The following is a 1,043,979-nucleotide window of genomic DNA, read 5'->3' as shown; positions in this document are numbered from 1 at the left end:
GTAGAGACGGGGTTTCACCGTGGTCTCGATCTCCTGACCTCGTGATCCGCCCGCCTCGGCCTCCCAAAGTGCCGGGATTACAAGCGTGAGCCACCGCGCCCCGCCTGCTTTTATTTTTTATTGACACATAATAACTGTATATATTTATGGGTTACAGTGTGATATTTTAATACATGTATACAATGTTTAGTGATCAAGGTAATTAACATATCCATCACTTCAAACACTTATCATTTCTTTGTGTCAGAAAGATTCAAAATCCACTCTTTGGCTGGGTACAATGGCTCACGCCTGTAATCCCAGCACTTTGGGAGGCCGAGGCGGGCGGATCATGAGGTCAGGAGTTCAAGACCAGCCTGACCAACATGGTGAAACCCTGTCTCTACTAAAAATATAAAAAAAATTAGCCAGGCATGGTGGCTCGCACCTGTAATCCCAGCTACTCAGGAGGCTGAGGCAAGAGAATCACTTGAACCAGGGAGGTGGAGATTGCAGTGAGCCAAGATCGTGCCACTGCACTCCAGCCTGGGCAACAGAGCGAGACTTCATCTCAAAAAAAAAAAAAAAATCCATTCTTCTCGCTATTTTAAAATATAATTCAATAACAATAAATTGTTAATTATGGTCAGCCTACGGTGCTATGTAACACTAGGACTTATTCCTCTGACCTAGCTGTACTTTCATATCTGTTAACCAGCCTTTGGTGGTTTTACTTCCTAAATGATCCCAAACGTGCCACCTTCTGCCCTCATCCTGGTCCAGACCTCCATCATCTCTCCTGAGAGGGAGCAGTCAATGGCCTCCCAGTTGCCTCTTGATCTCCCTGCTCTCCCTGCTCATTCTCTACACAGCAGCCCCACAGAAACTTCTAGAACCTGACACAATGGCTCTTCTGCTCACACATCCCCACTCACACATGGCTGCCAGTGGATGAAGCCTTTTCTGACCCTTTCCAGCCTCATCTCAAATCTTCTCCTCCTCACTTCCCAGACCCCAGCTCTGGCCCAGCTCCTCTTAGTTCCTCAATGGTCTCTCTCACTTCCTCTTCTGCCTACCCACCACCCCCCAGTCTGAGTTGGTGCCCGAATGCTTAGGACTGAGGAAAACAAAAGTTGGTTTGGCAATAGGAAGAATGGTGACCCAAGATGGGAAAGAGAGGGCTGGATGGTATGGTGGGAAGGGGGGTCAGGAAAGGCTCCTGGGAGGAGAGGGCATCCAAGCCGAGGCTTCAGGTGTGGACTGGGGGTCTGAGAGTGAGCTGTGGGGGGCTGGGGTTGGAGTTGGGGTACCCATTCCAGGAGGAGTCCTATTTGGGTAACAGCAAACATCTAGTTTGACTAGAAGGCAGGTGTAGGGGACAATGAAATGAGTGTGGGAGACGGAGCCTTGAATGCCAGGGGACTAGAACCTGGTCAGTCACAGGGAATCAGATTCCAACCCCGGGTGGCCTCAGGCAAATCTCCCACCCATCAGAAGGGCCTCTGCTTCCTCACTGATAAGACAAGATATTGTTGGCAGGGCACTGTGGCTCATGTCTGCAATACCAATACTTTGGGAGGCTAAGGTGGGAGGATCGCTTGAGCCTGGGAGTTCAAGATCAGCCTGGGTGACCTGTTTCTACAAAAAATACAAAAATTAGCTGGATGTGGTGACGCACACCTGTGGTCCCAGCTACTCAGGAGGAGAGCTTGAGGTTGGGAGGTCAAGGCTGCAATGAGCCATGATTGAGCCACTGCACTCCAGCCTGGGCAACAGAGTGAGATCCTGTCTCAAAAAAAAAAGGCAGGATATTGTCACAGTCCCTACCTTACAGAAGATTGCACACTTTATAGCTCAAATAATACTCAAGCCAGATCTCAAGGTACTAAACACACATTTGGGATAGGGGTGATGGACAGGCAGAGACTTGAGCCAGGGCTGCCTGGTTAGCCACCCCGAGGGCCAGTCCCAGCTTCCTCACCAACCACTGAGAGATCCCAAGTATGTCCTGCCCTCTTTTGTCCTGGTGTCCCCAAGAGAGAGAAGAAACAGAGTCCCCAGGCATCTGGTAAGAGCCCAAAGCTGCCTGTCCCAGGCTCAAGATATCTCCAAGGAATCCTCCGAGGATTTTAAGGGTAAACTTAAAATTCCTGCAGATTTTGCACTCTGCTCTATAACATCCAGTTTTACTATAAAAATAATATTTTGCATCACTTATTCATAGATTTGGTATTATTCCTCCCTTAAATGTTCAATAGAATTCTCCAGTGAAGCCATCTAGGTCTGGAGTTTCCTTTGTGGGAAGGCTTTTAACTTCAAATCCAATTCCTTTCACAGACATGGGCTGATACGGTTTGGCTCTGTGTAGCCAAATCTCATTTCAAGTTGTAATCCCCACGTATCAGAGGAAGCACCAGGTGGGAGGTAATTGGATCATAGGGGCAGTTTCCCCCATGCTGTTCTCATGATAGTGAGTGAGTTCTCAGAGAGCCGATGGTTTTAAAGTGTGGCACTTCCTTGTTCTCACACTCACTCTCTCCTGCTGCCTTGTGAAGAAGGTGCCTGCTTCCCCTTCCCCTTCTGCCATGATTGTAAGTTTCATGAGGCTCCCATAGCCATGCAGAACTGCAAGTCAATTGAACCTCTTTCCTTTATAAATTACCCAGTCTCAGGCTTTTTTTTTTTTTTTTTTTTTTTTTTTTGAGACAGAGTCTTGCTCTGTTGCCCAGCTGGAGTGCGGTGGCACAATCTTGGCTCACTGCAGCCTCTGCCTCCCAGGTTCAATCAATTCTCCTCCCTCAGCCTCCTGAGTAGCTGGGACAATAGGTGCGTGCCACCATGCCCGGCTAATTTATTTTTAGTAGAGACGGGGTTTCACTACGTTGGCCAGGCTGGTCTCGAACTCCTGACTTCAAGTAATCTGCCCTCCTTGGTCTTCCAAAGTGATGGGATTATAGGTGCGCACCACCATGCCTGGCTAATTTTTTTATTTTTAGTAGAGACAGGGTTTCCTCATGTTGGCCAGGCTGGTCTCAAACTTCTGACCTCAGGTGATCCACCTGACTCAGCCTCCCAAAGTGCTGGGATTACAGGTGTGAGCCACTGCGCCCAGCTTAGATTATGTTTCTTGAGTGAGTTTTTGAAGTTTGTATCTTTCAAGGAATTTGTTCATTTCATCTAATCTGTACTGAGCATCCCACAAATTCTGAAATGTCGTATTTTCATTCTTTTCAAAATGCTTTCTAATCTCCTATTTGATTTCCTCTTTGATCCAAGGATTATTTAGAAGTATATTGTTTAGTTTTCAAATATTTGGGGACTTTCCAGAGATCTTTCTATACTGACTACTAATTCAATTCCATTGTGGTTAGAAAACATACTTTGTGTGTCTTGAATTCATTTAAATGTATTGAGAATTGTTTTGTGACCCAGAGTATGTGTACTTGAAAAGAACGTGGATTCTGCTGTTATTGAGTCAACTCAGTGATAGTGTTGTTCAAATCTTCTCTATCCTTATTGATTTCTGTCTACCTGTTTTATTAATTATTGAGAGAGGGGTGCTGAAATTTTCAAAGTTAATTGTGAATTTGTCTATTTCTTCTTGTAGTTCTATTCATTTTAGCTTCAAGTATTTTGAAGCTGTTATTAGGTTTTAGGATTGCTAGATTTTTTTTTTTTAAGTGAAAGCAAGTTTATTAAGCAAGTAAAGGAGGCTGGGCGCGGTGGCTCACGCCTGTAATGCCAGCACTTTGGCAGGCTGAGGCAGGCAGATCACGAGGGTCAGGAGTTCAAGACCAGCCTGACCAACATGGTGAAACCTCATCTCTACTAAAAATACAAAAATTAGCCAGGCGTGGTGGCTTGCACTCATAATCCCAGCTACTCAGGAGGCTGAGGCAGGAAAATCGCTTGAACCCGGGAGGCGGAGGTTACAGTGAGCTGAGATCGTGCCATTGCACTCCAGCCTGGACAACAGAGCAAGACTCTGTCTCAAAAAAAAAAAAAAAAAAAGAAAGTACAGGAATAAAGAATGGCTACTCCGTAGGCAGAGCAGCTGAATTGCTAGATTATTAGGATTATTGGGTTTTTAGAATTGTTATTTGTTATGTTCTCTTGATGAATTGACATATTATTTTGAAATGACCCTCTTTATCCCTGGTAACATTCTCTGTCCTGAAATCTACTTTATCTGATATTAGTATAGCCACTTCAGTTTTTTTAGATTAGTGTTAGCATGGTGCATAATTTTCTGTTCCTTTAGCTTCACACTATTTGTATGTATATTTTATTTCTTTAAAAAAGTGATGGGGTCTCACTCTTGCTCAGGCTGGAGTGCAGTGGCACAATCATGGCTCGTTGCAGCCTTGAACGCTGGGGCTCAAGTGATCCCCCTGCCTCAGCCTCCTCAGTAGCTGGGACTACAGGCACATGCCACCATGCCTAGTATTTTTTATTTATTTCATTTATTTTTCATTTATTTTTATTTATTTATTTATTTTTGAGACAGGATCTGGCTCTGTCACTGGGCAGGAGTGCAGTGGTGTGATACTGGCTCACTGCAACCTCCGCCTTCTGGGTTCAAGCGATCCTCCCACCTCAGCCTCCTGAATAGCTGGGACTACAGCCTAATGCCACCATGCCTGGCTATTTTTTTTTTTTTTTTTTTTTTTGAGATGGAGTTTTGCTCTTGTTGCCCAGGCTGGAGTGCAATGGAGTGATCTCAGCTCACCGCAACCTCCGCCCTCCCAGGTTCAAGCGATTCCCCTGCCTCAGCCTCCCAAGTAGCTGGGATTACAGGCATGCACCACCATGGCCAGCTAATTTTTGTATTTTTAGTAGAGATGGAATTTCTCCATGTTGCCCAGGCTGGTCTCGAACTCCCAACCTCAGGTGATCTACCCACCTCAGCCTCCCAAAGTGCTGGGATTATAGGCATGAGCCACCGCACCCAGCCCCTTTACTTTTTCTTTTTCTTTTTTTTTTTTTTTGAGATGGAGTCTCGCTCTGTTGCCCAGGCTGGAGTGCAGTGGCACGATCTCAGCTCACTGCAAGCTCTGCCTCCTGGGTTCACACCATTCTCCTGCCTCAAACTCCTGAGTAGCTGGGACTACAGGCGCCCGCCACCACACCCGGCTAATTTTTTTGTATTTTTAGTAGAGATGGGGTTTCACCGTGTTAGCCAGGATGGTCTCGATCTCCTGACCTTGTGATCCGCCCACCTCAGCCTCCCAAAGTGCTGGGATTACAGGCGTGAGCCACTGAGCCCGGCCTTTACTTTTTATTTTTAGAGACAAGATCTCACTGTGTTGCCCAGGCTGGTATCAAACTTCTGGTCTCAGGGGATCTTCCCCACTCAGTCTCCCAAAATGCTGAGATTATAGGCACAAGCCATTGTGCCCAGCTTTATATTTAATGCTGATTTCTTACAGTCAGCATAGAGTTGGGTCTTGCTTTTTAAATGCAGTCTAATTGTCTCTTCCTTTTAACTGGGTGTTTTGACCAATTACCTTTACTGTGATTATTGGTATTGTTGGGTTTAAATCTACCATCTTGCTATTTGGGTTCTATTTGTCCCATCTGATTTTTTGTTCCCCTTTCCTCTTTTTTTTTTTTTTTTTTTGCTTTCTTTTGAATTGAGTATTTTTGTGATTCTTTTTACTCCTTTGTTGGCTTATTAGTCACAACACTTTGCTGTGTTATTTTTGTGGCTGCCTCAGAGTTTATAGCATACATCTTTACTTTGTCAGTCTACCTTCAAGTGATGTTACTACCACATCATGCATAGTATAAGATCCTTACAATAGCACACTTCCATTTCCACCACACCAGGCATGGTGGCTCGCACCCATAATCCCAGCTACTCAGGAGGCTGAGGCAGGAAAATCGCTTGAACCCGGGAGGCCATTGCTGAGGCGGGAGAACTACTTGAACCTGGGAGACGGAGGTTGCAGTGAGCCGGGATCATGCCATTGCACTCTAGCCTGGGTGACAGAGCGAGACTTTGTCTCAAAACAAACAAAAAAAACCCCACAAATTTCAAAGTTTTTTGAGTGCAGACATGATGCTCAAAGGAAAATGTCACTGGAACATTTAAGATTAGAGATTTTCAGATGAGGGCTGCTAAACCAGTAAATATAATGCAAATATTCCAAAGTCCAGAAAGATTCTAAATCCAAGACATTTCTGGTCCCAAGTGTTTTGGATAAGGGATACTCAATCTGTATTACATTTATCTCATTCATTCAGACTGTTTGACTTGCCAATTTAAATCAACATAAACAGAGTCTTCCACTTAACAGTTCGTTTGAATTCATCTGATGGCCAGTAAGCACATGAAGAGATGTTCAACATCACTAGTCATTAGGGAAATGCAAATCAAAACCATAAGATACTACTTCACACTCACTAGGATGGCTTTAATTTTATTTATTTATTTATTTTGCGACAGGGTTTCACTCCTGTCACCCAGGCTGGAGTGCAGTGGAGCGATCTCAGCTCACTGCAACCTGTGCCTCCAGGGTTCAAGTGATTCTCCTGCCTCAGCCTCCCCAGGTAGCTGAGACTACCGGCACAGGCCACTGTGCCCAGCTAATTTTTGTATTTTTTGTAGAGACGGGCTTTCACCATGTTGCCCAGGCTGGTCTTGAACTCCTGAGCTCAAGCAATCCACCTGCCTCAGCCTCCCAAAGTTCTGAGATTATAGGAATGAGCCACCATGCCCGGCAGGATGGCTCTAATTTTTTAAAAAAACAACGGAAAGTAACAAGTGTTAGCGAGGATGTGGAGAAACTGGAACCTGTGTACATTGAAGAAATGTAAAATATAAATGAAAAAGGCTGCACCCGCTGTGGAAAACCGTGTTGCAGTTCCTCAAAAAGTTAAATATAGAATTACCATATGACCTAGCAATTCCACTGCTAGGAATATACCCAAATGAACTGAAAGCAGGAACTTAAATAGGTCCACAGCAGCATCATTCACAATAACCAAAAGGTGAAAGCAATCCAGGAGTCCATCAACGGGTAAACAAAACGTGGTACATACACACAAGGGGATATTATTCAGCCTTAAAGAGGGAAGAAATTCTGGCACATATTACAAAGATAAGCCTCAAAGACATTGCACTAAGTGAAATAAGCCAGCCACGAAAGACATATACTCTGTGATTTCACTTATCTGAAGTACCTAGAATAGTCAAATCATAGAGACAGAAAGTAGAATGTTGGTTGCCAAGGTCATGGGGAGGGGAGAATAGAGAATTATTATCTAATACAGTTTCAGTTTGGGAATATGAAAAGTTCTGGAGGATGAATGGTAGTTGATAGAGTTTGGATATTTGCCCCCTCCAAATCTCATGTCAAATTGGAATCTCCAGTGTTGGAGGTGGGGCCTGTTGGGAGGTGTTCGGGTCATGGAGGCAGATCCCTCATGAATGGCCTGGGCCATCCCCTTGTTGATGAGTGAGCTCACACTCTGAGTTCACAGGAAATCTAGTCATTTAAAAGTGTGTGGCCCTCTCCTCACCCCACACAGGCTCTCTTGGCTCCTGCTCTGGCCATGTGATGTGCCTGCTCCCACTTTGCCTTCCACTGTGATTGTAAGCTTCCTGAGGCCTCCCCAGAAGCAGATCCAGGTACCATGCCTCCTGTGTAGCCTGCAGAACTGTAAGCCAATTAAACCTCTTTTTTTATAAATTACATTGCCCAGTCTCATTGCCATTTCTTTCTTTTTTTCTTTTTTCTTTTTGAGCCAAGGTCTTGTTCTGTCATCCAGGCTCGAGTGCAGTGGTGTGATCATGGCTCACTGCAGCTTCGACCTCCACAGCTCAAGTGATCCTCCCACCTCAGCCTCCCGAGTAGCTGGGACTATAGGTGTGTGTCACCATGCCCAGTTAATTTCTGTATTTTTTGTAGAGATAAGCTTTTGCCATGTTGCCCAGACTGGTCTTGAACTCCTGGGCTCAAATGATCCTCCTGCCTCAGCCTCCCGAAGTGCTAGGATTGGTTGCACCATGAAATATACTTAATGCCACTGAATTGTACACTTACAAATGTTTAAAATGGTAAATTTTATATTTTGTACATTTTACCTCACAAAAAATTCATTTGAAATTATTTGGAATCAAAATTTTTTATTCTTTCATATATATATATATATATATATATATATATATATATATATATAAAATCATACATGAACTTGCATAGAACAAGTGGTTGTTGAGTGAATGAACAAATATTTGTTAAATTTCAGCTAACCAAAGCTAACTTCATTAATTTAGTCCCTAACTATGTCTGAAAAGACTGAAGAGACTTTTAATTTCACCTTTGCAGAAGAGGAACTTTTTCTTTTCCAACTTTATATTGAATAATTTCCATTGCCAAAGTCCTGTGCTGAGGGGAACGCAAAAATGAACACGCCCTAGTTCATGTCCTCTAGGCCAGCAATTCCCCAAGCCTGGCTCATGAACAGAATGGGGAATCTTTTTTTTTTTTTTTTTTTTTTTTTTTTGTAGATGGAGTCTCACTGTGTTGACCAGACTGGAGTGCAGTGGTATGATCTTGGCTCACTGCAACCTCTGCCTCCTGGGTTCAAGTGATTCTCCTGCCTCAGCCTCCCGAGTAGCTGGAATTACAGGTGCCCGCCACCATGCCTGGCTAATTTTTGTATTTTTAGTAGAAGACAGGGTTTCACCATGTTGGCCAGGCTGGTCTCAAACTCCTGACCTCAAGTGATCCACCGCCTTGGCCTCCCAAAGTGCTGGGATTACAGGCATGAGCCACCATGCCCGGCCAGAATGGGGAATCTCCACATGTCGCAAGTCCTAGGTCCAAGACAAAACCTTTCTGTGGCTTTCTTTAGCATAGAAAAGACAGGCTGAAATTCTCAAAAAACGGTTTACTAAACCAAAAGAAAACAAACAAAGAAAATAAACTTACAGAGTACCCAAAGTACAACATTAATCAGACTTTCCACCAATTTCTAAACTTCCCAAACCAAAACAGTGTCTTTCTGTTCACATCTCGCATAAACCTGAAAAATCTGCATGTAAGCCTAAAGCGGAGTCTCAATTTCCAAGGCTACATTGAAACTGCCTTTGCAGAAATTATATCAGCGAGAAAATCATGAAGGCAAAATTTGATCTAACCAACTCCATCTTGCTTTTAACCTCCAAACTGCCCTTGGTCATTCCTGGGCATGGGACTCGCTAACCTTGGGAGAAATTTGGTTTGTGGTTTAAATGATAATCGCCCTTCCCAAAACTAAACCACCTTTGTAAAACTAATGAAAGGCCACCAAGTTAGGAGGATGAAAGGGGCCTGGATTCTGCTAAGAATAGTATTACGTTGGTACAAAAATAATTGTGGTTTTTGCAGTTAAAAGTAATGGCAAAAACCGCAATTACTTTTGCACCAACCTACTAATTAAATGATTACCAGCCATTATTCTAGAGGCCACAAGATTTAAAACTTCCTCCAGTTACTCCTGTACATAACATCACCATTGTAAAACCCCAAATTGGCCCTTTGAGATATCTTTTCAGGCTTTTTTTTTTTTTCCAGACAGAGTCTTGTTCTGTCACCCAGGCTGGAGTGCAGTGGCATGATCTCTGCTCACAACCTCTGTTTCGCGGGTTCAAGTGATCCTCCCACCTCAGCTTGGAGGTGGAGTAGCCGAGTAGCTAGGATTACAGGTGCCCGCCACCACACCCAGCTAATTTTTTTGTATTTTTAGTAGAGACAGGGTTTTACCATGTTGGCCAGGCTGGTCTTGAACTCCTGACCTCAAGTGATCCTCCTGCCTCAGCCTCCAAAAATGCTGGGATTACAGGTGTGAGCCACTGCACCTGGCCTGGTCTCAAACTCCTGACCTCAAGTGATCCACCAGCCTTTGCCTCCCAAAGTGCTGGGATTACAGGTGTGAGCCACTGTGCCTGGCCTGGTCTCGAACTCCTGACCTCAAGTGATCCTCCAGCCTTGGCCTCCCAAAGTGCTGGGATTGCAGGTGTGAGCCACCATGCCCTGCCTCTTTTCAGGCTTTTGCATTTCTGACAACCAGATGGCCCCTACCCAGACTAGCAACTCCTCTAGTGGTACCCACCTAGAAGTGGACTCAGTGCAGGAGGACTGCTTTTCCACACCCCTATGATTACATCCCCAACCAATCAGCAGCACACATTCCCTAGCCTCTTGCCCACCAAACTATCTTAAAACACTGAATTTTGGGGGTGGCTGATTTGAGTAATAATAAAAAACTCTGTCTCCCATTTAGCTGGCTCTATTAAACTCTTTTTTTTTTTTTTTTTTTTTTGAGGTGGAGTCTCACTCTGATGCACAGGCTGGAGTGCAATGGTGTGATCTCAGCTGACTGCAACCTCTGCCTCCCAAGTTCCAGTGATTCTCCTGCCTCAGCCTCCTGAGTAGCTGGGACTACAGGTGCCTGCCACCACACCTGGCTAATTTTTGTATTTTTAGTAGAAGCAGGGTTAAACTCTTTCTCTATTGCAATTCCCCTGTCTCGATAAATTAGCTGTATCTGGGCAGTGGGCAAAATAAACCCACTGGGTGGTTACAACACATCTTATTACCAACCCTCTGGAAACAGTTAATCTAGATATTGGTGGTGGCTGTTCCTCCACTCTGCTGTTCCTCTCTCTCTCTCTCTCCAGTTTCAAGGACAGTAGAGTGACAGAAGGCAGGGAGATGAAACAGAAGAGACATTTTAATATTTTAACCAGAAATTTACTATTTTAATCAGAAGTTGCCAAAAAACAAGTTGCAGCCTTTCTTAACTAAATATTTCTAAATTCTCATGCTTTAGGAGGTTACCTAGGTAATGGTCTTTTTCACATCTCTGGTTGGGAGAAATATCTCCATCCCTCCTCTGTATTTATTCCCTCCTATGATGGCAATTTGTTATAGATTGTGAAATTCTTAAAGCCTGGTTCATTTTCTGGTTATCTTTATTTTATTATTTATTTATTTATTTTTGAGATAGTCCTGCTCTGTCACCCAGGCTGGAGTGCAATGGCATGATCTTGGCTCACTGCAACTTCTGTCTCCTGGGTTCAAGCAATTCTTCTCAGCCTCCTGAGTAGCTGGGATTACAGACACATGCCATCACACCTGGCTTTTTTTTTTTTTTTTTCTAGTAGAGACAGGGCTTCGCCATATTGGCCAGACTGGTCTTGAACTCCTGACCTCAGGTGATCCACCTGCCTCAGCCTCCCAAAGTCCTGGGATTACAGGCTCATCTTTATTTTCTTCCCATAGCCAGGCACAGTGTTTTATATGGGGCAGGTGCCACAGGAATGGCTGTTCGATAAAGTGGGTAACTGGAAAAATGAGTTGCAAATGATAATACATTAACCCGAGACAACTTCATTATTGTGGTTGAGAAAGTTTCATGTACAGATGCACTGCTGAAGGTTTCCTGAATTTCATGATTTATACAGAATCAGTTTTATTGCCTTGCGTATACTCTTGTAACAGTAATAACATTTACTTTTATAATGGAATGTTAAGTCTTGTGACCTCTGGAACAAATTTGCCTGCCTTTGCAATTTCAGATAAGACTTTGCTGAAGCTTCATTACTTCATTAATACACCAGTCATGCATGTAGTTACTGTTTGGGTCTCCTTTGTTCCTTTGTATAGATCTTTATTTCCATTGGGAATAACTTTTCCTCTGCCCAGGGACTTCGTTTAACATTTTTAACAGATGCTGGAGATGAATGATTTCAGCTTTGGGTGTCTGAAAAACCCTTTATGAGATCCTTGTTTCTGAAAGATATTTTTGTTAGCCATAGAATTCTGGGTTCTGTGCCTGGCCTCTGAAAGGTATTTTTGTTAGCTATAGAATTCTGTGTTGACAGGTGTTTTGGTTTTTGCATTAGTACTTTAAAGATGTTACTCCGTTATCTTCAACTTGCATTGTTTCCAAAGACAAACCTATTGTAATGTTGTAATCTTTATTTTTGTTCTGTATGTAGCATGATTTTTTTTTTTTACTGGGTGCTGGCTGCTTTTAAGCTTTCCTTTGTGTTTTTTTTTTTTTGTTGTTGTTTTTTGAGACAGGGTCTTACTCTGTCACCCAGGCTGGAGTGCAGTGGCGCAACCATAACTCACTGCAGCCTCAACTCCCTGGGCTCAACTAATCCTCCTGGCTCGGTTTCTTGAGTAGCTAGAACTACAGGCATATGCCTCCGTGCTTGGCTAATTTTTTAATTTTTTGTAGAAATAGGGTTTTCCTATATTGTTCAGTCTGGTGTTGAATTCCTGGCCTCAAGTGATCCTCCTGCCTTAGCTTCCCACAGTGCTAGGATAACAGGGATGAGCCACTGCACCTGGCCTCAAGATTTTCTCTTTATCATGGCAATTTAATTTGGATATACTCTGATATAGTTTCCCTTGTGTTTATTGTGCTTGGGACTAATTGAGCTTCTTGAATCTGTGGATTTACAGTTTTAATCAAATTAGGAAAATTGTCTGCCATTATTTCTTCAAGTTTTCTGTACCATCCCTTCCTCCTTCAGTGATTCCAATTCCAAATATATTTGATTGCTCGAAATTGTACCACCACTCACTGGTGGCTCCGTTCATTTTTAAAAATTCTTTTTTCCTGCCGGGCACGGTGGCTCACGCCTATAATCCCAGCACTTTGGGAGGCCGAGGCAGATAGATCACAAAGTCAGGAGTTTGAGACCAGCCTGGCCAATATAGTGAAACCCTGTCTCTACTAAAAAAAAAAAAAAAAAAAAAAATACAAAAATTAGCCGGGCACACCCCTGTAATCCCAGCTACATGGGAGGCTGAGGCAGGAGAATTGCTTCAACCCAGGAGGTGGAGGTTGCAGTGAGCTGAGATCGCGGCGCTGCACCCCAGCCTGGGTGACACAGCGAGACTCCACTCTGTCAAAAAAAATATATATATTCTTTTTTCCTAGATTTCATTTTGGATAGTATTTATTACTATGTACTCAAGTTGACTCATCTTTTCATCTATAATGTCTAATCTGCTATAGATCCCATCCAGCATATTTTTTATCTCAGATATCACAGATTTTATCTCTACAAGTGTGATCTGGGTCTTTTTTATATCCTCCATGTCTCAACTTTTTGACATATGGAATATAGTTATAATTGTTTTAATGCCTTTGTCTGTTAATTCTATTATTGGTGTTGTTTCTAGGTCAGTTTTAATTTATTGCTATTTCTTTTTTTTTTTTTTTTTTTTTTTGAGACAGAGTCTTGCTCTGTCGCCCGGGCTGGGGTGCACTGGTGCGATCTCGGCTCACTGCAAGCTCCACCTCCCGGGTTCACACCATTCTCCTGCCTCAGCCTCCTGAGTAGCTGGGACTACAAGCGCCCGCCACCACGCCCAGCTAATTTTTTATATTTTTAGTAGAGATGGGGTTTCACTGTGTTAGCCAGGATGGTCTCGATCTCCTGACCTTGTGATCTGCCCGCCTCGGCCTTCCAAAGTGCTGGGATTACAGGTGTGAGCCACCATGCCCAGCCTATTTCTCCTATTTCTTTTAATGCCTGGAAATTTTTTTTTTTTTTTTTTTTTGAGATGGAGTCTCATTCTGTCACCCAGGCTGGAGTGCAGTGGTGTGATCTCAGCCTATTGCAACCTCCGCCTCCCTGGTTCAAGCAAATTCTCCTGCCTCAGCCTCCTGAGTAGCCGGGACTACAGGCATGTGTCACCAGGCCTGGCTAATTTTTGTATTTTTAATAGAGGTGGGGTTTCACCATGTCGGCCAGGTTGGTCTTGAATGTCTGACCCCAAGTGATCTGCCCGCCTTGTCCCTCCGAAGTGCTGGGATTATAGGCATGAGCCACTGTGCCTGGCCAGTGCCTGGCCAATACCTGGCAATTTTTGATTGGGTGCCAGACATTGTGAATTTTGCCTTATTGGGTGCTGGATATTTTTTGTGTTCTCATAAATATTCTTAGGCTTAGTTCTACAATGATTTCTTGGAAATAGTTTAATACTTTTGGGTCTTGCTTCTAAGCTTTGTTAGGCAAGACCAGAACAGTGTTTAGTCTAGGGTTAATTTTACATTTTTTTCATGTTTGAGATAGGGTCTTGCTCTGTTGCCCAGGCTAGAGTAGAGTAGCAATCAGAGCTCACTGCAGCCTTGGGCTCCTGGAATCAAGTGATCCTCCTGCCTCAGCCTCCTGAGTAGCTGGGACTACAGGTATGCACTACCACACCCAGCTAATTTTTGTATTTTGTGTAGAGACAGTGTCTTGCTATGTTGCCTAGGCTGCGGGTTAATTTTTATCTGGTACTGAGGCAAAACCTCTCTGGGTGCTCTGAACAGTGATACCTTAAATTTATACAGTTTCCAGTCTGGCATTGTTCCTAACCCTGTGTGAGTTCTGAGGATTGTTCACTTTAATTCATTTAGAGGGCTTTCTCCCCAGCCTTGGGTGGTTTCCTCAGATGCATGCAATAATCAGTACTCAGCGAAGACTTGAGGAGGCGTCTCTGCAGGTTCCAGGCTTCTTTCTCTCCTTCTTTCTCTCTCTCTCGCTCTCTTGTCCCCAGTAGGATGCACTGTGAATTCTAGCCACCTTGGCTTGCCTGGACTGCCAGCTTCATCTACTCAACTTGGGAGTCCACTGGCCTCCACCTGGATCCCCCCTCCCTGTCCCACAGCCTGGAGACCCTCTGCAGTCAGTAGAGCTGGGGCAGTCAGGGCTCAGCTCCCTCGTTTCCCATCTCTCAGATCACTGTCCTTTGTTCCTGATGTCCAGCATCTTCAGAACTGCTGTCTCATCCATTTTGTCTGGAGTTTTAGTTTTTCAGGCAGGAGGGAAAATACAGTCCCCTTTTTACTCCATCTTGACTGAAAGCAAAATTCCACACCATTTATTTGGATAAATAAATTGTGGTAAATTTATGTGATGGAATGCCATTCAATCGTTAAAAGAAATGCACTTGACCAGTCCACAAAAGACCACGTATTACATGATTCCATTTACTTGTTGTTTTGAGATGCAGTCTTGCTCTGTTGCACAGGCTGGAATGCAGTGGTGCAATCTTGGCTCACTGCAACCTCTGCCTACCAGGCTCAAGCGATTCTCCTGCCTCAGCCTCCCAGGTAGCTGGGACTACAGGTGCCTGCCCACCACCGTGCCCAGCTATTTTTTCTTTTTCTTTTCTTTTTTATTTTTTTGAGATGGAGTGTTGCTCTGTGGCCCAGGCTGGAGTGCAGTGGTGCAGTCTTGGCTCACTGCAACCTCCACCTCCTGGGTTCAAGCAATTCTCCTGCCTCAGCCTCCTGATTAGCTGGGACTACAGGTACATGCCACCACACCCAACTAATTTTTGTATTTTTAGTAGAGACAGATTTTCACCACATTGACCAGCCTGGTCTCGAATTTCTGACCTCAGGTGATCCACCTGCCTTGGCCTCCCAAACTGCTGGGATTACAGGAGTGAGCCACCTCACCCAGCCTAGGGGCTGCAATTTTATCTCTACTTGTTTCTTCATCTGGAACAGAATCACTATACTTTTTTAAATGTCTGAATGTTTTCTGATATTTTTTTTCTCTTCTGAGACAGATTCCAGGCTGGAGTGCAGTGGCACGAGCTCAGCTCACTGCAACCTCCGCCTCCCGGGTTCAAGCAATTCTCTTGCCTCAGCCTCCTGAGTAGCTAGGACTACAGGCGTGCGCCACCACACCCGGCTAATTTTTGTATTTTTAGTAGAGATGAGGTTTCACCATGTTGGCCAAGCTGGTCTCAAACTCCTGACCTCGTGATCTGCCCGCCTCGGCCTCCCAAAGTGCTGGCATTACAGGCATGAGCCACCGCACCCAGCCTTTTTTTTTTTTTTTTTTTTTTTGAGAGGGTCTCACTCTGTCACCCAGGCTAGAGTGCAGTGGCGCAATCACAGCTCATTACAACCTTGACCTCCCAGGCTCGAGCGATCCTCCCGCCTCAGCTTCCCAAGCAGCTGGGACCACAGGTGGACCACCATGCCTGGCTAATTTTTTAAGAGATAGAGTCTCACTATGTTGCCTAGGCTGATCTCGAACTCCTGGGCTCAAGTGATTCTCCCACCTGGAAATCATATCACAACTCACAAAGTGCTAGGATTAGAGGAGTGAGCCACCATGTTTTCCTAATAAGACAACTTGTTAGATAAATCACTCATTTTCCCTCATGCCAGGTGCCCTTCCGTACCCTGCAGGTGCAGCACCCCGCTGAGGCCAAAAGCCCAGTGCTTTGGTTTGACTTCCCATCGCCAATGCAGAAAACCACTAGAGAGTTTAACAAACAACTTTTCCTCTTCTCTTGAAGTTTGTCTTTGGCTTCCACTGAAAAAACAACTTTCCTGCCACCCCTGCCTGTACTCCATCTCCTCCAACCTTCTAAAAGCCCCCGGAAAAGGCTGTGGAGCTGGTTGGGGAGCCATCAGTAGTACCCCTGTGGGCACAGCTGCCCCCGTGCCTCCACCGGTGGCCGCTGCTCCGCCCTCTCTCCCCAGACAGGTTGTCAAGCTGCCACTGCCACGAATTCTCCCATCAGCACAGCCACTGCCTGCCGCCTCCAACAACAACTGCCAGGCTCATTATAACCTCCACCTGCTGGCCACAGCAACCGCCTCTTAGCACACCCAGTGGCGGTGGTTAAACTACTTTATTAAACCCATCATCTCACCTCTACTGGTTCCCCCTCACTGAGAGCTCACTTTTGATCCAGCCTCACACAGGCTGAAGTGGGACTAAATTAGGCCTGGCCTCGGCAGTGCAGGTGCTGCACCAATGGCTAGCCAGAGGTGGGAGCAGAGATGCTGTTCCTCAGGGGACCGCATGTCCTTGGGCCAGGGTGCCTGGTTGTTGGGCCAGGATTCCCAGGGTCATGCACACCCCTGCCTTTGCCCAGCTCCCCGGGCTTTGCTCAGGCTGCTTCCTCTGCCTGAGACTGCCTGACCCCAGCGTCTCGCCTACTCATTCTTTCTAATTTTTAAAAACTGTGAAATGTCATATCCATAAAGAAAAGCACATAGAACAAAAGAACAGTATAACAAATTATTATAAAAGGACGCCTGGGTAACCAGCCATCAGATCAAGAGTCAGAACACCTACATATTCTTTAAAAGACACTTTAAAAAATTATGGATCATTTGGAACACAGAGACAAGCACAGAGACTAAAATAGACAACGAGCATCCTCATCTGTGTGACTCTTGAGGCCACCAAGGCTGTCCCCAGCAGAGACACTGCTGGTCTTCAGTGCCCACAGAGTGCCAAATGACTTTCCAGGAGAATGGGGCCAACTTACATTCCCACTGCTGCGAATAGTGCCTCCCCCATAACCCCGCCCTGCCCAACACCTACACCTACCACCAGCACTGGGTATTATCAGACTTGAAAAGTTTTGCCAGACTGACTGTGAGAGCTACTCATTCTTTGGGTCTCAGGATTACATGTTCCTCCTGATACAGGGCAGATGAGCCTCAAAACTGGGGCTTAGCCTCGGAGGGTTCTTGGCTTTACCCAGAAAAGAATCCAAGGCCAAGCAGTGGTGTTAGGCAGCAATTTCTTTTGTTGAGACAGAGTCTCCCTTTGTTGCCCAGGCTGGAGTGTAGTGGCACAATCTTGGCTCACTGCAACCTCTGCCTTCTGGGTTCAAATGGTTCTCCTGCCTCAGCCTCCCAAGTAGCTGGGATTACAGGTGCCCACCACCACGCCTGGCTAATTTTTGTGTTTTTGTATTTTTAATAGAGACGGGGTTTCACCATATTGGCAGGCTGGTCTTGAACTCCTGAGCTCAGGTGATCCACCCACCTCAGCCTCCCAAAGTGCTGGGATTACAGGTGTGAGCCACCGCACCTGGAGGACAGCTATTTCTATGGAAGCGGCAGCGTGCAGCAGCATGCAGCAGCAGCAGAGGCACTGCTCCTTGCAGGGCAGGGCTACCCCACAGGCACTGTGCCGTGAGTAGCCACGCAGAGGCAGTTCTGCAGTCAAATTTATACCCACTTTTAATTATATGCAAATTAAGGGGTGGATTATGCAGAAAGCTTTAGGAAAATGAGTGGTAACTTCCAGGTCGTTGGGTCATTGCCATGGAAAAGGGTGGTAACATCTGGGTGTTGCCGTGGCAACAGTAAACTGACATGGCACACCCGCGGTTGCATATTACAGAAAACTGCTTGCCCCCTCCCTGTTTTAGCTAGTCCTCAATTTGGTCCAGTGTCCGAGTCCCACATCCTACTTCACCCGCTTCCAGGAGACCTTCCCTGGTTGCCACAGCCCACCCAGGAAGAGCCAGCGCCTCTGTATGCCCACAGCCTTTGTGGGCACCCCTCGTCCCCACACCACCACGTACTGTGATCGTCTTTACGCACCTGCCTCCCAACTGAGGGCATGAGTTCTGTTCCTTGATTGCGTCAGCTTCCCACCATCCTGCAGAGCCCCCAACATGCCATCACAGAGTGAATTAATGAGTCCAGCCTTCATTTCAAGGTCAAGACCACTAATGCACTAAAGCCTCCAGTACCAGATCTGCCCTTAGTAGATGCTCAAGAAACATCAGCTCAACCTGCACATTCATGCCCCAGACGCTACCAGTAGGGGCTACATTTGGGGGTCTCCAGGTGGCTCTGCAGCTGAGCCTCTGGAATAGGCTGGGGAGGATCATGAGGGTGGAGGCAGGGAGCTCAGCATGGGCTGTAAAACCAAATGGGGGGAGAGAAGGGGGCCATGTCGCAGGTGTCAGCTGTTCTTTCTACTGCTGCTGCAACTTTCCATGGAATTTTGTGACAGTGGTAATTACCGCCTTTCCTAGGGTTTGATTTTAATTTGTGCTGAGAACTGGGGTATTTGACGTTCAAATTTTCTTTCTCGCAATTTAAACTCACATGAGGCTCACTTGCTATTCCTACCAATCTTAGACACATTTTCTGCTGTGGAGCTGGCTGCTGGCCCAAAGCCCACAGTGAGAGGAAGAGTGAAGGCCCCTGTTTCAGGGACTGGAGCCCACTGCTGACTCATGACTCAGGGCTCTGTACCCCACTCCCATGCTAGGAAAAGTGTGTCCCCTTCCCACAGAATTCCTTATGCTTACAGCATTGTTATGAAGAGATCATGTATGATGACATGCAAAATGTTCATGGAGTTAAGAATCACATTCTTACATTTCTGGGTGCTTGGCTGCAGTATGAGTTTTCCATGCATTGACCTCTTAACAACCATATACTATTATGCACATGCTGCAGATGAGGAAACTGAGGCTAAGAGAGGCTGAACAGCCTGCTCAGGGCCACACAACTGGGATGGGGCAGGCAGGTGTAGACCCAGATCTGACTCTGAGCCCTCGTCCCATGGTTTGGCCATCAGCACTGCCACCTCCTGGCACATGCCAGGCAGAGTATGCATATGGGTCCATTATAAACAGGGGCATTTGATATCAAGCAATTGACAAACGTGAGCTAGGTTTAAAGACTTTTTTTTCAAAACATACCTTTTTTTCCGGACAGGGTATTCAAGAACAATTAAGCTAACAAAATTCATTTTTGATTCAATGCAAATATTTTGTGAAGCATATTATTTTTAACATATTATTCATGCAAAGTGTGTCTAAATTGGCTTAACTGTTTCTCAACTCATGATTTACAACACAGAAAGTGGCTTGGAGAGGTCTTGCCAATGCTACTGATGGCAGTGGGCTGCCTAATGGGCTGGGTCCTCCTGCTGCTGCCTTTTTTGAGACAGAGTCTCACTCTGTCGCCCAGGCTGGAGTGCAGTGGCACGATCTTGGCTCACTGCAATCTCTGCCTCCTGGGTTCAAGGGATTCTCCTGCCTCAGCCTCCCAAGTAGCTGGGATTACAGGCGCCTGCCACCATGCCTGGCTAATTTTTTTTTTTTTTGTATTTTTAGTAGAGATGGGGTTTTGCCATATTGGCCAGGCTGGTCTCAAACTCCTGACCTCAAGTGATCTGCCCGCCTCAGCCTCCCAAAGTGCTGAGATTACAGGCATGAACCACCATGCCCAGCCACTGCCCTGCTCTTGAGCCGGGTCCCCACCCTCGGCTGGGGCGGCTGGCCTCCACCACCCACCTGCTGGAGGACATGAACTCTAAGGCCTTGGGCTTTGGTTATCTGCCACCGTTAGTGCCACAGGCAGCACTAGAGGCCACTCCTAACTTTACCTACTTCTTATCCTTGTCCCTCCTCATACCAGAGCAGGGGAGGGGAAAAGAGAATGAGAGGCAGGCTGTGCTGGGGTGAAGCGAGCACTCAGTGGACACTCGGTATTCACTCACCTGTGCTCATTCCTCAACACTGACTGGCCACACACCACGTGCTGGGCTCACTGTGGGCTTGCAGTGGGTGCAAAGGACACTGAGTCAGGATTCTGCCCTCTAGGAGGTAGCATGTTGGGGACCAGCTGGCTGTTCTCTTTGAGGGTCTCCCTGCATCCCTGCCACTACCTTCCTGTGCAACCCTGGCCCAACCCCTTCTCCTCTCTGGCCTCAGCTTCCCCACTGTGAATCCATGGATATCCTCACTACAGACCCATAATCTCCAAGGGTCCTTCCAGCTCCAAGTCAGCCTGCCTGTGCCCATCGTTGCTGCCCTCTGCTGTCCCTGCCTGCCACTGGCTCACTTCTCTCTTATTGGACCCTCTGAGGACAGGACCAGGGTAGGGAGCCCTCGTGTTCTCTGACAGTTCCTGAGCAAGCCCAGGAAAAGAAGGGAGAATGTCCTGTTGTCTCTACAGGAAACATGACAAGGGAACCAACTCGCAGATGGAAGGAGCCCCCATTCCAGAGCTGTAGGCCACATCACTCAACCTCTCAGAGCCTGGGTTTGCTCACCGGTAAAAGGAGAGAGTCCCAGCCGTTTCCTCACGGGGCTGTTGTGACGACGAACTGCAGGCAACCATGCAGGAAAAGCATCAAGCACAGTGCTTGTCCCAGGGTGTTCTGACATGGGCTCTCAGGCCACACACCATGAGTGCCAGGCACAGTCATGCCTGTTGAGTGATGCTCGTCAAGGTCCTGGCACACAGCAGCCACCTGTTCCATGAAGGAATATACAAATTTGGGAACAGAGCGCAGCACTGCCCACCCTACTCACAGCTCCTGCATCTACCACCCCAGGTGAAACTGATAGAAAGCTAAACTCCCCTCTCCTAAGAAGAAAAAGGAAAAGTACCTTCCCCAAAGCTCTGAGCTTTATCCAGTACTTAATGTGGGCTGAGCAGCAAATGTCAGGGCTTTCAGAGTTATGTATTTCAGGACAGAGACAGAGAAGAAATTAGGAGTCTTTGTATTAGTCTGTTCTCACACTGCTAATAAAGACATATCGGCCAGGTTCAGTGGCTCATGCCTGTAATCCCAGCACTTTGGGAGGCCGAGGCAGGCAGATCACCTCAGGTCAGGAATTCGAGACCAGCCTGGCCAACATAGTGAAACCCCATCTCTACTAAAAATACAAAAATTAGCCAGACGTGCTGGCAGGTGCCTGTAATCTCAGCTACTTAGGAGGCTGAGGCAGGAGAATGGCTTGAACCTGGGAGGCGGAGGTTGCAGTGAGCCAAAATTGCACCACTGCACTCCAGCCTGGGAGACAGAGCAAGACTCTGTCTCTAAATAAATAAATAAGGCCGGGCACGGTGGCTCACGCCTGTAATCCCAGCACTTTGGGAGGCCACAGCTGTAGGATCACCTGAGGTCAGGAGTTCAAGACCAGCCTGGCCAACATGGTGAAACCCCATCTCTACAAAAATACAAAAATTAGCCAGGCGTGGTGGCAGATGCCTGTAATCCCAGCTACTCAGGAGGCTGAGGCAGGAGAATCACTTGAACCTGGGAGGTGGAGGTTGCAGTGAGCCAAGATCGCGCCATCGCACTCTAGCCTTGGTGACAGAGTGAGACTCCATCTCAAAAAAATAAATAAATAAAAAATAAAATAAAATAAAGACATACCTGAGACTGGATAATTTATAAAGGAGTTTTAATTGACTCACAGTTCTGCATGGCTGGGGAGGCCTCAGGAAACTTACAATCATGGCAGAAGGTGAAGCAAACACGTCCTCCACGTGGCGGCAGCAAGGAGAAGTGCAGAGTGAAGTTGGGGGGGGCGGGGAATGTCCCTTATAAAACCATCCAATCTCGTGAGAACTCACTGTCATGAGAACAGCATGGAGGTAACCGCCCCCATGATTCAATTACCTCCCACTGGGTCTCTCCCACGATACCAGGGGATTATGGGAACTACAGTTCAGGATGAGATTTAGGTAAGGACACAGCCAAACCATATCAATCTTCTAAGCCCCACTTAAGAAGCCTGATTTAGGAACTGGCGTTCAAGTTCTGAAGACTTAAATCACTGAGGCTATGTGAAGGGCTGATTCAATCTGACGACCAGACTCAAGGAGTGCCCCAAACCTCACATGTCTGGCCTGATCTGGGCTGTGCTGACTCAGGCCTGGCTCTCACCTTTGGGGGCCTTTGTCCCCATTCCTTTCCTTTGCTGCCAGGTCTTGTATTTTCAGCTGCATGTATCTCCCCCTGCCCCAGCCTAAGGAGATAAAGTGCCTGGGAGGATGGTCAGCACTCAGGAAACCACAACCAGCTCCCCAGCCTCTGACACCACAGTCGTCCGGGATCACGTGCTGGGCACAGTCAGGGTGCAGGGGGGAGCTGAAGATCCCATCCAGCTTTGAGGGAGGCCGAGGAAGGGGCAGGTGCATGGTGAGCTCATGGGCACGGTGGCTCACGCCCGTAATCACAGCACTTTGGGAGGTCGAGGTGGGAGGATTGCTTGAGCTCAGGAATTTGAGACCAGTCTGGGTAACATGGTGAAACCCCAACTCTACCAAAAATACAAAATTAGCCAGGCAGGGTGGTACATGCCTGTGGTCCTAGCTACTCGGGAGGCTGAGGGTGGGAGGATTGCTTGACAAGCCCAGGAGGTCGAGGCTGCAGTGAGCTGTGATGGCACCACTGCACCCCAGCCTGGGTGACAGGTCAAGACCCTGTCTCTAAATAAATTAATAATAAATGGGGGAATGTGGCTGTGACGTTGGAATGGTTGAATTTAGGGCGGTCCGGAGATCCTAAAAATACCAGGGGGCTGTCTAGCTGTAACCTCCACGTCTCTGAACCTCTCCAAAATGGTCACCCAGTACCTCTTTATTGAAATATTTCCCCAGGGAGTAGTGACACGAAGTGAGAAAGCCGGCGCTCCCTTCCACGGGGGTCCTCCCCTCCTGGGGTCTGCGGCCTCAGCGCCCGCGAGCCTTCTGGCCGCCAGAGGGCGCTGTAGCCCAGCTGGGGCCGCGTGCTTTCCGCACCGTTCTTCCCTAGCCACCAACCCTCCGCCCGTGGTCCTTGCGCAGGCGGGGCGCAGGTTGTGGAGGGGATGCTCGGGCCTCTGCGGGCCAAGACTGGGCCATACAGGCAGGTGACTTCGCCTTCCAGGGTGTGGCCTGTTCAGAGTAGCATTTTCTGGCTTCACCAGGATGACTGGGCAAAATGCAGATTCCCCAACTGGCTCTGCGCAGGTGGGACCGCAGGGGCAGCTTTCAAAGTACTGATGCCCGGCCCTCCACAGATCACCGAGTAAGTAGACCAGGGCAGCCTGGCATCGGCTTCCAGTGACAGCCAGGGCTGAGACCCGCTGGTTAGAACTTGACATGGTACCAACACACGCTGAATTTGGGAGCCACTGCCTTAAAGGGACTTGGGGTCTCGGCAGTCCATTCATTCATTCATTCATTCATTCATCCATTCATTCATCCATCCATCCTTCCATCCATCCTTCATCTCTGCAGCTCTTTGCTGTGCCTGAGACCTTGGATGCCCTCACGAGCTGGCCTGTGGAACCACAGGGTAGAATCTGGCTGCATCTTTGATTCTCTCAATGTCTCTTTTTGCCGATCACTTGGCCCTGCACCACTTTCCACGCCAGGAGAGTATTTAACCAGTTCCCCGGCTGCTGGGCCTTCTGCTTGCTTCCAGTTTTTCCATTAATCCATGCAGTGGTGGGCTTCCTGGCAAGCCTTCTGGGGCCCTTGGGTGAAGTTCCCAGGTAGCTCTGCCTGAAAGGCACCACTGGGTCATGAGGCGGGTGCATTTAACCGCCCACCTGCGGTCCAGTTAGAGGACTTGCACTCGAAGTGCAGTGTGCAGTGGACAGGCCTGCTCTCCTGAGCATGTTTCATCCCACCCGGGCACGGGGTCATAGTGGCTGCTGTTTCCTATGCACCTAGTGCACGCTGAGCTCATGCCCTGCACTTAGAGACATCATCACAGTCCACGGCAGCCATCATGGTAATCCCCATTTTACAGTAGAGGAATTTAGGGCACTGGGAGGTTAAGTCATTTACTGAGGTCACACAACCAGGGACATGCACAGTTCGAACCCAGGGCTGTCTAGTAGCCGAGCTCATGCTCCTGCCTCCAGGCCCTCCTGTATCCATGCTGCTCGGCCCAGCACTGATGGGGCACCCAGCTCTGTTTGGCCCTTGCAGGGTCGGGGGTAGGCTGGCTGCTGCTCAAATACCTACTTGGCAGGTGGGAGGCAGAGGGCAGTCTGCCTGCTTCAGGGTCCCCAGGTCCTAGTGAAAGTGTGGTTCAGGGCCCAGCCTTAAGAGGCATTTCCTGAGGCTGCTGGGTCAAGCCTGGCACCCACCCAATGGCTGGGAATGGGCCTGGAATGGTGTAGCCTCCCAGGCAGTTTGGCAGTGTCCCCAGCAGCTGCTTCCTGTCCTGGGCTGCTTGAGGTGGACCTCACGGGCCCAGCCCCTGTCCTTTCCTGGGCTCTGCCTGGCACCACTGAGTAGTGGACCAACAGTCCTACAAGGGCCTGCCAGAGTCAGTTCCATGAGGCAGCAGGATTAATGGTCTGGTTTTACAGATGAGGAAACTGAGGCCCATGAAGGAACTCATCGAGTGCCTGGTATGTAGGTAGCGGAGTGGAATTCAAACCCCAGGCTTCTGATTCCAGGCACCATGTTCTTCCCACCACCCTCCACTGCCTCTGGCTGATAAACAACCTATTCCCCGGTTCCACACGGGAGGAAACGGCTCGAGTTACAAGGCTCCGCTTTGGTGCTTCAGGAGGACGCTGGGAGGCTCTGAGTTCAGACACCAACCACGTTTTTGTTCTAACCTCCCTCTGAATGGCTCCATGAGGGTTCTTGGGGAATGTGTGTGTTGTGGCAGAGGCAGGGAACAGGGGGTCTCCAGGCACCTCCTCTGGGCTCCTACAGCCCCAGTGTCCCAGAACAGAGCCTATGCCATGCTGCCAGTTCCTCCACGTGTGATCCCACAGGACAAGCACTTTCTGAGGTTTTCCCTGCTGTCCTGGACACCCAGGCTGGCCCAAGGCAGAGCAGGAATTCAAGAGGAAGGTTCCTTGAGAAGATAGGAGGTGGGGAGGAGAAGGGGACATTTGGTCTCTTTGGGGAGAGTTTGGCCCCCATCCCTGCAGCCCCCTCCCTGGGCCAGCACCAGCCCCATACCATCCCACCCTCTCCGGTTGTGGAAACTTGTACCTCAGCCCAGAAAAATGAACTTGCTGGAAGTCAGTTGCTTGGCTGCCCAGGCCAGCCAATCCGGTGCTAGGAGTGCCTCGCCCCCCTCTAGGGACAGAGGGCCAGGGCTGGACCAGAGGGGCTGAAGAGCAGGCTCTGCCTGAGACCGGTGTCCCAGACAGCAGGGCGGGAACAGAAAGAGGGAGAGGTAGCGAGGGAGGCGGAAGCAATGAAAAGCCAGGAGAGGGGGAGACATGGAAACGGTGGGGAGGAGGGCAGAGCAGACACACTGTCTCCAGCTGTGCACTCTTGGGGGGATGCCGGCACCTCCTGGTCTCCTGGAGCCATTCCTCACCTGCACGACAGGCACACTGGAGCATGTCTGTCAACCTTGGCCCAGTCACTCAGCATTTTTCCACCTTTCTCTCCCACCCTGCCTGTCTCTCCTTCCCCAGGTAGGCAAAAGCTGCTATGATATAGATTCTAGAATTTAGACACAGACTCCTCTGCGGCAAAGGCAGGGATAAATGGTAATGAGATGAGGAGTTACAGCTATGGTCTCCTTGCCTTGTCCCCATTTTAGAGGAAACTGAGCCTTTTTCTCCTTCTTTTTCTTCTTCTTCTTCTTTTTTTTTTTTTAAAGAGACAGGGTCTCGCTATGTTGTCCAGGTTGGTCTCAAACTCCTGGGCTCACACAGACCTCCCACCTCAGCCTCCCAAAGGGCTAGGATTATAGGTGTGAGCCACCACGCCCACCCAATACTGAGGCTTAAAATGATCAAGTGACGTGCCCACATCCTTTGGCTACTCTGTGATTTAAATCCAGATATGCTTGAAGCCTGAGCTGTATTTTCTTCCTCTCCCTTGTCCTCCTCCCTCATCTGGAGCCAGCCTCAAAGCCTCTGCTCATGTCTTCTACTTCTCTGCCCTTCCAGAGACAGCTACAGCTGGTCCCATCACCCCACAGAGACATCTGGGGCTCCCTGTCGCCACCCAGAAAAGCTGTCTGCCTTAGGCCCAGGGTCCTGGGGCCAGAGGAAACCCATAAATACAAACACATTTGCATGAAGGCCCAGCAGTTGGCTTCCGGGCCAGTGCTGCCAAAAGTGGGAGTGGCCACCACCAGCTTCCTGGGACAAACGTGTCCTGACAACCAGGTTGGTACTATTTGGTGTTTATTTAGACACACAAATAAACCTGGTGGTTCAAACAGCTTGTGCTCCTTTTTTTTTTTTTTTGTCATATATATATTTTTTTGAAAAAGATCAACATATCACCAGTCCCCCATGGTTTTTCTCTACTGAGCAATATATACAGCCTATTATATATATATATATGTCTATGTATATAATATATATTTTCAATAGATAACTACATTCAAGTAATGAAACACAGGATTTACAATTTCCCTCCGAAGGCAGAGGAAAAGCAGATTCACACACAGTTCACAGAGGAAGTACCATGAGAGCCCGGCCAGACGGCAGCCAAGGACGCTCTGGGGGCAGGGGCGGGGCCAGCAGCAGAAGTCACCACAGTCCCACTGGTGCTTATCGTGGGGAGCGGGCAGGTGTGGGTGGAGGGCAGGGCTAGCCTGATCTGTCCAGGAACCTCAATCTTCCAGGAGGTGCTCGAATTTGGGGTTCACAAAGGAGAAGCCAGCGAATGCAGACTGGTCCATGGAGTCGATGAGGTTCTTGTCGCTGTAGGAGAGGCGCGCCTTCTCGTTCAGGAACTCCTGGTCAAAGTTACTGTAGTCTCTGGGTGACTTCTACAAGCAGAGGGCAGGGGTGAGCGAACAGGACCTAGGGAATGGCCCTCCAGACACCCCAGGCTGGAGTCCCTGCAGGGCTGGGCCAGGCCAGAGCTGTCCTCACCCAGAACAGAAGACAGAGCCTCCCCTAGCAGCCTGAAAGGAGCCCCATGGGAAGGAGGCTGCCATTTCCCCAAGAGGATGAGGAAAGTGACCAGGGAGCTCTGGGCCTGGGTTAGGAGAGGTGGTAGCCTCTTGCTCAGAGACCACCGAATCACAGCCCAGGGAGGCTCACTTACCACCTGTTTTTGTGGGGACCACAAGCTAAGAATGGCTTTCACATTTTTAAATGGTTGGAAAAAAAATCAAAAGAAAAATATTTCATGACATGAAAATTAGGTGAAATTCAAATTTCACTTTCCATAAATAAAGCTTTTGTAATACACAACCATGCCCATTTGTTGACATACTGTCTATGCCTGCTTTGAGACCATCAAGCCTGAAAAGCCTAAAATATATACTATCAGGCTGTTTACAGGAGAAATTTGCTGATTCTCTGCTCCTGAGGATATGATGGGATGGTAATATAGAAAGACCGCAAGCTGGTGGCCCTTCAGCCAAACTGAACTGGCAAGTACAATCATTTCGGCTTGTACTGGGTTTTAATGGAATTTGAACCTATATTTTATTTATTTATTTTTATTTATTTATTCATTTAGAGATGGAGTCTCACTCTCTTGCCCAGGCTGGAGTGCAGTGGCACGATCTCGGCTCACTGCAACCTCCACCTCCTGGGTTCAAGCGATTCTCCTGCCTCAGCCTCCTGAGTAGCTGGGATTACAGGTGTGCACCACCGTACCCGGCTAATTTTTTTTGTATTTTTTGTAGTAGAGACGGGGTTTCACCATGTTGGCCAGGCTGGTCTCGAACTCCTGACCTCAGGTGATCTGCCTGCCTCAGCCTCCCAAAGTGCTGGTGTGGGCCACTGTGCCCGGCCTGAACTTATATTTTAAAATTGAGCAATGCAACCTAAAAATCCAGATTTCCAGCTTCTTTTGAAAACTGGCAGATTAAAGCAGCCCTGGGCCCACTTCCTGCCCACTCTTGGTGCTAAGAGCCCCCTGGACAGCCCCTGCCCCACTGACAAGGGGTACATCACACCTGCTTTGTGTTTCTTAGTGCGGAGAAGGAAATCTATCAAAAGTGAGACTGAAAGCAGGCTGTGTGATTTTCTTGCAGCTGGCCTAGCCTGTCAGTTACATGCTCAGCCAGGACACGTCTGAGTTTGAGGTCCCTGGTGTAGGGGAAGTGCTCTGTAGCCTCAAAGCACAAATGTGGGGCGCATTACACAGGCTGCCCAGTGGGAACTGTGTGCCCTGGTGGAGGAGGGGAATCAAAGGACAGAAGGGGAGTGGGAAGGAAGAACTGTGGTCACAGAGGGGCCACACAGCCCCAAATTTCTTAGTGGCCCCACCTGCCTCTGCTCTCAGGCTGGTTCCTTGGTAGCCCTGTAGATTCTGGGCCTGTGAGTGAACCAGCCCCTCTTCCACCTGGAATGCCTCCCAGCTGTCCCTTGTCTCACTTCTTCCAACGGGGCCTCTCAGACCCACCCTCTTCTCTGCCACCTGGGTTCCTGCTGACAGACCCACTCAATAGCAACGGATCATGTGTCCTGGGGCATCTCTTATACTGTCATCTCGTATCACAAATTGTCATAGGTGTGCAAGTTTCTTATCTCTCCAACTAGCTGAGAGCTCCTCCGGTTCTGGGACTGCATCTCCCACTTTGCTGTGCAGCCCAGCACTGTGCTCTGCATTCAACAGGGACTCAGGATTCCCCATATGTATTGGAAAATGGATTGAATGGAGCGATAAAGTGAGGTCTTAACTCTATTTCCCAAAACAGGGTCCTCTGCATACAGTGGGATCCACAGTCCCCAGTGTGTGCTGAATGACTGAGTCAGGAGGGAGAGGATGAGAATACAAGGGCAGCGGCTGTGACTGAACATGCTATGGAGATTGCTGGAAGAAGGGAGAGGTGGAAAGCGTGTGAATGATGCAGGAGAGAGGGAGGGCAGGAGAGGAGTAGCTCAGCCTGAAGGCAGCACAGGGCAGGATCACATACCACTTTGGGCCTGAAAGGTGGCTCCAACCTCCGCTTTTCCAGCAGAGTCCAGTTTATGGTCTTGAAGAAGGGGTGGATTTTGATGTTTCCGGTCACTCCCAGCCTCTTGGTTGGTTCCCTTTCAAAGAGCTGCAACCCAGCAGGGACCCTGGTTAGCACCCAAGGGCCATGGGAAATTGGAGCTTCAGCAAATCCCCAGCAGGCCCAGGGATGCAAAGCCAGGCTTGCCCCAGCCCCAGTCAGCCTGGGGAACGGTGGGGCTGAGGGAGGCCACTCTGGCCTGCAGTGCTCCCAGCTCCCCCGGAGATGACAGGCTCTGGGCTGGACATCTGCGACTCTGCTGGTGGAACTTTTTATTATTTACTATCTGCCTGGCCCACAGCTGAGCATCATATGTTTCTATTTTCTTCCCAACAACTCTGTGAGTCAAGTCTGCTCATAGCCCCATTTTACAGATAAGGAGACAAACTCTGAGAGGTTAAGTGACCAGCTAGTCCCAGGCAGAGCCAGCATTTGGCCTCGGGTCTGTCTCCTGACCCTGGGCCCTTAGTCACCATGTCAGGCTGATTCTATGCACAGGACTCAGACAGGAGTTCCTGGGAACATGGTGAGAGAGCAATACCCCGTATGTTAGGACTGCAGCACCACTGAGGCTGCCATTCCAGAGACAGGAAGCTCCTCACCCAAAGCCCAGTGTCTGCCAGCCCCTGCCCCAGCCCAGCCCAGACCAGCCCAGCCCAGCCCAGGGCCTCCACCTTCTCCAGGATGTCCTTGGACTCCTTGGTGATCCAGCGGGGATAATGTGGCGTGTCCACACGGATGGACTCGAAGAGTTCATCCTCATCATCACCATGGAAGGGGGACTGGCCAATGAGCATCTCGTACAGAAGGACCCCGAAAGACCACCAGTCCACAGAGAATGTGTACTTCAGGCCCTGTAGGATCTGGCGGTGGGGAGAGCAGCAGGTCAGCAGGAGCTGAGGTGCTGAGGCTGAGAGGGGCCCCTGGGCACGAAGCCTAGCCAGGCCGCCTCAGCCTATGGGCTTTGGCTTGGACATCACTGCCCTTGGGAATCCTTCCCTGGCCCACCGTGGGGAGGCAAGGTGCCTGACTGAGCGGGGGGCTGGAAGGGTATCGGCTCACCTCAGGGGCGATATAGTCAGGGGTGCCGCAGAAGGTGCTGGCCCGGCTCTCCCCGAATATGTTCTCTTTGCACATCCCAAAGTCGGCAATCTTGATGTGGCCATCCCGGTCCAGCAGCACATTGTCCAGTTTGAGGTCCCTAAGGACAGGGGACAGGTAAGAGTCAGCAGGGGACATTTCTTCTCCTTCCAACCCTGCCCCCCATGTCCTAATTTTCAGCCGTATTAGTCCAGGACTGTCCCCAAGGGTACAAGGGAATGAGAAACAGAAAAGGAAGCAGAAGGAGAAAGAGATCCTAAAAACAGGTGCTTCTTGCAAGTCCCCTACTGTGTGCTAAACGCTGGGCATACACTGCCCTACTTCCTGAAGCCCAAATGGGGCTCAAACAGGTGATGTCACTCGCCCAGGGTCCCCTAGCAGTCAGCAGCAGAAGTGACCCCCAGGTTCAGGTTTGTCTACTTCCCACAGGCAGAGACCATGTCTATATTTAGTAATTAGTCATTTGAGTATATACTTAATGCATATGGGAACTAGAAATGGCAAACAGTACAAAGTCTACCTTCCACTGAGCTCAATCATGAGGCTCTCCTTAGAGCAATTCTAGGCGTGGACAAGCATATGGCAGCATGCAGCTCGCTCCCACCTTTTTTTTTTTTTTTTTTTTTTTTTTTGAGACACAGTCTCATTCTGTCACACAGGCTGGAGTGCAGTGGCATGATCTCAGCTCACTGCAACCTCCGCCTCCCGGGTTCAAGCAATTCTCCTGCCTCAGCCTCCTGAGTAGCTGAGATTACAGGCATCCACCACCATGCCCAGCTAACTTTTGTATTTTTTAGTAGAGACAGGGTTTCACCATGTTGGTCAGGCTGGTCTCGAACTCCTGACCTCGGGTGATCTGCCCACCTTGGCCTCCCAAAGTGCTGGGATTACAGGCGTGAGCCATCGCGCTCAGTCTCCCTCCCACGTTTTAAAGGCTGAATGCTAATATTCGATATACACTTTCCCACAGGTTGTTTTTCCACTTAACAACATATCTTGGCATTATCCCACATCAGTATACAGAGCCTGACCTCAGCCTTTTTGGTGGGTGTACAGTTCCCACCATAGGATGGAATCATAACTTATTAGATGAGACTTTATGGAAGGAGTCCCTTCTGGCAGAAGCTTAGATGACTCGATGGGGCTTCAGAGCGAGACTGACGGCTCCAAGGATGGGTGGGGCGATGGTGTCAAATATGAGCAGTGAGTTCCTAGTTCCTGAAGCTGAGCCAGCCTCAAATGGTGGCCACAGGAATGCTAACACCAGGGTGGGAGGCATAGGCAAATACCCAGCTAAAGATTGATTTCCAGCAGAGAAGGAACTGGAGTTGGGGGGATCCTGCTTGGAGCATTTCAGAAGATATGATGGGGCTGGAGCCTCCCCTCCCAAGAGCCCCCGCTGCCCTCACCCCCGCACCTGTAAATGATGCCCTTGCTGTGTAGAAACTGCAGTCCACACATTATCTCAGCGGCATAAAACCTGGGCAAGAGAGAGGGATAAAGTGTTCCGGGATCTCTGCCGAGCAGCCTCTGCTTCTCCTCGGGCCCTCAACCCCACTTCCAGGAGCAAGAAATGCTGCAAATAACTCCATGGACCACCTGAGCATGATCAAGTACATCTTGTATCAGGCAAGTGGGGGCTGGCAGCCCAGGCAGAAAGTTCTGAAGGGAAAGCTCTCAGTGAGCCAATTCTCTAAGAGTGTATGCATTTACATGCATGTACATATGTGTTTGCATGCATGCACACACACACACACACATACACGGTTAGTTTGGGGTAAGGGGCATGTGAATGGGGAGAAGCAGGTCTGGGGGCCACGCACCAGGGTCCTGTGTCCTGTGTCATGCAGGACCACCATTTGCAAGGCTGCCCTGGCTGTGGCCCACGGAGCGGCCAGGACCCAGAGTATTTGCGCTGCGCACCCAGCCGCAGTTCACTTGCCACCCATGGCTTCCTGTGTGGTGCCGACCCAGGCTACCCCCACATCTCCCCAGTTGCCGCTCTAGCCCAGGCTGGCTTTTCTAGGGAGAGGGAAGAAGGCATGGAGGGCAGACTGGAAGTGGGCTCTGAGCCAGTAGCCCTTCCTCCACACTGGGCCCTTCCCCACCATGGCCCTTACGTACGTGGCACGGTAGAGTTCAAAGCGGCCTTTGTCCTGGATGTGGTACATCAGGTCCCCCCCGTTGAGGAACTCCATCACAAAGAACAGGTGGTCCTGGGGTGGGAAGGGTGGTGAGCAGGGGTGAGGAATAGGCAGGAGGCTCCCTCACTGAGGGCCACTGGGGCCAAGCCCCAACAGGAAACAGCAGGGACAGGCCCTGGCTGAGGTGGACGACTCTGCCCTGGGAGGCATGAGGGGGGAAAGCATGGCCCTGCCTTAAGTGGCCTGAAGGGGAGACACAGCCCTGACTGAGGGGGGCTGAGGAGCTGTGGGACATGGCTGTGGCATGGGGTGGTGACGGCAGGAGGCCCGGGCACCTTGGTCTGGAAGGTGCAGATGAGGTGGGTGAGAAAGGGATTCTCTGCGGCAAGTGTCAGCACCCGCTTCTCAACCATGGTGCACTCCACGTCGTCGTCGATCAGGACCACATCCTTCTTGAGGGCCTTGATGGCAAAGTACTCTCCTCTGCCCTTCAGCTCTCCAAGCAGCACCTGATGGGGAGACACGGGTGCTGAGCAGGTGAGGACGGGGCAGGGGCCACAGCCCGATTCACAGACTCCCACCTCAGCCACCTAAGCGGGAAGAAGCCAGGGTGGGGTGGGAAGCAGGTGCCCGGCTCACAGCCCTCACCTTCCCGAAGCTGCCTTTGCCCAGGACCTTGTGGAAGATGAAGTTGTTGATGTTGCACTTGCTGCTGCCCTCCCAGATCTTGCCGTAGGTCCCACTGTTGTCTGCCCGAGAGATGGCACCTCCTCAGATCGGGGTCTCAGTCTACACAACTCCCCTCCCCCGGGGCCTGGGGTAGGCTGGGGGAAGGGGCCTCAGAGAGGAAGGGGCTCGCTCCCCAGGACCGGTGGTTCCTTCCATGTCTCACTTGACAATGGAAGGGAGGACAGTCCCCTTTCTTTGGCCTCAGGGGGAATAAAAACCGTAATGGGGCAATGGACCCAGCTTCACCTTGCATGTCCTCCCCAGCAACTCCGGTCTTCTTCTCGAAACCCTGATATATCCCAACAGGCTCTGAGGAGGCTGAGTCTGATCTCCGGGAGGCTCTCTGGGGAGGGAGCAGAGGTGGGGGGCCAGATGGTCAGACCATTATCAGAACTCCCAGCCCAGAAGGAAGACTCCCAGGTATAACTCCACCCTTAACACCAAGAGGAGACAACAGGGGCACAGCCCAGGCCCCCTACTCGGGCTGCGTGTACACACACGCACTCTTCCAGGAGCCCAGAGAAGCCTTGGTGGTCTGAAAGGCTCTGATTACAAACAGAAGTTTTGTAAACGGAACCCTACCTTCCCAACCACTCACTCGATAGATTTTATTTGACTATTTAGCTTCATTTCTGATTGATTCTAAAATTTTACCTTTAGGTTTTGTGGCATCCCTCAAGCCCCCCCCACATACAAACGTCCACACCCAAAGTCTTAGTTCAAAGTGTTCCAACACCCACTCCTGTGGTCCCCAGGTTCACCCTCAAGTAAAGAACTGCCTGAATAATGAATTTCTTATGAAAAAAAGCCCCCCTCCCTCTGCTGCCTAAATTCTTGAGTTGCATCTTCCCGAAGTAGAGTCCTGGGTCTAAATATATCCTGGCTGTCTGTGGCTCCCCAGCAGTGGCTGTAAGCCTTGACTGTCCCTGACCCCACTGCCCTGTGTCCAGGGTCCCCATGGCACCTGCCCACCTGGGTGACTTGGTTCAAGGCCTCAGCCAAAAGCTTCTGGTTGATGCCGCAGAGGTTGGCCACCTTCTCCCGGCATTTATGGTGCACATTCATGCCGCAGTCTGGGGTGAGGGAGAAGCGGGGCTGTCAGTCTCAGAGCTCAGCCAAGGGCAGGGGGCAGTGTAGGAGAGGCGCAGGAGAGCAAGAGAAAGGAGGGCTTCAGTGGGGTCTGCTGGGTTCCAGTTTCTAGGAAAACATTGATCTGAAGCCATCATAAATACTTCGATCTCTCTCTCTCTCTCTCTTTTTTTTTTTTTTTTGAGATGGAGTTTCCCTCTTATTGCCCAGGCTGGAGTGCAGTGGCGCAATCTCGGCTCACCGCAACCTCTGCCTCCTGGGTTCAAGGGATTCTCCTGCCTCAGCCTCCTGAGTAGCTGGGATTACAGGCATGCGCCACCATATCCGGCTAATTTTGTATTTTTAGTAGAGACGGGGTTTTTCCATGTTAGCCAGGCTGGTCTCGAACTCCCCACCTCAGGTGATCCACCTGCCTCGGCCTCCCAAAGTGCTGGGATTACAGGTGTGAGCCACCACGCCCGGCCAAGCATTTCAATCTTTCATGATTTTTGTTGTTGTTGTTGTTGTTGTTGTTGTTGTTGTTGAGACGGAGTCTCACTCTGTCACCCAGGCTGGAGTACAGTGACATGATTTCGGCTCACTGCAAGCTCTGCCTCCTGGGTTCACGCCATTCTCCTGCCTCAGCCTCCCGAGCAGCTGGGACTACAGGCGCCCGCCACCACGCCAGGCTAATTTTTTTGTATTTTTTTAGTAGAGACAGGGTTTCACCATGTTAGCCAGGATGGTCTCGATCTCCTAACCTCATGATCCGCCCGCCTCGGCCTCCCAAAGTGCTGGGATTACAGACGTGAGCCACCGCGCCCAGCCAATCTTTCATGATTTAAAGAAAAAGGAAAAACCAGAAGACAGGGACCTAATTCGAAACCCTTTAAAGAACATCTGGTCAACTTAAGCCGCTTTCCCTCCAGGGTCTTCTGTCTCATCTCTAAGTGAAGCAGAGGGCAGGGGAGGCCTGTCTGGGCGCCTGTCGGTGTGCACCAGGCCTGGCTTCAGCACCCTCTGCCCACTGGCCCCTCACAGGGACTCTCTAGGTCCTGCTTTTCTCCTCCAAATGGCTCAGAGGGGTGGAGCCGCCCACCTGTGGTCACACAGCAGGTAAGTGGCAGAGCCAGTCAGGCCAGTGGGGAGGGTCCACCAAGGCCTCACCCTCATCAGGTCCCTGAATGAGGTGCCCGTCTCCAGGTGAGGAGGCGAGGGTGGCGTGAGGTGGCTGGAATTCACAGCAGCACCAGCTGGGAGTGCCCCTCCTGCAGCCCAGGGGCGGGGTGGCACGCACCTTCACACTTTAATCCCTGCTTCACCAGTCCCCAGAGCAGGCTGCCGCAGTGGTCACAGAAGGTGGGGCTCATGTAGTTGTGAACCTTGAAGCGGTGCGGCATGTCGATGTTGAAGCGTTCTTTCTGGAACTGGAGGTGGGGGTATCACAGGCTGAGGGTCACGTGCCAGCTCCAGCCTCTTCTTCAACCCCTAGCTCTCCCCCAACCCTGGGCACAACAACATCCCAAGAGAGCTCCACTGGGAGAGGCAAGGAAAGACTAAGAAAAATGGGGAGGGAGGGTAAGCTCCCCAGGGAGGGTGGGGAGAGGGTGCAAATCCCTCCCATCTGGCCAAGCCCCCCAGATCCCCAGCCCTGCCCCGGACCCAGGCTCACTATAGTGTCCCGGCTGTTGGCCGCGGTGCCAGTGCATCTGCCGATGATCTTGTCGATGCATTTCTTGTGGATGGCAGCGTTACATTCTTGAAGAGGCACAGGCCCAGGAGGGGGAAGGGAAAGCACCGGGAGGGGCAGAGTCTATGAGCTGGTGCCTGCCGACCAGTCTAGCCCTCTACACAAAGCCACCGTTCTCCTGACCGCCCACACCCTCACCCCGCAGAGGCCCAGCGCTTGAGTCTTCCTCCTGCCAGCCCTCGAAGGAGGAGCCTGGAGAGGACGGGGCGGAGAGGACAGGCCAATCTGCAGGGGCTTAGAAAGAAGGAGTCCTAGTGGGCAGGGAGGTGGGCAGAAGTTAGCGGGCACAGGGCATCGCAATATGAGAAGCGGGGGCAGTTCTTCCAAGCCCTGGGATAGCAAACGGCTCCTAAATGCCCTCTCTTACACATGCACATGGACACGCCTCAAAACAGACACCTGTACATACACACAAAGCATGTGTAATAATGATAACAGACTTCTTACACAGAGCGGCTACCAGTGGAAGGCACTTAAAATACAGCTTTACATATCTTATTCCATTTGATCTTCACAATGACCCTATTATACATTATAGTTATATCTAATTTATAGATGAGGGCCAGGCACGATGGCTCACGCCTATAATCCCAGCACTTTGGGAGGCTGAGGTGGGTGAGTCACTTGAGGTCAGGAGTTTGAGACCAGCCTGGCCAACATGACAAAGCCCCTATTCTACTAAAAATACAAAAATTAGCCGGGCATGGTGGTGCACGCCTGTAATCCCAGCTACTCAGGAGGCTAAGGCAAGAGAATCGCTTGAACCTTGGAGAGGGAGGTTACAGTGAGCTGAGATCGCACAACTGCACTCTAGCTTGGGCAACAGAATGAGACTCAGTCTCAAAAAAAAAAAAATTATAGATGAGGAAACTGAGGCACAGAGAGGTTAAGTAACTTTGCCTAAGGCCCTATAGCTAGGAAGTGGTAGAGCTGGGATTCAAACCCAGGCAGTCTGACTCCAGCCTGCGGCGCCTCGTGTATACACCCTCAGGGACAGAGTGTGCTCACACCTGTGTACTCAGAGACACCCACATCTACACAGAAGCACATGCAGCCACTATGTGCCAGTAAAGGACCTATCATTGCCTCTCCGAGGAAAAGAGGCCTGGTGCATGGCCTGGGCTGGTTTCTGCGTGAATACTCTACTGTGCCCAATTGCCATCCACCAACTCCCCGTCACTGAATGCGGAGCTGGGAAGAGATGCGCAGAACTGGTTTTCCAGAGCAGCAGCAAGCCAGCCCCAGCACTCACTGAACTCAGCTGCTGTATCTACACTGGGAAAACTCACGTGCATACACTCTCTGAGCGCACACAGGCACTGGCATACACACAGGCACTGGCACACGTGAGCACACATGGGTACATACGTACAAACTGGCCTGTGGAGACACTTACGCCTGCATTTGTAGCCTTGCTTGTTGAGGCCCCTGAAAGGCAAAACCCAGGCAAAGTGAGTGAGCGGGGACCGGGATCGGCCCCCACTACCCTGCACCACCACCAGTGGGCATGGCCGGTTCTCACCAGACAAAGTCTTTGCACACAGAACAGAAGGTGGGTTGCCCAAAGAAGGTGGCGATAAACTCATGGTTCTTGATGTAGTGGATTTTGGCCTGTTTGATGGCTCCGCGGCGGTTCATCGTTGGGAACTTGGCCTCGTCCTCACTGCGCATAGACTGTTTGCAATCTGGTGACCATGGAGTAGGGAAGTCAGCCCTGGTATCTGGAAGGGGTGGCACCCCTACAGTCCCTCCCAGGGTGGTCCTGGACAGCTCTGCCGAAGGGAGCAGCTTCCCTACACCTCAGTGCTGGCTCTGCCTCTGAACCCGGCAAGGGAGCCCTCCACCCCCAGGGAGTTCTTACCCACGTCCTCCAGGAAATACTGAACAGACATCAACACCTTGGCCTGAGGCTGCAGGTCCAGCTGTTGGGGGCCAGAGGCCAGGGGAGAACAAGGTCAGTGAGGGCAGCCTGGGCCAGGCCAAACTCAGAACCCACCCCCATGGCTGGTCCCCCAAGGCCAAGGCAGCCCCCCAAGGCCTAGCCAGACACTTGTCTGCCCAGTGTGGGCAGGGCCCCGCCTGAGCCCCACTCCTGAGCCCCACCCCCACCCTGTACCCAGGGGTATTATTACATTTAGGGAAGTGAAAGGGTCCAGCCCACACCCAGCCCAGACACATAGCTGGGGAATAGAGCGGGAAGGGAAATTCCCCACCCCTACCCGCTGCAGCTCCCTTAGCAAGGATCTTAGAATGGAGGCCCCTACCCGTGTGCACATGCGGAGAGAGACAGACACACAGACACACTCATCCTCGTGCACACACGCTGCTCCTCCCTCTGTGCCGAGGGCTCCTCATGCAGATTGGACAGTCTCGAGGGTGGGACCTGAGCCTCTATCCCCTCACCTCCCCCAAGACCTAGACCTGGTGACTGATATCCTCCCTTGGGGGAGCGGAGACAGCACAGCCAGAGGCCCCTCTGTGTCCCTGCCTGACTGGCCAAGGGTCAGTACAGCCCTGTGTTAACCTCTCTCCCATCCCAGCCCCCTCACCCCTCGCAGGAGGCTGATCAGAGCCTCCAATGGTCACAGGGCCTTTCCTGGTGGAGACATCTTGGTTACATCCCACATGTAACCCCAGGGGACTTCTGCCAGCACTGGCATCCTGTGGCCACCCAGAACACACAGCTGCACATGGCCAAGTGGCCACATGCTTGTGCAGAGTCTCCATTTCAGCAGGTAAGTAGATGAGACCGTCAGCCTCCCCTTCTCCCACCTCCTTGCTGTTAAAGATCACTATGTTGCCCCCTCAATGGCTGCCAAGGCCTAGAATATATGCGAAGATTCCAAAAAGAACTGGGATAATGGGTGCCTCTGGGAAGGAGGCCTGGTGGCCTGGTGTTGGGGCAGGGACACACCCTTTCATGCAGTTAAAAATGTTTTACTATGTGCATATCCTGCCTTTCCAAAATTAAAAAGGAAAAAGTAGTCACAATAAGGAAGTTGGCCGTCTTTAGCACCTGCTATGTGTCAGGTTCTGCAATAAGCCCTGTACATCCAGCTGCTCCTTTCATTTGAACAACTGACCCTGAGGTAGGCACATTTAGTAGCGCCTTCCCTTAACAGATGCGGAAGCAGAAGCTCAGAGAGGCTGGGAATCTGGTGAATTGCAGAGCCAGGATTCACACCCAGGACATGTTGGCCACAGGGCTGGACTGGTGGCCAGCACAGGGCCCGGTGCTCTTCAGCTGTGCTCACTGACCAAGCCCGCGTGTGTGCACGCACACACATGCACGCATGCACACACACACAGACACACACACACACACACACGGCACGGCTCGTGCGCCCCTTACCCAGAACTCAGCCTTGCCATTGTTCTTCTTGCAGCGCTCGGCCAGCACCGACACACCCACGGTCACCTCAGACACTGGCTCCTCTGCTGCCCGCATTAGCACAATCTGGATGACGCGCCCCTCATAGATGTGGGCATCGAACGTCGACTTCCACTCAGGATACATGGTCGGCTTCTTCTGCACCAGTGTTTTCCCACGCTCTGCAACAAGGCCAGGCAGAGAAGGTTGGGCCATGGCCCCTCTGTCCCTCCCTCGTAGACCTCCACGGCCTTCCCCTGGCAGAATCTGCCCGACTCTCCTGCCTTGAGGGCCTGCTGTGGTTCCCCAGTGTCCTCTAGAGCACAGAACTACCTTGGGCACCCTGCTAGGTCCTCCCTCCAGGCCTTTGTTCCTGCTGTTCCCTCTTCCTCTGATCCTCTTGCTCCAGCTCCATTTAAATGTCGCCTGCCCTTATGCATTCATGCAGGGAACATGGGCTGACAGCTCCTGCATGCCAGCCATAATATTCGAGGCGCAGAACACAGCTGAAAGAAAAGCTACATCCAGGGCCTGTCCTCCTGGATCCCCAGGCCCGGGTGGCGAATGCACCAACTCCTTCCTCAAGTAACTGTTAAGTCACAGTTGTGATGAGACTGAAGAGGGCAAGGCTGGTAGTGCTACAGGGTCAAGCCTAAGGGTCAGGGAAGATTTCCTAGAGGAAGGAACAGTTCAGCCGAGACCTGAGGGACAAATAGGGGTTCACCAGGCCAGGGCAAAAGCAAGAGGGAATGATGTGAGGTATGTGCTTCCTCCAGGAAGTCCTCCCTGACCTCAGGTTCAGAGGGTGCCTTCTCTGGGCTTCCCTATTGCAGGACTCACTGCTTTTTGACGTGCCTGGTTTCCCCACCTGACTATGAACCCCATGAGGGCAGGGCCAGGTTAGTCCTGGAGCATGACAGTATCCTCAGTGCCCCGCACAGGCCCTGGCACAAATGGACATGTAAAAATTGCTGGGTAAAACAACCAGGGAGGAGGAACCAGAAACTCCAAGCCTTCCAAGGAGGGCTCAATTTGGCCAGTGTTTGCAGCCCTATAGCGACTCAGTGGCCTCTGCCTTCATAGCTGAGTGGGGCAGGGAGTCAAGGATGAGGAAGAGCAGAATCCTTCAGAGGTTGCAGGGAACAAGGCCAGGCCCCCTCCAGTCCTTCCAGCTGGGCCCAGATTCCCAGCCCCTCTCCAGGGTCCAGCCTCCAGGCCTACCTGTGCTGAGCGCCTCCTTCATCTTCACGGCACAGAAGGGCTGGTTCGCCTCGTCCTCGGCCTGCAGGGAGCCCAGCTCATAGGAGTTGAAGGCGATGCGCAGGAACGGCGCCATGGTGGGGCCTGCAGTGGGGCTGTGCACACAGAGGGGTGAGGCCAGGCGGCCGGGCGGGACCAGCGGGAACAGTCACGGGCAGCACTCAGGGACCCGCTCCCCCAGGGCTCTGCTATGATTGGGTTTGGCCCACATGATGCACACACACACTAGTCTCAGTTGCCAGTGTTAAAAACTGAGAGGTTTGCCAGGCGCAGTGGCTGACGCCTGTAATCCCAGCACTTTGGGAGGCCAAGGTAGGCAGATGGCCTGAGGTCAGGAGTTTGAGACCAGCCTGACCAACATGGTGAAAAGCCATCTCTACTAAAAATTAGCTGGGTGTGGTGGTGCATGCCTGTAATTCCAGCTACTCGGGAGGCTGAGGCAGGAGAATCACTTGAACCCGGGAGGCGGAGGTTGCAGTGAGCCAAGATCGCACCAGTACACTCCAGCCTGGGTGACAAGAGCCAAACTCCGTCTCAAAAAAAAAAAAAAAAGAAAAAGAAAAAGAAAAATATTGAGAGGTTTATGTAAGTCTGGATTTGCGGCGTCTCTGGTAAAACTGGAAAATGTGATGTTGGGCCCACTGGGCAACAGCCAGCTAGCACTGGGATGGCTGCCCTCCATCAATCTACCCCAGGCCAGGGGCACTCTCTTCACTCCTCCTACCTGGGCCCTGGTGGCATTTGCATCTGTCACCCCTAGATATTCATTTGGGGAGTCACTCAGTGACTCCCTAAGTACCCTATTGCTGGGTACCTGCTCCATGCCAGGCACCTGGTATGTGCCATTGTCACCTGGTAAGGGGACAGGACAGTACTGCCTCTTTCTCCCATCCTGCCCCATGCAGCCCTTCATGATTTTCTAAGTTTGGGGTTTTTTCTTCATAACTACCCAGGCAGACAAGCAGTGCCAAGATAAACACCCCCCACTTTTCAGATGGGGAAACTGAAACCCTAAGGCAGAGAATCAGAACCAAAAGCTGACATTCCACTAACTTGGCACCCACTCTGTTCAGGGATCAGGGCAGTGAGAGGCTCTGCCCACATCAGTGTGCCTGACCCTTCTAAATTGACCCCTTGGGGTCGAGTGCCTCTCGCTTGCCTGGAAGGTTGCCTGCACCTTCAAACTAATTATTTCCCCAAATATAAAACAGGTGGGCATGGTGGCTCACTCCCATAATCTTGGTACTTCAGGAGGCCAAGGTAAGAGGATCGCTTGAGGCCAAGAGTTCAAGGCAGCAGAGTGCCACGCAGTGCACTCCAGCATGGGTGGCAGAGTGAGACCCTATCTCTTAAAAAAAGAACCCAAACTGCCTAGGCGCGGTGGCTCATGCCTGTAATCTCAGCACTTTGGGAGGCCAAGGCAGGCGAGTCACCTGAGGTCAGGAGTTCGAGACCAGCCTGGCCAACATGGTGAAACCCCATCTCTACTAAAAATACAAAAACTAGCCAGGCGTGGTGGCGCATGCCTATAATCCCAGCTACTTGGGAGGCTGAGGGCAGAAGAATGGCTGGAACCTGGGAGGCAGAGGTTGCAGTGAGCTGAGACTGCGCCATTGCACTCCAGCCTGGGCAACAGAGCGAGACTCTGCCTCAGAAAAATAAAAATTAAAAAAAACCCAAACTGTATTTTAATGTTGAATGTAACGCTGAATGTGCCTTGCAGATTCATACACAGCAGCCTCCCACACTCCTGGGTTTCTCACCATTCTCTAAGTTAATGTTCACTACAGTAAGTGACTCCAAGGGGCTCCTCAGGTTGCCACTTGTGAAGGACACACAGGTGTGCAAGCACCTATGTGCACACTGGCTCCTGCCCAGGCCCCACAAGGCTGCTCCATAGCCTTGGTTGAGGGAGCGCTCATTCGATTTTGTGCACATGCACATGTATTCACTCCATCCTGAACATAAGCCAGCACACAGGGGCACACTCAGACACACACGTGTGCATGCACACACAACAGCTGCCCAGCCCCAGATGACTTCCTCCAGCTCCTGCACAAGGTGGCCAGAGCAGTGGCCAGCTCTGCTGGGAGCTCCCAGCTCAGATGAGCTCACAGCAAATGCTGACCTCACCCTGCAGCCCAGCCCAGTGAGTCCAGGCAGCCCTCTGAGGCCAGCAGCTGCCAAAGCAGAGAGCAGGACCCAGGCAGGGCAGGGGCAGACCCCACCACATTCCTTGCCCGGCCCTGGCTCCTACTCAGTGGATGTGAGAGTGGGTGTGCAAGCTCATGCCTGAGCCCAAGTCCCGAAGCCTTCAGCCTGACACCAGCAGGTGGCCTGTGTGCCAGGCCAGCTGCCCTTGACCTCTTGGTGGGCCAGGGAGAGAGGGCCAGTTGGGGGCTGCTGCTGGCTGCTCCCCAGGCTGCAGCATGCATGAATCGGTGTGTGTGAGGTTGCACGGGTCTACAGGAATGTGATTATATACAGCCATGGGAGTGGGTGGCACATGGTGGGCACTCAGTTGATACTGGAGTGAAAAGCAAGCTGCGTGGGCCTGGCCTCGCACATGTGCAGGAATCTGGGTGAGCATCCCAAACCCGTAAGCAAGATGGACATCTTGCCCCTTTTGCTGCCTGGCTTGTCCCTGAGGGTCCAAGAGATCCAGCACCCAGGTGAGTGCTCCCTGGGTCTGGAATGATTGGCAGGTCTGTGTCCACACATCCAGGGCCTAATCCCAGCAGATGCAGCTCTGCTGTTAGGAAAACCTGGAGACCCAGATGGGGCAGTAGGCAACTTCTGAGTGCCTCGGAGGATGATGAGGGTTGAGGGGACAGGGGCACAGGGATAAAGGAGGAGCAAGTGTGTTGCAGGTGGCCTGGGCTCCTAGGGGAGAGAGGCTCAGGGCAGCACATATGGCAAAATGATGGCCAGGCCGCCTGGGTGCTGCATCCTGACACCAACGTTGCCTTGGCTGTGGACTCTGTGCAGGTCACTTGACCTTTCTGAGCCTCAGCCCCCCCATTTCCTGATGAGCAATAGTCTCTTGGCTCAGGGTTGTGGGGATAATGAGAACTCACGTAGGATAAGGGCTACAATCAACCCAACAGGCCATGGGGAGGGGGTTCCTCTTACCACTATCACCCCCCTCACTGCGGCACCCATCCCTCACTGTGCACCTCCCTTCGCAGTTTACAAAGCGCACTCGCATCCCCCACCGCATCCATTCCGCCTGCCCAGCAGCCTGGGAAGACAGTCCTGGTTACAGATCCCACTGCTCAGAAAGGGAAACCAGGTCTCCATGAACATACAACTCACTCAGGAGCACCAGATGCTCCAACACCGGCCAGCCAGGTCCTCCTCCCAGCCACCAACCCTTGGGGCCCAGCCCTGACAGCCCACAGGCTCCATGGCTTCCCCTACCCCCGGCCTGCCCAGCAGGAGGTATGCGTGGGGACCACCCCAGGACTGCATGGAGGGTGGAGGAGACAGTGGGTCAGAGAAGCCCCAGGAGGGTGAGGCAGAGCCCAGGACCTGCCCACCCAAGGGTGGCCCTCCAGCTCTCTCAGGCCACACTCAGAGCAGCTGCTGCTCACATTTAGAAGCCACTGGAGGGAAAACCACAAACACAGCAGGCCCCAGCCCTAAACCTGCACTGCCAGGCTGCAGTGCCATGAGAACTGGGGAGCCATGGTCTTCGTGGGCTGCCCTGAGACTAACCAGCAGTAACCATAGCGTCAGACCCAACCTCCTAAGACTAAAACCAGGGCATGGGCTCTGGCCAGGTTCTGCCACCAACTCTGTCCCTGTTTGTACTACCCAGAGCCCCACATCTTCTTCCATCACTGTGTGACCCTCAGAGAGGTCCTGGGCCTCTCTGAGCCACAAGTCCCTGCTCTGCACAGCAGAGTCAGAGTCTGCCCCCTACCTCTCAGAGTGTATGGCAGGGAGATGGGGGTGAAGCAGCAGCACAAAAGCAAGGTGTGCTGACTATTTATAGCCCCCATGCAAATAGGACCTGGGCCACGGAGGCCCCAGAGGAAGGCCGCTGGCTCAGCCCCAGACTCATGGCCACTCTGCAGGGCCAGGGGGTGCCGGGGGCTCGACCCCACACAGCCTCCATGGGGACAAGCTCCTTGGAGCCAGCTGAGGCCAGCCAGGCCTTTCCCAGCTGCCTAAGGGCTCCTAGTCTCTATTCTGCTTCTCCAGCCTACAGCAGAGGCAGCTTTATGAAGCACAAAGCACCAGACTAAGGGTCAGTGTCTAGGTATGAATCTTGGCTCCTCCACTTACAAGAAGGACAGTCCTTTTCTGAGGCCGACAATGTCGCAGATTACCTCTGTAATTACATTAGCTCACGTTATCCCTATGCGGATCCAGAAGGGATTTTACTGATGAAGAAACTAAAGCTCAGAGAAGCAAAGTGACTTTCCAAAAGGTCACACAGCCAGTAAGTGATGGAAGGATAAATCCAGGCCTGCCCGATGTTGCAGCCCAGGTCCTTTCCAGTATGCCATGTTGGGAAGAAGAGACAAAGAGAGAGAAAAGGGTAGAGATGGACGGAAGACGGTAGAGGTGGAGATCAGCACACACAAACACACATGAAGACAGAGAAAACAGGGAGGTAAGGGCTCCAAGAGACAGGTACCCCATGCTTGACCAGTGGTCTTCCCCCGTGACCTCGCCACTTGGACCAGCCTCCATTTCCAAAACCCAGGGAAGGGCCAGGCATGGTGGCTCATACCTGTAATCTCAATACTTTGGGAGGCTGAGGTGAGCAGATCACCTGAGGTCAGGAGTTCAAGACCAGCCTGGCCAACAAGTGAAACCCCTTCTCTACTAAAATACAAAATTTAGCCAGGTGTGGTGGCGGACACCTGTAATCCCACCTACCTGGGAGGCTGAGGCAGAAGAATCACTTGAACCCGGGAGGTAGAGGTTGCAGTGAGCCGAGATCTTGCCACTGCACTCCAGCCTGGTCAATAAAGTGACACTCTGTCTGAAAAAAACTAAAAACAAATAAAACAAAAACAAAACCTAGGGAAGGCTTGGACACACTGGATCCCAGCCCCAGGGAATGTGAGCCCCAGATCAGCAGCCCAGAGGTAAGGAAAGGTAGTAGCTAGGTCAGGCCAGAGAAGGCAGGTCACCTCCTCTGGGACAAATGGAAACCTGTTCCCAGCCAGTACCCGGCAGTGGGCAAGGCTGGCCTCAAGGTGATCAGAGCGACCTTGGGTTTGGAGCTCCCGGGCACAGAAGTCCTGGTTGCCTCCAGCAGACAAGTATGTGTGCTGCACATCCACACGTGTGCTGATGTATACCAGCACAGGAGGCTGGGGTGAGGGACATGGCCTGAGGAGCGCCAGCAGGAACAGGAATGCATTTGCTAATTTTTCTGCATCACATGTAACTTGTTGGATAATGGTTTTGTCAAAGGTGAAAAACCCCAACAATCTCTCCACAAGAGATAGGTCTTCAGAGACTGACATGCCCATCTCCTCATTGTACAGAGGAGGAAACTAAGGCCAAGGTCCTGCAGTGAGGTTCCCTGGCTCCCAGATCCGGCCTGGTCCCCTCCACCCCACCCCTTCCCTGGTGTTCAATTCTGCCTCACAGGCCACAGAATGATGCCTGTTGGTCAGAGGAGTAAGCTGGGCTGGAGGAAAGAGGCTTGATCAGGCTGCTGGCGGGGAGGTGTGTGAGAGCAGAGGGAGGCTGCCTCAGAAACGTCTATGGGAGAAATGAGGTGACAGGCTGAGGTCAGTCAAAGCAAGGGCAATGAAAGACCAGTTGCAGCCCCTGGTGGGTATAGGGCGGTCTGGTTCCCTTGAACAGACCCCCGGGGAGCAGGGGATGTCCCCCATGCCACCTACTGCAGCCTTCTCCCCCACACACCTGACACCTGCCACGGAAGTCACAACTGCATGGCAGGTGGCACAAAGTGAGGGCCCTCCTAAGGATGCAGACTCTGCCTGGGGGAGTCCACAGTGTAGCCTGCCAGAGCCTTGTGGATGAATAAAGGAGGGCGGAGGAGACCAAGGCCCAGGCAGGGGCAGAAAGGACAGTGAGAGGAAGTGTGATCAGCAGGAGGGTGCAGGACTGGTACCGGCAGTCACGGCAGGGCAAGGGGGCCGGGCATGGTGGAGCTGCCAGGTTGGGTAGGCAGGTGGGTGGTAGCTGGGCTGGGAGGCTGGCTGCCTAGATGGCCTTCCCAGCGGAAACAAGGCAAGGAGGCCATGCAGGTTTCACAACCCAGGAAGTGGGCTCAGCAAGAGGAACAGGAGGTGGGAGGGGAAAGGCTAGCAAGACCCTTTAGGGTTCCTCCACCAGGGCCCATCCCCCAGCCTCCACATGCCCAGCCCTGTGCTGAGATAAGAACCAGATCTATGGACTCAGGTCACAGCCAAGTCCCAGAGCAGGGATGCTCCCCATACCTGCTCCTCCCAGGACAGGTACCTCATCCCCCAGCCAGCGCTCCTCCTGGGCCCCTCCCTCACCCCACACAGACCAACCAGTACCTGTGGCCTCTCCTCCCCTTACCCAGCTCCCTCCCGGTTGTCACCATCTCTGGTCCCTCCCCTACCCATTCTTCCCACAGCTGGGAACCTCCTAGGCTCTCACTGCCCCTGGAGAAAGCCCAGACCTCTCCAGGCCTTCCAGACTGCCCACTCCCTGGCCCTGTCCTGCTCTCTACCTCAATCCCTGTTCTGGCTACTCTGTGAACATATGTCTCATTTCCCAGCCCCCATATTTTTGCAGATGTTGTTCCCTCAGCTGGAACAGCCTTCTGAATTCCCACAGATCCTTCCAGGCAGCTCAGAAGGCTGGCCCTGGGGGACCCTTCCCACCTCTCAGGAAGCTAGCTGCTTTCCCACTGGTAACCTCTGCCACACCAGGCCCATGGAACTTACAGCCTGGTGGGAGCCAGTCACATAAATATGTGATTACAAAGGATGGTAAGACCTCTGTAGGATGCGCCACGCAGGCAGTGAGTAGCAGGGAGTGAGGGGGGCTGGAGGAGAACGGAGGCTGCAGGGACCTGTTGGCTGGGGGCCTTCGATCTGAGGGGTCAGCAGGAGCATAATGGCCTGCCCTGCCAGAGGGTCTGGAAGGTTCAGAGGGGCAGGACTTGGGAGCCTGGCTGTCATCGGCTCACATCCACCTCTGCCAGCTTGTGTGGGGTAGGGCCTCCTTGGAGGGAGGCCACCAGGCACAGGCCTCGAGTCACCAGCCAGCCCTAGGATATGAGGAGTCCTGGGCTCAGTCAGAGGGCGGTGCCCCAGGTACCCCTGAGAGAGGAACAAAGGCCCCTTCATGGCAGGAGCCAGAGAGCCAGATCCTGTGAGGACAAGGGGCCTCTGTGAGGAGCCAGGGTGGGGGATGCAGCCGGGCCTCTCCACGAATAACCACACGTGTGCACACAGGCACACTCGCCAACCCAAACAGCACATAGGGAGCCCCACTCGACATTAGACACACACGCACACAGTTGGAGCCACAGGTACGTACACACACTGCTGTGATGACACAGGGGCACACGTACACACACACACACACACACACAGAAACACACATGCACTCACCGGCTCTCACATCTCAACAGATACCCGGGCCCACACAGACCACACCCGACCACATAGGCTCCACACGCACGTGGAGTGCCACAAGCTGTGATGTACACACTGGCACAGAGATGCTCCAGGCAGACACAGAAACAAACATACAGTCCTGGAAGGACCCCACATCCCTGACTAGAGTCTGGCACCATGAAGTCCAAATGCAGCTTTTTCCACCACAGCCCCCAGGCACAATGGCTGGGGAATGGAGGAGGGGCAGAAGGGCAGCTGGTGTCAGGCTAGGCTGGGCCTTTCCACCCAGGGAGACGAAGAAAGTCCCTCTTGATCCAGAGCAAAGTCTAAAGTGTGTAAGGGAAGGAGTGGGCTGGTCAGGCACATCACTGGGCAGGCCTCCGCCCGCCCGCCCACCTGCCTGCAGGGCCCTGAGGCTATGGTGGAGGTTGAAGGTCACAGGTGGCAGTCACAGGCCTGGCGCGCAGGGGGAGGGGAGGGCTTGAACCTATGTTGGTAGGGCAGCAAGCCGGGCACCCCAGGAGCAAGTTCCTTGAGCTCCAGGCTCACTGTGCAGAAACCGAAAGAGAGGTTGAGCAATTCAACCAAAGCCACAAAGCCAATGGGGCAGACCCAGGGGGAAGTGGGGAGAGAACTTCCAGCTCTAGTCCTAGAACTGCCCATCTGGCCTCCAATGGGGTGAGGGTATGTGTTTGGAGATGGGAACAGCTCCTCCATCAGCCCCCAGTACAAGAGCCCTACTCCTTAGCCCTTCTTTCTCCCACAGAGTTCCCACGATTTTCCAGATGGTTTACCATTGGAAACAATCGTTTTGTGTTTGGGAGAAGGCAAGATGGCCACCTAACCCTTTTGCCAGTCATCCCCAGGATCTGGGCAGGATCCACATGATGCTTCCCCACTTTGGGGATATTGAGAAAGCTGGGAGAGAGGCAGGACCATCCCGCATGGTGCGCCATCCCACAGCAGGCAGCGGACAGAGGAACCGGCGAGCTTGGACCTAGACAGGCCTAGCTCAGATCTGCTGCCTGGGTGCTCCGCGATCTTGGCCCAAGTGCTCTGGTGTCTTCCAGACTTCCTTGGAAAGTGGGAAAAGAGGCTCTGTTAAGCCCCCCAGCCGCAGGGTGCCCTGTTCTGGCCTGAGGCTCTGGGCAGAACTGGGCTGAAGCAGGCAGCATGAGTCCACTGGCAGAGGCTGGCCAGCTACTGCCCCTCCCGGGGCTCCAGCCTCCCTGTCTCAACAATGGAGACCTCTAAGCTTTCTCCAGCCCTGACACTGGAGGACCCTGGGATCCTCCTCCCACCCCAACAACCCCAGCCCACAACCTACACCACGCAGACATCTGATCTAGCCTCAGGCCTTGGCGACTGCCTGCTCTGCTCTGCCTGTTTACCCAACACGGCCATAGACATGATCCAAAGCTTCCGGAGCTGTTGTGAAAACAGCGGCTCAGCCACCACAAGCCTGCCCTCCTGGGTGCCTTGGCAGAGACCTTTGAGGGACAGCCATCCCAGTCCTGTTCGTGGGCCTCTCAAATGCTCCCCCACCCCTTAGAAGGCCTGTTGAGCCCTCTCCTCCCCAATCCTGGCTTTAGGCTCCCGTCTCTACTTTGGGCCCAGACCCTCCTGAACTTCAGGCTTGTGGCCCCACCTGCCTCCCTGGCTTCACCACATGAATGACTCCAGAAGAGCTCAAGCCTGCCCACACCAGTCCCCCGCCGTTCCCCTCCCAGCGCTCCTCATCCACTAGGAGTGCACGAGCTCAGGCAGTGGCTCAGGCCAGACAGCTCCCCCTGCTCCCCACACAATAAGGCCATCCCGTCTGCCGCTGCAGCCTGTCCTCAAGTCTCAAATCCTCTTCTCCCACCACCACCATCCCCAGGCTCTGCACCTGTCTTCTGACTGCTCTCCATCCTCTACCCCGGCCCGACAGTCCCCCTGTTCCAGCCACCAGACGGGGCTTTTCAGACAGATTTTGTCACCCCCTGCCCAAGCCCCCAGTGCCTCCCATTGCCCCTCTGACAAGCCCAGACTCCTCCCCTCAGCCTGCTCCATGCAGCCTGCCCCCCGCCACCCCCCTCCCCATCACCGTTACCTCCCTGACCTCTCGGGCAGGCGCTGCCTTTCCCTCATTCCTGTGCCCCAGCCACGCTGACCCCTTTCAGTTCCCGAAGCAGCCAGTTCCTTCCCGCTTAGGAGCCTCTGGGCTTGCTGTTCCGTCTTCCTGCTCCACCCCACCCCACACAGTGGCTCCTTCCCATCGTTCATGTCTCACAGGACACCACACCCCGTGATCTGCCCATTTCACAGACGAGGCAAGTGGGGAACGGTCCAGTCCCTGGCTCAAGTGTGCACAGCCAGTAAATATTGAGCAAGGATTCAACCAGGGTCTGTCTGATGCCTGCAGAAGTCCTGCTCCTAAGCCTTCAGGATACCCTCAACCACACTTCCCGCCCAGGCCCATCCACCTTTCGCTCTCCAGCCCTCAGGCCCCTGCTGTTTGCATCACTGTCCTTACCACTCCTCAACACTCCTCATCCCCAGCCTCTGGGCCCCACACAGTGAAGGCCAATGCTTAGCCCAACCCTAACTGTGCTGACCTTCTTCGTGTCCCTGGGACAGGCTGGGCCCTGCCCCCAGCTGCCATGGGTGTAGGGGGTTTTCTAGCTCCCCCTACTCTTCTAGCTTCCATCAGTCCCAGATGCCCACTCCCTGCCCCAGCCCACAGGCTGACTCCAGGGGTCTGAAGGGTAAGCAGGCTGGCAGGAGGGCTTACGTCCACCCCCTCGTTCCCAGCCAATTCTCCCAGCCTAATGTCCTGCAGGAGGCCAGAGCTGGAGAGGGCCAAGGGGAGCCCTGAGGGGGCAGCAGGCAGCTGCAGACTGCCTTTCCCCTCCCTGCATCCATTTGTCACGAGATCTATTTTCTCCCTTTGAAAGGGAGTGAGGGGGAGAAGAGCAGGCAGGGGCTGGACTGCTGAGTGGGTGGAGCTGCTCCAACAGGAGCTCCTCTCCTCGGAGGGCATGGAACCTACTGAACAAGTAGGGCACTGCCACTGGAGGTAGAATTGAGGGGGATGAGGGAGTCAGAGACCTGGCTCCTCAGCCAGGCTCCACAGCCACCTGGCCATGTAACACTGGGCCAGTGCCCAGCCCATCAGATAATAATACCCCCTCATCAGTCCCACTTGCTATTTTTTGAATAGTTCCCATGAACTGGGCTCTAAATGCTTTACATAACTACAGTTTCTACTCATTCAACTCTGACAATGCACTAAGCACGATGCCAGCTACTTTGCATATGTTATCTGTCATTTCCGCACAACCTCATCAAGATGGATGCTATCATTATCTCATCTGTCAGGGGGAGACTGAGGCACTGAGCGGCAGAGCCACTTGCCCAGGTTCATTCATAGAGCTGCTGGGAGCTGCCTAGTCACTAAGATGCAGCCCAGCCATCACCTCTCTCAAGGGGGCCATGCCTACCAGAGTTGATGCTCTTGAGCCTCGGCTTACAGGCTCAGAGCAAGAAAGGAGCCACGGTTGTGGGGACTGCAGGGGACTTCGTGACCTGCCCCCTGCCCTTCTCCTAGAGCCCCCCAAAAAGGCCTGGGCAGCCCTGGCAGTGAAAAGCCTGGTCAGTCAGCCTAACCCGGTGGCCAGACGCTGCTCCCCTGGGCAGGCAAGGCAGGGGCGGAGCAAGGCGTAGAGCCACTGACAGAGGGCTGGTCAGTCCCACTCCAAAACCACTTCCTGGGCAGCTCAGAGGAAGTAAGCCTCCGGAAACGCCTTGAACAGATGGGCCTCTCTCCTAGGCCCAGGCTTTGGGAAGTGAACAGACAGCCCCTGCCAACCTCTCAGTCCCTAGAGCCCAGCAACTCCACTCCCTCTAGGCATGGACACCGTGGGGGACACAGGAGTTGATAGGACCCCCACCCACTGTGAGCACCTTGGCCCCATGGCCAGACAGCCTACTTCCTCTGCTGTAGCAGCAGGCACACAGTGCTGGCACAGCTGACACAGCCTCTCCCCCGCATTCATGCCTCCCATCTCCCATGCCAATCCCTGGTCGGCCTGGAGCCTGGGGCCAGGTGGGCAGGGTGGCTGCTGAATGCATGGGCAGAGCCCACCTACCAGGGTGGCCCAGCCCCCCTTACTGAGATCACAGCCACACCTGGAACTTGCCCCTCAGGTGCCAGATGCAGGCGACCTGACTGGGCTGTAACTCTGACCAGGGACCCCTTCCTGACCCCAGAATGGGCACAGTGCGGTATGTGTGGGCAGGCATTTGAGTGCATGGATGCCAACGGTAACTGGGAGAGCATCTGTGTGTGTGTGAGTGTGCCATGGGTGGCTGCATGTGAGCACCTGTGTACCTGCATGCCCACATGTGTGGTGCACGTACAGGAACTCATGAGTCTGTGGGTGTGCATGCCCACTGCAGCCTAGCTTGCCATATCCCTGTGTGAGCACGCATATGTCTGTGCAGCTGGAGGGTGATGTCTGAGGGTTTACAGTGGGCTGTCTCCAAGACTAATCAAACTCCTTACAAAACAAGGCTGAGTGACGGAAAGGGCTGGCTCTTCAGAACTTAGGTGGCAGAGGCCCCTAGACAGCCAAAGGCGCTTTACTTCCTCCACACCAGGTTTAGGGACAGGTCCAATACACAGAAGGCCCAGTGAAGACTGCTCCTGTTCTGTCCCAACTCCTACCCCAGAGTGAAGGCCCTGACCTCCCTTCTGCCCCCAACCCAGAGTCAGGCCCAGGAAGCCCAGCCTTTATGGCTCTACTCACAGACCTATAGGTGCGTAACAGCCAGTAGGGTTGGCTGTGAGGGTCTGCTCAGGGAGCACTCCTGGAGGAAAGACGGTCTTTGCTATCCCCCCACTGTTACTCCGAGGCTCCAGCTTCATTAGCACCCATACCCACCACCAGTACCCTGTTCACTGGGGCCCGGTCACCCAGTCACCAGCCTGGAATGAGTATGGAGTCACCCACAGCAATGTTTTCATGGTAATAGGGCTGAAGGAGGCAAGGCTCGCCCCAAAACAAGGAATTTCTAGCTTTCTGAGGGGATTCAAAGAGACTGCAGCCTTCCCAGCATTGTTCCAGACTCTGCCTAGCTCCCCTTGAATCTGGAAGCTGAAGAGAGGGACTGAGCCCTGCTCGGGCTCCAGAGAAGCTGGGGAAAATGGAGGGGCCTGGGGTGTGGAAGACAGCTCAGCTGTACCTGGAGCTGGAGACCCCATTCCATCCCCCTGCAGTGTCCAACCCACTGTGGGGCCCACGGGGAATTTCAGTGTCCTTGTGTGATGATGAGGTGAGTTTGAGGCAGATACAGGGCCATGGAAAAGCTGACACACCCACCCTCAATCTTTGGCCCATGAGCCACCCTCTCTAACTGACCAAAAAAGCGTTACTACTTTTTGCCCCAAATTAATGGTAGGCCCCAGGCCTCTGAGCTCCAAGGTGAGAGCATTCTGGGGCCACAGCCAGGTTAGGCAGGAAGTTCCTCATGAGCAGAGAGCCCCTCATAGACAGGGCAAACAGCTGCGGCCCCTGGGCACACAGGGCCCACAACCAGATCAAGGACTCTGCATGCATGCCCAACCCCATCCAGTTCCACAGCAAAGGACAAAGAGGCCAGAGAGGAAGGCTACACCGGTGCACCATCCATCTGCCTAAGAGAACTCAGTCCTACCTGGGGCTCCCAGCTCCTGCTTGTCCTTAGTCCTGGCTCCCGCTGCTGCTACAACGCACCAACCACCAGGAGAAACGGGCCTGCCCCCTTGCCTGGCCAGTTCCCTGCAGACCTGTAGGAACAGGAGGAAACAGCTGAGCCGGGAGGCACCGCCAAACAGGCTCTCCCCGTCTACCAGTCCCAGCATGGCTGACGGGCCCAGTTCAGTCTCTCCTGGACCTAAAACCTCGGGTCTCTCTGGATGTGGCTTTCCCTTCCTTGAAATGTGGTGTTGGGCCCAACTTTTCCTGGGCACCACTATTTGTCCACTCCATGGTAGGGGCTGGAACACTGTGTCCCTGCCCTGAGCACATTTCCAGCCTGGTGAGGAAGCCAATAACACAGCAAAAACCTGTTCCTGACCCTCCTGTCTGTGGGAGGTTGCCTTGCAGGTTTAGGAGTCCTAGGGTGCAACAAAGTACCACCACTTTATGTCCTGGTGCAATTTCCCTGAGCCTCAGTTTTTTTAATGGGGAAACTACTAGCCTCTTCTCCCCAGGTGGTTCTGAGGTTCCAATGATGTGGCGTGCCAGCTCCTGTGCTGGACTCATGTTGAGAATGCCAAATGAATAGTGACTTTTTTTTTTTTTTAATGTGGCAGGGTCTCACTCTATCGCCCAGGCTGGAGTGCAATGGCACGATCTTGGCTCACTGCAACCTCTGCCTCCTGGTCTCAAGTGATTCTCGTGCCTCAGCCTCCTGAGCAGCTGAGATTACAGGTGCGCGCCACCACACCCAGCTAATTTTTGTAGTTTTGGTACAGACAGGGTTTCACCATGTTGGCCAGGCTGGTCTCAAATTCCTGACCAAGTGATCCACCTGCCTCGGCTTCCCAAAATGCTGGGATTACAGGTGTGAGCCACCGTGCCCAGACTGAAGAGTGACATTTTTTAATCTCTTGTGCCTTACAGTTCAGGTGATTCTCACATTACTATTGTGCCCATTACACAGCTGAAAAAACTGAGGCCTGGAGATATCCTGGGAGGAAGAAATGGCAAAGGTAGCAAGGTACTCTGTGTCTCCTGGCTGAAAGGCCTAAGCATTTTCTCTGAAGGCCAGCTCAAGCCTCTAAGAAAGATTCTGCTCCCCAGATGTGAACCCCTCCCCCAGCTGGAGACCCCCATCACCATTCCCTGGGGGCAGAGGCATCCTTGGCTTTATCTTTTTGTCTGTACTTTAAATTATTTCTAATTTTAATCTAAACTGTGCCAGCTAAATGGTGTCAGCGCCCTGCAGTCACAGCTCTGAATCATCCCCCACCCCTGTCTCCCCCATCGCTACTACTGACACTAAGGTCTGGTGAGGGAGGGGCTGTCATGCAGGCTGAACAGGGCTGGGTACTGGGGGCTCTGTCTGGGCATCCCCCCTCCCTCAAGCTGCTTGGTCAAGGAGATGGGAAGGGGCAACAGACAGGCAGGAAATTGGGTTGGATACTGTCTGGGCTTTCTTTAGCCCCAGCTCCCAGGAGAATGGGAACCGTATAGCTGGGGGTGGTGACAACAAAAGACTTCACATGTGCTGTGTTCTCACTATGGGCCAAGATTGTGTTAAAGGACCTTTAACACAGGAACTTTTGTCCTCACTCTCTCCATTCTGCAGATAAGGACACTCAGCCTTGAGAGGCCTAGCTTGGGTCTCTTGCTCTTAACAGGCACAAGCAAGTATTGGAGCCCAAATAATTCTTGGGTACAGAGCCCGAGGTCTTGGTCACAACACTACAAACCCCAAGACTTGCCCTCTAGCCCTCTCCATGTGCACACCCACATCCTCATGGTCTCCCACACACTCACACACACACCCCCACACTGGGCTCTCACCTTCCCTCCCAGCACTGTCACCACACACCTTGTCACACCCCCTCCTGCCGCTAACACCCACGCCCAGGCACTCTCGGTTCCCCACAATCACAGTCACTCCCCAAGCATACACCGGCAGTTTCATAGACTGTGTCCCACCAGTCACACACTCCTACCGTGGCCACACACTCCCAGGCTTACCCCAGCACTGTCCCATCGCATAGCCCTCACACCACCCATCAGCCAGGTACAGCTGCCCAGACACCACCACACCTCTCTGTCACACACACACGCACACACACAACCACACATATCACACATGCACCATACAGCCTCCCTCTGCTGGCCTGCTCACCAAGCCCCAGCTCACTCCACAGCAGGAACGAGGAAACCCCAGGGATCAGTCCCCTCCCTTAGTGACCAGGTGGGCCTGGTCACAGAAACTCAGTGGCAGAGGGAGAGCCACACGTGAGTACACACACATACACACACTTATACAGATACACTCACACATGAGACTGGTGGGTAGGCACCCAACACCAGGGGCTTCCACAATTAACAGATCTAACGTACTCATGGCCAGTTGGTCACCATGATATACCCAGTGTGCAACACCGAAACCTCCAGACACACAGGGACACACACACTAGCAGGCAAGGACACACACACACACACACACACACACGAGTCTGGTGACAACAAACACACCAAGAATGGTACACACAGTTGCAAAAGACACACACAGAGCCTCAGGACACAAACAGACATACACACATACACACAAGCAAGTCACACATGCGAAAAAGGACACACATGCACAGGCAAGTCCCACAGTGACAGACAGCACAGAAGCTGACACAGACACACAACATACCCACACACCCAGATACCAGTGACTTAGCACAAGGAGACAGCTTCCACGCATACAGGGTAGGCGTCAGAGAAGGGGACCCCCCGCCCACTCACAGCAGATCCTTCTGACCAGGTTTAAGGCGGGGCTCGGTGGGGCTCTCCCCTGCCCCAAGAGAGAGGGAACTGGGGAAGTGGGAGCAGTTCCGATGGTGCTCTCCTTCTGCCGCTCCACCACCAGCCAGGAGGACCCCCCCCCCCGACCTCCTCCCCTCATCTGGTGGAGCCCCCACAACGGGAGTGGCATCTGGGTTGGGGGCGAGTACAGACCGTATCGGGCAGGGGCCACCCTGGGAGGGGTCTCAGAGGGGCGGAGGGGTGGGGTGGGAAGGGGGATGGTGGAGACTGGAGCCACGCCCAGCCCAGAGACGGATGAAGGGACCGAGAAAGACTCTTGAGACCGAAAGAAGAGACAGCGAGGAGGAGGCGCCGCGCGGGTCGGGCCTCCAGGGACCCAGGGGCGGGAGGCGAGGCCCGGCGGGCGGCCTGGCCTGGGCCCCGCGGTAGAGCGGAGAGGCGGCTGGACTGGCAGGGGGCGGCGAGCGTGGGCCGGGGGCGCGGCTCCGGGAGGACGGGATCGAGGGGGCGGCGGGCGGGGGTAGGGGTGTGGGTGGGGGTGGGGCGATGGAGCACGCGGAGGGCAAGGGACGGACGGATCGGGTGGCGAGGGACAGAAGGATCGGGTCTCGGAGAGGCGCGCAGGGGGAGAACACAGAGTGGGTGGCGACAGACGGACGGACACAGGGCCCGGGAGAGAGTCGGGAGGGACGGACGGGCCCCTCGGAGGAGCGGGAGACACACGGGCGGGTGGAGGGGCCGGGAGCGGGCAGACAGAAGGACCTCAGCCCCCACTGTCTAGCGGAGGGACACACAGACGGACAGGGGGACGGAGTCACCGGCAGGTCTCGGCGCGGCGGGACTTTCGCTGACCGCGGCTCAGTTTCTCAGTTTCGGAAACGGGAACTGGGGCGGGAAGGGGGAAGGAAGGGCGCCGCGCCCTCGGGGTAGCCCCGATCCCGCGCCCGGACCCGGCCCTCACTTACCTCCCGTTGCAGGGGCAGGCGCCAAGGGTCGCGGCGGCAGCGGCGGGGGCGCCGCTCCCCGGCGCGCGCGGACGGGGTTCGGCGCGGCGCTGACTGGGATGGGCCAAGCGGCCAGTGAGGTGTGGCCCGGGCCTCCGCGCGGCGGGCGGGCGCCGGGGGTCGCTCGGGAGATGTGGGCTACAGCCGCCTCGGGCTCCGGCGCCGCGGCACACGGAAGTGCGAGGGGGCGGGGCCGAGCGACCTCACCCAGGTGCCGCCGGCCCCGCCCCCGCCAGGCCCCGCCCCCGCCAGGCCTCGCCCTGCCAGGCCTCGCCCCGCCAGCTGCAATCGGGGACAGCGTCCCTCCGCCTCTGCCTGCGCGGGACACCGAGTCTCCCGGTCCCTCTGCCCTGCCTGGCCCTCTTCGCATCCTCCCGCCATTAGCGCGCAGCCAGCCCTCAGAAGGGGCCCATTTTACAGAGGAGGACGCTGAGGCCCGGTGGGGAGGCTCCCTCCGCCCGCTGGGGCCTGGGAGGGGCCGGCGGGGGTTCCCCCGCTCCCCACACCCACGCCCGGGACTCCCCACTGGCCAGCTGGCCCGCCTCTCCTGGCCCCACTCCTGCTCTTCCTGTTGGCTGGAGCTCGGACGCGGCCGGGCGCGGTGCCCGCCGCCAAGCCCGCTGTCCCGGCTCTGCCCCAAAGACTGAGCTGGTTAGACTCCAGGGTCGGAGGTTCTCGCTGGTCGGGCGCTGCACTGCTCCTCAGGCGGTTCTGGGAACTGCCCCTACTCGGACTGGCAGTTGCCCCTACCCCGATTGGCAGTCTTCTGCTTTCCTGCCCCCACCTTTGAGACCTCTCTATTGCTCCTGGCAGGCGCCTGAGCCTCCTTTCCAGACATGGAACTTGGTTGTCAGCCATAACTCCTTCATTCATTCATTCACTCATTCATCTATTCACCGAGTGTCCCCTAGGCTCAAAGTCTAGGGACCAGTTGGGGTTCTAGGGAGTCCATTCCCCTGTCCCCAGAGCTCAGAAAGCCAAGACATTAGCCTTATACTCATCCAAAGAAATGTCACTTCCCAGGAGACAAAAAAGAGGGTTCCAGGTCCTGGGGAACCACCTAGAAGGGATAGAGAAAGTCTAGACAGCTCTTCCCAGCTGAGACACAAGGGATGGAAGTGGGGGACAATCCCTGAGGTGGCCTGAGCTGAGAAAGGGGCTTGTGACAGAGACAGGCCATTGGACTTTGGTCTTCTCACAGAGCAATGAGAAGGTGGTGAAAGCTATTACAACCAGGCAGGATGACAGGCTCAAGGGGGCTCCTGCGGGATAGATGGGGCAGAGGGACAGCAGGGCAGAGGAGAGGCTGGATGGGGGACAGAAGGGCTGCCACGTTGTTCAGGTGGGAGGACCCTGGTTGAGATTGCGGAAGATGGATGGGGAGAAAAGGCCAGACCAGGTGGGTTCAAGGACTATCCTTTGGGAAAGACTTTCTCTTCACACCCAGGCCTTGAGCATGCTGTTCTCTGGGCCTGAATGCCATTTCCCACCCCACCCCCAAACCTCTACCTGCCCTGGTTGTGTCCATTCAAATGTCCCTCCTCCCTGATGCCCAGTTGTAATGCACGGCACTTCCCTGAGTGAAGGACCATATTCATTAGCATGTTCTGTGTCCTGATCCCATCCCACCCCACCCATCATGCCCCATGGCTTCCCTGGGGTTGGACTGGAGGAAAGGGTAAACAAGGTGAGCCTCAAGTGACCTTTGCCCACTTGGGATCGGGTTTCCTTCTGGCTCCTCCTTCAGGTCCACAGTAAGCCAACCCAGTCTCTCCCTCAACATAAACAATAGGCCCACCCTGTGCCAGGGACTGCAGCCAGAGGGAGGACTGACCCTTGAGGAGCTCCAGGTCCAGCCACCAGACCTTTGTTCCCACTCCGTGTGGTTCACCATGGAAGAAGGAAATGAATAATCATGGCTATCGCTGATAGGGGCTACCCAGCACCAGGCTGTGTGCTGGGTGCTGGATGTGGGCAGTCTGAACAGTTCTCAAGAGGTGAGGGCTGCTGTTAGTGCCAGTTTTGGTGATGAGCAAACTGAGGCTCAGAGAAAGGAGAAGCGACTTGCCCCAGAGTACACAGCTAGTCAGTGGCAGACGCAGATTCAGACCGAGGTCTGTCTGGCTCCAAAGCCCATAGTTTACATCAGGGATCTCAATTTCAGCACCACTGACCTTTGGGACAGATGATTCTTTGCTGTGGGGGCTGCCCTGTGCACTGTAAGGATGTTGAGCAGCATCCCTGGCCTCTGCCTAGTGGATGCCAATAGTACCTCCCTGCTTTAACTTGTGACAGACAAAAATGTCTCCAAACATTGCCAAATGTCTGCTGCAGGGCAAAATTACCCCTTGTTGAGAATCACTGCTTTGACATATACTGGTGTTACAGGAACAAGATTTACATTAGACAACAGGAAGCACTTTCCTGATCCTCAGGATATGCAGACTTGTGAGCTCAGGGGCTGCAAGCATACACTGGCTTCAGCCAATCTTTCTCCTCTAGAGAAAGGGGAAGTGCGATGTACTCAGAGAGGGTCAGAGGGGCTAAGGCTGTGCTAGCTATGCTGTGGCGAGGGCAGAGAAGGGATGAAGGTGGGCTTCCCTCCAGGCCTTAGGTCCAAGGGTTCCAGGGAGAATAGGTTTGCATGAGGTCCAGAGAATCCAGGCCAAGCTTGACTAGAACCACCCTGCATCTTGGAGCTGCTTCTGGGTGCCACACTGGTGGGCCAGGGCAGGGTCCAGATGAGCTGGTATCTGTGTCCCCATAATCTGCCTTGCATCAACAAGAAGGGCCTGCTGAAGCCTGAGAGCAAACCTTGGCTGTGTCACATGCCAACTGTATGACCCTGAGTAGGTGACCATGCCTCTCCCAGCTTCAGAGTTCTCACCTATGAAAAGGGCTGATGACAGACTCATGTCAGGAGTTGAATGAGGTGGTAAGAGTTAAATGAGATGATATATACAGAGCCTCGGCCAGGCTAGACACATTGCCCAGGGTTACAGCCTGGTCATGTGCCAAGTCACAGGCTGTCAGCCTTGAAAGAGGCTTCAATGGCCTCTCCTGACATGGGGCGTAAATCCCTGAGCAGGGCTAGACTCATAGCAGCTGCCTAGAGGTGATACTTTCCTCCTCCTCCAGGTTTGCAGCCAAGGAGATGGGCTAGGGTGGTGCCAGGCAGCTTCCAGACTCCCACCCACAGCATCCACCCAGGGCTGTTCCTTCTGTGGGCCTCCTGGAGGATTTATCCAGAGGAGAAGCAACTTGACCCCTGCCACCTCTGCCTCCTCCAAAGGCCATCAACCCTGGGAGGCCTCCAGACTCCTCCACTCCTGAAGTCCAAGACTCGGCCAAGCAACCTGGAAAAGGCCTCCCTCTGTCCCTGAGGCCCACACAGCTGAAGGCAAATGGGGTCCCTCACTTGATCCCTGCCAAGAGTTGGTCCTTGTCCTGGCATTTCTGCTTTTTGCACCTTCTCTCTGTTTCTGTCTCTCTGTGTCACCATCCTTGTCCCTGAAGCTTTGGTTGCCACGGCAATCCCCATCACACCCAGAGCACTGGCCTGGCCAAGAGAGAGTGGGCTTGTGTTTCTGGAGCAGGAGACACAGTCAACAGCGACAGTGCACCTGGGCAATTGCTGGGGGCAGCAGAGCCTGGGAGGTTCCCACTGGGGACAGTGTAGTAGGAAGGACACTTGGGACATGCCCATGCCTCAGGCCACCAAGACTGTCATCGACAGGAGTGTCAGCCTCAGGTACTAGGTTAAGGACAAGCAAGGACAGGCTGAGGGGGACAGTGGCCTTGTGGGTAGTGCTGCACAGCAGGGAAGTGCCAGCCCAGGGGCTGGTTCGCATCCTGGCTCTGCCCTGCACTGCAACTTAAATGTGCCTCAGCTTCCTCATCTGTGGAGTGGTGTTTGGTTAAGATCGACCTCCTGAGGCTGAGAGGATGGAAGAGTTCAAGTTCATCCCATGTTGGTGTTACCTGCCAGGCAGAGAGTTGGTGAGGCTGGGCTAATTGCCTCCATGTTCCTTCCTCAACACATTTGTGTTTGGGTGAAACCTGAGACATACTTGGGGGTAGACAAGGGGAAGGTGTGTCCTGGGAGTGCAGAACACAGGGCTTTCCTGTGGCTCTCCCAGGGGTGTGTACCCTGGACTGTCCCTTCTCTGCACTGACCATGGCACAGCCCCTGCCAGCCTGAGTCCCCTTCCCTGGCTCCTCTGCCCCTGCCCCCAAACATGTGTGTAGGTGGGGAGAAGGGGCACTGGTGTTGGGACAGTCATCAGCAAGAGCTATCCCCTCGCACGGAGTCCAGGGGACCTCCCAGCTCTCCTCCACCGCCCCCATCCCCGGCACCCATTTAGCTCTAATCTACGGGGTCCCTACTGGGAGGCTCATGGGGCTTAGCAGGGCAGGGAGGGCTATAAGCCTCACCTGCCTTTCCTTTCGCTCCCTGGCCTGAGGGTGCCTCAGCTCCCCGCTCCCACCTCTCAGCCCCTCATCCCCCACATCCTCAGAGGACAGCTCACCAAACCCAGCTTGGCCCATGGGAAACAGTGTAGGGGGTGGCCCTGAGCTGAAAGGCGGCTGCTCGAGGTTGGCAGGCTGGGAAGGACTGACTGCAGGCACAGCAGGGTCCCCCGCGCCGTGCACACACCTCCATACCCACCGCACAACCACGTACACGCCAGTCGGCGCGACCCCCGTGCACCAGCACAAAGTCCCCCGGGCCCCACCCTCCCGCCCCGCCCCGCCCCGCCCCGCCTCAGGGAAGCCTTTCCGAGCCGGGGGCGCAGACGCCCGCCCAGCCGCGTGACGCAAACCCCGCTATAAAACACCCGGCTCTATTCCCGGGTCCGGCAGCCACCTGGCTCCAGGCGCCGGGAGGCCCTTTCGCCTCCTCACCCTCTTTGTTCTCCAGGAAAGTCAGGAAGACCTGAGCTCGCCCATTCCTTGGATGGAGCAACTGAGGTCCTGGGTGTGAGGGTCGTCCAGGGCACTGCAGCCGGCCTCCTAGTGGGAACCTCTGAGAAGACCTTGAGGACTGGGGGCTGGATATGGGATGAGAGGGGAAGAGGGAGAGTCACCGAAACCTGGAAAAGTAGCCACACACATTGGCTGTTCTGATTTAAAAAAAAAAAAAAAGTAATACATTTTCTATTAAAGCAAGGAAGACAGAGACAAGTTTACCGAGGAAAGTAGGAATCTCCTGTAATCGCACAGGTCGTTTCATCTCCCCAGACAGACCTGCCCTCCGCACTGTCATTGCATGCTATAAATTGTCCCTTGAGGACACAATCGGGCAGGCTTTGTGAAGGGGGTTGCGTGAGGCCTTCCAAGACTGAGCAGAGCAGCCTGGGGCTCAGGACTCCCTAATCCTTGCCCTGGGACAGGGATTGGAGGAATCCTAGGCCCCTGACCCAGACTTCACCCAGGGTTTGCCAACAACTCTTGGCAGAGCTGTGAGCAGGGACAGTGGGCAGTGCCAGAGAGAAGTGGTTGGGCCAGTTGGACCGGCAGAGGCTGAGCACCCAGCACCCTCCACCCCAAGTCCTCCAGTGATATGAGAGGCCCTGGGCACGAGGGCACTTCTGCCACCCACCTACACTCCCCCTGCCACTGCCCATCGAAGCCTCCCCACCAAGCCTCTGCTCAGGTTGTGCTTTGCCTTGGAATGCCTTTCCATTAAGCTCTAGCCATTTGATGAGGTCCCATGCAAATGGTCCTCCTGCAAATTGTCCTCCAGGGAGGCTCCCAGATCCCTGCCCCTAACCAGAGGCATCCTCTGCTTCCTGTAAGCCCCCCAACTCCACACTGTCTACTGCAGAGGCTTCAGAGTGGGAAGAACTAGCATGCAGCCCCCATGCTGACTGGCTGTGTGACCTGGAGCAAGTGCCAGCCCTCTCTCAGCCTCAGTTTCTTCATCTGTAAAATCTCCAGGCCTTGGGGCTGCTCTGAAGATAAATTAAAATGTTGGAAGCAGAGTGCCCATTTCTGTGCCCAGTACTAGAAATAGGCAGCTGGGCTGTTCATGTCCATCTCCCCCAGACCATGAGCTCCCCTAGCAGAGACATGCCAGGGGAGCTCCTCCCCTGATGCCCAGCAGCCTGCAGTGGGCAGAGGCAGAAATTGGCAGGGGAGGAGCCTCCCCAGGGAGGTGAGTCTCACCCTCAGGCTCTGCCCACCCCACCACCTTCACATGCCTGGGCCCTGCCTCTGCCTGCAGGCTTCTGTGGGCACAGGCTGTGGCCATCTTGGCCACAGTGGCTAGGCAGGCGGCCAGGCCACTGGGCAGGCCTGGGCAGCAGTAATGGTGAGGCCTTGGGGCCGGAAACACAGCCAGTTCCCAGGGCAGCCCCTCAGGGCCCGTGGGTACTGGGCAGGCATCCCAGGGCAGTAGGGGGCAGGGAGAAGGCTGGGATTTCTGAGTAAGCGGTGGAATTTGGGTCAAGGGCTGGGGTACTGAATCTAAGCCCTCAGGTGGGCCCCATGCAGGGCCTCTTACACCTCCACTCTAGGCCAGTGGAGCGGGGATTCCTGCCAGCTTCTGACATTTATTAATAGTTGTGCTAGGGTGGGCACTGGAACTGAGTCCTCAGCTTCAGGTACCAGGCCCAGGATCACAGGGGTCTCCAGGTATGGAGAAGGTCTGGGACACAGCCGGGGGGCCTTGTGAAAATGATGAACTAGAATTTCAACTTGCCCTCGTGTTTTACAACCTGGATATCTGGGAAGTTCATGCTGATGTCTGCCCTAGCACCCTCATGTTGCTAGAGAAGACCTGCTGGTCTGTCTGCTGGAGGGGAAGGGTGGCTCCCTGGTGTGTGGGCTGCTCCAACCCTAGGGTACCTCTCTGGAGGGAGAGCTGGAGGGCTGCATGGGGAGACTTGGGGGAAGTGCCAGTGGGTTTGAGTGCTGGGCTGCAGGGGCTGTGGCGGGAGTACTCTGTGGAATCTGACTTTGGGTTCAGGTGTGTGCTCCTAGGTGCCAGCTGATGTGTATGTGTGTCAGTGGTAGGGGATACTTGGAGGCAAGGGGGGTAATGGAAATGCCAAGTCTTCCCTCCTGTTCCTCAAGCACCCTCCTCCCACCCCACCCACACCAAGCCACTGGAATCCGGAGGAGAAGGCCCCAAGGAAGCTTCCCCCACTCCCCAGACTCTGGAGAAGGCAGGCAGCAGCGGAACCACAGCCTCCGTGGGTGTGCTCTGTGGGTGTGCACAGCATAGCCATGGTGCAAAGGAAGAAAAAATGAACTTTCTTCCCTCGGGCCAAAGCCTTTCTCTGAGAGAGGGTGGGAGGGGAAAGGATTCCCAGCCCCTGGGCAGGATCCCAGTGGGCCTGCGCTGGGCAGCCTTCTGCCCTGGACCCACTATCAACCTTCTGCACACACGATGTTCTGCACCCCAGCCAGGCCCCAGCTCACCGCAGAATCTTGCACAGATCTCTCTCCCCTTGGTGCCTCACACTCCCCATCCTGACTTCTGAATTCATTTGTTTGTCCCCATGCCATCACCTTGGCCTGGGCTTCCAGTGTCCCTTGTCTGGCCATCTGTGATGGTCTCCTCTGTTCAGAATACCACCTCCCCACCTCCAGCAATTCTTTTCCTTCACAGCAGCCACATAATCCTCCTAAAGTGTCAAGGACTACTCACTCCCCAGCCCTGAGGCTGACCATGGATCTCTCAGAATAAAGGTCAAACTTCTACTGTGGCCACCTGGCCCAGTGTGACTTAGCCTCTGCCGCCTGTCCCCCTGCCAGCCCAGAACTCCAGGAATAGGAACGTCTTCCAGTTCCTACCAGACAACATCCTTCAACTTCTCACCCCTGGGCCTTTGCCCATGCCCTTCCCTCTGCTTAGCACACCATGCCTAGCTAACTCCTCTCAGTCTTCTGGTAGATTCTAGCTTAGTTACCTCCTCCTCCAGGAAGCCTCCCTGGCTAACCTCTTAAGCCAGGTTAGGTAGTGCTCCGACATGAGGGCAATGTGTGTTTTTCATCCCACAACACAATCCAAGACCTCCTTCCTCCCTCTGCCTCCCCACCCATCTATGTGTGGCTGCCAAGCCACAGTCTGATGCTCCATTTCATCTCCCAGTTCACTGAGGAAGACAGAATAGGGTTACCAGGAGGAAGTGAGGGCAGGGGATGACCGGGGACATCAGGATGCCTCCTACATCCCTGTCCTTCACGTGGGAGCTGGTATCACTGACTGTCCCCCAAATGTGCCTCCCCTGGATTGCCTCAACCCCACACCACCACTGATCCAGGTCCCCTGGCTATCCCCAGCTTTGAGGGAACCCTAGAAGCTGAGGGGCAGGCCAGCTTCCCAGATCTTGTCTGCCAGGGGGCCCAGGTGGGTGTAGGGTGAAACTTCTGGAAGAAGGCTAAGCGCTGAAGTGCCTACCAGGCTAGGGTAGGCCTGGGCAAACATTAGTGAGCAAGTTTGTGTCCAGGTAGTGAGTTGTGGCAACACTGAGGCTTCCACGGGCCCTCGGTGGACACACACAATGCCAGTGAGCCTGCGGAGACGCTGGACCCTCAGGTAGAGGCCTGCTCAGCCATGCCTCTGACTGGCTGCAGGATCCTGGCAGGGCCTTGCCCCTCTCGGTCTCTGTGGCTGCAGCTACCCAGAAAAGGTGATGGGACAGTAGATACTAATTTACCTCTGCTACCAGGGAGAGGCTGAGTGATTAAAAACCGCCTATCAGGACAACCTGCAGAGTAAGAGCAACCCCAGTTTACAGTTGAGGAAGTCAAGGCTCAGGGAGGCAAGCCCAAGGCCAGGTAGCAGGGCCAGGCCCGACGTCTGTGCGAGGCTGGACGAAGGTCAGGACGAAAACCTGGTGGCTTCAGAGGCAGGTGTGCCCAGGCTGCAGGCTTCTCCTCCTGGCTCAGCCTGCTCTAACTGTGTGACCTCAGGCAGGTGGCTCAGCTTCTCTGAAACACGATGGGAGGATGATGAAAGACCCAACGGTCAGTGGTCACATGGACTGACTGATGGAGCAAGGGAGAGGAGGAAGAAGATGCCTGGCTTCCTTGCCGGTTGAGCACAGGGTCTGATGGGAGGATGGACAGGAGTGGGCAGCCACCTCATTGCTGTCTAATTGCCTACACCTGGGGTAAAGCAGGGATTCCCGTCCATCCCAGAGACGAGGAAACTGAGGCTCAGGTGAAGCCCGGCCCAAGGCCACACAGGTTGTTGCAGGGCGCTGAGGCAGGAGTCCAAGACCTGGTGTGTTCACGTGTCCTGCGGAGGGTCTCAGCCCCTTCCCTAGCCGAAGACGGATGCTGCCCTGGGGCCAGCTCTGCTGCCTGGTAGTCAGTTCTGACAGGGACGTGGCCAGGACAACGTCTCAGGAAACTGGAGCCGGGGTGGACATTCTGCAAGATCTGCTTGCAGGGGACCAGATGGTGACCTGGACTTCGGCCCATGGCCCACCAGAGGAAGGGAGGGAGTCCCACAAGTACCTGTTTTCCTCTGACACAGAGGTTCTGGGCTGGAGCCTCCCTGCTGTTGCATGCCTGTGTGACTGCCCTCCAGGGTCCCCTCTTCCTCTCCTCATGCCTGAGGGGCAGCCCAAGCCCCTGAGCCTGAGTCCGCTGAGGGAGTCAGAATGCATGAGTGAAAGGGCCTATTCTTACGGAGGTGTTGAAAGTGGTGGCCAAGGTCAGGAGTGTCCTGGGGCTACTGGGGGCTGGTCTTCTGGCAGGGAGCTCAGCCACTCAGCTATGTGACCCTGGGCACATCACCTTCCCTCTCTGGCTTCCACTCGCTGCTAACAGAGGCTCATAGAGAGTAGACAAGAGGAGGGCCTAGCACCGTGCCTGGATCAGAGCGAGTGCTCAGTGGATTATTGCCAGCTTTGTTATTATGATTTAATTTGTTAACCTCAGGGTGTATTTTAGGGTAGGACAGGAAAGCTTGCATGCCTCAAGCCCTCTGTATAAAATCTAAGGCATGGCTTCATATGGTGGCTCATGCCTGTATTCCCAGCACTTTGGGAGGCCGAGGAGGGCAGATCATTTGAGGTCAGGAGTCTGAGATCAGCCTGGCCAACATGGTGAAACCCCACCTCTACTAAATACAAAAAATTAGCCGGGCGTGGTGCCGCATGCCTGTAATCTCAGCTACTCAGGAGGCTGAGGCACGAGAATCACTAGAGCCCGGGAGGCAGAGGTTGCAGTGAGCCAATATCATGCCACTGCACTCCGGCCTGGGTGACAGAGCGAGACTCTGCCTCAAAAAAAAAAAAAAAAAAAAATTTCTGTGCGAGGGCCAACAAAGCAGGGAAGGCTTCACCAAAAAGGTGCCCTTGGTGCTGGGCCGGGAAGAGCAAGAAGGAATTCCTTAGTGGGCAGTGGTGGGAAGGCAGAGGAGGCAGAGAAAGCACTCCAGGCAGAAGGAACAGCCTGAGCAAAGGCTTGAAGGTAATGAGCCCGCTGCATCCAAGGCTGACTCTAGGGAAGGCTGAGGGGCTGCAGGGTGGGATTCGCAGGGCACTGGTTACTGCTGGCAGGTGCCTCAGGGGCCAGTTGAAGATTCACACTCACAGCGGCCTTGGGTGCCATACAAAAGCCTGGGTTTGTGGTGAAGATCATGGGAAATGAAGCTTGGAAAGAGGGCTTTCCAGGCAGAAACTGGAGGGGAGAAGATCTGGAGGAAGGTCACTCAAGGCAGAGGAAACAGTAAGAGCAAAGGCTGGAGGCAGGTGTGAGTGCACCAGGCACCTTTAAATGAGTGGGAAAATGAAGCCATGACCTATATGATTCATATGAATGCTTCCTGGGTCTCTGGAGCCAATCGGGTAGGAACCAGAGTGCTGGCCATGCCCAAGCCCGATGCAGGGGTGGAAACTCAGAGCCCAAGACTTCCACCAGCCCACGTGCCCAGCTTCCCTGTCCCAAGGAAGTACCCAAGACCAACTGCAGTGTGCTCCAGGAGCACAAAATGTCCCCACATGAAAGGGCACTCATGGGTATGAGTGCAAGGAGACTTTCCAATAAATCTTTGCCATTCTGACCTTTGCTCTGCAAACTTGGCTGGCTCAGCCCTTACATAATGAGCTGCTGGGACACTGGCCAGCTGACTCAAGGATGAGTATAGGGTGCTCCTGGGCCACCTTGAACCCTTCCTTTCCTTCACTGTCAATTCTAAAACCTGAGTCTACAGGTCTCTGGGCTTCCAGGAGCTATCCTTTTTGGCAATTGAGACTTAGATCCTGTATGTTTTTGTTCCTTCCCTAGCTGCAAGGTCACCCCTTGAGTGCCATGTCCTGTCCTCCTGATCACTCCCCACTGCCACCACACACATGACTCCCACCTTGTGAGGGCCGGGTACACAGCAGGTACTCAGTGAAGACCAGGTTTCCTGTGTTGACATCGCTGTGCCCAGAGACAGCACTCAGCAACCTTAGTGACTGCATGTTTCTTGGCTTCTTCAGCCCCCAGCCTCCATATAGCAAGGGCCAAAAGTTAAGCTGCATGGGGTTGGCCTGGACTTCTGGGGCTCCCTGCACCCAGGAGCACTGGCAGGCCCTGCCCTGGAAGTCTCTATGGGATCCAGAGAAATATGGGCTCTGCCATGGGGGTCAGACGCAGCAGGCAGGAATGTGTCCAAGAGAAGAGGGAGCAGCAGTGCATGATTAAGCACCATGGGGCAGGCCTGCCATGCTAATGGCCGTGGGGTCCGTAGGTACTCAGGCACACACGGGGTTGTTTCTCCTACCTGGAGCCTGACTTCCTTCTCTCCCTGCTTCAAGATGAGGGAGTTTTGGGTGGGAAGCTACCATCACTTCCTTTATCATCACCCTGGTCGCTGTTGGGTGAGTGTGCAAGGACACATATGTGCATGCATTCTTATGCTTAAGAGGCATGGCGTGGGGGCAGCAGGGTAGGAGATGCCAGGTGCAAGCAGGCAAGAGTGTGTGGCCTCCAGAGATGGCTCAGGCTCAGGATCCGCTCCCGAGACACCCTCATTCCACACCACCCCAGCGGAAGTTTTGACAGCGTCTTTCCACATAAGACCAAGGCTTTCCCTCCTGAGGGGAGGAGGGAAGGGGGACAGAGCAGAGGAGAACAAGGAAAAGAGTCCACTGTGCCTTCCCGGCCTGGATCCTCCTGTGTGCTCTACTCTGTGTCCCAGAGGGCCTGCATTGCTTCCCATTGACTCTCCCAGCTACCCAGGCTCCCCGGCGCAGCCCCTGCCCCCAGGGACTGGGCAAAAGGGAGTCTGTGGGCCGGGCACAGTGGCTCACGCCTGTAATCCCAACACTTAGGGAGGCTGAGGTGGATGGATCACTTAAGGCCAGGAGTTCGAGACCAGCCTGGAAACATGGTAAAACCCTGCCTCCACTAAAAATACAAAAAAATTAGTTGGGCATGGTGGCACATGCCTGTAATCCCAGCTACTCGGGAGGCTGAGGCATGAGAAATGCTTGAACCTGGGAGGCGGAGGTTGTAGTGAGCCCCAAGATCATGCCACTGCACTTCAGCCTGCCGAGACTCCATCTCAAAAAAAAAAAAAAAAAAAAAGTTGGGGGTGTCTGTGGAGACCATGGGCATGGGATCTTTTCGTTCTTTCTTTCTTTTTTTTTTTTTTGAGACAGAGTCTCGCTCTGTCGCCTAGGCTGGAGTGCAGTGGTGTGATCTCAGCTGACTGCAACCTCTGCCTTCTGGGTTCAAGCGATTCTCCTGCCTCAGCCTCCTGAGTAGCTGGAACCACAGGCACGCGTCACCACACCTGGCTAATTTTTATATTTTTAAATGGAGATGGAGTTTCACCATGTTGGCCAGTCTGGTCACAAACTCCTGACCTCAGGTGATCCGCCCACCTTGGCCTCCCAAAGTGCTGGGATTACAGGCGTGATTACAGGATACAGGGATTATTACTGTGCCTGGTGGAGACCATGGGATCTTGAACCCTAGACCCTGCACTCAGAGGTCAGCCTCCTTGGAAGGGCCTCCTCCCTGAAGAACTCAATTTTTGATCCTGTCTGGCAGCAACTGGTGCTAAGCTGCCCAAAGGCACTGTCTGGGCATCAAAATAAAACCTGAAAATTGCTACCCCGCCCAGTACCGCAGAGCTCTGCCAAAAGGTAATTATAGGTGGCCTGGGGTGGCCAGCTCTGCATATAGCCCTAAGCTCAGCAGGCCCAGGGCCACAGGCTGCAGGGAGCCCTGCCCCTGCCCCTCTTGTTCTGCACCAGGCCTAGTGCAGAGTGTTCCAAGTCCCAGCTCCAGGGCCCTCCATCAGCCTACAGGCCTCCAGATCTTGGTTGTGGTCCCCTGGGTGTCTGGGTGGATTCCAGACTCTACAGAGGGTGTGAAGAGAGCTTGGTCTCAGCTTCACATCATAACAAGAACAGTAATTCCAGCCCCCACATATCAAGCACTCACTACCTACCAGGCCCTGAACTAACACTTGATGTTCCTTAATTCACAAACTTCCCACAAAGCCCCTATGATATGGGTACCATCATTAGTCCCATTTTACAGGAGGGGATACTGAGGCCCTGGGAATCTAAGTGACATGCCTATGGTCACCCACAGTACCCTGGGTTCTGGGCCAGACTTCACAACCACTAGGCCAGCTTGTCCCTAAAGCCACAGAGGTGAGAGTGAGACAGTGGGTAACTGGCCTGGGTGGAGTGAGACAAGTGACCGGCGTGGAGGCGTCAGCAGCTGGCAGGGGAAGGACAGTTTCCCTTCTGAAAGCTCATTTGCCAACTGTGAGGCCTGTGTGGCCTCACAGGTGGGTGTCTAGGGGGAAACAAGAGACTGGGGAAGGCAAGGGTAGGCACACAGTCTGGCTGCCTCACAGCCGGCACTCTTGGCCATGCCATCTCCCCTGCAGCCTGCCCAGATCTTCTCAGCCCAGAGGGAACCTGTGTGTCCCTGCCTGCTCTTCCCCACCTACAGCGTGGGAAGTGGTGTGAGGGCAGGGCTCCACCCAGGACCGCTTTGTGCCCCTCGCACTGTCCTGGGCGCAGTGGGGGTGTGTGAGTCTACTGCACCCCATCTCCTGCCACACAAGACTCACTGCCTGGGCCTAGCCAAGTTTGCTGTCTGGAATTTGCCTTAAAAAACTCCCAGTCTCTGCTGACTCGTGAGGGCTGAGCTGCGACTTCCCTTGTCCCTGGGCTAAGGTCTTAGTCCATACTACTAGGAAGTTCTAACTGACGTCTCACTTGCATCTAACTGGCTTCTCACTTGCTGTCTGTCATTTTCTCTTCTCACTGGTTCCCTTTCTGGTTCTTGCAGAGGCAATAGTAAATAGGCCATGTGTTCATGTTTCTCATCTACACAGAAAATGGTAACTCTAAATGACTTCTGCACTGACCTTGTTAGTCAACAGTGAATCTACAAACCTTTATTAAATCCCTACTCTGCTGAGAGCTGAGGAAAGGTAGAAGAAGGGGGTGGCAAATTCCTAGGTGAGCTACTGTGCCCACTTCTGTGCTTGAGGCAGATATTGCTAAGTGATCACAGAGCTTCTTGCCGAGCCTGGAGGGATATAGCTCAGAATCCTTGTCAACACAGCTCCAGGGAGCCATTGGCGACCAGCTGGAATTGATACATCAGTTGAAATCCATTGGCCCTCCCTTTGCAGCCCACCTCCTGCCAAGGATTGAGGCCAGGGTCAGGCCAGGGCTTCTTGTGCAAAGCTGTCCTTGCCCTGTCCCCCCCTTGCACTGCCCATGCCCTGATTTCTTTGTCCTCGTTCTCAATGCCTGACACAGGATGGGGAGAAGGCAGACAGTATCATCTGTCTTCTGTCTCAGGTTCCTGCAAGGCTGCGATAGCCTAGTTAGGGATGCGGCCCCACAGTGGCACAGTGCCTTTGGATGGAAGGCATCTGGGCTGCTGCATCAGAGCACCTTCCACACCCGCCTCCATCCGAGACTTGAGACCCTCCCCAGAGCACATCTTCTCAGAACTGCTCTGGGGCCCAGGGATCACAGGTCCCCTTGCCCAGCCTTCTGCTCCCAAGGTGCTCACTGTGCATTCCTTCCCAGGTCAAGGACAAAAGTCTGACTTCTCCCTTGCCCTTTCCAGCCATTCAAACACATGGATTGGCACCCACTGGGTACCAGAGCCCTTGGGAGGGGTCAGGAGCTTCCCTGAGCAGAAACGGAGGGTCCCTGACTCAAGGAACTTGGGGTCCTCAGGGGAAAGAGTCAAGGTCCCAGATGGGTTATTGAGGAAGCATTAGACTTAGGGCCAGACAGACAGGTCAATCCCAGTACTGCCACTTGGGCCTGTTTTCTTGTCTATAAAATAAGGATAATAGAAATAATACACATAATAATGCCTATACCACAGACTTATTTAAGGATTAAGCAAGATAATTTATTCTGTCCTTCAACATTATTTGTTGAGCACCTGCTATACACCAACCTCTGCCCTCAGCTCTAGGGATACGATTGCTCTCTTGGAGCTGACAGTCAGAGGGAGGGCAGACTAGTCACCAGGAATCGTAATAGGAGCCAAGAAATGATCACACAGAGTGAGCAGGGCCCAGATGGGGAAGCCTAGGGACTGAGAGCCAGAGGAACCCTTGACCCCACTCAGGAAATCAAAGAAAGCTTCCAGGAGGAGATGACTCCTGAAGGAGGAGGGAGAAAGTTGTTCCACACCTGAGCGAAGGCTGATCAGTGAAGATGTACATGTGAAAATGTCCAGCACTGGGCCACAGCATTTGTTTTAAAAACACAAGGTGTGAGAGAGGCCCAGACAGATTGTCTTGGGTGCTAGATGTGGGACAGACGAACTGGGCGGGGCGTGTCCAGGGAGCTGCATTATTTACTGTCCCAGCTATAAAATATTTACACAGGCATCCTGATGATTTATGGTGTTTGCTTTCCTACCTCCTGGCTCCTGGCAGGTAAATTATGTGCCCTGCAGCTCACCCCAGGGAGGGGTCCTGGGGTGCGGGCACCATGCTCCTAACTGGGCCAGGAGGAGGGCTCTGGTCCAGCAGCAGGTCAGATTGTTCACTCTCCTAGAGAGACTTGAGCCCCACGGGCCTGAAGTACCTGGCCCAGTCGGCCCAAGGCAGAACCAGGAACTGGAGGGGTGGCAGGGAGGCACTGACAGACGTCAGGCTGAGGGAGAGGCCCACCAGGGCAAAGGGAGAGCAGCCAGTGCCCATGCCACCATGCCCCTAGCTGTGTGGCCTTCAACAAAGTGCTGGACCTCTTGCATCCTGTTTTCTCCCTGGTAAAATGGGGTTAATAATAATACAATTTTGAAGAATAGATTGAGATCACACAGAACAAGGCCTGAGCTGAGCTCAGTCACAGGAAGCTTGAGATTCCTGCATGTTTAATTAAACATCTGCAAAATGTAATATTAGGACAGCCGGTAAACTGTAGCACGCCTTAACTCATACAAAGTAATTCAAAAGTGTTATAATGCGGGAAGTGGGTACATTTTAACTTACTTGAGTTGAGAGCTGAGAGTCTGCAGAAGCTTTGGGAGGGTCTGACCTCTGCTTCTGTGGAGGGAGACCAGTCGTCTCTTATGGTCTACACCTCTTTTGGAGTCTTTCTAGAAACTTTTCTAGAAACTGGTCCATTCTTCTTTTCTGGAGAAGAAGAAAGGAGGAGTCCTGGACAGATGGGGCAGGGCTCAAGGGGATTCCTGCCCAAGGCCAGGAGGTGCCTCCTAGTCCTCTGAGGGGAAAGGGCTCCTTATCCCCAGGCAGAAGGTGGAGCCTGGACATCTGGTGTCACTCCTGGCCTCACAGGGTTGGCAGGTTTGGGCCCATGGCTGATGGGCTCACAGCTATGGAGAGAAGTAGGCACATGGCAGGGTGCGGTGGCTTACGCCTATAATCCCAGCACTTTGGGAGGCTGAGGTGGGCGGATCATTTCAGGTCAGGAGTTTGTGACCAGCCTGGCCAACATGGCAAAACCCCGTCTCTACTAAAAATACAAATATTAGCCGGGTGTGGTTGCACATACCTGTAATCCCAGCTACTAGGGAGGCTGAGGCAGGAGAATCGCTTGAACCCAGGAGGTGGAGGTTGCAGTGAGCTGAGATCGCACCACTGCACTCCAGCCTAAGTGACAGCAAGACTCCATAAAAAAAAAAAAAAAAGAGAGAGAGAAGCAGGCACAGGACTACAGTCTGGGACAGCAGAATGGAGAAGGCATCAGTGGTCAGGGATGGTGAGTGCAGCAGATTCCCTGGAGAAGCGTGGATAAGCAATCAGCTTACACACCTGGGTCTTTTTCCAGGGCCCTCTTGGACCAGGCTGGCCAACTCCTCCACGGAGCAAATAGGCACACTGAAGCCAGAGAGAAGAGGGATCAGAAGGCCACATGAGATCAGAGTTGAGACAGAATCCAGGGAAATTGTGTCCTTGCCCTAAGAGTCCTAGATCTGTAGACTTTCAGAGAACAAGGGTCCTCAAAGACCATCTGGTCCAATCCCCTGCCACAGTACACAGAAGGGGAATGTGTGGGGCTGTTTGCCTCAAATCCTTCTTCATCCTTCCCCTGCTCTGATCTTCGCCTATGGCAGAGAGGCCCAACCTCTTCAGGCTGTATTCCCATGCTGTGTGGCCTAGTTTGGCCTGTAGAGGAAAATGGAGGGAGGCAGGAAGAGAGACACCTTAGGCAGTTTTTCCAGTTGTGGCTGCATCTCCTCTGTGGCCTTAGACTCCCCTGGACAGGCCCCGTGATGTTCTAGCTTCTTCCACATGACCCAAGTATCAGTCAGTAATACTTTAGTGAAAATCAGTTGATGAGGTTCCTTAGGCTTACTGTATTCTCAGACAGAACTCCACAAAGGCTATGGCAGCTGGCAAAAAGGTTAGCAGAGAGCCAGGGTGAGGGAGGCAGATCTCCAAAGGAACAGGGGGCTGACTTCACTTCTCTGAACTTCAAGGTCCAATAGCAAAAGAAGCCATTCTAGGTATTTCAAATAGAGGGAATTGAATGTAGGGAATCCATTATACAAGTGATGAAAAAGTGGAGAAGCTATCAAGGGAATGGAAAGGCAGCCCAGAGGGTAGCACCAGCAGGAAGCTACCACCACCCCCAGGCTAGAGGGACAAAGGGACGAGGCAGTCGTTTGCATGAGCCACTCGGAGATCAGCAGCCTGCTGGATTTTCCCCACCATGTTTCTCAACTGGGTGTTTGTGGCAGAAACTTCCCCATTGAGCACATACTTCCCTCCCTGACTGCAGGCCTGGGAGCACAGCTGGCTAGAAAACCCACTGCTTCCCCTGCCCAGCTTGTGGGCAAGCTGGAGAGATTGGGGCCTGTGCTGCTGCCCCTCCACCTCTACAGTGTCCAGAGGGAGAGCCCAGTGCCTGCTGAGCCCAATTACCAGGGGATTGGGAAGAGAGCTGAGGACAGAGGTCTTCCAAGCAATGCCCCAGAAACCCAGGAAATTGAAATCTCCATCCCATTGTCCAGACTCTAAATAGCACCAACCCCTCAGGTACTTGAGGCCAATTTTCAACAAACTGATGGACCCTTACTGAGCATCTGCTGTGTGCCAGACACCATTATGTTATGTTGGTTTTACCTGACTCCGAACCTATGAGGCGGGAATTGTTGTGTAACCCCATTTTATAGATGGGGAAACAGGCTCTGCAGGGTCAAGTCACTTGCCCAGGGTCCCTATTCTAACATGAGGCTGTGCTCTTTTAGATGTATTCTCTCACTGCCCTGAAGTGCAGACATGGACAACCTTCGGCATTTACTGTCTCAATATTTGCGGTTACAAGTGTTCGAGAGTGACCTCAAAGGTGGGGGATTTTCTGTCATTTGTAGCATTGCTGAGGCATGATTTTGAGCTCTGCGTAGGTCAAGGCTGGTGGCAGGAGGGAGTGACTGATGTGGGGGCTTAAGCAAGGTGAAGCAGGCTGAGCTCTTGGCCAGCACCCCCAGGGGAAGGCATGGGGCACTCTCAGGTTGTGGCGTCAGATTACCTGATCCCCTCCTATGGTTGCATGACCTTCAGCCAGTTCCTTTACCTTCTCACCTGTAAGATGAGACACATAAGCCTGACCTTGGAGGGTTCTCTTGAAGAATGAGATCACGCATGTAAAGGTCCAGATGCTCCTGGGGCGCAGTGGGTGCTGTTAGGACACTGATGTTGATCACGGCCTTTGGAAAGGGAGGCATATTTAGGGTTTGTGGCAGGTCATGAGGCTGAGTCGGTAGGAGCTCCAAGGGCAGGCAGGGTGATCAGCGAGGGCCAGCGTAGCCAGGAGTGTCCATATCAGTGAGACATGAAGTCAAGTAGGCAGAAGGGGCTGGGTATGTGCTCAGAGGCTCTGGTCTTTGGGGTCACAAAAGCCCTGAGGCTCTGCTCCTTCCTGGTGGTATGACCTCGTGCAAGTTACTTCAGCAGGGCCTCACTTTCCTCATCTATATAATGGGGGTGATGTCTGCTCATTTCCTAAGGTATATTGAGGAGATTAAAAACAATAATGCTTCTGAAGCCCCTAGCTCATGTCTGAGACAAGCTACAGGCTTCACTAACATCAGCAGTTACAATTATTTAACATCAGTGGTGTCTATGATTTTCATGAGGGTGGGACCAGAGCTCCAGAGCATGAATTGAAGGTGACACTTTCCCCACATCCCCAGCAGCCTCAGGACCCACTTGCTTCCCAGCTTTGGCCTTCTCTGAAGGAGGATTCCTATAGCACCCACAAGGAAGAGGCTTTTCTCCATCACTTCCCGTCAGAATTGGGAAATGGCAGAGGCCTCCTGACCTGGGGCACTTTTGACTGCTCCATCAGCTCCTACAAGGCTGATTAGGAAATGGGTCTAGATAGCTGGTTGTGAGGTGCTGGCTCCATCCACCTGGCTTCAGCCACAGTGCCACTCTGTAGAGGCCCTCCCTGACCCCCAGCTGAAGCAGGCCTTGACATCACATCACCCTGCCTTCCTGTCTTCAGGGTACTTATCGGGATCTAGAATTCTCGGCCCACCTCCCTGCACTGGGAGGAAAGCTCCTTGAGGCAGGATTTGTACCCTGGAACCCAGCACTTAATAGGGACTGGTAAACATTTGCTGAATGAATGAATGAATGAATGAATGAATGAATGAATGACGGCCAGGGAGGCAGAAGGTTTATGTTGGTGGGAGGCACAAGCACACTAGACAGAAGGCCTGAGTTCCAAGCCTAGCTCTGCCCTCAACAGCTATGTGACCCTGGGTCTCAGTCTCCCCACCTGTAACATGAGGTCTTTGGGGAGATGAGCTTCAAGACCCCTTTGAGTTCCAACAGTCTGTGCCTCTGAGAGGTCCCTGACAAGCTGCAACTCTAGGAAGCCTTCTGGCCACTGGGTAGCAGGAAGTTGCCATGACAAATGCAAGCAAGTCTATTTTGAAATATTTTCTGATTGGCTGTGCCTGAGCCATAGTGAGTAAGCCTAGAGAATTCTCCCTTCTCCCTTCCCTTGGGGCCACCTACCCTAGCACGTGACTCAGGGCACACATACACACAGTACCACAACCACTCACAGAAACACATGCACACGCATGCTCAGTTCATGCACACACACTCATACACTCTCTCTCTCTCACTCACACCCAGAGAGAGTTATACCTGCATGCACACCCTCAGCACACAGTTGCCCATATATGGTCACACAAGCACACCACACAACACAGGTGAACACACACACATAGGTACTCCTATGCATCCTCACTCACACACATTCTCACACATGCACACACTCACACACTCATGAACACAGGCATATGATCACACACATTTGTACTCATACACACACACTCATTTGCACACTGCCATATATGCACTAACTTGCATCACTCACACCCACACAATGCTTACACAATCACTCACGCTGGCACATGCTTACACACTTTCACCTCACAAACGTACTAACACAGTCTCTCACACACATGCTCACATGCTCAACCAGCATACACACCCTCCTACAGGCACACACACCCTCACACCCATGCACACATACCCACTCACTCATATTCATCTACATACTTACATTTGCTGTCCCACCTGCACACTCATGTAGTCATGCAAACTCAACTGATCACACACACACACATGCACACATGCACACTCACGTACCCCCTTCTGTTGCACAAGCTCAACCCCCACTCATGGGCAGATTGCCATTCCAGGCTATCCAGGCCTGGCCTTCTCTGATGGCTGCTCCCTGCTTTCTTTTCCCTCTTGGTTCTATTTATTTTTCTTAGCCATGATGAGCATATTTGGAGAAGGATCTATTTTCATCTTATCTGGAAACATATTTCCTCTCAGTCATGAGCTCGACAGATCAGTGAGAAGACTCCTGGCTGCTGTGGTGTGGGCTGGGAGGGCTGAGGCCAAGCCAGGATGGAGGCCAGAAAGCCACAGAGGTGGCAGGGCTTCCCAAGATGGTCTGGTAGCCCGAGCCAGGGCCACTGCCTCTGAAGTCCTTTTTGGGTAACCCTGGAGTTCAGGGCAGCTGCTCCCCATAAACGTGACTGTGTCTCAGGGAGTCTGACCTCCCTCTTTGCTTCTTCCATCTGACCTGGGGGTGCCCCTGGCTCCTTATTGCTGCTTTTTTCTATAAAAGAGTAGAGCCTTTATAGATCATCTTTTCCCTCTCAGTTTTTACGTGACAAGAAAAATAATGCATTCTATTCAGTGAACATTTCCATTGCATGCAAGATGTCATTGCAGCCTCATAACTACCTTAAGAGGTTGTGCTATTCATTTCACAAATAAGAAAACCAAGGCTCAAAGAGGTCAAGGGACACGCATAAGGCACACAGCAGTGGGGACAGAACAGGGTCCTTCTGTCTTCCTGTTGCTCAGGCCACAGCAGCCTCACTGTCTCTAGCACTCACCCTGCAGAGTTGCCTGCAGGTGACCAGAGACTAAGAGGCTGGCCTTGGCTGGGTGGTGGGTTTAAACTGGGACTCCTAAGGGTTCATACCCAGGTGGGTGCCTGCTCTGTTGGTGGCCTGGGTGGCTGCTATGTGTGTTTAGCTTCTAGCTGCCAGGTATTGATCACACTGGTGTTGGGTATGGCAGGGCAGGCCTCTGGGAGGGTGGATTGCACAGATAGAGACTCTGAAACCTGAAGCCTTTGTCTCAGGCCGTACCTCCTCCCCTTAAGGACCAGTGTCCCTTCCTTTACGCACATGCTTCCATGTGACAACCCTGGGAGGCAGAGCAGGGGAGGGTAGGCCTTCATGCCCCAGGCCGAGTCCCTGGCTTTGTGTGCCCCTTCCTGTCCCCCTGTATGTTGGCACACAGGAGATGCTCAGTAGATGTTAGCTAAAATCAAAAGAATAAAAAAGTGGGCTAAGGATTTAAACAGGCATATCTCCAAAAAAGATACAGAAACATCCAATAAGTTCATGAAAAGATGTTCAATAACACTAGTCATTAGGGAAATGCAAATCAAAACCACAATGAGATACCACTCCATACCCAGTAAGATGGCTATAACCAAAAAGATGGACAATAATAAGTATTGGTGAGGACGTGGAGAAATTGGAGCCCTTATACACTGCTAGTGGGAATGTAAAGTGGTACAGCCACTGTGGAAAACAGCCTGTTTAACATAGTTACCACAAGACCCAGCAATCCCACTTCTAGAGAATTAAAAACACATGTCCACACGAAACCCTGTATACAAATGTTCACAGCAGCATTATTCATAAAAGTCAACCCAAATGTCCATCAACTGATGAATGGAAAAACAAAATATAGTATATCCATACAGTGGAATATTATACAGCCTTAAGAAAGGAATGAAGTACTGATATATGCTTCTACATAGATAACCTTCAAAAGCATGCTAAGTGAAAGAATCCAGACGGAGACAACCCCATTCTGTATGATGCTTTTTATATAAAATGTCCAGAATAGGCAAATCCAAATAGACACAAAGTAGATTAGTGGTTGCCAGAAGTTGGAAAGAAGAGAGTTTGGGGAGTGACTACTAATGAGTATGGGGTTTCTTTTGGGGATGATGAAAAATGTTCTGGAATTAGATAGTAGTAATAGTCGTACAACTCTGTAAATACACTAAAACTCACTAAATTGTCCATTTTTAAAAAGTGAACGAAAGAAAGAAGAAAGAAAAAGAGAAAGAAAGAAAGAAAAGAAAAAAAGAAAAGAAAAGGAAGGAAGGAAGGAGGAGGGAGGGAAGAAATAAGGGAGAAAGGAAGGATTGAAGGTCAAAAGAATCTCTGTGGGGATGGAGATGGAGGTCCAGAAATATTAACTGCTTTCCCAAGGTCACGCGGAGAAATGATGTCAGCCCTGATGATGCAAATACTATAAAAATGACACTAACAGATCCTGTTTGTTAAGCACACTCATTCCATGTGCCCAATGGTGTGGATGCCTCCACATGCATTATCTCATTCATTTCTCACCACAACCCATGTGGTGAGTATTATTATTATCCTTATTTTTACAGATGAGGAAGTGGAAGCTCAGAGAGGTGAAGTGACTTGCCCAAGGGCATTTGAGCTTAGATTAGTCCATCTCTAAATGGTAGGGAAAATGGTTCTGAGTGACCCTGTGGTGGTGGTTGTTGTTTTGAGACAAGGTCTGGCTCTGTTGCCTAGGCTGGAATGCAGTGGCACCATCTCGGCTCACTGTAATCTCTGCTTCCCGGGCTCAAGCCATCCTCCCACCCCAGCCCCCTAAGTACCTGGGACTACAGGTGCACACCACCACGCTTGGCTAATTTTTGTATTTTTTGTAGAGATGAGGTTTCCCCATGTTGCCCAGGCTGGTCTCAAACTCGTGAGCTCAAGCGATCTGCCCACCTTGGCCTCCCAGTGTTGGGATTACAGGCATGAGCCACTCAGCCAGCCGTTGTTTTTTTTGTTTTGTTTTGTTTTTTACATGGCAACCCACATCCTCAATACAAGAGGAAAGCTGGTGGTGCTGCTGCATCTGACAGGTGCTCAGGGCTCAGGGAGGGACATCCTGGTTCCCAGCAATATGCAGGTCTCCAGGCTGGGACTCCAGCCCTCTTCAGGAGCAGGTGCTTGTGAGTAGCTTTTGAGAAACTGGCCCAGGAGAATCTGGGACAAATCTCCAAGCTGGGCTGTTGTTTTAAGGGGCAAGAAACAAAACAGTTGCTCATGCTGGGGGCCTCAGCTGGCTCTGGCCCAAATTCTTTGGGTGTTTGGATAAATAAGGGCTACCTTGTTTCACCTCTGTGTGACCTTTCTATGTGTGTAGCTCTGGGTCCCAAGATCCAGGCCCCAGGGAATGTCCGTTCCCACCCAGTGCATGAAAACCCCTGATCCAGGCCAGCCCTGAGTATGCCAGGGGCACTTCCTCACCAGAAGTTTTTCAATTGCTGAGGAGCAGCTTGTAGAAAATGGTAAAGAGGGCCTCTGAGGGCCAACAGTATATTACTGTAATCCCACCTCATAAGATCAATGAGATTAATTGGAGTGATGCATGGAAGGTGGAGGCCTGACTCAGGGGAAAAGATTTTACAATATCAACCATGATTACCATTATGCGGCCCACAGACCCAGAATCAGAGAGCCTGAAGGCTGACCCTAAACCAGCACACATATTTGTGTACTTGCAGCCATGCACACCTTCATACCCACCCCCCACACTACATGTGCTGCACATGACCTTGCATTCCCGCTTTCACATCCACGCTTGCAGGTAAACTCACAAGCATGTCCATTCATATGCAGGTAGACATGCACCCACACATGGACGTTGTCTATCTGAAAGCAGACTGGCGAATGGGCCTGTACACACATGCAAATGCACACTCACTTTCCCCCATGCGCGTGAACATATGCACCTGAATTTGTATTCATTCACATATACACATCCACACCCATGAGCCTGCTCCTCTCAGGACCACCAGCTCAGCACTGGCCACTGACTGGTGAGTGGAAGAACCTCTGCACTCCGGAGCAGCCACAGCCAACTCCTGGGTCCTCCAACAGGCTCGGCAAGTTCCCACCTGTGAGCCTTCATCGTTACTGTGTTCTCAGCCTGGCATGTCCCTCTTTTTGACTAAGCCCTTTTGCCCTTCAAGATTCACTTCAAAAGCATCCCCTCCAGGAAAGCTTCCCTGATTCCCCAGCCAAAAAATCTGCCCCCTGACTCCTGAGTTCCCCTTGCCAGTTTTTACCACCTCAACATACCTGGTATCACTCTTGTGTTCCCCTCAAAAGGAGAAAGCACTGCTGCCTGAGTGAGCAGTGACTGTGGCTTATTCGCCCGTGTGCCCCCTTCTGACGCCCAGCGCAGAGTGCTGAATGGAATGAAACATACTGATGTGTGAGCTTTGCAGGTTACTGTTTTCCCTGTGCCCAAATCAATGCCCAGAGGAGAAGGCAAAGCCAAGGCCCCATGATTGCTCATTGCAACCCATGGGCAGACCCTGGGTCCCAGGGGCTGGCTGCCCTGTGTAGTCTTCCTGGCACCGAATTCTCCCAAGGCCCTCACGTAGGCACGGCCTCCAGCCCCTACTGCTCTGACCTCTGGCCCTGGGCCCAACGCTAAGGCTTGTCTAGCCTGGAGGCAGATCTCAGAACTTGCTTTGCTTTTTGAGGCAGAGAGACTTTTCTAGCTCACTGAAGGAGGCAGCTTTTCCAAGGTGCCTGAAGATCCCACCTCAGGCAGTGCTTCTGAGAGCCTAGATCATTGTATCAGAAGCCCCCAGAGGCTGGGCATGGTGGCTGGCCAGGCACAGTGGCTCATGCCTGTAATCCCGGCACTTTGGGAGGCCAAGGCAGGTGGGTCACTTGGGGTCAGAATTCAAGACCACCAGCCTGACCAACATGGTGAAAACCTGTCTCTACCAAAAATACAAAATTATCTGGGGGTGGTGGCGCGCACCTGTAATCCCAGCTACTTGGGAGGCTGAGGCAGGAGAATCACTTGAACCTGGGAGGCGGAGGTTGCAGTGAGCTGAGATCACACCATTGCACTCCAGCCTGGGCAACAAGAGCGAAACTCTGTCTTAAAAAAAAAAAAGGAAGAAGGAGAAGGAGAAAACAAAGAAAAAGAAGAAGCCCCCAGAGTGTTGGTAAATGCAGATTCCTGAGCCTACCCCAGAATTGCTGAGGTGGAGCCCAGGAATCAGCATTAACAATAAACCCTCTGGGTTAGGTCTGGTTAAGGGACTGAAAGCCACACTGCCCAGTTCAAATTTTGGCACTACCATTCACTAGTACTTAGGCAAGTCCCTTAACTTTGTCAAGCCTCAGTTTCTTGGCCTGTAAAATGGGGATAATAATGGTGCCTACATTGTAGGGCTGCTATGGGAATTAAATGAGATCATGAAAGTGAGGTGTCCAGCACAGTGCTTACTTAGACAGATGTGGACGACTAGTATCACAGCTGCATTATCATGCCCTGGGACTTTTGAGAGAGGCAGAGCCTTGAGAGAGGCAGAGCCTTGAGGTCCTGCTTCTGGAAGGGGCCCTGATGGAGGTGCTCTGGGACGCAGAAGCCTTGGCCAGGCAGCGCCCTCACCCAGGACGATCTGCCACCTAGTGGCTGGTGTGTGGGACCATGCCCAGTTCTCCTGCCTCCACCTAGCTGAGATCCATGGCCCAGCTGGCCAGAGGTTCCACCCTGTCTCCTGGCCCACTAGCAGCCTCCCTCCCTGCTCCTCTGCCCTAGGAGCCTAATTGGCTTGGCACCAGCTCTGGCACTTCCCTCCAGCTTTGTAATAAAATAGGTGGCTTGGGTCAGATTTCCCTGGCAGGGAGGCTACCTGGCACAGACGCAGGAGGCGGGGAGGAAGGCTGGGGAAAACGGCTCCTTCAATGACCACCAGTTACAGCCTGGTATTCTCAAGGGGCCACTTCCTCTCCAAGAGGACCAAGAGTACAAGAGCCCTATGTACTTGTCTTTCTTCCTTTCCTAGTCCTTCATCATTCATTTATTCCAATGCACTTACACATGCATTCATTCATTCAATATTGAAATGTTTACTATATCCCAGGTGCTCAATGGTGATCACCAGGAATTGGCAAAGTTTTTCTGTAAAGGGCCATCTAGCAAATATTTTCAGCTTTGTGGACCAACCTATTCTGCTGTTGTAGCAAGAAAGTAGCTATTGATAATATGTAAACAAACGGGTACGTGTGCTATGTTCCAATGAAACATTATTTGTGGACACTGAATTTTTTTTTTTTTTTTGAGACAAGAGTCTCACCCTGTTGCCCAGGCTGGAGTGCAGTGGCATGATCATAGCTCACTGCAGCCTTGATCTCTCCAAACTCAAATGATCCTCCCACCTCAGCCTCCTCAGTAGTTGGGTCTACAGGCACGCACCACCATGCCTGGCTAATTTTTGTATTTTTTTGTAGAGATGGAGTTTCACCATGTTGCCCAAGCTGGTCTTGAGCTCCTGACCTCAAGCAATCCACTCACCTTGGCCTCCCAAAGTGCTGGGATAACAGCCGTGAGCCACTGTACCTGGTGGACACTGAAATTTGAATTTTATACCATTTTCATGTGTCATGAAATATTCTTTTGATTTTTTTCCAACCATTTACAAATGTAAAAACTATTCTTAGCTTGTAGGCCATACAAAATGCAACGTCCAGTGGGCCATTACTTGCCAGCCCTGAGCTGAGTCCTCCATGGGCAAGACCATGGAGTATGCAACTCCCAGTGGAGCGTGCAGGCCAGTATCTCCAACAGGGTCAAGACCTTCAGAGATCCTCACTGGGGAGAGGGAATGCCTCCAAGCCTACCACAGCTCGACTGCTGCAGCCCTCCCAGACTCCACTCTCTCAATGCCACATATGTTCTCTGTGGCTTACATATAGGGACTCTTAGGTCTCCTTTACAATCAGAAGCTTTTTTTGAAGGGAGGAACATTACTGTTCACGCATTTGGAATCAGAAGGGACCCGAGTTCAAATACCTCCTTGACCATTCCTTTGCTGAATGACCTTGGATGAGTTACGTCACATCCCTGTGCTTCAGTTTCCTGATCTGCAGTCCCTCTCTCATAGGTTATTGACAGGATGGAGTACACGCATGTAGAGTGCTCAGACAGGTGCCTGACATGGAGTCAGTGGTCAATGTTTGTGGATTCTCCTCACAGTTCCTTTTTCCCCACCCACCCCAGAACCCAGCACGGCTCTGGGCTCTGCTCAGTCCCTCCTTGCCAAGTGTTAACTTCCAGAATAAGAGAAAAAGTCCCTGGATTCCTCACCCAGGAGCCCCACAGAGTCCATACCTTGGGGTCCTAGAATGCTTTGCCCTTTAGACTTAGCTTGGAGCATTTCCCCTTTGACTTCTTTGCTCCTAGCAAAATGATCACTTCTTCCCTCCCAAAGCAGCTTACATGGATGCCAGGCTTAGGAGTGTGTGCACATGATGAACTCTTGGCTGGTTCTACTCTGGGGATGAGCTGTAGAGGAGGAGACTGCTTGGCTGGGAATAAAGGAAGTGGGAGGCTGTCTCACCTGCTGGCCCACAGTCCAGGGGGGTGGGAAGGCTGCCCAGGTCAAGGTCTTTAGCATCTCAGCCATTATGCCAAATACCTGGACCCTCCAGCACTTTCTCTATTCTCCAAGTACACTCCTCCCCAGGTGGGTGCCCAACTCACTCATCCTAAAACAGCACCCCTCTCTCTCTTCCAAAGCCTCTAGGATCTTACCTGGTTTCATTCTTTCGTAGCACTTAGCCCTATGTGAAATTTTATTTGTTTGTTAGAGTTTTTTTCAGTTTCCCTTTCACTAGAATTTAAGCTCTCTGAGGGCCAGACTTGCCTGAAACAATCCTTATGACTATTTTTACAGGACAGATAATATCCCTATTTAGTAGCTGAGCATACTGAGGTCACCCAGTCAGTGAGTGGCAGAATGAGGATTCAAGGTCAGTTCTCTCTGACAGACAAAAGCTCACATTCTTGGGCAGGGTGCAGTGCGGTGGCTCATGCCTGTAATCTCGGCACTTTGAGAAGCTGAGGTGGGCGGATCACTTGAGTCCAGGAGTTGGAGACCAGCCTGAGCAACGTGGGAAAAACCCATCTCTACAAAAATCACAGAAAAAATCAGCCAGGTCTGGTGCTGCACGCCTGTAGTCCCAGCTAATCGGAAGGCTGAGGTGGGAGGATTACCTGAGGCCAGGAGGTGGAAGCGGCAGTGAACCAAGACTGTACCACTGCACCCTAGCCTGGGAGACAGAGCGAGACCCTGTCTCAAAAAAAAAAAAGAAAAGAAAAGAAAAGAAAAGAAAAGAAAAAGAAAAGCTCACATTCTGGGCCTCCACACTAAGACAGAGCTCATTTCACCTGGGAAGATGGGAGTGATAGGCTTTGAGTTCCACAGTCTGTTTCCAGCAGCAGTAGCAGCAGTCATGTGTCAGGAGACATTTATAGGAGCCCTAAGAATGTTCTGTACCGCTACTTCAGGAAGCAAAACCAGGCAGGCTGCACTTCTGCCCTCTTGGAGCTCATGGGCTGATTATATAGAGACACATATTCTAGTCTTTCTGCTATAATGCAGATTGCATTAGGAACTATAAAGGGGTACAGAGTATTTTAGGGGTACTGTCTTGATTTGCTTGGGCTGCTGTAACAAAATACCATAGACTGGGTAAGTCAAAAACAGAAATTTCTCTCACAGCTCTGGAGGCTGGAAGCCCAAGATCAAGGTGCTAGCCAGTTTGGTTCCTGTTAAGTGTATGTTGGGCGCCTTACATTTTACAAAGCCTTCTTCGTGGTTGCAGACAGCTACATTCTTGCTGTATCCTCAAATAGTAAACACAGAGATCATTTTTCTGACATCTCTTTTTATAAGGACATGAATCCCATTATGACGGCTCCACTTTCAGGACCTAATTACTTCCCAAAGGCCTTACCTCCTAATACTATCACACTGGGGATTAGGCTTCAACATATGAATTTTGAGGGTACACAAACATTTAGTCCACAGCAGGTACCAGCTGTGGTTGGCCAGGAAAGTCAGGACAGTGTGGTCTAGGAGGGCAAGGGGTGCTGTCAGGGAAGACACTTTGGACAAAGAGGGTGGAGGAGCAAAGGCCAGTGAGTCACCGCCTGTTTGAGGACCAGTAAGGACTCGGAATGGCTATGGCCTAGATAGTGTTGGGAAGGGCAATGATCGTGTGAAAGGTAGTAGAAGATAGGTTGGGGCCAAATCATGTGAGGACTGAAAGAGATTGGGGAAAGACTGGGCTTCCTACAGCCTGCTTGGTAGATAATAAGAACACTGACAGAACAGCAGCTGATTGTGTATGTTGGGCGCTTTACATTTTTTTACAAAGCACTTCCAGTCCTTCTTCCACTCTGCCCTCACAATTTCTAGCATACAGGCAAGAGTGATAAGTTTAGGATCAGGAGCCTGGTATCCACTTAGTCAGGAAACAAGTTGTGTAGATTCGAACAAGTCACTTCCCATCTCCAAGGCTTTACTCATCTCTAACCACAGGGGCCAATTCTCAGAGCTTTCGGAAGGATTTCACAAAACCATACACATAACAGTGCTATATCTAACTTCTGGTCCTCAGTTCTTTCTCTGTTAAATGAGGACAATTCCTGTCCAGCCTAATTCAGAGGGTCTGTGGCTGTGATTCTGTAAGCAAAGGTCAATGGTGAGAATCTTCTTAACGGGCCAGTGAGAAGTTTGTTCCCCTTTTGGCAGATGAGGCCAGGAAAGTTAGTGCTTCTTGGTTGGTGGCTGAAAGCCTCAGAGAAGGAACTTTGGATTCTTTAACGGTATCTCTTAGTACTCGCCACACTATTTCGTTTATACGGGGAAGAGAGGGACAGACAGCGCACAAGCGACAGACAGCGCAAAACCTACCGAAATAGAAAGAGCCAGGCGCCATAACAGACGGCCCGAGACAGGCCCACTTAAAGGACCAGAACTTCTCGTGCCCCGCCCCCCTCTCTCAAGGCCATCAATCAGACAGCGAGGCGCGCCGTGACGCCATCTTATCGCGACTAAACGGAGTGGCGGCGGCATTTCCTGGTGTCTGAGCCTGGCGCGGAGGCTATGGGCAGCCAGGAGGTGCTGGGCCACGCGGCCCGGCTGGCCTCCTCCGGTCTCCTCCTGCAGGTACTCTCTGCCCTTCAGGTTCCAGCTTGTACTGCAGCCGGGATTCGCGGGATGGCAGCCCTTGGGCCCTTGAGAGCCTGCCCCAGGGCCGACCCAGTCCCGAGGTGGACCCCGCAATGGAGGGGGTGGGGGGGTCGACCGGAGACGGTGGCATTGATGAGGGGGGACCCTGGCCCGGAGATAGGAGCCTGCCTTTAGAGTCTAGGCCGGGTGACTGCAGACAAGCCGCTTTCCTTCTGAGCATTCTATTTCCCATATGGCAGTAGGAGTGAATTAGATCAGGTGGCGGGGGTGAGGGACTGGTATTTCGTGCTCGAGAATCTGATATTTTTCAGGCAAGGGGTTCATTTCCTTCATCAAACACCTTCCTCAAACTTTGAGTCCCACTGAGTTCCGAGAGTCCATATGGCATAGCTAAGAAGAGAAATCTGGAGTTAGGCTTGGATTGCTCCGTGACCCAGGACAAGTGACTTCACCTGCAGAGCCTGAGTTCCTCACTAGTAAAATGGGGGTAATAATATGTCGTACTTAGCTCATAAGCAGGGATTGATTGGGATCATTCAAATAAACGTACTTAACACAGTACCCGGCTCTTAGTATGCATTTAATACATGTTGGCTGCATCTTCTGTTTATGTGATCTTGGACAAGTCACTTCCCTTCTTGGCCCTAATTTTTGTCATCTGTCAGGTATGATACAGGCCAGTTAGTCCAAATGGTATCTGAAGATTCTTTCAACCCCAGGAGCTGAACCTCTTAAGTCAAGTGGCTCAGTATCTCTCTGTCTCACTCTTGAGCCAATCAACCCTACTTCACACAAGTCCCGAATCTACCCTACCCCTTATCTTAGAGAGGCACATGGAGGGCAGAAGAAAGAACCAAGCAGAATGGGGCTTGAGTTTGGGCCTTGTCACTTGCTAGATGCCTGCCTTCGGGATAAATCCGATGACTTCTGTATCAGTTTCTTCATCTTAAATGAGAATCATAGTGCAACCTCACAGGGTCATTAGGAAGATTAGATGAAATCATGCCTCTTAAGTGCCTGGCACACTACAAGTACTTAATAAATGTAGCTATTTTTATTAGGGTAATAAGTATTTTTAAAATAGTCAATGTAGGAATGAAATGAGATAACCTATGGAAAGCATGTTGAAGAGTGCCTTGCACGTGATATGTGCTTAGTAAATGTTAGCCATTCTAAGTTTACCTAGGGATTTTTTTTTTCTGTTTCACTACATAAATAACTGAGTTTATTGTTTTATCCACAATGTTGGTTTTTTTTCAGCCTTTGATAATATCTTACTACTCAGATAGGCTTCATAAAACGAAAACAAGTTATAACGGAAAACACACTGGACTACGAGTCAGGTGGCTTACCTGTAAGGTCAAGCTGGGTCATTTACTTGCCGTGTGACAGTGAGGAAATCACTTAACCCTCAGTCTTGCTTCCTGTGCATTTACCTCGTTGTTTTTAGTGTCAAATAATTTAACAGATGTGAGAGAGCCTTTTTGTTAAAACTGTAAAGTTGGCTGGACGCGGTGGCTCATGCCTGTCATCCCAGCACTTTGGGAGGCCAAGGCAGGAGGATTGCTTGAGCTCAGGAGTTGAAGACCAGCCTGGGCAACATGGTGAAACCTTGTCTTTACAAAAAATACAAAAATTAGATGGGCGTGGTGGCATGCACCTGTAGTCCCAGCTACTCAGGAGGCTGAGGTGGGATGATCTCGAGTCTGTGAGGTTGAGGCCTCAGTGAGCTGTGATTATGCCACTGCACTCCAGCCTGAGCAACAGAGTGAGACCCTGTCTTAAAACAAAAGCTGTAAAGTTCTTTGCAGAAGTAAATGAAGGCTGTGTTGCTAATAAGGACTGCAGTGTGTGGCAAATACTGGGTGGCGTAAGCAACCTCAGTTTCATTAGCTGCAACCTTTATTCAAACCAATTAGGAGACATGGATATGGCCTGGAACATTAAGTTTCTTAGACAGTGGTAACTTTGAGGTTAACATAAGTATGTACACATGGTGTTTTGTTTTTTGTTTTCGAGATGGAGTCTCACTCTGTTGCTCAGGCTGGAGTGCAGTGGCACTATCTCGGCTCACTGCAACATCCGCCTCCCGGGCCCAAGAGATTCTCAGGCCTCAGCCTCCCAAGTAGCTGGGATTACAGGTACCTGCCACCACACCTGGCTAATTTTTGTATTTTTAGTAGAGACAGGGTTTCACCATGTTGGACAGGCTGGTCTCGAACTTCTGACCTCAAGTGATCCACCTGCCTCAGCCTCCCGAAGTGCTGGCATTACAGGTGTGAGCTACCGCGCTCGGATTTTTTTTTTAATAACCATATTTTTATATGGTTTCTTGAGTGTTTTCATTCTTGTATGCTTTCTCGAATTACACTGTAGACACTTCAGGTAGCTTTGTGGTTACATTTTATTCTGCAAGAATTTGAGAGCTTGTTCTATCTTAATTCTAAGCCACCTATGCTGAAAGTATTAATGCCTTTCATTTGTATGCACTTAAAAAATGCTTTCACTTCTACAGTCTCATTTCTTTTAAAAATATTTCTTGTAGAGATGAGGTCTCACTGTGTTGCCCAGGCTGGTCTCAAATTCCTGGCTTCAAGTGATCCTCCTACCTTTCAGCCTCCCAAAGTGTTGGGATTTTCTTTTCTTTTTTTTTTTTTTTTTAAGATGGAGTCTAGCTCTGTCGCCCAGGCTTCACGCCATTCTCCTGCCTCAGCCTCCCGAGTAGCTGGGACTTACAGGCACCTGCCACCACACCCAGCTAATTTTTTGTATTTTTAGGAGAGGCGGGGTTTCACCGTGTGAGGCAGGATGGTCTCGATCTCCTGACCTCATGATCCGCCAGCCTCGGCCTTCCAAAGTGCTGGGATTACAGGCATGAGCCACTGCGCCCAGCTAAGTATTGGGATTACAGGCATGAGCCACTGTACCCAGCCCTACAATCTCTTTTGATCCTTTTAATCAACCCTATGTGATAGGTAAACTCATTTGACCGAGGAAATTGAGGCTTATAACAATTAGAAGATAACAGATAGAAGAGCTAAATGGTGAATTGTATTTTTAGTAGAGACGGCATTTCACCATGTTAGTCAGGCAGGTCTCGAACTCCTGACCTCAGTTGATCCACCCGCCTCGGCCTCCCAAAGTGCTGGGATTACAGGCATGAGCCACCATGCCCAGCCATATCTGCATGTTTCTAAGGAGCAGCTACAGAGCTGTCATCAGACTCAAAAGACCACCTTTGACTCCATAACGGTTAAGATGGTGATTTCTTGGCTTTGGAGACCTTGCTGCTCTGTGATACTTTAGGTACAGTGTTACACAATGTCCCTTTTTGGTCATAGCTGTCCCCAGAGATTTTCAGACCACAGTAGTCCATTGATATGCTTAGATCAAATCTTCCAAATTGCAACTCTTCACAGATAACTCTGAGGGTGCTTGACACAGAAGTGATTTTCATTTGCTGCTGGGATGCAGAAGGGAGTCATTCAGTGAATGAGGTTTGCACTCTTCCCAGCATCCCCATTTAGCAACCCTGTTTAATTACAGTCTTCTTGTTCTCTGTGTCTCATGGGAGAAGTTCTTTGCTTAGATGGTTTTCTTGAATTGACAGATTGGAAAGTCTCAGGAAATGTCCCTTTCAAGCGGCAATAATTGGACACTCTCTCCCTTCCCCCCATGTTACATTACGTTATCTTATTTTTGCAGCATCATTTAAAAGGTATTTCAACTTCTCCCTGGAAAGAGACAAGTATTCAATAAAGAAATACATTTTCTATGTTCTAATTGAGAAAACTGAAGTTCAGAACGATATAAATGTCATTATTGAAATTCCTAGATATTATGAGGCAGAGGAGAAAAGAGAAATTAGTCCCCATGATTTCTGGTGAGTCTGCTATACCCTTAAGGCTCCCACTTGCTAAGCGTATGCTATTTCTAAACAGGCTGGGGTGGGGGAGTGTGGCCAGGGCCCGGCAAGGTGAACCACTAACTAGAATTCTCTTTCTGCTTCCTCAAGGGCTTGACTTTGTAGAAACTCAGTGAGTCTATTGGGGCCTCTTGGTTGTTATTAATAAATTAGGGAGCCTTCCAAGTGCCTTCCTGGGTTCTTTGACTACTGCACGGGAGTGCTGAGAGATCCCATGGAATGAAATTTCAGGAGAAATGCAGACAGGTTGGGCGTCTTAGAGGAGAGTCTCCATGAAAAAGCTGCTGTATGTCATTACATCACATTAGGAAGAACAGCCACATTGTTCTCATTTCAGCTAAGTAAACACTTCTAACGTCATTTATTCTTACGTATTTTTCCTCTTTTTCTATAGGTGTTGTTTCGGTTGATCACCTTTGTCTTGAATGCATTTATTCTTCGCTTCCTGTCAAAGGAAATCGTTGGCGTAGTAAATGTAAGGTAGGAGGAGATGCACCCTGGCACTGTCAGAGTTCACCTTCCTAGCCAGGCTTTCTTCAAACTCTGTACCTGTTTGTCATCCTTGGATTCTAGAAGCATGGACCTTTATCAGAAGCAGAATGTCTTAGCAGTAGGCTGAGGAGAAGCGTGCAGGAGTGGAGGGACGCGCAGGCGATGTTGCTTTTAATGGACTCATGGAGTGTTTTCCATTAGCAGCCTCCAAATGCACATTTCTTTGCCAGCTGTTCTGGTTTTCCTGCTCTTGGAAGTCAGGAAGGAGAAGAGTGGGAGTAATTCATTAAAAACTCTCTCTCAGATATAATCCTATGTTCTTGTCCTGCTGACAGCAAAGGAAACAGAAATTCAGTAGTTTGTGAGGATGCGCTTCATAATGGCAGGGCTGGAGCAGCCACCTTCCTTCCCTCCTCAGTGATTTTATAATTGGGATATGGCAACTGGGATTCGAGCTTGAGTCTTTGTCATCAGTTTCTTGGAGGCTCTTGGAAAGATGACTTCTTTGTCTTTTAGACTCAGCTTGTTTCTTCTACTCGCCTCCTTTCTGTTCAAGGACACCCACGCATATTTTGTCTTCACAAATGACACAAAGTATATGAAATGATGTGAGTGCTCAGAATAGCTCAGCTTCTCAGGTGTGTCTTCATGTCCTGATAAATAAGACAATATGTTCCAGACAGCATTTCATGTCTAATACTTACCAAACATATACTCTTGGCTCTGGTCTCAGAGCTTAGTGGCAGGACTCAAGCTTTGAGCAAAGGAATCATCTGTGGAGTTTTGCACTACATAGTGCTGAACAGGGGCCCAGGAATCTGAATTTTTATAAGCTCCTTAGGTGATTTTGAAACAGGGACCATTCTTTGAGAAATATGTTTTCTTTTCCTCTTCTTCACCTTCTTCTTCTTTTTCTTTTTTTGAGACGACAGGCTTTTGCCCTATCACCCAGGCTGGTGTTCAGTGGCGCCATCATGGCTCACTGCAGCCTTGACCTCTTGGGCTCAAGCGATGCTCCCGTATGAGCCTCCTGAGCAGCTGGGCCTACAGGTGTGCACCGCCACACCTGAATAATTTTTTTATTTTTTGTAGAGATGAGGTCTTACTGTGTTGCCCAGGCTGGTCTCGAACTCCTGGGCTCAAGTGATCCTCCCATCTTAGTCTCCCAAAGTGCTGGGATTGTAGGCATGAGCCTGAGAAATATAGGCACTTGGCCCTAAGAAATACTGTTTTAAAAGCAGGAAGGAAGAGGGGCAAATCCTCCTAGGGGCTCAGATTTTTCTCCCCAGGCAGCCTTCCTGAGATTGGCAGGTCCTGCTTTGACAGCCCTTGTCTGGCCTGCCCTGCTCCCCTGCTTAAGGTTTGGTTCCATCTCCTTATTTGCAGTGTTCCACAGAGGCACTGGGTAGCAGGATAATCCTTGGACAACCCCAGAGACCTTAACCCTGGGCTGTCCCTACTCTGGCTTCACCCAGACGGCTGTCTATTGAGGAGGGGAGATCTCAGCTACTCCTCGCTAAGATGCAGGAAGGCTCACCCAGGTGCTGCCCACCTGGGAGGTACCCAGGCACGCCTTGCTGATCTGGGTTGCAGCAGCCTCTGTAATGGTTGCCAGCCTTGTTGCCTGTCTTGAGATTCTTTTGGCCAGAGCCTCCACTCGGTAGAGGCTCAGCTTTTCTCACAGGGGCCATCGGTCACTCGTGTCAGTGTGACCAAGAAGGGTGGGGTTATAATCTTATCTTCTTCTCCTCCTTATGGTCATGGCCACACCTCTGCCTGTAGCCATGAAGGCTGAAGCCTTTTGAGGCCACTGCAGCAGTTTCTATCCTTCACGTAACTGTAGGCACACACCCTCAGGTGTCTTTCATTTGGTTCCTAACTCATTAGTTCTCATGGATCAGACCGGTAGGGGGTCCTGTAAGAGCCCACTGCCTTCCACATCACCACCAGTGGTTTATGACCAAGACTTTATCTCCTCCCTGTTGCTGGAAAAATCCCAGAAGTTCTCTCTATGAAAAAACTTGAGACCTTATTGATTTCTCCCTTTCATTTACAGACTAACGCTGCTTTACTCAACCACCCTCTTCCTGGCCAGAGAGGCCTTCCGCAGAGCATGTCTCAGTGGGGGCACCCAGCGAGACTGGAGCCAGACCCTCAACCTGCTGTGGCTAACGTGAGTTGTGCTTTGGCAGGAGACACGTTTCAGGAAGGCAGGTGTAGTGAGCATTGGAAATGAAACAGTAACACGTGCCTAAAGCTGAATTGCCCCCAGATTCAGTTTCGTCATGGGTTTCTGGGAGCAGGCATACAACAAGACGGGGACAGTGTTTGTGTCAAAGGAACTTCTTGGCTCATTTTCTCTCTGGATATCCAGGAGCCAGGAAGAGGTTCTGGGTTGGGGTTTCTGGGCCAGGTTTCTAGCCCTGGTTTCATCCTCTTTGGAGGTGGTTTCTTGCTGTTTCTGACCACCACTGTGGGCTCCACTTGGCCTGTGCCATCTTTTTTATTCCTAATCTTTTTGCTCTATAATATCTTTTGAGCTTTTAACAGCCACTTAGATTTAGTATTTCTTGAAAGCCTTTTATGGGTTTTATTACATTTTTCTTCAGTTTTGTTATGTGACTTCAGTTCTGAGTCTTTTAGGATATTCTTGAAGATCAAATACATTAGCTTAAAATTGCAATGGCTTTTCTCCAGCTAGGTCCCCACAGGGAGGGCTGGGGTTTGAGGTTATTTCCCAGTGCTGCCCTTGCATAACTCCTTATTGCCTCACAGAAATGACTGTCATGAGGGCTGGTAGGTGTTCATTTTATTAGAGGAACAACTGTTAACCACCCAGTCATATTTAAGTGCCCCATGGTACACATGTGAAACATGCGAAAGGATACTGAGCACTGCTCTGTTGGTTATTTGGGATGCAAGGAACAGCTGTATACAGTCTGTCAGTCATTCTAACAACAGGCATTTTCTTTCTGGGAATTTTGCTTATGGGGTCAGTATGTGTAACCCAGTGGATAGAAGTTTAGGCTTTGGAGTTATTGCAGGATTGGGTCTTGCTTCTGCCCTTGATTAGCTGTTCATGACCTTGGCCAAATTGCCCAGTGCCTGTCAGCCTCAGTTTCATTTTTTTAATGGAGATAATGACAGAGGATCATTGTGAGGTGTCAGTGAGATAAGCGGCGTGAATCATAGTGCCTGGCATGTAGTTAGTATCTTATAAATAAATGGTAGCTGTTTGTATTATAACTATTTTTTTCTGTTCAGTGTTACTATTTTAATATATATTTATATTTATTTTAAAATTTAGTGAATTATTTTTTTCTCCTCTTCTAGAGTCCCCCTGGGTGTGTTTTGGTCCTTATTCCTGGGCTGGATCTGGTTGCAGCTGCTTGAAGTGCCTGATCCTAATGTTGTCCCTCACTATGCAACTGGAGTGGTGCTGTTTGGTCTCTCGGCAGTGGTGGAGCTTCTAGGAGAGCCCTTTTGGGTCTTGGCACAAGCACATATGTTTGTGAAGCTCAAGGTCAGTGCACCTTCTGCTGTGAATGGGAAATGGGAAGAATAAGAAAAAGCGTTGTTTTTTAAAAATGCTTTTATAGGAGAGAATGAATGATTTTTCCAGACTTGCACCTAAAAATGTATTTAGAAAAAGATAACATGGTCAGTTAAGTTCTTACACTTGAAATTTGTCAGATGGGCTAGGCTAAAGTTCACCTCTGTTTCACCATAAATAAAAAACAGATTTGCTAATAATTTATTAGTTCAAGTCAGAATTTAGAAGGACCGTAAAGGTTTTTCAGATTTTTCTAGTGGTTATATTTAGTTGTATACTAACATTAACTTTTCTCTCTTCATCTTTTATAATAGATTACAAAAGAATATATATTTAATGTAAATCTTAAAGCATAATATACTGAAAGATCCATGAACCCACCACCCTACCCAAGAAGTAAAACGTTACTGATACTTATGTCCAGCTGTGTGCCCTGCCCCCACAGCCAGGGTGACCACTGCCCTAGATTTTCTGTCTATCATTCCATTACATCTTGACTTTTTGATGATGTTTGTAAACTGCACCTTAACCACATGTTTGCAGGTGATTGCAGAGAGCCTGTCGGTAATTCTTAAGAGCGTTCTGACAGCTTTTCTCGTGCTGTGGTTGCCTCACTGGGGATTGTACATTTTCTCTTTGGCCCAGGTAAGAATCATGGCTTTTAACTTTTTATATGATCTTTGTTTCTCCAACTGGTTTTTCTTCTTGTTCCCACCGCCGTGTGGTCTGCATTCACAGTACCCATGCCTGTGCAGGAGGTGGAAGCACCAGAAGGGTGGCCTTAGCACTGCTTCTCTAGCTGCCAGGTCCATTGTGTTCCATACACTGAGACCGTAGGTGTTTCTAGGGACCTGGTGAGGGCCACACACTGGACTTCATTGTCAAACATCAAAAACCCCTTTTAGACATTCAGTGGGCAAGCCTGTTTCAAACTGATCTTTGGTCATCTGATAGTCTTGTAAAGGAGAAAAAAATCAGTGGGGGGTGGGGTGGGAATCAAATTGTATATGTATTATTTTCCCTGGATTTCCATCTTTTTTTTGCAGAATAGGTGGAAACTCTGCCAAGCCTGTTTTAAACTTAGTTTGAAATCTCACATAATTCAGAGGGCATGAATCAAGTCAGAGTAGGTATGTGTTCAGTTTTAGCAATTTAGGCTTCATTTCCATCTCATTGTTTCCTAGTTCTAGTTCATATTTCTGGTTCTAATAAAAATACAACTAGAGTACAAGTGCTATTTTTAAAAATGAAATTTAAGATCAGATAGTTACCAGAACATTTTACAGTGCAAAGCAGTTGTAGTTTTCATTAATGTTTAGGAAGATAAATTAAGATTCTTAGTAATGATTTATGTAAAGGGTACTTCTCACAGAGGACACTGGCATCAGGTGGGTGGCTCACAGCAGTGCCGCTGGAGCTTTAAGGGCTTGGAGCATGAAGAAAGAAGGCTGGTGGATGATGGGCTTTGTCTCAGGCATGGTTGGGAGTGGAGAGCAGAGGGGCCCACACCTACTAAAGTGAGACTCTTCTTTTTCCTTGCCCTGTGCCTTTACTACAGGAGCAGCCTTGATATTGCCAGGTTGAAAGCAAGTCTAGAGGTGCCAGTCTTTCTTGAACCAGTGTGCACTGCTGTTCTCAGGAGGGAAAGAGGGTCGAAGGGAGCTTGTGAAAAGGGGCTTTTTTGGACTTTCCTCCTCAATCTGCAGACAAAACCCATCTGGCTGCTCCTGGCCAGAAGCCATTCTTTTGTCCTGGATGGGTGGAGGGAGGGGTGGGCCCTCTTATCACCCTACCCTTTCTTCCCCTATCTGTAGTAGCTCTTGCCCTGGCGAAGAGGAGAGAGCCAGCAGCTCAATTGTGCTTTGTAATCATTAATGGCACAGGTTTCCGGGGTTTATAGAAAACCCACAGTCCTTGATGACGGCAAGTCCTTGGATATTAACACAGTTAGGATACATAGATCTTTGCAGGGTGCTGACTAGGTGGAAGAGCCGTTCCTTTGGCCAAATACACACCTTTTGAGAATGTATCAGACATGGCTGTGGTAATTGAGCTAGTGTACATCTGTTATGGAAATTACATTCTGCCTGCCGAGAAGAATTATGTTCTTCCAGTTAAGTGAAGTGTTGGGAACACTTTGCAGGTAGATGCTGCAGTGGAGTTGGGTCTAAGTGACTAGTGCCATTTCCCAGAGGGTAAGGCATTGCTGAATAGAAAGTGCAGTTAATCAAGAGAGTTCTATTACTTGACTGGCCTTTGAGATCAAATTTATAGGCATATCTTAATTATGCCTTTATTAAAACAGTTTATTTTTTTTCTCAGCTTTTCTATACCACAGTTCTGGTGCTCTGCTATGTTATTTATTTCACAAAGTTACTGGGTTCCCCAGAATCAACCAAGCTTCAAACTCTTCCTGTCTCCAGAATAACAGATCTGTTACCCAATATTACAAGAAATGGAGTAAGTAATACATTTTTATCTCTTATCATTTTAATCATAGGTGCTGCTTATCCTTGAGAGAAAGAAACTGCAACTGGTTTATTGTTATAATCATAAATAGAATTTTATAGCTCATATTTATGGAGTGCTTGCTCTATGCCAGGCCAGGGTTTCTAAATCTTTGCACTGTGGACATTTTGGGCTGCTCAATTCTTTGTTGTAGGGGCTGTCCTGTGCATTGTAGGATGTTTAGCAGCATCTCTGACCTCAAACCACTAGATGCCAGTAGCAACCACCCCTCAGTGGAGCACCCCAAAATGTCTCCAGACGTTGCCAAATGTCCCCTGGGGGACAAAATTGCCCCCAGTTGACAACCACTGTGCTAGACCCTATGCTGAATGCTTTACCTGCCTTATTTAATGCTTAACAACAACCCTGAAAGGCTGACACTGTCTGTTTCTATTTTAGGGTTGAGAAACTAAGGCTTAGTGAATAAATACCTGTCCTAGGTGAGGGTCAGAGTGAGGACAGCAGCCTGGAGGGGCTCACATGCCAGCAGAGCACAGGCTCCACCATTGTGTTCCACTCTCTCTATTCTGCTGTGGTTTTGGTTTTCTTCCTCAGTTGACTTCTAGCACACAGTTGAGAGTTCTGAGAAAGTAGGGATGAACCCAAAATGGTCTTTTTTTTTTTTTCTCCTTGAGACAGTGTCTCATTCTGTTTCCCATAGTGGCGTGATCATAGCTCACTACAGCCTTGACCTCCTGGGCTCAAGTGATCCTCCTGCCTCAGTCTCCCAAGTAGCTGGGACTACAGGTACATGCCACCATGCCCAGCTAATTAAAAAATTTTTTTTTGTAGAGACAGGGTCTCACTATGTTGTCCAGGCTAGTGTTGAACTCCTGAGTTTAAGCAGTCCTCCCACCTCAGCCTCCCAAAGTGCTGGGATTATGAGCCACCACGCCCGGCCTCACGTGGTCTCCTTCTGAGTGTCAGGCTAGTCTTTCAGGTGATACACTTTTCCATCTAGAGCACTGTGGATTCTACAGCTGATGTGTGGAGTGGCGCATAATCTTTTCTACTCAATTCCTTCACACTCAGGCCATTGGACTTTCATTTTCTGGCTCTTCTGGGGTCAGTGCTGCTGCCCATGCCACCAGAGCTGCACACGTGATGATATTGCCACGTTGTCTCTGCTAAGACACTTCATGAGCTCCTCCATTCTGGGCACTTTCCCTTCTCTCCATGCTTGTTTGCTTGCCGGATGTAATGCACTCAGTTGTGGTAAGGCACATGCTGGATTTCTCCTTATTCCTCTTGTGATACTTGAAAAAGTAGTAAAATATGTGAGACTTAAGTCTCAGAATTCACAGAATCCTGTTATACAACTTTTCGAGAAAAACTAGATCCTATGTATCAAAGCCAGATATGTTCTCATTTGTGAGGTCAGAGTTCTCCATTCTGCTCAGCTAGATTTTACCTATAACCTAAACCAACAGGACGTTTTGGATACCACTGTGCCTCATCTACAGGCTTAGATGGTTAGGACTCAGGATCGCTTCTCTTGCCTAGAGCTTCTGCCCCCTGCCCCCAGAGCAGGTCCGAGAGTGCAGAAGAGTTCTTCTTCCCCTTAGTGTCTCCTGGTGCCCACCTGTACCAAGCCTGGCAGATTTTCATACTGGGCCTGTCCCTGTGCCCCAGCAGTATTTTGGGAAGGAACATTTGAACCATTAGTATAAGCAAAGAGAGAAGGTAAAGAAAAGAGTCTGCCAAGTGTTTATTAAACTCTGTGGTGGCCAGCTTGAGTGACATGGCAAGACTGTCTCTACAAAAAAAAAATTTTTTTAATTAGCTGGGTATAGTGGTGTGCACCTGTAGTCCCAGCTACTCAGGAGGCTGAGGTGGGAGGGTCGCTTGAGCACAGGTCAAGGCTGCAGTGAGCCATGATTGTGCCACTGCACTCCAGCCTGGGCAACAGAGTGAGACCCTGTCTCAAATAAATAACTAAATAAATAAAACCTGTGATGGGCTCAGAACTCTAAGCTTAGTTTCTTTATCTGTCAAATGGGGATAATAATAGTACCTCACTCCTAAGGCTGTTTTGAAGACCTGATGAGTTGGGGCATGTAAGGTCTTAACATTGTGGCCTGGCACAAGTGGGTATCCTTAAGTGACAACCGATATCACCACCGTCACACTGACACCCTGAGAGCAGAGCTGGCTCTACAGGGGCACCCTAGCTAGGCAGCTCTGATGTTATTGGTGTGGGAGCTCAGTGGTTTAATCTGGCAATATGCTCTGAAAGTACCCATGCCCAGACTGCGAGGACCCAAGCCCTGATCATGAGAAGGCTGTGTGTACCTGTCACACATAGTGATACTGTTCCCGCTGACATACAGTAAGAACATGGCGCCATGCTTGGTGCCATCAGGGATACAGACATGTAGGAGAGGTGATTCCTGGGCCTCAGGGAGGTTCCTGTGGGCTTGAGAGGCACCTGATATAGATCTGAAGCCTGTGGGACTCTCCCCAGACCTCAGGGTCTTCATTTTTAAAGTGAGATTGTTGGCCTACGTGACCTGTGAGGCCCCTCTGAAGACTTCAGGAGTTCCATGAAAGTATTTGAACCTTGACAAAGAGCCATTTACAATAACTGCCATTGACTGCATGTTTTGTGCCATGCACTACACCAAGCACTTTACATGGATTTTGTGTTTAATTCTCTTAGTAATGTATGAGATAAATACTGTTAGCTCCATTTTACAGACAAGAAAACTGAGGTTCAGAGGAGTTAAGTGACTAATCCAAAATCACATAGCTGGTTTTGGACCCACTTCTCTCCACCTTTTGCTGGGGACTAGCTTTAGACTGTGGCTTACCCCTATGTTATGTAGCCTTCCAAAAGAAATTGGCTTATTGCCCATAGTAGTTATTGTTTACATAAAGATTAGGAAGTTCCAGGTGGAACAATTCATAATTCAGGTTTATTATTTTAAAAAGAAGCCCGGGCATGGTGGCTCACACCTGTAATCCCAGCACTTTGGGAGGCTGAGCGGGCAGATCACTTGAGGTCAGGAGTTGGAAACCAGCCTGGCCCACATGGTGAAACCCCGTCTCTACTAAAAATACAAAACAGTTAGCTGGGCATGGTGGCATGCGCCTGTAATCCCAGCTACTTGGGAGGCTGAGGCAGGAGAACTGCTTGAACCCAGGAGGTGGAGGTTGCAGTGAGCTGAGATCGCACCACTACACTCTAGCCTGGGCAACAGAGCAAGACTCTGTCTCAAAAAAAAAAGAGAAAGAAAAAAAGAGGCTGGGTGTGGTGGCTCAAGCCTGTAATCCCAGCACTTTGGGAGACCGAAGTGGGAGGATTGCTTGAGCCCAGGAGTTTGAGACCAGCCTGGGAAACATGGTAAGAACCCGTCTTTACAAAACATGTAAAATTTAGCTGGGCATGGTGGCACATGCCTGTGATCCCAGCTACTCTGGAGGCTGAGGCAGGAGGATCACTTGAGCCCTGGAGACTGAGGCTACAGTAAGCTGTGTTCATGCTACTGCACTTTAGCCTGGGCGACAGAGTGAAACCCTGTCTCAAAAAAAAAAAAAAAAAAAAGAAATGAGATGATTCTGAATGCATGAACGCAGTGTATGACTTTACCATGAGCAGCATGCCTGACTTGACTCCCCAGAGCAGCTTTCTGCACTGGGGACTTCCTTAATGGAAGCTGGTCAAATAATTATATTTACTATCAATTTGACTTAATTGTAAGATTTCCCTTCCTGTTCTTGTAGAATTCCATCTTCTTTAAAGATGCTTATTTAACCTTATAATAAATTAATGATACTTCAAATAATGGCTTCCGTTTATATTCATTGACATTTCTGAGGGATTTAATATGAGAGATATGCTAATATTTAAGTAAAGCTGAGGAATTTGACTCAGCAAGCATGTATTAAACATTATTATATGTTAGGCACTGTACCAGGTGCCCTGAGTGAGGCCCCTACCCTCAGAACTTGCATGGTGATGGAGAGATAGGATCTGTACTCAACTATGCTATAGGACAGTGTGTGTCTAGCGTTATCAAAATAGAAGCACAGAGGAAGGACTGCTGAATTCCATCTAGGAACATCAAGGAAGGCTTCACGGAGGAAGCTTCTTTTGTGCTGGACTTTGACACATGGGTGGGCAGAGGTTAAATGTATATGTGTGGTAGAGATGGGCATTCGTGACCACAGAAGGAAAGAAAATTTGCTCAGTGCTTGTTACCTGCCCATCATTGTGTTGGAATTGGGAATGTAGAGATGACTGGGGTACTTAGGTTGGCTGGAAAATGGGGGAAGGGAGAGAAAGGAAAAGGTGGCGGGAAGTTATGAAGGGAAGTAAACCTGGCTGCCAGGCTAGGGTCAGGTGGCAGTGGCCTCAGTGCTATGGAGCTTGGGTTTAATTCAGGGGCAGTGGAGCCTAATGAAAGGTTTTTGAACAGCACCATGATCAAACTGTCTGTATTGAGGAGCTTGCCGTCTCTTACAGAGTTATAGTGTCTTATTTTTTTTCATTCAGTCCTCATACTGGCTCCATGAGACAGGACTTCTTATCCCATTTTGCAGATGAGAAAGCCAAGGCTTAGCAAAATTAAGTATCTTGTTCACGGCGACATTTACACTAATAATTCAAGGAACTGCAGGTCGAGCCCCAATCTCCAAGCTTGACTCCAAAGCCTGAACCTGCAATGAGAAGGATAGGCTAGAGAAAGAGTAAGAAGCAAAAAAAGCTCATTGGGAGCCTGTGGCAATTGTCCAGGTGAGGAGTAAGGACAGGGGGAGGATGGATGAAAGTGGGAGGATGGATAAAGCTGGGGCAGCATCAATAGCCCCAGAGTGACTGGGATAGGTGGAGCAAGAGGGAGAGGAAGGAGTGCTCTGTAGGGTGGAGGAGGTGACAGAGGGCAGTGGACAGGATGGTAGCCCCACACTCACCAGTGACTCTTGTCATTGTGGTAAGGATGTGGCTGATCATATCATCCTGAGTCAGAAGAGTTTGGGAAGTGGACGAGTGACTCAGGTGAAAGTGTGATGAGCCTCTGAGTTCTGATTCCAGACCTTCCCTGGAGTTACCATCCATCACCTTTTACCACCTTAGCCGCCATTTCTCCGTTAGTACAGTGAGGGCAGTGGAATGGCTTGTTGGTCAGGGTATTCCAGGGAAATTCCTGGCTATTTAGATCAGCTCATCAGTACCAACCCAGCTATTGTGAAATAGGCCTCTTTTGACCGCCCCAAGTGACACCTCCATTCTGAACCTCCATTCTGAATAGAATGGTAACAGTCCACCATATGCTTCCTCTCTCCCACCACTCAGCCCCTGCCTGCAGAAGCCGCATCTCAGATTGGATTTCCTGCCTCTGTGTCCTTAATGAGCACTTTTAGTAAGTGGTGTCACCATTCCTTCTGAACCACAGGCCCATTTAAACCAAAGGCATTAGGAAAATCAAGTATGAGCTCTCAGATTAGGTACACCATCATGATCTCATTCTCCCAAAGAACTTTGTCTTTAAAGAGCTCAATCATCTTCCCAAATCCATTCACAACCTGCAGGCAAACAGGCATCACGAGAGCCTCATGACAAGCAGCAGCCTTCGTTTCCTTTTAAAAGGGGACAGGTCCTGCTTTGCTGACCCCTGGGAGGACCACCACAGCATGGCAAGGGGTGAGGAGCAGTGTGAGAGAGAGAAGGTGCTGAAGCCGGCTGTGGTCAGAATCCAAGTCTGAAGATGACGTGGTCCCCAGTGCCCCCTAGTGGTAGGAAGTTGTCTGGTGCTCTTTGTTCCGGGGAAAGGAGATGGCCTGTTTTAAACATCTTGTGGCCCAATTTCCTTCTCATCAGGGAAGATTTACTCCTGGGCTAAAGAGATAACCTGGCATCTGCTCTAGGTTCTCTGATTCCCTGAGGGCTGCACTGTTTGGGAGGATTCACACTTGCACTCCCTGTGTCTGGAAAAAAGGCTCAGAAACCAAGGAGTAAAGAGAATGGGGGCTAGAAGTGATCCTTGCTTTCAGAGGTGCTCTAGGCTTGCCCTGTCCCAAATGTTAGCCACCAGCCACATGTGGCTATAGAGCATTCTGGAATATGGCTAGTCTGAATTCAGATGAGTCATAAATGCAAAATACATATTGGATTTCAAAGTCTTAATATGAAAAAAAATATTTTTTACAGGGATTACTTGTTGAAATGATAATATTTTGGTTAAATAAAATATATTAAAATTAATTTCACTTGTTTCTTTTTCCTGTGCACTGTGGCTGCTAGAAAATTTAACATTACATTTCTACTGGATAGCATTGCTCTTCACGGATGGGCTTTCTGCCCAGAACAGGGGCCCACATGACTGAGACAGGTTCCAGGCCTGCCCTTGGGCCCACTTCCAGAGCTGTGGCTGACCTTTTGGAGAGGTAGAGTGGGCTTGGCCTTTGTAATTCAGCCCTCCCCTCCCAAAAAGCCCTCTGAAATCCTACCATTGAGAAGTAATCACTTTGGATAATCACTACTTTTCAAAATGCAAGTACCCTAGGATTAAGAACCTAACATCAACCAGGCATGGTGGCTCATGCCTGGAATCCCAGTACTTTGGGAGCCGAGGTGGGAGGATTGCTTGAGCCAGGAGTTTGAGACCAGCCTGGGCAATGCAGCAAGACCCTCATCTCTACAAAAATTTTAAAAATGAGCCAGGCATGGTGGCACACACCTGTAGTCCCGGCTATTCTGGAGGCTGAGGGGGGAAGATGGCTTGAGCCCAGGAGTTTGAGGTTATAGTGAGCTATGATCATGCCACTGCATTCCAACCTGGGTGATAGAGTGAGACCCTGTTTCTAAAACAAAACAAAACAAAAAACCAAACACCTAGTCTAAATATTCTGGGATCCCAGGGTGCCTACAAGATAGAGGAGGGGGCCCCAGAGAGAACTGTGGGAGGTAGAAAAACAGGAGTCAGAGGATACCGAGCTCCCTGGCTGCCTTGCTCTTCCATTTTGTGCTCAGCTCCCTGGCTTTGAGGCCACCTGTCTCTTAATAGGTTGACCTCTACCCTACCTAAGTGTTTCCTTGTCCTTAGGAAATGGGCCATTTGGTGCCGCTGGGAGTTTTATTTATTTATTTATTTTTGAGCCAGATTTTCGCTCTGTCATCCAGGCTGAAGTTCAGTGGTGCCATCTTGGCTCACTGCAACCTCTGCCTTCCAGGTTCAAACGATTCTTGTGCCACAGCCTCCCAAGTAGTTGAGATTACAGACACGTAGCACCACGCCCAGCTAATTTTTGTATTTTTAGTAGAGATGGGGTTTTTGCCATGTTGGCCAAGCTGGTCTCAAACTCCTGGCCTCAAGTGATCCACCCACCTCAGCTTCCCAAAGTGTTGTGATTATAGGCGTGAGCAACCTCGCCTGGCCTGGAGTTTTAGAAGAGTCATATCAGAAATTTTATTTTCTCCGTTCCTCTGTCATACCCATTCTGAGTGGTTTACCTGACCTGCGAAGGCTAAATTTCTTTTGTAATGCAGAAGGGCAGCTCCTATACTTTGTGTAAAAGGGCCCTGGATGGCTGAACATAGCATTACAATGTGCAGTATATGGAGCAGAATTTCTTCTGCAGCCTGGCATGCTTTAGACAGTTTTTAAGGAAAGAACAAACTGTGAGCTGTACGTGTTAGCTGTGGTCAGTGTACTGTGTGGGCCCCCAAGGGACAGCAGCAATTCTTTAGGGGTCTCAGTATATGAGTCTTGGGCAGGCCCTTACAGACTTTGGCTTTGTGTTTAGTAATGTAAATTCTTCTCCAGTGTTTGTGAGATGCCTTCTGTGTGCTTAGCATTGGATGAGGATTCAGTGGAGACTATCCAAGTTGGGATTTAGAGACCAGATTGCATTTGCCTCTCATGTAGCATTGCATTCTTAGACTTGCAACGCCTGTGATGTTTTTGTTTTGTTTTGTTTTCTCTTCTAGGCGTTTATAAACTGGAAAGAGGCTAAACTGACTTGGAGTTTTTTCAAACAGTCTTTCTTGAAACAGATTTTGACAGAAGGTAAGTAGACGGTCACTCTGAATCGTCGGGAGACCATAGTAGAAGGGGATTTCATAGGACTGCCAATTACCTGGGTCCAGACCACCTGTCCAGAGCCTCTGGGGCAGAAGAATTTCAGAAATGGGAGGAGGGGGCTTAATACGGAGAGAGAAACCAACGTCTGTTTAGTTTGATGCTTTACTTAGTGGTCTAATTTAAATCTCTCCACAGCCTTATAAGAAACATATTGTTCCCCTTCATCATGGATGAGGAAACTAAGGGTCAGTGAGGTTGCAGAATTTCTTTAGGGTTTTATAGTAACAAGGAACAGCTTAACTGGGATCCAGGTCTAACTCCAAAACCCCATGTTATATGATTTTTATGAATTTATTATGAAAGTATTATATCAGTTACATAAAAGTATTTTTATCATTTTTTTTTTTTTGAGATGGAGTCTTGCTCCGTCGCCCAAGCTGGAGTACAGTGGTGCTATCTTGGCTCACTGCAAGCTCCACCTCCCAGATTCATGCAATTCTCCTGCCTCAGCCTCCTGAGTAGCTGGGACTATAGGTGCCCACCACCACACCCAGCTAATTTTTTTGTATTTTTAGTAGAGACGGAGTTTCACCGTGTTAGCCAGGATGGTCTCGATCTCCTGACCTTGTGATCCGCCTGCCTCAGAGTGCTGGGATTACAGGCGCGAGCCACCACACCCAGCCTTTTTATCATTTTATATCATTTATTTATATCATTTTATTTTCTTCTTCTTCTTTTTAAAAATTATGTCAATTCCCTAATCCTGGATTTATTTTCTTAAACAACAAAATGCACTTGTATGAGAGTTTGGTCAGACTTTGGTCCTTTCAGTTTACCTACGACAGAGCTCTCAATGTGGAGGGCCAGCAAGGGGCTGGAAGCACATTTAGTTTTTGTATGTATATGTGTTGGTTTACTTATACCCAGCTTTAATTTAAAAAGTGAGATTTAAGACAGCTGTAAGTTGCTGAAGGTAGTAGTTTCTCTCTTCATATATATTTCATATCCATATACCTATTACTGAATGTATTTTTAATCTTTTCAAAAATTTTCTTTTAATTATAAAATATAGTCCCGTTAGAAAAAAATAAGAAAATAGAAAAAATAATACTAGCATTCTAATACAACTGTTATTATCTTGTTATTTTATTTCCCCCCCATCTGTATTTTTTGTTTATTATGTCTCCAAAAGAAAGCAACTCCCCCTATGCCTCGCTTTCCCCATCTGTGAATAAGGGATAGGACCAGGCAGTGTCTGAGGGCTCTCTGATCTTTGAGAGTACACACGTTTCCAGCCTAACCTTATAACTTTGCTATTACAAAAATGAAACCGTTCCGAGGCCTTCTCGGGGAAGGGAGGGTCAGAAGCCTCAGAAGAGCTGAGTGAAGGGCCTGAGCACTTAGCTCCTGGGGAGCAGAGACTGTGCCGTTCACTACTGCCTCCCTGTGGCCTGGTACAGGAGGGCTATTCAGCATGTATTTGTGAATGGGGTAAGAAAAGCAACAACGTAACTATTGTGAAATGTGTATGATGATAGTTCACATTGTTGTAAGAACAGGAAAATCGGTGGAGTGAGTTTTGGAAAGGACGGTTGCTCATATGCATTTTTTTCCTTCCAAGGTTTTAAGAGCAGTTTTAATAAGTTTGAAGGAATGGATCCAGTCCAAGTGATGGCCCTAAATTGGTTTTCTGGATTGCAGACAACACATGTCTCTAGACATGTCTTTGCAGCAGCTGGTTTAAGTTTACTGCAAACTAAAGCCTCCAGAGCTCGACCTGAATGTGGTGCCAGGAGCCTGCTCCATGGTTGGATCCCCCTAGCCTGACTCCCTGACTGGCAGAGTGCCATTAGGAACTTCTCAGGGCCTCCATCTCCTTGGCTGTGAAATAAGGAAGTTGCCTGACTGAGATCCTCAGATTCGATATATTTTTAAAACTACAGCTCTAAAAAAGTTGAAATCCCTGGTGGTTTTTTTTGTTTTTTGTTTTTTGTTTTTGTAGATAGGGTCTCACTCTGTCACCCAGGCTGGAATGCAGTGGTGCAAACACAGCTCACTGCAGCCTTGACCTCTCGGGCTCAAGTGATCCTCCCACCTCAGCCTCCCAAGTAGCTGGGACTACAGGCAAGGCACCTACCATTACGCCTAGCCAATATTTTAATTTTTTTGTAGAGACAGGGTCTTGTGATGTTGCCCAGACTGGTCTTGAACTCCTGGACTCAAGCGATCCTCCTGCCTCGGCCTCCCAAAGTGCTGGAATTACAGGCATGAGCCACTGAGCTCAGCTTGAAATCACTTTTTGTAGTAGCAAAAATGTATGTGCTGTTACTTCTGCCCCCACATTTCCTGAACACTATGCCAGGTGCTGAGAATACTGAGATGAATGAGTAACAGGCCATGGCCTCAGGCATTTCATTCTCTCACCAAAGACACAGACATTTATGTGGTTAACTGTTACTTGGCTGTGAGGTGTGTGGTACTTGGAAACTCATTTCCTAGAGCTTTGCTAGGAAACCAGGGTCATAGAGGTGACTGAGAGGGGCTCCTGCCCTCAGGGAGTCTATAGAATGTAGGAAGGAGAGGTCTATTTTGCCAAAAGACAGGGAGGGCCCTGCAGAAAAGACACACTAGGTGGTGAGAATGACAGGAGCCAAGGTGGGCCCAGCCTGACTCAAAGCAGCTGGAGGGCTAAAACCTGGGAGGTAGGGTGCAGCAGAAGATGACAGGGTGATGAGGGTGAGGTTGGCAAAGGGAATCCAAAATGATAGCTTGGGGTCAGTGTATAAAAGCCCACAAATACAGAATTAAGGAGCCTGGACTTTTTGCAAACATTAAAGAGTCATTTTGGCCCGGCACGGTGGCTCACGCCTGTAATCCCAGCACTGTGGGAGGCCAAGGTGGGCGGATCATCTGAGGTAAGGAATTCGAGACCAGCCTGGCTAGCACAGTGAAACCCCATCTCTACTAAAAATACAAAAATTAGCTGGGCGTGGTGGCAGGCGCCTGTTATCCCAGCTACTCGGGAGGCAGAGGTTGCAGTGAGCCCAGATAGCACCATTGCACTCCAGCTTGGGCGACAAGAGCGAAACTCTGTCTCAAAAAAAAAAAAAACCATTTAAAGATATGAAAGCAAGCTGGGTGTGTTGGCTTATGCCTGTAATCCCAGCACTTTGGGAGGCCGAGGTGGGAGGTCAGGAGTGCAAGACCAGTCTGGCCAACATGGGGAAACCCCGTCTCCACTAAAAAATAAAAAAAAACATTAGCTGGGGATGGTGGCGGGTGCCTGTAATCCCAGCTACTCAGGAGGCTGAGGCAGAAGAATCGCTTGAACCCAGGAAGCAGAAGTTGCAGTGAACGAGATCGTGCCACTGCACTCCAGTCTGGGTGACAGATCAAGACTATGTCTCAAAAAAAAAAAAAAAAAAGATATGAAAGCAGAGACTGATTTAAGAGCTGTGTTTGAGGCCAGGCACAGTGGCTCACACCTGCAATCCAAGCACTTTGGGAGGCCAAGGCAGGTGAATCACTTGAGGTCAGGAGTTCGAAACTGGCCTGGCCAACATGGTGAAACCCATCTACTAAAAATACAAAAAAAAAAAAGTGCTGGGCTTGGTGGTGGACACCTGTAATCCCAGCTACTCAGGAGGCTGAGGCAGGAGAATCTCTTATGTCTGGGAGGCAGAGGTTGCAGTGAGCTGAGATCGCGCCACTGCACTCTAGCCTGGGCGACAGAATAAGACTCTGTCTCAAAACAACAACCACAACAAAACAAAACTGTATTTGCAGAAGCTGGAACTGTTAGCAGTGAGGGTGGATCCAAGCAGCACAGAGACACAGGCCTGTGAGGACCTGCAGTGGTCCCTACCACAAACACAGTGGCAGGGGCTTGGAGAGAGAGTCAGGGTGGGAGAAAGTCTTGAGAGAAGATCCTCACTGCTTCTAGCCTCTTGATGCTTTCCTTTTTTAGCAAGTTACTAGGAGGTGAGAATTTGCCCTTCAGGGCGTGGGCACTGTTTAGTGCTCCTTTTCCATAGTGGTCAACACTTTTTCTTCATAGATGAGAAACTTCATGAAAGCCAAGGGGATGGGGGCCCTGGCTGGTGTCTTCACCTTGAAGGCATTAGACTGTCTTAAATTTGAATCATGAACTCAGACGTGAGTTCATGATTCAAATCTAAGACAGTCTAATGCCTTGCCAGCCCCCAGGGAGCTGTCTCCACCCCTGAGGAACCTTTGGATAAGCTTGTGCATATAATCATGGACTCTTCACAGATAATTTACGCTCAGATTATCTGACCTCCCCTTAAGACTTGGGACTATCATCTTCATTATTAACATTTAATAATCTCCACATACTTTTTTAAAAACTTATTTTTAGGGCTGGGCGTGGTGGCTTACGCCTGTAATCCCAGCACTTTGGGAGGCTGAGGTGGGCAGATCACGAGGTCAGGAGATCGAGACCATCCTGGCTAACACAGTGAAACCCCATCTCTACTAAAAATACAAAAAAAATTAGCCGGGTGCGGTGGCGGGCGCCTGTAGTCCCAGCTGCTCGGGAGACTGAGGCAGGAGAATGGCATGAACCCAGAAGGCAGAGCTTGCAGGGAGCCGAAATCGTGCCACTGTACTCCAGCCTGGGTGACAGAGCGAGACTCCGTCTCAAAAAAAAAAAAAAAAACCTTTTTAGACTTGTTTTATTTTTATTTTTTTTTATTTGTAATTTAACTGGCTTGGAGATTTGCTGTCAATAAAGTCCTCAGCACTTTCCAAATTGTTACTCTGAGATTATTTGAAATCAACATTAGGACAAGGACATGTCTTTAACTGATTACCTAGTATTTCTCCTTTATTTGTCAGCTGGAAAAGTTGATAGCTGGTGAGAGAAAGGAAACAATAAAGTAATGTGCATTTGACATTGCTAATTATTTTGCTTTTTTGTTTATAGGCGAGCGATATGTGATGACATTTTTGAATGTATTGAACTTTGGTGATCAGGGTAAGATGAAATTCTGTAGTGTTTTAATTAAAGGTGAACACTATTAATAGATACTTCCTAATATTTTTCTCTGATATATTTAATGAAAGATGAACCTGAAGATTAAAGAAAATCCTGAAGATTGTAAATTGTAGGTCTTTGTACTGACTATGCCCTCCAACATGACTTTGGTGTCAGGTATTCTGGTGAGACCCCGGCCCTCTATTTTGCCTCCTGAGAGCTCTGGTGTTCATTTTGGGAGGTGGGAGGTGCCAAGAGAGGAGAAAAGGGAGCTCACTGTCACAGCCACAAAAATCTGCCCCATGTTTGTGTGGCTAGATAGTCTTTCAGTATTTTCATTTTTATCTTTTAATGTAATCCCAAAGTAACTGAAATCAAATAGAAAAACATCAACTTTGCATTAATGACCTGTATAAGAAAGTACTGTTGATGGAAGCATTCTGTATCTTGACTGTATCATCGTTGGTATCCTGGTTGTGATATTGTACTATAGTTTTACAAAATGTTACCACTGGGTAAAGGGTATATATGGGATCCCTCTATTACTTCCTATTTTTTTGTCTTTTTTATTTATTTTTTATTTTTTGAGACAGGGTCTCATTCTATTGCCCAGGCTGGAGTGCAGTGGTACCATCACAGCTCACTGCAGCCTCAACCTCCTGGGCTTGGGTGATCCTCCCACCTCAGCCTCCCAAATAACTGGGACTACAAATGCACACCACCACGCCTGGCTAAATTTTTCCATTTTTGTAGAGACAGGGTTTTTCCGTGTTTCCCAGGCTCATCTCAAACTCCCTGGCTCAAGCAGTCCACCCACCCTGGCCTCCCAAAGTGCTGGGATTATAGGCATGAGCCACCGTGCCTGGCCACTATTACTTCTTATAACTCTGTGTGAATCTATAATTATCTCAAGATAAACAAACTTTAATGAAAATATTAAATAATTTTAATAGTGCTATAAAAATTAAAATAGAAAAACCAACATGATTGTTGTTTCTTCTTTTTTGTTTTGTAGGTGTGTATGATATAGTGAATAATCTTGGCTCCCTTGTGGCCAGATTAATTTTCCAGCCAATAGAGGAAAGTTTTTATATATTTTTTGCTAAGGTGCTGGAGAGGGGAAAGGATGCCACACTTCAGAAGCAGGTAATGTTGGTTCTTATGTCATCTCTCAAGTGAATTCTCCCTTTAATTGCAAGACAGACAGGAGTGTGAAGCAGTCTGTTTCTCTTCTGTTTGATCAGGAATTTTCTTATAGATTTCATTCTTCTATTACATTCTTCATGATAGTGGGACCCAGGGCTCACCTCTTCTTTCGTGGCCTTCTTGCTTTGCTCTTGGCTGTCCCTTCCTTCTCACACCTTTGTTATTCGTTGTGACCTTACTCTTTTTGGGGGGGGGGGCGGGGATAGAGTCTTGCTCTGACGCCCAGCCTGGAGTGCAGTGGCATGACCTCGGCTCACTGCAACCTCCACCTCCCAGGTTCAAACGATTCTCCTGCCTCAGCCTCCTGAGTAGCTGGGACTACAGGCATGCGCCACCACACCCAGCTAATTTATGTATTTTTAGTAGAGATGGGGTTTTGCCATGTTGGCCAGGCTGCTCTTGAACTCCTGACTTCAGGCAGTCTGCCCACCTCAGCCTCCCAAAGTGCTAGGATTACAGGTGTGAGCCCCCATACCTGGCCATGTGACCTTACTCTTGATCCAGCCCTCTCAGGACTCTAAAGCTGTCCCCATTGCCCTGCAGATGCCCAGCCATGGGCTAGTCTTAGGCGTAAGAATGCTTCCCTTATCCTCAGAGTCTCAAGAGCCAAAGGATGCAGAAGTTGGAGCCAGGCTAATCAAGGGCATAGGGAGGAGAGGAAGTGGTTGTTGGCTTTCGCTCACCACACCAATTATTTAAGCTTCTTACAACTGGGACATGCCCAGAGCTACACTCTGACTGTAAGATTCTGTATACTCGGGTTGGTAAATACAGAAGAAGAGATTTTAATCTAGGAGTATTTTGTTGTAGGAGCTTCACTTTTTCCAAAACCACTGAAAATGTCTGACTTTTCTTAGAATAGCAAGCTAGTTCAGCCTCTTGCTTGTCTTAGAAGAAATTTAGTAAAATACAGTTTATGCACAATATCTCAAAATGAGCTAATCTGGTACTCAGTCTGATTTAGGAATATTTTCCTAAGAGTACCTTCACAGTATCATCATAATTTTGGAATGTTTAGCAGGAGAAGCACAGAGCTGGCTAGTGTATATGAAAACTTGCTGCACATTTAAGAATAAATATTAGTGGTCTGGTGCAGTGGCTCATGCCTGTAAGCCTCACGCTTTGGGAGGCCAAGGCAGGAGGATTGCTTGAGGCCAGGAGTTTGAGATTAGCCTGGTCAACATAGTGAGACTCCCTTCTCTATTTCTATTTAAAAAAAAAAAAAAGAACAAATATCAGAGGGGAAAGTGAGTGTTTCCTAAGCAATATTTGAAACAATTTATCCCAAGTGAATTGAAAACTAACCCTCCCCCTTACGACCTAAGGAGACACACACTTTTTCCTTCATTTGCTAACTGACGTGAAAACAAACACACTACAAAAAAATAGTGATATCCATCACGCTGTTGGAAGAGTGAACTGTAAAACAGTGAAGGGAGAAGGCCAGACGTGAAGGATGAAGGTTTTCTTCAGCTCATGATTCATCCAACTTCCTTCCCTCTTCCCTGGCCCCAGGAGGACGTTGCTGTGGCTGCTGCAGTCTTGGAGTCCCTGCTCAAGCTGGCCCTGCTGGCCGGCCTGACCATCACTGTTTTTGGCTTTGCCTATTCTCAGCTGGCTCTGGATATCTACGGAGGGACCATGCTTAGCTCAGGATCCGGTACGCACAAGAGTTTTTCTGGATTTTTTCTGATTTCCCAACATAAATAGAAGAGTCACGAAATTCAAGAACTTGTGCACACACAGTTGTTATCTGTGTCAGTGTAGGGAAAACTGTCTGGTGGCAGGGGCTGTGGGACTGTTCCCCTCGTTCAACTCCAGACACACACTCAAGGTATAGGCAGGGGCGTTGGCGCCAGGACAATCAGCTTCCCCAGCCTCACTTGGAGAAGTTATTAGGACTTCTCCTTGCTGTTGGCTTTCCTCTCGGGCCTAGAATGTGTTTTGCCAAGCGCTTCCCTGTGCTCCCTCTGGGGTGAGGGAGGAAGGCAGAGGGCAGACGGTAATGAGTCTCCACTTGGTACTAAACACATCTGAAGATAGTAAATGCCACATAAATCTCCCAGCCTAGTGCATAAAAGCCTCTGAAGGATAACCCAAAGCCATTTGCAGAGAATAAAATTGATCTCTGCAAATAAAATGGTATATTTAATCCAGTGACTCTCAGTTTTTGAAGAAGAAAAGTATTGAATGTGTCTAATTTTGAAACACCAGGCCGCTGAGGATCTCACAGCACTTGTTAGGTCTTGGGGACTTCATCAATTTCAAAATGTGCTGGGCTGTAAGCTGGCAGTCCATTTGCAGTGCTTCATCTTGGGTTTAGCAAAGATGTTTTTAATTTCTCAGGTCGCTGGACAAGAACGCTGAGGACTTCTTTCTGCTGCCCCATCTCAATATAAAGGGCTTTGTCAAATGCCATTTTACAAGTTCACTAGCATGTTTTAGTCTCCACTACAATGGGGCCCAAACTTTTGGTGTTAGGGGAGGAAGGGCCAGGTTTCTATACCAGAGCAAAGGTCATTAAGTTTGGAGAAACACCTGCTGTGAAACCAGTGAAGTGGTTTGCAGCTCCCTGGGGCTTGTGCTGTGAGAAGTGTATTTCCATCTGGCAGCTGTGGGGAGGCCTCATGAGGAAGGCATTAGTAAGTTTATGGGCAGAGATTGGGAACTCGACTATTCTGTAGCAGCTCTTCCCCTTTAGAAAGCAATCACCAAGGAGCAGCCTCTAATGTCACACAATCACAGGGCGTTGCCTCAAGGAGGGGGCTGTCCCATCATTATCATGACTCAGCCCATCATCTTAGTTTTGAAAGTGGAACTCGCAACACTGCTGTCCCCAGTTGTGTACTTGTCTTTGTCTTCACCCTGGAAGTGGACTACTTACCTGTGAGCTGTACTGGCCATCTCCAGATGTGGGACTCGGACACAGCACGGACAGGCTTTTGTGTAGGGGTGTGGCTTCTCTTCCGTTGTTTGGGATTAGCCCTGCATTTAATTAGGGTCTTTGTAAGTGTTCTAGAGGCTTTTCTTAGAAATCCTTCTCACACCTAGCTTTGCTTTGCTTTTTCTTTTCTTTTCTTTTTTCTTGGTAACTCACAGAACAACACCTAGCTTTTCTATCCTTAAGCAAAACCCACACATTCACAGAATTTCCCCAAGATTTCTTACATTTCTCTCTTAGGTGCTTCTCTCTTGTCCCTCTGCCTTTTACTTTTTTCCTTCTCTATCCCCTTGTCTTAATGAACTAGGGCTGCCATGACAAAGTACCACAGACTGCGTGGCTTTAAACAACAGAACATATTGTCCGTCAGTTCTGGAGGCCAGAAGTGCACAATGAAGCTATGGCCAGGGCCGTGTTCTCTCTGAAGGCTCGAGGAGAGGCCCCTTCCTACCTCTTCTAGTTGCTAATGGTTGCTGGCATCCTGGCGTTCCTTGACTTGCAGCTGCAGTACTGCGGTCACATGGCTGTGTTCTCTCTGTCTTCACGTCATCATCCCCCTTGCGCTCTTCACGTCATCATCTCCCTGCACGTGTCTGCCTCAATGCAAGTTTCCCCCACTTTTTTTTTTTTTTAGTGAGATGAAGTCTCACTCTATCACCCAGGCTGGAGTACAGTGGTGTGATCTCGGCTCACTGCAGCCTCCACCTCCCGGGTTCAAGAGACTCCCGCCTCAGCCTCCCGAGTAGCTGAGATTACAGGCACACCCTACCACACCCGACTAAGTTTTTGTATATTTAGTAGAGACGGGGTTTCGCCATGTTGGCCAGGCTGGTCTCAAACTCCTGACCTCAGATGATCTGCCCCCCTTCAGCCTCCCAAAGTGCTGAGATTACAAGCATGAGCCACTGCACCTGACCAAGTTTCCCCTTTTTATAAGGACACCTGTCATATAGGATCAGGGCCTGCCCTAATGACCTCATTTTAACTCAGTTTTCTTCATGAACACCCTGTTTCCAAATAAGGACAGATTCTCAGGTACCACTGGTCAGGACATTAACATATCTATTTTGGGGGGACAGTTCAACTTAAAACACCCCTCAATTCAGTCTACAATCGAAGGTTGGTTCCATTCTTGAATTCCCCAAATGGACACAAAACCCTTTACGTGAGTCACTGATTGGTGCCAGAGTTTGTGTTCTCCATGCCTCACGACAGCCCACTGTTCACCTACTGATGGGCCCTCCTGTGCCATTAGCGTTCAGTTACCACGTAAGGAGGCCCCCCACTCTTCTCTGCTTCTGCCAGGGAGAGGAGGTTGGGGAGAAGCAGGAGGCACACTTGAGCATAGCCTTGAGCCTCCCGGGTGCAGAGCCTGGTCCCCGCCTCCCTTCCTGGAGTCACCGTCAGCTGGGGTGGGGGCCAGGCTACTTCCTGCAGCGGCTTGACAAGCAAAATGCAATGTGAGGTGATAAACATGGAATCTGAGACAGGGCCGTGGAAAACGGTTTTTTGTTGAGCGTCGGGGCTGCCCTGTTAGTATTCCTTTTATAATTTTGTGACTGCCATAAAACTGTTTAGGGGTCCCACAGCATGGAGATCTTTTGTATTAAACAGCTTTCATAAACCCTGAATGAGTTCCAGATTCTGAGACTCCGGAACTTCAGTCCCCCTCCTTTTCTTTCAGTGGTTATGTGTTTTTTTTGGGAGTTTTTTTTCTCCCTTTGTTGAGGTATAATTTACATAAAGTAAAATGCTGTTCTCTTAAGAGTACAGTTTGGTAAGTTTTGACAAATATGTACAAAAAATCCCATGTAACTACCAAACAGATTCAGACATAGAATATCTCCATTTCCCCAGAAAGTTCTTTTGGGACCCTTTCTAGTCAACTACCCCACTCCACCTCAGAGACAAAGAGAAATCAGAAGAAATCTGATTTCTATCACCATGGATCAGTATTTCTTTTAAAAGTAATTTTATATCAATGAAATGCAGCATGTGCGCTCTTGCATTTGGCATATTTCCTTCAATATAAAGTTTTTGAGATTCTTCCATGGTTTCGCATGGATCAGTGATTTTTATTATCTTTTCTTGCTAAGTATTCCTTTGTGTGGATGGCCCACGTTTTGTTTATTCTTTCTTCTGTTGATGGTCAGTTTTGGCTATTATGAATCAAACTGCTACAGATGCTTTTGTGTAAGTGTTTTTGTGAACATGTGTGTTCATTTCTGTTGGATATATACCTAGGGGTGCAATTGCTGGGTCGTAGGTTAGGTGTTTGTTTATTTTATTAGGTGCTTGATTATGGCCCTCTTAAAAGGGGGGAATCAATCCCATTTGTAAGCCTCCTGTTCTCTGCTTAGAAGATTTTTCCGAAGCTTGTTAGCTATAGAACTGCATTACTTTGTTTTAGAAGAAAATACTATTATGGGCACTGGTTCTCACTTTGGATTTGTGTAATTTTCTGCTGGTCCTGGGCCCCTGGCTTTTGTTAAAGGTCTTTTCTTCAGGACCTGCTCAACTGAGATTCCCTTAACATGCAGGGTCACTACTGACTTTGAGTCCAAACCAGCAGGCCTATTCATGCTGATGAAAAAAGGGAACAGACTTGCTTGCTAGCCAGATAAGCTTTTAGTTGTCCAGCAAGAGATCTGTACATTTATTCATAATTGTTCTTTTTTGTGTGTGTGATAAGGTCTTGTTCTGTCACCCAGGCTGGAGTGCAGTGGCACTATCATGGCTCACTGCAGCTCTGACCTCCCCAGACTCAGGTGATCCTCCCACCTCAACCTCCCGAGTAGCTGGGACTACAGGCATGCCCACCACACACAGCTAACTTTTGTATTTTTGGTAGACACGGGGTTTCATCATGTTGCCCAGGCTGGTCTCTAACCTCTGGGCTCTAGCAGTCTGCTGGCCTTGGGCCTCCCAAAGTGCTAGGATTACAGGTGTGAGCCACCGTGCCCAGCCTGTCATTTTGTTTTTTGCTGATTATTTAGTCAATGCCATAGAATGTTGGGAATCCTTCTAGATTATTAAGACCCTGGGCTCTAGCATGCAGTCTGCCCATTGCTGATACCAGCAGACCTCATAGTCTGGTTCTGGTTCTCTGGGTACTCAGCAGCACTGAGGGTACATGTGGGCCTTCTGATTGGGCTCTGGAGTCTCAGTGAGTTGTTTCCTTGTAGGTCCTGTTTTGCTGCGTTCCTACTGTCTCTATGTTCTCCTGCTTGCCATCAATGGAGTGACAGAGTGTTTCACATTTGCTGCCATGAGCAAAGAGGAGGTCGACAGGTGGGTAACCTAGCAGGTACACCTTTAATCATGGCCTTCAGCCAAAATGAAATAACTTGTCAAGCTTTTTGCTTTTCGTTCTGAACATGCATTTACAGATGGCTGTTTTAGAGGCAACACTTAGTCCACCAGTGTGGTGCTCCCCTGGGATCTCTGTGGCACCAGCATGGTTCAGCAAGTGCTCCCCACTGTAGGGCTGGGAGGCAGCAACTACTCTTTGCCTCCCCTTTGTGGAGGAAGAAACATCGGCTCTGAAAGGTTACATTAGTCCAGGTTTGCAGAGTCAGGCACCAGACAAGCTAGATTTCCATTCCTCCACCTCCTTGCTCACCCCAGAAGAGTGGTCCTCCAGTAAGTTACTGAGGAGCTTCTTCAAGATGCACATTCCTACCCCTGAGAACCTGATTGGTGGGTCTTTGAGAATCTCAGGGATTCTGTGACACTTCTCCTGAGAAAAGCCCAAGTGCACACATACATCTCATCTTGCCATAATTTTTTCTCAACTCTTGACTCCAGATCAGGATTCCTGTCCTGGAATCCCCTACCAGTGGTTCTTTTTTTTTTTTTTTTTTTTTTTTTGAGATGGAGTCTCGCTCTGTCGCCCAGGCTTGAGTGCAGTGGCGCAGTCTCTGCTCACTGCAAGCTCTGCCTCCCAGGTTCACGCCATTCTCCTGCCTCAGCCTCCCAGGTAGCTGGGACTACAGGCGCGTGCCACCATGCCTGGCTAATTTTTTGTATTTTTAGTAGAGATGGGGTTTCACCGTGTCAGCCAGGTTGGTCTCGATCTCCTGACCTTGTGATTCTCCCGCCTTGGCCTCCCAAAGTGCCGGGATTACAGGCATGAGCCACCGTGCCCAGCCTCATGGGGGTTTTCATGCTGCCTCTGTAACCTTGATTGCTGGTGAGGGCCCTCAGAAGCCTGGCCATGGGGTGGGATGGGGAGGGAGTGTCTCAAATGGGGACCCTTCCCCCTCCTCTGTGTGTGTCCTTTCCTGCGCTGGCTCATGTAAAAGATTGGGGACTTTGTTTGCTACACAGTGACTGAGAACTAGAGTCCAGACCAGCAGGTCTCAGTCCAGACTGATGAGATTCATCTAGGAATTTCTGGTCCACTCCTAGCCAAGCTGAATTAGAATCTTAGAAGGCTTGAGCCAGGGAATCTGTTTATTACACAGCTCTAGGCAATTCTGATTCTAGGGCTTTGGAAACTGCTGGCCCAGACCAGCTTTCACAGTAAAAACGACACGGAGCACTGTGACCTAGGACGCACTTAGGTGTGTGTGACTGAGACATGAGTTCACAAGGCAGGAAGTACCCCAGTTATGCGTAGGACACGCTGATGCTTTCTACTCTCTCTTCTATTTTGTTTTTCAAAAATGCCATGCCATTACCCTCTAAATTGATTCCCAGCCTAGTAGGTCACAACCCATAGTTTTAAAATAGTAGTCTAGATGTGGTTTTCACCTCAGATAGTTAAATTTATAGCTTTAGAGTAGAACTGCTTTGAGTCTATCCTCTTCTTTCCCTATGGATGAAAAAGTCTATTTCAATTTAGCTTTGAAAATACAATGTTTTTATTTGAAAGCTACTTCTAACATTGAATAACTTAAAAATATAATTGGAAACATGTGAAATGAGGCACTGTTAGAGTGGAAAGAGCAGGACTAGGAGTGTATCTCCTTGAAGGGAATTTTGTTACGGTAACTTCAGTGTTAGTGTTGAAGGGGTGAATGAAAACCAAACCCATTTAAGATGTTTTTATACATTGCAACCAAATTGTGAGGGAATATGGATAGTGGCTGGTTGCTTTCTTTTCTCTTATATTGTATTGAACCAAAGGAAACAACTTTTTAAGTTAGCTGTAATGGAATTTCGATAGTATATAAACATGTGGAAAATTATTTTCATAGTATTAGTCAACATAGAGAAAAAACAGAGCCCAGAGCACCTTCTAGTGCAGTTCCCATGTGGGGTAACTCACCTCCCCTAAGAGTAAAATGTGATATTAAGTGCAGTTTTCAGACATGTATAAAACACAATAGTTCCAGTTCTTTCTGGGCCCCTGGCCCCAGCGCCTGGCCCTGGTCTGAGCACGTGGAATACCTGGGCTCATCACAGACGTTGGCATTTTTTTTTTTTAATCTCTGTGAATTTTAACAGACAAAAAACTCTAGCAAGGATTTTTATAGTAGAATTGGATAGCTTAGTTAACTGTTACAATCAATTATAATGACTTTGCATTGGACATTTCAGATTCTGAATAGAAAAAAAGCAGGCATTTTACTTAACCAACTTAAGGTTAACCAGTGTTTTTCTGAATAAAAATAGAGCATTTGGGCCGGGCACGGTGGCTCACACCTGTAATCCCAGCACTTTGGGATGCCAAAGCAGGTGGATCACCTGAGGTCAGGAGTTCGAGACCAGCCTGGCCAACATGGTGAAACCCTGTCTCTACTAAAAATACAAAAATTAGCTGGGCGTAGGGGCGCACGCCTGTAATCCCAGCTACCCGCGAGGCTGAAGCACAAGAATCACTTGAACCTGGGAAGCGGAGGTTGCAGTGAGCGGAGATCATGCCATTGCACTCCAGCCTAGGCAACAGAGAGATTCTGTCTCAAAAAATATATAGAGAGAAGAGAGCATTTGGTTGTATATGAAATATTAAAACATCCTTTGAATTGCAGGTTGCTTTTTTTTGAGACAAGAGTCTCGCTCTGTGGCCCAGGCTGGAGTACAGTGGTGTGATCTTGGCTCACTGCAGCCTCCGCCTCCCAGGTTCAAGTGATTCTCCCGACTCAGCCTCCCGATTAGCTGGGATTACAGGTGTGCGACCATGCCCAGCTAATTTTATTTTTATTTTTAGTAGAGACAGGGTTTCACCATGTTGGCCAGGCTGGTCTCGAACTCCTGACCTCAGGTGATCTGCCCATCTCAGCCTCCCAAAGTGCTGGGATTATAGGAGTGAGCCAACGTGCCCGGCCTGGTTGCTTTTTTTTTAATAACCTCATAATATATATAGAATCTGATTGATGGATTTTTCATTATGCCTTATTGAAGAATTTTTGTTGTTTTGTTAAGGCTGTCTAATTTTCTTTCATTTCGCAAATACTTTTGAGCATCTACTCTCTAACAGGCATTGTTTTAAGCTCTAGGAATACAGCAATGAATAAGACAGATGGGATTTCTGCTCTCCTGGAGCTGACGGTGGGGAGGCAGATAGCAAACAAGTAAATTAATAAGAAAATGTGATGTGCTGAGAATGAAAACGGGTATATAGTGAGTGGTAGGGGCCCTTTAGATTGGGTTTGCTGGGCAGGCCCCTATGGCACAGCGCCATTTAGGATGACCAAGAAGGTGGTCTAAGATGGGGGCAGAGACTTCTAGGCAGATCAGTTGTGTAAAGGCCCAAGATTGACAGCTCCTTTGTCTGATTTGTTGGCCTTTGAGTGCCAAAGTGGACTCCATAACTGTCAAATGAAGGCTGGGTATGATCTTCTCACTTTGGCACATAAGATATCAGTGCCATCCTTTTCATGGCTGTGAAGGCTCGATTGTATGGCTGTGCCTTGATGTATTCAACCAGCACCTGCTGGGGGCTTCTTCAGGTGGTGCTACAGTTGATATCCTCGACCATCCATGCCTTTTTTTTTTTTTTAACTTTTTTTGAGACAGGGTCTCACTCTGTCGCCCAGGCTGAAGTGCAGTGGTACAATCATAGCTCACTACAGCCTGACTTCTTAGGCTCAATCGATCCTTCCACCTCAACCTCCTGAGTAGCTGAGACTATAGGTGTGTACTACCATGCCCAGCTAATTTTTGTATTTTTTGTAGAGACGGAGTCTCTGGGCACCATGTTTCCCAGGCTGGTCTCCAACTCCTGGGCTCAAGCGATCTGCCTGCCTTAGCCTCCCAAATGCTGGGATTACAGGCATGAGCCACTGTGCCCAGCCAGTCCATCTTTTAATAAGCCTGATTTTAAGTCCAGTATTTTCTTGGGACCATGGAGAAATAAGTATTCATAAATAATTTACTGTTTATGTTAACCAAACCTTACAGGATAGTCATATTGTCACCGATTAATAATTTTGCTTTGATTTTAAAAAGTGATTTTTTTTTTTTAAGACGGAGTCTTGCTCTGTCTCCAGGCTGGAGTACAGTGGCGTGATCTTGGCTCACTGCAACCCCCGCATCCCGGGTTCAAGCAATTCTGCCTCAGCCTCCTGAGTAGCTGGGACTACAGACGTGCACCACCAAGCTCAGCTAATTTTTGTATTTTTAGTAGAGACAGGGTTTCACCATGTTGGCCAGGACGGTCTCGATCTCTTGACCTCGCGATCTACCCGCCTCGGCCTCCCAAAGTGCTGGGATTACAGGCATGAGCCACCGTGCCCGGCCAAAAAAGTGATATTTTAATTGCATTTTTAAAATTCTCATTTTTTCCTGAAGTGGATTATGCCTTTAAGGCTGTAGATTTGTGAATTCTGGAAAGTTCAGCAGCTGCAGGGCCCTCTTCTAGTGGCAGACAATGGACCCCATCATCAGCTCCTCTCAGATGGCCATATCAAAGAGGCTGTGCTGTCGAATGCGTCTCTGCTTGAATTAGCATGAATTAACTATTGGCTTTATTCATTATTGTTATTTTACTCGGAGTTGGGGAATGATGGCTAAAAGTTTGTGAATCTATGACTTAAACTCCAAGGATTGGTATAGTAGACCTTTCTGAGATAGTTTCTGAAAAACAGGTTACATATCTCTGCTGCTTTGTGGAAAAGAGGTCAAAGTACTGGTCTGTGATGGGTCCCATTTGAGTGGCTTGTTCTGAAGTTGACCTTTCTGATCACTGATTAGTAGTGAAAAAACTTCCCCTGTGAGGTACAGGCTCTCGTACTTCATTAAAAGAGACTCTCTCTGGACTGAAAAGCAAATAAACTCCCTCTCTGGAACTCCGGATGAAAGCACATCTCTCCTGTTGGAGTATAGTATTGTGTGTGAGAGTGTGTGTGTGTGTGTGTGTGTGTGTGTGTGTGTGCGTGTAGTATTTTTACCACCCACTTTGATAAAGCGTATCTCCACAGCACACAGCACCTTGGCCTGAATCAGCCAAGGACCTATACCTGGGCATTTGGGGGATGCAGTGGCTTGCCTTCTTTTTTCTTTTTGGTAGAGACATGGTCTCACTATGTTGTCCAGGCTGGTCTCAAACTCTTGGCCTCAAGCAATTCTCCTGCCTCAACCTCCCAATGTGCTGGGATTACAAGCATAGTTCTAGGGTACTGGCCAAGTTCTAGGACCTCCTCCCACACCTGCAGAATCAGGAACTCTGGTGGTGAGGGCCCCATATGCATTTTTAAGTCATCATTATATTTTGAGACAGGGTGTTGCTCGGTTGCCCAGGCTGGAGTGCAGTGGCATGATCATAGCTCACCATAGCCTTGAACTCCTGGGCTCCAGCCTTCTTCCTCTCTCAGCCTCCCAAGTCGCTGGGACAACAGGTGTATATCACGGCTAATTTTTTAATTTTTTGTAGAGACACGGTCTCATGATATTGCCCAGGCTGATCTGAAACTCTTAGGCTCAAGCGATCCTCCCGCTTCAACCTCCCGAGTAGCTAGGACTGCAGGTGTGTGCCACCAACCCTGGGTAATTTTTACTGGGTTTTGTAGAGACGGGGGTCTACTAGCTCTGTTGTCCAGGCTGATCTCGAACTCCTGGCCTCAAGCAATCCTCCCACCACTTCAGCCTCTCAAAGCACTGGGATTCTGCTTTCTGACGACCCCTCATGTGCAGAATCTGGGTGGTGGCCTCTGAGGTTTTCTAACCCAGCAGACATGGCTTGAGGATGTCAAAAGTTTGGTTCCCTCAACAGCTATATACTTTGAGTGCCTGCTTGGTGCTAGGCGGAAACCAGAGGCTAGGGGATTTTGTTCTTGGCTGTACAAGCCTTTTGGAGGACTATGGCAGCTATTTCGTGTTTGCTGAGAATCTGTTTTCTTTTTGGAGGACTGAAGATAACTAAGTGATGTGCTGCTTTGAAATCAGAGAAGTGCAAGAAGCGCCAGGATCCAAAGAGCTCTAGAGATACAGAGAGTGGGAGTGAGGATATGTAAGAGTCTGGAAAATAGCAGAGGTGATCCAGGCTTTGGTTTCAGTTCCCATTTCATTTTGGAGGCCAGTCATTTGCTTTGAATGGGGTCTACTGCCCAAGGTTACTGGGTGCTGCATTTCCCAAGGGCAGTGGTGTGAGGTACTGAAGCTTAGGGGTCAGAAGTCCGGCTGAGTGTTACCTCACTCTTGAGACAAATTACTCAACTTCTCTGTGCTGCTTCCCTTGTCTGTGAAATAAATCCAAGCTCTGCAGGGCAAGGCCCATGTGTGTTCATTCTCCAGTGTGTCCCCAGCACTCCTCACAGGGCCTGTCACAGAGTTAGCATCCAATGTCTAATTACCCAGGTCACATTCTTGTATCTCACATTGAGGACTTGGGCTGAACAGGGTTTTTATGTTTTGATCACAAAGTATCGCTTAACTAACTAATTATTGTCTTCAAAAAACATACATCTCCTGAGTTGTTTCTTACCTTTCTGCTCAGGGTAAGGGGACAGGGACATTCCCATGGTCTCCAGGTAGCATTCGATGTTATGAAAACCTGGATTCCAGGAGCTCAGGTTCTTTCTGTGAGTTGATGTTCATGGCCGCTGTTTTGGGAGCAGCCTTGTCCAGGGCAAGGTCACCACTGCCCTCCTTTTCCTGTCTCCTCCCCAGGTACAATTTTGTGATGCTGGCCCTGTCCTCCTCATTCCTGGTGTTATCCTATCTCTTGACCCGTTGGTGTGGCAGCGTGGGCTTCATCTTGGCCAACTGCTTTAACATGGGCATTCGGATCACGCAGAGCCTTTGCTTCATCCACCGCTACTACCGAAGGAGCCCCCACAGGCCCCTGGCTGGCCTGCACCTATCGCCAGTCCTGCTCGGGACATTTGCCCTCAGTGGTGGGGTTACTGCTGTTTCGGAGGTGAGACTCCCTGAGCCATCATGCCACATGCTTCTGCAGCTGCCCCGCTGTCTCTCCCGCTAGGCCTCCTCTTCCCAGGTTTTTGCCTCCTCCTGTCCCCTCCCCAGGCCTCTAGGGCAGCATCTTCTGATAATGTGACAAGAGAATGTTGCCAATGGGGAAACAATGGACCTGCAGTATGGCTGTTATGCCTTTTATCTGACTTAGAAGCTGGAACCACAGCTGTCTTCCCTGGCTGGTCCCAGAGGAAGGAGGTATAGACTGAGGAACAGGCACTGACAATGGTTTCTTTCCCCAGGTATTCCTCTGCTGTGAGCAGGGCTGGCCAGCCAGACTGGCACACATTGCTGTGGGGGCCTTCTGTCTGGGAGCAACTCTCGGGACAGCATTCCTCACAGAGACCAAGCTGATCCATTTCCTCAGGACTCAGTTAGGTGTGCCCAGACGCACTGACAAAATGACATGACTTCAGGGAAGCCTGGACACCCGAGGCACCTGGACCAGCTATGGGTAGTTCTGTGGGTGGAACACATTCTGTGTAAGAGCCCCACTGAGGGCTCTGCAGCGGAGTGACAGCAACCCCAGAGATGAGGCACCAGAGAGTGCCACTGCATGAGACACCTGTGACCATTCGAAGTCTGAAATGCGGGGGGGGAGTTTCATTTTTAAGTGAAGACCAAAAGCCCTTTAAAAATAATAGTTTTTTATCATTTTATAGTAATCAGCATTTTCTCTTTTACTAATATACTCATTCCTTTTGCGTATGATTGGCCTTTGGAGCTACATGCTCCAACAAACTATATCTTAATTGTTAACTGTTAATAATTATCTGGCCCAGAAAAAGAGATGCAGTGATTTTACCCTTCACAGGAATATTGAACTTCTTCTGTAAAAGAGAGAGAGAAACCTCTCTCTCTCATGCACCACATGGAAACAGAGTGTGGCCCTGAAGTTGTGGCTTTCTTTGTGTCAAAACTGTGGTCTGAGTTTTTAGAGAAGGAAAAATGCTACTCAGTGAGAAATCCAAGAAATGAAACCAGGAAGGTTTTCAGATCACATTTCCCAGAGTGAGTTCGGGAGAATCTTGCCTGTCGTGATCACACTGTTCCCCGCCGCCCCAGGTCAGCACATACTTGACCCAGAGTGGGCTCTCAGGATTTGTTGATTGAAGGGTGGGTGAAAGCTGGCTGGAGACTCCTGGCCTGGCCACCTGCAAGAGGCGGACTTTGAAGAAAACTGTGATCCAGTTGAGCCACTTTGTCCCTGAGGGGAATGCTGCTTTGCAGCTTTCTGTAACTTCTCACATGGGAATTGCACTGGTGACAGATAAGGTTTAACAGATGTACTTTTTTATCCTCAGAATAAGACAAGGCAAACTCTATATGGCTAGTATTACTGAGTCAGGTCCCTCCCGTTGACCCATTAATTCCAGCATTGATCAATACAACCAAATTCCAGCCCCAGGACAAGAGTGGCAGGCATGGGGGCCTGGTACTCCAGGCTACAGTGTGAGCCCAGGTGTTCTGCACCTTGCAGCCTGCACACTGCAGGTGAAATCATGAGCAGTGTTCTGGAGTGTGAAGTGTTTTTATTTTTTTGTTAATGTATTAATTCCTTTTAGATATTAACCCCCCTCAGAACTATATGCACAAACTATAACTTGGATGTTAATAATCCTGTCACTCAGTGCCCCAAACCTTCTGTGTCTACACCTAGAGAGAGGGCCAGTAAGGGCAACTCCTATCATGCATTAAAATGCATGTATTTAAATCTGCTTGCCCAGAGCCAGTACCCAGGGGCTAAGGATTAAGACCTGTCAGTACACCAAGACTGGGGCCCAGTCACCTGGCAGGTTTTTATCTACTCAGAGGGAGAATGCTTTGCACTAAGTGGGAGAAAAGCAGCTAAATGCAAGGTGTCCTGAGCAATTAGAGGACCTCCAAAGCATGGCCTCAGTCATGCCTTCATCGGGCAAGGTCAGGCCAGCTCAGAAAAATGGATGGTCCCATAGGGTCAAGTGGAGCACACACGGAAGGCAGTCCTCCTTCCCTCCCATGTCCTTTCTCTGTCCCTGGCATCCACAGAAAGGGACCTTCAGTCCTCATGAGCTGCTTCTCTGCAGCTGCTGATCACCCTCCCGGAACCCTGCACCTATCCCGTGCCCACCTGACCCCAGACTCAAGCATGATCCTCATTCTACCTGCCTCGGAATCACCTGGATTGCAAGTCAGAACATGGCTTCCCAGGACCCACTCCAGGCCTTCAGGGTCTGTGTCTCCCAGGAGGAGGGCTCTGAGATTGGCTTTTCTGGCAAGCCCACGTGGCTTTGATGCCACCAAGGTTGGCATGCCCCATTGTCTTCCTTCGTGACAGGCCCAGGACCATCATGCTCATGCTCACAGTGCCTGTTCTCTGCTCCAGGAACAGAGCTGCTGCTCTACAAGCAGCCTTGTGACTCCGGGGTCTCTGGGAGCAGGACTCCCCAGGCTTGTGCTCTCTCAGCTTGAGAGAGGCTCTATGTCTGAAGGCAGTGCTCACTCTCTCATCCCTCCCCTGCTGTTCGCCCAGTGCTGCTGTCAGGGCCAGCTCCTCTTGAAAGACAGCCAGCCGCAAAGGCAGCCCAGGGCTTCTTCCGGTGTCCTGCTTCCCTGTATCTAGGGAGAGTTGTACATGTGGCTGCGTGTTTTCCCAGGACTAGCCCTGCCGCCTGGGCTGTCAGCACTTTGGCAGCAGGTCCTCTGTGGTTCTCTGCCTCTGGTGCCTCCCTAAAGCTCAGCTGGACCTGACCAGGCCTCTGGCATTTCCCCTGCTGGACCCCCTAGAGCCACAGCTGTGCCTCAGGGAGCTTGCATACATGTGGGCCAGCCTGCCTCACTTTACCCAAGTGGATTTGGGGAGCAGAAATCATACTTTTGGCTTTCAATACCACTTATAGTGAGGCTACTTCTCCATGGAAACAAGTCTCTGAGGCACAACCTTTATGAAAGGAAGGAGCATTCGTTGGTGAGAAGAACAGTATCGCTGACTTCCTGTGCTCCTCTGGCCACAGGTAACTGTTGGTCACTTCAGATTTGGCTTGGGGTCTCTCAGTGAGGAGCTGCTGCTGTGCTGTTTAATGCTTACCTGATGGCAACTTCTGGCTCTGGAACCGCTACTCTGCCCTGTTCCCAGCCACTTCCCAACCTGATTCAAGCAGGGCCCCTCCTTCCTCCTGTCTTTATTTATTTATTTATTGAGACAGAGTCTCACTCTGTCGCCCAGGCTGGAGTGCAGTAGCGCGATCTCGGCTCACTGCGAGCTCTGCCTCCTGGGTTCAAGCGATTCTCTTGCCTCAGCCTCCTGAGTAGCTGGGGCTACAGGCGCCTGCCACCACACCCGGCTAATTTTTGTATTTTTAGTAGAGACAGGGTTTCACCATATTGGCCAGGCTGGTCTTGAACTCCTGACCTTGTGATCCGCCCGCCTCAGCCTCCCAAAGTGCTGGGATTACAGGCGTGAGCCACCGCTCCTGGCCTATTCTTTTCTTTTCAGAGACAAGGTCTCACTCTCTCCTCTCGCCCAGGCTGGAGTGCAGTGGTGTCATCATAGCTCATTGCAGCCTCAAACTCCTGGGCTCAAGCAATCCTCCCACCTCAGCCTCCTGAGTAGCTGGGATCACAGGTGTGTGCTACCTCACCCAGCTAATTTCTAATTTTTTTTTGTAGAGACTGGATCTCACTGTTGCCTTGAACTCCTGGGCTCAAGTGATCCTCCTGCCTCAGCCTCCCAAAGTGCTGGGATTCCAGACCAGCCATTTTTTTTCCTTAATCATGCATTCCTGTTGCTAGTTTCACATCAGTCCCCTGGTTTAATAAGAAATAAAATATTTTCTTCACACTTTTGAAAAGACCTTTCTTCTTTCATACCCCTTCTCCCTCCAAAAGGGACAAAAATTCTTTAATTTCATAAGGAGGGTAGGTAAGTAACTTGAGGATGTGAACCTTTGGTGTTCCTCAGCTGGAACGTTTCTCTCTCTGTTGATGTTGTAGCTGGGACTGGGCTTCTTGACTTTGGAAGAGGGATGGTATCCTGGCACCTCCTGTGTCTGGGACTGAAAGGCCTGTGGTGTCTCCTTTGCTCCTCTCCCCATCCCCCCTTAAGCTGTATTTCCCGTTGTTTGCGGGACTTCTCTCCTGTCTTCTCCATCTGGCCTGGTCCTTGTTTTGTTTGTTTATTAAACGGCCATTCCTTGAGAAGTCAGGACTAGTTTCAGCACAGAGCAGGGCAAGTGTGTGATTTCAGGGGGTCTAGGACAGCCCCTTCACTCTAATATCCTCCTCCATCAGGTGATAGAATTTCCTTTCACCTAGTTCAAAGACTGTTATTTCCAGAATTTCCTTTCACCTAGTTCAAAGACTGTTATTTCCAGAATTAGAGAGGATACTGGAAATTCAGATTCCGCAGAGAACTCGGTGACTCATTCACACTAAGATGTAAAATAACCCCATCAAGATTTATTTCCTTTTTGTTCTCTAGTGAGAGGAAAAAAGAAAAAAGAATTCTTTGCCGGGCCAGGCGTTGTGGCTTGCGCCTATAATCTCAACACTTTCGGAGGCTGAAGCAGGAGGATTGCTTGAGCCCGGGATTTTGAGACCAACCTGGGCAACACAGGGAGACCCCATCTCTACAAAAAAATTTAAAAACTAGCTGGGCGTGGTGGCACGCACCTGTAGTTCCTATACGGGAGGCTGAGGTGCAAAGGATTGCTTGAGCCCAGGATTTCAAGGCTGCAATGAGCATGTTCGCGCTCCAACCTGGATGACAGAGCAAGACCCTGTCCCCCCACTCCAAAAAAAAAAAAAATTATTTCCTGAGCAGCTTTTGATGTTGAGGAAGAGACAGGCAGGAGCTGGGAGCATCCAGAACCTGGAGGAGGAGGGGCTCAGGTGAGAGGCTGGGCAGGCCCGGACGGTGGGAGCTGTGAGTGTTGCTGTGTGGCCTCTGGGATGGATGGAGTTCAGTTCACAGTGGGAAATCAGGGGCAGCATGATCCCTGGCCTAGTCTTAGAAGAGCCATGGCTGAAAACGGGGTGGGGACTAAAGAAGAGAGAGAATCCGAACAGGGGATATCCTTCACATATTTTATTTATTTTTTGAGAGAGTCTCGTTCTGTTGCCCGGGCTGGAGTGCAGTGGCACGATCTTGGCTCACAGCAACTTCTGCCTCCCAGGTGCAAGCAATTCTCGTGCCTCAGCCTCCCAGTAGCTGGGACTGCAGGCATGCACCACCACACCTGGCTAATTTTTGTATTTTTAGTAGGGAGGGGGTTTCACCATGTTGGCCAGGCTGGTCTGGAACTCCTGACCGCAAGTGATCTGCCTGCCTCCGCCTCCCAAAGTGCTGGGATTACAGGCGTGAGCCACCGCGCCTGGCCTCCTTCACATATTTACACACTCCTGCAGTTTATGGGGGCCAGGCACCGATGGCAAGTGAGACGGGTGTGCAGGGGGCTTGCTAGTGAGGAGAGCTTCCACCAGCAGCTCGATCCTGAGCACCTTTGGGAGCTGACCCACGGACTCATGAAGCTGCTTGCACAAGGTTCTCAGTGGCCCTAAGGAAGAGTTCTGGAAGGCACACTGGAAGCCGGGAGGCCTGTGGAGCCTGTCAGAAAGGACCAGATTTGGAAAGAAGATGAGCTAAGGCTCAAGTATCAGGGGTCCCCTAGAAATTTCTCAAAGACAATGAAACACAATGGACTAGAAAAAGCAACTGAAAGCCGGGCGCGGTGGCTCCCGCCTGTAATCCCAGCACTTTGGGAGGCCGAGGCAGGTGGATCGCCTGAGGTCAGGAGTTTGAGACCAGTCTGGCCAACATGGTGAAACCCCGTCACTACTAAAAATGCAAAAATTAGCCGGGCATGGTGGCAGATGCCTGTAATTCCAGCTACTCAGGAGGCTGAGGCAGGAGAGTCACTTGAACCCGGGAGGCAGAGGTTGCAGTGAGCCAAGATCGCGCCACTGCACTCCAGCCTGGGTGACAGAGCGAGACTCTGTTTCCAAAAAAATAAGTAAAAAAGAAAAAAAAGCAACTGAACAAGATCACTACTCTAAAATTTATTTACTGAATATTCCATGAGTGTCCAGGAAGTAACTGAGACTTGTGTATTTAATTTGGAAATGAGACTTCTGAGACAATCAGATGCAGACGAAAAATTATTTGCTTCACTATTATTTACTTACCTGAGTGAATTGGTCCTTAATGTTGTAAATATTTCATTTGCTAACTAGCTTTCAAGGTGGCAGAAAAGGTGTTTTACTTGAAGAATTTGAGGAGAGGGAAGACTTACTGATTTGCATTATCAGTCAGTCCCCAATTACCTTGGCATAATCAGTCCCATTATTTAGTGTTACTCATTTTTAACCAGAACTGTCTGGGTGTATCAGAGCACAATTGGGAAGATGGGCTCTTAATGTAGTTCAGCCTCCTTTAGGGGCCTAATGAAGGAAGACTTATAAATACTTCTCAATTATCCTTCAGATGAATTAGCAGCAGTTAGCCCTTGTTCCAGCGCAGTCGATTCTTCACCAGTTGACTTTTCCATTCTTCTTGGGAAGCGCGGCTTAAAAAGAAAGTGCTGGAGGTGAGATGTGCGAATTAGGTCTTTCCTTGCAAGTCATAGATGCTCGGCAAAGTAAGTGTGCCCGGAACTCTGTCCCTACCTCTGCAGGCTCCACACACGTTTGGAGACCCCACCCCCAGCTTGTGGAACCTATTGCAGTATATCATGTCCCATGTTGAACACAATCGTATATAAGGATAAGGACACAAGAGTGGTGGCTGCCTAACTGATATGGTGGTATGTTCTGTAGCAATTGAAAAAGCATTGAAAAAGCAATTTTGAAACGTTCTATTTCGGAGCCAGTAAATTTTGTCTTCATCTCATTTCTGAGGGGCCTGAAGAGTTAAAGGGCCCTGGGTGCTCCACCTGTGAGGCCGAATGAACACTGGGCCCTGGGCGCTTAGGAAGGAGGGAAGGGGATGCCAGGAGCAGGGAGGTGGTGCCTGGAGGCTGCCTCACTGTGAGGCTGGCAGGGGCCAGGCTCTGGGGCAGCTCCCAGCCCTCTCTGCTTCTCCCGGCTTCACCGTGGGGTGATTCTCATTTTTCCTGGGGCCCAGACAGCAGGCCAGCCCTCAGGCTGGTGGGCAGTGAGAGGAGGAGGACCCAGACATGGCTACTGCTCTCAGGGTAGAGGCCTAGGCACTTCCACTGAGGGGGCAGTCTCTCACCTTTTACTTCCCGCCCCCAGCCCCCTCCCTCCTCCTTGCTTCTGAGTGCAAAGCCCCTGCAGGAGAAATGGAACTGGCACAGATTATAAGACAGCCACTGTAGATCACAGGTCATACATTAGCCAGTAGATGGGCCACCCTGGCCTGAGCAGCATTTGCTAGGTGTAGGCCAGTCAGAGTGGCACGGTTCATCCCTCATCGCCCCTTCCCCAGGGAGCTGCATGGGGACCCGTGACATAACAGCTGACTTGTGAAGGAATCTTCTAGACCATTTCCCTGTCACATTTCTTCTCTCCCTCCAATAAATGTGTCCCAATGTTATGACCCTATTGACTCTACTGTCACAATGTTGACAAAGGGGTTTGGCAGAGGCCACCTGGGTTCACAGTGCTCAGTGGGAAAGAGACCTGAAAAACTGGCAACTCCTGGTCCTTCCTTCCCAGCGGCCTCTCACCTTTAATCTGCTCTGCAGTGCCCCATCACAGGTTGGGGCCTTGGAACAGGCTCGGGAGCTGTCATCGCAGTCAGTGAGCAGTGACTAATTAAGACACGGCTGCATTAGTCACATTGGAGGTGACAACTGAGCAGCATGTTTCTGGTTAATGTCTGGGAGATCCTGACACCCTTTCCAATTATGTGGAACTAATAGTGTGCGGCTTCCACGTGGCCATGTGGGGTGGGAGAGCAGGGGGAGCCTGAAATGAAAGCATGACTGTCTGCGGGCAGCGCCAGTTTTGTTCCCGGCTCATCTACTCCTCACTTCTTTGCCCTTTCATTTGAAAATCACAAAAGGTAACACCAGGGGAATGGCATAAGGGGTGCCAGAGGACCTCTTTCAGAAGGCTTTTGTTGTCCACCACTGTTCCCAGGAGAATTCTGAAAATATTCAGAGGGAAGCTGGTGATGTAGGAGCCAGTCCTTTCACCAGGTGCAGACGAAAACCCCAGCCTCGCCAGCCTTGGAGCACACTCTTATCTTCCCTCACCAGAGCCCGGCAGGGCCATGCAGGGAGAACCACAAAGACCCAGAGAATCAAGACATTGCAGCCAGAAGGAAAACAGAGCTCTTCTCCACACAGAATCCCAACCAAACTAGAGAATGCTGCTAAAATAGCTATCCTTTTTGTTTCCCCTAGGACATTAACACAAGAATTTTATGAACAAACTGGGATAGCATGGTGTGTTTAATGTTCCTGAACTAGAGCTGAAGGTTTCTGTCTTCCCCACATGGCTTCTGAGATCCCCAAGTGGCATCTCTCTAATGACGAGAGAATGTTCTCGCAGATGTGCAGATGTCGGGCTGTGGGGGGCCACAGAAGGGACAGAGTGACTTGCATTTGTTTATTTTGTAACCATGATGGAAACCATGTGGAGCTCTGGCTGCCCGGTGGGGCTGGTGGGCAGGATGCCCAAGCACAGTGGTGACTTGTCTTTGCCTGCTCTCAGCTCTGCCTGCCGCAGATCTGCAAGCACAGGGCCAAGCGCCGGGCCCTGGGTGGAAGGACCCCAGGGGTGCCCTGTGTTCAGCACTTCTTCCATCTGCACCATCACTGGAGAAATCCACCTGCGACCATGTCTTTTATTTATTTACTTTTTTTTTTTTTTTTTTTAGATAGGGTCTTGCTCTGTTGCCCAGGCTGGAGTGCAGTGGCATGACCATAGCTCCCTGCAGCCTTAATCTCCTGGGCTCAAGAGATCCTCCCACCTCAGCCTCCTGAGTACCTGCCTAATTTTTTTTTTTTTTTTTAATTTTTAGTAGAGACAGAGTCTCACTATGTTGCCCAGACTGGTCTTACACTCCTAAGCTCAAGTGATCCTCCCAGCTTGTCCTCCCAAAGTGCTGGGATTACAGGCGTGAGCCACTGCTCCCAGCCTGTGTCTTTTTTTTTTTTTTTTTTTTTTTGAGATGGAATCTCACTCTGTCACCCAGGCTGGGGTGCAGTGGCGCAATCTCAGGTCACTGCAACCTCTGCCTCCCAGGCTCAAGTGACTCTCCTGCCTCAGCCTGCCGAATAGTTGGGATTACAGGTGCCCACCGCCACACCCAGCTAATTTTTTTAAAGTATTTTTATTAGAGATGGGGTTTCACCATTTTGGCCAGGCTGGTCTTGAACTCCTGACTTCAAGTGACCCTCCCACCTTAGCCTCCCAAAGTGCTGGGATTACAGGCATGAGCCGCCATGCCCGGCCCTGTGTCTGTCTTTTGAAGTACACGAACAGGGTTTTGCTTCATGTGTATTTCATCTTCTAAACGGCACAGCATGTTGCGTCCATGCCTTCCATTATACTTCCCCACCCCCACCCAACTGCCCTTCTCAGATTCGTGGGTGGCCTTGAACAAGTCTCCCCACTCCAGCAGTTACAGAGCCCTGAGCATGTGCCGGGTTTGTGGGGAGACACATTTTACAGGTGTTACCTGTGAGATCTTCACAACAGACTCCATCTATTATCTATGGGCTACAGGTGAGGAAACGGAGGCACAGAGAAGTGACTCGATTTTCCCTGAGCCACACAACTGGGGTCAACCCCTGGACTGTCTGATTACACAGCCCCCTTTAGCTCTGGGCTAATTTCCCCCCTCTATTATTATTATTATCATTATTGTTATTATTATTTCATTTTACTTTTTTTGCGACAGTCTTGCTCTATCACCCAGGCTGGAGTGCAGTGGCACGATCTCAGCTCACTGCAACCTCCACCTCCCAGGTTCAAGCAATTCTCCTGCCTCAGCCTCCTGAGTAGCTGGGATTACAGGTGTGCACCACCACACTCAACTAATTTTTGTATGTTTAGTAGAGATGGGGTTTTGCATGTGGTCAGGCTGGTTTTGAACTCCTGGCCTCAAGCAACCCACCCACCTTGGCCTCCCAAAGTGCTAGAATTACAGGCATGAGCCACCACGGCTGGCCAAGTTCCTCCCTCTATTAGAGCCCAGGAGTTTGAGACCAGCCTGGGCCACATAGGGAGATTCTGTTTCTATAAATAATAAAAAATTAGCTGGGCGTGGTGGCTCTCGCCTGTGGTCCCAGCTACTCAGGAGGCTGAGGCGGGAAGATCACTGGAGCCCGGGAAGTCGAGGCTGCAATAAGCCATGATCACACCGCTGCACTCCAGCCTGGGTGACAGAGTGAGACTCTGTTTCAAAAACAAAACAAAACTAAAAATCCAGCAAGTTTGGAACCCACAGGATTTGTTTTCAATCCATCCCTGACCTTCCATGGCTTATTTTTCTCTACAGTTCCTCCCCTGCCTCTGTCTTCATCCCATCTTAAGGAATTTAGGGTAATTGTTTCGCACAAACATTGGCATGATAAGAAATATTTGGGAGAAATAAATCTGGCCCAAAAAAATTATGGTACATTACAAAGAAAAGGTTTTGTATATCCCAGGGTCCCTGACTGTTGGGGCTTTGACCCTGGGCAGCACCACCAAGGAGTGGGAAGGCACCTCACTTTTGGCCTCTCGGGTCTAATTCCTCACTTTGGAACCATGGGCAGGAGATCTTGCCTCTCTGTGCCTCAGTTTCCTCATCTGTCACCCACCTTACGTGGTCCAGGAAAGATGAAAGGAGAACAGAAATGGGAGGCAAATTCAGCTCCAAAAGCCTTGGAAACCCCAAGCCGCAGCAAGGCTTCCTGGGTGTCCACTTGACCCACATCCACCCTTCTTTCCTCTTCCAATCCCCGTGCCGAGGTAGTTCTCTCCCTACACCCTGCACCTCACCTCTATGGCTGTGCCAGGCTCTGCTCCTCTCCACCCTCACCCCTAATGATCCAGCTCAAAGGCCTGCTGTGGCTGAGCCAGCAAAGGAGGGAGGGCGAGGGCATTATAAATACTCATGATTTAATGGCTTTTCCTTTAGCCCCATTACCTGCAGAAGGCACCTGGCCTAGAATGCATGGCGTTGATGAACTCAGGTCACCGTTTCTTTCCCTTGGCTTCATTTGGGCTGGTTCTTATGATGTCCTCAGGAGCCCTGGAACCAGCACTGCCCAGCCTCATCCTCACACCTCTCCCCATGCCCCAGCCAGGGAGGCACTCGCCTGTGTCAGGCCTGGTGGCCCTGTTCTTATGACCCCCCTAGGCTGCTCTGTCCCCATCAGGCTCCTCGTCCTTTCTTGCAACAGCCCTATATTCTTTCTCCCTTGAGAATTAGAAAGGCAGGTGTGTGTGGTGGGGCCAGGAGTTTGGCGGGGAGGGAAACGTGTCCAGAGAGGGCTTTGAGGCAGCTGTGGCTTTGCTTCCCCAGGCCTAGTCACTGGACCCAGCCCAGCTACCCTGCTACCCTACCCCCTTCAAGCTGTGAATCTTTGAGCAAAGTGCTTGATCCCCCTGTGCCTCAGTTTACTCATCTAAAAATGGGCACAATAGCACTTGCCTCATAGGGTGTAGTAAGGAGTGAGAGGAGGTAGGTAAAGCACTAGACAGGGATGCCTAGCTCTAGCCTAGTGGACTTGAACGAGTGGAATTTTAAATCTGCCCAACACAAGGTTACAGAGGGACTGTGGTCCCTGGAATCGTTTGTTTCCCCACTACTGCTTCCTCCTCCCACCTAACCCCAGTCCACAGAAGTGCACGTGGTGGTGGAGCATCTTTTAAAATTCCAATGGAAACATTGCTTTACCCTCTCCTGAAAGACGAAGCTGCAGGTGAAGAAGAAACGAAAACTGCTTTTAGGCCCAGCTGGCCCTGCAGGAGCTTTGGCGGGTAAGGGTGTCAGGCAGGGAGACTGTGCAGAGCCAGGCATCTGGATGTGGATTTGAGGTGTCCTTAGCCTTGGAAACCCCAGTGACTAGGCCCGGGGAAGAAACGCCATGGCTGCCAGCAAATGCTCTTTCAGACACACATTCCGCACACCTCCCCAGGACAAGAAGGGATGCTCCAGAAGCTTGTTAAATGATTTCCACCAATTTCAGAAATTGCCTCAGCTAGTTGTTTATATTTCCCATCAGCCTTAGATTAAGACAGAAAGAAAATGGGGCCCTGGCGTCAGGAAAGAAGGTGGCTTTGTCCAGGGAGGGACAGCTGCTGTGGCAGTTTCTGAAGAAAGTGGAAAGGCATGAATGGGCCCTGCCATGTGTTGGGTGGCCACAGGCATGAGCTCTCCTGGTCTCGGCTTTCCAAGGCCCGGGCCACGGTGGCCCACGAGGACACCCCTGCACCCCCACATGGCCTCACCCACCAATTGCCAATGTCCTCACCTTGAACCCACTCATCACAGGCTGATCCAGAAACTTGCTGAGTTTTGTTTTGTTGCAAACACTGATTTGCTTTGTTGTTTTTTTTACTTCACTGGGATGTAGGATGCCAGGTTAAGATGGACTGGTTTCTCCTGCCAGAAGCAGCTTTGAATTTAGGATGCCCAGAGGGTGCTGTCTTTTTCTTTTGACAGAGTCGTGGTCTGTTGCCCAGGCTGGTGTGCAGTAGTGCGATCTAGGCTCACTGCAACCTCTGCGATTCTCCTGCCTCAGCCTCTCAAGTAGCTGGGATTACAGGCGCCCACCACCATGCCCAGCTAATTTTTCTATTTTTACTAGAGACAGGGTTTTGCCCTGTTGGCCAGACTGGTCTCGAACTCCTGACCTCAGGTGATCCACTCGTCTCAGCCTCCCAAAGTGCTGGGATTACACATGTGAGCCACTGTGCCCAGCCTAGGGTGCTGTCCTGAACACTATTGATAAGGTGGAGTTTTCCTGGGAAGGGAAGAGTGTTCTGCCTACAGACTTGTGGACATCAGGGAGACACCAGATGTGTCTGGGCCCAGCGCTGATCCTTGGGGAAGGTGTGAGGCCATGGACATTTGGGGTGTGGGTCATATCTGAGTAGTGGGGATCCATCAGGCCTTCCTCTTCCTCCTTCTCATTGTCAAAGAGCCGTGACCTGAGTGTACCTGGTTCTGATCCGACAGCCCACTGCTAAAGGCCTCCCTCATTTCTATCAGCGTCTGTGGGACATTCCCTTCAACTGTGCAGGAGTCCTGGTTGCCTTTGAAGCTTGGAAATGATGTTTTACCACATCCCCACTGCCCACTGGGCCAGAGGACCTGCTGTTGATCCAGACAATCAACAGAGCTGGAGAGCCCGGAACTGTATTCCGATCCCAGCCCTGCCTTTTACTCCTTGTGAGATCTAGCAGGTAGCTTTGCCTTTTCTCCATCTGCAGAAGGTTCTAATAATCCCTGCTCACTCTTGCTCCAGGGCCATTGTGGGGCCAAGGAAAAGTTGGGGTTCAGCAGTTCTTTGGGGTGGAATGGAGAGTTGGAGAGCCAGTGGGCCTGTGCATACCAAGGCTGGAGCCTGGGTCCTGCAGGGGAGCTAGTCCAGCACAGAGGTCACGGTGGAGATTAAAATATTCCTTTTTTTGAAACAGGATCTGGAGCTGCTGCCTGGGCTGGAGTGCAGTGATGCAATCATAGCTTACTGCAGCCTCAATCTCCAGGGCTCAAGTGATCCTCTAGCCTCAGCCTCTGGAGTAGCTGGGACCACAGGCATGAGCCACCATACCCGACTAATTTTTTAAAAATTATTAGTAGAGATGGGGTCTCACTATGTTGCCCAGGCTAGTCTCACACTCTTGATCCTCCCACCTCGACCTCCTAAAGTACTGGGATTACAGGCGTGAGCCACTGTGCCTGGCCAAGTTTAAAATATTCTATACCATGTGTTATTTTTCCTGATAAGTGATTTTATCTCCTGATATTATGTATTTTATGTATTTCTTGCTATTTAATTACAAATTATCCTGAGGGCAACCAGTGCCCTGCAGAAAGTCACAGAAACACTGGGTCCATGTCCTGCCCGAGGCCAGTCCTGACTTTGCCCGTGGTACGCACCTGTGCCGTGCTCACACTGTCCTGCACAGCATCCTTTTTTACTATAATATGCCATTGCAGGTTATTCCCAGCACTTTCTATGTTGTAAACTGTTAAGTGAATATCCTGACACAGAGTCCTCCAAGAGCCTGGTCTCCTTCTCCATTTTGCCTGCTGATGAACCCTGAGAGTGAACTTCACCGCCTCTCAGCCCCAGCCTCGCCCCTAAGAGAGCCTAGGATGGAAGGGAGCCTGCCCAGGTCATATTGAGTTGATGACCAGCCAGCCTGGAGCCTGAGACTCAGGACCTGTAGGTCAGTGGGCCAAACCGTTCAGATCGCCTGGGTTCCACATCTGAAAAGGGCTTTGCATGATGCCAGCCTCCCAGTCAATGGTCTGTATTAATTGTGACATCGTGGCAACCTGTCACTTGGTCATTCAGCTGACAGTCTTTCCTCCTGCAGAGGCCAAGAAAACCATGGAGGAGCAGTGGACCTTGGTGTCCCTGCTGAGCACAAGCCAGCAACAAGGACCTGTCCCCCCAGGCTCCACGGCATCCTCAGCCACAGACAAGCTCAGCCGCTGGGAGTGTGCACCTGTCACAAGTAATTGCTTCCCAAGAAGCAATTCCTCTGGGTGTCAGTAAAGTCACTGATGCCCCAGCCCTCCCCTCAGAGAATCTGATTAACCAGCCTAGCTGGATGGGAAGCTAGGGAACAAAAGCCACCCAGTAAACAGAAGCGGAACAGCCGAGGAAGGGGCTCTGCCAACTGCTCTGGCTCCTTCTGTGGGCGACAGGGCCTCTGTGGGCTAGTGGCTTTGGAAGGGGTTTGCTCAAGGGCCTTGTTTCCCTGCCCACAGGCATGGGGTGCAGCCCCTTATGCTGGAGGCTCATCTTTGTAGCATGCATTGGTGCTTGGGGAAGGTCTTTGAGCTGCCTGGTCCAAGGGTGGATTCTAAGGTTTTGACAAGATCACTCCACGCTCATGCCTGCTGTGGGCTCTGGCACAGACAGACCCTAGTGTAGGTTCCAGCTCTGCTGTGTCCTTTACACCATGATCTTGGGCAGTTTACTAAACCTCTCAAGCCTCAGTGTTTAAGAGGTTTTATATTAATCCTACCTGCTTTTATATTTAATTTCTCTTTTGATCAAAACAATACACGTATGGTACATAGTTTTAAAGGTTGAACAATACTGCAAGGCTGGAAATACTAATTCCCCTCTTCTTGACCCATAGTTTTAAGGTTGAGCAATACTGCAAGGCTGGAAATACTGATTCCCCTCTTCTTGACCCATTGCTTTCAGTTCTTTTGACTCTTTCACTCTTTTTTTTTTTTTTTGAGATGAGGTCTCCCTCTGTTGCCCAGGCTGAGCTGGAGAGCAGTGGCACAATCACAGCTCACTGCAGCCTCAAACTCCTGGGGTCAAGCAATCCTCCCACTTCAGCCTCCCGAGTCGCTGGGACTACAAGTGTGTGCTACCATGCCTAATTTTAAAATGATTTGTAGAGATGGGGTCACACTATGTTGCCCAGGCTGGTCTTGAACTCCTGGCCTCAAGCGATCCTCCTGCCTTGGCCCAAATTGTTGGGATTACAAGCATGAGCCACTGCACCCTGCCTCTTTCACCTTTAGAACATTGATTTCCTACTATGGAAAATGAGCTGATAGCCACCTCTCCATACATTTCCTCCCCATCCTTCAAATGCTATGATTTGGCGTAAGTTGATATTCAGTGTTTACATGTTTAACGCTACGCAAACATTGTTTTCTGCTAAACCAAGTAGTATTCTATTTCCTTTCTGCTATGATTCTTTGTTTTTCCTCAAGCTATAATTATCTGTCTTTTTTATTTGCTTTTTTATATTTGTACTTTATATTCTTCCCTACAAAATCATACAAATCTGACCAAATACACCCAGCAGGTGTGCTTTCCCTGGAGACATTGCTCCAGGAACCCCTCACTACTTATTCCACTCTTACCAACCTATCCGTTTGCCCCTGCCTCCCTTCCCCAGAGGGAAGACATTGAGGCTCAGAGAGGTAGTAAGATCCGGGTGGAAATGCAGGCCTAGATAAGGAGGTACAGTTATGCTCAAGGGCCAACCGCCTGCCCAGGATGCTGCAGCCCAGTGGGGCGGCAGCCACACAAATGGGACCACTTTGTGGGTTTAACATCTGCAGTGTGGGGCAGGGGCCTCAGGCCCTGAGTGTAGAGGACAGAGGCAGGTCTCCCTGTCCATCCTGGGTGACCATTCCTGGTAAGATGCCCCATGCTGATTTCCATCCCCCACCCAGGCAGATCGGAGAAAGAGCCAGCCCCACTTTTCTCTGATCACCCCATGTTAACTTCCCCTTAAACTTGCTAAACCAGCCCTACCCAACTGCCAAGCTGAGGTTGCCTCCCAGGGCCACCAGCACCCTGCTCATCACAGATGGGGCCACTTTTACTACTTCCCTGTGTCTCGTCTCCCCCATCTCGGGGCTGAGCTCTGAGCCTGCTCCCAGCCAGCTTTGTGCTGCAGGTGACTCTTCATTGCTGGTCAGAGGAGGCTAAGGTCAGCCCTAGGGAATGCATGAAGGTTAAGATGATGCTGGGGGCCCCTGGCCAGCAACTCCCAGTCTTGGTGGCCCAAGTCCTTAAGGGCAGCACACATTCCTGAAGGGGACAGAGAGAGCCTCCTGAGTCAAGAGCTCTTACCCAGACACCACATGCCTCACGATGGAGAGGACTATGCATTGTCGGAGGCTCCTGGTGACTGCCATCCAGCTCACAGGGCCCACTCACCACAGAGGCTGCCCATGAGAATGTCATCCATGTGTTCCTGCATGCCAGAGGCTGTACCTCAAGGAGGCTGTGCCATTGGGCCAGGACTACCCCAGGCATAGGGAGAGGGTACAGGCCGCATATCCTCTCCCTCAGCCATCAAGAGACAAGGGATGGGTGTCAGAGGTGTCTGGGAGATGAAAGATGCATGGAGCACTCCAAATGGCCGCATGCTTTCTAAACACACAACTCACCAGGATTTCATCTGCAACTCAGATTCAATCGGCTAAGTGGGGAAGAAGAAAGTATGTGGTTGTCATGGCAACACCAAATTGCCCAGGACCAGGTTGGTCTCTAAGCAGGGGAAGGGAAGGGAGTGGAGCTGAGCCTCTGTCTCTGTGGTGGGGATGTTCTGGAGAACGGGGCCCAAGGGTCAGGCCCGACATACACCTGTGGGGCAAGGGGCCTTGTTCTCACTACCCCTGCTCAGGGCTGAGGGCCTGAGCCATGCAGTATTATATAAAGGGTTGACTCGGGGCCCTCACTCTGGGGCTGGGGCCCAGACTACTCCAGCATGCAAGTTCCAGAGCCAGCCTCTTGCTAAGGGCCAGTCCCTGCTTCTCCCCACGGGCTAGACCCACCCCAGAGCAGCTCAGATTTGGTGCCTGCTTCTCTTCTTGCCCCCTAGTCCTAGCTGTTCCTGGCAGAGCTTCTGTCTTGAGCTTGGCCATGGATGTGGACACAGCCTGGCACATACCCTGAGTGCGGTCTAAAGGATCAAGGGACACAAAGCCTCACCCAGAGAGTGCCAAGCAAAGCTGATACTTCTATTCATACGCATGCAGTGCTCAGCCTGGCCTCCTTCTTCCCACCAAGAATGAAGTGGAGCCAGCAGAGGGGTTGCCCTGCAATGTGGTCTCTGCCAACCTGGGCCCAGGCCTAGCTGGATAGGTGGTAGGAGAGAGGGCTGCTCAAGTAGGAAGGAGGTGAGCATCAGGACCCTCCCCTCCCCTGGACCTGCCTTAGCCCTGTTTTGATTCTGACCATCCAGTGCTCTGGGGACCCTGGAAAAGGTCCTGGCTCCAAGGTCCACCTGACCAGCCAAGCCTGGCACATCCATCTCTGTGGTCCCAGGATCTGGCCACAGGAGGGCTCCTGGACACGTAATACATGAATAGATGGAGTGACATAAAGAATTAATCAGTGGGTGACTTAGGCAGTGAGAACTAGGAGCAGAAGAAATGAAAGAGACCAGGTTGGGAGGGGGGATGCTGGTAGGGCCAGGTTTAGGGGAGCCTTAAATGCCAGGCTGAGAGGGGGTGTTTGTCAGGCTCCCCCACACCCAGCTTCTGCCCTGGCCCTGGGACAATTTCCGTCTTCCAGAGGGGCCAGTAGGGATCCTGGCAGATGTGGCCCTGATCACCTGATCCCCTCTCAGAGAGACAGAGACCCCAGGGCCCATCCCCCAGAGCCTGGCTCACCTGGGCCCTCGCAGGGCCTGCCTCACCGGGGCCCCGCAGACCTAACTGCTTCTGCTTCATGGTCTGTGGGTTTTCCCAGTCGTCCAATTAGTGCTAATTGGAAGCAGGAAGTGTGTGCATGTGTGGGGTGGGCCTGGAACTCCGATGTCCTTGTCAGAACTTCGAAGCCCTGTGCTTCCTGGGACAGGCTCTTCCCTAGAGCTTTGTGGTCTCCCGCAGGGCTGGGTAGGGTTGTTGGGAGCTCCCCGAGCATTGGGTATACTGGCTCTGTGCACAACGGGGCCTCTGCTCTCCAGAGGGCTCAGGCTCTCACCGGCCACCTCTTACCCCAGGTGCCAGTTGCCCCCAGGGCAAGGCAAGCTCATCCTTTTCACTGCCAAATCCTCTTCGCCCGGCACAGAGCTGCGGCTCTTCACAGTTTCACTCTAACAACGAAGGGAATGATGGGCTCAGGGCCTGGAAGAGAGGCGCAGAGGGGGCCTCCTGAACCCCTCACTGACCCTTGGTCCAGCCTCAGCCCGTGGCTCCATAAAGGCAAGGAAAGGCCTGCTTTATCTGACTGGCCACACACTTGTGCTTCCCTTGGGGGACAAAGGGTGCAGAGGCGCTTCCACAGAGGCGGGACTTCCGCTTACTTTCCCTCCTCCCCGTTTCCCCGCCCCCTCCACTTGCGGCACAGGTGGGGGTGTCCAGAGGCAAAGCCCCTTTTGTGTCAAGCCCCAGCCCAGGTTCTCTCCTCACCCACAGATGCTGGTGCGCAGTCTGACGGCAGAGGCTGTAACGGGGGAAGCATGGGATGTGGGCACATGGGGGAAGGCCCCGGAACCCAGCCTGGGCAGAGGCCGGTGCCCCACCAGGCTCTCTCTCTGCAGTGTTATGTCAATCATTGCCCACAGGTGCCCTCGACCTGGACACCGTCAGGCCTCCTTCGCGGTGGGCTGAAACCCTGTGGCACAGCCCAGGACCACCCAGCCCCACGGGCTGGGGGCTCACATCTGGAAGCAGGGCCCCCCAGGACTCAAAGGTGCTCGGAGATGAAGATTGCTGGGTGTCAGCTCATGGGGCCAGCCTCGGCTTCACCCCCAGGAAATGCCTGCTTGTTGCTGTGCGGCAGGCACTAGAGCAGGCAGAGAGGGCGGTGGGCTCCTCTGAGGTCGCGGGCGGAGCCCTGTGAGGAGAGACCTGGCCGCCGGCAGCCACTAGAGGGCAGGACCCTCCTGTGTGTTTCCTCCAAAGGGTTGTTGAGCAGATGAGCGGGACTGACAGGAAACAATGGAGCAGCCGCCCCAGGGTGCAGTCACCACAAGCCTGCTAGAAGGGCTCAGCGGAGGCTGCGATGCGTCCGAAAGTCCACTGGACCCTAGACCTTAAATGGCCTCCCTGAGCCTTTAGGCTTTTACTTCCTGGGAGCCCAGCCCTGAGCCAACAGAGACAGTGCCTGGCTCCTACATTGGCAGAGAGTGACAAGTCAGTGTCCCCTTCTTACAACATCAGTGGTAGAGGAGCAATTAGGAGAGCAGGTCCTCCAGCTTCTTCCAGGTGCAGTGTGGAAACAGAGGCAGAGAAGAACTCACCTGACCGCACCTACGAGGTGGGTAGGGACAGATACTTCTGAGAGTGAACCATCAGCCAAGCACGCCCAGCAGCCCTGGGGGGTCAGTGCATGTTGTCGGGTGCTACTTTTGCAGTTGGGGAAACTGAGGGTCAAGAGAGGCTGTCATTTGACTGAAGTCCTACAGCAAGGGTGGACCAGGGTTCCCGCCCGGGCAGGATGATGCTGAGCCTGCATGCAGGCTCCCACGCAGCCTTATCACAGCCTCATGTAGAGACGACCTCCTGTGACCTCGCTGACATGAGTGTGAGTGTGTGGGGACCCTGGCTGCCGCAGCAGGAATGAGGCAGCCTCTCTGCATCCTGACACTCCCAGGCAGAGGCCTGTCCTTCATCTGGACCTACCAACAGTGACGCCAGGAGCAGCTGCCTCTAGGACACGTGTTCCCCTGGGCCAGAGGAACTATGTGAGGAACCCATGGTGCATGCCATGACAACCCTCCTTTAGGGCCTCTTGAGGCCACAGTGGTGCTAAACCCAGGAAGTGGGTGCCAATTCAGGGGACCATTGGCAGCCCTGCTGCCCCTCACTGGGCTGTGCCTGCAGTCACGGGAGGCAAGGACCTGCTTTTGAGTCTTTGGCTTCACCTTGTTCTTACAGCCAGACTTGGGGCTCTCTACCTGGGGCTGGGGATAGGTAGTTCTCAGCCTGGGCAGCCCCAGGAGCTGCTAAGTGTCATATCCCTGGGGAAGGCCTGAGCAGTTTGAGGCTGATTTTGGTTGTCCCAATACTGCTGGGAACCACTGGGGAATGAGAGTGTCTTGGGGACCTATTCCTGGAGCCTGAGTCTAAGCTGAGCTGTGGCTCATAAGACTAAATTGCATGGAGACCCAACATGGCTGCTGGGCCCGTCAAGGGCTGGTGTCTGCTCTGGGAGGTAGCCCCATGGCTGGATCTTTCTCTATGTCCCAGGTCGGCCCCTGTGACCTGGGGCCAGTGTGCTGAAACCTGTGAGGATCAGGCATAGCGAGGAGGGTGGCCCCATAGGTAGGCCCATACAAGGGACTTGGGCAGAGTCCTGTCCTCCAGCTAAGTATCTGGGGCACCAACCTCACAGACTGCAGAGTTCACTCTCATTAGCGCAGGGGTCCTCTCAACAGCTTCAGTGACCATAGGGATCGGTGTACCCATTTCACAGATGGGGACACGCCGGCTCAGGTCTTACCACCCTTTGCCAACAGCTTCTTCACTGGTCTCCTTAGCTTCCGTTTTCCCTTTTCCTTCCTTGTTTTAAGCTTTCAAAAAAAATTTTTAGGCTGGGTGTAGTGTCTCCTGCCTGTAATCCCAGCACTTTGGGTGGATTGCTTGAGCCTAGGGGTTTGAGACCAGCCTGGGCAACTTAGTGAGACCCCACCTCTACAAAAAATTCCAGAATTTTCTTTCTTTACTAATTTAAACATTTTGGCTGGGCTTGGTGGCTCATGCCTGTAATCCCAGCACTTTGGGAGGCCAAAGTGGGCGGATCATCTGAATCAGGAGTTCTAGACCAGCCTGGCCAACATGGTGAAACCCTGTCTCTACTAAAAATACAAATTAGCCAGGCGTGGTGGCATGTGCCTGTAATCCCAGCTCCTTGGAAGGCTGAGCCGGGCTGGTCTTGAATTCCTAACCTCAGGTGATCTGCCCACCTCAGCCTCCCAAAGTGCTGGGATTACAGGTGTGAGCCACCGCACCTGGCCAAAAAAAAACTTTTAAAATTATTTAGTGGCTTATTATATAAGAAATACATGAATGCATTTTTACTTTAAAAACATAATACACCCAGCAGTTTGGGAGGCTGAGGCAGGTGGATCACCTGAGGTCAGGAGTTCGAGACCAGCCTGGCCAACATGGTGGAACCTTGTCTCTAACTAAAAATACAAAAATTAGCTGGGTGTGGTGGCGGATGCCTGTAATCCCAGCTACTCGGGAAGCTGAGGCAGGAGAATTGCTTGAACTCGGGAGGCGGAGGTTGCGATAAGCTGAGATCGTGCCACTGCACTTCAGCCTGGGCGACAGAGTGAGACTCCGTCTCAAAAAAAAAAAAAAAAAAAAAAAAAACCATAATACAGGGCTGGTCATGGTGGCTCACACTTGTAATCCCAGCATACTTCTGGGCTCAGGCAATCCTCCCACCTTGACCTCCCAAAGTGCTGGGATTACAGGCGTCAGCCACCGCACCCAGCCTGTTTTGATTTTTTTCAAGAGACGAGGTCTCACTATGTTGTCCACACTGGTCTTGAACTCCTGGGCTCAAGCTATCCTCCTGCTTGTGCTTCCCAGAGTTTTAGATTTTCAGGCATGAGCTATCACACCCAGACTTATTTTCTCCTTTATCCCCAACCACTGCAGTTAGGTTTGGGTTGGGATGGGGGCAGGTGGGAGATGGGGGAAGCCAACCTCCAAGCAGGGCAGGAAACATCTAGCCAGCCCCATCTTCCTGAATCCACAGCTAGGGTGCCTCCCAGAGAGCCTGCTCTGCTGCAGGGCACAGTGGGGAGTAGTCTGTCTCCATAGACACACAGCATCCCAAAGCCAAACATTTCCCTCCTCAGTCCTTGTAATTGCCACTAGGCTGTGCATATATGGGAAACCCACAGGGTTTACCTCATCCCCTATTGCTGGACATCCAGGCTGTTTTCAGCGGTGCTGTTACAGCTCACTGCAGTGGCCGCCACAGTGCAGGTCTCTGCCAGGCTCTCTACGGGGAGGCGCTGGGAAGTAGAATTGCTGAGCTGGGGGGCAGGGGCTAAGTCACCCTCCAAAAAGCCTGTGCCCACCCCCAGCATAGGCACTTGTTGTACTAACACTTTGCTAAAACCTCTCTCTTCAATGGGAATTTGTCTCATTGCTTATGAGTTTGCTTATCTTTTCTTACTGAGTGATCATTTTTATTTCCTTTTTTTTCTTTTTCCCCCTCACCTCTCTGAATTTTATTTATTTCCTTTTACCATGAAGAATCTGCTTATATCCTTTCCCCATTTTTCCACTATGGTTTTTATCTTTTCCTTATTCATTTGTAGATCTTTATACAGATGCTCTTCAACCTGCTGTGGAGTTTCATCCCAATAAACCCTTTACAAGTTAAAAATACTGTAAAATGAAAATGTATTTAATATGCCTAACCTACTGAACATCATAGCTTAGCCCAGCCTGCCTTAAACATGCCCACAACACTGACATTAGCCTACAGTTGGTCAAAGTCACCTAACACAGTCTGGGCACAGTGGCTCACACCTATAATCCCAGCACTTTGGGAGGCTGAGGAGGGCGGAGCACTTGAGGTCAGAAGTTCGAGACCAGTCTCGCCAACATGGTGAAACCCCGTTTCTACTAAAAATACAAAAATTAGCCACGCGTAGTGGCACATGCCTGTAGTCCCAGCTACTCAGGAAGCTGAGGCAGGAGAATCGCATGAACCTGGGAGGCGGAGGTTGCAATGAGCTGAGATTGTGCCATTGCACTCCAGCCTGGGCAACAAAAGTGAAACTCCATCTCAAAAACAAAAACAAACAACAAAATGTCACCGAACACAAAGCCTGTTTTATAATAAAGTGTTGAATATCTCATGTAATTATCAAATATTGTGCTCAAAGTGAAAACCAGAATGGTCGTATGGATACTTGAAGTATGATTTCTACTAAATGTGTATGACTTTTGCACCATTGTAAAGTAAAAAAAAATCCCAAGTTGAGCCATATAAGTCAGGGACCATCTGTACATTCTGGATTTAAATCCTTTGTTGTATTTTCTCGCTTCCCTTTGCCCCACCTGGAGAGGTTGACTCTAGAGGGAGTGCAGGGGACAGGGCCAGGACCAGGCTTTCTGCCTGGCTGCAGCTCTTGGATGTTATGTTGGAAAATGTCTAACCCTGGCTAGGTGGAGACACAATGGCCAGGTGACTTTTCTGAAAGCCTCTGTTCTGTCACCTGTAAAGTGGACAGAATACTGCCTACCTTGCAGGGTTGTGGTGAGGATTAAAGGAACCCACCCATGGACAGGTCATCTGATGAGTGCCACACACATGTGAGGTGGACAGCTGCTGGGCAGGAGGCACCGTGTCGAGTAGGTGCCCAATAAACGGTGACTGTGGTCTCTGTGCCCAGTGAGTGTATGTGGGTACCTTGGTGGGGGGGGTCTCTCCTGCAGAGCCAGTGCTCAGAAGTTTAGCATGGATGGGGGGCAGTCTGAGACAGGGCTGGTGCTTGGAGGAAGGGAGAAGTGGATGGGCTGAGCTTAGGGAGAAGACACCACAAGGTTGGCTCATATTGGGTGCAGTTGTGAGGGTCTACTAAGGTCAAGCCCTGTCCCCTCCTGCATCAGGATCCCCAAAGGAAAGTGTTGGGCTGACTTCCTCCAGCCAGGTTGGCTACAGCTGACCCTCTGGTCCCACTCCTGCCAGGCAGTCCTGGGGCCTCAGAAAAGCCCTTTGGAGGTGACATGTGGTCCAGCCCACTTGAGGGCATGACTTGGCCTTGGCTGTAATCTGCTGAAACTAAATAGGAGGTATATTTATGAGTTGCCATAAAAGGCACTGACATACTGGTGATAAAAGCCACCAAAATCGCCCTGCTGTAAACTGCCATTTACATGTTTATGACCTTATTCCCCAGCCAGTGGGTTAGATATTCCCATTATCACTGACCAGGAGGCTCAATTCTCAGCCAGGGGCCTGCAGGGTGAGTTGAAAAAAGGAAGCACTAATATGCAGGCCCAGGGCCACTGCCTGCTCCTCCTTGCAGCTGCTCCCTCCCAAGAGACTCCTCCTATCGAGCATACCCTGGAGGCTTATTCTCTTACTGAGGAGTAACTTACATTCGGTACACTACAGCAATCATGAATGCATAATACAGCTCAATGAATTTTACATAGGTGCACACCTGTGTAACCGTGACCCCGAGCAAACTTCCTCACCCTAGGAGATTCCCTTGTGCCCCTTCCCCGCCAATGTCCCCTAGCCCAGAAGTAACCACCGTTCTCACCTCCATCATCAGAGATCAGTTTTGCTGGCCTAGAATTTCACCCAAATGTCGTCATACATGTGTTTTCTTCTGTGTGTGGCCTCCTTTCATCAATACAATGTTTTTTATTTTTGTATATTTTTTGAGACAGGGTCTTGCTCTGTTCTCCTTCCGTAGTGCAGTGGGGCGCCATCACGGCTCGCTGCAGCCTCCAACTCCCAGGCTCAAGTGATTCTCCCACCTCAGCCTCCCAAGTTGTAGCTGGGACTACAGACATGCTCCACCGTGCCCGGCTGATTTTTTCTATTTTTTTGTTTGTTTGTTTGTTTTTAGAGACAGGGTTTCACTATGTTACCCAGGCTGGTCTCTAACTCCTAGGCTCAAGCGCTCCGCCCGCCTCGGCCTCCCAAAGTGCTGGGATTACAGGCGTGAGCCACTGCGCCCAGCCAATATAATGTTTTCCAGATTCCTCCACGCTGCCCTGTGTAACAGTTGTTCTTTCTTTTTTATCGTTGAGTAGTTGTCTCCATTGTATGGATGGATAGGCCACACTGGTTTATTTATTCTCCTATTGATGGATATTTGGGTTGTTTCCAGTTTTTGGCTACTATGAATAAAGATGCTATGAATAATCCTGTGCACGTTTGTGTGAGAATGTGTTTTTATATCTGTTGGGTAAATCTTCAGAATGCAGTAGCTGCCTCAGAAGGTAAGAGCGTATGATGTCATAAGAAACTGCCAACGGCAATGGATGAGCATTCCAGTTGCTCCTCTTCTTTTGAGGTTTCTCTGCCCCAGACCCTCAGTTTCCTTAAAGAGCCCACCCATCATCCCATCTGGAGGTGGGCCTGGCTGTAGGGGATGGCAGGCATCCTCCAGGAACCCAAAATCTTGCTGCAAGGGAGGGATCTGGCTGATGTGTGCAGGTGCCAGTTACACCCTCAGGGAGCTAGCATGGGAGAAGAGAATTCCATTTGGTAAGCACCAGTTAAGAGTCAGGCACCACAGTAAGGCTATTATTTGTATGCCCTATTTAATCCTCTAGGTGCTGGAGTCTTGCCAGCGATGGCAGACAAAACATTTAGTGCCTGCAGACTGCCCTGCCTCCACCTGCCAAGGCTGCCCATCCCCAGCAGCCCCTCCCTGGCCATCATATTAGATCTATCACATGACCCAGCACAAAGGCACTGAGAAGGTCTGTAGAGCTTCTCTCCATCACCCCACTGCCCAGAGCAAGGCCCAGGGAGAGAAGAGACTTTGGTCCCATGGTTATAAGCAGAGCTGGGAAACAACTCCACTTTTCTGCTCCCAGCTCAGGAGAGAAAATCAGGCCTCCTCTCTTAGAGACAGGCCTTTCCTATGCTCCCTTCTCATCAAATCAACCTTAGGGAGGGCTTCACTCGGCTGGGAGCACTGCTAGGGGGGTGTGTGTCACAGTCCTGCCTAGTGGTAGCAGCCAGCCCAGCCAGGGCAGGCACACAGCAGGCATCAGTGAAAGGAAGGAAGAGGCCGGGCGCAGTGGCTCACGCTTATAATCCCAGCACTTTGGGAGGCCAAGGTGGGTCAGATCACTTGAGGTCAGGAGTTTGAGACCAGCCTGGCCAACACGGCGAAACTTCATCTCTACTAAAAATACAAAAAATTAGCTGGGCATGGTGGCATGCATCTGGAGTCCCATCTACTCGGGAGGCTGAGGGAGGAGAATCGCTTGAACCTGGGAGGCAGAGGTTCTAGTGAGCCAAGATCACGCCATTGCACTCCAGCCTGGGCTACAGAGCAAGACTGTGAAAGAAAGAGAGAGAGAAAGAGAGAAAGAGAGAAAGAGAGAGAGAGAGAGAGAGGGAGGGAGGGAGGGAGGGAAAGGAAAGGAAAGGAAAGAAAGAAAGGAAATAAAGGAAAAAGAGAGAGGCCGGGTGCGGTGGTTCACGCCTGTAATCCCAGCACTTTGGGAGGCCGAGGTGGGCGGATCACAAGGTCAGGAGATCGAGACCATCCTGGCTAACACGGTGAAACCCTGTCTCTACTAAAAATACAAAAAATTAGTCGGGCGTGGTGGCGGGCATCTGTAGTCCCAGCTACTCAGGAGGCTGAGACAGGAGAATGGTGTGAACCCAGGAGGCGGAGCTTACAATAAGCCGATATCTCACCACTGCACTCTAGCCTGGGTGACAGAGCAAGACTCCATCAAAAAAAAAAAAAAGAGAGAGAGAGGGAGAAAGAAGGAAGGAAGGAAAGAGAGAGAAGGAAAGAAAGAAAGGAAAGAAAGAGAAAGAAAGAAAGAGAGAAGAAAAAGAAAGAAAGAAAGAGAAAGAGAAAGAAAGAAAGAAAGAAAGAAAGAAAGAAAGAAAGAAAGAAAGAAAGAAAGAAAGAGAAAGAAAGAAAGAAAAAGAATAAGACAAGGCGTTGGAAGAAGACCTGATCAACAACTTCAGGGTGAAGGGAAAATAACTGATAGAAGACCAGAAAGGCGACCACCTCATGAACGAAGATTTGAAAAGACACTTGAAGAAAAGGGTGAAGGAGGCGAATTTTCACTAGATAGACCGATTATTGACCAACCTATTCGAGGTCGTGGATGTGGAATGGGCTGAGGAGATGGATCTGATTCTCATGGCAAACGTGAATTTGATAGGCATCGTGGAAGTGATCTTCTTTTTCACATTACAGTGGCCTGAAGCACGAGGACAAACATGGAGGTAGCGGATCTTACCACTGGGGAACTGTCAAAGATGAATTAACTGACTTGGATCCATCAAATGTGACTGAGGAAACACCTGAAGGTTAGGAACATCATCCAGTGGCAGGCACTGAAAATAAGGAGAATGAAGTGGAAGAGGTAAAAGAGGAGGGTCTGAAAGAGATGACTTTAGATGAGTGGAAGGCTATTCAAAATAAGGACTGGGCAAAAGTAAAATTTAATATCTGAAAACCAAATGAAGGTGCTGATGGGCAGTGGAAGAAGGGATTTGTTCTTCATAAATCAAAAAGTGAAGCGGCTCATGCTGAAGAATCGGTTATGGACCATCATTTCCAGAAGCCAGCAGATGATATAACATCTCAGCTGGAGATCAATTTTGGAGACCTTGGCCGCCCAGAACATGGTGGCAGGGGAGGACGAGGTGGACGTGGGCGTGTTGGGCGCCCAAACCGTGGCAGCAGGACCAACAAGTGCTTCTGCTCCTGATGTGGATGACCCAGAGGCTCTGGCGTAACTGATGCCATAAGACAACCCTGGTTCCTTTGTGAACTCTTCTGTTCAAAGCTTTTGCACGCTTAAGGATTCCAAACAACTAAGAAATTAAAAAAAAAAACTGTCATTCATACCATTCACACCTAAAGACTGAGTTTTATCTGTTTTAAAAATGAACATCTCTCGCTACACAGAAGTAACAAATATGATAGTCAGTTTTGTATTTAGAAATGTATTGGTGGCCGGGCGCTTAGGAGGCCGAGGCAGGTGGATCACGAGGTCAGGAGATCAAGACCATCCAGGCTAACACGGTGAAACCCCGTTATAATACAAGAAATTAGCCAGGTGTGGCAGCACTCGCCTGTGGTCCCAGCTACTTGGGAGGCTGAGGCAAGAGAATCGACTGAACCTGGGAGGCGGAGGTTGCAGTGAGCCAAGACTGCACCACTCTATTCCAGCCTGGGTGACAGAGGAGACTCCGTCTCAAAAAAAAAAAAAAAAAAAAAAAAAAAAAAAGAAAGAAAAAAAGGTAATGGTAGCAGGGATGTTTTCATAATTTTCAGAGATTATGCATTCTTCATGAATACTTTTGTATTGCTGCTTGCAAATATGCATTTCCAAACCTGAAATATAGATGTGAACAGTGTGTACCAGTTTAACGCTTTCACTTCATTTGTGTTTTTTAATTAAGGATTTAGAAGTTCCCCAATCACAAACTGGTTTTAAATATTGGACATATTGGTTTTAATATCTGCTTTGCATTTTCACACATGGTCAACTGGGACATGTTAAACTTTGATTTGTCAAATTTTATGCTGTGTGGGATACTAACTATATGTATTTTAACTTAGTTTTAATATTTTCATTTTTGGGGAAAAATCTTTTTTCACTTCCCATGATAGCTGTTTTATATATATATATATATATATGCTAAATCTTGACATACAGAAATATCAGTACTTGAACAAATTCAAAGCACATTGGTTTATTAACCTTTCCTTGCTCCTTGCATGGTTCATCAGGTTCAAATTATAACTGATTTACATTTTTAACTATATTTACTTTTTAAATGCATGACTTTCCTATTTTAAAATCTAAACTAGACATCTTATTGGTGAAAGTTGTTTAAGCTACTTATTGTTGGTAGACACATCCTGTCAAGTGAAGTAGCTTTACAGGTATGGGTTTCCCCGCCCCGCCTCCACCAGGGTGGGTGGAATAAGTTGATTTGGCCAATGTGTAATATTTAAAGTGTTCTATACAGTAAGTGTCTGGCCATTTGGTATGATTTCTGTGTGTGAAAGATCCTAAAATCAAAATGGTATATCCATAATCAGCAACCATTTAAACCTTCCTTGTTCTAAAACAAGCAAAAAAATCTAAAGGGCACTGGTTGGTAGGATGAGGTTGGGGAGTATTTTAATTTTTGGAATTTGGGAAGCAGACAGCTTTACTTTATAAGGTTAGAACAGCAGCACCATCCATTAAATATAAACCGAAAATCTTTACTGTTTCTAAATTTCCTAGATTGTTATTATTTGGTCCTAAGTTGAGTATTTGTTCCACAGAAAGTAATAATTATCTTCTCCCTCTTCCTCCATTAGAAAATTAGGTTAATAATGGATTCCTTTAATGGGAGCATCACCACGTATTAAAACATCCATGGAGAGAATGATGAATAAGAAAAGTTTTCTAGGATTGTCTTTTATTCTGCCACATTTATTGTTAAACAGGGAAGGAATTTTTAAAAAAGTTTTAAGAATCGTTCGTCACTTCATTTTTAGAAATGTTCTACCTGTATATGGTAATGTCCAGTTTTAAAAATATTGGACATCTTCAATCTTAAACATTTCTATTTAGCTGATTGGTTCTCACATATACTTCTAAAAGGGAAATTGTGCATTACAAGAGTTACTTATTTGGATTAGATTTATTAATCTCAGTTACCTACTATTCTGATATTTTAGGAAGGAGGTAATTGTTTTTAATGATGGATAAACTTGTGCTGGTGTTTTGGATCTTATGCTGAGCATGTTCTGCACTGATGCTAATGTCTAATATACCTGCTACCCAGAGATTAATTTAGTCCGTAAGGACTATTGACCCCTCTTAAGACTGCAACATACACACTCCTAAATCAGTGTGTTTAGATTTTTCAAGTATCTAACTCATTTCTGAACATGTACCATGTTTATAAACCTCTGATTTCCAGCAGCATATTATAGAAAACACCTGCTATTAAAAACACTTCACAACTTCTACGCAGTGTCACTCATTGCTATCTTGAGAGACAACACAGCAATACCTGGTATGTTGCAAGTTTTCAAGATAGCCAGAACTTAAAAAGTTGGTCCATTAGTTGTATCTGATGGATATAAATTTGCCTCCTAGTTCACTTTGTATCAAGAGCTAAAATTGTGAACCTTTCTCTTACTGGTGGGTAATAACTGAAAATAAAGATTTATTTTCATGCTCACTTCTTTTTTTTTTTTTTTTTGAGATGGAGTCTCGCTCTGTCACCCAGGCTGGAGTGCAGTGGTGCGATCTCAGCTCACTGCAATCTCCGCCTCCCAGGTTCAAGCAATTCTCTTGCCTCAGCCTCCCAAGTAGCTGGGAGTACATGCCACCACGCCCAGCTAATTTTTGTATTTTTAGTAGAGACGGGGTTTCACCATTTTGGCCAGACTGGTCTTGAACTCCTGACCTCAGGTGATCCACCCACCTCGGCCTCCCAAAGTGCTGGGATTACAGGCGTGAGCCACTGCACCAGCGTCATGCTCACTTCTTAAAAGTCATAAAGACAATCAAATAGGATCCTGTTTATCGTCACGCGTTTCCTGGTTTCTGAACTGTGTGCACATCCTTGTGTGCTTTTTTTTGTGATGGAGTCTCGCTCCTGTCGCCCAGGCTGGAGTGCAATGGTGCCATCTCGGCTCACTGCAACCTCCACCTCCCAGGTTCAAGCAATTCTTCTTCCTCAGCCTCCCGATTAGCTGGGATTACAGGCGTGCACCATCACACCCAGCTAATTTTTGTATTTTTAGTAGAGACGGAGTTTCACCATGTTGGCCAGGCTGGTCTCAAACTCCTGACCTCAGGTGATCCACCCACCTTGGCCTCCCAAAGTGCTAGGATTACAGGCGTGAGCCACCGCGCCTGGCCTCCTGTGTGCTTATGTTTAATTTTTTAAATTGAATTTTATATGGAGTTTTTATTTGCTAAAAACCAGGCTGTTGAATCACTTTTGGAAAGGGTACCTATCTTAATGACTAACAACTTAATTGGGAAAGTTGAGTTCTTGTAAAATAGAAAACAAGGACTTCTTGGATTAAATCCAACTGTCACTTCTTAGCAGATCATTTTTTGATAGTGAAAGTTAAGCATACTGAATGCTACTTTTTATTGACAAACTGGCTATAATACTCTAGAAGAAAAAAATCCCTAAATGGATACAGATTCCTAAAGTAATAGTGGCAGCAGATGTTTCAGTGAACTTTTATCTTGACACTTTTAAATAGAAGTAATGCCAGAGCTGAAATTTTTAAGGCACTTACAGCTTGTATCGAAATTATTGGAGACATGGTTTCTTCATTAGCTATTTTGAGAACTGTGGAGTTATGCAAGATTTTTAAAAAGTGGCACCAGGGGGCCAGTTGTGGTGGCTCACGCTTGTAATCCCAGCACTTTGGGAGGCCAAGGCAGGCGGATCACCTGAAGTTAGGAGTTCAAGACCAGCCTGGACAATGTGGTGAAACCTCGTCTCTACTAAAAATACAAAAAATTAGCGGGGTGTGGTGGCGCATGCCTGTAATCCCACCTACTCGGGAGGCTGAGGCAGGAGAATCCCTTGAACCTGGGAGGCGGAGGTTGCGGTGAGCTGAGATCACGCCATTACACTCCGGACTGGGCAACAAGAGCAAAACTCCGTCTCAAAAAAAAAATGTGGCATCAGGTACTATACATCTAGTTAGTTCCTTTACTCTGTTTTATTTTTTAAATGAAAGTAGGATACATCATTTCCAGGACTGTCAATATATTTGGGGCTTGTTTTTGGTATGGATTTGGATGGAGGATATTAAGTATTCATTCATTCTAATTTTGTTATTTTTCTAATTGCCAGAGATGGTTGCACTGAAATAGAAACACATTACAGGGAGTTGCATACAAAGCCTAAATGTGTACTGGATTTTGAAAATACTAGATTGGTGCAGTTACTTTTGCGCCAACCTAATATGTCTTTAGGAAAGTACTAGTATGTGGAAAGAAACAATAGGTATTAAAAGGTTTAAAGGAATGAGAAATAGGAAGTTGCTAGAACCTAACGGATGTTGACTTTAAAGGTAAGATTGTTCAGGTATATTAGTGGACATCTAGTCCAATGCTATAGCAAATTCCAGAGGTCTCAGGTGCATGCAATTCTACTTTCTAAAGAAAGTAAACACTTAGAAAATAGATTCTAACCCAGACATTTGGATTATACTGAGATAAATATGTAAATAAGTTTTAGCAAGTCTGAACACTGACAAGCCAGGTCTTCAGGTTAACTAAGAAAAGCCCAGAAACTTCATCATTTACTGTGCTTTGTATGCCATAACTGGTAACAAGGCAGTAAAATGATACATATTTGAACTGGACCATAGTAATTAAATGATTTATCAATATCATTTGTAAGACAATTGTCAGGTTGAGATTAATAGTAAGTGGCAGCTTCCCAGAAATCTAGCTTGTCATTTGGCTTAGCTGTGCCCTGGGATTGCCTTTTACCTTAGGCATGCTTCTGGGCGTGTTTCCTAACTTAAAATCTTCCTTGATTTTTAAGTTCAAATTTGGAGGTTATGTGAAGTGATTGAAATAAGTCTTTCAGGCTGAGGAATTAGGTAATTTCAAGACTATAGAGAAAGCAAGTTTGTAATCTAAACATGAGAAGCTTAAGTTTAGGAAATGATTAGAATATAAATTGTTAAAACCATCAAGATTTTGGCCACAGATGAAAATATGAACATTGGGGCCAGGCGCGGTGGCTCAGGCCTGTAATCCCAGCACTTTGGGAGGCCGAGGTGGGTGGATCATGAGGTCAAGAGATGGATACCATCCTGGGCAACATGGTGAAATTCTGTCTCTACTAAAAATACAAAAATTAGCTGGGTGTGGTTGCACACGCCTGTAATCCCAGCTGCTCAGGAGGCTGAGGCAGGAGAATCGCTTGAACCCAGGAGGCAGAGGTTGCAGTGAGCCGAGATCATGCCACTGCACTCCAGCCTGGGTGACAGAGCGAGGCTCCATCTAAAAAAAAAAAAAATACCAGCCAGGTGCAGTGGCTCACGCCTGTAATCCCAGCACTTTGGGAGGCTGAGGTGGGCAGATCACGAGGTCAGGAGATCGAGACCATCCTGGCTAGCATGGTGAAACCCTGTCTCTATTAAAAATACAAAAAATTAGCCGGGTGTGATGGTGGCTGCCTGTAGTCCCAGCTACTTGGGAGGCTGAGGCAGGAGAATGGCGTGAACCCGGGAGGTAGAGCTTGCAGTGAGCCGAGATTGAGCCACTGCACTCCAGCCTGGGCAACAGAGCAAGACTCTGTTTCAAAAAAAACAAAAAACAAAACAAAACAAAAACAAAAAAACATGATTATAGTTTAGTATTTCACATTTAGTGACACTTTTCCGATCACTTTGTGTAAGTCCTTTGTGTTGTACAAAGAGGTTTTTCCATAAGATAAGAATTATGAACATTTTATGTAGGTAAGTAAACTCCATAGGTTGAGCTGGGGCAGAAATCAATGGCTCCTGGAGACTGCTTTTTTTTTTTTTTTTTTTTTTTTTTTTTAGAGCTTAGAATGCCCATTTGGAAAGAATTTAGCTTTTGTGCTATTGATTACTTCTGTACTAAACTAGTAGTCAAGTGTTCACTTCCAAATGGAAGGGAAAAAATTACCCACACGAGTTAGAAGATTATTTACCAAATTATATTTTTGAGGTATTATGTATGTACTTAGTATTTAAAATTAGTAATGTTTGTTCCTTTTGCCGCCCATTTTGGGAGTATGTGGCAATTCCTAGTGCACTTGTATGACATTACTCTTCCTGAGCCTTGTATGTGCAAGAAAGTTTATATAAAAGATACCTGGTGGTAACTTAAAAAAAACACACACAAAAAAAACTCCTCTGAAATATTCACAAGTTTGTTCACAGCTCAAGCCCAAATATTACAGCTGAAAGAACCTCTAGACATCTTTGAGTGCAGCGCTCCGCTTTCAATAGATCACATGTACTAGCTGCATTTTAAGAACATAATTTATATCAGGAGGTAAAGTGACTACCTCAGTTTTTTTTTTTTTTTTTTTTTTTTTTTGAGATGGAGTCTCGCTCTATCGCCCAGGCTGGAGTGCAGTGGCGCGATCTCAACTCACTGCAAGCTCCGCTTCCCGGGTTCACGCCATTCTCCTGCCTCAGCCTCCCGAGTAGCTGGGACTACAGGCGCCCGCCACCACACCTGGATAATTTTTTTTTGTATTTTTAGTAGAGACAGGGTTTCACCATATTAGCCAGGATGGTCTCGATCTCCTGACCTAGTGATCCGCCCACCTCAGCCTCCCAAAGTGCTGGGATTACAGGTGTGAGCCACTGCGCCCGGCCGACTACCTCAGGTTTTTAACTCCAGACTTGACAGAATGACTAGATAAAGATAGTGGAAAATGAAAACCGGTGGCCTTACAAGCAAGCTCCATCAGGAATGAAGATCATATATTCCAGGTATTATAAAATTAGTAATGAGAAAATTAGGATTCAATTGGCCACACTTCACTTTGTACAAAGCTACTGGGTAAAGCAAGATCTATGGGCATTTTCCCAATTTTGTCTGTACTATGCAGAAATTTCTTTCTTCTCAAATCCATCTAGTGCTAACACGTGGGAACCAAGTGGGGGCCTAGAGGTGGCACCATCAATTTGGCTGGTAAGCCCAGGCAGGAAACTATGAGACTCTTATCAACCAGGGAGATTTAACCGCTCCAGGCTGGGCATGGTGGCTCACATCTGTAATCCCAGCATTTTGGGAGGCCGAGGTGGGTGGATCACCTGAGGTCAGGAGTTCAAGACCAGCCTGGCCAATGTGGTGAAACCCCGTCTCTACTAAAAATGCAAAAATTAGCCAGGTGTGGTGGTGCATGCCTACAGTCCCAGCTACTGGGAGGCTGAGGCAGGAGAATCGCTTGAACCCGGGAGGCAGAGGTTGCAGTGAGCCGAGATGGTGCCATTGCATTCCAGCCTGGGTGACAGAGCAAGACTCCAGCTCAAAAAATAAATAAAAAATAAAAAAGTAAACTACTCTGTAGCTGTAACAGGCATCAAACAAACACATGAAATGTCCTTGTGAACATCTTGTAGCTTCACAGCAATATCCTGACAGTTATTGTATTACATTGGTGCAAAAGTAATCACAGTTTTTGCCATTAAAAGTAATAGCAAAAACTGCAATTGCTTTTGCACCAACCTAAATATGTAGACTATACCTTAATATGAAAGAAAGAATGGCAGAGTAGGGAGAGGCAGGGACTGTGACAGAGGGCATCGGACAGGCAGGAACTGTGGTCTCCACTCATGGTGAAAAGGTGGGGGTGTGAAGGACTCTGGGCAGCAGAGGGATTCAGGCAGTGCTTGCCTAAGCCCAGCAGGTGGCTATGGAGAGAGAGTATAGGAAGGTCCATGGTGGTATCTCCCTTTATCCTCTCTTCTCCTGGTTGGGCCTGCCTTGCCAAGTCCCTTCCAAGGGCCAGATGAACAGCCTTCTTCACAAACCTCCTGCCCTGGCTTCTCCAAAAGGGCCATGAGGGTCATGAAGAATGCTCTTGCCTGCGCTGGATGCCATGTTGAAAATAAGCTATCACCCAGGTTTCACCCTAGAGAGGTCAATTCCAAGGCCTGGGGGTCAGGTAGGGTTGAGGGGCTATCACTTTATAGATATGTGTCTTTTTGTACTTCAACTATACTTCAGTAGTATAGAAAAACAGAAACATTTTCAATCATATTCATTTCATTAAAATACTATTAATATTTTAATATCATAATTGTCTTTAATATCATTTAATATAATAACATGATTTAATATAATATTTTATGAGGGGCAAAATGATTATACTTCTTTGGCAAACAAAATAATTTAAAAATAGTATTTATCTCCTCTTTACTTCTTCTTTTTAACATTTCTATATTTTGTGTTTTACAATATATGTAATGTTTTATTAGACTAGTATAAATATATTAAATAATATGATTTAAGTATTTTGGAAGGCATACATTCATGTAGGTACAATATTTTGAAGGCCAGTACAAAAGGGAACTCTTGAATCTCCATCCCCTGGGCATTCTATATGATTGAAATAATATGATTTACCTTGCAATAAAGGAGTAGTTTAACATTAAAGAAAAAAAGAGGCCGGGTGCAGTGGCTCACACCTGTAATCTCAGCACTTTGGGATGCTGAAGTGGGCAGATCACCTGAGGTCAGGAGTTCAAGACCAACCCGGCCAACATGGTGAAACCCCATCTCTACTAAAAATACAAAAATTAGCCAGGCGTGGTAATGACAGGCACACGCCTATAATCCTAGTTACTCGGGAGGCTGAAGCAGGGGAATCACTTGAAACCGAGAGGTGGAGGTTGCAGTGAGCAGAGACTGCGCCACTGCACTCCAGCCTGGGCGACAGAGCGAAACTCCAACTCAAAAAAAAAAAAAAAAAAAAGAAAAAAAAGAAAGAAAGAAAAAGGAAAAAGAAAAGGAATAATCTGATACATGTAGAAACATGGATGAATCTCAGAAACAAACAGGACGCCTGACACAGCAGGTCACACTTGTAAACTCAGCACTTTGGGAGGCGGAGGTGGTAGAATCACTTGAGACTAGAGTTCAAGGCCAGCTTGGGCAACATGGTGAGACCCCATTTCTATGAAAAATAAGAAAAGATGTAGTGATACATGCCTGTAGTCCCAGCTACTCAGGAGGCTGAGGCAGGAGGATCACTTGAAGCCAAGAGTTAGAGGCTGCAGTGCACAATTATTGCACCAATGAAGTGAGACCCTGTCTCAAAACAAAAAGGTAGACAGGGACTGGGGCTCACGCCTGTAATGCAAGCACTTTGAGAGGCTGAGATAGGTGGATCGCTTGAGGTCAGTAGTTCAAAACCAGCCTGGCCAACATGAGAAACCCTGTCTCTACTGAAAACACACACACACACACACACACACACACACACACACACACACAAATTAGCTGAGTGCTGTGACTCACACCTGTAATCACAGCTACTCGGGAGGCTGAGGCAGGAGAACTGCTTGAACTGGGAGGCAGTGGCTGCAGTGAGCTGAGATGGCACCACTGCATTCCAGCCTGGACGACAGAGTGAGACACCGTCTCGAAAACAACAACAACAACAACAACAACAACAACAACAACAAAGAAAAAAGCAACCAGACAGGATCGCTACTTGGAGGAGCTGAACAAAAAATAATAATAAAAAACAGACAGAGAGTATTGCTCTATGATGAAATTTTTTTCTTGTCTTTTCTTGTCTTTTCTTTCTTTATTCTTTTCTTTTTTTTTCTTTTTTTCTTTTTCTTTTTTTTTTTTTTTGAGTCAAAGTCTCACTCTGTCACCCAGGCTAGAGTGCTGTGGCACAATCACAGCTCACTGCAGTCTTGACCTCCAGGCTCAAGTGATCCTCGCAGCTTAGCCTCCAGAGTAGCTAGGACTACAGGCTTGGGCCACCACATCTGGCTAATTTTTAAATTTTCTGTAGAGATGGGGTCTTGCTATGTTGCCCAGGCTGGTCTCGAATTCCTGGCCTCAATCAATCCTCCCCCCTCGGCCTCCTAAAGTGCTGGGTTTACAGGCATGAGCCACTGTGCCCGGCCTATGATGAAGTTTATAAAAACAGGCAAAAGTAATCTTGAAACTAGAAATCAGATCAGTGTTTGCCTATGGGTGAGGGGAGTCATTAGAAGGCTCTGTGTTGGCCAGGAGCGGTGGCTCACGCCTGTAATCCTAGCACTTTGGGAGGCCGAGGCTGGCAAATCACTTGAGATCAGGAGTTCGAGACCAGCCTGGCCAACATGGTGAAACCCCGTCTACTAAAAATACAAAAATTAGCCGGGCATTGTGGCACGTGCCTGTGATCCCAGCTACCCAGGAGGCTGAGGCAGAAGAACTGCTTGAACCTGGGAGGCGGAGGTTGCAGTGAGCCGAGATTACAACACTGCACTCCAACCTGGGTGACAGAGAGAGACTCCCTTAAAAAAAAAAAAGAAGTCTCTGTGTCTTCGTGGTGGTGGTTACATGGGCTGCACCTCTGTGAGCACTCAGAGAACTCTACACTTATATAATAGGTATATGTATATATATATATATATATATATATTTTTTTTTTTTTTTTTTTTTTTTTTTTTTTGAGACAGAGTCTTGTTCTATCGCCCAGGCTGGAGGCCAGTGGGGTGATCTTGGCTCACTGCAACCTCCATCTCCTGGGTTCAAGGGATTCTCATGGCTCAGCCTCCCGAGTAGCTGGGATTACAGGCGTGTACCACCACACCTGGCTAATTTTTGTATTTTTAGTAGAGATGAGGTTTCACAATGTTGGCCAGGCTGGTCTCAAACTCCCAACCTCATGTGATCTGCCCACCTCAGCCTCCCAAAGTGTTGGGATTATAGGCGTGAACCACCGCACACAGCCCAAAATGGGTATATTTTATTGTATGCAAATTATACCTAAAAAAAAAAAGTATTGTAAAAAAATCTTGGCCACACTCATGCCTGTAATCCTAGCACTTTGGGAGGCCAATGCGGGGCAGATCACTTGAGCTTAGGAGTTTGAGACCAGCCTAGGCAACATAGTGAGACCCCCATCTCTAAAAAAATACGAAAATTAGCCAGGCATGGTGGCACGTACCTGTAGTCTCAGCTACTTGGGAGTCTGAGGTGGAGGGATCACTAGAGCCTGGGAGATCAAGGCTGCAGTGAGCCATGATTGTGCCACTGCACTCCAGCCTGGGTGACAGAGCAAGAGCCTGTCTCACAAAAAAAGCAACAAAACAAAATAAAACAACAACAACAACAGCAAAGCGCCATCTGGGCCACATTTGACACAGGGCCTACCAGTTTGTGTCCTCTGTCCCAGTCACTGTATACATTCCTCATACAATTTTTTTTTCTTTTTCTTAGACAAGGTCTGGCTCTATTGCCCAGGCTGGAGTGCAGTGGCATCATCTCAGCTCACTGCAACCTCCACCTCCCAGGTTCAAGCCATCCTCCTACCTCAGCCTCCCAAGTAGCTGGGACTACAGGTGTGCACCACCACACCTGGCTAATTTTTGTATTCTTTGTAGAGGTGGGGTTTCACCATGTCGCCCAGGCTGGTTTCAAACTCATGAGCTCAAGTGATCCACAGAGGGAGACAGAGCGAGACTCCGTCTCAAAAAAAAAAAAAAAAAAAAAAAAGACACTCCAACCTCCAACCCAAAGAACTGCTCCCTCTTTTTTCCGGTATTGCTGAGCGTCCTTGGTCACTTATTTGGTGCCTGTGACCTCTTATTAGCGGATAAGAAGTTGAAGGTGCAAAATAATTTAAGAAAAATGCATGGCTCAATAACATAAAATTGGAACACTGTGCCCATTAATATATTTTCTCCAAGAGAAGCGGTCTTTGGGGATGAATGGGGACATAATCCTGGGCTTGTGGCACTCAAGGATAGAAAACGGGGTCAAGAGGGCCAGTGCCTGTTCTGTGGTAAGCAACTGAGGAAAAGCAAGCTAAGTGCTTTAGGAAGACAGAGAAAGAAGGGGAGCAATCTTGGGAGGCCTCCTGGAGGAGATGGCTTTGAGGTCAGGACAACTATTTCTCATCATTCTGTTGTGCTTTACAGTTTGCAAAGAATGTTTATACACATTTTGTTCTTGGATTCCTATGACCCAGCAAAGAAGCTGATTTCCTCCCCATTTTACAAAGATGAGGAAACTGAGCCCAGAGTGGTGAAGGGTCCCATAGAAGGTCTCATAGAGAAGCAGTGACTAACTCTGAACTTGACTCCAGCTGTCTGCCTCCACACCCATTGTTTTTTCCCTGACAACACAGCGTAGGTGAGAAGGACACCTGGTGGAGCAGGGTTTGCAGGAGCCAAGACATGGAGGGAAGCAGGGCAGGTGTTACAGAGAATGTGGAGTCATGGTCTGTGCTCCCGAGGCAGCAGGGCCAGCATAGTCAGTTGGACCTCAGTGAAGAATGGCATGGGGTGAGCAGTGACTCTACAGTGGGGATCACCTGATTGCTTGGGTAATTAGCCACAGGGAGTCATTATGTGACTGGCCTCATTTGGATTGACTGAAGGAAGCTGGCTGGTCAGGTCAGTGGCAATGGAGGGCCGCTGATCACTGACAGCAGGCCTGGCTGGCTTGTGGAATTTCATTCAGTTCTTCATGGGTTGAAAACAGCATGATGTCCTGGCCAAGGGTTCTGCCAGTCCCCAGGGTCCAGGCCTGGCCCTCAGGTTCTCATCCAGTACAAGGCCCCAGGTTGATGCCCACCTGCAGAAAACAGGCCTGCTTCATGGGCAGGCAAGGCCTCAGGGCATAGGGGGTTCATATAGAATGGTTGAACACTGACCCCTTGGTCAATGATGACAGAGGGTTACAACCCCTAACCCATGAAGCCAGCAGGAAGTGGAGACTAAGTTGGGAATGCCCAGGATGCCTCCTGGGTGTGCCAGCCTCTGGTCTTGGATGCTGCCAAATGACCCACTAGCCACCCTCTTGTCTTCCCACTGCCTCTTGGGGAAAGGGCTGACCTCATGGTTATGGAGACAGGCATGTCTTTGTGCTCAAGGGGACTGATGTCCATCTGTGGGATTACAGGGGGGACAGAACCCAAATAAATGACAAACAAATGCAGGTATAAATTAGAAATATCACCACTGGGGAGAGAGAGAACCTGTTCAGATGGGGTGGGCAGGGAAAGCCTCTCTGAGGAGACCATCTTGTTAAGCAGATACTGGAACAATAAGGTGTCACCTATGTAAAGGTGGGTGCAGGAAGTGGGATGGGGAGTGTGCCAGTGGGAAGGACAGTGACATACCCATGAAATGGAAAGGAGACAGGTGCAGCTAAAATACAGCAAGCAAGGCAGGTGAGTAGGACAGCTGAATGGGACAGGTGAAGGTGGGCCAGGCCAGTCTTTTTTTTTTTTTTGAGACACAGTTTCGCTCTTGTCACCCAGGCTGGTGTGCAATGGCACGATCTTGGCTCATTGCAACCTCCGCCCCCCCCGGCTTCAAGCAATTCTCCTGCCTCAGCCTCCCATGTAGCTGGGGTTACAGGCGCGCACCACCACGCCCAGCTAATTTTTTGTATTTTTAGTAGAGATGGGGTTTTGCCATGTTGGCCAGGCTGGTCTTGAACTCCTGATCTCGTGATCTGCCCACCTCAGCCTCCCAAAGTGTTGGGATTACAGGTATCAGCTACTGCGCCAGGCCAGGGCCAGTCCTTTTTTTTTTTTTTTTTGAGACGGGGGTCTCACCCTGTCGCCCAGCCTGGAGCGCAATGGCGCCATCTCAGCTCACTGCAACCTCTGCCTCCCAGGTTCAAGTGATTCTCCTGCCTCAGCCTCCCGAGTAGCTGGGATTACAGGTGTGTGCTACCACACCCGGCTAATTTTTTGTATCTTTAGTAGAGATGGGGTTTTGCCATGTTGACCAGGCTAGTCTCGAACTCCTGACCTCATGATCCGCCCACCTTGGGCTCCCAAACTTTTGGGCTTACAGGCTTGAGCCACCGCACCTGGCCCTGGTGCCTTATAGGCCAAAGTGAGGCTTTTGGACTTCTGCAAAGTGCAATAGAGAACCTTGAAAGGCTTTCAACTGGGGTGAGTCATGACCAGAAGTCAGTTTTCCATAAGTTACCCCTCGTTCCGTGCGCCTCTGGGGCTGCATCTTCGGTCAACAATCCCCAACTCGAATTTCCCAGTAGCGTGGTTGAGAAGCTGGCATGCCAGGTTTGTGGCTAAGTTTTGCTTCTCTTTAAGGATGACCTGGAAGCTCTCAGTTTGCTCTTTGTCCGTAGGGAATGTTACGGCCTGTCCTAAAGGATGTTGCAAGAGTTAAAGGAGATTCTGTCCAACTGCACATGTGCATACCCACACCCACATCTACACAGTGTCTGACACAAGTCAGATGTGCAGACAGTTTTAAACTGTTCCTTGAGTTCTCTGTTCTTCTTCCTTAGGGGTCATGAAGGTGAGCACTGGAGAAAGGCAAGAGAGTTTTACAATATTTGAATAAATTGAAAGATAGGACCGGACGTGGTGGCCAGCGCTTTGGGAGGCTGAGGCGGGTGGATCACTTGAGCCCAGGAGTTCAAGACCAGCCTGGGCAACATGGCAAAATCCTGTCTCTACAAAAGATACAAAAATTAGCTGAGCATGGTGGTGCACACCTGTAGTCCCAGCTACTCGGGGCTGAGGCGGGAGGACTGCTTGAGCCTGGGAGGTAGAGGCTGCAGTGAGCCATGATAGCACCATTGCACTGCAGCCTGGGTGACCGAGTGAGACCCTCTCTCAAAAAAAATTTTAAAAAGGCTGGGTGCGGTGGCTCACACCTGTAATCCCAGCACTTTGGGAGGCTGAGGCGGGTGGATCATAAGGTCAGGAGTTCGAGACCAGACTGACCAACATGGTGAAACCCCGTCTCTACTAAAAATACAAAAATTAGCCGGGTGTGGTAGCGTGCGCCTGTAATCCCAGCTACTGAGGAGGCTGAGGCTGGAGAATCGCTTGCACCCAGGAGGCAGAGGTTGCAGTGAGCCAAGATTGCACCACTGCACTCCAGCCTGGGTGACAGAGCGAGACTCTGTCTCAAAAAAATCATTAACAATAGCTAACATTTACAAAACTTTTACTATGTCCTAGGCGTTGAGCTTGTGAGGCAGCTGTTAATCTTTTTTTTTTTTTTTTTTTTGAGTTGGAGTCTTGCTGTCACCCAGGCTGGAGTGCAGTGGCACGATCTTGGCTCACTGCAAGCTCCGTCTCCCGGGTTCACGCCATTCTCCTGCCTCAGCCTCCCGAGTAGCTGGGACTACAAGCGCCCACCACTACACCTGGCTAATTTTTTTGTATTTTTAGTAGAGACAGAGTTTCACCATGTTAGCCAGGATGGGCTCGATCTCCTGACCTCGTAATCTGCCCACCTCGGCCTCCCAAAGTGCTGGGATTACAGGCGTGAGCCACTGCGCCAGGCCAGAGGCAGCTGTTACTCTTATCCTAATTTTACAGACCAAGACCTGAAGGCCCAGAGGGGATAGATAAGTTGCCAAGGTCACAGGGCTGGTTGTTGAACCTGGATGGTCCGTCCTCAAAGCCAGTCCTCTTAACCCTTATATGATTATCCTAGGATGTGTAGAGACACATAAACCAGTGTGGATATCAACTGATAATCTGAAAAAAGAAGACCTCATAAGGGCATGAGAGGGAATCAAGCCTTTTCATATGTTAGAACCTATTCCAAAGAACCAATATTTAGATTCATATGGTATTTGCTCAAACTGAGGTCTAAGGAAGGAAATGGAGAATTCAGAAATATATTAATCAAAATAGAAAGTCTAGCGTAAAAGTAGATTTTACTAAACAAAGGAATTTTTTTTTTTTTTGAGTTGGAGTCTCGCTTTGTCGCCCAGGCTGGAGTGCAGTGGCGCGATCTCAGCTCACTGCAAGCTCGGCCTCCCAGATTCACGCCATTCTCCTGCCTCAGCCTCCGGAGTAGCTGGGACTACAGGCGCCCGCCACCATGCCTGGCTAATTTTTTTGTATTTTTAGTAGAGACGGGGTTTCACTGTGTTAGCCAGGATGGTCTCAATCTCCTGACCTCGTGATCTACCCGTCTCGGCCTCCCAAAGTGCTGGGATTATAGGCGTGAGCCATGGCGCCCGGCCTTTTTTTTTTTTTTTGAGATGGAGTCTTGCTCTGTCACCCAGGTGGAGTGCACTGGCACAATCACGGCTCACTGCAGCCTAAAACTCCTGGCCTGAAGTGATCCTCCTGCCTCAACCTCCCAAAATGCTAGGACTACAGGTGTAAGTCACCACGTCTGGTCAATAATTATTTAATAAATGGTAACTGCAGAATTAATAACAACCGATGACAGTGGTAGTGAGTTATGTCCATATTTTACTCCAAATAAATAAGCCAAAATAAAATCGGGATAGTCATCAGAGAATGAAATATGAAATGAAATTGTACAAAACTAGCAGAAAAAAGACTATCAGATGGGCAGCAGAAAGCTCACTTTGTCAGCACTGAAGCAATTAAAACATTAGAATGACACACTGAACATTAGAATAAAACAAGAAAGAACAACAGGCTAGAAAATATTTGCATCAATGACGACAAAGAAGTAATATCTGTAACATAAAAAAATGCTTGTTCAAAGTTAGAAGAGGTTCAAGTCCCCAGAAGATGGATATGAATAGATTATTCACAGGAGAGGGAATGCATATAGTAAATGCATGGAAAAACATTCATTTTTGAATGTTGTGTCACCTAAGAAATGCTAAGTAACCTTGAACTAGCAATAGACTATTAAAGTAGGGGGGAAATGGCACTCAATGTTTATAAGTGTGTTAAACTCCTTACACTTGTTCCTTGGAGGCGGTAGAATAATTGGGGCAGCTCTTGGGAAAAATATGACGCTGTAAGCCAAGACCACTTGGCCATTCATAGCCTTCTACCTGGGAGCCTTTCCACTCCCAGGTATTTGTCCCAAGTGCAGAATTCAAGGATACGTTAGCAAACAACCGTAAAGAACCAAAAACATTAGGGGGCTGAGTGAATAGTTAAGGACACCTGCACACCTTAAAAATGAATCGTGAACAAATAAAAATGGTAGTGAAAGTAGTAACAAAAAAAGTGTGGTTGCAACTATACACAGTATATATATGTTTCATGTCGTGAAAAGTTGCATTTCTTTGTAACAATATGGATTACTGTATTCTTTTTAGATTTTTCTTTCTCCGGTTGTCATATTGTTTTTTCAGTGGTGCTAAAAAAAATCTGGATTCAAATCCAGCCAGCAGCGTGACTTTGAGCAAGTTTGTGAAGTGGGATATTTCTCAGAGCGGTTGAGGGAGGTGGCTTGAGCTCGCACCTGGCACACGGTGAGAACCCCAGACTTTCTTCTTGCTGTGGGGGCGCCTCTGGGCCCTGTCCGATAACGCCTTTCACGGCCTGGGAGTCTGATCGGGAGCTCCCGGGTCTCGGTGGCGCGGGAACTCCCTTCTGGAGGGAACTTTCCGGAGCAGGTGGGCGGGTGTATGTCCCACGGGCACCTGCGCTCAGGAGGAGGGGGCGAGCTCGGGCAACGTAACCGCCCACGGTCACCTCGGGCTGCGGGGCCGACTTGAAGCCGCCTTCGAGGTTCTGATCCTTCCCGGGGCTCTGGGCTCGTTCGTCCCAATTCGCAGCTGTCCTGTGCCCCCTCGCTGCAGGAAGACTCAAGATTTACAGGGCGCCTCCTGCGGAAGCCTAGAGACATCGGGGGCGCCGAAGGGCCCGCGCCGGACTTCGCAGACAGGGGGCACTTGGGTGCCCTTTCAGGTCTCAGAGGGAGCGCCCGATCCCCGACGAGGGGCAGGCAAACGGGCGCAGTGCCCGCGGCGGCGGCACGCGCGCATCTGGGATCCGGCCGCTTCTCCGCTCATGCCATCTTGTCCGAGCCAGTCACGTGCGGGCGACAGCGGCGCGCTTCGCCGGGCCGGTACTCCAGGTCCGACCCGCGAACCCCTCTGGGATCCCCGCCGCTCTGTCTACAACCCGAGGTGAGGCGCAGGCTGGATCGGGGCTGGGCCAGGGCGGGCACTGGGTTCCCGGGGACGCGTCTCCTCTTCCGGGCCGTTCCGCTCGGGGCCACAGCGCCGTCGGGGGCCCGAGGCGCCGCCGCGTGTCCTGCGCCACGGCCTCGGGGCCGTCCGCGCCGAGTTGCTGGCTGGGGGCGTGGGTGGCCCGCGGCGCCGGACCCCCGGCACACCAGCCCGCGGAGTCCTTGCCTCCCGCGCGGCCCCAGCCAGGAGGGATGGCGCTGGGGCGGGAGCGGGGCAGCCGGGCCCGGGAGCTCCACGGGCGCGGCGCGAGGGGCGCAGGCTGCCTGGAGGACCGCGGAGCTGGGGGTGGGGGGGCGCGGGCGCATGCGCCCTGCGTCCGTGCCATATTGGAATGAGTCGGAGCGCGGAGCGCCGCCGCCGCCTCCGCCGGAGCGCGGGTGGAGGGGGGCGGGGAGAGCTGCCGGCCGCCCCGCTCCGCCGAACCCAGCAGGAAGGAGGGCGCGAGCGGGCGAGCGCGGGCAGCACGGGAGGAAAAAGCTTCCGCGCGGGGGAGCGAAAAGACGGAAAGAAAGAAAGAAAACGAGCGCGAGAGGGGGAAAAGCGAGCGATCGAGCGAGCGCGCGCGCGAAAACTCCGGGCAGGTAAAAAAGCGGGGCCACCGGCTGGGCCTTCCCGCGCGGCGGCCTGGAGGGGCGGCGGCGGCGCCGGGGCGGGGGACCGTACGGCGTCCCCTTCGAAGCGGCCGCGCAACTTTGCCAACGGGAAACCGCCGGGCGCCGGCGGGCGCGCGGGCTGAGGCGCCAACGGGCGGCGGCGGCGGCACGTTGGGGGCGGGGGCGGGGCGGGGGGAGCGCGGCGCCCGCGCGCGGCCCCGCGGTCCCGCGCGCCGGCCGGCCGGCTGCAGGGGCGCGCCTGGGCGCCTCGCCGCGGCGGAGAGCGGCGGCGGCCGTCAGCCCCTGGCAGGCAGCGCGGCGCGCGTCAGCCCGCGGGAGGCGTGAAAGGAAAGTGGCCGGGCGGCGGCAGTGGCGGGCGCCCAAGTTCCCCGGCGCGCCGGGCCCGCCGCGCGCCCCTCCCCGCGCGCGCCCCGCGCTCCGCCCGCCGAGCCCCCGCGGACCCGCCCCCCGGGCTCGCTCCGGGCGGGGCGCGAACCCGCAGCTGGGGCCGGGCGCGCGGCCGGTCGGAACTTCGGAGGGCCCGGGCGGTCGCTGCGCGGTGGCGGAGCGTCTAGTGGCCGCCGCAACCGGTGGCTCCGGGCCGCCGTTGTGAAGTGAGCGGGCCTCTCCCGCGCCGCGGCCCGCCGGGCACCGCCGCTGGACCCCGCGCCGACCCGGCAGCGCCCCGACCTGCCGCTCGGGAGGTCCGCGACCGTTTCGATTTCTGTTCCTAAAGTCCGATTTTGGACGCTGAAAAGGAGGCTGTGGAGGGGCGAGCGGCGTCCTGGGAAGCAAGGCCTGCTCTGTGCGGAGCAGAAACGCCTTGTGCGAACAGAAATAAATTCCCGCGGAAAGGATGTACGTTATGCTAAGTTTTTCACAAGATGTCAGCTGTTCCCGTAGGGTCTAAAACTAAGCCGGCAGGCACAGGTCACCCCCAGAGCTTGTGCTCAAGGAGTGGTGGACGCTTGGGTCAGGTGGGGGTGTTCCCAGCGGGTCGCCCGAAGCAGCACTGGTTGATGGTCCCAAGTGGTGTTTTTGAGTCCTGTTAGCAGTGATCTGTGTTTGAGAACCAAGTAACCATCAAAGAGATTCGAAAGGAAGTAAGATGGATTTTGTCAATCCCTGCGTATGTCTTCTCTTGAACCACATTTTCTAAGATGTCATTCTTAATTTTATTGCATCTGGGTAAAATGCCTGAACGTGTAATCATTAATTTGTCAACTGGCGAGAGGATGAAGGAAGATGTGTCTTCATGTGTACACTTTGAGGCCTGTTGACTAGCGTTTTGAGGCATTTGTTGAATTAGGCCGTAGGTAGATTCGGAGTTAAGATTTGTTTGCGATGTCAGAAAAGTTACGGCCTGGTAGAAACGGCCAGAGATCAGGAAACAGTTCTGTTATTACCGTTGTCATTGACTAACTGCCTTATCTTGGGCACATTTCTTACCCATTGTAGCTTTGATTTTCCTTATTTGCAACATTAAGATAAACAGATGATGTTTGGGGGTGCTTTCAGTTCGAAAATTCGGTGGCTTTCTTAACTGAAAGATTCTTAGAAATCACAGTGTATATTTTGAGAGGTACTACATAAAAGTGCTCGCAATGTGTGTCTTTATTAAAATTCATTTGGAAAAAACATCTTGGTAGCTAGATCCAGAATGGTTTTATATGATTATTTGAATAGATTTTTAACAATGTATTTTTATGGAGGTATGTATAACCTACCGAAAGATCTTAAGGGTACAATTCAATGACTTTTTATATATGTATATGCCCTGATAACCACACTCAGATCAAGATATGGAACATTTTCAGGCCTTGTATCCTTTCCATTCAGTAAACACATTCCCCCTCCCCAAGGCAACCACAATTCTGACTTCTGTCACCACAGATGAGTTTTGCCTCAAAACAGGACCCTTTTGAGGGTTAAAGGGGCAATACTAACAAACTGAGGATAGCTTGTATGTAAACTTGGAGTTATGGCCGTGTTGGCCATGACCCTTTGCTTTTATAATGATTCTTAGGGTTTTTGTAATCCAGAATAACTTAAAATTCTGTCCTGAGGAACTTCTTAGAAGGTCACTTTTCAGTGGGGGCAATACTTTGCAGGTTACGATTGGTAGTTCTTGGGAGTCCTTATGTTCACAGACAATGGTATTAATCTATGACTTCCCATTTTTAGAATATAGGTACTATATATTTGTAGACAACAGATTTGAAGAATGAATCATGAATTTTCCTAACAAGTTAGAGTTTAAGGTGTCAGTAGATGAATCAGTTTCTTAATGCCTAGAATTTGCTGAGAAAATTGAATGAAAATTGGTTTCTTAAAGTTAAGTGAATTAAGAATGTGTGCGTAAAGCTTTAACAACCTTTTCAATGACAGCAGTTGACTTATATATACAGGATAGTCAGCTGGTTTATCAAATCATTTAAAGTGCAACAATGAAAGCAAAAACAAAAGGTTAACTAAAAATTATGTCAGGTGTGATTAAAAAAATCAGCATGACTAAGATACCTTTTTTTTTTTATTAACCCTCTTTCTAGGAAGGTGGACTTTTAAATATTCTCCACTGAAGCAAATGCTGCAACAATTTGCATTTCCTTCACCAATGTCGTCTTGTGCCTTTTCTTGTTCCTACTGTAAAGGAGATGGGTTAGATGTTGTAAGTGAATTCTTATTTTGTTAGTTCCTAACAAAGGCTTGTGTTTTTTACTGCAAAGATATCTGTGTGATAAAAGTTGGGAATGTTCTAAGGCCTGTGGTGTAGGGATCCATGGGGAATAGTCCACAAAGTTAAAAGGTTTTCTTTTGTGAAATGATTTCGCTGAATAATTCTGTCTTTCCCGTGTTAAGCTAGCCAGCCAACTGACTGACCAGCAACTAAGCTGGATTTGGTCACTCCACCCAAGATTCACAGCCTCATTAGCCAAGAGAGTAATTGATGACTTAGCTATTATTGATACATTGTTTCTTTTTGTGGCTCTTTTTAAATTTCTTGACTTTTATGTGATCAGATTGTTTAATTTAAAATCTATTACATTTTTAAGAGAAGCAACTAAAGAGATACACGAGAAACAAAATACACAATGAAAGGGAATTTCCTTTTTTTGCTGTTTTGTTGTAAACTCAGATTTTTCCTTTTAAAAATGATTGCTGGCTAGGCACAGTGGCTCACGCCTATAATCCCAGCACTTTGGGAGGCTAGGCAAGAGGATCGCTTGAGACCAGGAGTTCGAGGCCAGCCTGGATGAAAGAAAAGGGAGACCCTGTGTCTCCAAAAAAATAAAAAAATTAGCCAGGCGCGGTGGTGGGCACCTATAGTCCCAGCTCTTCAGGAGGCTGAGGTGGGAGGATCCTTTGAGCCCAGGAGTTCGAGGCTGCAGTGAGCTATGATTGCACTGCTGCACTCCAGCCTGGGTAACAGAGTGACACTGTCTCAAAAAACAAACCAACCAACCCAGTATGATTTGCCTATCCATAATCTTCCTGCTTCTGTAGTATACTTTTGCTTTCACAGTGATACCTAGACTGGGTTTAGCTGTGGAATGGTGGTGTAGCAGCAGGTATCATTTAACTCTAAAGTCTGTAGAAAAGATGAACTATACAAACTTCATTGGCTTTTTATTTTGGCGTCATGTTATGTTCACATTAAGTAAATAGATACAGTCCAAAAACCAAAAGGCCATTATTTAGGCAGACATTTTACATCTTTAATATTTTTAATGTTACATTTTTTCTCTTATAATTTTCCAAAATTTTGCTTTCTTGGATTATTTGGCTTATAACCAATATTTTGGAATAACATAAAATAAAAGAACTTGTAATGAGTAAATGATACAACTTCCTTATGGCAGAGTATTTTTCTTTTAGTATATAGCATTCGTTACCTAACTGGGATATTTTGTATTTGAAAATAATATTTCTGTATATACATAGTTATTAAATGGGATAAAAGTGTGTGGGGATTTTGGTTACTTGCGAGATTTTAAACCATTAGAGTTTGGGGAGTGGGATTTTGATAGGAGTCTCCCATTCTTCAGGGGATACTAACCTCATTGGAAAAGAATTTTTTTTTTTTTTTTTTTTTTTTTTTTTTTTTGAGACAGACTTTTACTCTTGTTGCCCAGGCTGGAGTGCAATGGCACGATCATGGCTCACTGCAACCTCTGCCTCCTGGGTTCAAGCAATTCTCCTGCCTCAGCCTCCCAAGTAGCTGGGATTATGGGCATGCACCACCATTCCTGGCTAATTTTGGTATTTTTAGTAAAGATGGGGTTTCACCATGTTGGTCAGGCTAGTCTTGAACTCCTGATCTCAGGTGATCCACCCTCCTTGGCCTCCCAAAGTGCTGGGATTACAGGCATGAGCCCCCGCGCCTCGCGGAAAATGATTTAAAATAGAAAGAATGTGGTCAGGTTGTTGCAGATTCATGTTTAAACTTTTCAAAAGGGGGAGGAAGGATAAGAACACTGACACATTATTAATAGAAAAATCATATGACTTCACTGCATAAGTCTTAATGATTTGATTGTAAACCTTTTCCTCTAACTCAGAGACACCTGAAAACGTGTATGTAATTATTCTTTCTTTTATTCAAGAGGATGTTTATAACCTTATTTAGTTCTCTTTTGTCTTCAGGCAGTCACTCAAGGAATTTATTTAAAAACAAAAAATAGGCCGGGCGCAGTGACTTACACCTGTAATCCCAGCATTTTGGGAGACCAAGGCAGGCAGATCTCTGGAGTCCAGGAGTTTGATACCAGCCTGGACAACATAGGGAAGCCCTGTCTCTACAAAAAAAAAAAAAAAAAAAAAAAAAAAAAAAAAAATTCAGGTGTCTTGGTGCATGCCTGTAGTCTCAGCTACTCGGGAGGCTGAGGCAGGTATATCTCTTGAGCCAGGGAGACAGACGTTGCAGTGGGCTGTGATCACACCCCTTCAGCCTGGTGACATAGCGAGACCCTGTCTCAAAAAAATAAATAAAAACAAAAAAAAAAGTAGTCTGTATATTGTGTGTTAAATGATGTGTTAAGTACCTGTTGAACTCTGTGGTTTGAACAGTTGAGTAACTTCAGTGAGCCAAGCATGTCACTATGCAGAGAGAGGCTATAAGGTGATATTTCCAACATGATGCACAGTACTGTGTGCATTGGGTCTTTTTTTTTTTTTTTAACTGGCATACTGGTCTGGTGCATTGGTTCTTTTTTGATGTTTTTGCTTAGTCTAGAGAAAGGTTAATTATTAAACTGATGTGGGGCAGATAGGGTTGTTAAGTGTCAGTATCTGTTTATCTGGGAAACTTGGGTTCTGTCTGAGATGGTATTTGGAGAGGATCTTAGATGAGAGTTGGAAGGTGGTTTGTTGGCAGTTGAAAGTGTGGGACAGTCACACATTTGGAATGACAACATGAGCTGGGATGAGAAATTTAGCAATTACTAAAATGCCTCAGGAGTTTTTCTTGCTGATATTCAATTTAAAGTGTTAGCCAACAAGTACTCAGATTTGAATTCCAAATTATTATTTTTTATACCCTGAAGAGTTTTTAAAAAAGCATTTGAGGTGGCTACTATGGAATATTTGCTCAGTAGTAAGGCTGCCCATGGGCTGCCACTGGTTCTTCATTTCTGTTCACATTAATTTGCTCCCCAGACTAGAGTGCTTTCCTGTCTCTCAGTTTTTTCTAGTGTTCTTTCTTAAGGATCGGTTCTTCTAAAATATGCTTTTTCTGTGTTAAAAATAGTATATGGTAATTTTGAATTGTAACTTTAAGATACCTTTTGGTCTCATTTTGACTTGCGTCATAAAATAACCCTCTTGGAGTGGTTAGATGGTGATCACACCAATGCACTTAGCATATTGCCTGTCTAGAACATAGTGATATATAATGAGGATATAAATTTTTATTATTAAAAATGTTTATATGTAACAAACCTGCGCATCCTGCACATGTATCCTGGAACTTAAATGAAATCAAATAAAAAAAAAGTATACCAAAATTAGCCAGGTGTGGTGGCGGACACCTGTAGTCCCAGCTGCTTGGGAAGCTGAGGCAGGAGAATTGCTTGAACCCAGGAGGTGGGGGTTGCAGTGAGCTGAGATGACATCACTGCACTCCAGCTTGGGCAACAGAGAGAGACTCTGTAAACGTATGGTTGTGGTAAGTTATATACATATAGCATGAATTGTACCATTTTAACCACTTTTACACGTACAGGTCAGTGGCATTAAGTACATTGACATTGTTGTGTAACCATTACCACCATCCATCTCTAGAACTTTTTTAATCTTCCCAGACTGGAACTCTGTACCCATGAAACAGGGATTCCCCAACTCCCCTCCTCCCACCCTAGACAACCACTGTTCTACTTTCTGTCTTTATGATTTTGACTATTCTAGGTACTTCATCTAAGTGGAATCATACAGTATTTATCCTTTTGTGATTGCCTTAATTCACTTAACATAATGTCTTTAAGGTTCATCCATGTTGTAGCATGTGTCAGAATTTTTTTTGAGGAAGTAAATTATTTGAAAGACTTCCACAGCAGGTAAAGTGGAGGTCAGGTCACAGAATACTGTTTGCTAGGATTTGTTTACCTCCCTTGGAAGAACTCCGTATGTGCCCAGCAGAGCCTAGAGAACCAGGTACCTTGTCCTTAGATACAGTTTGGGCACACTTGCTTATTCGAACAAAAGAAACAGAGCAGATTGTGACAGCAGGGTGGAAGACAAGGAGAACATAAAAGCAAAGGTTGCAGGAGTCCAGGGTAACATTGAGTAAGGAGTAAGGCCTTTTGGGTCTCAGGATGCCATCTTACTGTGTGATCACTGACATTCGTGGTGTGGGCCTGTGTCAAAGCATGTCGTCCAGAACAGTTAACCAAAAAAATATGTGTGTTCAGAATTGTAAATAAGCCTTCACCTATCTGAAAGGCATATTCAGTGACTCAATCCCCAGCTGTTCTGGTTAGTTGAGGTTTTGCCATATTTCACTCTTGTTTCTGTATTGATAGAAAACTAGTACGTGTTTAAAAAGGCTTAATGACTTACATAATAATGATACCACCTAATTAATGCTTTGTATTTTAGATTTGCTGTATCACTTTAATTCTGTATTTGTGAAATATAGATGTCCAATCCTGGTTGGAGAGAAAGCAGGTTTGACAGTTAAGGGTAATAGAGAGTTGAGCAGGTATGTACTTTCAGAATGGTTAAAGAGTTATATTTTCCTCCATTATTATTTTTAATGGCTGTATTAATGTAGTAAATGTGGGATGAGTTTCCTAATACTGTTTGTTACCGGGGGGAGGCCATCTCTTAATTACTGTCCTTTCTTCATGGCAAGGATGTTTTTGACTTTCTGGAAACCATTGAAGAATAGACAGTAAATGTCATGAAGCCTGATTTTTATTGTGCGTTGTGTTACTATTCAATTCTTAAGAATGGTTAGTTGTTTCCTAGAGTTAGTAAGGCTTTTCTGAGAAAGTATCAGTTTCTTTGGCATGATGTTGTCTAATAGAGCATAGAGCCACGGTAGTAAAAGTCAATGGTTAGGGGAGGAGATACAGGGTAGGAGACAGTTGTCTAAACTGGAGTGCCTGGGCTCAAGCACTTCTCCTGCCTCAGCCTCCTGAGTAGCTAGGACTACAGGTGCATGCCCCAGCACCTGGCTAATTTTTTAAAACATTTTTTTTTTGAGACAAAGTTTTGCTCTTGTTGCCCAGGCTGGAGTGCAGCGGTGCAATCTTGGCCACCTCCGCCTCCTGGTTTCAAGTGATTCTACTACCTCAGCCTCCCGAGTAGCTGGGATTACAGGTGCCTGCCACCATGCCTGGCTAATTTTTTGTATTTTTTGGTAGAGACAGGGTTTCATCATGTTGGCCAGGCTGGTCTTGAACCCCTGACCTCAGGCGATCCATCCGCCTTGGCCTCCTAAAGTGCTGAGATTACAGGTGTGAGCCACTGCGCCGGGCCTTTAAAACATTTTTTGTAGAGATGGGGTCTCTCAGTGTTGTCCAACCTGGTCTCAAAACTTCTGGCCTCAAGTGATTCTCTAGCCTCAGCTTCCCAAAGTGCTGGGATTACAGGCATGAGCCACTATGCCCAGCCTGGTTTTCATTTTTATCATTGAGCAAAATGAGCAGGGTTGGGTGGTCTAGCTAAAGATAGAAATTTGAGAAACTTCGGGTGTATTATTGTTGTTATAGGTGTTTATGATGGTATTAAAACATCTGAATCCCTTGATCTCTTAATGTAATTAATATTAATTTAATTTTATTTCTCTTTTAATGTTGGCTTTCCAGTCCTCAATCAAGTTATAGTTGCACTTAAAAATACGTAGTTTTCTTTATCGTTAATATGAATAACACCATATGCAAATTGGGAAACAGGCTTAGATCTTCTCCTAGGCATTATCTGTACCCAGTTTTCCTGTAAGTATTCAATTGGGCTCCTCAATCAACAGAGAAGAGCTTCAAATGACTTTCTTTGTTGTCAGGCTCCATTCTCAGGAATGGCTATGACAAGGGAAGCAGAGGGCTGGGTGGTCTCTTCTGGCCTCCCCTTCTAGGGAGAGTCTTCCTTTTCTGCAGCAAGTGCTTGAGGAGGGCTGCATGATCCCGCAGCCAGTCAGGGCGGTAAGACACAACTGCCCTCACCCTAGCTCCTCTCCTAGCCATTGACTTTTACTCCTGTTTTTGGCTTTCTATTGACTTTGTCTGACAGGAGTGCTTTCCGGAATAGTGTGCTGGTGAAATGTTGGGTTCTCTACAGCCTCCTTCAGAGGATTCCCTGTTCTCCCTATGCCTCGTCTTTTATCTCATTGTGACCTTCATTTTCTCCCAGAGTCCCAGCCCCATCAGGCCTGGACCCACTGTCTAATCTTTGAGCTGCTCCCTAGCCAATCCACTTTGTTCTTTCCCTCTTTCCCTTCTGTGGCCCCGTAAGCCACCTGCAGCCTTCCAGCCAGTGCCTCTCTCTGCTCCTGGATATAGACTACCTTGGAGGAGAATTCAGGTTCTCCAGAAAGACCTGTCTTGAGGCAGACCTTTCTGTCTTTGCCTTCTGTAACCTTTTAAGACCTTCCCTTCTTTCTATTTACATCTCTCTCAATGAAGTTGTCCACATTTAGAGTTTGTCTAGCTCCTGTGCTCCTCTAAGACCCCTACATCCCTGCCCGTTGGGCTTCCAAGTTGGGTGCCACACTGGCATCTCAGAATCCACAGGTCCAAAATAGAATTTCTCCTTCTACCCCAAAGACGCCAGTCCTCTAGTGGGCCTGTTTGCCCAGGTCTCTTTCTTTACATTGCTCCTCAGCGATGGTGTTTGTTTTGTCCACTGGGAGCTTTCCTGTGGGACTTGAGGTCTTATTCTTCAATTGCCAGCCTTGGAGTTAGAACGTACAGTTCTGACTCCTTGGTTTTCAAGTGTTTTTAAAGTTGTGGAACCCTTTGTTCAAATGAAATCTTTCTAGGAAGCCCGATAAGTAAAATAAAATGAGAGTCCTCCTAGTGGAGTAGGGGTGAAGGGCCAGCATCCTGTCCCACGGCAGGATAGCTGGACATTCTCTGCTTCCCTCTCCTCCCAGGCAGGACTGGCGGCTGGCTCTTGGGGCAGCCTTCCCAGTGGATTCTGCATAAATGGAGCTCCTCAGAGTTGCTGTCAGCACTGCTTTGAGGGCATGCTCTATGTTTTAAACCATTTTATCTATTCTGTACCCCACTTCCTTCCTTTGGAAATTTAAATTTTGATTGTGACTGATAAATGTAAAACTAGTGCCAGTGATGAACCTTGCCAAGGAAAAGGAAAGACACCTTGGAAAGTGAAACTAGATATTAAAAAGAGCTTCATCAAATGCTGAGACTGTCAAAAATGCTGAAGGGCTCCTTTCAAAATTTACTTACGTCTCTGGCCGGGTGCGGTTGCTCACGCCTGTAATCCCAGTATTTTGGGAGGCTGAGGTGGGCGGATCACTTGAGGCCAGGAGTTTGAGACCAGCCTGGCCAAAATAGTGAAACCCCATCAATTTTAATAAAAAATTAGCTGGGCGTGGTGACATGTGCCTGTAATCCCAGCTACTGGGGAGGCTGAGGCAGGAGAATCACTTGAACCTGGCAAGTGGGGGTTTCAGTGAGATGAGATGGCACCACTGCACTCCAGCCTGGGCAACAGAGTGAGACTCCATTTAAAAAAAATTTACTTAAGTCTCTGCTGACTCTTTTGAAAGTTGCTATTCTACCAACATGAACATTTTCAAGATAAACTTTGTTTAGTTTTACTGTTTTTGTTTTGTTCATTTATCAATGTAGTAGGCTTATTCAACCCATAAAACTAAAATGTTACATATTAGCAGTGAAAAATACAAACCTTGTTCTGTTGCTTCCAAATGGTCTCCCTACCTTCCCCACCTCTCCCATCCATCCAGCTACACTGAGGCCAAGTAGAGCTTTCTAAACAAACTTGATTTTAGTCACATAAAATCCCACATTTGGCCGGGTAAAGTCCAAACTCCTCAGGAAGGCATGCGGAATCCTTGAAGCACTGAGGCCAAGTAGAGCTTTCTAAACAAACTTGATTTTAGTCACATAAAATCCCACATTTGGCCGGGTAAAGTCCAAACTCCTCAGGAAGGCATGCGGAATCCTTGAAGCACTCAGGCCCAGTCCATTTGTCCAGCTTATTCCCTTCTCTCATGGCCTCTGCAGCCTCACCAACCCACTCTCCTGTAAATCCTTTCCTGCCATGTTCCATCCGCTTAGGGTGTTGTTCTGCTAAGGCAGTGCTCCCAAAATGTCAGTCTCACATGGACCGCTGTCACACTTTTTGGTATATTTGATTACCAAAATTATTATTATCATTATTTTGAGACAGAGTCTCGCTCTGTCGCCCAGACTGGAGTGCAGTGGCTCGATCTTGGCTCATTGCAGCCTCTGCCTCCAGGGTTCAAGCAGTTTTCCTGCCTCAGCCTCCCAAGTAGCTGGGATTACAGGCACGTGCCACCACGCCTGGCTAATTTTTTATATTTTTAGTAGCGATGGGGGTTTCTCCGTGTTGGCCAAGCTGGTCTCGAACTCGTGATCTCAAGTGATCTGCCCGCCTCAGCCTCCCAAAATGCTGGGTTTATAGGCATGAGCCACTATGCCTGGCCCACAATTATTCTTTTAATATGTTTTTAATTTTTATTTATTTTTTAAATTTATTTTTAATTAATTAATTTATTTATTTTTTGAAACAGACTGTTGTCACCCAGGCTGGAGTACAGTGGTGCGATCTTGGCTCACTGCAACCTCCGCCTCCTGGTTCAAGTGATTCTCCTGCCTCAGCCTCCTGAGCAACTGGGATTATAGACAGGCACGCACCACCACACCCAGCTAATTTTTGTATTTTTAGTAGAGATGGGATTTCACCATGTTGGTCAGGCTGGTCTCAAACTCCTGACCTCAAGTGATCTGCCCGCCTGGGCCTCCCACAGTGTTGGGATTATACGCATGAGCTACCATGCCCGTGCCAGTGATGAATCTTGCCAAGGAAAGATTCCTTAACTTAAATTTTATAAAGTATTATTACATTTTAAAAATGTCAAAATGCAATGCAAGTAATAAATCTAACCAGTTTATTAAAACACATTCCTTCAATAAAATTTCAACAAAGTCCTTTGTATTTAAAAAGAAGTACCTGATAATAGATGATATTAAGGAATTGTTGATTTTTTTTTTTTTTTTTTTTTTTTTGGAGACAGAGTTTTGCTCTTGTTGCCCAGGCTGGAGTGCAATGGCGCCATCTCGGCTCACCGCAACCTCCGCCTCCTGGGTTCAAGCAGTTCTCCTGCCTCAGCCTCCCAAGTAGCTGGGATTACAGGCATGCGCCACCACACCCCGCTAATTTTTTTATTTTTAGTAGAGACAGGGTTTCTCCATGTTGATCAGGCTGGTCTCGAGCTCCTGACCTCAGGTGACCCGCCTGCCTTGGCCTCTCAAACTGCTGGGATTACAGGCGTGAGCCACTGCGCCAGGGTGATTTTTTTTTTTTTTTTGTCTTTTTTGGTGTGATAATGGCATTGTAGTTATACATAAAGGAGAATGTGCTTATTCTTGGGAGATGCAAGCTGAAGAGTTTAGAGGGTGAGGTATGATATCCTCAGCATTTTCAGATGGCTCATAAAATACGTGTGTGTGTATAAATCTTTGTGTATATAGAAAGATAATTAGGAAATTTAAAATTTTTGAATCTAAGTAGAGAGTATTTGGAATTTTTTCAAAATCTCTTTCAAAATTTTGATAAAAGCTTGTAGTTGAGGGGGGTAAAAATGGCTGCAAAAAAAGTTAGTATTAAAAAAATGTTGGGCCGGGCGCGGCGGCTCACACCTGCAGTCCCAGCACTTTGGGAGGCCGAGGCGGGTGGATCACTTGAGGTCAGGCATTTGAGACCAGCCTGGCCAACATGGTGAAACCCCGTCTCTACTAAAAATACAAAAGTTAGCTGGGCGTGGTGATGTGTGCCTGTAATCCCAGCTACTTGGGAGGCTGAGGCAGGAGAATTGCCGGAACCTGGGAGGCGGAGACTGCAGTGAGCCGAGATTGCGCCACTGCACTCCAGCCTGGGCGACAGAGCAAGACTCCATCTCAAAAAAAAAAAAGCAAATTTTATTAAAAAATTTTGTAGAAGCAGGGTCTTGCTCTGTTGCCCAGGCTGGTCTCAAACTCCTGGCCTCAAACGATCCTCCTACCTCAGCTTCCCAGAGCACTGGGATTATAGGCATGAGCTCTTGCACCTGGCCCATAAATACTTCAAAAGGCAGAGTCTTTGGTAGGCCCCAAATTTTCTTGTATTCTATCAGAGGCTTAGGTGTGGGGGGAATGTTCTGCTAAAGAAATCCCTGTTTGTCCTTTAAGGCCCAGGGCTTCTGTGAAGCCTTCCCTCCTGGACTCCCTCAGGTTGCATTAACCACCCTTTGCTCTGGGCACTCACAGCATTCCACATATTCCACTGTTGTAAATATTACAATTGTGATTGTTTGTTCAGTGTTTCTCATCTCTACTAAACTGTGAACTCAAGGTCAGAGATGCTGTTTTATTCCTAGTTAGTACCTTGCACACAACCTAGCACAGAGTAGACACTAAATAAATTATAGCTGAATGAATGCATGGAAGCAATACTGCAACATATCCACTTATAATGTTATTCCTATTTGAAAATGTATTATGTTCTAAACAAGAAATGATTATGTTTAATGAGATCTCATCTTGTCATTTCCAGGCTTAGAGGCTGCCAGTGGCTTTCCATCGTAATTAGAATAAAATCCAAACTTCTTGTGTGGCCTACAATACTTTGTTTCTTGTTCCCTGCCCACCTCTACCACTTTTCCACTTGCTTTCCCATATGGGTCTTCTGTCCATCCCAAGGATATCAATTTTTATTTATTTTTATTTTTCTGAGACAGGGTCTCGCTCTGTCACCCAGGCTGGAGTGCAGGGGTGTGATCCCGGCTCACTGCAGCCTCCGCCTCCTGGGCTCAAGAGATCCTCCCACATCAGCCTCCCAAGTAGCTGGAACCATAGGCATGTACCACCATGCTCAGCTACCTTTTATATTTTTAGTAGAGATAGGGTTTTGCCATGTTGTCCAGGCTGGTCTTGAACCCCTGACCTCAAACATTCCACTCGCCTTGGGCTCTGAAAGTGCTGGGATTACAGGCATGAGCCATTGTATCCAGCTGGCTGGACATCAAGTTTGTTACATTTAGTTCCTTTTGATCATGGAGGGTTCAGCTCAGCAAAGCCTTCCCTAGACATCCTTACCTCCATTCCAGAGGCACTTTTTTCTCACCATTGATTTTCTTAGTGACACTTTTCACTATAAGAAATATTCTATTTTTAGCTCATTTTAATATTTTAATTTTAATTTATCATAAAATGCTTTAAAGCCACTCTATAGAGAATATTAAAACCTGTGAACCTACTCCCAGGATGTTTTTCCTAATTGTCCCTTGTGGGAGAGATAAACTATACACCAATGCATTATTCCTTGTGTTCATTTACTATTGTAAGCTCTGAAGGTAGGGACTGTGTCTGTCTTTTAATCACCATGGCATCCTGGTACTGAGCACCTGGCAAATATGTGTATGTAAATGGAGGTATGAATAAATAACCAATTTATACATGATTAAGAAATATTTTTTTCCTATCCCTGGACACTTTTTTTTTTTTACAGTGTTATAGTTTTAGTTCTGAATGTTCAGGTTTTTAAAAAATGAGAAACTAGTATTTTGTCATATTTTGCTGCTTTAAATATCTATTTTGATGAATGTTTTAAGTTGGCAAAATGCCTTTCCTCATCTTCATTTTTGAAGATCATGTTATAACTTTTTTTCCGAGATAACTGAGCATCTTTGGATTCTCGACAAATGCATTTCCATTAGTAAAAATCCAATTGCAGGGCATTTGCTTTACTTTTTGTGGCAGTAGTTACAAAGAGGCAATCAGCAGTCTGGTTCTGTGTGGGTGTGGGGTGGGGCAGCTCCACTTCCTTTGCCCTGTGTGACTGATGAGAGAGCCTGTTGTTATTCGCAGGTGCATGGGCCACAGGTTGAGCTTCAGAATCCAAGCCAGTGGAGCCACTTGCCTCCCACTGTTGTTAATGGAATCAATGCACTTAATGTGGGATTGCTGATGATGGCTGTATCTATATGAGGAGTTGGGATCCCTGAAACCAGGAGGAGCCATCTACAGAGTCTGAAGAGGGTTGGACAGGCTTAGGCTTTGCCTGCCATCTCCCTTGCCCCTGCCCCGCATCATGCTTGGAAATGGAGAAGATTGGGAATTTTGAAGCTATGGGGGAAAACCCTTTAGTTTTTTACTGAACTGATGCTTGACTGGAGTGAGTTTAGGTAATTTGGATGCTTCAGTAATTCTAAAGTTGTTAGTTTAGAAACAAAATAATCTTATGTAAAACTGTTGACTCATAAAAAATATGATTAGCATTTCATATTAGCATATAAAATGTAATTGAACTTTAGTCACAGACTTGCTAATGTATTTGTATCTTTTAAATGTTGGTTACAATGGAGCCAAATATTTTTGTTGGAGAAGCAAGTAGATTTTTTTTTTTTTTTTTTTTTTTGCATTATGGCCAGTTGAAAGTTACTGTAATTTTAAAGGAGGAGGGTGAAAGGGACCTCTCCAAACTCCCAATCCCTCCAGTCTCCCCTGTTTTACTGAATTCAAATTGTGCCACAAAGACTTTAGAAATAGTTAAGAAAAATGAGATTGCTTTTAATAGGCATTACTTTTTCTTCTGTTGCTTTATTTTTTAAAATCATCATCACAGACTTAAGTACGCCTTTAAAACATTTTAAACAGGGATACACATACATAGTAAAATTTTTTTTTGAATATCAAAAAAGAGTGTATTCCTTTTTACTGAAACCCCTAGTTCCTCAGTCCCTTCTGTAGGCCACTATTATTCCCAGTTTCTTTTGTATTTTTATAGAAACATTCTATGTGTGTAAATCATATATTTCCGCATCCATATTAAAAAAACTCAAATGGTGATATATTTTAGACATTGTTTTGCACTTCGCTCTTTTCACTGAAAATATCTTGGATATATCCAAGTACACATAGATCTGCTGCATTCTTTTAATGGTTGCCTAGTAGTTTATTGCATGGATGCACCATATTTATTTGTTTCCATATTTATTTATATTTTGGGTTTTTTTTTGCTGCTGCAAACAGTACCATAGACTAATGATAATTGAATTTGCTTGGATTAAGAAAAGTTTTCTAATATTTAAACTGGTTTTTTTTTCTAAGTTAGTATTTCTAATACTAAACACTTAAAAGTGTTTTTTTTTCTAAGTTAGTGTATTTGTGGGGGTAGACTGTTCTCCAGCCTCCCTGCCCCCAAGATGCCAAGGGTAGAGGAACTGGGTGCAGTGGAGTAAGAGGAGTTGGAGGTAGAGAGTCGTGGAGAGGCCTTCTACCACCCCCATTCTCCCCACCCTCCACCCACCACATGTTGCAGAGGGGATGGCATAGGCAGAATCCCCAGCTGAGTCTTGGGAGACTAAAGCATCTGAAGATGTCTTCAGACTACTGAGGTGTTGACCATGCTTTTGAAGCCTAAGGCCTGAATGTATGCTGCTTGTTATGAATTCAGATACTTTGCTTTTGTATTTTCGTTTTGAGAAAATTGCAGCAGCAAGGATTAACAAATTGTATCAATTTCTGTATTTGGGTGGTATTCTTTTGTACATTGGCAGAAATATAGCTAAGTTTTTAAAAGTTGGTTTTTACCTGGGCTACTTGGTAAGGAATTTTAAAAATGCTGCTCCTGTTCTGGCGCAGAATTTCTAAAGAAACTGAGTTTGGAATCTTGAAGCATTCTGTAGTTGAATCTTACAGTGTTGTATATGCCTTTGTAGCCCAAGCTCTTAGTTATTATCCTTCATTAAAAGAACTTCAGAATACCCCTCAGAGAATATATTTATAACCCTTCAATAACGCTCTGCATACTGCCATTTTCTGTAAAATATTTTCCTAAAAAGTGTGACAATTTGTGGTAGTCTATTCTTTTTCTCCCCCATGGTAGTACATTTCTAGCCCATGACTTTTTTTTTTTTTTTTTTTTTTTGAGACGGAGTCTCGCTCTGTCGCCCAGGCTGGAGTGCAGTGGTGCATCTCGGCTCACTGCAAGCTCCGCCTCCCGGGTTCATGCCATTCTCCTGCCTCAGCCTCCCGAGTAGCTGGGACTACAGGCGCCCGCCACCATGCCTGGCTAATTTTTTTGTATTTTTAGAAGAGACGGGGTTTCACCGTGTTAGTCAGGATCTTCTCAAGCTCCTGACCTTGTGATCTGCCTGTCTTGGCCTCCCAAAGTGCTGGGATTATAGGCATGAGCTACCGCGCCCGGCCTAGCCCATAACTCTTGTGACTTGCTCAGAGAGTGTTCACACCAAGCCAGTGACAGGCAGGCAGGTCCCCTCTGAGAGTACTTGTGCACTTCCCTGCAAGGGTTCCCAGCCACGAGTGCTAGACTGGGCGTTTCTGAGTTGTGTTTGCTCTGCTATGGCCTTCTTTCTGCCATTTATTCTGTGTTCTAGCAGGTAATTTTTTTTTAAGATGGGGTCTTGCTATGTCACCCAGACTGGAATGCAGTGACCATACACAGGTATGATCATGATAGCACATTACAGCCTCCAACTCCTGGACTCAAGCTGTTTTCCCATCTCAGCCTCCCGAGTAGCTGGGACTAGTGGTACAAGCATGTGCCACCATGCCCAGCTAGTAAGTAGTTTTGACCCATGAAGGCAGACAAAGAGATGTGACTTGTAGAGTTGAATTTGTGGCAAAGAAACAGTATCACACTGTATGTCAACACACAAGTTTTATGGAACTAAGGTGACTTCAAGAAGTGGTCTGAAAGCGAGGCATGGTGGCTCATGCCTGTAATCCCAGCATTTTGGGAGGCCAAGGCAGGTGGATTGCTTGAGCCCAGGAGTTCGAGACCAGCATGGGCAACATGACAAAACCCTGTCTCTACAAAAAATACAAAAATTAGTTGAGTGTGGTGGTGTGCACCTGTAGTCTCAGCTACTCAGGTGGTTGAGGCAGGAAGATCACTTGAATCTGCCTCCAAGTGAGCTGTGTTCGAGCCACTGCACTCCACCCTGGATGACAGAGCAAGACCCTGTCTCAAAAAGAGTGGTCTGAGAAAAAGAAACAACCGTAGACGTCAGCAGGCAATTAGGGTTAATCAAGTTTTTTGTACTGTGAAAGGCTTTGTAAACAATGGGGTAACCTGGCAAGTTGGACTATCCAAAGTTTAACCCATTTATGCCTACTGTTCCATTACTGGAACGCTAAGCTTGTGGGAGTTATTTATATCATAGTGCTCAAGGTCATCACCAAGGTCTGAGTTTTCACACAAAAAAATTTGCAACCTCCAGCATAAATGGGTTAAAGAACAGGGGGAAGAAACAATGGCTTAAAGGCATGTTTTAATTTCACAGGATTTTAAGAGGAAGCAAATTTCCTGTGGATGATGCCTAACGAATTTACATACGGACTCTGCTTTAGTGACCTTTCTCATTCTTCCATCCATGCCTGTGAAAAAAGGCAGCTGCAGCCTGATTGGCCCATGTGCACACTAGGACTTGTCAGAAATAGCTGACCTCTGGGGCAGATGGTAGGCACTGAATCACTGAATTTCCTTCTCCTGTGAAAATGACAGTATTCCTGGAGGCAGAAATGTTATTGCTGTGTTAAAAAGTTGAATTTTCTCATTAGTGAACTGGAGGTGCCATGATCTGATACCATAGTAATTCATTTAGCAGACACTAAGTAGCTGTGACATGAAGCAGTGGTGCCAGGGGTTTAGGGAATGCAAAATTGAGTAAGTTCCCTGGCCTAGAGAAGCTTATAATCAGGATAGGAAATGATACAGAACTTGTGTTTAAGTGTTGTCAAAAAAGTGTAAAGCGTCTACTATGGAAGGTGTTTTAACGGGGGTGGGGGAATGGGCTAACATTTGTAGAGTTTTGTTTTGAGAAAGGATTTTTTGTAGGAGTAAATGGCAGTGAGTTAGTGATTTGTGAATACTTCTATATTGTATTATTAGTGTAAGAATTTTTAATAAGCTAAAAATTTCAGGTCTTAATAGAGGAAACATCTAGTGTAAAATAAGAAAGTAACCCTGAAATTTTCTTTTGAATTCCCTTCCCTGTTGGGCATGGTGGGTCATGCCTATAATCCTAGCACTTTGGGAGGCCAAGGAGGGAGGATTAGTTGAGACGAGGAGTTTGAGACCAGCCTGGGCAACCTAGCGAGACCCCATCTCTACAAAAAATTGAAAAATTAGCCAGGTGCGGTGGCACGATTGTGTAGTCTTAGCTACTTGGGAGGCTGAACCCAGGAGGTCGAGGCTGCAGTAAGCCGTGATTGCACCATCTTACTCCAGCCTCTCCAGGGACAGGGCAAAACCCTGTCTCTAAAGGAAGAAAAAAAATCCCTTCTCAAACCTTTATCTTTAGCGCTGCCTCCTTCTTAAGCTATTATTTAATTTTGTTGAGGTTCTTGCCAGCTCTTCCTTTTTGAGAGTGCGGCTAAGAACCAACCACACAGATCTCTGGGCTGTTATATCTAGGACTGTAGGCAGCCCCACAGGGACCTACCTGTAACTGCAGTGAGCAGCTGTGGGGGCACAGGGAGGGAGGGTAAACTCTGTTAACTTGTGGCCATGAACATGCAGCTTGGTAGGAATTCCAGCTATCCTTAAAGGGCCTCAGCCTTTTTACTTTGTATTCTCTGTTGAGTTCCTCTATTTGCTCTTTAATTGCTAAGGAAGACTTACTGTCCTCACTGAGTGGCTACGTGTGAGTCGTTTGCTGTCTTGACTTATGGTTTTGTGTGTTTTTAGAATCTTTCCTTTCTAGTACAATAAAATATTTTTATTATTTTAAAAATTAAACTGATTTTGGTAGAATGCTAGGAAAGGGACCAAAAATTTAGTTCATGTTAACTTACTGGAGAATTTTGGTGGGATAGCAGGTTTTGAAGAGATGAAGTGCCTTTTTATTACAGCTTATTACTTTACTGTTGATACTTGTAAGCTGTTACTTGAGACATAAGCATTACTGTGGCAGTTTGTGTTTTCATGTAGTGATGTTTATGGTGTTAATATTTTTTCAGATAATTAATTTTGCTTTTAATAATTTAAAACTACACTTTCTGTAAAGTGATCAGTTGCATTTGGGGGTAGAACTTTTTCTGAAGCAATGTGCTTACATCACTTAACCCATCCATTTGCACGCAATATTAGCTCTTCAAAACACAGCCCAACACTGAGAGAAAGCAAAATCAGTTTTCAAGTGCTGACAATAATTGTTATAAAGCTCCCGCACCAAAGCTGATGTATGGTTCTTAACTGTTTTCCAGCCTTCCGTGTAGATCAGACACCATCAGCTGGGAGCAAGATGAGTAGAGATTGTTAGGGCTGCATAGTGGAGGCAGCAGTCAGCAAAGTCCAGCATCACACCTGGGCTGGGTATAGTTGCTCTTTAGAGAGGCTAGAGTTACCAAGGCAAAGATGAAGTATGTTTAGGAGTCTCTGTTTTAAGAAGATAGGGAAGTAAAAATATATTCTAGAAATATTTCCATCACAGTGTTGAATTTCTTTTTTTTTCTTTTTTTAAGACGGGGTTCACTCTGTCACCCAGGCTGGAGTGCAGTGGCACAATCATGGCTCACTGAATCATCTACCTCCTGGGCGCAAGTGACCTCTCACCTCAGCTTCCCAAGTAGCTGGGACCATAAGCGTGTGCCACCATGCCTGGCTAATTTTTAAATTTTTAAAATTTTTTGTAGAGACAAAGTCTCCCAACATTGCCCAGGCTGGTCTCAAATTCCTGAATTAAAGTGATCCCTCCACCTCAGCCTCCCAAAGTGTTAGGATACAGGCGTGAGCCACTGCACCCAGCCTGAAATATGTTTTGATGCTTGAAGAATGACCAGGCTTCATTTATATATCTGGGCTTTGTTACCTTAGTCCAAAAATGAAGGGAATGGGACTCCCAGATTTTTTCTAGTTCTAAATTTCTTTCTTCATTGGCTGTCTAGAAAATTTACATTTTGATAATTATCCTCTTGAAAATACAGTTAAGAAGGTCATGTTTTTTCTGTAACTTGACCAGTTTAATAAAAACTGGATTAATAGGTACTTACATATTTCTGTACTGTTTCTATAATACTTATATAAAAATATTAAAAGTTTTATAACCTGGCATGTTATAAATTAGTTTTCCCCTATAATAACTATTGGAGAATGTTAATTTGCAATTATTTATTTTTGGCTAAAGTCATTGTATACTTTATATTCTTATATATAATGGCCAAAGCCTTTATATTCTTATATTTGGTTAAATATCAAAACATAAACAATATAATGGCTTTAGACAAAGATAATTAAATAATTCTATAATATTCGTTATATTCTTACACCTGGTAGGAGTCCCTTCGAAGTTTCTGTTGTATGATTTCCAGCGAGATTGTTGGACCGGCCCCTGACTTTTTAAGGCCCAGATGGGAGTTCAAAATATATTCAGAATTTGCTTAGCACCCTCTAAGTAGTGCTAGCACATTGGTCCCAGCGATCATTCAGTTTGACTTGGATTATTTCGGGAGCCTCTTAGCTGTCTTCCCTGTTACTTCTCCCTTTGCCCCTTGCAGTCTGTTGTTGACACACAACGACCCTGTTAGCAAGTGAGTCAGATGATGTTACTCTGCTCAGAATTTACTGCAGTGGCTAAAGCCTTTATCATAGCCAACAAGGCTCTCATGGCCGGCCCTCCCCATCTCTCAGATATCCTCGCCATTGCCTGTTCTGTTCCACATAGGAACATGCCAAGGAGACTTCCTCCTTAGGACTCTTGGACATATCTTCCCTCGCCTGGAATGCTCTTCCTACAGTTATGTGAGTAACTAGCTCCCTTACCTCTTTGGGGTTTTTTCCCCCAAAATCATCTCAGTGACCTGCGTATCTAAAATTTCATAGAACAGGCTCTAACCACCCACCTCCAGACTTGGAAGCAAGCACACCACCCGACTGTGACACGCAGACAGTTGACGTATCTAAAATTTCAACCCTTCTCCAACATTTCATATCCCTGCCCCTGATTAATTTTTTTTCTCCTTAGCACTTGTGTTACACACTATGTGTTTTATTTATTTATCCTGAGTATTGCCTCTCCTTCACTAGAATGTAAGCTCCTTGAGGACAAGGATTTTTGTCTGTGTTGTTTCCTACTATATCTGCAGTACCTAGAACAGCATCTGGTCCATAGTAGTTGCTCACTAAGAATTTGTTGAATGAATGGATGAATGAGTATTTCATAGCATAGCTCCCTACCCTGGCCCATGAGTTATATAAATTTTGAATTTGGAGGGCTATTAGCGAGTGTCTAGTCAGGAAACCACTCCAGGTGTTTCATTCAAGAGGGATGTAATTCTAGGAATTGTTTACAAAAAGAAAGGGCTGTAGGAACAAAAGGGAGAAGGTGCCTACAAACCAGAGCCCACAAACCCGCATTTCTCACTGATGCTACTGGAGTTCGCTGCAACCAAGCAGGAACCTGTACTCCTGCCAGTGCTGCTGCCAGAGCCTAATGGGAGCACAGCTGACGGGGGGTTTGGAAATGTAGATTTCAGGCCTGATGATGCAGGGAGAGTCTGGAAGGGTAGATGTGGGACTAAGTACCAGCATACACTATCCAGCACAGATGGTATTTATTTAATTCATGTATGGAGATAAATTTAGATGTAGAACAAATTAAACTGAGTAGTTTGGGTTGTGCCACCAAATAATAACACAGAGTGAGATCTTAGACCATGACTGAAATATAAGAAAGCTAAGAATTAAATCCCAGTTTAGCCTAGTCATATCCATGTGTTGAACCACAAAACTGAACTCAGCCTCTAGAAATGGAACAAGACAGGAAACATATCTTCACTGTGGCCCTGATCTCTTAGTGTGATTAAGTGTTCATTTCCTTGAGTTCAGTAAATCTGTGTTTAGGCCCAACCATGTCCCAGATTAGATCTCTGTCACATAAAGGATCACATTGACCTCTCCTGATCTGATTAGAGTCATCTGTTACTCAGGACCCTGCTGTCATTTAAAGGTCGGGTTGCTCCTCTTTTTTTCCTCTTCTCACTTTATGAACAAGGACACCAAAATCTAAACATACTTGGTAACTACATGATTTATGATATGAAGTTATTAATAAGCTATTTATTAGGGATGACTTTTTTAAATTTTTTATTGTGGCAAAATAAAATTTAGCATCTTAACCATTTTTAAGTGTATAGTTTAGTGGTATTAAATGCATTCATAAAGCTTACCATCTTAACTGCTTTTAAGTATACAGTTCAGTGGTATGACTATGTTCATAGTGTTGTGCAACCATTACCACAGTCCGTCTCCATCACTCTTTTCATCTTGTAAAACTTAAACTCCATACACATTAAATAATAACTTCCCATTTCCCGCTCCACCCCGCTCCAGGTAACCAGCATTCTGTTTTTCAGTTCTATGAAATTTACTACTTTAGGTACCTCATAGAAGTGGAGTCATGTATTTGTCTTTTTGTGACTGACTGGCTTATTTCACTTAGCATAGTATCATCCAGGTTCATCCACATTGTAACACGTGTCAGAATCGCCTTCATTTTAAAGACTGAATAATATTCCACTGTATGTCTATAGTGTATTTTGCTTCTTCATTCTGGTTTATTTATTTGTTTGTTTGTTTTTTATAGAAACAGGGTCTTATGTTTGCTTTTTTTTTTTTTTTTTTTTTTTGAGACAGCACCTCACCCTGTCGCCCAGGCTGGAGTGCAGTGGTGTGATCATGGCTGACTGCAGCGTCTACCTCCTGGGCCCAAGCAGTTCTCCTGTCTCAGCCTCCCGAGTAGCTGGGACTGCAGGCGCATGCCACCATGTTCAGCTAATTTTTGTGTTTTTACTAGAGATGGGGTTTCACCATGTTGCCCAGTTTGGTCTCCAACTCCTGGGCTCAAGTGATCTGCCCACCTTGGCCTCCCAAATCACTGGGATTACAGGTGTGAACCACCGCACCCAGTCCAGCTAGGCTGTTTCTACAGTAGAAAACAAACACCTGCTAGAGTAGCTTAGATTCTTCTGTTCTTTGTTTCACCTAGTAAGTGAGGCCTTAATTTTCACCTCTTAACCACTTTTTATTTAATGCCATAGACGAATTCTAGAGAGCGGTGAGGAATCTTTGAGAGAAGAAACTTTATTGGGTGGGGTTGCTGGCCTCTGCTCTTTTTGCATTTAGTCTTCTATGAATCCCTTCCTGAATTTGAAGTGCTGCTTTAGAAGAAATATTACCTCATCAGAATTCTAGGGGAAAATGGTTGGTTTGAATTTAAGCAAAAATAATGTATTAATATTTTCCCCTTCTGCGTGCTTTTTCTCTTTTCCCCTTGTAAATGATTTTATTTCTCCCTGCGGTTGCTGTTTTTGAGCTGTGGTTATTGGAAACTCCCATAGAAAGGGGCTGGGTTGGTGGTGCTGGGGCTGGAAGGCTGTGACACAGAGCAGGTGAAAGGGGACTCCTGCTTCCTTGTGTCTTCCGATTCTCCCAAAAAGGCCCTGATGAAGGCCTTAGGTCATAAGACTTATGGAGACACTGTTAGCAACCATCAACTGATTTAAATTAAATCTCCAAATGGCAACAGAGTGCACTTGAGCCAGGAGTATGTCTGTGACCCATGGATACTTGTTGTCTTTTGACTTCATAGAGGCATTTACTTTTATTTATTTAACTCTTTATTATGGAAAAATTTAAACATAACACAGAAGTAGAGATAATATAATACATCCCCAGTTTACACATCACCCAGCTTTAACATTTTGCTTTCCTAGAGACATTTTCTAATGAGGGTAGGCATAAAGCATTTGAGTTTCATATTACCTTTTCCACTCCTTGACATCAGGTTTTAAGCAAAATTGTCTCCAGATTTACTTCAGCAAATTTAGGTACATACTAGTTACTCCCAAGACTAGTTGTAGAGAAGTGATAATTGAATTTGGTCTTTCGTTAGAAATGTACTGAGTGTAAAAAAGATTGTTGTTAGAGATGTCCTTTACGAATAGATTAAGTTTATTATATATCACTGTTAGGCTCAACGTAGCCAATAGGGGACCTCTACTTTCTTTTTTCTTTTTTTGAGACGGAGTCTCACTCTTGTTGCCCAGGCTGGAGTGCAGTGGCGCGATCTCAGCTCACTGCAACCTCTGCTTCCTGGGTTCAAGCAATTCTCCTGCCTCGGCCTCTCATGTAGCTAGGATTACAGGGACGCACCACCATGCCTGGCTAATTTTTTGTATTTTTAGTAGAGACAAGGTTTCTCCATGTTGGCCAGGCTGGTCTCAACCTCCTGACCTCAGGTGATCCGCCCGCCTAAGCCTCCCAAAGTGCTGGGATGACAGGCGTGAACCACCGTACCCGGCCTCTACTTTTACTTAGTATGGAAAAACCTGTATTACAAAACTCTGGGTGGAAGCCTGGGTATAGATTGGAAATGTGTTCTCTGTTCTTGGTTTCCCCTTCTCCCTCCTTCTTCCATCCTCGACTTGTTTTTCTGCCATTCATTCTACAAACATGTATCGGCTTTAATATACTACCCAAAAAAGACAACAGCTTGTATTGCAGGAAGGTAGGGAGATAATAAACCAGTAAGGAAATAAGTAAAATCTAGTAATTGTGATAAATGCTAGCAGGAAATCTGACTGATGTATTAGAAAATAAGATGGGGATGTGTTCAATAGAGTGAAAAGTCTCTTTTTTCCTTTTTTTCTTTTTCTTTATTTTTGTTTTTTCTTTGTTTGTTTGTTTTGAGATGGAGTCTCATTCTGTCACCCAGGCGGGAGTGCAGTGGTGTGATCTTGGCTCGCTGCAACCTCCGCCTCCCAGGTTCAAGCGATTTCCCCTGTCTCAGCCTCCTGAGTAGCTGGGATTACAGGCATGCACCACCATGCCTGGCCAATTTTTGTGTTTTTAGTAGAGACGGGGTTTCACCATGTTGGCCAGACTGGTCTTGAACTCCTGACCTTAGGTGATCCGCCTGCCTCGGCCTCCCAAAGTGCTGGGATTACATCACGCCCGGCCTACTTTTTTTTTTCTTGGTACTCACTGGCCACGGCAAGAAAAAAAAAAATCTTTATGTACTGGTTTTAGACTAAGCTGTGGAAGGCAAGAAGCAGTCACGTGTAGAGAAGGCTGGGTGAGGGGTAGAGCACCTGCAGAGGCCCTGAGATTGGAGTCTGTGGTGAACTAGGAACCAACAGTGGGAGTGTGAATGGAAAGAAGCCGAAGTGGTAAGTGGGGACACCAGATCTTGCAGGGCCTCGTATATCCCAGTAAGGAGTTTTGATTTTACTATTTAGTCAGTTACTGAAAGGTTTTAAGTAGGTTTGTGTCATGATTTGCTTTGTGTTTTAAAAAATGCCTGTATGCTCTATGGAGAATGGACTTCCAAATGCGGAAAGGGAGACAGTTTGGAGGTCGCTGCAATAGTCTAGGTGGCATGGACTAGGATGATGACAGTGAAAAATGGAGAGAAGTGTTTGATTTCAAAATTCATGGTGGCTAGACTCAATAGGACTTGCTCATGGACAGGGTGAGGATGAGGAAGCCATCAACAGTGGTTTCTAAGTTTTTGACTAGGTTGGTCCTGTAATATTGAGATGGGGAAACCTGGGGAGAGTTGGGTTGAGAAGGAAAAAGTTTTGGTTGCCCATGTAACATTAAAATGGAAATTCCAAATGAGTAGTTGGATATGTGAGTCTGGAGCTCAGTGAGTGAGTCCTAATCATTGATTTCACACATATACCCCCCCCACACACACACACACCAGTGACTGAGTCCTCTTAATCATTGATTTCACACACACACATGCACATGCGTGTGCTTTTTTTTGTTTGTTTTTTGAGACAAGGTCTTTCTCTGTTGCCCAGGCTGGAGTGCAGTGATACAATCATAGCTCACTGCAGCCCTCTGGACCTTCTGGACTCACGTGATCCTCCCACCTCAGCCTCCCCAGTAGCTGGGGCTACAGATACAGGCCACCACATCCAGTTAATTAAAAAAATTTTTTTCTGTAGAAACGAAGTCTCACTGTGTTGTCCAGGCTGGTCTCAAGCTCCTGGGCTCAAGCAATACTTCCACCTCAGCCTCCCAAAATGCTGGGATTACAGGTATGAGTATCGATAATATTTATAGCCATGAGTTTGCATGACATCACCTAGGAAGAGAATTCCAGTGTGGATGGGAAAAAAAGAAGAGAACACAGCACCAAACCCCAAGGAATTCCAAGCTTTAGAGCTTGTGATTCTGGAGGAGGCAGCAAAGGAGACAGGATTGGCTAAAGAGGAAGAAGGAAAACCAGGAGAGTAGTGTCACAGTACCTGAGAGAAGAAAATCCTCTGAGAAGTGGCAGTTTACTGTGTAGAATGGAGGGGATCTGGTAAGATAAGAGAGCAAACCATTGGATTTAGCAATTGGAAGGTCATTGGTGACCTGGACAAGAGCAGTACCAGTGAGTTAGGTGAGGCTGTAGCCAGACTGGGGAGGAAATGAGGAAATGCCATATGAAGGCAAGCCTCTGAGATGAGACGGCTTGCTGTGAGGAGGAAGCAGAGAAATGGAGAAGTGCTTGGAGGGCACAAAGGGGTTTTCTTTTACTATTGAGATAGCAACATGAGAGCCTGTTTGTGTGCTGATCTTATGGGACTGTTATGGTAGATAGGGGTGTAGAACATGGGGTCTAACTGAAGGTTCTAGGTTACAGAGTAAATATGGGAACAGGGTGGTGTCTAGAGCTTCAGGGAAGGGATTTTCCTTTCTCTGAAGGATGAAAACAGATCCAGGCAGGTGGTGGGAAAATAAAGGAAGTTCTTGGCCTTCATATTGTACTGCAGAACTAACTTTTTTTCTTGCCTGCTTCTTGCATTCTTCAATTTTCTTTTTCTTTTTTTTCTTTTTGTTTTGTTTTCGAGATGGAGTCTTGCTCTGTCGCCCAGGCTGGAGTGCAGTGATGCGATCTCGGCTCACTGCAACCTCCACCTCCCCTGGTTCAAGTGATTCTCCTGCCTCAGCCTCCCAAGTAGCTGGGACTACAAGCCCGTGCCACCATGCCCAGGTAATTTTTGTATTTTTAGTAGAGTCAGGGGTTCACCGTGTTAGCCAGGATAGTCTCGATCTCCTGACCTCATGATCCACCCGCCTCGGCTTCTCAAAGTGCTGGGATTACAGGCGTGAGCCACCGTGCCCAGCCTATTCTTCAATTTTCTAAGTATGCAATTTTCTAAGTATGCATAGACTTCCAGTTCGTATTAAAGAAATGAAAAAGCAGTTTATTGTTACTTGCCACACACTGAAAAGCATCTTTTTTAAATAGAGAAGGAAAAGAGTTTAGAAACAGCACAAGGTGTATATAGATGTTTACAAGAAGTCATGCTCATTTTGTTAAGGTAATTATATTGCTTTTTTTGAAGAGTGAAGGTATAAGCTGCAGGAGAAGGGAAGAGGCATGGGATGCTTTATTTCGTGGGGTTGTTTCATATGAGTACTGGTATTTCTCCAAGTTGCTCTTTAAGTTCCTTCTTGTTCCATGAGAGTGCTTCATGTTGCAGTCCTGTCACTCTTCTGTTGGAGGAAGGTTTCCTTTACTAACTGTGTAAGACTTAATGTAGAATAGACATGGGAGACTACACTTCTGATCTGATTAGCCTATAAACCCCCAAGAGGGTAGGGATTTTGTTTTGCTCACTATTTCATCCCTGGATCCTGGAACAGTACCTAGCAGGTAGTAGGAATTCAAGAAATACCTGTTGAGTGAATTAATAAAAGAACTGCCAAATAAAAAATAAGTGTCACTATACTAGTGGACCTGGAGAGTAAAGTGACTGCAACATCCTCAAAATGAAAATATTTCCTGTTTTATCCAGAGATCACATTCTTACCTAAAGTAGTATGGTGTGCAGAAATATTATGGGCACTAGATTAGACAGGCATGGATCCCATCTTTATCTTCTAACAGCTTGGGTGTGTTTCTTAGCCTTAGTTTCATTTTCTTTAAGATGGGACTAGTAATAATGTACTTTGCAGAATTACTGTATATTTGTATACTGTATATAAAGTACTCAGCATAGTAGCATAGTAGATCCTCAACAAAAGGAGGATCTCATTCGTTCCTATTTTTCTTAGTGGTTATATAAGTCTAGACACTGGAGACGAATCTAGTTAACAATAATCAGTTTTACAGATGGGAAAAATAAAAAGGAAATTGGATCTTTCCAATGTGAATCAAAATAGAAATTTCCAATGTGAAAGGCAAAACAATAAGCGAAGATCTTTGTGGTTTCAGAATGGGGAAGAATTTCTTAAAATAAGAGGCAAAAAGCACTAACTGTAAAGGAAAGGGTTGATAAATATGACTACATTAAAATTAAAACCATTATCAACAGACGACATAAAGAGAGTGAAAAAATGAGCCACAGAATGGGAGAATAAATAATCACATAGAACTGTCAGAATATGTGAGGAATTCCTTCAAATCAATAAATAAGGAAGACAGCCCAGTAGGAAAATGACTTGAGAAGGCACTTCTCAAAAGAGGGAATCCAGTGGTCAGTAAACATAAGAAAAGGCATTGTCTCACTTTAATTGGGGGATGCAAATTAAAACACGGGGATATGTCATTACACACTCACTAGATTTGCAGGAATTTTAAAACCCACTGTCACTGAGTACGTAGAGCCACTGGAGCTGTTATTCACGCTTGTGGTATGTGTGTTGATACAACCACATTGGGAAGGTTGGACATTGATTGTATGCTTTGAAAGTTGGATATATGTTCACCCTGACCTCAGCTAGATTGACATGTCTTTGGCTTGAGGCAATCTCTGGAGGTTCGCACCGCAATCCATGATCAAGACTATGATGGTAAGTGTTATTAGAGCTCAGAGAGTGTAGTAGTGTCTGGTGTGCTGAGCTGGACCAAGCAAATTCCTCCTGCTTTGGAGTTAGAGGTGTAAGCTTAAAGTTCTGGGTTTTGTTTTTTTTTTTCACTTTGTCCTTTAATTTATTAATGATTATTTTCTAAATGTTAGAAATTCCTAACTTTATTTTCTTTTACTGCTAAAAGTAGGGTGCTAGAAAGACAGTATTCTAAATCAAAGAAAAACCATAGTATACTGTTCTTGATGAAATAAGTCTTCCCTACTGCAGGCCTTGCTGTGTGAAGAAGAAAAATGAGAAGCAAACAATTGTAAGCTTTTTCTTATTTAAAAAATAAGAGGAAAATCACCTACTTAAAGTATACAATTCATTGGTTTTCAGTATATTTACAGGGTAGTGTAACCATCATGATAATCTAATTTTAGAACATTTTCATTATTCCAGAAAAAAAACCTTGTACCCATTAGCAGTTATGCCCTTTCCCTGCTTTTTCAGCCTAAGGCAACCACTAATTTACTTTCTGTCTCTCTAGATTTGCCTATGGTGGACATTTTGTGTAAATGATATCATATAATATGTGGTCTTTTGGACCTGGTGTTAATTTAGCATAAAGTTTTTGAAGTTCATCCATATTGTGTGTGTATCAGTATTTCATTTGTTTTTATTACCAGATAATAGTCTACTATATGGCTATGTCACATCTTATTTATCTACTCATCAGTTGATGAACATTTGGGTTGTTTGTACATTTTGGCTGTTGTCAGTAATGCTGCTGTGAACATTGCTATACAAGTTTTTGTGTGAACATTTGTTTTCATTTCTCTTGGGTATATACCTAGGAGTGGAATTGCTGGGTCTATGGTAACTCTTATGTTTAACTTTTTGAAGAACTGCCAAACTGTTTTTTCAAATTGCCTATACCATTTTACCTTCTGGTTTCTCCACATCCTTGACAGCACTTGTTATTCTCTATTTTTTTTTTATGATAACCATTCTTGTAGCTTTAATTGGGGTATTGCCAATTAAAATACAATGATTTTTTTTTTTTTTCCTTGGGACAGGGTCTCTCTCACCTGTCACCCAGGCTGGAGTGCAGTGGCATGATCTTGGCTCACTGCAACCTCTGCCTCCTGAGTTCAAATGATCCTTCCACTCAGCCTCCTCAGTAGCTGTGACTACAGGCGTACACCACCATGCCCAGCTAAGTTTTGTAGAGACGAGGTTTCACCATGTTACCCAGGCTGGCCTCCCACTCCTGGGCTCAAGCGATCTGCTGTGCCAGCCTCCCAAAGTGCTGGGATTACAGGCATGAGCCACTGCTCCCGGTCCTATTACTTTTTATATAACTCAAACATGATTCTGGCTTTTTAAATGACATTTGTTGAGGGAGGTTGCTTTATGCTTTCATTTTGGGGGTCCTCCAGATTCATAGTTTCTCTCTGCTGTATTAACATTTATGCTGGCTGTGTCTTTATTCATTCACTCACTCCATCACACACTGAGGGCCTGTCCTTTAGAGTCTAGTCCCAAGAGAGCCTAGGACTCACCCCTGTCAGAGACTGTGACACCTGATTTTGTGTTGCGAAAATAAAGAATATTGTAAAAATAGTTGTACAGTTTATAAGGTAGACTAGATGTACTACTGTTGGTCTCCAGAGCTTTTTATGAAGATCTGTTATCAGTAAAAGCTCTCAGATAGGTTTCTTCTTGTTAGTTGATTCATTGGGTGGTGGTTCTAGAAACTGTTTTGTTTTGTTTTGTTTTGTTTTGTTTTGTTTTGTTTTGTTTTTTTTAAATACAGGGTCTCTCACTCTGTCACCCAGGCGGGAGTGCAGTGGTGTGATCACGGCTCACTGTAAACTTGACCTCCTGGGCTCAAGCGATTCTCCTGCCTCAGCCTCCCAAAGTGCTGGCATTACAGGCATGAGCCGCTGCGCCTCACCTAAAAACTTTCTAAGAAGTGATCTCAATTCTTTCCTGAATTGAGGCTTTAGGACATTCAGTGAAATGCCTAAGAAGAAATGATAGAAGATGAGGAAATCCATTTTGGAAAAAGCCTTACATGTAAATATTTTATTTTTGAATGGCAGGCAGCTCGGTGTGTTGGCAGAATAACTTAGGTTATGGATTTGGCTGTCATTTACTAGTTGTGTGATATTTGATAAGTTAAATAACTTCTTTGAGTCTCTTATTTCCTGACCTTTAAAATGGGAATATTTCAAATGGTGGTGGGATGGAAGAGGTATCATATCACATGGTGCCTAGTGCGGTAAGCACTAAGTGTCAGCTCTCTTCCTCCCTGACTGCAAGGCAGTTTATTTAAATAAAATGATTCTTGGCCGGGAGCAGTGGCTCACACCTGTAATCCCAGCACTTTGGGAGGCTGAGATGGGCGGATTACCTGGGATCAGGAGATCGAGACCAGCCTGACCAACATGGTGAAACCCCATCTCTACTAAAAATACAAAAATTAGCTGGGTGTGGTGGTGGGCGCCTGTAATCCTAGCTACTTGGGAGGCTGAGACAGGAGAATCGCTTGAACCCAGGAGGCGGAGGTTGCAGTGAGCTGAGATTGCGCCATTGCACTCCGGCCTGGGTGACAGAGCAAGACTCCATCTCAAAAAAAAAAAAAAAAAAAAAAAAAAAAAAAGATTCTTTATAAATAAACTGTGTTCCTTCTTGAAGTAATTAAATTTACTATTAATGGATTATTATCTAATAGTAACAAAATGGTGAGAGCATTTTGGCAAGAGCAAATATAGTAATCATTTCCTAGAATGTGAAAAAAGTTGATTCCAGCTAGCAGTGGATAGAAAAGTGAATTTAGCAGAAACTCACCTCTGGTCTGTTTTGAACAACTTAGCCATACAATACCACTAAGAGTTATACTCAAGACGTAATATTCTTTGGCAATTCTAAGTTTACCTGTTCCCTGTTGTCCACCTAGAAGAGTTTTACTCTTTAGGTGAAAGATTGAAGAATGATTACCCTTACCATTTTGAGTAGAAACTAGTGCATAAATTGTAACTTAGCAAGTTTCATGAATGAATTGTACTATCTCAACTTAGAGCCCATCACTGGAAATATTGATGAAAATATTTTCCATTGAAGCAGCAAGTGTTTTTGCCAACATTATAATCAAATCCAGTAGCTCCACAATTCCTAAAGCAGATTTTCAGATGATTGTGATTGGTCTTTTAGATGCTTTTTCAAAATATGGTTTACGGTTTGGGAAAGGTAGTATAAAATATTTATAATTTTTTATGGGTTTTTTTGTATTTTTGTTATTAGTCTCTTTAGCATTGAGTTTTGAGAGATGTTAGCTTTTCAACTATAAAGCAGGTGAAATATGCTCCAATCAGTGTATGTTAATTTGTTATATTTATAGCTGAACTAGATTTGCTGGTGATGGAAATTTAGCCTGCAAAAACTAAATTGTGTCTTCCATTTTCCCATAATTGCATTACCTTGAATCATATGATATGTAGGCCCTAACCTTTGACTTTTGGGTTTGTTGGCCAGTGTTTTCCTATTACTAAAATAAGCAAAGGATTAAGAGCACTCGGCCGGGCGCGGTGGCTCACGCCTGTAATCCCAGCACTTTGGGAGGCAGAGGCGGGCGGATCATGAGGTCAGGAGATCGAGACCATCCTGGCTAACACAGTGAAACCCCGCCTCTACTAAAAATACAAAAAATTAGCCGGGCGTGGTGGCGGGCGCCTGTAGTCCCAGCTACTCGGGAGGCTGAGGCAGGAGAATGGCGTGAATCCGGGAGGCGGAGCTTGCAGTGAGCTGAGATCGCGCCACTGCACTCCAGCCTGGGCGACAGAGCGAGACTCCGTCTCGGGAAAAAAAAAAAAAAGAGCACTCACTGCAAGGCACTTCTGTCCTTTTTAGCAGCCATTGAATCTTGTCCATTTGCTGCGCAGCGACTTAAATGCCTACTTCTTATTCACGGCCTTCAGTTTGTATCTGTCCTTCTCTTCTCAGCCACCCACATCGTAGCCTCGGCTTCCACCACACAACTGGAAATCTCTCCCAGAGGGTGCCAGTAACCTTTGTAGTGGCAAGGCCAGTGTCCTTTCTTTTCTCAGCCTTTATTCTCTTGAATTTCCTTTCATGTTTGGCTTTGTCATTGGTGCACTCCTCTTTGTGAGAGGAAACTTTCTAGGTTTCCTACCTCTCAATTTTTTCTGTATTTAATTTATACAAAGTGGCTCATGTAGTGGCTGGCACATAGATACTTAAAAAGTGTTAGTTCCTACCTCTCTTTTTTTGTGGTCTCTCCTTCATTCTCTGTTCATTTCTCCGTGAGATTTTCTGATTAGTAGTTACCTTCAGCATGCCAGTTGACTTGCAAACCTACAATCCAACCTTTCTTCTACTTTGTCATCTGACAACAGCCTGGTTTGTAGCTGATTCCAGGACTTCTTCACTTGGGTGGCCACTCTCATTACCACAGAGTTCACTAGTCATGGTGAACACACCAGTCTTTTACACCTCCCTCACTCCCAAACCTCAGTTCTTCTTAACTACTATCCCAGTATTTTCAGTGGCACCAGTATTTATTTTCCTTTTCACATGCTAGAATTTGGAGTCATCTTTGATTTTTCTGTCATTTCCTACTTTGAAATGTCTCTTAGGCTCAATCCTTTGACACCATTCTGATGGCCGCTTCTCTGCTTTAAGCCCACAGCCTTTGATCTCTGGGCTAGTCCAACACCTTCCTGCTGGTCTGCTGCTGGTCCTAACTGCCCTTTAACTGAGTATATGTCACTTGGCAGCTATAAAATGTAGCACTCCTCAAGTCTTTCCTGTTTGGTGCTGTTTGTGTACTATAGAACTTTTATGTATTATATGTACTCTTCTGTGGGGCCTCGTTATCTATGCCAGCAGATTGATCCCTCCTGCCACCTTACACACGAGCATACTTTCCACCCTGCCCCTTGCCGACCTGATGCCAGCCTGATGCCAGCCTTGGTACCCTTTGCATGCTGCTTGGCCTGCTGGGAATGCCTTCCACCCTTTCCTCTACCTTTCCAAGATTCTGTCTGTCCTTGAAGATGAAATTTATGCCTTTCTTTTGGTAAAGCTGTTTGCAGCTATTTTGACCCACAGTTAACTCTCCCTTTTTTGGCAGCTAATTTTGAAAAGCCTTGCATTTCAGAAATTTCTCTAGTGATTCTATCTGTAACTGTAAAATCCTTTAGGGCAAGACTGAGCTTCCTATTGGGCCACCCCATCATCCCCTGGGAAGTACCAAGAACAAAGGAGGTGCTCAGTAGTAGATAGAGACAAGTTGCTAGCAGGCTGGTAAAGAAGCATTGTAAATATGCTGGTTTTTAACTGTGTTGGTAAATACTGAGTGGAAGACAGTTCCGAAGATACAGATACCAAATAGATGTTTCTGAGCTTAGTGGTCTTTTTTATCTGGTGTCATTTTGTTGATATGGTATAACAAATATTGTGGAATTAAAATTCAATGGAGAAGCTTTGGGCAAATTACCTTATTTAAACATGTTTTATAAGTTAAGTTCTATATATACAGAGATGTTTGTCACTTTCTCAGTCAGGTACTGTCAAACAAGTACTAGGCTATAAATAACATCATTACAGAAAAACACACTGTATTCTGGTTGTACAAATTAAGTGAATGTCATCTTACTTTGAAACATGGCTCCACAATTACCCCCTTGTGCATTTTCCCCATGTATATTGTGTAAAGAACATTAAGAAAATTTCTTGTATAATTTTCTTTCTGCCACTCACCTCCTCCTCCCAAAAGCATCTCTGGACTAGAAAGGGCTTACCAGCCCCACAGAGGGTTCAGTCAGGACCCATGTGCTACTTTCCCCTGGCCTGGCAGCCATGTTCGGTCACTGCCCAGCTGCTCTCTCTTGATGCCTTTGTCTCCCTTTGTCCTCCCCTGGGATAGGTAGCTCAGGCTTCCTGCACCACACCCCCTTGCACTCCTTGCAGTAGGAGCACTGAAGAGCCAGAATAGCTTTCTGGTTGTTCTCTCTTTACCCAAAGAAGTTTCACTTGCTTGTTTGTTGAGAATGAGAGAATCCATTTGAGTTTCTTTTTTCTTTCTCCTTTACTACTTAAAACATCCTTCCTTTTCATTATGATTGCTTGCTTTTAGCTTGTTTCCTATTGGCTTGAGGCAAAGGGATCATGTTTTAAATCTCTGTAGCTGCTACATAGTAGAGCATAGTATAGAAACCAAATATAGTTGACCTTGAACAGCACAGGGCAAATCACATGGGTCCACTTTATGTGGATTTTCTTCTGCCTCTGCAACCCCTGAGACAGCAAGACCAACCCATCCTCTTCCTTTTCAGCCTACTCAGTGTGAAGACCGTGAGGATGAAAACCTTTATGATAATCCATTCCACTTAGTGAATAGTAAATATATTTTCTCTTCCTTATAATTTTTCTAATATTTTGTTTTCTCTAGTTTATTTTATTGTAAGAATACAGTGTATAATACATATACAAAACATGTTAATCCACGGTTTATGTTATCAGTAAGGCTTCTGGTCAGCTGTAGGCTATTAGTAAAGTTTTGGGGAGTCAGAAGTTACATGCAGATTTTTTCCTGTGAGGGCAGTTGGTAATCCTGACGCCTGTGTTGTTCAAGGGTCAACTGTAAATATTTGTTGAATGAATAAGTGATTCATGTGTTTAAAAACCAAACTTACTGAAAGAGTGAAGGATTGTATTATCTAGCACCAGATTTCCTCCCACCCTTGTATTCTCCTGTATTCTCAGCAGATTAACAACTTTTGTTGTTCAAAGTGAGGGATTCTTTTATTTATTTATTTATTTTTTGAGATGGAGTCTCTGGAGTGCAGTGGCGTGATCTCGGCTCACTGCAATCTCTGCCTCCCGGGTTCAAGCAATTCTCCTGCCTCAGCCTCCCGAGTAGCTGAGATTACAGGCATATGTCACCATGCACTGGGCTAATTTTTTATTTTTAGTACAGACGGGGTTTTACCATGTTGGCCTGGCTGGTCTTGAACTCCCGACCTTAAGTGATCTGCCCACCTCAGCCTCCCAAAGTGCCGGGATTACAGGCATAAGCCACCGTGCCCAGCCAAAAGTGGTATTCTCACTTCCTGTTTTTTCTTTTTTCATTTTCTTCCTTGTTATAGACACAGGGTCTTGCTATGTTGCCCAGATTGATCTCCAACTCCTGGGCTCAAGTGATCCTCCCACCTCAAGCCTCCCGAGTAGTTGGGATTACAGGCATGAGCCACCATGCCTGGCTGGTATTCTCACTTTACAGAGTAGGATATCAAGACCCAGAAGGGTAAACAAAATCTTCCGGCCGGGCACGGTGGCTCACGCCTGTAATCCCAGCACTTTGGGAGGCCGAGGTGGGCACATCATGAGGTCAGGAGATGGAGACCATCCTGGCTAACACGGTGAAACCCCGTCTCTACTAAAAATACAAAAAATTAGCCGGGCGTGGTGGCGGGTGCCTTGTAGTCCCAGCTACTCGGGAGGCTGAGGCAGGAGAATGGTGTAAGTAAACCTGGGAGGCGGAGCTTGCAGTGAGCTTAGATCGCGCCACTGCACTCCAGCCTGGGTGACAGAGCGAGACTCTATCTCAAAAAAAAAAAAAAAAGTCTACCTAGGGTCATGAAATTTGTATGTGATGAACTGGAGCTTGAAGTCAGTGTTACTACATGGAAAGCCTGGTTTTTCTTTTTTGTTATGCAACACTATTTTATACTACTTCCCTAGTGACCAAATGGAAGACTTATTTAGTACTTTTACAAAGAGAACATTCTTGTTGGAAAGAATTTGTGTGTATGTATTAAGATTGTATCCATTACTTTCATTTTGGAGAGATACTAATCATTTAAAATGTTTTTGAAAACTTTTGAAACAGCCCAAAACAGAATAGTTACAAGTACAGTAGAGAAAACTTGTTTTCTTCTCCAGAACCGTTGGAGTTGTCCGCCTGATGCTCCATCACTCTGGAATTACCCTAGTGTGTGTATGTTTCCAATGGTAAGGACATTCTTCTACATAAGTACAACATAACCATCAAAAGCAGGAAATTAACATTGACACATTATATTACCATCAAATACTCCTCACACCCCCCCATTCCCCATTCAAGTTTGACCAATAGTCCCAATAAAGACCTTCCAGCTCCTTTCCCCACCGCCTTTTTTTTTTTTTGCGGGGGTGGGGCAAGCAAAAGGATTCAGTTCAGATTCACATGCTTTGCTTTTAGTTGCCAAGTCTTTCTCAGCCTTCTTTTGACTTTCATGGTCTTGATGGGTTGGAAATTATAAGCCAGTTATTTTGTAGCCTGTCCTTCAATTTGGGTTTGTCTCATGTTTTCTCATGATTAAACTCAGGTTGCGTATCTTTGGCAGAAATATGGCAGAAATGATGTTATGTCTCATTGCCTCCTAGTAGGTGACATACAATTTCAATTTTTTGCATTTTTCTACTGCTAAATTATTCTTCCATTTGTAATTGGTATTTTATGGATAAGTACTTCCAAATTATGTTAACTATCTCATTCTTCATCACATTTTCAATTTATTGATTTATTAATTTATATCAATATGAACTCATGTTTTTTATTTTAATCAATGAGCTATAATCTTTTATTATTTGTATTGATGCTTAAATTGTCTCAGACTTGGCCAGTGGGAGGCCCTTCAAGCTGCTGCTTTGTCCTTTTGACATGTCTCCATTATTCTTGGAGCATTTTCTTGTTTTCTGGCACAAGTGTTCTAGGCCAGAATTTCTCAACTCTGGCACTGTAGGTACTCATATGTGTGGTTATTTGTTTCAGCATACATTCCATTCTGCAAAGAAATAGAAGATATTTGAAAAAATAATTAGCAAATATTGACCTTTTTTTGGTCCTTAGTCTAATATATCACTTAGAGTGACTTTTTGATACAACGGTGAAGGTGGCAGGCAGCCTGATATTCCTTTTTTGTATATTTTTCCTTTTTCCTACCTAGCGGGGGAAAAGAGGTCTTGTTTAGAAAGTGCTAAGTAGAGGTATTAAAATTGTCAAAGCCTTTTAATTGTCAGAACAATAATTTAAAACAAACACAAAAAGCCCCCAAACACTTTTGATTGATAAAGCATTTTAGTATCATTGAAACAAGAGTGGGAGAGGGGATGTGCTCCTCACCCATCTGTCACATATTTAGTGAGCATGTGTCTGCTGGGATCAGGGACCAGGGCTCTTCATGAGGCAGCCAGGGCTACAAAGGCAAACAAAATTCAGTGTGGTCCCTGCATACCCTCATGGAGCTTACAGTCTACTGGTTGAGAGACAGAGCCATAAAATGAAACATGGAATGGTGGTCATAAAAGGAACTGCCCGGAGCAGCAATTCCTCACTTGTGAAATATAGCAAATGTTCTACTTTACAAATTGTTCTGAAGGTAAAATGAGATTATGTAAGCAAAAGTCCTTTGTAAACTGTGGAAGCTTACATAAATGAAGTACAGTCTTCCCTTGGTGTTTGCAGGGGATTGGTTCCAGGACCCCTCCATATCCAAAATTCATAGATGCTCAAGACCCTTATATAAAATGACGTAATATTTGGATATAATCTACACACATCCTCCTGTATACTTTTTTTTTTTTTGAGACGGAGTTTTGCTCTGTCGCCCAGGCTGGAGTACAGTGGCAGGATCTCGGCTCACTACAACCTCTGTCTCCCGGGTTCAAGTGATTTTCCTGCTTTAGCCTCCTGAGTAGCTGGGGTTACAGGCACGTGCCAACACGCCCGGCTGATTTTTCTATTTTTAGTAGAGACGGGGTTTCACCATGATGGTCAGGCTGGTCTTGAGCTCCTGACCTCGTGATCTGCCCACCTTGGCCTCCGAAAGTGCTGGGATTACAGGCGTGAGCCACCGCGCCAGGCCTGGACTCTTTATGATTGCTAAAGTAAACATCCCCTGAGAACTAACCTCCAGGCTCTTCCTCCCCATTCCGTCCTGAACATCAGTCTCTGATCTCTGTATATGTGCACTGCTGCTTACTTTCCTGTCATTTTAATCCCATTCAGAAGCCTTCAGTCTGAAATTCAAACTCTTGGTATATAAGGCCTCCAGGCTAACTCCAACCTAGCTTTCTAGTCTTTTCTTGTTGCTTGCCTTGAAGTGACCTCTCACTATGCTTCCGCCAATGGGCTAATCAACTTCTTCAGGCAGCAGCTTGAAGGCAGAGTCCAATAAACTTGTTGGAGCTCAGCCACAGCATCTGCTGTGACTGCTCCTCCTCATCCTTCCTCCCAAGAACCTGCATTGCATGGTCCTGCCTGCCCCACCCAGAGTGCCCTTCTGGTTGCCGGCTTGGACCACAGGCTCTTTCAGAAGGCTGGTCTGGAATTGCTACTGCCCCTTCATGCATGTCCACCCTCTCTCTGTCTTACAATTGGCTGAGGTGTTTCTGTGCAGCTGATTTTTCTGACCCATATTCACATCGTTTACATCCCAGGTAGAAAAATAAAGATGACAACAAAGGAGAAAAAGTACCCCAGCCAAATTGGTCTAGTCACTGTGCCTGAAACACATGTTGTGTGTTGTCATCTCTATGTTTTTGCTTTTATCCTCCTGCCTGGAATTCTCTTCCTCTCCTCTGTTTTTCAAAATTAAATCCCAGCTGGGCTCTGTGGCTCCTGCCTGTAATCCCAACACTTCGGAAGGCCAAGGTGGGAGGATCATTTGAGGCCAGGAGTTTGAGACCAGCCTGGGCAACACAGTGAGACCCAATCCTGTTTCTACAATAACAATTAGCAGGATGTGCTGGCATGCACCTGTAGTCCTAGCTACCGTATGGCAGGATAAGGTAGGAGGATCATTTGGGCCCAGGAGTTTAAGGCTGTAGTGAGCTATGATTGTACCACTGCACTTCGGCCTGGGTGACAGAGTGAGATCCTGTCTCTTAAACAAACAAAAAAACCCACATGGCTTAAACCCCCTCTTCACTTTACTCCCATCATGCGTACAGCCTATTCAGAGCATTTGGTAGTCATCATTTACCATTGTAAGTTGCTGTTAGGTTTTTCCAACTGGCATGACATGCTCTCAAAGTGTACGGACTGTATGTAACATGTGTTTATATTTCCCATTTTTATGTAATCTCGAATAAGTTTTTGCTGTTTGATAAGAAAAGTGACCTGACTACATTCAGACCAGCTCCCAAGAATTTAAAAAGAACTCCTGACTTTTCAAAACTACAAAGCAGTAAACAAACTGAATTTACACTGGAAGAAAAAAAATTATTAAACTTTATACTAATTGTGCATTTTGTGAAAAGTTACAGCTTATCTGACTTACGTCTCCTCTAAGCACAGTACTTTTGTACTGTGAATATTGTTGTCAAGAAGGAAGCCTCAAACTTGAGACAGTTGTGTTCCCTTCTCATTCTTTCCGGTTCCAGGGATGGCTGCTTCAGCTTAGCACATGTGTGTGTTGGCTGGCATCAAGGTGGAGGCCCTATGTTACACAGGTGAATGAAGGCTCCTGAAGGCTTTAGGGGCTTAAGATGGAGAACCCTGCATTTCTCTTTGTACACAAGAAGTTGTGTCTCAAAATTTCAGAGATCTATCATTTGGTTGTCTACCATAATTAAAAGTGAAAATCAGAATAAAGCCACCTAGGTCATTAAATGAAATTCTTGCTTTAAAAAAGAAAGAATGGCCAGGCGTGGTGGCTCACACCTGTAATCCCAGCACTCTGGGAGGCCGAGGCAGGGGGATCACAAGGTCAAGAGAATCAAGACCATCCTGGCCAACATGGTGAAACCCCTTCTCTACTAAAAATTCAAAAATTAACTGGGCATGGTAGCACATGCCTGTAGTTCCAGCTACTTGGGAGGCTGAGGCAGGAGAATCGCTTGAACCCAGGAGGTAGAGCTTTCAGTGAGCTGAGATCACGCCACTGCACTCCAGCCTGGCGACAGAGCGAGACTCCATCTAAAAGAAAGAGAGGAGGAGAGAGAGAGAGAGAGAGAGAAAGAAGAAAGAAGGGAAGGAGGAAGGGAGGGAGGGAGGGAGGAAGGAAGGGAAGAAGGAAGGAAGGAAGGAAATGCTCCTGAGTACCATGAAGGTAAAGTATTTTGTGCCTTGAGAACATGAAACGAGGAAATATGAATTTGTTTCAGTAGCTGAATATGATCTAATACTTGATGAAATTCCTTCTTTTTGAGTTAAAACCTCATATCTATAACTTTAAAAGATGAATTTCCAGTGACCATTGTTTCTCTCTTCAGCACTCGTTGAAGGAGTAGGTTGTTGAGGAAAAGAATGGTTAGGAATTGGAAATATCTAGCTAATGGTGATGATCTTATAGTCATTCCATACTTGTTAAGTATTGTTGATTTCTCAGAAAGATTTCTAAGATATAAAATGTATTTTGGATGTAATGTCATGTAATTTTGGATATTAGTCATGGGAATCACCTCTCACGCTGCTGAAATACAGCAGTTTCTTTTCTTTTTTTTTTTTTTTTGACCTTTCTATGGTACTGACAAATGCAGCAGTTTCTTCAGCAGGGTAGCAGCATCCATGAATATAATGCTGTCAGTCACTGTGTGCTCTTTAATACCTGTGTTTACAACAACTAATTATGATGCTACTGCTTCTGTGGTATGCCCTCTGAGAAGGCTGATTTGTTACTATAATTTTATTTTTTGGCTTACTTTTTATCATGGAGGTATTTGAGCATACGGAAAAACGGAGAGAATATCATGTTACTTGGTTCCCACAATTATCAACACGTGGCCCACTTGTTTTATCTATACTTTGCTCTCATGCACGTTCACAATTTTGCGTCCCTCATTGCACTGTTTTATAGCAAATCTCAAGTATTATTTCATAAATAATTCAGTATCTCTAAAATGATGACTTTTTAAGCCGTAATACGTTTATCACATGTAAAATGAATAATTCCTTAATATTATCAAGTATCTAGTTGTGTCATCATTATTTTAAATTCTCTATCATGTGAAGAATACGTTTTAATTGTGGTATTAGCTTGATGCAGAACATATAGAGAGTTTTTCTTTTGAAATTGGAATATAAAAAGAATAACCCTGTTCCTGGAATAAAAATTTAAACACCATCTTTTTTTTTTTTTTTTTTTTTTTTGTGATGGAGTCCCACTCTGTCACCCAGGCTGGAGTGCAGTGACACTATCTAAGCTCACTGCAGCCTCTGCCTCCTGGGTTCAAGTGTTCCTCCTGCCTCAGCCTCCCAGGTAGCTGGGATTACAAGCATGTGCTACCATACCTGGCTAATTTTTATATTTTGAGTAGTGACAGGGTTTTACCCTCAAATTCCTGACTTCAAGTGATCCGCTTGCCTCAGCCAGGACCAGAGAGCGGGGGAAAACACCCAATAACTAGACATCTTCATGTAACTATCAGTCTTGGTTAATTTTAACTTACATTATATTTTCTCATTGCTTTGAAAGTTAATGAATATCATATGACTTGCTGAAAGAAAGAGGAGGCTGTTTTGAAAATTCCTGCTTCAAGTTTAAGCAGGCTGGTGCTGAGCAGGTGTTGAGTTTGTGGGCTCTTGAGCCCAATGACTGTAGGGTTTTGGATGGTAGTCAGTGGCCTTGGACTGTGAGTTTAGCACCCTCAAGACAGACTTCCAACTTTTGCTCGTTATTCATTACAGTTCACTGTGGCAGGTGTTCAGTGAGCACTTAGTTTATTCAAATTAAACTGAGGAGAATACCTCCTAACTAGAGAATACTGAAGTTATTATAATTTGAAATAATAACTTTGGGCCTGGATAGTTTTGCTTATTTGTTAATTCAAGATACTGGGCTGGGTGATTTCTTTTTTTTTTTTTTTTTTTATTGAGACGGAGTCTCGCTCTGTCACCCAGGCTGGAGTGCAGTGGTGCGATCTTGGCTCACTGCAAGCTTCGCCTCCCGGGTTCACGCCATTCTCCTGCCTCAGCCTCCCAAGTAGCTGGGACTACAGGTGCCCGCCACCACGCCCGGCTAATTTTTTGTATTTTTAGTAGAGACAGGTTTCGCCGTGTTAGCCAGGATGGTCTCGATCTCCTAACCCCGTGATCCACCTGCCTCGGCCTCCCAAAGTGCTGGGATTACAGGCGTGAGCCACTGCGGCCAACTGGGCTGGATGATTTCTAAGCTCTCTTGCTTTTGTTATAATTCAGAAATGGCACAATATGTAGTACACATATTTGAACTTCTAATAGGAAAAGCTGAACAACTCCATAGAAAACAAAGTTCAAAACAGGCAGTAATCTTTCATTTATGTGTGTGTGTGTGTGTGTGTGTGTGTGTGTGTGTGTGTGTGTGTGTGAGAGACTGGGTCTTGCTCTGTTGCCCAGGCCGGAATGCGGTGGCAGGATCAGTGCTCACTGCAGCCTTGACCTCCTGGGCCTACATATCCTCCAGCCTCAGCCTCCCAGGTAGTTGGGACCACAGTCATGAGCCACCATGCCTGGCAAATTTTTTACAATTTTTTTTTTTTTTGGTAGAGATAGGATCTCCCATTTCCCTATGTTGTCCAGGCTGGTCTCAAACTCCTGGGCTCAAGTGGTCCTCCTGCTTTGTTTGGCCTTCTAAAGTGCTAAAATTTACAGGCGCGGCCACTGTGCCTGGCTTTTTCTACACTTGTTTCTTTCCTTAGCTAGAGCTATTAGAAATGAAGAGCTGCTTGCTGGTGGGAGCACAGTAAATGTGAGCTGCCATCTACTTACTACTGGATCCAAGATGCTTGAAAGCAAAACTCTTCTGTTCAGGGATGACCTGAGGATGTAAGAATAATTAAGAGTGATGGAACTTTTTCTTTTTTGAAGAGTTGGAGTCTCACTCTGTCATGCAAGCTAAAGTGACACACGATCATGGCTCACTGCAGCCTTGAACTCCTGAGCTCAAGCAGTCCTTCTGTCTCAGTCTCTCTAGTAGCTAGGACTGCAGATGTGAATCACCACACCTAGCTAACTAAAAGAAAATCTTTTTTTAAGAGACAGGGTCTCACTATGTTGCCCAGGCTGAAAGAACTTTAATATTTATGTGTACTTGTTTATGTAGTGTAGAACCTTCCCTCCCATGTTGATATTATTAATTTGGGAAAGAAAGGGGGTCGATGACCACTTGTAAAGAATTGTGCCCTTGGAATTTTGTGTGGTTCTTTTTTGTTTTTGACTTGTTAGGGAGAATGTCAAACATATATAAAAGTAGACTAAACAGTGAGATGAACATCCAAATATCCATTATTCAAAGATTGCTTCTGTAATAAACTCACAGCCAATGCGGTTTCATCTGTACCCACACCCCTTTCTTCTTTTCATATATTTTTTTTCATTTTAAGCATTTGCAATAACTTATTTACCTAACCACCTATTGGTAGATATTTGAGTATTAAACCATTAAAAAATTTTTGTAATTAATACCCTTTCTTGCTTTGTGGTCTTGTGTGAGTTTTTTAAAGATAAATTCCTAGAAGGGGTGTTGGGTCAAAGGACATGCATTAGGCATGTTTTAGTTTTTGTAAATTTCTTCCAATTTTGAGATGTCATCACATTGCTTTCCAACAAACCTGTACTAATTTACGTTTTTGCTGAGTTCTCACTTTGTCTTTCACCTAGAATCACTGTTTGCTTTCTCTCTTTGTCTTTTATATATGTGTATATATGTAATATATGTATATATAGGCATATATATGTATTTATATAGTCCCCTGTGAAACATTTGAGGCTCTATTGCAGACATTATAACTCAGTACTCTTAATACTTTAATGTACATCTCTAAGAATAAGACATTTTCCTAATGTAATTGTGTGATCACAATACAGTGACCACACTTTTAAAACTTAAAAAAATTCCAAATATCAGTTTGTTTTATTGGTAAATATTTTAGTGTGCCAGACATTAAGTCCTCTTTGTTGTTGTTGAAACATAAACAAAATACTGTTTTTTTAATGCTTTCAAAGAGGAAGGCATTGCAAAAAAAAAAAAAAGTGGCTTAAGAGAAAAAACATTACAAAGGGAGGAATAAAACCGAAGTGTCGTGTATGCTTAAAGCAGTGAGTAAATAAAAACCTAAAAAAATGTAAGAGTAGGCTGGGTGCGGTGGCTCACGCCTGTAATCCCAGCACTTTGGGAGGCCGGGGTGGGCGGATCACGAGGTCAGGAAATCAAGACCATCCTGGCTAACACGGTGAAACCCTGTCTCTACTAAAAATACAAAAAATTAGCCGGGCTGATGTGGTGGCACATGCCTGTAGTCCCAACTACTCATGAGGCTGAGGCAGGAGAATTGCTTGAACCCGGGAGGCAGAGGTTGCAGTGAGCCGAGATTGTGCCACTGCATTCCAGCCTGGGCGACAGAGCGATACTCTGTCTCCAAAAAAAAAGCAAAAACTTCAAGATGATTTCATGCCATGGGTCATGGGGTCTCCTTGCTTGGTCTGTAGAGCTTGGGGGGCCCATCAGGGAGAGGAATGGGCACTCATTGTGCCTCCTACCCTGCTGCTTGGGTGGAAACATAACATGGCACAGGATGAGTGGGGGCTCACCCTGCTCAGGGAGTCATGGCAAGTGGCCACTCATGTGGCCCACTCCCCTCATGACCTTTGGCCAGTGACATCCACAGCAGTGGTTAGGGGCAAGGACACGAACTCCTGTCTTCTGGAGCGTTTGAACATAGCATCAGGGTGTGGCTTCCCCTCTGGAAGCTGAAGGGATACACCAAAAGAGCACTGGCCAAGGCTTTTTGCCTCCCCTGCGATGTCCCGAGCTCCTTGACTACCCCAACGCAATCCGGAAGCAGCTCTCTCAGAATCCAGCCTCCCTGCCCCACCCTGGAATGCAGGGCCAGGTCCAGGACTTGCTGTGGCGCGTGGGTGGCTCCTCCCCGCAGGCCTGGTCAGAGGAGGTGGGGCGTCGGCTCCTTTCCCAGCCTTCAGGCCGGTGTCCACGGCTGTGCTTGGCCTCCTTCACGTAGGGTTCCAGGAGCCCTTGGTGGTCTGCTTATCCACCTTCACCCCGGGAACGCCTTGACCCAGCAGCCAGTCGTGAGGTCCTTGGGCTGCCCGGCTGGCCCTTGCACCAGAACAGGCCGCTGTTGGCGAAGGCCTGGATCTCCATGACGGCCTTTGTACTGGGCCCTTGATCAGCAGACGCCGGCGCAGGCCTTGGGTGAAGAGCATGTCCTCGGGCGTCCCCGGCTTACGCATGGATGACAAGGGGTAAGAGGAGATGGAGGGGCCGAGGGCGGCTCACAGTAGAGCCAGTTTAGTACCCAGCTCGCGCACCAGCTGAATGCTCCCTCCATGGTGGTCGGTGGCCGGCAGGGCAGCTCTGCGGGTGCCAGCCCATCAACAGCCAGGCGATCAACAGCTAGGCGAGCAGCGCTGCACAGCCGTCACCCCGCAGGCCCTTGCAGTGGTAGCTGAAGACGTTGTGGGCCAGTCAGGTCGATCGGCAGCACCAGCTCCCCAGGGTTGAGGGACAGGGCTGGCCCCCTGTTGATACGCCCACAGGACCCGGGAGATCACAAGCTCGTTGGGGTTCTTTCTGAACTGCCGAGATGGCGAGGAGCAGAACCAGCGTGGCACGAGCAGAACCAGTCCATTGGCCCAGGTGGGTGGGCGCTGGCGCTTTCTTAGCCATGGCTGCAGTCACCCCTAGGTAGGAAACAGCAGAGACCCTGGAGGGACCCTGCGAGGGCGAGAGCTATGGCTGGGCCCTTCAGCACCTAGGGGAACCACCATGATGGGGGCATGGTGGGTGGTCCTCAGCTTGAAGCTGCACCCAGCCTTTACTTTCTCCAATGCGTCAGCAAAATAATATTATTGATCTACATTTTTTCTTTTCTTTTCTTTTTTTTGAGACGGAGTCTCTCTCTGTCACCCAGGCTAGAGTGCAGTGGCGCGATCTCGGCTCACCGCAAGCTTCACCTCCTGGGTTCATGCCATTCTCCTGCCTCAGCCTCCGGAGTAGCTGGGACTACAGGCGCCCGCCACCACGCCCGGCAAATTTTTTGTATTTTTAGTAGAGACGGGGTTTCTCCGTGTTGGCCTCGTGATCTGCCCGTCTTGGCCTCCCAAAGTGCTGGGATTACAGGCGTGAGCCACCGTGCCCGACCTGATCTACATTTTTTCTTATGAACACTAGAATTTATGCAGAGCTCAGTTCCCATTGTTATACATGCTGTAATTTAAAAAATTTTCTTGTACAACATTGTGAATGTCCTTAATGCCACAGAACTATACATCTAAGGTGATTAGAATGGTAAATTTTATGTGTATTTTACAATAACAAAAATAAATTTAAAAAATATTGTTTAAAGGATCCAATTGACCAACACGTTGTGTTATCTTCTCTCTTTTTTTAAACAATGTTTTATTGAAGCATGTTTTATATTGTAAGTGACCTACTTGATGAATTTTAGTAATTGTATAGAGTTATGCAACCATCATCACCATTTAGTTTTAGAACATTTTATTACCCCCAAAATGTGGTCATTTACAGACAATGCATCCTGATTCTGGGAAACCACTGATGTATTTTCTATACAATTTTGCCTTTTCTAGAAATTTCACATAAATAGAATCATCCAATATGTAGTCTTTTGTGTCTGGCATGTTTCATATAGCATGAAGTTTTTGAGATTTATCCTTGTTATTGCATGTATCAGTAGTTTGTTTTTATTGCTGAGAATAATTCCTTTTCTTTTTTTTTTTGAGATGGACTCTCGCTCTGTCACCCAGGCTGGAGTGCAGTGGCATGATCTCGGCTCACTACAAGCTCCGCCTTCTGGGTTCACGCCATTCTCCTGCCTCAGCCTCCCGAGTAGCTGGGACTACAGGTGCCTGCCACCACATCAGACTAATTTTTTGTGTTTTTAGTAGAGACGGGTTTCACAGTGTTAGCCAGGATGGTACCGATCTCCTGACCTCGTGATCCGCCCCCCTCGGCCTCCCAAAGTGCTGGGAGAATAATTCCATTGTATAAATAGGTAAAACGTTTTGTTTATCCATTCACTAGTTGATGGACATTTGGGTTATTTCTAGTTCTTGGCAGTGAACACAAGTAAAGTCTTTGTGTGGCTGTTTTCATTTCTTTTTGGTGATCCTCAAGAGTGGAATTGCTTGGTTGTATGATAAGTCTATGTTTAGCTTTTTTTTTGTTTTTGTTTTTGTTTTTTTTTGAGACTGAGTCTCGCTCAGTCGCCCAGGCTGGAGTGCAGTGGTGCGATCTCGGCTCACTGCAGGCTCCGCCTCCCAGGTTCAAGCTATTCTTCTGCCTCAGCCTCCGGAGTAGCTGGGACTGCAGGCGACCGCCACTACGCCCGGCTAATTTTTTGTATTTTTAGTAGAGATGGGGTTTCACCGTTTTAGCCAGGATGGTCTCAATCTCCTGACCTCATGATCTGCCCATCTCTGCCTCCCAAAGTGCTGGGATTACAGGCGTGAGCCACCGTGCCCGGCCTGTGTTTAGCTTTTTAAGAAATTGCCAAACCATTTTCAAAGTGGCTGTACCATTTTTACATTTGCACCAGCATTGTATGAGGACTCACTTCTCCATCCTTATTAAATTTCCTATTGTTCGTATTTTAGCCATTTTAGTTGGTGTGTAATGATACTTCATAGTGGTTTTAATTTGTATTTCCCTAGTGACTAATTATCTTTTCATGTGCTTGCCATTCATATATTTTCTTTGCTGAAGTACCTATTCAAATCTTTTGATTGAAAAATTGGATTATTGTCCGGGTGTGGTGCCTCATGCCTATAATCCTAGCATTTGGGAGGCTGAGGTGGGCAGATCGCTTGAGCTCAGGAACTCGAGACCAGCCTGGGTAATAGGTGAAACTCTGTCTCTACTAAAAAAATACAAAAATTAGCTGGGTGTGGTGGCGTGCGCCTGTAGTCCCAGCTACTTGGCAGGTCTGAGGCAGGAGGATCACTTGAACCCAGGAGGTTGAGGCTGCAGTGAGCCAAGATGGTGCTACTGCACTGCAGCCCAGTGACCAGAGGGAGACCCTGTCTCAAAAAAAAAAAAAAAAAAAAAAAGGATTGTTTATTTTTAAGAGCTTTTTGATATAAATCCATATTAGGTATATGTTTTGCAAAAAAATTTCTTTTTAAGCCTCTGGCTTGTCTTTTTTCTTCATTGTGTCTTTGAAGAGCAAAAGTTTTGTTTTTTTTTGAGATGGAGTCTCACCCTGTTGCCCAGGCTAGAGTGTAGTGGTGTGATCTTGGCTCACTGCAACCTCCGCCTCCCGGGTTCAAGTGATTCTTCTGCCTCAGCCTCCTAAGTAACTGGGACTACAGGCACATACCACTGTCCTGGCTAATTTTTGTATTTTTAGTAGAGACGGGGTTTCACCATGTTGGCCAGGCTGGTCTCGAACTCCTGACCTGAGGTGATCCACCCGCCTCAGCCTCCCAAAGTGCTAAGATTATAGGCGTGAGCTGGGGGGTGGCACCTGGCCTGAAGAGCAAACGTTTTAAACTTTGATACAGTCCCAATTTATTGTTTGTGCTTTTTCTGGTGTCATGTTTTAAAGTTATTTGCCAGGCTGGGTGCAATAGCTCACACTTGTAATCCCAGCACTTTGGGAGGCTGAGGCAGAAGGATCACTTGAGTTTAGGAGTTTGAGACCAGCCTGGCAGCATAGTGAGACCACTTCGACCACTTCTCTACAAAACATAAACAAAGTTAGCAAGGCATGGTGGCATATGCCTGTAGTCCTAGCTACTTGGTAGGCTGAGAATGGGAGGATTATTTGAGCCCAGGAGGTCAAGGCTGCAGTGAGCAGTGATCGTGCCCATTGCATTCCAAACTTGGCGACAGAGCAAGACCCTGCCTCAAAATAAAAATAAAAATTCTTTGCCAGTCCAAGCTCAGAAAGATTTTCTATTTTCTTTTTCTGGATATTAAAAAATATTGGCTCTTACATTTAGGTTTATGGTCCATTTTGAGTTTTTATGTATGGTATGAGGTAAGGTTGAGGTTCATTTTTGTCCATGTGGATATCCAGTTGTTTCTGTACCATTTGTTGAAAATACTATCCTTTTTCCATTTCCATTGAATTACCTTTGGCATCTTTGGATCTTTTAGTCTGTGAATATCGTATGCCTCTCCATTTATTTAGGTATTTTTTTAGTTAACTAAGCCATATTTTCCAGTTTCAGTGTACAGGCTTTTCTTTTCCTTTTCTTTCCTTTTCCTTTTTTTTTTCTTGCTTTCTTTTCTTTCTTTCTTTCTTTCTTGATGCTACAGTGAATAGATTTTTTTCAAATTGTTTTTAAAATTTCATTTTAAATCTCTTTTAACCTATAGTGTCCTTTTCAATTTCTTGCTCTTTTTTTCTTTCCAATTTGTTTGATAAAACCAGGTAGTTTGTCTTAATGGTGTTTTCCAGAGTTTGATTTTGCTGATTGGCTCACCATTGTGGTGGTTAACATGTTCCTCTAGGCGGGGCGTAGTGGCTCATGCCTGTAATCCCAGCACTTTGGGAAGCCAAGGTGGGCAGATCACCTGAGGTCGGGAGTTTGAGACCAGCCCGGCCAACACAGTGAAACCCCATCTCTACTAAAAATATAAAAATTAGCTGGGCGTGATGGTGCACACCTGTAATCCCAGCTACTTGGGAGGCTGAGGCCAGAGAATTGCTTGAATCCAGGAGGCGGAGATTGTGGTGAGCCAAGATGGCCCCACTGCATTCCAGCCTGGGCCACAGAGCGAGACTCCGTCTCAAAAAACAAACAAACATGTTCCTCTAACTTCTCTGTGGTGTTTAGAAGCTCAATCAGATTCAAGTTTGATTTTTTTTTTTGAAAGATAGTTCAATAGTTGGTGTTGTGTTCTTCCATTAAGAGGCACATGATGTTTCAGGTTGTCTCTTGTGATTGATGTGTCTCTGTTATTGATGGTCAACACCTAGGTCCAGTAATTTAATAAGAGAGTCTGTCATTCCTTCATCATTTATTAGCTGGAATACTTTTATAAAAAGAAACTTGTCCTTATCTTCTGTTTTGTGACCAGATGGCACAGTTGTGTGTGATCTCTTTAGTTACAAATGCAATGACTTTGTTAACAAGTAGGTATTTTTTCTAATGCATTATTTCCCAGTTGAATTGGCAAACAGTTTGAACTTATTAACAGGTTGAGGATTTGTCTGTTGTTGTTTTCCTCTGCAGTAATGGCTTATGAATAAACCCTTCTGTTGGAAACTGTATGAAAGTGTTCTACTTGTATTATAAAGATGTGCTTTACAGTCATAGACTGTATATATCCTGAATTACTACTTTATAAGAGCCAATTACAGTTTCGACCTTTTCCCAGTGTATTATTTTGTAATGAGTATATAATAATTGGTTGCTTTTTTTTAGCTTTGACTTACGATGCTTCTGTCTCTTACACTGTTTTATTGTTATAAAAGGATTTTCTGTTCTTTCCTTGATCTTGTGTATAAATAAGAAAAGTTACAAAATTGACATAAATTATATTGAGCGCTTGCTATTTTACTGTTATTTTTTTCTTTTGTATCTTAACTCTTTTCACAATTTTTGTATGGGATTTTTTTCCCCTTTTTTTTGGCTGTCAGTGCATCTGTTTTAAATACTGTCACAGTAACTTTGTAGTGTTTCTACATAGTTGTACCTCCTACTAGGAGTTATATGTAGCAGATGCTTAGCATGGTCAGGGCCAAGTGAATGAATGGGGTCGGGGATAGGGAAGGTTGGTATACTAATTGATTAGCCTAGAATTATCCCTTAAAGGTATAGAAATTTACTGCTAGCACATAAAGATTATGTGTTTTATAAAGTAACTGCTGCGAATATAGCAGGCATTTAAACAGTATAGCAGAACAGCTAGTCTGTGCCAGATGTAATATAGGTCAAATTTTGAAGTAATTTGGTTTAAAATGGACTTTTACGTGTAATATAATGTATAAGATGTAATAGCTTTGCTACAAATAAAAAGTACTGCTCAAGAAAACATGTAACTAAACATGTCCATTTAGCATATGGACTACACAGTGCAAAAACTACATGTTTTTTATAGGGATTTGGTTGAAGTTTATAAATGTTAAGGCTTTTGCATAGAAAAAAATTTTTCCTACCCTTTTTACCTGCTCTATGTGCTATTTTTTGAGCTGCTTAAAAAAAAAACAACTGATACAGCATTATATTTTCAGAAATTGGGAAATCTTTAAATAATTTGGTTTTCTTGGCCCTCTTTTAAATTAAAGGATGAGTATGATAAATAATGAGTGCTGAGACTCCAATTCTATCTAAATAGCTGCCAGAACTACTCCTGATCAGTTTCATTCAGACAGAAGTTGCAAGCTCACCACTGTCAGGCACAGTGTAAAATCATAGAGAAAGATGAAGGTGGGGCCCAGACCCTGAGGAGCAGGTAGGCCTGAATCACTCCAGGTGAAATGCTCTTCTAGAGGGTCCCACAAAATGCTGTGGTAGTTTTGAAGAGAGAGAATTGAATTTTGCATGGGAATGTATATTTATTGTTTCCTTTACATTGTGGAGTGTGCTAACCCACCTATGATTTCCCTTAGTTTTTCCTTCTGAAAGATGATCTGCTTTTATGAAATTATTGGTTAGTTTAAGGAAACATACTGAGGAAGGAGTAGTTTTTGTTCCATTAAGACTGATTACCAAGAGCTCAATATCAAAGTCTAATTAACTGAGCAGATTTACCCATGACCTGTTTGGCCTAGTCACAGAAATACACGATATAAAGCAGAAATCAAAATCACTTTAACATTTTAATTTATTATTAAAAAAATTTTTTTTATTTTAATTTTTGTGGCTACATAGAGGTGTATGTATTTATGGGGTATGTGAGATGTTTTGATACAGACATAGAATGTGTAATAATCACGTAATGTAAAATAGAGGTGTCCATCCTCAAACACTTACCCTTTGTATTATAAACAATACTTTATTCTTTTGTATTCTGTTTTGGGCTACAGATAAACTGGAATGTATTTTAGAGGAGGGACTAGGAAGGTGAGGCAGCTCAGGACCTGCTTAGGAAGAACAGTTGATGAACGTTAGTTCTCTCAGCTATGTGAAGGGCTCTGTGTGAGTGAATGAACACAGACTCATTCTGAGTGGGCAACAGCAATGGGCAGAAGCCATAGGGACTTTGCAGCAGGTTAAGGACAGGCTTTGTGGCGGAGCTGCTTAGAAGTGGAATAGATTATCCTAGAAGGTAGTCGTGGGAGTTTTTTATCCCTGTGTCATTGATGGTGTTGGAACACAGAAATGGACAATCTCCTCCTCGGGGATGGATGATGTTTTAGTCATTTGTGCTGCTATGACAGAACACCTGAGACTCAGTAACTTATGAATAATAGAAACTTATTTTCTCACTATTCTGGAGTCTGAGAAGTCCAAAATCAAGGTGCTGGCAGATTTAGTGTCTGGGGAGGTGCCATTCCTCATTGATGGTGCATCCTCATGTGGTAGAAGGTGGAAGGGAATGTGAAAGCAAGAAGGGGCAGGCAGCTCTCAGAAGCTTCTTATAATGGCATTGATCCAATCGCTTCCTGAAAGGCCACACGTCTTAATACTCTCATATTAGGGATTAACTTTCAACGTGCAGGCTGGGCGAGGTGGCTCACGCCTGTAATCACAGCACTTTGGGAGGCCGAGGTGGGCGGATCACCTGAGGTCAGTAGTTCGAGACCATCCTGGCCAACATGGTGAAACCCGTCTCTACTAAAGATACAAAAATTAGCCAGGCATGGTGGCGCCTCCCTGTAGCCCCAGCTACTCGGGAGGCTGAGGCACGATAATTGCTTGAACCCAAGAGGTGGAGGTTGCAGTGAGCTGAGATTGTGCCACTGCACTGCAGCCTATGCAATAAGAGCAAAACTCCATCTCAAAAAAAAAAAAAAAAAAAGAAGTTTCAGCATGTGAATTTTGGGTGGGACACAACATTCAAACCACAGCAGGTAGGGAAGAATTCTCTAGAAAAGCACTGTAGGGTAATGGAGAGCTGTTATTTGAGGAAATGTTGGCACATGGGAATGGTGTGTACAACAGAACTGTTGAGGACTGTTGGACTGGGTGTTACTTATTAAAGTTTTCTCTAACTTTTAGAGTCACCAGCCTCAGTTATTCAGTGAAACAAAGAGCAATTTTAAAAAATCATCCAGGCAGCTGGCTTAATGTATGTAAAAATGCAGTGCTAGGTATAGTTGCTGAAGATACTATGCAGACGTTTGCAAATGAGACAGTAATGTGGGTGTAAAGTAGTTATTTGGGAAAAAATGAGCAAACAAAAAATGTTTATATGTTGAACTTCATTACTCATCATTTGAAGTGAAAAAATTATTCTCTTTATACTTCACCCCACTTCATTAATCTCTCTCCAAAATTGCAAGGTTGACATCACCCCATAGTAGTAATGTTTGTTCATTAGGTTTATTTCCTTGTTTTATGCGTAATATCTGAATTCCCAAGGCCAAAACTCCTTAGCTTTGATAATAGTATTTGTTAAAGTTGAGAAAACTTTTCCTTCCTTCCTTCTTTCCATCCATCCTTCTTTCCTTCTTCTCTCCCTCCCTTTCCTCTCTTTCTTGCTCAACTTTTTCTTGATGTTTTCAAAATATTAAGGTGGCTCTTTGAAGTTTAACAGTCCAACAGTCTGAATTTGTTTGACGTTTTGTTAAAGATTCCGAGAAAAGTAGTATTCTGGTGTTTGAATGGCTTATTGATTTTTTTTCTTTAAAGATTGCTTTGAGATGAAATTGAAGTAAACTTAAGACTTTGCATAGTTAGATTTGACATTAAGTCTCTTCAAGCATTTGGTTTTTGTTTCCAAGTGAGGAAGGACTGAGTGTTCTGTCATCTGACTCTGTGTCACAAAATTCCAAACTTGATGTGGCTGAGCCTGTGATACTCTTCAAAATACCATTTTGGAGGAATTTAATGTGAGTTAGACAACTGAGTCGAGTTGTCTTTTATACTTTAATAGAGAATAATACTGCATTTATCTCACATCCTATAAGAGAAAACTGAGGAAAAACCTTTTAATGACTTCGGGTGTATGCTTTGAGTTATTTTTACCTTTATGATGATGTTTTTCCTGAGTGAGTGGTTGTGTTTTGACCAACTAAGCCCATTTATTTTTTGAACATTTTAAATGCAACAATTAAAATGAACAACCCCTCCCAAGAAAAATCCTAAAAGACAACTAGCCTTTGGAATATATCCGAACAGTTTTAGTAGATGGTGCTGGAAATTTTTTCCCTTTGAAGGAGACATTAGTAACCAATTGTCTGCCTTAAGCCTACCTTTTTCGTTGTTAATTTGCAAATAATGAAGTTTTAAATTCTTGTCGGCCTGTTTGGATGACTTCAGACGTCTGTTTCAATGATAGTTTTGTCCAAGGCTGAAAGAAGTTATACATTATGTAAACACTATTTTTTTCTTTTTCTTTTTTTTTTTGAGATGGAGTCTAGCTCTGTCACTAGGCTGGAGTGCAGTGGCGTGACCTTGGCTTACTGCACCCTCTGTCTCCCAGGTTCAAGCAATTCTCCCAGCCTCCCAAGTAGCTGGGACTACAGGCGCGCGCCACCATGCCCAGCTAATTTTTGTATTTTTAGTAGAGACAGCATTTCGCCGTGTTAGCCAGGCTGTTCTCTATCTCCTGACCTCGTGATCTGCCCACTTCAGCCTCCCAAAGTGTTGGTATTACAGGTGTGAGCCACCACACCTGGCCTTATTTTTTTCTTATAAAACATGAACATTAGTAGGAATAGTTTTATGGAAGGCATGTTTCTTTCTTTCTTTCTTTCTTTCTTTTTTTTTTTTTTTTGAGATGGAGTCAGGCTGGAGTGCAGTGGCACAATCTGAGCTCACTGCAAGCTCTGGCTCCCGGGTTCACACACCATTCTCCTGCCTCAGCCTCCCAAAAGGCATGTTTCTTATAACACATGAAAACATGACCATTAGTAGCATAGTATTATTAAGGATTGAAAATTATACCAATAATTTTGTACTAAGCACTGTAAAGTGGAATTGGTAAGTCCTAATCTTAGAAAACTGGCCACCTTTGTAATATTGCATTTAAGTTCACAAAATAATAATTTAGTGGTAGGAAAGAAACCAAATTATTTTTAAGGAAAGAATAGAAAAGTGGAGAAAAGAAATCAGGAAGAGGAATCTTTCTGTTTAACAGGTGTAGAGATTTAACCAAAAATTTCTATATATTTAACATTAGATACTTTTGGTTTTCAGAGAATGTTTACATATGTTAGATTGAAAGGTGTGGGGGTACTGAAATCTATAAAAACAACTATTAAGGTGTGACTAGGGTCTAATACTAACCAAACAGAAGGCTGCCAAGTGTCCTGCTGCGCTTTGGAAATAACAGGTAAGTAAGTAGACTGCTATTCTGCCAGTTAGGGTTTTGGTTTTACATCTTGCATATAAGTCTGTTTAGATTCCTAATTAATTATCATAACCTAGGCTGGTTTTTTTCCTCATGTCCATTTAACTTTTTGTGCCAAATTATTTTACAGATTTAATGTGTTACGTAGTACATCTCTAGTAGTAACCAGAGATTTACTCCTTTTTTGGAAGCACTTACTTTAAAAGCTCCTGAAGAGTTGTTTTGTGTTCTAAATAATTTATACTTTTTCTAAATAACTAATACTTGTTCCTAGTATCATTGTTGTTAAATGTTCAGCATGCCTCTTAGGTATTGGCTCAGTGTTTTGCAGCAGACATTCACCATTGTGTTTCCCCGAGGATACCCTCGCAGCAGCATTACCCTGGAGTTGGGAGGCGTTCTTGAGGGACAGGTTCTTGAGGTGTTCTTGAGGGACTGACCTGTATGGTTGCCTGTCGTGATTTTTGAGGGGTGGTAGCCTATCCAAAAGTTCTCAATATTTATAACTGATAATCTAGTTCTTATAGGGCCTTAAACTTAAAAAAAATTCCAGTGAATTAATTGTACAGCATATGTGTCTATAGTCTAGGCATCTTTAAATTCTAACATAGAGCTTTTAAAAATGCTTGTATGTTTAATGTAACAATACAAAGCAGCAAAATCCCCAGAGCATCCTCTCTTATAATCACGAGTTAAAGTTTGGTGAGTGATTGGACCTCCCAAGGGTCTCTCTAAGTCAACCACTATAACTTCCCCTCAGCTCTCTTCTGGGTTGAGGCAGAGCCTGTTACTCCGTTGGGGAAAGACTTTGTTTTTTATGCTTTCCTGATGATTCTGACATTTTTGATGATGGCTGTTTATTACACTGATTTTTTTAGCCTTTTGGCTAAATTCAGTGTTATTCCATTCTTAATTCAGTGTTATTCCATTCCATTAAAGAATTAATAAGGAAATGTGTTTTAATTTAAAAATGTGTACTGTATCCTTTCATATGAATTAATCTGTTTTAGGGCCCTACTAGAATAAGATTTTAGAAGCTTATAGATGGCAGCATCTGTCTAGGTGCCATCCAGACTCTTGGTTACTCACCATTCTAAGCAGAACAGTATGGAACTTAGAAGTTAAATGAATGAATGAATAAAACAACTTGAGCGCAGATCATCTAGGGCCATCACTCTATGGTATAAGACATACCTCACAATTATCCTTGTATTCTCTGAGCTCCAAGAAAAGCCCCAGAGCCCAGAAACACTAAGGAGCTCAGGCTTGGGATCAGATGAGGGTTCAAATGCTGCCCCTGCTGCTTCCTATCTACAGTCATGCATGGCATGATGGTGTTTCAGTCAATGGTGGCCTGTATATATGACGGTGGTCCCATACAGTTATAATGGAGATGAAAAATTCCTATGGCCTAATGATGATGTAGTAGCCATCCTAAAGTCATAGTGAGATACCTACTCGTGTTTGTTGTGGTACTGGTGTAAATAAACCTGCACTGGCAGTTGTATAAAAGCATAACACATACAGTTATGTACAGTACATAATACTTGATCATAATATATAACTGTGGTTTATTTACTGTACTTTTAAATCATTATTTTAGAGTATATGCCTTTTATTTATTAAAAAAAAATTAACTGTAAGCCAGCCTCAGACAGGTCCTTCAGGAGGTATTCCAGAAGGAGGCACTGTTATCAAGGAGATGGCAGCTCCATGCATGTTATTGCTCCCGAAGATCTTCCAGTGGGACAGGATGTGGAGGTGGAAGACAACGATATTGATGATCCTGGTCGTGTGTAGTCCTAGGCTGTTGTGTTAGTTTTTAACAAAAAGTTTTAACAAGTAAATAAAAAGTTAATAGAAAAAAGTTATAGAATAAGGATATAAAGAAAAAATATATATATTTTGAGATGGAGTCTCACTCTTTCGCCCAGACTGGAGAGCAGTGGCACGATCTCGGCTCACTGCAACCTCCACCTCCCGGGTTCAAGCGATTCTCCTGCCTCAGCCTCCTGAGTAGCTGGTATTACAGGCACTCGCCACCACACCCTGCTAATTTTTTTTTTTTTTTTGAGACAGAGTCTTGCTCTGTCACCAGGCTAAAGTGCAGTGGCGCGATCTCGGTTCACTGCAACCTCCACCTCCCAGGTTAAAGCGATTTCCCTGCCTCAACCTCCCGAGTAGCTGGGACTACAGGCACCTGCCACCATGCCTGCCCGACTAAGTTTTTTTTTTGTATTTTTAGTAGAGATGGGATTTTGCCATGTTGGCCAGGCTGGTCTCAAACTCCTGATCTCAGGTCACCTGCCCACCTCGGCTTCCCAAAGTATTGGATTACAGACGTGAGCCATGGCGCCCGACCAAAAAAATATTTTTGTACAGCTATACAGTGTTTGTATTTTAAGCTATGTGTTATTACAAGAAAGTCAAAAAAATTTTAAAAATCAAAAAGTTTATAAAGTTACAGTAAGCTAAGGTTAATTTATTATGGAAGGAAGAAAAGTATTCTTAAAACAAATTTAATGTGGCTTACATGTGCAGTGTTTAGAAAGTCTACAGTAGTATACAGTAATATCCCAGGCCTTCACATTCACTCACCACTGACTGACTCACCCAGAACAACTTCCCAGTCCTGCAAGCTCCATTCATGATAAGTGCCCTATATAAGTGTTCCATTTTTTATCTTTTTTTTTTTTTTTTTCCTGAGACGGAGTCTCACTCTGTCTCCCAGGCTGAAGTGTAGTGGCATGATCTCAGCTCACTGCAACCTCCACCTCCCAGGTTCAAGCAATTCTCCTGCCTCAGCCTCCTGAGTAGCTGGGACTACAGGCGCCCACTACCACACCGAGCTAATTTTTGTATTTTTAGTAGAGACGGGGTTTCACCATGTTGGCCAGGCTGGTCTCAAACTCTTCACCTCAAATGATCTGCCCACCTTGGCCTCCCAAAGTGCTGGGATTACAGGCGTGAGCCACCTCGCCTGGCCTCATTTTTTATCTTTTATGATATATTTTGACTACACCTTTCCTATGTTTAAATATGTTTAGATACACAAATACTTACCATTGTGTTACAGTTGCCTACAGGTTTGTAGCCTAGGGGCAATAGGCTACACCGTATAGCCTAGGTGTATAGTAGGCCGCACCATCTAGGTTTGCGTAAGTATACCCTATGATGTTCGAATAATGACAAAATTGCCAAACAACAAATTTCTCAGAACATATCCTCATTATTAAGCGATGCATGACTGTGTATGAACTGACATGTTAACTTTTCCTCATCTGTAAAATGGAATTATCATTGTATGAGTTAAGCAGAATAGGATTAAATAAAAGATTATTAAAAAATAATAAACACTTAAATATTAAGCTTACCATGTGTTGGACAGTGTTCTGTGTGCCTAATTATTTAGTATACAATACATAAAAAGTGCCAGGCACATACATAGTAGGTACTCAAATAATCTTTTCTTTTTTCTTGATAAATGGTTAACAAGCATTTGTTCTGTTGAGATGAAGTTTCTGATCTGTGACTTGACATGAGAAAGCTGAGAAACAGCAACCATGAAATTACAGAATAATTTCAAGTCTTTTCATAACTGAACATGGTCTTTTCCTATAATCTTTTTATAATACTATTGGAATTGGTATGTTTTGACAGTGCTTGTGTTGGTGAATCAAATAGCTCCTGATTTAATCAGAACAAAGACATACTGTTTCAACATGTGCTCATGTTACTGGCTCCCATAAATAAAGCATTTAATTGATGAAAATGTAATCATATTTGAACTCTGGAAGAGCTACCGTTCCAGCCTATAAGATAATATAAGGATAAAGAATGATTTTAAATGCTTTTGACATATTCTGGTACAGTGAAAGATAATTTCAAAACTGCAATTTAGTCGTCTTGGTATCTGGCAAAGAGGAGGTGCTCAATATCCTGGTACTAATCAGTAATTGCTAAGGAAGCCGGGCTGCGAAGTGGTCATACTTAGCCAACTGTGGACCAGGGATTTATAGGGTGGTCAGCCTGATATTTCCAAACTCATTATAGTATGAATCATTATAGTATGAATAGACACACACACACACACACACACACACACACACACACACACACAGTATTTAGTATAGTATTCAGTATATATTATAATAATATATATTACCTATATTCAATATAGTATTCATTATAGTATGAATTTTTAAAGATTATTTATGCCTGAGATTATTGAAAGACATACATTAAAGAAAGCTAGAAAATTTGTCATTGAAGTGCCTGTATTGGAAAGTATGTGGGTGTTGAAATTGGAATGTTAAAAAACAAGGCAGCATAAATTACTGAATTGCTATGGGGAAATGCCTTCAAGGCTGATTGGTAAACCTAGAGAACGTGAAATGTAAGATGGGATTGAAGCCAACAAGGAGGTTCCCAAGGGGCAAAAAAAAAAAGAATTGGCCCCATTCTTGCTGTCTAAAAAAGTTTTTTATGATGTTCAAATGAAGCATCGTGGGTGAAAAAAAGCTTATAAATTGGAGACACTACACAGATAGTAATTATACTTTTGTTGATTGAAAACATTTTCCTGAAAACTCCAAGAACAAACCTTTAGTGGTGAGGGAAGTAATCATATTGCCCTATTTTGCACTGAAGCTCATCATAATTTTTCTTCCTCAAACCATTCCTACTTCAGACTTCCCTTTTTCCATAAGTGGCAGTTCTATCCTTCCAGTTGCTTAAGCCAGAAACTTCAGTCAGCCCAGATACTGCTCTTTCTCTCATACACCAAATCCATCTTACATCTTCCTCCACATTTTCACTTCTCCTGTCCTAGACCTAGCCACCAACACCTTTCACTTGGATTATTCTGTGGTCTTTTTAGTTGGTCTTCCTGCTTCTGCTCTTGCTTTCTTCTCACATAGCTGCAGAGTGATCCTTTTAAAAGATAAATCAAATTATGTTCCTCCTCTGCTCAGAATCCTTCAATGGCTTCCCCAAAGCCAAAATCTTCACAGCAGCCTGCAAGTTCATATAAAATATGACTCCCTGATAGCTTCCTGAGTTCATCTCCTAGCATCTCTGCTGTGATCATTTTGTTCCAACCACTGTGGCCTCAAATACGCCACACAAGCTCCCACTTCAGAGACTTTGCTCTTTTTGTTTTTCTGCCTTGAATATTCTTCCGCACGTACCCACATGGCTCACTTCCTCATTTCCCTCTGGTGTTGTTTTGTGTTACCTCAACACTAAGGCTTTGATCACTCTGTTAAAAGTAGGACTCCCTGTCCTCCTCCCTTGTTCAGTTTTTTTCTCCTAACATTTGTTTTCATTCAACATACATATTATAGTTGACCCTTGAACAACACAGGGGTGTTGACCCCACACGCAGTTGAAGATTTGCATATAACTTTTGACTTCTCAAAAACTTTACTAATAGCCTACTGTTGACCAGAAGCCTTACCACAATAACATAAGCAGTCAATCAACACGTATTTTATATGTTATATATTACATACTGTTTTCTTACAATAGAGTAAGCTGGAGAAAAAATGTTACAAAGAAAATCATAAGGAAGAGAAAATATATTAATATTGACTCTTCACTGAGTGGAAGTGGATCATCATAAAGGTCTTCATCCTTGTCATCTTCACGTTGGGTAGGCTGAGGAGGAGTAAGAGGAGAGGTTGGTGTTGCTGTCTTAGGGTGCCACAGGTGGAAGAGGGGAGGAGGCAGAAAGGAAGGCAAGAGGGGCAGGTACACGTGGTGTAACTTTTCAGAAATAACATTATAGTTTCTGTCTGAATGTTTGCTTTTTCCTTCCTCTAAAACTGTTTCTATATGGTATCAACTCCTCTTCCACTGTTTGCTTTAGTTTCAGTGCCATATCATAGAGGGATCTTGTCATAAAAGCAGTCCTGAGTAATCCAAACCCTTCTGCCAGATTGTCAATGTTGATTTATTTTCTGGCACTGCTTCTTCTACATCTTCTTCTTTATTGGCACTGGTTTTGGAATTATTCATCTCCATCAAGTCGTCTTCTGTTAATTCCTCTGGTGTGCTATCTATTAGCTCTTGAATTTCTCCACGATCTATATCTTTTTTTTTTTTTTTTTTTTTTTTGAGATGGGAGTCTTGCTCTGTCGCCCAGGCTGGAGTGCAGTGCCGCGATCTCAGCTTACTTCAACCTCCGCCTCCTGGGTTCAAGCGATTCTCCTGCCTTAGCCTCCTGAGTAGCTGGGATTACAGGCATATGCCACCATGTCCGGCTAATTTTTGTATTTTTAATAGAGACGACGTTTCACCTTGTTGGCCAGGCCTGTCTGGAACTCCTGACCTCAAGTGATCCGCCCGCCTCAGCCTCCCAAAGTGCTGGCATTACAGGCGTGAGCCACCGCGTCCGGCCCATGATCTATATCTTAACCCTTCACCTCCGACCTTTTTGGCCGTATCTACAACCTCTTTCATGATTTTTGTGATTGGCTCTGTTGTCAATCCTGTGAAGTTATGCAGGACATCTGGACAATTTTCTCTAGCAGGAGTCTATTGTTTCAGGCTTGATGGCTTTCAGGACTTTTTCTATAACAATGGAATCTTCAATAGTGTAATCCTTCCAGACTTTCATGATGTTCTATCAGGGTTCTCTTGCATAGTGTTGACAGTCCTTTCCATAAAGGAATGTGTGTAATGAGCCTTAAAGGCCCTTATGAGCTCCTGATCTAGGGACTGAATTAGAGACATTGTGTTTGGGAGCAAGTAGACGCCCTTCACCAGTTTTGGTGTTGAACTCATGGGGTGAGTTGAACTCATGGGTGGCTTGGGGGCATTGTCAAATATCAAAAGAACTTGAAAAAGCAGACCCTTACTGGCAAGGTACTTCCTGACTTCAGGGACAAATCATTGATGGAACCAGTTCAGAAAAAGGGTTCTTTTTGTCCAGGCCTTAATGTACAACCAAAAAACTAGCAGCTGGCTTTTATCTTTTCCCTTCGAGGCGTGGGGGTTAGCGGGCTGTCCTGATTATAAACCTAACTGCACTTGCTCAAAATAGTCAAGTTAGCCTATCCTTTCCTCCCTTAAATCCGGGTACTTTCTTCTCCTTACTAATTAATGTCCTTTGTAGCACATTTTCCCCCAAAATAGAGCACTTTCATCAGCATTAAAAACCTGTTCAGGTTGGGTGCAGTGGCTCATTCTTGAAATCCCAGCATTTTGGGAGGCCAAGGTGGGAGGATTGCTTGAGCCCAGGAGTTTCAGACTAGTCTGCTCAATGTAGTGAGACCTCGTCTCTGCAGAAAAGTAAAAAAAAAAAAAAAAAAAAAATTAGCTGAGCATGGTGGCATATGCCTGTAGTCTTAGCTACTAGGGAGGTTGAGGTGAGAGGATTGCTTGAGCCTAGGAAGTGGAGGTTGCAGTGATCCGAGCTCATGCCATTGCACTCCAGCCTGGGTGACAGAACAAGACCCTGTCTCAAAAAAATTCCACAGAAACCTATTCAGGTGGAAATCCTTTCTCCTTAATGATTTTCTTAACTGGCATTGGGGAACTCATTTGCTGCCTATTGGTCAGCAGAAGCTGCTTCTCCTCCTAAAGTTTTAAAGCCAAACCACTTTCTAAAATTATCAAACCATCCTTTGCTGGCATTAAATCCTCCAGCTTTAGATCCTTCACCTTTTTTTTTTTTTTTTCTGAGATGGAATTTCGCTCTTGTTGCCCATGCTAGAGTGCAGTGGCATGATCTTGGCTCACTGCAATCTCTGCCTCCCAGGTTCAAGTGATTCTCTTGCCTCAGCCTCACGAGTAGCTGGGATTACAGGCATGTGCCACCACGCCCGGCTAATTTTGTATTTTTAGTAGAGATGGGGTTTCTCCATGTTGGTCAAGCTGGTCTCGAACTCCCCACCTCAGGTGATCCACCCGCCTCGGCCTCCCAAAGTGCTGGGATTACAGGCGTGAGCTACCGCGACCGGACTCCTTCACCTTTCTTTTGCTTTGTCATATAATGACTTTGCTTTTTCTCAAATCATATGAAAGTTTATAGGTATGCCTTTCTACAGCAGTCGTGCACCCACATAAAAGCTGCATTTTCAACATGAGATAAAAACATAATTCACACAAAATGCGAGGTTTTTGCACCTGTTGGCGTAGCTGCAGTGATGGCTTCACAAATTTCCTTTGCTTTTTTTTTTTTTTTTTTAAACAATGGTCCTTGTGCTGGATTTACTTATCTTGAAATGGAGGCAGCTGCAGCTGTAGACCTCAATCTATTGTACATATCAAGCAATCCAGCTTTTTCTTATAATGTCACCACTTCTTTCTGCTTCTTGAAAGCACGTCCAGCATCTCTAGCGGTACTTTCTATGGGTCTTACGGTGTTATTAAATACAGTACTGCACTAAGCATCATGAAAAATGTGTAAGAACCATGGGAGATCACTTTTTATTGTGATATTATTTATGCATTTTACTGGAGAGACGAATTGCCCACGTGGAGATGATTAGTGTCATACAGCATTTTACGGAGATAGTCGCAACACTTGAGCTCAAGGCAATAGCAACAGGAGATAGCTGCAAAATGATTTCATATTGCAAATGATGCAATATGTACTACACTTAATTTTGTGTAGTTATGATGTAAAACTGCATCTTTAGGTTTGTTTACATTTCTCAGGACTGGGAATGACACCATGTACAGTCTGTGTTTGTATAAGTTTTGATATTTTTTAACTTTTAATAATAGATTTGTATATAAAAGTGGTAAATGATAGACTAATAGGTACATGTATTTTATGCATTCACAACACACCTTTTTCTTAATTTTTTGATATTTTTAAGCTACATGGTTTGTCTGCAAGTTTTTTCAAATTGTCATAAATCTCCAAAAATTTTTCCAAGATAGTTATTTTTAAAAATCTGTAAGTGGACCCATGTAGTTAATGCCCATGTTGTTCAAGGCTCAGTTGTATTTATTTTATTGCTGGCTATCTACACACTTTAGATTATGAGATTCGTGAGGGCAGGTTTCAAAATATTTCTTCACCTAGAACAAATGTGGTGTGGCGATAATAAGTGCTCAGTAAATATTTATTGACAGAATTCCATGACTGTTCATAGTATCACTACTATTGATTCATGAAGCCTCCTTTAAGTAGAATAACTGCTATTCACTGTTAATATAAGTTCTGGTGAATGGCAATACTAATTTAAGCACTCTGTTACTAATGGTGGGAAGTGCCATACTGTAGTTTGCAGCTTCCTTTGTAGTTGGATGGGGTCTTGTGACCGGATTTTAATTAGTGGAATGTGGGTGGAAGGGACGTACCACTTTTAGGTCTGTCCCATGAAAACCTCCCATGTGTGATCCCCTACAGTGAATGATTTGTGAAGACTTTGTTGAAGGTGGTAGAGCTATGTGGCGGAAGGCTTTTGGCTTCATGAATAATCACATGGTGGAGAGTTGCCTACTGATTAGGAACACCTGTTTGGACTTCATCTGAGTGGGAAATACATATCTGTTGGATTAAGCAATTGAAAATAGAAATTTATCTGTTAAAGCATAACATTACCTTAACTGATACAAACCAGTAACAGCCAAATTATTTTCTTTCTCCTTCTGTTGCATATCCTAAGGGTAACCCAGATATCTTGTCTCTTTTTTTTTTGTCATTGGCTTCTGTATTTGAAATGTTATTTAAAAGCACAGTTATGTCCTTGAATATAAGTACCATTTTTATAGTTTTACTGAGATATATTTCACAGACCATAAAACTCACTTATTTAAAGTTTACAGTTTTTTTATTCACAGAATAGTACAACTCTCACCACAGTCTAATATTAGAATGTTTTAATACCCCCAAAAGCAACCCTGTACATATTAGTAGTCGTTATCCATTACCTTTTCTCTACCAGCCCTTGGCAACCACAATCTACCCACTTGTCTCTGTGAATTTGCCTCTGTGGTCATTTTATATAAATGGAAGCGTATAATATGTGGCCTTTAGTGTCTATCTTCTCATGTACAATATTTTCAAGGTTATCCTTGTTGTAGTATGTATTCGTACTTCATTTCTTTTTATGGCTGAATAATATTCCATTATATTAGATATATTACATTTTACTTAACCATTAATTGGTTGATACATTTGATTTGTTTCTATTTTTTGACTATTATAAATAATACTACGAACATTCATGAACAAGTTTATGTTTGGACATATGTTTTCAAATGTCTTGGGTATATATTGAGGAGTGAAATACTGGCCCATATGGTAACTCTATGTTTAACACTGAGGAACTGCCAGACTGTTTTCCCAGGTGGTTGCATCATTTTACATTCCCACCAACATTGCCTTTACGTTTTGTTACCCCCAGAGGAGTAGGGTCACCTGGTAAGTATAGTTCCTTAAGGGCTGTAGGTGGGGGGTACTCACAGAGGTACATGGGAGTGGCAGGCAGTGTGAAGTTGACCTCTCTCCTGCCTCTTCTCCTTCTACTTGTTCTTGCTTGCTTACTTGGCACCAACTACCCTGGCCTCCCTGCTATTCCTAGAACATAGCTCACTCTCACATGCTCTCCCTTTAGGCCCTTTCTGCTGGCTTTTCCCTCTGCCTGGCATGCTCTTTCCTTCTGTAGCTCCCTCAAGTCTTTGTCCATATGTTACCTTCTCAGTGAAACCTCCTTTCTCTCTACCCGATTTAACCACCCCACACTGTCATTCCTCCCCAGCTCTATCACTTATGACATTTAGAAAAAGTATTATACTTTCTTCCTTACACTAAAATATAAGCTTCATGAGGGCAGAGATTTTGGTCTGTTTTCTTCACTGATATATCTCTAATTTTTTTTTATTGTGCCTGACACATAATAAGTTTCCAGTAAATATTTATTGAAAGAATGAATAAATAGCTTTCCATGTCAATAAATGCATTTTTTGTCTTAAAATTTTAAATCACTGAAGTAAACATATGAGTACATTTTTATCTTAAAAAGTTTACCCAATACTGTTAAAAGAAACACTCCCTTTTGCCCTGCCCCTGAATCTCACTTTCCTGTTAATGATTTGGATGTATTCTTCCTGACCACGTTAAAGGTATCTGCACATATATATGTGTGCCTATAGAAATACGTAGTTTTGTTTTTGTTCAGTTTTATGTAGATATAGGTTATATGTATACATCTATATAAAACCACTATCCAAATCCAAAGCTTATTTCATCACCCCAGCATGAACTTTATGCTTACTAAGCTGTCTTACTCTTTTTAACTTTCATCTTGTGGATGTGCCATTATGTATTGATTGACCCTGAGGTTTCCAGTTTTTTCTTTTCTTTTTCTTTTTCCTTTTTTTTTGATACGAAGTCTCACACTGTCGCCTGGGCTGAAGTGCAGTGGTGCGCTTCACTGCAACCTCCGCCTCCTGGGTTCAAGCGATTCTTCTGCCTCAGCCTCCCGAGTAGCTGGGATTACAGGCGCCCGCCACTAGGCCTGGCTAATCTTTTTGTATTTTTAGTAGAAACTGGGTTTCACCATGTTTTTCAGGCTGGTCTCGAACTCCTGACCTCGTGATCCACCTGCCTCAGCCTCCCAAAGTGCTGGGATTACATGCGTTAGCCACCGCTCCCAGCCTCCAGTTTTTTCTTAATACAGGCATTGCTCAAGCAAACATTTTGGTTCTTGCTACTTTGTACACATGGGGATGTTTCTCTGTGTATGCCCTGAAATGAGGACAGTTTAAACTCTTTCTTTGAAATTGTTGTGCTATTTATTTGCTTGTTGTCTCAGGATATTTTTCTGAAATGTATTGGAAGTGGAACTGGTGGGTTGTAGAGAATGCAAGTTAAAATTTTGATAGAATAAAATTTCTGTCTAAAAGGGCTATATCCATTTGTGCTCCTGAACTGATAATGACGGCTTCCATTTCTGCATGTCTTCAACTATATTCAGTGTTACTAATCTTTTGTTTTTGCCAATCTGGGTGAAAAATAAAATTTTAGCTGTTGAGGTTGAATATGTTTTCATATGATTACCAGTCATTCCCTACAATTATCGTTCATATCTGACCTTTTAAAAAAATGTCCATGTTATTAGGTTTGGTCTTATTTATCTAATAGGTGCTGTTATTATGGCTATTAATATTTTGTCTGCTATATACGCTGGAGATAGTTTTTTTTCTGTAGCTTGTTTTTTAAATTTGTTTATGGTTCTTTTTGCCAGTTGAAAGTTTTAAATGTTTATTTAGTCAAATGTATCCATTTTATGGCTTCCTTGCTTAAGGAAATCTATGCTATTCCAAGGCTATAACCATATTCACGTATGTTTTCTTTTAATTTCTTTGGAATCTTCTTTTTCATGTTTTTCTCTTTTAATTCACTTGGAATTTATTTATGTGGCAGCATAAAGTAAGGTTCTAATTTTTTTTCCTCCCAAAATGGATAGCCAATTCTTTAACACTATTTGTTTGTATCCTTTCACGATTTTATATGGAATGCTCTCTTTATCACAAACTGCACTCTCATAAAAATTGATCTATTTTGTTCAACTTTATTTTACTTTATTGATGTTTGTCTTTTCTTATGCTAATATTACACTATTTTGATTTGAGAAAAAACTTTTTTTGTAGAGATGGAGTCTCACTATGCTGCCCAGGTTGGTCTTGAACTCCCAGCCTCAAGTGATCCTCCTGTCTTGGCCTCCCAAAGTGCTGGGATTACAGGCATGAGCCACTGTGTCTGGCTTAATATTTTGATAGAAGGAACTTGCCTTGTGTCATGTTTTACAAAAATGTAGCTGGATTGTCCATTTTTTTCTCTTTTAGATGCATTTCATTTTATTTTTTGTTTTTTTGGAACACAGTCTTGCTCTATCACCCAGGTTGGAGTGCGGCGGCATGATCTTGGGTCATTACAGCCTCTGCCTCTCAGACTCAAGCAATTCCCAACTTCCTGGCTGGTTGCGTTGTGGCTCATGCCTGTAATCCCAGCACTTTGGGAGTCTGAGGCAAGAGCAGATCAACTCACCTGAGGTCAGGAGTTCGAGACCAGCCTGGCCAACATGGTGAAACCCTGTCTCTACCAAAAATACAAAAAGTAGCCGGGCGTGGTAGCACACACCTGTAATCCCAGTTACTTAGGAGGCTAAGGCACGAGAATTGCTTGAGCCTGGGAGGTGGAGGTTGCAGTAAAACGGGATTGCGCCACTACATTCCAGCCTGGGTAACAGAAGTAGACTGTCTCAAAACAAACAAACAAAAAAATTCTCAGCTTCCTGAGTAGCTGAGATTACAGGCATGTGTCACCACGTTTAGCTAATTTTGGTTCTTTAAATTTTTCGTAGAGATGAGGTCTTACTATATTGCCCAGGCTGGTCTGCAACTCCTGGGCTCAAGCTATCCTCCCGCCTTGCCTTCCCACAGTGCTGGGATTACAGGTGTGAGCCACTATGCCCAGCTTAGGTGCATTCTAAAATTATCTTATCAAGTCAAATACAGTGGCCTATTGGGTCAACCATAGAATCAGAAGAAAAAAAATGCCCTATTGGGATTTGGAGAAGAAAACCATTTCTCTAACACAATTTCCAATGGCCATGTATGGTGCATTGTATGCTTATGCTATATTTTACTTAACAATTTCTCATTGTTGTCCAAAATCTTTAAAAATATTGGCTCCACAGTTTCACTTTCTTTGTTTTCTTTTTTTCCAGTTTAGGTTATTCTTGAGTTTGGGTTTTGTTTAGAACTTTTTCAGTGGTTTTATAAATTTATTAGTACCAGTTTATTCAACTGAGATGGATTTGCCCTGTGTTGGGTTTATAAAATCATGAAAAGGTTTGGCTCAGATTTTTTTTTTTTTCTGATACAGGGTCTTGCCCTGTCACCCAGGCTGGAGTGCAGTGGCGCAAACTTGGCTCACTGCAACCTTTGCCCTGGGTTCAAGCAATTCTCCCACTTCAGCCTCCTGAGTAGGTGGGATTACAAGCATGTGCCACCACACTCAGCTAATTTTTTTTTTTTTTTTTTTTTTTTACTTTTTATAGAGACAGGGTCTTGCCATATTGCTCAGGCTTATCTCGAACTCGTGAGCTCAAGTGATTCGCCACCTCAGCCCCCCAAAGTGCTGGGATTACAGGCGTGAGCCACCGTGCCTGGCCTCAGATTTAATTTAGATGATATGAGTGGCTAAGATTTTTCTCGCAAAATTGAACTAAAACCTTGACTTTATCAGACTTTATTTTTTAATCTCTCTAGTCAGACATGTAGCAGTGGGTTAAAAGAATAAAAATGACATAACAAACAACTTAATGAAACAATAGAAGATTTCTGCCCCTGAGTTATGTTGGCATTTGACAAATGGAAGGACAACGTTTAATTTAGATAGACAAATAAAACATGTAGTTACAGTTGACTATAGTAAGAGTGAAAGGCTGACAGAAAACTACACCTGTTGGGGAATGGGAACAGGAAATATAAGGTGACTCTACCACTGACTGCACTGTCAGGGTCAGAGTTAACTTTGCACATCTGCTGAAAATGGAGCATCTGATTTGCTGAATTGTTGCAATTAGTATATTTAACAACATACTCGAAATTATTGTTGGACTTGTTTCTGTTGAGGGATAAGTGTACAAATTCAAACATTTCAATAGGAATTTTCTTGCTAACTGCCTGGTATTTATTGAATTAAAGTGTTTTGTTTTGTTTTGTTTTTCCAGCCACCGAACATATCAGTGATCTTTAGAACCACCCTGAGGTCCTGTCCTTTCTAAGCCCTTTAAAAGTTACTTATGTCAGACATGTTAAATCATTTGGCTGAGGATACTTCCCACAGAAATTTTTCTTGCATTATTGCAACTTCCCCATGTAATCACTCATCTTAATCAATGTTTATCTTAGCCTTGAAAAGAAAGGGCATTAACATGAAGCCAGGTTACTACTACTAGGCTTAGAGTGTGGACTTGTATGTGTAATATAAAACAAGATGGGAGGGCTGAGGCAGGCGGATCACTTGAGGTCAGGGGTTCGAGACCAGCCTGGCCAACGTGGTCTCTACCACAATACAAAATTAGCCAGGCATGGTAGCTCATGCCTGTAATCCCAGCTACTTGGGAGGCTAAGGCAGGAGAATCACTTCAACCTGGGAGGCAGAGGTTGCAGTGAGCCGAGATTGTGCCACTGCACTCCAGCCTGGGCAACACAGTGATACTGTGTGTAAAAAAACCCCACCAAGATGGGAGGGGAAAATTTTGTCTAACATATTTGTTGTTCAGATGACTTTTAGGTCTTTCAAAAAAACCTGTTAAAATTCCATGGTAGTTTTATTTTATATTGATGTACCACTTAAAAATGAAATAGCTATTCAGTTTGATTTTTCTGCCTGGGTTTAGTTGTTGTTCTTTTTTAGTATTTGTCTTGAAAGCTTATTTTATCCAATTAGCTTTGCCTTTTCAATTTTTATTTATATTTCTTAGAAGTATTTAAAATTTCTCCAAGCTTCAGTATATTTTCTTAGAACCCCCTCCAAATATCTAGGCACCTATTTAGTTCACTAAAGTATTAAATAAGATGAGTAAGATCCAGATCAGTTAATTCATGAGAATTTATTTATTTTTACTTTTATTTATTTATTTTTACTTATTAATTTTTGAGACAGGGTCTGTCTCTGTTGCCCAGGCTAGAATGCAGTGGTGTGATCATTGCTCATGGTAACCTCAGACTCCTGGGCTCAAGAGATCCTTCCGCCTCAGGCTTCCAAAGCACTGGGACTACAGGGGTGAGCCATTGGGCCCAGCCTTATAAGTACTTATTTAAATGAATAACTCTTTCTTTTTTTCCTTTTTTGAGGCAGAGTCTCGCTCTGTCACCCATGCTGGAGTGCAGTGGTACGATCTTGGCTCTCTGCAGCCTCAGCCTCCCAGGCTCAAGCGATTCTCTTCTGAGCCTCCCAAATAGCTGGGATTACAGGTGCCCGCGACCACACTCAGCTAGTGTGTGTGTGTGTGTGTGTGTGTGTGTGTGTGTTTAGTAGAGATGGGGTTTTACCACATTGGCCCGCCACCACACTCAGCTAGTGTGTGTGTGTGTGTGTGTGTGTGTGTGTGTGTGTGTGTGTGTGTGTTTAGTAGAGATGGGGTTTTACCACGTTGGCCAGGCTGTCAAACTCCTGATCTCAAGCAATCCACCTGCCTCGGCCTCTCAAAGTGCTGGGATTACAGGCGTGAGCCACCTCACCAGGCCTTAAATGAGTAACTCTTAGTGTGTTCTGTTCACTACAAGAGGGTGATAATACCAAAATAAATGATAAAATAAATGATGACAGTAAGACAATTTAATATGAACAGGAAATAAAGGAAAAGTGAATTAAATTTTCATATACTAAGCGCCTGGATAGTTTACCGTTTTTTCTTTACTGCATGAAAAGACAGCAGGCTAACAATAAAGAGAGAGCGTGAACAGATGTTCCACAGCAGAAGACTTCATCAGTCTATTTCTTGTGATCCTATTAAGATGATGAACTGATTGCTCATTGGCTAAAATCTAAATGATTGATGTAAGGTTGAAAAAATGTCACAGCCTTAGCTTTCTGCTACGTAAGACTTGCATCTCTCCACTTAATGCCTTTTGGCTTTGAAGCTTCATTATTATTTTTGTACTTTGTGGCTCTCTGCACAAAATACTCTAGCATGTTCCAAGAGCTCATGAACATAAACAGTAGATGACATCTTCAAAGCCTAGTGACCCAACAGATATTTATTTAGCACTGACTTCGTTCTATCAAAACCATGCTGAAGTGTCAAGACTTTATATGTGGAGATTATCCACTAAATTAGAGCCATAGAAATTTGAACCTGTCAACAACCTGCTTAAAACAGTGCCCCAGCACGTAGGCAGTCCTCAGTAAATATTAATTGCTGTTATCCCTTCTCTTCCTGTTCAGTCTTTTATTTGCCACTTATTCTGTTGGTTTGCATGCTCTAGCCACAGCAGCCTTCAGGTCCTTCCCACTGTAGAGCCTTGGTTTATGCTGTTCTTGGTGCCTGGAATAGTCCTCCTTTTCTCCCCCTTTTGCCTAGCTGCTGTATCATTTTCTCAGGGACACTGTCAGTGACCTTAGGTTAGACCTGCCTTTATATTCTTTCTTATCATCTAGTACTTCTACTTGCTAGCAATTTAAATAATTTTTTTATTGTTGGCTTAATTTGTCTCCCTGCAGTTGAAAATAAGCTCCATGAAAGCAGGAACCATATCTCTCTTGATTACTTTACCCCACCCCTACAGTAGTGGTTGGTAAGGAGCTGGTGTTTGATAAGTATATGGGGATGAATAAATTGGTAGGTGGAGTGATACAGTTTGGATGTTTTGGGCTTGGGGTAGAAAAGTAAACTGAGGGAAGAGAGCACATTTAGAAGCCTTAAACATCACTCTCAAGTTTCTTTTCAATTGTTCCCATCTTTGAAAGTGTGGGTTTCGGTGCTTATATTCTGTGATACGATTTGGGATAATTGGCATTTATCTCAAGTGGGATGTCCACAATTTTAATAGTTATCAAAACGTTTTCTACGCTCATTATGAAATGAAAATTTAAAATCTGAAAAAGATCTTTATTTGTTTTATAGATAAAAAATGGACATAATACGGTAGCGTATCAGATTGCATAGCTAGTTATCAGTAGAGCTGGCACTAGAACCTAGGTTTCCTTACCTCCCCACTTTTTTTTTTTTGAGACAGGATTTCACTCTCATTGCCCAGGCTGGAGTGCAGTGGCATGATCTTGGCTCATTGCAGCCTTACCCTCAGCCTCCTGGGCTCAAGCGATTCTCCTGCCTCAGCCACCCAAGTAGCTGGGACTGCAGGCATGCACTACCACACCCAGCTAATTTTCATATATATTTTTTGAGACAGGGTTTTGCTGTGTTGCCCAGGCTGGTCTTTCACTCCTAGGCTCAAGTGATCTGCCCGCCTTGGCCTCCCAAAGTGCTAGGATTACAGGCATGAGCCACGCACCTGGCCATCCCTACCCATTTTAAGCTATTGTCCTTTAGGTAGCTGGTACCTTTTCAGGCAAAAGTGGTATAAGGATGTATTAAAAGCTAAGCTTTTTCTTCATGATTAAAGTTGCTTATGAGAATCATTTACTGGGGGCTCTAATACACACTCAAAACTTTTGAGAAGTATAGAATTGCTTGATCCTGCAGAATATCACTCCCAAAGCTGTGCTGTTAAGTACCCATCCCAATGCTATAGTTTTCTGTATTGTCGCTCTTGCAGTTAGTTCATGCCATGCCTTCCTGTAGCAGCTCTCTTCTCCCTTTCATTTACTCTTTCTAATCTGTTAGGCACATATTAAGATAATATCTTAGATTAATATCTTAGATTATTTTACATGTATATATAAAGCAAGAATAAATAGATTCATCCATACTGCAACGTGGATGAACCTCAAAAACATGATAAGTGAAAGAAAACCAAGGTTATATGAAAGACCACATTTCATATGGTTCCATTTATGTGAAATGTTTGGGAAAGGCAAAATCTGTAGAGACAAAGGAGATGAGTGGTTGCTTGAGCTTAGGGATGGAATAGGAAGGAACTGCAAGTGAGCATTTGGCTTCTTTTCAGGATAATAGAAATATTCTCAAATTCAATTATGATGGTTACACTTTGTACATTTACTAAAAATTATTAATTTGTACCTCAAAATGGGAAATTTTGGTATGTGGCTTATATCCCAATAAAGCTTTTCTTCTTCTTTTTTTTTTTTTGAGACAGTGTCTGGCTGTGTCACCCAGGCTGGAGTGCAGTGGTGCGATCTTGGCTCTGCAACCTCCGTCCCCCAGACTCAAGCCATCCTCCCACCTCAGCCTCCCAAGTAGCTGAAACTACAGGCGTGCGCCACCATACCCAGCTAGTTTTTGTATTTTTAGTACAGGTGAGGTTTTGCCATGTTGCCCAGGCTGGTCCCAAACTCCTGGGCTCAAAGGAATCCTCTCACTTCAGCCTCCCAGAGTGTTGGGATTACAGTCATGAGCCACCGCTTCCAGCCCTAAAGCTGTTTTTTAAAAAAAGAATAAGCAGGTTCAAAGCTTATTTTGGAGGAATTCTCTTTATAATTGTAGGCTAATACAGTTGATATTTATGGATCTGCATAATATTCTAGATAGATGAGATGGAAAATTAGATAAAGTAATACTCTATCCTGAATCATATTCGTTGTGTAAGACAGCATTGAAAGCTAACTCCCCTGTCTCCCTAGGAGACCATTAGGAACTGGAGTTTTGTGTATAGGAATCATGGTGCTAAGTATGGTAATGTAAATTTAAAGGGTAATGATTCATATGCATCTTACTTTGTTGTGAGTTTTAGATTTATTATCAAGATCTCGATAGTGTGCGTTCTCTACACATACAGACGCACATGAGCGCACACATACACATACAGACTCTTCAAAATTAGAAAAGGTATCAATTTTTTCCTCCAGTCCTATCTATTCTGCCAGTATGTTTTTGTCTTATGTCATCTCTCAACCAGTCGAGTGCCCTGTTTGATGAGTGAGTGAGCACACTTGGGCTTCAGGCTGTTTAATGTGTTCTTTTTCATTTTTCAGCACTTTCATTTGGACCCGTGGATACCCATTGAACAGATGCTTGAAACCTGCAAGTAATCTTCAGATCCTAGCAGAACCATAGGCCTTTCCTTTGTTTTGGGAGGATATAGCCTGCCTATATGCTGTGGAAATGAACGGGGAGCAGCAGCTTGATGCAGGTATTGGTTTTATTCTCAGAATTTATTCTCTAGGATGCACAATTATATTACTTGCCTGTGTTATATTGTCTGTTTCTCTACCACTGAACTGGAAGCTCTTTGAAGTCTTAAGTTGTTTTTCATTGCCATCTTCTGTACCTCTCAGAGAACCTGGCACTAGGGGCTACTAATAATGTTTGCTGAAAAAATAAGAAACTGTTATGAACAAGGCCGGGCGCGGTGGCTCATACCTGTAATCATAACACTTTGGGAGGCCGAGGTGGGCAGATCACGAGGTCAGGAGATCGAGACCATCCTGGCTAACACGGTGAAACCCCGTCTCTACTAAACAAAATACAAACAATTAGCTGGGTGTGGTGACGGGTGCCTGTAGTCCCAGCTACTCGGGCAGGAGAATGGTGTGAACCCAGGAGGCAGAGCTTGCAGTGAGCCAGGATCGCGCCACTGCACTCCAGCCTGTGCAACAGAGCGAGACTCCTTCTCAAAAAAAAAAAAAAAAAGAAACTGTTTTGAACAGACTTCTTTTTTAAAATAGCATTAAAATTTTGATGATTACTTTCTAGTTATTTTGAAGTAATTATGCATTCACAGGAGTTTGCAAAGATAGTACTTACTGACATATTTCATGTTCCTTTCACCCAGTTTCTCTCATTAGTTACTATAATATGATATAAAACTGAGGAAATTGATGTTAGTATAAAGAATGTGCAATTCTATGTCATTTTGTCACATGTGTAGATTCCTGGAACCATCCCCTCAGTCAAAATACAGAACTATTCCATCACCACAAAGAGCTCCCACACCTATCCTCCTTCCCCTGACTTTCCCTAATCCCAGGCAACTGTTAATTTGTTCTCCATCTCTGTAATTTTGTCATTTAAAGAATGTTACATAAATAGAATAACACAGTACATGGCTTTTTGAGATGGGCTTTAATAATGCCCTTGACATCCATCCAAGCTCTCGCGTATATTGACAGTTTGTTCCTTTTTATTGTGGAGGAGCAGTCATGAATGTACTGCAGTTTGGTTAACCATTCATCTATTGTAGTACATTTTGGTTGTTTCCAGTTTTTGGCTCTTACCAACACATAAGTTGCTATTAACAATTGTGTATATAATACTTTATTTTTCTGGGGTACATACCCAGCAGCACAATCACTAGATCATATTTAGTAAAGAAAACTGCAAAATTATGCTCCAGAGTGGCTGTGCCATTTTACATTCTCACCAGCAGTATATGAGAGTTCTAGTTTCTCTACATCCTCACTGCTATCTGGTGTTGTCATTACTTTTGTTTAAGCCATTCTGATAGGTGGGTAGTGACAGCTCATCCTGGTGTTAATTTGTACCTCCCTCATGGCCGCCAGTGATATTGAACATCTTTACATGTTCCTACTTGGCATCTGCATATCCTCGTCAGTGAAATGTCTCTTCATGTCTTTGGCTCATTATCAATTGGTTTATTTTTAATTAATAAAGATTGGTTTTTTTGTTGAGGTTTTTCAAAAAACTTTATTGAAATATGTTTTTTGAGATGCAATACACATACCATAAAATCAACCCTTTTAGAGTACATAATTCAGAGGTTTTTAGTCTATTCACAAAGTTTTCCAACCATCACTGCTATCTAATTCCAGAACATTCCATCACAACAAACCATTAGCCATCATTTCCTTTTCCACCCAGACTCTGACATCCATAATCTACTTTCTGTCTCTAGGATTTACCTATTCCAGCTTTCTTTTATTAACATTTGCATGGTATATCTTTTTCATCCTTTTCTTTTCAACATGCCTGTATAATTATATTTGAAATAAGGTTCTTGACACAGCATACACTAATTTTTAAAAATTTTGGCCTTATAGGATGTATGTATACCATTTATACTTAATGTAATTATTGATATGTTTGGATTCAAGTCTGCCTTTTTTGCTTATTTATTTTTTCTGCTTTTGTTTGTTTGTTTCTCTAGAGCAGTGAGATTTCTTTCAGACTGGCTCCTGTGTTCTTTTTTTCCCTCTGCTTTCCTGTGGGTTACTTGAACTTTTTTTTAGAATTCCATTTTGATTTGTAGTGTTTTTGAGTATATCCTCTTGTAGCACTTATTGGTGGTTACTTTAGGTATTATAGTATATATATATATATATAACTTATCACAATCTTCATTTTATTAAAGTGAAGTATAGAAATCTTACCTACTTTTACTTCTCTTTACCCTCTTTTATTTATAATTGCCTTAAATATTTTCTCTACATATTTTGAGAACCACATCAGACATGCTTAACATTTTTGTTTAAACTGTCAAACATATAATTTAGAACACTTGAGAGAAGGAAAATTTATTATATTTTTCAGTATTTTTACTCTTTATGTTGTCATTTATTCTTTTCCTGATTTTCCAAGATTCTCTCTTTTGTCACTTCATTTCTATTTAGAGAATTTTCTTTAGTCTTTTTTTTTTTTTTTTTTTTTTTGAGACTGAGTCTCGCTCTGTCACCCAGGCTGGAGTGCAGTGGCGTGATCTCGGCTCACTGCAAGCTCCGCCTCCTGGGTTCACACCATTCTCCTGCCTCAGCCTCCCAAGTATCTGGGACTACAGGCGCCCACCACCACGCTTGGCTAACTTTTTGTATTTTTAGTAGAGACGGGGTTTCACTGTGTTAGCCAGGATGGTCTCGATCTCCTGACCCTGTGATCCACCTGTCTCGGCCTCCCAAAGTTCTGGGATTACAGGCGTGAGCCACCGCGCCGGCTTTAGTCCTTTTTTTTTTCTTTTGAGACGGGAGTCTTGCTCTGTCGCCCAGGCTGCAGTGCAGTGGCGCCATCTCGGCTCGGCTCACTGCAAGCTTTGCCTCCCGGGTTCACGCCATTCTCCTGCCTCAGCCTCCCGAGTAGCTGGGACTACAGGCGCCCGCCACCACGCCCGGCAAATTTTTTGTATTTTTAGTAGAGACGGGGTTTCACCCTGTTAGCCAGGATGGTCTCGATTTCCTGACCTCGTGATCCGCCCGCCTCGGCCTCCCAAAGTGCTGGAATTACAGGCGTGAGCCACCGCGCCGGCTTTAGTCCTATTTTTTTTTTTTTTTTTTTTTTGAAACGGAGTCTTGCTCTGTCGCTCAGGCTGGAGTGCAGTGGCGGGATCTCGGCTCACTGCAAGCTCCGCCTCCCGGGTTCACGCCATTCTCCTGCCTCAGCCTCCCGAGTAGCTGGGACTACAGGTGCCTGCTACCACGCCCGGCTAATTTTTTGTATTTTTGGTAGAGACGGGGTTTCACCGTGTTAGCCAGGATGGTCGCGATCTCCTGACCTTGTGATCTGCCCGCCTCGGCCTCCCAAAGTGCTAGGATTACAGGCCTGAGCCACCGCACCCGGCCGTTAGTCTTTTTTTTAAAGGAGGTCTAGTAGTGACAGATTGTCTTCATTTCATTTCATTTGAGAATATGTTGATTTCCCCATTCATTGTTGAGGGATATTTTTGCTGGATATGGAATCCTGGGTTGAAAGCTCATTTCTTTCAGCTCTCAGAAAATAATTGTGCTACTTCTTTCTGGCCTCCATGGTTTCTGATGAGAAATCTGCTGTCATTGGACACTCTCCCACCTCCCACCCGCAACGCTTTGCTTTAAAAGAGAGGTTTCTCTGTTGTTAATTTTAAGATTTTTTTTTTTTTTGCCTTTAGTTTTTGGAAGTTTGAGTCTGGTGTATATATTTTTTGGGTTTAAGCTTATCTTATTGTCCCACAGGTCCCTCAGACTCTCTTCATTTTTTTTTTTAATGTTTTCTCTCTGTTGTTTAGATTGGGTTTTTTCTGTTGTTTTGTCTTCAATTTTACTCATTCTTTCTTGTCTGCTTCATTCTGCTGTTGAACTTATCCATAGAGGGTTTTTTTTTAATTAATTGGGTTATTTTCAGCTCTAAAATTTTATTTTTGAGCTGGAGAAGGAAGAGGGAAGGGAATAGTCTCAACCTAAAATGTCGCATTTTGCTCTTCTAACTGAGGTTTAGTGGCTTATCTTGAATTGATGCTTTTTAGCTTGTTCTCTGCCTTTGGTTAATTTTAGGACTTTGAAATGATGATTTTCATTGGTTAGCCAGTCCTTTGGTTCTTTTATGGGAGAGTGGGTTCACTGCAATAATCATTCTGCCATTTCAGAAGTTGATTTTTCCTTTGTGTTAAATATTATTAACTCATGTATTTAAGTACGTATATGTATATGTATACATTTGATGAGTTTGAATGTATTGCTGTCATCATTCATTTGATGATCAAATTCTAGAGCAGCAAGAGTTGTTTCAGACTGGTTCCTGTGTTCTTCTGATGTGACGTCATGTACCTTTGATACAGTTAGTCCTTGCTTTCTGGACCAGTAAGATTCCCAAGTACCTCCTGAACATATCCTGCCCCCCAAACTTGCAATCCGCTGTTTCTCTGAGGAGCTTTTTTTTTCTTTAAAGTAGGTATGATATTTAGAGACCACAATCTGGGTGCTGGAGTGCTAATTTGATACTAGGTTGTCATTTATTCTAGGCCTTACTTACAGACATAGCTAGAAAATACACATTTAAAATTATTTTCTATTTTTTAGAGACAAAATCTTGCTTTGTCACCCAGGGTGGAGTACAGTGGCATGATCATGGCTCACTGCAGCCTCAAACTCCTAAGTTCAGGTGATCTTCCCACCTCAGCCTCCCAAGTAGCTGGGAACACAGGCACATGCCATCATCCCCAGCAATTTTTTAATTTTTGTAGAGATGGGGTCTTGCTATGTTATGTTGCCCAGGCTGGTTTCAAACTCCTGGCTTCAAGTGATCTTCCTGCCTCAGCCTCCCAAATTGCTGGGATTTACAGGTGTGAGCCACCATGCCCAGCCATGAAAATACACATCTTTTGAAAAGTAAAGAAAATAATGGTTTTACATTGATACTTACAATGTAAATTTAAAAGTACAGGGTTTTAGCTGGGCACAGTGGCATGCACTTGTAGTCCTGCTACTTGGGAGGCTGAGGTGGCTTGAGCCTGGGAATTCAAGGCCAGCTGGGGCAATATAGGGAAACTCTATCTCAAAAAAACAAAACAAACAAACAAAAATAAAACAGGGTTACAAAGTTTTTTCTTCTTTGATTTTATGCTTGTATCTCTTCCCTTTTAGAAATGTCTTGTTTGCTAATGATGGTAATATTATTCTTTGTTTTTATCCTATAGAAGTCCTCTAATTATTTTAAAATAATAATACCAACATTTTAGATATCAACCACAGTGTGCAGTTTAAGATTTCTTTATAGTTTTTGCTTTTAAATATATTCCACTGGTGTTTATAGTCAGAGTATTGTATTTTAATATGGCATAGGCCAGACCCGGTGGCTCACGCCTGTAATCCAGCACTTTGGGAGGCAAAGGCAGGAGGATTGCTTGAGCCCAGGGGTTCAAGACCAGTCTGGGCAACATAGGGAGACCCTGTCTCTACCAAAAAGAAAAAAAAAAATTAGCCAGGTGCAGTGGCATGTACCTGTAGTCCCAGCTACTTGGGAGTCTGAGGTGGGAAGATTGCTTGAGCCAGGGTGGTTGAGGCTTCAGAGAGCTTTTATTGCACCACAGCACTCCAGCCTGGGTGACAGAGCAAGACCCTGTCTCAAAAACAAATAAAAATAAATAACATTACTTAAAGGAATCCTGTTTTCTTGTGGTTTTCCCACCAACAGTTAGCTCATGTGTTTCAGTTTATTTGAAATTTATAGAATTTTTTTAATTTCAATTTAATTGTTTCTAAATTGTATAATGAGCCTGCATATTTCTAAAGTCAAAATTGGCCGGGCGGTGGGTCATGCCTGTAATCCCAGCACTTTGGAAGGGCGAGGCGGGCGGACCACCTGAGGTCAGGGATTTGAGACCAGCCTGGCCAACATGGTAAAACCCCATCTCTACTAAAAATACAAAAAATCAGCTGGGCATGGTGGTATGCGCCTGTAATCCCAGCTGCTAGGAAGGCTGAGGCAAGAGAACCTCTTGTACCCAGGAGGTGGAGGTTGCAGTGAGCCGAGATCGCACCACCACATTCCAGCCTGGGTGACAGAGTGAAACTCCATCTCAAAAATAAAATAAAATAAAATAAAATAAAATAACTTCAACCTGATATTACTAATTCTTTCTCTTTTTCCATATATATAGCCAGTTTTATTACTTTTTAATTTATTCTCCTGTTGTTCATTTTTAAAAATATAAACTAATATATGTGAGTGTATATACATATATCCTCATACTCACATCTCCCTCTCCTTTTTTTTTTTTTTTTGAGACAGGGAGCCTTGCTCTGTCACCCAGGCTGTAGTGCAGTGGCACAACCTCGGCTCACTGCAACCCCTGCCTCTGGGTTCAAACGATTCTCATGCCTTAGCCTCCTGAGTAGCTGGGATTACAGGCACGTGCCACCATGCACCTGGCTAATTTTTGTATTTTTAGTAGAGATGGGGTTTCATCATGTTGGCCAGGCTCCTCTCAAACTCCTGGCCTCATGTGATCCACCCACCTCGGCCTCCCAAAGTGCTAGTATTATAGGCATGAGCCACTGCGCCTGGCCTCTCTCCCATCTTATACAAAAAATAGGGATACAAAAAAAAATACTGTTTGGTAGTGTGGTTACTCTTAACAGTATATTTTGGAGATTATTCCACATCAGTATATAGAGATTGTTCTCATTGCTTTACAGCAACCTGTACTGAATACATATACCATATTTATTCAACCATTTCCTTATTGATGGACGTCAGGGTTATTTCCAGTCTTGGTATTACAAATAGTGCTACAATGAATGGCTTTGTACAAATGTCTTTTTGTATTTTTGCCAGCATATCTTTGGGATAGATTCCTAGAAGTGGGATTGCTGGATCAAAAGGTAAATACATATGTAATTTTGTTGGATATTGCCAAGTTTTCTTCCACAGAGGTTGTGTCATTATGCTTTACCTGTTTACAGCCTCACCATTGAGGCTTGTCACACTTTGGAATTCTTTTCAATCTGATATCTCTGTCGTTTTAATTTGCATTTCTCTTAAAACAAAATTTGCACATTTTCATATATTTAAGGATTATGCATTTATTTCTTTAATAAACTCTCATATATCTTGCTCATCATCTCATCACATCATTAGTCTTGTTTCTTCTCAGCATTGTGTGAGAGATTTTAGTTGAGTGATTCATCATTTTAATTGTTACTTATTTTTTATTTTTAAATTAACATGCTATTTAAGGACCTAGAGTCCTTGCTAAGGGCCACGAATGCCCAGCCTTGTTAAGTTTTAGTAATGTAAATTGACTTTCTGCTGGCCTGTACTTTCAAGTTGCCCTCAAAGCTGTCTTTATTATTGGCTTGTATTTCTAATGAAAACATTTCAAATACATTAAAACTATGGAAAAGACTACAACAAACAATCATGTGCCTAGCATAAATATTTAATAAATGTTAATGTTCAATATGTTTTTAATTTTTTATTGTGGTAAAATGTCCATAATGTAAAATTTACCACTTTCACCTTTTTTAAAGCGGTGGGGTCTTGCAGCATTGCCCAGGCTGGAGTGCAGTGGCTATTCACAGGCACAATCATGTACACTACAGTCTTGAACTCCTGGGATCAAGCGGTTCTCTTGCTTCAGCCCCCTGAGTAGCTGGGATTACAGGCCGTTTTAACAATTTTTAAGTGTATAGTTTATTGGCATTAAGTACATTCACATTGTTGGGCAGTAATCACTGCCATCCATCTCCTTATCTTTCCAAATGGAAAGGTATACCTGTTCAACAGTAACTCCCCATTCCCCAGTTTCCCTAGCCCCTAGCACCCACCATTTAATTTTCTGTTTCTATGAATTTGACTACTGTAGGTATCCATTTGTCTTTTGTGACGGGCTTATTTCTCTTAGCATAATGTCTTCATTGTTTATCAATGTTGTAGTATGTGTCAGAACTTTATTTTTGGGAGGATGGGGTCTCTAACAGCCCAGGCTGGAGTGCAGTGATGTGATCACTGCTCACTGTAGCCCCAACCTTGCAAGTGATCCTCCCACCTCAGCCTCTCAAGTAGCTGGGACTACAGCCACTCACCACCATGCTCAGCTTACTTTTAAAAATATTTTTGTAGACACGAGATTTCCCTCTGTTGCTCAGGCTGGTCTCAAACTCCTGGGCTTAAGCTGTCCTCTGCCTTGGCTTCCCAAAGTGTTGGGATTACAGGCATGAGCCACCGCACCCGGCCAGAATTTCCTTTTTTTAAAAGGCTAAATAATATTCCATTGTATGTATATACCACATTCATTTTGTTATCCATTCGTCTGTTGATGGACACTTGGGTTGCCTCTGCCTTTTGGTTATTGTGAATATTGCTGCTATGAACATTTGTGTACAAATACATGTTTGAGTCCCTCTTTTTAATTCTTTTTGGGTATATACACAGACATGCATAGATAGATAGAGAGATAGATAGATAGATAGATCATATGATAATTAAAAATATTTTGAGGAAGTACTGTACAGTTTTCTATAGTGGCTGTACCATTTTACATTCCCACCAGAAATATACAACCATTCTTAATTCTCCATATCCTCACCAACACTTATTATTTTTTGTCTTTTTGTTTATAGTTATTCTAATATGTGTGAAATGGCATTTCATTGTAGTTTTGATTTGCATTTCCCTAATGATTAGTAATGTTGAACATCTTTTCATGCATTTTCATTTTTTAAAAGAAGTGAAACATAATACAGTTTAAGCCTCTTTTGTACTTCCCTTCTAATCTGTTTCCTTCTCTTTATCCCCAAAGGTAACTTTGTTGAAGTTGATACGTATTCTTTTCATCCTTTTCTTTACACTCTTATATTAATATGCATGTATTCATAAACATTACACTGCAAAGTTTTGTTTTGAAACCTAGCTGTGCTTTTCATTCTGCACTTGCCTTTTCTGCTTGATGTGTGTTTTTGAGACTTATCTGTGTCAACGCTAGCATTCATTTCAACTGCTGTGTAGTAGTATTCCATTGAAGGGTTGCCATAACTTATCTATTCTACTTACTGCTTCCAGTTTGTTGATATTACAAATGCTGCTGTGATGAACATCCTTATATTTACCTCCTTGTGGTCATGTGGAGTATGGTTTCCCCTAGGGTGTACTCATTCAGCAGTTTATTGAGAGTCTTCTATATAACAAGCATTGTTCTGAAGGAATACGTCAATGAACAACAACAACAACAACAACAACAAAACAACCATCCCTGCTCTTAGGGAGTTTATGTGAAGTGAGATTATTGGATTATAGAGTATTTGAGTCTTGGCTCACTTAACAAGAGTATTGTAAGAATCTAGGTGGCAAATTCCTGACTTTATGGAGTTTATGATCTAACAGGTATATTGTCAATAGGAATGAATGCCATAAAGAAAAGGGAAGCAGAGCCTAAAGATGGATACTGTTGCCTTTCTGAAGACGAACATTTGAGTAGAGACTTGAATGAAATGGAGCATGAAGGACACTGGGAGATGATTCTTTGAGTTGAGGGATAGCAAATGTAGAGGGTTTGTAGAAAGAGTATGATTAAAGAATGGCAGGAACCTCATTGTCACCCGAGTGTGGTGAGCCTGGAGAGTCTGGCTGGGGATAAAGTGGTAGGGTAGGCAGCCAGGGATCAGGTCATGTACGGCCTTTGTAGTGTCCCACAGATTTTAGATTTTAAGTGTAATTGAAAGGTGGAAGATATTGTGGTTAGACCTTGGACTAGAGATAGCCAGTAGATATGGTGGGAAGTGATTCGATTTGAAATATGTTTTTTGTTTGTTTTTAATTTCCGGGATACATGTGCAGGATGTGCAGGTTTGTTACATGGGTAAACATGTGCCATGGTGATTTGCTGCACCTATCAACTCATCACCTAGGTATTAAGCCCAGTATACATTAACTGTTTTTCCTGATGCTCTCCCTCCCCCGTCCCCCTTGACAGGCCCCAATGTATGCTTTTCCCCCCGATGTGTCCATGTTTTCACATTGTTCAGCTCCCACTTATAAGTGAGAACATGTAGGGTTTGCTTTTCTGTTGCTGTGTTAGTTTGCTGAAGATAATGGGTTCCAGCTCCATCCATGTCCCTGCAAAGGACATTATCTCGTTCCTTTTTATGGCTGCATAGTATTCCATGGTGTATATGTACCAGGTTTTCTTTATCCAGTCTATTGTTGATGGGCATTTGGGTTGATTCCATGTCTTTGCTATTGAGAATAGTACTGCCGTGAACATACATGTGCATGTATCTTCATAATAGAATGATTTATATTCCTTTGGGTAGATACCCAGTAATGGGATTGCTGGGTCAAATGGTATTTCTGGTTCCAGGTCTTTGAGGAATTGGCACACTGTCTTCCACAATGGCTGAACTAATTTACATTCCCACCAACAGTGTAAAAGTGTTCCTATTTCTCTGCAGCCTCAACAGCATCTGTTGTTTCTTGACTTTTTAATTTAATTTATTTTTTTTGAGACAGAGTCTCACTCTGTCACCCAGGCTGGAGTGCAGTGGTGTGATCTCTGCTCACTGCCACCTCCGCCTCCCAGGTTCAAGAGATTCTCCTGCCTCAGCCTCCTGAGTAGATGGGATTACAGGCACACGCCACCACGCCTGGCTAATTTTTGTATTTTTAGTAGAGATGGGGTTTCACCATGTTAGCCAGGCTGGTCTTGAATTCCTGACCTCAAGTGGTCCGCCTGCCGCGGCCTCCCAAAGTGCTGGGATTACAGGCATGAGCCACCCTGCCCAGCCTGTTTCTTGGCTTTTTAATAATCATCATTCTGACTGGCGTGAGATGGTATCTCATTGTGGTTTTGATTTGCATTTCTCTAATCATCAGTGATGTTGAGCTTTTTTTTATGTTTGTTGCCCACATAAATGTCTTCTTTTGTAAGGTGTCTGTTCATGTCCTTTGTCCGCTTTTTAATGGGGTTGTTGGGTTTTTTCTTGTAAATTTGTTTAAGTTCCTTGTAGATTCTGGGTATTATACCTTTGTCAGATGGAGAGATTACAGAAATGTTCTCCCATTCTTTAGGTTGTCTGTTCGCTCTGGTGATTGTTTCTTTTGCTATGCAGAAGCTCTTTAGTTTAATTAGATCCCGTTTGTCAATTTTTGCTTTTGTTGCAATTGCTTTTGACGTTTTTGTCATGAAATCTTTGCTCATGCCTATGCCTTGAATGTTAGTGCCTAGATTTTCTTCTAGGGTTTGTATAATTTTGGGTTTTACATTTAAGTCTTTAATGCATCTTGAGTTAATTTTTGTATTAGGTGTAAGGAAGGAATCCCAGTTTCAATTTTCTGCTTATGGCTTAGTCAGTTCTCCCAGCACCATTTATTAAATAGGGAATCCTTTCCTCAGTGCTTGTTTTTGTCAGGTTTGTTGAAAATCAGATGGTTGTAGATGTGCAATCTTATTTCTGAGTTCTCTATTCTGTTCCATTGGTCTGGATGTCTGTTTTTGTACAAGTATCATGCTGTTTTGAGGCTTGTAGTATAGTTTGAAGTCAGGTAGGGCTATGCCTTCACCTTTGTTCTTTTTGCTTAGGATTGTCTTGGCTATACAGGCTCTTTTTTGGTTTCCTGTGAAATTTGTTTCTAATTCTGTGAAGAATGTCAGTGGTAGTTTAATGGGAATAGTATTGAATCTATAAATTACTTTGGGTAGTATGACCATTTTCATGATATTTTGATTCTTTCTGTCTGTGAGCATGGAATGTTTTTCCATTTGTTTGTGTCCTCTCTCATTTCCTCGAGCAGTGGTTTGTAGTTCTCCTTGAAGGGGTCTTTCACTTCCCTTGTTAACTGTATTCTTAGGTATTTTATTCTCTGTAGCAATTGTGAATGGAAGTTCATTCATGATTTGGCTTTCTGCTTGTCTGTTGTTGGCGTATAGGAATGCTTGTGAGTTTTGCACATTGATTTTGTATCGTGAGATTTTTGCGGAAGTTACTTCTCAGCTTAAGAAGCTTTTGGGCTGAAGCGATGGGGTTTTCTAGATATAGGATCATGTCACCTGCAAACAGACAGTTTGACTTCCTCTCTTCCTATTTGAATACCCTTTATCACTCTCTCTTGCCTGATTGCCCCAGTGAGAACTTCCAATACTATGTTTAATAGGAGTGGTGATAGAGGGCATCCTTGTCTTGTGCTAGTTTTCAAGGGGAATGCCTCCAGCTTTTGCCCATTCAGTATGATATTGGCTGTGGGTTTGTCATAAATGGCTCTTATTATTTTGAGATATGTTCCATCAATACCTAGTTTATTGAGAGTTTTTATTTTATTTTATTTATTGATTTTTTGAGATGGAATCTCGCTCTGTCGCCCAGCCTGGAGTGCAGTGGCGCAACCTCGGCTCACGGCAACCTCCACCTCCCCGGTTCAAGTGATTCTTCTCTCTCAGCCTCCTGAGTAGCTGGGACTATAAGCGCACGCCACCACACCCGGCTAATTTTTTTGTATTTTTGGTAGAGATGGGATTTCACCATGTTGGCCAGGCTGGTCTCAAACTCCTGACCTTGTCGTCCACCAGCCTCGGCCTTCCAAAGTGCTGGGATTACAGACGTGAGCCACTGCACCCAGCCTATTGTATTTATTTATTTTTGAGACAGTGCCTCGCTCCATCACCAGGCTGGAGTGCAGTGGCGTGATCTCAGCTCACTGCAACCTCTGCTTCCCAGGTTCAAGCAATTCTCCTGCCTCAGCCTCCCGAGTAGCTGGGACTACAGGTGCGTGCCGCCACACCCAGCTAATTTTTGTATTTTTAGTAGAGACGGGGTTTCACCACATTGGCCAGGATGGTCTCCATCTCTTGACCTCGTGATCTGCCTGCCGCGGTCTCCCACAGTGCTGGGATTACAGGCGTGAGCTACCACGCCCAGCCTACTGAGAGTTTTTAACATGAAGGGATGTTGAATTTTTTCAAAGGCTTTTCTGTGTCTTTTGAGATAATCATGTGGTTTTTATCTTTAGTTCTGTTTATGTGATGAACTACGTTTATTGATTTGCGTCTGTTGAACCAGCCTTGCATTTCAGGGATGAAGCCTACGTAATTGTGGTAGATAAGCTTTCTGATGTGCTTCTGCATTCTGTTTGCCAGTATTTTATTGAGGATTTTTGCATTGATGTTCATCAGGAATATTGGCCTGAAGTTTTATTTTTTGTTGTTGTTTCTCTGACAGGTTTTGGTATCAGGATGATGCTGGCCTCATAAAGTGAGTTAGGGAGGAGTGCCTCATTTTCAGTTTTTTGGAATAGTTTTAGAAGAAATGATACCAACTCTTCTTTGTATCTCTGGTAGAAATGTGCTGTGAATCCATCTGTCCTGAGCTTTTTTTGGTTGGTAGGCTGTTCATTACTGCCTCAATTTGAGAACTCATTATTGGTCTATTCAGGGATTCAACTTCTTCCTGGTTCAGTCTTGGGAGGGTGTATGTGTCCAGGAATTTATCCATTTCTTGTAAATTTTCTAGTTTATTTGCATAGAAGTATTTATAGTATTCTCTGATGGTTGTTTGTATTTCTGTGGGATTGGTGGTGATATCTCCTTTATCATTTTTTATTGTGTCCATGTGATTTTTCTCTTTTTTCTTCTTTATTAGTCTAGTTAGTGTTCTATTTTATTATTTATTTATTTATTTATTTATTTTTGAGATAGAGTCTCGCTCCGTCACCCAGGCTGGAGTGCACTGGCACGATCTCGGCTCACTGCAACCTCTGCCTCCTGGGTTCAAGCAGTTCTCCTGACTCAGTCTCCTGAGTAGCTGGGATTACAGGCATGTGCCACCATGCCTGGCTAATTTTTTTATTTTTAGTAGAGACGGGGTTTCACCATGTTGGCCAGGCTGGTCTTGAACTCTTGACCTCAAGTGATCTGCCCACCTCAGCCTCCCAAAGTGCTGGGATTACAGGTATTTTATTAATTTTTTCAAAAAACCAGTGCCTGTATTTGTTTATTTTTTTGAAGGGTTTTTCGTGTCTCTATCTCCTTCAGTTCTATTCTGATCTTGATTATTTCTGGTCTCCTGCTAGCTTTGGGGTTTGTTTGCTCTTGGTTCTCTAGTTGATTTAGTCGTGACGTTAGGAGATCTTTCTAGCTTTTGGATATATTTTGAAGATAGTACCTACAGAATTCTTCTATGGATTGGATATAAGGTATGGAGAAAAAGGGAGGGGGGCAAGGATAATGACACTTTTTTTTTTTTATTAAGGTAAAATATTTACTAGGAGTATCTTTCACTCTGAGAGTACTAAGAAAGGATCAAGTTGAAAATTTAAGTTTGAAATGCTTATTAAGTGTCTTCAATGTTTGACATTAGAATACTAAATTTCAGTCCAAAGTGATAGTAATGGTTTATACTCCTACCAGTTTTATGTGATCCATTTGGGTGAACTCTAGATTTGGGTGCCTCTTCAGCAAGAGATAGCATGTCAAACTGCTGTTCTGTGAAGATTCGTTGACAATCAGTGCACTAAGGGCACCTATCATTTAAAAAACAAAAACAAAACAAAACAAAACCCCACTTAATTCTTTTGTGCAAAATCAGTTGTGAAGTAAATTCTGTAAAGTTAGGTTTATTAAGTTTATATTTTTATACCTTGAGTTTTCTTTAATTGGGATTCACCTGTTTTTGTTTTATTTTTAATTCTAGATGCCGGCTCTGGTATGGAAGAGGTAGAATTAAGCTGGGAAGATTATCTAGAAGAAACAGGGTCCACAGCAGTTCCCTATGGGTCTTTTAAACATGTAAGCAATAACTATATTTGCCTTACTGGTGTTATATCCCTTTATTTCGAATCTCTGTATTATCATTAGAGAATTTAAAGTTATTTTAATTTGTGGTACTTGAAGTAATTTAAGAGCTTTTTCTTTCCTCCTGCCACCCTTAGTAAGAACACTTGCCATATTCTTTATTTTTTTATTTTTTTATTTTTTTTTGAGATGGAGTCTCGCTTTGTCGCCCAGGCTGGAGTGCAGTGGCACGATCTTGGCTCACTGCAAGCTCCGCCTCCCGGGTTCACGCCATTCTCCTGCCTCAGCCTCCCGAGTAGCTGGGACTACAGGCGCCTGCCACCACGCCCGGCTATTTTTTGTACTTTTAGTAGAGATGGGGTTTCACCATTGCCAGGATGGTCTCGATCTCCTGACCGCGTGATCCTCCCACCTCAGCCTCCCAAAGTGCTGGGATTACAGGCATGAGCCACTGTGCCTGGTCACACTTGCCATATTCTAAAATCCTTTTTGGTTTTGTGTATTTTCTGCTACTCAATGCATGACTTATCTTTTTGACCATTTATGAATATTCCTTTACTTTTGTCAAAAAACCTTGTCATAAATTGAAAAAAATTATTGTACTTTGTTACATTTACTTTGTTGCATTCATTGAAAGTAATTTCAATAGCATTATTTGCTGTCACTCTTACTGAGCAGAACATAAGTATGACATGCATATTTACATGTCATATTAGTGGCCTGTGCAGCCTGGTTTTATGCCCTAACAACCCAGTTTAATGCCTTGTCAATGACAACATATTTGCCCTGTGTAATGACTTTAGAATGTAAGAAAGTACCCCAAATTTTGTTTATAATTTATATCTAGACCTAGGTTTTTTTTTTGGTGAGGGGGGTAGGGGGTCAGTGTCTCACTCCATCGCCCATCATAGCTCACTGCAGCCTCAACCCCCTGGGCTCAGGTGACCCTCCCACCTCAGCCTCTTAAGTAACTGGGACTACAGGTGTACACCACCACACCCAGCTAATTTTTAGTAGAGATGGTGTTTCACCATGTCGGCCAGTCTTAAACTCCTGGGCTTAAACAATCTTCCTGCCTTGGCCTCCCAGAGTGCTGGGATTACAGGCGTGAGCTACTGTGCCCATCCTAGACCTAGTTTTTAACCTGTTTACTCAAACTCCCTCTTAAAACACACAGAATAATTAATTCTAAAACTACTTATTTCATATTTGTCATAGTCTGCTTGGGCTGCCATAACAAAATATCATAGACTAGGTGGCTTAAACAACTGACATTTATCTTCTCACAGTTATGGAGACTGAAAGCCTAGGTGTGTAGCTGCTTTCTGGTGAGGGCCCTCTTTCTGGCTTGCAGATAGTTGCCACCTTGCTGTGTCTTCACATGGTAGAAACAGTAAGAGTTCTGTGGTGTCTCTTCTTAAAGGAAGAAGAACCAATTCTGTTAGATCAGGGCTCCATCCTTATGACCTCTAAATGTTTGTGCCCTCCCAAAATTTATATGTTGAAACCTAATCCCCATTGCGTTGGTATGAAGAGGTGGGGCCTTGGAGAGGTGATTCGGCCATAAAGGTTTTTTCTCATGAATGGGATTAGCACCATTATAAAGGAGGCTTGAGAGAGCTTGTTTGCTCAACTTCCACCATGTGAAGACAGCAAGAAGGCACCATCTTTGAAGCAGAAAGTGAACCCTCACCAGATTCTGAATCCCCTGGGGCCTTCATCTTGGACTTTCCAGCCTCCAGAATTGTGAGCAGTAAATTTCTGTTGTTTATACATTTTCCAGCCTAAGATATTTTGGTGTAGCACCCCAGATGGACTAAGACAACCTTCATAAAGGGCCTATATCCAAACAGTCATACTGGAGCTTAGGGTTTGAACATACAAATTTTGGGGTGAACAGTTTAGCCCATAGCAATGTTCAGTAGGGCATACTTCTTTTGTTCTAGGATTTGTGAAGACACTGATGCACAGTCAGTGTTGTCTGTGAATATAAACCATATTCTTTTAGCTGTTGTCTTTATATGCTAAAGAGTCCTGCCATTCTCCTGCCTCAGCCTCCCGAGTAGCTGGGACTGCAGGCGCCCGCCATCACACCCGGCCAATTTTTTGTATTTTTAGTAGAGATGGGGTTTCACCGTGTTAGCCAGGATGGTCTCGATCTCCTGACCTCGTGATCCGCCCGCCTCAGCCTCCCAAAGTGCTGGGATTACAGGCGTGAGCCACCATGCACAGCGAGTCCCACTATTTTTAGTTTTCCGTGTGTAAAAACTCAGTCATGTTAGCTGCCCTTTTTGATTATTCTTTGTTCATTTATATCTCTCTTAAAGTGGTGAGAATTACATATTTCAGATAAGGATTTTATTTCATATTGCATTGTTGGGAGCAAGCCCCTCAAAGTCTGGCCATAAACTGGCCCCAAAACTGGCCATAAATAAAATCTCTGCAGCACTGTAACATGTCTATAATGGCCCTAACGCCCAAGCTGGAAGGTTGTGGGTTTATGGGAATGAGGGCAAGGAACACCTGGCCCGCCCAGGGCAGAAAACCGCTTAAAGGCATTCTTTAGACACAAACTAAAGCATGAGCAATCTGTGTCTTTAAGGGCATGTTCCTGCTGCAGTTAAATAGCCCAACCTATTCATTTAATTCGGCCCAGATCACCTGAGGTCAGAAGTTCGAGACCAGCCTGGCCAACATGATGAAACCCCTTCTCTACTAAAAATACAAAAATTAGCCAGTCGTAGCAAGCACCTGTAATCCCAGCTACTCAGGAGGCTGAGGCAGGAGAATCACTTGAACCCAAGAGGCGGAGGTTGCAGTGAGCCAAGATCATGCCACTGCACTCCAGCCTGGGCAACAAGAGCAAAATGCCATCTCAAAAAAAAAAAAAAAGAATTTCTTTTAATATTTCTTGCAAGACAGGTCTACTGGTGACAGAATCCCTTAATTTTTGTTTGCCTGAGAAAATCTTTAGTACTTTTTAAGGATAATTTTGCTTGATACACAGCTCTAAATTAGTGGCTTTTTGCTTTAAATGCCTTAACTATTTCAGTCCTCTCTATCCTTGCTTGCATGGTTTCTGAGGAAGGAAAAAAGAGTGTTAGAGAAGGAATGTGTGTTTTTTTTTTTTTTTTTGGAGAAGGAATTTTAAAATGTAAAAGAAAACCTTGGATTTTTCTTTTTTTTTTTTTTTTAAGATAAGAGTCTTGCTCTGTTGCCCAGACTGGAGTGCAGTGGTGTGATCCTAGCTCACTGCAGCTTCAGGCTCAAGCAGTCCTCCTGCCTCAGCCTCCAGAGTAGCTGAGACTACAGACACCCACCACCATGCTTGACTAACTTAAAAAAATATATATATATTTTGGTAGAGATGGGTCTTGCTATGTTGCCCAGGCTGGTTTTGAACTCCTTGCCTCAAGGGAACCTCCTGCCTTGGCCTCCCAAAATGCTGGGATTATGCCATGAGCCACCATGCCTGGCCTAATATTTCTTATTCTTTATTGAGGGAACATATAACAGTTTATTCAAAATAATGACAGCAGCCGGGCACGGTGGCTCACGCCTGTAATCCCAGCACTTTGGGAGGCCATGGCGGGTGGATCACCTGAGGTCAGGAGTTCAAGACCAGCCTGGCCGACATGGTGAAACCTTGTCTCTACAAAAATACAAAAATTAGACAGGCATGATGGTGGGTGCCTGTAATTCCAGCTGCTTGGGAGGCTGAGACGGGAGAATTGCTTGAATCTGGGAGGCGGAGGTTGCAGTGAGCTGAGATTGCGCCATTGCACTCCAGCCTGGGCAACAGAGCGAGACTCCATCTCAAAACACAAACAAAAAAAGTAATGACAGCAACAATTTATTTGATTATGTATGCTTATGTATAAATATATGCTAAGGCATGCTTACATATATAAATGGTAGCAATGATACAGGGGAAGAAATGGCAGAATTAGAATTGTTATTATAAGGGTTTTTTAAAATCACAAATTGGATTTGGATTAGTTTAAATGTATATTGTAAACTCTAGGGCAACTACTAAAAACAGTTAAAAGAAATATAATATGCTAAGAAGGCAAAGTGGAATAATATAAAATGCCTGTTTAAAACCACAGAAGGCAGATAAAGAGTGAAAGACAAAATGGAAACAAAGAAGAAGGCAACAAATAGAAAACACTAACATATATGGTAGATATTAATCCAACTATATCAGTAATCACTTTGAATGTCAGTGGTCTAAATGCACTGTTAAAAAGATGGAGATTATCAGAGTGGATCAAAAAATATGACCCAACTATATGTTGTCTATAATAAAAGCACTTTAAATATAAAGAGACATATAGGTTAAAAGTAAATGGATGGAGAAAGATATACCATGCTAACACTAACAAAAAAAAGACCTAGCTGTATTAATGTCAGACAGAGCTGACTTCAAAGCAAGGAATGTTAGGACATTACGCCTGTAATCCCAGCACTTTGGGAGGCCGAGATGAGTGCATCATTTGAGGTCGGGAGTTCAAGACCAGTCTGACCAACATGGAGAAACCCTGTTTCTACTAAAAATACAAAATTAGCCAGGCGTGGTGGTGCATGCCTGTAATCCCAGCTACTCAGGAAGGCTCAGGCAGGAGAATCGCTTGAATCTAGGAGGCGGAGGTTGCGGTGAGCCGAGATCATGCCACTGCACTCCAGCTTGGGCAACAAGAGTGAAACTCGGTCTCAAAAAAAAAAAAAAAAAAAAAAAAAAAGAAGGACATTACATAATAATAAAGGGGTCAGTTCTTCAAGAAGACGTAACAGTCCTTAAAATGTATGCATCTAACAACAGAATGTAAAAATACGCAAGTCAAAACCTGGTAGAACTGCATGGAGAAACAAATGGATTCAATATTATTAGTCGGGAAATTCAACGCCCTCCTATCGAAAATGGACAGATCCAGCAGGCAGAAAATTAGTAAGGACATTGTTGAGCTCTGCAATACCATCAATCAACTGGATATAATGGACATCTATAGACTACTTCAACAACAGCAGAAGATACATTCTTCTCAAGCTCACATGGAACATTCACAAAGATAGACCACACCCAGGCCCATAAAGCACACCTTAACAAATTTAAAATAATATAAATCATACAGTGTGCTCTCAAACCACAGTGAAATTAAACTAGAAATCAATAACAGAAAGATAGCTGGAAAGTCCCTAGTTACTTAGAGATTAAACAACACACTTGTGAATAACACGGATAAAAGAAGCGGTCTCGGGAAACTTTGAAATATTTGGAACTAAATGAAAATGCAGTAACATCAGAAACATAAAATGTCTAGGATTAAATGTAAAAAAAATTGCAAGGATGCTGGGTGCAGTGGCTCACACCTGTAATCCCAGCACTTTGGGAGCCAAGGTGGGAGAATTGCTTGAGCCCAGGAATGCGAGACCAGCCTGGGCAATATAGTGAGACCTTTTCTACAAAAAAAAAAAAAAAAAAAAATTAAAAATTAGCCAGGCATGGTGGAGCACACCTGTAATCCTAGCTACATCAGAGGCTGGGGTGGGGGGATCCTTTGAGCCCAGGAGACAGAGGTTGCAGTGACCCGAGATTGTGCCGCTGTACATCAGCCTGGGCGGCAGAATGAGAGACTCGGTCTCCAAAAATAATAATAACAATAATAATAATAATAATAATAATTGTAAGGCAACTCCAATTCATTACTGATGTAAAATAAAGACCATTATACATGAAGGGATACACCTTGTTCATGTAATGAGAGAGTCACTATTGTAAAGATACCAGTTTTCCCTAACTAGGTCTGTAGATTTACTGCAAACAAATTAAATTTCAAAAAGTACATATATATAAAATTTTAGGTAGAAATTGACAAGCTGATTCTGATTTTTATATGGATATATCGTGGATCAAGGGTAGCCAGACACACCTAAAGAATAAGACAAAATGAGAAGACTTGCTGTACTAGATATCAAGTTTAATTAAGATAGTATAGTGCTACTTTAAGGAAAAGTAAATCAGAAACAGATCCACTTTTGTAGGGACACTTGATTATTACAAAGTTGATGACTTATAGTGGTCGGGAAAAGTGCTGGTTTAATTGTGTACACATGTTGAAACAAATAAACCCTTACCCATATTTAACTTCATATTAACTTCATTAATTCCAGGTGTATGTTAGTTCTAAATATGATAGCTCCTAGATAATAATATAGTTTATGATCCTTATGACCTTTAAAGATAGGAAAAGATTTGTTTAAAAATACAGAAAAAGCAGCTGGGTGCGGTGTCTCACGCCTATAATCCCAGCACTTCGGGAGGCCGAGGCAGGCGGATTGCTTGAGGTCAGGAGTTCGAGAGCAGCCTAGACAACATGGTGAAACCCCATCTCTACTAAAAATACAAAACTTAGCCAGGCATGGTGGTGCATGCCTGTAGTCCCAGCTGCTTGGGAGACTGAGGCAGGAGAATCACTTGAGCCCGGGAGGCAGAGGTTGCAGTGAGCTGAGATCGCGCCACTGCACTCCAGCCTGGGCGACAGAAGGAGACGCTGTCTCGAGGAAAAAAAAAAAAAATACATATATAGAAAATCACTACCTTTTTAAAGGAAAAATATTGATAAATTAGACTACAATAAATTTAAGAACTTCTGTTTATCAAAAGACATCATAGTGAAAATGAGAAAAATGTTTGCAACACAACTGTCAAAGAACTGATGCCCACAATATAGACTGAATTTAAAAATGGGTAAGGAACTTAAGCATTTCCCAAAAGAAATCTAAATGACTAATAAATATAAAGGTTGTCAACTTGATTAATAATCAGATCATACAAATTAAAATTACAATAAGATACATGACACACCTTCCAAAATGGTTAAAAGTGAAAAAAGGGGCTGGGCGCGGTGGCTCACGCCTGTAATCCCAGCACTTTGGGAGGCCGAGGCGGGCGGATCACAAGGTCAGGAGATCGAGACCATCCTGGCCAACACGGTGAAACCCGGTCTCTACTAAAAATACAGAAAATTAGCCGGGCTTGGTGGCGGGTATCTGTAGTCCCAGCTATTTGGGAGGCTGAGGCAGGAGAATGGCGTGAACCTGGGAGGCGGAGCTTGCAGTGAGCAGAGATGACGCCACTGCACTCCAGCCTGTGCGACAGAGTGAGACTTTGTCTCAAAAAAAAAAAAAAAGTGAAAAAGACTGAAAATAGAAAAATGTTGGTTAGAGTGGAGCAAAAGGAGCCAGGCGTGGTGACTCACGCCTGTAATCCCAGCACTTTAGGAGGCTGAGGCAGGTGGATCGCTTGAGGCCCAGAGTTAGAGACCAGCCTGGCCAATATGGTGAAACCTTGTTGCTACAAAAAATACAAAAATCAACCAGGTGTGGTGGCACGTGCCTGTGGTCCCAGCTACTTGGGAGGCTGAGGCATGAGAATCACTTGAACCTGAAAGGTGGAGTTTGCAGTGAGCCGAGATCACTCCACTGCAGTCCAGCCTGGGTGACAGAGTAAGACTCTGTCTCAAAAAAAAAAAAAGGAATGGAGCAAAAGGATTTCTCATATGCTATTGGGAAACTAAATTGGTACAACTTCTTTGGAAAACAGTTTGGTTGTTATGTATTTTAGAAATTCATGTATGTATGTACCAAGGGACAAGCAAAAATGTTTATGGCATCATTATTTGTAGCTTCCCAAAACTGTGAACTGCCCAAATAGCTAGTAACTAGTAGAAGTGGAATGAATAAATTGTGACATATTCATATAGTGGAATACTACACAGTAGTGAAAAGAAGTAAGCTACTGTTACATGCAACAGCATGAATAAATCTCGTAAGTAATGTTCGACAAGAGAAGCTCCACTCAAAAAATATTCATACCGCATAATTTCATTAACATAGTGTGGAAACATAGTCAATATAACCATAGTGTTTAGGATAGTGATAGAACAGGTAGTGACTAGCGGGGGAGGACTTTTTACACAGAATGTGGGACTTTCCCTCTCTGGCTGTCTCCAGGATTCCACTTGCATTTTCCAGTGGCTGTGGTTGCCATATTGCATTTATTTGTCATGTCTTCATAGTCTTCTCTGGTATATGACAGTTCCTCGTTCTTTCTTTGTCTTTTATGGACTTGACACTTTTGATGAGCCTATATTGCATGTCAACTATTTGTGGAATATTCCTCAATTTGGATTTGTTTTTTTCTCATGATTGGATTGAATTTGTGCAGATTTGGTAATAATGTTGTAGGAATGATATTGCAGTTAACTTGTATGAAATCAAGGCTGCATGATACTGATGCAAACTTTGATTGGTTAGTTACGTGGCATCTGCCAGATTTTTTCACTGTAATGTTGCTGTTTTCCCCTTTGAAGTTAATAAGAATCTTACTGGGAGAACCTTTGAGATTTTGCAGATATCCTGTTTCTCATCATAGTATTTTAGAGTCCATCAATAATTCTTGCCTGCAATGTTTATCTCTTTTTTTCTTTTTTTTTTTTTTGAGATGGAGTCTCGCTCTGTTGCCCAGGCTGGATTGCCTGCCGTGGTGCGATCTCGGCTCACTGCAAGCTCCGCCTCCCGGGTTCATGCCATTCTCCTGCCTTTGTCTCCTGAGTAGCTGGGACTACAGGCGCCCGCCACCATGCTTGGCTAATTTTTTTTGTGTTTTTAGTAGAGACGGTTTCACTGTGTTAGCCAGGATGGTCTCGATCTCCTGACCTCGTGATCCACCTGCCTCGGCCTCCCAAAGTACTGGGATTACAGATGTGAGCCACCGCGCCCGGCTCTTGCAATGTTTATTTCTGTGATGTTTGTCTACTAGTGATTTTCTATTTCCATCTTTTTTTTTCAATATTTATTAACTGGTTTTCTACTCTAAGGAAGATCTGTCCCCTCTCCCCTAATTTATATCAGTGTGGACTCATGGATACTTATTTAAATCTATTAGTTATAATGCATTACTCTCACTATTTATTTTATTGCTCAAATTGTCCCAGATGTAGCCAGTGAGATCCTTCTAGTTGTCTTGTATGTTCCTTCAACATACTCCCATAATTTTTTGATCATTTCCTTACTTTCTGGCATCACAAGATATTCCAGGCTCTAATTGTATTTTTCCTATCCCAGAATCGGAATAAGCTTTTTTCCCTGAAGTCCTTGTTTTTTTTTTTTTTTAATTGGAAGGTGGTATTTGGAAATCAAAATTTGGGCCAGGCACAGTGGTTCATGACTGTAATCTCAGCACTTTGGGAGGCCAAGATGGGCAGATTGCTTGAGATCGGGAATTTGAGACCAGCCTGGGCAACATGGCAAAACCCCGTCTCTACAGAAAATACAAAAATTAACAAGGCATGGTGGCGCACATCTGGGGTCTCAGCTACTCAGGAGGCTGATGTGGGAGGATGACTTGAGGTTGCAGTGAGCCGAGATTGCACCACTGCACTTTAGTGTGGGTGACAGAGCCAGTCCCTGTCTAAAAAAATAAAAAAGAGGCCGGGCCTGGTGGCTCACGCCTGTAATCCCAACACTTTGGGAGGCTGAGGTGGGTGGATCACCTGAGGTCAGTAGTTCAAGACCAGCCTGGCCAACATGGTGAAACCCCATCTCTACTAAAAATACAAAAAATTAGCTGGATGTTGTGGCGGGCGCCTGTAACCCCAACTACTCAGGAGGCTGAGGCAGGAAAATCGCTTGTACCCAGGAGGCAGAGGTTGCGGTAAGCCGAGATCACGCCATTGCACTCCAGCCTGGGTGAACAGAGCGAAACTTTGTCTCAAAAAAATAAAAAAGAAAAGAAAGAAATCAAAATTTGTACACTATATTTGCTTACTGTGACTACATGTCATTATTTCTAGTCCCTCTCAATTCACAGAGTTGGGAAATACATGTGTATGGTTGTCTCCATCTCTATTATTCGTTCATTTCTTTATCCATCCATCCATCCATCTATCTGCCTGTCTGTCTGTCTCTATCTGCCTACCAATCCATCATCATGTCCCTGTTCAGATGCATCTGATTCCAGTCCAACACCACAGGCTTCCCTTTGCTTATTTGTCACTTCTTTTTCCCATGGTGAGAAACCTGGCTCTTATTATTCATAGTATATTTATTTAATGTTAGTATACACATAAAGTATTAATAGTTCCAGATTTGCTAACCCAGACCTTTGTGACCATATAATGTTTCATCTAAATTAGAACACTTTTGAGAGGGAAAGGGGGGATGTTATTAATTATTATTTAAGAGTAATTGGTGGAAACATAGACTTTTAGGGAAACTGGGAAATATGGCTCCCTGTATATGGTACATATTGTACTAATTTATTATCATTATGGTTTATTTTTGTCTTCTCACTTTTCTAGCATCATAAATTTCCTGTTGGTTGATGCAGAAATCATTCTTGTAAACAATGTGTTGAAAGCTATTAAAATGGTGACTAGTAATTTATATACTTAATAGGAAGCATTTTCTGTAATCATAATAGACTGCTTTGGTGAAAATATTGAGTTCCTTCATTGTCAGATGGAACAGAGCAGCATTGCTATTCGTTTGTTTTATCTGGATTGCTTCTGTAAGTTAGAATTGGAATTTCTCAGGCTTTCCTTGAGATGTTATTGCATTTAGTGCTTCGGAATTGTAAGTCTTAAAAAAGAACATTGGTCAAAGAAATACTCATTTAAGATACTTGTCTGGTGCTTAATAACATTTCCCTGTTAAGGTGGACACACGTTTGCAAAATGGATTTGCTCCTGGGATGAAGCTGGAGGTGGCTGTGAGAACAGATCCTGAGACCTACTGGGTTGCCACCGTTATCACTACCTGTGAGCAGTTGCTCCTTCTCCGCTATGATGGCTATGGGGAGGATCGGAGAGCAGATTTCTGGTGTGACATCAGGAAGGCTGATCTCTACCCCATTGGGTGGTGTGAGCAGAATAAGAAGACCCTTGAAGCCCCAGAAGGTAATGAAATACTTCCTATCAAGACGTGACGTGATTTTACTGTAAGAAAATTTGGATTGTCCACAGTCTTGAGGTTTTAAGTCTCTCGAGCATATAGGTTTACCCAGCTTTTCTAGGTTAGCATTTTGAGTGAAAATATTTATAAGGAATAATACACATTTCCCTGTCTTTTAAAATTATTTTCTTTGCTACATAAAGCCTCAGGTTTTTATGATGCTCATAGGGAACACTAGCTGCATATCATCCTTTCAGACTGTGAGGTTCTCTGAGTTTGAGATTTGTAGATCTGGTTGTTTTTAAGCCCGTTGGGCCAGACTGATGTGCTGTTGATTTTCTTTTGTTTTTATTGTCCTCTCTCCTCATACCCTCAAGCAATCTGGTAACTAGGAACTCTTAAATGAACTAAATCAAGCACCATTCCAGAAGGAGTAAAAACCAAATTAAGCAGAAGAGAGACAATAAAGGCAAAAGAAAGAGAAGGGTGAGATAAAGGTGGGGAAAGATAAGAGGACTCCGGATTTAAGAAAATACGTGAGTTGTCTGGGCGGGGTGGCCCATGCCTGTAATGGCACCACTTTGGGAGGCTGAGGCGGCTGGATCACCTGAGGTCAGGAGTTCGAGACCAGCCTGGCCAACATGGCAAAACCCCGTCTCTACTAAAAATACAAAACAATTAGCTGGGTGTGGTGGCTCACAACTATAATTCCAGCTACTCAGGAGGCTGAGGCAGGAGAATCACTTGAACCCAGGAGGCGGCCGTTGCATTGAGCCGAGATCGCGCCACTGCACTCCAGCCTGGGTGACAGAGTGAGATTCTGTCTCAAAAGAAAGAAAATACCAGACTTTTGGTATTTTTCTTTTAACTTCTTACTTTGATATAATTTCAGATTTACCAAAAAGTTATGAGAATCATATGGAAAATTATTGGAGACTTTTTGCCAAGTGTTTCCAAATGTTGTTAATGGTGACATATATGATGTTTACTTTATCTTGTCTCCACTGCTTTACTCATGTTCTTTTAATGAACCACATGAGAGTCAGTTTTAGACATGATGCCCTTTTATTCAAAAATACTGTATGTATTTCTAAAAACAAGGTATTCATGTTACAGTAAAATATGAAAATGAGGAAATTAACTTTGATACAATACTGTTTACAGATAGTACTCAGTTTTTTAAAAGGAACATTGTTTAATAAACATGGTCTTATTTTTATATTTATATCACTTTCTAGTATTTTTGTTTTTATTTTCATTTCTATTTTCTTGAGGCAGGGTCTTGCTATATCACCCAGACTGGTCTCCAACTCCTGGGCTCAAGTGATTATCCTGCCTCAGCCTCCCTAATAGCTAGTACCACAGGCATGAGCCATCATGCATCATGCCTGGGCCTTATTCAGTTTTTACCAGCTATTCCAATAACATTTAAGATAATTTCGTTCTATTTTATTTTTTTGAGACAGAATCTCGCTCTGTCAGCCAGGCTGGAGTGCAGTGGCGTGATCCTAGCTCACTGTGTCCTTGAACTCCCAGGTTCAAGTGATTCTCCCACCTCACCCCTGCCAAGTAGCTGGGTCTACAGGTGTGTGTCACCATACCCAACTAATTTTTAAACTTTTTTGTAGAGACAGAGTTTCGCTGTGTTGCCCAGGCCAGTCTCAAACTGCTGGTCTTAAGCGTTCCTCCTTTCAAAGTGTTGGGATTACAGGCATGAACCACCACACCTGGCCCAATAACTTTTTTTTTTTTTTTTTTTTTTTTGAAACAGAGTCTCACTCTGTTGCCCAGGCTGGAGTGCAATGGCGCAATCTCAGCTCACTGCAGCCTCCACCTCCTGGGTTCAAGCAGTTCTCCTCCCTCAGCCTCCCAAGTAGCTGGGATTACAGGCACCCGCCACCACACCCAGCTAATTTTTTGCATTTTAGTAGAGACGGGATTTTGCCATGTTGGCCAGGCTGGTCTTGAACCCCTGACCTCAGGTGATCTGCCCGCTTCTGCCTCCCAAAGTGCTGGGATTACAGGCGTGAGCCACCGCGCCTGGCCAATAACTCTTTTTTAATTAAAGAAAAATCCCAGATCATGTGTTACATTCAGTTGTCATGTCTCATAAGTTTCCTATAATCTGGAACAGTTCCTCAGGGTTTTTCGTCTTTCATGACTTTGATATTTTGAAAGTTACAGGCCAGTTTTCCCAATGTTCATTCTATCCTGGTCCCAATAATGTTCATTATGCTGTATTTCTTTTCCTGGTCCAAGATTCCTGTCTAGAATCACATTGCATTTAGTTGTCGTGTCTCTCTCGTTTTCTTAACCATTGTTTTTCTTTTTTGAACTTGACATTTTTGAAGAGTACAGGCCAGTCATTCTGTCAGATTTCCCACAATTTGGGTTTGTCTGATGCTTCCTTACATTCAGGTTGTTCACTTTTGGTAGGAAAAATGCAAAAGCTGTGCCCTTCCAGTGCATGATATCAGAAGATACATGCTATTGATTTGCCTTATTACAGGTAAAATTAACTTCCATCACTTGATTAGGTTCGTATATGCCAAGTTTTTTCATCGTAAAGGTATTATTTTTTGCTTTTTAGTTAGTGTCTTGTTGGAAGATACTTGGAGATTATGAAAATATCCCATTACTCTTCACACTTTAACCCACTATTCTTAGTATCCATTTATAAATTTTATCTGAAACAATTATTTTTTCAATAATTACCAAATGGTGTTTTAAAAAATTTCTTCTACATTTCTTAATTGGCTTTCTACTATACTATAGAAAGAGCTTCCCCCTTTCCTCCATTTATGTATGTATGTGTATATGTAGGTATGTTTATCAGTGTAGACTCATGATTCTGATCTTATTTAATGGGTTATAATCCTTTACTTTATATTTCTTTTGATCCTGAAACTGTCCTAGATTGGGTGAGTGGTTACCCCTTCAAGCGGGCTACTGTATCCTTTTAATATGTCCTTATTTTTCTTTAAGCAGTTTCTTATTTTTTGGCTCAAGAAGCATTTTGCTGTCTCAGCCCTGAAATCAGCCATTTCCCCAAGAAGTCTTTTCTTTTAGTGAAGAATGGTATTTGGAAACGAAGATCTGAGTGTTAGGGTCCTGGGATGTCTGTGGGCTTCTCCTTTGTGAAGGTTTTTTACTTTGTGAGTAACAATAGAAGAGAGAGCTCTAGAGACATGAAGCCACCTGGCCTACCATCTCATCCTAACGTATGTAGGAAAATGCATCTCGTTTAAATGTGAACAACAGAAAAGGATTTCAGTTGAATCTCATACAAGATTATTACAGTGAAAAAAGAGTAGAAACAACCACAGAAGAGGTGAACATTGTGTCAGATAAAAACATTTCAAAATAAGGTAACAAAAAAGTAGCAACAATAATAGAAACAGTGAAAAAAATTATAAATAAAATTTATAAACATTCAGAAATGAAAGGATTAAAAAAGGGAAGATTTGAAAAGAGAAAAAGTAAAACTTAGGCAAGAACTGGAAATAAAAGAATATTGAAAATGAAGACTTAGTTAAAATGAGCACAGGAATGAGTCAGCACCATGGATACTATCTGAAGAAAAACAGATGAAAAAAAGGAAAGAAATTTTAAAATAAAAACCAAACAAAGAAATAAAAAGGACTTGAGAAACACCTTATACAGCTAGGTAAAAATGATTTAACATACCTGCAGTAGAAGTCCTTGAAGAAGAAAACTGAAGCAATGAAACAATAAAATACTATAAACTATAATTTAGGTAAACATTTATTTATTTATTTTTTGAGACAGAGTGTCACTCTTTGTCACCCAGGCTGGAGTACAGTGGCACGATCTCGGCCCACTACAACCTCTGCCTCCCAGGTTCAAGCAGTTCTTCTGCCTCAGCCTCCTGAGTAGCTGGGACTACAGGTACATGCCACCATGCCCAGCTAATTTTTATATTTTTAGTTGAGAGGGGGTTTCACCATGTTGGCCAGGCTGGTCTCAAATTCCTGACCTCTAGTGATCTGCCCGCCTGAGCTTCCTAAAGTGCTGGGATTGCAGGTGTAGTCCGGCTACCATGCTGGACCATAATTCAGGTAAACCTTACAGAAATAAAAGAGGCCTTGTAATACATACTGAAAGGGATTACTATGTATGTAGGAAAATCAAATGAGGGCAGCTACATCAAAATTGTTCTAATGAAAGTATTGAACTTTAAAGCAAAAAATAATACCACGGCTATTTAGGAGAAAGACCAAGTTTCTTATAGAGGAAAGAAAACAAGATTTTCATCAGAGTTATTAACAATGGTTTATGTCAAAAGACAATGGAATGTAATGTACTTAAGAAATGTAATGAAAGAGAAAATATGAGACAGGGATTTTATATCTAGCCAAACTGAACTTCAGATCTAAAGGCTATATGCAAACTGTTACGAACAGGTAAGAACTAAGTAATATTGTTCCCATGAGCCCTTCCTAAGGCGTCCACTAGGGAATGAGCTTCAGCTGAGCAAATTAATGAGGTAACATTAGCATGGGAAATGGTAGTGAAACATTAAATATATGTATAGCTATAGAACTTAAACTAAATGATGGTTGTAAGGGAGACACTGTGGTATATAATAGCTGTATGCTCTGAAAATGTAGTTACATTATTACTATAAAAAATATGGGACAAGAATGGGGAAAACGTGAATAGTTGTATAAGCCCACTAATTGTCTTAAAAAAAAAAACAGCTTTATTGCCATGTAATATAACTATTTAAATGTTAACTGGGAGTAAAAGGATAGTACCTGAAATGAGATGCTGAAGGAGAGAAAACGAAGGGCTTATAGCTAACTTCAGTATTGTTTATAGAAACAACAACAACAAAATAGAAAGTAGTCCAAAAATAGAGAGGACTAAAAGTGTTATATAAAGGTAATCCGTAGAACAAAAATAAGAACCTTTCTATATGACGAAAGAGACTTAGAAAGAGAAACTATATGTGTAAACGGGATAGATCACATAGTAAAAAAAACTACATATACACGAAGTATATAACATTTAACAATATGAAATTTAGGCCATGCATATTAATAATATCAATAAGTGTTACTGGGCATACTCTTTTATTAGAAGTAAACAAATAAATTCAGATTGCCTCATAAAGCAAAATCCACTCTTGTCCTCTGTATAGGAGACATACCTAAGCAGAGAGACTACGAAAAAGTAAAAATAAAAGGACAAAGATGTACAGGCAACTGCCAGTAGAAAAGAAACCAGCTGTCAGTCTTGATAGCTGACAAAGGATACTTTGTAAGAAAAGCAGCTATAGACAGCAATAAAAAGGAGGAGGGTCTGCATACAACCAAGGAGTGGGCTCAGGATATGTTATTGTATGAAAAAAAGAAAAATGTGTACAGACTTGAGGAGGAGGAGAGCTCAAGGATATGATGATACAAATGTGTGTGTGTGAACTTATTTTTTTCAAAATAAAAGAGTAAATCGTTGGCCAGGCGCAGTGGCTCACTCCTGTAATCCCAGCACTTTGGGAGGCCGAGGCGGGTGGATCACGAGGTTAGGAGATCAAGACCATCCTGGCCAACATGGTGAAACCCCATCTCTACGAAAAATACAAAAATTAGCCAACCGTAGTGGTGTGTGCCAGTAATCCCAGCTACTCAGGAGGCTGAGGTAGAAGAACCACTTGGACCCGGGAGGCGGAGGTTGCCGTGAGCTGAGATCGTGCCACTGCACTCCAGCCTGGGCAACAGAGCAAGACTCCGTCTCAAAAAAAAAAAAGAATGAATCATTTAGAAAAAAGTTACCTATGGGGAAAGAAGGGAAAAGAATGAAGGAGGTAGGAATAGAAGCTAAATTTTATGAATGTACCTTATTTTATTTTGTAGATTTGACTTTTGAACCTTGTAAATATTTTATGCAACTAGAAAGCAAAATTAAATGTTTAGAAAGCAATTCCTAAAAATCAAGGAAACCTAACTGTATATGGAGCTTATGGGATAACCACACAAAGAGGAGCTATTTCAGTGACTTAAAAATACAGTAAAATATGAAAGTATGTCCCCAGTTAGGGTTATATATTCTAAGGACAACAATAACAAAAAAAAATGCAAAGAAAAAATCTTAACCTATTTTTAGTAATCCTACTGTTGGTGGTAGACTTAATGTTGTTACTTTGAAATAGTTGTTTGTATATGGTAGGCAAAAGCAAATAAAGAATGAAATGTGTGGCCGGGCGTGGTGGCTCACCCCTGTAATCCCAGCACTTTGGGAGGCTGAGGCAGGCGGATCACAAGGTCAGGAGATCGAGACCATCCTGGCTAACATGGTGAAACCCCGTCTCTGCTAAAAATACAAACAATTAGCCAAGCATGGTGGCGGGCGCCTGTAGTCCCAGCTACTCAGGAGGCTGAGGCAGGAGAATGGCGTGAACCTGGGACAGAGCAAGACTCTGTCTCAAAAAAAAAAAAAAAAAAGAAATGTGTAATTGAGAACTAGGATTTTCAGCGTTATAGAAAGGAAATAGAGCTTAGATGGATGAGTTAAATGAAAGCACTATCTTTCTGAATTTGTATTGGAAGTATTGTGATGTAAGAAGAAGAAGAAATGCATTAACTCTAGACACTGAAAAGGCCGAGAAACACTAACCCAGTGACAATGAGCATGCCCAGGTCTCTAAATACCATTTCCATGGAAATAAACTGGGGCTTCTTGCAGAAGTAGCTGAGTCCTGCACTAGGTCAGGCAATTTCCTAGATGATCCTGGAACATCTTGTCATACCAAAAAGCAAAAAAGTTATCAGTGGCTCTTTACTAGTGTCATGCCAAAAGGTCTCAGGAGCCAACCTGAAGAGACTGCCTCTGGTTGAAGATAGAGTGTCGTAAGGACAACAGCTGTAATGGCTTGAAATGTATTTGTTTTAATGTATGACTTCATAGTGAAATTTTGAAACAAAACCCTCATTAGCCACTCTTGGAAGATGCCTGCCAATCAACTGTTTATTTTAAAGGGTGGTAAATATAGAGAAAGAGTAAAGACAATCAAGTATATGTTCAAAGAAAGCCTTCTTTCTATGAAATCTACCTCAGCATAATCAAATAGTTGATGTAGAGAAATTTTTCTTTATGGAAGTTCTTTGGTTAGTAAATGAAGAAGGAATAATACAATTAGAATATCACCATTGAGCCCGTAATGAATCAGTGCATCTATGTAGTAACCGTTAAAAGCTGCTAATGTCACAAAGGGAGAGACAGCCAGACCATATGTGCCTCTTCATGCTCTTGAGGGAAGGGTATAACTTATTCCACTTGTGAAGTATTCTTTCACCCTCACCACCCCGCAAAGTCTAACCTGAATTTGATCAAGCTTCTAGCTCTAAATACTGATTTATGGCAAATACAGGGAACAGTAGAACAACTGGTCACCACAGGGACGTAACCAATGAAATCAGACTCTAAAAAACTCCATAGAGAACAAAGGCCAGGTCTCAATAAATGTGGAGTAAAAAAAGAGAGAGTAGGGACACGGGAGGGGAGGAAGGAGAAGAAACCTACTGATGAAAAGAAATCAAGGAGACATTTGCAATGCGTGCGTCTCACTTGGGTCCTGATGTAATCAAACAAATTGACAAAACTGTTTATGAGACAATTGGGGAAGTTTGAACATAGACTGGATATTTGATATTAAGGAATTATTGTTAATTTTTTAAAGGTATGATGTTGTTATTGTGGTTTTGTAAGAAAATATTTTCTTTTAGAAATATGTACTAAAATATATATATGGATGAAATTATATGCTATCTGGAATTGTCTTCTAACTGATCCTTGGTTGGGCATGGGTGGAGTGTGAGGGTATAAGCCAGGCATTGGCAAATTATCTGTAAAGGGCAAGATAGTAAATATTTTAGGCTTTACTAGTCATACAATCTCTGTCAAAGCTGCTAAAACCCTACCTTTGTAGTGTGAAAGCAGCCACAGACAATATGTAAACAAATGGGTATGGCCATGTTCCAGTAAAACTTTATTAACAAAAACAGACAGCAGGCTGGATTAAGCCCTCGAGTTGTAGCTTGTAAATCCTGGTTTAGATGAAACAGATTGGCCATGAGGTGACAGTTGTTGACGCCAGGGCACTTAGGATTCATTAGATCATTTTTCTTTTTGTATGTTTGAAAGTTTCCATCATAAAAAATAAAGTAAGGTACCTTCTGGGTAAAATTATAGGAATAGGTAGTTGGGACTATTCTCTTTGTTTTGTATACAACTCTTAATAAACTAACCAGAAAGTAGCTCCATCTAGAGAAGCATTTTTGGTTTTATTTTGTTTTATCTTTTCAAGCTCTCAAGCAGTATGTTGGACTCTTAGATCTTAAAATGTGAAATACCTTTAAACCATCTCCACTGATTTCGGTTTCTCTGCATTCTGTGGCTGGCATTTTGAGTAATCAGTCATTTATTCCCTCATCTAGGCATCAGAGATAAAGTATCTGACTGGGATGAGTTTCTGCGGCAGACCCTGATAGGAGCATGTAGTCCTCCTGTTCCGCTGCTAGAGGGCGTGAGTATTACTACATGCCACATCAGCATGGAAAACCCATCTGATCTTTCAAAGAATCTTAAAATCGGTTGCTTATTTACCACTCTGAAGAAAATAAACGTTATTATTAGAGACATAGGCATAGGTATTGGGAAGTTTAAACTTACCCTCAGAGGTTGCAAACTGGTGGCTTGCTTAGTGCCTAAATATTTTCTGAATTAGTTGCTAACACATAAAAAATCTAATTTCCCAGATTCTTTTATACAGTTGGAAAATAGGACCTTCTGAGGGCTTTCACTCTGAAACTGAGCAGAGGTCGATTCTGCTTGAGGGTGGACATTTGTAACTCCCACACCAGGTGACTTGGAGTCCCCCCAACCCACCCTTTTTTTTTTTTTTTTTTGCTTGGAACACATTGGATCTATTGCACTTCTGCCTTCCACCTGCTTTTCAGCAGTCCTTTTAAATTAGTGTGGCCTTTAAGCTTGTTAGTGAATATAGATCTCTTGATTTTGTGAAATGGATTTATTGGTTATGACATTTCTAAGTTATATCTTGTCACTTTCTGTCATACTGGTAAAATTATTTGTGGCATATGTGAAATGCAATGTATGAAGGTTCCCATCCCTCTACTTCCTTGCCAACACTTGTTATCTTTTTTATTATAGCTGACTAAGTGGGTATGAAGTGGCATCTCATTTTGATTTACATTTCTGTAATGACTGTTGATGTTGAGTATGTTTTTTTGTGCTTATGGGCCATTTCTGTATCCTTTTTGGAGACATTTCTTTGCCCATTTTTAAATTGGGTTGTCTTTTTATTATTGAGTTGAATGTATTATGCATTCAAAATATACATGCATTTCAAAATATTGAAAATATGTTTTCCCATTCTATGGTTTGTCTTTTTATTGTTTGCAGCGTAAACATTTTTTATTTTGATATAATCCAGATTATCTTTTTTTCTTTTGTTGCTTGTGCTTTTGGTATCATATCTAAGAAGGCTTTGCTTAACCCAAGGTCAAGAAGATTTACTCCTGTATTTTCTAAGAGTTTTATGGTTACATTTACTTCTGTCATCCATTCACATTCCCTTTTAAATTTTGATTGGTGAATACTCTATTTCAAACTGGTTTTTATTTTTTATACTCTGACTCATTTATTTATGCTTAGCCAGGGCCTTATACATACTAAAAACTCAGTAACATTTTAATGAATGGATGAATTGATAAACTATTCTACTCTTTTTTGACCATGACTCTGCCATGCTGACTTTTAGCTCTAAATCTTTTCCTCCACTTTTTCATATGTCCCTTTGCATATCTGGATATGTAAGTGTCACAGAGCAGTTTTTACTAGGAAAAAAATGTAAGGTTGTGTATTAGAAATGATTAAGTGATAACTTGATAATGAATTTCTTTTCTTTATTGTAGTTTTTAATATACTTCTAGATAGTGAGAGTTAAACTTTTCCTTTCCATCACTGTAATCAAAAGCTTTTACTCTGTTCATTTGAACATTGTTGTGACATCAATAAAAAACCAGAAACAACTGAAATACTATCTGTAGGTAACTGGATAAATTATTGCCCATTTACAATGTAAAATATCATAAAATACTATAAAACATGAGGAAGAGTTATATGTGCTATTATAGAAAGATACCTATGATGTACTAAATGAAGAACAAATTAAGAAACAGTATACAGTGTTTCCATTTTTCAAAAAATAGGAACAGACAGACTGGCAGAGGTGGATATTGACTTGTATGGAGAAAAAGAGTGTATGCCAAAGTGTTTCTTGTGGTTCTTTCTTTGAGGTGGGATTACAGGTGACTTTGACTTTGACTTTTGTTTGATTTTTTCTCTTTAATGATGATGATGGTATTTTGATATTTGCTTTTTTTAAATTTTTAAATTTTTTATAAAGACAGAATCTTGCTCTGTTGCCTAGGCTAGAGTGCAGTGGCATGATCTTGGCTCACCATAACCTCTGCCTCCTGGGTTCAAGTGATTCTTCTGCCTCAGCCTCTCAAGTAGCTGGGACTACAGGTGCCTACCACCATGCCCGACTAATTTTTGTATTTTTAGTAGAGACGGGGTTTCACCATGTTGGCCACACTGGTCTCGAACTCCTGACCTCAAGTGATCTGCCCACCTCAGCTTCCCAAAGTACTGGGATTACAGGTGTGAGCCACCATGCCTGGACCATATTTGTTTTATAATAGATGAGGAATGATGATATTTTAAAAATTCTTACTAAATGAAACTACATAACATAGTCCTAGAGATAGAGATGTGTTAGAGTAATTTTACTGCATTATAGGTAGATTTTCTTTAAGATAAACATTTTCATATCTCCTAGAAATAATACTGTAAGAGGCTTGTATGATGATAGACAATTTAGTGTCACTGGCTTTTGAATGGGTAAAAAATACAAAGGCTGGTTTGAGATCATTTATAAGTTGGCTTTTCAAAAATATTATGTTAATTTCTCTTACTGGGTTGTTTTACTTTTTAATCCTACAGCTCCGTAATGGGAGGAATCCTTTAGATCTCATTGCTCCAGGATCCAGACTAGAATGTCAAGCTTTCCAGGACTCTTTAAGCACTTGGATTGTTACTGTAGTAGAAAACATTGGAGGAAGGCTGAAGCTACGTTATGAAGGACTTGAAAGTTCTGACAATTATGAACATTGGTTGTATTACTTGGATCCATTTCTTCATCACGTTGGTTGGGCTGCTCAACAGGGATATGAGCTTCAGCCCCCTTCAGGTGAAGAGTAATAGGACATTTTTCTTCTGTGACATTAACATGCTATGTTATTAATATCTATGAGGCTGAAAAAATATATTCTGCATATTATGAAAACCTTTGTTAGTTCTCATAATAGAGCTATTACAAAACAGTTTATATGGAGTTGTTAAATTAAGTGCCTATTTTTCTTTTTTGTTGTTGTTCTGCTTTTGGTTTTTGTTTTGTTTTGTTTTGTTTTTTGAGACAGAGTCTTGCTCTGTTACCCAGGCTGGAGTGCAGTGTCATGATCTCAGCTCACTGCAACCTCCGCCTCCCGGGTTCAAGCGATTCTTGTGCCTCAGCCTCCCCAGTAGCTAGGATTACAGGCACATGCCACCACACCCGGCTAATTTTTGTATTTGTAGTAGAGATGGGGTTTCACCATGTTGGCCAGTCTGGTCTCGAGCTCTTGACCTCAAGTGATCCGCCCACCTCAGCCTCCCGTAATGCTGGGATTACAGGCGTGAGACACCGTACCTGGCCAAGTGCCTACTTTTCTTTTCTTTTTATTGCTTTTATAATTTACCACACATATTGATATACCTCATAGACTACTGTGCCAACCCATACTGACCCTTGACCAAGATAAAATAAAAAATTATCTAGGGAGCATTTAGCTAGGTACATAGAAAATTGGGTCACAGCAAATTGTTGATTAAAAGAAATACCAATAATATTGGTATTTCTAGAGTTACTGTTTAAATCAATTTGCATTTATTATTATGTGCCCCAATTTGGATGTTATATTACAATTTTATGGATTACAACAATCATTATGATCTTACTGTAGGTATTTTCATAGAGCCAAGCTGTCCAGGCTCTGCATAGAGCAAAGTACTGAAGTTAAGGTGCAAGTTCTTTGAATGTAAAGGGATATAAGTGGGCTTGAACCCTTTTCTAGTTCCAGTGGAAAGTGACTTGTTTTTGTTTATGTGAATGCTTTCAGGACAGGTAAAAAGTATAAGTTTCTCATCATCTAAAGCATGTTGTCATGTTTTATTAAAGCCATTAGACATCTAAAAAATGAAGCTGAGTGGCAAGAGATTTTGGCCAAAGTGAAAGAGGAAGAGGAAGAGCCATTACCATCTTACTTATTTAAGGTAAAAACAAAACATGTGATAGACCGGTATTGCTCCCCTTACAGTAGAGTAAAGCAACGCAGGAGGTGAAAGTGTAAAGCAGCCCCTGCAGTCGGTAAGAATGCCATGGTCTCTGAAGGAGGAGGGTGTGTTAAGGCTGGACTGATGATCATCCTTGTTTTCTTCTAACAGTTGTCTAGATTTTCTCCCCAAGTTCTCCTAAAGTAGTTTGAACCTTTTCTTTTTTACCCTTAACTACATAGTCTTAACTGATAAAATAAATTTGTTTTTTTCTCCAGATATTCCTTGTCTTTGAATGTAGAGAGTAGAAGCACTTCTGTGTGTTTTGTTTTTTCCTGGATAGTTTTTTCCAGAGTAGAAAATTATATTGGATAGTTTTGCACATTTAAAAAAAAGAAGAAAACTATAGGATTTACCAGAGCTGGACATTTCTGTTAATCACAGCTACATGTGAGTGTAAGATTGATACAGATACTATGTTTTCATCCCCTTTTGGTGTCTGCATTTCAGGACAAACAAGTTATTGGCATTCATACATTCTCTGTAAACATGAAATTGGAAGCTGTAGACCCCTGGTCTCCTTTTGGGATCTCTCCTGCTACAGTTGTTAAGGTAAAATGGAGATAACTCTCTTGGTAAGAATCCCTGTCAAGGTGACTGGTTTAGGAAATGGGTAGTGTTTTGATCTTTAAGCTCTATTGATCCAACCCATTTTTCCTTCTAGGCCGTGCAGCTAGAATTACTTCTGTGCACGTTTTGTATTTGTCCAGTTTGCTGTGGCCCATTCCTCCTTCAGAGCTTGGTAGCCCTAGCCAAAGCAGCCTTGGGCCTGGGCACTGGACTAGTAGGGGACGCATTCTTTGGGGCAGGCCTAGCTGCATATAAGTAAAGGAGATTTAACTCCTTTAGGAGGCCAGGGTATCTGTAAAGTTGGAGGCAGGCAGTCTCATCAACGTCTAACCAGATGCAGAGCTCATTGGAATGAGGAGATGAATGGGGATCAGGCAGTTAGTGTTAAAAGTTCTGGCAGTGGACTGGCTCCAGCTATGTATTCCAGATTCAGATTTAATCTTTTGGAATACTGACAAAACTAAGAAGTAAGGTTATCAAGGCCCTGCTCAGTCACTACAACTGAGGCATTGGCGAGAGAATTTCAGTTTCCAACTAGAGCAGAAGGACATTTACTGAAAATAGAAGCCAAAGTTGAATGTGACTAGAGGAATAGTTGCCTGGGTGCTAAATCCTCTGACCTATTGAGATTTAAGTTTTCCCTGTCTTGGAAGAAGATTATTCTCAAAGCAAGGAGGGATTCTGAGCCTGCAGGTGGGGCCAGAAGGCCCTACCTAGAGTCTGAAGGGAGGGCTAGTGGGAAGCCAGAGGAAGTTCATAAAGTTATCTCTTTGGCCGGGTGTGGTGGCTCACGCCTGTCATCCCAGCACTTTGGGACGCCGGGGCAGGCAGATCACCTGAGGTCAGGAGTTCAAGACCAGCCTGACCAACATGGAGAAACCCCATCTCTACTAAAAATACAAAATTAGCTGGACATGGTGGTGCATGCCTGTAATCCCAGCTGCTCGGGAGGCTGAGGTGAGAGAATCGCTTGAACCCGGGAGGCGGAGGTTACGGTGAGCCAAGATTGTGCCATTGCACTCCAGCCTGGGCAACAAGAGCGAAACTCCGTCTCTAAATAAATAAATAAATAAAGTTCGTTCTTTGGCATTTGAAACTGGGCTAGGATTTGAAAAACTAATACATAGTAGCATAAGCTTAAACTAAGTTTGTCACTAAGCTTAGAATAAATTTTGTTTGGAGCCAAACTACATGGCTTTGGATCCAGGTTTTGCTTCTTCTTTGTTTTGTAACCCAGGGCAAGTTATTTAACCTCTGTTTGAACTCATTCTCCTTATCTGTGAAATGGAGTTGATAAAGGTACTTGGGCCAGGTGTGGTGGCTCATGCATGTAATCCCAGCACTTTGGGAGGCTGAGGCAGGAGGATTGCTTGAGCCCAGGAGTTTGAGACAAGCCTGGGCAATATATGGAGACCGAGTCTCTACAAAAATTAAAAAAAATTAGCTGGGCATGGTGGTGCATGCCTGTTGTCCCAGCTACTCAAGGGACTGAAGTGGGAGGATCAACTGAGCCCAGGAAGTCAAGACTGCAGTGCTTCGGTGAGCCAAATTCATGCCACTGCACTCCAGCCTGGGTAAGAGAGCAAGACCCTGTCTCCAAAAAAAAACAAACAAACTATATATATATGTGTGTGTGTGTATATATGTATATATGTGTATATATATATATATATGTATATATATGTATATATGTATATATATGTATATATGTATATATATGTATATATGTATATATATGTATATGTACTTACCTCATTCAGTTGTTAAGATTAAAACTGAATTGATACATGAAAAGCATTTAATTAAAACAGTAATTATATGTATTACATAACACAGAGCTAACATTTAGTGTTTAGTATTATTAATACCCACATGAGTATGAACTTTTGTAATATGTTTGGCTGTGCCAAGGAGAAAGCACATATATATGTGTGCATTTGTCTATTTCATCTATTAATTGCATGTATAGGTTTTTGATGAGAAGTACTTTCTGGTGGAAATGGATGACTTGCGTCCTGAGAACCACGCACGGCGATCCTTTGTGTGCCACGCCGACAGTCCTGGCATCTTCCCTGTGCAGTGGAGTCTGAAGAATGGCCTACACATCAGCCCCCCTCCAGGTGCACATTCGCTGTCTTCTGAATTGTCACTTGAGAGCTTCTCCTTGAAATGAGACATGTCAGATGGCATTGCTGAAATCTTTTGTCCCTCTCCTCCTGCCCTAGCCTGTTCCTAACGTTTTTGGGGTCTGAGAAAAGTATAAGGAAAGGTCTAGATTCCATGTATTTACATATTTGAAAGTTACAAACTGAGCTAAAAAACTGTTAAAGAGAGTGCGTTCTATCCTCTGACTTTGATATCTATGTCCTCATAACCCCCTGGAAAACCAGGTTCCAACCTGGGTTCGTGCTGGCTCCTTAGTCCCTTTTATGTCTGTTAGGGGTGGCAGAGGGGTGAGCTTGGATGCACAGCAAGCACTGGGGGCTGGCTTGTGAGAAGAGGCCGTAGAGCCAGAGTTAGAAGGTAGATTACTGATTATCTTTAGGTGTCTGAGCCTTGTCATGGAGGGGACTTTCTACAGAGAAGTTTATGGTGAAGAGTAGAACTCAGGGAGTAGGTAGGAAAATAAAAGCTCATTTTCCTGATATTTGCAACTTTGCAAAATATAGTCTTTGATCCTTTAATCAAGGCCCTTAATTAATGGGTTAGTTGAGCTTGACTGAAATTTTTAATATTTTTAAACTTAGAGAATCTAGAATATGTCAGATGTTTATCTGATTTTTTAATATTAGCAAATCAGATTATTTGATTGGCAGTCTATATATGTTATTAGTAGGTTTTCAGTAAAGCATAGCATCACTTTTCTAAATGGTGACTGCTGGAACACTGGGCTGGAAGTACTCTTTCTTGTTAACAAGGGTCATAAACTCAGAACCTTTGTCTTCCATTCAGCTTTTATTCATTCAACAAACATTCATGTGAAGTTTGCTGTAAGCCAGGCATTGAGCTTATCCCTGGGGAGAGTGACAAGCTCAATGAGTACAACTCGGTCCCTTCAAGGGGCAAATAGGGGGAAATATTAACAGAACTTCCTAGAGTCTCCTCCATCAGTGAACACAGCAGATGAATGCCTGGTTGGAGGGTGTGGTGTAGAACAGCCATAGAAGGAAGTTCTTGCTTTGCAGGCACGCTCTAGATATCCCAAGTTCTTTATTCTGCTTGCCACCTCTATGTGAAAAAGAAGGAACAGTTGTTAAAAATACTGAAGCTTTCAGTGTTGTTATAGACAAATCAACTGTGTCTTTGTAAATAGAGGGAAGGTAGTAGATTACATAACTGAAAATGGCAGAAAATGTACTGTCAGGCATTGAGGTTGGGGCAAAGGGAGAACATGGTGCCAGTCTTCGGTAGGCAGGGACTGTTGGGCTGTCAGAGGGCATAGACTTGAGTAGCCTATTTTTTTGCCTGTGAGACATTAAGCTCTCTGGAGGCTGAGAGCAACTCAGACACAGTAGGCAGTTGGGCCTCGCTCAGCTCTTTGCATGTAGATGGTGCTGAGTCAGCAGCAGCTTGGAGATGCTTCCATCAAGAACCTCAGTAGACTTAAGTGGGGTGCTAAGCTTGATTTTTCTGAAATAAATACATGATTTAGATTATAAAAGCATTGATATTCTGTAATATATGAATCTGAAAATGACAAGAGGATTTGTATCAGTGATATCTGAGACACATTTCAGGAAACAGCTTTAACAAAGAAAAAAAGTCTTCGTCTTTGCAGATTAACTAATACTATTTGCTGTCTCTTTTCCTTGAGAGCCCGAGTCCCTTTAGAATTGACAATAAGAGTGGATTTATATATACAAATCAAATCCAGTCATAACTGTCTTAAATTCTTTTGGTAAATTGCCAGCAACTAATCATATAAAATAGTGCTCAAAATAAATGCCTAGTTTGAAATTTGAAAGTTTACAAATTTATCCAGAGTCTGATTGTCTTATTACAGTTTGACCAGAGTTGCTCTATTTTATAAAATTAACAGTGCTCTAGATTTATAGAATGCTTTTCGCCCCTCTAAAATGATCAAAGTTGTCAGACTAGCATCACTGGAAGTTGTGAGTGGACCCTTGGTGAGGGGTGAAGCCAGGCAGGCGTATGTGGTGTGGTAGTGTGACTCATTGTTCATTTGTCCCCACCTAGGCTACCCAAGCCAGGACTTTGACTGGGCTGACTACCTCAAACAGTGTGGTGCTGAAGCTGCTCCCCAGAGGTGCTTCCCTCCGGTGAGGACCCCCACGGCCTCATGGCCACTATGGCAGGGCTGCAGGGACTGCTGTGCTTCCCTTGCTTTCCATGTTATTGCTCTGAAGATAATCATCTCACTTAATCCAGATGAGCACAGTGGTGATTGTAATCACATGGTCTAAAGGAAAATACATTTACTGCAGAAGTGAATCAGTTAGTTTGCTAATTAAGTTAGTTTTATAAGTTTATTGGTTTTATTTTTTCTTAGCTGAAATCGTGAATTTGAAATTTTATGATTATTTTTCATGGTTCAATAATAGGAAAAACTGTTGAAATATTAAGTGGAGAAAAATTGTTAAGCTTATTTAAATTCTTCTATCCAAATAATACATGCATGTGGTTTAAAGAGCCATGTAGCAGTAAAAGGCTTAGAAGGTAAAATAGCAGTCCCTGCCCTACCCCGTTTCACAGTCTCCCTTCCCAGAAATAACTACTTCCTGTTCTTCTCACTGTAATTCTAGTTATTTGTATTTCTTCATTTTCAAAATAAAAACCTTCTATCTTTTGAGTCATTTATTTTAGACATGTCACTTGGTTCTAATTTAAAAACTTTGACTTTATTAAAACAAATTAAATTCACCCTGTCTTATGGTGCTGAGTCTGTTGGTTCTAAATTATGATAAATGAGCATTTAATTATTTTTTATTACCTTTCCTCTCTGTCTTACCACATTCTTCTTCCTTTAGAGTTATATTACAATTTTTGGTTAAATACAAAATGAGTTTTTACATTATGATATGCATTCAGATATTACAGCTGAGCACTGCAGTTTTGTTTTGTTTTGTTTTGAGACAGAGTCTTGCTCTGTCACCCAGGCTGGAGTGCAGTGGCACGATCTCAGCTCACTATAGCCTCCGCCTCCCGGGTTCAAGAGATTCTCCTGCCTCGGCCTCCCAAGTAGCTGGGATTACAGGCGCCCACCAGCACACTCGCCTAATTTTCATTTTTATAGTAGAGATGAGGTTTCACCATGTTGGCCAGGCTGGTCTCGAACTCCTGACCTCAAGTGATCTGCCCACCTCAGCCTCCCAAAGTGCTGGGATTACAGGTATGAGCCACTGCACCTGGCACTGCAGTATTTTATGATTGTTTCTTTTTAAAAATTTTTATCCTCAATAATAATTGCCTTGTTTTTAATTTACTTAATTTTATCTATTGCTGCTGCTGTCCACACTTCCCAGTAGTCTCTCATTATCAAAAGCAGTCACATCAAGAAATCTGTCATTCCTAACACTTTTGTTAAAGAGACATCCCTCTTAGCAACCTCCACTCTCTGTCTGGATGGGTTGCTCTTTAAAGGTTTGCCATGTAGTTTTTGTGGGTTTTGTTGTTGTTGTTGTTGTTGTTGTTTGTTTTTTGTTCTTCTTAGACAGAATCTTGCTCTTGTCGCCCAGGCTGGAGTGTAGTGGTACGATCTCAGCTCACTGCAACCTCCGCCTCCCGGGTTCAATAGATTGTCCTGCCTCACCCTCCTGAGTAGCTGGAATTATAGGCGCCCGCCACCATGCCTGGCTAATTTTTGTATTTTTAGCAGAGACTGGGTTTCACCATGTTGGCCAGGCTGGTCTCAAACTCCTGACCTCAGATGATCTTCCCGCCTCAGCCTCCCGTAGTGCTGGGATTACAAGTGTGAGCCACTGTGCCGGCCTTGCCATGTAGTTTTAATCATGGAAATGCCCTTGTCACCCAGGGAATTGCCCACTCCCCTTTTGTATGATTTGGGGTCCCTTGTTTTGTAGAGATCTCATGGCCTCCTCTTTCTTGGTTTGCTTCCTTGTTTTGATGGATCCCCATCTCTCAGTACCTTCCTGTAACAGGGTACAAGGGAAGTAAATTTTTTTTGACACTGTATATTTGAAAATGTCTTCACTCTACTGACTTGCTTCATAGTTTGGCTCAATGTGGAAGTTATTTTGCTTGAGAATTCGGAAAACATTGCTCAGTTGTTTTCTAACTTCTAGTGTTACTATCAAGAAGTTAAAAGCTATAAAGCTATTTTTATTTTTGTTCTTTTGTAGATGACCTGCTTTTCCCCCGACCCTTTCTGGAAGGTATAGAACCACTTTTCACAGTGATGAACCTTGATGCGAGCCTGTTTTCATCCGCTGTGCTAGGTTCTCAGTGGGCACTTTCTTTCTGGACCTTCATGCCTTTCTGTGTTGGGAAATTTTTTTTAAATCACTTCTTTGATTTCCTTCCTTCCGTTTTGTCTCTTTTCTCTTTCTGGAAGTTCTTTTATTTGGTTGTGGCCCTCTGGATCAAACCTCTGCTTTTTAAATCTTTTTATCCTGTTTTATGTTTCTTAGTCGTTTTGCTTTATTTTCTGGAAGATTTCCTAAACTTTGTCTTTCGGCCTTCCTTTTGAGTTTTTAATTTTTGACATCATGTTTTTTATTTTCTGGAACTCTGAATAGTTCGTTCGTTTGTTCTTTCTTTCTTTTTTTTTTTTTGATGGAGCTTTGCTCTTGTTGCCCAGGCTGGAGTGCAATGGCACGATCCTGGCTCACTGCAACCTCCACCTCCCGGGTTCAAGAGATTCTCCAGCCTCCTTAGCAGCTGGGATTATAGGGCCCGCCACCACACCCAGCTAATTTTTTGTATTTTTAGTAGGGACAGGGTTTCACTATGTTGGCCAGGCTTCTGTTGAATTCCTGACCTCAGGCGATCCACCCGCCTCAGCCTCCCAAAGTGCTGGGATTACAGGTACTTCTTTGTTTTTAATATCATACTATTCTTGCTCTAAGGATGCAATAGTTTTTCTTATCTCTCAGAGGCTGTTAATTAATCCACCCCCCACACACACACCTTTTGGGAAGTTTTCTTCTTGCATAATCACTGCTTTTTCCAAGTTGCTTGTCTGTTTTGGTCCTAACTTTCATCTTCTTAGGTGTCTGGTAATTCTTGGTTGTTGCTATATTTAAGAATGGGTGACTGAAAGGAAGAGCTGATTGAAAGCTCTGAGCAGGTAGATGGAGCTTGTCAACCTTGAACTTTCCTATAGGGTGGAATCTGATTGGCCATTTGTTGGGGAAACCTGAATCCATATCATTATGTGTTTCTTCCTGGGCTTATCATATCACCATAAGAAGTATCTTCTAGTCCCCTGCCTGGTGGGTAGAGGCGGAGGGCTGGGCCTCTCAGCAGTCCATAGGCTAACCGCTGTTTTGGTCACGACATACATGCCCTCAGCAGTTCCTTGTGTCCTCTTACCTAGGCATCTTCTCTTTTACCCTGTCCAGAGGATAAATCTCACCTTCTGTAGGGGAGAGGAAGGAATGGTTTCCCTAATGCATGGAGTCGAGGAGCCAATGGCATAACCTAAATGTTTCTTAAATGTTTTCAACAAATCCTCCTTGTTTTGACTGTCTCCTCTACCTCCAGTTGCCTAGTACCTGGCAGTTCTTCCAGTTCTTAGCTTTCTTTACTGCCAGCTTAGAGTCACCTTTAACTTAGTTTCCAGACCCTGTTCTAAATTTTAGCTTATAAAATGTTGTTTCCTTTCCTGTTATATCCATCTTAAGATAGATGTTAAGTTTTTGTCTTCAAAATAGAAGCAAACCAAAAACAACTTTAGTTTTTAAGTTAGATGTCAGAAGAGAGAACACTCAAACGCAGATGTTCAGTTGTCCATTTTGACACGGATGCTGGATATTTTTCTGTTTTAAATGACCCTTTCCCACTGTTGATAAACATTCTTCATCCTAACTGCCTCTTATGATACACATGCAAGTATGAACCAGGCAGTTTGTGGTATGATAGGGTGCTTTATATGAGGGGAAGTGAGTCAACAGTGTTGATAGCCACTTGGTTCAGGACACAGAACCTTAGAGACTATTTCATTGATACCTTGTAATAGCACAGCCAGATGGGAGTTCTCAACCTCATCTGACAGGTGAAGAAACTGAGGCAAAAAGAGGTTATACAGCTTGAGCAAGGTCATACAAGTAGCAATAATGCAGGAATATCTGACATCAAAGAGTGTACTTCCTGTATACTTCCTATAACACCAGGAAAGGCAGACATTTTCCTTTTGCTTCATTAAAAAGCAAAACAATGCAAAATAAATGTTATCTTTAAACCTAGGGATTAAGTACTACTTGAAAAAGGTTTTCTAGCTGAGCACGTGAGTTAATACTGTGTTAATCCAGTAAATTGATTTGATTCATTCATTTTCTAGTTAATTTCTGAACATGAATTTAAGGAGAACATGAAGCTCGAGGCGGTGAACCCCATTCTCCCTGAAGAAGTGTGTGTTGCTACCATCACTGCAGTGAGAGGCTCCTACCTGTGGCTCCAGCTGGAGGGTGAGTGCCAGCACTCTAGAAGCCTTCCTGTGGCCACTCTCCTTTGAGCTTCCTGTTTACTCCTGTAATGTTGCCTGTTAAACTTAATGGATTAGTTAAATAGGGATCTTGTTCAGAGACTTTTGTAATGCAAGACTCTAAGCGAAATATTTATTTTCCTGTCCTTGGCTTTCAAATTCCAAATTTTAGGAAATGAATATGAATAAAAATTCTTTACTACAGAGTCCCCTATTTTCTGGAAGGGGAAAACATAAGTCAAATAGCATATATTTTGATGTGACCAAGTTATATGAGCATGGACATTAACACCTAGCTTATTGAAGAGATAATATTTTGGTTGCTGCAGCCCAATAGAACCAAAAAGTATATAGAGTAGAAATGGTAAACTGTGCTAAAAGTAATATTCAATAATTGGACAGGTTTGTGGATGCAAGGCGCTGCGTGAGTACTCAGTGCTACGGTTACCATATATGCCCTGAGCAGCTTTTTTATCCTGCTGCCAAATAGTCAGACTTTGAGAAGGTACCTACTGTTTCTGATTTGTAGAATTGGCATTTAATGCGGATGTCAAGGATAATATCGAATGTAGACTTTTATGCAATCCTTGTTCAGCAGCTTGCCAAATCACTTCCTGATTTGAATTCACTGTTCTTCTTTTCTGGCTTATTCCTGAAGTACCAGAACTGATGTTCTCATTGAGTAAAATTGTCACCTTTGCCATTTGGTTTCCATTTGTCTGAAATGACTGTGATATTTATTAACCATCTGAATGATACCAGTGGTAGTTCCAGTTTCTTATTTGCTGTTCCCTAGCTTAAGTGTCACCCTGTATATTCTCTACCCATTTTGGTCCTGATACAGTTTTACATGGAAGACAGTTTTTTTTCATAATGTTTATCATACATGAAAATGTATGACTTCTGTGTCAAGAGACTTGTGTCTGCATTATTATAAGAGTAGAACATTATCTAGAAAATAGTTTATGAAGAAGGTTATTTAATGGTCTAAAAAAAGGTTTGTTTGTTTGTTTGTTTGTTTGTTTAAATCTAAACAGGTTCTAAGAAGCCTATACCTGAATGTATTGTGAGTGTGGAATCCATGGATATATTTCCTTTGGGCTGGTGTGAAACCAACGGCCACCCCCTCAGCACTCCTCGCCGAGCACGAGGTATCTGTCTATTTCTGGGTTAGAGGATTGATTGTTAAATAATCTTCTGTGTGGCTGCTGCCAATTAAAACTAATCTGGACATTTCAGAGAAAAAAAATGACATTCTGGTTCTCTGTTCCTGCATAGGAAATTATTTATTGTAACAAATATTTAATACCTTACAGTTTCTGTGGGTCAGGAATTTGGGTGCAACTTAGGTGGGTCGTCTGGATCTGAGTCTCTCACAGGCTGCACTCAAAGTGTCAGCCAGGGCTCCAGTCATCTCAAGGCTCAACGTGGGGAGGATCTGCTCCCAGCTTTACACAGATTATTATTGGCAAGTGTCTTAGTGCATTCTAGCTGCTGTAACAAAATACCATACACTGGGAAGTTTATAAATAACAGAAATTTATCTCTCACAGTTCTGGAGACTGGGAAGCCCAAGATCCAGGCGTTGGCAGATTCAGGTTCTGGTGAGGGTGCATTTCCTGGTCCATAGTTGGCACCTTCTCGTTGTGTCCTCACATGGTAGAAGGGACTACTAGCTCTGTGGATCTCTTTTATAAGAGTACTAATCTGCATCATGAAGGTTCTGCCCTTGTGACATGATCACCTTCCAAAGGCCCCATCTTCTCATACCAGCACATTGGTGGATAAGTTTCAATGTGAATTTTGGAGAGTACAAACATTCAGACCATAGCAGCAAGAATGCATCTTCTTGTGGGCTCTTGGACTGAGGGCCTGAGCTCCTTGCTGGGTGTTGGCTGGAGCCTTCCTTTAGTTCGTTGCCATGTGGGCCTCTCCGTAAGGCAGCTCACAACATGACAACTGGCTTCTGTCAGAGTGAGGAAGCAAGAGAGCAAGAGAGGTTGAGGAAGATGGAAGCCAGAGTCTTTCTGCAACCTAACCTCGAAAGTGGCAACCCAGTTTCCCCCTTTTTAAACAGCTTTCTGGTGTTACAATTGACGTACCAGCTATCACCATAGTCAGATTGAGAACATTTTCATCATTTCAGAAAGAAACCCTATACTCATTAGCAATCAACCCCCACTCCAGCATCCACGAATCTACTTTCTGTCTCCATAGGTTTGCCTGTTCTAGACATTTCACATAAATGGGATCATGGTCTTGTGTGACTGGCTTCTTTCATTTAGTGTACTGCTCTCAGAGTTCATCCATGTTGTAGTGTGTGTCCGTTCTTTATTCCTTTATATAGCTGAATAATATTCCATGCTATAAATCTGACACATTTTGTTTATCTATTTAACAGTTGATGGACATTTGAATTGTTTCCATTTTTTGACTATTAAGAATAAGTTTTATAGTTTTCTCCTATAAAACTTTCTCTAAGAGTTTTATAGTTTTAACCCTTACATTTATGTTTAGATCTTTGATCCCCTTTGGGTTAAGTTTTATATATGATATGAGGCAGGGGTCCCCAACCCGTGGGACCACACAGCAGGAGGTGAGTGGCGGGCGAGTGAGCATTAGTGCCTGAGCTCCACCTCCTGTCAGATCGGGGCGGCATTAGATTCTCATAGGAGCAAGAATCTTATTGTGAACTGTCTCGTGAGGGATCTAGGTTGCACGATCTAATGCCTGATGATCTGAGGTAGAACAGTTTCATCCTGAAATGACCCCCCACCCCCTGGTCCATGGAAAAATTGTCTTCCATGAAGCCAGTCCCTGGTGCCAAAAAGGTTGGGGACCACTGATCTGAGGTAAGGGTCCAACTTTATTCATTGAGCTTTCCCAACACTTACTGACCCAGGGAGCCTTGAAAATATTATTTTTGCTCTTTGTATAAAGATCCCTACTAAGAAAATGTGCCTCAGTCTAGATATTCAGACATAAGCATTAATTTATAGTACTATATATATGTGTATATATATATATACACACACACATATATACACACACACTCACACAGAACCAGGTTTTAAATATGCTAATGTAACCTTAATACACATATGAATTTTCCTTTGTCTTTTTATTTTTCTTGGCATTTATATATTTTTTTCTTTCTACAGTATATAAACAGAGGAAAATTGCAGTGGTTCAGCCAGAAAAACAGTAAGTAACGTAATAATATGAACAGTTTACAAGTTAGAATATCTAGAAAAATAACTATTTCAGAGGGTATATTTCCTCATTTTCTCAGATGGAAGCATAATTTTTTAATTCAACATTTGATCATTTGTATACTTCTCTTTGCAGTATATGCATTTTCTAAAATGGCATTATATACAAAAGGGTAAAATGCATTCTCAAGATGGTGTCTAAATTGAGTTTTCTTTGGCTTTTAGAGCCTTAAGATAGTTGAATAAAAGAAAGAAAATAAGAGTGCCCATGCTGGTATTCATTAAGGAAGAGCAAAAATTGTAAATTAGGGTATGATTTGTCACAGTGGAAAAAAATAAAGCTGGGGTAGAAGACAGCTCTAAAAGAAAAGGCACATTCAAAGGAGTGGCTTTGTGCCCATCAAGAAATTCTTCGTTTGTAACATACCTGCACACACAGCTTTTGAGAAACAGTTAATTAGTAGTGCCTTCAAACCTTAAAAGTACAAATGTTTCTGTGTGTATATGTGTGTTTTAAAACATTGGGTGTTGAATTCTCTATTAATCTGCTGGGGCTGCCATACAAAATACCACAGGCTCGGTGGCTTTAAACCAGCGGTCCCCAACGTTTTTGGCACCAGGGACCGGTTTCGTGGAAGACAGTTTTTCTACAGACTGGGGTGGGGAATGGTTTTGGGATGAAACTGTTCCACCTCAGATCATCAGGCATTAGATTATCCTAAGGGGCATGCAATCTAGATCCCTCACATGCACAGTTCACAATGGGGTTCACACTCCTGTGAGAATCTAATGCTGCTGCTGATGTGACAGGAGGCCGAGCTCAGGCCGTAATGCTCCCTTGCCTGCTGTGCGGCCCCATTCCTAACAGGCCATAGACGGGTACTGGTCCGTGGCCCTGGGGTTGGGGACCCCTGCTTTAAACCACAGAAATTTATTTTCTTACATTCTGGAGGCTGGAAAATCCAAGATCAAGGTGCTGGTAGATTGCTTCCTAGTGAGGGCATTCTCCCTGGCTAGCAGATGGCTGTCTTCTGGCTGTGTCCTTGCATGGTGGAAAAATCTTTCTCTCCCCGGCACCCCCCGACCCCTCTCTTCCTGTAAGGCTATCAATGCTATTGGATTATAGCCTACCCTTATGACCTCATTTAATCTTAATTACTTCCCCAAGGCCCTATCTTCGAATACAGTTACACTGAGCACTAGGGCTTCAACATATGAATTTGAGTAGGAGGAAACAATTCTGTATATAGCAAATTCTATAACTACCTAAACCTTTGTAACTATGTGGGTAATAAAACTAACAACAGAAGTGGAGAGAAAGGCCATAGACATTTATACCAAGTAGAGAAGTGAGGTAACAATGAAAAAAAAGACTGACCTTGGATTTTTCCTTGACTTAGTTGCCAAAACTGATCCAAAGCTTTAGTTAGGATGCATTCTAAAAGATAAATTAGCCTTTTTTCAGTGATTGCTACATACAGAATAAGCCTCTGTTTTTTTTTAAATAACATAATTTGTCTTTAATTTGAAAACTGATGGACGAAGAAAACGAACCCTATATAAAGTTTCTGTTCTTTGACTGTTGAAAAATGAGTAGTTTATTTGTGATTTAAGCATCTCACAAGAAATTTTGTAATTTTTTTGCCCAGTGAATGAAGAGAAAGTTTGAACATGTAGTATCACAATGCTATATACAGACTGTCCATTGGCTCATTATGCCCTATATATAGTTTTAAAAACAATTGTTCTTTTTTGTTGTTGTAGTTTTTTGTTGTTGTTGTTGTTGTTGTTGTTGTTTGGTTTTTTTGACACAGAGTCCTGCTTTGTTGCCTAGGCTGGAGTGCAGTGGCACGATCTCGGCTCACTGCAAGCTCTGCCTCCTGGGTTCACGCCATTCTCCTCCCTCAGCCTCCTTAGTAGCTGGGACTACAGGTGCCTGCCACCATGCCCAGCTAATTTTTTGTATTTTTAGTAGAGACGGGGTTTCACAGTGTTAGCCAGGATGGTCTCAATCTCCTGACCTTGTGACCCGCCCACGTCAGCCTCCCAAAGTGCTGGGATTACGCGTGAGCCACCGCATCCAGCCTTGTTCTTTTAAAAAAAAAAAAAAAAAAAAAAAGTATCATCAAGGGAGTACCTTCTGTTACAGATTTTGCGAACATGCCACATTTGCTTTCTTCTTAGATTTGAAGGAAACTAAGCCTCACACTTTACTGATCTTAAGAATTATCTCACTATTTTACTGTGTTTTCTTGACCCAGAGTACCATCCTCGAGGACTGTCCACGAGGGCCTGAGGAATCAGGAGCTGAACTCCACAGAGTCAGGTATAAGCACATGTCATCTTAAGGAAAAGAAGACTTAGTTTCTTTTAATGGACTATATCTGAAAATAACTTAAAACAGTACATTTGATGTATAGTATGTGTCTTCATAGAGGGGTCTCTTAATTGTGACTTTAGAGTTATAACTGTCTAAGATGTGTTTAGTTTAATAATCATCTCTAGGCTGATAGTTCCGTCCATTTCTAATAATTGTAGCTATTCTTTACTGATCAACCGTTGTGTGCCAACGGCTCAGAAGGCCAATGTTACCATCCTTGACTTTAGCTAAAGAACCTGAAGTTTTCCAGGCAGTGTTCTTTCTTAAGCTAGATGGTTGAGAGGTAGAAGTTTATTCTTTTTAAAACCCTTTTTTATGATATGCATACTTTGTATATAAATTTCACAGTTTATGTGAAAAAAATAAAGCAATGGAAAAAGAAATTGTCCCAGAGGCAATTAATGCCTGATAAATGAGAGAAAAATCCTTGCTGGAGGTTCAAGCCTTTTGTCCAGGGTCCTCTCTTGAACTATTCTTAACTTCCACGTGCTTGTTGTGTAATGTTTAGCATCCTGGCTGTGTGTATTCTAGCACAGATTGCGCATTTGGGTGATATTTAGTAAATGCCTAGAAGAGAAATCGAAGCTCAGAGAGATCACACAGCTTATGAGTAGAAAGACCAGAAATGAAACTGAAGTCTTTCACAAATTAGAAACCCGTACTTCCGTCTCTTGTACCTACTGCCTTTTCATTACATCATTTGTACATAGAGGGTTAGGACTGTGTAACTCCTTGCTTTTGATGCTTTCCTGGCCATTCGAATGCCTACTGAAACCACAGAATTTAAGACATTAATATCTTCTGCACAACCTCAGCCAAGGCCTTTTGGTTTGGGTTTTGTCATAGGTCAGGTTCCCTGGGAAACAGAGTCTGAGACTCTGACATATGCATTCAGGAGTTTCATTGGGGAGTATTTTTGGGAACAGCTCCTTAGAAGGAGTAAAGGAAGTAGGATTGGGCAGAGAGATAAGTTGAACCATGATGCAGTTGCAACAGAAGTTTCTTCTAGTTCCACTGGGAGCCCTGAAGCTGATCTAACCACTCAGAGTTGATCCTAATTCAGGTGTGGTGGCCACACTTTACTGACCAGTTATTGGAAGTAAGCCACTGCTCCCTCCCCACCTCACAAGGGGCAAGGTGGCCCTCTCCTGCTGAGAGCAGTACCCAGTTCAGGGTGATTCCAGAATAGACATAAAACTGGGAACTGTAAGCTGCCAACATACCCAGCAGCAGGGGTATGAGTGCCTTAATTCTGAAAAGAGGCATTTGGGTTGCAGGGTTCAACTGGAAATGTGAGCACCAGCATACTGGCCACTATGATAGACCATCGTTTTTTTGTTTTGTTTTGTTTTGAGACAGGGTCTCGCTGTGTCATCCAGGCTGGAGTGCAGTGCAGTGATATCAGCTCACTGCAACCTCCACCTCCTGGGCTCAAGCTGTCCTCCTACATCAGCCTCCCGAGTAGCTGGGACTACAGGCATATGCCACCACATGTGGCTGATTTTTTTGTTTTTGTTTTTGTTTTTGTTTTTTGTAGAGATGGGGCTTCACTGTGTTACCCAGGCTGGTCTCAAACTGGACTCAAGCGATGTGCTCCCCCGTTGGCCTCCCAAATTGCTGGGATTACGGGCATGAGCCACAACACCTGGCTGTGACTATTCTTAATTAAAGAGAAAACATTATGAACTGCAGGATCCTATCAACAATGGGCAGTGTGCGCATATCTTTCCTTAACATTGGATTAACAGGCATATCTATTAGAAGAGCTTCTCTGTGCTTTATAGCAGTATTTTAGTGTCTTTGAATTTTTTACATTCAACAGCTGACATGCCTACCACTATGAGGGGATTTTTTAAAAACATTAAATTGAAGGACAGTATTGATACAGACAAATAGTTGAAGAAAAGGGTCTCCAGACCCAGTTATACCCCACAGTACAAAAAAAACTTAGAGATGTGGTCACAGCATACTTTTAGCCCTCTGAGAAATCTCAGAGATGGGATTGCTCTCACAACATCAAAGGCTGCCAACATATTAGTTTGGTGGTTTTTAGGAGACAAACTAATTCTCAATAATATTCAACAATTTCTATAAATATTCCAGAATAGATGATTGAAAGTTGGTTTTTGAAGACCTGGAAAAGAAATCATTGATCATCCAGAATCCTCATGTGTTCTTAAAATACACCCTCCACTTTCTTTATTAATAGAAGATAGGGTTCTTCTATCAATTTTGCAGTAACCTAGGAACTAATCAGCATGTTAATTCAGGACCCTCTTTGATTTCAGCAGAGTGATAAGCTCTGTAAGTTACTTAAGAGCATTCTCAGACAACATGTTAAGCTTCAAAATAAGTAATTCCAAACTTTATATTAATATAATGGTACATGTGCTTCGTTTTTCTTCCCTGGCAGTTCAGCTTTGGAAACGTGGGGTAGAGAATGACTGTTTTGAATATTTGTTTTTCTTCATTTCCCAGTTATGATTAATGGAAAATATTGCTGTCCAAAGATATACTTCAACCACCGTTGCTTCTCAGGGCCATATCTTAACAAAGGAAGAATTGCTGAGCTGCCTCAATGTGTAGGACCTGGGAACTGTGTTCTGGTCCTTAGAGAGGTAAGGTTCTGGCCTAGAGCAAAATAACTTGGAAATTTCACAGCATTCTCCTATGGTCATTTCTACAGGGAGCCACATGCCATAGATGTGACAGTTCTAGGTTTTATCAAAAGTTACTAACTTTTCTCATGTTTTGGACAGTGAAGAGGGTATGTAATTATTTCTCCTCCCTAGGAAACATTCACGTAAACAACTCTTCACACAGCAGGTTCACCTCTGTCAGGGTAGAAAGGTCTTCTGTCAGAGACCAGAAGAGAACTATACAAAAGTGAACTGTGAGGTTACTCTATGACTGAAAGGCCGTGGCTATGTGGCATTAACCTAGCGACCGTGATAAAGCTACACATCTGCTGGGCTTTCTGTTCTTCCCAGCCAGTGTGATATGCTGCAAGTAACAGATAAGAGACCTTTCAGCCCTCAGGGTGGCAAGTCAGGATCTGGGGAAGCCAGAGCGTCTGGACCAGACTCCTCCAGCCACAAGAAGGCTCAGCTGTCTACACAGTGGTCCAAACAAATATAATTTTCTGTGTGTACCGTGGCTGGGAAAGCATTTGGAAGCATGTTCTGGAGCAATTTGAAAATCATGGTACCTGTTTTTTTCCTGACCGTAACATTTAAAAAATGTTGAAAAGGATCTGGTTACTCTCTTATCTGCACCTTTGGGTGGCTGTAATATCTCTGATACTATTATTTTGTTAACATTTGTTAATTCATATGACTAGAATTTAACCTCCTAAATAATCTTAACATTTTAAGGAAGAGATGACAAGATTCTAATGGTCTGCTTTTCTCCTTCCCAATCTGTGTTTCTGCTTTAAAACTGAGCTCAGGTCCTCACTTTACTTATCAATGCAGCCTACAAACCCAGCCGTGTCCTTCGGGAGCTCCAGCTGGACAAAGACTCTGTGTGGCACGGATGTGGGGAAGTCCTAAAAGCCAAGTGAGTGGACTACTTGTTTTTACTCTTTACTTTTACTTGTCTTTAAAAAGTCACAGAATCGGCGTGGCACAGTGGCTCACACCTGTAATCCCAGCACTTTGGGAGGCCGAGGCGGGCGGATCACAAGGTCAGGAGTTCAAGACCAGCCTGGTCAACATGATGAAACCCTGTCTCTACTAAAAATACAAAAATTAGCCAGACACGGTGCACACGCCTGTAATCCCAGCTACTTGGGAGGCTGAGGCAGGAGGATTGCTTGAACCCAGGAGGTGGAGGTTGCAGTGAGCTGAGATCGTGCCACTACATTGTAGCCTGGGTGACAGAGGGAGATTCTGTCTCAAACAAAAAACAACAAAAAAAATTCACAGAATCAGTTCTGTGGATAATATCAGAAGCCTTATGTTTCCTTAGGCAGGGCTTTTTCAGCTATTTGTGGTGAAGGCCCAGGCTTGTTTTTCTTTTTTAGATTTCCATTCTTTCATGGATCAATACATTTATAAAATATGATAGAATGAATTATAAGAAATACGAAATTTAAGACCGGGCACCGTGGCTCACGCCCCTAATCCTAGCACTCTGGGAGGCTGAGGTGGGCGGATCACCTGAGGTCAGGAGTTCAAGACCAGCCTGGCCAACATAGTGAAACCCTGTCTCTACTCAAAATACAAAAATTAGCCAGGTGTCGTGGTGTGTGCCTGTAATCCCAGCTACTTGGGAGGCTGAGGCAGGAGAATCTCTTGACCTGGGAGGCGGAGGTTGCAGTGAGCTGAGATCATGCCACTGCACTTCATCCAGCCTGGGTGACAGAGCGAGACTCTATCTCAAAAACAAAAAGGAAATAAGAAATTTAAGACATAAAAATGCAAGAACAATTTTTGTTATTAGATGTAAGAGACATAAAATTACTTTTTCAAATTACTGTGAAAGGTTATAAACAGGTACTCTTGCTTTCTGATCTTGTCATGGATGGATGGCAGGCAATTGGCAGGTCATACTGGTCCTTGGATAACAGTCTGAGGATCACTGCCAAGGGTAAAGAAAGACTTAGTGAAAAGTCACTTTTCTTTTTAGAGCAGTTAGTGAAATTACTATTTGAAAACCTTAACTTAGGAACAGAAAGCAGGAGCTTAATTTTGCTAATTTAAATAACTCAGCTTTTAGTTGTCATAGCTTACCAGATTTAATTTGATTTAAGTTCAATATGCAGAACTTCCTTGTTGTTTTCAGGGCCCTTGAACTATAAAGGACATAGAATATTCCAAGAAGCAAAAATATTTTTTAGGTGTATTAATATGTTTGATTTTTCTCTGGGTAATCATTAGCCCAATATATTTGGCATCTGATGTCTTCCAATGGCAGATATAAAGGAAAGAGTTATCGGGCTACTGTTGAGATAGTGAAAACAGCAGATCGGGTGACTGAATTCTGCCGGCAAACCTGTATCAAACTGGAATGCTGTCCTAACCTCTTCGGTCCACGGATGGTTCTGGATAAGTGTTCTGAGAACTGTTCTGTACTTACAAAGACCAAATACAGTGAGTCATGTTTTTCCAATGTGTTAACCATAGCAGCTGACCATACCTTACATCTTGGAAAGTTTTTTACTTTACAGACATTCATATATAGCAGAGGCACACGAACTTCTTCTGTAAAGGGCCAGATGATAAATATTTCATGTTGTGGGTCATATGCTTTCTGTCACATATTCTTTTTCTATGTGTTGTGTTTTCATTTTTTAAGAACCCTTTTGGCCGGGTGTGGTGGCTCATGCCTGTAATCCCAGCACTTTGGGAGGCCGAGGCAGGCGGATCACTTGAGGTCAGGAGTTCGAGACCAGTCTGGCCAACATGGTGAAACCCCGTCTCTACTAAAAATAGAAAAACTAGCTGGGTGTGGTGGCACCTGCCCGTAATCCCAGCTGCTTGGGAGGCTGAGGCAGGAGAATCACTTGAAAGCGGGAGATGAAGGTTGCAGTGAGCTGAGATTGCGCCACTGCACTCCAGCCTGGGTGACAAAACGAGACTCTGTGTCTCCAAAAAAAAAGAACCCTTTAAAAAATGTAAGGGTAATTTTTGGCTTGGGGGCTATACCAAAACAGGTCATGGGCCAGACTTGACTCATGGGCTTTAGTGTGCCAACTTTTATATATAGCATGTATATAAATTAGTTATTGTATCTAATAGGATATGTAATTCATTCATACAATCTGCAAGTATATATTTTGTGCTCATTGTGTGCTTATGCTGCTCTAGCACTGGGATACAACAATAAAGAAAACAAATTCCTATCCTCAGTGAGTTTACCTTTAATGTGGGAGACAGATAACAAACAAGGGAAGAAATTTAGAGAGGGGTCAGTATTTAGAGAAATACTGTGGGGAACAGTGAAGCAAGGTGGGCAAGCAAAATAGGACAGTGAGGAAGGCTGGGAGGTGGGGTGCTGTTTATGCAAGGGGTCAGGGAAGTCTTTCTGACAGGTAACACCTTGAAGGAAACAGGAGCCAGCTGTGCAGAGAGCTGGGTGGGAGTGTTCTGGGGAGGGGGCATCAAGGGCACAGGCTTGAGGCAGAAGCTTGCTTAGTGTCTCTGAAGAGCAGCAATGAAGCCACACTAGTTGGGGAGGTGGAAATAGGAGAGGAGGTAGTTGCAACCTCACCTTGAACTGTCATAGCACCTATTCGCTGTCCTTGCTTATCTTCTTTGAGAAACTGGGGCAGGGGTCACATAGGATGAAATTTACAATTTGGAGCCTTGTCAAGGCATTGCCACCCAAAGACAAAATTCTGATCCTACCTTTCCTTAAATCCTACAAGCCCTATGTCACTTGGGAGAATCACTACAGAGGAGGATTTTTACCTTGTTAAAATGGAAAGATTTCTTTTAGGGATCTGTGCCTCTTAAACTATAGTGCATGCAGATCACTGAAGGATCTTGTTAAAATGGAGCTTCTGATGTATCAGGTCTGTGGGTATCTGGGTCCTGAGTATCTATCTGCATTTCCAACAAGTTCCCAGATGCCACTGATGCTATTGATCCAAGGTCCATACTTAGTATGACGAGCTTTCTAATCAGTATTTAAATTACAAAATCTTATAAGTCTAACCTTCTAGTTTCTATTTATATTTATTGGATTGTAAACTCCTTAAGAGTAGGAATTATCTTAGCTTCTTGTATCAGACTCAGCACTTAGTTTAGGAAACTGCAATTATTAGGAGCTGAGTGAAAAATACTATTCATGTAAATGCATATATAAGCACACTACTCTGAAGGAAGATATGTGAGGGGAAGATATGTGGATTTTATTGTGCCTTTTGTCTGAATTTATCTTTCACAATAATATAGTTGAAATTAGCCTAGAATTTAGAAGGACAGTTATAATTTTTCCCAGTTAGTAATTTGAATGATGTCAAATGGATTCGTATCCTTTAGAAAATTTCCATTTTTTTCACAAAATTGTATTATATTTTGATATTACTTTAATACATAACTCAGCTAGAATATGTATGTTTCATTTCTGGAATGTATATTCTAAAATTTATATGAAAATGCAGAGGATCTAGAATAGCTGAAACAATTTGGAAAAAAGAATAAAGTTGGAAGACTTAGTCTCTCTCTTTTTTTAACCATAAAGTTATAATAATCAAGAGTGTGGCATTAAAGAATAGTCAAGCCGGGTGCGGTGGCTCACACCTGTAGTCCCAGCACTTTGGGAGGCCGAGGCAGGCAGATCACCTGAGGTCAGGAGTTCAAGACCAGCCTGACCAACATGGTGAAACCCCGTCTCTAGTGAAAATACACAAATTAGCTGGGCGTGTGGTGGCAGACGCCTGTAGTCCCAGCTACTCAGGAGGCTGAGGCAGGAGAATCACATGAACCCAGGCGGTGGAGGTTGCAGTGAGCCAAGATCACGCCACTGCACTCCAGCCTGGGTGACAGACTCTGTCTCAAAAAAATAGAACAATGGGACAGACCACAGGGTCCAGAAATAGAGCCAAACTTAACATGGTTAAATGATTTTCAACAAGAGAGATGAAGAAATTTAAGGGAGAAAGGAAATTCTTTTTAACAAATAGCACTGGTACAACCAGATATCCAAATAGAAAAGAAACATATAATAAAACACACGACTCAAAAACATTATGCCTAGTAGAAGAAGTCACACATGGCTGCTGGACGTGGTGGCTCATGCCTGTAATCCCAGCACTTTGGGAGGCCAAGGCGGGCAGATCATGAGGTCAAGAGATTGAAACCATCCTGGCCAACATGGTGAAACCCCGTCTCTACTAAAAGTATAAAAATTAGCCGGGCATGGTGGTGTGTGCCTGTAATCCCAGCTACTCAGGAGGCTGAGGCAGATGAATTGCTTGAACCTGGGAGGCAGAGGTTGCAGTGAGCCGAGATCGTGCCACTCCACTCCAGCCTGGCGACAGAGCAAGACTCCATCTCAAAAAAAAAAAAAAAAAAAAGTCACACACAAAAAAGTGCTTACTGTGTGGTTCCATAGAGGCAAAGCTAATCTATAGTGATAGTGTTTAGAATAGTGGCTGCTTCTAGTAAGGGGTACTGACTGGGAAGGGACCATGGGAGCTTTCTGGGTTGAAGATGTTCTATATACTTTGATATGGAGGGATCATTCAGTACTAGTCAAACCGTGCACTTCAGATCTGTTTATTCCACTCTATGGAATTTAAACCCCAATCAAATACAATGTACCTGTTTTTTGCTATGCTAATAAAATCTCTTGTGGTTTTGAGGTACACAAAAATAATGAAGCTACTTCATTTTTCTTTGTCATCCACATTTAGCACACTATTACGGAAAGAAGAAAAATAAAAGAATTGGGAGGCCACCTGGTGGGCATAGTAACTTAGCTTGTGCCCTGAAAAAAGCCAGTAAGAGGAGAAAGAGGCGGAAAAATGTTTTTGTTCATAAGAAGAAACGCTCCTCTGCATCTGTTGATAATACCCCAGCGGGCTCTCCCCAGGTATGAGATCTGTGATGTGCCTGTAATGTCTTGAAGCCAAGTGACCACTGCTTTATAGTATGGACACAGAATACCTGCAGGTCTTTCTAACTCAGATCTCTGGCCAATAGAAGATGGTTTTGTGGCCCAAGAACTGGTTTGTCCTGAATTTCTTTTCTTTCTTTATTATTTTTTTTTAATCATATGAAACCTGGGATTGATGTCCTGAATTTCAATGAGACTTCTCTCCTTTTCCTGCAGGGAAGTGGGGGTGAAGATGAGGATGACCCAGATGAAGGGGATGATGATTCCCTAAGTGAAGGCAGTACATCCGAGCAGCAGGATGAGCTACAGGAAGAATCAGAAATGTCAGAAAAAAAGTCATGCTCCTCTTCTCCCACCCAAAGTGAGATATCCACATCGCTGCCTCCAGATAGACAAAGGAGAAAAAGGGAGCTTCGCACCTTTTCATTTTCTGACGATGAAAATAAACCTCCTTCACCAAAGGTACCATTTAAAAAATAGTTTCTTTTTTCTTTCTTTCTCTCTGGAATTTCCATCTGGAATATGATTATTAGTGATATTGACATTCTACTTCTTTCAATACAGACTTATGTAGAATTTCCAGGGTCTCTTGTAAAGTGACCCCAAATGCAGTGATTTACATGTGTTTCAAGGATTAGTTGAGATCATCTACTTATAGGGGGAAAGTCTCTCTCAGAGTAGCTGCTTGTTTTAACAACAACAACAAAAAAAGCCCCATTGCTAGCTTATTTGTAGCTTGTCATTTATTTTTGGGAAAACTGCCTTTTTAATATGTTTCATAATATATATGGTTTTGTAGAAAAAAGTTATCCTTTTGATTCTGGTTAAGCCATTTGGCTTAATATATTATTTACTATATACATATGAACATTTTATAACATATGTATAACACTAAAGAACAATTTAGTGTTCAAAAACTAGATTGCTTTTTAAGAATATTCCATGAACAGAAGCAGTAAAGATTCCTCCTGGTAGTTTAGTTAAGCCTTCTCTCAATGGAATTATCATCCCCTTCTCTTCAGCACCCTGTTTTTCTTAGTTAAATTGTCTAAATTATCTGTGCTGGAACTTTGAGATAAATTCTTTCCCATTGATACTTCGTATTATAAAAGACAGACATTTCCTGAGTACCTGATGCACGTGGGTCTTTGCCATCTTTGCTGGGAGAAATCATGTCCTAAGACCACTTTAAATCATGTCTTGAAAGATTATGAATTTAGGTAGAGAGACTTTTTTAGAATAAAATAGCCGTAACACCATTTGGTTTGATTGTGTTGTGGGGAATGAAGGAAATAAGGATCGAAGTTGCTGAAAGGCTTCACCTGGACAGTAACCCCTTGAAGTGGAGTGTGGCAGACGTTGTGCGGTTCATCAGATCCACTGACTGTGCTCCATTAGCAAGAATATTCCTAGACCAGGTAATCACAGATACCTATAATTTTTAGTAATGTCTCTTTAGCAATAAATTATGGATGTAATAGTCAACAATTTATTTACAAGTTTTAGGAAAAATGTTTTGATCCAAAAGACAAGAATTGTCTTAATTCCATTTTTAGGAGTCAAAGATGATAAAAAGTTATTTATCAGACTTGCTTCATAGTTGAAGGAGATTATCATTGCATTCCAGTTTTTCCTAAGAATTTGATTCCATCCCTCCAATATCAAGCATACCATGCTTAATTGTCCACATCTTTTCAAAAATAATGATTTGCTTGTTTAAAAAAAAATAGCATCTGTCACATTAGGCTCTAGAGTGGTGATAAGTTTTAAGGCAAGCTTGCTGAAACACAGTCAGTGGCCTTAAACATTGAAATAAGTTTTGTTTAGAAAATTAGGGAGATTCAAGAGCTTATCGGGTTTTTATGAATGTTACAGAGTAGGAAAACATTGAAGTTGATAGTTAATCCTTTGTTTCAGATTTAGAAGGAACCCTCTAAAAAGATGGCACAATTAGTTGCCAGTTACAGGGCTAGTCAGTTTACTAAATTTCTATGGGACAGAGACTCTGGAATGGATTCTTATCCTTGGTAAAACTTTATTGTCCTCAGTAAAACTTTATTAATTCTGAAGCTTCATTAGTGTGGAAGACTATGGAGTCACTTAAAAGGAAGTGTGTGATACCTAAGACGAAAAAGTAAGGAAAGGAAAGCATAGGGATTCCAGTTTTGACAGAGCTAAAGTGAGGAGAGGCTGTCATGATCAAGCTGCCTTTCATGTGCACATCACAGATAATTTGTCTTTTATGCTTTAACAGGAAATTGATGGGCAGGCCCTGTTGCTCCTTACCCTTCCCACTGTTCAAGAATGCATGGACTTAAAATTGGGCCCTGCCATCAAACTTTGCCATCACATAGAGAGGATCAAGTTTGCTTTTTATGAGCAGTTTGCCAACTGAGAAGGACAACCAAAGTGAGCTGGATCTTTGAAGCACAAATGCAGCAAATCCTTCACCCTGCTTTATAAGTGGAGCTGGAATAGTCCTGGGGCTCTGGGGCCTGCAGGTATCAGCTTGCTCTCTTTGCACTTTCGGGGAAGGAGGACTCACAGTGAGGAAGCAAAAACTGTGCACAGAAGTGGATCACCTGCTGGTGGAAATGTGGACATCTCTTGTTCAGCAGATGGCAGTTTTTAAAAAATAAAGGTTGTGAGGAAAAGACTTATATAAGAAGAAAAGCATTTCCAGTGGTGTGGCCTGAAAACAAAGAATAACCTAGGCTGCTGGAAAGCACCCTTTTGGTTGTTTTCATTCTGTTCCCTCCCATTGTAGATTGAACTTTGTTCTCTGCTTTCTTTTTCTTGGAAAGAGAGGACTTAGCTTTAAGTCAGCACTGATTTGGGACTGTTCCTAAGGCATATCAGTGCTTCATTGTCATTGTGTTTTTAAACTTTTTAAAATTAAAACAGTTCATTTTGGGGATGATTATGTGGCTCTAGGGTTTTGAATGTATAGTCACACTTTGATCATTTTAAAATCGATTCTTAGGAGTTCCTTTGTTTACTACCTCTGTTGATAATTGAGCTTACAGCCATGTATGAGGTTTTTTGTATGATGCCATTTTTAAGCTACATAAACACTAAAATTATGACAGAATTTGGAGGGGGGGAAACTGTTTGCTTTCTTAAAAACATTATATGGGGCACTTACACCAGTTCCTTAACTGACCTGATCTGAGAACTCTACTGTTACTGTTCTCCATCTTGACCCAGCCGAGGCTGCCTGTGTTAAGTAACATCACCAAGACTGTTAGTATTTCTGTTTAATTGCCCTCTTCCTATTCATTCTCAGAGGGACTTCAGTGACTTTTATTTTGTGTTTACTTTTCTCTAGAGTTGTTTGTCTACCTCTGTTTCATTTCTAAGGTCTTTACTTTGGGTGAAAATCAGTAAGTGTTCCATGGACCCACAGCGAAGCCCATTTGTCCTTCTTTCCAGGTGTCTCCAGTGTAGAAGCACAGCACAGAAAACATGTTTTGGAGGGTAACGCAGAGCATGGAGTTTCTGTTAGCAGTGTCCTCAGTGGCAGGATAAATACTGAGATGTGGTTAAGGATTCTGGAAACCTCTTTGCCTAGCCACACTTAGACTTTTTTCAGCTAATCCTTTAAATTGAATATAATCTTTAGTCCGAGGATTCCCATTTAAACAACTCAGTATTCTTTTAAGTGTGTCTTTTAGCCCAGCTCAAGTTAACATGAAACTCCAGGTGAATTTTCACTTACTATTCCATTGCTAGCTATTATAGAATAATAGCGTTTGCTGCACTATTCTAGTCATGAGGAGTGAGGAAAAACATACATAGGTTGTCTCCCTTAAATGGTTTGCTTTGCTGAATTTTTTTTATCCTAATCACCTGCAAATTTATAACCCAATCATTCTTCCTCAAGATTTGAAAATGTTTTAATCCTGCAAACTGGGTGAATTCTAAACAGCTCTACAAATATAAGGAAATATTACAGCAAATTTTAACTGATTGTGATTTTTTTTTCCCATTCCCCACCACCCCAACCTATTTTTGTGGACATTGATGAATAATCTGGAGCCTCTCTTCATTGGGTAATTCATAAACCAACTTAACTCAAGCCCTGCAACTAAATCATACATTAAATCATTAACTCTTCACTTAGGTTCCTACCAGATCTATCTGGGAAGAAGCTTCATTTAAGTAAAAATTAGTATGTTTGAAACTTAGAGATCCAGTTTTTAAAAATTTAAATCTGTGTCTGTGGAAGACAAGGATATATAGGGAATGCTAGGGAATAATTAGCATTAAACATTAAGCTTTTGGTGGGTAGTGGTGGTAATCTTGCTTAATGAAATTTCCTGAGAGTTCAGTCAAGGTACTAAGGAAAAGAGGGCCCCTTGAGGAAGAATAATGGAACAGAATTTCTGGAATTAATGTTTAGGGCCTCGTGTTATTATCTTATTTAGGAAAGTGAAATATATTTCCTATAAGAGGGAATTTACCAAACACAAGAACAATGAATGCTTTATTTTGTCTCTCTTTTGACTTCTCCAGAAACCACAGAATTAAGAATCATCTCCCTTCACAGGTGAGGGGATGAAGGCGCTGAAGGGCAAAACATACAGCCCTACGTAGTCTCTGATCTAGGTAGAGTCAGAGCCCAACAGGCTTGTTTATACCATGATTATTCAGGCTCAGCCCGTTCCTAGAGAAAGGCTGACTCTAAATGGTCAAGTAAGTTGAGTTTCCCTTAATATTTCTTGCATTCTCCTATTAAGGCATAGTTTATTAGGCAATTGCATAAAGAATTATATCCCCCAGCGCCGACTCCCGTATATTATGTAAGCAAGGATAATTGGGAATTTAGCACAGGGCACTTTTTTAACTTAAAGTTTGGACTTAATTTACCTCACAAAGCTGCTGGGACTGGGCTAGATAACAATGATGTTCTGGTTACTGTGATGCTGAAACAGATTTCAAGCCAGATAATAGCTCACCATGTTGGGGTAAAATGTTGGTATGTTGCACACAGGTGCAAGAACTTTGTTTTTTAGAGAGACCAACTTCTTAAATGTGTAACAGTCACATTGTGAAGGGACTGCATTTGTCTGGATTTCACCTGCAGCTGGGCCCACAGCCTGCCTGAGGTCAGAAAATTTTTCATGACCCATTTTTTACCCTGAATTGACAAGTTTAGAAAACAGGTTAATGGACTACTTCATCCTCCTGGACCTTGAAAAGCTGGCTGACCAATATTAGACTACTACTGCTCAATTAGTGTGCTAGGGAAACCTTTTTGCTGCACATGCAGATTTTTCTGTGACATTTTGACTAGATTTTGAGGGCTTCTGGGGACTATGCTGTTTTCCTTTGTACACCATCTTCATCCTTCTCATTTGAAGCAGAGTTGAAGTGGCTAATGCAGGGAATGCATTTATGGAAGCTTGCACGCTATCTGCCTTTGTTCAGCAATGCAGGTGGCTCCTAGCATTTATCTATGTTATAGATATGTGAGGTCAGGGAAGGGTACTTACTAACCTCTGGAAAAGATGAGCTTCTTGATAAATATTTATTGACTTATGGTAGAAGCAAACATAGAAAACTAGTTCAGAACTTAGCCTTAATATGCCTTTTCTCCTGGAAGTAAAATATTCTCACTGTGAGAGAGAAGACATTGGACCTTAGCTTCCAGAGGACCTGGATACACTTTACTTGCTCTCTAGTACCAATTCAGTCACGAATGTGGTACCTGAATACAATTTAAAAGCTTTAGGAGGCCTTAGGTAGGGTGGGACTCAGAATCATTTCCCTCTCTCAAGCCAAAAAGTGTTTCTGAGGGACACATAGAATATCAGGCAATCTAGATGGGAACATTTGGGAAAACTATCACAGGCAATTATATTTACTTGGCACCTATATCACCAAAGATTGTTCTATTTGAGACACCATTTACTGGTTTAATTGATCAACAGTGGAACACACCCTGGATTTGAACTCTGATCCTGTATATTGAGGATGTGCCGTGTGTGCACACACCAGTTCAGAAGTGTTCTGTGTTATCAGTAGGAAATCTGTTGGTCTTATGAAGTTAAATGAGTAGAAGGCATCACTACAAAAAATGAAGTACAAATCTTGGTGGGGACCAGATGCCCCCTTTGCAAGCTTGGATTTCCTTGCTCCTGGGTCCACTGTAAGCAACCATATGTTTGTCATGGTGCTGACTCAGAAATCGTAGGACAGAGAGCCTCCTGCAAAACCAAAAAGAAATGTTACTTTCCTGCGATTATAATTCTTCCTTGACTTTGTTCACTTTAGATGTTTTACTAGTGAGTTTTGATGACTCCCACCCCTTATGTGAGAATGTGCATACTTTGGAAACTTGAATTTATCCAAACAAGCTACCTATGACTTAGAGTTTGGGCATAAGTTTTAAATTCAATGCTCAGTCGAACTGGATCTGGTTCCAGGCCCACTCCAAGGGTGGTTTCAGGGGTGTTTTTTCAGTACTTGTCCCAGACCACACAGGTAGCCTTGTTTCTGAGGGCAGCTTTATGGGGAGGTGTAGAAGGTGGTGGGCAGCAAATGCACTGCAGAGTCATTTTCTTGGGTATGGTGTTTAAGAAGCCTGAGATTTTCACAAGAACCAGCAAAACCAGGAGTGGAGAGTTGGGGAGATAGAGAAGTAGGCCTAAAACTCCCTCTTCTTGAGTCTTTTTTGACTTAATACACCATTGGGTCTGTCCTGGTGCTATGGCCTATCACAAAGGACTGTTTTAAGAGAGAAGCAAGCCACAGCCTTGCCAGATAAGTCTCCAACACCAGCAGAAAAGCACGGACCCTGATCTGTGGGAGGCAAGGGTCTCCCATTATTTCTGGAGGCAAATGGTGCCTTCTAGTGAAATGGTGCCACCATTTGCTGATGGGGGTGCCTGTTCTCAGGATGTGTGGAAACTCAGGCCTGAGGGTTTCTACATGGTTTATTCAATCTAACTGCATACCTAGCTTGGCAGAATGGAGGTGGACAAAAGTGCTGAAAGGATGAGGGTAGGCTTTTAGGGCAAATCAAGTCACAAAGCAGATGATTGAGGGAGGTTACAAAGCTTAGGCAGAGTTAAAGTTGGGCAGTCCATTAGCTCCTTTTGCAAGAATCTCTGGAGACGGTAGTTTGAATGTTTCCCTTGAGATTTCAAGTGCTCATTTCTTTTCCCCTCCCTTCCTTTCTTCCTTTTTTTTTTTTTTTTTTTTTTCATTGAATATTCTCTGAAGACAATCAGAGGCCTGCCAGGGAGGGACTCCTGGCTGGTTCCAGCACTGTCCTTAGGCCTCTTTTTAATACTAACTTGTTGGAACTGATGCACTTTGTTTAATGTATTTTACCTTTTTTTTTTAAAGCTGCTCATTTAGAACAAAATCAAATGCTTATTGCATTGTATCCTTCCTGCTTGCTGTTTTTCCTCTTAATTTCAAAAGTTATGCATTAAAGATAAAAGTACACTTAAGAAGTATGCACAAGAATACCTATTAAAATAACTACCATCAAGTTTGATGGTATAACTTCAAAGGATTAAAAAAAACTATTTTGGATTAATATTTTGCGTGTTTTTTTTGTAAATATGATTGTATATAAACTGGTGGTACGTTATGACAGTTTTAAGTGGTTGTGAGAAAACTAAAGAGAACAGGTCTTAAGCTATGTTTAACCTTAACTTTGTGCTGATTTGACAACAAGGAAGGCATTTTGGCCAGAGTAAATTTTTTAAAACTCTTTCCAGCGGGACCTCAGAGAATCATTTCCAAATAGATGAGAAGTTCCTTCCTACTTTAATAAAACTCCGGAATTCTTCCCCCTCTCTTGCTGTCTCATCCTTTACCTTCTGGATTTAGGTGCTTTTTAATTCCAGTTCAGGAAAGATAGGAAGAGTAGAATTTCCCCACAGCAACCTTGCTCCTGACATTGGGGATTCCGCCCCTGATCTCTGAAGACTGCTTCTTGTTTGTTCCTCTGTGAGCCTTAAGGATTCCTCCACAGCTGGATGTGCAGAACAATTCTTTGTCAAAAACATCACTTTTCAGCTCTATGTCCAATTTTCCTTGAGCTGTCTGTGTCTTCAAGCAATCAATAGTCTCCTTATGCCCAACCACAATCTATTCTGCTTTAAGACGTAGCCTCTTGTTTGGTTCTCTCTAAACATGTACTGTTAACTGTTGAGCATCCTCATAAGATCCCTCTTAGACTAAAAGACAGTCATGCAATTTTAATTTTCCCTTATCCATTTATTTTTTTAATCTGATTTTCTGTATTTGCCCACGGCCAGTACTTGTGGAGAGTTTAAAATTTTATAAATTAAAATTCCATTTAAATTAAGCATTTTGTCGCATGTTCTCTGTACCAGGCACCATACTGAATTTGAATTGAAGGGTAAATAAAAATAATTCCTGCCCTCAGGAGGCTCACACTTAGCTGTGGGAGAGAGACATGTGTACAGCTGTCAAATTTAGCAGTCTGAAAAGTTTTGGTGGAACAGTACACACTAGGTAATGTGGGAGCAAGAGGGAGAGGGAGGTCAGAAAGGCTTTGACACATGAGGAGCAGTTCATGGAGCAGGGAAAAGGGAATGGCATCCATGCAGCTAGAATGCTACATAAAGGCACAGAGGTGTGAAAATGTAAGAGAAGGCTGGAGAATTGCATTTTTATTCTCTAATCAGGTTAATATTCCTGTTCACCAAGAAAGCTTTTAGCTAGCATATAACCCTCTTAGGTAATTGGAATTTGGGGGGCTATTTAATAGGAAACTTTTTCCTAGAGATGATATTTACCGTTGAAAACACGTAGCTCAGTATCAACTGGACTTACACCATATGTTCACTGACATTCTGCAGCAGGAAGGTCAGCGGCTCTAGAGCACCAACAAGAAGGTATCCAGAGAGAGCCCAGATTGGGCTGGGAGAATGGGTGAGTGTCAACTGGACTTACACCATGTGTTCACTGACATTCTGCAGCAGGAAGGTCAGCGGCTCTAGAGCACCAACAAGAAGGTATCCAGAGAGAGCCCAGATTGGGCTGGGAGAATGGGTGAGTGTCAACTGGACTTACACCATGTGTTCACTGACATTCTGCAGCAGGAAGGTCAGCGGCTCTAGAGCACCAACAAGAAGGTATCCAGAGAGAGCCCAGATTGGGCTGGGAGAATGGGTGAGAGAATGGGGACTCAGGGTCTTGTTAAAGGCAGAGCACAGGTTCTGAGAAGTTGGAAAGGGTTAGATGGGAGTGTGTGTGTGCAGGGGGATGTTGGAGCCTGGAAAATACCAACCATTTGTCTTTTACACTCTAAAGGTAGTTGTGCTCCCCAAGTGAATAAGGTGGGACATGTGCACGTCAGGTTTTCAGTGTGAAACCTGGTATATTTCCAAATGAAAGTGATTGGATTCAGGTGACCATTTAAATTATGTCTATGAAAAAAGAAAATAGACTTGGGGCCTTGATAAGCCTTTAGCTAGGGAAGTAGGAAAAAGACTCAAATGTCTGGGTTGGAGGGAAGACTCCTGTACTCAGTCTCAGATTGTTTTCCTTATTCACTTGCTTCAGAATAATCCAGGCTGCAAACTATTGGGACCCACCCCAGAACTACTGAATCACGATCTCTGAGGGTGGAATTCAGGAATGATGATAATTTCTCCAGGATATAGGGATTTTCCTTAGAGGGAAAAATAATTTGACCACAGGCCGTCCCAGCTCCTACCTCCGGACCTGGAGCTCGTGATTCCCAGGCTCTCATTCCGGTCTGCGGTGGCCGGCTCACCTGGCCTGTCTACCTGCGGGCGTGGCGGGGTTGGAGAGGGGAGCGGGACCCGCGACCCCGCCCCGTGGCCCGGCCGGAGCCCCGCCCCTCGGGGGCGGGTGGGGAGAGCTGCCGCGGCCGAGGCCCGCCCCAACCTTGGCTGCGCCAATCAGGCACTGCGATCTCAGACGTCGGGTTACGCGCGGCGCGGAGTCGGCGGCCGGGCGGAGGTACCGGCTCAGGCTTGGGATCCCGGCTGCGGGTTTGGCGGCGCTGCGCCGGCAGGCAGCGAGGCCGGGCGGGCCCTGGGCCCTCGCGCCCCTCCCGCGAGGCCTGTCATGCAGGGCCCCGCCGGGAACGCGAGCCGGGGACTGCCAGGCGGGCCGCCCTCCACAGTCGCGTCCGGGGCGGGCCGCTGCGAGAGCGGCGCGCTCATGCACAGCTTCGGCATCTTCCTGCAGGGGCTGCTCGGCGTCGTGGCCTTCAGCACGTTAATGCGTGAGTCTGGGACCCCCCGACCCTCCGGAGGCCCTGCGCGGCAGCCGCGGCCCGGCCCCCCTGGGGGCCCCTCCTGCGCGGAGAGTTCAGGCCTTGGGACCCGAATTGCTCCTCCCCCGCAAACCCAGGCTGGGTATTCCTGCACTAGGGGTAGCCCGAGCCCCTCACCTACTCGCTGTGGCCTCCAGACAGGAGTGACCCTTCCCCTTTCCACCTTAAACGTCTGTCTTTTGAGACGCCAGTCTAAAACTCGCCTACCTCCCACCTTACCATCTCGAATTGTTACCCCACTTCCCAGCCTGGAATCATGACCCCCAAGGGTGACATCCCCTTGTCCGCCCCTTCTCAGGGGCTCTTCGTGCTTAGAACCCACATCCCTCAATCCCCAGTGCGATGCTGAGCTCTTTTCTGCCCCTTCACTCTTCAAGGATCTGCCTTCTCCGTTCACATTTAAATCCTGCTACTTTGCATCCCTCTCAACACCTGGAGTGTTAGGGCCATGCCTTCCGTTTCCCAGTACCCGCCTCCCTCTCCGTGGCCCTTCTTCCTCAGCTTTAGTTTCCCTTTTGTCAGGGTAGGACCCACCCAGTCTGCCTTCTTCCCCAGATCCCCTTCCTCTCGTTTCTTCCGGAACAGGCCCACCTGTTCCATCTCTGTCCCAAGCTTTCCTAATAAGCCGCATCTATAGCTTCCCCTGGCTGTTCCCTTTCCACTTTTATTCTTTATATTTTAAGTTTCCTTTTCCATTAAACTTGGGCACCTTAGTGGCTGAATAGAGAAGGAAGCCCCCACCCTGTTCTCATGTGTGCTGATGGGGGGTGGGGGGGGGCTTCTGTTTTTCATCGTGTGCATCCTTCCCTTATTAAAGTAACAAGAAGTTTTGCTCGACATGTAAGCCTAGGAGTGCCCTTGTGACTGCGTTTTAGGGGGAAGGAAAGGTTATAACTATCTGTGCAGAGTCATTAATTCCAAAAATGACTTGTTCTCAAAACTTCCCCACTGTGCTTGTGTGGACAGAGTGGAGAGTTCCTGCAGAAAGTATGCTTTGGGGTACTCAGGAGGGATCTTGCAGCTGTGTGCCTTTGTCTTGTGGGGTCCAGTTGCTGGAGTGGCCACCTTGCTTGTTTATAACTTGGGGTTTCTTTGAGTGAATTCTCTCAGGCTTTAAGTAACCCTGAAGAGGCTCTGATCATGGATACCGCGTTCTTCTGGTGGCCTGTCCTTGATAAGTCTTATAAGTGCCCAACTGTCTATGTTTGCCACTTTTTCTTTCCTTTTTAGTCCCAACTTGCCTTGCTTTTTCTCTGCTAAACAAATACCCACTTGTTCCCACAGTAATAATTTGTGACAACTTAGCCAAAATCCGCTGCTGACTTGGGCGCATGTACTGTACGTGTGTGTTTTCAAGACATGGTGAGTGGATCTTCATACCCCTCCTACTTCTCTGTCCTCCAGACAGCCTTCCTTTCTCTCTGAAGGAAGTGTAGGTTAAATTTTTCTTTTGCTCCCTAACCTGAGGTTTCTTAGCCTAGCTCTGGCTGTTTCCATAGGTTTGATTGATGCTGATGGCCCGGCTTGTCCCCTAGGGTTTGACACTTGTGATTCAGAGAAGGAAATGTGATGATGACAGGGCAGAGTTGCTCACAGCTGAGAAGTGTATCGGGTTGAATGTGTTCTGAGTGGAGTCTTCAGGGACATATTCACTTCTTTACTTAATCTTCAGCGTGAGCACATGTGCAAATCCCACTGTGGTTGGTACTTTCTGTGTGCAGAGATTGAACTAGAAAGCAGTCTCTTGTTCACTGTGAGGCTTGACGTGGACGGAGCTTGTGGAAATGGCTGGTGGGTCCTGGGGTGATGTGGGTAGGAGTGATGGGGAGAAGAGCTGGAAAGGCTAGAGCTATGTCTGCCCTGACACAGAAATGGAGGTGAGAGCAAGAGCCTCCTCCCCCTACCTAGAAGCAGACAGAGCAGGCCAGGGCAATGGTACTCTGGGAGCTGGACAAGAAGAAGCCCACTGACTGGGATGCAGTCAGGGTGGGGCCCTTCTTATCTCTCAGATTTCTTGGTCCTGTTGAAATAGAACTGCGAGGCTTTTCCTTCTTGAACTACTGGGAAGAGGAAGAAATCTCTAAGGTGGAAGAGGAACGAGATCAAGGTAGCCTTAAGGAAGTACATCTGCGAGCCATTTGGCTTTGTCCTGGGCTATTAGTCCTCCGTCCTTCTCAGTCTGGCGGAGCTGCCAGGAGGGGCATCTGTTGAAGGCCAGGCTCCCCTGACGAGGGTCCCCCTCGCAGCCCTGAGGGAGGGAAGTCTTAGTGTGTGTTAAGGTGAGGCCACTCCATCCTTCCTCAGTTCTGTTATCTTCAAACATTTTAAATACCAACCAGTCTGTTCTGAGCAGTTTAAACAGCCGTTGTCCTTTGAGGGGCTGTTTTTGAGATCACAGTCTTTTCCCTTCTGAGTACCCGTGGCCCTCGAGGCAATGGGCTCACTGCCTGTCTTCTGGAACGCTTCCCCAGTCCTGATGGCCAACACTATTGTTTCCTGTTGGACCAGCTCTGACTGTAGAATGAACCCATTTCTCTGCAGACAAGCTGTGAGGTAGTTTTCCTTACTTCACCTCCCTGATTTCAGTGACCCCTCAGACCACTGTCTTTATGTTCCTTTTTCTATCCAGAAAAATCACTTTTTTCTCCACTTACACGTTGCCTTGTTTTTGTTTGTTTGTTTCTTTGTTTTTAATCTGGAGAGGTTTGTCCTGAAGGAAGATTACTTATATATATTAATGTCTCTGGGGAGGATTCTGGTTCTGCAAGAATTTCTCATTCTGGTGCTTTGATAGACTTCTTGCCTTACTATGTAGGGTTTATAGACCCTCTTGGTCCAGGCAGTTGAGAATGTATATGCCAGGTCATACATGGTAGCCCATTATTCAAGCTGCATAAACATGCAGACTGTTACAGGCACCACCCACACACATGTCCCAGTGTCAGCACTGCCTTGTTGAGTTGGCGGGCTTCCTAGAGGCTCCAGCTAAGGTACCCTGTGTACGCAAGGAAAGATGAACATACTCAGAGACAAGCTTATGAAGATACTTTCCACTTAGAGTTTTCTGAAGTGTCTGCTAGGTATCTGCATAGAAAGAAACGCTTTAAACGAGGGGGCTTTGCCAAGCAATTCCTCGTTTTGGTGGTTTTAAGCAATTCCTCGTTTTGGTGGTTTTGTCTATAGTCTGTGACTTGACAAAGTTGCTCAGCTAGGGTCTCAGCAGAACAGAGCTAAGCAGTCCTAGAGCTCAGCAAACTGTTCCAGTGCAGGGTAGCCAACCAGCTGTCAGCCAAAGGTCGTGTTGGCCAGTGTGTGTGTTGGCATTTGGGGGTGTTTGCTCTCAGGACATGTGAATGCAAAGCAAACTCAAGCCTCCCTCACCGTGCACAGTCAGGGTTCTGGGCTGAAGTGTAGACAGAATTGGTTTTTAATAAAACAAGCATTTTGAGAGCTTGGATAAATCTGCCTGCCTATTTTTGTTATAGACATGGGGCCTAGCCAGCTGGGAGAAATGTGTCCATGTTTTACAAAAACACTGCTAACATTGAGAAGTGATAACTTTTTTCCTGCAATCCAAAGTAAAAATCACAAACCAGTCCACTCAGCTTTGATATCTTAAATGAGAGTTTCTGGGGTTTTCTCCGTGGTAAACCGGCCTCCCTGTGTGCTCTGTGTGAACAGGCTTGTGTTGGCACAACCTTCCCTACGATCACCTCTCCCCACCCCATCCTGGTTTTTATCTCTAAAAATGTCAAACGTAGAAAACATGAAAAATAATACACTGAACATCTGTCTGCCCTCTACCTAGATTTAGCAGTTGTTCACATTTTGTCACATTTGCTTTACCTCTTTATGCTTTTTTTTTTTTGGCTGAGCCATTTGAAGGTAAATTGTGACCAGCATCACACTTTACTGCTAAATACTTCAGCTAAGTCTCCCCAAAATAAGGACAATCTCCCACATAACCACAATTTCATCATCATACTTAAGAGAATTAATAATAACTCCATGATATCATCTCATATCCAGTCCATAGTCACATTTCCCCAAATGTCACAAGTCTTTTATAGCTGGAGTTTTTAAAAGCTAAGATCCAATCAAGGTCCACACGTTGTGTCTGGTTACGTTTTCAGTCACTTTCGTTTCTAGAAGAACCTCCTCCTACACATACATGCACACTTTTTTTTTTTTTTCAATGTTTCTGGCTTTTTGAAGAGTTCTGGCTGCTTGTTGTGTGGAGTGCCCCACATTCTGGAGTTGTCTGGGTGTTTCCTTGTGGTGTTTGAATTGTTTCACTGGCCCCTGTTTTCCTGAGTTTGGTCTGGAGCAGTTATTAGATTCAGATACCCAGTTTTATGGCAAGAACACGCCATAAGCGGCGCTGTATGTTTCATGTACATTCCACCAGGAGGCATGTGACATCACGCTGCCCCACTATTAGTGTTAATAAGGTTGATGACTTGGTGATGGTGGATGGAAGACCTCTCAGTCTCTCCCTCGTAAAGGTACATCTTCCCCTGGGCAATTAATAAGGGATCTCTGCAGTGATAATACTTTGAGATCATGTGAATACTCTGTTTCCCAGTAGCCTTTCACCCAGTGATCACCTCCTCCTGGTAAAATAACAGAATACAGTGACAGCTGAATTGGAGCTGGAGCTCACGAGTGAAGGCGCCTGTCTTTGGGTCTGGAACCCAGCACAAACTCAATCAGTGTCGCTGTCCTTTCCTCCTTCTGGAGTGCCAGCATGGGCAAAGGAAGAACGCCCCTTTTTTCATGCCAAGCTGGTGTTGTGGCCAATGTTAGCATACTGGCTGGCTCAGAGCTTTCATTTTTAGAAAGTTTTCAGGTTTTCTAAATGTTTATTTATTTGGTAGCATTTATCCATAATGGCAATCTGCTGCTTGATTTATCATGTAACTTCATTAATTTCGAATAAAATCAGGACAACAGGAAGTTGTCTGAATTAGGGGACAATCTGAGTTGTAGAATAACTTACCAAATGCATTTTTTTTAAACTTTTGAATACCTCTGTTGGCCACATGTTGCCCTGTTGGGGCCTCTCATGCTTCTGCTGCTTTAATATCTGTTTAAAGTCTTTTGCAGTTAGTATATTTGCACAAACATGAAGATTTGTTGAAGGGGTTTTACAAGTGGTTAAAAATAACAGGATCCCTGGCTCTGGATCCAGCCTGACCCAGCATCCATGTCTGCTTCGCTCTGCCATGTGGTGCCCCTGAGCAACTTCTGCATTTCTCAAAGCTTCAGTTTTCTCCCCAGTAACATGTGGTAATAATCTGTCTTTTCTGGGGCTATGGAGATGAGAAAGAATGTGTTTGAGGAAGCTGGGTTGGTGTCAGGCACATGTTAGGCCCTCCTTGGGGGTGTGTCTTCATCCTTGTTATTACATTGTATTCATGAGTTGGGCTGAAAAATGTTTCACAAGTGCTTAAGTAACTTATTTTCTGAATTAGGTTAAACATTCCCCTTTCTTTCTTGTTTGTACAATGTCTTTACCTTTAGCCCTCTTCACAGAGTGCATGGCAGTGAAAAAAAAAAGAAAGAAAGAAAAGCACCTTTAGCCCAGCCAGCACAGTGAGTGTGAATCCAGATTAGCATGCGCCAAAACAAGGTGGCTTTCGTGGCCAAAATAATCTTCCTTGACCTAATCTTTCTTGTGTTTTTACCGGCAGGGCCCTCATGTGGGCTCTGAGAGAGAGGGCAGTGGGTGCCTGGGGCTGCCCCACTTCCAGGTGATGAACCTGCTTCAAGTCGCTGGCTTTTCTTTGCCCAGGGCCCATGGTAGTAGGTGGTGGCGCTGGCCCCTGGAGCCGGCCTCTTTTCTGCAGCCTACTCTTCACTGAGTTCCCAGCATGCCAACCCCCCTCACAGGAACCCTGTACAGAAGCGGTCGGTGAGCAGGTGAAGTGCCTTGTACAAGGGCTCCTGGTTAGTAAGTGCAGAACTGAAATGTAAGCCGGGTCCCTGGGACCCCAGACACCCTGAGCCACTTCCTCTGTGCCTGCCGGCTTTTTCCACCCCTCTTTCCACACAGGTTCACTTTCTGATTACTCCGTATCTGTGGCTACTTCACCTCATTTTTTTTCTATCTGAACAATTCTGATTTTCTTTCTTGATAATTATTTTTATTTAATTTTATTTAAAGCATTATTGTTTTTTGACTGTTGATAACATTAAAAATATAAATTTGAAATGACTCATCAATCATTTCATGCCTACATGAGTCACACGCTAGGTCTGCTTTTCTGGGCCTTTGTGAAGATTTTCCTTGCCTGGGCAGAGGGTGGTGATTCTACCCCAAGGCTGAGGTCTAGCATCTGAGGCGAAGGCACCCCCGCCCTACCCCAGAGCAGCAGAAGCAGGCAGCACGGAGTCCCTTTACTCGCTGGTGAGGAAGGGTCTGCAGGGCTCTGGGTGGCTTCAGGTTACCTGCTGAGTTTCACAGAGTTCATTTCCCTGTTGGTTGCCATATGACTATAAGGAAGGTCATTAATAATCTTGAGGTTTACCCAGAAGAATTATCCTTTTCCTTGTGTATGCATAGAAGCAGTTGGTGAGTCTCTTTTAGATTACTCCACTGCTAGGAAAGCTATCCATTGAATCCAGAGTTTTTCAGCCTGGCACTGTTGGTACTTTGGATGAGATAATTCTTTCTTGTGGGAGGCTCTCCTGTGCATTGCAAGGCATTTAACAGCATCCCCAGCCTGCCTCTACCCACTAAATGCCAGTAGAATCTCTCATTGTGACAACCAAAAATGTCTCCCGACATTGCCAACTGCCCCCTGGGGGGCCAAATCGCCCCTATTTAAGAACCACTGCATCGGTTCAGTTTGTGAATTTCTCAGCAAACTCATATTTGCTCTAGAAGAACAGATTAGAAGGTCAGTGTGTTGTTTCCAAAGTATAAGAACAGTGGACTATCAGGATCTCTTAAGTACTTTGGTGCCAAGCCCGCTATTGGATGTTTCCTTGACGAAGAGCTGAGACTGGTCCCCAGTCCTTGAGGGGCTCACAGCTGGAACAGGCTGTAGGAAGGCAGGCAGGCAATTCCAGTATAGCGTGAAGAGGATTGTAGAAGCCTGAACACACTGGAGAGGGGGAATGAGGGGTTCCGCCTGGGGACTCGAGGAAGTGTCCCTGAGGAAGCTCCACCTGAGCACCAGGCTAAGGGCTCTCGACATGGAGGGGGTGGTAAGAGCAAAGGTTCACGTAGAAGAGACCAGCGCTGGAGAGGGTAGAGGCAGAGGGTCTCAGAACAAAGAGGCAGTGTATTCAGAGGCTTTCCAGAGAGCCTTCCTTATTCCATTTCAGGCCTCTTTTACGGGTGCATTTAAAGAGGATGCGTTAAATTATTGGGTGTCAAGTCAGGGTCTGCTGTACTGCATGCTCCATTTGTATTATTTCCTTGAGAACCTTTCTTTTAAAGCAGTTTTACATCTCATGTGGCAGCCCCTGAGAAACATACACTGTTTATCTTTGGGACTACAGAAGAAGAAACAGGGACCCAGTATCTGCCTGGCCCCCATCCTCTTGGTAGTGCCTTCTGAGCTAGACAGTGATGTGGACAGACGTGCCGTGCTCACCCAGGCTTGGGCATTTAGTCCTCACACAGCCTGAGAAGTAGGGACTGATAGTATCTCCGTCTTATAGATGAGGAGATTGAGTCGCAGAGAGATTAAGTAACCCACTCAAAGTCACACAGCCAGTAAGTGGTAGAGCTAGGCAGTGTGGTTGTGCAGACCTTCCATTTGGATAGTAACAAAGCCGCTCCTTATTGTTAACTAGCTTTTATGGATTGTCTGCCATAGTCCACACAGATGTGGAGAAGGTAGAGATACTTTCAGCCTGGATTGTATGCAGCTCTCGAGGTGTGGGCACAGATCGCCAGCTTAGGCAAGCCCTGGGAACCACCGTCGCCCACTGAGCATGGTTGCAGGCTTTGGAGGGGTTGGGCTTTGCTATAGAACATCTCTGACAGAAGTTCAGTTGTTGGTACATTCTAAAAATTCTGTACCTACTACGGCAGGATAGTCATGCATCGAAGTCGCCTTAGTGCCTGTGAGAAGCCTTCTCCGCTGACTTACTGCAGCCCCATCTGAGCATCACATGCCCTCCTGCCGCATCTTGTTTAGTGTGCCCTCTTCATTCTAAGGGCCATTTTGTGCCATAAGCAGGTTCCACTCAAGCCATTTTGGGGAGGAGGAGGCAGAGGCTGGTGAGCTCAGCCCACTGAGGGCAGGTTTCATGGTGTGGACATTGGGTGGGGTGGCACGAGGAAGGAGGGAGAGGCTGGGGATACCCAACCAGTGTTTTTCTTGGCTTTAAAACTTCTTTTAAAGACGTGATGTTGTGTATTCATGGTTTTTCCAGTCACCAACCATTGATGGGCATCAACAACTTTCATGCTTTTTCTTTATTTCTTGTATGCAGAATAAGTCAGGACACATACAGGGCCAACTCTGCTTTTTCACACATTCATCTTACTTAAAATGCTTCCTCTGCCAAGCTTTTGTCTAGTCCATGGGCTTTTCCAGGCCTCTTCAGCTCATCTGTGTTCTTCGTGGGCTTTTCCATTTTGTTATAAGACATCTTCATTTAATAGTATGAAATGACGTAGAGGCATGAGGTAGTAACAGTGCATTTAAATGACGTGAGCATAAGACACTGTCCTATAGGAATAGTTGAAACACAGCCACACGGTGCATGCCGCATCCTTTTACCCAGAGCCCTGTGCAGTGTGCACCATCGGATCATTAGAGCAGCTTTCTATTTGGGTACAGAGTTTTGGGCAAAAATATCTGCAGGTGGTTACATCGAGCAGGGCTCTCTGCACTCAGTTTATGTGCATCCAGTCTTCGCATGGGGAGCAGTGGACTATGTCGGGGAGGCTTGCTCAGAGCGCATTTAAGCAAGCATGTTACTGACCTGGCTACCCTTCACTTGCCAGGGCTTTGCCTTGGGGGTGTCTGAGGCAGCCCGTTGTATGTTACAAGTCTGCTCTTCCATTATGCCCTGACCCTCAGTCCAAGCCCTGGAGCAAAAAAGGGGTTCAGAAGCACGTGAGAGGCTGGAGATGAGGGACATGTGTTACGGTCCTAAAGACATAGTGTAGGGAGATTCAAGTGTTTTTTTTCTGTCAAGAGCCCTGGCTTTATTCTGCCTTCAGATTTCTTTGAGAAACCCCATCAATTACTGGCAAAAAAAAAAAAAAAAAAAAAAAAAAACTGATTCTGTTATATGAAGTTAGAGCAAACAGGGATGCTAAATTGCCTATTAATCCATTTAGCAGATTACATATTGAATTTTTTCCCAGTGTGTTTAAATAAATCATTTACTAATATTCTAAATAGGTAAAAACCTTCAGGAAAATGTCCAGCACACATGCCATAGTGTCACCATGAGCTGGGTTGGAATGTTGCTGCTATGGACAGGACCTTATCCTGGATGCAGCCATTTTATAGTGAAATCTCATTCTCCCAGTCACGGAGGTCCTCAGGCCAGGCTAGTGTGGATGTGGTGACGGATGAAGTTTGGTGTGGGGTGATATGAGGCATAAGGGCATGGAGGCAGGTCGTGGGTAGGAGAGGCACTGTCTCAAAGCATTTGTGAACTGCTGAGCCCTACCAGGAAGCTGCTTGGTGCTTGTTCTCATTGGCTGTAGCTGCTGTGGTGCCATGTGTGGTCCTTCTTAGTGTAGGTCTAAGGCAGCATCCTTGTGTCTTGCAGGACAGCCAGGCTCCTGAGCCTACTGCCCCCATCTTCCTTTTGCCAGCTTTTCCTGTGCCGCAAACATCCAGTCTGTGTGGTACAGAATAGGCCTCTGCCTGTGCCTGGGTCCGGTCCACCAGCCAGGCTGTGCTGGCACACAGTGCCACCTGAAGATGCTATGGCGAAATGCTCCTCCAGTCCAAGTTTGCTGCTGAGCAGTGAGATCTTGGGAGGTGGAAGGAGGCTGGGATTATTTTCGTTTCTAACTACTAAATACTTCAGCATGCATTTTCTAAGGACACAGGTGTTCTTTTATGTAACCACAGTATAATGATCAAAACTCAGGAAATTTAACATTAATATGTTATTAACAATCCACAGTCCATGTTCACATTTCATCAATTGCCTGAATACTGTCATCGCTTTTTTTTCTCCTGGTCCAGAGGCACACTTGACATTTAATTGCCACATTGCTTTAGTCTCCTTTAGTCTGGAATTGTTCTTTGGCCTTTCTTTGTCCTTCCTAGCCTTGACACTTTTGAGAAGTATAGGCCAGTGATTCTGTAAAATGTCCCAGATTGGGTTTGTCTGATATTTTCTCATGATTACATTCAGGTTACATGTTTTTGGCAGGCTGCTGCCTGCATACGTGATGCCATGGCCTACTCAGTGCATCATAACCTGAGGTGCCTGGTGTCAGTTGATTCTAGTGTTGGTGAAGGTTTCATTGATAACTGGGGTAGGGTTGCTCCTCCAGCTCTCTCACTGTGAAGTTACAATTTTTCCCTTTGTAATTAATAACTGATTTACAGGGAGATATTTTGAAACAATGTAAATATAAGATCTGTTTTCAGTCTTTCTTGGAAAGCCTCCCCCATTTGGAAGGGAGCCACAAATACAGAGTGAAGGTCCTCCAGCCAGTTTTTGATCTGGTAACTCTCTGGTGACGAAACTGAGTCACATGTGTAGAGTACTCATTACGTGTCAAGTCTTGTAAGTGCTTCACGTATGTCAACTCATTTACTTTTCATATTATCCCTATGAGATGAGTACTCATATCATCTTACTTTACACCTGGGAAAACAGGCACTGAGAGGTTAAGGCCCCTGTCTAAGGATGTGACAATCACTGTGTGGCAGAACTGGAATTCAAACCCAGTGGGCCTCACTGCAGGACTGGGGCCTTGCACCCCCTGCCATTCTGCTTGCCTGCTGCCATGTGCAGCATACACATGTGCTGCTTGACACACAATGCTGCTTCGCTGACCTCTGCACGTTCCTGTCCTCTGCATGTGGAGGTCTTAAACACCATTTGGTCCCCACTGTCCCTGACCTGCTTGGTTTTTTTGACTGAGAGCCTCACTGAAATGTTTTTTCTAGGCATGATAGACAGACTGGGAAGAAGCCAAAGGCTTTTCATTTTGAGATTGGAGTCCATGGGCCTTGTCCTGGAAGCCAGAGGAATCTTTCCTGTGTGGATAAATTTAACATTTGAGCCTGTGCTAAAGGATGAGGAGGCTTTTGCCCATGAAGGAGTAACAGATATAGAACTTGCCCATCTTCTGTAAGCAACCAGAAAACAGGCCAAAATATATAAAGCAACTTTGCAAATATCAGACAGCAGGCATCAAGACAGTGAGCCTAAGGGAAAAGAAGTAATGAGGTGAGCCCTGTGGTCTTCCCACCAACATTCTGCTGGAGGCACTTTCCAGATCTCAGAGCAGCAAGGAGGAACCCAAGCGAAGCCCAGCAGTCTCGCTGCATTGAGAAGACACATCTGAGGAGGCCAATGCAGTTGGAATTTGCAGGGGACAGTACAGAGGAAAAAGAGCTATGCAGAAGGAAAGCTCTCCACCTTAGCTTAGGGGTCTCCTCGAGACTTTTTATGAACAGATCTCTTGTGTAGGGTGAAACTCAAGAAGCAAATTGAAGAACCGCTGCTGGAGAACTGTAAGTGGAACTACGTCCAGGACGGAGAGACATTTGAGTTCTTTCCAGATAGAGCAGAGAGACGTTGTTGAACACCTGGGACATCCATAGACCCCTCAAAAGAGTCATCATGCCTTAATATTAGGTTTCAACTAGCTCTAGAGAAAAGAGTACAAAGTTTAAAAACAAGCCTTGAAGCCATATACAAAAATTAAGTGGAAATAGGTCACAGACTGGGAGAAAATACTTGCAAATATGACTATCTGACCAGGTATTTATAACCAGAATATGTAAAGAATTCTTAGAACTCAGAAAAAAAAATGCAATTTAAAAATTGGCAAAGGATCTGAAGACATTTCTCCAGAAAAGATATACAAATGGCCAATGAGCACATGAAAAGATGCTCAATATCATTACTCATCAGGAAAATGCAAATTAAAATAGTGATGAGATACCAATATATACCCACAAGACAAGAATGGCTAAAATTAAAATTGATGAACAATACCAAGATTAGAAGAGAATATGAACTCTGGAACTCCTATGCATTGCTGGTAAAAATGCAAAATGGTACAACCACTTTGGAAAATTGTTTGAAAGTTTCTTATAAAGAAAATGAAATGTACCATACAACTCAGCAGTTTCACCCCTCGAGATTTACCCAAGAGAACAGAAAACACATGGCCATAGAAGGACGTGTGCATGAATATTTATAGCACCTTCATTTGTAATTGCCCCAAACTAGGAACAGTTCAAATGTTCAACAACACATGAATGGATAAACAAATTGTAGTATGTCCACATAGTGGAATAAATGTCAGCAGCTAAAAGGAACAAACTATTGATACATGCAACAACATGATTGAATCTCATGGTTGAGTATGCTGAGCAAAAGAAGCCAGATAAAAGGAATACATACTGAATGACTCCATTTATATGAAATTCTAGAAAAGGGAATTCTAATCTATAGTGACAGAAAGCAGATTAGTGGTTTCCTTGAGGTAGTAGGAATGGGACTGACTGCAAAAGGACTTTTTGGGCGGGCGCGGTAGGTCACGCCTGTAATCCCAGCACTTTGGGAGGCCGTGGCGGGTGGATCACTTGAGGTCAGAAGTTTGAGACCAGCCTGGCCAACATGGTGAAACCCTGTCCCTACTAAAAGTATAAAAATTAGCCGGGCGTGGTGGCGGGCGCCTGTTGTCCCAGGTACTCGGGAGGCTGAGGCAGGAGAATCGCTTGAACCCGGGAAGCGGAGGTTGCAGTGAACCAAGATTTTGCCACTGCCCTCCAGCATGGGCGACAGAGTGAGACTCTGTCTCAAAAAAAAAAAAAAAAACTTTTTGGGTGATGGAAATTACTGTATCTTGATTGTAGTAGGGTTACATCAGCATACACATTTCCCAAAACTCACTGAACTGTATGCATAATATAAGTGCATTTTTGTTATGTAAGTTTTACCTCAGAATTGTTTTAGAAGAGAAAGGGGAAAAAAGCCTTGAAATGATCAAGCTGCTCTACAGAGTTCACTGCTTGCCCAAATAAGTGCTCACTAAAGGCAGACAAAATTTAAACACTTAACAATGTAACTAACAATCATGATGTATAGCCCCAATCAACAATTTCTAGACAGGTTAGGTAAAGAAGCAGGAAATTGTGGCCTACAGTCAGAAGAAGAATCAGCTAATATTAATAGACCAAGAAATTACAGAGATTTTAGAATCACCAAGAAAGGATTGAAAAACAGTTATAAATATGCTAAAGTTTTAAAGAAAAATAATAAGCACAATGGAAAATAGAAAAGCAAAGCAAATGGAACTTCTAGAACTGAAAATACAATTTCTGAAAAATTCATGAACTTATAAACCAAAAATTAAACTATGAAAGAATAGCATACGTGAAAACATAGCAACAGAGCTTTATAAATTAAAGTGCAGAAAGAAGAAAGTCTTAAAAAACAAAACAAAAGAACAGAGCCTTAGTGACCCATGGGAAAATATCAAAGGTCTAACGTGTAATTGGATTTCCTAGAGGCAGGGGAGGAAAAGGCAGAAAAATGTTAGAAGAAATAATGACTGAACATTTTCCAAAGTTGATGAAAATTATAAACTCATAGATCTAAGAAGCTTGATGAACCCCAGGCAAGATAAACACAAAGAAAATCACACTAATCCATATCATAATCAGACTGTTGCAAAACAGATGATAAAAAGAAAATTGTAAAAGCAATCAGAGGAAAAGAAGACATTATATACAGAGAAATCAACATAAGAACTAATTTGGATTTTTTGTCAAGCTATTCAAGCCTGAAGACAATGGAACAACATCTTTAAAGTCCTGAAAGTAAAAGCCTGTCAATCTAGGATTCTATAGCCGGTGAGAAATACCTTTTATAAATGAAAGCAGATTTAAAAACTGGATGAAAGCGCTTTGATCCTTCCTCAAAGTAGGTGGCTCCAAACCTGGTAATGACCATTCCAACTCAGCTCCTTGGCCCCTTTGTAAGTTTTGACATCTTTAGTTACCATGTCATGAGTTAAGTGTGATAGTAACAAGTTACAGACGTTTGGAAGAAATTGAGTTGCTTTCTTTAGTTAAAAACTACTTGCCACCGCTACAGTGAGAAGCAGTGCAGGGATGTGGTTTTAGGCTCCTAGAAGCCATGCTGGGAAATCAAGTGCTCTCGGCGTCCCCTGTTTATGATGCCTTTCTCCATCCTCCCATGCACTGCTGTGGCCGACTCTTAATTGCCAGGTCCTAAGCCCTTCTTCATACCCCTCCGTGGCATCATTTTTGTCCAAACTGCCCTTGTTAGCAGACTCCTCATTGCACCGATAGGATACCCCTTGTTTGGGGGAATGAGAAACCAAATTTAGCTTCAAATACCTTTTTTGGTTGTTGAAGTAGAATAGGGGAAAGGAAATTTCCTTTCGGGGTGGACAGAAACACTGTGGTGACTACTTCTAGTGCCTTGTTCTTTTTTCCTACCTTGAAGAGCTGTTAGCCAAGTAGGTCAACAGAGAGCATGAGCGTGTCAGCCAAGACTGAATTTGAAAGCAAAGCAGCAGCTTCAAGTTCCCCCTTGAAAGATGCATCCATGCCACATCCAGTAAAAACGTCCTGAGAACTTAGAATGACAAATGTGGCAGGTCACCTCCATGATGGACCCCAGCCATCCCCACTCATGATGTTCACACCCTTGTATAGTCCCTTTCCTCAAGGTTAGTTTACGAGACCAGTAGAATGTGCTAGAAGTGAAGCCACATGGCTTCCGAGATCAGGTTATTATGAAGACTGCAGCTTCCATCTTAAGGGTACTTGCTTGCTTCCTCCCTGCTGGGTCCCTTGCTCTGGGGAGAGCCAGCCGTCATGTCTTGAGGACTTTCAGGCAGTCCTGTGAAGAGACCCACGTGGTGAGGAGCTAAGGACCCCAGCCCCCAGCCCTGTGTGAGCCTTCTGAGAAGCACATCCTCCAGCCCCAGTCAAGACTTCCGGTGATGCAGCCCTGGCTGACAGATTGGCTGCAGCCTTACAAGAGAACATGAGCCAGAACTACGCAGCCAATAGTAAATGTTTACTTCTTTAGGCCATTAAGTTTTGTAGTAATTTGTGACACAGTGGTACAAAACTAACATAGCAAAGCTGTGAGAGAAGTTAGGAAACTTGATTCCTGTTCTCTAAGAGTCCATAGCCTGCTTAGGAAGGTAGACCACTTGAACAAGTAACTATTCTAGGCTTGTATGCAAAGTGAGCAAAGACTGATTCAGGTATATTTATCTATTGGGCTTATCAATTGGATTTCATCAGTGAGCAGGGCTGTCGGAATCCCAGAGTGGTTTGTAGCATTGCTATTCCTCCTGAGTTCTTTCTTATTTATTTATTTAGAGACGGAGTCTCACTCTGTCGCCCGGGCTGGAGTGCAGTGGTGCAATCTCAGCTCACTGCAAGCTCTGCCTCCTGGGTTCACGCCATTCTCCTGCCTCAGCCTCCCAAGTAGCTGGGATACAGGCACCCACCACCACGCCCAGCTAATTTCTGTATTTTTAGTAGAGACGGGGTTTCACCTTGTTAGCCAGGATGGTCTCGATCTCCTGACCTCATGATCCGCCCGCCTTGGCCTCCGAAAGTGCTGGGATTACAGGCGTCAAGCCACCGCGCCCAGCCCTCCTGAGTTCTTGAAGATAGTTTAAACAGGCTCAGATACCAGCAAACCTGTCATCCAGAGTAGGAGTTAGCTACTTTTTCAGTCTTAAGGATTTCAGAGAGGCGGTTTGTCATATTCTTTTTTTTTCCACATTTTCTATTATGTTTAATTGCATATGTGCCTTACCCTTAGCAAGCCTACCTGATTGTCACCGTTTACATTTTTTTTTTTTTTTTGAGACAAGAGTTTCTCTCTTCTTGCCCAGGCTGGAGTACGGTGGCACCATCTCGGCTCACTGCAACCTTTGGCTCACTGCAATCTCTGCCTCCTGGGTTCAAGTGATTCTCCTGCCTCAGCCTCCCGAGTAGCTGGGATTACAGGCATGCCCACCACATCTGGCTAATTTTGTATTTTTAGTACAGACAGGGTTTCACCATGTTGGTCAGGCTGGTCTCAAACTCCTGACCTCAAGTGATCCACCTGCCTTGGCCTCCCAAAGTGCTGGGATTACAGGCATGAGCCACCGCACCTGGCTTTACTGCTTACATTTTAACTGGTAGGAAATCTGAGTTTCTATAGTCCACAATGGATTGGTGAACAAAGATGAATTTCAGACTATTTTTGTTATATAGTGAGCCTTTGAATTGCATGTGGGAGTCAAACAGAAGCTAATATTGAAACAGCCAGCTCATTCCATGCATAGTGACTTTCTACACATTTTTGGTCTTCTCAGTTGTGTGGCTTTGTTTCAGTACCTCCTTTGTAAGGAGGCAGTTGATGGATCTCCCTTTTCCTATGAGCCCTTTCAAAGGTACCAGCAGCCCCAGGAGCTCTGTCTCCAATGCTACGGGAAAGGAAGTGCGAATGGAGCTTGGCTGAGTCTTCGTTCTCTGCTGTGAGCACTCCCACTGGGTTTTTCCCCAGCCACCTGCTTTTCTCCTGTCCCTAGAATGTGCTGAGACTCAGTCACCACTCTCCTGGTTCTTATAGCAGATGATTTGGTCTTTTTTTCTTTTTACTTATAATGAATATGTAATAATTGTACATATTTGTTGTTTGGTCCACTCTTGACAGTGTTTTAACTCTGCTTTCTCTGGTTCTGTGCTTGCCCCACCCACATCTGGTCCCTCTTGTATAGCATCAGGTGTGCGAAGCTAAGTCTCCTGCAGGTGGCTTGGTGAAGAGCACGTCAGAAGGATGCGTGCTGATTGGGACTCTCTTGATGCACACCGTTGCCTGGTTGGAGAGTCTGAGGACAGGTTGGAGGGCCCCACCCGGGCCCTAAGCCTCCTTTTATCTAGGATCTCATGAACTATGCTTGGCCTTTCTGAGTGGGAGCTGGCATAGCAAACCTGTTTCAAATGAGAAATAGCAGGGCCAGAGCATGCTGATTCTCTGGGGTTGATTTATGTTCTTTCTAGAATTTTAGGAAGGCAGGAATCAAAGAAGACATCATTGTGATACAACCCCAGAAACATCACCCAGCAAGCCCGTCTCCAGAATTCCAGAGGCTCTGGTGGCTTCCCCTCACTTCATGTAGCTAGGGTTCAGAGCCCTCAGGGAAGGAGGCTGGCTAGGAGGCAGAGCTCCTTTTCCACGTGTTCTTTAAGCAAGCTCTCTGCCAGCCTCATGCCTTGGGGTGCTTACCATGCACTCTGCATGATAGGACAAGAGGGGCAGAAAAACTTAATTTCATGGTGCCTTTTATGACTTCCATGCCATGTGATGGTGGTTTTTCCAGCTCCTTTGTGGAAGGAAAATTTGAGAGATCTAAGTAGAGAGATGAACAAAGTGAGCATTGGGAGTTGAGGAATCCTATTCTGACTGAGACTCTCCCTTTCCTCACGCAGCCGGTGTTCCCAGTTCTCAGAGTCTTGGTTTATTTACATTGTATATCCCCCTGTACTGGTGTACATGCTTCTCGTGTATCACTTGTTCTTCCCTCCTGGTCCTCCTGTTCTTCCTAAGTGGAGGAGAGGCGTCAGTAGCTGTGAGAAGAACCTCAAGGCTCCTGAAGTATCCATCAGACTACTCTGGAAGGGATTCCCACTGCCGGCCAAGTAGGGCTACAGGTATTTTAGCTCATAGCGGGTGATGATTTGTTAAGGTCCCAAGCCTCCTGGTGGTCAAAGGCTGCCTTGGCTGCTGTCTGCTGCCCTGTCTCTGGCCACCTGACTCGTAGGCCTGGGGACTGAGGACATGAGCTCTGTTGTTTCTCTTCTCAGATCTGCCTAGTTACACAACTTGTATGGTTTGAAAGGAGAAGACTCTGGGTGCCAACTTCATTGGGCTGAGGAGCTAGGGCAAAGGTCTTATGTGTAATTTAATAATTCTAGTATCATGAGAAGAACTGGTCTTCCTTTAATTGTTCTGCCTAGCATGCTTATTAATTCTCTTCCATCAATAAAATTCTAAGGTAAAGCCCAGTGTTCCCAGAAGAAGAGTTTTTTTGCTTGAGTAAAGGTGTAACACCCTCACAAAGTCAGTGGATGCTATCGCAACATCCGTGCACTTGCACTGCCGTTGGAGCCTCTCAGTAGACTGCTCATCTGCCATGCTATTGGCAGTCCCACCCACTCCTGAAGGCAGTGTCCTATCGGCTCTTATCTGTTGAGAAGGTTAGATATGGCCTTCTGGAACCCTGGGGAGCTGGTCCTCTGAACTTGGACTTGTCCTTGACTTCTTTATGTAGCTTCATAACCAGCCAGCTTCTCTTGGTTGTAGGTGTGTGCCCTTGGAAAACCAGTGGAGATGTTTCTGTTCGATGCTATCAGAATAAAAATGCATTTAGGTAGGCTCACGAGACAATCAGGGAGAAAAGTCTTTGTCATCCAAAGGGACCAGGGAACAGAGATAGTGTAGCCAGGAATGTAGGGTTTCTACACAAGGAAACAAAACTAATACATCCAGGACCATAGGGTTCCTAGACCAGGGAGCAGAGGTGGTACAGCCGGGACCACAGGGTTCCTAGACCAGGGAATGAGGTGATACAGCCAGGACCATAGGATTCCTAAACCAGGCAAAGAGGTGATACAGCCTGGACCATAGGGTTCCTAGGCCCGGGAGCAGAGGTGGTACAGCCAGGACCATCAGACTTCTAGACCAGGGCATGAGGTGGTATAGCCTGGACCATAGGGTTCCTAGACCAGGGAACAGAGATGGTACAGCCTGTTGGTCACATGCGTGGTGTCTAGCATCAGACTGCGTAAATTTGGTCCCTTGCCTCTCATGACCACCAGGCCACATTATGGTAGTTTTTCCAGTGCTGTCTGACTTTATCTGTCTGAGACTGTTTCTTCTTCTCAAGATAGGGGAGGTGATTACCTGTCTTTTTTTTTTTTTTTTTTTAAGACGGAGTCTTGCTCTGTCGCCCAGGCTGGAGTGCAGTGGCGCGATCTCAGCTCACTGCAAGCTCCACCTCCCGGGTTCATGCTATTCTCCTGCCTCTGCCTCCCGAGTAGCTGGGACTACAGGCATGTGCCACCACACTGGCTAATTTTTTGTATTTTTAGTAGAGACAGGGTTTCACTGTGTTACCCAGGATGGTCTCGATCTCCTGACCTCGTGATCTGCCCGCCTTAGCCTCTCAAAGTGCTGGGATTACAGGCGTGAGCCACCACACCCGGCCAGTGATTACCTATCTTAATGGGTTATGAGAATTAAGTGAGATACAGTGCTTGGCACTGCCGGGTGCAGGGTGGGTGCTGAGTGTTAGCTCACTGAGGCCCACCATGGCTGACTGGCCGCCACGTCACACAACCCTGGGGAGGTAGGACAGTTCACACCATGTCATCAGTTATTAGAATTGGGAAAATACAGCTTAATCCAAGACTTCATGTACAGGTCGAACTGGAGGGATTGAATGGCTCACCGGAGACTTTCCAGCAGGTCAGAGGCTGAGCCAGGACTAGAACCCAGAATTCCTCTGTCCTAGGCCTCTGCCCTTTCCCCTCCAATGCCTACTCTTACTGCTGTTTCTGTGCCCCCTGCCATGGCACACATTTACTTATGCTCATTGGTTTGTCCAGGGAGTTTGTTCTAGACTATGGCATGAGAAAGGGAACTCTTCCCACCTACGAACTGACCTTCCTAACATTGTGCCACTTGGTCATGACAGCCCAAGAGCACAAGCCTGGAGCCGCAGCCAGTGGCAGGTGGCTGAGGCATGTGAAGGTGGAGGGATGTTGCACACTCTTGGTAAACATGGGCTTTCTTCCTTCCCTCTCCCAGCTTCAGGCTGGTCTGGCAGAGGCAGGCACTGGGTTGCCCAAAAGCGTGAGCTGTGTTAAAGAGTGATGGCAGAAGCAGCCACAGGCAGGGTGTGTCAGAGGAGACCTGTTATGGACTCAGCCAGTGTGGCCTGTGCCAGTGAACTTCAATGGCCATTCTCAGTTTTAACCTGCATTAAGACTTGAGTTGACTTTTTATCACAAGCCTTGAAATTTTGGACTATGTATATATTATAAATGTAGACACTAGCCACCTACCTTCAGTGTAGAATAACATTCTTGAATTGTTTTTCCACCCACAGTTGATCCTTGAACAGCGTGGGGGTTAGAGCAGTCAACACTCCACACAGTTGAAAACCCGCATATAACTTCTGACTCCCCAAAAACTTAACTGCTAATAGCCTAGTGTTGACTAGAAGCCTGACCCAATAACATAAACAGCCAATTAACACATATTTTATATATGTATTATATATGGTATTCTTACAATAAAATGAGAAAAAATGTTATTAAGAAATGTTAGTAAGAAAAATCATAAGGAAGAGAAAATGTATCTGCTATTCATTAAATGGAAGTGGATTATCATGAAAACTTGTGTTCGTAATGGTTTTCATCCTCTTGATCTTCAAATTGAAAGCCGAGGAGGAGGAGGATTCAGGGTTGGTCTTGCCGTGTCGGGTGGCAGAGATGGGAGAAAATCCGTGTATAAGTGGACCCATGCAGTTCAAACTCATGTTCTTCAAGGGCCAACTGTAGATTTAAGTGTTCTAAGCTAATTCTCTTTTAGAAGCCATTCTTGTTTTTCGATAATGCTGTCTGGGTTGCACATAAAGGCCCAAGTTTGATAAGCTTTGCGTTTTGTATCAAGGGACCAGGCTCCATCAGTCCTGATGCTGGTGCCTTGCTGTTCAGTGGTAGGTGAGGGTCAGCAGTGGCCTGGGTTCTGGTCCTGACCCTAGTGCTTGCTGCCTGTTGGACTTCAGCAAGTTCCTTAACTGCTCTGAGCATCAGTTTTGCCATCTGAAAATTAGGATGATTCTATCCACTTCCTAGGGTTGAGTGAGGAATGATGGAATTAATTTAGCTTAAGTGTCTAGGGCCACCAGTATTGCTGATGTTGATAACACCTTATGTGATGAGACTTTCTCAGATCTCCTCATGGGAACTCAGTTGAATGCATACTGGCTTTAGGGAGTAGAGGAGGCTGTCTTTGATGGTAAAGCAGGGTGCTGTTGGGGATCATGTCAGGTGAGCCTGTCCTTGCCAGCCACCCTCACACTGCTTCTCCAGGTGAGCTGGCTGCTCATGGGTACCTCTCAGTGCTCACAAGGGCTTCTGGATGAGGGAGGGGGCCGGCTGAGTGGCCCCTCCACCCCTGCTGGGGAATGGCATTTAAAGTATTTGACCTACAGATGTCAAGAGGGCAGGTGTAATCATCTTTATGAATGAAACCTACTGCACTGGGGGTTTATCCTAGTAAGTTGAGTGACCCAGTTAAGTGAATTGGCAACTTTGATGTCCTTTGGCTTCTGGACTTAACTCTTGACAGGTGGACCTCAAGACTCCCACCCTTTCCTTCCAGATTCAAAGAGTGAAAACAACATCAAAAGTACCCCTCTCCATACCCGTTATTCATTCTGTTCTCTGCCAAGTTGGGACCACTCTAAGCAGCTAGAATGGTGTGGGAGCCTTGGGTTACGGGGACAGAAATCTAACCTGCGATTTGCTGTGTGATGGGGCCACTGTGTGAGGGGGCCAGCAGGTGTCTCCTCTGACTAGGAGGCAGAGAGATTAATGTCTGTGCTGCTTGAGCTGAGGATGAGCTTCTGTGGTGGGGCTGGCCAGGGGCTACACGTGTTACCTCTGAGAAATGCAGACTCCACGGCCATGCCTTCTTCTAAGAATTTGACTAACCACAAGGTTGCAGTGAAGGTCAGTTCTTTGGGTAAAGAAAACTTTTTATAGTCAAGGTCCTCTTATCCAACACAAATTAGAACTATTTGTTAATTTTTAAGAGGTAGTGAAACTGGGGAATACAAAAAAGTAGAAACATACACAATGAACATTTTATTCCAGCTTATGCCTGTTAGCATACAGGAGCACAGGGACCTCCCATCTACCATAGATAACAGCGCAGCAGTGATCCTAGACCTCCTTGATGTGGGTTCAGTTGCAGACTAAAGTGGCGCATTTTCCGTCTCTCGTGAGTTCTGCCTGCTGGAAGCTTTTCTCTTAGAAGGAGATTTTCTAAATGAGTTGGGTTTGAGGAAGGTTTTTAATTATCTAATGTGCAAAATTGTAATTTAGTCATTTTTAATTTATTGTTTTTAGCAGCAGAGACCTTTATTTTATTTATCTATTATTATTTTTTGAGACAGAATCTCCCTCTGTCGCCCAGGCTGGAGTGCAGTGGCAAGATTTTGGCTCACTGCAACCTCCACCTCCCAGGTTCAAGCGATTCTGGTGTCTCAGCCTCACGAGTAGCCACCACGCCCAGCTAATTTTTTTATTTTCAGTAGAGACTGGGTTTCCCCATGTTGGCCAGGCTGGTCTCAAACTCCTGACCTCAAGTGATCCGCCCGGCTCAGCCTCCCAAAGTGCTGAGATTACAGGTGTGAGCTACCATGACCAGCCTCTTTTTTGTTGTTACTACAAAAGTAATACATTCTCACTGTAAGCAACTAAAACATTATGAAAAGACATAGCATAGAAAGTGAAAGTTCAGTTCACTGTAAGTCCATCCTCTAGAGAGCTAACCATGGTTAATAGTTTATTGTATATGCCTCTGAATTTCTGTGTGTGTGTGTATCTTTTGTTGATGTATAAAAATAGGTTCACATTACACATTGACCGTTTTAATGATTTGCTTTTTTCCCCCCATTTAGCATGAGGGTTTTTTCCATTTCAATGCAGATAGATCTACCTCACTTTTTAAATAGTTTTATTGAGGTATAATTTATGTACCATAAAACTCACGCATTGTAAGTATACTTCACAGTTGACATCCATTGCATAATCACATATGATCAACCCCTTCCCTATCGATGGACATTTAGCTGGTTTCTAAATCTTCCACTCTTAAAGACAATGCTGCAGTGAGTGCTCTTCTACACAGACTTGTGGGCATTTGTGGAGGTGTAACTATAGAGGAAAAGCTGAGTCACAGTTTATAAACATTTAAAATCGTGATAGATATGCCAAAATAACCTGACGCAACTTTTCATGTGTTTTGTGGACTGGTGGAAAACACACACACACATATCGTTGCCCGCTATGAGATTGAATGAAATTCCTGAATTTATTTGTCCAGGGAATTGGAGTTAGCAGTGTAGTGGTGATGCATGGCAGGAGCAGATGCAGCATTTCTCTGTGAGTTCCCCAGCTGCCCAGGATACTGGCTCACAGGGTAGGGTCCTTCCAGGACAGCCCCATTATTCTTGGGGCTTCCATCAGTATTCAGGAAGAACGTACACTAACAAGCCCTCATTAGCAAGTACTTACAGGTCCCCAGCGCCTCTTGGCTCTTAGGTCAAATTCTGCATCCTGGAAGCCTCATCCCTGCACCTCCCACCCCACCCCTAGGGCTCTTGGAGCAGCAACTCTGATATCTCTGCCTCTAGTGTCTGGTTCCCAGAAGGCTCAGTTAGTTCACTGAGGCTACCCTTGGTACCAGTTTAATGACTTCTTTAACCTGGGTGGTTCTGGAGCCGAGAATTGCAAATCCACTTCCCCACACTTACCAAGTGGTTGTACAACTCGCTTTTCTACCAGTGTTTTAAGAGTACCTGTTTCCTAATATCCTCACCAAATGTTTTAACCTTTGCTAATCTGGGCAAAAATCAATACTAATTTGCATCTTCAAAATTGCTGTTATTAAGGTTGCATATGTGTTTATCAGCAATTTGTATTTCTTTCCATCAAACAGAATCCCCCATGGAACACACATACAGTGATAATGCCCCCTCGCTCCTACTGCCATCATTATCTTAGCAGATGACACCACAGCCCTGCTCCTGGGGGAAGCAGTGGTTTCAAGGAGGCCTGTGTTCAGAGAATTTAGCATATTTATTTGCTAGACAATTTAGGGTGGTGGGGGGAGGTTGTTGCTTTTTGTTTTTGTTATTTATTTCTCAGCCTTCGGCCAAACCTCCATGGAGCAGGATTAAAGCTGGCTAAACTTAGAACCTGGGCTTCATCTGGTTCAGAAGAAATTAAGTCTTTACCAAAAAATGTTCATGAGCACTTAGACCAGATTATCAGCTTCTTGTTTTTAAGGTCAGATATGGTTGCCGGGCGTGGTGGCTCACACCTGTAGTCCCAACACTTTGGGAGGCCAAGGTGGGTGGATCACTGGAGGTCAGGAGTTTGAGACCAGCCTGGCCAACATGGTGAAACCCCATCTCTACTAAAAATACAAAAATTAGCTGGGTGTGGTGGTGCATGCCTGTAATCCCAGCTACTCAGGAGGCTGAGGTAGGAGAATCACTTGAACCCGGGAGGCGGAGGTTGCAATGAGCCGAGATTGTGCCATTGCACTCCAGCCTGGGCGACAGAGCGAGACTCCGTCTCAAAAAATAAAATTAAAAAAATAGATAATTAAAAATCAGGTCAGATATGGTGAGGGAGTCTTTGCCGAGCCAGTTCATCCTGACTTCCAGTTATTTACGAGGAAGAAAGTTTTGGAGTAGTTGGCCTCTGACAGTCTTGCGTACAGCTTACATCATCCATAACCAAAGCAGTTTAGTCCTTCCTGTTGTAGGACTAATAACTTGCAAACTGCTTCTGGGAGAACCCATCACAGAAATTCATGAAACTTGTTGAATTGACAGTAAACACCTGGACAGGACTCAGTAAATATGGCTTAAAAGTGACAGACTGAATGAATTCCTTTGTTCAACAAATACTGTTTAGCTACCTGTTTGGAGCCAGGCTCCCTCTAAGTGCTAGGAATACAGAGGTAAACAGAGCAGAAGGTCCTGGTCTTACAGAGCTTACTTTCTAGTAGGGAGAAGACAGTAGTAAGAAAATGTAAGAATTTCTGAGATTAATGCTATGAAGAAAACCAAGCAGGGAAATGAGACTGAGGGATGGGACAAGGTGGGACAAGCACACCCGTGGTTGAGGCAGTCAGAGGAGGCTTCCTGAGCGCTGAGACAGGAACAAAAAGAAGCCAGCCACTTGGTGACCCGGGAGAAGAGTGTTCCAGACGGAAGGTGCCGCATGAGCCAGAGGGGCAGGGGCAGGGTGGAACTTGTGGGTGCCGCATCAAGAGAAGCCCCATGTGAATATGTGGAGCCTAAGTCACATGGGACGTTGGCCAGAGAAGGAGCCTGCCGTTTCTTCTATCTGCCGTGGAAAGGCATGGGGGGGTTGTGTTTGTGTGTTTCAATTTTATGGAGGTATTGTTTACATGAAGTAAATTGCACAGATCTTAAATGTGAAGTTGGACTTTTGACAGATTTGTGTCATGGAAGTTTTGAGTGGAGGGTGACATAATTTTATTTATACTTTACAAAGACCCCACTGACAGCTGTGTGGAGGATGGGTGGATGGGTTGGTGGATGGATGAATGAATGAGTGAGTGAGTGAGTGAATAATAATCCCATCTTATTTAATGAAACATAGTGAGGCTCTGAGGCTTCTGCTCTGAGCCTCTTTTGTGGAAAAGAGTGACAGAAGGTGGCATTGGAAGCTGTCCCTGCCACAGGGGGAGGCTAGATGGTGGGGCAGGAGGAGTGGGTTTGGAATCCAGGGTCGTGTGCTGGCTAACTCCCACTAAGATGGGAGATGCCAGGGTTCTGCCGCAGGTGCTCCCACACAGATGAGGTGCTTGCTGACTGTCGTGAGCAGTCCGGCCTGGGTTCTGCTCCCCCGCTGCACCGAGCCCCCAGCATCCTCTCTGCCCAGGGTGTGAGTCCTGTGGCCTTCTTGACGGGACAGGCCTGTGGATGTTCGTCCACATGGTGTGATCCTTGAGGGTTGTTTAAAAAGGTCCCCCTTCAGAGATAGCTTTTCTGTCACCCTTTGTTTGGTACCTGAAATTCCAGCATGAAAATATCTTGGTTTTGAGCATATGAAACTATCACGAGTCACTATCCCATATGACAGGAGGTGGCGGTACTTGATTGAATTGCCTCCTAATGCAACGATGAAGGGAGCAGGATGTGGGGTAGGCAAGTGTGAAGGTTGCTGGGGAATTGGGCAAGATTCAGGACCTGCGGCACTCAGGTCCTGAGTGGGAAGCCTTGGGAGTGGTTGTGGGAGTGTCGAGAAGGTGCTGGAGGCTCCTCAGGCACCACCCGCCTTCCCCCAGACCTTCCAGTGAGAGGGGACACAATTACTTGGAGCACCTTAGTGACCCCTGACCTCAGCACTCTGCTGAGGTGGTCTCCCATCATCAGCTAAAAGCATGAGGTGTCCTGAGTCCTGCTCCCTGTCAATCCTGCCGTGTTTCCTGGGCACCTCCCAGGCGCCTGCCCTGCTGCTGGTGAGGCGGGAGAAGAAGACTCGCTTGACCAGCCTGAGGAGCACCTGCCACTCTGCCTCCCATGGGGCCACCCTGCCCGCGCAGCAGGACACCATGCATTCACTTCGCGTGGAGTCACTAGTGCCCTCACCCTGGGCAGAGGATGGCAGGCCTAGAACTTGAGAGTCTTGATGGCTTCGTGTTTCTCTCCTGTGGGCCCAGGTTGTCCCTGTTGCCACTCTCGTGTGCTCACCTCCCAGCACCAGCATTCAGCCTTTGGGCTGACAGAGGCCGACCAGCCTGGGGTAGCTTGATATCTCTTGGGTCCGTTCCCACGTGGGAAGCGCAGGCCAGATTTGGAACCACAACCGTGGTGATACAACCACCAGTGATCGTGGTTGTTTTCAGATGGTGACATTTTAGATGATTTTTCTCTTTCCCTGGTTTCCAAACTTACTGCAATGATTTATAATTTAAAAGAAAAAAAGAGGCCAGGTGTGGTGGCCCACACCTGTAATCCCAGCACTTTGGGAGGCCAAGGCAGGTGGATCACCTGAGGTCAGGAGTTCAGGACCAGCCTGGCCAACATGGTGAAACCCCGTCTCTACAAAAATTAACCGGGCATGATGTAATCCCAGCTACTCCGGAGGCTGAAGCCAGATGTGTGCTTTCTTGTTTCCTGCAGGTGGACTTCGTGCTTAAAGATTTACTCTTCCTCCAGCAGTTCCTCTAGCTGCTGCTTCTTGCTAGCATGTGCATGGTGCTTGCCAAGTACAAAGCATGGCTGTAATACTCTTAAGTATATTGTTTTATTAATACTCCTGTGAGCTGTATACTATAATTTCTTCCATCTTATAGAGTCCAGTTGAAGCCCAGAGATGTTAAGCAAGTCTCCCTGGTCCCACAGTCGGCTCTAAAGCCAGGTTTTGAACCCAGAGCTCATACTCGCAAACACTAAGCTCTGCCACCTTTGACTTGTGATGGGACACCAGTATGTTCTGCTCTGTTTGTTCAGTTTAGTAGTTAAGTGCCTACTTCATTCCAGGTACTGGCCTGGGTGCCAAGGGTATAAATATGAATAAGATAAGGTCTCTGTATCCCTCCTTAACTAATTGTCTAGTGGGAGACAGGCAGATGCTTAGTATTGCATATGAAGTGTTGTCCAAAGATGTGCATAAGAGACTTTGGGGACCCAGGAGAAGGGAGGGCACTTGGTTCAATTGCAGGGAGCTAAGCAAGATGTCTTAGAGCAGTGGGAACAATCTGGAAGAATGCCTAAGAACTATCCAAGAGAAGAAATGGAGGGCCCCTCCCACGCCAAGGGGACAGTATGAGTGACAGCACTAAGGTGGGAGATGCCAGGCCATCAGGGCCCTTTTTTGCCAACTTACAAAGCCTGTATTATGTCCTCTGATGTTGGGGATGTGGGGCTGGCACTGGAGGGTTTTAGGCCAGGAGCAGCGTGCTCAGTTCACTCTGGTCCAGTGTCGGGGTGGATTCAGGCGAGAGGACTGGAGTCAGGAGGACTTGCTAAGGCAAAGGGATGGCCTTGATTCTGGGAGTTTTTTGAGCACCAGACCAGCGCCTTTTCTCCCAACTTGAGGGATCAGTTGGATGATTTTCTCACTGGATGATTATAGTCAGTTTTGTATTCCCCTCAAGATGGCAGGGGAAATGTGGGCTTTGGATTCAGGTAGACTTAGATGCAACTCTTGGTGGTGCCATTTTGGCAATGGCAAACCCCATGACCTTATCTGTAAAATAGAGATGATACTTTGCCGGGTTGTCAGAAAGATTAGAAGCAATGATATAACGTTCCTGAGGTGTGGCCAGGTGCATTGGCTCACACCTGTAATCTCAGCACTTTGGGAGGCCAAGGCAGGCGGATCACTTATGGTCAGGAATTCGAGACCATCCTAGACAACACGGTAAAACCTTGTCTACCAAAAATACAGAATTAGCCAGGCATGGTGGCGCGTGCCTGTAATCCCAGCTACTCAGGAGGCTGAGGCAGGAGAATCACGTGAACCCAGGAGGCGGAGGTTTCAGTGAGCTGAGATCTCGCCACTGCACTCCAGCCTGAGCGACAAGAGCAAAACACTGTCTCAAAAAATAAAATAATAAAATAATCAAGTTCCTGACGTGAGTACTCAATAGGTGGTGACAGCATGACAGCCATAACGGCAGCTGCTCTTCTCCCCACAGTGAACCCATGAAGTGGACAACTGAAGAAACAGACTCTGAAAAGTTAAGTGACTGGCTTAAAATCATAAAATTTTGGATAAAGCTGGAACTAGATTTCAAGCTGTTCCTGACTTGACTGCCCTTAGTTCCCTGCCATAAGAATCACCTGGACCTCCATTTCTCCTTAAAAAGTGGCCTGACCTGGATTTAGAGTTCTGCTAGGGTAGAACTGAGTCACATGGCCACACCAGCAGCAGGGGAGGCTGGGAAATATAGTCTTTAAGTTGCCTGACCAAGGGGCTTCTCTTAGCAAGGAAGAATGAGAGAATGGATTTGGGAAGCAGCCAGCAGGCTACCTCAGTGACTTCTGGGGACTTTTTCCCTGGGCGTCTCTGGGTTTTTAGCCCTACTACAGGGCATTGAGGAGGTTTGAGTGGGGCCTGGTTGTTGGGATGTTCGTTTATCACTTAGGGAAGGTGCAGAAACACTTCTGGGTTTTTCCTTGACTGCTGGTTCCCTCCAGCAGATAGATTTGCTCACCCCTCAGGACAGTTTCTGCCATTTGGAGCACTGGAGACCTGGTCAAGAATTGTGGAGAGGGGGCCTGGGCTCCATAGGACCAGCCAGGCATGGCTTGAGGTCACTGGCCTGACCAGTGCTGGTTAGAGAAAGGCTTGGCCCGGGTGACTTGGCTTTCTTTGCGGCTCCTCTACTAACTGCTGGGGTGATTCTGGACAAGTCAATTCCCCTACCATTTTCCACACCCTACCCTGGAGGGGGTTGGACACTCAAGGACCCTTCTGGCTCTGAATGGGAGCCACACTGCGTAGTTTATGAGCTGATATTCAGCTGGAGGTGGCGCTGCTTGCCACTTGCCCAGGGGAAGAGTCCGCTGCCTCAGCACTCGCCTGTGTTGCAGGAGGCACTGGCCCGTGAGACAGCTTGAGAAATGAGGCCATCAGGGAGTGGTCCTGTTCAGCAACATGCCATGGGGCAGAGGGCTCCAAAACTATGGGTGTGTTTCTGCCTCCGGGTCATTGGAAGGTGGGAGTATTTTTCCCCAGGGATGAACAAGAAAGCATACAGGCTTATGGCGTATGAGCTCATGGCTTCCAGAGCACCCCATTCCTGAGAGTTGGGAAACCTGCTCATGCACTGAGGTCCAACGTCTCACACAAGGACCAGCGGTTTTGTGTCCCAGGACTTCCTGCTGTCTGTGAGGGAGAGTGATCCAAAGCATCTTACATTTCTACTTTTGGAAAGTCATAAGCTAAAATGGCCACTGGGAGGCCTGTGATGATCCTCCTGCTTTAAGGTTACACTGTAGATGTAACAATACAAATATTTAACTGAATTGCCTCGGTGGATTTTCATGGCAAAGAGCAGCTTTGTGCCAAGAGCCCTGCCAGGTTCATGAGCCTCTTCCTGTTCTGTATCCTCAGCAGGGGGTGATTTTCCACCCATGTTTTGCTGGTCTGAAAAATGCCATCTGGTAAGAGGGATGCAAGGGACTGTACCACCTGGTAGCCAGGGCTGCAGCCGGGAGACCCCGGCTTCCCTGTCTTTATGCAGCCACACGCCTTTCCCTGCACCTGACAGGAGCCCACCACATTCCCCCTATCCCTGCATCTCTTGGGCTGCACCTCCCTTAAATTGAGTGTTTAATCTCAAGACAGTTGTGCTTTTTGACTCAGTTTCTAAATAGGGCTGCAGCTGCTACCTGGAAATTATATCCCTTCCAACGCCTGTGTTTTTTGACTTGTTACTCTACCACTCTGTGACATCAAGTGTAAAATTCCAACTTCCTTCTGCTAGTCAGTGGGTCCACGTGGAGCGCCAGCCCAGATCGGGCTCTGAGGAGGACAGTCGAGCTGGGTGCCTGGTCCCCGCCCTCCACATGCCAAGTGAGAGTGGCGTGTGGAAAACCAAACAACATAGCGTTAAGTGAGCAGTCGGTGACCTGGGTGCTGTGTGAAGTCGACAGGTAGAGTTGAGTCATCCATAATTGCTGTCCTATTGTGTGGCACCAGTAGCACTGCCCAAACTTCTGGGAGAGTGAGCACCACCACACCCTGGTATCCTCAGGGGAGGGCGTGAGCATGGGGAAAAGGAGGGGCTCTGGGCTCATGTCCGAGAGGAGAGAGCAGGTGAGATGGGGTGGGACTGGGAGCCCTGCCAGGCCCCTCAAGGCGGTAGACGGTGGCAAGCCCCGCAGGTGCCCTGGCACCCAAGTGGCCTGATGGGTGCACGCCGCAGCCGTGCTGAGACAGCCTCTTCAGCGATCAAATTGTCAGAGTGAGAAGGTTTGCTAGTACACCATGCTGGCAAGAATGTGGGAATGGGTACTCGTGCTATTAGTGGGAGTGTGAGTTGGCACAGCCTCTGTGGAGAGCGGCGCCACAGAATAAGCCGCACATAGCTTTTGATGTAGCAAGTGTGCCTCTAGGAATCTGCCCCTCAGATATGGGCCCACACAGGCAGAGGTAGCACATGGCAGGGACATTCGCGGCAGCAGCTCATAGAGTAAATGAGATGGCACAGCCACACTGTGGGATGCCATGTAGCCTCTAATGAAAGAAAATGGAGCCATGTGTACAGTAGGTGAGAGCAGGAAGGTTAGACAACGTGTAAAGCATGTGACGGTTTGTGTCCCCCCACCGCCCCTACACACACACACACAGATCTGTGCATCTGTGTGGTTGTCCAGCATGTCTTTGAAAGGATATGTAAGGTCTTGGGGACAGTAGTTGGCCCTGAGAAGGGAAACAGAGGGACTGGGATGTCAGCCAGAAGGGAGACTTTTCACTGAATATATTTTGTACTGATAATGGTTTGGCTCTGTGTCCCCACCCAAATCTCACCTTGAATTGTACTCCCATAATTCCCACGTTGGGGTGGGGGGACCTGATAGGAGACAATTTGAATCATGGGGGCAGTTTCCCCCACATTGTTCTTGTGGTAGTGAATAAGTCTCATGAGATCTGATGGGTTTATCAGGGGTTTCTGCTTTTGCATTTTCCTCATGTTTTCTTGCCGCCGCCATATAAAAAGTGCCTTTTGCCTCCCACCATGATTCTGAGGCCTCCCCAGCCATGTGGAACTATAAGTCCAATTAAATCTTTTTCTTCCCAGTCTTGGATGCATCTTTATCATACTGTAAATTGGTACCAGTAGAGTGGGGCATTGCTGAAAAGATACCCAAAAATGTGGAAGCAACTTTGAAACTGGGTATCAGGCAGAAGTTGGAACAGTTTGGAGGGTGCAGAAGAAAGGAAAATGTGGGAAAGTTTGGAACTCTCTAGAGACTTGTTGAATGGCAGTCGGGCACCGTGGCTCACGCTTGTAATCCCAGCACTTTGGGAGGCCAAGGCGGGTGGATCACAAGGTCAGGAGTTCAAGACCAGCCTGGCCAAGATAGTGAAACCCCATCTCTACTAAAAATACAAAAATTAGCTGGGCATGGTGGCAGGCGCCTGTAGTCCCAGCTACTCAGGAGGCTGAGGCAAGAGAATTGCTTGAACCCGGGAGGCAGAGGTTGCAGTGAGCCGAGATCACGCCACTACACTCCAGCCTAGGTGACAGAGCAAGACTCCATCTCAAAAAAAAAAAAGAAAAGAGAGAGACTTGTTGAGTGCCTTTGCCCAAAATGCTGATAGTGATGTAGACAAGGTCCAGGCTGAGGTGGTCTCAGATGGAGATGAGGAACTTGTTGGGAACTGGAGCAAAGGTGATTCTTGTTATGTTTTAGCAAAGAGACTGGTGGCACTTTGCCCCTGCCCTAGAGATCTGTGGAACTTTGAACTTGAGAGACATGATTTAGGGTATCTGGAGGAAGAAATTTCTAAGCAGCAAGGCATTCAAGAGGTGACTTGGGTGCTGTTAAAGGCATTCAGTCTTGTAAGGGAAGCAGAGCATAATCAAAGTTTGGAAAATTTGCAGCCTGACAGTGTGATAGAAAAGAAAAACCCATTTTCTGAGAAATAAAAGCTGGCTGCAGAAATTTGCATAAGTAACAAGGAGCCAAATTTAATCCCCAAGATCATGGGGAAAATGTCTCCAGGGCATGTCAGAGGTCTTCACAGCAGCACCTCCCATCACAGGCCTAGGAGAAAATGGTTTCGTGGGTCAGGTCCCTGTGCTATATGCAGCCTAGGAACTTGGTGCCGTGCATCCCAGCCGCTCCAGCCATGGCTGAAAGGGGTCAATGTAGAGCTCAGGCTGTGGCTTCAGAGGGTGCAGGCTCCAAACTGTGGCAGCTTCCACATAATGTTGAGCCTGCGAGTGCACAGAAGTCAAGAATTGGAGTTTGGGAACCTCCGCCTAGATTTCAGAACATGTATGGAAATATCTGGATGCCCAGGCAGAAGTTTGCTGCAGGGGTGGGGCTCTCATGGAGAATCTCTGCTAGGGCAATGTGGAAGGGAGATGTGAGGTCGGAGCCCCCACACGGAGTCCCCACTGGGGTACCGCCTAGTGGAGCTGTGAGAAGAGGGCCACTGTCCTCTAGACCCCAGAATGGTAGATCCACCAACAGCTTGCGCTGTTAGCCTGGAAAACCTGCAGACACTCAACGCCAGCGCATCAAAGCAGCCGGGAGGGAGGCTGTACCCTGCAAAGCCACAGGGGTGGAGCTGCCCAAGACTGTGGGAACCTACCTCTTGAATCAGCATGACCTGGATGTGAGACCTAGAATCAAAGGAGATCATTTTGGAGCTTTAAAATTTGACTGCCCAGCTGGATTTCGGACTTGCATGGGCCCTGTAACCACTTTGTTTTGGCCAATTTCTCCCATTTGGAGTGGCTGTATTTACCCAATACCTGTACTCCTGTTGTATCTAGGAAGTAACTAGCTTGCTTTTGATTTTACAGGCTCATAGGTGGAAGCAACTTGCCTTGTCTCAGATGAGACTTTGGACTGTCGACTTTTAGGTTAATGTTGAAATGAGTTAAGACTTTTGGGGGACTGTTAAGATGGCATAATTGATTTTGAAATGTGAGGACATGAGATTTGAAGGGCCAGTGGCAGAATGATGTGGTTTGGCTCTGTGTCCCCACCCAAATCTCACCTTGAATTGTACTCCCATAATTCCCACATGTTGCGGGAGGGACCTGGTGGGAGATAATTTGAATCATGGGGGTGGTTTCCCCCATACTGTTCCTGTGGTAGTGAATAAGTCTCACAAGATCTGATGATTTTATCAGAGGTTTCCATTTTTTCATCTTCCTCATTTTCTCTTGCCACCACCATGTAAGAAGTGCCTTTTGCCTCCCGCCATGATTCTGAGGCCTCCCCAGCCATGTGGAACTGTAAGTCCAATTAAACCTCTTTTTCTTCCCAGTCTCGGGTATGTCTTTATCAGCAGCGGACTAATACATGTACTCTGAATTTCATTGAAAGAAAAAGAGAAAAGAATCTTTATTAGTTTGCTAGAGATGCCATAACAAATAATCACAAACTTCTTGGCCTAAAACAGCAGAAATGTTTTCTCACTGTTCTGAGGCCCCAAGTCCAGAGTCAAGGTGTGGGCAGCGGCCACACTCCCTCCAGCAGCTCTGGGAGAGGACCCTTTTTTGCCTCTTTCAGCTTCTGGTGGCTCCAGGATTCCTTGGCATGTGGCTGCATAACTCCATTCTCTGCTTCCATCTTCACAGGTCCTTCTTCTCTTCCCCTTCTGTCTCTATTCCTCCATCTCTCCTCCATCTCTCATAAGGATACTTGTAATGGGATTTAGAGCCCACCAGATTAGTCCAGAATGATCTCATCTCATGATCTTTAATTACATCTGCCAAGACCTTTTCTCCAAATAAGGCTGCATTTGCAGGTATCAGGGGTTGTGGGACATACCACGTAGGACACCACCATTCAGCCATTATCATTGCCAACTAGATTTTGAGGGGAAAACTCACCTATATGCTTCTTACACTTAAATATAAAATTGAAAGAAGAGAGATTGAAAAAAATACCATACAACACTACTAAAATAATATACTCTTTGAATTTTATATACTCTCCATATATTCACCTTTTCCAAAAGATGTACTTTGATTCTAAGATGAGGCAAGTTTTTAGGCAAGTTAGATGGTACACAGCATAACTAGACTGAAAGCCCCTTGAGGGCAAGGACCATGTCTGTATTGTCCATTACTGTATCCCCAGCACAGAGTAAGTGCTCAGTGCTGGTGGAGTGGATGGGTGGGTGGATAGGAAAGGCAGTTGAAGAGATCGGAGCAGGGAAGCCTGTTAGGAGGCAGTCTCATCAGCACAGGAAAGCAGTCCTGAGGGGCTGGGTTAGCTTGCCAGTAGAAATGGGGAAAGGGGCATATGCAGAAGACTTTTCAGTTACAACTTGGCAGGGGAGATTGACAGCTGAGTGGGAAGGAAGGAGGAGAGTAAGGAGCCCCAGGGTGAGGACACTTCCATTCTATGCAGAAATGGCAGAGCTGGGCAGGACTAGCAGAGTGGGCAGGAGACAACTTGGCTATGAGGGACCCAGCAGACTGGGCCAGCCTGCAGTTGGAGCATCACTGGGAGGCCAGGGCTGGAGGGAGAGGCTGGCAAGCCCTCGGCATAGGAGCCCTGAGAGGGGAACTTCTCCCCAGGAGTCAAGAGGAAGAAGGGGAGGCTGTGTAGGGAGGACAGAACCACGGGAGATAGAGGAGAACATTCAGAGCATTGAGAGGATGGCAGGGAGGTGAGCAGGATTGGAGAATCATAGAAGCCTCCTAGGATTGGGCCCCTTTGCTGCCTGGATGGCCAAAGGAGGGATTGGTATGGAGGGTTGCAGCTGGCAGACCCAAGGTCTCACGCTTCACAGAAACCAGGACAGGGATGGCTCAGCCCCGGGAGTGGGGAAAACGGACACACAGAGGAAAGGGAAGACAGGGTGCAGGGTGGGGACTCCACAGTGAGGCATGCTCTCCTGAGCACATGTTCATCACTGACATTTCCATCTGTCTTCTCATTTAATCCTGGAGACAACGTGCCTAGCCGGTCATAGCAGCCCCCCACCTTCCTCTTTTTTGTGATATACAAAAGTCACATAGCTAGATAGTAGCAGAGACAGGATTCAAAGCCACATCTGTCTGACTGTGCCCAGGCTGTTGACCACTCCTCCTTTTCAGGGCTGATGAGACCCATGCCTGTCTTCAGGACACCTGTACACAAAAGGCCGCGAGTCTGCTTAGGAGCCTGCTGTGGCTTGGGGACAATTGGTGCATCTCATCACAGAAGCAATGGAATGGGACCTGTGTGCAGAGGCAGTGCCGCTGAGTGCTGCAGGCCTCAGTCTCCACCTTCCCCTTCTCCCCTCTCTCTGTTCAGTAGGGCTCTTGCAGGAATCACTCCATCAGCCTTGGCTTCCAGCTCTGTGTTCGGGAACCTGACCTGCACTTGAGGTGTGGCTGCTACCCTCCATCAGCCTCCGCCTCAGGGGTGTGTGGGGATGAGGATGTGTTAGAAAGGGTGGCTTATGCTTTCCTGGCTCTGGCTCCATCTGAGCAAGTCCCCTCCATCCTGCAAAGCACCACTAATGAAGAAAGGTCTGTGGTCCTAGGACCCTGCCTGAGCCACTCTGAGCATGGTGTGGCTTCTGCAGGAGCAGCTGCCAGGCCCACGCAGGGCACAACTGTTTCCGTGGGACAGGGTGCCTGGCTTACTGTCTGTGAGGTACACAGAGACCCCTCCTTGTTTGTTGCCTGGAGATAAGTACCCCCGCCACCACGTGGAACAGTGTAAACTCCCACCTCCCGAGTCAGCCCCAGCCATCCTTTCTTCCACACCCCACGTCCACTGTCAGCAGAGCCTTCAGCTCAACATTTAAGACCCAACCGGAATCTGACCTCTTCTCCCCTCTCCTATTGCCCCGGTCAGTGCCAGCATGTGGTCCTAGTTACTGCGGGGGGTGAATGGGAGTGGGTGGTTGTCTCTAGTGGGCTCCCTGCTGCCATACCATCCCTGTGGGCTGCTCTCAGCACAGCAGCTGGAGGGAGCCTGCTGGGCTGTGGCTACAGCTGCCTGGCCACCACACACAGGCCCACGTGGAGCTCTTAGCCTGGGTTCTCGGTGGAGGTCCAGCTGCCTCTCCCGCACGCCCTGCTGTTCTGCCTGCTGTCCTCCAGCCCTCTGCCTGGACGGCTCTTCCCGAGACCCTCGTGACTTGGCCTGCACCTTCCTCGGGCGTGGGCTCTCCTTCATACCTCCTCATTGACAGTTCAGACCCCACGTGCCAGCCCTCTTCTCTCTTCACCTGCCTCTGTGTTTACCTCCATGCTTGGCACTGTCTGCCATGCTCCATATGTTATTCCTCTCCCTACTAGGGTGTGATGAAGGCAAGGGTTTTGTGCATTTCATCTCCTGCTGAATGGGGCTTGTCACACAGCAGGCCCCTCAATAACATATGATGGTAGATGAATGAATTTTTCTGTTTTTTTTTTTTTACCCCCTTTACCAAATTTGACTGGGAGAAGCTCTCTTAGTATTTCCTCTTCCTTTAAAAAAAAAAAAAAAAAGAATCTGGACTGTTCTAGGGAAAGGGGATAGGAGGTGGAGAGGAAGGAGGCAGGAGCCCCACAGCCCCACACTTCTGCTCTGATTCAGAAGAATTTGATTCCATTCTGAACTTGATCAAAGGTGCTCCTATATGTGGCTGTCTCAGGGCACCCACAGGCACGGGCACACCATTCTCCTCCATTCCTTGTCTGAAGCCCAGCTGTAGGTCACGCTGATTCTCCCACATCCCACTTTGCTACATTGGCTCAAATCTCTGAGATAGGTTTGTCTTTTCTTTCGTAAATTCTGAAATAAAAGCAATGTGAATTCCTTGATCCATAATTCCTTTAATCAAAAGTAGCCCTTGGATTTTTTTCTTTTTTTCTCTCTTTTTTTTTTGAATCAGGGTTTCACTTTGTTCCCCAGGGTAGAGTACAGTGGCACTCTTAAACTTAAATAATCCCTTCCCGCCTCAGTCTCCCAAGTAGCTGGGACTACGGGTACATACCATCATGCCCAGCAAAAAAAAAAAAAAAAAAAAAATTTTTTTTTTTTTTTTTTTTTTTTTTTTTGGAGAAATGGGTCTTGCTTTGTTGCTCAGGCTGGTCTCAAACTCCTGGCCTCAGGCGATCTTCATGCCTTGGCCTCCCAAAGTGCTGGGATTACAGGTTTGAGCCATCACACCCAGCATAGCCTTTGTTAATAGTCACTTATGTATTCTTCTAGGAAAAAATAATACATAATACCAGCATAAATGTATATCCATTCAAAGTGGACATGAACAGAATCATGGTAGGCATATTATTCTAGAATTTATTAATATAATTTGAAAATCTTCTATATTAGCCCATATAGATCTACCTCATTGTTTTTTATTTTATTTTATTTTATTTTATTTATTTTATTTTTTTTGAGATGGAGTCTCGCTCTTGTCGCCCAGGCTGGAGTGCAGTGGTGCAATCTTGGCTCACTGCAACCTCCACCTCCCAGGTTCAAGTGATTCTCCTGCCTCTGCCTCCCAAATAGCTGGGATTACAGGCACGCGCCACCACACCCAGCTAAGTTTTTTTGTATTTTTAGTAGAGATGGGGTTTTGCCTTGTTGACCAGGCTGGTCTTGAACTCCTGACCTCAGGTGATCTGCCCACCTCGGCCTCCCTAAGTGCTGGGATTACAGGTGTGAGCCACCACGCCTGGCCTACCTTGTCGTTTTTAGCAACTGCTTAGTATTGTATTGAACGTATGTACTGTGTCATATGGACCTAACCCCATACCGACAGGCATCAGTTTCAGTTACGACAGTATTGCAGTGAATATTCCTATACATCCTGACACACCTGCAATAATACTTGTATAGCATGTATCTGGCAGTGCATTCATTGCAGATTAAAGGAGTATGGGCATTTAAAATTTTGATAGATATTGCCAAGTTGACCTTTGTTTTTTGTTTCTTTAAATTTTTTTGAGACAGTCTTTCCCAGGCTGGAATGCAGTGATGCGATAGCTCACTGCAGCCTCAACCTCCTGGGCTCAACCAATCCTCCCAACTCAGCCTCCCCGAGTAGCTAGGACCACAGCCATGCGTCAAGACACTTAGCTTATTTTGTTTGTTTTTTGTAAGGATGGAGTCTCACGGTGTTGCCCGGGCTGGTCTCAAACTCCTGGGCTCAAGCAATCCACTCCTTAAGTTTGGATTACAGGTGTGAGCCACTGCACCCAGCCCATGTTGACCTTTGAATGGTTACACTAGTTCATTCTTCTGGGATGTTTTTCCTCAAACTTTTTATTTCAAAAAATATTAAACTTACAGAAAAGCCTAAATAATAGTGTAATGAATAGCCAAATATCTTTCATCTAGGTTCACCAGTATTGTCATGCTACATGTTTTCGTTTGCTCAGGCTGCCATAACCAAATATCACAGACTGGGTGGCTTAAACAATAGACACTTATTTTCTCACAGTTTCTGGAAGCTGGAAGACCGCAATGAAGGTGTCAGCAGGTTGGATTTCCTCCAAGGCCTCTCTCCTTGGCTTGCAGATGACGCTCTTCTCAGTGTTCTTGCATGGTCTTTTCTTGCTGCACTCACACATCTGTGTCCTAATCTCCTCCTCTTATAAGGATTCCAGTCATTGGATTAGGGCCCGCCAAAAAGCTCTCATTAAACCTTAATTACCCCTTCAAAGGCCTGGTCTCCAAATAGTCTCGCTCTGAGGTGCTGTGGGTTTGGACTTCAACAGATGACTTTGGAGGTGGGGGCACAATTCAGCCTATAACACCACATTTGCTTCTCTTTCTCTCTCTCTCTCTATATATAATAATAATATAATTATAAGATTTATTATATAATTTGTTGTATTACTTATAATTATAAAACCATTTATAATGTAATACATTTATTATACATAATTATAATGTATAATATATTCCCCCAAACCACTCAGAAGTAAATTGCAGCCACTCTGTTACTTCAGCATGCATCGCCTAGGAACAAGGACATGCCCCTCAAGATATATTTGATGTCCTTTATTTTACAGTGATGGGGACAGATTCCCCTGAAGCAGAAGGAGAAATGAGCATGCAGTGGCTCTGGCCCTGACTGGGGGCGTTCCCTCCAAACAGTTTTGTCCTGGCCTAGTTTTCTCATGTCTCCTTCCTGAGTTCCAGCCCCCAAGTGAGACCTGGCATGCTTAAGGGAAGGGGCCTCCTGCTTCCAAGAGCTGTTCAGGCAAGCAGAACCTCTTGGCCTCAACTCCATATTCTCTGGCGTTGTTGAGGTTTGGGATCTGTGATGTGTCAAAGAGATGACAGACCTCCTCACAACTTCACCTGCTCGTTGATCTCTCTCTCTCAACATGTCTCTCTAAACAGACTTGTAACTGCAATTCTTTGTATAGGCAGTCCTTGCCTGGCAAATGCAGACTGCCTTTGTTTGTTCAGAGAGTAGGGTTTACTGTCTTGGCTACCATTTTCTCCTTCCCTGTCTCCCTTCTCCTCCTGCACCCTCGCTGGCAGCTCAGGACTCTGCCAGAAGTTGGTTCTTGCCCACCACCAGGAGTAACAAGGCATCTTCTGTGGGCTTGCAACAGCATCTGTTTCTTCCTTGGTACTTTTCTGTGGGAAAGTATCACACAGGCAGCACTTTCAGTGTTTGTTTTAGTAGATAGAATCATTGTGGAAGTACTTGCCTAGCACCTCAGTGGAGGATACGTAGCTTCAAAACTTTTCATTTCCTCTTGTTCAGGCCATCGTGTCTACAGACCCAAGGTTCAGACGTAAATCGGGCAAGTTCTTTGCTATCCAAGACCAATCAGGTTGTTGCTGAATGAGTGCCCAGACATCCACTGTCTGCTCAATTAACAGAGCTTTTCTTTTCTTTTCTTTTCTTTTTTTTGAGGTAGAGTCTCGCTCTGTTGCCCAGACAGGAGTGCAATGGTGCAGTCTTGGCTCACTGCAGCCTCAACCTCCTGGGCTCAAGTGACCCTCCCACCTCAGCTTCCAGAGTAGCTAGAACCAGAGGTGTGCGCCACCACACACAGCTACTTTTTAAAAAATATTTTGTAGAGACGTGGTCTCACTCTGTTACCCAGGCTGGTCTCGAACTCCCGGGCTCAAGCAATCCTCACGCCTCAGCTTTGCAAAGTGCTGGGATTACAGGCATGAGCCACCACACCCGGCCATAGAGCTGCCTTTCTAAAACTTAGTCCCAACATGTCTTTGACTTTGCTTAGAACTCTTCCCTGGCTTTTCGTTTCCTGCAGGATTCATTCTAGTTTCCTTGGCCCAGCATTCAAGACCCTCCCTCATTTGGCCCCTGCTCAATTTGTCACCCTGCTACCTGCCGCTCCTCCAGGAGGTTCTCTTGTTACCTATTGTGTTAAAGCCAAATTAAATGAGGCCAGACACACTCTGCCATGCTTTGTCCCTGTACCTGTTGGCTTGTGATATTTCCCAGAATGTATCTTTTCTCCCCTCCCTGATCCATTTGCCAAATTCTTACCCAGCCTTCAGGGCTTGGCTTGACCGTCCCCCATCAGTAAAGTCTCTTCTTCACTGGAAGATGGAAGATACACAAACACTTCGGTCCCCACTGTGGGGTTGGCCATCCTTCCCTTGTGCCATCGTTCTGCGACAGACTTCACTCTTCTCTAGCACGTGTCACACCGTATGTGATATGTACGTGTCTAGCCCCCTGGTTGCAAGACAACTGGTTTTACCTTTGTATCCTTAGTGCCTGGGTTGGAGTAGGCACTCAGTAAACGTTTGAGTTGATGATGGATTTGTCCTTGGATAGAGCACATCCTGAAGTTAGAAGCAGCTGCGTTCCGCTTTGTCATTACCAATCCTTATCTGAGTGAGCCTTGTGTGTCACAAAGGGAAAAATACAGTTTTCCACATGCTATGAGGAGTCCTTCTCCCTAAGTGTCCAGTTCTAAAGAGTCCATACCAATCATCGGCAACACAGGACCTCAGTGACCTTCGCAGGGCTTACTGTATGTTGTTACATGTTAAAAGAGTGTGTGTATTACCTTGGTTATACACACAGTGAGTAGACTGATAACCCAGCTTGTTATGTGCATCTTGCTTTATGTAACTTCTTTGGAAAACTACTGATGTCTGTCTTTTCTTTCAGTCAAACGCTTCAGAGAACCAAAGCATGAAAGACGTCCGTGGAGGATATGGTATGTGTTTAGGTATTAGTTCATTCTGGAGTGCTTTTGACTATGTTGGGGGTCTTGGGGCTGGGGGTGGGGTATGGTGTTGGAGTGGGGAGGGCATGGAATGTGAGAAATGATACATAATATAATGTATGTGGAATCCCTGAATTAAATTCATTAGGAACTGTGTATATTATGAAAGCATTTTTGTTTCTCCAGGTAACTTTTGATCCTACCTTTATTTTAGAATCACTCTGCTTCCACTTCTAGAAGATGGAAGATACACAAATACATCAGTCCCCGATGCTGGCTCCTTCATCTATGTCTACCTGTTGTTAGATTTGGTTTAAATTCCTGGATTCTGTGTTCTGTATGTGCAAGCAAAAACTAGCCTAAATTTGGAGATCAAACATAGCATATAAACGCTCCTCTCTCCAAACGAGTCTTTCTTGGTCCTAGCATAAAGGAAAACTATTTCTCTACTCAAAATACTTCTGACACCAAATATATGAGGGTTTTCTTCCCCCAGCATCAACCAGCTTTCCAACTCTGCAAATACCACTTGGGTGTCCCATAATTTAATTCACTTCTGACACTTAACTACCTGGAGTTAGAACAGAATCCACAGGTTAAGGGCTCAGTCCCACAAACTGCCCCCTTCTTCATGCCAGTTGCAAGTAGTGGGGTCCTCAGGGTATCCACATTTCTGTCCAACTTTGCTATAAAGTCAGGGGTTCCCACAACCCCCACTTCCCCGCTAAGGTTCAGTAATTTGCTAGAACGGCTCATAAAACTCAGGGAAACATTTACTTACATTTACTGATTTATTATAAAGGACACAGATGAACGCTAGATGAAGAGGTGCATAGGGCGAGGTCCAGAAGTGTCCTGAGCACAGGAGTTGGGGTGTGCCCCCTTCCCAGCACATGGATGTGTTCACCAGCCCGGAAGCGCTCCAAATCCCATTGTTTAGGGATTTTTATGGAGGGTTCATCATGTAGGCATGATTGATTGTTAACTCAGTCTCCAGCCCCTCCCTTCTCCCTGGAGGGTGGGGGATTAGGGCTGAAAGTTCTAAGTTTCTGATCATGACTTGGTCCTTTTGGTGACTAGCCCCATCCTGAAGCTATCTAGGAGCCCACTAAGACTTCCTTCATTAGAGCAAAAGGCTCCTGTCTTCCGGGAAATTCCATGAGGTTTAGGTGCTCGTATCAGGACCAAGGCCAGAGACCAAATACTAGAACAAAAACTCCTCTTAGCACCTGTGTTACTCAGGAGATTACAAGTGTTTTAGGAGCTCTGTGTCAGAAACCAGGACAGAGACCAAATACATATATTTCTTAAATAGACTTTGATATATACATCAAGCATATATTTATTTCACAGATTATGATCCTGCAGTCACAATTTTTCCTTCGTGAAATGGTGGTAAAGCTTCAGAAGTAGGTTCTAAAGACAAAACTCCAAAATAATACATCACTTGGAAGGATACAGTCAGCTCTTCAAGACAGCACTGTGTCCACAAGAAGCTGCCTGTTTTAGGCTGCCTTGGGCTTCTACATTTCCTAACAAAATAGCCATTTTATCCTTCAGAGGAAACGTCAGTAATCACTGTGATAAAATTATTAAGCGTGTACTTGTTCTTAAACGTGTTGCTGGCGAATTTGATAATTCTTTTTATTTTCCCCCCGTTGATTTTTCTCAAACCCTGTTAACTTTAGAATGTGTGACTCCCACCTCAGGGCTGGGGCAGGACCTGGTGGGAGACCTAGCTTTGGGGCTCTCTTGAGTCTTACATACGTTGTCCTTTGGTAACTCCTCCTTTGCAGTGAGTCTAGGGAATGATTTTCCAGCCACCGTCGCTGGGTTGGTCTGGATAATCTCTGCAGTCCTGAGACCCTGCCCAGCTGGGCGGCTGTGAGAGACAGCCATGACCAAGAGGTGCCTCGACCACAGAGGAGAATGGCTACCTGGTGCTGGTGGTGGAGGACATACTGAAGGCACACGCTGTCTCCACCATGCTCCTGTCACATGGGTCGGGGTTAGCTCCTCTCAGAGATTAACACCCTTGTTTTTTCTTTTTTGAAATGCTTACCATCTAGTCCAGGGGCTGGCACACTACAGCCCTCAGGCCCGGTGTGTATGATTGGAATAGCTGTGTCTATGACTGCATCATTCTCTAGCGGCAGGGCTGAGGAATTGAGACAGAGATCATATGGCGCACAAAACCTCAAATATTTATTCTTTGGTCCTTTACAGAAAAAATTTGCCTACCCTGATCTAGCCCATTGTTTAAATGGCAGCAGCTGAAATTTCTTTAGGGATCCAGCTGCAGTACTGGATTTGTGCACGTCTTGTTAATTTCACACATAATTTAGCTCATTGTGAGTGAAGTTGAATGGGAGCTCTTTAAAATAGAGGCACCTTGGGCTTCATCACAAAGCAGCGATTGAGCATTTTATTTTGAAGTAAGAAAAAAATTTAAAACGTATTTTAAATATCAATCCTTGACCTTTTAGGGTTTTCAAAGGCAGTGTTATTGAAGGCTTTGAAAGGTGGCTGAGATGCCAAGCCTGAGTTAGTGCTCAAGGCCCCAGGAAGAGATAACCAGTGATTGGAAGGTTGGGGTGGCTTTCTTCCTGTTTCAGTCTTCTCGTTTTCCTCAAATTGGATATTGCGCTCCTGTCAGGCTAATAACCAGTGCTGGTTTATTTTGTACAGGTTTTTAGACACTTCCAAACAAGCCATAGGAATGCTGTTCATCCACTTTGCAAATGTATACCTAGCAGATCTCACTGAAGAGGACCCTTGTTCACTGTAAGTGTTCCCTATTTGAGTGCAAACATCAGCTGCCCCTCCATTGAAAATATAGGCTGGCCTTGCTTTCTGCTGCTGGTCCTGCTCCCTCTGGCTTGGGGAGAGGGTGCTCCCCTTTTCCTCTGTGCTCCTCTGAGAGACCATCCTGTACATGCTGTCCTGGAGCTCACTTACACAGCTATCAGTTGGCTTGTAGGGCTTTGCGTGTTGACACTTTCCCCATGCACTGGCTTTCTGTTCATCAATCCAAGTTCTGTCCTTTGATTTTCTAGTGTCCTTATGTCTCCCAGTTTCCAAGCCGCCCCTGGCAAGGAAGGATAATGCCCTACAGGAGTGTCTCTGCTCTGGAACCAGGACACACCAGGGCTTCTCTGTGGCGTCAGCCATTCAGGGTCAAAACTGTTGTTGACCCTCATTGACCTCTTCCACCTTATCATTGCAATGTGCCTTCCATGCAGCCCCCAGAGCAATCCATCTGTGACCTCAATCCGGCCATGATATTCTGTCCTCCTTGCTGATGGCACCCACATAGTGCTTCTCTTAGCAGGTGGAGTGGCAGAGGAGGCTTGCCTACCTCATCCTGGCCCCATCTTCTGCCTCCCTTTGTCCTCATAGCAGCCTGCCATATATTAATGGAGACTTTGATCATCCCCATTTTACAGTGGTGGAACTGAGGCACAGAGAGGTTATATATACTGTAAGTTCACACCGCTCAGGAGTCATGGAGCCCAGCCAGTCTGGCTTCCAGGGCCCACATGATGCTTTGCTGTCTGTCAGAATCATCTGTGTTGAGGATGGAACATAGAACTTTCTCTCTTTATTCCCAAGGCATGGCACACAGTAGGCTTGTAAATGTTTGCTAAGTGAATGAATGAAAGTAAGGTCTGTATGTACATCACATGTCCTTGTTCTCGCAGGCGTGAGATGCTTTGGACACAAAGTATCTGAGAGCAGCATAGCCTCAGGCCAGAGGGAAATTGCCTTGGAAGCAGTTGCTGCTCCTGCCATCTCTGGTCTAAGAGTGACCCCTTGTGATTTTACAGAGGAAGGGCAGGCAGGAGAAATGCCCCCTCCCTCTTTTCACTGGTTTTCCTGCTGACCTACCCTAGCACAGGCTGCGCCCTCTGGCATCAGAGTGCTGTGTGCACATCACCAAAGCTCCAGCCCAGGATAGGAGGCTGTGAGACTACACAAAATGTCTCAAGCCTCAGCAACTGGAAAGCTCACCACACCTGGAGTGTGTGGTGTCCTGCAGCTTACCTGCAAGGATTTCAGAGCCACATGGTATCGTAGAGGGTCAGTACTGGACCCAGTGCCCTTGTCTCCCACTCTGTCTACCATGGAGAGCTGGAGCTTGTGGTCAGCAGTGCTCAGCTGGATCTGGGTACAAGGCCCTCAAGAGAGGGTGAGTGGAAAAGGGCCTTTCTTTGGTGAGAGAAAAAATTTTGTGTCGGATGGAAACAGACCGTACAAGAACACAGTTCATGTGGTATGCCCTTCAGAGCCTCCTCCTCTCACTCCCCCAGTTATCTTGCCTTTTCCCATGGGGAGTAAAGCTCGCTCTTTAAAGTGTAGGCCGGGCACGGTGGCTCAGGCCTGTAATCCCAACACTTTGGGAGGCCAGGGTGGGCATATCCCTTGAGGCCGGGAGTTCAAGATCAGCCTGGCCAACATGATGAAACCCTGTCTCTACTAAAAATACAAAAATTAGCTGTGTGTGGTGGTGGGTGCCTGTAATCCCAGCTACTTGGGAGGCTGAGGCAGGAGAATCACTTGAACCCAGGAGGCGGAAGCTGCAGTGAGCTGATTGCACCGCTGCACTCCAGCATGGGCAATAGAGGGAGACTCCATCTCAAAAAAAGAAAAAAACAGTGTAAAAATATTACTTATGCTTGACTGCAGATGGGGATGGGCGAAGGCCATGTTGCCCTGTCCTCTTTGTCTGCGAAACCCGAGAGGCTGTTTTCCTGAACCTCTCTGGTGCAGCAGCACTGTTCTGGGCCTCCTGGGCTGGACTGTCAGGGAGTGAGCAGAATCATTGCCTAGGTGTTTCTGTCATCAGTTAAGTTCTGTTTCCTGTTGATTTCCCTGGCTGCTTCCAGGTACTCTGTCTTCCATTGAACCTTCGCCTGGCAGAAGCACTGGCAGGTTTTTGTTTTGTTTTGTTTTTTTGAGACAGAGTCTTGCTGTGTCACCACGCTGGAGTGCAGTGGTGCAATCTCAGCTCACTGCAACCTCCACCTCCCGGGTTCAAGTGATTCCCCTGCCTCAGCCCCCCGAGTAGCTGGGACTACAGGTGCGCGCCACCACGCCCAGCTAATTTTTTTGTATTTTCAGTAGAGACAGGTTTCACCGTGTTAGCCAGGGTGGTGTCTATCTCCTGACCTCGTGATCCACCCGCCTCGGCCTCCCAAAGTGCTGGGATTAGAGGCGTGAGCCACCGCGCGCAGCCAGCACTGGCAGTTTTAAAGTGTCTTTGTCCCTCACTCACCTCCCTCAGGTGGTCGCACTCCTGATGAGCTTCAGCACATGGTAGTGACAGCTACACTGGCACATGAGGGCTCCCAGCCCCCAGAATGGGCCCAAACAAATGCTGGGTCCATCCGCTTCCCTCAGGCCACCCTGCATCAGCCATGACCTCTGGCCCCGTGGCTTCTGCCGTGACCATGCATGTGCCCTGTCCTCACAGGTACCTCATCAACTTCCTCCTGGACGCCACTGTGGGCATGCTGCTCATCTACGTGGGGGTGCGCGCCGTCAGCGTCCTGGTAGAGTGGCAGCAGTGGGAGTCCCTGCGCTTCGGCGAATATGGTAATATGCTGTGGATGCCGGACAGGGCGTGAGGGAACTGCTGGAGGTCTCTGCTCCTTGCCCCATGCGGCCCACCAGGCAAACAGATCCAGAAATGGCTGGGGAGCTGCCATTGTCTTCTCTGTGTGGTAGAGGGGGCTGTTCTGGGTTTGAGCACACCCTCCTGTGGGTGTGGGTGCCTGCTTTACCACCAAGGCCCTCACCTTATGGCAGGGAAGGTGGCAGGAGGCAGGAGACACTAGACACAGAGAGAGGGCTGAATGTCTGCTCCTTCTAATGGAAGACACCAGCAGTCCCACACACAGGCCCGCAGGGACTCTTCGTTCTGCCAAGCTTCCTGTAGAGCTCACATCACCTGCCTACCAGGTTAAAGAGATGGGGCAGCTCTCATTTTTCGAAGGTGTTCAATAACGAGGTGGCAAGCCCTGCCCCTCTTTCTGCTGCACATCTGTGCTTGTCCTGTTGCTAGGCCATTCCACACGGCTGGTACTGGAGGGCACCTTCCTCAGGCCCTCACTGCCCTCTGAGGTTTCAGGACAGAGTTAGGGGTAACATCAGCTCTCTCCCACCCTCACAGCTGGCCCCAGGTGTCTGCAGACAGAAGCTCCTCTTCCAGGTGGATCAGTATCAGTGGAGCCTTTGCCTTGAGAGGGCCACAGAGGACAAGAGGGAGGGAGAGCGGATGGAATTCGGGATCCCCACTCTCCTGTCCTGGTCATGCCTCCCAAAGAGCTCATGGCTGTGGGCTCAAGGGCCACTCACTTCTAGATGGCTGAAGATTCACAAGGCACTGACAGTTTAAAAGGGGAGCCAATTCATGGAGCTGGCTATGAGTACCTTGGATATTTCCAGAAATGTTAAGTAATTGTTTGTCTCCGTTGAGGGGAGATGAGCTCAGGGCAGGGCTTTTCTTAGCCCCGTACTTGATGCCTGATGAGTCACTGACTTAAGATAGTGTCCAACACACAGCTTGTGCCTCCTATGGCTCCAGGGAAGGCTTCTGAGAAGCTGCGAGTCATTGAGTCCTCAGCTGCAGAACAGAAATGGACCACAGTCGGGGGACCAGCACAGCATCATCGTCATTTATAGAATGGGCACCCAAAGGAGTTAAGTGACGCGCAAAGCTCACCCAGCCAGTGCATGGCTATGGGAGCCTGGGCCTGCTGCACCAGGATACCTAAACCCTCCCACCACCCCCACAAACAGTGCTCACAACTACTTTGCAGTTGAGATCCCTTCTAGAAGGTGTGGCTCCCAGCTCTACTATAGCTGACCAGTGCTAAGGTGAATCCACTGGTCACCACTAGTCTGTCAGGTGCCACTCAGTGACCTGGGAGTGAAGATCAGGTCTGGTTCGGATACATCAAGCATTAACGCTACCAGCTGTTCCCTCACATTTTGTCTTCATCCCCAAGGGTGGATGGAAAGGAAGAAGGCAGTGATATTGTTTCAGCCTCTTTCTCAATCTCTTGGCCTGCCTCAGCCCCTGCCCCTGGGTCATCCCACCACTGCCTTTGGGAGCCAGAGTCTTCAAGCCAGAATGTCTCCAAATAAAGCTGTGGGGACCATCCTGAGTCTTCCCCAGGCTGAGGAAGGATAGCTTGTCTGCTCAGTTACCTGTTGTTTTCTATTTCCATCAATTTCTGTTGTTTTCTATTGCTACTGTAACAGATTTCCACAAACTTCATGGCACAAATTGAAACAACACAAGTTGATTATCTTTTTTTGTTCAGAAGTCTGTCATGGGTCTCACTGGGCTAAAGTCCCAGTGTCAATGGGGCTGGCTTCTGGAGCCTCTGGGAAGATTGTTTTCTCGCCCTTTCCAGCCTCTAGAGTCTGCCTGTAAGCCTTGGCTCGCGGCCCCTCCTTCCGTCGTCCAAGCCAACAAGAGTCGCTGGGTTTATCCCACATCGAGTTGCCCTGACTTCCTGCAGCCTTCTACTTTAAAGTGTCCTTGTGATTACATTGGCCCCACCTGGACACTCAGAACACTCTCCCTGTCTTAAAGTCAGCTGACTAGCAGCCTTAATTCCATTTGCAGCCTCAATTCCCCTTTGCTATGTGATGCTACACACTCACAGGTTCCAGGGATTTGGATGTAGGCAACTGTGTGGGGCTGTTATTCCACCTCCCACACCTGTTATCCTGCCCATCCATTTGAGGAAGAGGTACCACAGCTCTCTTCTCATGTAAATGAAGAAGAGGGGCTTATTTTTCTAGGATGTGTCTTTTGTTCCTAGAAGAGAAGGCCAAGAGTTTGCTGATGAGAATGCGGGACTCAGGGAAATAAGCCACACAGCCCCGGCGGTTGAGACCAGATCCAGGTGACGCATGGTGTCTGCACTCTGATTACCAGGCCACTCTTTCCCATGTGGAAGCCCTGACATCTGGGTCACGGTGCTTCATGGGTCTTGCTGCCCATCCCTGGCCAAACTCTCCCTTTTGAAAGCCTCTCGCCACAGATGTGTTCCCTCCTTTTGGCCCCTATTGCTGTGACTTCTACTGAGGAAATAATTAAACCCAAACAAAACACCCACATGCCTGAGGTTGTTCATTGCAGTAAAAAGCAAGACACACAAGGTCCAGGTGCAGTGGCTCACACCTGTCATTCCCAGCACTTTGGGAGGCTTAAGCGGGGAGGATCGCTTGAGCCCAGGAGCTTAAGACCAGCCTTGGAAACAAAGCAAGATCCCGTCTCTACAAAAAAAAAAATTTTTTTTAATTAGCCAGGCACATGACATGCATTCTTAGTCCCAGGTACTTGGGAGGCTGAGGCAGGAGGATCACTCAAGCCTAGGAGTTTGAGGATACAATAAGCCGTGTTCATGCCCCTGCACTCTAGTCTGAATGACAGAGTGAGACCCCATCTCTAAGAAAACAATAACAGCAATGACAAAGCAGGACATGCAACACTGCCTGGCATGTCTGTCCTTTAAAGAGGAGACTGTGGGGGACATCTGAAAGACTCGCAAGTGAAACAGGAATCAGGAAACACAGCAGCCACGTGTGCTTCTCCCAACGGTGGCTGCGTGAGATCTGGGTTCCCAGAGGAAATGGTGTGCCAGACGGGGTCACAGGTGCTTTTTCTCTTTTCTCACGTTTCTGAACTTTCTTATTTTAGCATCTAAAGAGGCAGCTGTAGCTAAGTTGTGTAGCAGAAACCTAGAACACTGGGGCAATGTGAGGCGTATGGGAGGAAAAGCATTTTCCTCCTTGTCAGTCACTTAAAACTGAAGAGCAGATGGAGTGAGCACACTGAGCGAGCGGACATCCTTCCATAGTAAATAAGCGGTGCCGCGCGCTCCGCTGGCTCCCAAACACTCCAGTCCTCACAGAGAGATTTCCTAGTGGCGCTTTCTGTCCAACTGTCCTCAAACCTACTTAATTACTTAATGGTTTCTCACAAATAAGTTCATCTGTTGTTTTGAGAACTGTTCTCGATAAGGTTAGGTGACTTACCGAAAGGAAAAGGATTGCAAAACTCATTAACAACCTAGCAAGGAGGGATTATGCTTATGAAATGGGTTTTTTGGCTCAAATGTCTCCTATCCCTTAAGTGAAAGTAGAAAGGAAGACCTCAGAAGAGGCGACTGATGTGTTTCTGCCACACTTCTCCCAGGGTTTTCCAGAAAAGGGAATGGCCTGGTGTTTTGTCCATTGCAGCTGCATAAAGTCATTCCCTTGTGTACAGCTGACAGGCTTGGGCAGGGCATGGGCCTCCAGCATGGGTGCCCAAACAGGGATTGCTGCAGAAACAATAAAGCCAAGTGAGAAGCTGGAGATATCTCTTTGGACCAAATTATCTTCTCATAGCCTGGATTACGGCCTTTACCCCCCAGCCTCCCGCCCCCCCGCCACCCCCAAAATGCTACCCTGTACCCCCTCTTCTGGCCAGCTGTGGTAAGGCAGCTCTGGCAGAACTTCCAGGGTGAGCCCCAGGCAACCTTCCCACATCCCACTCTCCCCTGGGTCTCCCACTTTGGGGAGGCCTATGTGGCTCCCAGGAGCCACCCTAGGGTTCTTCATATCACAGGATCATTCCCTGGAGGGGCTGGTCTTCTCTCCGTTCAAAATGTCCTGGAGGCATTCCAAGGCCTGCACATCCTCCAGCTTGTACTACTAGGTCCCTCGGTTTCTCAAGCATGGTGACTGAAGGGGTCCCAGATGGACCTTTGTCACAGCCCTGGGCCCCGGCCCATCCCTCCCACCTCCTTGCCCCAAGGACTTCTCTCTTCACTTCCTTGTCCCTGGCCAAGGTGTTTGGGGTGACCCATGCTGGACAGGTAGAGTCCAAATTCCTCCAGAGTCACGTTTCTGCTCTCAAGAGGCTGAGGTATCAGGGATGGCCCGGGGAGTTGGGTAAGGGATGGGAGGTGGGGAGGTGGGAGACAAACAAAGCGACTGGGTCCTGCTTCATCATCCACAAACATCAGTCCACTCATGGACAGAGAAGGGAGGGGCAGCCCCGCTGTCACTGGAAAAATCAACAACGGATAAGAATAGCAGTCTTGCTTCATACAGCTTCTGCTGCCAGCCGGCAGAAAGAACAGCTTTTCTGAGCTCCAGCAATGAGCACTTCCTAACTTTAGTGCTTTTTAATCCTATCTTAGAATCTCTTAAAAGAAAGGCCATTTTAGTATCTTCAAATAAGGAATTCTCTGATTTTATTTAAAATACTGCATTTGTCTGTTAAGGATGAGGTAATCCTTTGGACTTTTGGGGGGGCTCATTAAGTACCTTTAGAGCTTTAGAGCCAGTGTTCTGGGGTGCGTGTGGGGGAGTGGGGTGGGGACATCATCTCACTCAGATGCCTGGGCCCCATGTGACTAAGCACCCGCCTGTCCCTGCAGGAGACCCTCTGCAGTGTGGAGCCTGGGTCGGGCAGTGCGCTCTTTACATCGTGATCATGATTTTTGAAAAGTCTGTCGTCTTCATCGTCCTCCTAATACTTCAGTGGAAAAAGGTTTGCTTCGTCCCTGCATGAGCAGCTCCTTGCCACGCTGAGCAAGCAGCACTTCCTCCCCATCACCCACATACGCCAACTCTAGGAAAACCAAACTTGTTTTAACTCTATGAATGTGTCCTGCATTTGGTCTGATGTGGCAACTACTCCAAAGAGCTTGTCAATTCTTAGCATCCATCCACTTTAAATGTCTGTTCTAGATGAAGCCTTGGGATGTATAAAACTAATGAAATACAGTCCCTGCCCTCGGCTTGCTACCATCTGATGGTGGTTTTTAGGCCTTGCGACAATACATGTTTCTACATCGGCAAACATCCTGTCACACACCTCTCTTGGCTGGTAGTTTAACTGAGCCATGTGGTGCCACGGGCAGCTTCCACAGTCTGTGACCTTCAGTGTGCCGATGCCCTGGCCAGCCCACGGGCTCCCCAACCGTGGCTTCCGCCCTCTGACCCCAGTTCTGTGTAGATAAACCCCCACTCCTCATCCCCGAATGCCCACATGAGACCAGCCAGAAGCTTTGAGAACAAGTGGCTCAGCTTGGCCTCCTTTGGGTTTTATTTGTGTTTGGATTTTATTTAAGAAAATAAGCCAAGGCTTTTCAGTGCTGTTGTCTTTTAGGGGTGGTTGAGGTGTGGGATTTCTGTTAGAAAGTGGTCTGGGGCCTCATTGCTGGTGTCTATAATGAGCATCCACTGTGTTCACCCCTCCAGCCCCCTGAAGCCCACACTCCACTCTCCCGGTGGGCACTGCTTGCCTTGCCCTGGCTTGGTGGCTGTAAGCCCACTGCACTTTGCAAGTCCACACTGAGGGGAAAGCTGCCAAAGCACCAGATGCTTAATGTGGTCTCCAAGGGTTCCTTGTGGACAGTCTCATCTGGGAACCCTAGGCATGAGGTGCTGCTCCCATTGGGCTTTGGAGGAAGCGTCTTAAGCTAAGGCTCCCTCAGGGCCTATGGGTACCACCCACCCACCCCAGGCACACTCTCGGTGGCCTCTCCCTACCTCACTGAGTCTGCTTCTCTTTACAGGTGGCCCTGTTGAATCCCATTGAAAACCCAGACTTGAAGCTGGCCATCGTCATGCTGATCGTCCCCTTCTTTGTCAACGTCAGTGCCATGTTGCATTTTTATCCCGATTTGCTCCCTGTCTGGCAGGGTTCCTGTCCAAAGTTCTGAGTCTGACAGAAAGCTCACCTGTAGCCCTCAGGTCTTTTTGCGTGACCATTTGCCACCTCTCCCACCCCCAGACCTGGAAATGGCAGGATTACCCCCTCAAAAGGCAGGGCCCCATACCAGGGCTCCCGTCCAGGATGGAGGGGCCTGGGAGCTTTGTCTTGTCCTCCCTGCCGAGGGGCCTCCCACCAAGAAGCCCCACCCATGTGTAGCGCCAGCCTCTAGTTCAGGATTGTTCCAAACGTACCCATCGTTCATTCCTGACCACGGATCTTGAGAAACTCCCGAGCACAATGGCTCGAAGTTAAGAAACAGAAGTGGTGAGGGAAGCTGGGACAAACAGATGACAGCAGGGTGTGCCGGCCACCCACATGGAGTCTGTGGGGAGGGGCCTGGAACGCGTGTCCAGAGACCTTGCTTCCAGGCCCCAAACAGGCTGTTCCCCCTAGTTACCACAACAAAAACCCGTCAGGGCACGTTCCTTGCACACTCTGATCAGAAAACTGAACCCGAGGATGTGGAGACTGGGAATCTCTTTCTAAGCTTTGGGAGAGAGCAGGGTGATTGGATTGGGTTTTTCTTTCCATAGCTCTGGATCTTATAACCTGGAATGGGAGTGGGCGGATGGGGGCTGTTCGGCTTTGCTTTGAAAAATGGTTTATCCCAAAGTAACCTGCACTTTTCCTTCCCACAGGCTTTGATGTTTTGGGTAGTGGACAATTTCCTCATGAGAAAGGGGAAGACGAAAGCTAAGCTAGAAGAAAGGGGAGCCAACCAGGACTCGAGGAATGGGAGCAAGGTCCGCTACCGGAGGGCCGCATCCCACGAGGAGTCTGAGTCTGAGGTAGGGCCTCCCTGACTCTCCAAGGGCCCAAGCCGTCGTATCGCTGGCCCAAGGGGGTCTCTGGTCTCATGTCTGTGTATGTTCTTCCCTTGAGTGCAGAGTCACAGTGCGAGCCAGAGGGCAGGAGAAGAGGCTGAGCCAGAGATGAGCGAGGGGCAGACAGCTCTGTCCAGCCAGGACCCATTCCCACTGTCCCTTGGGCCTGCCTAGGGCAGGAGGGCAGAGCAGATGGGAGTGGCTTGCCTGCGACAGTTCCTCTGTCAGTGGAGATGACAGACAGGAGAGGGAAGTTCTGCCTTGTTTGGTGAGCTGGCAAGGACCGTCATGGGCCTAATGGTTGATCTTCAAGCATTAGGATATTTGAATCTCTGCCCAACACTAAAGAGCAAGGGAAGTGTTGGCTCAGACAGCTGGAAACTTCTAAAATATAGGGGTAGCCAGACCTTGCAGGAGGAAACTCATCCCCCCCTTATTTTCTGGTCTTCTGAGTTCAAGGGTTTGGACCTCAGGGAAGAACGGTGGCCATGAATAGCAGCCCTGAGGCCAGGATATGTGTTCTGGCGGCCCCGCAGCACTCACCCCACATCTGCGTGCAGGGCCAGCTCGTGGGAGGCATGGGAGGCCTAGGAAGTGTGCAGGTGGGAGCTGCAGAAAAGCTGAGACAAACGTCTTCCCCGGAGAGGCTGTCAGACACGTGGGTGAGGTGCAGGTGGACACATAAGTATTTCGTCATGACACCGTAATATGTTCTAAGATTGAGGCATAGGCAGAACCCAACGAGGGCCCTGGGACAGCCTGGAGGGAGTTTCAGAAGACGAATAGATAGTAGGACAGAGGGGAAGCCGTGTCTTCTCTAGGTGCTTGTCTCTAGAATCTGGCCAGCACCTGTCATATGAGAGCTTGGTGAACATTAGGTGAGTGGCAAACAGTGTTATGGGCAGAAGCAGCAGCTCATGAGCATTCACAGTCACATGGTTTGGTGTCTGGGCCATAGTGTGAAATGCACTGTGGCTTGTATTCTGGAGCATAGGACAGAAGGACAAGAAGTGAGGCACAGGCTGAGCTAGATCGGCAATGCCCTGTGATCCAGGCTGAGGCATTGGGATGTGCTCGTACAGGCGGTGAGGAGCAGTGGGAGTGTGGTGGTCGGGACCGAGACTAGAGGCAGGAAGCCCCGCAAGGGAACAGTGCAGGGAAGAGGAGGTGAGACTGCCTGCCCTGCCCTAGAATAGGAGTTCGTGTTTCCCTGCATAGGTGGGCTTTGGACCTCCTGATCCCAACCTAGGTGGTTCCAACCTTTCCCTGGTATTCAGAGGTCTAAGGAGCCAGGCAGGCGGGCAGCGGATGAGTGTGTTTGCCCCAGCTGCATGGCTGAGTCATTCCAGGGCCTTAGAACAGCAAAGTGCCGCTGTTTGTCTTCAGCAGTTACAGAGTTGGCTCAGAGCAGCCACGCTGAACTCCCCCTGCCCACAGATGCTTTCTCTTCCTTTTGAAAGGGGCTTTTCAGTCTGCCTCTGCAGTATTTAAGGCAGCTTCAACAACTGCATGTGTCATGGTTGAGCTTTTTTTAGCCAGGGTGACCTTAGGCTGCAGATCCCTGCTGAGTTTGTCCTGATGGAGGTCGGTTCCCCTGGAGGTGGACTGAGAAGTGGGGAGCATTAGCAGAGGAAGGGGGTCTGTCGACTCAGTGCTGGCTTCAGTAGCCCATGAGTGTCCTTGGAGTGAACATGGCCTGTGGAGGCTAGCACGTCTCATTGAGTACAGGGAGCTTCCCCTCACTCTCTTGTAAAGAAACATTAAGACTTGGCAAGGCATGGTGGCTCACGCCTGTAATCCCAGCACTTTGGGAGTCCGAAGCAGGTGGATTACTTGAGGTCAGCAGTTTGAGACAAGCCTGGCCAACATGGTGAAACCTCATGTCTACTAAAAGTAGCAAAAAAAAACAACGAACCAGGCATGGTGCCACGCACCTGTAATCAGCTACTCAGGAGACTGAGGCAGGAGAATCACTCGAACCCAGGAGGCAGAGGTTGCAGTGAGGCGAGATCGTGCCATTGCACTCTAGCCTGGGTGACAGGGTGAGACTCTGTCCAAAAAAAAAAAAAAAAAACATGAGACTTGAAGGGCCCAGGGTCCAGGGAGGGCAAATGAAGAAGGCCCTGCTGGGGGTGACTCAGGCCCTGCCTCTCTACTGCCTCAGATCCTGATCTCAGCGGATGATGAGATGGAGGAGTCCGACGTGGAGGAGGACCTCCGCAGACTGACCCCCCTCAAGCCTGTGAAGAAAAAGAAGCACCGCTTTGGGCTACCCGTATGACACATTCCCATGCTGGGGGTGACGGGAGGGCCCCGCCAGCCGCTGGTGTGCAGAGGTCATCCCGCAGCATCGTTCCTTACCCTCTCTCTGCCCTTCCTTTCTACCTCTGCTCCTCTTGCTGTCTCTGCCCGCTCTCGCCTGCCCCCAGACTACTGTGACTTAAAAAGAGGGAAGAGGAGCCAGCGCCCGAGGGGGCCACTGGCGGCTGGAGGTCCCCATTCAGTTGCACTACAAACACTGACCAAATATGCAAGGAAGGAGCTGTGTTTGTTTGTTGTCGTCCCAGACAGTGTTGTGAGGGACCTGAGGCCCTGCCCCGTGTCCGACCACCGAGTGGCAAGGTGGAAGGAAGCACAGGCACACAGACCGTGGGTGGGTCTCCTCACCGTGGCTGTGGGCAGTGCGAACACATAACACCCTCGGGCTAAAAGTGACTCGTTGACCAAGTTGGAACCGGAATGCTTTCTTACTCAAAATGGCTTTTGTAACTATTGATTTCTGAAGCTGGTTTTATGAGTTGTGACAGTGTTACCAGGTTGGGGGTATGTGTTTATTTCCTACAAAGTACTTACGGGACTAATGGGCAAAACAGAGATTTTTAAGTCTTCCGTATGCTGTTTGACTTTTATATTTTTAAGTTATATTTTCATACTATTGTATTTAAAAACTCTTTTTAGTCCCCAAAGAAATGGGTTTATTTGCCTTTCATGGGGTGTGGGCTGGCAGGAGGAAAAATCGGGAGTTTTTTATTTGGAATATTATTAGATGATGCCCTATGATAAGATGAGACAAATGATGGGGAGGGAAGGAGGATGGCCCTTCTCTAGAATCAGCAAACCCAATGGTTCTGTGAAGGTCAGACCCAAGCTTGGAGCAGCTGGTCTGGATGCAGATCCAGGAGCTGCAGAGTGTGGAACAGGAAAGGCTCTGCCCAGGGCCCATGAGCTCTAGCATTCCTGCTGGCAGATTAGAGATCTTAGTTAAATTTGACCAAGAAAGGAGCTTAGCTAAGAGGTCTTTGTTTCCAGAGGACCCAAGACTACCAGACTCCTGTGCAGTCTGCCTGTCTGCAGAGCCTCCAATCACGGTTTAAAGTGGTCTTGGCCTCCCAGCCCCCACTGCTGCAGCCTTCAGAGCCAGCCTCTGGACTCAGCGCCAGGAGCCTCCTCTCCTGCTGCCCTGGTACCTGTCATCCTAGTGTCACCTATTTGTTTTGCACAGCATTCTGGAGAACATGTGCCTCACAAAGTGATCCTGTTTTTCTCACCCTCCAAAGCTGAGGTGGCTAAGGGAGGCAGGGGTGAGAGAGCTCACTCTCTAAACCACAGGCAGGGCAAGGTGCTTCTAGGCCGTGTCCCCTCCCTGGGGAATGGTCACTACTCCTCAGCATGGCCACAGGCCCCTGTGGTTTTGGGAGTTTGCTGAGTGACTGTGGAATGGGCTGACCCCAGCCGTTTCCCTGCTGTGGAAACAGCAAGGTAGGGGCACTGCTTGGTGGTTTGTCAAGCTCAGAGGCAGCCACGGATGGTTAGGAACAGGAAGCCACACTGCTAAGGTGTGATGAGCTAGAAGGGAGACATCCTGGACTTCAAGTGAGACAAGTGCAGAGGAGGCCACTCCACTTAGGACCTTCCTTTTAGACCTGCATGAGCACGTGTTTCACTTAAGCACATTGGGTCCGAATTGGGCGCATGAACCCAGCTGTTAAACCAGGTACCCTGGGACTGCCCTCTGCCTCTCAGAGCCCTACCTGTCCTGGACTTGAAGGCGAGCATCAGGCAGGCCTTCTCAGCCCATCTTCCACCAGGAGTGCAGAGCCAGGGTGCTGAGAGGAGCAGGGACTGTAACTACAGTAGGAGGCAACTTTGCTGGTGTCATTCCTGCTCGGATTGACTTTGTGCTCCCTCCCATCCACAGCTATGGTAGCCAGTATTTCCCCAGCAGCTCTCTAGTGGGGAAGAGTGGCTAGAACCAGGCCATTCTCAGTCGAATTTAGGAAGACCAAGACTCATGTTCCTGACAGGACGGTCATTCCCTCATGGCATCACTGACTCAGTTCTAATTCCTCCCCTCCTGTTTCATTTTGGTTTGAACAACCTGTGCCTGCAGCTGTTTCTTCCACCTTCCTGGAGCTCACAATTGGAGCTTCATGTTCAGTCTTGAGCTCCTAATGTTTCCAGACAGGGCAGGGGATAGGAGAGCCATAATCTATGAAAGCTGTGAAACAAACCCTGGGTTATATAGATCTCAGATGGTCTCATCTGAAGGCTTTGCCCACTTCCCAGTGAGCAGAGGGTTTGGGGAACAAAGAGGTAGCTGAAGAGTGGTGGTTTTTCCCTGTATCCTGATTTTCAGAAAGGGCTTTAGTCTCTGAGCTGTGGCTAGTAGCTGGCTGGCTGACCAGGGGACGGGGGTCTAATAGGGTGTCTGACCATAGGACACCTCTCGTGTTTGGCCTTCCCTTTCTTGTGTGTTTGTGTGTGTGTGTGCACGTGCACGTGCACACACATGTACACACACAAATCTGTATCCCCAGGAGTGCCTCCTGCAGTCACTGGGGGCTCTTCCGTGGTGCACCATCCCATGAGAGCAGATCAGAGGGCTGTGGTCAGGACTTCCTCCCGAGCTGCCCTCCCTCCCTGGGATGAGTTTCCTCTCCACCTGCTCCAAGGTGCCTTACGAGGTGCAGCTCTTCACCTGGCCACATGGCATCCATCACCGTGTTGAGAAATGGTGGGACGTTGGCTGGATATTGTGTGCTATGAATCTGATTTGTCCAAATCTGGACCTCAGCCAAGCCACCTGTGGTGGAACCTTGCAAGTCAAGGTCATGAACAAATTTCTTGTAACTATTGGAAATAAACTAATGAGGTAGAACTGTCATATCCAAATGGAAGAGGTGGTTGGTACTGTTACTTCCTTTTGCTGTCAGAGGGTTGTTGACAATGGCAAGGGGGGATGTTAGTGAGATCCAGGTGGTGGTGGCTTCTTGGTCCACTCAGCTTGCACACATGCAAGAGGAGGGTCTGTGGCCCCTCAGCCGTGCTGGTGGCCTCCTTCCTCAAGCTTTAACTTGTGCCCTCCCTGGCAACAGGGAGTCATGGGTTAATGTCACCTGTCATGCCTCTTTCTTCAGGGAAAATATTAAAAGGCTCAAATCCAAGCTGTGACTTCCCTTAGACAGTGTAAGCCTGTAGGGTGCAGCCCCAAGTTTATGTCCAAAGGCTGCCTCAGAACCCTGGAGGGAGCAGCGCCCAGCTGGCAGCTCACTCTGCCCTTGCAGTTCACTGGCCTTTTCGCAGCCAGGCTAAGATAGGCAGTGCAAGGAGCTTCCCACTGGCCAGAGCAGCTGCCTTGTAGAATGTGGGGCTGGCTTTTAGAAGTTTCACACGCTTGCAGCTAAGAGTGCAGAGCTCTCTGTTTTACTTCGTGAAACATTAGCAGCTCTGAGGGGCTTGGCTTTTGGTAAGGGACTTATGGTCTGACTTGCCACAAGCACCTTGAGCTCCTGGGTTGGTTGGTGGTTGGTTGGTTGGGTTGTTTTAAATTTGATTTTTCTTTTCCTGAAGTTTGTTAGAAGTCAGACCTATGCAAGGAAAACCATGGCCCACTTCAGCAGCCATCCAGTGGGGGTGCTTAATCGGTGGTGGTAGGATTCATGGAAACGTTTTTTTGAAATGAAAGAGAAGATGATGTACTTACATTGTAAAATGGTTTACAATAAAGTTTGGCATCTTATTACAGTTTTTTTTAAAAAGAAACCATCACATTTGTGGTTGTGGTTGTGGGTTCTCTGGAGTTGAAACAGCTTGGCAGGGTCAAAAAAGATTCCCCTGTGAATTAGAAGGTTCTCCCCAGGGACCAGAGTGAGAAGGAACCTTACGAAGCCTCATGGCAGGAGTGGGAGCCAGCAACTGCCCAGTGAAAAGCCAAACATGCTCTTGCCATGTCCATCTCCACTTCTTCGCTAGTGAGAATTAAAGCAAGTCCGTCTCTGAGGAGGACATCGTGTTGGGGAGGTAGAGTATAAGCAGTGAGTAGCCCACATCCTTGTCCCTGAGGCTGCGGGGCTGGAAGGAGGTCCCTGGGCAGAGCCGCAGCATCAGGTGCCATCTGCAGGGGCACCCCTGGAACTAGTGGAAGGCCCCCACAAGGCCTGGCCTGCCCTCAGCTGCCTCTTGGCCCATGTGCCACATCCTGGGCATTCCTCATGTCAGCACTTGTCTCAGATCAAGCCTGGCAGTCCTCTCATTGGCCTCCTGGAGCCAGGGTGTCAGGAGGGGGATTGGGGTGGGGTTCAAAGTATGACAGCAATGGAGTGGCATTTGGGATAACCAAATGTCAGTGCCTGGTTGAGTTCCATCTGCCTGGAGCCTTCGAGGATAAAAATAATCTCCATCATAAACTGAAAAGGACTTAGATATGTGTGTTACTGGGAGGGCTGCGACCTATGCACACCTATTCCCCATACCCACCCCAGGCGTAGGCTCCTGGCCTGTGCCCTGGGGGATCTTCCCCTTGCAAGGAGGGGTGTGTTAGGAGCTTCTAGCAAAGGAGAGCTAAGTGACCTTCCGGGGAGCCCTTGGGCCTGTTCTTGTCTCTGCAGCTCAGTATCTGGAGTGGGCTTCACTCTCCCCCACCCTCTTTGAGCAACTGAAACTGTCCTGCAGGCCAGCCCCCCTGCGGTGGCCTCACCTACTCGGAGGTGAGTAGGCTCAGGCCTGAGCCTGAGCCTGTTTCACACCTCTGTCTCATCAGTGCTGTCACCATCGAGCATGGTTTCCTCCCTGGTCCTTTCCAGACCCCTTACTCCCCCCTCTCTGAACTTGCAGTTGGAATAGGATAGAGGACAAGGACATCAGCAAAAACATGAGCAACTCCCCAGGCTCCCTTTACCTCACTTTCTCCACCTGTGAACCTGTGGTAGCCCCTCTCTGAGTTTGCTGCAAGGGCCCAGTGAGCTTGCCATAATCAGACGCAGCAGACACGGGAAGCTCCTGCTCTGCCACCATGCAGGGATGGAAAATCTGTCCACTGGAATCCAGGGGAAGGGATGGAAGAGGAAGAAAAACAAGCTTGGAGCAGTCCAACCCAGCTAGGGCCCTCCATTCCCTCAGGGACACCCCACACCCACCCCACACACTGGGATGAACCCTTGCAGAGGAACAATTCAGATGGTCACACATTCCAGGACCCAAATCCGTAAACACAAAGCATGTCCGTCAGTGCCAGCACCTCCCCCCGGCGAATCAAGCAGCTGTCCCAGAGGGCAAAGGGTCTCTGCAGCCATCTGCTTTCATCAGGGCTGCAGCCCCCAGGCAGCAGTACTGGGAGCCCCTCTCATCTCCGAGAATAAACTCTGAAGCCAGCGACCCTGCGGACCTGAATCATCAGGGAGCCTGTCAGAGGAGGGGCAGTGACTCTGCGGGACAAGCAAGCAGGCTATATAAGTTTCAGAAGGCTGGGCTCCACTCAGATCTTTTCCAGCAGCTGCTGCCTGCCAGAGAGGCGCCTTCAGAGACCCAGCGCTTACACAATACCCACCATGTCCCAGGTAGGAGGACCCAGCAAGGGCTGTGTTGATGCCAGAGGGAGTGGAGGTGGAGTCCTGGACACTTTCGGCTCTGGCAGCTGTGTCTTGATCTGAGCCCCAAGCATGAACTGGAGGCTCTGCAGCCCTTGGGAGATGGGGGCTCAGGGAGGACCCCCTGAAGAACCCCTCTTCTATGTGGCTTTGGTGGTATTCCACGGTTTGTTAGGAGGAGTGGAGAGAAATGTTGGGGGTGGGGGGGGCCTAGATAGATCTTTGCATGTGCCTGTGTGTGTGTGTGTGTGTGTGCGCATCTGTGTGTGTGCTGCCGATATAGCTCAGTGTGTAGAGCTTTGTGCATTTGTAGCTATGGGCCCGGCAGCCATGCACTCTGTGTGTGGCCACACACATAGGTCTGTCTGTCTCTGTGTATGGTATATGCATGAAGCTGTATGTGTGTGCACATGAGGCTGGAGGGACACAGCTGGATGCATCGCTGTACAGGGGTATAGTGTGTTGCTCTGAGGAGCCTGGCCCAGGCTGAGCGAGGAAATACCTGCACCTGCACCCAAGCACAGGCAGGTCTCAGACTCACAGGCGCCTGGGGTTGAGGGGTAGGGTAAACACCGAGCCTGGGTGTCCCCCACCCTGGAGGGACAGACCAGCCTGCCAAGAGAGAGGACTGTCCTTGCTGCCTGCTCTGTGGGTGGGTGGCCATTTTGGACTGTAATTCTGTGGGCATCTGGCCCTTCTACCCCATTTCCAGCCCCAAAGACACAAAGTAAATAGTGGCGCTTTTCTGGAAGGGGGCAATCCTTGAGGAACCGCTTGCCACCCAGTGAACAGGTTTTGGAACTAACCAAATTCCCTAGTATTGCCCAACCTCAGAGCTAGTCCCCTTCGCTGTTCCCCACTGTGCCCAGTCCTGAGCTTGACCAGGTAGCCAGACACGCCAGTGTGAGGCTGCAGCAGCCACTGCTCCCAAGAGCTCCCAGGCTATAGGGGAAAGGCACATGGGCAAGTCAGACCAAGACAGCTGGGAGACCTGCAGCAGGTGGAGTATAGTTGGGAAGGCTTTCTCTGGAAGAGGAGTAGAGCCTTGAATAGGCTTGGGTTTAATGAGCAGAGAAGAGGGGTCTTGGCCAAGGCACAGAGGTAGGTGTGCCTTTCTACCGAGGCTTCAGGTAGTAAGATGAGGCTCTTGGATCTCCAAGGCTGGTGCTCAGGAAGCCCCTATCAAGAAGAAGCGCCCCCCTGTGAAGGACGAGGACCTGAAGGGGGCCCGAGGAAACCTGACCAAGAACCAGGAAATCAAGTCCAAGACCTACCAGGTCATGCGAGAGTGTGGTGAGTGTCCTCATGCCATCTGGGGCTGGGGATGGGGGTGCAGGTGTGTGTCAGTGGTGGGGGGAGGTGGTCAAGGATCCTTTTCTGAGAATCCAGTATTCCTGGGTTCAAGAAAGGTGCTCCCATCGTAAGGGATCTTCCCTCCCAGGAAGCTAGGCTGGCCCCTGACTTTACCTCCTCCCACAGAGCAAGCTGGCTCGGCCGCCCCGTCGGTGTTCAGCCGCACCCGCACAGGTACCGAGACTGTCTTTGAGAAGCCCAAAGCCGGACCCACCAAGAGTGTCTTCGGCTGAGAAGTGTGCGCCACTCCCCTTGCTGCCCGAATGCTCGGAAACAGGAGCCTTTCCCAGGAACTCTTTTTTATGCCAGAACGCTTCCTCTCCCCTGCTGTCTCTGGGGCTGCCACCCTCCCCCACAGTCCAGGCCCTTCAGCCAAGGGCTCTGCACCAGCACCTTGGAAGCACCAATAAAGAGGATGCCCACGTGGCCCCAGCAATCAGAAGGTGTTGGTTGGTCCCTGGCTATGGCCACTATTGAGAGGGAGGACAGGGTGGGAACATGGAACATGTCCGTTTAAGAGGATCCCAGGGGATAGCACAGGTGCTATTATGGGCACTGCCACATGCTGCCTTGGACATGGAGACTCAGTGCTGACCTGTGACTTCAGACTTTTCTGAGCCTCAGTTTCCCCTTTTATACTACAGGGGAGTTGAGCTGGAGTCTATTCCATAAAGCAGGCCATGATGACACTGCTCAGAGTGAAGTGGGTGGGGTCTCAGGGACCACCTCTCCTCCTGCCTTCCACAGAAGCTGCTGAGAAGCCTCTGAGGACCTGCAGGCTCTGCAGCACCTAGGGACCTCAAAAACCCCTCTCCCTGCACTGCACTAGGGACCTCAAAACCCCTCTCCCTGCACTGCACTAGGGACCTCAAAACCCCTCTCCCTGCACTGCACTAGGGACCTCAAAACCCCTCTCCCTCCCTACACTTTTGTTCACACTGCCTCCTCCCGGCTTTTGTCCCCTCCAAGTCAGAGCCAGATTGAGATTCCTCTCTGGCAGTCAGTTTCCTGAGCTACCGTCTCTTCCAAACAGCAGGGGTAAGACTCCCACATTCTGCTCCAACCATGCTGTCTGGGGCATGGAACACCAGATTCTCAGCCTGCATGACCCTTCTCTCTCCAGTCCTCTGTCCCCTGTGTGCCTGGAAGTGCCAGGTTCAAAAGACCCATAGAGGCCTGTCCCGTTGTGATGGCAAGACCATGACCATGGACAGGCTGACAGTGGCTCTTTTCGGAGCTGGACTGGCAGAGCCTGGGCTTGTGGTGCCTGGCTCGGGGCTGATGCCTGCTGGGGATGCCTTCCTGTCCCAGGAGGTTCTGGCTGCCCAGAACGTTTCCCACAGTCCCGGCCAGCCTGGCCACCTTATATAGCCCTGAGTCCGGGCTGGGCCTGTGCTCTCTGCCCCAAGGGAGCAGCCCTGCTGTGAGGAAGGGCCCAGTCCTACTTGCTGGACTCCATGGGGAGACTCTTCCCCCAGACACTGAAAGGAGCGTGTTCCCCTGTGTAATCCCAATCGTATCCAGAGCCAAAAGGGTGAGCAGTGGAGACGTGCGCAGAGATGAGGCTTCTGGCCAGTCATGCTAAGGAAGGGGAACGTCTTCCTTGCAGCTGTAGAAATAGCTCCAGTCTATGGCACCTTTGCCCCAGGCCTGCCGCCACCTCTAATGGAGACAGGACTGGTGGAGAAACCCTCCCCAGCCTCTGGAAGCCACTGGCTGCCCCAAGGCCCCCGATAGGTTCCCAAGGCAGCTGGCCCCCTCAGGGCTGGTGTCACGGAGCCGCCGTCCTTCCCTGATCCAGGACTTGGCATCTGGCCACACTTTTATGACTCATCTTTACCCATCTGTGGCCACAGACTCAGGAGCTGGCTTCCCCAGAGCCACCAGGGAACACGAGCCCCAGCGGTGCCCAGAGCGCATAATATGTACTCACTCGATCCCACTTTACAAGGAGCAGAGCGCTTCAACTTTAGCAAGGCCGGGACCCACCCCAGGCCTTTGGGCAGCGCTCCCCTGGGTCTGGGCTGTGGCAGCATCACACTGCTCATGACAACAGCATTCTGCCCTCTCTCAACCAGCGATTCCTGGGCTCCCTCTGCTCCACCAAATGACTCCCCAGTCACCCCTCAGGAGCTGCTGGCACTGTCAGGTCTGTCTTCTGTTCCATGCTCTTCTGTCAATAAACTCCCCGCATGGAGACCTCTGTGCCACAGGATGTGGCAGGTTTATGACTCAGTTGTATTGCCATTCTTGTTTTGGGGGCCTTGCTGGGGTTGAACCTAAAGCCCTGGCTAGATTAATGGCACCCAAACAGCAACCTGGGACCCCAGGAGAGAGAAGGAGGCGCCCCGTGCCCAGCACCTCTCACTTCAGAAATACGGCGTATCTATCCTGACTCTAGATCTGCCCCACACAGACACCTCCCAGAGTCACTCCATGCCTTTGGGCCCTCCCATCAGCCAGACACACTTACCTGGTGGCCAAGCCCCCTTCTTCCGGGAAGCCGCTAGGGTAGCCCTGTAGCCCTAGTCTTCCCCACCATCCCCCGCTGTTTCTCCCCGGGCTGGACTTAGGGAGAGCAGACTGACATCTTCACTGTCAATTCCCTCCCAGCCCTGTGGAGCTTGGTGGAATGCCTGGTGTGAAGGGTCCTGGTGAAGGTTTCGCACTTTTCAGAAGGGGCATGTACCCCCACTCCAAACTGAGCCTACCTTTCTTTGGTATACATTCCTGCCCCCAGCCAAGGTCCATGGGACGTTCGTCATTTGCTTATCTGAGGTCACTGTGGTTTTTGGCTTGTAGATCCCAATTTCCCAGAACCTGCCCCCATGTGGGTGGGGCAGCAAACAAGTTACTAATCCATTCCCCACTTGCTGTCGAGTTCAGAAGCCTCCTGGCAGACACTGGAGCCACGATGAAGCCCCCAAGGCCTGTCCGTACCTGCAGCAAAGTTCTCGTCCTGCTTTCACTGCTGGCCATCCACCAGACTACTACTGCCGAAAAGGTAGCCAGTGTCCATGGGTGTGGCGTGAGCTGGGGGATGAGAGAACGCCTGGGAAGTGGGGAAGAGCCTCCGCATGTGCCAGCGTGTCAGCACAAGTGCGTGTGCATCCCTGTGTGTGCAAAAAAATGGTGCAGACCTCCCGCCAGGCACTACCCCAAGGGCCTTACTGGTATTCTCCCACCTAATAGAGGGGATGATCCAATCATTTCCATTTTCCAAATGAGGAAATACAGTTTTACAAGCCTGGCTCTACCGCCTTTTAGTAAGTGACCTCAGGAGAATGATTTATGCTGACTATGTCTCAATTTCCTCATCTGTAAAACAGGGTAATACTAGAACCTATTCAGAGGGTGGCGGTTGTGAAAACCAAACCCATTGTATCTATAAAGTGCTTAGGACAGTGCTTGTTGTGAAAACCAAACCCATTGTATCTATGAAGTGCTTAGGACAGTGCTTGTCGCAGAGCAAATACCCAAGCACATAAACAAGCCACTTGGCACCTCTGTGCCAAACTGCATTCAGGCAGCCGCATGCAGCCGAGCAGAGTTGGTGCAGTGCGCATGAGCATGTCACACACAAGCAGGTAAGAGGTGCCCGTGTGCCCCTCCTCGGGGGACACAGACCTCAAGGCAAATGGCACCTGCTAGGGGAGTGCCCTGCGGAAGTGGGGATGAGTTGGGGAGGGTCCACTGCGGAGCAGAGAGGAAGATTCCCAACTCTCAGAGACCAGACTCTAGTCTACCTCCGAATTCTCCCAGCTCTGAGGGCTTCCTTCTAGGAGACTGGTGGGAGCTTCCCTGTTGCCACAGAGGCCAAAGTCTCCAGAAATCAAAGGACCTGGTCACTGCCCTTTTTCTGGGCAAAGCTAAGCCAGCATGCAAAGCTCCCTGACCCCACCAGGTCTCTCACCCCTGCCCAAAGGCTGAGTGTGATGCCCCTCCCAGACACTGGCCCTGGCTTCACCAGCTCCACCCCCTGCATGCTTGTTCTTCTCCAAGGGGTGCTCTGGGCCCCTATAGATCAAGAAGGACGTGGCCCCTGCCCTGTGGTGCTGTAGGGTGGGGAATGAAGCACACTGCTATCTCTTACCTGAGACAAATGTTCACATATGAGATGCCTCACTGGGTTCAGCCTGAGGCCTGGTCAGTGGCTCAGTCAGATTGGGAGCCAGGGTTTGGTCTAGAGCCAGAGTCAGGGCCAACTCTTGAAGAGCGTCACCCCGAGCTGAGGTGGCATTGAAACCCTGCAACCCCCTTCTTCTTTGCTGGTCCAGAATGGCATCGACATCTACAGCCTCACCGTGGACTCCAGGGTCTCATCCCGATTTGCCCACACGGTCGTCACCAGCCGAGTGGTCAATAGGGCCAATACTGTGCAGGAGGCCACCTTCCAGATGGAGCTGCCCAAGAAAGCCTTCATCACCAACTTCTCCATGTAGGTGCCTTCCCACCCTCCTCCCCTCTCCACACCCCCCAGTGCTATGACTCCATCGCTCTGTGCCAGCAAACCCTCTTCTTGAAGTAAGGCATGCCAGGGTGTACATCTTCAGGAGTACACCCTGCACCTGGGGCCACACAGGAACAGGGGCTTGCCAAAGGACTTATTCTCAAAGATGCCCCCGTCCTTCCCTCCATCCAGCCATTCATCATCCCTAAGTGCTGTCCAGGTGTTAGGCAGAGAACCACAGAATCTTTGTGACTTTGCCTTTGAGGAGCACAGACTTGAGGCCTCCTGAGGCCAGACCAGGCAAGAGGGAGTCACCAAAATGCACATTCCAGCTCAAAGTACAGAAAACCTTCTAGACCCTTGGCTTCCTCACAGTGGAGAGTGGCTTGAGGAGGATTCTCCTAGGTCTGCCCCAGCTGGGATCCTGCAGAGGACATTTTTGCTCAGGCTGCGTGAGAGATGCCTGAGGTTTCTCTGAATTCTATGAGCCAAGGATGGTCCTCACTTTGTCCTCTGCCACCCTCCCCTACCCTTCCCAACTCAGTTTCCAATGTTTACTAAATGCACCAGGATGCCGCCTGTCCCTTGCTGCCAGGAAAAGCTGTGATTTAGGACAAGGGCAAGACTCTTCCCAGAAACAGGGCGATGGTGGGGCAGAGAGGGAGTGTCTCATGTGGGGTCCCACACTGTGGCCTCTGGAAAACTGCAGTGGGGGCTAGTCTCCTCCCTCAGGCGCCAAGCATCCCCCACTCCACCGCAGCCTCTACTTTTCCTAACCCAGAGCCCGGGCCTATGCTGCCCAGCTTGCAGTGCAAGCCCCACGGGCTGTGTCAGCCTTCGACATGGGTGCCAGGGTCAGCAGTTGCCAGGTCCAGGCCCGTGGCATCTGCTGAGAGCCCAAGACTGTCACTTGCCTTCTCTAGACCCAGAACCTGTTGCTGCATGAGTTAGGGGAGCAGAGAGCAGGTTCCCTGCTCCCTGACCTGGCCAGGAGCCCCAGCTGGCCATCTGGAGAGATGAAGCACTGCCTACCCAGGGGGAGGAGTGCCACTGCCCACTCACCAGCCCCATCCCGGGCTAGAGTTAAATTATAACCAGGAAGGTCAGGCAGGAGGGACGCGTAGTCCTGACATCCTGGCTGCTCCCCCTCCTGCCCACTGCCACACACTACCACATGAAGTTGACCAGGCACATCCCTACACACCCCACAAGGAGGCTCTGAAAAAGTCGTTTTCCTCCCTGAGAAATGGCCTGGGCCATTCTTTCTCAGCCCCCAAAGGATGGCTGCTAGGAGTGTGTCCACACACCCAGGAGTCCCGTCCACCAGTTGTCCAAAACCTCCTTCCAGATATGCCAGCCTCCCTATAGGGTGCCTGCCTCTTGTGGGAGGGAGCGGGGAGACTGCTGTAGGGGGAAAGTGCTCAGAGCCTCCAGCCCTACGTCTGCTTCCTCCTCAGTCCTGGCCCCACACGGCTGCACGCAGGGCTGGGAACAAGTGTGACTCAGAGAGCTCTTGCTGGTGATGAACTAGTTCCCCTGGAACAGTCCGTGAAATGGAAGGGGCAGGTGGGAATGTGGGCCAGCTTCGGCCAGACTGGACAGGTGGAGAGAAGGCAGGATTTAGCCCGGCCCTGCCCCTCTGCAGCCTCCCCTTCGTCCCTTCTATAAAATGAATGCTTACTGTTACTGTACACACCTCCGGGAGCTAGAGGCCTGGAGCACTTTGCAGAGTGCCCTGCACAGGGTCCTGTATGCGGTAGGTGCATAATAAATGGCACTGGGCTCAGGCAAAGATGGGAGTCACTGTGTCAAGAGGCACACCGAGTCCAGAAAGGCTCTCTGGAGGAGGCAGGAGTGGAATGGGCCCCTGCCACCAGGCTCTCAACAACTCCCACCCTTCTGCCCCCAGGATCATCGATGGCATGACCTACCCAGGGATCATCAAGGAGAAGGCTGAAGCCCAGGCACAGTACAGCGCAGCAGTGGCCAAGGGAAAGAGCGCTGGCCTCGTCAAGTGAGCTGGTGGGGGGCAGCTTCAGTGGGGAGGGTCTAGACAAAGGCCACCTTGCCTTTGGCCCTTAGTCCTGCTCCCACCTCTACCAGCCTTACCCCACCTGTCCTGGAGGAGCAGGCCTGATGCCCTTCTCCCCCAGGGCCACCGGGAGAAACATGGAGCAGTTCCAGGTGTCGGTCAGTGTGGCTCCCAATGCCAAGATCACCTTTGAGCTGGTCTATGAGGAGCTGCTCAAGCGGCGTTTGGGGGTGTACGAGCTGCTGCTGAAAGTGCGGCCCCAGCAGCTGGTCAAGCACCTGCAGGTACCTGCTGCTACCTCTTCCAGGGAGGCCTCCTGCATGACCCTTGCCCTGCTGAGGGCGGCCCCTCTTTGTCCCTGAGCCTCCTGTGAGCCCCAGCCCAGGCTCCTGGCTGACCCAGGGACCCACATCTTGCCTCCAGATGGACATTCACATCTTCGAGCCCCAGGGCATCAGCTTTCTGGAGACAGAGAGCACCTTCATGACCAACCAGCTGGTAGACGCCCTCACCACCTGGCAGAATAAGACCAAGGTGGGCCTGTTGTGGTCAGCAGGTGAGGGTACCAAGGGCCCTGCCTTCAGGCCAGCCCTATGAGCCCGGATTTCTGGAAAGCAGGATGGGCTCTCCCTCCTGTGAGCTGTGACCTGGAGAGGCTCCTGAGATCTCTGCATCCTTGCTGTCATTTGGCAGATGGGGAGGGCAAAGCCTAGAGAAGGACCATGGCGTCCTCGTATGAGCCCTGAGATCTGTCTGGGAAGGGGCTGGATAATAGACTGATGTGAGGGTCCTGGGGCCAGGTGGAGAGAAGGAGATGGTTGGATGGCACACATCCTGGAATAGCCTCTGCTTGCGCAGCTCCAGGAACAGGGAGCTCATCACACCCCTCCCCTACGTGAAAGTGGTCCATCAATAACTCAGCCTGAAAGAAAGTGCCCTGGAATACGGACCCAAGGCTGCATCCTGGAATTCTGATTTCCCAATATACAGACAGGGGTAGAGGGTGTTGTTGGCCTGGCTTTGCTGTTCCTCCCAACTTCAGCCCGGATTATTCCTCCAGGCTCACATCCGGTTCAAGCCAACACTTTCCCAGCAGCAAAAGTCCCCAGAGCAGCAAGAAACAGTCCTGGACGGCAACCTCATTATCCGCTATGATGTGGACCGGGCCATCTCCGGGGGCTCCATTCAGGTGGGTGGACTTCAGGCAAGAGCAGAGCAGCCTAGAAGTCTGTCCACCCCCAAGGGCCTGAGCTTGGGTATTTTAGAACAGGAAAAGAACCACCCTTACTTAGCAGTGTGCACCAGGGACCGGCACAGACAGAAAACACGTGATTTAGTTGTGTTGTCCCTGAAACTATTCCCTTTCCCAGGCAGAAAAGGTTTGTCTCTGAGAAGAGCTGCCCTGTGGGGTTTCCCTCTTTGCCTCTGCTGCTGGGAGGCTCACAACTCAGTTTTATGCAGATTTGCAGTAGTTTCTTTCACACTAGTTTCTGGCATTATTATTGTTGTTATATTTTGGTATGATCATGGCTCACTGCACCGTCAAACTCCCAGGTTCAAAAGAAACTCCTGCCTCGGCCTCCCTAGTAGCTGGGACTACAGGCGTGCACCACCACACCTGGCTAATTTTTTTTTTTTTTTTTCCAGTAGAGACAAGGTTGCCCAGGCTGGTCTTGAATTCCTGGGCTCAAGTGATCCTCCCACCTAAGCCTCCCAAAGTGCTGGAATTACAGGCGTGATTCACCACACCCAGCCATTTCTGCCATTGTTATTATACTTCCCTTTTACTCCATGTTTTTGAAGTCTTCCCTCTTTTGATGGTTGTCAGGTTTATGATGTCTGAACTTTTTAGTATAAACCATCTGAAATACTAAAACAAATAGAAGGAAAAGTTGCAGGGAGAGTTCTGGTGGGCTATGCATGAGCAGGGAAGGCTTCCGCAAGAAAGGGGCTGGTCTGAGCCCTGAAAAAGGGCAAGGTTTTGGGGAGGTTAGCAGTGGGATGGAAATGGGATTGGAACAGAGCACAGAAACCCAGAATTTGGGGTAAAGGGGCTGAATGGGGATAGGGCCAATTGTAGCTCTGATGGCCTGGGTGGGTCTCACTCTGGCCACAGATCGAGAACGGCTACTTTGTACACTACTTTGCCCCCGAGGGCCTAACCACAATGCCCAAGAATGTGGTCTTTGTCATTGACAAGAGCGGCTCCATGAGTGGCAGGAAAATCCAGCAGGTAGGTCCTGTGGCCCAGGGCAGGGCCCTGAAAACTCCCAGGCCCTTCACGCTATCAGCTGTGGTCCGGCAGGCAGACCCCCTTGCTTCACCTTTCGGCACCATGGGGCGGGTGGCTCTCAGGAACCAAGGTTGGCCAGAGCCTAGGGCAGCCCCTGTTCCTAGAGCAGATACCATGACCTCACCCCTGAGACAGGAGTCCAAGGATGCCAGCCCTAGGGCACACGAGCCCTCAGGGAGCCCTTCTGAAGCACCTATGTTTCCTCTCCCTGACCAGACCCGGGAAGCCCTAATCAAGATCCTGGATGACCTCAGCCCCAGAGACCAGTTCAACCTCATCGTCTTCAGTACAGAAGCAACTCAGTGGAGGCCATCACTGGTGCCAGCCTCAGCCGAGAACGTGAACAAGGCCAGGAGCTTTGCTGCGGGCATCCAGGCCCTGGGAGGTAAGTGTCTCTGTGGCCCTGCAGGGTGGGGGCTTCCAGGGCTCCTGGCTGGGGACCACCTTGAGAGTGCGTGTTCCTCAGGGACCAACATCAATGATGCAATGCTGATGGCTGTGCAGTTGCTGGACAGCAGCAACCAGGAGGAGCGGCTGCCCGAAGGGAGTGTCTCACTCATCATCCTGCTCACCGATGGCGACCCCACTGTGGGTGAGGGCCCTGCCCGTGACTCCAGGACGTGCTGCACAGGGGAGGCGGCTGGGGCTGCACCTGGGCTTGCTGTGGGATCTGGGCAGGGAGAGGGGGTCACTGAGGCCCCTCGGCTCTGAGGTTCCAGAAATATTCTTCAAGCAAATCACTATTTTCTCACCCTCATCCCAAACCCCTGGGTCCAGGGGAGACTAACCCCAGGAGCATCCAGAATAACGTGCGGGAAGCTGTAAGTGGCCGGTACAGCCTCTTCTGCCTGGGCTTCGGTTTCGACGTCAGCTATGCCTTCCTGGAGAAGCTGGCACTGGACAATGGCGGCCTGGCCCGGCGCATCCATGAGGACTCAGACTCTGCCCTGCAGCTCCAGGTGCCAGTGTGCCCCAGGTGGGCTGCACAGAGAAGTGGGCAGTCATAAAGCCCAGCCTTTATGACACCCCCAACCCTGCAGGACTTCTACCAGGAAGTGGCCAACCCACTGCTGACAGCAGTGACCTTCGAGTACCCAAGCAATGCCGTGGAGGAGGTCACTCAGAACAACTTCCGGCTCCTCTTCAAGGGCTCAGAGATGGTGGTGGCTGGGAAGCTCCAGGACCGGGGGCCTGATGTGCTCACAGCCACAGTCAGTGGGAAGCTGGTGAGTGTGGCCAAAGCCACCCTGGAGGGGAATGGCAGCCTCCACCTCTGCAGCCAGAGGGGCTGGACTCAAATCCCAGACCTGCCCAGCTCCAGCTTTCCCCTCTGCTGCCTGTGGATGACACAGGGGCATGGCAGGGATTCAATGAGACAATGGAGTGATTCTCATGAGACCAGCACATACAGGCTCTCGGCAGCCGGTCTGTGCACCTGCAAGCACAGGTGAGGGCAGGGATTCCTCCCTAGTTGTCATCCCTTCCTGTCCTGGTACCACAACCCTCTCAGGTTGCAGTCAGACAGGGAGGGCTGCTCCTATTTCACAAATGAGCAGACTGAGCTCCAGGCAGGGCAGGCAGCTTTCCCCGGGCCCCACTGCAACCAGGCCAAGAGCCCAGCTTGCCACGTGGCACCCTGTCCTTGCCCAGCCTTCCCTGCCTCCTTCCAGGGACCCCCTGTCATTTCCACAAAGAGAAACTGAGCACAAGCTCTGCGGCAGGGCCTTCTTCAGGCCCTGGGATGCAGCAGTGAATGAGGCTGACCCCTCCGTGCCCTCATGGGAGAGACAACCCAAGGACATATCACCACACAAACCAGCTACAGGCTGGGATCTAACCCTGGACTCAGGAGAGCAGCACCAGGAGCCCCAGCCTGGCCTGGGGATCAGGGAGGGCTTCCTGGAGGAGGCCCAGCAGAGACAAAAGGATAAGTAGGAGGTGGGAAGAGTCCAGATGGGGCAATGGAGGAATATGTTAGGCCCCTGTGGCATGAGGGCAGCGTGTGTGAAGAGAATAGGAGTGGGCGTTGGGGGCCCATGGCCTTGTTTCAGGACAAGTCCCCAAGTGTCATGACTGTTGGTACGGTCTGCGTGGCCACCCTGCCTGGCTTCAAACCCAGCTCTGCCACCTCCCAGATAGGAGACATGGAGAAGTCACTTAACCTCCATCTACTGCAGTTTCCTCCTATGTAAACATGGGAATAAGTCGCATGCCCCCCTCATAAAGTCACTGTGATTGATGTCCAGTGATAAGCACTCCATACATGTCAGCAGGTGATTTAGCTTGGAGGCCGTGGGTTCCCAAAGTACAGAACCCAAGGTGACTCAGGGGAGTTCACAGACAGACATGGCTTGTTTTAGTGGTTATTTACTTATTTTAATGTGTATTCTGAAAAATATGACCTGAACTTCAGACCTAAGATTTTTTTTTTTATTTTTTGAGATGGAGTCTCGCTCTGTCTCCCAGGCTGGAGTGCAGTGGTTGGATCTCGGCTCATTGCAAGCTCCACCTCCCAGGTTCACACCATTCTCCTGCCTCAGCCTCCCAAGTAGCTGGGACTACCAGCATCCACCACCACACCCGGCTAATTTTTTGTATTTTTAGTAGAAAGGGAGTTTCACCTTGTTAGCCAGGATGGTCTCGGTCTCCTGACCTCGTGATCTGCCCACCTTGGCCTCCCAAAGTGCTGGGATTACAGGCGTGAGCCACCGCACCTGGCCCAGATCTAAGATTTTATGGACATAAAGCCAAGTAAAAATTGTTAGCTTACTTAAAGTTCATTTAAGGAAAAATATCAATTAAATAGCTGTATGTGTGGATGGGGCAAAATTCATGCAGGTAGCCTATGTGTGCCAAAGCTTTGGAAAGCCAGCCAGGCTCTGGGCGAGAGACAGGCTGCTCCAGTGGGAGCAGACCGCAGATCTGATCCGCACTGTGAAAAGGTCTCTTGGCCACTCAGGGAGCTCTGGTGGGAGAGGCCTGGGATTCCTCTGCCCTAGGAGCCCATTTCCCAGGCAGCGAGCTAGGTCAGTCTGAGACCACAGGCCCCTCCCTGAGGGAGGAGGGAGCAGGTTCACACAGAGCTTGGGTGCATGCTTCCCTGTCATTGTCCCACGGTGGCCAGCCGCAGAGGGGCCAGCTTGGACAGGGACAGCCGTTGGGGTGGATGGGGCCCCAAACCCGGAGCCATGACATCTGAGTTGTGTTCTCAACTCTGCCTCTGACCCCTGGGAAGGTCCTTCCCTCTCTGTCCCTTTCCCTCAGCTTTGGGGGTAAGGGCAGGCTGTAGCTAGACCCTTCCTGCTCCACACTGCACTTGCAAATCCTTCCTGCTGCTGTTTCTACACTGGCCTGGGGTTCCCATCCCTTTCTTCCAGAGGTTTGGCTGATCTGAGTCCTGGCGCTGTGCCTGCCTTATTGTATCTGGGCTACTTTGCTACCTTTTCACCTCCTTCTCATCCCTGTATGCTCTGTGACTGAGCCCCTTGCACCCCTAAGCCCCCTCCTTACCCCCACTCAAAGGAAATGCAGTCCCCACAGTCAGTGTGTGGGACCTGCCCCAGCCCCAATCATGGAAGAGCTCAGAAGTGCCAGGCAGATGCAGATGTCCGGCCCTCACTGCTCCTGCCCTGGCTGGGCCCCTCTTTCCAGCCTACACAGAACATCACTTTCCAAACGGAGTCCAGTGTGGCAGAGCAGGAGGCGGAGTTCCAGAGCCCCAAGTATATCTTCCACAACTTCATGGAGAGGCTCTGGGCATACCTGACTATCCAGCAGCTGCTGGAGCAAACGTGAGTGCATCAGCACCTCCCTAAGCCTGTCGCTAGGGGGCAGGCACAGGTGGCACGGTACAGCGCCTAAGCATGGAGAGAGGGGGGTCTTGGCATCATGTCCAAGCTCCAGATTCTCCCAGAGGGACCTCCCCAGAAGGGGCTGGATGGAAAATCTGTTCCCGAATTCAAGGATCTCCTGAGCTCTGATGTGCTCCACCTACAGTGTCTCCGCATCCGATGCTGATCAGCAGGCCCTCCGGAACCAAGCGCTGAATTTATCACTTGCCTACAGCTTTGTCACGCCTCTCACATCTATGGTAGTCACCAAACCCGATGACCAAGAGCAGTCTCAAGTTGCTGAGAAGCCCATGGAAGGCGGTGGGTGTGGGGTTGAGATCTCAGCCTCCCAGGTAGCAGAGTTTGGACCCAGCGTTCTCCCCGATCTTCCCTGCATCCTGACCAAGACCCCAACCGTGCCCCCAACAGACTCCCCCTGGGAGATTCAGCCTATTCACTGATGAGGAAAGTGAAGCCGGGTCTCCTGTCTCCCCAAATTCATTGCACCTACGATATAGTCCAGGATTGGGTAGCAAGATTAAACACAAGCGCTTCAAATTGATGAAAACCACCCTGACGGTGTCTGTCTGTGTCTCTGTCTGTCTGTCTCTCTCTCTCTCTTTGTTTTATCCAGAAAGTAGAAACAGGAATGTCCACTCAGGTAAGCAGCGAACATCCTCAAAGGCTGTGCTGGGTGGTGGTCTGCTAACACAGGGTCCAGGGCACCAGCCCTGTGAGGTTGCTGGCCAGGGCCCAGGTCCACCCAGGCCTCTCCAGCCCATCCCTGCTGCCAGGAGGCAGTGTAATCTGACCCAGCATGCTGGTGCATTTAGTCGCCTGTGCATTCAAATATTGGCTGTGCCTCAGGCCCTGTCCCCAGCACTAAGAATACAGTCCCCATCCAAGTGGGGCCACAGGAAGGTGGGTGCAAGATGCAAACCCAGGTCCCACTGATTTCCAGGTTCCACTTTCTTCAAATATTATCTCCAGGGAGCAAAAATACCAAAACCAGGTGACAAAGTAGGAGGTGGGGGGAGGGGAGATTGACAGATTGGGCTCAGTCCTGGCTGTGGAGGGTAGTGCCTTGCCCAGCTCCTCTGGCTGGTGACAGCCCTCGGGCCTCAGTTCAGTTGTATCTGATCAGGACTTGACCACACAGAGGCTTCCTTTTCTCCAAGAAGAGGATGGAATAGACAAGGTAGTTTGAGGGTTTCTGCCAGGGGGAGGCATGACATCCCTGGGGGGGAGCTTGAGGGAGGTCCATTATTGTTCATCTCCCAGCTGTTGGGGGAGAGGCTCCCCAAGTTGGCCGGGTGTGGGGAGAGGGGACATAGCTGCCCTCTCCGCACCCACTCCTGGGTGGATCTCAAGCCCTGGCTGTGAAGACCCACACCCCACCTGAGAGAAGACTGCATCTGTCGATTTCTCCAAAGCTGGAGCTGCTGGCTCCCGGATGAATTTCAGACCTGGGGTTCTCAGCTCCAGGCAACTTGGACTCCCAGGACCTCCTGATGTTCCTGACCATGCTGCTTACCACCCCTTCCGCCGTCTGGCCATCTGTAAGCTGCCTTCCGGCCCTGCGAGGGCCTCGGTTTCCCACGGTGGTCCTTGAGCCTGCCCCATAGAGGGGGGTGGGGTAAAGCACGCACCACAGGGCCAGGCCAGGGACGGCTGCTGAGGGCACGATGTGAAGTAATTGTGGGTCAGTTCAACCTGGGATCATTTACTGGGGCTGGGGTGGGAGTGCATTTCCTAAGGAGGCTGTCCTCGCCTTCCCAGCTCTTTGCAGCTGCCCCCTGCCCCATCCTTAGCGTCTCATCTCCTCAGATGCGAGCTCACCCGGGTCCTTTAGCTGCCCCTAGGTTGTCAGACCACAGGCCATGACAGAGCAGCCTCTCCCACACTCCTTGTTCAGAGGGGACCCTAGGCCCTAAGAGGGGCACGGACTGGCCAAGCATGCACATCACAGCGCTCTTTGGAGCAGTCCTTGCCAGCTTCCTCTCTCTGAAGGCCCCTCTCCCCACTACCCAGTGTATGGACATCAGGCCTCCCCTCCCCAAGGCAGGACTTCACCTGTCCTTTACTTTCACTGAGTAGGATCCACTATACTCTAGAGGCTGACTCATGAGGAAACCTTCTAGGAAGGGAGGGCTTCCTCCGTTCAGAAAGCCAACAGAGGTCCCTTGAACTGTTTTCTGATCCCCAAATCTGCACTCGAATGCAGCTGCACAGCCAGGCTGGACCTATCCCTGACAGCATGCTCTTCTGTTTGAAAATCTCCTGTGACAAAGGCCATTCTAGGTGGAGTGTATGTGTGGCAGGATGGGGGGCTGGAGCTTGGTGGCAGCGCTGCTGGTTGCCCGCCTCCTGACTGCCTTCCTGCTCCCTTTCTGTTTCCGGATGTTCCTGCCCTAGTGCCTGCTTCAGCACCACCAGCCACCTCAAATCCTGATCCAGCTGTGTCTCGTGTCATGAATATGAAAATCGAAGGTGCCCCCAAGGCCAGAGGCCCTGTCCTAACAGGGGGATCCTGGGAGGGGAGTGACCTGTCACATGTCTCGATGTTGAAGTAGTGAGGGAACCCAGCCACACCTAGTCACTGCTCCCTCCCTCAACCTCCCACTCCTCAGGAAGGGGCTGCCTAAACCCAGACTTTTTCTTCTTTTAGAAACAACCATGACAACCCAAACCCCAGGTAAGTTCCCAGCCCCCTTGGCCCCTTTCCACATCCTTGCCCCCAGCCTGCCCTTCCTGCTCCAGGAGCCGTGCCCCGGCTGTCCCAGCCCCCATACAGGCTCCCTCTGCCATCCTGCCACTGCCTGGGCAGAGTGTGGAGCGGCTCTGTGTGGACCCCAGACACCGCCAGGGGCCAGTGAACCTGCTCTCAGACCCTGAGCAAGGTGAGAGAGGCACACCCAGAGAGACCCAGACACCACTGGCACACACCCACCACCTGCCTACAGAGACACACACAGCGCGTGCAGGCTGGCCCCACACAGGCCCCTCCCAGATCATAGCATGGTCCTGCCTCCCAGTGCTGGCATGGGCACACACTCACACAGACACCCCGGGGACCTTCCACTGGGCACCTTGTGTGCAGGTGTGGGTGGCCAAGGCACAGATAAGCATGGCAGCCATGTGGAGGTGAGCCTAGAGGAGGAGCCAGGGTGGGGCAAGGGTCAGGGGAGCTGCCTGGGGTCACACAGGGATGGCAGGGCCATGGCGGGTGCACAGAGACCAGCATGAGGATGTTCCAGATGATGGAGGAGTTAGTGCCTGCAGAGTACAGAGCCCCAAAAGATGAGACCTAGAAGGTGTGGATGAGGGGAATGGCAGGAAGAGACAGGGGTGCTGGCTGGGCCCTGCCCCTTCAATCCTGGACCAGACATGGGGACACACTCCACTCAGCAGTGCTCACCCCCGCACCGCCCAGCCCCGCTCAAAGCCAAGGGACATCCATGGCTTTCTCATTCCTCAGATGCATGTGTCACCCACTTCCTCACTCAGGCTAGGAATGTCTTTCCTGAGGGCAGGGAGCACCAATTCTCCATCTTACCCTTGGCCGCGGCATCTAGCTCAGGGCCAGGCGCTCCATGGGGCGTTCTGAAGGCTTATTGACTGGAGACAAGTTAATTCTCAAAGGCCTCAACTGAGGGTGGCCGTCGCCGAGGATTTAGGGGCCCCTCCAAAGCCTTAGACACCAAGGGACAAGTGGAGAGATTGTGGGAGCCAGCCCCCAGTGTGAAGGAGTGCTGAGAAAGGGGCACCCCTCCTGATGAGGGAGGGAGCTGCTGCAGAACTCCAGGGGGTGTGATCAGGGGGGACTCCCCATGCAGGTCGGTGTCAGACCTGGCTGGGGCCCAGCTATGACCTCTCTGGTCTGGTCCTCCCAGGGGTTGAGGTGACTGGCCAGTATGAGAGGGAGAAGGCTGGGTTCTCATGGATCGAAGTGACCTTCAAGAACCCCCTGGTATGGGTTCACGCATCCCCTGAACACGTGGTGGTGACTCGGAACCGAAGAAGCTCTGCGTACAAGTGGAAGGAGACGCTATTCTCAGTGATGCCCGGGTAAGGCCCAGGCTGGAGCCCGGGGCAGGGGTTGACCTTTCAGGCTACAGTGGCTGATGATGGTACCAGCAGGTGGCCTGAGGCCATGGACCTGAGAATGGAGCAGCTACACTCACAGGAGGGGCAAAGAGACAAGAGCCCTGCCATATACCCCTGCAGCTCCGGAGGGCACTGAGGAGTTGTCCCAGGGACCTAACCCAGGTCACTATCCCATGCAGGAGACAGTGTGGTTTGGAGCTAGCTCTGCTGCTAATCCTTGTGACCCTGGGCAGGCAGCTAAGTCCCTCTGAGCCTCAGTTTCTTCACCAATAACCAGTACTAATCATCCTGGCCCAGAGTCAGAAGGCTGGGGGGAGAACCCAATGAGAGAGTGTAGTTGGGAGCACTTTGCCGTCAGATGATACAGTGCCCCCCAAGCACCCCACAGGACAGCGCTGCCTACATAGTGACGTGATGTTCTGATGACAATAGTGAGAAGCTGGAGAGCACTGTTGACAGCATGTTACCAGCATTCTCTTTAGCGTATCCTTGGAGCTTTGCTAAGGAGACACAAGTCAGTGGCCTCAAATACTGAGCAGCTGGTGAATAATGGAGGCAGAAGGCCACCTCTTTTGGGTGAGGGAGCTCACTGCTTCACAGTGGCCTTCCAGGGACAGTCTTCCAGCTTTGCAGATCACGAGGGGCGTCCAGGAAGGGCTGAGGCCCTCGTCCTCTGTGGGCAGTGACCTCCAAGCCCCCACCCTGTGCCACAGCTCACCCTTTTCCAAGTATGGAGAGCCTTGTCCAGCCCTGTCTCACCAAGCCCTCTGCGGGAACTCCCTTGCACTTGACAGATGAGTGCACACCCAGCTTATCCAAGGGCTCACCCAAAAACCTTCCCAATTTCATAAAAGATCTACGCCCGGTGTGGTGGCTCACGCCTGTAATCCCAGCACTTTGGTAGGCCAAGGTGGGTGGATTGCCTGAGCTCAGGAGTTTGAGACTAGCCTGGCCAACATAGTGAAACCCCGTCTCTACTAAAAATACAAAAACTAGCTAGGTATGGTGGCGGGCACCTGTAATCCCAGCTACTCAGGAGGCTGAGAATTGCTTGAAGCTGGGAGATGGAGGTTGCAGTGAGCTGAGTTAACACCACTGCGCTCCAGCCTGGGCAACAGAGTGAGACCCTATCTCCGAAAAAAGGAAAAAAAAAAAAGATCTAAAATTCCTTGCTATCTGGTAGATTCACCAAAATCAATAGCATTTTTATGCCTAGAAAATGAAATAGAAGTAAAATCCTATTAATTGTAGGGAGAGAAAGTCCAAATAGTTTCATGAGCTACAGAAGACATAAAGAAAAATAGGTTGGGCACGGTGGCTCATGCCTGTAATCCCAGCACTTTGGGAGGCCAGCGCAGGTGGATCACCTAAGGTCAGGAATTGGAGACCAGCCTGGCCAACATGGTGAAACCCCGTCTCTACTAAAAATACAAAAATTAGCTGGGTGTGGTGGCACGCCTGTAATCCCAGCTACTCGGGAGGCTGAGGTAGGAGAACCGCTTGAACCCAGGAGGTGGAGGTTGCAGTGAGCTGAGATTGCACCACTGCACTTCAGCCTGGGCGACAGAGCGAGACTCCGTCTCAAAAAAAAAAAAAAAGAAAAAAGAAAAAAACCCACATATTTTAGATTGAATTGAAGCAATAGAACAGTGTATGTTTAGGGAAAATTTGTTTCAAATAACCTCTGAGTAACAGCAGGGTCTTATTCAACATGCTCAAAGGAACCTAACATTCATGAGAACACCAGAAAGGCAAGAATTTCAAGGGTTATTTTAACTAAAAATCTGAGGAGACAGAATGAGAAGAGGCCTATCCTTTAGACATTAAACACATGATTAAACACAAGTCATCCAAAGAGAGTGCACCAGCTGTAGAACAAAAGGGACAGAGTGGATGCATCAGAGAAACTCCTTCAATCATATAAAATTAATTTATGACAAACTGAATTTAAGAAAACCAGAGGCCGGGTGCGGTGGCTCACGCCTGTAATCCCAGCACCTTGGGAGGCTGAGGCAGGCAGATTGCTTCAGCTCAGGAGTTTGAGACCAGCCTGGGCAACATGGTGAAACCCTGTCTCTCTTAAAAATAAAATTAGCTGGACATGGTGGCATGTACCTGCAGTACCAGCTACTTGGGAGGTAGAGGTGGGAGAATCACTTGAGCCGAGGAGGCACAGGTTGCAACGAGCTGAGATCACACCACTGCACTGCAGCCTGGGGGACAGAGTGAGACCCTGTCCCTGCCCCACCAAAAAAGAGAAAGAAAAAAAAGTGATGGGGAAACTAGACATCATTAAGTTAACTTTGGTCCTATTTTACCAATGAGGAAACTGAAATCAGAAGATTTAAGGGCCTTCCCACCCAAGGCCACTCCGTGACTTCCTGGACAAGAGGGGAAGCCCAGCCCACTCCCCACCCTGACTACTGAGGTTCTGTGCACACGTCTCTACCTTCCTGCTCAAGACACTGGGTCTTTCCACAGCCTGAAGATGACCATGGACAAGACGGGTCTCCTGCTGCTCAGTGACCCAGACAAAGTGACCATCGGCCTGTTGTTCTGGGATGGCCGTGGGGAGGGGCTCCGGCTCCTTCTGCGTGACACTGACCGCTTCTCCAGCCACGTTGGAGGGACCCTTGGTACTGAGCCCATTACCGGGGCCCAGGCCTTCCTCAGAAACCAGCTGTGCTTGGGAACAGGCAGCGCCCCTCCCCTGCGTGTGTCTCCCAGGCTTCCTCTGTCTCTGACCCTTACTGATCCACCCTTTGTATCTCAGGCCAGTTTTACCAGGAGGTGCTCTGGGGATCTCCAGCAGCATCAGATGACGGCAGACGCACGCTGAGGGTTCAGGGCAATGACCACTCTGCCACCAGGTGACTTGGCACAAGCAGACCGCTGAGCCCAGCTGGGGTGGGGTGGGGACTGGCAGGCCAGGAGCCAGGCTCTCCAGGGCCCCACTCCTGTCCTTGCCCAGGAACTAGACACAGTCCGGTGGAAGGTTGATGCTGTAGAAGTGTCTAAGCCAGCTTTCAGTGACCCCACAAAAGATGGATGGCCATCTCAGACCCACAGAAAACACATGGGCCCTGAGATCCCTGGGGTTGGTTGGGGACAGTCGGAACCTCTCCCTGTCCACACCCTGAACTCCCAGAGCCTAAACCCTGGAGACCTCACGTACTGGCTTCTCTAGGGTAATGCTCTGGGTGACTGGGCCTTGTTGGCCTATGCTGGAGGGAATTCTAAAGGGACGCCAGGACTCCCTGCCCTCCATGTTCCTGTCCCCAGCTGTCTCCCTCTTTTCGCACCACACCTGAGATTTGCTGACCACCTGCCTATCTGTCTGTCTTTCCATTTCAGAGAGCGCAGGCTGGATTACCAGGAGGGGCCCCCGGGAGTGGAGATTTCCTGCTGGTCTGTGGAGCTGTAGTTCTGATGGAAGGAGCTGTGCCCACCCTGTACACTTGGCTTCCCCCTGCAACTGCAGGGCCGCTTCTGGGGCCTGGACCACCATGGGGAGGAAGAGTCCCACTCATTACAAATAAAGAAAGGTGGTGTGAGCCTGGGAAGTGGGTGTCTCCAGTTCCATGTGGCCAAATCCTAGGGCCTCAACCTCGCATCCTGAACCTTAGCATCGTGGAACACAGAAGCTTCCACTGTCAGCTCTCAAGAGCCCATGGCCAGGAAGGCCCATGCTGAGCTTTCAGTCCAGCCCCTTCATTTTACAAACAAGGAAACTGAGCTCGAACCACCCATTTGAGATGTCACTGTGGCCCCCAGCTAGAGGCCCAGGGCTGGGAGCATTCTCCAGGAGCAGAGGTTCAGTCTGCTTCATGGTCTCTTGGACCAGTTTTGACTACAAAAAAAAAAAAAAAAAAAATAGAGTGAACTGGGTTGGAATTCTTTCTAGTCCAACTCCTAAACTTTCTCAGTGAGCTTTTGGACTTCTCTGCAATGGGATTTGCTTTACACAATTTGATTTTCACACCTGTGCTGAGGAGCAGGCCTGTCTGCTCATTGGCTTGTAAGGAAGCACTGGATCTTTGAAGGAGACACAGAGGCGAGGCCCCAGGTGCAGCAGGGAAATAGGGCCTGTTTCCAGGAACCTCTAGTCTAATGGGGCTGATCTGGGTCCCAACTCTGAATCCTGTGCTTGAGGGTCTCCTTTCCTGTTCTTGCCCCAGGGTTAGGCACCCCAAAGATTCCACCAATTCCTGTACGGGCAACATATACTTTAAAAAATTTACGGCTGGGTGCAGTGGCTCACACCTGTAATCCCAGCACTTTGAGAGGCCAAGGCCGGAGGATTGATTGAGTCCCAGAATTTGAGGCCAGCCTGGGCAACGTGACGAAACCCCATCTCTACGAAAATTACAAAAATTAGCTGGCATGGTGGTGCATGCCTGTAGTCACAGCTACTTGGGAGACTGAGGTTGGAGGATCGCTTGAGCCTGGGAGGTCATGGCTGCAGAGAGCCATGATCATGCCACTGCATTCCAGCCTGGGCAACAGAGCAAGACCCTGTCTCAGAGAAGAAACAAAAATTACTATTACCCCACCTACTTCTGAAAAAAGGATATGAGTCTATGGCTTACCAATACAAAACTTAAAGAGGAAGAAACCAAAATCTGAGTATAAGGATAAAAGAGCCAAGCAGAAGGATAGTGAACTCAGGGACATCAGGGTAGGGAAAGCTGCAGCAGTGATGGAGCACAAGGCTTTGCTATGAGCTTCCTGGAAGCCAATGTAAAGAAGAAACTGAGCTCATTTGCTTGCTAAAAAACACCAGATCATCAGGGAGACATCCTTTCCCCGGTCTTGAGCTAGAAGAGGATATTTGCTGGATGGGTCTTTCTAAAAGGGTCAAAGTACTGGCTGGTGGGAGGGGTCACCAGCAGCAGGTTTGCCCAACACACGGAAACGCTCCTCCCTGCATTGCTGCCTCCCCATCGAGCCTCCTTGGCAGATAGGGATCTCAGGCAGAGTCGCTTTGTAAAGGCTATTCCAGGGGGCTCGGGCCAGGGCTGTGTGACATGAGAGTAGCTCAGAGGGACTTGCTGTGGGGGTGGCCCTGACATACAGGGATGAGAGAGGAGTGCCACCCCGAGCTTACCCTTCTGGGACATGACCCCCTGGACTGGCTGCTGAATTTGTGCAACAGCAGAGGAGTCACAGTTGATTTTCTGGCCCTGCCAGCACCTGCGGGGCAGGTGTTTTCTGTGACAGTTGGAAATAGGCCCATGTTCTTCACTCTTTCATCCAGCAAGTGCTTTCCAGCTTATGCCAGGCCCTGGGCTGAGTACTGTGGGCACATTGGGCACCATGGCAGACACAATGCCTGTGGTGATAACTGCCACCCAGAAAATAGCCAGGTGCTGCAGGAGCCCAGAGGGAGACATGGGGATGACCAGGAAGCCTGGGGGTGGCAGGGAAAGCTTTCTGCAGGTAATGTGGGAGCTGAGATTTGAAAAATGGAGAGAAGTTAGCCCAGTGGAAAAGGAGAGCAAGAACAGCAGGTGGTGGGAACAGCATGCGCCCAGGCCTAGAGCCAGGACACTGTGTGCTAAGTTTGGGGAAGATGATGGAAGGAGATGCTGTTGGATGAGGTGGAAGGGGAGGGGGACCGGGCCAGCACAGGTGGTGCACACCTCACCACAGAGCGTGGCTTCTACCGTGAAAGGGGAGGGAGGGCCAGGCAGGGACAGGAGGGACCAGGGTGACGTGGAATGGGGAGAAGGCAGAGTCCACCTAGCTTTTGCCCACATAGATGGCCTCCCGGCCTATGGGTTGAGGGCAGCCGACTCCTGCCTCCCAACCTGTTCACATGGCTACTACCTGGAGCTGTCCTTCTGGAGACACCTGAGGACGACCAGAAACCATAACGAGGACGCCTTTTCACATCCTTCGCATGGCAGGATCCTTCTCCCCACTGCATAGATGTGGAAACTGACCTCAAGATGACTGTTTTAAAGCTATGTGGGCTGGGGGCAGTGGCTCACACCTATAATCCCAGCACTTTGGGAGGCTGAGGTGGGCAGATCGCTTGAGCCCAGGAGTTCGAGACCAGCCTGAACAACATGGCAAAACCCTGTCTCTGCAAAAAATAAAAAATTAGCCGGGTGTGATTGCCCATGCCTGTAGTCCCCGCTATTCTGGAGGCTGAAGTGGGAGGATCACCTGAGCCTGAGAATTCGAGGCTGCAGTGAGCGGTGATCATACCACTGCACCACTGCAGCCTGGGTGATGGGAGCGAGACCCCATCTCAAGAAAAATAATAATAATAATAATAGCCATATGGCTCCTCAACCAACCCAGGCTTCAACAGAATGGTGGGACTTGCCCACCATGGAGGGTTCCTTTCTCAGGCCTGGGCCCTTTTAGCCAGTCCAGCCTGGCCTTCTGCCACATTCACCCTGGGGCTATGAGGAGGCCTTCAAGATGGGAGCCATGTCTATGTGGCCCCTTCCCTAGAGCAACAACAGGCACCAGTCTGCCGTTAGCATCCTGTAGCCACCTGGGGGGCTCTTCTGACGACAAACATTTGCCCCTGGACTGCCCTTCGTGGCCTCTAGTCCTCTCTCCAGGGACCCCTGCACTGGGAGGCAGGACAACTTCCTTTCATGTCCCCAAGGCCACATGCCATGCCCCACTGACATTTGTGGCACTCCCCAGTCTGATTCCAACCTCCTCCAGTCCTATTGTGCCCCCTACTCTGACATCAGGCAAAGCCACTCACCGCGTCTTCTGATGGGGTACTGTCTGCCCAGCATGCCCTTACCCCCTCCCCACCCCCAGGCAGAACAGCAGAGGCAGAGGATGTGGGCAGGAGAGCTTATGTTTGCACAGTTGAGAGCAGCCTGTGTGTCTGGAACCCAGAAAGTAAGGGAAGCACCTGGTGTATGAGGGGAAGCTGAAGAGGCCATAGGAGGGACTTCTGTCATGGTTCCAAGAGCAAAGGATGGAAGATGTCATTTGTAGGGATTTAGTCAGCGAGTGGTGATCACATCTGCTCTATAAAAAGCTCTCTATGGGAAGCAATAGAGGGGGCAGGGAGACTCAGGAAGTGGCAATTGCAGTTGTCCAGGTGGGAGAGGGTTATCCACACTGGAGAGGTCTTAGAGCCCCTCGTCCAGGAACCTCTCTCTGACCCTCTACCCCACCACAGACTCATTGGGAGGATACACCAAGTGGTCATCATAAGGTACAATCAGAGGATCCCAGAGATGCCTGGCCCAGCTGAAGACAAACTTGAGCACTCATGAAAATAGGAACTGGATTACTCAACTGTACCCCCAGATCCTGGCCCAAGGTATTGGGTTTATCTGCTGAATTGATGGATGGGTACGTGGGTGGATGGGTGGGTGAATTGATGGTTGGATGGATGGATGGAAGGATGGACAAATGGAGAGATGGACAGAAAGGATGGATGGGTGGATGGATGCATAGTTGAATGATGAATAGGTAGCTGGGGGGATGAATGGATGAATAGACAGATGGAGGGATGGATAGATAGGTTGATGGGTGGATGCATGCATGGTGGAGGGATAGATGGATGAGTGGATACGTGGGTGAACAGATGGTTGAATGGTGAATGGGTGGGTGGGTGAGTGAATGGATGGATGGGTGGAGGGATGGGTGAATGGATGGTGGATAGATGGATGGATAGATGGAAGGGTGGCTGACATCCCCATTTAGATGTGGGCTGTATCTGCACTGGAGTATTATCTACTTCTAAAGGTCCTGATTGGAGCTCCTGAGCCGGGACCATTTACTTATCTTATGACTTTCCTGGATACTGAAATACATTCAACCCTTCCTGACTTCTCAGAGCCCCTTTCCTTCAGAGTCAGTTCTTTATTTTTTCCCCCAAGCTGTCATACATTTGAATCCCTAAAGTTCTAGTCCAACCAACTCTGTCTCTCAGCTGTGTCAGTGGAGAGGCCCAAGAAGTTGCCTTCCTGCTAGCCATCCCCTCTTTTGAGCTGCTGTGGGTCCCAGTTGCCTGTTCCCTGGAGCAGAGGCTCATGAAGGCATGTAGAGGCTGGCAGCTGTCTGGTCTCGACCTTGGACTTTATTTTCCCAGCCCCTCCCACAGGCCCCTCTCTGTGCCCATGTTCCAGATGCCATAAAATCCGGGCCATCCATCCCAACAGGAGCTGGTGTGTCTACTCAAAACAGGTTGGGGACAATGTAGTCAGTGTGGACACCATCAATCAGCCCTTCTCCGTTGTTGTGGACGAACCAGCAGACAACCTTCGTGCCGATGCTGGCATCCTTTCTGTAGTCTTTCTGGGAGCCCCTGGGGAAAGAAGAGAGATGCTGCAATACACGGGGTGGGTAAGATGGCTGCTAGGCTAGCGGACCTGAGATTGAAAAAGGGTGGGAAGTTGGCAATTCTAACAGCCCAGAATTCTTTGGTCAAGAATGAAGTTACATGATTACTCTTTCGAGGAAGCCAAGTTTGGGCTTTTTCTTGATTAGCAAGAGCCTGGGAGGGGCCAAGACCTCAAAGGGAAACAAGGGTACCCCACAGAAGACAAAAGCCCACCAGACTAATGTGCCTGGGCTGCAGGTGCTCTTTCCTCCTCTCGTTGCTGAGCAGGTGAGGGTGTGGGAGAAGTCTCCTCACCTGGTGACAATCAGCTGATGGTTCTTCACCACCAATGTGGCATCTGGCTTTGTGGGGTCAGAGCCTGGCCGGATGTCAGACACTTTAAAGTCAAAGGGTTGGAAGAATTGCCCTGGGAAGAAAAATATTCATGCTGTCAGCCCCTGGCCATTGCCACGGGTAACGTGGCCACTGGCCTTTCAGGGTTGATGCAAAGGCTGAATGGGGTGTTGTGAGCTGGGTACAGGGTGCCTAGGAAGGCCTTGTGTATGTCTTTCCCATGCTGCTCTCAGGCCTGAACAGCCTGCAGTCTGAACACTTCGTACCCAGCAGCCCATGCGTCTGTGCTGACATCCGGTGACTGTCCACCACGTAGAAGCCTAGAAAGTCACGGTGGACAGGATGTTTCTTCCACACCTGGTGTAGGACGACCACGAAGGTAACCCCATCTCCAAAGGAGACCACCATGTTCTTCCTGTTGATCATCATGGACAGCCTACGAGAGGAAGCCAGAAAGTGGCTGTGGGGCCCAGTGGCCGTGACACTGGGCATCTGACTCAAGGGCGTTTTGGTGGGGCCTCCCCTGTACATGGCACCCGAGGGCCCACAGACTCCAGAAACTATCTCAGGGGCGTTGGAAAGAGGATGCCTCATGCACACTGTCTCCCCTCCCGTGAGTGGATCCTTGAGTGTCTATAAGTGGGAAAGAGAGGGCTGGCCTATGAATCTGGAGGCCTGTGGTCCAGCCTCAGCTAAGCCACTGACTTCCTGAGTGACATTGGGCAGGCTCCACACCTTCTCTGAGCCTCAGTGGGAGGCTCTGGGGGATCTGAAGACAGGAGAGCTAAGAAGACAAGAGCAGCCACAGAAGAGGCAAATGGGGGCCATTATCACCTAATGCCTTCACCCAACCAGCTGAACTGTGCAGCTACCAATTCTGGCTCTGATAGGGCCCCAGGGTTTGGTTGGGGGCCACTATGGTCACCCTCCCCTGTGACAGGAGACTGGATTCTGGGGTCTCTGATCTTTCCTGTGACCCCCATGGATCTCCTGTCCTGGGATTTTTCTAAATCCCTCAAGAGCCTCCTTAGACTCTCACCCTGTAGTCCACCTTGGAGACCTTGTAGGGGAGCTTACCCATCCTGCGTGACTGTGACTGTGTCCAGCCAGCTGAAAGTGCTCGGCACGGCCCTGTTCCACAGGGTGATCTTCTCCGTTGTCACCTCCACCTGGAAGTCCATCTGAGCATTGGCGATGCCCAGTTTTCCAAAGTAAGTCTTTCTGGTCTTGGAGTCAGGGCTGCCTCTCTTGTCGCCAGTGATCTGCCCATTAACTGTGAGGCCTGCCAGAGGGATGGGGCAGGGAGAGAGACCAGCGAGAACTTCTGAGTCCAGATTGCCTTTAGGGGTGTGCCTTCCTCTTCAACCAGACTGGCTGAGGGGCAGCAGAGCGGGGGCCACAAGAGAGACCAGGACTTCAGAGCCCAAGCCTGTTGGTTCCTAGACACTCTAGGTTTGGGTCATGCTGGGACCTTATGGGTCTGCCACTTGCCTGGGCCAGGGAGTGTTGTTCAGAGAAAAGCTATTCCCCAGACACAGGCTGGGTCCTACCCTAGGCCCAGGTGGTCCATTCACGCTAATCATCTCCCAATAGCACTGGCATGTGGGGCTGAGCAAGCCTGTGGCCCTGGGCACTCCCCACCCCCAGGGGTTTCTTTGCATGTGAAGATGATGCCTTACTGGGCAGAGTGAGAACCTGTTCCCTGTGCCTACCTCGGGGGACCCAAGCCCTCCCAGGAAGAGCCCCCTGGCCCCGGCCCTAGCCCACAAGCCTCACCTGTGACTGCATCCTGAATAAGGCGCAGCACTGTGCCTGGGGCTTCATCGATGTTGAAGCAGAGGGCATCGTCTTTCTCCGGAATTTGGATGATGAAGTGGGGATCCCCGTCCACTGGTGACACATTAGAGAAGGAGCTGACTCCCGGGGCCTCTCATCATACCTGGGGCCTCCCCCAGCCTTCTGGCCTCCATGGGCTCGACTCCGAGACAGGCAGGAGCACGTGCCCAGGCCCCTGAGCCTTCCCGAGGAGCAGCCAGGGACTCACCATAGTAGTAGGGGTTTTGAGGAGGCTGGTAGCTGGCTGCAGATACAAAGGGAGAGAGGGCTGAGCTAAGCAAGTGGCCCTGGGAGGCGCCCGACGACCCCCATAGGAGTTCAGCTTATGCCCCTCCCCTCCCCTTCCCGCTCGCTAATGCCATTGCCCTCCCACCCCGCAATCTCCTCAGGGCACATTGTCCATCTGCCCATCCCGGAGAGCTGAGTGAGTAGCCACGGTGGAGGGACATGTGGCAGGGGCAGGCTCTAAGCAGTGGGAGGAGTGGCAGCTGCCAGCATGTACTCACTCAGGTAGGACATGGCGGGGCTCACCGGTGTGGCTGAAAAGCCGAAGGGCAGTGGTGAGCAGGGTCTAGGGGTTCCTTCTCCCCCAGCCCCGTGCCTTCCTCCTGTCTTAGCGCTGCTGGGCCCCAGAGGGGCCCCAACACTGGCAGATAGAGGTGGAGATGTGACTACAAAGATTAGGCTTTGGAAATCGGGCACGTCCAGGGAAGCCCTTTATGGGGCTGGTGGCAATGGGATGTGATTTTAACGTTGGCGCAGGGCTTTTTGATGTGGCTGAAATGCAAGCCATTAAGTCATCTTCTCTCTCTTGAGTAATGCTCACAGCAAACATCTGCCCCACCCCTGGGCTTCCCACCCCCTAGTTGGGGTGAGTGAGGCTCACGGCTGTCTGTTGCTTCTTGATAGTAAACACCCACCCACACGTGCACACAGGCGCACACATATGCGTGCACATGCATATATGTACTCACATGCACCGGTACATTTATCAGGGCTGTTCTGAGGGGAATGTGATGGCCCAGTCCAAATGTGCCAGTCCAAATGGAGGTGGGGCAGGCCAGTAGGGGCTGGGGAGGCCCTGCCTAGTGGCAGGGAGTTTGTGAGGTTCCAGTTTTGTGGTGAGAGAGGCACAGAGGACTGTGATCCCCAGCAATTCCCAGCATGGGCATTGGGGCCAGACTGCCTTGGCCTAAGTACCAGCTTGGCCATCTGCTGAGTCTGTGAGCAAACAGACTGAGCAAATTAACCCCCCGTGCCTCAATTTCCCCATTGTAAAATGGGGATCATAAAAGGGCCCTCTTGGAGGGTTGCTATGGGACTAATGAAGTATAAATGACTGACATGCTAAATTGCTCATTTTTGCAGGTCATAGATACTGTCATACTGATTGTGTCTCCCTGGGCAAGGGAAGCCACCCCCAATTAACTCACAGGGATCCTCAGGCTCAGAGAGGGGCACGTTCATGATTTGGCAATAGGGCTGGGCCTGAGCCCAGGTGTCCCAAGTGTGCCCCCATGGCTGGGGGTCCTATCTTGCTTGGAAAGGCCTCCTCAGTTCTCTCTTGTCTCCCTTCCATAATGCCCAACCCGGTGGCTGGCTAAAGGCTTACCTTCTGCATCTGCAGGTGCAGCAAGGGAGGAAGAAGAGAAATGCATTAGAAGCCATAGGGCACTTGTGAGCAGGGACCAGAGCTGGCTGCTTGGCCGACCAGCCCTAGGCTGTGGGCCTCCCAGCAGCCAGCTCTTCCCCCACTGGGTGTCCCCTGGAACTAGGAGTTCTTGGAAGCCAGAGGCCTGGCCTGGCCAGGCCCAGCTCTTTGCCTCCCATGTCTCCCAATGCCAATCCTCCACCACCACACACAGACCCTGTACCTAGTTGCAGTGGGCATTTGGGACCCCCTGTTGAGTAGGGCAATCTGGGGTCTGGTTGAGGGGGTCCCAGCCTCCAGCTCTCAGGGACTCTTCCCCTAACAATCTCCAGGTGCCTGATAGCCTGCTCCAGGCCTTTCATGTTGGAAGTGCTTCTTCTTGTCTAACTAAGCCCTTCCATGCTGCAGCCTCAGTCCTTTTCCTTGAAATGCCCCATGGGCAGTGTGCCCCCTTTACTCACTTCCCTTTAGAGGTGCAGAGGCTCCTATTCACCCCACACCCCACTGTCCATGCTGACTGCTTCACGCTCCACCCCACTTTCCCCATCCCGTGGCCAGTTTTCCTTCAGATGCCCTACTTCAGCAGGTCTGGGTCTCCCCAGCCTGGCCCACTCCTCCACTGGACACCCAGGTAGGGTGCCCAGCACAGGAGGCCTCCGGGTTCCGGCCTCCATCCCTATCCCCACCTTCCCCAGGCTTGTCGGCAATGGCCCTCTCATCCTCGTTGTCCTCAGGCTTGGTCACCACCATTGAGGTCAGTGGAGTCACAAAGTGATACTTGAGGGACAGGTCCAGGGCCCGGGCCGTGAGGTTCTCCTTCTCCTCGCCATGGGCGTTCTTGCTGTGAGGAGGGGCCAGTCAGGAGGACAGCCTGGAGAGCAGCACCCTGCCCACTTCCCCTGCACTGGAGCAGTGGACACAGCTGGGGATCCCCACTCCACCTTCCCCATTGTGGGGTCCCCCAGGGTACAGCCCAGTTGGGCTCAGAGAAGACTGGCTCACAACTCCCTGGGGCATGTGAACAAGCCCTGTTTCCTTGCTGGACCTTGGTTTCCCCACCTATAAAACGTAAGGACCGGCCGGGCATGGTGGCTCACGCCTGTAATCCCAGCACTTTGGGAGGCCAAGGCGGGTGAATCACCTGAGGTCAGGAGTTCGAGATCAGCCTGGCCAACATGGTGAAACCCCATCTCTACTAAAAATACAAAAATTAGCCAGGCATGGTGGTGCATGCCTGTAATTCCAGCTACTTGGGAGGCTGAGGCAGGAGAATGGCGTGAACCCGGGAGGCGGAGCTTGCAGTGAGCCGAGATCCCGCCACTGCACTCCAGCCTGGGCGACAGAGCGAGACTCCGTCTCAAAAAAAAAAATAATAATAATAAAATAAAATAAATAAATAAATAAATAAATAAATAAATAAATAAATAAAATAAGGGGCTACAACAGCCACTCGCAATGGTGTCCATGTGCAGAGCACTCAGCATGTGCTAGATTGTGTACTAACGGCTTCACAGTCTAATCCCACCCACACCAACACTGACCCTCTCAGTGGGCTCAGCTCTGCCCTCTGGGCACTGAGGGCTGGGATCCCGGCCTTCAGTTCCACTCAGCCTCACCACCCCTGGGCCATGCCCAGTGTGGGCAGCAGGGTGCTGAAGTCCCCCCTACCCCGGGGCACTCCCAGGCTGCTGGCCAGGGGACTTGCCAGCTTGAGCCTTGGGGCTGACAGGATGGGGAGTGGCGGCCTGGGGTTCCTTACAGACTGCTCTACAGACACTTCCTGGGCTGGCCCAAGAAGAGGGCAGGACCGCTGGGACTGCGTATGGGGGTGCCCTTGCATTGGAGCCCAGCCAGGGGTAGGCACAGGTGGGGGCTGGGACTCTGCTCACCGCTTCTCCAGCAGCTGCTCAATGGTGAGGTAGGCCCAGAGCCGCTCAATGTAATTCCCGAAGATGTAGTCCCGCTCCTGCAGGGCCTTCTCCATCTCCTTCATGTCCACCTCCTCTGTGAAGGTCAGGTCGTTGGTGGCCTAGGGTGGGGGTAGAAGGAGGCAAGGGGCTGGAGGCTTGGGTGGATCAGGTTCAGGGGCCACCACTCCTGGACCCTCATGAGGCCAGAGCCCTACCACTGCTGATACCCCATCCCCAGCACACTTCCAGGCCCTGTCCCCACTCACCCCATGGCCCTTCACATCTGCCTTAAAGCTGTTCATGTCCTCGTCCACCAGGCGCCCGGCCACCACGATCTCAGAGCCATCGTAGAAGTGCTGGTAAGTGTTCTGGGTGAGGTCCAGGATAGCGTTCTCGGGGTACTCCATCTCCACACCCGTCAGCAGTGGGTTGGCCACCTCCTCATAGAAGCCCTGAAGTTCGCACGGGGCCAGTCATCTCAAGCCCCAGGTCAGGCTCCCACTGATGCTGCAGCTGGGCATCCATGCCCCAGGGCTGGGCCCGTCCTAATGGCTCCTAATGTTCACTCTGCCTGTCCCTGACTGCGTCCTTCAGTCTGTGGGGGCCTCCCCCCGGCAACTCCCTGCTCCCAGATAGACACGAGGAAGACTAGAAAGGACAGTTTCAGAAGTATTTCCTATTAAAAAAAAAAAGAAATATGAAAGGACAGAGTTCTTAGCACAAAGAAAGTATTTAAGGAATGTCTGTTGGAATGAAAGCAAGAAGGAGAAAAGGAAGTAAGAGAGGCAGATGATAAAGTGATGTGGACAGGAGTGCAGAGATCTGGAGACAGAGGAGGGAGGGAATGGGGTGGTCGCCCTGCAGAGGTGGAGATGCCATTACCTGCCTAGAGAAGGAACAAAATTGCTAGATTCAGCAAATGCAAAGACAGGACGTGCAGCTACATTGAAGGTCAAATAAACAATGAATAATTTTTTAGTGTAGGTATGTCTGTTATGGGTTGAATAGCGTACTCCTAAAGTTCAACCTTATTTGGTGATAGGGTCTACAAAATAAGGTCATGAGTATGGGCCCTAATCCAATATGATTGATGTCCTTATTAAAAGGGGAGTTGGACACAGACATCCAGAGGGAAGACATGTGCAGACACAGGGAGAAGACAGCCATTGATAAGCCATGGAGAAAAGGAAAGAGGCCTAGAAAGATCTGCCCTCATAGCCCTCAGAAGGAACCAACCCACCGCCACATGGATCTGGGATGTCCGGGCTCTGGAACTGGGAGACAATACGTTTCTCTCATTGAAGCCACTTGGTACTTTGGTATGGCAGCCGCCATACACTAATACAATGTCCTGTGCAATATTTGGGGCATACTTACACTACAAAAATTCATTATTTATCAGAAATTCATATTGAACCAGATGTCCTGTGTTTGCTCTGATAATCCTGTTGAAGAAACGGGCCTGTTGTGTAGCCCAAGGACAAAATCAGAATCTTTACTGATGGGTAAGAGATAGTCAGAGGTGGATTTTGACCCAAGACGAAGCTCTTCCTAATAACTAGAACTGTCACCTTATGGAGCAGCTGTCTGAGGAAGTAGTGAGCTCCTTATGCCCGGAAGTGTGCAAGACAAGGCATACCTGCAACTGCAAATCGGCATCAGAGTCCTCATAAATGCGCCGGGCAAACCCATGGTTCTCCAGGGCCATGTTCTCCAGGAAGTTATAATTCAGATTGTTGCCAAAGCCCAGGTTATACAAGGGGAACTTGCCCCCGATGGCATTCCGCACATTCTCTTGGATTTTTTCGGGTCTGCTCTCACCTGTTGGAGAAGGGGGTGTTCACAGTCCAGCCCCAGCCCTGGGGATGGTCTAGACCAGCTCTGTCTGGGGAGACCGGACTCCTGCACATGCAGAGTTGCTGGAGTCACGACCATGAGCCCTTGTGGGGCAGGTGGTGGAGAGCCCTGGCAGAGGGAGGCAGGACCCTGCCCTTGAGGGGCTCCCAGACCACAGGGAACCCAGGGAAGAGCTGCCCCAGGTTTTCCAATGAGCCAGCTACAGAGCCAGGAGCAGCAGCCAAGCACTCCAGCCCTAGCTCAAAACCATGCCCGTGCTCCTCACCAACATTGGCATCCCCATCAGTCAGCATGATGACAATGGAGGTGCTCCTCTCTGGGATTCTGTGCTCCTCTCGGGCCTTGTTCAGCATACTGATGCCCCTCAGCAGCCCGTCATTGATGTTGGTCACTGGGACACAGACAGACAGCACCGTGGGAGGGTGTCCTCAGGGTGCCAGTGTGCAGACAGGCTGGAGCGGAGGAGGCCGGGACAGCCGGCCCCACTCATGTGCCCAAGGACCCTATCTGCCAGCCCATGGTGGTACTCAGCAAACAATGAATGAACCACCACATGAACAAACAAACAAACAACTTCCACTTTCAAATGGGGATGAAAGGCACATGGTGAAGACGAAAAGCACATGGTGATTGTGAAAGCCCTTTGGCAGAGTTGGATGGACTCCCAGTACCTCTTGCTGGGAGGAGAGGGGAGCAGTGTAGACATCGTGCCATTTTCCATATGAAACAGGGCCAAGAAGAAGGGTTCTCTGTGGCCTTATCTTGCTGGGACTTGTGAGATACCAGGATCATGGATTAGAAACAGAAAGAATGGGTTTCCCTGGACCACGGAGAAGACAGCCGATATTCTGTCTTCAAGCCTGAGGACCATCCACTCCCACCTCTACCCCAGCTCAGATCTGAAGAGGGCCTGAGACCAGCAGAGTCCCTAAGAGGGGGGTTGCAGGCTGCTCAGGGACAGAGGGAGGCACCGCTAGGAGGTGTGTGGGCTCCAGCTCCGCTCTTACTTCCTTTATCCTCCATGCTCTTCACAAACGTCCTGGCCTCCTGGAGGTTCTCGGGCGTGGCCTGGACTAAGTGCTCTTTCCATGTGGACACATCTCCACTGAACAGGATGAAATTCAGATAGTCTTCCTCTTGCATATCTTCCAGGATTCTGAGAAGGGCCTCCTTTGTCTGGAGGAGAGACAAAGAGCTGGGAGAAGCCGCAGCAGAGAGTGAGGTCCCTTCTCAGCTCAGCAGGCGGTGCAGCCCACGCCATCTGCACCAGCGAGCCCTGCCTGAGGCTTGCCACAGAAGCGGGCAGAGGCCGTGAGCCTTCTCTTATCCTGTCCCCTTTCTCCTCATTCACCACAAAGATCAGCTTTTTCCAGTTAAAAAAAAAAATCTCTTCCACCCCCTACTACCCCGAGCCCTGGCTGTGCCACTGGTGCTGATTACCTGCTCTAATTTCCGACCAGCCATGGAGCCGCTGATGTCAATCACAAAGGCCACGTTCTTAGGCACCACTGGAAGGCCTTGAGGTGCAAAGAAGTGCACGAAGTAGCCATTGACTATCTGGAAAGTGGGGAGAGGGACGGAGGCCGGTGTCCTTTTAGCAACACCACATTGACTATTCTTGCAGGTAGAAGCCAGACATTTACCAGCCCAAGAAAAAGACGTTCCTATCCCACCCTCTAGGGGGTGCTGCACCAGGCTCTAGGCCATCAGCTGTCCCACATCCTGCAGGAAAACAGCCTTGGGCTGAGGACCCAGGGTGATGGCACTAGATCCAGCTGCAGCCCCCGCCCGACCAGCCCTCGCCCCACCCTGATGATGAATCAGCCAGCCCGGGTACCTGCACGTTGCCAGGAGATTCTCTGTTCACGTCATAGGTGATAGTGAAATCTCCATTGAGGAGGGAGTCTGTACAGGTTGGGCATGAACGCTGTTGGTCTAAGCTGGGCTTGAAGGACACATGGCCCTAAGGGATGGAGATGAAAGACCTTGCTCAGCTCGGCCAGGGCCTGCCCACTGGGAGACCTCAGCCCTTAGCTGAGGGAGCAGAGGTGCAGCCTCACAGGGAGGAGCCCTTGGCAGGGCAGAGGCTAGCAAGAGCTGGAGGCCTGGGCAGCCCTGCCCGCCGGTGGCGTGCTCTGCAGCTCCCAGGACTCACTGGAAGGCACTGTTTACCACGCTCCGGCCTTTCTGAGCACCGCTTTTCCCCTTGGAGATCAGGGCTCCTGGCTGGGCACAGGCCTTGGCTGATTCAGCTTCCAGCTCCCTTTTTCTTGGCCTCACACACCCATTAGCCCAGGCTACCTTGGAGCTCAGCACTGAGAAGCTACTTAGGGAAGGGGTAGCTTCCCATTAAAAGGAATTTCTTGTAGGTTTGGAATGTTGGTGTGTGGGTGCCAAGAGGAGGGGAGGGAGAAAGGAGGAGAAAGGGGAGGAGGAGGGTCCCGGGGCAGGATGTGGCCCTGCAGAAGCCAGCAGTCCTCTGAGTGTGTGCTCCTCGGGCCTCGCCCTGGAAGTCCTGGATGATTGGTTTGTTGTTTATACAAACATTTATTCACCCACTGTCCACTGCCATTAAGGCCCCTGGAACAGCTGGGAGCCTTGGGGACTGGAGTCAACCACCTAGCACCAAGAATGAAGTTCTCTTTAGTCTTTCACCTCTCATTGTGGAGTCAGTAGATCTAAATGACTCCCTTGGGCTTCAGCCTCGGGACCTGTAAAACAGGGAAGATAAGCCCTGCCCTGTCCATTTCCCAAGGGGGAACGGGACCAGGCTTTGTAAATGGCTCCTCTGGCAGGTCATTGTCAGCAGCCCCTGCCCTCAGCATCCTCACTCCCAACCCCAGTGGGCAAGGAGGAAGGTGATAGTTGCAGATTGATCCCCAGCCCCACCCCAACACATGCATGCTTGCAGCAGCTAAGCCCTAGGCTGCAGGCTTGTTCTGCTGGAGTCAGTATTCCTGTCCCCTGCCCCACCAGGTCTGAGAGGCATCTACATCACCTTTTTCCCTGAGAAGGACTTGGTGAGGGCGCTTCCCAGGAGGTCGTTGGTGATGAAAGAGGCCTCAGCATCCAGCATGCTGATTCCCTGAGGCTCGAAGATGTCTACCTCGATCTGAAATGGCCAAAGTAAGGAAATGTCACTCAGTGACCTCAGAGGCCAGTTCCCAGAACAAGGCCAATGGGAATGAGATGGGTCTGTGGTGATGCAGGGACCCTCTAGGACAGTGCTGAGGGCCAAGCCTGGTGTCTCCCACTGCGAAAGTGACCACAGGGGCTTGGAGGAGAGTATGCTGATCGGGAGGTGTTACCACCGCCTGCCATATGCGCCCGAAATTCCACCACTGATGCTTTTCCTTTGGCTTTCAGCTTTGAGGTAGGAAAAATGCCCATGTGCCCAGTGAGAAGCCTTACAGAGGCACTTGCTGGTGTTGCTCTTGAGGGCCCAGCACCGAATCTGCATCTGTGGAGTCCATCCCAGCCTCTTCCCCTTGGCCCCAGATGCTTTTGGCCAGAACCATTGAATTCCTCCAGCCTTCCCAGCCAAGGATGGGGGATGCCGTGAGGCAGAACTTTTGTTTTTGACCCCTGTCTGAGACTGCCCCATGGGCGGGTTCCTGCACCCCGCTGCCGTCCCCCCAGGTCTGCAGGGGCGGTTGATTACCTCAAAGTGTTTGACCAGTTGCTTAGGCTGGACCTTGAGGTACATCTCGTACTTGCCCTTGTGCCTCTTCAGCAGCTCCTCGTAGGTTAGCTCGAAGGTGACTTTGCTGCCTGCAGCCACGTTGACCGAGACTGTGAACTTCTCCAACTTCCTCCCAGAGGCCCTGACCAGGGTGCGAGATGGTGACTCCCTCAAAGACTGCAGGAGCCCACCCTTCCTCGGCCCTCGGCCCCAGGCCCAGCCCTTTGGCGAGGGAGATCCCTAACCATTCTGAGCCTCACTTGCCTCAGCCTCAACGTGGGATAATGGCAAAATTATGGGCACATTTTGCTATACCAATAATAATAGCTGTTGTTGTTGTTTGTAGCCCTGAAGGCCCTTGGATCCCAGACATTCTCCCCAAGGCCTGGGAGTCCATACTTACTTGACCAAGCCGGCCGTCTTGCCCTGGGACACAGCCTTTTCATACTGCTTCTTGGCAACTTCCTTCTCCTTGACATTCCCAGGGTAGGTAACACCGTCGATGGTCCTGCAGGGAAAGAGAGTTGGGGGTAGGGAGATCACACTGGGCCAGACCCCCTGTTCCCGAGCCCAGAGCCAGCAGCCATGGTGGTACCCACAAGGTGAAGTTGGTGATGAAGGCCGTCTTGGGCAGCTCCACATCAAAGGAAACCTCCTTGGCCGTGTCTGCACGGTTGACGGCTCTCATGGTGACAACATTGTGAGCAAAACGGGAGGTCACCTTGGAGTTGATTTTGGTACTGTAGACCTCGATGCCATTGGCCACCTTTGGGGAGGTGGGTGGAGAATCAGCCAGACTGGGACACTGGAGAAGCAGGTTTGCAACCCAGCCACCTCCCTTGCAAACCCTTGGAGGCTCTGAGGCCCCTGCCCGGCACGCAACCCTCATCCTCCAGGTCTTCTACACTGGAAGACTTGGTGGCGTCTCCAGTCTCCATGTTCTGGTGGCCACCATTATTCAGATGCTTGTCCTGCCTCCTTAATTCTGCGATCCGTTTACACACCACTGCAGCCAGTGAGAGCTTGCCCTTTCCCGTCCAGTCACCCTGAGCTCCAGCTATGCGTGGGACACTGGCTCTGGAGCATCTGCCCCTGGCTCTTCCTGCTCATCCTCCACACCTCACACTCCCTCAAGCACACAGCCCAGCCCACCTCCTGGGTCTTTAGGTAATTGCCTCATTCTGTCTCCCAAAGAGGAACTGATTTCCTGTGCCAAGGGAAGTCTCCAAACACCCTCTTTCCAATAGGGGTGTTGAATTTTGAGAGGCTCTAGGGAGGTGTTCCAGCCCCCTCCCCCTAGGGATATAAAGATGCTTCGTGAGGGTGTGGCAGGGACCGCTTCACAGAGCCAGGTACCAGCAAGTGCTAAGGAAGTGTCTGCGGAAGGAAGGGATGCCTGTGAGGGGCCCTCTTGGGCTACATCCTGCGAGGTTGGAGGGGTCGTCACTCTGTGGTGCTCTTTCCCAGGAGTCCTGCGCTGTTGGAGGCTGCCAGGGCAGAGGGCCGTAAGCTGTTTGCCAGCTGTGAGGAGTCAGCTGTTATAGCCTACACCTTCAGCAGTTGGGGAACCAGCTCCATCCTGCCCTGCCCCACTCGGTCCCACCCCCTGGTGAAAGTTCTTACCCCTTCCGGGAGGCTCCGTTTCTGAAAAAACAAAAACAAACACAAACACAGGAATCAGGCCAAGGCCAACACCAAGGCCGCATGGCCTGGGAGGCTCTGGGCTGAGACCAGGGGTTCAGTGGTGCCCTGCCCCCCACACACCTGAGTGGCCCCCAGACATAGGACCCTCCAGAGCCACATGTCAGAGTAGGAAAAACTCTGAATAGATGGGGAAACTGAGGTCCAGAGAGGGGCAGGTATCCAGGTTACCAGGAGAGCAGGGCAGGGGGAACTGAACCCAGAGCTCTCTTCACACCCTACATGCCCCACCTCATTCTATCTCCCATTCTGCCTTTCCCTGGCCCCCAGGCCCCTTTAGGCCTCCTTCCAGAGCACCCCTGCCCCCGCCACACCCCGCAGGGCTCAACTGAGCATTTTGTAGAGGTCACACTCGTTTGAGACTTGAACCTTCATTGCCCCTCAGTGAAGTGAGCAGTTCCTGGTGCATTGCTCTTTTGACAGGTGGGGAAGCTGAGGCCCAGGGAGTTTTAAGAGCCTTCCCAGGGTTAGACAACAGGTTAGCATAGGCCTCAGCTGGAGCCCGGTTCTCCCAGTGTCCACACTACTCCCAGCAGCTCAGTGCCCAGCCCTCTGCCTCCTCTTCACTCCACTCAGAGGCCTTGCCCAGCATGATGCCTTCTGCCCATTCCACACCAAGACCCAGATGGCAAAGAGGGGGCAGACTCACCCCAAGCAGCCGAAAGGGGCTTCTCGGGAAGCCAGAGGCTGCCAAGCTGGAGAGCAGAGCCAAGATGAGACAGGGCCACCATGCAAATGCCATCGCTGAATACTCAGGCCTGGCCCACGCTCCTTATATGAGCAAGCCTGGTGTTTTCCAAGCAGGGTCAGTGACCTGCAGCGGGGGTGGGAGGAGTGGAGGCAGGAAGGGCCTCCGGGAAGCTGGGCATGGGTGGAATGACGGGTCCCTCGATGTGTCTGTCTGAAGAAGGCCTGGTGGGTCTTGCCAACAGCGTTGGGGCTTCATTCCTGAGAGACCGGGGGACTCGGAAGAGGCCCGCAGGAAAGCAGAAGCTGTGGGCCAACAAATGGACCCTGGGACTCCCTGGCGTGGATGATGGAGATGGGGTGTGGAGTTGCATTTAGGGCAAAGGGCATCTCAGCATTGTTGCCTCTTATCCCTACCACTGGGACAGCCTCTCTCTGGCCTCCTGGATTGCAGCCCCTCCCTTCTTGAGGCAGCCAGGGCGTGAAACTAGACTGTCACCTTCAGGCTGGGACCTCCACAGCAGAGCCCCTCGCTCACTACCCTTCTATGGCCCCCAAAGCCCCAGGGAAAGGACACACAACGATCCCGGAAGCCCAGCTGTCTCTGTGATCTGACCCCAGCTTGTTTTTCTGAGCTCACTCTCTTGCACCAGCACACCCTCCCCTTCTGCACATGTCACATCTTTCATCTCTCTGCCAGTCCCAGTGCCTCCCCTCCAGGACCCTTCCCTGGCCATCCCCTAGAGGACTATGGGACATCCCTGCTCCAAGCCCCAAGCCCCCTGAGGGCCTGCTTTGTCATGACCTTATGTTGAGGTGGATGTGCTCAGGTCTGCCTGCCCCCTCTGCACCCAGAGCTCCTGGGGGCTGGACCATGTCATGTTTCCCTCTGTGCTTCCAGGGCCCAGCCAGGGACTTGGCTGCCCTCAGCCTTTTGGGGAGTCATTGCCCTAAAAGTCGTAGTGAGGCTGGGCTCCAGCTTCCAGGACAACAGGAGCTTTAGAGGCAGGACCTGGTCTCAGTGGGGGCTGGGACCTCCTGAGCCACCTCAGGACCCTGCCAGCCTAGCCCCATCAGGGCAGCTGTTGCACACCCACCATACCCATGGCTTCTCTGAGCCAAGCTGACCCTGTGACCCTCCCACTGGGCAGCCCACTACTGAATGGAGTCGACAAGGACGGCTGGGTCCAGGACAACTAACTTATGGGGAGTTCAGCGGCCTCAGCTGAAAGCTCTGGTGCTGACTGGGAGATGTGCAGAGAGAGTTGTTGGGAGCAGAGGAACCAAGAAGGCAAAAGGCAGATGCCACGGGGCAGCGGAAGCCCTGAGGAGGGTGTGGTCTAATGGCTGGAAGAGGCAGCAGCCACAGAGCAATGATGGAGAGTTGCCAAATCAGCCAGGCACTATGGCTCTTGCCTGTAATCCCAGCTTTTTGGGAGACTGAAGCTGGAGGATCACCTGGGCCCAGGAGTTCGAGGCTGCAGTGAGCGCTGTGTTCGTGCCACTGCGCTCCAGCCCGGATGACAGGGCGAGACCCCCGTCTCAAAAAAAAAAAAAAAAATTGAAAAGAGGGAGTTTCCAAGCCAGTGAAATGATGGCCAAGTGGCAGATGCTGCCTGTGCTTGGTGTCTGGCTGGGCGGTGCCTGTTTCCCTCGGGCCTCCTGAACCCTTACACCAACCTCACTGGCAGCAGGCACCAAGCTCGGGCCTGATGGAGGCCAAACCCAGCAGGTGCTGGCGCCTGGGTGTGGAGAGAAGACCCCTCAGAGCTGCCGTGTCCTCATTTCCTGGCTTCTGGGATGTTTTCAGTCCTGTGGCTGCTGGCACTGGGTGGCTGGCACTGTTGCCCAATGGCTCCTCCTCACGGACCTGCAGCTGCCTGCAGAGCTTCTCCTGTACTCTCTCATCTGGACCACTGCCTCATCCCCAAGTGCCTGGAGTTTGGGGAGACGGACAACTCGAAATAGGGATTCTGTAGCTGCTCAAGCAGCCTCAAGGGATGGCTGGGGACTTGGAGGAACCAGAGTCGTCATGCAGACTTTATAATTAGACGGAATCTAAGAGATCTTTGGGTTCACCGCCTTTCCATTCTACAGGAGAGGGAGATGAGGCCCCCATTGGGCAGGCCTTGCCAAGGGTGACCCCGACAGCTGGCAGCTCACAGCTCTTCCTGGAGAACCCCAGGATACCTGGGAAGGTGGGCTGGCCGCCCCACAGCCTGCCGCTAGGGGCTCTGTGTTCATAGGGCCTGGGGCAGCCTTTGAGCTCAGCATTGGTGTTATTGATCCAGGCCCTCAAAACCAGTCCTTGTTCTGTCTGGTCCCTTGTGAGCCTCATTTATAGTGGAAACTGGACAGAAACTAGCAAGAAAAAGCAGAAAGCCTCTGGAAAGCAGTGGGTGGAGGCCTGTGCGCATTCACACACAGAGCTCTCTGACGTGTGGCTCACCTCCCTGCACCTGTGACATTGTGTTTTGACTGGGCCCCAAGGTCAAGCCAAGGGAGGGGACCCTGATGGGGTAATTCCAGGCATTCACATGAGGAGATGGTAGGGTGCCACTCCTGGCCCCCTGAAATCACAGCTTCTGGGCAGGGACCATCTCTGCCTTTGGAAAATACCAGCCTGGCTGCCAGACGTTACAAACCCTCAGCAGGGAAATGGTGTGAGCTTTCTTCCCAGCCTCTGACCTGCTTCTCCTCTCCCTGGGTCTGTTGTAACCCCTTAGTCCATCTGAGGGGCAGCATCTTGGGCTGCCTCCCTGCCATCCTCCCTCCCCAAAATCAGCCAGCTCAGGGTGGACACGGCCTCTCTTTAATGGAAGGCATGAGGTGCTTTGACACAAGGAACCAGCTTAGTCAAGGAGGTACAGCCTCAGCAGCAGGTCAGGATGTCGTCCTCCTCCTCTGCCTTGGCCCCGGGGGAGGACAGGCGTGCTGGCCAGAGGGCTCAGAAGATGTCGGGGACGATATAATCAGTGTAGGCACCATCGATGAGTCCAGCCCCATTGTTGTGAATGAACCAGCAGGACACCTCGGCCCCATGCCACGGGTCCTTGCTGTAGTCTTTTTGCAAACCCCTGTGCAGAGACAAGTCAGCTGGGGTCACCCTTCGGACCAGTAGGGCAGCACCTCCCCAGGAAGCTCACCCCACCCATGTGACACCTGGAGGAAGACCTGGAAGAACTACAAAGTGGCCGAGGGCAGACGTGCTGGGCAAGCAGCCCACCCACCTGGTGACCGTGAGCCGGCGGTTCCTCACCACCATCGTGGCATCTGGCTTTGTGGGGTCAGAGCCTGGGTGGATGTCAGACACTTCAAAACCGATGGGGTGGAAAAATTGCCCTAGAAAGGCACATTGGAGACAGCGGTTACCATCTCGGGGACTTGCTCCTGCCCTGCACTCAGCAGGTGCTCACTGCGGGGTTAGAGCATTGCTGGACCGCTTTTTTTCCAGGGCTTGACTGTTTCTGCTAACAGTCCCAGCATGAAAAGCTACCTTTGGTTCACTTGCTATAGAGAAGTAGATACATTTCTAGGTGGTCCTACCTCCTGTCTTTTAAAACGGGATCTGTCTGGGGAGAGAGGTTTGAGGGCAGGTGCCCATAGAGAGCAGTGTCTGTAGAAAGGCCACACAGGAGCAGTGTGGTCAGTGACCCACCCTACTCACAAGGTTCCTGGGAACCCTCTGGGCCTTTCTTTTTGCGATCAGACCTCTGCCCCTCACTTGCTCCCAGGCTCGCTTAAGCGTTTGTTTCACTGTGTGTTTGCTCACAGCCTCACCAACACAGCCCCTCAGACGGCTCTGCTCCTTGGAGGCCACACTGGAGGTGGGCCTGTCCTGGTGCCCAGCTATAGAACTGACCGGTGGCCCCAGGTCCCACATGTCCTCTGGCTTCAACACCCTTCCCCACAGCCCTGCCAGCCTGGCCAGCCGTACCCAGCAGCCCGTGCGTCCGGGCTGACATCCGATGACTGTCCAGCACATAGAAGCCCAGGAAGTCCTGGTGGACCGAGCTCCCCTTCCACACTCGGTGCAAAACAACCTCAAAGGTGCCACCGTCGTCCACAGACACCACCAGGTTCCTCTTCTTGTTGATGGTCACCACCACCCTGCAGAGCCAGGTGGCCGAGAGGGCAGGTGCGGCTGCACTGCATCCCTCTCCATTCAGCTGCCCTTGTCATCTGGGACCCAACCCTTATGACCACGCCCCCACCCCATGGCCTTCATCCCCAGATGGCCGGCTGTTACCTGTTCCACGCCCCTCCCCACATGTTGCTTGGGGCCCTTGCAATGTGCCAGGTCCTGTGCTAAGCCCTCTGTGCAAACTGCATCATTCAATCCTCACTCCGAGCCTGTGAAGTCCCAGGCTCAGAGAGGTTAAGTAACTTGCCCAAGGTAGCACAGCTGGTAAGCAGTGGAGCCAGGACTTGGACTTCAGGCTGTCTAATATCAGAGTCCGTGTTCTGTGACTCCCACTCATCACCTGTGACCTCCACAGCAGACTCTCCCCACCTCTTCCTATAGCTCTGCTGCCCAGCATTGCTCTGGTGCTTGGCACAGTTTGTTGAATGAATGAATGAATGAATGAACGAATTAGTAAAGGAAGGAAAAGTCATGAGACAATGCAGACTAAGACATGCCAAATGAGAAGCCCAGAGAAATCTGGAGTTCAGCAGAGGAAGAGAGCAGGAGGGCTGAGGGGAAGAGGTGGCCTCTTTGCTGGGCCTGGGAGGATGAGCTGGCTTTGTTTGGTAGAGACAGGGGTGGCATTCAGAGCTAAGGTGCGGTGGGAGCACAGTTGCCATGCAGCTGGGCCCAGAGGACATATCCAGTAACCAAGGGAAATGGAGGGCTGGGTGGGCCATGGAGTCTGACATGTCTGCACAGGCCACATGGGTGTCACCCACAGACATGGCTCAGGGACGAGGGCCCTGCAGACTCAGCAGAGTCCTGGGCCCAGGCCACACCTCCCCCTGCATCTTGCCCAGGCCCTGGCAGGTTACCCGTCCTGCCGCAGCACAGCTTGGTCCCTCCAGGAAAACACAGGCCCACCAAAGCCGGGGTTCAGCGTAATGTTCTGAGGAGTCACTTCCAACTGAAAGTCCGTGGCAGGGTTTGCGATTCCCAGCCGCCCGAAGTACGTGCCGTCATGCTGCCCAGGGCTCCTGGCCTTGTTGCCAATGAGCTGTCCATTCACTGAGAAGCCTGCAATGGAGCAAGAGGGCATCCGGGTTGGGAAGGGGCCTGCCTGCCTTTGCTTAGCAGGATCATGCCTCCTTCCTAAGAGGCCTCTACGCCCTGCCTGTGCCACTCTGTCTTTGAGAGTCTCCTGCCTCAGGGTCTCCAGGTCTGGTCCCGCACACAGCACCACCTCTCCTTCCTCTCCACCCCTCCTGCCATGCCAAATATCCCATACTCAGCTCTCAGTTCTGGGTCCTAACGGAGGTCGTGCCTCCCCGAGAACAGGACCTAGCCTGCTCCTTCTCTGTGGCCCCAGCCCCTCACACAGGGACAGGCTCCCATTGTGCTGGAAATGCATTGTGGGACCTCTTCACAGAGGTCTCCGCTGACCTGGGCAGCCACAAAGCCCCCTTCCCACCCTCACGCTGCCAACCCAGCACGTCTCATGCTCTGAAATGATCATCTCAGAATGTTCACCTGTTTGTCTTCCCCTTCCCTAAACTCTATGAAAGCGGGACTATCTTGGCTCCCACTGCATTCCCAGCCCCTCGTTGGTGCACAACAAACACTTGCAGATGGACTAACTGGACAGGGAGGGAAGGAGACAGGAGGGAGCAGGGGTGAGAGAAGGAGAGGGAGCTGTTCCCCATAACCAAGGCACTGCTGGGAGAGAGGTGCTCTGCTCAGCCATGCTTCATGGGGAAGGTGGGGCAGGACTGTGACATATTTGCAGGACCTAGTATGAAATAAAAAGGAAGGGCCCCTTGTTTAGAAAGTGTTAAGGGTTTCAAGGCGGCAACGGAAGAGCATTAAACTGGCTGGGCACGGTGGCTCACACCTGTAATCCCAGCACTTTGGGAGGCCGAGGTGGACGGATCACCTGAGGTCAGGAGTTTGAGACCAACCAGGCCAACATGGTGAAACCCCATCTCTACTAAAAATACAAAAATAAACCAGTCATGGTGGCATGCGCCTGTAGTCCCAGCTACTTGGGAGGCTGAGGCAGGAGAATCACTTGAACCCAGGAGGCAGAGGTTGCAGTGAGCTGAGATAACGCCACTGTACTCCAGCCTGGGCAACAGAGCAAGACTCTGTCTCAGAAAAAAAAAAAAAAGCCCCTGTGTGCCTACCCCAGTCACATGCTGATAAAGCTGGCCCTGTGTAGGTGCAGCCAGGAGGATGGCGTGGGAAGGCAGCGGGCAGAGCCCAGCCAGGTGGATGGTGCCCAGGCAGAGGGCAGTGAGGGCCTTGGCCATAGTCCTGTTCCTGGCTGAATGTTGAGGGCAGAGGAGCCCTGGCCCTGTCTGGCAGAGGTGTGATGCCCGCCATACCTGTGTTGGGGTCCTGTACCAGGCTCAGGATAACACCAGGCTCCTCATTGATGTTGAAGCACAGGGTGTCCTCTTTCTGGGGCACGTGGATGATGAAGTGAGGGTCTGTGTCCACTGGGGGCACAGCATGGAATTCGTTAGATTGGACATCGGGCAGATGGGGCTGGCCAGGGGTTGGGGTTCAGCTAGGCAGGTCCCAGAGAGAGACAGAGAGAGAGAGACAGCCAGATAGGGTGGGTCCCAAACAGGGGTGTCCCTCAGACCCTTCCAAGGACTCACCGCCGGTCACTCGGTCTGGCAGCCGCTGGGTATTGGAGCTGGAATGAGTAGGAGAAGGCTGCAAGGCTGACAGCACGAACGCTGATGGGAGGGGGAGTGGCATTTAGAAGCGGGGCAGCCAGGCCTTCCCTGGAGCTGCTGATCCCTCTGATGACTCTTTCCTCACTGGTGGGGCTGGCCTGAGGCCACCAAGCAGGGATGTCCACTCAACATCACATGCCCTTGATTGGCTCCCGGGACACGGGGACAGAAGCTTGGCCTGGCATGTTTAGCTGGCCCCCTCTCTGTCTCCTCCCCCAGGGACCTCAGGCTGGGGAGGCCAGGCTGTTCAGAGGTCTGTTCTAAAGATTCCCAGTGACAAGCAGTGAAGACAGCTAGAACGGAGGAAGAAAGCCAACGGGGTGATCATCAAGGAGGGGTAGAGATGTGAATGGCCAGGATGGCTGCCACTTACTCCTTCTGGGTCCCAGCATCTCTGTAGAAGACAAGGACATATTATCGAAGACAGTGTCACCCACGGTGCCCCACACGAAAGGCATGCAGCTCTGTCCACAACAGGCCTGGGCCCAGCCGTCCCTCTGGGGGTCTCAGCCCTCCCCTGGGGTCCTGCCTCCTCACAGACATACACTCACACCAAGAGGGGACCAGTGGAGGCTGCTGGGGGTTCAGCCTGCACAAAAGCTCACAAAGCGCAGCAGGGAGTTCGCGGTGATGTGGAGAAGGGCGGCTCAGGGGACGGAAGAACGGGAAGGAGTGGAGTCAGGGAAGAATGGGGATGGGGAGCTGCGAGCCTGGGGCTGGAGCACCTGCCACCTGCCCAGCTACCGAAGCCCAGAACTGAAACTAATGCAATTTAAAACTCACCCAAAGGCGGAGAATCTGGAAGGGAGAGAAAGAGAAAATAATTAGAGCCCCAGAGGTTTTTGGCCCATGGCCTCTCCCTTCTGTAGACCCCTGCAGCCTATACCCTCTGAGGGCTTGTCGATGGTGGGCTTCAGGCCGTCCTGGTCCGCCATGCCCCTGATGCTCATGGAGGTCAGTGGGGTCACAAACCCATAGTCCAGCGACATCTGCAGGGCCTGGGATGACAGGTTGGCCCTCTCCTCCCTGTCCACCTTCATCCTGCATTCAAGACAGAGGCTGGCTCCAAGCCCCGACTTGCACGGCCCTCATCCTTTCACCTATCCATTCACTTATTCATTCATTCATTCATTCATTCATTCATTCGACACATAAGTATTAAGCCCCCATGGTGTCCTATGCAGTGGCTACATCCTCAGGGGCCTCCAGGTTTAATGATCTCTTACAGAGATCACTTGGAGATTCGGTGGGGTTGAGGGGCATGCCTCAGAGATACGCAGAGACGTTAACAGCTGTGAGATCTGGGTCAAGAGGTCTAACCTCGCTGAGCCTCTGTGTGCTGAGTGTGGGTAAATAGCAGGCTGCCTTGTGCCCTGGTGGGCCTGCCCGGACTGTTGACTGACTGGTTGATATTAACTCAGTGAGCAAAGCAGAAGAGGAAAGTAAATCTGACCTACTTGCCCCAGAACCACCCCTCCTCTGCTCACCTCCAAGGGGTGGGGGGACTCTGGGGTGGGCAGTGCCCACCTGGGGCAGCTGCAGGTGCCCTACCGCTTGGCCAGCAGCTCCTGGATGGTGAGGTAGGCCCAGAGGCGCTCGACGTGGTTCTCCAGCATGTGGCCACGCTCTCGGAGCAGTTTCTTCATCTCCTCCTCATCCACTAGGCAGGTTATACTGAATTCTTGTCCCTCCTGAGAGTTGAGGTACAGAGAGGGGTGGTGCACCATGATAAGCACGGCCCCTGGCTGGTGCTAGGGGCTCTGAGGGGCCCATTTCGTCTGGTATCTGCAGCTTCGTCCTCAGCATCACCTGCTTCCCTGAGCCTGTTCGCCTCATCCTATTCGTTGATTCTTGCCAAGCACCCTCTGCAAGCCAGGCTTGGCCTGGACCCTAGGGATCCCATGGAATGGGAGAACCAGGCCCTGCCTTGTGGAGTTTCTCTAGGGGAGGCCAATAAGCACCCGGCTGTTTCCACTATGACCCACTCCAAATGCCCACCAAATTCTAGGTGGGCTGCACCATTCAACTTGCCACGGCACACAAATGTGCCTCCTCCATCCAGCTACATTAACCGGGGCACCACTTCCCAAGGGCATCCTATGCACCAGCTGCTGCCTAAGGGTATTATATGGATTATTCCATTTACTCCACACAATGCTCTGATGCAGTATGGTACAGAAAAGGAAACTGAGGCCTAGGGAACTGGACCCCTTGCCCAAGGATGCCCAGCTGGTCAGGATGGAGCCAAGGTCCAGCTCAACTCTCCTTACTCAAAGCCTGAGTTCTGAACCTTCGACCACACTTAGGGCGTTGTCTGTGTCCTGGAGGGCAGGATCCAGGTCTCACATGCCTGTCCCCACCACACACAGGTGCACATACATGCATGCACTGCACCATGGCACAAAGCCTGGCACACAGTAGGTGTTCAGGAAATGGTTATCAAATGAGAAGGGAGAGGTTGGTCTCTTGCTCTCTTGCACCTTGGGATGAATGATGCGAAAAATAACAATTGGTCACTGGGGGCCGAGGGACTGCAACTGATAAAGGCCATATTGGCCCCATTCCAGCCAATCCAGCCCCCAGGATGCCTGTGTGGAGGGATGTTCAGGCCTGGGGTGTATGTGGCATGGTGGGGATGAGGGTACTACTCTGGGGAAAGAGAGGCCTCTGGGGGATGGCAGGAATGGGGAACAGTGTGGGTTTGGAGCCTCTAGGGTGCTGCCTGGCCTCTCCACCCTCCATGGCCCACCATTTACCCCATGGGCCTGCACATCAGCCTTGAAGCTGCTCTGTTTGTTGTCAGCAATGCGCCCGGCCACCACAATCTCTGAGCCTTCGTAGTACTGTTTATGGTGGTTCTGGGTCAGGGCCAAGACAGCATCCTGGGGGTACTGCAAATCCACATCCACCAGCAGGGGTTTGGCTACCTGGCTGTAGAAACCCTGCAGGGATAGAGGTTGCAGCCTTAGAGCTGAGCACCCTGGGCTCCTAATGGGAAGCCTGCCCACAAAGTGGAGTGTTGGGAATTCCCAAGTTAGAGAAGGAATTTGAGGGTCCGAGAGGTCAAGTAGCTGGCTCGAGGTCATGCTGCTGATTTTTTTTTTTTTTTCTGAGACAGAGTCTCACTGTGTTGCCCAGGCTGGAGTGCAGTGGCACAATCTCAGCTCATTGCAACCTCCACCTCCTGGGCTCAAGTGATTCTCCTGCCTCAGCCTCCCAGGTAGCTGAGATTACAGGCATCCACCACCACACCTGGCTAATTTTTGTATCTTCAGTAGAGACGGGGTTTCACCATGTTGGCCAGGCTGGTCTCGAACTCCCGATCCACCCACCTTGGCCTCCCAAAGTGCTGGGATTACAGGCTTGAGCCACCATGCCTGGCCCATGCAGCTGATTTGAACTCTATGCCAGAGCTTTATCTGCTCCTCTAGGCTGATGGGCAAACGGCCACCAAGGCAGGGCTCCCTATGGCATGCCATTGGAGGTACAGGGGGTTGTGAGGGGAGACCTGCAGCTGCTGGGTGGCATCATGGTCCTCGTAGATTCTCTGGGCCCGTCCGTTGTTCTCCATGGACATGACCTCCAGAAAGTTAAAGTCCACATTGTGGCCGAAACCCAGGTTGTAGAGCGGGAACCTGCCCCGGATGGCGTTGCGGACGTTCTTGAGGATTTGGGAACGGTCCGTCACCCCTGCAAGCCACACACCTGGGTAGTGACGGGATGCTGGCCCACAGGCATGTGGGGCACGAGGGGGCTCTGGGGAACACTCCCTGGGGCTCAAGCCTTCCATCTCAGAGCATCTCCAGGCTCCTGGGCATCCTGAGGCATCGCGTCCTCCTGGCTCTCCTGGGAGACTGCAGCAGCTATCAACAGCTCCTCACAGACCCCGCCCATCTAGGTGGGTCCATCACCAGCAGGTCTGATTCTGCTCGAAATCCTGCCATGGCTCCTTTGCCATGGACTGCGAGACCCTGCTGACCTTCCCACGCTTGTTTTACCCCATTCTGCACATGCCCACAGTTCCCGGGCAGGCCCTGCCAGTGCACACACCCTTTTTATGACTTAAGCTGCCTCTTCTGCCTGGGATCCCTTCCTGCCACTCTCCCCTCTTTCTAGACTGAGCTCAGGAGTCACCTCCTCCAGGAGGCCTTCCCGGACATCCCCCTGGGTCAGGTGTCCTTTGTCTATGGTTCCACAGCCTCAAGCACCCTGTTCTTTCAGGGCCCTCAGTATCTACTCCTGGATCTGCTTCCCCCAGTAGGTCCCGGGCTCTTTGAGGGCAGAAATATGTCTTGTTCCCTTGGTATTTCAGTCCCTAGCCCCTTGCTTAGCATACAGTAGGTGATAAATAAATAGTTCATTAAACTGTGAACAGAAGCATGGAATCTTGCCCATCTTCCAGGGACTCATACAGACCTGTGTCATTTAGAAACATCTCCAATTTCTCAACTCACAGGACAGAGGTACACCATAGAGCTCCCTCAGACTTTGTGGTCTGAGCTGTGTTTTTAGACCAGTGCTTGATTTTGCCCTGAGCTTTTCTGCCCCCTGATGGCATCTCCAATGGTTGGGTTTCCAACTTCAGCTTGCATGTCTCGGGTGACAAGGAGATCACTACCTCCCAAGGCAGCCCCCAAGGTGCTTACCCTCTGTGGGATCGCCATCTGTCAACATGATGAGTATTGAGGCATGGTTGCTGAGTTCTGGGAGGCTTTCCTGAACTTGGTTCAAGATCTCAATTCCCCGGAGCAAACCTCCATTCAGGTTTGTGGCTGCAAGGAAGAGAAAGCAGACCAGTGTATGCCCTCATTCTGAGGGGACAGAGGTGACATCAAGGTTGCCTGAGACCCCCACCCTTACCCTCATCCAGGGAAAAGCCCCGCACAAAGTCTTGAGCTGCTTGTAGGTTGGCCTCAGATGCTTGCACCAGCGAGCCCTTCCACGATTGTACTCGAGTCCCAAAAAGAACCAGGTCAAAGTAGTCCCCTGGCTGCATGTCCCCCAGAATTTTAAGGAGTGCCTCCTTGGTCTGCAAGGACAGAACAGTCAGTAGACAGACAGGGCCCCAGGGTGGCCCCAGGACAGCACCTTCCAACTCCAAATACCCATTTCAGAGATCCACAGGGTGGACAAGCAGGAGGAGATAGGACAACCAGGTGGCCCCGAGACAGGAGCATCCTGCCGGGCCTTGGGGTGGATGAGGGAGGTGGAGAAGGCAAAGGAACCCACCATGGGGAAAAGAAATAATCAGGAGTTCGGGAGGGGCAGGATTAAGAGAAAGGACCCCAGGAGCTGTGCTTCTAGAATACTCCTTGTCCAGCCATGTCTACACTGCACCATGGACAGGGCACTCCAAACCCTGTGGGCGGAGAGCTATTCCCTGCTATAAGATGCCTCCCCACGGACCACCGTAATTGTAGTGCACAGGTTTCCTCTTCTAAGCACTTCCCCCAGGGGGTAACTCCATGACCCTGCAGACACCATTGTCATTCCCATTTTTTGCCATTGAGGAGAGGTGAATGCACTTCCTCACGACTGCACAGTGAGGAAGCGATGCTGATTCCAGAGATGCTAACCACTGGGATTTCCTGTTAAATCACTCTGCCTCTGACCAGGAGGATAAATCCCAAACCAGACTCTGGCAGCAAAACTGGCATGTGGTGAGTGATGGGGCTGTGGAAGCTTCTGCTGGGTGAGCTGTTTCAAGCTGCAGCCTACCTGCTTCACTTTCTGGCCTCTCATGGAGCCACTGATGTCAATCACAAAAACCACGTTCTTGTTCATGTTTGTCAGGTTTTGGGGGGCAAAGAAGTGGGCAAAGTGGTTATTGGCCACCTGAAATAGAGGAGAACGAGTGAGGCCACTCTCACAGCACCCCTTGCCCATCCTCTGGGTGCTGAGCCAGAAGCTCAGGGCTCACCAGGAGGTCGCAGATCTTGTCTCGACTGACATCGTAGGTCACCTTGAAGTGCCCGTTCAGTAAGGATGTAGAGCATGTGGGGCAGGACTGCTGCTGGCTCACGGTGGGACGGAACAGCACATGACCCTGGAACCGTCGAGAGTGTGAGCCATTACTGGTCTGTGTAACCACAAACAAGATGTTTGCAAAGACAACATAAGAAGGCATGCGTGTGTGTGTGTGTGTGTTTGCACGGACAGAGAAACGAGTTCGGTGGGCCACTCACTCACCTAGCTGCTGAGAGCACACACCTGTAGGTGGTGGGAGAGATGACCCATTCCCTTGCTTATATGCTTCTGAATCATTGGGATTTTCTACAATGAACATCATCACTTTGGGTATATAAATAATAACAAAATAATAGCAATGTGATACATCTGACAACTCAAACTGTTGAGTGAAAAAGCAGCACTACAATACTGTGGTGAGAAATAAAAGCTGCCCAGGTTGACAAAGAACAAAGACTGGAAGGAAGGGTGCAGAATGGAAGCTGAGGTCTGGTTGGAGTTGGTGATGTGCTTGGGGAAGCTAGTGATGGTTTTTATTCAATACTTTCTATATTCCTGGACTTCATATATTTTTCTATAAAGAAATTTTTGTTTGTTATAAAAGTAAGGTAGGCTCATCAAAAAGAAGCAGAAGCAAAAGGAAGAAGAAGCAGCAGAAAAGAAGAGGAAGAAGAAGAGAAGATAGAAGAAGAAGAAGGAGAAGGAGAAGAAGAAGCAGAAGAAGAAGAAGAGGAAGAAGAAGAAGAAGAAGAAGAAGAAGAAGAAGAAGAAGAAGAAGAAGAAGAAGAAGAAGAAGAAGAAGAAGAAGAAAAAAAAAAAAAGAAGAGGAGGAGGTGAAGGAGGAGGAGGAAGAGGAGAGAAAGGATGGAGGATAAAATAGAACCTTGAAAAAGTCTTGGGAAGACAAGGACCCATCCCTTTGTTCCCCCACAGAAAGCAAGCATGTTTGCTAACACTCTTGAGGTGTCATATTTAGTTTAAAAGGAAACCCCTCTAAACTGTAAGAAGCACTTCTTTTAAATGAATTGTGGTGCAGGCTCTACATAAGTGGGAACTAAAGGATTTGTTCCTGGCTCGGGTTGGGGGCAAGTCAGGAAGCAGGGCATTGCCCATCCATACACCACACTCCTCCAGGAACCTGGGGTGGGGGTGAGCCAGGGGCTTCTGGGATTCCTGCAAATAGTGGCAAGCGACAAGTCGTTGGGTAGGCCAAAGGTCTTTCCAAACTTATGTTTCCAAGAAACCTGAAGCTTGGAGTCCTAACCACACCAGCATATGAGGTTTACTTATGTGCTGGATATTTCCCTGAATGCTCTCCCATGGGCGTGAGGCGGGCAAAGAGGGCACTGAGGCTCAAGCAAGCCAGCAACTCACCCTGGACCATGCAGCCCGTGTGTGGTGGAGCTGGAGCTGGCTCCTTCCCCACCTCAGCATGCAGGCTTTTGCTAAATTGCTCTGAGAACCAGGATAGCTGAGTTCTCCTAGGCACCAATCACATGACACCAGCTTCTCTCATCCTGAGGGCAGACCACAGCCCCTGCCTGGTTTCTGGGCTAAGGCTGGACATTCCATAAGGGGTGGGCAGGCTGAGAAGTCTCCAAAGGGCCCACCACCACCCCCTTGCTATCCCATGTACCTTTTTTCCTGAGAAGGACTTCTTGATAGTTTGGGCTGCCAGTTCCTTCGGCAGGAAAGAGGCCTGGGCATCCAGCTTGCTGATCCCCTGGGGCTCGAAGATGTCCACATCAATCTGCAACATTGAAGCAAATTATTTTTTTAAAAAAAAAGATGGGATCTTGCTTTGTTGCCCAGGCTGGCCTCAAACTCCTGGGCTCAAGCCGTCCTCCTGCCTCAGCCTCCCACGTAGCTGGGATTATAGGCTCACACCACACTGAAGCAAATTCTCTACCAGGGCTCCCACTCACCAAGTCTCAGCCAAGAGCCAGCATGTGTCCTGGCCACCTACTGTGTGCAGCACCCACCCAGCCCTGATCACAGGGCCTGGTACTCAGTAGGCACTCCAAAAATACTGACCAAATGAAGGTGTACATGCCTGCATCCCTCAACTCAGCCACCACTTAGGTGCCAGCAATAATTCCAGGCCCTCAGGCTGCGCGGGACTTTCTAGTTTACAAAATTACCTGGACATTCAGTACTTCTCGTGATCCCTGTGGCGGTCCTGGGACTCACAGAAACCCCCCGTCTAGCAGATGAGCAAACCGAAGCTCAGAGATAAAGAGGAAGTTAGAGAATTCAGGGAGTTCCCTGCCCAAGAAGAGCACATCAGAGCTCACCCTGAGGGGTTAGTCCCCATCCCTGTGTTCTCAGGCCTGGGTGGTGACACATGGTGGGTGCTCAACCAGTGTTGGGAGCCATGGTGACGGAGAGAGGGGCAGGACCCCTGCCCCGGGACCTGTGATCTACCTCAAAATGATGCACCAGCTGCTTGGGCTTGACTTTGATGACAATTTCATACTGCATATGGTTTCTCTTCAGCACTTCCTCATAAGTCAGCTGAAACGTGACCTTGCTCTGGGGATTGACGGTGAGGTGGATGGTGAATTGCTCCATAGTTCTCCCCGAGGCCCTGGATGTGCCACCAGAGGCAACAGCAGACAGACAGAGGGTAAATGACATTTGGGTCCTTGTCACCTAACATGTGGCCCACAGAATTTATTTCTCTTAGATGAGTGTTGCTCCCAGGTTTCCCTGGACCTCACAAATGTGTTAGCTGGCTGGTCAGGGTCAGGGCCCAAGATGGCGGGGGCCCACTTCTCCCAGTGGCATATCTGGGAAAAGGGCAACTGCACGGCAGCCTGTTCAGTGCACCGTGCTGGCATCTGGGTTTGGGCAGTTTGCTTACCCTTCCATCATCCTGGGCTGTTCTCCACTAAAGCCACCTTGCAGCCATCAGACCTGTCCTGGCTGGGGAGGGCAGCCCTAGAGATGAGACCAGCAGGCCCAGAACTCACCTGACAAGGCCGGCATTCTCTCCTGAGATAGCTGCTTTCCGGTACTGCTTCCATGCAGTCACCTTGTCCTTTATGTCTCCGATAAATGCGTTTCCATCTGCTGTACTGCAGGGAGGGAAGGACACCCTCAGGAAAGATGAGCCTCCTGACCACACAGGTCCTGAGAGGGCCTGTCCATGTGAGCCCTTGGATAAGGACGTCTCCTGACGAGCCTTCCACTGCCCATGGTGGAACTCAGGGGTCCATGGGCAATGAGGTGAGCAGCCCAGGTCAGAGGCCAGCAAGAAGCCTCAGACTCTGGCCTTGGCTCCTTGGGTTCTAGCCTGAAACATGCTGTGATGGGTCCCAGTTTGCCTCCAAGATGGGAGCCAAGCACAGACCTAAAGGGCTTCTTCCTCCCCTCAAAGCCAGGGCTGGTCTGTGGCCCTTCTAGAATGAGGAGATGCTCTGCGTTATCTGGCCACTCCGATCCTTGTTCTTAAGCTGGGACTAGTAAGCGGCACCCCTGGGAGAAGGCATGGGAGTTGGGCAGGCACGCACACGGCAAAGTCACTGATGAATGCTGTCTTGGGGATTTCCAGGTCGAAGGCCACTTCCCTGGCTTCATTGGCAGTGTTGACCACTTGGCTGGTGACAACATAGTGGGCGAAGCGAGAGGTGACTTTGCAGTTGACTTTCAAACTCCGGATGAACACGCCATCGACAGCCTAAAGTGAGACATGAAGGAGCTGTGGCCTGAGACAGGGCCTCTGTCAGCGAGGGACTTCCTGTGGTACGGGGACTTGGCACTTAGCCCCAGTGCATGGTGCCCAGATGCAGGAAGAACAGACCGCAGGAAGACCCCTGCTCTCTGGCTGAGACCGTGCTGTGGGATATGAGGTGAGATGGGAACAAGTCCCCATTTCTAGGACCCTGGAGAGTACCCCATGCCTATGGCCCTGATAGAGGGGTCCACCCCTGACAGGTTGGGGAAAGCAAGCCTGTAAAAAGGGCTCTGTCACAGACCCCTTTGCCAGGACTCTTACTCACGGTGTCCACAGCCTGTCGCTTCTGCAAAACAAAATCAGGGTCAAGTGTGAGAGGAAAACTCAGGGGACCACCGGCCTGCCAGTTCAGGGATGGGAGTGGAACACAGCCTGTGTCCTCTGCCCCTTAGCTTCACCTCCTTGGTGGTGCTGGGAGGTCACCTCTCCACTCAGAAGTGGTGGAGGTGGTGGGGGTGACCCTGGCCCCTTGAATGGGGGTCTTGTGTCCCGCCCGGGGCCTCATCCAGGTTCAGCTGCCTATTTCTGCCCTGTGGGCTTAGCCATATACCTCGCTGCTCTTGGACCTGCCTGTAGCCGAGCCCAGGGCAGGCATGGCCTGCAGGATGAGGAGAGATACCAGGTACATGCACAACAGCAGCCCCCGAGGCCCCATGGCACCGTCCATGCTCTAAGGCTCCTGCTGCCCTGTCACCTCAGTCAGACCAGTAATCAATACAGTGCTGGATAAACATGGATTAAACATTAGACAAGGTGCAGGCAAATATTAATGACAAAAACCGCAATGACTTTTGCATCAACCTAACACATTTAGAGGAATCAAAATTTGGCAGTGGAAGCTTTTTGCCTCAGGGGGGTTCCCAGCTCTGGGTGGTTAAACTACTGATGGGGCTCCAGACCATGTCCCTCTGTGTAGAACTGCGCTTAGCCTATGTGAACTGTGAGGATCCCCGGATGGCTCATCTCATCCTCGGGCTGGCACAAGGCAGCACCAGTGACACGGTGACATGTGGCAAGAAGCAACAGTTAAAAATGGATTTCTAAACTTCATTAGGCTTTACTTTTTTTTTTTTGAGATGGAGTTTTGGTCTTGAGTGCTAGAGTGCAGTGGCAGGATCTTGGCTCAGTGCAACCTCCACCTCCTGGGTTCAAGTGATTCTCCTGCCTCAGCCTCCCGAGTAGCTGGGATTACAGGTGCACACCACCATGCCCAGCTAATTTTTGTATTTTTAGTAAAGACGGCTTCACCACATTGGCCACGCTGGTCTCGAACTCCTGACCTCAGGTGATCTGCCCGCCTCAGCCTCCCAAAGTGCTGGGATTACAGGAGTGAGCCACTGGGCCCGGCCAGGCTTTACTTTCAAATTTCTTTTTTTTTTTTTTTTTTAAGACAGGGTCTCCCTCTATCGCACAGGTGGAATACAGTGGTGCGATCTTGGCTCACTGCAGCCTCGACCTCCCAGACTCAACTGATCTTCCCACCTCAGCCTTCTGAGTACCTGGAACCACAGGAATGTGGCACCACACCCAGCTGATTATTTTTATTTTTTGTTGAAACAGGGTTTCAGTCGGGCGAGGTGGCTCATGCCTGTAATCTCAGCACTTTGGGAGGCTGAGGGAGGCAGATCACTTGAGGCCAGAAGTTCCAGCCCAGCCTGGGCAACATGGTGAAACCCCATCTCTACCAAAAATACAAAAATTAGCCAGGTATGGTGGCATGCGTCTGTGGTTCCAGCTACTCAGGAGGCTGAGGCAGGAGAATAGCTTGAGCCTGGAAAGTGGTGGTTGCAGAGAGGCAAGATTGTGCCACTGCACTCCAGCCTGGGTGACGGAGCGAGACTGTCTCCAAAAAGAAAGAAAGAAAAGAAAAGAAAGAGAGACAGAGAAAGAAAGAACAGAAAAGAAAAAAGAAAAGAAAAGAAAAGAAAAAAGAAAAGAAAGGGAGGGAAACAGGGTCTCACTTTGTTGCCCAGACTGTTTCAAAATTCTTTCAGCATCAACACACTTTTCAGTCATGCTTTGGCCAGGGAGGCAGACACGGTGGCTTAGAAAGTGTGTGACATCCAGCCATGCTGGTGATTCTCACAGTGCTAACCTGGTATTAGCTCTGTCAGAGACAGTCTGGACGGTCGGGGTGAGGCATGATGGGAGATCTGCGCTTTAGGCCAGTTGCTTCACCTCTCTGAGGTTCTTACCCAGTTCTAGAAAGAACAGAAGTGAGCTTCCTCGTTCCTGCACCTGGGCAGGGAGGCCTGGCAGATAAAGGGGAGCTGAAGATGAATGACATGTTTTCATAATCGAGGACTCATTTGTGTCATGCATTCCTCTAAACCCTTTATTGTCTAATTTTATCCTCGCAACGTTCCTGGGACACTGGCCCCATACCAAGAGACAGAACAGGGATTCAAACCAGGTCTCTCAGGCTCTAAAGCCCAAGGCCATCATGTAATGACAGAGAAGCAGACTTGAAGATCCTAGAGACAGGAGTTCCCAGAGACCCATCTTGCACCTGCAGTTTCTTATTTTTTTATTGCCAAACCCACCCTGTTCCCCAAAAACCACAGCATACTGGGCAGACAGGGCCCCTGGCCAGTCTAGTCTGTGACCTGGGTTGGGATGTGCTGGCTGCTGTGACCCTGATAAGAGGAGGGGGCCCAGAGCCCTCACTGATCTCTGTTTGCTTGTCCTGGACTTTGTCTCACAGAGCAGCTTCTGGGAAGAGTTTATTGTCCTTAGGCCACGGTCACCTTCTGGCCTGTCTTCTGGCCTTTGTAGAAGAGAAGCTGGATCGACATGACAGTGTACATTTGAAGTTCTGCTTATTTCCTGCACCAGTATCGACCAAGCCCTGCAGTGTGTTGGGCACAATGCCAGGCACTGAGAGGCCACCATACAGAAACCTGAGTGCCCTGCTGTGTTCAGTGAGCTGATGTCAGGGGAAAAGGGAATCAGACAAGTCAAAGGGAGCCCACTGAATCCCAAGGAGTGATGAGAAGCTGAAGAGATAGAAATTTGGAGGGGCAGAGGCTCATCTCCTGCAGGGATTAGGAGAAGGTTCCTGGATGAGGTGCCTGGAAAAAAGAGCAGTGCTTGGGAAGGGGAAGGCGGGAAGGGAGGGAGAGAAAAGCAGACGGGCAGGTGGGATGTATGCTGTGGGAAGGTAGAGGTGTCTGGGATGGGAGCAGGAGCTGATGAAGAGGGTAGGGAAGGTGGCTGGGAAGGGGGTTGGGACCAGCTGGCGCAGGGGTCTGAAAGTGATTAGCCTTTTGGGTGGGAGATACTTAAGATATTTTAAGCAAGGGTGTGATGAGTTCAAGACTGGGCTGTTGAGAGATGGCTAGCACCAAGCCTGGTCCATGTAAAGTGCTAGAAGCATGTTTGCACAGGGGGAGGGTGGACAGGAGATGGGGAGAGCTAACTATGACCTGTGCCTGTCATGCTTCTTAGCATCACGTCCGAATTCATTTACTGCTCACAACTCCCCACAAGAGACAGATATTATTGTTACTATTATCCTCATGGTACAGAGAAAGAGACGTTGGCCCACCATATGCATGTGGGAGGTGGGGGCCAGGGTGGACAGAAAGCAGCTATGGTTGCTGAGGATTGAGAATGGGGAGTGTAGCTGTGCTGCTGGTGCCGGTGGGACAGCACATGGGCCCAGACCTGCTCTGAGCGCCACCCACACACAGCCAACTGTCTGCTTGATGTGCCCACAGCCCCTCCATCTGGTATGTCCAAACTGAACTCCTGACCTTTGTCTCCTCCTCCCCACACCCCGTTACTAAGCCAGATCTTCCCCCTGTTGTCCACTCCAGTCAAGGCCACCGCCATCTAGTTGGCCATCCAAGCCAGAAGGCTGGGTGGCATCCTGGGTGCCTCAGTCTCCTTGACCACCTACCCCACCTCCCACCCTCTGAATATCCCTCTAATCCATTAACTTCTCTCCCCATCCCCCGTCACCACCTAGTTCAAGCTGCCCTCATCCCTCATTTAGACGGCTCATCTCCTCCTTCTGCTCTGCTCCAGGCAGCAGCCAGAGTCACCATTTAGAAAGGTCAGTCTGCCGCAGGCCTTTCCCTGTCTCGCACACCCTATCCTGAGTGGTATGGCCCCTGCTGACCCCTCTATGTCACCTAGCCCATGGCCCCTCTGAGTCTCTCAGCTTCAACTGCAGAGACTTCTTTTAGATCCAGGTAGGCAGGTGCTTCTCCATTCATTCATTCAGCAAGCGGCAATTCCTTCATTTATACCTGCTGGGTTTAGGGTGTTGAAGCAGACAGGCCTGGCCTCGTCCTCAGGGAGTTCACATTGCGGTGTGGAGGTAAAGTCACAAAATGAATCCACTGGATCTTAGCACATGTTGCTCCTCTGCCTGAAAAAGTTTTTGTTTAAACTTCCACTCATGCGGTGCTTGCTTGGGGCAACCTCTCCTGGATGGCCAGGCTGGGCCTGGCGGCTTTTCTGAACAGTACTGACCTCAGTTGGCAAGGGTAGCTTGTTAGTATGCATGGCCGTCTCCCTCTTCGACAGTAAGCCCCACATGGGCAGGCCCTTGTCTGTCTTGTTCATAGTTGTCCTCCAGGTCCAGGCTAGTAGACCCTTGCTAAATGTCTGTAGAATGAATGATAGGTTTTTTTTTTTTTTTTTTTTTTTAGAAGGAGTATTGCTCTGTCGCCCAGGCTGGAGTGCAGTGACATGATCTTGGCCCAATGCAATCTCCGCCTCCCGGGTTCACGTGATTCTCATGCCTCGGCCTCCTGAGTAGCTGGGATTACAGGAGCAGTGTGCCATAATTTTTTATTGTGGTAAAATATACAAAACATAAAATTTATTATTTAACCATTTTTAAGAATACAGTTCGGTGGCATAAGTACATTCATGTTTTGCATCCATCACCACCATCCATCTCCAGGACTTTTTCATTTTCCCCAGCTAAAACTCTGCACCCATTAAACACCAACCACCAATTCCCTCCTCTCTCCAACAACTGGCAACCACCATTCTACTTTCTGAATCTATGACTTTGACTACTACAGGTACCTCACATAAGCGAAATCATACTTTTGTCCTCTGTGACTGCCTTATTTTGTTTAGCATAATGTCCTCAGGGGTCGTCCATGTTGTAGCATGTCAGAACATCCTTCCTTTTTAAAAATTTATTTATTTTGAGACAGAGTCTCACTCTGTCACTCAGCTGGAGTGCAGTGGCAGGATCATGGCTCACTGCAGCCTCAACCTCCGAGGCTCAACTGATTCTCCCACCTCAGCCTCCCAGGTAGCTGGGACTACAGGCATGCGCCACCACACCCAGCTAATTTTAAAAATTTTTTGTAGAGAAGGGGGTCTCACTGTGTTTCGTAGGCTGGTCTCAAGTGATCCTCCCACCTTGGCCTCTCAAAGTGCTGGGATTAGGTGTGAGTCATAGTGTGTGGCCTCTAGAGCACTAACTTTAAAAAGCTACAATTACAAATCCTTCCTCTGTCCCTCTGAGATATATACCTATGTATTTCCTACAACCTAGGAATGTCTTTCTCAAGGACCTGAAATCCATTCCTTTGGAATGTAATCATCATAAAGGTAGGGCTCATGTCTCCCAGTCTATGTGGGAGAATAGAATCCTAACTTCCCTAATTGCCAGCTAGCAGACACAGTTGGCCTAATCACATTTACGCTAAGCACTCCTTTTAATTTTTCACTTCCCAGACTCTAAGTGAGCCCCTGCATGCTCCCCTGCCTACTCCCTTATTCTTCCTTTGGAATGCCCAATCACCCCTGCGCAAATGGAATGGAGTTCAGCTGCTTCCCCTACTGTCAGTAGTTACTGAATAAAATCTATTTTCATCATTTTAATGCCTGGCTTTGTTTATCTTTAATAATATCATTAACTAGAGTTCAATCTTTATTTATGGTTCTTTTTGTTTGGTTTTCTAGTGAAGATGAAATTGCTTTGAGTAAAATGTGCAAATACTAAATGTACCATTAGATAATTTTGACAAATTCATACACCCAAATCTCCTATCAAGATATATATCAAGGATGAGGAGAAATTTGAACCCCTGTGGATTGCTAATGGGAATGTAAAATGGTTCAGCTTGCTGTAAAAAATGGTGTGGTGGTTTCTCAATACATTAAACTAGAATTAGCATATGATCCAGCAATTTCACTTCTGAGTGTATACCCAAATGAATTAAAAAGAAAGCAGGGACTCAAACAGATATTCGTACACCCATGTTCATAGCCGAATTATTCACAATAGCCAAAAGATGGAAGCTATCCGTGTCCATGACTGCATGAATGGATAAACAAATTGTGGTGTATACATATAATGGAATATTATTTGGCCATAAAAAGGAAAGAGGCCAGGCACGATGGCGCACACCTGTAATAACGGCATTTTGGGAGGCCAACGTGGGTGAATTGCTTGAGCCGAGGAGTTCAAGACCGGTCTGGGGAACATAGTGACACCCTGTCTCTGAAAAAAAATAAAATAGGATTAGCCAGGCATGGACGTGTGTGCCTGTAGTTGGGAGGATGGCTTGAGCCCAGGAAGTCTAGGCAGCAGTGAGCACCATTGCACCACTGCACTCCAAGCTGGGTGGCAGGGCGAGACCCTGTCTCAAAAAAAAAAAAAAAAAAAAAAAAGGAAAAAAAGGAAGCGCTCTGGGAAAGGGAGGCTTTGGCTGGAACAAATGGTGAATTCTTTTGGCACCCCTGAGCTTTCTTGGGCAGGCATTTTAAAGGGGCCTAGGCCCACCTAGAGATCCGCCCTTAGGCTGTTAACTTAGCATGATGCCATGTTAGAGTTTAGTCAAGTCTCTTAGTGCAGTGGTTAGGGTAGTCGTTAAATGCTGAGGAGTCTTTGTAGTTCTCAATTAGCAGGCGAGTTTTTAGGGATGAAAGGTACTGATAATTTACTTTGAATGTATCAAAAAATAGGATGGATTGCTGGATGCAGAGACGGCATGTGATAAAGCGGATACAGCAAATGTTACTGGTAGAGAGTCTGTCACCCAGTCATTAGAACATGAGCTCCAGGAGGGCAGGGACTTTGTTGGCCTGGCACATAGGCGGTCAACAAATATTTGCAGAATGAACGAACAATACTTGTAACGGCCTTAGGACAAACAAGTGCACAAAAAGAGGAAGCTTTCCCTGACTCTGTTGTGGCGGGGATCCGGACGGTGGAACGGACGCACAGAAAGTGCGCGGAGCCTGGCGGAGTCGCTCTGGCCTCCTGGAGCCTCTGCTCTATGGCGGGTCCTCCCGGGGCTGCGGAACCTCTCTGGCCGCTCGTGGCGTCCGCTCTATGGCCGTCCTTTGGGGACGCAGGAGCATGCGCAGAACTGCTCCCGGCCCGGATCGCTATGGCAGCGGCGTCGTCGCGGGCCGGGCCCCAGCAATCCCGCCCGGGCCCGGCTGCCTCAACAGCCGCCCCCACTGCCCCCTCTCGGGCATGAACCGAGCTTCTTGTTGCCGCCCGCTGCCCTACCCGCCGCTGCCGCCGCATCCCGACTCTGGGCCAGCGCTGGGAACATGCCCCTGGCCGCCTACTGCTACCTGCGGGTCGTGGGCAAGGGGAGCTATGGAGAGGTGACGCTTGTGAAGCACCGGCGGGACGGCAAGCAGGTCTGCAGGGGTGGGGCCCGGCAAGGGGCGGGGGCGGGCAGAAGTGCGCCGAGGGCGCCGACCGGTAGATTAGGTCGGGGGTGGTCGCAAGAGGCTCATCTCGGATGGCGTTTCCTCAGGGAAATGGTCCCAGACCAAGACGAGGCCTGGCCTCCCTGTAATATGCGCCCAGAACTACTTCTACTTCTTTGTTGTGTTAAATTTTTTTCCTTTTAATTTTCATTTTCTTTAATTACAATTCTAAGTTTTATGTAAAAATTTTCAGTCTCTGCCTATCTACTTCTTTGTTGTACTAATTGGCATGCGTGATCTACACACCTTTCTCCCAACCCCGATACTCTCATGAGAGCCGGTATCATGCATTCCCAGGACTTAATACAGCGCCTAGCAAGCATTATTCCTTGAATGAAGGGCCCCAAACGTCTCTACTGTAGACTGCTGGATTCACTTAAAACTCGACTCATTTTCTTCCCGCCAAACCTTCTCTCATGTCTTCCGTTTCAGTGAATAGTGACACCAACCCACCAGTTGCCCAAGCCGGACACCTGGAGTCATTTTTAAGCCTCCCCACGCACCCCAACACTGATTATATTCATCTATCACTAAGACAATAGGCCTCCTCTCATCTCTACTGCTACCACCCCAATCCAGGACACCCTGTTGTCTCTAGCAAAGCTATGGCCACGGTTTCCCAACTGGTCGCCGCCACTTGACTTGCTTTTCTCCAATCCATCACTTTCACTGCAGCCTCAGTGATCTTTCTCAAATTTAAATCTGATGTTGTCACTCCTCTGTTTAAAACACTTTATCCCATTACTCTCAGGATAATGAACCAATTATTCAATGTGGTTTATTAATAGGGTGACAATATAATGTACAAACTGGGACAATTTTGAAACTGAAAGGCATTATTAATAGTTACACCAGGACAGTAGGACTGCTCCAGGCAAGCTGAGAAGAGATGTTCCCCCTAAATATAGGGCCCAATTGCCTGTTCTTCCTTGTCTCTGGTGCTAGTTGCTTTGCGTGGAACACAAGCTCATGCATAAGAAATTTATTCAGTAGGCATTGGGGGAATCATTGGATTTTGGGGCTGATGATAGGGAACTAGCAATAGCTAGTTATTTGAGCTTTAGTTTACACTTCACAAAACACATTTATCTATGTGTTGAAGAAATGAATTGTATGGTCTTTGAAATGATTGAGGGCAATGTATTAGGTATTAGAGGCTATTGATTTCTTTTAAGTGTGAATAATTTTGTATGCTGAAGATCAGTGACTATTAAACTTATGGGGCCATGGATCCCTTTGAGTATCTAACGTAATCCACAGACTATTCTGTCTGCAAATGTATAGTCAAGCTATATTTTATTCACCTTTTTGGGAGAGCTTAGATATTAAGGAATTTCTTTTTTTATTTTTTATTTTTTTTGAGACAGAGTCTTGCTCTGCCTCCCAGGCTGGAGTGCAGTGGTGCGATGTTGGCTCACTGCTGCAACTACTGCCTCCCAGGTTCAAGCAATTCTCCTGTGTCAGCCTCCCGAGTTGCTGGGACTATGGGTACACACCACCACGCCGGGCTAATTTTTGTATTTTTAGTAGAGACAGGTTTCACCATGTTGACCAGGCTGGTCTTGAACTCCTGACCTCAGGTGATCCACCCGCCTCACCCTCCCAAAGTGCTGGGATTACAGGTGTGAGCCACTGTGTATGGCCAGATATTAAGGAATTGCTAACACAGGTTTTATAATTGATCCAATGGTATGTTATCTTGAACTCACTTTTTTTAGTCATTAATGAAATTGTGAAATGCAGATGGGAAAGGTAATTTTTGTGGCCCTACACTGCTATAAATCTAACTTATAAGAAGTATCAATAATAGCAAATATTTTCCCCGATTTTGTGCTTGGTGAAAAACAAAATGAATAGGTTATCTGACAGGCTCCACAAGGTTGGTTTTGAGGGTATTCTTGAGAGCCCTTAGATAACTCTGAGGCCACAAATCTTACGTTTATTTGCACATTGTAAAAATACATGGTTTGTTTTTAGTATGTCATCAAAAAACTGAACCTCCGAAATGCCTCTAGCCGAGAGCGGCGAGCTGCTGAACAGGAAGCCCAGCTCTTGTCTCAGTTGAAGCATCCCAACATTGTCACCTACAAGGAGTCATGGGAAGGAGGAGATGGTCTGCTCTACATTGTCATGGGCTTCTGTGAAGGAGGTGATTTGTACCGAAAGCTCAAGGAGCAGAAAGGGCAGCTTCTGCCTGAGAATCAGGTGGTAGAGTGGTTTGTACAGATCGCCATGGCTTTGCAGGTACTGTGTAGACTAATAGCATCCTAGCTTGTTCCCAGATGGCAAGAAGATGGCAGGTGTATTTTAGGAAAATTTTTCTTCAGATACTTACATATAGAAATGTATTTTTTGGAAAATTCATTTGTGAAGTTGACCCAGTCACTCTTTCTGTAGCATTGGAACTTTTCTAAGTAAGTGATACCTATATTAAAATAGACATAGATTTCATGTCTGATTGCAGGGGAAGCCCACTCAATTACCATTTATAGCAAAGTCAATTTTAAGGACCCTGAGGCAACCAAGAGCATAGAGTGACTATGTTTGTTATCCATTGGTCAGTCGTGTCATGCTGAAAGGTGGCTAGGCTAATTGATATGCCCAGTGATTTCATCTGTCAGTCTGCTGGGGTACAGTAGATGGGAATGCAAAACAAGTTTTCTTTTTTTTATTTTTTAGAATTGGGCAGCACATCATTCCTTAAGATGGAATAAGTGTTCCTACAAGTTTGTGTTTTAATATGCATATAACTCAAAAGCGAGACGTTTATGAAATACTATTTTGGAACTGGGTAGACTTGTCCAGAATTAATTGACCATGTTTAAATTCTGAGATACTTTCTCTCTTTTTTTTTTTTTCTTTTGAGACGGAGTTTTGTTTTTGTTATCTAGGCTGGAGTGCAATGGCACGATCTCGGCTCACTGCAACCTCCACCTCCCAGGTTCAAGCGATTCTCCTGCCTCAGCCTCCCAAGTAGCTGGGATTACAGGCGCCTGCCACCATACCTGGCTAATTTTTTTTTTTGTATTTTTAGTAGAGATGGGGTTTTACCATGTTGGCCAGGCTGGTCTCGAACTCTTGACCTCAGGTGATCCACCTGCCTCGGCCTCCCAAAGTGCTGGGATTATAGGCGTGAGCCACCACGCCCGGCTGAGATACTTTCTCTAAATAAAAATGCTCTTGCTGTACTTGAAAATATTATTAAGCTGAGGATTTCATGGGTCTGAGAGGACTGTGCGTCTGACTTTGTATAAGTTGTCCTACCATCAGTGGAGTTTGTAAGCATTGTTTTTTTTTTAAGACAGAGTGTCACTGTCGCCCAGATTCGAGTGCAGTGGCACAATCGTGGCTCATTCCAACCTCCACCTCCTGGGTTCAAGTGATTCTTGTGCCTCAGCCTCCCAAGTAGCTGGGATTATAGGCGTGCGTCACCATGCCCAGCTAATTTTTGTATTTTTTTAGTAGAGATGGGGTTTTGCCATGTTGCCCAGGCTGGTCTTGAACTCCTGGCCTCAAGTGATCCGCTCACCTCGGCCTCCCAAACTGCTGAACACTGCGCCTGGCCTGTAAACATATTTTTTTTTTTTTTGAGACGGAGTCTCGCTCTGTCGCCCAGGCCGGACTACGGACTGCAGTGGCGCAATCTTGGCTCACTGCAAGCTCCGCTTCCCGGGTTCACGCCATTCTCCTGCCTCAGCGTCCCGAGTAGCTGGGACTACAGGCGCCCGCCACTGCGCCCGGCTAATTTTTTGTATTTTTAGTAGAGACGGGGTTTCACCTTGTTAGCCAGGATGGTCTCGATCTCCTGACCTCATGATCCACCCGCCTCGGCCTCCCAAAGTGCTGGGATTACAGGCGTGAGCCACTGCGCCCGGCTTGTAAACATATTTTTAAACTGGATTCATGTAATGCCAAAATGGTATAATTGTCAAGCTACCAGGGAACAGTTTTGATGGGTACTGGGTAAGTCAACACATGGAACTTAATTTTCTCATTTCAAAAATTGTAAATTAGACCTTTTATTTAGAGATTATAAAGCAATAATGTTTGGTAGGTATTTGCTTGTTGAATAAGGAATTGTATGGTTGGTTACTCTTTACGGTCAAAGACTCTAACTCATGCCATTGCTGATGGTATATAATAAGCCAGGAATAAATACATAATTAAGTCTATTTATATGTAATAAAATCTTGTTTCTTTCCTCAGTATTTACATGAAAAACACATCCTTCATCGAGATCTGAAAACTCAAAATGTCTTCCTAACAAGAACAAACATCATCAAAGTAGGGGACCTAGGAATTGCCCGAGTGTTAGAGAACCACTGTGACATGGCTAGCACCCTCATTGGCACACCCTACTACATGAGCCCTGAATTGTTCTCAAACAAACCCTACAACTATAAGGTAGGATTGGGCTCTGTATGCTGGCTTACCTTGTCTCTGGGAGAGTGCTTGTAATTTCAGAAGTTAATTAAGTCAGAGAATTATCTATGAATTGGTTTAAGGAAAATGTTTTCTTTTTTTAAAGGGAAAAAAATGTAAATAAGCTATTCTGACATTTAACCGTTTACTGTTTTTATTTTCTAGTCTGATGTTTGGGCTCTAGGATGCTGTGTCTATGAAATGGCCACCTTGAAGCATGCTTTCAATGCAAAAGATATGAATTCTTTAGTTTATCGGATTATTGAAGGAAAGGTAAAGAATAATCTAGAACTAATTGACCAGTATTTCTATAGTGCAGCTTTATAAATAGCTACTAGCAAAATCATTGATGATTTTGATGAGTCAATGAGTAATTATTGAGATTGGGTTGATAGTTAACAATGGTGGGTCCCTTCTGTGGGGAAGGTCAGACTAGAGGAAAAGGGATTGATGGATCATTTCTTAATATTAATCTGTAAGCCAGCTTAATGGCTCAAAAGAATTGGCTTTTTGAAAACCTATGCCTATAGTCATAGGATGTGCCGATGCCCTGAGAGGCTATTTGTCTCTTCTTCTAAGCAGCCTATGATTCAATGAGCTACATTTAAAATGAGTTTACTCTGTTTGAACTTGTCGTTCCTTTGATAATCATCACAACAATCAGTAACTAGTTAAGAATCACAGAAAGCATTGTGTCTGATATAGACTCCAGAGTGACTGGCTTTGTATGTTCCATGAGGCTAGTTGCCCTTTATAGATTCAGGCATCCATGTATCATTAAGGTTTTTTTTTTTGTTTTTTTTTTTTTGAGATGGAGTTTTGCTCTTGTCTCCCAGGCTGGAGTGCAATGGCATGATCTCAGCTCACAGCAACCTCTACCTCCTAGGTTCAAGTGATTCTTGTGCCTTAGCTTACCAAGTAGCTGGGATTACAGGCACATGCTGCCAGGCCCAGCTAATTTTTGTATTTTTAGTACAGACGGGGTTTCACCATGTTGGCCAGGATGGTCTCGAACTCCTTACCTCAGGTGATCCGCCCGCCTCAGCCTCCCAAAATGCTGGGATTACAGGTGTGAGCCACTGCACCTGGCCAATGTACTGTTAAGTTTTAAAGGCCATAAATCATCTATTGATTTTAATACTATCCCACAACTTATTTAATTTTTCAATTTGAAGCATATTGAAAAACACACACAAAAGTAAAATTTTCCCATAATGCCACTACTTAAGAATCAAACAAGAAGGGAGTGAAATTCTCTTCTCTTTCTATTCCCATTCCCTGGAAGATGACCATTGCTAGCAAATTGGTACATGGCCTTTCTGGTTTTTTCCTGTCTTTATACAGACATAACTCTGTGTGTGTGTGTGTGTGTGTGTGTGTGCATGTGTGTGTGTGTGCATGCGCACGCGCACACCCACAGATTCTTAAACTGAAATCAGGCTGTTCACATGGTACATAACTTGTTTTTTTGACTTAATATATGAGGAACACATCCTTCCAAGTCGGTACCTGCAAGTTTTTTTTTTTTTGAGACAGAGTCTCACTCTGTTGCCCAGACTGGAGTGCAGTGGTGCAATCTCAGCTCACTGCAACCTCTGCCTCTCGGGTTCACGCCATTCTCCTGCCTCGGCCTCCCAAGTAGCTGGGACTACAGGTGCCCGCCACCACGCCCGTCCACTTTTTTGTATTTTTAGTAGAGATGGGGTTTCACTGTGTTAGCCAGGATGGTCTCCATCTCCTGACCTCATGATCCACCCGCCTCGGCCTCCCAAGGTGCTGAGATTACAGGTGTGAGCCACTGCACCCGGCCCAAGTCTTGTATTTTTTAACCTGCTGCCTAGTTTCGTTTCTTTTCTTTCTTTTTTTTTTTTTTTGAGACAGAGTCTCGCTCTGTTGCCAGGCTGGAGTGCTGTGGCGTGATCTCGGCTCACCGCAACCTCCACCTCTCTGGTTCAAGCAATTCCCCTGCCTCAGCCTCCTGAGTAACTGGGATTACAGGTGCATGCCACCACGCCCAGCTAATTTTTTTGTATTTTTAGTAGAGACGGGGTTTCACCATGTTGGCCAGACTGGTCTCAAACTCCTGACCTCAGGCAATCCACCTGCCTCGGCCTCCCAAAGTGCTGGGATTACAGGCGTAAGCCACTGCGACTGGCCCTAGTTTTTATAAGAAGAATGCATGATAATTTATTCCACAAATCCCCTAAGGGACATTTATGTTTCCAATTGTTTACTACTGCAAGAACAGTACTGCATTGAACATCCCGATACATAAGTCTTTAGGAAACTCATACTCTTATTTCTGAATGAGAGTGTCATCAGATGGGACTGCTGGGTTGGAGGATATACTTTTATAATTTTACAACTTGTTATCTTACAACTGGGATACCAGTACACTTCCTGTAGACTAATATACTGATTGTTTTCTGCTTATGTGGACATATGACTATAAATAAATATTGGGAAACCTCTACCAGCTTTTACTTTGTTTCACAAGACCATTAGTCATAATTACAATATTATTTTTATTTGTAGCTGCCACCAATGCCAAGAGATTACAGCCCAGAGCTGGCAGAACTGATAAGAACAATGCTGAGCAAAAGGCCTGAAGAAAGGCCGTCTGTGAGGAGCATCCTGAGGCAGCCTTATATAAAGCGGCAAATCTCCTTCTTTTTGGAGGCCACAAAGATGTAAGATACTTCCCTTGCAAATAGCTGGGCTAAATAGATGGGGTGAAAGAGGGTGGCTTCTGTAATATTCATATGCAAGAATTAATGGTGAGTTTTCTTAAAAACAAGAAATAAAATGGCATGATTACATATGTAGAGGAGGCAAAATTCTACCCTCTTAGGGTTTCTTGGCTGAGCTTGAGAATTAAACTTATAATTTAACAGGAGAAAAGCATGTAGATTTCTTTAATACCTGAATAAGTTTTATGTGACACAGGAGCCCTCATAAGGAAATGAAGACCTAACTTCTACTAAAAATACAAAGAAGTGGCAAAACCTAAATGCTTTTTGCTTGATTGAACAAAGAGAGGCAATTGTGGAAAAGTAAACTAGGTGGAGAGGCTAAAGGAAGATAAGAATTATTTTAATAAGGTCTGTTTATAGAATTCTCTCAGTTTCAGCTTTCCATTCTTGATAATAAGAATGTTACTTTCCTTCTGGTACAGGGAGGACGTATTTCATATGGGAGTTTTATCTTCTGCTTTCTGGAAGAAAAAGGGAAGATCAGAGTGCCCTTCTTGCACTTACTTTTTTTTGTTTGTTTTTTTTTGAGATGGAGTCTTGCTGTGTCACCCAGGCTGGAGTGCAGTGGCATGATCTCAGCTCACTGCAACCTCCGCCTCCCGGGTTCAAGCAATTCTCCTGCCTCAGCCTCCCCAGTAGCTGGGATTACAGGCACCCGCCACCGTGCCCGGCTAATTTTTGTAGTTTTAGTAGAGACAGGGTTTCCCCATGTTGGCCAGGCTGGTCTTGAACTCCCGACCTCGTGGTCCGCCCACCTCGGCCTCCCAAAGCTTGCACTTACTTTTTAAAGAACCTTAGCCCAAAATAATCTTTATGCCAAAGTAGCATATTTTGGCGTGGCATATTCTCCCAGTCTTCAAATACATGTTGAAATTTGCTTAATTGCTAAAATCAGAAATTTGGAGAACCACTGTCACATTCCTCAGAGGGTTCTAAGACATATAGTGTAAATTTTTTTTTAAAGGACATATGCACTACTCTGGGCTCACTGCCTATGAGTTAGTCCTGTTCTCAAGGAGCAGCCAAATAATAATAAAAAAAAAGAGGGCATATGTTTTAGAAATCATATAATTAGAGATTATCTGAGAAACCTATACATCTTACTGTGTAAGATAGTAATATTTAAAAAGTAGTGCTCACATTTCTGAGAGCTTGCATAAAGTTCCCTCTTCATTCACATTAACTTCCCAAGAGAATTCCTTGCTTTGGCTTGCAGATCCTACCTTTACTAAACAGGTGTTCCAGGATCTAAGACTTAGGGCTGGACAAAACTATTACAATCTGTTTGGCTTCTCCTCTTGCCTTGTGGCATGTTAAATTTGGAAAGAGAGGAGGCAGTGCTAGAGATGCCTCAGGGAATAAAGAAGAACCATCTTTTTGTGTACATAATTTCCCACCAAGCAGACCTTTGGCCTTCCAGTGTACTGATCTCCATGCTCCTCTTGAATTCTCCAGAGGTTTAGCCCAGTTTTAGAAATGACATACTAAAATAGTTGGGGATGTTATTCCTGTATGCATTTATTCTATAAGCAGGACTAAGTGTACCAATCAGTTTTACTCTCAAAGTTAGCCAAGCAGTTGTGGTATTATTACAGACATGTAAAATTTGAAAATGAAAATTAACCTGATACTCCCGTATGTGAGGCAATCTCCCATAGAATTTTTATTTTGGAATAATTTTGTATAAACAGAAAAGTTGGAAAGATAGAGTGGAGAGTTCCTGTATACCCCTCATCTAGTTTCTTCTGTGATTACCAGATTACATACCCTAATGCATTTGTCAAAACTAAGAAACCAACATCGAAATATTACTATTGACTTGGCCATGCATGGTGGCTCACGCCTGTAATCCCAGCACTTTGGGAGGCCGAGGCTGGCAGATCACCTGAGGTCAGGAGTTTAAGACCAGCCTGGCCAACATGGCAAAACCCCGTCTCTACTAAAAAAAAAATACAAAAAAATTAGCCGGGCGTGGTGGCGTGCACCTGTAGTCCCAGCTACTCGGGAGGCTGAGGCACAAGAATCACTTGAACCTGGGCAGCGGAGGTTGCAGTGAGCTGAGATCACGCCACTACACTCTAGCCTGGATGACAGAGTGAAACTCTGTCTCAATTTTTTAAAAAAAGAAAGAAAAATATTACTATTGACTAAATTCCAGACTTTCTTTGGCTTTCACCAGTTTTTTTCTCTAATGTCTCTTTTCTGTTCCAGGATCCAATCCAGGATATAGTACATCTAATCAGGGGTCTGTGATTGTTTCTCACTTTGTTTATTTTTTATGACCTTGATTGTTTCAAAGACTACTGGTGAGGTGTTTTGTAGGATGCCCCTTAGATTTTTAGAAAACTATTCTCTATAAATGGTGCAGTTCTGTAAGGGAATTCATTGTATACACACACTCCCACATATACCTAAAAACCCTTAATCTTCAGTATATTGATAATAACTCTTTCTTTTCTTCTTTATAAAGAAAAACCTCCAAAAATAACATTAAAAATGGTGACTCTCAATCCAAGCCTTTTGCTACAGTGGTTTCTGGAGAGGCAGAATCAAATCATGAAGTAATCCACCCCCAACCACTCTCTTCTGAGGGCTCCCAGACATATATAATGGTACGTTTCTTTTTAAAGGGTATGTGTTTTAGAAACTGCACTTAGAAAAATGGGCCATCTAAGCAAATTATTTTGTGTGAAATGATTATGCTTTACTAGAGATTCTGTTGTACAATTAATTCCTTACTGTAAAGAAAGAATACTGGTTAAGGTGATTGATTTAGCTTTATCCAAATTGGGCTGTCAAATTGTTCACAAAGTCAGTGCTGTAATAACTTTAAGAATTTTTTAGGTGAAATTTATATAACAAAATTAACCATTTTAAAGTAAACAGTTAAGGCTGAGCGCGGTGGCTCATGCCTGCAATCCCAGCACTCTGGGAGGCCGAGGCTGGCAGATCACCTGAGGTCAGGAGTTCAAGACCAGCCTGGCCAACATGGTGAACCCTCATCTCTACTAAAAATACAAAAATTAGCTGGCTGTGGTGGCATGTACCTGTAGTCATAGCTACTCAGGAGGCTGAGGGAGGAGAATCGCTTGAACCTGGGAGGTGGAGGTTGCAGTGAGCCAAGACTGCACTACTGCACTCCAGCCTGGGTGACAGAATGAGACACTGTCTCAAAAATAAAAATAAAAATAAATAAAATAAAATAAATAAATAAAGTGATCAATTAAATGTGGCCAGTACATTCACAGTGTAGTGCAACCGTCACTTCTATGTAGTTCCAAAACATTTTCATCACCCCAAAGGAAATCTCTTCCTCATTAAGCAGTCACTCCCATTTTGTCCTTCACCCAGCCTCTGGCAACCACCAGTGTGTTTCCTGTCTCTATGAAGTTACCTGTCCTGGATATTTCATGTAAATAGAATCATTAAATATATCCTTTTGTTTCTGGTGTCTTCCACATAGCATATTTTCAAGGTTCATCCATGTAGCATGTATGAATACTTCATTTCTTTTTAGGTCTGGCTACCATTATGTGGATATACCACTGTTTATCCATTCATCCATTAGTAGACATCTGGGTTTTTTTCACCTTTTGGCTATTGCTATGAACATAAGTGTGCAAGTAGTTGAGTACCTGTTTTCCGTTCTTTTGGGTACATACCTAGCAGTGGAATTGCTGAGTCAAATGGTAATTTTTGGTTTGACTTTTTTTTTGGTTTGACTTTTTGAGGAACTGTTGCACTGTTTTCTACAGTGGCTGCACCATTTGACATTCCCATCAGCAGTGCACAAGAGTTCCAGTTTCTCCACATCTTTGCCGGCACTAATTATTTTCTGATTTTTTGATTCTAGCCATCCTAGTGGGTGTAAAGTGGTATCCTATTGTATTTTTGATTTGTATTTCCCTAACGATTAATGACATACAGCATCTTTTCACATGCTTGTTGGCCATTTGTATGTCTTCTTTGGAGAAATATCTGCTAAAGCTTTTGCTTTTTTTTTTTTGATACAGGGTCTTGCTCTGTTGCCTAGGCTGGAGTGCAGTGCTGCGATCACGGCTCAATCTAGCCTCCACCTCTCTGGATCAAGTGATCCTCCCACCTCAGCCTCCTGAGTAGCTGGGACCACAGCATGCCACCATGCCTGGCTAATTTTTTTATTTGTAGAGACAATGTCTTACTATGTTGCCCAGGCTGGTCTCAAACTCCTGGGCTCAGGAGGTCCTCCCACCTTGGCTTCCCAAACAAAGTGCTGGAATTACAGGCATGAGCCACTGTGCCCAGGCTTTTTTTTTTTTTTTCTTTTTTCTTTTTTTAAGAGAGGATCTTGCTCTGTTACGTAGGCTGGAGTATAGTGGCATCATCATAGCTCACTACAGCCTCTGAACTCCTTGACTCAAGGGATCCTCCTACCTCAGCCTTCCGATTAGCTGTGTCTACAGGTGCACGCCACCATACCTGGCTAATTATTATGATTATTTTTGTAGAGGTGGGTCTCACTATGTTGCTCAGGCTGGTCTTGAACAGTTCTTCTGCGTTTTCCTCCCAAAGTGCTGATATTACAGGTATGAGCCACATCACCCAGCCCCTGCCCAGTTTTAAATTGTGTTTTTGTCTTTTTGTTGTTGAGTTGTAGGAGTTCTCGATCTGTGTTCCAGATACTAGTCCCTTGTCAGATAGACAACTTGCAAGTATTTTCTCCATTGTATAGGTTGTCTTTTCTTTCCTTTTTTAGTTAAAATTTTTTTTTTTGTTTTTAAAAATTTCTTTTGTTTTTTCACTTTCTTGATAATGTCCTTTTCACAAAAGCTTCTAATTTTGATGAAGTCCAGTTTATCTATTTTTTTATTTTGTTGTCATAGCTAAGAATCCCTTGCCAAATCCAACGTCTTGAAGGTTTATGCCATAGTTTCTTCTAACAGTTTTATAGTTTTAGCTCTTATATTTAGGTTGTCGATCGAATTTTTAGTTTTAATTTTTTCATTATGATAAAGTACACATAATGTAAAATTTACTATTTTAACCATTTGTAAGTGTACAATTTAGTGGTGTTAAATACATCTATAATGTTATGCAGCCATCACCCCTCATCTTCATAACTCTCATATTGTAAAACTGAACTCTGTTACCATTAAACAGTATCTCCCCATTCCCTACTACCCCAGTCCCTGGCAACCACTGTTCTACCATTCTACTTTCTTTCTTTTTTTTTTTTTTTTTTTTTTTTTGAGATGGTGTCTTGCTGTGTCACCCAGGCTGGAGTGCAGTGGCATGATCTCGGCTCACTGCAACCTCCACCTCCCTGGTTCAAGCAATTCCCCTGCCTCAGCCCCCTGAATAGCTGGGATTACAGGTACACGCCACAACATCTGGCTAATTTTTTTTGTATTTTTAGTAGAGACAGGGTTTCACCACGTTGGCCAGACTGGTCTTGAACTCCTGACCTCAGGCAATCCACCCACCTTGGCCTCCCAAAATGCTGAGATTACAGGTGTGAGCCACTGTGCCTGGCCCACCATTCTACTTTCTGTCTCCATGGTTTTGACTAGTGTAAGTACCTCAGATAAGGAGATCTTGCATTATTTGTCTTTCATGACTGCCTTATTTCGTTTCACATAATATCCTCAAGGTTCATCCATGTTGTGACATATGTCAGAATTACCTTCCTTTTTAATGCTGAATAGTATTCTGTTGCATGTATATCCCACGTTTTGTTTATCTGGTTCATCTGCAGATGTACATTTGTGTTGTTTCCACCTTTTTTGCTAGTGTGAATAACGCTGCTATGAACATGAATGTACACTTATCTCTTTGAGACCCTGATTTCTTTTTTCTTTTTTTTTTTTTTTTTGAGACGGAGTCTCACTGTTACCCAGGTTGGAGCGCAGTGGCACAATCGTGGCTCACTGTAACCTCCACCTCCCAGGTTCAAGCGATTCTCCTGCCTCAGCCTCCCAAGTAGCTGGGATTACAGGCATGTGCCATCATGCCCAGCTAATTTTTGTATTTTTAGTAGAGATGGGATTTCACCATGTTGGCCAGGCTGGTCTCAAACTCCTGACCTCAGGTAATCCACCCGCCTTGGCCTCCCAAAGTGCTAGAATTACAGGCGTGAGCCTCTGCTCCCAGCTAAGACCCTGATTTCTCTTTTGTTGGGTATATAACCAGAAGTGGAACTGCTGACTACATGGTAATTCTAACTTTTTGAGGACCTGTGGTACTGTTTTCCACAACTTCTGTATCATTTTACATTCCTATCAGCAGTACACAAAGGTTCCAATTTCTCTACATTCTCACCAGTACTTGTTATTTTCTGGGATTTTTTAGTAATAGCCATCCTAATGGGCATGAGGTGGTATCTCATTGTAGTTTTGATTTGCATTTCCTTAGTGATTAGTTATATTGAGCATTTTTTGTGTGCTTATTGGCCGTTTGCTATCTTTTTGGGAGGAGCGTCTATTCAAATCCTTTGCCCATTTTTGAGTTGGGTCGTTCATTTTTTGCTGTTGGATTTTAGGAGTTCTCCATATATTCAGGATGTCAATTCCTTATCACATATATGATTTGCAAATATTTTCTCTCATTTTGTGGGTTACCTTTTTACTCTGTTGATAGTATCTTTTGATGCACAAAATTTTTAATTTTTGTGAAATCCAGTGTGTCTTTTTCTTGTGTTGCCTGTGCCTTTGGTGTCCTATCCAGAAAATCGTTGGCAAATCCAATGTTGTGAAGCCTTTGCCTTATGTCTTCTTCTGAGAGTTTTATAGTTTTAGGTCTTACATTTAGGTTTTTTGTTCATTTTGAGTTAATTTTTATATATGGTGTTAGGTAAAGGTCTGACTTCATTATTCTGTATATGGATATCTAGCTTTTTCAGCACTATTTGTTGAAAAAACTGTCCTTTCCTCATTAAATGATCTTGGCATCTTTGTCAAAAATCATTCGACCACATATGTGAAAGTTTATTTCTGGGTTCCCCATTCTGTTCCATTGGTTTCTATGTCTAATGTCTGTTTTTATACTAATACTACACTGTTTTGATAATGTGGTTTTGTGGTATGTTTTAAAATCATGAGGCATGAGTCCTCCATCTCTATTCTTCTTTTTCAAGATTGTTTTGGCTATTTGGGATCCCTTGAGATTCCACTGAATTTTAGGATGGATTTTTCTATTTTTCCAAAGAATGTCATTGGGATTTTGATAGGGATTAGATTGAATCTGTAGATTGCTCTGGGTAATATTAATATATTGACAATATTAAGCTTTTCTCAAGGAGATGCCCAAATGTAAAAAGAGAAAAAAAGAAAGAACAATGTTAAGTCTTTCAATCCATGAACATGGGATGTGTTTCCATTTATTTATGTCTTCTTTAAATTTCTTTCAGCACCATTTTGTAGATTTCACTATGTAAGTCCTTCTTTCGCCTTTTGGTTAATTCCTAATTATTTTATTATTTTTGATACTATTGTAAATTGAATTGTTCTTGTAATTTGCTTCTCAGATTGTTTATTGTTAGTGTATAGAAATGCAACTGATTTTTGTATGTTGACTTTGCCTCTTGCTACCTTGCTCAGTTCGTTTATTAGTTCCAACAGTTTCTGTATGTGGAATCTTTAGGGTTTCCTAGACACAAGATCATATCTGCAAAAGGAGATAATTTTACTTCTTCTTTTCTAATTTTGATGCCTTTTATTTTTTTTTTCCTTGCCTAATTGCTCTGGCTAGAACTTCTAGTACTATATTGACTAGAAGAGGTGAAAACAGGCATTCTTGCCTTGTTCCTGATCTTAGAGGAAAAGCTTTCAGTCTTTCACCATTAAATGTGATGTTTACTGTGGGTGTTTCATATATGACTTTTATTATGTTATGAATTTTTTTTTCTATTCGTAGTTTGTTGAATTTTTTTTTAATCATGAAAAGGTGTTTTTTTTTCACAGCCCTGAAAATCATCACATAAGGGTGTTGATGATCATGTGTTTTTTTTCCTTCATTCTGTTAATGTGGTCTAATAGTACATATGAAGCATATAATTCATTGTCCTTAATTAGATTCACAGTATCATGCAGCCATCACCACTATCTTCCAAAACCTTTTCATCATTTCAAACAGAAACTTGGTACCCATTGAGCAATAATTTTCTATTCCCCGTATCGTCAGGCCCTGGTAAGCTCTCATCTACTTTTTGTCTATGGATTTGCCGATTTGCCTGTTCTAGATATTTTATGTAAGTGGAATCATACAATATTTGTCTTTCTGTTTCTGGCTTCTTTCTTTCTTTTTTTTTTTTTCATTGTTAAGAAGTTTTGTTTTTCTTTTTTCTTTTTTTTTTTTTTGAGACGGAGTCTTGCTCTGTCGCCCAGGCTGGAGTCCAGTGGTGCGACCTTGGCTCACTGCAAGCTCTGCCTCCCGGGTTCACGCCATTCTCCTGCCTCAGCCTCCCGAGTAGCTGGGACTACAGGCGCCTGCCACCGCGCCCGGCTAATTTTTTTGCATTTTTAGTAGAGACGGGGTTTCACCATGTTAGCCAGGATGTTCTGGATCTCCTGACCTCGTGATCCGCCCATCTTGGCCTCCCAAAGTTCTAGGATTACAGGCATGAGCCACGGTGCCCGGCCCACAGTTTTGTTTTTCAAGCTGTCCATTGCCATTGGTCAGCTTGAACTAGTCCAGAGTCCAGCAGGAAAGTGCATGGTGTACCAGATTCACCATCTCTTAAGTTGCTACTGTTTTCTCTTCTTTACTGAAAGATTGTACTGAGCCAGGCTTTACCTATGACAGGCCGGCGACACGTACACTTATTGTGCTGTTCTTCAGGCTTTTCTGAGTCAGCATCTTTTCTCTGGCTTCATCATGTACAGAAGGATTCCATGGAGAAAAGCTAATTGCATGAGTCTTCTATTTTAAATTGGTCAGACAGACGAGTAATACATACCTTAACACTGTCAACCACTTTACTCTTAAAAAGCTGAACATCTTTCTCATACAGTATTGCAGCCTCTGGGTTTAGGGGGCTTTTTGTATCAATCTTGTAGAAAACTCTCCCTGCATATTGTTAGTACTTGCCAAATTTGGTTATGATTCCACCTCCATTTTCCAAATGCTCTTCACATCCAGTTCATCTGAGGTGGCATCACCTAGTAGGTGAAAGATGGGAATACCAAATATCAAGCATGGATAGTCACCATCTGGATAGTAATTAGGGATGGATGTAAACTGCAAACTTAAATACACCATCTTTTGTTTTTGAGACGGAGTCTCGCTCTGTTTCCCAGGCTAGAGTGCAGTGGTGCGATCTTGGCTCACCGCAACCTCTGCCTCCTGGGTTCAAGTGATCTCCTGCCTCAGCCTCCTAAGTAGCTGGGATTACAGGCATGTGGCACCACACCAGCAAATTGTTATATTTTTGGTTAGAGACGGGGTTTCACCATGTTAGCCAGGCTGGTCTCGAACTCCTGAGTGCTCCACCGCCTCGGACTCTCAAAGTGCTGGGATTATAGGTGTGAGCCACCGCGCCTGGCCTAAATATGCCATCTTGATAAAGTCTGTGCCCTATGAATATTAGTCCAAACCACTTTAATACAGAGGGATAAGATGGCTGCACATAGACACCTAATAACGTCTGCTCCGCAACCAAGGTAAATTCAGCAAGAAGAGAGTATTTCAGGTGGACGAGTCTGTAGGAAGCATGCATGCCATTTGTTGACTGTGCTGCTGGGACAGGCTCCGTAGGCTTAGTTATGGGCAAAGCATTTTTGGGAATAGAAGGCAGCTGTTTCTTTGGCATAGTTCATCAAAGACTGGTTTTTGCATCCCCTGCCAATGTTTTCAGCTTCAGATCGTTTCCATGTAGAGCTTGTAGACATGCTCCAGAAAGAGTACATAATGTGTACTCCAAACAAAGAAATTCAGTAGTATGTCATCAGACTCTTCCGTCCTCAGCATTCAATTTACCAGCCTTCCGGGCATTGTGCCTCACCTCTGTGCCTTCAATGTAGAGTTCCCAGCTGCCTATCACCTTTGTGGCCCAGCGGCATCTCTGGCCACAGTGCCAGTCCTGCCCCTGCTTGCTCCCTGCCCTGTCCTGGCTTACTTCTTTTCTTTTCTGAGACAGGATCTCAACTGTGTCAACCAGGCTGGAGTGCAGTGGTGTGATCACGGCTCACTGCAGCCTTGACCTCCCGGCTCAAGCAATCCTCCCACTCAGGCTTCCAAGTAGCTGGGACTACAGGCACTTGCCACCATGCCCAGCTAATTTTTTGGTATTTTTTATAGAAATGGGGTTTCGCCATGTTGCCTAGGCTGGTCTCAAACTCCTGAGCTCAAGTGCTGGGATGATAGGTGTGAGCCACCACACTTGGCCTGGCTTATTTTACTTAGCATGTTTTCAGGGTTCATTCGTGTTTTAGCATGTATCAGAACTTCATTCCTTTTTATAGATTAGAAATATTCCATTGTGTGTGTGTGTGTGTGTGTATATATATATATATATTTTTTTTTTTTTTTTTTGAGGCAGGGTTTCACTCCTGTTGCCCAGGCTGGAGTGCAGTGGCGGGCTCTCGGCTCACTACAACCTCCGCCTCCTAGGCTCAAGCAATCCTCCCGCATCAGCCTCCCAGGTAACTGGGACTACAGACATGCACCACCACACCTGGCTAATTTTTGTATTTTTAGTAGAGATGGGATTTCACCATGTTGCCCAGGCTGGTCTCAAGCTCCTGGCCTCAAGTGGTTCACTTGCTTTGGCCTCCCAAACTGCTGGGATTACAGGTGTGAGCCACCGTGCCTGGCAGTATTTACCACATTTTGTTTATCCCTTCATCTGCTGATGGACTTTTGGGTTGTTTCCGCCTTTTGACTATTTTAAATAAAGCTGCTGTAAACATTGGTGTACAAATACTTAACTTAAATCCCTGCTTTCAGTTCCTTGGATTACATACTTAGGAGTGGAATTGCTGAGTCATATGTTAATTCTATGTTTAACTTTTTGAGGAACCTCTTGTTGCATTTTGAGTTGATTTTGTATAAGATATGAGGAGTGCTATAATAATTTCCAAACATCTTTTCATTCAGGGTGAAGGCAAATGTTTGTCCCAGGAGAAACCCAGGGCCTCTGGTCTCTTGAAGTCACCTGCCAGTCTGAAAGCCCATACCTGCAAACAGGACTTGAGCAATACCACAGAACTAGCCACAATCAGTAGCGTAAATATTGACATCTTACCTGCAAAAGGGAGGGATTCAGTGAGTGATGGCTTTGTTCAGGAGAATCAGCCAAGATATTTGGATGCCTCTAATGAGTTAGGAGGTATATGCAGTATTTCTCAAGTGGAAGAGGAGATGCTGCAGGACAACACTAAATCCAGTGCCCAGCCTGAAAACCTGATTCCCATGTGGTCCTCTGACATTGTCACTGGGGAAAAGAATGAACCAGTGAAGCCTCTGCAGCCCCTAATCAAAGAACAAAAGCCAAAGGACCAGGTGAGTGATATGCACACATGAGATACTGGTTTTGGAGAGAAGACTGAAAGTGCAGTTACAAATATGTGGGTTCTGTTGTCATTTTAGGAAAATCAGTAATTCTATGTATCAGTTTAAACATAGAAGAATATTTGCATCAAACCAAAAAGAAACCCAGTACCCTATAACAGTCACTCACCATTCCCTCTTGCCCACAACTCGTGGCAACATTTGTCTCTATGGATTTGCCTATTCTGAGGATTTCATATAAATGGAATCATACAATTTATGGCTTTGTGTGTTTGGCTTCTTTTTTTCTCTTTTTTTTTTTGAGACAGAGTTTCACTCTTGTTTCCCAGGCTGGATTGCAATGGCGCGATCTCGGCTCACTGCAACCTCTGCCTCCTGGGTTCAAGCAGTTCTTATGCCTCAGCCTCCTGAGTAGCTGGGATTACAGGCATGCGCCACCACGCCCAGCTAATTTTTTTTTTTTTTTTGAGACAGAGTCCCACTCTGTCGCCCAGGCTGGAGTGCAGTGGCGTGATCTCGGCTCACTGCAACCTCCGCCTCCCGGGTTCACACCATTTTCCTGCGTCAGCCTCCCGAGTAGCTGGGACTACAAGCACCCACCACCACACCTGGCTAATTTTTTTGTATTTTTAGTAGAGACGAGGTTTCACCGTGTTAGTCAGGATGGTCTCGATCTCCTGACCTCGTGATCTGCCCATCTTGGCCTCCCAAAGTGCTGGGATTACAGGCATGAGCCACCGCACTCGGCCGATGCCCGGCTACTTTTGTGTTTTTAGTACAGACGGGGTTTCTTCATGTTGGTCAGGCTGGTCTCGAACTCCCGACCTCAGGTGATCAGCCTGCTTTGGCCTCCCAAAGTGCTGAGATTACAGACATAAGCCACTGGGCCTGGCCTGCCTTCTTTTACTTAACCTGATGTTTTCAAGGTTTATCTATGATGTAGGATGTACCAACATTTTATTCCTTTTTTAAAAAAATTTCATTTTTTAATTTTTTGAGACAGGGTCTCTGCTGCTCAGGCTAGCGTGCAGTGGTGCAAACACAGCTCACTGCAGCCTTGACTTCCTGGGCTTAAGTGATCCTCCTGCCTCAGCCTCCTGAGTAGCTGGGACCACAGACATGCCCTGCTAATTTTTTTATTTCTATTTCTTGTAGAGAGATGGGGCCTTGCCATGGCCATGTTGCCCAGGCTGGTCTCAAACTCCTGGGCTCGACAGTCCTCCCAACTTGGCCTCCCAGCGTACTGGGATTATAGGCATGAGTCACTGGACCCTGCCTCATTCCTTTTTATTGCCAAATAATATACTGTATTTGTATTTGTGTGCCTGTGTGTGTGTGCATGTGTGTGTATACACACACATATATGTATTTTTTGTTTGTTTGAGTCTCACTCTGTCACCCAGGCTAGAGTACAGTGGCACGATCTCAGCTCACTATAACCTCTGCCTCCTGGGTTCAATGATTCTCGTGCCTCCGTCTCCCAAGTACCTGGGATTGCAAGTGCATACCACCATGCCCAGCTGATTTTAGTATTTTTAGTAGAGATGGGGTTTCACCATGTTGGCCAGACTGGTCTCAAACTCCTGACCTCAAGTGAATCGCCTGCCTTGGCCTCCCAAAGTGCTGGGATTACAGGTGTGAGCCACCACACCCAGCCTATATATATTTTATTCATCCATTCATCAGTTGATGTACATTTGGGTTGTTTCTACTTTTTAGGTACTTTTGTTTTCTAAGAGGAAGGTTATATGTGGATAATGCGGCTATGAACACTTGCATACAAGTTTCTGTGTGGACATATATTTTCAGTTCTGTTGAGTATGTACCTAGGGGTAGAATTCCTGGGTCATATGGTAACTCTATGTATTAAACTTTTTGAGAAACTGCAAAATTGTTTTCCAAAACAACCATATAATTTTATTTCTGCCAGCAATATATGAGGGTTCCAGTTTATCTGCATCCATGCTAACACTCGTTACTGTTCATTGTTTTGAACATAGTCATCCTAGTAGGTATGAAGTGGTTGTGATTTGCATCTCCCTAATGACCAATGATGTTGAACATGTTTTTCTTTTTCTTTTTTTTTGAGACAGAGTCTTGCCCTGTCGCCCAAGCTGGAGTGCAGTGGCACAATCTTGGCTCACAGCAACCTCCGCCTCCTGGGTTCAAGTGATTCTCCAGCCTCAGCCTCCCGAGTAGCTGGGATTACAGGCGTGTGCCACCACGCCCAGGTAATTTTTGCAGTTTTTCTAGCAGAGATGGGGTTTTACCATGTTGGTCAGGCTGGTCACGAACTTCTGACCTCAAGTGATCAGCCTGCCTCGACCTCCCAAAGTGCTGGGATTACAGGTGTGAGCCACCGTGCCCAGCCTTGAGCATCTTTTTATATACTTTGGCCAGTATTTCTCCTTTGGAGAAATAATCTATTTGAATTCTTTATTCTAGATACCAGTTACTTATTAGATACAGCATTTGAAAATATTGTCTCCCGTCCAGGAATGGTGGCTCACGCCTGTAATCCCAGCACTTTGGGAGGCCGAGGCAGGAGGATCCCTTGAGGTCAGGAGTTCAAGACCAGCCTGGCCAACATGGTGAAACCCTGTTTCTACTAAAAATACAAAAATTAGCTGGGCATGGTGGCACGAGCCTGTAATTCCAGCTACTCAGGACGCTGAGGCAGGAGAATCGCTTGAACCTGGGAGGCAGAGGTTGTAGTGAGCTGAGATTGACCCAGTGCACTCCAGCCTGGGTGACAGAGCAAGACTCCATCTCAAAAAAACAAAAAAGGAAAATAAAATATTGTCTCCCATCCTCCCCTCCCCTCCCCTCTTCCCCTTCTGCAAGGCCTTGCTCTGTTGCTAAGGCTGGAGTGCAGTGATGTGATCTCAGCTCACTGCAGCCTCCACCTCCTAGGCTCAAGTGATCCTCCAATCTTACCCTCTCGAGTAGCTGGGACTACAGGCATACGCCAGCACGCCTGGCTAATTTTTTCTATTTTTTGTAGGGACAGGGTGTCCCTATGTTGTCTAGGCTGGTCTCAAACTCCTGGCTGGGCTCAAATCATCCTCCCACCTTGGCCTCCAAAGTGCTGTGATTACGGGTGTGAGCCACCTGTGCCTGGCTGAGCATCTAATTAATATGCATCAGACATAGTCCTAAGTACTTTTAGTGTATTCTTTCAGCTAATCCTGAAATAGTAATACAATATGGCTGTGGGTATTAGATCCATTTTTAAATGATGAAACTGGGCTCAGGGAAATTAAGTTTCTCACATAAGACTGCATCTAATGCCAAGCTCAATGGTCTTTTTATTGTGCTTTTTAGGGTACATCCAAATAACTGATGTTTACTTGGGAAATAAATTTGTATTAAATTGGAATTCATTTAAAACATTGGTTCATTTTCAGAATGGAAAACCTATGAAAAGTTATGAGGAGATTTTTAAAAATAATTGAATCAAACATCAGTAGTTTCAGATTAACCACAATTTAAGTGATTGAATTAAAACAATTATTTTTATTTGGAGGAAGAGAAAAAAATCAGAACATTTGGATAACTGATGTCGGCATTTTGTCTTTGCCTGTCAACACTGCAAATAAACATTCATTTTGAGAAAGACAACTTCTCATTTTCTTTTTAATTTATTAAAAAATTTTGGCCAGGCACAGTGGCTCACACCTGTAATTCCAGCACTTTGGGAGGCCGAGGCGGGCGGATCATGAGGTCAGGAGATCGAGACCATCCTGGCTAACACAGTGAAACGCCGTCTCTACTAAAAATACAAAAAAAAAAAAAATTAGCTGGGCGTGGTGGCGGCCACCTGTAGTCCCAGCTACTCGGGAGGCTGAGGCAGGAGAATGGCGTGAACCCAGGAGGAGGAGCTTGCAGTGAGCCGAGATCGCGCCATTGCACTCCAGCCTGGGCGACAGAGCGAGACTCTGTCTCAAAAAAAATTAAATAAAATAATAATTTTTTTTTTTGAGACACTCTTGCTGTGTCACCCAGGCTAGAGGACAGTGGCATGATCACAGCTCATGGTAGCCTTGACCTCCTGGACTCATACAATCCTCTTACCTCAGCCTCCTGGGTAGCTGTGACTACCTGGCATATCACTACATCTGACTTTTTTTTTTTTTTTAAATGGAGATGGAGGTCTCACTCTGTTGCTCAGACTGGTCTTGAACTCGTGGCCTCCAGTGGTCTTCCTGACTTGGCTTCCCAGAGTGTTGGGATTACAGGTGTGGGCTACCACACTCAGCTTCTTCTCATTTTCATTTACAATTTTAAAAGTAGGCATGGAGCGTTTGGCCATTTGGATGTTCAAAAGACTTCATTATTTTGTGTTTTTGTGTGTGTTTGCTTCATTTTATAATCATTATTTTTTAACTGTTGCATTATGATTTAATTTCATTGCACAAAAATTTGAAATTGCAACTGCTTTTCTTTTCTTTTCTTTTTTTTTTTTTTTGAGATGGAGTCTCACTCTGTTGCCCAGGCTGGAGTGCAGTGGTGCGATCTCAGCTTACTGCAGCCTCCCCCTCCCGGGTTCAAGCAATTCTTCTACCTCAGCCTTCTGAGTAGCTGGGATTACAGGTGCGTGCCACCATGCCCAGCTAATTTTTGTATTTTTGTAGAGACGGGGGTTTCACGATGTTGGCCAGGCTGGTCTCGAACTCCTGACCTTGTGATCTGCCTGCCTCAGCCTCCCAAAGTGCTGGGATTACAGGCACAAGCCACCATGCCTGGCCCGCTTCTTTTGTTTTCTAAGAGGAAGGTTATGTATACCTCTATATTCAATTCTGCATTGTTATATTTGAACCATATTGTGAACTTTACATTGTGATGGGTCATTTTAGAACTTCCATGTAACACTAAATTGCAATATGGAAACCAGTTTTTAAAACTGAGGAAAGTTTTCATGCTAAAAAACAAAAGCCACTTTTTATGGACAACTTACTTTGGATTACAATGTACCAGGTTGCTGCTATACTTTAAAATGTCATTTTATTGTTTTTAAGGATCAAGTTGCTGGTGAATGTATTATAGAAAAACAGGGCAGAATCCACCCAGATTTACAGCCACACAACTCTGGGTCTGAACCTTCCCTGTCTCGACAGCGACGGCAAAAGAGGAGAGAACAGACTGAGCACAGAGGGGAAAAGAGACAGGTCCGCAGAGATCTCTTTGCTGTAAGTCATTTTGCTTTGGTTTGGGAGGTGGACTTTGGGAAACTCAATTTCTATTTAGAGCAATTAACAATTGCCAAAAAGGCATGTAAGAAATGCAAGGAACATAATACAGAAGGGTGACAATGGCAAGATGCTAAATAGTAGTTTTCAAATATCAGTGAGTTCGAAGCAGAGTAAGGATTTTATCTTCTCCAGCAAAGATGGACAGATCATTTTGAAAGTTAAAGGAATAGGCTAATGTGGTTAAACCTTTGGCCCCATCTGTATTGTACTGATGAACAGTTCTTTCTTCAGCTTCTCCACAGAATCATGTTGACATCTCATTTCTAGAAATAACTTCAACACGTATCCTCTCCATAACCTTCTTAGATGACTGACTTTTGGCAGAGTCTTTCCAAAAAAATGCAATGTTTTGAAGGTTTTAAGAGCAAACCACGGACAAATACATAGAGAACCTGCTGATAGGGGAACATTGGAAGGGGCTATATATGAAACTGATAATCTTCTTTTTTAATTATTTAAGTTCCAAGAGTCGCCTCCTCGATTTTTGCCTTCTCATCCCATTGTTGGGAAAGTGGATGTCACATCAACACAAAAAGAGGCTGAAAACCAACGTAGAGTGGTCACTGGGTCTGTGAGCAGTTCAAGGAGCAGTGAGATGTCATCATCAAAGGTTTGTGGGAACATATGCTGGATTTTTAAAAACCTTATAACCAGACGTGGTGTATCATGCATGTAATCCCAGCACTTTGGGAGGCTGAAGCAAGAGGATCAATTGAGTCCAAGAGTTCAAGACTGGCCTGGGCAATATAGTGAGACCTTGTCTCTACAAAAAATTTAAAAATTAGCGAAATGTGGTGGCATGTGCCTATAGTCCCAGCTACTCATGAGGCCGAGGTGGGAGGATGGCTTGAACCCAAAAGGCGGAGGTTAAGGTGAGCCGAGATCATGCCACTGTACTTCAGCCTGGGTGACAGAGCAATAACCTGTCTTAAAGCAGAAACCCTCCAAAACCTTCTTATAAAGCTTTTTGTTTGTAAAGTCTTGTGTATATTATGAAGTTTTGTATTAAAACATCTTAGCTCTGCTTCTTGCCAAACACTGGAAGGAACAGATGGGACAGATGTGATCTCAGCAGAATCTTTTTTTTTTTTTGAGGTGGAGTCTCGCTCTGTTGCCCAGGCTGGAGTGCAGTGGCACAATCTTGGCTCACTACAATCTCCGCCTCCTGGGTTCAAGCAATTCTCCTGCCTCAGCCTCCTGAGTAGCTGGAACTACAGGTGCCAGCCACCATGCTCGGCTAATTTTTGTATTTTAGTAGAGATAGGGTTACACCATTTGGCCAGGCTTGTCTCAAACTCCTGACCTCAGATGATCCGCCTGCCTTGGCCTCCCAAAGTGCTAGGATTACAGGTATGAACCACCGCACCCGGCCTCAGCAGAATCTTTGATTGAAATGGACAGATTCTGTGGTTTCAGAGATGGTCACTTCCAGTGAATTAAAGAAACCAAGTAGGCCAGGTGCGGTGGCTCACGCCTGTAATCCCAGCACTTTGGGAGGCCGAGGTGGGCAGATCACAAGGTCAGGAGATCGAGACCATCCTGGCTAACACAGTGAAACCCCATCTCTACTAAAAATACAAAAATAAAATTAGCCGGGCGTTGTGGTGGGCGCCTGTAGTCCCAGCTATTCGAGAGGCTGAGGCAGGAGAATGGCGTGTACCTGGGAGGCAGAGCTTGCAGTGAGCTGAGATAGGGCCACTGCACTCCAGCCTGGGCTACAGAGCGAGACTGCATCTCAAAAAAAAAGAAACCAAGTAGATTCCGAATATGGCAAATGTGAAAGTCCCCATTTGCCCTTCCAAAAATGAGCACCTCCCAGAAACGAGGGCTGTGATCATTGTGATCATTTTTCACTAGTAGCTATAACCCTGCTGTGGGCTGGTTTCCAATGGACACTCCTCTAAGTCCAGCGCAAGACCTTTTTTTTTTTTGGTCTTGCTGTGTCACCCAGGCTGGAGTAAGACCTTTTTCTTTTTTTTTTTTTTTTGAGATGGAGTCTTGCTCTGTCACCCAGGCTGGAGTGCAATGGCGCGATCTCAGCTCATTGCAACCACCGCCTCCCAGGTTCAAGCAATTCTCCTGCCTCAGCCTCCCGAGTAGCTGGGATTACAGGCACGCACCACCATGCTCGGCTAATTTTTGTATTTTTAGTAGAGACGGGGTTTCACCATGTTGGCCAGTCTGGCCTCGAACTCCTGACCTGGTGATCTGCCCACCCCAGCCTCCCAGAGTGCTGGGATTACAAGTGTGAGCCACCGCATCCAGCTCAGACCTTTTTCTTAATGCTGAATGATACATCATGGATTGTAGGTGTTATAAAAATAGCAAGTAGGAATGGAAGTGACTCTGTGACTTTCTTTTAAAGGATCGACCATTATCAGCCAGAGAGAGGAGGCGACTAAAGCAGTCACAGGAAGAAATGTCCTCTTCAGGTAAAGTTGACTTCTTTTCTTCATCTAATTGGCAGTTAGGGGTATGGTTCGTGGACAGAAACACTGGTTCTAACTATGAGAGGTTGAAACTTTCCAGCAGCAGTAAAACATGTAGGAAATCGAGTTGGAAAAGATTTTGAAATTTCTTAGTCAAGTCTTTTAAGAAATCATCATAGGGTGTTGAATGTGGTTCAAATATCAGAGGAGGGGGATATTAAAGAAATAACAAGAGGGCTTTGAGTGGCAGTAAGTCCTGGGAGGTTTCAGACCAGAAATCAAGTGAATGTTTAACTTTTTTCCATGTCCAGTGTCCACTGTTCAGTGAATTGCTCCCATCTTAGGAACAGAGGGAGGTTGCTTGGGGAGTGGTGCTGCCGTAGGCTGAGGGCTATCATTCTTTTTAATATTTTTTAAAGATAGTACTAGCAGTTTCCATTTATTGAATGCTGACCATGTCTTAGGCATTATGGTAAACATATTAAGGGTATTATCTCATTTCACATTTACAGTACTGCCAAAATATGCAGCATTATCCTCATTTTGCAGCTAAGGAAACAGAGGCTCTGAGGAGTTAAGTAACTTGCCCAAGGTCACAGAGCTGGTGGACCTAGAGCTAAGATTTCAACTGAGGTGTCAGACACCAGAGAAATGATAAATATGCTGTTTGACTTACTTTTGGGCTAGCTCCTGCTGGGGTATGTTCCATACCAAATACAAAGCCCTTTTCAACTGGGGCAGCCCACCACAAACAACTACTGGGGATGTTTGCCTTTTCAGGCCCTTCAGTGAGGAAAGCGTCTCTGAGTGTAGCAGGGCCAGGAAAACCCCAGGAAGAAGACCAGCCCTTGCCTGCCCGACGGCTCTCCTCTGACTGCAGCGTCACTCAGGTGCATTACGTACTCCTAAGAGAGAAGGTGGACAGTCTACATCTGGCAGGCCTAATGCAGTAAACCTTTTAAATGTCAGCTCCATTTATTTTTGGGACAGGGCCAGCTTGTTATATCTTTTCACTCTTGATAAAGAAAGGAACTGGTAAATAATAGTCAAAAGGATTATGATTGACCCATTAAGGGAATAAATTTTTCAGGTACTCTTGTAAACAATTGATAGCCTAATTAAAAATATTTCATAGGTTGGTCTTAACAGGACTTCCTGGCCTGATGCAGTGGCTCACGCTTATAATACTAGCACTTTGGGAGGCCAAGGTGAGAAGATTGCTTTAGCCCAGGAGTTTGAGATCAATCTGGGCAATATAGTTGGACCCTGTCTCTAAGAAAAAAAAATTACCTGGCAAGGTGGCGCACACCTGTAGTCCCAGCCACTCGGGAGGCTGAGGTGGAAGGATCACTTGAGCCCAAGAGGTTGAGGCTACAGTGAGTTGTGTTCACACCACTGTGCTTTAGCCTAGGTGACAGAGCAAGACTCTGTCTCAAAAATATAAATAAATAAATAAGTAAATAAATAACAGAACTTTCTAAGGGCTTGCACTAGGCAGCACTTTGCTCAATCTGCTGTGATACCAACATACCCATCTGTGTCGCCAGATTTGAGTCTCACTTGCTAATCATTCCTCAGTTTCTTATTTGTGTCAATGTAGTTTACCTTCTTGCCTGTAGATGATGTAGGGACACCATCTGGTGGCTAAATGGGTAATTACTAGGTTTCTAACCCATGTTCACCTCTCTGTATAATACTCTGGGAATTCTTCCTGTTCTTTGAAAGTATTGGATGTATTATTTCTTTAACTATATCATTTAGTTATTTCACTAATAGAGGCTGCCTTCCATATCTCAGAGTTGTAAGGTTTATGTGTATTTTTAGGTGATCCTTTAAAGCACTTTAACAGTCTCACATTAAGAGCAAGCTGAAGCTGGGCATGGTGGCTTGTGGGTGTTATCTCAGCTACTTGGGAGGCCAAGGAAGGAGGATTGCTTGAGCCCAGGAGTTTGTGGCCAGCCTGGACAACATAGTGACACCCCTGTATCCAAAAAAAAGAAAAAAAAAAAGACAAGCTGAGTTTGCCTAGGTAATTTAAAATGCCAACATTCCTATAGAACAAGCCTTCTGCTTAGGAGTTGATAAACCAGAACTAGCCATCCACTGTCCTCTGGAAATTTCTTCACAGCTGAGACTCTCCAGGACCTTTGTAAAACTTCACCTTGGGCAGGCGCGGTAGCTCATGCCTGTAATCCCGGCACTTTGGGAGGCTGAGGCAGGCGGATCATGAGGTCAAGAGTTGGAGACCAGCCTGGCCAACATGGTGAAACCCTGTCTCTACTAAAAATACAAAAATTAGCTGGGCGTTGCGGCACGTGCCTGTAATCCCAGCTACTCGGGAGGCTGAGGCAGGAAAATCACTTGAACCAGAGAGTCGGAAGTTGCTGTGAGCCGAGATCGTGCCACTGCACTCTAGCCTGGCGACAGAGCAAGACTCTGTCTCAAAAAAACACAAAAATCAAAACAAAAAAAAAACAAACAAAATAAAAAACTTCATCTGATGTTCTTCAGTTATTCTTGTGGACTTTATGAGTGAACTGGGATATCACGGGTAAAATCACTTCAATGTTTTTTTCTTTTTGCCACAAATCATATGGGAACAATTTTTGTATTTGTTAGATTCTCCTGTTATATTGCACCTAGGAACGTATTGTGTCTAGTTGTTGCATCTAAGACTGGTTCAAGTATCACATTCTGGTTGTGTTGTCATGTAGAATTTTAATTCTTCCAAACATTTAATAGGAAAGGAAACAGATTCATTGTCTGTCTGAGGATGAGTTAAGTTCTTCTACAAGTTCAACTGATAAGTCAGATGGGGATTACGGGGAAGGGTAAGTTCTTGTTTTTCTGTCTCCCTTTATAAACTATTTCTGTTTTAATGAATATTAAATGTGCATTTTCAGTAGTATTTAGATCTCTAGTATTCCCACTGATAAAATTATAAATGGTTTGTGGCATATGCTGGAGCTAAAAGTGTCTCTTCTTTTTTTTTTTTTTTTTTTTTTGAGACGGAGTTTCGCTCTTGTTGCCCAGGCTGGAGTGCAGTGGCACAATCTCCGCTCACTGCAAGCTCCGCCTCCCGGGTTCACACCGTTCTCCTGACTCAGCCTCCCAAGTAGCTGGGACCACAGGCGTCCGCCACCATGCCCGGCTAGTTTTTTGTATTTTTTTAGTAGAGATGGCGTTTCACCGTGTTAGCCAGGATGGTCTCGATCTCCTGACCTCGTGATCTGCCCACCTCGGCCTCCCAAAGTGCTGGGATTACAGGCGTGAGCCACCACGCCCCGCCTGGCCATTATTTCTTCACATTTTTTTTTTGGACTTCTTCCTGCCCTCTTAGGGATTCCAATTACATGTATATTAGGCTCCTTAAATATGTGCCACAGCTCACTGATGCTCTGTTTATTTTTACTTTTTAAAAATATATTTTATTTTATTTATTTATTTTTTGAGACAGAGTCTAACTCTGTCATCTAGACTGGAGTGCAGTGGCATGATTTTGGCTCACTGCAACCTCTGCCTCCTGAGTTCAAGGTATTCTCCTGTCTCAGCCCCGCCGAGTAGCTGGGATTACAGGCACTCGCCCAGCTACATTTTTGTATTTTTGGTAGAGACTGGGTTTCACCATATTGGCAAGGCTGGTCTCGAACTCCTGACCTCAGGTGATCCGCCCACCTCGGCCTCCCAGACTGCTGGTATTACAGGCATGAGCCACTGCACCTGGCCTGTTTTTACTTTTTTTCTGTTTCACATTTCATAGATTCTATTGCTATGTCTTTGAGTTCATTAATCTTTTCTTCTGCAGTGTCTAATCTGTTAATCCTATCCCGTGTATTTAATATATTGTATCTTTCATTTCTAGAAATTTGATTTGGGTCTTTTTTTAATGTCTTTGTGTCTCTCTTTAACATGTTCATGTTTTCTTCTACCTTGGCCATATGGAAGATATTTATACTACCCATTTTAATGTCCTCATTTATTAATTCTATCAGTCGTGTCACTTTTGGATATGTTTCTATTAACTGATTTCTTTCTCTTCACAAATGTATGATATTTTCCTGCTTCTTTGCCCATCTGGTTATTTTTGATGGGATGCTAGACACTGAATTTTACCTCATTGGAAGCTGGTATTTTGTGTTTCTTTAAATATTCTTGAGCTTTGTACTTGAGTATAGTTAAGTTACTTTGAAATAGGCAGAATTTGTACACAGAATCTGGGGCTGTTTCTTTTAGACTGTCTCCAAGGTTCCTGTCTCACTTTCTAGTGACAGTGGTTGTTCTGAACTCTGTCCTTTCTGTAGGCCCACAAGATTGTGAGTTCTCTTGTACTTTGATCTGCCTATGGCCTGCTCTTAGGCTTAAAGGTGTTGACTCTTCTCCAAGATCTGCCTGCAGATTTTGTTTATTCTGCATTCCCTTTACGTTGTTGAGTTTTGTATTTTTTCTAGAGTTTATAGTTGTTATTTGTGGAAGGGTCAGGTCAGTCTGTAGGAACTTACTTGGACATTTCAAAGGATAATTCCCGAAAGGTCGTTTTGCACGTAATTTTTTAATGAAAAATTCTCATGAAGCCAATTAAATAACAAAGGGATATTTTTTTCCCCCAGGAAAGGTCAGACAAATGAAATTAATGCCTTGGTACAATTGATGACTCAGACCCTGAAACTGGATTCTAAAGAGAGCTGTGAAGATGTCCCGGTAGCAAACCCAGTGTCAGAATTCAAACTTCATCGGAAATATCGGGACACACTGATACTTCATGGGAAGGTTGCAGAAGAGGCAGAGGAAATCCATTTTAAAGAGCTACCTTCAGGTGATCAGCTTATTATTATTTTTTGTTTTTTAGACGGAGTCTCACTCTGTCACCCAGGCTGGAGTGCAGTAGTGTGATCTTGGCTCACTGCAACCTTTGCCTCCCGGGTTCAAGCGATTCTCCTGCTTCAGCCTCCCAAGTAGCTGGGACTACAGGCATGCACCACCATGCCCGGGTAATTTTTGTATTTTTGGTAGAGGCGGGGTTTCACCATTTGGCCAGGCTGGTATTGAACTCCTGACTTAAGGTGATCCTCCCACCTTGGCCTCCCAAAGTGTTGGGATTACAGGTGTGAGCCACCATGCCTGGCCTAGTTTATTCTTTTACAGCAAACTGGAGAGCATGTGTTTATTGGAGAACTGTGTCAAAACAAGGAACTAATGCCTATAAATTTTTTTGTGTTTTTAAAATTATTTCATTTGCATATCTCCATAAAAGGTATATCCTGTGTTTTGCAACAGAGGTATTCCTGAAAAGTTACATGAAAATTAATTTTTAAAAATAAATAGATAAATGTTTGTGGTTTTTCATGTGACTTTTCTTCAAGTTAGACAGTTGTGGTGTTTTTTAGGTTTAAGAGATGGTAGTGAAGCTTAAGTTCATATGTAAATTTTAAGTCATTAAACCAAACTCTTGTCAGAGGGAAAAAAGAATGTCAGTATAACAAGATTTTTAAAAAAACAGCCCTGCTGGGTACGGTGGCTCATGCCTATACTTTGGGAGGCTGAGGAGGGCAGATTGCTTGAGTCCAAGAGTTTGAGACCAGCCTGGGCAACATGATGAAAACTTGTGTCTACAAAAAATACAAAAATTAGCCAGGCATAGTGGCTCATGCCTGTAGTCCCAGCTACTCAGGCGGCTGAGGTAAGAGGATTTCTTGAACCCAGGAGGTTGAGGCTGCAGTGAGCCATGAGCATGCCACTGCACTCCAGCCTGAGCGACAGAGCAAGATCCTGTCTCAAAAAATCAGATGAAATGAAATAAAAATAAAATAATAAAATAAAATACCAAAAAAAAAAAAAAAAGGCTTGGTGTGGTATCATCATGCCTGTAATCTCATTGCTTTGGGAGGCCAAGGTGGGAGGATTGCTTGAGGCCAGGAGTTCAAGACCAACCGGGACAACATAGACCCCATCACTGCAAAAAATTTAAGAATTAGTTGGACATGGTAGTGCATTCCTGTAGTTCTGGTTACTTGGAAGGCTGAGGCAGGGTGATTGCTTGAGCCCAGGAATTAGAGGCTATAGTGAGCTATGGTCACACTGCACTACATCCCTATGACAGTGCAAGACCCTGTCACTTAAAAAAAAAAAATAGGCCGGGTGCAGTGGCTCATGCCTGTAATCCCAGCACTTTGGGAGGCTGAGGTGGGTGGGTCACGAGGTCAGGAGATCAAGACCATCCTGGCTAACACAGTGAAACCCTGTGTCTACTAAAAATACAAAAAATTAGCTGGGTGTGGTGGTGGGCCCCTGTAGTCCCAAATAGTCGGGAGGCTGAGGCAGGAGAATGGCATGAACCTAGGGGGTGGAGCTTGCAGTGAGCTGAGATCGTGCCACTGCACTCCAGCCTGGGCGACAGAGCAAGACTCCGTCTCAAAAATAAAATAAATAAATAAAATAAAATACAAAATTTTAAAAAATTGCAGTGTTCTTGCTATAGTGGTAAAAGTGTTTATTTTTCCCTTTGTCTTTGTTGTTGCCTTTTAGCTATTATGCCAGGTTCTGAAAAGATCAGGAGACTAGTTGAAGTCTTGAGAACTGATGTAATTCGTGGCCTGGGAGTTCAGCTTTTAGAGCAGGTGTATGATCTTTTGGAGGAGGAGGATGAATTTGATAGAGAGGTGAGTGTCTCATTAACTGTATCAAGATGCTTATGTTATAGAATTTTTTAAACAACCTTTTGAAATATAAATCACACATAACAATTCACTCATCTAAAGTGTATAATTCAGTGGTTTTTAATGTGTTTACAACATTGTACAGTCATTACCACAATCGATATTAGAACATTTTCATTACGCCCCAAGAAGCCCTGCACCTGTTAGCAGTCACTCCCCATGGTCCGCACTGCCAAATCTGAAGTCATGAAGATTTATTTTTATATTTTCTTCTAAGAGTTTTTTTGGTTTCAGCCCTTTTAGGTCTTGGACACTTTTTTTTTTTTAAGGAAAATTTAAACTTTAGCTTGGGCATGGTGGCTCACGCCTGTAATCACAGCACTTTAGGAGGCTGAGGTGGGTGGATCACCTGAGGTCAGGAGTACCAGACCAGCCTGGCCAACGTGGTGAGTGGTGAAAACTCATCTCTACTAAAAATATAAAAATTAGCTGGGCATGGTGCCACGCACCTGTAATCCCAGCGGCAGGGGAGGCTGAGGCAGGAGAATTGTTTGAACCTAGGAGGCGGAGGTTGCAGTGAGCTGAGATTACGCTACTGCACTCTAGCCTGGGTGACAGAGCAAGACTCTGTCTCAAAAAAAATAAACTCTATTACCTATTACCTAAAACATGAGAACTATGTACATTCTAAATCAAAAATTTAGAAATTATAGTGCCAGCAGTTAAATGTGAATCATACTCAAGAATTTCTATATTGGTAGTTTTCTTTTTTTTAAATGAAATTTCATTTTATTCTGATAAAGACTAATGTATGCCTAATCACCTAGTGATAATCCATAAGTTTGGTAATTCACAACATTTTTAGAAAGCACATAATATTAACATTCAAATAAAGCATTATAGAAAGTTTTATAAAGAATGAAGTGCTAGTTGGGCAGGGATGGGTGGGACAAAAAGAAAAGAATGAAGTGTTTACTATAATTCTTTTTTTTTTTTTTTTTATGAGACGGAGTCTCGCTCTGTCACCTAGGCTGGAGTGCAGTGGTGCGATCTCAGCTCACTGTAAGCTCTGCCTCCCTGGTTCACGCCATTCTCCTGCCTCAGCCTCCCGAGTAGCTGGGACTACAGGTGCCCACCACCACGCTTGGCTAATGTTTTGTATTTTTAGTAGAGGCTGGGTTTCACTGTGTCAGCCAGGATGGTCTCGATCTCCTGACCTCATGATCTGCCCACCTCGGCCTCCCAAAGTGCTGGGATTACAGGCGTGAGCCACCAGGCCCGGCCTGCTATAATTATTTTTAAAAACCTTGGTTCATCTTGAAAGATCAATGGATTTTTAAAATATCAGAAGAAAAGGAAAATAAATTCCCCCCCGCCAAAAATACATAAGAACCACTTACTGGCACTTGTATTTTAAGTACCTGGGAAAAAACAGGACAGATTTTTAAAGGCAATTAATAACAGCTGTTACAAGGGCTTGTTTCATTTGATTTAGCACCAAGTAAAATAAGAGTAAATATGCCACGGAAGACATAGTCGGGTTTTTCCTCCACTTCTCATATTGCCCCACTTCTCCTACTAGACCACACAGTACATCAGCAACCATCCTTGTTGCCCCACTAAGGAATCACTTTAGATTCCAATTTTTAAATGGCTGGTCAGATGACACCAGTAGAGTTCTTTCCCCTTAAGATAAGGTGGCAGTGAATGCTAACAGGTATCAATTTATTTGATCAGAAACAAACAACTCCTTCAGGAAATTAACTTACTTTCCTGATCCTTGTTAACTTATCATGTAAATTCTTTTTATTGGCACACCTGTTTACTAATTATGATTGATTGCTATTTTTGGCAAAGGAACATTCCCCAGGCATGCCTGAGCTATTTACTAATGACAAAGTGTGCTTACTTTACATAGTGCCATGGGTTTTCTCTTTTTCTCTTATTTTTGGGAGGGTTGTACAATACCTTGTTATTTATCAGGGCAGATCTCATACATTGGATCAAAAAGAGAAACTGGTAAGTAGATCGTAAAACACATTTCTTAACCTGAGTAACATCTGTAAACACAGACTTTAACTACATTTTGTTGAAAAATTCATTCAACTTTGGTGCTTATCCAAGAACTTATAATGTCCATTTCTGACATAAATAATAACCCTCAGTACATATGTATTTTCAAAAGAAAACAAGTGATCTTAAAGTAATATTTTTATCTATGCTAATTGTTACATTTTTATAGCAAATTGGAAATTCTGAGTAAACTGAAAGTGTGTTTAACACCAAAATAAATTTCGCTCTAACAAATGTTTTAAAAGTTTAGACATCTCTGATGTTTTTGAAGATAACTGGATAAAACACACTAGGTGATTTCAAAAGATGAATCTTAGTATCTATCTCATTTGACACTTCCTTTGTATTCAGAATAAAATTAGTAGAAATAAAAGTAGTATACTTTTCAAAGAATTCATATATACTGGAAGTCTTAGGAAAAGCAGCTTCTAAATGGAAGGCCTAGGAGGTTTGCTCATCTTACTCGTTACATGTATTTCTCCTCATGGAGTAACTGAAGAGCTTTCTGGCTTGTTTGTGGAATTTTAGTTGGTAGGAAAGCATATACACAGGGCCAAATCCTCTTGGTTTCTGTTCTGGAGAATGTTTCCATTACCCCTTTTTTTTTGGTAATATTCTAAGACTGGCTTTGTTTCAGTTCACAAGCCTTTAGTCTCTTGATATCCATCTCTGGTTTATCATCCTCTTGCTGAATGAGAGGCTCCCCAGTCAGATCATCAATGCCAACAGTTTTGGGAGGGTTGAATTCAATGTTGTAGACTTGGCCACTGGTGGGATGAATTGTACTGGTAGTTTTGATTAAACTCTCTACTCCGATATAACTGTTCTTTTTTTTTTTTTTTTTTTTTTGAGACGGAGTCTCGCTGTGTCACCCAGGCTGGGGTGCAGTGGTGCGATCTCAGCTCACCTCCACCTCCCAGGTTCAAGCGATTCTTCTGCCTCAGCCTCCCTAGTAGCTGGGACTACAGGTGTGTGCCACCACACATGGCTAATTTTTGTATTTTTAGTAGGGACAGGGTTTCACCATGTTGGCCAGGATGGTCTCGATCTTTTTTTTTTTTTTGAGTTGGAGTCTCACTCTGTTACCTAGCAGGCTGGAGTGCAGTGGCATGATATTGGCTCACCGCAACCTCCGCCTCCTGGGTTCAAGCAATTCTCCTGCCTCAGCCTCCCGAGCAGCTGGGATTACAGGCACCCGCCACCACACCTGGCTAATTGTTGTATATTTAGTAGAGTAGAGACGGGGTTTCACCATTTTGGCCAGGCTGGTCTTGAACTCCTGACCTCGTGATCCACCCGCCTCGGCCTCCCAAAATGCTGGGATTACAGGCATGAGCCACCGCGCCTGGCCTGTGGTCTCGATCTCTTGACCTTATGATCCACATGCCTTGGCCTCCTCAAGTGCTGGGATTACAGGTGTGAACCACTATGCCTGGCCAACTGTTCTCTCTTTATATATTATTTTTATATATATTATCTTTACATTTGTAAGGTTACCTTTCCGTGTGTGGATCAGTAGATGAGTACTGAGGCTTGAATGCAAACTGAATTCTTTGCCACATTTATTACATTTATAACGTTTGTGACCTATGTGAGTCTTCCAATGTTGTGTTAGCTATGAAGTACGACTGAAGACTTTGCCACATTTTTGCATCTGTAAGGTGTGCAGTGAATTCTCTTCAGTATGAATCTTCCAATGTCATGCAAGGTGTAAATTTTGATTCACCTTGCCACATGAATTACACTTGTAAGGTCTCTCTCCAGTATGAATTATCTGATGGTTGATTAGGTATAACTTGTGTCCGAAGACCTTGCCGCATTCACTATATTTGTAAAGTTTCTCTCCAGTATGGATTAGAAGATGGGCCATAAGTCCTGAATGCTTGCTAAATGCTTTCAACGTTTGTTACATTTGTAAGGCTTCTCTGTACTATGAATTATTTGATGCCGTGCAATTGACCAAAGACCTTGCCACATTCATTACGTGTGTAAGGTTTTTCTGCAGTATGACTTCTCTGTTGAGTGAGGGAAAATTTGTGCCTGAAGTTCTTGTACACTCATTACATTTGTAAGGTTTTTCTCCAGAATGGATTACAAGATGGGCGCTAAGTCCTGAACACTCTTTAAATGCTTTACCACATTCGTTACATTTGCGAGGCCTCTCTCCAGGATGAATTCTTTGATGTTGTGCAAGGTTTGAATTGCTGTTAAACACCTTGTGACAGTCACTACGTTTGTAAGGCTTCTGTCCAGTATGAATTCTCCAGTGATCTGCAAGGTGTGGATTGCAACTAAAGACCTTGCCACATTACTGCATTTGTAAAGTTTATCTGCAGTATGGATTACTTGATGATTAGTAAGACTTGCAGACACTCTAAAAACTTTGCCATCTTAACTACGTCCATAAGATTTTTCCTCTAATGTGTGCTTTGTCGTCTTGTGGGAGTGATGGGAAATCAATGAAATCATTTCTGTATTTATTTAACACTAGAAGAATTTTTTTGAAGTGGTGGAACTGAGGAACTATGGTTTGTAAACTTTTCAATTTGATTACTTCCATAAATTTTCCTTCCAGCTTAAAATAGCTGCAATTCAGGCAGATGTGACTGAAGGTTAATCCAAGTTGATTTTTAATAGGCTCATTTTCTGTATTACTTCCCAATGTACAGCTTCTCCCTGTGTTCACACCTTTGATGCATTCCCTGCCATCTGGATTGTTTGCTATCTTCACCCTGCAGAGTCCAGAGCTCTCGCTTTGTCTCCAACATGGAGATAATGCTCAGGTCAGGAAGACAGATTCCCAGAAAGACCAGGTTCCTGTAGTTCTCCTACATCACTTCCCTGTATAAAGCCCTCTGTGCAGGGTCCAGTTATTTCCACTCCTCCTGAGAGAATTCTGTAGCCACATCCATGAATGTCAAGTGACGCTGAGTAAGAGTCTTTCCTGATTCCTTTTCTTTCCGCTTCTTTCTCTTCTGGGCTTCTTCATCACACAGCCTGACTCATAAGAAATCAATCTGTGGCCGGGTGTGGTGGCTCACGCCTGTAATCCCAACACCTTGGGAGGCCGAGATGGGCGGATCATGAGGTCAGGAGATTGAGACCATCCTGACTTAACACGGTGAAACCCCGTCTCTACTAAAAATACAAAAAAATTAGCCGGGCGCAGTGGCGGGCATCTGTAGTCCCAACTACTTGGGAGGCTGAGGCAGGAGAATGGCATGAACCCAGGAGGCGGAGCTTGCAGTGAGCCAAGATCGCGCCACTGCACTCAGCCTGGGCAACTGAGAGAGACTGTGTCTCAAAAAGAAAAAAAAAGAAATCAATCTGTGAGGCTGGGCGCTGGGTGGCTCATGCCTGTAATCCCAGCATGTGTTAGTCTGTTCTCACACTGCTAATAAAGACATACTTGAGATTGGGTAGTTTATAAAGAAAAGAGGATTAATTGACTCATGGTTCCATATGGCTGGGGAGGCCTTAACAATCATAGCAGATGGTGAAGGGGAAGCAAGACACGTCTTACGTGGCAGCAGGCAAGAGAGTGTGTGCAGGGGGACTGCCCTTCATAAAACCGTCAGATCTCGTGAGACTTACTCACTATCATGAGAACCGCATGGGAAAACCCGTCCCCATGATTCACTTACCTCCCGCCGGGTCCCTCCCACGACACGTGGGGATTATGGGAGATACAATTCAAGATGAGATTTGGGTGGAGACACAGCTAAACCATACTTTCGGAGGACGAGGTGGGCAGATTGCCTGAACTCAGAAGTTTGAGACGGGCCTGGGCAACATGGCAAGACTCCTGTGTGTGCTGCGGCATGACCTTCACTCCACGTGATCCACTTCCAGGTCTCATTGGACACATTTTGAGTTAATTCTTGCGTATGGCATGATGAAGTAAAGCTCCAACTTCATTATGTATGTGGCTCTCCTGTTGTCCCGTCACCATGTGTTGCAAAGACTATTTTCTCACCTTGTTAAAAATCAGTTGACTAGAGACACATGGGCTTATTTCTGGACTCTCATTTCTATTCCGCTGATCTATATATCTATCCTTATGCCACTACCACACTTTGCTTACTGTTACTTTGGAGTAAGGTTTGAAATCAGGAAGGATGAGTCCTCCACTATTATTCTTTCTCAAGATTGTTTTGGTTATTCTGGGTCCCTTGCAATTACATATGAATTTTAGAATTTGTTTGTCAATTTCCACAAAGAAGCCAGCTGTCTTAAAGAAATTGAGAGAAGAAAGAAAAGTATGTTTGTAAATTTTGTTGTTGTAACTCTATCATTTCTGGATCTCTTTATTTGTTCCTTTGGATTCAACTTTCCATGTGGAGTCATTTCCGTAGCCTAATACAGCTTTGCTCCCACTTACCTCCTTTGTTTTGTTATTGGCAAATATATTACATTTCTATATGTTATAGGCTCAACAATATATACATTTTTTTAAATTGTAATAAAATGGAGATAAAATATACCATTTTAGCCATTTTAAAGCATACAGTTCAGTGGTATTAAGTACATTCACATTGTTGTACAACATTCACCACCATCTATCATCAGAACTTTTTTCATGTTGCAAAACTGAAACTCTACACCCATTTAACAATAGTTCCCCATTTCCTGCCCCCACCAGCCCCTGGCAACCACCCATCTACTTTCTGTCTCTCTGAGTTTGACTATCCTAAGCATTTGCACAAAGCTGAGACATAAAATGTTAAACTGGCCCACAAAGAAAGCTCCATGCTCAGATGCTTTACTGGTGAATTCTTCCAACCATCTAAGAAAGAAAGAACACCAATCCTGCATAAAGTCTTCCAGAATACTTTAAGAGGGGATACTTCCCACCTTATCCACAAAACCAGCACAACTCTGACATCAAGACTCAACAAGGACACTACGTGAAAAAATATCAGATCAATATCTCTCATGAACAGAGGTGAAAAAATACTTTAATCATCTGGATTTTGTTAAAGATTTTCGAATGAATGTTCATAAGGGATATTCATATGCATTTCTCTTTTCCTGTAGTGTCCCTGTCTGGCCCCAGCACCAGGGCATTGTCGTCAGCCTCATAAAATGAACCAGGAATTACCCCTTCCTCCTCAACTCTCTGGAAAAGTTTGAGAAGGATTGGCATCATTTCCTCTCCAAAGTGTGGTAGAATCACCAGCAAAGCCATCAGGTCTAGGAACTTTCCTTTTTGGGAGTTTGTTGATGATTGATTCATTCTCCTTACACTAGTTATGGGTCTATTCAGATTTTCTATTTCTTTGTGATTCAGTCTCAGTAGGTTTTATGTTTCTAGGAATGTGTCCATTTCATCTAGGTTTATGCAACTTGTTGGCATACAATTGTTCATAGTTCTCTTACAATTCTTTTTTATTTTATTTATTTATTTTTGAGATAGAGTCTCGCTCTGTCACCAAGCTAGAGTGCCATGGCGCAATTTCAGCTTGCTGCAATCTCTGCCTCCCGGTTTCAAGGGATTCTCCTGCCTCAGGCTCCCGAGTAGCTGGGATTACAGGCACACGCCACCACACCCAGCTAATTTTTGCATTTTTAGTAGAGATGGGGTTTCACCGTGTTGGCCAGGAGGTCTTGATCTCCTGACCTCGTGATCCACCTACCTCGGCTTCCCAAAGTGTTGGGATTACAGGCATGAGCCACCATGCCCACCCAATTCTTTTTATTTCTGTAGAGCTGGTAGTAATGTATCCATTTTAATTTCTTATTTTGGTAATTTGAGTCTTTTTTTTTTTTTTGGCTAGTCAAGTGAAGCAATCTTTTTTTTTTTTTTGAGACACAGAGTCTTGCTCAGCCGCCCAGGCTAGAGTGCAGTGGCATGATCTCGGCTCACTGCAACCACCGTCTCCCGGGTTCAAGCGATTCTCCCATCTCAGCCTCCCAAGTAGCTGGGATTACAGGCAACTGCCATCATGCCTGGCTAATTTTTGTATTTTAGTAGAGATGGGGTTTCACCATGTTGGCCAGTCTGGTCTTGAACTCCTGACCTCAGGTGATCCACCCACCTTGGCCTTCCAAAGTGCTAGGATTACAGGTGTGAGCCACCGTGCCCGCCCTTTTTTTTTAATTTAAAATATTTGAAACAGGCTTTCGCTCCATCCCCCAGGCTGGAGTGCAGTATTGGGGGAACCCACCCCCAATATTTCAACGTAGGTTCTTTCTATTTTCCATAAATGTCGGCCAGCTGAGAAATAAAGAGAAAGAGTACAAAGAGAGGAATTTTTGTACTGGGCCTCTGGGGGTGACATCACATATCAGTAGGACCGTGATGCCCACCTGAGCCTTAAAACCAGCAAGTTTTTATTAAGGATTTCAAAAGGGGAGGGGGTGTACAAGCAGGGAGTAGGTCACAAAGATCACATGCTTCAAAGGGCAAAAGGCAGAACAAATATCACATGCTTCTGAGGAAACAGGACAAAGGCAAAATCAGAACTACTGATAAGGGTCTATGTTCAGCTGTGCACATATTGTCTTGATAAACATCTTAAACAACAGAAATCACAGTTCGAGAGCAGAGAACCGGTCTGACCACAAATTTACCAGGGTGGAGTTTTTTCCCCACCCTAACAAGCCTGAGGGTACTGCAGGAGACCAGGGCATATTTCAGTCCTTATCTCAACCACATAAGACAGACACTCCCAGAGCAGCCGTTTATAGACCTCCCCCCAGGGATGCATTCCTTCCCCAGGGTATTAATTATTAATATTCCTTGCTAGGAAAAGAATTTAGTGATATCTTCCCTACTTGCATGTCTGTTTATAGGCTCTCTGCAAGAAGAAAAATATGGCTCTATTTTGCCCGACCCCTCAGGCAGTCAGACCTTATGGTTGTCTTCCCTTGTTCCCTGAAAATCGCTGTTATTCTGTTCTTTTTCAAGGTGCACTGACTTCATATTGTTCAAACACACATGTTTTACAATCAATTTGTACAGTTAACACAATTATCATGGTAGTCCTGAGGTGACGTACATCCTCATCTTATGAAGATAACAGGATTAAGAGATTAAAGTAAAACAGGGGTAAGAAATTATAAAAGTATTATTTGGGAACTGATAAATGTCCATGAAATCTTCACAATTTATGTTCCTCTGCCATGGCTCCAGTCAGTCCCTCTGTTCAGAGTCCCTGACTTCCTGCAACAGTGCAGTGGCGCAGTTTTGGCTCTCTGTAACCTCTACCTCTAAGGCTCAAGTGATCCTCCCACCTCAGCCTCTAGAATAGCTGGGACTACAGGTGTGGGGCACCACGTGCAGCTAATTATTTTTGTACTTTTTGTAGAGATGGGCTTTCACTGTGTTCCCTAGGCTGGTCTTGAACCCTTGGGCTCAAGTGATCCGCCTGTGTAAGCCTCCTAAAGTACTGGGGTTACAGGTGTGAGCTACCATGCCTGGCACCTTAATTTTTTAAATTTTTTGTAGAAACAAGGTCTGTCTATATTGCCCAGGCTGGTCTGGAACTCCTGACCTCATGCAATCCTCTCATCTATGTCTCCCAAAGTGCTGAGATTACAGTCATTGGCCATTGTGCCCAGCCCAAGATCTTTCTTTTTTAATGTAAGTGTTTACAGCTATAAATTCCCCCCTTAGCACTGCTTTTGCTGAATTCCAAAAGTTTCAGTATATTGTTTTTTATTTTCATTTGTCTCTAAGTATTTTCTAATTTTCCTTTTGATTTCTTCTTTGATCCATTGGTGATTTAAGAGTGTGTTATTTAGACTGGGCACAGTGGCTTATGCCTGTAATCCCAGCACTTCGGGAGGCCGAAGTGGGTGGATCACTTGAGGTCAGGAGTTCACACCAGCCCGTCCAACCTGTGAAACCCTGTCTCTACTAAAAATACAAAAATTAGCCAGTTGTGGTGTTGGGCACCTGTGATCCCAGCTACTCAAGAGGCTGAGGCGGAATTGCTTGAACCTGGGAGGTGGAGGTCGGAGTGAGCCGAGGTCACACTACCACACTCCAGCCTGGGTGACTCCATCTCAAAAACAAAAAGTGTTATTTGGTTCCCACAAATTTGGGAATTTTAGTTTTCCTTGTTACTGATTTCTAACTTCATCCCACTGTGGTTGGAGAAGATATTCTGTGTGCTATCTTTTCTTTAAAATCTATTGAGACAATTTGTGGTCTATAGTATGGTCTGTCCTGGAGAATGACCCATGTGCACTTGAGAAGAATGCATATTCTGTTGTTAGGTAAAGAATTTTAGATGTAGGTCAGGCGCAGTGGCTCACGCCTGTAATCCCAGCATTTTGGGAGGCTGAGGCTGGTGGATCACCCAAGGTCAGGAATTCGAGACCAGCCTGACCAACATGGTGAAACTCTGTCTCTACTAAAAATACAAAATTAGCTGGGCATGGTGGTACACATCTGTAATCTCAGCTACCAGAGAGGCTGAGGCAGGAGAATCGCTTGAACCCGGGAGGCAGAGGTTGTGGTGAGCTAAGATTGAGCCATTGCATTCTAGCCTGGGCAACAAGAGTGAAACTCTGTCTCAGGAAAAAAAAAAAAAAAAAAAAGTTTTAGATGCCTGTTAGATCTAGTTGGTTTACTGCATTGTTCAAGTCCTCTTATTTATTTATTTGAGACGGAGTCTCGCTCTGTCACCCAGGCTGGAGTGCAATGGCGCCATCTCAGCTCACTGCAACCTCCGCCTCCCAGGTACAAGCAGTTCTCTGCCTCAGCCTTCGAGTAGCTGGGACTACAGGCACCTGCCACCACGCCCAGATAATTTTTGTATTTTTAGTAGAGACGGGGTTTCACCATCTTGGCCAGGCAGGTCTTGAACTCCTGACCTTGTGATCCACCCGCCTCAGCCTCCCAAAGTTCTGGGATTACAGGTGTGAGCCACTGTGCCCAGCCAAGTCCTGAATTTTTTTTTTTTTTTTTGAGACGGAGTCTTGCTCTGTTGCCCAGGCTGGAGTGCAGTGGTGTGATCTCAGCTCACTGCAAGCTCTGCCTCCCGGATTCACAGCATTCTCCTGCCTCAGCCTCCCGAGTAGCTGGGACTACAGGTGCCCGCCACCATGCCCAGCTAATTTTTTTGTATTTTTAGAAGAGACAGGGTTTCACCGTGTTAGCCAGGATGGTGTCAATCTCCTGAGCTCGTGATTCACCTGCCTCAGCCTCCTAAAGTGCTGGGATTATAGGCGTGAGCCACTGCGCCCAGCCCCAAGTCCTCTATTTTCTTAATTATCTTCTGCCAGGTTGTTCTATCCATTATTGAGAGTGGGGTATTGAAGTCTGCAACTATTAGTCATGGTTTGTTTTTTACACCTAAAAACAAACCATCAATATCCTCATTTGTACATTTAGGTGCATAAATGTTAATAATTGTTCTAATCTTCTTGCTGTATATGTCTCCTTTTTTGTCTCTTGTAACCTTTTTTTAATTTAAAGACATTTTGTCTGATATTTGTAAGGCCATCCCTAATCTCCTTTGGTTACAATTTATGTGGAATATTTTTTTCAAAATTTTTAATTGCAATTTTTTTGTGTCTTTAGATATAGAGTCTCTTATAGATAGCATATAGGTGGATTCTGGGTTTTTTTAAATCCATTCTGCCAATTTCTATCTTTGGAGAGTTTAATCCATTTACATTTAAAGTAATTATTGATAAGGAGGGACTTATGTTATTTTACTAATTTATGTTCTGTATGCATTATAGTTTTTTAATTGCTTATTTCCTGCATTACTGTCTTCTTTTGTGTTTAGTTGATTTTTTTTGTAGTGAAAAATTTTAACATAATATGTAACATGTCCTGTAACTGTTTTCTCTGTGGTTACCATGGAGATTATATTTAATGTCCTAAAATTATAATACTCTAGTTTGAATTTATGCCAGCTTAACTTCAATAACATACAAAAACTCTACCCTTTTAACAGCTCTGCCCCAAATCCTTCTAGTTATTGATGTCACAAAAGTATATCTTTGTACATTATATGTTTTTTTTTTGTTTTGTTTTGTTTTTTGAGACAGAGTCTTGCTCTGTTGCCCAGGCTGGAGTGCAGTGGCACAGTCTCAGCTCACTGCAAGCTCCGCCTCCCGGGTTCACTCCATTCTCCTGCCTCAGCCTCCCGAGTAGCTGGGACTACAGGTGCCCGCCACCATGCCTGGCTAATTTTTTTTTTGTATTTTTAGTAGAGACGGGGTTTCACCGTGTTAGCCAGGATGGTCTCGATCTCCTGACCTCGTGATCCACCCGCCTCAGCCTCCCAAAGTGCTGGGATTACAGGCGTGAGCCGCAGCGCCCGGCCTGTACATTATATGTTTAAAAACAGGATCTAAAAATTGGTTTTTAAAATGCATTAGTCTCTTAAATTATATGGAAAACAAAACGTGAAATTGCAAACCAAAGTTACAGTAATATTAGCTTTTAGTCTAATTGTTTTGTAATGTATTAGCCTCTTAAATCTTGTAGAAAACAAAAAAAAGAAATTACAAATAATTGTTACAATAATACTAGCTTTTATAGTTGCCCATCTGTTTATCTTTACCAAAGGTATTTCTTTTACAAATATATTTTTTATTGTTAATCAACAAATCATAATTGTACATATTTATAGAGTACAATGTGATGTTCTGATATATGTATACAATGTGTTTTGATTAAATCAAGCTAATCAACATATCTGTCACCTCAAGTATTTATCATTTTCTTGTGATGAGGACATTTGAAATTCTCTTAGCAATTTTGAAATATGTAATACATTATTATTAAATGTAGTCACCATGTTGTGCAATGTATCTCAAAATACTTAACTCCTGCTGTATAACTGAACCTTGTACCCTTTGACCAACACCTGCCCATTCTCCCCACCCTTCGCCTCTGGTAAACACCATTCTCCTGTCTGTTCCTATTAATTTGATTAATCTGACTGTTTTTAGAGATTTTTCTTTCTTCATAAAGCTTCAAGTTATTTATTGTCATAATTTCAACCCACAGAATTCCCTTGAATATTTCTGATAGGGAAGATCTAGTGTTAATCAGATTTATCTGGAAATGTCTTGATTTCTCCCTCACTTTTGAAGGGCATTTTTGCCAGATACAGTATTCTTGGTATTTTTTCTTTTAGCATTTTGAATATATTAGCCCACTGCTTTCTGGCCTCCACAGTTCCTGATGAAAAAACCCGTTGGTAATCTTATCCTTTGTATGTGATAAGTTGCTTCTCTCATGCTGTTTTCAGGATTCTCTCTTTGTCTTTGTCTTTTGACAGTTTTGTGTGTGTGTGTGTGTGTGTGTGTGTGTGTTTTAAGACAAAGTCTCACTGTCCCCAGGGTGGAGTGCGGTGGCGCCATCTTGGCTCACTGCAACCTCTGTCTCCCGGGTTCAAGCAATTTTTGTGACTCAGCCTCCTGTGTAGCTGGGATCACAGGCATGTGGCATCACATGGGGCTAATTTTAGTATTTTTAGTAGAGACAGGGTTTCACCATGTCATCCAGGTTGGTCTTGAACTCCTGACCTCAAGTGATCCACCCGCCGTGGCCTCCCAAAATGCTAGGATAGCAGGTGTGAGCCACTAAGCCTGGCTGTGTCTTTTTACAGTTTGATTATAATGTATTTCAGTGTAGACTCTTGAGTTCATCCTACTTGGAGTTTGTTGAGCCTCTTGGATGTTTATATTTATTTTGTCTTTTAAATATTTGTCTTTCATCAAACTTGTGAATTTTTCAGCTATTATTTCTTCAGATCATTTATCTGATCCCCTCTCTCTCCTCTTTCTCTGGGACTCCCACATTGCTTACGTTGGGCTGCTTGATGGTGTTCTATAGGTCCTTTAAGCTCTGTTCACTTTCTGTAGTCTTTTTTCTTCCTGTTCTTCAGACTTGATACTTTTAATTATCCTATCTTCAAGTTCACTATTTCTTTCTTGTCCTTGCTCAGATCTGCTTTTTCATTGCAGTTATTGTACTTTTCATCTTCAGAATTTCTTTTTTTCAGACCGGGCATGGTGGCTCATGCCTGTAATCCCAGCACTTTGGGAGGCTGAGCCAGGCAGATGACTTAAGGTCAGGAGTTCGACCAGCCTGACCAACATGGTAAAACCCCGTCTACACTAAAAGTACAACAATTAGGCACGGTGGCATGCACCTGTAATTCCAGCTACTCAGGAGGCTGAGACACGAGAATCGCTTGAACCCGGGAGATGGAGGTCACAGGTTCTACTGCCCTTCAGCCTGGGTGATGGAGCAAGACTCCATCTCAAAAAAAAAATTCTTTTTTTCTTTTTATGTCTTTCTCTTTACTGATATTTGTTTTATTTATACATCATTTTATTTTATTTTGAGACAGGGTCTCATTCTATCTGGAGTGCAGTGGTGCAGTGATAGCTCCCTGCAGCCTCAAACTCCTGGGCACAAGTGATCCTCCCGCCTTAGCTTCTCAAGTGGCTGGAACTACAGGCACATGCCACCATACTTAGCTAATTTTAAAATTTTTTTGTAGAGACAGGGTCTCATTATGTTGCCCAGGCTGGTCTCAAACACCTGGTCTCAACTAATCCTCCTGCCTTGACTTCCCAAAGTACTTAGATTTCAGGTGTGAGCCACCATGCCTGGCCACATAATTACATAACTTTCTTTTTCTGAGACAGAGTCTCGCTCTGTCGCTCAGGCTAGAGGGCAATGGAATAGTCATGGCTCACTGCAGCCTGGGCTCAGGTCATCCTCCCACCTCAGCCTCCCAGGTTGCCAGGACTGTAGGAGCATGCCACCACACCCAGCTATTTTTTTTGTACATTTTGTAGAGACGGGGTTTCGCCATGTTACCCAGGCCACTCTCAAACTCCTGGCCTCAAGCAATCTGCCTGCCTCAGCCTCCCAGAGTCCTGTAATTACAGGCGTGAGTCACCGTGCCCGGCCACATCATTTTCTAATAAGTCTGCCATCTGATCTTAGGGACAATTTCTATTGATTTCTTTTGTTTTTTTCCTTTGAATGGTCCATACTTATTTTTTATGTCTTGTGGTTTTTTGTTTTTGTTTTCAAACTGGACATTTGAGTTTTTATCATGTGATAATTTAGGGGTCCTCCATGCCAGTGATGTAGGATTTACTTCTCAGTCACTTTGCAAGCCAGGGACCTCTGGCTGGCCATGCCCCACCCAGGCCTCGCTCAGCCATGCTGGTGTGCCCCAGCTCACTTGTGTTATAGCTTGTACCCACGTTCAGCAGTTTCTGAGCTCTCGGACCTTGCCCAAGAAGAATAAGGATACGCTGGATGTTGAAGGGTGAGGAGGGTGGAGAAGAATTTTATTGAGTGATGAAACAGCTATCAGCAGAGAGGGGATGCGAGGGTGGTCCCCCTACCTTAAGGTGGGGAAGTCCCCCTAATATGGCTGAGTCCAGGGCTTTTTATGGGCTCAGAATAAGGGAGGGGTAGGCTGTAGGTAGTATTAGAAAAGGCAACATTCGATTGGTTAAAAGGCATTATTCAGAAAGTATCAATTGGGAAAGGGCGAGCAAAGAGGAACAGAAGTTCCCACTCTGGATCACAGGTTTCATCCAGGACCAGCAGTCTGGTCTTTCAGCCTTCGGACTGATTTGGCTTGAAGGTGGGGTTTCACTGGGAACCTGCCCCATCTGCCTAGGTATTTGGCCACCTCCTGTCACTATCACCAGGGATTAGTCACAGGTATAAACTTAAGGTCCTTCTCATGTCTGAATCTGTGTTTTCCCCTGGGCATGTACATGCATGGTAACTTTCCAAATTCCCCTGTAAATGTGGTTACTTTTTTTTTTTTTTTTTGAGACAGGGTCTTGCTCTGTCACCCAGGCTGGAGTACAATGGTGTAATCACAGCTCACTGCAGCCTTTGCGTCCTGGACTTAAGCAATTCTCCTGTCCCAGCCTCCTTAGTAGCTTGGACAATAGGCGTGCCCCACCACACTTAGCTAATTAAAAAAAATTTTTTTTTTTGGTAGAGACAGAGTCTCCCTATGTTGCCCAGGCGGGTCTTGAACTCCTGGGCTCAAGCAATTCTCCTGCCTTGGCCTCCCAAAGTTCTGGGATTCTAGGCATAAGCCACCGTGCCCAGTGGCTTTGGAACATCCTGCTCCTTCAATGTATGGCCCCCAAAAGGGGGAAAAGAAAAAAAATAAAGTGGGGAGAAATAAAGGCACCAGCCTTTTAAATCCCCAGGAAGTCACTTCAGCTAGAGGGAGGGAGGTTTGCAACAGTGTCAGTGATGGTTGCAACATTGGTTTCCTGCTTCTATATCTGTACTTCAGTGATCAGAAGCAGCAATCAGCTATCAGTACAGAGATCCCTGATACTTGGAGGACTGGTTTCTTATTGCCTACCCTGGTTCTTGCAAGCAGCATGCAAGCTGCTTCAGGAACAGCATGACTGTCTCCACTGGGTGCAGAGTGCTTGGGGCTGAAGTGAACCACAATTTAGCTTCTAAGACTTCCGCCAGATGTTTCCAGCCTTCAAGAGAATCCAGAGTTTTTAAATAGTTACGTAAAAGAGATTCTGTCAGTACAATTTCTGGTTGAGTGAAGAGATACAATTTTTGCTTGAGTGAGGAGATGAATTCCTGATGCTTCTTACTCTGCCATCTTCTATAGTATTGTTTCATACAGTAGCTTTTCAGATTAGTTAAGGAGAGGCAAAATGTGTTTGTATTGTGTTTTATAATTACCTTTACCAGCACTCTTGTGTTTTCACATTGCTTTGAGTTATTGTGTAGGGTCTCATCCTTTTAGCTTGATGAACTTCACTTCGTTTTCCTGTAATGTGGGTCTGCTAGCCACACATTCTCTGCTTTTGTTTATCTGGGAATTTCCTTATTTCACTTTTATTTTTGAATGATAGATTTGCTAGATATGGAATTCTTGTTTGACAGTTTTTTGGAGCACTTCAAATGTTATCCTTCTGCCTTCTAGCCTCCATTGTTTATGAGGAGATGTTAGCTGTGAATGTTATTGGTGTTGCCTTCTGATGAGTTATTTTCATCTTGCTGCTTTCAAGGTTTTCTCTGTTTTTGACTTTCAGCACTTTAACCTTAATGTGTCTGTCTGTGGATCTCTTTGAGTTTATCCTACTTGGAAGTTCATTTAGCTTCTTGGACATGTAGATCAATGTTTTTCAATAAATTTGTAAAGTATTCAGGCATTATTTCTTAAAATTTTTTTTTTCTGCTTCTTTCTTTTTTTTGAGACAGAGTCTTGCTCTGTCACCCAGGCTGGAGTGCAGTGGTGCGATCTCAGCTCACTACAACCTCCATCTCCTGGGTTCTTGGCATGGTGGTGTGTGTCTGTAGTCCTAGCTGTCTGTAGTCCTAGCTACTCATCTGCTTCAGCCTCCCAAGTACCCAGAACTACAGGCATATGCCACCACGCCCAGCTAATTTTTGTATTTTTAGTAGAGACGGGGGTTCACCATGTTGGCCAAGCAGGTCTTTTACTTCTGACCTCAAGTGATTCGCCCACCTCGGCCTCCCAAAGTGCTGGGATTACAGGTGTGAGCCACCAAGCCTGGACTTTTTTCTGCTCCTGTCTCTCCTCTTCTGGTGTTTTCTTTATACATATTTGGTGCAGTTAATGGTGCCCTTCATTTCTCTGAGTCTCTGTTCATTTTTCATTTTAGCTTTTTCTCCATTATTTGGATTGCATAATTTCTGTTGGTCTGTCCCCAAGCTTGCTAATTGTTCTGCCAGTGTAAGTATGCTGTTGAGCCCCTCTAGTGAATTTTTCTTTTCAGTTATTGTACTTTTTAGCTCTAGAATTTCCATTTGGGTCTTTAAATTAATAATTTTTTTCTGTTTCTTAATATTCTCTATTTGATATGACACTGTCATTATACCTTTCTTTACTTTTTAAATTATGGTTTCCTTTTTGTTCTTTGAACATATTTATAATGGCTACTTTGAAATCTTTTTTTTTTTTTTTCTTTTTTTTTGAGACAGAGTCTCACTCTGTCACCCAGGCTGGAGTGCAGTGGCGTGATCTTCGCTCACTACAACCTACGCCTCCCAGGTTCAAGCGATTCTCCTGCCTCAGCCTTCCGAGTAACTGGGACTACAGGTGCGTGTCACCATACCTGGCTAATTTTGTATTTTTAGTAGAGACGGGGTTTCACCATATTGGTCAGGCTGGTCTTGTACTCCAATGTCAGTATCTGAGATTTTTTTCTGACCCCAAGAGGCCTCCTCCCAGCTTTGTAATCGTCTCTGCAAACTAGCCCACCCTATAGTTTAGTTTACATCTCCAATGAATTGGCTTATCTCCTCCCAGTTGCCTTTCTACTGCTGTATCTAAAACACAGGTTCAGTTGCTTGCTGCTTGCAGAGTCCAATTAACAAGAGCAAGGTCTGGTATAAAGTGACTTTTTATTCCAAAGCTTAGCTTAGTGGAAGTAGAGGCTTTCTGCCTTTAAGAGTACTCCTCCTTTGGAGCAGAAAGCAAGCACTTTTAAAGGGGGTGTAGGCCAGGCGCGATGGCTCATCCCTGTATGCCCAGCACTTTGGGAAGCCAAGGCGGGCAGATCACCTGAGGTTGGGAGTTCGAGACCAGCTTGACCAACATGGAGAAACCCTGTGTCTACTAAAAATACAAAATTAGCCAGGCGTGGTGGGGCATGCCTATTATCCCAGCTACTTGGGAGGCTGAGGCAGGAGAATCACTTGAGCCCAGGAGGCGGAAGTCACGGTCGGTGAGCCGAGATTGTGCCATTGCACTCCAGCCTGGGCAACGAGAGCGGAACTCCGTCTCAAAAAAAAGGGCCTAACATGAATGGGACATGGCGGGTTGCGGGGAAGCGAGCAGTTGTAGGGGTCTGCGTGCTAGCTTGGTGGCTTATCTACCAGGTGATCAAGGTGGTGACTGCTGGTTTCTTTGTGGGCAGGCATTGGGTTGTGAATCTACTGTTATCTCTCGAGACAACCTCCTAGTGGGTAAGAGTTCTGCTCTGGAGCTTCTAAGCACGTAGTTGAACTATCCCTGTAGGGATTGTCTGATGAAGAGAAGGTAAAAGGCTATAATTGTATTTCTTTTTTTTTTTTTTTTTTTTGAGACGGAGTCTTACTCTGTCGCCCAGGCTGGAGTGCAGTGGCATGATCTCGGCTCACTGCAACCTCCACCTCCCGGGTTCAAGCGATTCTCCTGCCTCATCCTACCGAGTAGCTGGGATTACTGGCGTCTGCCACCATGCCCGGCTAATTTTTGTATTTTTAATAGAGACAGTGTTTCACCATGTTGGCCAGGCTGGTCTCAAACTCCTGACCTTAGGTGATCAACCTGCCTCGGCCTCCCAGAGAGTGCTGGGATTACAGGCATGAGCCACCATGCCCAGCCTATAATTGTATTTCTAAAGAGCTAAGTAGGAAGTGGGAAAAAGGAGGAAAAGAAGAGAGAGAAAACAAAGAATTTAAAAATAATTAAATAATTGAGGCCAGGTGCAGTAGCTCACGCCTGTGATCCCAGAACCTTGGGAGACTGAGGTGGGCAGATCACTTGAGGTCAAGAGTTTGAGACCAGCCTGGCCAACATGATGAAACCCCGTCTCTACTAAAAATACAAAAATTAGCCTGGTGTGGTGGCATACGCCTGTAATCCCAGCTACTCGGGAGGCTGAGGCATGAGAATTGCTTGAACCCAGGGAGGGGGCAGAGGTTGCAGTGAGCTGAGATTGTGCCACTGCACTCCAGCCTGGATGACAGAGAGAGACTCTGTCTCAAAGAATAATAATAATAATAATAATTTAATTAAAGTGGAGGTACTCAGTTACACTTCCACTCTTTTTGAAAGCACTCTGAGGCTTTAACTCCATATTCTGTTGCAAATGAAGTCAGTTCATTTAGGAAGAGATTTGGTGCTCTGTTTTATGGCCTGTTTCTATTCCCAAGCAAAGTTTGTGAGCATGGCTATGGAGCTGTGGGTGGAGACAATGGCACTCTTCCGAGTGATACCCCCACTTTAGAAACTTAGCACCCGGTTTTGGAGGGAGATGGGGCAGTAGCCTCTCATCTTCTTGGCATACTTGGCATACTTCTTGGCATTTCACTAACATGGAATCTTCACTTTATGGTCTGGGGAAGAGGTGATTTGGGGCCCCATAATTTTTTTTTTTTTTTTTTGAGATGGAGTCTTGCTTTGTCACCCAGGCTGTAGTGCAGAGGTGCGATCTCAGCTCACTGCAACCTCTGCCTGCTGGATTCAAGTGATTCTCCTACCTCAGCCTCCCAAGTAGCTGGGATTATAGGCACTCACCACCACACCCAGCCAATTTTGTATTTTTAGTAGAGATGCGGTTTCACCATGTTGGCCAGGCTGGGTCTCAAACTCCTGACCTCAAGTGATCCACCCACCTCGGTCTCCCAAAGTACTGGGATTACAGGTGTGAGCCAACACACCTGGCCTGGGCCCCATAATTTTTAGCAGTCCTGTACCCAAAGTAGAACCTACATCCTAGTACCCTGGGCTAGGTGGAAGAAGGGAGCTCCCACTTCTTGCCTGCACCCTCCTGAAATATAGCCTCAACAACAGGCAGCAGGATGAGATCTGCCAATGGCCTGCCCTCCCAAGAAGATAACCGTTGAACTGGAAGTTGCAGGGAAACAAAGGCCTGTGTTCTTGCCTTCACTGGCCTGGAGTAGAATTTTTGTCTCACTTAGGCGGGATGGAGAAAGGTGGCAGTTGGTCATGATTCGCATACCACTGACTCTTACCATTCTTACCAAAGTCTAGATTTTCTCAAATAAATGTTTCTTCTGTCAAAAGACAAAATTATAACACATTTTGTTTAAAGATCTCAATTGGGTTTATTGTGATTCTAGCATTGGGCAACACTTCCTTCTATAAAATAGAATAAGTGTTCTAATGAGTGAAGCAGAGGAGATTGGCTTTATAGACAGAAAAGGGGTTGGATAAAGAAGAAAAAAAGAACAAAAAGTGGATTGGTCTCAGTTAATAGGGTTGCTCCAGAAAAAAAGTGGATTGGTCATTTTAGGGTGGGGACAGGGAGATAGAATAATGGAAAAATAAGCTGATTGGTTAACATCAGGTTACTTCAGATGAAAGATTAAAACAGAGAGAGCTTCATACGACGTCAGTTGAAACTGGCCTCTTTGGGAAATTCATTCTCTCGATTTCTTGACAGCTCAATTTCGGTTTGGTGAGCATGAGTGACTCCTTTATAATTTTTAGTCTGGACAGTTGGGCCTGGTGTTATGAGATCTTTGGGGTGTCACTTTTCCAGCCAGAAACGTCTGTGGCTGATGGCGCCTTTGCCTGAGTTTTACTTGGGCCCACTGGGCTTGTTCTGTCCATGGCCTGGCATTGCACTATATTACCAACCTGTATCCCATGCCTGCCAAGGGAGAGTCAGGCATGGAGCGGCGAGGGGTGTGGGAGTGAGCATGGGGTCCAGCCACTGTGCAGTCAGACACGCTAGTTGCTGCAGCGGGGCGGGCAGCTCCAGGTGCCGGCATGGGTACTGGTCCTCTGCGAAGCTATGGCCAGACCAGGTGCACCTCAAGCAGCTTCCACTGCTGGCACCAGGGGACACTGGGGAAGCTTGGAGATGCCAGGAACCACAGTGCCCCAAAGAGGAAGTCACAGCCCTGGCTTGGGGAGCTCCCAGGTCTGGGCTCCTTGAAGGGCCACAGCTCTTCTCTCCTCTTCACATGCAACGTGGTGAGAAAGGGGCATGTTTCAGCTCCTAACATGTTTGTTTACAGTTCTTTTAGCCTCACCATTCATGGGTCTCGAATTCTTGTCCTGTGACCAGGAAGGGGTATGTGGACAAATACAGGGTAAGCAAGAGGAAGAGGAGTTTCTTTGAGAGAACAGCTCAGGCTGGACGTGGTAGCTCACGCCTGTAATCCCAGCACTTTGGGAGGCCGAGGTGGGTGGATCATGAGGTCAGGAGTTCAAGACCAGCCTGGCCAACATGGTGAAACCCTGTCTCTACTAAAAATACCAAAAAAAATTAGCTGGGCCTGATGGCATGTGCCTGTAATCCCAGCTACTGGGCAGGCTGAGGCAAGAGAATCGCTTGAACCCAGGAGGCAGAGGTTGCAGTGAGCCATGATCGTGCCACTGCACTCCAGCCTGGGTGACAGAGCAAGGCTCCGTCTCAGAAAAAGAGAGAGAACAGCTCAGAGGAGATCCGCAGGGGGCACCTCCTTTCCATAGACAGGGTGTCTCGTGGAGTATTTAGCCCCGCTCATCTTGATGAGTATTGAGCTCTCAGCAGAGGGTAGCTCCTCTCTGCAGCTGGCCGTCCCATTGTCTGTTCTGCTCTGGCTGAGCCCAGGGCTTTTAGGGGACTTAAACGGCAGGAAGTACCTGCTGATTTGTCCATGGGTAGGCCCAGAAAAGGCACCACAAGTTCCCACTCTGGTCTATGGGACTAGCAGCCTGGTACCCGGCCTTTGCTCCCTCCCTGGCCGGAAGGTGGGGCCTCACCGGGGACCCGCCCCCTTCTGCCCAGTAGCCTGTCTGCCTCCTGCCCGGGGCCCAGGCTGTTCATGCCACGGTACACGTGCAGGCCAGTGCCAAGCTGCCCTCCACTCCCCCTCAGCTTACTTTCCCCATCCTGCGCTTGTTAGAGCCCAAAGTCCGGAGGGGGACAAAGTGGCAGGGGGCTGGTGTGTCATTGCTGCCCCAAACATGCGCACACCTGGCCAGGCTTTGACCGCGCCTGGGCTTACCCCGCTCTGAGATTGGAGCTGGGGGTGGGGGTAATAGGGAGAGGCCAGGCAGTGGGAACAGACACCCCCGAGCCTGCGGGGGCAGTTGGGGCCGCTCGGGCCTGGCTCTGCCTTGGGGCACCTCTCTGCCTGCCCCTTTGCGCCCGACCACGCTGCTCCCCCAGCGGCAGGTGACAGCCTGGCCCCATCCTAGCAACCTCCAGGGCAGTGGGCTCTGGGCGGGGCTCCCAGGGGCGGGCTCTGGGGACTGTCTGCTTCCTCCCCTTGCCCTCCCCACAGCTGAAGCAGGTGTCCGGAGTGGTGGAGGGTCCGGGCCTGGGGGCGGGTCCCGACCATGCGAAGGTGGGCGTGGCCTGGTCAGCTGCTTCAGGGGCGCGGGGCACAGGTTCCAGTGGTGCCACTGCTCTTCTGCAGCTGCTCCTGCCATCACCGCTCACACCTCCCTTCTGCTGCCAGCGCGATGGTAGCGGCTGCTCCGGATGGCCCGTGACTGCCATCAGTAGTGCAGGAGTTTAGTCCAAAACAATGGCCTCCTATAATTTTTATTTAAAAATTCGAATGTCATTTTCTCTTAGCACCGTTTCCAGAGACTTTGTTTTTTTGAGTTGCTCTGTAGCCCGGGCTGGAGTGCAGTGGCATGATCACGGCTCACTGCAGTCTCTGCCTCACCAGCTCAAGTCATTCTCCCACCTCAGCCTCCCAAGTACCTAGGACTACAGGTGCACACCACCACACCTGGCTAATTTTTTGTAGTCTTTGTAGAGACAAAGTTTCACCATGTTGCCTAAGCTGGTCTTGAACTCCTGAGCTCAAGGGATCAGCCCGCTTTGGCCTTGCAAAGTGCTGGAATTACAGATGTGAGCCATGGTACCTGGCCACTGAGGGTGGTGGGAGGTTTACAGAGCTCCTTATGGTGTCATGCTGGATGTGGAACCAAACAGGATTACATTTTATATTTAATTATGTCTTTTTAAATTTGAAACATTTCCTCACTTTGTTTTTCCTGACTTTGACTTTTTTTTTTTTTTTTTTTTTGAGAGGGAGTTTTGCTCTTGTTGCCCAGGCTAGAGTGCAATGGTGCAATCTTGGCTCACCGCAACCTCCGCCTCGCGGGTTCAAGCGATTCTTCCGCCTCAGCCTCCTGAGTAGCTGGGATTACAGGCATGCGCCACCATGCCCGGCTAATTTTGTATTTTTAGTAGAGACAGGGTTTCTCCATGTTGGTCAGGCTGGTCTCGAACTCCCGACCTCAGGTGATCCGCCTGCCTCGGCCTCCCAAAGTGCTGGGATTACAGGCGTGAGCTACTATGCCTGGCTGACTTTGACATTTTTGAGGAATAGGGGCCATATGTTTATTTTATTTTTTGCAGCATAGAATAATTTATTGCAAAAGAAAAATAATGTTTTGAAAGTTAGTGCAGAATAGGCAGTACACCCTGAGAGAGAGAGGATTCAGGGCAGGCTGCTCATAAGGATGAGACAGCCTAGGCTGTGTGTTTTATTAAATGTCCCTTGGTTTGGATTTTTCCAGTGTTTTCTCATGAATAGATTTAGGTTATACATTTTTGGCAGGAATACCACAGAAGTGATATGCCCTCAGTGCATTGTATCAGGAGGTTCACAGTATCTGTTTAACATACTAGGTGTTATTTTAATTTTGAACAGTTCTTTCCACAAGCATACATTGAATGTCACATAGTACTTTTTTTATTACTGGTCAGGTTGAATTTTATGTATGCTAATGATATGGAAGGGGGACAGGGAAGTACTGGGTAAGGGAGGGCGTGGCCTCTGGCTAGGGCTCCACCCTCAGATCTGTGCCCATGGACCTAGGCGAGAACAGGCACTGCTGGTTCGTGCCCAAATGTTGCATTTCCCAAGACCACCCTGGCCTGCCACTCCCCCATCCTGTGCCTATAAAAACCCCGGAGACCCTCGCAGGAACACAGATAAGAGGTTGGATGTTGAGAGGAACACATTAGCAGAAGAAGACACAAGCAGCTGGACATTGAGAGGACATCGAGGGGAGCATGCCAGCGGAAAAGCACACTGACAGATGCCAGCATGCCAGCAGGCCATCGACCAGCAGAACGAGGTGGAGTTTGGCCAGGGTAGCTGGGGGAGAACCCGGTCCACCGAGCAGCCAGACTCCAGGGGAAAACCATCTTCCTTCTGGTTCCCGCATCTGCTGAGAGCTACTTTCACTCAATAAAACCTTGCATTCATTCTCCAAGCCCACGTGTGATCTGATTCTTCCGGTACACCAAGGCAAGAACCCTGGGATACAAAAGCCCTCTGTCCTTGAGATAGGGCAAGGGTCTAATTGAGCTAACACAAGCTGCCTACAGATGGCTAAACTAAAAGAGCACCCTGTAACACACACCCACTGGGGCTTCAGCTGTAAACATTCACCACTAGACACTACCATGGGGTCAGAGCCCCACAGCCTGCCTGTCTGTATGGTCCCCTAGAGGTTTGAGCAGTGGGGCACTGAAGAAGCGAGCCACACCCCCATTGCACGCCCTGCGAGGGGGACAAGGGAACTTTTCCCATTTCACTAAATGGTTATTTATATGATTATTTTGTAAATATATGGGATTTACATTTACATACATATATAAATGAATTTGCTGAATTATCTATGAAATTGATTTTGTTTTACCTATTCTAATATTGTTGGGTTTTATTGATTCAAAGAACTCTTTATATACGAATGCTATTAATCCTTTGGCATGAATGTTGCAAATGTTTTCCCTAGTTTATTGTTTGTTTGCTCTTTAATTTCTTACGACTTTTCGAAACATCTTGAAGTTTAAAAGTTTTATGTAAACTGAACTATTAGTATTTTCCTGTATGGTTTCCACCTTGGATACCATGCTTAGAAAAGCCCTTCCTCTAAGATTACAGAAATATTTTTTCCTACTACATACTGATTGATTTTCTTTTTGTTTCTCAAATAGGTACGTTTGCGGGAGCACATGGGTGAAAAGTATACAACTTACAGTGTGAAAGCTCGCCAGTTGAAATTTTTTGAAGAAAACATGAATTTTTGAGCATTTGTCCTAATCTGCTGCCAGAATTAAAGACCTATTTTTAGAGGATTTTGGCTTAAAAAGCAAGGGCAAACAGTCATTTGGAAGCCACTCACCACTGTTTTATATCTCTTTTTTATATCTCTTTGGCGTTTCCCTACAGAAAAGAAATTGGACAGAACAGAATAATATGAAGCAGGATCACAAAAGAAAAAAAACTTTGGCTTTCATATTCTCTTTGTGAGGACAAATCTGTTGTTTGTTTGATTACTGTTTACTGAGCCTTAATCCACCAAGTTTATATTTAGAATTTTATTTTTTTAAGGTACTAATTAACTTAAACACAGAGCTATAAAATGCTGGATTGAAAATTTTATATTGTAATGTAGAGATAAAAGCAGTAGGAGAAACAAATGACATAATATGTCGTCATAATTCCTGCTATTGTTAATAACCTTAAGGAGTAGTTGATAAATTATAAAATTTTAAAAAGTCAATTCAGTTCTAGAAATAGATTTAAAGAATATGAAGTTCTATCTAGTACTTGAGCAGCTGTATTTCTTTTCTACACATTGATGGACTTTTAATATTTTATTCTCATTTAATATAAACCTCATCTAGGGTATATACAAATTAAAACTGAGACACATTGGCTTTGTAAATCAGTATGTTTTTACATAATGGTTTTGTTAGATTTATTTTTCCATCAGTGAAAACATTTCTTAAACACAAATTTCATTTCCATTTAAGCAATTTGTAAGCAAAGTCCAGGTCCATTTAGTTTTTGGATATATTTAATGTTTGTCTCCTGAAGTTTGTCTTCATGTACTGTAAGATATTAGTTGTCTTTCCATGTTTTAAATGTATGATTATATAGCACATATTTTATTAGTTGTTTAATAAGAGGTAATACCCATCTAGGAAAGAAATTTTATGAAGTTAAATACAAGTCTTGAATAGTACATTTTCACTTCTGTATTCGAGGGACTCTAAAAATAAATATTGCTCCAGAAATGTTTTCAGGTGTTTTTTTTTTGAGACAGAGTTTCACTCTGTCAGTCAGGCTGGAGTGCAGTGGCATGATCTCAACTCACTGCAACCTCCACTTCTGGGGCTCAAGTGGTATTCCTGCCTGAGCCTCCCTAGTAGCTGAGACCACAGGCGTGTGCCACCACACCTGGCTAGTTTTTGTATTTTTTGTAGAGACAGGGTTACACCACATTGCCCAGGCTGATCTCAGAACTCCTGGGCTCAAGCAATCCACTCACCTCAGCCTCCCAAAGTGCCAGGATTACAGGAATGAGCCACTGTGCCCAGCCCTGTTTTCAGTTTCTATAACTAAAAATATATCTATCTTTGAAAATTACACACACACACAAATACTCTAATGAAATGTTCCCTTTACAGCCACTTAACAATTTTTTTTTTTTTTTAAGACACAGTCTTGCTCTGTCACCCAGGCTGAAGTGCAGTGGCCCAATCTCAGATCACTGCAAGCTCCGCCTCCCAGGTTCACTCCATTCTCCTACCTCATCCTCTCGAGTAGCTGGGACTACAGTTGCCCGCCACCATGCCCGGCTAATTTTTTTGTATTTTTTTAGTAGAGACAGGGTTTCACCGTGTTAGCCAGGATGGTCTCAATCTCCTGACCTCGTGATCTGCCCGCCTCGGCCTCCCAAAGTGCTGGGATTACAGGCGTGAGCCACCGCGCCCGGCACACTTAACAGATTTTTATTTAGAGTTTACTGTGTGCCAGGTTCTCTGCCAGGAGCTGGGGATATAGTGGTGAATAAAACAATACTTCCTGCCCTTTTACAGTGCTCACAGCCTGGTTTCTGATAACTCTTATTTTCACTTTGAAGGGTTTGCTAGAACTCAACTTGCAAAACCATCAAGTCCCAATGCCCAGTTGGGAACAAATCTTTGGCAAACTTGGTATCCTTGAGCTATTCACCTTTCCGTGCATGTTTTGGAAATCCACATCGTTCTGGAGAGTCATCAGTTTTACTTAATTTTTCTAATGTATTGGTATAAAGTAGGTATTTTATTAGAATTAAAGGAATCTCACCCATATCTTTTTTTTTTTTTTTTTTTTTTGAGACAGGGTCTTGCTCTGTCACCCAGCCTGGAGTGCAGTGAGGTGATCATAGCTCACTGCAGCCTTGACCTCCTGGGCTTAAGTGATCCTCCCACCTCAGCCCCTCAAGTAGCTAGGACCACAGGCATGCACCACCACACCTGGCTAATTTTTAAAATTTTTTGTGGAGAGGAAGTCTGTGTTGCCCAGGCTGGTCTCAAACTGCATTCAAGCAGTCCTCCTGCATCGGCCTCTGAAAGTGCTGGGATTATAGGCATGAACCACCACACCTGACTTCCCCCATACTTTCTTATTAATTACCATACTGTATATTTTTATTTTGTTTAAACATCTTTTCTTCCCACTTTTATCGTTTTTACTTGAGTGCTTAATTCATCTTCCTAAATTAATTTAAAAACTCATCTTTAAGACTGTGAATTTTCTTCCGAATATACCTTTGGCCACAGTTCAGAGACTTTGATGTGTTACTCTTTTGGCATTGGTTCTAAAATGTCAATCATTCTTTTTTTTTTTTTTTTGAGATGGAGTCTTCTTGTTGCCCAGGCTGGAGTACAGTGGTGCGATCTTGGCTCACTGCAGCCTACGCCTCCTGGGTTCAAGTTCCCCTCCCTCAGCCTCCCGAGTAGCTGGGATTACAGGCACACACCACCATGCCTGGCTGATTTTCGTTATTTTTAGTAGAGATGGAGTTTCACCATGTTGGCCAGGCTGGTCTTGAACTCCTGACCTCAGGTGATCTGCCTGCCTTGGCCTCCCTAAATGCTGGGATTACAGGCTTGAGGCACCATGCCTGGCCTAAAGTGTCAGTAATTCTGATTTCGGTTTTCTCTTTTAGAAGTTTTGATTTCCACAGACTTACAAAGCTAAGGAAGTTTTATGTCCTTGCTCTGGCTACACTGCAGTGTTACTGAATATCACCTGCACAACCTTTACTGCTTGCAGTTTTTTTTTTCCTGTTGCTTTGTACATGATCCGTTATTCAAATGGCCTTATAGGCATTCAATAAAGGTGAAATGTTAAATACAAAATCACTTGTCTATTAAATTTTATTCAAGGTTCTATATAAGATCTGATAAATGGAACTTTGTGATGGAAATGTTTTATATGGTAGCCACTAGTCACATATAGCTATTGAACCTTTGAATCATGGCTAGTTTTAGAGTTTTATATTTTAATTTTAATTAAATAGACGTGTCTAGTGGCACCATATTGTACAATGCAGTTCTCATTCAATAAATCTTAAGTACTTAACAATGCATCGTGTACTCTTCTATGTACTGGGTAGACAGCAGTGAGCAAAACAAAGTCCCCGTTCTCATGGAACTAATGTTCTAATGACAACTATTAATTACATACCATGAAATGTCTCAAACTCCTGGGCTCAAGTCATCCTCCTGCCTTAGCCTCCTCAAGTGCTGGGATTATAGGTGAGAGCCACTGCACCTGGCCAGAAGCACGAACTTCTAACTTAGGCTTTTATTAATTATCTTCCTTGCAGAATAATCAACAGAAGACCCTTTAGACAAAGAACTTGCACTATGAGGTTTAATTGGAAACATTAAAATGGTTAACTCATAATGAATTATAAAACTTTGATAGTTACATTGTACTATCATTTATGAGGCATTTATTTTTCATTATTTACACCTGAAAGAAACTTCATACTTGTGTGTTCTGTTCCCCATCTCAGAGCAAGATTATGAAGAGAAGGTCTAAACTACTTATATAAATCAAAACCCAACTGGGCTAGAAATGAAGTATAAAGAGAACTAAATCTATACACAGCTGTGCCATAAGAGCATTAGGTGGTTTTAGCTCTTATCTGGGGTATGAAAGCAATTTAGCTCATCTCACAGAAACAAAAGCAGGTGCTGAATCATGAAAACCTCAATTATTTTTAGCATGCCTCTTAATTTTTCTTTCCCCTGGTTTCTTGTCGTCTGTGCTTGATTCTTGAACAGGTAACCACTTGAGAGGATGCCGGCGATAGATGGGCCATGGAGGAAGTGTCAGCTGGGCCAGAAAAGAGGAAATGCATAAATTATAGCTATTAAAAGTTTAAAAAATCATTACGTATAATGCCAGGTTCCCAAATGACTCCTATGCTGAGGGAACAAAAAAACAAAAAAAAAAATCCATATTCCTATAAAGGCTCTGTGCCACCATCCATGCAAAATACTGTATGATGATGGGAACAGGCTCACTGCCTATACAAATGGCTTTAAGACCTAAAAGAAAGGTGGGGGCCAGGCGTGGTGGCTCTCGCCTGTAATCCAAGCACTCTGGGAGGCCAAGGTGGGCGGATTGCTTGAGACCAGCCTGGCCAACACAGTGAAGCCCTGTCTTTACTAAAAATACAAAAATTAGCTGGGTGTGGTGGTGGGCTCCTGTAGTCACAGCTACTCGGGAGGCTGAGGCAGGAAAATCTATTAAACCCGGGAGGCAGAAGGTGCAGTGAGCCGAAATCGCCCCAGTGCACTGCAGCCTGGGCAACAAGAGTGAAACTCCGTCTCAAAAAATTTAAATAAATAAATAAATAAAAGGTGAAGGGACAACGTGAGCACCATGAAAACTCCTGCTGGCTTTGACCTTAAGATTATTAGCCAGAGTAGCCGCCAAAGGAAATAAGCTGTGTCCTTTTATATAGTTCGCACCATCTGACACTATTTTGGCATTCTACTTTTCCAATGATAGCAAAGGGAAACGCTGTTTGGAAGGATGAGGGAAACGTTGGCTTTGGGTCTCACTACTGAGTAGGTCTAACCAAACCAACCCGACTCACAAAACCCAAGCTGCCACTAATACCCACAAATTTCTTACCAAACATGAAAAAGCAAATCCGGCCATAACTATATAGACAGTCCACCCGAACTGTTCAGCCACGTACCCGTAGATAAATCCAACTATCTAGAGACAAATGAAGTATATTAAACACACTCAAACTGAGGGTTGGGAGGGAGGCGGGGGCGGAGATTAAATGTAAAACCAATACTTACTGCAGAAAAAAGAATAATTCCCTGAAACATCTGTTCAGCTAGCTTCTGGCCCTTGTAATCCTGGGGTGAAGCAGAGGAAAAAAAGAATTGGTTCCACCGCCGAGAACATACAATTCCTGCCCTGACCTCACAACTCTGGCACAGGGTAACCCCAACATCAGGGTCTCCCGCTCTCCTAAGGGCCTGGGCAAGATATTAAATTCTGGGCTTCCCGGGAGGAACTGAAACACCCTCACGGAGAATGGACAGGAGATTCTCGCGGAGTAGAAGAGAAGGGGACCCAGGAGGCAATTCGGGAAAGAGGGTGGACGGTAACCATCCGGGCCCGGAACAGCGCAGCACCGGGTCGGTGCTCCAACATGGGCTTCGAAGCTGCCAGGCACAAGAACGGCGTGCAGAGGTCCCCGGGTTGCGCCCTCACCATCTGCGTGGGCAGCGAGCTCAGATGCTCCAGCATGGCTGGCTGAGGAGGCGGGCAGCTGAGCGCGGGTGGCAGGCTGCGAGGCGAGGGCGACCGAGACTTAAGGACCGTGAGGGGTAAGGTCTGGCACTGCGCGTCAGTAGCCGGGCCTTCTAAGCCCGGGAGAGCGATGGCGGCGGCCCCGGAAGCGGAAGTCTCCGACGGGCCGGTACAGCCCGTGTCCCCGCCCCGCGCCATCGCTAGGCGACGTGCGCTTTTGCCGCGCCGTGCTGCCCGCGAGGGCAGCTGAGGTGGTGGTGGCGGCCGCCTTGTCGAGGCATCGCGCGCCCGTGAAGTGTTCGCCGTCAGTGCTGTTGGGTGCCTGGAGCCGCGTCCCCCGTCCCGAAAACTGTCCTTGACAGTACTTGCGCGGCCCAACGGCCGCCGGCGCCCCCGCGTCTCCATGGCGACGGCCTTTTTCCCTGCGAGGACCCCGGCGGCAGGGCTGCCCCGCGGCGCCTGCTTGGCGCGACGCTCTAGCGGTTACCGCTGCGGGCTGGCTGGGCGTAGTGGGGCTGCGCGGCTGCCACGGAGCTAGAGGGCAAGTGTGCTCGGCCCAGCGTGCAGGGAACGCGGGCGGCCAGACAACGGGCTGGGCTCCGGGGCCTGCGGCGCGGGCGCTGAGCTGGCAGGGCGGGTCGGGGCGCGGGCTGCATCCGCATCTCCTCCATCGCCTGCAGTAAGGGCGGCCGCGGCGAGCCTTTGAGGGGAACGACTTGTCGGAGCCCTAACCAGGGGTATCTCTGAGCCTGGTGGGATCCCCGGAGCGTCACATCACTTTCCGATCACTTCAAAGTGTAAGGGGGGCCCTACTGACCCTTGGAATTTAGGGGGGCTACCCTAGGCGGCATCCACAACAGAGAGAATTCCCTTGGAGAGGGGACCCTGGTGCTCGGCTGTCCCTCTCATCCGCGTAGAAAGTCCCTCATCTGGGGGCTCCCGAACTCAGCCCTCTCACATTGTGGCCGGCTTTACTGACCCTCACAGACCCAGGCTGGGCCCTCCCGATAGAGGCCAGCCAAAGGTTCACTCAGCCTCTCTTTCAAGGCTGGTGTATCTCTAAATCTTAGACCCTCCTCCGTTACCGTCAGCCAGGTGGGATGCCCACGTTTTGGAGAGAAACCGTTCTGAGGAACCCGGGCCTCTGGGTCCCAGCTGGCTCTCCGGCCCCCAGGTTATGTATTCTGGGTTGGCCACAAACAGTGGAATTCTAGGCACTCCCGGGACAGGGTGGGACTGCTGTCCTCATTCATGCAACCAGCAAATATTCACGGCACCTTGTTTGTGCCAGACAGCAGACCGAGGACACGGTTGTTACCAAGACCAGGCTGTTGCCTTGGAAGAGCCCAGAGCGTGTCAAGGGAGACAGCCACATCACGCCAGAAATACATGACAGCTGGATTAGCCCTGGGAGAGGGAGGCCCAGATGTGGGAGCTCAGGGGAGGTGCAGCTCAACGTGGAGTTTGGAGGAGGCTACCTTGACCTTTGAATGCCAAGTGGGAGCCAGCCAGATGAAAGGGTAGGAGAAAGTGTTTGTATATCCTCAGTGCCCTTTCATCCTTGCACGTGGCAGAGACCAAACAGTAAAATGCAGACACGTTTGACACTTTTCTGACCTCAGAAGGACTCAGGACGTGTAGAAGGCAGAAAGAGGGATGGGCAAGAGTTTATTCCTGTTTCCTTCTCATGCTCTGTATTTCTTGGTGTGTTTGAAGAGACTTTCTGTTGTGTGTATAAATAGATATATCTCTGTGTGGTCTTTTTTTTTTTTTTTTTTTTTTTTTGAGGCGAAGACTCGCTCTGTTGCCCAGGCTGGAGTGCAGTGGTGCGATCGCGGCTCACTGCAACCTCCGCCTCCTGGGTTCAAGGGATTGTCCTGCCTCAGCCTTCTGAGTAGCTGGGATTACAGGCATGCGCCACCACGCCCGGCTAATTTTTGTGATTTTAGTGGAGACGGGGTTTCACTGTGTTGGCCAGACTAGTCTCAAACGCCTGACCTCAAGTGATCCACCCACCTCGGCCTTCCAAAGTGCTGGGATTACAGGCATGAGCCACCGCGCCCGGCCAGTGCGGTCTTTTTTTTTTGTATCCACAGTTTTGTATCCTTGGATTCAACCAACCACGGACTGAAATTACAGATACAGAGGGCTGACTGTAATATGCCATTTTACATAAGGGACTTGAGCATCCGTGAATTTTTGTATACATGGGGAGTCCTGGAGCCAATCCCCGACTGATACTGAGGACCAACTGTGTTGCTAATCAAATTGTACACAATTATATACTCTTACGAAAATGTAGTTAACTATTACAGATCCAGCGTCTGTGTGCAATTTCGTTTTGAGAATTCCTTCTAACCAGATCAGGAAAGCTCTCTTACCAGGAATAGCCCCAGGAAAGACAATATGGATTAGACGTACTCCATGATAACTGGCGTTTTGCATGTAGGTAACTGTGGAAGTTTTAGGAGCAACTGGTTTCTGCCTTGCCAGTCTACTTAAGTATGTCAGATACTTGATAGAATTGTGTTTTTCTTGTTTCCAGCCAAGTGTGCCTCTTGATCCCGTAACTGCTAACTGGAAGTCAAGAAACTAAAAACATTATCTCTTGTACCATTAATTAAGTGGGATTTATTTGAGTGCAAGATCGTTTTCTCAGTGGTGGTGGAAGTTGCCTCATCGCAGGCAGATGTTGGGGCTTTGTCCGAACAGCTCCCCTCTGCCAGCTTCTGTAGATAAGGTCAGCCCATAATGTGATAGAGGCATATGACTTAGGGTATATACTGATGTATATACTTCTCTTTTTTTTTTTTTTTTTTTGAGACAGAGTCTTACTCTGTTGCCCAGGCTGGAGTGCAGTGGCACGGTCTCAGCTCACTGCAACCTCCGCCTCCCGGGTTCAAGGGATTCTCTTGCCTCAGCCTCTCAAATAGCTGGGATTACAGGCACCTGCCACCATGCCTGGCTAATTTTTTGTATTTTTAGTAGAGATGGGGTTTCACCATCTTGGACAGGCTGGTCTCGAACTCCTGACCTCTTGATCCACCTGCCTTGGCCTCCCAAAGTGCTGGGATTACAGACGTGAGCCACGGCGCCCTGATGTATATGAGAAGAAGTTCACTGACACGTTGTACTTCATATATACTGCTTTGGAAAGGTGTGTGTGGGCTGGGCCTGGTGGCTCAGGCCTGTAATCCCAGCACTTTGGAAGGCCGAGGCAGGTGGATCACCTGAGGTCAGGAGTTCGAGACCAGCCTGGCCAACATGGTGAAACCCTCTCTCTATTAAAATTAGCTGGGCGTGGTGGCGCACACCTGTAGTCCCTGCTACTCGGGAGGTTGAGGCACAAGAATTGCTTGAATCTGAGAGGCAGAGGTTGCAGTGAGCCAAGACGGCACCACTGCACTGCAGCCTGGCTGACAGAGCCAGACTCTGTCTCGAAAAAAAAAAAAAAGGAAAGAAAGAAAGATGTGTATTTTCCCCCTAATTTGTAATCTGGCCTGTGATCCCATTTTTAAAAAAAATTTTTTTTAGATATGGGGTTGGGGGATGGTCATACTATGTTGCTCAGGCTGGTCTGGAACTCCTGGGCTCAGGCAGCCTCCCACCCCAGCCACCTGAATAGTTGGGATTATGGGTATCAGCCACAGTGCCTGGCTGATCCACAGTTTTTATTGCTTTTTATTTTTTATTTTTTTGAGACAGGGTGTCGCTTTGTCACCCAGGCTGGAGTGCAGTGGCATGAATATGGCTTACTGCAGCCTTGACCTCCCTGGCTCAGGGGATCCTCCTGCCTTAGCCTCCCAAATGCTTGGGACTACAGATGCACGTCACCATGCCTGGCTAATTTTTGTATATTTTGTAGAGATGAGCTTTCACAATGTTACCCAGGCTGGTCTTGAACTCCTCAGCTCAGGTGATCTGCCCGCGTTAGCCTTGTTGTTTTCATTTTGGGATTATAGGCATGAGCCACAGTGCCCAGCCCCCAATTTTTTAAACAGTTTTTCAACATATTTCTCTTCTTTACAAAGGCCTTGAGAAATTAAGTGCCTGGTAGGCACACAATTTTCCCAGGATGAAGTTAATTCAAACTTACTTTGTCTGTAGTCCCTGCTACTTGGGAGGCTGAGGCAGGAGGCTTGCTTGAGCCTAGGAGTTAGAGGCCAGCCTGGGCAACATGGTGAGACCCTGTCTAAAAAAACAAATGAACTAACTTGCATTGCAATACGCTATGTTTGAAAGTGCTTTGTAAAATTAATAGCCTTATGTAAGGGTTGGGTACTACTATGGGTGAAGATGAAGTAAGAAAGGGTTAAAAGGTAGGTTCACGATATCTTGGTTGGTAAAATGTCTTTAAGGAAACATTTTATCCAGAGCTTGTTGAAGGAATTTATTTTTTAAATAAATTTAGTTCCACCTACTATCTTGTTTCCACTGAATTGTTTTGAAAAAGTGAAGGTCAGATGAGCTGAGGAGGACCAACCAGGACATTGTGACAATTAGACACCACCTTCTTAAGAGATGAATAGCTAGCTAACAGAGATGGTTTTTGAGAATAGCACCTTAAATGTTTTTTTGGCCGGGCGTGGTGGCTCACGCCTGTAATCTCAGCACTTTGGGAGGCTGAGGTGGGCAGATCACGAAGTCAGGAGTTCGAGACCAGTCTGGCCAACATGGTGAAACCCCATCTCTACTAAAAATACAAAAATTAGCTGGGCGTGGTGGCGCACACCTGTAATCCCAACTATTGGGAAGGCTGAGGCGGGAGAATCGCTTGAATGCGGGAGGCAGAGGTTGCAGTGAGCTGAGATCATGCCGCTGCACTCCAGCCTGGACGACAGAACAAGACTCCGTTTCAAAAAATAATAAACTAAAATAAACCTTTTTTTTTTTTTGCTAGTTACAATGGCTAGAAATGTACTCCACACTTTTGATATCGATTGGATTTTGTGAATTTTTGTAGCTTTTTCTGTGCTGTGGGTTTGTCAAGTGAATTTGGATAATATTCTTTTCTCTGAGGACACTCATGTTAAAGGTGAATGGGATACAACTCTGAACAGGCATGTTTTTACTGATGAGGCTAAGACCTCAGGTTACTTGGTCATAGACAACGTGAATCCATGTCTACTTTAGGAATTTTAAGTAGAAACTTAATTATGTTATGTAATTTTTTATTTTAAAGACAGAGTCTCACTCTGTCGCCCAGGCTGGAGTGCAATGGCATGATCTCGGCTCACTGCAACCTCTGTTGCCCAGGTTCAAGCGATTCTCCTGCCTCAGCCTCCTGAGCAGCTGGGATTACAGGCCCCTGCCACTGCACCTGGCTAATTTTTTTGCAGTTTTTAGTAGAGACGAGGTTTCACCATCTTGGCCAGGCTGGTCTTGAACTCCTGACCTCATGATCCACCCCACTCGGCCTCCCAAAGTGCTGGGATTATAGGCCAGACCCTGCCTGGCTGAAACTTAATTCTTAAATGTTTCTTTTGCTTTTCATCTTGTGATGTATAATGTACAAGGCTAAGGCTGTTTCTCCAACTTATTTTTAAGTTTTTTATTAATGAGTACCACAAAAATTTCAGATCCCAAATTGGGTTCTTGGGAACTGTGAATTCAAAATGAGTTTCTGGCGGAATACTGTATATGCCTCTTGTTTCTTCCTGAATTAAAAAAAAAAAAAAAGTGTTAGGGCATTTTGATGTCCCTTCTCATGTGCTTACTGACTTTGGGGGCTTGTTTTTGTTTTGTAGGGTTAAAAACTAATATTTATATGACAGAAGAAAAAGATGTCATTCCGTAAAGGTATGCTCTTTCTACAAGTTAAGTTGTTTTTATACCTGGTCAAAGATAAAGAGGTATAACATAGGTTTTCCCTATCTATTTCAGTAAACATCATCATCTTGGTCCTGGCTGTTGCTCTCTTCTTACTGGTTTTGCACCATAACTTCCTCAGCTTGAGCAGTTTGTTAAGGAATGAGGTTACAGGTATGCGAGCACTTATTAATAATGCCTTAGAATCTGTTGCGGACCTGGTATTCTCTGTGTCACACATCCTAAGTTGTTCTTCTTCCGGTAGTACTAGCAGTTGTTTGTTAAGGGTTTGATCTGACAGAATATTCCTTTTCACCAAATCAGAGGCCTTAGGAGAGCCTCTGAGGGCTGCCATCTGTTCACATGTCAGCAGGACAGGGCTTCAGAAAGTGAGGGCATACCAGTGTCCTTGGTGTTTGATGCCTGCTCTAGTCACTAGAGTGTCAGTCTAGTTACTTTCCTTCAGCTGTGCAGCTGCATCAGTGGGACTGTAGCAATAAAAGTTTGTCAAGTGATTTTTAAAAATCACTGTGTTGTATAATATATCGCACAGTATATTGAATTAGTCGTTCATACTGTTCTCCCTTGGTACTGAGAAATGTTTGAGGCTTGAGTGTTTGTCAAAAATCATTTTTGGATTGCCACCCACCATAGCTGACCAGAGTGAGAGACTGTAATAGCTTTCCCCTGACTTTCACGGAGTGCTCTGATAGCATGTTTTATCACGTGTATATATGTATGATACATATAAAGTAATGCATGTTCCTGGTAGGAAAGTTTATAAAAAAGAGAACAGCGGCCGGGAGCAGTGGCTCATGCCTGTAATCCCAAAACTTTGGTAGGCCAAGGTGGGCGTCTCACAAGGTCAGAGATCGAGACCATCTCAGCACTTTGGGAGGCTGAGGTGGGCAGATCACGAGGTCAGGAGTACAAGACCAGCCTGGCCAACATGGTGAAACCCCGTCTCTACTAAAAATACAAAAATTAGCTGGGCGTGGTGGTATGCGCCTGTAGTCCCAGCTACTCGGGAGGCTGAGGCAGGAGAATCGCTTGAACCCAGGAGGCGGAGGTTGCAGTGAGCCAAGATCACGCCACTGCACTCCAGCCTGGTGACAGAGTGAGTCTTCGTCTCAAGAAAAAAAAAAAGAGACAACAGTATTTAAGCTCCATGAAGGCAATTTGTGTACTGTTTTATCTTCTGTGCCTATGGATGATGGCTGATACTAGCTGTTCAATAAATATTAGTTGGTTGAATGATTTCATTTACAATTTTGGCTTAGTACCTTCCAGTTTTTTCCTACACATCTTTTTTTCTGTACAGTTGAGATTGTACTATATATAAACTGTACATGACATGTTTTTCTGTATATCATGTCACTGTGATGGTAGAAACTCTTCATACATAATCTTAATGTCTATTAATTTGTTTCCACAGGATAACATCTTTTGCTACAACAGCTTTCAGACTTTTTGATGGCAGCCCTACAATAGGAAATACATTACATGTAGCACATGTACATACATGTGTATTTGCTTATTGGCTGTCTATCCTCAGAAAGTTAGGGATGTTTTATTCATGGCTGTAACCCCAGTGCCTAGATATTGCCTGGCACATAGTAAATACCAGGGTTCAATGAGGAATAAAAAAAAAAAAATGAAAGGCAAGAATGCATACAGGACAGTAATTGCAGTTTCCTTGTGTGATACACTATGTTTTCTTTGGTATTCTAATTCAGTTTTCTTTTTTTTTTTTTGAGATGGAGTTTTCCTATTGCTGCCCAGGCTGGAGTGCAGTGGTACAGTCTTGGCTCACTGCAACCTCCACCTCCCGAGTTCAAGCGATTCTCCTGCCTCAGTCTCCCAAGTAGCTGGGATTACAGGTGTTCACCACTACACCTGGCTCATTTTGTATTTTTAGTAGAGATGAGGTTTCACCATGTTGGTCAGGCTGGTCTCAAATTCCTGACCTCAAGTGATCCACCCGCCTCAGCCTCCCAAAGTGCTGGGATTACAGGCGTGACCTACCATGCCCGGCCTCTATTTCAGTTTTCTATTGCAATCCAGAAACTTTTTCTGTATAAATTGATTGTGACTCACTCAATTGGTTTCATGCCTACTTGTGATTCGTGACTTGAAAAACATTGATTTAGTTTGCTGCTAAGTTTTCACAATTTAAATAAAATTCTTTCTTTTGATTATATTTCAGATTTTGTCCTTAGGAAACTCTTGATACAAATTGCCATAATACATTCTAACAGGTTCTGTTATTTTCCTACCAGTAGTGTACCAAAGTGCTGTCAGTGTATTTTAAAAAATGCTTCCTCCACTTTTCCAAAAGCTTATTTACATACAGGGAAAGTTTCAGGGCTATATGCTTCAGTTTAATGGGGGAGAATGAGGTAGATCAGTACCATAATCCTTACCTTCCCTTTTTCCATGTCTTGGACTCTATATCAAAAGCCCATGAGATTGTAATCACAGTGCCTTCCTTGTGTTTTCAGATTCAGGAATTGTAGGGCCTCAACCTATAGACTTTGTCCCAAATGCTCTCCGACATGCAGTAGATGGGAGACAAGAGGAGATTCCTGTGGTCATCGCTGCATCTGAAGACAGGCTTGGGGGGGCCATTGCAGCTATAAACAGCATTCAGCACAACACTCGCTCCAATGTGATTTTCTACATTGTTACTCTCAACAATACAGCAGACCATCTCCGGTGAGCTCTGCTTATGTGATTCTGCTTCTAGAGGATGATTTAGAGCAGGCCAGCTGCCAATCCAGGATCTGTTTTTCTGTGGTTTGTATGTTGTTTTATACAATTGAAATTGTACCAGTGATAAACTGTACAAATGACATATTTTTTTTAGGACTGTATTATGAGCATATCCCCATAATAGGAGAAGTGATACAAGGAGCTCATGCCAGGAAGTAAGTCAGCTGTCACTCTGAACTGTTAACCCCACCTGATGGTGTTTTGATAATAATACTTTCTCAGTGAAGGGAGCAGTAAATGTTGATTTACAAGTCACAAGTTCCTTATTTCATGGACATGCTCGGAGCAGTTCTGGTCTAGAGTGGGAAGGGACTTAGCAACAATGGCAAGGTAGTGTTGTGATGCTGATCACAGATCCTGATCCAAATCCTGGCCCAGAGTGATCTGGGGAAACTTGGATAGTCTAATCCATTTTGAAAATGAATAAGACTTATAAAACTTACTCCAAATTTGTTGGTCTAACAAATTAACCAGTTGTCAAATTTCTGAAACATTTTGGTCCTTGTGGCCCTCTGCATGGTTCATATTTAGTTTTTAAAGCTGTAAATTCTGAACGCATTTAAAATACAGAAACAGAAGCTGTATAAAAATAGACTACAGAAATAACACTAAGTAGCCACAAAACACTGATTTGAAACTGACCTAGAAAAAATGTGCAGTACTCCTTTAGCAAACAGTTTTTTCTTACAGGTAGTGCCTCAGACTTGAGTGGTGGAATTAGGGTCACCACAGTTAAGAGTTGGATAGTCCAGGTGGTGATGAAATGTTCTTAATTCTATAGTTTTTCTAGAGTAGTTTTAGTGTTAGAAGATAATTACCATACAATCTTAATTCAGGGAGGGACTTTGGTGGGAATTACCCTCACTTCAGACGAGGAAACCAAAGCTCAGAGATAAAAGGAGCTTGAAAACACCTATTTGGTCCATAGGGTTTCTTTTGCATTATTCCCTCATTGGTTTGGAGACATTATTTGAAACTAAAATGTAGTGTTTTATCTTCATCAGGTCCTGGCTCAACAGTGATTCCCTGAAAAGCATCAGATACAAAATTGTCAATTTTGACCCTAAACTTTTGGAAGGAAAAGTAAAGGAGGATCCTGACCAGGGGGAATCCATGAAACCTGTGAGTTCCATGCATCCTTCTTTGCACTTGGCAGTATTAGGAAATAATGGAATACCTGGGTATCTGTGGGTATAGTGCAAGTAGTTTCCTGGGGACCAAGCCTGGGTGGTTCTAAGAGTCCTTTCTTCTCCTGAATGGGTACTGAAAGCATCCTAGGAGTTTCTGTGTAAATAAAAGCACAGCTAGTGCGGTATCCTATGCCAATTATTCTTTCCTTTTCCAGTTAACCTTTGCAAGGTTCTACTTGCCAATTCTGGTTCCCAGCGCAAAGAAGGCCATATACATGGATGATGATGTAATTGTGCAAGGTATCAAAAATGTCACCATGAGTGCTGTTCTCCACCCAGATTGGGTACAATTGCTAAATAAAACAATGGGCTACAGTGGGCTGTAGTGGTTTATTTATGGTCTTCTATAAAAGGTCACCATAGGGAGAAGTGGGAGTAACAGGGAACTCTCAAGGCAACGGAAATGTAAATCTTAACATCTTGTCTATTTCAGGTGATATTCTTGCCCTTTACAATACAGCACTGAAGCCAGGACATGCAGCTGCATTTTCAGAAGATTGTGATTCAGCCTCTACTAAAGTTGTCATCCGTGGAGCAGGAAACCAGGTAAATTGCTTACCAAACACCCCTCTTCCTACAATATTGTTTAATGGGAAGAGGTTGCAAATTCAGGGAACTCTTTTGCTGCAATTTACACTCCCCAATCATTTCATCCCAAAACTCAAGCCTGCTTTTCTGTAGACTTCTTCATGGACTTGACAGCCTAATTGTTCTTGAACATCTGGTTTATTATGTCAACATCTAGGTTCCTATTCTAACTTGGAATTTCAAATATTTATTTTCTAATCTGAAGAAGTCAGTTTAACAGCTCTTCTCTCTACTGGCTATAAAATTGTATCTATTTTGTTTGAAGCAGTAAGTACATATATCCTATTTGTGTTTTTAGTACAATTACATTGGCTATCTTGACTATAAAAAGGAAAGAATTCGTAAGCTTTCCATGAAAGCCAGCACTTGCTCATTTAATCCTGGAGTTTTTGTTGCAAACCTGACGGAATGGAAACGACAGAATATAACTAACCAACTGGAAAAATGGATGAAACTCAATGTAGAGTAAGTATGTAACTGGCCTAGCTGTGAAAAACTGTTGTATTTCAATTCCTAGAGTCTTGACTAACAGGAGTTAGTCAGTACTTTTCACTAACAAACATTTGTTTTCTGTCCCACCAAGAGAGGGACTGTATAGCAGAACCCTGGCTGGTAGCATCACAACACCTCCTCTGCTTATCGTATTTTATCAACAGCACTCTACCATCGATCCTATGTGGAATGTCCGCCACCTTGGTAAGTAGAATTAACCAGTGGCATAAGCTAGTAAAGAATTGGTATCTAAAGAACTATCCTCAGGGATGGGGTATATTCTTTGTTTCCCTTAAGTAAGTTTTCTGCACAATTTCACATGGCGCAACGATGTGGCTATTTTTGTCTCAAATGTAAGGTTCCAGTGCTGGAAAACGATATTCACCTCAGTTTGTAAAGGCTGCCAAGTTACTCCATTGGAATGGACATTTGAAGCCATGGGGAAGGACTGCTTCATATACTGATGTTTGGGAAAAATGGTATATTCCAGACCCAACAGGCAAATTCAACCTAATCCGAAGATATACCGAGATCTCAAACATAAAGTGAAACAGAATTTGAACTGTAAGCAAGCATTTCTCAGGAAGTCCTGGAAGATAGCATGCGTGGGAAGTAACAGTTGCTAGGCTTCAATGCCTATCGGTAGCAAGCCATGGAAAAAGATGTGTCAGCTAGGTAAAGATGACAAACTGCCCTGTCTGGCAGTCAGCTTCCCAGACAGACTATAGACTATAAATATGTCTCCATCTGCCTTACCAAGTGTTTTCTTACTACAATGCTGAATGACTGGAAAGAAGAACTGATATGGCTAGTTCAGCTAGCTGGTACAGATAATTCAAAACTGCTGTTGGTTTTAATTTTGTAACCTGTGGCCTGATCTGTAAATAAAACTTACATTTTTCAATAGGTATCTTCTTTTTTTATTCCAGATAACTACTTCCACTCACAATGAGATGAATTGTCTTTTTACAGAATTTAGGGATTCCAAGTTGCCTGGTTTTAATATAATACATATTCACAAAATTTACACAGCTCATGCATACCATAACTTATACAGAGAACAGTTTAGCAGTCTGCTTAAAATGTTAAAAAAAAAATCATAAAAAGCCATTGTTCTGTTACACATAATCTGTACTGAAGTCATAAGCATCATCCTCTTCAATGATTTTATCCAAGATAAAAGACCTTGTAGACTGTTCACCTATATTGCAGGAAAATAAAGAGATTTTCAAAAAGTAAAAGTGATTCTATACCATGCTGCTTCGTTAGAACCCCTTTTGCCTGCCTCACCTGCTGTAGTCTCCTCAGACAGTGCCTCCCCTGTCTCTTCTGCAGCAAACATGCCTGAGCTGTTTTCCTGTGTGACAAAGAAAAATAGTGCTGGATTAGTAGCCCTTGTCTGCTCATTTAATCCAAGTAGTTATGTACCTGAAAAATTAACTCTTTGGAGGTACATATAACGGGATGTGCAAAATTAAGGCTAATGGATCACAAGCCTCAAATATTTCCTATCTTCAGTTCCTTCCATTATGTATTATAATGCTAGAAAACTCACTTCAGTTTTAACTCATGGAGGACACACTTACATCAACTTCTTCATCAACAGTTTCCTGGTCACTGTCTTTGTCATCCTCCCTCTCCTCCTGCTTCCTTTCTTTCCGTTTTGGCAATTCTTCATGTATGTCCTTTTCTTCTATTATTCCATTTGTCAGACCGGAAGACTGGAAAAGGATGCTATTGGCCAAATGAGGGCCCTTGATGGCTGGGAAAGAAAGCAAGCCCATGTAAACAGGTAAGAGCTCCACTGGCCTGTCAGCTGATGAAGACAGCAGCGACACACAATTCTCACCTCTTATGCTCTGTGCATTGTTCTTTTCCAGTTCTTCCAGATTGAAGCCGCTTTTCATGTCTACCACAATACTCTCATTAAAATATGGAGGAGGAGTCCAAGATGTAGGGGGATGGCAATAGTAAGCTAATGAGGCACTGATATTAAAAATAAGATGTGTCAAAAGAAGGTTTATTCTAGTGGTCACCAAAATGCCAACAGAAAAGAAAGCTTACCCTGTCCACTCAGACCACAGCAGTTTGGCAGCACCTTCAACATTTGGGATTCCACCTTTTTGGTGCATACCTCTTCTCTGAGCAAGCACAGTAAAAAATTCCAGAGAATTCCTGTAGCCTGGGACAGTATATTTCAGTACTACCTTAAAAAAAAAACCAAACAAAGGAGCTGTCCTTCATCTGACATGCCAGTACTTTAAAACACTTCCAAGATTTTTCTACTCAAAATGCTTATGATGAAAGAAGATGGCTCCAAGGAGCTCATGAGAAGGGGTCCTTTTACCTGTCGAGCATCAGCCTGGGAAAGGATGGCACTGGCAGCCTCCATCGGTTTTACTACTTCAATACTTGCTGGACTTCGCAGAGCAAGCGCAGAGGAGGAATTAAGTGGAGATACGATGAAGCTCGGACTATCTATGATTGTGATCTGTTTGTCCAAGGGGACAACTTGCATGCTCCTGAAAGAAGAGCGATGGAATTGATGGGGGCATTGGTCTATTTGGAGGTTAAGAGACAGAACATGAAGCTCAGGGTTGGATTGAACAGACTCAGCACAGTCAGTCAGATCCAGTTTATCATCATTTGCTTCACATTTATCTAAAACTGTAACAGCATACCCGACTGTTCTAAAGAGAACACTACATGTTATAGCTTATATATTTACATCAACCAAAACACATGCTATTTCCTTTGCTATAAATATGCCACCTTCTGGCTGGGCGCGGTGGCTCACGCCTGTAATCCCAGCACTTTGGGAGGCCGAGGTGGGTGGATCACCTGAGGTCAGGAGTTTGAGACCAGCCTGGCCAACATGATGAAAGCCCTGTCTCTACTAAAAATACAAAAATTAGCCGGGTGCCTTTGATCCCAGCTACTCAGGAGGCTGAGGTTGCAGTGAGCCAAGATAGCACCACTGTACTCCAGCCTGGGAGACAGACTCCATCTCCCAAAAAAAAAAAATCTAAAAGTTGGCCAGGCACAGTGGCTCATGCCACCCAACACAAGTGTAATCCCAACACTTTGTGAGGCCTAGGCGGGTGGATGACTTAAGGCCAGGAGTTTGAGGCTAGCCTGGCCAACAGTGAAACCCCATCTCTATTAAAAATACAAAAACTAGCCAGGTGTGGTGGCAGACTTCTATCTGGCAAATTTCTATTAATTTCTCAAGGCCAGGTTCAAACATCACTTCCTCTGAGGGAGCTTTCCTCTCTCTCAATCTATCTGCTGAACTTGTCTTTCAAACTAAATTGTGGGCAGCTGTCCCACTCCAATCAGTTCTAGCACTGGCTTAAATCTCTGCTTTCACCAAAAGCTTTAAAAAATAAAAATAGGCCGGGCGCGGTGGCTTGGCCTGTAACCCCAGCACTTTGGGAGGCCGAGGCGGGCAGATCAGCTGAAGTCAGGAGTTTGAGACCAGCCTAACCAACATGGAGAAACCCGTCTCTATTAAAAATACAAAATTAGCCGGGCGTGGGGGCACATGCCTGTAATCCCAGCTACTCTGGAGGCTGAGGCAGGAGAATCACTTGAACCTGAGAGGTGGAGGTTGCAGTGAGCCGAGATTGCGCCATTGCCCTCCAGCCTGGGAACAAGAGTGAAACTGTCTCAAAAAAAAAAAAAAAAAAAATCACCTTCCTTGAGATAACCAAAATAAAATAGTGTGTCACTATAATATTACAATTATGGACACCTCCATTTACCTTGTAAGCCCCATGGATACACCAACATTACACATCTGTTCTTGTTTTAAGCTATTGATAATGCTGCTTTTCCCCACATTTGGGAAACCTACAAATAAATGGGAAATCCAGATATAAAAAGCATTATATGTTGGCACTTATGAAATTTTCACTGCCTAATTTTCCATTTCCCTGATGTTTAGGGCAAGATCAGAGTTGGATCTCAGTGTCTTCACTTCAATACTAAGACCAATTTTAGTTTCTTCATTTCTTGCACAAGTAATGCAAAGGCAGGAAAATACTATAAATTCAAACAAACCAAGAACTTTTAGAAACCAGCTTCCTACAGTAATCAGTCCCAACAAAAAACCTGAATCTGGCAGCAGTTGTGTAAGTTTTTTTCTTTAAATTGTGTGTGGTTATGTGCTTTCAGTAAGGTATAAGCAAGAAGCTAGTATTTGAGTGAGCCTTTTACTTGACAACAACTCCATACACTGCTGCTTGGGCACTTGGAGAGCTGGCTAAACTTCTTAACTATTTCAACACTTAAAAAGTAAAAAGTAATGAACTGAAACTCACCAATTACTCCAACCCGAATGGCTTTGCTGCAAGTTTCCTGAAAACCTCCAAGAAGTTTCCAAAGGCCCTCTTTCCCAAAGCAGACTTCACTTCTGAATGGAGCAGCATTCTTCTTTGCCTTCACACGCTAAAATTCCAAATAGTTGAATTATTCTGGCAACTTACCTGATAAATTTCAACAAACCCCAAGCAATCAGGCTCCAGAGCCCAGCTCTTAAGATAACTACATTGCCTTTCAGATGATCTCTGGCTGAAATCAGAGTTGGATCTTGTAATTTTTCATTCACTTAAATCAAGATTTTGTACACTCATCATATTTCAACCAAAATCTGAAAGAATCACATTTCTTACCACTAATAAAGGATACCTTGGTTATCTTCCCTTTATCCTTTGGTTTTGTTGAGGCTCTGAACACCACTGTTGGCAATTCTTTCTTCAAATAATTTAGCCAGCTCTCCAAATTCTCCTTTGGTACCAGATCTGATAGCAATTAGAAATAAGACATTTGCGGCCAGGCACGGTGGCTCACGCCTGTAATCCCAGCACTTTGGGAGGCCGAGACAGGCGGATCACGAGTTCAGGAGATCAAGACCATCCTGGCTAACACGATAAAACCCCGTCTCTACTAAAAATACAAAAAAATTAGCTGGGCGTGGTGGTGGGCACCTGTAGTCCCAGCTACTCGGGAGGCTGAGGCAGGAGAACGGCGTGAACCCGGGAGGTGGAGCTTGCAGTGAGCTGAGATGGCGCCACTGCACTCCAGCCTGGGTGACACAGCAAGCCTCCATCTCAAAAAGAAAAAAAGAAAAAGACATTTGCTCCAATGTGGCTATTTTGTTGAGATGCATTTGCAAAATCTGGCAACTATAGATTTTACTCTGGTTTACATTTTCCCAGTCCTTTCAAAAGGATTTAACTAGAAAATCAGGGCAGGGTAAGCTCCCCTACCATACTGCCCGTATCTTAACAGAGCTCAGCATCTGCACTTCTCTATTTCAATTCCCCTTGTATTGCTCACTTGAAAACTTCAGGACAGACTCAACGTCTGGATTACAACCCTACTAACCCTAGAGCTATGTTTCCAGAATTTACCTTTAGCTAGCAGCCAATTGTTTCTTCATTTTTGAGACGAAGTGTTGTTGCCCAGGCTGGAGTGCAGTGGCACAGTATCGGCTCACTGCAACCTCCGCCTCCCGGGTTCAAGCAATTCTCCTGCCTCAGCCTTCCGAGTAGCTGGGACTACAAGTGCCCATCATCATGCCCGGCTAATATTTGTATTTTAGTAGAGATGGGGTTTCGCCGTGTTGGCCAGGCTTTTCTCGAACTCCTGGCCTCAAGTGATGTGCCCACTTCAGCCTCCCAAGCAGCCAATTGTTTCTTAACCCCAACAACAATTTTAGATCTCATTCCCATTTTCTGCTTTGTAATTCTCTGTTCTGGGTTTTCTTTTTCCTGCTGCTCAAACTCAGATGCATAATTATGCATTTCATTTAAATATTTTGTCACATACGTTCCAATTTATTTCACTCTTGAACTAATACCCGACATTGTGTAGGTGTGGGGAATTTGTCACACTGTCATCACTTCCTAGATGAAATATACTACACAATAAGCTGGGTATAGCAGCTTACACTCTTTATTTAAAAGATGGTAAATACTGAATGGCAAAAGAATAGTAGAAACCAGTTGAGTCAGTTGTAAAAGTCACCTGGCTCCCCACTGCCTAGCACTGTCTCTGGCAAAGTGCACGTACTCTGGCTTTGCTGAGATCAGAGTTGGATCTAATCAGTCTTCAGTGACTATCAGACTGTTTCCTCGTACCTCACCCATGTACACAGAAGACAAAGGGTACCCTCTTTACTCACCTGATTTATTTAATATAAGTACCAGCTTTTTCTGTCCACTCTGGACAATGGCCTCTTCTACCTGAGGACATCTGCAACCAAGAGGATCTCTGGCATCCAACACCTCTAGGACAACATCGGAGGCTTCAATCACCTATCAAGGAAAAAATGACCAGAACTACATTATCAAGGAGAAAATGATCAGAACTACATCCCTTGTTCTGGTAATACCTTCCACAAGAGAGTACTGGCATTATCCATTTAGCAACAGGGTGAGCTCAGAGTTGGATCTCATGTCTTCACTTTGGTATGAAGAATGTTGACCCTCATCATTTCTCACACAGGAAAGTAAAACATAGGCTTGCTCAGCAGTCTCTGATCAAGATGGATTTCAAAAATGCAAATATCCCTGTCTGAATCCTCCCATAGTGAATTATATAGTTTGATAGGTCCTTCTGGCCTTGCCAAAAGCTGCTGAGGGGCAGTCAGGTTCTATCCATGGGGGAGTGAGCTTGGGAAAATGGATGTTGGGGATGGGAGTGCTGGAGAGCAACTACACCAAGTTGTCCTCCTTCACTTAGGTTTCAACAGAGTACTTTAGAGACCTTTAGCCTGACACTGCTTACTCCAATGTACCTTTCTCAATCTCAACACTATGTCAACGTTTTTTTTTAATGTTGTAAATCATGCTTACAGGCAGAACCAGTTTTGTGCAAATATTTAGAACCAAAGAAACTATTTCCGTCAGGTAAACATAGCAGGAAAGGCATTAAACAGCATAAGCTAGAGTCGAGTCACGAAATGATTTGTTGGTGAAAAGGTGGGAGGAGGGAGAGGATCAGGAAAGATAACTAATGTCGTACTAGGCTTAATACCTGGGTGATGAAATAATCTGTACAGCAAACCCCTATGACGCAAGTTTACCCATATAACAAACCTGCACATGCACCCTTCATCTTAAAAGGTTAAAAAAAAAATGACTTGAGTCTTTTAAACCTCATTACTACTGTCAGACACTGACCTAGGCTAAGATACCTTTTTAAGTTCTTGGCAGTACAGCTTCTTTGAATTCTGTTTGCCCGACTTGGCTTTGTTCTCAGTTTTGCAAAGCCCAAACTCCTAGAGGATAAAGGGGGAAATAACACAAAATTAGAAGTAGAGCAACTGTAACCTCTAACTCCATTTTCCACAGCTGAGTAGCAGCCCTTGCAGTTGTTAAATAGGTAAGATGGAGTCTGAACTCAGTTGTCTTCCTCCCAAGAAGCTCAGCAGCCTGTGGATGTGCTTTTATTTCTGCATCAGAACTCATCTCTCAGCCAGGCACAACAGCCCACACCTGTAATACCAGAAACTTCGGGAGGCTGAGTTGGGTGGATCACTTGAGACCAGCCTTGGCAATATAGTGAAAGCCCGTGTCTGCTAAAAAAAATTAGCCAGGCGTGATGGTGTGCTTCTGTAGTCCCAGCTACTTGGAGACTGAGGTGGTAAGACTGCTTGAGCCTGGGTGGTCCAGGTTGCAGTGAGTTGTGATTGTGCCACTGCACTCAGGCCCAAGCAAAAAAACCAAAATCAAAACCCCTGATCTCTCATTCATAAAGAGACCTAATCATACCTTTTCCATAGGTTCCACATTTGATGGCTTAATATCAGGATTAGTTTCAAGTTTTCTTTTCTTTTCTAGTTCCTTCTGCCTGTCAAGTTTCTGCTGCTGTTTTAGTTCTTCAAGCTGTCAGAGCCATAAGGGAAATAGGTGAACCAGTGACTAGTGTTGTTACCTTACTCTGAAAAATATCACACATAACACACTACACCACTCAATGAAAATTCTGGCTAACATAACTTACCCTCTGTTTCCTTAGCTCAGCTTCCCTAAGAAGAGCCTCCTTAAAGGGAGCACTGTTTGGAACTCCTGGGTCTTTCCTAGGCTTCTTGTGACCCCGCTTTTTAGCCTCCTTTCTTAATTTTCGATGATGTTCTCGAACCTATTAAAATAAAGAGATTTTGTCTGCTTACAAAAATATCTTTATACTTAAGCAGAATTCAAGTGAGAAACCAATCTGGCTGCAATTTAGTTATGCCTATAAAATGTCCTAGGAAAATGGAGCTTTAATTGGAATCTTACAAAGTAATGCATATGTAAGTATAAAACAGCAAGAAATTGTAACTAGAAGGCTCTCTATGCAGAGATTAACATGCTGAACAAATTTAGAGACTTATCACCAAATCACTGCACTTTCTCACAGCTGCACTCCTGATGCCTAAGAGCTTGTGCCCATGGTCAGTCTATCCAATGCCATTTCCCAAAACCAAATCACATTAACCCAGACTTTCCCGCAAAGGAACAGGGCAAAATCAGTTTAGCAATGTGTTTGGTACAGCTCTCTCAAGCACTACACTTACCTTTTTTTGGATTTTATACCGCTTATGGCAGGTCATGCGTTTACTTGCTTTCTTTAACTCTACAAAGAAACACATCACAAATCTGTTAACCCAAATGATTAGTTCTGGGTTAACGCACTATGGAGTTATATCCTTTTCTTGTGTTATTGGCTACCAAACCTAACGTTAAGTCTAATGCGAAATGCCTAATGCAAACATACGTGCTACTTTCAAATCCCAGAGAATTAAATTCAGTAGATCCAGAATGGAGTCAAAATTCCCTGCACTTACCCTCACAATATTAGAATGGGATCATACACAACAGCGTATGAGACACAAAACGACAACCACTTCGTGTCAAACAGCACGAATCATAAGGCAGGAGAGGAACACTGAGTCTGGGAGGCGATTCTCAGCTCTCACCTGGGCCAGTCTGCACGTGGCCACGGAAAGAAAATATTGGGCCTCAAACCTGGCTCAGACGCTGCTTCCTTACGAAAATCTAGCCTAGTCTTCCCCACCCTCTGCCCGGCTTCGTTCCGCAGAATGAGCCCGCGCGGTTAACATGATCGCCGTAGGGACTTCCAACTCTCGGTTCTACCAGGAAATAGGGCCAAGGCCTACGCGTAGGCTCCCACCCCCATACCAGCAGAGACAAAGCCGTAGCCGTAGAAGAGCGTCGTGGTGGCTGCAGCAACTTCCAGACGTGGGTCCCTCCACGCCCGCCTCCCGACCCCACTTACTAGGCCTTTTCATATTGGCTGTAGAAGGAAGCACAAACACATCAACCTGCCTCCGCTGGCGCCACGTGTGAACTGAAGCCACTGACGAGCGTCACGCACTTACGCTGCCGCCGTAAAGTGCGTCACCGCCTCTCTGCGTGCGCGGGCACGCAGTGTCGCGCGGAGCAGGGATCGCTTGGCGGCCGCGGGACTGGTTTTGCGGCGGCACCGGGAGGGGTAAGGGAGGTGAGGGCGGCGGGTGCCGAAGCGACGGCAGCGGCCGCGGCCGGAGGAGCAATAGCAGCAGCCGTGGCGGCCACGGGGCGGGGCGCGGCGGTCGGTGACCGCGGCCGGGGCTGCAGGCGGCGGAGCGGCTGGGTAAGGCCGGGCCCAGGGCGGGTGGGGCCGCTCCCCCTTGGTCAGCTGCCGGGCCTTTGTGTGGGCCCGGGCGGGCGGGAGCCGCGGCGGAAGCCCCGCCCCGGCCGTGGGGACGCGCGGGTCGGGCCGGGCGCGCGGGGTTGGGCGGGGCGCGGCGGCTGGCCTCCGGATGGGCCCAGTAGCCTTGTCGCACCTGCCGGCAGGGACAAAGGCGCACTACGGGTCGGAAACTCCCCGCGCTCCTCTTTCCCGCTCGTCGCGGGGCAGCTTCAAAGCTGTCAACGTTTCCCTCAGTCCCCAATACCAGTGACAGGTCGGGAAAGTCCTTCATTTCCTCCGTTGCTCAGGGCCTCTTTTTTTTGTTGTGGTTTCTTGACGGTTCGACACAAACTCTTAGTGATTTTCTTTCCGTATTTTTTCCGGGTATTTTAATCAATGGGACTTGTATTTATAGTAGAGGCCAGATATTTCAGCTTCTCAACACCACAAAGAATCCGGGATTTTGGGAACTGTGTATATTTCTTGGTTTGGGGAAGCACAGTTTTGTTATTATAATAAGTTTTAATTTAAAGGGGAAGAAAGAGTTGCAAAAATATAGAAAAAGCCCTGAAAAATAAGTACACGGTATAGTGGATATAGAAATTCTTACAATAATTATAGAAGCGTATGTTGGGGTGAATTGTTTTAATTAACTTACTTTCCAACACAGGATTCTTGACAAATAATTTTAGGTATTATTTTTTTCTCCATTTGGCTATGTGCTTTTCCCCAAAAAGTGCAAATTGGACTCATGCACATAAAAGAGTAGCATAATTTTTGCTTTATTACTTACAGGTCGCCCATATTTGATTTTGAGCTCCAAAATGGAAGATTGGAAAATATGTTTTGAAGAGGTGTTTCAAATTAAAACAATAAAGAGTTTATGTGTGGATGAATGGAAGGGCCTTGACCGCTTTCTTTGGCTTTGGGAATGTACAAAATACCTCAAATGTTAATATCCTACCAAAATTCCCAAGATAAGTAAATTGTGGTGTATCTATATGATAGATTACTATCAAGTCATCAAACATCATGAGGAAGAATGTTGACTTGGAAGAACCTTCACTAAAACACAGGCTGTAGAATAATATATGTGGTTTGTTAACATTTTGGTAAAAAATAATAGGTAACTAAGGCATAAATACCAAAAACCGAATGACAACGTTAAGAGTGGTTTTTTTCTTGGAAGTAGGTTTATAGGTGTTTTTTTTCCTTTGAGTCCTGTTTTCCAAGATTTTGTTTTAAACATGTATTGTATTGCTAAATATTACTAGAAATATAGGAGAGGGCTAAAGTTCATAAACGGTCGAAATACACTGTTTGTCTATAGTAAGTCGATATTCTCCCAGTTGCACATTATTAAGTATTCTTAACTGTCCACTATAAATTATTGATTGTTAGACTTTTGAACTTGTAACTGTAATCAAGGCCATTTTAAAACTTGGCATTGAACTCTGGAATCTGTCTTTCCTCTTCATGGAAAGACAAAATTGCTGAAGGGATGCTTACAGGCATTTTTTTTTTTTTTTTTTTTTTTTTTTTGAGACAAGGTCTGACTTTGTTGCCCAGGCTGGAGTTCAGTAAAGTGATCATGGCTCACTGAAGCCTTGTGCTCCTAGGCTCAAGCAGTCCTCTCACCTCAGCATCCCAAGTAGCTGGGATTACTGATGTGCAGCACCACACCCAGCTAATTTTAATTTTTGTAGAGAAAAGATCAATCTATGTTATCCAGTCTGGTCTTGAACTCTCTGCCTCAAGCGGTCATCCTGCCTCAGCCTCTCCAAGTGCTGGGACTACAGATATGAGCCCCTGTGCCTGGCTGAGGACTTTTAAACTATACAAATAAACTTTTTTTTTTGAAGGTCTCAAGTGCACTTTTTTTTTGTTTTTTTTGGAGACAGTCTTACTCTGTCCCCCAGCCTGGAGTGCAGTGGCGCAATCCCAGCTCACTGCAATCTCTGCCTCTCTGGTTCAAGCAATTCTCGTGCCTCACCCTCTCGAGTGCCTGGGATTACAGGTGCATGCCACCACCTTGCCTAGATAATTTTTTGTATTTTTGATAGAGACGGGGTTTCACCGTGTTGGCCAGGCTGGTCTTGAACTCCTGACCTCAGGTGATCTGCCCACCTCAGCCTCCTAAATTGCTGGGATTACAGGCATGAGCCACTGTGCCTGGCCCTAAGTGCACTTTTAATACATTTATTAAAAGATAAACTGAGCACATAACCTATACCAAATACTATCCTGTAAGACAGGTCTACAAAAATGAATATGCTGTTCCTGTGCCTGGGGAACATGCAGAAGTGATTTCACTTTATGTTGTTTTTTTTTTTTTCTTGAGACGGTCTCGCTCTGTCACCCAGACTGGAGTGCAGTGGTATGATCTCGGCTTGCTGCAACCTCTGCCTCCTGGGTTCAAGCAATTCTCATGCTTCAGCCTCCCAAGTAACTGGGTTTACAGGCATGCACTGCCTCAGCCAGCTAATTTTTTTTTTTATTATTTTTTTGAGACAGAGTCTTGCTCTGACGTCCAGGGTGGAGTGCAGTGGTGCCATCTCGGCTCACTGCAACCTCCGCCTCCCGGGTTCAAGCGATTCTCCTGCCTCAGTCTCCCAAGTAGCTGGGATTACAGGTGCGTGCCACCAAGCCCAGCCAATTTTTTTTGTATTTTTAGTGGAGACGGGGTTTCACCGTGTTAGCCAGGATGGTCTTGATCTCCTGACCTCAGGTGATCCATCCGCCTTAGCCTCCCAAAGCGCTGGGATTACAGACATGAGCCACCGCACCCAGCTAAATTTTTGTATTTTTCTTTAGTAGAGACAGGGTTTCACCACGTTGGCCAGTCTGGTCTCGAACTCCAAGTGATGCACTGGCCTCGGCCTTCCAAAGTGCTGGGATTACAGGCATGACCCACCACTCCCGGCATTACGTTCTTATTTTAGAGATGAAACAGATCTGAGAGGTTACATCAACTAATCAGACAACATCAAGCTGATAATCAGAGGTGGAAGACTTAGGACTCCTATTCTGGTCTTAGGAGCAAAGGTCCTGTTGTTTCTCCCACCTTATAACATTGCCCTTCTTGTCAGACTTTCAAAATACATTTTAAAATGTGTCCCATGGATAAGAAAATACTTGAAAATTATCCTTAAGTTGAAACTTTTTCTTATCTTACCAAAGTAAATTAATGATTCAAGGATATTGGGATATTGTGTCATCCGAACGACATACACATGCTGATAATGTATTTTTTTGTCATTTGATTTTCAGTGGATTATTTATAAAAGTAATTTTGAACTCCTGCCAAAATGGTTGGCCCTTTTTTTTTTTTTTTTAACCTTGTCAAATTTTTATATGGTGTCTCCAATGCAGATAGGACTTTTGGAAATAAATGTTCTTTCTCTGAATTTTTTTTTTGTGGGGGAGGGTGTTTTCCAGACCTTTTGCTCACATGAGCCATTCTTGGTTTGTTCCAGCTTGCCAACACTTGGTGTCACATGTGAGCCTCCCACATGTATTCACTCTCCATTCCAGCTCTGTGATTGAACTCTGCTCTTATTGACTAGGGGGCAGTTGGGCAGGCATGCCTCATTCCTGGAATTGACAGTCATTCCTAATGTGAGTAAAGGGGAACCTCAATGAGACATCTTTAAACATATGAAAGCATTTGGTTTTAAAATGGAAGAACTGTCAGGTACTGTTAGTGCCTGAGCCTTTGCAGCAGTTTGTTTGATAGGTACAAGAGAACTGATATGCCTGTTTTCTCCAGTTCTCTTTATCTTTCTTTAGCAGTTCTATTTGAATGTTTTCTATCTATTCGTACTCATTTTTACTCCTTCTGACCCTTCTTTTCTATTTCCCCCTTCTCTGCCTTGTTCTTCTTTTTCAGTTTTGAATATACTAACACTGAATCAGCACTTCTAAAGCCCTTCCTTCTCCCACTGGCTTCACTTGGCTTTCAGACATAATGAGGAGACTGGCTTTTCGAGGCGCTGGTTGTGCTCTGGTAAAGCTGGTAAATTACTGATTATCTACACCCTTTCCCTTTTCTGTCCTTCCTTGACTTTTTCCTTCCACCTTTCTTAAATTTTTGTTATCCTTTCCACAAAGATTCCCTCCTTATGTTCATCAAATTCACTTGTGTCTTTGTCATAGATTGTTTAAAAGGGATTGGTCCTTAATTTATCTTAATGAATTGAGTCCTGTTGATCAGCTTTTTATAAAATGAACAAAAATCAGCAAAACTTGGCTAAGTTTTGGCTAAGCCTTTTGACGATTTTAACTACTTTTAGCCAACTTCAAACTAATAATACTGTATAACAAACCGAAGCCTAGAGTAAGGAACATCATCGTGGTAGATTTTGTTTTAAACACCATGTGGACTTTAGTTTGGAAAAAGAGATCTGAGACTTCTCTTTTTCCTTAATTGCTCACCAGGATTTTCAAATGTGATTCTTTTGCTCCTTCTTTCTGTTTCCTGGAGATCCCCAACCTTTCTTTCCATACTGCTGGCAACCAGTGTTCTCCTGTTCTAATCATTCAGCTGCTGGTGTCGTAGTGTCCTGAAATTCAGTGTTTCCATGTGCCTTACAATTATGAGGTACTCTAGTTCTATGAGGTTCCTCATAATTGTAAGGCACATGGAAAAGCAGATGAGGTGCTGACTCAAGAAGTGAATACCTTGGGGCCTCTGAACCCCAGGCCTGCCTGACTACCTCAGGGGCTGAAGGATCAATACCTTCAGTGTTGATGAGTGAAACTGGGATCTTTTTTTTTCTTTTAGCTTTAGAAAAAGGCCTTTGACGGGCGGATCACGAGGTCAAGAGATTGGGACCATCCTAGCCAACATGGTGAAACCCCGTCTCTACTAAAAATACAAAAATTAGCTGGGTGTGATGGCACACGCCTTAGTCCCAGATACTCTGGAGGCTGAGGCAGGAGAATCGCTTGAAACTGGGAGGTGGAGGGAGGTTGCAGTGAGCAGAGATCGTGCCACTGTACTCCAGCCTGGTGACAGAGCGAGACTCCACCTAAAAAAGAAAGAAAGAAAGAAAGAAAAAGGCCTTTCAAATCACAATATACTATTTGATAGTATTGTTAGATTGTATTGCAATATAAGCATTGCAGGACTTTCTTGGGTATATACTATCTGTAGCAGATCATTCAGTGGTTGCATTTCTTGTGTTGTAAATAGAGTTATAGTTAAAATTGTTATAGTTAAATAGAGTACGTGTTATAGTTAGAGTATGTCATATCACTAAAAGGTGATTAGTTTGAATTAACAGAAGAGTTTCAAAGGATAGTTTGTACCTCTGTCTAGGTATAGCAAGTCTCATTAAGTGTTTTCCAGGGATATGTCTTGTGGATCCTGTTTTAATGAATGGAGAACATTCATTTTCAGGGTTTTAATTTTAGAGTACATCTAAAGTGCTAGAAGGTTAATTGTCCTCTGTCCCCTTACCTTTTTGCACTACTCATTTGTCCTGGGCTCTGCTTCTTGCTCTTTTCCACATGATGGCCCACCTAGCAAATGATCATAATTGTAAGGCACATAGAGAAGCAGATGAGGTGCTGACTCCAGAGGTGGATACCTTGGGGCCTCTGTACCCCAGGCCTGCCTGACTGCCTCATGGGCTGAAGGCTTAATACCTTCAGCACACTAATGTACTGCTACATATAGGTTGGGAAACTCTAGGCCAAATTTGGAGCCAGAAGTTGAGTCATTCAAGATTGCTGATATACAAATGAATATGCTTTTGTTGAATTTGTCCCATCAAAATTGGAAGTATAGCATTCTGGTAAGTGAAAGACTAAAACAAGGAAGTCCAGGGCTTAAAAAAAAAAAAAAACTTATAGCTAGTTAAACTACAACACGTTAAAATATCCTCCTAAGTGAGCCAGGAGTTTGGTAGCAGGTGTCCAGCTGAAGACTTGGTGACAGAGTCTATTTAAATGTAAGAACATGGCTGATTATTTCTTATAGAAGAAGTTGGATTCCATGGGTTCCAAGAGAAGAAGAGCTACCTCCCCTTCCAGCAGTGTCAGCGGGGACTTTGATGATGGGCACCATTCTGTGTCAACACCAGGCCCAAGCAGGAAAAGGAGGAGACTTTCCAATCTTCCAACTGTAGATCCTGTGAGTAACTTGGATTACATGGTTTCTGCCTGCTCTTCCCACAATTCCCCTATCTTCCCTTTAATGGTAAAATTGTTACGATGCAAGGCATCTCCACTTTTTTAAGATTCTCTTGATTAATAGTCTTTTCTTTTATGAACATTATGTATTCAGCTAAGTCTTAGAGTAATAGTGTGATCTTATGAATAATTTCAGTATGTTACATCATATATTAATTCAGCAAATAACTGTGTGACTATCATGTGACAAGCACTGTTCTCATGGTTGGGATATAGCCATGTGGAAACAAGCCCATTTTTCACATGGAACTTAGATTCCAGGCGGGGGAAGTAGAATGTAAACAAGTAAACGAATAAAGAATAATGTATCCTTAGCTAGTAATAAGTGCTAAGAAGAAAATTTTGGGTGATTTGGGCTGTTTTGGCCTGAATTCGCTGGAAGAGAGTTCCAGACAGAACCAGTGCAGAGGGGTTGGGTCAGGGATGAGTTTTGTGTGTCTTGGTTACAGAGCAGGGGATGGTCAGGAAGGAGAAGGAAACTGGCAAGCTCCACCCATTCAGAGTATGTAGGGCCCACACAAGCAATGTTTGGAGTTTAGATTTTATTCTCTGTGAAGTGATAAACCCTTCTGTCAGATGGCTTTAAGCAAGAGAGTGATAAACTGATTTAGTTTCAAAGAAGAAAACCCTTCAATTGGATGACTTTAAGCAAGAAAGTGATGAACTGATATAGTTTAGAAGACAAAATCACCAGGAGCATAAATCTGATGAAAGATACCAAAAAGTTAGTCAACTCAGTTGTTTGAAAGGAGACATATTGTCAGCATATTTCAGACTTTAGCATGTTTGGTAATATTGAGAGTCATCATTTTTCTTCTCTACTTGCCTTTTATTGAAGAGTAGAAAATAATTCTTATGTCTACACTGGCTTTCTGTTCACTTTTTTAGTGATTTTTTTCTCCTTTGCTAATGTGTAGATTGCCGTGTGCCATGAACTCTATAATACCATCCGAGACTATAAGGATGAACAGGGCAGACTTCTCTGTGAGCTCTTCATTAGGGCACCAAAGCGAAGGTGAGTTCGAAGCACATCAGTACAGTTGCGGGGGATTTGGTCCAGAGTCCATGTGTATTAAAGTGTTTGGAAATTGAGCTTTTTGTTGGCAGGAATGGCTTAAATGATACTGGGGTCCAATTTTAGTCTTTAGTCTTTAGTAATCAAGCTGTAGTGAAGCTTTTTTTAAATTAAAAATCTGTTGAGCCAGGCACAGTAACATGCACCTATAATCCCAGCTACTTGATTTTTTGAGCCAGGCACAGGAGCATGCACTTGTAATCCCAGCTACATGGGAGACTAAGGCAAGAGAATTGCTTGATCCAAGGAGTATGACACCAGCCTGGGCAACATAATGAGACCCCGTCTCTTAAAAACAAAAACAAAAAAAATGACCTATGCGGAAAGATCTCTTGAGGCCAAGAATTTGAGACCAGCCTGGGCAACATAGTGAGACCCATCTCTACAAAAAATTTTTTGAAAAATTAGCCAGGTGTGGTGGTGCTCACCTATAGACCCAGCTACTAGGGAGGCTGGGGTGGTAGGATTGTTTGAGCCTGGGAATTTGAGGCTGCAGTAAGCCATGAGTGTCACTGCACTCCAACCTGGGTGATGGAGCAAGAGCTTGCCTAAAAATAAATATTTAAAAAAGAGTACTGACCAGGCACAGTGGCTCACGCCTGTAATCCCACCACTTTGGGAGGTCTATAGGTGGGCAAATCACCTGAGGCCAGGAGTTCGAGACCAGCCTGGCCAACATGGCAAAACCCTGTCTCTACTAAAAAATACAAAAATTAGCCAGGTGCAAGGCTGGGCGCAATGGCTCATTCCTGTAATCCTAGCACTTTGGGAGGCGAAGGCGGGTGGATCAGCTGAGGTCAGCAGTTTGAGACCAGCCTGGCCAACGTGGTGAAACCCCGTCTCTACTAAAAATACAAAAATTAGCCAGGCTTGGTGGTGGGCGCCTGTAATCCCAGCTACTTGGGAGACTGAGGCAGGAGAATCACTTGAACCCGGGAGGTGGAGGTTGCAGTGAGCCGAGATCGTACCGTTGCACTCCAGCCTTGGTGACAAGAGTGAAACTCCATCTCAAAAAAAAAAAAAAAAAAAAAGCCGAGCATGGTGGTGGGGCGCCTGTAATCCCAGCTACTTGGGAGGCTGAGGCAGGAGAATTGCTTGAACCTGGGAGGCAGAGGTTGCAGTGAGCTGAGATCCCGCCACTGTATTCCAGCCTGGGTGATAGAGCCATTCTGTAGGTTGCCTTTTCATTTTGTACGGTGTCCTTAGATGTACAAAAGGTTTTAATTTTCATGAAGTTTATGTTGTCTTTTTCTCTTGTTGCCTGTGCCTTTGGTGTCATATCCATGAAATTAATGCCAAATCCAATATCATGAAGCTTTTCCCCTATGTTTTTGTATTAATCAGGGTTCTCTTGGACAGGACTAGGCTGCAAATTTTCCAAACTTTTATGCTCTGCTTCCCTTATAAAACTGAATGCCTTAAACAGTACCCAACTCACCTCTTGAATGCTTTGCTGCTTAGAAGTTTCTTCTGCCAGATACCCTAAATCATCTTTCTCAAGTTCAAACTTCCACAGATCTCTAGAGCAGGGGCGAAATGCCCCAGTCTCTTTGCTAAAACATAACAAAAGTCACCTTTACTCCAATTCCCAGCAAGTTCCTCATCTCCATCTGAGACCACCTCAGCCTGGACCTTATTGTCCGTATTGTTATCAGGCTTTTGGTCAAAGCCATTCAAGTCTCTAGGAAGTTCCAAACTCCCACATTTTCCTGTCTTCTTCTGAGCCCTCCAAACTGTTGCATCCTCTGCCTGTTATCCAGTTCCAAAGTCGCTTCCACATTTTCGGGTATCTTTTCAGCAGCGCCCAACTCTACTGGTATCAATTTACTGTATCAGTTGGTTTTCACACTGCTGATAAAGACATACCCGAGACTGGGAAGAAAAAGAGGTTTAACTGAACTTACAGTTCCATATGGCTGGGGAGGCCTCAGAATCATGGTGGGAGGTGAAAGGCACTTCTTACATCAGTGGCAAGAGAAAAATAAGCAAGAAGCAAAAGTGGGAACCCCTAATAAACCCATCAGATCTCATGCAACTTAATCACTATCACGAGAATAGCACGGGAAAGACTGGCCTCCATGATTCAGTTACCTCCCTCTGGGTCCCTCCCACAACATGTGGGAATTCTAGGAGATAACAATTCAAGCTGAGATTTGAATGGGGATACAGCCAAACTGTATTGGTTTTCCTCTAAGAGTTTTATAGTTTTAGCTCTTACATTTAGGCCTTTGATCCATTTTGAATTTTTATAAGTAGTGTTTAGGTAAGGATCCCGCTTCATTCATTATTTTTTTTTTTTTTTTTTTTTTTTTTTTTTTTTTTTTTGAGACGGAGTCTCGCTCTGTCGCCCAGGCTGGAGTGCAGTGGCGGGATCTCGGCTCACTGCAAGCTCCGCCTCCCGGGTTCACGCCATTCTCCCGCCTCAGCCTCCCAAGTAGCTGGGACTACAGGCGCCCGCCACTACGCCCGGCTAATTTTTTGTATTTTTAGTAGAGACGGGGTTTCACCATTTTAGCCGGGATGGTCTCGATCTCCTGACCTCGTGATCCGCCCGCCTCGGCCTCCCAAAGTGCTGGGATTACAGGCGTGAGCCACCGCGCCCGGCCCCCGCTTCATTCTTTATATGTGTGTATCCAGTTTTCCCGGTATCGTTTGTTGAAAAGACTGTGCTTTTCTCATTGAATGGTTTTGGCGCCTTTGTCAAAATTTGCTTGACCGTGTATGTGAGGGTCGTTTCTAGGCTCCATTCTATTCCATTGGTCCCTGTGTCTGTTTTTATACCAGTAGCACACATTTTGATTACTGTGAACAACATATTCAGTGGCAAAATACTTAAAGCTTTTCCTCTAAGATCACGAACAAGACAGAGATGCCCACTTTCACCACTTCAACACCTTGTTCACTGTGGAATAAATCCCACCTGGTTATGGTATATAATCCTTTTAATATCCTGCTGAATTCAGTTTGCTAATATTTTATTGAGAAATTTTGCATCAGTATTCATAAGGGATATTGATCAGTAGTTTTCTTGTAGTATCTTTGTCTGGCTTTGGTATCAGAGTAATGCTAGCTTCATAGAATAAGTTAGGACGTGACCTCGCCTCTTCAATTTTTTGGAAAAGTTTCATAAGGCTTGGTGTGTTAGTTCTTGAAATGTCTGGTTAGAATTCATCAGTGAAGCTATCAGTCTAGGGATTTTCTTTGTGGGAGATTTTTTATTACTGATTCAGTCTCCTTACTAGTTATAGGTTTACTCAGGCTTTGTATGTCTTTAGTAGGTTGTGTGTTTCTAGGAAATTATCCATTTCTTCTAGTTTATCTAATTTGTTGGCATACATGTTTTCCTAGAACTCTCATAATCCTTTTTATTTTTGTGGCATTGGTTGTAATGTCTCCTCTTTATGATTTTAGTTATTTGCATCTCTTTTCTCCCTTACTTCTTCCCTCCCTCCCTCCTCCTTTCTGTCTTTTTTTGAGACAGGATCTTGCTTTGGCACCCAGGCTGGAGTGCAGTGGCAATCACAGTTCAGTGCAGACTCAACCTCCCGGACTCAAGCAGTCCTCTCACCTGATGCTACCATACCTGGCTAATATATATGTTATATATACGTGTGTATGTATATAGTAAACACATAAAATATATATATTGTATATATAACGTATTTTTTATTTATATATGTAAAAATATGCTGGATTCTTACCTAACGCTACATACATATTAAAAAATAACGTATGTAATGTTAGGTAAGGAGATATATGTGTGTGTGTGTGTGTATATATATATATATATATATATTTTTTTTTTTTTTTTTGGTAGAGACAGGGTTTCCCTGTGTTGCCCAGGCTGGTCTCAAACTCCTGGGCTCAAGTGATCCTCCTACCTTGGCCTCCCGAAGTGCTAGGATCACAAGTGTGAGCCACCACACCCAGCCTCTCTCTCTCTTTTTTTTTTTTTTTTTTGAGATGGAGTTTCGCACCAGGCTGGAGTGCAGTGGTGCGATCTCGATTGTGGCTCACCACAACCTCCGTTTCCCAGGTTCAAGCGATTCTCCTGCCCCAGCTTCCCGAGTAGCTGGGATTACAGGCATGGGCCACCACGCCCAGCTAATTTTGTATTTTTAGTAGAGACAGGGTTTCTCTATGTTGGTCAGGCTGGTCTCAAACTCCCGACCTTAGGTGATCCGCCTACCTTGGCCTTCCAAAGTGCTGGCATTACAGGCGTGAGCCACCGTGCTCAGCTCTTTCTTTCTTAGTTAATCTAGCTAAGTGTTTACCAATTTTGTTGATCTTTTAAAAAAACCAACTGTTTAATTTTTAAAATTGTTTTTCTATTCTCTAATTTCGTTTATCTGCATTCTATATATATATCTATATATATATTTTTTTTTTGAGACAGTGTCTTGCTCTGTTGCCCAGGCTGGAGTGCAGTGGCGTGATCATGGCTTATTGCAGCCTCTGCCTTCCAGGTTCAAGTGATTCTTATGCTTCAGCCTCCCAAGTAGCTGGGATTACAGGCGTGTGCCACCATGCCTGGCTAATTTTTGTATTTTTAGTAGAGATAGGGTTTCACTTTGTTGCCCAGGCTGGTCTTAAACTCTTGACCTCAAGTGATCTGTCCACCTCATCCTCCCAAAGTGCTGGGATTATAGGCATGAACTACTGCACTGGCCCTCCTTTCTATTTATTATCTACTGCTAGCTTTGGGTTTAGTTTGCTCTTCTTTTCTCTAATTCCTTGAGAAAGAAGCTTTTTTTTTTTTTTTTTTTTTGAGATGGAGTCCCACTCTGTTGCCCAGGCTGGAGTGCAGTGGCACAGTCTTGGCTCACTGCAACTTCCACCTCCTGGGTTCAAGCAATTGTCCTGCCTCAGCCTCCCGAGTAGCTGGGATTACAGGCATACACCACTATGCCTGGCTAATTTTTTTTGTACTTTTAGTAGAGACGGAGTTTTGCCATATTGGCCAGGCAGGTCTCGAACTCCTGACCTCAGGTGATCCACCCGCCTCAGCCTCCCAAAGTGCTGGGATTACAGGCATGAGCCACTGCACCTGGCCGAGAGTGAAGCATGTTTTTTAAATTATTTAATTTTTTTGTTTCATTTTGTTTTTTAACACCTGGTTCACATAGGCAGTATAAAAATTAATAGTTCTTATGGCTGGGCGCGGTGGCTCATGCCTGTAATCCCATCACTTTGGGAGGCTGAGGCGGGTGGATCACTTGAGGTCAGGAGTTCGAGACCAGCCTGGCCAACATAGTGAAACCCTGTCTCTACTAAAAATGCAAAAATTAGCCGGGCGTGGTGGTGGGTGCCTGTAATCCCAGCCACTTGGGAGGCTGAGGTGGGAGAATTGCTTGAACCCGGGAGGCGGAGGTTGCAGTGAGCTGAGATTGCACCATTGCACTCCAGCCTGGACAATAAGAGCAAAACTCCGTCTCAAAAAAATTAAAAATTAATAAAAAAAATTAATAGCTCTTAAGACTGTATTGAAGTTGTCACAGTGATAGTTAAAAGGGATCAGTTTTTTAAATTACACAGAGAGGCATCTTGCACACAACTTCCTATGGAAGGTATGTTCCCCTAACTAGAACATCTTTCCTCTCTTGCTGTCAAAATATAATCACTATTCTCTTCAAAACTCTGGCAATTGGCCAGGCGTGGTGGCTCATGCCTGTAATCCCAACACTTTGGGAGGCCGAGACAGGTGGATCACCTGAGTGCAGGAGTTCGAGACCAGCCTGACCAACATGGAGAAAGCCCATCTCTACTAAAAATACAAAATTAGCCGGGCGTGGTGGTGTGCACCTATAATCTCAGCTACTCGGGAGGCTGAGGCAGGAGAATCACTTGAACCCAGGAGGCAGAGGTTGCAGTGTGCGGAGATAACGCTGTTGCACTCCAGCCTGGGCAACAAGAGTGAAACTCTGACTCAAAAAAAAAAAAAAAAAAAAGCCAAAAAAAAACCTCTGGAAATTGAAGTTATTTGTTCTGAAAACGTATATGAGTGTGTTAGTCAGAAAACTGGTGCCCAAATATTTCCACATTCTAATCCCTGAAACCTGTGAATATATTGTGTTACATGGCAGAGGGGAATTAAGTTTGCTAATCAGCTGATCTTGAATTGGAGCGGTTATCCTGGATTATCCATGTGGGTCCAGTGTAATCACAAGGGTCCTTAAATGGGGAAGAGGGAGACAAGTTCAGTCAGAGATTTGAAGATGCTGTAGTGCTGGCTTTGAAGATGGAGGAAGGAGACTACAAGCCAAGGGATGCAGGTGAGCTCTAGAAGCTGAAAAAGGCAAGGAAACCTTTTTCGCTAGATGCTCCGTACTAGAACATCCAGACGGCATGCAGCCCTGCTAATACCTTGATTTTAGACCAGTGAGACCCATTTTGGACTTCTGACCTCTAGAACTAATATAATAAATGGGTTTTGTTTTAAGCCCTGAAGTTTGTGGTAATTTGTTACAGCAGCTGTAGAAAGCTGTGAGTTAACTAAAGATTTAGATTCATTCATGATTGTTGATGCTACAGTGGGTAGTTACCAAGCTCTAAGTTGAACTGGAGGCAAATTTCTCACCTCAACGAGCAAGCCACTGAGAATGCAGTGTCATCATCCTGAATTAGGAGAGCCCTGTAAATTAGCAAATTAGCCATGGCCAAAAAGGAAGCATTGTTTTTAAAATGAGGTAACTGTCTCCATATTTGAGTTGGTTTATCAATAATAGTCTTCTGAAAGTTGTCATTTAATTAGCATAAAGTAGTAAAAGCATGTATTTATTGTTTGCCACATTCTAGACACAATACCAAGCATTTTCCCAATCATATCTTATTTAAAATTCTGAGTTATCACAGTTTATAGGTGAGAACTTGCACAAGTTCTTGTAACTACTAAAAGATAACTGGTGTTCAGACTAAAGTCGTTCTGACTCCAAAGCCTGTGCTCTTAACCATTATGTGGTATAGAGTAGCAGCATCACACTGAAGTATACAAAACAACTTTTATAGAAGATACCGTCCCTCTGCTGCCTCCTTTTTGCTGGCAGGCGAGTGCTGAGGGGCAGAGGATACACACCTTGGGTGCTGGACCACTGTCATGTTACAACCTCGAAGATAATGGTGCCTTTTTTCTGACGCTCCTCTGTGGAATGTATGTTTTTTTCTCAAGTATTTATGAGAATTAGTATTGCTCAGAGCTACACAATTTGTGAATATCTTTTTGATACTTTGTTTCAGTTACTGTATTAGTCTGCTTTGTGCTAGGACATGCAAATCAACAATGGCTGAAACAAAAGAGAAATTTATTTCTCTTGTGTAAAAGTCCTGTTCTGTGAAGTTGTCAAGGTACAAGTATTAGCCAACTCTATTCTGCGGTCTTTGTGGTATCACCCTTGCCTGCATGGTCTGAGATGACTCACTACCACAACTGCCTTCCAGCCAGTATGGAAAAAGAATGAATGTTAAGGACATGACTTGGATATGACACACTTCAGCTCTCGTATTGGCTAGAATCTAGCTGCAGTGAGGCTGGAGAATAAATATGGTCTTTAAGGTTTTGTTTTGCTTTGTTTTCCTTAGAGACGAGGTTTTACCATGTCACATAGGCTGGAATGCAGGCTACTCACCAGCACCATCTTTGCACACTACAGCCTTGACCTCCTGGGCTCAAGCAGTCCTCCCTCAGCCTCCCAAGTAGCTGGGACTACAGGCATGCAACACCATGCTGGCTGAGAATATAGTCTTTAGTAGCCATGCAGCAGCTTAGAATGCTGTCATCCTGGGAAGAAGGGAAAATGGGGTAGGGAGTAGCCGGCAGGCTGTCTGCACACCAGGGCTAGTGTTTCTCATTATTCTGATTAAAACTTTGCATTTTGGTTATTTTGCAGCCATATGCCAGACTGCCCTCATCTATTGTTGAAAGAGAAAAGTTGTTTTGAAAGAACATACAATATAATCCTGTTTATGTTAAATTTGGTTTGTGTGTACATGTGCCTATAGAGAAGTCTGGAAGAATGTCTATAAAAATGCAAATGGTGCTATTTATTCTGGATTATAAGGATGATTCTTACTTTTGATGGTTTTCTGTATGTTTGATTTCAGAAAAAATTAGTACTGTTAGAAATTAGAAGTATTTCATTTTGAAATGGGGGGACCCTGTTTTGACCATATGACATAGAGTGAGAGGTTGGGATCCTGATTTTTCTTTTGTCTTTGTGGTAATTCTAAAAATGTTTGTGAGGAACCTTGTAGCAGTGATTCTGGGGGATAGTGTCCTTTCTAGGCACATGTTCTCATTGAATTCTCAATTGTCTACAGATAGTCCCCTTAGCTTGAGACACTGCTGGGGTCCTGCCTCAGCAAGGAGCACTGGACTGTGGGTCCTGTAGGCCCAGATGGAGAGGACCATCTTGGATATTAAGTTATCAGAGCCCTAATGTGTGCTGTGAGAAGGTTCCTTGATACCACTGACAACATCAGTATTCTTTCTGCTTTTTCTCTGATTTCTCAATATTCTGATTTTTTTGGTTGAAAAGAGTTCCCATATAAGTGGACCTGCACAGTTCAGTGGTCAACTGTACTGTATTAACATTCACTTCCTGGTTTTGATGGTTGAGTTGTGGTCCTTATTTGTGAGAAACAAACACTAAATTATCAGGCGTGATGGGGCATCATGTCAGAGCTTATTCAAATGGTTCAGAAAAAAAGTACTATTTTTGCAACTTTTATGTCAGAATACAAATTTAAAAATAATTTAAATATATTATACGTAATAAAAGAATGGCTATAACCTGTCAGCTAAGGTTCCAAGAGAGATTTAAGCCTTAATCGCCATGATGTTATTTGTAATAACTTATCTCTTACACATCTAGAATGGGGCTGAATACCTACCCCTGTGGGAGAATTGAGAAAATAGTCACATCGTTTTTCAGTAGGTTTACTTGTCTCCTGGAACTTCATTTGAAGAAAGCCAGAAAAAATACTAAACATCCATGAACCCTAAACCCAAGAAGTTATTTTGGGAACTTAAGAAATTGTCATTAAAATTACTTAAGGAATTAAAGAAGGAAATTACTTAATTATTTTAAGAAATTTTGTCATTATAATTACCTACAAAGTTTCTTGTGTGTTCCTCACTACCCCTCTCCTGCAAGGTATAACCACTAAGCCAAATTTTGTATTTCTTAGTCCCATGGTTTTTTTTTTCCGAAGAGTTTGGTTGTGTTTAGATGTATCTGATGTCCATTCATCTTTGTTAAGCTACGTAAGCCAAGGGCTCATCTTCCTCCCTTGTAATTTTAGTAATTGCTATTGTAGCAGCATTTATGATAGGCATTTGATAGTACTTGGCAGAAAAAATTTATGTGGTCACTTACTGAAGAAAGAATCTGTTTTGTAAGTTTATAAAGAGTATTGAGACATATCTCTGTTTTCACACTTTTGAGCACTATGAAAGGTAAGTCATCTTCATTTATAAAGGATACCATTGACATGGGTTTAGCGTTGGTGCCCTAAACATTAAACAGTTAGCATATAAAAGACCATCACAGGTGTTAATTTAGGTTTTTATATCATTAACGTATGTTTTGAAAAGGGAATGAGTGTGCATCTTGCTTTTCTTTTTCTTTTTTTGCAGATTTTTTTCTTTTTTTTTTTTTTTTAAGTAAGCTTCAAAGTCCATGAAAGATTCTAATATGCTCTGTCACTTGGAATGTTGAACATTACCATAAATAGTTTTGAAATAAAACTTTTTGTAAGCTTCAGATTAATCTCCTTTAAAAAAATTTAAATTATAACAGAAATCAACCAGACTATTATGAAGTGGTTTCTCAGCCCATTGACTTGATGAAAATCCAACAGAAACTAAAAATGGAAGAGTATGATGATGTTAATTTGCTGACTGCTGACTTCCAGCTTCTTTTTAACAATGCAAAGTCCTATTATAAGGTAAGAAATTATGAAATTTGGAAAGATACCAATTGGAAGATACCAATTTGATAATTGGCTTCTTAATATTTATAAACCTGGCAGGTGAGTAGTAGTTTCTTTTTGTGGCTTGAGTTCGCATTTGTCTTATTCGTAAAGAGACTGGACATTCATATGATTTTTATTTCTTATTTATTTACGTATTTTAATTTATTATCTTTTGAGACAGGGTCTTGCTCTGTTACACGGGCTGGAGTGCAGTGGTGAGATCTTGGCTCATGGCAGCCTCCGCCTCCCAGGTTCAAGCAATCCTCCCACCTCACCCTTCTGAGTAGCTGGCACTATAGGCACGTGCCACCATGCCCAGCTAATTTTTGCATGTTTTGTAGAGACCAGGGTTTCACCATGTTGCCCAGGCTGGTCTTGAACTCCTGGGCTCAAGCAATCTGCCTGCCTTGGCCTCCCAAAGTGCAGGGATTATGGGCGTGAGCCACTGTGCCCAACCCACATTCATGTGATTATGAACTATTCTTATTTCTCTGTCTGCTCAAATCTTTTGCCCATTTTTCTCTTGGTTTGTTAGTCATTTTCATATTTCTGGAATTTTTTTTTCTTTTTTTTTTTAGAGACAGAGTCTCCCTATGTTACTCAGGCTGGTCTCAAACTCCTGGCCTCAAGTGATCCTCCTGCCTCAGCCTCATGAGTAGCTGGGACTACAGACATGAGCCACCACTCCTGGCTTTAGAAATTTTTTTTTTTTTTTTTTTTTTTTGAGGCAAAGTCTATTGCCCAGGCTAGAGTGCAGTGGCACGATCTCAGCTCACTGCAACCTCTTCTTCCCAGGTTCAAGTGATTCTCCTGCTTCAGCCTCCTGAGTAGCTGGGATTACAGGTGCCCACCACCATGCCTGGCTAATTTTTGTATTTTTAGTGGAGATGGGGTTTCACCATGTTGGCCAGGCTAGTCTTGAACTCCTGACCTCAAGTGATCCACCCACCTTGGCCTCCCAAAGTGCTGGGACAACAGGCGTGAGCGACCATGCCTGGCCATAGAAATTTTTTAATTATTGTGGATAGTAAACCTTTTTTGATTATATGTGTTTCAGTTTTTTTATTTTTTTTATTTGATTTTGTGTGTTTCAAATATCTTCTCCCACTGTGTGCATATCTTTTCACCTTTCATGGTATTTTTTGATGAACAGAAATGTTTTATTTTAGTTTAATCAAATTTATCAATCTTTAAATTGGGTTTATTTGTATCTTGTTTCAGAGATTCCTCTTGCCCAAGATATTCTTCTATTAGTATGCTTTTCTTAAAGTTTTATAGTTTTGTCTTTCATATAAGCCTTTAATGCAGCTAGGATTGATTTTTGTCTTTTATAAGGTAGGAATAAATGCAGCTGGGATTGATTTTTGTCTTTTATAAGGTAGGAATCAATTTTTTTCCCACAGGTATAACCAACACTATTCTCTCTGCGTTTGTTCGCAATCGTTGCTGTCATCATTTCCATGTATTCATGGATCTGTTTCTGTCCTTTTATTCTGTTCCACAGGCCAGTTTATCTGTTACTAGGCCGTTCTATTTCTATCTTAATTACTTTGGCTTTATAATTTTTTTTTTTTTTTTTTGAGACACGATCTCCTTTGTTGCCCAGGCTGGAGTGCAGTGGTGTGATCTTGGCTCACTACAGCCCTTGTCTCCTGGGCTCAAGCAATCTTCCCACCTTAGCCTCCTGATTAGCTGGGACTACAGGTGCGCACCATCACACATGGCTAATTTTTTGTATTTTTGATAGAGACGGGATTTCACCGTGTTGCCCAGGCTAGTCTTGAACTCCTGGGCTCAAGCGATTGACCCGCCTCGGTCTCCCAAGTGCTGGGATTACAGGCATGAACCACCATGCCCAGCTTGCTTTATACTTCTTTTTCTGGTTAGAAAGTAGGTTAATTATACTTGACCCTTTGCCATTTCTTTTTTTTTTTTGAGATGGAGTCTCGCTCTGTTGCCCAGGCTGGAGTGCAGTGGCGCGATCTCGGCTCACTGCAAGCTCTGCCTTCCAGGTTCACGCCATTCTCCTGCCTCAGCCTCCCGAGTAGCTGGGATTATAGGCACCCACCATCATGCCTGGCTAATTTTTGTATTTTTACGTGGTTTTGCCATGTTGGCCAGGCTGGTCCTGAACTCCTGACCTCAGGTGATCTGCCTGCCTCGGCCTCCCAAAAGTGCTAGGATTACAGGCGTGAGCCACCATGCCTGGCCTTATTTTTAAGAGATGAGGTCTCATTAAGTTGCCGAGGCCAGAATCAAACTCCTGGACTTAAGCAGTCATCCCACCTCAGCCTACCAGGTAGCTAGGACTGCAGGTACACACCACCTTGCTCAGTTTATTTTACTCTTCAGTGCATTTTGTTATTTTTTTCTCTATGCCTTCTTTTGATTTCATTTTTTTCAAAACTTTTTTCCTCTTATTACCTCTAAAATTTGGAAATTGTAACATCTATAGATAATCTTTTAGTTCTTATCTAAGAAGTTTTAATATGCATAATTAACTTATTCAAAGCCAGAAGCTAATCAGGATCTTAATCCTCCAAACAATACGAAGACTTTAGAATAATTCAACTCTGATCACTCTTTTCCTTATTTATAATGCTGGTGCTGTGTACTTTAGTTCTTTTGTGGCAATTTTTGAATCTGATAGAACAGTGGTCCCCAAGCTTTTTGGCACCAGGGACCAGTTTTGCGGAAGACAATTCTTCCATGGACAGCAGTGGATGTAGGGGGCAGGGTCAGGATGAAACTCTTCCTTCTCATGTCATCAGGCATTAGATTCTTATAAGGAGCTCACAGCCTAGATCTCTTGCATGCTCAGTTCACAATAGGGTTCACACTCCTATGAGAATCTAATGCCACTGCTGATGTGACAGGAGGAGCTCAGGCGATAATGCTGTCTTGCCTGCTGCTCACCTCCTGCTGTGCGGCCCAGTTCCAAACAGGCCATGGACTGGTAGTTGTTCGTGGGCTGGGGGTTGGGGACCCCTGCCATAAAATACTATTCAGCCAGGCATGATGGCTCATGCCTATAATCCCAGCGCTTTGGGAGGTTGAGGCAGGAGGATTGCTTGAAGCCAAGAGTGTGAAACCAGCCTAGGCAGTGTACTAAGACCCCACCTCTACAAAAAAAAAAAAAATTGTTTTAATTGGCTGAGCATGGTGACGTGCACCAGTAGTCCCAGCTACTTGAGGGGCTGAGGTGGAAGGATCATTTGAGCCCAAGAGTTCAAGGCCGTAATGTGCTATGATCATGCCACTGCACTTCAGCCTGGGCAACAGTGAGATCCTGTCTTTAAAAACAATAATAATAATAATATTGATTTGTGGAGTCAGTACCATTCATTATTACTACTTTCTTTATTCTTCATTCCATTTTGCTATTGAGAAGTCATCCGCCAGTATGATTGTAGTTCCTTTAAAGGTTATCTGTCTTTTCTTTTCTGGCTGTCTTTAGTATCCTTTTCTCTTTTGTATTTTGTAGTTTCATTGTGATATATTTAGATGTGGATATCTTTATAGAATTTGCGAGTAGTAATGCTTCATAAATCTTAGATTGGTGTTTCTCATCATCTTTGGAAAGTTTTTAGCCATGTCTTTGCATTTTGCCTTTGCCCTGTTCTTGTAGTAACTCTGATTGGGTGTCATATTAGACTTCCCACAGGTCTCCATTTCTCTTAACTTTTCATATTTCCTGCTTTTGTGTCTGTGTTTCCTTTTTTTTTCTTTTTTTTTTTGTGATAGAGTCTGGCTCTGATGCCCAGGCTGGAGTGCAGTGGTGTGATCTTGGCTCACTGCTTCCTCTGCCTCCTGGGTTGAAGCGATTCTCCTGCCTCAGCCCCTGAGTAGCTGGGATTACAGGCGCCTGCCACCATGCCCGGCTAATTTTTGTATTTTAGTAGAGACAGGGTTTCACCACGTTGGCCAGGCTGGACTTGAACTCCCGACCTCAGGTGATCCACTCGCCTCAGCCTCCCAAAGTGCTGGGATTACAGGCGTGAGCCACCGCGCCCAGCGTCTGTGTTGCTTTTTAGATAATCTTTTTTTTTTTTTTTTTTCAGTTCTTTCAATTTTCTTGGTGAAATCTCTTAAATTAGTTAAATATAAATTTAGTATTTGCATTTTAATTTTTCTACATATAGGAAGTAGCGTCTTTTTTAGAGTCTGTAGGACTTTGCTCATTGTTTTCAAACTCATTGTTTCTTTAAACTTTTTATTTATTTATTTATTTTTTTAAAGAGAGAAAGTCTTGCTCTGTCACCCAGGCTGGAGTGCACTGGCTATTCACAGGCACAGTTGTAGCTCACTGCAGCCTTAAACTCCTGGGCTTAAGTTATCCTCCTGCCTCAGCCACCTAAGTAGCTAGGACTACAGGTGTGCGCCACCGTGCCCAACTTTTTTTTTTTTTTTTGAGACGGAGTCTGGCTTTGTCACCCAGGCTGGAGTTCAGTGGCGCTATCTCGGCTTACTGCAAGCTCCGCCTCCCCGGTTCACGCCATTCTCCTGCCTCAGCCTCCCAAGTAGCTGGGACTACAGGCACCCACCACCACACCCAGCTAATTTTTTTGTATTTTCAGTAGAGATGAGGTTTCACTGTGTTAGCCAGGATGGTCTTAATCTTCTGACCCCATGATCCCCCTGCTTCAGCCTCCCAAAGTGGTGGGATTACAGGCGTGAGCCACCACGCCTGGCCACCATGCCCAACTTTTAAACATTTTTAACACACCTGTTTTTTATTCTATGGTAGATTATTCTGATAATCTAATTATTTGAATTCCAATATCTAATACATATATTTGTTGTCACTGTCATTTTTGCTAGCTTTCTCGTGATTCTTTGATTCTTATGTGCCTCATGATTTTTTTACTATGGACTCAATATTTCTTGGAACTTTATCTGTAGAGATCATTGGAGCATTAAATTGAAGTTGGTTTCATCCAGAAATGATTTGTTTCTTGTCCAGGATGACTGGCCTGTCTTTGTTAAGGCTAACTTTACGATGAAGAGTTCTCAGAGATTCATTTCATGCCTCTCCTCTCCTCTCAGTGCCATGGTTTGAGATAGGCATGAATTTAGATAGGTAGAGGTTGAGATGGGCAGTCGTCCTTGCTCCCTGGCAGTACAGAAACTGATTTGAGTTCCCACTAATGGTGCAGCCATGGCCTTTGGATTCCCAGCTTCTGGTAGACCCTGACCTTTGTCTTCCCTCCTCGCTGCCCAGAGAAGCCTTGGAAATGAAAGCTTGGTTTTATCATAAATAAATGCCCTCAAAGTGAACATTTGACTTAAGTGTTGTGGGTTTTCATCTGGTTTCCTACTTTTATTCCTTTAATTTTGTGAACATCCTTACTTCCTATTGGCATCCCATGTATGCATTTTTAAAGTTTTATTTTATTTTTTGAACATTGCATCCAACGTTGTTTTTACTAGAAGATTTCAGTCAAGAGTTTATTATGCCCACTATACTTCATGAGCAGACATTTTGAAACAAGGTATTAAAGAATTTCAAACCACAAGTATTAATAACATCAGAACCGTCATTAGCTTCTATCCTTTAAATCAAATCTTATCCTTTAAGTTGTCTTTCTTAGTGTATTAGTAATAATTAGTTTTTTTGGGTTTTTTGGTGTTTTTTTTTTTTTTTTTAAGACAGAGTCTTGCTCTGTCACCAGGCTGGAGTGCAGTGGCGCAATCTCGGCTCACTGCAACCTCTGCCTCTCTGGTTCAAGTGATTCTCCTGCCTCAGCCTCCCAAGTAGCTGGGACCACAGGTGCGTACCACCACGCCCAGCTAATTTTTGTATTTTTAGTAGAGACGGGGTTTCACCATGTTGGCCAGGATGGTCTCGATCTCTTGACCTCATGATCCACCTGCCTTGGCCTCCCAAAGTGCTGGGATTACAGGCATGAGCCACTGTGCCCGGTCATAATTACTTTTAATTTAGCAAATCATTTGTCTTCTGCCTCAAGTCTTTCTTTAATGAGATAAGACCTAAATAATTTGATTTCAGAATGTCTTTAAAACATACACTTAATTTTTTGGAAGCGGGATTTGGACCCATATATGTTTTAATCATGAGGATGTTAAAATTTGTAACAATTTTTGGTCTTTGCTGAAACAGGTGCTTTAAAAGTAGCAACTAATTTCCAATACATTACTAAAGTGTTTTTTTTTTTCTCTTTGCTAACATACAGCCAGATTCTCCTGAATATAAAGCCGCTTGCAAACTCTGGGATTTGTACCTTCGAACAAGAAATGAGTTTGTTCAGAAAGGAGAAGCAGATGACGAAGATGATGATGAAGATGGGCAAGACAATCAGGGCACAGTGACTGAAGGAGTAAGTGTGTAGCTGGAACTTGTGATGGATGGGCTCTTGGAAGGCAGAGAGGGCCCCTGCTTGTGATTCCCTCTGGGCTGTTGTGGGCAACTAGAATTCCTGTGCAATTGTATTGGTAACTGGGAGGATAAAAGGACATTCAGCCAGAGAGCCCCACTCCATTTTTAAGGGATCCTAGGATATCCTGGACAACGTGTGCCATGTGTGGTAATTTTCATGAATTGTACTTACATTAATGCATATTTCCTGCTCAGTTTTAAAGAGAATCTTGATATTATCAAGGATTAGTCCAGTATTGCTACATTGAGACATCATGTAAGGAAAGGCAGTGTTGTGATTAGAAGTTGGAATGTAATCACCTTAGTGAGGAATATTTCTGTAGGTTAGAATAGTTACTGTTCCTAGAACCTCCCAGGTGTGTTTCTGCCTCTGGAATTTTGCAGTTGTTCTTCTGCATAGAAAGTGCTTCCTTTGACTTTTCCCGTGACTGGCTCTTTTTTATTGTTCTAACACCATCTAAAATGGTGTCTACTGAGACAGGACTTTCCTGACCACCCTATCTCCATTGTTTGCTCCGCCTTCCTCCTTTTCAGCCCCTACCCCACCCTGTCATCACAGGGTTGTCTTCAGTTTTTATAATGTCACTATATGTGAAATAACATACTAGTTTACATGTTTTTCTCTCTTTCCCCAAGTAGAATGATAGCTCCTAAGCAGGTATCTTTTTGTTCATTTATTCCTCATATCTGCACTATACCTGACATGTAGGTGCTGATAAATATTTACTAAATAAAGACACATGCTTCATGGCCAGGCGAGGTGGCTCACACCTGTAATCCCAGCACTTTGGGAGGCCAAGGCGGGAGGATCACTTGAGGTTAGGAGTTCAAGAACAGCCTGACCAACATGGTAAAACCCTGTCTCTACCAAAAATACAAAAATTAGCTAGGCAGGTGGCACATGCCTGTAATCCCAGCTACTCTGGAGGCTGAGGCAGGATAATCGCTTGAACCCAGGAGGTGGAGGGTGCAGTGAGCCGAGATGGCGCCACTGTACTCCAGACTGGGCGACAGAATGAGACTCCATCTCAAAAAAAAATGAAAGACAGAAAATAAAAAGACATGTTTGAAAAGAGAAAAAAGAATAGTAGAGGGGATCACAACTCTTTTCTACAGCTAAATTGTGAGAAGCACATTGCAGAATATTCCCCTTTCTTCTGTAACTTATCTACATAGGCCTTTTGCTGGAATACAGAGAAGCAGTGATGGGTGAATTTCTCAAAAATACAATTACTTCTTAGAGTCTCAAAATACAGTTCCTAGTCAGGTGCTGTGGCTCACCCCTGTAATCCCAGCACTTTGGGAGGCCAAGGCAGGCAGATCACCTGAGGTCAGGAGTTTGAGACCAGCCTGGCCAACATGGTGAAACCCCATTTCTACTAAAAATACAAAAATTAGCTGGGCATGGTGGTGGGCACCTGTAATCCCTGCTACTCGGGAGGCTGAGGCAGGAGAATCGCTTGAACCCGGGAGGCAGAGGTTGCAATGAGCTGAGATCATGCCACTGTACTCTAGCCTGGGTCTTAGAATGAGACTCTGTCTAAAAAAAATATAGATAGATAGATAGATAGATATACACAAAATATATATACACACATATACATGTAGTTCATATATTTTATATGTATAAAATTTTATATTTTATATATGATATGTAAATATATGTATATAGTTCCTCAGCAGCTTGTCAGTTTCTTTAAGTAGTTAAGTGATTGGAACTAAATAGAAGGCTAAAAATAGGAATTTCCTGGAATTTTACTCTCTAATATGAATACAGGAGAAGCAGCCCATGCTTTCTTCGGTAGAACACTGCTTGCAGAGGCCCCACCCTTAGTGTAGGCCTTCAGGGCTCTAGTCAAAAGATTAAAATGCCTGTATTTAGGACTTGCCCGTACTTCTGTAACGCATAATTGATGAGAAATTGGGAGGGTCTTGTACATTCACATTTATACCTCCCAAGCCTCTTTCAAATTTTGTTTTTTTGAGACAGTGTCTTGCTCTTTGGCCCAGGCTGGAGTGCAATGGCACGATCACAGCTCACTGCAACCTCCACCTCTTGGGTTCAAACGATTCTTCTGCCTCAGCCTCCTGAGTAGCTGCGATTGCAGATGCCTGTCACCACACCAGCTAATTTTTGTATTTTTAGTATAAGTGAGGTTTCACCATGTTGGCCAGACTGGTCTCGAACTCTTGACCTCAGGTGATCCTCCCACTTCACCTTCCCAAAGTGCTTGGGATTACAGGCATGAGCCACCATGCCAGACCCCAAGACTCTTTATAACTCAATGATTCTCATGGAGGGAGAAGAAATTTTCAGGTTTCTAATTTTTAAATCAAGGATGATTTTCTTGGGTCTGGTGCGGTGGCTCACGCCTGCAATCCCAACACTTTAGGAAGCTGAGACTGGAGGATCACTTGAGCCCAAGTGTTTGAGACCAGCCTGGGCAATGTAGTGAGACGCCCATGTCTACAAAAAGTAAAAAAATTAGCCAAGCATGGTGGTACACATCTGTGGTCCCAGCTACTTGAAAAACTGATGTGGGAGGATTGCTTGAGCCCTGGAGTTAGAGGCTGCAGTGAGCCATGGTCACACCACTTCACTCCAACCTGGGCAACAGAGTGGGGAGGAAAAAAAAGTGTTGCACCTTAAAATTGAGACTATACTAAATAAAAAGAGCTTCTGTTGGATTAGGACACAATACCAGTACTTTTATGATTTAAACCAGAAAAAAAATTACTCTTTATTTTATATGTACAAAAAATGATTTGGACTAGAAGCATAATTTAATCCTTGACTGAGACATTCCATTGCTTATTCTAGAAACTTGCTTCAGACTTGGACCCTCCCTGGTCAAGTACTCTTTGGGGCATATACTTCCTATGTTGAAACAGTGACTAAGCTAGGTATAAACCAGTGGGTCTAAAGAACAGAAATGGTGTACATTGATGTACTTAATCGCTGTTTAGTTTTGACTTAATTTGAATTCAGTTAGACTTGGTAGAGCACCCCGTGGTTAAAAGTATGTAGTCCCAACTCTATGTAAGTAGTCATTGTCCTGTAAGTAGTCATTGTCCTGTAAGACTTCAATAGATGTGAACAGCAGATATAGAAATGAACTATTATGGGACATGCTTTCTCCTGCTCAGTTGCTCATTTCACATTTGTAGCACTTAAACTTTGCCATTGCAATATTTACTGTAGAAAAAGGTTCAGTAGAAGGACCTAGTACAAGGGATTTCATTGCAAAAATAATATAAGGCACCTCATTAGGTTCATATAGGTTGTTCTAGGGATACAATGCCTATGTCCAGCATCAGAACATTATGGGGTATTCTTGAAATTTGGAGTTAAAATAAGTACTGCTTAGAAGTTGCTTTCTTTGGCCAGGCACAGTGGCTCATGCCTGTAATCCCAGCACTTTGAGAGGCCGAAGTGGGCAGACATGAGGTGAGGAGTTCGAGACCAGCCTGGCCAACATAGTGAAACCCCGTCTCTACTAAAAAAATAAAATTTAGCTGGGCCTGGTGGCGCATGCCTATAATCCCAGCTACTCGGGAGGCTGAGGCAGGAGAATTACTTAAACCCAGGAGGTGGAGGTTGCAGTGAGCTGAAATTGTGCCACTGTACTCCAGCCTCTCCATCTCAAAAAAAAAAAAAAAAGTTGCTGTTTTGAATTAGCTCTACAATTTTAGAAGCTATGTAATATTCAGCATTTTATTATTTCTCTTAGAAAGTACTTTTTTCTCCACATTACCAGTCTTCTCCAGCTTACTTGAAGGAGATCCTGGAGCAGCTTCTTGAAGCCATAGTTGTAGCTACAAATCCATCAGGACGTCTCATTAGCGAACTTTTTCAGAAACTGCCTTCTAAAGTGGTAAGTGATGCAGTTAAAAACAGGTACATGTCAGTGTTTTGTTTTTAGTACTTCAAGAATTGTATTAATTACTGATAAATAAAGTAAGTTCAAAAGGAAGATGTTGGGCCGGGTGTGGTGGCTCATGCCTGTAATCCCAGCACTTTGGGAGGCCGAGGCAGGTGGATCATCTGAGGTTGGGAGTTCGAGACCATCCCGATCAACATGGAGAAACCCCATCTCTACTAAAAATACAAAAAATTAGCTGGGTGTGGTGGCGCATGCCTATAATCCCAGCTACTCGGGAGGGTGAGGTAGGAGAATTGCTTGAACCCTGGAGGCAGAGGTTGCAGTGGGTGAGCCAAGATTGCGCCATTGCACTCCAGCCTGGGCAACAAGAGCGAAACTCCGTCTCAAATTTAAAAAAAAAAAAAGAAAAGGAAGATGTTGGGCCAGGCGCAGTGGCTCACGCCTGTAATCCCAGCACTTTGGGAGGCCAAGACAGGCAGATCACCTGAGGTCAGGAGTTTGAGACCAGCCTGGCCAATGTGGTGAAAACCCATCCCTAGTAAAAGTATAAAATCTACCCTGGTGTGATGGTGTGTGCCTGTAATCCCACCTACTCGGGAGGCTGAGGCAGGAGAATTGCTTGAACCTGGGAGGTGGAAGTTACAGTGAGCTGACATCATGCCGTTGCACTCCAGCCTGGGTGACAGAGCAAGAGTCCATCTCAAAAAATAAATAAATAAAAGGAAGATGTTGGAGGCCCCCAAGAGATCCTCCTCACAGCAGCACAAAATGTATACGGTCTATCATTTTACATGATCAGAAGGTTATGATTTTATTTTTTTATTTTTACGTTTTTTGTTTTTTGATTGGTAATTATTTTTATTTGTTTCTTATTGTGGTAAAGGATATGTATCATAAAATTTATCATTTTAGCCATTTTTAAGTGTACAGTTCTGTGGCATTAAGTACATTCACATTTTTATGCAACCATCACCACTATCTGGAACTTTTTAGTCTTACAAAACCAAAACTCCATACCCATTAAACACCAAGTCCACTCCCCTCTTCTCCCAGCTTCTGGCAGCCACCATTCTGCTTTCTGTCTATGAATTTGACTATTCTAGGTACGTCATAGAAGAAGAATCATTCAATATTTGTCCTGTGACTGCTTATTTCACTTAGCATATGTTCAGGATTCATCTATATTGTAGCCTGAATCAGAATTTCATTCCTTTTTAGAACCGAATAGCATTTTGTTATTTCTATATAATACCTTTTGTTTATAAGTTTTTTGGGGTGTTTTGTTTTGTTTAGAGATAGAGTCTTGCTGTGTTGCCTAGGCTGACCTCAAACTTCTGGGCTCAAGCGATTCTCCCACCTCAGCCTCCCAAGTAGCTGGGTATACAGGCTTGTGCCACCGTGCCTTACTACATTTTGTTTACTCATTCATCTGTCAATGGACATTGGGTTGTTTCCAAGATTGGTAATTCTTCATTGATAAAATAAGCACTTTAACTAAATCTTTTTTATTTATTTATTAATTGTTGAGACGGAGTCTCGTTCTGTCACCCAGGCTGAAGTGCAATGGCGTGATCTTGGCTCACTGCAACCTCCGCCTCCCGAGTTCAAGCGATTGTCCTGCCTCAGCCTCCCAAGTAGCTGGGATTACAGGCATGCACCACCACACCTGGCTAATTTTTGTATTTTTTAGTAGAGACAAGCTTTCACCATGTTGGCCAGGCTGATCTTAAACTCCTGACCTCAAGTGATGCACCTGCCTCAGCCTCCCAGAGTGCTGGGATTACAGACATGAGCTACTACACCCGGCCTAAACCTTGCATTTTTAAGAGTGGAAACTTTCTCTTTGTGTAGGGGACAGGGTAAGAGGAAGATAAATGAGTTCTTCCTCCTTTTAATTCTCTTTGATCTCCTGGTGATGCTGAAAAAAGAAAAACGAATTAGGTACTCTTCTGCCTGAAAAAAGAAGAGGTTTTCTAGACAAGCAAGACCTTTAAAAAGTATCAGAATTCTTTATGCCTTTACACCCAAAAGATAATTAACATATAGATTTGACTCACATTAGCCTATGAAACTGCAAACATTTTCATGGCCTCAGCATTCTCATATTTCTAGGTAAGGATATACTTTCAGAAGTACTCCATGGTAGCACTTAGCCCTATTGTGATCATTTACTTTTCTGTCTGCCTTCTTTTCTACTCCCTGAATTTCTTGAGGACAGTGACTGTGCTGTAATTTACCTTTGTATTACTGTCTATAACTGGAACCCGATCCGAAGGATTGGATGACTTTGGATTACTTTGTACCCCATGCTGGGTGGTCATAGATATGCAAGATGCTTGTTGACTGATGAGTAGCATGCAGCTTTCCTCATCAGTCATTGGCAAGACTATAGTTATTTAAAGGTGTGTCTTGACTAGCTATAGGATAGTTACAACATTAGAAATAAAGCAACTGACCACTGCTGTCCTATGTGTGAATCTTACTAGAAAGATGTAATTATTAATATTGGTCATATGACTTAAAACTTTAAGAAAAGGAGAAAACAGTATGATGATTCTCTAGAGAATTAAACATGGAATTACCATATGATCCAGCAGTTCCACTTTAGATATATACTCCAAAGAAAGTGAAAGCAGGGTATTGAAGAGATATTTGTATACCCATATTCATAGCAGCATTATTCACAATAGCTAAAAATGGAAGCAACTCAGGTGTCCATCAGTGAATGAATGTATATGTGACATATACATACAGTGGCATATTATTTGGCGTTAAAAAGGAAGGAAATTCTGAAACATCCTACATGGATGAACTCTAAAGACATTATTTTAAGCAAAATGAGCCAGTCACAAAAGGACAAATACTGTATGATTTCTTATATGAGGTACCTAGAATACTCAAAATCTTAGAGACATAAAGTTAGAATGGTGGTTGCCAGGGGCTGGAGGGAATGGGGAGTTGTTTAATATGTACAGAGTTTCCATTTTGCAAGATTAAAAAGTTCTGGAGGTGGATGTCAGTGATAGTTGCACAGCAGTGTGAGTGTACCTCATGCCACAGAACTGTACACTTAAAAATGGCAAATTTCATGTTACTACATGAAATTTATTTTATTACAGTAAAAAAAATTATAAAAGAAGTACAGGATAGGTGTAGTGACCCACACCTGTAATCCCAGAGCTTTGAGAGGCCAACATAGCTGAGACTCTGTCTCTACAAAAAAAATTTTTTTAATTAGCTAGTCATGGTGGTGTGCACCTGTAGTCACAGCTGTTTGGTGGGGCTGAGTTTGGAGGATCACTTGAGCCTAGGAGTTCAAGGCCGCAGTGAGCTGTGATCATGCCACTTCACTCCAACCTAGGCAACAGAAAGAGACCCCGTCTCTTTTTCTCTCTCTCGCTCTCTGTCAACTCTCATTCACACATGCACACATACACACAAAATAGAAGTACTGTCTTCGCTCAAGATTTATTCTTACCCTGCAGGAGATAATCAGTGATGGTCAAATCAACAACAGTGATATGGGGCAATGAAACATCAATAATTAGTTCCCCCCATTCCCCCTTCAAGGTCACCTTGAAGGAGCTGGTTGGGAAAAGCAGGTTTCTATTGGTCTCTCAGGGTGTGACAGTTTGAAAGACAACAAGGATTGACAGCTGAAGGGGCAGGACAGTTTTCACCTTTCCTTAGTAAGTCCGTCCCAAGCAAGCTGGCTGCATGGGAGAGATAGATTGGGAATTTGTGGGATTGGATGACTTTGAATTACTTTGTACTCCATGCTGGGTGGCCTTGCCATAATTTGTCCTCTGAACTTTCTCTCAGAAGTAGAACTGGTGAAGAGAAGGGGCAGCAATGGAGATTCATCCAAGTAAAGGAAGGAGTAGGGTTAAGAAAGTAGTGGTAAGCTTAGGGGACAGATGAGATAAAACAACACTGAGATAATCTGTTCAGCCCAGTAACTGAGTGAAGGCTGTGGCTTTCTGCTTTTGTTGTTGCTGCGTGGGCTTCAGTAGGGTTTGAACAGGTGGGAAGAGTTGGGAGAGCACAATCTGACTTCCCCTGAACCTCTCCCATCTGATAAGACCAACTTTTGATATTTGGGCAACTTCAGTTATTTCCTCCAAGGAAGAAAATCTGTAGGAAAGCCTGAGTGCAGTGAGTGATTCTAGGTTGTTGTGAAAGCTTCAAGGACATTCCTCAACATGTTCAATTTCTTGGGATGACCTAGTATTTGATAAATCAGAAGTTGCTAATAATTTTGCTTCATTTCTTTTCTTTTTTCAAGACAGTCTTGCTCTGTCACCCAGGCTGGAGTGCAGTGGCGTGATCTCAGCCCACTGCAACCTCTGCCTCCCAGGTTCAAGCGATTCTCCTGCCTCAGCCTCCTGAGTAGCTGGAATTACAGGCACCCGCCACCACACCCAGCTAATTTTTGTATTTTTAGTAGAGACGGGGTTTCACCATATTGGCCAGGCTGGTCTTGAACTCCTGACCTCGTGATCTGCCCGTCTCGGCCTCCCGAAGTGCAGGGATTACAGGCATGAGCCACCATGCCTGACCAGAATTTTGCTTCATTTCTTTCTTTCTTTTTTTTTTTTTTGAGACAGAATTCTGCTCTTCTTGCCCAGGCTGGAGTGCAATGGAGCAATCTCAGCTCACTGCAACCTCCACCTCCCAGGTTCAAGCGATTCTCCTGCCTCAGCCTCCCAAGTAGCTGGGATTACATGCATGCACCAACATACCAGGCTAATTTTGAATTTTTAGTAGAGATGGGGTTTCACCATGTTGGCCAGGCTAGTCTCGAACTCCTGACTTCAGGTGATCCACCCACCTCAGCCTCCCAAAGTGCTGGGATTACAGGCGCGAGCCACCATGCCCAGCCGTGCTTCATTTCTTTAACAAAGTTTCATTCAAAAGGTATTTTGTTTTGAAAAAACTTACTTTGACTGAAATAAGCAGAAGCATCAAGTTAAACATGAAGCTAACAAATTTTGCAACCTGACTTCTTACAGATCCTTATGAAAGTTTATGTGAATATTATATAATAACGTTATTTAGATTGCAAAATTAAAAGAGCTTGTAACAAACTCCTAAAGAGCATTTCTTCTACTTTATTTCTAGGCATAGATATCTTGGGACCTTAAATGAAAAATTGTATAATTCTGTGAATTTAGAATTTTTGTTTGTTTTTTGAGACGGAATCTTGCTCTGTTGCACAGGCTGGAGTACAATGGCGTGATCTCGGCTCACTGCAACCTCCATCTCCTGCGCTCAAGTGATTGCCCTGCCTTAGCCTCCTGAGTAGCTGGGATTACAGGCGCACACCACCATGCCTGGCTAATTTTTGTATTTTTAATGGAGACAGGGTTTCGCTATGTTGGCCAGGTTGGTCTTGAACTTCTGACCTCAAGTGATCCAGCTGCCTCAGCATCCCGAAGTGCTGGGATTACAGGTGTGAGCCACCGCGCCTTGCCGAATTTAGATTATTTATTTTTTTTTTGAGATGGAGTCTTGCTGTGCCGCCCAGGCTGGAGTGCAGTGGCATGATCTCGGCTCGCTGCAACCTCTGCCTCTTGGGTTCAAGCGATTCTCCTCCCTCAGCCTCCAGAGTAGCTGGGACTATAGTTGTATGCCACCATGCCCAGCCAATTTTTTTTCTATTTTTAGTAGAGACAGGGTTTCACCACGTTAGCCAGGATGGTCTCAATCTCCTGACCTCGTGAACCACCCGCCTCGGCCTCCCAAAGTTCTGGGATTACAGGTGTGAGCCACCGTGCCCTGCCTAGAATTTTTTTTTTTTTTTTTGAGACGAAGTCTCTTTCTTGTCCCCCAGGCTGGAGTATAATGGCACGATCTCAGCTCACTGCAATCTCTGCCTCCCAGGTTCAAGCGATCCTCTTGCCTCAGCCTCCTGAGTAGCTGGGATTACAGGTGCCTGCCACCACGCCCGGCTAATTTTTGTATTTTTAGTAGAGATGGGGTTTCACCATGTTGGCCAGGCTGGTCTTGAACTCCTGACCTCAGGTGATCCACCTGCCTCGGCCTCCCAAAGTGCTGGGATTGCAGGCGTGAGCTACCGCACCCGGCCCCAGCCTAGAATTTTTTAAAACATTAAATTTTATGCTAGTTGCATAATAACACTCAAAATACCAAGTTTTAACTCCTAAGTCATGCTGTTGGATAGATCATGAAGCTTCTTAAGATTAAATTCTTTATGGTTCTGATATAATAAATGTGCTGTACAGCCATGTCTTTAGTCTTGAATCTCACAAAGCTGCTTCACTGGTTGTTTGAACAACAGATTGTCAATGTACTTCCTTCTCTTTTCATTAGCTGAATAGTTTAACTTATTGAGCATGCCTGGTTTTTTGTCTTCCAGCAATATCCAGATTATTATGCAATAATTAAGGAGCCTATAGATCTCAAGACCATTGCCCAGAGGATACAGGTATGAAGATGACCATAAGTAAATGATTGTGGTTTAGAGCAGATTGGCCTATGATCTTTCCTAGAAGCTTTTAGAAAACAGAGAAGCTAGTTGTCTCTGTAAGGGGTTATTAGCAAATCATGTAAATAAATTAAAATAGTGTTACTGATTGTAGCTTTGGATTGCATCTTAGGACAAAAATTAAAACACATTGGTTACCGACATTTCTGATTATAAAAGATACATTTGTGACAAAAGATTTATTTCATTTTTAATTTTTAAATTTTTTATTTTTGTGGGTGCATAGCAGGTGTATGTATTTATGGGGTACATGAAATTTTGATACTGGCATACAGTGCATAATAATCACATCAGGGTAGATGGGGTAACCTGTTGTTTATTTTTATCTGCTTCCAAATAGCTTTAGGATACGTTAGAATAAAAGCTACCCACAACGGATGTTAGAGTGGAAGGTCAGTGGAATTAGATACTACTTTTTTCTCTTTGGCCCTCTCTACCCTACCCCTTCACTGTATCCCTGGCAGTAAATAGTGGCAACTAAACACTCACATAGACTTGCTATGTACCTAGCACTGTTTTAAGTGCTTTATGTGTATTAGCTAATTAATTCTTAAAACTCCACAGAGTAGTATTGTTATTATTCCCATTTTACAAGTTAGAAAACTGAAGCACAGAAGTGTTAAGTAACTTGCCCAAATCACCGCCTAGGAAGGAGAACTAGGATTTGAATCCAGACAGTCTAGCTGTAGTCTGTGTTCTCAACCCTTACACTTACTGTTTCTGTACAGAGTAGGTGCTTAATAAATATTAATTGTGTGACTGAGTGACTAGGATTTAAAATTTGATTATTAGAAGTAAGGGAAAGTATAGGGAAAAAGAGCTAAATTGTACCAGAAATTGAGTATTTAGAGTAGAACTGATATGGTTGTTTTTCTAGCTCTACTACTTAATCAGCTATGTCACTTTGGTCAGGTGATTTGCCTGCTTCCTCTGCTGTATGTTGCGTGTAGTATCACTACTTTGCAGAGTCATAGAGGTTGGTGATAATATAGATAAAGCATCTCACATAGAACCTACAGCATGAGGTCCTCATAAATGTGAGTTACTGATCTTCCCAGGATAAGAAGGGTTTGCTGCTCCCAGGAGGTAAGGCAAAAAGGAAAACAGTGTGTTACATAGTTTCATTGAGAAATGAGACTGATAGCCACTGTGGTTTGCCAGGAAGGAGAAACTTCTTTGACTTTAAACTCTAAGAGAGTAGTAAAGAGTAACAGTGTTTACTTACTAGTACCACAGATAAATTTTCACAGAATGATAAAATACAGATTCCCTAATGTATCATCTTTTTTTTTTTTTAGGGTTTTTTTTTTTTTTTTTTTTGAGACAGTCTTGCCCTGTCACCCAGGCTGGAGTGCAGTGGCATGATCTCACCTCACTGCAAACCTCCACCTCTTGGACTCAAGTCATTCTCCTGCCTCAGCCTCCCGAGTAGCTGGGATTATAGGCGCCTGCCACCAAACCTGGCTGATTTTTGTATTTTTAATAGAGACAGGGTTTCACCATGTTGGCCAGGCTGATCTCGAACTCCTGACTTCAAGTGATCCACCCGCCTTGGCCTCCCAAAGTGCATAGAGATTATAGGTGTGAGCCACCCTGCCAGGCCTCATCAGGTTTTTAAATCAGCCCAATAACTGTTACTGAGAATGACTCAAGTCTCCTAAATCCCTGGAATTTCTAACATCTGTGTAGGAGGATTATGTTTTCATAATCCTGGAAATTGAATCAGATCTTTAATCATCTCTATCTCAGCCCCAGTCTTCTCTTTTTGACTTCTCGCCTTATTTTGTCCTTTCTTCTTTCCAAAAGTCTCAGAGTCACCTTTTGCCATCACCCGATTCAAGGTCCTTGTCCTCTTATGTCCAAATTACTGGAATAATCTATTTTACCTCTCTGATGAAAAACTTTCTAGTCCTTTCTGTGTCTTGGCTCCTGACCTTGGCTTTCTTCCTGCCAGTCCCGTGCTCAGAGACTTAATTCACTTGTTTTCCAATGCCTGCTAAAGCATGTCACAACTCCTTGTACCAGTTGAATAAAACCAACTCTGACTAATTTAAGTGGAAAAGGAATTTTTGAAAAGCATATTGGATAGCTCATAGAAATGTTGAGAAGAAAGGTTGAGGAACTAGCCTTTGGATACTAGGCAGAACTCAGGAACATCATGGCACAGCTGAGATCATGCACAGCCTCTTTGTGGTGCCATTGCTGTTACCACTGTAATTTGCCACTGTGGTCCCTGGATACTTGCTGCTCTACTGCTAGACTCTCCTCCTCTACAGGAGTCAGGAATGAATTCCTGGCCATTGCATTAATCCCTTTAGACCCAAGCATGAATTAGCTGACCTGTGGTTATTTCCCCTTGCCCTGGCTGCCAGGCTGCTGGCAAAGTGACCATTTGCCCACTTACATCCTCATTATGGGAGGTAGAGCCCTCCCGATGCCTGTGCTGATTCCCTCCGTGTAAGAAGGATGCGTAGTTGTTGGTAGTCCCACGAGGCAAATAGCTACACTCCTTTGCCTGGCTCTCTGGATTCTGCCTCTTTTGTTTTTACCCTCTCTGTGCTTATGGCTCTACCCTTCTCCACCTTCCATTTCGCTCAGTTTGGTTTCCTTACTCTCTCTAGACCATGTCTTTTTCATTTCCATGTACTTACCATTAGTCATGTGTGCCTCTTACCTAAAAGTGTGTCCGTCTTTCATTTCCTTCGTAAATTTAGGCAACTATATGAGTATTCCTGGGTTGTTTTGGATTGAGTGAGCCTTAAGATATGACAGCTCTAGCACACAGTAGGTACTCAGAAAATGTTAGCCTCTGTGCTGGACTGATTTCATATTTTACCCCAAGTGGTTCATGTAACTAGGGGGAGTTTTGCTTCACACTATTAAATCCACTTTAAAGAATTAGTATTCATGAAGCACTTAGAACTGTGCTTGGCACATAGTAAGCACTATGTGTTTGTAAAATAAAACTTCTACCTTATTTGACTTTTTAAAAATTGTAATTTATTTTTATGAGAATAATGCAGCTCTGGTTTTGTTACCTATCTCAAAAACTTACTTATAAATGGGTACAGTAATAATTTATAAAAAAGAAAATGACTTTACATGTTGTTCATATGTGTACTTTCCAATAAAGTCTTGGAATATGGTGACAATTTAGAAATATGTGGGGTTCTTTTTTTAAAGGTTGTACTGATGAACTCTCATTAAAAGGAACTGCTATATTTTGTTGTTTATTGTAGAATGGAAGCTACAAAAGTATTCATGCAATGGCCAAAGATATAGATCTCCTCGCAAAAAATGCCAAAACTTATAATGAGCCTGGCTCTCAAGTATTCAAGGTTAGTTTTGTTGTTGTTGTTGTTGTTGTTTTCCTTGGTAATAGTAGATAATTTAAGGTCAGTAATTTTTATAAAACAACTTTATTGAGATATAATTCACATACCATGGACTTTACCCATTAAAAGTGTTTAATTTAGGCTGGGCGCAGTGGCTCACGCCTGTAATCCCGGCACTTTGTGAAGCCTAGGTGGGTGGATCACGAGGTCAGGCGTTCCAGACCAGCCTGGCCAACATAGTGAAACCCCATCTTTACTAAAAATACAAAAATTAGCTGGGCGTGGTGGCAGGCGCCTGTAATCCCAGCCAATCGGGAGGCTGAGGTAGGAGAGTCGGTTGAATCCGGGAGGCAGAGGTTGCAGTGAGCTGAGATTGCACTCCAGCCCGGGCGACAGTGCAAGACTCTGTCTCAAAAAGAAAAAAAAAAAAGTATTTAATGTAATGGTTTTTATTATATTCATGGAGTTGGGCAGCCATCACTCCAGTCAATTAACAGTCGCCCTTTATGTCCCCCCAACTTCTCTAGCCCTAAGCAACCTCAAATCTATTTTCAGTCTCTGTGTTTGCCTGTTGCCATTTTACACAAATGGAATCGTATAATATGTGATATGGATTTTTTGCGACTAGATTCCTTCAGTTAGCGTAATGTTTTCAGGGTTTATCCATTTTGTAGCATGTGTCAGTACTATGTTCTTTTTATTGCGGAATAATATTCTACTATAGGGATATACACTGTATTTTATTTACCCATTCATCAGTTGATAGATATTTGGATAGTTTCTACTTATTGGCTATTATAAATAATGCTGTTGTGAATGTTCACATATACGTTTTTATGTGGACATATAAATACTACATATATATATATATATATATATATATATATATTTTTTTTTTTTTTTTTTTTTTTTTTTTTCTCTTTGATACATACCTAGGAATGGAATTGCGGGGCCATGTGTGGTAACTGTATATTTAACTTTCTGAAGAACCGCCAAACTGTTTTCCAAACTCTACCATTTTACATTCCCACCAGCAATATCCAGGTGTTGCCATTTCTCCACTTCCTCACCAACACTTGTTTTCCATTTTTGTTTTTGTTCTTATTATGGATATCCTAGGGAGTGTGCAGTGGTATGGCATTGTGGTTTTGATTGACATCTCCCTAATGATTAGTGATGCAGAACATCTTTTTATTTTATTCTTTATTTTGATTTTTAGGTCATTCATACGTCTTTAGAGAAATGTTCAGATCATTTGCCCATTTTTTAATTGTGTTACTGTTTTTTTGTTGTTGAGTTGTAAGAGTTCTTTATATGTTCTGGATATTATACCCTTATCATGTAAATGGTTTGCAAATATTTTCTCCCATTCTCTTGTCTTTTCACTTTTGTGATTGTGTCTGTTGACACACAGAAGTTTTTCATTTTGAAGTTCACTTTATCTATTTTTTTCTTTGGTTGCTAATGCTTAAGTGTCATATCAAATAAATCATTCCCTAATCCAAAATCACAAAGATTTACACCTATGTTTTCTTGTAAGAAGTTTATAGTTTAGCTCTTAACGTACTTAGATCTTTGATCCAGTTTGAAGTAATTTTTATATATGTGAGGTACATGTAAGGTAGGAGTCCAAATTCATTCTTTGATATGAGATATTATCCCAGCACTATATATAGAAAAGATTATTCTTTCCCCATTGAATTGTCTTGAATTGTCTTGGCAACTTTGTTAGAAATCAATTGACCATAGATGTATGGGTTTATTTCTAGATTCTTGGTTCTATTCCACTCACCTAAATTTCTGTCCTTATGCCAGACTTGGTTAGTTTTGAATCCATTTTTTAGTTAAATATTGACTTATTCCCTGCATTTAAACTTCATAAATATAAAAAGCAATCTGTGTAGTGCAGTACACAATGTAAAATGACTGTTTCATTGCTTTGCAAATTCCATCTTAGAAGTTTTATGGTTCTGTAATGAATAATTGCTTGTAGAAATTTATTGAATTAATCGTGTATCATTGGGAATTTGCCAAAGGAGACTCAGAAAATCTTTTGGGAATAAAATCATTTAAATTTTCTGAATGCTGACTCAAATACTCAAAATTGCTGTTGGTATTTAATGATAACTTTTATTTTTCATCTTTTAAGAAATTCTGAGAGAAAATCAGGAATGAACTATGAAGTCCTTGTATTCCTAGTCCCTAATAGGACATTTTAATAATATACAGTACTAATTGTTTGTTGTTACAGTTAAGAATTTTACTTTTGGGTCTAATTATTTTTTCTAACTAAGTTTTAAAGAGAAGGGAAACTTAAGCAAGTACATTCATTCTAAACTTGTGTATATAATCTTTAATCTTAGAAGTGCATCTGTATTTTGATTTTTAGGTCAGCGTACACAAGTAGAGTTAGTTGTCCGTAGTCCCTCACCTTATCTGCGGTTTTGCTTTCGTATGGTTCTGAGGTCAGAAAATATTAAATGGAAAATTCCAGAAATAAGCACTTCATAAGTTTAAATTGCACACCATTCTGAGTATTGTGATGAAATTCATGCCATCCACTTCTGTCCTATCTGGTCTCACCTGGGACATGAATCATTCCTTTGTTCAGTCTATCCACACTATATACACCACCTGCCGTTAGTCACTGTGTAGCCATCTCGGTTATCAGCTCGACTGCTGTGGTATCACAGTGCTTATGTTCAAGTAACCTTATTTTACTTAATAATGGCCCCAAAACACAAGAGTTGTGATGCTGGCAATTCAAGAAGCTTTAAAGTGCTCCCTTTAAGTGAAAAGGTGAAAGTTCTTGACTTAAGAAAGGAAAAAAAAAAAAAAAAGGTATGCTGAGATTGCTAAGATCTACAGTAAGAACAAATCTCCCAGCTGGGCACTCTGGTTTAGGCCTGTAATCCCAGCACTTTGAGAGGCCAAGGCAGGAGGATCACTTGAAGATAGGGGTTTGAGACCAGCCCGGTCTACATGGTAAGACTCTGTCTCCACCAAAAAAAAAAAAGAAAGAAAGAAAAAAAGATGAATCTGCTATTCATGAAATTGTAAAGAAGGAAAAAAAAGAAGTTTCTGCTAGTTTTATTGTTGCACCTCAGACTGCAAAAAGTTACAGCCACAGTGCATGAAAAGTGCTTCATTAATATGGAAAAGGAATTACATTTGTGGATGGAAGACATAGACAGAAATGTGTTCCAGGTTTGGCAATGTTCAAGGTTTCAGGCATCCACTGGGGGTCTTGGAATGTATCCTCCACGGACAGTGGGGCATTACTGTATTATACCATTAGATCTTTGTCTAAATATTACTTGACTAATCATGAAAGAACTAGGAGGCATTTTAACTTATATTTAATTAGTGACAACTTTATGAAGATAGATATTTTGGAAGCTTGTAGAAATGTTGGAGGATGCAGCTTTGTGGGTATTGAATGGAAGTCTGCTCCAAGTAGAAAGAGTGCCATAGAAGGTGCCCATTGCATGAGTTGGGGGCATTAAGCTGTCCTTTTATCTGTTCCTTTTTTAAACCAAGTAATTTTATCTTGACAGGATGCAAATTCAATTAAAAAAATATTTTATATGAAAAAGGCTGAAATTGAACATCATGAAATGGCTAAGTCAAGTCTTCGAATGAGGTAGGTTTAAGAAAATGTCTAGGCTGGGCGTGGTGGCTCATGCCTGTAATCTCAGCACTTTGGGAGGCTGAGGTGGGCGGATCACGAGGTCAAGAGATCGAGACCATCCTGGCCAACATGGTGAAACCCCATCTCTACTAAAAATACAAAAATTAGCCGGGCGTGGTGGCATATGCCTGTAGTCACAGCTACTTGGGAGGCTGAGGCAGGAGAATTGCTTGAACCCGGGAGGCAGAGGTTACAGTGAGCTGAGACCGCACCACTGCACTCCAGCCTGGTAACAGAGCGAGACTCGGTCTCAAAAAAAAAAGAAAATGTCTAAAACCCTTAATGCCTTTATATTTGCTGAGTTTTCTAGGTAGTGAAATCAATAAACATTAACACGGTTTATGTTGCATTTCAAGGTGATACTTACAGTTGATATTATAATTCTGAAGATAGTAGTAACTCTTAGCACCTTTGCTGCTGAAGGGCTTCATTTAACTAGAAACATTTTTTAAAACTTTACATCACTATATACTTTGTACAAATATTATTGCTTTGTACAAATATGAATATACATATATAATATATGGTATATATTAATATTACACAGAATAGATAATAGTATGGTATTTATATATAATATTAGTAGTATGTATTCATATTTTTGGTAAGGCTATTTAGCAGGTATCAGGAGATCCAGTCTCATCCTGGCTTTTCCTTGTACTAGGACTGTGATTTTTTTTTTTTGAGACAGAGTCTCACTCTGTTGCCCAAACTGGATTGCAGTGGCACAATCTCGGCCCACTGCAACCTCCACCTCCCAGGTTCAAGCAATTCTTTTGCCTTAGCCTCCCAAGTAGCTGGGACTTCAGGCACACACCACCATGCCCGGCTAATCTTTTTGTATTTTTAGTAGAGACAGGGTTTCACTATGTTGGCCAGGCTGGTCTTGAACTCCTGACCTTGTGATCCACCCGCCTCGGCCTCCCAAAGTGCTGGGATTACAGGCGTGAGCCACTGCGCCCGGCCAGGACTGTGATCTTGAACTAGTCTTAGTTCTAGGATTGCATTTCTCCCTACCTGAAATGGGAAGGTTGGGTGACTACTTTCAAAGCTTTCCTCTGGCCTTGACATTGTTTCAGTACCAGGTCCTCTGGTCACTGCAGTGACCAAAAGCTCTCTAGGACCAGCCCTGGTCTGTTCTTCCCCGCAGAGTCCCCAGGGCCTGAAGCAGAGTCTGCTGCATAGTAGAAGTTCAGAAGTATTTTAGCATTTCTATTTAGAAGAGAAGAAAATGGTTGTGTGTGTGTTTGTTTACCCAGCACTCTAATTTCAGCTACCAAGTTTCTAAGCTTTTTATCTTATCTCTGGATAGGACTCCATCCAACTTGGCTGCAGCCAGACTGACAGGTCCTTCACACAGTAAAGGCAGCCTTGGTGAAGAGAGAAATCCCACTAGCAAGTATTACCGGTGAGAAAAAGAGTGTTTAGTCTGAGAGTTGACCTGTGCTTATAAAGATAGGCATACTAGTATTTGCCCAATGGCTATCTTGAAGGAATATTTTTGGGTATAGTTTGGTTGTTAATGAGAATCTGTTGTCAAATGGTTTATTTAAAAGGTTGAGTTACTAGGGTGGGCACAGTGGCTCACGCCTGTAATCCCAGCACTTTGGGAGGCTGATACGGGTGAATCACTTGAGATCAGGTGTTCCAGACCAGCCTGGCCAACATGGTGAAACTCCATCTATACTAAAAACTACAAAAATTAGCTGGGTGTGGTGGCGGGTGCCTGTAATCCCAGCTACTTGGGAGGCTGAGGCAGGAGAATCGCTTGAACTCGGGAGGCGGAGTTTGCAGTGAGCCGACATCGTGGCACAGCACTCCAGCCAGGGCAACAGAGGGAAACTCCATCTCAAAAAAAAAAAAAAAATTGAATTACTAACGTAGGCCTTATATCACCTCTCAGACGATGCTTAAGCATTGTTTCTCAGGCAGGCAGTGTTTAATATTAGCTACCAATAAAATGTGAGGTTAAATACTAATAGGTTTTTTAAATTCATAATAGAATTTTTTGTTTGTTTGGTTTTTGGTTTTTTTTTTTTTTTTTTTTGAGACGAAGTTTGCTCTCGTTGCCCAGGCTGGAGTGCAGTGGCACAATCTCTGCAACCTCTGCCTCCTGGATTCAAGTGATTCGCCTGCCTCAGCCTCCCGAATAGCTGGGATTACAGGTGCCTACTACCACACCCGGCTAATTTTTTGTATTTTTAGTAGAGATGGGGTTTCACCATGTTGGCCAGGCTGGTCTCAAACTCCTGACCTCAGGTGTTCCACCTGCCTCGGCCTCCCAAAGTGCTGGGATTACAGGCATGAGCCACCACGCCCAGCCTCATAATAGAATTTGTATTGTAAAATATGAACATCTTAGAAGATAATTATCAGCAACTGTGACTGAGTCCTTATTTTCCACTCCCTCTTTTCTAAGAGGAAAAAAATAGTTTCCTCGGCTAAGATTGATTATGAGAACCATTAAGTACAGAGATAAACTAAGGAGGCAATTGAATAGAAATTATTTTTCTTTCATCTTAACACTTTGTTAATAGTTCCTGTTCCCTGTAAAGTAACCTAATTATTATAACATCCTTCCCTGTCTAATTGCTTTTTTTTTTTTTGTAGTAATAAAAGAGCAGTACAAGGAGGTCGTTTATCAGCAATTACAATGGCACTTCAATATGGCTCAGAAAGTGAAGAAGATGCTGCTTTAGCTGGTAGGCATTAGGTTTTGACTAGCGAAATGCCTTCTTAGTGGATCCTTCTAGCTAAATGAAATTGCAGTGATTTTTTCTGGCCTAGGGTTTGCTGGTTTGGGAAGTACATGCTATTTTATTGCATTTGATTGTACTCTGGTAGTCAGACCTATCAAAAGGTTAATGCTTTATCTTGTCTTAAAACTCATATTTGGGTAAATAATACTTCTGCAAAAATAATTGATAACTTAGCAGATCCTGGTTTAAAACCTATAATGATAAATAGTGAGTACTAGTAAAAGCATCAGAAAATCTCAGAAATCCACATTCATCTTAGATTTTCAGGCTTTAGCTTATATTTTCAGTATGCTCTAATTTCTTCTTGGCTTGTCTTTCTCTTAAGTTTGATATAATATTTTCCCCTTTACTATAGATTTTTTTATGTGTAAAGATAAAATTTGTTTCATTAAATTATTCTGGTATATTCTTTTCTTTCTTTCTTTTTTTTTTCTTTTTTTTTTTTTTTTTGAGATGGAGTCTCGCTCTGTTGCCCAGGCTGGAGTGCAGTGGTGTGACCTTAGCTCACTGCAACGTCCGCCTGCCGGGTTCAAGTGATTCTCCTGCCTCAGCCTCCTGAGTAACTGGGACTACAGACACGCGCCACCACACCTGGCTAATTTTTGTGTTTTTACTAGAGACGGGGTTTTACCACATTGGCCAGGCTGGTCTTGAACTTCTGTCCTCATGATCCACCTGCCTCGGCCTCCGAATGTGCTGGGATTACACCACGCCTGGCCTCAATTTTATTATTGAATGTTACACAACAGACTTCTCCAGTTGTATCTTGTTTTTAACTAAATCTCCTATAGAAATTTCATAATCACTATAGGCTATTATGTATAAATTTACTTTTTTGAAACATTGATCTACAGAATTAAGTATTTTTTTATTTAAATTGGGCCTGGTCTTATCAGAAATTGAAAAAATATTATCTTCTTGTTAGCATTGTTTTTTACTGATTATAAAAGTGACACACGGCCGGGCATAGTGGCTCACACCTGTGATCTCAGCACTTTGGGAGGCTGAGGGGGGTGGATCACTTGAGGTCAGGAGTTCAAGACCAGCCTGGCCAACATGGTGAAACCGTGTCTCTACTAAAAATACAAAAAATTGGCCAGGTATGGTGGAGCGCACCTGTAGTCTCAGCTACTCGGAAGGCTTAGGAAGATCACTTGAACCGAGGAAGTGGAGACTGCAGTAAACCGAGATCACACCACTGTACTCCAGCCTGGGCAACAGAGCAAGACTCTGTCTTGGGGGGAAGAAAAAGAGGTTATATGGCTGGTTACAAGAGACACATCAAATATAAAAACATAAGAAAGTTGAATCTAAAAGGATGGATAAGACCAGGTGTGGTGACTCACACCCATAATCCCAGCACTTTGGGAGGCCTAGGTGGGAGGATTGCTTGAGCCCAGAAGTTCAAGACCAGCCTGGGCAACATGGCAAAACGCTGTCTCTACAAAAAATACAAAATTTATTCAGGCGTGTTGGTGCATGCCTGTATTCCCAGCTACTTGGGAGGCTGAGATGGGAGGATCCTGAGCCCAGGGAGGTTGAGCCTGAAGTGATCACACCACTCCACTCCAGCCTGGGCAACAGAGTGAGACCCTGTCTCAAAAAATAAATAAAAAATAAAAATAATAAAATTGGGCTTTTGTCTTGAAAAAAAGAAAAGGATGGCTAAAAGATACACCAGGCGAATAATAACCAGGCGAATAATAACCAGAGTAGCTACACTGACTTTTGATAAGATGGACTTTCAAACAGAGATCATTACACAGATAAAAAGGATTGCCTAATGATGGTAGAAGGTTAATTTCATCAGCAAGTTAAATTGTAGAAGAGCTCAAAATATGTAAAACAAGCAGATGAAACTTTACAGAGAAATTCAAAACACTACCCTTAGTCTGGAAGCCCTCTTCTCTCAAGAGCTAAACAGAAAACGAATGAAGATAGAGATTTGAACACACTTCTTCATGTAAGTATTTGTTTCCTATTGCTGCTGACACAGTACCACATACTTAGTGGCTTAAAACAATGCAGGCTGGTACACTGGCTCACGCCTCTTATCCCAGCACTTTTAGAGGCTGAGGCAGGAGCATCACTTGAGTCCAGAAGTTTGAGACCAGCCTGCTCGACATAGAAACACCCTGCCTCTACAAAAAAAAAAAAAAAAATTTTTAAGGCAGGGTCTCCCTCTGTCACCCAGGCTGGAGCAGTGGCGTGATCTTGGCTCCCTACAACCTCCACTCCTGGGCTCAAGCAGTCCTCCCACCTCAGCCTCCCTAGTAGCTGGGACCACAGGTACTTGCCACCACACCCAGCTAATTCTACAAGAAAAATTTAAAAAATAAGCCATATGTAGCTACTCCAGAGGCGGAGTTGGGAGGATCACTTGAGCCTGGGAGGTTGAGGCTACAATGAGTCGTGATCCCACCACTGCACTCCAGCCCTGCCTCCAAAAAAAAAAAGAAAAGAAAGGAAACCTTTAACAGGAAAGATCAATAAAATCAAAAGTTATTCTGTTAAAACCCTTAATAAAAATAAGTCTGAGGTGAGATTGTCAAAAAGGCATAAATAAACAATATTGGCGGGGAGGAGAGCATACAGAGTTTTAAAAAAGAATGTGTGAATAAGGCCAGGCTTGGTGGCTCACGCCTGTAATCCCGGCACTTTTGGAGCCTGAGGTGGGCAGATCACCTGACGTTGGGAGTTCGAGACCATCCTGGCCAACATGGAGAAACTTTCTCTGTCTCTACTATAAATACATATAGTGGCACATGCCTGCAATCCCAGGTACTTGGGAGGCTGAGGCAGAAGAATTGCTTGAACCCGGGAGGCGGAGGTTGCTGTGAGCCAAGATTGTGCCATTGCACTCCAGCCTGGACAACAAGAGCAAAACTTTGTCCCCCGCCCCCCCCCCCCAAAAAAAAATGTGAATAACGTTATGCAAATATATTTAAAAATTTAGATGACCAGATTTCTAGAAAATAAGCACCTAAAATGGATTCAAGAATAAAAAGGCTGGCTCACACCTGTAATCCCAACACTTTGGGAGGCAGAGGCAGGAGGATCACTTGAGTCCAGGAGTTCAAGACCAGCCTGGGCAACATAGCGAGACCTCATCTCTGCAAAAAGAAAAAGAAAAATTAGCCGGGCGTGGTGTGGTGCATGTCTGTAGTCCTACCTACTTGGTAGGCTAAGGCAGGAGGATTGCCTGAGCCCAGGAGTTCAAGTTTGCCGTAAGCTATGATTATTCCACTACACTCTAGCCTTGGCAACAGAACGAGACTCTGTCTCTTAAAAAAAGAGAGAATACGAGGTCAGGAATTTGAGACCAGCCTGACCAACATGGTGAATCCCCGTCTCTACTAAAAATAGAAAAATTAGCCAGGCATGGTGGTGCACGCCTGTAATCCCAGCTGCTCAGGAGGCTGAGGCAGGAGAATTGCTTGAACCCAGGAGGCGGAGGTTGCAGTGAGCTGAGATCACGCCATCGCACCCCAGCCTTGGTGACAGAGCGAGACTCCGTCTCAAAAAAAAAAAAAAAGAATAAAATGAAATATTCCCACTTAGAAAATACCAGGCCAAACATTTAAGGAACAGAATTTTAAATAAACTCATGCAGAGAATAGAAAAAGAGCTCCGCAGTTCATTCTGTGAATCTAACATAACCTGTGAATCTAATATAACCTAGACATCAAAACTGCACAAAATATAAGCACACTGTCTAGCAGTGTGTATAAAAGATAGTATATAAGGACACAGTTGGATTTAGGATTAGAAAAGATAAAAGTAATCTTTACCACAGTAACAAATTATAAGAGTAAAATCATATGATTTGCTCAGCAGATGCATTTGATAATTGTTTCAGTTCCCATTCAAGATAAAAATTATTTGCTAACTAGTAAGAGAGGGGGATATTGATATAAAGTATCTCCTTTTTTTCTTTTTTCTTTTCTCTTGAGACGGAGTTTCGCTGTTGTTGCCCAGGCTGGAGTGCAATGGCGCAATCCCCGCTCATGGCAACCTCTGCCTCCCAGGTTCAAGTGATTCTCCTGCCTCAGCCTCCGGGTAGCTAGGATTATAGGAGCCCGTCACCATGCCCGGCTAATTTTTTTTTTTTTTTTTTTTTTTTGTATTTTTAGTAGAGACATGGTTTTGCCATGTTGGCCAGGCTGATCTCGAACTCCTGGCCTCAAATGATCCGCCCGCCTCAGCCTCCCAAAGTGCTAGGATTACAAGCATGAGCTACTGCGCCCAGCCTTCTTTTTTTCTTGAGACTGGGTTTTACTGTGTCACCCAGGCTGGAGTGCAGTGGCGTGATCTCAGCTCACTGCAACCTCCACCTCCGAGGCTCAAGCAATCTTTCCACATCAGCCTCTGGCGTAGCTGGGACCACAGGCACATGCCACCACACCCAGCAAATTTTTTATATTTGTGATAGAGATGGAGTTTCATCATTTTGCCCATACTGGTCTCAAACGCCTGAGCTCAGGCAGGCTACCCACCTCTGCCTCTCGAATTGTTGGGGTTACATGTGTGAGCCACAGTGCCCACCAAGGGTATCTCCATTTTTAATGGAGAAAAGGTAACAGCATTTCCCTTACCAACAGAAACAAGGTAATACTGTTACCTTTGTTGGTCACAGTACTAGCCAGCCTACAGTGACAACAATAAGGTGTAAGGATCAGAAAAGATGTATAAGGATTACAGTTGACAGTTTTTTTAAAAGATGCCGCTTACAGTAGCAACAAAATATATACCTAGGTGTAAATCCAACTGCAGGCTCTTTAGGGGAGAGATCAGAGGTATTAGAGTCAGAAAAGACTAGTTTCAAATTCTTATCTGCTTCTAGCTCCATGACTCTGGTTCCTAATCCCCTTCAACTGCTTTATGTGGTGGCTGAACTTGTGCAAGTAATTAACCTCATATGCCCAGTTTTCCCATTTGAAAAAGAAATAATACCCATCTTGTGTGTTGGTTTTAGGATTACCTGAGGCTGGTACTTATCAAGCTCTTAACACATAATTAAATTCTTTTTTTTTTTTTTAAGGCGGAGTCTCACTCTGTCGCCCAGGCAGGATTACAAGTGTGAGTCACTGCGCCTGGCCTAATTAAATTCTTTTTTTTTTTTTTTTTTTTTTTTTTTTTGGAGACAGAGTTTCACTCTTTTGCCCAGGCTGGAGTACAGTGGTGTAATCCCTGCTTACTACAATCTCCGCCTTCTGGTTTCAAGTGATTCTCCTGCCTCAGCCTCCCGAGTAGCTGGGATTACAGTCACCTGCCACCACACCCGGCTAATTTTTTTTATTTTTAGTAGAGACGGGGTTTCATCATGTTGGCCAGGCTGGTCTTGAACTACTGACCTCATGATTTGCCCGCCTTGGCCTCCCAAAGTGCTGGGATTACAGGCATGAGCCACCGTGCCCAGCCTAAATTCTTAATAAATGATTATGGTTCTTACCTGAGAGTACATAGCAACTATATGTTTATTCTGATCCATCAAGAAAAATTTAAATTATGGTCCTTACACACTGTTTAGGAGTTTGGGGAAATGAGCAACATATTTTTTATTTTTATAAAAATAATTACGTTTTGTTTGCTTTGGTGTTTTTATGATTTGCTTCTACCTAAAAATTCCCTCAGCAAGGGAATAGTCCTGGGGGATGTTTTAAATCAGTGGGCAAAGTCACAGAGATTTAAGGCTAAATCATGTCTGATAGAATCAGCCCAATCTAGGCTGGGCGTGGTGGCTCACGCCTGTAATCCCAGCACTTTGGGAGGCCGAGGCGGGCAGATCACGAGGTCAGGAGATCGAGACCATCCTGGCTAATATGGTGAAACCCCATCTCTACTAAAAATACAAAAAAAAACCAAATTGGCCAGGCGTGGTGGCACATGCCTGTAGTCCCAGCTACTCAGGAGGCTGAGGCAGGAGAATCATTTGAACTCAGGAGGCGGAGGTTGCAGTGAGCCAGGATCACGCCACTGCACTCCAGCCTGGCGACAGAGTGAGACCCCGTCTCAAAAATAAATAAATAAGAAATAAATAAAAAAGAATCAGCCCAATCTAAATTTATACTATCTTAAACTTCATGTTACTGTTTTAGTTCTGGGATCTCTGAATGGTTACTTGCTCCTTTTGGCCAAGCATAGCAAACAGTCTCTGAAGAAAGCACATTTCAGAAAGAAACTGTTTTGCAACCTTTAAAACTATTGTACTTTTACTATTTAATATTCTATTTCTATGTAATATTTCTCTAAACATGCAATTATGTTAAGCCTTTTTAGCATTATCTTTAATAAACATTTGAGAGGTTTTTTTGTTTTTGTATTTGTTTTTGAGATGGAGTCTTCATCCGTCACCCAGGCTGGAGTACAGTGGTGTAATCTCGGCTCACTGCAACCTCCGCCTTCTGGGTTCAAGCAATTCTTCTGCCTCAGCCTCCTGAGTAGCTGGGATTACAGGTGCATGCCACCATGCCCAGCTAATTTTTGTATTTTTAGTAGAGACGGGGTTTCACCATGTTGGCCACGCTGGTCTCGAACTCCTGACCTTGTGATTCACCCACCTTGGCCTCTCAAAAGTGCTGGGATTACAGGCGTGAGCCATCACACCCAGCCTTAGAGACTATTTTTTTAAAGTAATTATTCCCTTTATCTTAGAATTTTTTTAAAAAAGGGCCAGGCGTGGTGGCTCACACCTGTAATCCCAGCACTTTAGGAGGCTGAGGCTGGCAGATTGCCTAAGCTCAGGACCTTGAGACCAGTCTGGGCAACATGACGAAACCCCATCTCTACTGAAAAATCCAAAAATTAGCTGGGTGTGATGGTGTGCACCTGTCTTCTTAGCTACTCGGGAGACTGATCTGGGAGAACTGCTTGAGTCCCAGAGGCAGAGACTGCAGGGAGCCAAGATCGCACCCTTGCACTCCAGCCTGGGTGACAAAGCCAGACCCTGTCTCAAAAATAATAGTAATAATAGTTTTCAAATATATTTAGTTCAATCTGGAAGGTTGTTAAATGAACTTTAAAGTATGGTTCTTTCTTCATCTCATTCGTCCCTTTATAAATACTTTTTTTGTCTTTCCAGCTGCACGCTATGAAGAGGGAGAGTCAGAAGCAGAAAGCATCACTTCCTTTATGGATGTTTCAAATCCTTTTTATCAGCTTTATGACACAGTTAGGAGTTGTCGGAATAACCAAGGGCAGCTAATAGCTGAACCTTTTTACCATTTGCCTTCAAAGAAAAAATACCCTGATTATTACCAGCAAATTAAAATGCCCATATCACTACAACAGATCCGGTAAGATGTCTTCTACATTATTCAGTATAATTTTATTTTGTTGTGGCTGAGCCTGCACATAATGTATTTCTTCCTAAAATGGATAAGGATATTAAAGGTAAAAATGGTGTTTTTTTTTAACCTCAAATTTTAACTGTTCATTACCTTTTTTTTTTTTTTTTTTTTTGAGACGGAGTCTCAGTCTGTTGCCAGACTGGAGTGCAGTGGCGTGATCTCGGCTCACTGCAACCTCCGCCTCCTGGGTTCAGGTGATTCTCTTGCCTCAGCCTCCTGAGTAGCTGGGACTACAGGTGCGCACCACCACACCCAGTTAATTTTTGTATTTCTATTAGAGACTGGGTTTCACCACTTTGGCCAGGATGGTCTCGATCTCCTGACCTCATGATCTGCCCACCTCGGCCTCCCAAAGTGCTGGGATTACAGGTGTGAGCCTCTGTACCCAGCCTTAACTGTTCATTATCTTATAACTGAGCAAAGTACGAAAATCTTTCAGCCTACCTCTTTTATTAATATTTTAATTATGACAGTTAATCTGTATTTAAGTTATGTATCTATAGTTGAAACCCCAGGATAAGCATAGTCAGTTCCTGGAGAATTCATTAACCGCAACCATACCAGAAAGATGATTCATCTTGTTCTCTTTTTTCTATTTAGAAAATGTTAAAGTGATCATTGGGCTACCAGACAGAATACTTAAATCACAATAGTGTCATTAAAAATAGTAGGACGTCTCAACCACAAAAAAAAACCCAATTCAGAAATGGGCAAAGGTCTTGAATGGACCTTTCTCCAAGGAAAATATACAGCTGGCTAATAAGCACATGAAAAGGTGCTCAGCATCACTAATTATTAGGAAAATGCAGTTCAGAACTTTTGTGTGATACCACTTTGCACTCATTAGGATGGTTACTTTAAAAAAGTAATAATAATAATTATTGGTGTGTATGTGGAGAAATTGGAACCTCTGTGCAGATAGTGGGAATGTAAAATGGTATAGACGCTGTGGAAAACAGTGTGGCAGTTCCTCAAAAAATTAAACACAGAATTACCATGTGATTAAGAAATTCCATTTTGCATATGTACCCCAAAGAAATGAAAGCAGGGTCTCAAAGAGGTATTTGTAAACCTGTGTTCACAGCAGCAGCATTCACAATAGCTAAAACATGGAAGCTCAAGTATGCATCAAGAGATGAGGGGATACGCAAAATGGTGTGTACATACAATGGAATATTATTCAATCTTTAAAAGAAATTTTGAAACGCTCTAACATGGATGAAGCTTGAGGACATTATGCTAAGTGAAATAACCCAGTCACAAAATACAAATACTGAATGATTCTATTGATATGAGTATTTGTGCAATCAGAAGTCATAGAGACATAGACGCTGATCCAGAACATTAAAAAAAAAAATCAGAGACAAAATAGAATAGTAGTTGCCAGGGACTAGGGGAAGAGGGAAACAGGAAGTTACTGTTTAATGGGTATAGAGTGTCAGTCTTACAAAATGGAAAGAGTTCTAGAGATGGATGGTCATATTAATTGCATAGCATTATGGAAGTATTTTATACTACTAAACTGTACACTTAAAAATGGTCAAGGTAGGCTGGGTGCAGAGGCTCACACCTATAATCCCAGCACTTTGGTTAGCCAGTGATTTGGTGGGCAAATCACTTGAGGTCAGGAGTTTGAGATTAGCCCGGCCAACATTGTGAAACCCCGTCTCCATTAAAAGTACAAAAATTAGCCAGGCGTAGTGGCAGGAGCCAGTAATCCTAGCTACTCGGGCGGCTGAGGTAGGAGAATTGCTTGAACCGGGAAGGTGGAGGTTGCATTGCAGTGAGTCTAGGTCGCACCACTGCACTCCAGCCTGGGTGACAGAGTGAGACTCCATCTCTTAAAAAAAAAAAAAAAAAAGGTCAAGGTGGTAAGTTTTGTGTTATACCAAAATTTTTCAAATTGGGGGGGATAGTAACCTTTTCTTCAGTGCCCATTTTCTATCCATACCTCCCAATATCAAATTTGCTTTTTTCTTTTTGTTAAAGAGACAGGGTCTCTGCTCTGTTGCGTAAGCTGGCATGATCAACTCGAACCTCTGGGCTCAAGGGATCCTTCTGCCTCAGCCTCCCAAGTAGCTGGGACCACAGACACATGCCAACATGCCCAGCTAATTTTTTTAAATGTTTTTGTAGAGACCAAGTCTTGCTTGTTGCCCAGGTCTTGAATTTCTGGCCTTAAATAATCCTCTCACCTCAGCCTCCCAAAATATTGGGATTCCAGGTGTGAGCCACCATACCCGGCCTTTTAAAATCTCTTCTGTGAAAGCTAAAAAAAATCCATAATGTCATGGAGTATATTTTTGGACTCTGTATGATATCTCTGAAAGTCAAAAATCCTGATTTCCAGACAGACACAAAATTCATGAGCTTTTAATTTATTTTTAAATAGATCCTGACCTAGTTTCTGTTTCTGTAAAAACAGCAGGGTCTCAAAGAGGTATTTGTAAACCTGTGTTCACAGCAGCAGCATTCACAATAGCTAAAATTTCTGTTTCTATAAAAAGCAGAATAGGTGACCATTCCCAAAGAATCATAAAAATTCAAAACATTCAAAAGAATAAATATCTTTAAGGAAAGTTAACCAAAAATCTTAAGTTGGAATCAAATGAATGTGTTCAAAATCACTTGGTTTGCCTTCCATCTTTGAATCAGTCTCTGTGAATTTTGATATTACCTGTACATTCCAAGCTCCTTTCTTACATTACAAATTTTCAAAGATATTTATTGCTTTCAGGAAATCAATAAAAATTCTTAGACTTTTTGGTATAAAGAACAGAAAAATAGTTTAATTGGTCCCGCTGTGCCTTCTTGTTTATTTAAATTAAAAATAAACTTAAAAATATCAAAAGTTGGCCAGGCGAGGTGGCTCACATCTGTAATCCCAGCACTTTGGGAGGCTGACGTGGGAGTATCACTTGAACATGGGAGATGGAGGTTGCAGTGAGCCAAGATCATGCTGCTGCACTCCAGCCTGGGTAACAGAGTAAGACCCTGTCTCAACAAAAAGAAAGAAGTAATATTATAAAATATGATGCTTTATAGTAGAATACCCAGATAGAGTCAAGAAGCAGGTAAAACTACCTTAGCTAAGTAACAGTAAGTTGGCTTCATGGCAGATATTTAATGTGCTTGCTGGATTCTAGGAAATAAGGCTGGCTAACAAAGTATGTTTCATGCTTTTGCATTTGTAACTTTTGTTTTCACCATTTGATCAGTAATAATTTTTTTTTTTTTTTAATAGAGAAAGGGTTTTGCCATATTGCCCAGGCTGGCCTCAAACTCCTGAGCTCAAGCAATCTGCCCGCCTTGACCTCCCAAAGTGCTGGGATTACAGGCGTGAGTCACCACGCCTGACGTTGATCAGTAGGATTTATGGTGCTTTTATTTAATCCAGACTTTGGAGGTCCTGTATACAAGTAGGATACAGAAGATTAGTTTTTTTGGTCTTATTAAAATAACATGGAAATTAAGGCTGAGATTCATTACAGAAATAGCCTAGAAATATGTCTTTTATATTCTTTGCGTTGGGAAAAGATAGTGATAGTCTTGCAGATGTTAAGAAGTTCCCTGTCCAAAATTTTGAACAATTTTTGTTCTTGGTTTCCTTTCTCCTTCATTATTATTTTTAAATTATTTAAATAGTCTATTACAGTAGCTTAGTTCAAAAGAAGACAAATTCTTAGCCAGCTCAGTCCCCTGCCAACACAGCCTTCTTCCAAGTTGAAATTTTCTAATATAAACTTTGCTTTAAGTCAGTAATATCTCCCCTCCCCTTTCTAATTTATAATGGCAATTGTGTGGCACACAGGGGAGAGTAAGGAATAGGGAAGTTGTTGAAGCCCAGCACACTAAAGTTCTGAAGGGTAAACTATTATGTCTAATGTTGCTGCCTTCCGCGGATTGTGAGCCAGTGGTGCCTGACAGGAGCCTTACTGTGCCTACGATCCCTTCCATTGTGGTCTACAGAGCAACAGGGAGGTCTAGGGGCAGTGCTATTCAACAGAACTTTCTGCGTTGATGAAAATGTTTTATTATCAATATTCCAATGTGATAGACACTAGTCATATGTGGCTATTGAGCACTTGAAATGTGGCTAGTGTGATTAAGGAATTAGATTTTAAGTTTTATTTAATTTTAATTTAAATAGCCACACATGGCTAGTGGCTACTATATTGTACAGTGTACCCCTAGGAAGATCTATTGGCAGAAGGAAGATAGTTGAGTTTCCCCAAAAGCAACAAAAATGGAAGAGTAAGCAGGAACTAGACAGTGTGGACTCCATATGCTACCTTCTGCTGTACTGGGATTTGTCCCCCCTATTTTTTTTTCTTTTTCCTCCCCCACTACCCTTGATTAATAGTAATCTGATAAATATCTGCAGGTTTATTATTCGTTGTCATTTGCAAGTTTGGGTTTTCTGTCTGTTTGAGGGTATTGAGAACATCTAGCCCTCTACCCTTTGAGTTGACGGGAACAAGTCTGAGGCTGTAATTTGAACTCTAGGTGCTAGCTACACAACCTGGTACTGAGAGCTGAATTTGTGCTTAGTTGTTGTTTGCTTTGTCACAGAGATGTTCTCTAATATTCATCTGTTGGAGCACAACACAGAATCTGAATATGATTTTGGTAAATTTTAAATAAAACTTTACATGCAGATGCCATTCTAAGAGAAAATTCACTTATTCTGTGAAGCTGTTTATACATATTATTGTTAACTGTCTTTGTGATTTTGATGGTTAACGTGCAAATGCTACAATCAAAAGATTTAAAGTCTGTCCTGTCTAAATCCATATAGTGTTACAGCAAATAGTGACTCTACTTTGTACAAAGTACATAAGGGCTTTATGATAGTTGATACAATAATAATGATTGTGTTTAAGTGAGATACTTGGAATCTTAAGACTTTTAAGTAAAAATCCCAGCTTTAAGCTGCCAAGTTATTATGTGTTTATATTGGAAGAATAGAAATGAATGGACTCTGACATATCTATCTCTCTTTTACCATCATAAGACCACTCTTTATTGTTTATAAATACTTTGCACTGTCAGTACTGTCTCTTTAACCCTTATGAACTAGAATGGCCTTTTATTTTCAGAAATGGGTAGATCACCATGATTGTTCATTGAGGTCACTTAAAACCTCCCTAATTTTCGTCCCTTCATAAGGTTCACGTATGAACTATTAGGATTTTTCCATTAGGGTTTTTTCCAAGTAGAATGTTTGCTTTGTAATTGTCTTCTTTGCTAGGTCTTTACTAGGTCTTATTATTATTTCTTATAGTGTTTTAGTTTATTCTTTTGGATTTTCAAGTAAACTGTCATATTACCTTAATGTAATGGTGCTTTTGCCTCCTTACTTTGTATCTCAAAAGTCATTTTTAAGTTCCTAATCAGTATTACCAGTAAAGATACCATGTAGTGCTTGTCAAGATTTTGCATTGGACTTTCAGGAAGAATGTTTCATAATTTTCATGACAGAAAATTCTAGCAATTTCTTTGTCTTTCACAGAACAAAACTGAAGAATCAAGAATATGAAACTTTAGATCATTTGGAGTGTGATCTGAATTTAATGTTTGAAAATGCCAAACGCTATAATGTGCCCAATTCAGCCATCTACAAGCGAGTTCTAAAATTGCAGCAAGTTATGCAGGTGTGATTTATTGTTTTTGCTGAGTTTGTTGTATATATGATTAAAATAATTTTGCATGTTTTGAGTGTGTTCTAGTAAGATGTGTGATCCCCCCCACCCTCAGCAGTAATATTACATCATTTGGCTGGGTGCGGTGGCTCACACCTGTAATCCCAGCACTTTGGGAGGTCAAGGTGAGAGAATCACTAGAGCTCAGGAGTTCAAGACCAGCTTGGGCAACATAGCGAGACCCCCATCTCTACAAAAACTGCAAAAATTAGCCAGTCCTGATGGCACACGCCTGTAGTCCCAGCTACTCAGGAGGCTGCGGTGGGAGGGTTGCTTAAGCCTGGGAAGTGGAGGTTGCAGTGAGCCGAGATTGCACCACTGCACTCCAGCTTGGGCAACCAAGTGAGACCCTGTCTCAAACAAACAAACAATATATATAATATATATATAAAATATGTATTTTATATATTATACTTATGTATTATAATATATATTTATTATGTATTTCATCCTCAAGTACTGCTGAATTTTTTTTTTTTTTGGAGTTGTCATGGCCATATAGAGTAGAAATAATAATTGAGATGGGGTTAGCCTTCTGATTGGAGGAAGCAGGGATTGGTCCCTGTACAGTAATTTTGGGATTCTCATGAAGTCACCCTGCAATCACCGATGATATTCCATCATTTAGATTTTATTCCTTTGGTTCTAGACTTTGTTAAAGTAGGGCTGATTCTATCAGAAAGGACATCTGAAAGCAAATTAATCTTTGTATATTGTCTATGAATTTATCAGATCCTCTCTGAGAACCCTTGGAAGGATGTCTCAGGTCATGGTTCATCTAGGGGTTTTAAGATGAAAAGGTAGATATGAAATACAAATTGGGTCTATCTGACAGTTTTTGGTAGAATCTTTCTGGAAAGGCAAATCTCTGAACAATGAAGCAACAAAGGCAATTTTAGATCACCCATAGAATCTTCATTTTATATGATTAACAGTGAACCTTAGTGCTGAGACTTTCAGGTATTATTACCTTTTTAGTACTCTGTACATTCCCTAAGCCTGCTGTGCTTGGACTTTCAGCTCTGTTTGGCAGAAGGCCTTTAAAAATGCATGTGTTGAAAAGTAGATCTTTCACTTCTTGCATTAAACTTTATTCTTAGCCACACTGCCCCTTAGAAGTCAGGAGTACCAAAGGCCCTCTTTGAGTTGGTTTTACTTAAATAGGACAACCAGAGCAGGATGCTTCTACAGCTTGCCTCAGTGCTTTTAACCAGTTAGCACCCATTATAGTCATAAATGCTCTGCTGGTATTGACTCCTCAACCCTGTAGAACCATTTTTTAACCTACTCTTTTTGTCATGCAGGCTTTTGTTAAAATTGGTTATTGAAAATGTTTAATGACTCTTTCATTTTGTACATCCTGCATGTGATTGTATTTTTCTGAGTGAATCTGATATGTCTAGCTCTTTAACATTCATATATTCAGAGGAGTGTTTGGCACATGAGCTCAACTCCTGAGATCTGCTCTGTTTTAGGCAAAGAAGAAAGAGCTTGCCAGGAGAGACGATATCGAGGACGGAGACAGCATGATCTCTTCAGCCACCTCTGATACTGGTAGTGCCAAAAGAAAAAGGTATATACTCTTCTTATAGCTGGGGACATCTCAGTTCCTGTTAATTTTGTTTTAGATAAGTGAAGAAAATATATATTTTTTAAGCTATCAAGTTGTAAGCTTTAAATAAATGGTAATGTGTTCTCTTTTAAAATTCATTTGCAATTGGATGATTAGCTTTTTTTTTGTAAAAGTGCCATGTTACTTTTAGATGACCCAGATGAAAATGACTACTACATATGTAGCTTGGCAAAACATGTTATTCCGTTTGCCGTCTGGGTTTTTTTTTTTCTTTTAATGTGGCATTTTAAGAATGCCACTTAAATCTAACTTGGGTAATTTCTACATGGTGAATTACAAAAATGCAATTTGAATTAGGAAAGGTAAGGAGAAATTTGATACTACCACTGCAGTGAGGTATGCCATTGGTCCTACCCTTTGTTTGTCCTTGTTCACCTCATCTTTATTTGCCATTTTAAGCATGTCAGATTATAAAATAACAAATCATAACTTCTTATAGCTCATAAAATGTTGAGCTAGATTTTTGGGGTTTTTTTTCCTATATAACCTTTCTCTCAACTTCCCTAACCGTTTCTCCTTCTCACGGGTTTTGTGGAAGGGGATCTTACTGTGAGATTCCAAAGCTGGGATCCTATAAGGAATTTTGCAATATTATCTCTCGCCACACAAAGTTTCTCTCGCCTGATCATTGTGGAACACTGTATTGTCCTTTAATCATGACTGCCTCACCATCTTTGCAGCAACAGTCAATCCAGGGAAGATACCTTCAATAAGGAATAAGCTAATCACTAATAGCAAGGCTTGGCAGATTCAAAGTTGAATGAAGTCTTTAGTAACTGTTGACACAGTCTATACATGCATTAAGAGATCCACTAAGAAGAATTTAAAAAGTAGTTTAGAAAAGAGGAGCTGTCCTGCTTTCCTTCTTATAGATAGCATTTTGGAGAATTTTTTAAGCTTTACCATGGTAACTAAATTGATCAGTATACCCTGAGATGTGAGTCTCCTCCATTACTGGCCTATGAATTTCATCCTTCCAAGTTCTTAATTCCTTGTTATACCAGGGACAATGGAGGAAAAGTGTGAAACCAGATCAAAGACATCAAATCAAGAACAAGAACAACTTTGAGTGTAAATATGTAACTCTACTGCAGCATCACCTGTGTTTTCCAGATCAGTCACCTATCAAAGATAAAAACTTATCAGGCAAAAGAAGGTAATGGAGGCAAAAGTGATGGTACAATTAGTGCCAACACTGGATGAAAAGAAAGATCTTAAATTAGTTGAGTATTAAGAAAACAGTTCCAACGAAGCATTAGCCCAGGCCAGATACTCGAAAATTACATACCTGTGTGGCTAGTAGTCTGTGGGACACTCAAATAAGCTAAAGTTTTTGGCCAGGCACAGTGGCACATGCCTGTAATCCCAGCATTTTGGGAGGCCGAGCCAGGTGGATCACTTGAGGTCAGGAGTTTCGAGACCAGCCTGGACAACGTGGTGAAACCTCATCTCTACTAAAAATACAAAAAAATTAGCCAGGCGTGATAGTGGGCACCTGTAATCCCAGCTACTCGGGAGGCTGAGGCAGGAGAATCGCTTGAACCTGGGAAGTGGAGGTTGCAGTGAGCCGAGATTGTACCATTGCACTCCAGCCTGGGTGACAAGAGCAAAACTCTGTCTCAAAAAAAAAAAAAAAAGTTAAGCATTATGTTCTTAATTTAAAAAAATCTTACTTCAGACAAAAAGTCTCTTTACAAACAGGTTTCCTAGGAAGTGTTTTGTACAAATGAAGTGAAAAACACAAATAAAAGAACAATATAAATCATCCACTAAAAAAATAAAAGAATCTGAGTTTGAAATGTAGACATGAGTGGACGTTAAAAGATTGAAAGGATTAAGTCTTATACTTTGGACTATGAAAAAGGAAATAACACGATCAGTCATGTTGAGAGGTTTTGGTAATAAGAGATTTCTTCAGAAGTCAGGCAGACAGTAGCCTAGAAAATTAAGCTAATCTTGGCCACAGAAGTCAGGGCTAAGTTTTCCAAGTACCACTTGACTTGACTTCTAAGTGCTGTGTATGATTCTGCCTTCGCCTTTTTTTTAATACTAAAGAATGTGAGAAAAATTGATTGTGGGTATATTCTCTTCATTCTGGGGGTGCATTCTTTCTGCCAACATCTGTCTTCCTTGTTGAAATGTTTCAAATATTGTCTTTGGTACTTTGGACTGAATAATCTTTTTCTTCAACCATACATGGTTTGTACATGACCCTCCAATGTTGCTTGTTTTGTTTCTCTTTACATGTAATGTTTGTTTCTGCTTTCCCAGGAACACTCATGACAGTGAGATGTTGGGTCTCAGGAGGCTATCCAGGTGTGCAGTCCTTTTTTATGCATAAACATTCTTTTAAAGTGTATCTTCTGTGGCATGATCAGTACTGATTAGGTGAAAAGTGAAGCCTTAAGCATGTGAAAAAAAGTCTTTATTGGGGTGCCAGTTTATTTTATGAATAAAGAAAGCAGTACAGTTTAAAAAATCTTGTTAGCAAAATAAATTCAGAATTAACCTAGTTCAGAAGTAGCCTTAATTTGTTGCTAGCTTTGCCAGGGACAGAAGGCCCCCTCACCAATCATTGTGGCTGTGTTTCTGTAGCAAAAGGTAGAAGGTGGCAGTGCTGGTGCAGGACTGGCAGGTGCTGATTCCCTTTCAGGGATGCCTTTTACAGATTGAGGGTGGTGGAGGGATCAAAATCAGCTTCACAGTCTGAGTGACATCAGTGCATGTGGACACCTATGCATTGGGTCAGTGCTTCTTGAGCATGAATACATTTCCTCAGTCTCTGATCTTGTTCATGTCTTTTATAAAAAGCATTCTTTTGCATGTTACTTATGATTTGAAAACAACCTATGTAATAATTGTGTAGTGCTTTTGTTTTCACATTTGCCGTCTGACATTCACAGAGTATCAGTTGCTTATAGAACACTAAACTCTGCTCTTACAGTTTATAAAGGAGAACATTTAGTCATCTCTTTTACCTGCCAGGAACATATAGGCCAAGGAAAGAGGCAGGTTGAAAACAAATGAAGTCATTTGGAAGCAAGGTAGTAAAATAATTGCATAAGGTACACTACTAAGCAGTTGTATAGGATCATTGCATGATTGCCCAGATAGCTTTAGGAAAGATTATTTTCCTACCATACTTTCCCTTGAAAGTTGAATGTCTTGAGCTTCCCCAAATGTTACTACCATATGTATTCCACTCAGTAAAATTGCTATGTTATCATTGTCATCTTCCTAATATTTTCCTAAAGAAAAGTTTTCTTAATTAAATGGTAAATTTAAGAAAAAGACCATGGATTGTATTCTTTCATATCATTCATAATGTATGGCATTGAAACTAGGTGGTAGTGGAAATAGGAATAGGGGGCATCACTGGGTAGTGTTACAACCCTGAGTTCTAGAGCCTGACTGCCTAAATTCCAATCCCAGCTGTTCTTATTAGCTCTGTAATCTAAGCCTCATTTCAACTTTATCTGAAAAACAAGTTAATGACAGTACCTTCATAGGATTGGTGTGAGGATCCAGTTAGTTAATATGTTTAAAGCTCTTAGAACTGGGTCTGGATGCACTGAGTACTCAGTAAATGTAGCTGTTTATTTTCTTGAAGTAGCGCTTATTGACCTATTGACCTATTGACTTGGTAGATTTTGGTTTTGTTTTTAGTCAGATGTTACTTGTCTGGGAAGACTCATTGGAAAAGATGAATGAAAAGGTTTTATTTCTTGAAGACTTGAAGGTGAAATATAGCAAGCCTTGTAAAAGAAAGAACGTTTGGGTTTACTTAGCTTACTAGTAAGCACAACTGAAGCTCTTAAGGTGGGGGAGCTAAATGCTGGGACACCTTAAAGCCTGTAAACAGGGTTGACTTTGATTAGAGAGGCTGTTGGTAAGTGCCAGCTGTTATTTTTTAGGAAACAGGGTCTTGCTGTGTTGCCCAGACTGGAGTGCAGTGGCTATTCACAGGTGTGATGGTGGCACATTGTAGCCTCAAACTCCTGGGCTCATGTGATCCTCCCACCTCAGCCTCCTGAGTAGTTGAGACTATAGGCATGCATCACTGTGCCGGGCTGTGCCAACTTTTGGGAAAGGAAGGGACATAAAAGCAGCATGGTGATTATCAGCTGATTCAAATGTCTGTTCTGGTTGTTTACTTTATGGCCTTAGGTATTCATTTGCTGTCTCTAAGCCTCAGTTTTTACATCTGCATAGTTGGGGTAATAATTATATTTGATTCTGAATTTGAAGATTAAATGAGAGTGCATAGTGTTTAACATTTGGTAGAAGTATTAGTAGCTATAGTTTACAACTGTATATAAGAATTGTGTGTGTGTGTATTTGTAAATATTAGTATATATAAAAATAAATAGTAGCTTTAGAGGAAGAATATTGATAAGGGCATTTGACAAAGTGGTCAGCCACAAAGTATGAGAGCCAAGGACTTACATTGTGGCATGAAACATTAAAAGGAAAACAGGATGTAGAAGGGCTGTGGAAGTCTTCTAGAACTTGCTGATCAGCCAGGGGGAGAAAAAGTGACTGATTTAGGTGTTTCAGATTGGGTTGGGTTCCGGAGGATAGTGTCGATGGTGATCCTGGAAAATCACATTTGCCATCACACATCAGGGATTCAGAATAGAGCCTCTGCTAGTGCATAAACTTTGTGCAAATTAGAAAAAGCAGCCATTTCTCAAGACACTTGACTTGCATGAATTGGAAAATTGTTGTAATATACTTATTTTGATAGCACAGGACCCTTTATGTCCCATTTCCTATGAAATTCTAAAATTGTAGCGTACTTACTACAACAGTATCTATGATCTGAATTGTTGTCCTCCTAAGTATTTTTTTGTCTTTCTTTTTTTTTATTTTTTTGAGATGGAGTCTCTCCCTGTCTCCCAGGCTGGAGTGCAGTGGCACGATCTTGGCTCACTGCAACCTCCGCCTCCTGGGTTCAAGTGATTCCCCTACCTCAGCCTCCTAAGTAGCTGGGATACAGGTGCACGCCACCACACCCAGCTAATTTTTGTATTTTTAGTAGAGACAGGATTTGCCATGTTGGCCAGGCTGGTCTCGAACTCCTGACCTTAGGTGATCTGCCTGCCTCGGCCTCTCACAGTGCTGGGATTACATGTGTGAGCCACCATGCTTGGCCTTTTTGTCTTTTTTGAGACAGTCTCACTCTGTTGCCCAGGCTGGAGTGCAGTGGCACCATCATGGCTCACTGCAGCCGTGATCTTCTGGGTTCAAACAATCCTCCCACCTCAGCCTCATGTGTAGCTAGGATCACAGGCATGTGCCACCATGCCTGACTACGCTTTTTTAAAGAGGTGGTGTCTCACTGTATTGCCCAGGCTGGTCTCGAACTCCTGGGCTCAAGCAGTCCTCCCACTTCAGCCTCCCAAAGTGCTGAGATTACAGACAGGAGTTACCACACCTGGCTCCCCTTAAGTATTATGGCCCCTTGAATGCACAATGATGAACAGTCCTGATTTTGAATTCCTTTAAGATGTATTTTATACTTTAATATGCTTAAAGGTGCTGATTTTAAAAAGGAGAATGATTATGCCAGTTACAAGACCTGTGATTTAATTGTATGCCTTTTAATCAAAGGTAGTTAATTACTTTTCCAAAAATGGGGAAGAATAAAGAAACTATTCACAGTTAATGGTTTGAAGGAGGAGGAAAAGACATTGAGAAATTCTAAGAAAAATCTGAAAAGCAAAGTGACATTGAAAACAGTAGCCAGAGCTGGGGCGCAGTGGCTCACGCCTGTAATCCTAGCACTTTGGGAGGCCGAGGCGGGCAGATCATGAGGTCAGGAGATCGAGACCATCCTGGCTAACACAGTGAAACCCCATCTCTACTAAAAATACAAAAACAAAATTAGCCAGGCGTGGTGGCAGGCACCTGTAGTCCCAGCTACTTGGGAGGCTGAGGCAGGAGAATGGTGTGAACCTGGGAGGCGGAGCTTGCAGTGAGCCGAGATGGCACCTCTGAGACTCAGTCTCAAAAAAAAGAAAACAGTAGCCAGAAGTATCAAATAGGGCTCTGTCATGGTTATGTTTTGGTTATAGAGTTTATCTCATTTCAGAAAGTATTTTAAACTTTCAGAAGTCATGGATATAAGGCTCAGCCTCCATATTGGAAAAAGATAAAGCAAACATACCAGCTGCCCAACCTAATACAGTTATTATTATAAAAGAGTATGAAGTTGGCTCTGAGTTTTTTCTGGCAGCCGGATTAAAACTAATGGGCCAGTGGCTCTCAGTCTCTAAGGCACTGTAAGGATCTGGAAAAATGTAAATGAAAGATGAAACTGGATTTTTTCAGAGAAGGTCATAAGTGACTCTAGTAATAGAAATTTTGCTTTCTTTGAGGCTGGAAATCAATTACACATCCTTTACTTAAGGAATAAATGATACAAATGGAGAAAGGATGCTACTAGTAATATGAGTGCTAAAACAGTAAATTTCAGTTATTAGAGCAGTTTCATATATACAACTAGATTTCCACATTCTGGGTATGTCTCACTCAAAGCTGCCAAGTATCAGAATTACTGGCATTGGAAGAATGGACCGCTTGCCATTCTTTTACTTCACTGGCAAAATTTAATTAAAAACTTTCTCTCCTCTTATAAAAATCTGCCCTAGATTTACTCCCATCTGAGAGTATTTGCAGCTTCATACAGAAAAACCTAATGATAATTGGGCTTAGTGTGCTGAAACCCAGATGGGAATGGGGTGAGCACCTCCTGGTCCAGGTCAGGGCCTTGACTGAACTGTTAAGCTTCTTGAAATTGCTAGAATGAGGACTAATTTCATCCTGTCCTGTTTATTGGAGAGATCCTGTAAGCTTAGAGCTTCAGAATTGAATTCCTCTGTCTTCCTTTTAAAGTCCACCCCACATGCGAGATCTAATCAAACCACATCTGACTTCAAAGTCAGGTTCTGAAATTTTTCTTTAGAGACTTCCTGAAGGTTAAAGTCATCTGTGTTCTAATCTGTGCCCAGATGTGGAGCTCTGTGGTATTGGAGCTTTGTCCTAACTTCCCTTGTATTATCCACTTGCCGAAGACTTAGAATGAGAGAACTCTTCCTGTCACATCATTGCCCCAGGATGTCTCCTTGGAGAAGGAGTTTCCACTAGGTAAAATATCTAACAAACGTTTTGCCATCATCTAACAAACTTATCTAACAGAAAAAAAAGTGCTGAGGGGAGAAAATGGCAGGAATTGTCTGAGGTCCACAATGAGCAGGAAATAAGCAGTCAGAGTGAAGACACAAGTTATGAGGATGATCCCAACTCTAGCAGGAAACAGGCTCTTGTCTGTTTTTTTCCTAATTAAATCACTTTGTTTGCCTTGAGTTATAGGCATTTCTGAAAAGCCTAAAAATCTTAAGGATAGATGTTTATTTTCTCAACTGTTAATTCTTGATTTTTCTTTCTGTGTTTTAAAAAAGTGTATTTTGAACCTTGGAGAGAAAAGATCTGGCCTTTGGCTTCTTCATGACCCAGGAGTAGTGCAAGTAGTCAGGGGACTGGACCAGAAGACCTATACAGCCACATATAGTTTGCCTGAGGAATGAACTTTCTTCCACCTAAAGGATAGGGAACAGATACAAAATATTTACCTCTAAGTACAGTTGGCCCTCTGTATCCATGGCTTCCACATCCAGGGATTCAACCAACTATGGATAGAAAAAAAAATTTTTTAATTGCATCTTTACTGTACATGTACAGACTTTTTTTCTGTCATGTCCTAAGCAATACAGTGTAACAAAACAACTATATAGCATTTTTAATGTATTAGGTATTATAAGTAATTTAGAGATGATTTGAAGTATACAGGAGGATGTGCACATGTTATTTGCAAATACTACACCATTTTGTATCAGGGACTTGAGCATCTATGTATTTCGGTATACAAGGGAGATCCTGAAACCAATTCCCCATGAATACCAAGGGATGACTATACTATAGGACCTTAGTAAATATTTTTTTAATAGAAATTAAGTTGGCCAGGCGCAGTGGCTCACGCCTGTAATCCCAACACTTTGGGAGGCCAAGGTGGGCGGATCACCTGAGGTCAGGAGTTTGAGACCAGCCTGGCTAACATGGTGAAACCCCGTCTCTACTAAAAATACAAAAATTAGCCGGGCACAGCCGAGCCCGATGGCTCAAGTCTGTAATCCCAGCACTTTGGGAGGCCGAGGCAGGCGGATCACCTGAGGTCGGGAGTTCGAGACTAGCCTGACCAACATGGAGAAACCCTGTCTACGAAAAATACAAAATTAGCCAAGCGTGGTGGTGCATGCCTGTAATCCTAGCTACTCGGGAGGCTGAGGCAAGAGAATTGCTTGAACCCAGGAGGCGAAGGTTGCGGTGAGCAGAGATCACACCGTTGCACTCCAGCCTGGGCAACAAGAGTGAAACTCCATCTCAAAAAAAAAAGCAGGGCGTCGTGGCAGGCGCCTGTAATCCCAGCTACTTGGAAGGCTGAGGCAGGAGAATCGCTTGAACCCAGGAGGCAGAGGTTGCGGTGAGCTGAGATCGTGCCATTGCACACAAGCCTGGGCAACAAGAGCGGAACTCCATCTCAAAAAAAAAAAAAAAAAAAACTAAGTCATAAGTCATTTCTTGTTATTACCTACTTCACTGTTCACTTGGAGACTGCTGGTTAGTCTGACTAGAATTTCTTTATCTGGCTAGAATTTCTTTAGCCGTGCCCTGAGTACATAAGAATAGTTAACCGGAAGCCATATCGGAAGATCATTGCTTCTAATAATTTACTAGGAAACTTACCTTGGGCAAGTCTTTTACCCCCTCTGAGCCAGTTTTCTCAGCAATTAAGAGATAGACCATCTGCTCTCTTGGAGCCCTTTTGAACTCTGGATCTAATCTATAGTCCCTTATGCTTTGTTCCATACTGCTTAAATCAGCTTCTCAGCATCACATCTCACTGGGGGAATTTGGAGAACAAGACGGATTCATGCTCAAGGATGGAAATTTTACTCTAGAAAACTCAGATTAACCACACCGCTTATTCTTTAAAGTAGGTTGGAACTGTGGAATAATGCTGATGGAGAAAGCAAGGACGACCCTGACAGAATCAATGCAAGAGAGGCTCATACCCACTGTAAAGACACTAGTCTGGCAGTCTCCTTTTGTTTTCAGACAACCAAAATACACAAGTGTTCAGGAGTACTTGTCTTAAGAGATGAAACACTTCTCTTTTTAGGTTTTTTATTTTGTTTTGTTTTTGTACTTGGAAGTGAGGATATTATAACCGTAGAGAATTGCTAGTTTTATTGCACTTTGGCTGTACTCATCTTTAAACAAAAAATATATCTCAGTTGACTATATAATTTCATTTTCTTTTGGTATCAGAGAGGATCTTATTTCAAACATTGCATTTCATGACATATCTAAAAAGTTTTTTTGGTGTTCATTAACTGCTCCTGCCAGAATTACTGTGTTTTAACTATTTTGGAAATTTTCCTAATATTTGCTTATAACTTCCAGCATGGTTACTGTGTTTGTGGCATATGTAATCAATAAATTGTAATCATTATAAAGCACCATAAATAATTTGTTTTATTTTGTGGTCATCCGTATATTAAGAAAACTGAACCTATTCTAATTTTTCCCCTTTTCTACCTCCCCCTCAACAGTAAAAAGAACATAAGAAAGCAGCGAATGAAAATCTTATTCAATGTTGTTCTTGAAGCTCGAGAGCCAGGTTCAGGCAGAAGACTTTGTGACCTATTTATGGTTAAACCATCCAAAAAGGACTATCCTGATTATTATAAAATCATCTTGGAGCCAATGGACTTGAAAATAATTGAGCATAACATCCGCAATGACAAATATGCTGGTGAAGAGGGAATGATAGAAGACATGAAGCTGATGTTCCGGAATGCCAGGCACTATAATGAGGAGGGCTCCCAGGTAAGGAGGGCCAGCGGTCCTGAAGTAGGCACATTTTGCGGGAGAGGGGTACTTATAGAATAATGCATTTTGAGAGACCAGCTCTAGAGGCTTAACTTAGATTATTCTTTTTGGTGACTAGGTTAATTGATTTTTCTTCATTGTTTACAATCAGAGGCAGTACATTATAAAGATAAACGTTCCTACTTTGTAATCTGACATCCTAGATTTGAATTTTGCTCTGCCAGTCCCTGTGTAAGTAATTTATCCTTCCTGAGCCTCAATTTCTTCATCTATAAATTAGGGCTAATAATAGTACTTGCATCAGGGTTGTTGTAGGATTTAAAAGAGATAATGTATACTGAGCATTTAGCAGAGTGCCTGGTACTGAATAAGCACTCAAAGGAAAGCCAATAGTATTAAAATCTTTCATCATCATCATTACTACGATCCTCAACGACCATACTTCTCCAAAGACAGCCTATATAGAAAATGTATAATTATATAAAAATCAGCATGATAGTCCCATAAATGTACCTCTAAATAATTTATTTAATTGATTTTGCTACAGAGCATCTTGATTTTTTTTTGAGACGGAGTCTCGCTCTGTCGCCCAGGCTGGAGTGCAGTGGCGCCATCTCAGCTCACTGCAAGCTCCGCCTCCCGGGTTCATGCCATTCTCCTGCCTCAGCCTCCCGAGTAGCTGGGACTACAGGTGCCCACCACCACGCCCAGCTAATTTTTTGTACTTTTAGTAGAGATGGGGTTTCACCATGTTAGCCAGGATGGTCTTGATCTCCTGACGTCGTGATCCCCCTGCCTCAGCCTCCCAAAGTTCTGGGATTACAGGCGTGAGCCACTGCGCCTGGCCAAAGCTTCTTGATTTTTAGTTCTTTATCGTTGTAACTGAGATACAGTCTCCCTTCTTTGAAACTTTTTCTATTTGATATCTTTTTATCCACTTTACATCTCCCAGAAATAAAATAACATTTTTAAGTCATTTGTTTCCCTCTGCAATTACATTTGATTATAAAATAAAGTATGCATTGAGGATGCTTATAGATAAAAAAATGGTTCTATCTTAAGGGTTTACACAGTCCTCAGTGTCATTGGCTAATGTACCCCTTGTCTATCACTGGTAGAGGAAAAAGCCACCTTTAAGAGAGGTGGCCAGACAAGGGAGGTCACTTATTCCCTCAGCTCCTCTGCTTTGGTGGGTGGCCAAGGGAGGACATAGCATCTGCTGAGGAGGTAAGAGGAGGGGCTGTGGATGCAAAGCATAAGGTGAGTAACCTTATTCTTGACTACATATTACCACCCTTGGCTCAGTCCTCAGAGAGAGATCCCTAAGCAAGGATAATTGTTTTTTTATAGATTAAGCTTCAGACTGTGAACTCAGATTTGGAATTTAAGATATTGAGATATTGCTCTCCAACTATCAGATATTTTTAGTTTCTAATTTCTATTGGGCTAAGTCTGCTACCTTGAGCGTCCAGTGGAGAAGAAAGGTTTTTGAAGAAAACAACACATGTAAATGTGTTTCAGGACTTTTGTTAAAACCTGCAGTGATTCTACTACAGTGGTTCTCAAACATTAACATGCATGTCTGTGCATTAGAATCACCTGGGAAGCTTAAAAACAAACCAGTTAAGGCCTAGGCTCTCCCACAGATAGAGTGATTTTATTGCTCTGTAGTGAGGCTGGTTTTGGTTTTCTTTAAGCTCCCAACTATCATAAACTGTCTTTTTAAAACTTCTTTATGGATGCATTTTATACCTTAATGAAAAGTTTTTAGAAAATAATTGAAGTATATTTTTGGAATGTAGGTTTATAATGATGCACATATCCTGGAGAAGTTACTCAAGGAGAAAAGGAAAGAGCTGGGCCCACTGCCTGATGATGATGACATGGCTTCTCCCAAACTCAAGCTGAGTAAGGCAGCCTCACACTTCATTATTTAGTTTAGTCTATCAAGAAGAGATTGCTGATTTTTCTGAAATAATATTTAATTAAATTATGAATATATTTGAACTCACTGTACTCCAGCATGGAGTTCTTTGTTCTTGTCAAGCCCTCTCATTTACTGTATTTTAAGTAGCTAAACTGTGACAAGCATATGGGGAGTAAAATATAATGTCAGAGGTTTTGTTTACTTTCTTAAATGCGTAGACATTTTGTAAATTTTAAATAGTAAGAATAGATTTTTCTGTACGTATAATGCTGTAAGAATATAGTAGCAGATTTTTTTTTCCTTGGTATGTATGTCTGACAATTACTAGAATTAAAAATGAATCCCAGCAGTTCCAACTGGACAGAATTTGAGGAGTTAGAGATGTCCAGCCACTGTACTATACTCAGCTATCATTTGAGTGTAGTCTGTGGTTGGTTGTTTTATTAAAAGTTGTAAGTGAAGGCCAGGAACAGTGACTCATGCCTGTAATCCCAACACTTTGAGAGGCTGAGGTGGGCAGATCACTTGAGGTCAGGAGTTCAGGACCAGCCCGGCCAACATGGTGAATCCCCATCTTTACTAAAAATACAAAAATTAGCCGGACATGGGGGTACATGCCTGTAATCCCAGCTCCTTGGGAGACTAAGTCAGGAGAATTGCTTGAACCTGGGAGGCGGAGGTTGCAGTGAGCCAAGATCACACCACTGTACTTCAGCCTGGGCGACAGAGTGAGACTCTGCCTCGGAAAAAAAAAAAAAAAGGGAAGAAAAAGGTTGGAAGAGAAGACAGGAAAAGTTATTAATACCATTAGATAAGAGATTTCTGTCTTCTTTAAAATGATGTAAATAAAATAGATACCAAGCAATTGATAATGATACTCATTGGAGCCATGTTTGCTGAAAAGGGGGAAAACAGACAGACTAGCTTTTTTGCTTTTTTTTTTTTTTTTTTTTTTTTTGATGAAGCATCTCGCCCTGTCACCCCGGTTGGAGTGCAGTGGTGTGATCTTGGCTCACTGCAACCTCTGCCTCCCAGGTTCAAGTGATCCTTCCACTCAGCCTCCCACATAGATGGGACTACAGATGTACGCCACCAGGCCCAGCCAGTTTTTTGTATTTTTAGTAGAGATGGGGTTTCACCATGTTGGCCAGGCTGCTGTCAAAACTCCTGACCTCAAGTGATTTGCCTGCCTTGGCCTCCCAAAGTGCTGGGATTACGGGTGTGAGCCACCCCGCCTGGCCCAGACTAGCTTTCTTATCTGAAATTACTATCAACTAAATTTGATAGTAGATTTGGGTATGATTTACTGCTAAGCGATGAATCCTTTTTAAGGCATTTGTCTTTTCATGGAATTGTAAAAGCATACAGAAGGTTTGCAGAAATGTAAAACTTTCATTCCACTTTGTAGGAACACAGTAACTTTTAAAGTTCAGGAAAAAGGGGCTTTTTATGTGGGATGTTAATTTCCTTTTTATTTCTTTTGTTTGTTTGTTTGTTTTAAATTAATAGAGGCAGGGTCTCCCTGTATTGGCCAGGCTGGTCTTGAACTCCTGGGCTCAAGCGACCCTCCTGCCTCTGCCTTCTAAAGTGTTGGGATTACAGGCATGAGCCATGGTGCCTGGCCTCCTTTTTATTTCTCTGTGTTTTTTAATGAAAAATATCAAAAATATATAAATGGAAAGTACAGTGGCCAGGGGTGGTGACTCGCTCCTGTAATTCCAGTGCGTTCGGAGGCCAAGGCAGGAGGATCACTTCAGCCCAGGAGTTTGAGACCAGCCTGGGCAACATAGGGAGACCTTGTCTCTACAAAAAAATATAAAAAATTAGCCAGGCGTGGTGGCACATGCATGTACCTGTGGTCCTAGCTATTTGGGAGGCTGAGGTGGAAGGATTGCTTGAGCCCACGAGGTCAAGGCTGCAGTGAACCCTGATCATGCCCACTGCACTCCAGCATGGGCAACAGAGCTAGACCCTGCCTCCAAAAAAAAAAAAAACAGAATAGTCCAGTGAACCCCTGTATATACTTGTTACCCATCATTTGTCAAAATCGTGGCAAACTTATTTCCTATCCCCTTTTTCTTCTTCTTTTCCTAAATTATTTTAAAACAAATCCAATCATGTCATTTCACTTCCACATAGTTCAGTATGCATCTGTAATATGTGCAGATATCTGCCACTTTGTCTTTGAGGATAAAACAAATAAAAATAAAATAAAATATGCAGACATTTTCATAAATAACAATGAAGTAATTATCATACCTAACAAAATTAGCAGTAATTTCTTGGTTTCATCTAATACTTGATAAATTATCAAGTTCTTCTGATTGTCTCACAAATGTATTTTTATAGTTGATTTCCTCAAATCAGACTCTCATTAAGTTCTATATAATAAATTTGATTATTATACTCTTTTTTTTTTTTTTTTTGAGACGGATTCTCACTCTGTTGCCCAGGCTGGAGTGCAGTGGCACGATCTCGGCTCACTACAGACTCCGTCTCCTGGGTTCCCCCAATTCTTCTGCCTCAGCCTGCAGGGTAGCTGTAACTACAGGGACACGCCACCATGCCTAGCTAATTTTTTTGTATTTTTAATAGAGACAGGGCTTCACCATGTTGGCCAGACTGGTCTCGATCTCCTGACCTCAAGTGATCCGTCCGCCTCCGCCTCCCAAAGTGCTAGGATTACAGGCATGAGCCACCGCACCCAGCAGATTGTTATACTCTTAAACCCATGATCTAGAGCAGTCTCCTTCCTTTTCTTTCCACATGCCAGTAACTCATTGAAGAAATCAGGTCACTTTCCTGTACAGTGTCCCAAGTTCTAGGTTAGACAGGCTTGCTTCCTTGTGATATCTGTAACTTTTTTCTTTATTTCCCTTATTTCTTATAAATAGAAGTTAACTTTGAAGGTGCGATTAGATTAAGTTTCACCTTGGTGGTGATACTTTATAAGGGGTTTGCTGCCCTTATGTTGTATCATGTCTTGAGGCAGTGTCTGGTTAAAGTAGAATCCAGATAAAGTCCACATACTGCAACTGATTGATACCTCTTTTTTTTTTTTTTTTTTTTTTTTGAGACGGAATCTCGCTCTGTTGCCTAGGCTGGAGTCAGTGGCACGATCTCGGCTCACTGCAACCTCCGCCTCCTGGGTTCAAGTGATTGTCCTGCCTCAGCCTCCCAAGTAGCTGGGACTACAGGTGTGCACCACCACGCCCGGCTGATTTTTGTGTATTTTTAGTAGAGGCAGGGTTTCACCATATTGGCCAGGCTGGTCTTGAACTCCTAACCTCGTGATCTGCCCGCCTCGGCCTCCCAAAGTGCTGGGATTAAAGGTGTGAGCCACCATGCCCAGCCCGATACTTCTTTTAATCTGTAAACTCCCCTCCAGCTCTCTCTTTTTCCACCCCTTACCATTTATCTGTTGAAGAAATTAGATTTGTGCTGTAGTTTCCCATAGTCTGGGTTTTGCTGATTGCATCCATATGTTGTGGGGTTTTTTGTGTGTTTTGTGTTTTGTTTTGTTTTGTGGAGACAGGGTCTTACTCTGTCACCCAGGCTGGAGTGTAGTGGCACATTTTTGGCTCATTGCCACCTCCACCTCCCTTCTGAAGCAGTCCTTCCACTTTAGCCTCTCGGGTAGCTGGGACTACAGGTACACGCCACCACGTCCAGCTCATTTTTTTGTATTTTTAGTAGAGACAGGGTTTTGCTATGTTGCCAGGCTGGTCTTGAACTCCTGGGCTCAAGTGATCTGCCCACCTTGGCCTCCCATAGTACTAGTATTGCAGGCATGAGCCACAGCTCCTGGCCCACTATGTTGTACTTTCATGTGTTCCTCTGTCCTTTGTATTTCCTATAAATTGGTAGTTGGAGCCAGAGGCTTGATCAGATTGAGGTCTGATCCCCTGTTCTCTCCCTTAGGCAGAAAAACCGACTTCATAGGTAATATATGGTCTTCCATCAGGTACATGTGAAATCTATTTATGGCTTTCTGTTAACAGGTGTTGTTGCATACTTCATTAATTATTAATTCATGAAAGGGATGTAAAATTGTGATAGTTTTTAATTTTATTCCTTATTAGCTATAGAGAAACTTTGCCTTATCTAATATTTGATTAGCCAGTGGTACAGTGTTTTTTTTGTGTGTGTCTTGCTTTTTGAAAGGATAAAGGCTTGATTTTTGTTTTATTTTGTTTTCACCTTTACCAGTTTTCAAAATATGTATTGGTTTACTAACATCCTTCAATATTTACCCATTTTGTTGTTTGTTTGTACGTATTATTAAGAACTACCAGACTTAAACATATGGCTGAGTTGTAATTGAAGTTATTGTCCTTATTGATACTCAGGCTGGTTCAGGCTCGTTCCTGTATTCTTTTTGTTTTGTTTTTTTGAGACAGAGTCTCGCTCTGTCGCCCAGGCTAGAGTGTAATGGCTTGATCTCAGCTCACTGCAACCTCTACCTCCTGGGTTCAAGCAATTATCCTGCCTCAGCCTCCCGAGTAACTGGGATTACAGGCGCCACCACCACACTCGGCTAATTTTTTGTATTTTTAATGGACACAGGGTTTCGCCATGTTGGCCAGGTTGATCTTGAACTCCTGACCTCAGGTGATCCACCCACCTTGGCCTCCCAAAGTGTTGGGATTACAGGCATGAGCCACCACGCCCAGCCGGTTCCTATATTCTATTGACATGAAGTCATGGTAAGAAGTCATTGATAGATTCTTTACTGTCTAGTGTTTGAAGATATACCAGACTGGGAATCAGCCATTTACCAAGGAGCCCTACCTTTTTCATGTTTCTGCTGAAAGGTGAGGGCTCCTCAACATTACTATTTGGAATTAGTATTTTAAAACTCTAATGTGGGCTATACTGCTACTGAGGTAGTCATTGTTTGTACGATTTTCAGTGGACAGAGCTAGGAAATTTGTGTGTTTGTTTGTATGTTTATATTTAAAGATAAATTACATCATAAGTTCATAGTGATACTTTCAATTGAGATTAAAGGCCTCAAGGTAATTATTAATGTCCTACGTTTTAACATCCGTTATCTCTTTTTATCCCATGATGAAAATCTCAGTTCTCCAGGATACCAGAGGTGATAGAATGTCACATAGCTACTCATTTGCTTTATTCCTTCTTATTCACAGCTTTCTCAACCTTACAGTAGTCTCCCATCAAAAATATAATTACTGAAAACAGTTAAAAAAAATTTTTAGTACTTTTTTGTCTGCAGGTTATATTTCACTATAGACATGCTAATTGCTAGATTTTACAAATTACTTGGAATCGTCCCTTGTGGTTATGCTACCATCTGTATACAAATTTAGGTTCATTTATTTTATTCATTTAACATTAAATATCTCTCTTTAGGTAGGAAGAGTGGCATTTCTCCTAAAAAATCAAAATACATGACTCCAATGCAGCAGAAACTAAATGAGGTCTATGAAGCTGTAAAGAACTATACTGATAAGAGGGGTCGCCGCCTCAGTGCCATATTTCTGAGGCTTCCCTCTAGATCTGAGTTGCCTGACTACTATCTGACTATTAAAAAGCCCATGGACATGGAAAAAATTCGAAGTCACATGATGGCCAACAAGTACCAAGATATTGACTCTATGGTTGAGGACTTTGTCATGATGTTTAATAATGCCTGTACATACAATGAGCCGGAGTCTTTGATCTACAAAGATGCTCTTGTTCTACACAAAGTCCTGCTTGAAACACGCAGAGACCTGGAGGGAGATGAGGACTCTCATGTCCCAAATGTGACTTTGCTGATTCAAGAGCTTATCCACAATCTTTTTGTGTCAGTCATGAGTCATCAGGATGATGAGGGAAGATGCTACAGCGATTCTTTAGCAGAAATTCCTGCTGTGGATCCCAACTTTCCTAACAAACCACCCCTTACATTTGACATAATTAGGAAGAATGTTGAAAATAATCGCTACCGTCGGCTTGATTTATTTCAAGAGCATATGTTTGAAGTATTGGAACGAGCAAGAAGGATGAATCGGTATGTTTTCAAAGCCATTTTTATTTTGAGGATATGTGCTATTTAATACAAAACAGATGAAAGAATATTGCTTTGATGTACTATTTCCACTTACATACATGATTTGTAGTTGGTAGCATGCTATTCTGAATTCTAATCAGCCAGAACTTCTTAAGAGTGAGTATATTCTGTGGGGGAGAGAAGGCACACCACTAAGTCATCTAGTTTAAGGCCAGTGAGGAGGAAGACAAAATTGAAAATCTCTTGAAAAGCATAAACTTAAAATACAGCCTTTCATAGAATGTGTTTTTTAAAAAGATAAATGTTTCTAATTGGAAATAGTAACAGCGTTTTTCTTTTAAGGTTTGGCTTCAGTGCACGAATGCTTTAAATAAAATAGCTCTAAGGTGTTGTCCTGAGGTTAGACTGATAGAAATTTGATCACCATTTTAAGTACCTCAGAGGGTTTCTTTTTTTTTTTTAATCTCAGGTTTCTCACCTTAAGAGCTTGCTGAAGACATTAAATGTTCTAAAAGAAGCAATCAAATTTAGATTTACTTTAAACTTAAATTTCCTTCTAATTTTTATCTGTGATATATCGTTGCTACATGTCAATAGCAGACTTGACTATTAAATTCAGCAATTACAGTGTATTTTATATGTGCACTTAGAGACAGTTGGAAAAATATAAAAAAAAAAAAGATACAAACCTTACCTTCCTGGAGCTTACAGCCTATCATGTTTAGAACTAGACCTTCAGGCAGTGTAATGCCAGCTGGGGAATCTATGAAATCAGAATTTGCTCTGAACCTTTAAAGAAAAGCAAGTAGTAATGTTTGCTTTCAGTGTCTTTGCAAATAAAAGAAAAAAAACATAGTAACATTTGCTGCTTGTGTTAAGCACCAGCTCTTCGTAAAGCACCATGCTAAGCACTTTATGAAGGCAATCTCTAACCCTTATGATAGCCATTCTAGATAAGTGATAATCTTTTCAGTTTGCATGTGAAAGAATTAGAGGCATAGGCAGAGAAAAGTTACCCATAGTCTTACAACTAGTAAATGATGTGACTTGTCTTGCTCTCCACTGCAGAGGGCTACTCCTGAGCCAGTTACCAGGACAAGTCATGGAGCACGGCCATAGATGATAAGCCTTGAGCTCTGTGCTCTAAAAGCTTGAAGTCTGATGGATGGGCCAGGACTTACGCTTAAGGGAAAAATAATTCCACACATGAGACAACATGCCACAACCTTATATTTAGTAAAGATGGTGATGTAAGGAACTCTGTGGGCCACAGTTCTCCTTAAAAGGCATGGGATGATAGGTAGGGTTCAAATGAATAGGCCAGAGGATATTTCAAATAAGATGAATGTTATGAGCAAAGAAATGGAGTTAGGAAATGAATATGATATGTTTAAGAGACAGGGATAGAGTTGGGGCCAGTTTGGTGAGGCCCATGTGTGACACTTTTAAGAAATGGTCCTTAATAATATGGTTCTTCAGCAATTGAGTAGAAATAAAGAGAAGGATGGAGGGACATCTTGCAGTCAAAAACTCTTGGAGTTACTCATTTATTCAACACATATTTATTGAGAGGCTACTTAATGAGCATATTCTAGATGCATGTAATACACCAGTGGGCAAAACAAACTCTGCTTTCATGTAGCTTAGACTTCTTTCTGTTCTTGTTCTTGGCTTAAGTAGTCCTTAAGTCTAATACCCCTCCCTTCCTCTCCTCCCTGCTTAGCCCCATTACATCTTGGTGTTAGTTCTGTGAGTCTTTCAATGAGTATTTGTCTTCTAGATTATTAGGAACTTCGTTTATGTCTTATAGATGAAATGTTTATTTTAAGAATTAAGATTTGTATCTCTAGGAAATTAGCTCTTTTCATTCTCCCATTGTTGACATGGTTGTTTTTTGCTTTTGAGGCCTGGAAGATAGAGTCCAAGGTGTATTTTTATGAGATAGTGATGCACACAGTTTTACCCTCATGCCCAGAGCTTTGTTGAAAAACAAAAGGGATCCCTGGTAATTTAGTAGTTAGGAAAAATTTTTTAAAGAAAAACATACGGGGAGCCATTCTTAACTTTGTGAACAAAGATAGTATTGTGATTGCTTATAGTACTTATTAAGAATAAGTACTTAATAAGAATTGATGGAGATGCATCAATTTAGTGAATGATAAACTATGCCTTTATCTACTATATTATCAGTAACAAAGCTAGGCATCCCAGAAATATTAGTTCATAAATTCAATGAAGTCTACATACCGTAGATTTCCATGTTGATCTCTAAGAGTCTTCATGCTTCATCACCATTTACCCCTACCCCTACCCACCACTGCTACCCAACATCACCTAGGACTTCACAGGCTAAAATAGAAGGAATCTGAACAGTGAGACGTAACAAGAGAAAAATTCACTCAGGTGACAATAGTTTGTCCATCAACAGTATTTAGTAACAGCACAGTGCTGACTCATGCCAGTTGGCTGCTGGCTTTCCTAAACTGCTGGCAGTATTCCCAGACTAAACACTCTGATCCCCTTGCAGGTAAAAGAGACCTGTGGGAAGATGAACAAGGGAAGCATTAAGAGCCTCCTGTATTCTTAATTATTTCCTTTTGCTGAATGTCTGCCTTATATAAAAAGATTACCAATTGAGGGGAATTTAGAGTTCTTTTTCCAGCTTGCGTTTATGTTCCTGCACATTCAATGAATACCTGACCTCGTAGACTAATAAATTCTTTATAATGCTTTGAATAAACAAAAGCATATACTAGGTGTTTAGTGACTCTTGTACAGAATGTTCATTTCTAAACCATGCGATATGATGGAATTATGATCTGCCCTTTTAGTATACCATGAAAGGTATTTACAAAAATTTTACAAAAATTTTTTACTTTTAATTTACAGAAATTTTCACTTTTTATACTTAAAATTGTACACTATTATAAAATGAACTTTAATTTCAAGTGAACAGAATTCAAATATCTTCATTCAGAAAACAAACATAAAATTATGTTTTAGGGGCCAGGTACAGTGGCTCACACCTGTAATCCCAGCACTTTTGGAGCCCAAGGTGGGAGGATGGCTTGCACTCAGGAGCTTGAGACCAGTCTGGACAATATAGCAAGACCTTCCTTAGCTCTACTTAAAATAAAATTTAAAAAATCAGCCAAGCTTGGTGACATATGCCTATAGTCCCAGCTACTCGAGAGGTTGAGGTGGGAGGATTGCTTGAGCCAGGAGATTGAGACTGTAGTGAGCCATGATCGTGCCACTGTACTCCAGCCTGGGCAGCAGAGTGAGACTGTGTCTCAAGAAGAAAAAAAAAGTGTTTCAGGGGTGTCTTCCCTTGGTAAGTTTTATTTTTATTGCTTTCCTACAAGTATTAGCATTTCTATGACCCCAAAAGATATTTAAAACCTTTCCAAGGCCGGACACAGTGGCTCACACCTGTAATCCCAGCACTTTGGGAGGCCACGGCGGGCGGATCACCTGAGGTCAGGAGTTCGAGACCAGCCTGGCCAACATGGTGAAGCCTCGTTTCTACTAAAAGTACAAAAATTAGCCAGGCATGGTGGTAGGTGCCTATAATCCCAGCTACTTGAGAGGCTGAGGCAGGAGAATCGCTTGAACCTGGGAGGCAGAGGTTGCAATGAGCTGAGACCGCACCACTGTACTCCAGCCTGGGCAACAAGAACGAAACTCCATCTCAAAAAAAAAAAAAAAAGAGACTTTCCGGAAACACCCATTTAGATTATTGATCGTGTCTTTTAATTGTTTGTCAGTTCACCTTTGCTGATGGGAGCAGCATTCTGGGGACCTCTCTGAAGTTTGATGCTCTAGTGGCATGTATCAGTAGGTGGCCTACTTGGCCACACTCCTCTGACCAGAATGTCTCTGTAACTGCTAAGACCTTTGTGGTTAGTTTTGTGAATAAGTTTTTAGACTCTGGTATTCTTAGTTAATAGAATTTGATTTATGCCAGCCAGGTGTGGTGGCTCACATCTGTAATTTAAGCACTTTGGAAGGCTGAAGAGGGAGGATCACTCGAGGCCAGGAGTTCGAGACCAGCCTGGGCAACACAGGGAGCACCCTGTTGCTACAAAAAATTTTAAAATTAGCCAGCCTGAGCCCAAGAAGTTGAGGCTATGGTGAGCTGTGATCACGCCACTGCACTCCAGTCTGGGTGACAGGGCAAGACCCAGCCTCAAAATAAAATGAAATAAAAACAATTGTATGTAAACCTTCCTCAGACCACAGTGGTACTAGAAACAGTAATAAAATTTCCTCCAGTCAAAATTCTAAAGTCTGAAGTTTATTTTGCCCACTCCCCACATTTTATTTATTTATTTATTTATTTATTTATTTATTTTGGGACAGAGTCTCACTCACTCTGTTGCCCAGACTAGAGTGCAGCGGCGCGATCTTGGCTCACTGCAACCTCCACCTCCCGGGTTCAAGTGATTGTCCTGCCTCAGCCTCCTGAGTAGCTGAGATTACATGTGTGCACCATCAGTTTTTGTATTTTCAGCAGAGACTGGGTTTCACCATTTTGGCCCACCTTGGCCTCCCAAAGTGCTGGGATTGTAGGTGTGAGCCACCACAACTGGCCTGTTTATTGATTTTTTTTTTTTTAACAGACAGGGTCTTGCTCTGTTGCCCAGAGTGGGAATGCAGCGGTGCCATCATAACTTACTGCACCCTTGAACTCCTGGGCTCAAGTGACCCTCCCGCCTCAGCTTCCCGGATAGCTAGGACTGCAAGTGTGTACCCCAATGCCAGGCTACTTTTTTGTTGAGACAGCGTCTTGCTGTGTTGCTTAGGCTGGTCTCAAACTCCTGGCCTTAAGCAGTCCTCCCGCCTCGGCCTCCCAAAGCATTGGGATTATAGGCATGAGCCACCATGCCTGGCCGCTTTATTTCATAAATGAGGAAGGAGACTCAGAAAAGTTCTGGGTATGACATACATAATCTTTTTTCCATCTTTCACTATGTTGCCTTTGCTGGTTCCCCAGAATTACACAGTTATTTCTGGGAAACTAAAATGAACATTAACTCTGAGGCCTGTAACCATTATAGAATACTTTCATGGCTTTGCTTTAGGTTCCGATATTCACAGGGTCTCACTAGCCTAGGCAACCATGATGTAGGACCAAAAGGAAGAAAATAGAGCCTATTATGTAACACATCGGTCTGCTATTAAGAGAAAGTAAAAATTCAAAGAATAGATACGAGTAAGTGTTGAACATATTGTGGAGCCTTGGTACAATTCTTGGTTCTGGCAGCCACCTTCCCCTGCCAGAATCGATTGATGCGTGTGCCATATATCTCCAAGAGAAAATACATGAGGCCTTTCGTTTTTCATGAGCTGTACAAGAAGTGAGCCTTGAAGTAAAGGAAAATGGTGGGCATGGGGCTTACCATGGTAAAATGACACTTTGGATTTTGTTCTAACAAACTTCGGAAAGATACTCTTCATAGACCTGTACAGAAATACCACTATATCAATTAAAGAAGCATTTAATAGAATTTAACATATAATTGAGGTGTTTAAAAGAAACAGCTTGTATGTCAATGGATACTCTTGATGCTGTTATAGGACAGATTCAGAAATATATGAAGATGCAGTAGAACTTCAGCAGTTTTTTATTAAAATTCGTGATGAACTCTGCAAAAATGGAGAGATTCTTCTTTCACCGGCACTCAGCTATACCACAAAACATTTGCATAATGATGTGGAGAAAGAGAGAAAGGAAAAATTGCCAAAAGAAATAGAGGAAGATAAACTAAAACGAGAAGAAGAAAAAAGAGGTTGGTTTCTTTTCATTTTATTGAATATGAAAAAATGCACTGTCTTCTAGGTGTTCTCATAATTAGCTGTGGAAAAGAGTCCTGTTTGTATGAATGAAAACTCAGGGTATTGACTATATTAGAGTAGACGCAATGAGATGGAAATATTTTTATAGTTATCAATTTGGTCATCAGACCTGGGAAAGATTAAAAGTTACCTGTGACACAGCTGTTATCCTAGCATTCCAGGAAAAGAGTCAGTTAATTCACAAGTGTGGGGGCTTAATGCCTCTTTATATTATTGGTAGATCAAAACCTAAGCAGGCCAGCTAGAACTAGAAAGCATTCTCAACAGTGAGTCCATGAAGTTTTTGCCACATCATGCAGTAGCATTGCTTTCCTCATAGATACTTTGGACCAGACAAGTAGATGATATTTTGGTTGAATCACATACCTGGAGAAAAGTTTTATTTTAATTGTATCAAACTATAAAATGTTACTTTGGGTCACTTGCCAGAATTTAGAAATATTTTGATAACAGGACCTTATGATTACAAATTGGATCATTTCTGTTAAAGTTCAAGTTCACATAGATTCCTAGAATGTGTGACTCTAAGTTATGTTAATCTTTGGCATCAAATCTCCTCCGTAGATTTTTTTCCCTTAGGCAAGAAAACAAAATAGATTGATTTGAAGCAAATTCTTATAAGCGATGGCAAACCCCAAAAAGAAGGGAAAGAGACTTGGTTGGTGAGAATAGTAATTTTGCCAGCATAGAACTAACTGCAAAACCAACAGCTTTGTCACCAAAGGAGATATATGATATACTCATTCAGGAAGATAGTGAATATATATGTGTGGGGTTTAGGGGAGAGGGGAATCTATGACTTTGCCAGCTAAAAGTGGTTGATGCAGAAATGCATGGAGTAAAGCTGCAACTTTGATGGCCCAAGGTGACGATCCAAGTTAAAGAATATTCTGAAAATTAGACATCTATAAAAGGACTGAGATAAGCTCTCCACACATTCCCAGCCAGCTGGAAAACCTACACATGCTGTGGGGGAAGATGCAAAAGAACCTGGTGAAGAGCAGAATCCAAAGGATACTTGAAAATTGGCTGCAACTTTGAGTGCATCCCCCAACCTATACACAGATCTGTCAGCACATGGTACATCCTTACGGGCTTGAGGTAGTTAAGTACAAACTTCACCTAAGTCATTGGCTATAGAAAGAGAGGAGCAACCCCTAGTGTCAGGTTTCCTTGCAGACCTATAGTGGGAGCTCCAGAGGAGAGAAGAGAAAGGGAGAGAAAAAAGATTTGAAGACATAATGCTGAAAACCTCTCAAATTGATGAAAAACAGCTCCAAGAATTTCAAGTAAGATAATCACAAAGAGAGCCCCATTTAGATACATCATCATCAAACCGATGAAAATCTTAAAAGCAGCAACTGATTGATCACGTACATGTAATTATCTGCACATTCCATCCAGGGGCCTGGGGATTGTCCAGCCCAATTGACAATTAGTGATACCTGAGCACTTTTCCCAGCATGTGGGGTCAGGGCCACTCAATCTGTCACTACCACGACAACTGGCACCCATCTTCATGTGTTACCTGTCGGTCCGGGTACTAGCTCACCTATCATAGCCATTGCCAGCACTGGTGCAGAACACTTGGGTCCCAGAGAGTTGGCCCAGCACTGCTACTGCTTTCACCCTTGCCACATCCACTGCCCAAGGGCTCGGGAACCCACCCACCTGCTCGATCCACTGCTGCCATTCCTGGCACTCCAGCAAGCCAGCTGGAGTCCCAGGAATTGGCCTGCCTGGACCTGCTAACACCAGTGCCAGTATACACCACTCTGGGGCCCAAAGCATGGCCCCCTTGACAGCCCAGTCCCCAGCAGTACTTTATGCACCTCAAGCCAGGCACCCCCACCTCCTCCCCACCCCCCACATTACTTAGGAACTGGGCTCCACAGGAGCCGGTGAGTGGCAGGCAAGCAAACATTACCCCCTGAGCTCCGCTTCCTGTTAGATCAGTGGTGGCATTAGATTCTCATAGGAGCATGAACCCTATTGTGGACTGTGTATGTGAGGGATCTAGGTTGTGCACTGCTTATGAAACTCTTAATGCCTGATGATCTGAGATGGAACAGTTTCATCCTGAAACCATCCCACCCAACCCTCATCTCTTACCCACACAAACCCCATCCCTGTCTGTGGAAAAATTATCTTCCACGAAACTGGTCCCTGGTGCCAAAAACGTTGGGGGCTGCCGCCCTAAGCCACTGAGGAAGTCATGGATACCACTGATACTGTTTACAGTAGAAGGAATCATACAGAGATTACACTACTGTACAAACCCAGATTCAAAACCAAAGTATCCTGCCCAACGAACACCACAGATACATCTTCAGGGAGAAGTCCTCTTCTACGAAAGTAAATTCAGAACACTGGAAGAAGTGACTGTTGTACTAGACACACATATAATATCAATGTAAGTAAGGACACAGGAATCAAGAAAAAGCAAGGAAATAATTACACCTCCAAAAGAACCCAGTAATTCTCTAGCAATAGATTTCAGTCGATAAGTAATTTAGCGGCTGGGCACGGTGGCTCATGACTGTAATCCCAGCACTTTGGGAGACCAAGGCCAGCAGATCATGAGGTCAGGAGTTCAAGACCAGCCTGGCCAACATGGTGAAACCCTGTCTCTACTAAAAATACAAAAATTAGCCAGGCGTGGTGGCGCGTGCCTGTAATCCCAACTACTCGGAAGGCTGAGGCAGAAGAATACCTTTAACCCAGGAGGTGAAGGTTGTAGTGAGCTAAGATCGCGCCATTGCACTCCAGCCTGGGACAGAGCAAGACTCCGTCTCAAAAACAAAGTAATTTATCAGATTCCAGGAAAATAATTCAAAGTTTGATACAAGATAATTCTTAGAAACATTACAAAGAAATCAGAAAAACAATTCAGGATATGAATGAGAACTTTATCAAATAGACATCATGAAAAAGAACTAAAAAATTCTGGAACTGAAGAATTTATTGAATGAAATACAAAAGATATTTGAAAACTTTAAGAACAGACTATATCAAGCAGAAAAAATAATTTCAGGAATTGATGACAGGTCTTTTGAAATAGTAATAACTCAGTCAAAGAAAAATAAAAAAGAATGAGCAAAGCTTGGTAACATAAGGGACACCATAAAGTGACCAGATTCTCAAATTTTCAGTATTCCTGAAGGTGAAGAGGAAATTTTAAAAGGTTGAAAAACCTATTTAGTGAAATAATGGATGAAAACTTTCCAAGTGTATCAAGAAATTTAGACATCCAGTTACAGAGGAGTCAAAGATCCCCAAATAGATAAAAAGAGAGAACTTAAAATGTTCCCAACACATAGAAAGGATGGTTACCCCAAATACCCTGACTTGATCATTACACATTCTATAAATGCAACGAAGTGTCACATGTGCCCCATAAATATTTATATTATATATCAATGAAAAACAAAAATTGTGATTGTAATTAATATCACTGAAATGCACACTTTACATTGGTTTAAAAGGCAGATTTTGTTATAGATTTTTTATCACAATTTTAAAATGTATTTAAAAATAATACATCCATGAAATGTTAATGTTTTTATAAAAAATATTTTCATATGCAAGTGAGATTGACAGTAAAAAAAAATTTTTTTTTTTTTTGAGATGGAGTCTCACTCTGTTGCCCAGGCTGGAGTGCAGTGGCGTGATCTCAGTTCACTGCAAGCTCCACCTCCCGGGTTCACACCATTCTCTTGCCTCAGCCTCCCAAGTAGTTGGGATTACAGGCGCGCCCATCACCACGCTTGGTTAATTTTTTTCTTTTTTTTTTTTTTTGTATTTTTAGTAGAGACGGGGTGTCACTGTGTTAGCCAGGATGGTCTCGATCTCCTGACCTCATGATCCGCCCGCCTCGGCTGTCCAAAGTGCTGGGATTACAGGCATGAGCCACCACGCCTGGCCAACAGTAAAAATTTTTTTAAAATTTGATTTGCATTTCCCTGAAGTTTATAGTTATGTTGAGCATTTTATCATATGCCTATTGACCATCTATATGTTTATAGTTAGATAGGAAGGATAAGTTACTAGTGTTCAATAGTACTATAGACTGACTATAATTAACAATTCATTTTATATTTTCAAATAGCTGGAAGAATGGATTTTGAGTCTTCTCAACATAAAGAAGTGATAAATCCTTGAGAGTATTAATATGCTAATTACCCTGATTTGATTGTTATACGTTGTATCCATGTTATCGAAATATCACACTGTACTCCATAAATATGTGCAATTTTTTTTGTGTGTGATGGGCTCTCATTCTGTCACCCAGGCTAGAGTGCAGTGGCACGATCATGGCTCACTACACCCTCAACCTCCTGAGCTCAAGCGAGTCTCTTGCCTCAGTCTCCTGAGTAGTTGAGACTAGAGGCATGTGCCACACCTGCCTAATTTTTTTTTTTTTTTTTTTTTTTTTGAGATATCTGGCACTGTTGCTGAGGCTGGAGTGCAGTGGTGTGATCTCAGCTCACTGCAGCCTCTGCCTCCCAGGTTCCAGCGATTCTCCTGCCTCAGCCTCCTGAGTAGCTGGGATTACAGGCGTGCGCCACCACACCCAGCTGATTTTTGTATTTTTAGTAGAGACGGGGCTTCACCATGTTGGCCAGGCTGGTCTCTTAACTCCTGACATCAGGTCATCTGCCTGCTTCCGCCTCCCAAAGTGCTAGGATTACAGGCGTGAGCCACTGCACCTGGCCTAATTTTTTAAATTACTTGTAGAGATGAGATCTTGCTGTGTTGCCCAGGCTGGTTTCAAACTCCTGGGCTCAAGGGATCCCCCCTCCTGAGATTCCCAAAGTGCTGGGATTGCAGACACCAGCCACATGATTATCATATGTCAATGAAAAATAACAAAAGCCCAAAAAGTGGTATATTCATCCAATGGGATATTATTCCACCATAAAAAGGAATGACATCCTTATTCATGCTATGTAAATGAACATTGAAAACCTTATGATAAGTGAAGTAAGCCAAACTGAAAAGGACAGATATTGTATGATTATACTTTTTTGAAGTATATAGAATTGGCAAATTCATAGGGACAGAAAGTGGAATAGAGGTTGCTAGGGGCCAGGTTGCAGAGTGGAGAAATGGATAATTATTGTTTAATGATTAAAGTTTCTGTTTGGGATAATGAAAAAGTTTTGGAAATAGTTTGTGGTTATGGTTGCACAACACTAAGTTATTGCCACTGAATGGTACACTTAAAAGTGGTCAGAATGATAACTGTTTTGTATTATATGTTTTACTACAATTATTAAAAAACTAATAATGTAATATACCAAAAACCATTGAACTTTAAATAGGTGAATTATGTGGTGTGTGAATCATATATGAAGTTGTTTTCCATTCAGAGAAATATTAGAATACAAAGTTGAAGAAGTCTCCCAGAAGTAGAACAACAACAGAAATAAAGGAAGAAAAAGATAATTGGCAGGGTGCAGTGGCTCACGCCTGTAATCCCAGCACTTTGGAAGGCTAAAGTGGGTAGATCACCTGAGGTCAGGAGTTCGAGACCAGCCTGACCAACATGGTGAAACCCTGTCTCGACTAAAAATACAAAAATTAGCCGGGTGTGGTGGTACATGCCTATAGTCCCAGCTACTCGGGAGGCTGAGGCAAGAGAATTGCTTGAACCTGGGAGGCAGAGGTTGCAGTGAGCCGAGATTGTGCTACTGCACTCCAGCCTGGGCGACACAGTGAGACTCTCCCGAGTAGCTGGAACTACAGGCATGTGCCACCACACGAGGCTAAGATGGGAGGATCGCTGGATCACTTGAGCCCAGGAGTTCAGGGTTGTAGTGAGCTGTGATGGTGCCAGTACCCTGAAACCTGAGTGAACCCTGTCTGTAAAAAAACAAAAAAAAATTCTAGTCTCTCTGTCCCTTTGAGTAAACTGATAGTGTTACTGCTGGTATAAAATTCTCAAGAACCTTATAGATCTGCTGTGTATTACACAGGGATTCACTTGATTAATCAATTGCTAGATAACAGTTTTCACCAAAATTGGCAGAACTTTTAAAAATTACATATCTAATACCAAGAAATAGGAGAATTAGGAGACAGAGCAAGATGGCCGAATAGAAGCCTCCACCAATTGTCCTCCCCACAGGAACACCAAATTTAACAACTATCTACACACAGAAAGTGCACCTTCATAAGAACCAAAAATCAGGTAAACAATCACAGTACCTAGTTTTAACTTCATATCTCTGAAAGAGGGTAGAAAACACAGTCTTGAATTGCTGGCACCACCCTTCTCCCATACCCCAGCATCAGCTGTGTGACACAGAGAATCTTTGTGCTTGCGGGAGTTAGAGCACAGTGATTGAGGGATTTGCATTGGAACTCAGCCGATGCCCACAGAGGAAACATTCAGGCCAGCCCTCATCAGAGGGGAATTGTCCAGCCCAGTGGACTGGACAATTGTCAGAACTTGGGTTCCAGCAAGCCTTGCCACTGTGTGCTAAAGGGCTCTGGGGTCCTAAATAAACTTGAAGGGAAGTGTAGGCCACAAGGACTACAACTATTAGGCAAGTCCTAGTGCTGTGCTGGGCTCAGAGCCAGTGGACTTAGGGGGCACATGACATGTGAGACACCAGCAGGGTAACCAGGGGAGTACTTGCGCCACCCCTCCCCAACCCTGGGCAGCTCCGAAAAAGTCATCTTCCTCCACTTGAGGAGAGGAGAGGGAAGAGTAAAGAGGTCTTTGCCTTGCAGCTTAGATACCAGCTCAGCCACAGTAGGATAAGGCACTGGGCAGTCCTGAGGCACCCATTCCAGGCCCTAGCTCCCATGCAGCATTTCTAGACATGCCCCTGAGCCAGAAGGGAACACGCTGCCTTGAAGAGAGGGACCCAGTCTTGGTAGAATTCATCACCTGCTGACTAAAGAGCCCTTGGGCCCTGAATAATCAGCAACAGTAGCCAGGTAGTAGGCCTGTAGGATACATTTCTTTTTTTTTTTTTTTTTTTTTTTTTTTTTTTTTTTTTTTTTTTTGAGACGGAGTCTCACTCTGTCGCCAGGCTGGAGTGCAGTGGCACAATCTCGACTCACTGCAACCTCCGCCTCCTGGGTTCAAGCAATTCTCCTGCCTCAGCCCCCCGAGTAGCTGGGACTACAGGCGCGCACCACCAAACCCAGCTAATTTTTATATTTTTAGTAGAGACGGGGTTTCACCATGTTGGCCAGGATGGTCTTGATCTCTTGACCTCGTGATCCACCCGCCTCGGCCTCCCAAAGTGCTGGGATTACAGGCGTGAGCCACCGCGCCCAGCCACAATCCTACAATTTATATGGAACCATAAAAGACTCAGAATAGCTAAAGTTATTTTGAGCCAAAAGAAAACTGGAGGAATCACGTTACCCGACTTCAATTTATATTATAGAGCTATATAGTATCTGAAACAGCATGGTGCTGGCATAAAAACAGACAAATATACCAATGGAAAAGAGTAGAGAACCCAGAAACAAATCCATACGTCTACAGTGAACTCATTTTTGACAACAGTGCCAAGAATATACATTGGGGAAAGGACAGTCTCTTCAATAAACGGTGCTGGGAAAACTGGATATCAGTATACAGAATAATGAAATTAGCCCCGTCTCTTGCCATGTACAAAAATCAAAATGGATTAAAGACTTAAATCTAATACCTGAAACTATGAAACTACTGGAATAAAACTGGACTAGGCAAAAATTTCTTGAGTAATTCCCCACAGGCACAGGCAACCAAAGCAAAAGTAGATAAATGGGATTACATCAAGTTAAAAAGCCTCTGCACAGCAGAGGAAACAAAGTGAGGGGACAACCCACAGAGTGGGAAAAAACTATCTGCAAACTAACCATCTCACAATGGATTAGTTACCAGAATGTATGAGGAACTCAACTCCTTAAGAGAAAATCTAATAATCCAATTAAAAAGTGGGCGAAAGACCTGAATATACATTTCCCAAAAGGAGACATACAAATGGCAGACAGGTATATGAAAAGGTGCTCAACATCACTGATCATCAGAACAAACAATGAGATATCATATCACTCCAGTTAAAATGGCTTTTATCCAAAAGCCAGGGCCTGATACTAGTACCCCAGAGTTGGGGCACACAGTCCAGGAGTCCTGAGCTGAGCCTTGGCCCCCTAAAATCCTCTAGAAACTAAGCCCATCAACTGAACCCATCTTATACCACAATCAAACACCCAAGGTCATCAAATAGGATAAAAGAATGAAAAAAAAAATAGCCAAAGGACAGCAACTTTAAAGATTGAAGGAACTTTAGCCCACAAAGATGAGAAAGAACCAGCACAAGAACTCTGACAATTCAGAAGCCAGAGTGCCTTCTTTCCTCCAACATTGCAATTCAGGAAACTCAGAGAATCCCCACAAAATACTTCACAAGATCATCTCCAAGACACACAATCACTAGATTCTCCAAGGTCAAAATGAAAGAAAAAAATGACAGGTCACCTTCAAAGGGAAGCCCAGAAGACTGACTGTGCACCTGTCAGCACAAACGCTGCAAGCCAAGAAGAGATTGGGGGCCTATATTCAACATTCTTAAGGAAAAGAAATTCCAACCAGTAATTTCTGTCCGGCCAAACCAAGCTTCATAAGCAAAGGAGAAATAGAGTCCTTTTTCCTCAAGCAGATGCTGAGGGAATTTGTTACCACCAGACCTGCCTTACAGTAGCTCCCAAAAGAAGCACTAAATATGAAAAGGAAAGACTGTTACCAGACACTACAAAAACACACTGAAGTATATAGACCAATGACACAACACAAACAAGATTGCTTCCAGCTAACAACACAATGACAAGATCAGATCCATACATATCAATACTGACCTTGAATGTAAATGGGCTAAATACTCCAATTAAAAGAAACAAGAGTGGCAAGCTGGATAAATAAGCAAGGTCTAATGGGATGCTGTCTTCAAGAGACCCATCTCTCATCCCATGAGACCCATAATGACACCCATAAGCTCAAAATAAAGACATGGAGAAAAATCTACCAAGCAAATGGAAAACAGAAAAAAGCAAGGGTTGTAATCTCATTTCAGACAAAACAGACTTTAAACCAACAAAGACCAAAAAAGACAAAGAAGGGCACTACATAATGGTAAAGGGTTCATTTCAACAAGAAGACTTATCCTAAATAATATATGCACACAATACAGGAGCACCCAGACTCATAAAGCAAGTTCTTAGAGACCTTCAGAGAGGCTTACACTCCCACACAATAAAAAAAGAAAAAGGCCTGGGTATAGTGGCTCATGCCTGTAATCCCAACACTGTGGGAGGCCAAGACAGGAGGATTGCTTGAGCCTAGGCCTTCAAGAGCAGCCTGGGTAACACAGCAGGACCTCACCTCATCTCTTAAAACTCCCACACAATACGGGGAGACTTTAATACCCAACTGACGGTACTAGACAGACCATCAGAGCAGAAAATTAACAATGATATTCCGGACCTGAACACAACACTGGGCCAAATGTACCTGATAGACATCTAGAGAACTCTCCACCCAAAGATCAACAGAATATGCATTCTTCTCATTACCACATGGGACATACTCTAATATCAACCACACAATTGGACATAAAACAATCCTCAGAAAATGCAAAAGAAGGAAAATTATACCAACCACTCTCTTAGACCACAGCACAATAAAAATAGAAATCAAGACAAAATCACTCAAAACCATACAATTATATGGAAATTAACCAACCTACTCCTGGATGACTTTTGGGTAAATAATGAAATTAAGGTAGATATCAAGAAGTTCTTTGAAACGAACAAAAACAAAGACACAACATACCAGAATCTCTGGGACACAGCTAAGGCAGTGTTAAGAGGGAAATTTATCACACTAAACACCCACATCAAAAAGATAGGTCAATGGCCAGGCACGGTGGCTCATGCCTATAATCCAAGCATTTTGGGAGGCCAAGGAGAGTGGATTGCTTCAGGCTAGCAGTTTGAGACCACCCTAGCCAACATGGCAAAACCTCTTCTCTACTAAAAATGCAAAATTTAGCTGGGTATGGCAGTGTGTGCCTGTAGTCCCAGCTATTCGGAAGGCTGAGGCACAAGGAGGTGGAGGTGGCAGTGAGCCAAGATTGTGCCACTGCACTGCAGCCTGGGTGACAGAGCAAGACTCTTGTTTAAAAAAAAAAAGAAAGATCTCAAATTAACAACCTAACTTCATAGGAGAAAGAACTAGAAAAGCAAGAGCAAACCATTCCCAAAGCTAGCAGAAAAAAAGAAATAATCAGAGCTGAAAACTGAAGGAGACTGAGACAGGAAAAACCATTCAAAAGATTAACAAATCTAGGAGTTGGTTTTTTGAAAAAGTTGGTAAGATGGACCGCTAGCTAGAATAATGAAGAAGAGAAAAAATCCAAGTAAACACAATTAGAAACAACAAAGCGGGTGTTGCCACTGACCCCTCAGAAATACAAATAACTAGCAGATACTACTATGAACACCTCTATGCACACAAACTAGAAAATCTAGAAGAAATGGATAAATTCCTGAACACATACACCCTCGCAAGACTGAAACCAGGAGGAACTTGAATCCCTGAACAGACCAATAACAAGCTCTGAGATTGAATTAGTAATGTATAGCCTAGCAACCAAGAAAGGCCCAGGACCAGGTGAATTCACAGCCAAATTCTACCAGATGTACAAAGAAGAGCTGGTACCATTTCTACTGAAACTGTTCCAAATAACTGAGGAGAAAGGACTCCTCCCCAACTCATTCTTTGAGGCCAGCATCATCCTGATACCAAAACCTGGCAGAGATAACAGAAAAAACTAGGCCAGTATCCTTGATGTTTATTAATGCAGAAATCCTTAAGAAAATAACTAGCAAACCAAATCCAGCAGTATATCAAATAGCTAATCCACCATGGTCAAGTAGGCTTTATCCCTGGGATGCAAGGTTGGTTCAGCATACGCAAATCAATAAATGTGATTCATCACATAAAAAAGAACTAAAGACAGCCAGGTGTGGTGGCTCATGCCTGTAATCCCAGCACTTTGGTAGGCCAAGGTGGGTGGATCACCTGAGGTCAGGAGTTCGAGACCAGCCTGACCAACATGGTGAAACCCTGTCTCTAGAAACAATACAAAAATTAGCCAGGTGTGGTGGCACGCACCTGTAGTCCTAGCTATTCGAGAGGCCGAGGCAGGAGAATCACTTGAACCCAGGAGGCAGACTGCAGTGAGCCAAGATCGCACCACTGCACTCCAGCCTGGGCGACAGAGCGAGAATCCATCTCAAGTCTTAAAAAAAAAAAAAAAAAAAAAACCTGGTGCAGTGGCTCACACCTGTAATCCCAGTACCTTGGGAGGCTGAGGCGGGTGGATCACAAGGTCAGGAGTTCAAGACCAGCCTGGCCAAGATGGTGAAACCCCATCTCTACTAAAAATACAAAAATTAGCCGGGCATGGTCGTGGGCACCTGTAATCCCAGCTACTTGGGAGGCTGAGGCAGGAGAATTGCTTGAACCTGGGAGGCAGAGGTTGCAGTGAGCCGAGATGGCGCCACTGCATTCCAGCCTGGGCATCAGAGCATCAGAGCAAGACTATGTCAAAAAAAAAAAAAAAAAAAAAGGCCGGGCGCAGTGGCTGACGCCTGTAATCCCAACAGCTTGGGAGGCCGGGGCGGGTGGATCACGAGGTGAGAAGTTCAAGACCAGCCTGGCCAAGATGGTGAAACCCCATCTCTACTGAAAATACAAAAATTAGCCGGGCATGGTGGTGGGCATCTGTAATCTCAGCTACTCAGGAGGCTGAAGCTGGAGAATTGCTTGAACTTGGGAGGCGGGGGTTGCAGTGAGCCGAGATCATGCCACTGCACTCCAGCCTGGGAGACAAGAGCAAGACTCCGTCTCAAAAAAAAAAAAAAAAAAAAAAAAACAAAGACAAAAACTACATTATCTCAATAGATGTAGAAAAGGCTTTTTGACATATTAAAAACTCTAGATAAACTAGGTATTAAAGAAACATACTTCTAAATAATAAGAGCCATCTATTACAAAGCCACCCAACGTCATGCTGAAATAACCAAAAGCTGGAAACATTCCCTTTGAAAACTGACACAAGACAAGAATGCTGTCTCCCACCACTCCTATTCAACATAGTACTGGAAGTCCTGGCCAGGGCAGTCAGGTAAGAGAGAGAAATAAAGGGTATTCAAATAGGAAGAGGGAAGTCAAACTACGTCTCTTTGCAGATGACTTAATTCTATATCTAATAAACCCATAGTCTCAGCCCAAAAGCTCCTTCAGCTGATAAACTTCAGCAAAGTGTCAGGATACACAATCAGTATACAAAAATCACTATCATTCTTATACACCAATAGCAGCCAAGCCAAGAGCTAGATCAGGAACGCATTGTCATTCACAATTGCCACAAAAAGAATAAAATACCTGGAAATACAGCTAACCAGGGAGGTGAAAGATCCCTACAATGAGAATTACTCACTGCCCAAAGAAATCAGAGATGACAGATGCAAATGGGAAAACATTCCATGCTCATGGATAGGAAGAATCAATGTTATTAAAATGGCCATACTGCCCAAAGCAATTTACAGATTCAGTCCTAATCGTATGAAATTACCAATGACATTCTTCACAGAACTAGAAAAACTATTTTAAAATTTAGATAGCCAGGCACGGTGGCTCACGCTTGTAATCCCAGCACTTTAGGAGGCTAAGGCGGGCAGATCACTTGAGGTCAGGAGTTCAAGACTCTGGGTGACAGAGTGAGACTGTCTAAAAAAAGAAAAAGAAAATTTAATGTTTCAGGAGGAATAAAATAAATAACATTTAAAATGCTTATTATTAGCTCTTCCATTTATGGGAAATTAACCTAAGGAAGTAATCAAAGATTTGGGCAAAGCTTTATCCTCAATAAAAACCCTGTGATATTTGCAAACGATAGCTTGTACTGGAACTTTTTTTTTTTTCTTTTGAAATGGAGTATTGCTCTGTCACCCAGGCTGGAGTGCAGTGGCCTGATCTTGGCTCACTACAACATTCACCTCCCAGGTTTAAGCGATTCTTCTGTCTCAACCTCCCAAGTAGCTGGGACTACAGGCACCTGCCATCATGCTGGCTAATTTTTTAATATTTTTAGTAGAGATGGGGTTTCACCATGTTGGCCAGGCTGGCCTTGAACTCTTCTTGACCTCAAGTGATCCGCCCGCCTCGGCCTCCCAAAGTGCTGGGATTACAGGCGTGAGCTGCCGCTACCGGCCTGTACTGGAACTATTAATAAGTTTTACTTAACAAAAATAAAAGTCATCTGGGCGCGGTGGCTCACGCCTATAATCCCAGCATTTTGGGAGGCTGAGGCAGGCGGATCTCAGGTCGAGAGATCGAGACCAGCCTGACCAAGATGGAGAAACCCCATCTCTACTAAAAATACAAAATTAGCCAGGCGTGGTGGTGCATGCCTGTAATCCCAGCTACTCGGGAGGCTGAGGCAGGAGAATTGCTTGAACCTGGGAGGCAGAGGTTGTGGTGAGCTGAGATTGTGCCATTGCACTCCAGCCTGGGCAACAAGAGCGAAACTCCGTCTCGAAAAAAATAAATAAATAAAAATAAAAGTCATTTTGAAAAGCATTTCCTCTCAGGGCTAGTGTTCTTGATATATTAAGTATATATACTAGATATAGTTTATAGTATATTGTAGAATATATGTATTCTATATTTCTTCAATTCTAAGACTCCATTAAATGTGTCATATTCGTGTAATAACTTAGTGAAATGAAACACATTAAGAAGCATTAAGGTGGGGATGAAGTATATCAGAGATTATCTCTAGAATTACTTGATTCGAAACGACATACGTACTTCTTTGTGCCTTTCGATATTATCCAAAATGTCCATATGATCATATATTAGTAAGGTGATGTTTTTATTCTCTACATCCTTTGTGTAGTTATATATTCATTTAAATTAATGATGGTTGTAATTCAAAGATAGTTTTGAGTAGAGGCTATTAGGAATGTGAAGATCATACTATTGCTGATTCCTGCCTTCGCATGTTGCAAATGGAATTAAATGTATTAAATGTATTATTAGTATGTGTTGTTTGAACCCTACATCTGACTTCAGCATCCCTTTGGTGAGTACCTTTTTCCTTTATTTATTTATTTTTTTACCTAAGAAGCTGAAAAGAGTGAAGATTCCTCTGGTGCTGCAGGCCTCTCAGGCTTACATCGCACATACAGCCAGGACTGTAGCTTTAAAAACAGCATGTACCATGTTGGAGATTACGTCTATGTGGAACCTGCAGAGGCCAACCTACAACCACATATCGTCTGTATTGAAAGACTGTGGGAGGATTCAGCTGGTAAGTTTGTTTTAAATCAAAGGACAGTTTAGTGAGATATGACTGTTTGACTTCTCCTTGCTCCTCAGGGAAGAAAATTTTAACTCAGACATCTTAAGCCTTTCCATAATAATTGTTCAATATGTCAATAAATGTAAGTAAGCACCCATCATATGAAAAACATAGGACCTATTGGGCAAGTGTCACAGTTGAGTCAAAAGAAATACAGCTTCTAGGTCGGGCGCGGTGGCTCACGCCTGTAATCCCAGCACTTTGGGAGGCTGAGGCGGGCAGATCACAAGGTCAGGAAATCGAGACCATCCTGGCTAACACAGTGAAACCCTGTCTCTACTAAAAAGATACAAAAAATGAGCTGGGCCTGGTGGCGGGCGCCTGTAGTCCCAGCTACTCGGGAGGCTGAGGCAGGAGAATGGCGTGAACCCAGGAGGCGGAGCTTGCAAGGGAGCCGAGATCACGCCACTGCACTCCAGCCTGGGTGACAGAGTGAGACTGTCTCAAAAAAAAAAAAAAAAAAAAAGAAAGAAATACAGCTTCTTAAAGTCTGGTTGAGATTCATTCATTCATTTGATACTTATTAAAAACATACTTTGAGCCAAACTTTATGTAGAGTGACATAGATTCAGAAGAACAAAAAGCTCATATTTTCCCTTGCAAAACTACTCCAGTAAGGAAGATTATGATCAAAAAAGAAATTATTATAGAATGACATGCCTTGGCTTAGCATTTGTTTTCAAAAAGGCTTTCTAGAACAGTTGCCTTTAAATTGAGACATGGAGTATGCATAGAAATTAATGAAGCCAGAAGTTGGTGGAAATGTGATCCAGGCAATCCAGTTCTTTGAGCTGCCTATCACATGAAATACTTTTGTATTCCTTCACCAGAGAGCTAAATATGTCCTTCAGTAGCATATCTGTCCCCTTACTAAAGTGCACAACTCTAGGTATGTACTAACCAGAGCAGAGTGGAGCAGGTCTCATCACCTGTCCTCCTCATTATGTACTTTATATGGCTTTTAATATGAAGAAGAGCCTGGGCAACATGGCAAGACCCCTTCTCTAGAAAAAATAAGAAAATCAGCAGGGTGTGATTGCACTTGCTGTGGTCCCAGCAACTTGAGAGGCTGAGGCAGGAGGATCACTTGAGCCCAAGAGGTTGAGGGTGTATATATATATATATGAGGGGGGAAAAGTAGCATGCATTTTTTAGGCCTCATTACACTTTATTATTTTTGAGTATTATTTCTCCTGTGGATAATTATATTAAACTGTAGCTGTAAAAATAAGCACAGTGCTAGGTTCATGTCATGGCAGAGTGGATTGATGGTGTATTTCCTAATTTTGCAAAGAATGTGTGATTTCTGAGCTGGACACAGTGACTTATACTTGTAGTCCCAGCTACTCAGGAGGCTGAGGTTGGAGGACCACTTTGGCCCAGGAATTCAAGTCCAGCCTGGGCAACGTAGTGAGACCCAGTCTCTTTAAAAAAAAAAAAAAAAAAAAGTGATTTCTGTTAACAATGATTCTCTTTCTCTTCCCCTTCCCCCACCCCCCATTTTTGAGGTGAAAAATGGTTGTATGGCTGTTGGTTTTACCGACCAAATGAAACATTCCACCTGGCTACACGAAAATTTCTAGAAAAAGAAGTTTTTAAGAGTGACTATTACAACAAAGTTCCAGTTAGTAAAATTCTAGGCAAGTGTGTGGTCATGTTTGTCAAGGTAAGAAACTCATTAAATCCCAAAGTCTCACTCATTCCCTAGGAATAAAATTTTAAAACACAGAAAATAATCGATGTTTACAAAATTAGGAACTCTGTTTTAAGCTATTTTTTAAGCCGTGTCTATATAGCTATATGAAAAGATTTGGGAAGAAATTAACCTGAACTTCGTTGTGAAAGACCACTTGCTGCTTACACTATTTGGCTATAATGCAGTTAGGTTAAGTTTTTAATATTGCCAGGCTAATTTTTAAGTATGATGTTTTTTTAAGGATAATCATTACAAATTTTCAGTTTGTTTTTTAGGTAATAATGTGTGCTTTTGTGTGTCTGTCTGATACACACACACAAGCCCTCTTCAAAGCTTTAAGGAACATTATAGCTATATGAAATGTTCATATGTTTTCAAAGAGCAATTGTAAGCTAAATGGAATTATTTGTTTTTATAATTTAAAGGGTGTGTATATAATAAGTCCATTCCGTAGCCAAAGAAATACTTCTAAATCTCTGGTCATTTATTATTTTTTGTTAACTGCCAGAAAGTCTGTAATCAGTTCAGCTTTTGTTTGGTTGGTTGGTTATTTGCTTTTTTTTTTTTTTTTTTTGATTGATTTTCAGAAAATTCACCTAACTAGTTTTATTCTTATGCCCTCCCCACCCCCCAGGAATACTTTAAGTTATGCCCAGAAAACTTCCGAGATGAGGATGTTTTTGTCTGTGAATCACGGTATTCTGCCAAAACCAAATCTTTTAAGAAAATTAAACTGTGGACCATGCCCATCAGCTCAGTCAGGTTTGTCCCTCGGGATGTGCCTCTGCCTGTGGTTCGCGTGGCCTCTGTATTTGCAAATGCAGATAAAGGTGATGATGAGAAGAATACAGACAACTCAGAGGACAGTCGAGCTGAAGACAATTTTAACTTGGAAAAGGTATGCAGATAATAGCCACACAGAAAAAATTTTACATCTCAAAACACCTATTCCAGAAAATAAATGAATAAAGTATTCAAACTTAGAAAAAGAGCAACAACACAAAACCTTAGCCAAACAGGAAGAAGGAAACTATAACAGAAAGAAATTTACACTTTCAAAACTGTACATTATAATTTAAAAGTAAATCAGGCCAAGTGCATTGGTTCACGCCTGTAATCCCAGCATTTTGGGAGGCCAAGGCGGGCAGATCACGAGATCAGGAGTTCGAGACCAGCCTGACCAACATGGTGAAACCTCATCTCTACTAAAAATACAAAAATTAGCTGGGTGTGGTGGCGCGTGCCTGTAATTCCAGCTACCCAGGAGGCTGAGGCAGGAGAATGGCGTGAACCTGGGAGGCGGAGGCTGCAGTGAGCTGAGACCACGCCACTCTACTCCAGCCTGGGCAACAGAGTGAGTCTCTGTCTCAAAAAAACAAAAAATTTTTTTAAAGTAAATCTAAGAGCTAATTATTTGACAAGTCCAATTAGATAAACTGCCAACTATCTAATAATGGGAAAAGAAAGGGGTTAAACTTCGACACAAAATGTGGAAGAAGGCCAGGCGCGGTGGCTCACACCTGTAATCCCAGCACTTTGGGAGGCCAAGATGGGTGGATTACCTGAGGTCAGGAGTTCGAGACCAGCCTGGCCAACGTGGTGAAACCCTGTCTCTACTAAAAATACAAAAAATTAGCTGGGTGAGGTGGTGGGTGCCTGTAATCCCAACGGGAGGCTGAGGCAGGAGAATCGCTTGAACCCAGGAGGCAGAGGTTGCAGTGAGCCGAGATCGTGCTATTGCAGTCCAGCCTGGGCAACAAGAGCGAAACTCTGTCTCAAAAAATAAATAAATAAATAAATGTGGAAGAAATGTAAAGACTGTATATTTCTGCTAATAAATTTGAAAACCTAAATAAAATGGCTAATTGTCTAGGATATTACAAATTACCAAAATGGAATCAAGAAGAGATATAATACAGAATGTACAACAACATGAAGAAATTTTTTAAAGTATCATAGAACTGACCCCAAAGAGTACTGAGGTCAGACAGTTCCATAGGTGACTTTTTCTTTAAGGGACCTATGATTATTATACTGTTGAAGCTGTTTCAGAGCAGGGAGAACAAGAAATTTCCAGTTTGTTTTGCAAAGCCAAGATAATCTTGATTTCACAACCTGAAAAATAAAAACAAAAAACTGCAACTCAGTCTTATTCATGTATATTGATGCAAAAATTACTTGGGGGAAAAAGTAAGTGAAATCAAATTACTTCTTTGAGAACAACATGACCAAGAAGTGGGAATTCATTCTAAGAAAGCAAGAATTGTTCAAAGTTAGGGAGATCTTTAAATTTCATTCATTATTCCATTAGATCAAAGGAAAGATTATTTGGTAGAGAACCCATCTTGATTTTTTTTAAGACTTTCAATAGGTATTTCTTCTAGTGTAATTTTTTTTTAAATTCATATTTGTGTCTCAAGCCTGAAGCCTATAAAACAAATTCCTTTTTAAATTTACACACTGGACAAAGGGGCTTACTGTTCTAGTGTTACTTAATATTTTTTGAAATTAGCCAATGTAGTTAGATAAACAAAAGCAGTAAAAATATTGACAATAAAGAAGCAAGATGGCAGGCGTGTTGGCTCATACCTGTAATCCTAGAACTTTGGGAGGCCAGGGCAGGTGGATCGCTTGAGTCCAGGATTTTGAGACTAGCCTGGGAATCATGGTGAAACCCCATCTCTACAAAAAGTACAAAAATTAGCCAGGCATGGTAGCACATGCCTGTAGACCCAACCACTTGGATGGCTGAGATGGGGGTATCCCATGAGCCCAGGAGGTAGAGGCTGCAGTAAATTGTGATTGCACCACTGCACTCTAGCCTGGTCAACAGAGCAAGACCGTCTCAAAAAAAAAAAAAAAAAAAAAAAAAGCAAGAATACTTTTCTGCAGATAATTGGGGGAAATTAACTGAAAAGGTTGGAAACAGAAAATTTAGCAAATAGAAATTTCAAAATCCATATGTAAATGAATAGTCTTCATATATAAACTAGTAAGACTTTTGAAAGTAAAGTGAAAGTGTTGAATACACTTTAGCAACTGTTAGAAAAATCTTATGGGAGAAAATATCCATTTCACACTAACAACAAATTAAGAAATAACCTTAACAAGGAATATATAGAACCTCTAGGAAAAAAATTTACTGAAGGACATAAAAGACTTGCATAGATTGTTTTTGAAACTTGACAAAATTATTCTAGCATTCTTATTAAGAATAAATATGTGACAGTCACCAGAAAACAAGGGGGAAAAAGGGGTATGAAAGAGAGCTTTGCCCTTTGATAGTGAACTGAGGGATTTTTTTAAATTTAAAAATTAGAACTTTGCCCTGCCAGATGTATTACATTTTATAAAACTACAGTTAAAAAACAAAATTAAAACCCAGTACAGTGTCACACGCCTGTAATCCCAGCATTTTGGGATGCCAAGACAAGTGGATCAGTTGAAGCCAGGAGTTCCAGACCACCCTGGGCAACATAGCAAGACCTTGTCTCTACAGAAGATTTTTAGAATTTTATTTAATTTAGAAAAACAGTAATTTACCTATAATTTTTTTTCAATAATAAACTTGGAATAGACGAGGATTTTCTGTTCATTATATAAAACCATTGATCATTTTATTGATTTATGATTGAAAATACAAGGTTAATAAAACAGTCTAGGGTTACTGTTTCTAATATACAAAGAGCTCTTTAGGGTCTAGGGGGGAAAGTAGGACTACAAAAATGAGCAGAGGCCCAAATAGATAATTTACGGAAAGAAGGCAGCAAAAAACATGTATTAGTTAACCTAATAGTTTGTATAATACCTAACAGGATGGCAAGAGTTGAAAAGACTGATAATATGTGTAGCCTGGTATAGGATGAGACCACACACACTTTTCTCCTATTGGTGTTTTTTTTTTTGTTTTTTTTTAGATGGAGTCTCACTGTTGCCCAGGCTGAAGTGCGGTAGCGTGATCTCAGCTCACTGTAACGTCCGCCTTCCTGGGTTCAAGTGATTCTGCTGCCTCACCCTCCTGAGTGGCTGGGATTGCAGGTGTGCACCACCGCACCTAGCTAATTTTTGTATTTTTAGTAGAGACAGGGTTTCACCATGTTGGCCAGGCTGGTCACAAACTCCTGACCTCTGATGATCCGCCTGCCTCGGCCTCCCAAAGTGCTAGTATTACAGGTGTGAGCCACCGCCCCCGCCCCTATTAGTTTTTTTTTTTTTTTTTTTTTTTTGAGATGGAGTCTCACTCTGTCCCCAAGGCTGGAGTGCATTGGCGTGATCTCAGCTCACTGCAAGCTCCATCTTCGGGGTTCACACCATTCTCCTGCCTCAGCCTCCTGAGTAGCTGGGACTACAGGCGCTCACCACCACGCCCGTCTAATTTTTTGTATTTTTAGTAGAGACGGGGTTTCATCGTGTTAGCCAGGATGGTCTCGATCTCCTGACCTCATGATCCGCCCGCCTCGGCCTCCCAAAGTACTGGGATTACAGGCGTGAGCCACCGTGCCCGGCCCGGTGTCTTTGACCCAGCAGTTTGATGGCAAAGAATATGCTCCAATGGTAGTACTCAAACAGGTGCTCCGAAAGATTCTACGTAAGAGGCGACATCATGGGGCTGGGAAAGAATGTGATTTTTTATATTTTATCAGTATGGGAATGTGTTGGAATCATAAAATAATTTCTTTTAAAAGCAGAATTATCCGGTCGGGTGCAGTGGCTCACACCTGTAATCCCAGCACTTTGGGAGGCTGAGGAGGTTGGCGTGGTGGCAGGTGCCTATAATCCCAGTTACTTGGGAGGCTGAGGCAGGAGAATCACTTGAACCCAGTAGGTGGAGGCTGCAGTGAGCTGAGATCACGCCACTGCATTCCAGCCTAGGCAACAGAGCGAGACTCCGTCTGAAAAAAAAAAAAAAAAGAATTATCAATGGAAGTCAGCATGATAATTAACTTAGATTTCTTACCTGGTATTTAGAAGTCTCTAGGAACTCTCTGTATATGAGTTACTTGGTCTTTTTTGGTCTCATATCTTTATTTCAATATTATATGACCAAGACAGGTCATTCAGGAGCTTTTTTTTTTTTTTTTGAAACGGAGTCTCGCTCTGTCGCCCAGGCTGGAGTGCAGTGGCGCAATCTCAGCTCACTGCAGCCTCCACTTCCCAGGTTCAAGTGATTCTCCTGTCTTAGCCTCCTGAGTAGCTGGGACTACAGGCGTGTGCCACCATGCCCGGCTATTTTTGTATTTTTAGTAGAGACGGATTTCTACCATATTGGTCAAGCTGGTCTTGAACTCCTGACCTCAGGTGACCCACCCACCTCACCTTCCCAAAGTGCTGGGATTACAGGTGAGAGCCACTACTCCCGACCGGAACTTTTTTAAAGAATAACTTTAGGCCGTGCTCGGTGGCTCATGCCTGTAATCCCATCACTTTGGGAGGCTGAGGCGGGCAGATCACAAGGTCAGGAGATCACGACCATCCAGGCCAACATGGTGAAACCCTGTCTCTACTAAAAATACAAAAATTAGCCAGGCGTGGTGGCACGTGCCTGTAATCTCAGCTTCTCGGGAGGTTGAGGCAGGAAAATCACTTGAACCCAGGAGGGAGAGGTTGCAGTGAGCCGGGATTGCGCCACTGCACTCCAGCCTGGAGACAGAGGGAGACTCCGTATCAAAAAAAAAAAAGAATTACTTTAGAATAGAACCCATTCCTTAAAGGAAAAGGTATTATTAATCTCATGGGTTGTTTTATTCACAGCTTCCATTCTTTCAGATGTCCCTTGCCTGTCATGTATATGGAACCTCTCTGATTCTTTTTTTTTTTTTTTTGAGACAGAGTCTGCCCAGGTTGGAGTATAGCGGCACAATCTCGGCTCACTGCAACCTCCGCCTCATGAGTTCAAGCAATTCTTGTGTCTCAGTTTCCCAAGTTCCTGGGACTACAGGCGCGCACCATCATGCCTGGCTAATTTTTGTATCTTTAATAGAGATGGGGTTTTACCATGTTGGCCAGTCTGGTCTCGAACTCCTGGCCTCAAGTGATCCGCCTGCCTTGGCCTTCCAAAGTGCTGGGATTACAGGCGTAAGCCACCACTCCCGGCCTTCCCTCATTCTTAATCATTTTCCAAGAATACCATTTCAGTATCACATTTGAAGTCATAAAGATCAGAATGTTAAATTATTTGGACATTGTGAAGGAGGAATTTTTTTAAGTGTGAAGTTTGAAGTATTCTCAGGAAGATGCTATAGAAAACTTGGAGGCTTTGGAGTTTCCTCAGCTTATATATGTTTTGGAGTTAATATATTTATAACATCTAGCCTTGTGCCGATTATCAGCTAGGTTCTCAGTAAATGATGGTTCTTCTTTACCATCTTTACATTAGTGAGAAGTATCTTCTTTTTGCTTTTTCTTTTTTAGTCAGGACTATAAAACAACAGTAATAATGATGTCTGTTAAGTGGTTTTTATGAGTTAGGCATTTTTCTATGTACTTGAGCATGGATTATGTCACTTAAGCTTCGTAAACAACCCTATCTGGTGGCCACACTATCATTATCTTCATTTCACAAATGAGGAAACTAAGGCATAAGAGGTCAAATAATTTGCCCAAAGCCATAGCAGTCATTAGGTGACAGATGCTGTAATTTATTAAAAAACAGAGCATGTTTGGCTGGGCGCAGTGGCTCACGCCTGTAATCCCCGCACTTTGGGAGGCCAAGGCGGGTGGATCACGAAGTCAGGAGATCAAGACCATCCTGGCTAACACAGTGAAACCCCGTCTCTACTAAAAATACAAAAAAAAAATTAGCTGGGCATGGTAGCGGGTGCCTGTAGTCCCAGCTACTCCAGAGGCTGAGGCAGGAGAATGGCGTGAACCCGGGAGGCGGAGCTTGCAGTGAGCCAATATCGCGCCACTGCACTCCAGCCTGGGCGACAGAGGGAGACTATGTCTCAAAAAAACAACAACAACAACAAAAAAAGCATGTTTATATCACAGAGGCTATGCTATTCCTTTCCATGTTGGAATAAATCAAAATAGTAAAAATTTTAGATCTATCAGTTGTTTTTTGTGGTTTGTTTTCTTTTGTTTGAGATAGGGTCTCATTCTGTTTCCCAGGCTGGAGTGCAGTGGCACGATCTCAGCTCACTGCAAACTCCAATTGCCAGGCCCAAGCAATCTTCCTACCTCAGCCTCCCAAGTAGCTGTGAATACAGGCGCATGTCACCAAAGACAGCTAATTTTTAAATTTTTTTGGAAATGAGATCTCACTGTATTGCCCAGGCTGGTCTTGAACTCCTGGCTCAAGCAGTCCTCCCACCTTGTCCTCCCAGTGTGCTGGGGTTATGACATAAGCCACTGTGCCTGGCCTAAATCTTATCAATTGTTAATGTTAAGACATTAAGGGAGCCCAGTAAATGTGATAGAGAGGAAGCTTGTATAGAATTTGCCCCTTACACTATAGTAATGCATGAATGAGTCTGCTTTTAAATACCGATAAATCCTCTCCAGTTTTTTTGTTTGTTTCTAAAGGCAGTGGGAATTGAGAGCAGGAGGGAGACAGGATAAAAGCATCTTGGGATAATATTGTTTTATGAAAATTAACTAGAAATTTCAAATAGATACTTGATAAGTCTTCGTTTATTTCAATAATCTAATTGTTTTGTTTCCTAGCCTCCTTCAGAGTTTCTCTTTATGTTTTTTTGTTTGTTTGTTTTAATTTACTTTTTTCTTGAGACAGGGTCTTGCTCTGTCGCCCAGGCTGGAGTACAATGGCGTGATCCTAGCTCACTGTAGCCTCGACCTCCTGAGCTCGAGTGATCTACCCACCTCAGTCTCTTTGAGTAGCTGGGACTACAGGCATGCGCTACCATGCCCAACTAATTTTTTATTTTAATTTCTTTCTTCAGTTGAGACAAGGTCTCACTATGTTGCCCAAGCTGGTCTCAAACTCTTGGGCTCAAGCGATCGTCCTGCCTTGGCCTCCCAAAATGCTGGGATTACGTGAGCCACGTAACCAATGGTGGTTTTTTCTTTTAAGTTAATGTGAAAGAAAAGTCTGCTTTCGTTTCTTACCTTCTCTATTCCTTGATTATCAACTACCTTTCTTCAGCCAGTTTTCTTTACAACAGGAAAAAGAAGATGTCCCTGTGGAAATGTCCAATGGTGAACCAGGTTGCCACTACTTTGAGCAGCTCCATTACAATGACATGTGGCTGAAGGTTGGCGACTGTGTCTTCATCAAGTCCCATGGCCTGGTGCGTCCTCGTGTGGGCAGGTGAGTGTCATTGAATTAGGGAAGATGAGGTTGAATCTGAGAAATTTGGAACCAGTAGAAATTAGTCACCCTTCGGATGAAGACAAAAGTCCTTCCCCTGGCAGTTTCTCCAGCTTCTTCTCACACCATGTTCCCCTCCAACCACACTTTCTTCCTTAAATTATCCCTTTGGGCTCTTTTGTTTTCTTCCACTATTTACAGAACTTTCAGCTCAGAAATCTCCCTGCCTACTTCATACAGTAAACTCCTTTAGCATAAATTTGAAGTGACACTTTCTTAAAAGGAAGTCTTTCCTGTCCACTGCAGAATGGGTTAAGTCTCCCTGTTGCACACTCTCAAAGCACCACATATTTCCTTCTCCTTAGCGTATATATCACATATCGGTGTTCATTGTGTTATTGTCAGGTTTCACCCTTGTATTCCCTGCTCAAATCATAGTGCATGAAACATAGTAGGGCCTCAGATATTTGATGAACAAGTAAATGACAAAAGGATGACAGTATGGTTGAATGGCAAACACAGCAGAGTCTGGTATAGGGTTGGGTAGGAGAGGATAGTGGCTAAGAACAGTAGTTCATTCCCTGAGTCCCAGCTCTGTTAGTTGTAGGTCCTTAGGTGAATGATTTAGCCCTCTAGGCTTCAGTTTATATCTGTTCATCATTCAGTAAGCATTTATTATACCTACTATTTACCAGGCTCTGTGGATACATTAGTGAATAAAACAGACAAATATTCTTTTTCCTGGGGAGCTTTTTTCTAGTGTGAAGACAAACAACATCTTGAATAAGTAAAGTGTATAGTATGTTAGGTCATGATACGTGCCGTAGAAAAAATAGAGGAGAACAAGGGGAGAAGGGGGTCCCATGGTCAGAGCAGGGAGAATGGTTTATATAGGCCTCACTGAGAAGTCGGCAGCTGAACCAACACTTGAAGAAACTGAGAAAGTGAATAATGTGAATATCCAGGGAGAAAGGATTCCAGGCAGTGGGAACAGCCAGTATAAACACCTGAGGAGAAACATGCCAGGCCTGTTTGTTAGTAGGAGAGTGAGCCATTAATGAGTTAGTAAGAGATAAGTGCCAGGGGTAGGGTGCATATCACATAGGGCCTCAGAGACCATTATAGGGATTTGGGTTTTTACTGAGTTAATGGAGTGCCATCGATTGTTTCAAGCACAGAGTGACATTTGGTTTAGATCTTAATAGGATTGCTCTGCCTATTGGTTGTTGAGAATAGACTGTAAAAAGTCAAGGCAGAAGCAAGGAGATCCACCGCCTAGGATGCTGTTGCAATAATCCAGGCAAGAACAATCATGCTTCAGACCAGGGTGATTGCAAAAGATAGTATTTTGAAGGTCAAATTAATAGTATTCTTGATAAATGGAGTGTGGGGTCTGAGAAAGATAAAAAAGTCAAGGATGACTCCTGTGTGTAAGCCTGAGGAACAGGAAGGTTGCAGTTACCATTAACTGAAATAAGTATGATACTTCAGGTCAGGAATCACGATAATATGGAGCAATAATAATGTCAGCTTTATGGGTTAGTTGTCAAGAATAATGGCTTTCATCAAATTCTGAAGGGGTGAAGGGGCACTAGATTTTTTTTTTTTTTTTTTTTTTTTTTTGAGACATTGTCTGGTTCTGTCACCTAGGCTGGAATGCAGTGGCATGATCTTGGCTCACTGCAACCTCCACCTCCTGGGCTCAAGCCATCTTCCCACCTCAGCCTCCCAAGTAGCTGGGACTATAGGTGCACACTGCCAGGGCTGGCTAATTTTTGTATTTTTAGTGGAGATGGGGTTTCACCATGTTGTCCAGGCTGGTCTTGAACTCCTGAGCTCACGTGATTCGCCCACCTTGGCCTCCCAAAGTGCTGGGATTACAGGCGTGAGCCCCTGGGCCCAGCCAGGGATATTAGATCTTGACCTTCAAAAAGATTATAAACCACTGTCTTAAAGGAATGTCTGCCACTCATGTGATCTGACCCCAAATATTGATGTTTTATGTCTTTGTTTGGTTCACAAGTCCAATGACAAATGCTTAGTTCTGTTTTCATCATGAACGTCTCAGGAAGAAAACCTGGTCATTAGATAAAACTATTAAGTTTTGTGCCTTGATATTAAGTTAAAAAATTTTTTTCACTTGGAAAAATAGTCAAATGTTCCTTTCTCTTTTTCTAAGTATCTTTTCATGTGTTTAATGGGGGAAAAAATTAATGAAGTTGTCTTACCAAAACAGCCAGTGAAACTCCTCTGAATGGTACACATTACTAAGTTTTTGGTTAATGCGATTTTTGTTAGATTAATCCTTCAAGAAGGAAACTATTTTAATGTAATTTATATATTTTCCTCCCCAAGAATTGAAAAAGTATGGGTTCGAGATGGAGCTGCATATTTTTATGGCCCCATCTTCATTCACCCAGAAGAAACAGAGCATGAGCCCACAAAAATGTTCTACAAAAAAGAAGTATTTCTGAGTAATCTGGAAGAAACCTGCCCCATGACATGTATTCTCGGTAGGTATTTGTGCTTTTTTATTTAATCGTGTTTATTCCATCAAAATTGATGGAATACTACTTCTGTGGGGCACTGTTCTAGGTGTTAGGTATAGAGCAGTGCCCAAATCCAAATCTCTGTTCTCTTATGTTGGGGCAGAGATTGGGGAGTCAGTCGATAAATTAAAAAATAAATATATAGAATATCAGGTGGTAATTAGGGCACAACCAAACCTTTCACCTCAGCCTTCCAAGTTGCTGGGACTATAGGCATGCACCACCGCACTGAGCTAATTTTTGAAAGATAGTTTTCCTAGATATAGAATTCTCCATTGATAGTTTTTTTTGTTCATGTCTTTCATCAGATTTGGGGAGTTTTTGGCCATTTCTTCAAATATTCTTTCTGCTCCTTTCTCTGCTTCCTTCAGGAACTCCCATTATACTTAACGTTGGTACATTTAATGGTGCCTCACAGGTCTCTCAGACTCTTCATTTTTCTTTACCTTTTTTTTCCTTTCTGCTCCTCAGACTGGATAACTTCAAATGGCCTGTCTTCAGGTGCATTCATCCTCTGCCTGCTCAAATCTTCTGTTGAACCCTTCTAATAAATTTTTCATTTCAGTTATTGTACTTTTCAGCCCCAGAATTTAGTTTTTATAATTTGTCTCTTCATTTATATTCACTATTTGCAATGACATTTTACTGGTTTCCTTTAGATCTTGGAGTATATTTAAAACAGTTGATTTAAGGCCAGGCATGGTGGCTCATGCCTGTAATCCCAGCACTTTGGGAGGCCGAGGCGGGTGGATCACCTAAGGTCGAGAGTTTGAGAACAGCCTGCCAACATAGTGAAACCTTGTCTCTGCTAAAAAAAAAAAAAAAAAAAAAATTATTTGGGCATGGTGGCACATGTCTGTAATCCTAGTTACTCTGGAGGCTGAGGCAGAGGCAGAGGCAGAGGCAGAGGCTGCAGTGAGCCAAGATCACGCCACTGCACTCTAGCCTGGATGACAGAGCAAGACTGTCTCAAAAAAAAAAAAAAAAAAAAAAAAAGACAATTGATTTAAAGTATGTGTTTAGTAAATCCAGTGTCTGGAATTTCTCAGGAACAATTTCTGTTCATTTTGTTTTTTCTTATGAATGGGCTGTGCCTTCTTGTTTCTTTGCATGCCTGATAATTTTTTGTTGAAAAGTGCTCATTTTGGGTATTATAACATGATAACTCTGGAAATCAGATTCTCCCCATCCTCAGGCTTTGTTCTTAATACTTATTATAGGTTATGGTTGTTTGTTCAGTGACTCTTCTAAACGTTTGTTTGTTTGTTTGTTTGTTTGGTTTGTTTTAAAGATTGTATTTTTGGCTGGGCACAGTGGCTCACACCTTTAATCCCAGCACTTTGGGAGGCTGACATGGGCAGGTCGCTTGAGCCCAGGAGTTCGAGACCAGCCTGGGCAAGATGGCGAAACCCTGTCTCTACAAAAAAATACAGAAATTATCCAGGTGTGGTGGTCTATATCCATGGTCCCAGCTACTCAGGAGGCTGAGGTGGTAGGATCACTTGAGCCCAGGGAGGTCGAGGCTGCAGTGAGCCATGATCATGCCACTGCACTCCAGCCTGGGCAACAGAGTGAGACCCTGTCTCAAAAAATAAAAGATTTTTGTTGTTGTTGTATATGGTTACTACAGTCTCTGTTCTATAAGCTTAGTGATCAGCCAGTGATTTGACAGAGGTTTTCGTAAATACGTGGAGCCAATAAAACCATAAAACTCCCAGTCTTCACTGCTGACTTCTCTGCGTATGGTGGAGCACACCTTCAACACTCAGCCATGCAGATTACAACTCTGCTTTGCCTTTACTTCCTACTTGTGCAGAGCTTGAAGGTCAGCCAGAAATGAGATCTTAGGGCCTTCTTAGGTCCTTTCTGAGCATGTACACTATTGTTGGCATGTGTGTGGCCTTCTAGGCTCCCAGGAATGTGTGGAAACTTTTCAAAACCCTTATTGGCCAAAGCATCTCACTCCTCATCTTTTCCTCTGAGGCCTTTTGTCATATCTACTGTTGGTCCTGACTGATACCCTTTGCCCCAGCCGGCAACAGCTGGTTCATTTGACTTTAAATGTGCTGTGATTTGAATGTTTGTGCCCCCTTCGAAATTCATGACTTAAAGTGTAATCCCTAGTGCAACAGTGTTGGGAAGTGGGGACTTTTAGGAGATGTTTAGGTCATGAGGGCTTGTCCTCGTGAATACAATATTGCTTTTATAAAAAGGGCTCATGTAAATGGGTCTGCTCTGTCTGAATGGGTTTGCTGTCTCTTACACTCTTGCCCTCTGCCTTCTGAAATATGATGACATAGCAAGAAAGCCCTTGCCAGATGCTGGCACCTTTATCTTGGACTTTCCAGCCTCCAGAACTGTGAGAAAACTGTTCTTTATAAATTACCCAGTCTGTGGTATTCTGTTATAGCAGCACAAACAAACTAAGACAAAATGTTTTTGACAAAAAAACCTAGACACTTCTCCACCAAGGGAATTCCAAGCTAAGCACAATAAAGGCAAGCACTTTGCATTAGTGTTTAGAAAGCTGCCTGACAGGTCAAAACAGATGACCACAGTTCTTGGAGCATGGAGCTGTTTTGCTTCCTCTATCACCACAATCTTACACCAGGAATAGAGGCTGCCATCTTCAAGGCTGCCACTGAGACAGAAAGTAAGGAATGGAGTGAGGGTAAGTTAAAATGCCACAGAGCTTTCCTGCCAAGTTTCAGTCACTTTTTTTCTTAATTAAGCATTTGCTTGGTTGCTGTAAACCTTTGACTATCTTACAGAATTCCAATAAAGTTTATTCTGCTTTTTTCACTGTTTCTGTGAAGTAATGGCCCTTAGAGCTCACTACTCCTCCATATTCACTGACATAACTTGGAGTAATTTCTTTCTAAAGATGCCTGTTAGAATGTGTTACATTCTGGCCGGGCATGGTGGCTCATGCCTGTAATCCCAGTACTTTGGGAGGTTGAGGCAGGCAGATCACCTGAGATTAGGAGTTAAGAGACCAGCCTGGCCAACGTGGTGAAACCCCATCTTTACTAAAAATACAAAAATTAGCCGGGCGTGGTGGTGTGCACCTGTAATCCCAGCTACTAGAGAGGCTGAGGCAAGAGAATTGTTTGAACCCGAGAGGTGGAGGTTGCAGTGAGCTGAGATCAAGCCACTGCACTCCAGCCTGTGGCTGGAGACAGAGCAAGAGACTCTATGTAACAAAAAAAAAAAAGAAAGAAAGAAAATGTGTTGCATTCTACAGTTTATCTACCAGTTTTATATCCAGGATCTCATTTAATTTTCAACATGACCCTGGAAGAAAGATGCTGATATTGTCAGAAAGGTGAAGTTACTACCCAGGGAGTGGGCCAGAACTAAAACCTAGGTTTTCCTAATTCTTCTTTAGTTAGTCTACAGCTAGCTGGCACACTTTTGAGAATTAAAGGAGGTGCCAGTAATATCAGGTAGGACAACAGGCATATAATGAAATATAAGTAACTTCATCTTGAGATAAAACCCAAAAGAAAATGCATCTAGTAATCACAAAGTGGGATTTCAGCCTAGCTTGTGGAATTCACTGTCCCCAGCCTCCAAGGAAAAAGGGTTTTGTTATATAAGCTTTAGAGAATTTATAATTTCATTGTATTAACTCTAACCACTATTAAATGTAAATCATATTTTGCACTTTTTTGTGTCTCTGAAATAGAAGTTTTGAAGATAATTAGATGAGGTGTATCATTTTTTCATCTTCTGTTACATACAAAGGAGACAATCCTGTTTTTCCAACGGTTATGTTCTTTTTTCAGTTTCGTTGAAGAATTGTTTTCATTTACTTAAACAGTAATCAAGCTGGGCACAATGGCTCACGCCTATAATCCCAGCACTTTGGGAGGCTGAGGCAGGTGGATCACTTGAGATCAGGAGTTCAAGACCAGCCTGGCCAACATGGTAAAACCCCATCTCTACTAAAAATACAAAAAAAAATTAGCCAGCTGTGGTGGTGCATTCCTGTAATCCCGGCTACTCAGAGGCTGAGGGAGGAGAATCGCTAGAACCTGTGAGGGAGAGGTTGCAGTGCGCTGAGATCACTCTACTGGATTCCAGCCTGAGTGACAGGGTGAGACTCCGTCTCAAAAAAAAAAAGAACTTAAACAGTAATCAGATGGCCACATGTGGCAGACAGTACCTCTACCCTTAACCCCTTAGGTGATAAAATTTCCAGGAACCTGGGCTCTTGAAACATGCCGATTCCTAATTTATTTGCAGGTTTTGTTCCCTTCACAGTAGATTTTTATAACGTTTCATTAATTTAAAAACTGTCCTCAGTAAGGCAAGGAAGATAAAAGATCTAAAGATTTGAAAGGAAAAACAAAAGGGCCTTTTTTTTTTTTTTCAAAAATATTAGGTATGTAGAAAATCCAAGAGATATTCAGATAAACTATTAAAATTAGTAAATGAAAATATGAAGTTTTTTTTGTTTTGTTTGAGACAAGATCTCGCTTTGTTATCCAAACTGGAGTGCAATGGTACAATCATAACTCACTGCAGCCTCCAACTCCTGGGCGCAAGCAATCCTCCCATCTCAGCCTTCCAAGAAGCTGGGACTATAGGGATGTACCACCACTCCCAGCTAATTTTTTTTTTTTTTTTTTTTTTTTTTTTTTTTGGGGAGATGAGGTATCCCTCTTGCTCAGGCTGGTCTCAAACTCCTGGCCTCAAGCATCCTCCCTGCTCAGCCTCCCCGAAAGTGCTGGGATTATAGGCATGAGCTACCTTACCTAGCCCCAATATTTCTATTTCTGTATCTGTATCCCATCAGTGAGCAATTAGAAAATTATTACCATTTGCATTCAATACCTAGGAATAAATCTTTTTTTTTTTTTTTTTTTTTTTTTTGAGATGGAGTTTCGCTCTTGTTGCCCAGGCTGGAGTGCAATGGTGCAATCTCGGTTCACCGCAACCTCCACCTCCTGGGTTCAAGCTATTCCCCTGCCTCAGCCTCCTGAGTAGCTGGGACTACAGGCATGCGCCACCATGCCAGGATAATTGTTTGTATTTTAGTAGAGACGGGGTTTCACCATGTTGGCCAGGATGGCCTTGATCTCCTGACCTCGTGATCCACCTTCCTCAGTCTCCCAAAGTGCTGGGATTACAGACGTGAGCCACCACGCCTGGCCAATCTTTTTTTTTTTTTTTTTTGGAGACAGTGTCTCGTTCTGTCGTCCAGGCTGCAGTGCAGTGGCACAATCTCGGCTCACTGCAACCTCCACCTCCTGGGTTCAAGCGATTCTCCTGCCTCAGCCTCCCGAGCAGCTGGGACCACAGGCGTGTGCCACCATGCCCAGCTAATTTTTGTATATTTAGTAGAGACAGCATTTCACCATGTTGACCAGGATGGTCTCAATCTCTTGACCTCGTGAGGCGCCTGCCTCGGCCTCCCAAAGTGCTGAGATTACAGGCATGAGCCATGGCACCCAGCCAGGAATAAATCTTTAAAAGATAGCCAACGTGGTAGCTCATGCCTGTAGTCCCAACACTTTGAGAGGCCAAGATGGGAGAGTCGCTTGACACCAGGAGTTCAAGACCAGCCTGGACAACAGAAGGAAACTCTACCAAAAAAAAAAAAAACGAAGAAACAAAGATGTGTAGGGCACCTGCACACGCATGTGCACACATGTGCGCACACACACACAACTATAAGAAAATTATTGAGAAATTGAAGACATAAGTAAATGAAAGTTATCCATCATATTTATAGCTGGAAAATTCAATATTAAAAAGATGCCAGTTCCCCCCAAATTGATCTATTGGTTCGTTCCAATTCCAATCAAAATCCAGCAGGTCTTGATAATTTTTTTATACTTTATTAAATGAAGTTTTCTAAACTTTCATCTTTTCCCTGTCTTTTGGGGGCTTGGTAGGAGCTCCAAGTCAGGACACAGAGATACCACCTCCATTCCAAAGCCACCAATCACTTTTACTCTTTGGTTGTAAGCAGAATTATTATTTTTTCCTAATGTCTATTTTTCCTTCTATAAAATATGGAAAATTGTAATTATCCCTTTTCTGAATTAAAAGGCCTTTGAATTATGTAAATAAAAGTGCTGTGTAAGTTCAAAGCAGTGATAGTAATTGTAGCTATTTTAAGCTTTGGAAATGTTTCTGACCTGTTTTTCATATACATGTTTAGTAAGTTGTTAGCTATGAACATTCCTGTTAAGGTCAAGAGCAAAATAGGGATGTTCTGGCTGGGTGCGATGGCTCATGCCTGTAATTCCAGCACTATGAGAGGCCAAGGAGGGCGGATCACCTGAGGTCAGGAATTCGAGACCAGCCTGGTCAGCATGGTGAAACTCTGTCTCTACTAAAAATACAAAAATTAGCTGATGTGGGCGTGGTGGTGGGTGCCTTTAATCCCAGCTACTGGGGAGGCTGAGGCAAAAGAATCACTTGAACTTGGGAGGTGGAGGTTGCAGTGAGCCAAGATCGAGTCACTACACTGCAGCCTAGCGACAGAGTGAGACTCCGTCTCAAACAAAAAACAAAAAAAGAAAAGAAACAAAATAGGGATGTCCTTATCACACTTATTTAACATTGTTCTAGAGGTACTAGCCAGTGGAGTTAGAAGAAACAGAAGTCTAAAATAAGAAAAGTAAGGAGGTGAAAATTCAAGAGCATCAACTAAGAAATCATGGCAAACAGTAAGAGAAGTGAGATGATTGAATATAAATAAATAACAAACCTATTATCTTAAAAGATTCAGTACTAATAAAATACCTTAGATAAACTTAACAAGATATGCCACATCTGTATGAAAAAAGTTTTAAAATGCTATTGAATGAATGCTTGAACAAATTGCAAAGCAGTACCATATGCCTAGGTAGGTTTCAATGTCATAAAGATGTCCATCCTCCCTAAATTAATCTTTAATATGATCCCATTAGATATACCAGTGGGAATTTGCTTGTGAGGAAGTTGATACTATGTGAACTCATTTTAAAAATCATATTGAAGGCCGGGCGCGGTGGCTCATGCCTGTAATCCCAGCACTTTGGGAAGCCAAGGCGGGCGGATCACGAGGTCAGGAGATCAGGACCATCCTCATTAACATGGTGAAACCCCATCTTTACTAAAAATACAAAAAGTTAGCCGAGCATGGCGGCGGGCGCCTGTAGTCCCAGCTACTTGGGAGGCTGAGGCAGGAGAAGGGGGTGAACCGGGGAGGCGGAGCTTGCAATGAACCGAGATCGCGCCACTGCACTCCATCCTGGGAAACAGAGCAAGACTCCATCTAAAAAAAAAAAAAAAATCATATTGAAAAAGAAACTTAGAATCGGGTGCAGTGGCTCACTCCTGTTATCAATCCCAGCACTTTGGGAGGCCGAGGTGGGTGGATCACTTGAGCCTAGGAGTTTGAGACCAGCCTGGGCAAGATGGCAAAACCTCATTTCTACAAAAAGTACAGAAATTAGCTGAGTGGCACTTGTCTGTAGTCCCAGCTACCCGGAGTAGGGGGCTGAGGTGTGAGGATCGCTTGAGCCCAGGAGGTTGAGGCTGCAGTGAGCAGCTGTCATCTCACCACTGCACTCCAGGCTGGGCAACAAAGTGAGACCCTGTCTCAAAAAAAGAAAAAGGAACTCAGGAAAATTCTGAAAAGTATAGTGAAAGGGGATCTATCCTTACCAGATATTAAAACATTATAGCACTACAATAATTAAAACTATATGATATATGAGTAAACAGGTTATTTGAACAAAATAGAAAGTTTAGCAAATATATGGTAAAAGTGGCATATCAGGTAAGTGGGGAAAGAAGTATTTTTCTCCAAATGGTGTTTGGAAATTCAATAACCATTTGGAAAAATAAAATTGTAGCCATATCCCACATCTTAACTTCAGGATAGATTTCCAGATGAATTATAAATTTAAATAAACATAAAATTAAACAACAAAGATACCAAAAGAAACCATGAGAAAGAAATTTTGTTAATCTCTGACATAAAAGCCAGAACTCATACAATAAAATACTGATAAATTCAGCTGTATAAAAATGGAAAATATCTATATGACCAAAACTGGCAAAAACAAAAATGACAATCTTGAGAAAATATTTGCAATGTTTATCATAGACAAAGATCTGATTTTCCTCATAGATGAAGAGCTCCTATAAAGCAATTAGATAAAGATCAACATCCAGCAGGGAAATAGGCAAAGAAAATAAAGGAGAGCAGAAATAAATTACTAGGGCCCAGTGTGATGACTCACACCTGTAATGCCAGCACTTTGGGAGGCCAAGGTGGGTGGATCACCTGAGGTCAGGAGTCGAAGACTAGCCTGGCCGACATGGTGAAACCCTGTCTGTACTAAAACTACAAAAATTAGCTGGACATGATGGTAGGCATCTATAGTCCTAGCTACCTGGGAGACTGAAGCAGGAGAATCACTTGAACCCAGGAGGCAGAGGTTGCAGTGAGCCAGAATCGCACCACTGCGCTCCAACCTGAGTGACAGAGCGAGACTCCATCTTAAAAAAAAAGAAACTACCAGTGATTCTTAAACAAATGAAAATATACCCGGCTGGGCACGGTGGTTCACACCTGTAATCCCAGCAGTTTGGGAGGCTGAGGGAGGCGGATCATCTGAGGTCAGAAGTTCGAGACCAGCCTGGCCAACATGGTGAAACCCCATTTCTACTAAAAAAAAAAAAAAAAAAAAAACACAAAAATTAGCCAGGCATGGTGGCACACGCCTGTAATCCCAGCTACTCGGGAGGCTGAGGCAGGATAATTGCTTGAACCTGGGAGGCAGAGGCTGCGGTGAGCTGAGATCAAAAAAGAAAAGAAAAGAAAATATACCCAACCTTGGCCATTAGAGAAATGCTAGTTAAAGCTACCCAGGTGCTTTTCTTCTTTTCTTTTTCATTTTTCTTTTTTTCTTTTTTCTTTTTTTTTTTTTTTTGAGATTACCTATCAAATTGTCAAAGATCCAGAAGACATTTCTCACTAGTTGACAAGAGCATGAGGAAATGGTATTTACCTACTTTGTGGGTAGTCTGTGAATTAGGACACCCTTTATGGAAGGCAGTTTGATAATACCTACAAAAATTTAAAAAGTGTATACATACCCTTTAACCCAGCTTTTATAGTTCTAGAAATTTATGCTTCAGATGTATTCACCTACGTGCAAATTGATATGTCTTAAATTATTTATTTCAGCATTATTTAGCGTCAGCAGAAGAGCAAACATTGGGAAACAACATAGATACCCATCAATAGGGAACTAGTTGAATAAACTTAGTACATTCATACAAGCCGTGACCTCCAAGACATATTATTTTGTGACAAAATTCAGATGCAAAACAGTTTTAAGTGATATGCTACCATTTATGGGAGTTTTTTATTGTTTTATATATATGTCATAGAATTCATCATTTTAACCTTTTTTTTTTTTTTTTTTGAGATGGAGTCTTTCTCTGTCACCCAGGCTGGAGTCAGTGGCACAGTCTCGGCTCCCTGCAACCTCCGCCTCCCAGGTTCAAGCAATTCTCCTGCCTCAGCCTTCTGAGTAGCTGGGATTACAGGCGCAAGCTACCACGCCTGGCTAATTTTTGTATTTTTAGTAGAGACGGGGTTTCGCCATGTTGGCCAGGCTGGTCTCAAACTCCTGACCTCAGGTGATCCGCCCACCTTGGCCTCCCAAAGTGCTAGGATTACCACGCCCAGCCTTAACCGTTTTTAAATACACAGTTCAGTGGCTTTAAGTCCATTGACAATACCGTACAGCTATCACCACTGTTCATTTCTAGAATTTTTTCATTATCCCAAATAAAAACTTTGTACCTGTTAAACAACTCTTTATTTTCCCCTTCCCCCTGGCCCTAGTAATCACTGTTCTACTTTTTTTGTTCATGAATTTTGCCTGTTCTATATACTGCATATAAGTGGAATCATACAATATTTGTCCCTTTGGATCTGGCCTATTTTACTTAGCCTAATGTTTTCAAGGCTCATCCATGTTGTATCATATATCAGAATTTTATTCCTAAGGCTGTATATTCCATTATATGTATACTACATCTGTTAATGGACATGTAGGTTGTTTTCACATTTTAGCTATTGTGAGTAAAACTGCTCTTACCAGTGGTGTACAAGTAGTTGATCCTCTGATTTCTTTTGGATATATACCTAGAAATAGAATTGCGAGGTCATATGGTAACTCAGTGTTTAACTTTTTGGAGAAACTGCCTAAATATTTTCCACAGCAGCTGCACCATTTTACAGTCCCACCAAGATACAAGGGTTCCATTTTCTTCACATCCTTACCACCACTTGTTATTTTCTGTTTTGGGTTTTTTTTTTAATACAGGCATCTTAATGGGGTGTGAAGTAGTATTACATTGCCGTTTTGATTTGATTTTCCTGATGATGAATGCTGTTAAGCATTGTGTTTTTTTTGTTTTGTTTTGTTTTGTTTTGAGACAGAGTCTCGCTCTTTCGCCCAGGCTGGAGTGCAGTGGCGCAATCTCGGCTCACTGCAAGCTCCGCCTCCTGGGTTCAGGCCATTCTCCTGCCTCAGCCTCATGACTAGCTGGGACTACAGGCGCCTGCAACCACACCCCGCTAATTTTTTGTACTGTTAGTAGAGACGGGGTTTCACCGTGTTAGCCAGGACGGTCTCGATCTCCTGACCTCATGATCCACCCGCCTCGGCCTCCCAAAGTGCTGGGATTACAGACATGAGCCACTGCGCCTGGCTAAGCATTGTTTCATGTGCCTATTGGACATTCGTATGTCTTTTTTTAGAGAAATGTCAATTTATATCTTTTGCACATTTTTTAATTGGGTTATATATTTGTCTTAATGTTGAGTTGTAGGAATATATATTCTGTATACTAGACTCTTACTAGATATATGATTTGCAAATATTTTCTTCTATGGCTTATCTTTTCACTTTCTTGATAGTATCCTTTGGAGCACAAAAGTTCTTAATTTTGATAAAGCCCCTTTTTTTTTTTTTGAGACTGAGTCTCGCTCTATTGCCCAGGCTGGAGTGCACTGGGGTGCTCTTGGCTCACTGCAGCCTCTGCCTTCCGGGTTCAAGCAATTCTTCTGCCTCAGCCTCCTGAGTAGCTGGGCTTACAGGAGCGCACCACCAAGCCCAGCTAATTTTTTTGTATTTTTAGTAGAGACGAGGTTTCACCATGTTGGCCAGGCTGGTCTCGAACTCCTGACCTCAGGTGATCCACCCTCCTCGGCCTCCCAAAGTGCTGGGATTACAGGCATGAGCCACTGCACCCAGCCCATTTTGAATTAATTTTTTTTTTTTGAGACGGAGTCTCGCTCTTTCGCTCAGGCTGGAGTGCAGTGGCGTCATCCTGGCTCTCTGCAACCTCCGCCTTCCAGGTTCAAGCAATTTTCCTGCCTCAGCTTCCTGAGTAGCTGGGAGTACAGGTGCACGCCACCACGCCCAGCTAATTTTTGTATTTTTAGTAGAGATGGGGTTTCATCATGTTGGCCAAGGACGGTCTCGATCTCTTGACCTCGTGTTTCTGCTGCCTCGGCCTCCCCAAAGTACTGGGATTACAGGCATGAGCCACTGCGCCTGGCCAAATTAATTTTTATATATGATAGGAGGTAGGAGTTCAACTGCATTCATGTGCAGAAGTGGAAATCCAGTTGTCCTGGTACCGTACCATCTGTTGAAAAGAGTGTTCTTTCCCCCAATGAATTGTCTTGGAACCCTTATCAAAAATCAATTATCCATAAAAGCCCTATTATATTGGTTTATTTCTACACTTTCAGTTCTATTCCATTGACCTATATATTCTATCCTTATGCCAATACATATTGTATTATATCTTTTTTTTTTTTTCTTGAGATAGGGTCTCACTCTGTCACCCAGGCTGGAGTGCAGTAGTGCAATCACAGCTCACTGTAGCCTCAGACTCAGACTTCCCAGACTCAGATGATTCCCACCTCAGCCTCCCGAGTAGCTGGGACCACAGGCATGCACCACAACATCCAGCTAATTTTTTGTATTTTTTTGTAGAATTTGGGGGTCTCACTATGTTGCCCAGGCTGGTCTCAAACTCCTGAGCTCAAGAGATCTGCCCACTTCAGCCTCTCAAAGTGCTGAGATTACAGGCTTGAGCCACCATGCCTAGCCCCTTTCATATCTTTAAAATTGTTAATTATATGAATGTATTCATCCAAAAATAATAAAATGTTAAAACAGTTAGTAACTATGACCACAGTTTACTCCTTTAATTTCTTTCTAATTTTCTCTTTCAGGAAAGTGTGCTGTGTTGTCATTCAAGGACTTCCTCTCCTGCAGGCCAACTGAAATACCAGAAAATGACATTCTGCTTTGTGAGAGCCGCTACAATGAGAGCGACAAGCAGATGAAGAAATTCAAAGGATTGAAGAGGTTTTCACTCTCTGCTAAAGTGGTAGATGATGAAATTTACTACTTCAGGTAAAGCTTGAAAAACTTAAGGAAAAAAGAGCACTTCCATTAACTGATAGCAACATAGTGTAGTCCAGTGTTTTTAATTTTTTATTAGATCTTAAACTAGAGTAGTAAATATTTCAAATAGAAAATATTTATTCACTTAAAGATTAAAGGAAAGACTTCATAATCTGCTGGGACCTGGTGGCTGCTCTAATAGTGCCCTTGGCGTAGACTCCAATAATTGTGGAATGAGGCAGAAACACTTGGTTCTGGTTTATATCCTGTCAGGAGATTTCTCAGTTCCACAGATTATGAAAACTCTTTTTGCTGTGTATAGGCAACTAGATCCCAACTTTGGACACAATACTTTTGTGGATATTCAGCATAATTATTTAAAAACAAGCATCTCTAAGTACAAGTAATTTCATAAATACACATTTAAACTCTTTCCATGCTGCCTTTAGAGCATATATTGCAGATTGCAGGAAGTCACTTCTAGTTGTTAAGGTGGAACACTGCTTTCCGGCTTATTCTGGAGGGGCATTAGGTGATTTTAGGTTTTTTATGTCACTTTTTTCAGAAAACCAATTGTTCCTCAGAAGGAGCCATCACCTTTGCTGGAAAAGAAGATCCAGTTGCTAGAAGCTAAATTTGCCGAGTTAGAAGGTGGAGATGATGATATTGAAGAGATGGGAGAAGAAGATAGTGAGGTCATTGAACCTCCTTCTCTACCTCAGCTTCAGACCCCCCTGGCCAGTGAGCTGGACCTCATGCCCTACACACCCCCACAGGTGAAGGTGACAGGTTCCTGTTACTTATCTTATTACCACCTTTGGTTTGCAGCAGACTCAAAACCAAAGTAAAGTGACATCCAGCCCCTCCATATGTGAGCTTTAACTTAGAATTCTGCAGGAAGGAACAGATTTTGTCAGTGCCATGATTTATTCATTTATTTTTGATTGACAAAAATTATATGTCATCCCATTAATAATTTATATTAATACCATTAATAATTTAAAATTAATATCTTTAAAATTTCATAGCTATTTTAATGGTGGGCTTAGTTAGAAGACTCTTCCTTGTGCTGAAGAAAAGCAGTAAGGAGCAACATCACCCTGTTTGTCTTTAGCTTTTATTACCCGTGTCTTTTTAATCTCTCCTTATGTAGGACCTCATCTTTTGGTTGAGGTGATTGTTGGTATTTTTTTCTCATTCAGAATTTTTACAAGACTTGGCCAGGCATGGTTGCTTATGTCTGTAATCCCAGCACTTTGGGAGGCCAAGGCAGGAGGATCACTTGAGCTCAGGAGTTCAAGACCACATTGGGCAACATAGTGAGATCTCATCTCTACTAAAAATTTTAAAAATTAGGCATGGTGATGCACACCTGTAGTCCCAGCTACTCGGCAGGCTGAGGCAGGAGAATCATTTGAGACTGGGAGATCAAGGCTGCAGTGAGATATGAGTGCACCACTGTACTCCAGCCTGGTGACAGAACAAGACCCTGTATCATTTAAAAAAAAAAAAAAAAAAAAAGAATTTTCTCAAGACTTAATTGTGAGGTCACCATTACAGATTGCACCCATGGAATTCAGTGAAACTTTCATTTCTTTTTTACTTGTAATAGATAAGGAAGAGGTGTGTTTTGACCAAGAAAATAGCCAGCTATAAACCAAACGTGTCAATAAAGCAGTAACTAGTGAATCACGTGTTCCTGGCTTCTGAAAAATTTTTTTTTTTTTTTTTTGAGACAGAGTCTTGCTCTGTCGCCCAGGCTGGAGTGCAGTGGCGCCGTCTTGGCTTAATGCAAGCTCCGTCTCCCGGGTTCACGCCATTCTCCTGCCTCAGCCTCCTGAGTAGCTGGGACTACAGGCGCCCGCCACCACGCCTGGCTAATTTTTTGTATTTTTTTTTTTAGTAGAAACGGGGTTTCACTGTGTCAGCCAGGATGGTCTCAATCTCCTGACCTTGTGATCCACCTGTCTCGGCCCCCCAAAGTGCTGGGATTACAGGTGTGAGCCACCGCGCCCGGCTGGCTTCTGAAATTTTGAGCAGTTAACCAAATGTAATGTTTTGATGCACCATAAGACCTTTCTGTCTTACAGTCTACCCCAAAGTCTGCCAAAGGCAGTGCAAAGAAGGAAGGCTCCAAACGGAAAATCAACATGAGTGGCTACATCCTGTTCAGCAGTGAGATGAGGGCTGTGATTAAGGCCCAACACCCAGACTACTCTTTCGGGGAGCTCAGCCGCCTGGTGGGGACAGAATGGAGAAATCTTGAGACAGCCAAGAAAGCAGAATATGAAGGTAAATAGAGCCTAGGCACAACTGTCTTTCGAAGCAAGGGGGTGTTTCAGGAATGCACGCGCACAGACAGGTTTTACTCTTGTTCTTACCACTTGCACATGAACTTTTATTTTGGGGACTGTTCCAAATGGCACCCAACCAGTATTTTAGATGCTAGCCTTGTCCTGACTGAGCAGAGCACTGCCCCTGACTTGGCCTCTGATCCTGGTGTTGTATTTTCCCCTGCAAATTTCTCCAAAATATTTTGCTACTAAAAATTGCATGATTTTTTTCTTTCATTGAGCCCTGTAAGCACACATGTTGAGCTAGGGAATTATTGTACAATGATGTTAAATATAATTTTAATTAAAATTCGTCTGAAAAGGGCCTCTTAAAATCAGTGATCTTGTGTTACAGCTCTTGGTAAGCCATATATTTAAACTTCAGGCTGAGTCTTTGCTAAAGTGCTTGGTTTCCTAGGTCAGTCCTGGCCTATACTGTGTCTGTATTCATAGCTACTTCTAAGGTATTTGGGTCTTTTTTATAAAGCTCAACTGCCTTTATTTTCCTTTTATTCTAATTAAATCACTTTGGGCAGTGAGCTGTCATTCAAGAATTTGGTGGTTCTTAGCCATTTAGAGACAAATACTTGAGATTTTTTGTTTTTTGTTGTTGGGTTTTTGTTTTTGTGGGTTTTTTTTAAATATCAGACATGGACTTAGTAAAGAAATTAGTAGTAAGCATTAGATTAGGCAGTACTGTTGCCCTTTGAGCTATATTTTTTCCATCTGGAATTTTATATATTGGTTCATTTTGCCAGTTTAGAGCTCCTCTCTACAATGGTCAACCACTACTCTTCTTAGGTGGGTACAGTTCTATTATTTTCTGGCAAACATTAATTATTTAGGCTGCCCCTTTTATTAAAATTTTTGAAGTCTCCAAAGAAACTTCTTTAAAAAAAAAAAGGTCATTTATTATAATTATTTGATTACTATGAAATTATCTGACAGGCTTCCCCAAGGATCTTCTGCAAAGAATCCTAATCCTGCAAGATGTTTAGCCAAAAAACATTTTGTGGCAAAACCAGTTTGAGAAGCATTCCAAACTCTCTCTCTTGGAAACTTATGGTGCATATTCCCGTATGTGTGTTGTCAGGCCCAAGGGCCTCCTCTGTCCTTATCAAGGGGAGTGCTAACCTTTTCTCCTTTCATACAGCATGCATATTCCCATATTAAAGGCTTTAAGACCACCAGTAAATAAGCTGTTTTATATTATCTGGCATTTTCTGAAATTTGACCAGGTATTTATGTAGTACCTATGAATACCCTAAAGAACTAACATTTTGCAGAATATTCTTTGGAAAACCCTAGTCAGTTCCATAAGAACCTAGAACTTTGTGGAGCTTTGATATTTCTGACCTTATTGAAAGTTAAGACCTACTACACCACTGAGCTGGAGGAGTGTTGAAAATCAAGCTCACATGAATATTGCTGAGCGAGCAGCACAGCAGCAGCAGCAAGGCAAATGGAGCCAGTGCTGGATGGCTGGTTATTTAGAGTGTGAGCAGGAGAGAGATACCTGAAGACACTGTGAAGGTAAAAACACTGGAGTAGGAATGAAGAGAGGGAGAGGTGATGGCGTCTGGAACATCCTTCCAAATTCAAAGGGGAGTCTGAAAGTGAGTGAGAACCTAGTGAGGGGGGAGTTATATGACTCAGCAGCATCTACCTGAGACATAAAATCTGAACTTTTGATGTTTTCTCTCATTGAATTCAAAGCCCAAAGTTTAGAGTTTGGGTAGCCAGTCCAATATTCAATCCACAGGCCTTATTTTTTTTTTTCCATTTCATTTTTTTGCTTTCCCACTTTACTGTGTCACTTGTATAATGAAAATACTAGAATTTGAAGTGGAACCCTAGGTCGATTTTTTTTTTTTTTTTTACTGCTAGCTCAAGTAAATAGTTTGTTCAAATGGCCTTCGTTTCTCATACTCATTGTACAAAGGGTCTGTAAACTAGGACAGTCTTAGTGATGATAAGGCTATGCAGGCAACTCTGTCACAGCCAAGAGGCCTTTGATTGCTTGACTTTCATATTCTTAAAGGAGGACTGGAGCTGTAGCTTCTTGATTCTCTGTAAAGCCATATGACCTCGAGCTATTTTCCCCCTCCTGAAATCAGTGGTGTTGAGTTCCATGTTAAAGGGTTTATGTGTGGCAGTTGGAGTGTGATATCAGGAGTTAGGGCCATAGGGTTGCTGGTTCTCTCTATCCTTGGACAAGTGACTGCCTGTCTCCCAGCCTCCATTTGCCTATGTGATGAGTGGGGGGATCTTCTATTTATGAATGGTGAGACAAGAAACCCTGTATGGTGGGAGCTTTGGAAATACAGCATTTCAGGAGTTCTTCAGTAGGGGTTCAGTCTGCTAGCTCACAAAAAGACTGGAAACATGATCATTGGAGCTCCCGGCTCTGGAGATGCAGAGTAGCTCAGGGCCGGGGAGTGGGGAGGTAGCAGGATGTATTCTACGGCCCAGAACTGCCACAGCAAATGCTCTTTTTGCATTTTGAATGAAGTAAGAGGGATTCTGGAATTTTCATTGATTTAGGGTGGTTTATGGTCAGTATTGAACTGCTCAGCTTCAGGAAACCTGGTTCTTTCAGTACATTGTCCATTGCTACATACGTGTTTATTTAATTCTCTGCTTCTGATGATTGTAGCCTGAAGTATAATGCATTTTTTTCCTTTGGGGTTTATTAAACATGACTTCTTTGCTTCATTAGAATGTAGAAATTAGTTGTTTCCCTAAAACCTTCTGAAGGAGGCAGTCAGCTACTTTTCCCTTACAGAGTTAATTTTCTTCAGCTGCTAAACTCCATGACACTCGTGATGAGTCCTCAAATCTTAGTAAAATTGGGTACAAAGAATCAGGAAATATATATAGTAAGTAACAATTGTACCAAAAATTATAATGGGCCATGGAATTGCTTCATATTGAAATTATAAATAATCTGTAATGCTATTAATACTAGAATAATGGTAGCGCTTCTCATCTTCAGGGTGCCTCGTGAGATTAACCATGGTGGTTATGCTGGTGACGTGTTTACATAAAACCTGTGCTTTCTGAATGTGTGTTGCAGTCTTAACATTCTTGAAATCTTTGCAGACCAGTTCTCAAGATGGGATAGGAAAGCTGGACTCTAGGTTACCAAGTGAAATCGGCCCGACTCCTCCTGTGTTGAGACTAGTCATCTACTGTTCCTTCCATTGAGACAGAACTGTTGCCTGTGTTTTTACTAGTCCTGTTGAATGCAATGGATGGTATTTTGAATTCCTGGGTTAAAAACAGAATTGAAAATCTGAAATGCCTTTACAGAGCGGGCAGCTAAAGTTGCTGAGCAGCAGGAGAGAGAGCGAGCAGCACAGCAACAGCAGCCGAGTGCTTCTCCCCGAGCAGGCACCCCTGTGGGGGCTCTCATGGGGGTGGTGCCACCACCAACACCAATGGGGATGCTCAATCAGCAGTTGACACCTGTTGCAGGTAAAAACAGGAGCTAAGACCATTTTTTTCCACTTTAAGAAATTCCTTCATTTTTTTTTTCTCCAATAAGGAGTAGGCCACAGTCTATTGCCTTTTCTCATGACAGATTCAAAGTTTGAAGTCATCCATGTTGTCCTATATTGCCTTTCCCATATGGGCAATGCCTCCCTTCTGCCCCAGAAATGGGCCCTGGGCCCAACCCTGGTAATTGGTAGGGAGCAGCTCTTCCCTGGCTGTGGGCATGGTCTGGTGATGTTCTCCACCCCAGCCTGCTCTTGATAGAGCACTATAGCAGAAAATATGAAAGTAGACCCTGAATTCTGTTCTAGAGGGACTCCCAAGAGAAAACACAAAACTAGTCTTTAGGTGGTGTTGATTTTCCCATCTCATTCCAGTATTCAGTTTGCCTTGTTCTGCTGCAGCCATCCTTAAAAGACTGACCGTTTAAAAGGATTTTTTGACAATGAATTGTAAATCCTTTCTTGGTCACCAATGTGCATGACTGCTAAATAGAATACAAAGTCCTTATTCAATTCATTGTGCCCACTCTGTAATGCTTTTCTATTTAATTACATTAAACTGCATTTTCTGTTAGTATCCCAGTCACATATTTAAGAAAAAAAAAAAGAAAAAGAAAATGATGAATGTGGTTTGTCTGTGTGTGTTGTCTCTGGTTCTGGTAGCCATAGCAAATTTGACTGTTCTTGAATTGAATATCTTTGTCTGACATGTCTCCAATGAGAAGTCTGCAGACCACTTCTCGGGCCCCTTCTTTGAGATCTCTCCAGTCCTGGTGAGGTCTGTACAAGCCACCTGTGTTTCTTCTTAAGCAAGCAGTCTGACCTCTTTCACAGGGAGTCCAAAATAGTGTTGTTCAAGGCAGGCTTGTTGGGATGCTGTTTTTGCTGTTTCGTTTTTGCTTTTTAAGGAAGAGTAGCATAGGATAACTTTTCCATTGTCGCTCCTAACTTTTGTGATGGCAAGTTCTCAAATGCACTGTCGCTGAACTCAGCAGTTGCACTCGCCAAAGCACATCTGAATCATGGCTTTCAGTGCTTTCAGTGTAACTGATGTTGATCTAACAAATCTCATAATCGCCTGCTCTATTCCATGGCCCATTTTGGTTAATGGGGTTCCAGAGGTTTTTAGAAATCAGGCCTTGAACATGGGGACTTTGAAAGTTAGAATTCCCTCGTTGACATTGTGTTTTGTTCTATTTGATGTGTGACGTTGTGGCACTGTGCCCTTGACTTCAAAACCCAGGGGCACATTAACAAAATGAATACAAACAGCTAAAAACAATTAAAAAAAAAAAAAAAACAGCAGCTGCAGCATTTTAGCTCCCTGTTGGGGAAGAACATTATAGAACTCTATGGATGAGGAAGGTGGTCCCTCTAGAAAGCCCCTGCTCCATTATTTAGGGTGTGCTGGCTAGACTTCTGGGCCCTGGGAGTGAAAAGCAAGCATTCTCTGCAGTAACCACTCTTTGGTCCTCATGGGGAACCCTGCAGCTAAGAGGGTGATTTTTCATGGTTTTACAGGTTTCTTAGGGCCTGAGTCTTACTTATTAGCCTTGTTGCTGTCTTGAGACCAGCTTTGCTTACAAGCATTGAAGCTCATTTGAACACATGTGACTGGGATAATAAATGCCAAAGTACAGTTTAATGAAGACAAGTGTCATGTCTTTCAGTTCTTAATAATTTCCTCAACCACAGCCCATGAAGGCTGCGTTCAGATGGGCTTTTGTAATTGAAAGCAAAGCCTCTTAACATCCTTAAATTTCCCGCCTACTTAACCCTAAATGCTATAACTGGTGGTGTGGTTAAAAGATTGGTAGCATTGGATCTCTTCATGTTTAATTAAGATGATGGTGTCTGTTCAAAAGTAGTTTTTACTTTCTGAACTCTTCATTTAAAAAAAAATGAAAACTCATAATCTTATGTATAGAGAGATTATTATTCAAATTTTTGTCATTCGGTTTATGTAATTGTAAGTTAGTCAGCTTAGGTATGACTAGTGAAGCAGGGTGAATCGACCTCAGAATTTTTAGTAATTTCATAGCCTTAAAAGACTAAACTTTTATAAATAAATATGTTTGAAATCTTCAGGGAAAGTCCAAGAGTAAAATTCTCAGAATCTGAAGTTTTCCACTATTTGACAGAGTCCCTCTGCAAAGAGTATTTTATAAAAATGAGGTTTGGCACCAGTCCCTCAACCCTCCCTTTGCAAGAAGCTGTGACCAAAGGTGACTGCATTTTGGGGGGAGCTTTGTGTTCTTATTCATCATGATCATTACAAATCCCAGAAAAGTCAAGTTGTTTTTCTTGTTTTAAAAAAATGCCATGTGGTTTTAAAGGTCTTTTGATAGGTGAGTCCTTGACATTTTGAATTTTTTTTCTTACATTTATTCCTTCTGCCAAAAATACTTGTTTGCTGAAACTCTTCTCTAGCCAGTAGAAAATATTTTGTCATGTGTAGGTACACTTTGAAAATAAAGGAATAAAAGCCTCTGTTCACAGAAATTGTGTACCTCAAATTAAAATGCTCCCTGTTAAGGTTTATATGAGGACATTTGAGCTTGGAGACTGATGGCATTTGGCATTTTCTCATATCAGCAGAGCCCAATTCTCCAGCCATTCCTCCGTAAAGTCTGTGTGTAGGCTCCTGAGTGACCTGGACTTGGTTGGCTTGGTTGGGAGTGTTTAGGTTTTATCTTTATCACATTTTTAGATCTAAAGAAGGAAATATCATTCACTGTGATGGTTCTTAGAAGCTGTTCCCCAACTCAAGCCCAAGCACAATCCATTCTTACCAGCAGTGGTAAGGCTAGAAAGGAGGAGTAGATGTAGAAGTCTTGAACAATTCCTGCCCCAAAGCTGGAGAACCATGCTTTGTGATCAGGACTATGCGCTCATTTCCCTCCCTTCCTATTTCCCCTCATGTGTACCCATGATAGGCATATGAGTGTGGGCAGAGTGGAATGATGGGGTTTATACTATTCAGTTAGAATTGCAGTCAGCAGAACTGGTCACTCTGTTTGAACAGCTTGCAATAATTATTTCCTTGGGAAGGCTGTTACTAGAACTCTTTACTATTATTTAACTGAAAACATGCAGCATATTTACCCCAGGGAAAATAACTACAAATAATAGTGTACTAAGTACTAATTCATCCCAAAATGTTGGGTCTCATATTTGTAACTTTTTATTTTGTTCATTATTGCAGCAAAATAATTGCACTAATTGCTGTTATATCATGCAGTACTAAGGGTGCTTTATTCATTGGTAGTGCATGTGGGGGTTGGTTGTTATTACTTAGCTCATGTTGCATGTTAATGATGCATGTCTGAAATTTGTTGTGTCCTTCAAGGCATGATGGGTGGCTATCCGCCAGGCCTTCCACCTTTGCAGGGCCCAGTTGATGGCCTTGTTAGCATGGGCAGCATGCAGCCACTTCACCCTGGGGGGCCTCCACCCCACCATCTTCCGCCAGGTGTGCCTGGCCTCCCGGGCATCCCACCACCGGGTAAGAACTTCATCCTCATTCACTCATTAATCTCATCTTCATATTCTCTTTTTCCGCTTTCAACCAGTTGTTCCAGGAGGCACCCGTGGCCCATTGTGGCCAGGCCTTCCCTCCCTGAGAATCCAAAGGTTGTCAGCAGCAGGGCATGTCTTGTGCATTCAGCAGGTGGCCCAGCACTTGTGCCCTTGTGCACCTGGCTGCTGGCAGCAGCACAGCACACATGGCAGAGGCCAGACTCAGCAAACCAAGGGACAAGAGGCATACTCTATCGATAATCACTCAACTAATTTGACATGTCCTTGAAAAGCCAGACAGCCTAGAAGGCTGTGTCCTCTTATCAGTGAATGAAGTTTCCCAAATTGCTAGTTCAGAGTAACATGTAAAAGCATTTTTTGCCCCTGAGTTGCATTTCTCCCTCTGGTGCAATTCTTATCTCACAGGGTATAGAGTATCTGTTCCATCTCCTACTTCTCCTCAAGCAGCCTTTCTAAGGGGATTGCAGAGCTGCTAAGGTAGAACTCTTCAGAAATCTTTCACTCAGTCTGTCTTAGAACAAAAAGCAGGGAGGGAATGCATTTTCACTGAATTAGTGTTCTGTATGTGAGTTCCCTAAGAAGCATGACATGCCAGGTGTAATGGCTCATGCCTGTAATCCCAGCACTTTCAGAGAATGAGGAAGGTGGATCACTTGAGCCCAGGAGTTCAAGACCAGCCTGGGCAACCTGGTGAGACCCCATCTCTATAAAAATTAGCCAGGTGTTAGGCCGGGCACGATGGCTCATGCCTGTAATCCCAGCACTTTGGGAGGCCGAGGTGGGCGGATCACTTGAGGTCAGGAGTTCGAGACCAGCCTGGCCAATATGGTGAAACACCGTCTTTACTAAAAATACAAAAATTAGCTGGGCGTGGTGGCGGGCACCTGTAGTCCCAGCTACTCGAGAGGCTGAGGCAGAAGAATCACTTGAACCTGGGAGGCAGAGGTTGCAGTGAGCCGAGATTGCACCACTACACTCCAGCCTGGGCGACAGCAAGACTCCGTGTCAAAAAAAAAAAAAAAAAAGGAAAAATTAGCCAGGTGTGGTGGCATGTGCCTGTAGTCCCAGCTACTCAGGAGGCTGAGGTGGGAGAATTACCTGAGCCTGGGGAGACTGAGGCTGCAGTGAGTGGTGATCGCACCACTGCACTCCAGCCTGAGCGACAGAATGAGATCCTGTCTCAAAAAAAAAAAAAAAAAAGCCTGACATTAAAGAACAGCCTAGCCTACCCTCCTAGCTGTAGATACTGGTTTGTCTGTCAACAGAAGCTTAGAAGTTCTTTTATATAGAAATATATAAATGGATTCCAGAAATAGCGACATTCATTTTCACTTTAAAATGTGAATTAGCAAGTTGAAAGATTATTTTAAAGAAAACCTAAATGAAAGGAAAATCACATGTTCCCATATTAATTGCCATCATATGCAAAAGAACTCTTAGCTGTAATCTGGATGGAGGGAATGTGACCTTTGGAAGACTCGGAAAGCATTTGGTCCATTACCTACAACATCAGCTAAGGGCCCAACCCAAATGGTAAAATGTGGTTGGAAACTTGTTAAATTTGCTTGTACCAGTGTTGGACCTACCAGTGATAGGGTTTTGCAGGGTACCAAATGATGCTTTGGAGGGTGCACCCAGCAGTGTGCAGAGTGAGCAAACTTGGTGGCCTGGCCTGGAGCCTCCAGCCACACTCTTTGTGAGAGTTGCTTAGAATATGGCCATAATTCCACAGAAGCATTTGCTCCAGGTATTGCCAGAGGAGGAAGTGTTTGTAGGGTTAGGTGCTTCATATGAAAACAGTGGACTGTGTGAATTGCTGTTGCAGCAGGAGTCAGTCATAAGGTAAATGTTCCCATGTGGCAGGTAGACTTGGCCTTAATTTTTTGCCCTCTCACCTTGATACAGGGTATCACTGAGCCAATAAGACCAGGCTGGAGTTTACACCTTCTAGGTGCACTTAGTGGGATCCATGTCTAATGCCAGTACCCTCTAGGTTGCAGATGTCTTTTGGTGGGTGTTGGGACATAGCTGTCTTCCTTTCCACCTTCCTGAAATCCTAAATTCAACTGGAGGGAAGCCCAACACACCTGCTTAGAATTGAGGAGACAGGGCCGGACACAGTGACTCAATCCTGTAATCCCAGCACTTTGTGAGGCTGAGGTGGGAGGATTGCTTTGAGCTCAGCAGTTCAAGACCAGTGGGCAACATGGTGAAACCCCATATCTATTTTATTTAATTAAAAAAGAAGCCAGGAGTCAGGGAAGACCCCCTCTTAGTGCCTACAAATGCACATGTCTGAGCAGGCTTAGAGGAGTAGGGGATTCATTGAGCTCTTTTGGTGACTCAGCTCAGATTCTCACCGGCTGCCCAAGTATGGCATTTGTCAATAGAGGAAGCAGAAGAGTTTGCTGATTTGTGCTGCCCTGCAAAGCAATGATTTACACAGTTTAGGGAGCCACACCGTGTTCTGGAATCTAAGGTGGGTGAGTGTCCCAGGGCACAGGGAGGTGATGGGCACAGAGGTTAATAATATATTGCTGGGGCACCAGCTTACCCACCACAACCTCTTCATTCATTCACGAATAATCATCAGGATCCTACTTTGGTGATCCGGGTGGACTTCTGGGTACTTGGAATATAAAACTCCCTGCTTTTTAAACAGAAGCTTTTTTACTTGTTATTTTCTAACAAATAAGAGGCTCTCTTATGCTTCCTGGAAGTGGCATTTAACAATTCTGAACCTTAGTGCTCGCTTCAGCAGCACATACACTAAAATTGGAACAATATGGAGTTGAGCATGGCACAAGGATGACATGCAAATTCATGAAACAGTTCTGAACTTTAGAATGAGGAGCTGCTTCTGCCTGGACAAAATATTACGATTTTTAATCCGAAGGGACTATACACTATGAAGTTATACCTCCTCTCGATTCTTCTACACAGCCAGCAGGATTTGTTTAAGTTTTCAAGAACAGTTCACCACAGTTTTAGGTTTATTTGATTTTAATGAACTGGGTCCCTTGCCTATTTCTGTATTTTATCAGAATAGCAAATATGCACCCTGAAATCAAAAGAGCCTCTGACACTAAATTTAGGACATCTCATTATTATCAGCTGTGCCTGTGAGACAACAATTGCTCGTGAGCATTCACTGAGGGAAGCTTACAAAATTATTATCAGGGACATAGTACAAATCTAGTAGGGCCATGAAGTCTCTCTGTTCCTTTGTCATTTTGCATATAAAGCAATAGCAACAAGGTTACTTCACTTCAGATGATTCCTTTTCAGAGTGCTACTCTATCAGATGGAAGTGTTCTCTCCCTGCCAGCACTAGTGACTCCAGTTAGAACCAGCTGCTGATGGTCTGGGAGGGGATAGCAAGGCTGTGCCTTCAGCCTTCACAAAGCTCATTTAACTATGCACTTCCACAGCCTCTTCCCTTGTGTCCCTGCTGTCCTAGCACATTGCTTACTGCTGAGCCTGATTCCAGTGCCATTCCTGCTTAAATTAAATACAGGCTTCAGTTGCAGGAGAATGTGTTGTCAGAAGAAAAACACCTTGAATGTAGAGGTATATTCTGACAATAGCTTACCTAGAGAAATACTAGAATTTTATGCAAGGTTCAAATCATTTCTAAGCCATAATTGATGTACATCTGACAGATTGTTCTAGTATTATACTTTAAGTACCTAGAAACAAAACAACTTTCTATTCAAATCCTATTGGGGTGCTTAAGATTCCTAGCCACAAAGATTCAAGGGCAGAGGTACATAGGTTTGAATTATGAATGGCATCATTTCTTATCAGACAGTAGTTTTTCAGTCATTTCAACCCAGAGCCTCTAACTGTGCCATTGCATTCTGAATTATAGGTGTGATGAACCAAGGAGTGGCCCCTATGGTAGGGACTCCAGCACCAGGTGGAAGTCCATATGGACAACAGGTGAGCCTCCCAGTTTGATTTTCTAGGACTTGACAGAATTCGAGTTATCCTTCTCAGAACATGTGCAGAGTCTCTTTTTGCCTCACCATGTGGTCCTGTGCTCTTTCAGGTGGGAGTTTTGGGGCCTCCAGGGCAGCAGGCACCACCTCCATATCCCGGCCCACATCCAGCTGGACCCCCTGTCATACAGCAGCCAACAACACCCATGTTTGTAGCTCCCCCACCAAAGACCCAGCGGCTTCTTCACTCAGAGGCCTACCTGAAATACATTGAAGGACTCAGTGCGGAGTCCAACAGCATTAGCAAGTGGGATCAGACACTGGCAGGTAAGATTCCTTCTAAATAAGCCTTTGTGAAATACATGCTTCCTCAAAGCTGTCTTACTGCTGTTAGCATAGTATATCATACAATAAACACCCCTTTTTCTTATACAATTAAAATAAATTATATATTTCATAAATGGTTTGGAGTTTCTTTGCATGTTTACGTAACACACTGAAAATGGTTTGTTTTGTTTTGTTTTGTTTTTGAGACAGGGTCTCACTCTGTTGCCTAGGCTGGAGTGCAGTGGCGCGATCTTGGCTCACTGCAGTCTCCGCCTTCCAGGTTCAACTGATTCTTCTGCCTCAGCCTCCCCAGTAGCTGGGATTACAGGCACATGCCACCACACCTGGCTAATGTTTATATTTTTAGTAGAGATGGGGTTTCACCATATCAGCCAGGCTGGTCTCAAACTCTTGACCTCAAGTGATCCACCTGCCTCGGCCTCTCAAAGTGCTGGGATTACAGGCGTGAGCCACTGTGCCTGGCCTGAAAATGGTTTTTGGGTTGTTTTTTTTTTTTTGAGACAGTCTCACTCTGTCGCCCAGGCTGGAGTGCAGTGGTACAATCTCGACTTACTGCAACCTCCGACCCCCAGGTTCAAGCGATTCTTGTGTCTTAGCCTCCTGAGCAGCTGGAATTACAGGTGCTCAGCACCACGCCCAGCTAATTTTTTTATCTTTAGTAGAGATGGGGTTTCGCCGTTTTGGCCAGGCTGGTCTCGAACTCCTGACCTCAGGTGATCTATTCACCTCAGCCTCCCAAAGAGCTGGGATTATAGGCATGAGTCACAGCGCCCTGCCTAAAAGTGTTGTTGTGGTTTTTTTTGCCAAATTTCAAAGCCTAGTTTTCTCATAAACATCACTGCCATCTTTTTAAGTACATTGTTTTTTGTTTGTTGTTTTGTTTTGTTTTGTTTTGTTTTTCAGGCATTTGGACATTAGTATAGATGCATTGGGTAAATTAAAAATTATTGGCCAGGCACGGTGGCTCCCACTTTGGGAGGCTGAAGTGGACAGATCGATTGAGTTCAGGAGTTTGAGACCAGCCTGGACAACATGGCAAAACCCCGTCTCTACAAAAAAATTAAAAATTAGCCAGATGAGGGCCAGGAGCGGTGGCTCACGCCTGTAATCCCAGCACTTTGGGAGGCTGAAGCGGGCAGATCACTTGAGGTCAGGAGATCAAGACCATCCTGGCCAACATGGTGAAATCCCATCTCTACTAAAAATACAAAAATTAGCTGGGCGTGGTGTCTGGTGTCTGTAATCCCAGCTACTTGGGAGGCTGAGGCACGAGAATCATTTGAACCCGGAGGTGGAGGTTGCAGTGAGCCAAGATCGCACCACTGCACTCCAGCCTGGGTGACAGAATAAGACTCTGTCTAAAAAAAAAAAAAAAACTATTTTACCTCAGTTTAACAAAAGGAAAAAAATATTAGAAACCGATTAGGCTATTCATTTAGTTCAACATACTTATGTATTTTCAGTATGTACTAAAGTACTTGTGTAGTTTCTGGAGAGAAGTTTGGAAGTTTCTACTTGTTCTTGATTTCTAAACCAACTTTGGTCATCTCATTTCATTTCTTTAGAGTAGAAGGTATATTTTCCCTTTCTTCACATGTTTACCTTTTTAGGAATTTTTGTTAACATTGAAGTAATTATTAAATATCAGGGATGCCTACAAAAAAATAATGATCAGGCCGGGTGCAGTGGCTCACACCTGTAATCCCAGCACTTTGGGAGGCCAAGGTAGGCAGATCACCTGAGGTCAGGAGTTCAAGACCAGCCTGGCCAACATGGTGAAACCTGTCTCTACTAAAAATAGAAAAATCAGCCAGGCTTGGTGGCAGATTCCTGTAATCCCAGCTACTCTGGAGCCTGAGGCAGGAGAATCGCTTGAACCCAGGAGGTAGAGGTTGCAGTGAGCTGAGATCGCGCCACTGCACTCCAGCGAGGGCGACAGAGCGAGACTCGATGTCAAAAAAAAAAAAAAATTTATGATCAAATCTTTTAGTGCCTAGTAAAATGATATAAGAAATGTGCCTGGAAATATTCTGCAGTTAAAATTCATAATATTTAATAAATATTCAATGTTTTGTGTTTTAATAAGTTCGTCAGACCTTAGAACTGAGGGAAATTTTGCCAACTTAAAATTCTAATTTCTGTCTCTCTGTACTTTAATTTTCAGCTCGAAGACGCGACGTCCATTTGTCGAAAGAACAGGAGAGCCGCCTACCCTCTCACTGGCTGAAAAGCAAAGGGGCCCACACCACCATGGCAGATGCCCTCTGGCGCCTTCGAGATTTGATGCTCCGGGACACCCTCAACATTCGCCAAGCATACAACCTAGAAAATGTTTAATCACATCATTACGTTTCTTTTATATAGAAGCATAAAGAGTTGTGGATCAGTAGCCATTTTAGTTACTGGGGGTGGGGGGAAGGAACAAAGGAGGATAATTTTTATTGCATTTTACTGTACATCACAAGGCCATTTTTATATACGGACACTTTTAATAAGCTATTTCAATTTGTTTGTTATATTAAGTTGACTTTATCAAATACACAAAGATTTTTTTGCATATGTTTCCTTCGTTTAAAACCAGTTTCATAATTGGTTGTATATGTAGACTTGGAGTTTTATCTTTTTACTTGTTGCCATGGAACTGAAACCATTAGAGGTTTTTGTCTTGGCTTGGGGTTTTTGTTTTCTTGGTTTTGGGTTTTTTTATATATATATATAAAAGAACAAAATGAAAAAAAACACACACACACAAGAGTTTACAGATTAGTTTAAATTGATAATGAAATGTGAAGTTTGTCCTAGTTTACATCTTAGAGAGGGGAGTATACTTGTGTTTGTTTCATGTGCCTGAATATCTTAAGCCACTTTCTGCAAAAGCTGTTTCTTACAGATGAAGTGCTTTCTTTGAAAGGTGGTTATTTAGGTTTTAGATGTTTAATAGACACAGCACATTTGCTCTATTAACTCAGAGGCTCACTACAGAAATATGTAATCAGTGCTGTGCATCTGTCTGCAGCTAATGTACCTCCTGGACACCAGGAGGGGAAAAAGCACTTTTTCAATTGTGCTGAGTTAGACATCTGTGAGTTAGACTATGGTGTCAGTGATTTTTGCAGAACACGTGCACAACCCTGAGGTATGTTTAATCTAGGCAGGTACGTTTAAGGATATTTTGATCTATTTATAATGAATTCACAATTTATGCCTATAAATTTCAGATGATTTAAAATTTTAAACCTGTTACATTGAAAAACATTGAAGTTCGTCTTGAAGAAAGCATTAAGGTATGCATGGAGGTGATTTATTTTTAAACATAACACCTAACCTAACATGGGTAAGAGAGTATGGAACTAGATATGAGCTGTATAAGAAGCATAATTGTGAACAAGTAGATTGATTGCCTTCATATACAAGTATGTTTTAGTATTCCTTATTTCCTTATTATCAGATGTATTTTTTCTTTTAAGTTTCAATGTTGTTATAATTCTCAACCAGAAATTTAATACTTTCTAAAATATTTTTTAAATTTAGCTTGTGCTTTTGAATTACAGGAGAAGGGAATCATAATTTAATAAAACGCTTACTAGAAAGACCATTACAGATCCCAAACACTTGGGTTTGGTGACCCTGTCTTTCTTATATGACCCTACAATAAACATTTGAAGGCAGCATAGGATGGCAGACAGTAGGAACATTGTTTCACTTGGCGGCATGTTTTTGAAACCTGCTTTATAGTAACTGGGTGATTGCCATTGTGGTAGAGCTTCCACTGCTGTTTATAATCTGAGAGAGTTAATCTCAGAGGATGCTTTTTTCCTTTTAATCTGCTATGAATCAGTACCCAGATGTTTAATTACTGTACTTATTAAATCATGAGGGCAAAAGAGTGTAGAATGGAAAAAAGTCTCTTGTATCTAGATACTTTAAATATGGGAGGCCCTTTAACTTAATTGCCTTTAGTCAACCACTGGATTTGAATTTGCATCAAGTATTTTAAATAATATTGAATTTAAAAAAATGTATTGCAGTAGTGTGTCAGTACCTTATTGTTAAAGTGAGTCAGATAAATCTTCAATTCCTGGCTATTTGGGCAATTGAATCATCATGGACTGTATAATGCAATCAGATTATTTTGTTTCTAGACATCCTTGAATTACACCAAAGAACATGAAATTTAGTTGTGGTTAAATTATTTATTTATTTCATGCATTCATTTTATTTCCCTTAAGGTCTGGATGAGACTTCTTTGGGGAGCCTCTAAAAAAATTTTTCACTGGGGGCCACGTGGGTCATTAGAAGCCAGAGCTCTCCTCCAGGCTCCTTCCCAGTGCCTAGAGGTGCTATAGGAAACATAGATCCAGCCAGGGGCTTCCCTAAAGCAGTGCAGCACCGGCCCAGGGCATCACTAGACAGGCCCTAATTAAGTTTTTTTTAAAAAGCCTGTGTATTTATTTTAGAATCATGTTTTTCTGTATATTAACTTGGGGGATATCGTTAATATTTAGGATATAAGATTTGAGGTCAGCCATCTTCAAAAAAGAAAAAAAAATTGACTCAAGAAAGTACAAGTAAACTATACACCTTTTTTTCATAAGTTTTAGGAACTGTAGTAATGTGGCTTAGAAAGTATAATGGCCTAAATGTTTTCAAAATGTAAGTTCCTGTGGAGAAGAATTGTTTATATTGCAAACGGGGGGACTGAGGGGAACCTGTAGGTTTAAAACAGTATGTTTGTCAGCCAACTGATTTAAAAGGCCTTTAACTGTTTTGGTTGTTGTTTTTTTTTTAAGCCACTCTCCCCTTCCTATGAGGAAGAATTGAGAGGGGCACCTATTTCTGTAAAATCCCCAAATTGGTGTTGATGATTTTGAGCTTGAATGTTTTCATACCTGATTAAAACTTGGTTTATTCTAATTTCTGTATCATATCATCTGAGGTTTACGTGGTAACTAGTCTTATAACATGTATGTATCTTTTTTTTGTTGTTCATCTAAAGCTTTTTAATCCAAATAAATACAGAGTTTGCAAAGTGATTTGGATTAACCAGGTTTGGTTGTTCTGTTAAAGTGGTGTCAGATGTTTCAAGCAGATTTAACTCCTGCAAGCCCTGATTTCATGCTGACAAGGTTGTATGTGACTGCCAATTTAAGAGAACAAAGCTCCACAGATGGAGATGAAAGTCAGTGTCCAGACCTCTGGTTCAGGGCTCGGGCTGCATTAACACAGAGCCAAATGTAGTCAGACTGCAGACTGAAGTGCCCCACGCCACGCCTCAGGCTGGCAGTCAAGGAATTCCTACATGTCCTCAGCATGGGCAGAAATGCAGGTTGAAATTAAAATTGGAGAATTACTGAGGGCGGAAAGTGAGGAAAGCATGTAAGCAGTATAGCCCACTTCAAATAGCTTGTCTGTGGCCAGAAGAAACAGGTGGCCCAGGTGTCTTTAACATCTTTATAAACTCTTAAAACATGACCATGCTTTTAATAGAAAGTGTTGGTAAAAGCAACCAACTGTTTTCCTCTAATATCACTTTGCAAATCCCTGTGGTTCTGTTCTCCTGAATTTAGGATAGTACCGGCATCTGTGCCCCTGAGCATATTTTGAACAATCATTGATGTATAGCTAGACATCCCATCTGAACACTGAGCAAACAAATATTGCTATTATTCTGTTCCTTTTTTTTTTTTCTTTTGAGACGGAACCTCACTCTGTCACCCAGGCTGGAGTGCAGTGGTGCAACCTTGGCTCACTGCAGCATGCGCCACCATGCCTGGCTAATTTTTGAATTTTTAGTAGAGACAGGGTTTCTCCATATTGGCTAGGCTGGTTTTGAACTCCTGGCCTCAAGTGATCCACCTGCCTCAGCCTCCCAAAGTGCTAAGGTTACAGGTGTGAGCCACTGCGCCCAGCCTACTCTGTTCCATTTTAGCCTGGAAGTATGTTAGGTCCCTGAATGAAAGTTCAGAACTAAACAAATTAATGGACTGTCCCTTTTCCCTGTTTTGGCTATTTCATGGTATTTACATCTTGCAGATAGCACATAAATGAGACAAGAAACTCCAGATTTAATACTCGTGTGAAGACTAAGCACTAACATGCTTTACTAGGAGATAAATTACTTTGGAAAACAACAGGGTCCAAGAGTGTGTGTGTGCGTATATATATATATTTTTGTTGTTGTCGTTCACGCCATTCTCCTGCCTTAGCCTCCTGAGTAGCTGGGACTACAGGCGCCCAGCACCACGCCCGGCTAATTTTTTGTGTTTTTAGTAGAGATGGGGTTTCACTGTGTTAGCCAGGATGGTCTTGATCTCCTGATGTCGTGATCCGCCTGCCTCGGCCTCCCAAAGTGCTAGGATTACAGGCGTGAGCCACCGCGCCCAGCTAAGAGTATATTTCTTTAAAGAGAGTTAATTCAGTGTGAAAAATTTAAACACACACACAAAATGGAGATTAAATATCACATCAGGGATGTAGGTAAGACTTCCAAAATAGAACTGCTAGATGAACAAAAATAACTCATTTATTCACTACTTTTTTTCTTTCTTTTTTTGGGGGGGGCTGTAATACTGTTGTACTATTATTAGGTACTTTCTCTATAAATTCAGATAATAAAGTGACACTCCAAAGCCCATATTCTTTCCCCAACACCACAGTGGAGGTAGAGTTCTAGTAATAAATGCTAATCAGGTTTTCAGCATTCTGCAATAAGTATAGTTCTTGAAATTTATTAAAATTTATGCCCTGTAGTTTACAGTTGGTGGTACTGCAATTCTTTTCACGGCTTTTTTTTTTTTTTTTTTTGGAGACAGGGTCTCACTCCATTGCCCAGGTTAGAGTGCAGTGCTGGGATCATACTTACTGCAGTCTTGATCTGGCTCAGGTGATTCTCCCACCTCAGCCTCCCAAATAGCTGGGACTACAGGTGCACACCACCAGGCCTGGCTAATTTTTTGTACTTTTTGTAGAGACAGGGTTTCACCACGTTGCCCAGGCTAGTCTTGAACTCCTGGGCTCAAGTAATCCTCCTACCTCAGCCTCCCAAAGTGCTGGGATTATAGACATGAGCCACTACTCCTGGCGCCCTTAAATAGTTCAGTGTCTGATAAGTAGGATAGAGTCATTCCTAGTAGGAGAGTTAAAAATACTTTTGAGGAAAAATTAAAAGCTTATATACCTTAGCTGGGCACAGTAGCTCATGCCTGTAATCCCAACACTTTGGGAGGCTGAGGTGGGAGCACTGCTTGAGCCCAGGATTTTGAGACCAGCCTGGTCAACACAGCAAGACCCTGTGTCTACAAAAAATTTAAAAATTAGCCAAGCATGGTAGCTAGCTAGTCCCAGCTACCTGGGAGGCTGAGGCAGGAGGATCGCTTGAGCCCAAGAGTTCAAGGCTGCAGTGAACTATAATCATGCCACTGCACTCCAGCCTGGGTGACAGTGAAACTCATCTCAAAAAAAGCTTGCACCCTAACAAATGAGTTCTCACTCACAGCATCCAAACTAATGTGCTCTGAAAACCTATCTTCCATTGAATACAATAATTGCTTTGGTAGTCTACCTGCCTAAAAGTCAGAAGTTGTCCAATCTTTTTTTTTTTTTTTTGAGACGGAGTTTCACTCTTGTTGCCCAGGCTGGAGTGCAATGGCGCGATCTCGGCTCACCGCAACCTCCGCCTCCCAGGTTCAAGCGATTCTCCTGCTTCAGCCTCCTGAGTAGCTGGGATTATAGGTGCCTGCCACCACACCCGGCTAATTTTTTTTTTTTTTTTTTTTTTTTTGAGACGGAGTCTCGCTTTGTCGCCCAGGCTGGCGTGCAGTGGCGCGATCTCGGCTCTCTGCAAGCTCTGCCTCCCGGGTTCACGCCATTCTCCTGCCTCAGCCTCCCGAGTAGCTGGGACCACAGGTGCCCGCCACCACGCCTGGCTAATTTTTTGTATTTTTAGTAGAGACGGGGTTTCATCGTATTAGCCAGGATAGTCTCGATCTCCTGACCTCGTGATTTGCCCACCTCAGCCTCCCAAAGTGCTGGGATTACAGGCGTAAGCCACCATGCCCAGCCATACACCCAGCTAATTTTATATTTTTAGTAGAGACGGGCTTTTTCCGTGTTGGTCAGGCTGGTCTCGAACTCCTGACTTCAGGTGATCCACCTGCCTCGGCCACCCAAAGTGCTGAAAGTACAGGTGTGAGCCACTGCACCCAGCCTTCTTTTTTCTTTTAATAGAGACGGAGTGTATGTTGCCCAGGCTGGCCTTGAACTCCTTGCCTCAAGCAATCCTCCTGCCTGAGCCTCCCAAAGTGCTTGGATTACAGGCTTGAGCCACCAACCCTGGCCATCATTTTCAAAGTCTGTTGTCCTTAAATAAATTAACATTCTAATGGAAAGAAGAAAAAGAAATGGAGAGGAAAGCTCTAGAGAAGGCCAACACAAAATTCAGTCTAATGGTTCTCTGTGGGGTGGAAGCAGGGGGATGGGCCAGGGAATGAACCCACAGCAGACACAAAAGTTAGCCAATGGTTTTATTAGTGTTTACTATTATTCTTTGTAAAAGGTATGACGTATTTTCTATATGTATCAAATACTAAACTCCTAAAACAAGGTGGGTTAGGGCAAACATGGAGTATGGCCATATAATTGAGAATCATACTATAGTTTTTATACAGCAGTCAAGTCACTAAAAATGGTTTATCAGGTTAGGTTTACCAGGAATCCTAGATGACACAACTGGGCATGAGAATACGATGAACCACCGTCCTCTCCCTGATGGCAGAGGTCATTACTGGCCTTTCACATTCAAGCCATCTCCCAGCTGTGACTCTGGGCTTGCTGCACTGTAGTGTAGGTAGTGCTTTAAGGAGATGGGAGTAGTTAGTTAATGGTTCTTTACTGAATTGGTTCTAAGATAAGTGGACTAAAATTAGAAGAAAAATCTAGAAAAAATTAGGAGACATGTTTGTGGCAGAGATCATTAACTTGAGGATACCCTATGGCCTTAAGCATCAGCTTTATTCTCATGCAATAGTTAGAAACTATTCTGAAACTTAGTCTTTAGTATGTAGATTTTTTTTTGCTTGAAACGATGTTAGATGTGGCTATGCAAGCATGGAAAGGTATCTGCTTTTTCTACCAGGCTGATCCAAACTTACACTGGGTCAGATTGCCAAATCACTCAATAGACTGAGCCTCTGATTTAGCTCAAGTCTGGGATGCTTTATACTGTGTAGGTTCACTTTCTCATGGAAGGAGCAACTGTTTCTAGCAGCTGAATCGAACAGCAACATCTTCATCCTAGAGTAGTGTGAAACCTGTTGCCCACAGTCCTCATGAAGATCCAGCCCTTGCAGTTTAGGGGAGCCAAGCAAGGGAGGAGCATATTTCTGTTCACAAGAACACTAGCATGAGAAATGCGTAGTCAATCAAGAATTTCCACCACCCTAGCAAAAAGTTTATAGTCTAGTAGCTGGCAGAAATACAACCTGCATAATTATCCTGGTTTAAATGATCTGGCAATAGAGAATGTGTCCATAATTTAATTTGAATTCTGCAAAAAAGTAAATAAGGTTATAATTAGTTGCCTAAAAACAAAGATTGCCGAAAACAATTCGGGCTTCACTGAAAAGCATCCTGATTGATCCTTGAATTGTTTAAGAAATATTTCATGGACTAGATTCATCGAGTGAGTGTTTTAGGAGGAAATAATTTTCCCACAAGTGCTGTCCAGCAGTGACTTGGGAAGTACTCAAGCAGAGACAGAACTATAAAAATTCTTTGCAAAAACAGTTATTGGAATATTGTGCAGCTGATAAAGGACAAGCTGTGTCAGAACAAGAGATCTGAAAAGTATATTTTAAAAGGCACTGAAACCAATAGTAAAAATTCATATTGACTTTATTGACTGCTGAAGTTCAGTCTCATTCATCTTCCAGCCTTCTCTGATACTGTCTTTCTGAGGCTTTTCTACGGTAGACATCATCTGTATCAAACAAAAAGTTGCTCAGATGTTTAAGAAACATATTTAAAATTAAAACAATCTGAATAATTTAACCAATAGTCTAGGTCTGTCACCTACTTCTGAATCTTGGCATTAATATTTAACTCAATGCCAAAATAAACTTAAAACAAAACTTGAGTTAGATGAGGACTATGATAATGGAGTTCTAGACTTAAATAGGGTAAAAGTCAGTGTCTTGAAAGATAGAATCATGTCTTAGCACATCTCTTAGTGTTTTAAGATGTCCCTCACTTCCTTCTCCCCCATAATTTCTATTCTGTGCTCTGAAGTCATCCTTCTTAACTAAAACCTGGCTCCTCAAAGGCACTTCTTGCCTCTTGGCTCTCTGATGCTCCCTCTCCCATATCCAGAAACCTTCAGGTGGGGAGAGGAGATCAGTTTCCTTGTTCCAGCTGCTGCTTTGCCAGACCTTTGACTCGCCACCTTCATGTAAAGAATCTTCTTTCCAGGCCGGGCACAGTGGCTCACGCCTGTAATCCCAGCACTTTGGGAGGCCGAGGCAGGCGGATCACAAGGTCAGGAGTTTGAGACCAGCCTGGCCAGTATGGTGAAACCCCGTCACTACTAAAAATACAAAAATTAACCGGGTGTGGTGGCAGGCACCTGTAGTCCCAGCTACTCAGGAGGCTTAGGCAGGAGAGTCGCTTGAACCCAGGAGGCAGAGGCTGCAGTGAGCCAAGATCGTGCCACCACACTCCAGCCTGGGTGACAGACCAAGACTCTGTCTCAAAAAAAAAAAAAAAAAATCTTCTTCCTTCATGGCTCATGCCATTTGTCTGCCACCATCTTTCTTTGGCACCTGCTCTCCATCATGCCCCTTCAGTCACCAAAAGTGCTGGCCTCTGGCTCAGGTTCCTTGACCCTGTCCTGTGCCTTCTCCCCAGATACCACCATTACCCATGGGGATGAAGCTCCAGTACCCTTCACCTTCAACATCTTCCAGTCACTTGCAGGGCTCCTCTGAAGGATTTCTGTTCATACCACAACCCCCGTTACCTTTCCAGCCCTCCTGTCCTTGGACCTCACGTTTCTTCCCCAGGTCCTTGGCCCCGTCTTACCCGCTCAGCCGCTTCTTGTTCTCTCTCCTGGCAAATCAGCTAAAATTCCTTCATACTCTTGTCAATATCTTAACTTCCTGACACACCCTCAAAACCCCAACCACAGATTAATCCAACTTCCTCCCTTCCCCATGCTTCACCCTGCTTGCTGTGTCCTGAGGGGCCAACTGATGCCTCTAACTGGGTCCACTGAGGTGTCTGACAATCCTGTTTCCTCAGCCATCATCCTGACTCTTTTTCACCCACCCCCAAATGGCCATTTCCTCTCTTCCTTCACAGAGGAAAGTCATCATAAGGAACTCTTCCAGCTAACTTCCAAGGGCTTACTCCTGTCACCCAGCTCTGGTCCCACCCTCTCAAGGGTCCAGTATCTCCAGCCTCTCTCCACCCTCTCCTTCTAGATCATTATTTGCATATCCTGCAGTCTCTCCTAGAGGAAGGGGGGTTACCTCCCCTTCACAGAGCCAGATGTATTTAACCTCCTGTCTTCTGTGATAACAAATCCTCCTGGTTTCCCTCCTTGCCTTTCTGGCCATTCTCAGTTACCCTTAAAATGTTGGGATTTGGGCCAGGCGCAGTGGCTCACGCCTGTAATCCCAGCACTTTGGGAGGCCAAGGTGGGCAGATCACCTGAGGTCAGGAGTTCTAGACCAGCCTGACCAACATGGAGACACCCCATGTCTACTAAAAATACAAAATTAGCCGGGCGTGGTGGTGCATGCCTGTAATCCCAGCTACTCCAGAGGCTGAGGCAGGAGAATCACTTGAACTTGGGAGGCAGAGGTTGCGGTGAGCCAAGATCGCACCACTGCACTCCAGCCTGGGCAACAAGAGCGAAACTCAGTCTCAAAAAATAAATAAATTAAATTAAAATGTTGGGATTTGACTTCCATCATAATTTGCTTCTGAATGGTTCACAAATCCCAATTTCTGGCCCAGATTTGCCTCCTGAGCTTCAGCTCTGTATAACCATATCTACCTCGTCACGTCCCAGATGGTGCCCAGGATGGCCCTGCCTGTGTTCGGCACCTTCAGGAAATGCACTACCCCCTGCCCCAGGTGTCCCACCAGAAGCCTCCACTCCTCATCTCCTGAGTCCACTTAATCACCATGCCCTGTCAGTACTACCTCTGGGCTGTCTTTTACTTCCATCCCTTCTTGGTATCCTTTCTGCCCCAACCTAGACCAGGCCACTGTCTCAACTCTGGACAGCCATACAGCGTAACTGTTCCTACCAATCTGTCCACAAGGAGCCATTCTCCACATGTTAAAGCCTCTCCCTAAAATGACTCAATCCTTGGGATCCATTCTTGGTTCTCCAGTCCCTTTGCCACCCTGCCCAGGCACCCTTCTAGCCATCCCCACTTTGTTGATCTGCTTCAATCCCTCAAACACACAGCATACTCTCACACAAGTGCTCCTACCACTGCCATGGAGATGCTTTCAATTCCACACACCTTCCCCTCATCTGACTGACACCTACTCAGTCTTCAGGTCCTACTTTACTTGGTAGCTGCTTCCGGAAGCCTTCCCTGCACCATCTAGTCCAGTTGAGGCGCCCACCCGAGAGTCCTATGTTCCTCCCACTTCCTTCTCACAGCACTGATCACTTTGTATGCTAATTGTCTTTATCATCTTCTTTCCCATTAGAGCTCTTCTGGGGTAAGGGACACCTCTGCCTTGTTCATTATAGCCCCTCAAGAATGCTCATTAAGTATCAATGAATGGATGAACAGAAGGACTAAGGATCTTTAGGAATCACTAATGTAACAATTCTTTAAAATGTGGGTTGGCAAGTCACAAGTGATAGCGTTTCAGGAGAGGGGCAAAGCAGAAAGGGCCGAGGGGTTGGGGAAGTCCTCCTGAAAGGAACTGGCCTGTCCAGAGTTAATGCTCAGTAATGCAGTGCCAGGCGTTACCACTATCTTTACAGTGCTGATCATCTGGACCCAGACCAAAGACCTGGTGCCAATGACTGTCCTGTAAAGGTAGTGGTAATTAGCAAAGCCAGGCAGATCAGCTCCCTCCAGAGTTTGGACAGAAGAATCCAAAGAGAAATGGCTAGTTAGCAGGAGTTTCCCTGACCCCTCATATCCACCCCCTTCTACGATTGTTGTGAGCAAGTCTGTTCCTTAAGCCCAAACGATGTCACCGGCAGGGGTGAAGGGCAGGCATGAGAGGGCTGGAAGAAGCACGTGATCTCGCCTGTAAGTGCAGGGAAGGTCACAAGGCTGGACGCCAATGTGCCCGGCCTACAGGAGAGCCAGGCCGCCCTGACTGCCAAGCGAATGGAACTGCACTCGCCCAGCGCTCTGAGTGGAATGCGCGGTCTGCAATCTGAGAATACTCCCCAGAAAAACGGATCCCTACCGCCTCGTGCCTTCCTGAAAGGAAACAGAGACTGCTACCCCCTCACTTACAGAAGGTCTCCTGGCCCACGCGCACTTTAATCATGATCCACTCCATCGTTCCTCCCAGGACAAAAAAGAAGGGCAGGAACCGGTAGATGCCAAATCGCTGCTTCCCGGGCACCCGCTGCAGAATCCGTCTCACCTGGGCCCTGGTGAACATGCTCGACCGAGGTCGTGGAGAGGGATATGACGGAACTAAGCACTGGATCGCCCGGACGCAGCCGAGACCGCCCCGCCCGTTCTCGCCGTGTACCGCGACCTGGGAGACTAGCGAGCGCCGTCCTCCGCCACTGTCTGGTAGGCGCACGAGTGCCGGAACTGGGCGCCGACCTTCTAAAGCGAGGCGGATCCGCCAATCAGACTGCAGCGGGGGCGTGCAGCTCCGCCAATCAGAGCACGGCAGGGCGCGCGTGCTCCCTGAAGCCGAGCAGGGCCTCGAAGGAGCTGGCGCAGGCGCCTCAGCTCTGGAGGTGGGACGGCCCAAAAGGGAAGGACAGCCCACGTGGCGCCGGCCCGGCCCCGCCCCCTGCCTCCCCAGTGCAGGTCTGAGCTCGCAGTTGGCAGCCGCGCCCCCTACTCTGCCACCGCCATTTTTATTCCTAATACCCAGATAGAAGTGATGACCCTCTCTGATGGACTATGTACAGCACCACATTCCAAAATGCAATTATGCAATGCCTTGCGTTTATTTCGGAGACGTGATTGGTGCCTAGACTTCTAAAGTAACAGAATTTGATATGGAGTGTTGAAAGCTGAACTTTATCAATTATCACAGCAAAAATCTAAGTAAGCGCCCCGTGAGAACCCTAAAATTAATAAAAGCTATCTTGTATGGGGCACTTACAGTTCCACAGGCACTTGTAGGCGCTTTATTCACAATAATCGCAGAAGAGCAGTATAAAGAGCATGCACTCTGTTACCAAACCACATCCCTGCTCTACAGGTGCTCCCTTAGCCCATCTGTGCCTCAATTCCCTAAGCCGTAAAACGGAGGCCTTGTTCTGACGCTGTGATAATTTAGTGCGGTAATAGGAATGATGCACTGAACACAACCCTGGAGCATAGTAACTGATTAATATTAGTTAGAATATTCATTATGATGATAATGATTGGCAGAGCCCTCGCTCTTCACATGTATTCCCAAACATGGTTTTTGTTTGTTTCTTGAGACAGGACCTCGCTCTGTCATCCAGGCTGAAGTGCAGTGGCGCAATCTCGGCTCACTGCAACCCCCTCCTCCCCGGCTCAAGCCATCCTCCCACCACTACAGGCGTGCACCACCACGCCCGGCTAATTTTTTAATTTTTTGTAGAGATGGGGGTCCCACTATATTGGCCAGGCTAGTCTCAAACTCCTGGGCTCAAGAGATCCTCCTGCCTTGGCCTCCCAAAGTGCTGTGATTACAGGCGTGAGCCACCGCGCCGAGTCTGAACGTGTATTGTTTATATGTAGTCTCTTAACTGACAGTTTAAGAGACTATGCCAGGTAGAAGCAGGGCTCTGACTTAAGAGACTTCACTTGTAATTGCGTCTTCTCATGCTGCTGTGCTTGCTGAAGATAACTGAAAGGGGCTGTCACCCCATTACCTAGGACTAAAGTAAAAACTGCAGGAACAGCTTTGAGAAAGGAGACAACTATTAGACAATCTAAGGAAGGTAAATGAAAGCTTAGAACCAATGAGACGATTTGGTGATATGGACACAAAATATACAAAAGCAGACTGGAGAGAGCAAGCAGGGCCCCAGAAAGGGTCATAGGGCCCGCAGTGAGCAGCCTGAGCTGCCGCCTGTACAACCGGCTTTGGAGGGCCAGCCCGGAAGCCTCTTTCTCCTCCGGGTAGACTCCGCCCAAGCATGCACACACACAGGCTTGATGCTCGCTCCCGTTTCTACAGGAGGTTTTGACGGCTGGATGCTGCAGGGCATCCCCTCGCCTGGAGGAGGTTCACTTGTGGCCAGGTTCCCAGCACACCCACTTGCTCACTGGGGCCCTGGGGACACCGCCACACTCGAGCCCATCCTACGGCCTCAATCCTTACCAGTCCCCAGGCCATGGACTGCCACACTGTAGGTCTTCAATCAAGGTTCAGTGGAGTTTCGAATGTACACACACCCTGAAAGACAGCGCGGCCACCTCAGAAAACAACGCGCGCCCAGCTGGCTCCCCTCCGACAGGGCCCACGGCTACTGGGTCGGCCTCCTCCGGACCCTGAGCACAGCCTGGTATGCGTGCGGGCTCGGAATACGGATCTGAGCAGAAGAAATGCGAGTGGAGAGCGGTTCTGCGCAGGAAAGAGGAATTTTGTTGGAAAGCCTGTCGACGTTGCTAGAAAAGACCACAGCATCTCACGAGGGGCGTGCGCCGGGAAACCGGGAGTTGACGGGTCAGTGCGGCCAGTTGCCGAGGTCCGAACCAAGCGGGCGCAGTGACCGTGGCCCACAACCCTGCAGCGCACGGCCCAGTCACCTGGTTAGCGGACGTCGGCTGCCCTGCAGGCCCCTCGGCCTCCCCCAGCGTGGGCCTGGCACCGGGAAGCGCGGGAAGGGCTCTTTATTTGTTAGACCAGTGAGTGGACTGGCCCGGGCTCTGGTCAGTGGGCAGTCAGTCCGAGCCCAGAGACCGGGGACCAGGACCCCGGGAAAGGAGAGCACCAGGACTAGGGGGAGGAGCGGAGGATCTGGGGTCAGAAGCATCCAGAGGCGCAGGGTAGGGCGGGCGGACCCGGGAGCGGAGAGGGCGGCAGAGGACCCGGGGGCCCGGGGGGTACCCGTCGCGCTCCGGCTGTCTCCTCTCGGCGCCTCGGCCGTCCGGAGCCTCTCAGGGACGGCCGCTCTTAGGCCCGCTGACTTCCAGGGCTGGGGCCAGGGAAAGGCGCCGCCATCGCCGGCGTGACGGCCGAAGGGGGGCGCAGAGTCCTCCCGGACCGCGCCGGAGACTGGCTGGGGGAGGGGGCTGGGGAGCCCTCCCCGCCCCGCCCCGCCCCGCCGGGTCCGGGGCCTCCCGCCCCCCGGGCCGAGGGGCGCGCCCATTGGCAGGCCGGGCTCCGCGCGCCGCACCCATTGGCCGGCCGCCGTGAGGAGCACGAGGCCACCGTGGCGGGCGCGCAGTCGGAGGGCGGCGGGCGGCGGGCGGCGGGCTGGCCGAGGGCAGCGCGGGCGGCGGGCGGCGCGCGGTGGGCATGGCGGGTGCGGGGCTGCGGGCGGCCGCTCGGCGCTGGCTGCTGTGCGGAGGCCACGGCGGGCCGCGAGCCGCCTCGTCCTCGCCCTCCTGCCCTGGGTGCGGCCCCCCGGGTCCCGGCGCCCACTGCCCCGGCGTCCCGCGCTCCGCGCCCGCCCAGGCACCCACCAGCGGCGCCGACCTCAGCGCGCACCTATGGGCTCGCTACCAGGACATGCGGAGACTGGTGCACGGTGGGTGAGCCGGGGCGGGACGTGCGCCGGGGTGTCTTCCGCGTGGACTGATGGACGGACCGAGCCCCAGGGTGCCGCTCCTCCGGGGAAACACCCAGTGGGGCTCGCCAGGGCCCCGGAGCGCAAGGGCCGGGCGGCTTTTCGCGAGAAGCTCCGGCCGTTCATCCCGGGGGCCTCTGGGGCGCCCCGACGCCCGGGGGCGGGCGGGAGGTTTGTTCCCCGGCTCGGTCTGCAGGAGCTCGGGGCTCCTCGAGCGGCTGCCGGAGTGCTGGGCCCCCGCCGACTTCCTTCGGGGTCCCGCCTGCCGTGAAGCCGCGGTGGAAACGCCCCCAACCCCTTGTTCTCGGCCAACCCTTAGTTGGGGCGGGAGAGTGCTGTGGACAAAGCCAGCGAGCGGCGCCGGGCGGAACGGGCTCCTAGGGACGGCCGGACCAAAGGGGACACCGGTTGGACTTCCCAGACACACCTCGATGTCGCCCTGGAGGTCCGGCCCCCTCTCAGCCCGGGCAGCGAAGGCTGGGAGAAGCCAAGTCACCCCCGCCCCCTGGAGCCCAGACTAGGGCTGCAAAGGGCACTTAACCTCCCTGTCCCTGCTCTCTCCCTCTGAGAAATGGCGTGAGGAGGCTGAGGCCCCTTCTTGGAGGGGGCCGGCTGGGGCGCACTAGTGAGGCCCCAGAGCTGAGAGTGCTGGACATCTGCCTGCTTGTCTCCGTGGGTCTAGTGGGGCCCTGCTTCTGCAGCAGACAGATATGGTTTGGGTCGTGACCCTATCACTGACCAGTTGGGTGGTCCCCCAGCAAGTCTCACCCTCTCTCAAGCATGAAACGCAGTCCTGGGGCCTCTCTGTCCCAGGGTTGGGTGATGACTGGAACCAGGCCAAGCAGGGCAGGAGAGCTTCCGGAGGAACCCCCAGGGGTGACGTGGCTTTTGTTGTCTGATAAAACAAAGTAGCCCTGTCTGGAAGATTCTAACTGGCTAGACAGGGGTTTTCACTCCGGCTTTGTGGGGTGGCGGAGAATCACTTCTTGACCAGTAAAGGCAGGATGGTAAAGGCCCCTGAGGAATGGTCATTTTGAAGCCTTGGGCATCTGTCCACCCTCGAGGTCCCAGGTTGAGTTTGTGTCTGTGGAGGGGCGGCCCAGCGTTATTTAAGAAGTCTTTGCTCTGGGCCCGGAGAAGACCCTCAGAGTATCCTGAGAAGCCTGCCTTGGAGGTTTCAGGGAGGACTACGGGGATCTACTGGACATTGTCCTCCTGGGCCTGCCTGCATCTTTGGAGCCTCACAGCCCTCTAAGCTCCTCTTGTCATACAAGGAGCAAAGTCATTCCCACCAAGATCCCATGGTGAGCACCAGCAGGAGCCAGCTTCACACCTCTGGGCGCCGAGGTCCGCTTTGGGCTAATGCCCACGGGCTGAGAGCAGTGCAACAGGTCCCTCAGTCCCCCAGCCCCCACCCACCTGGCCTCAGTGTGGTGACATTGGGAGGCTAGGCTGAGAGGCAGAGTGATTAATGCAGGTGGGGTGACTTGAATGGTGATCTCAACCCCGGTGCCTGTTACTGGGTGGTTTGGAGCAAGTGACTTCACCTCCCTGAGCCCCAGTTTCTTCCTCCGGACGATGGGGGAATAAGTGGGACTGCCTCACAGGATGGGAGTGAGGATTGAACAAGACAAGCCTCTAAGGCATCCACAAGTGTCACGGCTGCTAGGGAGCAGTTGGCCCTGGGACCTGGCACCATGGGCAGGTGTGGGAGCTAGGGCTGAGGAGAAAGGAGGGCAATTGCTGGACATGCTGAGTGGGACACACCCTCAGCTGCCCCACCCCCACCCCCCACCCACACCACCTATGGAAGGGAACAGGCTTCTGTCGCCCCAGAGCCAAGGTTCTTCTAGTCTAGAAATCAGGCCAGGCCACCAGGCCCTGTGGCTGTTTCCACATCCTGCTTTGTTCCTGGGAGGACTGTCTGCCCCTGGGCCCCTGGGAACATCCTTAGGGGCAGAGGTGAAGGCCTGGACCTAACCAGGACTCTGTGCCAGCAAGGGGCTGCACTGCCGAGCAGACCCTCCCAGGTCTTCTGCACCAAGAGTCACAGTCACAGTTGGTATCCGGGAACTCAGGGCCATGGGAAGGGCAAGGCCCAGGGTCCTAGTGACACACCAGAACCCTGGGCCTTGAGGGGTGGCTCAGAAGCAGCTCCCTAGAGCGTTGCAGTCAACTGTCTCACTTGCATCCAAGTGAAGACTCCTGTCTACACCCACAGATCTTCGGAGCAGCCGCTCTGTGCTGGCCTGGGGAACCAGCCACACCTGATCCCCCACCCACACCCTGAACTTGGCTCCAAAGGAAAGGGGTGGGAATGGAGCCCTGTGTCCCCAGAGTGCCTCTGAGGCAAGTGCTCTGGGCACGGAGCACATCAGCGAGATGTCTGCCTCTTGAGTGCAGCAGCTGCCAGGCACACTGTGGGGCTTCCCTGGCCCTCTGGCCTGGCAGCTCCTGCTTTGTCATCGGCACTGGGGTTGTGGCTGAGACAGGGATCCCCTGGAGTCTTAGAGCTGGGGCCCCTGCAAGGCAGGGGTACTAGATGTACCCTGTACATCTAGTCCTGCCTGCTCCCTTCTCCCTGCAGCCCCTGCTTCTGGAGGGACACTGGGAAATTGGGGACAGGATGCTCATAGGCTCAGGAAACATATCACCCATTTAATCCTGCATATGTGCAGGTGCAGAGTGAGATTGCTGCACAGAGCAGCACCTTCCATATGACAGTCTTAGTAATTCTGTAGGTTGGTACAATTTTTTTTTTCTTTTTAAAAATGTTTTCACAGAGACAGGGTATCGCTATATGGCTTAGACCAGTCTTGAACTACTGGGTTTCAAGCAATCCTCTCGCCTCAGCCTCCTGAGTAGCAGGGACTGTAGGTGTGTGCCACCATGCCCCACTTGGTACAATTTTTTGTACCCTTTTAGAAACTAGGAAACAGGCCCAAGAGGTGAGGTGACATTCCTGAAGTCATAGCCATGAGAGGGAGGGCCTGGTCTTGTCTGGCTGACCTCATTGCATGTGGCCTTCCTAGCACATCTCCTTCCCTTTCCTTTCCCTTCCACTTTCTCCATTGTACACATAGGGAAACCAGGGCAGGTAACATGGGGCCTCTCAGCCCCATCTGCCTCCTTGGGACCCCAGAGCCCATGCCACACAGTGCTCTGCTCAGCACCCTGCTGTGGGCCTCAAAGCCAACTGCAGCCTCCTGGGAGCAGCCAGGGACTTGGGGTGGCCACGACCACATCCCCAGAAGGAGCAACCTGGATAATGGCCCAGAACCTGACATCACGTCCTGACTGTCGTAATTAGCAATGTTCCCTGGCTAGAGCCAGCAAATGTCATTATATGGGCTTGCGGGCAGCTGAAATCTGATTAGAGGGGCCTCACTCTCCCTGGGCTGTGGGAAGTGCACAGAGCTGGCAGCCCGATCGGCAGAGGGGCTCCCCCTCCCACTAATGTTCCTGAGCCCCAGTCCCAGCTCTGGGCAAGGTAGAAAAGTCAGCATCCATGGCCTCAACCCCCTAGTCTGGCCATACAGAGCCAGCCCCTCTGGGTTGGAGTCCTCAGTGCCCACATGGTATCCTCACACATAATCCCAGGGAGGCTGAGAGATGAGGCCAGGGGGCAGGGCAGGGCAGCTGAGAGGAGCAGAGGAGGCGCTGAATTGTGGGGGGCCAGACAGTGGTGTTCCTGCACGGGTTTTGAGCAAGTGGGAGGCTTTGCTTTGTAGAGCATCCCAAAAGCAGCTGTTCTGGGGCTAGGCGGTGAGGAGTTGAGTGACTGCTGCCAGGGTTCTAGCATGGCCTTGTGTCTGATGGGGCTTAGTGGTGAGGGCCTGGAGTAGTCACGGGCTCAGTATACCTGGTGGGCTATAGGAGATAGTGTAATGTAGGCAGGTGTAACCATGAGGAGGAGCTCCAGCCAGGGGCTCTGCCTTACCCTAACTGCGTGACCCTGGGCAAGTGACTTCTCTCTGGGCCTGTTTGACCATCTCCAGCACTGGAATAAGAGGTGCCATTGTGGGGCGTTTCTGAGGCTCACAGGGCTAGGTCCCCACAGAGTGCTCAGGAGCCATAGCTGCTGCAGGGATCATCATCCCCATCACTGCCTCCCTGCATCTCCTTCCTCTAGACCTCCTGCCCCCCGAGGTCTGCAGTCTCCTGAACCCAGCAGCCATCTACGCCAACAACGAGATCAGCCTGCGTGACGTTGAGGTCTACGGCTTTGACTACGACTACACCCTGGCCCAGTATGCAGACGCACTGCACCCCGAGATCTTCAGTACCGCCCGTGACATCCTGATCGAGCACTACAAGGTGAGACGGGGGTCCTTGCCACCAACAAACCCAGGGCTTGGAGGCTGGCCAGACCCACCTTGGCCTAAGCTCAGGGCTGAGTCGTGGGGCTCCCCTGGCCCTCTTGCCTGGCAGCTGCCCTGGGCAGGTGGCTGGATTGACCCCCTGGGGTGGCCACCCAGCCAGCAGGTCTGGCAGGGCTATTGGCTTAGGCCTGGCCCCTTTCCCCCGGCAGTACCCAGAAGGGATTCGGAAGTATGACTACAACCCCAGCTTTGCCATCCGTGGCCTCCACTATGACATTCAGAAGGTGAGTGGCTGGACCTGTATAGGGGCTCCCTCCTTGGCCTCCTCTTGGTATGGTCATTACCCCTCCGTCCCATCCAGCTGGGGTTCTGGCATGGGCTGAAAGAGGCTGGCTTGGGGCCACGGTGAAACTGCCTCCTCACCATCCGTCCTGCCTCCCTGGCGCCCCCAGAGCCTTCTGATGAAGATTGACGCCTTCCACTACGTGCAGCTGGGGACAGCCTACAGGTCAGTCGGCTCTGCCCCAACCCCACCCCCGCCCCACCCTACACTGCTGTTCTGGCTCAGGACTACCTTGGACTGATGGTATCTTGGGCCTGCTCAGGGGCCTCCAGCCTGTGCCAGACGAGGAGGTGATTGAGCTGTATGGGGGTACCCAGCACATCCCACTATACCAGATGAGTGGCTTCTATGGCAAGGTACTCCATACCCCAGCAGCCAGCCTGCCCCATGGACATGTGCCCATGTCCCAAGGCAGATTTGGGGCCCTCGTCTCCAGCACTGAAGGGGTTGGGGTCCCAAAGGGTGTCTGAGACAATGGCCCCCTCCCCAGGGTCCCTCCATTAAGCAGTTCATGGACATCTTCTCGCTACCGGAGATGGCTCTGCTGTCCTGTGTGGTGGACTACTTTCTGGGCCACAGCCTGGAGTTTGACCAAGCACATCTCTACAAGGACGTGACGGTGAGGATGCTGGGCCTGCCCTCGGATGGCAGGAAAGACTAAGTCCAGCCACAGTGGGACAGCCCCACCTGGGCCCTGCTGTACCCTCATTGTCCTCCACTGCCCCCAGGACGCCATCCGAGACGTGCATGTGAAGGGCCTCATGTACCAGTGGATCGAGCAGGACATGGGTAAGTGTGGACAGAAGCCCTGCCGTGGCCGGCCTGAGCAGGTGGCAGGACTGACCCTCACAGACTCATCTGCCCCATTAGAGAAGTACATCCTGAGAGGGGATGAGACGTTTGCTGTCCTGAGCCGCCTGGTGGCCCATGGGAAACAGCTGTTCCTCATCACCAACAGTCCTTTCAGCTTCGTGTGAGTCCAGCCCCTGTGGATGGAGGGACAGCAGGGCCAGGGCTCTGGGTGGGGAGGGCAGGCACGGAGCCGCCCTCAGACTACTTGCCACCTGAAACTCCTCCACACAGAGACAAGGGGATGCGGCACATGGTGGGTCCCGATTGGCGCCAGCTCTTCGATGTGGTCATTGTCCAGGCAGACAAGCCCAGCTTCTTCACTGACCGGCGCAAGTATGGGCATGGTGGGGGTTGCAGGGCCAGGGAAGGGGAATAGAGGCCCCACCCCAATGAGGGGACTGAAGCAGGAGGCCAACCTGGCCCTTGCCCACTGCCCAATGTGCTTGGGGTGAGAACACCCCCTTGCTGGCATGGGTCCACTTGAGCAGGTGGGCCTTTACGGAGGAGGGATGGGGGTTGCCCGGCCCGTGGCCCAGCCACAGACTGGAAGTCATGCCCTTTACCTGCACCCCAGGCCTTTCAGAAAACTCGATGAGAAGGGCTCACTTCAGTGGGACCGGATCACCCGCTTGGAAAAGGGCAAGATCTATCGGCAGGTAAGGGCCATCTGGGGAGAGCAGCATGTGGTGGGGGCATGGGGCCTAGCTAGGGCCCCAGGCTGTGCAGAGGCAGCCTCTGAAGAAGCAGCACAGCTCCTTGGCCCTGAGCAGCCTCACACAGGCAATGGCTGGCAGGGAGCAGGTCTGGGTGGCCTCGAGAGCTTGACCTCTGGGTCAAGCAGCCTGGCTTTGAATTCCTAACTCCACTACTCAGCAGAGGGAGCCTGGCCTGGTTGCCTGACCTCTGTGCCTTGCTTCCCTTGTCTGCAAAAGAGGTGTAATACTCTCTACTGAAGCTGTGGTATAAAGCTCTCAGAATGGCCAGTGCGCCAGGCACCGTGGCTCATGCCTATAATCCCAGCAGTTTGGGAGGCTGAGGCTGCAGGATAGTTTGTTGAGCTCAGGAGTTTGAGACCAGCCTGGCCAACATGGCGAAACCCCATCTCTACTAAAAATAGAAAAAATTAGCGGGGCATGGTAGCATGCACCTGTGGTCCCAGCTACTCCAGAGGCTGAGGTGGGAGGATCACTTGAGCCCAGGAGTTCGAGGCTGTGGTGAGCTGTGATCACACCACTGCACTTTAGCCTGGGCAACAATGCAAGACCCTGTCTTCAAAAAACAAGAATGGTCAGAGATCGTGAAATGCCTGATGAATGGTGTCATTTCTTGGGGTTGAGCACTCTGCTGCAGCCAGAACAAGTCTGGTTGGGGGCAGCTCACTGGGTGATCTAGAGAAACTCCTCCTTCCTACCTGGCTAGGAAAATGAGAGGGACTGGTGTTGAGGTGGGATTAGGTGTCTATGAGCAGGCAGTGATTAAGGTTTAGCCCTGGCTGGAATGCGGAAATCCTGGCTGAGCTGGGCTTCTTCAGGCTAGGGGTTCTAAAGGCCTTGGGGCTGGAGGAGGGGGAAGCCAGCAGCTGGCCAGGGGAGCAATGTGGAGGTGGCCAATGCCCAGCCTGGCCTGCAGGAAACACCCCCACCCTCTCAGCCCTGCCCACTTCTCTGCCTCCCACCCTTCCGCACCCAAACTCTCCACAGCCCTCGGGCCCAGGTGCGTCCCTTCAGCTCTGAGGGCGCTGCTCTCCCCTGCCTTGGCATCCAGCCTCAGCTAAAGAGGGTCATACACCTTTGTGAGAAACACATGACTTTCTTCCCTGGCAGCTTTCAGGCAGTTCTTTATGCCCAGTATTCTGAAGCTGCTTTCCACTGTGTGTTGGATCCTGCCTGTCAGTCACTAGGAGTCTGTCAGTCTCCTGCCCTTTGAGACTCTTTCTCTTGGTCTGGGGCCTGCCTGGGCCTCTGCCCCTCCACTTGAACTTAGTTCAGCAATTGGCTTCTCCCACACCACCTGTTTCCCCCAGCGCTTCCACTTCTGAGGCTTGGAATGCACAGACTGCTTCAAGAACTGTGCTTGCTGGGTGTCAATTATTCTCGCTTTTGGGGTGTGGACTCCTACCCTGGTGGCTGCTGCCTGAGCACTAGTCTGGTGATTCCTGCTCTGGGCCGCTCAGTTTCTGCCACCCTGTGAGCTTCCCCAGTTACATGTGGGCCTGGCTGAGTGTCTCCATCTTTCTCTGGCTCCAAGATGCTGGTGGCCCCGGTGAGGTCTGCCATTGGTCTGCCAGGTCCCTCTGCACTGAGGCAGGGGAGGCCAGCAAGGACTTCAGGGCTGCAGAGCCTTCCCTGCAGTTTCTACCTTACAAACAGGGATCTAATCCCTAACCTGGGGTACGTGTGAGACCACAGGGAGAAGGCCCTCGAGGCATGGGCACCATGCCAGGCCTGTAGGGCACCTTCCTGCAGCAGGCAGAATCCCCTTCCCAAGTAGGAGGGGAAAGTGACAAGAACCAGGGCCCAGGGAGGGAGCAGCAAGGCCATGGGAAAGGGCAGCCAGCATCCGGCTGGATTTGGGCTGCCTCTGGGGATTCGGGAGGGAGGACTGGTGGAGGACAAGGCACACTTGGCTCAGCAGCATTCCCCTCCTCTCCCTAGGGAAACCTGTTTGACTTCTTACGCTTGACGGAATGGCGTGGCCCCCGCGTGCTCTACTTCGGGGACCACCTCTATAGTGATCTGGCGGTGAGGGAGGCAGGGCTGGGCTGCAGTGGGGGAGGGCCAGGAAACCCCCCCCCCCCCGCCCCCAGCAACTGGCGCTGAGCCCAGTTCTGCCGCCCCACCCACCAGGATCTCATGCTGCGGCACGGCTGGCGCACAGGCGCCATCATCCCCGAGCTGGAGCGTGAGATCCGCATCATCAACACGGAGCAGTACATGCACTCGCTGACGTGGCAGCAGGCGCTCACGGGGCTGCTGGAGCGCATGCAGGTGTGGGCCGGGGTGGCTGTGGGAGGGCCAGGGCGGTAGCCTCCTGGGTGCACACACCCAATGCACACTTTGTGTCCCCAGACCTATCAGGACGCGGAGTCGAGGCAGGTGCTGGCTGCCTGGATGAAAGAGCGGCAGGAGCTGAGGTGAGCAGGTGGGGCCAGGGCAGGAGTCCCAGCCAAGCCACCACCCCAGGCCCACCCCTTGAGCGCATCGTGTCTCCCTCGCCAGGTGCATCACCAAGGCCCTGTTCAATGCGCAGTTCGGCAGCATCTTCCGCACCTTCCACAACCCCACCTACTTCTCAAGGCGCCTCGTGCGCTTCTCTGACCTCTACATGGCCTCCCTCAGCTGCCTGCTCAACTACCGCGTGGACTTCACCTTCTACCCACGCCGTACGCCGCTGCAGCACGAGGCACCCCTCTGGATGGACCAGCTCTGCACCGGCTGCATGAAGACCCCCTTCCTTGGTGACATGGCCCACATCCGCTGAGGGCACCTTTATTGTCTGGGACAGGCCCTCAGCCCCTCCTGCCCCATCCACCCAGACAAGCAATAAAAGTGGTCTCCTCCCTGTGCATGCTTCTGCTTTCAGCCCCAGCCTCGTCACTTGACTGTGAGGATCCTCTGGGTGTCAGGGAAGTCCTCCTCCAGCAGTGAGTCCTAGAAGAGCAGGGTTGGTGGTGGAGGGTGTGACCAGGGCCTGGGCCCATCCCACATCTGCCACACTTCTTCACTTCCATGCTTACATCGAAGGGTTCACAAAAGGTGTCGCTGCCAAAGACAGGGTTGGGGACAGAGACCAGGGTGGGGTTGGTCCCTTCTTGCCACGGTGAGAAGTCGTCATCAGCATCATCTTCCGCCTGGGAGCAGCAGAGGGGTGAGTGGCGAGGCGCCTCAAGCGAGATCCAAGGACCCGCCATGGCAGCCCCAACCCAGCCCTACCTGGAAGGCAGAGAAGCCAAAGCCCATGGGCTTGCCTCGGGCACGGAGGTAGAGAGCTCCGGCCACCAAGCCAAGCAGTGCTCCAGCGGCAAGCACAGCCCCCACGCCTGCCGCCACAGGTGGGGCTTCAGGCGCCAGCACTGCCTGCTACAAACAAACAGGGAGAGTGTTGACCTGGCGGGAGCTGTCCCACCACCTTCCCCGGGCTCACAGGTTGTGGGGGTGCCAGGAAGGGCTCTGCCTCCCCCTTCCTCAACTCACGGGCTGTGGGGGTGCCAGGAGGGGGCTGGCCAGAGCATGGATGATGCCATTGAAGGCCATGATGTCCCACACAATGATACGGCTAACCACAACTGTCCCTGGGGCCTGCAGGGAGACCAGAGTCAGGCCCACTGTGAGCGAGGGCCAGGGCCAACAGGGTGGGACAGTGGCCAGACTCACCACAGGGGCCCAGGAACTGTTGTCAGGGCCTGCGTCACTGATGATGAGGCTGAGGCCTGAGTGGGCCGGAAGCAACTTCCCCTGGCTGGCGTTGGCACTTAGGAGGGTGGCGTTGGAGGCATGCAGCTCCAAGTCTGGGCCACTCAGCGTCTGTGAGCAGAGCAAGGCCTGTTGGCCTGGGCCAGATGGAGATGGCCAATGCAGGCTCTGCTCTGCCCACACCCTTGGGGGTTACCATGTTGTCCACAAAGCCTTCATTGACAGGGACGAAGAGTGTCTTATACGTGAGCTCATCATCCAGGAAGTCCAGGAAGTCGAGACCCCGCTGGGTGGCATTGGCATAGCCCAATAGCATCTGGCACGGTGGAAAGACAGAACTATGAGCAGGCTCCCTCCTCGGGGATCCCAGCACCCCCCGCCCCCAAGGGTGGCCCCCACACACCCCATAGAAGGTGGAGAAGTTGGCAGTGGCAGCCAGCACATCCAGCAGCTTCCCATTGCACGTGCTGATCCCGTCACCCACGAAGCCATTTCGGCATCGGCAGGCCACATCTGCAGGAAAAGCAGGTCAGTGGCTCAGCAGATTGGTGGGAAGGGGCAGAGCAGGGGAAGTAGGGTTTGGTCGGGTGGACACACCTTGCACACGGAAGCAGTAGGCATCCCAGCGTTCTGAGAGGTTCTTGCGGGCACCCAGGCTGACTATGCCCACCCGACCATTGCCACAGTCCGCCACAGGGAAAACCACAGGGTGGGCAGTGGAGCCATTGGCCAGCCAGCCCATGAGGCACAGGTGGAAGCCCAGCTGTAGGAACAGGAGGGGATACTAAGACCCAAGACCCAGTCAAGGCCTCCCCCAACACTTGGCCCCAACTTCTGGGCCCCACACACCTGCTGGGCAGCAGAGAGCTGAGGGAATGAAGCAAGGACGGCTCCCTGTGCTTCGCATGCCGCCTCAGCCTCCGAAAAGTTCAGACCATAAGGGCCGCTGGTGGCCTGGAGGTGGAAAACGCCAGCCCGTTTCTCTGCAGAATGGAGGGGTGCATGGTCAGCTGGCCGGCTCTGAGGAATGAAATGGGTACTGGGAGTGGGCAGGGGGACACACCCTGGAAGTGCAGGTCAGTGCACATGGCATCTGAGTGGCAGGGCGGTGGCTGGCCCAAGCAGCGGTCCACAGGTGGTTCCGACTCCTCCAGACACTGCAGTCCATCGCCTACGTAGCCTGCGTGGCACTCACAGCGCCGTGTGTTCTGGGGTTGGAGAGAGCAGTGGGCGCCCTTCACCCTTCAGAGGTCGGAAGTTCTGCCAGGCCTCCCCACCCTGGCTACTCGGTTCCCCCACCTGCTCACCAGGCCGGTGCTCAAGCAGTTGGCGTGCTCGCTGCAGCCCCCGCGGTGGCCATCTGTGCAGGGGTTGCGGGCCCGGCAGCTCCAGCCATCACCCTCGTAGTCGGGCAGGCAGGTACAAGTGACCATTGTTCCTACCTGGCTACAGTTGGCGTGCTCACTGCAGCCACCATGCCCGTCCTGGCACAGGTCTGCCACTGAGGGCAGGGAGGGAGTGGTTGGACCTAGTGACTGCAGGGGAGTGGGGGCCTCCCACCTCCATGTCCCCGCCCATCTGCTTACCTGTACACACACGGCCATCCCCTTCATAGCCCAGGCTGCACTCACAGCTGTTGCCTGCACGGCACACAGCCTCGGGTGCACAGGGTGGGGTACACACAGGCTGCAGCTCTGTCCCCCAGGGCCCAGCCCCCAGAACCAGGTTAGTAGTTGCCTTCCTGGCCTCTGCCCGTTCCACCCACCCTTGGTGCCTTTACTGATGTGTGCACATGTACACAAGTGTGTAGGGTGGGCACGAGCACGGGGCTACTCACCCAGTTGCACCTCACAGCGTGGCCCAGTCCAGCCTTCATCACAGAAGCAGGAGCCAGAGCCCCCAAGGCCCTCATCACAGCGGCCATGCACAGTGCAGCGGCAGGCTGGGGAGAGGGACAGGCAGGAAGATAAAGATTGGCCCACAAGGGCCAAAGGAATCGGGCCGTGGGGCAGGCAGGGATGGCCCACCTTGACAATGGGGCCCAAAGGCACCAGGAGCACAGAGTTCACAGGCTGTCCCAGCAAAACCTGAACGGCACAGACACTGCCCACTGCCACTCATGCCGTCCATGCACACGCCACGGTCACTACAAGGGCTGCTGGGGCCGCCAGGGCAAGCTGGGGATGGGGTAGGAGAAGTGAGGTGGGGCCAGGGGCTCTCACCAGGACCCCCATATACGTACCTCCAGCCTAGCCCTGCCATCTGTCCCTGACCTATGTCCGCCCACTGCTAAGATCCCTCCAGGCCCATGTCCTGGAGAACATCCAGACCCCCCAGCACTCCTCCCCAGGTTCTGCACCGTCCACACTACCGCCATGCCTCTCCCGAGCACTCCCGCTAGTAAAATCTACTCACCACCCAGAGCTCCCCAGCCCTGGACGCCCCAACACTCTCTCAAGGACAATGGCCAGAGCTGTGCCTTGGCTCTCTTGGGGAACAGAGGAGCTAGTCAACAGTGTCTGCAATGCTCACCTTGGCACTCACTGCCATAGTGACCAGGGCAGCAGCTGGGCTTCCAGGTGGTGGTGACACAATTGCGGTGGCAGCCCCTGCCCAGGCCTTGGGGCCTACCCCAAAGGCTGGGGTGGACCCAGACGCTGCGTAATCCCAAAGAGTGCAGCGGAGGGGACGTCCAGAACTTCGGGTAGAAGCGCCAGCAGGCCTCAGGGCTGCCCTGGGCCAAAGGAGTCAGGCCGCAGTTGGGTGGTTCTGAGTTTGGTGGTCCTTGGGCTCTGCCTGCCCCCACCCCACCACCCCCACTCAGCCCCTAGCCCTGTACCTGCTCCTGTGACCCCTCAGGACAGGGTGGCTCCAGCCCACAGATGCTGCAGGTGTTCTGGAAGGGAGGGAGGCCAATACAGCAAAGTCAGGTGGATGGACACCACAGGCGGGGTGGGCTTCTGCCCGTCTGCCTCTGGCCTCCCTCACCAGTCGCAGGGGCCGGGTCTCAAAGTGGTCACAGCGAGCACCAAGGCCAGGTGGCTCCAGCAGCTGGTCGATGCCATAGGCCAGGCCACCCTCAAAGGGCAAGTGCCGCTGCACAATGCGAGCATCATCCTCACCCACCATGAGCTCACCCTGCAAGGAGAGAATATGAGGTATGCAAGGGTCGCAGGTGCACTCCAGCTGCTACTGCCAGGGCCCCTGCCTCCTACTCCCTTCATCCAAGCCCTCTCCCCAGACTCACGGCCCGCGTTCGGCTGCAGGAGAAAGAGATGGGGGTCCCATGCATGGTTCGAAGTGGGCCCAGGTTGGGCAGGTCAGATGCCAAGGCCTGAGCAAGTGGAGTCATGGTTGGAGGTGGAAAGGCAGGCTGAGCTGCAGGCAGTGAAGACCAAGGTTGGGGGCTGCACCCACCTCGACATTGCGAATCATGTGGCCCCGCAGAATGGCTGCTAGCTTGTCACGGTGGTCCTCATGGTACAGCCAGGCCTGGCGATCCGGAGGCAGAGCTCGAAAGGCGGCGTCTGTGGGCCACAGCATTGTGAAGGGCCTATGGGATGCCTCTCGAAGCAGGGGCAGGAGGCCGGCCACCTGGTGGGGTGCAGCAAAGATGTGGCAGTCGCTGCCCAGTCAGAGACTAGTTAGCAAAGGCAGGGGGCTGTGCCACAGAGCAGGAAGGGGCTCCACACTCACCCACACTCATCTGTGACCATCCCAGGCAGGCATGTGTGTGCACACATCTCAACTGTGCACACTGCTGTCAGGAATGTGGGCACACATAAGCACACCCATGTGCTCAACCTGGGGTGCACATGCACACAGATGTGGCTTGTGCACACATGAGTTCACACAGGCTCACACGGGACAGTGTGCACACAGGTGGGTATGCACACACAGGTACGCATACACACTTGCACACACTTACACGTGCATGTGTGTCCACAATGACAGGCCCACACGGGAGCAGTACCTTCAGGAGGCCGCTGAAGATCTTGTAACCGAAGCCCTGGGCGGCGGCGGTGACATTTCTCTGAGGAAAGGCTCTCATAAACAGCTAGGCCAGGCGGGAAGGGAGGATCCCAGGCCCCCACCTGCCTGTCTTCCAGCTCCCAGGCCCGTGCTTGTCATACCCTCGGGATGGGAGCATCATCAGGCTCCCAGTGCAGCGCCTCGGGGGGCAGCAGGACACGGTCAATGAAGTGCAGGATGCCGTTCACGGCCTCATGGTCGCTGCTCACCACGCGCGCGAAGTCATTGAGGTATATGCTGCCCTGGGGGCGGGGCACGGGGCTGATGAAGCAGATAGGTGGGGTGCTCGGAAGCTATCGGGGCCTGAGGTGGAGGTTGAACCTGGGTTGGGCAAGTCAGGGTGCAGGCAGTCCCGGTTCTTCGGGACCAGGACGAGGTGGGCGGGGTCTGGGGCGGAGTCAGGGCAGGGGGCGGGGCTCAGTCCTCGGAAGGACACAAGGGCGCTGGGCAGGACAGGCCCACAGCAGTGGGCGAGGCCCAGGTCAAGGGCGGAGTCCCGGGCTGGACTCAGCAGGAGGCGCCCCCTGGCTAGGGGAGGTGGGGTTCTTGACTGCGTGGGCCGTGGGGCCTGGGGCAATGGCGCGCAGGGGCGGGGCGGGGCGGGATGGAGCGGGGCAGGCCAGGGCCAGGGCTCACCTCCCTCTCGCTGAAGCGCAGTGGGTGCCCTGAGAGGGCCGTGGCGTACCCCTGCTCCAGCAGGTCCTCGCTCCGCAGCCGCCGACAGCCAACCACGTGGTAGCGAAACACCAGCTGGCGATGCGCACGAATCCGGGCCAGCTCATCCTGGAGCAGAGTCGCGAGGGGAGTGGGGTCCCTGACTGCCGCCTCAGCCCACGCAGGGCCACCACCAGAGCACCCAGCCCTGCCCAGCCTCGCTCTGGGGGCTGCATACCTGCGACAGGTTGCTCATTAGATCTGCGTGCGGCACGAAGATGGTGAAAGGCCCATCGCCCTTGAGCTCCTTATATTCCTGCGGGAGGCAGCAACAGCATGAGTGGAATGGGAGAAGCCTGAGGCGTCCATGGATCTCCTGGGGAAGACCTGGACTCAGAGAGAACAAACCAGCCAACCCCCTGACCAGATGGGGACAGAAGTCCAGAGAGGGGTGGGACTTGCAGGTCACAGAGGCCCAAGCTGGCCACTCACCAGGAGGCGGAGGCTGAAGAATGAGGCATGCTTATCCCTCAGGAGCTCCTGGGGGGGCGAGGGTCAGCTCAGATTTGGGGCGGCCCCCATTCAGGGCCTGGTGCCTGTCCCAGCACCTGCGGCCCAAGGTCTAGCCAAGGCAGACATGAGGAAAGGAAAGCCGCGGGGTCTGAGTTGGGGTCAGGGCTAGTTTCATGGGTCATAGCTGGGGTCAGGCCCAGGTACAATCAGGGGTCAGGCTCAGTGTCATGGTCAGGGCCAGAATCAGGATCAAATCGGATCTTTGCCAAGACCATGGGTCAGGCCCATGGGGCACAGCCAAGACCAGATCAGGGGTCTGACTTGGGCATCATTACCAGGCCGACTCGGGCACGGCAGGTGAGGCCGTCCCCCACGGTGTGGGCTGTGTCGCAGGTACATGTCCTCTGGCCATCCCCTGTGCTTTTGCAGGTGGCATATGGGCTGCATCCTCCATTGTTCTGAGTCAGGGACAGGAGAGGAAGGTATCAGTGGCTTTCACTACTTCTCTATCCCACTCAGCCCTGTGAAAGAGGCCATGAAGGCCCCTGCTCAGCCCCCCAGATCCTATTTGCTACTGATTAAACTCGAGCTTGACGGGAGGATAGCCCACCCTGCAGAGGCCCTTAGGACCCTGCTGGAGGTGAGAAGGGCTGGTTCCTGCCTCAGTCCCCTCTCCTTCTCGTCAGTGAAGGAGGACAGGACTAGGGTCCTGACCTTAGAGCAGGGGTCCAGGAGCTCGCAGGTCCGGATGCCATCCCCGCTGTAACCCTCACGGCAGCTGCAGGAGACCTGTCCCCAGTCTTGATCAGTGGGGCTGCTGGGAGCCAACAGCTGGCCAGCACCCTGGGTAAAAGGGTCACCCCCCTCCCCGGGCCTGCCCTGAAGGGAGGCCCCATCCTGTGAGGGCATGGCATGATGCCCCATGTCCAACCCTGCCATGCTGACCTGCTGGGGGCCAGTGGGGATGCACTCGGCGTGAATGTGGCAGCCCCCGTGGTGGATGAGACAGCTGTTAATTTCTGGGGGAAGAGACACTGGGATGGGGGTGGCCCTTAGTGGCCCCCCCCTTCCTCTGTCCTTTGTACCTTCATCTGTCCCACCCCCTCCTCTCTCAGCGCCCCCAGTCCCCACAAGTCCCATGTGCCCCTTCAGCCCTTCCTAATCTGACTCAGATCACTGAAGCCAGACCCCTAGCCCAACATAAACCCAGGTTAGGGGCCTAGTCTCACCCTGGCACAGCTCCCCGTCGCCCATGTAGCCATCCTGGCAGGTGCATGTCCGCTGCCCAGGTGCCACCTTGGTACAGTTGGCATGAGGGGAGCAGCCCCCATGGCCGTGGGCGCAGGGGTCCACCTCTAAGGGGAGATGGCCAGAGAGTCCTCAGGAGCAGGCACGGGGCCGGAGGCAGGACAGGAGAGGAGGGCGTGAGAGAAAGGAAAAGGTCAGAGGGAAGGGTGAGTCCTGAGATGGGACAGTGAGGGGGGCTGGGCCTAGAGGAAGTGAAGGGGGCTCTGTGGGGACAGCCACCCCAAAATTTCAGGGAGGGCCCTGGGCATCCGTGTGGCTGGACCTGAACAGAAGATGCCATTGCCGGAGTATCCCGCAGCACAGGCGCAGGTGGAGGCTCCGGCCGAGTCCTGCACGCAGCTGGGAGGGGTGGTAGCAGCAGCTTAGCCCATGCCTGTCCAGTCGTGCCTTGACCCCCAGGCTCCCCGCCACTCACCCACCCGCCCCAGGCTGGGCCCACTCACTTGGCATTGGGGTCGCACTTCCTAGGGCACTGAGGGCTGGTGATTTCTGGGGGGCAGGAGGATGACTCTGGTCATTCAGACCCAGGAACAGCCTCCTCAGTAGCCACCTGCCCCCTCCCCATTGGGACCCACTCACTCTGGTCACAGCGGAGGCCCTGCCAGCCCACGTTACAGACACAGCTTCCGTCCCCTTGCAGCCCCTCCTGGCACAGCCCATGGGCACAGTCACACACTGCAGTGGTATAAAGGAGGATAGGAGTTGCCCAGTGCCTCCATCCTGTCCCGGCTGGGGTCTCCAGGCTGCTCTCTGCTGCCAGGAGGCCCACCCCCGCCCCTCCCCAGTCCTCACCTCCGGTGCAGTTGGGCCCGTAGCGGCCCAGCTCACACACCTCACAGGCCGTTCCATGGAAGCCCTCGTGGCAGTGGCACTCCCCGCTGCCCAGGAACCTGTCCTGGCACTGCCCATGGCCTGAGCACACCCCCCCTAGACCCCCTGGGCATGGCTCACACAGCGTGCCAAAGAAACCAGGGCAGCAGTCCGGCACCTGTCGGCGTGGGGATGGGAGAGAGGGCGAGAGAGGCCCAGCAAGGTGTCAGGGGGAAGGGGAACGGGGGCATCTCGGGGCCACAGAGCCATGGAGCAAAACCCCTCAGAACCCCAGTCCCAGGGATGAGCAGCTCAGAGCTGAAAGAGACACAGAGATACCTCCTAAAACCCTCCCTCTGGCAGGGTGGGGAAACTGAGGCTCAAGCAAGGAAGGGCTGCACCCAGATCCCACAGTGAGGGGCCAAGCCAGGCCAAGTTGCTGCCCCTGGGGTTTCGCTGATGGAACCAGCTCTGGACTGCCCTTTCTTCCTCTCACCGTCTCCACTCCCTCTCCCTGGGGGAGTGGACACAGGGACAAACACTAGCCCTCTGACTTCAGACCTCTCTCCCATCTCCTTCCTCTGGGTTCTGGCCTCACCCTAGTCCCAGCCCAGTCTCTGTCCTTAAGATCCAAACTGGGCTCCTCCCTGGGCCCCCACCCACTCCCACCTCCTTCTCTCTGGACAGGCTTGGGGTGGGGGCTTCAGGGCAAACCTGGATCTTCTTGGCACATGTGTAAGAGCAGCCCCGGGAGAAGGAGAAGCCAGATCGGTAGACACAGCTCTTCCTGGGTGTGTCCTGGAAACGGGGACAGGCAGGAGGGGTCAGCCAGTGGCTTGGGCAGGGGCAGGGCAGTGAATGGGGAGACAGACAGATGGACTACAGGTGTCAGGCAGCTGAGCAGAACAGCAGAAGGGTCAGAGAGGGACCAAGACAGGCAGACTGATGGGAGAGGGCGGACAGGATCCAAGCCTCGGGCCGCAAGTCTGAGAGAGTCTCCCCTCAGCAGAGCCAGGCCAGCCCTCCAGACCTCTATGGGGACGTCAGCCACCCAGTTCCCTGAGCCTGGATGCCTGGGCCAAGCAAAACTGGGCTGGAGGGTGAGGGGATTGGGCACCTTGGAAGAAGTGAGGGCAGGCAACACAGGGACAGAGCTGCGCTAAGCCCAGTCTCACCTGCAGCTGGAAGCCCTGAGTGCAGCGGAATCTCCTGGTGCAGTTTACACATTTCTCCTAGAGGGAAAAAGGGTGGGGCATCAGGCAGTCCAGGCCTGGATCCCTGCCCTTCCTCCAGGACAGACTGACCATGCGCCCCTCCCCACTAGTCAGGTCAGCTAGGCCCTCCCAGCTCTGAACTCCCGTGCCGGCCTTCCTGTGGCCCCAGCCTCTCACCCGCAGGGCCTCAGCGTGGCTATGCAGGCAGCGACTTGAGCCCACCGTCAGGACCCCCGACAGACCAATCAGCGAGCGGCCAGGGGCCTCCAGCATGGGGCCTTCCAGTGGCACATGGTTCACCTCAGGCTGGGGAGAGGGATGGAGGCTGAATCCACCCACCTACCACCCTCACCTGGCAGGGCTGTAAGGTCAGGCAGTACTCCAGGGCCGGGGGGCTCCCTGGAGCAGAGGTTAGAGGTTGGAGGCTCACAGCTAGGGAAACTCCAAAGGGAAGGGATCTTCAGGGGTAGGGGCCCGGGCTAGGGTCTCCTTGCTCCCTGACCCCCAAACCTGGCCACTGTGGTTGTAGAAGACGATCCAGTGGGCAGGGCCCAGGAGGGAGTTGCGGTGTCCACCCTTCCGCAGGGTTTCCATGGAGAGGGCCTCCCCCAGGACCACATGGTGCCGCACTGTGTCTGCGTCCTGGAAGAGAAGGAGAGAACCCAGGGGACTGCAGGATAACCAAGTGCCCTGGACAGCACGCCACACCCACTGTGTCCCTTCGTGGTGGGATTGGAGGCTCGCCCTCTATGCCTTTGCCCTCCCTGCCATTGCCCCATCCCCACGGCCTCACCAGGTGACTGCTGTTGCCCTGGGCCTCCAGGGAGCGGTTGGTGGGCACAAAGATGGTGTAGGCAGTGGCAGCCTCAATCTGGGGCACCAACCCATGGTGCTAGGGATGGGGTGGAGGTCAGGGATGGGCATATTAGTTGTCAGTCCTGACACTGGGAGCCAGCCAGGTCCCTCTGGACCTGGGGCACAGTGTCCCCCGAGCAGGCACATCCCCTCTTGCCAGCCTTCCGTACCTGCAGCAATTCCCGGAAGAGGCTGAAGGCAGGCACCAAGTCCAGCTGCTGCAGCAACCCCTGCCCACCGGGCACATCCCCTCGGGGGGGCAGTAAGACCTGGTACAGAGCACAGGGCCTGGTCAGTATGTCATTGCTTCACGGCCTGCCTGCAAGTTTCCCTGCACACACCCTCCTCCTGCTGTACCTGGCTGAGGATGTGTAGGACACCGTTGGTGGCAAGGAGGTCAGCCACATCCACGCTGGCATTCTGCACCCAGACCCTCTGGAAGGCAGCAGCAGAGCTTAGCCACAGGTGGGCACAGATAGACCCTTAAAGGTGGGGCAGCCCCAACAGAGAGACTGCCAGGCACACAGGCACCCACAGGTGGTCCGCAGGCTGGCCCACAAGCTGGGTTCTGCACAGAAGCTCCTCCCAGGAGCTGACTCTGATCCTGAGTCAGACTCAGGACCCACCAGCTGGGCACACAGACCCTCCCCAGGGCCCGTGGTGACAGGGGCGGGTGTGCATGTGCAGACTGAGATGGACAGAGAGCCCCTGCAGGCAGTCACTCCTGGCCCAGCGACTCAGTGTCCATCAGCAATGCGTCCTGAGCACATCCTTTGAGCCCGGCTCTGGGCAGGGCGAGGGGACCCCAATCTCATCCCATGGGGCCCCTGATGTGGGAGAGCCTGCAGCCACTCAGGCTCCCTCCCATGCCCTACCTGGTCCCCTTTTCTGCCCAGAGTTCACCACATACCCCACTAATGTTGCGAATCTCCCAGCGTGTGGTGGGGTTCAGGGTGGCCACTTCCTGCCCACCCAGCCGGGCCAGCTCCTCCTCGAAGAGGGCACCCTGGAGAAAATGGGCCCTGACAGGGCACAGTTTAGGGGGGTCATGGAATCAGGTTAGTGTAACTTACAGAGACCTTTGGGGCTGGGCCCACCCCAAGGGGTGAGTGCCTGCCAGGCTGAGGACTCGCTGGGGAGGGACTGGGTCCCTCAAGGAAGCCCCTCCCACAGCCTGGCAATGGCGGCCCCACCTGACCAGGTTCGGCAGCGTCCTTGGCTGCAGCCAGAAAGCTCGGTCCTCGGGGCTCAGCTGACGGACTGCAGCCTCGGAGGGCACCAGGGCTGTGACTCGGCGGTCGGCAGGAAGCGTGATGCCGGCACTCTGCACGCACACAGGGAGCAGGGGCGGGAGGAGCGAGGAAGGCAGCCATCATCTTCAGATCCCCTGCTCTAGGCTCCAGCCCTGCCCCCAACCTCCCACGCTTGGAGATGTTATATGGCACCCCTCCATCCAGGCAGGCCTCCTGGATTTGAGCCCTCAACCCCAGCATTCTGCCCTGTCCTACCTTAAGCCATTGGTAGAAGATGGAGAAGTGGGCATTTGCCTCCAGCTCCTAAGGGAAGGGAAAAGTCTGAGGTCACAGGACCAGGGGCAAATTCAAGCCCCTTCCCCACCATGGATCCTGAGCAGTGCCCCTTTCCCACCTGAGGTGCTGGAGAGGGCTCCTTCCCAAGCACGGGGAAGACAGAAAACGAGTCTGAGCACCCCTTACCCGGAAGATGTCTCCATAACAGCTGAAGCCATCACCCCCAAAGCCAGGGGGGCACGTGCAGACCCGCTGACCTCCCCCCACTGCCCGGCAGGTGGCCTGGGGTGGGAGTGAGAAAGGGCCTCCATTCAGAACCAGATGGCAGCTGGGCCCCTCCCTCCCCCATCTTTCTGCCTGTCCAGCCACCCAGCCCCAGCCCCTGCCCCTTGCTCTGCAGCCACCCAGTCTGTGTTGGTGGCACTCCTTCGGTGTGCCTAGCCCTGCTCTCCAGGACACTGGGCATTTGACACAAGCATTACCCATGCCAGGTGGATGCGAGGGAGCTCAGGGCTGTGGGAGGACCCAGGAGGCCCGTATCCCCAGGAGCCAGAGCTGAGAGCAGGAGGAGCTAGCCAGGCCCAGGTGCAGCTTGCAGAAGCAGGAGTGTGGTACAGTGGAGCAAGGGCAGGGGATGGTGAGGAGCTCAGCGTAGCCAAGGACAGTGGAAGTGGGGCAGGAGTGGAACAGAGAGACGAGGCTGGGCAGGGGCGGGTGAAGGGGGAGAGGAGTGACATGGTTGGATTTGAAGTTTAGAAAGATCTTAATCCTGAGGGGGTACAGAGAGACACCCAGAGATGGGGAGGGAGGGAGAGAGCTGCAGCCCAGGCTCACCCCAGAAAGCTTCCCCAGGGCTCTGAGCCTTGCACCCCCTTACCAGGCCGTGGCAGCCGCCATTGCCTGCCCGGCAGGGGTCGATGGGGCTGCACTGGTAGCCATCCCCGGCAAAGCCCAGCTTGCAGGTGCATCGGCTCTGGAAAGGTTAGGAACAGACGGCCTTGTCTCATGATGAGCATCCAACCCTTTCTTCCTCCATTACTTGGCTCTCTCTGGTCACTGCCCCCAGGGAGGTCTGCCCAGACCCCAGAGGAACTTCTCCCAGCCCTCCTCTCAGAGATCTGTGCTCCAGATGGGGAGACAGAGGCCCTAAGGGGAGACTGGCTCTCAGGATGAGTCCACGGAGGTGAGAGCATTTGCAGAGAAGCATCCGTGGAGACTTGGTGCTCCTGCACTTGGAGCCTGGGGCCCTGCCAGGGCCATTGAGGCCAACAGCTTGTGGCAAGTGTGTAGGTACCTGCCAAGGCCAGCCCCAGGATAGTGGCTTAGATCCCACCTCCACCCCTGCCACCCTACTCAGCTGCTCTAATCCCCCAACCAAATGCCAGTGTCCCTGGGCTTGTCTACACTGCAGGTGAGTGACCAGCGAGACCCCTCAGCTCTCAGGTGCCCTTGTTTGCACGTTGGGAGCATCTCACTGGCTCATTCAACACCTCTGTTCTGAATTAAGGCCCTAATGGGGTTTGGAGCTCCAGCTCTTACACCTGTCAGTTCTTACTGCTAAGGCCCCACGTGCTGGTGCCCAGAGGCCACCTTGGAGTTGGGAGGACAGGGAGCCCCACAGGCCTGGCCATGCAGAGGCTGACCCTGACCAGCCAGGCCTGGCCTCCCACTTGGCGCGTTAGACAGTCTTCAATGCCTGTCCAAACACTGGTTCACCAGTCCTGAAATGCTCCACATGGAAGGCTCCAGGTTCCGAGCTCCCGTGACTAGATTCAGACACTGCAAAGCTCCGGGGCTGGATTTCCATGAGGCTAAAGTTTTGGGGAGGTCACTCCCACGGGCAGGGGCTTTTCCTGCTTTGCTCAGTATCACATTCCCTACATCTAGAACACGGACTAGCATGGAATAGGTGCCTGAAAACACCTGGGAAAGCAATGAGCCAATGGATGAAGGAGCGAATCCCAGATGCTACTACTCAGCATGTCAGCACTGGGTTCTCATCTGCACCTGAGGCTCCAGACCCTGAGCACCTGACTCTGCATTCCAGGAGTCAGATGGGGCAGGGAGAGAGTCCCCCAGAACCAAGGCCCCCACCCCTTCTCTGCTGCACCTCACCTGCCCGGGGCCCACATAGCTGCAGAGGGCATCGGTGTGGCAGCCACCTCTCATGTCCAGCTCACACTCGTCAATAGCCACACAGACGCGGCCATCCCCACTCCAGCCTTTGTGGCATGTGCAGTGGTGGGTGCCCAGGGACCCAGGGACACACTCAGCCTGTGAGAGCCATGGATAAATAACTGAGGGACACAAGAACGTAGGCAGAGGGCCAGGGCATCCCACCTCCTGCCTCTGGGTCAGAACTTCAGGGAAGGAGCAAGGGGACTGACATTCTCTGAGCAGCCTCCACGGTCCGGGTGGGAGCAGGGGTTGCTAGGTGTGCAGGAGAAGCCATCACCCTCAAAGCCATCAAGACAGCGACATCTGGGGGTGGGTGAAGGAGGGGGCTCCAGTGAGCCTCAGGTATGAAAGGTCACGGGTGGGGCAGACAGAAGGTGTGGGTCCTCACCTGGCAACACCCTCCTGGCTAACACAGCGGGCATGCAGGTGGCAGTGCTGGGCCAGCCCTGTGGGCCCACAGTCCCCCATGGACTCGTTGCAGAACCGGCCACTGAAGCCAGGGGCACACGTGCCCTGCTGGCACACCCCCCCACTGCCTGGGCGGTTGTCGCAGAGACCATGGACACAGCCGCAGTCTGTATGGAGTAGATGGGAGCAAGGAAACTGAGAAGCAGGAGGCAGGGCTGGCTGGGAGCCAGGATGGGTTTGGGGGATATAGGGAGTGGGGCAGCCAGTACAGATTTGACTTCAGGGTGGAAAAATCAGAGGTTATCTCAGACTCAATGGGCAGGCAGATGAAATGTGAGGGGGGCATTCTGAGCTTTCAATTATCCCATTCTAGTTGCCCTGATCCCAACACCACCATCAGGAAGTTCTTCAGTGTGTCTGACCTAAGTCCCGCATACTTTAAGCCACAGTTCCCTTCCTGGCCTGGGTGAAGCAGACAGCATCTCCTTTCTGTTCTCAAATCTTCCTCCACTCCCCTTGGCCTTCGTCCCTCCTCCTGGGGCTTCGTTTCCCTTCTTGAGAGCCCCCAGACCCATTTTTAGGCAAATCTTCCTCCACTCCCCTTGGCCTTCGTCCCTCCTCCTGGGGCTTCGTTTCCCTTCTTGAGAGCCCCCAGACCCATCTTTAGGCAGACGTTTTTTCTCCCTAGGAGGTGGCCTGAGCCAGGACCACCCACCTTCCTGGCATTGCTCTCCATGCTTGTTTGGGTTCGAGCAGATGTGGCAGGCGATGCCCTTGTAGTCTGGGAAGCAGAGGCAGGCCCCATTGCCCTGGATCCCATCACTGCACTAGAGAGTGAGCAGAAGGCAGGATCAGTCATGGGAAAGGGACTCTCTACATCCCCTCTCCCAACACCCCCTCCTTTCATGGGCTGGCTCTGAGCTCTTGCTACCCGTGAGAGCTCATCCTGGAAGGGATCTTCAAAATCACTGATGCCGCCAAAGACCTAGCCCCTAAAAGGCACCTGGCCCTGGAGGCTTTATGAGCAACATTTGCTGGATGCAGAAACACATAACTCCTGTGTTCTTCTATAGCCAGGTGCTAAAGTAACCGTGATATTACAAAGTGGTAAAAACAGAACACAAAAGAAAACCACCAAGTAGCCTTTTTGGAAATAAATGCCAAAAAATCTATCTATCTATCTATTATTATTATTATTATTATTATTGTTATTTTGGGATGGAATCTCACTCTGTTGCCCAGGCTGGAGTGCAGTGGTGCAATCTTGGCTCACTGCAACCTCCGCCTCCCAGGTTCAAGTGATTTTCCTGCCTCAGCCTCCTGAGTAGCTGGGATTACAGGTGTGTGCCATAACACCAGGCTAATTTTTGTATTTTTAGTACAGACAGGGTTTTGCCATGTTGACCAGGCTGGTCTTGAACTCCTGACCTCAAGTGATCTGCCCGCCTCAGCGTCTCAAAGTGCTGGGATTACAGGCATGAGACATTGCACCTGGCCTCTCTAATTATTTTTAATTAAAATATGAGAAATAATTTGATCCAACTTTCCACTGCATAGATATGAGAATCCCAAGGCCAGAGTGGCAGGCTTGGCCCAGACACACAGCCAGTCACTGGCCAACCGGTGAAGGAGTCCTTGTGTTCCCCATACCTCACCCCAGGAGAGGATGGGACTCACATTGCCTTTGCCATAGCAGGGGTTGGAGAAGCCCCCAGGACACTGCGTGCAGTCAGGCCCGAAAAAACCTTTGCAGCAGCCTTGTTCCTATAAGAGACAGAACAGGTCCAAGAGGCCATCTGGGTCCATGCCCTCCCTGCCCAGGCTGCCTCTGCTCCCTGGCCCCATCTCCAGAGTGACGGAGTGGATAAGGTTTCTCTGGGACCCCTTTTCCACCGTCAGGCTGCAGTGCATCCTCTGAGGGAGGGAGCCCACTCAGCCCCAGCTTGGGGGCCCCCGAGGAACAGCAGGTGCCCAGGTGACCTGGGAGTGGGCACCCATGCCCACGCTTACCATGATGGTTTGGTTGCAGTAGCTGGCACAGCCCTTCTTTAGCACATTGAGCCCCGTTGGGTCATGGATGTAGACACACTCCTTGGGGAAGATGTCCTAGGGTGGGCCATGCAAAGCCAGTCAGTGGGTGTGGGTTCTGGGCCAGCCCCTTTGCTAGGCAGCCCTGGTTAAGGGACCTCTGCCCCCTGGGTCCAGAACTCTAACCCTGGTCCAGTGGGGCTGCGAAGCACTTAGCCTCCAGGTGTGATCTAGCCTCCCAGCCTCTGCTTCCCCCACCCACCCCTGTGACCCAGGGCAGAAACCTCAACAGGCAGTCAGGAGGCCCTGAGAGCTGGGCCAAGGTGTGCTCACCAGCTTCACACTGTTGGGGGGACACGTGCTGGTGTTCAGGGCTTGGCAGTCCACACAGGAGCCCTGGGCAGGGCAGGGGCAGGATGGGGAGAGGGGTTAGTCATTGTTTATTTACTCGGCAAACCCAGAGAAGGGAACATTGAGTGGGGATTAAGGGATGAGAAGAGCCAACCACAGGAAGCCCAGCACTGGCATTCCAGGCAGAGGAGAGCAGGGGCAGAGGCCCCGAGCCGGGCAGAGCTAGAGTCTCTGGAAAACAGCAGAGAGGCCAGAGGCAGGCACAGAGTGAGTGAAAGGGGATGGAGCGGTGGAGGATGCAAGAGTTATCTCAGGCCAGGCTCAGTGGCTCATGCCTGTAATCCCAGCACTTTGGGAGGCCGAGGTGGGCGGATCACCTGAGGTCAGAGGTTTGAAACCAGCCTGGCCAACATGGTGAAATCCCATCTCTACTAAAAATACAAAAATTAGCCAGGCATGTTGGCGGACACCTGTAATCCCAGCTACTCGGGAGGCTGAGGCAGGAGAATCGCTTGAACCCAGGATGCGGAGGCTACAGTGAGTTGGGATTGTGCCACTGCACTCCAGCCTAGGCGACAGAGCAAGACCCTACCTCAAAAAACAAAACAAATCTCAAAGATGGAATCATAGTCCTGGTGAGGGTGAGCGTGGGGGAAGCACAGGTGGGTCCTTGGGAGTCTGCCAGCAGGGCCTCAGAGCCGGCGTCAGCCCAGCCCTGACTTAGCGCCTCTCCCTGGGAAGAGGATTGCCGCTCCAGCGCTGACAGGGGTTAGTGAGTAGGGCCCTGGCCGTGCAGGCGAGGCTCACCGCCACAATCTTGTGCTGCTCCTCGCTGCAGTGCTTGGGCAGGATGGGCAGGATGGTCGGGGGCAGCAGGATGCCGTCCAGCATGTGGATCACACCATTGGCGGCCATCACGTCTACCCTCTGCAGCGGGACCCCCTCGGGTCCCAGCAGGATGCGCCCCTGCGGCAGAGACCCACTGAGCCAACCCCCAGCCTGGCTGGCCTTGGCCCGGTGGGGCTGCCCACCTCCACCCCTGCAGCCCAGTTAGAGCAGACAGGCAGCTCAGTGAGCTGCTGAAGGCCCCGCTGGCCATACCAGCCACCTCTCCTTCAGCTCTGGCCAACGACACTGCTCCAGGCTGCGGGTCCTTACCCACATGGCTTCTGCCACATGGGGCAGCCCTACCGTGTGCTCCATGCTCCTTTTTGGAGTCCTCCCCCTTAACTCTCATTGGGCCCCAGCAGAGGAATTTGATCTCTGCCTGCTTCCTTCCCCATGAGCCCGCCATGGCCTAGCAGTGTCCTGCCCACCACGGGGCTCGGAGCACACAAGGCTGAGAGGCCAAGTGGGCAGCTGGTCACCGCCAGCCCCACCATCCGCCCAGGTGTCCGTGCACCTCACCTCCTCAGAAATGTTCACAGCCAGGACCTGGTTCGCCATGGTGAGGATCCGACCCTTGGAGATGAGCTTCTCAACGGTCAGCTGGGGCAAGGGACAGTGTGGCTTTAGGCTGGGCTCTGGCCATACCTTGGGGCCACGCCCAGTCCTGCCCAGGAGGCTCACAGCCACCCCCTTGGTCCCTAGGCTCTGTGCTATAGCAGAACAGATGAGAAGGGAAGGGAGATGGAGAAGAGATGGGGCCTTGGGGAAGTCCAGAACCTGCAGGCAGGCCCACCGGGTACAAGCTGGCCGCCCCCCAGAAAAAGACCTCGCACCTGGCCGTGGTTGTAGATGTGGTACCGCACCAACTCCTGCAGTTTAGAGAGACCCTGGCAGGGGAGAGAGAGGGTTTGGCTCCTGGAGGAACTGTGGGGGAGCGTGGAGGTCCTGGTGCCCCCATACCCGCAGCCCCTTCTCCCGCTGAGCTTACCGCTGTGAAGAGGTAGATCAGGCGGCCGTCACGCAAGCTGTCCACAGCCTCATTGCTTGGGGCAAAGACTGTGAAGGGCCCAGGTCCGTCCAGGATGGAGGGCAGCCCACAGTTCTGTGGTGGTGCAAGGGAGGCTCAGGGGGTTGCATGGCCAGCCTCCACCTCTGAGTCCTGCCTGGGCCCTGCCACCTTTGGCCTGCAGGAAACTCCCACTGAGTAAGGGGGAGACATGGGCAATGGGTCCATGCTACCACAGAACCTCAGGCTTGAGGACGGGGGCATGGGCAGAGGCCATGCTACTTCAGAACCCCAGGTCACTGTGGGGCAGAATCTGGGATAATGAGTCCTGGCTCAGAAGCCCAGAAGCCCACATGGGCTAGGACCCCTCCCCCGAGCTTACCTCCAGGATGGTTTCAAAGCGGCTGAAGGCCTCGGTAGAGGCGAGGATCTGTCCGATAGTTCTCTGTAAGGAGGGATGAGTGTGAGGGCCCCAGGGAAGGGGTGAGGCTGCTTCAGCCCAGCGGGGAGAAGCTGCGCTCCAGCCCTGAGTAGAATGGCTCCTGCCCACTCACTGCTCTCTGCAGGGGTCTGAGATTACCCAGCAGCACAGGGGAGGGGAGGGGAGGATGCTGGCTCACCTTGGGATCCCCAGGGGTCCCAGAGGGGGCCTGCCACCGCAGGCCAGTGACCACGTGGAAGACGCCATTAGCTGCTATGTTGTTGGCCTTGTAGATGTTGAACGTCTGCTGGGGCTGGTCTTTGTACTTGTAGGAGTATTTCTGGTGAGACACAAGAGGTCTGGCCAGATCCCATATGCCAGCCCCCTGTCCGGAGGCTCCCTCCCACCTGCACACCCTTGCCAGGCTGTGACTCCTCTTGTCCCCAGGCTGAGGCTCCTCCCTCACCGTGAATTGGTTAAAGGTGACGGTGATCTCCTGCCCGGCCAGCGTCCACCACCTTCGTGTTTGTTGGGTCCTTGTGTCCTCCAGGATGTGCTGCCCTGCGATGATGTGCTGTCTACAGAGCTGCTGGGCAAGGGATGCCTGCAGACGCAAGGCGGGGAGCAAAGTGAGCCGGGGGGCCAGTCCTCTTCACACCACCTCTACCCAGCAATGGAGGGGACAGGATGCATCCCAGGCCCTGATGCCTTCCAGGTGGCCCTGAAGACTGGGGATGCATCCAGGGGAGGAGGTGAGGGCCAGTGGCCAGCTCCACCATGGGGAGGGGCTTACATTCATGGTCCTGGAGGAGAAGGAGGAGACGGATGGCACCAGCACGGTGAAAGGGCCCGCTGTGGTAAGGATTTCCCGGCAGCCCTGGTCTGGGGGGCAGGGTGAGGGAGCATCAGAAGGGAGCTGGGGAGACTCTGGGGATCTCAGAAGATGTTCGGGCATCAGACCTGGTGTGGGGGAGTTGGGGTGGGGGTATTCTCCCTAGATTTAGGGTAGATGGGGGCCTTGAGGTTGGAGAGCAGCTCCCACCCCCTGCATGCACCCCCCACAGCCACCTGTTTGTTCCCACAGCCCTGGGCAGAGAAACTGGAATCTGCAGAGGCAGCTCCTCCCTCCCTGCCAACTGTGCTGGGGGTGAGGGGTCGGGTCGTGGGCAAGCAGTGGGGTCACGCACCCATCATGGCCACGGCGACCCTCAGCTGCAGGAACACCCGGCCTGTCTGCGTGGCCTTCTGCACCTCGTGGAGCAGGTGTCCGTAGCAGGCACGCCCATCCCCCACCTCGCTTTCCCTGCACACACAGCTGGGCTCCCAGGGAGAGCCAGTCAGGGCGGAGGCTGAGGCCCCCCCCACCGCACCCCCCACGCCTTCCCGCAGAGGGCACGCTTGCCCAACCCACTGTCTCTGCTCCCAGGCACCTGTGCTCACCTGGTCTTCCCATCAGCGGTCACCTGGCAAGTGGCAGACCGGTCGCAGGAGAAGGGGGAGCAGAAGGCGAAGCAGCCCGCAGAAGCGTTGCTGTTGATGCTGACCAGGCCTGGCCGGCAGGTGCAGAAGGCCTGGCCCCCGACAGGGCAGGAGGGGAACACCACGTCCAACCCCAAGAACCACTGGTGTCTGCCCTACCCATAGAGCCCTGCTCAGCCCCTCCCTGAAGAGGACCCTTATCCTCTCCCCACTTTACAAGTGGGGAAACTGAGGCTACCAGAAGGCCTGTGACTTGCCCAGGGTCCCATAGCCAGTGTTTGGGTGCACTGTGGGGACAGTTCCGGCCTGGGACCCTGGCTCACCTGGCCCGGCTTCTGGTACACACACAAAGTAGAGTTGCTGGGGCAGCCACCAAGGTTGTCAGTGCATGGGTCCTTGGGCAGACACACCATCCCATCGCCATGGTAGTTCTCAGGGCAGTGACACTGAGCCTGCCCCTTGGGGCTCACCGAGCACTGGGCCAGCAGTGAGCAGGGTGATGGCCAGCAGGGGTTGGGGGCTGCCAGGGCAGAGAGAGAGCCCAAGTGAGCCAAGCACCCAGGAGCCCTGTCTCCGCCACAGCTTTCACCAGGAAGGCCGGGGCCAGCAGGTTGACCTAGGCCTTGAGGATAGGCTCCCCTTAGGAATGGCTCTCCCTCCTTGTGAATTACATTGCACTTGCTGGGTTAAAGGATGCTCTCCCAGCCCCCGCCCGCCCTGAGCTGAAGTCCCTGGCCTCTGAGTCCAGGCTCACCTCGGCATTCACTGCCCTGCTGTGTGTAGCCGGGCAGGCACCTGCAGCTGGGAGCCTCTGCGGAGCACTGGGTGTTCTGGGGACAGCGCAGCTCCTGGCAGACGGGCAGCTCTGCGCAGAGTGGAGAGAGCACTGATGAGCCCAAGCCCAGGCTGGGGAGGAACACAGGGGCAAAGGGGCCTTGCCTGTTCTGTGTGACTTGGAGCAGGGCCCTGACCTTGCTGGGCCTCTGGACAGTGGAGGTCTCAGATGACACCCCTTCCCCAACTAGGCTCCAGGCGGAGGTCCTGCTGAGGCTCAGGCCCCATCCTCACCCAGTCGGCCTCTTTTGCTCTGGCCACAGGGACCTGCTGCCCTAGGCTATCCCAGTGGCGCTGCTCACCTTGATCACAGTGGGGGCCAGTGTATCCAGCAAAGCACAGGCAGCTTCCATCCCCACGTGGCCCATGGTTGCACACTCCGTGCACACAGCTGCACACTGGGAGGGACACACAGAGACAGATGGGGCCCCAGCCTCTCCCAGGCACACACTGGGACATCGGGTCCCTGCTCTCTGTATTTTTAGAACTCAGCTCGGGCAGGTACAACCTTAAGAGTACAGAGCTGTGATGCGGGACCACAGGGGTGGTGGGAGACCACAGAAGGCACTGGCCCGGCCTGGGGCTCACAGAGGGCTTCCTGGAGAAGGCCTCTCAGGGGAGTAGCATGTGCAAAGGGCTGGAGGTGTGATAAAACAAAGCACATGTTCCTGAAAGGGATGTGCAAATCTGAGGGGCTGGGACAGAGGCTGAAGGGACAGGTGGGAGCTGGTTGTAGGTACTGCATCTGCGTGGGCCCCCAGGTGGACGCTGGCCGTGCCCTCTTGCCTTTTAAGCACTCACCCGATTGGCAGTCAGGCCCGAACCGGTTGGGGTCTTGGCACTCCTGGCAGGCTGAGCCGCGGAAGTTTTCCTGGTGGTGGATGCACCAAGTCAGCGTGGCCCCTCTGAGCCTCCACCCCACCTTGCCCAGCCCTTACCTGGCACACACAGGTCCCATTCCTGTCCATGCCATCCAAGCAGGTCCCGTGGCCATTGCATGGGGTCTCAGCGCCCCCAGGGCATTCTGTGGACCCCCACAGTACTCAGCTCTGTGCCCAGAACCCTCCGCTTACCCTGACCCCAGCAGCTCTGGCCAACCCCAGACTCGGCCCCTCCCCCAAGGAAGCAAGAGCAAGGGGGCCGAGCCTTGGAGGCGCTCGGTGAGTATTAATTAAACAAACAAGTTGAAGGGGAATGCAGGTGGCTCCTGCAGAGGGCTTGCCCAGAGCTGGGGCTGGGTGGGAGGCGCAAGGCGGGGTCCCCCTTTCTCCCATACCATGGCACCGGGAACCCCAGTAGCCAGGGCAGCAGGCCTTCTGCACCACTTGCTTCCGGCACTTCCGTCTGCAGCCGCTCATGGACACCATAGAGCCCCCCAGCTGTACTTCGTAGCTGGGGGCAGAGGGTGGGCAGGGTGATGGAAAAGGCTCCCTTGCACAGCCCCCACCCAGCCTCCCCACATTGGCTTCCGGGGCTCCCACCCACCTCCCTGCTCTGCCTGGCCCAGAGCTGAGCACAGGGCCTAGCACATAGCAGGTGCCCCATAAACCCCTCCTGCCCCTCGCCTTTACCCCTTCCTCCCCGCCTATCTCCACCACCCAGGTGGGGCCACAGGGGCATGGATAAGTGAGTGCTTCTCCTCATTTTGTGGGCCTGTCAGGCTCCCCGAGTCCCTGCCACCCCACAGGATGCTCCTGGACACAGGCAAGGACAGGGGTGGCCCGCACCGGCAGTCCTGGGTTATCTGATCCGGGAGCTCCCGCAGCCAGCCTGAGGGACACGTCTGCTTCTTGATGGCCGCGCACGAGGTGCAGGGTACATGAGTGACAAACGTGGTTTTCACATCACAGCCTTTGAACAGCACCTGGGGCCACAGGCAGGGTGTGGTCAGGGGCCTGGACCCCACGCCCAGTCCTGACCCTGTCCTCAGTGCTGCAAGGGCTCACACCCCTCCAGCTGCCACTTCCCATCTGCTCAGGGGTCAGAGTAAGCAGAGGGTTCTGGGCACAGAGCTGAGTTCTTTGGGGGTCCACAGAATGCCCTGGGGGCGCTCAGTGGGAATGCAGTGCAGATGGGGAAGGCCCTGTGAAACCTGTCTGTTACAAGTTGTTAATGTCACATCGAGTCCTTATGTGCCCGGCCCAGAAGGCTCTGAGTCCACACCCTCTGACACTAGAGAATCTAGCCACGTTGCTCCCCCAAGCCCATTTCAGGTGAGAAAACTGAAGCCCAGGACATGGCCGCTACCCAATCTCATCCATGAACAGGGTGTGAACCAGGGACTAAACCCAGATTCCCAGCCTAGTGCTCACTTTTGCCTTTTGTTTAAAGATAAAGAAACAATAAATGACAGAGCTGATGCTGTCTTGGGAGGACACGGCGACTCCATCCTCAACTCATGGGCACAGGCACGATGCCGGCTCCAGCCATGCACCGTGGGGCTGGACCTCCAGCCACCACTCTGCTCTGAGCATTTTCCCACGTTGCTACCAAATGACCCTCTCTAACCAAGCGCAAGGGCTTTCTCCGCTGCCCAGGAATCAGAGACTAAGGGCCCTGGCCCTGAGAGGCTGGGCTCACGTGAGCAGCTGTGTGCAGGGACTCTGGTCTGCAAGTGTTTGGGCTGGGCAGTCACAGGAGACAACGGGCCATGCCAGCCTCTGAGGAAACCCAGGGCATCCTGGCTGGGGCCCCAGGTGGTTTCCTGAGGGAGGTGGTCATTGACTTGGGACCTGAAGGATGCATGAGAATTGGTCAAGGACAGTGCTCCTGGCCTAGGGGACAGCAGAAGCAAAGGCCGGGAGTGGAAAGAAGTAAAAACAAATGTGTGACAAGGCAGGCAGTGGCCCGAGGGGAGGCTGGAGAGGGGCTGGCAGCTGGGGTGCAGGAGCTCCGTAAACCTGGGTGAGGCAGAGTCCAGGGCAGCCCCATGACTCAGTTTATGGTTTTTTGTCTTTGAGAAAGGGTCTCGCTGTGTCGCCCTGGCTGGAGTGCAGTGGTGTGACCCTAGCTCACTGTAATCTTGAACTCCTGGGCTCAGGCGATCCTCCTGCCTCAGCCTCCCGAGTAGCTGGGACTACAGGCATGTGCCACTGTGCCTGGCCAGTTTTTTTTTTTTTTTTTTTTTTTTTGAGATGGAGTCTCGCTCTGTCGCCCAGGCTGGAGTGCAGTGGCGGGATCTCGGCTCACTGCAAGCTCCGCCTCCCGGGTTCACGCCATTCTCCTGCCTCAGCCTCCCAAGTAGCTGGGACTACAGGCGCCCGCCACTACGCCCGGCTAATTTTTTGTATTTTTAGTAGAGACGGGGTTTCACCGTTTTAGCGGGGTTGGTCTCGATCTCCTGACCTCGTGATCCGCCCGCCTCGGCCTCCCAAAGTGCTGGGATTACAGGCGTGAGCCACCGCGCCCGGCCGGCCAGTTTGTTTTAAATTGGCCCTCTGGCTGCTGCATGGAGAATACAGTCGCAGGGGCAGGTGTGGTGGGAAAGAGGCCATCATTACCTGAAGGTGGCCTGGGCCAAGGCAGGGACAGTGGAAATGGATTGGGAGATATTTGAGAGGGCTTGGGGTGGTGAGATGAATTGGGAGAAGGTCTCAGCAACTGGGTGGGGCGTGGAAGATGTGAGGAGTCCAGCCTGCCACCACGGCATGGGCACAAGGATGCTGACAAAAGCCCCAGGCCTGGAGTCCCATTCACTGGCCTGCCATAGCTCCTGGAAGTCCACCAGCCTTCTACGGCAACAAAGTCCCAGCAACCTTCAGCACTGAACCAGGAGGCGTGAAGCTAAACTCCCAGTTCTAGTGGGAGGAAGGGGCATAGGGAAGGGGCATAGGTTGGAGGGGAGGTGTTTGGGAGGCTTTGGGCATGGCCCAGAGAAGTGGAGATGTTCTCATCTTGAAAAATGCTGACCACACTGTGGTCCAAAGGGAGTGACCCCAGAACATCCCTTTCCTGGAATAATTTACAGATGTGTGGCTTCTCAAAGCAAGAGAAAAGGAGAAATGGTGCCCCTGACACTTTCTTATGGCAAATACCAGGGCCCCAGAGCCTCTGTGCTACCGTGATTTGGCCTTTTCCGCTCATGCCTCTGCGGTCTGCAAACAGGGAAGTTGCTCAGAGCAGCCTGTGTTGAACGGCGGAGCTGGGATGTTGTGGTCTCGTTCCCCATCCTGAGGCTCGCCTTTGCTGAGCCAGGGAGAGACTAGGAAATTGGGTAACTTGAGGGCTGAGCAGCTGCTGGCTCAGGGTAGAGGCTTGGCAGGAGGTGGGCTCCCCTCAAAGCCACCTGGCCAGCTGGGCAAAGCTGCCAGCGCGGTCACCATTCTGGCTGTGGACCAGCTCTTGGAGGAATGGTGGTCAGCTCTGGATAAGGGCTCAGGCTGAGTAAGACTGTGCTGGTCGCACTCTGAGACAGTCAGGGCTAGATGGAGCGATGGGTGAGTTAGGGCCCAGAAGGAAGCGGGAGCTTTGGGGCCTGGTGTGGACACTCACTCACAGGACCTGGGTGTTTGTAAACGTGTGTGAAATGCTGATGAATGGTAAGCCTGCTGCCACATCAGTGCTTCTCCGAGACCACAGCCGAGGGGCCCTGCCTCCGCCCCATGGCCTGGAAGGAGCATCGGCGGTCTGAGCCCACATCTTGCCGTTGGTCCAGCTGGGTGGAGTGAGGCTGGATCACGGCCTGAGTGCTGAGTCAGATTCCCTCCTTCCTGGGGGCACCTCGGGACTGAGCCAGAGCGGGTGCTGTCTCCCCCCCAACCCCACACCCCCCGCAGACCTGATTTTGCAATGTCTGCTTCCCACAGAGCTGCTGCTGGGGGAAGTTGAGGAGACACGAAGTGTGAAGTCTTTGGTGAGAAGGTGGATGAAATTCTCCCAAGCTGGGACCTGGTTCATGGGGACTTTTTAAGGCTGAGAGCCCAGAATCTAAACCCTGTCAGAGAGGAAGGAACCCCAAACTGCTTCCCCCTACCTTTGGTCAGATCAGGGAGGGTGCAGGGCTGGGTTCTGGACCGTGCTCCTCTCCCGCCACAGGCTCCACTGCACACACCTAGCCACGTGCCCTCGGTGAAAAGCTGCTGAATGGGCAAGTGCTAAGGGCCTTCCAGGAAAGCCTTCCTGCCTCGCTGCCCAAACCCATCTTCACTCCAGTCCTGTTGCTGCCCTTACTGAACAGGTTACCCGGGATATCCTTTCCCCTCAGAGCTTCCACTCCTAATATAGTTGTTCCTTGGTGTCTATGGGGGACTGGTTCCAGGACCCTCCTCAGATACCAAAATCTGTGGATGCTCAAGTCCCTGGTATAAAATGGAATCGAGGCTGGGAGTGGTGGCTCACATCTGTAATCCCAGCACTTTGGGAGGCCGAAGAGGGTAGATCACCTGACATCAGGAGTTCGAGACCAGGCTGGCTAACATGGAGAAACCCTGTCTCTAATAAAAACACAAAAATTAGCCAAGTGTGGTGGTGTGCGCCTGTAGTCCCAGCTACTTGGGAGGCTGAGTCAGGAGAATCCCTTGAAGCTGGGAGGCAGAGGTTGCAGTGAGCTGAGATAGCGCCACTGTAATGCAGCCCGGACAACAGAGAGAGACACCATCTCAAAAAAAAAAAAAAAAAAAAAAAGGCATCGAATTCACATATAATCTATGCACATCCTCCCGTATACCTTAAGTCATCCTTAGACGACTTATAATACCGAATACAATGTAAATGCTATGTACATAGAAAAGTCTGAACATGGGGTTGGGCACGGTGGCTCACACCTGTAATCCCAGCACTTTGGGAGGCTGAGGCAGGTGGATTACCTGAGGTCAGGAGTTACAGACCAGCCTGGTCAACATGGTGAAACTAAAAATTCAAAAATTAGCTGGGTGTGGTGGCGGGCGCCTGTAATCCCAGTTCTCGGGAGGCTGAGGCAGGAGAATCGCTTGAACCTGGGAGGTGGAGATTTCACTGAGCCGAGATCACGCCACTGCCCTCCAGCCTGGGCTACAGAGCGAGACTCCACCTCAAAAGAAAAAAAGTCTGAACATGTTCAGTAGAGATGCCATTTTATTTCCTGAATATTTTCAATCCAGGGTTGGTTGAACCCAAGTACAGGGTGCACAGATACAGAGGGCCAACTGCACTTACAGTGGCTCTCGGCTATGCAGGGTGCTGGGATAGAGGCCACGTAGCTGTGTTAGAGTGGCCAGCACTGCTGCAGCCCCATCCACAAGGAGTGGTCAGAGCCATAGGTCTCTGACAAGGAAAAAACTCGAATCTGAGGCCCCTCACTGACCTCTGTCCTCACTGCCCAGAGCATGAGGAGGTGGCGGAGGCCTTTGAAATTCCCTTGCATGGTACACAGGGGGAAACTGAGTTAAGGGGAGGGCAGGAGCTTACCTGCAGGGCTCTCAGCACAGCCCTGGAACCCTTGGCTCTTCCCCCATCACTGTCGCCTTCTCAGCCTCATATCTTCCTGTCCCCAGCCCTGGCCTGGTCCTGAAGCTGGTGAGGCCCTTCTCCCTGCTGCCTCTCTGAGGGACCACAGGCATCCAAGAGAAAGCGCCTGATGGTGGCAGGGGGCCTAGGCCCCTGGCTGGACTGCCTGTGGGATCCTGGGCAAGTCCTCCCCGCTCTGGACTTTAGTCTGGCCATCTGTGCCATGGGGATAGTGGTTGCTGCTCCAGGAGGCAGACACGCTCAGCCTCACAGGAGAGAGACTACCCCCATCACCAGGGTGGGAGGCTCTTCCAGAAGCTCCCAGAGGCCCCTACCATGGGGCCTGAGCAGACCTGCAGCCAGGAGCCTGTCACAGGGACCTGACCGAGGGGCTGGCTGTGGCTGCATACCAGGACCCTGTCTGCTCGCCAGCACACACGGATGGCCATCACAGGCAGGGGTTTGGAGCATGGCTTTAGAGTGGGAATGGCCTGTCCCCATCATCCTAGGGCTTCGGGTTCCTCACGAGGAGGACAGGAGGAGTTGCCCCGAGGCTGTGAGGATTCAAGGGGACCTGCCCGGGGCTGTGGCTGCTCTGTGGCAGCTCTGAGGCTGAAGTGTGTCCTTGCCAGCTGCTCATAACCCCGGACACTAAGGGTGAGTGACTCATTCTGCTTCCCGGTACTCTTGGGGCTGGACACAGGCACACACATGTGCACACACTTGCCCCACGTGAATCTGTAGTCCTCGGGGGTTGGAGGTGATCACATCTTCAACCCCCAGGTGAGGGCCACATAAGACCTGGGCCTCCGTCTGGGCCAGAAGGGCAGGACAGGCCTGCCTCTGTACACTTCAGCTGCACGCTGGGGAGCCCCGGCCCCGCATAGTCAGAGGAGGGTGGGCTGACACACCCCTGAACCCTGGGTGGCTGGACGCAGACCTCAGACTGGGGAGGTGGGCACAATAGCCAGCCCCCAGGCCTGCTAAGAGGCCAGACAGGCGCCAGCTGCGGTTTCTCCCCAGGCCCCTGCCCCTCCATGTCAGTCCCTCCCTGTTCCCACCGCTGGCCGGCAGGGCCCAGACGCCGTGTGCCCCTGCGACTGGCTCACACTTACCTGCCCCCTGACGAAGCTGAAGCCTGCCAGGCAGAAGGCCAGGAGGCAGAGTGGGAGGAGGCCCCGGGGCCCCGCCATGGCTGGTGGGCACGCTGTCCAGGACAGAGTCGGGGCGTAGGGAATGAGCTCTAGGAGGCAGGCACAGCACAGGCAGGCGGGACGGGGCGGGCAGTGGCCTTAAAAGCAGCCCGGAGGCCCCGCCAGCTCACCCCCACAGGAACCCGCCAGGATTTCCTCCTGCATATCAGCAGCCTGCAGGCGGAAGGGAAGGTGCTGGCCACTGACCCCCCATGGGCGGCCTGAGCCCTGCTCGGGGCTTCCCGGCTGGGACCCTCCTGGCATCACAACCTGGAAGTCCAGGCCACCATGAGCCCCGGGACCTGGGCTCTATCAGAGGTTCTGAAGCAAATCCAAAGGCACACGTGAACGAGTCCCCCGCCTGCGAGCCCAGTGTGTTTCATTCAGAGGCTCCTGGGGTGCTGGTCGGCGGAAGGCAGGGCAGCCCCTGAATGGGTCTGTCTGTTCCTGCCTCCACCTTTCCAACTCCAGGGCGCTCATGGGGCTCTGACTCGCTACAGGCACCCTGCTAGCCCACCAGACCCACATCCCCTCACTAGCCCCAGCCACTCCTGAGCCGCTGGTCCTGCCCGCCAACCCCCATCCACCCTCCCTGCCTCCCTATCTGCCCTCCACTCAGCAGCCCATGCTCAGCCAGCTTGCTGCAGCACCTCCAAACCCCTCTCCAGCTGGCTGGTCTCTCTGAACTCTCCCCAGACAGGTCTGCTCCAGCCGCGCAGGCCTCTCTGCTCCTTCAGTGAGCTCTCCCGGCATGTGCTGCTACCCTAGATTGTCACACTCTGGCTCCTTCTCACAGGTGGTCTCAGGTCAAGGGCCACCACTTCAGAGCGCCTCCCTGGTCTCAGCCTGCAGGTGGCCCTGCACCTGGTTCACCTGGCAGCACCAGCCACCAGCTGACATTGGCTTGTTTCATTTGTCTCCCCTGGAACATTGGCTGTGGAAGAGTAGGGGCGCTGTCTGGCTGATTCGCACAGTGGATGCTCAATACACGTGTGCAGAAGGAATAAATGAATGGAGGTGGCTACTTTTATGATCCCTCTGTTACTGGTGGGGAAACTGAGGCTCAGAGGGGCTGGGTAGCTTGTCTGAGGTAATCAGTTTTCATATCCAATCCCAGGGCTACTGTCTGAAGCCACCACTGCCTGCACAGCCAGCACCCCCAAGAGGTGCAGTGGGCCCAGGCTGAGGGCCTCTGCGTGCCAGGGCTGCACGTGGTGGGCCTTGCCTCCAGTTGTCACTACCCCCAACTGCAGACGGCGTAACAGTTGGGGAGACAGGAGTGGGCCAGAGCCCGGTGGCCATCTGTAAATGCTTTGGTAAAGGCCAGGTTGGGGAAAGTTTCTCCTCCCCAGCACACCTCCACTCCCATCAGTTTGGAGGGGCCTTCAGGCAGGCCTGAGATCTGGCTGGGATGGGGGTTGCAAGGGGAAACCCTCCCCACATTCCCCACACCCACAGTCTTCCTGGGGGTGAAGGGTCCTCCAGGCAGGACCCCCACTCTGCTGGCACCAAGGGAAACGGGGGAACAGAAGCAGGCCTGGGACCCAGGCTGGCCACGCCACCCACCTCTCCACAGCCCTGCCTGGCCTGGCTGCCCCAAGGTCCTGGGGACTGAGGCTCCTGGCTGGGCCAGGATGAGTTATGTGGGGCTCATAGGCCCTGCTCTGGCAGCAGGAATGGGGTTGGGGAAGAGTGTGGCATGGGGTTGGCTACCAAAATCCCAGGTCCTACCTCAGCAGGCTCCCTGAAGCAACCCTCAGGGAGGGGCCCATGAGCCTCATGTTTCAGGGACATGAAGACAGACACAGATGGGTATGTGCCCCTCCCTCCACTGTCCACCACCTGGGTCCACCTCCCCACAGACCTCCCCTGCTGCCATTCAAGGGCCACCTTGGTGAGATGCCCCGGCCCCCACCAGCCACCTCAGACTCTGGGATCTCTCTGTCCTCCTCGCCCCTCCCCCACTCTCAACAGGGGTTGTGAAACAGGTGGGGTTGGGCCCAGGGGTGACTGACACATAAGACCTGCAGGACAGCCTGAAGAGGGTGGCATGCCCCGCACCCAGGCAGAGGGGCAGCGGCTGGTGTGTCAGGGGTGCCCTGAGGAGTTTCTTGTTTGCCCTGCGCTCATGGTTTAGCCACAGCCCAGCATGGCACTGTCCAGAGAGGCCATGGCCCTGTCATGCCTCCCATGTTCCAAGAAGCATCTGGCTCCTGGAGGGCTGCTCCTTCCTTTCCCCCAACCCCTCACCCTCCTGTCTCCAGGGCACCCTCCCTCCCCCATGTGACCACGCCCTGGACGGAAGCCCTGCTGGGATCCCAGTGACCCTTGGTTTAGAAGATGCAGACGGTGTCAAACTCTGCTTTATTGGAATAGAGAATACAGGCAGCAGGAATCACGCTTGGTGCTGGCAGCTCCAGGTCCCCTGCCCCCACGGGCTCTCCCACTTGTCTGGATCAGGGGAGACCTCCACTTTGAAGAACAATATGGGGTGGGAGCTTCCAATGTGCATTCTGCTACCAGCCTCAGGATTAGCAGCAAGATGCCAACAGCAACAGCAACAGCAACAGCAACAGCAACAGCAACAAAGGACTGGACTCGACACTTCAGGAAAGGACGTGTAGAAGAGAAAGTCAGACCCACAGTGTCACGTGTTAACAACGGTCCCACAACAGCAGACACGACACTGGTGTGCACGGCTGTACCACCTGTGGGAGGCTGACAGCACACCGACAGCCCTGAGGGGCCCGGCATTCTCACTCCCAACATGAGAAAGAATTAACACAACACACACACATGTTCACATTCTCTGCGAGGACAGTCAAATTAAGGTACCAAAGGGAGGATAAAACATTTTTAGAGAACACAAAAGCCTGCTGCCCTGCCCCAGTAGGCGTCAGGCTGGACACGACAGGCTGGCTGTGGCCTGGGCTAGCCGGTGAGCTCGACAGGCAGCTCACGGCCACACAGGGCCTCCCACTGGCGAGCCAACAGCGAGATGAGCTTCTCTCTGCTCTCAGCACTGGGGACAAACACCTGCCACTGGACTTCACGGCCCTGGCTGGCTCTAGCCGGGCCACCTGGCACCTCCCCAAAGTGGTCCAGGGTGACACTGCCCATGAGGTCATGACCTTGCACGTCATCGAAGACGAGGGTGAGGGCCTGCGGGTAGGTCTGGTAGCCCATGAGCACTCGGTCCAGGTCCCGGACGCGGCGGCCATCGTCCAGCCGGTACCTGTCTCTCTGCGGCGGCTCTTTGGCAAACTCGGGCAGTGGGTAGTGGACACAGTCCTCATCCAGGAGGAAGATCTCGGAGCTGGTGAGCAGGAGTGTCTTGGGGCGCAGGGGGCCCCTGCAGCACCCAGGGGGTGGCATGCCCACCTGGAAGGCCTGCACGTACAGCAGGATGCTGAGGGCTGGGGCCTTCTCTGGCTCAGCCATCTTTTGGGCCACAGTGAACGTCAGGTCCCCAATCTCCTCCTCACTGGGGTAGGTAAACTTGACGCGACTAGAGTGGATCAGCTCGTAGTTCTCCATCTTCCCTGCAGAGAGATGCCACCTGGGCTATAGCCTGGAACCGGCCCCTGGTGGGGCTGGGAGCACCAAGGGCCCCAAGCCAACCGAGAGACCCCGGCATGAGACAGGCAGGAGAGGATGCTCCAAGTGTGGGGCCCACAGGCCAGGAGCCCAAAGCAGGCACTGGAGATGTGTCTGCCAGATGGTTGAGGGACTGCTGGAGTGGAGACTCTGCCATCGAAAAGCCCCACATAAAACCCTGGCCAGCTAAGTGAGAAAAGAGAGACATAGAGGCAGAGAGGGTTCTGGGGCACAGAGAGCCACCCTGGGGCCCATGACGTCTGTCCAGGCAGCCTGTCTGCAGCCTGAGCTAGACAGGGGTACCTGTGGTCTTGTTCCCAAACTCGGAGTAGAAGTCCTTGTCAACAGGCTCCGGCGAGGGCGTGCGTTCCAGAGAGGACAGCACGACCATGAGGTGCTGGAGGAAGCAGTGCGTCAGGTAGCTGTCCCGCGTCAAGCACGTGACCACCTGCATCGGGGTGGAACCTGCACGAGAAGGGGCTGGTCAGGGCCACAGGCCGGCGCTCCCCAGCCCTATCCCTGCCCCTTAGAGCCACCCCGAGTCCCTAGCAAGCCTCAGCCCAGAGGCCAGGGCCAGGAGGGCCCACACAGGAAAGAATCATGGGGCCCGGGAGGAGGCCATTCCTTCAGGCCGGAAGAGCTGAGGCATTTTTCTGGAAGGGGAGACAGAGACATTAGGCAAAGAGCTTAGCTTTCTCTCCTCAGGAAATGTGAGTCAGAAACATCCTGCCCGAGACCAGGGCCCACTCTGCTTCTGTCCGGGCCAGCGCTTGCCGCACACCCTACCTCCTGCTCTGAGCCCTGGAGCGTGAGTTCTGCTCTCTCAGCAGTTCCTGAAGCTGCTTCCTCCCACCCCGGTTAAGAAGTGGCTCTTGAGCACAGAGATAACTGTCTATGATAACCCACCCACGTACGGAAGGTGGAAGCCCACTGGTGATGCTGGCCTTCACCCGAAATAGGACAAAGCACAGAGGGTCACCCACCCGTCAGCCGGAAATGCTGGTCGAAAAGCCCCACATTGACTGACTGCAGGTCACTAAGCTTTAGCACGAAGCACTGGGAGATGTGGAAAGGGCTGTTGTTGTAGTCGGTGTTTTTCTGATGCCAGAAATCTGTGTGATGGAGAAAGGGACAGAGGGAGGCGGTGGCAGGCAAGCACAAGGTTCCTAGGTGTGCAGCACATCCAGCAGGAACAGGTCCTCTTGGCTGGCCTGGCTTCCACCCGTGCAAAGCCCCATAGGCAATGCCCTCTGGAGTCGGAGCCTCTTCCAGCTCAGGGGAGTCACCAGGTCGCTGGCTAGGGCTTCCTGTGCAGCCCCAGGGGCAAAGGCTGCCTAACCCCTTCTCATCACTGGCTGTTCCCAAGCAGTCACCAGGCCCTGGCTCAGTGCATTCTGCGTTCACATCTGGCCATGGACCCCTCCCTCATGACAGCTCCCTTCCTCAGACAAGGAACTCTCAGCCCACTGCAGCCAAGTCGCTGACTGCTGCCTGAAGCCACACAGCTGGCTCCAGAGAATGACCCCCCAGGCCTGCCCCAACCACACACTCCAAGCTCCTGAGCCCCAGCAGGCCCTGTGCCTACCCTGCAGTGGCTCTGAGAAGTAGCGGCGGAGGCCGTCGTGGAGCACAAAGTACACAGCCTTGGTGGAGAGCAGCACGCAGGCAGTCACCTCCAGCCCTGGGGTCTGGTAGAACACCACCGAGGACCACATGAGGTGCCTCAGCTCCTCGTTTTCAACCTGAAGACGGGGGGCCTCCTGTCAGCTCCACCACCCTAGCAACCTGCACATACCAGGGACATGCCCACAGCTTCCACAAGGAGACATGGGAAGCCCCTCTTGGCTCACCAATGAATCCGTATGCTTCAAGGCAGAGAGGAAGAGAGGGGTGGGAGATGGCTGTTGGTGGGAGGTCTACCTGGGGCTGGAAGTGGCACAGGAGGTGGTGACACAGCACAAATGGCCAGGGGAGGGCAACTCAGGACCTCACTGCCCAGGTCCTCAAAGCTGTGAGCAGCTCAGCTGAGGACTCCGACATCAGGGAAGTCCAGGGACCTGAGGCTGACCTGAAGCCAAGCTTGGCCTCGCCCTCAGGACTGGCCGTGCCATAGCTGGCACCCACACCCGGGCCGCTACCTCAGCAATGCTGCTGTGGAAGAGCTCGATGATGGCGCTGCCCCGCAGGCTGGCGACGTGCCGGAGCGACGGGCAGGCAGGCAAGTGCGAGGGGATCTGATTCTCCTCCGAGGTGGCCTGGATGAGGTGCTCACTCGGGTACTGGGCAGGGGCCTCGGCTGGGGGTGGGGCTGGAGCTTCCACTGGCGTCTCCTCTGGGACCAAAGCTGAAGTTGAGGCCTCTGCTGGGGCCGGAGTCTTCGCTGGGCCTGAGGCTGAGGCTGCTGCAGGGGCTGGAGCTGGGACTTCCGCTGGGGCCGGGGCCAGAGCCTCTGCTGGGACCTCCTGGGGACGCTGGTCATTGCTGTATCCCCCGAAAAACACCATATTAACAGCGGACCCCAAATGAAGATTCACATCGCATGTGCAGCTTCAGAGTGAGGAGACTGTGTGCATCACACATCACCTCTGGGTTACTGGGGACTTCCACCAGCTTCTCTATTGGAGAACAGAACAGCACGGCCGGGCACGGTGGCTCATGTCTGTAATCCCAGCACTTTGGGAGGCTGAGGCGGAGGATTGTTTGAGCCCAAAGTTTGAGACCAGCCTGAACAACACAGCAAGATGTTGAGGTGGGTGAAGCCTAAGGCAGATCCTGGCCCACAGAGCCATCCGTGGGACTGTGACCCTGGAGGAGGTAGTGCCCAGAGGCCATGCTTGGGCCCAGAGGAGCACAGCAGCCAGGGTGACAGCTCTCCTGGCCTCGGTGTGCTGCAGCCTGTTGCTCTCCCACTGGGCAGGCAAAGGTGGGGCAGCCCCCTTGGCCTGCCCTTCATGGGTGGCAAGAGGCTGGGCCAACCCATTTTGTGAGAGGACAGCTTTCCTGGGCTTCTTCTACAGCACTGAGATAAGGAGCAGCCTGGCACCAAACCTGGGGTGGTGATGTAGAGGGAGGCCCGGGGGGGGCGAGGGGCAGGGGGGGAGGGGGCCCAGCTCTCGCAGCAACTCCCAGCCCACACTAGCCGCAGATGCTGAGATCACACACATGCCAGACCCATGCCCCCGGGGCCCCTGAGAGCTGTGCTTGATCTCACCTGGCCCTGCGCTCGGCAGGCTGGCCATCCGCAAAGGAGCCCTGGGGGCTGCCTCCCGTCCCGGGGGTCTTGGCGATGACCACAGTCTTCAGGTCCTGCAGCGAGGCCCGCAGCTGGTTGTAGACGCGCAGGAAGTGGAACTTCTCGTGGGGCAGCACGAAGATGGCAGTGACAAAGCGGTACCCCACGAGCAGCTCTAGCACGTGGCCATCAGCAAAGGCGCCCCGAGGCTGGGTACAGCTGCGTGTGGGGTCCAGCAGCACGGTGGAGAGCGGCACACGGCTGAGCTTGAAGCTGTTGCGGTTGCGACAGTTGTGGGTGCCACGGTTGGGCATGGGGTTGAAGTCGGCCTTGATGACGTTGAGGTGCTGGGGCGTGAGCAACAGCCAGTAGGGGATGGCGGCGGACTTGACGGCCTCAGAGGGCGCGCAGCAGGAGCGCCGCACGGCTGAACAGAGTGTGCAGCTGGCCCACTCGATGTTGCCTGAGTAGTCCCCGGCGGCCGTCTGCACCATGCGCTTGTCACTGTAGACCAGGTAGACGGGGAAGCAGCCCTGGCTGCGCTCCTGGCAGCCGCCAGCCACCTTGTAGAAGGTGAGCAGCTGGCGCAGGAACTCCTGCAGGCTGGTGTGGCTGCCGTAGAGGATGGGGCTACACAGCATGGCCATGTGCTGGGGTGCAAAGCATGAGCGCAGGTCCGCGTGGAACTCGTGCAGGTTGGCGGCGTCCGAGATAATGAAGAGCGTGTTCTCACTGTGCCGTACCTTGAGCACCAGACACAGCTCCGGCATGAGGAAGCCAAACTCGGTGAGGTCGCCATGCGGGAAGCAAAAGACAAAGCGCAGGGAGGAGAGGATGTGCTGGCTGCTGCCCCGAGACTCCTGGTGCGGGATCTCGAAGACTGCGATGCCGAAGTCGGTGAGCACAAGGCAGGCGGCGAACTGGCGGATACTGCCCTGCACATGGATCAGGAAGCACCACAGCACCTTGAGGATGCGGATGTGCTCCAGCAGGAAGTCCTCGTCCGCGCCCAGGGCCCATTCCAGAGCCAGGCGCTCCTCCTCGGCCTCTTCATCCTCCTCTTCCTCCTCCTCTTCCTCCCCCTGGCCTCCTCCCTCCTCCTCCTCCACGTCTGGGGGCCCCATTTCAAAGTAGCGGTTCTCAGCCACGTCCTCCTCTTCTTCCTCCTCCTCATCCTCCTCCTCGCCCTGTTCACCCTGGCCCTCCTCCCGCTGGTTGGCAGCCTCGATCCAGGCAGGCAGCTGCCGCTCGATGGCCTGCCGGATCAGTGTGCTCAGGCGCTGGATGAAGTCCTGATTGGTGGCCGTGTAGCCAATGCAGGTGAAGGGCAGGAAGATGATCTGGCCAGACCCCGGCACCACCTGGACCTCCGGCTCGGCATGTTCTGGGCTGTGCAGGGAGAGGCCAGGTCAGTGGCATGCTGGGAGGGGCCCCTCCCACCTCCCACCTGCCACATCTGGAGCCCACTGCTACACCCTGACCCTGAGAAACCAACCCATGGGTCTCCCAAGCCTCCCACATGGCCAAGTCAGTTCCCAGGATGAGGGCCCTGGTGGGAGCCAGTGCTGCCTGCTGGAAGGCTGGGTCGCCAGTTTGGTCAGAGTCTATGCTTCTAGGGGCTTGGACCATAGGTGCCTGGCACAGCTATGCCCAGACCACACGAGTTCCCACAACAGAAGCACTCCCATGGACTTCTAAGTCATTCAGTTGCTGCCATAAGCCCCGGAGAGAAGGAACACTCCAGGGCATGAATCTACTTGTCACCCCTGGTGGCCTCCGGGGCAGGGAAGTGGGCTGGGGCAGGTCTTAGGACCTTCACACTTAAATTCCAGCTCTTCTTGGCCACCGCAGCCCTCACATGTAGAGTGGGAGTTAGTAAGCTTCTGTAAAGGGTCAGAGTACACATTTTGGGATTTATGGGCTACCATGTCCATACGATCTTCAGCAGCCCTTTAAGAATGTAACTGTCCAACATGGCGAAATCCTGTCCCTACTAAAAACAGAAAAATTAGCCAGGTGTGGTGGCGGGCACCTTGGGTGGCTGAGGCAGAAGAATCGCTTGAACCCGGGAGGCGGAGGTTGCAGCGAGCTGAGATCGGGCCACTGCACTCCAGCCTGGGTGACAAAGCAAGACTCAGTCTCAAAGAAAAAAAAAGTAACTGTTATTCTAGCCAGGCGCGGTGGCTCATGCCTGTAATTCCAGTACTTTAGGAGGCCGAGGTTGGTGGATCACTGGAGTTCAGGAGTTCGAGACCAGCTAGGCAACATGGTGAATCTCTGTCTCTACTAAAAATATAAAAAATTAGTTGGGCGTGGTGGCGTGCGCCTGTGGTCCGGGCTACTCAGAAGGCTGAGGCTGAGACAGGAAAATTGCATTAATCTGGGAGGCGGGGGTTGCAGTGAGCCAAGAACACGCCACTGCACTCCAGCCTGGGCGACAGAGCGAGACTCAGTCTCAAAAAAAGAAAAAAGAATGTAACTGTCATTCTTAGCTCCCAGGCTGTGGGCCACACACAGGCCTTGATTTGCCAACCCCTGGTGTAGGGCAACATGTGCTGAGCAGAGTTTAGGTATTAGAATTTGGAAACAGATTGAAAAGTCCATCTCATCTGTGTCTCTTTAGAGGAAGAAATAGTTCTATAGGCCTTCTGTGAACGGATTTTTAAAAAAACCTGACTGGCCACCCCTGGCCCACAGCAGTGTGTGTGCATAAGGCTGTGTGGCCAGGCCCAGGTCCCTTTCCAACCTCTTCCTTACCTTGCACCACCAACAGCTCCTGGCACGTCCCTTAAATCATCGGAAGCTGCCTGATGGAGAAAGAAACACAGTCAGTCCCCACCTACTGCAGCCAGCCCCAGCCATTTACTGGTTGCCAGACCCTGAGCTGGGCATTCTGCCCTCCATCACCGCCCTGAGGAGGCTCCCCATCCCCACGCTGTACCCTGGAGCCCACTCTGGGACCCTGGGGCCCACTCTGGGACCCAAGGGCAGAGACCCACTTGGTTATCCCACCAGCACACAGCAGGGCTGGGATTCCCACTCGCAACCTAGGGCCAGAGCCTCTCGCCACTCTCCAGGGATCCAGCATCTGACTGCTCCTTGTGCCACGCAAGGGTCCAGGTAGACAGTCTACAAATTTGGTCCGACCCTAACTGGCCAGCAGTGGACACAGCCCTGGCAAGTCCCTCCCAATGGTCTCTGTGCACTGGGGAATACCTAGGGCTTGGGAATCTCTTGCTGTGTGACCCTGGAAAGGGTGATGGCAGAATACTGTGGAGTACTGAGGACAGACAAGGACTCTGCAAACTGTCCCAGTGTCACAAGGCCATAACCTTGTGCTGCTGCAGAGATGGGGCTGGAGGGAGGCCCAGGCACCAAGCACATTTGCGAAGCACACAGCAAGCACCCTTGCTTTCCTCCTGTCTTTCCTCAGGACAAAGGAAGGGGCCCCAGAACTCTCAGTAACAACCACAGAGGAGGCGCCAGAGTGAGACTGTTTCCCAGACCACCAGGGTGACATGCGGAAAGGCGCCGAGTGGCTCCAGGGGTGCCAGGAAACAGAGAAGAAACCCAAACAAGCCCCTGCACGAGGGTCTTTTGAAATGCCTTCCCCAGGGAAGCCTGCTCACAGGGTCAAGGGCCACCCTCTCCACCTGCCCCCCTCGTGCCCTGGGCCCAGTGACAGAGAACTGCCTGTTCCCATCAACCAAGGTGGGTGGGGAAGGGAAGGAGGGAGGCTGAAAATAAACCCTTAACCACTGTGTTTGTCAGGAAGACACTCAACCAGAGACAGGTCCAAGAGAAAGACCGTGGCACAAAGCAGAGGACGCCAAACCCTGGAAGCATCTGCCTCAGCTCCAGCTAGGCCACTTCCTACTGCACACAACCCCAAGCAGAAGAGTCCACCCACAGATGTATGGTCCCCAGAAGCGGGAAGAGGGCATTACCTGTCCCGCAGGGATGGACTCCAAGGAATCAGAACATCCCTGGGCAATGGGCTGGTGCTCGGGAGTCAGACTGTCAGTGGACGAGAGGCTGCTGGCCAGGGCCTCCTCCTGAACGAACATGATTCCTGGAGAGACCAGGGCGGGTGGGCAGGCAGGCAGGGTGGGTGGGGCGGGGAGAGCGGCTGTTCAACAAGTGGGGCTGGGCCCCTCAGGCTACTGGCATGGCGGGGGTTAGCCAGATCCCAAAACCCAGCCACATGGATTATAGAAGAAAATGTTAAAACTGAAATCTCAAAATAACTCAAGAAAGAACAAATGACTGCTTATCTAATCTCAGGGCAGGGAGAAGCATTCTGAGAATAAATGCAATGGAAAAAAACTGAGATGTGACTACATAAAAATTAAACTTCCACAGACACATTTTTTAAAAACCAGGATAGATTAAAACCAGATGAAATGAGAAAAGTGTTTGCAATATTTGACAAGGATTTATATCGCTAGTCTGTAAAAAGTTCTTACAGATTACAAAAATGAGGGAAGGTTGGAAACCTCATTAACAGACTGCAAAGGACGTGAACAGACATTCCGCAGAAGAACGGCCAGCGGATAGAACATGAAAAGAATGCTCGCTCTCAGAAGTACACAAAGAAAGGCAAGCTGAAACAAGAGACAAGTGTTGCCTCTCAACTTCTGCCAAAGTCAGACTGACTGTGTGGCCTGGCCCTGACCTCGCTGGGCAGAGGCCGGCACAGGCATGCAAGCTGGCCCACCCATCCAGAGAAGAGTTTGGAGGTACATCCATCAAGAGCCTGAAATGTGTTCACTCCTGGAGCATTTTCCCAGACGGTGACTAGACATGACCCCGTCCCCTGATTTGTCATCTCTGCAGGACTCATAGATACACAGGGCACGGGACAATTCACCAGGGGGCCAGCCCTTGCAGGCCTTGGTATCCAGCAGGGCTGCTGAGTCCAGCCTGAGCCCACATCCACAGTCCCACTTACCACAGGACGTGCCCACTGACCTGCCCTGGGGCCACCTCCCACGGACAGCAGCACTCTGACCCACTGCGTCCCGTAAATGCACAGTGTTCCTAAACCCCGCTGAAGCTGTTTTATGAACGTAGCCTATCTGGACCTGTTACTCCACCTCAGATCACCTCTAGACCACTTGAAGGTAAAGCCTTTGTGAACATGTTCCTGACTGCCGCCAGCAGGGTGAACACTGGGCATCGGCCGCCAGTCTCACTGAGGCCTACAGGAGCCCTAGGCCTACCTCCACAGCCCAGCATCGCCACAGCCCAGTGAAATGACCCCGAGTCCTCTGAGCCCCACAGGTCGAGACCCCCGACCAGCTCAGCTGCTCCCCGGGACAGGACAACTCACACAGCCTGGGTCCTCTGCCCACAAGCGAGGCAGGCAGGTGGGCCCAAGCTCAAACGCCCCCACGAAGCGAAGCAGCAGGGGGTAGGCAGGCAGGAAGGATGGCAAGCACACAGCCATGCATGAAGCACCCTGATGGGCCACGCTGGGCACCTGCCCAGGCCGCTGCTCTCCTGCAATCCACCCTCTGCCTGCTAACGTTCAACTCCTATTCACCTTCGAGATTCACCTCAGACACCACCTCCACTGCAGACCTTCTCTGCTCTAGACAGTCTACAAAAGCCCCACACCATCCTACCCTGTTCTCCTCCAGCACATGGCTCATCCTCCCGCATGGCTCCAAGCTCCCCAGGGGCACAGTCTGGGTCATCTTGAACCCCCTACTAAGGATGTGGGAAAGGGCAGCCCTCATCGACCACCTCTGTGGAGCTCTGGGTAGTGCCAAGCGCCTCCCCAGCATTCGCTCATGCATGCCTCTCGTTATTTACCACATTTCATCAAATCTAAGATGCGGCAGGTGGCGCCATCTTGGTCCTAGCGGAAGGTGTCCACGGGTTTTCCACGACTCCATCTCGAATACCAGCTGGCTGACAGCGACTATGAGACGCCACTGACTGAAAGACGCACCTCAGTTTCAGAGAAGTCACAAGGTGGAAATGCGTGCCTCTTAGAATCAATGAAGTAGGGTGCGTCCACTTCACAGTTGAGAAAACAGCTTCAGAGGGGCTACAAGTTGCTTGAGGTCCCACAGCTAGGAAGCTGGCATGCGAACTCAGCTGACCGAGCCCTGGCTCCTAACCACCTCTCCACACAGCCTCCTCTCAGCCCCTGGGCCTGGCTGGACAATCAACTCTGGCGACCACCCCTATTGGTCACAATCATCCATGGCTCCGACAGCGCCTGCCACGACGGGAGGCTGGGTGTTGTCTGGACAGCGCCCCCTTCAGGCAGGCCCGAGTGCCAGTTCCTTCGCAAGCAGGCTCCCTTCTCGGGAATCAGGCTGGAAGCAACAGGCATGGGTCAGCAAAGCTGCTCCCACGCGCTAAAAAACCCTGTCCATCCAGGCAAGACCCAGGAACACGCGGCTGAAAAAACACACGGGGAGGCCTCCAAATCAGTGAGAAAAAGACCAACACCTTTTGCCACTACCTCCCACAAGCCCTGTTTGGACCAAGGAAATGTGGACAGGGACAGGGACAGTCTATCTGCTCCCGTCCTGGACCGTGGCCTGTACAAACAAGTGGTCAGAAAGGGCACTCAGCGGATAGAGCGGAGACATCAGGAGAGTCCTTAGGGGTCCGATCTTTGCTGTTTCTCACCAAAAGGAAAGAGAGGTGCACACAAAGACATCCACTGCAGTTTTATTTAAGAGGTGCAAATCTGGAGGCCATGTCCAGAAGTCCAGCGATGGCGGGGACAGACTGCAGAGTGCCCCTCTGCAGAGTGTCCCCAGGGCACAAGGGGAGTGAGGAGGGGGCTGAGCTGGTGCAGAGGCTTCTCCGACAATGTGGGGGGCTGCCTGCAGCTGCAGCCTGGGGACATGGTGCATCCCCACCCATCCAGGGCCTGCTCTTCACTGGCTCCTGCTCTACCTGCCCACTCACTCACTCACTGATCAACAGATGCTGGCAGAAATGGCTGTGTCCCTGGCCTTGAGAAGCAGATGCAGCTCCCTGTCCCCAGAGGCCTACAGTCATATGGTACCTCCACAGGCTCGCTTGGCTGCGCTACAGGAGGCAGCGTCAGGGAAGCTTTCTCACCGTGATATAACCTCCCTGGCTTTTATGTAATAAAATGCAACCAGAAATCCTTAGTCAAGAGTCTGACAGAAGCAAAATGGGCAATCATCCTGGCACCTAACCCCATCGCTCCACGCTCAGGAATTCTCTTCCACATCTCACAGGTGTGACCTCAGTGTGCTGCTCTGCGTTGGGCCTTTTGCCTTAACTTGAATGCTTCTCCCCTCTTCCTGCCCAGTCTTCCTGTCCCTGCTGGGAGGGCTGCTGAGCATTCTGCACCACAGCCGACTCTCCCTCTCATCCTCCGATGTTGCAGTTGCAGCCCGTGTTTTGGCAGTGGTGAGCATTTCACCTCCCCTTCCCGGTATCTTATCCCTCTAAGAGAAAATCCCCACCAGTGGGGTTACCAGGTCAAGGGGTGGGAATGTTTTTCTGGCTCTTAAAACATCGGGTTGAACTGTTTTCCCAAGACCTCACACCAAGTTCTGCGTCTCCAGGAGCCCGGGCAGGCGGCGTCCTTTCCTGCGTGTCCCGAGCCTCGGCTCCACTCGGGACGGCACACCCTCCCCTCTTCCGTGGGGGCCGGGCCAGCAGACACGCTCATGAGACCTGCTTCACTCACTCATCTCCGAGGATGCCTGGGTTCAGAGGTGAAAGCCCTTTGAAAACGCTAAGATAGTGGGCAGACGAATGGGCCTGGTCTTCCATGGGTCCACAGGGACAGAGATGGCCCATCTTGGCCCCACAAACATGGTGTTCTGGGGCTGGGTCACCCCACAGAGATGAGGCAGTGATAAAAGCAAGCTTTTCCCTGCACAGGGATTCGGGCTCCAGACAGTAAAGTCACAAGCCCGGCTTCCTGTAACCAGGAGCCAACCTGCTTGTGCTGCCGGTGAGGGAATGGGTCCCATGAGCCAACAGCCCCGAGCCTGTTCAGAGGGCAGCCTCAGGGCCTGTCAGACACCCTGCGGTCTCCTAGAGGAGCTGGATGTGGGCATCAGAGCAATTGGGAGTCCTCACCAAGCAAGCAACAGCTGGCATCAGGCCAGGCACCCCTGCCATGTGTCCCCCCGCGAGGACCAGCCTGCAGAAGGCACTGCCCTCCCTGTGTCTGACCCTGTTGGAAGCAGGTGCTGGCACCTCTCCCCCAACCCCAGCCCAGCCAGGGGGCCCAGGCAGGGCTGTGTGGCTCCACTAGAAGCAAGATACATACACGATTACCTTGGTTAGAGAGGATGGGCTGGGGCAGGGAGGCAGATGCGGGAGCCACAGTGGGAGGGGAGCTGCTGGGTCTGATGCAGGGGGCAGCTGAGAGCCGGGAGTCTTCACCACCCTGAGGACGAGTGCTTGAGTCAGCCCGGGAGAGAAGAGGAAGCACAGAGCTCCCCAAGGCCAGGGGTGTGAGGAGGGAGCGCAACGGTTCCCACCAACTGGGTGGTAAAGATGGTCTCATCATATCCTTAGAGCAGGAACTACCACTGTCCCCACCCCACAGAGAACAGAGAGGCCGCGACTTGCCCGAGGTCATGCAGCCAGGGAGGGGCGCAGCTGGGACTCGGCAGCCCTGAGCAGTCCCATGGCCCAAGCCCCCCAAACTGGCTCCTATCCCGGCTGGCTCTGCACCACTGCCCTCCCACCTGCCACACAAACCCACCTTCTTCTCTGGGTTGCTCAGTTTGGACTTGACCTCCTTGGCTTTCTGAATTGCTTTCAGCACTTCCACAGTGTCCAGCTCCTTCTCTGTGGTCACTGTGTCATCCAGACAGACCTAGAGCATCCAGAAAGTGGCTATCAGCATGGGGACTGGTGATGGCTATCAGCATGGGGACTGGTGATGGCTATCAGCATGGGGACTGGTGAGCATGGCAGGAGGATGGTAGGGCTCTGCTGAGGAGGAGGCGTGAGCACCTGCTGTGGGCCAGGCCACGTGAGGACACCATAGGCTGAGGGAGGCTCAGCCTGCTCAGAGGCGGCTCTTCACTACTCATGGAAGTGACCTGGGAATGCCTTGGAGGGGTCCAGGGAGGTCTCACATCTGTCTCTGGAGTCCCTCACCAAGAACAGGAGGCAGCAAGCTCTTGGGCAGCTGGGACTAGGGTAAGGGGGCAACTTGAACTAAGCCCCCAGTTAGAGGTGGGAGGCAGACTCTCAAAAGAGCGATGGGAGAGCCTCCTGGGTAGGGGAACCAGCGGCAGGAGAGGGCAGGGCCCCCGCCTGCAAATGTGGGAGGGAGTGGTGGCTGGCAGGCAGTGGGGGGTTGGGTAGGGTGGTTGAATGAGGGAAGGTCCCAAGGGCCTGGACAGGAGCTGACACTCTGTGGCCTGGGAGCTTCCCAAAGTCTGCAGCCCAGGAGGGGAGGAGATGGCATCTCATGGTCTTGTGACTGTGTGGAGGAAGGGGCACTTGCGGCCACAAAGAGGGAGGTGGGACACAAATAGACTTCCAGGTATTTTCTGACCTGGGATTTTGGGAGAACAGAAGGTCCAAGGACCAATCAGAGCATCACGGGGACTGCTCCAGGCCCAGGCGATGGGTGAACCTGGTTAAGGGTGTCTGGTCAGCATCGTGGCAGGTGCACAGACACCGCGAGGGGCAGCAGACACCAGGCTGGGCTACACTGGCAAAGGCAAACCCTTTGGGTTTACAGTCAGGCACTATGGCCACAGGTTGTCCAGGAGATATGAATATTTTAAGGATCTTATTTCTGACCCTTTCCTAGAATAAACAATGTTATCCCAGACAGTAGGGGCAGGAGATGCAAGGGAGCTTTTTCCTGGGGAGATAGTGGACTTCCCAGAACTGAAAAGCCCCTAAGGGACAGGACCTCTTTCTGAAGCAGGCAAGGGTAGAACAATGGACATATATCCCCCTACCGCCCATGCAGACTTGACTGCATCCCGAAGGTCTCCCTGGGCTCTTCTGACTGTGCTGGGGCTCACCTCTGAGGCCCTCTCTCCGAACTGAGCCAGCACCTTGGTCCGGTAGTCGGGGATGATGCTCAGAGGGTTGTTCAGCAGAGACACGTGCTCCAGACACGGGAGGCTGCCTATGCTCCGGACCTCCTCCATCTGCAAGGTATGAGTTCCATCCCCTTTGGTCCCTTCTCTTAACACTTCAGCAACACGCCAACACGTTTCATGGTCTCTTTTAAATGAAAGGAATCTTAACATTCTTCTTTAACATGATACACACCAAGGCACAGAAATCCCAAAACTGTGAGGTCCTTGGGCTCACCTGTTCGATCCTGTTGTCCCGGAGATCCAGGTTGACCAGTGAGTAGAGCTTGTGCAGGCCACTCAGACTCTCTAGGAGGTTGCCTGCCAGGTTTAAGGTCTTGATGTTCCCCAGCTTGGTGTGAAGCCCTTCCAAGGAGGAGAGCTTGTTGTAGGACAGGTCCAGATGCACAAGGTTATACAGGTGCTGCAGCGGCGTGGAGAACAGCGTAAAGTGGCTCAGGTCAAGTCTCCAAAGATAGGGGCCTGACACTAATGGCAGGATGGGCCTTCCAACCCAAACTACCCAGTTCTGCAAGTCACTCTGACAGTTATTTTAGGAAGGGAAGTCCCTCTTCTCTGCCGCACATGCCACAGCACAGTGGCACCCCTGCAGACAGTTGGGGTGGGCGTTGAAAACATGGCTGTCCACCTTCAGGACGGAGGTGCATCATCATGCCTGGTTTGTATTTACTCATGCTTCCTAATTCTTTGGAACTAGAGCAACAATCACTCAGTGCATTGCTGGGATCCTAAAGCGAAGACAGCAACCCCTGCCCTTACAACCCCTGGCCAATTCCCAAGGCTGCGTCAGTCTCCTGAAATCTCAGGGCGGGGCCTTGGGAGTGTGTGCGGGCAGCACTGGTCTCCAAAGGCACTACCTGCAGATTGTCCACAACCAGCAATCCATTGTGACTCAGGTCCAGGAACTCAATCTTTGGGATCAGTTTCTTGTGAAAGAAAAGAACACCCGATGTTACTGTAGGGGGCTGGACCCCAAACACGGTCCCCGACACAGTGGACGGGCACCCCAGGACGCTTCCTCCCGACCATGGACTCCCACGGGCCGTCCCTGCAGGACCACTGGTGGGACATCTCCCGCTGCCCAGCCAGTAGCACATCCAAAGGCACACACAGGGCCCCCAGTGCTGGGCACTACTCAGTTTTCATGGAACACTTGGCTTGTGAAAATGACACACAGCAAGGTCCCAGACAGAGAAGAGAGTCTGTTCTTCTTCAACCCTGCCCACACTCCCTGAGCAGCGCAAACACGGGAACGACACTCTTACTGCCCAAATGCCCTCTGGGTGTCATTCTTTCATGGGCACATCTGTCATCTAAGGAGTGATTTTTCTGCTCCACTCTTTGGAGCAAATGTCATCATTTAGTGTGTTATAGTTTACCAAATTTACATGAAATTATTATGTTTTATTTGGTTCTAAGTACTACCTCACCAATTTTAAATGATCCCATTTTTTTTTCTTCTTTTGAGACGGAGTCTCACTCTGTCGCCCAGGCTGGAATGCAGTGGCCCTATCTCAGCTCACTGCAACATCCGCCTCCCGGGTTCAAGCGATTCTCCTGCCTAAGCCTCCCAAAGTAGCTGGGATTACAGGTGTGCACCACCACACCCAGCTAATTTTTGTATTTTTAGTAGAGATGGGGTTTCACCACATTGGTCAGGCTGGTCTCGAACTCCTGACCTCAAGTGATCCTCCCGCCTCGGCCTCCCAAAGTGCTGGGATTACAGGTGTGACCCACCACGCCCAGCCCCCATTTTGTAATTAACTTAAAATGGCAGGCAATGCACAGAGCACTAGATATAGGTTTTCCGTGGTCCTTCCTAAAAAAGCTGAGTTAAATACTCAAACTCAGGGTTTGGTGGGGCCAGAGAAACCCCTGGCACCTGCTGCTGAGAGCATACCACAGACTCGTCGATCTCGGAGACGCTGTTGTGGCTCAGGTCAAGCGTGGTCAATGCCTGCCAAGTGGGGATGACGGCAGTCACAGGGCCTTCTAGGGTTGTGCCTTCAGGCTCCCACTCATCAAATTCTGAGGCTTCAGGAACAAGGACTTCCTGCATAAAAACATCTGTGTGGAGCACCACACTCGGGCCCTCACGCAACACTCACTGGGAACACAGTCGTTGCAGAATTTAAGGAAGGGCTGGAGCATATTTAGCATGTGGAAGTAAACTTGCATTAAAGCATGCCTTTGGTTCCTATGTCTTTAAACGATTGTGAAATCGTTCAAAGCTGAACAATTTACCACATAACAGCCACTTAGAATTAAGTCCTGGCCCTGCTTTAGGAGCAATGCTTTTCAAGCCCAAAGGGCCTTTGCCCTGGTGACCTGGTGATGCCTTTTCTAGCCTTTTCTCTTTTTTGAGATGGAGTCTCGCTCTGTCACCCAGGCTGGAGTGCAGTGGCGCAATCTCAGTTCACTGCCACCTCTGCCTCGCAGGCTCAAGCCATCCTTCTGTCTTAGCCTCCCCAGTAGCTGGGACTAGAGGTGTGTACCACCATGCCTGGCTAATTTTTGCATTTTTAATAGAGATGGGGGCTTCACCATGTTGGCAAGGCTGGTCTCAAACTCCTGACTTCAGGTGATCCACCCACCTCAGCCTCCCAAAGTGCTGGGATTACAGACGTGAGCCACAGCGCCTAGCCGTTTTTTCTTTGAGACACAGTCTCACTCTGTCACCCAGGCTGGAGTACAGTGGCGCCATCATGGCTCACTGCAGCCTCAAACTCGCAGGCACAAGCAAATCCTCCCATCTCAGCCTCTTGAGTAGCTGGGACTACAGGCGTACACCACCTTGCCCAGCTAATTAAAAAATTTTTTTCTGTAGAAACGAGGTCTCCCTACATAGCCCAGACTGGTCTCAAACTCCTGGGCTCAAGTGATCCTCCTGCCTTGGCCTCCCAAAGTGCTGGGATTATAGGTGCAAGCCACTGCTACTGGCCAGCCAACCGTCTTTTCTAGCTTCTCAGAGGCTGAAGGTGAGAATTCAGTTTCCAGGCAGCTGTGCTTTCCAAGCTGATGATGTGGTCCTCACTGTGGACACCAGGCCTTTAAAACCATTATTTCACAGGAATAAAGTCAGACAATGCTAAGATAAGGGGAGTAGCACAAAGCCCAGAGACCATCAAAATGGAGAAAGGCAGGCCTATTTGTTTTGACAAGACCTTTCTTCTCACAATGGGTCGCCCTGGGCTCCTTCAGCAAGACAGTGAGAAGTGCTCGGAGAGGGACCAGGTGGCCCAACACACTCTCTGCAAGCCTCAAGAGGAAAATTTTTCACCAAATCCAATTTTTTTTTTTTTTTTTTAAGAGACAAGGTCTCCCTATGTTGCCCAGGTTGGTCTCCAACTCCTAGGCTCAAGGAATCCTCCTGCCTTGGCCTCCCAAAATGCCGGGATTACAGGCATGAGCCACCACACCTGGCCCAAACCTAAGTCTTGATCAGGAACCTTAAGTCATAATATTAGCCACTACATGCCTTTTCTATACCCAGGGAAAGATTTTAACATTAGCAAGATGTAATCCATAAAAAGGTAAACAGAAACATTCCCAATTTGAATGTTTCTGCTGCTCACATATAAACAACATGGCCTAGCATTTCCACAACCTCACCTTCTAATCAAGCCGTGGGGAAAAAGATACAAATGAGTGCTTAGCCAGGGATTGCTAAAGCTTAGAGGAGCAATCTAAGCTTAGTTATCAATCTAATTAATAAAGGTCCCGCCACTTGCCACAGCTTAGCAATTTGTTCATTAAAAAACCAATGACGGCCGGCTGAAGTGGCTCATGCCTGTAATCCCAGCACTTTGGGAGGCTGAGGCTGGTGGATCACTTGAGGTCAGGAGTTCGAGATCAGCCTGGCCAACGTGGTAAAACCCTGTCTCTACTAAAAATACAAAACCTAGGCCGGGCGCGGTGGCTCACGCCTGTAATCCCAGCACTTTGGGAGGCCGAGGCGGGTGGATCACGAGGTCAGGAGATCGAGACCATCCTGGCTAACATGGTGAAACCCCGTCTCTACTAAAAATACAAAAAATTAGCTGGGTGTGGTGGCGGGCACCTGTAGTCCCAGCTACTTGGGAGGCTGAGGCAGGAGAATGGCGTGAACCCGGGAGGCAGAGCTTGCAGTGAGCCAAGATCGCGCCACTGCACTCCAGCCTGGGTGACAGAGCAAAACTCTGTCTCAAAAAACAACAACAACAACAACAAAAAACAAAACTTAGCGGGGCATGGTGGCAGGCACCTGTAATCCCAGCTACTTGGGAGGCTGAGGTAGGAGAATCGCTTGACCCCAGGAGGTAGAGGTTGCAGGGAGCTGAGATCATACCACTGTACTCCAGTCTGGGCCACAGAGCAAGACTCTAGCTCAAAACAAAAACAAAACAACACAAAAACACCAATGACATTTTTTATTTTTTGGGGAAAGAAGCCAAGTTCCTTAAAATGTCCTGTTAACAACACGAACTTTTTATGCAGATGTGAACTAAAGTGTCCCAGGGGCTGTCAAGTGCTGGGAGGCCCCCCATGAGTGTCTGCCTACCCCACAGAAGGTCCAGCCTCTGAATACTGATAGACATAGCAGTGTCCTCACCCATCCTTAGTGGTGGAGACCACAGCCCAGGACCCTGATCCACAGACATTGCCCCAGGCAGGATATAGGTGAAGCTTACCTTCATCGAGGTTGCTGAGAAGCGGACACTCAGCGTGGCTAAGGTGGGCTTCGATGCGACCAGCCCTCTGATGTGCTTAGCATCACAGTGACTTATCTGGAACAAAGAACAGCTGCATCTCAGAAACAGAATCCTTGCTCCGTCAGAAGTCCCCAGATGCAGGTGTTTCCTACCCCCATACAAAAGCACAATGACAGGCAACCCAAATCCTCAGAGATGGGAGGCCACTCAAGACCAAAGTGTCTCTTTTTCCCAGTGTCAGTGCCGACCAAACATTCCCTGAAGTATCTAGTAAGAAAGGTGCCTGGCCCCTCAGACTCACAATGGACCACAAATTCCATTTCCTCTGTAAGGGCTGCCTGGGGCTTGGCAGGTGAACATAAAGTGTGGGTCATGGAAACTGCTGGGGAGAACAAGGGGCCTCCACAGCACAGCGAGTGGGGTGGATCCTCCTGTTCACCCAGCCCCCACTCCATGGAACTGAGCTGTCTTGTGGTGAGGAGGGGCAGGCCACAGGTCAAAGCACACTCCCCAAGCCACCTGCCCAAGCACACCCAAGACCCAGATCCAGAGCCTCAGCCTGCTTGGCAGGGCTGGGTCGGGTTTCCCCTTCACTTCCCTGTCCTCAATCGGCAGCAGGGCACACCACAAGTTTCCCTAGACCACTGTAGACGGAACAGCCCAGTGCACAGCAGAGGCTCTGGAGGCAGTCTCAGCTGAATTCAAATCCCAGGTTTCCGCTCATTAACTGTGTGGCCCTGGCCAAACTTCCTTATCTGCCCAAGCCTCAGTTTCCCCAACTGTAAAATGGAAATAAAAGTGCCCTCTTCACGGGGCTGTTGGGAAGATTCAATCAAGGAGACATGGGGCCACAGGGCAGAACACAAAAGCCATGCTCAAAAAATTATGCTTTAAAACTTTTTTTGTATTCATTACTGACTTTTCTTTTCAAAAATGCTAAAATTGGCATCGCAAACCAAAGAGTCCAGTAGTGACAGATGCAGAGTGTTTCTTGTGTGGGTGCCCCAGAGGGCAGGGCATCTTCAAAGCTCTTTGCCAATCGGCCTTGGGAAATACAGACTTGTATTTAGTTCTGTCTGACCCCCAGGATGACTTCCCAGGACTTGAACTTGAGGTACACATGCCCCCTGCCCCTATGAGGAGTCCTAGAATGAGCCAGGTGCTGGTGCTCCACCCTGGCTAACCGCCCCTGCAGCTCACGCCAGGGAAGGTGTGTGCAGACCAGCCAGGGACAGGAGAGGCCTCTCTTTCTCCGCCTTCAGAGGGCCTGGTCACCTACGCAGAACCTGTCACATACTGCCAAACACGAAAGCACAGCACCTTATGATTAAATTAGGACACCCAACATCACAAACACTCTCTAGCCTCTGAGTTGGGAGCGAGAGGATGCTGTGCAGCGCTGGGCCTTACCTCCACCTGATGCAGGGACTTGAATATTGATAGGTCGAACGGCAGGAGCTGCTCCTGAATGTTGCTGGTCCCAAAAGGTCCTTCTGTGCCAGAAACCTGAAGCCAAAGATAAGGCTTAAATTGGGAACAGTGTCGCATGCCCATCGGGGAGTGCTGCAGCAGCTGACAAGTTGAAGACAACTTTGACCACTTCTGTCTTCAACAAAGCAGGCTCAGGCCAGGACTTAATTTAACGGGACACTGGGTCACGACCGCCCCCTGGTGCCCACAGCCAGAAGCATAGTGCCAAGAATAACCGGGCGGCCTTCCTTCCACCAACAGTCCCCCATGGTCTCCTTCACACAAACTGCCAGCCAGTCCCCCGCAGGTTGCACCCCCACCGACTGCGGGGCTCTCCATGACTGAGCTGCTGCAGCTTTACCTTAAGGTACTTAAGGCGACAGGTGAAGTCCAGGATGTGCCCGAGGTCGGTCTTGGCATCCCCACTGGCGCACGTGGGCTTTCCCTGCTGCAGCTGCTCCGTGACGGCATACAGCTGCAGGGGTCCAATGGCAAAGACCTCGCCGGCCCCCAGGAGCTGTTCTCCTGCAAGAGCCATGCCCTGAAGGATAAGTGTCCAGCCGCAGCCCCAGCCCTCGTGCAGCCAGGATTTCCACCTTTTCTGTCAACAAGCAGTTGGCAAGCACCCACTGTGTCAGGGCAAAGCCAGCGCCCTGGGCATGCAGGAGCTGCTGCCCTCCTGGGTGCCTGCTAGGCACAGGGCAACCCTAGACATGTGATGACAGAGGAGGGCAGGGCTGTGGGGCTGTGAGGCTGGGGAGCCACTGAGGGAGGAGTGAGGCCGAGTCGAGACCAAAGGCACTGGGCCAGAGTGAGGCTGCGGAGAGGGACAGCATTCTGGGTGACACACCTATGCTGCAACCTCCGAAATGCAAACACCCAGGTCAGGCGCAGGCCTATGGTGCCAGCGTGGTGCAGAGCCTGGAAGCAGGATGGGTTCTGAGCCCAACTGACTGCTGCTTGGTCCTCGCTCCACTCCTCCCAGCCATGTGCCCTCAGGCTGGTGACTGGGCCGCTGACCCCGTATCCTTCCCTATACCTGTGGCTCCTGGGGGAAGGCAGTAAGATGCAAACAGGAAGCATTCATCACACATGAGCTACTATAACTGTGCTCTCTGGCAGGGATGGGACCCAGGGTCAGCTTCTATCTGCCATCTGAGCCCTTTCAGGTAAGCACAAACCAGGTGCGAGGGAGCAGTGTGCTACCCACCTTCCAGCACCCACCACAGCGCTTTGGAACACAGCCCAAGTCTGGGCTGAGCCCCTGACATGGTACTCAAGAGTACTGAAGGACCACAGCTCCTCAGACCTGGCCACCTACAGGGGAGGTAGGTGGGCTCCAGAGTGACTTCTATGCCATCCTGTGCCTCTGGCCGCCTCATAAAACTACACAACTTATGCTCAGTATTTCAGGGACATGTGGCCACATACCTTTCTCAAAGAGCTCTTCAGCCAGTGCCGCGGTGATGCCATTTATCTCCTGCAGAGAACACAAAATTTGCCCTTAGAAAGTCCACCTGACCCCAGTCCCTGGGGTCACATTCCCCGCTATCTATCCCCTCTGTTGTGCCAGTGCCATCTCTCTAGGAAGTTAAACTAAAGAAAGGAGGGCATAAACCTACAATGAAGCAAGAAGCTTAGAAAGGGAAACTAAGTATTCTAGTTATGTGGATACCTGAAATGTCTCCTCCAAAGCAGAAGGGAAATCAGCCTAATGCTGCGACTCCAGTCCATAGGGCCAAGGGCACTGTAGCCCAGGAGGCCAGCAGAGCTGCATTACTCTAAGGGCTTTTGGGAAGCCAGCAGCTCCCAAAACTGGCTCTGGGTGTTCCTAGGAGAGGGTGTGGCAGAGAGAAAAGTCCTGTTTTTTCTGGAAGAGAGGCTCTTATCACCCTGGTGGGATGAAGGACCACCCAGAGCTAACCCTCCCTGGGAATGACCATTTCCACTTCCTCTCACGTTTCAAATGTGTCTCAGGAAAAGAGTGAACACTTGTTTTCTTCTTGTGTTCATCCCTTCCAGATTCACAACAGTAACACTCAGCCCCAGGGTCCCAAGAAAGAAGCGGGAAGGATTTCCTTTTTAAATGATGTGATGAAGGGCAGGACAAGGCCAAGCCCCCAGTCATACAAACAACACGCTTGGATCCTAATTCATACTGGGTCATGCCCTGAGCCACTGAAGGCTCCTGAATCCTCCCAACATCCTACAAGAGGAAAAGCGATAACTGCTTTTTTTTTTTTTTTTTTTAAATAGAGACAGGGTCTTGCTCTGTCACTCAGGCTGGAGTGCAATGGTATGACCATAGCTCACTGCAGCTTGGAACTCCTGGGCCCAAGTAATCCTCCTGCCTCAACCTCCCAAGTAGCTGGGACTATAGGTGTGCATCAGCACAACCTGCTTTTTTTTTTTTTTTTCTTTTTTGAGACGGAGTCTTGCTCTGTTGCCCAGGCTAGAGTGCAGTGGTGTAATCTCGGCTCACCGCCACCTCTGCCTCCCAGGTTCAAGAGATTCTCCTGCCTCAGCCTCCCAAGTAGTTGGTAGTACAGGCATGTGCCAAGATGCCCAGCTAATTCCTGCATTTTTAGTAGAGACAGGGTTTCACCATGTTGGCCAGGCTGATCTCAAACTCCTGTCCTCAAGTTATCCACCCTGCCTCAGCCACCCAAAGTGCCAGGATTACAGGCATGAGCCACTGCCCCTAGCCAACCAACTAATTTTTAAGAAAATATTTTGTAGAGACAGGGTCTCACTATGTTGCCCAGGGTGGTCTTGAACTTCTGGCCTCAAGAGATCCCCCCACCTCGGCCTCCCAAGTTGTTGGGATTGCAGGTGTGAACCACTGCACCCAGCAACGGAAGCTTCTATCTTGAGCTCCGTTTCACAAATGAACAACCTGAGGTGGACAAGCGCCGACACCCTCAATTTTACATGGCTAAAAACCAGCAAAGCCACACTCAAGCCCTTGGCCTTGGGCCTCTGCATATGAAACCCGTTGCCTCAGCAGTTCAGTGTAATAACTGTGGGGTTGGCAGTGCCCCCAAGGCCCTCAGCCCCCCACCCCCACATCCCACAGGTAGGAATTTTAACTCATCGACAGATGGCAGCCAACAGGCCTTTTCGTAAACAGCTCCAGATGGAGGCTGCATAATCCTCATAACTCACAGGAACATTGGGAACATCGCTTCCACCAGGACAAGCAATTCACGTGTTTATGGGATTCTAAAGACACAGGAGACAGGGTGTCCTTTTCCTGTTTTTCTCTTGGGTTGTTTGTCTCTTTCTTATCTTTTATACACTGTGGCCATTTTAATGGTGGTTTATATGTTGTAAACATTTCCTCCCAGTCTGCATATACCTTTTACCTTTGTTCATGGTGCTTTTTCTGACAGAGGTTTTTCATTTTTACATTGTTTAACCTCTAATTTTTTTTTATCCTTCATGACTTCTTGGGCCTCTTCTCTCACTCCACAATTATAAAAATATTCTCTTAATTTTCTTTTGGTTCTTTAAAAAATGTGTTTATTCATTTAATCTGCTTGAAATTCAGTTTATATACAGCACGAGAATAACTCCTCCCTGTATCCCGTGGACAAAAAGCAAAGGGAGCAAAATGAGCACACAGAGCCACAGCTTTAAGGGACCGGCAGGGTGCAGGGCCGAATGGAAAAGGGCAAGGAGAGGGGCACGGCAGGCACAGAGCAGGACAGGGCTCCGGCTGGAAGTGAGGGCAGAGGTGGTGGGTGTGCTCTGAAGTTCAACTTCAGTCTCTTGCAACCACATAAGCTAAATGACATTTTCCTTGGCAGCTGTGAAGAACTGAAGATTAGGAAGAGCCTCCACGGATGGTTTTGAAAACCACGCCCCGTCTACAGATCTGTACTTCGCAATCCTCCCTGCTGTCAGATCGCCTGGAGCCAAGCAGGTCCCAGGGGCTGCCAATCTCTGCCCACCTCAATTCCCCAAGAATAGCTCCAGGGCCTCTCAGGACACAAGGCTCTTACAGTTATCTCAGGAGAAAGGGTTCCCCACGATCAGTACTGAACAAACCTCATTTTCAACGGCACACTTCTTTTTTTTGAGACGGGGTCTCGCTCTGTCTCCCAGGCTGGAGTGCAGTGGCGTGATCCTGGCTCACTGCACCCTCCACCTCCTGGGTTCAAGTGATTCTCCTGCCTCAGCCTCCTGAGTAGCTAGGATCACAGGCCTGCACCACCACACCCGGCTAATTTTTGTATTTTTAGTAGAGATGGGTTTCACCATGTTAGCCAGGCTGGTCTTGAACTCTTGACCTCAAGTGATCCGCCTACCTTGGCCTCCCAAAGTGCTGGGATTACAGGCGTGAGCCACCACGCTCGGCCAATGGCACATTTCTTCAAGTAGCTGGTGTCAGCTCAGAAAGAACACAGAGAAAAAAAATCACCCTGGGCTAGGCATGTAGTCCCAGCTACTTGGGAGGCTGAGGCAGAAGGATCACTTGAGCCCCTAAGTTCAGAGTCGAGCCTGGGCAACACAGCAAGACCCTGTCTCTCTAAAAGAAAAATGAAATCACCTTCCTGGATGACAGCCCCTCTAAGGGGATAGGGCTGGAATTTCTGGAACACATGGAAAGTTGAGAGAAAGTAAGGGCCACCGGCTCCTGCTAAGCAAAGAGAAAGCTTTCACTTCTAAGGAATCTCAAAGCAATTTGTGTAACAATTTTGCTCTTTAGGGCACAGAAGTACATACTGCTGCAACACTTTCTACTTGGTTTTCCAGGCTGTTTTTCACCTTGGGAGGGAGACTGAACCAGAGAAGAGCACAGAAATGCCTCAGCCCCCAAACCTAGCACATGGGCCTCCTCAGAGAGTTCGCTGGTCAAACGGTGGGCTCATGAGTAAAGGTGGGCAGAGTCAGGCCTCCCCACGCCAGGAGGAGGCGGGGTGGGGTGTGAGTGGCCCGAGCCCACATGCCCTACCCCATCTGTGCTGAAGGGACTTGAATTGCTTTGGGGTGCCATAAATGTCTGAATTGAAATGTATTTTTTTGAAGGACATTCTCGGCTGGGCACCATGGCTCACCCATCATCCCAGCCCTTTGGGAGGCCGAGGCGGGCGGATCACTTGAGGTCAGGAGTTCAAGACCAGCCTGGCCAACATGGTGAAACCCCGTCTCTACTAAAAATACAAAAATTAGCCAGGCATGGTGGCACATGCCTGTACTACCAGCTACTCTGGAGTCTGAGGCAGGAGAATCACTTGAACCCAGGAGGTGGAGGTTGCAGTGAGCCGAGATTGCATCATTGCACTCCAGCCTGGGCAACAAGAGTGAGACTCTGTCTCAAAAAAAAAAAAAAAAAAGAAAAAGAAACTTAGTGTCAGCTATGTTTACAAACTGTTAACACTCACCCTCCCAGTGTGTTACTGACCAAGAGATCAGCCGCACCACCTGCCCACCACCTGCCGGGATTCTGTGTTGGTGTGTAGCCGTGGGCAAAGGTTTGAGCTTCATGTAAACACTAGCTGGGCTGTGGTCCTGCAACTTAAATTCTCACTAAGAATGCCTGCGCACATGCCCTGCAACCAAGTATACTTCAAAACACATACACCTACACTCAATGCAAACCCCAGGCCAGGCCTAGATGCTTCGGCTTGGCACACACCCAGGCAGCGTGCTTATCTGTGGGGCACTAACCAGCGAGTGAATTACATGTCACTGAGGCCATCCCCAAGTGTGGCTGAGACACACATGCTAAGAGCTGGAATCCTTGTCTCACTATTTTTTTTTTTTTTTTTTGAGATGGAGTCTTGCCCTGTCACCCATGCTGAGTGCAATGGCGCGATCTCGGCTCACTACAACCTCCGCCTCCTGGGTTCAAGCAATTCTCCTGCCTGAGTCTCTGGAGTAGCTGGGATTACAGGTGGGTGCCACCATGCCTGGCTAATTTTTTGTATCTTTAGTGAAGAAGGGGTTTCACCATGTTGGCCAGGCTGGTCTTGAACTCCTGACCTTGTGATCCATCTGCCTCAGCCTCCCAAAGTGCTGGGATTACAGGCGTGAGTCACCATGCCCGGCCCTCCTCGTCTCACTTTAATTTATGTTGGTATGAGGCATTCTAGCAGGAGTCAGGCATAATATGTGTGATTCAACTTTAAGCTAAAATTCCCCATTGATGGATTCAAACCTCAGCTTTAACTGAAGAGAGTTGCAAGACTGTAAGTTCAAAAGAAAATCTGTTGTAATTCACAGCCTCAGTACTTTGCAACTAAAACAAATTATGGAAATAAATTGGATGCTAAAGCCAATGCTAAGATTGTAACAGTTCAACATAGCCCCTGATTCCAAATTTTGAAAAGGATCTTTGTTCTAGCCAACTAACTTTAAAAGAAGACAACAATATAAACACCTTTCAAGAGAAATGAATTCCTTTTCTTTCCCGAACCACCTAGTAATGGCTAGCACATGGTCAGCCCTAACCTCAGGCCCAACACTCTTCTAAGCCATTGACCTTCACTGCACAGTCTCTTGCAGGCCTCACAAGGACCCCAGCTCACCAGCCTCCAGCTCACAGGCAGGTTAAATGACTGACTTGGACTAAACCGTTGGGAAGTAGGGGTGGGAGATAAACTCGCCTCTGCCTGCCTCCAAGTCCACCACAGTTGGAGGTCCCGGCCCACATGGTGTGCTAGAATTCCGGATGGGATTCCATTTCACTGAGTTTGGAAACCTCTGTTCCAGGGGTTCTGGGATGAGGCCTGTCACCACGCGTCCAGGAGGGTCAGGACACAGCAATCTGAAGAGCAGCATAGCAACAGGCCAGTGCCACAGTGTGCCCCTCACTCATACAGGCGGCAACCCCTGCGCTCCCACCTAAAGTGGGCTGGTAAACAAGTAGTGCTTTCTTTCCTTGTTATTAAAATCCACACTGCAGGCTGGGTGTGGTGGCTCACGCCTGTAAACCGAGCGCTTTGGGAGGCCGAGGTGGGTGGATCACTTGAGCCCAGGAGTTCGAGACCAGCCTGGGCAACATGGAGAAACCCCATCTCCACAAAAAGTACAAAAATTAGCCAAGTACGGTGGCATATGCCTGTAGTCCCAGCTACTTGGGGGGTTGAGGTGGGAGGAGTGCTTGAGCCTGGGAGGTTGAGGCTGCAGTGAGCCGAGATGGTGCCACTGCACTCCAGCCTAGGCAATAGAGCAAGACCCTGTCTCAAAAAACAAACAAAATCCATACAGGAATATATTGTTATAAATCTTTGTGACCTTGGATTGGGCAATGGTTTCTCATGTATGATACCAAAACACAAGTGACCAAAGAAATTGATAAATTGAACTTAATCAAAATCTAAATCTTTTGTGCTTCAATGAAGACCATCAAGAAAATGAAAAGATGGCCGGGCATGGTGGCTTACGCCTGTTATCCCATCAATTTGGGAGGCTGAGGCAGGTGGATCACCTAAGGTCAGGAGTTCGAGACCAGCCTGGCCAACATAGTAAAACCCTGTCTCTACTAAAAATAGAAAAATTAGCTGGGCAGGCCGGATGTGGTGGCTCAGGCTGTAATGCCGGCACTTTGGGAGGCTGAGACAGGTGTATCACCTAAGGTCAGGAGTTCAAGACCAGCCTGGCCAACATGGTAAAACCCCATCTCTACTAAAAATACAAAAATCAGCCAGACGTGGTTGCGTACGCCTGTAGTCCCAGCTACTTGGGAGGCCGAGGCACGAGAATCGCTTGAACCCCAGGGGTGGAGGTTGCAGTGAGTCGAGATCACGCCACTATACTCCAGCTTGGGCAACAGAGCAAGAATCTGTCTCAAAAAAAAAAAAAAAAAAAAAAAAAGACAACTCACAGAATGTGAAAAAGTATTTGCATGTTTCTAAAAGTCTAGTAGCCAGAATATATAAAGAACTCTTACAACTCAACAACAAAGATAATCTGTTTTTTTTGTTTTTTTTGTTTTTTTAGACAGTCTTACTCTGTCACCCAGGCTGGAGTGCAGTGGTGTGGTCTCACTCATTGCAATCTTCGCCTCTCAGATTTAAGCCATTCTTGTGCGTCAGCCTCCCGAGGAGCTGAGATTACAGGCACACACCACCATGCCCGGCTAATTTCTGTATTTTTAGTAGAGACAGGGTTTCTCCATGTTGGCCAGGCTGGTCTCGAACTCCAGGCCTCAAGTGATCCGCCCACCTCAGCCTTCCAAAGTGCTGGGATTACAGGCATGAGCCACCCGCGCCCGGCCCAATCTGATTTTTAAAAAGACAAAGAATTGGATACTTTTCTCCAAAGAAAATACACAAATGGCCAAATATCATATGAAAAGAGGCTCAGGCCAGGTGTGGTGGCTCACACCTGTAATCTCAGCACTTTGGGAGGCCAAGGTGGGCGAATCACTTGAGGCCAGAAGTTCGAGACCATCCTGGCCGACATGGTGAAACCCCGTCTCTAATGAAAAAAATACAAAAATTAGCCAGGCGTGGTGGTGCACGCCTGTAGTCCCAGCTACTCGGGAGGCTGAGGCACGAGAATCGCTTGAACCCAGGAGACAGAGGTTGCAGTGAGCCGGGATCACATGCCTGCACCCCAGCCTGTGCGACAGAGCGAGACTCTGTCTCAGAAAAAAAAAAAAAAAAAAAAAAAAAGAGGTTCAATAACATTAGTCATTAGGGAAATGTAAATTAAAACCACAATGAGATACCACTTCACACCCACCAGAACAACTAAGATTTAAAAAAAAATGGACAAGAAGTGTTAAGCAAGAATGTGGGGAAATTAGAACCTATACACTGCCGATGGAAACGTCAAATGGTGCAACAACTGTGGAGAACAATTTGTTAGTTTCTCAAAAAGTCAAACATAGTTACCATATAACTCAGGTTCCACTTTTGGCTATATATCCAACAAAAATGAAAACATAAGTTCACACAAAAATTAACATACAAATGCTCATAGCAGCATCATTTGCAATGGCCAAAAATGGAAACAAACCTAACATCCATCAACTGCTAATAAATAAACATAATGTGGCATATCCAAATAATACACTATTACTCCGTCATAAAAGGACCAATGGATTCATGCTACAATATGAACGGACCTTGAAAAGATAAGGCTAAATGAAAGAAGCCAGTCACAAAAGGCCACACACTGTATGATTCTATTTATATGAAATGTCCAGAACAGGCAAATCCATAAGGACAGAAAGTAGATTAGTGACTGCCAGGGGCTGGGGGACAGAGGGATGGGAAGCTCCTGCTAACAGGTACAGGTTCCTTTTTGGGCTGATGAAATGTTCTGGAATTAGATAGTGGTGATGGTCGCTCAACTTTGTGAATATACTAAAAACTACTGAATTGTACACATTAAAAAGTTAATTTTATGGTATGTAAATTATATCTCAATTTTTAAAAATCCACACCATGGCCAGGCGTGGTGGCTCATGCCTGTAATCCCAGCACTTTGGGAGGCTGAGGCAGGTGGATCACGAGGTCAAGCGTTTGAGACCAGCCTCACCAACATAGTGAAACCCCGTCTCTACTAAAAATACAAAAAATTAGCTGGGTGTGGTGGCGGGCCATCTGTAATCCCAGCTACTCGGGAGGCTGAGGCAGGAGAATCACTTGAACCTGGGAGGTGGAGGTTGCAGTGAGCCGAGATCGTACCACTGCACTCCAGCCTGGCCAGTAAGAACGAAACTCCGTCTCAAAAAATAAAAATAAAAAAATTCACACCATAGCCAAATAGGGTTCCCTGGGTCCACCCTATCCAATGTCAGCAACACAAGAGGCAGAACACATGTGGAACAATTTCAGAGAGGATACAGACAGTATAAAAGTTAAGAGAAACATTCCCCAGAGAGCTCCCAGCCTGGAGAAAAGGCTGACAAATCTTTAGGCCCCAAATGAAGATCTAATCCAGTGGTTTTCAAGTGGGGGGCAATTTTGCCCCCCAGTGGGACATTTGGCAATGTCTGGAGACATCTTTAGTTGCCATAGCTGGGTGGGGAAGTGCTACTGGCATCCAGTGGGTAGAAGCCAGGGTGCTGCTAAACAATGCATGGGACAGCTCCTTACAGAAACAAATTATCCAGTCCAAAATGTCAACAGTGCTATGGCTGATCAACTGTGGGTTTAATCCAACGATGGGTTCAATTGCTTTTTTAAATCCTAGGATTTATATAACCTAGGGACCTGTTTGATAATACTAATTCCAAATATGTCAAAACTTCTACAAGTAGCGGAGCCTGCCTCAAACCAGAACCAGATGTAGCCGGCCCCAGGCACATCTCAGGCAAACCAGTTTCAAAAGAGCAGTCCAGGCCTTTCCACCCTCAGAGCCAGGCACACGTGAGGCAGCCAGCGAGACCTCCTCTCCTCAAAGGCATAGGTCTCAAGCAAGGAATTAATACCGTCAAAGGACTGCATGTCAGGTTTCATCCCTAAATGGCTAACCAAAGCTTTCTTAAAATACAATATTTCTTTTTTTTTTTTTTTTGTGACGGAGTCTTGCTCTGTCGCCCAGGCTAGAGTGCAGTGACACGATCTTGGCTCACTGCAAGCTCTGCCTCCCGGGTTCACGCCATTCTCCTGCCTCAGCCTCCCGAGTAGCTAGGACTACAGGAGCCCACCACCATGCCTGGCTAATTTTTTGTATTTTTAGTAGAGACGGGGTTTCACCGTGTTAGCCAGGATGGTCTCGATCTCCTGACCTCGTGATCCACCCGCCTCGGCCTCCCAAAGTGCTGGGATTACAGGCGTGAGCCACTGCGCCCGGCCTTTAAAGTACATTATTTCTTAAAATACTAACCAGTAAAGTTTATCTGAAAGACTTGCATAAGGAATGCAAATTTTTTCTCACATAAGAAAGTATAAAAATATGTTTACGAAAGGGTATGTTGCTAACCCTATACTTGCTGGTATATGCTAAATAAAATCCAAAGCATATACACAGGTCCCATCTGTGAATGCTATCTACTTTTCCACCTGTCCCTGCCAAGCTCAGTGGCCCCAGGTTAGCACTCGCCACCAAATTTCTAGGCTCTTTAGTGATCCAAGAAAGGTTCAACTGTCTTACTCTGAAAAGAGTTTAAGGAAGTTGTTTCTTCTGTTTTTGTTTTTTTCTTTGAGACAGAGTCTCTGTGGCCCATGCTGAAGTGCAGTGGCATAACCTCGGCTCACTGCAACCTCCCCTTCCCAGGTTCAAGCGACTCTCATGCCTCTCTCCTGAGTAGCTGGGACTACAGGCATGAGTCACCACGCGCAGCTAATTTTTGTATTTTTAGTAGCGACAGGGTTTCGCTATGTTGGCCAGGCTGGTCTCGAACTCCTGGCCTCAAGTGATCTGCCTGTCTGGGCCTTCCCAAAGTGCTGGGATTACAGGCGTGAGCCACTGCACCTGGCCAAGAAAGTTGTATTTTAAATACAGCTGGGCTTTTAGGACCATAATCCACAGGTTACTTCAAGGTGAGCCTGAAAAGGGAGTGGATTCTTCCCTGTCTTCATCATATAAAAGGAAAACAAGTAAATATAAATTATCTGAAAATCTATCACTCAGAGAAAACTACTCTTAGCATTTTGGTATACGTAAACCTTCTAGAATTTTCCTAGACAAATATGTCCATATCAACTTGTTTTTTGTAAAAATGAGACCATAGTCAGCCAGGTGCAGTGGCTCACACCTACAGTCTAAGCACTTTGAGAGGCAGAGGTGGGAGGATGGCTTGAGTTCGAGTTTGAGGCCAACCTGAGCAATACTGCAAGACCCCATCTCTACAAAAAAATTTTTAAAATTAGCTGGGTGTGGTGGCATGCACCTGTAGTTCCAGCTACTTGGGAAGTTGAGGCAGGAAGATCCCTTGAGCCCAGGAGTTTGAGGTTGCAGTGACCCATGATCAGGCCACTGTCCTCCAGCCTGAGCAATGGAGTGAGACCCTGTCTCAAAAAAAAAAAAAAAAAAATAGTACAGCCATACAGTTGGATACTGCTTAAGAAAGTTGCATTTTTTTTGAGACAGTGTCTGCTGGGAAGACTGGTGTGCTGCTGGGATAATGATGGTGGAGCTGCAGATTTCTTTTTTGTTTTATTTTCCCAAAGAGCTGGGATCACAGGCATGAGCCACTGTGCTCAGCCTGGCTGTACCCTTTGATTTTTTTTTTTTTTTTTTTTTTTTTTGAGATGAAGTCTTACTCTCACTCTGTTGCCCAGGCTGGAGTGCAGTGACATGATCTCGACTTACTGCAACCTCTGCTTCTTGGGTTCAAGCGATTCTCCTGCCTCAGCCTCCCAAATAGCTGGGATTACAGGCATCTGCCACCATACCCAGCTAATTTTTGTATTCTTAGTAGAGACAGGGTTTCACCATGTTAGCCAGGATGGTCTTGAACTCCTGACCTCAAGTGATCTGCCCACCTCAGCCTCTCAAAGTGCTGGGATTACAGGCATGAGCCACTGCACCTGGCCTGATTTTTTTTTTTTAACCTCTTCTACTAGACTTTAGGGTTGTCCTTACTATTTTGTTACAATCCTGGAATGACTACCTTTGTTCATATATCCTTTTTGCGGCTGCCTGATTTTTCCTTAGAAGAAATTCTCATAAATAGAACTGCTATTTAATATTGTGGTTTTGGCCAGGTGCGGTGGCACACGCCTGTAATCCCAGCACTTTGGGAGGCTGAGGCAGGCAGATCACTTGAGGTCAGGAGTTCCAGACCAGTCTGGCCAACATGGTGAAACCCCATCTCTACTAAAAATACAAAAATTAGCTGGGTGTGGTGGTGCAAGTCTGTAGTCCCAGCTACTCGGGAGGCTGAGGCAGGAGAATTGCTTGAACCCAAGAGGCGGAGGTTGTAGTGAGCCGAGATCGCACCACTGCACTCCAGCCTAGGTGACAGAGCAAGACTCCGTCTCAAAAGCACAAATATTGTGGTTTCACACTGCCTAAGTGCCCTTCTTAAAGTCTGACAACGCATTCTGTCACCGGCAACCTATGAAAGTTGTTCCTCTTTCAAGGACGGAGTACAGAGCTGTTCTATGACACACTCTCCCATCACAGGAAGGTGTCCACCCTCAACCTTAGCACCCTGGCAGCGCGGACCCTGATGACACGCCCCAAGATGGTGATATTCCACCATCACAGACTAATCCCTTAATTAGTTTTGGGCTATGCACCAACAACTCAACAATAGTCTATCCCAGGTGTCAGCTATTTCTAATCCAGCCTCATCCATCTGGATGGAAACCTAGCTTAAACACCCACAGGCCATTTTTGCTAAACAAAATGCCTTGTGGTGGAGGAAAGCATCTCTGTGGCCACATTTAGTCTAATTTACGGCAAATCTGTCAACTAACATGCTTCTGGCCACAATGCATTCCTAACCAGGGTGACGTTCCTCCATCTTCTAACCTAGGGTCAAACCCCAGCCCACCTCAAAGCTGAGGTCTCCCCTGGTTTGCTGCCTCAAGTTTGGCAGTTGTGGGTTTGCAGGCACAGGTGAAAACCCGATGAGGAACTTACATAGAAGTGAAAATGCAAGAAGTGGGCCAGTACTCTGGGGGTCACGCCAGGGAAGGCAGCCAGGAGCTTCTGGAGGTAGACCTCCAGATCCTTCTCCCTCTTCTCCACCAAGCTTCTTGAGTTTTTCCCAATTATCTTTTTGGGCGGAAGCAGATTTTTATCAATCTTTCTCTCTGCAACGAGCTGTAAAAAAACATAAGCACATCAACCACAGACTAAGAGGCTCTGTGCCTATGTAAGACCAAGGCAAGAAGCTTGAGGGCAGGCGCTTGTCAGCACTTGCACAGCCCCTCCCTGCAGTAGTACCAAAATCAGTGACCAAACTAGTGCACCTGGGATTTGGCCTCTTTAAATCCAATTAGCATTAGAAATACCAATACAATTCTAGACAAGGAATTCCATCTGGAGACTTTAGAGACATTCAGAAAAGTAACACCTTTTGCCCCTAAAATTGCCATCTTTTCCAAGCCAGAGTAAAAACCAATCAGGGCAGCGGTGTGTCTTTAAAACAGTTATGCTGCAAATGACCCAGAGAAAGACAGCATCTCCAAAAGCAAAAAAAAGAGATGGAATCACAGCCAGATATTAAAGTAAGGCTTTGGAATAGCTATCGCTAGATCAAACAAGTTCAAACCTGTCCCCTTCCCAGGAAACTGTCTGAGCATCTCATACCCAAGCTAGGACTGGAAATATTAAAACTGAAATTCAAATATGCTCCTTGCAGAGTGGCTCATGCTAGAGCTGAAGGCTAGCATTTACATGCTATATTAATGAACGCAGTTATATTAACAAAGTGGTTTATTAAAGAACTATAGAGATGGAACCTGTTTTGCCCTAAAACTAATATGTGGCACAATGGAAAGTTGGCCTACGGGTCCCCCAGCCCTGAGATACGTGCTCCCAGCTCTTAACAGTTACCTTTTCATGCAGGTCATGGAAGTCGCTGTAGCGGTGCTTTACTGTCCACTCATGGCTGCCATCAGTGACCTGGATGATGTAAACCTAAAAGGGGAAACCAACAGCCCTTGTGGCAAGGGAGCCCAGCAACAAGGAGTCTCCTCCCCCAGCAGCAAAAGCTGCAATTATCTTTCCCAATTATCTTTTATCAGTCTTTCTCTCTGCAACTCAGACCCACCCCAAGGCCAAAGTCAGGCTGCCCTTGCCCACCAGCCTCTGCACCTGACCCTTGCTGACCAGCAGGGCCCCTCTCAGCTTCCTCCATGGCCCAAGCACTAGGGCTGGGAGGCACATGAGACAAGCATGTGGCTCCATCCATCAGTAAGGAATGAAAAAGGTGATTACCACAAGTCACCTCTTTAGTTTTTTACCTCCTGCCTCTAGGTAACTCAAAACCCAACCGGAGCTGCAGGCAAGGCCATTTCTTCCAAGGGAGGCAGAGCAGGGCCAGTTCTAGCCTGAGCATCTTCTCTGTTGTACTTCTTTCCAGGTGCCCTGACTACCTCCTGGAAGCAAGTCATTTTCCAACCCTTTCAACTGGTTCATGGCTGTGATTTCTGCTGCTGAGCCAGGAATCAAGGCACAAGCAGCTGATGTGGGGAGGGAGTGGTAGCAACTAAGCTCTATCAGGAGGCAATATGGCCTAGAGGTTAAGGAAGGCCTGGGTTAAAAACCTGGTTCTGCCATTTCCTGGCTGCAGCTTATGTGTCACTTATATAAGTAACTTGGAGCCTAAGTTCTCTCTGAGCCTTAGTTCCTCCATCTTAGAATCAAGGACCAAGTAAGGCAATGCATGTAAAATGCTTTGTACATGGGCCTGACCCATGGCAAGTGTTCAAAAGGTAGGTGTGTTAATAATGTCCAACTCGGCACACCCGGAGACAGAGGATGGTAGGGTCCAAACTAGATCACCACCTCCCCCGACATACATGCAGAGGAGGGGCGCAGTCCAGAATAGGGTGAGCTTTTTGAAGATGGCCCTCTGGCTGAATGTGCCCATAGCTGATGGCCAGTCAGCCATCAGCTTAGAGACCTCACCCGCCTCCTGCACCTAGTTTCCCCCTCCTCTCTGCAGCATGGAGCTGAAGCCTCCTCCAGCCCTGAGGAGCAGCCATTTCTCCAGGCTGGCCTGTTGCTTCAAGATCCACCCCTCTCCTCTTCCCATCCTGCCTGATTCCTTCCCCTTGCCTTCAGGAAAGGAGAAAAGAGCCAGAAGAATGGCCCTCAGAGCGGAAGGTTAGGATGAGGGCCAGGGAGGGGAGGTGCAGGCAGGCCCAAGGCCCCCACCCACTCCCTACCCTGCGGGAACAAAGGGGAGGAGGCAGGGAGGTGCTCTATGCCTAGTCCAGGGCCGGTTTTTGCCAGGCAGCCCACCAGGCTCACAGGCCTGGCATCCAACCCCGTCAAAGTCGGGAACTACCCGCTATTTGTCCTCTGTCTCCCCCATAGCTTAGAAGTGTGTGTGGGCAGCTTGTTGCCCCATCTCGCTCCCACAGCCCAAAGTCACGAAGATTCCTAAGGCTTATAGGGCCTGCGCTTTAGCACTGAGACCACCCCCATTTCTCCATAGATGGGCTCCACCCCTCCTCCGGTCTTGTCTCCGCCCGACCCCCAAGGCATCTGCTCCCCAGGTCTCTCCTGCACTTCTCAGAGAAAATCTCAACCACCACCTCAGGCTCCCCAGATCAGGGTCCTGACGCCTTCTCTTTCTTCAAGGCCTGCGAAGCCTGACCCTTTTCCCTGATTCCATCCATCAGAGACCCTCTCCCCATCGCCTTCCTCCTGGACCCCTGTAACGGTCTTCCAGGCCGGGGCCCCTCCAGTCCTAGAGGATCTAGAGGGGTTCCGCCTCATCTAGACACCCCCCTCCCCAAGCCCCCTTTATCCCCAGATGCCGCCCCCAACCCGAGCCTCCCTTTCTGATCGCGTACCCTTTTCCAAACCGCCTCCCCGGGCCCCGAGCAACCCTTCTCCCGGACCTGCGGGGCCCAGATCCCTTTCCTAGATCCCCCGTCCCAGCCCCCTCCTCGCAATCGCAGACCCTTCTACCCGCTCCTCGGGGCTGCAGATCCCGGACCCCTCCCCAAGCCCCCGAGTCGGACTCCCGGTTCCAGCCACCACCCCCGCTTCGGGTGCCCGCGCCCCCAACACACCGTATAAGTGTCCACAAGCTCCGAGCCCACGACGCGCGCTTCCTTGGCCGGCTCGGCTTCCCGCTCGGGCCCGAAGGTGCGCGCGGTCGCCATGTTCGGGTCTCCGCCGCCACCGCCGCCCGGCGCAGACTAGCAGCAGCAGGGGGCGGGGTCAACGTCCCACCGCCCCCCGGCCCCCGCCGCCCGTCGCCCCCGCCGCGCGCTGCGCCGCCATCTTGGCCCCGCCTTCTTCCTGCGCCCTCGCCCCGCCCCCGCGCGTGACTGACAGGGGCCACTCAGGGCGCGCGTGCGAGGTGCTCGCTTGCGTAATCTACCTGCGTGGCGCCGCCGGCGGTACCCTGCACAGCCTGCTAGAAACTGAGACCCCGGGTGGTGACAGCTCTGGGCATCGCCCCTGGGTCCTCGGGAAGAGGGGACAGAAGGTCCCGAGTCTCCCAGGCCACACGAAGCAAGTCACTGCTCTTCCTGGCCTCAGTTTACTCCTCCTGATAAAGGAGGCCATAATAGTGCCTCACCTGGCTGTTGGGCTCTTTCTCTTTAGGGCAAGGCAGGTTGGAGGGGAAAATAGGACCTGTGCTTACCGCCGGAGCAGGGCGAGAGTGATTCTGGGCCAGTTCTGAACCTCTCTGAGATTCGGAGATCTCTTGTCAGTGGGGCTTCTGGACAACTGAGTGGGTTGATTGATGCGCGGCCCAGCACGCAGTAGTGCTCGAGGCAGGGAGCGTGTTTATCAAGAGGGATAAACTTGATACGAACTCTGTACGAAGGAAGGTGTAGGTGGATGGAGGGGTGTGTGCTGCCACTGAGCACAAGAACCCCACGGGGTGGCCTGCCAAAGTTCAAAACGAGGGAGACAGGTTGATCTGGACCCAGGAACTACAGTGCTGAATCCTAAACCGGGGAAAGATGAGACCTAGAAGAGGGAGGTGGTAACCTAATTGGAGGGTGAGGAGGGAAAGAGCCTGCCACAGATGGGGCATCTATAGGGGTGCTGTTGAATAACTGAGAGCAGCTGACTTAAGCCCGAAGTGGGTACTTCTCCCTGGGCAGATGGGAGGTCTGGGACAGGCTCCTCTGGCAGAAGGGCTCCTGGCCACCCTGTCCTAAGGTGGGTCAGTCACTTCCTCCTTCACCAGTTCCACAGCATCTTACTATGAGCTTGGCATTCGAGGCTTCTCTTGGCAGGGCCCTGCACTCCTAGCCTCTCCTTGCACATTGCACCCCCATTCCAGAGAGGTTTAGTTAAAGGCGGGGGTTACCAAGTCAGTCAGATCTTGGGCAAGTCACCACTCCTCCAGAGCCTCAGTTTCCTTATCTGGAAAGTGGAGGTCATGGCAACCCGCCAACCTGGTTGGATGGGAGCCTGAGCTGTTGTGTTGCACCTTGCCTGGGGCCCACGACTTTGTAGCTCCTGTCCTGCACTGGGCTTATGTTTTCATTCATTCCAGAAACCTTTTCAGAGAGTCCCTTTGGGGAGTGTGGGGGACAGGAGGGAAAGAAACCTGGTCCTTGTAGCCGTTCGTCTGCTCCCTGCCCTGGGCAGAGGACGTGGGGACTCAGGCCAGCCTGAGATCACTGGGACCAGAGGAGGGGCTGGAGGATACTACACGCAGGGGTGGGCTGGGCTGGGCTGGGCTGGGCCAGGAATGCAGCGGGGCAGGGCTATTTAAGTCAAGGGCCGGCTGGCAACCCCAGCAAGCTGTCCTGTGAGCCGCCAGCATGGATGACATCTACAAGGCTGCGGTGAGGGACAGGGCTGGGTAGGGCTGGGGTGGGCAGGCCCACTGGGGGCTCACTCAGCTGAGAGTGCGGGGTTAGTAGCCCCAGGGAAGTGGTGGGGACCAAGGAGAAGGCCTACGTGCCTTCAACCCAGGCCCTCACAGGGACAGTGATTCTGGTGTTTGAGGATGCAGAAGGGGTAGGGGGTTCCGGGTCTGAAGGGTGGTGGAGGAGGTTGCAGCTTTCAGCATCGTGTCTCACTCTCTGTTTCCAAGTGTCTGTGGTCTGTGGCACTGTCGCTCAGCCACATGTCTCTGCATTTGTCTCTGGACGTTTTTGCCTTTCTCTTTTCATCTCTTCCTCCTGAGCTGTCTGAGTCCCCATTACTGTCTCCCTGTCCCCAACCCCCATTTCTGCCCCTCACATTCTGCTTCTCACATGCTCAAAATCTGCCACCCCACTCCAGCCCCTTGGCGGGCCGAAGATGCTTTGGAGGGTGGAGGGTGTGAGAGGAGGGGTCTGTAGAGCCTGAGTCCTGGGCTGGAGATGGGGCTTTGAAGTTTGAGGCAGGGAAGTTCTGGACATGAGGGAGAACCAAGGAAGAAGGAACAGAGAACTGGGGCCCCAGCTCCCATCATGCCTGGCAGGCTCAGGGCTCAGTGGCTTAGCTAGGGGTGAGAGCGAGGGAATGAGGGCTGGAGAGTGGTCACCCCAAGCCCCTGCAACCTCCTGGGTCACTGAGGGTCTTCAGATGCTATTCTATCCTGGGTGGTGGTGACCTCCCCCAACCCCAGAGCAAGGACATCCTGGCATGGCCAGCTGTCCCCAGGGGAACCCCTCCCTCAGCCTCCCTCACTCCTGGGCAGGGAAGTGCTATAGCCAGCTCTGGGGGCACGCCTGCTTATCCTGTGGGAGTCCATGGAGCCGGGGTTGGGACAGCCCTCCACCCAGTGCCCATACAAGGCCTGGCGGAGTTGGGGACTAATTTTGGCTTCTGAGGCGGCACTAGCAGGCCAGGGGGCCAGATAACGCTGCCCCACCCCCTGCATGCCAAAGTCCCCAGAACAATCACCAGGTTTAACTTTGTTCCTCGTTAAAAATAGCCCAGTGGCCACCCTGGTCAGGTTACCGTGGGTGGCTTGCCTGCCTCCACACTGGTTTTATTATCCCAACTTGAGGGACAGCTGTCCTTCGGGCCACCCAGCTTGAGTTTCATCAGGGGCCGAAAGGGCATTGAGTGGTCACTGACTATTGTTACTGAGGGTCACCTTGGTCCTGAAGGGGGTGCCCACCTGTCACCCTGGCCCTGAGCCCAGTCGCAGTGAGGCCAGCTGGGTCACGTCAGGGCTTTGGGGGCAGGGAGGGAGGACTGAGACCTCCACTCTGTGGCCTGGAAATAGCCTGCCTCCTCCAGCTCCAGCCTTCTCACCTGTGGAATGGGTTGGTTTCCTCAGCAGCAGCTATACCTGAGTCTGAGCCTTGAGATTCCCTTTCCTTTCTAGGTAGAGCAGCTGACAGAAGAGCAGAAAAATGGTGAGAATCCCTATCACACATGTGGGAGACCAGCGGGTCCAGGCTGGCATGGGGACCCCTTATCAGAAGAGGACCCCAGGCCAGAGACCAGAGGCTTGGTCCCTCTTGCTCTGCCCTCAGAGAGGTCTCCGAGGGAGGTGGGCAGGTTGGCAGGTGGCCCCAGGGTTCTGGCCCTCCGTGGTCCTGGCTGCTGAGCCCTGACTACTGTGCCCCCCAACCCCTGAACACAGAGTTCAAGGCAGCCTTCGACATCTTCGTGCTGGGCGCTGAGGATGGCTGCATCAGCACCAAGGAGCTGGGCAAGGTGATGAGGATGCTGGGCCAGAACCCCACCCCTGAGGAGCTGCAGGAGATGATCGATGAGGTGGACGAGGACGGTGAGCCCCCTCCTCCCCAGGCTCCAGAAGAACCCCAGCTGGCTGGGGGCTGGAATGCTGGCTCTGTTTAGCTGGGAGCAATTTAGCCTATCCGAGCCTTGGTTGCCTCATCTATAAAATGGGCATAAGGGCTACACAAGCCTGGCGTTTGGTGTGAGGATGCGGTGAGAACATGGGGGTTCGTGTCGAAGGTGCTGCCTGCAGTACCTACCCTGGCCTCTGTAACGGCCATGCTGCCCACCCCCAGGCAGCGGCACGGTGGACTTTGATGAGTTCCTGGTCATGATGGTTCGGTGCATGAAGGACGACAGCAAAGGGAAATCTGAGGAGGAGCTGTCTGACCTCTTCCGCATGTTTGACAAGTGAGCACGTGACCCTTGACCTCTGACCCTGACCCACACTCAAGCCGAGCTGTACAGGAGGGCAGTCTCAGATTCCAGGCCTAGGGACCCTGTGGCCTCTGCCTGATAGGGGAGAGGGATGCCCCATCTCCCAGTGTCCCTGCTCTGCCTCCTGGGGCATGGGTGGGGCTGCCTCATGCCCTCCCCACAGCCCTACCCTGAGCCCCCTCCCCACAGAAATGCTGATGGCTACATCGACCTGGATGAGCTGAAGATAATGCTGCAGGCTACAGGCGAGACCATCACGGAGGACGACATCGAGGAGCTCATGAAGGACGGAGACAAGAACAACGACGGCCGCATCGACTATGATGGTAAGCGGGTGGGTGGGCTGATCTCCTGCCTCCATGCCCTGCCCAGCCCCTACCCTCAACCCACACCTGCCCCTCTTTCCACAGAGTTCCTGGAGTTCATGAAGGGTGTGGAGTAGATGCTGACCTTCACCCAGAGCTGCCTATGCCCAGCCTCCAACTCCAGCTGAGTCCTGGGGTTGGGGAGGGGGTCGGGGTCCCAGGACCTGAGCCTGGCCATGTCCTCAACCCCAAATCCCCCGACTCCCTCCCCAGATCTGTCCTGGGGGATGCAAATAAAGCCTGCTCTCCCAAGGTCTGCTATCTGGCTCTGGTGTCCCTGGGCCGTGGACTCATCCCCAGGACCCACTCTTACCCAATGGCCGCTTCCTTCCCTGTCCTAGGCAGGCTGGCTGCAGAGCCTGGCGCCTGACCACCGCTCCACACTGCCTTCTGCAGGGGGGTGAGATGAGATCGGAGACTGCCGTGTGGCCTGCCCTGCTTGCTGCCCTCTATCACTCCTCAGGCCCAGGCACCATCTCTAGGGATTCAGCATCTGGAGTCTGTGGGGGCCTAGAACCCCCACAAGTTCCTGGGGGCCATCACTTTGGTCAACCACTGTGGCAGCCTAGGGGTCCTCTACTTGGAGAGAGTGGTTCACTGTGGTACACAGCCAGGCCCTTGGATGCTCCCTGGCACAGCAACCCCTGTTACCTCTCAGCCGTGGCTGGAATGGAGCTGAGCCTGTGGGGTCCCTGCAGGCTCACAGTGCTAGTCCACCCGCCCACTTGCTTGTATTTCCTGCCAGCAACATTGACTCCCAGGGACAGAGGGGCATGGAGTCGGCTCTATCTCCCCTCACCTGTTTGGCCCAGAGAGGTGCAGGGACCTGTCAAGGTCATCCAGTGAGTGTGGGGGAGAGCAGAGCCAACTGGCTTCCAGCCAAGGGCCCTGTCGGATGGGCCACATCCAAATGGACATGATTTCCAGTTCCCGTGAACCTCAGAGGCTCATCTCTTGTGGCCCAGTCTCTCTCCCTGGCAGGGATGGAGGCCCAAGGCCTGGCAGCTCTCAGCTTAGTGGGAGCACCCAGTCCAGAGCTGCCGCCAGACAGTGATGCTGTCTTGGAGGCGTGGGCGTTGGGGGCTGCAAGGAAGTGGAAGTGTCAGCAGAGGTGTTCGCAGGAGGGACAGCTGCCAGCAGCACCCAGGCTGTAGCCAGAATGCCGTCAGCTGACCTTGCCCCGCCCAGCCACTCCACTCTCTCTGCACCTGTGCCCCAGCCTTGGCATTCCCCAGACAGGCCTGGCATTCCAGAGATGGTCTTGGAATTCTAAAAATGCCTCTGATGGAGGCCAGCGCTAGCAAGAGCTTTCTGGTCCCTGGAGAGACCTGAGGGGAGCAGAGAGGAGTCCCTTCAGGCCTGCCCTTGTGAGCTGGAGAATTGGGGACCTCTACAGACACCCAGAGTGACCCAGGAAGGGTGACATCCGAGGATAAAAGGAAGCGCCACATCGGGCAGCACCAGCAGCCGGTGCACCACCCAGTGGTTCACTCACACACCCACCACGCGCACAGCACAGGGCTGGATCCTGGGGCATGTCACAGTGAGGCCCAGTCCCTAATCTGGTGGATTTTTTTTTTCTTTTTTTTTGAGACGGAGTCTCACTCTGTCACCCAGGCTGGAGTGCAGTGGTGCGATCTCAGCTCACTGCAAGCTCTGCCTCCCAGATTCACGCCATTCTCCTGCCTCAGCCTCCTGAGTAGCTGGGACTACAGGCGCCCGCCACCACACCCAGCTAATTTTTTGTATTTTTACTAGAGATGGGGTTTCACCGTGTTAGCCAGGATGGTCTCAATCTCCTGACCTCGTGATCCACCTGCCTCGGCCTTCCAAAGTGCTAGGATTACAGGCGTGAGCCACCGCGCCCGGCCTTTTTCTTTTTTTGAGACAGAGTCTCGCTGTGTCACCAGACTGGAGCGCAGTGGCACAATCTCGGCTCACTGTAACCCCTGCCTCCCAGGTTCAAGCGATCCTCGTGCCTCAGCCACCCAAGTAGCTGGGATTACAGGCACCTGCCACCACACCCGGCTAATATTTGTATTTTTAGTAGAGACAAGGTTTCACCATGTTTCCCAGGCTAGACTTGACCTCCTGAGCTCAAGTGATTCGCCCACCTTGGCCTCCCGAAGTGCTGGGATTACAGGTGTGAGCCACCGTGCCCGGCCTAATCTGGTGGAATTTTAAGGAGATGAGTACAGTGGGAAAGCCAGCGTGGGCTGGAGTGGGGACTGGAGGCATGGTGGGCCCATGAGTTACAGTGGTCTGGGAAAGCTCCCTAGAGGAGCTGACTCTGCATGAGATCTGGGGGAACCACAGGGAACCAGCCATGGGAGGCCATGGAGAAAGACTGGGAAGGTCTCAGGAGCAGAAAGGCAGTGTTGGGCTGGAAACCAAGCCCCAGCAGTCTTGGGAGACATGGGCAGTGCCAGGCCCCATGAGGACCCAGTCAATGTAAGGGGTGATGGCTGCAGAGGGCAAAAGGGGTGGGAGAGACGGAGCTAGGAGCTGGCCTGAAGTGGCGGCAGGCTTTGGGCAAGAAAGCCCGGTGGCTTCCAGTACAGTGGGGTGCTGGGGAGAGTGGGCAGGGGTACATGGATTCAAGGCACATTTTGGAACTAGAATGGACAGAGTTTGCTGAAGGCTTGAATGTGAAGGGTGAGAAATAAGAAAATCCAAAATGACCCTTAGCTTTTTGGCCAAACTGCCATTTCCTGAGATATGGAAGCTGGGAGGAGACACAGGTTCAGCCGTGGGGTATTGGGAAGTGGAGCTTACTTCCCAACACTAGGTTTTAGTGGGGTTTTTTGCTTTTTTTCTTTTCATTTTGAAATTCCAGGCTTGCAAAAATAGTACAAAGAACTCCCATTTACAGGTACCCTAGCTTCCCTAAATGTTAACATTTTAACCACAGAAGGATCAAACACAGGAAATGAATATTGACATAAACACTGCTAATTAATCTGCACAGCTTATTGAAGTTCTGTCAGTTGTCCTAAAGTCCTTGTCCTGGAGCAGGAACCAATCCAAGATGGCACTAACGTGACCTCGTCCTCCTGTCTCCTTACTCCCCACCAGCCTGTGACGGTCCTCAGTGTTTCCTCATCACCTCTGAAGAGCTGAGGCCAGTTATTCTGTAGAATCTCACTCACTTTGGGTTTGTCTGGTGGCCCCAGGGTTTGGGAACTTGCAGGCCCCCAGGCCTCAGCCGCCTGAGCAGGAGGGTTTCCGTGGAGCAGAGGGGTGGGAGCCTGACAGGAGTGAGCTGAAGTACAGGGGAGATGGTGGGTGTGGGCAACACCCAGGGAACAGAGAAAGGGACCCAAGCTGAGAAGCGATATGGGGTCCAGGGAAGCTCAGACAAGGGCCACGTGTGCTCGGGTTGAAGGGAGTGAGGATTGTCAGGAAGGGGCAGTGGGGGAAGGAGGGCTCTGCCACGTCCTGGCTCTCTTTTCATCAGCTGTGGTGGGGAGGGGGACAGGTCCTGGGACAGGAGGAGGAGATGAATGGCCCTGCTTGCAGATGGAAGCCCCAGAAGATACTGTAGGAGGGTTGGGGTGGGGCGGGAGGAGCTGTGAGGGATGGCTGATGGGAAGTGGGGGGGCTCACCCTCTGCAAGCAGCTGGAGGTCCGTGGGGGTGGAGGGGGCATGGCATTGTCCTAATATCCCTGTTCCATCCATGAAATTGGTGGGGAGGGGACTGGGGGCATCCATTCCTTCCAGGCATGCCCACCCCAGAATTCTGGCTGGGAGAGGCTGGGCTGTGACCCTCCACATATCCACCTGGTGGCACCTGCTGCATGAACACGCACTTCACATAGGTATCAGCCCAGCTCACCATCTCCCACCAGTACATGGCATTTTGTATCCTTCATGCATCACCTAGTTTTGCCTGTTTTGCTGCATCCTTTCCATTTCTGGGCTTTTGCTTGGATAGTGCTTCCTCCATGAAGCCTCCCTTGATTTCCTCCATCAAGAGCAATCACTGGAGCATCTTCCACTGCTCCTGCTTCTTTATATTGTGTTTGCCTGGTTACTGCTAGCGTCCTCAAGAGGCTGCTGTTTCTGCTGGGTGGCCCTGCTACCCCAACACAGGGCCTGACACAGCGAGTTTGGGGGCCTCCTGCAGTTCCTTCTTTGTCCACTAGATGACACACGATGCCCGTGTCTGGGCCCATTGATCCTCGAATTCGGAGCACCCTTGTGGTCTTTCCCACCTGCAGCTGGCAAGCAGGGGGGCCTTTAGAGACGATCCCTACCCTCTGCCCCCAGGCCTGGAAAACTGAAGCCCAGAGAAGGAGAGGACCTGACTGAGGCCACACACATTAACAGTAGAGTTCGGACTCCCAGCCTGCCACAGGCTCTTTCCGCAGTGTGGAGTAGGCTGCCCCCACACCCTTCCCCAGTCGACCCAGGCTTCCCTGCAGCCCCTGCTGGGTGTCTGGCTGAGCTGAGACCCCAGGATGGGCTGGCAGGCTGAGGAGTGTTGGGCCTCCTGCCCGCCGCTGGTGGTCACATGCTGGCTGAAGGGCTGCCTAGCTCAGTCTCCAGTTAGAAGTTGGCCCCAGCTTGGGCAGTGTGCTGGCCACACCTCCCCAGGGAAACAGAGACAGAAGCAGTCCACTCCAAGGTCCCAGGATATGGTCACCCTGACAGCAGCCCCTGCGCAAGCCCACTCATCAGGTTATGAAGGCTGCTTACACCCAGGGTGGCTGGTCCCTGGCCCTGGGAGGAAGAGGCAGACCCAGAGATGGAAGGGCCTTGGCCAAGGCTCTCCAGCAGGGCCAGAGGCAGGGCTGGGCTGAGCTCCATCACTGGCCTCTGTGGGCAGCCCCTTGCCCACCTCCAGGCCAGCCCCCTGCTGAAGAAGGCATGTGTGAGTGAAGGGAGCTGGGGACAGGGAGGCAGAGTTGTAGGTCTCTGAGACCTGTCATGCTGACCCAAGAAGCCAACCTGTTTCCATTTCAGGATTGAGGTAGGGGAGGAGGGTGGGGTCCCCATACTCCCAACAACGCCCAGAAGCAAAGGAGGGTCCCAGGAAGGGGCAGAGCTGAGCTGGACCCATTCTCAGCCTGCTCTGTGGCCTGGGCCAGGTCCTTCCCTCTCTGAGTGCCCCGCAAGTTCCCTGACCACCATCAGAGGGCCCAGGCCGGTCCATGTGGGAGGCCCAACCTGCAGGAGCTGTTAGAATCCTGGGAACTCAAACTCCAGCTCAAAATTAAAATCTCTTTAGTGCCCAGGGCCTCAGGTTCTGAGTGTAGGGTTCTGGGGTGGGGTGAGGTGGCGACTGTTCTGGGGCAGGGAGCATGGGGAGGTCCCGTCACTCACCCCAGATTCAGGCCCTCAGTCCCATTTCCCCTTTGGCCCTCTTCTGTGGCTTTCTGTGCCCCCCGCCACCCAGTCAGTATTCAGGGTGGGGGAAGTGACCTCTAAGAGATCATAGGTGTCTGTAGGGCCTATGGGGCATGGGGTCCCTGGGAAGAACCATCACTGACCTGGGGAAGCTCTGGACCCTGAGTCTCTGGAAGGACTGGAGGCCTGAGGGAGGCAGGGCAAGGGGAGGTTCCCTCGGCATGGAGTCCCCTGATGCCCCTGTCCCCTACCCCAAAGCAAGCCTGGTGAGCTGAGATGGGGCATGTAGATGTGGGGAGAGGCTGGGGTGCCTGGAAGCCAGATGGGGACAGGCCTGGGTGGAAGAGGCTGGGCAGTCATCTCTTGCTGGCTCTATGAAGTGTTGCCGGACCTCAAACACCTGTCTAGGACATGGCGCCCCTTGGGCTGGGAATGGCCCTCCACCCTTACCCAGGGGAGCTGGAGAGTCTGGCCAAAGCTTCAGGGGGCTGGAATATCCTGGAATTGGGGCAGGGCCAGTTTGGAAGGTCTCTGCTGTGGGCAGTGGAGGGGCAGAGAACAAGGCAGAGCCCAGCTAGGCCCCTACCCAGCCCATCAACTTTAACCTCTGATCCCTGACCTCCCTTCCAGGCTCTCTCCCCACTTGTCACTTTGCTGGAGCCTGGGGACCTGCATTTGTGGACATCTCTGTACACATGGCCTGTGCCCTAGCTGGGAAGGTCTTCCCAATGGGGAGCTGGCCAGTGTGGCACAAAAGCCTGCACTGGGCCAACAAGGTGGAAGGAGAAGCGGCAGGTGGACGGCAAGGCCCCAGCCTCCTTCTCTCCTCCGCCCCTCTTCCCGCCCAGGACTGGGTGGAGCCACTGCCTTATAAGTGGTGGCCTGGTGGCAGCAGAGCAAACTACAACCGGCGGCCAGCGGGACCAGAGGGCGGCTCTGCAGGCAGGCGGCAGCGGTGCCCTCAGTTCCCCAGCATGGCCCCCTCGGCCTGGGCCATTTGCTGGCTGCTAGGGGGCCTCCTGCTCCATGGGGGTAGCTCTGGCCCCAGCCCCGGCCCCAGTGTGCCCCGCCTGCGGCTCTCCTACCGAGGTACCAGCCCCTGCGTGCCCTGTTTGTGTGCATGTGCCCTGTTTGTGTGTGTGCGCTCTGTTTGGGTGCATGTGCCGTGTTTGTGTGCATGTGCCCTGTTTGGGTGCGTGTGCCGTGTTTGTGTGCATGTGCAGTGTTTGTGTGCGTGTGCCGAGTTTGTGTGCGTGTGCCGAGTTTGCGTGTGCCGTGTTTGTGTGCGTGTGCCGAGTTTGTGTGCGTGTGCCGAGTTTGCGTGTGCCGTGTTTGTGTGCGTGTGCCCTGTTTGTGTGCGTGTGCCCTGTTTGGGTGCATGTGCCGTGTTTGTGTGCGTGTGCCCTGTTTGGGTGCGTGTGCAGTGTTTGTGTGCGTGTGCCGAGTTTGTGTGCGTGTGCCCTGTTTGGGTGCGTGTGCCGAGTTTGTGTGCGTGTGCCATGTTTGTGTGCGTGTGCCCTGTTTGGGTGCGTGTGCCCTGTTTGTGTGCGTGTGCCCTGTTTGGGTGGCTTGGGCTCTTGGGTGCCTGGTCAGCTGTAGGGGAGGGAGCCTCTCCCTGCACAGCTCTCGGGGAGTGGGAGGGAGGCAGGTCCTGGGAGACAGGACCAGGGTGGCGGTGGGAGGCACCTGAGGGGGAGTGCTGAGAAAGGGACAGATGGAGACCCTGAGAGAGCTCAATAAAGATGGGGAGGAGACAGAGGAAGGGACCAGGCAGGGGAGAGTGACAGAGAGGGTGGGGCTGAAGGGTCTGTCTGGGCTCAACTGGCACTTTTTGCCCAGGGTGGCCAACGGGAGAGCAGGCAGCATGCTATCCCTTGGTCCTGGGGCCACAGAGAAGGGGAGGACCCCCCTTGCAGCCCACTTCCCAGAGTGGGCTTGTTCATGTGCTCCTGCACCCAAGAAGCGCCCCAGCCCAGGGGGAGTTTCACCTCCCCTTTTTGCACATCCCAGCCTGGGGGTTCCTGTGTTCTACCCTAGACATGTGAGCCGGCTCAGGCCTCCACGGATGGGCCCAGGGAAGGCCCGAGACAGGCTCTTGGCAGATCCTTCCTGAGGAAACCAGAGGGGTGACCACCTTCCCCTGGGAAGCCCAGTCTGCTGGGGGAGATGGCGCTCGTCCCTGGAGAGGCTGAGGGGAATGTGGTCTTGTTCCGGGAGCTGTGGTTTTGCGGGGAGGTCAGACTGCTAGAAAAAGCCCCAAATAGGGAAAGTTCCCCAAGGTACTGTCATCCATGGAGGGCTTCCCGGAAGAGACCGTTGATGAGTTTTGGGGGTGGAATGGGTGTTGGGTAGAGGTGCTTCCGTAGGGAAGGCATAGGACACTCTGGGCCTTCCCAAAGGTGGCCAGCACCCTCTTCCTGCCACATCCTACTGCCCCCATTACCTCCACCTCCCTAGCCAAGCCCGGAGGACCTACCTCAGGATCCTCAACTCCTGGGACCGATGTCCCCAGACAGCTCCCCGCTCTCATCTCTGGGGTGGGATAGCCAGCATCTGTGGGGAGAAAATTGTCTTTGGCCGCATCCCTGGACTGGAGGTGGGAGCCCTTCCCGGCCATACCTTCCCTTTTCTGCACCCAGGCCATTGCCAGGGGTCCCCTCTGCTGGGAACAGTTTCGCCTGCTGGCCCACCCTCCAGCTGAGCCAGGCGGCCTGCAAAGACTCCCGCCCTTCCTCCAGGATCTTCCAGCACTTTGCTCTAGTTTCTGCTGGTTGGGGCCTTCTTCCCTGGGGACTGGGTAGGGCACAGATGGGACAGTGGGAAGATGTTAGCTGCATGATGAAGGGCTAAGGAATGGAGGGGTGGGAGGTAGGCCCCAGGGTAGGCTGGGCCAGGTGGGAGGCTCTGAGCCTCCCGTCCCACCTGTCCCCAGGAGCCATGGTCCGAAAGCCTTCCAGCACCATGTGGATGGAAACATTTTCCAGATGTGAGTGTGTCAGGGGTGGATGCTCAGCCGGGGCCTCCACCTCCACTCCTTGGCTGGGGAACTAGGCTGAGCTGTGGCCCTGATCTGCCTCCCCATACATCCTCCTAGACCTCCTGTCTGCCAACCGCTCTGCCATCTTTCTGGGCCCCCAGGGCTCCCTGAACCTCCAGGCCATGTACCTAGATGAGTACCGAGACCGCCTCTTTCTGGGTGGCCTGGACGCCCTCTACTCTCTGCGGCTGGACCAGGCATGGCCAGATCCCCGGGAGGTGAGCTGGACTGGCAGGGAAGAGGGTCTGTTTGAGAACTGGGCACCTCCAGATGGGAGGCCAGATGGGGAAACTGAGCCTGTGAGATCAGGGGAGGACCTGAGGTCAGCGGGGCTGTGTTCCAGGTCCTGTGGCCACCGCAGCCAGGACAGAGGGAGGAGTGTGTTCGAAAGGGAAGAGATCCTTTGGTGAGTGCTGTCGGGAGGGATGGTCCCCCGACCTGACACCCTGCCCTGACCCCCAGGACAATCCGTGACCACGCCCCAGGTACCTCTACCAGGGGCATTTGGAGCAGATCTTGAGGGCTTTTGAAGGTCTGCTGGGAATGTCACACCCACCCCCCTCCCCAGAGCTGACCGCCAGACAGGGCTGAGCCTTGGGCCCCAAGGAGATGGTGGGCACCCCCTCTCACCCCTCAACCACCCCCTCCTTCTCCCCGCAGACAGAGTGCGCCAACTTCGTGCGGGTGCTACAGCCTCACAACCGGACCCACCTGCTAGCCTGTGGCACTGGGGCCTTCCAGCCCACCTGTGCCCTCATCACAGTTGGCCACCGTGGGGAGGTGAGCCTGGGCCAGGCCCCACAAGGGACTGGGAGGCAGTGACATTTCCTCCCTGCTGCCTGAACATTCCCATTGAGCCTGGGTAGGGACAGAGGGGCAGGGGCCTGAAAGGCGCCTTTGTGTTGGGGAGCTGACCCCATTAGAGGGGCCCTGGATGAGGACGCCTTCCGCCCACCCCCGCTCTCTGGCCGCACGCGAGGGCTCCTGCTTGGGTGTGGGCTGCTGGTGCTTCTCTCCCAGGTGACGCCCCTCCCTCCCTCTCTCCCTCCCACTAGCATGTGCTCCACCTGGAGCCTGGCAGTGTGGAAAGTGGCCGGGGGCGGTGCCCTCACGAGCCCAGCCGTCCCTTTGCCAGCACCTTCATAGGTGGGTGATGCCCAGGCCAGGGTGAGAACAGGGAGGGTGGCAGCTGGCCTATGTCACTGGGAAGGGAGGGACCCGGCTGCTGGGCCTGGGCCTCCTCCCCTGACTCTGTTCCCCAACCCCCACCCCAGACGGGGAGCTGTACACGGGTCTCACTGCTGACTTCCTGGGGCGAGAGGCCATGATCTTCCGAAGTGGAGGTCCTCGGCCAGCTCTGCGTTCCGACTCTGACCAGAGTCTCTTGCACGGTGAGGCCTGCCCCTGGAACTGGCAGGGGTGAAGAGGCTACCTTCCCAGCTAGGACACCAGCCTCCAGTGGGAGTCCCCTGCCCCATTCCTCTCCCCACTGGGTTCTACTCCCATCCTCCCCTGTGGGGCCCCTCCACCCAGCATGACCCTGTCACCCTTCCAGACCCCCGGTTTGTGATGGCCGCCCGGATCCCTGAGAACTCTGACCAGGACAATGACAAGGTGTACTTCTTCTTCTCGGAGACGGTCCCCTCGCCCGATGGTGGCTCGAACCATGTCACTGTCAGCCGCGTGGGCCGCGTCTGCGTGGTAAGAGCTGGGAAGGGGTGGTGAGGTTCAAGTCCCTGCTACACCCTCCCATTCCCAGACCTTTCTCCCCCCACCCCTGGCCAGCAGTAGGGAAACTGAGGCAAGGATGCAAAGCTGACATGCATACCTCTCCCCGAGTGGGTGAGGGTAGAAGAGTGGATGGTGGGACCCATCCTCGTGGGGCCCAAGCGTGACTCTGGCCCCTTATCCTGCAGAATGATGCTGGGGGCCAGCGGGTGCTGGTGAACAAATGGAGCACTTTCCTCAAGGCCAGGCTGGTCTGCTCGGTGCCCGGCCCTGGTGGTGCCGAGACCCACTTTGACCAGCTAGGTGAGGGCCTGGCCAAGCAGGCCTAGGGCTCGGGAGTGGGGAGGGCTGAGAGCTGGTGAGTCAGGGCATTGGCGGTGGCCATGACACTCATACTCCTTTCTCTACCCCAGAGGATGTGTTCCTGCTGTGGCCCAAGGCCGGGAAGAGCCTCGAGGTGTACGCGCTGTTCAGCACCGTCAGGTGGGCACACCCAGCACCCCGGCCTTGCGATGGGCCCCTGTCTTTGTCCCTGATTCGGTGACCTGTGACTGTACTCTCTGACTCTCTCTTTGCCTTTGCCTTGGGGTCTTTGCTTTTCGGAGTCTCTGCTTGCTGCAGGCACTGTCACCCTCTGTCCTGCCCATGGAACCAGGCTGTTCCCTTCTTGTCCTTGATGGCCACTCTGGCCTGACTGTCCCATGTGCCCCGGCAGTGCCGTGTTCCAGGGCTTCGCCGTCTGTGTGTACCACATGGCAGACATCTGGGAGGTTTTCAACGGGCCCTTTGCCCACCGAGATGGGCCTCAGCACCAGTGGGGGCCCTATGGGGGCAAGGTGCCCTTCCCTCGCCCTGGCGTGGTGAGTATCTGCTGGGGCCAGGCCAGGGAAGCGAGGCCTGAGCAGATGTGGGGAAGGGCTCCTTGGAGTGGCCTCATGTCCCCATGCACCCCCACGGCAGCGGACGTTGGCCAAGCCTGGGCTCCAGAGGGCCTGGGTGGGGTGGGGTGGGTGTAGTGGAAGAGGAGAGCCCTCCTGCAGTGAGAGAGGTCCCCCTGGTTGGGGTGGAAACAGACTGGCGGTGGAGGGTGTGTGCTGTCTCAGGATACTTCAGGCACTCCCTTCCCTGCTGCCCACAGTGCCCCAGCAAGATGACCGCACAGCCAGGACGGCCTTTTGGCAGCACCAAGGACTACCCAGATGAGGTGCTGCAGTTTGCCCGAGCCCACCCCCTCATGTTCTGGCCTGTGCGGCCTCGACATGGCCGCCCTGTCCTTGTCAAGACCCACCTGGCCCAGCAGCTACACCAGATCGTGGTGGACCGCGTGGAGGCAGAGGATGGGACCTACGATGTCATTTTCCTGGGGACTGGTAGGACAGCTGAGCCAGGGTGGCCAGGCTGGAGAGGGGTGTGGGGTCTCTGGCTGTCCCCTCCTGTCCCGCTGACCCCTCCTCCCTGGCCCCAGACTCAGGGTCTGTGCTCAAAGTCATCGCTCTCCAGGCAGGGGGCTCAGCTGAACCTGAGGAAGTGGTTCTGGAGGAGCTCCAGGTGTTTAAGGTAAGCAAGGGGCTGATGGAAGGGTCCCTCCAAGCCCCATCTCTGGGTCTGAGCCTGGCTACAGGGATGCAGGAGCAAGCCCAGTAGGGAGCCAGCCTGTCTTTACTGAATTTGCAGCTGGCAGGATGCTGGGGAGGGGATGCAGAAAGAGATGCCCCCCCTCCACCCCGCACCTCCGCTGTGGCAGAGGCCTCGCAGCCACTTATGAATGACTGGAGGCCCAGAGCTACAGCCTGTGAGCTGAAAGTGCCTGGGGTGCTGGGAGGGATGGTCAAGGGAAGCAACCTTCTGCAAACCCCTGTAGGACTCAAGTTGCAAGGAGGAGATGGTTGAGATCCCAAGGCCCCTAGATGTTCTCTTGGCCCCTCTAGAGACTCAGGAAGGGGGTCATCTGTGTTTGGGGGCCTGTTGTGCCTCCTGGACCTGAGCTGGGTAATTTGGGACAGCTGCCTCATTGCTGGGGAACAGGCTGAGAGAGGGGACACTCTAGCTCTGTGCTTTCAGTCAAGCCTCCTGCTTGGAGGCCAGCCATGACCAGGGGGCCTTTCTTGTAACCCATCGTCTGGGAAAGACTGTCTAGCCTTAGCTGCCAGGGAGTGCAAGACCCAGCCTGGGAGCTAGGTGGTTCCCACCCCAGGGTTGGAGGAGACTGAAAGCAGGGGTGCAGGGGCAGGTCTTGGTCCACCCGACCCACACTGAGACCCTTCTCCTTCCCCAGGTGCCAACACCTATCACCGAAATGGAGATCTCTGTCAAAAGGGTAAGAACAGCTGCCACCCTCCTCTTGGACCCCCCTTCTGCCCCTGCTCCGCAGCCTCCTCCTCTGCCCCTGCTCCGCAGCCTCCTCGAGCTCCACTGTAGTCTGGGGAAAGCTGTGCTGAGGCAGGCCTGATTCGCCCCTGCAACAAGTGGCCAGTGGGCACTGGAGGCACCGAGTAAGTGGGGCCATGTCCAGATAAGGGGATAGTCACAAAGGCCAGTTCCTAAGGGAGGCAAAAGTGTGCCTGAAAACACAAAATCCAGATGTTAAGTCCAACAAGGCCACTTTTTAGAGGCCTACTATATTTGCCAAGTGGCAAAACCCGTCTCCCCATATTTATCTGCTCCAGTGTATCTTTGTGTAAATCCTAACTTTCGTGCAAGGGTTGCTTAAAGCAAGGTGCACCTCTAAGGTCAGGGACAACTCAGGATAAAGGCCCCTGGGATAGAGGGCAAAGGTCAGCACCTGGGAGGGCCTGGAGAAGCCCCTTAGAGAAAACATCCCAGGTCTTGGTTCTCCTCCATCCCTTCTGTGTCCTGGCACAGAATCTGGTATGCAGCAGATGGGTGATAAACACTTTTTGTTTTTTGAATGAATCCAAGAGGTTCTGGAAGACTTCCTGCAAGTGGCAGGGGTCTCAGGAAGCTGAGGGGCTGAGAGCCTGGCTGCGTGTGGGCGAAGCCTGGGCTCACCTCAGGCTCTGCTTCTGTCCCTCCCCAGCAAATGCTATACGTGGGCTCTCGGCTGGGTGTGGCCCAGCTGCGGCTGCACCAATGTGAGACTTACGGCACTGCCTGTGCAGAGTGCTGCCTGGCCCGGGACCCATACTGTGCCTGGGATGGTGCCTCCTGTACCCACTACCGCCCCAGCCTTGGCAAGCGCCGGTTCCGCCGGCAGGACATCCGGCACGGCAACCCTGCCCTGCAGTGCCTGGGCCAGAGCCAGGAAGGTGAGTGGTGGCAGGTGGGAGGGCCCAGACTGGGCTGGAACTCACCCCTGTGGCCCGGCTCCACCCCTGCGAAGTGCATTCTCAGATTGGTCTTGTCATGACGGATAGTCCTCAGTTTCCCTCTCTGTGTAGCTCCTGCTAGTGCATGGAAGCAGGGTCTTTGGACACAGTGGCTGGCTTGGGGATCCACGCATGCCTAAGTTCTTGTCATACTAGTGGGGCTCCTGAGCTGTGGTGTCAGGTGGTGGCACTGGGATCTGGGTCCCATAGTTCCCAAGCTGAGCCAACCTCTGCCTCTCTCCAGAAGAGGCAGTGGGACTTGTGGCAGCCACCATGGTCTACGGCACGGAGCACAATAGCACCTTCCTGGAGTGCCTGCCCAAGTCTCCCCAGGCTGCTGTGCGCTGGCTCTTGCAGAGGCCAGGGGATGAGGGGCCTGACCAGGTGAGTGAGGAGACCCCTGCCTCTAGCCTCTGTGTGTCCTGAGGTCACCTCCCATCCTGAACCCCAAGACCTGAGCCCCAGAAAGGGGTTCTGGGGGGAATCTGCCAAGATTAACCTAAAAAAAGTTTGTATTAGGCTCCTGGGGTGCCTAGAAGGAGGTGCCCTATTTTTGCCTTTTGGGAATGCCCAGGCCAGATGTGGCTGGAACTCCCCCAGTCTGAGGGGTGGGTGATGGAAGAGAGAGAAGAGGGTCTGGGCAGGCCAGTAAGTCTCCCATGTTTACACACATGGCTCATCTTTGAAGGATTCTCTTCTCCAGGGGTTCTTGGTTCTCTTCTGCCCCAGGCAGGGGAGGGGGCTGTGCCCTGGGCCCAGGACTAGGCTTCAGAACCTCCCTATGCTACACACACACAACAGAAGAGAACCTTCTGGGTCCCTAACCACTGGTCCTTGCCCTCCACCCTCAAAGCCTGGCCCCACACTTCCTCCCTGGAGTCCAGCTGTCTGCTCAGGGCCTCTCCTCCCCCATCCGGAAAGGTCTATCAACCCCAGGGATGGTTTAAGTCTGGGGCCTGAGGATGGGCATTGGCCGGGGCAGGGAAGGGGAGGGGCAGGAGTGGATTGATTACAGGAGGGGCTCTCCCTCCAGCCTGGGAACTGGGGGAGGCCAGCCTTGGGCCAGCTGTTGGGCTGGGCACTGAGAAGATTCCCCAGGGGAGGAGGGGAGCAACAAGATGGTGTTTCACAACACTAGCTAATGGCTCAAGCAATCCACCCCCAACACACAGATGTGCAGACTAAAACCCACACAGGGTCCAGGCCAGAGGCGGGCTGGGATCAGGGCGGCACTCCCACTTCCCACGCTGTGATGGGCGATCAGCCCACCCTGGGCTGGGGCTGTCAGCTCGCACCGTTGGGGGAATGAACGGTTCAGACCAGGATGGGAAGGCCCTGTGTGTGTCTCTGTGTGTGTGTGCGTGCACGTGCATGTGTGCGTGGGCACACGCACATTGTATGTGTGTAGCATAGGGAGTTTCTGAAGCCCAGTTCTGGGCCAGGGGGCACAGCCCCTCCCTTGAGAAAAGCCTGTAGATGGGATGGTACCTCCAGAAGGGCTAAGGGGATAACATCTTAGCCCCTATGTTCCTTGGGAATGTGTGCCAGGGCCCTCTGAGGCCAAGATTGGAGTCCTCTGACTAAGGGAGAAACCAGCCAGTCAAATCCTTGAGAAGGCCCCTTCCTGGGCTATGGGAAGGTGAGGCCCCACCTGAATTAGCTGGTGGTCTAGAGGAGGCCCAGACTGCCACGCTGCTGGTCCCCTCCTGGGAAGGGGAGAATAGGGCAAGAAGTGCCCAGGCACTGGGCCCCAAGGATGGCAGAAAAGCTGGGGCAGAGAAGCCGATGGTAAACTCCCACCTTGCACCCTACTCACGCCCTCCCGCCCGCATGGCAGGTGAAGACGGACGAGCGAGTCTTGCACACGGAGCGGGGGCTGCTGTTCCGCAGGCTTAGCCGTTTCGATGCGGGCACCTACACCTGCACCACTCTGGAGCATGGCTTCTCCCAGACTGTGGTCCGCCTGGCTCTGGTGGTGATTGTGGCCTCACAGCTGGACAACCTGTTCCCTCCGGAGCCAAAGCCAGAGGAGCCCCCAGCCCGGGGAGGCCTGGCTTCCACCCCACCCAAGGCCTGGTACAAGGACATCCTGCAGCTCATTGGCTTCGCCAACCTGCCCCGGGTGGATGAGTACTGTGAGCGCGTGTGGTGCAGGGGCACCACGGAATGCTCAGGCTGCTTCCGGAGCCGGAGCCGGGGCAAGCAGGCCAGGGGCAAGAGCTGGGCAGGGCTGGAGCTAGGCAAGAAGATGAAGAGCCGGGTGCATGCCGAGCACAATCGGACGCCCCGGGAGGTGGAGGCCACGTAGAAGGGGGCAGAGGAGGGGTGGTCAGGATGGGCTGGGGGGCCCACTAGCAGCCCCCAGCATCTCCCACCCACCCAGCTAGGGCAGAGGGGTCAGGATGTCTGTTTGCCTCTTAGAGACAGGTGTCTCTGCCCCCACACCGCTACTGGGGTCTAATGGAGGGGCTGGGTTCTTGAAGCCTGTTCCCTGCCCTTCTCTGTGCTCTTAGACCCAGCTGGAGCCAGCACCCTCTGGCTGCTGGCAGCCCCAAGGGATCTGCCATTTGTTCTCAGAGATGGCCTGGCTTCCGCAACACATTTCCGGGTGTGCCCAGAGGCAAGAGGGTTGGGTGGTTCTTTCCCAGCCTACAGAACAATGGCCATTCTGAGTGACCCTCAGAGTGGGTGTGTGGGTGCGTCTAGGGGGTATCCCGGTAGGGGGCCTGCAGGGAGCCAGAGGGTGGAAATGGCCTCTAAGCTAGCACCCCGTAAGAAGAGCCTACCTGACCGACTTGGGGAGGGAACACAGAGGTGTTGGGAAGGTGGAGCAACAATGCACCTCCCCTCCTGTCGCGCCGTGATATCTTGGTGGCTCCCTGCCACTGCCCACCGCCTCTTCTCCATCTGAGAATCACGGAGAGGTGTAGATAATCTAGAGGCATAGACTGCTAGAGCCCCCAGGGATCTGGGGTGGTCAGGGCTCAGGCTTCACTTTGTAAACCAGGTGGGGGCATCTCACAGCCTGACTTCCCTTCCCCAGGCCAGGGTTGCTGGGATGCCTGCCCCTCCTGAGAGGACCCCCTCCCCATTGTCAGGCTCTCCATGTCCACGAGCGGGGAGGGGTGGGTTCTGGGGCATTGTTGTCCCTTGTGTCTGTGGACTAGAGATAGGGTGGGGGAGCTGGGGAAGGGTGCAGGCGGGAAGAGTGGGCTGTCTTTCCCAGGGTGATGCAAGCATGCCGCAGCCCTGGAGGCTGGGAATGTGGAGGCTCTGTGAGCCCTGCAGCCCTCAGAATCAGGGCCAGGGATGCAGAAGATTGAGAGGATATGGAGATGGATAGAGGGCAGGAGACCCTTAGGATAGATTGTGGGACCCAGGCAGGAACAGGTGTCCACAAGAACTCAGGATGGCATCAGTTAGCTCAGAAGCCACCTGGAAGACCCAGTGTTTCCATCTCTGGAATCTCTGTTTTATGCTAAATGGATTTAGGAAGACTGTTTTTCTTTTAAGGGGGAAACAAGGTAGAGAAAAGGACGAAGAAGTGTAAGTCCCGCTGATTCTCGGGGGTAAGGCTCGGATGGCAAGGACGCGTTCTGCCTGGGCATGTAGGGGAGGTGTTTTTGCCATCACCAGTTTCTCAGGCTGGGGAGCACAGAGGGGAGGAGGAGGACTAAATGAAAAGTTGTTCCCAGCCTGCACATGAACACATTCATGACACACAAAACTGGCTGGAAGGAGATAAGAGCACTGGGTTTGAGATTCCCTCCATTAAAACAACCAAGACAAAGAAAGGAGGGGAAAAAAAGATAAAAAGCAAGCCAGGGTTCCCTGCCCTATTGAAACTCAAACCCAGACTGCCTTGGGTTTTATCTTTCCCTTACCCCTGGCACCTCCAGAGAACTGGGACCTGAAATAGTCCCTCCGTTCTCCCCTTTGACCATGTAATAAATGAACCAGAAGCACTGAGATTAACCTATCAACGCCCTGAGAAGCCTTCCAGCCTGCGGTGCTGTCTGCTGGGAGGTCAGCTGGTCAAGGCAGAGGAGGAGAGGAGGAAAGGATGGGGGCTGAAGAGCAGAAGGGAGGGGAGACAGAGGGGATTAAAGAGGGGAGGAGAGAGTGCAGAGCTCCAGGAAAGGGTATCAGAGCTGCAGCCAGCTCTGCCCTCTACCCTAGGGAGGCCAGAAAGACACAAACAGCCCTCCGGGCCTTTACGCTGGACTCTGGCTTGGCAGGCTCCAGGCAGGGTCCTCTGGGAAGTTACTCTAGAAAACGAAGGGAGGAGGAGCACAAGATCCTCAGCAACGAACACCTGCACTTAGAAAAAGTGGACAGCTTCTGCCAACCACACCCTACCCATGGTACTGTATGCTATTAACTCCTGGAAACGCCCCGTAAATGCGAGTTGTTTTTGTATTTGTGTGTTGAGATGGGCCTTGTGGTTTCTCTGTACTCAGAGCACATTTCTTGTAATTACTATTGTTATTTTTATTGTCATGACTGCCCCTGAGCTCTGGTGAGAAAAGCTGAATTTACAAGGAAAGGGATGAAGTTAATATTTGCATCACATAATTATATCATTACTGTGTATCTGTGTATTGTACTAAATGGACTGATGCTGCGCACATGAGCTGAAAATGAAGAGCCCTCCCATCCATTCCATGAGAAAGAAGGTCACCCTGAGTGACTTCTGTTTCATGATTTCCCAAACAGGTTTTAGAGCTGGAAAAGGACTTAAAGAAAGAGACTGGGTGGTGCTTTCTAGAAAGGAGGAAGATGGGTATCAGGGGAAGGAAGGAGTTAGAGGGCTTTGTACAAAGCCGAGATTGCTCATTAAATGAGGAACATCCTGGCCTGTGGGCTTGTAAGACTGACCTTCTTGGGACTTCAGGAGGATCTTGAACTAAAAGAAAAAAAAAAAACACTGGCAAAGGGCAGCTGGGCCCGTAGGCAGCTCTGCTCCTTTTTCACAACAACACTTGACATTTGTCACAGTGACACTTGGCATGGTTCCTGCCTTCATCCCAAGCCACATACCAATGGATATTAAGTCCTCATGGCTGGGGGACTGGGGCTGTGCTGTGGGGACTGTGGCTTCTGGAAAGGAGGGGAGGCCCCGAACATCTGACCTATTGGGCACACTGCAGGAGGTCCGTCTGGGCATGGCTCCCACTCCCCACTGACATCAACACCTCAGCCCAAAGAGCAGAATCCACTGATGCTAGAGGAAGATGGAAGGGTCATAACCCCACCTTCCCAGGGAGACTTCCCTGGGCCTCTTGCCTGAACAGGCCCCTCGATCCATGCTGTAGACTAGGGGTCTTAACAGGTCAGTCATAAGTCTCATCTTGCAGTCTGGGCCCTGGAGCTGGCCTTTCCTTTTGTTCCTTGCCCCCTCCACGATCACTTAGGCCTGACAGAACCTGAAACCCTGTCACCCCACCCCAGGAAGCATCATCACCTCTGACTGAGAAGTGTCACCAGGGCACCCACCTGGCACAGTGTGCTGGGCTGGGAAGGGTGTGCGAAGGCGGCCTCCAGAGCCCCCTTCTTCCCTCTTGCATCACTCTCCCAAGGGTGGTCCGGAAGACCCCTCTGGACCAGACCCCTTCCTGGTCCACACCACCTCCCCCTCCCATCTCAAGCCCTATTTCCTGCCTCAGCGATTTCAGCCTCTCTCTGTTGTCTTGTCACAGCTCTTTCCTCTGCGTCTAATGCTTCCTCTGCTCTTTGGGACTCTGTTCCATGACTTCCCAAACAGGTTTAGAGCTGGAAAGGGGCCTAGAGAATGAGACTGGCCCAGTGGTTCCAAGAGATAACTATAATCCCACGGGACCCTCCATGATCTCGTGGTCCCCGTGTTCTGCCCCTTTGGCCCTGACAGAGCTGAAATGCTGCCTGCTGGCTTGCCCTGTGAAGGCCCTGAGAAGTCCTGTGATGATCTCTTGCTAATGTGCATGCCTACTATGTGCTATGTGCTTTTCCAAAACATTTGGTTCTCTCTTTTTTTTTTTCCCATGGAGCAGCTAACATCTCATGTTTCTAACATTTTGAAGAACACACTTTGGAAAAATGTTGATTAGGTTAATTCCCTCCCTTAACATGTGAGCTTGATTAATTAGTAATTGCCTTCCCAGCTTGTAGGCTCTGGAAGCCCCAGCCTCCTGATGAATAGCCATATCTTGGTTTCCTATGACCCTCGCCAGAGTAGACTCTGCTACCCCGGGACAGGGCTGCCAAGCGGCCAATCTGCTGCCCTTTGGGCCTGGACTGTGCTCTGTTCCCGGCTCTCGTGCTCCCATAACCAGCCTATTTCTGGCCCCTCCTGTGTCTGTCATGGTCCTCTGTGGAGGGCTAGCATTCACCCCTAGTCTGTGGCTGTCCTTCCATCCAACAGACTCGTTTCTAAGAAGGTGAGGGGCAGGAAGGAGTCAGAATAAGAGAGGAAAACAGCAGTTTCCACTTTCTCAAATGACTCCTGGGCTTTTCTTTCATTGGCTAAGCTTGGGGTCAGGTCCTAGACAGCCCTAGAATCCCCTGCTTGGAGGAATGGTCAGGTAGCAGCCCCCAAGAACCTGGTGTACCTCCAGCCAGCCTGTCCTCTTTGTGGGCTGGCAGGGGGTCCAGCTGCAGCTCCAGCCAGTTGGGCCCCAGAAGACTGGCTCACATGCCTCTGGAAATCCAGCAAACAGAGGCACCTCTGGCCAACCACATCTTAGAGCTAGGGGGTAGTTGCTCAGAAATAGCCCAATTTCCATCCCAGTTAAGGTCCCATCCCAGCCTCACCTAAGTCTTGGATTGCAGTGGGTTCTACAAGAATAAAGTTCAACACACACCAGGAACAAATTCCCAGGGTCTTCTAAGACTCTAAACTCGGAAAGAGGGACAGTGGGTAGGGCTAGGTTTGGACACAATATCTGATAAGGTTGCCAGGCACGATGGCTCACACCTGCAATGCCATCACTTTCAGAGGCCGAGGCAGGTGGATCACCTGAGGTCAGGAGTTCGAGACCAGCCTGGCCAACATGGTGAAACCCCTTCTCTACTAAAAATACAAAAATTAGCTGGTGGCACACACCTGTAATCCCAGCTACTCAGGAGACTGAGGCACGAGAATCATTTGAACCCGGGAGGTAGAGGTTACAGCGAGCTGAGATCACGCCACTGTACTCCAACCTGGGCAACAGAGCAAGACTCTGTCTCAATAAATAAATAAATAGATAAAAATCTGATAAGGTGCCTGGGAATTGTTGGGCCGCACCCTGGCTCTCCTTCCGTACTCAGCCATCCCTCGGATGTACAGGAGACGAGGCAAGGCAGCTGTGGCCCTGTGCCCGTTCCCACTGCCCAGTCCCTGGCCACCTTTGCTGGGGGTACCACTACTGGGCCCCTCTCCCTTAGAGACTGCATCCTAATGAAGCCTTTCACTTTCCTTGCTGGACTTCCATTAAGGAAACTCCTGGTTCCTCATGAAGCCTTTAAAAAAATTACTCTCCACTGAGGATGAGGGCTGCTGCAAAGTCTCCAGGGAGGCGGTGTAAGGGATATGGGGCTGTCTTTGGGCCAGGCCTCCAGCAGCTAGCTAATAGCCTGCACGCAGGGACACTGCTGATGGGAGGACTCAGCTGACCAGTCTTGACCTCTTTACCCCGGAGAGTATGATGACCAGAGTACCCCCTAATCCACCCAAAAGGGCCTGTTTCACTGCTGTGAGGAATGACCAGGGCAAAGGGACAGTTGCAGACTGATAGGATTCCAAAGTGACTCAACAGAGGCCTGGAACAGAGTCCAGGTGTCTACCACCAAATAGAGGGGACTGGACTCTGGACACATGAAGCCCAGATTGATGGAGGGCGAGCGGGCTCTGCTCTCACAGATGAAGGCATGGGGAATGACGTGGCACACCAGCCACTTGCTCTGTGGACATGATCTCATCTGTTCACCCCCCCACTCCTGCCCCCAACTGATAAGAATCTGGTGATGTTTCCTGTAGTCCAAGGGTCTCAGACAATGGTGTGAACGGCTGGCCCTACTGGAAAGGACATTGTTCAGGGAAGAAAAAACAACACACCAGCACAAAGCCAGGGCAGGACCTGCTGAAATGTAAGGGCCTGTTTACAAACCCATGATTTCTAAGGGGAAGAACACAATGGAGAATTGTTTTGGCGAGGCTGGTGTCTCCTCCAGTAGGCTCCTGGGGGCTGGGGATGGCTTTGATGGTCCAGACAGGTCTCAGATGCTCTGAAAAGGATGGATACTAATGGCGCGGATGCCTTCCTGTTTATTAGGGGTGTGTGCAGGGCAGGGTCAAGAAGCCAGTTTACACCAAAGACAAGGGGAAGGGGCTCCTGGGGCTTACCCCTTCCATCTGGACCTCATGCTGTCATGTTGCTCAGGGATCCCAGGGTTAGAGCAGGTTTGCTAGGGAGAAGTGAGGGCAAGGGTTTTTTGTTTTGGGAAAAAAATCAGTTCTTCAGTTTTTCTGTCATTTTTTGGAAAAATGTACAAGCCATGACACCTTTGCAAATAGCCAGCTCCTTTGGAATGGAGCTCCCTGGCTTAGTCACTAGGGAGACTTCTCACACCTGGGGGCCCCCATGATGCTGTGACTGGGAGCACATGGGAAACTGATGCTGTCTCCCTGGGGTCAGGGCCAGTGGAGGTGCTGCTTCTCATAGCATCCTCCCACCCTGCCCATAGAGGCTAGAGCCTTTGAGCCACCGTTTGAGCCACCACCCAGAGGTCCTGATGGCAGTGAGTGTGCATTCGTGTGGACAGGTACCTGTGCATGTGTGCATGTGGGAGGAGGGTGGGGCAGAAAAGGAATAGAACCATATCACACATTCCCCCTTGGGACTGGCAGTCGCCATTTTTGGTGGAGGAGAGGGCATCTGGATGCCTCTCAATGAGTAATTGGGAGATATTTTTGGTGGGTTAGGAGAGCCACTTTGGGTCTGGAGAGACTATGAAGGCAGTCTTGTCTAAGGATTTGACCTGTGACGGGGAGCTTTCAAACTCATCTCTAACCCCAACAGGAACGTGCCTCATGAATAAACTCGAACAGATGTGTTTAGAACAATTGAGGCGCAATAAGTCTTATGTAATCCCAAAACAGAAGCAAGATTTTCATAAGCCTTTCCCAGCCTTCCAGGTCTGAGGGTTTATAATCTTCATCGACATGCTAACAGTGCCCTCTGGTGTTTGGCAGCAAAACACAGGCTTATGAATACAGGGTATGGAGCATCCATCAGTTCTGTAGACATTAAACTGCCTCTGAACGTGGAGTCCTGGGCCAGGCATCATGAGGGGAAGAAAGGTTAATAAGACAGACAGGTCCCTGGAGCTTCTGATCTAGCAGGAAAGACAGACCCATAACTGTAGGACAGACAGAGAATGACATGGGCTATAACAGGGGGTACAAACAGAGACAGTAAGAGTGCCTAGAGATGAAGAAGTAGCCCTTAGGCTGTGTTTAACAGGCTGAAGATGGATGCCAGGACTCTCCAGGCTGAGCACCCCAGGCCCGGGCCCAGTGTTCTGAGGCAGCCAGAGAAGAAGGCCTGTGGGTGGGATGTCCTGGGAGATGCAGCTATGGAAGGCCCTGTTTGTAGAAGGTCTTGAATGCCAATCTCAGCAGGGCCATCCTGAGCAAAGAGTTAGCACATGTTTTATGGTAACTGGCAGAAGGGAAAAGGGTGGATGTGTCAGAGAAGCAAGTGGACACAGGAAACCATGCAGACTTTTGCTGCCCATCCTATGAGGCATCAAGGTCTGAGCTGAGCACTGACAATGGGAAGGAGAGGAAGGCAAACATTTGAAAAACAGTCGAACTGACAACAAAGAGGTTGGCTGAACAGAGAGGGAAGCTGAAGGAAAATCTGAGGTTTCTGGCCTTAGTTTACGGTTCCCGTAAAGGTAATGATTAGAGGAAGGGGAGCAGGTGCTTTGGGAAAGTTTTATTTAACATCTATTTCTACTATCCCTAAGTGAACTGATTTGTCCCAGCTCCTAAGTTATGAAACAGTAATTAATTCTAATAAGACACATCAGTTATGAAAATAGGTATTAAAAATTTTAAACATGTGTTTGTCATGAAACAGGCATTTAAAAGAAGATGAGCTTGGGGCATCTTGCAGTGTCAGAAAGTAAAAAAGTGCTCAAAAACAAAACAAAACAAAACCAGACACACAGTGATGGGGATGTGTGAAAAGGACACATGAACACCCAGTGGCCAAAGCAATTTGAGCAACAAAATAAAGTATTATTACATTGTAACCCAAAGTCCAGGAGTCCATACTAAATGATTGAATAGGCTGTGCATGGTGGCTCACGCCTGTAATCCCAGCATTTTGGGGGGCCGAGGTGGGTGGATCACCTGAAGTCAGGAGTTCGAGACCAGCCTGACCAACCTGGTGAACCCCTTCTCTACTAAAAATACAAAATGCCAGGCATGGTGGCGCATGCCTGTAATCCCAGCTACTTGGGAGGCTGAGGCAGGAGAATCACTTGAAACCGGGAGGCAGAGGTTGCAGTGAGCTAAGATCGCACCACTGCACTCCAGCCTGGGCAACAAGAGCGAAACTCCGTCTCAAAAAAAAAAAAAAAAAAAGATTGGCTAAATAAATAAGCAGGAGAGAATAAAATAGGTAAATCTCCCATGCAGAACCATTCCAAATAATTTATGTAGATACTCCATCCTCAAGGAGGAGTTGCATAAAAACCTCTACTTAACTGTGGGCTCCACATAGTGACTTCCCTTTGGAAGGTACAGTATGAAAAGAGGAAAAGCCTGGGTGCGGTGGCTCACACCTGTAACCCCAGCACTTTGGTAGGCTGAGGTGGGTGGATCTCGAGGTCAGGAGTTCGAGACCAGCCTGGCCAACATGGTGAAACCCCATCTCTACTAAAAAAAAATTAGCTGGTGTGGTGGTGCACACCTGTAATCCCAGCTACTTAGGAGGCTGAGGCAGGAGAATTGCTTGAACCCGGGAGGCGGAGGTTGCAGTGAGCCAAGATTGTACCACTGCATTCCCACCTGGGCAACAGAGTACAACTCCATCTAAAAAAAAAAAAAAAAGAAAAAGAAAGAAAAGAAAAGGGGGAAAAAGGGTAACTTTACAGTGGAGAAATCTGACAAAACCTACCTCAGCCAAATGATCAAAGTCAACCTCAACAGTGACAGGTCATGCTGATACTATGTAACTTTGATATGATGTGATGAAAATGGCACTTCTCCTGTGTCTTCCTCCAAAACCCATAACCCCAGTCTAATCATGAGAAAAACATCAGAACAATCCCAGTTAAGAGACACTCTGCAAAATACTTGACCAGTACTCCTCAGAAGTGTCAAGGTCTTCAGAATCAAGGGAAGTCTGCCATTCCATCACAGCCAAGAGGAACCGAAGGAGATACGACACAGTGCAATGTGGTATCCTGGAACAGAAAAGACAAGAAAATCTCAATAAAATTTGGGCTTTAGTTAATAATGATGTATCAATATTCGTTCTTTAATTGTGACAAATTTGCTATACTAATGTGTTAATAGTAGGAGAAATTAGGTTTGGGATATATGGGGACTCTATACTATCTTTACAATGTTTCTGTAAGTCTAAAACTATTCTAAATTAAAAGCTTATTTAAGAAAGAAGCTGGCTGGGTGTGGTGGCTCACACCTGTAATTTCAGCACTTTAGGAGGCCAAGGTGGGCAGATCCCTTGAGCCCAGGAGTTCAAGACCAGCCTTGGCAACATGGTGAAACCTCATCTCTTAAAAAAAAATAAAAAAAATTAGCCAGGCATGGTGGTGCATGCCTATAGTCTTAGCTACTTGGAAGGCTCAGGTGGGAGGATTACCTGAGCCCAGGGAGGTCGGGGCAGTGAGCCATGATCATGCCACTGAACAGAGTGAGACCCTGACTCAAAAAAAAAAAAAAAAAGGGGCTGGGTGCAGTGGCTCACGCTTGTAATCCCAGCACTTTGGGCGGCCGAGGCAGTCAGGAGTTCGAGACCAGCCTGACCAGCTTGGTGAAACCCCGTCTCTACTGAAAATACAAAATTAGCCTGGCATGGTGGTGCGTGCCTATAATCCCAGCTACTCAGGAGGCTGAGGAAGGAGAGAATCACTTGAACCCGGGAGGTGGAGGTTGCAGTGAGCCGAGATCGCACCACTGCACTCCCGCCTGGGCAACAGAGTGAGACTCCCTCTCAAAAAAAAAAAAAAAAAAAAAAAAGAAAGAAAGAAAGAAAGAAAAAGAAAAGCAAAAAGAGGCCAGGCGTGGTGGCTCACACCTGGATTCTCAGCACTTTGGGAGACTGAGGTGGGTGGATCACGAGGTCAAAGAGACTCTGTCTCAAAAAAAAAAAAAAAAAAAAAAAAAAAAAGAAGCCAGTTATTTAGTGGAGAATGACTGATTAGGCCCAGATGAAGAATAGAACATTTCAAAGTTGGACTTTCCAGCCTATAAAAATAGGGTTGGCTATTAACATCAGTGGAGACTAAAAATACAAAGAGTAAGAAATAGTTAATAGCTGTGTGTGTGTGTGTGTGTGTGTGTGTGTGTGTATGCATGCACTGTCGTGTTAGCTAAGCAAGTATCCACAAAGTCAACTGTACACAGAGGTAGGGCAGCTGACATCTAGGTGACAAAAACTGCCCCCTCCCAAGCTCCCTTTCTACCCACTGAAGCTAAAGTCGAGAGGGCACTGTTAGGGGCCATTACTCTCAGTTAAGATAGTGTTTCTCACACTTGGGTATACAAATAGACTCCTTAAGAAAAGATATTAATACTACCACAGATCCCTAAAAATATGCCTGGTGACCCAAGTTACAGAAACTCTAGGTTTAGAACTAAAGTCTTAATCTAAGGAGCATCTTTCAGTTGTGAATTATCACTGCAAGAGTTGAATCTTTAGAATGGGTTAAATATTGTGTTTTATATGAAAGCTCACAATTAAAAAATGTTCCTGTTACTTGCAGAGCTCTGACAAAATTTCCCTGGACGCCCGGATAAGCAAGGATAGCATTGGGTGGTCAAACCCAAGAGAAAGGAAATGAAGAAAAAGGGCATAATTGTGGGAAGCCCTAGGAGGACAGCTGTGCAGGAGCTCTAGGAGCAGCCAGCACTGGAGGCGGCGGCTCTGGGAGGCAGGTCTTCAGGAAAAGAAGTCCAGCTGATAGTGATCTGATGCCTGGTCTATGAGGAAAATTGCATTTTGAGACATTTTGTTGATCATTTGCAACATTTCAGAAGAATTAGCAATAGGTATATACCAAAAAAGAAGCAATTATTAATTTCAGAAAAAAACATTGTACAAAAGAGGAAAGGTAATCATAGTGTACTGCCTGGCTCAGTGGTAAACAGTATTTCTAGCATCATAATAATATAAACATTGAAAGTTAACAAAAATTGTGATACAATTATCTGAGGTGAACGAAAACGGGAAGATTATGTTTTTTTAATTTAATTTTGAGACAGCGTTTTGCTCTGTTACCCAGGCTGGAGAGCAGTGGCGCGATCTCAGCTAACTGCAACCTCCACCTCCCGGACTGAAACGATTCTCCTGCCTCAGCCTCCCAAGTATCTGGGATTATAGGCACCCACCACCGTGCCCGGTTAATTTTTGTATTTTTAGTAGAGATGGGGTTTCACCATGTTGGCAAGGCTGGTCTTGAACTCCTGACCTTAAGTCATCTGCCCGCCTCGGCCTCCCAAAGTGCTGGGATTACAGGTATGAGCCACTGCGCCCGGCCACCTTGCCTAATTTGAATGTCCTGGCATGCAAATTCATATTTAAACTCTGGACGGAAATGCTCGAACCACCGGGCAGTGAGGGTTTGACTGGGCTCACTCATGCTGTGGAGGTGTGCTGAAGCCCACACCAGTCAGGAGAGAATGGAGTCCCTTATGCCCCATGTATAAGCATGGTAGTCCTTGACCTGTTTGAGTCCAGGACCCCAAGCCTTGCAACAAGGGCCTATTCTCCACCCAGTGTGGACTGCTATGCTGGCTCACCTCCCTAATGAGAACCTGTGTACTTATTATTTGCACAATGATTGATGAAGATTCTCTACCTCTGTAATGCCAATTTCCGTATAAACAGGTTTCTTTCCCTCCAAAGAAACATGTCTATATTCTAAGCTAAAAGTTCTACATTAATTCCCTAAATTTTATGGATTAGGAGGGTGAGTTTTCTTACTCTCGTACTCTACCCCGTAGAATCTTTACTACCCAGACAAATTTCAGAATGAATTTATAAGGAGACACCAATGGAGAGAAAACCTTTATTTGCATAACAACAAACATGGGTGAAGTAAGAAGAGGCATATGAAAACAAGATTAAGGTGGAAGAATCCTTGGTGGGAGGAGAGGAGGAGAAAGCAGAGGCACTCTTGTAGCCATAAACGCATTTCCTTGTTGGCATCTGGACTGCTCCCTCCTCATGCTCCACTGAGACTTCTCTTTGCTTGGCTCATAGTCTCACTGCTGGCCCTGCTTCCTTGTCTCACAGTCCCAGAGTGCTCCCTCCCCAAACCCGATGGAGGAGCGCAGCTTCATACCCTATTGTGTGGGACAGCAGCTACTCAGAAGGTGTTACTTGGATTTTTTGCAGCTGTTAGTGATTCTGACACCCTTGGACCTCCAGGAGTAGCTCCTCCTGCCACGAGAGGACTCTGGCTTTTCTAATAAGGAAGGTTCTGGCCAATCAGTCCAAGAAAGGCCCGGATTCTCTTCCAAGGTGTTGTCTCTGCAGAAATGTTCCTCAGGGTGGAAGGTGCTGCTGCAGCAAGGGATGTCCCCTGAGTTTTCAGGTATGTAGTCTGGTGAGAGAAAGGCAGGAGAGGAAAACTCAAGCCTCTGCTTCTCCCAGGCACAGGTCCTTAAGCTCCTCTCTAGCTACTTTCCTTCCAAAGTCAAAGGCACCAACTATTAATCCCCCTCTGGTGGGATGTCTTCCTCCTTTCCCAGGCACCACAAGTCCCTACAGCCCCCTCCTTGCTCTGAGGCCGGCCCATCCCTCCAGCCTCACCTGTGGCTGCAGCAGGTGAACACTCCTCACACTCCCATTTCTTACTGTTAGATCTAAGAGAGGAGCAGTCCCTGTGGGTTCCGTGGGATCCGCATGTAGCACACAGAATGAGGCACCACCTCCTAGAGGAAGAGCCCAGGAAGGGTTGTGGAGACATACAGAACACCAACTGCCATGCTTGGATGTTTGCTATGGGCCAGGCATTTTTTACAGCACATTTTACCCAAGATGAATGTATGGCTCAGAGAGGATGAGTGCTGATCCCAGAAGCCTGCCATCAGTCGTAACCCCTTGAAAGGTAGATTAGGAAAGGAATTGGCTCTGAATGTCTCTCCACTGGGCACAAGGTGAAGCGGACCTTGCAGGGGAGACGTGTTCACGTGCACACAAGTGAGTCGGGCTGGTCAAGAATGAGACTTAGCAATCGTGTTTATCCTAAGGTCTGCATACAAGAGTGAATTTCTTACTTCTAATAACTGTGCCAAGGTCTAACTCTAAGATAGCACTGATGAGAGCTCTTTCTAGCCAGAAGCCTTCCCCTACCCTTCATCCTCAAAGCTGTCTCTGCCTTGTTCATACAGACAGATGGGGGCATCACAGTGCTGATAGCGCTGATATAAGTCTGAGAAAGCCCCTGGCTCGAGTTCCCAGGCAGCATCTCTGCAGTGGGAGAAGAAACAGTGAATAAGAACATAATGGGTTGGTGAAACTTTTGTCCATCAGGGAGGAGTTAGGAAGAGCCCAAGCTAAGCACAGCAAGAGTTCAGTAGGCTGCCTGAACACTTCCAACAAGGCTGGCCAAGTGGCCTGGCAGTGGGAGAGGGTTGAAGCAGGATGAATGGAACATGCATGCAGGTTCCTTAGTTCCACTCTGGAATCCAATAACTCAACCCCCCAGGGAATTCTGATTCCCCAAATGCCCTTTTCAGCAACAAGCACCCCATTCCCCCGCAAACTTCTTCCCCCTCCCTTCTGTTTTGATAATTGAAAAGCACTCCCTCCTCCCCTTCCTTCTTATCAGTGCCTCTGCTGCTCTCATTCTCTGAACTATCCTCTCACTCACCTCCTCTCTAGAAATCTAGGCAACCCACTCCCTGGCTCAGTTCCTGCTTTGGGGTTCCCACTACCTGTCTGGAATATGAATTCCCATTCTCAGCATTTCTTGAGGAAACTCTTTTCGATTGTTACACTGTGGACATTTGAAGAAATGCTTTGCTGATGTGTGGGCATATTTCTGTAAGAGAAACAGGGAAGAGCTCTGTGTTTGTAAAAACCCTTTGACTACCTTCTTTCTCCTCCCACCCTCACCCCTACAAAGAGGATGTTGCTAAGAGAGTTTGAGGGTACAGGAAAAGGAGTTTGGGTGGGCTAGGGTGAGGGCTGCAAATCCAGGTGTCAGACCTGGGACCAAAATACTTTCAAGAGAATTCCCAGGAGTGCCTCAGCTGTCATCTCTGACCATGGGGCTCGGCAGTACTGAGTAGGGGTCAGCCACCTGGATACATGTTTCCCTTTTCTTTCATCCCAGGAAGTGAGGCTGACATAGAGGCTTCTCAGCTCATTCTGGGATGAGCCCATTTGCTCTAGCAATGCTGAAGATTTTGCTTATTCTAAATCTTATCATGTGTGAGGTCCTATAGGCCAGGAATGACCACAGACTGGACTGACTTTCCTCTAACTGCCTGAAACCAGCCCTCAATACAGGCCTCCAGCATGGAGCACCAAAGCTGAGGCACACCTGAGCATTCCCAGGGTTCTCTGGTTCCAGGCAGAGAACTAGGGCAATGGTGGAAGGGACCCAGGGCGGAAAAAGCCCCACCTGTATGCACTTGCGGTGGTAGATGGCTTGACTACAACACGGGCTCTGGATGTTCTCAACACTCTGTTGGGATAAGTCTTCACAACATAAGATGCAGCTTTCCTCCCCCACATGCCCATGTTGGATGTTCTGTGTTGGGCGATGTTTGTCACAAAATGATCTGTGGCAGGTAAACAGACTTGGTTTCTGGTTTGTCATTGATGTAGTTTCCCAATGGCCCGCTCTAGGAGGGGCAGCCAGCCACCCAGGCTGGTGCCCAGTGAACCTCCACACATGGGGAAGAGGAGAGGCAGAGTGAAGAACTGCCACATGCCTTCTCACGGCTGCTCACCTACTGAGCAAAGTTCCCAGGACTGTCTCCATAGCCTCTCGTTCCTGAAAGCCCCACTTAGTGCTGAGCAGCTGTCTAAGAACCCCAGCTGTTTGTAATTTAAGGAGGGGTCAGGAAGCAAGAAGAACCCCCTGTGAAATCTCCAAGTCAAGACACTGTTTCTTATTACTGAATGGAGGGACAGATTCACTGGTGAATCAAAACAGGCCTGCTTGTGAGAACTGGACTCTGATTTCATTAGTGGCTGAATAATAAGTTGCAAAAAGGAAGCCAGACTTTTCCCTTCCCTCACTCACTTGTACTCTCCAAAAAATTGTGAAAGGCAACCCCTTTCTTGGCCACAAGGCAGATGGAAGTTTCTGAGGCACTGATCCTTCTGGCAGTTGATAGCAGCTCCCTTTTTCTTGCACACAAAGCAGATCTGCAAATGAGTTCCCAGACAGTGCTCAGGACCCCAAGAAATGCAAACACACACAGTGTAGCACATCTTTCTATTAAATGGAAGTTTTGTGAAATAATAGCCATTCCCTATCTTCAGTGGTCCTGAATGCTCTGGGGCACCCGGAAGCTGAGCTTCAAGCAGCACTGAGTTCTTTCCTATTTTCTCAAGATGTTTCTCCCTCTTCTCACTTAGGACACCCATACCCCAGAGGAATATGGGACTTAAGGACTAGTTGGAAAATCCAAGAGTCCTTTGACATCTAAACTAGGAAGTAGGGAAGAGAACAGAAACAGGAATGATGGGTGAGGTATGAAAAGAGGCCTACCCCAAGGTCCTCATTTCAAGAGATTCTAACCTTCCTAGAAGCCCGGGCTGCCTCCTTTTTGATGTCTTCAGGCAGAAATCCATGGAAGCCTCTGTTGGACTGGCCCCTCTGAGGCAGCTTACTAGATAAGATCTGCGGGGGCAGTAGAACCAGGCTGTTAACAATGATGATCAGTGAAACAGTGCAGTGAGGTGAGGAGAAGGACAGGGTAAGAGAGCTAAAGAATAGAGCTTGGGCCGGGTGTGGTGGCTCATGCCTGTAATCCCGGCACTTTGGGAGGCCGAGGCGGGCGGATCACGAGGTCAGGAGATGGAGACCATCCTGGCTAACACGGTGAAACCCCATCTCTACTAAAAATACAAAAAAATTAGCCGGGTGTGGTGGCACGCACCTGTAGTCCCAGCTACTCAGGAGGCTGAGGCAGGAGAATGGCGTGAACCCGAGAGGGTGGAGCTTGCAGTGAGCCGAGATCGTGCCACTGCACTCCAGCCTGGGCCACAGAACAAGACTCTGTCTCAAAAAAGAAAAAAAAAAAGAACAGAGCTTGGTGGAATATATATGCATTGACAGGGTAATTTATTTAATGAAGGCTTACATGGCACCAACCATGTGTTGAATACTCTAAGTGGTTTCAAATATTAACTCATTGAGTCCTCCCAACAGCCCTAGGAGGTAGGTACTATTATTGTCCTCATTTTATAGGAGAGATGATGCGACCTGCTCAAGGCCACAGAACTCTGGAACCTGGACTCTTACTTTTGCTCTAGGCTGCCTCTCACTTACTGAGGGCTGCTATTGTGTGCTGGGACTTTGGGGGAAACATTTCCTTTGTATTTACTCATTTTATGCTTACAATCCTTGGCCAGGCACGGTGGCTCACACCTGTAATCCTAGCACTTTGGGAAGCCGAGGAGGGCTGACCATCTGAGGTCAGGAGTTCGAGACCAGCCTGGCCAACATGGTGAAACCCTGTCTCTACTAAAAATACAAAAACTAGGGCATGGTGGTGCGCGCCTGTAATCCCAGCTACTCGGGAGGCTGAGGCAGGAGAATCGCTTGAACCCGGGAGGCGGAGGTTGAAGTGAGCCAAGATCAGGCCACTGCACTCTAGCCTGGGCGACAGAGCAAGACTCCGTCTCAAAAAAAAAAAAAAAAATTCCTGTAATGGCAGATGCTATTATGATGCTCATCTTACAGAGGAGGCCGCTGAGGTGCAGTGTGGCAAGTGACACTGCCTCCCAGGGTTATAGGACAAGGAGGAGCAGAGCTGGCTATTCACACCCAGGCCCATGGAATCCCCATTCTTACCCTTCCTGCTGCATCACCTCTTAGTACAGAGAAAATACTCTTCTCAGAGTAATACAGGAAGAAAAACAGGGTTTTAATATCTCTTGATTGTTGTTGTTCTGTATTATGGGGGAAGGAATTGAACTTTTGAAACACATATTTTAAAACTAATTATCTCAGGGCTTTGGGATGAGTGATTTGTTTTCTTCATATTTTTAAGTATCATTCATGTTTTCTGCAATAAGCATGTATTGATTTAATAAATTAGCTACTAAAAAGAAAAAACTATATCTATATGTTCTATACAGAAAGATTTCCAAAATATATATGATGGAAAAAAGCCAAGATACAAAGCACTCTGTATAATGTTTAATTTTTATGTAAAAAATGTATATGCTTGTAAATACATCAAAATTATAACTAAGCCCTGACACCTGATAGGACTTACAAGAAAGGAAAATCACAGACCAATCTTTCTCATGAGCACAGATATAAAAATCAAAACAGATGCAAACTGAATCCAGCACCATATAAAAAGGACAATACATCATGACCAAGTAGAGTTTATACCAAGAATGCAAGACTAGTTTAACATTAGAGCATTTAGTTGATGTAACAAACTACATTAACAAAATTAAAGAGAAAAATCAAGATAATCTCAATAAATACAGGAAAAGTGAGAAAATTCAACACCCATTCATGATACTCTGGGCAAACTATATATGAATAAAAGGGATCTTCAACCTGATAAAAACATCTATGAAAAAAACCTAGAGCTAACATACTTTAATAGTGAAAAACTAGATGCTGTCCCCTGATGTTGGGAACAAGACAAGGATAACAACTCACACCACTTCTATTCAATGTTAGGTTAAAGGTCCTAGCCAATACAACAAGGCAAGAAGAAATAAAAGGCAAAGATTGAGAGAAAGAAGTAGAACTGTCTTTATTCACACATGACATGGTTATGTGCATAGGGAATCCTGTAACAAGGCATTTACAACAAAATAAAAAAACAACTAATCAAACTCAATTTAACAAGATTACAGGATACAAATCAATATACAAAAATAAAATGCATTTCTATATACCAGCAATAAACTTAAAAATGAAATAAAAATACTATTTACAATAGCATAACCACAGAATATTTAGGAATACATTTAACAAAAGATGTACAAGACTTTGTCACCAAAACAACAAAACATTGCTGAGATATATTTTAAAAGACCCAAATAAGTGGAAAAATATACCATGTCCATGGATTGGAAGGTTCAATATTTTTTGTCAATTCTTCCCAAATTGACCTATAAATTCAATGCAATCCCAATCACAATCCCAGTAGACTTTTTTTTTAAAGAAAAATTGACAAGCTTAATATAAACTTTATAAAGAAAGGACCTGATAGTCAAAACAATCTTGGAAAAGATTGTAGAACTTAACAATACTGAATTTCAATATACTATAAAGCCACAATAATCAAGACAGTGGGGACTTGTGTAAGAATAGATACATAGATCAATGACATAAATAGATTATCCAGATCCACAGATATATGGTCAATTGATTTTGACAAAGGCACCAAGGCAATTCTATGGGTAGGTAAAGATTTCTTGCAACACACAAAAAGCACTGACCATAAAAGAAAAAAATGGATAAACTGGGCTCCATTACAATTACAAACTTGTTCTTTGAAAGACACCATTAAGAAAATGAAAAGGCAAGCCAAAGACTAGGAAGAAAATAGTCTCAATACATATATTTGAAAAAGAATTTGTATCTGAAATATATAAGCAATTCCTACAACTCAATAATAAAACCACTCAATTTTTTTTTTTTTTTTTTGAGACGGAGTCTTGCACTGTCGCCCAGGCTGGAGTGCAGTGGCGTGATCTCGGCTCACTGCAAGCTCCACTTCCTGGGTTCACGCCATTCTCCTGCCTCAGCCTCCCGAGTAGCTGGGACTACAGGCGCCTGCCACCATGCCCGGCTAATTTTTTTATTTTTAGTAGACACAGGGTTTCACCGTGTTAGCCAGGATGGTCTCCATCTCCTGACCTCTTGATCTGCTCGCCTCGGCCTCCCAAAGTTCTGGGATTACAGGCGTGAGCCACTGTGCCCGACCACCACTCAGTGTTTTTAAATGGGTAAAAATATTTGTACAGATACTTAACAAACGAAAATATGTGGGCCGGGCCAGGCGCGGTGGCTCACGCCTGTAATCCCAGCACTTTGGGAGGCCGAGGTGGGCAGATCACGAGGTCAAGAGATCGAGACCATCCTGGCTAACACGGTGAAACCCTGTCTCTACTAAAAATATAAAAATTAGCCATGCGTGGTGACAGGCACCTGTAGTCCCAGCTACTTGGGAGGCTGATGCAGGAGAATTGCTCCAACCCGGGAGGTGGAGGCTGCAGTGAGCCAAGATCATACCACTGCACTCCAGCCTGGGCGACAGAGCGAGACTCCATCTCAAAAAAAAAAAAAAACCAAAAAACCAAAGAAAATATGTGAATGGCCAATATGCACATGAAAAGAAGCTTTAGTCATCAGAAAAATGGAAATTAAAACGACAATGAAATACCAATACACACCCAGTAGAATGGCTAAAATTAAGAACACTGACAAAACAAAGTTCCGGCAAGAATACTGTGCAACTGGACTTCTTATAAATTGCTGGTAGGAGTGTAAGCTGGTACAACCGCTTTGGACAGTGATGTGGCAACCTCACATAAAGTTAAATATCTAATTAGCATACAACTAGTAATTCCACTTCTAGGCATCTGCACAAGAGAAGTGAAAGCACATGTTCACAAAGAGACTTGTACATGAATGCTTAAAGTAGCTTTATTCATAATAGTCCTCAAATGGAAACAATTCAGATGTTCATCAACAGGTGAACAGATAAGCAAATAGTAACTTATTCATGCAACCGAATACTACCAAGTAATAAAAAGGCACAAGCTATGAATGCATGCAACAACATGGATGAATCTCCAAAACACTGTGTTGGGAGAAAAAAGCCAGATACAGAAGATTATAAACTATATGATTTCACTTATATGAAGTAAAAGAATAGCCAAAAATAATCCATAGATCAGAACAGTGATTACGTCTAGTGGGATTGACTGGAAAAGGAGGCAGGAGGGAACTTTCTGGGGTGATGAAAATATTACCTATTTTGATTGGGGTGGTGGTTATTTGGGGACATACATTTATCAAAACTTATCAAACTGGACCCTTAAAATTAGTGAATTTTGTTCAAGACCAGCCTGGCTAACACGGTGAAACCTGTCTCTACTAAAAATACAAAATTAGCCAGGCATGGTGGTAGGTGTCTGTAATCCCAGCTACTTGGGAGGCTGAGGCAGGAGAATCACTTGAACCAGGGAGGCAGAGGTTGCAGTGAGCCGGGATCACGCCACTGCACTCTAGCCTGGGCAAGAGAGTGAGACTCCGTTCTCAAAAAAAGAAAAAAATTGGTGATTTTTACAGTATGAAAGTTATACCTAATAAAAAAATACTGGGAAAAAGCAATTGGAAGGATGTTACAACTTTGACAGCATTTGTTTCTGGGGAGAGGGAGAAGGATTGGGAACATTGTTTAGGGAAGAGACTTTTTTACTGAACTTACTTTATACTGTCAAGATTTTATACCAGACACATATATTTTTCTTTTTTTGAGGCAAGGTCTTCCTCTGTCACCCAGGCTGGAGTGTGGTGGTGTGATCACTGCTCACTGCAGCCTCCACCTCCAGGGTTCAAGCGATCCTCTTGCCTTAGCCTCCGGAGTGGCATTTGTCACTATACCCAGCTTTTTTTTTTTTTTTTTTAATTTTTTTGTAGAGACAAGGTTGCCCAGGCTGGTCTTGAACTCCTGGGTTCAAGAGATCCTCCTGCCTCGGCCTCCCAGAGTGCTGGGATTACAGGCGTGAGCCACTGCACCCAGCCTAAAAATAGATTTTAAAACAAAAAAGCTATTAAGAAAAATAAAAAAACAAGGCTGTGGATATGAGGATGAATGTAACAGAGAACAGTCAGTACACCAAAAGCCATAGGATATTCAAAGCAAAGGAGGCCTCATACTCACAAGACAGAAATAATGCACGCTGATATTGTCTTTCTGAAGAAATTCCCCTAATTTTTCGGGATCCCCAGGTTCTCGAAGGCATAGCCAGCAAACTGGAAGAGAGGACACCCAGAATTTGGCTCAAATTGACCATTAAGAATGGAAGAGAAGGGTGAGAATGTAACCATTCCTCTAAGTCAGGAAGGAGTAGAATACTAGGAAAAGGGTCATTTTGGCAAGGAGGAAGGTTGGGATGAGGTCTTATGTGGTATCAATTAGTCTGTCACATAATTCTGGTTACAATGAAAAAGTTGGCCACAACTGCTCACTTCATTTTTTTTTGGTTTTGTTTTGTTCTAAAGTGACTTTAATAACTTGTTTCTTGAACTTCAGACATGGTAATTTAAAATGGCAGTTCCTGAGTCCTCAAGATCTTAGAGAATCTAGGAAGGAAGTAGGGCTGGGAGAGAGAGAAGAAGCAAGTATACTGCCCCACACAGGTGGCCTTCTTTGCTGAGGGCTGGAGGCAGTGGGCGAACACAAGCTCCAGTCTTTCTTACCAGGCCCTGAAGACGGTTTCCTCTGGGTTACCCTCCTAGTCTTGGCAGATTTTCTATACAAGAGAAATAAGAAGCACAAGGTGTTCTTTGGGGATCTTGTTGATAACCTTTTTAACATTTCTCTTAAAATGCCATTCATGGGTCTGATGAAGGACCAACATATCTAAAGCCTAAGACATCAGCTTCTTTTCATATTTCACATATATATGTTTTTGAGACAGAGTCTTGCTCTGTTGCCCAGGCTGGAGGGCAGTGGTGCGATCTCAGCTTACTGCAACCTCTGCCTCCTGGGTTCAAGCAATTCTCCTGCCTCAGCCTCCCGAGGAGCTGGGATTACAGGCGCCTGTCACCACGCCCAGCTAATTTCTATATTTTTAGTAGAGACGGGGTTTCACCATGTTGGCCAGGCTGGTCTTGAACTCCTGACCTCAGGTGATCCACCCGCCTCGGCCTCCCAAAGTGCTGACATTACAGGCATGAGCCACTGCACCTGGCCATATTTCATATTTTTTTTAAGTGCAAAACATACTCACTGAGTTATTTGAGGGCAGGAACCGGATTGTAAGCATCTTTCTCTCCCCAGTGCCTGTACTGCCTATGTTGACTGAATGAATGCAAGAGCAAACCCTCTTTTACTTTTTTACTGCTTCTTCTGCCAACTACTCTGAATCTCAGGTGGTACCACCTTTACAAAGCATACTGAAATGAACCAAAATTGATAAAAGTATTTCCTGTTGCGAGGCACTATTCTTGGCACTTTACATGTATTGGCTCAATTAATCTACAGTAGCTCAATGAATCTACAGAACACTCTAAAAAGTACATGCCATTATTATGTACATTTTCCAGATGAGGAAACTGAGGCATAAAGAAATGTAGTGCCTTCTGTCACAGTTATTGGCAAGTGGCAGAGCTAGGATATGAATTTGGGTAGTAAGGTTCCAGAGTCAGCACTTTGCTACTAGGGACAGCACTGGTAAGACAGGTATGACAGCTCCCAGCTCCGTGTGTGCTTCCACACTGTCCAACCTCAACCCCCAAGACTACGACAAAGGGGGCAAAAAGTGCAGCCTATACCACAGGCCATTGGACAATTTCTCCCAAATTCCCTATGTCAACTACTTCTACCTCAATCTCTGGCATTCCTTCTTTTCTTTTACAGTCTTCATTCGGTGCTGTCTCTCTCTCCTCTCTTGAATTCTTCTATACTATTGTGAGGACAATACAGGCTCTTCCAGCTATAAATATAAATGGGGTTTGGTAAGCAATTTAATTCTGTATTTGGTTATCAAGTTCCCCAGGGTCAAGGCAATGGTGCACTTCACCTCCCAACCCATGTGATGGAATAAAAGGGACTGTTCTAGGTACTTGACATGTGTTAACTCACAAACACGCCATGCAGTAGGTACCATTATTATCCCCATTTTCAAGATGGGGGACTGAGGCACAGAGAGGTTTAAGTATCCTGCCCAAGGTAAGAGTTAGTAAGTGATATAGATGGGATCTGAACTCAAGTAGCCTGGCTCCAGAGGCCAACACTAACTCTCATGTTATACTGCTATCACACAGTAGCAAAAGAACTTAGAACCATTACTTGACCTAGCTAAATGGTTGTTTCTTTGTGCCTACAAAAAAATACGTGAAGTAGCACTCAGGAAAAAAAGGCTCCTTTTGCACCTAAGTATGGGTGCCTTAATTCTACCCAGTGAAAGCTAGATAAGGTAGCTTTTTCCTAAGCAAAGGAGCCTGTGAGATTTGGGCTGCCTAAAAGCAAGAACTCCCTCTAGTGAGAGACAAGAGGTAACACTGACAAACACCCCCTAGGCTCTATCACTTTTTTTTTTTTTCAGACAGGGTCTCTCATTGTTGCCCAGGCTGGAGTGCAGTGGGTGAGTGCATGAAAGTGCCACTTTCCTAGGCTCAGATGATCTTCCTGACTCAGCCTCCCAAGTAGCTGGGACCACAGGTGCCATGCCACCGCACCAGCTAATTTTTTGTAGAGACAGGGTTTTGCCATGTTGCCCAGACTGGTCTTCAACTCCTGGGCTCCAGTGATCCTCCCGCCTCAGCCTCCCAAAGTGCTGGGATTACAGGCGTGAGCCACCAGGCCTGACCTCTCCTATCAATTCTTTTCACCTAGGCTCAGGTGGCCACTGAGATATGGTCTGTACCCAACCTTTGTCTCCATCTGAGCCGAGTACAATAGCCAAAAGTGCAGAAGGTACCTTGTCTCCTATTTCCAATGTCAGCCAACTCCGGCTGTTACCTGTTTTCATTAGTAAACAAACTGTAAAACAAATGTACAGTTTCACTGGTTAACGGGGAGATCCCTGAAAGTGAACGGGAACGAAAGAAAATCCACCGCTGTGAAGCAAGGACTGTCTAGTCAGGGGAGAGGAGAAGGACAGCATTTCTTAGAAGGAGGGCTGGGTGAATCAGGTCACTCCAGAGACACTCCAGTATCCATGGCCTCCGATCACGGCTGGAGATCGGGAATATCTTCAGGGACTTTAAACTATTCTGCATGAATAAGGACGACTGAGGAAATTACTGTTCAAGAAACCAAAGCCACCCTGCCCTCCCCTTCTTTGTGCTTGTTCTGTCTCCTCCTCTAACCCAGGAGTTGCAGAAGCAATGACATCTGATGGCTTCTTCCTTAAGGAAAACACTGGACAGGCTGGAAGAGGAGAGAGAAGGGCATGTCCTGACCTTGCTATTCCCACAGGGGTCCACGTGAGCGGACTGCGGAGCAGTTCCCAGTTACTGGGGCTACCCCGACCATCCAGCAATAGACATAAAACCTTGAAACTTCAGTTCTTTGCATCGCTGGGCCAAGACGTTCCTTGAGTAGGATTCTGTGCACACACTGCTAGTTACAAGACGTCACGATCTTCAAAACATCTGAGGGGTGGCTTTGCAAATGAGGCTTCCACAAGCTGCCAGGCAGTGGCTTCCTAACCCGGCGGACGCCCCTCGAAACGATTATCAAGTTGTTTCACTGGACAGGTGCTGGGTAAAAGCTTGTTGAGAAAATAAAAAATAAATAAACGTGTTCGACCCGCCGCCGCAAGAATGATTTATCTGTAAAATACGTGTCGGTGTGGTCACAACCGTTCCCCGGAGGTTAACAGCCGGAGAAGGGGCTTAAGGAGCATCCCGCGGATGCCAGACCAGGCTCATGTCGCGCCTGCCGGGCGGCCAGTGCAGGGCCGGGCCGAGGTCGCCTCCGCCGCTCCTCCTCGCGGTAGCTCACCGGCCGCCGCTCCCGGCCAGAGCCACCCTCCCAGCTGTCTGAGGGCGCCGCTGTACTGGAGCTTTAGTCGTTGACACAGGCCGTGGTAGCTACCTCCGGGCGGCCGCCCTGCGCGGTGACTGCGCCGGCGAAGACTGCGAGCGCGCAAACGGGGGTGGGTCACGCGGACTATGACCTTCGGGAATCGCGGCGACGCCTACCGTTAGTAGAAACCGACCGCTAACGGCCGCGCGCTAACGGCCGCGCGCCCCGCCCATCCCCTCCTCTCGCGCCTCAGCGCCCAACACCCGCCCCCGCCCCTTCCGTTCGCCGCCCCGCCCCGTCCCTCCTCTCCCACCATCCGCGCCCAGCCCCGCCCATCCCCGCCTTTTCCCCTAGCCTGCCCCGCCCCTCCTCTCGCCCCACCTGCGCCCAGCACTTCCCGGCCCCGCCTTTTCCCCTCGCCCGCTCCGCCCCTCCCCTCGCAGCACCCGGGCCTAGTACTGCCCGTCCCGCCCCTCCTCTCGAGCCTCAGCGCTCAGCATCGCCCGGACCCCCTCTTCCCTTCGCCCGCCTCGTCCCGACCCTCCCCTTCGCCCCCGTCCCGCCCCGCCCCTCCCCTTCGCCCCCGTCCCGTCCCGCCCCGCCCCTCCCCTTCGCCCCCGTCCCTCCCCTTCGCCCCCGTCCCTCCGCGCGTGCGCGTTCGCCTTCGAGCGCATGCCCGCATCTGCTGTCCGACAGGCGGAAGACGAGCCCAGAGGCGGAGCAGGGCCGTCGCGCCTTGGTGACGTCTGCCGCCGGCGCGGGCGGGTGACGCGACTGGGCCCGTTGTCTGTGTGTGGGACTGAGGGGCCCCGGGGGCGGTGGGGGCTCCCGGTGGGGGCAGCGGTGGGGAGGGAGGGCCTGGACATGGCGCTGAGGGGCCGCCCCGCGGGAAGATGAATAAGGGCTGGCTGGAGCTGGAGAGCGACCCAGGTGAGGAGGGGACCGGGAGGGCCAGGGGCTGGGGAGGCCGGATGGGCCCGGGACGCGCCTGCCTGACCATCACCCCCTCCTCTTGTCGCCCCACCCAGGCCTCTTCACCCTGCTCGTGGAAGATTTCGGTAAGAGCCTTTTCTCCCTGCCGGACCGGGGCTGTGGCGGCCCACCCCTGCGCCCTCACTCATCAGGGGCTGTCCTTCCCTACTGCTTTCCTTTCCTCATCGCAGGTGTCAAGGGGGTGCAAGTGGAGGAGATCTACGACCTTCAGAGCAAATGTCAGGGGTGAGTGGCTGTACACCAGGGCTGCCCCTTACACCCAGAGTGCTGGGGAAGGTCCCAGAGAACAGGGCCCCTTAGGGAAGACAGTGCCAGGAACCCTACGTTGTAAAATCTCACAGAAAGCAGCAGCCTTGCTCTCTGAGTGCCCGCTCCTGATCAAACTGATACTTTCTTTTCTCCCAAACTTTCCTTAGCGCTTCCCTTTTTGTAGCAGCCCCCTCCCCACCCCTAAGCATCCTTTGGTTCAGCTGCTTTCCTGGCCTTGCAGCGGGAAGACCCCGGTCACACAATGTCTTTTGTGCAGTTGTGTAATGTATTAATTTTAGTGTGCCCATGTGTCCTTGGCTTTAATCCTGACACAAAGTCATCCTGTATTGATTGGTTGGGGTGACAAGGCCCCTCCTGGGTGCCCACACTTAGAGTCTTTTCCCAGTGGTCCTGCAGAATAGATGTGTAAGAGAGTAGCAACAGTAGCAACCGTGACTGAACCAAGAAGTCTACTTTAATTTCCTGGAACAAAAGAGACTGGTGTGGGTGTTCATTTGCTTTCCTGACTGCATTGGGGCCCACAAGTGAGAAGGAGTGCCTCAGTTCCTCATCAGAGTTTTTGTTCTTGTCTTACTTTGTGTTCCTACCCTGTCCCATCCTTGGCCCTCAGTTCCAGCTTTTCTTCTCTTACCCAGAACTATAGACTTCATAAGGAGACTGGGTGGACTCCTGGAGCATCACAGTCAGAGGCTTATGCTTTGCTCTGCCTGTGGCAGGCCTTTGGTGTGTGAGGGCACAAGGCCACTTCAGACACAGTGTTGGGAAGAAGCCAGGGGAGAGGGGGGATCACAGCAAGGACACCTGAGTGATGACGCAGTGCAAAGGATTAATGGGAGAAAGAAGGGAATGCTGATTGTCTTCTCCCCTTTGGCTGATCTGGCTCTGCCCCTTACTTCCCCCAGCCCTGTATATGGATTTATCTTCCTGTTCAAATGGATCGAAGAGCGCCGGTCCCGGCGAAAGGTCTCTACCTTGGTGGATGATACGTCCGTGATTGATGATGATATTGTGAATAACATGTTCTTTGCCCACCAGGTCTGCTGGACTCTGTGCTTTGTTTGGAGGGTGGGATGCTGCCATGTTTTTGCTTGGGAAGTGGAAATGGAGGAAGACAGGAGGAGGAGATAGGCAGATTCTAGGGGTGGTAGCTACAGAAATCCTCTGGCAGAACGAACTGAACTCTTAATTCATTAAAGGGAACAGCTTTAGAGTAGGAGGGTGTCTGAGTCCACTCTCTGTGTCCTCAGATATCCAGTGGGTATTTGGTAGGTGCTTGTTAAATGAATAAACATTAGGCAAAGATGAAAGGAGCTGAGAAGGGGAGTTGTCCAGATATGACTGACCTGCTCTGGATCCCCATTCTTGATGTATATGGGCTTGGGGCTTGCAGTGAGGGGTGCTGTGTATGGGTGACTATTCTTGGTTTCACAGCTGATACCCAACTCTTGTGCAACTCATGCCTTGCTGAGCGTGCTCCTGAACTGCAGCAGCGTGGACCTGGGACCCACCCTGAGTCGCATGAAGGACTTCACCAAGGGTTTCAGCCCTGAGGTAGGCTGCAGTGCCTTCATCCTGGCTCACAGCCAACTGGGCAGATCTGACCCTGAGGGCCACTGGGAATGCTACCACATGATATTGGGTACTATTAGGCTGTTTCTTTTTCAAATGATTGTTTATGTTACATTTGACTCTTAAATAAATTGTGTAAGGCCATTGTTTTTAGATGCAGTTGCGGGGAAAGGACACAGGCCTAGGGAGGGAGGAGAGTTTCCTTAAGTCAGACCATGTCAGAACCTTCTCTGTCAGGACTTTTCCTCTCAGGCCATGTTGCTTCCTAGTGTCCACTAATTACCATGCAAGGCCAGCACAGTCCATCTCTTTGGGGCTCCAGAGCTCTTTTCTGCCCCCACCAGCCTTTTAAGAAAGTTCGTCTGTGTTCCTTCCGATTCCTGGAATGCCTCCAGGCTGCTCTCTGAAGCTTTGCCTTCCACCCATAGTCCTACCTGAGGAGAAATTATTCTGATACGGCCTTATTTTCTTCCCCGTAGAGCAAAGGATATGCGATTGGCAATGCCCCGGAGTTGGCCAAGGCCCATAATAGCCATGCCAGGTGTGTGGGAGCTGTGGGAGCTGATGTGGGGTGGGAGTAGGGGGAGTATCATTTTTTGGGCCCTGACTCTGTTTTTCCCCAGGCCCGAGCCACGCCACCTCCCTGAGAAGCAGAATGGCCTTAGTGCAGTGCGGACCATGGAGGCGTTCCACTTTGTCAGCTATGTGCCTATCACAGGCCGGCTCTTTGAGCTGGATGGGCTGAAGGTCTACCCCATTGACCATGGTAGGCACCATGAGCTGGAGGCCTGTTGGGTGTCTCTGCCTACCTCCTAGGGAGCTGGGGCTCAGGGCCCTCTGGTATGTGGTACCCAGTGGCAGGGGTTGTCGGTACCGACACCCGGCTCTGGCTGGGGTTTCACCCTACACCATATTGCCCGACCAGCTCCTGATTCCCTGGCTCAACTGCTCTTCTCTGTCTTCCTTCCCACTCCTGGCCTGCCCAAACTCAGGGTTTCCTTCTCGCTGATTCCTTGTCTTGGTCTCCACTAGGGCCCTGGGGGGAGGACGAGGAGTGGACAGACAAGGCCCGGCGGGTCATCATGGAGCGTATCGGCCTCGCCACTGCAGGGTAAGGGCCCTGTGCCTGCCCTGTTCTACTCTCTGGAGCTGTACCTACTTTGGGAGGGACAGAGAGTATCCAGGTGATTTGTAAATTGCAAGGCCATATGGTGAATCTGGCAAGATCAGGCTTAGATCATGGGTTCTCAACTTGTTGTCTTATTTCCTGCCTGGGCTGCCTGTGGCCTGCTCCTGGGTGGGCTGGGGGAGGGGCAGGCCTCAGTGGAGCCTTAGGCAGCCCAGGTCTGCTGGTTCACTTCCAGATAGGCCCCTCATACAGCTTGTTGGAAGGTACCAGCTCAGGTGCCTGGCATGTATGGCTAGTCGCTGCCTGCCTGTTGGGGTGGGGCCTATACCTACAGCTGCAGGTGTGACTGCAGGGAGCCCTGCCAGGATATCTGCCTCAACCTGATGGCGGGGCCGGGGCGGGAGCTGCTCTCACGGCTGCGGCTGTGACTGCAGGGAGCCCTACCACGACATCCGCTTCAACCTGATGGCAGTGGTGCCCGACCGCAGGATCAAGTATGAGGCCAGGCTGCATGTGCTGAAGGTGAACCGTCAGACAGTACTAGAGGCTCTGCAGCAGGTAGGTGCCCTTTCTTCCTGGCCTCTGCCCAGCCCAACCCTCCCTGCATTCCTCCTCCCTTCCCCCACAGCATTTGTCTCTGATTCGTGAACATACTCTCTTGTAGATCTGGGCTTCAGCTAACCACATCTTTTCTTTGCCCCCATTGTGGGAAAGGTGGGACTTGGAGTGGGGAGGGAGAATAGCTTCTAAAAGGAAGTTTGGGTTTGGGTGTTTTATTTCCCTGTGAGTGAATGGGTAGAGCCAAGGCCATTATTCCTTTAGGTCCTCAGCCCTTAGCTATTTAAGGTAGAAGCCCGGGTCTACCCTTTCTCCTCTGAGCCCTGGATTCTGTTGTTAGCTGATAAGAGTAACACAGCCAGAGCTGATTCAGACCCACAAGTCTCAAGAGTCACAGCTGCCTGAGGAGTCCAAGTCAGCCAGCAACAAGTCCCCGCTGGTGCTGGAAGCAAACAGGGCCCCTGCAGCCTCTGAGGGCAACCACACAGGTACTGGGGGGTTTGGGACCTCTTGTGGACCTCAGAGCCACCCGCTAATGTCTGACATGGGAGGCCTAAACAGGGAAAGTCTTTTTCTGGGGATGTCCTTGGGCAGTGTTCTTCCCCCGTCAGAAGGTAGAGGGAGAGCAGTCCTTCCCTAAAGAAAGGCACCTGTAAAGGGCCGCTGTTACCACAGGCCCCTGGGCCCTTCTCTGTAATGTACACTCCCTTTCTTGTTTTCTCTAGAGGCGGTTTTTTTTTTTTTTTTTTTTTTTTTTTTTCTTCCTGCTTCTTTTTTCCCATCTCATTCTTTGCCCTGTCTCATTGCGGGATCATGACTTAGAGCTTGCTGACTCCCATTGCACCAGCTGGCTGGGCTGTTCTTCTCTGGGAAGTGCTGGTTCACAGGGCCGGGGAGACTGTGAGCTTTTCTTGGAGATCCTACTGGAGGTCCTGCCTGTGTTCTTGCCCTGTCTCAGATGGTGCAGAGGAGGCGGCTGGTTCATGCGCACAAGCCCCATCCCACAGCCCTCCCAACAAACCCAAGCTAGTGGTGAAGCCTCCAGGCAGCAGCCTCAATGGGGTTCACCCCAACCCCACTCCCATTGTCCAGCGGCTGCCGGCCTTTCTAGACAATCACAATTATGCCAAGTCCCCCATGCAGGTAAGCTGGGAGCACCCTTGCAGGATTCTCTACTTGATTCTCTTGAGAGGCTGCAACAGGCAATTTTCCCATGTGGTTCCTTGGTGTTCATCCTTGGCATGGCTGGGTCAAGCTGCCTGGGCCTGGGTTGCTAGGTTCCTCTGCCTGATATGAAAAGGCCCCCACAACAGCAGGAGCTTAGGGAGGCAGGGAGAGCTCCTTTGAATTTAATCTAGTTACGTGGCTGTGGGATTAAATGTTTAGGTCACGCTCCTTGGTACAACTTCATGGGTTGGGTTTTACTGGCAAAATAAAGGCATGTGTTTCAGGGCACTCTGTTTCTCTTAAAACCCCTCCGTGGGGTTCTATCCAGTGTAAGTGGGTGGCAGCCTCCCCACAAGCCAAGGACAGGCCATGGAACAGCTGGAGGGGTTCCGCTGACTCAGTCTGGAAAACCATGTTGGCTTTCTCTCTGGCTGTGAGTGTCTAGGCTCAGCCTGGGCCGAGCAGCACTTGTTTGTAACTGCCCTGGTCTTTGTCCCAGGAGGAAGAAGACCTGGCGGCAGGTGTGGGCCGCAGCCGAGTTCCAGTCCGCCCACCCCAGCAGTACTCAGATGATGAGGATGACTATGAGGATGACGAGGAGGATGACGTGCAGAACACCAACTCTGCCCTTAGGTCAGCCCAGCTTTCTAAGGCTACCAGGTTCTAGGTGCTTCGGATCCCATCCTGAATATCTCAGTCTGTGTCTGAGAATGCCCTGCAGCAGATAATGTTGAGCACCTGCGGAGTTTGGGGCCCTGGGGGAGGCTGGCATGATGGGGCTGACCCCAGGTCCCCAGGAAGTTTTTGGTGGGCTGGGGGGTAAGGCTGAGCACGTAAGCTTATATCATGTCCTATTGGAAGTGGCCTTTTAGCCAGGCCTTGAAGGATTGGTTGGGGCAGGGATGGAGGAGATGTGGGTGGTGGGGAGGCAGCTTTGCTGGAACACAGGGCATTGGCAAAAGGCCAGGAGTGGGATGGCTGGAATAGAGGAAGTGTCTTTTGAGGACACTTGGCTGCAGCTGTCAGAACTTGATGCCAGGCTTAGCATGGCTAGTTCAAGTTGCTTGGACCAAGTATAAGGAGTTTTAGGGTCAGCCCCTGGAGGTCGGGATGTATTTAAGCCATTCTGGGTACTGCTGGGTATGGTCACCTGGCCCGTTCCCTTGCTTCACATCTTCTCGGGCCCCACAGGTATAAGGGGAAGGGAACAGGGAAGCCAGGGGCATTGAGCGGTTCTGCTGATGGGCAACTGTCAGTGCTGCAGCCCAACACCATCAACGTCTTGGCTGAGAAGCTCAAAGAGTCCCAGAAGGACCTCTCAATTCCTCTGTCCATCAAGACTAGCAGCGGGGCTGGGAGTCCGGCTGTGGCAGTGCCCACACACTCGCAGCCCTCACCCACCCCCAGCAATGAGAGTACAGACACGGCCTCTGAGATCGGCAGTGCTTTCAACTCGCCACTGCGCTCGCCTATCCGCTCAGCCAACCCGACGCGGCCCTCCAGCCCTGTCACCTCCCACATCTCCAAGGTGCTTTTTGGAGAGGATGACAGCCTGCTGCGTGTTGACTGCATACGCTACAACCGTGCTGTCCGTGATCTGGGTCCTGTCATCAGCACAGGCCTGCTGCACCTGGCTGAGGATGGGGTGCTGAGTCCCCTGGCGCTGACAGGTGGGCCTTGGACTGGCTCACTGGCCACTTGGTGCACCCAGGAGGGAGGAGGGAAGTGGCCAAGTGACCACAAAGTGTCCTGCACTCTGATGATTTTCTTGTGACCTCTCTTCCCAGAGGGTGGGAAGGGTTCCTCGCCCTCCATCAGACCAATCCAAGGCAGCCAGGGGTCCAGCAGCCCAGTGGAGAAGGAGGTCGTGGAAGCCACGGACAGCAGAGAGAAGACGGGGATGGTGAGGCCTGGCGAGCCCTTGAGTGGGGAGAAATACTCACCCAAGGTGAGCCTCCGTTGTGGTTTTCTCCTTTAATCCTGGCAGAGGGTAAGGCCTGAGCTCCTCCTGCCCAGGTGCCAAGTTCTTGATTGGAACTTTGGTGTGAAGATTGGTGGCTGGAGCCATGTGCCAGAAGACTTTCTGGGTTGGGTGGTGGCAGGGGCCTTGATAGGCATGGACTCGCTGCTCATCCTTGCCTCTAGCTGCCTATTGCTCGTGGGGCTTTGTTGCTGGCCCGCCCCGATCAGAGGTGCAATGCTGGGTTTTGGCAGGAGCTGCTGGCACTGCTGAAGTGTGTGGAGGCTGAGATTGCAAACTATGAGGCGTGCCTCAAGGAGGAGGTAGAGAAGAGGAAGAAGTTCAAGGTGGGTGATTTCTCCAGTTGCCTGATCTGGCCTCTCCCGAGGTCCACTGGTGGCTGCTCTGGCAAGATTGGCTCCAGTGCTCTCAGTCTTCTTCTCTCCTACAGATTGATGACCAGAGAAGGACCCACAACTACGATGAGTTCATCTGCACCTTTATCTCCATGCTGGCTCAGGAAGGTGAGGGGATGCGCTGCTGTCTTAACTGGAATGCCCTGCTGAGGGCCGTGTCCTTCAGCTCCCCTCCCCTGGCCTCTCCTGAGGCTTGAGCAGACCTTGGGGCACAGGGAGGGCCATGAGAGCCTCAGCTCCTGGCCTGAGGCAGCCAGCACCTGCTCAAGGGTCTCTACCTCTTCGCAGGCATGCTGGCCAACCTAGTGGAGCAGAACATCTCCGTGCGGCGGCGCCAAGGGGTCAGCATCGGCCGGCTCCACAAGCAGCGGAAGCCTGACCGGCGGAAACGCTCTCGCCCCTACAAGGCCAAGCGCCAGTGAGGACTGCTGGCCCTGACTCTGCAGCCCACTCTTGCCGTGTGGCCCTCACCAGGGTCCTTCCCTGCCCCACTTCCCCTTTTCCCAGTATTACTGAATAGTCCCAGCTGGAGAGTCCAGGCCCTGGGAATGGGAGGAACCAGGCCACATTCCTTCCATCGTGCCCTGAGGCCTGACACGGCAGATCAGCCCCATAGTGCTCAGGAGGCAGCATCTGGAGTTGGGGCACAGCGAGGTACTGCAGCTTCCTCCACAGCCGGCTGTGGAGCAGCAGGACCTGGCCCTTCTGCCTGGGCAGCAGAATATATATTTTACCTATCAGAGACATCTATTTTTCTGGGCTCCAACCCAACATGCCACCATGTTGACATAAGTTCCTACCTGACTATGCTTTCTCTCCTAGGAGCTGTCCTGGTGGGCCCAGGTCCTTGTATCATGCCACGGTCCCAACTACAGGGTCCTAGCTGGGGGCCTGGGTGGGCCCTGGGCTCTGGGCCCTGCTGCTCTAGCCCCAGCCACCAGCCTGTCCCTGTTGTAAGGAAGCCAGGTCTTCTCTCTTCATTCCTCTTAGGAGAGTGCCAAACTCAGGGACCCAGCACTGGGCTGGGTTGGGAGTAGGGTGTCCCAGTGGGGTTGGGGTGAGCAGGCTGCTGGGATCCCATGGCCTGAGCAGAGCATGTGGGAACTGTTCAGTGGCCTGTGAACTGTCTTCCTTGTTCTAGCCAGGCTGTTCAAGACTGCTCTCCATAGCAAGGTTCTAGGGCTCTTCGCCTTCAGTGTTGTGGCCCTAGCTATGGGCCTAAATTGGGCTCTAGGTCTCTGTCCCTGGCGCTTGAGGCTCAGAAGAGCCTCTGTCCAGCCCCTCAGTATTACCATGTCTCCCTCTCAGGGGTAGCAGAGACAGGGTTGCTTATAGGAAGCTGGCACCACTCAGCTCTTCCTGCTACTCCAGTTTCCTCAGCCTCTGCAAGGCACTCAGGGTGGGGGACAGCAGGATCAAGACAACCCGTTGGAGCCCCTGTGTTCCAGAGGACCTGATGCCAAGGGGTAATGGGCCCAGCAGTGCCTCTGGAGCCCAGGCCCCAACACAGCCCCATGGCCTCTGCCAGATGGCTTTGAAAAAGGTGATCCAAGCAGGCCCCTTTATCTGTACATAGTGACTGAGTGGGGGGTGCTGGCAAGTGTGGCAGCTGCCTCTGGGCTGAGCACAGCTTGACCCCTCTAGCCCCTGTAAATACTGGATCAATGAATGAATAAAACTCTCCTAAGAATCTCCTGAGAAATGAACCCTCCTGTGGTTGCTGGCCTGAGATATGGAGGCTGGGCCTTACTAGACCTCATGGGCCTAGGGCCCTGGGACCAGAAAGGTAAGAAGTATATGATCCTTGAGTGTCCAGCTGTCTTGGGCCAGAGATCCTTGGAATCCTAGGCCTGGGATTTAGGACCTGAGCTGAGGAGGGACTTCAGGTGGACTGTAGACAGGGTGCACTTTCTGGGGAGAGGGCCATGGCTTTCACCAAATCTGTGGCTTTGCAGCCTGGAGAGGTGCTGGGACTGTGGGTCAAAGAGGCGGGGCTGCCTCTAATCTAATCTCGCCTGGTGTGTTCTCCCTGGGAGGGCGCTGGGCATCTCTTCCTTGTTGCTTTTGGACAGGTAAAGCAGGTCAAAGCTGCCGCCTCTGTCCCGCTCTCCTCTGCCGACTGCATCGTCTGCTGAGGCTGCTGCAGCCCCTCACCAGCCCCCTGGCAGTGAGTCCTGCAGAGGGGTCCTCATGCAAGCAGCTAAGGCACAGCTGGACTGCTTAGAAAATTCAGCTTTAATGGCCCCAGCCCTTCTGTCTGAGTCTAGTAGTCCAGGGCACAGATGAGGGCCACACCACGCTTTATCCAGTGTCGCTGGGGCTGATGGGTGGGGATCTCCACAGCAATGACATAGTTGGTAGAGTGTCCTGTGGTTGATAGTGTTCCTGGAATGGGCAAGGAGGGGGACGGGTTAGGTCATGCCCTATTACTACTAGCAGGGATAGCGTAGGGGCAGGGCAGTGGGCAGACTAAGCTGAGGACAGGGAGGGGGCCCTGACCCAAGAGGAAGCCTACCTGATGAGGGGGTCTGGCCAGGGTTCAAGCCTGCCCAGGGTTACTGTATTGGGGACTGAAGATAGGGATGGCAGAGTTGATGCCACTTTTCATTCTCTGATGGACCTAGTCCAAACAAGTTCCTGCCCTGGGCCTCAGTTACCCCTCTGAACTCCCAATGACAGGCTGGGGCTTGTAGGCTCTTGGGGCCCAAGGTGGGCCTGCTGAGGGAGGCATGCAGGATAGGAGTTCAGGGGTGCTCCCCACAGCCAGACGGCAGGCCTTGGGCATTAACCTGCCTGCTGCTTGCTGGCCTGGCCCAAATCTCTGTTGTCCTTCCTTGTTCAGCTAACCTGGATAAGTGACTGGCTTGGGCTGGGCTGGGTTAGTCCTGGGTCCCCGCCCATAGTGTAGGCTCCCATCCCAGGCCTCATACCAGCACGAGTCAGTGTCTTGTAGATGGGGCACAGGTAAAAGTCCTGGTCCTGGGCCTTGCGGTTGGGTGTTGGCAAGAGCCAGATAACGGCCATCTCTGTGTACAGCTCCTTGGGCTGAGACTCAGCCAGCTGGAAGGCCTCTGGATCCCAGCGGGCACCTTCCAGGAATAATCCATGGATATAGCACCCTACTTGGGGTCTTTGTGTTAACTCTGATGGTGCCTCAAACATCACCTGTGGGTAGACACAGACACACCCCACACACATAACAATACCCAGAATCTGGGTTAGGAGGCACAAAACTCCCTTCTGAGAGAGCTGCCTAATGCTGCCTGCCTGCCCATCATCACGTACCTACCACTTTAGCCCATGGCCTGTGGTCTGTGCCCTGCCCCTGTGGATTTCTGATGGACCCAGCCCAGACCCGTTCCTGGGACTCATGGCCTCTTCTGGCTTGGGTCTTTCCATGCCCTGGCTTAGGGGTCCCCCAACTGCCAACCAACCGTGGCCTCAGAGCCTCTCCTCCCTGGGCTGTACCCTAGCCTGTCACCTGACCTGGCCCTGGCTGTGCCCAGACCTTGAAATCAAAGGAGATGGTGTCAATGGAGATGACAAATTTGCGGGCAAAATTCTGCAGAGTGCCTGTTAAGAAAGCCTGGGGGAAGAAGAATCCACTGATCCAGAAGACAGCTGGGATGCCATCTTGGATCCAGGCCTGCAGAAAGTCCAGGCGTTGCAGCAGGTCCATGACCCATGATGACAGAGGCTTGAGCGATGGGTAGGCCTTGGCACTCCAGAGCTCAGGCACAGTATTGTTGTACAGGCTGGCAGCCATCAGCTCCAGCTGAGAGGACATCACTACCAGCCCCTTGAGTGCCTTGAGTAGGTCTTGCAGTGTCTGTGTGATCACCTGCAGCAGCCGATTGTACCTGTGAGGCCAGTGGCAAGAGAATAGGTAGTGGGCTGGGGTCACGTGGCAGTAGCTATGCTCCGCAGCTCAAGGCCACAGAGTGAAAAACAATGGCAAAACATAGAGGCTAAGAGCAGAGAGCTGGGTCAGGTGGCCTGGGTACAAATCCCAGCTCTGGCCCTTAGCACATGTGTGAAGTTGGACTTGGATAGCTTACGGAACATTTTGGGGTCACAGTTTACTCGTCTACAAAATGTGAATAATAAAAATATGGCTGAGTTGGCCAGGTGCGGTGGCTCATGCCTGTAATCCCAGCACTTTGGGAGGCCGAGGCAGGCGGATCATGAGGTCAGGAGATCGAGACCATCCTGGCCAACATGGTGAAACCCCGTCTCTATTAAAAATACAAAAATTAGCTGGGCGCGCTAATTAGGTGGTGTGCGCCTATAGTCCCAGCTATTCAGGAAGCTGAGGCAGGAGAATCGCTTGAACCCGGGAGGTGGAGGTTGCAGTGAGCTGAGATCATACCGCTGCACTCCAGCATGGCAACAGAGAGAGACTCCGTGTCAACAACAACAACAAAAAATAGCTGAGTTAGAGGATGTGTAGCACTTGGCATGGCACCTGGCCCATAGTAACCCCTGTTGTCATTTCTCTACAGTCCAGTGGCCGCTGACTCGGGGCAGGGGTATGGCGGGGTGATTACCTAATGACCTCTTGTACTAGTACTGTGTTCATTGATTCCTCATACAGCACTGGGTACTTGGCCATCACCCATTGCAAGTTGATAGGCTCAGGCACCTTGAGCAGAATGTTTTGGGTGACGTCCTCCACTATCTGCAGGGGCAAAGGAATACTGTGGGGTCAAGGCTGGGCCCCCTTATCCCCTGTGGGATTCCACATGCATAGGGGTCCTTCCCACAGGGGAGTGGGCAGGATGGTGAAGCCCAGCCCGTCCAGCCCTTGGGCCCCTTACTCTGACACCACCCACCTCCTCCCGGCCCTGGCTGCCTGCAGAAGATGATTTGGGTTGCAGCTGGATGATGGTGCCCAGGAGGGCGAACGTCTCGTTCTGGGCAAAGGTGATGTTGGCATTGTCATGCAGGCCAAAGATCTCAGGCATATCATTGAGTGGGAGGCTCTTGATGTAGGAGAGGTAGCCCTAGGAGAGAGGAGGCCAACATGGAAGCCCCTGGCTTGCTCTGCCCCAGCCCTCAGAGTTACCCTCCAATGGAGCACATCCCCACTTGTCACATTCCCCACTTGTCACTCCTGCTCATAACCCTTATGCATGTCCCTGCTCTTGGGACTCCAGGCCTCTGAGGCACTGTGTGGTGTGGCCCTTGCTTCCCTCCCAGCCTCCTTGTTACTGCCATCCATTCCCTGCCCCTCTATTCAGTGGCCCAAATTTGTCAGGCTCCCTCCTGCCACAGGCCCTTTGCACTGATGACCCACACAACCCAGCCCTGGCTCATGGCTTCTCCTCACACATCTTAGGGGAAGCATCATTTCTGTGGCAGCCCTCCCTGACTGTGGAGTCTGGGCCTGGTTACTGCCTTGGAGGAGCTGCCCCAAGCCTTCACTGAGTAATTCCACCCAGGGAGTGGCTGACCAGGAGTTCACTCACAGAGGCAAGCCCCAGTGGGCAGGGTCTGACTCCCTCGCCAAGGCTGTCTTTGTGGGATGGGATGGATTGACTGATGAAAAGACAGCTGATGGAGGGTGGGGGCTGCATCTCCTCCCACCCAGCACCAAGGTGCTCATGGTACCCCAGAACCCCAGGCTGGCAGGCCCCTCCTGTGCAGCCCTTTGGGCTGGACTCACGTGGAGGTCGTAGGTAGGCGGGATCTGGTGGTAGATGCCCGAGGCGCTGTAGCTGTGCTCAGGGGAGAGCACGTCAGGGTTGTAGAAGTCCTCCAAGATGTTCATGATGCAGCGCCGGTCCCAGTCATCAGTGACACGGCCCCCGTAATTGATCTCCCCTGCCGTGTACTTGAGGACCTATGGGGTGGGTGGGTGAGGGCTCCCCTAAGTGCCCAGTCCCCCAGGCCCCAGTCTGCCCCAGGCCCACCTTGTAGGGGATGTCATCATATTCGTCCAGGAACATCTTGAGCTGGCTGATGCAGATGCGCAGATCTCCATCCGTGAACTCATAGGGGATGTTGAAGCCCAGGGGCCCAAACTTACGGCGCTCCAGGGCGTTCCCATGGAACAAGCACAGAGACAGCAGCAGAGACTTGAACTCCATCACCTGGGGGAGGTGGGAGGCAGGGGAGGTGAGGAGCGGGGACGGGGGCAGGTAGGGTAGGCCTGCACCAAGTGTGCCTCACCTTGTGGCAGGAGTTGAGGAAGTCTTCACCAAGGCTACTATAGGACTTCAGCAGGTTGGCCCTGACACCGCGTGGCGGCTCAATGGTCATCTTGGAGCCGTTCTGCAGGATGGACACTGGGAACTTGTTGCTGGGCAGGCTGGTGAGCCAGAGGCGGAAGTCCCTGTGTACCTGGTGGCCATGGCTCCACGTGAGCATTGAGACCCATATCTGGTGGCCACCCTGACACCAGGCTCCCTCCTGCCCAGGGACCCTGAGGTGGGTCAGGCGAGGCTGCACAGACAACTGGTTAAGAATTGGGCTTTTGGCTGGGCGCGGTGGCTCACGTCTGTAATCCCAGCACTTTGGAAGGCCAAGGCAGGCGAATCACGAGGTCAGGAGTTTGAGAACAGCCTGGCCAACATGGTGAAATGCCATCTCCACTAAAAATACAAAAAATTAGCTGGGCATAGTGGCGGGTTACTACCAGCTACTCGGGAGGCTGAGGCAGAAGAATCGCTTGAACTCAGGAGGTGGAGGTTGCAGTGAACCGAGATTGCACCACTGCACCCCAGCCCCGGTGACAGAGTGAGACTCCGTCTGAAAAAAAAAAAAAAAAAAGGGCTTTGGCAAGTCCCAGGTCACGGTCTGTGCTGGGTGTCCCTGGACAAGTCACATCACCGCTTGTACAGGTAACTGGGGGTGGGGGTGGATTGAGAGGATTAATGATGTCGATGTGTGGCACATGTCAGTTGCTGAGCACTTGCCACGTGCTAGAGGCTGGGCAGAGTGCTTGGCATGATTCTCTTATTTCTGCCTCATTAGTCCCTGATGGATGCAGAGGCGGCCCCACTGGGTCTGTGATGGGCAGGGCAACACACCTTGTCGGGGTTGATGTGCTCGATGAGGCGTTCTAGGGCTGGCATCCAGCTTGGTGCCAGGTGGCAGTTCTGGAAGAAGACCCATTTGCCCCTCTCTATGGAGCTGCGCATCATGGCTTCTGCCCGAGGGCCCTGCAGGGGCAAGAGCACTGAGCAGGGGGCCAGCTTGCCCACCCCCCAGCCCACTCCCTTCCTCCCTGCCTAGCCCTGACCTGCCCCTGGCCCAGGGAGATGGCAGAGAGCTTTTTGGAGAACTTCATTTCTTCGGCAAACTTGTAGAGGTCGGCAGCAGGGTCTGTGCCGGGTGACAGCACAAAGATGAGGGGTGTGGTGGAGTTGGAGTCTTTGAACACCACTGACAGATTGGCTGTCTGCAAGGGCAGGGGGAGATGCTGAGACCACCTGGGGCTGCAGAGAGATCGGGGCAAGGGAGGGGGATCTGGGGTTCTCAGAGTGGTCCCCAGTGGGCTTCCTGGTGGGGGCTGGAACCTCAGAGCCTTTAGGGAGCAAGCAGGGGTCCTGGCCTGGCCAAGTAGTCTATCCAGATGCAGCCAGGGCCCTGGGACCCAGGGTGGGGACAAGCTCAAGGTGCCAGTCCTGCCAGGGTTCCAGCACTTGCCTGGGGTTCAATGAAGCGTGGCTCCAGGTTGGTGGCCACAAAGTCCTGCATGGCGTTGGTAACCTTGTCCCCACGCAGGCAGCGGAGGACTAGCAGCTTCTGGAACTGGTCTAGGTACTGGTCCCAGATGCCAGGCAAAGGCTCCCTGCAACAGTGGCCCACACCTCCCTGAGAGCCAGCCTGTTGGAAGGAGGTTGGTGGCCCCAGGGATTCGGCCAGCCGGACAGCTGGGGAGAGTGGGCTATCCCAGGGGTATGGCACTGGAGGCACAGAGGAGATGTGGCCACAGCCACAGGGCAACCCTGGGTGGCCCCTTAGAGAAGGCGCCCAGACAAGCCTTTCCTAGGGACTCATCCCCTCGATGGGCTCATCCTGCCATATTCTGGGGCCCAGCTAACCGGTGGGGCTCAAGGCTGTCGAAGATGACCCGGAATTCTGAGAGGTGCTTCACGAAGTCGGAAGAGAAGGAGGAAAAGGTTGGCAGGTTCGAGAGTGCTAGGATGTCTCGCCAAGCCCGGTCTGACAGCCAGTCCGGTGCCGGATTCTCAGTCATGATCGAGATGGAGCCCCCAGACAGGAGGTATCGCCACTCACTCTGGCAGGGGACAGGAGGAGGCTGATGCCCAGGCCCTGGCCAGCTCCTCCTGCTCTGGGCACCCCCACCCAGTAGTGCCTCTCTAACCACCCTCACCTGGAGAAACTGAGTCTCCCTTGGGGATGGTAGTCAAACAGGTCTGGGTTAGTGTTCCCACCCTGCCTTTTCCTGGCTGTGTGCCCTTAGGGCAAGAGATGTGACTTCTCTGGGCCTCTGCCTCCTCATTTGGGAGTAGAAAGAATCAGAAGGCTGACTGCTTCCCAGGCCAGAGTCCTGTGCCAGGCACGCAGTTAGGGCTCTGACAGTGGTGGCTGTCACTCTCACTGTCTCGGCAGGGCTTTCCGCTGCACCACGAAATGCATAGGGCTTCATGAGAGTGTGAGTTCCTGGCCAAGCAGGTGTGGGAGGCTCAGGACAGTCCGTCCCTGGGGACAGTCTTTGTGCTCACCAGCACACTCAAGGCTCGAGAAGGCCTGTGCTCACAACATTGGCCTTCTTGAACCTTGAGCCATTGGTTGGAGCACAATTAACCCAGGGTCTTCTGGCTGCTTTTATTTATTTATTTTGAGACAGAATATCGCTCTGTCTTCCAGGCTGGAGTGCAGTGGCACGATCTCAGCCCACTGCAACCTCCACCTTCTGGGTTCAAGCGATTCTCCTGCCTCAGCCTCCTGAGTAGCTGGGATTACAGGCGTGCACCACCACACCCAGCTAATTTTTGTATTTTTAGTAGAGACCAGGGTGGTCTTGAACTCCTGGCCTCAAGTGATCCATCTGCCTCGGCCTCCCAAAGTGCTGGGATTGCAGGCATGAGTCACCGTGCCCGGCCCTGGCTGCTTTTAATCAAGGAATTGTTTCCTCTGCCACTTTGCTCTCGCGGTGCCTTCATGCCTGGCTTTCCCTTTCCTTCCACCCTGTTCTCAGGCCCTGCCACAGGGCCACCCCTCAGGCAGTCTGTCCTGGGTGTCTCTGCCAGCACCTGGTTGATTTTGCCCTCGTTCATCATGATGCGAACACACAGCAGGAAGGCAAACATCAGCTTGTGCTTCTCAAAGAGGCTGCGGCAGACGTTGCTGTAGAGGCTGTAGGTCAGGTAGCGGTTGATGTTGGAGATGCGCTTCTTCAGGTTGTCTGTGGAGTGGAGAAGTGATGGCAGCGCGGAGAGGTGAGAGGAAGGAAGAGCCCCGGGGTCCAGCCCAGCCTAGCCAGTCTCCCCAGCAGCCGTAGGGGCAGCCTGGGCCTCCTCTTGGGCACTTGGTGTTCCCAGTGAAGGGGCTCGGAGGAGGGTAGGCGTGCTGTGTGCATTCTTATGTATTGTGAGTCTAAGAGGAGAGTGTACGCCAGTGAACACAGTTGTGAGTTTGTGTGTGCCCCACAGTGGAAATGTGTCCACATGGGTCATATCTGTGCAGGGTAGGAGCCTGGCATGCCGGTGCTACCTGCTCTCTCTGAGTTGGCGATGCCCGAGAGGAAGATGTTGAGAAACCACTCAAGGGAGTACTGGTACATGGGGTCCACGTTGGCCAGGTCGGACACACAGAAGAAGAGGATCTGGGTGCGGATGGCCACGGGTATGTACTCCATGCGCGTCAGGTCGATGTCCTTCTCCGTCTGCTCTGCAATCCTGACTTTGGCCTGTGGGTGTAGTGGGTGGGGGGAGGGGTCAAAGAGCAGAAGGTAGGGGGTTTGGGGGGCAGGCCTAGGGCAGGCAGGGAGAGGTGGGGGGCAGGCCCGGGGCACTCCCGGGGCAGGTGGGTGGGCAGGCAGCAGCTGACCTGGATCTCAGCAGCCTTCATCTTGGAGGCTTCCAGCACCTTGATGAGTTCCATGTCATCTACAGGGTTGCCCTCGGAGGAGCTGAGCCGGTACAGGATCTGGTCCTCAATGTCCTTCAGCTCCTGGCGCATCTTGGCATTACTGATAATCAGCTGGTTCTTGGCCTCCTCCAGGTCGGGTCGCTCCTCTGCCACTACCTGGCCCAGTAGCTGGTCCTCTAGGCCACTGCCGGGGGCAGGGGACACCAAGTCTGTAATACCTGGTGGGCCCCGGAGGGCTAGTCGTGAACCTGGTCACCCATCCACCTGTGCTTCTGGGGCTCCAAGAGCCCAGCATCCTTGCCAGTGTTGGCCTAGGAGGCCTAGCCTCCATCTCAGGCTGCAGGGCTAGTGCAGAGCCTGCCTTCAAAGACATCAGTTCTCAGTGAGACCTTGGGTGGCAGCCTGGAATCCTAGAAGGGGCTGAGCAGTTGGATGTGTGAGCGGCTGGGGTCTCTGGACAATACCTCCTTGGCAAGTGGGGGCTGTGATACCCAGGGCAGGCCTTCAGGGTGTTTTTGCCCCCTGCTTTGTGGAGAGGTTCACACTGACCACTGAAATGGAGGCCTTAGCACAAAGCAGGCCTATGGGCTGTGGGCTGTGTATGGATGGCCAGCGAAAACCACAGTGCCCAGGCTCGTGGCAGCAAGGATAAGAAGCAGGGCATTTGGATTCAAAGAGCCAGAGTGTGCCCGACTCAGGGCTCTGGGTCAGCTCTGAGGATGAGGGCACAGGGCCTGGCGAGGGCTCAGTAGGAGAGAAGGGGTCCCTGGAGGAGGTGAGGCTGGTGCTAGACACAGAGGCTGGGGACCCTGACCAGGGATCTGGATGAGGTGGGGATGAAGGTTCTTAGGTGGAAACAGTAGTGGGTAGGAGGAGCTGGTGGAAGTGCTAGAAAGGCTTCGAATGTGAGTGCCTGGGGTGAAACTGGTGGAGACTTTGAGTGGGGGAAAGTCCCACTGACTCCCGGCCTGGGGGTGGGAGAGGAGCAGCTGGGCAGGCAGAGGCAGAGCTGATGCTTGGGCGTCCCCAAGAGTGGGGGCTCACCTGGGCGACAGGGTGAAGTTGATGAGGGTGAGTTTGGTGGAGATCTCGGGCGTGTAGTGTGGGTTGGGCAGCTTGGTGGTGATGTACATCCTGAAGTCCTCATGGTAGGGGATCACCGTGTCCCCCAGCTTCAGCACCGTGTTTCCCTGCTGCTTGTACGTCTGTGGTGGGTGGGACCGGTGGGTACTGTGGCCTGAGCATCACCAGTGGGGCAGGGGAAGGGGACTGCCCTGTCCAGGCCTACTGCCACCCTGCCATCACCACTGCAGACCCACCTGCTTGAGCAGCACTGGCTCCAGGGCTGGGTCTAGCTCCTCGCCCACGTTCTCCAGGAGACATGGCTTGCCAAAGCGGATGGCGTTCTCCATGCTGCGCAGGAAGTCGCGGTCACTCAACTTGAACACATCCAGCCCATTGTCCTTCTCCTGTAAGGGAAGGGGAAAAGAAGGGGTTGCAGGGACTGAGAGCCAGCCTGAGGCTCTGCGGCTCACCACTGCCCTTGCTATGCCTGGCTGGGGTGGGGTGGTGGTGCCTGGTGGGTGGGCTCACCATGTTCTTGATCCATTTGTTGGCCTGGCTCTGAGGGTCAATGAAGTGGGTCCAGCGCTGGGAAAACTGGTTGATGACCCCGTTCTCCACTGACAGTGTGTCGTTGGGGAGGCCAGCGATCTGTGGAGAGCCAGGCACTGGACTGGGTCAGAGCTTTCCTGCAAGCAGGGTCACTGAGGGCATCAGCATCTCCCGGCCTCGTGTTTCGGCTATGGACTTCCCTCTCCTTACTGCATCCCCTTGGAGGTTGGGGGCAGGTGACAATGTAGGCAATGCCTCACCCCCAGGACTCCCGCCTCTCCCTCGCTCCTGGGCTGGATACCTAACCATGGCACAGCCCCTGAGAGAGCACAGGCCCAAGGACACTGATGGCCCCAGATGGACAGAGAAACCCACAGACAGAAAGGCCCTCCTTCGCTGTGCCTTTTTGTCCTCTTGCCTACTGAGTGCTCACTTGATGAGACCATCTTCATAGAGCCCATACCCCACTGACCCTCCTGGCCTCTGCCCACGCCTGGCCTCTGCCTATGGCCTCTTGGTTACCTCTCTTTGCCAACTCTCCCTGCCCTTCAGAGTCTCACTCAGATACTTCCTTTAGGAAAGCTTTCTTTTCTTTTCTTTTTTGGCAATGGCATGATCTTGGCTCACTGGAGCCTCCACCTCCTGGGTTCAGGTGATCCTCCCATCTCAGCCTCCTGAGAAGCTGGGACTACAGGCATGCACGACCATGCCTGGTTAATTTTTGAATTTTTAGTAGAGACGGGGTTTTGCCATGTTGCCCAGACTAGTCTCAAACTTCTGGGCTCAAGCAATCCACTTGCCTTGGCCTCCCAAAGTGCTGGGATTACACTGCATCTGACCAGACAACCCTTCTAAACCCTACTGTGGACACTGTTTCTCAACCTCCACCCAACACTCTTTTTTTTTCTCTTTTGAGACGGAGTCTCGCTCTGTCACCCAGGCTGGAGTGCAGTGGCGCAATCTCTGCTCACTGCAACCCCCGCCTCCTGGGTTCAAGCCAATTCTCCTGCCTCAGCCTCCTGAGTAGCTGGGATTACAGGCTTACAGGTGTGTGCCCCTACACCAGGCTAATTTTTGTAGTTTTAGTAGAGAGGGGGTTTCACCATGTTGGCCAAGCTGGTCTCTAACTCCTGACCTCAGGTGATCCACCCACCTTGGCCTCCCAAAATGCTGGGATTACAGGCGTGAGCCACCACGCCTGGTCCATCACACTCTTAAAAGTACCCCTAATCCCTCTCCCCACATTTAGCTAGCATCTGTGCCACACTCAGCCCAGCTTTCTCCTCCTGTCCTCCTACCACCCTCTTGCTGGGCACAGGAGGGTTCAGCAGAGGCAGCTCCGAGCCAGGCCCTGGAAAGCAGGGTAGGAAGGAGGCAGAAGGCTCCTGGCCCAGCCTGGACCACACCACAGGCCCTGCCTGGGCACTCCTGCCCCTGGGGTGGGCACCTGCCACGATCGGATCTTCACAGGGTTCCCCAGCGTCCCGATTAGCGTGGGCTCGGAGGTGTGTGGGACATTGTGGCTCCTGAGCTGCTTGACCCAGCTGTCGTAGAGCACCGTGCGGTACTGGCCCTGGGGAGATGCCAGACTCAGGACCACCCCACCATGACACTCACAGAGACCTCCCAACTCCCACTAAGCCACAGTGCTTGGCAGTTGCAGAGATCTGAGCTCAGACATGGAGCCAGATACCTGCATTCTAATCCCACTTCGGGTGACTTTCTTGGCCTCCACAAACCTCAGCCCTTCATCTGTGAAACGGGCAAAGCTAACGATGCCTGCCTGTAATGGCGGCTATGAGGATTAAATGGGACACAGGTGGCATGTTTAGAACAGTGCCTGGCATGCAGCAAGTGCAGAAGTGTGAGCTCTTCTATGTTCCCACTAGGTGGCTTTTCTGGCTGTTTTGTACACTGCTGTATCCCCAGTGCTTTACAGCGCCTGGCTCAGAGAGGGAGCCTGCTAAGTGCTTGTTGAATGACTGAGTGAGCGGAGAGCCACCTGCAGGCTGCCTATCATGGAGGCGAGGCCTCAAGGGGGAAGGGTCTCTTTGGGAAGGCGAGGCTGGTCAGAGACAGAGGTGGGGACTTCTTACCGTGAAGGGGCCCAGGTAGGCCACAAAGCCAGCGGCCACCAGGACATCGCCGGAGATGTTGTTGAGCATGTACTGCAGGTTCTCCACCGTCTCCTGCCAGCGCACCTTCTCATCCGACAGCCCGTTGATGAGCTGGAGGGGCAGCCCCGTGGGGTGGGCTCTGGGAGGCTGGGCTAGGGGCCTGGGGCTGGCCCTACCCACTGTGGCACCTGGGGTTGCCAGGGAGGGGGTGTGGACAGCCACCCCAGGACCCACCGGCGCCCTGGTCCTTTCTGGCCCCTGTCTGGGCCGGGCCCGCTTGCAGGCCTTGCAGGAGGAGGGTGCGCACCTTGCCAGCTCGGCCCAGCCGCTGCTCACACTGCTCACACTTCAGCTCCAGCTCCTCCTTCTTGGTAATGCATTCCCGGTACTTAGCCTGCATTGTGGCGATGCCGTCCTCCACCTCACGAAGGCGCTGTTTTGCCTCATCCAGGATCCTCTGTGTCACCCCCAGGTCATCCTGGGCCTCCAGCAGGGCTTGCTGTGGGGCGGAGGGCGCAGGATTAGCTCGCCAAGTACCCCCGGGAGGGGAGCCCTCCCCCACCAGCTCCACTCAGCCCTCACCCGCTTGGGCTCCACGGCCTTGGCCACAAAGTGGTACTTGTGCATGGCGCGCACCCACTGGCAGATGGAGGTGCAAGCCTTGGACACCTTGGCAATGGTGGCTGGCTGGAACTCTTCATTATCGATGTACGGCTGGATGGCTTTGATCACCACATCCCCAATGTTGTCCTGAGGTGGGAAGCCTGGGTCTCAAGAGGCTGCTTCTCAAGGGTGACAGGGGAAGGGCTCTGCTGGGATGTGGGGCCTGCTGAGGGACACCCTGGCTTTTATGCCCTGTGCAGGCCTCAGTACAGATTCTTTCTCCTTAAGGAACAACATAGCCCAGAAAGGCTGGCCAGAAGGTAATCTTTGGTCCCCAGGATTTTAGATCATATGATTAGGGAGGTCTTCCTTGGGACACTGCGGCAGTCTCAAGAGCACATAACACACAAGACCCCACTTAAAAGCTCATTTAAAGGCAAGGGCTACTTCCTGAAAGCAAGACCATCAGCAGGTATTGGGATGAGTGAATGGTTCTGAGGCCCACCAGGCTCATGTTTAACCTCAAGGGCCTACCCCACCCCCTGGGGCTCTTGTCCCACCCAGGGAGAGTCCAGCCCTGTAGTTCATAATAGGCCCAGGTATTTGCATTGCTCACGAGCTCCCAGGGGTCAGAGCTTGGGCCCAGGGGAGCCTAAGCACCAGCCTTGAGCACTCCTGACTTGGGCGCTTCTCTCAGAGGGACTTGATTAGGCCTGTGGGGCCTCTAGTTTCCTGTCTGATGGAAGAGGAGAAGGAGGAATGGGGTAGCCCATAAGGGGTCCAGATGCTGCTTAAATGGGTGTGGGATGTGCCCAGGGCCTGATACTGACACACAGTGGATGGTGGCCTGTGTGGGACAGGCAGCTGCCCCCTAGCTAATTTCTGGGATGCAGAGGAAACCCCCAAAGAGGTTATGAGCTCCAGGCTACTTAACCATGGCACAGCCCCCGAGAGACCACGTGCCCAAGGATACTGATGGCCCCAGATGGACAGAGAAACCCAGAGACAGACAGGGAAGCTGGGCCCCAGGTGCTAAGGCTGAGGGAGAGAGGGGATGACTGGGCAGATGGTGAAGGTCTTGGCCAAGGCCTGGGGGTTTCTGGGATGAAAGGGCATGAAAGAGAATCCCCAGGCTGTGGAGACTTGGAATGACCATGGGTGACTTCCTATGGGGCACAGGAGCCTGTCCAGGTCCCAATTTCCTCAATACCTTTCTGTGGGTGGGTCTGTCACCCTACCAGACTGAGAACCCCTTGGGGCCAGGCTCTGGTTCCAGCCATCTGTGTGGCCCTCGGGCCCTTGTGTGGTGCTGGTGGTGTGGAGGTGGACAGAGAGAGACAGGACAGAGGCCACTGCACATGCAGATGATGTGGTGGGGCAAGCTCCTCTCCAGCTTCACTGTCCTGCCGGGCGGGCCTTGTCCTCACTCGCTGGCTGGCCAGGGTGCCTGGCATGCTTACCTTGTCAAACTTGAAGAGGCTCTCAAGGAAGTGGCCCGGGTCCTGCAGCAGCCCCTTGCCAGGCTCCCAGTAGTCATCCACCTTGGTGCCTGGCTTTTCTCCAGGCACCTTCTTGGGCTTGATGCCTTTCATAATGCACACAGCTTCTATGACCAGTTTCACACCCGGGGGTGGCCGCTGCATGGCACGTACCTGCAGGCCCAGCCACCAAGTGGGGAAGACTCAGACCCAGTGGGCACCCCTCGGCAGGGACCCTGCCAGAAAGGTTGGCCCTACCAACCAAGTCTCTACTACCACAGGACACGGGCATATCCAGAGATCCACCGAGGTTGGCCTCAGCCCACAGTTCCTTCTGTTCCCCAACCCAGGTGCCCATGCTCCTACTTGGGCCCTGGGGGCTGGAATGAGGAGGGTGGGGCAGGCTGCTGGGTCCCAGGGGATGTGCAGAGGGAAGGCTTGAGGACAGAGGCATATGAGAGGGAATGCCAGGAGATGCCCTGCTGCCCACCTCGGTCACATCGTTCTTGTTGAGGTTGCGCAGGCTGGCCAGAGCCGCATCCAGGGCTGGCAACGCCTCGTCCAGGTCCTTCTGGGCATCGTCAGCAATAGCTTGTGCCTTCTTGGCCTTCTCATTGGCTTTGATCTCCTCTGTCTGCACTGAATTCCGGGTCTCCTCGGCGATGGCCGTATCCACCTGGGGATGGGAGACATAGGGATGTCCTCCCCCCTTTTCTCTTCTCTGCATCTTAGTCTCCCCAGATGGAAGGAGAGTTGGGGTGCCCTGTTCTCCAAGGGCCCTCCAGCTGTGACAGGCCAGAGAGGTCTGGGAATACCAGGAGCCCCTTCCACCTCCTGAGTGCTCACCATGGGCCTGGCGTGTGGCTTGGGGCCTTACAAGTTTGGATGTAAGTGCCCCACAGGCAGGGCCCCCTAAGCCTGCAGGCACCTTCATGCAAGACAGAGAAAGACCCTCCTCCTGCCTTTCTTCTAGCTTCTTTCTATCTACTGGGAAGTTTTGCAATGCACTGACTTTGCCGAGCAGGACACTTGACTATTCCTTCCAGAAAGCTGTCATAAGGAATACACAAACTGCAAGGTCTGCCATGAGGATCGGGCCCTCCAACATGGGGCCCTGTGCTGGGCAGACTCCGGGTTGTGGTTATTGGAATCGTTCAGATTCCTCTGCCTTGCTCCTCACCGACCCCCTGCCCAGTGCAGTGCCTGGCATAGAAGAGCTACTGGGCAAACATTCCATGACAAAATGGATGGCTACTGATTGAGGAAGCTGGGGCACACGGAGGCCAGATGACTTGCAGTGGCCAGGCAGCTAGCGAGCCTGCGCCTGTGTGGGGGTGCCGAGCTTCCTCAGAGTCAGGCATTGGGGAGGGGCTCGGGAGCACCCCAACCTTGATCTGCTCCATGGTGAGCATGGTGTCCTTGGCAGCCTCCTCCAGCAGGGGGTGCATACTCTCCAGGTCCTCCTGCATCTTGGCTACATCCTCAGAAGTGCGCAGCAGCTAGGGGTCAGGGCAGAGACAGGAAAACAGGTGTGGCAGGGACAGAGAGAGCACAGGGCCTGCTGGGCCGCCCTCATTCATGAGAGAGAAGCTGTGGCCGGCAGCTTCGGTGGCCCCCACATTGCCCAGCCGACCCCAGAGGAAGGGCATCAGTCCCCCAAATATCTGTGGGGTGCCACGCTTTGGCCTGGCCCTTGACTGGCAACTTTTGTTCTTTTGATGAGGGGGGAAGCCACCCACTTCAACGTCGTGGGCTGCAGTTTGAAAGGCGGAGCATGGTGTCACCCTGGAGTCAGGGCTGAGTGAGCAGGCAGCCTGCAGGCAGCTGACCTTGTCCACGGGGACTCGCCTGGGCCCACCTTGTCGAGGCCGCTCTTCATGCGGTTCTTGGCAGTTTTCAGCTCCAGTTTCTTCTGCCCGATGAGGATGGAGAAAATATGAAGCAGCTCCAAGTAGCTCTTGGGGGTCACATAGTTGTGGCGGGTCAGCTCTGCCAGGTACTCGATGCACTTCTTGGACACCGACTGGTGGATGTACACACAGACCTGGATCTGGGGGAGGAAGACCATGGATGCCGGCCTGGTAGAGGCCCCAGGAAAGACAGGGACTGGGTGCCCACAGCCACTGCAACCTGGGCCGAGGAGGGGGCCACAGCAGGAACCTCCATGCCTCTCACATTCACTCTATGAGCCTCACGACCTCCAGGTCGAGGTCACCTTTTGTGCAGATGAAAAACCCCAGGCCCAGGGAAGTCCAGGGGTTAGTTCAAGTTCACATAGCTGTCAAGGGCTGGGCTGGCTTTGAACTTGGACCTAGCTGTCTCCCAGCTCTTGGCCCAGTGGTCTTTTCACAGCCCCCATGACCTGCCTCTCTCTGAGAGCCCTGAGGTGGTTCCCCCTCAGAGGCTGGATCTAGGGGGAGACAGGGCCCAAGGCCTCAGCACAGCTGGTAGGGAAATGTTGGGACTGTCACCGTCTCAGGCTGGACCAGGCAAATCTACACCCCCATCTGTGATCTCTGGAGTTCTATCAGGGGGTTCTTGGAAGAAAGCACCATGGGGCCCTCAGGGAATAAGGGAAGCAGTACCCGTGCAGCTGTGTGCGCAGCACCCTAGTCACTGTGATGACCTGTGGCTCTGCGCATTTACAGATGAGGAAATGGAGGCTTAGACAGGAAACACAGCCTGACCAAAAGCTTACCCTCGGTGGTGGGCCTGGGAATCTCACCCAGACCTTGGTGACCCTGAGCCCATGCCCCAAGCTAAACAGGTCTCCCCAAGGGCCTGAGCTTCAGCAAGACACCCACCAGTCCTTGGATTTCTTCCTGGGAGGATTCCAGTTCTGGGATCTCATTGAGGAACACGGTGGCCACAGACTTCAGGGCTTCTGCCGGCCACTCGTTAAACCAGTCGATGGTACAGCAGTTGACCAGGGAGGGAAACTGCCTCAGACGAGCTCGGAAGACCTCTCCGATGGGGCTGGAAAGTCAGGAATCCAAATGAGGTCCAGAGACACTGACCAACGACCCCAGGAGCCCAGGACCCAGGGCCCTTGCACAGCCCTGTGGCATGGCAGCCAGGACACAGCAGCACAGCAGCCTGGGCCCAATGGCATGATGGCCAGGCCCAGGGCCGCGTCTCCTCATCTCAGGCCCCAGCGCATGGCATCCAGTGTCCCCGGGGCCAGCCCATGTACACACCCAGCTCCGCTGCCCCAGCGCAGCCTGGCGACAGCTGCCTGTACCTCATGCACAGCACCATGTGGATGTTGCTGCGCACACGCCCTGTGTAAGCAGCCATGAGGTTGGCCTTGGTGGGCTGTAGGCCCTGCTCCTGGATATAGGGCCGCATGGTGCTGACGATCTGGTCCTGCTCGTCCGCAGTATACAGATTGGGAATGTCACCAGAGTTTAGGACGTTGTTGATATCTTCCAGGAAGGATTCGTTCTTGATCTGGGGAGGGGTGAAGGAGTGGGGAGCTAAGCCCCTGCATGTTGGACTATATGACCACAGTCTCGCTGGACCTTCACAACAGCTCCATTTGACAGACTGTACCACTAAGGCTCAGAGAAGCCCAGAGTCACAAAAGTGACCTCATAACAGACTAGCCTGTAGTCATAGTCTAGGACTTGCCCCCATGTAGAAGCTCTGAAAACCACTGGGTTGTGGCAGGACACTGGGTCCTCACTGGGGGTTGTGGCATCTTCCTCTTCGCCCCTCTCCATGTCTCAGTTTACTCACAAGAGGAAACCATGGCCACGGGCAGAGATAGGTCCTTGCCCATCTCATACAGCCTGGGCCTGGCTTGTGTTAGATGGCATCCTCCCTTTCCTGACTCACAGTGGCTGCCTTGAAGGGAGCTCTGGGGTTGGGACAGGGCTGGGAGCAGAGGGGCCTTTGTCTAGGATGGGGCACATTCAGGGGCTTCAGGCTGGGCCCCTGGGCCCAACCCTGACCACCAGCCAGGTTGAAGCCTGTTCTGTCGTGTGACCCTAGACAACCTCTCAGAGATCTAGGGAGAAGCCTCATGCCATCCCAAGAGGGAGCAGGGAAGCCATGGGTCCCTAGCACTTTGGGGACAAGCCCTGTGGTCCTTGAGGTGGGACACCATTGGCCAGTGAGTGGGGTGCTATGCTACCAGGGCCTTCTTTACCTTCGGGGCATGAGTGATGATCTATACCCCACCTTAGCTCTGAGAGGTTGGGTTTGGTCTCATGCTCTCAACCTGCCCATCTGTGGCCCCACCTGGTCCTGGTGGTCTCTTCTGAGATCTGCCCTGACTGTGAGCTGGGCATGAAGGACTGGCCACCTTCCGGGATGCTATGCTCAGATGGGGTTGTGTCCAGCCCCCCCGAGCCCTGCCCTCTGCTGTGGCAGTGGCACCTGGGTGTCTGAGAAGAGGAAGGTGATGGGTAGGTTCTGTAGGCCCGCCTTGAGCAGGACCTTCTTCACATCATCTCGCCACTCGGACATGCCGTAGTTCTTGGATAGTTCAATCTGGAAGCACTCGTACTCGGCCCTGGAGGCAGAAGTTTGGGTTGAAGCATGCCAGGGACTTGGGGCCAGACGCTGAAGGGTGGTGGGTGACCACACCCTACCCTGACCACCTGGAATTCTGCTCCCATCCTGGGCAGACCTGCAGACCCTTCAGGCCCTGAACCTGCTTTTTTGCCTTCAGACCTTTGCCCAAGTTGTTCCCTCAGTCCAAATGCCCTTCCCTTCCATCCTCCCAGCTCTGATTCTGAGAGCAGCCCTGGCCACCTCCCCTAGTAATCCCTCTGGGATGCCTGCACCACACTTCCCTCCCTACAGCACCACAGGCACTGCTGCTGCCTCTCCCTGGAGCCCAGATCCTGCTACTAGTCTTTCCAGAAGCCTGTAGGCTGCACGGGCCTACTTCAGGGTTGCCCGAGGCCTCTACCACTGTGCAAAAGCATGGGTCAGTCAAACCGACCAGCCAGCCCTGGCCGCCCACTGCCCAGCACGCCCTGGAGGCGCTCACATGTGCGAGGCGAGCCTTGTGAGGGAGCTGCGGCCGCTGCCACCCACGCCCAGCAGGAGTGCATTGCCCAGCGCCTGGCGTAGGGTGCGGCTGATGCGACAGATGTGGCTCATGGCGTCCATGAAGAGGACCAGCTTCAGCTTGGCCGTGTTGATCTGGTTGTAGTCCTCTATGTACTCCTCTATCACCTGCATCATCTGTGCACCAAGGCGAGGATGGGGAAGGCGGGGTCTCTCTTACTGTAGGGTCTCCCCGATTCCCCCCACCCACCCGCTTTCTTCTCTGTCCTGACTGAGAAGCACAGGTGCCTTGACCACCTGTGACCCGGCCAGCTGCATGTTTCCCCTGCAGGCTCGAGCCCAAGCTGAACATTCCCAGACACTGATAAACTTGCTTAGATTGTTGCTCAAAACACTGAGGGATTGGCCTAGCGCGGTGGCTCACGCCTGTAATCCCAGCACTGTGGGAAGCCAAGGCGGGAGGATCACTTGAGCCCAGGAGTTCAACACCAGCCTGGGCAACATGGCGAAACTCTGCCTCTACCAAAAAATAAAAAATAAAAATAAAAATTAGCTGGGCGTGGTGGTGCGTGCCTGTGGTCCCAGCTACTCAGGACGCTGAGGTGGGACGACTGATAGAGCCCATGAGGTAGAGGCTGCAGTAAGCCAAGTTCATGCCACTGCCCTCCAGCCTAGGTGATGGAGCAAGACCCAGTCACATACACACACACACAAACAAAAACAAAAGCAAAAATAAAACCCACGGGGGGATCAAGCATATTGTTAAACACATAGAAGCTAGCCCCAGCCCACCCAAATCCTTCAGTCCTCATGTGAACTCCATAACTCATATGACTCCCTTGTTGCACACATACTGAGCTAGAACATCTCTGCTCTCCCCTGTATGTGAGTTCCCCTAATAAATGCTCTGGACTAATTACCCTGTAATTCAATGCTTCTTTCTTTGGAATCTCAACCAGCCCAATCTAGGGATGGCTTGGGGGCAGTCCCTTGTAGGAACTTGCTTGCTGTCACTTTTGGGGCGACTCCAATCATGGGCTCGGCTGATCAGAGCACCGTGTACTGGGGCCCTCCCTGACGGGGAGCTCACCTGCCACAGCATACCCTGTTCCTCCTGTGCATGGTGGGGACGCTGGGCCTTAAGAAGCCAGGCCCCCCTGCACGAGGCCTGACCCAGGGACACATGGAGGCCTGAGAGTTGGGTCAGAGCCCTGCCTGCTCCTTCTGGGGCTTACCAGGGTGTGCTGACCCTGTGACCCTGGTGGGAGCTCTTGGAATTAGGAGAGGATGCGTGTGGAGAGAAACTGTCAGGAGGCCTGCTTCAGCCATGCAGCACTGGGGCCACCAAGTGAGGCCTCTTCCCTGCCTCCCTGGGGTCCTGACTGAGACCCATGGCCCCAGGCCCCGCCCCCGGCCCCTTGTGGAGGGATGATTGCCCCTGTGTCTAGAGCCCATCTCAGCTGGACCACAGGCTGGTTTTCAGAGATAAGTGAAGAAACCGGTACCCAGAGAGAGCAAGGGCATGCCGGGAGTCTCCTGGAGCTGGCTGTCTTACCCCGCGTCCTGGCCCCCTGGTTATAGTGTGGTAGTCTGTTAGTGGTGACTGCAGGGGGCCTGGGCCCCAGGGAGGCAGATTGAAGAGGACCCCACCAGGGGCAGGGCGCCTGCCTGGGCCCCTCACCTTACTCTCACTGGTGATGAGCTCGTAGGACTTGACATCGGAGCCTGGTGACATGAAGTCCCCGTAAAGAATGGGCTGGAAGGGGCAGACCTTGTTGAAGGTCACCTCCCACTGCTCCATGCAGCGCTTGAGGAGCTGGTCGAACCAGCTGCGGTCCTCCTCATTCACCAGTCGGTCCCGGAACACGCGGCAGTTCTCGTGATACCACAGTCGCAGCAGCTGCACTTGGTCCTGCAGTAGCCCCAGCATCGGTGCCTGTCCTTGGCCCCCAAGCCCTCAGCTATCTCTCAAACCACCAGGCAAGGGAGGGTGGGCCCCAGTTCCTGGGGCCCTGACTGGAGCCTGGCTCTCCCACCATGGCCCAGGGACAGTGTGTGGGGGCTGCTGGCAAGTGCAACTGCTGGCTGGCTGAGGATGGGGTGGATTGCACAGTGCTGCCTGGGCCTCCTCATGCCTCAGCTCCGAGTCCAGCTGGCCAAGTGCCCTCTGGGTGTCTGGCTCTGCTAGCTTGTCACAAGCACCTCACTTCCACCTTTTAGCCCCCTGTCGCTCCCCTAACCCCAAACCTGGGAGGGATGCTTGATGCTCCTAACACTTTCCCAACACCCCACATCTAACCACCCACCAAGCCACACTGACATGACCCACCAATCTCCTCTGAACCTGCCCCCTCTCTCCATCTCAGCTGCCGCCTCTGTCCCAGCTTCCCTGCATCTCCCTGGGTGGCAGGACTGCCCTCCGGAAGCTCCCAGCCTTTTCTGTAGACTTTGTTGGCTACAAGCGTGGCTACAAGGCCAGGGTCAGCTTCTGTCCTGCTCACCCCATCTCCTTAGCCTGGGCTACACACACACTGGCCGCTCAGTCCCATTCCAAAGTGCAGGTCTGTCCCCCGCCCACCCACACGGCTCATTACACCCTCAGAACAAATTTAAGCTCCATGTTGGCCCCCCACCGTGCCTAGTGCCTGGACCCACCCCTGCCAGTGCCCCTGACACCTGGCTCCCTGCTACACTTCCCCCTCCTTCCACCTGGGGTTTTTGGTTCCCAGAGGGCACCCTGCTCACTGTCCCTCAAGCGTTCTCACATGCAGGGCCCAAACCAGAAGCCCTCTTTCTCCCTCGTCTTGCCCTGGCTCTCTCATGTGATCCCCGTCTCAGCCACCATTCCAGGTGTGGGTTCAACTAACAAGACTGGGCTCAGCTGCACCAAGGCTGGGCTCTGGAGGGCCTGGCACCTCCATGTTCCAGGAAGCCCCACTCAGGGCCTGTTTGGGCAGGAAGGCCTGAAATTGGTGGGGCTGGGGAGGATGCGGAGAGCAGTGTGGGCACTGGGGAGGGTGCCTGCCTGGTCCTCACCTCGACCTTGGCCGGGTCAGCCATGAGCATGCCTTGGAAGACCTTGGAGAGGTCCCTCAGGTTGAAGGTGTAGTGGGACTTGGCTGGAGTGGGCAGCAGCTGGGAGGTGATGGTTGCATACACCATGATGGTGGCTTCCACAAGGGGCTCCGTGAAGTGGGCAATGTGGGGGGCCCCAGCTGGGGGAATAGGAGAATGGCCTGGGTCACATGCCAGGAGCTCCCTCTGCCGCCTCTGCAGGTCCTGACCTCCTTGCCTTTGCTGTGCTGTGCCCCCCACCAAGCCCCTTCCCCAGCCTTCAGGCTTGGATTCCACGTACCCTTTGGCCCCATCTCGGATGCCCCCAGCTTGGGGGAGGTGAAGAATCTCCTGCTCTGCACCCCTTATATCTTTATGCTGACATGGCCTGTCGGAGCACTGGGACTCATCATGGAACTGGGGGCGCTCGTGGGGTCAGTGCTGGGCGGGGCCATTACTGCCTTGTCCTATGGAGGCTGTGCCCAAACCTGAACATTCCACCTCTGAGCCACACTTGGGGAGGGTCTCATGATCCACGTAGGCCTCAAGATGCCGGAGTGGGCGTGGGGAGGCTTGGAGCACACCCCCGACCTTGAGGGCTTACCACCCACTTCGGGGCTGCCTACCCCTCAGCCTGCATTTTTACCACTCATACACCTATCGGCCTGTTCTTTGAAAACTATCCAATTCTGTGCTGGGAACCCAAATTCTGTCAGTGGAAACTTGGCGGAGAAGTGGAGAAAATGGAAAGAAAGGGCAGGAGAGGGGCCTGTCTGTTGACACAGGCACTGGGCACAGAGTGACCCAAACAGACACACTCCTTGCCCTCAAGCTGACACTCTTGTTGGTAAGGACGACAATGAGTGGATTAGCAAGTAACAAAGACAGCAAATAGGTGGCAAGGGCTACGGGCAGCCCTGCAGCAGGAGAGGGGTCCGGGGAGGGCCAGAGTTGGGCTTGGGGGCGATTTTACGGAATGCTGGGGGAGGCCTCACTGAGGAAGGGGGGTCAAGCAGAGAAGTGAGATGCAAGCTTTCACATAACTGGAGAAAAATTGTCCCAGGCAGAGGGGACAGCAAGGGCAAAGGCCTGGAGGTGGGAGCAGGCCTGGCATCTTAAGGACCAGCAATGAGGGGATGAGCAGGAGGCGGTGAGATCAGAGGATGAGGCAGGGCGAACTGAGGATGGCTTTGCCTACCATTGTCAAGACCCGGGCTCTTGCCTGGATGCGATGGGTGAGAGAGGAGGAGTGTGGACTGATGGAATGATTTCATGGGTCCCTGTGGCCCCAAGCGGAAGATAGACCTTAGGCAGGTGAAGGCAGCTGCCAGGAGACCATGGCGGGGCTACAGCACTGGCTGGGTGGGCAAGGACAGGGTGGTGAACAGTGGCCGATTGGGATGGGTTCTCAAGGGAGAACCTATGGGACCTCCTGACAGGTGAGCTGTGGGGTGAGGGAAGGGGGGATGGAGGATGGCGCCAAGACCCCGTCTTGCTGGGAGCACCTGGAAGGATGGAGCTGCCATTGCCTGAGATGGGAAGAGTGCGGGGACCGGGGTACTCGGGAGTTTGGCTCTGGACAGGTTTGGCCTGAGATACCCTGTGGACATCCCAGGGAAGATGTGGAATCAGGCATTCATGGGAGAGGTCTGGGCTGAGGAGGTAGACTTGGGAGTTGCCAGCACAAAGATGGTTTTCCCCGTCAGAGGCGGGATGGGACTGTCTCAGGAGAGTGTGGTTGGAGGGAGAGGAGGCTGGAGACCAAGCCCCAGTCCAGCCGAGAATGGGCAGCCAGGGATGGGGGAGGCCTGAGAGAAGCCCGTGGCAGGAAGGGGATGTCTGCCGGCCAGCACTACTGACCCCTGGGAAGGCGAGAACAAGGGCTGACCGCTGGTCTGGCCACAGAAGGCAACTGGTGACAAGAACTCTCAGAGGGTGAGAGGTGCATTCACAGGAAAGTGGGAGGGGAGGGCGGGTGCAGCGGGAAAGACAATGCTTTGGAGGAGTTTTGCTATCAAGGTGAGCAGAGAGGTAGAGTGACGGGCTGGGGCAGGTGGGAAGGGGGCCCAGAGAGGCTGTTTTGCATTTGGTGGTTGAGATGGAGAATGGGGCTTGTTTGTGGAAGGCCCAGTGGCGAAGGGAGCACTGGTGTTGGCGGGGAAGAGGGGTGCCACATTCCCAGGCAGGCCCAGGAGGAGGCTGGGCTTTGCTGTGGAGCAGCAGTCCGTTCCCAGCCACAGGAGGGAAGGCAGGGCGCAGGTAAGCAGGTGGGTGCAGACCCAAAAGGGAGCTGTTTCTCGACAGCCTCTTTCAGCTGAAGGCAGGGTGAGGAGGCAGGCCTGGGCAAGGACAGGGACTGCAGTGGTCAGCCGCCTTGCCGCGACGACGGGCAGATTCACCACGATGCCTGCCCCGCACAAACCACTCCCGGCTTTCCTGTGCACACCTGCTCCCTGGAGTTCTGATTCTTCACACAGGGTGGGAGTTTGTTGGATTCCCTTATTTATGCATTCATTTTGCATTTAATTTGCATCTATCATCAGCTGGACACTAACGCAGGCATGGAAGGGCTCTAAGAATGGGTGAATGAGCCTATGGGGCAGCCAGTGCCTGTGTCAACCTTCGCTCTGGCACCCTAGTGGCCCAAGGTCCCTGCATGAACCTGAGGATGGTTCACCACGGCGCCTGGTCGCAGCCTCAACACACCCAACCAGAGCCCAGGGCTCCTCCTGGAACCAGTGCCCCATTCCCGCCCAGGCCCACACTTACGCACACGCTCCCGGTAGCTTTTTTCTCCAAGGAGTCCATCTAGAGGATGGAGGGAGAAACACGGGGCTCAGGGTTAGGTGGACCTCTTGCTGCTCACCCTGGCCAGGTGAGATGGTGGGGGAAACAGCATCTTGGGGTAAGCTTTTCCCCAAACCCCATAAAGGCTCAGAGACACTCCGTCCATCCTATCTTGTGGCTTTTCCTGATTTACAAAAGTAACATGCCTTCCCCAGAGTTTCTGGGCAAGTACTAACGTATACGTATGTATGTATGTGAGTGAGTGCATATCTGTGTGCATCATACATCCAGCAATCACCACGTGCCAGGCTTCATGCTAGGTGCTCTACATGCAATATCATACTTAACCCTCACGACCTGGAATGGTAGGTACAGATGAAGAAACAGGCTCAGAGAGATTCATGAGCTGCCAAAGATCACACAGCTGAGTGAGAGGTGAACCCAGGGTTGCGGTCATGGTTTGGCCACTCCACCCTTTCTGGTGGCCACCCAGTTGTCCTTGGTGTGGCCTCCCTGGCCTGGGCTTCTGCCTTTGTCCATGCTCACCCCCACCAATACTCACCCAACCAGTTGCCCAGGATGGTGGAGAAGATGCGTTTCTTGCTGACCTCGTCCATCTCAGCGAAAGACAGGTAGTTGAAGTGACGCATCAGCCGCGGGGTGACGGTGTTCCTGCCTCCACCCGGGGGGCCCATGGCACAGACAAAGTTGATGTCCACTAGGTTCTTGAAGGCACCTGGAGTAGGGGCAGGAAGTCAGGAAGGGCCCTGGCCAGGGCTGCATTATGACCTTTGTGGCCCCTTCTCCATACAAAAATTCAAAATTATACTTTAGAACAGTACTGGAATAAAGACAAATACATCAATATTACACAGGAAAATTTTTCTTTGCCCTAAAAATTCATGCTCCTCTCCTTTAACTTTTTTTTTTTTTACAAAGTTCAAAAGTACTTTTTATTGCAGACATTTTCATATACAACGTTAGTGAAATCGAGCCCCACCCCCCGCCCCCATGGTGAAGACATAGTCCTATCTTATAAAAACATTTCAAGTAACCCTGGACGTTTTCATGTCACTCTCGTTTTTAGTACCTGGGGATTGGCTTTGGCTAGATTTTCTATTTTAACCCATGCTTCTTCTCGTACTTCCATTTTTAGCTTCTCTTTTAGTTTCTCTGCTTTGGACTGTTGTGTACAGTCATCAAACAGCTTTTGTTCCATCTCTATGAACAGATTCAGGGCGTTGTATATCAAGCCATGTATTATCTTGTTCCAATGGGTCTTTGAGTTGTGGTACAAGGAAGGAAACATGATGGGCAGAATCTTCGCTGCATTGTCACTGATTAAACTCATGATGTATTCATTATTCCAGTAATAGAGAGCTCGCTCTGCCACCTGGAAGTGTGGGCTGGAGACACATTTGGCCAACTGCCGGAAGAGGGGCTCCATGGTCTTCACAAATTCTGATGGTTCAATGACATCTAAAATCGCTTCTAATTTGTTTAAGAACATTACTTCTTTTGGACTGTGAGTCTTTGGCCAGCATTTGAGAAGTGTCATCACCACTGGTTCTGTGGGGGTGCTGTCCTTTTCTAAAAACTGCACTCCACAGTATGCCAGCTGGGGGTGGTAGACACTCAAGAGATTTCACTTTGTGCAAAGGTAGTAACACCTTCAATAAGAAAATCTTGTGTTCTTCTTTTAGTGGTAAGGCAAATCCATTAATTATACTTCCCAATATTTCCAGTAACTCTGCTATGCCATTATGATGCTCTGTTTCATAAATAAACCTATAAAATATATTATTTATCTGTTTTCTGATGTAAGCTCTCAAGCCTAGGAATTTCCCATAGATTCTGTGAAGGGTGGTTTTAAGAAAATCTCTCTCCTGAGGATCTTCACTGTCAAAGAGCTTTAAAAGCTGCAATACAAACTTCTGATCAATATATTTCTTCGCTATATTAGATTGGAAATCTGCAGACTCTAAAAATCTTAAGAAAAATTCATAAATAAGTGTAGATGAAGCCAGCCTGCTTCTAACGTTGGTTCATCTTCCTCTGAGTCAAATTCTGCTCCCGTAGGATTGGAGGAAGGTGGTAATATTCGAAACATGTTAACTGCAAACATATGGACTACTTCTGGGTAAACAGGCTCTGTGATCACATTCCAATTATGGGTGATATATTCTACCATTTCACTTAAAGCAGCTCGTTTTAATTCCTTCTACTTTAGTTCACTTAGTGGATCAGAAACAAAGTCAAAAAGGACGCAACACTGACATAACTTCTGGATAAAAAACTTCTTTTGATCAGCAGGAGGAACATCTTTTAAGGATGGTAGTTTTTGAAGTTCTCTATTACTGCTTGCGCTAAACCTTGAAGAATTTTGCTGTTTGTCTTTCTTCACTATGGGCTGAGAGACGGGTACTTTTATTTTAGCAGACACTGTAGACGGGACAGCAACAAGGCTGTTTTTCCTGACGGAAATTTGCTCTGATTCTACTGTGTCTTGTCCTTCTTTTGAACTTTTTCCACTCTTCCCTGCTTTTGGTGATTCTTTCTCCTTCTTGTTTTATTCGGCATGGCTGGAGCGGGCCGCCACCGCCCTTGCCGCTTCCTGCCCCCGCAGCAGCAGCGCCCCCGCCCCGCCGTCGCGCCCCCGCGGCCACCACCGCCACCTGGGGACTGAGACATTCACTTGCTCTCGCTTCCCCTTTTCCAGGCTTCCAGAGGCTGCGGCAGCCGTGGCGGCGGCGTCTCTCCGCCCCTCCCCCAGCCGGCCCCCCTCCTCCCCTTTAATTTTAAGAGAAATTAAAACATTTTTGTGGGTGCCTTAAAGTATTGTAGGCCTTCAGTGCTGTGCCTCCTGTGCCCCTGCACAGCACGCGTAGCCCTTGCCCTGTGAGCCAGGCCGGCCACACTCACCAATGATCTTGCGGTCGTACCAGCCGCCGTGGTCCATCCACTGGCGCAACAGCTCGATGGGTGGCTGTGCACCGTAGGTCTCCAGGGCCGGCATGTTCAGGTCATCGATGAAGAAGATAAAGTTGCGCCCCAGAGGTGGTCCAAACACACCCTTCCGCCTGAGGGGAGGGGCTGTGTGAGCCCAGCACCCACAGGCACCAGGTCCTCTGAGAATCCAGGGGCGAACGGGTGGCAGCTTTGCCTCTGGGAAGCCCTTGCTAAATTTTAGCCTCCTCCAAATTGCTAGATGCCTTGACCCACCCTCATCCTTGTTCTGAGTGTCCTGGGACAGCTGGGACAGGCTGACCTGAGTCTGAGCTCCCTCAAAGTGAGTCTCGCCTCCCAGGCAGATGGACAACAGGCTTCTCACAGACAGACCCAGGGCCCTGTCCAAGGGCACAGCCAGGGCGAGCACCCACTCGCTGACTGGCTTTGTAGGAATTTTTGATACAGGGAAGGCTCTGGAGCAGTCTGTGAGGGAACCCTGGGCCCATTGGGGGGCTGTCAGCTCCCCCTGGGAGGTTCCTGGCAAACCCAGGAGCATAATTTGGTGGAGAGGTGGGACAGCAGCTGGATCGGCCAGGCTGGGAGGATGCAGGGGTGAGGAAGGAGGGAGGGGTGCCCTGCCTCTTGTCCAGCTTGCTGTCAATGAAGTCCTGGGTCTGGTTGGCTGAAGTGCGGGCTGAGAAGGTGAGGAAGTGGCTGATGTAATCCAGTGCCAGGTTCTTGAGGAGCTTGTCAGAGATGGTGAGCGTCTTCCCCGTGCCTGTTGGCCCAATGCACAGCACCTGGCAGAGCGGGGATGGCACAGGAGCATGCGGTGGGCCTGGTGCACAGGAGGAGCTGCCCCTGCATCCATGTGGGAGGCTGGTCAACCCCCAATATAGGCCTTGGGGACAGTGGAGGCAGGGCCTGGGGGGGTGCTCACGGGCTTCTTGTTGGTGAGCAGCATGTCCAGTAAATGGGACATCTGCACGGTGTCCATGGTGGGCACAATGATGTTGCAGTAGTTGGTGTCTGGTACCATGGTGAATGGAGCTGAGGAGTCCATCCACTTCACCCAGGCAACCTGGAATCATAGGTGGCTCAGCAGTGGGCCTGGAACCCCTCCCTGCCCCACTCCTGGCTGCGGCCCCATGGCCAAGTGCAGAAGGGCCAGGAGCTGCACGGCTGGGCTTTGGCAAGCGGGTCCAGGTGCAGGGCTGCTTCCGGCGGAAATGGAAAGTCCTGTGCCCTGCTTTCTGCATGGGGAGGGGGACTCCCAGCACAAACAGCCAAGAATGGGGACTCTGAGCACAACTGCATAAGAGGGCTCTCCCTGCCCAGGTTGGGGGCTCCCTAAGGACTGCCAGGCCCTGAGTCTCTGCAGAAAGGAGAAGCTCCGAGAATTGAACAACCCAGAATGCAAAGGGGTTTTCTGTTTAGTTTCAGGCTACCCGAGAAATGTGGGGGCCAGAACCATGGGCACTGGTGTCAGCTGGAAGCTGAGAGGCCACTAGGTCCAGTCTTCCCAACACTGTCCCCGCCTGCACAAATCCCTTCACTCACAGCAGCCCTGACCCAGCTTGCAGACGTCCCCTGATGGGGGGATCACTATGGCCAAACCAATGCATCCCACTGGGCACAGTCTTAAACGTTAGACCCAAATGTGCCCTGGGAGCCCCCAGCAGGACGCTGCACAGTAATGGACAGGTCTCTGCAGACGCCTTTCCACCTCTGTCCTCCTGGGCTGGGGTCTTGACCTTGGGATGAGGGTGAGCTCATGGAGCCCTTGCTAGCTGATAGTAGCGATGAGGACACTGAAGCAGGCTTCAAGAGCTTGCCCCCCAGCCCTCGGGAGCCCAGTCTCTGGGAAAATGGGGCTTTTAAGTGGAACTGAGGTGGCCAGTCCCTGGGCTCCGCATCAATGTGGAAGAGGCAGTGCATATGGCTGGAAAGGGAGGTACTCGAATGTCTCCCCTCTTAGCCCAGCCCTAGGTTCAAGTACAGCTCTGCCACATCTGGAAAACAAGCACAATAATAACCACTCTACAGGGCCATGAGGATTCATGAGATGATGCAAATAACCGCTGCCTGAGACCTGGTGGCCATCAATGTGACGGCTCCCTGTGTGGCCATAATTCATTGCGGGAACAGCAGCCACCCAGTGGTCCCTCCCTGTGCAGTCTCTGGGGAGGGCCTGCGGCCACCTGCTTGTATTCCTCCTCTTCATCCTCACTGTCGTTGGTGCCACTGATGCCCGCGTCCTCCAGCCTGTAATCGAACACCAGCCCCTCTTCTGGGAAAAGCAGAGTCAGCTGCCGGGAACCAGGAGGAGAAGCAGGCTGTGAGGCCCAGTAGGACTGAGGCTCCTGGTCCCTGGGGGCCGCCGGCTCTCACCTGTTCGTTCTCCATCTTGAGCCTTAGCCAGTGGCTGAAACTGGTGCGGCCACTGCTGTCCCCAGTGGCACCCACGCTCCAGATCAGGGAGAAGATGAACCAGGGCTCGATCAACTCTACGATGCGACTCAGCTTTTCAGAGGGTATTTTCTTGAGGCCCTGGGGATGAAGGGAACAGTATCAGGCTGAGACAGGAACAGTATCAAGCGGCCTGAGGAAGTGGGGCAGGGGCATGTCTTGACCTCTGCTACACAGCTTTGTTTCTCTACAGCCAATTGGACAGGTGGTCTTGTCCATGTTGCACCATGTTGCACCAATCCAATTCTCTCTTTCAGGCCCCAGAGAGCAAGGAGAGCAGTGTGGGGAGAGGGACCAGGTGCATCTAGCCCCACTCTCAGGGCTGTACCTCTCTAGGCAGAAAGGGCTTGAAGAAGCAGTCCAGCAGCTTGAGGAGGCTCATGGTCAGGTTGCAGTTGGTTGAGGCGATCACCTCCTTCACTGAGGACCGAACGAAGGAGATGGATTCCTGCAGGGAGTAGGCACCCAGTTCTCATGGCTGGCAGCCACAGTGCCCTGCTGCCCTGCCAGGGTCAGACATACCCGTGGCCTCACTCACCTCCAGGAAGCTGACAAAGAGGGCCTTGAAATGCTCCTCATAGGGCTTCAGCAAGGGAGGCAGCTTCCTCAGCCAGCACTCGATGAAGGGCATGAGCCCCAGGATGCTGGGCTCCAGGTACACCATGCCACAGCGGGAGACTGTAGCTGGTGAAGCCACCGCCAGGTCTTGCACCTCGAACATCATGGTCATTGCCTGGTGCCAAGACGAACCAAATGAGTGGGCTGGCTGCCAGTCCTCAGGCCTGGAGAAAGGGCTGCAGGGCTGCGGGGAGGGGCTGCACATCCTGTAAGTGGGCGGTGTGGGCAGGCTGTGGGGCAGGGGCAGTGCTGGGTGGGACAGGAACCGCTGGGTCCTCAGCTGATAACGTGGCTCTCCCTGGAGCCCTGAGGAGGACCCCAAGTCAGGAGATTCCTGAGGTTCGCTGACCAGACTGGGGTCAGAGCATTTTGGGGTCCCTGGAGGCCTGGGCACATCTGATGGGAACTGTGTATTTTGCTCCAGAGCCCTCCACCCCTGTGCACATAGACACAGGTCCACATTGACTGCCAGGTATTTGCTTTTAGAAGGATTCAAGAGCTGGACTCAGTGTAGACCCCTGAGATGCTCTTGTGCCCAGGCCATATCCCTCTTTCTCTGACAACTGCTCCTCACACACCAGACAGATCCCCGTGGTGTCTATGCCATCCATCTCCCAGACCCCGGGCATACTGCCAGGGCCAGGTGCACACCTGACCCCACCTGACCTGACTGGGGCAACATGGCTGAAATTGGGCCTGGGAGGCAAGAGGCATCATCAGCCGGGGAGCAGTGGGACAGGCATCCTGGTGGGCTCGAGCACAAAAGAAAGAGGGTCTGTGTAAAGGGTGCTCTGAGCAACTGTGCGGGACACCCTGAGGTGTGGGAGCTCAGGGAGGGGCACTAGGAGCTGAGCCTAAGCTCCTGCTAGCAGGAGGGCTCTTGCTGAGTCAGGGTGACAGCCTGAGATGGACCCATGGCCCTGAGAGAAAGGGGTGAGGGGGCAGAGTTTGGCCAGCATGATGCAGCCTCCAGGCCCACCCAGCCTTGGAGGAGAGTGGGCAGGTGGACAGGTAGGTGCACCTCTGTGAGCTTGATGATCTCCCCAGAGCTGAGGCACAGCTTCTTGTTGTCATCCAGCACCGTGTTCATGTTCTCAATCCAGATGGCATCCACCGGCCCATCGAACATGTACCACTTCTTGTTGGTGTCGGAGGTGATGGCCCCCGCCCGGATGAACGAGGAGAATATCCCGTCTGTCCTGCAGCGCCAGGGAGGAGAGGGCTGGAAACATCAGGGAGGCGGTGCTTCGAGCACAGCTGGCTCCCAGGGAAGCCTGGCCGCCGGGTGGGCGGGCTCTACTTTCCTTCAATCTCTTTGTTCTTTTAAAAATTATAATAGGAAAAGTGGGATTTTTTTGGTGTCACATGGTGTAATGAAAACATGTGCTTATGTCCCTGCCCTGCTGAAGCCCCATTAAAGGTGAAATCCCAACAGGAAAAAGGGAGCAGGGGAGGAGGCAATAGCAGAGATGGAGGAAGTGCAGCTCTGGAAGACAATGGACAAGGATGGAGGAGGGTAAATGACAGGGCAGAGAAAGCAGCGTGGTGAGAAGTGGCCAGGTCCTGCCTCAGAACCCAGGGGACTCAGACCTCAGAGGCAGCACGCACCAGGGAAGGGGCTGGTAGGGCTGATGAAGATGCTGTGCTTGGTCCAGCCTTAGGCTCCGGAACCTTCTCCTAGGTGCCCATATATGCACGTCCTTGTAAAATCCAGTTTCAGTAAAGAACCCTGCTAAGTCAGTTTAGCCAGAACCCTTGATAACTGATCACTCTTGAGGCTCCTTCCCTGCACCACCCCCAGGCAATGTCTGGTTACGCTGAGGCCTGTCTTCAGTTGGAATCCTGTTAGATTGGTTCAACCAGAATCCCCCTCACCACTGATGTTTCCTCTGGATTTTCCACCCACTGATGCTCACCCTGCCCCTTGGCTATAGATTCCCACTGGCCCATGCTGTATTCAGAGCCCAGTCTCTCCCCTTAACTATAAGGCCCCAGTGCAGTGGTCCCTGTGCCTGCCATGCTCCTGAATATGTTCTTCCTCAGCATGCTTTAAAAAGTATCATTGAGGGCTGGGTGCAGTGGCTCACGCCTGTAATCCCAGCACTTTGGGAGGCCAAGGCGGGCAGATCACCTGAGGTAGGGAGTTCGAGGCCAGCCTGACCAACATGGTGAAATCTTGTCTCTACTAAAAATACAAAATTAGCCGGGCATGGTGGCACATGCCTGTAATCCCAGCTACTCGGGAGGCTGAGGCAGGAGAATCGCTTGAACAAGGAGGCAGAGGTTGCGGTGAGCCGAGATGGCGCCACTGCACTCCAGCCTGGGCAACAAGAGCGAAACTTCGTCTCAAAAAAAAAAAAAGGATCATTGAATAATTTTTTTTCTTTAACAGGGGACTTTTTTCTGGTCTGACCCCCAGCCCCCTCACCTACCTACATAAGAGACTGGAGTGGATATGGGGGAGAATCTTCACCAGAAATGGGGGAAGCAGTACAGGTTCACGTTGTGGAAGGTGGGCGACTGTCCCTCCCTAGTGACCATCCCCTACAGGGCTCCCAGAACACTGGAGCCAAGCAGACACCCCCAGCAGAGAACTGGAGACTCTTGCCTGGAGAAACAGAATAGCCTTAGAGAAAAGCCCCTGAGGTGCCGACGTCTCAGCAGTCTCCATCCAGCTGCCCTTCTCCTATCTCAGTGCACTTCCCCTAAAATGCACACCCCGGCCTGGGAGCAGGGGCCCGGAGAGGGCCCACCAGCTTCTCTCAGGTCATGACAATGGCCAGATACTGCAGAGGCACTGAGCGTGTTAAGTCATTCTTGCCTTACCATAAGCATGGTGCCATTATTGTCCCCGCTTTGCAGACGAGGGAACCATGGCCTGGGGGGTGAGGAGGGTCACTCAGCGAGGAAGTAGAATGGAGAATAGAATCCCAAGCGTTGGGCTGCAGAGCCCGGCCTTCCACTGGGCTAATGGAGGGAGGGGTGACCGCAGCCCACAGCCTCCAGAGGTCTGGGAGCAGGGGGTCACCGGTGAGGCTGGGGGGTCACTCACCACTCATGGGTGAGGAGGTCAAACTCCCCGTACAGCTGGCCCATCGTGATGGACTTGGGGTTGAGCACGTAGTAGTTGACAGCCTCGTACATGCCACCACTGATGGATGGCTGCCCTTTCAGTGACGTCATGGCAGCTGCCAGGACTCTGTAACACTGGGAGACGGACCGCCTGAGAGTGAGGCTCCCAGAGAGCAGGGCTAGAGTGGGCTGGGGGCCAAGGGGAGGGGGAGGGGTATTCTATGCCAAGGGGCACAAATGGAGGCCAACCCCTGTTGAAGCTGCACCCCCCTACAGGCCCACTATCCGGACACTGGCTGCCAAGCTTGGCTCTGCTTACAGTACTCTTGCCGGAGCCTGTGGGCCCGACGAGCATGAGGCCGTGTCGTACCACCGTGGTCTCGTAGAGCTGGATGCACTTTGTCAGGAAGCCTGGGGGACATGGCATGGGGCCCAAGGGTCAGAGCATGGGCTTGGGTCCTGGCCACACCACTAACTTGTGTGACCTTGGGTGAGTCACTGCACTCCCTGAGCCTCAATTTCCTCATCTATAAAATGAGGATGGTGGTAGCACCTACATCATAGGCAGGGGCAGGTGAAGCCCTAAGCACAGAACTTGGCAGAGTAGAAACTCTGTAAATGCTAGCCATTCTTTCCACTGTGACTACCGTTCCTTCACAGCCATTGGTCAGGTGGTCAGCCATCACCAGCTTGCTCAGTGTCAGCTGTCACAGGCCCCAACTTCAGCCCCAGCCTGCTGAGAGCACCACCCCAAGTAAGTGCTGACTCCTATGAGCAAACTCCTAGAGACAAGATCCTAGGGTCAGTTGGGAGCTATAGAGGCAGCTGCCAGCAGGCAGAAGCCAGGCCCACAGGGGTAGGGAATAAATGCCTCACTTTGGCCCAAGAAGGGTGGTGGTGGCTATGGCCCTGCAGGTCCGGGGGTTCCTGCCAAATAGGGCCCAATTAGCCAGGGACGGCAAAGGTGACCTAAGGCTGTGAGGGAGAGAAGAGTTTGAGGCTTCATTCAACAAGCCTGCTAGGGTCGGGGGTGCAGGAGGTGACCAGAGGAGGAAGCATTCGAGCTGCACATGGAATTGAAGCACAATGGAGGGCACCTGGGGGAGGCCTTGCAGGGCTGAGCAGGAACTGCCTAGGGTCCCGAGAAGGGCCTTGTGTGGCCAGGGTGACTGGCCATGGCTTCCCAGAGGAGCTCCTCCTGCAGGCCCACCAAAGGACCTGCTGGAGGGGGTGGCTGGCTGGGAATGAACTGAGACCCTCATCCTACTATGAGGGGCGAGGGTTCGGGATGAGAGGGAGTCTATTTGAGGGCAGTGTCCCCCCAGCCCTCCCAGACACATGGTGGCCTTTGCAACAAGTCAGTGAAGGAAGGGCCCAAATGTTCTTTCTTTAGCGCAGTGACGCCAGGGGTGTCACTCAACAAGGAACGTGGGCAAGTCCCGCTAGTGGGGTGGAGCCAAGAGGCCTCTGGAAGAGGTGAGTGGTGGCTGTGGTGAGGTGGGCTGGGGTGCAAGGAATATGGCCTTGAAACTCCAGTCACATCCCAGTGAGGGCCAGGCCCTGATGAGGCAAGGCCCAAGAGGAGCTCGGGGCTCTCAGCCCACACGGGAAGGAGGGCCTAGGAAGGGGACAACGCCTGCCTCCCCACCACCAGGCGGGTTTTGGTGGAGACTGGGCCGGGACATCTGCCCTGCCTCTGGATTGCTCGGCTGAGAGCCCGGGCCTGCAGCACACTTGGCCAGGTGTGAGGGCCCCTGGGGTTGGACTGTCCTGTCTCTGTCCCCCTGACCTGGACTCCAAGGTGGCCATGGCCAGCCCCTCCACGAACACTCAGGGCCCGAGGCTCACCCTCCACATCCTTGAGGTTGCTGTTCCTGCAGGCCTCGCGGATGGCCTCATCCAGGATGCCGTAGTCCGTGTCCTCCTCCTTGATGGTGGGAAACAGGTCGGACACGATGCCAGAGAAGAGCTTGAGGTCCTCCTGCAGGAACTTGGGCACGTTCACATCACGGATGGCCCGGAGGCAGATCAGCTCCTGCAGCAGGTGCCGGCTGAGCCTTCAGGGCAGTGGGCCAGCTGCCCTCCAGCTGCCCAGGAGCCCTCCCAGAGTTCCACTCCTGGAGCCCTGCTGGGTGGAGCTCACCTCATTCATGCTGGGGTTTTCTCGCTTGAGGTTCCCAGCAGCCGAGATCACAGTTTTCACGGCTCTCATCCCGAAGTCATAGTGATCCTGTCGCCATACAGAAGGAGGCATGGGTGAGCACTGTCCCTCTCCAAGGCTTCTGCCTGGAACACTCTGCCTCCCACCTGGCAGTTGGCCAAGTCTCATCACCAGCTCATAGCACTTCCCTTGCAGACCTGCTGGGACCACCTACATGCCCAGCCTGGGCAGGTGCACCTTCTTTGGGCTCCCCGGGCACCCTGCACTTTACTGTCCCGATAGCCCCCTCCTTTATCCGATACCCATTCTGCATCCTTTGGTCACTGTCCCAGCACATGGCCAGGGGCAGGAGGGCCCTCTAGTTGTGCTGGAAAAGTGAATGAAGGAGTTTCCCATCTGTGCAACAATCAGCTTGGCCTTGATGGCCCTTGAGCTTCCTTCTAACATTCTCCCATAACATCTCTCCAGACCCGTCTTTCTGGCCACACCACCATGCTTTTTCCCCCAGCCTGTTTCTCTTCATTACACAGTAAGTGAGTTGGAAATAGTTAAATTAATCATTCTGCCCCATGGTGCCCAACCAAGAGGACTCCATCTAGACCCAACCCATAGACTAGCATATGTTCCAGAAATCTCGGACTTGGAGCTGCATGAAGAGGCTGGGCTTGACTTTGGGTCATTTCTATTTGGGAAGAGTTGAGTGCATTTCCAAAACCATGTGGGATAGTTGCTCTGATTGGGGGTGGGGAGCATTTTGGAAAGAAGGGTGTGTGGGAGCGCCGGCACCCAGGAGTGCACTGTGATGAACTGCCACTGCTTTTCCTGGTAACAGGCTGCATCTCTTCTAGCTCATAGATTTTGGTGGACTGCATCTGGCCAAAGGTAGTACTGATTACCCCTGGCCACAGTGATTGGTGTTCATGGATGAGCAGGTGACCCAGAGAAGGCCCATTAGGGTGACAACAGGGATTTTTTTCTGAAATCATGATGGAAGACAAACTAAGTTGCTAGCATGTCAGCCCAGAGGTGGGACTCGTCTCTGCTGCTGCAAAGTGGGGGCCTGTTTGGGAACCAAGCTGAACAGGAAAGCTCATCCACCAGCACTGGTGCCTGGGCCACCCCATCTGTCCTTGGAATCTGGGCTCAGCAAGCTGAGTGGAAGGATGGTGGTGCTGGGAGGCTCGGAGGGCCTGGCTGTCCTACTCTGGTCCCCACAAGGCCCAGGTGCACTTGCTCCCCAGCCTGGGGTTCTGAAGCTCTTGGTGCCCTAATGATCAAGGCCCTTGCACCTGAAGTAGCCACACAGGCATCTGTTCCTGGCTCCTGCTCCAGCGCTGCTGTGTACTGCATGAGCCTGGCCAGACCTTTAGCTACCTAGGACCTCGGTGTCCTCAGCTGACAAATGGGCATGTAACTCCTATCTCCAAGGGTTGCTGGGAGAAGCCGACAAGGTAATGCCTGTAAAGCACCGGGCATAGAGCCTGGCCCTCAGCAGGTGCCCTGGAGGCTGGGAGCAGGCAGAAGTTTTCAGACCCTGGAAACCCATCAGGGCAGGACCACACCTGGGAGCTGAGCTGCTCAGAAGACAGCTTGAAGGTGGTTGTGATCTTCTTAGCCAGCACACTGGCCTCATTAAAGCCAAAGGAATAGAGGGAGATCTCAGTGATCATGGCGTAATCTGGAACCATCATGGCCACGGGTCGGAAGAGCGCCTGGGACACACAGTGCACATGTGAACAGCAAACAGAGCTCACCCCCAGAGCACCCCCAGCTTCATCCGGCCCTCCTCCCTAACACGCTGGGACTCCCTGCTGCACCAAGCCTGCCACAGCTGAGGCTTTCACTCCCCTGAGACTGGTAGCTCTGCCATTAGAGTGGATCCTTGGTGTTGATCCAAACCTGCCCCCACATGACTCCCAGGAGATGCCCCTCTTGGCTCCTGTTTTCCTGTTTCTCCTGAAGGCCCAGGGTGAACAGGTCTCATTAGATTCCCCCTCCACACCACATCCATAGGCAGCCTGACTTCTCCCATGCCCTGAGGACAAGTCTGAGGCCCTGAGGCCTCCCCTCCATGGCTAAGGGGCTACCATAGGGAATCACAGTCCCTGGAGTCCAAGCAACTGTGTCCTTGCATAAGTGGCTTAGCATCTCTGAACTCAGGCTAGAGCTCTGGTGCTTCCTGGGCCACTCTGGGCCTGCACTTGCCTTCAGATTGTCAGGCAGCTCCGTGCGGCCAGCGTAGCCCGGGTTCATGGTGATAAACACTGCGCAGGATGGCACCAGTGGGATCTCCACACCCTCAAACATGAAGCGTTCCACCTGCAGTGGGGAGAGGCTGACTTGCCTGGGACTAGGGTGCCCAGCCTTGTCCCCTCCTCTGAGTGGGCCCCTTGTCCCCTGTTGATGCCCCTGTCCTGGCTGTAGCTGGTAGGCCAGGCCTGGACCCCTGATCATGGGTTGTATCCTCTCTCAGGATCTGGCCTGAAACCTCAGGCCCCAGTGGCTACCCATGGCCTTCCAGCTCCTGGCTTCAGGCCCTTGGAGGTCTCCACATCTCCTGCTTCCCACTCGCTCCACCCCCAATTCCCCAGCTCCAGCCAAGCTCAGCCTGACTAGGGGAAGTGGGGGAGGGGATAACTGCTAGCCTCTCAGCTCCTGTCCCCAGAACAAGGTCCCTGGCCGCCCTGCACGTGGCTAGAGAAAGGACCAATGCCTGGGGCTTTCCATAAAGGTCAGGATGTAATGAGGAGGGGACCCCTTCATCCCCCGCAGCTTGGCCTGGGAGCTGCCCACAGACTGGGGTTAGGGTGTGCCCCCGGGACAAGAGAGGCTGGACCCAGGGTGGACCTTAGCGCCTGGCTTCTCAGCCTGCAATGGGGAGCAGTATGGCGGCGTGAGTATGGCAGATCTGAGGGAGTAAGGTGGGTCCCCCGGGCTCACCCGCTGCTGCTGCGCCTTCTGGATGGTGGTGATCTGCTGCGCCACCACAGACAGCACCTCGATGTCGATGCGATTGAACTCGTCGAAGCAGGCCCAGGCCCCAGCACTGAGTGAGGCCGGAACATTGGATGGGGCACATGTGTTCAGAGCCCAATCTGGGCACCTCCCTCTGAGGGCCCCCTCCAACTCCACTTGGGAGGAAGCCCTCAGGGGCAATCTCCATCAGCTCAGTCTTCAACCCACTGCCACTCCCCACCCCAATGCCCCCAGGACCAAGCCGTGATGCCTATTACCCCCTTCTGTCCCCTCCACCATCCTTCGAGGCCCCTCTCAGGCACTGCCCTCACCTAGCCCTCCCCAAGGAGAGCTAGGCTGTCCCACCCCATCCTGTGCCACGCTCATGCCCAGCCTCACCTGGCCAGGCCCTTGAAGAACTTGCCCATGGCCATGAAGTCGAGCTGGTCAGAGCAGTTGAACACAACGGTCTGTATGGCCAAGGCCTTACCCAGGTCTTTGGTGGTCTCAGTTTTGCCTGTGCCAGCTGGGCCAGCTGGGGCACCCCCAAACTTGAGGTGCAGAGCTCCGGTCAGTGTCAGGTAGCACCTGCAGGAGACAGAGGAGGTGGGCTCGGGCCGCACATGGCCTGGACACTCCCCCTTTCCTTGGAATTTCCTGTGGACTGGGGCCTCTCGCCCCGTCCCCTTTTGGTGGGCTGGGGTGTGCCCAGCCCTGGCTCCGGGGTCAGGACTGGAGCCTGTGGACACCTGCCCAGCGCGTTCCCTGTCCCATTTCACCACCCTGCCCAGCTTTGCCCAGGGACCCCTGGGGATGGCCGACATGTGGCCACACTTCACTTCCCTCACTCAAAACACAGCTTGAAAATCCAGCTAGTGCTAGACACAGGCGGCAAGATGACATGACTGACTGAGCTAGGAGGGAACTATTAGAAAAGGGCTCACCCATGATGTCTCTCAGCTCAGTTCCTCTGGCACATTAAAGGAGGAATTGACGGATAAAAACAGGAAAGTGCATACCCATTAGATGCTCACTGAGTGCCACACCTGTGCTGAGAGCTCTACATGTATCAGCTCATGAAATTCTCATTACCACCGTGAGGAGGCCTCAGAGGAAACTCAGGCACAGAGGGGTCAAGTCACCTGCCCGAAGTCACTCCGCCTGTGATGGGCAGAACTGAGGTCTGAGCCCAAAGCCCTTGGTCCTAACCCTGTACTGCTCTGATGGACTAGATCACCCCAGAGTGGCCATGGTCCCTGGATTCCTGGGCCAGAGAGAACTAGAGGGAGGGTCTCAGTGTGGGAAGGAGCAAGAGGGGAACGCTTACCTGTCGGTGAGGGGCGTGATCACCAGCCTCCCACTGTTGCCCAGGTACTCATAGCCATAGATGAACTCAGCATTCACAGCACGGATATACAGGTCATTATTTGTCCAGTAGTACCTGGCGGTGCAGGGAGATGAGGGCCTGGCCATGGGGCAATGGGCCACTGGGCAGGGTATATAGTCAAGGAGAGAGGGTTCTTTTTGGGAATGAGGGCATTAAGGTACCCATACCCAGCTTGTCCCAGAACCTCAAGGACAGAGACCAGCTTATTGCTAACTGACTTTTCTCTTTTCCCCTGCCCCTTCCTGGCAGCTGCTCTGGCCCTGGGGGCGCCCCCCATGTCCTCACCTCAGCTGTGAGATCCACTGGAAGTCATTCACGCTGACCACGTTCTCCTGGATTAGCTTGCTCACCACGTCCTTGGCATGGACCTCAATGACGATTAGCGCTGACAGCACTGCCCGCTGCATGCGGGACAGCTTCCCCCGCACAAGGGCCACCAGATCACTGAGCTGCAGAAATGGGGTGCACTGTCAAACATCAGGGTACCACGAGGAGGCTCACCCTCCCCTTTCACAGAGGGTGGGCTTCTGCCACAAACAGTCCCTCTATCCTGGGGGTCTCTGATGGTCTGAGTTGGGAGGGGAGCAGGGACCGGGCAGGGGAAGGAAGGAAGTAGAATAGAGGCACATGCCTGGCGTCTGCCTCCCTGCAGCATGTCGTGCTGTCTGAACCCTTAAAGCCGGGAGGGGGAGCCTGGCAAGGCACTGGAGCACAGGGCAAGGGGTGCCTGTGGTACTGTGCAGGAGGGACCAGGCGCGTGGCTCCCTCACTGACCCTTGCAGAGGGGGCATCGCCTCAGGCCCGTCCTTCCTGTGGGTGGCTGGTTGTGAGACACTTCAAGGGTGTCTGACCTCCCCTTTAGACCCAACCCCAGGCCTCTTCCAGGCTCACTATAGGAGAAAGCTTCCGGAGGGACTGGGCCCTCCTGTGCCATGTAGGGGGTGGAGGGGGACAGACAGGGGTCCTCTTGACTCCAACCTGCTGGCAGAGCTGGGGGAACAGTTGGCTTCTGAGGTTGCCGGCCTCCAGAGCCTCTGCCACCTCCATGGTCCAGTAGGTCTGGCACCCAGCGATGGTCACCTGGCCAGGCCAGTTCAGAACCCACTGGGTCCTGGGCATCTGGGAAGACAGCATGGGCAGGCTGACCTGGACAGCCGCAGCCCCAATCCCATTCTTTCTTCTTCCTCTGAATGCTGTCTGTGCTCTGGCCTTTCAGACTTGGCTCCAGTTGTTGATGCCACCAGTCCCTTCAGAGCAGGGAAGCCCTTATGCTCTGGGCTTCTCAGGGTGGCAGAGATATCTCTGAACTGACTCTGCAGGCTGGGGAGTCACCTAGAGCCCAGCTGCCGGTTATGGTCATGGAGCTGAGAGAAAGACTGCAGGAGAGGGCCCAGCCTGGAGCCTGGCACCCAGTGAGTGCTGGGAACCAGAACAGCCATCCCGATGATTAGGAGTGAGTCCCACTTTCTGGAGTGTGTGTGGAAAGGAAAGACTCCAGAATCCCGCCTGAGCCCCCAGGGACCTCAGGGCTGCAGCCTGAGGACGAGGCCGGCTAGAGCAGGAGGGGCACTGAGAGGGAGCAGAGGGGTGCAGGGGTGGAAGGCTGCACGGGCTGCGGGCGGCTCACCGTGGGGTAGGCCCTGATGGCCTTCTCAATGATGTCGTGCACACTGGCCTTCATGCTGCGCTCCACCTCCCGCAGCCAGTCCTCCACGTTGCTGGAGGGGTAGATGGAGAAGCACAACTGTACCTCCTCCCCCTCGGCTGAGTACATGTGCGTGATCTCCAGGTCCTCCTGGAATAGCAGCTGCAAGCAGTGGAGGAGCAGGAGTGGGGTCACCCTGGTGTGCCCAGATGCCCTGGCCACCACAGCCCCAGCGCTAAGCCTGCCCGGTGCCCTCCACCTCAAGAAGAAAGCCCTGCCTTCCCGTCCCCCCGAGAGTCTATCTTGGCTGGGCCTTCCCAGGCTGGATGGCCTGCCTTCTCCCCAGCAGTGGTCAGGCCCCAGCCCAGGCCCGGCATGAAGCAGGCTTTAGGGAAGGAGGCTGACTGCCTTGCATGTCCCCGGCCTCCTGCATAGATGAGGGAAGACAAGGCAGGCCACAGGCTTCTGGCCTCATGGGTTTTGCAGTGTGCTGGGGGCACAGGGAGCGCCTGGTGAGTTGGAAATCCAGGGCCCTCAGCCCTGAGCTGGGGATTCTGCAGTTGACCTTCCTCCCACAGGCCCCAGGTGTGTCTCCAAAGACCAGGAATGTCATTTGCCACATTTCCTGCTAAAAGGGCTCATCACAAAGGGAGGGACGTTCTCCCTGGGAAGATGCCCCATGCTCCCAGCCCTGAGCCCCGGGCCCAGCTGCCCACCCGAGCGATGTTCTCGAAGCACTTGCGCAGGTGTGGCTGCACGGCCGTGGGGTCCTTTGTCTGCGACAAGATCTCTAGTAGTTCATCATCTGACAGGAAGTAGAATCTGCCAGGGGAACAGGGGTGAGGAAGCGGGTCGTGCAGGCTCCCTGGGCCCCAGCTGCCCCAGTCCTGCTGACATCCCCGCACCCTAGCCTGAGCAGGGCCCTGGACACCTCAGCCTTGTGGGCAGACAGTGGCGGAGTGGGCATGGCCAGGTGGCGCCCACCTGGGGAAGGCGCTCCTCTTGGTCTCCAGATACTCGCTGAGGCCCTTCTGCACCAGGTCCAGAATCTTGTTGCAGTCCCGCAGGCTGTCCAGCATTCTCAGGTCGGAACACACATTGATCACCTGCAGGGCCCGGGCCATGCACAGAAATGGGCAGTGAGCATGGTCCAGGTAGCAAGATAGGCTCATCCCAGAGCACCCACACCAGCCAGAGCCCCTCAGCGGGGCCTGGGAAAGAAGATGCAGAAAAATTCTCCCTGAGCCAGTGGCTGCAACCATCAGCCCCACAGAAAAAATTCTACGGTCAAACAAGTTAGAGTTAAACAAAGCTAAAGAGTTTGCTTTGCTGCAGGACTTGTCAGAGCTTCTAAAATGCTAATATGGGCCGGGCATGGTGGCTCACGTCTGTAATCTCAGCACTTTGGGAGGCTGAGGCAGGTAGATCACCTGAGGTCAGGAGTTTGAGACCAGCCTGACCAACATGGTGAAATCCCGGCTCCACTAAATACAAAAGAAAATCAGCCACGCGTGGTGGCGCATGCCTGTAATCCCAGCTACTTGGTAGGCTAAGACAGGATTACCCTGTCTCAGCCTCCGGGAGGTGAACCAGGGAGGTGAAGGTTGCAGTGAGCCGAGATTGCACCATGGCACTCCAGCCTGGGCAACAAGAGCAAAACTCTGTTTCAAAAAAAAAAACAAAAAAAAAAAAACAGACAAACAAAAAAAAAACGTTAATATGGGCTGTGGATCTCCAAGAGAAAAACCGTCAGTGACTGTGCCTCTAAGGAGCAACTCTGAGGCTGGGGAGCCCACTCTGGAGGACATGGTTCAAGATCAAATCCTCAGGCTTGTCCACCAGCCTTTTCTGTGTAGGGAGGGAAGAGACTAGGAGGCTACCAGCAATGTGACCAGGGCCCTTGGGGATCCCAGCTGCCCCTCCCACCCTCATTGAGCTTGCCTCCCGGTTCTCGTAGGCATTCTTCATGATCTTCTTCCAGATCCGCTCCATGGTCTGGTAGCGCTTGCTCTCCACAGGCAGCTGCTGGTTGATGTCCTCAGAGCTAAAGATGGGCTCCAGGTAGAGCCAGGACCGCTGACAGTTCAGCCACTCCTCCAGAACCTCCTGGGGAGGGGAGGGGCAGGGAGGGGTGTGATATGGACTGTCAGGGTCCAAGCTGGGGTTTGTCCCAATGACTGGGACATTTCACCCCACCAGCATGTTGGGCAGAGCACTGGACACCAAAGCCAGTGTCTACAGGGAGATTTCTAGATGGTGCTGTCATCTGTGATACTCCAGGGAACAAAGAGGATACAGGGATGCCTGCCCTCCAGAGAAGTCCCACATCCCCACAGGACGCCCAAGCCTCCAAAGGAGCCGGGGGAGCTGCTCTTCCAAAGGGAGGAACACACCCACGCCAGCAAAGCCTGCAGTGACAGGAAACACTCGGTGCCTGGGAGACAAACCAGCCTCCTTCCTGGAAGGACTTCTGGGTCCATGACCCCAGGATTCTCTGAGATTCAATGGGTCTTGAGTGTGAGAGTCCTAAAATACTCTCTGAAACATGAGTCCAAGGGTGAGACATCTTCAAAATGAGCCATTTCCCCCTTCTGCCTCCAAATTCCCCATTCAGGATGTATCTCTTGTCTTCTCCCATCAGCGCAAACTCACGCACTCATCCATTTCTTCCTCATGGGATGGGGGTCACAGTCAGCAGTGTCAGGACTGTGCCAGGCCCTGGGAGGCACTAGGGGAAACAGGGGAATGCGGCCTGGTCCCTTCCCTCGAGGGGCCCACAGCCCACTAAGGGGCCAGTTCTGCCCCTGAATCATGGGCCCGGCATGTGTAGTGGACTCTGAAAGAGGCACCGACAATGGCCTCGGTGGGAACCCCTTGAAGGATGGTGAGGGAGAGTCGGCAAGGCTGCTTGTTGCTGGGCCTTGGAGGAGATGGAAGGCGGGTGTCAAACTCCAGGTCGAGTGGACAGCGTGAGCAGAGGGGGACTGGGGATAGTGCTGACCAGCTCAGGCATCTCTGGGTGGTCCAGGCACACAGATGAGCCCTCCCCACCTGCTTCTGGCCTTCGCCGGAGGTCTCTGAGCAGCTATCAGGGAGGCCCGGGGAAGGGGATATCACACCTGCAGGCTGGCCCCGGGACTGCCCTCCAGGGCTCTGTGGGCAGCCCTTGCCTCTAGCCTTGAGAGCCCAAGACAAGTGCAGTCCCTGGTGGCCCAGTCCCCTCAACCAAGGTAGCTCCAAATGAGATGAGAACAGAAGCTCAGGACAGAGTGGGAAAGGGCACTGAGGTGCTCTGGGACCTTGGGACATCCGGCCCAGAAAGTGTCAGTACTGGAGGACCTGGTTGTCCCAAGCTCAGGCAGCCCTGGGGAGGCCGCCTGGCAGTTCTCAGGCCTATCCTCAACCACATTTTGGGACCCAAATGCTGCCCCTACGCACCCTTATCTGCCTCATCCAGTAGCTGAACCTCATGGATGGAGAGCCCATCCTAGTTGCCCTCCTCTGAATGCAGTAGGGCGGGGCCTGCCAGAGAGCCAGGGGCTGTGTGAATGAGGGCAAGGCACTGCGATGCTTTGAACCCCACCCGGAGACCATCAGTGACACCTGTGGGTCGGGCTCTCTGAAGTGGGGGAGCGATGAGGGAAGGACTGGGGGGAGGGCCGACCTGGGTCAGCTTCAGTTTGTTCTCCCAGGAGTTGATGCGCTGCTCAAAGGGCTTCTTGTAGGGTGAAAATGACATATTCTGGGTCATGACGATGTGGTCGTCCAGCAGCTGTGAGGCCTCGTCCGGGCTCTTCAGGATGTAGGTGTCTGTCGCCTTGTAGGGCAGTACATTGAACAGGATGGTCGACCACTCCTTCTCCATCTTGTCCAGTGCCTGGGGTCGGGGACAAGCCAGGCTGAGTCCTGGGAGGGGCTGGTCCTGATGCTGTCTGACCAGCCCTGCCCAGGGAAGCAGCAGACAGTACCTGGCCATGACCTCCACATGGCCGCTCTGGCAAATACTCTCGGCTTGTCTGGCAACAAGTCCCGTGTGAGCCCCTCATCTGAATTCAGGGCCAATTCACTCTTTTTTTTTTTTTTTTCTGAGGTGGAGTCTCGCTCTGTAGCCCAGGCTGGAGTGCAGTGGCACAATCTTGGTTCACTGCAATCTCTGCCTCCCAGATTCAAGCAATTCTCCTGCCTCAGCCTCCCGAGTAGCTGGGATTACAGGCATGTGCCACCACACCCCACTATTTTTTGTATTTTTAGTAGAGATGGGGTTTCACCATGTTGGCCAGGCTGGTCTCGAACTCCTGACCTCAGGTGATCCACCCGCCTCGGCCTCCCAAGTGCTGGGATTACAGGCGTGAGCCACTGTGTTCAGCCCAGTTCACTGTTACACATGTGCTGCATGTGGTTGTACGCACATGTTGGGAGGCAGCTAAGGTTAGGAGGAGTGTGGGCGCTGGTCTCACCTCTGGCATTTACTGTGTCATCCTGGCCAGTTGCTGAACCCTTCTGAGCCTTAATTGATTTATCTGTTTTTTTGTTTGTTTGTTTTCTTTTGTTTTGTTTTGAGACAGGGTCTCAGTCTGTCTCCCTGGCTGGAGTGCAGTGGCATAATCACCGCTCACTGCAGCCTCAGCCTCCCAAGAAGCTGGGACCACAAGCATGTGCCACCATGCCTGGCTAATATCTTAATTTTTTGTAGAGATGGGGGTCTCCCTATGTTGCCCAGACTGGTCTCAAACTCCTGGGCTCAAGCGATCCTTCCTCCTCATCCTCCCAAAGTGCTGGGATTTACAGGCATGTGTCACTGCACCCGGCCTGACACATCTGTTAAATTGAGGCTAATGCTATTAGCTCCTTCCTGGGGCTCTTGAGAGGAGTAACTGAAAAATAATAGCAATGGTGGACACTGTCAAGAATTTTATGTGCATTATTAACTCACTTAATAGAATGCATCTCAACCCCTGGGCCTCATGACCCCAGGGATGGGGCTTATTACTGTCATCCTCCCAAGTGGCTGTGGTTGCCAGAGCAGGAGGTCAGGCTGTCCGGCAGGGCCTGGCTGGAGTGGCTGGGCCCGCTGGTGGCTACCCACCTGCTCGATGGCGTACTCCTTGCCAGCCACCTCAGCCACCTTGCTGATGCTCTCGATATGGTCCTGCAGGTTCATCTCCAGGCAGCGAGCAAAGGTCAGGTTGGCCTTGGGCCTGACATTGATGTTGATCTGGTTGGACAGTGTCTCCCAGTGCCGGATCCGCATGCCAGGGTTGCGCAGCCCCTGGATCAGTGGGATGTATGGTTTGAACTCCTCGATGCGGGCCCGGATGTCCAAGGCCACTTCCTGGCAGGCTGCCGGGTAAGACAGAAACGCATGAGAGGCAGGCGGCAGAGGCAGGGAGGAGGGGATTGGCCGGCTTGGCTCCCTACCTGGCATGTCCTTAAACTGCTTCACGCACTTGTGCATGGTCTTGAAGGCTTCAACCACGTTCTTCTCCAGCTGCTCAGCATCGATGGCAGAGAGGGGGTCATTCATCCAGCTCTCCGACCAGCGCAGCCAGTCAGACGCTGTGGTCCAAAGGTCCAGGTAGGGTTGGAACTCCTTCACCATCCTGGAGAGCTTGTCATACTGCAGGGACAGGAGGGCAGGGCTGGGGCTGTCTTGGGACACTTCCCAGTCTCTCTCCATGTTGCCCCTTCTTGGGCCAGGTCCTCTCCCTCTCCCTTGCTCCTGGCTGATGTCCCTGACCGTGCCCCCAAACACCTGGGCCTGGCCTCCCTTCTTCTCTTCCCACCTGAGATCTGGGCTCTGAGCTGTTGCACCAGACCTGGGCTGACCCTCAGGCCACCTGCCTTGTACTAGGGGCCTCCTCAACCTGAGGGCCAGGGTTGGGCTATCTCCACTCTGCAGCCTGCTGGGTCCTGCCCCCAAATGCCAGAGCCCTGCCTCCTGGCAGCTGCATCTACATGAGCTGCTTCCTCAAGCCTGGGGGCATGGGGGCAGGGTGCCTGCAGGAGGCCTACATTGGTGATGGGCAAGCTGAAGATGCGCTCGCGGTTGTTGTAGAGCATGGCCAGCTGCTGGCAGTCCTTCAGCTGCTTCTTGACACGCCGCACCTCGTTGGCGATCTCGTGTGCACGTGAAATCTCCACATGGATGGAGAAGCCAGCTACTACCAGCTGCAGGCCAAGGAGCAATGGGTCAGATGCCCCTGCAGCCCCACTTGTGTCCAGGCCTTCCCATGCAAACCCAGGGAACCAGAGGTCCCAGGACGTCCACTCCTCCGAGTTCTAAGGAGGTTGTTCTCCTGGAGTGAGCAGGTTCCTCACAGCAAAGCCAGGGGAGACCCAATGCACTGACACTGTGCCCACTGCCCAGTAGGCCGCCAAGGACACAACAGAAGAGCTGGGGACTTTACTACTCCGAATCTTTCTGGAGCTTGCTGCCCAGGCATCTCTTTGGCCTTTGCGTTCATTCTTTCAGCCATTTATTCATTCATCCATCTGCCCGCCCATCACATGTTGACTCAGCACCTCCTGAATGCAAGAAGTGAGGCCAGGCCCTGGAGAACTGTGCGTGCGTGTGGTGGGGGCTGTGTCCAGCACCAAGCCTGCAGCTGTGCCCCACCTGCAGCCCTTCCAGCTTCTCTTGGAAGTTGTTCTGATCCATGATCTGGATTTTGCGGAACTTCTCCTCATCCTCCACATGCTGCTGCTGCACCAGCTCTATCTGCCCAAGGATCTTAGAAGGCCAGTTGCTGGCAATCCATCTGGCCGGGATGGGGGTGGGGATTGGGAGAAATATCGCGGCTGAAGTGGTGGAGTGGCAAGACCAGGCAGGGGCATCCCACCAGGCACCCAGGCAGCCAGTGAGAAGGGGTTCAGGGGAAATCCAGGCAGCTGTGGAGGCTACCTGGGGCCAGACAGCTGCGAAGTACAGGTGAGCTGGGAGGCGCGACTGCCACCATCAGGGAGGCTGCCCTGCCCCCTGGGAGCTGCAGTCTGCATCCAGTGAGATGCAGACCCAAGGTGCCCAGTGTAGTGATGGGGACCAAGGGGAAGTGAGAAGAGTGAGGCCAAGTTCCCCTCTTAAGCCTCAGGGGCCAGAGGGGCCTTTCCTCAGAGGAGGCAAAGCCACAGTCTCTAGCCAGGGCCCTCAGGCCAGCTGCCTTCAGGTCAGACCAACTCCCTTTGCCCAGCTGACATAGGGGGTCTGTGGGATGTGGGGCTTCCACCTGCAGCTGGCCTAGGGATGCTGGTCGTGGGGGAGTTCCCCCTGAGCACCCAGATGCCCTGTCTGCCAGTGTCTCCCTCTCCTGGGCAGGGCCCTGATGGTCCTGACTCCCCCAACATCTGTGAGGCAGCACTGGGTGTGGGGTCTCTGGCGGCCTCAGTAAGGCTTGGCAGGAAAAGGGCACCTAAGGCTGTTTCCCACAAGGCTTTTGACTTGGGTGGGGACAAATGCCCCTCTCCAGGGACTGCCCACCAGGCTGAGCTTTGCCTCTCTCAGTGCTCCCAAGAACCCCAAAGGGCACCAGCCACAAACAGGAAACCCTAGGTCCACAGTAAAATACGTGTGTCAGGCTGGGCGCGGTGGCTCACGCCTATAATCCTAGCAGTTTGGGAGGGCGCGGCGGGTGGATCACCTGAGGTCAGGAGTTCGAGACCAGCCTAGCCAACATGGTGAAACCCCATCTCTACTGAAAATATAAAAATTAGCCGGGCATGGTGGTGGGCACCTGTAATCCCAGCTACTCAGGAGGCTGAGGCAGGGAGAATCACTTGAACCCTGGAGGCGGAGGTTGCAGTAAGCTGAGATCGTGCCACTGCACTCCAGCCTGGGTGACAAAGCAAAACTCTGTTTCAAAAAACAACAAGCAAAACATGTGCCAGGCCATTGACAGGACAGAGACAGGGTTGGGGAGCAGCTGAGGCCAAGAGGCCCAAATGAATTCCTTCGGCCACCTGGCCCTGGCTGGTCCCGGCCCATGTGTGGAGCCCTGGCCTCTGAAATCTCAGTGGGGTGTTTCTGGGGAGATTGCACAGACTGTGGCAGCTGGGGCATTTGGGAGCCTCTGCAGCTCAGCAGCTCCCCTCATGCTCCACCCCGCACCTGGCATGGGGGCCAAGCTCCCACTCACTTGTCATTGAAGTCATCTGAGCTGAGGTTGTAGAGGAATTCATCCATGACCTGGTAGTCATCCATGACCTTCACAATCCGCTCCTGCACAGACAGGTGGTAATGAGAACTTCACGTGTGCCAGGGAGGTGGTGGGTAATCGGAACCTGGCTCCCCAGAGACGGGTACTAGAGAGGGGCTGCTCTCTTTCAGAATGGGGAGGTCTGGGCCAGGGGAGGAGGCCCAGGGTGCAAGGGCAGCATCAGGCTCAGGGCTCCTAGAGCCATGGCTGCCACACCTCCAGCTTCCAGCTCCCCCCTACCCCCAGACAGCAGAGCTCTGAAGCCCCGGCTCACAACCCCCTAAACCCCATCTGTCCTCTGTCCAACTACCTTACCCTCAGCCTCCTGAGTCCGACCTCCCAGCCCCTGCCTGCCCCAGCCCTCGGACTCTTAACACCAGCCCTGTGCCTCCCTGGCCCCAGTGCCCGTGTGCCTGCCTCACCTCCAGGCCCACCAGCCTCTCCGGGATGCCCTTCATCCACTCTCGCAGCTCAGCCAGCTCCTCAATGCTGTTGGGCTTCTCATAGATCTTGCGGCTGATGCTGCGGAACTCCTCGCAGATCTGGCAGTGGGAGGAGGCGCTGGGGAGGGCAGCATGCTGCTCCCTTGCCTTCCCTCACCTGCTCTTCCTCCTTGGTCTCCAGCATCTCCCGACAGGTAACTGTCCCCTCCACCACAACATCCTGCGGCGCTTTCCAAGAGGGGTGCTCCTGGTGGGCTCCCTGGGTTGCTGAGGACTGTCAGTGGGGCAAGGGTATGACCCGGCACACCTCACCCTTCCAGCCTCCTCCAGCCCTACCAACACACGCAGGGCTTCTGAGGCCTGCACTCGAATCCCCTAGCTCCATGAAACAAGTCCGTCAAGGGTGTCCTTCGTGAGGCTTTCCAGGCCTCTAAGAGTCTAGGGAAGGAGGTGGAAACCCCCGTTTCCTGGGACCTCCCATACAGGACAGCTCTCTGCAGACAGGCAGGGATGGGGCAGGGTGATTTCCAGCTCCTTCCCTTGGCCTGGGCATCCACAGACACCCCAGACCCTGCTTGGGGACATCTTGCCATGTATGTGAGGGTCCGTGTGTGCTGCTGTGGTGTGTGCTGCTGTGGTCACTGAGGCGGGGCAGGTGGGCACTTACGCTATCCACCTCCTTATGCAGGTTCTTGGCAAGGATGTCCAGCACGGAAGTGGCCAGGGCCTTGCGTTTCTTGGACAGGCTCTGCTTGACATTGTCGGTGTTGATGTAGAAAGGCCCAATGATGATGCTGCTGGGCAGCGAGCTGTCCAGGATCTCCTTCTCCCGCAGGTGGGTGAGCACTACCTCCCGCACCTCCTGGGCCAACAGGCCCTGCGTCTGGTAGGTTCTGAGGACAGCAAGCACACGGGAGGGGGCAGAGGATGGTGAGCAGGGTGGGCAGGGGATACACATGCACAAACACACAGACACCCTCCGACGTGCATGGGCACACGTACGCACTTGAGAAAGGAGGCAATGTCATTGTTGTTCAGCTCCAGGTACTTTCGGTACTCCTTGGCGTAGGCCTGCAGTGGGATCATGGCCTTGGACACGGCACTGGCAATGGTGGCCCGTAGCTCTTCCACCAGTGGCTCATGAAGGCCCACGGACTCCAGCAGGGGGTCACCGCTGATGAAGATGTCCTCCATCACCAGCTGCAGAGGGAAGGCATGTGGCAGGGCAGACCTGGATGAGCCAGGGGGTGAATGAGCAGAGGGGAGATGGGGAGTCCTCCCGAGGAGCAGGGCAAGCAGGGGCAGGATGTGGCCTGAAGCCTAGAGGGTGGCAGGGTGACCAAATACAAAAGGAGGGATGCAGCGGGAGAAGGGGGTTTGCTGTGCTGTCTCTTTACAAGGCCAGACGCCCCTGTGAGGCCCACCAAGGGGCAGCATCTTCCTCTGCCTGGGCATGACTCTGCCTGGGCCTGACTCAGCCCAGGACCAAGAAAAGGTGCAGAAAAGACAGCTGGGTCATGAAGGCTCTAACTGACCAGCAAAGGCGACAAGAAGGGCTAGGGCTACAGAGGCTCTTGGGTCTGGAAGTGGGCTGTGTGCAGCTGGGTGTGTGTGCAGTGGCAGTGACTGGTGGGGACGTTGGACAGAGGGTCTGTATGTGGAAGCCGGCCTGTGTCCACCTCTGGAGATGAAGAGAGAGGCCAAGAGCTGGGTGGGATCAAGAGCGTGGGGTCTACATCAGATCTGGCTGTGGCAGCAGAGGACCAGCAAGCCCAGGGTTCAGATCGCAGTTCCAACACTTAGCAGCTATGCAATCTTAGGCTAACTATTACACTTCTCCAAGCCTCACCTACAAAATCTGACATTAGCAGCTACACAATCTTAGGCTATTACACTTCTCCAAGCCCCACCTACAGAATGCGAGTGTTAATAGGTCACAGTGCAGCTTGTGATGAGGATTAAATGGGATATTTGAGATTTACAGGGCTGAGCATGCTGCCTGCCCGACAGGAGGCCTGTGATACAGTTGAACTGTGGCAGCACCCTGAGCTCAGGGAGCCATCAGCAGCCAGGGCAGCAGGTGCCTGGGGCCTGCTCAGGCTGCAGCACGTACCTTCTCCAGCTGGGGCACGGCATGGGTGGCCAGGATGCCCTTGTCGAAGAGGTTCAGCAGAGATGCCTCAAACTGCTCCAGTGGGGTGCTATAGTGCACCCCAGAGCTGTCCAGCACCAGGTCCATGATGAACAGGGGATTCTTCCGGGGCCTGCAGGCAATGGCGAGCTGACTGTGGGCAGAGGCCTAGGAGGCCTGTGTGCAGGAGCAGCCCTCTGCCCTTCCTGCCAGCGCTATGACTCTTGAGCCTCTCCATGCACAATACTTGCCTTCTCCTTCGTCCCACACACCTCCAAGTTACCAGAGAGGAAGACCCAGGCCAACCAAACAGGTTCCTCTGCTCCTCAGGTGACCTGAGGTCCATGAGCACCACACGAGAGGGAGGCCCCCCACCCCTGTGCTGAGGTTGCCAGGGCCTAGGCATTGTAGCCCCCACTCTCTCCCCGGGAGCCCATCTTCCTTGGCTTCCCATCTTCGCTACACAGCAAGAACCAAGCCTGGATCCCAGCTGGAACCCTCTGATGGCTTCTGACTGTACTTAGAATAAATCCAGCCCCCAGCTGAGACCTCAGGAGGCCCCAAGAGATCTGGCCTGGTCCCTGCAAGCTCTCCCACTCCATCCTGAGCAGCCCTCCCTCCCCTCCCTGACTCCAGCCACACTGGCCAGCCTTTCCTTCCTCAACTGCGCCAGGCCTATCCTCCCCTCGGTGCCTCTGCCCATGCTGATCTCTCCGCCTGTACCTGCCTCCACCTCACATCGCCTCATAACTTGTTTCTTCTTACATCTCAGGTCTTGGCACAGATGCCACCTCCTCCCTGACCCACCCCCAGTGTCTATCATGGCCCCTGCCAAAACCGGCAATGACTGTGTGTATGTATTTATCTGCTTGCTGCCTGTCTTTCCCATGAGACCAGGGACTGGGCCTCTCTTGTTCCCCTAGAACCATGCCTGGTTCATGGCAAGTGTTCAAAGAATATTTCTCCACTGAGTAACTCAATGATTGAGTGAATGAAGGTCACCAGAAGCAATGCAAGCCAGGGCTGGCAGGACATTGCCCAGCAGCCTGCAGGGAGCTCGGCTCTCCTTACTGCCTGGGACCTGGCATGGATGGGCACCCTGGCCCTGGTCCCTGACCCTGCTCCATCCCCAGCAGGTGACACATCACCTGGTGTCAACAGGTGCCTCCGCCCCGCCGGGCCCCACCTGTAGGGGCTGTTAATTAAGTCGTCACCCCAGACCATGTCATCGGTGCAGTTGAGCACGCTGCAACAGGTGTCGCTGATGAACTGTGAGAAGCTGGCAAGTGAGTCCTGCACCAGGAAGCGCAGTGTGTCCTGCAGCATGTACTTCACCAGCTCCATCAGCTTGCGCAGCTTGGACATGAGGTACACCTCCCAGTTGGTCTCGTAGAGGTTGTACCAGCCCTTGCTCATGTCGCGCAGGCTGCTGCGCATGGCCACCTTTAGCGAGCTGATCCAGCTGTCCTTGAGGAACATCTGCACCTAGAGTGGCCACAGGCATCATCATATGGCCACCCTGGGGACCCACGACCTATAGCTGCACTCAGGGACTCTATGCACCAGGGTGCTTGGGGCGGCTCAGGGCTCATCTGACTGTGGAGGGATGTCCCCTACCCCAACTTACTGCCAAGCCCTGCCAACCAACAGCCTCATGTGACCCTGGGGGCCCAGAGCTGCTGGGCAGGGAAGGAGGGAAGAAAGGAGGGAGGGAGGACAGGACAGCAGAAGCAGGACTTTCCCTCCAGCCGTGAGCGAGAGACAGAGACCCAGAGATTGAGATGAGAGAAGCAGAGAGACAGAGAACAAGACAAAAATGGGCTGAGAGGGAAAGATAGAGAATAAGGTGGAGAGACAGACAGAGACAGAGTTGAGTGCAGAGGGGGTGCACCCCCACCTCCCTCATACCCCAATCCACAGGTCAACATGGGGGTGCCTGAGGTTCCTGCTCCCCCTTCTAAGACAAGGGATCTGCTTCAGAGGCAACCAGAGTTGGGATGGAAAGGGATTGGAAAGAGAGCCTGCCCTGGTTTTCCCTTTCTCTCCAAGATGAGTCATTACCCTTGGTCCCCACCCCAGCCTCCAATAAGGTCTAGGAAGAGGCTGAGGCCAGGTTTTGAGAAAAGCAGGGGCTCACAGCCTCACCATGTGGCCCACTGACCCTGGCCTTCCGCTGCAGCCCCGACCTGTGCCTGCCAGTTCCAAGGGTCTGCCCTGCGTTTGCCCCCTGTGCCCTTGATGCCCACAAACCTGGGAGAAGGTCTGTGACTGGATCTGCTCAAATTCCTCCAGGTGGCTGTACTTGGAGAGGCTCGAGTGGAACAGGGACATGGCGGTCACCTTGTTGCACTCGGCCCTCACCTTGCTGAGGGCCGTGATGACCTCTGGCCGTGTGAGCAGGGACACGAAAGTGAAGTCCTCCTTCTGCTCCCAGAAGTGGTACTTGGGGACACTCACCAGCCCTGCAGGGATAGGGGCCAAGGGCCAGTATCAGACCCTGCCTGGCCAAACCAGGGGACAGGACAGATCCACAGGGTGCTTGAAGGAGGGCCATGACTCCTGCCTTCTCCCTGAAGAGTGACTGGCGTTCCCAGAGCCCCGCCTTTCCATAGTTTGCCGGAGTGGCACTGAAGCTCTTCAGTGAGGTGCCTACTCTGAGATGGGTAAAGGAATTCCTTCCAGGACCCCCTAGTCACAGGCTCCTCTGAGAAGTAGATGAGAACCAAGAACCCTCTCCTCATCCACTCCTGCCCGTGCTGCACACAAGCTTAAGGTCTGTCCACAGCCTGCCCTGGGGCACCAAGGAAGGAAAGGGTAGGTACCAGAACCTCTTGGAATGCCCACTGTCCACACCCCAGCCTGCATCCGGAGTACATGACATGCAGGAAGCTGAGTCTAGGAAGGCTGGCAGGTGAGCTGAAAGCAAGGAGGGTTCTTGGGCCCCGGGGTCCTGCTCTGAGACTCGGTCTCCTCTCTTGCTACTGGAGGAAGAAGGACTATCCTCTAGGTCTGATCAGCAGAGCCCCTTCCACCTACTGCTGAAGCATTGTTTCCTAGTACACATTCACCTTGCAACTTCTGTGCTATTCTCACTAATAAGTTCAAAAAGAGCCTTCTTCCCTTCCCCTGGTCCAGAGCCCTCCAGGCAGCAGGGAGAAGTGGGACAAGTGCTGGAGACAGGGGAGGTGCAGGGAGTGTTGGGCTGATGACGCCCACAATGGCAGGGCAGACAATCCTGGAGGGGAAGGTGGGAGGGGGCTCTGGCCAGGTGGATGGCCATGGAGCCCATCTTGGTCCAGTGACCCTCACCTCGCTCAGGCACCTGCTCCTCCTCCTTCTTGGGGAGGGTGACGTAGGAGAAGGTCTCGGGCTTGGAAGAGACAACGTGGTCAAAGTTGATCTTGTTCATGCTGCGCTCATAGTCCAGGCTCACTTCTCTGGCAAGACTGCTGAGGTGCTCTAGAACCCTGCCCATAGAGATGGGAGATGGGGGAATCAGGGGCTCCACACCCTGTGAACCCCAGCCGGGGCCCAAGCTCTGCTCTGGCATGGACCTGGGGACACGCATTTAGGGCTTCCCTTCTGGATTCATGGGCACACCCCCACCCGGCCCTGAGCCACTAACCTCCAAGTGCACCTCCTCTGCTTCTTTCCCCCTTGTCCCCATTTTCTGTCCCCCATTTTCTGCCCCTTGTCCCCATTTTCTGTTGCCAGTCTCTGGGAGCCAAGGCAGGCCCCAGAGCAGTGGGACGGGGTGCAGGAAGTCCTGGGCCTGGAAGCCTCAGAGAGCTGCCACTCACAGCCTGCACCTCCCCTGCAGCACCCCCGCCTGCTGCCCCATGGTGCAGTGGAAGATGCCTGCCACTGAGCTCCTTTGCTTTCACTGGGCAATCATGGCAGCGCCTGGAAGGTGCTGAGAACTCAGGATGTGCCCATGACTGGGCCTGAGGGTGGGTGACCCCTGCACTTCACTTTGAAACTGGGCTCCGAGATCGGAAATCAGCAGACCTGGGGTGAGCGTGCACACCATCTCCCCCGTCCTCACATAGGCAGACCCCTTGGAGGCCATTTCACTCACTCACTCACTCGCTCACTCACTCCTCAGCACACGTTGCCTATGCCGCTGTGTTCCGGCACCTGGCTTGCTCAGGCCTCATCTGAGCCAGCTGGCATCTCTGTCCTTTGCGGACAGGCCTTTCTGTTCCTTGAGTTGGTCTCTGCCATCGATCTCTCCCTCCCTCCCACCTCTGCCACATCTGAATAGTCCCTTTAGCCCTGGTAATGGCACCACAAGGGAATCTCAGTTTCCTGCAGCCCACACTTGCACCAGAGCTGCGGGATGTTGGAGAACTTCGTAGGCAGGGGACTGGTCTCACCTTCAACACACCCTCAACCTGGCCTAGAAATCTACTCACTCCCTCGGAACCTGGAAAAGACTCTCTCTCACCTTCTCTGCCAACTCACAGACACACCCTCCCTCACTGGGTGAAGTCCCTCGAATTTCATCCGGAACTCAGAAGCCATTGGACAGAAATGACCCCATCTTCACACCCCGGAATCTCCCTGCCTTCTGCCAGGGTAGAAGGCATGCCCTGCTCTCAGGAAAAGCCCAGCAAGCTCAGCCACCTCAGTCTCTTTGCCTTCCCTCCCACGCCCTCCCAGGGGTCCCCACACACTCTGGTATGTCCCACATTAGAAGCCGCCCCTTGACTTCCTTCCCTCCTTTGACTTTATCTCTTTGTGTTTCTTTATGAAAAACTGGTGTGCTCACTTCTTCCCATCCTCATCTCTTCCCTCGCTACCCCTGAGGCCACTCCAGGCTCTGCCTCATCTCACTGGACTCTCAGAGACTTGGCACAGTGGCTCCCTCCTATTCTGCTGCACCGCTGTCCTCACGGAGCTTCTGGGACACCCTTCCCCTGGATCTTCCTCACCTCCCTGACTTCTAAACGTTGGCCTGTGCCAGGGGTCCTGAGACCCCTCGTCTTCCCCAGCTATACCTCCCACCAGGTGAGCTCCTCCAGCCTCGGACTCTGAACACCACCTGTTCTATTCAGCCAGAACCCTCACACCTATCTGCAGTTCTCTCCCTTCATTTATCCACCAGCCCACTCAACACTGACACTGGATGCCTTACAACGTGTCAGAACCAGCATGTCAGAAGGCAAGCTCTTCATTTCTCTCCATCCCCTGTTCCTCGCTTGCCCCCTATCCCCACTAGCCTCCTTGTCTCTGAACAGCATTGCACACACCCTACTGACCAAAGCCCTACGGAGGGGTCCCTGGTCTCTTCCTGCTACTGGATGTGCAACACCATGACTGGGCCTGAGGGTGGGTGACCCCTGCACCTGATCCTGAAACTGGGCTTTGAGATTGGAAATCCCCAGACCTGGGGTGAGCTTGCATTTAGTCCATTAGCAGCTCTCATTGGCTCCACCGCTGAGGAAACCTCAAATATATCTCTTTCTCCCGTGCTGCTCAGCTACTATTCTGGTTCAAGCCACCATCATGATCTCTGGCCCTGATTATGGCATTAGTCTCCTCATTGATCTCCCTGCTTCCACTCTTGCCCCCTTACAACTCATTCTCTACTTGAGTTGGAAAAAATATATTTTAAACATGTAAACGATCAAGCCACTCCTCTGCTCACCACCACCCATGGCCTGCACAGACTGTCGGCCTGTGGCCGCGTCTCTGCCCCTGCATGTGGTCCAGCCTCCCAGACCAACATCTCTCTCTGCATCCCAACCACAGTAACCCTGCCCTGCTCCTCAAGTACCACAAACTTGTCCCTACCTCAGCCTCTGCACTGCTGCTCCTTCTGCCAGAATCCTCTTCTTCCCTTACTTTAGACCTCAACTCAAATGTTATCACCACTGTGAGAAAGGCTTTCCCTGACCGCCTAATATAAAGAAGCCCTTCTGAGACATCTCTATTCCCTTCTCTCGCTTGGTCTTCACAGCACTTATCAGAACCCTAAAAACCCAGATTTTTCATTGTCTGTCTTTCTGGCCAGGCTGAGAGTCCCCAGGGTGCAGGCTCTTTGTTGGAAATGTTCACTCCTCTGTACCCAGTGTCTGGCACAAGATGGGTACTTCCACACATGGCTGCTTGCTGGCCTGACATCCACTCCCTCCCTTCTTCCTCAGTTTTGTTCCAGAATTCCATCCTTCCTCACTTGACTCAGGGGAAGATGACTACAGCCCCAGCTACAGGGGTACATCTCAGCTAGTCCAAGCCAGTCGTGGTGGAGCTTGCCCCAACTGCAGTTGGTTTAGGTGTGGGAACACGTCCCAGTTATGATCAACCACTGATGCAGATATATAAAAGTCAAGCCCTTTGCAGTGAGCTAAGATTGCTCCACTGCACTCTAGCCTGGGGGACAGAGCAAGACCCTGTCTCAAAAAAAAAAAAAAAAAAAAAAAAGTCAAAGTCAAGCCCTCTTGTTCTGGCTCCCTCCAGGACAAATACGGTGGTGCCATGCTTGCTCTAGAGTTTCCCACAGGATCAGGCTGAGACTAGACTTCTAAAACCATATTTTACCAGCTGCTTCTTCTATTATACCCTGCTTCCTTCACTTCCTTATAGATTTCTCCTGAGAGGATTTCATAAATCGCTTGCACAAGAGTCCCCACATCAGGGTCTGCTTCTACGGAACCCAATCTAAGACAACCTTTGTTGTGGTCATGAAACTGCTGCTGCCATCTCGCCTGAAGATGAAGCCAGCATACACTGCAGACAGGGCCCTGATGCACCAACCCTGGGGCGTCCTGCATTGGTTTTCCTGCTACAGGTACAGGAATGCACTTCCCTGCTGTCTAAGACAATCTGAGACCAGCATCTTTGATACTTAAAGCCAAAAACATTATAAATTGAATAAAATTCAAGAAACAGACTTCTGGACAGCCAAGGTAAGGTGGCTATATCGATTCAAATTTCCCAACACATCCTAGGAAGGAAGGAAGGAAGGAAGGAAGGGAGGGAGGAAGGAAGGAAGGAAGAAAAAACTAACACTACCAAAACCCACACCTTTAGCACAACTAGAATCAGCAGAATGCCTAGACTTCAAATTATCTGTAAATTAAAAAAAAAAAATCTATCTCCAGTGAGCTGTCTCTCACACTCTTGCTGCAAGTTTTCACAGAGAACAAGGGCAGTCTAAGAAAAACTGCAGAAAAGGGAAATAGTGGTAACCCTAAGATAGATCTAAAATCCTACCAGAGGCCGGGCACAGTGGCTCATGCCTGTAATCCCAGCACTTTGGGAGGCCGAGGTGGGTGGATCACCTGAGGTCAGGAGTTCAAGACCAGCCTGGCCAACATGGTGAAGCCCCGTCTCTACTAAAAATACAAAAATTAGCTAGGCGTGGTGGTAACCACCTGTAGTCCCAGCTACTCGGGAGGCTGAGGCAGGAGAATCATTTCAACACAGAGGGCAGAGGTTGCAGTAAGCTGAGATCACACCACTGCTCTCCAGACTGAGTGACAGAGCAAGACTTCATCTCAAAAAATAAATATAAATAAATAAATAAATAAATAAATAAATAAAATCCTACCAGAAAGAGAAAGTAACCCAGGCTGGGCGCAGTGGCTAATGCCTATAATCCCAGAACTTTGGGAGGCCAATGTGGGTGGATGAATTGAGCCCAGGAATTCGAGACCAGCCTGGGCAACAAAGTGAGACCCCCATCTCTACAAAAAATAAAAAAATAGCGGGTGTGGTGGCACATGCCTGTAGTCCCAGCTACCAGGGAGGCTGAGGCAGGAGGATTACTTGAGCCCAAGAGTTTGAGGCTGCAGTTAGCTGTGATTATGCCACGGCACTCCAGCCTGGGTGAAAGTGAGACCGTATCTCAAAAAAAGAGAAAGTAACCCTAACTGTAAAAATACTGAAAAAAAGCCCTGGTAAATCAGAGCACTTACTACAAGGAAGGGACTTAAGGGCATGCAATTCAAAGGCAGTGTTCTTTGAAAGGCATATGACTTATGGGACAGGAGGCAGAAGGAAAGGGGTCATTTGTAGACTGGAGGATAAGGGAAAAGAAGCAAAAGTGAAATGTTGAGTTCTGCAAGATAAGAGGACAAAAACCTTGGAGGACCCACATCCCTCTCCCCAGCACGTGTGTACACACACACACACACACACACACACAGACACACACACAGAGCACATTCTAAAAACAAACAAACAAAAAAAACTAATGTGCAATACTGACAGAAGAGGGCGCCCTTGAACTAGAAAGCTTGCAAATCACTCCAAATCCTGAAATGAATAGGTGAACACCGTCTACATTTGCTTCTATAAGAAAAAGAGAGCATCTTTTAGCTTTGTTTGCACATTTGAGAAGACAAGAGCATCTTAACTGATAAAATTCCCATCACCCCTAAAAAAATAAACAAGTACCAAGCAGAAGAAAACTGTAACACAATACTTCAGCTAAATAGCCTTAAACGAGTGTTTGGGCATCTGAAAAACCACCTTGAATCAGAAATTCAAAAATAAAACATATAAATGGACAAATGTCGGTAAGAAAAGAGACTTAATTAAGCTCAAGGAAAAAATGGAAAATAAAAGTATCACGGGGAGGAAGCTGAAATTACAAGGTGACCGAGAGAAAACAGAGTCAAATCAAAGCATAATGAAGTAAATTGAAGAAAGGCAGGATATAACCAAGAGAATAAAAATGAGAGAAAATAAAGGAAGTAAAAGAAAGAAAATAAAATTTTAAAAAATAAAATTAGAAAAAACTAAAAAGGGTCGGAAACTGGTTGAATTAAAAGATACGCAAAGCAGCAGCAATATATAAAAAGATACATAGATACATAGAGATATAGATACATAATGGAATCCTTGATGAAGAAAAACAAAAGAATGGAACAGAACCAAGATTTAAAACTATAATTCAAGGGAATTTTTTTTTTTTTAGACGGAGTCTGGCTCTGTCACCCAGGCTGGAGTGCAGTGGCACAAACTCAGCTAACTGCAAGCTCTGCCTCCTAGGTTCAAGCAATTCTCCTGCCTCAGCCTCCCAAGTAGCTGGGATTACAGGCACCTGCCACCACATCTGGCTTTTTTTTTTTTTTTTGTATTTTTAGTAGAGATGGGGTTTCACCATGTTGACCAGGCTGGTCTCAAACTCCTGACCTCAGGCGATCCACCCACCTCAGCCTCCCAAAGTGCTGGGATTACAGGCGTGAACCACCATGCCCGGCCAACCTCAGACTTCTTAAAAGCATCACACAGGCAAGGCAACCAAAGTGGAGAATTTTTAAAAAACTCATAGAATAAAAGTTGTGAACTAAGAATTTTATATCTGGTCAAGCTGTCCTTCACGTTTTAAACGTGTGAGAACTCAAGGAACTCTATACCCTTGAGCTCTTCATGAGGAATCTACTAGAAAAGGAACTTTATACAACCAAGAGATGACGGGAGACTTCAGAAAAAATATTGATACGTTTAATAGAGTTTATTGTAAGTTGAAGACTAAAAGGTGGAGATGAGTGTGGAGGAATAGTAATAATATTTTAACAGTTAAAATATTAAGTAGAGGCTGGGCACAGTGGCTCATGCCTGTAATCCCAGCACTTCGGGTGGCCGAGGTGGGTGAATCATTTGAGGTCAGGAGTTCGAAAACAGCCTGGCCAACATGATGAAATCCCTTCTTTACTAAAAATACAAAAAATAGCCAGGCATGGTGGTAGGCGCCTGTAATCCCAGCTACTCAGGAGGCTGAGGCAGGAGAATAGCTTGAGCCCGGGAGGCAGAGGTTGCAGTGAGCAGAGATCGCACCATTGCACTCCAGCCTGGGTGACAAAACAAGACTCCATCTCGAAAATAAATAAATAAATTAATTAATTAAGTAGAGCTGAGCATGGTGACTCACTCCTATAATGCCAGCACTTTGGGAGGCTGAGGTGAGCAGATTGCTTGAGCCCAAATGTTTGAGACCAGGCTGGGCAACATAGGGACACCCTGTCTCTAAAAAAATACAAAAATTAACCAAGCGTGGTAGCTCACACCTGTGGTCCCAGCTACTCAGGAGGCTGAAGTATGAGGATAGCTTGAGCCCAGAAGGTCAAGGCTGAAGTGAGCTATGATTGTTGTGCTACTGCACTGTGGCGTGGGTGACAGAGCAAGACCCTGTCTCAAAACAAAACAAAACAAACAACAACAATGAAACAGGACAGATACTAAAGGGTTAAGTAGGAAAGCAGGGGATAATGGAGACTATAAAAGAAACCACTAAAATAACGGTACAGACCTTCCTAAATGCCAAAAGGAATTTTTAAAATAGAAGAACTAAGAAAACATATAATGTAGAGAAAGAAACATAGCATTATATTACAATACACATAATGATTATAATATGAAGCAATATGACTGAGTTGAGGTCAAACCTATTAGCCATACCAATAAATGTGAATGGGCTTATTACAAGAAAAAGGTTTTAAATTTGGCTCACAAATAAAACCCAAACTATATGCTGAAAGTAAGAAACTGATCTAAAATGAATTAGTTTAGAAAGGCTCAAAATAGAGGGATTTCTCAGGCAAACGGAAATAATAAAATGTCAGGTTGCTACGCTGATATCAAACAAAGTAAAATGCAGATCGAAAAGCATTAGAACTCCATCAAAAGGCCTGGAACTGATAAACAACTTCAGTGAAGTTTCGGGAAACAAAATCAATGTACAAAAATCAGGAGCATTTCCATACACCAATAATGTTCAAGCTAAGAGCCAAATCAAGAACACAATCCCATTTACAATTGCCACACACACACACAAAATACCTAGGAATACATTTAACCAAGGAGGTAAATGATCTCTAGAAGAACTACAAAACACTGCTAAAAGAAATCAGAGATGACACAAACAAATGGAAAAACACTCCATGCTGATGGACTGGAAGAATCAATACTGTTAATATGGCCACACTGTCTAAAGCAATCTACAGATTCAACACAATTCCCATCAAACTACCAAGTCATTTTTCACAGAACTAGGAAAAAATTAGCCTAAAATTCATATGAAACCTAAAAAGAGCCCGCATAGCCAAAGCAAACCTAAGCAAAAAGAACAAAGCTGGAGGCATCACCTTATCTTCAAACTGTACTACAAGGCTACAGTAACCAAAACACCATAGTACTGTTACAAAAACAGACACATAGTCCAATGTAACAAAATAGAGAGCCCAGAAATAAAGCCACACACCTACAGCCATCTGATCTTCAACAAAATTGACAAAAATATGCAGTGGGGAAAGGACTCCCTATTCAATAAATGGTGCTGGGATAGCTGGCTAGCCATATGCAGAAGATTGAAACCGGACCCTTACCTTTCACCAGAAACAAAAATTAACTCAGGATGGATTACATATTTAAATTGTTCTTTTTTTTCTTCCTGAGAAAGGGTCTGACTCTGTCACCCAGGTTGGAGTGCAGTGGTACCAGTGCGGCTCACTGCAACCTCCACCTCCTAGGTTCAAGTGATCCTCCTACCTCAGCTTCCCAAGGAGCTGGGACAATAGGCGCGCCCCACCATGCCTGGCTAATTTTTTTATGTTCTTTGGTAGAGATGGGGTTTCACCATGTTGTCCAGGCTGATCTTGAACTCCTGAGCTCAAACCATCCACCTTGCTCGGCCTCCCAAAGTGCTGAGATTACAGGTGTCAGCCATCTTGTCCAGCCAGGATTAAAGATTTAAATGTCAGACCTCAAACCATAAGAATCCTAGAAGAAAACCTAGGAATCACCATTCTGGATGTTGGCCTTGGGAAAGAATTTATGACTAAGTCCTCAAAAGCAATTGCAACAAAAACAAAAATTGAAGAGTGGGACCTAATTCAAGAGCTTTTGCACAGCAAAAGAAAGTATCAACAGAGTAAACAGACAACCTGCAGAACTGGAGAAAATATTCACAAACTATGCATCTGACAAAGGTCTAATATCCAGAATCTATAAGAAACTTAAACAACTGTACAAGGAAAAAAATGAATAATTCTATTTAAAAAATGGGAAAAAGGGGCCGGGTGCGGTGGCTCAGGCCTGTAATCCCAGCACTTTCAGAGGCCGAGGTGGGCAGATTACTTGAGGTCAGGAATTTGAGACCCGCCTGACCAACATGGAGAAACCCCGTCTCTACTAAAAATACAAAATTATCTGGGCGTGGTGGCACATGCCTGTAATCCCAGCTACTCAGGAGGCTGAGGCAGGAGAATCACTTGAACCCAGGAGACAGAGGTTGCAGTGAGCTGAGATTGCGCCATTGCACTCCAGCATGGGTAACAAGAACAAAACTCCATCTCAAAACAACAAAAAACAAAAAACAAAAGGGAAAAAGAGCAAAAGGGCCGGGTGCGGTGGCTCACACCTATAATCCCAGCACTTTGGGAGGCCGAGGCAGGTGGATCACCTGAGGTCAGGAGTTCAAAACCAACCTGGCCAACATGGTGAAACCCCGTCTCTACTAAGAAATACAAAAATTAGCTGGGTGTGGTGGCAGGCACCTGTAATTCCAGCTACTCGGGAGAGAAGCAAAAAAAAAAAAAAAAATCACACATTGCTTTTTTTGTTTAAAAAGCAAAAAAAAATCACACATTTTTTTAAAAAGCTTATAGATCATGCCTGTAATCCCAGCACTTTGGGAGGCTGAGGCAGGTGGATCACGAGGTCAGGAGATCGAGACCATCCTGGCGAACATGGTGAAACCCCGTCTCTACTAAAAAATACAAAAATTAGCTGGGTGTGGTGGCAGGCACCTGTAATTCCAGCTACTCGGGAGAGAAGCAAAAAAAAAAAAAAAAAATCACACATTGCTTTTTTTGTTTAAAAAGCAAAAAAAAAAATCACACATTTTTTTAAAAAGCTTATAGATCATGCCTGTAATCCCAGCACTTTGGGAGGCTGAGGCAGGTGGATCACGAGGTCAGGAGATCGAGACCATCCTGGCGAACATGGTGAAACCCTGTCTCTACTAAAAATACAAAAAAATTAGCCGGGCATGGTGGCGGGCGCCGGGGGGCGGATCTTGCAGTGAGCAGAGATCACGCCACTGCACTCCAGCGTGGGCGACAGAGCGAGACTCTGTCTCAAAAAAAAAAAACAGAAAGAAAGAAAAGTTAAAGTAAGCTAAAGTTAGTTAATTAATTAATTACATACATTTTTCTGAGACAGTCTCACTCTGTCACCCATGCTGGAGTGCAGTGACGCAATCTCAGCTCACTGCAACCTCTGCCTCCCAGGTTCAGGCGATTCTAGGGCCTCAGCCTCCCAAGTAACTGGTATTATAGTCGTGTGCCACCACGCTCAGCTAATTTTTGTATTTTTTTTTAGTAGAGATGGGGTTTTGCCATGTTGGCCAGGCTAGTCTTCTACTCCTGGCCTCAATCAATCCACCCACCTTGGCCCCCCAAAGTGCTGGGATTATAGATGTAAGCCATCATGCCTGGCCCTAAGGTGTGTTGGGTTAATTTATTATTGAAGAAAGAAAAATTTAAAATAAATTTAGTGTAGCCTAAGTGTATACAGTATTTATCAAGTCCGCAGTAGTGTATAGTAATATCCTAGGTCTTCACGTTCAGTCACCACTCACTCACTGACTCAACCACCGCAACTTCCAGCCCTGCAGGCTCCATTCATGGTAAGTGCCTTACATAGATGTACCATGTTTTATCTTGTATACTGTATTTTTACTGTACCTTTTCTATGTTTAGATACATGAATACTTGCCGTTGTGTTACAGTTGCCTGCAGTATTCAGTAATCACAGCCTGTATAGGTTTGTGGCCTAGGAGCACTAGGCTGTACCATATATCCTGGGTGTGCAGCCAGCTATATCATCAAGGTCTGTGTCAGTACACACTATGATGTTTGCACAATGATGAAATCACCTAATGACACATTTCTCAGAACATGTCCCTATCATTAAGTGATGCATGACTATAAAACTACAGATGCTCCTCTACTTACAGTGGGGCTACATTCCAACTAAACTTATCATAAGTTTAAAATGCACTTGATACACCTAAGCTACTGAACACCATAGTTTAGCCTAATCTACCTTAAATATGCTCAGAACACTCACATTAGCCTACAATTGGGCAAAATTATGTAACACAAAGCCTATTTTATAATAAAGTGTTTAAAATCTCTTGAAATGTATTGAATACTGTACTGAAAATGAAAAAAAAACATTGGTTGTGTGCATGCTTGAAGTACAGTTTCTACTGAATGCATATCACTTTCACACCATCATAAAGTTGAAAAATGGTAAGTTGGCTGGGCATGGTGGCTCACACCTGTAATCCCTTTGGGAGGCCAAGGCGAGTGGATTACCTGAGGTCGGGAGCTCGAGACCAGCTTGGCCAAAATGGTGAAATCTCATCTCTACTAAAACTACAAAAATTAGCCAGGCATAGTGGCGGGTGCCTTTAATCCCAGCTACCCAGGAGGCTGAGGCAGGAGAATCTCTTGAACCTGGGAGGCGGAGGTTGCAGTGAGCCAAGATCAAGCCACTGTACTCCAGCCTGGGTGACAAGAGTCAAACTCCATCTCAAAAAAAAAAAAAGAAAGAAAGAAAGAAAAGAAAAGGAAAAGAAAAGAAAAAGAAAAATGGTAAGTCAAACTATCATAAATTGGGGACCATCTGTATATATATTTCCCAGATCTGTCTGCTGTGGGAGTCTCAAAGCAATGATATCCCAGTAGCAATGAGCACATCTAATGCCCAGATCTTGGCTTCTAAATATAATTCCTCAACTAAAAGGAACTTCCAGCCGGGCATGATGGCTCATGCCTATAATCCCAGCACTTTGGGAAGCCAAGGTGGGAGATTTACTTGAGCCTAGGCATTCAAGGCCAGCCTGGGCAACATAGGGAGATCTGTCTCTACAAAAAATAACAAAATTAGCCAGATGTTGTGGTACATGCCTAAGTCCCAGCTACTCAGGAGGCTGAGGTGGGAGGCTTGCTTGAGCCCAGGAAACTGAGGCTACAGTGAGCCAAGATGGCCCCACTGCACTCCAGGCACTCCAGCCTGGGTGACAGAGTAAGAACCTGTCTCAAAAAATAAACTAAAATAATAAATAAAAAGAGCTTCCTTGGAGAAACAGCTGGTTTCAGGACTGGACCTGGGAAAGTACACAATGAGCCTGGAAATTCTTGCTGTGCCAGAAAGTAAAGTTATCTTAGGGGCATCTTGCTAATAAATCATCATCTAAGGGTTTTGAAGAATGATGGAAACATGGTAAGGCGACACAGGAATTAGCTTGAAAAGTCTCCCGCTGGCCAAATCTAGGACAATTTGAGCATCAAAATTTTTAAAAAGTAGTCAATTGTAACCCTTTGAATAAAATAAGGATCCAGGAGTCCATATGGATAATGAGGGATCTGGAGATGAACAAAAAATTGTTTGAGGCCCCAACAAGTCCAGAGGGCAATAGCCAGGACAGTCTCAAACAGATGAGCCCTGAGGGAGCTCCACCCTGGAGTAGCACCAACTTCCTATGGGAAGGTTCCCTGAAGAAGGTGATGCCCAGAATAGGGAAGGCCGAGCGGGGACTCACGAGGGGCCTTTGCGCATCCGAGGCGTGCTCAGGGCCCACTGCTTGATCTTGCTCAGGCTCTGTTCACTGATGACATGCTGGCCGTCAGAGGGCATGCAGTCCACATACAAGTTGTAGAGCAGCAGTGCTTCCGTGTTCTTGCGCAGGGCGTTGGCCTGGACCACACGTTGTGCGAACATGCAAGGGTCCTCAGCGCAGAAGAGAAGCTGGATCCGTGGCACCCAGTACTGACAGACCTGAAGGGGTGGCCTTCCTGGGGGCCGGGTGAGAGGGAGAAGGGGACACACAATCAGGCTTTCTGGGCTGAAACACTAGGTTCCGGCCGGCTGTGCCGTGGATGCCCAGTGGCCCTGAACAAATTGTTTCCCTCTTCTGACCCCCTGTTGCATCTGTGAAATGGGCATGACGACACTTCCTGCCCGGCCCATCTCACAAGGTGTCATGGACGGATGTGAAAGCACTTAGACAAGGCTGGGGCGTGGTGGCTGACACCTGTAATCCCAGCACTTTGGGAGGCCAAGGAGGGAGGATGCTTGAGGCCAGGAGTTCGAGACCAACCTGGCCACCGTGGTAAAACCCTGTCTCTACTAAAATTACAAAAAAGTAGCTGGGTGTGGTCGTGGGCACCTGTAATCCCAGTTACTTGGGAGACTGAGGCACGAGAATCACTTGAACCCAGGAGGAAGAGGTTACAATGAGCCAAGATTGCACCACTGCACTCCAGCCTGGGTGACAGAGCCAGACTCCATCTCAAAAAAAAAAAAAAAAAAAAAAAGAAAAGTATTTAGACAAGGAGTTATACAGGCATGGCTGTTCAAGTGCCCATCCCTTGATCCCACACCCAGGGCAGGCATCGCTTATTGATGGGACTTGGGCTCAGAGCTGACATGCCAAATAATGGCCACTTGCCCTTTCTGGGGTCTCTGAGTGATGAGTCCTCTGGTCCTCACCGGTCAGGGCATTGGGCAAACAGAAAAGTAGAATTCAGACCTGATCTGGCAGTGCCCTGGGCGGAGTTGGCCTCAGTCACAGGCCGGCCAGGCCCAAGCTGGGGTTCTGCCTGGGGCAGCGGCAGGACCTCATACCTTCAGTGGTGACCCCTGCATTCAGGATGGGCCTCCCCATCTCATCTCGCACCAGGCCTTTCTCGTCTGTCTTGTGTACCAGGTATAGCTTCTTCTCCTCGTCGTAGTCCAGGACGCCGACCTCGCACCATTTGTACTTCAGCTTCTGACTCTTGGGGTCCTCTGAAACAGGAGGAGAAACTCCACCAGTGCCCCCCGCCATGGGGGCAGGAAGGGGCCTCTGAGTGCTGGCAGCATCGCTGGGAATGGGTCTCAGAGATCACCAGTCTGGCGTCTCTCCCGCTGGGATGCCCCCCTCTGCTCCAGCAGAGCCAGGGCCCTGCTTCCTCCCAGCCGAGCTCGCCTCTGAGGAACCCCGTGCTGCAGAAGGAGCCAGAAAGACCAGGCTTCTCTGCCCTGGTGCTCAGCACAACCTCCACCAGGGCAGAGAGACACACAGGCCAATGGGAGGCTGGGACAGGTGGCACGAAAGCCCCAAGTTAAAGGAGACCTGCTGAGAACCCAGTTGTAAAGGTCAGGAATGAGTTGGACCCCCTTCAAGGTGACCATGGCCAGGGTGAAGCCCTCCCCACAGGCTGCCCCTGGCTGCTCAGTCCCTGGGCCCCTCATCTGAGAACAGGGCACGGCAGGGCAGGGCAGGGCAGGAGCCGCTCTTTGGTCAGGATTGGCCTCCCACTGGTTTCCTGGGCTGAAAGCCTGTGCCCACTTCTCTAGCTTACCTCCCACCGCTGCCCCTCACTCATTTCTCTCTAGCCACACTGGATGTCTGGCTATTCCTGTGAGTTTCGACCTTGTTCCCACGGCAGAGCCTCTGCACTGCCTGTGCCCTCGGCTTGGAACACTCTCCACTCAGGTCGCCTCATTGCTGGTTGTTCCCTTCTCCAAGGAGAAGCCTCTGTGCCTAAAATAGCACCCCTGTCCCAGGCACTCTCTGACTTGTTACCCCATTCTGTTCCTCACAGTGCCGAAAGTCACACTACTTATGCATCAGCTCCTGGTTCACAGCTGACCTGCTCACACTAGTGTCAACTCACTAAGGGCAGGAGCGACTTTGTCCCATCTCAGTCACAGCTGTGTCCCTGGGCCTGGAATGGAAACTAGTACCTTGCAGGTGTTCGATAAACTTTTGCAGAAGGAAGATGCACACATATGGTGCCCAGCAGAGCAGCCGCAATACATAGTGGCTTAAAAACAAACTGAGGCCAGGCGCGGTGGCTCATGCCTATAATCCCAGCACTCTGGGAGGCAGAGGTGGGCGGATTGCCTGAGCTCAGGAGTTCGAGACCACCTTGGGCAACATGGTAAAATCCCGTCTCTACAAAAATACAAAAAAATTAGCTGGGAGTAATGATGTGTGCCTGAAGTCCCAGCTACTTGGGAGGCTGAGGCACAAAAATTATTTAAACCTGGGAGGTGGAGGTTTCAGTGAGCCGAGATAAAAACTGTTTATTTTTGTTTTGTTTGTTTCTGTTTTTTTTTTTTTTCCAGATGGAGTCTCACTCTGTTGCCCAGGCTGGAGTGCAATGGCGCGAGCTCCACTCACTCCAACCTCCGCTTTCCAGGTTCAAGCAATTCTCCTGCCTCAGCCTCCCGAGTAGCTGGGATTACAGGTGCACACCATCATGCCCAGCTAATTTTTGTATTTTTAGTAAAGACGGGGTTTCATCTGTTGTTCAGGCTGGTCTTGAACTCCTGACCTCATGATCCGCCTGCCTTGGCTTCTTAAAGTATTGGGATTACAGGCATGAGCCACCACGCCTGGCCCCCTGGTTTTTTTTGTTTTGTTTGAGTTCTACAGACTAGGTTGAGGAAGGAAGGGCTGGAATTCTCAGGAAATGCTCCCCACCTGTTGACACCAGCTAGCTGAGTAAAGGATGGTAAACAAGGTCTATAGCTCACCTATTTTGCTTCTCTGTTTTGCTTTTCCCTTCCCTTCCTAGTAGGTTGCCTTTCTGAAAATACTGGCCTTGTCTCGGCTCAACTCAGATGAAAAGATGTCACTGGAAGCTCCCAGCAGAAAACAAGAGGTCCCCAGCAGAGCCTCTCCCTGCTCACCCCTCCTCCCACCTGGGCCACCACCCCAGACCAGGGCCATGTGAAGGGGTGTAAGCAGAGCACCTCGATGGAGGCTGCTACTTGGTGCATTTAAGGCTAATGCAGCCCCAAACCTTCTGGTTTTATCACCAGGAATTGGCGATCTGGGAACAATTGAGTTAAATTATTTTTGTAATTAAGTCCAAAGTAAAGGTAACATTCTGGGCTTCTTGTCTAGTTCAGAGAAATTGATTCTAGCATTAAGATGTTTTTAAAATGAAACATAAATTTACAGCCTGCTCAATGGACTCACTGGGCAGGCTTAAAACCAGTCATGGCTATCACAACCCTGCTTCCCACCTGGAGCTGGCCTACTGGGCCCACTCCCAACTCACAGCATCTTGTCCACCCACCAGGTGGGGAGCAGAGCAGCCTTCAGCCCTGCACAGGGGAACAGCCACCTCCAACTTCCCAAATGATGGCCCACACCTTCCTAGGATGTTGCATCGACACCCAGCCGTGCAGGCCGAGATGTCAGCTGCGGATGCCCACCTGGCACTGCTTTCCACAGCAGGAAATGGGAGAGCCTCCACAGCCGCTGGGGCAGGCCTGAGGCCAAAGGAGCAGCCAAGGGCACTCCCTGGGCAGATTATTGACAAGGCCAAGACAAGGCAAACCTGTGTGGCATCAAGTGGGCATGGTGAGGTGTGACAGTGGTTGTGGATGGGTGACAATAGGAGAGTGTGTTTCTGTGTGGTGAAAATGTGTACACAAGAGAGGTTGTTGGGGGTGTGTATGACAGTGAATGTGCTTGTCAATGTGTGTGATGATGGGGATTTGTGTTTGTGAGCAAGTGTGTGATGGTGTGTGTTGTGCACACAAAAGTGAAAGCTGAGAGGCCATGGTTAGAGCTGCAACAATGGGGCTTCTGGGTGGAGGGATGGAGAGTGGAATTGTGCCCCTCGTGCATGTTTCAATATTCCCAATGAGCATGTACATATTTTACTACCAATAAATCAAAGATTTTTCAAAACACTAGACACCATCCAGCTGTCCCTTTTCCAGCTCTCCCAACGATGTTTTCCCTGGTCCCTGCATTCCTGCCTCTGTGAGGCCAGCTTCTAGGCCTGTCTACCAGCTGAGAGGTCTTGAAAGACCCCTCGCCTCCGGTGGCTGCCAGGTCCCAGGGGAGCCCAGGAGTCTGTGACAGGGCTGCTACTGGAATGAGATAGTGTCCCCACTCCAGAGTGGCCTTGCTCACCATGCCCCAGGAAGTCATCAGTGGGCAAGAGGGCTTTTCCCGGGACAGGTTTCCTGTCCAGAGACCCTGGCTCCAAGCCCATGTTGATCCACTCTCTGGGAGTCCGGCAGTCAAAGTCCTCATTGTCAAATACCTGGAAGAAAGCAGGCCAACATTGGGAAGAAGCAGCTCCTCTAGTGGGGCCCAGGTGGGACTGGGTGTGCCAAAGGATGGGGTGCCTAAGTAATACCCTCCCCAGGTGAGAGAGCTGCAAGGTGGCACTGGGGGCTGACCCTCTCCACTGGGGGCTGACCCTCTCCACTGCTAGGACTGGGGGTTGAGCCTCTCCACTGCTGCTCCCAGGGGTACACAGCATCTGGTTGGGTGAAACCCTGGATCCCCATCCAGCCAAGCCACCTGAGGCTCAGGCAGAGGGGTGTCCAGGGACCCAGAGCAGGTGGTGGGTTCTTTCTCCCACTGCCCAGGGCCACCTAGCTCAGGACCAAGGGAAGAGGTGGCCCTTGGGTTTTCCTGGGGACCCTACTCCAACTTGGAACTGGTGAGATTCGGGGCTGTCAGGAGGTAGCCCTTAGCTAGACTCAGCTTTACCTCCTTACAGGGACCACCAGGCGAGAGACACTCAGGGCCGCAGAGAGGAGAGGAGGGGAGGTGGGTGAAAGCCAGAGCCAGGCCATGCTCCCTCTTTCTCCTCCCTGGATTCGTTTCCTGATTTATACCCCACGGGGGTGGCACTGATTCCCTCTTCCATCCCTGCTCTTCCCATTTCAGTGAGCCCAGAAGCAGCTGCCTACCCTGAGGCGGGCACTGGTCAGGGAGGATACTCCACAGTCCAGCTGGGCCGCATCTAGGTTGCCCATGGGTGGCACGGAGGCCGAGGCCAGGCATACAGGCTGCCCAGGGAAGAAGCAAAGACTCAGCATTCTAGGGGGGCTGGGGGCCCCACCTGCCCCATCTAGGATGCTCAAAGTACCTGGGATGGGTTCCTATTGTTGACCTGCCCTGTTTGACAAGAGTGTGCTGGTGACTGGTGGGGGAATCCCCTTTCAGATCTGACTCCTGAGCGTCCACTGGGGTCCTGCACTTCTGCCCCTGTCTCTCAACCATCTGTGGAAGCCCGGCTCACCTTCAGTGGGAGGTAGATGGGGAAGATTGGGTCATGGCCCTGTTCGATGGTTTGGGGGTGCTGGTGGTCCAGGTGCCTGGGCATGAGCTTGTTGGAGTCGATGCCCTGGCTGAACAGCAACTGCTCAATGTCCAGGCTCAGGTACTGCTGTTTCCTCCTGGTCAAGGGCAGGGAGGGGACCTCAGGATGGCTTGGCTCGTGTGAGGTGGCTCCATGGGTGTCCACAAGGGCCTACGGGGTTGTGGGGACAGGGGTGTGGCCGAGAGACCCCTCTGGAGCCCTCCACCCCTCTGAGACTCATCAGGAAGTGGTGTGGTGGCTGGGGCTGGTGTCCTGGGCTCCAACTGCCCTTCTGTCCCGCCCCGCAGTCCCATTCATTGACCTCAATGCCACCTTCCCCAACTCCATAACGTAAATTGTTCCTATTAAGACACCAAAGGGCTAGAAGATTCGATCTAAACACTTGTGCACAGGCTCTGCCATGAGGATTATCACCTGGTGATCTGCAGTTCCTCATCCCCTGAGGCGGGTGGATGCCACCTCCCCGACAGTCTCCCCACAGCCCACCCAGCCGTACCTCTCGATCTCAATCTTGCGAGGATGCTGGCCTGGCAGCACCTGGAAAGGCACCTGCATCTTGGGCTCGTAGGCCTGCAGTGGGAAGTCAGTCTGGGCGAGCAGCCGGGTGGTGGACCCGATGCACTGCTGCTCCATGCGCTCCTGGAAGTCTTCAGGAACCTCAAAGCTTCCGACTGCAGGTAGAAGCAGGGGCAGGGGCTTCAGGGCTCAGGCCAGCACCCAAAAACCAGCCTCCACCCCATAAAATAAATTACCAACCAGGTAGTATGCTTTGGAGTGTGGGAAGCTCAAAGCTTGCCTGTGGCTGGGCAGTGGCTGGGAGAACACAGGCATGGCACCAGGTGTCCTGGGGCTATGAGCCTGGAGGGATGGTGGCTTCCAGAAGGTCTGTCCTAGCCCTGCTCTCCCTGTCCAGAGCCAGCATGCTTGACCACTCCTTTCCACACCACCCAGCACCAGGGGCCATTGCTCAAGCCAGGTGTTGAGTTCAACAAGGGAGAGTGTTACCACTGGATAGGAAGATGAAATGGGATGGTCTCCTCCCACCCCTACTGCAGAGGCCCCCTCAGCATATTGGAGTCTGATATTCATTCCCTGAGGCCATTGCCAGCTTGAGGCATCCTGGATACTGTGGGTGGCTCCACTACTCCAGCCCTGCAGGACCCTCAAGTCAAAAAATGACTGCCGCTACTTAGATGAGCAGGGTATACAGAGGCTTCCATTCCATACCTGGGGGAAGGGGAGTTGGTGGGGAGAGACCCATTGATAGGGTGACCATCCATCTCAGTTTGCCTGTGACACCAGATAATCAATGGAGAAGAAAGTCCCAGGCAAAGTGAGACCACAGAGGTGGGGAGAGGGGTGTGGGCATTTGCTTTAGGAGGGGATGGCCACATTTCCCAGGGCCTGGGTGGGCTCTGGGCAGCCTCCTGATGGTCCCCTCTATTTTCCAGTTGGAAGAAGGGTCCAGAGTCCCAGGGGCCCTGGTGACCCCTTCCTTGGGCCTTACTGCCTCCCTGGGACCAAGAGGTGGTCATGCTGCAGGAGGGCCCACCTTGGGAGTGGCATCTGGGGTCCCACAGAGGCCACCAGAGGTGGTGCCTGGGCAGTGTCCAAGGCTCAGCGGAGCCTCCACCATTAGCTGGAGTCTGCTCTCACCAGGCTGCTGAGTAGTCAAGGGACCTCCCTCTTTGCATCAAAAATGCCCAGATCTCAGGGCTGCCAAGAAGGCTGTTTTCAGAGCCCTAATCACCAGCTCTTGAGGCTGCGTGACACCACTCCACCCCCAGGACCCACTCAGTGGCCAAGAAGGAGCCAGGGCGAAGAGACCCATGCCTGGCCTCCAGACCCTGCTGCGTCCGCGGGCCGGGGCAGGCTACCCCAGCCCTCGGGCAGCAGAGTGAATGTCCACTACTGGTTGCTGAGAGCCCTGATTGACACTACCCTGTGCCGCTGGGGGCTGCTTTTTCTCATGTGGGTAGAGCTGCCATCTGCCAATCACCCCCAGCCCACCCTGCCATGTGTGGCAGGAGCACCATTCCCAATACCCCCAGTGCTGAGATCTGCGGTTAGTAACCATTTTCTGGGTCACAGATACTTGTGAGACTGTTGGAAACAATAGGCCAGACCCTCAGATAAGTGCGCAAATGTACATGCTCGTGATGTTTTCTAAGGCCTGTGGGCTCCAAGAGGACTGGTGTGGACAGCGGCAGGAAGGAGCCAGGTCTTTCCTGGGGGTGGGGAGGAGGGGCGGACAGGGGCAGCCACAGGGCATCTGGGCCTGATCCAAGGGGACGTCCTGTCTGCCAGGGGAGAGGCACAAACCCTGGCCAGGTGGGAGGCCACCTGCGCAGTTCCTCACCACCACTCAGAGCTTCTCCTGGAGCCCCTGTTCTCCCCTCTGCCACTGGGGAAGGCCCCACACCCTGCAGGCCTGTCCCAGTCCTCGCCACCCTAGCTGTGCTCTGAGACTCTCCATGAGCCTGAGAGGAGAGTCCCCCTTTCCTCCTTCAGCAGGGATCTCCCAGGCATCTATCTGAGCCAGGTCCTGTTCTAGGTGCTGGGTCTCCAGCAGGAAGCAACTCAGACAGTCCTGGCCTCTTCAGGGCCCACATTCCACAGGAGGCAGAAAATACACCCATATGCCCTTCTGACCTCAGCCAGGGAAAGAAAGCTGTGGCTCTGACCCCTGGCAGCCCAGCCCAGCCCAGCATCAAGGTCATGGCTCCACTAAGAGTAATGACTCGGTAGCTGTGGCTGACTGAGCACTCACCATGAGTGGGTAATTGTGAAGCACCCTGTTTCTTATTATCCCCGCTCCACAGTTAAGGAAGCTGGGGCCCACAGCCAAGAAAAGGCTGTCTCCCTGAGGCCAAAAGCCTGCTTTGAAATACCTACCGGGACCCACTCACACAGCCCTCCTGAGCACTGACCTCTTGGGGTGAACTTGTCAAGGTCAGCCTGCCGCAGGAGGTTCTGGCTCATTCGGGGGCCACGACATACCTCCTGAAACCAAACCATGGAGCCCTGAGTATGTGTCAACCTCCCAGGGACAGGCAGGACCCGGGAGGGACCCCGAGCCCAGGCGCCTCCCTTGAGACCCACCAGGGAGCACTCCAGGAGCACAGGAGTGGGCAGAACCAGTGAGTATGCACAATTCCCCGTTCAAAGGCCACAGTGGGCAACAAGCTGTGGCTACCCAGGACTTCCTGGCCCCACCCCATTCTGGTCCAGCCCAGCTCCCCTCCTTGATCTGAGAACACTCCACAGTGCATCCCGGGGCTGAGCCATGAAGCAGGTACTGCAAGGCCAGCAGGTATCTCTGTACATACCTCCTCTCCCAAGGGCCACTGGCACTGCAGGTTTAATGCATATCAGGTGGTCCTCACCCTGTCTTTCTTGGCCCCTCCCTGGCCTAAAGCCTAAGGCTGCCTGGGACCTACAGGACTCTGAATTCTCTCCTCGTCATTCCCCCCTCTCTTTTCCCTGCCCCCAGCCTCCTCCCTCGATCTCTCCCCTCGCATTCTAGCCTTCTTCTTCACACAGCCGTGCCCTCTCTCAGGGACCCCAGGTCTTTGTACCTGTTGTCTCCCCCTGCCTGGAACATGCTCCCAGGCCCCACTCTTACATCCTGTCTCTTAGATCTCAGCAGTACATCACCTCATCTGTGGAACCTTCCCAACCAGAGCCAGGGGAAGGGGTCTTCCCTACCAAAGCCACTGCCCCACAACAATGACAATAGGGACGTGGGCGTCTCATCCCTGCTGCATCTCCAGGGCTCCATCCAGGGCCTGGCACACAGCAGGAGCTCAGTAATGAGTTGTCGAATGAATGGACAGATGCATGGGTGGTGAGAAAAATGGATGGAAGGATGGATGAGGGGATAATAGGGGGTAGATGGATAGAAAGACAGATGGATAGATCGATAGACAGCTAAATGAACAGATGGACTGACTGATGGGGAGAAGGATGAAAGGATGGGTGAACGGAGCCCAGAGGAAGGGTTGAGGCTTGGTAGGGGATGGCTGCCATACTCACCCCAAGTTGATCTAAGGTTCCAGGGCTGAGGATGTCGGAGTAGAACCCACGCTGCTTCATCAGCGGGTACTTCTTATCAGTGCCTGTCAGGGGTGACTTCCGTGGCTGCCCCAAGTCTGAGAGTGTGGGTGGGGCCGGGGGCAGGGGTAAATGTGGGAGCTTGGGGTCAAGGGCTGGAGGATTTCCCAACCCATAGTCTGATCCTGGAAGAATCTTCCCCGGGTTATACTCTAGGCCCCTGTGGGTCCCCACTTGGACTGCAGGAGCACTGCTGCACTCTGGGCCCTGAGGGGTCCTTCCCAGGCTATAGCCTTTACTGTTAGGCTGCTCCATGCTGCTTCTCAGGGAGATGCCCCAGCCGAAGCTCCTAGGAGAAGAACCCAGCGTCAGTCAGCCCTTGCCAGCCTCTGTCTTAGCCCCGAGACACATGGATGCCTAGATTGCCTGCCTGCCACAAGCCCCAGCCCATGACCCATGGGTAACAGAAGAGCAAGAAGGAGGGAGTGGTCTCCTCCTAATCTGGACAGGCATACAGTACCCCGAGTCCCACCAGGAGATGGGGTGGGGCCTGCCCTGGACACTGCATGTGAGAAATGAGCCCACCCAGAGTTAAGGGCTGAGTGAGGGGAAACACTGCAGATGCCCCCAACCCATGCATGCGACTGCACTTGTCCACCCCTCTCCCCCATTTTATAGAGCAAGGCCTGACTTCTCAGTAGCAGGAGATGGGGAGGGAGGCCCAGAGCTTGCTCACCCAATAAATTTCCCTAAAATGACTTTCAGCCAGTAGCAGCCCTGGCACCCCCAGCCCATCCCTGCTAGACTTCCCTACCTTTTCCCAGTGTGGTGCATGAGCCTCCCTAGCACCTGTGAGCGCTGGACCATGCCCTGCCTCCCCTGTGTTTGCCCACTCGACCTCCCCCCATACCCTGGAGCCAGAGGACTAAATGGTCTCCCCAGCAGGACCCCAATCCTGACCCTCCATTGGCCCACAGATCCCTCTACCAGCAACAAAATAGCATTCACCCACCCTGGCTCTCAGAGTCAGATCAGCTCAGGAAACGTATACCCTCCCGTCTTATGCAAAGGGAGCAGCAGATGCCGCCAGGGTGCATGCACATCCACCACCTGGAGGACAAGGGTTTATAGAGTTTTTATTGTGGGAGGAGCAAGCCCTTGCAAAGCCACTGTTGCTTTTGGCTACCTCAAAATTCATCACCACGGAGAATCCTTGGGCAGGAGAACATGACAAGAAATTGGACAAGGGTATGGTGAAGAAGAGGTTTGTACATAATGCTAGTGCAAAAAATAAAAAGGGGGTCTACAATTACCTCAATAAAAATTGCAATTAGAAAAAAAGAGGCCGGGGCGGTGGCTCACTCCTATAATCCCAGCACTTTGGGAGGCCGAGGCGGGTGGATCACCTGAGGTCAGGAGTTTGAGACCAGCCTGACCAACACAGTGAAACCCCATTTCTACTAAAAATACAAAATTAGCCAGGTGTGGTGGCACATGCCTGTAATCCCAGCTACGTGGGAGGCTGAGGCAGGAGAATCACTTGAACCCGGGAGGCAGAGGTTACAGTGAACTCAGATCGCGCCATTGCACCCCAGCCTGGGTGACAAGAGCAAAACTCCATCTCAAAAAAAAAAAGAAAAAAGAAAAAAGAAAGAAATGGCCAGGCTTGGTGGCTCATGCCTGTAATCCCAGCACTTCGGGAGGCTGACGTGGGTGGATCACTTGAGATCAGGAGTTAGAGACCAGCCTGGTCAACATGGCAAAACCCCATCTCTACTAAAAATACAAAATTAGCTGGGTGTGGTGGTGCACACTTGTAATCCTAGCTACTCCGGAGGCTGAGGCAGGAGAATCGCTTGAACCCGGGAGACAGAGGTTGCAAGGAGCCAAGATCATGCCACTGCATTCCAGCCTAGGCGACAGAGCGAGATTCCGTCAAAAAAAAAAAAAAAAAAAAGGAAAGAAAGAAAGAAAAGGAAAGCATCTTAATGAAAGGAAATAGAGGCCTAGCCCAAGCAAGCCCCCCTTCCCTGGCCCCATCCCATTTTCCCATCCCTTCTGCACACTGAGACAAAGAGCCAAGAGCTTGAAGAACAGGGCACTCTTTTTGCTGGGTGTTTTGTGCTAGTGTAGGCCTCCTGATGGATCATGGCAGGGGGCCCTTGCCTGCACTGACTTGAGGAGTGGGGTGGGTGGCCAGGGCTGTCTAGAGCAAAACTACCCAGCAGTGCTGAAGCAGCATGCAGCAGCTGAGTCCATTTCTAAGAAGTGAGTGGTGAGTTGTCAGGGCGCCTGAGGGCCAAAGAAGGAAAGATGGGGCTCTGGCAGGAAGCCCCAGACATTCAGCCCAAAGGCCGACCTGCCTCCAGCCAGTCGGGCCTGCCCGGCCTCCCCTAGCGGGACTCTGCTCCCTGAATCCAGTCTCTGGTGGCCAGCTGCCTCCCAGGACAGGTGCTGAAGACAATGCCGAGTCTGGCCCACCTGTCTAACAGTCACCAACACTTCCCGAAGTACCCTAAAGAACAGAGGACGCCTTGGGGCTCAGCTTCATCATGCTGCAAACCCACAGATGACTGTTTCATCTTTGAACAAAATCACCCAACAGAGCAGGGCTTGGAGAGGCCAGGGTCCCAGCTCCACAGGAGAGCATTCCATTCCATGACTTCCTCAGCTCCCAGATGGGCCTGAACATGCTTACATGCTTGGTTTGCTTTACTGGTGCATTATAAGGAGTTATAAGGATCTTCGGAGATAACAGATGTGCAAATGTCCAGGAAACTGCAGGGTTGCTGGGGGCAAAAGGAATCCATAATGGGTGAACTTGCTGCCCCGGTAAACTGTTTCCCTCCATGCAAGCTGGCAGTGGGGGGGATGCACCGAGGTGTGTCCCAAAGAAGGTGTGAGAGTGAGCTGCAAACTCAGAACCTGTTTCCCCTCCATCCCTCAGCCCTTCACAATGGCTCCCTTCCAGCCCTGCCCCAACTCTGTGCACCTGTGCATTACCAGTATACTCAGGAGCTAGACAGACAGACAGAAAGAAAGACCCAGTCTGCCTCCTGCCGCGGCCTCATGGGTGACAGCAGTCTCTGCCTGGGAATGAGTGTGACTGGCAGGAGGGAGAAGAACATGGCTCCCAGCAAGGCTTCTGCCTCTGGTCATTCTGGGCAGTTCCCCCTGTATGTTGAAGGGAACTGGCCAGTGAGATGGCAGGGGTGGCCCTGGTGGGCACAGTGTTGGGAATGGTGAATGTTATTGGTGGCTTAGACTTATTTTATGCATCATCTCATTTAAACTTCTGAGGTGGGAACTGAGAGTATCCTCATTTCTCAGAGGCAGGAAAATGAAGCTCAGAGAAGTTAGGTGACCTGCCCAAGGTCACAGAGCCAGCAAGAGCCACAGTTGAAATTTGAACCCAAGTTCTTCTTTCTCCCCACTCAGATCACCTGGGAGCCCTATTGGCTTGAGCCAGAGGAAGCTTCTGGTTGGATTCACTGACACTCAACCCCACTTGACTCAACCAGTAGCCAAGCACTTGGCTGAAGAGACACAGATGAATAGGGGTATTCCAACCTCACAGCAGATACTACTATTATTGCCAATTTACAGCTGAGGAAACTAGGGCCCAGGAAAGTAAAGAAACTTGCAAAGATCACACAACCAAACACTTGGCAGAACCAGAATGGAAACTGAGGTCTTCACTTCTGGCTGACCCAAAGATCCATGTTCTAGCATCACAACAGTGGTTCTCCAACCGGGTGCTGAGATTCTGCAAAGTGGGTGCCTGTGGGGAGCCACATAAGCAGGAGGGCTTCTATGCCACTCACCCGATTCAACAAGGATCCTGCACCTTTATCCATTTCACACCCCGGGGTTCTGCATAAGCAGACAAATGGATCTGCGACTTTAAGGGATTTGGGAAGTATCTGCCCTTGGGGCGACCAGGCAAACAACACCATGAATGGTTATTGCTCCCCCAGGCTTGGGGTTCTCTCCACCGTTTTGAAGCATTCACCCGATGCAAACTGCCCTCCACAACTGTGTCTTTCCCCTCCAGTGTACCTCTCCCTGTATTACATGTGCACATCTGTTTTTCCTGTCAGCTGTGTAGGCATTTTCAAGTAACGCTGATCTCTGGAAACTTGGCACCTAGCACCTAGCATGAGGCTGGCATGGGCTTGGCACACAGCTGGTGCCTAGAAAGTACTTGCTGAATGATTGTGTGAACAAATGAACTAATGGATGGGCAAGGTGGAGAAAGGAATGAAGTTGACCTCTGTAACAACTCTGGTAGGGATCTGGAGAAGGATTGGGTAGCTGATGGGACTGCCACGTGCTCAGCATGGGGATGGGGCCCAAAAACTGGTCTGGCAAGTACAGGACTTCACTGCAAGGCTGTTTGAAGTGCACCTCCAGGCCGGGCGCAGTGGCTCACGCCTGTAATCCAAACACTTGGGCCCAGGCGGGCGGATCACCCGAGGTCAGGAGTTTAAGACCAGCTTGGTCAACAGGGTGAAACCCCGTCTCTACAAAAACACAAAAATTAGCCGGCATGATGGCGGGTGCGTATAATCCCAGCTATTCAGGAGGCTGAGGCTGGAGAATCGCTTGAACCCGGGAGGTGGAGGTTGCAGTGAGCCGAGATCGCGCCATTGCACTCCAGCCTGGGCGACAGAGCGAGACTCCGTCTCAAAAATAATAAAATAAAGTGCACCTCCCTTCTTTCCCCCTGGCCAAGGCTCAGCAACCAGACTCCTGGGAGACCCCATTCCCCACCCTCGTCCACTCGCCCTCCGCGCCTTTTCGAGGTCCCGCTGCCCGCGCTGGCCCCGCAACCCCTCCGCCTCACCGACGTACCGGTTCCACCGAGCAGTGCGGGGATGCATCAGCCCCGTCTCTAGGGAGGGACGCTAGGCCGTTGCTAAGGGGCGGGGCCATCCGGCACCGCAGGGCGGGAGCTTCCGTCCGCGAACCTCCCCAGCCTGAACCCTTACCTACCCACCAACTCCAGGTCTCGGTTACTTCCGCCCAGGACAGTGGGACTGGGATGTTCCAGCATATGCCCCGATCGGCAGGATTAGGGCCGACCAGGGAGCGTCACTCTTCTAGGCTCCATTACCCACCCATCTTCCCTCCTGTGCCCTTTTAGAGTAAGCAGCGAAACAGCTAAATGCAGCGTGAGAACTTTGATTAAATCCTGATTTAAATACATATACATATGTAAATAATTTGGGGAGGAATAATTGAAGAAATTTACGAACTGGAAGTTGGCATTTAAGCCACAGCTGCGGGACAGCTGGTCAGGGCACTGAGGAAAAGGTGGGTTCTGGTTCTCCTGGGGCTTGGCTCACAAAGCCACACCCACCCATTGCACGGTGACTCCACTCAGGCCGCCGCTTCCGCTGGGCAGCGGATGCGCCCGACACCCCTCGGCTCGGGCGCCCACCCTCTGATGCCCCTCATCTGCTCTCAGCACCTGGCATGGGTTCAGGTTTTGATCTTCCTGCCCTATTCTGAATATTGAATTATTGTTAATTTTCTTAGATGTGATAATGCTACTGTGGTTGTATCAGACTGTCCTTAGTTGACGTGGCCTGAAGTGTTTGAAGAAACACGTCAGAATGTCCGCTACAATTTCCTTTCAAATGGTTCAGCAAAAATTATACATATAGGTAAGCATAGCTAGATAAAAAGACAAAGAGGAGATAAAGCAAAAGTGCTGCAATATAACAATTAGGGAATCTGAAGGTCACAGATGTCCATGTACTAGTCTTCCAATTTTTTCTGTAAGGGAAAGAAGTGGTTTACAAACCAAAAGAACCAAAAGAAAAACATCACCCCATCTGTACCTGAGAACCCCTGCCCACAGCCTTCTCAAAACTGGCCCCATTTCACAGATGGGGAAACAGACTTGCTGAGACGGTTAGTACTAGGGGAGGTCATAGGCCCTGATGTTGAATTTTACTTGGCATTTTAGTCGTGCTGGCTTGGTGCCAGGCCTGTTGCTGGGCACTAAGTGTCTGGAACTGAACTGGACCCTATCCCCACCATAAAGTGTATTGAGTGGGAAAGATGGAGAGGCCAGGCCATGAGGAACCTAGAGGCAGGGTGTAATCTATGCCTGGAGACAGTGGTTCAGCCCTTGCACAGGCTTCTGCTTCCTCTGTCTAGAACCTGTCTCCATCCACTCCTGCATCTGGCGGACTCCTACTCACCCTTCAAGACCTGATGGTGGTGCAACCTTTCCTGAATCCAAACTGTGGTTTTATTTTTCTTGTTGGCATTCACACAGGTACTCAGTGATCACTGCAGAAGGAAGAAAGGACTGTGAGGGGAACTGGAGGCAAGGTGTCCACAGCTCTTAGAAGGGACAAGGACTCCATAGCCCTGTTTAGGGCAGTCTGGCTGCTCAATGGGTCTGCGTATAGGTTGGGTACCCCCCTTGGCCTGTAGAGAGGCACCTGCTTCCCTGCTTTTGCCTGGCACTTCCCACACTAGGTACAGCTGTCCAAAAAGCTGCAGCATCTATCCGGGTTGCCATGGCAACATCAGCCTATGGTGGGATGTCAGGGATGAGAGGGGCAGAATGCTAATCCTGGAAAGTTGCCAAGCAACACAGTGGGCTGGTGACATCACAGGGGCTGTGGCTGCTGGACAGATGGACAGGCCACAGCTGAAAGGGTCCACTCTCAGGAGGCCCAGCTCACAGAACCACTCACTGCTTACCATGTGATGGTCACTGCTGTTTCTCCCAACTGGAGAATGGACTTGAGGGGTGGGGGTCGGGGGTGCTGCTTTTACCAGCAGCCCTGCCAGCTCCACTTCGCCCCTCTTCAAGGGCGGGCTGTGGATATGACTGCCTCCCTCCTCCCTGGAAGGACACCGTGAGTCAGTCCCTGTTCTCCTGGGTCTCAGGGGCTACCCTCTAATGTGCTGTCTTCTCCCATGGCTGCGCAAGGGTTCAGGCTTTGGTCTTCCTGCCCTGTCCTGAAGGCCACCATACTTACCTTGCTCCCTGGGAAAGGAGCAGGGGGCTGAGCCATGACCCACTGGACTCCTGCCCCTCTTGTGATGGGAGGGCCATCTTTTGCCCTGAATAAGCTGGAAGAGAGGTCAGCCTTACCCTTGTTGAAATGGGAGGACTAGGTTTCTACAAGAGTTGGGGAGTCACTGCCCATCTCTTACTCAGATCCCCCTTGCTGAGGACTCTGGTGGCCTGGAAGCTGGGGGATTGGGGCAGATGGGCTGCTTAGGATGCCCTGGCCCAGGGCCATGCCTTTCCAGCATGGAGTCTGAGGTCATGGCAAGTCTGCACACCCCCTCCCCTGTGTCTCCTTGCTGGCTGAGATGGGAGCAATGCTTCACTGGCTGCAGAGATGAAAGCCCCTTGTGAATGGGCAGCAGAATGGGCCCTTCATGTGGCTGGCCAGCCAGAACGGAAGGTGACAGGCATCCAGACTGAGTGGCTGAGCTACCCGCTCCCCACCTGTCCCCAGCCTCCCTCTTGGGCCCCCAGGATCTTCCTCTGATTTTCTAGGCCTGGAGCTCTGAGCTATGCCACAAGAAAGTGAGTTGCAGGCATCGGGGGCGGGGGGTGTCAGAGAAGGGAATGGGTGAGGTCTACGATTCACTGCCTCCCCAGGCCTCCCCGACATAAGCCTCCCTGCCATTGCTCAGCTGCCCTCAGCAGTTCTGACCAGCATAATCATTTCTTTGATGAATAAAAATGGAGAAAATTTAATTCTCCTTTGATCCACATGATCACCTTGACAGACAAGACCTTGAAAGCCCAGAGCTCAAGCAAGGAGTAGAACAGAGTTTCTCCGGGGCTGGTGGACTGAAGACCACTGGCCCATGAACAGACAATCTTCATCCATCACAGCCCCCACCTAATCCCCTGCCCACCTTTACTCCTGTGCAGCCTCCCTGCCGGAGCCTCTTCCCTCTTTGTTTTTCTATGATCTTCCATGCCATCTTGGGCTACTTCTCAGGACACACTCCCTGAGTGCCTTGGCCAACAGAACACACACTCTCCTCAGGGCCCCAGAGGACCATGGTCAGTACCACTTGGTAGATGACTCACTCCCTACCATGTGATGGTCACTGCTGTTTCTCCCAACTGGAGGGTGGACTTGATGGATGGGGTCAGGGGGTGCTGGGGCAGAGGCACAGCTTTTCTCAGCAGCCCTGCCCATGCGTCAGTCCAGGAAAGACCCATAGAAATGACTGGAAGATAGAGCAACCCACATCGGGGCCATCACCTCAAAGATAGTGGCTGTTGACACCAGCCCAGTTGCACATGACCCCACATGATCCCACCCTCACCTCCTCTCCCCCAGCCTATTTTTCTCTGACCTCCATCTGAGGGTGCAGGATGCTGAGGCTCTGCGCTCCAGGAGCAGCGGCCCAAGGGGGGGATGCCTGTTGGTCCCCACCTTCCTGGGCCAAAGCGCCAGATGGCAGGCTCTGAGACAAAGACATCTTCCACAGGACATTTCCCAGGGGGGCTCCAGGAGCTGCACAGGAAACTGTTTATTATAATTAGGCTCTGAGCACCTCTGATTTTTCCTCAGTCCCAAGGAGTTTGGTGAGCGTCAGCTGGAGTAATATCTTGGCAGAGTGGGTGACTTCATCAACTTGGCCCTGTGACCCACCAAGTGCCCCCACTCCCACCTTCCAGGGAGCCTGGGTTTGCTGAGGCTTAGCTGAGCCCTCCCATCCACTCATCCCCCAAGGCTGGCCACTTTGGGGACCAGACTGCCAGCCTGACCTTTCATCCACCCCTAGAAAGGGCTCTGGACGGGGCAGGAGGCCTGGATTATTCTGATGACTCACCGGGCAAGTCCCTTCCTTTGTTAGGCCTCAGTTTTTCTTCTGCACAATGAGGAACAGAAACCTTACCCAGTGTCACGGTGGGGTCATCAGTACAGAGTGGTGTGAGGGACACCAAGACTTTTCCTGCCCCAAATACTTCCATTCCTGGCAAAAGCACTGCCCTTGCCAGACCTCCAGGAGCGAATGTGTAAAAAACTCCCAGCAGGTCAGTAAGGAAGGGTTTGTTCCAAAGAGATGGAATCCCTCACTCCCAAAGAGGTGGGGCAGCCCTCCTCCCCATCACCCCTTGCAAATGGCCTGCCTGCTTTGGCCTAGGGACATTCAAACAGCTAGGGTGGCAGTTAGAGCTGACAACTTCCTTGGCAATCTGCTCCCATACTCTGGGTCTGCAAACTGAGGTGGCAAGAAAGGAGGGGCCTCACCCAAAGTCATGGCAGAGTGGGACAGGAACCTGGGGCTGTCCTGCAGGATATAGGGAGCCACAAGGAAAAGACCATGAGACAAAGACCCATTGCCATGAGAATCCCACTTCCCTTTACAGGAGGAGGAGGGGCATCTACCTGGCCTCACACTCCTCTCACTCTTTGTCCCTCCTCCACTCCACCATCCTGAGGTGGGGCATCAGGGAGCTGGCAGGCAGGCCTACCTTTTGCGCCAGACACTGATAGTTGCTAGAGTCTCAGTTTCCCTGTTTATGGAAGAACTGGACTGTCCATCAACAGGGCCCCCAGCCATCCTCCAGCTGCCCCCTGTGGAGCACTCTCCTCCTGCAGAGTACCCACCCCACTGTCTTTCTCTTTCCCCAGTACTCCTGATAGGCCACTCAAGAGCCTGGCACTGGCGAGGCGTGGTGGCTCATGCCTGTAATCCCAGCACTTTGGGAGGCCGAGGTGGGCGGATCATTTGAGTTCGGGAGTTCAAGACCAGTGGGCAACATGGTGAAACCCTGTCTCTACTAAAAAATACAAAAATTAGGCTGGGCATGCTGGCTCACACTTGTAATCCCAGCACTTTGGGAGGCTGAGGCGGGCAGATCACGAGGTCAGGAGATCGAGACCATCCTGGCTAACACAGTAAAACCCCGTCTCTACTAAAAATACAAAAAATTAGCCAGGTGTGGTGGTGGGCGCCTGTAGTCCCAGCTACTCGGGAGGCTGAGGCAAGAGAATGGTGTGAACCTGGGAGGCGGAGCTTGCAGTGAGCCGAGATCGCACCACTGCACTCCAGCCTGGGCGACAGAACAAGATTCCGTCTCAAAAAACAAAACAAAACAAAACAAATACGAAAATTAGCCAGACGTGGTGGCACATCCCTGTAGTCCCAGCTACATGGGAGGCTGAGGCAGGAGAACTGCCTGAACCCAGGAGACAGAGGTTCCAGTGAGCCGAGATCGTGGCACTGTGCTCCAGCTTGGGTGACAGAGAGAGACTCCATCTCAAAAAAAAAAAAAAAAAGCGTGGCAATACTGGGTCTCCTGCCCACTTCCTCTGTATCCTTGGAGGCCTCTGGAAAATGTCATCTCCAAACCTAAGCAGTGACTCTGAAGTGTACAGTAAGGACTCAGGTCTCCATGTGGTCCAACAGATGCGGCCCTGAAAATATGACCCAAGATACCCCCGTCTGTTCTCTTCCCAACCTGGCCTCAGCCCTCCCTCCAAGCAGAGAGAAACTGGCCCTTGCAGACCCTGAAGGCAGGATTGGATGCTCCCAGTTTTCAGGTGAGCAGACTGAGGTCCTGGAGCAAAGCCTTGTTTTGCAGGCACACACACTGCTGGCCAGGCAGAGCTGGCTTGGCAGCTGGACCCTCGGTCCCTGCCCAGGGCCTTCCCTGCTATCCCTCCTGGTTCCCCAGCCCTCTTGGCTGGCTCTCAGAGAAGGCAGGTGGGCCTGAGGATGGGCAGGGCCTGCCCTGGGGAGGGAGCTTGGGCTGGGAAGCAGGTTGGGGGGGCGGTGGTCAGCAGGTGCAGGATAATGGGGCCACTGGGGGAGGCCCAGGGAGCAGGTGCTGCCCATGGAGGGGCTGAGGTTGCCATTGTATGCCCGGCTTTGGCGGGCCCAGAGCAGGAGGGGGGTCCCTGTGGGCCGTCAGGCTGCCCTGGCTCATGCTCACAGGTCTCGTCCTGATGCCTGGGCTCAGGCACATAGCCAGCCCCTCCCCTGGGTCCCAGCAACCCCACCAGGTTGCCATGACAACCAGCACTTTCATCCCTGTCCCTTTGTCTGGTCACGGTCCAGCTTTTGTGACCAGCCATAATTGCTGGGTGGAGGGAAGGGGGCCTTGCGTCAGGATACACGCAGCTGGGGTTGAGTTGTGAACTCAGGCAAAGGAGGGCTGGAGGGCAGGTTAAAGAAAACTGGAGATGCAAAAAGGCTGGGCTTTGCTGGCATTTCCCCCTGCAGTCTCCTCTCCTGGCTGCTGGCCACATGCTCAGAACTGAGTCTGCTGGCCCCAGAGTAAACTGTCTCATCTCTGGGCCTCATTTTCCCATCTGTGACTGCAACTGCAGATGACCCCTCTCCCCGGGTGCGCCATTGCCCTGGGAGGCAAAAAAGCATGAGCCAACCCAGAACTTAACTCCTTTGTGCAACTGAGGAAACTGAGGCATAGGGCAAAGCTAGGCCCCGGTCCCGGTCACACCCACAGTGAGCCAGTGGCAGAGCCAGACCTCCTGGAGGCGCAGGGCCTCAAGGTATTAGGCCTCCAAACCAAACAAACTGAGCCTCACAGTTGTTTCTCTCCTGGTGCCCCCATAGGGAGGAGCCTTGCCAGCAGGACTCAACAGGGGTGTGAGGGGGCCCACACCTCCGTCATCCTCCCTCAGGCCCCACCAGCTGTGTGCCTTTGGGAAAGTCCCTTAGGGCCAAGTCCCGGGTGTGAAAAACAAGGGGGTGTGTAGAAACAGTCAACCCTCCCTCAGTTGGGGTGAGAAGGAGGTAAGGCCTGCCCTGCACAACACCAGCTCATTGTCAATCCCACAAACACCACCCACCCTGTTCCCACCCATCGCCCCTGCCCACCCACATGACACGGCATTGCCTGAATGGCTGCCCTGCCCATGCTCTGGGCATTCCTTTGCCCCTGTTGTTGCCTTCCCCTGTGGTGCCCTCTGTCCTCCAACAGGAACCTGGTGGTCCCCGGTGACCAGGGCTCGGGGAGGATGGTCACCACTGTCCTTTAAATCTAAAGAATTCCTCCTTGACACAAGCGCTGGTTTTCAACAGAGAAACAGAAGAAGCAGAGAGCACTGCAGAAGCCAGTTTTGTTGCTGCAGACAGAGGCTCTGGGATGGGAACGCATGGGAAAAGGCAGTGGGATGGCTTTGTCCTTTCTTGGGTGGTTCTTCTGATCTTTGAGGGAAGCCAGGGGTTCCTGCAAGCCCCTCGCCCCAGCCTCAACACCCTGCAGCCTTGTGGGAAAAGTATGGGCACCCCAGACAATGATGCGTTTCTAAAGGGTCTGCTACCCTCCAAGGGATCTGGGGCTCAGCGGGGCCCTCAGGCTCAGGAGGGACTCCCACCACCAGGGCCATTTCACAGGCATGGCAGGTCCACTCGTACCCCTGAATGAGAGACTTGAGGAGCAGGGGGACCAGAGGGGAGGGGCTGGGGCTGAGCAGAGAACTGATTCAATAACCAGCCGGGCAGACCCTGCACGTCATTGTGGCTTTGCCATCCCAAGAAAATGTCACTTCTTCCCCATGGACATTCTTCTCTGCGATTAGCTCTCCATCTACACCGGATGTGAGTGGGGTGGTGGCAGGGTCAGCTACCTGGGGCCAACAGATGGGTACCATTGATGTACCAGTGGTACAAGACTGTATGACTGGGCAGCCCAAGCCAGAAGGAGCACAGCGTCCACCTCTGCAGCTATTCATCCTTACTATGGGTTAGGAACCAGTTACTAAGCAATTAGCATGTGGCCAGGTGTGATGGCTCATACCTGTAATCCCAGCACTTTGGGAAGCCAAGGTAGGAGGACTGTTGAGTCCAGGAGTTTGAGGCAAGGTAGGAAGACTGTTTGAGCCCAGGAGTTTGAGGCCAGCCTAGGCAACATGGCAAGACCCCCATCTCTACAAAAAATTTTTTAAAATTAGCTGGGCATGGTGACATGCGTATGCCTGTAGTCCCAGCTATTTGGGAGGCTAAGGTGGGAGGATCGCTTGAGCCCAGGAGGTCAAGGCTGCAGGGAACCATGATCATGCCACTGCACTCCAGCCTGGGCAACACAGTTAGACCCTGTCTCTGAAAAATAAAATAGAAAAGTTAGCATATGCCATGAGGTTTATACACATGTCATTTAATCCTCACACCAATCCTAGAAGGGGGTAGCTATTACTGTTTCCCTTTTTGCAGGTGGGGACACTGAGACTCTGAGAGGTGAAGCTGGTCGGGGAAAGGGGATTGGCAGACTTGGCCTGGGTAGTAGGGGAGGGTAGGAGGCAGGGCTGAGTCAACTGTTGGAAGAAGACAGATTTGGGCTCATGATACAATATTTTTATAATGGTCCCAACCAAAGGACTGGGCTGCCCAGATGGCAGGAGCTCCCTGTCATGGGAGGCATGACAGGGGAAGCTGAATGGGCACCTTTCCTGTCATTTGGACACCTGAATGGAAAGAGAGTACCTATCAGGAGCAAATGAGCCCTAAGGTGTCAATCCTGGCCCCAGCCCAGTGCTGGAAGGTATAGAGAAGACAGCACCTCCCAGGTAGGGGTTGAAGTGCCCAGGGGGCACACCCTGCTGAGAACTATGCCCCCATTGTCCCATCTCCAGGGGCGGCTTCCACTTTCCAAGATGTGTCTTTCTTAGCGAGAAATTTCAGGACACCTGAGAGAGGCACAAGGGGGAACACAAGGCTGGTAGCGAATTCCCCCAATTTTTCACCCCAGGCACTTCCCTTGTCTCATCCTAGTCCCAGCCTGTGGGGACATCTCAGAGCCCAACCCCACTCCCAAGGCCCCTCTCTGCAAGGCTGACAGCCTCCTCCTACCCCATCCCTTACACCCAACCAGTGCAGCAAGCCCCATCGGTTCTCCTCCTAAATATCCCTCAAATCTATCCACTCCTCTCTGGATCCACAGATGCAGCCCTGGCCACCTCCTCCCTCGCCTCCCAGTCACCAGTGCCAGTTCATTTTCTACCCAGCAGCCCCACAGTCCTCCCTGATCTGGCCCCACTCTCCCCACTCAGTGCCCTCATGCTGTCCTCCAGCCAGAGGGAAGCCCTTTCAGTTCCTGACACACACCCTGTCCCCCTGTCTCCTGCATCACATTCACTGCAGATTGGACATCTTTCCTCCCAGGACTGGGTTAAACACCCCTAGGTGCCCACAGCCATGGCAAAATTGTGTGGCCAGAGTCATTAACATGTCTGCCTCCTTGGAGAGACCAAAGGTGCCATGGGACAGAGTCCAACCTGTCTTGCCCAGCCTATATTCCCATCCCCTGGTCCTGCTGCCTGGCACAGAGGAGATGTTCAGTGAGCAACAGCTGAATGCATGCAAGCATGAATGTATGAATGTGAGTGTGACTGAGGCTGAGAGGGCTGTCCCACACAGGCAGGTCCCCAAGGACAGCTGAGTCCAGAAGCCATGACAGAAAGTGGACTGAGGGAGACGTTTGGGTCAGGAGACTAACTGAGCCAACAGGTCCTCTGTGGAGGCCTGGACTTGCGTAGCCCCCACTCCTGCCCTGAATCACAAAGAGGCGACAGCTTAAGATCCATGCACCTGCCAGAAGGGACAGGAATGGGGGATTCAAGCCAAATAGAGTGAGTGAGGCAGATTCCTAGAGGTCTTTCCCACTCCCTCTGGCCCACAGATTCCCTTTTAGCAAAGTCACTTTAAAGTCTTTCCTGGGGACTGTGATGGGGTGTGAGGGAACTGAGCCCAAGGCCAAAAGACCAGCCACAGTGCACCTCCCCTACTCAACCAGAGGGGAAGATGCCTCTTTGTGGCTTTGTGCACACACACACACACACACACACACACACACACACATATACACAAAACCTCCCCCACACAGAGACGGAGCAGGGCCTCCCTGGGCCTGGGAGACCTTGAACCTCCAGTCACCACTCTCTCTGTGTGGCCCCTGGCTTCCTCGTACCCCTCCCAGCTCAGCGACAGCCTCCTGAACTTCCTGGCGGGCTTCCAGGCCTCAGAGAAAGCCGCTGTCTCTGCCACACCATTACTGTCACCATCACTGCTGCTGCGAAAATGCAATTACAGCAAACAACAGCCGCCGCCTCACTTGAGCCTCGCCATCCACACCTGGAACTAATTAACTTAATTAGGCCTTAATGAGCTACACTGGTCGGAATGCCTATTTTTACTTAATTATCCCCTAATGTGCTTGGCATGGAGGAGCACAGGACCCGGAGGATGGCTTTGGCGGTGGCGGTGGCAACCACCTCCTCTCCCTGAAGAAGAGACACTCAGGAGGTGATGCCTGTCTGCCTGGGGCGGGCCCCAAAGAGCTGAGAATCACAGGAGGATGGGTGAGGCAGGGGCCACGGGCCACGCTGCAAGAACAGCAGCCCACCCAGCTCCAGCCTCCCATCATTCCCACTGCCCCGTCTGAGCTGGGGCTGAAGCCACACTTTGCTCAGTTGGGGGTGTAACAGGCATGACCTGGCTAGCTTTTGCATTCACAGACCTCTGACAGGGGAGGACATGGGCTCAGAGAGTTACTCTTCCAACTGCCTATAATGGGAAGGCACAGAGAGATGAAGGGCTTGCCTGAGGACACACAGCTAACTGGTGGCAATGGACGTGAATGGCTCTCAGGCCCTTTGAAGGAGCACTTTAAGCCATGACGGGGTCCTGTCAGGGTGGAGTCTAGACTCTTTCACACCAGGCCAGGCCAGGCTAGGATAAGCAGAGGATCACTTAGACAGCTGGCCTCCAGGGTCCCTACGGCAGCACCTTCCACCCCCAGTTGGGCCTTGGCTCCTGAAAGCCAAGTTTACATCATCAACTTCTCTAGCTTTGGGGTGGGGTGAGGTGGTCTTGGTTCACTAGACAGATATGGGGGAGGCTTCAAGAGCAGGGTCCTTCCCTGCTGGCCCCTGCTGGCCTTGACCCTGCTGGGGCCTCCAGATCAATGGCTCATTGATCAATGGCTCCAGATCAATGGCTCATTTGAATCTCTGGGTTCCTGGGGCTGGAGGGGTACCCTGTCCCTTGTGTAAGCAAAATACATCTCTATGCTAAAGATGGATCAATCTCTGGGGCAACCCCCTCTCTGGAACTCTAGGCTTATATCTGACAACTGTTTCCCTTGGCACCTCCAGCCCTATCCAGCCCCAGGAGTCCCAGTCCTAACACAGACAACCCAGAACCCTTGATTTCCCTCTCCCTGGTCTGCTTTTCCCAGCATCCCCCTCTTCTGAAAATGGCCATGCCATTTGCTCATGTGCTTAAGCCAGAAACTGAAGAACTGCCCTGGACAACCCTCTCTCACACCCTACAGCCAACCCTTCCTGAAGTCCTGTTGGCTCTGCCTCCAAATAACATCCCCAAATGCCAGCTTCCCACCACCTCCCAGCAAGCACCCAATCCTGGCCACCATCCTCTCTCATCTCGACAGTGTCTCCCTTGGTCTTCATGGAGCCTCCACAATCTGGTCTCCATGAGGCTGTCACAGTGATTTAAGGGAAAAAACCACTCCCTAGTTCAAAATCCAATGACTTCCCATGGCACTTAGAATAAAGTCCACAGGCCTTAGCCCAACCGACAGAGCCCCACCTGCCTCGCTGGTCCCATCCACCTCCTTTCCCTTCTCCTTGCCCCATTGACGTGGGCTGCCCTTCAGGACCTCACAGGCCTCAGGGCCTCTACACTGCCTACTCCTTCTGCCTGGAATGCTCTTCCCCCTGACCTTTGGATCACTCAGATCTTGGCTTAAACATCATTGCAGCCTTCTCTGGCCCCACGCCCTAAAGTCTCCTCCTAGGCCCTAGCCCTGTTAGATCGCCTCCTAGATCACCATGTTAGAATCTTCTCCGTGGTACCTGTTAGCATCTGAAAATGCTGTGTCTCTGTCTCCCTTGAACGTCATCTGTTTTGATCCCTACTGAATCCCCAACCTATAAACCACATGCCTGGCACACTGTAGGAACTTTTTGCTAAATGGGTGTTAGAGGAATGCCTTGACTTTTTCACAAGTGATTAGAGTCCCCAGCCCCTTCCTTGAGCTGCCCAGAGCCCACCCAAATACCTCAGGCCAGAGCATAGTATTCTTGAATCCTACGTCCTGGCCCCCAGCCTCTGCTCACACGGTCCAACCACCTGGAATGCCCTTTTCCTATCATTTGCCAACGGAAATCTGGCCTGCCCCCAGACTTCTGACCAGTGAGGGAGTGGGTGGGGACCACCACCTGTTTGAACTAGTGAGCTTGACTTGGCCCTTGGCCTTGGCTCTTCCTGAGATTTATCTCTGCCTACTCTTTGGAGAGAACTCCTTGGGCCTGTGTCTGTCTGGACTCTAAGGACATGAGCCTCTGGAGGTGCTGGCCTTCATCTCTGCCTGCTCATTGCTCCCCATTCCTGCCCCAGTAGCCAATCCCAAGGTGGCTGGCCTAGAGTCAGCACATAGCAAACATTTGATGAAGGAAGGAGGGTGGGTAGGTACATGAGGTCCCCCAGCTGTAGGTCCCATCTCAGGGCTGAGGATGTGGCCAGGTCTGAGTATGAGCCTAGGCAGCTAGCCCAAGTGAAGAGAGGCTGCCTCCAGCTCTACCCAGCCCCAGGAGGACCAGTCCTAACACAGACAATTCAGGATCCTCCCACCAGCCAGCATTCCCCTATGACTATGGCTATGCCATTTCTTCCTTGGCCTCAGGCTCCCCTCCTGTGCTAGTCCTCACCTCCTTGGCTTGAAAGGGCCTCTTTCCTGAGGCTGAAAAGTCCAGGGGCACCAGGCCAGATGGCTTGGTGCTCAGGACCTTCTGGCCCTCTGGCCACAGCCCCCACCTCCTCTGAGAGGTGAGAGTGGGCTCCTCTCTCCTCCTGGCAGCACTGGCCTCTGCCAGTGGATCTTCACTGTGCCATCTCACAGCTTATGCCCCAGCGTTCATAGAAATAAGGGGATTTTAGTCTTGTTGTGACTATTGCCTGTAACCAGAGCTGCCCACCAGCCATCTGTGCGCCCACCCCACCTGTGCCCTGCCTGAGGGGCTAGGCCCCTGGAGACAGTTCTGACTGGCAATTCCCTTTGTCCAGGCTAGACCCTCTGCCCTTCTGAACTGGAGAATCTCTGTCTCCCATCTAGAAGGCCTGGACTCTGGGTGTCATCCCAGACCTTCCCACTCAGTGGTACCCGATCTTACCAGCAGTATTCCCAGCTGGCTGAACCCTGGTCTCATCAGAGCCCCTCCCACCCTGGATCCTAGATCTAGAGCCATGCGGTCAGGGCAGGACAGACTTGAGGACGCTCAGTGTGAGGGGAGTCACTAACCTGCAAGGACCAAAGCCGGGGTTTGGGACTTGGTGCTGTCCTTTACTGGGTCTTGCTGCCTTGGTTTATCCACCTAAGAGGCAGAGACATTGTTGTCATTTAGCAGGATGTAGGTGACGCCCATGAGATGGAAGCATGAAGTGCGTTGTAAACCTAGCATTGGTGACTTCACCTGAATTGCTATTGAGGTGGAAGCAGGGAGTTGAGGGGTTTTAAACACCAGTCTAGCCTCTAAGAAGGCTGTGGTTCCAGCACTGCAGGCTGAGCACAGGGATCAAGTGAGATCACAGGGCCTAGGAAATGGATTCCCTTCTCTGCAGCCAGGGACCTTCATCTGTTTCATTTATGCAATGGGGCTAACCCAGAAAGGGGCAGGTCACAAAGGGAAGGGACAGCTCTGAGGACATAATCTGGAAGGAGGGAAGAGGGATGGCAAGTTCCTTGGGTCCCACCTCCCAGGGGGCTCTGGATAGGCCCAGGATGTCTGAGATCATGCAGTGTAAACTCTCTCCTTTGACAAGAGGAAACAGACCCAAGGGAGAAGTTCAGCCCAGGTCATCCTGCTGGGCCAGAAGTAGGGTTGCTAGGGGCTGATATCGGTTCTAACAGCACCTCCTTGAAGGCCCTGGAGCCTCAGTTTCCCTACCCGCACAATGGTGGCACTGACTCCCATCTTCCTTTCTTCCCTTCCTCCCCACAATGGCCCCCACTCAAGAAAGCTGTGAGGTTCGCTGAGGTTCACCGAGGGGAAGGCTGTGGACAGAGTCAGGGCTCTGCCTCCTAGCCCTGTATAAGGTGGAGGAAAGGCTGAGGGAGCCAGGAGCCTGGGGACCACCTCAGTAACTCCAAAGGCAGCCCCACTCCTTCCAAGGGAAAGAGGCCATTGGGCAGGAGACCTCCTTGGGGGTGAGGGGGAATATGCCCAGGCTTGGGGAGTCTCCAGCCATAACAGGCTCCCTCTTGGGGTTGGCACTGCCATGACTGGCTCTACCACCTTCCTTGACCTAAGCCCCACTTTCCCCATGAATCCAATGAGGATAACAGGGATCATCCCAGTCCTGCCAGTCTGTGGCCTCCTGGGGCCACGAAGAATAGCCTACTGGCCAGTGGGTATCAGATGGTGGCTCTTATGAACAGCAAAGCCCTAAAGAGAGACAAGACAGCCTGCTAATGGTGGCATTTCAGGCAGAGAACTTGGGGGCAGAGGAGCCTGCAGTGCTCAGCCCCCTAATCGCAGACACTCCAGCCAAGCCACCGCCTCTGCCTTGCCCTGGGGCTGGGGTCAAGGGTGGCAATGTCTGTTGAGGATGTGAGTAGGCTCAGTCAGGGACTCCATTAGCCCAGGAAACTGCCTTTCTGTCCCCACTTACTCTTCTCTCCTAGGCTATGGGCTGCCTGCAGTCACCTCACACACACAGCAGCCGCCACCATCCACCCATCTCCCTCCCTCCAAGCAGAGGCAGCTGCTAGGCCTCCATGCTGGAACCAAAATTGAATGAGCGCTCTCACAATGTCGCCTCCCGCTGACAGCTCCTAATTGCATGTTGAAGCCATGTGATGGAGCCCGAGTTACACTAATTATGTCATTACCCTAATTAAGTAAATACTGTACGTGCTAATTGGCTGAAATCTCTTCAGGGGGATGGGCACTGGTGTCCCCTGGGCTTCACTTGGGTGGGCTGGAGGTAATAGAGGAGGGTGGGGGCCCGCCCCTCCCTGGGGTCATCCAGTGGGCGTCAGCGAGGGCCCCTGACCACAGCCCAAGACTGGTGTGCCTGTGCTGCAGGGGAGGATGCAGAAGGCGTTGACCAAGTGGTCAGAGACCCAGGTCAAAGGCCTGACTTGACCTCGACAGGCTGGTGGTCTTGAATAAGCCCTTTCCTCTTTTGATGTGGGCCCCCTTGCTGTCCTTCCCCTCAGCCAGCCCAGGGCCTGTGGCCTTTCAGACATACTGGGCACGGGGACACCAGAGGAGCCCAGTGTTCAGTCATCTATGGATGCCAGTTATGTGCCTGACCTGGGGCAGCAGGAGGAAAAATGGCTGATGACTGAGCAGAGCCCCAGTTCCTAGGCATAGCACCCAAGTAAACTAGCAAAAGGACAAACAAGGCTGGCATTTCCAGGAAGGCATCTGAGGAGGGATGCTCTGAGGAGGTCTGGAGGGCTTTCTGAAGGAGGGGGACTTCACTTACAAGGGAGAGAGAATATCACTGCATTAGAACTCAGGTCATCTCCAAGGTGTGATTTCTAAATAATACCAAACTTTTTTTTTTTTTTTTTTTTTTTGAGACAGTCTTACTCTGTTGCCCAGGCTGGAGTGCAGTGGCACAATCGTGGCTCACTGCAGCCTCACTCTCCTGGGCTCTGGTGATCCTCCCACCTCAGCCTCCCGAGTAGCTGGGACTACAGGTGCACATGATCACACCCGCCTAATTTTTGTATTTTTTGTAGAGACAGGGGTCTCACCATGTTCCCCAGGCTGGTCCCAAACTCCTAACCTCAAGCAATCCACTGGCCTCAGCCTCCAAAAGTGCTAGGATTACAGGCATGAGCCACCAAGTCTGGCCTAAATACCAAAATTCTTTTTTTTTTTTTTTGAGACAGAGTCTTGCCTTGTCACCCAGGCTGGAGTGCAGTGGCATGATCTCGGCTCACTGCAAGCTTTGCCTCCCGAGTTCACGCCATTCTCCTGCCTCAGCCTCCCAAGTAGCTGGGACTACAGACGCACGCCATCACACTCAGCTTTTTTTTTTTTTGTATTTTTAGTAGAGACAGGGTTTCTCCATGTTAACCAGGATGGTCTCAATCTCCTGACCTCGTGATCCGCCTGCCTCGGCCTCCCAAAGTGCTGGGATTACAGGCGTGAGCCACTGCGCCCGGCCAATACCAAAATTCTTAACCATGACCTTTGGGTGGGAGTTGGGAGGAATGAGAACAGCCATCTGAAGGAGGGTCTCCGGATGGGACTCCAACCTACTTGGGGGTACTGGGGGTGCAGAAAGAACGCAGCCCTGTGTCAGGGACCGGTATGGAAGCCTCAGTAGGGCTGGAGCCCCATCATGCCCCTTCCGAGCAGATCAGCACAGACCAGCTGGTCAGGTGGACTCCATCCCTGCCCTGTCCTCACGGAGCTGTAGGGAGAGTCCCAAAGGCAGGTGGTGGGGCTGGGGCCTCCAACAGCTGGGTCCTCTCATATCACTTAGGGCCCAACAGCACACAGTCTCCCAAGTGTGCCAGGTGCCACAGCACGGCCATCCCGCTCTCCCAGCTCCACCCCGCCTGCCTGCCTGCCACCATCTCCACAAACATATGCTGCAGCTCCACACCCGGGAAACACCACATGCTCGCTTTGGTGGGCAATGGCTCCCTCCCCGCTTGCTCACTTGCTTCCCAGGACCCCAGGCCCAGCACAGCCCCCTACCCCACCTCAAGCCCTGGGCTGGCCCAATTCCTAAGGTGGCCTTGGTCAGTCCCCAGATCTCAAGCTCCCAGTAGGTGACATCTGCTCATTCCTTGCCTGTCCCAGGCCTTCATTCATTCCACATAATGTGGTCTGGGATCCCGTGGGCTGGCTCCAGAGACAGAGACAGATAGGAAGCAATCCTTTCAAATGTCTGCAACTTACTCAAATGAGTAAGAAAGAAAATATGTATGTCTATACACACACACACACACACACACACACACACACACACACACACACAGAGCAAACGGAGCACAATATTCACAGTAGTTGAACATATCCCCAAAAGAGCACGTGTGTCTTTTGTACTATCACTATTCTGGCAACTTTTCTGTAAGTTTGAAATCATTTATAAATAAAAAATAAAGAAGAATAAGGAAAGAAAGAAGGAAGGAAGGTCCTTTCCCTTCTCCGAGCTCTAGGCTATAAGAAGAGACAGCTGGACAAGTGGCAGCCAAGTCACTGTACCCCTGCTGGGTGGGGCCAGGAGGGATTCCCTGAGGTGGTGATAACGGCTTGGGGAGGCAGGGTCTAAGGGGCACACACCTCTGACCCTTGTATGGAGGGTGGCACTCAGGGGCTGACTCTCTGGGAGTCTCCCTGTCACAGCTTTAGGCAAGCCCTCGCTCCCTCCCCTTCTCCTACTCTCCAAATAACGTGCTCTGGGAGTCTGAGATAAGAAAGGGAACTTCCCTTGGTCACAAGGTGTGGGAGGGTGGCTGGAACTTCTGTGCCTTTGAGTGTAAGAGGAGGCTGAACTGGCCCGGGGGCTGTGCCTGGTGGGGTGAGAGGGTTGGGACGGCCCTGCTCAAGGCCATCCTGTCCTCCCTCCCAGTGAACGAACGCTCACACAGACTCACCGAGCTGACTTCCCCAGGCAGTGCCCTTGCCTGTCACAGCAGCACTTGGCAGCAGGAGGGCAGCAGCAGGGAAGTGGCTCATTATTTCATCCTTCATTAGCTCGGCATTAGGCAGCCTGAGAATTGTGGGGTGTGGAGTGGGAGCCTCTGGTTCGGCGGTCTTGCAGCTCCGTGCCCACCCCTTGCAGCCTCCTTCCCCCCACCCGCTCTCTCTCCCCTGCTTCCCTACCTCTTTGATCCCCACTTCTCTCCTCCCTCCCTGTGCTCCCTACCCTGCCCTCCTCCCTGGGATGGAGGCAGGGCACACACTCTCCCTAAGAGGGGGCTTCCCCTACCCAGTTCTCAGTCACAGGATAGGCCCCATCAACCATCCCCTTCCCGAAAAGACAGTGACACCAGCATCCTCATGTGTGGTCAATCATGGTGTGTGTCCCGGTTGTTCTGAGCCCTCAAAGAATGACTGGGACCCCTGCCTGGCCTCACAGCCCATGTCCTCTCCTCTCCACCTCAGGCCGCCACTTCAGAGCCTGGACCGCCCCAGAGTGTATCTGCCCCCCACCCCCACTCCAGGAAGCTCTGGCTGGGATGCTCAGGGCTGGGGCACCCAGGGGTCAGCAGAAGCCGATTCCTCCATTCAGATGCCGTTGTTTCTTTTCACGTCTTTGTTGCCTTGCCACTGGCCGCAGTCCTCCCAGCCAGCCCACCAGCCCAGCCCCTTACCCAACGGCTGGCAGGTTCCCCTCCCTGCCAGTCCCCTTCATGCATGGCCTTCTGCCATTCAAGTCCTACTGGTCTCCCCTGAGTCCAGAGCCTGGCATGGGACGGGGTGGGGCCCCTCTGCCCAGCTCAGCCATCAGCCACCAGCCCCCTGCAACCTGCCTTTCACCCTGCTCCTCTCCTGCCCACGCCCCTCACTTGCCCTCTACCTCCTCACCCTGTCCCTGCTCTCCCGCCCCTCTAACAGTCTCCCCACTCTCAGTCTGGCCCCTCACCTCCCCTGCCCCCTCCCCATTTCCTCTCCCCTCCTCTACTGGCCCTTTAGTCCCTGGGTGTCAGGCTTTATCTCTCGGTGGGCGGCAGGCTCGTTGTTCTCCCCTCCCCTCTCCTCTTCTCTCTCATCCTCTCCCTTCTCTTCCCCCTCCAGCCTCCACTCCTTCGCCCGCTCACTCACCCTCTCCCTCTCCCGCTGCCCCCCCTTTCTCCCCCACCTCTTTGTTTCAGCTGAGAACCAGCTCCTCGGGACAGTTCCCACACTGCAGTGCCTCTGGTGAGGAGACAGCGCCACTGAGGTGAGCCTTGGGGATCTGGGGACACAGGCATGGGGTGGCCGGAGCCCTGGGGGGCAGGCAGATGGGGAGAATGCTTCTCTGCCCCAGGCAGTGGGGAGCAGCAGTGGACTGCCAGCTTCAGGTCCCCCGGGGGTCAGCAGGAGTGGGAGGCAGAGGGGTGGCCAGTTAGCCGAGAGGGACAAGGCTGGCCGGGAGCTGGCAGGCTCCGTTCCTGCCTGGGTGCCTGGCTTCTGTGGGTGGCCCTGGGCTGAGAGAGACCCTCAGGGGGACCTGAGAGGGTGGGCGGGGGCTGGGCTGCCTGGAACAGTGTATGCCCAGTCCTGGAGTCCAGGGCTCTGACCCTGACTCTGACTGGGCTGCTGCTATGGGGTTGCTGGGTGCCAGCAGCGGCACCGTCCAGGGGACTGTGACCCTCACAAGTGCCTGTGCTAGCAGGGGGGTTGGCGGCTGGCTGGAATGTGCTGGGGCTACTCCCACTGCCCAGGTGGAGAGTCTGAGTGGAGGGAGAGATCTTCCCCCTGCCATAGGCTCACAGGTTTTACTCCAAGCTACTGATCCCCAGACCCATAGACCCACATGGTAAAGACAGGCACTTCTCCCTCCCCTAGGGGTCTTTGACCAGCTCCCTCCAGACAGCATCCCTAGAAGAGCTTTGCCCAGAGTTGCAAACAGCAGGGTTTCAACCCAGAGCCTAGATATTCCTGCAGTCAGCTTCCTGGAACTGGGCTGGACAGGGAGGAACGGGGGCTCTGTGGATAGGGGTGGGGAAAGCAGGTGGAGACAGAGGCCTGGCTCCAATGAGGCTACAAGTGTGATTTTTGGAGACAACCAAGGGCCACAAGGAGATCTTGAGACTCTAAAGCTGTGCAGGTGGGTGGGAATGATCTGAAGGGGCAGAAGCCAAGTGCCAAGGGCCCCACCCCCTTCTCGGCTGGTAGCGGGGATGGAGAGGCAGGGCTGGAGAAATGTATGGCTCACACCTTTCCAGGGAGGTGGGCAGGGCGGCTCTGCTGGCTGCTAGTGGAGGAAAAGAAAAGGCCAGCCCAGACGTGAAGGGACACCAGGGAAGACCTTCTCAATGGGATGCATTTTGGGGGTCTAGCCTCTGGCTCTCTGGTTGGGGCACAGCCAAGTCCTACAGCTCCCTGGCTCCCCAAGGAGGCAGTGGTGGGCCAAATCCTGGTGAGTAGTGGTCCCATGAGGCGGAGCTGCTAAGGGCAGTGGCCTCATAGGACTGGGCAGATGGGGCACTTGTTCCAGGGGCCAACTGTTTTGCCCTCTTCCCTTGGCTAGAACTTCCTCATCTGAGCAAGGCGACAGCTGCACCTGCTCCCACCCCTGCCCCCTAGAAACCCCCGGATGGAAGCAGCATGTCTAGAGAGGTGGAATCAGAGCTGTGGGCACGAGCTGGTGCCAGGCTGAGTGTCCACCCCCAGCCCACCCTCCTCCAGCCACTACAAACCAGCTGAGTCAGGGGAAGTGGAGAGCAAAGCCTCAGAACTGGCCCTAGCGGTTACTGGGGAGATGTCTGGCCCACAGCCTTGGGGAGAAAGCCCATCTCTCCTGGGCTGGGCACAGCTCACGACAGCCCCATGGTCCTATAGCTGATGTGGCAGCCTGCCTAGGTCATTGGCTTCCCTATCATCCAGGGTGTGTGTGTCCCCCACCCCTGCATACCCCCTCCCTTCCCCTAGCATATCCCAAATCCTCTTACCTAGCTACGGATTCTGGCCTGGGGTTAAGCCAGTCCTCCCTCACCTCAGTCTGGGCCTCATCATGCCCCTCGCACATGACCCAGACCCAGAGGGAGGCAGGTTGCCCTACCCATTTTCCAGAGACATTAGGGGGCTCTCTTCCAGGCGGCTCAGCTCACTCTGACTCCAGGCGATCATCCATCAGCTCCGTGATCTCCCAGGGCACTGTACACCCTACTGGCCATTAAAGACTCAGATACCATTCCCTGCTGGTGCCTGCCTAGTGCCAGAGGCCAGCAGGTTGCTCACTCAGCCTCAGTCAGTGAGCGCCAAGGTCCCGCTGGCTCTAACTCTGGTCCTACCATGGGAGAAGAGGGCCTCCCTGAGCCAAGAGCTCCCTGAGATTCCCCTTGGAAGAGGCCAACACCTCTACCTTCTTTCTCTCCCTCCCTGAGCTCCCCACTTCCACAGAGCTTTCCCGCACAGATCCACCTGCCGCTGATACCTTCCTAAAGAGATGATAGGGCAAGGATGTTTTCCCCATTAAACAGATGAGAAAACAGGCCTGGAGAAAGGAAGGTGGGAAGGCCAGGACTCGGACTTACCACCTGACTCCTACTCCAGTGCTCCTTCCAAGCCACTTAAATGCCACCCTCGTGAGATCCTACATGAGTGGGGTCCCTATGCCCACCAAACTGTCCACTAGCTGCCCAGCCTCTGCCCCCACAAATCCTCAACACCCTGAGGCATTCCCAGAGACAGATGGGCTCAGTTACTCCCAACAGTGTTTGAGCCAGGGCTTTCGGCCTTGGTTCCAAAGCAGGCATCTAAAGGGTTCCCTGGGCTGGCTAAAGGCTTTGGAGCTGAGGCTGCATAGGGGAGGTGGGAGAGGGTCTCAGAGCCTGGTAATGCACCTCTCCTATCTGCAACCCCTTCCATCTCCTTGCATGCCCCCAACCCCCGCCCTCTGCTGTAAGGAAGCTGGCTCTCAGCATTAAAGTCCCAAAACAGCTTCATGACATTATTCCCTGCCAAAATCTTCATGAGGTTTGCCACTGATGTCAATGTGAAGTCAACTCCCTCGGCCAGGCACACTAGCCTCTGCCAGTCTTCTGGGCCTTCTTGCCCAACTTGCTCATTGTATCCCCTACACTCTAACTACACCTGTGTGTCTCCACCCTGGGATGGGGCACAGCAGAGCTCAGAGACTGGCTGTGGGCTGCACTACACATACACATGCTTATACATATATTCATGCACACGCACACATGCACACACACACAGATGTGCATACAGATGCAGACACACATTTATGTAGAAGCCCACCACTCAACTGCGCATGGTTTTCTGCCAAATCACACACACAATGGAGCTGTCCCTCTGAGACAAGAAGGTTCCAACACATCTGCTGTGTGGATCCCTGGAGAGGCCAAGCATGGTTGTGTCGCCATCCCAAGCCCTTGAGGGGCAGTGGGGAAGCAGAAGTAGATCCCCTGGATCTGGCTGAGCCCTTGCTTGGCCCCAGGGTATCTGAGCCCCAGAGAGTGGCAGAGGATAGTCAAGCAGGTTCCAACTAGGTTCTTACCCTGGTTCTGTGGCCCTTATGTGGGACTGTACAGTCCCCAGTAAGCCACCTTCTCTCTCTGAATCTCCAACTATAAATCAAACGCTTGGGACTAGCTGACACTGAAGGGCTGCCCAGGCCCACTGCCCCACTGCTCTTGGCTCATGCCAAGTGCAGAGAATGGAGAGGCCTGTGAGGGTTGCTATAGCCAGCAGGGCCAGACACCCTCCATGGTGAAATCCTCCAGCTGGGCCAGGGGAAGCTTCAGAAAATGACGATGAGGTGGGCACGAGGGCAGCAGCAGCCGGAAGAAACAGAAGCCAAGAGCAAGGGACGGGCACTTCAATGATCCAAAATTGACATTTATGGAGCAAGTAATGAATCCTATCAAAACATTCACTGTGCAGGGTTTTCTCATCTCAGCATTTAGACTGTGGCCAAATACATCCTTTCTTATCTCTGGGGTATCCAGTGAGCAAATCTAACGGGTTAGGCTCACAGACCATTTGGCCCTATGGGGTCCAATCCGGGCCCTGGCCTCCCAGCCCCTACAAACAGAAGTATAGGGAAGGGGTCAATGTAGAGCAGGGGGAACCTCCTGCAAGATCCTATCCATACCCAAAGCCCTCAGCAGGGATGCAGGGAGTCATGTGCCCTGTACTAAGTATCTATGTGTACACTCAGAGATGCATTCCCACTCTGAGTACGCCAACACCAACGTCTGTATACTCACACACCTACCACCCACACACACACTGGGGACATGGCTGCCAGGCCCTCAGCTCCTGCAGCCCCTGCCCCAGCTCTCCTATCCTGCTTTTGCCTGGAACTTGGAACCCAGTGCCAATACTCATGCTCCCAAGAGCAAGGACTGAGGCAGGAACAGGCTACATGTAGACGCTGCCAGAGGAGCACCACGGCACAGGATCATGCGAGGATCACCATAACCCCAGAGACTGTGACCCTAGTCAGCAGGAACTCCATGCCAGCACAGAAGGAAAGGAAGCGGTGCCTGCGCATCCCAGTGGGGTGCAAGCTCCCCTTTTCCTAAACCTCCCTGGTCCCCAGAGCCCGCTTACCACGTTTACCTCCCTCCCAATCTCCAGCCTGCCCTGTGTGAGCCAGGCCCCCAGGTCATGAACTGTCTGCAAGCTAGGCTGCCCAGAGCCCAGGTGGGGAAGGGAAACCCTTCCCAGGGGAAAGTCCTGCCAGCCCTGGCCCAGGGCCCCTCCACACCCTCAGGGAGGAGGGGAGGGTTGGGGTGGAAGAAGTGCCTGCAAGAGCAGCCCCAGGCCTCGCTGTTCTCTATGGCTTTTTATTCCTATGTGATTCTACTGCTCACTCATATAGGGATTGGAGCCGTGGCGCACGGCGGGGACAGCCAGCGGAGGGTTCTGACACTGAGCAAGGGGGCTCAAAAGGAGGCAGGACAGTGGCACCTCCCTCTCTCAACCCAGGCTGCTGGCCAGGCCAACACAGCCGTTCCTCTATTCCCACTTGCCTCTTCTCCCGCCAGTGGTCACAGGAAGAGGTGTGGGTCACTGGACCTCATCACTGGCTGGACCCACCATCCCAGTGCTGGGACCCCCACTGAAGGGCTGACTTCAGGGTCTGGACTTGGTCCCCAGAGGAGTGGCTGAAGGAACTAGGGATGTTCAGCCTAGGACAAGGGCTGTCACAAGGAAACAGCACTGGGGGGTGGGACAAACTTCAGCTCAACCAGAAGTGCAGTATGTGGCTAAGGGCTGTCCAAAGACAGAAAGGACATCCATCCAACGAGGCCTACAAGCTGAGGCTGGAGAAGCCATGGTGACAGTGCCATGGTGGAGTCATGGTTGGGTGGGTGGGTGGCTGGTCACCCCAGACTGCAGTCTTTAGGCCTGTCCTCCCTGGGGTCTCTGCTCACGCACATCAAAGCTGTCAGGAGCCAAGCTCAACCCTCACACACTCCAGAGGGATGGGCACAGGCTCCCGTTATGCGAGGCACATCCTGCACGTACCCAGCCCAGTAGAGGGGTGTTAAGAGTCCTGCCAGGCCCTGGTACTGTGGCTGCAGCCGTACCACGCTCCCCTCCCAGCGGCTCCCCCGTGAGGCCTCACTCTGAGGGAAGGCGCACTGAGAACCCATGGCATGGTCCTATTTATTTTCAGACATTCTCGCTTCACAGAAAGAAACAGGGTGAGGGGCTCAAGAGAGAGGCTGCCCAAGGGAGAAGCACGGGAACGCTGAACTGGCCGAGGGGCTTGTCCTCATCCTCAGGGGTAGGGGGAAGCCCCCATCTGCCAGTCTGGCTGGAAGGGAATAGATATAGAGCAGAGGCCCTGAGTGGAAGGTGACAGTTAACCAAACAGCCAAGGCCAAGGAGAGGAGGGGCCCTAAGGCTTAGAGAGGCCCTGAGGACCAACCTTGCTCTGCCATCTGACCTTGCCCTTGTAGGCCTCCTCTGAACTCCCAAAATGTGACCTATGCCATCACCGAGGCCGCAGGAACAAGAGGTGGGTGTCCATGACATTGGTACCTGTCATCCCTGTGTGCAGCAGGTGTGCCCCACCCTGGAGGCAGCAGAAGAAGGTATGTGAGTCATTGTGGGCTAGGAAGGTGGCTATGTCCAGGCCCTCAGCTGCAGCCTGGCTGGCAAGCTCAGGTGTGACCCAGGCCCCAGCAGCCTCTGTGGGCCCATCCTGCCCATCGGTGCCACCGCTCAAAAACAGCACATCTATCGGCCCCAGCGGCCACCTTCTCAACTCTGCTCCAACACGCAGGGCCAGTTCCTGGTTCCGGCCACCCCTGCCCGAGCCCTGCAGCTGTACTGTGGGCTCGCCACCAGCCAGCAGGCAGACTGGGCCCCTTCCCCATGCCATGGTCTCCAGAGCCTCCTCCAGCTGCAGGTCTGGGATCTGAAGCTCAGCTGCCAGCTCATGGAGCTGTGCATCTTCCTCCACAGAAGCCCCAGCCATGGATGGGGTGAGGCGGGTTCTAGCCACATGGGCCAGCAGCCCGTAGAACTGGGCCATACTTTTTACATCACCTTGCATGGCTGCACTCAGCACCACAGCCTGGTAGCCCAGTGCCTCGGCCTGCCGCTGGGCCTCAGCTAGCGCCAGCACATTAGAGCCAATGATCACATTCAGGACATGGCCACAGGTGTGTGGCCCATGGGGGTCAGAGTCGGCCCGAGACAGCACAGTCTTCACAGAACGTGGCAGGGCTGCACGGAGGCCGTAGCGATTGAGGATATGCAGGCAATCTTGCACATTGTGGGAACTGGCCACGGTGGGGCCACTGGCAATCACCTCCACAGGGTCCCCCACCACATCTGACAGGATGAGGCTCACCACCTGGGGAAGGGCCACCAGACAAGGCTCAGGCCCACTTCCTCCTCCCCTCAGAGCCCATAAGGACAAACTGCCCCTAGGGTATCCACACACCCTCCCCCAACTCAGTGCATTTCCTTACCCATGGTTAACTCCTCTCACGTGGGCTTGCAAAACACCTGGTCATGCAGGCACCTCCTCCCCGTCTCTGGCACCCCTCCCATGATGTCACCCAGCCGGCCCCATGGTCTTTCACACCATGCCCCTGCCAATCTATATGCTGTTCTAGCTTTCACATCCCTGGCACATGTGGGCCTGGCTCCACCAACCCAAGGTTGCCTGGGGAAGAAGGGACTCATACCTGGGCAGGGTAGGCGGCCTGAGCCAGCCCCCCACCCTTGAGCTGGGACAGGGCCTTCCGAATGGTGTTCAACTCCTGGATGGTGGCTCCACGGGCTGCCAGCAGTCTAGTGAGTGTCTGCTTCTCCTCCAGTGTGACAGGTGGGATGGGGGCAGGCAGCAGAGCTGAACCCCCACCTCTCAAGACAATGAGGGTATCAGGTAGAGGGGCTATCCCAACCCAGGGAACCAGGCAAGCAGGGGTGACAAGCCCACATTAGAAAAAGGGGGCTGGAAAGGTGGGGTTAGGGTGCCCCCCTGTGGATATGCAATATGTGTACAGTCACCACATCCTGGCCACCTGAGGTTGCCCCTGCCTTGGGGTACCCCAGGTCCCAGTAGGCACCGGAAGAACTAACTACTCCTTAAGAGACTAGAACAGGAGGCAGGGCAGGGGGCACACAATGGAAGATCAAGGAGAGGACTCCATGAGGTCTGAGGGCCTAGCCCCAGGTGACATTAGTACAGACAGCAGCAATAGCAGTGACATTTTCCAAGGACTCTACGGATGTGTCAGGCCCTGCATTATGTGCTCCCCATGCACCCTCTCACTGTCACCGAAAAGGTCAGCTCAGGGGGAGGACTCCACAGCTCAGGGGAGGCCAGACGACTAGCCCAAGGCAACCCAGGAGTCACCATCCAGGCTCCTCACCACCTCCCTTGCTCCTAACTTTACCCTGTGACCCCGGGGGCTCAGACCTGATCTCTCGAAGACCTGAGAGATCAGGTGGTGCACCCCCCACCAACAGTCTTGGGCCAATGTGGTACCACACCTGAGATCAGCACGAGCAGCAGGTCATCAGCTGTGAGTCCCTCAGCCAGTTGCTGGATGGCCAGTGCAGCCCGCAGCGCATCGCGGTCCGGGAGGTTGTCCTCCGCACCCTCGAATACCTGGACACGGCTATGTGGCTTCAGCAGCATCTCCCTGGGGAGGGAAAGGTCAGCACGCAAGAGATGGGGTGGACTCCTCTCCTCCCACCTGATCTCTCAACTTTACAGGTGATGGGGGCATGAACGAAGATGCCCACTGACATGCATCCTGGGGCCAGGCCAGATCCAGGAGAAATGGGAAGCGGGTGGGGAGGGGAGGCCCGATTCAGCCTGTGTCTGGGCCCAGGTTTCCCTCCAGATAGATAGAGGGAGGCAGGCCCCCATGGCTCCTTACTGCTTGCCGGCACGCTCCATGGCAGCACGGATCCCCTTGGGAACGCTGATCACGCCCTGCACAAGATGCTGGCCCAGTAGTTCCTCAGCTGCAGCTGCCATACCCAGCACAGCCTTGCCAAAGCCCACCAGGTAGAGGTTTTGCCTCAGCTGAAAGTTCCGGTCCCGCACCTTCAGCTGTCTGCCACCAGGGTCCAAGGATAGTGCCCGGTGCAGCATGGGGCCCGGCAGCACTGCACCTACAGCACTCTCAAACAGCTGCCTGGCCTGCTCTGCCAAGGCCATGCTGCTGGCCAGACGGGCCACTGAGCCCCGCCAGAGGAGTGGATGCAAGGGGGCTCGGGCCAAGCGGGGCAGGACCTGCAGGGCTGCAGCCATGCCCCACTGCTCTCAGCACTGCCTGGCACCCATGGCTGCCTAGAGGGAAAAAGCACAACTGAGGCCCTTGCAAGGCAAAAGACAGGAGGTCCCCCACGGCCGCCCCTCTGAGGGCTCAGGGCCAGTGGACCCCACAGCTGCTGCTACAAGAAGGAGCCATCTGATAGCCCCAGGAGACTTCCTGAAGCCTGCAGCTGCAGGATCTTACTCGTCCTTGGAGACCAGCCCTGCCACCCAGCCACGTCCTCCTCTTCTGCAGACCACATGCCGGCCCTCTGGATACTCTGCCTCAAGTCCAAAGTTCCTATTAGCTGGGCCCTCCTCCCAGGTCACCCCTTTGGCTGGGAGTTAATCATTGACAGAGGGAGTAATTTCTACCAGTGGGCTCCCATCCCACCCCTTTTCCACCCCCTGCACTTCTGCGCTGTTACCCTGGGGCAACGCCCCTTTCTGGCACTCCTTCCTTGCCTCTTTACCACCTCTGCTGCCAGGAAGCTGTTGATTGTCCCACCAACTGACCCTGAGCCCATTGACCTCCAGTCTTCTCTATTTCATTATCTCATGAGACTGGGATTAGGAGCCTGGGAAGTCAGGGTCTATAGGAGGCTGCAGGTTTATCAGGTCAAACCCAGAACACATCCTCAGGGCAAGCAATCTGAGGAATCTCAGTATGCAGGACCAGTTCAGCAAGAGGTTTAGGTTCAAATCAGGAGTGAGGGCAAAGTCTGGCTCATGGTGGAACCTTAGAAAAGTCCCCAGGCACCATGTGAGGCCATGTGCCATGAAGCCCAATTGCAGGACAGAAAAGGATGCCCTTCTACCCACACAGTTGGCCAGACCCAACCCTGCCAAGAACACGCCTTCTGGTTCCAAGATAACAAAAACAAGTCCTAGGTCACACCACCCACAGTGGTGAGAGCCCAAGGGCTGAAGTAGGCAAAGGCCAGGCTCCCATAACTGAGCCCATAGCCATTTTCCCCACTGGGCAGAGTAAAAGCTAAAGAAGCCTTGGGGCGAAGGTCAGGAAGCTGTAGAGGGGTATAGGAACAACAAAGACCCAAACAGCTCATCTGTACTACATATGTACTATTGCATCTACTTTAATAAATGCCTACCATAAATGTTGCAAGCTGACTTCATCAGCAAGTATGGACTGAGCAGGGTAAGGAGGCTGGGAATTGAGGTTCCAGCTCTACTATAGGCTTTCTGAGTGGCTGGGACACCTCCATTTCTCTCACTGGGCCTCATCCGCAAAATGAGACATGGGGTGAGATTAACACTACGCTCTTCCCTTAACAACCTCAGGCTCTCTGATACTGTCCACTGCAACACAGATCTCAAACACCGGTTTACCCCACACCCAAATATGGTGGTTACTTCTAGACTTTGACCATTTTGCTTGCCTAGTTCTCAGCTCTCCGGTAAGAAAAGACAGCCATGCCTGACTTCTGTTGTGAAAGGGAACACAGAGGGCATCGTCATGGGGATTCCGAAAATGGGTCCAGTTTTGGCCAGGGGGACCCCTGGAGCTTGCCCATTGGACTTGGAGCTAAAAGCATCTTAGCAACTAAGACAGCCGGTCTTTATAGCCTGGATGAAATTTGTATCTATTTCCCAGATGGACAAGAGCCTAGAAGATCCCAGCCTTGCCACTGGGTATGAGCACAGGACAGGGGGACGCTCAATGCTAAGGCTGCCAGAGAAAATACAGGACTTCCGGTTAAATTTGAATTTCAAATAAACAAGTAATTTTTAAAGTATAAGTATGTGCATACAATGTTTAGGACTTAACAATTATTCGTCGTTTATCTTAACTCAAATTTAACTGGACGTGGCCCGGCGCAGTGGCTCACGCCTGTAATCCCAGCACTTTGGAAGGCTGAGGCGGGCGCATCACCTGAGGTCAGGAGTTCGAGACCAGCCTGACCAACGTGGTGAAACCCCGTCTCTTCTAAAAATACAAAAATTAGCCGGGTGTGGTGGGCGCCCGTAATCCCAGCTACTCGGGAGACTGAGGCATGAGAATCATTTGAACAGGGGAGGCGGAGGTTGCAGTGAGCCGAGATCGCGCCACTGCACTCCAGCCTGGGTGACAGAGTGAGATTCTAACTCAAAAAAAATGTAACTGGACGCTTTGCATTTTTATTTGCTAAGTCCTCCAATTCTATCCAAGACACGGTCTCTCCGAAACTCCGGGAGGCTCCAGAGCAAAACAACGGAAATAGGAAGACTACCGGTCTTGACTCCTCCCCGCCATCAAAGAAGGCTGGTACCATTTCCGGCTTTCCCTAGACAGTAGGGGGCCGGAAGTGACGTCATCCTAAGGTAGGGCCTTAGCGAGGGAAATGGCTGCCGCGTAATGCCCGGTGATGCGAGAAAGAAGGGCCTGCTGCCACCAGGACCCGTCATCGCCCAGCCCAGGGACCGCTTCTGAAGGCCATGCGAGCCCTGGCGGCGCAGACTTACCAGCCCACAGCTCCGGCCGCGGTGCCCAGCGCTGGAGAACGGAAGTACTAGGGGGTGGGCGGAGCGGAAGCCGGAAGTGTGGGTGGGTGGAGCGGCGCAGGCGGGTGCGAGCTCTGGCTGAAGCCGGTGTCCGGGAGGGGAGAGTTTAGCATATTGGCTCTTTGCTGGCCACTGACAGACCTGGAAGGAGTCACCTTCAGTCCTCATTTTTTAAATCTCTACATTGAGGGTAATAATCCCCGCCTCACCGATTGCCGATTTTTTTTTTGAGACGGGGTCTCATTCTGTCGCCCAGACTGGAGTGCAGAGTCGCGGTTTCGGCCCAATGCAACCTCCGCCTCCCGGATTCAAGCGATTCTCATGCCTCAGCCTCCCGAGTAGCTGGGATTACAGGCATGTGCCACCACTCCGGGCTAATTTTTGTATTTTTTAGTAGAGACGGGCTTTCGCCATGTTGCCCAGGCTGGTCTCGAACGCCTAACCTCAAGCGATCCACCCACCTCAGCCTCCGAAAGTGATGGGATTACAGACTTCAGCCGCCGCACCCGGCCTCTCCCTTCCTTTATCCTGTACGGTCAGTCAGCAGATGCACCCTGAGTGTCAGGCACTGACTGGGCTGAGCAAACGAACTGAGAATCACTACTTCCCCACAACTCACCCCTTCTGGAGCCAGATTAAGTAATTCCCGCTCCTCTCCATGGCTTTTATTCCACAACTTATTATTGTTCTTCCCTCTCCCACCATGGGCCACCAAATACAGCTCTGGCTTAGCAAGAGTTCCATTCTGCGATCCTCAAGCACATAAGCGGCATGTAAACGCTAATGACTCTGGGCCTACCTCGCTGTCCCTACTCTCATCCGGGGCCTACCCTGTGTTGGCTGGATGCCTTCCCACATTCATAAGATGAGTCCTGATCAGACTCCAAAAATACAAAACAGTTCACTGTTTTTACTGATGTTTTCTTAGGGAGATAGAGGAGAGAGTTGCATCACAAATCACACACTTGATTTCCTAACAATTTTATTGAAACATGTTTCTTGGCAGGGCGCAGTGTTTCACGCCTGTAATCCCAACATTGGGGAGGCCAAGGTGGGCGGATCGCTTGAGCCTAGGAATGCGAGACCAGCCTGGGAACATGGCGAAACTTATCTCTACCAAAAAAAAAAGAGCCAGGTGTGGTGGCATGCTCCTGTAGTCCCAGCTACTCAGGAGGCTGAGATGGGAGGATCACCTGAGCCTGGGAGGTAGAGGCTGCAGTGAACCTTGATCACGCCACTGCACTCCAACCTGGGCCCCTGTCTCAAAAAAAAACCAACAAACAAAAACACATTTCTTTCTCTTGGTTTTGAGGTGGAGTCTTGCTCTGTCACCCAGGCTGGACTGCAATGGCACAGTCTCAGCTCACGGCCACTGCACTGCAGCCTGGGCACGATGTCGGCTCACTGCAACCTCCGCCTCCCAGGTTCAAGCAATTCTCCTGCCTCAGCCTCCCGAATAGCTGGGACTACAGGCGCCCGCCACCACGTCCAGCTAATTTTTGTATTTTTAGTAGAGACAGAGTTTCACCATGTTGGCCAGGCTGGTCTCGAACTCCTGACCTTGTGATCCACCGCCCTTGGCCTCCCAAAGTGCAGGGATTACAGGCGTATAAACAATTACAGGCGCCCGGCCTATATAAACAACCTTCATCTTTCCCCATGCTGGAGAACACTAATTGCCACTGCTTGGTGTCTGTGTTTCCCTGGATGGCTGCCCTCACACTTTATGCTTGAATAAATTCTTTTAACTGGATATCGAACCTTTTGATGATTTTTAGGTTGACATTAGAAATGTGTTTTTGGGACAGGTGCAGTGGCTCATGCCTGCAATCCCAGTACTTTGGGAGGCTGAGGCAGGTGGGATCATTTGAGGTCAGGAGTTCGAGACTGGCCTAACCAATATGGTGAAACCCCATCTCTACTAAAAAATACAAAAATTAGCTGGGCATGGGCCGGGCACAGTGGCTCACACCTGTAATCCTAGCACTTTGGGAGGCTGAGGCAGGTGGATCACCTGAGGTCAGGAGTTCAAGACCAGCCTGGCCAACATGGCGAAACCCCGTCTCTACTAAAAATACAAAAATTAGCTAGGCATGGTGGTGTGTGCCTGTAATCCCAGCTACTGGTGGGGCTGAGGCAGGAGGATTGCTTGAACCTGGGAGGTTGCAGTGAACCGAGATTGCGTGACTGCCCTCCAGCCTGGGTGACAAAGCGAGACTCCGTCTCAAAAAAAAAAAAAAAAAAGATTGTTTATATAGGCAAAAACAGGAGTGCTGACCAGAATTACAACATTTTCCAAAAAAAGGCTAACATAAATACAAGATTTGGTTGGCTACTATTGATTATACTGGAAGGAGTTTGCTTAACATTCTATTGTAAAGAGACAACAATCACAAGGGTCTCTATCTCCCACATCATCTAGTCTAAGTCTGAATGAAGAATAGGGAGCCTGGTTAATGTATAACATTTCAATACAAAGATCAGGAAGCAGCAGTCATGCATCAGAGAAGAAAAAAAAAAAGCAATGCCTGCTCAGTTTCCAGGGCTTCACTTTTCTCCTTCACATTATAAATTGGGAATGTCCTAAAATTTTATTTTCTTTTCACACCCCCTACCTGCTCCCTTTGGCAGTTGCTACATCTCTCCTTAGGTCTCCAAACCATGCTGTGCTCTTGTCATGAACCTTTCCCTTCCTCTGGCCCCCACTTCCAGCTCTCTCCCTGGATTTTTCTTTTTCTTATATATACATATATTTTTATTTGAGACAGGATCTCACTCTGTCACCCAGGTTGGAGTTCAGTGCCATCATCTTGGATTATTGCAACCTCCACCTCCGAGGCTCAAGTGATCCTCCCACTTCAGTCTCCCAAGTAGCTGGGACCACAGACGTGCACCACCACACCCAGCTAATTTTTTGTATTTTTTGTAGAGAAGTGGTTTTGCCATGTTGGCCAGGCTGGTCTCAAACTTCTGCGCTCAAACCATCTTCCTGCCTCTGTCTCCCAAAGTGCTGGGATTACAGGTGTGAGCCACCACACCCGTCCTTCTCCCTGGATTTTTCCTTTTAAAATATGAGACTTTGTATTCCTTCTCCTAAATGATTTCCCACCACATCATCAAAACAAAGGCATCCGTAGGTGGAATTGCCCTCTTTAATGTGGGAGAGGTTGTAAATACTGAAAATTTTATTGTTTTTTCTTGGTTATAGTCAGCTATATTCCTTCCATGCATTTATTCCTTCCTCAGACATAATTCAAGACATTTCCTGAGTGCCTTCTGTGTGGGCCGAATGCTGTAGCTGCTGGGATAGGTAAGAAGTGGTACTTTTAATTTTAATTTTTTTTTGTTTTTAGGAGACAAAGTCTCACACTGTCGCCCAGGCTGGAGGACAGTGGTGATTACAGCTCACTATAGCCTCAACCTCCTGGGTTGTAGCGATCCTCCTGCCTCAGCCTCTCAAGTAGCTGGGACTACAGGTGCACACCACCATGCCTGGCTAATTTTTTGTGGAGACAGGGTCTTGCTTTGTTGCCCAAGCTGGTCTCAAACTCCTGGGCTCAAGCAGTTCTCCTGCCCCAGCCTCTGAAAGTGCTGGGACTATAGGTGTAAGCCACTGTGCCCAGCCTGGGCTTGCAGGGTTACTCCGTGGGAGGGAAGGTCAGCTGTGTTGGAGGCAGGGTAAAGTGGAGCTGTGTCCTATGTAAGGGCTGTACAACACCTTAAAACTGGGAGGCCGAGGTGAGCGGATCACTTGAGGTCAGGAGTTTGAGACCAGCCTGGCCAACATGGCAAAACCCCGTTTCTACTAAAAATACAACAACAACAACAACAACAACAACAACAACAAATTAGCCGGATGTGGTGTCACGCACCTATAATTCCAGCTACTCGGAAGGCTGAGGTGGGAGAATTGCTTGAACCCAGGAGGTAGAGGTTGCAGTGAGCTGAGATCACACCACTGCACTCCAGCCTGGGTGACAGAGTGAGACTCTGTCTCAAAAAAAAAAAAAAAAAAATTAAAAAAAATAAAACATCTTAAAGCTATTTTTCTTGGAAGGAGGAGTTGGGGAGAGTAAAACAAAACACTAGGAAGCAGTTCAGCATGACTCTAGGCAAGCACTGATGAGAGGCCACTAAAGCTGTGTATGTTGGATTGTTTGGGAGTTTTTAAGCCTTAGGAAACAGTGCTGTAGTTTTAGAGACAGTGGCCTTGGCCCTGAGACTCTAGGCAGTTCCTTCTGGCTCTGAGCAGTCAAGGCTTATCTGGGAAGATTCCATCCTTTCCTTCCAGACTAAGAAGGTATTATTTACCGACAGTGGTCTTTGTTAAATGTGAATGATTTCTTGTCCTTTGCCCTGGAAACAGAACACAAGCTTTCCAGTGCTGAAGCAGAGTGTGAATCCAGACTTCAGTGCTTATTGGTTAAGTGACCCTGAGAAAGTTAACCTCTCAGAACTTCAGAGTCTTCATCACAGTATGTTTCCAGTGCATGTAGAAAGGCTCAGTGTTGTTGCTGTACTAGTCCTGGGTTGAGCCAGCTTCATGGGTGTGTGACTTGTATAGTCAGAAGGACCCTGCACTTCATTTAATATTCTGTTGTTGTCATCTTGAGATTCTTAGCAATTTTTTAACAAGGGGCCCTACAAATTGGGTAGTTAGTCCTGCTGCCAGGGAAAGATACTTTCTTTTTATCCAGGCCCCCGGTCCTGGAGTCTCAAGACCTCTCTGAGGAATTCCAGTAGAAGTGGACATACATTAGTAACTAAATTTATTTATTATTTCTGGTCATATTCATGTATATCCCACAAGATTTTCCATGCACACACTTAAATTCTGTCTAAATAAAAATGGCTTACTTCATCCTTGTAATATTTATTTTTTTTCTTTCTTTTTTTTTTGAGACAGAGTTTCACTCTATCGCCCAGGCTGGAGTGCGATCTCGGCTCTGCAACCTCCGCCTCCCGGGTTCAAGCAATTCTCCTGCCTCAGCCTCCCGAGTAGCTGGGACTACAGGCGCACACCACCATGCTTGGCTAATTTTTGTATTTTTTGGTGGAGTCGCAGTTTCACCATGCTGCCCAAGCTGGTCTTGAACTCCTGACCTCAAGTGATTCACCCACCTTGGCCTCCCAGAGTGCTGGGATTACAGGCATGAGCCACTGTGCCTGGCCCTTATCTGAGGAATTTAGAAGGGAGCAAAGACCACCTGGTAACCATCCAACAGGCCATCCAGAGGCAAAACTCCTTATCTGGGGAAATTAGAAGTAATTAAACTTCCCTAGTATCTAAAGTGGGCATCTGGTTCCAGGCCTCTTTCAACTTTTATAAGTAACTAAAATTTCTAGGCATCTCTGGAATGTCATGCTGAAACTAATTTTACAACCCTAAGCTCCTGCCTGAAGGTCCATAAATGCACCTAAGGAAAATCCACCAAGGCCCTCAGTCCTCTCGCTGGGGTGCCCCGCTGCACTCTTCTGCAGCGTTCTTTCTTTCTAAGAAATTTTCCTTTTTCAAACCTATACTGTTGTCAGTAAATTTTTTGCCAACCTGTGAGGCGACCACTTCCTGGTGCTGGGGCTCAGACACCTCACCAGGCATTTTGTGTTCTAGTGTTCTGCGTTTCCTCTTTGGCAATTAAGCTCACACACACACACACTCAACTGTCCCAAAGAAGAGAGTCACCTGATTCTAGTTATTCCGAGGGCTGTGTAAGCACTGATACACACACACACTGTCACACTTACACACATGCAACTGTCCCAAAGAAGAGAGTCACCTGATTCTAGTTATTCCAAGGGTTGAGTAAGACGTTAGTCAATCTCTAGGGAAGCCCTGCTGCTGGGCACTGGAGCTCAGAAATTTATCTCAAAGAATTAGAATTCATAAGGAGCTCTGTGTTTTGGAAAGAGGACACATTGTTTAGGACAGTTTCCATTCCAATTGTGCAGCATGAAATAGAAAAATTTAATAAGTGGGCCAATCAAGTATCTGGAATCCTTTGGATAAATTCATTTATTCAATTAATCCATACTGAGCTCTGGCTGGGCTCTGGACAAAATGGGAAGCAAAATTACTTTACAGCCATATAATAGAATAGTTTGTAGCCATTCAAAATGATTGTATCGATATTTATTGACCTGGAATATGTTCATAGTATGGGTAAACTTACAAACAATATATTATGAACCCAATAAAAATATATTTCAGGGATTGGCTGGGTGTGGTGGCTCATGCCTGTAATCCCAGCACTTTGGGATGGTGAGGCAGGCAGATCACCTGAGGTCAGCAGTTCAAGACCAGCCAGGCCAACATGATAAAACCTCGTCTGTACTAAAAATACAAAATTAGCTGGGCGTGGTGGCGGGCATCTATAGGAGGCTGAGGCAGGAGAATCACTTGAACCCAGGACATGGAGGTTACAGTGAGCTGAGAGCACGCCACTGCACTCCAGTCTGGGTGACAGAGCAGGAAAAAAAAAAAAAAAAAAAAAAAAAAAATATATATATATATATATATGTATATGAAAAAATCGGAAAGGTTCTACATCAAAATGGTAAATTTCGTGTTATATATATTTCACTATAATAAAAGATTGTAACAGTGGCTATCTCTGGATGCTGTTTTTATTATTTGTATTTTTTAGTTTTTTTGCAATGAATATGTGACAAGTAAAAGAATGACTACAAATAAAAGGAAACATAAAAAATTAAGTCTGATGCTCTTTTAAAGCCCATCTGATTCACTCTTGACTGCAGCTTTCTCTCCATCCACCCATCCACTGGAGCCGGCTTTCTGTGTCACTTTTTAAAGTCCATTTTTTTTTTTTTTTTGAGACGGAGTCTTGCTCTAATGCCCAGTGCAGTGGTGTGATCTCGGCTCACTACAACCTCTGCCTCCCGGATTCAAGCGATTCTCCTGCCTCAGCCTCCCAAGTAGCTGGGATTACAGGTGCCCGCCACTGTGCCCAGCTAATTTTTGTATTTTTAATAGAGACAGGGTTTCACCATTTTGGCCAGGCTGGTTTTGAACTCCCGACCTTGTGATCTACCCACCTCGGCCTCCCAAAGTGCCACCGCACCTGGCCTAAAGTCCATCCTTTAAGGCAACCATACTGTTGGGCTGGAAGCCAGGAGAGCCCCACTATAATAGGGCAGGGAGCCAGGCTAGGAATTGGAAACAGTAAGAATGCGAAACAGGATGAGGATTTGAAGACCCTCTTAAAAATGGGGGAAAAAAAAAAAGACTGCATTCCAAAAATAATGCAGAAAGTCAAGTCTTGGGAGGAAGGTTTGGTCTTAACGGTGAAATCTGGAAAAGGTATAGGAAGTACAATACTTGAAAAATACCCTGCAAAGATTTATTTTGGCTGGCAACATTCAGTAGATTACAGCTGTTTCTGTGGTTATTTTTGTAGATTAACATGGACCAAAATATGGCATCATCTTACTGGGTGTGTTCACTTCCCGACAGTTCTAGAACATGGTACTCGATCTGTCCTTGTTGCCTTCTAAACTATTCGAAGCAGACGCTGTATCAGACTTTCTAGCTTCTGAAATAAAGGCACAGGAATTACAGGGAAGCAGAGCAAGTGATCTGGGACGTGGAGGGTTTTTCTTCCATTGTGTGCAGTTTGGAAAGTTGCCATCTATTCAGGTTTCACTCAAACCGGCTTTTTCCAGACCCCAGAACAAATTGTAGCCAGAAGCTCTGCTCTTTGTCAGGAGGCAATTATACCCCAGACTTAGCCAGGAACTTGCCTCTTCCCTTAGAGAACAACTTCTCTTTATGTATAAGGATCCTGGCTCTCCTTTTACCCAGGGGGTTGGGATACAGCCTCTAGTTCTTTCTAGAAAGACCCCAACTGTCCCAGGGTTTCCATTTTGTTTTTTACCATTGCACAGGTCTCTGGATAATAACCTTCCTAATAGCGACTGAAATGTCTCACAGCCTTTCCTCGTTTTTGTTTCTCTTTAGCTAAAGAAAGCAAAAATAAATAATCCCCATCTTCATTGTTGGAAACCCCAGGCAATTAACCTTTTGAGGAGCTTCACACAAGATACAGATCTGTGAAGCCACATAGGTTGGCATTGAGTTTAACCCCTTGCCCAGAAAGTTAAGGTTAGGAAGCTTGGTTCCTATTTTCTGTTCAAATACTGCTTTCCTTTGTTAGAGATAAACTTTCTTTTAAGGCAAATAATCACTTATATGATAGAACCTTTAAAATAATCCTGTTGACTACAAACAGGATAGTGCAACTCTTCCAAATCTTGAATGTGGTGGTGACTGCATGACTGTGTATGGGTGTCAGAACATAAAACTAGCCACTAAAAAGGCTAATTTTTGGGGGGAAACCGTCTGCTCTGTCGCCCAGCCTGGAATGCAGTGGCACGATTTCGGCGCACTGCAGCCTCCGCCTTTCTCAATTCTCGTGCCTCAGCCGCGCCATCATGCCCGGCTAATTTTTTGTATTTTAGTAGAGGTGGGGTTTTGTCATGTTGGCCAGGCTGGTCTCAACTCCTGAGCTCAAGCGATCATCCCGCCTCGGCCTCCCAAAGTGGTGGGTTTAAAGGCGTGAGCCACCGCGCCCGGCCTAAAAAGGCTGATTTTTACTGTACCTAAAGTCTACCTCGATTAAGAAAACGAGGCCGGGTGCGGGTGAGGTCAGGAGTTCGAGACCAGCCTGGCCAACATGGTGAACCCCCGTCTCTACCAAAAATACAAAATTAGCTGGGCGTGGTGGCGCGCGCCTGAGCGAGAGACTCCATCTCCAAAAAAAAAAAAAAAAGTAAAGAGGTCGAAGCTGTCTAAGCGGACGCTGCGGTGGACTAGCGGTCAAGCTTGCCTGCGAGCGGCTCACCTGAGTCACCCCCAAAACCGGCCTCCAGCAGCATACCCGACCCTGCAGTACCCCCTCCCACGCAGCCTGCGATCGGGACGCCTGCAGGAGGCGCCAGAGTCTTCGCGGGGGTTGCAATCCCGCGCAAGGGCCCCCGGCTCCCAAGGCATCCGCAACCTTCCGATCCCCCGGGAAGGCCCTGCACGTCTCGGCCGCTCCCTGCCAGCAGCCCGCCCCGCCACTACACTCCGCCGCGGCCGCGCTGACGTCACCACCCCGCCTCCCCGCCTTGCTCCGCCGTTCCCGCCCCGCCCCCTTTCCCGGCGTGCGCCGCGGCTGAGGCTCCTCGCCCTCAGCTTCTGCCTGTCGCCCCAAAATGGCGGACACAATGAGCCGGCGACGCGCCGGTTGTCCGTGAGGTGGCTGTGAGGACGAACGGTCGGCGAGGCTCCACAGTCCAGGCAGAAGACCCTCGACCAAGCAGGAAGAAGAGGAGGAGGCGGCCCAACTGTTGGCCGACTTCCCGCTAGCCGCCGGCGCGGCGCCCGCCCCGCCTGGGTTGGCCCCTCGGCAGCCCGCCCGCTCGCCGCCGGGCCCCGCCCCGGCCCTGCGCCGCCGCTGCCTTCCCCAGCCGCCGCCATGAAGCTGACCGACAGCGTGTTGCGGAGCTTCCGCGTCGCTAAGGTGTTCCGCGAAAACTCGGACAAGATTAACTGCTTCGATTTCAGCCCCAACGGCGAGACGGTCATCTCGAGTAGCGACGACGACTCCATCGTGCTCTATGACTGCCAGGAGGGCAAGTGAGTGCGGCGGAGGCCCTGGGCCCGAGTCTCAGTGCCTCCCTCCGGTGGCCCAGCACAGGTCCCTCGGCCTGCCCTCCGTCCCGACTTCAGCCCCCAGCCTATTTTGCACGCGTTCCTGCCAGGGCCGCCTCCACCCCGCAGCCGTCCAGGAGACCTTTTATTTTTTTCTTCTTAAAAAAAAAAGATAACGATAGTCATAATTTTATAATATTATTTGTATGTCTTCGGTCTCCTTTGAGCGCTATGCATCACTTGCCAAACCCCACCTTGACCTTGACCTTTAAACGCCCGGTCCGCCCACCCTGGGCCCACCAGGTAGCGTTTTCAGCTCCTCAGGCTGTCAAAGGTGCTGGTCTGCTCCGGCCTCGACGCAGGACTGCAGGGGCTGCTTTTCTGCCTCCTTCGGCAGCGTCAGCTCTCTCTTGTGCTCTCTCCACTGTGACCTCGATTCCGCCCTGGCACTCCGCCCATCCCCTGCCCCTCAGCTTCCCGCGGCCTTTCTGCCGTCAGACCGCGTGGGTTGCACTTCTTAGCTGTCAGGATTTATTTGTTGTGCCCCTTTGAGCCCCCTTGCTTTTTCTTCCTGCTCCTAGCCTTTCTCTTACTCATTCAGACTTGGTGCCCACGTTCATAAGTGAACTTTTCAGCAACATCTAAAACTTCCTTTTTGCCACACACAAACGAACTTGGTCGTCCCATCCTGACCTGAATGTGAGCTTCCGTTAAAACAAAGCAAGCATCGTAGAACAATTTCAGGTTTCCTTTCATACTTTTTTTTTTCTATTACACTTTTTGGTCCACTTTGAATTCCAATTCTGATCATGAAACTTTTATGTTGCCACAAGTCATCTGGAGACCCACCATACCTGCATCTTTTCGCAAAATCTAAGCACAGCACTTTGCCTTTTTCCCTGGGGGTCCTTGTCAGCCCTCCTCACCGCACGCCTGTGGACTTGCAGCTCCTTGGAGCCAAAAACTAGTTTAGATTAAATTCGTTTTACCCTTAGCCACCTTCCCCAAGAAGGCTTGCTGATGTTTGGTTTAATTCGGTGGACCCTGGTTTTTTCAGACTTGATTTTGTCACCTAGTAACAGATATTATTATTATTATTATTATTATTATTATTATTATTTGAGATCTTGGGTTTTTCTCCACCTTCTCCAGCTGTTCCTTTTTCCTTTTTTTTTTTTTAGACTGGTGTCCTTCTTTTGGAACATATCTCTTCATTTGTGAATTTGATTATCTGAAGTAATGCTAGTTTGGACTGAGCTATAATGGTATCCCCCCAGTTTTTTTCCCCACTGGGGCTGTGAGAAAGTATTATGTAACCGGCTCTGGATCTGCCTGCAGTTTGTGGCAGAGTGGTCTGCAGTGGTGGTCTTAAGGAAGAGGGAATTGTTAGCTGGACAAATAGTTATTTGAGTCAGTGTTACTCATTGAGTAGATGGATTTCTGTCCTGGTCTGGTCACTTGAATCAGTTTAGAAGACGAAGTAACATTTAAAGGTGTGGTAGTAGGGTCAGCATTGTGGGGTCCTGGAGGAGTAATTTGAAGCTGGCTTGCATGAAATGTATAGTGCTTATGCACAGATTAGAACCTCTTCCCAGAACCTGAGGGTGGAGATGTATATCCTCATTTAAAGGAAATGAAGGTTGTTATAGCATTTCTTTGCAGTTTGTCCCCAAATTTGGCGTAATTTTGATTTGGGAAGGATGACCTTGACATGAAGTCCTGTCTTTCTTTTTTTTGTTTTTTTTTTTCGGGTGGGGGACGGAGTCTCTCTCCGTCGCCCAGGCTGGAGTGTAGTGGCGCGATCTTGGCTCACTGCAACCTCTGCCTCCCGGGTTCAAGCGATTCTCCTGCCTCACCCTCACAAATAGCTGGGATTACAGGCGCCTGCCACCATACCCTAACTTTTGTATTTTTAGTAGAGATGGGGTTTCACCATGTTGACCAGACTGGTCTTGAACTCCTGACCTCAAGTGATCCACCCGCCTTGGCCTTCCAAAGTGCTAGGATTATAGGCATGAGCTGCTGTGCCTGGCCAAATCCTGTCTTGTTAAAAGTAAAATGCTAGTTTTGTGACATAAGGCAGTTTATTTACTCGTAGCATTTTTACATAATTAGAAACTAACAAAGTTACAGTGTTTCAAAGAACTCCCATATGATTCAATAACTGGTTACATTTTCTGCATTTGCTTCATGACTGTAGGTAAATATTTATATGTACTGTGTGCCTCCCCCCACCTTTAGAGTTGGAGGTATCAAGCCCCTTTATCCCTAAACACTTCAACATGGATTTTCTTTCTTTTTTGAGATGGAGTCTCGCTCAGTCGCCCAGGCTGGAGTGCAGTGGCGTGATCTTGGCTCACTGCAACCTCCGGCTCCTGGGTTCAAGCGATTCTCCTGCCTCAGCCTCCTGAGTAGCTGGGATTACAGGTGCATGCCACCATGCCTGGCTAATTTTTGTATCTTTAGTAGAGGCAGGGTTTCACCATGTTGGTCAGGCTGGTCTTGAACTCCTGATCTCGTGATCTACCCGCCTCAGCCTCCCAAAGTGCTGGGATTCCAGGCATGAGCCACTGCGCCCGGCTCAACGTGGATTTTCTAAGCACAAAGACATTCTTATGTAACCAGAGCACAGTTATCCAAATTAGGAAATTTAGTACTGATACAATACTACAGGGCATGCTCTTGAGTTTTCTCTGATCAATTAATTGTAACCTTGTTTCATTATCTGTGGTGAAGGAGTGGCCTGGTAGTTAGGAGGGAACTGGGTACTAGTTTGGCCTGTGACTAGGTATGTGACATTGGTCAGATTACTTCTTTGGGTATTAGACAACCTCTTTAGTTTCCATTCTAGGCAATAATATGATGAAAAATTTTGTCACTAGTATAGGTCAAACCGACCTCAGAAGAAAAGAAGTATTTCCTTGGGAAGGCATGGTATTGTATCTTTTATTTATTTATTTTTTTGATAGGGACTTTCGCTCTTGTTGCCCAGGCTGGAGTGCAGTGGCTCCATCTCGGCTCACTGCAACCTCCGCCTCCCGAGTTCAAGCGATTCTCCTGCCTCAGCCTCCTGAGTAGCTGGGATTACAGGCATGCGCCACCACACCTGGCTAATTTTGTATTTTTAGTAGATGCGGGATTTCTCCATGTTGGTCAGGCTGGTCTCGAATTCCCGACCTCAGGTGATCCGCCGCCTCGGCCTCCCAAAGTGCTGGGATTGCAGGCATGAGCCACTGCGCCCGGCCTTTCTTTTTGTTTGTTTGTTTGTTTTGTTTTGTTTTGTTTTTGAGACTGCCTCACTCTTTCCTAGGCTGGAGTGCAGTGGCGTAATCTTGGCTCACTGCTGCAACCTCGCTGCTGGATTCAAGCGATTCTCGTGCCTCAGCCTCCCGAGTAGCTGGGATTACAGGCACCCATCAGTGTGCCTGCTAATTTTTGTATTTTTAGTAGAAATGGGGTTTCACAATGTTGGCCATGTTGGTCTCAACATCTTACCTCAAGTGATCTGCCCACCTCGGTCTCCTCGGCCTCCCAGAGTGCTGGGATTACATATGTGAGCCTCCGCACCCGGCCCTGTTTTTTTGTTTTGTTTTGTTTTGTTTTTTTGTTTGTTTGTTGTTAAGACAAAGGTCTTCCCCTGTTGCTCAGGCTGGAGTGCAATAGCATGCTTATAGTTCACTAAAGCCTTCATCTTCTGGGCTCAAGTGATCTTCCCACCTCAATCTCCAAAGTAGTTGGGCCTACAAGCACTCGCCAACTTACTTGGCTATTTTTATTTTTAGTGGAGACAAGTTCTCACCAGGTTGCCCAGGCTGGTCTCAAACTCCTGAACTCAAGCGATCCTCTCACCTAGGCCTCCCAAAGTGCTGGGATTACAGGTGTTAGCTACTGTGACCGGCCGAAGGCATAGTATCTTTATTAGATGACCCTAGTGTTAGAATTTGGGAGTTTGAAAATGGCTAAAGCAAGATTTTGTGTGCTTAGTATTTTCCAGTTTACTGGTCATTTAAATTTTCTTTACAATGGAGTTCGCCCATTGAGTGATATTTCAATTTGGAAGAGTATAAAGGATATTGTTTGTGGTAGGTGAAGCAAATTACTCAAAGTGAAAGGTTAATATTATTTTCCTTGTTGATGCTTGATCACCAGAATTATAGTTTGAGGAAGGAAGCTTACCAAAATATTTGAAAAATGTTGTGCATGTATTTTGTAAGACCCACATGGATGCAGTACAGTATAATCTTGCTTTCAAGTTAGGAAATGAGTCCAGGTGTGGTGGCTCACACTTGTAATCCCAGCACTTTGGGAGGCCGAGGCGGGTGGATCGCCTGGGTCAGGAGTTCAAAACCAGCCTGGACAATGTGGTGAAACCTTGTCTATACAGAAAAATACAAAAATTAGCTGAGCCTGGTGGCAGGGGCCTGTAATCCCAGCTACTCAGGAGGCTGAGGCAGGGAGAATTGCTTGAACCGGGGACGCAGAGGTTGCAGTGAGCCGAGATCGTGCCTCTGCACTCCAGCCAGGGTAACAGAGCGAGAATGTCTCAAAAACATAAAAATAATAAAAATCAAATTGGGAAATGAAATGAGGCAGTAGATTTCTGTTATCAGGAAAAAAAATCTCAGGTTAGTGTTTTTGATAAATTTGAGACAAATAGACCAGATCTAAGTGGAACCAGAAATTTTCCTTACACTATTCTCTTTCAACTTGTCAAGTTAGAGTTGGCTCTTCATGTTCTGTCTTTTTTTTTTTTTAAGACGGAGTTTCGCTCTTGTTGCCCAGGTCGGAGTACAATGGCGCGATCTTGGCTCAATGCAACCTCCATGTCCCGGGTTCCAGTGATTCTCCTACCTCAGCCTCCCAAGTAACTGGGATTACAGGTGCCCACCACCACACCTGGCTAATTTTTTTAATTTTTAGTAGAGATGGGATTTCACCCTGTTAGCCAGGCTGGTCTCAGACTCCTGACCTCAGGTGATCCACCCACCTTGGCTTCCCAAAGCCTGAGATTACAGGCGTGAGCCACTGCGCCCGGCCAGTTTCTGTCTTTGCTATTGTAGATGGGATGAAATAACTGATATAAACTTCTTCCACTGGTAGCAGAGTCAACTATGTAGAGAGTAAGTATACAGCCACACACTGAGACTGCCTCACTGGTTACCACACAGTAACCCCACATCAGAACCCCAGACAGTGCACTTGGCAAAGTAGCCTTTGCTGATCTTTTTAGGAGTGAAGTGTTATTTCAGTAAAGGTAAGAATGTGGAAAATCCAGTGTATTTGTAGTGAGAAGTCTGTTGGAAATGGGTTTCATGTAGGGAAGCCCTTGGCCTCACTTTAACAAAAATTGAAAGTGCAAATAACTGACTTCTTAAAGACTGCTTGAGTCGTGATTGTTTAGTACCTAGATTCTGAGAGGATTTTACATTGAGAGGATTAGCTTTCCTTTTCATAAATTGGAACTCTTGGTTAACATTAGTACAGGATTTATGAAATCTTTCTAAAGAACTAAATGTAGGACATTATGTTAAAGGCTTTCCTGTTTTTTCAGTTGATCGTATTGGAGAGTTATTTTAGCATTTGAATCTAGATTTACATAGATATTTAAGTCTCAAATTTTTATTTTTCTTTTTTTTTTTTTTGAGATGGAGTCTTGCTCTGTTGCCCAGGCTAGAGTGCAGTGGCGCGATCTCAGCTCACTACAATCTCTGCCTCCCAGGCTTAAGTGATTCTCGTGCCTCAGCCTCCTGAGTAGCTGGGACTACAGGCGTGGGCCACCACACCCAGCTAATTTTTGTATCTTTAGTAGAGATAGCGTTTCGCCATGTTGGCCAGGCTGGTCTCAAACTCCTGACCTCAGGCAATCCACCCTCCTCGGCCTCCCAAAGTGCTGAGATTACAGGCGTGAGCCACCACGCCCAGCCTAAAATTTTTCTAACTTAACCAGTATGTGTTAGAGTTTTTGGTTAAAGGTTCTGTTGAGACCAGTTTTAGCCTTGCTCTTCAAGGTTCTGTAAAGGGAGACATTTAAGGAACTTCAACAAATGGAGATTGATAACCTCTAGCTTGGAAATGTGTGATTTTTTGTCTGTTATTGAGGTGGAGTCTCACTCTGTCGCAGAGGCTGTATTGCAGTGGCACGATCTTGGCTTACTGCAACCTCTGCCTCCTGGGTTCAAGGAATTCTCCTGCCTCAGCCTCTTGAGTAGCTGGAATTACAAGTGTGTGCCACCACACCCGGCTAATTTTTGTATTTTTAGTAGAGACGGGGTTTCACCATGTTGGGCTGCTCTCGAACTTCTGACTACAGGTGATTTGCCTGGCTCGGCCTCCCAAAGTGCTGTGATGACTGATGTGAGCCACCACCTTGTGGCCAGAAATGTGTGATTTTGCTTTAAAGTAAAAGCAAAGGAACTATTTAACTGGTTTTGCTAGAGAAAGTTAGGCTTGCCTTCTAAAAGGCTCAGCAAGCGCTTTTGACCTGTAGGATAGGAAGGATGGATGTCTTCTGCAAGAGCAGGTTACATTAGCAAAGGCAAGCAGTTTTGCATCTGGTTTCAGTTTTGAGGAATCACTGCCGTCTTGAAAAAAAAAAACACAGAGCTTCTTTCTAAATGGATGTCTTGAGAAGAAAAGTTTGGCCTCTTGGGTTTGACATATTCTCATATCCCTCTTTGTTGTAAGTTAAGACTTGTTTTGTGTGCCTTTCTTCCCAAGTAGATGTACAGCCATGCATCACTTAGATGGGGATCATCACGTGAGTTTTTGTTGCAGCAGCATCATAGAGTGTACTTACACAAACCTGACGGTATAATCTGCACACACCTAGGCTGTTTGGTATGGCCCATTGCTCCTAGGCTACAAACCTGTACAGCATTTTACAGTACTGAATACTGTAGGCAATTATAATATAGCGTTAAGTGTTTGTGTATCTAAACATAGAAAAGGTGCCGTAAAACAGTTTAAGGGATTTAAAAAATGAAACATCGGTTGTAGAGGGCAGCTCTATTATAATCTTATGAGACCATTACCCTATGTGCTGTCTGTTGTTGATAAAAATGTCATCACATGGCACATGATTGTATTTTTTCTCAAAGCTTTTGAACATTGTAGTAAAGACTGAATTGAATCCCCAGATTTACTTTTACTTCCCACCTAACCTTGCCACTAGGTGTTCTAAGGTGGAAAGCTTCTTCAGATGGCTGTTGCTTGAGCGTTGTTTTTTCCCTTTTGGAAGAAGTTGTTTCTTTCCAGTGTTAGAACTTACCAAAAATCCTCACCTTTGCCACATCATTCAAGTGCTTCTCTTTATGTGGAGATCCCAGATTTTGATGATGGAGAATGTTCATGATTTTCTGTCTCTATTTTCTTATCAGACCAAAGAGAACCCTGTACAGTAAGAAATATGGTGTGGACCTCATCAGATACACTCATGCAGCAAACACAGTTGTTTACAGCTCTAACAAAATAGACGGTAAGCAAGCCTTTTTAGGAAGTTAAGGTCATGGTTTCCTTTGTTAAATAGTTCATGGAATCTTTGTGACTACTTCTGCTTTGTGACTACTTTAGTTTAAGTATTTTCATATAATGTTAGTAATGTTAATTGCATTGTTTTGACTGAAGGAATGCTGGAAGCAAGCCATTGGCACTTTTGAAGGACTTGGGACTGAGTATGAAAAGTCTTCAATTCAGAGTGGGGAGTGGAAAAAGGAAACAACTAATTGTGTTTATGATTTGTACTTCCTGACACTTAAAAGAACGCTTTTAAAGCCGGGCGTAGGGGCTCGCGCCTATAATCCCAACCTTTGGGAGGCTGAGGTGGGCGGATCACTGAGGTCAGGAGTTCAAGACCAGCCTGGCCGATATGGTGAAACCTTGTCTCTACTAAAAATACAGAAGTTAGCTGGGCACAGTGGTGCACGCCTATAATCCCAGCTACACAGGAGGCTGAGGCAGGAGAATCTCTTGAACCCGGGAGGCAGAGGTTGTGGTGAGCCAAGATCACGCCATTGCACTCCAGCCTGGGCGACAGAGTGAGACTCCATCTCCAAAAAGAACACTTTTAGAACAAATAAAAGGAAAGAACACTTGATACACAGCAAGTGATAAACAACAGGACTTTTTCTTTTAAAATGATAGAGATTTGAGAAAAGTTTCACAAATGCTTGAACTATGATAGTTTAAGGGAAGTTAGAACAGTTTTGGTGTTTTCCCAACCTTAGTCACTTCTGATTCCAGGAACGTTTTTTGATCTAAAGAGTAGAGTTACTTTTAGAAATTGAACTTGTGAGTTTCTTTCTATAATAAACAATCTCTGTTTTTGCCTGCATGTCTCGAGATAAATCCTAAGTTAACAGATTGTCTTGGTAACTGAACTGTAACACTTATTTTCATGTTAGAATTCTTTAATTTTTTAATTTTGTTTATTTTCTTTTGTTTGTCTGTTTTTATTTTTTGAGACAGAGTCTCACTCTGTTGCCTAGGCTGGAGTGCAGTGGCGCGATCTCAGCTCGCTGCAACCTCCGCCTCCCGGGTTCAAGTAATTCTCCTGCCTCAGCCTCCCAGGTAGCTGGGACTACAGGTGCATGCCACCATGCCTGGCTAATTTTTTGTATTTTTAGTAGAGACAGGGTTTCACCATGTTAGCCAGGATGGGTCTTGATCTCCTGACCTTGTAAGCCACCGTGCCCGGCCTATTCTTTATTCTTTTGAGACAGAGTCCTGCTCTTGTTGCCCAGGCTGGAGTGCAATGGTGCAATCTCGGCTCACTGCAATCTCAGCCTCCTGGGTTCAAGCGATGCTCTTGCCTCAGCCTCCCAAGTAGCTGGTATTACAGGTGCCCACCAACACGCCCGGCTAATTTTTGTATTTTTAGTAGAGTTGGGACTTCACCATGTTAGTCAGGCTGGTCTCGAACTCCTGACCTCAAGTGATCTGCCTGCCTCATCCTCCCAAAGTGCTGGGATTACAGGTGTGAACCACCACGCCCGGCCAGGATTCTGTTTTTAAACTTATTTCAGTGGATTATTGATGATCATCTCACATTTTGCAGTAAGGTTTTTTTTAGGCCGGTGGCTACATAGTGGCTCATGCCTGTAATCCCAGCACTTAGGGAGGCCTAGGAGAGTGGATCACTTGAGCACAGAAGTTCGAGATTAGCCTGGGCAACTTGGGAAAACCCCGTCTCTACAAAAAATACAAAAATTAGCCAGGTGTGATGGGACGCGCCTGTAGTCCCAGCCACTTGTAAGGCTGAGGTGGGAGGATTGCTTGAGCCCTGGAGGTCTAGGGTGATCACACCACTGCACTCCAACCTGGGTGACAGAGCGAGGCTCCATCTCAAAAAAACAAAAAAGATTTTTCTAATGTCATTCCACAAGGATAGCTTATACTGCTATTTTGGCTGTGCCTATCTCAGAGCAGAATGGGCGGAAGTCCTTTTTTCCATTTTTTTTTTTTTTTAATGAGACTCTTCTGCCTGTATTGATTTTTAGTTAAGTATGTCATTTCTACTTTTCATGCCTGTATTTCAGAAGTGGTTTTCTAAGGAAGCAGTGTAGTTAATGATTTTGGAAAAGAATGTAAAACCTTAGGATCCTGAGGAAACATGTCTATGTGATCATCCGAATGACTGGTTTATTTCTTCTGTTGGGATGTTTTTCTGAGTGATTAAATGAGGATTCTCCAAATGTGGTGCAAGATGAGGCAAATGTGTGGCACTTGTAGCTTTGCTGCCAAGCCTCTGCTGTGAGGATGTTCCCTTTCCTGTCTCAAGTGCATCCTGAAGAGTTCCTCCAGCGCTCCGTTTCCTTTTGCCTGATTCCAGGCTGAGGTAGTAGTTTGTACAGTTTGAGGGTCTATGATACCACCCGGTACAGGAGATAACTGTACAGGCCACTGCCTTGCCAGGAACAGCGCGCCAGCTGCCAAGTGGGGCTGAGAGGATGGCGTCACCCTGCTCATCTCTGGGAAACCAGGTAATGGGGAGGAAGTCTTTTTCTTCTTAGGGCAGGTGAGTCATTGTTAGCAGTAGAATAACTAGAAATACTTCGTAGTTGTCATTCAAGAAGTTTGAAGATGTTTTCAAGGAAAATTGTGTAGTGTTCAAGTTATGGAATATACAAATATCCCTATTCCCCTATTCCCCCTCCCAAGTTAAATGCCCTCTTATTAGAAAGCACCCCTGTGAACCCCTGGGATGACTCGATGCTTTCAACCCCTTTATTCCTATGTTCTGTTTGCCTTCAGAATGTTCTTTCTATGGTTTTCTTTCTGCATTTTGGTACCATTTTCCCTTAGCTGTTTCTCAACAATTTTTCCTTATTCCTAGTCTTTTTAAGGGGATAATACTTTTCTATTTTGCAGTTTTATTCTTTATGGCACTTCATTTCTCTACCGCCACCATGTTTTTTGTTTGTTTACTCTTTCAGATAGAATCATTTGGTTAAGAGTGTCTTATTTTTCCACAAGCACAAATCTCTGATTGTTCCTTTCTTTAATATTGTCAAAATCTCACTGCTATTACTCATTGGTATAAGAATTTGATTTTTTTAATGTCTTAAGATCTTTTTAACCCAGATCTTGACATCACTTCTCTGACGTTTTGTTTATTTTCATTGTAATTTGTGTGTCCAATTGAAGAATGTTCAAATGAGTTGAGGGTGGGTCAACATACTGATGGAGAACTCTAGACAAAAATTGCTGCCAGGGTTCAACCTGATCTTCAGTTTAACTGCCATGGCTGCTCACCTCTTTAAGTCTGTTAGCTCAACAGCCACATATTTTTCTTTAAGGTTTGCCATTCTGTGGACACTAGACCAGTATCTAAAATTATTATGTGTGCTTTACTTGTTTTTGTTTTTTGACCAGGGTATATTTGCAGGGTGGGAGTTGCATTGTAATTATGAAGAAACCAAATTGGTAATAAAAGGTCATTTCAAACATTGCTTTCTATGCTGTCAACTTAAGAACTCTGCTTTTGAGTTAGGTGAAATCTACATACCCACTCTTCAGCTGCAGAGTAGAATTATTCACCATTATTTATTCATGCCTTGCTTGGGATATAGAATACAATGGATTATTTGACCTTGTCTTTTTAAGATGAAAATGTAAAGTAAATTTCTTTTAAATAGTATGATATCATCATACCTTGTTTGTCTTTTTACAGATACTATTCGTTACTTGTCCTTGCATGACAACAAATACATCAGATACTTTCCTGGACATAGCAAAAGGTAAGACCCACGTATTATAGAAGCAGATAGTTCTTTTATCCCTGAGGTTACCCAGAGAATAGAAGGCTAGAGAGAGCTTATTAGTGAACTGAAGCTACTTCCTCACTACTGCTTGGCATTCTTCATCTTCTCTTAAATAGTCAACTCTTGATTTACTGAGGTTATAGAGGTGCAGAGGTAGGTGTTCAGAGATACCTCAGTTAAAATATAACTAGGCCCAGTGCAGTGGCTCACACCTGTAATCCCAGCACTTTGGGAGGCCGCGGCGGGCGGATCACTTGAGGCCGGGAGTTTGAAACCAGCCAGGCCAACGTGTCAAAACCCCATCTCTACTAAAAATACAAAAATTAGCCAGGTATGGTGGTGGACACCTGCAATCCCAGCTACTCGGGAGGCTGAGGCAGGAGAATCGCTTGAACCCAGGAGGCAGAGGTTGCAATGAGCCGAGATCGCGCCACTGCACTCCAGCTTGGGCGACAGAGTGAGACTCCGTCTCAAAGATATATATGTATATATATTTTTTCTAGTTATAGGTATATCTATTTCTAGTTAGATATATATATTTCTAGTTTTATATATACATATAAAACTAGAAAAAATGTGGATTAAAGATATTCAGTGAAAACTTATGTAGTAAAAATTAGATTTGGCATTTAGGAATACCAAATCTCACATATCCCTTAATAAAGGACTGTTTGTGTTTATGAGGCCTTCCAATATATGTGGCCCCCATTTCAGTGGGCCCCTATGTAAAAATGTTCCATTTAAAGATCTTAATGAGAATGCAAAAGAAAGTCCTTTTTTTAAAATCAAGAAGTTTATCTCCTTTTTCTGTATTGTAATGCAGGTTGCTTCTCTCTGTTCTTCACCCCAATGCCCCTAGTTACTTTTTTCTCTAATTTTTCAACTTTTCTTTGAATGTTAAACACGTTTTCCCCTGGATAATATTTTAATCACTTGGGGTATTTTTTCCTGCATCCATTTGCAAATGTACAGTAACCCAGGATGGTTTCGATTGGTATGGAGCCCTGACAGGAGATGGCCTGAGAGCCTCCTGTTAGAAATTGCACTTCCAGGCCAGGCGTGGTGGCTTAATGCCTGTAATCCCAGCTCTTTGGAAGGCTGAGGAGGACAGATTGCTTGAGTGCAGGAGTTCAAAACCAGGCTAGGCAACATGGTGAAACCCTGTCTCTACAAAAAATACAAAAATTAGCCAGGAGTGGTGGTGTGCGCCTGTAATTCCTACTACTTCGGAGGCTCAGGCACGAGAATTGCTTGAACCCGCGAGACAGAGGCTGCATTGAGCCAAGGTGGCGCCACTGCACTCCATCCAGCCTGGGTGACAGAGCAAGACCCTGTCTCAAAAAAAAAAAAAAAAAAAAAAAGTTGCACTTCCAGTTGGGCAGGCCATTTGTGTTGCTGAAATAAAGGTGAAATAAGGTGGCAACCAGTGGTAACTGGTTTCAGACAAAGGATGGCTCATGATAAGTAGATGTTTTGCTTGTTTTTATTCAAATTAATGTTCACAAATGTACTATTTGTAATTAAGAGTTGATGCAGTTGTTTGACGTGCTTTCCAGTCTTCCCAATTATTCAACCTCTTGACCTCCTGATTCTTTTTTTTTTTTTTTTTTTTTTTTTTTTTTTTTTTTGAGACAGAGTCTCGCTCTGTCGCCCAGGCTGGAGTGCAGTGGTGCAATGTTGGCTCACTGCAGGCTCCGCCTCTTGGGTTCACGCCATTCTCCTGCCTCAGCCTCCTGAGTAGCTGGGACCACAGGCACCCGCCACCAAGCCCCGCTAGTTTTTTGTATTTTTAGTAGAGATGGGGTTTTACCGTGTTACCCAGGATGGTCCCTGATCCGCCCGCCTCAGCCTCCCAAAGTGCTGGGATTACAGACGTGAGCCACCGCACCCGGCTGGCCGACCTCCTGATTCTTGATAGATGACTTTGTCCCTCCTTTTATGAGAAAATCAAGGCTATACAAAATGAGTTATTTCAGCTGGGTGTGGTGGTTAAGGCCTGTTATCAGCACTTTGGGAGGCTGAGGTGAGAGGATCGCTTGAGTCTGGGAGGTTGAGGCTGCAGTGAGCCATGATTGTGCCACTGTACTCCAGCCTGGGTGACAAAGCAAGACCGTGTCTCCAAAAAAAAGAGTTCTTTTAAACATCTATCCCTTCCACCTAAATTCTGTCTTCCTTGGAATCCTTTCCTTGAGAAAGCTGTTGTCTTTCTTTCACAAAACAGACCTTCCTCTTTCTGCTTGCTTCCATCTCCTTAATTGGCCTTTCCTTTGTTGCCTACAAATTTACTTGGTCTTTCTTATCTTAAATCTACTTATTGACCCTATCACCCACTCCTTTTCACTATCAAACTTGAAAGAAGAATCTGTACATTCCCATCTCCACCTCCTCACACATGTTCACTGTTGAAATCATTTTTGCACTAGTCCCAGAATCGTCTATGGGGCTTTATCCAAACCTTTATCCTTCATTCCCTGCTGCCTCTAGTTAAAAAGCCACTGGTTTGGGCTTTTCTTGGTGCTTAACCTCTCAGTAAAACTTACTTTCCCGTGGCAGGTGACTTTTCCCATGTCGGTTCTGTTCTTGTAGTTTTCAGCCTCTGTTTTGACTCTAAAATAAACAAATATTTTATCCGCTTTCTTATCTCCATCGCTGATTTCATTTACCTCCATTCAGGTGGCTTCCCAAATCAGTATTTTTAGCTCATGTCTATTATCAGTTTCAGACCCGCCTTCCACCTACAGGTTTTGTTTGTTTTTTTGTTTTTTGAGATGGAGGCTCACCGGGTCACCCAGGCTGGAGTGCAATGGCATGATCTTGGCTCACTGCAACCTCCACCTCCTGAGTTCAAACGATTCTCCTGCCTCAGCCTCCCGAATAGCTGGGATTACAGGCACGCACCATCATGCCCGGCTAATTTTTGTGTTTTTATAGAGACAGGGTTTCACCATGTTGGCCAGGCCGCTGTCAAACTCCTGACCTCAGGTGATCCATCCGCCTCAGCCTCCCAAAGTGCTGGGATTACAGGCATGAGCCACTGCACCCAGCACCACCTACATGTTTTATACACATCTTTGTAGCTGTCTCTTCTGTCCAATACTCTTTCTAATACTCAGGTCCAGTACTCTGTCCATCATTGTTACCTTTTTTGGGCCAGCTTCTCTCTGTCTTCCTCATATTTATTCATCTCTGTCTCTTCCAATTCTGGCTCAAAGCATCTGTTGTTAGTTCACTCTTTTTCCCCTGCCATCATATTCAGTGAGTTGTTAAACTATTTAGTTCTCCCTAGGTTTAACCTCATGTGTCACTTTCCTCTGTGTTCTCTCCTTTGCTTCTGCCCTGGCTCATGCCCTGTGAGGTAAATTATTGTTAGCTCCTAATTAATCTTCCCATCTCTTACCATCCTGTTTCAGCTTCCTGGATTGCAGTTTGATTGCTTCACAATCTCTCTTAATGGTTCTCTATATTTTCATTGCTCCTTCCCCTTGTAGTCAGGTTCTGTCCCTTCTGGCTCTGACCCATTTTCTCAGCATTTTCTCCCACCATTCCCATTAAGGTGAACTCTGGGCTACTTCTTTGAAATCCTTTCTACCTCAGATGTTGTATCTTTCCAGAAGCCTTCTCTGGTCCTCTTGGAGTCATGTGGACTGGACAGTTAAAATTCCTTACGGTCGGGGTCTTACTTCTCCATGTGTTCCCTGTACTTCTCAGCATAGAGTCTTGTGCTGAGCTCTTGGGCTGAATGCCATGGCATAAAATTACATGTCCACAACGTGTTCTGCTCATTCTGATTTTTGTTTTTTGAGACGGTGCCTTGCTCTGTTTCCCAGGCTGGAATGCAGTGGTGTGATCTTGGCTCACTGCAGCCTCCATCTCTGGGGTTCAAGCGATTCTTCCGCCTCAGCCTCTTGAGTAGCTGGGATTACAGGTGTACGCCACCAGGCCTGGCTAATTTTTGTATTTTTATTAGTGGTGGGATTTCACCATGTTGGCCAAGCTGGTCTCAAACTCCTGACCTCAGGTGATCGCCCACCTGGGCCTCCCAAAGTGCTGGGATTACAGGCATGAGCCACCGCACCTGGCCTGCTCATTGTGTTTTATTACCTCCTCAGCATTCTCAGGAAATTTTGGCTTTTAACAATACCTTTTAAAATTTTAACTTGAGGAGCTGGTGCAGATGTTAGTTGAGTTACATTGGAAGAAAATGTTTTTCAGTGAGTGTCTCTTGATGGTATAACCACAAAAGGGAACCAAAAAAGGAATACAGTTGCTGTTAGCATAGGCTTGTGGTTCTCTAGGTGTGGTGCCCAAAACAGCAGCCTCACCCATCACCTGGGGGCTAGTTAGAAACTCAGATTCACAGACCCCAAGTCAGGCCTACTGGATTAGAGGCTCTGGGAGCAGATCCTAGCAGTCTGTTTTAACCCACCCTCCAGGTGATGCTGATGCCACTTAGGTTTGAGAATATCTGTGTAGTCCTCACACATCTTGATAAGGAATCATGCTTTTTTGTGTTTTTTTAATTGAGATACAGTCTACATACTGTAAATGATTCCTTTAAAAATGTACAGTTCAGTGGTTTTTACTATATTTGCAAAGTTGGACAACTATCACCATCATCTAACTTCAGAACATTTTTATCACTCCAAAGAGAAACTCTGTACCCATTAGTAATCACTCCCTCAGCCCCTACCAACTGCTGATCTACTTCTGTCTTTATAGATTTGCCTATTCTAGACATTTTGTGTAAATGGATCAGTTCATATCTGATCTTTTGTGCCTGGCTTCTTTTACTTAGCATGGTGTTCCCAAGGTTCCTCCATGTTGTCACATGAGGCAGTACTTTATTACTTTTTATTGCCAAATAATGTTCCAGTGTATAGATACAGCACATTTTGTTTGTCCATCCATTAGTTAATGGACCATTTGGGTTATTTCTACTTTTTGGCTGTTATGAATAGTGCAGATCTGAACATATGTGTACATTTTTGTGTGGACATATATTTTCAGTTATCTTGGGTAAATACCTAGGAGTGGAGTTTCTGGGTCACGTGGTAACTTTTTTTGGAAAAACTTTTCCAAAGCAACTGTACCATTTTTACATTTCCATTAGCAATGTATGAGGGTTCCAATTTCTCTGCATCCTCACCAACACTTGTTATCTCTCTTATTATAGCTATGCTAGAGGGTGTGGAGTAGTATTTCATTGTGGTTTTGATTTGCATTGGAATCATATATTTTTATTTTGTAGCTTTAAATTTTTTTTTTTATACTAGTTGCCTTTGTTTGTTCCAGATATGGTTGTGGTATGTGTGTTTTATTGTGTTTCTTAAAATGGCAATTTTGGGAGAACAGGTATATATATGTATAGATAGGCAGAGTGGTTTAGAATTCACATCCAATTTTTGCTAATATTTCGCATCAACTCCTATTTATCTCGATGTATTGCAGGGTGGTGGCCTTGTCCATGTCACCTGTGGATGACACTTTCATTTCTGGGTCTCTTGATAAGACCATTCGACTCTGGGATCTCCGGTCTCCTAACTGCCAGGTAATGGTACCTCACAGTTATACTTTTTGAGCATTTTCTTTGGTAGGCACTGTAATGAACTCTACCTCTCAAAGAAGGGAGAAAACAGTGGTTCCATTCTGGGATCACAGGGTCTTTTTAAACTTTGGAGAAAATCTGTTTTTTTAGTTGGTAGCTGCTAAGCACATACCCTAATCTAGTGCAGATTGCATTGTACTCTGTGGCTTAATTGTTGTGGGTTTTTTGTTGTTTTGTTTTGTTTTTGTTTTTGTTTTGAGACAGGGTTTCGCTCTTGTTGCCCAGGCTGGAGTGCAATGGTGCAATCTCAGCTCACCGCAACCTCCACCTCCAGGGTTCAAGCGATTCTTCTGCCTCAGCCTCCCAAGTAGCTGGGATTACAGTCATGCACCACCATGTCTGGCTAATTTTGTATTTTTAGTAGAGACGGGGTTTCTCCATGTTGGTCAGGCTAGTCTCCTGACCTCAGGTGATCCTCCTACCTTGGCCTCCCAAAGTTCTGGGATTATAGGCGTGAGCCACTGCGCCCAGCTGGCTTAATGTTTTTAAAAGTGTTCCTAGAGCTTTTAGCTTCAAGGGATTTATTTTTATTTGAATTCTGTGTCTGTAATATTGTGCAGTTAGAGTTGATCAGAAATTGTTGTCTGGAGACCTGTTTTTTAAAAGCTTCATTTTAGTTTTATGTTTTTTTTGTGTGTGTTCTGTAGGTAGGCTGATATTTGTTTGTATGCCTTTCTTAGTTTTAATTGGGAAAAGTAAATTATATAGTGGTAAGGTCCTGGATTCATTTTTTTTTCCCCATTGTACCAGCAGTCTTTGGTTATTCCACGTATGGTTGTGGCATGTGTGTTTTAGTGTATTTCTTATTTCTTTTCTCTTAGGGCCTCATGCATCTGCAGGGGAAGCCAGTTTGTTCTTTTGATCCAGAAGGGTTAATTTTCGCTGCAGGTGTCAACTCTGAAATGGTCAAGCTTTATGACCTTCGTTCTTTTGATAAGGTAAATCTTTGAATCTTTGAGATCTTTGAGCTGTTTTTTGTTTTGTTTTGTTTTTGAGACAGAGTTTTGCTCTTATTGCCCAGGCTGGAGTGCAGTGGTGTAATCTCAGCTCACTGCAACCTCTGCCTCCCAGGTTCAAGTGATTCTCCTGCCTCAGCCTCCCAAGTAGCTGGGATTACACGTGTCCGCCACCACGCCTGGCTAATTTTTTGTATTTAGTAGAGATGGGTTTCACCATGTTGGTCAGGCTGGTCTCAAACTCCTCACCTCTGGTGATCCACCCACCTCGGCCTCCCAAAGTGCTGGGATTACAGGCGTGAGCCACCGCGCCCGGCCCTGTAAGAGCCTTTTCTACAAAAGGAAAAATGTGGTAGATATTAGAGAGTGGCAGAGAAGTAGCTCATTCTCTGCTTTCCTTAGTCAAAAAGTAATCTAAAGGAATAGGATGGGAATTGGCTCTAGCAGAAGAAATTATTAATATGCCTGGGGCTACTGTTTTTTATCTTTTGCAGGGGCCATTTGCTACCTTTAAGATGCAGTATGATCGAACTTGTGAGTGGACAGGACTTAAATTCAGCAATGATGGCAAGCTCATCCTCATTTCCACCAACGGCAGCTTCATTCGTCTGATTGATGCATTCAAAGGAGTGGTGATGCACACATTTGGGGTGAGCTGACAGCCTTCAAGCATGGCTGTTTCCATGCTCATACTTCCTATGCTAAGAATTATGTTAGCTGGTTGGTGGAGACCAACAGTTACTCTTGACTTACTCATGAAGGCATGCACTTGTATTTTCTTCCTGCTCATGAACTTACCTCTCTTGGATTTCGTAGATGTTCATTTCTCACCAAGTGACCCAAGTTTGGTATTTAGATATAAAATAATTTCCTAACAATAAAGTTTTCTTGCCCCCTTGAGTATGCCTTGAATACAGAGTTGAGGGTGGGAGTGGATTGTCAACGATGGCAACCACATTTGGAAGCTTGGTGGTGTAGTACATGACAAGGAAAGGGTTTCATGGAAAGGAAGGTGATGCATGTGCTGAGTCAGTGTTTGTAGGCAGCTGTTTTTATTAATGGCTCTGTAAGAACAAAAGAACTGCTCTGTTTTGTTTTAGGGTTATGCCAACAGCAAAGCTGTCACACTGGAGGCTTCATTTACTCCAGACTCTCAGTTTATTATGATTGGTGAGTTTCCTTTTATCCCCTGTGGGGGTTATTTCTCTGGTACTATGCATTTCTTTGTTTAAATTATTAACTGAGACATTATTATCTATTTGATAGATGTTCTTAGATTTCTGTATAGCACATTATGCCAAGGACATAGTGTCTTTTAACTGCCCTGACTGGACCAAAATTTGAGTTAAACTCCACAAGCACTACCTTATTAGTAATGCTAATGTCCTGGTGTAACCCTACATTCAGTCATCTTAGTGGCTGCCTGTTGGTAGGGTAATGGTATTCGGCCCCTTTTTTAGATGAGAAAACTGAAGTTAGAACGGAAGTGACATGCCTGTGAACAAATAGCTAGGGTCAAGATAAATTTCCAAAGTGTCCTTCCTTCACTGCCTCTCCTCCCTCTCAATTTTGCCTGAGGGATGGGTCCTAAAGCTTGGCGTATCCTCAGATCTCAATCCATGTCTCATTTCCAGTTGTCTTTGTATTGCGCCTTGAGCTGTTACATTTTCCGTGAATATCCTCTTTAGGTTCAGAGGATGGCAAGATCCATGTCTGGAATGGAGAGAGCGGTATAAAAGTAGCTGTGTTGGATGGTAAACACACAGGCCCGATTACCTGTTTGCAATTCAACCCCAAGTTCATGACTTTTGCCAGTGCGTGTTCCAACATGGTATGTGAACAGTAAGAGGTATCTGCTACTCAGGGACCCTTCCCAGTTGGGGTGGTGGGTGCCTCAACAAGCACAGCAAGCTGTGTTCTACATAGGTACATTACAAGCATCCAAGTACATGTTTCTCAACTGGTGGTTTCCCTATTTCATCTCCTATTATTTGATCTCTGGCTGGGCTGGTCTTGCCTTTCATTTTTATTCTTCCTAGAGGTGATCAGGAATCATCTTTGAGTTCCAAGGAGATCATAGGCCAGTTTTTGCTCTGGACCCTAATTTTAGGTCCAAACTACCTGGGCTATGCTTGGCAATTTTTTTGCTCCTTAAAATACTCTGAACCGGCCTTTTGTGGTTTCAGTTTTCCATTCCTGTTGGTTTACGCCAAATTCCCAGAAATTTCTACAGTTGGTCATAACTCACCACTTAGAATTAACTCCAGGCCCTTATCTCTTCCTAGATAATACTAACAGAACAAAGGATCAGTGAGTCTCAGCTCCAGTTTTCCCTTGTGATCTCCTAAACCTGCCTGGGTATTCGGGGATGAGACATTTCATTACTAGCCTACCCGGAGCACATTGCCACCTTGCTTTTTTTTTTTAACCAAGAAAAAAATGTTAGAAAAAATACAGCAAAACCATCCAGTTCCTTACTTTTTACAGCCCAGGAAGGTGGGGGCCTGTTGGAGGTAACCTGGTGGATTAGCAATGAGGACAGGTTACTTATTCACCCACCTCCCAGGCAGCACTCCTTTTTTTCCCTTCCTTTAAAAAAAAGGGGGCGGGGGGTCTGCTTTGGTGGAAGGTGGACAGTGATTATTGGAGAAAAACAGAACCATTTTACTTTCACATAGAGGAAAGAGTGTTTCTGTCTCCTTAGAGCATCGGGGTTGGTTGGTTAGGAGAGAGGGCTACCAGAGCCACTGGGGTTGGGCACATTTTTGCTGTGGGGTGGGATGTGAAGAACCGTTGGCAGTGAGGAGATGCTTGGCTTTTTAAAGTTGATTTATGTTCTCCTTCTAGGCCTTTTGGTTGCCCACCATTGATGACTGACCCTGTTGCTGCTTGGCTATTTCTGTATAGTGAGGGCGGCCAGCAGGAAGAAACTCAGAGGGAACTGAGATAATAGTGGGATTGGATCATTTGACTGGGCTGGAGAACATCCTTTTACATGGCCTTCCCATGGATGTGCTGTACATCTGCTCAAAAGAAAATAATTACTTTGATGAGCGTCTTCAAAAGGACTCTTGGTGCAACAGACTCAATTGGAACTCAGCTTTTCTAACTGTCACTGCACCAAGCTCTGCTGGAGGAGTGACCAGACTCACGATTTGGTATAGTGGGGCTCTCAAGCATCTTCAATTTGAATGTACATGCTGCTGAGGAGCCGGTGAAGTCATCAGTTCCGCACATCCCTTCTACCCTCCAACTGCATGGGAAGCCAAAGTCCTGGTTTTGAAATGCTTGGGCAGCTCAGCCGCTTGCCCTCACCCTGCATGTCTTGTTACTGGGTCTCCCTGTGTACTTGTGGCATTATCCACAACCATCATGTTTCTTAGGTGCCAAACATTTACAGAAACATTTTCATATATCTTGGGGTCAGAGAAAGGGACAGATACAGAAGGACCTTGCTTGCAGGAAGCCATGCAGTTAGTTTCTGCAGTTAGTCGTGTGAGGCTAGGTGGTTGGGCAGGCCTCGGGCTGTAGGTGTTGGGTGGGAAAAAGACCCAAGGGCCTGAAAGGGAGGGAAAGGGGAGGGTAGCGGGAGGGTAGCAGGTGAGTTCCTAGGGCTGGAAGGTTTAGCAGCAGCCTGGTGCAGTGCCCTGTCATCAAGACAAACCCACGGTCCTCCTGGGTGCCTACCAAGCTTGGTTTGTACAAAAGCAAGGTGGGAGTCTATTTTTGTACATGAGATACATCACACTTACCTGTGGGCCAGTATTGTGAAGTGAGTCTGAGTTGTTTACACTGATGCCTTCCCTGCCCACCACAAATTGTGTACATAGTCTTCAGATGATACCACCCCTTTCCCCAGCTCCCAACCAAGAGCTGGTTCTAGGCCTGTGTTATATGTCATATTTAGCGTTTTTATATATGACCTTTGATTTCTGTTGTTTGTATTTTAGCACAGTGTATGCACCTTCATTTAAATACATCTGTGTGCATACAGATACGCATATATGTGTGTGCGTATGCATATATCTCTCATCTGTAGTTTCCAAGAGTTCAGCTGAAGCAGATGGAGTCCTGCAGCCCAGGAGACACCCTGCATCCCTGCTAATAGTGTTTGCCACAAGTATTAGTGAGTCTTCCTTATTAATATTTTCATTTCAGAAGACTGAAGCAAAGCTGATAGTGTTTGCTGTTTCTTTGGCAGCTAAGTGAGGGTCTTGGGATGACTTGCTGTGTTCCTCAAGCTGCACTTTGGGGCCATCTCTGCAGTATTAGCCCCCTTTTTGCTTGGTGGTACTCTGTCTGTGCCTGTGTGTGTGTGTGATAGTCACTCTTGCATGGCTTCCATGTCTGGTTTGTGGCATTTGGGGATAAGGTGCTGAAGCCAGAGCATTTGCAGTTTGTTTGAGGCCTCGTTGCCAATGATAGATCACTCCTGTTGACCTGGTATGTCTGCTTGCTTGCTGCTTTTCCTTGCTTTCTCTTGGAAGAGGAAAGGACTCTGGTCAGGCCCAGGCTGAGTGAGATGAGCTGCAGCTGGCTCATGGCCTTCTTAGAGCAGAGAGAGGAGTATGTCATTTTACTAAGTTCCTAAACAAACATTTATGCAGGCAACACTCCTTGCAGATCCAGAAACTGAGGCACAATAGGGTTATGACTTGCTCAAGAATATGTAGCTGCTAGGGGGTAAATCAAGGCATCACAATTTCTGTTCAGCGGGCAGGAATAGGCTGTGAATTGCTAGCACTTTTTTTTTTTAAGCAATTACTTTTTGACTTGTTCCTCTGAAAGTGCAAGAGGCGTACACCTTTCCCAAATGTAGACTAGAATCTGCAGGATGCCACCCACTGTATAGTTCTGCTTTCCCAGAGAGGAAGAACTTTTAGAAACCAAATGATCTTAATTGTTATTGCCCACCCCTGGCTTTTCCGGGTAGAAAATTCACAGTAGGAATGATTGTTAAGAGAGAGTGCTTGGAACCATGGGTTAACAGGAAAGGCTACCTAACTTCACATATCTGCAACCAGAGCAGCCACCAAGCATTACTTAGCAGCAGGAAAATGATTGTATTTGAGTTCCTGTGTGTCCAAAACTGAGCACCATGTTCTTTGAAAACATGCCACCTCAAGGCTGGGCGCGGTGGCTCACACCTGTAATCCCAGCACTTTGGGAGGCCGAGGCGGGCGGATCACCGGAGGTCGGGAGTTTGAGACCAGCCTGACCAACATGGAGAAACCCCATCTCTACTAAAAATACAAAATTAGCCGGGCGTGGTGGCATGCGCCTATAATCTCAGCTACTTGGGAGGCTGAGGCAGGAGAATTGCTTGAACCCAGGAGGCGGAGGTTGCGGTGAGTTGAGATCGTGCCATTGCACTCCGGCCTGGGCAACAACAGCAAAACTCCGTCTCAAAAAAAAAAAAAAAAAAATGCCACCTCACAGTCTCTATCGTTGGGCCCTGTGGTTGCAAAGCTGCCTCCTGAATTAAGAAGGAAAGGGAAAAGATATAGCTGGAAGCGAGTGGAAGAGATGCTGAGGGCTGGGGCTGCACAGACGTGCTCAGCAGGGCTACAGGTGCTCAAGCCCTATTGGGGATGGGTGGGGAGTGGGGCAGCGGCGTTTGCCACCTTAAGAATTGGGGCCAAAGCCACTGATGTTTATTTGACAGTGACACTGCACTGGGTACTTAAAGAAATTATTTCCCGTTGTAATTATAATTACTGCTTATTAAGGAAAATATGGGAATTTTAGAAAGAATCAAGTTTGCCACCCAAATGCTACCACTGTTAATCTTTTGGTGTTAAATGTTCCCCCTAGACATTTCTGTGCATAGATTTTTGGTGTGTTTACATAGTCGTTATTCTGTATATACAATTTTATGTCCCTTTTGTACTTAACGTATAAACATTTTTTCCATGTTACAGTCTTAAACAGAATTTTATGGCTGCAGCCTCTTCGATTTGAGTTTCTGTAGCATGGTTTGCCTGGTTCCCAGAGCTGGAGGGAGGCTTGGGTTGTCTCCTGTTAGTTCTGGCTCACACTGCAGCTTGCTGTAATGCTGTGTAGACGGATTGCTGGGCTCCCTGGGACTGCCTCTGACTGCCCCTTGGTAACTAAGATTTATGGGCTGGTGGGAGGAACCCCTAGAACCAGCCTTCAACCCCAGGCTGTAATAGCCATAGAGCCAGCAATGACTGACGGGGCAAGGCAAGCCTGAGCCAGCCTGAATCTTCGGAGACTGTCTGGCACTTACCTCAGGCTGCCTTGCATCCTCTACTGTTTACTCAACCCTTCACCAGATTGACAACCTCTAGTTGGAATATGTTTTGTCCTGCTAGACCCTGGTTTCAGGAAGGCAAGAATACTGGAGTCTCTCTGAGGCCCCAGCACCCAGTCTGGCAGAAGGCAATTGCTTTGGTAACCCATTTGCCTGGAGGCTGCTGCTCTAGCTCAGCATTCTCAGAGCTGTAGAACCTGCTTCCTGCTCTTGCCTCGCCCTCTCTGGACCAGAGAAGAAAACCTTGGGCCTGCCACATTTTCACATTGCTCATGGGACTCTGCAACAGTGGCGGAGGGAACATCCTAGCTTGTGTGTGACAGGCCATGCACAGGCTCTTCTGACACTACGTACGTAGGAAGAGACCCCCTCCTGGCCTGGTGGGAGGACTGCTGCCGTGTTCAGCTCTGCTGGGAGACATGAACAAGTAGGTAAGCATGGCTGCCCTTAGAGCAGCCACTCTGGTCTCTGTCCTGCTCGCAACTGAAAGACCTACTTCACCCACCCCCCAGGCTTCATTCAGCCTTGTGACGTGAGGAACAACAGCAGGCATGGTAGCAAGCTAGGCAAGCAGGCTGTGGGGGCGAGCTGGCTCAGCAGTTGATGTGGGTAAGAGAAGCAGGCACAGGATGCTGCCCACCCTTTTTTTTTTTTTTGCTCAGGCGGAGTGGTGAGGTAGTGGAGGCTGTGGTGAGGAAAGAGGAAGTGACACTCCTACAGGCTGGTAGGACAGCACTCAAGCTGCCTGGCTAGAGGAGTCCTAGCAAGACTACCATAGGGCCTAGCTGTGGACAGGTTCAACCCTGAAGTCCTGCACTGTGGAATATAGCAGTGGGAAATATCTGATGCAGTTTTTCCAGTCTTCCCTGGAGAATGTGTAGGAAATGAAATCTAGAGTTAATGGGTAGGAAAGGGGGTCTGAGGCTGGGTGCAGTGGCTCACGCCTGTAATCCCAGCACTTTGGGAGACCGAGGTGGGTGGATCACCTGAGGTCAGGAGTTTGAGACCAGGCTGGCCAACATGATGAAACCCCATCTCTACTAAAAATATTGGGTGTGGTGGTGTGTGCCTGTAATTCCAACTGTTCAGGAGGCTGAGGCAGGAGAATCACTTGAACCCAGGAGGCTAGAGGTTGCAGTGAGCTGAGATGGCACCATTACACTCCAGCCTGGGCGACAAGAGTGAAGCTCCATCTCAAAAAAAAAAAAAAAAAAGCCGGGGTGGGGTGGGTTCTGAGAGCCTCTCAGTTGAGTTAATTATACAGGTTTTACCATTGGCTCTGCGACCTGTTGGATATTCTTCTTGGCTGCAATTTTGGGCTGTCAGTTGCCTGGTGAGAGAATTCACCTAAATTATAAAGTAGGAGTAAATCAGAGAAGGGTCAAGTAAAGCTGAGGTCATGAAGGTGGTTTGCCTTGTAATTCAATAGATACTTCCTGAGCACTTGAGCTTTGGTACGTTCTAGTTGACAGCATGGCTGTTTTTGTTTTGTTTTGTTTTTGAGACAGTTTTGCTCTTATTGCCCAGGCTGGAGTACAACGGTGCGATCTTGGCTCACTGCAACCTCCGCCTCCCGGGTTCAAGCGATTCTCCTGCCTCAGCCTCCCGAGTAGCTGGGATTACAGGCATGTGCCACCACACCTGGCTAATTTTGTATTTTTAGTAGAGACAGGGTTTCAACATGTTGGTCAGGCTGGTCTCAAACTCCGGACCTCAGGTGATCTGCCTGCTCAGCCTCCCAAAGTGCTGGATGACACACCTGAGCCACCAGGCCTGGCCCCATTTTTTTGTTTGTTTTGTTTTGTTTTGAGACAGAGTCTCACTGTGTTGTCCAGGCTGGAGTGGAGTGGCACAATCTCCCCTCACTGCAACCTCCACCTCCTGGGTTCAGGTGATCCTCCCACCTCAGCCTTCCAAGTAGCTGGGACCACAGGCATATATCACCATGCCCTACTAATTTTTTGTATTTTTGATAGAGATGGGGTTTCACCATGTTGTTCAGGATGGTCTCAAACTCCCGAGCTCAAGTGATCTACCTGCTTCAGCCTCCCAAAGTCCTGGGATTACAGGCATGAGCCACTGTGCCCCAGCCAAGATGACAGCATAGTCTTTTTGGAGAAGATGAACTAAGCTGCTTATTAAACAGCAAGCCCTAAGGCCCTAACTTTTATCCAGCTAATTATAGCTTTATAGAAATCTGCATTCAAAAGTAAGTGAAAAAGTCACAGTGTACATCTGTAATTCCAGCTACAGGCTGGGAGGACTGCTTGAACCCAGCAGTTTGAGACTATCCTGGGCAAAATAGACCCTGTCTCATTACTTTTTATTTTTAGTTTTTTGAGATGGAGTCTCGCTCTGTTGCCCAGGCTGGAACGCAGTGGCACAATCTCAGCTCACTGCAACCTCCACCTCCCAGGTTCAAACGATTATTCTGCCTCAGCCTCCTGGGCAGCTGGTACTACAGGCACGTGCGACCATGCCCGGCTAATTTTTGTATTTTTAGTAGAGACAGGGTTTCACCATATTGGCCAGGCTGGTCTCGAACTGACCTCATGATCGGCCTGCTTCGGCCTCCCAAAGTGCTGGGATTACAGGTCTGAGCCACCATGCCTGGCCTTACATTTTTTTTTTTAAGTGAAAAAACCACCCTTCCAGTATCTCAAGCCCAGAGCCTACAAGTAGTGGAGGCTGGGCATGGTGGCTCACGCCTGTAATCCCAGAGAGGCTGAGGTGGGATTATCACTTGCATCCAGGAGTTTGAGCCAGTCTGGGCAACACAGACCCTGTCTCTACAAAAAATAAAAAGTTGGCAGGGTGTGGTGGTGCATACCTGTGGTCCCAGCTACTCGGAGTGCTGAGGGTGGAGGATCACTTGAGCCCAGGAGGTCAAAACTGCAGTAAGCTGTGATCACACCACTGCACTCCAACCTGGGTGACAGAGTGAGACCCTGTCTCCCAAAAAAAAAAAAAAAAAAGACAGCTAGTGCGGTGGCTCACACCTGTAACCCCAGCACTTTGGAGGCTGAGGCAGGTGGATCACTTGGAGTCAGGCATTCAAGACCAGCCTGGCCAACATGGTGAAACCCTTTATCTACTAAAAATACAAAAATTAGCTGAGTGTGATGGCACATGCCTTCAATCCCAGCTACTTGGGAAGCTGAGGCAGGAGAATGGCTTGAACTCTGGAGATGGAGGTTGGAGGTTGCAGTGAGCCTAGACCATGCCACCGCACTCCAGCCTGGGCAACAGAGCGAGACTCCATCTCAAAGAAAAGGGGAAAAAAAATGGTGGTAGAGACTTTTCTGTTTCCTGGCCAAAAATTCTCTCACTGGGGCTCACCCAAGCTGAGAACTAGGGAAACTGCAAAGAAAACATAGTACTGATTATATGCAGGCTTACAAGGTGGAGCTAAAACTAATCCACTCAAAGGTAACAAAAATTAGCAATAGGTATCCTTAATCCAAGCTGTACAGCAATTCATGACTCACAAGGCTCTTCTGTAGAAAACATTTAATAATAGGGAGGTGACAGGGAAAACAAAGCAAGGGCAGTGTTGGGGCATCAGACCAGGGCAGGGCTGGAACTAGGGAGAAGCAACCAGTTAAGAGGCAGGCTACTACAGGTAGCAAATGGAGAGCCCTCTCACCCAGCCAACTCCAAGAGTTCCTCTTGTCCCTTGTGCTCTACCCCAAACTTTAGCCCCAGCACCTGTTCCTCATCTCCAGCAAAGAACAGCAGGGCAGGACCTGAACTGGTCTCTTTTCAGGGGCTGTCTTGAAGATGGCTGTTTTAGCAGACATGAGGCTGCCCAAAGGTTTCTACAAGCCACCTGCGTGGACTTTGGGGGTTGTTGAACACATGCCCTGATAACCATGAATTGGAGACCTGGATCTAAACATGGGCTAGCTACCCATCCTGGCATCTTTGGCTAATACCCTTAGCTTGGGTGCCCCTATCTGAGAATGATACTTTGGGCTGTTCAAGATCCTGTCTGAGGAGCCTCACATGGGTTTCCTAGTTAAGTTGTAAAGTCACTCTGCCAGAGAAGGTTATCACCGCAAAAGGCAGGACCTGGTGGGCTGGGCTCTCCATACACTTCCAGCTCTGACTGCCTGGTATAAATGTTCCTCTTGAGATGGATGTGTGTTGAGGTGGATAGTGAGAGCACTGGGCGGTGGCTAGGGATAGGGCAGGCAGGATTTGCTCTTGGTCACACTGGAGGGATGCCCAGACCACACCCGGGCACTAGAGCAGTTCTGGGATACAGTGTCTGAATCCTCAGTGGTCACTGCTCTCTTGGCCCTGACTGTGCAAGGGAATCACGAACACAGAGACGTCATCGTAGGACACCTGCCCTTCCTCTGTGAGACTGTCTTCCTTTCCCTGTGTGCTGTGTATCAGCATCTGGGCCAGCTTTGAGAACCTGTGAAGACCATCCTGCAGATAGACTTCAGGGGCAGAGCAAAGGGGCAAGGCCAGACCTTAGGAGAACTCACTGCACAAGGCTGGACATGGGGACCCAAGCAATGCAGTCCGACTGTGGACCAAGCAAGCAGCAAGTCTGGGAGGGCCACGGGCTGGACCATGAGAGTCTAAATCCAGGGATTTTCGGAACCCACGGTCTCCCTGCCTCCTCCAAGAAGCTTGAGACAGCCCTGATCCTGGCCAGCTGCCAGCTCATTGTCAGTGCTCTGTCTTCTCAGCCATAACTACTTGGGCTTGCTGCTGGCACCAACCCAGGCCCAGGCAGGTCCCCAGCAGCTACAGTACCTGTGTGGGTCCTCTTGGTTCCCAGGGAGGAAGCTCCGCACCAGCCATGCCACCTGCTCGTTGGACAGTACATCCCAGAGTCCATCAGTTGCCATGACAACCACATCATCCTCCTGTAGCTCCAGCTGGTCCACATCCAGCACAGTCACCTACAAATTAAGCCTGAGGATCCTGCACACTCCCTTCCCGACTCCCACCAGCCTCACTGTCTGCCTTTCTGGGCAGATGGAAGCTGGGTTGGACAGCGTTGCCCCCTTACCTGTGGCACAGAGAGCAAGAAGGGCTTGAGCTGGATGTTTGTGTCCAGGACTCTGAGCTGATGGTCTCCCAGGCCCCGGGAGACAGCCAGTGTTCCTAGTAACCGAGCCTGAGGGAAAGTGAGGTGTGAGGCGATGGCAAACAGCTCCAGCAAATGCACAAGTACCAGGCCCTAGCACTGCAGAGCACACAGGGAGAGGTGGACTGTGGCCCTTGGAAGCCTTGGACTGAGAGAGAAAATTCCTAGTCTCAGAGCAAATCCCAGGCCACCAGCCACAGCTACCAGCAAGAGGCAAAGGAGCTCCCACCTCTGCAGGGGACAATGAAGAGGGATTCTTGGGGTTGAGGAGGACCAGGCACTGACCTGCCTACCCTGTCCATGGATCAGTGGGTACTTGAGATCCGATTTCTCCACACGTTTGTAGCTCCTACCAGGAGCAGAGCCAGCATCAACCCAAGCCCTGTGCCCCATCTCATCTTTCCCCAACTCAGGGCCCAGCTGTCACACCCTCACAGTGCCACCCTGCCAAGGTGGAGGGGGGCCCCAGGCCATACGGCTGGGCCTGGATCCCAGGGGTCTCCCTTCCTACCTGTCCCCCATCCCCACTCACCAGCCACTCATGTGGTGATCCCTGAACAAAACCTTCTGTCCCAAGTCATCCCCCTTCAGCCGCCGAGGGAACTCCAGTCGGGTGAACTCACCAGCCAGAAGCTCAGGATAGACAAAGGCCTGGGGTGGGGAGGCTGCGCTCAGGTCATACTCCTTCTTATGGCCCTGGACCCAGGAGTTGGAGCTTCACAGCCTCCATGCTGCCAAGGGCACCTACCAGCTGCTGGATCCGCTGCCGCTCAGTCTCTGGGGTGAACTCGAAGCTCAGTGGCCGTATCTCATCTCTCCGCACCAAGATGGCCCTGGATTGAGGAGAGAAGGGAGAGGTCTAGGAGGAGGCCTCCACCCTCACCCATGGCCACCCTCCTACCAGTCCCTCCTCCAACCACCAGGATCCAGCTCTGTCCATGATGATCCCTTAAAGCCCTCCATGACTACCTAAGACCTGCAAGGGTGAAGGCTTAGCCCTTTAGCGGGGCCTTTGAGGTCCCTGCCCTCCCCGGCAGCCACTGTCCACACTCGACACATAACAAGTACACACACAATTCAGCCAGTCAATCCTTCCTACTATCCCTCCACTTCCAGCCACCTTTGCTTGTCCCCATTGCTGCTTATGCCCTCCCCATCCCACCCTTGCCCACCCTCCAAGGGGTGACTCACCTGCTATCCCCAGCATTGGCCATGTACAGCTTTCCCTGCAGGGACACAGCCACCAGGGCTGTGCAGCCGCCCATCTGGCCTGAGGCCTCCAGCTCCCGCCCGATCACCTCATCCTGGGGAAAACCGAGGCCACCTTAGCTGCTGCCTGTTCTGCCACCATACTACTTTGTCTCTCAATCCCCACCCTACCCTACAGTTCACTTCTACCAGCAGGCCTGACAGTCCCAGCCCAAAGTCCAGCCATACCTCCAAGATCCCTGCAGTCAGGAGATCTAGACAAGGGAAGTGCTACTCAAAATAGGAAGAGAAACCAGCCCCTGCACCAAGGACCAATAGGGTATTCAATTAGATGATGCAGGTAAAAGCAGTTAGCACACAGTAGGTGCTGGATAAATGAGAGGGGTTATGCTGATAGTGATGGCTGTTAGTAACAATCCAACCAACCCAATCTCATCCTCCCAATCCAAGGATCTGGTGTGATGACCATGGGTATACAGAGATGCCATTTCCTGAGATCCCCGGGGCAAAATCTCCACTTCTTCCCCAGCCAAAAGCCACACACTCACACATTCCTGAAAGGCACTCTCCAATGCCCCGATCACCAAGTCTTCTGCCCTGATGCCCTTTTCCTCCACAAACTGAGGGTCACTGGGGCAGATGCAGCGGCCATTGAGGTGCATGGGGGGCTGAGTGGCCACCAAGCCTTCCACCACGGCCTCCAGCTGCCGGCGCAAGCAGGAGTGCAGGGTGTTGGCAGCCAAGATGGCTGCTGCAGGACCGCCGTGCCCATCGAACAGTGCCCAGTAATGGCCTGTCAGGAACTGCACAGGAAGGGCTCAGTGTCAGCCTCTGCCTGACTTCCCCACTTGTCCCCTGACGCAACCTAACTAGGACCTGGGGCAGCAGGGTAAGAACCTCAGCCTGCAGGTCGTGGCCCCAGCCTGTCGGAGGGATTCCAGCCAAGAACTCAGACTGCACTCACCTCCTCTGGGCACAGGGTCAGCCACTCTTCTTCAGCCCCAAACTCACATCTCCGGATGCACAGCTTCCCACAGGCGGCTTGATCCTCATTGAATTCAGATTTCTCTGCATTGATAATCCTGAGGCCGGGAAATGGTAAGCGACCCTCCAGGGACACACCTATGTCCCCATGGGCACAGGGACCCAAGCCAGCACAGGGAGAAGACCCCTCCCTCTGGGGCAACAGCTCCCCAGTGCTGTCCCTAACACACACTTAGACAACCACGATGTAAGCTTCCTAACTTCACTGGCCTCATGGCTAAGGTAAAAGTCAGGGCCCAGCTCCTCTGGAGCCTACCTGGTGACCCAGGGCTAGACGGTAAGGGTAGGTTGCCATTCCTGCCCCTGTCCTGTCGCAGCCCAAAGCCCTGTCCCATACAGCGCAGGTCATACCCAGGGTGAGATGGTGGGGGTAGAGGGCGAGGGGAAATCTCCAAAGCCCCGAATGCTGGAACTCTACCGAGTCTCTGGGCCTCATCTTGGAAGCCCCTGGGCTGCAGGTCCTTCCCGACCTCCTGTCTTCTCTGAGGGGGAGGTCGGAATCCCAAGGAAAACGCTGGGTCGGGATGACCGGGAAGTTGTCAGGATTCGGAGGTGAGGGCAAGAAGGGGCTGTCCACAGGTGGGTGGGGACTGTCACTCAGCTCCTCCCGCTTTCTAGGCGGGCGCAGGACCCGAAGCGGGTTCAGGCCCGGGCCTGAGCTGGGGGTCGGGGAGGGGCACTCACTCGGCGTAGCCTGCATTCCAGGGTAGCGTGCGTCCTCGTGCGGGGCTGCGCACGGGCCGGGAGTCTGGGCGGCGCGAGGCGTCGGCCGCCCCGGGGCTGGAGCTGGAGCCGCGAAGGAAGCGGGGCCGTCGGTAGGGCACGGGGCTGGCATGCGGCCCAGGCGGCCGCGGCGCGGGGAGCGGCTCCCCAGGCAGGAAGCGGCGCCGGAACCAGCCGGCGGACATGGCGCGGCGGCAGGGGGCTGCCCGCGGAGCGCGGGGCGCTAGGGCTGGGCCGCCCGCGGGAGGAAGAAGCGGGCCGCGGGCGGAGCCGAGGGAGGGGTGCGCCGGCGGGAGGCGGGGCCGGGGGCGCGCAGACGGGAGGCGTCGCCCCCCAGCCCCGACCTCCGCCCGGGAGTGCGTGCGCGGCTGGTTCGCTGACTCCAGGGGTCAACGCTCGCGACCGCCTGAAGAAGCCCACGCCGGCATCAGCCCCATTTGACAAGCAGGAAAACCGAGGCCTAGAGAGGCGAAGTCGCCTGCCCAGCGTCCCACAGTAGCCAGGGAGGACTGTTCACCCACGCTTGCGGGGCACTGGTGGTTGAGAGGAAAAGTCCCCCACACTCCGCGGGGCCAGCGTCGCGCAGATCCTCGGACCTCCTCCTGCTGGGTGGGGACCTGACGCAAGGGGAAGATGGGGACAAAATGAGCTGGGAGGTGTCAGACCCCCACATTGAGTAAATGCCACCGAGCACAGGTTCCTTCAGGCGGCCTCCAATCCTCTCCACCCCGGCCTGCCACCCTCCACCCCAGACGGGCTTAGTGGGCACCTTGGCTTTCCCCGTCCTGAGAGGCTGCTGCCACCCTCGAGGACAGTCTTCCAAATGGCTGTCCCTGCATTCAAGATGTCTTCGCGGAATAGACAGCAGGATCCTTACTGGACTGTGAGTGAGTGACGGACAAGAGAAATCTGTGTGAGTGTAAAGGGGAATCCGTGGTCCCCCAAAGGCTCCAGCTGGTCCGAGTTCAGACCTGGGACGGAGGGAAGTGAAAGACGAGGAACCATCTTGCGGTCTCTCAACCACTGGCTAGCTGTCACCAGGCGGTCAGCCGCAGTGTCCCCTTCACATCTGCGAGTTAACAAAGCACTTTGTCACCCATTTGTCACTCAAGTCCAACTCCCTGTGCAAAAGTGTTACTTTGGCCGGAGGCAGTGGCTCACGCCTGTAATCCCAGTGCTTTGGGAGGCCGAGGCGGGCGGATCACTTGAGGTCAGGAGTTCGAGACCAGCCTGGCCAACATGGTGAAACCCCGTCTGTACTAAAAATTAGCCAAGCGTGGTGGTGTGCGCCTGTAATCCCAGTTACTCAGAAGGCTGGGGCACAAGAATCGGTTGAACCCAGGAGGCAGAAGTTGCAGTGAGCCGAGATGGAGCCACTGCACTCCAGCCAGGGCAACAGAGCGAGACTCAGTCTCAAAAAAAAGAGTGTTACATCATATGGACGATTCTGAGGCCCATGGAGGGGAAGTCTTGGACACCCAGGGCTGTACTATTTCCATTATGACAATGCAGCTGACTCAATCCTCGCCCCCAGGGCACTTCTCTTCCCCTTTCCTCCTCCAGGAAGCCAGGGCTTGCCAATTAAAAGCGGCTAAGGCTCCACAGCCCAGTGCCTGCATATGAGCTGTATGAGGAGTCCACCTTCACCTCCACTCCCTAGCCCAGGTAGACGCTCAGTAAGCCCTACTTCCTCCCAGCAGCTAGTCCTGCCCCAGTGGGAGTTCCTCGGGCCCAAGAAGGAAGGTTCTTAGGGCAGGGACCTGTGCCCAACACCCACTCCCTCCGATGACTCAGTCCCAGACCAGCCTGGGGGCTGATTGACTGAACCCACAGTGTCTGCTGGGGCCACACTGGGCACAGGAACGCAGTGCTAATGGAGACAAGCCAGGCCTCTGCCCACCAAGCCCCCTGCAGTGATGGTAGCAGTTCTGGTGGATGCTGCTTCATCCAGCTGGCAAGAGGATAGGGGCGATGTCAGAGAAAGTTTCCCAAAGGACCTCTGAGCTGTGAATTGTCACTGTGACAGAACAGAAAGGTACCAGGGTGGGGCAGGCCCAATTCAGTCTATGGGGCCACTTCCTCACCCTCACCAGTTGATGCCTCAGAGGATTTTAAAGTCTAAAATTGGACAAAACAAAGTGCATACACTCTATTCCCCAACCCACCCCTGGGTGGGGGAAAGCCTTGTCCTGAAGTATTTTCACAGAAGCTCTGGGCAACCAAATGTCATAGGCAGTCTGTTGCACAGCTTAGCCATTGTCTATTTTCAGAGCCATGTGGAACCACATGGCAATCCCATCCTCTCTGTTCCAAGGTGGCCTGAGTGTTCCTTCAGTGCTACCAGGCTCTTCTGGCTTCCTGGGCTCCTAAGCGCCTCACTCTTGCCTGGATCTTAAGCCTATGTCTCTTGGTTTACTCCCTCATTTTGCTGAAGTGCATCCTTCAACAACTTTCCAACAAAGGGTGACTGGGAGGTACTTTCCTGAGAGATGTTATTTATCTATCTTTTTCTGTGAATGGTCTGTTTGTATCCTTTGCCACACTTTCTACTGGGCCATTTGTCTTTTTCTTTTTCTTTTTTTTTTTTTTGATACAGAGTTTCGCTCTTGTTGCCCAGGCTGGAGTGCAATGGTGTGATCTCGGCTCCCCATGACCTCTGCCTCCTGGGCTTAAGTGATTCTCCTGCCTCAGCCTCCTGAGTAGCTGAGATTACAGGCATGTGCCACCACGCCTGGCTACCATTGGTCTTTTTCTTATTGACTTATGAGAGCTCTTTATATATTAGAGAAATCAGCTCTTTATTTTGAAATGAGTTACAAGTATGCTGTTTGTAACAAGTTACAGTTTGTTATTTGTGTTTTGGCTGTGATGGTGGCTTTTTCCATATAGACTTTATTTTTTATGCAAATGGATTATTGATCTTTTCATAAAGGAAAATAAAAATTTCAGGACCCCCAAATTTGTTATGCTAAAGGGAGAGTTAAGCTTGGAGACTGAGCCACACAACACTGGCATTCCTTTTTTTTTTTTTTTTTTTTTTTTTTTTTTTGAGATGGAGTCTTGCTCTGTCACCCAGGCTAGAGTGCACTGGCACAATCCCGGCTCACTGCAACCTCCGCCTCCCGAGTTCAAGCAATTCTCCTGCCTCAGCCTCCCCAGTAGCTGGGATTACAGGCACCCGCCACCATGCCCAGCTAATTTTTGTATTTTTAGTAGAGATGGGGTTTCGCCATATTGATCAGGCTGGTCTCGAACTCCAGACCTCAGGTGATCCACCCGCCTCGGCCTCCCAAAGTGCTGGGATTACAGGCGTGCTGGGATTACAGGCGTGCTAGGATTACAGGCGTGCTGGGATTACAGGCGTGCTAGGATTACAGGCATGAGCCACCACACCCAGCCTTTTTTTTTTTTTTTTAATTTTATTCCGGCAACACTTCATTCTATGCTGCAGAACTAATGTTCTCCAAAACTGTCATTCTTTTCCCAAATGGATACCTGTTACCTTGCAACCTTGTGTCAAAATATTATGCATTAACCAGATCCCCACAAAAAGGCAAAAAGCCTCATGAATCTCCAGGTGACTGCAATCACAAATTGCTCAGCAGTAAATTCTTTGCCAGTCCCTAAAACTTTCAGGATGTATATCCTCCTATAAAACAAGGACATGTCAACTGCAACTTTAGGTCTGCAACCTAAACCTAACTCCTAAAACCAAAGTCTGTTAAATTTCACACTGACAATGTCAATTACAAGTTTATCTGCCCAGGTGCAGAACAAGGATAAGATGAGATCAATCATTCCTCCACCTAACCTGAGACCTCTGCATAATTGGCTCTTCTGTTACTCCCTGTTCTTCCAGTGTTCACCCTATCTTCCATATAGCTTAGATTTACGGGACACTAATTAAGAGTCTCACAAAAACATAACCATTTGCCTCACTGTCTTCTCCCCTTTAAAGAAATGTACAAATATTGAGCCTCCTGAAAACTTCTTGGGAGAGCACAGGCCACAGACGTTTCTTTGACTTGTGTTGCTTTCCTGGGCACGCTCCAACTCTGGCTCAGTAAACCTCGATTGATTGAAGCTCTTGCCTCAGTCTCTTATTTGGGTTAAGATTTTCTTTTTTTTTTTCTATAGACTAATTTTGGAAGTGAAAGATTTTCTTTGATGGTTTCTGTGTTTGGTGACACAGAAGTTTCCTCCACTCCAGATTCTACAAACTCCTCCCTTTGTTTCTTCAGTATTTTTAAATTTTTTAAGAGAGCCTCACTCTGTCACCCAAACTGGAATGCAGTGGTGTGATCACGGCTCACTGCAGCCCTTAACTCCTGGGCTCAGGTGATCCTCCTGCCTTAGCCTCCCAAGTAGCTGGGACTACAAACATGTGTGACTGTGCCTGGCTAATACATATCTATCTATTAATCTATCTATCTATCTATAGATATATATATGTAGAGATGGGGTCTTGCCATCTTTACCAGGCTGGTCTTGAATTCCTGGCCTCAAGCAGTCCTCCTGTCTCAGCCAAGTAGCTGGAACTACAGGTGTACATCACCATGCCTGGCTAATTTTAAAATAATTTTTTTTTTTTTTTTGTAGAGATGGAGTCTCACCATGTTGTTGTCCAGGCTGGTCTCAAACTCCTAGGCTCAAGAGATCTTCCCACCCTGGCCTCCCAAAGTGTTAGGATTACAGGCATGAGCCACTGTACCTGGCCCCCAACTTCTCGAATAAAATGAAACTATGATTCTTGGCCTCACTCACTACCATGTGACATTGATCAAATCACTTCACCTCTCCAAACCTCAGAGTCTTTATCTGTAAGATGGAAAAAGTAACACCTACTTCAGGGGCTGTCATGAGGATTAAATAAATGTGCCCAGCAGGTAGTAAGTATACAACACAAAGCATCTAATGGTTCATTCATACATTTGCTTATTTTGCAATTATTGGCCACCTGCCAATGTTGGGCACTGTTCTAGGCACAGGGGATACAGCAAGGGCAAACACCTAACTACTGGTGGAGGGAAGACGATAAACAAATACGTAAAGATTTGTGCCAGGTAGTGATAAAAGCAAAGAATGACCCATGGAGAGGGTCAGCTGGGGAGACCACGCAGTACCCTACTTTGTCACAGTTCATCCAGTGAGGGACATTTTTACAGGGCACATGACCTTAATCTTTTTCATTAATCTTGGTTAATTCATTTCCAGGAGGTCAAGTCTCTTGTGGTTCTGTGGAATCACCAGATGCTCCTGTGGGTGTGGCTTAGTCTGAGCTGATGTAACAAGTAGCTCTGTGTTGCTGGCACCATCTGGCTGTAGCAGGGTTCAGTGTGGGAGGCCTTGCCTGTGAACTGTTCTAGAAGGCAAGCTGCAGGGCTGCATAACACTCCATTTTCCACTGTGAGTGCTGGGGGGACAGTGGTTAGCAGATGACATAGGCCCAGTCTTCAGGGTGAGCGCAGGAAGATGAATGAGAAAACCCTTCAATTCTGTGTAGCTGGGCTCTCTGGGGATGAGAAACTCAGGGGTTGGGGGGCACAGAGGAGGCCTCAATGCAGGCTAGTGAGGGTGGGGAGCAAGACAGTAAATGGAGCTGAAGCTGGGGCCAGATGCCAGGTAGGCCACACATTTCATCATCACATCTCTCAGCAACCCCAGCCCAAAAAGCTGGCCTCCTTTCCAATCTTCCCAGCCAAAGTCCCTGGACAAGCTGATTGGACCAACCAGAGTCAGATGCTCATCCCTGACTCATCACAGTGGCCTGGAAGATGCCACATGTTGACTAGTTGGTAGCAGCAGGCAGGTACTGGTACCAGTAAGGCAAGGCTGCTGGATATAGACACAGAAGGTCATTAGGACATGGGAAGTTCCTCACCAGGCTCTGGCCCTCTTTCAACCTCTGGGCCTTTGCACATGCAGTGCCCTCTTCTCAGAAAACCTTTCTGGCTGGGACTAGTAAGTGGCTCACGCCTGTAATTCCAACGCTTTGGGAGTCCGAGGCGGGCAGATCACCTGAGGTCGGGAGTTCGAGATCAGACTGACCAACATAGAGAAACCCCGTCTCTACTAAAAATACAAAATTAGCCAGGCATGGTGGTGCATGCCTGTAATCCTAACCACTCGGGAGGCTGAGGCAGGAGTGAACCCGGGAGGCGGAGGTTGCAGTGAGCCGAGATCGCGCCAGTGCACTTCAGCCTGGGCAACAAGAGGGAAACTCCATCTCAAAAAAAAAAAAAAAGAAAAAGAAAAAGAAAGAAAACTTTTCCCTCCACTCTGCTGGGCTGTTTCATTCTCCCCTCTAGGTTTCCAATCTTCGCCTTCTCCTGGCAGCCCCTCACATTGTCTCGGCGGGCTCTCACCACCATACACTCCATCTAGTGGGTGAAGGCGGGCCTAGGCCCGTGAGGGCAAAGCCTAGCGGCCATGATCACCCCGAGGTGCCCAGGACCCCACGGGAGGCGCTCAAGAAACGGCCCCTGGGGAAGAGCTGGCGCGCCCACCCACAAGCAGACCCCTTCCTGGGTGCAAACCCGTGTACGCTGGGACCCACTCCTATTCGGAGACCCACCTGGCTTGGGGCGCACAGATCGGGCGCGCGCGCACGATCCGCCCCACCCACAGACCACCGTGATCAGGGCGCACAGACACACACGCGCGTCCTCCCACGCACGCTCGGTCACACGCAGGCCCCCCTCTCCTGCCACAGAGGAACGCGCTGGCGTGCGCACGGCGGATCAATCATCATCCTTAGACCCACCCGGACCGAGGCGCAGGCTGCGCGCACGCGCGGCCCCGAGTCCCCGCCTCCCTGCCGCGCCTGTCGGGGGCGGGGCGCCGCTGGGGGCGGGTCCTGCGGCACCGCCCGGGAAGCTGCGCGAGGGTCGACAGCCTCCGCCACATCCTCCACCTCTCTTGGTCCAGCGAGCGTTGCCGGGCCAGGGTCAAGCGGAGGGCTCCGACGGCGCGGACGGAGCGAAGCGCCGAGCCATGGCGCACCAAACGGGCATCCACGGTGAGGGCGGATGGCGGGCGGGCAGGGGGCCTCGGTCTGGGCTCTCGGAAGCGCCCCCCCCCGGCTCTCGGCCCCTCCCTCCACCCCACACCAGCCGGGAGAAAGCTTCCTGTTCTCTTTTGCAGCCGCGGGTCGCCTGGGGTGGGCACATCTGGGGGAGTACGGACGTGGTGTGCATAGCTGGGAGTGGGTGTATGTGTACGTACACAACTGGGGTGGAAGTATCTGTGTGCCTACCTGGAGATGAATGTGGCTGTGTGTGCCCATCTGTATATTTTTGTTCCTTTCCGGGAGTGGGTGTACACGCATGTGCACACGTCTTCCGTGTACAGTCCTGCCTGTGCACCTCTGGATGTGACTCGCTTGTGTACATCTAGGGTCATTCATGCACTGGCACTAGTGACTGTTTGAATGGACACTGTAGGTCGCATAGGACCCTCTTTAGACATCAGTGTTTCATGGCAGTGTGCACATGTATGTGGGTGTCTGTGTGTGTGCACAGTTGGAGCGCGTCTCAGTGTGCATTTTTGCCAAGGATGCATATACCGCATGTGTCTGACTTGAATGGGCTTGTTTATGTGTGTTAGGAGAAGGCCCTGACCTTTGCTCCTCCCAGGACACTCACTCTCCCCAGGCTAGGGAAAACCCGGAACAGAGACTTCTACGTGGGATGGAGAAAGCTGCCTATCTGACCTTGACCTCTGACCTCCCTCCCATTTTCCACTGTGACTTTCTGAGTCTGCCTCAGTCTGGTTGGAAGATCCCAGCTCCAGGCTGCAGACAGAGAAGAGGTCCAGATATGGGGTTTTGTGGGGAGAGTCCTGGCCCTAAAGAATCCAGGCCAGCTCCCACCCCCAGCCCCCAGCCCTAGGAAGCTTCACCATTCCCGCATCACACCCTCCCCTCCCCTAGGGGTCCCAGTTTCCTTCTTGGACAGGCTGTGAGAGAAGCAATGGCTGGGAGCCAGGTGCCCTGACTCTACCTGGGGCTCAGTGTCCTCCTCTGTCACTGGCCTGAGAGAGCTGCCTGGCCTGTGGGGAAGGCCCGGGCTGTTTGCCCAGACAGCCTGGCGGGTTTGGCCATCAGCCACCCCTCCCACCACACTAGGATCCCCTGCCTGGGGCTGCCACCATCGACCTGCCTGACCACCTGAATCCTGGTGCGGTTGTGGCCACTTGGTGGCTGGGCTGCCCTGAGAAGGTTTCCCTGGCCCCGCGAAGGCAGGGGCCTGGGTCAGGGCCAGGGCTCCCAGATGGGCCAGCCTTTCTCCAGGAGGAGCTGGCGGGCAGGCTTCATGACTCAGCCCCACAGGAGGGAACTGCCTCCTGGCCAGCTTCTTCCTTCCCCTTTGTCTGGTCATAGCTGCTGCCTCCCAGCCTCCAGCCCTGGTGGAGGAGATCCCAGGAAGTTAGCCACCCCATACCCCTTCCCTGCTGCCTCACTCCCTCCTTTCCCATAGTGAGACAGGCCCACCGAGGGGGTCACTGGGGACTGGGCTGCCCCTAGCCCTCCTTCCACCTGTGAGCAGCCCACTTCTTCCCATTTCTGGCCTGGGAAGTTGGCAGCAGAGATCACCCTGGAGGACCAGGTGCCAGCCCTGTCCTGACCATAGGTGTGGATCTGCTGACCGCAGAGTAGGCAGGAAAGGGACCTGTAATGTGAGGCTCACTTGAGTCGGAGGGAGGGTGTTCATGAATCATTGATAATAGAGGCTCAGGTGTCCCAGGCCTGGCCTCTGGATTATTGATGGTGGCTGGGCAGGCATTGGGGCTGGGGTGGGCAGGGATGTGCCTTTCCCTGTGGGGGTGTCAGTTTGCCCTGGTAACACTAGAAGGGGCCCGTCGGCCTGTCCCTTAGGGGAGCTTCTTGGCCTTCCTTCTGGGAAGGTCTGGGCAGGTAGAAGGGGCAGCTCAGCACAGTCAGCTTGCTGTTATTATCATAATAAAAGATTAATTGTTATTAATAGAGGCCACCATCGCCAAGCCCTTTCTCCCATTTACCCCTCACCACAGCCCTGCCAAGTTTGGGGCTATTATTTCCATTTTATACACTGAAGTTCAGAGAGGTCAGGAGTCACACAGCTGAGGGAGAAGTGGAGCCCCAGAGGCCAGGCTTGGGGCCTCAGGGACCTGCTTGGGATCTGCCGATGGAAAGTTCTGTCCTGGCCCAGTGGGATGGTGTCCACCTGCCTACAGTTCCATGCCATGTTTCTCTGAGCCCTAAGGGTCTGCTGAGCTCAGTTGGGCCCCAGCCCACCCAGTGGCCTTGGAGGGTGGTGCATAGCCTGAGGTCTCAGATTAACGGTCACTCTGCAAAGGGGGGGCACCTGAGGACATAACCAGAGTTTGTTTTCCTAAAGGCCCCCCCGCCCCTGAGTTGCCCAGTCCTGGCCCTATAAATATTCTCTGACCTCAGGCCTCCAGCTGTGTTCCTGACGGAATTCCCCTGACCCTTGGGCAGCCTCAAGGTCACACTGGCCTAGCCCTGCTCACCCAGGGACCCAAGCAGGGCCCTTCCCCACATGGGCCGTGGTGGTTTCCCTGTCCACTAGTAGATCCACCACTTATGGCTCCCCAGCTCTCACCATGGTCCTCACCTCTGCCCTGGGGTCCTTGGTCACTCACTGGCTCTCACCTTCCAGCTCTACAGCCCAATGACCAAGATGGAGTCTCTTTTTTTTTTTTTTTTCTGAGGCGGAGTTTCACTCTTGTTGCCCAGGCTGGAGTGCAATGGTGTGATCTCAGCTCACTGTAACCTCCGCCTCCCGGGTTCAAGCGATTTTCCTGCCTCAGCCTCCCGAGTAGCTGGGATTACAGGTGCGTGCTACCATGCCTGGCTAATTTTTGTATTTTTAGTAGAGATGGGGTTTTGCCATGTTGGCCAGGCTGGTCTTGAACTCCTGACCTCAGGTGATCTGCCCGCCTTGGCCTCCCAAATTGCTGGGATTACAGGTGAGAGCCACCGCACCTGACCAAGATGGAGTCTCTTAGTGAGTTTCGGGGAGCCATTCCTTCTCCTGGAAGCTGCCCCAACTGCCTGAGGGTTAAGGTCATGTTGTCCCCCCACCCCCCACAGGGCTGTATCTGGGCTGGCTGTGGCTCCTCGGGGTCTCAGGGTTAGACAGCCTGGCTGGAGGGCTGGGACTGGGGCTGCACACATGGGTGTCATGCGTGTCCATGTGCTTCTGTGTACACTTTGATACATCCTGTTGCCTGCACACACGTCTCAGCCAAGCTCTGCACTTGCCTGCCTGTGTGCGTGTTAGCAAGCCGGGGACTATATCTCTGTGTGTGTTTGTGTATCTAAACATGCGTGTCCATTTGTGTTTGAGCAACTGAGCATGTGTTCATGTATGAGGGTGTTTGAATTTCTGCTCCTCTGTCACACATGCGTGTTGTGTGTTACATTCACACATGCTGGATTGAGCTGTGTGTGTGTGTGTGTGTGTGTGAATGGGCATAGTGGTCATTGCACAGTGGGGGCATTTGTCTGTGTTCTTTTTTCTGTGTATATGACTGTGCTGAGTGTGTCCAGGCCAGCCCAGAGCTCGGCCATCCTGCGGGGCAGGGGGCAGATGGAGGCTATTCACTGTGGCTGGCCTGGCTTATGCCAGAGCCTGCCCATCTTCTGGTGGGTTGTCCCATCCCTGCCCACCCCGCCCCATCACCAGACCTATCCCAGCCAGCAGGCCACTCGCCTGCCACCTCTGCTGGCTAAATTTGGGAGCTTGTGTTCAGTGGCTGTCTCAGGTTCCCAGTCACATGGGGGGCTGTATTTAACCTGGTTCCCAGCTCAGCCACCAGACCCTGTGGGACAGAGCAGGCCCCATACTCGTCTCTGTCCACTCTGCCCACTCATCCCCCACCATGTTTCTTGTTCTTATAGCCACGGAAGAGCTGAAGGAATTCTTTGCCAAGGCACGGGCTGGCTCTGTGCGGCTCATCAAGGTTGTGATTGAGGACGGTGAGTGCCCCTCACAGGCCAGGGTATAGGCTTGGGGGTGGACTCTGCTGCCTCTGTGGGTGGGGGAAGGAGGATGTTGGCCCCTGGCCTGCCGGGACCTCAATTTCCCACTCTGGAAATGGGTGTGAGGCCATCCTGACAAAGGAGAGCCTCACAGGGCAGCATCAGAGGTGGGCGCAATTGTCACCTCTGTTATGCAGAGCAGGAAGCCGAAGCTGGGGTCAGCAAATAGAGCCCTGTCCTGGGGTCCTGCCACCTCCCAGAGGCTGCATGGATATTCAGATGGGCCTGGCCAGGATGCCGAGCTGGGCTGGGCAGAGGGGCAGGGGATAAGTGAATCCAGCACTGCCCCTTGTGGCTGGTGCCACCCGCCTCATTTGTTGGTGGCCTGGCCTGGCTCAGCTGCTGTCCGAGGGGAGACCTAAGGAGATCCTGCACCCTTCTCTTGGAAGTGCCCCCATGATGGGGAGAAGGGATGAGTGTCTGGCTCATCTGAGAGTAGGATGGGAGGGTTCTAGGCTTGGCTGGGCTTTGGCCTTGCCCCTGAGGACCTGGGAGCTGTATAGAGGGCAGTGCTGGGGACACTGGGACTTGAGCTGAGGCCTGAAGTGGGGAGGGTTTGGGGAGGCAGAGGATTAAACTGAGGAGGATTGGGAGGTCAGAGGCCAGAGAACATTTTTTCACCTTTCCTCCATGCCAATGGACTGTCCCTTTGGGTGAGGGGTACAGACTTTGGGACTGGGGTGGGCCAGGCTCCCCAGAGGTCCTCCCAGCTCTTCTCATTAGCCATTCAGCAGCAGGCACTTTGGATGGCTGCCTGAATGGGCCTGGTGCTCAGCTGGCTTTCCACGCGTTGTGTTGGCTCAAAGCAGGATCTGCCATTCCAGGTTTTAGGGCCTTGGCAGTGCTTTGCCCAGGGAGTCCAAATTCTGATGCCCTCAGAGACTGGGCAGGGGTCACTGTGGCAGAATATTAGTGATGGCTTCCTGGAGTGGCAGGCCACAGCCACCCCACCCTTAAAAAGGCAGTTGTACTCATTGACCCCAGTCCTCGGCCCTCCCTGTTGCCTCCCAGACAAGATGTCCCTGCAGATTTTTTTTTTTTTTTTTTTTTTTGAGACGGAGTTTCGCTCTGTCACCCAGGCTGGAGTGTAGTGGTGTGATCTCAGCTTACTGCAAGCTCCGCCTCCCGGGTTCACGCCATTCTCCTGCCTCAGCCTCCCGAGTAGCTGGGACTACAGGCGACCACCACTGCGCCCGGCTAATTTTGTATTTTTAGTAGAGACGGGGTTTCACCATGGTCTCAATCTCCTGACTTCGTGATCCGCCCACCTCGGCCTCCCAAAGTGCTGGGATTACGGGCATAAGCCACCGTGCCCAGCCGTCCCTGAAGATTTTAAGCAGGAGGAATCTCTGGATTGACTTTTATCTCAGTTCTGCATGACAGTTGTTGGGGTACCTGGGACTGCCCAGGAGGGTCCAGGCCCCCGATGGGCAGCCACTGTCCATCTCCAATTGAGGATGGCTCCAGTGTGGCCAGAGGGCCTGATTTTTCTAGAGAGGCTGAGAATTCTACTTCTTATGTAAAATTTCCCAGTTTGAAAATGTTAGCAACAAATTAAGCAATGTTGACAGTGCTGTAGGGGCCAACACAGGCCGTGACTACTCAAAGTCACTGTGACTGTGATCCTGTCTGAGTTCTGGGTGGGCAGGTGAGGAGGCCGAGGCCTCAGAGGGCCTGGTCTGTTGGGGCGTCCAGGCATCGGGGCCCCTGCCCAGATCAGGAGAGTCTGGTGGACTGACACCAGGACCCCCAGCCAGGCTGACTGCCCCTTTGCCCCAGTTATTGCTCCAGGCTAGACCTGTGTATACCCAGGCTGGTGTCTGGTGCCCAGATGAGGTCCCAGTCTACAAGTGCAGCTGGATGCCCCATTTCAGCCAAGGAGCTAGCAGGCCTGTGGGGCCTAGGCACTTAGATGGTGGCTGCTTTGGATCTGCGACATTTTCTTTCTTTTTTTGAGACGGAGTTTCGCTCTTGTTGCCCAGGCTGGAGTGCAATGGCGCCATCTCCTGCTCACCACAACCTCCGCCTCCTGGGTTCAAGCGATTCTCCCACCTCAGCCTCCCGAGCAGCTGGGATTACAGGCCACTACACCCAGCTAATTTTGTATTTTTAGTAGAGACGGGGTTTCTCCATGTTGGTCAGGGTGGTCTCGAACTCCCAACCTCAGGCGATCCGCCTGCCTCTGCCTCCCAAAGTGCTGGGATTATAGGCGTGAGCCACCGCGCCCGGCAAGGATCTGTGACATTTTCGAGGGGACTGCAGCTGGCAGGTAGCCGCAGGATGTCTGTTTATCCAGGGTCTGGTAGGAGCCCCTGCTCCTCCTTTCCAGAGGCTTTTACCCCTGTAGGTCCCTGTGGCCTGGGGCTGTGACCTGCCCCTCAGCACATTTGTCCTGAGGGGAGTCTGCTGCGGTTCTTCTGCTGGAGCCCCAGGGGAGGAGGCGAGCAGGAGGCAGTTTCGTGGGGACTGTGGGCTGAGCAGCTGTGCGGTGGGGATGGGGTCCAAGGGAGCACCCAGGGGTGTGGTGTCCGTGAGGGGCTGACGGCTGCGTGTCTTTGTGTGGCTGTTTGTGTTGGTGATCTGCGCACGTGTGTGTGTGTGGGGGGGTGTGTGCACGCGCTGGGGATGTGCAGGGGGGCAGCCCCCAGGTGGCAGCTTTGTGCCTTCCCTTGCTCACTCATTCAGCCACACAGCCTCACACTTCTGGGACCTGGGGGCTCCAGGGAAGGTGAGGGGCAGCCGGCGGCTCTGAGCCAGCTGGGCAGCCACGGCGAGGCTGGAGGTCTGCAGCGGGAGGCGCAGTGGGAGCTGGGAGCGGCTGCTCATCCGGCCTCTGCCCCCAGAGCAGCTCGTGCTGGGTGCCTCGCAGGAGCCAGTAGGCCGCTGGGATCAGGACTATGACAGGGCCGTGCTGCCACTGCTGGACGCCCAGCAGCCCTGCTACCTGCTCTACCGCCTCGACTCACAGAATGCTCAGGGCTTCGAATGGCTCTTCCTCGCCTGGTCGCCTGATAACTCCCCCGTGAGTCCTGGGCCAGTGGGAAGTGAGGAGGGGAGCTGGGGCTGAGCCAGGCAACAAGGCCTTGCCCTGGGGGATCCAAGAGGGGACACAGGCCTGCCCCTGGAGGGTGGGGGAAGAGCTGTCAGGCCGTGCCCTAGGGAGTCTGAGAGAGGGTCAAGTCCCTGTGCCCGCAGCCTGGGTACCTCTTGCTCTCCAGGCATCAGCCTGGCTCCGGAGGCTGTGATCAGGCTGGACGAGGGCTCCCCCTGCTGGTGGGGGCCACCTGCTGCGTCCTGGCCCCGGGCTGGCCCTCTGCCAGGTGTGCCAGCGCAGTGAGCCCACCGAGTTCCTCCAGAGGCACCTGTCTGTTCCGGGAGAGGCAGCCCTGCCCAGAGGCCTCTTACGGTTTGGCCCTTGCCCTTCAGGTGCGGCTGAAGATGCTGTACGCGGCCACGCGGGCCACAGTGAAAAAGGAGTTTGGAGGTGGCCACATCAAGGATGAGCTCTTCGGGACTGTGAAGGTAATCCTAAGCCAGGACTTACCGGGACACAATCCTGGGCCCACAGAGAGGGGTCACTGTGCAGGGTCAGAGAGCAAGCTAGTGCCAGCTTCGGGAGGAAGATGGGGGCGCTGGGGGAGTCCAAGGGCTGCAAGCTGGCGTGCTCCGTGGGCCTCCTCTAGCCAATCCCCAGGTGCCCATTTATGGCTCTGCATTCACCCCCACCCCTGCAGGATGACCTCTCTTTTGCTGGGTACCAGAAACACCTGTCGTCCTGTGCGGCACCTGCCCCGCTGACCTCGGCTGAGAGAGAGCTCCAGCAGATCCGCATTAACGAGGTGGGTGGGGAGCAGAGGCCCCAGCCTTGAGCCCTCAGGGTCATATCGGCCCAGTGGCAGCCTGTGCTGCCTGGGAGCCACACCCTGCTTTGGGCCGGTGAGGGCCTCCCTCACCATTCCCCTACCCACAGGTGAAGACAGAGATCAGTGTGGAAAGCAAGCACCAGACCCTGCAGGGCCTCGCCTTCCCCCTGCAGCCTGAGGCCCAGCGGGCACTCCAGCAGCTCAAGCAGAAAATGGTCAACTACATCCAGATGGTGGGTGCCTGCTCCCTACCCTGGCACATGCTGCCACCACCCCTACTCCTGCCCATGCACATGTGCAGATGTACATGGAGTCCCCACTCCACCAGCCTGCAGTCTGTCCCCTTCAGCTCGTCCATGTGCTTGTGGGAACACATGGTCCACCCCACCCCTCCCTGATCCCTACCTATTCCGCCTGGGGCGCAGACACTGTGTGCACATAGATGTGTTCTGGTCCCTTGTCCCCAGGCCCTGCTCATACACAGGTACACCTGTGAGCACACTGCCCCATTCCGCCCTCCACCCATACCCCTGGGGTCACACTGACCCCTCAGCCCCGAGGCCCTTCCTGTCAGAGATCCCCTCTGTTGTCTCCTTGACCACCCCGTTTCCCTAGGCAGGGTCCTTCTGCCCTGGCTGTTCCGGCTGCCGCTTTCAAGCAAAACGGCTCCTCCCTTCCAAGATGCTTCCGCCAGAGGCCTTGCCTCTGAGGATGGGCTGGCCCAGTGGCAGTATCTCCCTGAGGTTGTGACCCTCCACACCATCCTGTCCCAGGAGTCACTACCGTTGACTACCCTTGGTGGGAGTTCCTTCTCTAGCACAACCTTCAAAGGGGCAGAGTTGGGGCTGGGCCCAGGACTGGCCTCTTCAGAGGGACCCCCATAGAGGGATGGCCATTGCAGGGGAGTCTTGGGAGAGGGAGGTCACATCAGGCTCCTGCCCACCAGCTAATCCTGTTTGAGGGCTTCCTGGGGAGAGGGGCCTGGGCCCACCCCGACCTGGTGCTCTCCCATCTTCCCTTGGCCCTGGGCAGAAGCTGGACCTAGAGCGGGAAACCATTGAGCTGGTGCACACAGAGCCCACGGATGTGGCCCAGCTGCCCTCCCGGGTGCCCCGAGATGCTGCCCGCTACCACTTCTTCCTCTACAAGCACACCCATGAGGGCGACCCCCTTGAGTCTGTAGGTGAGTGGCCATGGCAGGGCTCCCAAGCCTGTGGCTGGGTGGGAGCAGGGCTGGTCTGCAGTGGGGCAGGCCTGCTCTGGGTGCGAAGGTCAGCAGGTTTCTCAGGCCTCCCAGGCTCACCTCCTGCCCCCCAACAGTGTTCATCTACTCCATGCCGGGGTACAAGTGCAGCATCAAGGAGCGAATGCTCTACTCCAGCTGCAAGAGCCGCCTCCTCGACTCCGTGGAGCAGGACTTCCATCTGGAGATCGCCAAGAAAGTAGGCGCCCTCCCCAGGGCCTCACCTCCCCAGGCCCTATCACTCCAATCTCCATGTGGGGCGCTGGGGTCCTGAGATGACGGCAGAGCAGGAATCGTTGCTGTCGTGTTGATCATAGGGCATCTGAGGCCCAAGGAGCAACACGCATGGCCCAAGGCTGCCCAGCTGATCGGTGGCTCAGAAAAGTCCAAGTCCTGGCTACCATGTCATGTCCTTTCCCTGGGCCTGGAGACAGGGAGGAGGTGACCCCAGCGAGCAGAGTCCAAGGCATGCAGGGCAGCAGGCCCTAAGCTCTTGCTTTCCTGGGAGTGGCATTCCAGGTGGGGAATCAAGGGGAGACCTCAGGAGACCCCAGGGCTAGGATGTGAGAGTAAGGGGTGCCCCAGGAGTGGGGGCTACCAGGGGTGGTGTGTGTCAGAGCCCCTCCCATTGGGGTGACCACTGCCTTGCCCCATGCAGATTGAGATTGGCGATGGGGCAGAGCTGACGGCAGAGTTCCTCTACGACGAGGTGCACCCCAAGCAACACGCCTTCAAGCAGGCCTTCGCCAAGCCCAAGGGCCCAGGGGGCAAGCGGGGCCATAAGCGCCTCATCCGCGGCCCGGGTGAAAATGGGGATGACAGCTAGGAGGCTGGAGCAGGGCCGGCCACGTGTGGACTGTGGGGCTGCCCACCTTCCGCTCCCTGCCACCATCCTCCTTCCTGGGCTCCAGGAAAGTGTTTCTGGGAGGTCAGGAGGGCTGGCAGCTGAACGCACTTGCAGCGTCCGAGGGCCACCGGGCTGGCATTTTGTGACCCTTCCCTGTTGCTGTCCCTGCATCTCGTCTGTGTGCCCAGGGTGTCCGGGGACCCTGCCTGGCTGGCTTAAGGGGGCTGGGTCAGGGGCCTGGCATGAACCTGGCCTCCCGGGGAGCTGAGACTAGGGTCCCAGCACAGCCCAGAAACCTTTGGCCACAAGAAGTGGGGTCAGTCAGGGCTGGGGCAGGGGTCACTGCAGTTTGGGATGGTTGAATGCTGTATTTTCTAAAGAATAAAATATTTTTAAATCAAGACTTGTGCTTGGCCCTGAGAGACCGCCTCTGGCCCTGGGAATTGGGCAGTCTTGTGCATATAACTGTCCTTTCCCAACAGGGGAGAGGGGAGTGCCGGCCTGCGAGGTGGAGCCCCAGCACTCCACCTCCAGGTGTGTGGGAGAGGCTGTGCCTGTGAGTGGGCGTGCAGCCTCACGCGGGTCTCCCAGTCAACAGGAGCCCTGCTGGAGAGGCAGGCGCGCCTCCACTGTGACATGAGGGATCTGCATATGGTCATTTGCTGAGGCTGCCGTAACAAATTACCACCAACTTAGTGGCTTCGAAGAAACTCAAATGTATTCTCTTACAGTTCTGGAGGCTGGAAGACTGAGATGGGTCTCACAGGGCCAAAGTTGAGGTGTTGGCAGGGCTGGCTGTGTCTGGGCCCCTCAGAAGAACCCATCTCCTGGCCTTTTCTGGCTGTATTCCTTGGCTTGGGGCCCCTTCCTCCACCTTCAAAGCCAGAGGTGACATCTCTGATTCTGCTTTCCTCAGCCTCTGGGCTCCCATGGCCTTTTGTAGTCGAATCTCCCTCTGTCTCCATTTCATAAGGGACATTGTAATTGCATTCACCCTCCCTGCCCCCACCACCTACCCCTGTCAAGATGGGTAACTTAATCACATCTGCGAAGTCGTTTTTGCCACACTGTGGGGTGTTGGGGTCACGTGTTTGCAGGTTTGGGGAATTAGGACAAGGATCTCTGAGAGGGACTTTATGCAGCCTCCCACATGGGATAAGGGCTCCTCCTCGAAGGCTTCCCAGCCTCCCTGGGCTGAGGCCAGGACAAGTTTTTCTGTGGACATCGATATCGGTGTCTCCAAGCTGAGTGTGTCCATGTGCGTGGGTCTGTACCTGTGTGTGCAGACCCCTCTGTCAGCTTACTGGCCTCTCTGGTTTTCTGCCTCCAAAGAAGGCAGGGCCACTGCTGGGTATGGGGGTCTGGGTCCCTGGTCCAAGGGACTCTGGGAAAGTCTCAGGCTTGGGGCTCCACAGGAGCCCGAGCTTTGGTGTATCCCTCTGAGAGGTGGATGGAGGGAATGAATGCAGGTGCCTTCCACCCCAGGCAGGCAGGAGTGGAAGCATGGGGTTGATGCCTGCAGCCCAGCTACTGAGTGGGCACTGCTCTCCTTCCTGGCTCAGGGCAACATTCTATCCCTGGCGCCTTTCTGAGCCCCTGCTCAAGCCCCTAGAATTGTAGAGAGGAGAGCCAGACTAGCTAAGACCCAGAGGAGGCTTGTCCTTGCCCAGCCGAAACATTGGCTCCCAGGTGGGCAGGAAGACGATGCCATCGCCCCCTGCTGCTGAGCCAGCCAGATGCCTGGCACTATGGAGCCTGCCTGCCATGATACCACCCAGAGTGGGCCTGGGGGGAGCAGGCTGGCAGATGTGCAGCCTTGCCTCCTCCCAGCAGCAACAATTCATTAATTCATTCATTCAGCCTTCACTCAGAAATACCCTCTCTGTGCCTGCCCAGAGCTGACTGCTGGGTGTACATAATTCAGCAGATATCAAGCACTTACTATGTGCTGGGCACTGTACTGGATCCTGGGGATGCAGATAAAAGATCACTGCCCTTAAGAAGCTGACATTCCAGCAGGGGAATAAGACGATATACAATAAACCATGAAAGATCAATGATCCGGTGTGCTAGCAGTTAAAAAATGTTAGGACAAAGAGAAACATAGACCAGGCAAAGGAGCTCAGGAGTGCCAGATCTGGGGTGGGAGGTTTGTAAGAAGGCTGGATGGCCCTGTTGAGAGGGTGACATGGGAGCAGAGACATAATGGAGGCAAAGGAGGGGTCATATGAGACTTGGGGGAGTTTTCAGGCAGAGGGAACAGCACATCCCAAGGCCCTGAGGCAGGAGAATGCCCAGGGGCTACACAGTCAACTGCAAGCAGGCCAGTGGGCCTGGAGAGCACTCAGGGGAACAGCGGGTGGCAGGTCCCATAGGGCCTTGTTGGCCATCTGTGGACTGTGGCTTTGACTCCAGAGTCAGCCAGGGAGGGGTCTGAGCAGAGGAGGGACCTAGTGTGACTTAGGTTTGAACAGTTCCCTCTAGGGGCTGAATGTGACCAGCCCCTGGAGGGCAGAGAGCAGGGCAGGACAGCCAGAAGGGAGGTGGCACCTGCATGGGTCTAGGAGAGAGGATGGGGGCTGGTGGACATGGGGACGGTGGGCTGTGGGCACACCCTTCAGCATGGTGGACCCAGCAGAACTTGCTGAGGGGCCCGGGGTCACCCAAGGCTTTGGGCCCGAGGAATCTGAGTCTCCTCACCTAGATCAGAAGGAGAGTGGGAAGAACTGATGGGGAGGACTGGCTGGCGGCCCTGCTGGGCCAGCACACACCTGGCCTCTAGGAGCCCCATCTGGAGTGACGTGGTGTGTGCTCTGATGGGGCCCCAGGGGCTCTGGGAATGTGGAGGAGGAGGTCTTGTTTCCGGAAGATGTTGCAAGGCTGTGGTGAAGGCAGGTGCAGCCTAGCCTCCTGCTCAAGCTACACCCTGGCCCTCCACGCATGAGGCCCTGCAGAACTCTGGAGATGGTGCCTACAAGGGCAGAAAAGGACAAGTCGGCAGCCGCTGTCCTGAGGGCACCAGCTGTGGTGCAGGAGCCAAGACCTGAGGGTGGAAGTGTCCTCTTAGAATGGGGAGTGCCCAGCAAGGTGTACCCGCTACTGGTGCTATCCAGAATTCCCATCTCTCCCTGCTCTCTGCCTGAGCTCTGGGCCTTAGCTCCTCCCTGGGCTTGGTAGAGGACAGGTGTGAGGCCCTCATGGGATGTAGGCTGTCTGAGAGGGGAGTGGAAAGAGGAAGGGGTGAAGGAGCTGTCTGCCATTTGACTATGCAAATGGCCTTTGACTCATGGGACCCTGTCCTCCTCACTGGGGGCAGGGTGGAGTGGAGGGGGAGCTACTAGGCTGGTATAAAAATCTTACTTCCTCTATTCTCTGAGCCGCTGCTGCCCCTGTGGGAAGGGACCTCGAGTGTGAAGCATCCTTCCCTGTAGCTGCTGTCCAGTCTGCCCGCCAGACCCTCTGGAGAAGCCCCTGCCCCCCAGCATGGTAGGACAACAGCTCTCAGTCCCCTGGGGAAGGGGATATCCTGGGAAGGGGTGGGGAAAGAAGTGGGCTTGGCAGCTGCAAGCAACAGTGACGGGTTGTCACCCACATGGCCCTGGGGACACTCACTGAATCCTGAAGACTTCAGAGCCGAAGCCCTCTTCTTTTTTCTTTTTTTTTTTTTTTGAGACGGAGTTTCGCTCTTGTTGCCCAGGCTGGAGTGCAGTGGCTTGATCTCAGCTCACTGCAATCTCCACCTCCCGGGTTCAAGTGATTCTCCTGCCTCAGCCTCCCAAGTAGCTGGGATTATGGCTTGCGCCACCATGCCTGGCTAATTTTGTATTTTTAGTAGAGCCAGGGTTTCTCCATGTTGGTCAGGCTGGTCTTGAACTCCAGACCTCAGGTGATCTGCCCACTTCGGCTTCCCAAACTGCTGGGATTACAGGTGTGAGCCACCGTGCCCAGCCACTGAAGCCCTCTTCTGAGCAATGAGACCCAAACCCCCAGAGGGGACGAGGAGACTGAGGCACTGATGGAGCTGGGGCTGGAGCCTGGGTTTGGGTCTCACTGGGCCTGTAGCTTGGGGCTGGCTCTGTCTGGCACTTTGCAGGCCACCCCTCTCTCCATCTGTTCTGACCCATAAGGCAAAGGCTCTCGGGCTAGGTGAGGCAGGCAGAGAGTGATGGAGCTGTGCAGTGCCCTCTGGCCAGGGTCCCTGGGAGGCAGCCGGCCTGGGCCATAGTGGGAGACTCTCACACCTGCCTGAATCTTGGCCGAAGGAAAAGGAAGGGGTTGTGGGGTGGCTGGTGGAGGGCAGAGAGCGGATTTCAGGGCAGCTGGAGGGGAGGGAGCCAGCTGCCACCTTGCTCAGGAGCAGGAAGGGAAAGTCGGGGAGAGACCAGGGGGGGCCGTGGGCCACCTTGCCTGGCCTGGTATAGCCAGGGATTGGTTAAGTGAAAGCTGTAGATCATAAGTCTGGATTCTAGGTCTCAGTCCTGGTTCTGAAGCCTAATTCTGAGTCCAAGACTGGGTCTGAGACTGAGTTCAGGTTCCCCACAAGCCATGGGGGATGGGAATGGGGCTTGGCAGCCAGGAAGAACTTCTGCAGGTAGGGCTTGGAGAGAGGGGTTGGAAGATGCTAGAAGATGCCCATGAAGTGGAGTGGGTGGAGGTAGAGCTGGGGGCCGGCCACTCACACAGCCCTCCCACCCCCACAGGGTTTCTGCCGCAGCGCCCTGCACCCGCTGTCTCTCCTGGTGCAGGCCATCATGCTGGCCATGACCCTGGCCCTGGGTACCTTGCCTGCCTTCCTACCCTGTGAGCTCCAGCCCCACGGCCTGGTGAACTGCAACTGGCTGTTCCTGAAGTCTGTGCCCCACTTCTCCATGGCAGCACCCCGTGGCAATGTCACCAGCCTTTCCTTGTCCTCCAACCGCATCCACCACCTCCATGATTCTGACTTTGCCCACCTGCCCAGCCTGCGGCATCTCAACCTCAAGTGGAACTGCCCGCCGGTTGGCCTCAGCCCCATGCACTTCCCCTGCCACATGACCATCGAGCCCAGCACCTTCTTGGCTGTGCCCACCCTGGAAGAGCTAAACCTGAGCTACAACAACATCATGACTGTGCCTGCGCTGCCCAAATCCCTCATATCCCTGTCCCTCAGCCATACCAACATCCTGATGCTAGACTCTGCCAGCCTCGCCGGCCTGCATGCCCTGCGCTTCCTATTCATGGACGGCAACTGTTATTACAAGAACCCCTGCAGGCAGGCACTGGAGGTGGCCCCGGGTGCCCTCCTTGGCCTGGGCAACCTCACCCACCTGTCACTCAAGTACAACAACCTCACTGTGGTGCCCCGCAACCTGCCTTCCAGCCTGGAGTATCTGCTGTTGTCCTACAACCGCATCGTCAAACTGGCGCCTGAGGACCTGGCCAATCTGACCGCCCTGCGTGTGCTCGATGTGGGCGGAAATTGCCGCCGCTGCGACCACGCTCCCAACCCCTGCATGGAGTGCCCTCGTCACTTCCCCCAGCTACATCCCGATACCTTCAGCCACCTGAGCCGTCTTGAAGGCCTGGTGTTGAAGGACAGTTCTCTCTCCTGGCTGAATGCCAGTTGGTTCCGTGGGCTGGGAAACCTCCGAGTGCTGGACCTGAGTGAGAACTTCCTCTACAAATGCATCACTAAAACCAAGGCCTTCCAGGGCCTAACACAGCTGCGCAAGCTTAACCTGTCCTTCAATTACCAAAAGAGGGTGTCCTTTGCCCACCTGTCTCTGGCCCCTTCCTTCGGGAGCCTGGTCGCCCTGAAGGAGCTGGACATGCACGGCATCTTCTTCCGCTCACTCGATGAGACCACGCTCCGGCCACTGGCCCGCCTGCCCATGCTCCAGACTCTGCGTCTGCAGATGAACTTCATCAACCAGGCCCAGCTCGGCATCTTCAGGGCCTTCCCTGGCCTGCGCTACGTGGACCTGTCGGACAACCGCATCAGCGGAGCTTCGGAGCTGACAGCCACCATGGGGGAGGCAGATGGAGGGGAGAAGGTCTGGCTGCAGCCTGGGGACCTTGCTCCGGCCCCAGTGGACACTCCCAGCTCTGAAGACTTCAGGCCCAACTGCAGCACCCTCAACTTCACCTTGGATCTGTCACGGAACAACCTGGTGACCGTGCAGCCGGAGATGTTTGCCCAGCTCTCGCACCTGCAGTGCCTGCGCCTGAGCCACAACTGCATCTCGCAGGCAGTCAATGGCTCCCAGTTCCTGCCGCTGACCGGTCTGCAGGTGCTAGACCTGTCCCACAATAAGCTGGACCTCTACCACGAGCACTCATTCACGGAGCTACCGCGACTGGAGGCCCTGGACCTCAGCTACAACAGCCAGCCCTTTGGCATGCAGGGCGTGGGCCACAACTTCAGCTTCGTGGCTCACCTGCGCACCCTGCGCCACCTCAGCCTGGCCCACAACAACATCCACAGCCAAGTGTCCCAGCAGCTCTGCAGTACGTCGCTGCGGGCCCTGGACTTCAGCGGCAATGCACTGGGCCATATGTGGGCCGAGGGAGACCTCTATCTGCACTTCTTCCAAGGCCTGAGCGGTTTGATCTGGCTGGACTTGTCCCAGAACCGCCTGCACACCCTCCTGCCCCAAACCCTGCGCAACCTCCCCAAGAGCCTACAGGTGCTGCGTCTCCGTGACAATTACCTGGCCTTCTTTAAGTGGTGGAGCCTCCACTTCCTGCCCAAACTGGAAGTCCTCGACCTGGCAGGAAACCAGCTGAAGGCCCTGACCAATGGCAGCCTGCCTGCTGGCACCCGGCTCCGGAGGCTGGATGTCAGCTGCAACAGCATCAGCTTCGTGGCCCCCGGCTTCTTTTCCAAGGCCAAGGAGCTGCGAGAGCTCAACCTTAGCGCCAACGCCCTCAAGACAGTGGACCACTCCTGGTTTGGGCCCCTGGCGAGTGCCCTGCAAATACTAGATGTAAGCGCCAACCCTCTGCACTGCGCCTGTGGGGCGGCCTTTATGGACTTCCTGCTGGAGGTGCAGGCTGCCGTGCCCGGTCTGCCCAGCCGGGTGAAGTGTGGCAGTCCGGGCCAGCTCCAGGGCCTCAGCATCTTTGCACAGGACCTGCGCCTCTGCCTGGATGAGGCCCTCTCCTGGGACTGTTTCGCCCTCTCGCTGCTGGCTGTGGCTCTGGGCCTGGGTGTGCCCATGCTGCATCACCTCTGTGGCTGGGACCTCTGGTACTGCTTCCACCTGTGCCTGGCCTGGCTTCCCTGGCGGGGGCGGCAAAGTGGGCGAGATGAGGATGCCCTGCCCTACGATGCCTTCGTGGTCTTCGACAAAACGCAGAGCGCAGTGGCAGACTGGGTGTACAACGAGCTTCGGGGGCAGCTGGAGGAGTGCCGTGGGCGCTGGGCACTCCGCCTGTGCCTGGAGGAACGCGACTGGCTGCCTGGCAAAACCCTCTTTGAGAACCTGTGGGCCTCGGTCTATGGCAGCCGCAAGACGCTGTTTGTGCTGGCCCACACGGACCGGGTCAGTGGTCTCTTGCGCGCCAGCTTCCTGCTGGCCCAGCAGCGCCTGCTGGAGGACCGCAAGGACGTCGTGGTGCTGGTGATCCTGAGCCCTGACGGCCGCCGCTCCCGCTACGTGCGGCTGCGCCAGCGCCTCTGCCGCCAGAGTGTCCTCCTCTGGCCCCACCAGCCCAGTGGTCAGCGCAGCTTCTGGGCCCAGCTGGGCATGGCCCTGACCAGGGACAACCACCACTTCTATAACCGGAACTTCTGCCAGGGACCCACGGCCGAATAGCCGTGAGCCGGAATCCTGCACGGTGCCACCTCCACACTCACCTCACCTCTGCCTGCCTGGTCTGACCCTCCCCTGCTCGCCTCCCTCACCCCACACCTGACACAGAGCAGGCACTCAATAAATGCTACCGAAGGCTAGATGGCTAACTCTGAGCTCACTGGAGGCATGGACAGGAGGAGGGAAGGGAGAATTCTCCAGGCCTCCACGAAGCAGCTTAGGGAAAATTGCCATAAAGACGGGACAGAGGTCTGCAGGGGAGGAAGCTGCTAAGCTCTGTTCTCTGGGGAGTCTGATGATGGTCACTGGATGTGGTCTTGGTCCTTCCCAGAGAGTAGGGGCCTCTTTTAGCCCCTCCCAGAATGCCCTGCCCTACCTTTCCCATGCAGAACCGGGCAGCACCTGACAGACTTGGCAGCACCCCTTTGTTGTGTATGGGTCTCAGGTTGTCTGTCTCCCTCGCCTACTGGACTGGAATGCCTTGAGGGCAGAGAAGCTGCAGGCTTGGTTCCTTTCTGGCGCTCAGCAAAGTCTTGAGTGGCAGCAGCTATGGGGACTGTTCATTCCAAAACGGTAGAATGAATTGCAGCAAAGGTGGAGGGGTGATTGCGCCCTCTGGTGGCCATGCCTGTGCCAAGCGGAGAAGGCTGGTTCAGGGTCGGGAGGGGAAGGCCTGTGGGTGCATCCCTGCAGCAGGGAGCTGGGAGCCACAGACAGGAGAATCCACTCCTTTCTCTTTCCACCTACAGGTGCTTGCTGGGTCTCTCCATTCTGATATTAAAGGGACACCTAGGCAAGCCACCTCCCTCCCTCCCTCCCTCCTTCCCTCTCTCCCTCCCTCCCTCCGTCCCTCCCTCCTTCCTCCCTCCCTCCCTCCTTCCTTCCTTTCTCTCTCTCTCTCTCTCTCTCTCTCTCTTCTTTCTTTCTGAGACAAGGTCTCACTCTGTCACCCAGGCTGGAGTGCAGTGGCATGAACACTGCAGCCTTGACCTCCTGGGCTCAAGCGATCCTCCCACCTCAGCCTCCTGAGTAGTTAGGACCACAGGGGTGCACCACCATACTCAGCGAATTTTTTATTTTTTTGTAGAAACAGGATCTCACTATGTTGCCTAGGCTGGTCTCAGACTCTTGGATGCAAGTGATCCTCCCGCCTCAGCCCCACAAAATGCTGGGATTATAGGCGTGAGCCACCAAGCCTGACCTTTTTTTTTTTTTTTTTTTTTGCCACAGTCTTGCTCTGTCACCCAGGCTGGAGTGCAATGCAATGGTGGGATCACAGCTCACTGCAGCCTCAACCTTCTGGGACCAGGTGCTCCATCTCACCCTCCCATGTAGCTGAGACTACAGGCCACACCCAGCTAAATTTTATATTTTTAGTAGAGACCAGGTTTCACCACGTTGCCCAGGCTGGTCTTAAGCTCCTGGGCTCAAGCAATCCTCCTGCCTCGGCCTCCCAAAGTGCTGGGATTACAGGTGTGAGCCACTGCACCCGGCTTCTATATGTGATAGTGTACATTTCAGGATAGAGCTGGGAGCCCCAATGACCAGTGTTTGGAGAGGTCAGGGTCTGTCCTCAGCAGGATCTCCTCCACACTGTGTGTGGAGCCATGAGGAGCGTCAGGCCTGGAGCCCCTGAGGGGCCCTCTCTTGGGCTGGCAGCCTACACCATTACCACAGCCAAAACTGCCCTTTGAGGAGCAGGGGAGAAATATGCAGGCTGACAGGTTGGAGCTGGGGCCCGGTTTGGCCGGTCCAGGCCAGTTTGAGATCTGCTTGTCCACTCAGGGCCTCTGGAGGGGAGAGCTAGAGCTGGCAGCAGACAGCTAACTTGGTGGGCTCATCATGGCAGCCCTTGGAGGGTTGCTTTTGCCCTACTCCCCAGGGCATGGCTGTGGGGGAAGTCTATGCTGCCGTCCTCTTTCTGACTTGGGTACAGGGGCTCCTGTGGTGGGCTGTAGATCCCTGTTATCTGCTCATCTGAAAGAAGGAGGGTCTCTGACCTACCAATCGGAAGCCCTGTGCCCCACGTGGGCTCTGACCCAACCTGTCATCCTTCCTTGGCTGCCTGCAGAGAAAAGAAAACAATAGTCTTTTCCCCCTGGCTGGAGTCTAGGGAAGTCCACTGTTGAGTGGCTCTGAGACTATTCTGGCCACAATCAGGGGCAGGGACAGGAAGCTGGAAACAGAATCCCATTCAGGGAACCATATTTTGCATGTGGGAGGCAAGGCAAACCTGCCTGTCTTGGGATTGCCAGGCCCACCCTCCAGCAGTTCCTGGTGGACCTTCCATCTCCCCACCCCCCACCCACGCTCACAGCCCTGATGCTTTTGGGGCTGGAGATTCAGGAGAGCATTTGGAGAGGAAGCACACGGGCCATGGTAGGGGGCTGTTGGGCTCGGCTCAGGTGAGTCTGGGGGTCTGTGGCACTTGGCTCTGTGCTGTCTACGTGATCAGAGAAGCCGCGCACCACTATCTCAGGTCCTGCAGGAAGTGGTTGGAGCTGGGCCAGGGTGGGGCTGGGTGGGAGGCGGCGCCCTCTGCATTGTAGTCAGGAAGGGTACTCAGAGATGGCTCCAGGTTCTCTCCTCCACACGGCGGCCATCCTTGCCCATCAGCACGGCCAGGAAAGAGACAGGACTCAGGCCAGATTGCCTGGGCTTGCCTGCCAGTTCTGCCATTTGGATTGTCTCAGGCAGGTGACCTCCCCTACTGGAGCCTCAGCTTGCTCGCTCTATAAATGGGAATGAGCAGCGCCACTCTGCAGGACGTTGGAGGGATTCGTACACTATGGGTAAGGGTCTGAAACACTGAGCAGGGCCTCAGTTATTATTAGGTGATGGGATTTACACGCAGGACCCTCAACTGATGTGGCTTCAGTGTTTCTCTCTCCACCCAGTGCCTCCCAGGGCACTGACAGGGTTCAGATGTGGTTGCATCAGAGGCACATGCAGCTGGGACAGTAGCTGTCTCTGGGAGCAGGACCAGGGCTCCTGGGAAAGTCCATGGACCTGGTGTTATCCCCTCGTGTTGGGGAGCAGAGAGTGCTTCCCAGCACAAGGAAGTAGAGGAGCAGGCATGAGACTCAGGCAACCTGATAGAGGAAAACTTCAAGGAGAGGAATGTCTGTTCACTAAGATTTCAAATACAGTTTGCCCTTTTCCCTTTAGGACACCTTATTTAATGCCGTCAGCTTCTAAATATCCTTAGAGAACTTTCATGACATCGTAGTTTCACACTAGAGTTGCTTATAAAAGCCAAACTTCCTTTCTTTTCTTTCTTTTTTTTTTTTTTTGTAAGACGGACTCTCGCTCTGTTACCCAGGCTGGAGTGTAGTGGTGTGATCTTGGTTCACTGCAACCTCCGCTTCCCGGGTTCAAGCGATTCTCCTGCCTCAGCCTCCCAAGTAGCTGGGATTACAAGTGCGCACCATCACGCCTGGCTAATTTATTGTATTTTTAGTAGAGATGGGGTCTCATCATGTTGGCCAGGCTGGTCTCGGACACCTGACCTCAAGTGATCCACCTGCTTTGGCCTCCCAGAGTGTTGGGATTACAGGCGTGAGCCATGGAGCCCGGCCCAAACTTCCATTTTTAAGCAGTTCACGAATCCCGCCTACTTCCTGCAGATCACCCGGTCCTTCGTTCTCATAACCCCAAGAAGCAGGGAGGGGCACATGCACCTGAGGGCCTTGCTTCTGCTGGCTCTGGGTCTTACGAAGGAAGAGTGGATCTTCCTAAGCATTCAGGTAGCAACATTACCCCAGCTGGAGGAGAACAATCCCATTTGAAGGAAGGGAGGTGATGGAGTCCTGGGCGTGGGAATGACAGGGACAATGGAAAGCCCTGAAAGCTCCTGTGAGGCAGCAGAGCCAGGAATGCTAAGCGAGGCTCGTTTCCTGAGCAGGAAGGAACTGAATCATGATTCCGAGGTGATGTGGTTTCCATCAAGCCCTGTAGCCTGCCTAGGTGTATGGTTTTATCTGATGGGAGTGTGACTCAGCCGAGCTCTGAGGGTGTGTGCCCCAGGCCCACTGCCAGCTTCCTGGGAAGGGGTGCCAGCCCAACTCTGTACAGAGAGGAGAAAACACAGCTGCCGTTTCTAGAGCTACGAGAAGGGAGGCGAGGTCAAAGGACTCTGCTCAACTCCAGCTGCTTGGTTTTGCTTCAGCTGTCTCAGTCTTTCTAGTAAACTTGACCTGTTGCCATTGGGTTTCTTTTTCTTTCATTCAGTACACATTTGTTTAGCATCCACTATGTATTAGGCACTGTGCTGGACTTTAAGGACACGGAAGTGAGAATACAGGGCACCTGTCCTCAGGGAGATGACATTACAACAGGGCAAATGGCCAGCAGGGGAAAAGTCATTGTGGGTGGTGACCAGAGCTCTGAAGGGCATCATGTCAGAGGCCAAGCAATGGTGAGACTGCAAGACGGTCTGCCTTAGCCGGCATGCTCAGCATGGTCTCCTTGGGGACCCTTGTCTGAGTGAAGAGAGGCAGCCACACCATGATCCAGGGGAGAAGCATACTGGCAGAGAAAGAATGGCTCACACCAGGGCCTGGAAGTTGCAGAGAACCTAGGTATTTGAGGCCCACAGTGAACAAACGAGGGTAGGATGGGAGACGGGTCTGGAGAACTGGATGGGACCTTGATCCCAACTTTGTCAGCCTGTGTGAGGAGCTTAGGGTTTTGTTTTGTTTTGAGATGGAATCTCACTCTGTCACCCAGGCTGGAGTGCAGTGGCATGATCTCGGCTCACTGCAACCTCCACCTCCTGGGCTCAAGTGATTCTCCTGCCTAGCCTCCCGAGTAGCTGGGATTACAGGTGCATGCCACTACGCCTGGCTAATTTTTTGTATTTTTAGTAGAGATGGGGTTTCACCATCTTGGCCAGGCTGGTCTCGAACTCCTGACCTCAAGTGATCTACCTGCCTTGCCTTCCCAAAGTGCTGGGATTACTTACAGGTGTGAGCCACCATGCCTGGCCTAGGGTTTTTGAGTCAGGGTCTCGCTCCGTCTCCCAGGCTGGAGTGCAGTGATGCAGTCTCAGCTCACTGCAGCCTCGATTGCCTGGGCTCAAACGATCCTCCCACCTCAGCCTCCCCCGAGCAGCTGGACTACAGGTGTGCACCACCACACCTGGCTAATTTTTAAATTATTTGTAGAGAGAGGATTTCCCATTGTTGCCCAGGCTGCTCTCACAAACTCCTGGGCTGAAACAATTCTCCCACCTCAGCCTCCCAAAGTGCTGGAATTACAGGCTGGGATTACAGGCATCAGCCACCATGCCCACCATGCCCAGCCTGAATTTAGAATTTAACCGGATTGTGACTGGAAGACCCAGGAAAGTTTTCTGCAGGGTAGGGACATGATCTGATTTTATTTTTAAAAGATCTTCTCTAGGAAGGCTGCTCTTGGGGTGAGTTGGGCAGATGCCATATGGTGGCATGATGAGGGTGGCGGCAGAGGAGGGGATGAGATGTGGCCGGGCCTGAGATGCACTTCAGAGGTGGAACTTACAGGACTTGCTAGTAGTGTGCATGTGAGGGAAAGGGCTGATTTCCACAGGAGAGGTCTGGGTGCCTGGGCAGATGAGAAGGCAAGAAGAAGACCAGGCAGCGAGGGGCAGCAGACCCTGGGTGCCCTCCGTGCCTGTGTGGTTGGAGGTACCTGTTTGACACCCAGGCAGAGATGGCAGTGCACAGATGCAGCTCAAAGCCCAGGCTGCGAGAGATTCTGTGGGGTGGGGGAGTTGAGTACAGTTAAGAGACGAGCCTGGTGGGGCCGTCAACATTCACAGCAAGACCCACCCAAATGGAACAAGAACCAGCTCATGGGGCAGGGGGAGAACAATCGGCAGAGGTTAGTGGCACAGACGCTTAGAGGAGAAGCTTCAAAAAGGCCAAGGACAACCACTGCAAATACCACTGAGATCCACCAAAGGAAGACAGAACTGGCCACCGGACTTGGCAAGATAGAGACAGATGTGAGAGACGAGCAGCCTTCCTAGAGAACAGGGATGAAAGGGCAACTGCTTAGAACAGGGGCAGCACAGAGGGGCAGGGGCAGCAAGAAGGGGGTCTGGACAGAGAGAGCTTATTTTTCAGAAGGGGGACAAAGCCTCTGCAGGCCAAGGAGAATGAACCAGCAGAGGGGGAGAAATTCTGCAGCAAAGAGATGGCTGCAGGACCATGCAAGAAACAACAGGACCTGAAATACAAACGGAGAGAGGCAGGATGAGGAGCACAAACCCCTCTGCCTTTGCTGGATGGGACACAACTACAGGTGCAGGAAGCTGACAGGCTGGAGGACAGGGTGGTGACAGACAAGCCAGTCTTCTGACGCCCAGACTTTCACAGGGAAGAATGGGGTCAAGGCAGTAGCTGAAAGGGAAAGTCAGGGGGAGGCAGCTGTAGCAGGACTGCTGGGCAGCACTGACTGTCCATTGAAGATGTGAAGTGAGAAGTTTAAAGTGAAACCGGCCGCCAAGGTGGTGTCACTCTTTCAAAACTGTTCAGTTGCCGGGTGCGGCTGGGTCAGCCACTGGATACAGTAGGCATTAAGGAGGTAGCAGGGCTCAAGCAGTGGGAGGTTCTGCTGCTCCTCCTCTGAAGCCATTACCAGAGCTCCAGTACTTCATTCAGTTTATTCATTCCTAGAATACAGACTGAACTTAAAGGGATGATGACAATTATTATTTTTTATTTCAGAGGCAGTCTTGCTCTGTCACCCAGGCCGGAGTGCAGTGGAGCAATCATGGCTCACTGCAGCTTCAAACTCCTGGCCTAAAGTGATCCTCTTGCTTTGGCCTCCCAAGTGTTGTGATTACAGGTGTTAGCCACTGTGTCTAGCCAATGAAGAATGTTATCCAGTAGCCAATAGCAGAAAGAACCACCATTTAAGCAAGAATTTATTTCCAGGACTATGTTTTTACTATAGATTAAAATTTAATATAACTTAATTCACATATAAAGACAACTCTGAAGACCATCTGGATATGATAATGGCCTGGGGTTAAGTGAAATAATTGAGGTCATGCTCAGGCCTGAGCAGATACCAACTTGCTCAAGCCTGAGAAATAGGACTTCTCTCTTTCACTCATCACTTCAAAATGCAGTGGCCTCCTGCAGAAGTTGCACTCAGCTGAGGAATGAGGCTTCAGTTCCAGCCCCACTTGCTTCCATGTGACTAGCAGATTCTCTGAGGAGAAACAGTTTTTAAATATTAAAGGGAGTAATATACACAAGAGAAATGAAAACATATGTCCACACAAAAACTTGTACACAAATGTTCATAGCAGCATTATTCATAATAGTTAACAAGAGAAACAACCAAATGTCCACCAATAGACGGATAAACAAAATGTGGTAAATCTGTACAATGGAAGGTTATTTGGTAACAGAAAGAAATGAAGTGCTGATGAATGCTACAGCATGGATGAGCCTTGCAGACATGATGCTGGAAGAAGGCAGACACAAAGGAGCACAGGCGGTATGATTCCACTTAGACACAAGGTCCAGAAAAGGCAAATCCATAGAGACAGAAAGAGCCGTGGTTGACAGGGGCTGGGGATGGGGAAAAGAGGAGTGACTCCTAATGGGTAGGGGCTTCTGAGGTGATGAAAATGTTCTAGAATCAGATAGAAGTGATGGTTGCATAACACTGGGAGTGTACTTAAAAATCATAGACTTGGATACTTTAAAAGGGTGAATTTTATGGTAAGTGAGCTATATCTCTACTGAGATAAGGCTTTTATAAAAATTTTAAGGCTTTTATAAAAATAAATAAAGAGAAAAATAAAACCCAGAGTTGGGCTTGATTTCACAGGCCTGTAGGGAAGAAGCTGCTCCAACACTGCCACGTGACAGTTTAAACCCAGCATTTCCAACAGAACAGAGAGCCTGTGAGGAAGCTGAGCCACGCTGGGCGGGCTTGGGAAGGCAATGTACCTTCGAGGCAGAGGTGACCTGTGGCTAATAGCCCCCTTCCATCTCTGCCTTTAGGTTGGACATGGGTGGAGCAGTATAGAACCACGGGGCAGTTGAAAATATTGAGCAATTCCTCTTATCAGAGGCGATTAGGTGTGGGGTTATTCAAGGATTATACAACATCATGGAGTAGAGGGCAGTGGTGAAGACAAATGTGAGGTGGACTCCGGAGGGACAGCGGGGACTCAAGCCTTCAGAGGCCTCTTCTCCCTGCAAGTCATTACTGTGCATCCTTCAGCCACGTAGACAAGGGGGCACTGGAAACACTGAGCGGATTCCCAGGCTCCCTCAGAGCTCCCAAAATGACTCTCCACCCTCTTGATGTGAATCAGACAATAAATACCTTTTAGGGTTTTGAACCATTTGAGGGCATGCTTAGTTACTTGGAAAAAGAAGAAACAGGCCGGGCACCAGGGCTCACACCTGTAATCCCAGCACTTTGGAAGGCTGAGGTGGGTGGATCACCTGAGGTCGGGAGTTCGAGACCAGCCTGACCAACATGGAGAAACCCCATCTCTACTAAAAATACAAAATCAGCCAGGCGTGGTGGCGCATGGCTGTAATCCCAGCTACTCAGGAAGCTGAGGCAGGAGAATCGCTTGAACCTGGGAGGCAGGGGTTGCGGTGAGCCGAGATTGTGCCATTGTACTCCAGCCTGGGCAACAAGAGCGAAACTCTTGTCTCAAAAAAAAAACTAAAAAAAGAAGAAGAAACAAATCTGAATGCCTCTGAAGGGCTTCAATTATAAACACTGCAAAGACAGCTTTATGCAACTCCTCAGTGAGGCACCAGCAGCTCCCCAGGTACTCACCAAGGAAGTAGTTCATCATCTGGGGTGTGTGGTGAGGGGTGGGGGCAATCCGTAGGAGCTCTTCTCCCCGGGGCACCGTAGGGTAATTGATTGCTTGCACGTAGATGTTATGTCTGCTCATTAGTTCATCACAGACTTCTGTGTTTTTAGCAGCATCTGCAACCTAAGTTCAATGAGAGCAGAAGGTAAGGTCACAACAGGAAGGACTACCTCTTAGCAGAGATCCTAACGAACGCAGTCCCCACAACGCTCAGGCTCAAGACCAGACTGTAGCAACACATGCAAGCTTGGGGCAGAGGGAAAGCGCTGCCCAAACACCTGTCATTTAAAAGAAGCCAGTGTTGTTTCGTGAACACCAGGGAACCAAAACCTTATTAAAAAGAAATACATTTTTAATCAGAAAACACTGGTTCTGTTCGTACCAGCAGACTCTCATACCCACGATGTATAATCTAGATTCAGTTATACTAGCTGTATTCATTACACTAATTCAACTGTGACATCAACAGTGCTACCATTTGTAGTGGGAAGGGCAAAACCTATTTTGAAATTTACTAAGTAGAAAGCCATACTTCAAAGCTGGCCAAGCTCAGGCTTCTGGAGCTTTCTAGATACAAGCTCTGTGTTTACCCTGTTAAGGTCAGTGCTCCGGAGAGGGAACTTCTGCCCCAGCCTGCTGGGTTCAAAGGCTTTCTTCTCTTGGTGAAGTCAGCCAATGGCGGAAACATGACAGAGGGTGGCTGGCTACAACCCCTGCCCTGGCAGTCACCCCGCTCAAGCCCAACTTCAGGAAGGTATGAAGCAGAACATCCGTACATCATGTGTAGAGGCACACCCCACGGCAAGTCCAATCAGAGACAGGCCATTACCCGCACAGGGATGATGTGGCTGGGGCAGTGGACAACAGGGAGGCCGGCATCCATTAGCATCTGTCTCATGAGTTTGACGTTGCGCTGGTGCTGGCGGCGAAGCACCCGTCCCTCAGCGCTCTTCAGGATCCGCACAGACTCCAGGGCTCCAGCCAGCAGCATGGGTGGCAGAGAGGTGGTGAAGATGAAGCCAGCAGCATAGGACCGTACGGTGTCAATCAGAGAACTCGTGCTGGCGATGTACCCTCCAACACAACCAAAGGCTTTGCCTGGGAGGAGATAGCTTCATTAATTACAGCAACAGCTGTAAATTGCTCTAAATGGACACAGCAAGGTGTTGTGGAGCCTCAAAGCACTGACTTTTCTCCTTATCTTTTTAATTTGTTCCTGGACTGATTGGAGTAGTCATGCACCACATTAATGATGTCTCAGTCAATGACGACCACATATATGATGGTGGTCCCATAAGATTATAATACTGTATTTTTACTGTACCTTTTCTATGTTTAGGTATGTTTAGATACACAAATACCATGGTGTTGCCAACAGTATCCAATACAGTAACATGTTGTACAGGTTTGCAGCCTAGGAGCAACACGCCATACCACAAAGCCTAGGTGTGCGGTAGGCTATATAATCTAGGTTTATGTAAGTACACTCTATGGTGTTTGCACAATGATGAAATCGCCTAGTGATGCAATTCTCAGAACACATCCCCCATCGTTAAGCAATGCATGACTATAAAAGGATATCTAATCTTCCTTTTTTTTTTAGAGACAGGGTCTTGCTCTGTCACCCAGGCTGGAGTGCAGTGGCATGATCATAGCTCTCTGCAGCCTCAACCTCCTGGGCTCAAGTATTCCTTCCGCCTCAGCCTCCCAAGTAGCTAGGACAGGTGTACACCACCATGCCTGGCTGATTTTTTAAATTTTTATTTTGTGTAGAGAGGAGGCCATGCTTCGTTGCCCAGGGCTGGTCTCAAACTCCTGGGTTCAAGTGATCCTCCTGTCTCAGCCTCCCAAAGTGCTGGGATTCAGGTGTGAGCTATCGTGCCTGGCTACTCACTTTTAAAAGGGTAAAAAAGCTAAGGAAAGTTACAAAAGGGTCTTGCCCAAAGTCATATGGCCAAGCTGGTGTCTAACCAGGATCAAAATGCAGGTCTTCCAATCAGACCTGACACCTCAGTGACTGGTCCCAGTGTGCCCAAATACCCTGCTGCTGCCTCCCTTCCCACCATCTTATTCTCCTTTCCCTTTCTCACCCAGGCTTGCTGCTCTGACAGCCAGCACAGCTCCACTCCCCATGTCTGCACTGCATGTGCTCTTTGGAACAAGACTGGCTCTGCAGTGCTTGTACCATCCTCCCACAGGGAACATTATCCCAGAGGCTGGAATTTTACCCAGCTAAGGCATTAACTGTTTTGGTATGACTGGTGTTATTTCCTACTTAAGAACAAAACTCTTGACAATTAATGCATTAGGATTGATTTAGGGCCAGACTTGGTTTTCAATTCTCATTGAGTCCTTTTGTGTGATCTACATCTCAAGTTTCAGGATTAAAAACTCCAGAAGAGGCCAGGTGCAGTGGCTCACACCTATAGTCCCAGAACTTTGGGAGGCCGAGGGGGGCAAATCACTTGAGCTCAGGAGTTAGAGACCAGCCTGGCCAACATGGTGAAACCCCGTTTCTACTAAAAATACAAAAATTAGCCAGGCATGCTAGCGCACACCTGTAGTCTCAGTTATTCAGGAGGTTGAGGTGGGAGGATCACTTGAGCCCAGGAGGTGGAGGCTGCAGATGAGCTGTGATCACACCTGGGCACAGAGTGAGAGCCTGTCTCAAAAAACAAAAAGAACTCCAGAAGAGTCTTCATAGATCTTAACATAACATTCTATAATTAATGTTTTTGCTAAAACCACATGCAAAGCTGGGTTGGTTCAATCTCCTATGGTATAAAGTTTCTCTCTCCAGCCTTTTCCATCTCACAATGACCATACCTTCAAAGAGCCCACATCAGGAGACATCCTTAAAAGAAAAGAGCTTCTGGCCGGGTGTGGTGGCTCACGCCTGTAATCCCAGCACTTTGGGAGGCTGAGGCGGGCAGATCACGTGGTCAGGAGATTGAGAACATTCTGGCTAACACGGTGAAACCCCGTCTCTACTACAAATACAAAAAATTAGCCAGGCATGGTGGCGGGTGCCTGTAGTCCCAGCTACTTGGGAGGCTGAGGCAGTAGAATGGCATGAACCTGGGAGGTGGAGCTTGCAGTGAGCTGAGATCGCGCCACTGCACTCCAGCCTGGGCAACAGAGTGACACTCCATCTCGGAAAAAAAAGAAAAAAAAGAAAAGAGCTTCTTGAATTAAGACACATGATCAGGTGTTTTTCTCCTGGTAGTGGTTCCACCCTTAGAACTCCCAGGCTTTCTGGGTCTGCACTAGGTTCTCATACCCCTTGACAGTGCTGAAGGACGCTTTTTAAAAAGCCTGCCCTTCCTTTACCAAGCATAGGCTATAAACTGGCATTTTAGCTAACTGCTAGATGGGTTTCCAACTGCCTTACCCACTTCTGAAGGCTTAAAAAAATTCTTCAAAATTACAAAAATTCTTCAAATTTATGTAATTTTCGTCTCTTTAGGGTTCTCATAGGTTCTCAGAGGGAATGTTTATAATAACTGTTTGCATACAACTTATTTACCTTCTCCACATATATTTTGATTTAGGTCCTATTGTTTTCTCCATTATATTGATGATGAAACTGAGGTATAGAAAGGTTAACTACCAACTCAAGGTCACACAACTAGTGAGGTGGCAGGGCTCCAAAGTCTAGCTCCCATCTACCACGAGACATAGCCTCTGTATGAGGAAGAGCAGAGGAAAACCAGGATGAATTAGAATGTTCCCACGTGGCAGGCACGGAGTTCAGCACTTCACAACACCTGAACCTAACAAGTGCTCCAGGAGAAAAGTACTAGAATTCCTTTTTCTTTTTAATTAAGAACAGCCTGAGGCACAGAGAGTACAGGCTCTTGCCATGGCATGGGGCTAGACCCACAACTATGTCTGAAATGAGCTCAGATAGCAATAAATGGTCTATCAGTGTGTTAGGCTGTGGGATTTACTTTGATTCTAAGAGCCATGCCTCCATGACCCAAGGGATTCCACTAAGCTGGGCCAAAAGAAAGAGTGGCCCAGGCTTCATATGCTGTCAGGCTGTCTCCTCACCTGATCCCAGTTAGACTAGTTAGTCCTTGGCCTTGTTAGGATAATGGAATTTTAGTGTATGTAATACAATGTATACATACCAAGTGTTCCAGAAATGATGTCCATTTTTGGCATGACTCCATCCCGATCCCCAATCCCTCCGCCTCGAGCCCCATAAAGCCCCACTGCGTGGACCTCATCCACGAAGGTGATTGCTCCAAACTCATGGGCCACATCACACAGCTCTTCCAGTGGGCACACCGCCCCTGAGGAAAGACCAGAGACTGCTCTGAAGAGCTTTTGCCGCTTCAGAAATTTCTGTTTTGGTTAGAGTCAGAACAACGTAAACTTCTATTCTAAGGTATCATTTTCAATATTGGAAAGAAAATGAACTTCCTCTAATTTCTAGGTTACCTGGGGTCCCAGAGCCTAGTAAAAGCCAGAATAGAAAATCCACTTTCACCCAAATCTATTAGAAAAAAGTCCACCAATTACAAATCTTGGCAGAATGCAATACTACACAGCAATAAAAAAAGAATGAGACCATGTCCTTTACAGCAATACGGATGGAGCTAGAGGCCATCCTAAGTGAATTAATACAGGAACGGAAAAACCAAATATCGCTCTCACTTATAAGTGGGAGCTAAACACTGAGAACACATGGACACAAAGAAGGGAACAACAGACACCAGGGACCGACTTGAGGGTGGAGGGTGGGAGGAGGGTGAGATCAAAAACTACCATTGGGTACTATGCTTACTACCTAGGTGATGAAATAATTGGTACACCAACACCCTGTGACACATAATTTACCCATATAATAAACCCGCACATGTACCCACTGAACCTAAAAGTTGGAAGAAGAAAAAAAAAAATCCTGGCAGAAAGGAAAAGAAAATTAAAAAACACAACAGGCCAGGCGCGGTGGCTCACGCCTGTAATCCCAGCACTTTGGGACGCCAAGGTGGGCGGATCACAAGGTCAGGAGATTGAGACCATCCTGACTAACACAGTGAAACCCCGTCTACTAAAAATACAAAAAGTTAGGCCAGGTGCGGTGGCTCACACCTGTAATTCCAGCTCTTTGGGAGGCTGAGGCGGGCAGATCACAAGGTCAGTAGATCGAGACCATCCTAGCTAACATGGTGAAACCCTGTCTCTACTAAAAATACAAAAAATTAGCTGGGCGTGGTGGCAGGCGCCTGTAGTCCCAGCTACTCAGGAGGCTGAGGCAGGAGAATGGCGTGAACCCAGGAAGTGGAGCTTGCAGTGAGCCGAGATCACGCCACTGCACTCCAGCCTGGGTGACAGAGGGAGACTCCGTCTCAAAAAAAAAAAAAAAAAAAATTAGCCAGGCGTGGTGGCAGGTGTCTGTAGTCCCAGCTACTCGGGAGGCTGAGGCAGGAGAATGACGTGAACCCGGGAGGCGGAGCTTGCAGTGAGTCGAGATCGCACCACTGCACTCCTGCCTGGGCAACAGAGCGAGGATCGGTCACAAAAAAAAAAAATTAAAAAACACAACAAAACACCATACTTTTAAAGAGTTCAGGCATAGTTTTTCATCTTAGGTTTCAGAGGAACCTCTATCCACACTTACCATCCATTGAATGGACAGTTTCAAATGCCACAATCTTGGGGACTGAGGGGTCAGATCTTTGCAGCAGTTCTCTGAGGTGGCTGACATCATTGTGGCGGAAGATGTACTTTGGCACTCGGCTGTTTCGAATCCCTTGGATCATGGAGGCATGGTTCCCAGAATCAGAGTAAATCTCACAGCCTAAGACAACAAAAATGCTATTTATTGCCATGTGCATCGAAGACAAATTATTTCCTAGAGAAAGACAACAGACTTTTCCTTGGAAATGATGCTTTGAAAATGCCTAGTAGGAAAAAGACACTGTGTGCCAGTTTCTTCCTGGCAAAATAACTAGTTAGTGCTTCCCTTGTGAGAAGGCCCAAAGGTGTAGAATAACCTTGTGGCAGGCCATTAATCTGCTCTTAAATCTGACTGCCTCACTCCAAACTCAATCAAGAGCTAACTAAATGATTAAGAGACTTCTCCAAAGGATCATCTTAGAATACAAAACATATTTGAGGCAATTAGCTCAAGGATGAGACGTTTCAAGTTTGAATTTTCACTGGTATCACGTTCTCCTGGAACCCATAATGTACAGTCAGCATTTCATGCTTGACCCCAGAACAAATGCCCAGATAGGATTATGATTTTCAATTGAGAGGTTCTGGTAAGGCTTCTTTGTTGCCAATATTCTTGTTATTACTAAGAAACCCAAAAAACTCGAAGGCACTCATGCCAGGCTTCCTTACCTGGCATCATCTTAGCCAGGGTGAAGAGGGTTGAGTCATTGGCCACAAAGCACGAGGAAAACAAGAGTGCGGCATCTTTCCCATGGAGGTCTGCCAGCTCCCGCTCTAAGTCCACATGGAATTTACTAGTTCCAGAAATATTTCTAGTACCACCTGCCCCAGCACCATGTTGTTTCAAAGTGTCCCTGTTTAAAAATACAAACAAAACCAGAAAATAAAGCTCATGGTTCTCAACACCATGTGAATTTTTTCCCCTTTCTAGGATCCAGGAGACTGAAACATGTTGATGTAGCAACTCTCTCACTGTGAAACCTGGGGTCAGAAATTTCAACTGATTTCATCTTCAGACTAGGTGGGAGAAGGTGTCAATGCTAGGGTGATGATACCTCCAGGAATCATCAAGAACAAGTGTTCATTTAACAGTCAGTAAGTGCTTGGTATTAGCTGAGTTTCTTTTCTAAGAAACTAAGGTTTATTTTCTGAGAAACATTATTCTTTCCAATAACATGTTAGCTTAAGAAAAAGCAAACTCTAGAGGGACATCCTGGATGGTGGTTACCCTCTGCAAGCCAGTCATGTAATGTTTGGATATATCACTATCATTAAACCTCAAACCGGGACCCTCTTTAGCAAGCCTTTGGAGAATCTGGCCAGCAACTCTCTCCAGCATCCCTAGGATGGTGAGCCTCCTGAAGGACGAGTGATGGGATCTACCATCCTTTTTAACATGTCTTTTGGAGTAGCTTTTTCTCTAGCGCTGCTAGATTCGTATTTCTCCACTCACAGCCACAACCAAGGATGTCTCTGTGAAAGACTGCCTGGTGTTAAAGGCACACTCACTTGCAGAGTGATAGAAAGTGGACTGACGTGTGTGGTCATTGAGCCTATAAGCTTGAACCCTCACAAGTTAAGGGGCTCCAGCAGCTACCTGCATATTAGAGTTCCTTTAAAAGTAATCTGTAGATATTTTTCAGAAGCTAAGAATAGTATTTTGCTATGGCACACTTTCAGCTACTGAATGTTCCCTCCATAAAAGATCCAACCCCTATACATCATCATTGGCTTGCCAAATAACAACAGTAATATTTGAAAGCCAAGGGCTACTTACATAACTGCCCCACACACCCGTGGGTGGCGACTCATTCCTAGGTAGTCATTACTGCACCAGACTGACACTTGCTTTTTGGTGATGAGGGAGTCTGAATAGTCATCTGCCATGGGGAAGATGTGTGCTCGCCGGTTCACAGTTTTAAAAACTCGATAGGTGTGGTCATTCTTTTTCTCATCAATTTTTTTCTCAAAGAAACGATCATACTGAAAAGTGGAAACAGCTAAAAATTGAACAAAAGACAGTACAGAATGGTGGTTGTGAAACACAGCTGCATTTTGGTGAAATACAACAAGTCTCAGCTTGGCAACTGAGGGAGATCCTGGGCAGGTTATTTGATGTCCTCATCTTGTAAGTAAATAAGACTGTATGTCGTGTTTGGCTCAGTGCCATGTGTAGACGGTAAGTATTAAAGGACAGAAGGCAGGCTACCAACAGCACCTGTAGTCACCACAACCAAAAGCACCTGCTCACGCAAGCAAGGGATATGGCTTTCAAGCCTCAACTCACCATACATTTTTTTGTTTTTCCTAGAAACTGAGTCTCTGTCTGTCATTCAGGCTGGAGTGCAATAGCGTGATCATAGCTCACTGAACCTTGAAGTCTTGGGCTTAAGCAATCTTCCTACCTTAGCCTCCTGAGTAGCTGGGACTATAGATGCAAGCCATCATGCCTGGCTAATTAAAAAAACTGTTTTGGTAGAGATAGTGTCTTGCTATGTTGCCAAGGCTGGCCTCAAACTCCTGGCCTCAAGTGATCTTCTCCCGCTTCAGCCTCCCAAAGTGCTGGGATTACAGGTATGAGCTACTGTGCCCAGCCTCACCATGCAATTTTATATTTAATCTAATGTACATTTGAATTATAAATTCTTTTCTACATCAGGCAAATAACAATGAGACTTACATTTTGGCAAGTTATCTTGAAGAAGATGAGACACTCTTTCTGGTCTTTGCTTTTGCATGATGTCCTGGAAGTTCTTCAGCAGTCCACTGGGATCCCCTCCATCGGTTTTCACACTAACCACACTGGGGCCTGCTGAGGTTTCAGCAACCTCTGGAACAAAAGTAACAAGAAACAAATGGGACCAACTTTCTATTCTGAGTTCACAATATCTTCCAAACATATTGTCAAAAATGGCTTATGGCCTAGTTCACAAAAAAGGCCAAGCATAACCAAAGTTAGTTATAACTGAGTGTACAAAGCATCTCTTCTATTTTAGTTACTGTAATGGCAGACTCTTGGTGTTGTTTTCAGAGCTACTGGCCAGCTTTAATGAACAATAAAGTCCAAAGCTTTCTTGCTGGTTGGCATGTCTTATTCACTCCACTACATCCCCACCCCAATCCTAATCTCAATTTTCTGTTTTTTTTTTTTTGAGACAGAGTCCCATTCTGTCACCCAGGCTGGAGAGCAGTGGCACGATCTCGACTCATTGCAACCTCTGCCTCCTGGGTTCAAGCGATCCTCCCTCCTCAACCTCCTGAGAAGATGGGACTATAGGCATGCGCCATCATGCCCAGCTAATCTTTGTATTTTTGGTAGGGATGGGGTTTCCCCATGTTGGCCTGGCTGGTCTTAAACTCCTGGCCTCAAGTGATCCACCTGCCTCGGCCTCCCAAAGTGCTGGGATTATAGGTGTGAGCCACTGGGCCTGGTCCTAATCTCAATTTTCTTCATAGAAAACAATTTTGGCCATATGCATAATTTCTGCTGGTTAGGCTTTTGGGGAGCCTTGAGTTCTCTGCAGATATAGCCACACCTATATATTGTGGAGTTAAGGTTGCAATTCAATGACCATCAGTAAGACACACGGCTTGGGAGCCCTAGGACCAGCACTTACTGCAGTAAAACCATTATTTTCTATCTTTATCCTAGCAGATGATGGGAAAGACCAAAGGGACAAAAGGCAGCTGGTGGCAGCTCAAGACTGCAGGTTATTTTCAGAAATTAAGTAGTAACTATAAAAGCTGGTCACATCCCACACACGCACCAGAAAGAAAGTCCCACTTTCGCAATACAGTCCCTTGACTGTCTATCTTGAAGACCTTCCTCTCTGGCCCTAAAAGAGGAAGGTGTTTCCATAAATACTGCCCTAATAATAGCTCATACACAAATCTGAGGGCCCAAAAGAACTAAAAGGACCCCTTCACTACCACTAATGGTTCACAACTCATCTCTTACCTTTCCTCACGGCATTCATTTCCTGCACATCCTCCTGAAGCTCAAGACTGGCTTTGCAGAAGACACTGCTGCCTCTCTGATTCATCTGTGCTGCCAGGAAAGGGCATTTGCTTGCAGTGCCCTGGCTTGTGGCAGGCAAGGGGTGTCCAGACGGAAGCTGTGTGCCATCTGGACTCTGCTGGGATCCATCAGGAGTCTGTTGGACCTTGGCCTTAGCAGTTTTGTCTTCTGAGGGAGGAAATGGAAAAAGTGAAGCATCAGATCTGGTTGCACAGTATGTAAGAAAACCACTTATTTCTTTCTTTTATTGCCTCAAAGATAAACTTAATACTTACTGTACCCCACCATCCAGACACAAGTGTTTTTTTTGTTTTGTTTTGTTTTTAAGATGGAGTCTTGCTCTGTACCCCAGGTTGGAGTACAGTGGCACAATCTTGGCTCACTACAACCTCCACCTCCTGGGTTCAAGTGATTCTCATGCCTCAGCCTCCCAAGTAGCTGGGGTTACAGGTGTGTGCCACCATGCCTGGCTAATTTGTGTATTTTTAGTAGAGATGGGGTTTCACCATGTTGTCCAGGCTGGTCTTGAACTCCTGACCTCAGGTTATCCACCTGCCTTGGCCTCCCAAAGTGCTGGGATTATAGGCGTGAACCACTGCACTCAGCCACAAGCTTATTTTTATTAGGTTCTGCTAATCTCTCTAGTTTTTCATCTGCTTCACAGGAAACAATGCGTCTATGAAGAGTTAACTGGCACATTCCAGTTGCCTCTTAAACCCACAGTATTTCTCGTCATAAATCCAAAAAAAGTACCATTTTCTAGTTTTAGACAACCCGGAATCCTTGAGTTGGATCATTTCCAGTAATTTCTACCCCAACTACACTCAGCTTATTTTATGAGAGGACACACTCTGTAAGGTAACGGGAAATATTCACACACATTTTTTTCTCTGCTAACATTTTCCTTTCCTTTTTTTTTGAAACAGGATCTCACTCTGTCAACCAGGCTAGAGTGCATGGTGCAATCATAGCTAACTGCAGCTTTGACCTCCAGGCTCAAGTGATCCTCTCACCTTAGCTCTCCAAGTAGCTTGGACTGCAGGTGTTCTACTGCGCCCAGCTAATTCTTTTTATTTTTTATTTTTTGTAGAGACGGAGTCTTGTTATGTGGCCCTAGCTTCTATCAAACTCCTAGGCTCAAGCAGTCCTCCCGCCTCAGCCTCCCAAAGTGCTGGAATTACAGGCATGAGCCACCACATCCTGTCTCTGCTGACATTTTCTAAACAGATTCTTGACAAAGAGGCTTGCTGTTGCTTAACATAAAAGCTATTGGTTTTCATCTAAACAACAGAAATTAGACTAAGACTTAGGTCTTTAGATTGCTAATAAAGTAAGAAAAAATAGGGGTATATCACATTCACATACCTCATCTACTTTCTCATCTAAATTCATCAAAGTCTGCTGACTAAACACCGTTGGCTGGTAATTATCCTTCTAGCTACAGTGACTTCCCTCTCCCCTTGAGCAAATTCATTCACCTTCTTTCTAGAAAAGTCTTTCTTCATCATTCTGGAACACTCCTGTGAGTCACTGGCTAGCCTTTCCTATAACTTGGGTAAAGTGTCTCAATACAGTTTTCATTAAAATCTTCTATAACGGAAGGCCAAAAAAATTATTTTGAAGTTAATTTCATTTATTATAAAAGTAATACATATTCATTAAAGTCTAGAAAAAGAAAAAAATCCTATCATTTAAAACATAGCCATTGCAAGCATTTTGGTAAAAAAGACGTAACTAACTCTTGAAAATAAACCCTACAAAGGATTAAATCCTTTCTGCTTAAAGAAAAAAAAAACTTATTTTCTTACAAGCCCACACCCAGAGAACACGCCTAAGAAAAACCTGTAAAATATTCTCTGGGATTAAGTGGAACCTGAAAAGCTTTGTTCTCTCCTATCAGAAGCAGAGCAAACTAAATTCAACTCTAGTCTCTTTGTTAAAAACAACAACAACAAATGTATATACAAATAAAGATACATGGCATGATCTCAGCTCACTGCAACCTCTACCTCCCGGGTTCAAGCAATTCTCATGCCTCAGCCTCCCAAATAGCTGGGATTACAGGCGTACACCACCACATCCAGCTAATTTTGTATTTTTTGTAACAGTGGGGTTTCACCATGTGGCCAGGCTGGTCTCGAACTCCTGGCCTCAGGTGATCAAACCACCTCGGCCTCCCAAAGCGCTGGGATTACAGGAGTGAGCCACTGCACACAGCCAAGATAAATTTGTTTTTAAAAATCACTAATAAATACTGTACAATTTCACTTATATGAGGTACCTAGAATAGTCAAATTCATAGAGACAGAAAGCAGAATGGTGGTTGTCAGGGGTTGGGGAGAGAGGAATGGAGAGTTACTGTTTGATGGGTATAGAATTTCAGTTTGGGAAGATGAAAAAAGTTCTGGAGATGGATGGTGGTGGTGACACAACAATATGAATGTACCACTGAACTGCACATTTTTAAGTGCTTAAAATGGTAATTTTTCTTGGGCATTTTACCACAACAGAACAAAAACTTTTAAGAAAAAAAAAATCACTACTTTAAAAAGCCAAAGGGGCCGGGCACGGTGGCTCACGCCTGCAATCCCAGCACTCTGGGAGGCTGAGGCAGGTGGATCATTTGAGGTCAGGAGTTTGAGACCAGCCGGACCAACAAGGTGAAACCCTACTAAAAGTACAAAAATTATCTGGGCGTGGTGGTGCATGCCTGTAATTCCAGATACTTGGAAGGCTGAGGCAGGAGAATCACTTGAACCTGGGAGGTGGAGGTTGCAGTAAGCCGAGACTGCATCACTGCACTCCAACCTGGGCGACAGAGCAAGACTCAGTCTCAAAAAAGAAAAATTAAATAAATAAAAAGCCGAAGGCCAAATGTTTAATGAGGGAAATTAGAAGGCTAAATGTTTAATGAGGGAAATTAGAACATTCCAATTTAATATTTATGTGAACGAGGCACTGAGGAAACACTAAAACCCCTATAGACACTAACGTGCAATCCAAAAACCTGTAATGTGCAACACTGGCCACTGTTTCACCTTTAAAGATGGAAAAGCTAAAAGTGCCTACCCTTGGGGGGACAATCATATGAGATAATCTGTGCTCAGAGCCCAGCCTGCACATAGCAGCCCTCTGTGAGTGAGTGTGACCCTCACCACCACTGTGGGGACTGCTTCTAGTCTACCAATGAGCACAAACACCCATACCTGCTCCTTCATTGTCAATGACACTTACTCTCACTGGCCGGAGGGGTTTCTTTGATCTGTTGGTAGTGTACTGCTGCAGTGGACAATGCCCGAGGGGCTGGCTTGGCCCCAACTTCCATCATCTTGGGGCAGTTTTGGGCATAGAACAACAGAGATTTGCCTGCTTTCTGCAGAAAGGCCTGGGGGACTCGGGATAAGAATGGGCAGCGGCGAACAACACTCTCCATGTTCAGGAAGTATGCTGGCTCCTGTGGAAAGACTGATGAAGAGTGACATCAACAGTTGTTAATAATCAGGCAAATATCACTGCAAGCTCACTGGATTCAGGTGTCAACCGCAGTTTATATAAAGGGTACCCTGGAATACTAACACTTCTCCCTCAAAAATGCCTAAGGACAGCACTGATGTGAGCTAAGGAATGGTGACCACACTTTACCCGGGTCACCAACTTCTTCATTCTCCAGCGCTACACAAAGGCACCTGCAAAGCAACTTCACCAAATGAATACTGACAGTACATAATCAAGGGGGCGGAAGGATGAGGGAAAGGTCAAGAACAGGTTTGGGAGGCCAGAGGTTTCTTAGGGAGATGCACAGTGCAGATAAGACATCTTGGCTTACATCTAGGTGGAGAAGAAGCCACTCATCCATCCAGGCAGGGAAGACTCTTAGGGATCCTGACTTTCTCCTGGTCCCCACATCCCCTAAACCCGAGGAAGGGGTCCAGCAGGGTCCCGAGTCCCTGAAGCAAGGATTCCTCCGTGGTCGTGTCCCCACAGCGGGAAGAACTGGGCATAACTGAGAAAGGAGGGGCACAAATGAGGGTAGGGGTATGAGGGCCAGCGCCTTGGGCCTCACTGGGGACGCGCAGGGGCTTATAAAGTCGAGGGAGTTGAGTCTGGAGAAAGAAGGCAGTCCTCCGGCAGTGGGGGTCAGAGGTGACCCGCGGTCGAGGTCTCGAGAATGACGGGAGGGGTATGAGAAGGGAATTCTAAAGCGGCGGGTTCAACCGGGAATAGCCGGAAGGGGCCGAAAGGGGGAAACTGAGGCGGCCGTCTAGGCAAAAGATCTGGAGGATAAACGCTGACCTCAAGGCGGCGGGTGACTGGGACAGTGGGGGATGGGGTCCCAGCACCCGGGGCAGCGGTGCCACGGCTGGCAGGACACCCCGGGGCTTCCTCGGCCGGCGCCGCACCTACCGCGCGGGCCCTCACCTGCGCTGAGGACTGCAGAGGCGGCGGCGAAGGAGGCGGGCACTCAAGTCGAGAAGTCCAAACGAAACGCTCGTTGCCCTTGTCCGGGAGCAGCCTCAGGCCGCGATCGCCGGCGCCTTAATATACAGCGGGAGTGACCGCTGCGCATGCGCCTTGGGCGCTGCCTTCTTCTGCGCAGGCGCGCCGCGTAGCCCTCGGCGAGCCGGGGGGGCGGGGCAGAGAGGCCCACTTCTTGGGCTCTGCGGATATCGGTGCTGCCGGGGATTCCCCGGCTCGCCTGCAGGGAGGAGGAAGCGCTAGGCGGTGGGCGGACGAGGTCTCTTTTCCCGACCTCATCCTGCACCCTCGTGCTGCCTCCCCACCAACTACCCTGGGCTTCAGAACCCTACGCCCCAATTGAGTATAAAATGGCAAGGTCGAGGCGAGGTGCCGCTAGGGCCAAGTTGGGGGCTACAGGGTTGTTAAGCTGGGTGTCTTGGACATGGAGGAAGAAGGAGATCCAAGGGGTTCTGGGCCGGGGTGTTAAGCAGGATCCATCCCGCCTGCGGCTTGCTTTGGAAACTGTGAACAAGGGCTTCCCGGAGGAGGTGGAGCTGGCTATATCGCCCACAAATGGAGTGGTCCTGGCAGGATGCGGAAGAAGCGGGACACTCAGCTGTGGCACTTTCTGGTCTAAGATGATCCAGAGGGGACAGAGGAACAGGGCTAGGGTGGAACCCATCCACTCCACAGCTCTGAGCACTTGGGGAGGAGGGGAAGGCACAGGGCCTGACAATAGTTAGCGTGTAACAAATATTAGCCACTATTTTTATTTTCCATCCAGGGTTGTCTGAAGCCCCTTGCTGGCCACCCTGGGCACCAGCAGGGTGGCTTAGGCCTCCATGCCAAAGGTCAGCGTTGGGCCATACCTCCATTGAGTTTCCCGGGTACAACACATAAAGTGTAGGGCTTGGCAAACCCGTCTCAGGAATGTCAGTCTGGCTTCCTTGCCCCACACCCTTCCCAGCTTGGCTTGGGCTGTGTTGGGCTGGGCCTGTGCCAGGCTCAGAGGTACTCTCCTCCATTCTTGAGGAAAGGGCCTTTGAGGGTATTCCTTTCCCAGCTGAGCATTAACAAGAGGGACAAAGTCCAGAATGATGGTGACCAGGGTGTGTCCAGGTACTTTGCATTTCTGTCTCTGAGCACCCAGCTGGCTGCAAGGCAGGTGAGGTGAGTCTCCACCTTCAGAGGAGGCACCTGGGTTCAGAGTGGCAGTGGGACCAGTCCAGGATGAGGGCTTTGGTCTGAGAGCTCGAGACCCAGTTCTGTGCCATTCAGCCAAGAGATCCTGGGCAGTGCCCATCACCCAGAGAAGATGAGAGAGAAAAGGTCAGCACTTGGACTTGGACCCAAGTGCAGCTGGAAGTGGGAACAGAATAAGGATGATATTGAGTGCTTTGCTCATCTTTGGGCCTTGCTTTCCTTATCTGGGCAATAGGATCATAATCCCTGAAATGCCTGCCTCACAGGTTGTTTTTGTTGTTGTTGTTATTTTGTTTGTTTGTTTGAGACAGAGTCTCCCTCTGTTGCCCAGGCCGGAGTGCAGTGGCACAATCTCGGCTCACTGCAACCTCTGCCTCCCAGGTTCAAGCGATTCTTCTGCCTCAGCCTCCTGAGCAGCTGGGATTACACCACCACGCCCAGCTAATTTTTGTATTTTTAGTAGAGATGGGGTTTCACCATGATGGCCAGGCTGGTCTTGAACTCCTGACCTCAAGTGATCACCCTCAGCTTCCCAAAGTTCTGGGATTATAGGCTTGAGCCACTGCGCCTGGCCCTCATAGGGTTTTTTTGGGGGTGATCAGAGCCAAAGCCAAAGCAGAAAGAACTGGATAGTGGAGTTGGGCATGGGTTTCAAACCCAGCTCTGAATCTTACTTGGCCATAGACTTGGGCAGGCCACAACCTCTTCAAGGCTTGGTTTCCTGATTTGTAAAGCTCTCCCGCCCTGCCACTTGTGGCTGGCAGGAGGGTCAGGTGAAGTCCTGTATTTCAGAGGCTTATTGTTTAAACCAGCCAGTCCCTAGCCCTCTGGGAGTTTCCTGTTTAATATAGAGAAAGATTGGGAAACAAGGCCGACTCACATGGAAAGTGAAATAGAGTGTTGTAAGCAACTCCAGATGGAGGAAGAGGAGGAGGCTATTACTCCAACAGGCGCTGAAAGAGGAGGATCCCAACCACGAGGAAGGCTTCCAGAAGAGAAGCGGGTGCTGGTTGGAAGGGTGGATCTACATGCGACTGGGAGACTGTGGGTGAAGCCTTGGATGGAAAAGGCTCAGCCCTGTGGGGGTGGCGGTTGGGGGGTCAGCGTGAGTCAGCCCAAATAGCTGGGCAACGGGAGTATGGTCAGGACCTGACGCCAAGAGGTCAGACCAGAAAGGCCCTAAATGAGCCACGGGGTTTCCCAGTGTCAGGGCCCAAAGAACCACCCCCAGGGTACCGGTCAAAATGCAGATTCCTGTGCCACACACCTTTGATTTTGACCCAGAAATCTGCATTTTAACCAGCTCCCCTTTCTGATGAGGTAAGGGTGAGGTATCTTGGAATATGTTTCTTGAGTGGTTCAAGGTTTGAGACCTTGAAGAGCAAGGCATAAGCCATGAGTTCTAGTCCTAACTCTGAGATCTTGAGCAAATTGCCTCATGCCTTAAATCTTAGTTTTTGTGTCTGTGAAATGAGAATGACCCCATCTGCCTCAGTGATGAGTCTGGGTGGGCACTATTCTGCTCCAGTTGTGATCCTTCGGGGCCTCTTCTTCTCCCCTCCGCCCCCTCCTCCTCTTCTTCTTTCTTTTTCTTCTTTTCCTTCTCCTTCTTCGCCTCTCACTCCTCCCTTGTCCTTCCCTCCTTCCCCATCTTCTTTTCCCTTTCTCTCCCTTTTTCTCTCTCCCTTACCCCTCCCTCCCTTTTCCCTCCTTCCCTCCTTCTCCCTCCCTCCCTTCCTTCTCAGAGCTACAGTATAAACTCATCTTATCACTCGCTCTGGCCCTGGGCAGCTGGAGTTGAGGCAAGGTCAGGCCCCATCCCAGGGATGACGCTGGGGACTTTTTTCCCTCCCACCCAGTCTGCATCATGGTCATCATTACCATCACTATCACCGTCCGGGGCTGCTGCACATAGTACCCACCCAATGGTCAAGGCAAAAGGAAAATGTCAACCCCAGCCCCTAGAATTCCCCCTTTTTATTCTGGGCCCCAGGAACTATTTTTATTTTTATTTTTATTTTTTCTCCCTTAAATAGCTGTTTATTAGCAATGTGCTAGAAAGGGTGATGGAGTTAGCATTCACAGACAACACACACCGCTGTCACGAGGGAGGCAAGCGCGCGGGCAAGCCAGCCTGGAGCCCCGAAGAGGAGTCCCCCTCTTCAAGAGAGCGTGGGAGGGGATGGGGCCTGGGGTGTTGGGGGGCAGCCTGGGAACACCTCCGCTTACTAGGCATGGTTAAAGATGAAGAGGGACTCACTGGCAGCAGCCCCAGCCTGACCGCTTGGAGTATACTTTCCTTGACAGGCGTGGCTATCTGCCAGGGCTCACTTGACATACTCCTTCTGCACAGCCTTCAGGTTCTCCTTCTTCCTGCCCCAGGCCTTCAGGGCAGAGGCCTGCAGGGCTCAGCTATATGAGAAGGTCAGGCCCCAGGGCTTCAGGAGGGGGCACTTGTTAATGGCATTGAGGTTGATGGACACTTCCTTGCTCTGGCCTCCAGACAGGAAGGTGATCCCAGGGACAGTGGGGGACACTGTGCAGTGCAGCACTTAGTTTTTGTGTCTGTGAAGTGAGAATGACCCCACCTGCCTCAGTGATGAGTCTGGGTGGGCCCTGTTCTGGCCCAGTTGTGATCCTTCTAGGCCGCTTATTCCCCAGAGTGTAGTGCTTGTGACAGTTGCCATGGCAATCTCCTCATGAGAAAACTTCTGGATGCAGGCATGGCCTGGGGTGACCATATTGGACTTCAGCAAGGTGCCTTCCAGGTAGATGTCATGGTCACTCAGAGCCTTGTAGAGCAGCCACACCTTCTCGGTTACATACTGGCAGTACTACAAGTCATGGTCCCCACTGGGGAGGATCCTCAGGCTCCACGATGAGCACAATGCCATTCTGCTGGCAGATGCTGGCATAGTGGGCCAGGACATTGACACACTAGCATTTTCTCTTTCTTTTCTTTCTTTCTTTCTTTCTTTCTTTCTTTCTTTCTTTCTTTCTTTCTTTCTTTCTTTCTTTCTTTCTTTCTTTTTCTTTCTTTTCTTTCTTTTTCTTTCAAGACGGCGTCTCACTCTGTCACCCAGGCTGGAGTGCAGTGGTGCAATCTCAGCTCATGCGACCTCTGTCTCCCAGGTTCAAGCGATTCTCCTGCCTCAGCCTCCCAAGTAGCTGGGACTACAGGTGTGTGCCACCACGCCTAGCTCATTTTTGTGTTTTTAGTAGAGATGGGATTTCACCATGTTGGCCAGGCTGGTCTCGAACTCCTGACCTCAGATGATCCACCTACCTCAGCCTCCCAGAGTGCTGGGATTACAGGCGTGAGCCACCGCGCCCAGCTGATGTTGGCATTTTCAATGATGGTGAGGGCTGAGGGGGTGTGTTTCCCAATCTTCAGCACATGATGCCACTTGGCAAAGTGGGCTCCATCCTTCTTGTATGGGGCACAGCGCTCAGACAGCCCATCCAGCCCTTGGGTGGTGGTCTCACCATTTGCCCTTTCCAGGGGTACCACCCCCTTGTCTACCTTGATGCTCACAACATTGCCCTTGGATTTGATAACTTGGGGGAAGGGACGCCCATCATCCGCCTTTTGGTACAGCGTCTCATGGAAGAGGATGACACCCTTGATGCAGGGGTTCACGCGGTTGTCAGCTGTCAGCCACAGCTGGCGGTAGAAGCACCGGTTCTCCTCGGTATTCTCGGTGCCAATGGACTGCAGCCACTTGGCAGTGCTCCCAGTGGACTCATCTGCAGCCGGGATGCCCTTGCCCAGAGCTACGATGCGATGAGTCATGTCAGACAGCTCCTTCTGCTCCGGGGTCAGCAATGGATATTGGTAGGGCATGGTACTGGTGTTAGCAAGTTCTAGCACAGGAGAGGGGTGGGTTTGCAGGGTGCGACGGTGGAGGGTGGCAGGCGGGCGAGTGGACTCAGGGAGAGAACGCAGCACTCATCACCAGGACCCCTTCTCCCAGGAACTATTTGTAGTAGCACTCCTCCAAGAAGGTGAGGTAGCACAGTCTTGGCAAACCTGCTGCTTTCTTCTGGGCCTCAGTTTCCACATCTGTCAGTCAAGCAAGAAATCTTGCATCCTTCTCAAAGAGACCCCAGGTGGACATAGGACAGCTCCAACCTGTGCTGCTGCTGCTCCTTGGGGTGTCAGTGCCCTTCTATACAGTGGTAGATGGGGGCCAGCCGCACACAGTGGGTAGAGGATCTGGAAACAGCCCAGCTCTGCCCTGAACAGTTGGAGGCATGAGCTCCAGTTTACCATGATGGGGCCCAGGAGCCACCATGTGAGATGGAATTTCGGGGTTGGCAGAGCAAAAGGGTTCTGAGGTCTCTGGCGCTGGCCTTGTCCTAACCCTGTCTTTGGAATCCCGTTAGACTGTGGTTGCAGAGCAAGGGGTGAGCTCTGGTTTGTGAGAAGAGAGAGAGGGGCTGGAGTGGAGCAAAGCCAATAAATGCTTCAGGAGATAGGTCTGGAGTGGGGGGGCTTTGCAGGGAGCAGCAGCCCCCATCCTAGAGAGCAGAAAATGCCCAGAGAGCCCCAGAGGACCCCTGAACCCAGCCCTCCAGCCTAGCACCCACAAACTGTGGCCCAGATAAGTTCTGTGTGGCCCACGTAGTTTTTGTTTGTTTGTTTTGTTTTGTTTTTTGTTTTTTGTTTTTTTTTTTGAGACAGAGTCTCACTCTGTCGCCCAGGCTGGAGTGCAGTGGCACAATCTTGGCTCACCGCAAGCTCCGCCTCCCGGGTTCATGCCATCCTCCTGCCTCAGCCTCCCAAGTAGCTGGGACTACAGGCGTCCACCACCATGCCCGGCTAATTTTTTGTATTTTTAGTAGAGACGGGGTTTCACCATGTTAGCCAGGAGGGTCTCAATCTCCTGACCTCGTGATCCGCCCACCTCGGCCTCCCAAAGCGCTGGGATTACAGGCGTGAGCCACTGCGCCCGGCATTCTTGTTTTATAATAAAATGTGAATGCATTGTCAACATTTAACCAGCAGGAATTTTCTCATCAAGCCTCAGATGTTCAGCTTCTTTTGAGGAATCAGTAGACCTGGAGCCCCTGGGCTAGCCCAGGCAGGGTGTGCTCTCTCCACTTCTCTATCAGCTCTCCCTTCAGTGCGTCCCCAACCCTGAGGAATGTAATGTCCAAGCAGCGACACCTCCCTGGCCTTGTAGGCATCAGTGTGTGTTCCCAGCCCTAAGCCATTTTACAGCCAGGGAGACTAAGACTCAGAGAGGGGAGAGGACTTGCTCGAGGTCACACAGAAAGTGATGTTGGGCTGTAGGGGGACCCAGGTGTCCTGATTTCTATGTCTTCCACACTACACTCACAGCTTCTGGAGGAGGGTCTGGGGTCAGTGGCTAGGGGAAGGATCAGGCTAGCTATAAGGGGCCTCCTGGAAGGGACTAGCCCAGAGGTGGATTCCTCCATGCTTGTCATCTTCCCCCCAAGCCCCTGCATGTGGATCAGGCAGATCAGGGCCCCTTGAAGATAATGGGGCAGGGGCAGGCACAGGCTGAGCCCTCTCCTATGGCCGGCTGTGCCTGCCCCTGCCTCATCACCTTCAAGGGGCCCTGGTCTGCCTGATCCACATGCAGGGGCTTGGCGGGATGAGGATGTGCAGTGCGGGGAAGCCTCCCTCCCTGTCCTCCTGAGCTGCTGGGCAGACAGACATCAGCAAAGAAGCCGTAGCAGTCTGTGACCAGTGTGGACAAGGGTGCTGGATTAGAGAATGGCGGGATGGGAAGGGGGACCCACCTCAGGGCTGCACCCTGGTGTCAAGCAGATGCCACCTAGGACAGAGCGACCAGGCTGAGGGGCCCCCAGTGAAGGCTAGAGGGAGCCTGATATGGAGAAGGAGCATGGAGGAAGACAGGGAGGCTGAAGTCAAGAGAACGGGGCGGGGGTGGGGGGTGGCAGATCCAGGCCGGGAGACATTAGAATCTCGCCATAATCAACAGTGCAATTATCCACCAATTCAGGGACCTTATTTCTCTCTGGCCCTGTTGGCATTTAAAGGCCTACCCAGCACCCCTTCTGCCCGGACACAAGGGAGCTGGAACAAAGGGGAGGAGGAGTGAGAAGAGAGTGAATGTGGATCGGCTGGGCAGGGCCAGTAAGGAGAAGGCCAGGGAGCATGAGAATCTGCTGAGCAAAGATGGTAGCAGCAGCCGCTGTGTGCAAATGTTTGACCTGGCTCTGTGATTAAGTGCACAACCCCAGACCCCCCACACAGTGCACCCTACAGATGTCAGTCCCATACAAGGAACAGAGGCTCAGAATGGTTAAGTTGCACAAGGTCATACAGCCAGCAAGTGGGGAGAGTGGCTGACCTCCTGGCCCTTCTGGCTTCTGGTCCAGCACTCCACCCTGTGGGGGCGGGGTGAAGAAGCTGGGAGGAATGAGGCTGGGGCAGCTTCAAGGGTCTTGGGTCTCAGGGGAGGCATTTCTCTGTTTCTGGGTGACAGGACTAGTTCGGGCAGGCAGATGGGAGCACTTAGCCAAGGAGGCTGGCCAAGGCTCTGGCCAGCTGCCGGCCACCCAACTCAGGAGAGGTTGCCCACTTCCGGGAACTTCTGGGCAACCAGCCACATCCTCAGAAGGCAGGACTCCTTCCAGACCCCACACACTGGTGGACACTGCTCACTCTCTCCCCTGGACCTGGCCAGCTGCTCTGGGCCCAGTTGCACAGCACCCAGGGCCCACAGCCTGGCAGAGGCCTCCCACCCTCCTTGGCTCTCTCCTTGGAGGTTCCTAGAAGGAGGAAAGCGGGCCCTTCTGGAAAGAGGAAAGGGTTTTCTGTCACCCTAAAACCCATCTCCAATGGTGGGGAACAGCAGCCCCCTCCTCCCTGTCTCCTCTCCCTGCTCCCACAGCCACCCCCTTATTGAATGATCTGTGTTAACAGTAGTAGTAATAACAGTCACTACCAAATTGAATTGTGTCTCTACTGTAGTGTGGTACCAAGTACTGTGTGTTTCAACTCTCATAGGCCCCCTGTGAAGCAGCTACCTGCAGCCCCATTCTCAGAGTGTGGAGGCAGTGCGCTGCCTGGGTTCGACTCCCCGTTCCATCCTCTGTGTGCTCTATGTCCTTAAGCAGTTGGCACAGCCTTTCTGAGCTTCAGTTTCCTCATGCACAGAAAGGGAGTGATATTTTCTATACTGGCTAAATGCTGTGTGTCAACTTGGCAAGGCTATGGTGCCCATTGTTTTATTAAATACTAGTCTAGGCCAGGTGCGGTGGCTCATGCCTGTAATCCCAGCACTTTGGGAGGCCGAGGCCCTGGCCAACATGGTGAAACCCCATCTCTACTAAAAATACAAAAATTAGCTGGGCATGGTGGCATGTGCCTGTAATCCCAGCTACTCTGGAGGCTGAGGCAGGAGGATCACTTGAACCCGGGAGGCGGGGGTTGCAGTGAGCCAAGATCAAGCCACTGCACTCCAGCCTCAGCGATAGTGAAACTCCATCTCAAAAACAACAACAACAACAACAAAACAAAACAAAACAAACAAACAAACAAAAAACCTAGTCTAGATGTTGCTGGGAAGGTATTTTGTACGTGCAATTAATATCTAAAACCAGTTGACTTTAAGTAAAGGAGATTATCACCAGTAATGTGGGCCTCAATCAATCAACCGAAGGCCTTCAGAGCAAAAACCAAGGTTTCCTGGAAAAGGAGAAGTTCTGTCACAAGATGTAAAGTAGAGATATTGTCTGAGTTTCAAGCCAGCCAGCCTGCCCTACCAAGTTCCAGCTTATCAGCATCCACGATCATGTGACCCAATTCCTTAAAATCCATCTCTCTCTCTCTCCTATTGGTTCTGTTTATCTGGAGAACCCTGACATACTTTCCACTCAATGAGTGGAAAGGTCAGTGAGACGCTGCTGCTGTGATTGGTAGAGGCACCTGTTCCTGGAAACAGCATGCAGGTAATATTAGCTGTGGGTTACAGATGAGGGAACTGAGCATTGGGAAGGTGACTTGTTCAAAGTTTCGGAGCTGGAGTCAGGATGTAAGCTGGCCTGCCTACCTGCAGCTGCACCTCAATCACTGGGTCCTCACCTTGTCATCCACCTCCTTGTCAAGACCCTCGGACCAAGCTGCCCAAGGGGCTACTGGTGGCATCCTCTCTCCAGGGCTTGCCTTTGAATTTAATTAAAACCCTCAGGCCCTGGTATGGGAAGTGAGACCAAAGGCCATTGAGTCCCCACTGACACTGAGTTAACAGATTCTTATGCAAGATTAGCAGGCTTGTGATGTCAACACCAACATTCACCTGCCTTAGAATTGTCATGGCCTTGATGGGGCCTTTGGAGTTGAGAGTGAAATCAGCAAAGGAGAGCTAAGTAACAACCCCTTATCTTGGGGAAGCCTTTTCAGCCCTGCTCCTCACTCTGCAGACCTAATAAGCCTTAGCTTTTCAGCATAGACCTGGGATCAGCAGTGCAGAGGCCTGTAGGGTCCAGATAGGTGAGGACAGTGGGCACCTTGGACTCCTGGGCTGAAGGACAGACACATTTCAGCTCTGGCCATTGTTATCCCTAGAAACAGGGCCTGGTGTGTCCAGGGCTTCTTCTTGTATTTCTAGAAGAGACTCATAGCCAGATTTTTTTTTTAAGAGACATGGTCTCGCTCTCTCCCCCAGGATGGAGTGTGGTGATACAATCATGGCTCACTGCAGCCTCCACCTCCTGAACTCAAGTGATCCTCTAGCCTCAGCCTCCTGAGTGGCTGGGACTCAGATGCGCACCACCATGCCTGGCTAATTTTTAATTTTTTTGTAGAGATGGGGTCTCATTATGTTGCCAGGCCCTGGCCTCAGGTGATCCTCCCACCTTGGCCTCCCAAAGTGCTGGAATTACAGGCGTGAGCCACTAGGCCTGGCCTAATCACATCCAGATTTTTATATGAGCACTTTGAATTTTAATGGTTTTTTAAATAACAAAAGCTTATTTATTTGAATAGATATTTGCATATGATAATGCAAATAGTGTAACAGAGTAAAAGAGATTTCCCTTATCCAGGTCTCTTTCCATACACAACCACTGCTCCTGAGTTCTCATAGGTCTTTTCAGAAAGATTCTACTTATTCATTCAACATTTATCAGTTGCTCACCTACTACAAGTCCAGCACTGAACATATAAAAAAGTCTTTCTTGTTTGCTCCTTGCTTTTTGCATTGAATACTACACCTTGAAGAGGGCTGCATCCTTTTTGACAGCCGCATAGTATTCCGCTGTGCTGATGCACCATGATTCACTTGTCTAGCCTCTTACTGTTCATTTGGTAGTTTCCAATGGGTTACTCCTATCAGTGTCCTTGAACCTGCTTCCTTATGTGGGGTGAGGACTTCTGTGGGGTATTTAGAAACAAAACGCAGCCTGGTCAACATGGTGAAACCGTGTCTCTACTAAAAATACAAAAATTAGCCAGGCATGATGGTAGTCGCCTATAATCCCAGCTACTCTGGAGGCTGAGGCAGGAGAATTGCTTGAACCCGGGTGGCGGAAGTTGCAGTGAGCCGAGATCACGCCATTGTGCTCCAGCCTGGGTGACAGAGTGAAACTCCTCCATCTCAAAAAAAAAAAAAGAAGAAACAAAACCACCAGGTCAAATGTCAGAATCTTTTTTTTTTTTTTGAGACGGAGTCTCTCTCTGTTGCCCAGGCTGGAGTGTAGTAGCACGATCTCGGCTCACTGCAAGCTCCGCCTCCCGGGTTCACACCATTCTCCTGCCTCAGCTTCCCGAGCAGCTGGGACTACAGGCGCCCCACACCATGCCCAGCTAATTATTTTTTGTGTGTGTATTTTTAGTAGAGACGGGGTTTTACCACGTTAGCCAGGATGGTCTTGATCTCCTGACCTCGTGATCCCCGTCTCGGCCTCCCAAAGTGCTGGGATTACAGGGGTGAGCCACCGCGCCCGGCCAGGTCAGAATCTTTTATTCCAACTTTATGTTTTTTTTTCTTTTTCTCTCCTCTTGAATTGAGTGTGTTCTTGTGAGTGGCCTCAGATCCTTGATGGAGTGAGGCAGCTTCCAGGAAATGGATCAATAGGCTTTTTTTATTCAGCAAATACTTACTGTGTACCTACTGTTTGCCTAGTGTTGAACTAGGTTCCGGGATGGCAGCTATGAACAAGGTAGATGTAGTCCCTATTCTCGCGGAGTGGACACTTTGGTGGGGGAGACAGATGTCCAGAAGGACACGCCATCCAGACACATAATCTTGTGAGGGTGAGAGCTCACATGGTGCTCTGAGTGACAAGGACAGTGGCTGCTCTGTTTGGAGGCTTGGAGAGGCCTCTCTGAGGAGAGGATGTTTAGGGTGAGTCCTGAAGGAGAAGGAGCCAAGCTGGCGATGATTTGGGGTGGAGGAGGCCAGGAGCTGACCAGTGCCCCAGGCTGGGGGATCTAGTGCAACACTCTTGGTCACCTCCAGCTCTGGCCACTATGCTTTGGAATATGGGAGGGTTGGAAATAATCACCCATCCATGCCCAGTGCCAAGGAGGTGCTGGATAGATCTAATTATGATTACTATTATCATGACTGAAATGTGAGCAAGGAGGCATGGCAGAGAAGTTGGGGGGATATGGGGAGCCTTGGAAGCTGGGCTCCAGGCCCCCTTGGGAGGGGGCAATGCGGAGGAGCTGGAAGGCCATAGTCCTCCAAGCCTTCAGGGAACTTACATTATCTGGTGTAGCTGGTGGGAAGGGGGCATGGGGGCAGCTAAGGCAATCTGGGCCCAACTGAGGGGGCCCTGAGAACCATCCAAGGGATGGGTCTTGTTCTGTAGGCTTTGGGATTAGAAGACAGCTCTGAAGCCTTGGGACTCAACCCCGACTCATTAGGTGCCAGATCCAGCCTGGGGTTGGGGGAAGGCAGCCACAGTGTTTACCCAATCTCCAAAGCCCATCCAGCTTGATGCAGTGGCCTGGTTGTGACACCCCTCAGTGCTTCCCCCTAGCTAACGGCCATCAGCCCACTCAGCCTCCAGGTTCCTCTTTGCTGAGCTACTCACACCGGGGTCCACTGGGACTGTGCCTTCATTTCTCTGACCTGGGGAGTTGGAGAAGTTCAGCAGGGCTGGTGGCTCACAAGAGGTACCCAATGAGCATTTGTTGAATGAATGAATGAACATATGAATAAATGCATGAATGAATGGAGTGGGTAAATAAATGAGGATTATCTGTGAACTATGTGCAAGTGAGTGTGTGTGGGTGGGTCCTTAGGCCCCAGAGATAGGGCCGTTTGTGGGCCCAGAGATGGGGCCATTTGTGGGCAGGTTGTGTCAGCAAAGAGGTGAGTGTGGAAAGCTAGGGTCAGATGGCTGGTCAGCAGATGGCCTGGAGAAGGCCAGGGGAAATGGAGCAAGGCCATTTACTAGGGGCCCAGTTGAGCATCTTCAGGAGCCTTCCTTGGGGAGATCTGTAAGTGTCCATGTCCCGACACTCTGCCACTCCACTGCCACCCATGCATACGCAAGCTCCCATGGGCCCTCCCGGGTGTCTATGTCATCCTCTCCAATGGCTCTCCCTAAGCTCACCCTGGGATAGGCCACCTCTGATCTCAGCCTGGTCTGTGGACGGTGTGGTCAGGAGTCAACTGAAGCCCCTTGAAGCTCAGCTGGGGTGGAGGCTGCAGTCAGACCCTCGTTCCCCCTCCTGGTCCCTCTCCCGCTCTCTTCCTTGACCACCACCTCAGAAGATGACCATAGCTGTGCAGCAGAAGGGCTCTCACTCTATATTTGTGTAACAACATCTAGAAAATAGTTTTCCACAGCCTGCCTGTGTCTTAGCAGACAGAAGACTGCTGGCCACTCTGAAGTGACATTTCAAGTTTGGAAGTTCTTAGGGCCTAGTGTCTGGCAGCGTGGTCTGCTGGTCACATTCCTACGTGCACACCCTGAAGGTCTCTCAAATACATGCAGAATCCCAGGCCCACAGCTGCCCAGGGTCACAAACACCCTTTCACACATGGCCACATGGCCAACCACTCTGGTCATAGGGATAGCAGCACCTTGTGACAGTTAGATACATGGTGTAGTCACAGCGTGCCTCGGGGGCTGTGACCTTGTCACAGAGGCACACATGTGCAGCCATGGTGTGCCATGATTGGGACGTCATCATACATAGGGTCACACACACGGGCTGAGCTGTGCAGGGCCGCAGGGTTGCTCTGCTTCACCCCTCACCTCCACCTCCCTACCGCAAGTGCAGCCTGGCTCCCTGGGATCGTGATCCCTTCCCCTGCGCTCATTCCTGATGAAGTCAGGACTATCAAGAGCCCCTGACTGGCCCTCCCTCTGCCTGCCTCCTCTGTGGCCATCCTGCTCAGGTCTGTCCCGATGGCTCTGTACACCCCTGAGAACTATTAAACTGACCAGAGCGTGGACCAGGGAGATCCCAAGGGCATGAGAGCCAAGCTGTGTGACCATAACAGTCATGTCTTGTTTCTGGACCTCAGATTCTCCACCTGTTTTTAAAAAAAATGTTATTGATGTATAATAGTTGTACATATTCTCCATCTGTTAATACAGGCATAGACCTGGTGGTTTCAAGGCTCTTCTGGCACCCGTGATGAGGAAAGCTGTGATTCTGTGGCCCCTCTGGCATTTCCTGGACCTTCGGGCTTCTGAGTCTATTTGAACTTCATGGCCAGGTGCCTCTCACTAATGAAAGGGCCTCCACTGAGATTTCCTTGGGAACAAAGGAGAGCTCAGTTGTTCTTGAGGCCTCAAAGGGGCCCCTGAGGCAGGCCTGATGCCCGGCTGTGTGCAAGGACCAGAGGAGTGGCTGCCCAGCCTGGAGGCAGGTGCTGGCTGGACTGACCTCCTGGGACCCACTTAAGCTTTCTACAAACAACACATCATCTGGGCTGAGTGGGGGGTTCTCGGGGCAAAAAAAAAAAAAAAAGTCTTCTACGGAAGCTGCCTTGTGACTTGGCCCTGAGCTCAGGCAGGGTGGGGACCCTGAGCACCAGAGAGGTCATTGTTCCGTGAAAGCCAAGGCGGCAACCCCTCCCTCTTCCCCTTCTTGTGCTTGGAACCTCCAGACCCCTGGACTCCCAGGGGAGCCCAGGGAGTCAGTGTATGAGGTGCTGAAGCCAAGTCCTTCCAGAGCTTGGGGGAAGGTCAGTTGGTTTATAAATCACCTGAATTTCATCAGGGTCACCATGGGGGAGCTTCATGCATTTTTCAAAGGGCAGTTGTTGGGTGGTCACTCTGTGTTAGGCGCAGTGTAGGAGCCTGGAGAAATAAACCAAAATGTACCTGAAGTAGCATTTTTCAGTGTGGTCTATGTTCATGAAGTGGTCTCTGGAAAAAATATTCCATAGTCAAGTAAGTTAAGAAAGGGTATTATATAATTCACTTGGCCTGAGCAAAGGTGACCTGGTTTCTTTTTCGTGGGATTTGGAGAAGCTTTAAAAGGCAGTGTGTTTAGGCTGGGCTTGGTGGCTCAAGCCTGTAATCCCAGCGCTTTGGGAGGCCGAGGTGGGTGGATCGCCTAAGGTCAGGAGTTCAAGACCAGCCTGGCCAACATGGTGAAACCCATCTCTACTAAAAATACAAAAATTAGCTGAGCATGTGATGGCGGGCGCCTGTAATCCCAGCTACTCAGGAGGCTGAGGCAGGAGAATCGCTTGAACCTGGGAGGCAGAGGTTGCAGTGAGCCAAGATGGCGCTACTGTACTCCAGCCTGGGTGACAGAGCAAGACTCAGTCTCAAAAAAGAGAGAAAAAACAAAAAAAAAGCTGTGTGTTGAGAGAACTTAGGGGGTGTGAGTGCAGGAGCCTCATTTCCCACATGCAGCTGACCACAGAACTCATTCTGCTCATAGCAGCTATCTGGTGGGGTCTGGTGGGGTTGGAGTTCTCCAGGAGCCCTGCAGCAAGGCTGCTGGAGGGGTATAAGCCATCCCTGGAGGGCTCCTGTGACGCCATCTCTGTGCCCTGCCCCTGGTGTCCTGATTTAGCAGGGCGCCTGAGAATCTGCATTTCTGCAAGTTCTCAGGTGCTGCTGTTGGACCACACTTGGAAAACCACTGATCTATCTCAGAGCAGCCAGAGTGATCTTTTAAAAGCTAAGCTGCGTGAAGTTCCTTCTCTGCTCAAAGCACCCCCAGGGCTCACTGTCACTCAAGGTAGAAGCCAAGTTCTTACAGGAGTCCACAAGGCCCACCGACCTCTTTGACATTCACTCACAACTCACTTTTCTGTCCCTTAAACCCACCCTGCAAATCCTCAAGAGCACCTCAGGCCTTTGCTCCCTTCTGCCCATAATGGTCCTGCCCCAGATGTTGGTGGGGCAACCTGTTCCCATCCCCCAATTCCTCCACCCCTACTCTTGTACCCCTGCCTGCCCTGGCAGGGCAGCCTGTTGGTCACATTCATAGATGCACGCCCTGAATATCTCTCAGATACACATAATCTCAGGCCCACAGGTGCCCAGAGTCACAAACACCTAAGCAGCTGGGCTCTCACACAGGAGGACACAGAGGGGGCTTTCTGGTCCCATATACATCTAGCACCTCGGGAAGGGGTTGAGAGGGAGCTGAGGTGTCCAGGCTGGGGCACAGGGGAGTGACTCTGTGGGCAGCTGTGTGCTCTGTCACTGGTTCCATGAACCTTATCAGCGCTGCCCTCATCCTAACCCCGGAGCACTCTGTGTTCTTGATGCATCTGCACAGAGGTCACGGCAGCACAGATGAACTTAGCTCACCCAGCTGCCCACAGTGACCCCGATAAGCTTGCAAGGCATCCTGTGGCAGAAACCAGAAGGTTCTGAGTTGGGCAGGAAATAGGGCCAAGCCTGTCTTCTCCACCCCAACCTCCATTGGCCCTGACCTGGCTTGGGGATGACCCTGGTGGGTAGCTGGGGGGGAAAGGTTTAGCTTAGGCCTGTCTGACTGCCAGATGCATGGGTGTTATGGAGAGGGGATGGGGGAATGTCAGACTTGGCTCTGACCTTCTCCTCTGTTGAGTGGGGAATGGCTGCCTATAATCTTCACTGGGGTCCCTGGGGCCTGTCTGATTCTATGTCCTGACCCCTCTGCCCTGTGGGTGGGTGTGCTGGTGGCATACAGAGTCTGCCACCCCATCGAGCCAAGGCTGTGGGTCTGAGTAGCCTTAGGTGCAGAGGCTGTCTGCGAATTTGCACATGATGTCAGTGGTGGCCTTGCTCAACATTCCCAAGGAATTTTCTGACTAGCAAAGCTTTGATTTTGGCAGCTCTTCTGCCCAGGAAGCTGACGTTATGCCCTGAGCTCAGCTCTGCTGAGCAGGTGAGTGCAGGCTGAGGCCCCTGAGTCCCCTGTCCTGGCCCTCCTGGGTGGATTCCATGGGTGGTCCTTTGCCTCCTGTGCGTGTGTGAGTATGTGGACACATGCAGGGAAAGTCTGCCAGCCTGAGCTCCCTCAGCCTCCCTTAGCCTGCCCTTCTTTTTAAAGCTACCATTTATTGAGAGTTTACCATGTTCTAGGCCTGTGGTTAAATCCTTACAGCAACCCTACGCCCTAGGGTTGTTGTAAAGATATATTCAAATCCTAACATCCAGTACCTGTGAATATGACCTTATTTGGAAATAGGTGCTTTGCAGCTGTTATTAAATTAAAAAGAGTTTTTCCATTTGTTCGTGTCCTCTCCTTTCCTTGAGCAGTGGTTTGTAGTTCTCCTTGAAGAGGTCCTTCACATCCCTTGTTAGCTGTATTCCTAGGTATTTTATTCTCTTTGTAGCAATTGTGAATGGGAGTTCACTCATGATTTGGCTCTCTGTCTATTTTTGGTGTATAGGAATGCTTGTGATTTTTGTACATTGATTTTGTATCCTGAGACTGCTGAAGTTGCTTAAGGAGATTTTGGGCTGAGACGGTGGGGTTTTCTTTTTTTTTTTGAGATGGAGTCTCACTCTGTCACCCAGGCTGGAGTGCAGTGGCGCAATCTCTGCTCACTGCAAGCTCCGCCCTCGGGTTCATGCCATTCTCCTGCTTCAGCCTCCCAAGTAGCTGGGACTATAGGCGCCCGCCACCATGCCCGGCTAATTTTTTTGTATTTTTAGTAGAGACGGGGTTTCACCGTGTTCGCCAGGATGGTCTCAATCTCCTGACCTTGTGATCTGCCCACCTCAGCCTCCCAAAGTGCTGGGATTACAGGCCTTAGCCACCATGCCCTTCGACAGTGGGGTTTTCTAAATATACAATCAGGTCATTTGCAAACAGAGACAATTTGACTTCCTGTCTTCCTATTTGAATACCCTTTATTTCTTTCTCTCACCTGATTGCCCTGGCCAGAACTTCCAATACTGTGTTGAATAGAGGTGGTGAGTGAGAGAGAGCATCTTTGTCTTGTGCTGGTTTTCAAAGGGAATGCTTCCAGCTTTTGCCCATTCAGTATGATATTGGCTGTGGGTTTGTCATAAATAGCTCTTATTATTTTGAGATACCATCAATACCTAGTTTATTGAGAGTTTTTAGCATGAAGGGGTGTTGAATTTTATTGAAGGCCTTTTCTGCATCTGTTGAGATAATCATGTGGTTTTTGTTGTTGGTTCTGTTTATGTGATGGATTACGTTTATTGATTTGCGTATGTTGAACCAGCCTTGCATCCCAGGGATGAAGCCGAGTTGATCGTGGTGGATAAGCTTTTTAATGTGCTGCTGGATTCAGTTTGCCAGTATTTTATTGAGGATTTTTGCATCGATGTTCATCAGGGATATTGGCCTGAAATTTTCTTTTCATCTCACGCCGGTTAGAATGGCGATCATTAAAAAGTCAGGAAAGGACAGATGCTGGAGAGGATGTGGAGAAATAGGAACGCTTTTACACTGGTGATGGGAGTGTAAATTAGTTCAGCCATTGTGGGAGACAATGTGGTGGTTCCTCAAGGACCAAAAATACCATTTGACCCAGCAATCCCATTACCGAGTATAAAGGATTATAAATCAATCTACTATAGGCTGGACGTTGTGGCTCATGCCCGTAATCCCAGCACTTTGGGAGGCTGAGGCGGGTAGATTACTTGAGGTCAAGAGTTTGAGACCAGCCTGGTCAACATGGTGAAACCTCGCTTCTACTAAAAAATACAAAAATTTGGCCGGGCTCAGTGGCTCATGCCTATAATCCCAGCACTTTGGGAGGCGGAGGTGGGCAGATAACCTGAGGTTAGGAGTTGAAGACCAGCCTGACCAACATGGAGAGACCCCATCTCTACTAAAAATACAAAAAAATTAGTCGGGGTGGTGGTGCATGCCTGTAATCCCAGCTACTTGGGAGGCTGAGGCAGGAGACTTGCTTGAATCCAGGAGGCAGAGGTTGCGGTGAGCCGAGATCACGTCATTGCACTCCAACCTGGGCAACAAGAGCAAAACTCCATCTCAAAAAAAAGAAAAAAAACAAAATTAGCTGGGCATGGTGGCGCATGCCTGTAATCCCAGCCACTCGAGAGGCTGAGGCGAGAGAATCGCTTGAGCCCAGAAGGTGGAGGCTACAATGAGCCAAGATTGCACTACTGCACTCCAGCCTGGGTGACAGAGCGAGACCCTATACTGAAAAAAAATAAAAAAAAAAAAAAAGACAGCCATGTGAAGAAGGAGGCAGAGATTGGAGTAATGCTGCCACAATCCAAGGAGCTCCTGGGGCTACCAGAAGCTGGAAGAGTCAAGGAAGGGTCCTCCCCTGGGGCCTTTGGAAGGAGAATGGCTCTGGCAACACCTTGATTTCTGACTTTCAGTCTCCAGAATTGTAAGACAATACATTTCTGTTGTTTCGAGCCACCCAGTTCTTGGAAAATGATACACCTGGCTTCAGTTACAATCTTCATTTCACATGAGGCAACTGCAGCTCAGAGAGTTCAAGATCTTGCCTAGGGTTACACAGCAAGCTAATGTTGCACCTGGGATTAGAGTCTATCTACGCAACTCTAAGCCCATGAGCTCAGCTCACCCCTATGGACCCCCTTGACCTGTCACCCTCTCTCTTGATCCCATCCCCTGACCCTCTACAGCACCCCGCCCTGTAAACCTCAGGGGAGACCCCAAGCCTTCCGTGCTAGCTCCTAAAGACTCCCCCAGGGTCCTGGCTTCCCCAGGCTCCAGCCCCAGCTCCTTCCTGCTCTGCCCCAGTAGGCTTCGGGGGTGCCTCTCACTGTCTCCCTAAACCCCACAGCTGCCTTAGTCCTTGATACTGCTCCCAACTGTGCATTTGGATATTCTGGTGCCTCACAGCCTGGCACTGCCCAGTGCCCCTGCTGCATCTCTGTGCTGTCACCATCTCCCTGGGGCTGGGCCCCCTTCTGCCTGCTGCTCCTCAGGTCTCCAGGCCTGGCAGCCTCCATGCTCCCTCTTTGTTGAGGGTGCTCCAGTGTCACCCCAGCCTCCTCCTTATTGTCCTTGCTGCTCCTTGACACCCTCCCCAATTTATTCTCACACTTTCTTTGTAACCCCTTCCACTCCCCTTGGCCCAATAACCATTAGATCTTCCCAGTGAGACCTGGCAGCTCCCCCTTTCCCCATTCTTTGGCCCCTTGTCATTGGCCCTGTCCCATAGCTCCTGAATTTCTAAACCTTGCTGAGACAGTGGTAACTGGCCACTACCCCTCCCCAAAGAGGAGAACTAACCCCCTGCCAGTGTCATCCCAGTCACACCCCTTTTGGCCCTGGGCTAGTCACCTCTCACACTTAGGGCTTTGCGCAATCTGCCCAGCTCTGCTCCATTTTTTTTTTTTTTTGGGGACAGAGTCTTGCTCTGTCACCCAGGCTGGAGTGCAGTGGCTCGATCTTGGCTCACTACAACCTCCGCCTCCTGGGTTCAAGCAATTCTCCTGCCTCAGCCTCCTGAGTAGCAGGGACTACAGGCATGCAGCACCACACACGGCTAATTTTTTTGTATTTTTAGTAGAGATGGGGTTTCACCACATTGGTCACCCTGGTCTCGAACTCCTGACCTCAAGTGTTCTGACCCCCTCGGCCACCCAAAGTGCTGGGATTACAGGTGTCAGCCACTGCACCTGGCCGCTCTGCTTCTCTTAAAAGCCTCCTGTAGATGTTCCAGCTTCTAGTTTCCCTCTCACAGCTCGACATCCAGCCCTACTCACAATGTTGACTATGCGCCTCACAGGAATGCCCAACTCCCAGCACTTCCCACTGCCTACAGAGCAGAGGCCAAGCTCACCTGTGTGGCATTCGAACCTTCCCTGGTCACTGTCCAGGCTCCTGTGGGCAGCAAGATTCAGACAAGGGAGGGCTGGGTTCTGGTCCTGGTGCTTTCTCCACTGTAGGGCCTTCCTCATCTCCCTGTCCCTACCCCCACCACTCTTTTTTTTTTGAGGCAGGGTCTCGCTCTCTTACCCAGGCTGGAATGCAGTGATGCAAACATAACTCTAACCTTGAACTCCTGGGCTCAAGCGATCCTGCTGCCTCAGCCCCCACCACACTTTGACTCTTGGCCTCTACTCTAGCCCAAGGGCAGGAACTCCCCAAAGTGGGTGCAGATCCACGGCTCAGATCTTGAGCCAGCCGGGTTCCGGGAGGGAAAAAAGGCAAGGCCAGAGCTTGGCTGATGTCATGCCAATCTTTCCCAAACCAGCAGAGGCTTGTGCAAGGAGAGGTCACTGGAGTCCCTGCGTCCAGGTGGCATGACGGGGCACAGCGCATACACATAAACATGGACACACGGTGGAGAGGCTTGTGTTGACTTTGCGCCTGGGCCCCTCCCACTCACCATTTTTTTGTCGGACAAAAAAAATGTGTCACCATTGATTTGTCAGACAAATCTGGGTGACACAAGCCTGACTTCCAGCTGCCAGTACTGGAGACCCTGTGCCTGAGGGCTTTCTTTGCCCAGGGGGCCTTGAGGCCTGTGTGTAGGGCAGACAGGAAATGCCAGGTCTCAACCAGGGCTGCTAAGAATGGGTGGAAAAACCTCTCGACTCCCTCATGCCTCAGCTGGGGTGACCCTGGCATGTTCTGCAGCCTGTCCCACAGCTCTCCAGCAGGATTGAGCCCGGCTCTCCCACAGAAGTCACTTGCTTCATAACGCCCCCTCCGGTTGTTGCCTAGAATCACCTCCCAGATAAATGAATTACAATTATTCTTGAATCCTTTCCCAGGGTTGGCTTCTAGAGGAACCCAAACCAAGATACACAGGCGCAGGATCATGCACAGAGTCTCACATAGGCACACACACATGAACCACACACAGCACTCAGAGACATAGCCATGCACACACAGATTCAGAGATGCACATACAGATACAGTCAAACACACCCACACGTGTGCACACAGAGGCGCAGCCATGGACACACAGACACAGCTGTACCCCCACTCGCATACCTGTGCATGCACACAGACACTCACATACACAGACATGCACGCCCTTTCAGCCATGCATGCAGACACAGGTGCACACGCCCTCATCCATCACATATGATAAAGAGGGCAGCAGAGTGAACTGACAGGACCCTCCCTCCAGGACAACAGGGATCCTCAGCTGGATTAAGATCTGGCTCCTGTAGCCACAGTGGAGGAGGAGCTGGCCTGGGGGAGGCTGAGCAGCCAGAGCCCTGGAGTGGGGTTGTGGGATCCAGAGGAGAGGCAGCATATGGGAGGTCAGGATATCTGAACCAACGTTGGGGGCAGGATTTTTCAAAAAGATCCCAGACACAGGAGCCTCCCAGGTAGAGGGAACAGCTTAGAGCAGGTAATGGGCTGGAAAGGTCTGGCCCATGGGGTGATCCTGGTGGGGCGGGGTGCAAGGCGAGGCTGAAGAGGTGGTGGGGCAGGCAGGCAATGGAGAGTCTGACCTCATCCCAGGAGCATGGGGAACCATAGAGGGGCTTTGCGTGAGGGAGCACACAGTGATCCCCAGGGAGGCTGACAAGTACAATCACCCCACATCTGTCCGAGTCCATTTTGTGCTCGTCCAGGACCAGAAGACAAGGCCCCTCCTCTCTGGGGATCAGTCTCGCCCCTGCACAGGGTGGCTGCTCTGGCACTGAGTGTGTGAGTGACTTGTGGGGGTTAGGCTTACCTGAGACCCAAGGATGACTCATCAGAGGGGGCCTTTGTCACCTGAATGACCCCCTCGTTTCCTTGCAGCTGAGCTGGGTTGTGGGGAGCAGGACAGTCCCTGAGAGGTAAGGGAGCTGATGGGCAGGAGGCAGCGGAAGTGAGTCTGCACCAGACGGGCCTGCTACTGCCTGTCTCAGCCCCAAAAAGCTGTGCATCTCTTCTGTCCCACACTTGCCCTTCCACGGTCTGGGGCACCCACGTCACTGTGGAATACCTGCTTGTCTTTCAATACCCCCTCAACACACCAAATGCTTTCTCCTCCTCTTCTCAGAAACCCCTGATCCTGCCACCCGAGGGGCACCCCTGGTGCTGGGCTTGAACCCCCGTGAGGACACTCCCTGAGCTCAACCTGCTTGGTGGTCCTTTTCCTCTCTGGCTTCCTTGGAGCAAGGACTCTGGTGCTAGTCACCTGCTTCTCCCGCTGAGGCAGGCTCAGGGGCTGGTATACACCTGCCACTCCATTAGAGCCTGGTGACCCCACCACAGGCCCCGGCACACAGCTGGCATTCCCCGAACACTTGTGGAATTGAATCCCCTGTTCTTCACCCTA

The 1,043,979-nt window shown here is 48.4% G+C and overlaps 29 protein-coding genes, 5 long non-coding RNA genes, 8 other non-coding genes and 9 pseudogenes across 323 annotated transcripts, besides 153 other annotated features; 24 read left to right on the top strand and 27 right to left on the bottom strand.

Annotated features, from left to right (window-relative positions):
• Positions 16,164-16,663: an enhancer, noted in NCBI's record as "H3K4me1 hESC enhancer chr3:53236717-53237216 (GRCh37/hg19 assembly coordinates)". NCBI's record gives its function as "activates a minimal SCP1, AML or CMV promoter by ChIP-STARR-seq in naive H9 embryonic stem cells {active_cell/tissue: H9 hESC(naive)}" and the evidence as "EXISTENCE:reporter gene assay evidence [ECO:0000049][PMID:30033119]".
• Positions 23,254-23,303: a silencer, noted in NCBI's record as "silent region_14462". NCBI's record gives its function as "represses an Ori minimal core promoter by ATAC-STARR-seq in GM12878 lymphoblastoid cells {active_cell/tissue: GM12878}" and the evidence as "EXISTENCE:reporter gene assay evidence [ECO:0000049][PMID:35858748]".
• Positions 24,897-25,191: an enhancer, noted in NCBI's record as "tiled region #8375; K562 Activating DNase unmatched - State 18:Pol2, and HepG2 Activating non-DNase unmatched - State 18:Pol2". NCBI's record gives its function as "activates a minimal TATA promoter and a strong SV40 promoter by Sharpr-MPRA in K562 cells, with weak activation in HepG2 cells {active_cell/tissue: HepG2 | K562}" and the evidence as "EXISTENCE:reporter gene assay evidence [ECO:0000049][PMID:27701403]".
• PRKCD (protein kinase C delta) lies at positions 26,647-58,155 on the bottom strand. Of its 9 annotated transcripts, NM_001354680.2 has the most exons (20): positions 57,936-58,155; positions 54,149-54,260; positions 45,756-45,871; positions 40,827-40,960; positions 39,588-39,787; positions 38,097-38,157; positions 37,758-37,920; positions 37,632-37,663; positions 36,158-36,243; positions 35,783-35,912; positions 34,390-34,490; positions 33,664-33,760; positions 33,337-33,437; positions 33,024-33,197; positions 32,669-32,760; positions 31,962-32,024; positions 30,506-30,644; positions 30,118-30,306; positions 29,363-29,491; positions 26,647-27,256 (listed from the first exon to the last, which is right to left on the bottom strand). In NM_001354680.2, exons 4-20 carry the CDS (start codon positions 40,939-40,941, stop codon positions 27,098-27,100), a joined length of 2,031 nt encoding a protein of 676 aa, NP_001341609.1. In that variant the 5' UTR covers positions 40,942-40,960; positions 45,756-45,871; positions 54,149-54,260; positions 57,936-58,155; the 3' UTR covers positions 26,647-27,097. The 9 variants fall into 9 exon arrangements, 8 of the variants coding, with proteins under 8 accessions (NP_001341609.1, NP_006245.2, NP_001341608.1 ...); NM_006254.4 differs by lacking the exon at positions 45,756-45,871; NM_001354679.2 differs by lacking the exon at positions 54,149-54,260.
• Positions 27,059-27,318: an enhancer, noted in NCBI's record as "active region_19967". NCBI's record gives its function as "activates an Ori minimal core promoter by ATAC-STARR-seq in GM12878 lymphoblastoid cells {active_cell/tissue: GM12878}" and the evidence as "EXISTENCE:reporter gene assay evidence [ECO:0000049][PMID:35858748]".
• Positions 28,266-28,395: an enhancer, noted in NCBI's record as "active region_19966". NCBI's record gives its function as "activates an Ori minimal core promoter by ATAC-STARR-seq in GM12878 lymphoblastoid cells {active_cell/tissue: GM12878}" and the evidence as "EXISTENCE:reporter gene assay evidence [ECO:0000049][PMID:35858748]".
• Positions 30,802-30,881: an enhancer, noted in NCBI's record as "active region_19965". NCBI's record gives its function as "activates an Ori minimal core promoter by ATAC-STARR-seq in GM12878 lymphoblastoid cells {active_cell/tissue: GM12878}" and the evidence as "EXISTENCE:reporter gene assay evidence [ECO:0000049][PMID:35858748]".
• Positions 31,022-31,141: an enhancer, noted in NCBI's record as "active region_19964". NCBI's record gives its function as "activates an Ori minimal core promoter by ATAC-STARR-seq in GM12878 lymphoblastoid cells {active_cell/tissue: GM12878}" and the evidence as "EXISTENCE:reporter gene assay evidence [ECO:0000049][PMID:35858748]".
• Positions 37,983-38,142: an enhancer, noted in NCBI's record as "active region_19963". NCBI's record gives its function as "activates an Ori minimal core promoter by ATAC-STARR-seq in GM12878 lymphoblastoid cells {active_cell/tissue: GM12878}" and the evidence as "EXISTENCE:reporter gene assay evidence [ECO:0000049][PMID:35858748]".
• Positions 38,403-38,452: an enhancer, noted in NCBI's record as "active region_19962". NCBI's record gives its function as "activates an Ori minimal core promoter by ATAC-STARR-seq in GM12878 lymphoblastoid cells {active_cell/tissue: GM12878}" and the evidence as "EXISTENCE:reporter gene assay evidence [ECO:0000049][PMID:35858748]".
• Positions 43,662-44,517: an enhancer, noted in NCBI's record as "H3K27ac-H3K4me1 hESC enhancer chr3:53208863-53209718 (GRCh37/hg19 assembly coordinates)". NCBI's record gives its function as "activates a minimal SCP1, AML or CMV promoter by ChIP-STARR-seq in naive H9 embryonic stem cells {active_cell/tissue: H9 hESC(naive)}" and the evidence as "EXISTENCE:reporter gene assay evidence [ECO:0000049][PMID:30033119]".
• Positions 46,494-46,543: an enhancer, noted in NCBI's record as "active region_19961". NCBI's record gives its function as "activates an Ori minimal core promoter by ATAC-STARR-seq in GM12878 lymphoblastoid cells {active_cell/tissue: GM12878}" and the evidence as "EXISTENCE:reporter gene assay evidence [ECO:0000049][PMID:35858748]".
• Positions 49,043-49,092: a silencer, noted in NCBI's record as "silent region_14461". NCBI's record gives its function as "represses an Ori minimal core promoter by ATAC-STARR-seq in GM12878 lymphoblastoid cells {active_cell/tissue: GM12878}" and the evidence as "EXISTENCE:reporter gene assay evidence [ECO:0000049][PMID:35858748]".
• Positions 50,289-50,969: an enhancer, noted in NCBI's record as "H3K27ac-H3K4me1 hESC enhancer chr3:53202411-53203091 (GRCh37/hg19 assembly coordinates)". NCBI's record gives its function as "activates a minimal SCP1, AML or CMV promoter by ChIP-STARR-seq in primed H9 embryonic stem cells {active_cell/tissue: H9 hESC(primed)}" and the evidence as "EXISTENCE:reporter gene assay evidence [ECO:0000049][PMID:30033119]".
• Positions 50,970-51,650: an enhancer, noted in NCBI's record as "H3K4me1 hESC enhancer chr3:53201730-53202410 (GRCh37/hg19 assembly coordinates)". NCBI's record gives its function as "activates a minimal SCP1, AML or CMV promoter by ChIP-STARR-seq in primed H9 embryonic stem cells {active_cell/tissue: H9 hESC(primed)}" and the evidence as "EXISTENCE:reporter gene assay evidence [ECO:0000049][PMID:30033119]".
• Positions 51,766-51,835: an enhancer, noted in NCBI's record as "active region_19960". NCBI's record gives its function as "activates an Ori minimal core promoter by ATAC-STARR-seq in GM12878 lymphoblastoid cells {active_cell/tissue: GM12878}" and the evidence as "EXISTENCE:reporter gene assay evidence [ECO:0000049][PMID:35858748]".
• Positions 51,846-51,955: an enhancer, noted in NCBI's record as "active region_19959". NCBI's record gives its function as "activates an Ori minimal core promoter by ATAC-STARR-seq in GM12878 lymphoblastoid cells {active_cell/tissue: GM12878}" and the evidence as "EXISTENCE:reporter gene assay evidence [ECO:0000049][PMID:35858748]".
• Positions 57,204-57,433: a silencer, noted in NCBI's record as "silent region_14460". NCBI's record gives its function as "represses an Ori minimal core promoter by ATAC-STARR-seq in GM12878 lymphoblastoid cells {active_cell/tissue: GM12878}" and the evidence as "EXISTENCE:reporter gene assay evidence [ECO:0000049][PMID:35858748]".
• Positions 57,704-58,653: a silencer, noted in NCBI's record as "silent region_14459". NCBI's record gives its function as "represses an Ori minimal core promoter by ATAC-STARR-seq in GM12878 lymphoblastoid cells {active_cell/tissue: GM12878}" and the evidence as "EXISTENCE:reporter gene assay evidence [ECO:0000049][PMID:35858748]".
• Positions 60,308-60,387: an enhancer, noted in NCBI's record as "active region_19958". NCBI's record gives its function as "activates an Ori minimal core promoter by ATAC-STARR-seq in GM12878 lymphoblastoid cells {active_cell/tissue: GM12878}" and the evidence as "EXISTENCE:reporter gene assay evidence [ECO:0000049][PMID:35858748]".
• Positions 62,384-62,884: an enhancer, noted in NCBI's record as "H3K4me1 hESC enhancer chr3:53190496-53190996 (GRCh37/hg19 assembly coordinates)". NCBI's record gives its function as "activates a minimal SCP1, AML or CMV promoter by ChIP-STARR-seq in primed H9 embryonic stem cells {active_cell/tissue: H9 hESC(primed)}" and the evidence as "EXISTENCE:reporter gene assay evidence [ECO:0000049][PMID:30033119]".
• Positions 69,802-70,609: an enhancer, noted in NCBI's record as "H3K4me1 hESC enhancer chr3:53182771-53183578 (GRCh37/hg19 assembly coordinates)". NCBI's record gives its function as "activates a minimal SCP1, AML or CMV promoter by ChIP-STARR-seq in naive H9 embryonic stem cells {active_cell/tissue: H9 hESC(naive)}" and the evidence as "EXISTENCE:reporter gene assay evidence [ECO:0000049][PMID:30033119]".
• Positions 88,524-88,573: an enhancer, noted in NCBI's record as "active region_19957". NCBI's record gives its function as "activates an Ori minimal core promoter by ATAC-STARR-seq in GM12878 lymphoblastoid cells {active_cell/tissue: GM12878}" and the evidence as "EXISTENCE:reporter gene assay evidence [ECO:0000049][PMID:35858748]".
• Positions 88,584-88,783: an enhancer, noted in NCBI's record as "active region_19956". NCBI's record gives its function as "activates an Ori minimal core promoter by ATAC-STARR-seq in GM12878 lymphoblastoid cells {active_cell/tissue: GM12878}" and the evidence as "EXISTENCE:reporter gene assay evidence [ECO:0000049][PMID:35858748]".
• Positions 88,824-88,873: an enhancer, noted in NCBI's record as "active region_19955". NCBI's record gives its function as "activates an Ori minimal core promoter by ATAC-STARR-seq in GM12878 lymphoblastoid cells {active_cell/tissue: GM12878}" and the evidence as "EXISTENCE:reporter gene assay evidence [ECO:0000049][PMID:35858748]".
• Positions 88,884-89,073: an enhancer, noted in NCBI's record as "active region_19954". NCBI's record gives its function as "activates an Ori minimal core promoter by ATAC-STARR-seq in GM12878 lymphoblastoid cells {active_cell/tissue: GM12878}" and the evidence as "EXISTENCE:reporter gene assay evidence [ECO:0000049][PMID:35858748]".
• On the top strand, positions 88,929-152,511 carry RFT1 (RFT1 glycolipid translocator homolog). Of its 7 annotated transcripts, XR_007095765.1 has the most exons (14): positions 88,929-89,026; positions 93,370-93,455; positions 95,524-95,640; positions 96,801-96,990; positions 97,564-97,665; positions 99,343-99,480; positions 107,456-107,534; positions 112,495-112,545; positions 113,561-113,691; positions 115,267-115,411; positions 119,878-119,983; positions 141,536-141,676; positions 143,995-144,184; positions 146,216-152,511. XR_007095765.1 is itself a non-coding variant. In XM_011534215.4 (13 exons), exons 1-13 carry the CDS (start codon positions 88,964-88,966, stop codon positions 146,259-146,261), a joined length of 1,395 nt encoding a protein of 464 aa, XP_011532517.1. In that variant the 5' UTR covers positions 88,929-88,963; the 3' UTR covers positions 146,262-152,511. The 7 variants fall into 7 exon arrangements, 6 of the variants coding, with proteins under 6 accessions (XP_011532517.1, XP_011532516.1, NP_443091.1 ...); XM_011534215.4 differs by lacking the exon at positions 143,995-144,184; XM_011534214.3 differs by having other exon boundaries at positions 143,995-152,511.
• Positions 103,831-105,030: an enhancer, noted in NCBI's record as "CDK7 strongly-dependent group 2 enhancer chr3:53148350-53149549 (GRCh37/hg19 assembly coordinates)". NCBI's record gives its function as "activates an origin of replication core promoter dependent on BRD2, BRD4, P300/CBP, MED14 and CDK7 cofactors, with strong dependence on CDK7, by STARR-seq in HCT116 cells {active_cell/tissue: HCT116}" and the evidence as "EXISTENCE:reporter gene assay evidence [ECO:0000049][PMID:35650434]".
• Positions 109,955-110,074: an enhancer, noted in NCBI's record as "active region_19953". NCBI's record gives its function as "activates an Ori minimal core promoter by ATAC-STARR-seq in GM12878 lymphoblastoid cells {active_cell/tissue: GM12878}" and the evidence as "EXISTENCE:reporter gene assay evidence [ECO:0000049][PMID:35858748]".
• Positions 116,048-116,549: an enhancer, noted in NCBI's record as "NANOG hESC enhancer chr3:53136831-53137332 (GRCh37/hg19 assembly coordinates)". NCBI's record gives its function as "activates a minimal SCP1, AML or CMV promoter by ChIP-STARR-seq in primed H9 embryonic stem cells {active_cell/tissue: H9 hESC(primed)}" and the evidence as "EXISTENCE:reporter gene assay evidence [ECO:0000049][PMID:30033119]".
• Positions 116,549-116,598: an enhancer, noted in NCBI's record as "active region_19952". NCBI's record gives its function as "activates an Ori minimal core promoter by ATAC-STARR-seq in GM12878 lymphoblastoid cells {active_cell/tissue: GM12878}" and the evidence as "EXISTENCE:reporter gene assay evidence [ECO:0000049][PMID:35858748]".
• Positions 134,577-134,871: a silencer, noted in NCBI's record as "tiled region #3047; K562 Repressive DNase unmatched - State 8:EnhW". NCBI's record gives its function as "represses a minimal TATA promoter and a strong SV40 promoter by Sharpr-MPRA in K562 cells {active_cell/tissue: K562}" and the evidence as "EXISTENCE:reporter gene assay evidence [ECO:0000049][PMID:27701403]".
• Positions 145,814-146,431: an enhancer, noted in NCBI's record as "H3K4me1 hESC enhancer chr3:53106949-53107566 (GRCh37/hg19 assembly coordinates)". NCBI's record gives its function as "activates a minimal SCP1, AML or CMV promoter by ChIP-STARR-seq in primed H9 embryonic stem cells {active_cell/tissue: H9 hESC(primed)}" and the evidence as "EXISTENCE:reporter gene assay evidence [ECO:0000049][PMID:30033119]".
• Positions 146,202-146,321: an enhancer, noted in NCBI's record as "active region_19951". NCBI's record gives its function as "activates an Ori minimal core promoter by ATAC-STARR-seq in GM12878 lymphoblastoid cells {active_cell/tissue: GM12878}" and the evidence as "EXISTENCE:reporter gene assay evidence [ECO:0000049][PMID:35858748]".
• Positions 146,672-146,721: an enhancer, noted in NCBI's record as "active region_19950". NCBI's record gives its function as "activates an Ori minimal core promoter by ATAC-STARR-seq in GM12878 lymphoblastoid cells {active_cell/tissue: GM12878}" and the evidence as "EXISTENCE:reporter gene assay evidence [ECO:0000049][PMID:35858748]".
• On the top strand, positions 154,247-161,196 carry SERBP1P3 (SERPINE1 mRNA binding protein 1 pseudogene 3; annotated as a pseudogene).
• Positions 171,974-172,473: an enhancer, noted in NCBI's record as "H3K4me1 hESC enhancer chr3:53080907-53081406 (GRCh37/hg19 assembly coordinates)". NCBI's record gives its function as "activates a minimal SCP1, AML or CMV promoter by ChIP-STARR-seq in naive H9 embryonic stem cells {active_cell/tissue: H9 hESC(naive)}" and the evidence as "EXISTENCE:reporter gene assay evidence [ECO:0000049][PMID:30033119]".
• Positions 172,474-172,975: an enhancer, noted in NCBI's record as "H3K4me1 hESC enhancer chr3:53080405-53080906 (GRCh37/hg19 assembly coordinates)". NCBI's record gives its function as "activates a minimal SCP1, AML or CMV promoter by ChIP-STARR-seq in naive H9 embryonic stem cells {active_cell/tissue: H9 hESC(naive)}" and the evidence as "EXISTENCE:reporter gene assay evidence [ECO:0000049][PMID:30033119]".
• Positions 172,963-173,072: a silencer, noted in NCBI's record as "silent region_14458". NCBI's record gives its function as "represses an Ori minimal core promoter by ATAC-STARR-seq in GM12878 lymphoblastoid cells {active_cell/tissue: GM12878}" and the evidence as "EXISTENCE:reporter gene assay evidence [ECO:0000049][PMID:35858748]".
• Positions 173,123-173,442: a silencer, noted in NCBI's record as "silent region_14457". NCBI's record gives its function as "represses an Ori minimal core promoter by ATAC-STARR-seq in GM12878 lymphoblastoid cells {active_cell/tissue: GM12878}" and the evidence as "EXISTENCE:reporter gene assay evidence [ECO:0000049][PMID:35858748]".
• On the top strand, positions 173,291-315,792 carry SFMBT1 (Scm like with four mbt domains 1). Its single transcript, NM_016329.4, has 21 exons — positions 173,291-173,548; positions 250,106-250,263; positions 264,953-265,047; positions 275,771-276,011; positions 284,463-284,551; positions 287,056-287,302; positions 288,329-288,423; positions 288,934-289,035; positions 291,023-291,173; positions 293,251-293,333; positions 297,533-297,659; positions 298,714-298,827; positions 300,838-300,880; positions 303,150-303,214; positions 305,747-305,886; positions 306,717-306,826; positions 308,186-308,361; positions 311,631-311,809; positions 312,050-312,295; positions 313,123-313,251; positions 314,088-315,792. The coding sequence occupies exons 2-21, from the start codon at positions 250,236-250,238 to the stop codon at positions 314,226-314,228; spliced, it is 2,601 nt and encodes an 866-aa protein (NP_057413.2). The 5' UTR covers positions 173,291-173,548; positions 250,106-250,235; the 3' UTR covers positions 314,229-315,792.
• Positions 173,543-173,602: a silencer, noted in NCBI's record as "silent region_14456". NCBI's record gives its function as "represses an Ori minimal core promoter by ATAC-STARR-seq in GM12878 lymphoblastoid cells {active_cell/tissue: GM12878}" and the evidence as "EXISTENCE:reporter gene assay evidence [ECO:0000049][PMID:35858748]".
• Positions 173,963-174,252: a silencer, noted in NCBI's record as "silent region_14455". NCBI's record gives its function as "represses an Ori minimal core promoter by ATAC-STARR-seq in GM12878 lymphoblastoid cells {active_cell/tissue: GM12878}" and the evidence as "EXISTENCE:reporter gene assay evidence [ECO:0000049][PMID:35858748]".
• Positions 182,289-182,458: an enhancer, noted in NCBI's record as "experimental_70686 CRE fragment used in MPRA reporter constructs". NCBI's record gives its function as "activates a minimal promoter by MPRAs in K562 erythroleukemia cells, with activity observed for the introgressed 3:53071007 variant allele {active_cell/tissue: K562}" and the evidence as "EXISTENCE:reporter gene assay evidence [ECO:0000049][PMID:34662402]".
• Positions 187,963-188,497: an enhancer, noted in NCBI's record as "OCT4-NANOG hESC enhancer chr3:53064883-53065417 (GRCh37/hg19 assembly coordinates)". NCBI's record gives its function as "activates a minimal SCP1, AML or CMV promoter by ChIP-STARR-seq in naive H9 embryonic stem cells {active_cell/tissue: H9 hESC(naive)}" and the evidence as "EXISTENCE:reporter gene assay evidence [ECO:0000049][PMID:30033119]".
• Positions 200,774-200,823: an enhancer, noted in NCBI's record as "active region_19949". NCBI's record gives its function as "activates an Ori minimal core promoter by ATAC-STARR-seq in GM12878 lymphoblastoid cells {active_cell/tissue: GM12878}" and the evidence as "EXISTENCE:reporter gene assay evidence [ECO:0000049][PMID:35858748]".
• Positions 219,214-219,457: a silencer, noted in NCBI's record as "fragment chr3:53033923-53034166 (GRCh37/hg19 assembly coordinates)". NCBI's record gives its function as "represses an EF-1alpha promoter that drives an FKBP-Casp9 reporter gene in an ReSE screen in phorbol 12-myristate 13-acetate-treated (for megakaryocytic differentiation) K562 erythroleukemia cells {active_cell/tissue: K562(+PMA)}" and the evidence as "EXISTENCE:reporter gene assay evidence [ECO:0000049][PMID:32094911]".
• Positions 220,340-220,840: an enhancer, noted in NCBI's record as "H3K27ac hESC enhancer chr3:53032540-53033040 (GRCh37/hg19 assembly coordinates)". NCBI's record gives its function as "activates a minimal SCP1, AML or CMV promoter by ChIP-STARR-seq in primed H9 embryonic stem cells {active_cell/tissue: H9 hESC(primed)}" and the evidence as "EXISTENCE:reporter gene assay evidence [ECO:0000049][PMID:30033119]".
• Positions 284,337-284,631: a silencer, noted in NCBI's record as "tiled region #7399; K562 Repressive DNase unmatched - State 12:CtcfO". NCBI's record gives its function as "represses a minimal TATA promoter and a strong SV40 promoter by Sharpr-MPRA in K562 cells {active_cell/tissue: K562}" and the evidence as "EXISTENCE:reporter gene assay evidence [ECO:0000049][PMID:27701403]".
• Positions 285,736-285,905: an enhancer, noted in NCBI's record as "experimental_70661 CRE fragment used in MPRA reporter constructs". NCBI's record gives its function as "activates a minimal promoter by MPRAs in K562 erythroleukemia cells, with activity observed for the introgressed 3:52967560 variant allele {active_cell/tissue: K562}" and the evidence as "EXISTENCE:reporter gene assay evidence [ECO:0000049][PMID:34662402]".
• Positions 321,554-322,263: a silencer, noted in NCBI's record as "silent region_14454". NCBI's record gives its function as "represses an Ori minimal core promoter by ATAC-STARR-seq in GM12878 lymphoblastoid cells {active_cell/tissue: GM12878}" and the evidence as "EXISTENCE:reporter gene assay evidence [ECO:0000049][PMID:35858748]".
• Positions 321,816-382,631, top strand: STIMATE (STIM activating enhancer). Its single transcript, NM_198563.5, has 8 exons — positions 321,816-322,073; positions 363,920-363,968; positions 366,666-366,761; positions 369,451-369,572; positions 374,423-374,535; positions 375,566-375,643; positions 376,404-376,553; positions 378,754-382,631. Exons 1-8 carry the CDS (start codon positions 321,914-321,916, stop codon positions 378,868-378,870), a joined length of 885 nt encoding a protein of 294 aa, NP_940965.1. The 5' UTR covers positions 321,816-321,913; the 3' UTR covers positions 378,871-382,631.
• On the top strand, positions 321,816-386,243 carry STIMATE-MUSTN1 (STIMATE-MUSTN1 readthrough). The gene is made up of 10 exons (NM_001198974.3): positions 321,816-322,073; positions 363,920-363,968; positions 366,666-366,761; positions 369,451-369,572; positions 374,423-374,535; positions 375,566-375,643; positions 376,404-376,553; positions 378,754-378,864; positions 385,615-385,747; positions 385,934-386,243. The coding sequence occupies exons 1-10, from the start codon at positions 321,914-321,916 to the stop codon at positions 386,038-386,040; spliced, it is 1,119 nt and encodes a 372-aa protein (NP_001185903.2). The 5' UTR covers positions 321,816-321,913; the 3' UTR covers positions 386,041-386,243.
• Positions 346,551-346,821: a silencer, noted in NCBI's record as "fragment chr3:52906559-52906829 (GRCh37/hg19 assembly coordinates)". NCBI's record gives its function as "represses an EF-1alpha promoter that drives an FKBP-Casp9 reporter gene in an ReSE screen in K562 erythroleukemia cells {active_cell/tissue: K562}" and the evidence as "EXISTENCE:reporter gene assay evidence [ECO:0000049][PMID:32094911]".
• Positions 372,812-372,901, top strand: MIR8064 (microRNA 8064). The gene has a single exon (NR_107031.1). It is a non-coding gene; the product is annotated as a microRNA 8064 (primary transcript).
• Positions 374,379-374,879: an enhancer, noted in NCBI's record as "H3K27ac hESC enhancer chr3:52878501-52879001 (GRCh37/hg19 assembly coordinates)". NCBI's record gives its function as "activates a minimal SCP1, AML or CMV promoter by ChIP-STARR-seq in primed H9 embryonic stem cells {active_cell/tissue: H9 hESC(primed)}" and the evidence as "EXISTENCE:reporter gene assay evidence [ECO:0000049][PMID:30033119]".
• Positions 379,060-379,561: an enhancer, noted in NCBI's record as "H3K4me1 hESC enhancer chr3:52873819-52874320 (GRCh37/hg19 assembly coordinates)". NCBI's record gives its function as "activates a minimal SCP1, AML or CMV promoter by ChIP-STARR-seq in primed H9 embryonic stem cells {active_cell/tissue: H9 hESC(primed)}" and the evidence as "EXISTENCE:reporter gene assay evidence [ECO:0000049][PMID:30033119]".
• Positions 381,745-381,914: an enhancer, noted in NCBI's record as "experimental_70612 CRE fragment used in MPRA reporter constructs". NCBI's record gives its function as "activates a minimal promoter by MPRAs in K562 erythroleukemia cells, with activity observed for both the introgressed and non-introgressed 3:52871551 variant alleles {active_cell/tissue: K562}" and the evidence as "EXISTENCE:reporter gene assay evidence [ECO:0000049][PMID:34662402]".
• MUSTN1 (musculoskeletal, embryonic nuclear protein 1) lies at positions 384,345-386,243 on the top strand. Its single transcript, NM_205853.4, has 3 exons — positions 384,345-384,424; positions 385,615-385,747; positions 385,934-386,243. Exons 1-3 carry the CDS (start codon positions 384,416-384,418, stop codon positions 386,038-386,040), a joined length of 249 nt encoding a protein of 82 aa, NP_995325.4. The 5' UTR covers positions 384,345-384,415; the 3' UTR covers positions 386,041-386,243.
• ITIH4 (inter-alpha-trypsin inhibitor heavy chain 4) lies at positions 388,692-406,402 on the top strand. Of its 2 annotated transcripts, NM_002218.5 has the most exons (24): positions 388,692-388,811; positions 390,085-390,245; positions 392,167-392,271; positions 392,411-392,573; positions 392,713-392,823; positions 393,350-393,478; positions 394,406-394,522; positions 394,799-394,967; positions 395,049-395,174; positions 395,360-395,541; positions 395,623-395,808; positions 398,234-398,373; positions 398,579-398,733; positions 399,047-399,073; positions 399,374-399,424; positions 399,572-399,610; positions 399,846-399,971; positions 400,828-400,902; positions 401,081-401,107; positions 401,196-401,312; positions 402,306-402,480; positions 405,001-405,155; positions 405,293-405,389; positions 405,874-406,402. In NM_002218.5, the coding sequence occupies exons 1-24, from the start codon at positions 388,722-388,724 to the stop codon at positions 405,941-405,943; spliced, it is 2,793 nt and encodes a 930-aa protein (NP_002209.2). In that variant the 5' UTR covers positions 388,692-388,721; the 3' UTR covers positions 405,944-406,402. The 2 variants fall into 2 exon arrangements, with proteins under 2 accessions (NP_002209.2, NP_001159921.1); NM_001166449.2 differs by lacking the exons at positions 399,374-399,424; positions 399,572-399,610.
• Positions 390,732-391,339: an enhancer, noted in NCBI's record as "H3K4me1 hESC enhancer chr3:52862041-52862648 (GRCh37/hg19 assembly coordinates)". NCBI's record gives its function as "activates a minimal SCP1, AML or CMV promoter by ChIP-STARR-seq in primed H9 embryonic stem cells {active_cell/tissue: H9 hESC(primed)}" and the evidence as "EXISTENCE:reporter gene assay evidence [ECO:0000049][PMID:30033119]".
• Positions 391,340-391,948: an enhancer, noted in NCBI's record as "H3K4me1 hESC enhancer chr3:52861432-52862040 (GRCh37/hg19 assembly coordinates)". NCBI's record gives its function as "activates a minimal SCP1, AML or CMV promoter by ChIP-STARR-seq in naive H9 embryonic stem cells {active_cell/tissue: H9 hESC(naive)}" and the evidence as "EXISTENCE:reporter gene assay evidence [ECO:0000049][PMID:30033119]".
• ITIH4-AS1 (ITIH4 antisense RNA 1) lies at positions 394,050-395,429 on the bottom strand. The gene is made up of 3 exons (NR_046615.1): positions 395,371-395,429; positions 395,027-395,252; positions 394,050-394,159 (listed from the first exon to the last, which is right to left on the bottom strand). It is a non-coding gene; the product is annotated as an ITIH4 antisense RNA 1 (long non-coding RNA).
• Positions 394,948-395,105: a silencer, noted in NCBI's record as "fragment chr3:52858275-52858432 (GRCh37/hg19 assembly coordinates)". NCBI's record gives its function as "represses an EF-1alpha promoter that drives an FKBP-Casp9 reporter gene in an ReSE screen in HepG2 liver carcinoma cells {active_cell/tissue: HepG2}" and the evidence as "EXISTENCE:reporter gene assay evidence [ECO:0000049][PMID:32094911]".
• Positions 398,751-399,739: an enhancer, noted in NCBI's record as "H3K4me1 hESC enhancer chr3:52853641-52854629 (GRCh37/hg19 assembly coordinates)". NCBI's record gives its function as "activates a minimal SCP1, AML or CMV promoter by ChIP-STARR-seq in primed H9 embryonic stem cells {active_cell/tissue: H9 hESC(primed)}" and the evidence as "EXISTENCE:reporter gene assay evidence [ECO:0000049][PMID:30033119]".
• Positions 408,744-411,778, top strand: LOC124906240 (uncharacterized). Of its 2 annotated transcripts, none has more exons than XR_007095911.1 (2): positions 408,744-409,822; positions 411,415-411,778. It is a non-coding gene; the product is annotated as an uncharacterized LOC124906240 (long non-coding RNA). The 2 variants fall into 2 exon arrangements; XR_007095910.1 differs by lacking the exon at positions 408,744-409,822 and adding an exon at positions 410,759-410,846.
• Positions 410,567-424,568, bottom strand: ITIH3 (inter-alpha-trypsin inhibitor heavy chain 3). Of its 10 annotated transcripts, NM_001392019.1 has the most exons (23): positions 424,468-424,568; positions 423,741-423,761; positions 422,717-422,883; positions 422,521-422,625; positions 422,097-422,259; positions 421,434-421,547; positions 420,273-420,398; positions 419,876-419,992; positions 419,443-419,611; positions 418,701-418,826; positions 418,218-418,399; positions 416,845-417,030; positions 416,558-416,697; positions 415,355-415,509; positions 414,630-414,638; positions 413,992-414,102; positions 413,524-413,556; positions 413,226-413,261; positions 412,958-413,071; positions 412,259-412,463; positions 411,448-411,617; positions 411,143-411,254; positions 410,567-410,812 (listed from the first exon to the last, which is right to left on the bottom strand). In NM_001392019.1, the coding sequence occupies exons 1-23, from the start codon at positions 424,558-424,560 to the stop codon at positions 410,683-410,685; spliced, it is 2,784 nt and encodes a 927-aa protein (NP_001378948.1). In that variant the 5' UTR covers positions 424,561-424,568; the 3' UTR covers positions 410,567-410,682. The 10 variants fall into 10 exon arrangements, with proteins under 10 accessions (NP_001378948.1, NP_001378950.1, NP_002208.3 ...); NM_001392021.1 differs by lacking the exon at positions 413,992-414,102 and having other exon boundaries at positions 411,448-411,641; NM_002217.4 differs by lacking the exon at positions 413,992-414,102.
• Positions 424,081-424,970: an enhancer, noted in NCBI's record as "H3K4me1 hESC enhancer chr3:52828410-52829299 (GRCh37/hg19 assembly coordinates)". NCBI's record gives its function as "activates a minimal SCP1, AML or CMV promoter by ChIP-STARR-seq in naive H9 embryonic stem cells {active_cell/tissue: H9 hESC(naive)}" and the evidence as "EXISTENCE:reporter gene assay evidence [ECO:0000049][PMID:30033119]".
• On the bottom strand, positions 427,296-441,765 carry ITIH1 (inter-alpha-trypsin inhibitor heavy chain 1). Of its 4 annotated transcripts, NM_002215.4 has the most exons (22): positions 441,632-441,765; positions 441,347-441,367; positions 440,858-441,024; positions 440,318-440,422; positions 439,770-439,932; positions 438,982-439,095; positions 437,299-437,424; positions 437,097-437,213; positions 436,239-436,407; positions 436,025-436,150; positions 434,887-435,068; positions 434,135-434,320; positions 432,930-433,069; positions 432,265-432,419; positions 432,162-432,176; positions 431,752-431,772; positions 431,298-431,378; positions 431,019-431,132; positions 429,510-429,711; positions 428,443-428,615; positions 427,736-427,847; positions 427,302-427,582 (listed from the first exon to the last, which is right to left on the bottom strand). In NM_002215.4, exons 1-22 carry the CDS (start codon positions 441,746-441,748, stop codon positions 427,453-427,455), a joined length of 2,736 nt encoding a protein of 911 aa, NP_002206.2. In that variant the 5' UTR covers positions 441,749-441,765; the 3' UTR covers positions 427,302-427,452. The 4 variants fall into 4 exon arrangements, with proteins under 4 accessions (NP_001159907.1, NP_001159908.1, NP_002206.2 ...); NM_001166434.3 differs by lacking the exons at positions 441,347-441,367; positions 441,632-441,765 and having other exon boundaries at positions 440,698-440,878; NM_001166435.2 differs by lacking the exons at positions 439,770-439,932; positions 440,318-440,422; positions 440,858-441,024; positions 441,347-441,367; positions 441,632-441,765 and adding an exon at positions 439,271-439,443 and having other exon boundaries at positions 427,296-427,582.
• Positions 439,659-439,948: an enhancer, noted in NCBI's record as "active region_19948". NCBI's record gives its function as "activates an Ori minimal core promoter by ATAC-STARR-seq in GM12878 lymphoblastoid cells {active_cell/tissue: GM12878}" and the evidence as "EXISTENCE:reporter gene assay evidence [ECO:0000049][PMID:35858748]".
• Positions 439,933-441,132: an enhancer, noted in NCBI's record as "BRD4-independent group 4 enhancer chr3:52812248-52813447 (GRCh37/hg19 assembly coordinates)". NCBI's record gives its function as "activates an origin of replication core promoter dependent on BRD2, P300/CBP, MED14 and CDK7 cofactors, and independent of BRD4, by STARR-seq in HCT116 cells {active_cell/tissue: HCT116}" and the evidence as "EXISTENCE:reporter gene assay evidence [ECO:0000049][PMID:35650434]".
• Positions 448,130-448,647: an enhancer, noted in NCBI's record as "H3K27ac hESC enhancer chr3:52804733-52805250 (GRCh37/hg19 assembly coordinates)". NCBI's record gives its function as "activates a minimal SCP1, AML or CMV promoter by ChIP-STARR-seq in primed H9 embryonic stem cells {active_cell/tissue: H9 hESC(primed)}" and the evidence as "EXISTENCE:reporter gene assay evidence [ECO:0000049][PMID:30033119]".
• Positions 448,293-448,342: an enhancer, noted in NCBI's record as "active region_19947". NCBI's record gives its function as "activates an Ori minimal core promoter by ATAC-STARR-seq in GM12878 lymphoblastoid cells {active_cell/tissue: GM12878}" and the evidence as "EXISTENCE:reporter gene assay evidence [ECO:0000049][PMID:35858748]".
• NEK4 (NIMA related kinase 4) lies at positions 448,424-510,920 on the top strand. Of its 11 annotated transcripts, none has more exons than NM_001348414.2 (16): positions 448,424-448,710; positions 450,798-451,026; positions 452,989-453,186; positions 453,370-453,477; positions 455,740-455,894; positions 458,428-458,569; positions 467,028-467,432; positions 469,535-469,672; positions 472,460-472,630; positions 473,154-473,303; positions 475,059-475,125; positions 475,903-476,012; positions 477,865-477,953; positions 479,730-479,935; positions 481,645-481,778; positions 507,495-510,920. In NM_001348414.2, the coding sequence occupies exons 2-16, from the start codon at positions 450,913-450,915 to the stop codon at positions 507,585-507,587; spliced, it is 2,280 nt and encodes a 759-aa protein (NP_001335343.1). In that variant the 5' UTR covers positions 448,424-448,710; positions 450,798-450,912; the 3' UTR covers positions 507,588-510,920. The 11 variants fall into 11 exon arrangements, with proteins under 11 accessions (NP_001335343.1, NP_003148.2, XP_011532341.1 ...); NM_003157.6 differs by having other exon boundaries at positions 450,760-451,026; XM_011534039.4 differs by lacking the exon at positions 507,495-510,920 and adding an exon at positions 488,886-489,199 and having other exon boundaries at positions 450,760-451,026.
• Positions 448,503-448,612: a silencer, noted in NCBI's record as "silent region_14453". NCBI's record gives its function as "represses an Ori minimal core promoter by ATAC-STARR-seq in GM12878 lymphoblastoid cells {active_cell/tissue: GM12878}" and the evidence as "EXISTENCE:reporter gene assay evidence [ECO:0000049][PMID:35858748]".
• AKTIPP1 (AKTIP pseudogene 1) lies at positions 464,670-465,838 on the bottom strand (annotated as a pseudogene).
• LOC100499399 (adenylate kinase 3 pseudogene) lies at positions 482,769-484,268 on the bottom strand (annotated as a pseudogene).
• On the bottom strand, positions 484,351-484,629 carry AK3P7 (AK3 pseudogene 7; annotated as a pseudogene).
• On the bottom strand, positions 485,287-486,985 carry LOC100301990 (zinc finger protein 610 pseudogene; annotated as a pseudogene).
• Positions 486,600-487,799: an enhancer, noted in NCBI's record as "P300/CBP strongly-dependent group 1 enhancer chr3:52765581-52766780 (GRCh37/hg19 assembly coordinates)". NCBI's record gives its function as "activates an origin of replication core promoter dependent on BRD2, BRD4, P300/CBP, MED14 and CDK7 cofactors, with strong dependence on P300/CBP, by STARR-seq in HCT116 cells {active_cell/tissue: HCT116}" and the evidence as "EXISTENCE:reporter gene assay evidence [ECO:0000049][PMID:35650434]".
• Positions 503,426-504,013: an enhancer, noted in NCBI's record as "H3K27ac-H3K4me1 hESC enhancer chr3:52749367-52749954 (GRCh37/hg19 assembly coordinates)". NCBI's record gives its function as "activates a minimal SCP1, AML or CMV promoter by ChIP-STARR-seq in naive H9 embryonic stem cells {active_cell/tissue: H9 hESC(naive)}" and the evidence as "EXISTENCE:reporter gene assay evidence [ECO:0000049][PMID:30033119]".
• Positions 508,216-513,258, bottom strand: SPCS1 (signal peptidase complex subunit 1). Its single transcript, NM_014041.5, has 4 exons — positions 513,082-513,258; positions 512,661-512,720; positions 512,485-512,571; positions 508,216-511,677 (listed from the first exon to the last, which is right to left on the bottom strand). The coding sequence occupies exons 1-4, from the start codon at positions 513,115-513,117 to the stop codon at positions 511,552-511,554; spliced, it is 309 nt and encodes a 102-aa protein (NP_054760.4). The 5' UTR covers positions 513,118-513,258; the 3' UTR covers positions 508,216-511,551.
• Positions 511,401-511,490: a silencer, noted in NCBI's record as "silent region_14452". NCBI's record gives its function as "represses an Ori minimal core promoter by ATAC-STARR-seq in GM12878 lymphoblastoid cells {active_cell/tissue: GM12878}" and the evidence as "EXISTENCE:reporter gene assay evidence [ECO:0000049][PMID:35858748]".
• Positions 511,661-511,730: an enhancer, noted in NCBI's record as "active region_19946". NCBI's record gives its function as "activates an Ori minimal core promoter by ATAC-STARR-seq in GM12878 lymphoblastoid cells {active_cell/tissue: GM12878}" and the evidence as "EXISTENCE:reporter gene assay evidence [ECO:0000049][PMID:35858748]".
• GLT8D1 (glycosyltransferase 8 domain containing 1) lies at positions 513,573-524,878 on the top strand. Of its 14 annotated transcripts, XM_047448566.1 has the most exons (13): positions 513,573-513,917; positions 514,412-514,640; positions 515,436-515,565; positions 515,666-515,860; positions 518,868-518,919; positions 519,004-519,102; positions 521,430-521,643; positions 522,705-522,822; positions 523,046-523,130; positions 523,324-523,436; positions 523,777-523,943; positions 524,062-524,174; positions 524,329-524,878. In XM_047448566.1, the coding sequence occupies exons 5-13, from the start codon at positions 518,904-518,906 to the stop codon at positions 524,517-524,519; spliced, it is 1,116 nt and encodes a 371-aa protein (XP_047304522.1). In that variant the 5' UTR covers positions 513,573-513,917; positions 514,412-514,640; positions 515,436-515,565; positions 515,666-515,860; positions 518,868-518,903; the 3' UTR covers positions 524,520-524,878. The 14 variants fall into 14 exon arrangements, with proteins under 14 accessions (XP_047304522.1, XP_047304528.1, XP_047304524.1 ...); XM_047448572.1 differs by lacking the exon at positions 514,412-514,640; XM_047448568.1 differs by lacking the exon at positions 515,436-515,565 and having other exon boundaries at positions 514,416-514,640.
• Positions 513,677-513,846: a silencer, noted in NCBI's record as "silent region_14451". NCBI's record gives its function as "represses an Ori minimal core promoter by ATAC-STARR-seq in GM12878 lymphoblastoid cells {active_cell/tissue: GM12878}" and the evidence as "EXISTENCE:reporter gene assay evidence [ECO:0000049][PMID:35858748]".
• Positions 524,867-533,444, bottom strand: GNL3 (G protein nucleolar 3). 3 transcript variants are annotated; one of them, NM_206826.1, is made up of 15 exons: positions 533,309-533,444; positions 532,537-532,595; positions 531,981-532,118; positions 531,749-531,862; positions 531,172-531,255; positions 530,158-530,290; positions 528,660-528,772; positions 528,293-528,419; positions 527,735-527,822; positions 526,318-526,492; positions 526,035-526,177; positions 525,820-525,956; positions 525,557-525,732; positions 525,261-525,327; positions 524,867-525,171 (listed from the first exon to the last, which is right to left on the bottom strand). In NM_206826.1, exons 2-15 carry the CDS (start codon positions 532,570-532,572, stop codon positions 525,089-525,091), a joined length of 1,614 nt encoding a protein of 537 aa, NP_996562.1. In that variant the 5' UTR covers positions 532,573-532,595; positions 533,309-533,444; the 3' UTR covers positions 524,867-525,088. The 3 variants fall into 3 exon arrangements, with proteins under 3 accessions (NP_996562.1, NP_996561.1, NP_055181.3); NM_206825.2 differs by having other exon boundaries at positions 533,162-533,332; NM_014366.5 differs by having other exon boundaries at positions 533,259-533,332.
• Positions 526,552-526,628, bottom strand: SNORD69 (small nucleolar RNA, C/D box 69). Its single transcript, NR_003057.1, has one exon. It is a non-coding gene; the product is annotated as a small nucleolar RNA, C/D box 69 (small nucleolar RNA).
• Positions 527,920-527,986, bottom strand: SNORD19C (small nucleolar RNA, C/D box 19C). Its single transcript, NR_145744.1, has one exon. It is a non-coding gene; the product is annotated as a small nucleolar RNA, C/D box 19C (small nucleolar RNA).
• Positions 528,534-528,626, bottom strand: SNORD19B (small nucleolar RNA, C/D box 19B). Its single transcript, NR_003687.1, has one exon. It is a non-coding gene; the product is annotated as a small nucleolar RNA, C/D box 19B (small nucleolar RNA).
• SNORD19 (small nucleolar RNA, C/D box 19) lies at positions 530,049-530,124 on the bottom strand. The gene has a single exon (NR_003047.1). It is a non-coding gene; the product is annotated as a small nucleolar RNA, C/D box 19 (small nucleolar RNA).
• Positions 530,331-530,477, bottom strand: SNORD136 (small nucleolar RNA, C/D box 136). Its single transcript, NR_132757.1, has one exon. It is a non-coding gene; the product is annotated as a small nucleolar RNA, C/D box 136 (small nucleolar RNA).
• Positions 533,105-533,174: an enhancer, noted in NCBI's record as "active region_19945". NCBI's record gives its function as "activates an Ori minimal core promoter by ATAC-STARR-seq in GM12878 lymphoblastoid cells {active_cell/tissue: GM12878}" and the evidence as "EXISTENCE:reporter gene assay evidence [ECO:0000049][PMID:35858748]".
• Positions 533,169-533,857: an enhancer, noted in NCBI's record as "H3K27ac hESC enhancer chr3:52719523-52720211 (GRCh37/hg19 assembly coordinates)". NCBI's record gives its function as "activates a minimal SCP1, AML or CMV promoter by ChIP-STARR-seq in primed H9 embryonic stem cells {active_cell/tissue: H9 hESC(primed)}" and the evidence as "EXISTENCE:reporter gene assay evidence [ECO:0000049][PMID:30033119]".
• Positions 533,169-533,864: a biological region, named in NCBI's record as "H3K27ac hESC enhancer GRCh37_chr3:52719523-52720211".
• PBRM1 (polybromo 1) lies at positions 533,451-673,997 on the top strand. 171 transcript variants are annotated; one of them, XM_017006730.2, is made up of 35 exons: positions 533,451-533,615; positions 534,450-534,508; positions 537,131-537,272; positions 537,544-537,660; positions 539,638-539,790; positions 540,767-540,864; positions 550,719-550,866; positions 557,088-557,231; positions 561,022-561,165; positions 567,554-567,622; positions 570,922-571,020; positions 574,575-574,660; positions 576,021-576,116; positions 577,319-577,410; positions 584,549-584,762; positions 590,329-590,470; positions 591,994-592,091; positions 594,423-594,467; positions 601,826-602,102; positions 603,908-604,013; positions 609,409-610,051; positions 615,632-615,843; positions 630,109-630,294; positions 631,854-632,011; positions 632,676-632,939; positions 640,165-640,310; positions 642,666-642,823; positions 655,131-655,314; positions 655,871-656,081; positions 657,396-657,597; positions 660,951-661,115; positions 664,485-664,640; positions 668,547-668,617; positions 668,727-668,943; positions 671,129-673,997. In XM_017006730.2, exons 4-35 carry the CDS (start codon positions 537,622-537,624, stop codon positions 671,299-671,301), a joined length of 5,196 nt encoding a protein of 1,731 aa, XP_016862219.1. In that variant the 5' UTR covers positions 533,451-533,615; positions 534,450-534,508; positions 537,131-537,272; positions 537,544-537,621; the 3' UTR covers positions 671,302-673,997. The 171 variants fall into 171 exon arrangements, 169 of the variants coding, with proteins under 169 accessions (XP_016862219.1, XP_047304403.1, XP_016862216.1 ...); XM_047448447.1 differs by having other exon boundaries at positions 537,544-537,669; positions 561,049-561,165; XM_017006727.2 differs by having other exon boundaries at positions 537,544-537,669.
• Positions 533,495-533,644: a silencer, noted in NCBI's record as "silent region_14450". NCBI's record gives its function as "represses an Ori minimal core promoter by ATAC-STARR-seq in GM12878 lymphoblastoid cells {active_cell/tissue: GM12878}" and the evidence as "EXISTENCE:reporter gene assay evidence [ECO:0000049][PMID:35858748]".
• Positions 533,715-533,864: a silencer, noted in NCBI's record as "silent region_14449". NCBI's record gives its function as "represses an Ori minimal core promoter by ATAC-STARR-seq in GM12878 lymphoblastoid cells {active_cell/tissue: GM12878}" and the evidence as "EXISTENCE:reporter gene assay evidence [ECO:0000049][PMID:35858748]".
• Positions 547,907-548,076: an enhancer, noted in NCBI's record as "active region_19944". NCBI's record gives its function as "activates an Ori minimal core promoter by ATAC-STARR-seq in GM12878 lymphoblastoid cells {active_cell/tissue: GM12878}" and the evidence as "EXISTENCE:reporter gene assay evidence [ECO:0000049][PMID:35858748]".
• Positions 552,456-552,955: an enhancer, noted in NCBI's record as "H3K27ac hESC enhancer chr3:52700425-52700924 (GRCh37/hg19 assembly coordinates)". NCBI's record gives its function as "activates a minimal SCP1, AML or CMV promoter by ChIP-STARR-seq in naive H9 embryonic stem cells {active_cell/tissue: H9 hESC(naive)}" and the evidence as "EXISTENCE:reporter gene assay evidence [ECO:0000049][PMID:30033119]".
• Positions 552,956-553,457: an enhancer, noted in NCBI's record as "H3K27ac hESC enhancer chr3:52699923-52700424 (GRCh37/hg19 assembly coordinates)". NCBI's record gives its function as "activates a minimal SCP1, AML or CMV promoter by ChIP-STARR-seq in naive H9 embryonic stem cells {active_cell/tissue: H9 hESC(naive)}" and the evidence as "EXISTENCE:reporter gene assay evidence [ECO:0000049][PMID:30033119]".
• Positions 646,864-647,064: a silencer, noted in NCBI's record as "peak4655 fragment used in MPRA reporter construct". NCBI's record gives its function as "represses an SCP1 promoter by STARR-seq MPRAs in K562 erythroleukemia cells {active_cell/tissue: K562}" and the evidence as "EXISTENCE:reporter gene assay evidence [ECO:0000049][PMID:32103011]".
• RNU6ATAC16P (RNA, U6atac small nuclear 16, pseudogene) lies at positions 658,657-658,794 on the bottom strand (annotated as a pseudogene).
• On the top strand, positions 667,421-667,518 carry RNU6-856P (RNA, U6 small nuclear 856, pseudogene; annotated as a pseudogene).
• Positions 677,474-682,759, bottom strand: UQCC5 (ubiquinol-cytochrome c reductase complex assembly factor 5). Its single transcript, NM_001124767.2, has 2 exons — positions 682,458-682,759; positions 677,474-678,940 (listed from the first exon to the last, which is right to left on the bottom strand). The coding sequence occupies exons 1-2, from the start codon at positions 682,606-682,608 to the stop codon at positions 678,879-678,881; spliced, it is 213 nt and encodes a 70-aa protein (NP_001118239.1). The 5' UTR covers positions 682,609-682,759; the 3' UTR covers positions 677,474-678,878.
• Positions 681,907-682,440: an enhancer, noted in NCBI's record as "H3K27ac hESC enhancer chr3:52570940-52571473 (GRCh37/hg19 assembly coordinates)". NCBI's record gives its function as "activates a minimal SCP1, AML or CMV promoter by ChIP-STARR-seq in naive H9 embryonic stem cells {active_cell/tissue: H9 hESC(naive)}" and the evidence as "EXISTENCE:reporter gene assay evidence [ECO:0000049][PMID:30033119]".
• Positions 682,774-683,073: a silencer, noted in NCBI's record as "silent region_14448". NCBI's record gives its function as "represses an Ori minimal core promoter by ATAC-STARR-seq in GM12878 lymphoblastoid cells {active_cell/tissue: GM12878}" and the evidence as "EXISTENCE:reporter gene assay evidence [ECO:0000049][PMID:35858748]".
• Positions 684,337-694,977, top strand: NT5DC2 (5'-nucleotidase domain containing 2). Of its 4 annotated transcripts, none has more exons than XM_047448760.1 (14): positions 684,337-684,831; positions 690,030-690,214; positions 690,429-690,503; positions 690,672-690,727; positions 690,825-690,918; positions 691,053-691,181; positions 691,291-691,351; positions 691,433-691,535; positions 691,646-691,747; positions 691,989-692,070; positions 694,069-694,155; positions 694,261-694,401; positions 694,483-694,547; positions 694,753-694,977. In XM_047448760.1, the coding sequence occupies exons 1-14, from the start codon at positions 684,711-684,713 to the stop codon at positions 694,892-694,894; spliced, it is 1,443 nt and encodes a 480-aa protein (XP_047304716.1). In that variant the 5' UTR covers positions 684,337-684,710; the 3' UTR covers positions 694,895-694,977. The 4 variants fall into 4 exon arrangements, with proteins under 4 accessions (XP_047304716.1, NP_075059.1, XP_006713366.1 ...); NM_022908.3 differs by having other exon boundaries at positions 694,633-694,977; XM_006713303.4 differs by lacking the exon at positions 684,337-684,831 and adding an exon at positions 685,507-685,858.
• Positions 685,108-685,607: a silencer, noted in NCBI's record as "silent region_14447". NCBI's record gives its function as "represses an Ori minimal core promoter by ATAC-STARR-seq in GM12878 lymphoblastoid cells {active_cell/tissue: GM12878}" and the evidence as "EXISTENCE:reporter gene assay evidence [ECO:0000049][PMID:35858748]".
• Positions 685,668-686,017: a silencer, noted in NCBI's record as "silent region_14446". NCBI's record gives its function as "represses an Ori minimal core promoter by ATAC-STARR-seq in GM12878 lymphoblastoid cells {active_cell/tissue: GM12878}" and the evidence as "EXISTENCE:reporter gene assay evidence [ECO:0000049][PMID:35858748]".
• Positions 686,048-686,137: a silencer, noted in NCBI's record as "silent region_14445". NCBI's record gives its function as "represses an Ori minimal core promoter by ATAC-STARR-seq in GM12878 lymphoblastoid cells {active_cell/tissue: GM12878}" and the evidence as "EXISTENCE:reporter gene assay evidence [ECO:0000049][PMID:35858748]".
• Positions 686,268-686,397: an enhancer, noted in NCBI's record as "active region_19943". NCBI's record gives its function as "activates an Ori minimal core promoter by ATAC-STARR-seq in GM12878 lymphoblastoid cells {active_cell/tissue: GM12878}" and the evidence as "EXISTENCE:reporter gene assay evidence [ECO:0000049][PMID:35858748]".
• STAB1 (stabilin 1) lies at positions 694,869-724,026 on the bottom strand. 8 transcript variants are annotated; one of them, NM_015136.3, is made up of 69 exons: positions 723,873-724,026; positions 718,062-718,198; positions 717,611-717,726; positions 717,273-717,358; positions 717,136-717,205; positions 716,637-716,732; positions 716,255-716,365; positions 715,824-716,020; positions 715,462-715,592; positions 715,209-715,336; positions 714,815-714,903; positions 714,488-714,625; positions 714,221-714,361; positions 713,983-714,045; positions 713,583-713,696; positions 713,428-713,481; positions 713,114-713,194; positions 712,514-712,672; positions 711,689-711,751; positions 711,338-711,433; positions 711,005-711,091; positions 710,043-710,154; positions 709,308-709,494; positions 709,129-709,222; positions 708,857-709,015; positions 707,619-707,714; positions 706,928-707,023; positions 706,721-706,768; positions 706,406-706,536; positions 706,123-706,234; positions 705,570-705,647; positions 705,383-705,481; positions 705,151-705,249; positions 704,868-704,999; positions 704,535-704,663; positions 704,319-704,375; positions 703,858-703,941; positions 703,126-703,321; positions 702,913-703,008; positions 702,777-702,822; positions 702,596-702,672; positions 702,255-702,380; positions 701,971-702,044; positions 701,740-701,814; positions 701,361-701,483; positions 701,005-701,052; positions 700,751-700,828; positions 700,495-700,641; positions 699,960-700,100; positions 699,800-699,859; positions 699,244-699,420; positions 699,074-699,160; positions 698,815-698,964; positions 698,666-698,722; positions 698,359-698,560; positions 697,854-698,003; positions 697,664-697,768; positions 697,413-697,520; positions 697,134-697,327; positions 696,890-697,034; positions 696,676-696,809; positions 696,424-696,589; positions 696,230-696,339; positions 696,023-696,142; positions 695,788-695,937; positions 695,608-695,712; positions 695,347-695,493; positions 695,151-695,264; positions 694,869-695,064 (listed from the first exon to the last, which is right to left on the bottom strand). In NM_015136.3, the coding sequence occupies exons 1-69, from the start codon at positions 723,948-723,950 to the stop codon at positions 695,008-695,010; spliced, it is 7,713 nt and encodes a 2,570-aa protein (NP_055951.2). In that variant the 5' UTR covers positions 723,951-724,026; the 3' UTR covers positions 694,869-695,007. The 8 variants fall into 8 exon arrangements, with proteins under 8 accessions (NP_055951.2, XP_005265031.1, XP_005265030.1 ...); XM_005264974.2 differs by having other exon boundaries at positions 695,347-695,490; XM_005264973.4 differs by having other exon boundaries at positions 695,608-695,937.
• Positions 699,093-699,699: an enhancer, noted in NCBI's record as "H3K4me1 hESC enhancer chr3:52553681-52554287 (GRCh37/hg19 assembly coordinates)". NCBI's record gives its function as "activates a minimal SCP1, AML or CMV promoter by ChIP-STARR-seq in naive H9 embryonic stem cells {active_cell/tissue: H9 hESC(naive)}" and the evidence as "EXISTENCE:reporter gene assay evidence [ECO:0000049][PMID:30033119]".
• Positions 699,700-700,308: an enhancer, noted in NCBI's record as "H3K4me1 hESC enhancer chr3:52553072-52553680 (GRCh37/hg19 assembly coordinates)". NCBI's record gives its function as "activates a minimal SCP1, AML or CMV promoter by ChIP-STARR-seq in primed H9 embryonic stem cells {active_cell/tissue: H9 hESC(primed)}" and the evidence as "EXISTENCE:reporter gene assay evidence [ECO:0000049][PMID:30033119]".
• Positions 699,873-700,016: a silencer, noted in NCBI's record as "fragment chr3:52553364-52553507 (GRCh37/hg19 assembly coordinates)". NCBI's record gives its function as "represses an EF-1alpha promoter that drives an FKBP-Casp9 reporter gene in an ReSE screen in K562 erythroleukemia cells {active_cell/tissue: K562}" and the evidence as "EXISTENCE:reporter gene assay evidence [ECO:0000049][PMID:32094911]".
• Positions 711,792-712,393: an enhancer, noted in NCBI's record as "H3K27ac-H3K4me1 hESC enhancer chr3:52540987-52541588 (GRCh37/hg19 assembly coordinates)". NCBI's record gives its function as "activates a minimal SCP1, AML or CMV promoter by ChIP-STARR-seq in naive H9 embryonic stem cells {active_cell/tissue: H9 hESC(naive)}" and the evidence as "EXISTENCE:reporter gene assay evidence [ECO:0000049][PMID:30033119]".
• Positions 712,394-712,993: an enhancer, noted in NCBI's record as "H3K27ac-H3K4me1 hESC enhancer chr3:52540387-52540986 (GRCh37/hg19 assembly coordinates)". NCBI's record gives its function as "activates a minimal SCP1, AML or CMV promoter by ChIP-STARR-seq in naive H9 embryonic stem cells {active_cell/tissue: H9 hESC(naive)}" and the evidence as "EXISTENCE:reporter gene assay evidence [ECO:0000049][PMID:30033119]".
• Positions 714,360-714,865: an enhancer, noted in NCBI's record as "H3K4me1 hESC enhancer chr3:52538515-52539020 (GRCh37/hg19 assembly coordinates)". NCBI's record gives its function as "activates a minimal SCP1, AML or CMV promoter by ChIP-STARR-seq in primed H9 embryonic stem cells {active_cell/tissue: H9 hESC(primed)}" and the evidence as "EXISTENCE:reporter gene assay evidence [ECO:0000049][PMID:30033119]".
• Positions 714,866-715,371: an enhancer, noted in NCBI's record as "H3K27ac-H3K4me1 hESC enhancer chr3:52538009-52538514 (GRCh37/hg19 assembly coordinates)". NCBI's record gives its function as "activates a minimal SCP1, AML or CMV promoter by ChIP-STARR-seq in primed H9 embryonic stem cells {active_cell/tissue: H9 hESC(primed)}" and the evidence as "EXISTENCE:reporter gene assay evidence [ECO:0000049][PMID:30033119]".
• On the bottom strand, positions 726,296-763,760 carry NISCH (nischarin). Of its 5 annotated transcripts, NM_007184.4 has the most exons (21): positions 763,630-763,760; positions 761,438-761,521; positions 760,520-760,702; positions 748,457-748,505; positions 747,387-747,550; positions 746,966-747,061; positions 745,535-745,630; positions 742,765-742,917; positions 741,722-741,790; positions 741,082-741,267; positions 740,787-740,915; positions 739,502-739,615; positions 739,069-739,180; positions 734,727-734,851; positions 733,537-733,586; positions 730,759-732,168; positions 729,686-730,028; positions 729,133-729,289; positions 728,531-728,659; positions 727,851-728,012; positions 726,296-727,492 (listed from the first exon to the last, which is right to left on the bottom strand). In NM_007184.4, the coding sequence occupies exons 1-21, from the start codon at positions 763,720-763,722 to the stop codon at positions 726,882-726,884; spliced, it is 4,515 nt and encodes a 1,504-aa protein (NP_009115.3). In that variant the 5' UTR covers positions 763,723-763,760; the 3' UTR covers positions 726,296-726,881. The 5 variants fall into 5 exon arrangements, with proteins under 5 accessions (NP_009115.3, XP_006713018.1, XP_047303329.1 ...); XM_047447373.1 differs by lacking the exons at positions 726,296-727,492; positions 728,531-728,659; positions 729,133-729,289 and having other exon boundaries at positions 727,866-728,012; NM_001276294.2 differs by lacking the exons at positions 726,296-727,492; positions 727,851-728,012; positions 728,531-728,659; ... (3 more) ...; positions 733,537-733,586; positions 734,727-734,851 and adding an exon at positions 737,454-738,485.
• Positions 747,630-748,130: an enhancer, noted in NCBI's record as "H3K4me1 hESC enhancer chr3:52505250-52505750 (GRCh37/hg19 assembly coordinates)". NCBI's record gives its function as "activates a minimal SCP1, AML or CMV promoter by ChIP-STARR-seq in naive H9 embryonic stem cells {active_cell/tissue: H9 hESC(naive)}" and the evidence as "EXISTENCE:reporter gene assay evidence [ECO:0000049][PMID:30033119]".
• Positions 762,106-762,781: an enhancer, noted in NCBI's record as "H3K27ac-H3K4me1 hESC enhancer chr3:52490599-52491274 (GRCh37/hg19 assembly coordinates)". NCBI's record gives its function as "activates a minimal SCP1, AML or CMV promoter by ChIP-STARR-seq in primed H9 embryonic stem cells {active_cell/tissue: H9 hESC(primed)}" and the evidence as "EXISTENCE:reporter gene assay evidence [ECO:0000049][PMID:30033119]".
• Positions 763,606-763,835: a silencer, noted in NCBI's record as "silent region_14444". NCBI's record gives its function as "represses an Ori minimal core promoter by ATAC-STARR-seq in GM12878 lymphoblastoid cells {active_cell/tissue: GM12878}" and the evidence as "EXISTENCE:reporter gene assay evidence [ECO:0000049][PMID:35858748]".
• On the top strand, positions 765,323-768,264 carry TNNC1 (troponin C1, slow skeletal and cardiac type). Its single transcript, NM_003280.3, has 6 exons — positions 765,323-765,372; positions 766,851-766,881; positions 767,112-767,258; positions 767,506-767,620; positions 767,837-767,973; positions 768,058-768,264. Exons 1-6 carry the CDS (start codon positions 765,349-765,351, stop codon positions 768,087-768,089), a joined length of 486 nt encoding a protein of 161 aa, NP_003271.1. The 5' UTR covers positions 765,323-765,348; the 3' UTR covers positions 768,090-768,264.
• Positions 766,461-767,281: an enhancer, noted in NCBI's record as "H3K4me1 hESC enhancer chr3:52486099-52486919 (GRCh37/hg19 assembly coordinates)". NCBI's record gives its function as "activates a minimal SCP1, AML or CMV promoter by ChIP-STARR-seq in primed H9 embryonic stem cells {active_cell/tissue: H9 hESC(primed)}" and the evidence as "EXISTENCE:reporter gene assay evidence [ECO:0000049][PMID:30033119]".
• Positions 769,057-769,351: a silencer, noted in NCBI's record as "tiled region #2927; K562 Repressive non-DNase unmatched - State 7:EnhWF". NCBI's record gives its function as "represses a minimal TATA promoter and a strong SV40 promoter by Sharpr-MPRA in K562 cells {active_cell/tissue: K562}" and the evidence as "EXISTENCE:reporter gene assay evidence [ECO:0000049][PMID:27701403]".
• Positions 773,411-774,287: an enhancer, noted in NCBI's record as "H3K27ac-H3K4me1 hESC enhancer chr3:52479093-52479969 (GRCh37/hg19 assembly coordinates)". NCBI's record gives its function as "activates a minimal SCP1, AML or CMV promoter by ChIP-STARR-seq in naive H9 embryonic stem cells {active_cell/tissue: H9 hESC(naive)}" and the evidence as "EXISTENCE:reporter gene assay evidence [ECO:0000049][PMID:30033119]".
• SEMA3G (semaphorin 3G) lies at positions 774,261-786,329 on the top strand. Of its 2 annotated transcripts, XM_024453642.2 has the most exons (17): positions 774,261-774,451; positions 776,295-776,348; positions 776,457-776,617; positions 776,743-776,805; positions 777,060-777,179; positions 777,455-777,545; positions 777,674-777,790; positions 777,955-778,100; positions 778,316-778,430; positions 778,541-778,610; positions 778,843-778,987; positions 779,266-779,497; positions 779,593-779,684; positions 780,403-780,444; positions 781,165-781,393; positions 781,698-781,837; positions 783,291-786,329. In XM_024453642.2, exons 1-17 carry the CDS (start codon positions 774,337-774,339, stop codon positions 783,759-783,761), a joined length of 2,403 nt encoding a protein of 800 aa, XP_024309410.1. In that variant the 5' UTR covers positions 774,261-774,336; the 3' UTR covers positions 783,762-786,329. The 2 variants fall into 2 exon arrangements, with proteins under 2 accessions (XP_024309410.1, NP_064548.1); NM_020163.3 differs by lacking the exon at positions 776,295-776,348.
• Positions 774,288-775,164: an enhancer, noted in NCBI's record as "H3K27ac-H3K4me1 hESC enhancer chr3:52478216-52479092 (GRCh37/hg19 assembly coordinates)". NCBI's record gives its function as "activates a minimal SCP1, AML or CMV promoter by ChIP-STARR-seq in naive H9 embryonic stem cells {active_cell/tissue: H9 hESC(naive)}" and the evidence as "EXISTENCE:reporter gene assay evidence [ECO:0000049][PMID:30033119]".
• Positions 781,292-781,797: an enhancer, noted in NCBI's record as "H3K4me1 hESC enhancer chr3:52471583-52472088 (GRCh37/hg19 assembly coordinates)". NCBI's record gives its function as "activates a minimal SCP1, AML or CMV promoter by ChIP-STARR-seq in primed H9 embryonic stem cells {active_cell/tissue: H9 hESC(primed)}" and the evidence as "EXISTENCE:reporter gene assay evidence [ECO:0000049][PMID:30033119]".
• Positions 788,249-791,398: an enhancer, noted in NCBI's record as "VISTA enhancer hs2179". NCBI's record gives its function as "enhancer in: blood vessels[5/7]" and the evidence as "EXISTENCE:transgenic organism evidence [ECO:0001131][PMID:17130149]".
• Positions 789,231-789,391: a silencer, noted in NCBI's record as "fragment chr3:52463989-52464149 (GRCh37/hg19 assembly coordinates)". NCBI's record gives its function as "represses an EF-1alpha promoter that drives an FKBP-Casp9 reporter gene in an ReSE screen in phorbol 12-myristate 13-acetate-treated (for megakaryocytic differentiation) K562 erythroleukemia cells {active_cell/tissue: K562(+PMA)}" and the evidence as "EXISTENCE:reporter gene assay evidence [ECO:0000049][PMID:32094911]".
• Positions 790,571-790,670: an enhancer, noted in NCBI's record as "active region_19942". NCBI's record gives its function as "activates an Ori minimal core promoter by ATAC-STARR-seq in GM12878 lymphoblastoid cells {active_cell/tissue: GM12878}" and the evidence as "EXISTENCE:reporter gene assay evidence [ECO:0000049][PMID:35858748]".
• PHF7 (PHD finger protein 7) lies at positions 795,723-808,704 on the bottom strand. 8 transcript variants are annotated; one of them, XM_024453589.2, is made up of 11 exons: positions 807,541-808,704; positions 806,444-806,553; positions 805,316-805,368; positions 804,777-804,868; positions 799,430-799,531; positions 798,929-799,053; positions 798,302-798,461; positions 797,610-797,716; positions 797,026-797,142; positions 796,483-796,604; positions 795,723-796,273 (listed from the first exon to the last, which is right to left on the bottom strand). In XM_024453589.2, the coding sequence occupies exons 2-11, from the start codon at positions 806,482-806,484 to the stop codon at positions 796,047-796,049; spliced, it is 1,146 nt and encodes a 381-aa protein (XP_024309357.1). In that variant the 5' UTR covers positions 806,485-806,553; positions 807,541-808,704; the 3' UTR covers positions 795,723-796,046. The 8 variants fall into 8 exon arrangements, with proteins under 8 accessions (XP_024309357.1, NP_001308056.1, NP_057567.3 ...); NM_001321127.2 differs by having other exon boundaries at positions 808,025-808,704; NM_016483.7 differs by having other exon boundaries at positions 808,117-808,704.
• Positions 806,944-806,993: an enhancer, noted in NCBI's record as "active region_19941". NCBI's record gives its function as "activates an Ori minimal core promoter by ATAC-STARR-seq in GM12878 lymphoblastoid cells {active_cell/tissue: GM12878}" and the evidence as "EXISTENCE:reporter gene assay evidence [ECO:0000049][PMID:35858748]".
• Positions 808,490-808,589: a silencer, noted in NCBI's record as "silent region_14443". NCBI's record gives its function as "represses an Ori minimal core promoter by ATAC-STARR-seq in GM12878 lymphoblastoid cells {active_cell/tissue: GM12878}" and the evidence as "EXISTENCE:reporter gene assay evidence [ECO:0000049][PMID:35858748]".
• Positions 808,690-809,219: a silencer, noted in NCBI's record as "silent region_14442". NCBI's record gives its function as "represses an Ori minimal core promoter by ATAC-STARR-seq in GM12878 lymphoblastoid cells {active_cell/tissue: GM12878}" and the evidence as "EXISTENCE:reporter gene assay evidence [ECO:0000049][PMID:35858748]".
• Positions 808,690-809,687: a biological region, named in NCBI's record as "H3K27ac hESC enhancer GRCh37_chr3:52443693-52444241".
• Positions 809,139-809,687: an enhancer, noted in NCBI's record as "H3K27ac hESC enhancer chr3:52443693-52444241 (GRCh37/hg19 assembly coordinates)". NCBI's record gives its function as "activates a minimal SCP1, AML or CMV promoter by ChIP-STARR-seq in primed H9 embryonic stem cells {active_cell/tissue: H9 hESC(primed)}" and the evidence as "EXISTENCE:reporter gene assay evidence [ECO:0000049][PMID:30033119]".
• BAP1 (BRCA1 associated deubiquitinase 1) lies at positions 809,356-818,356 on the top strand. 7 transcript variants are annotated; one of them, XM_047449044.1, is made up of 17 exons: positions 809,356-809,522; positions 809,621-809,650; positions 809,756-809,810; positions 810,758-810,890; positions 811,287-811,406; positions 811,904-811,965; positions 812,048-812,190; positions 812,457-812,535; positions 813,042-813,111; positions 813,452-813,599; positions 814,070-814,254; positions 814,778-814,911; positions 815,470-815,948; positions 816,066-816,181; positions 816,493-816,585; positions 816,690-816,762; positions 816,943-818,356. In XM_047449044.1, exons 1-17 carry the CDS (start codon positions 809,486-809,488, stop codon positions 817,074-817,076), a joined length of 2,091 nt encoding a protein of 696 aa, XP_047305000.1. In that variant the 5' UTR covers positions 809,356-809,485; the 3' UTR covers positions 817,077-818,356. The 7 variants fall into 7 exon arrangements, with proteins under 7 accessions (XP_047305000.1, NP_001397701.1, XP_011532453.1 ...); NM_001410772.1 differs by having other exon boundaries at positions 816,066-816,226; XM_011534151.4 differs by having other exon boundaries at positions 816,066-816,226; positions 816,424-816,585.
• Positions 809,400-809,539: a silencer, noted in NCBI's record as "silent region_14441". NCBI's record gives its function as "represses an Ori minimal core promoter by ATAC-STARR-seq in GM12878 lymphoblastoid cells {active_cell/tissue: GM12878}" and the evidence as "EXISTENCE:reporter gene assay evidence [ECO:0000049][PMID:35858748]".
• Positions 809,688-810,236: an enhancer, noted in NCBI's record as "H3K27ac hESC enhancer chr3:52443144-52443692 (GRCh37/hg19 assembly coordinates)". NCBI's record gives its function as "activates a minimal SCP1, AML or CMV promoter by ChIP-STARR-seq in primed H9 embryonic stem cells {active_cell/tissue: H9 hESC(primed)}" and the evidence as "EXISTENCE:reporter gene assay evidence [ECO:0000049][PMID:30033119]".
• On the bottom strand, positions 818,872-908,444 carry DNAH1 (dynein axonemal heavy chain 1). 4 transcript variants are annotated; one of them, XM_017006129.2, is made up of 80 exons: positions 903,330-908,444; positions 902,819-902,909; positions 896,589-896,955; positions 895,484-895,556; positions 893,050-893,224; positions 892,473-892,629; positions 891,350-891,482; positions 888,055-888,216; positions 886,970-887,222; positions 874,717-874,874; positions 873,658-873,869; positions 872,594-872,892; positions 871,390-871,540; positions 870,283-870,476; positions 869,944-870,169; positions 869,256-869,375; positions 868,774-868,856; positions 867,261-867,402; positions 866,657-866,812; positions 866,063-866,261; positions 865,731-865,984; positions 864,309-864,521; positions 862,586-862,750; positions 861,629-861,750; positions 861,361-861,466; positions 860,627-860,806; positions 859,978-860,118; positions 859,285-859,448; positions 858,940-859,053; positions 858,012-858,200; positions 857,598-857,703; positions 856,863-856,976; positions 856,220-856,369; positions 854,640-854,726; positions 854,345-854,531; positions 852,816-852,907; positions 852,477-852,631; positions 851,033-851,101; positions 850,446-850,623; positions 849,345-849,539; positions 849,135-849,254; positions 848,729-848,887; positions 848,539-848,646; positions 847,278-847,418; positions 846,977-847,137; positions 846,311-846,468; positions 843,951-844,124; positions 843,371-843,409; positions 840,584-840,762; positions 839,229-839,459; positions 837,528-837,724; positions 836,909-837,044; positions 835,770-835,978; positions 835,333-835,504; positions 834,387-834,578; positions 833,917-834,027; positions 833,019-833,204; positions 832,511-832,702; positions 831,030-831,197; positions 830,755-830,946; positions 830,427-830,558; positions 829,778-829,903; positions 828,310-828,429; positions 828,036-828,185; positions 827,761-827,921; positions 826,675-826,900; positions 826,339-826,534; positions 825,879-826,030; positions 824,703-824,899; positions 824,305-824,449; positions 823,898-824,056; positions 823,686-823,817; positions 822,826-822,996; positions 822,567-822,746; positions 822,320-822,496; positions 821,487-821,657; positions 821,202-821,332; positions 820,163-820,514; positions 819,585-819,819; positions 818,872-819,039 (listed from the first exon to the last, which is right to left on the bottom strand). In XM_017006129.2, exons 3-80 carry the CDS (start codon positions 896,919-896,921, stop codon positions 818,918-818,920), a joined length of 12,867 nt encoding a protein of 4,288 aa, XP_016861618.1. In that variant the 5' UTR covers positions 896,922-896,955; positions 902,819-902,909; positions 903,330-908,444; the 3' UTR covers positions 818,872-818,917. The 4 variants fall into 4 exon arrangements, with proteins under 4 accessions (XP_016861618.1, XP_016861620.1, XP_016861619.1 ...); XM_017006131.2 differs by lacking the exon at positions 829,778-829,903; XM_017006130.2 differs by lacking the exon at positions 851,033-851,101.
• On the bottom strand, positions 844,320-845,712 carry PPP2R5CP (protein phosphatase 2 regulatory subunit B'gamma pseudogene; annotated as a pseudogene).
• Positions 845,917-846,176: a silencer, noted in NCBI's record as "silent region_14440". NCBI's record gives its function as "represses an Ori minimal core promoter by ATAC-STARR-seq in GM12878 lymphoblastoid cells {active_cell/tissue: GM12878}" and the evidence as "EXISTENCE:reporter gene assay evidence [ECO:0000049][PMID:35858748]".
• Positions 856,520-857,073: an enhancer, noted in NCBI's record as "H3K4me1 hESC enhancer chr3:52396307-52396860 (GRCh37/hg19 assembly coordinates)". NCBI's record gives its function as "activates a minimal SCP1, AML or CMV promoter by ChIP-STARR-seq in primed H9 embryonic stem cells {active_cell/tissue: H9 hESC(primed)}" and the evidence as "EXISTENCE:reporter gene assay evidence [ECO:0000049][PMID:30033119]".
• Positions 866,946-867,741: an enhancer, noted in NCBI's record as "H3K4me1 hESC enhancer chr3:52385639-52386434 (GRCh37/hg19 assembly coordinates)". NCBI's record gives its function as "activates a minimal SCP1, AML or CMV promoter by ChIP-STARR-seq in primed H9 embryonic stem cells {active_cell/tissue: H9 hESC(primed)}" and the evidence as "EXISTENCE:reporter gene assay evidence [ECO:0000049][PMID:30033119]".
• Positions 875,310-875,811: an enhancer, noted in NCBI's record as "H3K4me1 hESC enhancer chr3:52377569-52378070 (GRCh37/hg19 assembly coordinates)". NCBI's record gives its function as "activates a minimal SCP1, AML or CMV promoter by ChIP-STARR-seq in naive H9 embryonic stem cells {active_cell/tissue: H9 hESC(naive)}" and the evidence as "EXISTENCE:reporter gene assay evidence [ECO:0000049][PMID:30033119]".
• Positions 901,425-901,654: a silencer, noted in NCBI's record as "silent region_14439". NCBI's record gives its function as "represses an Ori minimal core promoter by ATAC-STARR-seq in GM12878 lymphoblastoid cells {active_cell/tissue: GM12878}" and the evidence as "EXISTENCE:reporter gene assay evidence [ECO:0000049][PMID:35858748]".
• Positions 901,425-902,531: a biological region, named in NCBI's record as "H3K27ac-H3K4me1 hESC enhancer GRCh37_chr3:52350849-52351787".
• Positions 901,593-902,531: an enhancer, noted in NCBI's record as "H3K27ac-H3K4me1 hESC enhancer chr3:52350849-52351787 (GRCh37/hg19 assembly coordinates)". NCBI's record gives its function as "activates a minimal SCP1, AML or CMV promoter by ChIP-STARR-seq in primed H9 embryonic stem cells {active_cell/tissue: H9 hESC(primed)}" and the evidence as "EXISTENCE:reporter gene assay evidence [ECO:0000049][PMID:30033119]".
• Positions 905,348-905,547: an enhancer, noted in NCBI's record as "active region_19940". NCBI's record gives its function as "activates an Ori minimal core promoter by ATAC-STARR-seq in GM12878 lymphoblastoid cells {active_cell/tissue: GM12878}" and the evidence as "EXISTENCE:reporter gene assay evidence [ECO:0000049][PMID:35858748]".
• Positions 907,828-908,745: an enhancer, noted in NCBI's record as "H3K4me1 hESC enhancer chr3:52344635-52345552 (GRCh37/hg19 assembly coordinates)". NCBI's record gives its function as "activates a minimal SCP1, AML or CMV promoter by ChIP-STARR-seq in primed H9 embryonic stem cells {active_cell/tissue: H9 hESC(primed)}" and the evidence as "EXISTENCE:reporter gene assay evidence [ECO:0000049][PMID:30033119]".
• Positions 908,171-908,330: an enhancer, noted in NCBI's record as "active region_19939". NCBI's record gives its function as "activates an Ori minimal core promoter by ATAC-STARR-seq in GM12878 lymphoblastoid cells {active_cell/tissue: GM12878}" and the evidence as "EXISTENCE:reporter gene assay evidence [ECO:0000049][PMID:35858748]".
• Positions 918,673-919,542: an enhancer, noted in NCBI's record as "H3K4me1 hESC enhancer chr3:52333838-52334707 (GRCh37/hg19 assembly coordinates)". NCBI's record gives its function as "activates a minimal SCP1, AML or CMV promoter by ChIP-STARR-seq in naive H9 embryonic stem cells {active_cell/tissue: H9 hESC(naive)}" and the evidence as "EXISTENCE:reporter gene assay evidence [ECO:0000049][PMID:30033119]".
• Positions 919,543-920,413: an enhancer, noted in NCBI's record as "H3K27ac-H3K4me1 hESC enhancer chr3:52332967-52333837 (GRCh37/hg19 assembly coordinates)". NCBI's record gives its function as "activates a minimal SCP1, AML or CMV promoter by ChIP-STARR-seq in naive H9 embryonic stem cells {active_cell/tissue: H9 hESC(naive)}" and the evidence as "EXISTENCE:reporter gene assay evidence [ECO:0000049][PMID:30033119]".
• Positions 924,107-931,536, bottom strand: GLYCTK (glycerate kinase). 15 transcript variants are annotated; one of them, NR_026701.2, is made up of 6 exons: positions 931,488-931,536; positions 928,645-929,060; positions 928,253-928,404; positions 927,442-927,617; positions 926,172-927,104; positions 924,107-926,057 (listed from the first exon to the last, which is right to left on the bottom strand). NR_026701.2 is itself a non-coding variant. In XM_047447466.1 (6 exons), the coding sequence occupies exons 2-6, from the start codon at positions 929,019-929,021 to the stop codon at positions 926,230-926,232; spliced, it is 1,104 nt and encodes a 367-aa protein (XP_047303422.1). In that variant the 5' UTR covers positions 929,022-929,060; positions 931,488-931,536; the 3' UTR covers positions 925,893-926,229. The 15 variants fall into 15 exon arrangements, 8 of the variants coding, with proteins under 8 accessions (NP_660305.2, NP_001138423.1, XP_016861219.1 ...); NR_026700.2 differs by lacking the exon at positions 928,645-929,060 and having other exon boundaries at positions 926,172-926,318; positions 926,795-927,104; XM_047447466.1 differs by having other exon boundaries at positions 925,893-926,318; positions 926,795-927,104.
• MIR135A1 (microRNA 135a-1) lies at positions 925,056-925,145 on the top strand. Its single transcript, NR_029677.1, has one exon. It is a non-coding gene; the product is annotated as a microRNA 135a-1 (primary transcript).
• Positions 928,465-928,965: an enhancer, noted in NCBI's record as "H3K4me1 hESC enhancer chr3:52324415-52324915 (GRCh37/hg19 assembly coordinates)". NCBI's record gives its function as "activates a minimal SCP1, AML or CMV promoter by ChIP-STARR-seq in primed H9 embryonic stem cells {active_cell/tissue: H9 hESC(primed)}" and the evidence as "EXISTENCE:reporter gene assay evidence [ECO:0000049][PMID:30033119]".
• On the top strand, positions 929,631-930,784 carry GLYCTK-AS1 (GLYCTK antisense RNA 1). The gene has a single exon (NR_046719.1). It is a non-coding gene; the product is annotated as a GLYCTK antisense RNA 1 (long non-coding RNA).
• Positions 930,705-931,904: an enhancer, noted in NCBI's record as "BRD4-independent group 4 enhancer chr3:52321476-52322675 (GRCh37/hg19 assembly coordinates)". NCBI's record gives its function as "activates an origin of replication core promoter dependent on BRD2, P300/CBP, MED14 and CDK7 cofactors, and independent of BRD4, by STARR-seq in HCT116 cells {active_cell/tissue: HCT116}" and the evidence as "EXISTENCE:reporter gene assay evidence [ECO:0000049][PMID:35650434]".
• Positions 930,705-931,951: a biological region, named in NCBI's record as "BRD4-independent group 4 enhancer GRCh37_chr3:52321476-52322675".
• Positions 931,210-931,951: an enhancer, noted in NCBI's record as "NANOG-H3K27ac-H3K4me1 hESC enhancer chr3:52321429-52322170 (GRCh37/hg19 assembly coordinates)". NCBI's record gives its function as "activates a minimal SCP1, AML or CMV promoter by ChIP-STARR-seq in primed H9 embryonic stem cells {active_cell/tissue: H9 hESC(primed)}" and the evidence as "EXISTENCE:reporter gene assay evidence [ECO:0000049][PMID:30033119]".
• Positions 931,344-937,046, top strand: LOC107986086 (uncharacterized). Its single transcript, XR_001740699.2, has 3 exons — positions 931,344-931,531; positions 934,773-934,836; positions 936,433-937,046. It is a non-coding gene; the product is annotated as an uncharacterized LOC107986086 (long non-coding RNA).
• Positions 931,769-931,878: an enhancer, noted in NCBI's record as "active region_19938". NCBI's record gives its function as "activates an Ori minimal core promoter by ATAC-STARR-seq in GM12878 lymphoblastoid cells {active_cell/tissue: GM12878}" and the evidence as "EXISTENCE:reporter gene assay evidence [ECO:0000049][PMID:35858748]".
• Positions 940,092-940,723: an enhancer, noted in NCBI's record as "H3K27ac-H3K4me1 hESC enhancer chr3:52312657-52313288 (GRCh37/hg19 assembly coordinates)". NCBI's record gives its function as "activates a minimal SCP1, AML or CMV promoter by ChIP-STARR-seq in naive H9 embryonic stem cells {active_cell/tissue: H9 hESC(naive)}" and the evidence as "EXISTENCE:reporter gene assay evidence [ECO:0000049][PMID:30033119]".
• Positions 940,092-940,742: a biological region, named in NCBI's record as "H3K27ac-H3K4me1 hESC enhancer GRCh37_chr3:52312657-52313288".
• Positions 940,453-940,742: a silencer, noted in NCBI's record as "silent region_14438". NCBI's record gives its function as "represses an Ori minimal core promoter by ATAC-STARR-seq in GM12878 lymphoblastoid cells {active_cell/tissue: GM12878}" and the evidence as "EXISTENCE:reporter gene assay evidence [ECO:0000049][PMID:35858748]".
• WDR82 (WD repeat domain 82) lies at positions 940,715-964,930 on the top strand. 2 transcript variants are annotated; one of them, NM_025222.4, is made up of 9 exons: positions 940,715-941,163; positions 948,555-948,652; positions 952,346-952,412; positions 957,885-957,984; positions 958,863-958,979; positions 959,492-959,647; positions 960,098-960,167; positions 960,686-960,828; positions 961,845-964,930. In NM_025222.4, exons 1-9 carry the CDS (start codon positions 941,003-941,005, stop codon positions 961,872-961,874), a joined length of 942 nt encoding a protein of 313 aa, NP_079498.2. In that variant the 5' UTR covers positions 940,715-941,002; the 3' UTR covers positions 961,875-964,930. The 2 variants fall into 2 exon arrangements, with proteins under 2 accessions (NP_079498.2, XP_011532438.1); XM_011534136.3 differs by lacking the exon at positions 948,555-948,652.
• Positions 940,923-941,002: a silencer, noted in NCBI's record as "silent region_14437". NCBI's record gives its function as "represses an Ori minimal core promoter by ATAC-STARR-seq in GM12878 lymphoblastoid cells {active_cell/tissue: GM12878}" and the evidence as "EXISTENCE:reporter gene assay evidence [ECO:0000049][PMID:35858748]".
• Positions 941,193-941,292: an enhancer, noted in NCBI's record as "active region_19937". NCBI's record gives its function as "activates an Ori minimal core promoter by ATAC-STARR-seq in GM12878 lymphoblastoid cells {active_cell/tissue: GM12878}" and the evidence as "EXISTENCE:reporter gene assay evidence [ECO:0000049][PMID:35858748]".
• Positions 941,356-941,988: an enhancer, noted in NCBI's record as "H3K27ac hESC enhancer chr3:52311392-52312024 (GRCh37/hg19 assembly coordinates)". NCBI's record gives its function as "activates a minimal SCP1, AML or CMV promoter by ChIP-STARR-seq in primed H9 embryonic stem cells {active_cell/tissue: H9 hESC(primed)}" and the evidence as "EXISTENCE:reporter gene assay evidence [ECO:0000049][PMID:30033119]".
• Positions 941,703-941,782: an enhancer, noted in NCBI's record as "active region_19936". NCBI's record gives its function as "activates an Ori minimal core promoter by ATAC-STARR-seq in GM12878 lymphoblastoid cells {active_cell/tissue: GM12878}" and the evidence as "EXISTENCE:reporter gene assay evidence [ECO:0000049][PMID:35858748]".
• Positions 941,803-941,852: an enhancer, noted in NCBI's record as "active region_19935". NCBI's record gives its function as "activates an Ori minimal core promoter by ATAC-STARR-seq in GM12878 lymphoblastoid cells {active_cell/tissue: GM12878}" and the evidence as "EXISTENCE:reporter gene assay evidence [ECO:0000049][PMID:35858748]".
• Positions 951,003-951,086, top strand: MIRLET7G (microRNA let-7g). Its single transcript, NR_029660.1, has one exon. It is a non-coding gene; the product is annotated as a microRNA let-7g (primary transcript).
• Positions 965,614-965,933: an enhancer, noted in NCBI's record as "active region_19934". NCBI's record gives its function as "activates an Ori minimal core promoter by ATAC-STARR-seq in GM12878 lymphoblastoid cells {active_cell/tissue: GM12878}" and the evidence as "EXISTENCE:reporter gene assay evidence [ECO:0000049][PMID:35858748]".
• Positions 968,765-973,605, bottom strand: PPM1M (protein phosphatase, Mg2+/Mn2+ dependent 1M). Of its 7 annotated transcripts, none has more exons than XM_005264879.3 (10): positions 973,316-973,605; positions 972,552-972,669; positions 972,136-972,390; positions 971,570-971,682; positions 971,127-971,211; positions 970,911-971,029; positions 970,664-970,727; positions 970,301-970,408; positions 970,042-970,190; positions 968,765-969,719 (listed from the first exon to the last, which is right to left on the bottom strand). In XM_005264879.3, exons 1-10 carry the CDS (start codon positions 973,537-973,539, stop codon positions 969,608-969,610), a joined length of 1,347 nt encoding a protein of 448 aa, XP_005264936.1. In that variant the 5' UTR covers positions 973,540-973,605; the 3' UTR covers positions 968,765-969,607. The 7 variants fall into 7 exon arrangements, 6 of the variants coding, with proteins under 6 accessions (XP_005264936.1, NP_653242.3, XP_005264938.1 ...); NM_144641.4 differs by having other exon boundaries at positions 968,765-969,694; XM_005264881.2 differs by lacking the exon at positions 973,316-973,605 and adding an exon at positions 973,050-973,197 and having other exon boundaries at positions 968,765-969,694.
• Positions 973,262-973,321: a silencer, noted in NCBI's record as "silent region_14436". NCBI's record gives its function as "represses an Ori minimal core promoter by ATAC-STARR-seq in GM12878 lymphoblastoid cells {active_cell/tissue: GM12878}" and the evidence as "EXISTENCE:reporter gene assay evidence [ECO:0000049][PMID:35858748]".
• Positions 973,362-973,731: a silencer, noted in NCBI's record as "silent region_14435". NCBI's record gives its function as "represses an Ori minimal core promoter by ATAC-STARR-seq in GM12878 lymphoblastoid cells {active_cell/tissue: GM12878}" and the evidence as "EXISTENCE:reporter gene assay evidence [ECO:0000049][PMID:35858748]".
• Positions 978,004-978,532: an enhancer, noted in NCBI's record as "NANOG hESC enhancer chr3:52274848-52275376 (GRCh37/hg19 assembly coordinates)". NCBI's record gives its function as "activates a minimal SCP1, AML or CMV promoter by ChIP-STARR-seq in naive H9 embryonic stem cells {active_cell/tissue: H9 hESC(naive)}" and the evidence as "EXISTENCE:reporter gene assay evidence [ECO:0000049][PMID:30033119]".
• Positions 978,267-980,126, bottom strand: TWF2-DT (TWF2 divergent transcript). The gene is made up of 2 exons (NR_135307.1): positions 979,929-980,126; positions 978,267-979,189 (listed from the first exon to the last, which is right to left on the bottom strand). It is a non-coding gene; the product is annotated as a TWF2 divergent transcript (long non-coding RNA).
• Positions 978,731-978,920: an enhancer, noted in NCBI's record as "active region_19933". NCBI's record gives its function as "activates an Ori minimal core promoter by ATAC-STARR-seq in GM12878 lymphoblastoid cells {active_cell/tissue: GM12878}" and the evidence as "EXISTENCE:reporter gene assay evidence [ECO:0000049][PMID:35858748]".
• Positions 979,574-979,623: an enhancer, noted in NCBI's record as "active region_19932". NCBI's record gives its function as "activates an Ori minimal core promoter by ATAC-STARR-seq in GM12878 lymphoblastoid cells {active_cell/tissue: GM12878}" and the evidence as "EXISTENCE:reporter gene assay evidence [ECO:0000049][PMID:35858748]".
• Positions 980,044-980,563: a silencer, noted in NCBI's record as "silent region_14434". NCBI's record gives its function as "represses an Ori minimal core promoter by ATAC-STARR-seq in GM12878 lymphoblastoid cells {active_cell/tissue: GM12878}" and the evidence as "EXISTENCE:reporter gene assay evidence [ECO:0000049][PMID:35858748]".
• On the top strand, positions 980,206-990,752 carry TWF2 (twinfilin actin binding protein 2). Its single transcript, NM_007284.4, has 9 exons — positions 980,206-980,372; positions 984,258-984,335; positions 987,242-987,420; positions 987,825-987,920; positions 988,133-988,237; positions 988,369-988,494; positions 989,294-989,444; positions 989,582-989,703; positions 990,163-990,752. Exons 1-9 carry the CDS (start codon positions 980,348-980,350, stop codon positions 990,328-990,330), a joined length of 1,050 nt encoding a protein of 349 aa, NP_009215.1. The 5' UTR covers positions 980,206-980,347; the 3' UTR covers positions 990,331-990,752.
• Positions 981,531-982,073: an enhancer, noted in NCBI's record as "H3K27ac-H3K4me1 hESC enhancer chr3:52271307-52271849 (GRCh37/hg19 assembly coordinates)". NCBI's record gives its function as "activates a minimal SCP1, AML or CMV promoter by ChIP-STARR-seq in naive H9 embryonic stem cells {active_cell/tissue: H9 hESC(naive)}" and the evidence as "EXISTENCE:reporter gene assay evidence [ECO:0000049][PMID:30033119]".
• Positions 982,074-982,615: an enhancer, noted in NCBI's record as "H3K27ac-H3K4me1 hESC enhancer chr3:52270765-52271306 (GRCh37/hg19 assembly coordinates)". NCBI's record gives its function as "activates a minimal SCP1, AML or CMV promoter by ChIP-STARR-seq in naive H9 embryonic stem cells {active_cell/tissue: H9 hESC(naive)}" and the evidence as "EXISTENCE:reporter gene assay evidence [ECO:0000049][PMID:30033119]".
• Positions 987,460-987,669: a silencer, noted in NCBI's record as "silent region_14433". NCBI's record gives its function as "represses an Ori minimal core promoter by ATAC-STARR-seq in GM12878 lymphoblastoid cells {active_cell/tissue: GM12878}" and the evidence as "EXISTENCE:reporter gene assay evidence [ECO:0000049][PMID:35858748]".
• Positions 992,586-993,085: an enhancer, noted in NCBI's record as "H3K4me1 hESC enhancer chr3:52260295-52260794 (GRCh37/hg19 assembly coordinates)". NCBI's record gives its function as "activates a minimal SCP1, AML or CMV promoter by ChIP-STARR-seq in primed H9 embryonic stem cells {active_cell/tissue: H9 hESC(primed)}" and the evidence as "EXISTENCE:reporter gene assay evidence [ECO:0000049][PMID:30033119]".
• Positions 993,086-993,587: an enhancer, noted in NCBI's record as "H3K4me1 hESC enhancer chr3:52259793-52260294 (GRCh37/hg19 assembly coordinates)". NCBI's record gives its function as "activates a minimal SCP1, AML or CMV promoter by ChIP-STARR-seq in naive H9 embryonic stem cells {active_cell/tissue: H9 hESC(naive)}" and the evidence as "EXISTENCE:reporter gene assay evidence [ECO:0000049][PMID:30033119]".
• Positions 993,240-993,329: an enhancer, noted in NCBI's record as "active region_19931". NCBI's record gives its function as "activates an Ori minimal core promoter by ATAC-STARR-seq in GM12878 lymphoblastoid cells {active_cell/tissue: GM12878}" and the evidence as "EXISTENCE:reporter gene assay evidence [ECO:0000049][PMID:35858748]".
• TLR9 (toll like receptor 9) lies at positions 993,719-998,284 on the top strand. The gene is made up of 2 exons (NM_017442.4): positions 993,719-993,837; positions 995,052-998,284. Exons 1-2 carry the CDS (start codon positions 993,835-993,837, stop codon positions 998,145-998,147), a joined length of 3,099 nt encoding a protein of 1,032 aa, NP_059138.1. The 5' UTR covers positions 993,719-993,834; the 3' UTR covers positions 998,148-998,284.
• Positions 993,840-993,939: an enhancer, noted in NCBI's record as "active region_19930". NCBI's record gives its function as "activates an Ori minimal core promoter by ATAC-STARR-seq in GM12878 lymphoblastoid cells {active_cell/tissue: GM12878}" and the evidence as "EXISTENCE:reporter gene assay evidence [ECO:0000049][PMID:35858748]".
• On the bottom strand, positions 1,005,037-1,021,281 carry ALAS1 (5'-aminolevulinate synthase 1). 7 transcript variants are annotated; one of them, NM_001304444.1, is made up of 12 exons: positions 1,021,109-1,021,281; positions 1,020,516-1,020,692; positions 1,019,924-1,020,143; positions 1,016,630-1,016,857; positions 1,015,352-1,015,501; positions 1,014,449-1,014,671; positions 1,013,341-1,013,525; positions 1,012,613-1,012,792; positions 1,011,117-1,011,281; positions 1,007,813-1,008,081; positions 1,006,944-1,007,106; positions 1,005,037-1,005,344 (listed from the first exon to the last, which is right to left on the bottom strand). In NM_001304444.1, the coding sequence occupies exons 2-12, from the start codon at positions 1,020,543-1,020,545 to the stop codon at positions 1,005,184-1,005,186; spliced, it is 1,974 nt and encodes a 657-aa protein (NP_001291373.1). In that variant the 5' UTR covers positions 1,020,546-1,020,692; positions 1,021,109-1,021,281; the 3' UTR covers positions 1,005,037-1,005,183. The 7 variants fall into 7 exon arrangements, with proteins under 7 accessions (NP_001291373.1, NP_000679.1, XP_011531780.1 ...); NM_000688.6 differs by having other exon boundaries at positions 1,019,924-1,020,154; positions 1,021,109-1,021,204; XM_011533477.3 differs by having other exon boundaries at positions 1,005,054-1,005,355.
• Positions 1,008,337-1,008,631: an enhancer, noted in NCBI's record as "tiled region #10522; HepG2 Activating DNase matched - State 5:Enh". NCBI's record gives its function as "activates a minimal TATA promoter and a strong SV40 promoter by Sharpr-MPRA in HepG2 cells {active_cell/tissue: HepG2}" and the evidence as "EXISTENCE:reporter gene assay evidence [ECO:0000049][PMID:27701403]".
• Positions 1,020,963-1,021,042: a silencer, noted in NCBI's record as "silent region_14432". NCBI's record gives its function as "represses an Ori minimal core promoter by ATAC-STARR-seq in GM12878 lymphoblastoid cells {active_cell/tissue: GM12878}" and the evidence as "EXISTENCE:reporter gene assay evidence [ECO:0000049][PMID:35858748]".
• Positions 1,021,153-1,021,222: a silencer, noted in NCBI's record as "silent region_14431". NCBI's record gives its function as "represses an Ori minimal core promoter by ATAC-STARR-seq in GM12878 lymphoblastoid cells {active_cell/tissue: GM12878}" and the evidence as "EXISTENCE:reporter gene assay evidence [ECO:0000049][PMID:35858748]".
• Positions 1,021,363-1,021,582: an enhancer, noted in NCBI's record as "active region_19929". NCBI's record gives its function as "activates an Ori minimal core promoter by ATAC-STARR-seq in GM12878 lymphoblastoid cells {active_cell/tissue: GM12878}" and the evidence as "EXISTENCE:reporter gene assay evidence [ECO:0000049][PMID:35858748]".
• Positions 1,021,593-1,021,662: an enhancer, noted in NCBI's record as "active region_19928". NCBI's record gives its function as "activates an Ori minimal core promoter by ATAC-STARR-seq in GM12878 lymphoblastoid cells {active_cell/tissue: GM12878}" and the evidence as "EXISTENCE:reporter gene assay evidence [ECO:0000049][PMID:35858748]".
• Positions 1,024,373-1,026,319, bottom strand: ALDOAP1 (ALDOA pseudogene 1; annotated as a pseudogene).
• Positions 1,029,917-1,030,211: an enhancer, noted in NCBI's record as "tiled region #13023; K562 Activating DNase matched - State 8:EnhW". NCBI's record gives its function as "activates a minimal TATA promoter and a strong SV40 promoter by Sharpr-MPRA in K562 cells {active_cell/tissue: K562}" and the evidence as "EXISTENCE:reporter gene assay evidence [ECO:0000049][PMID:27701403]".
• Positions 1,029,917-1,030,211: a silencer, noted in NCBI's record as "tiled region #13023; HepG2 Repressive non-DNase unmatched - State 3:PromF". NCBI's record gives its function as "weakly represses a minimal TATA promoter and a strong SV40 promoter by Sharpr-MPRA in HepG2 cells {active_cell/tissue: HepG2}" and the evidence as "EXISTENCE:reporter gene assay evidence [ECO:0000049][PMID:27701403]".
• Positions 1,034,010-1,034,845: an enhancer, noted in NCBI's record as "H3K4me1 hESC enhancer chr3:52218535-52219370 (GRCh37/hg19 assembly coordinates)". NCBI's record gives its function as "activates a minimal SCP1, AML or CMV promoter by ChIP-STARR-seq in naive and primed H9 embryonic stem cells {active_cell/tissue: H9 hESC(naive and primed)}" and the evidence as "EXISTENCE:reporter gene assay evidence [ECO:0000049][PMID:30033119]".

Source organism: Homo sapiens, chromosome 3 (assembly GCF_000001405.40).
Source record: "Homo sapiens chromosome 3, GRCh38.p14 Primary Assembly".
Classification (NCBI taxonomy): domain Eukaryota; kingdom Metazoa; phylum Chordata; class Mammalia; order Primates; family Hominidae; genus Homo; species Homo sapiens.
This window is presented reverse-complemented; position numbering and strand designations above follow the sequence as displayed.

Bases quoted from the DNA above. Each gene is read 5' to 3' on its own strand.
- PRKCD (NM_001354676.2), bottom strand. From the start codon at position 50,581: ATGAGGGAAAGGCAGCGCCTGCCCGAGAGGTCAGGGAG. The intron at 33,761-34,389 runs GTGGGCAGGTGC...CTCCCTCCCCAG, and splicing joins CCTTGAACCAAGTCACCCAG to AGAGCCTCCCGGAGATCAGA. The intron at 32,761-33,023 runs GTGCCCGGGCCT...TTCCCACCCCAG, and splicing joins TCTGCACCTTCCAGACCAAG to GACCACCTGTTCTTTGTGAT.
- RFT1 (NM_052859.4), top strand. From the start codon at position 88,964: ATGGGCAGCCAGGAGGTGCTGGGCCACGCGGCCCGGCTGGCCTCCTCC. The intron at 89,027-93,369 runs GTACTCTCTGCC...CTTTTTCTATAG, and splicing joins CCTCCGGTCTCCTCCTGCAG to GTGTTGTTTCGGTTGATCAC. The intron at 112,546-113,560 runs GTAAGATGAAAT...TTTGTTTTGTAG, and splicing joins ATTGAACTTTGGTGATCAGG to GTGTGTATGATATAGTGAAT.
- SFMBT1 (NM_016329.4), top strand. From the start codon at position 250,236: ATGAACGGGGAGCAGCAGCTTGATGCAG. The intron at 250,264-264,952 runs GTATTGGTTTTA...TTTTAATTCTAG, and splicing joins GGAGCAGCAGCTTGATGCAG to ATGCCGGCTCTGGTATGGAA. The intron at 306,827-308,185 runs GTGAGTGGACTA...TTCCAATGGCAG, and splicing joins GGGGAAGTCCTAAAAGCCAA to ATATAAAGGAAAGAGTTATC.
- STIMATE (NM_198563.5), top strand. From the start codon at position 321,914: ATGCAGGGCCCCGCCGGGAACGCGAGCCGGGGACTGCCAGGCGGGCCG. The intron at 374,536-375,565 runs GTTTGCTTCGTC...TTCTCTTTACAG, and splicing joins TAATACTTCAGTGGAAAAAG to GTGGCCCTGTTGAATCCCAT. The intron at 376,554-378,753 runs GTAGGGCCTCCC...CTACTGCCTCAG, and splicing joins ACGAGGAGTCTGAGTCTGAG to ATCCTGATCTCAGCGGATGA.
- STIMATE-MUSTN1 (NM_001198974.3), top strand. From the start codon at position 321,914: ATGCAGGGCCCCGCCGGGAACGCGAGCCGGGGACTGCCAGGCGGGCCG. The intron at 375,644-376,403 runs GTCAGTGCCATG...TCCTTCCCACAG, and splicing joins TCGTCCCCTTCTTTGTCAAC to GCTTTGATGTTTTGGGTAGT. The intron at 376,554-378,753 runs GTAGGGCCTCCC...CTACTGCCTCAG, and splicing joins ACGAGGAGTCTGAGTCTGAG to ATCCTGATCTCAGCGGATGA.
- MUSTN1 (NM_205853.4), top strand. The intron at 385,748-385,933 runs GTGAGTGTCCTC...CTCCTCCCACAG, and splicing joins CCAGGTCATGCGAGAGTGTG to AGCAAGCTGGCTCGGCCGCC.
- ITIH4 (NM_002218.5), top strand. From the start codon at position 388,722: ATGAAGCCCCCAAGGCCTGTCCGTACCTGCAGCAAAGTTCTCGTCCTG. The intron at 392,824-393,349 runs GTGGGCCTGTTG...TTATTCCTCCAG, and splicing joins CCTGGCAGAATAAGACCAAG to GCTCACATCCGGTTCAAGCC. The intron at 398,734-399,046 runs GTGGGTGTGGGG...TGTTTTATCCAG, and splicing joins TGAGAAGCCCATGGAAGGCG to AAAGTAGAAACAGGAATGTC.
- ITIH3 (NM_001392019.1), bottom strand. From the start codon at position 424,560: ATGGCATTTGCATGGTGGCCCTGTCTCATCTTGGCTCTGCTCTCCAGC. The intron at 419,993-420,272 runs GTACCCGGGCTG...CCCACTTTCCAG, and splicing joins AATCTCCTGGCAACGTGCAG to ATAGTCAATGGCTACTTCGT. The intron at 418,400-418,700 runs GTGAGGAGCACG...CTTCTCCAACAG, and splicing joins TGATGGGGATGCCAATGTTG to GTGAGAGCAGACCCGAAAAA.
- ITIH1 (NM_002215.4), bottom strand. From the start codon at position 441,748: ATGGACGGTGCCATGGGGCCTCGGGGGCTGCTGTTGTGCATGTACCTG. The intron at 439,933-440,317 runs GTGAGTTCTGGG...TGGCACATCCAG, and splicing joins GAGAATGCCGGCCTTGTCAG to GGCCTCGGGGAGAACTATGG. The intron at 432,420-432,929 runs GTAGGGCACCTG...TCTTGAATGCAG, and splicing joins CAGGAGCTGCTGGCCAAGCG to GATGAAGGTGGACAGGGAGG.
- NEK4 (XM_017007085.2), top strand. From the start codon at position 448,618: ATGCCCCTGGCCGCCTACTGCTACCTGCGGGTCGTGGGCAAGGGGAGC. The intron at 451,027-452,988 runs GTACTGTGTAGA...TTCTTTCCTCAG, and splicing joins AGATCGCCATGGCTTTGCAG to TATTTACATGAAAAACACAT. The intron at 481,779-486,517 runs GTGAGTGTCTCA...CCCAATGTACAG, and splicing joins AGGATGAATTTGATAGAGAG to CTTCTCCCTGTGTTCACACC.
- SPCS1 (NM_014041.5), bottom strand. From the start codon at position 513,117: ATGCTGGAGCATCTGAGCTCGCTGCCCACGCAGATG. The intron at 512,721-513,081 runs GTGAGGGCGCAA...GCTTCACCCCAG, and splicing joins GCTCGCTGCCCACGCAGATG to GATTACAAGGGCCAGAAGCT. The intron at 512,572-512,660 runs GTAAGTATTGGT...ATTTGTCTCTAG, and splicing joins GAATTATTCTTTTTTCTGCA to ATAGTTGGATTTATCTACGG.
- GLT8D1 (XM_047448569.1), top strand. The intron at 521,644-522,704 runs GTGAGCTCTGCT...TATCTTCATCAG, and splicing joins AATACAGCAGACCATCTCCG to GTCCTGGCTCAACAGTGATT. The intron at 523,944-524,061 runs GTAAGTATGTAA...TGTCCCACCAAG, and splicing joins TGGATGAAACTCAATGTAGA to AGAGGGACTGTATAGCAGAA.
- GNL3 (NM_014366.5), bottom strand. The intron at 532,119-532,536 runs GTAAGTGTAGTG...TTATTTTAATAG, and splicing joins GGTATAAAATCCAAAAAAAG to GTTCGAGAACATCATCGAAA. The intron at 527,823-528,292 runs GTGAGTTTCAGT...ATTTATTTGTAG, and splicing joins CATTCGGGTTGGAGTAATTG to GTTTCCCAAATGTGGGGAAA.
- PBRM1 (XM_017006725.2), top strand. From the start codon at position 537,622: ATGAGGAGACTGGCTTTTCGAGGCGCTGGTTGTGCTCTGGTAAAGCTG. The intron at 590,471-591,993 runs GTGTGATTTATT...GCTCTGTTTTAG, and splicing joins AATTGCAGCAAGTTATGCAG to GCAAAGAAGAAAGAGCTTGC. The intron at 594,468-601,825 runs GTGTGCAGTCCT...CCCCCTCAACAG, and splicing joins GGTCTCAGGAGGCTATCCAG to TAAAAAGAACATAAGAAAGC.
- UQCC5 (NM_001124767.2), bottom strand. From the start codon at position 682,608: ATGTTCACCAGGGCCCAGGTGAGACGGATTCTGCAGCGGGTGCCCGGG. The intron at 678,941-682,457 runs GTAAGTGAGGGG...TGTTTGATACAG, and splicing joins CGTGGGCCAGGAGACCTTCT to ATGATGTCTACCGTAGAAAA.
- NT5DC2 (NM_001134231.2), top strand. From the start codon at position 685,627: ATGGCGGGTGCGGGGCTGCGGGCGGCCGCTCGGCGCTGGCTGCTGTGC. The intron at 690,504-690,671 runs GTGAGTGGCTGG...TGGCGCCCCCAG, and splicing joins TCCACTATGACATTCAGAAG to AGCCTTCTGATGAAGATTGA. The intron at 694,402-694,482 runs GTGTGGGCCGGG...TTGTGTCCCCAG, and splicing joins GGCTGCTGGAGCGCATGCAG to ACCTATCAGGACGCGGAGTC.
- STAB1 (XM_005264973.4), bottom strand. From the start codon at position 723,950: ATGGCGGGGCCCCGGGGCCTCCTCCCACTCTGCCTCCTGGCCTTCTGC. The intron at 711,092-711,337 runs GTAAGCGTGGGC...TGTCTCTTATAG, and splicing joins ACTGCAACCAAACCATCATG to GAACAAGGCTGCTGCAAAGG. The intron at 697,035-697,133 runs GTGAGCAGGTGG...CTCCAACCCCAG, and splicing joins ACTGCTTGAGCACCGGCCTG to AACACACGGCGCTGTGAGTG.
- NISCH (NM_007184.4), bottom strand. From the start codon at position 763,722: ATGGCGACCGCGCGCACCTTCGGGCCCGAGCGGGAAGCCGAGCCGGCC. The intron at 748,506-760,519 runs GTAAGTTCCTCA...TGTTCTCTGCAG, and splicing joins TCTTGCATTTTCACTTCTAT to GAGATAAATGGCATCACCGC. The intron at 747,551-748,456 runs GTATGTGGCCAC...TGGCTCTTGCAG, and splicing joins TGAAGAGCTCTTTGAGAAAG to GAGAACAGCTCCTGGGGGCC.
- TNNC1 (NM_003280.3), top strand. From the start codon at position 765,349: ATGGATGACATCTACAAGGCTGCG. The intron at 767,259-767,505 runs GTGAGCCCCCTC...GCCCACCCCCAG, and splicing joins CGATGAGGTGGACGAGGACG to GCAGCGGCACGGTGGACTTT. The intron at 767,974-768,057 runs GTAAGCGGGTGG...CTCTTTCCACAG, and splicing joins CGGCCGCATCGACTATGATG to AGTTCCTGGAGTTCATGAAG.
- SEMA3G (XM_024453642.2), top strand. From the start codon at position 774,337: ATGGCCCCCTCGGCCTGGGCCATTTGCTGGCTGCTAGGGGGCCTCCTG. The intron at 777,791-777,954 runs GTGAGGCCTGCC...TCACCCTTCCAG, and splicing joins TGACCAGAGTCTCTTGCACG to ACCCCCGGTTTGTGATGGCC. The intron at 778,611-778,842 runs GTGGGCACACCC...GTGCCCCGGCAG, and splicing joins GCGCTGTTCAGCACCGTCAG to TGCCGTGTTCCAGGGCTTCG.
- PHF7 (XM_024453589.2), bottom strand. From the start codon at position 806,484: ATGAAGACTGTAAAAGAAAAGAAGGAATGCCAGAGATTGAG. The intron at 799,054-799,429 runs GTTAGAATCTCT...ACTCATTTGCAG, and splicing joins CAGCCCGGGCTTCTAGGAAG to ATCTGCTTTGTGTGCAAGAA. The intron at 798,462-798,928 runs GTGAGTGAGGGA...TACCTGCCACAG, and splicing joins CAATTTTTTGGAGAGTACAA to ATCATTTTGTGACAAACATC.
- BAP1 (XM_011534149.4), top strand. From the start codon at position 809,486: ATGAATAAGGGCTGGCTGGAGCTGGAGAGCGACCCAG. The intron at 813,600-814,069 runs GTACTGGGGGGT...GCCCTGTCTCAG, and splicing joins CTCTGAGGGCAACCACACAG to ATGGTGCAGAGGAGGCGGCT. The intron at 816,227-816,423 runs GTGAGCCTCCGT...CCTTGCCTCTAG, and splicing joins GGGAGAAATACTCACCCAAG to CTGCCTATTGCTCGTGGGGC.
- DNAH1 (XM_017006129.2), bottom strand. From the start codon at position 896,921: ATGGAGCAGCCTAACAGTAAAGGCTATAGCCTGGGAAGGACCCCTCAG. The intron at 847,138-847,277 runs GTGAGCACCCCC...CCGCTCTGCCAG, and splicing joins TGCTCACCAACAAGAAGCCC to GTGCTGTGCATTGGGCCAAC. The intron at 828,430-829,777 runs GTGCCCACCCCA...GGCTCTCCACAG, and splicing joins TGAAGATCCGATCGTGGCAG to ATCGCTGGCCTCCCCAACGA.
- GLYCTK (NM_145262.4), bottom strand. From the start codon at position 929,021: ATGGCTGCAGCCCTGCAGGTCCTGCCCCGCTTGGCCCGAGCCCCCTTG. The intron at 928,405-928,644 runs GTAAGGAGCCAT...TTCCCTCCCCAG, and splicing joins ATGGAGCGTGCCGGCAAGCA to GGAGATGCTGCTGAAGCCAC. The intron at 927,105-927,441 runs GTATGAGTCCCT...GCCCTTCCCCAG, and splicing joins AGGCCGCCTACCCTGCCCAG to GTGGTGAGCCTCATCCTGTC.
- WDR82 (NM_025222.4), top strand. From the start codon at position 941,003: ATGAAGCTGACCGACAGCGTGTTGCGGAGCTTCCGCGTCGCTAAGGTG. The intron at 941,164-948,554 runs GTGAGTGCGGCG...TTTTCTTATCAG, and splicing joins TATGACTGCCAGGAGGGCAA to ACCAAAGAGAACCCTGTACA. The intron at 958,980-959,491 runs GTAAATCTTTGA...TATCTTTTGCAG, and splicing joins ACCTTCGTTCTTTTGATAAG to GGGCCATTTGCTACCTTTAA.
- PPM1M (NM_144641.4), bottom strand. From the start codon at position 973,539: ATGTCCGCCGGCTGGTTCCGGCGCCGCTTCCTGCCTGGGGAGCCGCTC. The intron at 972,391-972,551 runs GTGAGTGCAGTC...CTTCCTGTGCAG, and splicing joins TGACCCTGTGCCCAGAGGAG to TTCCTGACAGGCCATTACTG. The intron at 971,030-971,126 runs GTAGGTGCCCTT...TCCCCACCCCAG, and splicing joins GGCAGCGGATCCAGCAGCTG to GCCTTTGTCTATCCTGAGCT.
- TWF2 (NM_007284.4), top strand. From the start codon at position 980,348: ATGGCGCACCAAACGGGCATCCACG. The intron at 987,921-988,132 runs GTAATCCTAAGC...CCACCCCTGCAG, and splicing joins AGCTCTTCGGGACTGTGAAG to GATGACCTCTCTTTTGCTGG. The intron at 988,495-989,293 runs GTGGGTGCCTGC...GGCCCTGGGCAG, and splicing joins TGGTCAACTACATCCAGATG to AAGCTGGACCTAGAGCGGGA.
- ALAS1 (NM_001304444.1), bottom strand. From the start codon at position 1,020,545: ATGGATGAGTGGCTTCTTCTCCACCTAGAT. The intron at 1,020,144-1,020,515 runs GTAAGCCAAGAT...GTCTTTCCACAG, and splicing joins GGCTTCTTCTCCACCTAGAT to GAGCCAGCATACTTCCTGAA. The intron at 1,011,282-1,012,612 runs GTAAGTGTGGAT...GTCTTTCCTCAG, and splicing joins AACTGTCCATTCAATGGATG to GGGCGGTGTGCCCACTGGAA.